General features: G+C 37.9%; 2 protein-coding genes, 2 long non-coding RNA genes, 2 other non-coding genes and 7 pseudogenes across 9 annotated transcripts; 5 read left to right on the forward strand and 8 right to left on the reverse strand.

Annotated features, from left to right (window-relative positions):
• The first annotated feature begins 42,836 nt into the window (after positions 1-42,836).
• Positions 42,837-42,943, forward strand: LOC145537259 (U6 spliceosomal RNA). Its single transcript, XR_014076289.1, has one exon. It is a non-coding gene; the product is annotated as a U6 spliceosomal RNA (small nuclear RNA).
• A 206,783-nt stretch (positions 42,944-249,726) lies between these two features.
• On the reverse strand, positions 249,727-742,855 carry CFAP47 (cilia and flagella associated protein 47). The gene is made up of 64 exons (XM_081563532.1): positions 741,922-742,855; positions 734,875-735,026; positions 733,609-733,724; positions 727,631-727,769; positions 725,225-725,453; positions 724,625-724,785; positions 722,655-722,776; positions 720,216-720,451; positions 708,083-708,272; positions 707,146-707,359; positions 702,986-703,138; positions 702,136-702,322; positions 701,939-702,035; positions 695,481-695,697; positions 694,947-695,188; positions 688,395-688,525; positions 683,939-684,061; positions 682,478-682,612; positions 675,963-676,040; positions 671,315-671,459; positions 664,416-664,510; positions 641,889-642,030; positions 631,575-631,669; positions 626,382-626,541; positions 613,590-613,785; positions 605,876-606,085; positions 574,599-574,699; positions 570,640-570,765; positions 568,813-569,041; positions 562,223-562,444; positions 549,123-549,204; positions 547,927-548,055; positions 540,577-540,769; positions 522,769-522,866; positions 522,122-522,238; positions 516,807-516,941; positions 511,874-511,989; positions 500,358-500,508; positions 497,193-497,281; positions 484,362-484,451; positions 471,592-471,662; positions 470,143-470,288; positions 459,411-459,522; positions 457,826-458,052; positions 453,261-453,435; positions 423,463-423,659; positions 422,507-422,650; positions 421,707-421,880; positions 414,431-414,542; positions 393,528-393,668; positions 386,545-386,642; positions 374,816-374,991; positions 373,164-373,271; positions 371,926-372,034; positions 366,936-367,040; positions 361,977-362,136; positions 358,399-358,497; positions 321,285-321,444; positions 319,109-319,203; positions 315,490-315,642; positions 301,596-301,767; positions 291,976-292,137; positions 265,610-265,769; positions 249,727-249,961 (listed from the first exon to the last, which is right to left on the reverse strand). The coding sequence occupies exons 1-64, from the start codon at positions 742,114-742,116 to the stop codon at positions 249,749-249,751; spliced, it is 9,507 nt and encodes a 3,168-aa protein (XP_081419658.1). The 5' UTR covers positions 742,117-742,855; the 3' UTR covers positions 249,727-249,748.
• TRNAY-AUA (transfer RNA tyrosine (anticodon AUA)) lies at positions 312,485-312,557 on the reverse strand. Its single transcript has one exon. It is a non-coding gene; the product is annotated as a tRNA-Tyr (tRNA).
• On the reverse strand, positions 556,550-561,276 carry LOC145536497 (ras-related protein Rab-11A pseudogene; annotated as a pseudogene).
• Positions 597,899-598,254, forward strand: LOC145535827 (guanine nucleotide-binding protein G(I)/G(S)/G(O) subunit gamma-5 pseudogene; annotated as a pseudogene). The gene has a single exon (XR_014075506.1). The product of XR_014075506.1 is annotated as a guanine nucleotide-binding protein G(I)/G(S)/G(O) subunit gamma-5 pseudogene (transcript).
• LOC145535221 (uncharacterized) lies at positions 738,610-738,947 on the forward strand. The gene has a single exon (XR_014075331.1). It is a non-coding gene; the product is annotated as an uncharacterized LOC145535221 (long non-coding RNA).
• On the forward strand, positions 739,102-739,711 carry LOC145535222 (protein tyrosine phosphatase type IVA 1 pseudogene; annotated as a pseudogene).
• A 17,388-nt stretch (positions 742,856-760,243) lies between the features above and the next one.
• Positions 760,244-988,873, reverse strand: LOC145535225 (uncharacterized). The gene is made up of 5 exons (XR_014075333.1): positions 988,627-988,873; positions 935,970-936,142; positions 926,360-926,453; positions 857,117-857,327; positions 760,244-760,354 (listed from the first exon to the last, which is right to left on the reverse strand). It is a non-coding gene; the product is annotated as an uncharacterized LOC145535225 (long non-coding RNA).
• LOC145535224 (melanoma-associated antigen B16 pseudogene) lies at positions 839,499-842,213 on the reverse strand (annotated as a pseudogene). Its single transcript, XR_014075332.1, has 2 exons — positions 842,137-842,213; positions 839,499-841,081 (listed from the first exon to the last, which is right to left on the reverse strand). The product of XR_014075332.1 is annotated as a melanoma-associated antigen B16 pseudogene (transcript).
• LOC145535524 (protein farnesyltransferase/geranylgeranyltransferase type-1 subunit alpha pseudogene) lies at positions 871,734-872,848 on the forward strand (annotated as a pseudogene).
• Positions 876,499-883,905, reverse strand: LOC145535223 (melanoma-associated antigen B16-like). Its single transcript, XM_081563534.1, has 2 exons — positions 883,810-883,905; positions 876,499-878,335 (listed from the first exon to the last, which is right to left on the reverse strand). The coding sequence occupies exon 2, from the start codon at positions 878,300-878,302 to the stop codon at positions 877,217-877,219; it is 1,086 nt and encodes a 361-aa protein (XP_081419660.1). The 5' UTR covers positions 878,303-878,335; positions 883,810-883,905; the 3' UTR covers positions 876,499-877,216.
• Positions 889,127-891,423, reverse strand: LOC145535881 (polyadenylate-binding protein 4 pseudogene; annotated as a pseudogene). The gene has a single exon (XR_014075525.1). The product of XR_014075525.1 is annotated as a polyadenylate-binding protein 4 pseudogene (transcript).
• A 38,884-nt stretch (positions 988,874-1,027,757) lies between the features above and the next one.
• On the reverse strand, positions 1,027,758-1,028,718 carry LOC145535922 (melanoma-associated antigen B16 pseudogene; annotated as a pseudogene).
• Between the last annotated feature and the right edge of the window lie 124,715 nt (positions 1,028,719-1,153,433).

Consider the following 1,153,433-nt stretch of genomic DNA (forward strand, 5'->3'; position numbering starts at 1 on the left):
CAATATTGTGATATGTAATATCAACTATCTGTCCATTAATCTATAATTTTAAGACAGTTCCAATAAAAATCCCATTAGTTTCTTTTTTCCATGAAGCTTAATGAAAATCATTCAAAACTTATTTGAAAAAGCAAGAGACTAATAATAAAAAATGAAGACACCTTTAGGGAAAAAAGAATAATGACAGAGACCTGTGCTTTCAGTTATCAAAACATATCACAAAAATTCACTGTGGATGAGAAAGTAAGGTTTTGGCAAAGGAATAGAAATGCAGACAACAAAGAATACAGAGTACAAAAAGATACACAGAAATAAGTAGGATCTATACATGTGGCTATGGTTTTCCCAGTGGTCATGTATGGATGTGAGGGTTGGACTACAAAGAAAGCTGAGTGCTGAAGAATTGATGGTTTTGAACTGTGGTGTCGGAGAAGACTCTTGAGAGTCCCTTGAACTGCGAGGAGATCCAACCAGTCTGTCCTAAAGGAGATCAGTCCTGGGTGTTCATTGGAAGGACTAATGTTGAAGCTGAAACTCCAATACTTTGGCCACCTGATGCGAAGGGTTGACTCATTGGAAAAGACCCTGATGCTGGGAAAGATTGAAGGCGGGAGGAGAAGGTGAGGACAGAGGATGAGATGGTTGGATGGCATCACTGACTCAATGGACATGGGTTTGGGTGGACTCCAGGAGTTGGTGATGGACAGGGAGGCCTGGTGTGCTGCGGTTCATGGGGTCACAAAGAGTCGGACACGACTGAGCGACTGAACTGATACACGTGACAGAGATAGATTAATCAGTGTAATGTGGGTTACTTATTTATCTATATGAAATTATCCAAATGAAATAATACAATTAAATTGGAATCAGGACTTCCCTGGGGGCCAGTGGTTAAGACTTAATGCTTCCATTGTGGAGGGCACAGTTTTGATCCCAGATTAGGAAACTAAGATCCTGCATGCCGTAGAAGAAAAATAGAAAAAACTAAATTGGAAACATTACACCTTACCCATAAAGCAGTTCCAAGTAGATTAAAACATGAATTTTTAAAAAATCTAAAGAAGTACTGGACACATATTTGAGACTTTAAGTTAGGGAAGGACTTCTTAATAAAGGTAAAACAACATAATGTATCAAGGAAGTCAATTTAAAATTTGACTCCCCTGATAGTATACATGTCATAACAATAACCACAATAATCAAAAGGGTAACAGCTGAATCACTTTTCCCAAGTTGTGGCCCATATTTCCCTCTCTGAACTACCAACACATTTGGAGGGATGTGAATGATTGACAGGAGCCACAGAAGCAATCCTTAGTGCAACTTAACCATTTGAGAAGCACAGTGGAGTCGAATGTTGTCCAAAACACATCCTTCTCTGTCTCCAGAAGGATTACACAGTTACTACTGAAAGATTCCCACATTTCATCTGGCAAATGTACACGTGTGGATAATATCTTATCACTATTAACTACTGGCTACTGATAGCAACCCTTCTTTCTCAATTCCATGAATCTAACATGAGTGTTACTAAAAAATTTCTTCTCCTAAAAGAAGACACGTGAAGTTGGATTGTTAAGTACAGTGAAAAGATAGGGTTTCAAAAAATCCAGTAACCCTTATGTTTAATGCAGGTAGCAATGCTTTTGTCTTTTCCTCTCAGACAGATTAGTGACCTGTGTAAACCATTTCCCAGGTGCTTCACCACTTGGCTGTATCCTAGTTTAACTCCTCTGCGTTTGGCAGATTCATTGGGATCACCTAAAATTTCCCCCATGGTAGCCACTGACAAATTGGTCAGGAAGCATACACTGATGCTTGGATCATCAGGAGAAAAGAAAATGAAAGCCATTCTATGCTTAATTTGATCTTTTAAGAAATACTTTTCTAACCACATTATAGTAAAAAGAAGAAACCAGACAACTCTTCAGTTAGGTTCTAAAATATTTAGTTCATTTTAATGTGAATAAAAGAAACCACCCTCACAGATAGGACATTACAGTATAATCAGTCTTTTATGTCATTTAATCCAGGCTACAGAGTGGTAGGAAATGGGCCCCTCTAGCAGTTTTATTTTACTGTTGATGGTTGGATGATAGAGCAAACTATCCTGCAAATCTCAAAAATGATGTATTAATGAACAGGTTATACACATGCTACAACAACACAAAGACATGATGGTTTTCAAGGGAATGAAATAGGATACAAGATAGCTGTAATCTCCTCCCGCACATGCACACTCACACCTGCACTTAACAATCTCCATTTGGGTGGTATGTGCAGTTTTAATAAGTAATGAAAGGAATAATGAAGCTTTAAATCCAGCACATAAGAATAGCAGCCATAGGGATTCAGCAGAGCTGAAGACAGCCCTGAGGCTATGCATTTTGAAATGGATCTGGCTCTGTGATTACACACAGGCAGTCATACTACCTGTTATAATTATAAAATGACATCAGAGAGCAAGGATTTGGGTTCATGGGAAAGAAAAAGGCATCTATATCAACTGCAAGTCTGTTATGATTTCTTTTGGAATTTGTCAACTTTTATAGAGTACAACAATTGAAATCATCTCTTTTGCCCCTTTATATCTCTATGAGGACTACAGTTGTTAAGCTCTTCTGAAATTTTTCCAATTATCTTCAATATTTCAGCATCTACTGGCAAATCTTTATACACCTTGGATAATTTCTTGTCACTATTAACTACTGTATGCTGATAGAAGCCCTTCTTTCTCAATTCCACGGATCCAAAGTGAGTCTTATTAAAAATTCTCTTCTTCTAAAAAGGACACATTTAATTGGATATTTAAGTACAGTGAAAAGGAAGGGCTTCCTTTTCAGGTTCCATCAAAAATGAAGCAAGGGGATGGGATGGGGAGGGAGGTGGGAGGGGGGTTCTGGAAGGGGAACACATGTACACCCATGATGGATTCATGTCAATGTATGGCAAAACCAATACAATATTGTAAAGTTAAAAAATAGACAAATAAACTAATCTAAAAAAAAAATGAAGCAAGGATTCATGACATATCTTATTCTGATGCAATTCACGTCCTTGAAAGGAATTGACTACAGAAGAGTATGTGTTGAATTTTGTATCTTTCAATTAACCTTTGAGATTTGAGGGGTTAAAATTAAATACATTCTTCTCTGTATTTCACTGCTCAAAGAAAAAATGTAAAAATAAATGAAAGTTATATATCTTTCCTCTCAGCCTTCTCCTTCTATTAAAAGGCAGAACTAAAATTCTCCCAATTACATAAACTCAAAAGCTCAAAGACATCTTTCATAAACTGAGATAGGATCTAGGGAAATAAACTAGAGAATTCCTTCTCCCAAAGAACATCCTTTGATTGACAGCCACCAAGATGTTCCTCAAGGATCTTCTTTCGATATCCATACATTCCCACTGTGAATTAGGGCTGAGAGACACGAACAGTAGGATTCTGCAGAAGTCATGGTGTGAGACTTCTAAAGCTAGTTACAAAAAGTACTGCAGTGTTTGCCTTGGCTTCCTTAACCACTCCCTCCAGGGGAAGCTAGCTACCATGTTGTGAGGATACTCAAATAGCCCTATCAGTTCAGTTCAGTTGCTCAGTCATGTCCGACTCTTTGCAACCCCATGGACTACAGCACGCCAGGCTTCCCTTTCCATCACCAACTCCCGGAGCTTACTTAAACTCATGTCCGTTGAGTCAGTGATGCCATCCAACCATCTCATCCTCTGTCATCCCCTTGTCCTCCCGCCTTCAATCTTTCCCTGCATCAGGGTCTTTTCAAATGAGTCACTTCTTCCCATCAGGTGGTCAAAGTACTGGAGTTTCAGCTTCAGCATCAGTCCTTCCAATGAATATTCAGGACTGATTTCCTTTAGGATGGACTGGTTGGATCTCCTTGCAGTCCAAGGGACTCTCAAGAGTCTTCTCCAACACCACAGTTCAAAAGGATCAATTCTTTGGCACTCAGCTTTCTTTATAGTCCAACTTTCACATCTGTACATGACTACTGGAAAAACCATAGCTTTGACTAGACGGACCTTTGTTGGCAAAGTTAACATCTCTGCTTTTTAATAAGCTGTCTAAAAGTTGGTTATAACTTTTATTCCAAGGAGCAAGCGTCTTTTAATTTAATGGCTGCAGTCACCATCTGCAGTGATTTTGGAGCCCCCCCAAATAAAGTCTGTCACTGTTTCCATTGTTTCCCCATCTATTTGCCATGAAGTGATGGGACCAGATGCCATGATCTTAGTTTTTTGAATGTTGAGTTTTAAGCCCTATAGAGAGGTTTAGATGGAGATGAACTGAAGCTCCTGCCAACAGTCAGTACCAACCTACCATCTATGTTCAATAAGCCTTGGGGGTGGATGGTTCAACCCAATTCAAGTCTTCAGATAACTGCAGACTTGGCTGATAACTGTCTACAATCTTGTGAGCTATCCCAAGGCAGAATCACCAAGACAAATCACAAATTCTTGATCCTCTGGAAAAGTAAGAGGTAAGATTTATTGTTGTTTTACATCACTTGAGTTTTGGTAGTATCGGTTACATACACCCTTTACCATCTTCTAATCAGCTGCCAAATATTAGAAAGTCCACCTTCACAGAGCACATCATCCCCTTTTCCATACCTGTCATTAGAACCTTGGCTCAGAAGGTCATTACCTCTCACTTACACTATCACATTTGCATTTCAGTGGTAGTGCTCCACAACACTGTCAAGAAAATAGGCTGATAATGCAAAGTAAAGTCAAAAAGTACAAACTTCCACTTATAAAATATATAAGTCCTGGGGATGTAATGTACAGAAAAAAAAAAAGGCAATGTGCTGAAATTACAGTTCTGATCATTTCATTTCCCTGATCAAAAGCTTTACAAAGTTGTCTGGTCATTTCCAAAATTGACTCCCATTTCTTTATCTTGATATTTAAAGGCCCTGTATCATCAATTTCAACTTTTAAAATTTATATAAGTTTCAGCTATAAAGCATTATATTTCAAGATCTATATATGCTACAAAGTGATCATCACCACAAGCCTAGTTACCATCCATCACCATACAGCTAACCCGTTTACTCATGTCTGCTTACCCCAACTGCCTTCCTCTCTGGTAATTACTAATATGTTCTCTGTATCTATGAGTATTTGTCCTGTTTGATTTTTTAAATTCCACATATCAGTGAAATCATACAGCATTTATATTTCTCTGTCAGATTTATCTCACTTAGCATAATACTTTCAAGTTCCATCCATGTCGTTGCAAATGGCAGGATTTCATTCTTTTTCTGGTTGAGTAGTATGCCATTGTGTGTGATATATACACATATATATCACAACTTCTTTAGTCATTCACGGACACTTAGGTTGTTTCCATGTTCTCTGCATACAGTCTTATTTTTTTTTCTGCTTAGCTACCATGTTACCATGTGTTGGCCCAAGCCTCAGCCAAACTGACTGTAAATTCTGCCTGTGTGTTTTGTAATTATGCTGTTCTCTCTACAGTCAGACTTTGGTTATCCATCTTTGGTTATCAAAGCACAGATCAAATGCTTCTTCTTTCATTGAGCCATTTTTGATGATCGACCTAGACAATGTCTCTGCCTCTTTTGATCATCCACAGAAAGTATTATTTTTCTTATGGAACTTTATCACATTCTGCTTCATCTTACAATATTTGGTCCTTTATTCTTTAGGTCAAGAATCATATATTATTCAACTTTATATCTCCCCAAGTACTTGTCATGGTGACCTGTATGTTGCAGACACAGAATATTTACTAAGTTGAAATTAATTTATTTTAAAAAAGGAGAATGAGTATCATTGCTTGGCATGTAAAATTTTACATCTTGTAATTATATCCCTCTAAGATGAGTTGAAGTATGTCAGATGGGAATGCATAATCAGATGAATTATTCTACCTATCACTTGATGATATTTAATAGCAAGATTATTTATTTTTATATATTATCATTGCATTGAAATTGCATCACTTAAGGGCAGCAAGATATATTTTTCTCTTTTCTTTGAGAATATACCTGTCTTATAGTTTAATGTATATATTTCATAAGAGCAAAGACCATATTTTTAATTAATTGATTTAGAGTTTCTCTCAGTTTTTTTACTAGATCATAATTTATTGTTTGCTTGTTTTATTTAAACCTTATCACATGGGAAAAAAGATACTAAGAGTCAGAATAGCCAATATAATAAGACATTTAAATACATTATAATAATGATCAGTGTTTGCCTGTTTTGTAAGTGATCTTAAAATGAGTGTATGTTTTCTAAATTTTCCTTTAGGCCTGGAATGAGAATTTTGTAGTAAAGAAAGACCTCAGTCAGAGTAGGCATTTGGAGACCTGATTCTGGAGCAGGCTTTGTGAATTCAGAAAAGTCTTTTGACTAATCTGTGTCAATTTTAACTTTAGTTAAAAGAAAATCTTTACTTATTTTCTAATTGTCAGATACTTTATGTCAGACACATTAAATGCACCCCAAGGGTCTGCTCTGACCCCCAAGGTCTCAAGCTTACTAAAGTCACCTTTACACTTTCTTAAATAGCTAAATACAATGGCTCAAGTCTTAATTGCAGATACAGATGGAAGTTCCATGCGGCCCTAATTATGTCCAAGGGTTCCCTTGTGGAGATGGGATTGGGAGAGCTGTACTTTCTTTTATCTCTTTTGATTCTATTTCTTATTTCTGCAGAATTTTCAACTGTTTTTCCTGACTGCTACTCTCTTCCTGACCCACCTTATGCCATGCTGTAGTTCACAAATTATCCTTCATTTTCCCAAAGTACTATTTTTCTTAGAAGTTATACTTTGTAGCAGAGTTTTATTAAAAGTTTGGGGTAGTAAAGGAAGATTACAGAATACTAAGAGGTACAGTTAATACTGGAAATATTTTTTCTAAAAATCATAAGTAAAACTCTTAAGAAATGTTACTGTTTGTGTTTTCTCTTAGGACTTGAATTAACACCTTCTTTTACTCTTATAAACCCTTTACATTGCCATCATCACCCCTCCTCTCTCCTTTGCTGCTTGAAATAGAATTCCTTCATTGTGTAACTGAGAATAATAATAATCAACTTTCTATGGCTCAACTCAGAATTCATCTATTCGCTAGAAGTCTTACTTTTCTCAACCAGACCTGTTCCATCAGGATGCTTTGAAAGATTAAGGAGAATCATCTCTCTAATAGACTCTGTCACTTGTTTTTTGTCAGGGGCTATTTCCTTTTATTTTTAGGTATAGCTGACATACAACATTATAGTAGTTTCAGCTGTACCACATATGATTCAATATTTGTATATATTGTGAAATGATGGCCACTATGTCTAGTTAACTAACATCTGGCACCATACACAGTTACAGAATTTTTTTTCTTGTGATAAGTACCTTTAAGATCTACTCTCGGGGCTTCCCTGGTGGTTCTGTGGTTAAGAACCTGCCTTACAATGCGAGACATGAGTTTGATCCTTTGTCCAGGAAGATCCCACGGGCTGTGAAGCAACTAAGCCCATGCGCCACAACTACTGAGACTGTGCTCTAGAGGCTGGGAACTGCAACTAATGAAGCCTGCATGCCCTGGAGTCTGTGTTCTGGAACAGAAGCAGCCAGCACAATGAGAAACCCGTATACCGCAACAGAGTAGCAAAGCTTGCCACAACTAGAGAAAGCCCGTGCACAGCAACAAAGACCCAGCACAGTCATAAATAAATAAATGTCAAAAAAAGATGTACTCTCTTAGCAACTTTCAAATATGCAATACAGTATTATTAACTCTAGTGCCTTGCTGTATATTGTGTCCGCATGACTTATTTATTCTATAACTAGAAGTTTGGACCTTTTGAGCCTCTTCACCCATTTCACCCACCTTCCACCCTCTGCCTCTGGCAACCACCAATCTGTTCTCTGTACCTATGAGCCTGTATTTTTTCTTAAAGATTCCATATATAGGTGAAATCATTTGGCATTTGTCTTTCTTTGTCTGACTTCTTTCACTTAGCACAATGCCCATGAGGTCCATCCAAGTTGTCACAAACAGCAAGATTTTATTGTGTCAGTGTGAAAATTCTGAAACATAACACTTATTTTTTCCCAGTGACATTTATTCCATATGCAATTTCATGATTTCCTTTTTTTTTTTTCATTTCTCATGTCATCCTTGTCTTTGATACCTTCAAACAAAAAACAGCAGCTTTTCGAGTTCAACTTCGTCTTTCTCATGACAAGCATTTATTGGCTGTCATTTTTGTAGGCAGTATGATTTTGAGTCTCAGGAACCAAGGATGTAAGACCGTGGACCTGGATTCTTGACTGGATATATTATAACTCAGTCATCTCCTTTTACTCCAAGACTTTCAGGTCTTCTGTTGCCTGCTTGAAATTCCTGTCCTTAAATACCTACTGCTCATCACCTGCTCAGTGAAATTCCCTCCTCCAGAGCTGAACTCCAGGGTCTCTGACAATCACTGTCCCCTTTCTTCTTGGATAGACTCTCTGGGTCTTGGCCATATATGAATCTTTGGCTCATGATAACAATTTTTTTCTTTAACCCTGGTAAGAGCTTCCAACTTAGTCTCCTTGCTTCTAGCGGATCCTCCATCAAACAGCACTTCCAGAATCATTTTGGGGAAACTTCAGTCTTGTCCCTTTACTTCTCAAGGGTCTGATTCTGCAATTTCCAGTCAATCTCGAAATCTGATTTACAGGCAATTTCCTATAAATCAGATTTCATCTCTCCCCTACTGACTAAGACACCAAATCCAAACTCATTTCATTGGTCACTCCAGATCTTCTAGTGGATTTCCAGCCTTACCCTCTATGACTCCTTTTCCCTGTGCTTCAGCTTTCCTTCTTCTCCTCTGATATTTCCAGTTGGAATGTCTTTAAGATCCTGCTGAGCCTCTGACAACCTCTTTCACCTTTGTCTTCCTGTTCATCTTACCATGGTTTTACCTGGACAGTAGAGAGGCTTTGTACCTTTAAAGGATGAAATTACTATCTCAACTCAAGTCACGACTCCCATAAAATACTGCTACCCCCAAACTAGCCAGGTTTACATAAGACGTGTATGCTGTACTATTGAGTTAAATGTAGATACAGATGGTTGCTTAATAAAATGCATAGGAAAGTTGCTTATGATGAGATGGAGAGCTGAAAAAAAAATTGAAAAGTCAACATCAGGACCTCCATTCATCAATAAACAAATTCCACCAATGGGATGTAGTGCTTATTATTACTGCTTTACAGAGTTGTGAATAAAGCACTTCCTTCTGTGAAGTCAGTGAAGTAATGAGGAATCTTTGTACCTGGATTTATAAATATTTAGGAGATCTTTGGGTCAAGGAAAAAGGCACCAAGTAAAGTTGTTTTTTTTTTTTTTTTTTGCGGGGGGTGGGGGGAATGTATTTCAGTTTCATAAAGCATGGCATGTGAAAAAAAAGAGACTTGACCTAGAGTCACACTTACCCCCAGCTTGTCCCAATTCAGAGGCTATTCTGAAAGAGAATAATCATCCCAATGGGGCCTCTCTCCCTGAGGACACTAATTTCATAACTTAAAGTTGCCTGATTTTGGGAATCAGGAAATGATTTAGTTTTTATACACCCATTTCATGTCTTTCTCCTTAATAATCCCCCAATGAATTCTTAGTTAGGATTTTATAAAGACAAGAGACGAGAAAGGGGACAGAATAATTGTTTGAAAACAAAGGAATAAATTGAGCTATATTCTGTTAACCAACAGTTCATTAATACCCTTACAGATTTACTGGCCATTGACAGTTTATATAGAAATAAATCATGGTGGTGGTACCAATGTCGGTTACCGGAAATGACTAAAGTGATCCCTCCATCTCAAATTTCCTCCAGACTCTCTTCTTTCATTGTCCTGATTCTGCATTTCCCATTTGGCTACAGAATTTCTCAAATAATACATCTCACACTACTTTGTACAAGACTAGTCCCTTCCAGCTTTCATAATGAACACAGTAATCACAGAATGTTTATAGTCTTTACCGTCCAGATTGTCTGCTTCCTAAAATTTAGCAACTATTTTTGTTTGTTTGTTTTACTGCTCTATTTCTGCATTCATTTTTAAGTACGGTTGTTCAAATCTATGCAATGCATAACGTTGAAGACCAGGTATTTGCAGTCTAAGGGCTTGCACATGCTCTGTATTTTAGAAAGACACATATTACCTCCTGGGGAATATGCTCCATCATTCAAATGCCCTTTTCTTAATGTGCATTTACTTTCTCTCCCTACAAAGAAGTGCATGCCTCTGGGACTAAGTTAACAAGTTCAGGTCTTTACTGCTTACCTGCTTCTTTATTTCATTTATCTTTTACATTTATCTTATTTTACTATGGTGCAAAACACCACCCCATGCTCTGGAGGACAAATACGTTTTATTACAGAAGGTAAATAGAATATTTCATTACATAAGGCAGAATATTCCAGACCTATAGAGGTGGTTCCAAAAAGGTCCTGTTTCCCCATCTAAATTAAGAGACACTGGAAAAACTAAGACCAAATACAGGCTCTTTAATAATGTTAATTATGAAACATTCTTATATAAATGCTACTTTCTTTTTCGTATACACATCCCGTTTTACAATTGAGAATAGTGGTAGGTAGAATCATACAGAAGAGTATGTGAAATATGTATTGTTTAAAGAATAATAATAAAATGAACACCTATATATAAAAAGAGGCAGTGGAAATGCAGGAAAGGGCTCTTAAAGAAGGCTTCTGGAGGAAGTGATCAGTCCTAAGCTAGAAGGTTTACAGTAGCACATGCTGCTGCTGCTAAGTCGCTTCAGTCGTGTCCGACCCTGTGCGACCCCATAGATGGCAGCCCACCAGGCTCCGCCGTCCCTGGGATTCTCCAGGCAAGAATACTGGAGTGGGTTGCCATTTCCTTCTCCAGTGCATGAAAGGGAAAAGTGAAAGTGAAGTCGCTCAGTCGTGTCCGACTCTTAGCGACCCCATGGACTGCAGCCTACCAGGCTTCTCCGTCCATGGGAGTTTCCAGGCAAAAGTACTGGAGTGGGGTGCCATTGCCTTCTCTGACAGTAGCACATGAGACAAAGACAAATGACAACATTAGCAGTGTAGACTGCATCAGACCATAGTGCCTTATGCAGAGCTGCACATTGGTGGACATGTAATTATAATACTCAGTTCATTAAACTGACCAAGCATCCATGAATGTCAATTCTCCGACTGTGATAGGCCTGGAAAGGCAGATTCAGTAAAAAGAGAATGCTTTTTGGCTGATAAACATTTTGAAAACTCCAGGGACCTTAGAAATCCTGTAGTCCAGAGTTTGAACTTAGATAGGAGGAAACTGATTTTTTGGCACTGTGTGTAAAAGAAATGAGCCACAGTCTTTCCTTGATGATCTGTCACAGAGCTACTTGTTATGGCAATTTACTACCCTTCCAGAGTTTATCTTCAGCCTGACCTGTTCTGGGGAGAAATAAACCTCATAACTCACTAATCACTCACTCATTAATTAACTCATTAAATGATTACTTACTGATGCCACATTTTGTGATAAGTACTGGTAATAAAATAGTGGATAATAGAGATCATGGACCTCCCTTCATGAAGTCTGAAAGAGGAGACCAAGAGTTTAAAGGAATCATTGCAAAAATATGTGATAAGTGATGTAATAAGGAAGTGCAGGGTGAGATGTGAGCTGATAGTAGGAGCAACTAACATAGTCTAGAGAGTTAGAAAAGATACATAATTAGGATCCTGAGGGACTTCCCTGGTGGTCCAGTGACTAAGACTCTGCGCTCTGGAGGAGGGGACTCGGGTTCCATCCTTGGTCAGACAACTAGATCCTGCATGCCGCAATGAAGATCAAAGATCCCATGTGCTGCAACTAAGATCCAGCACAACCAAATAAATAAATATTTTTATAAAACAGGATCCTGACAAGAAATAGAATAAAATTCAAGTGGTTCAGAAACACTCGAAAGAAAAGGATAGCTTATAGATATGTTAATAGAGTTGAGAGGAAAAGCTTATAGATATGTTAATGGAGTTGAGAGAATCAACAAATACCCCAGACACTATTAAGAGCAGGAGACAATTGCTATCCCTATGCCTGAAGGGGAAAACAGAGAAAATAATGTTCTCCATCCTGAAAGAAGCTGGAGTCAGAAAGGGACCCCCCAGTAGAAGCTGTAGTCAATGGAAGGACACAGACTCTTCCTGAAAATGTCACCCAGAGCAGGGAGAGAGCTGAAAAGAAACATTCCACCCTCTTTCCTCTATGTTTGTCTGGCCAAACCACGTGAGGCTCAAGAGCCCAGGTGTTTCAGTCTCTATGGGCCAGCTTACTAGAACTCAGAGAAAAACAGAACAATAGACAAAGGGGGGAGATGGGGCATGGGTAGGAATTAGAAGGCGGCAAACGGAATAATCGGCAGAGAAGCCTTCTAGGAAGAAGTGACTTCTTATCAAAGAACTGAAGGGTGACGAAAAACCTGGCAGGAAGAAAGGGGAGAGTGTTCTAAGATTCAGTGAGTTCTCTTGAGTTCTTAGAGGCTGGTACCCAGTTCCAGCACATCAGAACTGAAGACATGAATTTCCATTCATACCAGCCAGACTCTCATAATCCTATAAATTATCAATAGCTTGCTCTTCTTTTCCTAGATTCTTAATATGTAAAAGTAGGTTATAATTTGAGATCTTTCTTTTCAATGTAGGTGTTAGCTGATGAAAATATCTGGGACTTCTTTTTAAGTGTGAAATGTCTCAATGACCTTATGTAAATGTTGACTGAAGCTAAAAGCAAGACAAAGGGAAAAATATTTTCTTTACTTTTCATCAAAGGAACAAAAATTAGTTCAGTGCTCCTCTTGAAATAATTTTTGAATAGTCACCTCATCTACTTTTTCAATAAATATTTACTAAGAAAGAAAGGAAGGAACTGACTTTTGATGGACATATACTATGTGACAGATAATGAGCTACTTATACTATTTCATTTTATCCTTCCAATGGTACACTGTATGACATTATATTGTATGGTGCAACCTTGGGACCTTGGTAACAACAAGTAGCCAGACACTAAATAATACAGTCAGGTTTCATAGGATTTTGTGGCTAAAAAGTTACAGCTTTTAGTTGTTTATATGTTTAAATCATTGTTGATGCTCACATTGGAGTTACAATGAAAGAAGCAACTTCTTGTTTTCTAGGGGTGCATACTAAGAATGGCAGGTACTATAAGAATCCGTTTGATATAAGACGAAATGAGGATGCTATCACTTCTCTATTAAGTAATAGAATAGCTTCAGGGAGAACATGGTATTTAAGCATGATTTGAATGAATAGTGTTATAAGAAATCCTACAGAAAGTATCAAATAAATCATAAAGCCTGTGGGCAATACTATGTTAATTTTTCCCTTCTCCTGGAAACATGTTCTTTTTGTTAAGCTAAGTAGGGCAAATCACATAGCTTCTTCCTCAAAGATATGATGCATATCTTCTTGGAGGGATAATGAATGCAAGGAATCTGCTGGTTGAGAAACGCCTTTGTTTAGGAATTCTGTTAGGTTGTTCTTTTGATTTGCGCATCTCCATACATAGATTTGGAAAAGATCTGTCCTGTTGGTTCATATATTGGCCCACAGTTTTTGTTCCAGGCCAAGAAATACAGTGGTTACCCCTCAAAATGTGTCTTTGTAGAAACAGTGCTTGCTATAACACAGTATTACTCACTCTACACCTTGCCACTGATAAATGACTAAGTAGGGAAACATTAAGGATCCAGGACTGTCTGGACAACAGAAGACATTCTCCTTTAGGTAAAAGATGGCACATGCTGTGGGAAATATCTGGGTGTTTTTAGGCACTGTGCCTAAGAACGGAATAAAGGACATTAATAAATCCTTTTCTTCAGTCTATCCATTAATTTCCTGAAATGTGTATGCGTTTAAGATTTTTAAGAAATCATAGGGTGCTCTGGACCAGAACAGGGAGAAAACAGAAACTAAAATAAATGAAGGTGATTTTAGTTATTGAGGAGATGACTTGGTTGGATATGTGAAGCAGAGGGAAATTGGAGAAGAGGCAGCTCAGAGATATGTTCGAAACAATGATCCAGTTTGGAGCACACTGTAACTTAAGAGATACAGTGCTCTCATTACAGTGATCGTTGGAGGCAAGAAGCTAAAGCTAGAAAGAAATCCAGCAGTGTACTGCTCTGGGTGTCTGGATTTTGTTAAATAAGTGACAGATCAGCCTCAATCCCAGACATTTCTTCTTGGTGCAACGTGCAATGACAGAAGAGTCCCACGAGGGATGTAGGTGGCATGCAGGATCTTGCAAGCCAGGACCACATGGGCAAGATTGGCAGTACAACAACTCAGAGAGGAGGCTACTCCTAGCAGGACAGCAACTGGACAACTGCATATTCTAAAAGGACAAAAGTTACCACCTCAAAATGCCTCTTCAGGCTGCAGATTATTTTGAGCTGAAAACAAGATTCAGAAGACACAGCAAGAACCTTTGACTTTACCCCAGGAGTCTAAAATATTTAGCAGGTCTGTTTCCAGAATAGAGCCATCACCAGAGATATTTGAGAAGAACATGGGCTAGTTGTGGTGGAGGAGACAGCAGGGCCTAGAGATTAGGGTCCACTCTGTGTCCCATTGGCACAGCAAACATTTGTTTACCAAACATTTGTCTTTTAATACCTGTGTGAATTGCCTTCCTCCCCTCTGAAGTTCCAAATCACCACCCACAACATTTTCTTTTGTCTTGGGCTAAAGATGCTATTTCAGGTGATGTGCTGTGCTTAGTCACTCAGCCATGTCTGACTCTTTGCAACCCCATGGACTGTAGCCTGCCAGGCTCCTCTGCCCATGGGGATTCTCCAGGCAAGGATACTGTAGTGGGTGGTCATGCCCTCCTCCAGGTGATGGCTTTGGTCATTTTGGCAAGTTACCCAGTTTTCCCGGGTCTCTCTAATGAACATATGTTATGAAACTTTGATTTAATTTTCTTCTGTTAGTCATGTCAATTTAAATCTTAGAACAGCCAGAAGAACCTAGAAGGACACAGGAAGATGTCTTGACCCACAAGATTCACAAAAGTAAAATGTATACATATAGATAAATGTAAGGCAGTAGCAGTATTCAGAGAGTCTGTGTAAGAAGAAGGCAAAGCATTGCATGAGGAGTGACAGAGACGAGAATTTTCAGTATTATATGAACACTGGGTGATAAGGGAAGAAAAGAGTCAAATCATGACCCATGAGGAGGTACCGGAGAGCATGACAAAGTAAGAGACGGGAGAAAGTTCATAAAACAATAGTAACAAACATGTACTTTCAAACAAAGTGCAGTTAAACATAGGAAGTGTCGAATGAAAAAAAAAATGCACAAACTAAAAAGTGAGGGTTATATTTTACTTAAGGGACATACTGAGGACTTAAGTCCAGGAGGCAGCCTCTCAGACAACTCTGAGATACTGTTCCAAAGAGAAAAGTGAGGAGCCAGGTAGGCATCTTGACAACAAACACCAGGTAGTTGAACAATCAAAAGATTACTGTTAAAGAAAAACTAGACATCTCCATTTAAAGAATCTAGGACTTCTCTGTGTATGGAAAGATGCAAGAGTCTAGACTCGTTGAAATCGTTCCTTTGATGTGCACCTTAGCTATCTAGGGCCAGTATCCTTTCCCCACTCCGGATCCTGCACCCCTCAGTGCCGAGGCAGCTATAGTGGCTGATGGCTTGATGGTTGCAACATTCTTTGTTTAGTGATAAGGCAGGTGACTTTCTTCATCCATAGAACCACCATATTATTTTATCAAATGTGTTATGTTATGGTTAACTGAGCCTTTCAAAGCACAGGAAACCCCACAGTATATTTCACACAAAAGTATCCATGCTATTATGCATTATCCGAATGCCTCTGTAACAAATTGCAAATCTAAGGGATTTGAGAGTGGCTGTGAATGACACTTAAAAGCATGACACTGGTGATCAAAACATGGATAAAAAATATGCTCAGACTTTCATGTGGAGTTTCTCTAGGGAAGTGGTTTCAGGTTAGCTAGAAGCACAGTGTTTGTTTTCAAACTGGTTTGTTTCTATTTCAGCTTTACTATTGGGAGGATCTCCCTTCCATTCTATAGAAATATGATGCCTGTTTTAGCTCTTCACCCTTGATCAGAGGTTTTAGGTACCAGCTTAGAAGGGTGGGTTATTATCAAAGCTTGCTCACTCCACCATATGCTATTTGGACTGTCAAAGAGTTCCTTACATATTTTTCTTTAATGAAATTTAGGAAAAAATAACTATATGCTTGGCCTAGGGTTTGGAATGAAAAGAATAATGAGAGTTTAAATGATAAGAACATACATAGTGACTTTGTGCCCGGGAGAAACAAACATGGTACTCTAAGGCCAGGGGCAGTTTGGATCAAGACAAAGATGCTTAAGGCAGGAATGAGAGATCACATTTTCCTGAAAGTTACAATAGTCATGAAAAAAAGTGAGTCCACAGATAACAGATGAGGGGCAGGGAAAATAAAAACAGTATTAAATTTTGAAATACTGTAAAGAATGATATTAAAGGTCTTATTCCAGACTAGCTGAAGGTAGTTATGTGCTTCTGTGAATAGAGGAGTTCTTTCAATGTAGAATTGACTGTTGTAAGATATTTGATAACATGAACTATATATGGTCAGTATTAGCTTTTTCCATGTGCCCAGTTTAATGTTTTATATATGGTACATTTTCAATAAGCATTTATTGAAATGGTATCCTTATGGAAATAAAATAAAAAATTATCTTGCTACTATAAAAAATAAATTATGCTGAAAAATTATGAGGCAGTATAACAAACTCTAATATCTTGTACCATTCTGAATGCAAACTAAGCCATTTATAATATATCCATTCCATTAAAATTAAATTAATAAAAATTTAAGCTACCATTTATTGAGCATCAAGATAATGCCAGGCACTGAACTAAGTTCTCTACATATATTACCTTATTTATTTCTCAAATGATTCTATAAAGTAGGTACTATTTTCATACCTACTTCAAAGATGAGGAACTAAAGATTAAAAATATTTATTAACTTGACAAAACCCCAGAATTTAAACTCAATATATTATCAGAACCATCATATATTAACAAAAATTCTATATAATGTCATAAGGATGGATTTCTCTAGTATTCACACTGTTGGTCCCATAAATAGATTATTAAAGTTCAGCAATTTATTCAAGGTCACACAGTAAGTAAGAGATTGAAATAAATTTTGATTATAACATAAAATGTGGGGACATTAACATAAAATTACCTGGTAAAAGGATTAATTACTATGGAAATTACCCTCCCATCTCAAGCAACTAGAAAACTAGACAAAACACATCAAACAACTGTTTTCAGATGAATGGGGATAGAATATGCCACCACAAAGTATATCTTTGGTATAAGAATTATTTTACCTTGATGATTTTATTAAATAAAAAAAAAACAGCAGACATAGGAGCTCTGAAAACCCAGAAGTTATCATATTGTAAGAGATATTTACATTTAATTTTTTTATTTTTATTGATGTATAGTTGATATACCATATTATATAGGTTACAGGTGTACAATATAGTGATCCAAAAATTTTAAAGGTTATACTCCATTTATAGTTATTATAAAATATTGGCTATATTCTCCATGTTGTACAATATATCCCTGTACTTATTTTATACCTAATAGTTTCAACCTCTTAATCCTCTACCCCTGTAATATTGCCTTGTGAAATAAAAATTCATATTTTATAGCAAGACAAGAAAAATTTAAACAAAAAATTCTTCTCTGCCCTCTGGCCTTCTCTCTCACCTGACTGTGCACTGTGTTCTGCATTATCGACTGACCAAATCGCCCCCATCAGCAGGAATATCTACCTCACCTAGCATCAACACAATTCCCTAAAAGATAATGTTCCCTCTTGACCTTCTAAGGTGTCACATGACCCACTGCAATGACACTGAGACTTAGATTATGTGAACTGTCAATAATACGACATTTGATGTACAGACCTCTGTCTCAAAAATCTTTCTCCAACAGTGTTTTGATCTCTAATGGGCAGAACAGTTCTCACAGCTTTCTGAGATGCTCTTCCTGGGTCAAAATCCTCAAATTTGGCTCAAATAAAATTTACCACTTCTCTCATAGATTGAGTGATTAATTTCTCATTGACAGCCCCTCCTCGCCAAGAGACATTTACATTTATAAGGGAAGCTTCCTTTTGTAAAATTACCTCCCTCTCTGTACCAAGAAGAGAAAGATGACTAAATCGCTAGAGACTCATATCAATGGAGAAGACTCGATTCTGTAGAACAATCTTACCCTTGTTTATTGTGCTTTGCCTAAAAACTTCCCATAACTGGTTCCTCATCCCCAAATATCCTCCTTTGTCTTTAGTTGGAGATGGCATTTAAGGTGATGCCTTGGGCCATTCTGGGGAATACTCAGTTTTACTACATATCTCCTATGTGTAGTGAGGTACACATATTATGAAAGTTCTGCTTATTTTTCTGTTAATTTGTCTTTTATTGCAGGGAGGTCACAGCCATGAACTTAAAAGGGTAGAGGGGAAATTATTTCTCCTTCCCCACAAAGACACTGGTCATTGGACAGTGTAGGTTGTAATCCTTGAGAGAAAGGATACAAGTCGACTGAGCTCTATGACTGCTCCAGCTAACTTATAGGTAGTTTCCAAGGAGACTGGAATACGAGAAAGATGGGGAAAAAAAACAGACCCAAGTGATGTGACTGGAGAAAAACGTTGAGAAGAAAAACTCCTGAGTTTACAGAGCCTGAGTAGGCTAGAATTTCAGTGGCAGAGTCCTGAAGAGAAGGAAGCAGAAAAGGGAGAGAGTTCTGCTTTGTTCTTTTTAACTCATCCTTTCAACTTAGCAGAGTATTCCCCTTGAATCTTTGATGTATACTGATTGTCACCCTGCTTGTTTAACTTATATGCAGAGTACATCATGATAAATGCTGGGCTGGATGGAGCGCAAGCTGGAATCAAGATTGCCAGGAGAAATATCAATAACCTCAGATATGCAGATGACACCACCCTTATGGCAGAAAGTGAAGAAGAACTAAAGAGCCTCTTGATGAAAGTGAAAGAGGAAAGTGAAAAAGTTGGCTTAAAACTCAACATTCAGAAAAAAGATCATGGCATCTGGTCCCATCACTTCATGGCAAATAGATGGGGAAACAATGGAAACAGTTACAGACTTTATTTTGGGGGGCTCCAAAATCACTACAGATGGTGACTACAGCCATGAAATTGAAAGACATTTGCTCCTTGAAAGAAAAGTTATGACCAACCTAGATAGCATATTAAAAAGCAGAGACATTACTTGGCCAACAAAGGTCCGTCTAGTCAAAGCTATGGTTTTTCCAGTAGTCATGTCTGGATGTGAGAGTTGGACTATAAAGAAAGCTGAGCACCAAAGAATTAATGCTTTTGAACTGTGATGTTAGAAGACTCTTGAGAGTCCCTTGGACAGCAAGGAGATCAATCCAGCCCATCCTAAAGGAAAACAGTCCTGAATATTCATTGGAGGGACTGATGCTGAAGCTGAAACTCCAATACTTTGGCCACCTGATGCGAAGAACTGACTCATTTGAAAATACCCTGATGCTAGGAAAGATTGAAGGCAGGAGGAGAAGGGGACAACAGAGGATGAGATAGTTGGATGGCATCACTGACTCAATGGACATGTTTTTGAGTAAACTTCGGGAGTTGGTGATGGACAGGGAGGCCTGGCATGCTGCAGTCCATTGGGTCGCAAACAGTCAGACACGACCGAGCGACTGAACTGAACTGATTTGTGCATACACGGAAAAAATCTCCACAAGAATAAGAGAAGAATCACTGGAAAGCAATAAGGCAAACAATTTCCAGAGCTCACAGAAGGTAAGAACATTTTGTATTCCCATCAGTCAATATAGAAACTTCATAATACAGGGAACATACAGTGGAATCCTCAGAAAATGATCATCTGAGCGCAGCCCACCCCTTTCATGTCATCCACATCAACAAGATGTTGTCCTGTGCTGGAGCTGATAAGACTCCAGACAGATATGTGTGATGCCTTTGGAAAGCCCCAGAGCACAATGGCCAGGGTCCACATTGGCCAAGTTGTGTCCATGTGGACATGGAGCATATGACTGAGGCCCTATGCAGGGCCAAGTTCAAGTTGCAGGTCACCAAAAGATCCACATCTCCAAGAAATGAGGATTTACTAAGTTTAATGTGGATAAATTCGAAAACATGGTGGCAGAAAAGCGGCTCATCCCGAATGGCTGTGTGATAAACTACATCCCTAATCGTAGCCCCCTGGACAAATGGTAGGCCCTGCACTCATGACAGCCTCAGTGCTCTCCCCTCCTTATGCATGCAGGGCATGCTCATTGCTCAGTCATGTCCAATTCTGCGATGCCATGGACTGTAGCCCACCAGGCTCCTCTGTCCATAGAATTTTCCAAGCAAGAATACTGGAGTGTGTTGCCATTTCCTTCTCTAGAGGATCTTCCTGATGCAGGGATCAAATTTGTGTCTCCTGCATTGGCAGGCAGGTTCTTTACCACTGAGCCACCAGGGAAGCCCAGCTATTAAATACCACCATTCTAAATAACCCATGTGTCAAATAATAAATCACAAAGGAAATGAGACTACTTTGAAGTAAATCAGAGTGAATATACCAGTATCAAAACCTGTGCAATATAGAGAAAGCCATGTTTAGAGGGAAATTATAGTATTAAAGTTTCATACTGGAAAAAAAAACAAAAGTCTTGAGTCAAAGACCTAAGTTTCCACCTTAAGAAACTAGGAAAAGTAGAGAAATATAAAACCAAAATAAGGAGAGGGAAAGAATGATAAAGATAACTTCTGAAATAAATCTGTAAATCAATAAATCTCCAAAGTGATTAAAAAATGAAATAATATAGTATGTGTATATATAGACATATATAATTAACAGTGTTTTCAATGCAGAGGGGCTATCAATACAAATTCTATAGCCATTAAAATAAAGGAATAAAGGAGAATTAGGAGAATAAAGGAGATATTATAAACAATTTTACATGAATAAACTTATAAACTTGGATGAAATGGACAAATTCTTTGAGAAATATTTATCAAAGCTCACTTAAGAAGAAATAGGTTACCTGAATAGGATTTTACATATTAAAGTACTGAATTCATAAATTTCCTAAAGCAAACTCCAGGCCCAGATGATTTCACTCATAAATTCAGCCAAATATTTAAGGAAAATGTAATACAAAATTCTATAAAATAGAAAATGAGCAAATACCTATTAACTCATTTCAAGAATTTCGCATTTCTCTTAAGTCAAAACCAGAAAAAAAGGTGTTAAAAAAGAAACAGATTAAAATAACTTGTCTCAAGAACACTGATGCAAAAATCCAGAGAATTAGGAAGATACAAAAGTAATAAATCATGAACAATTTGGTAGTATATTAGGAATTCAATTTCAGGTTTAACATTTGAAAATCAAAGTATTTCACCATACTAACAGGATATAAGTAAAATTTTGTATGATCCTTGAAATAGATATAGGAATAAAATGGACAGAATTCCAACACCAATTCAGGATAAAAAAAATTCTCAGCAAAGTAAGAATAGAAGGGACTGATAATGGACATCTATTGAAAACATAGTCAGAGAAAAACATATGAAAAAACTTTTCCTGATATTGACTTGTTTTTCAGAACAACTCAATAACTGAAACATACAAAACAACAACACCATTAAGTAAATGAAAATATGGTCAATCTCATTAATAATCAAGGAAGTATACATTTATACCATAGCAGATGCTGTTATATATCTATCAGAATGGCTAAAATTAAAATACAACTGTTAAAAAAATAAATAAAATAAATAAAATAAAATACAACTGTTAACAGAGAGAATAAGAGATCAGTTTTGTGGTTACCAGAGGCAGGGGGTGGGGAGTGAGAGGGGATTGGATGAAGGTGGTCAAAAGGTACAAACCTGCAGTTATAAGATAAATAAGTGCTCAGGATGTAATTTACAACATGATAACTATAGCTACCACAGCTCTATAGTATACAGGACAGTTGTTAAGACAGTAAATCTGAAGAGCTCTCATCACAAGGAAAAATATTTTTTCCATTTCTTTAATTCTGTACCTATCTGAGATGAGGGATGTTCCATAAACTTATGGTGGTAATCATTTGATGATGTATGTAAGCCAAATCATTATGCTTCAGACCTTAAACTTATACACTACTGTATGTCAATTTCATCTCAATAAAACTGGAAGAAAAAAATAAGATACAAATGTTGGTAAGAATATGGAACTGAAACTTTCATGTGCTTTCCCTCAAAAAAAGATATTAAACAAAATGAATTAGTTGGATAATGTAATTTTTTTAGAACATAAAATCTGGAACCACACTGTGTAGGTGTGAATTTTGGTTTTGCAACTCACTGTTTTGTGACCTTGGGCAAATTACAGACACTCTTTCTGCTTCCCTTTTTTCATTTGTATCATGAGGATGATGATAACTACCTGCCATATAGGGTTTTGTCATCTGTAGAAGTTAATACATGTAAAACACACAGAAGAGCAACCAGCACATAGTAAGTACTCTATGAATGCACCCTTCTCAGCTGTTGCTTCTGATTCTACCACCAAAAGAGAATTTAAGCTCTACTTCCTTTTTTTCAACTTTAAAACTGCAGAGATTACATGGACTTTTATGATCTTTCCAGTCTATAAAGACACGGAGCAATTTTTTTTACATGCTCTTCAAAGACATTCTTTGCAAAATTAAGGTTTCTAAAAAAAAGCAATGGCACCTTCAAAATATTTGTTTGCCAAATAGAGAAATTATTTGTCAAAACTCTTAGGATGATATGTACACTTTCACCTCCCACAAATCATGTTTTGCCACAGAGAGGCTTAAAAATATGAATGCCATCCCAATCTGTTTTGACAGCTTTACCAGTAGCATAGCATACTTTTTGCTACAACTCTGCTTTCATTTCTGGGAAAACATGTAAAAGTGTTCTTCAAAATTGATAAAAGCCTCCTGATTTGTTTAATGAAGTGCAACTGAATAGGTCTATAAGTTTCTCTTGATGTAGCCTACTGAAAACATCAATCCAGGAAGCTTGTAGCTGATCAGCACCTTGCCCTAGACACCTAGTCTCCTTCTCCCTTAATGATGCTGTCCTTGATAATGTAGTGAAGCTCAATTAGCTGGAGGCCATATGTCTCAGGTAGTAGATTCTTGACAGACATTTGAAAGGATTACCAGGTTTTCCTATTCAGCACGTCCACCTGAAAGTGATTTATAAGGGAACAAATTAGAATCTAATAGTGAAATGGCTGAGCACTCAAAAGTGATAATAATCAGCTACAGCATAGAATCTGGGCTTCCCAGGTGGCGCTAGTGGTAAAGAACCTGCCTGCCAATGCAGGAGACGCAAGAGATGTGGGTTCGATCCCCGGGTCAGGAAGATCCTCTGGATAAGGAAATGTCAACCCACTCCAGTATTCTTGCCTGGGAAATCCAATGGACAGAGGATCCTGGCAGGCTACAGTTCATGGGGTCACAAAGAGTTGGACACGACTGAAGAGACTCAGCACGCACACACAGTATAAACTCTAGGTGGAAGGTCCATTCTCTTCGAAAACTATCAAAGGGCCTTTAGCTTCCTACAGAAGAAACAGACTTTGTTCAAGAGCTCAGCTAACTTATAAATCATACATTTTCCTGCTGCAATAATATACAATCCCTGCTTTCTAATCTCTTACAAAGATACATCAAGATTCATTTCAATTAATGAAATTTCCTGACATGTTCTTGTGTTCTCTCTATGAAAATTCTTGGATGATTGATTGCATGTTTAATAAATAATAAAACTTACAGCTGTCACGTTCGTGCTAAAACTCTATTTTCCCTCTGGTAATTGGGTGAGGGAAGAGGGGTGTGATTATACTTCTTTCTTATCAGTATTTCCTTGAAAGATGTCTCAGGCAAAGACAGCCAAGCTCCTGAGCCTAATTCATTCACGGGCCTGCAGCCAACATGAGCACTTTGTGCCCTGCTGGATGTCGCTGCTCACTTTCCTCACTGAAGATGTGAATCCCAAATACTATTCAGCCATTAAAAAAGAAGGAAATCTGACCATTTGCGATAACATAAATAGACCTTGAGGGCATTATGCTAAAAAATGTAATTCAGAGAAAGACAAATACCATATGATCTCACTCATACGGGGAACCTAAGACCAACAAATAAAACTCAAGCTCAAAGATATAGAAAACAGATGATGAAGTGGGGGTGGGATAATTGAGTAAAGGGGGTCAAAAGGTGCAAACTCCTAGTTATAAAGTAAATAAATCTTGAGGATGTAATATAAGCATGGTGACTATAGTTAATAACACTATATTGCATATTTGAAGGTTACTAAGAAAGTAGATCTTAAAAGTCCTGATCACAAGAAAAAAAAAATGTTGTGGCTATGTTTGACTCAGTGTGGTGATTATTTTGCAATATATACAAATATCAAATCATTATGTTGTCTACTTGAAGCTAGTATTCTATATGTTAATTATACCTTAAGAAAACACTTGGAAAATAAAACAAAGTAAAAAATTGAAAGATGAAAACCCCACATGGTGGCTCCCCCTCAGGGCTCCAAGAGGCTCTCTGAGTTTGAAATCAAGGCTGTCTGACTACTGGGCTTGCATGTTTTATCTTTGAGGTGTTCACATCTTTCCTGTGCTAAGGAAACATCCTTCACCTTGGGGCAGTGTTCCTTCAGTAAGGGAGCCATGCAGAAGAGTAGAGACTTCCTCTCCCTTCTGCTGCTGCTGCTGCTAAGTCGCTTCAGTCGTGTCCGACTCTGTGCGACCCCATAGACGGCAGCCCACCAGGCTTCGCCGTCCCTGGGATTCTCCAGGCAAGAATACTGGAGTGGGTTGCCATTTCCTTCTCCAGTGCATGAAAGGGAAAAGTGAAAGTGAAGTCGCTCAGTCATGTCCGACTCTTAGCGACCCCATGGACTGTAGCCTACCAGGCTCCTCCATCCATGGGATTTTCCAGGCAAGAGGACTGGAGTGGGGTGCCATTGCCTCTCCCTTCTAGACTTCCATTATTCATTATATAAAAGGAAGAATGTTAAGGTATTTCTACCATGTTTCACTTCATGCGACAGTGACCTTGTGGTGCAAACTTAGTTCTCCTGTGTTTGAGAAATCAAGAGAATAAATCTTAATTGGTAATTCACTCAGAAATTAATTATTGAATGCACACTGTATATGTTTGATCTTTCTAGAAACTAAACTTTCAGTGAGATTTCAGTCTGGGGGGAGGCAAATAATTAAAGGCACTAGATGGCAATTAAGAACTAATTCAAGATGGAAAACACAGCTAGGTTACAAATTTTATATAATATATTTAATGAATAGAGGAATGGAGCATCTTTGGCTTTTATTTTGTAACTGCACTTGTCTTTCTCCAAGCTCCTTAGATGATGGCAGTATATACACATATACATACACACACACACATATATACTATTCATATATATATACACCCACACATATTTAGTGTATATACATAGATATACATGTATGTGTGTTTAATATACAATTTGATTTAAACTTGTATTTGATTTCAATAATTTATACAGTCATTTCAGGTATTACTCCATGCCTCATTTGGATTAAACTATTTCAGTCTTTTAGTTCCTCTTGCCGCTTGCTCTTCTCATTAAAATAGATTCCCACTTAAGTATCTTCACTGAGGCAGAGAGGGTGTGGTCTTTGGGGATAATGGCCTCTCCCTTTTTCTGATATCTAGGGCAGTACCCTGTAAGGCAATAGTGTATGTACATGCGTGCTAAGTCACTTCAGTCCTGTCAAACTCTGCGACCCCATGGACTGTAGCCCGTCAGGCTCCTCTGTCCATGGAATTTTCCAGGCAAGAATACTGGAGTGGGTTGCCATGCTCTCCTCCAGGGAGGTCTTCCTGATTCAGGGATTGAACCCTTGTCTCCTGCATCTCCCACATTGGCAGGCGGGTTCTTTACCACTAGCGCCATCTGGAAAGGTAAGGCAATAATAGTGGCTATGAGGTAAAGATGAGAGAAAACACTGAAATAAGCTCAAGTTTCAATTTTCACTAACAATATCACCTAGGAGGATGAAATGAGAAGTGCATTCTCTGAACTAGAATAAGGCAGATGTTCCCAAAGATGGTATGAACCTAATTCCAGGCTTCTAGGCTGCAGTGTCCAGAAGAACATGACTCTTCTTCCCCCCATAAGAGAACCAAACCATGAACGAATCATAGTCCTCTTCCTTCTTTCATCTACTCCCTCTTCTGGTTTATTCAAGGAATTTACCTCCCAACATGAAACTCAGAAGAAAATAGCAAGAAACTAGAGATGATTATTTGCATCCAAATAACTCTGATTGCCTAATAAGCAAATGTGAACAGGACAGATAGAAGAAAAGCTCTGAATGCAATGCATGGTACAGAGGATAATATTTCATATATTTTCACGTATTTCAAAAAAGAAATGTATCTGAATTAGTTGCTATTTTGTGAGAACCTGAAAATTAAAGTAGGAGAAGATCTAACTTCTCTCAAGCATAATCTTACTAAGCATCTGATTCCTCTTACCAAATATCCCACTTCTGGATATTCCATATTGACTCAGGTATTATACAACCCAATCTGACTGTGAGATTTAGGCCTCAGAAAACTCACATGATTAAACATCAGTATTCAGTTCACTATGGCCTAGGCTTAGGCTGTCCTAACACTTAACACTAAATGTTAAAGGAGGAAAACTTAGAGTTCTCAAGTTCAAATAAACATATATTATAATGGAAAGGTTGTAGCAACTACAACTAAAAGTTGTAGTAATAAAAGTTAAGCCTGTAGAGAGTTGGCCAAGCTGTTAAAAGCATGGAACATGTATAAGTTAAATCAATTTTTCATACATTGAGTATTTCAAAATTGAAACCAGAAATAAGATGATTTAAAATGCCTATGAGTTTACTTATTTGAATTTTCATTTATTTGAAAAATAGAATAAATTTCTCAGTATAAGTCACCTGACTTTCTATTACGAGATAATGGAGGAATCTGTTTATCTTAACCCAATATCCAAAAACATATGGAAATTTTACACTATATTTTTCTGTAAGCAAAAAGAGTTCTAGCTACAAGTCATATGCTTGCTTAGGTATACATGTGACTTGAGTCAAATCTGTACCAGCTCCAGGCTTGGTTATGGGGGGAGGTGCCAGCTGTTATTGCAAATCTTCAGCAGGAGTCCTTCCCTTCCTAATCCATGAGAATGATGCTGCCTGTAGTGCAAATACATTCCCACATAAATGAAGAAATCAAGTTCCTGGGGACTTCAGAATAGAAATCAGGAGCTAAAAAATGAGAATGTGGCAGCCTGAATTCAAGAATTTGGTTGAAAAGAAAGAGCATTTCTGGACAAGGATTACAATTCTAAAGAGATAGAATGAATGATTCCCAGCATGCCGTAGATCTACCTGCCCATTATCTTGATGTCTTTCTTGATAACTAGTCATTTTTAAAAACTGGGTCAAACCACATATACAGTAAAATATCATAATACGAAATAAACAGCTCAACATGTTTTTGAGATTCATTCTTATTGATACTGAGAACTGCAAAAACAAAGAAAGAAACAAACAAAAACTCTCCTGACACGTAACAACTCAATTTAAATTCCTGCACTAAAAAACTTGACAAGAGTCTAGCATGGCGTCTAAGAGCTTAAGGCCATCCAGCTCCCCTTAAAATGCCTGCCTGAGGAAGCTCAAGACTGTTAAGCAAAACTGACTGACTGTTTCAGCAAAAACCTGGTAGTAGGCAGACAAGCTCTCTTAGAGCAACTGTTATAGACAAACGCTCCGGGAAGCAAACTCATTCAGAAGGACAGCGTGGATAGTGGGGTGCAGTTTATTACACTGGCAGGTCTGAGGCAGAGTTTCCTCTTTAGCCAGGGACCCCTACTGACTTTTGTGAAAACCCTATATAACTTAAGTGTTCGTGCTCAAGCCCACATCCCCAAATTCCTTAAACCTAGCCTGGAAAATGTTAAAGGGTCGGTAGTCAGACTCCATCAACAGCTCTTGTAAAGCCTTGGTCCCTTCCAAGCAGTCTTCTCCGTTCTCGGCAGCCAAAAGCAAGTCGTCCACCTATTGTAGTAAGCAGCATCCGAAACTCTCTGGCTGGAAAGAGTCCAAGTCAGAAGCCAAGGTTTCCGCAAAGATGGTTGGGGAATTCTTAAATCCTTGTGGGAGGCAAGTCCAGGTGAGCTGTTGTTTGGTGCCCTTTGCTGGGTCTTCCCATTCAAAAGCAAAAATGGGTTGAGACACCAGGGCGAGGTGTATACAGAAGGGATCCTTGAGATCTAAAAAAGTATAGATCTTAGCACTCGTTGGGAGGAGGCTAGGTAAAGTATAGGGGTTAGGAACAGTGGGATGTAGAGTCAAGGTGGCCTGATTGACAAGTCTGAGGTCCTGCACAGGTCCTGTCCTGTCTCCCTTCTTTCTTGACTGGTAGGATCGGTGTGTTCCAGGCCAACTGGCATTCAATCAGGATGCCCGCCTGTTTCAGTCTGTTTCTGTGTGGCAAAATGCCAACTCAAGCCTCTAGTGGCAGTGGGTACTGACGTTTTCTGACTGGGGTGGCATCAGGTTTGAGTTCTTTTGCCACTGGGGCTTGTTGTTTTGCAAGCCTGTGGGGGTTGTCTTCCAGCTAGACCTCAGGGAATTGTTGAGTTAACTCTCTCTCACATACTCACTCTGTCTCTCTCTCTCTCAACCGTTTAGCCCGTCCGGCTTCCCTTCTGGGAGATCATGTAACCTCCATTCATCTTGTGGGGTTACCGAGAGGGAGAGTATGTGGTTGAGCCCAGTCCAAGAGTGGGTCTTTTGTGGGGGGAAAAGGTCACTTGTGCCCCCAATTTAGACAGCAAGTCTCTTCCCAACAAAGGTACTGGGCATTCAGGGATGTATAGAAATTCATGAGTCACTTGGTGTCCCCCCATCTGACATTTTAGGGGTAGGCAGAATGGCCTAATTAGCTCTGCCCCAGTTACTCCTGCTATAGCAGTGGTCTTTTTTGAGAGGGGTGCCACTGGTTTGGTCACCACCACTGACATTTCCACTCCAGTGTTCACCATAAGGTCAATAATTTGGTCCCCCACTTTTAATTTTACCATGGGCTCTCAGGGACCTTGCAACTCTGAGCCCCGGCACCCCTATTCAGTCTCTAGTCCAGCCAGCCCTATAACAGCCGATGCTAAATCCTTTTCCCCGCTGTTTTGGGGGCATTCATTTTTCCAGTGGCTGAAGCCCCAGCATCGGGCACATTGATTTGGTTGTAGGGCGGCCCCGGGTATTCTTGCAGAGGGCCTGCCGTGAGGCTGGTTCCAGTTCAGAGGGGGCTGGGGAGGTCTAGGGAGGGACCTTCCCAGGGCTGCAGCCAGTACTGCGACCCTCTGGTTTGCCCTCTTATTATCTTCTCTCCACCTTTCCTCAACTTCCCTTTTTGTCTCTATGTCTCTATTCCTGAATACCCTATCAGCGATCTCAATTTTTCTTTGTGAGCTAGTCATGGCCAATACCCCATCCACCTTTTGAAGCTTGCGTCCGATATCGGGGTAGGCTTGAGACACAGACTGCATTTATCACCATCTGAGATCCAGCGGCCTCTGGATCTATTGGCGTATAAGGTCTATAGGCCTCGCACCGGCTTTCGTAGAACTCAGAGGGTGATTCAGTCTCCCTTTGAATCACTTCAGAGGATTTTGTCATAGTCATAGGTTTTCAGACCCCCCTCTTGTGGCCTTGTAAAACAGCTGCCTGAGATCTCTCCAGGTGGCCCCTTCCTTCCTCTGTGTTACAGTCCCAATTGGGCCTCTCATCAGGGGCGGCTAGTTCTGCCCACCACTGTGGGTTTATTGTACCCTCAGGTGCCATTTCTCCTAGCCACTTTCTAGCCTCAGTTAGGATCCTGTGTCTTTCTTCAGTGCTGAAAAGGGAGACTAGTAGTGGGTTTATGTCCTCCCATATAGGGCAGTGGGTTTGAAAAATAGTTTCCATTAGTCTAATCATACCTTGTGGCTCCCCTGGGTACGGTGGAGTGTGTCTCTGCCAGCTTAATATATCTGCAGAAGAAAATGGTTGGTAATAATAGATTACAGGAGGCTGGTGGTAGTGTCCGTCTGCATCCTGAACCGAGGGCTGTTGTACCTCTCTGACGGGCATCTGCAGCAGGGTTTTCTCCCCCTGTTTCTTAGTGGAACACAGCCTCTGTCTAATTCTTGTATTTCCTGCCCTTTTCGTCTGTACTCAGGAGAGATCTCCGGGGAAAGTGGGCAGAGGAGCAGTGGCTGCTGCAGGAACTTCATCTGGCCCTGGATTGGGCATTAAGGAGCCCTCTGGTCCTGGTGGAGCCCTGGGGGGCAGCCACGTCATCATCCAATATGGGGGAGGGGGCAGGTCATCCCCATCCAAATCCTGCAGAATTTCTTTTTTATCATTAGTCAATTTTTGTGCCATTAATATTGTTCCTTTCCCTTTTCTTGATATAGAATCTCATCCAAGGAGGGGGTTCTTAAGCTAGCCCTAGCCATGAGTCAATATATGGAAATTGATCTGGATGTCCAGGCTTTCCATGACTATGGCATAAACTACTTTTATTGCATTTAAGTCCATGGTGCCCTCTGGTGGCCATCCTAATCCCATAGAGGGCCATTTGACCTCACAGAGTATGTGGAGGTGGTTAGGCATCATCTTCACCCCATAGTCTCCTCCAAATCCTTTCTTAAAATTTTTAATCATGCACTCCAATACAGTTGCCTTAGATTCACTTCCCCCCCATCTTGCTTACCTTCTTGGATTTTCTTCTTTCTTTCCTTTTCGTTCCGTCTAAGAAGTTCTCAGTACCCTATGCAATTCTGATATTTCCACTCAATTAAACACTTAAATTGCCATTCCGTCTCCTTCCTAACTGGGGTGAGGAGAGCCGGTATACCCGCCAGATCCCAAAGGGAAAAAGGGGATCGGCGTGTCTTCACCTACCGGTCAGCACAGCTGAACCAGAACACCACATGGTCCAGGACTATTTCTCCCTTAACTTTTAAAGTCCATTCTGCCTTGGTGGGCTTGATCGGGTGCGGATGAAAACACAGATGGGTCAAATATCCCAAGTCCCATGCTGTCTCCGGAAAAGCCAATTTGTACTCACTTATGTATCCCCCTCCTTCTGGCCTGGCAGTTCTGAGGGGATCAAGAATTTCACAGGAGGTAGGAGACCTCCTTGGGGAGGGGAAAATACAAGCGCACAAAAACCAAGTTTCTTCCCCTAGAAGCCCCTTCGCAATTGCCAGGTAACAGTTTACCCCCAGACGACGCGGACACCACCTCCTCTGTGACATTCACAGCCCTGCTTCCTCAAAACCTATGGGAAAAGACCCTGATGCTGGAAAAGACTGAAGGCAGGAGGAGAAGGGGATGACAGAGGATGAAATGGTTGGATGGCATCACCGATTCAATGAACAAGAGTGTGAGTAAACTCTGGGAGTTGGTGATAGACAGGGAGGCCTGGCGTGCTGCAGTCCATGGGGTCACAAAGAGTCGGACACGACTGAGCGACTGAACTGAACTTATCATTGGCTTTTAACTCAGTCTCTAAGAAGCCATTGTAAACTGAGCAAAGACAATTCATTTATACCCGATTATTACATTGTTTGAGTAGACATTGGTAAACTCCAATAGTGAGAGACAGAACAGTTTCTCTAGGTCTCCTCTCCTAAGACTTCACCACTCAATTGCTATGGTGAAAATCATAAATAACATTCTGTTATACAAACAACATGAGAAAGTAAGCATAACTTGGTCCTTTTAGGTAGTCAGTAAATACTTTGATTGAAGTTTCTACATAGGATAGAAATAACTCCTCTAAAAGCGGCTGCACTCAAGAACCAGATATAATCACAGACCTGGGGGTCAGTCTAAAAGGTACAGGATCCTGGCTTCTCTAGACCTCTCATTCCAATTCATGCAAAGGCAGAAATATAGATATTATTTCTAGCCAATCTACACATATTGAAACCACACAAGCCAGCAACTATGATCATTCCTTATATTATACTAATTAACAAGCCATCTGGTGCTGATCAGAGATGAAGATAGTTGAAGGGCATGGCAGAGCCTGAAATTTCTGAATATTGACTCTGAAATGCTAATTCACAAGGCCCAGTAGTGAATACTCTTGAATTGAGGCCTCAAATGCTCCCTAGTGATCTCCATGGTGTAGACCGAAAACTAACACACACAAACACACGTATACAAAATACATATTACACTAGACATATTTTAAAATAAATTATAGACCATACAAAAAATGTTCTTATAGCATCCAAGTCCAAACTGCTAAAAGAGAACTAATCTCTACATTAAGGAATTAGTCCAGGGAGGCTGCTCTTCTTGAAAGATCGAGGGTGCCTGTAGTTGTTCATTTGGCTAATCAGGTCCTAGCTTCTCAGCCCTGGGTCATCTCTGAAGTTTATCTTGAAAGAATCAAAACGTGAGAGACAGACAGCAAATTGTTATCTGTTAGTACAGCATATTGCTGACCTAGAGCCCCTGGCATTTAATTCTGAAAACAGTGGGAATATTTTCAATATTCATTAGCTCTGCCACAACACTCGGTGGCTTTTACAGAAATTGTTATTTTACTGGATCTGCAATTGGATGGTAAAGCTCATACAACTGCAAACTAGGGTGGGTCCTGAGACTCAGCTCTAATCCATGTGTCTCATTTGGGTCCCAGGTTGGGGAAAGCTTTCTCATGGCTTAAGTGTGAGAGGGCAAGCAGAAACACATGAGGCCTTCTAGGGTCTAGATTTGGAAATGGCTCTCATTCATATCTGTCTACACATGGTAGGACAAAGCAAGTCAGCAGGTCAAGCTGAAAGTCAAGGGCCAGGGAGGGGCACCCTGCCCACGACGAGGCCACTGTAAGGCGGTAGGTAAGGAGGGCTGCAACATTTTGAGTCTGTCCTTCAGCTGTCATCGTCTCTCCACAAACCAAAACATACTCCTGCCTTTCACTGAATTAATGATTCCCTCTTTACATTTACAACTACTAAAACATCAAAAAAGTAAAGAGAGTTTTAAATTTTTGGTAGTTTTCCATTTTACGTACAAACAAGCCTGTGTGTGGCACCTCTCAGGACCTGATGCAGATTCTGTTCCACAAAAATGTTAATTATTCATTCATTTGACAATTAACTACAGAGCACCTACTATATACAGAACATCAAGTGAAGTAGTGTGAGAAATGCAAAGATGGTTCAGATGTACATTCTTTCTCAATGATCTTGAGGGTTTGGGGTTGAGGCTGAGAGCTTTGCGTGGGAGTAGCATCAGGTACAGAAATACAGTGGAGGTTTTAAAACCATCCGTTTGGGGTTCAGGCAATCCGAGATTTGTGCCTCAGCCCCACCATTTCAGGCAAGCTATTTATCCTCTTCCTGTCTTAGTTTTGTTGTTGCTGTTTAGTCACTTAGTCATGTCTGACTCTGCCACCCCATGAACTGAAGCCCACCAAGCTTATCTGTTCATGGCACTTCCCAGGCAAGAATACTGGAGCGGGTTGCCATTTCCTTCTAGTTTTAGCCACTGACAAATAAATAAGAATATTTACTTTGATAAAGTTTTGAAAATATATAATTTATGCCTGCCACCGATAAGTGCCTATTAATAGCCATAAAAGGCAACAAGGTTACTTGGACCAGACTGGGCATCACTTTCCTGCCAGGGAACTCTAAATGCATTTCTTCCTCCATTCTGCTGTCTCAGCACTCCTGTGCTAATTTCTGTTCATGTTCAACAGCACGGACAAGCTTTGTAATAACAATCTGTAAAACCCAAACCATAGGAAGACAGATCTTTTTCAGGGTTGTGCTCTGTAATGCAACTAATTATTAAAAATTCTCAATTACTTTTCTGAAGAAATGATGATATAGATCCTAGCTAGAATAGAACTAGAAAACCTGGATAAAACATTTATTTCACCATCCTGATCCTGTGCTAGTGATTCATAGCACAGTCCAATTGGGTGGAAAACCACAGAAACAATGTGGTCCAATATGACAAGCAATTAAGTTTCTAGAATCTCACTGACTAAGAAAACATATTTTCAATATGCATTAACCAGGAGACAGGGCCACTCCAAAATAAAACAAATAAGCAAGCAGCTCATGTGACTTTAGACTGAGTTTTCACAAGCATTACTCCCTCTTTATGCTGGAGTTGGGTCCCTAGTGAACCCCTTTAGGGGCAATGGTCAGTCTCTGCCTTCCCTACCCTGTGAAGGAAGTAGGAGGCTGGAACAGTTACTAACAAGGACATTGGTATCATCAGGATTATGGAAGAGATGGGATGGGAAAAAAAGCCAGTGGGGGCGGAAATTCTCAGAGACTGAGCAGGGTGAGCAGGAGAGTGGATGATGGGAGCTGTATACAATGTTACAGATGACTGCTATGAGGCTCAAAAAAAGTAGTTGTTTTTTTTTTTTATGTGTATAAATTTTTCCTCCGAAACTGGCACCCAAATTATTTTAAAAAATCTGTGCTTGAGAAATAGTTGAATAATGTCAATTGTGTAAATTGTGTAATTATGCACATAGTACATAATATTCTAAAACTTTAGTCTGTTATTTTGAAGGGCTTATCCCCTAGTCTAGCAGATACCATAGAGACATTTCCATTTAGCAGACACTGTACCCTTTAATAAATCAATATATATTTTTTAAAAATTGGCACCTCCCTAACCAGTATGGTACCATTAATCCACAAACTCTCTCCCTTTCTACCATGAGACCCTAATCCAAGTCACTATAATCTGTTGCCTGAATTGATATAAAAGCCTCCTGGGAACTGGTTTCCCTAGTTCCATTCTTGCCAATTTGCACAGCAGCTGGTGTGCTCTTTTTAATGCATGAATCAGATAATACTTAAAGCCATCCAATGGCTTCTTCTCACATTCAGAATAAAATCCAAACATCTGACTAGTTTTACATGATCTGACCTCTTACTGTCTCCCTTCTTTATTCCCTATCACTTGAGCTGCACCACAAACTTGTTTCTACCTGAGATTATTTGCACTTCAATTCCTTTTTAAAGGGACAGCTTGTCCCATGATTTCTCCATGGTTCATCCCCTCATTCTTTTCAAATTTCTACTCAAAGACCACTACTTAAAGACCACTGTTTCAATAAGAGTTTTCTTGCCTACTCAGTGTAGATTATCCTGTCCCATCCCAAGTAGACATTGTTTTTACATTATCCTTTTTTTAAGCATGCATCATTCTCTGGAATGAGCTTGCCCATTCCTTTGCTTACTTGTTTCTTTTCCACCATTTTCCACTAGAATATTAACTCCATGATATAAAGGCCTTTGTCTCTATCGCTATTTTATTCTCAGCACATGGATATCATAGCAACTTGTTGAATAAATGAATTATGTAGACTTGAATGGGGAATGATTCCCACTTAAGTCTAAAACTAATTTATGTTTGAGTTAAAAAAAAATCACTTTCCATTATTCTACTGATCTAATGATTATTTTTCTTACTTCTCATATCTCAAAATGTGTTAGCTAAATCTCAAATCAGGAAAAGGAAGAAAAATGATACATGAGTCTACATTCATAAGAAACAATGAGAAGACCTAGAAAATAGTAAGAAGTGGAGAGTACAGAAAAGAGGAAAGAGAGAGAGAGAACCTGCTGATAACTTTTATCTTTCCATTTGCCATCAATAGGTGCCATGAAGCGAAGTGAAGCGAAAGTCGCTCAGTTGTGTCCGACTCTTTGTGACCCCCATGGACTATAAAACCATAGTCCATGGAATTCTCCAGGCCAGAATACTGGAGTGGGTAGCCTTTCCCTTCTCCAGGGGATCTTCCCCACCCAGGAATTGAACCGGGGTCTCCTACATTGCAGGCAGATTCTTTACCAACTGGGCTATGAGGGAAGCCCCGGGTGCCATGAAAAGGCTTGCCAAATAACAGTGTCATGAGTTAAGATCTTTGTGCTAGAAAGTAATGCAGCCTGCTTGTGAAACTAAGGGTATTTGAGTAAGGCAAAAGTATTCTAATTTTGTCTACATTTTTGAAAAATAAATAAATTTGTTAAAGCAAGGTGTGGTATAATAAAGAATATATCTGGTTCATCCTCTACCATGCCCCCTTGCCGTTCCTGGCACAGAACTTCAAAAATCCTTGAAATTTCCATAGTTATAGTAGGATTGTCTTTGTTATCTTAATGAGGTGACTCATGGCGGGCCCCTAGGTAGCTTCAGGATGGGGGCTGGTCACCAGAAAGACCAACCACCAGGTGGTTAGACTGTTAGAACTTTGGGCTAATTCAACCTCTGGGGAACGTAGTGGGTTGCAGATTGAGTTCAATCTTGTAGCTAATGATTTAATCAATCTGGCTAAGGTAATGAAACCCCAATAAAAAGTTTGGAGGTGAAAGCTAAGGGGAATTTCTTGGCTGGTGAACACACTGATATGCAGGGTATGGGGTGGAGGGTCATGAGCCCTTACTCCATAGGTAGAGGGTATGGAAATTCTGCATTCTAGACTCTTCCAAACCACGTCCTATATATACCCTTTATAATAAAAATATGACCATTAAAACAGAGCTTTCAGAGAGCTTTGAGTTGTTCTAGTCAATTATTGAACCTGAGCGGGTCAGGGGAATCCTCAAATTTACAGCTCATTGCTCAGAAATGGGGTGACCCCTGAGAATTGCTTGCTGGTGCTTGAATTAAGGATAATCTTGTGGAGGACTGAACCCTTAAGTCTGTGGAGTCTAATGGTAACTCCAGGTAGCTAGTATTAGAACTTCATTGCAGTACATCTGCTTAGGGTAGAAATAGAGCACAAAGGCTTCAGTTTTCTCTTAGACATATAAGATGAAAAAAGTATATTATCAGACATAATTCACTTATTAAATAATTCCCATTCAGCTTTAGAGACACCAAAAGTCCAGCAAGTGATGTCTTCGAAGATTCAGAATCAGGGCTACCTTCTTAAATAGTAAAAAGTACTACCCTGCCAGCTAGACTCTAATCCCGTCCTAAATAGGCACCAAAGGAAATAGCATAAGGATTTTCACTGCTATGCAGAAACATGGCACTTCTCTAATTTTATTTTTTTTTAATGTACAGAAAACATCATGTAAGTGATTTCTATCTCATAAAACTTTTGGTTGCTGCCATTAAATTGTCTGGCAAATACTCATGAAACAGTTGAGGACTGGAAAACACCCATGCAGAGGGCTCACTCCATGCAAATTTTGTGCAAGTTGGGCTTTATAAGATATAATCAACTCTTGGTTATTGCTTTGTACCCCAATAGTAGTTCCCCAAAGCCACAGAATCTCCCTGAGAGCTACATCTGTAGACTTTTTACTTACCGGCTGGCCTGGACACATTCAGCAGATCCAACAGACAGGCATTTCTTACTTTCCCTTAGTCAGGTCCCAATCAGAGTTAAAGGAGGATTTAGTTCCTCAAGAAATTATTTCTACTGTGAGAGCCACTCACTATTTTTCCTTTACTTTTTAAACTTAGTAGACTGGGAGCTTCCCTAGTGGCTCAGTGGTAAAAGAACCTACCTGCCAAAGCAGGAGACACAGGTTCGGTTCCTGGTCCGGGAAGATCCCACATGCTGCGGAGCAACTAAGCCAGGGCACCACAACTGCTGAGCCTGTGCCCTGGAGCCTGGGAACAGCAACTACTGAAGCTCACATGCCCTAGAGCCTGTGCTCTGCAACAAGAGAAGCCACGGCAATGAACAGCATGTGCACAGCAACTAGAGAAAAGCCCATGCAAAAACAAAGATCCAGCACATCCATAAATAAATAAAATAAAATAAATTTTTTTTAAAAAAATTAGCAGCTTGGATCAATAGATTGGTTGAACCAACAGGCTGGAATTATCAATTTAAAAAGACAATAGCATTTCAGGAAAGCAACTGTCATAGAATTAATCTTGAACAAAACTGGGCAGTGTCAATTTAGAATTCAGTCCTTCCTGTATTTCCTTTTCATTGCTTTCTCAACTCTGAGGTTTCAAAATCTGAGGCTCCCAACACCCTCCCAGAATAATTTACGCCCTGAACCCATGATTTTTCCCTTCTCCCTCTTCACTTATCCATACTCTGGTTGAATTTGTGACTTTCTCACTAACTGAGAGAGAGAGAAAAAAAAATCTTCCTGACGTACTAAAGGGCTTCCCTGGTGGCTCAGCTGGTAAAGAATCTGTCTGCAATGCGGGAAACCTGGGTTCGATCCCTTGGTTGGGAAGATCCCCTGGAGAAGGGAAAGGCTACCCACTCCAGTATTCTGGCCTGGAGAATTCCATGGACTATATATAGTCCATGGGGTCACAAAGAGTCGGACACGATTGAGCACGATGTACTAAATGACAAGAAAGTGCTTATTACATATCAGAAAACGCTTTTAAACTAAAAGCCACATTTTGGGATAAGGAGAGAGAGGGGAGGGACTTTGTGAGATTATATCCTTTAAGTCAGTATTTCTCAAATAGCATGCATCAAAATCACCTGCTTTACAGCAGATTCCTGGGTCGTACTCCCAGAGTTTCTGATATAGTAGGTCTGGGTTAGGTTCAGAGAATCCACATTTCCAACAAGTCCCGAGGTGAGGCAGATGCTGCTAATCCAGTGAGCCCACGTTGAGAACCACTGCTTTAAATTAACCTGGGGGGTGAGTGGGGCTCAAGAGGGAGGGGATATATGCATACATATAGCTAATTCAGGGCTTCCCTAGTGGATCAAACATAAAGCATCTGCCTGCAATGCAGAAGACTTGGGTTCCATCCCTGGTTGGGAAGATCTCATGGAGGAGGAAATAGCATTCTTGCCTGGAGAATTCCATGGACACAGGAGCCTAGCGGGCTACAATCCATGGGGCTGCAAAGAGTAGGACATGACTGAGCAACTGACGCACACATAGCTGATTCACCTTGCTGTACAGCAGAAACTAACACAACACTGTAATGCAAATATACTCCAATATTAAAATAATAGAGCAAATAAAATATTTTAAAAGCAAATCTACAAAAAATTAATTAACCTGCTGACTGCATAATCTGTCTAAGCATTTGAATGCAAATATGAGCAATAATCTGGAATTTTCTATCTAAGCTTTCTAGTCAAAATTTGGGATTTTGTTGTGACAGTCTCGAGCTGCTATTGCGAGAAGAGTACTACATTGGGTTAAGATCTGTATTTGATGTCTGCTTAGCTACTCACTGGGAGTAGTGTCCTGAAAATGCTCTTTTAAATCTCCAAGGCTCTCTTTTGTATTTGAATAATCAGAAAATAAATCCAGGCATTCAACTTCATTGTGGGGCTCAAAAAATAAAACACATATGAAGCTGCCAGGTAAACTATCAAGTGTCCTACACATGGTATATGGTTGGCCCTCCTTATCTATGGATGTAGAAACCATGGGAGAGAGGGCCAGCTGGGCTATGCCACTTTATGTACGGGACTGGAGCATGTGTGCATTTCAGGATCTGCAGGGGTCCTGAAGCCAGTTTTAGCAGATACTAAGGGATGATTATAATGGTCCTAAAGTAAGTGGTTGCCCCGAGTAGCTATCAAGAATGAAATGACAGGGACTTCCCAGGTGGTCCTGTGGCTAAGACTCTGCACTCCCAATGCAGGGGGCTGGAGTTCAATCCCTGGTCAAGGACTATCCCACATGCTGCAACTAAGAGTTCATATGCTGCAACTAAAGATCAGAGTGCCACAACCAAGACCCTGCACAGGCAAAAAAAAAAAAAGAATGAAATGACAAAGGTTCAAGCCCTGTTTTCTGAAAATTAGAGCTACTTGTTCTCCCTGTGTCATTCGCAAACTCTTTTCTTTCTTAAGTGTACAAGAAACACTGTACTAAGCTTTGACAGGAGGCTTTTGATGCCCAGGGGAGCCTCATGCACAGCACAGATCTTTGTAAAACAGAGAGAAACTCTCTGACATCCTACATATTCCAAGAGGAGCCCTAGTCCCTGTCATGGAAAATCTGTAAGAACACCTGTACAATCTTTATTAGTGCCAACGTGTTCAGAAAGAATCAGAACAGAGCTGAATGAACATAAGTCATTTTACGTATGCCATTCCATTTTTTCCCCTCATCACTCATATGGCACTTAAAGACTGTTTCAGTGGATATTTAAATTCTCATTTTGTTAATTGAGGTCTATACTAATTGCCCAAGACTCATTTCCCAGTAGCACCATGTTGCTACACATTCCATTATTGCAAAGTTTAACTGAACTATTAAAAGAACACTCTAAGTTTGTTTCTGAAAAACAAATCAATAATTGGGGAAGAGGGAGAGAATTCCCTGTGATGATAGCACACGCTGCTATACATTTCATTTGTTACACTCCAAATCCCATGCTTACAGTCTCTATATCACCAACTCCTGAAAATAGGCATCTTTCAAGAGATACAGCTCCAGATCCTGGACCATCTGAGAGGAGCCATTGTATGTCCCCGTAATAATTCTCTAATGCTAGATCTAAGGGCTTCTCAGGTGACTCAGTGGTAAAGAATCCACCTGTCAATGCAGGAGGCTCAGGTCCGATCCCTGGGTCAGGAAGATCCCCTGGAGAAGAAAATGGCAATCCATCCACTCCAGTATTCTTGCCTGGAAAATTGCATGAGCAGAGGATCCTGGTGGGTTATAGTACATGGGGTCACAAGGAGTCGGACACGACTGAGTACTCATGCTGCCTTAGCTGGAGTTAAGGCAGAAACAAGTGGTGTCTCTGAAAAGGACAATTTCAACCCCTTGGAAGCAGTTCTTGCTGGAAGCAGCCCTTGTAGAAAGTAGAATTGCACATGAAGAGATGGCTTTTTTTTTTTTTCCTCATCCAGTGAGGTCCCTAACACTCAAGATTTTTCTTTCCCTAACATAGGAGTGAGTGAACACTCAGCTGCTGAATAAAGGGACACAAGACTCCATACAGAGCTGGAAAGAAATGAAGTGGGGTAGTGAACTCAAATCATGTGATGCCATGGCCCCATCCACCTGTTGACACAACAAATGAGATTGTAGGTCCTAAAGAGACAAACTGTGAGACAAACTAAGACAAACTAAGACAAACTGTGAGGCTGGAGAAGACTCCTGAGAGTCCCTGGGACTGCAGGGAGATCCAACCAGTCAATCCTAAAGGAAATCAGCCCTGAATATTCACAGGAAGGACTGATGCTGAAGCTGAAGCCCCAATGCTTTGGCCACCTGATGAGAAGAGCTGACTCATTGGAAAAGACCCTGATGCCAGGAAAGATTGAAGGCAGGAGAAGGGGATGACAGAGGATGAGATGGTTGGATGGAATCACTGACTCAATTGACATGAGTTTGAGCAATCTCCGGGAGATGGTGAAGGACTGGGAAGCCTAGCATGCTGCAGTCCATGGGGTCACAAAGAGTCGGACACAACTGAGCGACTGAACAACAACAAAAAGAAAGAAAAAGACAAGAGTAGAGCCATTTTGGAAAAGGACCAGGGAAGGGCCTTGGGCAAAACAGGTCATGTAAGCTAAAGAACAAAGGCCCTGGGTGTCTGAGTCCCAGAAACAAAAACTCGGCTGGCAGGAAGAAAAAAATAATTTATCTCTGTTAGACTAAGGAGTATACCTTGCTGCCAGAAGACAAGAAGCTCAACTATAAATTTTAACCGTATCAGTTTCTGGGTTATCTTGCAGAAAATTCTCATGCATTTCTTTCCCCTCACAGAAGCACTCCCTATGGAGTCACCTATTGCTGATCAAAGAGCTTGACAATTTCTGGAAATTATCAGTGATCATGAGAGAAGCCCTCCCTTTTGTCATAAAAGCAACTTGTCCCTTCTACTCGGAGAGCTGGCTCTTTTCCTTCTCCCTTGTGCACAAGCTGTCTCTTCTAATAAAAAGTTTTGCTTGCCTAAGGGTCATGTAGAAGTGATATTCATTTCCATGGTATTACTGCCCAAGAAGAATCTGGAAAGGGCCTGGTATTGCCAACAGGCATAGGGAAAGCTCAGAAAATACTGGATGATAGGGAGGAGAAAGCTACAATTTCACTTACATATCTCCTCATCAGAACTTCATCTTGACTTCTGGGATTCCCATGCTATAGATCCAAGAATATCTCTCATCAGAGGGGGGCAACCCAAAGCAGCTGAGGACAATCAATGAAGGCACTTGAGAATGTGACCATATTTGGAAATAGGTTTTTTGCAGACATTCAAGTTAAGGTGGGTCATCAAAGTGGGCTCTAATCCAATATGACTGTGTCCTCAAAAAAAAAAAAAACACACACACACATAATTGAACAGAGATAGGCACAGAAAAAGGAAGAACATCATGTAAACATGAAGGCAGAGGTTAGGGTGATGGATCTACCAGTTAAGGAATGCCAAAGACTGTTAGCAAACCAACAGAAGCAAGAAGACAGGCATAAGATGGCTTTGTCCTCACAGCCCCCAGAAGGAACCTTGCCAACACCTTGATCTTGGGCTTAAAGCTTCCAGAATTGTGAGAAAATAAATATTTGTTGTTTAAGCCACACAGTTTGATACTTTGTTACAGCAGGTATAAGAAAGGAATACAATGATCACAACTAGGATTGCCCATGCTCCCTTGGTCAGCCCATACACTAACACTGGAACGATACAGACAAGATAAGCATGGCCCCTGCGCAAGGATGACACACAAATTTAGGGACTGTTCTATATTTTGGAGAAAGAACTGGAAGATTAGGTTTGATATACATACACTACCATGTGTAAAATAGATAGTAGGAACCGTGGAATAGCACAGGGAGCTCAGCTCAGTGCTCTGTGATGACCTAGAGGGGTGGGGGAGGGGAGGGGAGGGAGGCTCAAGAGGGAGGGATATATGTTTACTTACAGCTGATTCACAGTCGTACTGCAGAAACTAACACAGCACTGTAAAGCATTATCCTACAATTAAAAATAACAGAGACTAGGATTGGCCTAGATATCAGCAAAATTGTCAAGTAACTCTATTTATCCTGGCCTTTCTTTATCAGCCCTATTTCCCGTTTGAGGTACCAATGTTTCAGAGCTAACCCCTCTGCTGTCAGTTTGACAGCACCCTTCTGCTGTTTGAAAATTCATTTGCGAACTCTTTCTGGTTATAACACGTGTTAGAAGATATTCAGGGAATGCAGTCTTTATCGGAGAAGGCAATGGCACCCCACTCCAGTACTCTTGCCTGGAAAATCCCATGGACGGAGGAGCCTGGTAGGCTACAGTCCATGGGGTCACTGAGAGTCGGACACGACTGAGCGACTTCACTTTCACTTTTCCTTTTCATGCACTGGAGAAGGAAATGGCAACCCACTCCAGTATTCTTGCCTGGAGAATCCCAGGGATGGCGGAGCTTGGTGGGCTGCTGTCTATGGGGTCGCACAGAGTCGGACACGACTGAAGCGACTTAGCAGCAGCAGCAGCAGCAGCAGTCTTTATACTGTGAGTTCATTAAGTTAACAAATGGGTTGCATGCATCTACTATTTAAAAGTCATTCTTCCAGGTGCTGGGCATGTATCACTGAATAGGAAAAAAAAAAAATCCCTGTGTTCACAAGAGTTTATATTCTAGTGGATTTATAATCTGGACTTGAACTCAATTCCCAAATCCTTATTTTACACCAAAAAGTGAAACGTGTTTATTCTCAAAAAGAATAAATTCTAATTAAATCCATCTTTCTCAAAGTACCTTACAGGAAACCTCCATCAGAATCTCTTAACATGTTTGTCCAAATAAAGATTATTGGGCTTCACAGTAGGCCCACTCAGTTAAACTCTAGAGGGTGGGGTGTAGTAATTTTAACATTCTTAGCATGGATGTCCCCTAATCTTAGTCCTTTTTCTAGACTAAGAAGAAGGAGGTAGAGGTCTGAGATCTTAAAGGGAAGGAAGCTAATTCACAGGGAGATAGAATGAGTTCATGTTTCATAATCAAATGTTTACTGGGCATCCAAAGACAACGGGACACAGAGAGGACACCAATCAAATAGGCTTTACTAGGTTTCTCGCCGTCTACCACTTTATTATAGTTTTCTATAACTGTGGGCTTCCCAGGTGGCTCAGTGGCAAATGCCGATTTGATCTCTGAGTTAGGAAGATCCCCTGGAAGAGGAAATGGCAACCCACTCCAGTATTCTTGCCTGGGAAATCCCATGGACAGAAGAGCCTGGTGGGCTACAGTCCAGGGGGTCACAAAGAGTTGGACACAACTGAGCTCACACACCCACAAAAGTGTAGGTGATAGCTCCTTCCTGGGACAGGTCTCCTATTTAATTTTTTTTTTTAGGCTGTAAGAAGGAAGTAAATGGTTCTTGAGTCTTTTGGGCCTTGTTTATTTTCAGCTGAAAATAATCCACATGCCAGAGTGACACATCTGGGGGTGGCCTGCCCTGAACCCCATCACTGGTCTATTAGCACAGAAAATACAGTCAATGTCAGTCATTAGCAATGATTTCAACTAATCAAAGTAAACCAATCTCTACTCTAGCTGAAATTCATTCAGCTATTAAAGTTATCATCATCAAATCAAAAAACAGAATAGAAGAAACAAGCAAAAAATTAAAATAAAAAACTCCACCCCCAAATCTCTATCACAAAAGAGATTTCTAAACAGGCTCTCAGGCTCTTTGTTTGTCGTTGCATTTGGAATTTGAATTTAATTTGCATTTATCTCATGAGTAAGCCTTTTGGAAAAGACTGACATTTCAATAAATTTTGAGTAGTCTTGAAGCAGAATTTCTTACAAGGACTCTGTGCCCTTGGGTAGAGACTTCCCTACCTTTCTCAGGCAAAAAGTCGCCAATAGGGCGCAATCTATCAGGATGTAAGGTTGCCAACAAACAGTGGTAAAACCCAGTCCCATTCCCCACATTCAGTTTAATAGTTTGGTTTCTGCAGGTAGGTGGGGCAATTAACAGACAAAGGAATTGCTCAGACCACACAGGAAATCTGCTTCAGTTCAATCATGTATTCCTGAATGTTATCATTTGACAAAAATCTGACATAATAGTTCTACCCAACTTTCTCCATTTCTGTTTCATCCAAAACACTGGCAATATGAAGCACAAAGGTGAAGCCTTATTTGTAAAGATGAATAATTTAAAATGAGTTGGGACATAGATTTCAAAGAATTCACAGAATTCAGAGTTCATAACTGGAAATTAAATGAATGCTTAGCTTTAGTCTGTCTTGGTAACTGTGATATATATTCCACCTTCACAAGTAAAACAGATTATAAGTAAGATTAATAGATTAAGAAGAACATTCATCTTTGCTAAATAGGTCAGTATCATTCTGAACACTCTATACACAAATATGAAGTCAAAGCATTCATCTATACAGGTAAAAAGTATTCTGGTCACCAATACCCATTCTGGGACAGGGAGAGAGGGGTGTGTGTGGAGGGTTTCCTCACACCAATAAGCAATTCTCTGCGACACCAGCTGGGTGTCCCACAATTCAATTCAATTCTGACACTGCCTACCTTAAAATAGCATCAGATTCCTGGGTTATGGGGTCAGTACTACAAGACTGCTACCCTCCCACCCTAATGCAGAAGCCAGTTGCAAACCCAGGTTATCACCCGTGCTTCTGACTGACTGGCTATAGATCCGAGGTTCCAATGACTCCCTCCTTCCTTGGGTCCAATTAATTTGTTAGAATGGCTCACAGAACTTAGAGAAATAGCTTACTTACTAGATCACTGGTTTATTACATGAGGATGTAACTCAGGAACGGCCAGATGGACGAGATGCAGAGAGATAAGTGTATGGGATGGGACACGAAGCTTCCAGGCTCTTTTCAGGTGCGCTGCTCACTCTCCCCACATCTCCAAAGCTCTCCTCATGCTGTTCTTTTCAGTTTTGATGGAGGCTTCAGTAAAGAGGCAGCAGTGATTAAGTCACGGGCCCCTGGTGATTGATTCAGCCCAGTCAGGAAGTCAAGGGGTGGGACTGAAAGTTCCAACCCTCTATTCATAGTTGGTTCCTCTGGCAACCAGCCTGCATCCTAAAGGTGCTTTCACACCATTACCATTAACCTAGCAGCCTGTGGAAAGAAGCTCATATTGAATAACAAGGCACCCATTTCACCTTTATGATTCTGAAGTGGTTTCAGACACTGAGGACAGAAGAGCAACTATTATCACAAAAGACATTCCCATTACTGTTATTGTTCAGGCAATCCCAAGGGGGTTAGGAGCTCTGAGTCAGGAACCACGGTGAAGACCAAATATGCATTTCTCCCAGATCATAGCATTAAAACAAACAAACAAAAAAACCTCAAAAAGTCCTGCTTGCTGTTTAAAATAAAATATTACAGAAATTAGGCAAATCAGAAATCACCAAGCTTGTGCCTGAAATGCCAGAGGTAATTTAAATGAAAGACTGGAAACATCTGGTGCGACAGTTAACTCTTTTTCAATTTCAATATCCATGTCTGCCCTTTATGCTACAAGGAAAATTTTAAGCATGATCTGGATGAGGATAGTGTCAAAGGAGAGAAGATTTCAGCTAAACCTTTGTCTGCTGAAAGGTAAAAATACAATAAAATATTTTCTTGCTTGTTAATGCTTTATAATGATAAACTTCCCTGGTAGTCCAGTGGTTGAGACTTCTCGCTTCCCCTGCAGGGGGCACCAGTTCAATACCTGGGAGGGACTGGCATGCCAGGCCACCATCAGAGACTTAGTGGCCTTATTTTCATGTAAATTCTCTATAATTAGGGCTTCCCTGCTAGCTCATTGGTAAAGAATTTGCCTGCCAATGCAGGACACCTGGGTTCAATTCTTGGATGGTGAAGATTTCCTGGAAAAGGAAATGGCAACCTTGCAACTGCCACACCAGTATTCTTGCCTGGGAAATCCCATGGACCCAGGAGTCCATGGGGTCGCAATGAGTCTCAGCTATTATCACTTTCATTTTCTTTCCCTTTTCTCTATAATTAAGTAGAAAACTGACTAGGTATGGGAAAACAGGAGTTTTAATCCTTGAACCAGAAATCAGGTAATAAGTAAGATTGTTGCTGTGTTAGTGTTTCAGTCGTGTCTGATGCTTTTTGCAACCCCAGGGACTATAGCCCGCCAGGCTCCTCCGTCCATCAGATTTTCCAGACAAGAATACTGAAGTGGGTTAACATTTCCTTCTCCAGGGGATCTTACAAACCCAGGGATCAAATCCTTTTCTCCTGCATTGTTAGGCAAGATTCCTTATTGCTGAGTCACCAGGGAAGCCTGAACAGGTGGGATCCAACTCTTTGTGATACCATGGACTGCAAGTAAACTAGTCTTAAGGATGGCATACTTATTTCCAACTCTGAATTTTCTCCGACTCCAAATCTGACTGTTGTTGATGGTGGTGGGGCCAGTTCCCTAGCTATGTGGGGAGGCTCTGTGCTCATTATGTTGCTGCCTCTACTACCTCCTTGCACAGATGATGAACCTGCTAAAGGCACTAACTGGGTAAAAATCTAAATTCGATTCAGTAAAAAATGACAGGGTCTAACTCAGTGGTTATCTGGCCTTGTGGATCCCTGATCCTGTCACCCCAGACCCCTCAGACAGAGAAGTGGGTTTATTTCCCTCCCTCCTCTGGAAAGTGGCCAATGTGTGACTACACGTGGTATACCCCAGCTTCACCTTGGAAGCCAGAAAAATATCGTGTGAGGAAATTCATAAAGCCACTGGACAGTAAAATAATTACATCATAACTTCTTTCCTCTTTTCTTGTTCCCATCAGTGCTGAATGAGGAATTTACAGAAATGAAGGGCCTGGGCATTCAGAGTGTTATAGCATCTGAGGCAGCATGTAGGATTCAAGGCTTATTGTTTTTATATCAGTGCTCCTGAAGGCAGGTGCCAGCTGTCACCTCCTTTCCTCTGGTCCAGCAAAGTTGAAAAGGTGCCTGATTAGAGAAAAAGTTCATTTGGAGCAATCTGGGCACATTCATGAGTGACCGATGGCAGGATTCCTGTTGGGAAGCAATTTTCCACGGACCACTCACATTGCTGCATGTCTTTTGAATAGAGGCACTGAGAGATTTTGCTCTAGACTCTCTTTCCAAGGATGTTTGTATAAGCAAACAGCCTTAGATGAGAGAGACAGTGTCTCATTCCTTGATCAGAAGACAGATTTGTCAACTCTCCAGGACCATAAAGATAATGGGTAGGTCTGTCAGCAAGCTCCTGTAAAGGATTTAGGTTCCTTACACTCAGCGTTCCTCAGTTGTGACACAAACCCTCTGTGTGCACAGTCTCTGTGGGAATGCTCCACACCCAACCTGTGAGACTTGAGGGACAAGGGGAACAGATGCAAATATAAAGCTCATGCTGCCTGCTGTGTTCTGAGTAATAAAGACCTTTGTCTCTGAGCTTGAAGTACTGTGTCTCCTGCCAGCATCCATTAAAATGTGACAGACTAAATCCTTAGCTTGCAAGCAGGGTAGAATCTCAAACTAGTGATAGCTATTGACAAATATCTCCCCTGTGGTTGCTGTTAAAACTATGGTGCAATCTGTCCTCGAAAAATTATTTGAATGGTATGCAGCCCCAGTGAATGTGCCAGAGCAAACATTTCCCAATCTTCCACCTTGAAATAGATCCAGTGATTGAGGGATCTGGCTGTTTAGACAGTCTTTAGTTTGCCTATATGTGTTTTCTTCCTGCCAGCATCTTTCTCACATTCTCTGATGTAATCATTGAATTTCATATAGACTTTTTTATGAAAGTAAGGTACACTGTCTATACATTCTCTCTGATTTGTTAGTCCTTAAAACTAACCATAAGGTTTTGGGGGTGATTATATCAATATCTTGTAATCTAATGCAATGTAATCCCATTAGCACTGTCTGCTTTCATAGCTCCATGTGTACCTGAACTTAATTTGCCCATGGTCATACACATGCACAGGAATAATTGGAATGTATTGCTTTCAGTAGGTGGTTTAAATGAAATAGACATGTCTTTGTCTTCCTAGTTCCTTGGTTCCTGATGTGTGAATGTGTGAAAAAGGACATGAGACACTGAAACGGTTTAGGTAGGAAACAAATGCACCACAGACATGAAATTGTGAAACAAGAAGCGGATTCTCCCTCTAATTTCAATGTAGGTTGTTTCTCAAACTGAGCAGAATCCTGAGGGGTCATTCCAAGTGCAAAGGACTATCCGTGTCCCCTGCCTCTTATTTGTAGAAAAGTTGAAGTCTTTCAGCTCCCCTGAGGCACAAAAGAGTACATTCAAGCAGTCAGGTATTAGGACAATAGAGTCACAGAATCTTAGGTTCCTTCCTAAAGGACATAGGCAACAGTGTCTGATGCACATTGCTGAGTTGTTTCACAGACATGTATAACTGCCACCAGTGGAGAAGGAAATGGCAACCCACTCCAGTACCCTTACCTGGAAAATCCCACGGACAGAGGAGCCTGGTAGGCTGCAGTCCATGGGGTCGCTAAGAGTCGGACACGACTGAGCGACTTCACTTTCACTTTTCACTTTCATGCATCAGAGAAGGAAAAGGCAACCCACTCCAGTGTTCTTGCCTGGAGAATCCCAGGGACGGGGGAGCCTGGTGGGCTGCTGTCTATGGGGTCGCACAGAGTCAGACATGACTGAAGCGACTTAGCAGCAGCATAACTGCCACCAGAGGGAAAAAAGCTAACTGCATGATGACCAGACTGTAGCCATGACATAAGCTGCTCTATCTTGAGCTGTACTAAATCTATGGCTAACACGATTCCAAAGATTGGCCTCAAAGGAATGGGATTAACATTAGTGCTCATAATAATCTGTATCTTCGTAGGCATCAAAATAATTGTGGCTTATTCTGTGGGCAACTTATGTTGTCAGCAAGGAGATGCTATGGACCCATGACAACATCTTCCACTCAAAGTTCTTGATGACCTTTCTCAGCCTAAAGCAGCTACAGAAGATCAGCCTTTGCCCCTGCTCCCATAGAAATGGAATGATGTCTGACAGTGGGGATCTGTAAGCAGCTCCTAAAACTAACAGTAATAGACTCCATCAAGCTATATTTTAACTTAACCTCTATACCAGGTACCCCCCCCCCCCGCTTCACTGGTCCTATCCAAGCATACCTCTCAAATCTTTTGATCACACAATGCTTTGTCTAACCTGCTGTCTCTTTGTCTTAGAGTGAAGAAGTAGGAATAAAGAATAAATACTTAATGGATGAGTAGATCTTTTCCACAGCTTCCCCCTCAGTAACCCCAGGAGCAGACTATGTGAACAAGATAGCACATGAAGAAAGATCACAGGAAGTCAACAAGTGTGCACACAATGGAAGATGGCAAAGAATCTAAACTCCTACTTCAATGACTAACTGCAACTAGCGTCCCTTTAACAATTTTTATGGCCAAGTAGAATCTTAAGAGTTGGTTCCGGGACATGAGTCTGCCACCTCCCCAGGTTGCCCACCTCCTGGATAAAGTAACTTTTCCTTTCCAACCAACATTTGTCTCTCAAGTACTGGCTTTCAAGCGGCAGCTGAATCTGAGTTTGGTAACATTTCAATGACCATGGTCAAGTTAACTAATCTTTCAGGGCATATCTGCTTATTTGAAGGGGATGGATTAAACTATTTTAAGAATAACTGTAAAGTTTTCTGAAATTATACCTTTTTTGTTGCTAAGTACTATCATTAATATATTGACAATTCTTCAGAAAGAGTGTTTTAGATTAAATTCTGATATTCATAATCTTTCCATTGGCAATCGATCTATAATGAAGATAACACAAAACAAAAGATTTTGACAAGTGGCCAAAAACTCAATCATGATAAAAGATATCCCTAGCTTCTTCATGGCTATTAGATTCTGATTTTTAAGTAGTTTTCTAAAGTGCCCTATTACATCTAACAGGTGATGTAAGTTGCTTCTTTGATGATGAGATACTTCCTTAAAGAGTTGTTGTTCAGTCACACCGTTGAGTCCAACACTTTGTGACCCCATGGACTGCAGCATGCCAGGCCTCCCTGTCCCTTACCATCTCCCGAAGTTTGCCAAGTTCATGTCCCTTAAAGAGTAGAACACTATTAACTTCTCCATCATTGATTAAAACAGACGATAACTTTACAAAGTTACAATAGAAGTTAAATAGTTTTATAGATAGGCCTCATTCAGCTTCTTTAATGATTAATGAAAAATTATTCCAGACAGAGTAAAGGCAGATCTGTGTAGGTTTTGCTTCAGTGTCTCTCTCTGGTACCAACCCTCTGTGATGCTCCAAACTCCCCAATTATTTGGTCTGTGCCACAAGCCCAGCACTGACAACGCCTCTTACTTTGAATGCATCTGTCCCTTTTCCTACAATGAAAAATGTACTACCTTTCCCAATAGTTCTTCATGTCCTAGATCACTGACAATCACAATTATTGTCTGTGAAGCTGTGCTGATGGCCCCAAGTCACTTTTCTGTTCATGGTCAGCATTCATTTCCACCACCTTTGGTTAGAGGTTTTCTATTTTCTGATAAGGGGCTAATCTGTACTCCATTGTATATAATCATGCTACCTTGCTTTATTTTGTTCTCCTTCCCTTCCTCTCTTCTTATCTATAAACTACAATCAATACACAGCTACAAAAAGAAGAGCTTCTAAGGGCTGAACCCAAAATGATTTAGTATGTGAGTATAATTTCTGATAGAATTCAACCTACTACAATTTGTATACATTTGAATTAATGTTTTGCTTTTATTACCATTTTAAAATATTTTAATATTGCATTAAATATAGAATTCAATCAAGTTTTTATAGAATTCTCAACACAAAATACAGAATCCAGGCAGCAAAGCACTGATATTACTCTTTTCCTACCCTTCTAATGTGTTTCAGAATCAAAATGGTTCCTTCCTAAAATGATGCCTTGCAGCCAAGCGAGGGGCATACTGATGTGGTCAACTGAAAATGCAATTTTGCCAAAGAGAACTGCAATCTGATCTGGGTAACATTTATAAATCAGAGTTTGTTGTTTCATTTTTTGCATGGCAGCTGTGTTTTGCTTAATGGTAGGGACTGACAGAATCCAAAAATTTTTGTAAATGAAATCAAGGGGCAAATGAATTAAAGACCATTGCAATGTTAAAGAAAAAAAAAGTGTTGGAAAAACAATGATATGTAAATAGGAAAATGCATAGTAGCTTTATAAGAAATACTTAAAAGTGAAAACTAGCCTCTATATGATAACTTCAGAGCAAATACTGAAAATGACCAATTGCTTTTTTCTTCTTTCATAAACAATTTTCCAGTGGAAAAATTTTAGCTCAACAGTGAGTTAGGAAATCTGAAGTCTAGTCTCATTTAATTACTGATTTACATATTATCTTGTAATGGCTATTAATTTCAGCATTTAAAAAACAAAATCTTCAATTTCTGCATTTAAAAAACAAAACAAAGCAGGATGAGACAACATTTACAATGACCTAGAAAAGGCTGAGTTTTAGATATAGTCTCTCACTTAATTCTCTTAATAATCTCAATAGGAATACATTGTATCTCTATTTTTCAGATAAGAAAACTGAGGTTGCAATATGTTAATTTGTCCATATTAATAGTCATTAAGAGCTCCATCTAGAGACCAAACTGAAGCCTTTCTGACTGTATGATAGATGCTTACTACATATGTATATAAAGCTACTTAGAAAACTTCTTGACAGACACATGAACTTTGAATTAATGCATATGAGGTTATCATTGCTTGAAATATACTACAAACTGGGGAGGACTCTATCTCAAAAACTATATTGTTTAACAATCACTAGAAGATAAGGAAAACATATTATTTCACAATTACTAAAAAGAGAGAATCTAATTACATAGAAAACAATCATCTGGTGGAGAATAAAAGGAAAAAAAACAGTCTTTTCAGATATTTGATATGAATTAATAAACACTAAACATTTTTTGCCATGATAAAAAAAGAGAAGGTACAATCACCAACATCAGAAAAAAAAAGACAGAAATATAAACCTTAAAAGCATTAAAAACATATGCGAGATGCTGATAAGAATGTAAATTGGTGTAGCCACTGTGGAAAACAGTATTGAGGTTTTTCAAGAAAACTAAAAACAGAACCATCACAGGACTTCCCTGGTGGTCCAGTGGATCATGGAGACAGCAAGGGAGTTCAAGAAAAACATCTAATTCTGCTTCATTTACTACAGTAAAGCCTTTGACTGGGTGAATCACAACAAACCGGAAAATTCTTAAAGAGATGGGAGCACCAGGCCATCTTACCTATTTCTTGAGAAACCTGTATGTGGGTCAAGAAGCAACAGAATTGGACATAGAACAATGGACTAGTTCAAAATTGGGAAAGGAGTATGACAAGGCTGTATATGTCATCCTGCTTATTTAACTTATATGCAGAGTACATCATGTAAAGTGCCGGCTGGATGAATCCCGGCAAGCTGGAATCAAGATTGCTGGGAGAAATATCAATAACCTCAGATATGCAGATGGCACCACTCAAATGGTAGAAAGTGAAGAGGAACTAATGAGTCTCTTGATGAGGATGAAAGAGGAGAGTAAAAAAGCTCTCCTGAAACTCAACATTCAAAAAACTAATACCATGACATTCACTTCCATCATTTCATGGCATATAGAAGGGGGAAAAGTGGAAGTAGTGACAGATTTTCTTTTCTTGGGCTCCAAATCACTGCAGATGGTAACTGGAGCCATGAAATTAAAAAGACATTTGCTCCTTGGAAAGAAAGCTATGAGAAACCTACAGGAGTATGTGCTCAGCCATGTCTGACATTTTGCAACTCCATGCACTACATAGCCAGCCAGGTTCCTCTGTCCATGGAATTTTCCAGACAAGAACACTAGAGTGGGTTGTCATTTCTTACTCCATGAGATCTTCCTGACCCATGGATAAAACTCATGTCTCCTGCACTGGCAGGTGGATTCCTTACCAATGCACCAACTGGGAAGCCCATGACAAAATTACATAGTGTATTAAAAAGCAGAGATGTCAATTTGCTGACAAAAGTCCATATAGTCAAAGCTCTGGTTTTCCAATACTCATGAACAGATGTGAGAGTCAGACCACAGAAGGCTGAGTGTTCAAGAATTGATGCTTTTGAATGGTGGTGCTGGAGAACACTGTTGAGAGTCCCTTGGACTGCAAGGGGAGCAAACCAGTCAATCCAATTTCCTAAAGGAAATCAACCCTGAATACTCATTGGAACGACTGATGCTGAAGCTGAAGCTCCAATACTTTGGCCACCTGATGTGAAGAGCCAACTCATTGGAAAAGATCCTGATGCTGGGAAACATTGCAGGCAAAAGGAGAAGGGGGAAGCAGAAGATGAAATGGTTAGACATAATCACCGACTCAATGGACATGAATTTGAGCAAACTTCAGGAGATAGTGGAGGACAGAAGAGCCTGGTGTGTTACAGTCTATTGGGTCTAAAAACATTGGACATGACTTAGAGATTGAAAAACAAATGGTCCCTCAATAAAACTGAAACTCACTGATTTTACATGTTGTGTGTGTTTTCAGTCAACAATTTGCTGCCCCAAACAAAACACTTTGGCTTGCCCTCTCTTGCTTTTAGAAATATCCCATTAGCTGATGAAAAATCAAGTGTTGTCCCTACCATAATATCAACTTTATTTTCCTTCTGTTATGTATTTAGAATAGGAAAAAGGAGTCCAGAATGGCAGTGGCTAAAAGACAAGGAAGGGAAAAGCCCGCAAAAATAGAACAAAGGAAGGTCCAAGGACCGGAGTGAGGACCTCAGGTAGAACAAACAGCACTCCTGGCTAGCCCAATTTACATAGGGCAGGCTCAGGGGGAGGAGAAAAAACATATAAAAAGAGGAGCCAAAGGGCCAGGGGCCACTCTCCCACTCTCCCACTCTCGCTCTCTTCTCTTCTCTCTCTCTTCTATGCCCTCACGCCTCGAGGATATATTTTCCTTTATTTTCTAAATAAAACTGAGCTCTAACACTGGTCCATCCGAGAGCTGGTCTGTCACTTCAAATTTTTGTTGTGATGCGACAGAACCGAGGAAATTATACACTCCCCCGACACTTCTACCATCTAAAGCAAATATCAGTATGCCCTTTTCTAATTAAGTAGAAAAGGAAATCATGTAAGTTATTGTGACCTTTTCTGCTTAATAAGTATGTTTTATCATATTTTGCAAAGAGGTATTTTCTTTCTTCCTGAAACTCCAATTTCTTTTCTACTTTTTATCCACTGACTATTATTAAATTTGTAGAATTCAAATAGATGAAGTGGCCACATAAGGTATAGTTCTATGTTCTGTATCTATCCTTTTCTTTTCCTTCTGGAGGATGCTGTTTCACTTTCTTCAAATACATACAACACACTGTTTTAGACTTCTCCTGGACCTCAACCACACAGTTCCATAAACAGTGTTATTCTTTTTTTTAATAAGAGCAACACTCTTTTTTTGTTCAGAGTAAAATCTTCAAAATCAGATTTACTTATGACCTAAGCACTTATTTTTATCTACATTTTCACTGTGACTTAGAATAATGGAAATTGATAACAAAGGGGGGCAGCATTTGTCATTCCAAAATATGTCTCTTTGTCATAAGAATTATTTTCTGTTGTTTTTAAGAAACAGCAGGCATAGGGAAAGCTCTGGAAACTGAATAGAAGTTATCCCTTTTAAGAGACATTTACATTTATAAGGGAAATCTCCATTTGTAAGGGTGTCTCCTTCTCTGTACCAGGAAGAGAACAGGGAGTACAAATCTTTATAAACACTTATCATTGGAGAAGGCTACAGATTAAATCTGCAAAAACACCTTACCCTTGTTTACTGTGCCTTTGTTACTGATGTCCCATAACTTGCCTTCTTCCCACCTCCCCACTAGCATTTTTTTTTCTTTAGCTGGAGATGTTATTGAAGGTGGTTTTATTTAAACAGCTTAGCCCATATGGGAGAATTGCTCCATTTTCTTGGGTATCTCCCATGCATACAGGAGGTATATGTGGAAGTGAAAGTATTAGTTGCTCAGTTGTGTTAGTTGGTCAGTCATGTTTGACTCTCATGATCCCATGGACTGTAGCCCACCCACCAGGCTCCTCTGTCCACGGAATTCTCCAGGCAAGAATACTAGAGTGGGTCGCCATGCCCTTCTCCAGGGGATCTTACCGACCCAGGGATCAAAGCCAGGTCTCTTGCATTGCAGGCAGATTCTTTACCATCTGAGCCACCAGGGAAGTCCATACAAGATGTATACATGTTATTAAGTTTGTTTGTCCTTCTCTTGTTAATCTTTTATTATTTGGGAGGTGGATCTCAGCCAAGAACTATGAAGAGTAAAGGGAAAATTATTTTTCTTTCCCCACAAAAATTACACAGTAAAATTCTGAAGCAGGATGCATATAAATCTAGTAAAACAAACCAAAGAAGAAACAAACCAGAGATTATGATGTTTCTATATTGCATTCTATAGTAATTCAGGAGTCAAAGCATTCACACAGATCCCTATAAAGATATTTAATAAATAACTGCAAAATAAAAATCACATTTTATGGCAAGACAAGAAAAATTTAAACATAAAAGTCTTCTCTGCCCTTTGGACTTGTCAACTACAAATTGGCACTTGCCATCTACCTCTACAAGGAACAAGTCATGAGCTGCTGTACCTGCTAACCTTTAACACCCCCGAAAGGAGTTTAGGGCAGAGACCAGGAATGTGGTACTCTGTGCTCTGGGAAAAACTAGCAGAACAGTCCTCAGAGAGTTAAGATACTTTCAAGAGAAGATTTGATGAACTCAATTCTTGTATCTCCTCTTATCTAGGGAAGCACTAAAATCCTTTATGGTGATACTTACTCTTCTTGACTTGCAGAAACCTTCTGGAAAAGTATGTGCTTGATTGCATGTATTCCCCCTTCACTAATATCACATATATACTGACCTTCCCCTTACCTCTTTGGAGCAGTTTCTCAGTGCTATCTAAAATACTGTCTCCCAGGGTACAGTCATCATTTTACCCCCAATAAAACTTAACTCACAATTCTCATGTTGTGAATTTCTTTTTCAGTCAAAAGCCTCCTCTCTCCCCTCTACTGTGCATTGTGTTCTGCATTATGTGTTGACCAAACTTCTCTCATCGGCAGAAATACTCGCTCAATTATAAAAAGCAATATTCTCCTAGTATCAACAAGACAACTCCTTAAAAGATGACATTCATTCCTCTGTGATCTTGTAGGGGCCACAGTGTGCCTGGATTATGATCTGGATTATGTAATCTTTCATTTAATGTACAACCCTGTGTCTCCAAAAACAAAAGTATGTAACTGTGCCTGGAGTTCTGGCAAGTGGAACAGTTCTCAGAGCTTTCTGAGATGCTGTTCCTGGGTTATAATCCTCAATTTGGCTAGAAAAAAGTGTCCATTTCTTTCTTAGATCGATCAATTAATTTTTCACCAACACAACTCACCTTCATATTATTGTTAATTTTGTCCACATCATGTCAACAGTCCTTTATTAATTTTCCTGGGGGTGCTAACCAAAGGACATCATCTAGCATGTAGCCTTCCTTTCAATTCCGCCCTGTCACGGCCCTTTCTCTCCACCTTTCTAGCAAAATAAACTTGCAGCCGCTTTTGTCCTCTTAACATCAGCCAAAGGTTTTAGATTTTAGCTGGATAGGAACCATTAAAAAAGAAATGACAGGACCCAAAGAGTCACCTCATGTTAAAATCAAGACTTAATACCTAAGCTAATTGCAATCACAACCTTCCCCAGGAATGTGATCCTAAGTGGACAGTCAGGAATTTCCCGATCAGCACCAATGAGGTAACCCACTTAATAAGACCCCTCTGTCCCCAACGGAAGATAAGCTAATCAGAAATAATTTTGTTGTTGTTTATGACTTGCCTTTAAATACCTCTCCCTTTCAGCAGCCCTTTGGAGCTTCCTGCTGCCGGCTAGAGGAGATGCTGCCCAATTCATGAATTGTTCAATAAATTCAGTTCAGTTCAGTCACTCAGTCGTGTCCAACTCTTTGCGACCCCATGAACTGCAGCATGCCAGGCTTCCCTGTCCATCACCAACTCCCAGAGCTTACTCAAACTCATGTCCATCAAGTTGGTGATGCCATCCAACCATCTCATCCTCTGTTCATAAATCTTTTAAATTTATTCAGTTCAATATGTGTGTTTTTTCCCAAACATTTTTGGTGGCAGCATCAGGATCCTAAGTGAACTTCTGATGGCATTCAGGAACAATGAAAAACAGGCATGGTACCTGAGAAACCCTTCTGAGTTCCCCGTTTTTCTTGCTGTTTCTGAGGGCTGTAGGTAAAGTTTCTCTTGATTCTAAGCTCTGCTCTCTTTGCATTGAGCCCCCAATCTAAATTAGCTTCCAGTCCAGGGCTTGGTGAGTCAGCTTGAGCTGACTCAAGGTTCCACCTGGAAGCCAAGTCTCTTGGCTTTCATTCAGTCTGCAGTTAGTTACCCACTTTCCCCACTGGAATCTCTTTCCCCACTTCCAGTCTGTAGCCCCTATTTACTGGTGTCTGCTGGTTCTGTCCATGTTAGGAATTGCTGGTAGCATGTAGAGCCTTCTACTGTCCAGAACATTTCCTTAATTACTGCTGGTGTGTTTAGGTGCACATACTTGTTTGTCTTGCTTTGTGTAGATAAAGGCTACCTAAAAGAGATTCCTTGGTGGCTCAGATGGTAAACATATCTGCCTGCAGTGTGGGAGATATAGGTTCGATCCCTGGGTTGGGAAGATCCCCTGGAGGAGGACATGGCAACACACTCCAGTATTCTTGCCTGGAGAATCCCTAGGGACAGAGGAGCCTGGTGGGCTATAGTTCATGGAGTTACAAAGAGTCAGACACAACTGAGTGACTAAGCAAAAGAGATGGGATCTTTCATTTCTAAAGAGTCAAGTGTACTACCTTAGGGCATGCTCGCTTATTTTATATCTAAGAACTACAGTCTCAGAAGCTGTAAATATCTACAAAAATAACAAAATATGACTGACAACAACCTAGAATCACAATGGCCATGATGGAGAATGTTCCAATTAGACAAGTTCATTTCACAAGTATACTTGGAAATAAGGGTTCTAAAAGTAAACAAACATGATGAGATATCTATTTTAATTGGGCTGCAGGAGCCTCCAGAAGGCTTCAAAATTCCAAAATAGCTTCACTGAAAGTTTCATTGGCAAAGGCTATTCAAAAAATTAAAGGTAAAGACTTTGTGGTTGTTTTAGTCACTAAGTCACGTCCGTCTCTTTGCGATCCCATGGACTGTAGCCCACCAGGCTCCTCTGTCCATGGGATTTCCCAGGCAAGAATACTGGAGTGGGTTGCAGTTTCCTCCTCTAAGGGATCTTCCCTACCCAGGGATCAAACCTGAGTGTCCTGCATCGGCAGGGGGATTCTTTACCACTGAGCCACCAGGGAAGCCTGAAGATAAAGGTACCTAAAACAAAAGACTGTGAGATGGACCCAATCCCTACTAGTCCCCCTCTTCTCCTTTATTGGAGTACTGTTTTAATCATACTATTTTAATCATCTTTCCATTCTGAAGAGACAACAAGACTATAAACAAGAATTTTCCTGGAACCGAACAGAACCCTGCATCCCCCCTCATCACACCCAAGTACAAAACCAAGCAGTTAATAATTAGGAAAACAGAATCATGGACCCAGTGTCTGATGCACACCACTGAGCTGTTTTACAGATACTGTGACTGCCACCAGAGGAAAAAAAACAAATTGCATGATGACCAGACTGTAGCTATGACGTAAGATGCTTCATCTTGAGCTGTACTGAATCTATGGCTAGCACGATTCTAAGAACTGGCCTCAAGAGACTGGGATTAACATAACTACACATAATAATCTGTATCTTTATGGGGATCAAAATAATTGCCCGTGTTTGCAAGTGGATAACTAAAATTGCCAGCAAAGAGATGCTACAGACTCATGTTAACATATTCCACTGTAAGAATACAGTGCCCCATGTCAGCATGAGGAAGTTATAGAGGCTAGACCTTCACCCCTAATCCCACAGAAATGGAATGATGTCTGACAAGTGGGGATTTGTAAGCAGCTCTTTACAGTAAACCATTCTCAGCAGGAAGCCCCTTTTTGTCATTTAGCAAAGCAATATTTAACTTTTAAACCGGCACCCCATGCTCTACTCACCTCCACTCCTAGCACATCTTTCAAATGTTTTAATCACACAATACCTTGCCTAACTTGTCGGTTCTTTCCATAGATCAAAGAAGTAGAAATGAAGAATAGTAATTAACAGATGACCAGATCTTTTCCTTAGAATACTTCCTTAGAATACTTAGATTCCTTCAGTAATCTTGCAAACAAACTGTGTGAAAAAGGCAACACCTAAAGAAAGATCATGAGGAGTTGACAAGTCTGCACACAGTGGGAGATGGAGACGTCTCTGACCCTTGCCCTCAATGATTAACTGAGATTACTCTTCCAATTTCCTTTTAAAATTTCATGGCCAAGCAGAATCTTCGGAGGTGGTTTTCGGGGGATGCTGGGTTCACCATCTTCCCAGATTGCTGGCATTCTGATCAGAGGCACTGTTCCTTTCTACTATTTGTGAGTATAGATTCTGTAAGTTGCAGGCAGTCGGACCCCCATTTGATAATATGGCAAGTTAATGGCCTTACCAACACCCCTCTCAAGGAGGGTCCATGTATAGGCCCTTCCTCAAGTTTGCTGCTGCTGCTAAGTCACTTGAGTCGTGTCCGACTCTGTGTGACCCCATAGATGGCAGCCCACCAGGCTCCGCCGTCCCTGGGATTCTCCAGGCAAGAATATTGGAGTGGGTTGCCATTTCCTTCTCCAGTGCATGAAAGTGAAAAGTGAAAGTGAAGTCGCTCAGTCGTGTCTGACTCTTCGCCACCCCATGGACTGCAGCCTACCAGGCTCCTCCGTCCATGGGGTTTCCCAGGCAAGAGTACTGGAGTGGGGTGCCATTGCCTTCTCCTCAAGTTTAGCGATGGTCAAATTATAATCAACAGAAACCCTGTATCTGCAGAGGGAATCCTGGGAAACTGGCAGAAACCAGAGAAAGGTGAGACTTTTTACCAGAGTCAGCTCTCCCTCATCTCTGTCGGTAGTGCCTGTTTAGAGAAGAAAATAAAATTTCACAACGTCTCCTCCTTTTCAAATCCAGAGCTGTTGCTTACTGATCCCTTCTTTCACAAGGATGGCTAGTGTCTTCTTGCTTTACATCCTTAGTACCTGGCTTGGCTTTCTGCTCACCAGCGAGATGCATGCAGGCTGTGGTTCCTCCTTTGGGTTATCTTCAGGAGTGGTTGTAGATCTTGTGAAGGTAACAGCTTTTGCACCTGCCTTGGGGACGCCAGTTAAGTCCAAGAGGTTTTTGAATATTGCCAGAAATATTCATTGCTTATCTAGGCTGAAACCTAAGAGTATTTAAAAGGATTTAATAACTTTTTAAGCAAAAATTTAGCCAAACTGGAAGCTGATATTCATGGTCTGAGAGCAAAAGACAATTTTTAGGCCAACTCCTCTAAGCTAAATGTAACCAGAGGGAAGCATTTCAACACAGGCGGATGCATGCGTCAGTCCTTTAACCTCCAGGCTACAATCCAATTTTTTGATGAACTGAGAGCAACTGCCCTTCTCTTACAAATTTTTGCAAAACTGAAAATATAGCTCTAGAGGACTGCAGGAAAAAGAAAAGTAGGGAGGGGATTTTTTAAAATACTAACTGTTACAGAAGCACCCTTGTCCCAAAATCTAGTTCTAGTTTAAGCAAAATTTGTAAATGAAAACTGCAAGATCTCTGTTTATGTCTGTCTATATGCTTATGTATGTCTGTATATATATGTGTGTGTGTGTGCTGTCGATGTATTTACCTACCTCTGAATGGTAGTGGTAAAATTAATTTGTAAAAGAGCTCTATTTAACTGATTTGAAGAAACAAGCATTTTTATAGACTTATTTTTCAAACTAACCCAAATACTTTTCAAGTTCACACAATCTGGGATAATCTTCAGTAACTAAAAGCTGCTTTAAATTTGTTGGTTTCATTAAAATAAGTCTGTCTTTAGAATTACCAACATTGAATATTATGCAAGTATATAACTTTTTATTTGACCTGGGATTATTAGTCAAACGAGTTCATATTACCACTTACAGAATTTGTTGGTCTGAAAAAATACCCTAGGATGATGACTGGCTTTGTCTAATGTCTCATGAAGTTTTTGTTAGTGGTCTAAACATAATTGTTGAAAATAAGTAAATTAAATGGATGTGAGATTAGTTTCTACATGAACTTTTAAAATAGCTTTCAAGTATCTTTATGGAAACTTGAATATTAAAATTTTGCCAAGTTAAATTAAATGATGGATGGTCATTGAATGGGCTTCCCCGGTGGCAGAGTGGTAAAGAATCCACCTATCAAGGCAGAAGATACAATAGATGTGGGTTTGATCTCTGGGTCAGGTAGACCCCTGGAGAAGGAGATGGCAACCCACTCCAATATTCTTGCCTGGGAAATCCCATAGACAGAGGAGCCTGGGGGGCTAGTCCATGAGGTTGCAAAGAGTCGGACATGATTTATCAATTAAACAACAACAAAGTCATTGAATAGGTACATCATTTCCAAATGAAATAAATACTGAATCATTAATCACTGAACATACATTTATCTGCTTTTTGCTTCCTTTTACAGATGAATTAAAGATATTTGGCTATATTAACAAGTATATTTATGCATCACTAAGGCATGTTTCTAGAAATTATAAAAAAGATACTTATAAATCTGCCAATCTATAGAATGTTAATGTAAAAGACAGTTTATAATTGGTTTCCTCTTAGTTTTTGTAAATAATCCAGATCTTCTCCAATACTTTGAATGATCAGGTTTCTTACTTTCACCAATAAAATGGATATGAAATGGCATCTCATTTTAGTACTGATTTGTGATTCCTTGTTCACACTCGTGGCTGACTACTTTTACACAACTTTCCTCCTATGTGCTTCTTCCTCTGTGAAGTACCTGTTCATGTCTTTAGCAATTCCATTGGGTTATTTATTCTTTTCTTCATATAAGAAAAATTTACACTGAAAAAGTCAAATACACTTCAAAGAAAGAGGAAAGCTCCTAAGGTCAAATAAAAATCTCAATTTCAGAGGATAAATAGCTTCTTCACCTTCAGTAGTTGATGGCCAAGTGATGCTATACTGGTCTGTGATTTACAGACTAATTCCAAACTAATTTAGAGTGAGTTTTTTTCCCCAAAGAATTTATTCTTTTTGGACATTGCTGGAAGAAGTACTGAGTATTACAACTACTTTGGAAGACAGGTGACAATATCTTGCAAAGATGAATATTCATATATTCTATGGACTAGCAATTTCCCTGCTAATCATATATCCCAAGGAAACTTCTACACACATACACCACCACCATCATGAGATATAAACAGGAATGCCCACTGAAGCTCTCATAGTTGTAAAAATCTGAAAACACCTATCAGTAGGAAAATGGATAAATAGTAACATAGAAATCATTGAATAGCAGCTGCATGCAATAAGGATGAATGTTAGCAATATAATTTTGAATAAAAAAACTAATGCCATAAATGTCATGTTGCAAGATGATAGTTTGGTATAATAACTGATTTATCTGTCATTTCTGACAATTCCTTTTATTTGAACTGCACCATCTTTCCTCATTAAAACAAGACTAGGAGGCTGAGACATTCCATGTTCCTTGCCCCAGAGGAATGGCAACAAAGCCAAATGCTGAGGCAAGATTAAAATTGTTTTACTACCATCAATTAGGTTTTGAATATCAAAACAAATCTCTACAAGAATCAAAAAGTACATTTACTCTAAACAATAGTTTGGAAAAAGAAGGAGAAAGTTATCTAAAATATTATCAACCACGACAGAAATTTAACACCTAATGGTGACTAGCTAAAACCAACCTTTTTAAAGTAAAGAATAGAAAACCACATCCTTGATCACTACTATATTTCAATATCCTATTTTCAGTTTGGGGGAATGTAGAGAGAAAAAAGAAGCATAAGGGTGGAAAGGAAGAAAGAAAATTGACTTTTCTGCCTAAGATCCGATAGGCAGTGTGCTGATATGAAGCCTCTATAGCCTGAAATCCTGAGTGACCTTACTGAGACAGCATCCCTGGCAATCCATACCGAGCATTACGTGTGAATGAGAAATAAACTTTTGCTACTTTGAGTCTGAGATTCAAGGGTTGTTTGTTTCTAATTTATCCAAATTGATCAGGTGTTTTCAGTTCAACCTATGCTGCTTTACAGCTAAGCTGGACAGAAGTACATTGGTTGTCTATAATCTTATATGCCTGAAACAGTTTGCAGCATATATCTGGACATGGATAAAAAGCATGAGAAGACAAATTTTCCTGAAACAAATTTTCCATTAACTAAACAAAGTTAACTCAGTCTGCGTAAGAGAAAGAGTCAGAGAAGAGTACAGTAGTGTTAGACCATATGGATCTCTTAGTTGGGAGGCAGGGGTTGAGATTTTCCTTTGCAGGAGAGAGATGGTATGGTTAGAAAAGAGAGACTGGCTTAAAAGATTCAGAATCTTCTTCATGAGATAGCATCTGTGAGTTTCCCAATAAGGGGCTGTAGAAGGACTGAGAGGTGGCAATGGTCTGTAATTGACCTTGTGACTGAGACAAAGAGGACACAGAATTGGTGGATGAACTGAACTTATAGAGCCTGGAGACCATGGCAGGACTGCCAGGGATCAAAGATGAGTCAAGTCCCACCCCTACCTCCACCCCTGGAGGAAATCTACATGTAGATCTCCTGGCAATCCACATGTGGCACTACTTTATATAAACCCTTGAACGTATTTGTCACCCCAAGAGAAAGGAAGGCTATGCAAAAACCCTTAGTTGTTTGAGTTAATTTGATTGGACTAAGAATATTCTATAATGGTCATTACTGAATTAAATCTTTTGCCTTCATGGTGAATGGGTACTCAAAATGAAGGCTGGCGTTTGGGAGTTGAATTTCTCAACATGGTCAATTTGAGATGCCTAATAAACCTCAAAGTAGACGAAGCTGGATATCAGTACAGAGGTTTAGGGTAGTTATACACGTTTGGGGGTTTTCAGATATAGATAGGCATTTAAAGTTAGGGACCTGGGAGTTAGATCATATAGAGGGTAAACATGGAGAAAGTAGAAATCTGAGAGGTGAACTCTGAGTCATCCCAACATTTAGAAATTCAGATGAGGTTGTTTTTCCAATGAGTGAGACAAAAACAGCAGCAAGTGAAGTAGTGGAATAAAACACAGCGGTGTGGTGTCCTGGCTACCAAATAATGTTTCAAGGAGATGGTGATGAGCAATGTCAAATATCACAAGAGGAAAGATGGCGACTGAATAACGGTCATTGGATTTGGCAAGGTGGACATAATAGATGACCTTGCAAGTGTAGTTTTGTGAGTGCTGGAAATGAGAGAACTGTCTCATTTGGTCTTGTTAGGATAAGATAATTGGTCTCTTTATGTGTTTTTCTTTTGAAGTTTTGTTGATGACTTGGCAGAGAATAAGCTCCTTGATGAGGAGGTTACTCATTCAAATATGTCTGGAAACACTGCATACTGCATCTCACTTGAGAGAGTACTGAAAATAAACGAGAAAATTAAAAGACCTAAGAAATAAAGAGACCTGTTTATCTCTATTTCACCTAGAAATTTCTAAACATACATCCCATAAAATTCATACATATGCGTGCATGTGTATAAGGCCCACAGTCTCTTACCTAAAACCCTTTTGGTCAGATATAACTTAAAAATCAAAGTATTTCAGATTTCAGAAAAACAAGTGGACAGTGCATATTTTAGGTAATTCTGCCAGCAAGGAATCAAACACATCTACTGTTTTGCTTTGTGGCAAATTATGCTCAGAGATAGAGATTGTCTTTACTGACATTTTATTTAACAGAGGTTCACTATGGGAATCATAACAATTTCACAAGCCAATGGCATGTATGATAAAGTCTGTTAATGAGTCAATAAAGAAATAAAACTCCACAAAGGGAACCCTCTTACACTGTTGGTGGGAATGTAAATTGGTGCAGGTGCTACAGAAAACAGTATAGAGATTACTCAAAAAACTAAAAATAGAGTTGTTATATGATCCAGCAATCCCACTCCTGGGCATATACCCAGACAAAACTACAATTTGAAAAGATACATACACCCTTATGTTCATAGCAGCACTATTCACAATAATCAAGACAAAGAAACAACCTAGATGTCCATCGATGAGGGATGGATAAAGAAGATGCGGCACATATATATAATGGAATATTATTCAGCCATAAAAATAATGAAATAATGCCATTTGCAGTACATGTATAGACCCAGAGATGATCATATTAAATCAGTCAGAAAAAGACAAATACCATATGCTCTCACTTATATGGGTAAACTAAAATACGGCACAAATCAATATATCTACAAAACAAAAACAGACTCACAGATACAGAGAATAGACTTGTGGTTGCTAAGGGGGAGAGGGGCAGGGAAGGAAGGATTGGGAGTTTGGGGTTAGCAGATGTGAACTACTATTAGCATGGATAAACAAGGTCCTATTGTATAGCACAGTGGACTATGTTCAATATCCTGTGACAAATCATAATGGAAAAGAATATGAAAAATAAATAGTACTCTAATCCAATGACAGATTAATCACACAATTGTCCCAGGAAAGGAGAGATGAAAGGAATAAAGTTCAAATTTAGTTGGAGGTGTACCTCCATATGAGTTGGTACTTGAGAGAGAGAGCTTCACCAACCAAGAGCTGACTTTCAGCAGCTAGTTGAAAAACAAAAACCCCTATTATTAGAGCACATTGCTGGGAAATGGTGGCACTGGTGTTGGCTGTTGGCAGGCAAGATGATTCTTTCCAGGGGCCACTGCATGGCTTTCACCACTGTCAGTAAAAGCGTTATCTTTACCATCACAGAAGCTAATGTCCCAACACTTTCAGAGAACTAGATTAGCGAAGGGTAGCTTTGCCCAGACTGAAACTCTCTGATTGTCCTCACAAACACTGATATTATAGTCTAAATACCCACTGACTACTATTGCTTCTTCTTGTTTCTACTAATAAGCAAAGGAGATAAAAGCAAAAATAAAGGAGATAAAAGCAAAAATAAACAAATGGGACCTAGTTAAACTTCAAAGCTTTTGCGCAGCAAAGCAAACCATCAGCAAAATGAAAAGACAATCTACCTAAGGGGAGAAAACACTTGCAAATGATATGATCAATAAGGGGTTAACATCCGAAATATATAAACAGCTCATCCAGCTCAACATGAAAAAATCAAACAACCTGATTAAAAACAGAAAGAAGAACCGAATAGACATTTTCCACAGAGGAAATGCAGATGGCCAACAGGCACGTGAAAAGATGCACAACATCATTAATCATCAGGGAAATGCAAATCAAAACCACAATGAAATACTGCCTCACACTTGTCAGAATCACTATCATTAGAAAGCAAATAACAAATGTTGAAGAGAAAAGGAACTCTCTTATACTGTTGGTGGGAATATAAATATAAATTGGTGCATTCACAGTGGAAAACAGTATGGTATAAACAAGAAGAAGCAACAGTAGTCAGTGGGTATTTAGACTATAAGTATCATACTTATAAAACAGTATGGAGGTTTCTCAAAAAGCTAAAAATAGAACTACCATATGACTCAACAATTCCACTCCTGGTGTGTGTGTGTGTGTGTGTGTGTGTGTGTGTGTGTGTGTGTGTGTGTGTGTGTGTGTGTGTGTGTGTGTGTGTGTGTGTGTGTGTGTGTGTGTGTGTGTGTGTGTGTGTGTGTGTGTGTGTGTGTGTGTGTGTGTGTGTGTGTGTGTGTATATCTCAACCAAATACTATTTTGAAAAGATCCATGTACCCCAATGTTCACAGCAGCATTATTTACAATTGTCATGATAGAGAAGCAACCTAAGAGTCCGTGAACAGATGAAGGGATAAAGAATGAAAAAGGAATGAAAATTTGCCATTTGCAGAAACACGGATGAACTTGAATGGCATTACACTAAGTGAAATAAGTCATAAAAAGACAAATACTGTATGATATCACTTATATGTGGAATCTAAAAATCTGGTGAATATAACAAAAAAGAAGCAAACTCCTATACAGAGAACAAACTAGTGATTACCAGTGGGGAGAGGGAGGGGGAGGGGCAATATAGAGATAGGGGATGAAGAGGTACAAATTATTAGATATAAATAGGCTATAAGGATATGTTGTACAGCACAGGGAATATAGCCAATATACCCAATATTATAAATGGACTATAACCTTTAAATTTTGTGAATCACTATATTGTATACCTCTAACTTACATAATATTGTATAGCAACTATACTTCAACTGAAAAAAATAAAATCTGACATCAACAGTTTCCTCAAAAGAAGAAGGTACAGAAATACCATATTAAAAAGTAAAATGATGCTAAACCACTATTAGAAATGTTTTCACCAATCACATGCTGTATAGGTTAATTATGTGTTTCAAAGCTATGAATTGAATTATACCTGGAGGTGGGTATTGACTGATGAGTGAAAGCCTCTGAAAGGGCATTTGTATGGTTCCATTGTCACTGTTCCCTATTGTTCTCTCTTCTCTCTCTCAGGCTGCAGCACATTTTGTCATTCTTTGAAGATATGGCAGCTTCATGAAAACAATCTACTGAACTGTCTGAATTGCATCTTGTCTTTGCTAGAGAATATGAGAAAAGGAAAAGATAGCTAAGAACCATTTGCAAGAGACATGCACTATATAAATTAGGTTTGATAAAGTGATGAGCAGCTTGAGGGAAGAATAGCACATTTGTCAGCCTCCTTGATTCTGCAGAATGTCAATGGTATCCAGAATTGGTGCTGAGCAGGAAGATGAGGGGAGTGGGTGGAGGGAGAAAGAGATGGTTACTCTCCCTGAAGCCCTCAGGATAGAGAAGAGGACTTTGGCTTGGCAAGACATCCTCCCAATTAATTCTTTTTTAAATCTTTAGTCTCTTTTACTCTTTAATCTCTTCATAGGTACATTCATAAATTTTTCTTTGAGACAAATGATAGTTTGCTTCAACTTTTCTTGCTTAATATTACAAGATGAACATTTTCATCCATGTGATTAAAGAACACAATTTTTAACACCTGTAAAATGTTTTTCATAATTATGTATACAAGTTATTTAACCAATCCTAATTATTAAAAAGTGTAGGTTGTTCCCAAATATTTTGCTCTTAAAAAATACTGCCATCTTGAACTCCTGACATGTACACATTAGTGAACATTTATTTCCTGAGGACGAATATCTTTGAAGTTTAAGGGTTCAAGATTACAAAACATTTTAAGGCTTTTGGTTTAAATAGCAAAGTTACCATTCATAAAATTGTTATAAGTTGTTTCAGGCTGCTACTGCATGATTGGGTGCTTTCATCTCACCCTCGGCAACATTATTTTTATTTGATTAAATAAAAGTGTAAGGAATATCTTGTTGAGTAGTAATTTATATTTTTTGGCTGTTTGAATTATTTCATATTTACCAGAAATTCCATTTCTTTTTGTTTAATTGAGGTATAACTGACATATAACATTATATATCAGTTTCAGGTATAACAACATAATGATTATGTTATCTTAACAACTTTCAAATATGCAATACATTATTATTAACTATAGTTACTATACTGTATGTTACATCTTGAGGACTTATTTATAAGTGGAAATTGTACCTTTTTACTTCCTTCACCCATTTTGCCCACCCCCACCCCTCTTTGGCAACCACCCCAACTGATCCTTAACATTATTCTAGGAGATCACCTTCAAGGTTGTATTTTAGTAGGTGATTACTAGAAAATTTCTATCATTCATTTAGGGTTTGCTTGAGAGTCAAGAATTTTAAACACAGAGGCTAGATCAAAAACCTTCAGACAACAGCTGTTGACAGCTTGTTTCCCCAGCTAGTTGAGCTGTGTTGTGGGAAAACCTTGGTTTCTTGGAGCAGATGTGGTTCAAGAACTCGGTCCCCCGTGTACTAGACCTGGTTAACTGGGACAAAATATCAGCCTTGCTGAGACAGGCTTCTCATCTATAAAGTGAGAGTGTTTCCCATACCTATCTCATAGAACTATGGAGAAATCCACAAAATAATATGAAAGAAAAGCATCTGTGCAAGGTAAAGCACCAGATACTCATGAAAATTTACTTTAAAATTTGCTGTAAAGCAGGACAAAGATTTGACCAGGACACAGACCTAAGGTTTCCAGAAAAAATGAGGAATTGTATTTAGACAGTAATAGTGTTTATTTATTGGAGAAGGAAATGGCAACCCACTCCAGTGTTCTTGCCTGGAGAATCCCAGGGACGGCGGAGCCTGTTGGGCTGCCGTCTATAGGGTTGCACAGAGTCAGACACGACTGAAGTGACTTAGCAGCAGCAGCAGTGTTTATTTGGTGCTTCTGTGGTGACTCAGTGTTAAAGTATCCCCTGCAATACAGGAACAGCGGAAGATGCGTGTTCAATCCCTGGGTTGGGAAGATCCCCTGGAGGAGGAAACGGTAACCTGTTCCAGTATTCTTACCTGGGAAATCCCACGGACAGAGGAGTCTGGCCGGCTCCATCCACGGGGTCACAAAGAGCTGGACACGACTGAGGGGCTAAGCACGAGCACAAGTGCTTCTTTTGTAACTTTTATATCACCATTTCCCATCCTCAAAGACAAATTAGTAACTTTCTCCATGTACTATATTCATTCTCTTTGCTCACATTCTTTAACTCATACTCTTCTAGATATTTCCTCCAGCCTTGTGGAAACAGTACCTGACTTCTGTAACTCATTGTCTAGACATCTGAATGACTTTCTTCGGTTCTTGATTTGGTAATACAGTCAGTACCCTGTAATTGATAGGATCTCAAAAAAACAATCTATTAATTTTGATATGTTTTAACCTTAATACTTCTTATCTAGGGATGCATGCCCTCCCTGAGAATGCGACAGATACAAGATTTTAAATGTACTAGCCAGTGCTCGTTTTGGCCAGGCCCAGCTCACCAGGGCTGGTGACACTGTTTCTACCTACATCATAGAACTTAGTTACATCTGTCATATATTTATGTGCTGATATTTATGTAGTCTTGGCCAAGCTCTGAAGTTGTGGAGGCTCAACAGTGCATCTTATTCTTTCTATATTCTCCATTACACTAACTCAGCCTTCTGGAGGAAGGATGCACCTGGGAATTTCCTAGAGAAATGGCCCCGAGACTAGATAGACCTATAAGGTAGAGGAGTTGGAGTCATCTTAGCAGAAGGAGAAGTGAGAGAGCCCAGAGTGCACAGGGAAGGCAGCAGAGAGAGCCACCAGGATGTCAGAGGGGATGCAGGCCCTTCTCTGCATCTGACCGTGAGGAAGAGCAGGAAGACGGGGTGTCTCATGACTGGCAATGTTATCCTTGATCCATTATTTCAGGTGGTGTCTGTCAGTCCCTTCACTGTGAAGGTACCGTTTCCCTTTTTATTAATATGTATCTTGCATGGAGATACTTTGAGACTAGGCAAAGAGCCCATTTCTGGTTGTACTTTTGTCTACTAATTTTAGCATCCTATGATAGATAATTCCCTGGTGTTAGTCTACTTGAGACTTTAAATTTCCATCATTTGATTTATTAACTGAAAATCTACATGGAAGAGCTACCCCTCTCCCCTATTTACCAGACATGGTTTGTTTTTTAAAAGGGTGAAAAATTGAATCAAAATATTAGTACTTTTACAAACTGGTCTTTCTATTTCAAGTGTTTTGTAATAACTCACTCTCTTTGATTTCAACACAGGGACAGTATGTGTGTGTGTTGGAGGGAGATGTGGCGTATACATGTGCCTTAGACACAAAGGCCCATTTGTTCCCTTGGTCATGCCTGACAGAAGAAATTCATGCCACAAGTTTGACACAGCAATGCAGACCTCCTATTGGGTGACATCACACAACACAGTGAGAGAAACAAGCTCAGCATATCTTACCCCAACACAGTCAGTAGGTAAAACTAAAAAAAAAAAACAACAGCTTTTTGGGAAAAAAAATAACAAAAATAATAAATAATACAATAAATAAAATAATAAATAAAAAACAAAATAACATGGAATAAAGTAAACTATGGGTTCTCAAAAAAATTATTCTCTGATATCACTTTAATTTTATCTCCAAAGTAATGAATGACATTTAATCCAGGCTTTTCTTCCAAAAGTACCCATATTCCCAAAGTATGAATTCATTCCACAGAATCATACTCTATTGTCTAGGCCAGGGAGTCTTAAATGACCTCCAAATTTCAAATGAATTACCTTTGCTTCATTAAAAAGAGTAGCATTATGGGACTTGATATTTACCCTCGGTTTGTTTTAAAAAAACAAAACTAAACATTTTCTTTTGGTACAAATTACTTTAATATAAAGCCGGACAGAAATTACAATCTGAGCCAGAGAATTTTATTACCTATCCAAAAGGGCAGCAAAATTATATGAAAATCTTTTCCTTGCCAAGATAACTGAGTACATTAAAAAAAATGTGGCTACTGTGTTATTTTTCCAAAGGCATTAGTCCTTCTCAAAGTATTTCTCCAGATGTTAAAACAATTGACTTGATCCATTCAGATAAATCTACTATCAAATGTGAAAATAAACCCAGCAAGTCTGATTAATGGCATCAATTTTTGCAAAGTGCTTTGAACTTGCTCTAATAGGTAAACACTTGGCTGCAGATACTGTAGACTGACTACTCAAAAGCTTTTCATAATTCCTCTCCCTTGCCTTCCTCTACTAAAGAGACCGGTAAGCTCAATAAGTCACTGGGTCAGACACCCTTGTAGCCAAGGTGGCCAGATGAGACATAGTTCTAGTGGTTAGCAAGATGTATGTAAAGTCCTTCAGAAAGGGAGGAAAGGAGGACTTTTCTGGTGGTCAGGTGGATGAGAGTCCAACTGCCAATGCAGGGGACACAGGTTTGATCCTTGGTCCACGAAGATCCCACACACCATGGGGGATGACCCCACAGTTACTGAAGCCTGTACTCTAGAGCCTGTGCTCCGCAACAAGAGAAGCCACCTCAATGAGAAGCCCAAGCAAGGCAACTAGCGAGTAGATGCTACTCTCCATAACTAGAGAAAGCCTGTGAGCAGCAACAAAGACCCAGCACAGCCAAAAATAAATAAATAAATAAAAAGCAGATTGGGGTGGGGGAACTATAAGAGGAGAAACTTTCTGGCTCTTCTTGCTTCATGCCTGTAAGGTGATCAAATACATAATGGAGTGGGAAGATAGAAGGAGCCAAGATTCCCTGAAGATACCCTATTGCACAGTTTATCCTATAACAGGTTAGTTAATAAAAGTACACTCCTATGTGTTTAAAGCTTCCCTGATGACTCAGACAGTAAAGAGTCTGCCTGCAGTGCAGGAGACCTAGGTTCGATCCCTGGGTTGGGAAGATTCCCCTGGAGAAGGAAATGGCAACCCACTCCAGTATTCTTGCCTGGAAAATCCCATGGATGGAGGAGCCTGGCAGGCTATAGTCCATGGGGTCGTAGAGTTGAACACGACTGAGCCACTTCACTTTCCTTCCTGTCCTTTTATGTGTTTAAACCACTGTTTCCAGATATTTTTTTAAAGACAATTATATTCTTAGAGATACATATGTATAATGAATTTCCCAGAAATAGGATAGAAAATACATAGATTCCACAGGAAATCTGGCTGTTCATAATAATGCTTTTAGACTTTGGGTTATGAGGGGAAAAGCCCCAATAATTCTTAGTACAGAAAAATGATGCTGATGCTTTTTAGTTCTGATTTAGTTCCTCCAGGAAGGAAAAAAAAACAAGTCAATACATCTAAATGCAAATTACTGAAATCACATTTTCCGACAAATGTATCCCATAGGAGATAATACCCACTCTCAAGTATTTAAATTACCAGAAAACTTTTTCTATTCCCTCTTGGTACTTTCACCTAGGGGAAACTTGACTGGATGGATGGAAGAGAATTAAATTCCCTTACAAGCAGACAAAACTGCAATTTAAATGCACTGAAAGATATGAAAGGAAGAGGGTGGCCAAGATCAAAGAATAGGAAGACCCTGCGCTCACTTCTTGTCATGGGCATACCAAAATTATACCTCTTTTCACAATTGTTAATGAGAAAGATCAGAAACCTAAAAGATCTTCTACAACTAAAGATACAAAGAAGGAACCACAATGAGATAGGTAGGAGGGGTGGAGACATGATATAGTCAAGACCCATATTTCTGGGTGGGCAAACCACAAACAGGAGGATAATTACAAATGCGTAGGTTCTCCCCAAGGAGGAAGGGGTCTGAGCCCCATCTGGGCTCCCCAGTCTGGGGATTCTGAACCAGAAAGATGAGCCTCCACAATGTTTGGCTTCGAAGGCCAGTGGGGCTTACTTTTGGGAGAGCCAGAGGGTTGTGGGAATAGAAACTCTACTCTTAAATGGCACACACAGAATCTGCTGCTCCAGGATCCAGAGCAGAAACAGTCATTTGAAAGGAGTCTGGGTCAGACCCAACTGTAGACTCTCCTGGAGAGAAAGAGGCGGTTGGAGCTCATTACCTAGGGACACAGACACGGAGGACAGCCATTTGGGAAAGCTTGCTGTACCACAAGGACACTGGCAAGCTTCATTTTGGAAACTTCTCTCTAGCTTATTAGTACTGGCACCAGACGCACCCACCAGCTTTTGGCACCGGTACTGGGACACGTCAGGCCAAGCAACTAACTGGGGGGACAGAGCCCCGCCCAACAGCAGGTTGCCTGCATTAAGAAGCCCCTGAGCCCTCAGGCACCTGAGGACACGGCCTTGTCAACCAGAGGACCCAGGACTCAGTTCCACATATCAGTGCACCAGCACCAACCTTAGGACCCTCCAGAGTCTTGGCCACACCCTCCTGACAGCAGACACACTGACTCTGGGACACCCAGGGCCCTGTGGCTAGAGACCACAGGACCTGGCTGCACCCACTGATGGGCCAGCAGTAGTCCCAGAACTGACCTCACCCACTAGTATGCAGGCACCAGCCCCAAGATCACCACAACCTCACAGCTGACTGTGTCGGGACCTAGCCCACTCATCAGCAAACCGGCACCAGCCCAGGGATTCTCTGAACTCTAGCCATGCTTATCTCCAGCTCCTGCCCAGGTCATTCAGGAGCCCTAGTCTTGCAATCACTTAGCCTGGTGATTTGAAATGCTTTCCCAGTGTAAATTGGTATGTAATAGGGCTCAATATGAAGTACAATCATACCTATTCTTGAATATTCAAGTTTTGATCTATATTTCATCATCTCTATGCTTTTTATTTATAACAGTTTGGTAGTTCATACCTGCACATAAACCATTTTTAATTTGACCAACTCAAACCAGGATAAATCAGGAATTAAATAAATGCCTGTTTACTACTGATTTCAGTCAAGATTTTTGGTTTGAAAAAGCTAAAATCAACTTTGAGTCACTTAAGCAGGAAAAGAAGTTTTAGAAAGCATAGATTCAGCAAGAAGGGTCAAGAATCAGGTTCAGAAACTGGGTAGGAACTGGTTGGAACAGGTAAGATCATATCACAGCAATCCTAATCTTAAAATGCTGAGGCTGGTACAGACTGTGTTGTTACTAAATACCCACTGTTACTACCTCGGGAGTAACCAGGCCCTTATAAATGGATTTCATCAATCCTGAGTACTCTCATATCTCTTGCCTCTACTTCCCAAACAAGAAAGGTATTCAGACACTGATTTTTTTTAAGTTTAAATAACTGTTCAATTAGTGATTCAATTAATTTTCAAATTTTTCCAACAAATATGATTCAAATTCAGATTATTAAAGGCAAATATTTGTGTATATATTTATTGCATATAAAATGCTTATTGCATCACAGGAAAGCAATCACAGGAAATGAAGGATTGATTTAATAATCCTTTAATAACTTAGTAACATTTTATCAAGTAAATATTTCCGATTCTACAAAAAACATTTCAACTACTTTAATATTACAGGGAAACTGAAATGACCTTTGACTCAGACAATTGATTTAGAGAGGAACAGTATCTACTAGACGAGTTTCTCAGATGTCTTCCTTTATTCTGTTTTAATTTTAACATTTTTAATTTAAACAAAATATTTTCATCTAGTTGACTAAACAATAATACCCCCAAGTGGGCAAGAGAGGAACACAGACTAGTTGTATTCTTGCTAGCAACAAGAACCAGTTCAAGCTCTGTACACATTTGAAATGGAAATAAAATGGACTACAGTGGTTAAGAATATATCAGTGGATGTTTTTGTAAGTATGTAGTAGGGGTAAGACACTTCCATAATTACTGGAGGAGATGCAAATTTGACAAAACTCTCAAAATTGCAAATGTACATATTCTTGGAATCAGTAATTTCACATTTAGGAATTTATTCTGAAGATACACTTGCATGCATTCATGGGAAATGGTACATGTACAGGATTATTCCGACAGCATAGCTTGTAACAGCAATCTGGTAATGAAAGTGAAAGTGAAAGTTGCTCAGTCGTCTCTGACTCTTTGCGACCCCATGGACTATTCAGTCCATGGAATTCTCCAGGCCAGAATACTGGAGGGGGTAGGCAGTTCCCTTCTCCAGGGGATCTTCTCAACTGAGGGATTGAACCAAGGTCTCTCACATTGCAGTTCAGTTCAGTCGCTCAGTCATATCCGACTCTTTGCGACCCCATGAACCACAGCACGCCAGGCCTCCCTGTCCATCACCAGCTCCTGGAGTCCACCCAAACCCATGTCCATTGAGTCGGTGATGCCATCCAACCATCTCATCCTCTGTCGTCCCCTTCTTCTCCCGCCTTCAATCTTTCCCAGCATCAGGGTCTTTTCCAATGAGTCAGTTCTTCGCATCAGGTGGCCAAAGTATTGGAGCTTCAGCTTCAACATCAGTCCTTCCAGTGAATATTCAGGACTGATCTCCTTTAGGATGGACCGGTTGGATCTCCTTGATGTCCAAGGGACTCTCAAGAGTCTTCTCCAAGAACACAGTTCAAAAGCATCAATTCTTTGGCGCTCAGCTTTCTTTATAGTCCAACTCTCACATCCATACATGACCACTGGAAAAACCATAGCCTTGACTAGACAAACCTTTGCTGACAAAGCAATGTCTCTGATTTTTAATATGCTGTCTAGGTTGGTCATAACTTTTCTTCCAAGGAGGAAGCGTCTTTTAATTTCATGGCTGCAGTCACCATCTGCAGTGATTTGGAGCCCCCCCAAAATAACATTCCATTTTATATATGTACCACATCTTCTTTATCCATTCATCTGTCAATGGACGTCTAGGCTGCTTCCATGTCCTGGCTATTGCAAATAGTGGTGCAGTGAACACTGGCATACATGTATTCCTGGGTTAGGAAGATCCCCTGGAGGAGAGCATGGCAACCCACTCCAGTATTCTTGCCTGGAGAATAGCATGGACAGAGGAGCCCGGAGTGCTACAGTCCATGGGGTTGTAAAGAGTTGGACACGAATGAGTGACTCAGCACTGCACGGCACAGTGGGAACCTGCTGTATAGCACAAGGAGCTCAGCTCAGTGCTCTGTGATGACCTTGATGGGGGAATGGGGTGTGGGAGGGAGGCTCAAGAGGGAATGGATGTATGTATGCATATGGTTGATTCACAGTGTTGTACAGCAGAAACTAAGACAACATTGTAAAGCAATTATATTTCAAATAAAAAAAAATAAAGTTTCAAAAAAAGTAAATAAAGGAAACAATCTCCAACTTGGTTTAGATGGAAGAAGGAAATATTAATAAAATGGATGGGTAGTATATGGATATACCATATATGAGTCTATAAAGATACAATTGTATCATATTGTGTGTGATATTTATTTTTATTTATTTATCCATCCATCCGCCCACCCATCCATCCATTCATCCCCTGGTATAAGTCTAAGAAATTTACAGCATTCACTGCCTTTGATGGCAGAGGATAATTTTAGAGTAATGTGACTAGGAACAGGGTAGAAGTAAAAACCTTGGTTATAAACTTATTTTTTAAGTTATAAGTAATTTGTAATCTGTTACCTATCTCACAAGAGAAATTAAACATATATAAATTAGTGGAAAACTTCAAGGCTGACACGATGGAACAAGTTACTATTAATATCTCTTCACAAAATGATAATGCACAACACTGCATACTGTACTGGAAGAGGTTAACATCCGTGCTTGCCTTGTGGGTGCAAATAATCCCCTTGGTTCTCTAATAGGTCCTATTTTCTATCCAGTGGATATCGGCATTGCTGTCCACTGTTGCACTTAAATCTCGCCAACATCATCAACCTCAGTATTAACATCAGCAATAGCTGGCAACAAAGCAAACATCTGGGAGTTTGTTTGGAGCAGCCTAGCTCAGGAAACGGAGAAGGCAATGGCACCCCACTCCAGTACTCTTGCCTGGAAAATCCCATGGATGGAGGAGCCTGGTAGGCTGCAGTCCATGGGGCCGCTAAGAGTCGGACACGACTGAGCGACTTTACTTTCACTTTTCCCATTCATGCACTGGAGAAGGAAATGGCAACCCACTCCAGTATTCTTGCCTGGAGAATCCCAGGGATGGCGGAGTCTGGTGGGCTGCCATCTATGGGGTCGCACAGAGTCAGACACGACTGAAGTGACTTAGCAGCAGCAGCAGCAGCTCAGGAAAAGAAGGCAGAGGAGTTCCTTGTACAGGTCGAACCTCTATCAAAGGGGGATGCAATAGAATGAGGAATGAATGAAACCTGGGCAACATCATTAATCAGAGGAGTTATCAGATGGCCTCCCCAGATCCTCATGATCAGCTCTGACAGAAAAAGCACACATATCCTAGAGGAAACACTGGCAAAAATGCTGCATGACCCTTGTCTCAATGTATTCGGGATATAACATGAAGCCAGAAAATATTAATGTTAACTCAGAAGTCATTGCAAGTGATGTGGGAGAAAACTCCACTTAGGCTATTAAGTAGATGGCAAAATGACCCATGTGACAATGACACAGAAAGGACTGCCTTTAGGGGAAAAGATCGATGAAAGGATTACTTTAAAATATGTCTATCTTTTTTTTTATAAACTAACATGTCAAACTTCATAAAACGTTTTACTTGTCCTAAATATACAGTTTGTTAAATTACACTTCTTTTTCTTGCTTTTCTGACCTGTTATCATAATAACATTTATTCCATACCAATCCCGTGGTCCACTGAATGGATAGAATATTGAACTTCTCTGCAAAGGAAAGTTCATCAAAAATATTTGAAATATGAAATTCTGATATCAAGTAATACCAAATGAAGTCCCTTTTTTTCTGTGAATGAGTGACTTAGTTACTACCTTATCTCAGTTCAGTTCAGTTGCTCAGTCATGTCCAGTGCTTTGCGATCCCATGGACTACAGCAAGCCAGGCTTCCCTGTCCATCACCAACTCCCGGAACTTACTCAAACTCATGTGCGTCGAGTCAGTGATACCATCCAACCATCTTATCTTCTGTCGTCCCCTTCTCCTCCTGCCCTCAATCTTTCCCAGCATCAGGGTCTTTTCCAATAAGTCAGTTCTTTGCATCAGGTGGCCAAAGTATTAGAGTTTCAGCTTCAGTATCTGTTCTTCCAAGGAATATTCAGGACTGATTGCCTTTAGGATGGACTGGTTTGAGCTCCTTTCAGCCCAAGGGACTCTCAAGAGTCTTCTCCAACACCAAAGTTCAAAAGCATCAATTCTCTGGTGCTCAGCTTTCTTTATAGTCCAACTTTAACATACATACATGACTACTGGAAAAACCAGAGCTTTGACTAGATGGACCTTTGTTGGCAAAGTAATGTCTCTGCTTTTTAATATGCTGTCTAGGTTGGTCATAGCTTTTCTTTCAAAGAGCAAGCATCACTTAATTTCATGGCTGCAGTCACCATCTGCAGTGATTTTGGAGCTCAAAAAAAATAAAGTCTGTCACTGTTTCCATTGTTTCCCCATCTATTTGCCATGAAGTGATGGGACCAGATGCCATGATCTTAGTTTTCTGAATGTTGAGCTTTAAGCTAACCTTTTCACTCTCCTCTTTCACTTTCCACAAGAGGCTCCTTAGTTCTTCTTTGATTTCTGGCAGAAGTGTCGTATCATCTGCATATCTGAGGTTATTGATATGTCTCCCGCAATCTTGATTCCAGCTTGTGCTTCATCCAGCCTGGCATTTGGCATGATGTACTCTGCATGTAAGTTAAATAAACAGGGTGACAATATACAGCCTTGATGTACTCCTTTCCCGATTTGGAAACCAGTCTGTTGTTCCATGTCTAGTTCTAAATGTTGCTTCTTGACCTGTATACAGATTTCTCAGGAGGCAGGTCAGGTGGTCTTTAAGAATTTTCCAGTTTGTTGTGATCCACACAGTCAAAGGCTTTGGCACAATCAATAAAGCAGAAGTAGATGTTTTTCTGGAACTCTCTTGCTTTTTTGAAGATCCTACTAACGTTGGCAATTTGACTACCTTATCTAAAATCTTGCAATGTGGTTTTAGATTATGTAGTTTAAAAAAAGAAAAAGAAAACTTAAGAATAGAAAGAAAAATGGAGAACTTGAGATCAGAAAATCTATGGTGAATTAAAAAATATACTGGCAAATAGAAAATCAGGACAACAAAGCATCTTGGGTCAAGAGCTTATAACTATATTTGCATAATAAAATTTGATCTTCAGCAAAAATAATCTGTTCACTATTGCAACAAGCTTACTATATCAGAGTTGTAGAAGTGGCATGTGGCTATACTATGAAATCACATCCGAGTGACACCAAATACAATAATCAGAAACTTACAATGGTTTTCCCCCTTTCTTCCTTTTCTCTTTTTTCCTTCTCTTCCTCCTTCCTTTATTTTTTCTGCTTTTCTTCTTTCTCTTTTACATTTTCACTCTGAGGTACAAGCTAGGCTAGTTTGTACACCATGATTTGTGGAAGTTGTTTTTGGCAAGCCTGAATTAACCACCAATCCAATTCCAATTCATTTCAGTGGTGCTTTATCAAGCCTGAATACCCGGACACCTTCCAGGAATGTGTCTTGAAGGACCAGTCCTCTATCAAATTTTGAATAGAAATATACCTATGCAGCACATGAGTGCTCTAATGAGGCCATGTGTAGCATGCTATGGGATGATAAGAAAGGAGGCAATTGATAGCACATGGGGAATTTGGGAGACTTTCTCTAAGAGGTAATGTTTGAACCTGCAAGTAACAGTAAATAGGAATTTGCCAGACACACAAGATGGTGAGGCAGGGCATTTCATACAGAAGGGAGTAAGAAGAAATATGGTTAATCCAGTCAATAGCAACAGATTACTTGATTTCGTATTTTTTTCTTTTAGGAAATATTTCTTGATGTGAATTTTTAAAGCCAGAGTCTAATCCTACTTTGGCCCTGCTGGCGTGAAGTGAGTTCATGTTGAGAGCACATTCAGATAATGCCAGCCTTGGCCTGAAAGGACACGAAAGTGCTGTTGATCATCTATCTTATAAAGTGGTCCACAGGGGGCTGTTGCTGCCAAGGTGGCCTAGACTCCCTCAAGGTGATCAAGGAAGGCCCTGAAAATGTTAATGGAGTGTAATTACAAGATGTTGGGGAAGCATCCTGAAAACAGGCATTCATAAATGTATGTGTTCTAACTTGGGAGATTTCTCAAAAATCTGAAATGGCTTGCTCTCAGAATATCCAAAAGCTTGTGCAGGACACTATTTGAGGCATTCAAATATTTCTCTGCACATCCAACAATATTGATGAAAACTCTTAACCATTTCTGGAGTTTTCTTTGGGGATTAAGGAAGAGATAGTGCTTGTATTTGTATTAGATGTTTTCTTTTCCCTAGATTATTGGCATCCCCATGGGAATATAATTCCCAGGGTGCATGTATTTGAGTTTATTTGCTGTATAAATCCATTTTTATATCCTTTTGGTTGTCTAAGCTGTATTTCTCTATAAATACAGGCTGTGATTTTATTCACAGAACAGGTGTAGAGGTATGTAAATTGTAAATAAAATGAATTTCTATATTTTATTTACATTATTGATCTGAAACTTGAAAACTGTAACTTAGAAATGACTTGATCTCAAATCACCTTCATATGATGAGATTCAAATGCATTGAAGCTGTATAATTTTATAGCCTAAAGACATCTTAGAGATGATTTACTTCAGTTTCCTCATATTGAATATAGGAGACTTAAGTCAGATGAGTCCATGGCTTGCTCCTGATTCCTCAGTTAATGCAAATATCCTAGAATTAGAATATCAGTTTCCAGATTTCCAGCACTGGGTTCCTTCCTTTGCCCTACTGTGGATACTCCTATATGCTTACCTTTTCATTAAATATAATCATAAAATTAGAGGCTTTGAGGGACCCTCAAGGATCACTTAGTGCCCCTTTGTTCTCTGAGTGGATAGAACTATTGTATTCTGCCCAGATTTTAAGCTATTAACTTCTGGAGAAACTGACATACGGTAAATTAGAGTACTCTTCAAATGTTATCCTCAAATTCTCATCTTTCTCTTTAAATAAATGAAAGTGAGTTTCATTCCTAAGTGGGATATTATTGTATCTTGGCACAAACATTCTTTTGTATTACAGAAAAAATGAAATGGAAAATGGGATATAATTTGTCAGCAACATATCCATTCTAAAATTTAAAAGAAAAAAGAAAACGCTCATTACTGTCTTTGAAAGAGCAGTCTCATTAAAAGATGCTTATGAATTGTCTCAGTTGCCAAGGATTCACTTAATCCTAATGAGTCATTATGTGGTACAAGTTTTCTTTTTTTACCCCCTCCCTGGGATTTTTGCTGTGAAAATCAACCTAGATAAAATTCTGCAAAAAAAAAAAAAAAAGAAAAGAGACTGGCTACTCAGTGATCTGGTGCCTTCAGTTCCCAATACTCTGTAAGTCAACTAACAAATATCAGGCTTCCCGGGTAGCTCAGCAGTAAAGAATCCATCTCCCAATGCAGAGAAGACATGGGTTCAATCACTGGGTTGGAAAGATCCCCTGGAGGAGGAAATGGCAACCTACTTCAGTATTCTTATCTGGGAAATCCCATGGACAGAGGAGCCTGGTGGGCTACAGTTCACGAGGTTGCAAAGAGTTGGACATGAACGAAGCACACAGCACGCATATCTGATAAAAGCACCAGAAGCAATTTTGCCTACAAAATCAGTCATTCACCAGGTAACCCCAAGGTCCGCTGGAATTAAATTTTGTCCACTGTACATAGGCAGCATTGCTACTTTATTCAAGGATCTACCAAGAGTAACTCCATATGGAATACTGTATAACAAATTACTTTTGCAAATTGGGCCTTGCACTCTACAATAATGCTGTCTTGGCCCACACTTCCTAACATCTTTGAGGGGTTTTACAAACAGAGTGCCTGGGTCCCAGTCCCTGCTCTGTCACATGCTAGCTGGGCAACTTCTAATTCTCAGTTTCCTTATCTGTAAGATAGGAATAAGAATCCCTAGTTCATAAAGTTTTAATGAAGGTCAAATAAAATAATACTTGAAAAATACTTAAGAAAACTGTTCAGAGTATATGATGTGGAATTGGAAATGTTTAAGCACCAAATATTGATTTAGTTTGTGAGAACAAAACCATAAACTGATGATTTTGATAATATTTAATAAGAAAATGTTAGAGGAAATAATTGGTTTTGATACAAGTGCTTCTGGGAATGAAGAATACAGGGCTCTCTGTTAATACTTATTGAAAAGATAATAGAGAAGGCTGGCAAACATTTGCAAAACAATTATCATTAAGGCACAAGGTATAAACAGCATCAGACATGTGCCAATTCAATATACATGTTCTTTATCTTGTCATTATAAAATTGACTTTTGGCCAAGTTTCTTGCAAATGGAAGAATCTTTCTGGTAACATTCTGTTTTCTTTTTGCAGAGTTTTATTTTTATCCCTAGTATAATATAAGCTTTAACTTCAAGACTTTAATTACAAGGGGCTTCTCATACCTGTTTTCTATAGAAAATGTCATCTGTTAAAGTATGTATGACAGAAAATTGAATTTACTCAACAAAATTGTAAAGTACAAACTAGCCCTCTGATGTTTAGTTCAGTATCTATGTGTGTCCTTGGTAAATGGGGTAACACATCTACTACATATGTGATGTAAATTTATTTGTCCATGAGAAAGCTTTCAAAGGTTAAATTTCTCCTTTGGGGGCCTGTTTGCAGAAAGACATCTATGACACTAACACATTCATCTCAACACAAAACAGAGATTCTTTTTTCTACCATGAATGGTAAGCACAAAGCCAATGTTGACTGTGGCCCAATTATACTTTCTTTACTTGCTCTTTCTCCTACCATTTGACACCTGCTCTATGGCTGACAGAATAACAAGAGCCGAGTCACCAGGTCTCAGAACTGAGTTAACATTCTTGCTGGAACCTGGGTTTTACCTTAATCCTTGTCCCTACCTTCCTATAGATATTGAGTCTTCCACCCCACTTAGATTTTGGGGCCATATATACTCTTGCTACTTTCTTACTAAGTGCTGGTGCTGACCAGAAACCCAAGCTCATGGCTGGTGTCTGGCACTTGCTGAGAGTTCTCCGAGTTCCAATGTCTGCTAGGCTGTCTGCATCTCTAAACAAGATTTTCCCCAAGACTCCCTGGGCACTTGCCTATTGAAGAAATGACAACCAAACACCAGTTATTGTTAGATTGTGCCTTGATCACACGCCACAGTGAATAGTAGTAAATGTAAAATCCTGCAGTTTGAATTAGGGATCTGGTGTGGCTTTTCCCTTTGAGTCTGAGGCTTATCCTAGGTAATGGCATCAAGACAGAGGCTGTCAGGTTAGTAACTGGTTAGCCCTGGGAACAGAAAGGTAAAGAGGATTTCAAGTGGAGAAGAAATTTCTACACTCTCTGTTTCTAACAATGTTGAACTTTATCTGAACCTTGTGCAACTGGAAAACACTGATGGTTAAAGAAATCTCTCCCATTTGTAGTCAAGGAAATGGCTCACAACAGAGAAATACACATCCCCAAATGACTTAGAAAAGACTCACCACATTCCCTGACATTCCCTTTATTCCTCTAAGACAAGTACAGACTCAGACTTCCCAAATTCCCATTCTTCATCTCATAAAAGATGAACTAAACTGGGACTTCCTTGGTGGTTCAGTGGCTAAGACTCTGCACTCCAATGCAGGGGGCCTGGGTTTGATCACTGATCAGGGAACTAGATCCCATATGCTGCAACTAAGACCCAGTGCAGCCAAATATATAAACATAAAGGAAAAAGAAAAAAAAAAAGATGAGCTAAACTGATTTTTCCTACTAATTAGAATAAAATGCTTGTTAATGAGACTTTGGTTAAGCTTCTCTACTTCCCTAGGTCCCTGAACTTCAACCCATCCTCAGCTTGAGCTAACATATAAACCCTCCTGCGTACAGAATAGCTTCAAGGTAAAATATTCTCTGGTCCAGTGACCAATTTCCTTTTTCATGAAACTTCCCCACATCTCGTTATTTCTAGCCTTGTTTGTGTGCGTGCTAAGTTCCTCCAGTTGTGTCCGACTCTTTGCGACCCTATGGACTGTAGTCTGCCAGGCTCCTCTGTCCATAGAATTTCCCAGGCAAGAATACTGGAGTGGATTGCCATTTCCTCCTGCAGGGGATCTTCCTGACCCAGGGATCAAAACTGAGTCTCTTACATCTCCTGCATTGGCAGGCGGGTTCTTTACCAAGAATGCCACCTGGGAAGCCCTTGGTTATTCATAGCCGTAAAAGAAAAACCCTGTGTGCCTAAGCCTTGAGAGGCTTTCAGAGCTCACGATGAACACATTCTCTCTATTGCAATAGTCTATTCCCTCTTGCATGATCCCTTTCTTTATTCGACTGTACTCCAGATCAAGAAATTACCTTAGTATAAGTTATTTTCATTTGACTCTTTATTGGTTTGCCTTTTGGAAGGGAAGGTAGGCATGAAGGGTGCATGGGGCATGGTTGGAAAACTAATGGAAGACAGAAGCAATGGAGGAAATTTGCAGGTTTTCTGTGTGTGTTTTCATGGGAATGAGAGGTGGGGAGAGAGCAGAGTCAAAAGAAGGTGTTCCAGAGGGTGAGGTAGAAGCTGGCTATGGATCTCTTAGTTACAGATGGGGTCCTGCACTCAGATCTGTGACTGTCAGGGCAATTGCACCCCTGGAGGTAGGAGCTGCCTGCAAACACACCCCCTTCTCATCATTCCTTCCCTGGAATGCTCAAGTGTAAATCTTCTCCAGGCTGACTTGCTGGGCAAAAACATTTCCTATCAAATCAGCAGTAGCCAGAGGAGAGAAAAGGAAATGAATCTTAGAAGAAGCTGATGAAGGAAATTTCAGCAAAGGTCAGAGTTGTACCTAAGGACTGTTTTCTAAAAAAATTCCAGTGACTCTTGGAATTTACAGTAGTATTATTTTGAAATTTAGTTTTATCTGTTCCTTTTCACTTGCAGGGGAGAATCTTATCTGAATAGACCATTTTCTATCAACACTATAATCACATTCTATTCTCATCATTTCTTTGACTATGTTCACATTGTAAAGACTTGACTTTGACAGTGCACTGACAGTGCCCCAGGCACTACACGTGTCCTATTCAATCTTCACAGTAAATGAGGCATCAGGGAGGCATGATTATTTCCTTTTACAGATGAGGAAACTGAGACTCAGAAAAGTTAATTGCAGGAGATTCTGGAGCTAGAAGGCAATGGAGCAGAAACTTAATCTTCCAGGTAATTATACCTGACTCAAAACATTCTGCTCTTTCTGTTATACCATAATGCTTCACCATATAGCTAAATATATTCTCATTTTCAGTTTACACAAAAGATGCAATTTTTGTTTTTTTCTCCTTCTCCATATCTCCATAAATACTAGTAGTTTAAAGCCATGTGTTACTTAACCATTTTAGGAAGACTATTCACATACTTTGTTTCACTAGTATTTCCTACCAGCTCAGTGAAATAGACCAAATCATATTATTTTCTCCATTATAGATTACTTATTTGAAATTCAAATTGAATAAGGAACTTTTCTAAAGTGAAAGAGCACTTAAATTGCAGCATCTAGATCTGTATTACCTGGGAAGATGGTAAAACTATTGTCATTTTTTTAATTTACTCTTTAATTTTTTTTAATTGGAGGATAATTGATTTAAAATATTGTGGTTTCTGCCATACATCAACATGAATCATCCACAGGTATACATATATCTCCTCCCTCCTGAACCCCATTCCCATCTCCTACCCCATCCCACCACTCTAGGTCATCATAGAACACTGGGTTGAGTTCCATGTGTCAGACAGCAAATTCCAACTTGGTATCTCTTTTACATATGGCAATGATGCCAAAGAATGCTCAAACTACAGCAAAATGGCACTCGTTTCACACACTAGCAAAGTAATGCTCAAAATTATCCAAGGCAGGCTTCAACAATATGTGAACCGTGAACTTTCAGATGTTCAAGCTGGTTTTAGAAAAGCCAGAGGAACCAGAGATCAAATTGCCAACATATCCACTGGATCATCAAAAAAGCAAGAGAGTTCCAGAAAAACATCTATTTCTGCTTTATTGACTATGCCAAAGCCTTTGACTGTGCGGATCACAATAAACTGTGGAAAATTCTGAAAGAGATGGGAATACCAGACCTCCTGACCTGCCTCTTGAGAAATCCGTATGCAGGTCAGGAAGCAACAGTTAGAACTGGACATGGAACAACAGACTGGTTCCAAACTGGATTAGGAGCACGTCAAAGCTGTATATTGTCACCCTGCTTATTTAACTTATATGCAGAGTTTATCATGAGAAACGCTGGGCTGGAGGAAGCACAAGCTGAAATCAAGATTGCCGGGAGAAATATCAATAAGCTCAGATATGCAGATGACACCATCCTTATGGCAGAAAGTGAAAAGGACCTAAAGAGCCTTTTGATGAAAGTGAAAGAGGAGAGTGAAAAAGTTGGCTTAAAGCTCAACATTCAGAAAGCTAAGATCATGGCATCCGGTCCCACCACTTCATGGCAAATAGATAGGGAAACAATGGAAACAGTGGCAGACTATTTTTTTGGGCTCCAAAATCACTGCAGATGATGACTGCAGCCATGAAATTAAAAGACACTTACTCCTTGGAAGAAAAGTTATGATCAACCTAGACAGCATATTAAAAAGCAGAGACATTACTTTGCCAACAAAGGTCTGTCTAGTCAAGGCTATGGTTTCTCCAGTAGTCATGTATGGATGTGAGAGTTGGACTATAAAGAAAGCTGAGCACCGAAGAATTGATGCTTTTGAACTGTGGTGCTGGAGAAGACTCTTGCGAGTCCCTTGGACTGCAAGGAGATCCAACCAGTCCATCCTAAAGGAGATCAGTCCTGGGTACTCATTGGAAAGACTGATGTTGAAGCTGAAACTCCAATACTTTGGCCACCTGATGCGAGGAGCTGACTCATTTGAAAAGACCCTGATGCTGGGAAAGATTGAGGGCAGGTGGAGAAGGGGATGACAGAGGATGAGATGGTTGGATGGTATCACCAACTCAATGGACATGAGTTTGGGTAGACTCTGGGAGTTGGTGATGGACCGGGAGGCCTGGTGTGCTGCAGTCCATGGGGTTGCAAAGAGTCGGACACGGCTGAGCGACTAAACTGAACTGAACTGAATGATGCATATATTTCCATGCTATCCTCTCAATTCATCCCACCCTCTCCTTCCCTGACTGTGTCCACAAGTCTATTCTCTATGTTTGCATCTCCCTTGCTGCCCTGCAAATAGGTTCATCAGTACCATCTTTCTAGATTCTATACACATGTGTTAACATACAATAGTTGTCTTTCTTTTTCTGACTTATTTCACTCTGTTTAATAGGCTGTAGGTTGACTTTGTCTTCATTTTTAAATAAACTTTATTGTGAAATGTAACAAATACATATAAAATCCATAAAACATCAAAGCATAGTTTCATGGAACACTGGAAGTGGACACCTGTATAATTATTCCATTTACCATTTCATCAGAACCCCTCCCTCATGCTCCCAAATTCCCTACTGGAATAAAGCCTTCCCTGACTTTTATGGCAATAAATTGCTTTGCTTGCTGCTATAAAAATGAAGCTTGTCAAACATTGGGGTCCATATTTGAAGTATTCTGCATGAGTGAAAATGATGTTTATCATGTTGTTGGGTAAAGTAATGCACATGTGTGCGCACACACACACAACCATTAAGCTACGTTTGTTAATGGTATTCAAATCTTCTATACTCTGATTTTTTGGGTGACAATTACCAAAACAGGTGTATGTTAAAACATCCCACAGTGATTGCTAAGTTTATCCATTTCTCATTATAATTTTGCATCTTTTATATCTATCTGCCCATATATCTAATTTTTAAAATTTTCTCAATGAATTAGGTTTTCATCTTTATGAACTGACTCTTTATCTCCCATAAATTTTTTTGGCCTTAGTTAATTTACAGCAGGGTCAGTTCATAAGCATGTGTTTTTGATTTTTTTGATTTTCCCTTTTATTCCCACTCTGCTCAGAATCAGGACGACTTTTCTGCACTCTCTGGGTATGAAATTAATTCTGGTTTACTTTAACACTAAGATTGCAACCCTTTGGGATCCTGGACTTTCCTGCTTGGTCAGGTCCTGGGTCCTTACTTCTGTATCCCTCCATGCTTCCTTCCCTTGAGGGGAAGCAGAGTACATCATCCCCAAATGTCCCACTTTGGCATGGGGACTGTTTGGCGCTGAAGACAACTGAGACCCAGCAAACTCATGCAAAATTGTTTACTTTTCCCTTAATTGCCAAAAAGAAATCAGATAGCGTCCTTAACAATAACCTCAGATATGCAGATGACACTACCCTTATGGCAGAAAGCAAAGAGGACTAAAGAGCCTCTTGATGAAAGTCAAAAAGGAGAGAGAAACAGCTGGCTTAAAACTCAACATTCAAAAAACTAAGATCATGGCATCTGGTCCTATCACTTCATGGTAAATAGATGGAGAAACAGTGGAAACCGTGGCAGACTTTATATTTTTGGGCTCCAAAATCACTGCAGATGGTGACTATAGCCATGAAATTAAGAAACACTTGCTCCTTGAAAGACAAGCTATGACAAACCTAGACAGCATATTAAAAAGATGAGACATTACTTTGCCAACAAAGGTCTTCGTAGTCAAAGCTATGGTTTTTCCAATAGTCACGTATGGATGCTAGAGTTGGACCATAAAGAAGGCTGAGCACCAAAGAATTGATGCTTTTGAACTGTGGTGTTGGAGAAGACTCTTGAGAGTCCCTTGGACTGCAAGGAGATCAAACCAGTCAATCCTAAAGAAAATCAATCCTGAATATTCATTGGAAGGACTGATGCTGAAGCTCCAATATTTTGGTCATCTGATACACAGAGCTGACTCATTAGAAAAGACCCTGATGCTGAGAAAGATTGAAGGCAAGAGGAGGAGGGGACAACAGAGGATGAGATGGTTGGATGGCATCACCGACTCGATGGACATGAGTTTGAGCAAGCTCCAGGAGATGGTGATGGACAGGGAAGGCTGGCGTGCTGCAGTCCATGGGGTCACAGAGAGTTGGACAGGACTGAGCAAGTAAACAACAACAGGGAAGAGAGCCATTACCAGCAACACCTTTTTACATAAGAAAGGCTTTTCTACAAGGCAGGGCAAACATTTGTTTACCAAATACTTGCTCTTCCCACCTTCCTATGAAGTGTCTTCCTCCCCTTTGAAGCTCTAGACCCCTACCCTCCTCTCCTAAGGTTGAAAAGAAGTGAAAGTGAAAATCGCTCAGTCATGTCTGACTCTTTGGGACCCCACAGACTATACAGTCCATGGACTTCTCCAGGCCAGAATACTGGAGTGGGTAGCCTTTCCCTCCTCCAGGGGATCTTCCCAACCCAGAGATTGAACCCAGGTCTCCCACATTGCAGGCAGATTCTTTACCAGCTGAGCCACAAGGGAAGCCCCCCTCCTATGTTTAAGATGGCATATAGGCCTCAATGACCTGACTGCGGTTTGAGTCTCCATGTGTTTGTGAGGCTCCTGAGTGCATGCAATTAAGTTTGGTTTTCTCTTCTGTTTAACTATGCTATGCTAAGTCGCTTCAGTCGTGTCTGACTCTGTGCGACCCCATAGACGGCAGCCCACCAGGCTCAGCCATCCCTGGGATTCTGCAGGCAAGAATACTGGAGTGGGTTGCCATTTCCTTCTCCAGTGCGTGAAAGGGAAAAGTGAAAGTGAAGTTGCTCAGTCGTGTCTGCCTGTTTAACTATTTTATGTCAATTTAATTATTAGGCCACTCAACAACACTGGAAGGGAAGAAGGAAAAAAAACAAGTTGTAATCCCTCATCCCTACTCAAGCCAGAGAATCTAACTCCCCAAACAAAGGAAGTTACAAGTCTTTAGACATGAGGGAGGGGGAGGGGAGATTGTGTGTTCTTTTTTCTGCTAAGCTACTTGGGTTTTCATTTTAGCATAAAAGTTTGACCTGTGCTTCTTCCATAGTCTTACTTGCTCTCTGATGCTTTTAAAGTGTCATTTTAAGACTTTTATCCAAAGTTTTGAGCTGTTTCCAGTGGAAGAATTCATCTAAATAATTTAGCCTACCTTTACCAGAAACCAAAATTCAACAGATATAGCATTTCAGCATGCAACGAACAAACAAAAATGCTTGCTTTTCCATGGAATTTTAAGAACTCAGAAAAAATGTTCTAGACATTCAAAGATTTTGATTATAAGAGGTGGGCTCTTTGTACTGAGGAAATAATTAGAAACAAAATTTCATGTCAACTCAGATAACCTCTCTACAAAATTACAAGAGAAAGAGAACAGTTTTATTATTAAATAAGCAATAAGTCAGACAGCACTGTGCATCACAATTAGCTCAAGTGATTATAAAGACAGAAATCTTACCTTCTTATATAGCCCAGCAGATACAGGCATTACATAAATGTCCTTAGAGTAAATGATAACTACTCCCCAAGAAATAGGACAGGTAGTGCCAGTTTATACATAAAATTTATCCTTAATTTACTTGGTAATTGAGGTGGCCATCTGTGTTAGCTGATTGCTTCTATCCAAAGAAATAATAAAACTCATATCTATATAACAGGTAAGTATCGTTATAACTTGGTATCAAATGCCTAGGTCAAACTCTCAGGGAGACTAGAAGATGGAGTGATATCTTTCTTAATGTTTCTATTTCAATGACATGTCTGTAGGCCTTTAAAATATATCTTTCTGGGTTGTAAAATTGGCAGGAGGATTATTTAGCCTTTCAAAAGCCTTATATACATCTTGAAGAGCAGAAAAAAAAAATATATATATATATATATACATTTTCTAAAGGATATATTCTAAGAAAAGGCATTGGAAAGTTTCATTCCTTTTTATATCATGGAAAATTAATTTTTTCCTTATTTTGGGTTTGTGTCAACTGTAACATTTGAAAAAAGAATTTTTTTCCTGGTTTCTAAAATTTCTGCTTTGAACACAGACAGGTAAGCCCCAAAGCACTGAACAGTAGGTTTGAAGAATCCATAATGTTGAAAGCGTTGGTCTTTCCTATGCTAGGAATCTAACTCCTTGGAAGAGAAGACCACTGGGAAAGGAGTGTCACTGCTGTAGGTCTAAAAGGGGATGCCACTAGATGGAGCCAGAGTTCCCAATTTGAGATGAAATAGGATCTCAGACTTGATTGATTCCGTTTGGTACTTAGAACTCCAAGAGTGCAACATGCCAGCATCTACAGCCTCAGAGTAGAAATGGCCATAGGGCATGTGTAATTGTGGAGAAATCCTGAGACTGTCATAAGTTGCTTGCATTCCCAAGCTTCTTGCAGTCTAGGATGGTTATCTGAGAATGCTGAAGGTTTTAAACCACAAAAGATTTCTAGTAAACCTAAAAGGTATACGGAGATAGTCTGAGAAACACTCGGCGGATATGAAGGGACTCAGTGTTTTAGATGAGGAAGATGATGTATGCTCCTTGTAGCTCTGGTATCGGACAGCAGACATCAACATGTCTTCAGGGACTGATGACAAATTCAAAAGCATCTTGGCAGAGGCCATAGTGTGCAGAAGTGGTGGGGACAAAATATAAAACCTAATATGATGATATAAAGGATCCTATTGTAGGAGAGAAAAAAAAATGTTTTCCTTCGATTCTAGGTTCTTGGCTGAGACTCCCCTATAATAAAGGACAGATTAACAGGAGAAAAACAAATAGAAGTTTAATGACATGTATACCTTCTTTACATGGGAGATGCAAGGAAAACTGGATGCTATTGCAGTGAAAAGGAAAAAAAGAGGAATGAGTCCCTCTCTTTCCCTTTCTTGAGAATGAAGAAGATCAAGAGAACAGTGAGCAGGCCTGAACATTCCTAGTTTTTTACTTTAACTGCTCCCAACTTTGCATGTCGGAAACTAAATTTGCTTTTCTGCCCCCTAACTCTGCAGGAGCTACAATGCACATTCTTTCCTTTGACTCTATGCTAAATACATCCTGTATCTGGTGCTTACCCTTATAACACCCTTCCCCCTGTAGTTACATATCAGAAAGAAGGCCGCAGAGCCACCCACCTGCCAGACTCAATTATTGCATTACGGATGCCAGTTTATGACCGTATTTGAAACAATGCAGGAGGAAGAAATCAAGATTCTGTCACCTTTGTTCCTCATCAAAGACTCCTGACTGCAAGCCTTTGCCTTATATAAGCCCCTAGACGGCTCATGGTGGGGGGGGGCGTCGTTCTCGGGGCATGAGCCTACTGTGTCCCCCTTTCTGCTGGCTGAGAATTAAAGTCAGCTTTCTATTCCCTCCGTACTCTGTCTCCTCCATATTCTTTGATTCAGCTTTGGTGGGCAGAGAAGGCCAAGATTTTGGCCAGCAATAGTACCTCCCTCAAAATGTTCAAGCTAGCACCTTAAATATCATCTCCAGCAAAAGGCAAAGAAAGACATTGTGGAGGAGCGTTGGGGGAGCCATTTATGAGAGGTTTTCAGGAAAAGCATAGAGAACAAGGGTAAGGTTTTTCTGCAGATGGAAGTCATTGTCTTCTCCACTGATAAGAGCTTCTAGGGATTTAGAGTCATTCTTCTCTTTCTGGTGCAGAGTGAGATATCTTTACAAATGTAGACTTTCTCTATAAATGTCAATGTTTCTTACAAAAGTGATAACCTACACTTAAGTTTCACAAATTTTCCAGTGTCTGCTTTCTTAAAAATAACCAGCTTAAAATGTCGTTAAACCAAAGAGACATATATTGGGGGTGGCAGATTCTGCTCCACTATACCCTCATCCACAGCATAACTATACCAGAGGAAAAAAGATGATGAGGGTTAAAATCCATAATTTCCTCTCTAAATACTACTGACAGAAAGCTAGAAGTAGCCGAGTTTATCATAAATGTTCAGGCTTGTTTTCCTTCCTTTGCAAATCGAAAAATGGAAAATAAAGTGTGCCAAAATACAACCTCAATTATTTAAGTGTACATCAGACTTGATGATTTTAGTATCTGTAGTACCCTAAGGGAGGCCTGGTTTGCATTTCCAAAGACTTTTTGTGCAATATAGCCTGCCTTAAGGACTAATACTAATGGATGGGAAGAGGTGTGAGTTAGCTTGAGGCCAAACTTGGACCTTCTGAGAGACAAGGAGACCCCCCCGCCCCCCGCCCAGAAGTCTTTCCTGATTTGCAAACAATGGGTTGTAATGAGGCTGAGAGGAAGAGCATTGGTTAATCCATCACATCCCCTGGGCTAACACAGCAACTCAGCATAAGGAAAAACACAAAGGATGGCTATGGGAAAATATCCAGAATCCCTCTATGTGACCTCTGAGTTGCTCTTGCAAGTACTAGATGACTTCTCAGAAAGGAAAAGACAGTTCCAGCTTAAGGGATAAGTGTGTTACCTGAAAGTCTGGGTTTTCCAGGAAGAAGTTAAGAGTCCACATCTGAGCTAAAAAGCCCAGTAGATCTCTAGGTGAAGAGTTAAAGGTTCTGGTCACTAATTCCTCACACTAATAAGCAATACCCCAACACCAGCTGGGTGCCCTATTCAGTTCAGTTCAGTCGCTCAGTCGTGTCCGACTCTTTGCGACCCCATGAACTGCAGCACGCCAGGCCTCTCTGTCCATCACCAACTCCTGGAGTCTACCCAAACCCATGTCCATCGAGTCGGTGATGCCATCCAACCATCTCATCCTCTGTCGTCCCCTTCTCCTCCCGCCCCCAATCCTACCCAGCATTAGGGTCTTTTCCAATGAGTCAACCCTTCGCATGAGGTGCCCAAAGTATTGGAGTTTCAGCTTCAACATCAGACCTTCCAATGAACATCCAGGATTGACCTCTTTTAGGATGGATTGATTGGATCTCCTTGCAGTCCAAGGGACTCGCAAGAGTCTTCTCCAACACCACAGTTCAAAAGCATCAATTCTGCGGCACTCAGCTTTCTTCACCGTCCAACTCTCACATCCATACATGACCACTGGAAAAACCATAGCCTTGACTAGACGGACTTTTGTTGGCAAAGTAATGTCTCTGCTTTTAAATATGCTATCTAGGTTGGCCATAACCTTCCTTCCAAGGAGTAAGCGTCTTTTAATTTCATGGCTGCAATCACCATCAGCAGTGATTTTGGAGCCCAAAAAAATAAAGTCTGACACTGTTTTCACTGTTTCCCCATCTATTTCCCATGAAGTGATGGGACCAGATGCCATGATCTTAGTTTTCCGAACGTTGAGCTTTAAGCCAACTTTTTCACTCTTCTCTTTCACCTTCATCAAGAGGCCCTTTAGTGCTTCTCCTGCCTTCAGTCTTTCCTAGCATCAGGGTCTTTTCCAAAGAGTTGGCTCTTTGCATGAGGTGGCCAAAGTATTGGAGCTTCAACTTTAGTATCATGCCTTTCAATGAATATTCAGGGTTGATTTCTTTTAGGGTAGACTGGTTTGATTTCCTTGCTGTCCAAGGGACTCTCAAGAGTCTTTTTCAGCACCACAGTTTGAAAGCATTAATTTTTCGGTGCTCAGCCTTCTTTATGGCCCAACTCTCACATCTGTACATGGCTACTGGAAAAACCACAGCTTTGACTACATGGACCTTTGTCAGCAAAGTGATGTCTCTGGTTTTTAACACACTGTCTAGCTTTGTCATAGCTTTCCTTCCAAGGAGCAAGCGTCTTTTAATTTCATGGCTGCAGTCACTGTCCACAGTGATTTTGGAGGATGTTAACTACATACTGAGAGTCTGGACTAGGCAGAACTTGAAGAATGATGATATTGACCTTTACTGACCCTTGTGACTTCAATCACCTAAAAGCTTGGGCTCTGTCAATCTTTGCCCAGGTTCTATGTTGAATTCTTCTCTGCTCAAGCCTCTGCATGAATATGTATGCACTACCCAAACCCCTTCATGAATATGCATGTACCCTTACCTTAAAAATTCCCCAATTTTGCTGATGAGGGAGGAGACACTGCTTTGGGAAAGATCCACAGTATTCTCTTTACTTGCTGTAAGAAACAAATCCTTCCTTTTCCTGCTCTTTGACTGGGTTTTTTCTTTTGGATTGACACCCACTAAGAAGTGAACCAGTTTTCTGGTAATAATGCCAGTGCTAAGTCTAGGTTATCACCTGTGGTTCTGACTGACTGGCTATATGTTGGAGGTTCCAATGACCCCCTCCTTGGGCTCCATTAATTTACTAGAGCAGGTCATAGAACTCAGAGAAACATTTTATTTACTGTATCACTAGTTTATATAAAAGGATGTAACTCAGGACAGCCAGATGGAAGAGATGCATAGGGCAAAGTATGGGGAAAAGGTGGGGAGATTTCATGCTGTCTCCAGAAGCAGCACTCTCCAGCACCATGTCTTCATCAACCCAGAAGCTCTCTGAACTCCATCCTTTTGGGGTTTTATGGAGGCTTTAGTGCACAGGCAGGATTAATTAAATCCTTAGCCATAGGTGATTGATTCAACCTCTGGTCCCTCTTCCCATGGCAGATATCAGGGTGGTGAGACTAGAAGTTCCAATGTTCTAATCACATGATTGGTTCCCCTGGCAACCAGCCCCCATCTTTAGGTGTAGTTCAAAATGAAAGTGAAAGTTGCTCAGTTGTGTCCGACTCTTTGTGACCCTATGGACTATACAGTCCATGGAATTCTCCAGGCCAGAATACTGGAGTGGGTATAACGTTTCCCTTCTCCAGGGGATCTTCCCAACCCAGGGATCGAACGCAGGTCTCCCACGTTGAAGGCGAAATCTTTACCAGCTGAGTCACAAGGGAAGTAGTTCAAAGATTACCTTATTAATGTAACAGAATACACCTTTATTGCTTTCATCACTTAGGAAATTCTAAGGGTTTTAGGAGCTTGTACCAGACAGAGACAACAACCACACATGTATTTTTTATTATAAATCACAATAGCACAGAGCATTTCCATGACAGCTGAAGCTCTCATTTTATCAATACCATAGCATCCTACTCTCTGTATTCCATTAAAAAAAGGCAAAACCAAAAATTATGTAATAACCTATAACCATTAAGAAAACATGGTCAGTGATATGGAAGGTGAGGATTAGGAGGTCACTGAGGCCCTAAGAGACTTCAGGAATACGGTAAACATAATACTGAGATAGCCTGAGTGTTGTCCTTATCTATGTTTCTTTTGAGCCAGACAGTTAACACCAAGAGAGACCACAACTCTCGCACAGAAGAGAGCATGACCAGAGATGTGTGTTTTGAAATCAGACTATTGTAAGTGCACTTTCCAAAGACAACACTCTCTGCAGTTTTCTCAAGCCTATTTAAGATTGAACACTACTGTAGAAATAAAAGTTTTCAACAGAAAAAGAAAGACTGAACATTACTATTACCAGAATTAAAATTTCTTTGCTGAGGTGAGAGGAAGATGAAGCAAGTGCTGAAAGGTGCAGTCTTCTGGGAGAAACAAATGTTGACTTACAATGGAAGAAGTTGAGAATATACCCTCTCAGTGGGAAGAGTTGTAAATGGTATCCAGGATCTAGGTGACCTATTTGCTTACAGTGGGCAGGGGTGTTATACTATCTCAGTCAGTCAGTTCTGTCTCTCAGTTGTGTCCAACTCTTGGCAACCCCATGGACCTCAGCATGCCAGGCCTCCCTGGCCATCACCAACTCCTGGAGTTTACTCAAATTCATGTCCATAGAGTCTGTGATGCCATCCAGCCATCTCATCCTCTGTCGTCCCCTTCTCCTCTCGCCTTCAATCTTTCCCAGCATCAGGGTCTTTTCAAATGAGTCAGTTGTTCACATCACGTGGCCAAAGTATTGGAGTTTCAGCTTCAATATCAGTCCTTCCAATGAACATTCAGGACTGATTTCATTTAGGATGGACTGGTTGGATCTCCTTGCAGTCCAAGGGACTCTCAAGAGTCTTCTCCAGCACCATACTTCAAAAGCATCAATACATCAGCTCTCAGCTTTCTTTATATTCCCACTCTCACATCCATACATGACTACTGGAAAAACCATAGCCTTGACGAGATGGACCTTTGTTTGGCAAAGTAATGTCTCTGCTTTTTAATATGCTGTCTAGGTTGGTCATAACTTTTCTTCCAAGGAGCAAGCGTCTTTTAATTTCATGGCTATAGTCACCATCTGCAGTGATTTTGGAGCCCCCCAAAATAAAATCTGCCACAGTTTCCACTGTTTCTCCATCTATTTGCCATGAAGTGATGGGACCAGATGCCATGATCTTAGTTTTCTGAATGTTGAGCTTTAAGCCAACTCTCCTCTTTCACTTTCACCGAGATGCTCTTTAGTTCTTCACTTTCTGCCATAAGGGTGGTGTCATCTGCATATCTGAGTTTATTGATATTTCTCCTGGGAATCATGATTTCAACTTGTGCTTCATCCAGCCCAGCGTTTCTCATGATGTATTCTGCATTAAGTTAAATGAGCAGGGTGACAATATACACACTTGACATACTCCTTTTCCTATTTGGAACCAGTCTGTTGTTCCATGTCCAGTTCTAACTGTTGCTTCCTGACCTACATACAAGTTTCTCAAGAGGCAGGTCAGGAGGTCTGGTATTCCCATCTCTTTCAGAATTTTCCACAGTTTATTGTGATCCACACAGTCAAAGGCTTTGGCATAGTCAATAGAGCAGAAATAGATGTTTTTCTGGAACTCTCTTGCTTTTTTGATGATCAAGCAGATGTTGGCAATTTGATCTCTGGTTCCTCTGCCTTTTCTAAAACCAGCTTGAACATCTGGAAGTTCACAGTTCACTTATTGTTGAAGCCTGCCTTGGAGAATTTTGAGCATTATTTTGCTAGTGTGTGAGTGAAACTGTATGGTAGTTTGAACATTCTTTGGCATTGCCTTTCTTTGGGATTGGAATGAAAACTGATCTTTTCCAGTTCTGTGGTCACAGCTGAGTTTTTCAAATTTGCTGGCATATTGCATGCAGCACTTTCAGAGCATCATCTTACAGGATTTGAAATAGCTCAACTGGAATTCCATCATCGCCACTAGCTTTGTTCATAGTGATGCTTCCTAAGGTCCACTTGACTTCACATTCCAGGATGTCTGGCTCTAGTTGAGTTATACTATCCACAGGTTATTCAAAATTTTATACAGGACAATGAGGAAGATACAAAAAAAAAAAATGGAGAGATATTCCATGCTCATGGATTGAAAGAATTTATATCACTAAAATGTTCATACTACCCAAAGTAATCTACAAATTCAGCACAATCCATATAAAAATTCCAATGGCATTATTCCCAGAACTAGAATAATTCTAAAATTCGTATGGCATCACAAAAGATCCTGAATAGCCAAAGCAATCTTGAGAAAGAACAAAGCTTGAGGTATCACGCTCCCTAATTTCAAACTTTAATACAAAGTGACAGTAATTAAAAAGTACAGTATTGGTATAAAAACAGACACAGAGATCAGTGGAACAGACTAGAGAGCCCAGAAATAAGCTCACACATATGTGGACAATTAATTTATGACAAAGGAGACAAGAATATATAACGGAGAAAGGACAGCCTCTTTAATAAGCAGTGTTAGGAAAACTAGACAGCTTCACAAAGAAGAATGAAACTAGACCACTATCTTATATCATACACAAAAAAATAACTTGAATGTAACATTTAAAACCATAAAATTTGGAGATGAAAACACAGTCAGTGAATGCCGTGACACCGGTCTTAGCAATATTTTTGTGGATCTGACTCCAAAGAGAAGGGAAATAAAAGCAAAAATAAACAAGTGAGTCTATAAGTTAATATTCAAAATGTATAAAGAACTAATACAACTCAACAAGAAAAAGACAAACAACCTGAGTAAAAAATGGGCTGAGGATCTAAGTAGACATTTTTCCAAAAAGGACATCCAAATGGACAACAGACACATGAAAAGATGTTCAACATCAGTACCAGGGAAATGCAAATCAAGGCCACAATGAGATAGCACCTCATTCCTGTTAGACTGGTAATCATCAAAAAAAGACAAGATTCTTAACAAGTGTTGGAAAGAATGTGGAGAAAGGAACTCTAGTACATTGTTGGTGGGAATGTAAATTAGTATAGCCATCGTGTAAAACAGTATGGAGAATCTTCAAAAAATTAAGACTAGAGCTACCACATGATCCAGCTATTTCACTTCTGGGTATTTACGTGAAGAATAAGAAAATACTAATTCAAACATATAGATATATGCACCACTCTCCATGTTCATTGAAGTTTTATTTACAATAGCCAAGATATGGAAACAGCTTAAATGTCCATCAATGTATGAATGAATGAAGAAGATGTGCTATAAATAGAGAGAATGGAATACTACTCAGCCATAAAAAGAATGAAATCTTGCCATTTGTGACAACACAGATGGACCTTAAGGATATTGTGTTAAGTGACATAAGTCAAATGCAGAGAGATACCATATGATTCAATTCATATGTGGAATGTAAAAAAATACAAAATAAACAAATTGTTTTTTGTGTTAAGTGATATAACTCACTTAAACTCATAGATACAGAGAACAAACTCATAGATACGGAGAAAAGAGTGGTTACTAGTAGGGGACGGAGCTGAGAAGTGGCAAAATGGATAAAGGGAGTCAAATGTATGGGGATGGATAGTAATTAGACCTTTGGTGTCCATCACCTTATAGAGTATACAGATGTCTAATTATAGTGCTGTATACCTGAAAATTACATAATTTAATATATTAATTTTACTTAAAAGAATTCTATATACATATACAGATGAATACACACACATATTTTACATATATTATTTAAAATGTTAGTTTCAACACTAACTCAGGTTCAGATATCAATGTACAGTCTGAGTATGGTCAGCTGGCACTCAAGGAGGAAATTCAGACACAAGAGGCAGCTAGTAAAAGTGCCTTGCTCCCTGTTTTTCACTCAACAAACTAGACTTTGCAAAGTAACATATTAAATGCCAGAAATGGAATTTTATTGGTGAAATCAGCACACTGTCTAGAATGATGTGTTTTCGTAAATGGACTCGCATAGGTGAAATAAAAAGTAATTAAGTTTTATGGATTGGCTGAATCTAGTGTGGAAGATACTGTCCACCTCTGCAGAAAGAGTTTTGAAGAATCTAATGAGGTTGGTAGACTTTATGCTTTGGAATTGAGCCCAAGAACTTTTCTCTTGCTACTCGTTTAAGAACATAAACTTGGCTGCACATTAGATGTACTTGGAATGCTTTTAAAAAGCTGCAAATGCTCAAGCCACACCTCAGAACAATTAAATCAGAATCCTTGGGGGAGCAGTCTAGGCATTCAGGGTTTTTAAAGCGTCCTAGGTGATTGCCATGTACACCCAAGTTTGAGAACCACAAGTCTGAGAGGATATATAGTGATGATTACTATAATGTTTACAGATTGCAGCCTCTGTAATGGTTTTTGATCTGTCTAGGGTGACACTTTCATGCTAGGAGGTAGCTGAAGTACCTAGAGGAACAGAATTCTGGACTTAATGGAACCTATATAATAGGCGGTATGAACTGTTTTATGTCTGTTTGATAATGAAGGTTTGATTACTCTGTCTGTTTATATGGCAGCATTTGTTCTAAGACTTAAGTTATCCTGACAGAAAAGTTTAAGAGGAAGCAGTTATTCTTGTCCCACTTTTGGGCAGCACTCTCTGTCAAAAATAAACTAAGGGTTGGGCAAAAACCAAATTGGTCTAAGTCAGATTGCAGTGGGTGCCGGGGATGTAATCTGTTACCAACCCAACCACAAGCTGTTTTGTCGCTATTCATACAGATAGTCACTATTTTAGGATACTAAATTCTGGACAAAGACTTAATTACCATATTCATCAAAGGGTAGATACACTAGATAAATAATTTATCTCTAATCAGGAAAGCAATACTGTCCTAGGGTAGAGAAATATTTATTGGATATAGTCACCAACTACAGGAGGGCAAACATGTCCCTATATTTTTGCCTCTGTAACTGAACAAAATTTTGAACTTGATCTTTCATTTCAACTCAGTGGTAGAAAATTTAATCTTTCAAATTCAAGGTACATTCAGTTAATTTCTTGTTTTCCCTTCCCTTTTATTTGTTCTGAAGTGATCTGTATTCCAGGGGGATTTATAAAAAAGTTGGTATTTGGGATGGATGAATAGATAGGTAGATAGATAATGTATAACTTAATATTATAACTAAGAACCCATGCTGGCTTTGACTGAGATTTATAATCTTAATCAATTTTAATGACTGACATCTATCAACTACCTCTGTGGCTCAAATGTCTGTGTTCTCAAATGCCCATTTTACTGCAAGCTAATATGTGCTTTCATTTTCCTGTCATTTTGAGGGTTCAAAGTCTCCAGACCACTCTTACTTGTTTTTATATCCCTTTGAAGGGAAGATACCATTTCATATGCTCTCTGATCTACTACATTGAGGGACATGCACTTCCAACTTGCTACTCTAGATTTCAGATGGTGGAGCGGCTTTGTGACTTCTCCAGGGGCCTTTTACTAACCCCTCTTTATGTTTGGGTCCCATTAACTCTGTCTAGATTTCTCACATGCACCAAACCCTGATACATAACTCTGGAGTATTTAATCCACAATTTAACTCCCTTGATCAGCTCTGACAAATGCATGGGTTCTTTATCTGCCCATAGGCAGGAAACTGTTCTCACATCCTCATACAGTCTTTTGAGTTTAATGCATATAAGCATAAACTCTAGGTCTGCTTACCTCAAGGTTGAGTTTCCTGGCATTCCAAAATGTCAGGTTTTCACAACTTGTGGGTTCTATGAGTTTATAAAATCTACTCAGAAACTTACTCAACTTCTTCAATTCCCAGAGGAGCTAACCTTTTCCTGACTCATGGAATACTGGCAACCCAACTGGGTGGCATGCTGAAGGTTGTTAAAAATAACAGAAAAAGAAAAACCTTGGTTATTGTCAAAATATTGCTTCCTGCCATACCCGTAACAAAGACTTATGCCTGTGAATGACTGGGATAGAAATCGATAACAATTTATCAGAATATCTGTATTAGCTTGTGTTTAAAGTGACTTCTAATAAAAAAAACCCGGAGAAGGCAATGGCAACGCACTCCAGTACTCTTGCCTGGGAAATCCCATGGACGGAGGAGCCTGGTAGGCTGCAGTCCATGCGGTCGCGAAGAGTCAGACGCGACTGAGCGACTTCACTTTCACTTTTCACTTGCATGAACTAGAGAAGGAAATGGCAACCCACTCCAGTATTCTTGCCTGGAGAATCCCAGGGACGGGGGAGACTGGTGGGCTGCCGTTTATGGGGTCACACAGAGTCGGACACAACTGACGCGACTTAGCAGCAGCAGCAGCAATAAGAAAACCAAAGCTCTGATATATTAAGTGACATGTCTGAGATCACAGTGCTAATTAATAGCAACACTGGGAACAGAAATGTGCGGTGTTTTCCTGTTGCTGGAAGCTCTAAACTTGGACAGGAGAAACAGAAAGTGGCTTCTAGCTGTAAAAACAAAACCAAAAACAGAAACTTCAATTAAATAGGAGACCAAAAGGGAACTCTCATGCCCTATGAGAACTATACAGTCTGACAGATAGAAAGAAAAAGATATGCTTTTTCTTGGCAAGGACTCAGCCAATGAACAGCCCTGGATATTTGTTGACTGTGGCTCTCCCAACTTCCTTTCTCCCTCTATAAAAGCATCACCTTTCCTTGCTGGGTGGGCACTTGAACAAAACTCACTATGGATGCAGGCCCCAAATTGCAATTCTGTGCTGATCCTGAATAAATTCATCTTCACTGGAGAAAGATTTGGCAGTCTACTTGCTTTAGGTCAATGCAGCTAGCTCAGTATCAATGATTCACAAACACGGCTTGCACTAGAATCAACCGCAGAGCTTTGGCAAAATACATGCGACTCTTCTAGAGCAAGCATGCAGGTTCACCAGGCCTGGGTTAGGTTCTATGCTTCTGTATTTAAAAACAAACTCCACAGATAATTTCTTATGCTTTGTAAAAGAAACAAAGCTGAAGAGCATGTGTAATACGCATCTAATCAGATTCAAATATCACCTTCCCCGGACATTCCTTCCAGGAGCTTTTTCCTGGTCTCTTCTTCCAGCTCCTAAAGCTCCATGTAAAAGAATGAAATTAGAACACTCTCTAACACCATACACAAAAAGAAACTCAAAATGGATTAAGGACCTAAATGTAAAACCAGATACTCTAAAACTTCTAGAGGAAAACACAGGCAAAACACTCTTTTGACATAAGTTGCAGCAATATATTTTTGGATACATTTCTTAATGTAATGGAAATAAAAATAAACAAATGGAATCTAATTAAATTTAAAAGCTTTTGCACAGCAAAGGAAACCAAAACGAAAAGACAATCTACAGATTAGGAGAAAATATTTGCAAATGATGCTACCAACAAGGGATTAATTTCTAAAATACGCAAACAGCTCATACAAGTTAATATCAAAAAACAAACAAACCAATCAAAAAATAGGCAGAAGACCTAAACAGACATATCTCCAAAGAAGACATACAGATAGCCAACAGGCACATCAAATGATGCTATATATTTCTGACTATTGGAGAAATACAGATGAAAACTATAATGACGTATCACTTCACACCAGTCAGAATGGCCATCATTAAAAAGTCTACAAATAATAAATGCTGGAGAGGGTGTGGAGAAAACGGAACCCTCCAACAACTGTTGGTGGGAATGTAAATTGGCACAGCCACTATGGAGAATAGTAGGGAGGTTTCTTAGGAAAGTAAAAACAGAGTTGCCATATGATCCTGCAATCCCACTCCCAGGCATATCTCCAGAGGAAACTAATTCAAAAAGATACAGATACTTCAATGTCTACAGCAGCACTATTTATAATAGCCAAGACATGGAAGCAACCTAAATGTCCACTGTCAGATGAATGGATTAAGCAGATATATACATACACACACACACACACACGCGCATACATAATGGAATATTACTCAGCCATAAGAATGAAATAATGCCACCTGCATCAATATGGATAAACCTAGGGATTATTATACCAAGTGAAGTAAGCCATACAAAGACAAATAACATATTATACTATGGTATATACCGTATTATATACCACTTATATGTGGAATGTTAATAAATGATACAAATGAACTTTTTTCCAAAACAGAAGGAGACTCACAGATTTAGAAAACAAACTTACAGTTTCCAAAGGGGATGTACGGGGTGAGGAGGGGGAAGGGGCAGGGAGATGCATTAAGAGTTTGGAATTAACATATATACACTACCATACATAAAATAGGTAAACAACAAGGACCCACTCTACAGCACAGAAAGTGAAAGTCGATCAGTCGTGTCTGACTCTTTGTGAGTCCATGGAAATCTCTGGGCCAGAATACTGGAGTGGGTAGCCTTTCCCTTCTCCAGAGGATCTTCTCAACCCAGGAATTAAACCCAGGTCTCCTGCATTGCAGGCAGATTCTTTACCAGCTGAGCCACAAGGCAAGCCCAAGAATACTGGCATGGGTAGCCTGTCCCCTCTCCAGCCGATCTTTCTGACCCAGAAATTGAACCAGGGTCTCCTGAATTGCAGGCAGATTCTTTACCAACTGAGCTATCAGGGAAGCCCCATATAGCACAGAGAACTATACTTAAAATCATGTAATAGCCTATAATAGAAAAGAATCTGAAAAAAATACACGTATGTGAATATTAATACATATATAAATATATATCAGTTTGGTACAGTTCAGTTGCTCAGTCGTGTCCGACTCTTTGGGACCCTATGAATCGCAGCATGCCAGGCCTCCCTGTCCATCCATCACCAACTCCCAGAGTTTACCCAAACTCATGTCTATCGAGTCGGTGATGCCATCCTGCCATCTCATCCTCTGTCGTCCCCTTCTCCTCCTGCCCCCAATCCTTCCCAGCATTAGGGTCTTTTCCAATGAGTCAACTCTTCGCATGAGGTGGCCAAAGTATTGGAGTTTCAGCTTCAACATCAGTCCTTCCAATGAACACCCAGGACTTATCTCCCTTAGGATGGACTGGTTGGATCTCCTTGCAGTCCAAGGGACTCTCAAGAGTCTTCTCCAACATCACAGTTCAAAAGCATCAATTCTTCGGCACTTCAGCTTTGTTCACAGTACAACTCTCTCTGGACTAGACGGACCTTTGTTGGAAAAGTAATGTCTCTGCTTTTTAATATGCCATCTAGGTTGGTCATAACTTTCCTTCCAAGGAGTAAGCATCTTTTGATTTCATGGAGGCAATCACCATCTGCAGTGATTCTGGAGCCCCCCAAAATAAAATCTGATACTGTTTCCATTGTTTCCCCATCTATTTGCCATGAAGTGATGGGACCAGATGACATGACCTTAGTTTTCTGAATGCTGAGCTTTAAGTCAACTTTTTCACTCTCTTCTTTCACTTTCATCAAGAGGCTCTTTAGTTCTTCACTTTCTGCCATAAGGGTGGTGTCATCTGCATATCTGAGGTTATTGATATTTCTCCCAGCAGTCCTGATTCCAGTTTGTGCTTCCTCCAGCCCAGCGTTTCTCATGATGTACCCTGCATATAAGTTAAATCAGTAGGGTGACAATATACAGCCTTGACGTACTCCTTTTCTTATTTGGAACAAGTCTGTTGTTCCATGTCCAGCTCTAACTGTTGCTTCCTGACCTACTTACAGGTTTCTCAAGAGGCAGGTCAGGTGGTCTGGTATTCCCATCTCTTTCAGAATTTTCCACAGTTTATTGTGATCCACACAGTCAAAGGCTTTGGCCTAGTCAATAAAGCAGAAACAGATGTTTTTCTGGAACTCTCTTGCTTTTTCGATGATCCAGCAGATGTTGGCAATTTGATCTCTGGTTCCTCTGCCTTTTCTAAAACCAGCTTGAACAGCTGGAAGTTCATGGTTCACGTATTGCTAAAGCCTGGCTTGGAGAATTTTAAGCATTACTTTACTAGTGTGTGAGATGAGTGCAATTGTGTGGTAGTTTGAGCATTCTTTCGCATTGCCTTTCTTTGGGATTGGAATGAAAACTGACCTTTTCCAGTCCTGTGGCCACTGCTGAGTTTTTCATATTTGTTGGCATATCGAGTGTAGCACTTTCACAGCACCATCTTTCAGGATTTGAAATAGCTCAACTGGAATTCCATCACCTCCACTAGCTTTGTCCATAGTGATGCTTTCTAAGGCCCACTTGACTTCACATTCCAGGACATCTGGCTCTAGGTGAGCAATCACATGGTTGTGATTATCTGGGTCGTGAAGATCTTTTTTGTATAGTTCTTCTGTGTATTCTTGCCACCTCTTCTTAATATCTTCTGCTTCTGTTAGGTCCATACCATTTCTGTCCTTTAACAAGCCCATCTTTGCATGATATGTTCCCTTGGTATCTCTAATTTTCTTGAAGAGATCTCTAGTCTTTCCCATTCTGATGTTTTCCTCTATTTCTTTGCATTGATCGCTGAGGAAGGCTTTCTTATCTCTCCTTGCTATTCTTTGGAACTCTGCATTCAAATGGGAATATTTTTCCTTTTCTCCTTTGCTTTTCACTTCTCTTCCTTTCACAGCTATTTGTAAGGCCTCTTCAGACGGCCAGTTTGCTTTTTTGCATTTCTTTTCCATGGGGGTGGTCTTGCTCCCTGTCTCCTGTACAATGTCACGAACCTCTGTCCATAGTTCATCAGGCACTCTGTCTATCAGATCTAGTCCCTTAAATCTATTTCTCACTTCCACTGTATAAACATAAGGGATATGATTTAGGTCATACCTGAATGGTCTAGTGGTTTTCTCTACTTTCTTCAATTTGCGTCTGAATTTGGCAATAAGGAGTTTGATCTGAGCCACAGTCAGCTCCCAGTCTTGTTTTTCCTGACTGTATAGAGCTTCTCCATCTTTGGCTGCAAAGAATATAATCAATATGATTACGGTGCTGACCATCTGGTGATGTCCATGTGTAGAGTCTTCTCTTGTGTTGTTGGAAGAGGGTGTTTGCTATGACCAGTGTGTTCTCTTGGCAGAACTCTATTAGCCTTTGCCCTGCTTCATTCTGTACTCCAAGGCCAAATTTTCCTGTTACTCCAGGTAACTCTTGACTTCCTACTTTTGCATTCCAGTCCCCTATAATGAAAAGGACATCTTTTTTGGGTGTTAGTTCTAAAAGGTCTTGTAGGTCTTCACAGAACTGTTCAAACTCACCTTCTTCAGCGTTACTGGTCGGGGCATAGACTTGGATTACGGTGATATCGAATGGTTTGCCTTAGAAACGAACAGAGATCATTCTGTCGTTTTTGAGATTGCATCCAAGTACTGCACTTTGCTGTACACTTGAAATTAACACAACGTAATACATTAACTACACTTCAATTTTAAAAAAGCAAAAAGAAAGATCAAATGGGAGGCAACTTAGGTAGACATCAGGTGTTATATAGGCACAGCCTGAGGCAGTGGTTTTAACACTTTGTGTGCAGTCAGGATCATCTAAGATGCCTGTTAAAAATGCACTTAGCAGGTGCCAATTCCAAGTTGACTGAATTGCTTTATGGACACTTGATAATGGGTAATTAATAAATGAGTATATGCTAGAATCTGATCTGAAGACTGCTTTTATTATAACCTGGAAGTGAGGCTTTTGGGGCTAGTCAACTCTTATCTGTTTCAAATCTTTTGGCTGCTCTTGTTGTGTATCTATCAAAAAGAATCAACAGATGTGTATGACCAAGTTGGTCAGGTTTAGGTAAGCACTTATTTACCCAAGTGTTTGTTTCCAGTACTTGAAACAGCCTTCCTTTGGAGGCAGCACACGGTCTGTTTTCTGGTCCTGGCTTTGGAAAACATTCTGGCAGTGAGTAGGAAGTGAGCCTTACTCGTCTGTTGGGGTTTTGGCAGGATGGCATGTAAAAACAATGCCCAAAGTATTTCTCAGCCTGCTCAGAGAAATACCAACACTTCCACATCTACAAAATGAGCTGTGATGCGTACTTACTAAGTGTTGAGTTTGAAAGCACTGAATCTGCTGATCGATAACTGCCTGTTTGGAGAACAGAACATACCTGCCAAGCACAATCTGCCACTCAGTAATTTTCAGGGAACACAGATGGCAGGAGTATTTGGACCTTTACAGCTCTGGTGACCGAGAGAATTTGTTTGTAGTTTAATTACTTTGCAGGGAAAACAGGACAGATGTAGCACACTAGGTCCATGCAGAGGATGAGCCTAGGTATTGGCTCAAACCATCCTTCCTTGGCTCCCTGCGTGAATCCCTGGGAACGTGGAGATAAGATTACAGAAATCTGTGTTGGTGAAGTCTGCAGCCTGCACTGCCAGACAAGGCTGGTGAGAACCACTAGGAGAAACACCCGTCAGGATAATTATTAGGGCAGGCTGCACACCAATAGATTGACATTCAGCCAAAGGAAAACATGAGAGAATGGGCCGGGGTGGGGAATGGGAGGAACAGTCAGAGAAATAAAGCAGAAAAAGAACTGGAAGATGAAACTGCAAAATTAAAGGTGATCCTGGCAAGACACTAAGGAAATTCTGCTTTGGCCAGGAACAGCCCACCTCCTGATTCACTTTGCTGTCTGCTTGAGATCCAGAGAAGCCTAAAGATAACGGAGAAGTCCGAAAACATAAAAGAAGTGAAAGCTAAAAAGCATGAAAAGCAAACAAAACAAAACAAAAAATGCTTTCTAATGGAAAAAATGTCATCCCCTTTGCGACAGGTTTTATTCACAGAAGTGACAGCGTAGTAATTGTCTTGTTTACATGTTTACCCCTCACTGCACTCTGCAAGCTTTGAATGGAGGCAGCATGTGGTATTTATTGTGGAATTTCTGGCATAAGGCATAATGTTTACAAATGGTAGGTGTTTGTTGAATGAATGAACATAGTGAAAATGTTTCTGTTTAAGTGCAAGGGTGGAGGACAGCAGGAGATGAGATATGAATTCTATGGGCACATGCAATACACTCATATTTTAGAAATCGCATCCCTTTGTTTCCTTATTGTTTCTTTCCTCTGTCCCTTATCATTTATTTCCTTCACTTTCCACATTTCTTTCTGTCCCTGCTTGTTTATTTCTTTCCTTCTCTCCTTCCTCCCTCCTTCTCTCCCTTCTGAAATTGAGGGAACTGAAGCTAAAAAGGGTTAGTGGACATTTCCAATTTCCTCCATGAAGGTGACCACAGAGCTGGGGTAAAGATAATTCTTCTCATCACCCAAGCCAGGTCTCTTGTCTCCACATCACATACACTCCCTCTAGTTTAGATTTATGTACAATTGAAGAGAGTCAAGCTGTCACCATGACACTGAATGAAGCTCCTAATTACTCTCTCTGCATTGCTCTGAAATTATGACATCTACAGAAATTAGTGGCACTTCACACTCTGCCGTATTTCAGGCATAGGAAATGCTTGGTGGTGATGGCCATTAAGAGGACAGACATGAGTGATAGGAAACAAATTTTGTTAATAAGTATGTGTCAAAAAGTACAATATGTGTAGATGATCTACACAATAAATGTTTTCTAAAATGGACTGCTCTGAATTTCAATTACTATCATGAGCTTTGTCACACTTCAGCTGTATCCTCACAACACCCAAATTAAATGAAAATATGAAAAATCTGCCAGTTCATATTTGTTTGAGTATACCATTCCATAAATGTGCATGTTGTTTTTCTAGCTAAATCCATCTGTTATTTTGGTATTGTGTAGACATATCCACAATTCTAATTTTATTTTTGTATTGCCTCTGAATATTTCAGGGGGCAGAAGACTTGAATTCTCTTAGCCTCTCAGTAACCTGGAAACAATAGTAACTTAGCCATAGTTTTACTCACTAATAGAGTCGGACACAACTGAAGTGACAGCAGCAGCAGCAGCATTAAAACTAGTAACAGACACCCTTCCACTATTTCATGGAGTATTAAGAGAACACATTAAATGGCATTCAATGCATAGAGGAAGTTTTCCAAGGGCCAGCAAAAAACATCATTCATTTTATTTTTTAAGGGGGAGTGAAATGGTGATGGTTGCCGAGAGCATAGGAAATACTATGAGGAATCAACCAACTTTACTTGTCCTCATGCATATTCTTACTTTTCCCTAGAAATAATGAGCCCTGATTCTGATCAGCAGAATCATTGAACCTGAAGTTCTTCTACTGAGATTCTGCTCTAGTGTTGATTTTTTTTTTCTCTTGCCTTTGCATCTTCTATTTAAATTTACTTTCTCATCTATGCTTTGCTTATTAGAAATCTTGCTTCAGGGGAACGGCTTTCATTTTTTATTCTTTTACCTTTAGCAATGATTATTCCTCGATGCAGTTTAATTTCAAGGATTAGAAGGGAAGAAGGCATGGACAGGTAGGGTTAATTTGGGGCCACTAGCTCATGAATCAGTTAAGCCCTTGGTGAGTAATAACCAAGAAAGCCACGACTAATAAACAAGAAACATAATACTGTTTTTGTTTGTGTGTATATGACACAGAATTATCTTAATTTTTATTGGCTTTTTAAAAATATGAGAGAGACTTCCCTGGTGGTCCAGTGGTTAAGAATCTACCTTCCTATGCGGGGGATGTGGATTCGATCCCTGGTCAGGGAAATAAGATCACATATGCTGCAGGGAAGCTAACCCTGTGTGCTGCAAACTACTGAGCCCATGTGCCACAACTAGAGGGGAGCCCATGAGCTGCAATGAAAGACCCTGTGTGCTGTAACAAAGGCCCAGTGCAGCCAAAAATAAAATAAATAAATACATGGAAAAAAAAATGAGAAATGAGGTTAACTTTTTTCTAAGTACTGGAACTTTAGAATAAGTTTTATCAAAGAAAATATCTGCCTCAAATCCTTCAGTTTTCTCCCTCATCTGATAGGAAGTGCTAAAACTGCTAAACCAAAAAAAAAAAAAAAGAAAAGAGAGAGAAAACAAAATGAGTATTGTAGAAAAAGTAGGTAGTTGAAGACAATTTACTGACATCATCTGCCTTACAAATTGTTATTACCTGAAATAAAGAGAACAAAGCAAAGCTGAATCTTGAGCATTGGAAGAGATAAAAATCCACAAACCACTGTGCACCATGGGAAAGTTGAATGAGAAATTGGGGAGAGGGTGGATGGAATCAGCTTGTAAGGTTTTGCCAGGGTTGAACATAAAGTTGTCCTGAGGTAAGCTAATGTGCCAGAAATCCCTGTATCTGATTGGATTTGGAAAATTACCCCTGAGCATACATGAAGGTTTCCTTTGACTAAACAGATTTAGGGCTTGTTAATACATTTCAGTTAAGGCTTTTCTAATGGACATCTGGGATTATTTCAGAGATTGAACTATGATTCCATGTAGAAACTGATGGAAATCAACTTCTCTTTGAATGGTATACTTATCAGATTTAAATGAACTTTAGGTTAAACATTCTTCCTCTCCCAAAGTCTAAGAACTTCTGAAAATGTTTTTTTCTTGTTGTTGTTGTTGTGTTTTCTTTATCCAACATGAGTTTGAAGCTTTTCTTTTTTAAATTAATTTTTATTGGAGTATAGTTGATTTACCATGTTGTCCTACTTTCTGCTGTACAGCAAAGTGATACACACACACACACACACACACATATAGATATATCTCCACTCTTTTTTAGATTCTATTCCCATATACTGAGAAGGCAGTGACATTCCCATATATGTTGTTACTGAGAATTGAGTCGAGTTCCCTGTGCTACCTAGTAGTTTCTTACTAGTTATCTATTTCATGTACAGCAGTGTGTGTATGTCACATGCTTTGTATGTGTATTTAATACTTTATTAACTTGTGACTTTTTGGGTTTCTTATGATATGAAACAATAAAACTCATCTTAACTCAATAACTTCCTATTTTTTTCTTTTTTGTTTGTTTTTGGCTTTTATATAATCCTGCAGTTTTAAATACTAAAGATTTTGAAGCAACTTGCTAAACCCATAGACCATGGATTTAGATGGCCTTGATGCACACCCCATTCCTACTACTGACTGGAAAGGCACCATTAGGCCACCATCTTTTTCAGTTTTCTTATTTGGTAAATCAGGAGAGGGAAGTAGTATGTGGACTCTTCATTGATAGAGTTGTGAGAATTTTATCATACAAATCTTCCTTGACTCAATGGGGTTATGCTCCTATAAACCCATCAAAAGCAGAAAATATCTTAAGCTGAAAATGCATTGAATATGCCTCATCTACCAAACATCAGAGTTTACCCTAGCCTACCTTAAGCATGCCCAGAACACTTACATTAACCTATAGTTAGGCAAAATCATCTAACAGAAAGCCTATTTCATAAGAAAGTGTTACTAACTCATGTAATTGCTTAAATAGTATGCTGGAAGTAAAAAAGAAAATGGATGTATGGGTACGGAAAGATTATGAGTGCATTAGTGATTCACCTTCATGATGGTATGGCTGACTGGGAGCTCTGGCTCACTCTCACTGTCTGGCATCACAAGAAAGTATTGTTGGACACATCCCTAGTCTGAGAAAATACAAAAATTCAAAATTCAAAGTAGAGTTTCTATCAAATGCATATAGTTTTTGCACCATCATAAAGTCAAAAGATCCTAAGTTGAACCACCATAAACTGGGACTGTCTCTACTCCAGGTGTCAAGCTCATAGTAAGCAATAAAGGTCAACTATTATAATAACTATTCAGTATATAAAACTAATTTCTCTTCTCTCAGTGACTTGATGCTTATCATAAAACGCAAATGGATATTTAGGACTGATGTCAGTGAGATGGCAGGATAGGAACTCTCAGACATTGTTCCAACTGACTTACCAGACCTTGTTCCAACTGACTTACCATCAATATACGGCCCAGAAAGCCTTTATGAGAAATCCAGAAACCAGTGAAGATGACTGAGTACCCCAGGAAAGGGCAAAGCCAAGAGCAGTCACATTGAAATGGGTAAGAAAAATTTTTGCATTTCACCCACCATAGCCCTTCCCCAAAGCCAGCATAGCTTGGGGTGACTGGAAGAAAACCCTGAATTCAATGCTTCTTTGGAGAGTAAGAGAAGAGTGGAATGTATGGCCAGTGTTCCATCCACTCAGGGGGCTGCCTGAGGGACTGGCTTCTGTCTCCCCTGACTAGGAGTGCTGATGGGGAGTTAGCTTACTTTTGAAGCCTGGGCACTGCTGAGAAGAAAGTAGAGCCTGGTGGCTTATTGCAGGACCAAAGCACCCAGAGATCCACAACAGACAATGGAGAGAACATGACATCACAAGACCCTAAAAAACAAACTGGAAAATCTGTATAGTTGGGAAACTGCATGAACAAGCAGAAGAGAAGACACAATGTCAGAAAATGCTGAGGAGGGCTCTAGAATCTATAGCCAAGTTGACTGGTGAAGGTTTTCTATACAAAGCCAGTCCATAAAGACTAGAAAAGTTGATGTTTTTTTTTTGTTTCAAATACTCAAATTCCAGCAAAAACCAACAAGGCATTTGAAGACACAGGGAAACATGGCTCAAGTAAAATAAATAATTAAAATAAGTAAAGCAATCAACCTCCAGAAACTGACCCCAAAGAAACAGATATCTATGAATTAATCAACAAAGAATTCAAAATAATTGTATTTTGGAAGCTCAATGAACTTCTGTCAAAAACAAAAACACAGAAAATAACATGTTGGTGAGGATGTAGAGAAATCAGAGCCCTTGTATACTGTTGGTTGGAATGTAAAATGGTGCAGCTGGTATGGAAAACAACATGGAAGTTCCTGAAAAAACTAGCAACAGAATTATCATGTGATCCAGGAATCCCACTTCTGGGTATGCAGGCAAAAGAATTGGAAACAAGTTCTTAAATAGATATCTGCACACTCATATTCATTATAGCATATTCTCAATAGCCAAGAGGTGGACATCCATGAGAGATAGGAAAATGTGGCATATACATGCAATGAAACATTATTCTCCCTTAAAAAAGGTGAAGAGTGGGCTTCTCGGGTGGCTCAGTAGTAAAGAATCTGCCTACATGCAGGGAATGTGGGTTCCTTCCTGATCCTGGAAGATCCCACATGCTGTGGAGCAACTAAGCCCATGTGCCACAACTACTGAGCCCAGGCTGTAGAGCCTTGGAGCTGCAACTTCTGATGCCCATGCACTTTGGAGCCTGTGCTCCACAACAAGAGAAGCCAATGCAATGAGAGGCCTGCTCACAGCAACTAGAGAATAACCCCCGTCCTCCAAAACTAGAGAAAGCCCATGCGTAGCAATGAAGATCCAGCACAGCCAAACATAAATAAGTAAATAATTTTTTTTTTAAAAAGGTGAAAATCCCATCCTATGCCACAATATGGATGAACCTTGTGGATACTATGCTAAGATAAATAAGCCAGTCACAAGAGGATAATTACTGCATGATTCTACTTACATGTGATATCTAAATTAGTTAAATTCTTAAAAAATAGAATCACAGTTGTCAGGAGCTAAGGGTATGGGGAAAAATGGAGTTGTCTTTCATTAAAATCAAGACAACGTGCCCCAAATGGAGTTCTTCATCATAAGCCCCATGTTACCAAACCAAGACTTAACTGAATTGCTGTTTCAGCTCTCCCAAAAATGGAATCTTAAACCAGTCACTCATGAATCACCTAATTAGGACTTGTTAGATAATGTGCCTAATAGACTGCTGCCATTGTCTAAAAGAAAGTGACCTTGGAATTATGAACCTACTTTTTTTTTTCCTGGTCTAGTATAACTTCCTTGATCCCACTCCTTTCTGCCTAAAATGTCTTTCATTCTGTACAGCTTCTCAGAGCTCCTTCCTATCTGCTAGACTGAAGGCTGCCTGATTTGCAAATCATTGAATGAAACCAGTAAGATCTTTAAATTGTACTCTATTGAACTTCACTTTTTAATACTTTCCATGGGTGATTTCAGTTTTACAAAATGAAAATTTTCTACAGATCTGTTGCACAATGTGCTTAGAGTTAACACTGCTGTACCTGTACTATACACTTAAAAATGGCTAATATTTTAAATTTAGTTATGTGTCTTAACAAAAAAATTTTCATGTTAGAGTGAGCTCTAAAAAAATTATACTTCATCTATTCCCTTTTATTCCTATGCCAGTATAGTGTCACAGGTTCTCTTATTGCCTCTTCTCTTTGAACTTACCACTACTTCCATTTCCTTTGTCATTTGAATTTTTCATTCACTGCCAAATGTTTGAGAATAGTAGATTTCAAATTTCTTTAAGGAATATTTATAAGAAAAGTACACAACTCTGAAGATTCAATCAACAGATGCTGGTCTAAACCACAACTGTTTCTTCATGCTACACCAACCCAGAGTGATAATTAGCTCTGAGTAATCTATTGTTTGGAAGGAAAAATAATTTTCTCTCTTTCTTTCTAGTTCCTTTTCTATAATAAAAGATTAATAGGAGAAAAACAAACAGAAATTTAAAAACACATATACCTGCTGTATACATGGGAAAGTGGCTTCCCTGATGGCTCAGCAGTAAAGAATCCACCAGCAGTGCAGGAGACCAAGAGATGCAGGTTCGATCCCTGGGTCAGGAAGATCCCCTGGAGAAGGAAATGGCAACTCACTCCAGTATTCTTGCCTGAAAAATCCCATGGACTTACAGTACAAATCATTGCAAAGAGTCACACAGGACTGAGCACACACATGGGAAAGATCCAAAAAAACTGAGTAACTTCCTGAAATGGCCCAAGCCACCACCTTAAATATCACTTTCAGCTAAAGGCAAAACATGGTGGGGATGGGGAGCCAGTTATGAGGGGTTATCAGACAAAGTACATTAACCAGGGTATGTTTGTTCTGCAGATTCAAGTCACCGCCTTCTGCGTCAATAAGAGTGTCTAGAATTTTTGTCATTCTCCTCTTACTGGTACAGACAGAGAGAGAGAAACATTCTTGCAAATGGAGATTTGCTTTATAAATTTAAGTTTATCTTACAAGAGGGTAACTTCTACTCAGATGTCAGAGCTTCTCTTGTGTCTATTTCTCAAAAATAAGCAGCTCAAAATAATCCTCATGCCAAAGAGGCATATTTTGGGGCGGCATACTCTGCCAATAACCTCAGATATGCAGATGACACCGCCTTTATGGCAGAAAGTGAAGAAGAACTAAAGAGCCTCTTGATGAAAGTGAAAGAGAAGAGTGAAGAAGTTGGCTTAAAGCTCAACATTCAGAAAACTAAGATCATGGCATCTGGTCCCATCACTTCATGGCAAATAGATGGGGAAACAATGGAAACAGTGACAGACTCTATTTTGGGGGGCTTCAAAATCACTGCAGATGGTGACTGCAGCCATAAAATTAAAAGACGCTTACTCCTTGGACGAAATATTATGATCAACGTAGACAGCATATTGAAAAGCAGAGACATTACTTTGCCAGCAAAGGTTCGTCTAGTCAAAGCTATGGTTTTTCCAGTAGTCATGTATGCATGTGAGAGTTGGACTATAAAGAAAGCTGAGCATCGAAGAATTGATGCTTTTGAACTGTGGTGTTGGAGAAGACTCTTGAGAGTCCCTTGGACTGCAAGGAGATCCAACCAGTCCATCCTAAAGGCAATCAGTCCTGAATATTCATTGGAAGGACTGAAGTTGAAGCTGAAACTCCAATACTTTGGCCACCTGATGCAAAGAACTGACTCATCTGAATAGACCCTGATGCAGGGAAAGATTGAAGGCGGGAAGAGAAGGGGATGAGAGAGGATGAGATGGTTGGATAGCATCACTGACTCAATGGACATGAGTTTGAGTAAACTCCGGGAGTTGGTGATGGACAGGGAGGCCTGGCGTGTGGCAGTCCATGGGGTCACAAAGAGATGGACATGATTTGGCGACTGAACTGACTGATACTCTGCTACCTTTCAGTATAAACCAATTCTAAAACAAGGGAGGGTATAGTAGAATGTACCTCTATAGTTAGTAAATGTAGGGGGGGGAAGTAAAGAAAACCACTAGACCATTAAGGTATGGCCTAAATCAAATTCCTTATGATTATGTAGTGGAGGTGATGGATAGATTCAAGGGATTAGGTCTGGTAGACAGAGTGCCTGAAGAACTATGGGTGGAGGTTTGTTAACACTGTATAGGAGGCAGTTACCAAAACCATCTCCAAGAAAAGGAAATGCAAGAAGGCAAAGTAGTTGTCTGAGGAGGCCTTAAAAATGGCTGAGAAAAGAAGAGAAGTGAAAGGCAAAGGAGAAAGGGAAGATACACCCATGTGAATGCAGAGTTCCAGAGAACAGCAAGGAGAGATAAGAAAGCCTTCTTAAGTGAACACTGCAAAGAATTAGAGAAAAACAAAAGAATGGAAAAGACTAGTAATCTTTTCAAGAAAACTGGGAGATACCAAGAGAATATTTCATTCAAAGATGGGCATAATAAAGGACAGAAATGGAAAGGACCTAACAAAAGCAGAAGGGATTAAGAAGAGGTGGCAAGAATACACAGAAGAACTATGGAATAAAGGTCTTAATGAGCCATATAACCACGATGGTGTGGTCACTTACTTAGAGCCAGACATCCTGGAGTGTGAAGTTAAGTGGGCCCTAGGAAGCATTACTATGAACAAAACTAGTGGGGTGATGGAATTTCAGCTGAGCTATTTAAAATCCTAGAAGATTATGCTGTTAAAGTGCTGCACTCAATATGCCAGCAAATTTGGAAAACTCAGCAGTGGTCACAGGACTGGAAAATGTCAGTTTTCATTCCAATGCCAAATAATGTTTAAACTACCATACAATTGTGCTCATTTCACATGCTAGCAAGGTAATGCTCAAAATCCTTCAAGCTATGCTTTAACATATCAGCACCGAAGAATTGATGCTTTTGAACTGTGGTGTTGGAGAAGACTCTTGAGAGTCCCTTGGACTGCAAGGAGATCCAACCAGTCCATCCTAAAGGAGATCAGTCCTGAGTGTTCATTGGAAGGACTGATGTTGAAGCTGAAACTCCAATACTTTGGCCACCTGCTGAGAAGAGTTGACTCATTGGAAAAGACCCTGATGCTGGGAAGGATTGAGGGCAGGAGGAGAAGGGGACGACAGAGGATGAGATGGTTGGATGGCATCACTGACTCGATGGACATGGGTTTGGGTAAACTCCGGGAGTTGGTGATGGACAGGGAGGCCTGGAGTGCTGTGATTCATGGGGTTGCAAAGAGTCGGACATGACTGAGTGACTGAACTGAATGTTTTAACAGTATCTGAATTGAGAACTTCAAGATGTACAACCTGGATTTAGAAAAGGCAGGCAAACCAGAGATTAAATTGCCAATATCCACTGGATCATAGAAAAAACAAGGGAATGTAAAAAAAAAAAAAAAATCTACCCCTGCTTCATTGACTACGCTAAAGCCTTTGACTGTATGGATCACAGCAAACTGTGGAAAATTCTTCAAGAGATGGGAATATCAGATCACCTTACCCGTCTCCTAAGAAACCTGTATGCAGGACAAGAAGGAACAGTTAGAACCAGACATGGAACAATGGACTGGTTCCAAATTGGGAAAGGAGTATGTCAAGGCTCTATATTGTTACCTGGCTTATTTAATTTCCACACAGAGTATATTATGTGAAATGTTGGGCTGGATGAAACACAAGCTGAAATCAAGATTGCCAGGAGAAATACCAATAACCTCAGATATGCAGATGACATCACCATTATGGCAGAAAGCGAAGAGGAACTAAAGAGCCTCTTGATGAAGATGAAAGAGGAGAGTGAAAAGGCTGGCTTAAAAAGCAACATTCAAAAAACTAAGATCATGGCATCTGATCCCATCACTTCATGGCAAATAGATAGGGAAAATGTGGGAACAGTGACAGATTTTATTTTCTTGGGCTCCCAAATCACTGTGGATGGTGACTGCAGCCATGAGATTAAAAGACGTTTGCTTCTTGGAAGAAAAGCTATGACCAACCTAGACAGCATATTAAAAAGCAGAGACATTATTTTGCTGGCAAAGATCTGTATAGTCAAAGCTATGGTTTTTTCCATTTGTTGTATAGATGCAAGAGTTGGACCATAAAGAAAGCTGAGCACCAAAGAATTGATGCTTCTGAACTGTGGTGTTGGAGAAGACTCTTGAGAGTCCCTTGGACTGCAAGGAGATCCAACCAGTCCATCCTAAAGGCAATCAGTCCTGAATATTCATTGGAAGGACTGATGCTGAAGCTGAAACTCCGATACTTTGGCCACCTGATTCAAAGAGTCAACTTATGGGAAAAGACCACAATGCTGAGAAAAATTGAGGGCAAGAGGAGAAGGGGGTAACAGAGGATGAGATGGTTAGATAGCATCACAGACTCAATGGACATGAGTTTGAGCAAACTATGGGAAATAGTGAAGGACAGAGAATCCTGGCCTGCTGCGGGTCATGGGGTTGCAAAGAGTCAACATAGCGACTGATCAACAACACAGTTAGTAAAGGCAAAGCTGCATCACACAAAACAAAAAACAAACCAAACCATGAACTGCATGTCCACACTCTAACATCATTTTCCCATCTGGATGGTTTATCTTTTTGCCAATTGTCTCTCCTGTCTTGTTGAAACCTATCTTATAGATTTCCCTTATTCTTTGTGAAAAGTTGCTAAAATAGCAAAGGATGTAAATCTGACCTTTTTTTTTGTAATGTGGAATTTCCCATTTCCATTTATAAGTTATTGCTTTGCTGGGATTATCAGTGTATTTAGCATATCACTTTACAATGACTTGTTTTTAAAGAAAGAGCAGACACGGGTCAGTATCTGAGGCCACTTTGCAATTGATTTCTTTTTTTATGTTTTTATTCTTGAGTTTCCTCTCCACACCAAATACTATATTAGAAGCAAAAGATTAAAACAAGACAAAACAAAACAAAAAAATATAGTCCACAGTTTTATCTTAAAGTTCCTAGTCAGAGATTATCTTTGAAACTCCACTTGAACAAATTTAGGCACATAGGGACTTGATCCACTTTGGTAACCAATGTTACTCTAGCAGCCAGTGGTGCAGCCAGGCCTCTGAGACAGGGGCCACCACGGTGTTCTCTCTGCCAGGCTCTGCTTCTCTGGGGTGGTCTCCTTCATCTTCTGTAATCCATCTTCCATAAGTTTTTCAGCCCGGCTCTCACAGCTCTTGTCTTCACAGCTTCACCATCAGAGAAGGGCCGAGCAGAGCTCACATCCCAGAGAAGTGCCCTGACTCCCTGCCACATAGTCCGCCCGTCATTGTGTCTAGGAAGACGCTCACTTGTGACTGGCAGCCTCCACCAGGTTCCTTTGTTGCGGTGAGAGCACAAGTGACTAAGCTGTGTGTCTGCTCTGAACGTTAATAAGTATTTTGTGAGATCAAAAATAAATTTGGAAGAGAATCTCCTCCCCCTGGCCTAGGTTAGTTGAGCAAGTCAAAAAGGTATGGATGGATTCAAATAATATCCTGTGAGGCATTTCTCACAATTATTATTCAACCACCTATTATTCCCTTTCAAACAGAAAGTTTAAAGCAGCCCTGTTTGGAGTAAATAACTGTTTTTCCATCTGGACATAATCATCTGTATATTCTTGGTTTAAAATTACTGTTGGCATCCTGCAGTTTTCTCTTCCCAAATCCACGGCTACATTTTGCTTGCAATGTTTTATGTCTGGGCATCTCTTTGGGTCAATTCTGTTAACTGACTTCTCCACAGGAAGAAGAAAACCATGTCCCACCCTAGCATGTGGGAGGGTTTTATCTCATGTTATAGAATGTTTTATATGGCATTCATTTAAATTTTCCTTCATGTGACGGACTGCGGATCTCTCTCTTCTTGTATAATGTCAGTTTGGTGCTAAAGTGAAATGTGAAGCTTTACAGGCATCTTTTCAAAAGAAATATTATCCATGAACTTCAAAGCAAAAAAAAAAAAATTCCTTGGAAGATGTAGCAGAATGAGGAACAAATCTAGATGGTGGGAAGAAAAGAACCCTAGAAATAGCATTTTGGTTTGCTTGACCAAAGGGGGATAATCCGAAAGGGTAAGCAGCAGTGTGCTGAGGCATTTGGGTGACAATAGCACACCCAGAAAGAGTGACTCTCCACATGACAGGTGTCTGAACAGGTTGTAAAGGGCTGAGTTGGAGGTGAGATATTGACTTTTGCATCATAGAAACGTCCTCAAGGACAAGGGCATATAGGCTGAATCTGCAAATGCCTCACAGTTTTCATGTCTCGCTCTCTAAGTATAATCTCCTGTGGCCAGTGAATGCCCGTTTTCTCCTTGGTAATCACAAGTGGTTTTAGCAGTGAGGTTCTGTTACTTTATTCTTGATTTGTTACGGATGGTCGTGAAAAGATGACTCATTTGTGGTTGCAGTGAGGAGAATAAAACTCAAGCCTTCAGTGCCTGGTTTACTGATCACTGCACACCAGGTACAGCAGCCCCCCATGGCAGCAGATGTCTGTCTGTTCTTACAGGGAAGCAGAGAAAACCCACTGCCTTCTCGGTCTAGTAGATGTGATGCTATCGCCAGCTGCCAGCTACCAGGCTGCTGATGCCTGGTTAGGGTGCGAACTGCTTGTTCATAAGAAGCCATTGATGAATAAGAAGTTATAAGAACATCCCTGCAAATAACCTACCAATAAATATGACCAGCATATTAGGCTTCCTGTTGATTTCTTTACAATGAAATTTAAAACTCTGCTCCTGGGGAATAAAATGGAACCAGGGCCCATCAGTTCTAGCAACTTATGCTTTTACTTGTGTCATCAAGCCTTTTTTATTTTTTTTTCTGAAAAGGGTGTAGAACTTTAGTGGACTATCCCGAGCACCCCTGTGTTGTTAGATGATGATTAACATTTTTCAACAATAAAGCATTTGTACATTAAGGTATGTACTTTTTAAAAAAAAGATATAATGCTATTGCACACTTAATGGACTACAGTAGAGTGTAAGCATAAATTTTATATGCACTAGGAAATAAAAAGAAGTTAATTTGTGCAACTCACTTTGTGATATTTGCATTATTGCAGTGATCTGGAACCAAACCTGCGATATCTCCAAGGTACGCCTGTACTCTTGGATCAGTAGTGATGACCTCTCTTCCTTTTCTTATATTGCCAACGTGTGGCTGCTGCTGCTGCTTTTTTTTAAAATCAGCTTCTCCAGGTAAACAAATGTTGGCTCTCTTTCTCTAGATGTGCTTGTCTCTTTAGATTTGGGGGTAGCAAGACGGCCTGTGACCTTAGTTCTTTGCTGGGTCCAAGAAAAGGCATTCCAGTCTGTCCAGCTTCTTCTGATTTTAAGTACGGGGATGATGACTTTCAAGCTCTTTATGTGTTTGTGCTAAAACTAGAAATGCAAACATTTCTATGTATAGATTAGGCTGTTTGTATCCACAAAGTCAGATATAAAAATATAATTTATTCTAGTTGATTCACAAAATTAAAATTCAAAGTTAAAATATTTTTAGGAAGAACATTTTACATTCAAAGAGAACATACATGGCAGAGCTGAGATGAAACTAAGCTTGCACTAAATTTATGCTAGTATAATTGCATCTGGGTGAATTTGGTTCCCAGCAAACATTTATATACCCCAGATTGTGTGTGAAATGATGCTGGGCTCCACCAATACAGGAAACACAAGGATAAAACTATCAAACTCAGGGAGCTGACACTCAGTCGGAGATAGACCAGTGAATAAAGAATGTGACATGTTATAAAAAAAATACGAGCATGGTGTTATGGGAAGAATGAGGTAATCCTCAACATGAAAGTACAATTTCAGAATTAGTTTTCATATAGTCATTTAGATTTCTGTCCTCAGCACTCCAAAATGCACTGAGTAATGGGGCTTGTCCCCTAGATACCATGAGACTTTGCAGGGTGCCAGGGACATATGTTAAAAGGAGTTCTGCACACAAATTGCATTAGCATCAGTGTTAATCCCCATTTCCCTAATCGGCTTATGGAAAGACATCTCCAATATTGACATTTCTCTACTTTATCTTCTTTTCTTTTAAAACCGTATGATCTGGTTTTGACAGGAATACACATATTTAATTCTCAAGAAAACTATATATATTTGAGGTTTCAGAGTGTTAAATGGTTTTTTAAAAAGCAGTATTTTTGCATTCTTGAAGAACAAAATGTGATACACAGTCTCAGAAAACAGAGAGACGTCTACAAAGAATAAGAGAATCACCTGACTGCCATCGGGACAGACATTGCCTAGCAACCATCTGTGATTTGCATTGATTAAGTCAGCAGGTTCCACGATCCCAAGGAAGAAGACCTCTGTATTATTCTTTAAAATATTTTTTAATTTGCGGTCCAAAGTTTATACTCAATTATTTCCTTTTGCTTTTATACTGTCCTCCAGATCTAAGCATGGAATGGTATGTGTGTCTTTGCATTTTGACAACACATATAGTCCACTTGTTTATTAAAAAGGCTACAACTCTGAGATAGCTCTCAGGTCACTTAATAACACTGTCATTTTTCCCTATTATTATTTTTATTTTCCTTTTCTCACACCCTAACCTCACAGACAACATGTGCCTCATTTACAAACCACACCAGGAATACTGATTTTTCTTGATAACTTAACGGTAGTGCCTCTCGATTTTTATACTCTCTACAAGGCTAAGGAAGACTAGAGCTTAAAAGACCATACTGAAGTGCTTTCATAATTTAAACTGGAGTCACAACATCTTAGTTTTCATCTTTCGGGGACCACCCTTTGTTTTTTTTTTTGTTTTTTTTTTTTTGCTAGATCAAAGACATGGACCAGAGATATGCACCCAAGTGGATGACTGACAAGAGTTCTTTTCAGAGACTAGCCTTGGTGTTCCGGACTCAATGTTCCTGCCAAAGCCTAGTGAGCAGTGTTCCTTTCCTGCCCTCCTTTCTTATGGCCCTCTCATGAAAGCTGTGGAGAATTTGAGAGGACCAAAACTTCTTATAGTTCTCTGCACACTGTATTCCCCTCTGTACATTCACAATCTGAAGTGGCCTTTAAAATGTCTATGTACCTCTGGCTTTTCCCTTTCTAAATACTCCAACATGAAACCTGAATGGCTCCCAGGGTGAGCCCTTGGCTTTGCCTTGCAAGCCCTGGCCAGCCAGCCAGTGTAGTTACAACAGGGCCTGACGCTGGCCTCTGTGAGAGGCTATGTTCAAAGCTGTCAGCTCTGAGTTCAGTCTCTCCATCCATTAGCACACTGGACACAGTTAAAGATGAGAAAACGGATCTTAACCTGTCAAGTTTCAAAGAGATGTATCTCTCTCTTCCTTTATTAAAGGGACTGGCTTAGTAACTCTGAAAATAAAAACCCTGTAGTTCTAGTGTTTTAGGCCTTGTCACATCACCACGTATAAAATGCATTAACCATACGATCTGTTCTTCCACCAAGGAATGAGGGCCAGTTCCCAGGCAGGGTGGCAGAAACCCTTCATTTTCCCTGGTGGGGTTCAGAATGGACCAAACTCTGCAGTGAACTCACTCTTTTTCCATGGAGATCAGAGTTGCCAACAGCTGCATTTACATATGCTCTCTCGATCTTCCAGGACATACCTGAAGTTGATTTGAAGGAAGCTTAGGACTCAACATTAGCTTAAAGCCTTAGAATGTGTGGTCTCTACCTGAGTAATTTCATTATTGAACAGTTTTTGGAAGAGAGAACACATGAAAAAAAAACAGAAGCTGAATGTATCAAATGTTCACTGGGTTGTTCTAATATTTTCCTGTGAGAATAAACTAATGAATCCATGGATCACTGGTATATAAACTGCTCAAAAATCCCTTTAAGTCTTCTGGAGGCCACAAAAATGAGAGGACCACAATGATCCACTTATTTCTTTCATTTAGCATCCACTGATCATCTAAAACATGATATCCAATGCTCCAGATATCAGAAATACAAATACTATAAACACCTTCTTTTATATATTAAAAAAAGGATATGTATGCATATGTATATGCTTAAGAAATACATAGTCAATCAAAAACTGGCATATATTTGTCACATCAAGTTGTAGATGTCAGCTTTCTATGCAAATTAATTCCCCAGGATGGTTTAATTTCAAGTGCTTTTATTCATAAAATTATGTGGCTCTTCCCCACCCCATTCCACATTCTTAAGCTTATGTTATTTAAATCTGAAGAAGAAAAATAAGTAAAGACACCACGTTCAGTAAGAAACACATATCAGGGAAACTTAAGGGCTTGACATATTACCACAAGTGAGCTATAAAATGGAGCATTTAAGCAATTCCACACCTATCAAGCTCTGAAACAGCCAACAAAAGGAGGCTATGGTGTTTTCTTGGCTTAATTATTCAAAGGATTTCTTTCACTTTCCACCGGATTTTGCATCAACAGACCCAACCAAAAATCCAAGAGAAACCTCTTTGTTCCAAAACATATCCTCCATGGCCACCGTTTCTACTGTGACTGTTGGAACTTGTGTTAGTGAGGTAGGAGATGGACGAGCCCCAGGCTAAGCAGCTGGAGTTTGTCTCCTGTGGATAGATACTCCAAGATAAAGATAATGGCAGGAGCAAGGAGGAGCTGAGTCCAGTTTGGATAAAAGATAAAGAGACCACGTATTTCTTATCCTTGAGGTCAAAGAGACCTCCCCGACTACATATGCACAGAAAGGTTCCCCGGGGATCAAAAAGGGAGGGACACCACCCTGTAATAGGTGGTGTCAACCTCCCTATAGGCCTCTGCGCTGGACTCCATCTTGGCATGTCGGAAAGGGACCTTGGACAGGTCAGGTGTGGAAAAAGAAGTGAGGTCATTGGCCAAAGGTAAAGAAAGACCTGGAAGAACTGCCCTCAATAAGTGATTTAAATGCCTTTTCCAGTGTGCTCCTCCTCATAGGGAGGACACCCACACTCTTTCTCTCCTGCTATGTATCTCTGTGGCGTTCTGTCTTAAAATAAACAAACTGTTTCTCTGTGCTCTCCCACTTTTTATGTTGTGTCTCTAATAAACTTTGTACTTGTTTTGACAGTTTTTGCTTTCTTGAGAAATTCATTTTACAATGGGAGCAAGAGCCAGGGCCACTTTGCTTCTAGCCTGTAGCCCCTGGTGGACTGGCGGCTAGGATTCCTGGTTTTCACCCAGGCTACTCAGGGTCATTTCCTGGGCAGGGAACTAAGATCTCACTGCTGTCTCCTTGTGATAGCTAGGATTATTGATTGGGGCCATACTGTTTAAGGCAGGTTGGCAAAGAGAGATGCAAAGGGTGGAACAGTCAGCGAGAAGGATGCTGTTCTCCTGTAGGTAGTTTGAACTTAGACATAATCGAGAGCTTCAGAAAGGAGGGATGATCCTCAGAGAACATTAAAGGGAACTGACCAGTCTATCAATGAGATAAGAGGCATAAAATATCATGTTTTTAAAAATGGCACCATACTTATGTTTCCAGTCAAGATATATTATTAAGGACTAGATTTACCCTTTCACATAAAACAAACTTAGAAAAAAAATGGCCAAAATATATGAAGAACTAGTTCTCAATGGATCATTCAATCAAAGACAGTGATTGCTGAGATTTGGAAAACAAATTGGTCAACCTAATTATCAAAGATTTATGGTGTAAATATGATTAAAAAGTGGCAACACATATCGAACATTGGGAGGTGGGACAGGTCATGTGCCAGAAAAGTAAGGAAGCATTCAGAGACATCAAGACTGTAAAAACAGATGAAGGGTAATGTTTTAGTTTGGGGCTTTATGTTACTTTGATTTTTTTGCTTGTGTCATTTTTGTTCTTTTCTAGACATATGCTCTGGGCTTCCCAGGTGACACAGTGGCAAAGAATCCGCCTGCCAAGGGATGAGACATAAGAGACATGAGTTCAATCCCTGGAGTAGGAAATGGCAACCCTCTACAGCATTTTTGCCTGGAAAATTCCATGTGCAGAGGAGCCTGGTAGGCTACAGTCCATGGAGTTGCAAAGAGTCAGACACGACTGAACACAAACCACAACACAAGACACATGCTCCAAGTTTAAAGGTGAGATGGCGAGGCCCTAAACACTGTAATTTGTGGCCAAAGTTCAGTAAATCAGGGCCAAGATAAATGAATCAAAAATCATATTGACTGGCGGCAGCTGTACTTTAAAGGGGATAGTTCTCCTCCAAGGGATCAAATCAAAATGTTGAGATGCATTTCGTTTTTATCTTATACTAGATCTTTAAAACCTAAACTGTTGTGAAGGAGTGGCAACTGTCTACCAAGTTGAGGTAGTAAATAACTCAGCTTGAATCCTCATATGTCTTCAATTTTTACGTAATAGGTGTGAAAAGCAGATATCTAAGGAATAATTCTCATTTTTCTGTGTTTGGAACATTCTATTATTATTAGTGACCTAATTAAAAATAAATTCACAAGCTGTTAATATTATCTCAATATTCACAAAATAAAAAAGAAAACTCCTTTAGTTTTAGCATAAATACACACACACTCCTTCCCACTAAATGTTCTCTCATCTTTATGACATTCATTTGCTCATATATAGCTGTGATTTCTGCCAAGCTTCTAGTGAAACAAGACATATTTATGACTAAGACTTTCACAGTTTCAAAAAATTTCAACTAGATAGTTGAGAAACTTAATATCTTCCCCCTCTAAAGAAAGTCACTATAATTCATGGATATACCAATGTTGAGCAAATTTGAATTTCTTGTTGTTGCCAAATTTACAATCAGTACTTTATAGTTAGTGGATTAAAGAACTTCTTTAATTCTCTCTTGAGTTTCATAGAAGAGTAACTTGATTTCTTTGACCTGCTTTTGTACCTTTACCCTTATGGTATTAGCTCATGGGGTTTTGTATTATTTCTCCCAATGGAAAAATATAAGACTTCCATAAATAAGGCCTTGATATTTAAAATGTTTATTGCTTATTAGGTATACAATTTGCAAATATTTTCCCCTGTTCTGCAGGTTGACTTCATTTCATTGACTGTTCCTTTTGCTGTGCAGAAGCTTTTGAGTTTAATAGAGTCTCACTTGTTTATTTTCACTCCTGCTGTCTATGCTTTTGGTGTCATATTCAAAAATTTATCGCTAAGACCAATGTCAAAGGCTTTTCCCCTACATTTTCTTCCAGGAGTTTTATGATTTTGAATCTTAAAGTCTTTTATCCACTTTCAGTTGATTTTTGTTTATCGTGTATGCATGCATGCTAAGTTGCTTCAGTTGTGCCCAACTCTTTGCGACCCCATGGACTGTAGCCTATCAGCCTCCTCTGTCCATGGGATTCTCCAGGCAAGAGTACTGGAGTGGGTTGCCATGTTCTCCTCCAGGGGATCTTTTTGACCCAGGGATGGAACCCGCGTCTCCTGTGTTTCCTGCATTAGCAGGTGGGTTCTTTACCACTAGCGCCACCTGAGAAGCCTCTATGGTGTACAGTAAGGGTACAATTTCATTCTTTCACATTTTGGGTTGTCTGAGGAGGCCTTACAAATAGCTGAGAGAAGAAGAGAAGAAAAAGGCAAAGAAGAAAAGAAAAGATATATCCATCTGAATGCAGAGTTCCAAAGAATAGCAAGGAGAGGTAAGAAAGTTTTCCTCAGTGATCAACGCAAAGAAATAGAGGAGAACAATAGAATGGGAAAGATTAGAGATCTCTTCAAGAAAATTAGAGATACCAAGGGAACATTTCATGGAAAGATGGGCACAATAAAGGACAGAAACGGTATGGACCTAACAGAAGCAGAAAATATTAAGAAGAGGTGGCAAGAATACAAAGAACAACAATACAAAAAAGATCTTAATGACCCAGATAACCACACTGGTGTGATCATTCATCTTGAGCCAGACATCTTAGAGTGTGAAGTCAAGTGGGCCTGAGGGAAGCATCAAGTGACAAAGCTAGTGGAGGTGATGGAATTCCAGCTGAGCTATTTCAAATGCTAAAAGATGCTGCTGCTAAAGTGCTGCATTCAGTATGCCAGCAAATTTGGAAAACTCAGCATTGGCCACAGGACTGGAAAAGGTCAGTTTTCCAGTTTTCCAATCCCAAAGAAAGACAATGCCAAAGAATGTCCAAACTACCACACAATTGCAATCATCTCACATGCTAGCAAAGGGGTGCTGAAAATTCTTCAAGCTAGGCTTCAACAGTACATGAACCGAGAACTTCCAGATGTTGAAGCTGGATTTTGAAAAGGCACAGGAACCAGAGATCAAATTGCCAACATCCATTGGATCATAGAAAAAGCAAGAGAGTTCCAGAAAAACATCTACTTCTGCTTCATTGACTATGCTAAAGCCTTTGACTGTGTGGATCACAGCAAACTGTGGAAAATTCTGAGAGATGGGAATACCAGACCACCTTACCTGCCTCCTGAGAAATCTGTATGCAGGTCAAGAAGCAACAGTTAGAACAAGACATGGAACTATGGACTGGTTCCAAATTGGGAAAGGACTATGTCAAGAATCCATATCATCACCCTGGTTATTTAACTTATATGCAGAGTATATCATGCTAAATGCTGGACTGGATGAAGCACAAGTTGGAATCAAGATTGCCAGGAGAAATATCAATAACCTCAGATATGCAGATGACACCACCCTTATGGAAGAAAGCAAAGGGGAACTGAAGAGCCTCTTGATGAAATTGAAAGAGGAGACTGAAAAGCTGGCTTAGAAGTCAACATTCAGAAAATGAAGATCCTGGCATCCGGTCCTATCACTTCATGGCAAACAGATGGGGAAACAATGGAAACAATGACAGCTTTTATTTTCTAGGACTCCAAGATCTCTGCAGATGTTGACTGCAGCCATGAAATTAAAAGACACTTGCTCCTTGGAAGAAAAGCTATGACAAACTTAGACAGTATATTAAAAAGCAGAGACATTATTTTGCCAACAAAGGTCCATCTAGTCAAAACTATGGTTTTTCCAGTAGTCATGTATGGATGTGAGAGTTGGGCCATAAAGAAAGCTGAGTGCTGAGGAATTGATGCTGTTGATCTGTGGTGCTGGAGAAGACTCTTGAGAGTTCCTTGGGCTGAAAGGAGATCAAACCAGTCAATCCTAAAGGAAATCAGTCCTGAATATTCATTGGAAGGACTGATGTTGAAGCTGAAACTCCAATACTTTGGCCACCTGGTGCAAAGAACTGATTCATTGGAAAAGACCCTGATGCTGGGAAAGGTTGAAGGCAGGAGAAGAAGGGGACAACAGAGGATGAAATGGTTGGATGGCATCACTGACTTAATGGACATGAGTTTCAGCAAGTTCCAGGAGTTGGTAATGGACAGGGAGGCCTGCGTGCTGCAGTCCATGGGGTCACAAAGAGTCGGACATGACTGATTGAACTGAACTGAAACCATTTTCCCTACAACATTTATTAGAGAGACTATCATTTCCCCATTGCGTGTCCTTTCTTAAAATTGAGATATAACTGACATACTACATCATATTCATTTTAAGTGTACATCAGAATGATTCAATATTTGTACATATTGTGAAATGACCACTACAATAAATCTATTTAGCACCTGTCACTATACATAGCTACAAAATTTTTTTTCTTGCAATGAGAACTTTAAAAATTTACTCTCTTAGCAACTTTCAAGCATACTATATCGTATTATTAACTATGGTCACTGTGCTCCAATTGCTTCTCCAGGATTTATTTATTATAACTCGGTAAAATGGGTGAAGGTAGAAATGGATAAAGGTGGTCAAGTGTATAACCTTCCAGTTATAAACTTTCCATTGTGTATTCTTGGTGCATATGACAAAGCAAATACTATAATAATCTCACTTATATATGGAATCTGAAAAAAAAGTCAAACTCATAGAAAGAGAGGGTAGAAAAGTGAGTTGCCAGAGGCTAGAGGGTGACAGAAATGGAGAGATGTCAATCAAAGGGTATGAATTTTCAGTTGGGAGATAAATGAGTTCTGGGCATCTAACCTACAGCATAGTGACTATAGTTAATAACACTATACTGCATATTTGAAATTCTCTAAAAGAGTAGATCTTAAGTATTTTCATCACACACAAAAAGTGATAACTATGTGAGGTGATAGATGTGTTAATTACCTTTACTTTGGTAATCATTTCACATGTATATATATATATCAAATTGCAACGCTGTATACCTTAGATATACACCATTTTAATTTGTCAATTATATCACAATAAAACTGGAATAAAATAAAATAAAACACAAGTTCATTGCTTCATAATGTTCCCATTTGGCAATGAGATCCACGATTGCACTGTCACTAAAAATGCAATGTATTCGAATATAAAATTTTTCTTGAATATGCATTGTCAATAAACATATATAACTTGATTTTATTTTTGAACATTTGACAAACAGGATACTAATTCTTAGATGGTTTAGCTCACATGTAATTCCAGAAGAGACTCTGGCAACATCCACACAATCCTATAACAAGTTCTATTAAGAAGCACAAACATATCACGCCTATAACCCCAAGCTTCAGTCACTCCTTTGGACCCAGAAGTAAGGATGGTAGTAAAATCAATACTACTGTACTTTCACACAGCTTCTCTATCAGGCCTATAAACTCATTTGACAGCCCTAAGATCCGCCAGTATGTCCTACTTCCTGATATTCATCATGTATTTAAAAATTATTTTTATTATAAAATTAATGATCAGGGTAGACAATTTGGAAAACCTGAAATTGGAAAGAAGAAAATAAAATAACTACAGTTCTATATTCTAAAGATAACTTTTGTCATTTTGGTGTTTTCAAGAAATATTTTTTATCTTTTTGTTTTCATTATAATATCATGAGCTCTTTTCACATCCTTAAACATTCTGTAGAAGGAATTTTAATGGTTACATTTTTTTTTTACTGTATTCAGGTAATACAGAATTTATTTAATCATCACTATAGTGAATCTAGTTTAAACATTTTTAAATATAGTAATGTGGTACATGTGCTGGAATATAATTGTCTAACTCACAGTAGATACATGCTTTATGCATTTTCTTTCTTAAATCATCTAGCGTCCTTGCGTTGACTCACTATTCTATCACACTATCTTGAAAACAGTACTTAGTCACGAGGTGTTTTCATGACCTAAGCAGGTCAATCCAAGACATTTTCTGGTTTGATAGAGAGATGCTAGGAGGACAGGGGAAGAAATGCTCTTTTATCTCTGGAGTTCCTAAAGCAGACAAGGTGGAAATCTGCAGCTGCTGGGGTTCATATTTTCCTCTCTGAGAGGAAATCTATTTGTAGAGTGGTCAAGTAAAATGAGCAGAGAGAAATGATAGATGAAGTGCAGGAATATACTGGTATATACTGGTTCTTGCTCTCTGAAATTGGGTCCTGGGGATTTCAACTCCTTCAATTTTGTGACCTTTCTTACTAGTCTTCATAGCTTTAGGAACAGCTGGTAGGAGTGTTAATTGGTACAGTCACTATGGACAGTATGGAGATTCCTCAAAAAGCTAAAAATAGACTTTCCATTTGATCCAACAATCTGGGCATACATCCGAAAAAATGAAATCACTACTAGAAGAGATAGCTGCACTCCCATATTTAGTGCAGCACTACTCATAATATTCCAGATGTAATAATAACCTAAATGACCACTAACTGTCCACTGATAGATGAATGAATGAAGAAAACAATACACACATATAATATGTTATAATATATAACATATTTATATATTACATGCAATATTATGCAGCCAAGAAAATGAAGGAAACCCTGCCATTTGTGTTGACATGTATGGGCCTGGAGAGCATTATGCTAAATAAAATAAGTCAGAACAAAAAAGACAAATACTTTATGATCTCGCTTATATGTAGGAATCTAAGATAGCTGAACTCTTAGAAACAGAGTAAAATATAGTTGCCAGGGAGCTGATGGATGTAGGAAATGAGAATATGTTGGTCAAAGGTACAAACATGCCACTGCAAGATGAATAAGTTCTGGAGATCTAATGTACAGTAAGGTTACTACATTATACTCTTGAAATGCTGAGCAAATGCATTTTAAACATTCTTACCACAAAAAGGTGGTAATTATGTGAAGTGATGGAGGTATTAAACAACCTTATTATGGTAATCATTTCACAATATATACATTTACCAAAGCATCATATTGTACATCGTATACTTACACAATGTTGTGTGTCATTGTATCTCAATAAAGATGGTTTAAAAAATTCTAAAAAAGAAGATGCGTGACCTCTGATGTTATTCCTTGATATGTTCTGCTGGAAAAAACAAGTGTCAGTAAAGTTGTTGGCAAGTTCGTTTTGAATCGCATCTCTTGATATCAGAAATGACTAGCTTGTATACTGTTTTGAATCTAAAACTCACCTAGTGAAAAAATGAATAAGACTGTCTGCTGGGGGTTTAAAAAAAAAAAAAAAAGTTTTCTGGGAAATTTTCCCCAGCTGAAAATGTCTTTACTGATTTCACAGACCTGGTTATTTCTTTTTTCTTTACTTTATTTACTCCTATATTACATACCTCACTATTACATTTTATTTAATAGACATTCTGTGAGTAGTAGGCCTCAGTCTTGAATTTCATTGGTCTGTGATATCTTTCTTAATTTTACTAAAGTTCATTGAATTTCTAAATGGATCTCCTTTGTAACATTTCTATCTTTATCTAGTCACATATAGTCATTTTCCAAAATGGCAGCATGAAGTATCATTTACATACAATATTCAATAATTTTGAGATGCTAAACATTTTATCAGCCTCCATAAACAGTGTATGATTTTTAAAAGTTAAAAAGAGGATGTCATCAGTAAAATAGAAACATTGACCTCTATCAACCAAGTTTCCTGGGCAAAAATCCAAAAAGTCTAGGGACATTGTATCTAATAGTGAAAGTGAAAGACGCTCAGTTGTGTCCAACTCTTTGCAACCCCATGGAGTATACAGTTCATGGAATTCTCCAGGCAAGAATACTAGAGTGGGTAGCCTTTCCCTTTTCCAGGGGATCTTTCCAACCCGGGGATCGAACTCAGGTTTCCTGCATTGCAGGAGGATTCTTTACCAGTTGAGCCACAAGGGAAGCCCAAGAATACTGGAGTAGGTAGCCAATCCCTTCTCCAGAGGATCTTCCCAGCCCAGGACTCGAACCGGGGTCTCCTGCAATGCAGGTGGATTCTTTACCAACTGAGCTATCAGTGACACTAGCCTAATCAAAGATACCTGCCTAAGAAAAGGAAATTGTATTTAGTGTCTGGTTAACAGCTAGTCCATTAATGATATTACTTCTGTTTTTGAGAACAAAGAAGAACTTGGCAGGAGAGGAGTTAAGTTAGAAAGGCACACTGGGGCTCTGGGGGGGGTCACCTTTCAACAAGGTTGTCACTCCATCTTCCCTCTTATCTGTCTACACTCAGAAAGATAGGAAAGATGGTAATGATAACCCTATATGTGAGACAGAATAAGAGACACAGATGCATAGAACAGTCTTAAGGACTCTGAGGGAGAAGGTGAGTGTGGGACGTTCTGGGACAATAGCATTGAAACATGTATATTATCATATGTGAAACAGAACACCATTCCATGTTCGATGCACGAGACAAATGCTCAGGGCTGGGGCAATGGGGTGACCCAGAGGGATGGGATGGGGAGGGAGGTGGGTGGGGGGTCCAGGAAGGGGAACACATGTAAACCCATGGCTGATTCATGTCAATGTATGGCAAAAACTACTACAATATTGTAAAGTAATTAGCCCCCAACTAAAATAAATAAATTTATTAAAAAAAAAAAAAGAAAGATAGGAAAGTAGTGAAGAACCTGATATAGAACAGTCATTATAAAGCTGCTGATGGATAAAGGAGTCTGTGAAATATCCAGCACCAAAAACACAAGCTGAGAGAGAGAATGGGCTATTACTTCCTTATACTTCTACTCAGAGGTTTTCAGACAAGAAACTATTTAAGCCAAGTTGACTATAAAAGTTTTTACCAGATGAAGAAAAAAAATACATACATATTGTCAACTGGTTTTTATACAGTTTTCAAAGACGGAGGCATAGCTCCCCCAGATGCAAACCTTCCAAATGCAAAACATTTGTCTTGAGGGTAATGGATGAGGAAGTATGATACTTTTCATGGTATCATGAACACTGCAATTTACCCCTGGCTCTGGGAGGAGTCTGTCTACTCCAAGGGCCAACCTTAGGAGGACAAACTGCATGGAGATTTTAACAGAAAACACTGTCTGGAGATTTTAACAGAAACAATAGCAAAACCAACTAAAAGTCTATAGTGGCAGCTGTCCATTATGCAGGATAGGCAATTCTAAATATCTGGGATAAAATATTCTTATCCGAAGAGCTCTTCTGTTGGTTGGTCTAAGTTCTGTGGTCATTGTTGAAATTCAATACTAGGGATGAAATCTTTAAATTAACACCCTTTTCTTTCTTCTTTTCTTATAAACGTTGATAGTTAATTGGGAAAATCCCCATTATACAGTCAGCCCTCAACAAACAGGGACTCAACTACATGTGTTGTTCGAGAGAGTTCCTAATGTTCTGAGCTCTGTGAGCTTGCTTTATTCAGAGCTCATGTCACTCATCTCTGTGTTACTGCCTTTTCTTGCATTTGAACAGGAGAATAAAACTGAACACTACAGGCACAGTGAGTAACCAAGCAAAGAAACAACTTGAGTTACTTCAATTCTGTCATTTTAAGCCACTAGTTGGAATTTTCATGAGTATTTCATTATTTTAAACAGTGAAAAACAGTGTGAACTGCAACGTATAATGGTTTTCTCCTGTTAAGTAAATGTTTTGGCTTGCACAGGAACTATTTTGATGAACTTGAATCTTTACTATTCAAATTTAGGCTCCTAAAATGGCTTGTTCTTTATATTTGAAACAACAAAAAAATCAATTCTCTAACTGAACTGATTTCATGTTTCTGGATATGATCTGATATATAAAAATTTCAATAATAAACATGTCATTCTCTGTTTTTCTATTACATATTTTTTTGTTTTATAACTATTACTGACAATATTTTCTGTTTTGATCACTGGGGTGTTAAAAAATATCTTTTCCATGCATATGCGAGACAGCAAAAGAGACACAGATGTATAGAACAGTCTTTTGGATTCTGTGGGAGAAAGCGAGGGTGGGATGATTTGAGAGAATATCATTGAAACATGTAAATTATCATATGTGAAACAGATCACCAGTCCAGGTTCAATGCATGAGCCAGGGTGCTCGGGGCTGGTGCACTGGGATGACCCTGAGGGATGGGATGGGGAGGGAGGTGGGAGGGGGGCTCAGGATGGGGAACACATGTACATCCATGGCTGATTCATGTCAATGTATGGCAAAAACCACTACAATATTGTAAAGTAATTGGTCCCCAATTAAAACAAATAAATTAAAAAAAAAAAAAAAAACATTAGACATGCCACCATCTCATCCATATCATAGCTGCTTTACTCCCTTTTACCTTTGTGGATTTTTGCACATTTCTTTCACTTCCACTCCTACCAGTTAATGTCTGCCATCTTGTCTAAACACTGATGAAATCCAATACTTTATACTATATTGACACTGACACCAGTTGTCTATGATGCCTTTTTCTTTCTTTTAATTCACAGAATTTATGTTTTAAGTCTTGTGGTTACACGTGATAAATACGAAGACTCTGACATGTTACAAACAAGTGAATGAAACAATTCCTGAGTGTGCTCATTCATTTAAACAAGTATTTGCCCAACTGTACTTTCAATACTCCTCATCTGCCACTCCATCACACACTCCACCCCAAGACACACTGAACAGGCACCACATGTGGTTGCGCTATCTCCTTGGCTTATTGCCTAGATGACAGCATAGCTTGTTTCTTGTTTCACTCAGATTCTCAAGTGACAGTTTATCAGAAAGACTTTGTCTTTACCACCTATAAAAATAACTCCCATCCCTTTTACTCTTTTACCCTTTCACTCTCTTTTCTCTACTGCAGTTTCTACTATTTGTTCACTCATTTATTATAACCTCCTAATATTCTGTGAGCTCCAAAGCATGAACATTGCCTGTTGTATTACCAGCATATTTGGTAACATTGCCTAAAAGAGGGCCTGGCACTAGGAAGTACTCAATATTTCTTGAACAAATGCTCTGATCTCCAAGAGGTTCTAGAAAGGAAGAAAACATGTAAAACACATTGTATGAAACCCACCTTCTCTCCATTTTTGAGTTTGATGAGTGAGAAACTGGAACGAATATTTTTAATTAGGAATTACAAAGGTAGACAGAGTATAGGCCTCTCTATAAGTCTGCTAGGGCTACTGTAACTAAGTACCATAAGCTGAGTAGCTTAAACAACAGAGCTGTATTGTCTCATAGTTCTAGAGACTAGAAGTCCAAGATCAAAGTATCAGCAGGGTTAGTTCCTTCTAGGGGCTATGTGTGTGTGAGAGTCGTTCAGTTGTGTCCAACTCTGTGACCCCATGGACTGCAGCCTGCCAGGCTCCTTTGTGCATGGGATTTTCCAGGCAAGAATACTGGTATGGGTTGCCATTCCCTTCTCCAGGGGATCCTTCTGACTCAGAGTTTGAATGTGGGTCTCCCTGCACTGCAGGCAGATTCTTTACCATCTGAGCCACCATGGAAGGGGACCATCTATTCTCAGGCTCTCCTCTAGCTTCAGGTAGTTTGGGGGCAATCTGGCAATTATAGCTTATCAAAAAGCATCACCCTGATCTCTGCCTTCATCTTCACATGGCATTCTTACCGTATAGGTGTATGTCTCCATAACCCCCTTTTTATAAGGATGCCAGTCATACTGGATTACAGCCCATCTTAATGTCTCCATCTTCACTAATCATATCTACAAAGGCCCTATTTCCAAATAAAATCCCTGAGGATTAGGACTTCAGCATATGAATTTTGGGGGAACACAATTCAATGTGTAATAGCCTCCTTGACAAATCAAAGAGAGATGGGAAGTCTACAAGGTCTCCTGGAGGACCATGGAGATACAGTACAAGATTAGAAAAGGGGGGCGGCATGTTCTAGGCTGAAGGGATGACGGCCTACAACCTTTCATTTACCCTCCTAAGGGTCCTATGGTTTCAAACAAATAGCAGACCATCCAAAACCTCAAGGGATACCTCAAGAGAATACTAGTTTAGAGAGAAACTGCTGGCAGATCCGTAAATGTCTTAAAGCTAGTTCAAGGGAACGCTGCACTGGCTTTGGGGCTCAGCCAGTTTTGTGAATTTCTGCTAATGGCAGGGTGAGCAGAGACAAATCGAAAGGCTGGACTGCATGAGTTATATCACTTTAGGTGCCAGCATGGGACGAATATAGAGCAAGATGGAGAAAAATGCTGTCTTCTCACCGGTGACACTGGTGTTTGTGTAAACCAGTTGGATTTAACATCAATCCCAAAAGGAAAAAAAAAAGAGTCCAAGTACAGAATTTTTCTGAGTTAAAGCTGAAATGACAGAAAAAACACCAAAGTAACTAGGCTTATCTGGAAGTGAGAAGATCATAATAGTAATAATAATAGTAATAGCAGTAATAAAAATAACAGTGTCATTGTTACTGTATCAGAGAGAATCAGATCCTGATACAGAATATGCTGTGACAGAAATTAATTTGTGGAAAGAAAGAAAAGCTATGTTTTGGTTACATAAGGTCTAAATTTATGGTCTATTAAGTCTGTACCCAGCAAGTTTTCTTTAACCAGGGAGATTCTAAATGATAGAATATTGGATGGATAACTCACTATTGATGTACTATTATGAATAACTGGACAGATGTGCAGATTTTATTGGAAAGATAAATATTATGGTTAAAACTCTTAATTTTTTTTTGTATGTGTGTGTCAATATGATCAACATTCCTTACTAATCTCTATCTGTGCTCAGTTGCTCAGTCGTGTCCAACTCTTTGTGACCCCATGGACTGTAGCCTGTCAGGCTCCTCTGTCCATGGGATTCTCGAGGCAAGAAGACTGGAGTGGGTAGCCATTCCCTTCTCCAGGGGATCTTTACAACCCAGGGATCGAACCCATGCCTCTTATGTCTCCTGCATTGGCAGGCAAGTTCTTTACCACTGTGCCACCTGGAAAGCCCTGCTAATCTTCATTAAATATCAAATATAAATGGGTTACCTGGAGTAACATAAGATTAGGACTTTTTTTTTCTTTTTCTGTAGCTTAAACTCCCTCTACAATACATCCTTCTAATGGTTACTTATGACCACTTGCTCACTCTTTAAAGCAGATAAAGTTACTCTAGGAGATGTGACCACAGCCACCCCCATTTCCCACCCGCTGGTCCTTGGCCTTTGTTACCATGAGCTGACTCAGGACAGTGTCAACTCGGCCTTCCTCTTCCTTGATGCCCTTTCAGGTTATGCATGGCCATTGTATCACTTCCCCACTTAGTACTCACTTTTCCCCTTTACTGAAGTGAAAAGTAGGTTTTATTCTAGAAAGACTGTGAAGGCCCTGGTTTTATAAGTTTAATGGCTCTTACAGTAATTCTTCATTTGAAGGGGAAAAAAAAGGCTTCCTAAACATGTTTTTCACTATATGTATACACACACACACACACACACATATAAACACACGTATATCTATACATATATACACATGTGTGTGCATATATATATGTATATATATATTTAGGAGTATCAGTCTCTCATTCTCTTTCATTCTCACTCCTTGCATCCCTTCCCTTCTGTAACGATACCATCTTTTCCTTCGGGAAGCCTTATCTGCCATCTGTGAGGATGAGGCACATGAGGGCTGCAGGAATCTCTCCCGTGGCTCCATGTCTCCTTCCCTGAGTCAATGCACTACAGATCAGGGTCCTGATTCGTGAGCAAGTTGCCCTTCCTCTGACTGCCGAGCTGGACGCACAATGTCAGGGCATCCTGAGTAAGAAACCCTCTGTGTGATTTGGTCCCTCACTGACGGCCCCTTCCTTCTAAGCCCTGGGTCCCAGTCATTTGACTTCTTGGCTTTTCCTATGCTGTCATGACTACTATGAGGAATGTTTCCTCTCTCTCCTTATTCTCACTACCTTCTTATAGGAATCTGTGGCAATCAACACACTACATCATCCCACAAAGATGTAAGACCCTCTCTTTTTAGGGTCTTTCATATGTTCTGACATTTCAAAATGAAGATTGGAACTTATGACAGTAGTTAGGACCGCTCTAAAAGAGCAGATTGTCTGTGTTTACTGGAATGATGGGCTTACTGAGGAGGTTTCACGCCAATTTGTAAGGGGCAGAAGATGACCATTTTGATTTTATTTTTTGTTCTTACTAAATAGAGTGAGAATTAATTTGCAGAATATTCACCTTAAGAAGAGGGTAGTCTGTTGGCAATATTTCAATGTACACGTGAATAAGCAAGCAAAGGTGATTTATAAAGAAAAACGTGTACTATTCTAATCAACAGTTATTGTTATCATTCACACTGCCCTGCCACATAATTCTTTACTTAGGTATTTTCATGCACCCAGACAAAATTTGGGTAACATATATAATATGTACATACATATTATATATCTCTTTAATATTTGCATATATTACCCACATATACTAAATCTATCACATGTATCTACTATTTACTCTATATCATGCATATATACTTAATATATCATATTTATGTATTTTGTAATATACACCTTACATATATGCATCTTGTGTACCATGTAAGAAATGTATACATATATTATAGTTCACATATCTTAAATTATTTTCATACTTGATGTGATTCTTTTTTTAACAGACAATTTTTTGCCCTAGGAAATGAAAGCCAAATGAAAACATTTGGAATCTTGAAAAGACCTGTGTTAGACTCTTAAATATTAACGATGCTATGAATTTCTAAGCTGTGTGCAAACTTAAAACACATTATTAGAAGTGTTAATATTCAAATGTTGTAAAAATCATGGGTGGGAGCACAAGAGAAGACTGTGGTGTGTAGCGGAGCCCTCCTCCTGGGGATGTGGGTGAAATGAGGATGCCAGAGAGGACGGTGACGTGATGTTAAGTGTGGGAAGTTCTCCCTGGGGCAGGATACAGATTTCTCTTCTCACTCGTCTGATGCCACAAACAGGGCTCATTTCACCCTAACTGGAGCTTTCCTCATTATTCCTTCATACCCAGCAGACACACACAGTTTTCTGTGGCGCTCGCCAGTCTAGACAGGTGTGATGTGCTGGGATGTTGAAAGGTGAAGAGGCAGAACCCCCGAGGCTCCCTCGTGAGTGTTGCAGGCAGGTGTCTTTAACTTCGTGGCTGGTTGGACCTGCCAGCTGAGAGAGGTGTACGAGAGGTAAAGTCAACTGTCCAGAAAGAGGCTCGATGCTGGCTTCATCTCGGCCTTTATCAAGTGCGATTTTTTAACTTTTTTAAGCGTGGTGGCAGGAATTCCAGAGGGAAAGATGGAGCTGTGGCAAGTTGTTAGGATCTAAGATGACGCTACAGGACGAGCCTGGAGAAGCTCGTGCTGGGACCGGCCTCGGAGTCTTGCTACAGTTTGTGGAGGCACTCCGCTGTCTGCTATCTGTGCATTTGCACATTCTCATATGTGCTTGTCAACTTGTCATCCTGGGCTGTAATTACCTCTTTGCTAGTTTATTCTCTAATCCACATCACCTGCAGTGCAAATCCGCTTCCCACTGCACACTGTCCAGCGGCCTCTTGGTGACTCCAGCTCCCGGGGCATCACTTTCAACACTGGGAAAATGACTTTTCCTCATTGCCTTGCCCTTCCCCCCTCCCTTCTCATTTCAATGGCCCTTGTCTACACAAATATGATATACTTAAGGTGAAAACTGCATTCCACAGCACACCTTCTGGCCCCTTCAGTATCAAAAGTGAATTATCTTTGCCTTAATCTTCCCCCGTTGGTAAGGGCTAGCAGCATTGGTACAGGGCAGCCAGGCAGGACAATAAACCAAATTCTTCCACATTCCACATTTTCCTAAATGGATTACTAAATGCATATTGCTAATCACATCATTTTGTTTATGGAAAGAGAGAGAGAAAGAAAATCAAATTGCTGTTATCTATTACTAATTATAGATGAGAGAGGATTAAATTGGAAAGAATCTCACTGCAGGAAAATGGAAAAGGAGAAAAATAAAGAAGCCTATTACTGTTCATATTCAACAGAGAGAACACACAAAGGAAACCGTTTAAGCCTTTCTTCAAAGGGATTTTAGAGGTAATTTGAAGGATTTTTACACTGCAATTATTTTTTTGTTTTTTCCTGTAAGAATCAAAAGTACATTTTGAGACAAAAAAACTCATGGAATGGCAAAATTTCCCCAGCATGGACAGGAGAGAAAAGGGTCTTAATAATTTCATAGCAATGGTTTCTTTACTGTGAAATCCCTGATTTTTGTCCCATTGTGGCTACCTTCCGCCTAGGATCCTCTATTCCCTTCTATTATCATAAGCTTTACACCCAAGCCATCTAAACAGGCATACTTCCCAGTATGACTTTGAAACTTTATTGGTCAGGCTAAATGAATCTTAGCCTACAATGTAGAATACATGTTCTCATGCCTCAGAAATGAATCTGTTCATTTTCAGGTATGTCAAGGAATAAATTACTTTGCTGCTTGATGCAACATAACAGTTCCGTGCCTCACTGTGTTGTTTATGCTGATTGAACTTGTCTGCTAAGAGAGGTTTTGAAAGCCAACAGCCTCAGACCTCCCAATGCAGTGAATTCATATTATCCATCCCACAAACATGGTGTGACCTGCAAAACTGACAAGGAGAAACCTTGGGCCAGTTGCCAAGTTTTCAGTAGCATTTCACTTTCTGTAAGTCTCCATTATTAAGGAATAAAATGAACCTTCTTAATTTAAACTTTTAAAATGGGATAGTAGAAATTTTTTTTCATAATTTTTTAAATTATTCTGGTACACATACCCCATGCTTGACTTGACTTGTGTTCTATAATGTGCAGTGCAGCTAGACTGAGACTCAGTGATCCCACAATAAATTGGGAAATAAAATTATGAGTATTTACAGAAATGGAAGTGTCATTTCTTTAGAGAAGTTCTGGTGATCAACACCAAGGACCTTACATGGAACAACTGACTGGTTCAAAATTGAGAAAGGAGTACTTCAAGGCTGTATATTGTAACCCTGTTTATTTAAACTTACATGCAGAGTAAGCACATCATGCAAAATGCTGGGCTGGATGAGTTACAAGCTGGAATCAAGACTGCTGGGAGAAATATTTACAGCCTCAGATACGCAGACGGTACCACGTTAATGGCCGAAAATGAAAAAGAACTAAAGGGCTTCTTGATAAGGGTGAAAGAGGAGAGTGAAAAAGCCAGCTTAAAACTCAACATTAAAAAACTAAGATCATGGCATCCAGTCCCATCACTTCATGGCAAATAGAAGAGGAAAAGGTGGAAGCAGTGACATATTTCCTCTTCTTGGGCCCTAAAATCACCGTGGATGGTGACTGCAGCCAGGAAATTAGATGATTGCTTTTTGGAAAGAAAGCTATGACAAACCTAGAGAGTGTATTAAAAAGCAAAGACATCACTATGTCGACAAAGGTCCATATAGTCAAGGCTATGGTCTTTCCAGTATCATGTATGAATGTGAGAATTGGAATATAAAGAAAGCTGAGTGCTGAAGAATGGATGCTTTTGAACCATGGTGTTGGAGAAGACTCTTGAGAGTACCTTGGACAGCAGGGAGATCCAACCAGTCAATCCTAAAGGAAATCAAGGAGATCCAACCAGTCAATCCTAAAGGAAATCAGTCCTGAATATTCATTGGAAGGACTGATGCTGAAGCTGAAGCTCCAATACTCTGGCTACTTGATGATAACAACTGACTCATTGGAAAAGACCCTGATGCTAGGAAAGATTGAAGGCAGAAGGAAAAGAGCATGACAGAGAATGAGATGGATGGACAACATCACCGATTCAATGGACATGAACTTGGGGAAACTCCAGGAGATGATGGCAGAGAGGGAGGCCTATTCTGCAGTCCATGGGGTCACAAAGAGTTGGACATGACTTGGCCACTAAACAACAACAACATCAGATGGTGAGCTGAGTTTTGTAGGAAAACAAGCAGAACAAGCTAAACTCTAATGTGATGTTATTTTGTCTGTTAATGCAGATCAGCCTGTTCCTAGTGAAACCCAGAGGTTAACTGCAAAAAGCAGTTGCAGAAAAAAGTTCATTATAATGTAAATGATATGATTTCAGCTCAGAGGAAAAGCATGGGTAACAGAAATCTTTAGATCATTTTCATACTTTATTTTATATATCCATCTCTACTTTTCCCAAAATAAAAATGGTACTGTTATCTACAGTGTTATAACTTTTGCACATAAATCTAATGGCAAAATAGCCACTAGGATTTAATTTTTTTGAGTTGGCGATCCATTGGATCATTTATTTCAAATTAATTATTGAGCATTTACCACCCTCCACGCGTGACAAGGGTTACAACTGTGATGGGATATTTACACCCTGAGCCCCAACGGAGATCACTGCTCAGCAGTTTTGAGACTGCACTATTTCTCCCTCTTCCAAGGCCGACAGTCATCCCAGTCTCCTTGGACTCACAGCTGCCTCCATACTAGAGCTGTGATCTGTGGCTGTGGTGGATAATCTTCTCTTTGAGAAGAGATCTTCCTGGGGGTGAATGGGCCAAGGCTGCCAACATCTCTACCCCAGAAACAAGTGACACTGCAGATCTACCTGGCAACTTGAAATCCAAACAGCACAGTTTGGGCTTCATTTTCTCCTGAAGTTGGTTTACATGTCTGGAAGAGGTCCTAATATCCTCTTGTTCAGTCACTCAGTCATGTCCAAGTCTTTGTGACCCCATGGACTGCAGCACGCCAGGCTTCCCTGTCCATCACCAACTCCCAGAGTTTGCTCAAATTCATGTCCATTGAGTCAGTGATGCCATCCAACCATCTCATCCTCTGTCCTCCCATTCTCCTGCCTTCAACCTTTCCCAGCATCAGGGTCTTTTATAATAAGTCAGATCTTCGCATCAGGTGGCCAAAGTTTTGGAGCTTCAGCTTCAGCATCTGTCCTTCCAATGACTATTCAGGACTGATTTCCTTTAGCATTGACCAGTTTGATCTCCTTGCAGTCCAAGGGCCTCTTAAGAGTCTTCTCCAACACTACCTAATATCCTGAGGAAAATCAGAATGTGTGGGCATTGTTCTCTTTCATCTCCCTTCCTCTGAGCTGGGCTGTGACCCCTTCCACTGGCTCTGCTGCAGGGCTTGCCGAGTAAAAACCCAGGTTTCAGAGATGAGATGGTAGAAGTACCGTTCGGTCTGTGCTGTCTTAGACGTTATGTAGCATCCTGTTTTTTTTTTTTTTTTTTTCCCAGCTTTAATGAGGTGTAACTGACATATAATAAACTGCATGTGTTTAAAAACATACAGTTTGATAGGTTTGGGCACATGTGTATATCTGTAAAGCCATTATCACCGTCCAGATATGAACAAAACTACGACTTCAAAAATATTTCCCCACATCCATTTGATACTCGGAATTCTAAGCCCCAGATTCTTCCTCTGTACAACCAGTATGGACATGGCGACCTCATGTCATAGTAAAAATTCACGAAACACAGATAAACAGCACGCTGAGTAGCAGGAGAGAGGTCTGTGTTAGATCCTTTCAGTTCAGTTCAGTATCTCAGTCGTGTTCGACTCTTTGCGACCCCATGGACTGCAGCACGCAGTCCATCACCAACTCCTGGAGTTTACTCAAAGTCATGTCCATTGAGTCAGTGATGCCATACAACCTTCTCATCCTCCGCCATCCCCTTCTCCTCCCGCCTTCAATCTTTCCCTGCATCAGGGTCTTTTCAAATGAGTCAGTTCTTTGCATCAGGTGGCCAAAGTATTGGAGTTTCAGCTTCAACATCAGTCCTTCCAATGAATACCCAGGACTGACTTCCTTTAGGATGGGCTGGTTGGATCTCCTTGCAGTCCAAGGGACTCTCAAGAGTCTTCTCCAACACCATAATTCAAAAGCATCAATTCTTTAGTGCTCAGCTTTCGTTACAGTCCAACTCTCACATGCATACATGACTACTGGAAAAACCATAGGTTTGACTAGACAGACCTTTGTTGGCCAAGTAATGTCTCTGCTTTTTAATACGCTGTCTAGGTTGGTCATAACTTTTCTTCCAAGGAGTAAACATTTTTTAATTTCATGGCTGTTAGATCCTTACCCCCACTTTGATTTAGTGAATATTCATGAATTGTCAAGTTCTAACTGATTCTACACTTTTTTGGCTTTCCATTCTTTTCCCTCAGTAAGTCAAATCTTTTCTCATGTTTATAACCAGAAACAGAGATTCCCAAGTAAGCTCTATAAGAGGTCTGCTGAGGTACTTGCGGAAAGGAGAGAGCCGGGCATTTTGAACTATCCAGGTAGTGGGTGGTAACTACAGACACAAGCCCTAGTGCTGGCTGACAGCTGAGCGCATGTGAGAGACTGGAAGGGAGGTGGCGCATCAAGGACACCGATGTCTCTACCTGAAAAGAGTCTGATCTGAACATCAATAGCTGGCACCAGGGACAGGGATTCACAAAACTCTGTCAGCGAGGAAAGTGCTATTGGGTTGAACAAGACGGAGTAGCGAGAGAGCTCCCAGGAAGGAGCTGTGCTTACCTGAGTCCATATGGAATCAGTTCTCATTTGTTTCCACAGACATTCAAAGTGGCACTCATATGAGGATAGATTGCTTTCCTGTACCTGTGTAGCAAAAAAAAGGAAGAAATTTTCTTACGGAATCCGCTTGTATGTTAGAAAAGGTATAGATGAGAACTATGTCATATTTTACAGAGGTATACAAAATCCATGTCTAACCACTGCCTAGTTTGAAAACTGCCCTTTAGTTAAGTTGTTCTGAGTTGATTCTCACTCCTTTTCTAACTACAAAAATGTACCTGTTTAGATAATGTTTGAGCACCACATGACTCAAAGCAATAAAACATTGACCAAGTAGCATTTGGAAAATTTATTTTAAAAGTATCCTGTGTTACTAAATGATCCACACCCCCAACACACACATGCCTACAAAATGCTTTAATTCACTGGTTTCCAACCTGGGATCTCACATTTCCTGCATAGTCCATTTTGATACTTTTAAAAACAGTAACAATTCTGAAGAATCTTGAAGACAGTAGAGTTGGAAAGATTTTAAAAGTTTTTCAGACATATGAAATGCTGTTCAATTCATCCATAAGAAATTATCATTTGCCAAGTCAAAATCATTCGAACATATGTGGTTTTATATGGCTCATCCTAAATAATTTGGATTCTCTAAGAGAATCTTAGGACAGAGTCTACTTCTAGAAAAGCACAATTTATACATTTTAGGTGTTTCTGTTAAGTATCTATAGATTATCAAGAAAAAGCACATTAGCCAGCCCAGGGGTATTCACACTAATTCAGAGCTATGTGTTAGAGCTCTTATGTTTTTTTCAAGCTGCTGAAATAATATCTGCTCATGCTTGTTTTTTCTATGATTAAAAAATTACCATTGTTATTTATTTTTATCTACACTGAGTAACATGTGCTAATTTTTTTAAGACTAAAGTTTCCCAGGAATCATGTCCCAGACATACCAAGGGTGGGGGTGTTTTAGTCAGCTCCAGCTGCTATAACAACTTAGCAAAAGTCGGTTGGCTTAAACAACAGAAGTTTATTTTTCATAGTTCTGGACGCTGTCAAGTCCAGGGGATCAAGTTCTTGGCCAAGTTGGTGTTTGGTGAAAACCTACTTTCTAGCTTTTAGACAAACGCCTTCTCCAACTATGTGCTCACATGGCCTTTCCCTGGCATGTAGAGTAACTTTGAATATCTCTCTTCCTTTTCTTCTAAGGGCACTATTTCTATGATGAGGATCCCACTCTCATGATGTAATCTAACCCTAATTATCTCTAAAGTCCCCCATCTTTGTGAACTTGTGCAGACACAAACATTCAACCCATAACAGGGTAAGGACAAGGAATTGCAATTTTTAACAAATTTCCTAAGTGAATATTAACACATTATTGACCAGAAACATATCAATACATCTTTTCTTCCATGAATATTATTGACCAGAGTTTTTAAATATTCACTTACTTAACGAATCTCAGGCTATGGGTATTAGTTTCTGCAAAAATCCCCCAGTCCATAATGTGTTAAACAAGTACATTTTACTTACTTTAATTTAAAATTTATGGCAATTGTATGTGGTGCATTCTACAACTGGAATTTTTTAAAAAAGAGTACTGAAAATTCAGCAATACTGAAGAATTTGCTAAGGTCTGACAAAGTTATGATTGATTTCAAATATGTGATTTCCCCTACTGGTTTCAAGCCCTTTGTGTGCTTGTTAGTTTTCATCCTTCTAGAACCTTTTGCACATCAGTCTAAGTCAAATAACAGTAGCTTGACTGTATTAAGGCTTAGAAATATATTGGCTACTTGAAAAGAACAGCTATGTTCTTGGAAAAATAGACGTGGTGGGTCATTCTAAGTATAAGTCAAAAGTACAACACTAAGAAGTCACCAGAAAGAGCATAAAGAGAATCTGTTCTTCATCATGATACTTTGTCAGCTAGGCATTGACTCTTGATAGGAATACCACAGTTCCTTTGTTTACAAAGGCTGAAGTAACCTGAACCTGAATTTGATGACATGTAACTTAGTGGACTCATATTTATAATATGAAGTATGAATCATATTTACTTCTCTAAGTCAGAGGGTCATGATATGGCCTTTTGTCATTGAATTCTCCCTTTCCTCAAATGCTAGGGCGCTGCTAACCACATCAGTGATGCTCCTTGAAAACATCATGCCATGGTTCATCCAGTGATGCCAGCTCCTGATCTGGGAACATCAAGCTTCCCACTTGAGCTACTTGAAAAATCCCTGTTGTCTCCCTTTAACTGCACCTAAAATTGAGGCTCATTCTTCCCCCAAGATCTTAAACACTATCACAGGAGAGAGAATTCTCTTTTCTAGCTTCTCTGAAAGCTTATGTTATCAATGATGATGCTCAGATGCTGCAGGTTAAAATCTTTAGGATCTGGCTGCTAAGAAATAAGCAGCATATCAGACACAAATTGACTCAGCCCTGATGAAAATTCTCAGTGAAAATGTATGTCTGCTGTGAAGTGGTCCCACAAGATATCATGAAATTGTATAGCACAAATATCATGTTATTAGTTTGGCAATAGCAAATATGCTCTAGTATTGAATTAAGATATTTCCAAAATGTTTAATATAGCTCAGAATAACCATGAAGTAATAATTTAGCATAAAGAGGCAGCAGAGAACAGTCCCCAAGAGAAAACTAGAGATAAATTTTGAAGTTTGAATGTTTAAAATACTATTTTTGACATATATAGACCACCCAACAGTAGCAAAATATATATTTTTCTCAAGTACACATGAGACATTCTCTAATAGGCACAATATGTTTGGCCACAAAACTAATATCTTAAAAGGTAGAAATAATACAAAACATCTTTTCTGATCACAATTAAGTTAAACAAGAAATTAGTAACAGAAGAAAAATTGGAAAATTCACTCATAAGTGGAAATTAAACAACACACTCTTAAAAATAAATTAGACAAAAAGAAATAACATGAGAGGCAGGAAAGTATCTGAATACACACAAACTTATGGAATGCAGTGAAAGCAGTGCTAAGAGTAAAATTTCCAGCTGTAAACAGAAGAAAGGTCTCAAATCCATAATTAAACTTACATTTTAAAGAACTAGAAAATGTAGAGGAAACTGAACCCCAAAGTAGCAACAGAAAAGAAACAATAAATATTAGTAGGATGATAAATAGAATGAATTAAAAAAAAAACAGAGAAAATCAATGAAAGTAAAAACTAATTCTTTGAAAAGATCAACAAAATTAACAAAATTTTAGCAAGACTGAGTAAGAAAAAGGGAGAGAAGACACAAATTACTAAATTGAAAAATGAGACTGCAAATACACTGATTTTACAGAATAAAGTGAAAGTGAAAGTCACTCAGTCCTGTCCGACTCTTTGCGACCCCACAGACTATACAGTCCATGGAATTCTCTAGGCTAGAACACTGGAGTGGGTAGCTGTACCCATCGTCAGGGGATCTTTCCAACCCAGGGATCGAAGTCAGGTCTCCTGCTTTGCAGGCAGATTCTTCACCAGTTGAGCCACAAGAGAAGCCCTTACAGGATAAAAATAATTATAAAATAACACTATAAGACTTTTTTTACACAAATTGATAATCTAGATTAAATGGACAAATTCTGAGGAACACACTCACCATGGTTGAACCATAAAGAATAGAAAAATCTGAACAGACCAATAGCTAGTAAAAATGGATGAATCAGTAAGGAAAACCTTAGAATAAATAAAAGTCATGGAACAGAAGGCTTCAATATGAGTTCTATCAAATATTTAAAGAAGAATCAACACCAATTCTTTTCAAATTCTCCCAAAAACTGGAAAAGAGGGAATACTTCCTAACTCATTCTATTAAGATAACATTACCCTGATAACAAAGCCAATCAAAGATATGATAAGAAAATAAAGCTACAGGACTTGCCTGGTGGTACAGTGGACAAGAATACACCTGCCAGTGCAGGGGACATAGGTTCTATCCCTGGTCCAAGAAGATTCCACATACTACAGAGCAACTGAAAGCTGTGAACCATAACTACTGAGCCCACATGCCACAACTACTGGAGCCTGTGTACCTAGAGCCTGTGCTCTTCAACAAGAGAAGCCACCACAATGAGAAAATCATGTACCACAACGAAGGGTAGCTCTCTGCTTATCACAACTAGAGAAAGTCCACGCACAACAACAAAGACAACCAAATAAATAAATTAATTAATTTAAAAAAATAAATGAAATTACAGACCAATATCCCTTTAAGAATAATGATCCAAAAATAGTTAACCAAGTACTATCAAAAAGATTATAAGCATGAACAATTAGTATGTGTTCTGACAATGCAAGGATGGCTCACCATACAAAATTCAATCAATGTAATACAAGTTAAAAAAAAATCACATGGTAATCTCAATATTTTGAGAAAAAAACACTTGAGGCAATTCAACACCATTTCATGATTGAAAAAGAAACAACACTCAAACTAGCAATAGAAGAAAAAACTTCTTAAGTATGATAAAGGTATATATGAAACAAAAAAATGACAGCTAACATTATACTTAATGGTGAGACACTGAAAAACGTTCACTTGAGATTAGGGACAAGACAAATATGCCAACTTTTGGTACCTGTATTCAACATAGAGTTGGAAGTTCTATCAACAGCAGTAGGGCAAGAAATGATAAAAGGCATGTAAGTTGTAAAGAAAGAACTAAAATTATCCCTTTTCAAGTGACATAATCTTACATGTAGAAAATCTTAAATATGTCATGAAAAGGCATGAAAGCTAATAAATAAGTTTAGTAAAGTTGTAAAATACAAAATTAAGAAACAAAAATGAGTAGTGTTTCTATATACTAACAACAAATAATTTGAAAAAAATTGGAAAAATAATTCTATTTACAGCAGCATCAAAAATAATGAAATACTTGGGAATAAACTAGTAAACTGAAGACTTATTTGCTGAAAACTACAGAATATTTCTGAAAGAAACTGAGGAAGACCTAAATGTATAGAAAGACACTCTGTGTTTATGATTGGAAGACTAAATATTGTTAAGATGACGATATGACCCAAAGAGATCTACAGATTTAACATAATTATCAAAATACTAATGATTTTTGGTAGAAACAGGAAAACTCATACTAAAATTCATATGAAATCATACGAGAAGAGACCGTAGCTAAAATAATGTTGGGAAAGAACAAACTTGGATTACTCAATAATTCCTAATTTCAAAACTTACAAAAAGTCTATATATTCAAAATAGCATGGTACTGCCATAAAGACAGACATATGCATCAATGGAATATAAAAGAAAATTGAGAAATAAATCCTCTCACATATCGTTAAATGATTTTTGATAAGGCTGTTAAGACCATTAAGCAGGGAAGAGACAGTCTTTTAACTAAATGGTGCTGGGAAAATGGGATATTCACATGCAAAAAAAAAAAAAAAACCCAAAGTGGGACTCATATGACATGCAGAAATCAACTCAAAATGGATCAAAGTAGTAAATATAAGAGTTAAAGTCATAAAACTCCTAGGAGAAAACAAGAGGAAATCTTTGTGACATTGGGTTTGGTAAAGATTACTTGAATATGACACTCAAAGCAAGCTTAAAATAAAAGAAGTTAATTGGACTCAGTCATGGTTAACAACTATTGTGAAGCAAGGGATAGTATCAAGAGAGTGAAAAGATAACTCACAGAGTGGGATAAAATGCTTGCAAGTTATATATACCCGATAAGAAACTAATATCCAGAATATATAAAGAATTCCTACAACTCGCCAACAGCAACAAAAAAGGACCAGCTGACAACTGGACAAAGGATTTCAACAGTCATTTCTCCAAAGAATATATACGAAGGTTTAATAAGCACATGAAAAGATGTTAAACATCAATAATCATTAAGGAAATGCAAATCAAAACTACAATGAAGTACCACCTCACACCCATTGTGATGCCTATTATCAAAAAATGAAAACTGCAAATATTGGTAAGGTTGTAGAGAAACTGGAACTCTTTAAGTGTTGATGGTAGAAATGTAAAGTGATGCAACCACTATAGAAAACAGTTTGGAAGTTCCCCAAGATAATTTAATTTTTAAAGTTTTTATTTATCTAACATAAAATAATCTGTTAAAAATAGTGATAGCAACAATATATGTGATTATATATGCATATATACATCACTAAATATATGTATATATAGTTATATATGCTTATGTGTAAGTAAAATTGATTGACTGCAATTATACAAGTGACTGGAGGGAACGGGAATCATACAAAGGAATAGAAATCAAACAAAGTTTACTCTCAGACCACAAAGGAGTAAAACTAGAAAGCAAACAGAAAGACAATAAGAAAATTTCCAAACACTTGGAGGTTAACCGACACATTTCTAGATAGCACATGGGTTGAACAAGAAATCTCAATAGAACTCAAAGATATTTTCAACTAAAAGAAAAAACAACTTATCAAAATATGTGGGATGCCAGGAAGGAAATTTATACCATTGACTTCATATGTTAGAAAGAAGATAGATAACAAGTCAATCATTATGTTTCCATTTTAAGACACTAGGAAAAGAATAGCAAATTAAACCCAAAGTAGGAAGAAGAGAGATCATAAAACCTAGAGCAGAAATCAGTGGTAATTAAAGAAGAAATCAAGAGAATAAATAATTCACTAAACCAAAATCTGATCATTTAAAGGATTGATAAAATTGATAGTTACTCTGTCAAGAGAGGATACAAATTACTGTAGCAAAGATCAAAGAAAGGACATTACCACAGAACTTATGGCTCTTAAAAGAGTAATGAAAGAATACAATGAATGCCCATGAATTTGATAACATAGATGAACTGCACCAATCCACTGAAAGACATGCGTGTGATGCTAAGTCACTTTGTGTTCGACTCTTTGCGACCCCATGGATTGTAGCCCGCCAGGCTCCTCTGTCCATGGGATTCTCCAGGCAAGAATATTGGAGTGGGCTGCCATACCCTCCTCCAGGGGATCTTCCTGACCCAGGAATCGAACCTGTGTCTCTTCAGTCTCCTGAATTGGCAGGCAGGTTCATTATCACTAATGCCACCTGGGAAACCCACACAATCTGCCAAAACTTACATAAGATTAAATCAACAGTTCGAATAGGCCCACATCAAATTTAAAAATTGAATCAATAGTTAATAATATTAACCACTGTTCTTCATCTCCAGTAAGAGGTTCCAAAGCACTATTTTTAAATGTCTGTGATACAAACACCACAGTGAAGATGAGTATTTATGTGAGGCCAGTCAATGGCACCCCACTCCAGTACTCTTGCCTGGAAAATCCCATGGACGGAGGAGCCTGGTAGGCTACAGTCCATGGGGTCGCTAAGAGTCGGACATGACTGAGCGACTTCACTTTCACTTTTCCCTTTCATGCACTGGAGAAGGAAATGGCAACCCACTCCAGTATTCTTGCCTGGAGAATCCCAGGGACGGCGGAGCCTGATGGGCTGCCGTCTGTGGGGTCGCACAGAGTCGGACACGACTGAAGCGACTTAGCATAGCATAGCATAGCATAGTCAGGAACCCAGGGATTCTTCTTTAGCTTTAACAGGATTTGAGTTTGATAACTGCGTACCAACATTCCTGGCTTGATTCTCTTATGGAACTAGTTAGACAGAAAATAATAGAGGTTAAATGGCAAAACAAACAAAAAACTCTTTGAATATCAAATAGTTAGGAGAGCGTCGCACACAAGTTGAAAGCAACACTTGTTATAGTCTCACCATATGAAAGAAGTTGGTAGTTCTTGAGCATCAATTATAAGAGAGTACAATTACTTTTATTTATTGAGAGTGATTTTATCCTATTAACATTGGAAATTAACGGAGTGAACACTCAATTTATGTACTGTTCTCTATTAGCAAAGCTCCTGGCTCATCAACTCTTGTGTGAGGATGGAAGCTGGGACAGAATCCTTAACGTATGGTAAATTTTAGAACCTCAAATGGAAAGAGAATTAGTTTAGCCTGCAGAGTTATATGCCACCAATTTCAACACAGGGGAGACATTTTCAAGATGGATACTTGATTGGTAACAGTATGATTCCACAAGTTAATATCTCAAGCAAGCAGGATTAATAATCCCAATGGCAACAACTGTCTGTTTTGTATACTGGGCAAGCATTACAGTTTAAACAAATGCCACTTGAATGTTTTGGATCTCCTGTTTGTTTTGGAGGTCTTTCTCTTTTTTTTTTGGCTGCACTGAGCAACATGCAGGATCTTAGTTCTCTGACCAGGACCCACACTCCCTGCAGTGGAAATAAGGAGTCTTAAGTCTTAATCAGTGGACCGATTAAGTCCTTGAATCTCCTGTTTGTTTTAGAAGGACATGATTGTGACTTTAGAAACAATCATCCCATTTTCTGATCATAGCCATTATGCCTCCTGGTTCACAAAGATATGGCACCAGGGGCTCTCAAAGCCATTGTGAAATAGAGTAATGCCAATTAACGAGGCTTAAAAAATAACTTAAGAAGTTTGTCCTCCTCAACAAGAAGATGAAACCAGTCAATCCTAAAGGAAATCAACCCTGAATATTCATTGGAAAGACTGATGCTGAAGCTGAAGCTTCAATACTTTGGCCACCTGATGCAAAGAGCTGACTCATTGGAAAAGCCCCTGATGCTTGGAAAGATGGAAGGCAAAAGGAGCAGGGGACAGCAGAGGATGAGATGGTTAGATAGCATTACTGACTCAACGGTCATGATTTTGAGCAAACTCTGGGAGATAATGAATGACAGGGAAGCCTGGCATGCTGCAGCCCACGGGGTTGCAAAGAGTTGGACATGACTGAGTGACTGAACAACAACAACAATCCTCCTCTACCCATCTCCTTGCCTGATTTGAATATTTCTTTTACCAGCCTGCCTTAATTATTTAACTGATATCTTTTGAGCTTAAAGCACTATTTCTTGATGGCCATATGAAAATGAATATTTAGTACATAGAGGGGATAATATAGAAACTGCCATACGATAGGAGTCCAATAAATGTTTGCTGAATGGAGTGTTTTTGAAATGGTAATACTCTTAAGCTTACTCGTTTGGATTAGGTGTTGACCTCAAAATTCTAAAGAAATATCCTGTGAGGATAGGACCCAAGGAAGAGGGATGCCATCAAGCAGGGCAGGATGTGCAAGAGAAAGTAGAGCATCTACCAGAATTAAGCATAAAAAAGGGAGGAAACTTGGCTGACTGTCTCACAGATAACTAGTGCCAAGAACACTACATGGCAAGCAACAAAGCATTTAGTATTTTTAGTGTAAGAGAGTAAAGGCCAAATTCACTCAGAAAACTGCTTGAAATCGAAGTTCTCTTGCTTTGTGTTGTTAACAAGTATCTTCTTTTCAGATCTAGAATTGTTGACCAACTAGTGCTTTACACATACTCTCAAAGTCTAGACTCTCTGTTTGAGCTAGACCACTCTGTCCTGAAAAGAGCTTATTGACAATCCCTAGAAAGAAGACAGCCAATCAGTTTCCAGCTTATTCTTTGATGTTTCTAGAAAAGCCAGAATGATATCCTACAAAGAGTTTAGTATTCAGTATCTTTAATATCCACTAGAATAAAAAAGAAAATGTCCCAGTTGAAAAGTAAAATTCAAAATGCATAGGCAATTCCTGACAGAATCAATACAAAAGAAGTTCAATCAGCATATAAAGTTACATTACCTCTTAATTATAAAGCATGACAAAATAATATAATGATTAGATTATTTTGCCTATAAAATTAGCAAATATTTTATTGCTCCTGTGGTAGATGATGAATGAGAAAGATGATGAAATGTCTCATTTGCTGATCATTGATATAAACTCTCCGAAAGGCAATTCAACAATATGTTATCAAACAACTTATAAAAATGTATGTTTCCTTGAAAAAAATAATATATGTACCCTTTGATTAAGAAATTTAAAATCTGGCTATTTAGTCTTAGAGGATAATAATTAATATGCACAAACTTTAGCTACAAGTTTGTTCATCATCATAACATTTATTAAATTAAAACAATCATAAATTAAATATTAAAAATAGCAGGCTATGTAAGAATAAATAGGAATACATTTTCTTAAGGCAAAAATCTAGCTTGTATTACAGAAAAATATCAAGAAGCATCAAATACAAAGCAGTGATGGGACAATAAAGAAAATTATTACAGAGATTTAAAATTGGAGAGTAGTCCAAAGGCTTGGCAGGAAATTATTTCCTTTCTGTTAAGAAAAATAAGAAAAGATATGGCATCAACAACATGGAAAGCCAACCTACAGAATGGGAGAAAATATCCGCAAATGATATGACCAATAAAAGATTGATATCCAAAAGATACAAAGAGCTCACACAATTCAATACTGAAAAAAAACAATCAAAAAATGGGCAGAAGACCTAAACAGACATTTATCCAAAGAAGACATAAAGATGGCTGAGAGGCACATGGAAAAATGCTCAACATTAGTAATTATTACAGAAATGCAAATCAAAACCACAATCAGATATCACCTCACACAAGTCAGGATGTCTACCATCAGAAGTCTACAAATAATAAATGCTGGAGATGATGTTCAGAAAAGGGTACACCACTGTTGATAGGAATGTAAATTGGTACAGCCACTATGGCGAACAGTAGGAGGTTCCCAAAAAACCTAAAAACTAGATGAGCTATCATATGATCCTGCCATCCCACCCTGGGCATATATCTAGAAAAGATGAAAACTCTAATTTTAAAAGATAGATGCAATCCAGTGTTTGTAGCAGCACTATTTACAATAGCCAAGACATGGAAATAAGCCCAATGCTCATCAACAGATTATTGGCTTAAGAAGATATAATGTGTATATATGTGTGTGTTTCTGTGTGTACACACAATGGAACAGTACTCAGACATTAAAAAAATGGAATAATGTTATGTGCAGCAACATGGATGGACCTAGAGAAGTAAGACAGAGAAAGACAAATGTCATATGATATCACTTATACATGTAATCTAAAAAAAATCATACAACTGAATTTATATACAAACAGAAACAGACTCACAGACACAAAAAACAAATTAATAGCTAACAAAGGGGAAAAGTGCAGGAGGAATAAGTCAGGAGTATGTGGTTAATAGATACAAACTACTGTACATGGCATAGATAAACAACAAGGACCTTCTTATAGCACAGGGAACTATTTTTAATACCTCGTAATAACCTATAATGGAATATAATCAGAAAAAAATAACTGAAGAATCACTGTGGTGTACACCTGAAACTATCACAATATGGTAAATCAACTATACTTCAATTAAAAAAAAAAGAATTGGTCAGATATTTTTATTTTCTCCTGAGGCCTGAGGAGCTCATTCCTGGAATAGTCAGTCTGCTGGCTGTGTTGTGAAGTGCTTCAGGCATTAGCTCAATTAATCCTAACAATTATGAACATACATCTGTTATCATATGTATTTTACAGCTAAGGAAACAAAGACATCAAAGTTCACACAGCTAATAAGGGACAGAACTGTCAGAGCTTTTGAAACTGAACACAGAGTAGAGGACATACATGTATATATAAGTTAGTTCTAGGAATGGTGATTCTGAGCGTAGGGTAGGTGGGGGAGACTGGCTCATGAATTCAGATGGTGTTTTGGCACTGAGACATAGACTCCCCGTGTCAACCCTAACTATGCAGAGAGGCAGCGAGTTTATAATAGATTGTCATTTGGGTTAGTAAAGGTCATGGGAAGAGTTTAAGCTTCTGTCAGTGTTACTTTCGGCTGGTTATGTATTATTTTCTGAAAAGTAAAATTTTAAATGTACCTCTGTGCTCAGTCATGTCTGACTGACTCTTTGTGTCCCCATGGACTGTAGCCCGCCAGGCTCCTTTGTCCATTGGATTCTCCAGGCAAGAATACTGGAGTGGGTTGCCACTTTCTACTCCAGGGGATCTTCCTGACCCAGGGATTGAACCTACATCTCCTGCAGGTGGATTGGCAGGTGGATTCTTTACCACTGGCACCACCTGGGAAGCTCCAAATGAACCTCTCGGAGTGCCTTATTGGAATTAGTGCTACCTTGTGGGAGAGCAGGGCAAGGAACAATATAATAAAAAAGAATGCAATTTATGGGAAAATACAAATATTCCTAGGAAGCCCCTATGTGCCAGATTATATACATACTTTATTTCATTTAATACTCAAAAATAAAAACAAAAAAGAAAGTTAAAAAGAAAACCTTGTGAAATAAGGATAATTAGCATCACTGGGCATTTAAGAGGTTTATTTTATCCCACAAATATTATGACATTTTTCCAATGCTAAAGTGCTAACAGATGGTGGAGTTAGAATTGCTCTTTGAAAAACAAACATCAGAATGAATGACAGAACTGAAATTTCCACCAACTGATGAATGGATAAACAAGATGTGGTATATCCACATAATGGAATATTATTTGACAATTAAAAGGATTGAAGTACTGACATAGGCTAAAATATGAATGAACCTTTAAAATATTATGCTAAGTGAAAGAAGCCAGCCCATTCAATCAAATGTCCAGAACAGACAAATCTGTAGATACACAAAGTAGTCTCATGGTTGTCAGGGGCTACGAGAAGTGGAGAATGTGGAGTGGCTGCTAATGACCACAGTTTCTCATTGAGGTGGTAAAGATGTTCTGGAATTAGATAATTTTGATGACTGCAGAACCTTGCAGACATACTTTGAATATACAAAATCTGCTCAACTGTCTAATTTAAAATGAACTTTGATACCCTATGAATTTTATCTCAATAATAAAAAATGACAATGAAGTTGTGCTGGGTTGGTGATTCTAAATTTTATCTTTTCCAAATTTTCTCTAATGTGGTTAACTAACTCTCAAAATGAAAAAGAGAAAAAAATAATCAGACATAGGTCTAAAAAGAATCAGCAGCATTAATAACAGCCATATCATAAATTACCAGATTTGTTTCCAACAAACTAAAGAAGGGATCATTATTAGACAGGAAATGAGTTTGTGAGCAGCTGTTGTCATTATTATGGAAACCTGCAGCTGTTCTCATTATTACAGCAACCCGCAGTTCCTGACTTTTCTGAGATGCAGCACCCAATAAAACCTCCCAAATCCATGCTGAGAAAATGTCTTCAGTCCCTCAAACGTCCTTGTAACAGAATCACAGTTGATAGGCCTGCTCTCCCTGAAGACACGTGCCTCACCCTCTGATCAAGCTGAGGGCAATGAGAAGACTAAGGTGGGATGTGCTTTTGACTTAGTGAGTTGAGCAATGGTGGGGATGCGAACCCTTGAATATCATATGGCCCAGCACTGACTAGCACAGGGAACTTGGACAACCTACCTAACTTCTCTGAACCTCTATTTGCTCACTTGTTACCTGGGGCTCAGTTGTCACAAGGACTCAGGAATACATTAGCATGCAAAGTGCTTAGCACTGTGCCAGGCCCCAAACCAGTGCTTAATAAATATGACTGGTTCCATTATGAACCTTTTTTTTTTTTAAAGTATGGTTGACTTATATTGCTGTGTTAGTTTCTGGTATATAGCGAAGTGATTCAGTTATAAATGTATATAATGTGTTCTTTTTCAGATTCTTTTCCACTATAGGTTATTACATAGTTCTTTGTGCTATACAGTAGATCCTTGTTTACCTACTTTGTATATAGGAATGTGTATCTGTTAAGCTCAAATTGATCCCTCCCATCTTTTTCCCCTTGGTAACCATAAGTTTGTTTTCTATGTCTGTGAGTCTGTTTCTGTTTTATAAACAAACTCATTGGTATCATTTTTGATTCTACATATAAATCATGTCCTACGATATTTGTTTTTCCTAATATGATTTACTTTACTTAGTATGATAATCTCGAGGTCCATCCATGCTGCTGAAAATGTCATTTCATTTTTTTTACGGCTGAGTAATATTCAACTGTGTAATATACATCCCACATCTTCTTTATCCATTCCTCTATCAATGGACATTTAGGTTGCTTTCATGTCTTGGCTATTGTAAAGAGCGCTTCAGTGAACATCAGGGTGCATATACCCTTTTGAGCCATGTTTTTCTCTGAATATATGCCTAGGAGTGGGATTGCTGGATCATGTGGTAGCTCTGTTTTTAACTTTTTTAAGGAACCTCCAAACTGTTTTCCATACTGGTGGCACCGATTTACATTCTTATCAGTGTAGGAGGGTTCCCTTTTCTCCACACCCTTTCCAGCATTTACTATTTGTAGACTTCTTGATGATGGCCATTATGGACTTTTGTCATTTCTTCCATCCCTTTGACAATCGTGTATTGATTACCAACTCTGTGCAGGGCACTGGGAATGCAGTAAAAAACAGAACATAAGAATCATAGCACTTCTTAGTAGGGATACACAGAAAAACAAGATTTTAAAATAATATAGGTAGTATGAAAGTGAAAGTGAAAGTTGCTCAGTCATGTCTGACTCTTTGTGACCTCATAGACTATACAGTCCATGGAATTTTCCAGGCCAGAATACTGGAGTGGGTAGCCTTTCCCTTCTCCAGGGGATCTTCCCAACCCAGGGATCAAACCCAGGTCTCCCGCATTGCAGGCGGATTCTTTACCAACTGAGCTGTCAGGGAAACCCTAATGGGTAGTAATTAGCACTAAAAAAATTAAAAAAAGCAAAGAGGGAGCTGTGGCGTGTCAGTGTGGAGTTGATTTTGTAGTTAAGATGGTCAGGGAAGGCCTCATGAGATGGGGCTTTGGAACAGAGATAGGACGAAAGGGATCAAGGAGCCAGGCAGGCATCAGGCAGAAGAGCATTTGAGGCAAAGCAAAAGCCAAGGTCCTGAGTTTAGGAGCTTGCCTGGAATGTCTGAGGAAAGATGAGGAAGCTGCTTTGCTGAGATCAGACTGAAGGGAGTAGGGAAGAGGTGGGGGGTCTTTTCAGGGACAAGAACTCATGAGTTCAGACCAGAAATGAGCTTAGACCAGGTTGGTGATGGTGGAGATGCTGAGCAGTGGTCAGGTTCTGGGTGCCTGGTGAAGGTAGAGCTGACAGAGCATCCTGACGGAACAGCCGGAGTGAGAAATGGTTAAAGGCCAAGGCTCTATGCTCATTTGAATCCACTACAAGCTTGGAAATAATGACCCACTCGTGACAGGCACTTCAAAAATATTGAACATTCTCAGAGTTGGAAGATTCCGTAAAGCCCTCTAGTTAAGCCGTGTTGTTAGCCCTTGATTTTTCTCATTATCAACCACTAGCTGGCTTTAGCCCAATAATACTCCATCAAATGTGAGAGGAAAGCACTGCTTCTCAAAGCAATCGATTCCACCCTTAAACAGCTCTTAGCATGTGTGTAACCCCTCTGTAGCATTACAAATAAATAAATACATATAGGACCATATGTAGGTCCATTTCACCTTTTCAGCTTTCAAGGTTTTTTTTTTTTTTCGTTTCTGTGCTGCACAGAATCGGACACAACTGAAGCGACTTAGCACACATGCATGCTGCCACGGAATAAAAGCCTGCTTCACATTAAATACTGTCACGTATACACGAAAATAACAAACCTTTTAAGATTTCATCCAAAGCACTGACATAAATGAAGAGGAAAGTACTGACCATGGCGGTGGCCTGTGGAAATGCCTCCAGGGTGTTTTTCTGTTTCAGCTGGGCCAAATTGTTTATTAGTAGTGTTTTAGCCACAATAAACCAGCCAGTTGTAGAGTCATCTAAATATATGATAATTTAGCTATAGTTTTCCTATTCTTTTTTTCCCTAAGAGGAGAAAATATTCTAATACTTTCTTGAAATCCAAATATAGTATATATTCTGCATTTTATTGGCTACTTAGTCTTTCAAAAACTTTGGACTTTTCATAATTTATTCTTAGTAAACTAATGCAAGCTTCTTGTGATTAGGGTTCACTTTTAAAAGCCCAGTAATTTAAAATCCTATTATTTATCCACAATAATGCCTGTCTGTCTACTGGCATTACTCTAACGGGTCTATATAAATTTTTAATTTCTTCTCTTTCCCAAAATGAAAATTGGAAATGTATGTATACATATCCAGTCTTTCGGCAAATTTCCACATCTTTCTAATTCTCCAGAGAACTTTAAAACTCTCTTCATAATGTCATTACATATTACTCTATGAAGCAAAATTTTTTACAGACAAATTTGATTTTTGGAGTAATTCTCACACTTAGTTCTCAGGGGCATTTTTAATATGATAGGTTGGTGGCAGAACACTGGGAGAGGAAAGGGCAGGCTGAGCACCCAGGCTTTACCATCGGTGGCTCAGTGGTAAAGAATCTGCCTGCCAAAGCAGGAGCTTTAGGTTTGATCCCTGATTCGGGAAGATCCCACGTGCTGTGGAGCAACTAAGCCCGGGCACCGCAACTACTGAGCCTGAGCTCTAGAGCCCAAGAGCCGCAACTACCGAAGTCCATGTGCTCCAGAGCCCGTGCTCCACAACAAGAGAAGCCGCTGAAATGAGAAGCCTGCGTACTGCAACAAAGAGTAGCCCTAGCTCACCACAACTAGAGAAAAGCTTGTCCAACAACGAAGAAGCAGCACAGCCAAAAATTATAAAATAATGAAAAAGAACAAGGAAACTGTATCTGGAAAGAACCCGCAAGTCCTCTAAAAACATAATCCTCCTTAACTGGGAACTATTCTCCTTGAAACACTTTACCGACTCATGGTCTGGAATTTTTCTTTAATTCATATGTTTGTTCATCAATTTTTGTTTTAAAAATCATTCTACATGGTGGGCAAAAATAAAGCCTCAAGTAACCTGAGATGAGGTGTTTTATTTTTTTTTTATTCTGTGATATATTATCATAACATCAGCCATCTCTTTTCTTATTCTACTTACTGCAAATATAATTCAGAAGTGATTTATTCTTAGCTTTCAAATTTCTTTCTCAAGCCTCCATTTCCTATAGATTTAAACTGGTGTGATGCTCTTCTTATGGTTTCACTCCTTTTTATTTGCTCTATTATATTTTCTACATATAATCTTGAGTCTATGAATCTTCTTTATATACAACAGTAATGTTTCTTTAAAAAAAATCAACAGATACAACTTCCTAAGTGATGTAGTAAGAAGCATTTGGGAAACGCTTACTTTCTTCTTAAAATTCATTTATAACACATTTGGCAGCTAGAATTGCTTTAAAACAGATGAAGCTTTCCTTCTATAATTTTAGGATAGGCATGGAAATGCATATAATCTTTAGAGAGCCAACATTTTGAGATGAAACACCCACTGAGTACAGTAAGCACATACAAACCTTCAAAAGTTGTGAACTTTCTAGGATGAGAAGATGAACGAGAAAAAAAGAGCTATTACCTAGACATCACTGGATCATTTTTGCAAGAGGGTGGATAGAATTGAATCCAGCTAGGAACCAGAACCTGTGCCATCAATGCCAGGTCTGTGTAACACTGTAGCTTGCATTCTGTCTCCTATTGCCAGTGATCCTTCCAGCTCTACCATCTCCCACCCCTTTCCCTCCTCCACTCAGTAACTCTTCTTGTCTGTTTACTTGATATCAACCCCTGTATGTCAGCTGTTGTACTGTACTACTCTACTTTTCAAGGTACTACACTGTAAGATTAAAAATGTTTTATTTTTTGTGTTCATTTTTTATGTATTATATTTGTGTGAGAGAATGCCAAAGAACGTTCAAACTACCGCACAATTGCAGTCATCTCACACGCTAGTAAAGTAATGCTCAAAATTCTCCAAGCCAGGCTTCAACAGTACACAAACCATGAACTTCCAGATGTTCAAGCTGGATCTAGAAAAGGCAGAGGAACCAGAGATCAAATTGCCAACATCTGTTGGATAATCAAAAAAGCAAGAGAGTTCCAGAAAAACATCTACTTCTGCTTTATTGACTATGCCAAAGCCTTTTACTGTATGGATCACAACAAACCCTGGAAAATTCTTAAAGAGATGGGAATACCAAACCACCTGACCTGCCTCCTGAGACATCTGTATGCAGGTCAAGAAGCAACAGTTAGAACTGGACATGGAACAACAGACTGGTTCCAAATAGGAAAAGGAGTACATCAAGGCTGTATATTGTCACCCTGCTTATTTAACTTATATGCAGAGTACATCATGAGAAACACTGGGCTGGATGGAGCACAAGCTGGAATCAAGATTGCCAGGAGAAATATCAATAACCTCAGATATGCGGATGACACCACCCTTATGGCAGAAAGTGAAGAAGAACTAAAGAGCCTCTTGATGAAAGTGAAAGAGGAGAGTGAAAAAGTTGGCTTAAAGCTCAACATTCAGAAAACTAAGATCATGGCATCTGGTCCCATCATTTCATGGCAAATAGATGGGGAAACAGTGGAAACAGTGACAGATTTTATTTTGGGGGGCTCCAAAATCACTGTAGTTGGTGACTACAGCCATGAAATTAAAAGATGCTTGCTCCTTGGAAGAAAAGTTATGACCAACCTAGACAGCATATTAAAAAGCAGAGATATTACTTTGCCAACAAAGGTCCATCTAGTCAAGGCTATGGTTTTTCCAGTAGTCATGTATAGATGTGAGAGTTGGACTATAAAGAAAGATGAGCACTGAAGAATTGATGCTTTTGAATTGTGATGCTGCAGAAGACTCTTGACCGTCCCTTGGACTGCAAAGAGATCCAACCAGTCCATCCTAAAGGAAATCAGTCCTGAGTATTCATTGGAAGGACTGATGCTGAAGCTGAAACTCCAATACTTTGGCCACCTGATGGGAAGAACTGACTCACTGGAAAAGACCCTGATGCTGGGAAAGATTTGAAGGCAGGAGGAGAAGGGGACGACTGAGGGTGAGAAGGTTGGATGGCATCACCGACTCAATGGACATGAGTTTGAGTAAACTCTGGGAGTTGGCGACAGACAGGGAAGCCTGGCGTGCTGGAGTCCATGAGGTCACAAAGAGCTGGACACGACTGAACTGAACTGTGTGAGAAGTATTATAAACCTATTAAGTATTGTACTTTATAGATGATTGGTTTAGCTGGGTAGATAGGCTAACTTTGTTGTACTTACGAACAAATTGGACTTACAAATGCACTTGTAGAACAGAAACTCATTTGTATGCAGGGGACAACTCTAATAATGACTGAAAAAGTCCTTTATCGCACCAGGTTCCACTATGAAGAAAAAGATGGGAGAGCTCAACACTGCCTCAAATGGTAGGACACCCAGGAAATAGTGTCTTTTATAACTATAGACATCTTTCTTCTGACACAATATTCCCTTTTGGAAGCCAACCACATCACATCAACCAACCCTAGTGCCACACAGTTCTTCTATGCAGCTTCATTAGTCACACAGGCTCTAGCCATGTCCTCACCCTGGATCTCCCAGCACTAGTTTTCCCGTGTCCCTTCCATTTTGGGGGCATTGTTTTCGGAGTCTAATTTCTGGCTTAAATTAAGATCCTTGATTTTCTATCCTTTCACTCAGGAACTCTCCCCTATGTCACCAACCATTTATGTCAGAGCTTTCTTCTTTGGAAGGCAAAGGGGTAACAAAAGGAAAAAGGGAATGACTGTGCTTTGATTTTGCCTGATTTCATGATTCTTATGCTGCCCTCATCTATCACAGATGGCTTGAAGTATAGGTGTAGGGCTCTCTCGTCCATCATTACAAGCCTTCAGTTAAGTCAAAGACCTGTTTTCCCTTTCTAGGAAATAGAATCTGAAGTTTTTGATGGCAGCATCCATAGCAAGGATTTTTGATGTGAACCACAAGAAAGCTAAAGGCATGAACATGCACTACTGTTGTTTGGAGGTCTTTAGGTAAAATGAAAGCTGCTCTGATGAGTCCTTCTCAGAGGTGCTTGTTGGGCCCCAGAGCCCAGGCAACATAAGGTGCCTTGAAATTAGGGGCTTGAGAGTGGGTGCTGATGAATCAGTTTCAACAGGGTTCCAGTGCAATGTCCTGGCCATTTGCTGTACTATCATTCACTCCAACTAGACAGTTTGTTTAAGGGCCTATCTCTTCCTCCAAAGCTCCTCCCATTTCTCATGATTTTCCTCCATTGGGATGTGAGAGTTGGACTATAAAGAAAGCTGAGCGCCGAAGAATTGATGCTTTTGAACTGTGTTGTTGGAGAAGACTCTTGAGAGTCCCTTGGACTGCAAGAAGATCCAACCAGTCCATCCTAAAGGAGATCAGTCTTGGGTGTTCATTGGAAGGACTGAGGTTGAAGCTGAAACTCCAATATTTTGGCCACCTGATGTGAGGAGCTGACTCATTGGAAAATACCTTGATGCTGGGAAGGATTGGGGGCAGGAGGAAAAGGGGACGACAGAGGATGAGATGGCTGGATGGCATCATTGACTCAATGGACATGGGTTTGGGTGGACTCCAGGAGTTGGTGATGGACAGGGAGGCCTGGAGTGCTGCAGTTCATGGGGTTGCAAAGAGTTGGATACGACTGAGCGACTGAACTGAACTGAACTGAACTTCTTGTATCCCTCAATTCCTAGGAACTCCTAATACCTGAAGCAGGAAGCCTCACCATTTCCCACTCCTAATCCCTCAAATAGATCATTTTACTAACTATGGGTCATCATGAAAATGAAAATACACTCTCGGCATGTATCAAGTGTCTCAATAAATTTAATGAAGTTCTTTTTTAATTTAAGAAAATACAAATTGTCTTTTCAGAAAGAGTCAGAGATTGTTTTGCTTCATGCAATGTGGCACTCTGGTGCTGCTAGAGACAGACTGTATAACATTTTCCATGAGAATAACAACCTGTTTTCTTTTTAGACAACTGGTTCTCAACCTGTCTGCTCATAGGAATCACCTGGGAATCTTAGAAAACACTGATGTCTGAGTCTCTTCTCCAGACTGATACAATTGATCTGGAATAAGGCCAGGGTTTTGGCTTTTAAAAGCTCAAGTATGCAGCCAAGATATACACCATTGGTCTACTCCATTTTTATCTGACTCCTTTGAATCACAAAAAAACCCACTGTCTCATAACCTATTTAGCCTGAATTATAAGACAAATTCTACCCTATGATACAGGTGTTATTGCTTTGATTCGATAATTCCAAACAGCAATTTTTCAATGCCTCTTTGATTTCTTACAACAGATATTCAGAGAAATGCTTGAGGGCATCAGATTTGCCTTAAGAAAAAAAAAATAAGGCTTCAGCATTTTTTCACCTCCATGGAACAGAAGGAAGTCAAAAGATAGATATGTCTCTATTACCTTGTGGTGATGATTTCACAGTATAACCTGTCTTCAAACTAAAATCGTATACATTAAATATCTGCAGTTTTGTACACCAATTATACTCAAAGGTGTTTTTAAAATATGTATCTCAGCTTATGCACCAAGAGAGTTCTCCAGAATGATTTACTTTATGCCTACGTAGCAAGAAAAAATGGCCGTAAGATGGACATTTTACATACAGAATTACAATGCTAATATTTATGAAACACCTATTTAAATTTTTTTCAAATGTTCAAAGAAGCTAAGTGGGAAATACTTTTAATATTCCAATGTCAATCTCTCCACCAAGTCTTGATTCTAAACTTCACATGTTCTTCTGATAGTCTCTCATAGATATTAAGGAAGAGAATTCCTTACATTTTTCCTTGAAGTCATACATCATAAAAATGTCTTACATCATATTCAAGACTCATATATAATATCACTCCTCCAATATTTGGTCCCCAGTTTGGAAATATCTGTATCTCCTAGAACCTCAGAACTGCTGAGTTAGAAACTTGGCATGTGGCATCCAGCCAACTATGTTTTAATAAACCCATGATTTAGATACATACTAAAGTTGAAACTCACTGATATACACACTAAAGTTTGAAACTCACCGATACATTTGCACTCCAACTCCAGAGAACTTTTCAACTTTATTTGGCTAAAGAAAACTTTGGGAATTAGTTTACAATTGTCCCAAATCAGGATCCTACAGACTTACTGAAAAAACAAACAAACACATAAACAAGAAACACCCTAAAGGAGCCAAGATCACAAGACCATTGTATGGTAAATATTTTTGACTTCCTTTATACTGTTTACTTCTTACTCACCTTACAAGTAAATAACCAAGACCACACCCTTGTTTTTGTTTTAGTATCTGCCTGGAATTCTTTTTAAAAGCCAAAAGCAAGAAGGAAGACACTCCTGACAGCCTGGTCTCTTCTGGGAGTACATATTTGTTCTCTGTCAACATCATGCTTCATTTCATATTCCAGATTCATTATCCTTCCTTGCCCATTAAGAAAAACATCAAGGGATGCTTAATGCTTAAATCTGGTGAGTAATTTTCCTCCTTCCTGATGTTCATGCTCCTGTTTTCTTCTATTTCATGCAATTCCCATCACCCTGATTTCTCTTTGTGATTTTTTTTTAGTATTTTACCTCCTATTATTGGTCACAACAAGAATCTTTCATCTTTCAAGGATTCACTGTTATATATGATCCTCCACATGCATACACAGATTCATTAAGTATCCATATTACTTAGATTATGGAGCTTTTTATAAAACTCAAAGACTAACATTTCATTAAGGATGGGGTGGGAGGAGAATAAAATCCCAGGGAAGCAAAGGATGAGGCAGGGGAAGAACTGAGGCAAAAAAGAAAACACATACAAAGAAAGGAAAATGAAAGTAACAGGGTATATCACCAAGCTGGCCACAGCTTCATAAGAAAATGTAGTTGTTTTCTTGATCTCATGGACCATCCTCTAAGAGGCTACATGAAGAATATGTGGGAAGAAGAAAATGAGTAGAAATTACCTAACAAAATCTTGTTTACTGTATTGCACTGGTTCAAGTTTAACAGAATATTATTTTTCCAAGCCTCCAAGTGTGTTACTGAGCTCCTCCTGGTAACCACTAGAAAAGTGAGATTTGCTCATCCATGATGCAAGACAGTATATAAACCAAGAAGGATTGGGAGGTGCAATAGCTTTTCTGGGTTGTAGCCTTGAGGTGTTTTAGCTGTGGTGGCTCCTGCTCTGAGACCATCCAGAAGCCTGGTATCATCCTGAGAGGCTGAGACAGCTGGCAGTGTTAGGAGATGTATCCATGAAAGCGATAGATGAGGCTCTCCAGTAAGCAGGTGGGTAAATGTTTAAGTAGTGGTTGTGGGGTCATATATGTCCAGGAGAATCTGGCAAAGTGCAAAAACTGGTTGCCCAATTGTACTCCTCTAAGCTACTGGCACTCTGAGAGTGAACGTGAAAATCCAATCTTATCAGCTATAATTTCCTGAAAATGTAAATACTTTTATGACCGCTGCTCTACCTGGCTTTGAAGCTGCAATAGATATTCATCATCTTCAATCCTTATTCCAGATTTCCATCATCAACTGCCAGTTCTTAGTCTCATCTGGGTTGCTTGCCTGGTAGTGTTAGGGGAGGCACACTGACTGAAACTGCCCACCCTGGCCAGGCACCATAGTAACCATTTGCATGAGTTGTTTTACGACAGGAGGTCCTGATAAGGAACATAGAACTAATAGCCACCACCAACCGGAAGAGTTCAGGAAAGGCCAAAAGGAGATACCACATGTCTGACCACCTCCCAGAATCCTCACTGGCATCCATCTTGGCTTAACAAGGCGTGCACCACCAGGAAGGACTCTGAGTCAGAATGATTGGCTAAGGACAACCTGGAAACTAATCCCATCACCATAAAACCAGAGACTGTGAGCCACGTGGCAGAGCAGTTCTGGGTTCCCTTACCCTACTGCTCTCTGCCTGGACGCCTCTTCCCATTAAAATCTCTTGCTTTGTCAGCACATGTCTCCTCAGACAATTCATTTCCGAGTGTTAGACAAGAGCCCACTTTCAGGCCCTGAAAGGGGTCCCCTTTCCTGCAACAGTAGGGTGAACCAGAGCTTCATTTCCAAGTGGTATGTGCCATTACTGGCTTTTCACTTATTGAGCTGGTGTTGCTAAAATTGCCCCTTTATACTAATTTATTGGGATGGAAGTATCAAGAGATGCCCCTGGATTCAATGTACACTTGCCTGTGCCCCTATAATGCAGTAGCATCTTTGCTCTTTACAGTAATCAAGGTATATTCCATCATCCAGTTAAGGGACCCTTAGCTTGCTTTCCCTCTGATATCTAGAGATCCGGAGTGAAAGGTGGTAATTGCACCTTCCAATTCAGTGGAATTCCTCATGTGTCCCCATCAGTTTATTCCTCTGTGGGAACTATGCATTCTTACTTGGCAGACCTAAAGACTTCAGAGTAGGTCCATGAGAGTGATGATGAAATGGACCAATACTACATTCTGTATATTAAGCTATTAGGGACAAAGCACCATACATTGTTGTTTCAGTGTACATATTGCACTTAGGGATGTTGCTGCTATCCATGTATCTGGTAACTCAAAACTGTTCTGAGTGGGGAGTATTTTGAGATAGAGCTCTTCAGCAAATCCAGTGTGAGGTACAACTTGTATTAACACTTGGGTCACATGACTTAGATCTGATGATACTAGAGGTATTCAATGTGGTTAATGATACTTGTGAAGTCTATGGCCAGTTCAAAAGATGAGTTGCAGAACAGACCCCTGGAGTTCTGACAATAAGCCATATTCTACACCACAAAGAACTGTTCATCTTAAAAAAAAAAACAAAAAACAAAAAACTCAAATCAGCTCCTGGTATGCTACCAGACTCATGTGAAGACAGCACTTTGATACCAAGTGGCTAAGAGATCAGAGCTGCTCATCATAAACTGGGTGTTACAAATCCATTGAGTTGTAAATTGAAGCAGAGTAAGAAAATGAGGCAGCTTAGGAACTGGATCCAGAATAAATCACGTGAGAAATTGTGATGGACAGAAACATTATATCCCCTCAAAAACTCACATTTTGAAGCCCTAATTCAAAATGTAGTGGTAGCTTGAAATGGGGCCTTTGGGAGGTAATTAAGGTAAGATGATGGGGCTCCCATGACCTGATTAGTGCCCTTTTAAGAAGAAACACCAGAGACCTTGCTCTTTCAGTGTGTGAACATAAAATAGATCATGTGAGCACACAGTGAGATATTGGCCACCTATAAGCCAAGAGAAGTCTTAAATTGAAAGCTACCTTGCTGGTACCCTGACCTTGGAATTTCCAGCCTCCAGAACCATGAGAAATAAATATATGCTGTTTGAGCCACTCAGTCTGTGATACTGTTATGGCAACCCAAGATGACTAATAGACCAAAACAAAATACAAAAACTTACATGTACAAAAACATAGAATGGTATAAGCAGAAGTGATCTTTGTGAATTTATCATTTCATTGTATAGGAAACTTGCAGATTTACCCAAGATCACTAAGAGAAAGAGGGAATTCCTAACTTCCCATAGCCAACTAGTGACTGAATGGGACTCAACCAAGGTCATATTTTAGTATTCTTTCCATTAAAGTGCAATTTAAAGACAGACTGTGTGTATGTGTGTGAGGGAATCAAGATGCAAAACTGGAGGGTGAGGTAGCACATGCACATGAAAAATGTGTCTACGTGTGGAACAATTATTATGGAAAGCTGGAAATTGGCAAACTTATAAAACCAAAGGTGCAACAAAGATGGTAGGATGAGGGTGGGGGGTGGGGGGAAAGGCTTCAGGTCAGGACCTACACTCTTGAGTGGAATGTATAAGAAAGAGAAGGTCCACAGGGGAGGACCCTGGCCCTGCGGAGTAAGCATGTCAAGCCATAGTCTGGGCATCTCAATCCTGGGATCCTGCATGGAGGAGTCTACTACCTCTGTCTGCTGGGAAATCTACTGAGACAGACTGAAGGCCTGAAGAAGCCTAGAGTTAACTTGCAAGGAGTGGACATGTGCTGGCTTGTTAACAATCAGAGTGCAGAGAGCCTTGCATTGGCTATTGTGCCTCACTGCACTTCCCAGTGCTAAGGAGTGAATGTCCCAGGCTTGCTCACTGTACTCCATAGCCTGGTGTGAGATCAGGGCAAAGATTTGGTCTAGCTATGGAGAAACAGATCAGGGCACTTCAGGTGTGACCTGAGGCCATTGCAAGCATGTGCACAGGGCAGGACCACAAGAACACAGTGGCTAAGCACTGAATCTCAGGCAGACAGGCCATGGGCAAGAGTATACAGCTTTTGCAGCAATTTGCTCTGGCTCTGCCCACTCTACATTGTAGTTTAGCACTAGCATTGGGGCAGAAACGTCCTGGGAGAAGTCTGCTTCTCCAAGCCCAGATTTCAGGCAGCAGGATTTCCATCTCAATTCCTGCAGACACAATGCCTTAACCCCCAGCCTACTCCATACTCCCAGCCTTGCACTATATGTGGGCTGAAGAGACCAGAGAATAGGATGTGACCCTGGGCTGCTTCTGAGAAGAACTGCAAACGCCTGTACAGGTGGCACATACCTCCTCTCTGAGTGCTTAAGCCTCACTTTCTTCAGCAATCAACTCTGTTGGGGCAGGACACACACTCAAGGGCAATGGTGCTGCTGCTGCTGCTAATTCGCTTCAGTCGTGTTCGACTCTGTGCAACCCCATAGATGGCAGCCCACCGGGCTCCGCAGTCCCTGGGATTCTCCAGGCAAGAACACTGGAGTGGGTTGCCATTTCCTTCTCCAGCGCATGAAAGGGAAAAGTGGAAGTGAAGTCGCTCAGTCATGTCCAACTCTTCGCGACCCCATGGACTGTAGCCTACCAGGCTCCTCCGTCCATGGGATTTTCCAGGCAAGAGTACTGGAGTGGGGTGCCATTGCCTTCTCCGCTCAAGGGCAATGGAGCCTGATAAAACCTGGCCCCAAGGGTTTCTACTCCAACAACTGGGCAACACACCCTGTTCCTGACAGGGTGGTGACGGTCACTGAGCAAAGAGGATGTCCTGCCTAACATCCAGCACAGGCTCTGGATACTACCCATCAACCATACCCCTTATAAAAGGGATAACTGCCAGCACACTCTGAGGAAAGACATGGCTGGCATCCATATCAAAACCGCCCTTGCACCAAAAATACTGGACATGCAGTCTACACAGGGATGCCTCTACATAAAAACACTAGTTCAAGACCATGGGAGATAATTGTTTCTCAAACAGTCATAGAGACAGAGCAAGATAAGTAAAATGAAAAGGAACTGCTGCTGCTGCTGCTGCTGCTAAGTCGCTTCAGTCGTGTCCGACTCTGTGCGACCCCATAGACAGCAGCCCACCGGGCTCCGCCATCCATGGGATTTTCCAGACAAGAGTACTGGAGTGGGGTGCCATTGCCTTCTCCAAAAGAACAAGAGAAGGAACAGATAATGAAACAGACCTCACCAGTCTAGACAATGGGTTCAAAAAGGAAGTGAAAAAAATTTAAAAGTATTAGGAAAGATTATCAATAGAAATGTAGATCACTGTAACAAGGAACTCAAAATGATAAAGATGAACCAATCAAAAATAGACGATTTAACTGTCAAGATAAAAACCAATCTAGAAGCTTCTAGAAGCAATGAACATCAGACTAAATGACACAGAAGAATGAATAAGTGATCTGGAAGATAGAGTAACAGAAATCACCCAATCAGAAAAGCATACAGAAAGACAAATTTAAAAATATGAAAGCAACATATGAGACCTATGAGAATACAAAACATGCCAACCTATACACTAGAGGGGTTCCAGAAGGAGAAGAGACAGAGAGGGGACTGAAAATGTATTTGAAGAAATTATGGCTGAAGACTTCCTAAACTAAGGAAGGAAATGAATCCAGGAACAGGAAGCAGAGAGGGTCACAAACAAAGTGAACTGAAAGAGACCCAAGCAGGACACATAATTAAAATGACAAAAATGAAAGAGTATTCTAAAGGCAGCAAGAAAAGGAAAACCATGAATCAGTTACAAGGGAAACTCCACTAAGGTTATCAAATGATTTCTCTGTAGAATCCTTGCAGTCTAGAAGGGAGTGGTAAGATATATTCAAAGTGTCGAAAAGGAAAACTTTACAACCTAGGATATTTCACTCGCCAGTTTATAATTTAGAAGAGAAGAGAGATAAATAATTTCTTAGACAAGCAAAAATTAAAAGAATTCATCAATACTAAACCTACTCTAAAAGAAATATTGAAGAATCTTCTGGAAAAGAAGCAAGAGTCTAGATTAAATGGAAAAAATCACAGTAAGAAAGGTAAATATATAAAAGCCCTGAAGATCACTTTAATAAGCCATTACATAGATTAGAAAACTTAAGACATTGTAAAAGCAATTTTAACTACAATTAACAGCAAAAGGATAAGTGTGAAGATATAAAATAGGTTATCAAAACCACAAAATGTGGGGGAGGGGAGTATTAAAATGCAGATCTTTTAGAATGTGTTTAAACTTACATGACTAACAGTTTAAAGCAAGTAGATATTGTCACGGGTCAGCATACTTGAACTCCATGATAATGACAAATCAAAACATACAACATATTCACAAAAAACAAAAAAGAAAGGAACTCATGCACACAACAAAAGAAAATTAAGTTACAAAAAACAAAAAGAAATGTACAAGAACTACAAAACCAACTGGAAAACAAGGTTTAAATGGCAATAAGTACATACCTATCAATAATTTCTTTAATTGTCAATAGACTAAATGCTCTGACCAAAAGACACAGTGTGGCAGACTGGATTAAAAGATAAAAAGAACCTACAAGATACTGCCTATGAGACACTCACTTCAGGGCAAAAAATATACTCAGACTGAATGTGAGGAGATAGAAAGATATTTCATACAAATGGAAATTACAAGAAAGTGGGGGTAGCAATACTTATATCAGACAAAACAGACTTTAAAACAAAAACAAAGTCATAAAAAAAGACAAAAAAGTGCATTATATAATGATAAGGGGGTCAATATAGTAAGAGGATATTATACTCATTAACATATATACATCCAATATAGAAGCACCTAAATACATGAAATAAATACTAACAGACATAAAGAAAGAACTTGACAATAATACAATAATAATAGAAGATTAACACCTCACTTATATAAGTGGGCAAATCATCCAGACAATCAATTAGGCACAGAGATTCTAAATGACACAATAAGCCAGTTGGATTTAATTGATATCTATAGTACACTACCTCCAAAAAATTAAATAAACAACAAACAAACAAAAAAAAATGAGTGTACATTCTTTTCAAGCATGCATGTAATGTTCTCCAGGACACGCCATGCACTGGGTCACAAAACAAACCTTAACAAGTTTAAGAGGACAGAAATGATTTCAACCATCTTTTCTGACCACAACAGAATGAAACTAGAAATCAACCACAGAAAGAAAAACAGGAAAAGAACCAACACATGAAGAGTAAACAACATGGTACCAAAAGAACAAAACGAAATGACAAGTCAATGAGGAAATCAAAGAATAAATCATAAAATACCATGAGACACATGAAATTGAAAGCACAACCTTACAAAATCTATGGGATGCACCAAAATCAGTCCTAAGAGGAAAGGTTATAGTGATACAGGCCTTCCTCAAGAGACAAGAAAAATCTCAAATAAACAACTTAACATACCACTTGAGAGTATTAGAAAAAGAATAAGTAAAACCCTGAATCAGCAGAAGGAGGGAAAGAAAGATCAGACAGGAACCAGAGATAGAGAAAAGAAAAGATCAATAAAACCAAGAGCTGGTTCTCGAAGAAAACAAAATTTAAAAACCTCTAGTCAGGGTCACAGATAAGAGGGAGGACCCAAATAAACAAAGTAAGAAATGAAAGGCAAAATACTGACACCACAAAAATACAAAAGAATCATGAGAGTATTATAAACAGTTACATATCAACAAACTGCATAACCCAGAAGAAACAGTCAAGTTCCTAAAAACATATAGGCTTCCAAAACTGAGTCAAGGAGCAGCAGATAATTTGAAAAGACCAGTTACTATAAGTGACATAAAGTCTGTAATATAAAACTCCCTGCAAACCAAAGTACAGCACCAGATGGCTTCACTGGGGAATTCTACCAAATATTCAAAGAAGGACTTCATGACCTTCTCAAACTATTCCAAAATTTGGACGAGTGAACACTACAAAAATCACTCTATGAAACCACTATCACCCTGACACCAAAAGCAGACAAGGAAAAGAAAATTACAGGCCAAAATCCTTGATATATCGACTTCCCAGGTGGCACTGGTGGTAAAGAATCTGCCTGCTAGTGCAGGAGACATGAGAGATGCAGGTTCGATCCCTGGGTCTGGAAGACCTACTGCAGGAGGGTATGGCAACTCACCCCAGTACTCTTACCTAGAGAATCCCATAGACAGAGGGGCCTGGTGTGCTGCAGTCCATAGGATCACAAAGTCAGATGCTACTGAAGCAACTGAGCAAGCACACATGCATGTCCTTAATGTATATACATCCAAGTTCAGTTCCGTTCAGTTACTCATTCATGTTTGACTCTTTGCGACCCCACGAACGCCAGGCCTCCCTGTCTATCACCAACTCCCGGAGTTTACTCAAACTTATGTCCATTAAGTCGGTGATGCCATCCAACTATCTCATCCTGTTGTCCCCTTCTCCTCCTGCCCTCAATCTTTCCCAGCATCAGGATCTTTTCCAATGAGTCAGTTCTTCACATGAGGTGGCCAAAGGATTGGAGTTTCAGCTTTAGCATCAGTCCTTCCAATGAACACCCAGGACTGATCTCCTTTAGGATGGACTGGTTGGATCTCCTTGCAGTCCAAGGGACGCTCAAGAGTCTTCTACAACACCGCAGTTCAAAAGCATCAATTCTTTGGTGCTCAGCTTTCTTTATAGTCCAATTCTCACATCCATACATGCTGCTGCTTCTGCTAAGTCGCTTCAGTCATGTTCGACTCTGTGCAACCCCACAGACTGCAGCTCACCAGGCTCCCCCATCCCTGGGATTCTCCAGGCAAGAACACTAGAGTGGGTTGCCATTTCCTTCTCCAATGCATGAAAGTGAAAAGGGAAAGTGAAGTCGCTCAGTCGTGTCTGACTCTTAGCGACCCCAGGGACTGCAGCCTACCAGGCTCCTCCGTCCATGGGATTTTCCAGGCAAGAGTACTGGAGTGGGTTGCCATTGCCTTCTCCACATCCATACATGACTACTGGAAAAACCATAGCCTTGACTAGATGGACCTTTGTTGACAAAGTAATGTCTCTGCTTTTTAATATGCTGTCTAGGCTGGTCATAACTTTCCTTCCAAAGAGTAAGCATCTTTTGAATTCATGGCTGCAGTCATCTGCAGTGATTTTGGAGACCCCCAAAATAAAGCCTGTCACTGTTTCTACTGTTTCCCCATCTATTTGCCATGAAGTGATGGGACCGGATGCCATGATCTTAGTTTTCTGAATGTTGAACTTTAAGCCAACTTTTTCACTCTCCTCTTTCACTTTCATCAAGAGGCTCTTTATTTCTTCACTTTCTGCCATAAGGGTGGTGTCATCTGCATATCTGAGGTTATTGATATTTCTCCCAACAATCTTGATTCCAGCTTGTGCTTCATCCAGCCTTGCATTTTGCAAGATATAGTCTGCATATAAGTTAAATAAGCAGGGTGACAATATACAGCCTTGATATACTCCTTTTCCTATTTGGAACCGATCTGTTGTTCCATGTCCAGTTCTAACTGTTGCTTCCTGGCCTACATCCAAAAACCTTGGTAAACCAAAGTCAACAATACATGAATAGGATTGTACACCATCATCAAGTTGGATTCATTCCAGGGTCACAAAGATGGCTCAACACAAGCAAAATCAATGTGATATACCACATTAACAAAGGAAAAACAAAACCACATGATCATTTCAACATATTCAGAAAAATATTTGAAAATATTCAATGTCCATTAATGATAAAAAAAACTCTCACTGTATAACTCTCTAGGTATATTGGGAACACATCTCAACACAGTAAAAGCAATTTACAACAAACCCACAGTCCACATAACACTTGATGGTGAAAAGCTGAAAGACTTCTCACTAAATTCAGAAGGAAAACAAGGATGCCCACTCACCACACCATTTCTATTTGGTATAGTAGTTGAAGTCCTAGCTGTATCAACAAAATAGGAAAAAGTAAATTGTAAGCAAATTGGAAGGGAAGAAGAAAAAAATGTCACTATTTGCAGATGACAAGCTATATAGAGAACCCTAAAGTCTCCATACAAAGCCTAATAGAATAAATCAATTCAGCAGGGTAGCAGGATACAAGATTAATATACAGAAATCTGTTGTATTTCTTTACACTAATAATAAAATACTGGATAAAGCAAAAAAAAAAATCCCATTTAAAATTGCATCAAAAAATAAAATAAAGAATAAACTTAACCAAAGAAGTGAAAGACCTATATGTTGAAAATGATCAATATAAAACATTGATAAAGGAAATGGAAGATAAATCAAAGAACTTGAAAGATATATCATGCTTTTTGATTGGAAGAATTAATATTGTTAAAATGGTCATACAACCCAAGCAGTCTACAGATTCAATGCAACGGCTATCAAAATACCCATGACATTTTTCACAGAAGTAGTAGAACAACCTTAAAATTTATATGGAACTACAAAAAGACCCAGAATTGCCAAAGAAAGCCTAAGGAAAGGAACAAAAAGCTGGAGACATACCCTTCCAAACTTCAGACTATACTGCAAAGCTACAGTAATCAAAACAGCATGATATTGGCACAAAAATAAACGTCTAGATCAATGGAACTTAATAGACAGCCCAGAAATAAATCCACACAGCTATGGTCAATTAATCTATGACAAAGGAGGCAAGAATATACAAGGGAGAAAAGACAGTCTCTTCAAGAAGTGTTGAGAAAGACGGACAGCTACACATAAATCAATGAAATTAGAACACTCCCTGACATGATGCACAAAAATAAGCTCAAAATGACATAAAGACTTAAATACAAGACATGACATCATAAAACTCCTAGAAAAGAACATAAGCAAAATATTCTTTGACATAAATTGTAGCAATATTTTCTTAGATCATTCTCCCAAGGCAAGAGAAGCAAAAGCAAAAACTAACCAAATGGGACCAAATCAAACTTAAAAGCTTTTGCACAGCAAATGAAACCATCAACAAAACAAAAACACAACCTACAGAACAGGAGAAAATAGTTGCAAATGATGAGACTGATGGAAGTTTAATATCCAAAAATATGCAACAGCTCATAAGACTCAATGAAAAACAAACTCAATCAAAAAATGGACAGAAGATCTAAAAGGACACTTACCCAATGAAGACAAACAGATGGACACAAGCATATGAAAAGATATTCAATATCACCAATTACTGGAGAAATGCAAATTGAAACCACAGTAAGATATCTCCTTACATAGTTCATAAGGTCTATCACAAAAAGTTTACAAATAATAAATTCTGGAAAGGGTGTACAGAAAAGAGAACCCTCCAACATTGTGGGTGAGAACATCAATTGGTGCAGTCACTATGGAGAACAGGATGAAGGCTCCTTAAAAAACTAAAAAGAGACCTACCATATGATTGTACAATCCCACTCTTAAGCTTATACTGGAAGAAACAAAAACTCCAAGATAGATGCATCCTAATGTTCATAGATGCACTATTTATAGTAGTCAAGACATGGAAACCAGTCAAGTACTGATCAACAGAAGACTGGATTAAGAAGATATGGTATATGTATATTTTTGTTGTTGTTGTTCAGTCAAGAAGTTGTGCCTACTCTTTGTGACCCCATGGACTACAGCAAGCCAGGCTTTCATAATGAAATATTACTCTGCCAAGCAGAATGAAATATCAGCATTTGCAGTATCATGGATGGACCGAGAGAATATTATACTCTGTTAAGTCAAAGATGAATACTATATGATACATCACTTATATGTGCAATCTAAACAAATAATACAAATGAATCTATATACCAAACAGAAGCAGGCTCAGAGACATAGAAAATAAACTTATGTGTCCCAAAGGGAAAGCTCCAGGAGGGACAAATGAGGATGGTATTAACAGATACAAACCACTATACATAATAAATATGCAACAAGGATTTACTGTATAACACAGGAAATTATATTTAATAGCTTGTAATGACCTAAAATAGAATATATAATCTGAGAAAATATACTACCAAATCACTTCACTGTATATACATGAAACACATGTAAATCAACTATACTTCAATGTTGAAAAAGAAAAAAAACAAAGATGGATAATGTGAATCACGATCTGGAACACTCCACAAAACCAGCTATTGAGGTAAGGGCAGTATTCATAAGTCAATTTTAAATACCATCTAGTACCTCAGGACTGGTTCAAACAATGTTGTAAACTGTACAACTTACATAAAAATAAATGTTGTTTAATTCATACATACATCAAAGGTCCTTTTTGCATTTAATATTAATGGGACATAAAAATAAAAATGAGAAGGAAAAAACAGAAAAAGAAAACTGATTTATTTATTTTTAGTTCTATTCATTTTTTTTAGGTTTTGCTTTATGTCATTTTAAAAAAATTTAATTGGAGGATAATTACCTTACAATATTGTTTGCTTCTGCCATATATCAACATGAATCAGCCATATGTCCCCTCCCCTCTTGAACCTCCCTCCTACCTCCCACCCCTCTAGGTTGTCACAGAGCACTGGATTTGAGCTGCCTGTGTCATACAGCAAATTCCCACTGGTTCTCTATTTTAACATATGGTAATATATGTGTTTCCACTTTACTCTCTCAAATTGTCCCACCTTCTCCTTCCCTCACTGTGTCCACAAGTCTGTTCTTTATGTCTGTGTCTCTTTTGTTGCCCTGCAAAGAGGTTCATCAGTACCATCTTTCTAGATTCCATATATATACATTGCTATATGATATTTTTTAGAAAACTGATTGATTTATATATATTCATTGCAGCACTGTTTACAAAAACTAAGACATGGAGGCAACCTAAAAGTCCATCAATAAATGAATGGATAAAGAAGATGTGGTAAATATATATCACGGAATATTACTCAGCCATTAAAAAAATGAAATAATACCATTTGCAGCAACATAGCTGGAACATAGTATGGCAATTACCATACTATGCAATGTAAGTCAGACACACAAATACATGATATTGCTAATTTGCAGGATCTAAAAAAGTGATACAAATGAACTCATTTACAAAACAGAAACAGACTCAAAAGACTTACAGAATAAACTTAGAGTTACCTGGGGGGAAGGGTGGGGAGGAGGGATAGAATGGGAGTTTGAGAGGGACATGTAGTACAGTTCAGTTCAGTTGCTCAGTCGTGTCCGACTCTTTGCGACCCCATGAACTGCAGCACGCCAGGCCTCTCTGTCCATCACCAACTCCCGGAGTCTACCCAAACCCATGTTCATCGAGTCGGTGATGCCATCCAACCATCTCATCCTCTGTCGTCCCCTTCTCCTCCCGCCCCCAACCCTACCCAGCATTAGGGTTTTTTCCAATGAGTCAACACTTCGCATGAGGTGCCCAAAGTATTGGAGTTTCAGCTTCAACATCAGACCTTCCAATGAACACCCAGGATTGATCTCTTTTAGGATGGATTGATTGGATCTCCTTGCAGTCCAAGGGACTCGCAAGAGTCTTCTCCAACACCACAGTTCAAAAGCATCAATTCTTCGGAGCTCAGCTTTCTTCACTGTCCAACTCTCACATCCATACACGACCACTGGAAAAACCATAGCCTTGACTAGACGGACTTTTGTTGGCAAAGTAATGTCTCTGCTTTTAAATATGCTATCTAGGTTGGCCATAACCTTCCTTCCAAGGAGTAAGCGTCTTTTAATTTCATGGCTGCAGTCACCATCAGCAGTGATTCTGGAGCCCAAAAAAATAAAGTCTGACACTGTTTCCACTGTTTCCCCATCTATTTCTCATGGAGTGATGGGACCAGATGCCATGATCTTAGTTTTCTGAATGTTGAGCTTTAAGCCAACTTTTTCACTCTCCTCCTTCACCTTCATCAAGAGGCTCTTTAGTTCTTCACTCTCTGCCATAAGGGTGGTGTCATCTGCATATCTGAGGTTATTGATATTTATTCCGGCAATCTTGATTCCAGCTTGTGTTTCTTCCAGCCCAGCGTTTCTCATGATGTACTCTGCATATAAGTTAAATAAGCATGTAGTACACACTGCTATATTTAAAACAGATAACCAACAAGGTCCTACTGTATAGCACAGGGAACTCTGCTCAATATTCTGTAATAACCTAAATGGGAAAAGAACCTGAAAAACAGATATATGTATATGTATAACTGAGTCACTCTGCTGTACACTGACACTAACACAGCACTATTAATCAAGTACTTGTTGTTGTTCAGTAAGTAAGTCATGTCTGACTCTGACCCCGTGGACTGCAGCACACCAGGTTTCCCTGTCTTTCACTATCTCGTGGTCGTTGCTCAAATTCATGCCCACTGAGTTGGTGATGTTATCTAACCATCTCATCCTCTGCCACCCCCTGCTCCTTTTGCCTTCAGTCTTTCCCAGTATCAGTCTTTTCCAATGAGTTGGCTCTTCATATCAGGTGGCCAAAGTATTGGAGCTTTGGCATCAGTCCTTCCAATGAATGTTCAGGACTGATTTCCTTTAGGACTGACTGGTTTGATCTCCTTGTTTGTCCAAGGGGCTCTTGATAGTCTTCTCCAACACCACAATTCAAAAGCATCAACTCTTCAGTGCTCAGCCTTCTTCATGGTCCAACACACACATCTGTACATGACTACTGGGAAAACCATAGCTTTGACTATACGGACCTCTGTTGGCAAAGTGATGTCTCTGATTTGTAATATGCTGTCTAGGTTTGTCATGGGCTTCTCAGATGTTGCAGTGGTAAAGAATCCGCCTCCCAATGCGGGAGACGCAGGTTTGATCCATGGTTCAGGAAGATGCCCTGGAGTAGGAAATGGCAAACCACTCCAGTATTCTTGTCCAGAAAATTCCACGGGCAGGGGAGCCTAGCAAGGTACAAACTACAGAGTCACAAAGAGTTGGACATGACTGAGCACACACACTTGAAGGTCTGTCATATCTTTCAAGAAGAAAGCGTCTTTTAATTTCATGACTGCAGTCACCATCTGCAGCGATTTTGGAGCCCAAGAAAATAAAATCTCTCACCGTTTCCACTTTTTCCCCTTCTATTTGCCATGAAGTTATGCGACAGGATGCCATGATCTTAGTTGTTTGAATGTTGAGTTTTAAGCCAGCTTTTTCACTCTCCTCTTTCACCTGCATCAAGAGGTTCTTGAGTTCCTCTTCACTTTCTGCCATTAGAGTGGTATCATCTGCATATCTGAGATTGTTGATATTTCTCCCAGCAATGTTGATTCCAGCTTATGATTCATCAAGGGCAGCATTTTGCATAATGTACTCTGCATAGAAGTTAAATAAGCAGGGTGACAGTATACAGCCTTGTCATACTCCTTTCCCAATTTTGAACCAGTCCACTGTTCCATGTCTAGTTCTAACTGTTGCTTCTTGATGTGCATACAGGTTTCGCAGGAGGCAGGTAAGGTGGTCTGGTATTCCCACCTCTTGAAGAATTTTCCACAGTTTGTTGTGATCCACACAGTCAAAGGCTTTAGTGTAGTCAACAACCCCTTCATGGATTATAGGCTTGTCAATGTGAAGGGGCTTATGTAACTCAATGAAGCTGTGAGTCATGCCATGCAAGGCCACCCAAGACAGACAGGTCATAGAGAGTTCTGACAAAACATGGCCCACTGCTAGAGGGAATGACAAACCACTCCAGTATTCTTGCCACGAGAACCCCATGAACAGTATTAATCAACTACATTCAAATATAAAACAAAAATTAAAAAAATAAAAATTATATAGATCTTACTCTATCAGTTCTTCATAAACATTACCCAACTTAAATTCATAACAAGCTTATAGAGTTCCATTATCCTCTGTTTATAGATTAAACTTTGTGACCTTGAAAAAAATTTGTATGTCTCGGCGTTCTTGTATAAAGTTGCTAACTGCTTTATAGTTATAGAATAAAATATCCTTATTCTTAAGAAATTTAGGCAGGAAGTCAACAGTGGAGATTTTGTTTTCATGAGCCATACAGAGTGTCACAATTCAAAAGTTATGAAATTATCATAAATCAACAAAAATCATAAAAGTTTAGCCTTTCAGAAGATTCATAAATAAAGGAAAACACATGCCACTCCTGCGGTGAAATAAATTAACTCTTCTCCCTTCATACAACAATACTGAAAGAAAACTCATGGTTTTTGCAACTGAACTACTACCAAACCTGTTGTTAATATTCCAAAAAGAATTTTTATGCTGCAGAGAAAATAAGTCTGCCGATATTGCAAATGGCTCATATTTGCAGCAATAAGAACAAAGTGTTTTTTTTATCTGAGTGGAATGTGTTGATATCACCAGTGAGATTTATTTCAGGGGAAAAAGCTAGAACCTATTTTCCCCCACTGTTTTCATTCTGAGGGAAAATCAACTTACAGAGACAATCACAATAATGTTGGGCAATTTTCATGTCTGAGAGATTCACTGGGGGAGAAAATCATCCTTCTGTCTGTTGACAGATTGAGTTAAGCAGGGGACCATGATACAGAACCATAACCTTCTATGGTGCACTAAGTGTGCCACTAAGAACTGTCACGCACTGACAATTTCCAGTGAGCCCCTGAGATGTCAATGGGATACTTATTGAGCAGCAGATTTCCTAAATGGGTGTGTCTGTGTCAAAGAGTGTTGAAATGCCAACACTCTCTGCATGAGATTGTATTTGGCCTCCATTTTATGTGATACTTTTCACAGGGAAACACGCCTGGCACACTAACCGGCCTTGCGGAAGAGACGCTTTCAAGGATTTCTGTCATGGCCGTCTGGATTGTTTTGGGTGGTTAATGAAAGTTTTGTGTTCTCAGTTGGGGCCCTCAATGGATGCCGTTAGGTCCCTAACCCTCTACCCTTGGTATTCACCCCAGCATGCAAAAGGCTGCTTACTGCATATACTTGCTCCCGGGTGCATGAGGACTCTGTCTGGAGCTGGCCCAGCCTCCATAGTGGGCAGACCAAAATGCCCAGCAGTGTTGGTACCCCCAAAGAAGCAGCTTGCAGGAGTGATGGGCAAGCCAGAGGTCATTTGTGGGACTAAGCTCCGACTGTTTGCACCACTGAGTATCTTAACAATATACCATTTGTGGCTTCCTCTCTTTCTTGTCTCATTTCACTAACCCTTAAAGAGTTTCCAAGGAACACTTTTCAAATAAAAAACTTGTCTCAGGTTCTGCTTTGAGGAAACCCCATGAAAACAGTCTTGCACTGTGGAATTTTTAAAGGCTGTTAGATGTGAAGATACTTCTAGGACATTAGGCCAGAGTAAATCATAACGGTTAGATAGTTATCACCAAATCAATGGACATGAATCTGAGCAAACTCTGGAAGATAGTGAAAGACAGGGAAGCCTGGTGTGCTACAGTCCATGGAGTCACAAAGAACTGGACACAACTTAGTGACTGAAGAACAAAATCATAATACTTTTTTTGAGTAAACGTGAATTTTGTCATTTAAGAATAAAAGATCTCACATGATGTGTGTGCAGCTTAAAAGATATTTGAAAGGAAGAAGTTCCACCTGCTTTGGCCTACTGGCAGTGTAAACTTCACATCATATTAGACGTAATATATATTTCTATAGTTGAACCTAGGCATTTTAAGTATCATTTGTAGGAGCAATTTTTTCCCCCATTTTCTTGGCCTTTGCCTCTGCATTCCCTGAGGCATGTCTTCACCTGATTCATCAATATAGATTCAGATAAAAGCAAGATATTTACAAATCGACATTTCTTAAATCTTGAGATAACCTTTGAATGGTCTCCCTTGACAAGTTGGGAGTAGCATATTCAAGAAAAAAGAATGAATGAGCTAAGAGGAAAGGAATGAATACAGATATGTGTTACAGAGGGCAGCACACCCATTGTTTGAATTCCTCAGGCCTTGCTGTCATTTCTCTTCCACTCCACTCAATGTCATTGCCATTGGTGAGTCTCAAGTCTTGAAAATTTGGGTTGGTGCTTACTTCACAATGATGCCTTTATAACCCTGAGAAAAACGTCTTCAGTACTTCTTGGTGGCCAGGCAGTTCCAGGTAAAATTGTGAAACAAAAAGTATGTGCTGGAGTTCATGACCTCTCTTCGACAATTCATGATCCTCTCATTCAACTACAGTCTGTCCTACTTTACCCTTACTTAGACCCACTGTCAGGAGATAGTCTGACTTCAGTTATTAATAAAGCAGTTGCATAAGCTCTCCTAAGAGTATCTGAATTCTCCTTAATCATTTAATAGAAAGTTTTATATCTCATTCATGATATTTTGGACATAAGGAAGTGACTAATGGATATAGGAATGGGGAATCTTAGAAACGAAGAACTCATAATTGCTGCTTTACCAACCATTCCTAGAATATCCCATAGCAATTTCTCCATAGAATTTATCTTTTTCATAAACCTTAAGTAAAACCATTCCACCTGCAATTTTAGTTCAAACAGTTGCTATTATTTGACTACATGAACAACTGGGAATGAAAAATGTTGCAGGGATAACAATGTCTTTAATTTTTTCCATCTGTTTCTTCATTGTCTTTTAAAACTCATTTTTATTTGAGGGTTCAAATGTTGCTTTTCTGAACAGTAAAAAGCATCACAAGTGTAAAGGCATCCTGACCCCTTGGGGAGAGGACAGAATGGGACCAGTAGATTTTCAGAGAAAGCATGTAGGAAAACCTGGTAACACATGCCTACCTCACACCATTCTACTGAAAATAGAGAAAGCTGCATTGACTCCATTTCTACCTTATGAGGCCCGATGCTAACTTAATTTCAACTCAATTGAAAATAAAAATTCAGAGGCTGAAGTAGAAGGTAGAAATAAGAAAGATTTTTTTTTTGAGATTCTGTAGCTTGTATGGTTGTTACTTGAAATTCTTTTCTTACATAGGAGATTATGAGAACACACTATTTTTCAAATAATGCTAGTCATGGGCGTATTATTTACTGCACCTAGCTGCTGTCTTAATACTTAAAGATAAAGCTCTTAAAAATGAGAAATAGTGTCAGTGTGTCCAGGATTTATTCCTGTTGGAAAAAAATAGATGTAAATCATATTTTTTTAAAGGATTGTTCTTTTCTGTTTCTGTGAAAAATGCCATTGTGATTTTGACAAGGATTGCATTGACTCTAGTTCACTTTACACAGTATGGTCATTTTAACAACATTAATTCTTCTAATCCAGAACATAGATTATCTTTCCATTTGTTTGTGCTTCTCATTTTTCTTTAATCACTGTCTTATAGTTTATAGCATACAGATCTTGTACAACAACTAGGTTAAATTTATTCCTAAATATTTTATTATATTTGATGTTCTTGTAAATGGAATTGCTTCCTTAATTTCCCTTTCAGATAGTTTGTTGTTAGTGTATAGAAATGCAACTGATTTTTGTTTTCAATCTTTTAAAAACATTTTTGGCCATTCCATGGGCTTCCCTGGTGGCTCAAACGGTCAAGAATCTGCCTGCAATTCAAGGAGACCTGGGTTTTACTCCTGGGTCAGGAAGATCCCCTGGAGAAGGAAATGGTTACCCACTCCAGTATTCTTGTCTGGAAAGTTCCATGGGCAGAGGAGCCTGGTGGGTTACAGTCCATGGGGTTGCAAAGAGTCAGACACAACTGAGTGAATAATCCTTTCTCCTTTCTTTCACCTATGGGGCTTACGGGATCTTAGTTCCCTGACCAGGGATCTAACCTGCGCCTCCTGCGTTGGAAGTGTGGAGTCTTAACCACTGCCCCACCAGGGAAATCCCTGCAACTGATTTTTGTATGTATGTTGATTTGGTACCCTTTAAGTTTACTCAATTTCTTATCAGTTTTAATATTTTTGGTGGAGTCTTTAGGGTTTGTTGTATGTAATAGATTATATCATCTGCCAGAGACAATTTTACTTCATTTTTTATTTGACTGACATTTATTTTATTTGCTTGACTAATTGCTCTGGCTAGGAGTTCTGGTACTATGTTGAACAGAAGTGAGAGTGAGCATTCTTGTCTTGTTACTGACCTTAGAGAAAAAGCTTTTATTTTTTTCATTCTTGAGTATGTTGTTATCTGAGAACTTGTTACACATGGCCTTTATTTCATTTAGGTACATTCCTTCTAGACCTAACTTGTTGAATGTTTTTAATCATGAAAGAATGTTGTGTTTTGCCAAATCCCTTTTCTGCATCTATTGTGGTGATACAATTTTATCCTGTATTCTGTTACCGTAGTGTATCACATTTATTGATTTCCACTTGTTGAAACAACCTTATACCTTAGTGATAAATCCCACTTGATCATGGTGTATGATCCTCTTAACATATTGTTGAATTATATTTGCCAGTGTATTCTGTTGAGGATTTTGATATGTATGTTTGTCAGGGATTTTGGTCTATAATTTTCTTTTCTTGTAGTGTCTTTGTCTGGTTTTGGTATCAGGGAAATGCTGGCCTTTTAAAATGAGGTTCGAAGAGTTCTTTTCTCTTCAGATTCTTGGACAAGTTTTAGAAGACTGTTGTTAATTCTTCAAATGTTTGGCATAATTCACCTGTGAAGTGAATTTTGAATTTTACATTTTGAATTAGTAATCAGAAATCTTCCAACAAAGCAATCTCCTTATTAGTTACCGGATTACTCAAATTATCTCTTCAAGACTCACTGTTAGTAGGTTGTATGTTTCCAGGAATTTCTTCTAGGTTATGTAATTTGTTGGTGTAAAATTGTCCATAGTGCTCTTATGATTCTTTGTACTTTACAGGATCAGTTGTAATGTCTCCCATTTATGACTGTGACTTAAAAATTTTTTTCTCAGTAAAGGTTCATCAATTTTATTTATCCTTTTCAAAAAACAGCCCTTAGTTACATATTTTTCTATTCTCTGTTTCTGCTCTAATCTTTGTTATTTCTTCCTTTCTAATAAATTTTAGCTTGTTTTTTTTTTTTCTTCTAGTTCTTTGAGTTGTAGATTTAGGTTATTTGAGAGCTTTATTTTTTCTTCATATACGCATTTATCACTATAAACTTGCCTCAAGAACTGCTTTTGCAACATCCCTTAAATTTTGGTATGTTGTTATTTTCATTTTTGTTTTTCCTCAAGGTATTTTTTTTTAATTTCCGTTTTCATTTCTTCTTTGATCCATTGGTCATTCAGGTGTATATTATTTAATTTCCACATATCTGTGGAATTTTCCAGTTTTCCTCCTATTATTGACATCTAGTTTAGTATACTGTGGTTGAAAAAGATAAGTGGTATGATTTTCAAGCTTCTTAAATTTGTGAAGACTAACGTATGTTGTATCCTGGAGAATATTCTATGTGTGTTTGAGAATAGTGAGTATTCTGCTGCTATTGGATGGAATGTTCTTTAATATTTGGCTCCTGGAGGCTGTTTATATTTCCCTCCACAACAAATCATCAGTTTTAAAGAAAACCTGTTGTGTGTTAATAACCATTTCTCCATAATGTGATCAAAGTAATTTTCAGACCCCTGTGAAAAAAGGTGAAAAGACAACCCCTCAGAATGGGAGAAAATAATAGCAAATGAAACAACTGATAAAGGATTAGTCTCCAAAATATACAAGCAGCTCATACAGCTTAATACCAGAAAAACGAACAACCCAATCAAAGAGTGGGTAGAAGACCTAAACAGAAATTTCTCCAAAGAAGACATACAGACAGCTAATAAACACATGAAAAGATGCTTGACATTGCTCATTATGAGAGAAATGCAAAGCAAAACTACAGTGAGGTATCACTTCACACCGGTCAGAATGGCCATCATCAAAAAATCTACAAACAGTAAATCTGAAGAAGGTGTGGAGAAAAGGGAACACTCTTGCACTGTTGGTGGAAATGTAAGTTGATACAGCCACTGTGGAGAACATTATGGAGATTCCTTAAAAAACTAGGCATAAAACTCCCAAATGACCCAATAATCTCACTATTGGTCATATACCCTGAGGAAACCGTAATTGAAAAAGCAGCAGTATTTACAATAGATAGTACCTGGAAGCAATCTAGATGTCCATCGACAGATGAATGGATAAAGAAGTTGTGGAATATTACTCAGCCATAAAAAGGAAAGCATTTGAGTCAGTTCTGATAAGGTGGATGAACCTAGAGACTATTATACAGAGGGAAGTAAGTAAAAAAGAGAAAAACAAATATCATATATTAATGCATATATATGGAATCTATAAAGATGGTACTGATGAACCTATTTGTAGGGCAGCGGTGGAGATGCAGACATACAGAACCAACTTGTGGACACAGTGAGGGAGGAGAAGGAGGGATGGATTGGAAGAGTAATACTGAAACATATACATTACAATATGTAAAACAGATAGCCAGTGGGAATTTGATGTACGACACAGGGAACCCAAAGCCAGTGTTCTGTGACAACCTAGAGGGATGGGATGGGGTGGGAGCTGGGAGGGAAGTTTAAGAGGAAGGGGACATGTGTATACCTATGGCTGATTCATGTTGATATATGGCTGAAACCAACACAATATTGTAAAGCAATCATCCTTCAATTAAAAAAAAAATAATTAAAGAAAAAATAAAGCTAAAAAAAAACCCCAAAAACCTGCAGTGGTAACTTCAGCAAGTGCCCTAGTAACATGCAGATTCTGATTTAGTGGTTCCGGGGGAGGCTAAGATTCTGGGTTTCTAACAAGCCCCCAGGTGATGCTGGACCATGTCCCATACTTTGAGCAGCAATCATCAAGCCACGCTGAAGGGACACCTGTTCTGCCCGAAGCCCTAGTAGGACTCAGCTACCTTCACTTTTACTCCATTTAATTTTCTGTTTTAGCTTGGCATGAGCATGGCATGAGCAAGAACAATCCACTTGGGGATAAAATTATGAAGTATAACTATAGTTTTAGATATTCTGAGGCAGAATCAAGTATAATCCTTTTTTTGCAAACTTTGCACAAAATTTGGGCTTTCTTCCTGCAGTCTGAATTGCCACATTTAGCTTTCTGCATTTAGCTTACTTTGGATTAGTCAACACCAACGCACTCTCTGCCTCCTTCCTTTCTTGTTCCCACCCAGACCTGCAAAAACTCAAATATGTGCATGCAGCACTGCACCTATACATTCTTTTGAAAATCCCACAGAGCACACTCACAAGGAGAAGCAAGTTGTGACATGTGTTTGAGGCCTGTTATCTCCTATCTCTCACCATTGTCTAATTTCTTTGGACATCCAAACGGGATGCCCAGGTTTTTCTGATCTCTGTAGTCCTAAAGATATTCCACTGGAGAAGTTGGTTAACTGCTTCTACAAATGATCCTTCGCTCTGACCCGAGTCTTTCTCCAGCTCACTGCAGTTGGCAGTAATTTGCAGTGGTGACCAAGGTGGTGTTTTGATCAGCTGTGGCAAAGAGGACAAAAAAAAAAAAAAGAGAGAGAGAGAGATAATAGCTTTCTGCGATAGAAACTACTCTACAATTTTCCCCACCCACACGAGAAGAGAAGCCATTTCCTTAAAATCGAGCTCATTGGGCTTACAAAGCTTTCTCATTAGAGGCTAAGCTAGTAGCTAACAGATTCTGTACCTCTAATATGGTGTGTTTCCTTAAGGGACCAGCAGTACATGCGATTTTAGGAAGAGATGAGGAAGAAGAGAAGAGAGGGATGTTGTTTACAAAGGCGCCTACCACAAAGGCCATAATTAAGCAATGCTATCTGATGGGCCTCCTCTGTGCACTCTGCAAGGGGTGCCGTGAGGAATGGCACTTTGAGGTGACATAATCGGCAGGACATACACTGCCCATAGCACTCAATTGCTATTAGAAAATGGTATTCTTAATAAACTTGCTTTTAAATGCCAGAGCCTTTTCATTTCCTAGGCATTATTAGTGTGTGCCTGACAATTACTGACAGCTAGTCAGAACACTGTTTGTGTTCTTTGCTCTCTGGGCATTTCCTAATTATGAACAATAATCCCATTAATCATGCACTTGAAACAAGTAAATTATCCCGCAGAACATCATAATCATTTGTATCAAAGAGCCTTCCAGGAAGCCCCCATGTGGCTCAGTTTCAGCTTCCCTGTTTGCAGCTCTCCCTGGGTCCTCTCAGGAAGTCAGGACTCAAGGGCTGTCTCCTAGCGTAGAAAGGCATCCATCATGGACACCTTTGCAGATGAAACCACATCCTCTGAAACTACTGGTTCTTAGTCCCTTATTTAGGTTTAATGACAGCCTCATGACTTGTCAGACTTTCCCTGCAGGTGACCACCAGGGTTTGCTGTAGGCTGAGGGTGACGATTTGCTCCTTTTTCCAAAGCCTGAAAAGGACAGGTCCTTCCTGGGCAGCTACTAAGGATTCCTGGCATTTACACTGCATCCCAGCTACCACTTGGCCCTCCCTGTTGTATTTAGATGCCCTGATCTTGTCTGTAAGCATCCTACAGTCATAAAATTATCCTCGGTCCGCTGACAAAGTGAAAGCTGTCATTAAATTTACTCCGAGGAGCCTCCCAAGCTTCAAATTTTGGTAAACAATTCTTTTCTCTAACCTCCCTCCTTTCCGTTCTTCCCTCCCTAAATTTGTGTTCACAGTTTTGAGTGTCTGACTCCCTCAATCTGTAACATGTCTTGCTCCCAGCCATTTCTATGTGGTGCTGGAAATAACATTACCTTTCTGGAGATGTCACTGGAGTGGCAGGTCCAGAAAATAGCAGTTCAATTTTTTGTAATAATACATTTCTTCTTCTCAGTATTTATTACCCAGTGCTATTGGGGGTTTTATTCCCTCTTTCATAAATAAGAAAACAGAAAATGCAAATTGATTTCAAAATCAGAGTCAGAAGCACCACCAGCAGCAAGTGACACAGAGGCAGTTTGCACTCACAATGACGTGTTAAGGGAAGGGAAGAAGAAAAAACATTCTCAAAGCAATCATTATATTAAATACAATGTTTACCATGACCCCGCAGGTACCCTGCTAGGCTCTGTAATTTTTTGTGTGTGGGGTGAGAAGGGAATGGGAATGTATGAAGATTAAAAAGATACTGTTTTGTTAGGGAATTCACCCTTTATTTGCTCAAATAGAAGCTGAAATTAAACACAGAAGTGACTCAAGTGACACAAAGCCTCCAGTTCCATGTTTACCAGCTTTACGCTTAACATTTGCACATGTTGGGTGTCCAAATGGTACCTGACTGTATAGAAGTGACTGATGAATATTTAATAAGGAATCACAAAGAACTTATTACACTTATGACATTAACACAAAAGCTGGGGATGCAGAAATTTAACGTGGTGATGAGGTGTGGGAGCCAGGGATACGCACCCCTTAGATCTCCTTTCAACAAAGAACTTGCTGTTCAGGTACAAGGAATACACTTGACTGACAGCCTCCAGTGGCAAATTAAGGTGTTAGAGAACAGGAATAGTGCCCTCATATACCATGCTGTATATAATACATAGAGATGATTTCCTCTCTTTCTGTTCTCCATCATGTGAGAACACAGTGAGGAAGTAGGCCCTCAACACACAACAGATCTGCCAGCACTTTGATCTTGGACTTCAACAGTCTCCAGAGTTGTGAGAAATAAATGTCCGTTGTTTAAGCCACTCAATCTGGGTTATATTTTTTATAGCAGCCTGAACTGACTATGACTTCTTTCGAGCTGATGCCATGCTCTTCCTGAGCAGTCCCCAGTCAAGGGCTGTACAGAGTGGGATTACTAAAGCCTGATCATTCCCTCCCATTACAAGGGTCTTCTAACAAGTCCCGCTCACTACTGGGTTGGCTGAGATGCTGTCAGATCTCTATGGTGGACTAAGACTCTCTCTACCCAATCCTGCCCCCTCTCGTTTATATAGATCTCTCCAGCATTATTCCACAATAATCTTCTTGTGCTCACAGATGTCTCTCCATGTCTGCTTCCCAAAGGACCCCAACGATCCACTGTATCTGCCTAAATCTGTAACTAATTTAAAGAAAAATATAAAGGACTTAAAAATCAAAGCCAGGGATTCTATTAATAAAATGTCTACAAAATTATCTACCCCTAAATAAATTATCTTCCCTAGGAAAAGAAGGCGTGTTTCTCTGGGCAAATCACCAAGGCCACATACTGTATTTTGGAGCAGTCTCAAGTGGCAACTGTGTAACAACAGGGAGGTTTGGTAGAGATTGTTCCAAGGGCAGGAAGTGCATTGTCACTGGAGTCACTATTATAAAAATTATAAAATCTAAAAGTTTGTTGTTTTTATCATCAGCATATGCCAAGCAATTTTTTTTTTTTTTTTTTTACAATATAAGTGATAAAATAGTTTTCCCTGTCATGGTGGAAGGCTTCCATGCGGCCCAACTCCCACCATGGTATATCACTGTGAACTCTTTAAAAAGTGAAATAGTCTTTCATTTAATTACCTTCAAGTATGAAATCTCAAATTCTCCCTTTTTCGGTCTCTTATTGTCAAACACGCAAATCTGTTCAGTTCAGTTCAGTCACTCAGTCGTGTCCGGCTCTTTGTGACCCCATGGACTGCAGCATGCCAGGCTTCCCTGTCCATCACCAACTCACTGAGCCTGCTTAAACTCATGTCCATCGAATCGGTGATGCCACCCAACCATCTCATCCTCTGTTTTCCCCTTTTCCTCCTGCTTTCAATCTTGCCCAGCATCAGGGTCTTTTCAAATGAGTCAGTTGTTCATATCAGGTGGCCAAAGTATTGGAGTTTCAGCTTCAGCATCAGTCCTTCCAATGAACAACATTCAGGACTGATTTCCTTTAGAATTGTCTGGTTTGCTCTCCTTGCAGTCCAAAGGACTCTCAAGAGTCTTCTCCAACACCACACTTCAAAAGCATCAGTTCTTCAGCGCTCAACTTTATTTATACTCCAACTGGCACACCCATACATGCTGCTGCTGCTGCGTAGTCGCTTCAGTCGCATCCGACTCTGTGCGACCCCATAGACGGCAGCCCACCAGGCTCCCCTGTCCCTGGGAGTCTCCAGGCAAGAACACTGGAGTGGGTTGCCATTTCCTTCTCCAATGAATGAAGGTGAAAAGTGAAAGTGAAGCCGCTCAGTTGTGTCCGACTCTTCATGACCCCATGGACTGTAGCCCACCAGGCTCCTCTGTCCATGGGATTTTCCAGGCAAGAGTACCGGAGTGAGGTACCACTGCCTTAACCTTACCCATACATGACTACTGGAAAAACCATAGCTTTGACTAGACAGACTTTTGTCGGTAAAGTGATGTCTCTACTTTTTAATTTGCTGTCTAATTTTGTCATAGCGTTTCTAGCAAGGAGCAAGCATTTCTTAATTTCATGGCTGCAGTCACCATCTGCAGTGATTTTGGAGCCCCCCAGAATAAACTCAGCCACTGTTTCCATTGTTTCCCCATCTATTTGCTAGGAAGTGAAGGACCAGATGCCATGGTCTTAATTTTCTGAATGTTGAGTTTTAAGCCAACTTTTTCACTCTCCTCTTTTGCTCTCAACGAGAGGCTCTTTAGTTCTTCACTTTCTGCCAAAAGGGTGGTCATCTGCATATCTGAGGTTATTGATATTTCTCCCAGCAATCTTGATTTCAGCTTGTGCTTCATCCAGTCCTGCATTTTGCATGATGTACTCTAGATATAAGTTAAATAAGCAGGGTGACAATACACAGCCTTGACGTACTCCTTTTCCTATTTGGAACCAGTTGGTTGTTCCATGTACAGTTCTAACTGTTGCTTCTTGATCTGCATACAGATTTCTCAGGAGGCAGGTCAGGTGGTTGGTATTCCCTCCTCTTTAAGAATTTTCCACAGTTTGTTGTGATCCACACAGTCAAAGGCTTTGGCAGAGTCAATAAAGCAGAAGTAGGTGTTTTTCTCTAACTCTCCTGCTTTTTCGATGATCCAATTGATGTTGGCAATTTGATCTCTGGTTCCTCTGGCTTTTCTAAATTCAGCTTGAACATCTGGAAGTTCACGGTTCACATACTGATGAAGCGTGGCTTGGAGAATTTTGAGCATTACTTTGCTAGAGTGTGAGATGAGTGCAATTGTGTGGTAGTTTGAGCATTCTTTGGCATTGCCTTTCTTTGGGATTGGAATGAAACTGACCGTTTCCAGTCCTGGGGGCACTGCTGAGTTTTCCAAATTTGCTTCCATATTGAGTGCAGCACTTTCACAGCATTATCTTTTAGGATTTGAAATAGCTCAACTGGAATTCCATCACCTCCACTAGCTTTGTTTGTAGTGATGCCTCCTAAGGCCCACTTGACTTCGCATTCTAGGACATCTGGCTCTAGGTGAGTGATCACACTATCGTGGTTATCTAGGTAATGAAGGTCTTTTTGTATAGTTCTTCAGTGTATTCTTGCCACCTCTTCTTAACATCTTCTGCGTCTATTAGATCCATACCATTTCTGTACTTTATTGTGCCCATCTTTTCATGAAATGTTCCCTTGGTATCTCTAATTTTCTTGAAGAGATCTCTAGTCTTTCCCATTCTATTGTTTTCTTCTATTTCTTTGCAATGATCACTGTGGAGGGCTTTCTTCTCTCTCCTTGCTATTCTTTGGTACTCTGCATTCAGAGGGATATATCTTTCCTTTTCCTCTTTGCCTTTTTTTTTTCTCTTCTTTTCTCAGCTATTTGTAAGGCCTCCTCAGATAACCATTTTGCCTTTTTGCATTTGTTTTTCTTGGGGATGGTCTTGATTCCTGCCTCCTGTACAATGTCACCAACCTCTGTCCATAGTTCTTCATGTACTCTGTCTATCAGATCTAACCCCTTGAATCAATGTCACTTCCACTGTATACTTGTAAGCAATTTGATTTAGGTCATACCTGAATGGTGTAGTGGTTTTCCCTATTTTCTTCAATTTCAGTCTGAATTTGGCAATAAGGAGTTCATGATCTGAGCCACAGTCAGCTCCCAGTCTTGTTTTTGCTGACTGTGTAGAGCTTCTCCATTTTGGCTGCAAGGAATATAATCAATCTGATTTCGATATTGACCATCTGGTGATGTCCATGTGTAGAGTGATCTCTTGTGTTGTTGGAAGAGGGTGTTTGCTATGACCAGTGCATTCTCTTGGCAAAACTGTTAGCCTTTGCCCTGCTTCATTTTGTATGCCAAGGCCAAATTTGCCTGTTGCTCCAGATATCTCCTGACTTCCTACTTTTGCATTCCAGTCTCCTATGTTTAAAAGGACATCTTTCTTGGGTGTTAGTTCTAGAAGGTCTTGTAGGTCTTCATAGAACCGTTCAACTTCAGCTTCTTCAGCATTATTGGATGGAACATAGACTTGGATTACTGTGATATTGAATGGTTTGCCTTGGAAATGAACAGAGATCATTTTGTCATTTTTGAGATTGCACCCATGTATCTGCATTTCAGATTCTTTTGTTGACTATGAGGGCTACTCCCTCAAAAATCTGTTATTTTTGGATATTAAATTTTTATTCTATATAAAACTCTAATATCACATTATTTTCAAGCTCTTACAGTTAACACTGGGTTTGTCTGTCAGACAACTAAGATCACAGCATCTGATCCCATCACTTCATGGGAAATAGATGGGGAAACAGTGGAAACAGTGTCAGACTTTATTTTTTGGGGCTCCAAAATCACTGCAGATGGTGACTGCAGCCATGAAATTAAAAGACGCTTATTCCTCGGAAGGAAAGTTATGACCAACCTAGACAGCATATTCAAAAGCAGAGACATTACTTTGACAACAAATGTCCGTCTAGTCAAGGCTATGGTTTTTCCAGTGGTCATGTATGGATGTGAGAGTTGGACTATAAAGAAAGCTGAGTGCCGAAGATTTGATGCTTTTGAACTGTGGTGTTGGAGAAGACTCTTGAGAGTCCCTTGGACTGCAAGGAGATCCAACCAGTCTATCCTAAAGGAGATCAGTCCTGGGTGTTCATTGGAAGGACCCATATTGAAGCTGAGACTCCAATACTTTGGCCACCTGATGTGAAGAGCTGACTCATTTGAAAAGACCCTGATGCTTGGAAAGATTGAGGGCAGGAGGAGAAGGGGACGACAGAGGATGAGATGGCTGGATGGCATCATCGACTCGATGGACATGGGTTTGAGTGGACTTAGGGAGTTGGTGATGGACAGGGAGGTCTGGCGTGCTGTTGTTCATGGGGTTGCAAAGAGTTGGACATGAGTGAGCAACTGAACTGAACTGTGTGTCAAGGGGAATGGGATGAAATAGATTGAGGTCTAGTCCCCTTCTCACTCCTCCTTCCATCAGTGTAGCACTTTATGCATGTGTGTATGTGTTGTGGGGCCTGGGTCTGGAATATTCCTTCTACCTTCCTCTGACATGTGTAGCTCCTACAGGTCTGGGAACAGGGAGGAAAAATCAAGGGCACGGAAAAGCTCATATGCAGCTGTTGCCTATTGAAGCCATGTGTCTCATTCTAGTTTGGTCTGATTCTGTCTGTGGTTATGGGTATGCAGGTGGTATGGTTAACACTCAGGGTGCACATCAGCTTTACCCAGGAAGACTCCAGAACCAAGGACCCCTAGAGAGCAGTAATCCATTATCTCCTGCTGGCCTCCTGCCCATACAGCATACTTCCAATCCTTTCTCTGGGTTGAATATCCCAATGCTTAGCCAGTCAGTGGCTTGGGGAGTCCTGGAGCTCTTCTCAGAGCTACAGGAACTGCTACTGCCTCCTTCCCCACAGACTATGGAGAACTGAGATGGGTGAAGATACTTTTGTATTTTTCCCCAAGTCCTCCTTATACCATGATCTCTTTAAGTCTTGCTGACCTTGACTACTACAGTGAGACTCCCATATTCAAAAATCTCTAGATCAGAAAGTGGCATCAATCCTTCTCTTCACTAAGCCATAAACCTCCAGAGAACACCCATCTAACTACTCTTCCAAAGACTGGAAAGTCTTCTCTTACTGAATTCAATCTATAAAGTCTAGAGGAAGTGACTGCTGCTTCAAATATGCAGACATCCATACAGACTACAGAGATTACAAAGAATCAGGGAAATGTGTTCCAAAAGAATACAGTAAACCTCCAGTAATTGGTCCCAAAGAAATGGAGATTTGGGAATAATCCAGCAGAGATTTCAAGGTAATTATTCTACAGCTGCTCAGAGAGAGACAAGAGAATATGGATAAACAATTTAATGATATCAGAAAATTATACAATAAACAATGAGAAGTTCCACAAAGAGATAGAAAACATAAGAAGAATGAAATAGGAAATTTGGAGCTACATACAATGACTGAACTGAAAAGTTCAGTACAGAGCTTCAACAGTAGACCTGGACAAGCAAAACAGGAATAAGACAAATTAAAATTACACAATCAGAGGTATAAAAAGGAAAAACAATGAGAGGGAATGATGAAAGCCTACACAACATATGAGATACCATCAAAGGAAACTGCGAGGACTACTGCAGTCCCAAAAGGAGAAGAGGGAGAAAAGGGAGTAGAAAGTTTCTTTTAAAAAAATAATGGCTAGAAAATTCCCAAAACCACAGAGAGATTTGAACAACCAACTTCATAAACCTGTGACATCAAATTTTTGATCTTAAATGATCTTTTCCAAGACACAATAATAAAACTGTTGAAAGACAAAGAATTTAAAAAGCAGCCAGGAAAATCTCATAGAAGGGAACCCCAAATAGGCTATCAGAGGATTTCCGTAACATAGACCTTGAAGGCCAAAAGAGAATGGGATGATATATTCAAACTTCTGAAAGAAAAAAAATGCCAACCAACAATACTTTATTCAGCAAAGTTGTCCTTCAGGACTTAAGTCCAAATAAAGACTCTTCCAAATAAACAGAAGCTGAGAATTCCTGAACACTAAATCTGCCTTATAAGAAATGCTAAAGTAGTTTGAGTTGCAGCAAAAGGATGCTATTTAGTAACATGAAAATGTACCATACACTGGTAAAATTAAGAAGATACTCAGATAATGAATACCATAATACTGTAATATGGTGAAGTATTAATTAATTGTAGTATAAAGGTCATTTATAATACTTTATCCTTTACCTACAGCTACAATAATGTTATCAGAGCTATAGCATAAAATAATGTAAACAGTGACAGTAAAATTTAAAAGGGGGAGCAAAAGGATAGAGTTTTGTCTGCATTTGAAGTTAAATTGTTATCAGCATAAAACAGATTATTCTATATAAGTTTTATGTAAGCCTCATAGGAACTATTGACAAATAGCAAAAACCTAAAATAGATCCCCAAAATGTACAGAGAAGGGAATCAAAGCATACCACTACAGAATAATCATCAGTTTACAAAGGAAGGCAACAGGAAAGGAAGAAAAGAAAACCAGAACTACAAAAACATTCAGGAAACAATACGATGGCATTAGCACGGCTTATTAACCAATACTCTAAACTTTAATTGACTGAATTTTCCAATCAAAAGGCACAGAGTGTGTGGATGGACAAACAAACATACAACTTAAGACTCATCTCTATGTTGCCTCGGAGAAAGCAATGGCAACCCACTCCAGTACTCTTGCCTGGAAAATCCCATGGACAGAGGAGCCTGGTAGGCTGCAGTCCATGGGGTCTCTAGGAGTCGGACACGACTGAGCGACTTCACTTTCACTTTTCACTTTCCTGCATTGGAGAAGGAAATGGCAACCCACTCCAGTATTCTTGCCTGGAGAATCCCAGGGACGGGGGAGCCTGTCTACGGGGTCTCACAGAGTCGGACACAACTGAAGCGACTTAGCAGCAGCAGCAGCTATGTTGCCTTCATTATACTCACTTCAGCTTTAAGGACACATATAGGCTCAAATTGAAGGGATGGCAAAAGGTATTCCATCAAAGCAGATACCACAAGAGAGCACAGGTAGCTATACTTACATCATTTTATCATGATAATGGGGTCAATTCAATAAGAAGATACAATAATCACAAAAAATATGTACTGACACCGAAACAGCTAAATACATTAAGCAAGTAGTAACAGATCCATGGGGTTGCAAAGAGTCAGACACACCTGAGCAACAGTGTGTGCATGCATGCTTGTGCGCGTACGCACACACACACCAGATCCAAAGGGGGAAACAGACAATAATCTAACTTTTATGTTTATAGGAGAGAGAGTGATAGAGAGTGACAAAGATTGAGAAAGAGGAGAAGGAGACTAGAAGTTCAAACCATGTGGGCAATTCAGTCTACCATTCCAGTAAACACATATCCTAGAGAAGAATAAGGTGAGAAGCATGAATATGCTGATACACTGGCTGGTCCTAGTTCAAGCCTTCCCTTCATAAAGTGTTGAGTGTGATTTTAGTATTTAAAGACGTATAGTTTTCAGGGCTTCCCTGGTGGTCCAGAGGTAAGAATCTGCTCACCAATTCAGGGGACATGGGTTCGATCCCTGGTCCAGGAAGAACCCATGTGCTGCGGAGCAACCAAGCCCGTGCACCACAATTACTGAGCCTGCTCTCTAGAGCTCACGAGCCACAACTACTGAGCCCACACACTACAACTTCTGAAGCCCATATGCCCTAGGGCCCATGCTCCACAATGACAGAAGCCACCACAACGAGAAACCCACACAGCAATAAAGAGCAACCCCCACTCACTGCAATTAGGGAAAACCTGTGGGTAGCAACACAGACCCAGAACAACCAAAAACAAATAAATATTTTAAAAGATGTGTATTTTCATACAGCATACCATCTAAAAGCCAGTCAGCGCTTCATTTGGTACTCAAGAAATAGAAACTTACTGCCATGCTTAGAAAAAAAAAACATGGGTTGGATTTTTTAGGTAGTTTTTAGCCCCTAATGTGTCGCCTTCCTAAGGAATGTTCAAGTGTCATTTTGACTTACTATAATGACTTTTGTTCCTAACTCTTATACACAGAGAATGTCACCTGCTACTTCAGTAAACAAAGGATTTACAGCCATAACATCATCAGCCACTGCACCTGCCCCAATGCTGCACCCTGAAGGGCATTCAGGGCAGAGAAAAATTGGATACTGGCTTTAGATAGTTAGGATGCATATCAAAGGAATAATTTTAATGAGTCTAGACTCATGCCTCTTCTTATGTATACAAAAGGACTAAAATAATTAACTTGAAATGTTTATTTGTGATTAGCAGTAATCTTTAAATGTTCAACTACACGATGCATTTATCCCCAACCAAAACTCCTCTATATCCTGGGTCCTCCCTTATCTCTTTGGAGCAGTTTCTTAGAGCTGTCTGAGAGGCTGAACCCCAGGCTACAGTCCTCAGTAAGATCATCAAATACAACATAACTCTCAACTTTTAGGTTGTGCTTTTTTTTTTTTTTCTTTTTCAGTCAACACTATCCAAATTATTTGTTTCTCAACATAAGACATGAATTCATGGTTATGTCCATCAGCATCTCAAGTAGAAAGAAATATAGTATAGGGAATCCGAGTATTAAGCAACCGTTAAAAGTGCTAGAGAAGTAACAGTCAGTAAAGTAAGAATGCCAGAAGTAACAGTCAGAGAAGTAAAAATGGCTTGTGATGAGAAGGTAGGGGACATAAATTGGTTCATGTATATGAATATATGATAAGCAAGCAGAAAAACTGCTTACAACCTAATGCCTTGATTTCTACACTTGGTCACAGTGTAGGTGTTCATAACATCTTTCACTACTCAACTTTCATATTGCTCACAGCTGATCATGGTTGTTCACCTTTATTCCTAAAAGATGTGAGTCCTTAAAGATCCTATCTACATCGGATTGCTATGTATTACCAATTTTGAACACCTTACATGGAAGTACAGAGAAGTTCTTCAGAGAATTGCTTGAATTCCATGCTCAACACATAGCTACCTTGAACCCACTGTGAAATAACAACTTTACTTTCTCTTAATAATCAAGATCAATTAGCAGAGGAAATAGAGTAATATTTTGCCTGTTAATTAACTGGTATGCTGAATCCTTAATGGGTCATTTGGCAATTTCAGTTTTCACATTACCAGGAGAATTGTGGCTCTGGGGGAACTAATACTCTAAGTCAGAAGAACTCTCAATTATGTAAGGGATTAACTGTAATCAAACTACCGCCTGGTAGGTCAGGTCATTGCCCTCTCCCTCACAATGGCACCATGTTGAGTGCTCAGCATTTGTCTTTGCATTGGTAAACTGGTTATTTAGCAACGGAAGCGGAGAATCAATCGGAAAACTAAGAAACAGTGACTTACCTAAGGAAAAGGAAAATCAGGGCAAGCCCTTTTTCTCATACTCAGGTATTCTCAAAACTAGATTATTGTTCATAGCATTCATATACAGATCTGTCCCCATTGGATTTTTTTAAAACTTAATAAATGTGTGCATTTTCTTTCCTATTTTATACTTCATTGGTGCCCATGGAATTTGAAGACAAAAATCCTCTTTAAAGTTGTATAGCCAGATTATTCTATACCATCTCAAGTGTCCAGATCACATACTTTCTTCATAAAGAAAACTTAAAACTTGCCTTAAGGTTAAAAAAATAGAAACTTGTTTCAAAATATTTGCAATTTAATGGGTATAATATTGTTATTGCCCCAATAACTTAATAATAGTAAGCAATTCCAAGGCACTTAAATCACCATCAACTCTTTATATGTAATGACTCATTTAATCCTTGTAACACCTTCAGGACGTGGGGCATAAGTTACACCCATTTTACAGACATGAAAACTAAGGCAAGATGTTTAAGGCACTTGTCAAGTCACAAAGCTGTAATCTGGAGGAGTGTGGGTTCAGAAGCAAGCATTTTGGTGTCCAAGTACATTGTTATATCCTCTTAGTTGTGTGTCTCATACTCAGCCCACATTGGCACTTTTTGATAATCTTTTGCATCATTTTCATCATTAACCTCGGAGAAGGCAATGACACCCCACTCCAGTACTCTTGCCTGGAAAATCCCATGGACGGAGGAGCCTGGTAGGCTACAGTCCATGGTGTCCTAAGAGTCGGACATGACCGAGCGACTTCCTTTCACTTTTCCCTTTCATGCACTGGAGAAGGCAATGACAACCCACTCCAGTATTCTTGCCTGGAGAATCCTGTGGACAGGGGAGCCTGGAGGGCTGCCATCTATGGGGTTGCACAGAGTCGGACACGACTGAAGCGACTTAGCAGCAGCAGCAGCAGCATCATTAACCTACCTTGTAATTTGCTATTGGATTTCCCTAGGAGAAAAAAATATCAGCACATAGTCTAAAAACTCATGTTTAAAAGATGCTGAATTCAATTATATTTTCTATATTTATTCTAAATTAAATCTTAACAAAAATTTTGAATTTAGGCACTGATAGCTTAGTGTTTTGATCATTATTAGCGTTTTTTTTTTTTTTTAATATTTTTTGACTCATATCTGAGCCTGTGTATCTAATCAGGTTTGAGAAAATTGGTGAAGATGGAATAAAAGCTTTGCAACCATACCCATCACATGAGCATAGCCTGGTTAATATGTCACTTGATACCAAGTGTTGGGTCAACCTGATATATTAAATTGGAGGGAAAATTAATAGAAGCCAAACACATGTTTGCCAAATACAAGGGGTAGCTATTGGCCTCCTGACTGCTACTCTGGAGTTACTTAGTTTTTCAATGGAATACACAGGACCTTGAGCCAGGGAAAACAGACATGAGAAATACATACCCATTTTTATCAGTATTTTCCACCCCTGCCTACAGATACTTACAATGTAAAGACCACACTAACAATATTAAGTGAGACCATTAGTCAAAAATTGCTTATAGTATCCTGCATCCATAGATAGTCTGAAGGAAACAGTACTGGGAATGTAGTTGGATCCATATTTTAAGGGCAAAACCTAAACAGTACTCGAATTAGGCATGGAACTGAATTATCCTGGGGTGATTTTGTTTTAATCCATAACCACAGACCAAGCCCTTCTCTTCTTCTGTTAGTCAAGCAAGGAGTTGTACCTCTCTGGTGAACACAGCTGCACTAGCTCTTTAAATATCCCCACAATTAGCACAAAGAACTGTAATGGAACTAAATGGCCACAGCCAAGAAGCCACCTACACACACTTAATATTCAAAGGAAGAACACTGGCATTTAATCATGGGGATAGTCACACTTAACAATGACATTTTAAAAATTATTACTAAGAAAGAAGGAAATGTGACCAATGTGTAGAAGGAAAAAATATCATCACTGCAGTCAGAAAACATTCACAAGGACAGACAGTACAAGCTGGAGAGCTGGTATGCAAGCCATCCTCATCATGCAAAATGAAATGTTCATGTGGGATACTTACTTGATCTGGGTTGTTCCCTTTATCTACAGAAAACACAACTACCTCTTCTCTCGTTTGCCTATTTCTTTCTTCATCTTTGCTTTCTGCTCTTCTTTCTAGGAGCAGAAACTAAATTTCCCACTTGCCTTGCACCTAATCTGGATTGAATCACATCTTCTAAAAAGATATATTCAAATCCCAGCTTCCACTACCTGAGAACTTGATCCTTTTTGGGGAATAAGATCTTCCCAATTGTAATCCAAGAAGAAGAGTTTATACTCGGTGAGTTGTTGTTGTTGTTTAGTTGTGCATTCATATGTGACTCTTTGTGACCCTATGGACTGTAGCCTGCCAGGCTCCTTCGTCCATGGGATTTCCCAGGAAAGAATACTGGAATGGGTTGCCATTTCCTTCTCCAGGGGATCTTCCTGATCAAACACGTGTTTCCTGCTTAGCAGATGGATTCTTTACCACTAAGCCAACAGGGATACTGGATGAGGATGGGCCTTAAATCCTTATTTCCTTATCCTGGTGTTCTTTTAAGAGTCAGAGACACAGGGAGGAAGATCATCTGATGATAGAGGCTGAGATTATAGTCATGCATCCACAAGCCAATGAACACCAAGGATTGCCGACCAACACCAGAAGGTAGGAAAAGTCAAGAAAGGATTCTTTCCTAGAGCATAGCTGCGCCAATGTCTTGGTTTTGGAATCCTAGGCTCCAAAACTATGAGAAGACAAATTTCTATTGCTTTAAGTCATCCAATTTGTGGTATTTCATTACAGCATCTCTAAGAAAACTAACATAGCATCTATTAAATTATTCTCCTTCCTTTCCTTGTTCACCAAATCTAGTGGTTGTTTAGTCACTAAGTCATATCCGACTCTTGTGACCCATGGACTGTAGCCTGCCAACCTTCTCTGTCTATGGGATTTTCCAGGCAAGAGTAATGGAGTGGATTGTCATTTCCTTCTCCAGGGGATCTTCCTGACCCAGGAATTGAACCTGGGTCTCCTGCATTGCAGGCAGATTCTTTACCAACTGAGCTATGAGGGAAGCCCAAATCTAGTAAATGACCACAAAAACAAACTTAGACACTGAGTTCATCCATCTCAGTGTGGCTATGACCCAGGAATTCCTCACTCACTAGAATTTCTGCTGACAAACCTCTAAATTTATCTCACCTCCATAACATATTTCCTTGACTACTGCTTTCATATCACTCACTGATGAATAAAGTCACAGAAGTGAACTGGCTCCAAATCAAAGCAAGGCCCACGAACCTAATCAGGCCCTCATTACTACTCTATATATTTTAAAAAACGTATTTACCATTTTCTAATTATTGATATTGTGTTCCTTTCATAAGTTATATCAGATTTCTAACTTCAATTCACAAGCATTCAATTCTATCTCTACCAAACACTGCTCATTGCCTGATGATAAACATGTTTCTAATACTGATTACTTTTCTCCTGCAGTCTCCTTCATTTTCTTGTCACACTAAACATTTTTTATTACTGTATATTTTGTCTGGAGATGCATATGGTCTCCTTTATTTTTTCCCATTACAAAGGAAAAAGACTTTCTCTTTTGTAAAGGTTTCTCTTTCCTTTTCAATGAGAATGGACATCATTATTATCTCAGTCACTCATCAGAATAATTAATTTTAGAATAGTTTCTTCATCCCAGAAAGAAATCTTGTAGGAATCATACACTATTACCCTTTCCACCCAACATATGGTAATCTCCTATCCCTATGGGTTTGCCTATTCTGGACAGTTTATGTAAATGGGATTGTTCAATGTGTGGTTCCTGTGACTGACTTGTGAATTATTCAAAATGTGGTTCCTGATAATGTTCTTCACAAATGGTACCATGGTGCTATAAGAGTTAGATATATAGAAGGGGAAAATAAATTTTAACTCATTATTCATACCAATGAAAGTAATCAATAAAAGATCAGACGTAAAAATAACAACATTAAAAAAAACAAAAACAAAACCAGGAAAACTGATCTCTGACAGCTTTGTGGCTTTAACATATCTTACTTACATAGGATACAAAAAGCATAAAATGTAACTGCTTCAAAATTGAAAACTTCTGCTCATTCATGAAAAGTGTTAAGAAAATTAATAGACAAAGCTGCAACCTAGGGGAAATTATTCCCTAACCACTCGCTTGACAAAGGACTAGTATCCTGAAGAGAACTATGGTTATCATTTATATTATTCAATAATATAAACATAACAAACATCTGTGCATTTTACAGTTAAACAAGAAGACAAATGCCAAACCAAAATTAGAGAAAAATTTGAAGAGACTTCAGAAAAGGACATATAGGAATGACCAGTAAGCCCTGTGAAAATACTCAATATCATTAGTCACTAGAGAAATACAAATAAAAACCAACATGTGTTACCATTACAGTCTCCCAGAAGATCAAGCATTGGCATGGATACTTTCATACTTTGAAACTGGAACTTTCATACCTTGCTAGAGACAACCACTTTTCAGTAACAATTTGGTAGTTTCTCATAACATTAAAAATACACTATTACCTAACCCAGCCATTCCACTCCTAGTTATTCATCCAGGAAAAATGAAAGCACATTTCCACATAAAGTCGTTAACAGAAATATTCTTAGCATTCCTATTCTTAATATCCCAAATCTGGAAACAATCCATATGTCAATCAACAGATATGTACACTATGATATATCCACATAATGAAAAATTACACAACAATAAAAAGGGATGAACTACTGATACACACAGCAACATAGATTTCTAAAACAGGTTTAGGGAAGAAAGGTAGGCACACGTGCACATGCACACACATACACTCCCCAAACAAAAATGCACACTGTCTAGTTTCTCTTATGCCTTTAGAAAGGGCAAAAATAATCTACAGGTAAAGAAATCAGAGTAGGTATTAGCTGAGTTAGGAGATAGGAAGGGTTGAGTATGGAAGATGGGTAAACTTTCTAGGGGAATGGAAAAGTTCTGTATTTTGATTAAAGTGCTGGTCAAAATGGTATATACATTTTTTTGAAATTTCTTAAATTGCACCCTTAAAACAGGTGCACATACTGTATGTGAACTTTAGTAAGTTTGGTATAATAGTTGGAAGAAAATAGCCATTTAGGCACAATATTATTCATTTCAACATCCCTTTCAAAAGCAAAGAAAATGGGAAAATAAGAGATGAGTTGGATTACTTGGCTAGGGCTGCTGTAACAAAGTGTCAAGAATGCAGTCACTTAAATAACAGAAATATCTTGCCTCATGGTTCTGGAAACTGTAAGTCTGAGATCAAGGTACCAGCAGGGCTATGCTCCCTCTAACCCCACCCTGGCTTCTAGCACTTCTCAGCTTGTGGCAGGTTAGCTCCAATCTTCCCATGATGCACTCTCTCTGTGCATGCATATCTGTGTTCACATGGTTTTCCTTTTATAAAGACACCCGGGCTTCCCAGGTGGCTCAGTGGTAAAGAATCTGCCTATCAATGCAGGAGACGTGGGTTTGATCCCTGGCTTGGGAAGATCTGGAGGAGGAAATGGCAACCCACTCCAGTATTCTTGCCTGGGAAATCCCTTGGACAGAGGAGCCTGGCGGGCTACAGTCTAAATGGTCGCAAAGAGTCAGACACGGCTGAGCACGTTCACTACATTAAATTAGGGACCCATCCTACTTTAATAACAGTCCTCCTTCCAAATAAGGTCACAGTCTGAGGAACTGAGAGAGTTAGGACTTAAACGGGACACATTACAACCCAAAATGAGTTTAAAATGATGCTGTATCTATAAATCAGAGCAGTGTTGTTCTTTTATAAATCATATTCAGCTTTCATAAATCATATTCCCAATTATAATTCAGAATATTATCAAATACTAAGTTCTGTAGTTAAAAGAATAAACCCAGGTTAATATTTACACACATATCTATATATAGGTATAAATATTCATGCATATGATGTATGTATGATTGTTTCTAGAAGTATAATTCTGTGAATAAACAGGTACCACAACACTATTATTTTGTTATTTTTGTGCTGGTACAATCATAAATTTCTTGAATGGTAAGCTAACTGTACCACAGGGATGGATTCAGTTTTCTAAGTCCTTTTCTTCATTCACCACGACTTCATGCAGAACAATAGATAACTGCTTCAGAGGACAGCTGGAAGTTCTTTTATCATGCAGAGATAGTCTGTATCAATAGGCTTACTGCATGAAAGAAGTTTATCCAAATGTCTCCAGGTGTGAGGAGCACGAAAGAAACATTTGATTTCAGACAGAGCACATCAACTGATGGACAATTTGTTCACTCAGTCTAAAACTTCAGATCCTATGAATGAGGTATCAAATTTCCTTAAAAAATCATTTTAAATTAGCTGTCTTTTATTCCTAATATTATTTCCACATGGACCAAAGAGTAGCCAAGTTTGACAGGAAAGTAGCAACTGAGAAAGAAAACATCAAATAGTAAGGCTCTCTGGGCATAACTGCCATGATTTGATCCTAAAAGTACTTGAGACTTCTTACATTCATAATCAGAGATATGGGGAGAAACTAATAAAAAGAAACTAAGATTATCAAACCAATATTGTAAACCAATCATCAATTAAAAATAAATATTAAAAAAGTAAAACAAAAAAAGAAAAAAAAGGTAAATTATATGTGATGTAAAGAAGATATTTTTTAATGTTTTGAGAGCTCTGAGTTTATTCTTAGTGGAGAATAGGCAGTAAGCTGCTTGAGTTCCCCCACCCTCTGCTAACAAAACTAACAGGCCAGGTTAAGATTCCTGCCAGTTCAAGATTTAGATAGGCACCTTCTGAGCTGGGAGAAGGTAGACAGCATGGACACCATATTCCGCAATGAGTGAGCATACAGCCCCAGCCCCTACACCAGTATTACTAAGTATCACTATTCAATTCACCCCAATAGCAAAGACTTGATGACAATTCATATCAAAATTATAACTATATTTCTCTGTAACAATATAACTGTATAGTCTTGAGTTTGACTGGACCTAGACCAAGAGAGTAACTGGGAGCCCCTAGCTGTTACTGTATCAAAGACAAGATTTTCTTGCAGAACTTACTGGGTCATCAGTTTCATTTCATTGTCAGTTATGCACCCATAAGACGGCCCTGTGGACATACATTGTTGTCGTAAGCAAAGTCAGACATCTAATCATTTTACTGAGAGTATTCGCCAACTCTTTCCACTAGGCCAAATCTCAGGTACGGAAAATTGATTAGCTCATTAGACGTCTCATCATAAAATGCACTTACTTTCCCCAACTGTGAAAGGAATCTCTCCTGTGTATTTGATTTTTACCTTTCCTGCATTTGTGCTCCCATTCTGTTCTCCTCTGTAGCTTGGCCCCGCTAATACATGTGACCTACTATAAAACACATGGACTCTGTTAAACCATTTAGTATATATATGTATTTTTAAGTATTAGTGTGTGTGTACCCATGAACAACTATCTTTTTAACTTTGAACATGAGGAATTTCAGGTTTCTGTGTAGATATCTGGGTGGAGGTAAAACTAAAGAACTTGATACATGAGTTTCAAAATCAGAAGAGAGATATTAGTTACAGGTAACACTGAGGATTCATCAACTTTTAAGTGACAGGCAGACATCAGGGGCGAGTGCAGGATGAGAAAAGATACATATGCACGAAACAGTGCAGTGAGTTTAAGATGGTGCTACGCATGCTCTGTGGCAAGGTACACACACATAGCAAAATATGAAATTGATGAATTCTGCATACTTAAGACCAAAGCAGATATTACAATCTAAGATGATGGCTTATATTAAGTTTAAATCATTTATTTTCTAAGATTTCAACTGCATAATCGACGGACATAGCATCAGCAAATTTGACATGTTACAGTCTAATCAAGCAAATGATTGCTTACAAAATCTATTTTGGAAAACTATTTTCCTGGTGGAGAAGCTGTAAATGGATGATCAAGTGATTTTCCTAAGATTTGGGATGAATATCAATTAAGTTAGCCCTCTGTCTTGCTTCTTCTTGGGTGATCAAAACCGTGCCCAAGAAGAAGAAATGCAAAAAGGCAAAATGGTTGTCTGAGGAGGCCTTACAAATAGCTGAAAAAAGACGAGAAGTGAAAGGCAAAGGAGAAAAGGAAAGATATATTCATCAGAATGCTGAATTCCAGAGACTAGCAAGGAGAGATAAGAAAACCTTCCTAAGTGATCAATACAAAGAAATAGAGGCAAACAATAGAATGAGAAAGACTAGAGATCTCTTCAAGAAAACTAGAGATGCCAAGGGAACATATCACGAAAAGATGGGCACAATAAAGGACAGAAATGATATGGACCTAATAGAAGCAGACGATATTAAGAAGAGGTGGCAAGAATACACAGAAGAACTATACAAAAAAGATCTTCATGACCCAGATAACCCCGATGGTGTAATCACTCACGATCCCGGAATGCGAAGTCAAGTGGGCCTTAGGAAGCATCACTATGAACAAAGCTAGTGGAGGTGATGGAATTCCAGTTGAGCTATTGCAAATCCTAAAAGATGATGCTATGAAAGTGCTGCACTCGATATGCCAGCAAATTTGGAAAACTCAGCAGTGGCCACAGAACTGGAAAAGGTCAGTTTTCATTCCAATCCCAAAGAAAGGCAATGCCAAAGAATGTTCAAACTACCACACAATTGCACTCATCTCACATGCTAGCAAAGTAATGCTCAAAATTCTTCTAGCTAGGCTTCAACTGTACATGAACCAAGAACTTCCAGATGCTCAAGCTGGATTTAGAAAAGGCAGAAGAACCAGAGATCAAATTGCCAACATCCGTTGGATCATCGAAAAAGCAAGAGAATTTCAAAAATATCTACTTCTGTTTCACTGACTATGCTAAAGCCTTTGACTGTGTGGATCACAACAAACTGTGGAAAATACTTAAAGAGAGGGAAATACCAGACCACCTCACCTGCCTCCTGAGACATCTGTATGCAGGTCAAGAAGCAACAGTTAGATCCGGACATGGAACAACAGACTGGTTCCAAACTGGGAAAGGAGTACGTCAAGGCCATATATTGTCACCTTGCTTATTTAACTTATATGCATAGTACATCATGCAAAATGCCAGGCTGCATGAAACACAAACTGAAATCAAGTTTTCAGGGAGAAATATCAATAACCTCAGATATGCAGATGACACCACCCTTATGGCAGAAAATGAAGAGGAACTAAAGAGCCTCTTGATGAAAGTGAAAGAGGAGAGTGAAAAAGTTGACTTAAAACTCAACATTCAAAAAACTAAGATCATGGCATCTGGTCCCATCACTTCTTGGCAAATGGGGAAACAATGGAAACAGTGACAGACTTTATTTTCTTGGGCTCCAAAATCACTGCAGATAGTGATTGCAGCCATGAAATTAAGAGATGCTTGCTCCTTGCTAGAAATGCTATGACAAAATTAGACAGCATATTAAAAAGCAGAGACATTACTTTGCTAACAAAGATCCGTCCAGTCAAAGCTATGGTTTTTCCAGGAGTCATGTATGGATGTGAGAGTTCAACCATAAAGAAGGCTGAGCACTGAAAAATTGATGCTTTTAAACTGTGGTGTTGGAGAAGACTCTTGAGAGTCCCTTAGACAGCAAGGAAATCAAACCAGTCAATTCTAAAGGAAACCAGTCCTGAATATTCATTGCAAGGACTGATGCTGAAGCTCCAATGCTTTGGCCACCTGCTGTGAAGAACTAACTCACTGGAAAAGACCCTGATGCTGGGAAGGATTGAAGGCAGGAGGAGAAGGGGATGACAGAGGATGAGATGGTTGGATGGCTTCACTGACTCAATGGACATGAGCCTGAGCAAGCTCCAGGTGTTGGTGATGGACCGGGAAGCCTGGCGTACTGCAGTCCATGCAGTTGCAAAGAGTCGGACAGGACTGTGTGACTGAACTGAACTCTGTCCTGCTTGTGTCTTTCCCAGGACATGTAACGTGATCTAATTCCCTTAGTTGATTATATCATTGCTTTAAGAGTTTGCAAGACTACCATTCATTCTCTTTAATGTTAGCTTAGATACCAGATTTCATAGAAAACCACTTAATATGTCCAAACAAAAGTGACCCACTCTTACTGCCAAATGACAAGGGTAGGGCTGGATAACATGGGGTCATGCCACTGCCACACTGACTTATTTCTTTCACTAATACACAGTCCTATCTGTAAAGGAAGACTAATTCTATACCATGCATTCCTAGCATGGAAAGGAGTGATGTTCCCTGCCTATTATAGGCTCCTTGGCTAAGAGAACAGCATACACACACACACATACACCACAACAAAACGAGACAAAAAAAAACAAAAACAAACAAAAACTGATATCAAATCCACATGGCAAATGGGCATTAAGAGCTTGTTAGCAATTTCCATGCAATGAGTGGGGTTCACTCAATGGTCTTCATTAACACACTAGCTGCTGAGGTTCCCAAAAACCCTGTGGCAAACATTCCATAAAGATGACACCCTGAAAAGTGTGACTTCAAGTAGATGGAATTAACGCTGGTGTCATATGTTGGTTATGTTTCTTGGTTTTCATCATAATATTAAACAGTAAGCCAATATTAAACAGGTGAGTGGCTTAAAGCTGTACAGGGATTACTCGTTTCATTGAGCTTTGCTTTACTGCACTTCACAGACACTGTGTTTTTTTACATACTGAAGGTTTGTTACAACCCTACATTATCAGATTGATGGTTAGCAATCAAGTCGAGAAGGCAATGGCAACCCACTCCAGTACTCTTGCCTGGAAAATCCCATGGACGGAGGAGCCTGGTAGGCTGCAGTCCATGGGGTCACGAAGAGTCGGACGCGACTGAGTGACTTCACTTTCACTTTTCTCTTTCATGCATTGGAGAAGGAAATGGCAACCCACTCCAGGGAGAATCCCAGGGACGGGGGAGCCTGGTGGGCTGCCGTCTATGGGGTCGCACAGAGTTGGACGTGACTGAAGCGACTTAGCAGCAGCAGCAATAAAGTACTTTTTAAATTCAGGTATGTACATTTTTGAGACATGGCTCTTTTGCAACTGAATAGACTACTGTGTAGGGTAAACATAACTTTTAGATACACTGGGAAACCACTCCCCCCCCAAAAAAAAAAAGTTGTGTTAGCTGCTTTATTGTTGTGGCCAAACCTGCAATATCACCAAGGCCTGCCTGTACCAAGGGCCTAGAGAAACAAAACAACTTTAGCAAGTTCCTGGCAACATAGTTAAGTAGGGATTGGGATTTCAATTGGATCCCCAAGCCAGTTTCTATTTTCAGGTTGGCAAGTTTGGACAATAGGTGTTACGTTTATCATTGCTGACAGGAGTGAGACTCCCTCATCATGCCCGGCCTCACTGCACTGAGACAGAGTATATGTAGGCCTGAGAGGTACACTGACCAGAGAGAGGGCAGACCCCTGGAGATCTCAGTTCAGTCCAGGTCCTGACACTGACAACTGTGCCAGGAAGAACACCCAGAACTCAACAGTTTTTATGGACAGCTTACACTTGTTTCAGCAAAACTGAATGACAGAGGTGAGGAAATTATCCATGACTCATACTATTACCATTAGATTTTATCCCCAAGAAGAATCAGGTGTTTAGCTAAGTGAGCGATCAGAATAACTTTCAATTTATCAAAGATTTTTCTGACCAAATTAGCCTGTTTGTTTTATGTAATGCTGCTTTCATATTTGTTAGAACACTTTATTTTCAGGAGTTAGCATGTGCTGTGGATAGAATATGTATCCCCACAAAATCTACCAAGTGAAGACAACACAAAAAAATGGTTGTTTATGAACCAGCAAGAGGATGTTACCAGATACCGAATTTGTCAGTGACTTAATCTTAGACTTCCCAGTCTTCAGAACTGTGAGAAATAACTGTTTGTTGCTTAAGTCATGTAGTCCATGGTATTTTTGTTTCAGAAGTCCAAATGGACAAAACAGTATATTATTTTAGCATGTTATTCCAGAGTCAGAGAGATCTTGATTAAAATCTTGGTTCTATCATATTCCAGCAGTGTAGCTTTGGGCCTCATCTTCCTTTACCTAAAAGGAGATAAATGGTATCTCCCTATATGCTTCTCCTGACAATTAAAAGGTGGCTATGATTGGGTATTATTTTAACTCTAATTAATATATTCTCCTCCCCCACCTCTCTTTGAACTGCATTGCATGTAGAATCATTCAGATTATTTTACTTCTTTTCAGGTAAAATAGAAGTAAAGTTTCACTAGTACATAGCCATTGAGGTACCAGTGAAATTCATGAATTCTTCATACAATCTACACTTTTTCTATCATAAATATCTGTATCACAATTCTTCCAGCCACCCAGACAGAGCTGACTTTTAATGAATCAGATTAATATAGTCAGTGTAAAGATTTTAAATACATCTGCTGAGTATGGAGGATGATCAGTGACATAGGAGATAAGAGATAAGGACAGATGAGTGATGTTACATTTTGGCCCAGAGATCTTACAATGCACAGAGGGAGACAGGGATGGTTGAGATAAATAGGGGCACAGAGCAGGACAATCCTTTGGGGAAGGACAATCAGAAAATTTTTCATTGAGAAGGTAAAGTTTGAGTTGAGTCTAGAATTGCAACTCATTAGCAGGACAAGGATAAAAGACATTTCTGGCACTGGTACCTGGATTTGCAAAATCATGGTGGTATATGACGGCATGGAGGTTTGAAAGAACGAAGACTAGCCTAATACTTAGAGAGCAAAAGGGACGTGAAGATGGACGGGAGAGTTGAAACAAGAGAAATAGGGCTAAATGACAGTCTATCTTGAGAACACCCTAAAGGCATTTGCTTTTATCAGTCGTCATCTGTGTGAACCATAATTATCCACAGCCTCATGCTGAATATTCAATGGCAAAATCTGAACATACATGACAGAGAAACAAAAACATACTGAGCACCCATTATGTGTCAATCTCAAGACTAAGGACCTACACATGGTCATATTTAACTGACATAAAATGTATGAAGAATTCTGTCCCCTTTCACACTGCCACAGATTAACTCCCATGCAAAGATTCTGGGGTAAACAATATAAGGAGAGCTGTGACTGTTAGCCTCTGCTGATGATATCAGAGCTGTTTTCACAATATCAATTTTGGTGGCTTAAAGACTTAAACACAAGACAACCACCATAAAACTCCTAGGAGAGAACATAGGCATAACACTCTCTGACATAAATTATGCCAATGTTTTCTTAGGTCTCCCAAGGCAATAGAAATAAAAACAAAACTAAATGAATGGGACCTAATCAAACTTAAAAGCTTTTGCTCAGCAAAGGAAATCATAAACAAAATGAAAAGACAACAGAATGGAAGAAAGTATTAGTAAGTGATGCAATAGGCAAGGGCTTCATCTACAAAATACATGAACAACTCAGCAACAAAAAAACAAACAACCCAATTGAAAAATGGGCAGAAGACCTTAACAGCAGAAGACCTTATGTCCTCCAAAGAAGACATACAGACAGCCAATAGGCACATGAAAAGATGCTTGACATCACTAATTACCAGAGAAGTGCAAATCAAAAGTACAATGAGGCACCACTTCAGTCAGAATGGCCATTATACGGATGTGGAGAAAGCGAACCCTCCTACACTGTTGGTGGGGATCTAAGTTGGTAAAGCCACCATGGAAAACAGTATGGAGGTTCCTCAGGAAACTAGAAATAGAATTATCATGTGATCTAGCAACCGTACACCTGGGCATACACCTGGAAAAAACTACAATTCACAAAGATTGAACATGAACCCCCTATGTTCATAGAAGCATTGTTCACAATAGCCAAAACATGGAAACAATCTAAATGTCCACTGACAGATGAATGGATACAGCAGATGTGGTATAATGGAATACTACTTGGTCATAAAAAAGAATGAAATAATGCCATTTGCAACAACATGAATGCAACTAGAGATTATCATACTAAGTGAAGTAAGTCAGAAATAGACAAATGCCATATGATATCATGTATATGTGGAATATAAAATATAGCACGAATGAACCTATCTAAAAAACAGAAATAAACTCAGACATAGAGAACAGACTCGTGGGTGCCAAGGGGGCAGGGGGATGGACTGGGAGTTTGGGGTTGGTATATGCAAATTATCATATTTAGAGTGGATAAAAAACATGGTCCTAATGTATAGCATAGGGAGCTATATTAAATATCCTGTGAAAAACCATAATGGAGGAAAATATTAAAAATGTATATATGTGTATAACTGAGTCACTTTGTTGTACAGCAGAGACTGGCACAACATTGTAAATCAACTATACTTCAATTTGAAAAATAAATAATTTGTTGTAGTAGAGCCAGCACCACGTAAAGATATGTAAGTTTATGCTCTGCTCTGTTTGGCATCCAATAAGTCAACCTCCCCTGACATATTTCCACTGTAAAACATGAAGGGATGGACCAAGTGATGTCTGCCATCATTTCCTGGAAAAACAACAACAACAACAACAACACTTTTTAGCTAGATTAAGAAAGAAGACTCAAATTAATGAAATAAAAAATTTTCCAACCAAAAAAGCCTGGGACCAGATTAGTTTCATTGGCAAAACTTGCTTAACATTTAAATAGGTATTAATGACTACAGTTAATAAAACTGTATTGCATACTTGAAATTTGCTAAGAAAGTAGGTCTTAAGTGTTCTAACTAAACCAAAAAAGAAAAATAATAAGAAAAATAATAACTATATGAGTCTATGCACGTGTTAATTAACTTGATTGTGGTAAGTTTCACAACGTACATACATATAAAGTTATTCTGTTGTACACCTTAAATATATACAATTTATACGATTTGCCAATTATACTTCAATAAAGCTGGAACAAGAATTAATGCCTATCCTTCTCAGACTTTCCCAAAAACTGAAGAGGGAACATTTCCAAACTCATTTTATGAGGCCAGAATTACCCTGACACCAAAACCAGACAAATAAAACCATAAGAAAATAATGATAAGCCAATATCCCTGATGAATACTGATGCAAAATTTATCAACAAAATGCCAGCAAACTGAATACAACAGCACATTAAAAGGATTACACACCATAACCAAGGGGGATTTATCCCTGGCATGAAAATATGATTCAACATATCAAAATCAGTAAATGTGATACACCACATTAACAAAATGAAGGATGAAATTCACATGATAATCTCAATAGATACAGAAAAATCGTATAATAAAATTCAACATTTTTATGATAAAAACAACAAATTAGGTATAGAAAGATACTACCTCAACATAACAAAGGCCTTAAGTGAAAAGCCCACAGCCAACATTATTCTCAGTGGTGAAAAACTGAAAGCTTTTCCTCTAAGATCTGAAACAAGGAAAGGATGCCCACTCCAGTCATTTTTATTCAACACAGTGATTCAAGTCCTAGCCAGAGAAACTAGGTAAGGAGAGAAATAAATAGCATTCACATTACAAAGAAAGGAGTAAGACTGTTCCTGTTTGCAGATGATATGATAAAGAAAACCCCAAAGACTATACAAAAGATATTAGAACTGAAAAATGAATTCAGAAAAGTTTCAGAATACAAAAATCAAAACACAAAAGCCAATTTTGTTTCAACACACTAATAAACTGTCTGAAATGGTAGATAGAAAAAGTCTTATTTATAACAATATCACAATACTTCATAATAAAATTAAGGAAGGTCTTGTACACTTAAAACAAAAAACACTGATGAAAGAAATTTAAAATGATACAAATGAATACATCCTGTGTTCACAGATTTAAAGACTTAATATTGTTAAAATATCTGTACTACCCAATGTGATTTAGAGATTTAATGCAACTCCTAGCAATATCCTTAATGGCAATTTTTCCCAGAAACAGGAAAAAAAAATTCATACACAATCACAAAATATCTCAAATAGCAAAAACAAATCTTGAAAAATATGACTCAACCTGGAGGGATTACATTACTGATTTCTATATATGTTATAATGCTCTAGGCTTCCCAGGTGGTTCTAGTGGTAAACCCACCTGCCAGTGCAGGAGACATAAGAGACACAGGTTCGATCTTTGGGTCGGGAAGGACATGGCAACCCACTCCAGTATTTTTGCCTGGAGAATCCCATGCGCAGAGGAGCCTGGTGGGCTACAGTCCATAGGGTTGCAGAGAGTCGGACACCACTGAAGCAACTTAGCCTGCATGAAATCATAACAGTACACTACTGGCATAAAGACATACCGATGAATGGAACAGTATAGAGATCCCAGAAATAAATCCAAGCATATATGCTCAACAGATCTTTTGACATCTGTGCCAAAAATACACAGCAGGGAAAGACTAGTCTCTTTAACCAACACATCTATTTCTGCTTTACTGACTATGCCAAAGCCTTTGACTGTGTGGATCACAATAAACTGTGGAAAATTCTGAAAGAGATGGGAATACCAGACCACCTGACCTGCCTCCTGAGAAATCTGTATGCAGGTCAGGAAGCAACAGTTAGAACTGGACATGGAACAACAGAATGGTTCCATATAGGGAAAGCAGTCCGTCAAGGCTGTATATTGTTACCCTGCTTATTTAACTTATATGCAGAGTACATCATGAGAAATGCTGGGCTGGAAGAAGCACAAGCTGGAATCAAGATTGCTGGGAGAAATACCAATAACCTCAGATATGCAGATGATACCACCCTTATGGCAGAAAGTGAAGAGGAACTAAAAAGCCTCTTGATGAAGGTGAAAGAGGAGAGTAAAATAGCTGGCTTAAAACTCAACATTCAAAAAACTAAGATCATGGCATCTGGTCTCATCACTTCATGGGAAATAGATGGGGAAACAGTGGAAACAGTGGCAGACTTTATTTTGGGGGGCTCCAAAATCACTGCAGATGGTGATTGCAGCCATGAAATTAAAAAACGCTTACTCTTTGGAAGGAAAGTTATGACCAACTTAGATAGCATATTAAAAAGCAGAGACATTACTTTGCCAACAAAGGTCTGTCCAGTCAAGGCTATGGTTTTTCCAGTAGTCATGTATGGATGTGAGAGTTGGACTGTGAAGAAAGCTGAGTGCCGAAGAATTGATGCTTTTGAACTGTGGTGTTGGAGAAGACTCTTGAGAGTCTCTTTGACTGCAAGGAGATCCAACCAGTCCATCCTAAAGGAGATCAGTCCTGGGTGTTCAGTGGAAGGACTGATGTTGAAGCTGAAACTCCAATACTTTGGCCACCTCATGCAAAGAGTTGACTCATTGGAAAAGACCCGGATGCTGGGAAGGATTGGGGGCAGGAGGAGAAGGGGATGACAGAGGATGAGATGGCTGGATGGCATCATCGACTCAATGGACATGGGTTTGGGTGGACTCAGGGAGTTGGTGATAGACAGGGAGGCCTGTGATTCATGAGGTCGCAAAGAGTTGGACACAACTGAGTGACTGAACTGTACTGAATGGCACTTCAACACTCACCTGTGCCTTTGTTATAAACCTCCATAATGGACACACTGCAAGCCTTACATTTGCCCCCTGTAAAGTTTAATTTCAGCCTATAGATATCAGTATCTGCAAGGAGTTTTATATATATATATATAACTTTTTTTTTAAGTTAAGTATCTCCTTCATCCACAAGACAGTTTAAATCTGTAAAGACTTGACAACGATGGGATGGAAGTTGCTTCCTGTGGATTTTTAAGGAGGAAGATGGATCTTTTTGTTAGGCCTGGATACTGTATTCTCTGAATTCGGAGGTTCCAGCACTTTGATGCTCTCCTGGTCTTCCATTAAATTGTTCTTTAATATTGACTGAAAGGAGTAGGCAGTAACACTAAGAGCTGCCCTGGTGCCTCAAGGACCCCAGACATGTTACCATCATCTGTGGGGTTGCAGGATGGGATAACAAAGGGAGATCTGGCTTTCTTCCTCTTAGCTCAATGGTATCTGAGAAAATGGACTTCTGGCTTCTCCTGCTTCCCAAGGTGGCCCTTGGTTAGTTATGTAATTTCAAGTCCAATATGCCTTATTCCCCTCATTACTTTGCTATTTTTAAATGCTCAGCTTCAACAATATCCTGGCAATTAACTGTGGAGCTTCAAAGACATTATTCTTAACCTCTGACTCTGCAATTCACGTAATCTCTGCCCTTCCTAAAGATAATTCAGAGTGGCCAAAAGTTTCATGACTTGGAATTTTTGACATCTTTTTTGTGAACCAGAGGAGGGTAGTTGCATTGGATGAACAGGTGAAAAGGTTTGGTGCTTAAAAGTCCTTTAATAAAACACTTTTTAGATTCACAATGAGTTCTTATCTATAAACAGTTATAATTAAGAGCATACATGTTAGTTTCTTAAATGTGTTCTAGGAAGTCTAAACCCCTCCTCTGCAAACAGAATGAAAAGGTATAAACACACAAGTAAATTACTCCAAGTCATCTATACTTAATAATATCTAAATACTAGTGACTACTGCAATGAAAAACATGAAATATTTTCTATTTGTGAAACAATATTTACACTTTCAAACTGTATTTGGAGACGAAAACAAATTCTCCCAGCTATATACAAAGAACCCGTTAATTAAAGACGACCGTTTAATTATTAGCAGTTTGCATAGTTAACCAAGGTTCATAATGTTCCAAGCTCCAGAGAGCAGTTTCCCAGAAACCACATTTCTCACCTAAGTTGTGTGTTCCAGTCATCCTCAAAAGCCAGACTAGAAAGGACTCAGGATACCATAAAACTCAGACTTCATTGGGAGATAAAGAAACTGATGCTCTAGGTAAGTGGCTTGTCCGCAGTTATAAAACCAGTTGATCCTAGACTCAAATGCCCATTTCTTAACTTCTGGACTGTCGGTTTCAAAGCTTGGGCGTTCCCTGGGTAAAATTTGAAACTGGTCCAGATACAGGGAGGGCAAGGAGAAACCAAAGAGAGAAAAAGACCACTCCAGATAGGTAGGTGGCAGGTTTAAAAAACAAAAAAGAAGGGAACTTACATGTAAAGTTTCTCTCCTGCGGCTGCAAGACGACCTCCTCATCCGCCTGCCATCTTAAGAGGCTTTAACTAGGGTCCTTCGCATATCTGCACAGGTGGTTTCAATAACACATTAGCCTCTGAGGCTGTGTCCCTGAGGTAGCTCCTGGAGTGGGGGTGGGGTCTAAAGAGGCTCTGATTGCCCACGTCCAGCCTCCATCAGGGACCCGCCACCAACACTGACCAACATGACATGCATGATTTTCACCTTTTAGTGATGTATCAGAATCACCTGGGGGGCATGCTACACAACAGGCAGCTGGGTTCCCCCCACTCAGAGTTGCTGATTCAGATTATCAGAGGTGGGACCAGAGACTCCGCAATTCAAACAAGATCCCAGACAGCTGCTGCTGCTGCTGGTCCCAGGGGCCATTCTGAGAGCCACAGCTCTACAGTGGTCTCCTTTTCTATTTACAAAGTATTTTAATTTTAAAGGACTTTTAAAGACTTCTTATTTTGGAGAATTTTAAAAAGACACCAAAACGGACAAAAAATGTATAAGGAATTCTAACAAATTTATCGTGTATGGACAATCATCTGATAACGGGCCATCTAAAGGACTTCTTGGGGACTTCCCAGGTGGCACTAGTGGTAAAGAACTCCCCTGCCAATGCAGGAAACACAAGAGACATGGGTTCGATCCCTGGGTGGGGAAGATCCCTGGAGAAGGGCATGGCAACCCATTCCAGTATTCTTACCTGGAGAATTCCGTGGACAGAGGAGCCTGGTGGGCTACAGTCAATAGGATCACAAAGAGTGAGACATGACTGAAGCCACTGAGCATGCAAAGGACTTCTTTTTTTTTTCTTTTAGCAAAGGACTTCTTAACACACCACTTTATTTTTTTCTGCACTTTTTCCTGGGGACAGACATTCTCATAATTACCAAAATGTAACAAAAATTATGTTTTGTATTATTATTCTCCAGAGAAGAATACAGGAGTGGGTTGCCATGCCCTGCTCTAGGGGATCTTCCCAGCCCAGGGATTGAACCAAGGCCTACCTCATTGCAGGGGAATTCTTTACCATCTGAGTTACCAGGGAAGCACCAAAATCAGACTGATTATTTTCTCTGCAGCCGAAGATGGAGAAGCTCCATACAGTCAGCAAAAACAAGACCAGGAGTTGACTGTGGCTCAGATCATGAACTCCTTATTGACAAATTCAGACTTAAATTGAAGAAAGCAGGGAAAACCACCAGGCCATTCGGGTATGACCTAAATCAAATCCTTTGCAATTATATAGTGGAAGTGACAAATAGATTCAAGGGATTAGATCTGATAGAGTGCCTGAAGAACTATGGATGGAGGTTTGTAACACTGTACAGGGGGCAGTGATCAAATCCATCCCCAGGAAGAAGAAATGCAAAAAGAGAAAATGGTTGTCTGAGGAGGCCTTACAAATAGCTGAGAAAAGACAAGAAGTGAAAGGCAAAGGAGAAAAGGAAAGATATATTCATCTGAATGCAGAGTTCCAAAGAATAGCAAGGAGAGATAAGAAAGCCATCCTCAGTGATCAATGCAAAAAAATAGAGGAAAACAATAGAATGGGAAAGACTAGAGATCTCTTCAAGAAAATTAGAGACACCAAGGGAACATTTCATGCAAAGATGGGCTTGTTAAAGGACAGAAATGGTATGGACCTAACAGAAGCAGAAGATATTAAGAAGAGGTGGCAAGAATAAACAGAGGAACTATCTGAAAAAGATCTTAATGACCCAGATAACCATGATGGTGTGATCATTCACCTAGAGCCAGACATCCTGGAATGCGAAGTCAAGTGGGCCTTAGAAAGCATCACTACCAGCAAAGCTAGTGGAGGTGATGGAATTCCAGTTGAGCTATTTCAAATCCTCAAAGATGATGCTGTGAAAGTGCTGCACTTGATATGCCAGCAAATCTGGAAAACTCAGCAGTGGCCACAGGACTGGAAAAGGTCAGTTTTCATTCCAATCCCAAAGAAAGGCAATGCCAAAGAATGCTCACACTACCGCACAATTGCACTCATCTCACACACTAGTAAAGTAATGCTCAAAATTCTCCAAGGCAGGCTTCAACAATACGTGAACCGTGAACTTCCAGATGTTCAACTGGTTTTTGAAAAGGCAGAGGAACCAGAGATCAAATTGCCAACATCCGCTTGATCATCTAAAGAGCAAGAGAGTTCCAGAAATACATCTATTTCTGCTTCATTGACTATGCCAAAGCCTTTGACTGTGCGGATCACAAAATGTGGAAAATTCTTCAAGAGATGGGAATACCAGACCACCTGACCTGTCTCCTGAGAAATCTGTATGCAGGTCAAGAAGCAACAGTTAGAACCTGAGATGGAACAATGGACTGGTTCCAAATTGGGAAAGGAATATGTCCAGGCTGTATATTGTCACCCTGCTGTATATTGTCATATAAAAAAGGAACTTTTTATATGAATGCTTTTTTATAGTATTAGTAACCTGTGTCTTGAGATAATTTTCTGTATGTTAACTTATATGCACCCTGCTTATTTAACTTATATGAAGAGTACATCATGAGAAATGCTGGGCTGGATGAAGCACAAGCTGGAATCAAGATTGCCGGGAGAAATATCAATAACCTCAGATATGCAGATGACACCATCCTTATGGCAGAAAGCAAAGAGGAACTAAAGCACCTCTTAATGAAAGTGAAAGAGGAAAGTGAAACAGTTGGCTCAAAACTCAACATTCAGAAAACTAAGATCATGGCATCTGGTCCCATCACTTCATGGCAAATAGATGGGGAAACAATGCAAACAGTGACAGACTTTATTTTCTTGGTCTCTAAAATCACTGCAGATGGTGACTCTAGCCATGAAATTTAAGACACTTGCTCCTTGGAAGAAAAGCTATTACCAACCTAGACAGCGTACTAAGAAGCAGAGACATTACCTTGCCAACAAATGTCCATCTAGTCAAAGCTATGGTCTTTCCAGTATTCATGTATAGATGTGAGAGCTGGACCACAAAGAAAGCTGAGTGTCAGACTGTAGATGTGAAGAACTGACTCATTGGAAAAGACCCTGATGCTGGGAAAGACTGAAAGCAGGAGGAGAAGGGGACGACAGAGAATGAGATGGTTGGGTGGCATCACCAGCTAGACGGAGATGAGTTTGAGCAAGCTCCAGCAGTTGGTGATGAACAGGGAAGCCTCGTGTGCTGCAGTCCATGGGTTCGCAAAGAGTGGGACACGACTGAGCGACTGAACTGAACTGAAGGAACTTTTTATATGCATGTTTGTTTATAGTATTAGTAACATGTGTCTTGAGATAATTCTCTGTATGTTAAGATGCACATACATTATGCGTTATTATACATATACATTTATGACTCAGTGCTCAGACAAAATTATAAAACATCTATGTGTGTTATACAACATGCCCCTGATCATGGCTTACGAAATCTTATCCTAAACTGCTAACCTTTGCAATGTTCTAACAGTTATCACCTTTGAGACATAACTGATTTAGGCAGTGTTATCATATGTGTCTCTGACTATATGTGATGGATGTGGTGCTCTGGACATTTTGTGATTAGGAGAGAACAAAGAGAAAATGTAGAAAAAGCTGAGATAAAGCTTGGAGTTACAATACTTTCTTAACACTGATTTGTGATTTTTAAAAATGTTATTACTGTTTCTTTTCTTCAAGTTTATTACATTGCAATAGTAAAGAATGGTTTTAGAGAATTTGTTAAATGACAACTATTTTTATCTAAGATCTATGAAAATATTGAATTTGTGATACATTTTATTGATATATAATTTACATATAACATTGTGTAAGTTTGAGGTGTATGTGTTGATTTGCTACATTTATATATTGCAATCTGACTATTACAGTTGTGTTAGCTGACAGCTTTATCATGTCACATAATTATCAGTTTTTGTTGTTGTTGAGAACAATTAAAATCTATTCTCTTAGCACCTTTGAAGTTTACAATACAGTATTGTTGACTATAGTCACTATGCTGCACGTTCAATCTCCAGGACTTATGCATCTAGTACTTGCAAGCTTTTGCCCTTATACAACATCTCCCCAATTTTCCCCCTCCCTCCAGCACTTGGTAACTATTATTCTACTCTCTGTTTTTATAAGTTCAGTTATTTTAGATTATTATTTTATAATAAACTAGTAATTCAGTAAGTAAAATGGTTCTCTGAGTGCTTTGAGCTGTTTTAGCAAGCTAATTGAACCCAAGGAGGGCGTTCATAGGAACCTCTGATTTATAGCCAGGTGGTCAGAAGTACAGATGTCAACCTGGACTTCCGATTGGCATTCTCAGTGGAGGGTTGTGGAGTCCTCCAGTTTTTAGTTGATCTGTCAGAAGTACAGGTAATAAACTTGGGCTTATGTGTGTGTCTGGAGGGTAGTCTTGTAGGACTGAGTCCTTTACCTATGGAATCTCATTCTATCGCTGGGTAGGTAGTGTCAGAATTGAGTTGAATTCTTGGACACCCCGCTAGATAGATTATGAGAATTGCTTGTTGGTGTGGGGAAGCATACACACACACACACACACATACACACATTGGAATTGGGTCCAGGTAGCTTATTTAGCTGAATACACAATAGAAATGTTTACACCTGTGCACCAAATAACAGACAGGAATGTTCCTGGCAGTTTTGTACATAAAGACCAAAACTTGGGAACAACACAAATGTCCAATCACAAATGAAAGGAAAATGATATATTCATATAATGTGATATATATACATAATGTGAGTCATATAATGGGATACAACTCACAAAGAAACAAATAAACTACTGATAGATGCAAAACTATGGATGAATCTCACAGACAAAATATTATGTGAAAGAAAGCCAAACAGAAAAGTGGACAAACTATATGATTCTATTTATATGAGGTACAAAAGAGCCACAATTCTTCCATAAGGACAGCATTTGAACTCATAGTGGCCTAGAACAAGTAACGCTGAAATGCAGATTTAGTATCATCTCTTTTCATTGTGAAATGTCACTGAGTCATAAAACTCATTATTTTTTTTCTTAAACTCAGAGATAACAAATTGAAAACAATTTATAGCCTATATTCATCTATGTAGGCTTCCCTGGTGACTCAGATGGTAAAGAATCTGCCTGTAGTGCACGTGGCCTGGGTTCGATCCCTGGGTCAGGAAGATCCCTTGGAGAAGGGAATGCTACCCACTCCAGTGTTGCCTGGAGAAGCCCACAGACAGAGAAACCTGGCGAGCTACAGTTCATGAGGTTGCAAAGAGTCAGACACGACTGAGCGACTAACACTTTGACTTCATACATCTATGTAGTCAGCACAATGTATACAACTCCTTGTAAGCTATTGTTTAAGTAACTGCCAAGATGTATCTATTCTTGGAAGATTGTAGTATAACTCTAAGAGAGAGCTTTGCTTAATAATTTTTTTTTTTTTTGAAATTTACAAAAATAAATGTCTAATAAATATCTAATCTCATATTTTTTTAAAAAATATATGCCTTATGTTTAGACACGATTGTTTCACAGAATGATAAATAATATGCCAACCTGGAAGAAAGGTACAGCCCTGATTTCCAAACCATACTCTGGATGGGACTATTTTCTACCCAAGCTGGACTATTCTACAAAGGCATACAAGGCCGGAAGGTGCTCTGGACACTGAAAAAATTCAGGCCACGAAGACATCTGCTAAGATGTTACATTTTGCTTTTGCTGAAGTCTTGCACCATCCTCTGTTGCCCCAGATACGAAATCAAATGGAATTAAATCCCAGGAATGAAGCTGAAGTCACAGGTTTTGTCTGTCTTTGGAAATCTCAGAATTCTTTTTCAGTACTGCCTTTCTGATCTCTGAAATGGAGCAAACCTTCATACTCTGGAGACAATTTTTACACCAGAGGACACGCTTAAATATCATTTTTCTTTTGGGGAGTGACTGTTTCTTAAACGGTAACCTTGACATATTATTAAATGTGTCACCTCTCCCAATTAAAATATCCTTTTATAAGCCAGGTGCCGCTCTCAGCATTGCAATGGCTGAAATAAAGTGGAATATGGAAGAAGATTTTTCACATCAGTGGAAGTGGTAGAGCCAGAAAATGAATTTGATTTCTTTTAGATGAATCTTTTATGGATCAGCAGATTTATTCAGAGTTACTTAAAAAGCAGTTAACATTCCATTAGCAACAAACTGTGATCTGTGTCAGAAATAAGACACTCTTCAGTCATTTATTTTAGCACAAGAAGTCACTTCAGAAAAAAAAGTGCAATTATTGAATCTCTAAAAGGCAAATAAATACAGAGGCAAAACTAGGTCATTTTTCTTATAGAATTATGAATATTATGCTTGATTCTTTGCTTCATTTAATCAAAGTATTTGTTCTATTTTTGTAAGTTTGTGATTGGGAAAGATAACATGATTTTTTTCTTAAAGAACAGTAAAGTAGACATATTTTCACATAGTTCATAGCAATGGTTTCAGGAACAAATGGTTGGAACTACCTCTTGAAGGGGTGAGAGATGCTATTTGGGGTTTCCCAAGGCTGAGTTGTCAGACGGGGCATTTCCAAACAGGAAGAGATGCCTGGCCTCAAGTGCTGGGGAACTGTGGAGAGGCCAGCGTTCAGAGGCTTATTCACGCCTTACCTTGACAGCACAGGGTCTAAGCTCAAGCCTCTACACTTTAGAATCTCTTTTGGTATTAACCAGATGGAAGCAGATAGTTGAAAAATCCTAAAGGGGTGTATGAATCATGCTGAAAGTTGGCTTCTCATAGAAAGCCCTGAACCCCTTTTGAAATAAATGGATGACAACAATGCTGGAGAAAACGAAGTATTCATGTTATTTTTTTCTTTGAGTTATTTACATGAATATGAAGTTAGATCTCTTCTTGGAAGATAGTGTAAATGTATTTACCCCCTTTCCTCCAAGTAAGTGCAACTAAAACACATCCATATGTATATATGTATAAATATGTATATTACTTTGAAAGATGGAGAGAAGGCAGATGGGCTAAGAATAACCTTGGAATTCAAGGCACGACATGGCTGTGAGTTCCCAAAGAAAGTTAGCTCTCTTCAGAGAAAGGACTCAGAAAAGTTCAGCTTGGTAGACAGAAAACTTAATAGCTTCTCTAGTCCAGCCAAATACTATGGAAAAAATCTGTCACCTCACACTCACCCTCACCAGTAAAGTCCTGTTGACTAAAACAGATGCACAACTTGAGAGTTGCGAGTTAAGTTTTATTTGGGGCAAAATGAGGACTGCAGCCCAGGAGGCAGCACCCCAGACAGCTCTGAGAGACTGCTCCAAAGAGGTAGTGGGGGAAGGTCAATATATACAGGTTTTGGTGAAGAGGGAGTTCAATGCAAACAAACATTTACTTTACAAGAGGTTTTCTCCTAGTCATAAGGATCTGATGTTACCATGAAGGGATTTAGTGCTTTTCTAGATATGAGGAGATGCAGGGATTGGGATCATAAAATCTGTTCCTAAAAATATGCAACTATCTAAAGACCTGTCCCACCAGATTCCCTGGAGCACACAGTACCTCATTCCACCCTGAACTCCCTCAGGGGTTACTGAAGGTCACCAGCTATAGCAGCACAGGGTTCAATTTCCACAGAAGCAGACGGCAAATGCCCGTGCTGTTAGGTTGTTGGCAATGCTCTTGGAGATTGCCAATTTGTAGTTAACAGTCCGAATGGGAGCCTAGACGTTCAGACTCACATTCGCCAGGCTGTAAGAAAGTGCCACAAACCCCCACTGGACTGGTATCAGAGAAGGCTGAGTAGGGGGCAGGACTTTCATGCTCATCTCTGCTTGGTGGTAAAAAGGCTCTGCCTTCAACACTGTCGGGGAGGCCAATGGAAAGTCTGGACATCTAACCACACCCTGCAGCAACAAGGGTGGTGGAGAGATAGGACTTTCACCACCTCTGGCTCATCAGGAGGACACCAGCAGCAGAATGGAAGGGTTAGTGAACTGAAAGAACAATTCTAATTCTAATCTGATAACAGAGAAATGGAGAATTAAAAACAAAATGAAGAGAGCGTTAGGTATCTGTGAGATTATAACAAAAATCTAATATTCATGTCATCAGTGACCCAGAAAGAGAAGTGAAAAAGGATACATCCGAAAAAGTACCTGAAGAAATAATGGAGGGAAACTTCCAAAATTTGGCAAAAGACATACATCAACAGTTTTTAAAAGCTGATAAAATTCTAAATAGGATAAATCCAAAGAAATGCATAACAACACACTTGAGACTTGAACTTCTGAAAAGTGAACACAGAGTAAAAACTCATGAAAGCAGCTCAGAGAAATGACAAATAAAATATCAACAAATTTCTTATTAGAAAACATGGAGGGAAAAAGGAAGTGACACTTTTTTTTAGTGCTGAGAGAAAAGAAATGTCAACCTAGAATCCTATGTCCAGTGGAAATATTGTTCAGAAGGGAAGCACGGATATCCTTAGACAAAGGATATTACTGGAATTTGTCACCTAGAGACCGATTCCAAAGATGAGAGACATTTCTCTAAACAGAAAGAACATTATAAAAACAGGAATATTGGAACATAAGAAAGGAAGAAAGAATACAGTGAACAAACATATGGGTAAATGCCACAGACTTTCCTTCTTCTTTTGGTGTTTTCTAAATTATGATTCATGTTGGAAGAAAAAAATTATAACACTCTTTGATGTGGTTCTAAACAAATGTAGAGGAAATTTTTTTAAAACTATATAATAAACAAGGGAGGGTAAAGGGAGGTATGGATGCTACACTTCATTTAAACTGATAAAATGATACCAGTAGACTAACAATTTTTGAGTATACAGTAAGAAAGCTACCATAAAAATGTTATGCGAAGAGGTACTCTTAAAAACACTTTAGATGAATCAGAATGGCACCTTAAAAATGTGCAAGTAACTCATAGCAAGACAAGATTATAAACAGAGGAACATAAAATGAATTGAATAAAGATGAATTGAAAAAAAATAACTTTGAAAAATAGGAAGATTAGCATTTCTCTTTTGAGACACGTGTATCATTACAGACCGTGTAGGCATCAGAAAGTTAGCAAGGGAATAAAACAAAGATATCTACATACATACATTTGTCAACTCAATTGGCAAGGATGTGCAGAAACTGGAACCTTTGTGAATTCTGTTGCAATTGTAAAATGGTACAGACACTGTGGAAAATAGTGTAGCAGTTTCTCAAAAAATTACAAATAGGATTACCATATGTGTCAGCTATTCCACTTCCAGGTATGCACCCATTAACTGAAATCAAGCACTCAAACGCATATCTGTACACCCATCTTCTTCTTCTTCTTTTTTTTTTTAATTAAAGTATAGCTGATTTACCATGTTGTATTCGTTTCTTGTATACAGCAAAGTGATTCAGTTACACGTGAATTTTTTCCATTAAGGTTTATTACAAGATGTTGAATATAGTTTCTTGTGGTACACAGTAGTACCTTGTTGTTAATCTATTTTTATATATAGTAGTGTGTATTTGTTAATCCCAAACTCCTAATTTATCCTTACCTCACCCCTTTTCCCTTGGGTAACCATAGGTATATTCTCTATGTGTATGAGTCTGTTTCTCTTTCATAGGTCTGTTCATTTGTGTCGTATTTTAGATTCCACATATGTGATGTCATATGATATTTGTCTTTCTCTGTCGGACTTATTTCACTTAGTATGATAATATCTAGGCCCATCCATGTTGCTGCAAATGGCATTATTCAATCTTTTCATGGTTGAGGAGCATTCCATTGTATATACCACATATTCTTTATCCATTCCTCTGATGATGGACAAAATAAGGTTGCTTCGAATTATAGTTTTGTCGGGATATATGCCCAGGAATGGGATTGCTGGATTATACGGCAACTCTGTTTTTAACTTTTTAAGGATCCTCCATACTGTTTCCCATATTGGCTATGTGTTGATTATGCACGTGTGCTCATTCATGTCTGACTCTTCGCAACTCCATGGACTGTAGCCCACCAGGCTCCTCTGTCCATAGGATTGCCATGGTGAGAATACTAGAGTGGGTTGCCATTTCCCTCTCCAGGGGATCTTCCTGACCCAGGGATTGAACCCATGTCTCCTGCATCTCAGGCAGTTTCTTTACCAGCTGAGCCACCCAGGAAGCCCACTTTACATTTATATTGGCTACCAATTTACATTCCCACCAACAGTGTAGGAGGGTTCCCTTTTCTCCACACCCTCTCCAACATTTGTTATTTGTAGACATTTTAATGATGGCCATTCTGACTGTGTATACCCATTTTCACAGCAGCATTATTCACAACAGTTCAAAGGTGGAAGCAACCCAAGTGTTCATTAGTGGATAAAGGGATAGATGAGATGGGGCATATGTATACACACATACACACACAGTGGAATATTATTCAGCTATAAAAGGAAGGAAATTCTGTCATATGCTACAATAAGGATGAACATTGAGGATACTAGGCTAAGTGAAATAAGCTAGCCATAAAAGGACAAATATTGTATGACTCCACTTATCTGAGGTCTCTAAAGTAGTCAAATTCATAGAGATACAAAGTATAGTGGTGGTTGCCAGGGGCTGAAGGGAGAGGAGAACAGGGAGTTATTGTTTAACAGGTATGTGCTGGGAATCTGATTGAACTTTTTGGCCAACTCAATAGTTTCAGTTTGGAAAGATGAAAAGTGTTCTGGGCTAGAAAGAGTTAATAGTTGAACAATGTCAATGTAGTTAATGCCACTAACCTGTAAACTTAATGGTTAAAATAGTAAACCTTGTGTATTTTACCACACAAAAATGTTAAAATGAAAAACAATGTACTTGACTCAGATAAACAAATAAGTTATGGTTCAGTAGGTAAAGAATCTGCCTGCAATGCAGGAGAGCCAGGTTCAATCCCTGGGTTGGGAAGAGCCCCTGGAGGAGACAATGGCTGCCCACTCCAGTATTCTTGCCTGGAGAATTCCATGAACAGAGGAGCCTGGCAGGCTATAGTCCATGGGGTCACAAAGGGTCGGACACAACTGAACAACTAACACACTTTCACATAGATTTATTTAATCTCTGTATCTGGTTATATACCTCATCTCCCTTATCCCACCTTAGTCTGACCTTGGTAAATCGTGGAGGCTATCAACCTTCTATATCCCTTATTCCATATGCCACTGTTCTTGTGCTTTCTCTTTTAATAGATCCAGAAGGAAATCCATCTGGCAAACACACTCAGAGTAAAGAATTAGCACCTGAAGTTTAAGTATAAAGGAGAAATCTATCAGGATTTAGGTATAACCCAAGGATAAACCTTATAGACAGACTTCCCCAGTGAACAAGCCAGTGAATGGTATTAGTAAGCAAGATACATCACAGCAGCTTCAGTTTGTTTCTCTCTGCACACTTATTTTATTTTTCTACCTGAAGTTGGGCCTTACTGATGTTGTGTCTGCTGTAGACATTGTTATACTTGGCTCCCAAATTTACCTAACTGAAAGATCAAGATCAAAAGAGCTTCTCCCGTCCCGATGCCAAATTCCTAGGGAAAGAATCTGATGACTTTTCCCAGGTGAGTTCCATGCTCTTTTTGCAATAGATTGTGGGGTGATCTGGGAGGATGAATATGGATACTGAGGACTTAAATCTAGAGACCAGTGATATTTGTCTTTTGAAAGAGATGAAGCTATTGGTAAGAGAGAACCATAGGCATGAGTGAAGCAGATAACTTTAGATGAGCCCCTTCTTCGGGGGGTCTCACAAATACCACTGACTAGACAGCATATGCCTGTAGTGGGGATGCCCTCACCTCTCTGTGATACATATGTCAACAGTTACTACATAAGTATTAGAGGATGGGAGTGATTCATTGGTTCCTGTAGTACCTCTCCTATATTCTTCCAGCACTCACTGGCTAGTACAACAGCCCTGACCCACTACAAATTTCTGCCCAAGGGCTTTCTTTCATACACATGTGAATTAATGCCCTTCATAAATGTGCTTATGGAGCAGCCCTTGTGTGTGCATACTCAGTTGCTCAGTCGTGTCTGACTCTTTGTGACCCCATGGACTGCAGCCCACCAGGTTCATCTGTCCATGGGATTTCCCAGGTAAGAATACTGGAGTGGGTTGCCATTTTCTTCTCTAGGAGATCTTTCCAACCCAGGGATTGAATCAACTGTCCTGTGCTTCTTGAAATGGTAGGTGGATTTTTTACCACTGAGCCACATGGGAAGCCCAGAGAGTAGCCCTTAGCAATATTGGAAAAGATGGTGCAATGTCCTCAGCCGGATCATGGAGGAAGGTCAGTAACAGACAAACTGATTCAGACTCACCCCCTTGGAAGCTAAGCAGATGGAAACACAAAGGGAGCACGACCCTGCTGGCTGCCTGGAGACTTGGGGTTCATGTGGTCAGTGACCTGAGGTGTATTAGGGAAACTTCTCAGCTGCGATCCAGAAGAGTGAATTAACAATTCATTAATATAGTCTTGTGTGCATGCGTGCTCAGCCGCTTTAGTCATGTCTGACCCTTTGTGACTCCATGTACTGTAGCCTGCCAGGCTCCCCTGTCCACGGGGTTCTCCAGGCAAGAACACTCTTGTGGGTTGCCAAGCCCCCCTCCAGGGGATCTTCCTGACCTAGGGATTGAACCCGTGGTTCCTGTGACTCCTGCATTGCAGGCAGATTCTTAACCCACTGAGCCACCTGGGAAGCCCCTAATATAATCTTAGTTCACTTGAATAATTAATTCTTAACCTGTCAATATAGAGAATGCTGCCTGACAAATGAAACCACTGGCTAATGTTTCACTTTAGTAAAGCGTTTCTTGTAAGAGGAAAGAATTATTTCCTTGCAGATATAATTTTAAAAAGATAAGGCCTTCATTTGAAAACTGGGTAAAACACAGTGTGTTAAAGCTTAACAACAGAGAGTGCTTTAGAGTTTTACTCAGGAACATGTTAATTAATAAGTAAAGATAGAAAGATCCAACAATCTGATATGTATTCACTGAGAATATGCTAACTCTGGCAGAGAAAAAGCATAAAAATTACTTATCTAATCCTAAAATGTAGAGACCAAGACTCTTTTCAATTGATAGCTGATGAGAAAGAACCAGTTCCAATATCCTTCACTAGTTGATTGAATTGCAAAGTTTTTCATAACTTTTTATAAAGCTAAGTACTTCCTGAAATAGAGGGAAAAAACATAAAACTTTAGTAACTGATTATAATCTATATAATTAAATCTCTAGAAATTCCATAGCTATGTCTACTTGAAAGTGATTGGATTTCGTTTATTAATTCTATTTCCAACACTCTAATGAAATGTGTAGTTAAAAATAACCCAGAGACACTAGGAAAAAGGTACTTTATGTTCCTTTTTTTGATGTATACACTTTGGCTCTAAAAATTTCACAATCATGGATATAAAATACAAATAAGAATCAAAGAAACTTCCCCTGGAGAAGGGAATGGCTACCCACTCTAGTATTATTGCCTGGGAAATTCTATGGACAGAGGAGCCAGCCAGGTTACAGTCCACTGGGTTGCAAAGAGTTGGAAACAACCACTAAACAACAAGACAAGATAGACATTTTCATATACAAAAGACAATATAGAAAGGTGGAGTAGTTAATGGAGTTGATGGTCTATATTCCAAATTAGGCATTTTACCTCTTTGGGATAAGAAGGACCAGAGATTTTTCATGTGAAATGGAGAAAAGGAGTTGGCTTCACTGCTTAAATCCAGGGGCTATGATTTCTAAAGGTAGGGTGAAAAAAATACTGGAAACTGCTGCCTGAGGCTGCAATTTCTACAGAGCAGCAGGCAGTGTAACCGGAGCTGCCTGAGGCTCACTAATCAGTTCTGTATTTCTTTCATATCCCACCAGGGAAGAGGCCCATGCCTTCATTATGAGAGCTACTTGTCAACTGAGAGCCCTAGGATATTCCTGGAAGTAGCCTCATAAGGTCTTGTCAGGGAGGAAAGAGCTGAGAGAGTGAAACAAAGAGAAAACAATGCAAAGTAAGTAAAAAATATATATATATTCCCTTTAGATAAGTCTGTGATCTACCATTCTAAAATGCATGAAGAGGGACTTCCCTGGTGGTCCAGTGGTTTAGAATCTGCACTTCCAATGCAGGGAGCACAGGTCTGATCCTTGGTCAGGGAACTAAGATCCCACATGCCATGCAGCATGGCCAAAAACTTTTTAAAAAATAAAAATTCATGAAGAGACCTAATGCTGAGAAACACAACTAACAAGATAAACATCAGAACAGGAATTATATACTCATGATGTTAATTTTATTGATTATGTTGACAAATGCTATATAGTATGCATGGCTAGGATACTCAGAGATAAAGTCTTATTAAAGAATGAACAAGAAAACATTAAACCAGAAGTTACATATATTTAAAAGGTGAATATAAGAAAAACTGAAATCTGGGAAATACAAAATATCATCAAAATAAACAATAAAATCAAAAGACAGGATAAACTCTAAATAGAACACCATTGAAAAGACTATTACTGACTTGGAAGATAGCACTGAACACTTCATCTACCACACAGCAAAGAGATAAAAAGAGGTAAAATCAACGCACAAGCTGTAAATATCCCCACAAGATCTACTGAGATCCTTTACATTCATGCTTCAGGCCCTACGCTCTCGGGATCTCTTTCCAAAATAGAGAATGCAGGCAAGGAAGAGAAGGAATATTTGATATTAGTTGAGAATTTTCTAACATTGATGAGAGATATAAGTATTCAAAATGATAGCACACTTTGAGTACCAAGCATAATAACAAGAATAAAATAACGTAATAGACCCATTGCTAGATATATAATAAAGAAATTTTCAGGAAATAAAGAATGAAAGGAAAAAAACCTTAGAAGCTAAATGTCAGTTTATCTTTTAGGTAAACCTGACATACAACAGATTTCTCATCAACAAGAAAGGCCCATAAAAGATGGGGCAATAGCTTCGAAGTGCTGAGGGGAAAATAATTTTGAACTTAGAATTCTATGCTCAGAGACAGTGTAATTCCAAAGTAAGGGCAAAATGTAGACATTTCTAGAAATAAAGAGACTAAAAGAAATTGCCACAAACTAGCCAAACTAACCCTTACAGAGGGGCTTCCCTGGTGGCTCAGAGGGTAAAGTATCTGCTTGCAATGCGGGAGACCTGGGTTCGATCCCTCAGTTGGGAAGATCCCCTGGAGAAGGAAATGGCAACCCACTCCAGTACTCTTGCCTGGAGAATCCCATGGACAGAGAAGCCTGGTAGGCTACAATCCATGGGGTCACAAAGAGTCGGACACGACTGAGCAACTTCACTTTATTTTTTATTTTTATTTTTATTTTTTTATAAATTTATTTATTTTAGTCAGGGGCTAATTACTTTACAATATTGTAATAGTTTTTGCCATACATTGACATGAATCAGCCATGGGTTTACATGTGTTCCCCTTCCTGGACCCCCCACCCACCTCCCTCCCCATCCCATCTCTCTGGGTCATCCCATTGCCCTGGCCCTGAGCCCTTGTCTCATGCATCGAACATGGAATGGTGTTCTGTTTCACATATGATAATATACATGTTTCAATGCTATTCTCCCAGAACGTCCCACCCTCACCTTCTCCCTCAGAGTCCATAAAATTGTTCTATGCATCTGTGTCTCTTATTCTGCCTCGCATATAGGGTTATCGTTACCATCTTTCAAATTCCATATATATGCATTAGTATACTGTATTGTTGTTTTTCTTTCTGGCTTACTTCACTCTGTATAATGGGCTCCAGTTTCATCCATCTCAGTAGAACCGATTCAAATGTATTTTTTTTAATGGCTGAGTAATATTCCATTGTGTATATGTACCACAGCTTCCTTATCCATTCATCTGCTGATGGACATCTAGGTTGCTTCCATGTCCTGGCTATTGTAAACAGTGCTGCGATGAACATTGGGGTACACGCGTCTCTTTCAATTCTGGTTTCCTCGGTGTGTATGCCCAGCAGTGGGATTGCTGGGTCATATGGCAGTTCTATTCCCAGTTTTTTAAGGAATCTCCACACTGTTCTCCATAGTGGCTGTACTAGTTTGCATTCCCACCAACAGTGTAAGAGGGTTCCCTTCTCTCCACACCCTCTCCAGCATTTATTGCTTGTAGACTTTTGGATAGCAGCCATTCTGACGGGTGTGAAATGATACCTCATTGTGGTTTTGATTTGCATTTCTCTAATAATGAGTGATGTTGAGCATCTTTTCATGTGTTTGTTAGCCATCTGTATGTCTTCTTTGGAGAAATGTCTGTTTAGTTCTGTGGCCCATTTTTTGATCGGGTCATTTATTTTTCCGGAATTCAGCTGCAGAAGTTGCTTGTATATTTTTGAACTTCACTTTAACCCTTACAGTCCTTGATTTTGATTAGAAGAAAGACCCTAAACGAATGACATTTTTTTTTCTCCTTGCTTGTATGTTTCAGTGATGTGTTTTGTTTACAAGATGGTTGGATAGGACTCAAAACTTCCCCAGGTTCCTCACAATGCCTGCTTAAGCCTTTCCTTCCCAGGGTAAATACCCTATATGCCCAGTCTGTTCTCCAGGAACTATTCCTTGCTGTATAATTGGTTGGGTCAGTGGGGACAAGATCCATGGCTTGTATACCCAATGTAAGAAGTAAGATCTAGACATTTCTCTCTTTAACCAACTTCTCAGTGTATACCACTGCCTCTTCTCTCTGCTTGCTACTCTTTAAAGGTTTGCTTTTTACAGTCATATCCATGGTGCTCTTCTCTTACTGAATATTTTGTCTTAACGTGTGAATATTAGAAACACCTAAGCACACTTAAAATGTAGAATCTTGCATTTAGCCTCAAATAATGACCCAGAAAATGAAGGAGTGTGAACCCCGCAACTGCATTTTTAGCAATCAACTGAGACAATTAACTAAGAACCATTGCTTTTATAAGCTTTCTATAAGCATAATCATGCTTTGCTTTTTACTTATACCAATAAGCCACAAAATTTATATCAGAATCAAACCCATGTTATAAGTTCCATACAAGTATATTTACCTGCTAACTGGCCATTTCAAAATAAGTGTCCTTTATTTACCTGAACTAGTTCATTCAGATTTGAACCCATCTTCCTACCCCTTGACTCCATGTAGTCCCTGAGCTGCAAATGTGTTCCCACTCACATTTGTTCACACATTTTCTATCAATCCCCAACCCACTAATCCTGAGTTCCAACTAGTGCTTACTCCTGGACATGTTATGTACTGTCACATTTTTTATACTTTGGCACATGTCCCTTCTCCTAGTCTGAGAGGTCACACTCCTCTTCTATATCTGGAGACTCCAACTCTATTAATATCCTGGTCAAATGCAATGTCTCCTGTGAAGTCTTTCCTTACTTCCCAGCCAGGTCCCCACCTCTGTTTCTATACCAAGGTCTCAATCACAGCATTTTCCATGTGGTCTGGAAACTACCTGCTTACACCTGTCTTCCTCACCAGTCAGGGAGAATGTGCAGAAAAGTCTGATCAGCGCTCATTTGTTTTTATATCTCAGAATTCAGTACAGGACCTAGCTTGGAGCAATTATTCAGCATGTGTTTCTTAAGTAGGGCATAAACACACAAGGGAATTGGTAGATACTTGGGCTTCCCTGGTGGCTCAGAGGGTAAGGGGTCTGCCTGCAATGCGGGAGACCTGGGTTCGACCCCTGTGTTGGGAAGATCCCCTGGAGAAGGAAATGGCAATCCACTCTAGTACTCTTGCCTGGAAAATTCCACGGATGGTGGAGCCTGGTAGGCTACAGTCCATGGGGTCACAAAGAGTTAGACATGACTGAGTGATTAAGCGACCTGGACAATGTTCACAGAACCTGCAAATTTCAAATCAGCATATGTATATTTTAAAAATGTACACTGTCAACTTCATATGGAACTTTCAGAATCTCAGAAAACTCTTACATTCTATTCTTCAGGAAATTCACATACTAATGAGCAAACTGTGATCAAGAGGCTCCAAGTAAAACCTTTTAATTTTTTTTAAGATTTATTTTTAAATATGAAGTTACAAATATCGACAGCATGTTCTGTGTCCTCTAGAGATAAGACATGTGTGGACATTGTAGCTCTATATCCAGTTACTCCCTCTAAACCTCATGTAACTGTTCTAGTCTCTGAATTGATTTGGTGCCCTTTGATTTTTTTAAAATTGAAGTATAGATGACTTATAATACTGTGATAGTTTTAGGTGTACAGCATAGTGATTCAATTATTTTTTTCTGATTATATTCCATCATAGGTAATTATAAGTATAGAATATAGTTCCCTGAGCTATAAGGTAGGTCCTTGTTGCTTATCTATTTTATGTAAAATAGTTTGTTTTCTTTAATTCCATACTTCTCATTTTTCTACCCTCCCTCTCCCCTTCGGTGAGCGTAAGTTTGTGTTCTATGTCTGTGAGTTTGTGTTCTATGTCTATGAGTCTGTTTCTGCTTTGTATGTACTATTTTTTTTTTAGATTCCACATATAAGTGATATCATATAGTATGTCTTTCTCTGACTTACTTCACAAAGTAAAATATTCTCTAGGAACATCCATGTTGCTGCAAATAGCAATATTTAATTCATTCTTATGGCTGGGTAATATTTCATTGTGTGTGTGTATATATATATATATACACACATATGTGTGTGTGTGTGTGTGTGTGTGTGTGTATATATATATATATATATATATATATATAATTGCTGTTGTTCAGTCTTTGCGACCCCATGGACTGCAGCACGCCAGGCCTCCCTGTCCCTCACCATCTCCCGGAGTTTGCCCAAGTTCATGTCCATTGCATTGGTGATACCATCCAGTCATCTCATCCTCTGATGTCCACTTCTCCTTTTGTTGATGGTTTGTCTTTTCCTTTTGTTGATGGTTTCCTTTGTTGCATAAAAGCTTTTACATTTGAATACCTCTCATTTGTTTAGTTTTGCTTTTACCTGCATTTGCCTTGGGAGAGTGATCTAAGAAACTAATGCTATAATTTATTTCAGAGAAAATTTTGCTTATGTTTGACCTATGTTCTCCTCTAGGAGTTCCATGGTGTCAAGTCTTACATTTGGGCTTCCCAGGTGGCTCTGTGGTAAAGACTCTGTCTACCAATGCAGGATATGCAGGAGACATGGGTTTGATTCCTGGGTTGGGAAGATCCCCAGGAGAAGAAAATGGCACTCCACTCCAGTATTCTTGCCTGGAAAATTCCATGGACAGAGGAGCCTGGCAGGCTATAGTCCATGGGAATTGCAAAAGGTTGGACACAACTGAGAATGCACACATGTCTTGTATTTAGGACTTTAAACCATTTTGAGTTTTTGTATATGGTGTGAGAAAGTGTTCTAATTTCAATGATTTACAAGTAGCTGTCCAGCTTTCCCAACATCACTTGCTGAAGAGACTGTCTTTTCTCCATTGCATATTCTTGTGTCCATTGTCACAGGTTAATCGACCATAGGTGTTTGGGTTTGTTTCTGGGCTCTCTGCTGTATTCCATTGACCTATATATTTGTGCCAATACCATGCTGTTTTGATTACTTTTTGCTTTGTAGTCTTATCTGAAGTCTGGAAGGGTTTTACCTCTAGCTTTTTGTTCTTTTTCTTCAGGTTTGCTTTGGCAACACTGTGTCTTTTATCATTCAATATAAGTTTTTGGATTACTTTTTCTACTACTTCTGTGAAAAATGTCATAGGTATTTTGATGGGGATTGTGTTATATAGGTAGTTTGCTTTGGGTAGTATGACCATTTTAACAATATTAATTTTTCCAATCCGAGAGCATGGGATATTTTACCATTTCTTTGAATTATCTTCAAGTTCTTTTATCAATGTTTTATAGTTTTCAGCATATAGGTCTTTAAACTTGTTGGTTATGTTTATTCTTAGATATTTTATTTTGATGTAATTTTAAACAGGATTTTTTTTCAATTTCTTTTTGTGGTACTTCATTATTACTTTAAAGAAATACAACAGATTTCTATATATCAATCTTGTATCCTACTGTAGAAATACAAAAAACCATAAGGGAATACTATGAACAATTATATGCCAACAAATTTGACAACCTAGAAGAAATAGACAATTTTCTAGAAACATACCACCCACCAAAACTGAATCAAGAAGAAACAGATTTTAAAAAAGAAAAGGAAATAGATAATTTAAATAGACTGGTCACTAGATGTGAAGTAGAATCTGTAATCTAAAAACTCCCTACAAACAAAAGTCCAGGACCAGATGGTTTCACAGGCAAAACTCTATCAAACATACAAAGAAGAACTTACACTGATCCTTCTCAAAATCTTCCAAAACAACTGAAGAGGAGGGGGCACTCCTAAAGACATTACACAAAGCCACCATCACCCTGATACCAAAATCAGACAAAGACACCACCAAAAAAAGAAAATTACAGTCCAATATGTTTCATTACTATATAGATGTGAAAATTCCCCACAAAATATTAGCAAACTGAATCCAACAAGACCAAAAAAATCATACACCACAATCAAGTGGGATTCATCCCAAATTCACAAGGAAGGGTCACAATATGCAAATCAATCAACGTGATACACCACATCAACCAAAGAAAAGACAAAAACCACCTGATCAAAAAACTAAGAGGAGAGGACACTCCCAAAGACATTCTATAAAGCCACCATCACCCAAGGTCCTACTGTATGGCACAGAGAACTATTAATATATTCAATATCATGTGATAAACCATAATGGAGAAGAATATATAGAAGAAAGAATGTATATATACATATAACTGAATCACTTTGCTGTACATCAGAAATTAACACAACATTGTAAATCAAGTATACTTCATTAAAAAAATATTGACTACGAAATGAAGAAAAAACAACTAGGGAAGTTGATGGCTAATCTTGTATCCTGCTACCTTCTTGAATTCATTGATTAGTTGTAACAGTTTTTGTGTGGAGATTTTAGGATTCTCTATAATTATGCCATTTTGCAAACAGTGACAACTTGACCTCTTCTCTTTCAATTTGAATACCTATTTTTTCTTTTTTTGCATTATTGTATGGCAAGGACTTCCAACACTATGTTGAATAGAAGTGAGAGTGGGTGATGCCCTTTGAATTTTAAAAACCACTGGTATTTACAACTGCTGGAAGAAATGATCTAAAGTATACAAAGCAACAGTTTCCTCTCCATAAATCCCCCCAACACCTTTGGATTCTTAGAATTTCATTCACTATTCAGTTTTGTCTACTTGAGTTGCTTCTGCCACATTTTCATCTGGACAAATAATAGTCTGCACTAACATTTCCAGCTACAGATACCTTTTCTGAAGAAGGTAACATCCAGGATTAAATCTGAAACATTTAATGTAGCATCACAATTTTAAGCATTTTTGAAATATTCACAACATGAAATAATAACATATCTTCCAGGTTCTCATTCACACTCCCTTCTCTGCATTTAAGTATGTAAATAATCCAACAGTACAGCAGAGGTAAGGACAGACAAATGATCTATGACTCTATAATCAAAGAGACATCTTCCAAGGGCTAGAGAACAAGAAGGACTTTTAGAAATTTATAGAATTTTAGTTCTTGTCCTTTCCAGGATGGCAAATCTGGGTATGTGAGCCTCCACTCTCCTCTACTTCAATAGCTGCAGACAAGATTAACTGATCTCATAGATGTGTCCCCAGAATTCTACTTAACACCATCCAAAGAAATTATGATCAATCCACTGACAGTGGTTCCTAGAGGTCATTCCTGGCCTAGTACAGAGATTGCTAAAATTTTTATTTACAGTATCAGAGAGTAAGTATTTTAAACTTTGCAGCATATGGCTTCTTTCCCCTTAACTTCACTGTTACAGTACAAAAGCAGCTACACCATGTTCGATGCATGAGACAAATGAATGCTAAGGGCTGAGGCGATGGGATGACCCAGAGGGATGGGATGGGGAGGGAGGTGGGAGGGGGGTTCAGGATGGGGAACACATGTACACCCATGGCTGATTCATGTCAGTGTATGGCAAAAACTACTACAATATTGTAAAGTAATTAGCCCCCAACTAAAATAAATAAATTTATTAAAAAAAATAAATAAAATAAAAAGAGGAAAAAAAAAAGCAGCTACAGACAATATATAAAAAACGAGGGACTTTACTAGTTGTCCAATGGCTAAGACTCCACATTCCCAATGCAGGGGGCCCAGGCTCAATCCCTGGTCGGGAACTAGATCTCACATGCCCCAACTAAAGATCTTGCATGCTACAAAGAAGATCTAAGATCCCATGTGTGCAATTAAGACCTAAGGCAGCCAAGAAAAAAAAAAAAGAATGTGCCCCTCCCCCAAATTTTATTTATAGACAATGAAATTTAAATTTGATGTAATCTTCTTGTGTTATTCAATATTCCTCTATTGATTTTTTCAACCATTCAAATGTAAAAAGAATTATTTGCATAAAACACGGGGTAGACTAGATTTAGCTATACTGTGCCAATGCTTGTTCTTAGTACAATTATTTTATTTTGCACAAAAGGAAATAGGACACACAAAGGTGACTTGCTTAAAATCACATGAATGACTTGTGGTAGAGGCAGTCATTTTGTGTCAAATTGTCTTAAAGATGGTCCATGCAAACATGTGTGTGTGCAAAGTTGCTTCAGTCGTGTCCGACTCCTTGTGACCCTATGAACTGTAGCCTGCCAGACTCCTCTGTCCATGGGATTCTCCAGGCAAGAATACTGGAGTGGGCTGCCATGCCCTCCTCCAGGTGATCTTCCCAACTCAGGGATGGAAACCATGTCTCTTATGTTTCCTGCATTGGCAGGCAGGTTTTTTACCACTAGAACCACACGGGAAGCCCAACAATGGTCCATATTGGCTCTTTATTATTATATTTCCCCTCAGTGATAAGAATCAAACAACATATTCTCCTTTAAGAAAATAACCTTGTTTCTGGACGATTTTGAAATATATCTTTATTACTTTAAGATTCAATATAGGATCATATGGAGTATGTAAGCTTATGTGCGTGGATTTATAAGTTGAAGTCATTTTTCAACTTTACTACAAATGTACTCCCGTACTTTAAAGTAAACTAATTCCAATATTTGCAACCAGTTCATTTTATAACACATATATAACTTAGAAATTAAGTATAAAATATTCAGAGAATAGATTTCAGTTCAGTTCAGTCACTCAGTCGTGTCCGACTCTTTGCAACCCCATGGACTGCAGCATGCCAGGCTTCCTTGTTCATTGCCAACTCCTGGAGCTTGCTAAAACTCTTGTATATAGAGTTGGTGAGGCCATCCAACCATCTCATCCTCTGTTGTCTCTTCCTCCTCCTGCCTTCAATCTTTCCCAGCATCAGGGTCTTTTCAAATGAGTCAGTTCTTCGCATCAGGTGGCCAAAGTATTGGAGCTTCAGCTTCAGCATTAGTCCTTCCAATGAACACCCAGGACTGATCTCCTTCAGGATCCACTGGTTGGATCTCCTTGCAGTCCAAGGGACTCTCAAGAGTCTCCTCCAATACCACAGTTCAAAAGCATCAATTCTTCTATGCTCAGCTTTCTTTATATTCCAACTCTCACATCCATACATGACTACTGGAAAAACCATAGCCTTGACTAGATGGACCTTTGTTGGCCAAGTAATGTCTCTGCTTTTTAATATGCTGTCTAGGCTGGTCATACCTTTTCTTCCAAGGAGTAACTGTCTTTTAATTTCATGGCTGCAGTTACCATCAGCAGTGATTCTGGAGCCCCCAAAAATAAAGTCTGTCACTGTTTCCATTGTTTCCCCATCTATTTGCCATGAAGTGATGGGACCAGATGCCATGATTTTAGTTTTCTGAATGTTGAGCTTTAAGCCAACTTTTTCACTCTCCTCTTTCACTTTCATCAAGAGGCTCTTTAGTTCTTCTTTGCTTTCTGCCATAAGGGTGGTGTCATCTACATATCTGAGGTTATTGATATTTCTCCTAGCAATCTTTATTCCAGCTTGTGCTTCATCCAGCCCAGCATTTCGCATGATGTACTCTGCACATAAGTTAAATAAGCAGGGTGACAATATACAGTCTTGACGTACTCCTTTCCCGATTTAGAACCAGTCTGTTGTTCCATGTTCAGTTGTAACTGTTGCTTCCTGACCTGCATACAGATTTCTCAAGAGGCAGGTCAGGTGGTCTGGTATTCCCATCTCTTTAAGAATTTTCCACAGTTTGTTGTGATCCACATAGTCAAAGGCTTGGGTGTATTCAATTAAGCAGAAGTAGACATTTTCCTGGAACTCTCTTGCTTTTTCGATGATCAAGCGGATGTTGGCAATTTGATCTCTGGTTCCTCTGGCTTTTCTAAATCCAGCTTGAACATCTGGAAGTTCACAGTTCACTACTGTTGAAGCCTGGCTTGGAGAATTTTAAGTATTACTTTACTAGTGTGTGAGATGAGTGCAATTGTGCGATAGTTTGAACATTCTTTGTTCAATAGAATAGAACACTTAGAATAGATTTAGTCAGTTTTAAAATAAAATGCAGAAGCCCTATTATATTGATACTTGAAATAGTATTCCTCAGAAATATCTGAAAAATGAAATAACCATCATTAAAAAATATTTAACTCAACTTAAAACCAAGAAATATTTTGGGAAAAACAATTTTTTTTTATTTCCTCTTCAACATCAAAGGAGCACCCTTGATCGTAGAGGATACCCCTGTCCTTGTGAGTTGAGCATTTTCATAGAGAAAATTACGCTGATGAGCTGGCTTTTTGTCAAACATCTTGTTATGAGTGTCAACTTTGGCTTTTACATTCACCGGCAGTATGGAAACTTGAGGTAACCCATTGATCTCATACAACCAGTACATATCCGCTGTCTGGAAACAAAGAGAGGAAGAGATTTTATATGCAATATCCAAGGACTCAGAAAAATGTGAGAAAATACTTATCAAATTAACACTTTCTCTCTTCTCCATGTAAGGTATGGGAAGGGCACAAAACTGAAACTGCATTTGTGCATTAAGGGCACAAATCTGATAATAAATGATTAGTTTGGAAAATAATTTCAGGAATGCATTTGGCTTTATGAATTAAAAAACATTCACTAAAAAGTCACACTTAGAGGTCTGCCCTGTGGGTGAAGCCATCTATTTGGTTTGCATGAGACTATCACCTAGCACGAACTATATGTAATGGAAATAACACCTTGCTAGATTTATCTAAGGGAATTTCAATATGGCTATAGAATCAAGTGGTATTATGTCAAGCTTCTGTTTTTAAGATTATGAAAGTACATCATTAATATAACTACTTGTAATTATTGAGCATGGTGCAAACTCATTAATGAAAATCTAAATCTAAATATAAGTCAGTACAGCTTACACAGGAATTTACTTAAAAATCCTTCATTTCTTCTGCATTTTTGTACAGAATGACAATACTGAATTAGGTTGTCTAGCATTTTCTGCACATTTATGTTCATACTTAAATCTCATTGTTCTTACAGAGTTTCCTGATGCTACCTGTGTTTATCCAGGATTTTTGCCTAACATAAGAATTGTATCATGTATGTTCAGAAAACTCAAGCAAGAGAAGTTCAGGTCAAGAAAATACTGTAGTCATATCAGGGTTTAACATGTAATATGATATCTGTCAATAAATGTTAAATTCAGGAATTTCTTGCACATCTGGAACAGTTCCATTTTAATTGTAACTGGTCCTTCTATCCAGGTTCATAGTAATTAAGTATTCAGAATCAATGAGTCTGGCTTTGTTGTTGAGCAGAACAAACCAAGAACCATACTACAACTGGGTTAAATAACATTTTACTTCATATAAGGATGTTCAATTTGAAAAATCACAGCTACATTTTGGTGATTTGTGCATAAGTGGTTGTAAATGTTTATAAGTGACTCACTTACGGGTACAAATGTATGAGCTACATGAAGGAACCTGCATCCATGCCCGAAGCTTAGTGGGTACACAGGAGTGAGCTATGTGAAGGGATGTACTCTCCCATTTAGAACCTAGTGATACACATGGTAACTATATGTAAGGATCTGTAATTTTGCCCAACATATCTACAAGACCATCTGAAAATAATTACCTATAAATACACTTTTAAATCCTAAATGTTACTGTATACATTTCAATTAAGATTCAAGTAATTTTGCAGTAAGTGATACACAGAAATCTCTTGCATTCCTATACATTGACAACCAAAGATCAGAAAGATAAATTAAGGAAAAAATCCCATTTACCATCACATCAAAAAGAATAAACTACCTAGGAAAAAACCTACCTAAGTAGGCAAAAGACTTGCACTCAGAAAACTGTATGATACTGATGAAAGAAATCAAAGATGATACAAACAGATGGAGAGATATACCATGTTCTTGGATTGGAAGAGTCAATATTGTGAAAATGAATATAGTGTCCAAAGCAATCTACAGATTCAATGCAATCCCTATCAAACTACCAAGGGCATTTTTCACAGAATTAGAACAAAAAAATTTATAATTTGTAGACACACAAAAGACTCCAGATAGCAAAAGTAATCTTGAGAAACAAAAATGGAGCTGGAGGAATCATGCTCTCTGAATTCAGACTATACAACAAAGCTACAGTCATAAACATAGTACAGTAATAGCAAAAAAAAAAAACCAACCAGGAATATAGATCAATGGAACAGAATAGGAAGTCCAGAAATAAACCCACACACCTGTGGTCAATTAATCTATGACAAAGGAGGCAAGAGTATACACTGGAGAAAAGACAGTCTCTTCAATAGTGGTGCTGGGAAAACTGGATAGCTTGATGTAAAAGAAAGGAAATAGAACATTCTTTAACATGATACACAAAAATACACTCAAAATGAATTACAGACCTAGATGTAAGGTCAGATACTATAAAACTCTTAGAGCAAAACACAGGCAGAGAGGTGAGAAGATGGCTGAGGAATAGGACGGGGAGACCACTCTCTCTCCCACAAATTTATCGAAAGAACATCTGAACGCTGAGCAAACTTCACAGAACTACTTCTGAACGCTGGCAGAGGACGTCAGGCATCCAGAAAGACAGCACAGTATCTTCGAAAGGAGGTAGGAGAAATTATAAAAGATAAAAAGAGAGACAAAAGAGTTAGGGACAGAGACCCGTCCCGGGGAGGGAGTTGTAAAAGAGGAGAAATTTCCAAGCACCAGGAAACCCTCTCACCGGTGGGTTTGGGGGAAGATTTCGAATCTCGGAGGGCAACATAACTGGGAGAAAAAATAAATAAAACCCACAGATTACGTGCCTAAAGGCAACTCCCAGCAAAGAGCCCCAGGCGCTCGCATCCACCACCAGCAAGTGGGAGCTAAACGGAGAGGAGCGGCCGGCACTGCTTAGGGTAAGGACCGGGCCGAATGCCCTGAGGGCAATCTGAGGGAGCTAATGTGAGATAGCAACCTAAACTGTGGGACAGCCAGAGAGAGAGAACTATCCCGCGAAAAGCCCAAATCTAAGGCACTGCCGGCCCGCTCACAGAACAAAGGACTGAGCGATACTAGAGAAGAGCTAGCCGGCTGCGGACCGCCCCATCCCCTGCCAGACGCAGCCGGCAGGCGGGGCCAGCCAGAGCCGGAAAGGGGCAAACTCGGCCCCAGAGAGGGCACCCCCTACCAAACCGCAAACAGGCTCCCAGTTTCTAAGCAAAGACTGCCTGAGATCCTGGAGGGTTGACAGCCGCCGGGAGGGTTGCAGCCAGAGACCAGCTCCCCAGAACTGACACAAAGCACACCAGAGCCGGGCGCGCCCGTAAACGGAGGTGGGGACCAGGGAGGTGATAAGCCACACCACCCCAAGAGGGGAGAGTGCGCTCGCCAAACTCCTGTCTGCCTGAGCTGCTCCGACTGGGAATGGCACAAACCACGGGCCCAACCGAGTCTGCGCCTTTGTGAAGTAACCGGGAACCTGAACCTGAGCGGCTTAGACCTGGGAAGTGCACGCATCTCAGGGCCCACTCCTCGGCTGAGTAACCTGAAGCCTGAGAAGGGTAGACGGGAAAGCACACACGCCGTGAGCGGGGGCGAACCCAGTGCGGCCAAGACACTGCAAGCTCTCCACACACACGCCAGTGATATTGGTTTGCAGTGTTCCTCCCTCCCCACAGCACGACTGAACAAACGAACCTAAAGAGACCACCTCCGCCCCTTTGTGGCAGGGCGGAAATTAGACACTAAAGAGACCTCCAAACAGAAGCCAAATAAACAGAGGGAAGCGCGTTGGAAGTGACAGGCCAACAGATTAAAATCCCTGTAGTTAACACCGGCTGCATTGAAAGGGGCCTATAGATCTTGAAAAGTATAAGCAGGAACAAGGATCTATCCGAAACTGAACAGACCCCACACTGCTCACAACAGCTCCAGAGAAAGTCCGGGATATATATTTTTACTATTATCATTTTTTTTAATTTTTTTTTTCGTTTTTCTTTAAGTCCTCTATTATACCTCTAATTTTCATTTTCATAACCCACTCTTACCTTGCAAAAAAAAAAAAACAACCCTATTTTTAAAGCAAACTGCATACATATATCTTATACTTTTTGTGTTTTCTTTTTTTACTGTTTTTTTCCTGTTTTACTTCTTTTACTGTTTCTTTTTTTACTGTTTTACTGTTTTTTTCTTTTTATACTGTTTTCTTTTTTTTATATTGTATGTTTTATAAGAGTCTAACCTCTACTCTAGATTTTTAATCTTTGTTTTACATATTTGATATCAATTTTGTACATTTAAGAACCCAATCTTTAGTACCCATTTTTACTCAGGAGTGCGATTACTGGCTTGATTACTCTCTCCACCTATTGACGCTCTTTCTTCTCCCCCAGGGAACCTCTATCTCCCACCCTCCTGCTTCTCTTCTCAACCCAATTCTGTGAATCTCTGAGGGTGTTCTGGGTACTGGAGAACACTTCGGGAACAGAATACTGCCCAGATCTCTCTCTCCCCTCTTGATTCCTCCCTTTCTACTCATGCTCACCTCTATTACCTTCCTCCCCCCTCTCTATGTATCTCCGTGAACCTCTCTGAAGGTTCCAGACTGTGGAGAGCACAGAGGGAAGTGCTTACTGGCTAGACTGCCCTCTCCACGTTTGAGTCCCCCTCTTCTCCTCCTGGTCACCTCACCCCACCCCCCCTTCACCTCTCCATGTAACTCAGTGAACCTCTCTGGGTATCCCTCACTGTGGAGAATCTTTTCGCCATTAACCTAAAAGTTTTATTATTGATGCTGTATGGATGGAGAAGTCTTGAGGCTACTGCAAGAATAAGACTGAAAGCCAGAGGAAACATTAATTAATAAGAGATCATTCAATAGCCTCCACATATACACTGAAACCAAGCTCCACCCCAGAGCCAATAAGTTCCAGAGCAAGACATACCACACAAATTCTCCAGCAATGCAGGAACATAGCCCTGAGCATCAATATACAGGCTGTCCAGAGGCACACCAAATCCATAGACATCTCAAAACTCAATACTGGACACTCCATTGCACTCTAGAGAGAAGAAATCCAGCTCCACCCACCAGAACACCGACACAAGCTCCCCCAACCAGGAAACCTTGACAAGCCACCCGTCCAACCCCACCCACAGTGAGGAACCTCCACAATAAAAAGGAACTTCAAACTACCAGAGTACAGAAAGGCTACGCCAAACACAGCAATCTAAACAAGATGAAAAGGCAGAGAAATACTCAGCTAATAAAGGAAAATGAGAAATGCCCACCAAACCAAACAAAAGAGGAGGAGATAGGGAATCTATCTGAAAAAGAATTTAGAATAATGATAATAAAAATGATCCAAAATCTTGAAAACAAAATGGAGTTACAGATAAATAGCCTGGAGACAAGGATTGAGAAGATGCAAGAAATGTTTATCAAGGACCTAGAAGAAATAAAAAGGAGTCAGTATATAAAGAATAATGAAATAAAGGAGATAAAAGACACTCTGGAGGGAACCAACAGTAGAATAACGGAGGCAGAAGATAGGATAAGTGAGGTAGAAGATAGAATGGTGGAAATAAACGAAGCAGAGAGGAAAAAAGAAAAAAGGATCAAAAGAAATGAGGAAAACCTCAGGGACCTCTGGGACAATATGAATCGCCCCAACATTCGAATCATAGGAGTCCCAGAAGAAGAAGATAAAAGGAAAGGCCATGAAAAAATACTCGAGGAGATAATAGTTGAAAATTTCCCTAAAATGAGGAAAGAAATAGTCACAGAAGTCCAAGAAACCCAGAGAGTTCCAAACAGGATAAACCCAAGGCGAAACACCCCAAGACACATATTAATCAAATTAACAAAGATCAAACACAAAGAACAAATATTAAAAGCAGCAAGGGAAAAACAACAAATAACACACAAGGGGATCCCCATAAGGATAACAGCTGATCTTTCAATAGAAACCCTTCAGGCTAGAAAGGAATGGCAGGACATACTTAAAGTAATGAAAGAGAATAATCTACAACCCAGATTACTGTACCCAGCAAGGATCTCATTCAGATATGAAGGAGAATTCAAAAGCTTTACAGACAAGCAAGAGCTGAGGGAATTCAGCACCACCAAACCAGCTCTCCAACAAATGCTAAAGGATCTTCTCTAAACAGGAAACACAGAAAGGATGTTTCAACACGAACTCAAAACAACAAAGTAAATGGCAACGGGATCATACTTATCAATAATTACCTTAAATGTAAATGGGTTGAATGCCCCAACCAAAAGACAAAGGCTGGCTGAATGGATACAAAAACAAGACCCCTATATATGCTGTCTACAAGAGACCCACCTCAAAACTAGGGACACACACAGGCTGAAAGTGAAGGGATGGAAAAACATATTTCATGCAAACGGAGACCAAAAGAAAGCAGGAGTCGCAATACTCATTTCAGATAAAATAGACTTAAAATAAAGGCTGTGAAAAGGGACAAAGAAGGACACTACATAAAGATCAAAGGATCAATCCAAGAAGAAGACGTAACAATCATAAATATATATGCACCCAACATAGGAGCACCACAATATATAAGGCAAATACTAACAAGTATCAAAGGGGAAATTAACAATAACACAATAATAGTGGGAGACTTTAATACTCCACTCACACATATGGATAGATCAACTAAACAGAAAATTAACAAGGAAACACAAACTTTAAATGATACAATAGACAAATTATATTTAATTGATATTTACAGGACTTTCCACCCCAAAACAATCAATTTCACCTTTTTCTCAAGTGCACACGGAACTTTCTCCAGGATAGATCACATCCTGGGCCATAAATCTAGCCTTGGTAAATTCCAAAAAATTGAAATCATCCCAGTCATCTTCTCTGACCACAATGCAGTAAGATTAGACCTCAATTACAGGAAAAAAACTATTAAAAATTCCAACATATGGAGGCTAATCAACACGCTTCTGAATAACCAACAAATCACAGAAGAAATCAAAAAAGAAAACAAAATATGCATAGAAACGAATGAAAATGAAAACACAACAACCCAAAACCTATGGGACACTGTAAAAGCAATGCTAAGGGGAAGGTTCATAGCAATACAGGCGTACCTCAAGAAACAAGGAAAAAATCAAATAAATAAACTAACTCTACACCTAAAGCAACTAGAGAAGGAAGAAATGAAGAACCCCAGGGTTAATAGAAGGAAAGAAATCTTAAAAATTAGGGCAGAAATAAATGCAAAAGAAACAAAAGAGACCATAGCAAAAATCAACAAAACTAAAAGCTGGTTTTTCGAGAAGATAAAAAAAATTGACAAGCCATTAGCCAGACTTATCAAGAAACAAAGGGAGAAGAATGAGATCAACAAAATTAGAAATGAAAATGGAGAGATCACAACAGACTACACAGAAATACAAAGGATCATAAGAGACTACTACCAACAGCTATACGCCAATAAAATGGACAACTTGGAAGAAATGGACAAATTCTTAGAAAAGTATAACTTTCCAAAACTGAACCAGGAAGAAATAGAAGATCTTAACAGATCCATCACAAGCACGGAAATCGAAACTGTTATCAGAAATCTTCCAGCAAACCAAACCCCAGGACCAGATGCTTCACAGCGGAATTCTACCAAAAATTTAGAGAAGAGCTAACACCTATCCTACTCAAACTCTTCCAGAAAATTGCAGAAGATGGCAAACTTCCAAACTCATTCTATGAGGCCATCATCACCCTAATTCCAAAACCAGACAAAGATGCCACAAAAAAAGAAAACTACAGGCCAATATCACTGATGAACATAGATGCAAAAATCCTTAATAAAATTCTAGCAAACAGAATCCAACATCATATTAAAAAGATCATACATCATGACCAAGTGGGCTTTATCCCAGGAATGCAAGGTTTCTTTAACATCTGCAAATCAATCAATGTAATACACCACATTAACAAATTGAAAGATAAAAACCATATGATTATCTCAATAGATGCAGAGAAAGCCTTTGACAAAATTCAACATCCATTTATGATAAAAACCCTCCAGAAAGCAGGAATAGAAGGAACAAACCTCAACATAATAAAAGCTATATATGACAAAACCACAGCAAACATTATCCTCAATGGTGAAAAACTGAAAGCATTTCCCCTAAAGTCAGGAACAAGGCAAGGATGCCCACTTTCACCACTACTATTCAACATAGTTTTGGAAGTTTTGGACACAGCAATCAGAGTGGAAAAAGAAATAAAAGGAATACAGATAGGAAAAGAAGAAGTAAAACTCTCACTGTTTGCAGATGACATGATCCTCTACATAGAAAACCCTAAAGATTCTACCAGAAAATTACTAGAGTTAATCAATGAATATAGTAAAGTTGCAGGATATAAAATTAACACACAGAAATCCCTTGCATTCCTATACTCCAATAATGAAAAAACAGAAAGAGAAATTAAGGAAACAATACCATTCACCATTGCAACAAAAAGAATAAAATACTTAGGAATATATCTACCTAAAGAAACAAAAGACTTATATATAGAAAACTATAAAACACTGATGAAAGAAATCAAAGAGGACACAAACAGATGGAGAAATATACCGTGTTCATGGATTGGAAGAATTAATATAGTGAAAATGAGTATACTTCCCAAAGCAATCTATAGATTCAATGCAATCCCTATCAAGCTACCAATGGTATTTTTCACAGAACTAGAACAAATTATTTCACAATTTGTATGGAAATATAAGAAACCTCGAATAGCCAAAGCAATCTTGAGAAAGAAGAATGGAACTGGAGGAATCAACCTGCCCGACTTCAGGCTCTACTACAAAGCCACAGTCATCAAGACAGTATGGTACTGGCACAAAGATAGAAATATAGATCAATGGAACAAAATAGAAAGCCCAGAGATAAACCCACGCACCTATGGACACCTTATCTTCGACAAAGGAGGCAAGAATATACAATGGAGAAAAGACAATCTCTTTAACAAGTGGTGCTGGGAAAACTGGTCAACCACTTGTAAAAGAATGAAACTAGAACACTTCCTAACACCATACACAAAAATATACTCAAAATGGATTAAAGATCTAAAGGTAAGACCAGAAACGATAAAACTCCTAGAGGAAAACATAGGCAAAACACTCTCCGACATAAATCACAGCAGGATCCTCCATGACCCACCTCCCAGAATATTGGAAATAAAAGCAAAAATAAACAAATGGGACCTAATTAAAATTAAAAGCTTTTGCACAACAAAGGAAACTATAAGCAAGGTGAAAAGACAGCCCTCAGAATGGGAGAAAATAACAGCAAATGAAGCAACAGACAAACAATTAATCTCAAAAATATACAAGCAACTCCTGCAGCTGAATTCCAGAAAAATAAATGACCCAATCAAAAAATGGGCCAAAGAACTAAACAGATATTTCTCCAAAGAAGACATACAGATGGCTAACAAACACATGAAAAGATGCTCAACATCACTCATTATTAGAGAAATGCAAATCAAAACCACAATGAGGTACCATTTCATACCAGTCAGAATGGCTGCTATCCAAAAGTCTACAAGCAATAAATGCTGGAGAGGGTGTGGAGAAAAGGGAACCCTCTTACACTGTTGGTGGGAATGCAAACTAGTACAGCCACTATGGAGAACAATGTGGAGATTCCTTAAAAAACTGGGAATAGAACTGCCATATGACCCAGCAATCCCACTGCTGGGCATACACACCGAGGAAACCAGAATTGAAAGAGACGCGTGTACCCCAATGTTCATCGCAGCACTGTTTACAATAGCCAGGACATGGAAGCAACCTAGATGTCCATCAGCAGACGAATGGATAAGGAAGCTGTGGTACATATACACAATGGAATATTACTCAGCCATTAAAAAAATACATTTGAATCGGTTCTATTGAGATGGATGTAACTGGAGCCCATAATACAGAGTGAAGTAAGCCAGAAAGAAAAACATCAATACAGTATACTAATGCATATATATGGAATTTGAAAGATGGTAACGATAACCCTGTACGCGAGACAGAATAAGGGACACAGATGCATAGAACAGTCTTATGGACTCTGAGGGAGAAGGTAAGGGTGGGACGTTCTGGGAGAATAGCATTGAAACATGTATATTATCATATGTGAAACAGAACACCATTCCATGTTCGATGCATGAGACAAATGCTCAGGGCTGGGGCAATGGGATGACCAAGAGGGATGGGATGGGGAGGGAGGTGGGAGGGGGGTTCAGGATGGGGAACACATGTAAACCCATGGCTGATTCATGTCAATGTATGGCAAAAACCACTACAATATTGTAAAGTAATTAGCCCCCAACTAAAATAAATAAATTTATTTAAAAAAACACACACACACACAGACAGAACACTTTTACATAAACCAAAAGAAGATCTTTTTTGATTTACCTCCTAGAGCAATGAAAATAAAAACAAAAATAAACAAATGGGGCCTAATCAAATCTACAAGCTTTTGCCCAGCAAAGGAAACTGTAAACAAAACGAAAAGACAACCCACAGAATGGGAGAAAATATTTGCAAATAAAGCAATCCACAAGGGATTAATCTCCAAAATATACAAACAGCTCATGCAGCTCATTATCAAAAACCAAACCACCCAACCAAAGAATATGCAGAAGATCTAAATAGACATTTCTCCAGAGAAGAAAAAAGCACATGAAAAGATGCTCAACATTGCTAATAATTAGAGAAAGGCAAATCAAAACTACAGTGAGGTATCACCTTATACTGATCAGAATGCTAAGTCTTCAGTTATGTCTGACACTTTGTGGACCCATGGACTATAGCCTGCCAGGTTCCTCTGTCCACTGAATTTCCCAGGCAGGAACACTGGAGTGGGTTGCCATTTTCTCCTCCAGGGGATCTTTCCAAGACTAGGGATTGAACCTTAGTCTCTTACGTCTCCTGCATTGGCAGGCAGATTCTTTAACACGAGCACCACCTGGGAAGCCATACGCTGGTCAGGATGGCCATTGTTTAAATATCTACAAACATAAATACTGGAGAGGGTGTGTAGGCAAGGGAACCCTTCTATACTGTTGGTGGAAATGTAAATTGGTACATCCAGTGTGGAGAACAGTGTGGAGGTTTCTTAAAAAACTAAGAGAAGAGCTACCATATGATCCAGCAATCTCATTCCTGGGCATATGCACAAAGAACACCATAATTTGAAAAGATACATGCATTCCAATGTTCATTGCAGCACTATTTACAAGAGCCAGAACATGGAAACAACCTAAATGTCAATCAACAGATGAATAGATAAAGAAGACATGGTACATATATACAATGGTAGATTAGCATTAAAGGGAGTGAAATAATGCCACAAGCAGCAACCTGGATGCAGCTATAGACTATCATACTTAGTGAAGTGAGTCAGAAAGAGAAAGACAAATATATGATATCACTTATATGTGGAAATCTAAAAAATGGTACAACTGAACTTTAGAAAACAGAAATAGAGTGACAAATGTACAGAATGAACTTATGGTTACCAGGGAGTAAGGCAGGAAGGAGGGATAAATTGGGAGACTGGGATTGACATATACACACTACTATATATAAAATAGATAAGGTATTCCTCTACCTGGGTTTCCCCAAGTGTCACAGTTGGTAAAGAATCCGCCTGTCAATGCAGGTGACCCAGATTTGATCCCAGGGTTGGGAAGATCCCCTGGAGAAGGAAATGGCAACCCACTCCAGTATTCTTGCCTGGATAATTCCATGGACAGAGAAGCCTGGAGGGCTACAGTCCATGGGGTCACAAAGAGTTGGACACGACTGAGCACAAGGACAGTGAAAATAATATGAACGTAAGTGAATACCTTCATGTCACTAATATGTCAAAGAATCACTGTGCTCTTACATAAGAATGCCAAATTGACAATTATACTCAACTATTTATTTAAATGAATTTTAAAAAACAAGTATTTTTTAAACAGATGAAGTTTCCACATTTAAGTAATGGTTATCTAGTTTGAAAAGGAATCAACCAAAGTCAATGACGTCATGGAATAAATTCTCAAAGCTATGTTTTAAAGGGTACATTCTCATGAATGGAAACAACGTTAGCAGATGTGCTCTGTACCCACCTACATCCCTCAGAGGTTTCCATTTCATTGCTGCACAACTTTCAATTGCCAGTATCTTCACCTCTTTGAAGTTTTTTAGAAACTCCAGAAGGCTTCTCTGCTGTCAGGGAGTTAACAATCCTTGGGAACATTCCTCAATCAATGAACAGTGGCAGGTGGTGTATAAACATTTCAAACTTCCTGGCCCCCTCAAGTGTGAATATTCTAAGGTATGGGTTCCACATGATTTCCCAGAGAACTCCCATGGTGTTAAATCCCAGGGGCCCTCTCTGCTAATTGCCTTGGTAAATGCACTCTTTATTGATTTCTATTCCTTCTGTGTCTCATATCCTGGCTTCTCTACATCTGCTTCCTGTGATCACATGGTTAATATATGCTACTTGGACTTGAATCCTTATTTTAGGATCTGCTTATAAGAAAATACAAACCAAGATACATGTATATAATACCAATTCCCACAATTTCATGACAATGGCCAATTCCCTTAAAACTAATATATATAAAATTTATGCCTATGCCTAGGCCTCTCTACATATAAATATTTCTTTTGTACAATCCTTATATGTTTTATCTTGGGTAATTCTGAGAGTTCTCACAAGTTTGTATAAACTATTTAAGATTCATCATATCCACCATGGAAGCTGAATGGACTGTCCACTCTGTTTGAGTTACAGTGCTTTTTGTAACACTCTAAGTTAACTTAAGTCTCTCAAAGCTAGTGCTATATGCTCTGTATAATAGTGGAGAAAAGACACTTTTTACTCACTCTAAATATGGTTTAATTGAAAGGGAACTTATGAAGCTTGCTAACATGGTTGTTAAAGTTTGTATAGGGTAATATTTAACTAAACTGTCCTTAAAATACTTTTAATTTCCAATTAAACACAATTAAAATTATATGTTTCATATGTTACAAGTATTAATTGACTTAATGTTTAAAATAGTTTTAAAAGATGATAATAATGCAAACAATAATTTTCATTTAGACAGTGAATTAACTTCTAAAATTCTTCACATTTATCATGTGAGACATCATGCTGTTATCATTAAGAGCAGGGTTTTAGAGTCAGACAGTGTTTGAACCATGATTTCAAAATCATCAATTTGATATATGTAATAAAATTTATGAACACCAAGGGTATTATACTGGGCATAAAAAGCCAGTCTCAAAAGCTTGTACATGATTCCATTTATATAATATTTTAGAAATCACAAAATCATAGGGATGGAGAAAAGATTACTAGTTGCCAGGGGTAGAGAGGGAATTACAGTGTTGGACTTGACTAGAAAGAGTTAGCAAGACATAGTTTCTCTGCTGTGATGGAAGAGTTTTCCACCTCACTTGTGGTTATAGGTATATACATCTATAAATGGGTTCAAATTGCCTAGAACCAGACATACGCAAACATACACACACAGACACACAAATGGATGTGAAAAGCACAATACATGGAATAGGGTCTCTTCTAGTTAACACTATTTTGTTAATATCTTTGTTTTGATATTTTACTACAGCTGTATAAGATGTCACCACTGGGAGAGCTGGGAGAAGGATTCATAGGACTCTACCTACTATTTTTATGTCTTTACATATTTATTCAAATGAAAAAATATGAGATGTATGAATCAACTGAAAATTTGAACACTAAATGGATACTTAGGGGCTTCCTGATATCTCAGTTGAATCCTCCTGCAATGCAAGAGACCCTGGTTCGATTCCTGGATTGGGCAGATCCGCTGGAAAAGGGATAGGCTACCCACTCCAGTATTCTTGGGCTTCTCTTGTGGCTCAGCTGGTAAAGAATCCGCTTGCAATGTGGGAGACCCTGGTTCGATCCCTGGGTTGGAAAGATCCCCTGGAGAAGGGAAAGGCTACCCACTCCAGTATTCTGGCCTAGAGAATTCCATAGATTGCGTAGTCCATGGGATCGCAAAGAGCCAGACATGACTGAGCGACTTTCACTTTCAAATGGATATTTAGTATGCACTGGTATTAAGGAATTATTATTAATTTTTAGATATGATAATGATATCATGGTTAAGATTTTTATCTTTTAGAGATCGACAGAGGATATTTGTAGGTAATAGGAAGTCTTGGATTTTCTTCAAAATAATATGGGAAGTGAGGAAGGGGGTGGAAACATACTTGAAACAGGACTGGCCTTGAGTTGATAAGAGTTCATGTGGGATGATGAGTGCATAGAGAGTAAGTATTCTCTCCATTTTGGCACATATATTAAATTTTCCATAATAGAAATAGGATCAACAGTGATTTCTTAAATCAAAATAGTGATTTCTCAATTTTCCCCATATATACTTTATCAAACTATACTACCTCACACTAAATCAAAATGTTATATTCTCAGTTGATCCCATATAAACTTATTCTTTCACAGAAACCCTTTACTTCTGCTGCTAGTGATTTAATTGTCAAGTCTGCACAGGGAAATTAGAAACAGAATTTTGTTGGTAAAACTTCCTAAGTATAAATAGTTAATTTCAGAAATATCCAGCATATGTTATAAAGTGAATATAAGGGGATGGGGAGGGAAGTGGAAGGGGGATTCTGGAAGGGGAAAACATGTACACCCGTGGTGGATTCATGCCAATGTATGGCAAAACAAATAAAAAAATAATAATAATTAAGAAAAGGAAAAAAAATAAACTGAATATAATTTTATTCACAAATCTCTCTTTAAAATATCATTTTAAGAAGTAAGCTCAGTAACATGATAATTATAATCAAATATTAACTCAGGAAATATGTGCAGCAAGGCTCCAGATGCTTTATATTTTTATTACCTGGGTTGTAAGGGGTCTCAAAAAGATGAAAACTAAATGCACTTCTCAAGCAATATTCAATATTTTTCTCTATTCATTAAAACAGTAACAACACATTTTTCTGCCAGTGGGGCTGCCTAATTAGTGTCTGATTCAGAAGTCTAGTTGTCACTTTGGCATCAGTAGTTGTGTCTCGAAATATGACTACGATTCCCTTGTGCCTGTGCTACTGAAAAAAGACAGTGGTAATAGACATCTTTTCCAAAATAATTTGAATGTTACCTTAAGCCAAAAGTTCATAGTAGGATGGATGTAGGGAATTTTATGGAGAAATTCTACTTACTGAATAAATTTTCAGAGTTGTAGTTACCTTAACTTTTAACAAAATGATCACTTTAACATTATTTTATATTAATGGTCCATTTCACACTATTTTGTTTCAATTCAAAATAAATTTTATTTTCTGTTTAATTTTCTTCATTTTAGACTTTAACATTTTCCTAACACCTTATCCTCTATCCTTTGAAATCACAGGTTTCAAAATCTCTATTGGAAATCACCTAAAATCTTTGAATAAAGGGGTGCTGTGTTCAGTCGTGTTCGACTCTTTGCAACTCCACAGACTGTAGCCTGCCAGGCTTCTTTGTCCAGGGAATTTTCCAGGTAAGAATACTGGAGCGAGTTGCCATTTCCTACTCCAGGGGATCTTCCCAACCCAGGGATTTAACCGGCAACTTCTGCATCTCCTGCATTGCAGGCAGATTCTTTACCTCTGAGCCACTTGGGAAACCCAAGGTCTTTGAATAGGTTATTATAGGAAATAATATGTCTATAAAAATCACTTTATAGTCATTATTGATCTCTTCCACAATTTCTCAGTGTGGAAAAGAAACAATTTCCTATTTCCATTGATGATAACAACATTTGGGTTATATTTCACATTTAATATTTATTTTTTGACCAAAAGAAAATTAAAACAAGCAAAACAGTTGACTTTTGCAAGATAATGTTGCTGTTCTTTACCTTTGATCATCGAGTGAAACTTTTTTCCCAAAGTCATTTAATGACTTTTGTGACATCAAATATCCTTGACTATTACCTTTCTAGAACTCACCTGTATTGCTAATGTTGCTTTGTATTTCCTGCTGTACATTGTGGGTATAAAACCCACAGTAATGAGAGTTCCTTTAGGAAGAAGTTCTCCAATCTGAGGTTTTACAAAAAATTCAGGATCACTTCCAGGTAGGAAGTATGCCATGAATGACTCAGGATTTCTGGAACAAAAATATATTATCAATGTTTAAAACTTTATCATTACCCTGTTCTCTGTATGAAAATTGGGGATAGGGCTTGGCTTATATCCTGCTGCATAGGACTACAGTTAAACATTAATGGTGCGATGCAGCTATGAGTCTGATACTTGTTACTTGATGGAATGCTTACAGAATAACAGTGATTGGGCATTTAAAAAATTACTGGAGTGTCATTCTTCCCAGGGTGACAAAAATGGAATCTTAAAGATTTTTAAAATCATATCTTATTTCTATAGTGTACAAAGAATATAATGCTATTACTATAAAAACTGGAAGAACCCAATGTCCCAAATGAAAATTCAATTATTTGTAAATAACTCAATATCTAAAATGCCTGACCACAACAGCTATCATAAAGTCTTGTTTTTACTATTATTCCAATGTGATATTTGCTTACTTCTCTTCAGTTTTCTACTTGCTAAATGAGATGTCAGTACTTTATAGGTTCATTAAAAATTCTTGGGCCTGGAGATGAGCTGCTATTATCTGAAATGAACTGAGTGACATTTAAGATTTCAGTTACCATCTTGAAGTCAATGTAGATTACATTTGAAATGAAGACTGTGAAAGAAGTTGAAGAACTTCTTGGTAGAGGAAAGCAGGAGAGAGACCGAGTACATGGGAGGCTGTGAGGAATTGAAAATCCAAATTGACAGTGAAGATGCAGGAAGAAGGTAAAGAACAATTTCCTAGAATAGATCCAACAGTGAAACATCGAAGAGGACATGGGAGATTCAGGTTGGGATTCATGGATCCTTTCAGTAAATGTGTATTGAGTATCACAGCAAGTTGTATGAGAAAGTGGACTAAGGATATAGATGGCCTAGACTGAAATCCTAGCTGTATGTGGGAGCATGACTTCAGGGAATTTAGTCTTTTTGGAACCTCAGTTTTCATTCTATTAAACGGATAATCCCAATAAAGATTATTATCTTTCCTGGCATATGGAATGTACCTGATAAGGACTAATTAATATTAACATATTGATCAATATGATTGTTATTGTTTTAAAACATTTTATTACCAATGCTAGGCAATGAAGCATCATCCAACAAATAAGAAACATAAAACAGAATATGCAGAGGGGTGATGTCAGCAAGATGGCAGAATAGAAAGCCCCAGATCAGTTCCATGGAGACAATGATTCAAAAATATGCAGACCAAATTCCACTATGAGACATTCTGAAACCAGTTAAGAGCATCTGCCCTCCAGATGAGTGTAAAGTCAGCTACTCTGAAGCTATTAGGAAAATTCGTGGCAGGCTCTCACCACAGTCTCTCCCTCCTGAGCACAGTGCCACATGATTAGGAGGCGATTCTCAGGTCCCACTTCTCCCAGGTAAGGAAAAGAGAAGAGTAGACTAGATACCCAGCATTTGGACATTGGGTGTATGGAGCTGCTGGGGGACTGACTTGTGTCTTGCCTATCTTGAAGTACTGATGAGATCTCACACACACTAGATGTATGGTAGTTTCTGAGAACACAAAAGTACTGGGCAGGGTACTGATGCTGCAGAGGTCCTATGGTAGGGCAGACAGAAGCTGATATAACTCAGAAGGCTCTCCCTAAATGCAGGAAAAGAAGAGTGGAACATGTACACAAATTTCTAGCTTTTTAGTGGGCTGCTTAAGGTTCTGCTTTTTGTCCTGCTTGTCTCATAGAACTGAGAGAACCTGCAAACTACATGTCTGAGGCTGCTGAAAAAAAAAAAAAAAAGATCTGGGTAACGTGCTACTGCTTCAGAGTGCTCACAGTACAGAAGACAGATACCAGAGGGAGCAAGAGCTTACAAACTGCTGAAAAAAGAAACTGGCAAGCCCCTCTAATTAGTAATCTTCATACACAAGTTCAGAAAGACATGTGAAAGTGAAAGTCGCTCAGTCGGGGCCAACTCTGCGAGTCCATGGGCTACACAGTCCATAAAATTCTTCAGGCCAGAATTCTGGAGTGGGTAACCATTCCCTTCTCCAGGGGATCTTCCCAACCCAGGGATCAAATTCAGGTCTCCCACACTGATGGCAGATTGTTTACCAGCTGAACCACAGGGGAAGACCAAGAATACCGGAGTGGGTGGCCTATCCCTGTTTTAGCAGATCTTCCTGACCCAAGAATTGAACCAGGGTCTCCTACATTGCAGGTGGATTCTTTACCAACTGAGCTAAGAAAGACATATTCAACAGAAAAGATTTGAAAGGCTCCCAAAGTCTGTAGTTGCACAGATTGGGGAAGATCTTTCTCTGCATTAAGCCAGTTTGTAAAGAATGGGAGAGGCAGCTATTTTTCCAAATGTGTGGATACCAACATAAAGTTAAAAAGAAAATGAAGAAACAAACAAACAAAATATACACTGTTAAAGAAAGAAAACAGATCTCCAGAAACGTACCATAAAGAAGTGGAGGTATAGAAATTACTTGGCAAATTATTCAAAATAATTGTCATGAAGATGTTGAACAACATCAGGAAAACAATGCATAAACAAAAAGAGAATTTCAACAAAAAGACAGAAAATATAAAAAAGACCAAACAAATTTTGGAGCTGAAGAATGCAGTAACTGAACTGAAAAATTTACTAAGGGTTGAGGTCAATTTGATCCAGCAGAAATAATGAGAGAACTGGAAGAAAAGTCATGTGAAGAGGAGCAAAAATAAAAGTAAATGAAGTAGAGTGAAAAAAATCTAAGGGACTTAAACAACAATATCAAGAGGACTAATATACACATTATGAGTCTCAGAAGGAATAGAGAGAAATAGAAGCAGAAAGCTTATCTTTAGAAATAATGGCTACAAACTTCCCAAATCTGGAGAAGAAAATGAATATCAGATTAATGAAGTACAAAAGGTTCTAAATAGGATGAAATCAAAGAACTCCACAATGAGACACATAATTAAAATGTCAACAGTTACAGACAAAAATAGAATTGGAAAACAGCAAGAGAAAATGAACTTATCACATACAAGGGAATTCTTGTAAGACTTCCAACAGATTTCTCAGCAGAAACCATGCAAGCCTGAAGTGAGAGGAATGATATATTTAAAGTGGTGAAAAACAAACTGCCAACCAAAAACACTATATCTAGCAAAAATGTCCTTCAAAATTGAAATAGATACTCTCCCTGACAAAGAAAACCTGAGGGAGTTAATTGCCACTAGATTTGCTTTACAAGACATGCTAAAGGGAGTCCTTTAAGTTGAAATGAAAAGAGTAAATAGCAACACAAAAGCATTCGAAAGTATAAAGTTCACTGGCAAAAATTAATATAAAGAAAAATACACAAAATGAAATATTGTAACAGTGGTACATAAATCACTTAGTTGTGCCATAAAAGTTAAAAAACAATTTATAAAAAATATTAAAAGAAACACAATATAAAACATATAGTTTGTACATCACTAAAGAAGATAAGCCAGCAAATTTGGAAAACTCAGCAGTGGCCACAGGACTGGAAAAGGTCAGTTTTCGTTCCAATCCCAAACAAAGGCAATGCCAAAGAATGCTCAAACTACCGCACAATTGCACTCATCTCACATGCTAGTAAAGTAATGCTCAAAATTCTCCAAGCTAGGCTTCAGCAATACGTGAACCGTGAACTTCCAGATGTTCAAGCTGGTTTTAGAAAAGGCAGAGGAACCACAGATCAAATTGCCAATATCTGCTGGATCATCGAAAAAGCAAGAGCGTTCCAGAAAAACATCTATTTCTGCTTTATTGACTATGCCAAAGCCTTTGACTGTGTGGATCACAATAAACTGTGGAAAATTCTGAAAGAGATGTGAATACCAGACCATCTGACCTGTCTCTTGAGAAACCTGTATGCAGGTCAGGAAGCAACAGTTAGAACTGGATATGGAACAACAGACTGGTTCCAAATAGGAAAAGGAGTACGTCAAGGCTGTATATTGTCACCCTGCTTATTTAACTTATATGGAGAGTACATCATGAGAAACGCTGGGCTGGAAGAAGCACAAGCTGGAATCAAGATTGCCAGGAGAAATATCAATAACCTGACATATGCAGATGACACCACCCTTATGGCAGAAAGTGAAGAAGAACTAAAGAGCCTCTTGATGAAGGTGAAGGAGGAGAGTGAAAAAGTTCGCTTAAAGCTCAACGTTGAGAAAACTGAGATCATGGCATCTGGTCCCATCACTTCATGGGAAATAGATGGGGAAACAGTGGAAACAGTGTCAGACTTTACTTTTTTGGGCTCCAGAATCACTGCTGATGGTGACTGCAGCCATGAAATTAAAAGACGCTTACTCCTTGGAAGGAAGGTTATGGCCAACCTAGATAGCATATTTAAAAGCAGAGACATTACTTTGCCAACAAAAGTCCGTCTAGTCAAGGCTATGGTTTTTCCAGTGGTCATGTATGGATGTGAGAGTTGGACGGTGAAGAAAGCTGAGTGCCGCAGAATTGATGCTTTTGAACTGTGGTGTTGGAGAAGACTCTTGAGAGTCCCTTGGACTGCAAGGAGATCCAATCAATCCATCCTAAAAGAGATCAATCCTGGGTGTTCATTGGAAGGTCTGATGTTGAACTGAAACTCCAATACTTTGGCCACCTCATGTGAAGGGTTGACTCATTGGAAAAGACCCTAATGCTGGGTAGGATTGGGGGTGGGAGGAGAAGGGGACGACAGAGGATGAGATGGTTGGATGGCATCACTGACTTGATGAACATGGGTTTGGGTAGACTCCGGGAGTTGGTGACGGACAGAGAGGCCTGGTGTGCTGCAATTCATGGGGTCGCAAAGAGTCGGACACGACTGAGCGGCTGAACTGAACTGAACTGAACTGAAAGAAGTGTAGAAATTTTGTATGCAACTGAAGTTGTTATCAGCTTAAAATGGATTGTTAAACTTATAAGATGTTTTATGTAAGTCCCATGGTAACCACAAAGAAAACACCTACAGAAGATACCCAAAAGAAAATGAGAAAAGAATCAAAGCATATTACTATAAAAAAAGCAATACAACACAAAGGAAGATAGCAAGATAAGAAAAGATGCACAAAAGAGCTATAAGACATACAGAAAAAAAACAAAATGTTAAGTTCCTCCGTATCACTAAGTACTTTAAATATTAATAAATTAATCTCTCTTCAAAAGAGATAGTGGCTGATAGAATAAAAAAACAAGATCCAAGTATGTGCTGTCTACAAGAGACTAAATTTGGGTTTAAAGATACACATAGGCTGAAAGTTAAAGGGAAGAAAGAATATTCCATGAAAATGGTAAACAAAAGATCACGCCTAGCCTTACTTCTATGAGGAAAAGTAGACTTAATAAAAAACTGACAAGAAGACAAAGAAGGATTGTATATCAAATCAGCTTGTCAGAACAAAAAAACAATTATACATATTACAGCTATATATATGCCCAACAATAGAGTATCTAAATATATAGACCAAAGATTGACAGAACTTAAGGGAGGAATAGACTGCAATAGAATAATAATTGATTTCAATACCCCATTTTCAATAATGGAATATTGAATGGAATGAAAACCTAGACAGAAGATCAATAACAGAAAAGAAGACAGGAGCAACACTACAGACAAATGATTCTAACAAATATATACAGAACATTCCACTCAATAGCAACAGCATTCATACTCCTCTCAGGTACACATGGAACATTCTCAAGGATAGACTTCATGTTAGGTCACAAATCAAGTCTGAACAAATTTAAGAAGATTGAAATGTTACCAGTTGTCTTTTTCCTCCATAGTGGAATGAAACTAGATATGAATAGCAGATGGAAAACTGGAAAATACACAAGTACATGGAAATTAAACAATTAAATTTTAATTAAAAAAAAAGTGAAATCTTGAACCAATGAACCAAGAAGATGCTATAAAGTATCTTGAGACAAAATGAAAATACAACATTGCTTATAAAATGCAGCAAAAGTACCACTAAGATGGAAATTTATACTGATAAACACCTCCATTAAAAAGAAAGAAGAAAGAAGTCAAACAATCTAATTCTATTTCTCAAGAAACAAGAAAATGAAGAAGAACCCAACCCAAAGAAGGAAATAAAGAGTAGAGCAGAAATAAAAGAGACAAAAGAAAAAAATTAGAAAAAAATTAACTGATTCAGAGTTTTTTGAAAATAACAAAATCAATAAAATTAGCTAGATTAAGAAAAAACATAAGAATTAAATGTATAAAATCATATATGAACAAGGACACATTACAACTGATGCCCCAGAAATAAAAATGACCAGAAGAGACTGCTATAAACAATTATACATAAAATTTGTATAACCGAGAAGAAACGGATAAATCCCCAGAAAAAAAGGAATTTACCAAGACAAAATCATGAATAAACAGAAAATCTGAACATATGAGTATTAAGAACATTTAATCAGTAATCAAAATCCTCCCAACAAAGAAACGCCCAGGAACAGATGGTGAATTCTACCAAATATGTAAAGAAGAATTAACATAAATCCATCTCAAACTCTTCTAAAATATGAAAGAGGAGGGGATTCTTCCAAATACTTCCAAACTTAATTTATCCTGATGTCAAAGCCAGAAAAAGATACTACAAGAAAATAAAACTACTGGCAAATATCCCTGATGAATATAGATGCAAAAACCCTCAACAAATGCTATCAAATGGAATTCAATGGCATGTTAATAGGATCATACATGTGTAAACCGGATTTAACTATAGGATGTGAAGAAAGTTCCACATAAGAATATTAATTAATATGATAAACCACTTTAACAGAATGAAGGATAAAAAAACACATGATCATCTCAAGATATGCAAGAAAAAAACTGACAAAATTCAACACCACTTTATGATAAAAACACTCAACAATCTAGGAATAGAAGAAAATTACTTTAACATAAAAAAGGCCACATATGAAAAGTCCACAGCTAATATATTCAACATTGAAAAACTAAAAGCTTTTCCTCTAAGATCATTATCTTTGATTTTATTTGTACAATGATTCCAGAAAAAAACTTTATAATAAGTGAATTCAGGAAAGTTGCAGGATATAAAATCAACATACAAAAATGAGTTGTGTTACTATACACTAACAATGAACTATTTGAAAAGGATATTAAGAAAACAATCCTATTTAAAATAGCATGAAAAAGACTTTTAGAATATGACAGCAAAAGCACTGGAATCAAGAGCAAAAATAAGCAATAGGACTATATCACACTAAAAAAATTCTGCACAGCAAAGGAAAAGAAATCAACCCAATGAAAAGGTGACCTTTGGACAGGGAGAAAATATTTGCAAATCATGTATCTAATGGGGGATAATATCTAAAATATATAAGGAACTCACAGAACTCAATAGCAAGAAAACCCACAAATAACCCTATTAAAAATGGGCAGACAATCTCAAGAGATATTTTTCCAAAGAAGACATACAAATGGCCAACAGGTATATGAAAGTGCTCAATATCACTATTCCTCAGGGAAATGCAAATCAAAATCACAATGGGATATCACCTCATATCTGTTAGGATGGTTACTATCACAGAGTCAAAAAATAAGTGTTAGCATGAATGTGGAATAAAGAAAACCACTTAACACTGCTGGTGGGATTTAAAATTTGGTATAGACATTATGGAAAACTTGATGAAGTTTCCTCAAAAAACTAAAATTGAATTACCATATGATCCAGCAATCCTACTTATAGGCATATATCTAAAGGAAATGAAATTAGTATCTCAAAGATATATCTGCACCCCCATGTTATTATAGCATTAGTCACTACAGCCAAGATATGGAAATAGCCCAAGTGTCCACCTACAGATGAATAAAGAAAATGTGGTATATATACAAAATGGAGTAATATTTAGCCATAAAAAAGAAGGAACTCTTGCCATTTGGGCCAACACAGATGAAGCCTGAGGAGATTACACTAAGTAAAATAAGCCAGATATAGAAAAATAAGTTTTGCATGATGTCACTTAAATACAGAATCTAAAAAGGTTGAGGTCACAGAAGCAGAGAGTAGAACAATGGTCGTCAGGGTCTAGGGGTTAGAGGAAATAGGGAATATTGGCTAAAGGGTACAGATTTTCAGCTATATTAATAAGATAAATAGATTCTAGAGATCAAATGTATAGCATGGAGCCTATAGTTGCTAATAATGCATTGTACAGTTGAAATTTGCTAAGATAGATCTTTAGTGTTCTTACCACACACACCAAAAGATAACTATGTAATGTACTGAACAGGTTAACTTGATTGGAAGAATCATTTCACAGTATATATTTTATTTAATCATCACATTGTTTCCCTTGAATATATACAACATTTATCTGTCAATCATACCTTAGTGAAGCTGGAAAAATTTTAAATATACAAAAAGGTAAGCCTCTGATCAGAAAATTTCAAATCACGTTGATGACAGATAATTATAGAAATTATCCCTTTCTGTATGTGGCATTTCTTACATTATGCTATCCAGTAGGGCACCTATTCTGCTTACATGTGCCAAAGTTAATGCTGGATTTAACCTTCTAAAAGAACAGAGATTTGGGGGGACTTCCTCATGGTCCAGTAGTTAAGACTCTGTGCTTCCAATGCAGGAGGCATGGGTTTGATCCCTGGTTGGGGAACTAAGACCCCACATGCCATGCAGTGTCACAAAATAAATACATAATAAATAAAGTAATAGAAAATTTTAATCAGCTTTCCCAGGGCTATTGATATTGAAAATATAGCTCAGGGGTCTGACATATTCTTTAGCCTACCACCATTCAGAATGGCCTGAATCTGAGGTTTACAGGACTCCAAGCTGGGATAGGTATGTGACCAAAGATTTTCTGTTGAGTTGGGATTGGAGGAGGGGAGACAGGAGCTGGGGTATCTTATCTAAATGGGCACTGTGCCCACTACACACTACCCATTCTTTGCTGTGATTGTGTAAAGATGTGTGTGTGTGTCTTTGGTAAACTGGAGACACACACAGCGTGTGTGTTTTTGGTAAATTTGAGACAGTGATTATCTGAGTAGTATTTGAAAAATTAAATAATGTTACTCTGCTAAATATTTAGTAGGAATGAAGCAAATATTTACTATTGTGTATTTACTATTGTGTTTACTGTGTTGTTCTTTGGCAAGGCAAACAAAGGAATAAGAAAAATATGATGATCATGAATAATCACCAAAGTGGGCTCATTACTGTCCCTGACTAAACACAGCTTTTTACTGGAAACACATTATTTTTAGTTTTTAAGGTAACAATATCATTAAGAATAATAGATAAGCTGTTCTGATACTTTGAACTCTATCATGTATCTATCCTAACTCTTCAGAGGATGCAAAGTATTTAAAATGCAAATTCTAGGTATGAATCATCATACCTAAAATTATCCCTAGACAAACTCTGGTCCTTTAAATAAGGAAAACACAAAATGACATGTACTTCTCAAAATAGTCTTCCTTGAGCCTTTTTCTCTTTCCTCCTCTCCTGGGGGCCTTACGTTTTAGAGATCATTTAATTTAGAAGATAGAATAGCCACCATCTCATGGTTTGTCATGCTTTTTGTTCTTCTCTTTTCCCTTCTCTTCATGCCCAGCAAATAAGAAAAATGTGTAGTCATCGGGGCACAGAGTCATTTCTCTTCAGAACTTAGTTTACACTTGATCAGAGAGAAAAAGGAGATGTTGAGCATTGAGTTGGTTTGCGGGGAAGCTGGTCAAACACTAAAGATGATTAGGTCAGTCTATCTCCCATCACTCCCTCAAGTTTCAAGGGTCATCTGGATGACCTGAGATTTCTAATACCTACTTAGGTATAGCCCCCCCCCCCGCCCCCAGGGATGGAATGTAGAGTGGATATATTCAGGAATATAGTACAGCATTGGAACAACTAAAATGAATTTAAAGACAGAACTGGCACGGGCTAGTTTTCAATCATCCCCCAAAATGCTGGGAAAGATTGAAGGCAGGAGGAGAAGGGGACAACAGATGATGAGATGGTTGGATGGCATCACTGACTTGATGGACATGAGTTTGAGCAAGCTCCAGGAGTTTGTAATGGACAGGGAAGCCTGGCATGCTGCAGTCCATGGGGTCGCAGAGTCGGACACGACTGAGCGACTGAACTGACTGGTAGTCCCTTTCACATATCCAAATCAACACAGTGATTCTCCTGTAGCCAACAGAATGTAGCTAAATGAAGCTGCATAAATTCTAGTCCTATATCAGAAAATGCTCTGCAGTTCTTTTGGACTACACACTATGGGAAACCAATCACTGTATACAAAATTCAACTACTTGAGACAGCAGTACATAGAGACTGCATGTAGGCACCATTAGCCAATAACAGCTGCACTTTTAGATAATAACTAGCATTAACTTCTAGTTATGTTAACCATTTTGATGAGCTAGCTCAATCAAGCCTTAAGATGGCTGGGGATATTGCCAACATGTGACTGTAGCCTCCTAAGGGAACCTCAATCATTAAGCTATAACAGAAATGTACCCCAAACCTGCAGAATTTTCTGTTAAATCTCAAAAAAAGAAAACCTCCTGTGTTCATAGTATAAGGTGTACATTATTATATCCTCAGAACCAAAATTGAACAAAATCAAAAGCTATATGTTAAAAAATATTATTTTGACATTTTTAGGTTTCTCAGTAACTTTAAGTCATTTACTCAATATAAGAAGGTTGTCAGACCTCAGCACATAAGAATCAAAATTTATTTCATATTGTGAGTGTACTTGAAAATACAATTACTTATGATAAATACATTCATCTACCAGGAAAATATACTGAAACCTAAAGAAGTAGGTATATCTCACATTTCTGTTGAGACTCTCTTACAACTTAATGCTTGCAGAAATATATCAGAATGAAAGATACTAGGTACTTCTAATTTTAAAGAAAGTATCTAAGAGAACATTTGTAATGTTAATTAAAAATGAATGCAGATAACTGTAATGAAGCAGAATGGTTGTTTCTCTTTTGCTTCCTCTACACAAATACATTGTCATAATTGCCTTTTTTTTTTCTTATAGAAAAATACACGGGCACAAGGGAACAAATTTTATTGTGTTAGCGAGTGAAACATATGTCATATATTTTCTGGTTGTATTCATAAAAAATTACATGAAAGACCTTTAGAAATCAAGATACCCAGTAAAGACACAAAAATAAACTGAAAAGTAGTCTGAAGAAACTGACTTTGTAATTATCTTATATTTTTCCAAAGGCCAGGTCAAGGTATAAGGAAATGATCTAAATCTATTGCAAATGGATGGAGAAGAATTAAATAAATGTAGGGGAACCAAGAAAGGAAGAACTAAGCTCATAATTTTTTTTTTTGAAAAGGCTAAGTGAGGCATAGATATAATCCTGACCTTTTATCGTGGGAAAATATCAGGCTGAGCACATGTGTAAAGTATTAACATTATTATGGTCATAGTATACACAACCTAGGATGACACTACCCAAGACAATGGAAGAATAAATCATACTGGTTTCTGAATTAAAGTGGATATTCAATAGGATATAACATGTTCCTGTTCTTCCGCCCTTCTGATGGCAAACAAGGGCCTTGGCCTATGTCTCCAACTATCTAAATGAAGGCAGAGCTTCCAGTTAGATTTAAGACAAAGTACATTTATGAAAATTATTTACCTTTCAATTTAGATAGAAATAATCATGATGAAATTCTTCTAGAAAACTCACACATTTCATTTTATATCTTTATTGAGTGTTTTCCTTTATGAGTATCATCCAAAACTTTCTGATTTTTAAATTATAATATCTTATAACTAATGATTAAATTATATAATTGTATCTGTCCAGAGCAGTCACATGAGGCAATGAAGGATGGAATTTATGTTATCTTGAATTCAAATGCTACAGTTCCTACATTTTCATTAAATTAAATGCAGGATAATATTATAAAAAAATCAACAAGGACAGAATATAATGTTTCAGATACTATGAACTCTATGGATTATATATTTTCCACAAACAAGAAAGAAGAAACATAATTTTACTCATTAAAGGCCCCCCAAAAGATGTTCTTTTCATCATAGGGGACTGGAATGCAAAAGTAAGAAGTCAAGAGATACCTGGAGTAACAGGCAAGTTTGGCCTTGGAGTACAAAATGAAGCAGAGCAAAGGTTAACAGAGTTTTGCCAAGAGAACATGCTGGTCATAGCAAACACCCTCTTCAATAACACAAGAGAAGACTCTACACATGGGCATCACCAGATGGTCCATACCAAAATATGATTATATTCTTTGCAGTCGATGATGGAGAAATTCTATATAGTCAGCAAAAAGAAGACTGGGAACCGACTGTGGCTCAGATTATGAATTCCTTATTACCAAATTCAGACTTAAATTGAAGAAAGTAGGGACAACCACTAGACCATTCAGGTATGACCTAAATCAAATCTGATATGATATACAGTGAAAGTGACAAATAGAGTCAAAGGATTACATCTGACAGACAGAATGCCTGAAGAATTATGGACAGAGGTTCATACCATTGCATAGGAAGTGGGGAACCAAAACCTTCCCCAAGAAAAAGTAATGCAACAAGGAAAAATGGTTGTCCGAGGAGGCCTTACAAATGGCTCGGAAAAGAAGAGAAGCAAAATACAAAGGAGAAAAGGAAAGATATACCCATCTGAATGCAGAGTTCCAAAGAATAGCAAGGAGAGATAAGAAAGCGTTCTTAAGTGAACCATGCAAAGAAATTGAGGAAAACAACAGAATGGGAAAGACTAGAGATCTCAAGTAGCAAGGACCTAATAGAAGCAGAAGAGATTAAGAAGAGGTGGCAAGAATACACAAAAGAACTGTACAAAAAGGTCTTAATGACCCAAATAACCACGATGGTGTGATCACTCACCTAGAGCCAGACATCCTGGAGTGCGAAGTCAAGTGGGCCTTAGAAAGCATTACTATGAACAAAGCTAGTGGAGGTGATGGAATTCCAGTTGAGCTATTTCAAAGGTGATGCTGTTAAAGTGTCACACTCAATATGCCAGCAAATTTGGAAAGCTCAGCAGTGGCCACAGGACTGGAAAAGGTCAGTTTTCATTCCAATCCAAAGAAGGGCAATGCCAAAGAATGTTCAAACTACTACACAATTGCACTCATTTCACATGCTAGTAAGGTAATGCTCAAAATCCTTCAAGCTAGGCTTTAACAATACATGAACTGAGAACTTCCAGATGTACAAGCTGGATTTAGAAAAGGCAGAGGAACCAGAGATCAAATTACCAACATCCACTGGATCATAGAAAAAGCAAGGGAATTCCAGAAAAACATCTACTTCTGCTTCATTGACTACGCCAAAGCCTTTGACTGTGTGGATCACAACAAATTTGGAAAGTTCTAAAAGAGATGGGAATACCAGACCACCTTACTTGTCTCTTGAGAAACCTGTATTCAGGTCAACAGTTAGAACCAGACATGGAAAAATGGACTGGTTCAAAATTAGGAAAGGAGTATGTCAAGGTGTATACTGTTACCCTGCTTATTTAACTTATACGCAGAGTAAATCATGCAAATTTCCAGGCTGGATGAAGCACAAGCTGGAATCAAGACTGCTAGGAGAAATATCAATAACCTCAGACATACAGAAAACAACACCCTGATGGCATTAAGTGAAGAGAAACCAAAAAGCCTCTTGGGGAAGGGGAAAGAGGAGAGTGAAAAAGCTGGCTTAAAACTCAGTATTCAAAAAACGAAGATCATGGCATCTGGTCCCATCACCTCAAGGCAAATAGATGGGGAAAAAATGAAAACACTGATAAGACTTTTTTTTCTAGGGCTCTGAAATCACTGCAGATGGTGACTGCAGCAATGAAATTAAAAGATGCTTGCTCCTTGGAAGAAAACCTATGACAAACCTAGACTCTTTAAAAAGCAGAGACATCACTTTGCCTACAAAGGTCTGTATAGTCAAAGCTATGTTTTTTCCAGTAGTCATGTATGGATGTGAGAGTTGGATCAGAAAGAATGCTGAGTATGGAAGAGCTGATGCTTTTGAACTGTGGTGCTGGAGAAGATTCTTGAGAGTCCGTTGGACAGCAAGGAGATTAAACCAGTCAATCCTAAAGAAAATCAAACCTGAATATTCATTGGAAGGACTGATGTTGAAGCTGAAGCTCCAATACTTTGGCCACCTGATGCGAAGAGCTTACTCCATTGAAAAGTGGAGTCTCCATTAAAAGACCCTGATGCTGGGAAAGATTGAAGGCAGGAGGAGAAGGGGACAACAGAGGATGAGATGGTTGGATGGCTTCATCGACTCAAGGGGCATGAATTTGAGCAAACTCCAGGAGATAGTGAAGGACAGGGAAGTCTGGGGTGCTGCTGTCCACTGAAGTCACAAGGAGATGGACACATCTGAGCGACTGAACAACAATAACAACAACAAACATGAAAGAAGAAAGATAATTTCACTCATTAAAGGCTCATACAGGTTATGAAATCTGTTCACTTTCTCATGTTTTTGGTAGCATCTACCTTGCATCCCTTTAGTTAATTTTCATCTATTTGGGAAATGTGTCAAACAGATTTGTAGTAGCAAAGACCATGGACAATGCCCAAATGTGTAGGCAAATACACATACAAAACTGAATGAAGGAATTCTGACTTTAAACTTAAAACTTTATCAGAGTCACAGGTACCAAAGACAAATGCCAAGCAAATATCAAAAGAAAAAAAAACTGGATGAACGAATATTGATTTCCTGCTCAAGAGCAGCTTTCTCAAGGTAAACAAGTATGATATTAAAATTTCCAGCCAATAAACAGATATTCATTTTTGCATTTTTGATTGCACAGGGAATATTTTAAAATTGACCAACTCAGAAAGTTTTACAGGCCAATTAGTTAAGGATAATTAATAAGTTATTAAGAGAGCTGAGCTCCAATGATGCCCATAACTGTGTTTATTTGGAGCTGATCAACTCATTAAAATGTTTCATTACAATGAACAACTTACTATGAAAAGACTCCAAATATATTGATATGATAGTTTTATGTAGTACATAAGGGTACAAATAACTTTAAATAACTCTGAATGGATTTTTAAAAATGTTTTTAAAGAGTTTTAAAAGGTATCCCAAAAGAAACAGGATATAACCTGTGTGCCATTAAATCCCAGAAACCTAAGAAATACACCAAGCTTCTGTTTCATCTCCAAGTGTACTTCAAAGCAAATTTACATTCAGTAACAACCAAAGTGCCTGGGAATTTTCATTCTTTCAGGGCATTTTATCAAGCATCCCTTATATATCTGGGACTGACTACGGTAGTCTGAGTCCCTGTCTTCATTGAACTCAGACTAATAATGACAGTAGATATTACATGACAAAACTCATCATAATCAAACTTCTGAAGACTAATATTAAATAAAACATCCTGAAAGAAACTAGGAAGAAATAATATGTTATCTATAGGGGAGCAACAGTTTAAATGACAGCACATTTCTCCTTGGAAACCAAGCAAGCCATAAGGAAGTGGTACATTTTTTCAAGAGATGAAGGAAAAGAACTCTGAATCATGAATTCTATATCAGGTAAAAGTATTCTTCCATAATAAAGAAATAATCTCAGATTAAGGAAAGCTAAAATAATGTGTCATTAGCGACTTAGCAGCAGCAGCAGAGCTAATCTTTAAAAAGAGCTCAAGGAAGTTCCTTAACAAAAAAGAAATTAGAACAGGAAGAGGCTGAGACTTCAGGAGGAAAGAAAAACAAAGGAATGGAGAAAAACAGGGGGAGGTATGGGCTTCTCTAGCGACTCACACAATAAAGAATCTGCCTGCAGTGTGGGAGACCTGGGTTTGATCCCTGGGTTGGGAAGATCCCCTGGAGGAGGTCATGGCAACCCAATCCACTATTCTTGCTTGGAGAATCCCCAGGGACAGAGGAGCCTGGCAGACTACAATTCCATGGGGTTGCAAAGAACTGGACACGACTGAGTGACTAAGCACAGCACAGCACATAATGGACTATCCTTCTTTTGATGAGTTTTTATAATATCTTACAACTGAAGCAAAGATTATAACATCATCATTCATGGTACTCAATTTATGTCATGACTTTACATTTAAAAATTGAGAGGAATAAAGGAGCCTATGGAAATGAAGTTTCTACCTTTATTATAGCAAAATGTCTATAGCAGTAGACTGTGATATGTTGCATATGAATATTATAATAAATAATTATTAAAAACAAACTATATAGTGATATGTATTTAAAAATACTATAGATAAATAATAATGGATTTTAAAAACAGTTTGGTTTACCAATACAAAGGCAAGAAAAGGAAAACAGATGAAAGAAACAAAATGAACAATGAAATTGTAGAAATAAACCTAATATATCAATCATTACTTTAGATTTTAGTGATGTAAATGTACACCAATGGAAGTCAAGTTAATTTAAAAGGATGATCAAATTATATGCTGTCTGTAAGAAATACACTTCAACTTTAGTGACATAGGTAGACTGAAAAGCATTATACCATACAAATATTCATTTTTTTAAAAAGCAAGAGTAAAATAGGAGCACCTATATAAATATCAGATTAAGTAGACTTCAAAGCTAATATATGTACCAGACAAAAAGAGATATTATATAATGACAAAGAGTAAATATGACAAAATAACACAAGAATCCTACATTTTCATGTACTAAATATCAGAACTTTATAAGTGTATGTAGCAAAAACATAATTTAAAAGAGAAATAAATAAATGCACAATTATGTCCTGGGATATGAATACTCCTCTCATCAATTTAGAGAACAATGGGATAGAAAATCAGTGAGGAAACAAATGAATTAAAAAATATGATCAACCAACAGGCTCTAACAGATAGGTGTAGAACACTCCAGCCAACAAAAGAATAATATCCATTCTTTTCAATAAATATAAAATGAATTTATGGAGTATGTTCTGTGACCAGAATAGAATCAAACTAGAAGTCAATAATGGAGAGACAACAGAAATCTTCTAAAACATTTGTAAATAAAACAATACTCTACCAAATAACCCAGAGGTCAAATGAGAACTCTCAAAGGAAATAAAAATATACATTTAGAACCAAATGAATATGAATATACAACAGATCAAAGTTTGTGAAATTCAGCTAAAGCAGCACCCATAGGGAAATTTATCACAAAAAAATAATTACAACAGAATAAAGAAAAGATATCCAATTAGTAATCTAAGCTCTCACTTCAAGAAACTAGAAAATATCAAAACAGGAGTGAAATCAGCAAGGTGACTGAATAAGATGTTCCTCACCCATATCTTCCACAACAAGAATAATTTCACATCATCCATGGACAAAAGTACTTAGGTAGGAGATTGTGAAACTCTGGTGCAGTCTAAGAATGAGGGGAGCCATTTTGATAATGCAGGCCCACAACCAGGTGGCTGACTTGCTAACTGTGGCTATGGCAAATGGCAAGGAAACAGCTCCATACCCCGAAGGACTCAGTCACAGCTCAATTTGGCTTTGGTTATGCCATCAATGCCATATGCCCAAGGACCTGGGAGGAGTCACACATCCCTGTATAGGGTGACAGGCATATGGAACTCAATTCTGGCTGTAGACTTAAAGTAGACTGTGAACCAATTCCAGCCCTTCTTGGCCATGGTCCTGGAACTGTCCCTGAAGAGCACTGATTTGGACAATTACCAGTGGACAGACAGAGAGTCTTTGTAGAAGTCCAGGAGTCCAGGGGAGAGGTCCCAGCACACCACTGGAACAAAACAAAGCAAAAAAATTCGAACTGGACACATTGCATAGCATAAGCAAAATAATTTCACTTTAGGAGTGTGAGCCTTCCCCCAGAGTGCCACAGCTCAGTGCTCAGAGAGAACTTCTCAGCCTGTGATTTCTCCCATGGAGGAAAGTGAGAATATGCAAATGAGTACCTCGATGGGGAGTGGCTGGAAGAGCAAAGAATAGGGCTCTTAGAGGTCACTAAACGGACACAGCTCCTACTAACTATATCACATACTCTATCAAGAAGGCCCACCCATGAGACAATGGAAACTTCTTTACTGTACTTCCCCCAGCTTGTCTATAAGTATCCCCAGCACCCTGGGTGCCTTACTCCCACACATCCTCATCCTTTGGCTGGTCTGAGTTCCCAAGAGCAGTAATACTGAGCCTTTGCAGATGGCTAGTGAGCATCTGTAGAAAGCAGGCCCACCTCTGAGGGGTTGCAAGAAACCACAAAGTTGAACATTTAGCACTGCTCTAGGAAAAGCAAAAGGGAGGCTTGTCAGCATTAGAACTGGTTTGACAGGATCAAGAGAAGGCATACAAGCTTTAGTATTCTGCCAAGAGACAGACGAAGAGGTGTGGAACAGGGATACACAGAGAAAAGGTCTGAGAAATCCTTGGAATATCAAGTAGGATGGAAAGAAGGTATTTATCTCCTAAAGACAGTCAGCAAAAACTGGAGGAGGTGACCACTACTTCAAATGAGAACACAGCAACACAATAAGTAAGGAGATCGGATCAGTAATCAACTAGCTCCCAACAAAAAAAGCCCAGGAGAAGATAGTTTCATCGGTGAACTCTACCAAGTATTTTAAAAGAATGGTTGCTAATCTTTCTTAAACTTTTCCAAAAAATTGGAGAGGAGGGGACACTCCTAAGCTTATTTTATGAAGTCAGCAATACCCACATGCCAAAGGCAGATAAAGACATTTCAAGAAAAGAAACATGCAAGCCAATATACCTGATGAATGTGTGCATGTGTGCATGCTAAGTCGCTTCAGTTGTGTCTGACTCTTTGTGACCCTATGGACTGTAGCCCATCAGGCTCCTCTGTCCATGGGATTCCCCAGGCAAGAATACTGGAGAGGGCTGCCATTTCCTCCTCCAGGGACATGATGAATATAGGTGTGAAAATTCTCAATAAAATACTAGGAAACTCAATTCAATAGTACATTAGAAGTCTCATACACCAAAATGAAGTAGGATTTATCCCTGGGATGCAAAGATAGTTCAATATATACAAATCAGCAAATGTGATACACATTAATAGAGTGAAAGATAAAAATCATATGATACTTTCAACAGCTACAGAAAAACCATTTGACAAAATTTAAAATCCTTTCATGATAAAAACTCTCAACAAAACTGACTTAGAAGGAATGTGACTCAACATAATAAAGGCCATATACGACAAGCCCACAACTAACATTATACTTAATGTTGAAAGGCTGAAAACTTTTCCTGTAAGATCAGGAACAAGACAAGGGTGCCTATTCTCACCACTCCTATTCAAGATAGTACTGGAAGTCTGAGCCAGAGTAATTAAGCAAGAAAAATAAATAAAAGATATCTAAATCAGAAAGGAAGAAGTAAAACTGTCTGTCTGCTAATGACATAATCCCAGGTAGCTCAAATAGTATAGAAACTGCCTGCAACGCAGGAGACTTGGGTTCAATCCCTGGGTTGGGAAGATCCCCTGGAGAAGGAAATGGCAACCCACTCCAGTATTCTTGCCTGAAGAATCCCATGGACAGCGGAGCCTGTAGCCCTGGCTACAGTCCATGGGGTCACAAAGAATTGGACATGACTGAGCAACTGACACTATATATAGAAAATCTGAAAGACTCCACCAAAAAACTGTTAGAATAACTGAATTCAATAAAATTGAAGGACACAAAATCCACATACAAAAATCAGTTGGCTTTACATACAATAAGAAAACAGTGAACTATCTGCAAAAAGAAATAAAACAATTTCATTATAACAGCATCAAAAAAGTATAAAAATAGTTATATACCATGATTAAATATGATTTATCCCAGATATGCAGGGTTGGTTCAACATTTGAAAATCAATTAATGAAATTCATCATGTCAACAGATTTAAAAAGAAAAAAAGTACATGATTATATCTATAGATACAGAAAAAGCATTTGATAAAATCCAACACACATTAATGATAAAAACTATCAGTTAATTAGGAATAGAGGTGTACTTCCTCAACTTGCTAAAAACTGTCTACAAAAATCCTACTGTCAACAACATATTTAATGGTAAGAAACTTCTAACTTTGCCACAAAGATCACATAAAAGCAAATATGTCTCCTCCCATCACTCCTTTTCAATCTCATATGCAAATCCTTGTTAATGCAGTAAAGCCAGAAAAGGAAACAAAAGATATTTAGGTTGGGAAGAAAGACATAAATCTGTCTTTATTTGCAGTTGATAGATCATCTATGTAGATATTACCAAAGACTCTACAATAAAATCCCTGGAACTGATAGGCAATTATAGCAAGGTTGAAGGATATAAGATTAATGTACAAAATACAATTGCTTTCTGTACATTAACAATGAACAAGTGAAATTTGGAATTGAATACCAAGATCATTTATATTAGCATCTCTCAAAATGAAATACTTAGGTATAAATTTACTAATATGTACACGATGTATATGAGAAAAACTACAAAACTCTGATGAATGAAAGTAAGCAACAACTAAATAAATGGGGAAATATGTTATATTCATGAATCAGAAGATTCACTATTGTCAAGATGGCAGTCCTTCTCAATTTGACCTGTAGATTCTATGCAATCCCATCAACAAATGGATTATATAGAGATGCAAAAGACTCAGAATAGCCAGCTCAGTATTGAAGAACAAGAACTAAGTTGGAGTACTAATACTACCTGACTTGAAGACTTACAATAAAGCTACCATAATTAACATAATATGGTATTTATTAAAGAATAGACACACAGATGAATAGATCAAAATAGAGAACCCAGAAAGAAACTCATATAAATATAGTCAACTGATCTTTGATGAAGGATCAAAGGCAATACAATGGAACAAAGACAGTGTTTTCAAGAAATGGTGCTGGAATAACAGGACATCCACATGCAAAAAAAATATAATAATCAAGACACATATTTTACAAGTCTCACAAATATTAACTTAAAATGGACCATAAACCTAAATGTAAAACAAACAAACAAACAAACAAAAACTATAAAACTCCAAGAAGATAATGTAAGAGAAAACTTATATGACCTGGGTATGGTGGTGTCTTATTGGATACAATAGCAGACACAGTCTCCATGAAATAAATAACAAGCTAGACTTCATTAAAAGAAGAACGATATCAAGAGAATTAGAAGATAAGCACAGACTGGGGGAACATACTTGCAAAAGAAATAACTCATAAAGAACTATTATCCAAAATATACAAAGAACTCTAAAAACTCAGAAGAAGAAAACAAATAACCCAATTAAAATTGGGCAAAATATCTTCTCGGACACCTTACCAAAGAAGGTATACATATGGCAAGTAAGCATTTGAAAAGATGCATCACACCATATGTCATCAGGGAAATGCAAACTAAAACTACCTACAGTGAGGTACCACTATACTTTCATTAGAATGGCTGAAATCAAGAACACCAGTACCACTGAGTACCAGGAAGAATGTGGAGCAACAGGAACTCTCATTTATTACTACTGGGGATGCAAAATGGTACAGCTACTTTGGAAGGCAGTTTTGTCATTTGTGATAACACCAAATACACTCTTAGAGACCCCATGGACTATACAGTCTATGGAATTCTCCAGGCCAAAATACTGGAGTGGGTAGCCTTTCCCTTCTCCAGGGGTTCTTCCCAACTGAGGGATGGAACTCAGGTCTCGCGCATTGCAGGCAGATTCTTTAACAACTGAGGTATCAGGGAAGCCCACCCTTACCATAGGATCCAGCAATCATGCGCCTTGGTATTTACTTAAAAGAACTGAAAAATTACATCTACAATAAAATCTTCACTCAGATGTTTATACCAGCTTTATTCATAATTGCCAAAACTCAGGAGCAATCAAGATGTTCTTTAGTAGGTGAATGGATAAAGGTACTGATACATCCAGATCGTGGAATATTATTCAATGCTAAAAAAGAAATGAGCTATCAAGTCATAAAAAGACATGGATGAAATTCAAATGCATATTGCTAAGTAAAAGAAGTCAATTTGAAAAGGCTACATACTATATGCTAGTCTGAGACTCTCAGACTGTAAGTCCCTTGGAGTCTCAGTCCAAGGAGTAGGAGATCAAACCAGTCAATCCTAAAAGCAATCAGTCCTGAATATTCATTGGAAGGACTGATGATGAAGATGAAACTCTAATACTTTGGCCACCTGATGGGAAGAGCCGACTCACTGGAAAAGACCCTGATGCTGGGAGAGATTGAGGGCAAGAGGAGAAGGGGACGACAGAGGATGAGATGGTTGGATGGCATCACTGACTCGATAGACATGAGTTTAAGCAAGCTCTGGGAGTTGGTGATAGACAGGGAAGCCTGGTGTGCTGCGGTCCATGGGGTTGCAAAGAGTCGGACACGAACTGAGTGACTGAACTGAACTGAACTGGTATACTATATGATTCCAATAATATGACATTCTGTAAAAAATTATGTAAAAAAACTATGGAGACAATAGAAAGATCAGTGGTTTCCAAGAGTGGGGTAAGAGAAATAAATAGGGAGAGCAAAGAGGATTTTTAGGGCAGTGAAAATACTCTGCATGATATCTAATGACATATATATATATCATCATGTGTGTGCTCCATCACTCAGTCCTGTCCAACTCATTGAGACCCCACAAATTGTAACCCGTCAGGCTCCTGTGCCCATGAAATTTTCCAGGCAAGAATACCAGAATGGGGTGCCATGCCCTCGTCCAGGGGATCTTCCTGACCCAGGGATTGAACCTGAGTCTCCTGCATTGGCAGCCAGATTCTTTACCACCGTGCCATCAGAGAAGCCCATATATCATCATACTTTTGACCAAACTCATAGGATGTACAACACCAAAAGTTAGACTTATTGGAAACTACAAACTTCAGATGGTTATGATGTATCAATGTAGGTCTACCTTTATTAAAAAATGTACCATTTATGTGAGTGATGTTGATAATGGGGGAGGTTACACATGGGTGGGTGCAGGGGGTGACTGAGAAATCTCTGTGCCTTCCTCTCACTTTTCTTGGAAACCTAAAACTGTATAAAAACTGTTTTAAAAATCCAGTACATACTGAATGATTCTATTTATATAAATATAAAATATCCAGAAAAGGCAAGGTTACAGAGATAGAAAACATATCAATGGTTGTCAGAGACAGGGGGCGGGAGTAGAGGTTGACAGAAAAGGGGTTGGAGGGAAATTTGGGGGGAGATGGAAGCACTAGTGGTAAAGAACCCACCTTTCAATGCAGCAGAAATAAGAGATATGGGTTCAGACCTCTGGAGGAGGGCATGGCAACCCACTCCAGTATTCTTGCCTGGAGAATCCCATGGACAGAGGAGCCTGGAGGGCTACAATCCATAGGGTCACAAAGAGTTGGACAGTACTGAAACAACTAAGTACTAAGTTGCTTCAGTACTGTCCAACTCTTTGATCATGAACTCCTTATTGCCAGATTCAGACCTAAATTGAAGAAAGTAGGGAAAACCACTAGAGCATTCAGGTATGACCTAAATCAAATCCCTTACGATTATACATCTCATTATTATCCCTTATGATTATAGATCTGATAGACAGAGTGCCTGATGAACTATGGACGGAGGTTTGTGACATTTACAGGAGAGAGGGATCAAGACCACCCCCAAGAAAATGAAATGCAAAAAAGCAAAATGGCTGCCTGAGGAGGCCTCATAAATAGCTGTGAAAAGAAGAGAAGCAAAAAGCAAAGGAGAAAAGGAAAGATATACCCATTTGAATGCAGAGTTCCAAAGAATAGCAAAGAGAGATAAGAAAGCCTTCCTCAGTGATCAGTGCAAAGAAATAGAGGAAAACAATAGAATGGGAAAGACGAGAGATCTCTTCAAGAAAATTAGAGATACCAGAGGAATATTTCATTCAAAGATGAGCTTAATAAAGGACAGAAATGGTATGGACCTAACAGAAAAAGAAGATATTAAGAAGAGGGGGTGAGAATACACAGAAGAACTATACAAAAGAGATCTTCATGACCCAGATAATCACGATGGCGTGATCACTCACCTAGAGCTAGACATCCTGGAATGAGAAGTCAAGTGGGCCTTAGGAAGCATCACTAGGAACAAAACTAGGGGAGGTGATGGAATTTCAGGTGAGCTATTTCAAATGCTAAAAGATGCTGCTGCTAAAGTGCTGCACTCAGTATGCCAGCAAATTTGGAAAACTCAGCAGTGGCCACAGGACTCAAAAAGGTCAGTTTTCATTCAATTCCCAAAGAAAGGAAATGCCAAAGAATGCTCAAACTACCACACAACTGCACTCATTTCACACGCTAGTAAACTAATGCTTAAAATTCTCCAAGCCAGGCTTCTGCAATATGTCAACAGTGAACTTCCAGATGTTCAAGCTGGTTTTAGAAAAGGCAGAGGAACCAGCCTTTGCCAACACCCACCTGATCACTGAAAAAGCAACAGAGTTCCAGAAAAACATCTATTTCTGCTTTATTGACTATGCCAAAGCCTTTGACTGTGTGGATCACAACAAACTGTGGGAAATTCTTCAAGAGATGGGAATACCAGACCACCTGACCTGCCTCCTAGAACTCTGTATGCAGATCAAGAAGCAACAGTTAGAACTGGACATGGAACAACAGACTGGTTCCAAACAGGAAAAGGAGTACATCAAGGCTGTATATTGTCATCCTGCTTATTTAGCTTATATGCAGAGTACATCATGCGAAATGACAGGCTGGATGAAGCATAAGCTGGAATCAAGATTGCCGGGAAAAATATCAATAACCTCAGATATGCAGATGACACCACCCTTATAGCAGAAAGCGAAGAAGAACTAAAGGGCCTCTTGATGAAAGTGAAAGAGGAGAGTGAAAATGTTGGCTTAAAGCTCAACATTCAGAAAACTAAGATCATGGCATCTGGTCCCATCATTTCATGGCAAATAGATGGGGAAACTGTGGCTGACTTTAATTTTTTGGGCTCCAAAATCACTGCAGATGGTGATTGCGGCCATGAAATTAAAAGATGCTTCCTCCTTGAAAGAAAAGTTATGACCAACCTAGACAGCATATTAAAAAGCAGAGACATTACTTTGCCAACAAAGGTCCGCCTAGTCAAGGCTATGGTTTTTCCAGTAGTCATGTATGGATGTGAGAGTTGGACTATAAAGAAAGCTGAGTGCCAAAGAATTGATGCTTTTGAACTGTGGTGTTGAAGAAGACTCTTGAGAGTCCCTTGGACTGTAAGGAGACCCAACCAGTACACCCTAATGGAAAGCAGTCCTGAATTTTCATTGGAAGGACTGATGTTGAAGCTGAAACTCCAATACTTTGGCCACCTGATGTGAAGAACTGACTCATTTGAAAAGACCCTGATTCTGGAAAAGACTGAAAGCAGGAGAAGGGGACGGCAGTGGATGAGATGGTTGGGTGGCATCATTGACTCAATGGGCATGAGTTTGAGTAAACTCCAGGAGTTGGTAATGGACAAGGAGGCCTGGCGTGCTGCAGTCCATTGGGTCGTAAAGAGTCGGACACGACTGAGTGACTGAACTGAACTGAACTGAAGGATGAGTTTGAAACCTAGAATGTGGCTATGTTTGCAAATTCTTCACATTTTTTAAAAATATTGAAATGTACACTGACAATGGGTGAATTTTATGCTAAGTATGTTATACCTCAAAAAAATCTGTAAAAATATTTTTTATATATGAGAAAGGTAAAAGTATTACTGTCGTGCTGCTTATGTTATCACAAGTATAACAAAGATAGCTGTGACTATGCAGAATAATACAAAAAATGGAATCTCAATGTAGGCTACCTAATCATCTCTACCTAGTTAAATCACTTAATAGCCCAAAACCATTAAAATTTACTGAGAAACCTCCCACCTATGTTTGAAAAAAATACATTAAAACACCCTTTGTAAAACAAATAGAAATATTATTCTAAATTTCAATATCTATTTACTTGTTCTTATTGTTCTTTGGTATTCACTTTGTAGATTCTATTTTCCAAGTTTTAAATAATAAATATGAAATATATAAAGCTTTGATTCCTAGAAGCAATATTGCTCTGACTTAACCAGAAAAAGACGACATAATAGAATTTTCCATCTTAAATTCTGTTTCCCAGTTCAGCATAAATTACATTCACAAAACCAGTTACACACATATGCTTGATGTATTACCTTGTCTGACTTGTCAGCCTGAAGTCAACAGTAGATTCCTTAAATAAACCAACTGCTTCAACAGTAATGACCTCATCCACATCAGGCTCAGTAGCAATCAACATCATGGGAAATGTCCAGATCCCATCTGTCATGCACTCTACTCTCAGTATAACTTGAGACCTTGAATAGAAAAAGAGATTTATAAAGGATATTGCAGGGAAACAAGCAAAGGGAATAGAGTATAGCAGATCAACATCTAAGGTGAAAATGTAAGTAAACCTGTGGTTTTAGTAAAAACTGAAACTTTTGATTCTTTAAGAAAATGTAGATGGAAAAGATGTGGATGGGCTGTTTACATCTCAGGAATAATTCTGTAGGTCAGAGTCCCTATTATTATCCTCCCTTTGAGGTAATTATTTTATAGGGTATCTTATTTATTCTCTAGTTATTTACTAAGAATTAGTAAGTTGGCTTAAAGCTCAACATTCAGAAAACTAAGATCATGGCATCCGGTCCCATCACTTCATGGCAGATAGATGGGCAAACAGTGGAAACAGTGGCTGACTTTATTTTTCTGGGCTCCAAAATCACTGCTGACGGTGATTGCAGCCATGAAATTAAAAGACACTTACTCCTTGGAAGGGAAGTTATGACCAACCTAGATAGCATATTAAAAAGCAGAGACATTACTTTGTCAACAAAGGTCCGTCTAGTCAAGGCTGTGGTTTTTCCAGTGGTCACATATGGATGTGAGAGTTGGACTATAAAGAAAGCTGAGCGCCAAAGAATTGATGCTTTTGAACTGTGGTGTTGGAGAAGACTCTTGAGAGTCCCTTGGACTGCAAGGAGATCCAACCAGTCCATCCTAAAGGAGATCAGTCCTGGGTGTTCATTGGAAGGACTGATGTTGAAGCTGAAACTCCAATACTTTGGCCACCTGATGTGAAGAGCTGACTCATTGGAAAAGACCCTGATGCTGGGTAGGATTGGGGGCAGGAGGAGAAGGGGACGACAGAGGATGAGATGGTTGGATGGCATCATTGACTCAATGGGCATGGGTTTGGGTGGACTCCAGGAGTTGGTGATGGACAGGGAGGCCTGGCGTGCTGCAGTTCATGGGGTCGCAAAGAGTCGGACACAACTGAGTGACTGAATTGAGTAACATATGTAGACTTCACTCTGCAAATTTTCTGTACCCAGCATAGAATATCATATTACTTAAGAATCTGAGGAGAGGTTGGCAAATGGACCCAAGTGTTACACTAAAAGGTATTCCATAAGGGAATTTTCTGTTCAAACTGAAACATCATGAAAAAGTTCTTTGAACTCTTGCTTCACACAGAAAAATTATATTTTATGTGAAAACTTACAAAGCCCCCAAAACTGACTTAAACTGAAGCTTTAAAAAATTAAATTTCAACTGATAAATATCACAAACACTTTACAATAACATGCAATTGAATGGCAGTTGAATTAATGAAGACAGTCAATATAGCCTTCTAAGCAGTTGGCTCTGAAAAATAGTGGAGACATAGGTCAGTAGCTGATGGTGAAGAATAGTTACTCATGTGTTTGCTTGCTTTGGGTGGAAATAACTCAAACACATAACTCCATAGTTTCAAGCCATATCATATGTCAGAATGGACCAAGAAATCACAATCTTCTTACATAAATCTTTCAGAACAGTTCTGGGAACTCTTAGCTTCTTTAAATTGGACTGTGAAATCATTCAACAATTTGGGGAACAGCTAGATAATATATTATCAAATTTGAAAGGTGCAGACACTAAACCAGTTAATTCACTATTAGTAATTTCCCTCAGATATACTTCAAAGATTTCAAGAAGCAATTTGTATAAGGATGTTCAATGCTGCATTACTTATACTATAAAAAAACGGGTACCAAAATTTTGAAAATATCCCTTCAATACAGTGCTAGTAACAATAAAATGGAGTAGCCCTCATAAACAACAAAAGAGTCCAAAATGCAGTACTTGGGTGCAACCTCATAAACGACAGAACGATCTTGGTTCGTTTCCAAGGCAAGTCATTCAACACCACAGTAATTCAAGTTTATGCCCCTACCACTGACGCCAAAGAAGCTAAACTGATCAGTTCTAGGAAGATCTAGAAGCCCTCCTAGAACTAATATCAACAAAAGATGTTCTATTCGTCATTGGGGATTGAAATACAGAAGTAGCAAGTCAAGAGATACCTGGAGTAACAGGGAAATTTGGCCTTGGAGTTCAAAATGAAGCAGGGCAAAGGCTAACTGAATTCTGCCAAGAGAATCCACTGGTCAGAGCAAATATCTTTTTTCAACAACACAAGAGACAACTTTACACACAGACATCACCAAATGGTCAATACCAAAATCAAATTGATTATATTCTTTGTAGCCAAAGATGGAGAAGCTGTATGCAGTCAGCAAAAACAAAACCCGGAGCTGACTGTGGCTCAGATAATCAGCTTCTCATAGCAAAATTCAGGCTCAAACTAAAGAAAGCAGGGAAAACCACTAGGCCAGCCAGGTAAAACTTAAATCAAATCCCCTATGAATATGCAGTAGAGTGACAAATAGATTCAAGGCGTTAGATTTAGTAAACAGTGTGCCTGAAGAACTATGGGTGGAGGTCCATAATACTACACAGGAGTGAGCAAAACCATCCCAAAGAAAAAGAAAAGCAAGAAGGCAAAGTGGTTATCTGAGGAGGCTGAAGAAAGAAGAGAAGTAAAAAGCAAGGGAGAAAGGGAAAGGTACACCCAACTAAATGCAGAGTTCCAAAGCACAGCAAGGAGAGATAAGAAGGACTTCTTTGATGAATGATGCATAAAAATAGAGGAAAACAACAGAAGGGGAAAGACTAGAGATCTCTTAAGGAAAACTGGAAATATCAAGGGAACACTTCATCCACAATGTGCACAATAAAAGACAAAAACAGTAGAGACCTAGAAGAAGCAGAAGAGATCAAGAGGAAACGGAAAGAAAACATGGAAGAACTGCACAAAAAAGATCTCAATGAACCAGATAACCACGAAGGTGTGGTAAGTCACCCAGAGCTAGACATTCTGGAGTGTGAAGTCAAGTGGGTCTTAGGAAGCACTGCTGTCAGTAAAGCTAGTGGATGCAATGCAATTCCAGTATAGCTATTCAAAACTCTAAAAATGATGCTATCAAAGTGGTGCACTCAGTGTATCAGCAATTCTGCAAGACCCAGTAGTGGCCGCTGGACTGGAAAAGGTCAGTCCTCATCCCAATTCTCAAGACGGGTAGTACTAAAGAATGCTCAAACCATTGGGCAATTGTACTCATCTCCCATGCTAGTAAGGTCATGCTTAAAATCTTGCATGCTAGGCTTCAGCATTATGTGAACGAAGAACTTCCAGACATCCAAGGAGGGTTTAGAAAAGGCACAGGAACAAGAGATCAAATTGCCAACATTCACTGGATCACAGAGAAAGCAAGGGATTTCCAGAAAACCATCTACCTCTGTTTCATCAACTACACTAAAGCCTTTGACTGTGTGGATCATTAACAAACTGGAAAGCACTTAAAGAGATGGGAATACCAGACCATCTTACCTGTCTCCTGAGAAACCTGTATGGAGGTCAAGAAGCAATAGCTAGAACCCTGTATGGCATAACTGATTGGTTCAGGATTGATAAAGGAGTACGATAGGGCTGTCTGTTGTCATCCTGTTTATTTAATTTATACTCTGAGAAATGCTGGGCTGGAATCAAGATAGGTGGGAGAAACATGAAGAAACCTCAGATATGCTAATGATATCACTCTAATGGCAGACGTGAAGAGGAACTAAAGAGCCTCTTGATGAGGGTGAATGAGAAGAGTGAAAAAGCCGATTTAAACCTAAATATTTAAAAAAACTAAGATCATGGCATCCGGCCCCATTACTTCATGGCAAATAGAAGGGTAAAAGGTGGAAACAGTAACAGATTTCCTCTTCTTGGTTTCTAAGATCACTGCAGAGGGTGACTGCAGCCATGAAATCAGAAGACGATTGCTTCTTGGCAGAAAAGCTATGACAAACCTAGATAGTGTGTTGAAAAGCAGAGGCATCACTCTACCAATAAAGTATGTATAGTCAAGGCTATGGTCTTCCCAATGGTGACATAACGGTTGCGAGAGCTGGACTGTAAAGACGGCAGAGCACCAAAGAATTGATGCCTCGGAACTGTGGTGCCAGAGAAGACTCTTGAGAGTCCCTTGGACTGCAAGGAGATCAAACCAGTCCATCCTAAATGAAATCAACCCTGAATACTCATTGGAAGAACTGATGTTGAAGCTGAAGCTCCAGTATTTTGGTCACCTGATGCAAACAGCTGACTCACTGGAAAAGTCCCTGATGCCAGGAAAGATTGAAGGCAGGAGGAAAAGGGGACGACAGAGGACAAGGTAGTTGGATGGCATCACCAATTCAATGGACATAAATTTGAGCAAACTCCAGGAGATGGTGAAGGACAGGGAAGACTGGAGTGCTGCAGTCAATGGGGTTGCAAAGAGTCAGACACGACTGAGCGACTAACCAACAACAATAACAATAAAGTTGTATTACACTGAAACAGTGAAATATTATTCAGCATAATGAAACCCATGATAACTGATATATCATCGTAAACTTATATCCAAAATATAAAACCTAAAGCTACACCTCTCTCACTCTCTTCTGTCTTAGTGAATGAAACTATATTCCTCTATTAGCACTATTTAAAGAGCACTATTTCAATAACTGGTCTACCCGCTTCTATTCTTGCCATTCCACAACTTTGAGCTGTTGGTTTATTTTAGTTTTTCTTATTTAACTACATTTTAACCACTTCAAATTCATGTGGAATAAAGAATCACAGAAGTAAATGAGTATGTACAACTATACACAAAAGAGAATTGCTAAACTATGTCATACAATACTTATAGAACTTTATGAGTCACATACACAAGTTGTCATAAATCAACCTCTAAAATATCTACCCTTTGGTCATTTCCCACTGCTTTCAGCATAAAAGATAAATTCATAGCCTCATGATCTTATGTGATCAGATCCTGGCCAAACTCTCCTCCAGTTGGTTACTTTCTCCTTTGCTTACTGTGTGAGAAAAACACTGACCTCCTTACAACTCATTGTTCATGCCAAATGTTTCCTGCCCTACAACTTTGGCATTTATTACTGCCTCTGTCTCAAATGGCTTCCCTAGTGGCTCAGACACTAAAGAATCTGCCAGCAATGTAGGAGACCTGGGTTTGATCCCTGGGTCAGGAAGATCCGCTGGAGCAAGGGAATGGCTACCACTCTAGTATTCTTGCTTGGAGAATTCCATGTACAGAGGAGCCTGGTGGGCTACAGTCCATGGGGTCGCAAAGAGTCAGACACGATTGAGTGACTAATGCTTCTGTCTCAAATACCCTTCCAAGCTCTTCTCATCTGTAAGGTCTTTCTTCAGACATCACCTCTTCCTGGAAACCTGTCTACCTTACCTAGTGTACATCCTTCCTAGCTCTGTATTTCCCTTTATTTCCTTATCAGGACAATCTGAAATGTTCTTGTTTCCTATGTACTTAATTCTCTTTTATTTCTCACTCTCACTAGACTAAATATTCTAAAAGTGCAGGAATTTTGTCTCTTTTGAAGATGCTAAACAATTTTTAAATAAATGAGTAAACATGGCCAAATGACAACATTGAGTGATTTCATTCATCAGCCAATTCTTTGAGCATGTAGGAAGCCACTGAGTCAATCTTTTTGGCCCACAGTGAGGAAGACCACTCAGTTACAAGGATGACACAGTGAATCATTTTATAGTCAATACTGTGGATTCCTAACAATGTACATACATGATATTTCTATGTCAAGTTGTCAGTCTCAAATCCTATGAAAGAGAACTTTGAGTTCTCATTCTGTTCATCTCTTGAGCAGATAAAAAGTTTCAGGAAAATGTTGAGCTGATATGATTATTATTTCTAAACAAAAATAGATGGGGGAACAGTGGAAACAGAGGCTGACTTTATTTTGGGGGCTCCAAAATCACTGCAGATGGTGATTGCAGCCATGAAATTAAAAGACGCTGCCAAAGTCCAGCTCAGGCAGCCAGGGAAATGCCCTGAAGGGATGAACGGGGTCTGCGAATGATGCAGCCTCTCACTCATTTGGACTGCATGTTTATTTTAAGCATCAGGTTTTCTTTTATACTTTTACAAAAGCATTAGGTCAGAGGTATGACATCTTCAGTTTCCCCTCACCCAGATTTACTGTCTCCATAAATCATTGCTGTCCTTCAGAGTTCCCTCTTAAGTGTCCTTGTGATAACATTGTAACTCAAGTTTGTCTCTGGGCTGTATACCACATTCCTCAGTTTATTTCTTATCTTTCTAAATCCTGCTTGAGCTCATTAACTCCTAAAAAGATTTCTAGCCATTAGTATCTCTAAAATTCCTAGTCTCTATAAGCTATATTAAAATACTACAACATACCTTAAACTTTTAGCTTCTAACTATTCTTAATTATTTCTAACCCCTAAACTCAGCAAACTTCTTTTGCCATACACATTTCCCTTACAAGCAGGTTTCAGACAACAATGTTTCCCATGGCCTCAAGCTGCAGCCTTTGTGCTCATTCTGGAACATTCTTTGTAAAGATCCTTGAACAAATGTCAATAGTTAACTTTATGGATTATAACATTCTTTCCCGCCAACTCAACCGGAGAAAGGAAAGGACAAGTCATAATCACAAGACCTAACTCGTTCATCCCGGGACCGTGCCTGCAGGATGAGGAGAGGGGGTTGGGGCCGTGCCTCCATTTTGTCAGTAATGCCTATCGTGGCTCCGGACAAGACGCTTACTCCTTGGAAGGAAAGTTATGACCAACCTAGACAGCATATTAAAAAGCAGAGACATTACTTTGTTAACAAAGGTCCGTCTAGTCAAGGCTATGGTTTTTCCAGTGGTCATGTATGGATGTGAGAGTTGGACTGTGAAGAAACCTGAGCGCCGAAGAGTTGATGCTTTTGAACTGTGGTGTTGGAGAAGACTCTTGAGAGTCCCTTGGACTGCAAGGAGATCCAACCAGTCCATCCTAAAGGAGATCAGTCCTGGGTGTTCATTGGAAGGACTGATGTTGAAGCTGAAACTCCAATACTTTGGCCACCTGATGTGAAGAGCTGACTCACTGGAAAAGACCCTGATGCTGGGAAAGATTGAGGGCAGTAGGAGAAGGGGATGACAGAGGATGAGATGGTTGGATGGCGTCACTGACTCAATGGACATGGGTTTGGGTGGACTCCAGGAGTTGGTGATGGACAGGGAGGCCTGGCATGCTGCGATTCATGGGGTCGCAAAGAGTTGGACACGACTGAACTGATTCCTTAAGACAAATGATGTCTGTAATTTCTCTATTAGAAAAAGTTCAGACTTGTCTTAACTTATAATCATCAGACTGATTCATGACAATATCAACTGCTAATCTCTTCAAGTTTTAGTTCAGACCCTTGATTTTTATCTAAAAATGAGTGGTTGTGGTGGTTTAGTTGCTAACTATGTCTGACTCTTGTGATTCCATGGACTGTCACCCACCAGGCTCCTCTGTCCATGGGATTTTACAGGCAAGAATACTGGAGTGGGTTGCCATTTTCTTCTTCAGGGGATCTTCTCAATCCAGGGATCAAACTTCAGTCTCCTGCATTATAGGCAGATCCTCTACTGACTGAGCTATTAGGGAAGCCCTAAAAATTAGTGGATATATGTATATATAATTGATTCACTTTGCTGCACAGCAGAAAGTAACACAACATTTTAAATCAACTATACTCCAATAAAAATTGAAAAAAAATAAAGAAAAGGTCAAGGTCTTAAGGAATAATATTCTTGTTTTTACTATATATTATTATTTGTAAAAACACATTTAAGGCTCTGACATTACTCTTATTATGTCAGCACTATTCTATGAAAGGATAAACATGAAAAATTACCTTGTTTTTACTGTTGTGCAACAGTGTTACATTTTCCTTAACAAACCCATGAAAATTTTGTTGTCTTTTTTTTACCTTGTCAATCAGGAAGAGAAGAATTAAATTTGATACTTATTTAAATTATCTAGGTAAAGTATGATCTGGGTATAATTATTTTCTTGTTCTCTTTTCAAAATTTAAAGCTACTGATTTTATTTTGTTTTTTTATCATTTAATTGGATGTCTTGCAGTGAACCATCCCAAATATATATGGAAGAAGGAATGACAAAAACAAATGAGTATGTGTACATAAAACAGAATTATTAAACTACATTAGAACACCACAAGACACTCACAAAAATGTATAAATCATGAATATAAGCTGTCCTAAATCAGTTTCTCAAATATTCACCGAGAACCTCTAAACCCACTAAATGTGGAACAAATATAAATTCACATTGGTTCTGTTCATACTCACTAATGATAACATTTTCCCTTTCTCGTTTTTGTCGGTAATTTCCTTGTCACTGAATCAACATAATACTAATCTAAATGTGAAGAAATACTAACAAATAAATGTTGTTTAGTTGCTAAGTTGTATCCGACTCTTCGTGATTCCATGGACTGCAGCCCACCAGGCTCCTCTGTCCATGGAATTCTCCAGGCAAGAATATTAGAGTAGGTTGCCATTTCCTTCTACAGGGGATCTTCCTGATGCAGGGATCAAATCAGTGCCTCTTGCACTGGCAGGCAGATTATTTACCACCGAGCCACCAAGGAATCCCATAGAAAACTATGAAAATTTTTAAAAAGCCCATAGAAAACTATGAAAATAATGTTTAATATGTACTTTCTTCTTACAATCTGATTTTATTACTGCTTCCTGAAGGGGACCCTGCTATCTTTTAGTTATTAGACTACATTCTCAAAGCCACTTTAAATACACACATGGCTACATTGAATGCATAGTTAAATTATAGAAACGGTTAAAAGCACAAGTAATACTGTCAATTGTTTTTTTCATGGCCAGGCTGTACTTTGTGCTTATTTGCAGTTCTAATCAGTGTTTCTGCATCAAGACTTAAAGTCCTGTTTCAGATGTGACCTATCACACAGTATGTGTAGGTGCTAAGTATCAGTTGCCTAAAAAATAAATATAAAGACACCGGATGAGGTTTTCCAAAGGATAGACATTCAAAGCTTACTATTCTCACAGACTCCAGTATGACCCTCTTATACTTTACCTTTAGTACAACGCTATGGTTTTGAATGGTAAAATGGTAATGACAGCAATTGCGAAGGAGGGCACTCAGCACTTTCATCATTTGAACAGGTTCTGAGATGTAGTATGGAGAAAAACCATGTTGCCAATGTATAGCACCAAGTCTGCAATTAAAAATTTTTTTTCAAAGTAGACAGCCCTGTTTTGCTAATAGCATATTCTAATGACCTTGGGAAGGTCACAATTCCTGAAGAATATCTCAGATTTCTAATAATTTGGACTATTCTTTTTCATTAGAATACTTTTCACAGCTGGATAGCTAGAAATAAACTACCTCAATAGCATCAAAGAAGTAATGCTACTGACAAATAGAAAGATGGAAAGAAAAAGACCACATTATTTAGTTTAAAAGAGAAATAATATTGTTTAAAGAAATTAGGGTTTTTAAAAGCAGGTTTACCTCACTGGTTTCTTTGGTGTAAATATCAGATTGAAGACCAATGTTATCTGTCCATCCTCGGCATTATAAGATTTTTTGATCAAATATATAGCCACGCAGGATTCCAAACTAGCCTCTTCAACTTCAGATTTAAATTCAATGTCATATTCAAATTCATGTTTCATAGTTATATCTAAGAAAATCAAGATTTAAATGCATTTTAATTCAACTAAATACATACAGATTGAAAACCAATTATATGCCAGCACTAATCATGCACAGGTAAATACAGGGAGAGGGTATATGTTATTTAGCTTTGTGTTCATAATACCTAGTGTGTTACCAGGTATATAATAGCATTCAGTATGCTTTTAAGAGTTAAATAAATGAATGGATATAAAAAATAAATGCACCCACTATCCTTAATCCCACCATCCTTAAAGTTCATAGTAATAAAATAAGAAATAGACAAGTGGAAACGAAAAATCAATATTTACTATAAACACAAATAATATGATATGCTGTATATAAACTATATTAAAAGCTTATAGACTTATAATTGATAAAGAAAGGTTTGAATTAAGACTAAACAATATTAAAATAGTATCCAAGTCTATTAAGGCAGGACTTTCAAGCTCTGGGATATTTTAACAAAAGAGAGAATTCTTCACGTTTTAGTCTTGGGGTATTAATAGACAATATGGTTAACCATGTTTTCTTAACCAGTAGTTTACCAGGAGAAAGTCAGTTATAGCAGGGTTTTGTTAGGTATATGTGAAAAATATTCAAGACTAGCATGTAGAACAGAAGCATAATCATCTATAATATTTATGCTCCATGTTCATATAAGGAGCCCAGACTGCAAATCAAGAAGTTTGTTGCATACAGATCATGAAAGAGAGGTCCAGAGAACCATCACTGTGGAGATAATTTCTAAAGTCTGTCTCTAATGTGCAAAGGTAAAAGTGATCCTTTGATTCACAGAACTGATGGCCACCTCTTTCTCAGTAATCCTAGCAGAATCCAGACCACTTTTCAGAAGTAGCTGATCATAATTTCTGCCATAGAACTCTGAAAAAATAGCTTGGCTGTAACAATCCCAAGTCACATTTAATAATTACTCAGTAAATATTATTAATGTAAAATAATGGACTGATCCATAACCTTACAAGATCTTTTTCTTTTTTCATGTGTAAAAATTAATCTCAGACCTTCTGAATTGCTAGCTTTCATGCTGTTGACCAAATTGGCAATTGTTCCTATCGATAACCATTCTTTGTTGTAGCAAAATCAATATGTCTACATTTAATATGTTGATTTGTTCTGGGGATGGGATATGGAAATGTTCCATTGGAAGCCATACTCCATACTGAGAAGCAGCATTTAAGAGTTTTAGAGTGTTTAATGGGAGATGAAATTTCCACTGCATTCAAATAACATATTTTTCAAAACAAATACTACTGATATCTGCATATGTTTCTCCTTAATTATTGAAGCCTTTAGCATTGAACCCCCTGTGGGGAATCTGTTATTATGGATGTCATAATTCCAATCCTAAGAAGATCCATTGGTACAAAACACAGACCTGAATATCTGCAAGGGGACAGGGGTCACACAAGTAGGAACCATATTAGTACTTTTTACACTTTACATATTTCCCTTGTTTTAACTAGAATATAGTGATATGAACACATAAGGAAGAAAAACAGAATCAGGTGGTACAAAATTCTAACAAACTGACATTCTGCATTGTGTCTTCAAGCTAACAAAGTAGAGTCTCGGCATTTTATTTGAAAAGTCATATTATCAAGTTAAAATCATACCTTTTGCATTGTTCCCAACTTGGAGAGAATATGTATAGTACTTTTATGTGTATTGGGTTGATCAGAGCTAAGTCAGTGAGACCAGTGTAAATTAGTTATCATCTGATTGTTGTATAAAATTAATTACTCATGACAAATAGAGCTCATGACTTTGAGAGGGCAAATGCACACTTCTAAAAAACATTTAAATAAATGTAGTTTATCTTAATATAGATTACAATTTCAAGTTATCAGTCCATAGTCCTTAGGACTACTGTAATGAATTTTTTGACGCAGGAGGAAAATTCTGATTTTTGTTTTTTTAAAATGCAAACCCATAAAAAGACATTTGAACTCATGAAATTAAGGGTCAGGATAAATATATATTTAATTTCAATTGTTTTAATAGGTATTGAAATATTTACTAACCTTTTTTTTCTATCTTATAATATATAATGTTTATCACATGCTTATTTAAAAGCACTTCCCGTTTTCAATGGTTTCCCATTCTGTGAAAGTTTTCATGAACTGCTCACTAAGACCTATAGATTTTGCCCCAGTTAAACTTCCTAGCTATGGCAAAATTCATAAATATGGGGCAGATAATTTAGTTTACTTATCAAATACCTAAACACACTTTAAAAACATTTTTCTTATCATTTATATTTACATTTCTTTTTTCATTTGGTAAATAATAACTGAAAACTTTCCTTGAAATGACAAGTAAGGTTCTTGTCCCCATGGAACTTATAACTGGGAGGAAAGAATTGCCCAACTACCAATGATATGGCAACGTTTTCAATGATGACTGTGAGAACGGCTACTATGGAGAAGCAGAAGAGGCTATGAGAGCTCAGGTCCTGGGAACTTGACTGCTAAGGTCCTGAGGAGGAGACCAATATACCAAAGTTAAAAAGAAAGCTGATAAGGGCCTCCTGCATGTAGAGAAAGAAAATGCCTCTTAGGCATCAGAGCAGCATGAGGGAATTTTCCACAGTGGAAATTACCTCAGCCTCTTTGGGAAAGAACTTAAGCAGGTGGAGCAAAAGGGAGTGGGATGAAATTTCCAAGAGATGAAATGGGCAAAACAGGCAAGACCATGCAGGGTATGGTGATGATTTGGGACTTCTAAGAATAGCAAGAACCTATGGAGTGTTTTAAAAATGGAAGTGATGTGCTTGTTTAATGGTAAAGTTAGCAAAAGGGGGTTAGCAGAGAAGGTAATGATATTTCTGCAGTAGTTCAGGCCAAGTGGTGACTTGCGTAAGGGTGAGAGGAAGATGGAGATTAAGCTCAAGCAACACCCTGTGAAGAATGAAGTGGGGACTATGGGGGCAGTCCTGACTGGTAACCAGAATCATGAGCTTATCATTTCAGTACTGTATTCATACCCTTAACATACATACAAAATATCTAATCAAACATATTTCAGAGAATTATAGAGTATGATATATCTATATTTATCTACCTACTTATCATCTACTGTCTTATAAAACAATAATGGTACTAATCACTTACGTATGCCAAGTGGTCATTATATTGAATAAGGGTATGCTTCCATCCTTGTGTAATTATGCAACCTAATGCTTGTATCATCATGCCAATAAATCATGCAATAGGCACTATCATGGTCAAGGGTGCCAGATACGTGGGTGAGTTTTCTCCGGACAATAATTGATTTTTATTCAATGTGGAAGAATATTAGTAATTTTAAGAAACTTTTGACTAAATATGACAGTCAAAAAGTACTGAATTGTAACCGATTTATTTGGAAAATATATTGTGAAATTGTATTTTATATCATTTTAATCTGTAAAAAATACACTTCATAGCAAACCCAACCAAAATGTCTCAATGAGAAGTGAACATCAAAGTATAATGAACAGTTATTCATGTTCTTTCATAAATTTCTATAGTTGTCTCTTCATTAATAATAGGCATCTACATTTGCTTGACAGGATGTAATAATCATAGAAGGAAGGAATGGAGTACTGAACACAAATATGAAAGAGGATAATGACAACAAGGTATTCAAAGAAAATAGAGGATATTGGATAAACCACCTAAAGCTATTTTCTTTGAACAGATAATGAAGAATGTGCCATCTGCATACTCTTATTATTTTTAAAAATTGTGTATCTTTTTGAAGGGTTATTTAATTTACATGTTTTACTTCACTTTCATAAGGTCATTTAATAGACCAAACATTTTGATTAACTTAAAATAATAACTGCATATTCTTTTGCTACAACTGCAAGTACAGTAAACTACAAAATGAAACTTAAAGGAAGAAAGTGGCAACATAGCTAATGCTTGTCTTACACATTTCATTTTAAACAAGAATCCAAAAATAAAAGATAAAGGAACTTTTTGTAACATAAATATTTTATCCAGCCATTTAGCAATTAGCACCACATTTCAGAATCTATTTAAGATTAGGTACCATATTTCTGTACTTTCTGATACAATATTATTTCATGTATTAATGAGAAAACCCACTGAACGACGTTGAAAGAATCAGGTTTCCATCTCAAACCGTCATTTGTCAGTGACCAAAGATGGGTCTTCTAGTACATCACTGTCACAAAATGCCCAACCAGAGCTTTAAATGATAATAATGGTAATATCTAACACTTATGAGACACTTACTAAGAACCAGGCACTTTTAAGAATTCTATGCATTTACACTTAATCTAAAAAAAAAAAAAAATCCTATGAAATAGATACTATCTCCACACTATAGTTGAAGAAACAGAGTTTATAGAGAAGTAAAATAATTTTGCCAAGGCTGTATAGAAATTAAATGGAATAACCCAAGTTGTTTGAGTTCAGATGTCACAGCTGAGGATACCAGGCCTGGCAAGTGGCACAACTGCTGAGAAGATGCCATCAGCAGCAGCTTCTGGAAGTATGCAGGCCATTATCTGTGCAGGGGAGGGTTCTGGCCCTCAAGGTAGAGGCCTGGGTCACTCAAACATTTAGATTCTGGTAGAGGAAGAGGAGCCAACAAGAGATGGAGAAGGGATAACCAGGGAGATGTAAGCTCAGAACACAAATCTGACCACTGGATTAGGCATACTGGATAGGGTTGACAATCTTGTCAAGGGTACTCTCATTAGAGTAGTTAGGACAGAAGACTTAATGGAGTGAGTTGAGCAGAGAAAGCAAAATGAAGAGAAGCAGAGGGAAGGACCAAGTCCAGAGGCCAATGTGGGGTCATGGGAGGGCCAATGACAGGCTTCTCTGGAGCTGGTTGTGATTATAGACCAAATCCAACATGGGCACTCATCATGTAAACAACATGCAACAAGATGACTGGCCTTTGAGTAAAATGAGAGCAGTGCGAAAAACAAATCAGCAAATCAGGCACAAAAAAGACAGTAGATTAATCAAAGAAAGACAGCCTCAATCTACAGTACACCTGGGATATAAAAGGAAGTGGCATGAATTTGTTATGCAGTTAAATGGCAAAACTACTCTCACAGAAAAAGTCCCACAGAGAGAAAGTCACTGAACTCATCTCCAGAGAGGCATAGAGAAAGCAGAGACCAGAGTTACTTAGGAAGAATAAATACAATTATAGGGGAAATACTGTCCACAGGGTATAATTTGTAGTCTTATAGAAGTCACATTTCAAAATACTGTCTAAAAATAAAAGTAGTATAATATCCCAGCAGGGCAACACCAATTGATTTAAGTAGTACAGGTGCATAAATCTAACATGTTGGATAGACGAGTTGTTGAATTCCTTGACAACAGTCTGTGCCTTGTTAATTTTGGCATCTCTGGGACTCAGCATAATACCTGGCAACAAAGACGTTCCCGAGATTGTTGTTGAAGAAAAAGGATATGAAAGTGATCAATCCTCATTAACTCAATGGTGTATGTGAGGAGTCAGGGTGGAAAGAGAATAGAGAGGTCCTAGTATTTTCATTTAAATGAGGTTTGATAGTTTTATTGGACTCTCAGGGAAAGAAGATGGTGAAAAGTAAGAGAAAATAATGGGAAGGCAGTGGTGGGGATCCTTATTTCCTATTAATCATGTTTACATAGAGAGGCTTTTTCACTTACTAGAAGGGAAAGGTACAGGAGGGAAAAATATCTCAGCATCAATCTGTCTCCTTCATCATGATCTGCCCTCTGAGAGAAAACAACATATCTGATCAGTGAATTCGGGTGAAGAAGTGAAGCATGAGCAGTTGAGCAGACTCTTCTCTTTCTTTTCTGATATTGTCAATCAGCACGCACACTTTCTCTTCCTTCTTTGTGTGTCGATTGTTTATTCCCATACAACTGGCTAGTTTGGGGCAAATGCACTCGATTGTGGTGGAAGGCATTGACAAGCCCAAATGAATCCATAGTACCAAGTCATTTTCCAGTTCACCTTTATAATAAAGGTATCTTTTGATCTCCATCTGCTTTATTTCTACATCTACTTTTCAGATGACTATAAATCTGGATGAAGGAATACAGGTTGTTAATTAATGATCACACTTAAAATCCCATCAGAGCTCAAGCCACAGAGTTGAAGTGCTTTAATTTCCACCATAAGGGATTTAAGAGACTATAGGAAGTACAAAATGGCATGAACAACATGACTTTTGGATTCTATTTAACGTGTTGAGTAAACTATAATCAAATGACACACATAGGTGAACACAGCTGGTTTGCCTTTATATAAAGGCTAAAATAGTATTCAGGCTTGTGACCAGCCCCATCCCTTCATAAAGAAATAGGTGAGAAGGGAACGGCAAACAGGGGAACTTTCAGAGACTGCACGCAAGTTGGTTACATCTTTGGAATTGGGCAGTGAAAGGAATCCAGCAATTATCAGATGCTTTTAAGGAACTCAGACCAGAGAGAGGTCAACTGATTTATCAAATATTCAGAGAAAAGACATTAAAACATTAATATTTTTAATGTTTAAAAACATTAAAATTGAGAGTGTCTGTGTTTACTTGCTCAGTCGTGTCTGACTCTTTGCGACCCCAGGCACTGTAGCCCAACATGCTCCTTTATCCATGGGATTCTCCATGCAAGAATACTGGAGTAGGTTGCCATTTCCTCCTCCAGGGGATCTTCTCAACCCAGGGATCGAACCCAGGTCTCCCACATTACCGGAGAACTCTTTACCATCTGAGCCACCAGGGAAGTCACTGAAGAAACCTACTTCTGTATAGCAAGACATGCTTCGGAACAGAAACAGATGTTTACAAATTAAAATGTCTTTTGCAAATAAATAAATAAATAAATAAATAAATAAATAAATAAATAGATGATCTCCTTGAGTTTGGTGGTATTGAGTAGAGAAAAAGTGATTTTAGAGAGAATGATGGAAAGAGATAAGACTGTCATCTTTCCAAATAGTTATTTTCAATAGTAAGCATTATTTTTCATCGTGAAAAGTAATGAAGTAGTGAAATATGAGCCATATCAAAAGGTATATTTTCAAGAGCTATTTAAGAGAGAGACTCTTTTCCTTATATGCCTTTTGAATCTCTCAGAATGATGTTGGCAGCCTCCTTAAAGACCATTCTTATTTAGGAGGGAGTGGATTTTTTTTCAGGTAGTAAGATCTAATCAATTTCTATTATCAGAATTATATATATATATATATATATATATATATATATATATATATATTTTAGCTTGCAACCTGACAGTTCAGTTCAGTCACTCAGTCACGTCGACTCTTTGTGACCCCATGAACCGCAGCACGCCAGGCCTCCCTGTCCATCACCAATTCCGGAGTCTACCCAAAGCCATGTCCATTGAGTCGGTGATGCCATCCAACCATCTCATCCTCTGTCGTCCCCTTCTCTTCCTGCCTTCAATCTTTCCCAACAACAATGTTTTTTCAAATGAGTCAGTTCTTCGCATCAGGTGGCCAAAGTATTGGAGTTTCAGCTTCAACATCAGTCCTTCCAATGAACACCCAGGACTGATCTCCTTTAGGATGGACTGGTTGGATCTTCTTGCAGTCCAAGGGACTCTCAAGAGTCTTCTCCAACACCACAGTTCAAAAGCAGCAATTCTTCAGCGCTCAGCTTTCTTCGCCATCCAACTCTCACATCCATACATGACCACTGGAAAAACCATAGCCTTGATTAGACAGACCTTTGTTGATGAAGTAATGTCTCTGCTTTTTAATATGCTGTCTAGGTTTGTCATAACTTTCCTTCCAAGGAGCAAGTGTCTTTTAATTTCATGGCTGCAATCACCATCTGCAGTGATTTTGGAGCCCCCCAAAATAAACTCAGCCACTGTTTCCACTATTTCCCCATCTATTTGCCATGAAGTGATGAGACTGGATGCCATGATCTTAGATTTCTGAATTGTGAGTTTTAAGCCAACTTTTTCACTCTCCTCTCTCATTTTCATCAAGAGGCTCTTTAGTTCTTCTTCACTTTCTGCCATAAGGGCGGTGTCATCTGCATATCTGAGGTTATTGGTATTTCTCCTGGTAATCTTGATTCCAGCTTGTGCTTCTTTCAGCCCAGCATTTCTCATGATATACTCTGCATATAAGTTAAATAAGCAGGATGACAATATACAGCCTTGACGTACTCCTTTTCCTATTTGGAACCAGTCTGTTGTTCCATGTACGGTTCTAACTGTTGCTTCCTGACCTGCATACAGGTTTCTCAAGAGGCAGGTCAGGTGGTCTGGTATTCCCATCTCTTTCAGAATTTTCCACAGTTTATTGTGATTCACACAGTCAAAGGCTTTGGCATAGTCAATAAAGCAGAAATAGATGTTTTTCTGGAACTCTCTTGCTTTTTCAATGATCCAGTGGATGTTGGCAATTTGATCTCTGGTTCCTCTGCCTTTTCTAAAACCTGTTTGAACATCTGGAAGTTCACGGCTGACATATTGCTGAAGCCTAGCTTGGAGAATTTTGAGCATTACTTTACTACCGTGTGAGATGAGTACAATTGTGTGGTAGTTTGAGCATTCTTTGGCATTGTCTTTCTTTGGGATTGGAATGAAAACTGACCTTTTCCAGTCCTGTGGCCACTGCTGAGCTTTCCAGATTTGCTGGCATATTGAGTGCAGCACTTTCACAGCATCATCTTTGAGGATTTGAAATAGCTCAACTGGAATTCCATCACCTCCACTAGCTTTGTTCATAGTGATACTTCCTAAAGCCCACTTGACTTCACATTCCAGAAGGTCTGGCTCTAGGTGAGTGATCACACCATTGTGATTATCTGGGTTGTGAAAATCTTTTTTGTATAGTTCTTCTGTGTATTCTTGCCACCTCTTAATATCTTCTGCTTCTGTTAGGTCCATACCATTTCTGTCCTTTATTGAGCCCATCTTTGCATGAAATGTTCCCTTGGTATCTCTAATTTTCTTGAAGAGACCTCTAGTCTCTCCTATTCTATTGTTTTCCTCTATTTCTTTGCACTGATCACTGAGGAAGGCTTTCTTATCTCTCCTTGCTATTCTTTGGAACTCTGCATTCTGACAAGGGTACGATTAAAGCAATTTAAGTAGCAAGAGCATATTAAAATGAGTCCTGAATATAGGCATTTCTTTACCTTCCTTACTTCATGTCATAGAAGCATCAACATGTTGCCTTCAACAGGATAGATTTCAAATAAAAATCAAGCCTGAAGACTAAACTATTAAAATTCACTGAAGCATAGCAGGATGACTCACAAAACAATGTTTTCATTTCAGAAACTGGACATTCACTGAGGAACATTTATTATAGGTTGCCTGCATATTAAAATTGTTTTCTATTTTAGTAAGAAAGTACTCATATTTATTTATCACTGGAAATTGGAAACTGTATTACACATTTGGATTCTATGGTTAATTTACACTAGTATTCTTATCCCTGATATGCATAAACAATCAGATTTTTTTTTTATATTGGCTACTGGTTGAAGAAAAGAAAGCCAATAGTATTTCATTTACTTAACAATTACTTTTTCTACATTTGTCCAATGCTACTACATGATTCACTAAGGCAAAATCTGTATCCAACTCATAATTTTTAGAGATAAATGGAAATGGTTCACATCAGTCTGATTTCATTATTAATACATAGTTCTTTGAAATAGAGAGTAACTGTACAGGTGTTGCAGTGGAAAATTCCCCTGTCCTCATACAAATTCATTTCACTTTTTATAAATTTAAGCAGGCAGTGATTATGTTAGCATTCTTCAATTAAAAAATGAAAATTCAAAAGGAGAAAAAAGTAGTAAATTAATATAATTAAAAATTAAACATCTCTTGTGCAACCTAGTGACAGTATTACTACCTCTTACTCTCATATACTTCTTACTATCAGTAACTGTCCAGTAAAACAAAAAGAACATAGTTAATGTGAACTATTTTTTTTTGAATCTTTTGAACTACATTAGGTACATATAACATAGATACTCGTTTCATAATTCCATCTCCAGCTTTTAAAATAGTACCAACCAAACTTTATACTGAGAGTGTGTGGGGAAGATGATTCTGATATTTTTACAATTCGTTTAAGAAATATTTATTATTTCTAGAGCCTCTTCTACATTTACTCTTAGAATGCCTATTTGCAAATAACAGAACCCCCATTTGGATAATCTCTTTTGGAAGACACCAGGTGTTTCACAAAGTAAAGGAAGAGCTGATTAAGCAGACAGAGCCATGTGTATATCGATGAACAGACAGAGAAAGGAGACCTACACAGAGAAGAGAAAGCAGGCCTGCAGAGAAAAGTAGAGAAATAAACACTCCCTAGCACTACATATTACAGCTTCAGCAAATGAAGATAAACAGACTTCCTGCATTCTGACTACAGAAGATTTGGGGGAGCCCAACCTCCCTTATATGCCCACTCTGGCCAGGAGGACAGCATATGACTGAACTATGATAAGAATCTTGTGGCAAGCTTGGGAGGTAGTTTCCATAAAAAAGGAGTGGAATTTGGCAGGCCAGGAAAAGCAGACTGTCTCATAGATGCTGACCATGCTGGGAAGTGAAGTGAAGTGAAGTCACTCAGTCGTGTCCGACTCTTTGCGACCCCATGGACTGTAGCCTACCAGGCTCCTCCCATGGGATTTTCCAGGCAAGAATACTGGAGTGGGGTGCCATTGCCTTCTCCATAGGATCTTCCCCACCCAGGGATCAAACCTGGGTCTTCTGCATTATAGGCAGATGCTTTTACCATCTGAGCCACCAGGGAAGTCTTCCATGCTGGGAAAGTGGATGGTAAATGTAGAGAAGTGGCAGGTGATCCCACCCAGGTGAGTAACAAGTTAACTTCCTCGAGAAATAAGAGACTGGAATGACAGTAGGGGACAAATGGTGAATGTAATTCTAGATAATTTTACATAGATTGAATAACATTTTAGTAGGTAAAAAATGATCAAATATCATTCATATGAATTATATGTTTTATGGCTGAAAATGAATGAATAGTGTTAATTTTCTATGTTGCAAAGTAATATTTTATTCAGCAAGCAGTGGGTAAACACAAGGTAGGAAGTATAACAGAAGAGAGTATGATAATAAAGGGAACGTGGAAACAACTTTTTGTGTACTGATTGACCACTCTGTACTGGGCATTATACCTTAAGTTAGGGAGTCTCTCAGAAAGCTTTGCCCTTATAAAAGTTTTTGATTTCTACAGGGCTTTAAATCTAAATTATTACTATTTTTTAAGTAAGTGGAGTCACTCAGTCATGTCCAACTCTTTGTGACCCCATGGACTGTAGCCTATCAGGCTCCTCCGTCCATGGGATTTTCCAGGCAATAGTACTGGAGTGGGGTGCCATTTCCTAAAACACAGTCGAGCTTTGATTCATGTATCATCCCTTCCTCTGCAGCACTGTAAGACCCTGGACAAGTCATTAAACTTCTTTTACTGAGATTTCCTCACTTGTAAAATAAACATATAGAGATACTATGTGTTTCATAGGGTTTCTTTGATGGTAAGTTCTACAATAATTCAATGAATACAAAACATAAAACAGCATAGTTCTTGGAAGACTAAATGCTCAACTGGAATGGACAGCAATAAGGTTCTAATCTGAGTTTGGGGCATGGTAGGAGGTCGAGACAGAATGACAATACTTGATATCACATAGATGGCAGAGGGAACTGGAGAAAGGGAAATGGTACTCAGGCCCCAGCAACAGGGCCAGTGCAGGCCCAGTTAAACTTGAATCCTCATCTCAGTAGGGGATTTGAGATGTTGACCAAATGATGTTAGATGTTGATCTAACTGGAATGCTATCCTAAAGAGTGGGGATAGCAGTCTGATGGTAGGAGAGGGACGGAATGTAGGTAAATTTCCAGGCCAAGAAAAATACTCCATGTGTAATAGGTTCTCATTAAGTATTTTTGGATGGAAAGATGATAGATTTTATCAGTTCACAGCAAATAAAATATGGCAGAAACTGCTAATTGTCTCCCTAATATTTACTTTCTCCCTTTTTGCTTTTCTTTGTTCTAGAATGTCTCCCAATTTTATCTGGAGTCTGTCAAGAGACATTTCCCAGTCTCAAGAACATCTATGTGTGCCTATATATAACTGAGGTCTCACCAATGGGATACAAGTAGAAATGACATATGCATCTTCAGGTCATGGTTTTAAAAGGAACCAGCTTGTTATTTACTGAGGATGTGACTGTAGAATTGATGATGCAGATGAGGACAACTTGGTAGATGGTGGAGCAACAGGAGAAAAGGACCTGAAAGTGCAAGTCGCTCAGTCGTGTCCGACTCTTTGTGACCCCATGGACTATAGAGTGCATGGAATTTTCCAGGCCAGAATACTAGAGTGGGTAGCCTTTCCCTTCTCCAGGGGATCTTCCCAACCCAGGGATTGAACCCAGGTCTCCCACATTGCAGGCAGATTGCTTACCAGCTGAGCCACAAGGGAAGCCCCAAAAGGACCTGAATCCCTGATAATCACAGAGGGCAGAGGCATTGTACTCCCTAAACCATACACAAGTCCAGGCTTACATGTGAAAGAGAAAGATGCCCGTCTTGTTTGTCACTGTTAATTGGTCTTGGCTAAAATAGCAGGTTACATGCCTAACAGGCTTCCATCACTCAAGTATGGTTGGAGGTATGAGAGGGTATATATCAAATTTATTATATTCTAACACCATCTGAGTGGGACTAAGTTGAGCTGAGGGACAGCTATTCCTATTCATCAGAAATGTCTTTAATCATTTAAAATGAGCATTTATTACTTAGTAGAAATAGTTACTATAAAAAAGTAAAAATTATTTTACTATCTCTTGTATATCCTCTCTGTACTCTTGTATACTCTCCCTTCTGTTATACTTCATTTACATTCTCTCATCACTGAAATAATTAGATTAGACACAGAGATGATAGTAGTGAGATCAAAGTAAAAAACGATAGACCAAAATAAGAAAACTAGAGACGATATTTTGATTCTGCAAGGCATTTCATACTTAATTTTGTGGTTACTTTGCTTTATAAATAATACATAAAGATTTCTCCCCTTGATACTAATGAAACAATTGTTAAGGGAATTTCCCTTTCGGTGGGAATAGGAGCTTTCTACTTTATTTCATGTGGAAGATGGCTGAAAATTAAAGTTTGTATCACTGAGAGTTGATTTTGCCAGACCATCATATTAACTTTTTGAAATGTCTTGTTTAAGACTCCAAATGTCAGAGGGATTATTATACAAAATATATTTGGGTATTGCATCTAATTTATGTCAATTTTTCTATCTCTTTAAATAAGAAATATTTTATTCAAGGTCATTTTTTCAAATTTAAAGCTACAAGCCATGGCTTTAATCACATTCCATAAATCAGAAAAAGAGAATAAAGGAAGAAATTAAAGTTGAAAGAAATGAAAATTACAGTTACTATAATTTTTTTCTTTCCTCACTGATGACATAATCTGAATTTACTCTTATATATCCATTAATAACCATAACTACTGTCATTTTGCAGAAAACTACTATGTGAAGAGGACAAAAATAACTGAATATTTGTTGGGCATTAACTGTAAATGCGAAATAAATGGGCGTGGATTTTCATGTAACTGAGTAATCAGCAACCTGAAATTTAAGGAAATTGAGTTTTTATTTATTATAATTTTTTATACCCATGACTGTGTTCTCTTACCTTCTATATCTTCATAATATGCATATGATTTTCTTCTTGGAATCACTGTAAAGTCTGACAGATTTAAGATAGGAGTTTTTCCCAAAAAATCTCCACGCAGTGTGACTTCCACCTCCTCTTCTAGCCGCTTCCTGGCCTGACATTTTATGACAACTACAGGAGAGAAATACTTTCAGTTAATTTGACTAAGGGGCTATTTGATTGTTCTTGAGATAGAAAAAAATGAATTATGCTATGGAAAATAGAAGTCCCTTTGGCAGACTTTGGCATGTCATTGCATCTGGTATTAACACACACACACTCATTCAGTATCTATATACACTGACATTTTGGAAGCAACATGAATATCAAATAATATGTAAAAACAGCATGACAAGAGATAAATCTAGAAGATACACAGCAAAGTACAGAAGATTACATTAAGATGCAGAAATGTGATTCAGGGACTTGATTTTTCAGCTATCTATAAGCTTATTGTGGTGAATACCAAACTTTACTTAAATAAAAATGCTATAGCAAATACTTTCAAATAATTTTTTTAAAGTCCTATAATATTTATTTTATAATACTTTTAGAATATGTCTTATTATCTCCTAAACTAAAAATATTAATTTAATTAATATTTAATTTAAAAATATTACATGTACCTTGAAATTTATTTACATTATTTAAGTAAAATATTTTAATTTCCATGTGTGAATTGCTTTTAAATTTTTAAAATACACTATTTAGCAGTTAAAAATAAAACTGTAATTAATTATTTAAAAATAATACTATTATTACATATTAATTTAACATATAGCATTAAACATTAAATTAATGTAACTTTATATATTTCTCTCTATATGTTAAACTCCAACATTTTCTTATATAAATTTCAGACGTGTTAGTGATCTTGTGAGTAACCAAAATATTATATCTATATATAGCTACTAATTTTATAAAGGAATATCAATATGGTGGCACTATCTCTATAAGATTATGAGGCCCTGTATACTAGAGTCCATATTTCTCCAAAATATATCAAATGTTATATTTTATCAGTTCAGATGCACACAGGACATAAACTGAATATGAGATAAAAAAGTGAATCATAATATTAAGAAAACTTTTGAAATATATTACTCTATGCTTTTATGGCATCACTAATAACATTTTAAAATAATTTTATTAGAATATAGTGCTTTACAATGTTGCACTAGCTTCTGCTGCACAGAAAAAAAAAAGATAACAATAATATGCTCATCGGAACTGCAAAACTGGATAATGTCAGCAGATTTATGTGTTTTTGCAATATGTGCCTATCTACAGTAAAGAAATAATTTAAATAAATTTTATTTTAATTCTTAAATTTACAGGTTGATACTGAACATTTTGGACTTAGAATTAATTATGTGAAATGTACAACAGGGTACAAAGTTAGATGTAAATTAAGTGGGTTGAAATGGCTGAAGAAAATGTACAAGCTTTTCTGGTTATAATTAGCTTCAGTCTTAGAGCATTAAATCGGAAATTAGTGTGATCAAAGTTACAATTAGTATCATGTCACTGGTCTTGTCCTATAAGTCCTCAGGAAATTAGTGCCCTAGCAATACCAGGATTACTAAATCACAATGGATTCACATTGCATTGTCTTTACACTGTGATAGGGAGTGCAGCCCTTTTCCAATTATCTACCTCAATGGACAGGAGCAGATTAGAATGCCCAAAGAGAAAAGGTGGCTCACAGTGCAGCAAAAGCACCCTGGGCTTGAGAATAACCTGGGTTATAGATAAACATAGAAAAAACGAAAAAGAAACAACAAACATTGATGGTGACACAGCTGAGCAGGGAAAGCAATGGGTTATTTCTGATGTGTTCTTAGGAATGAAGAATGGACTGTACAGAGAGTAAATAATATTTACTTATAAAATCTTACCCATTTGTTTCTCAAGGGCATTTGTAGAGAAAAATAATTACTAGAATAGGTTTTAGACTTTTGGTAAAATGATTTAATAACTACTATACAATCTGCTCAGAACACAGATGTTCCATTGGTTGTGCTAATATAACACAGGCTATTTACAAAACTCTTATTTACTTTAAAAAATAATAATTACCAAGAGAAGTGACTTGATAGAAAATGTCTAACTTTTGGAAGCATATTTAACCTTTATTGAAGAAAACGGTGCAAGAAATTTATGTTCTTATTTTTTCATAGGCTTTATTTTAGACTTCTAAAAATCTGCTTTAAATCTTTAATCTGGGGGGAAGAAAACAGTATCTGGAGTAGACACAAGCAATACTGCTGTTAGAATTCCAACAGAGTAACGTCTAGGCTGTATTACATCACTTTGATCAGAAGACTATTATAAATTTTAAACTGCTCAGCTCGATGGAAAGTATACAAACAACTATGTCCTAGACAGAAATAAAAAAAAAACATATTTTGACATGTTCGTGAAGCATTCTGAAGATAATTTAGTGTATGTGAAATATTTATGTGTTGATAGTTTTTTTAGCACAAGAATAAAAATACTTCAAGTAAAACAAATGACATTTATTGTCAAAGGTATTGTTAGGTATGTGGATTTTCACTCCACTTAAACTACATAAGGAAATATATAATCTTGTTCTTCCTTTATAACCAGTGTATCTGGGGAAATGCTGTTAGTCACAAGCAAAACTTGCTATTTTCTCTTCTAAGTGTGGTGACATAATTTATGCCAGTAGAGACAAGCCCTTTTTCACTAGCAAAGACTGGTATTGGAGGGAGAAGGAAAATTCAAAATTTCAAGACTTCTTACAGCTTATTTGTGTTGTTCAAGGTGGAGATTGAAAACAGATATCCCTTTGCTGTGCAATTCAGCGATTCTTACTTACGAAGAACTATGCCTAGAGCCTGGTAAGAGGTTGGGATACTAAATTTCACCCTATGGTTATCTAAGAGGAATTGTGCTGGTTATCTAAGAAGAATTCTTACACTGACCCTGGGAAGAAAATGGGAACATCAAAGTATGCAGAAGAAGTGAGAAGAGTGTTAAGGAAAGAGAACACACAGAAACTTGAGATAAGTCTCTGGAGTATGTGGAGGAAAAAAAGGGGGTCATTGAGAAAAAGAAAGGCATTTTAAGAGTCGAGATTTGATGCTGCATGTGTGGTAGCAAAGCAAACTTCCCTGAAACCTCTGTAGTATATTCTGACTAGTTTTTGGAGAACAAAATCAAAGATTTGTATTAGGAAAACTAACAGAGGAATCATCGTCCTCATGAGTTACACAGAAGCCAGAATATGGTGATTAAAATGTGATCCAAGAAGCCAAGTACCTAGGAATCTTACAAATCTAGTACAGGGCTCAGAGTGCATCAAAGACTGTGAAATAAAGGGGTCTGAAGTTGATGTTATTTCAATCTTAGCTGACTGGTAGGTTTCACCAACAGCAAGAACAACAGGAAATGGTATAGTTTTGTTACTGTTAAGAGACCAGATTCAGTCCTAGCGTTTCCACCAACAGAGCTGGGTGACTTTAAACCTACTTTCTCTGAACCTGGATTTTCTTGCTTGTACAAAGAGATATGATTAGAGGGTCACTAAGATCCCTTCAAATCCTAGTGTCCTCTGACTGTAAGATATACTTACTTTGTGGGCTTTTAGGAGGTGGTGTCTGTGGGACTCCAACAATAGGGTATATCCAGCGTATTTCTAGTATTTCTTCACTGTCTAGTCCCAAACCCCTGATTAGAAATTAAATTATTAAGAGTGTGAACAAAAGCATAAACACTTTCAGTATTAGTATAAAATAACACATTTTTAGTGACCTAATGATACTTTAAACAAAGCTTATAAATGTAAACTTCGGTGCAGAGAAACTAAGTATGAAATAAAAAACATTTTCTGCAAATGCTGATTTTTATAAACATTTCAAACCAAACCCTGGGAAATCATCACAAAGAAAACTGTAGTACAATCATAGCCAGATCCAAGTTACAACTGAAGAACTCTTTTCCCTACATTCAAAGGTTGGTACAGCAGCTGGCCCTCCATATCTGTGGGTTCTGAATCCACAGACTCAACCAACTATGAACTGAAAGTATTATATAAAAAAAACAGAAAAAAAAGAAATTCTGGAAAGTTTCAAAAAAAACCCAAACTTCTATTTACATAGCATTTACATTGTATTAGGCATTATAATAACACAGAAGCGATTTAAGGGCTTCCCAGGTGGCATTAGTGGTAAAGAATCCATCTGCCCATTTAGGAGAGAGATGCAGGAGACAGGGGTTCGATCCCTGGGCCTGGAAAATCCCCTGGAGGAGGAAATGGCAACCCACTCCAGTATCCTTGCCTGGGAAATCCCATGGACAGAGTAGCCTAGCTGGCTACAGCCCATAGGGTCACAAAAGAGACACGACTGAGCACAACACAGCAGCAGAAGTGATTTAAAGTATATGGGAGGATGCGTACAGTTTATATGCAAATTCTATGCCGTTTCATGTAATGGACTTGAGCAGCAATGGATTTTGGTATCCGTGGGGGTCTTGGAATCCATCCCCCAAGGATACTGAGGGACGACTGTATTAGCATTAATATTTACTGATGTGACTGAACTGTGATTAATTAGAGGTAATACCGTTTCCACGGGTTATACTCTAAACTGGGTAGGAAAAGCACAAAACAAAACATGCTGTTAAGTGTAGGACTTCAGAAAGTAATGGGGGATGTACTTTTGGAGGCTACCAGTTAAAACAAAAGGGGCATTTGTAAAATTATTCGAAGTCCATCAGACACCATCAGGAGGACAGCGATACTAGAAAATGGTTTTGATTGTTGTTGAAAACAGATTTTTCTTATTAAAGATGGAGCATAAGACACAACAGGCAGGACCAGCTTCACCAGCATATGACTTGTGCAACAGCACAAGAACTCCACACTTGGAATCGCTCATGTTTGTTTAATGTCTTGAAATTCTTAATACTTTTTGAATAACGGCCTCCTCATTTTCATTTTACCCAGATCACGTCTGCAGTTTGACTGCTGCTGCTGCTGCTAAGTCGCTTCAGTCGTGTCCGACTCTGCGCGACCCCATAGACGGCAGCCCACCAGGCTCCACCGTCCCTGGGATTCTCCAGGCAAGAACACTGGAGTGGGTTGCGACTGCAGGAGTGGTGAAATCCTGGCAGAATGGACATTACTTAGCCTACAGGAAAGGAGGTTTTGACTGTGAAGAAGAAATATGTACACATAAGACAAAGTAAGAATTTCCTTTGAATTAAGGCTTCTAGACCATTATTTAATTAAATTATAAAAGAAGAGAAAACAATTAAATTTTGCATCAGTACTGGAGTCTGCTTGCTTACATTTCAGCTAAGCCAAGAGGGGACAAGTAACATGCACTCTGGCAATGACACAGCACAGCGTAGTCGTGGCAGTATTTCATCAGGACATCATATACCTGGCACGGTGCCATCACTTGGTGTACATCAGCATAAATCCTATACTTGCCCAGGCAGGCTGATCCAGGTTGTTCTGTAGATATAGACTCAAAAAAGAGTCTTTGTATTTGACTGTATCTGACTGTGATTCATTGATACGACACTTAAGATTGACTTGTTCCTCACTGAGAACTTCTATTCATCACTGATATATACAATCCCCCTATAACAAATACATTTTCCTCCTCTAACCATATACATATCAATACTTGAGAGAACATAATCTCATGAACTTTACATTGCATAACATATAAAAGAAACTGGATCAATCAATGCCCGTCAAAATGAAATCATATTCCTTCAATGTCCCATTTAAATGTTACCTTTTCACCTCTGGGTGCAATTCCATAAAATTGTCAATAAGCCATCTTTTTCCACTGGCCTTCCTCATTTGAATAAGGACCACGGTTTTTTGTAATTTCATAACCTGAGGCAAAAATAACACCTGGATATCCAGAGTCCCTTTAGGAGGCAATGCAATTTCTGTTTAAAAAAAAAAAAAAAGTTCTAATGTGGTAAACATTTTAGAATATAATTTTAACAATGAAAGTAAGCTTTCCTTACTGATTATCTAAATTTTTCAAAATCACTCCTGAACAAAAAAATATGATAAATTATAATTGTACTTCACTGGCTTCACTAAATTTCCTCAAATGTCATCAATTTTTTAAGAAACACATTTATTCTGAGGCAAGAAGGTTCTCCTGAAGAGGATGGAAGAACTGAAGAACTGTTGATAGTTTTAGCTTAAGTTTCCCAGAGTGATAAAAGAACCATAAAACCTATGAGCCTTTACAAGTCTTACTGTATTTTACATAAGATATAGTACAGCAATTCTGACCTTTCAATTTTTTTGTGTATTTTTGTTTCTAGACCATAATAGTTCCAGGTTTCTGCCTGGAGCCCCAAAATGGCTACTAGTAAATTGTTTATTTCTCTAACTGATCCATGAAGGAAGCTAAAGCTTATTCATGAAAGAAAGGGGCATCCATCTCAGGTTGTAAAAATCAGAAGACAGAAAAACTGACAACGTTTTCTTACGTTATAATGAATTTAAAAAATTTAGCTTTTGCTTTGCATAAGCATTACATGAAAACAAAATTGTTAGACATGGAGTTTGCTAAGCCCCAATTAGAGAGATGCTGATTTGTTCCGTCTGAGCTGAGGTCTCAAAGCTGCATATTTGAGTAGCAGCTCAAGAGATCCAGAAGCAGATGGTCATGAGACTTAGAAAAAAGCCCTTTACCAATGGACACGTATTGAGAGGTTAAAAGACTAGTGAGCTTCTGGCCATTTATAACACTGAAGGTTTCCAAGTGATTGGTGTCTTCTTTTATTTTGAAGAGTAGCACTCTTTCTTTACAAGTAAATGAGGGATTACTGACTATATATATTTTAATTCTTTGTTATTAGATTGAAGATATTCAAGGCCATTTTGTGAATGCTGTACTAAATTATAAAGAATATAAAAAAATAGAAAATGGCAAAATATTTCAACTCTACAAAATATTTCAACTCAAAATTCTTATAAATTCAAAATTTTTATTTTTATTCCTTCAGGAAATAAAAATTTTCTAAGGTGTATAACCACACTTAACAATAACCAATAATCAATTTGATTACTAGTTAGTATTTATTCACTGTTGACTATATGTCAGGCTCTGTGCTAAGTATTTTTCACATGACATCTCATTCTCCAAAATCACCATAAATAAGTGTATTATATTTCTCATTTAAGATGGAGATATTGAGACAATTTGGTTAAACAACTTGCCCAAAGTTCCAATGAAAGACCGTGGTGTTTACTCAGATATATGAAAAATTTCTATCTTCAACTTTGTCTTTATGAGTTCTGTATTTTCAATGAATCATTGCATTCAAATAAATAAAAACAGCAAGAGCCAGAATAGGCTAGGATAAAAAGTTGGAATATGATAAAAACAGCAGAGCTGAGTCAAATAAACCATACATGAATCTCCAAGGAAAAGTTTCAAAATGATCATTTACTCTTACAAAAGTATATTACCCATCAGAAATAAACCAGAATTAAATAAAAATAAACTCAGACATTCAGATAGTGTAAGGAGTCAAGACAAAGATACAAAGGATACTTTGTTGCTAATATCCTGCTTTCTTATAATATTTGAAATGAAAGATAATCCTATAATAAGCCCATTTAATTAAAAATCTAGTAGGCTATTTGTGGCTGCAACTTTCCACCAGTCTACAAGTAGAACATCAGTCTACAAGAAGAACTAATACCAGTCTACAAGTAAAACCAATACCAGTCTACAAGTAGAACCACAGTTCCTTATTGAATTAACCATACATTTCTTTATTATTACATGTTTGAATAGTAAGACTCGCTATCATGTTAATAAACTTCCAAGAAATGACTGCAACTCAGCATTGATAAGAACTTTGAGAATTTATCAGATTCATTCCATGTCTCATAAATAATTTTTATTTCCTTTGGTTTTCCCATTGTCTTTTGCAATACTTTGAGCAGAGACAGGAAAGCCGTCCACATTTCTATCTTATAAAGAATCTGACTCATGTTTACTTCTAATATCTATATGTTTTCAAACTTATAGTTAAATATTAATCCATTTGTAATTTATCCACGTGAAAGGGATGAAGAATGCATTCAAAGTTGTTGATTTTCTGTATGAGACTCATTATCCAAATATTGGATACTATTGCTTATACGTGGAATCCAGAAAAATGGTATGGATGAACTTACTTGCAAAGCAGAACTAAGAACACAAATGTAGAGAACAAACTTATGGATATCAAGGAGAACAGGGTTGGGGTAAACTGGGAAATTGGGACTGACTTATATACAATAATATGTATATAAGATAGATAACTAAGGAGAACCGACTGTATAGCACAGGGAATCCTATGCAATGTTCTGCGGTGACCCAAATAGAAAAGAAATCTAAAAAAGAGGGGATATATGTATATGTAAAGTTGATTCACTTTGCTGTACACCCAAAACTAACACAACATTGTTAAGTCACTATGTCCCAATAAGAGGAAAAAAAAAAAGTTCCATGATTGGAAATGCCACCTTCATAGCCTTTTCATATATATTTTGGTCTTTTTCTGCGGTCCCTAGATTTTTCATCATGTGTAAGTACCATGTTGTTTTAATTATAGATGCTTTATTTTCTGCTAGGACTGTCTCTTCCTTCAGCTCATTAAAAAAAAAAAAAATTTTTTTTTCTAATTTTAAAAGAATAGTTAACTCCAAGAAGGGGATGGCCTGGCAAGCAGTACTTTTAATGGTATCATCCTACATTTACACTTCAGGTGTAATAGCCATTTTTGTCCATTCATGATCGATTCAAGATCAACGATAGGGCCTTTATTTTTTTCATTTGAGCATTATATTAGGTGCTTCTAGATGCTTGGAGTAGGTTTTCAGCCAGTCTTAGTTTTCGGTGTTGTTAGAGGCTCATTTCAGTATCTACATATATGTTTAGCAGGAAGCTGGGAGAAACCACATCAGTTGTTTCTATCATCTGACTGGGAAATCTAGTTAGTATGATGATTACTACATTTATTATTACACAATCTTATAAAATGTATTCTGTCCTCAAAACATTTTCTAACCTGATCTTTTGGTGTTTTGCTTTATTTCCATACAGCAACTACACAAACTAACTACAGATGTATTTACCTTTTTCTATTAGTTACCATTCTAGAGGTTCAAAACCCTAATAATCATTTTGGGGAAAATATGCATATTTTATTACACATAATTGATTTTATGCACTTTATGAGAGAGGTATATATTATTTATAGAATTTTTGAAACCCTGATAATATATTATCCTTAGCATCTGAGAAATATTGAAAAGAGTGGCCTTCATTGTATTATCACTATTACTGTTTTGCTTTTGAAATCTGCTATGGCCTAGTTGCACCTAGCATTCAAAATTTATTCAGTGTATTTTAATACCGCTATTTTGACTGCTCTTTAGATTAAAGGTAATAGAAATATTTATGCACTGATCTCCAATTTGAAATATAGACACTGTATAATGCTTTAATGGCTATGAGGTTTCCTGCCTTCTTAGAAGAAAATCTTCTCAAGAGTGTAAAGTGAACATAATCCTCATTTTAGTAATGAAAGTATTTCATCTTGGGAGATTAATTTTAAATCACTTTAGTGGTATTACACTATTACTCTCTACAACATAATTTCTAATATTTAGCATGGAATTAGAAATAGCCCATGTCAGGAAATCAAAGAGACACTTAAACATGTTGTTGTTTAGTTGCTTAAGTTGTGTCTGACCCCATGGACTGTAGCCCACCAGACTCCTCTGTCCAGGGGATTTCCCAGGCAAGAATACTGAGTGGGTTGCCATTTTCTTCTCCAGGGGATCTTCGTGACCCAGGGATTGAACCTGGGTCTCCTACACTGGCAGGCAGGTTCTTGACCACTGAGCTACCAGGGAAGTCTGCATTTAAACATACTAGCATCCTAAATTATAACTATTACTTTTGTTATAGTGATTTATTTTATTTATTTATACTTTTGTCAAATGTCTATTTAGTTTTTTAAACTGAAGTACAGTTGATTTACAATATCGTGTTAATTTCAAGTATATAGCAAACTGATTCAGTTATACGTATAAATGTCTATCTATCTATCTATCTATCTATCTATCTATCTGTCTATCTATCTATATATGGGGCTTCCCAGGTGGCGCTAGTGGTAAAGAACCTGCCTGCTAATGCAGGTGATGCAAGAGATGCAGGTTCCATCGCCAGGTTGTGAAGATCCCCTGGAAGAGGGCATGGCAATCCACTCCAGTATTCTTGCCTAGAGAATCCTATGGACAGAGGAGCCTGGCGGGCTATAGTCATAGGGTCACAAAGAATCAGACATGACTGAGGTGACTTAGCACACAAATATATATTTATGTTCTTTTTTTTTCAATTCTATTCCATTAGTTTATTACCAGATATTGAATAGAGCTCCCTGTGCTATACAGAAGGATCTTGTTGTTTATTTTATATATGGCAGTGTGTGTTTGTTAATTCTATGCTCCTAACTTACCCCTTCTGGAGAAGGGAATGGCAAACCACTTCAGTATTCTTGCCTTGAGAACCCCACGAACAGTATGAAAAGGCAAAAAGATAGGATGGACAGGGAGGCCTGGCATGCTGTAGTCCCTAGGGGTGCAAAGAGTTGGACATGACTGAGCAACTTAACTAAACTGAATTTATCCCTTCCCCATCTTCCACTTTCATCTTCCACATCAAGGAAGATGTCACCTTGCTTATTTAACTTGTGTGCAGAGTACATCATGTGAAATGCTGGGCTGGATGAAGCATAAGCTGGAATCAAGATTGCCCGGAGAAATATTAATAACCTCAGATATGCAGATGATACCATCCTTATGGCAGAAAGCAAAGAGGAACTGAAGAGCTTCTTGATGAAAGTGAAAGAGAGTAAAAAAGCTGGCTTAAAACTCAACATTCAAAAAACGAAGATCATGGCATCTGGTGCCATCACTTCATGGCAAATAGATGGTGAAACAATGGAAACAGTGACAGATTTTATTTTCTTGGGCTCCAAAATCACTGCAGATGGTGACTGTAGCCATGAAATTAAAAGAGTCTTGCCCCTTGGAAGAAAAGCTATAACCAACCTAGACAGTATATTAAAAAGCAGAGACATTTGCCGACAAAGGTCCGTCTAGTCAAGGCTATGGTTTTTCCAGTAGTCATGTATGTATGGATGTGAGAGTTGGATCATAAAGAAGGTTGAGTGCTGAAGAAAATTGATGCTTTTGAACTGTGGTGTTGGAGAAGACTCTTGAGAGTCCCTTGGACTGCAAGGAGATCCAACCAGTCCATCCTAAAGGAAATCAGTCCTGAATATTCATTGGAAGGACTGATGCTGAAGCTGAAGCTCCAATACTTTGGCCACCTGATGCAAAGAGCTGACTCATTAGAAAAGACCCTGATACTGGGTAAGACTGAAGGCAGGAGGAGAAGGGGACAACAGAGGATGAGATGGTGAGATAGCATCACTGACTCAATGGACATGAGTTTGAGCAAGTTCTGGGAGACTGTGAAAGACAGGGAAGCCTGGCATGCTGCAGTCCATGGGGTCACAAAGAGACGGACACAACTGAGGGACTGAACAACAACGACAATAACATCGTCCACTTTGAAAACCATAAGTCTGTGTTCTATGTCTGTGAGTCTGTTTTTGCTTTGTAAATAAGTTCATCCGTACTATATTTTCTTTAGATTCCACATGTAAGTGATATCATATGATATTTCTCTTTGTCTGATTTACTTCACTCAGCATGAGAATCTCTAGGTCCATTCATGTTGCTACTATTAATGATGTATTTTAAAGAAGAATGCAATTTTTCGTTTTTAAAATATCAAGTCATCAAGGACATGGCTTTTCGTTAACCACTTTCACACATGAAGTCTGTGTACTTTTTACTCGAATATATTTTCAATAACTGATTTATTAATAATCTTAAAATTATCACTAAAAAACAGAAGAGAATAATAGTTTAGGCTGAATTATGTCCTCCTCCTCAACTCATATCTTGAATGCCCAATTGCCAGTATCTCAAATGTGACTGTATTCAAAGATGAGGCCTTTAAAAAGGTGATTAAGTTAAAATAAGACTGTTAATGTGGGCTCTAATGAAATCTGACTGGTGTCCTTTAAAAAAAAAAGGAAATTTTGACAAACAGACACACAACATGCATGCTGAACACACACAGGAAGACCATGTAAGGACACAATGAGAAGGCAACCATCTACAAGCCAAGTAGAGATACCTCAGAAGAAATAAAATATCCTGGTCCCTTGATTTTGAACTCCCAGCCTCTAGAAATGTGAAAAAATGAATTGATTTTGTTTAATCCTCCCAGAATGGGATTTTGTTGTTACAGCCCTAGCAAACTAATACATGAAATTATCTTTCCTTCTTTGTTATCTCAGAGGCTGAGGCATAGGATGCCACTGAACTTGCTTAGAGAATTTCTAATTCCGGGCTCTCAAAACATAGGGCAGATAAGAGAAAACTGACTCTGGCTGCTATGATCATGGAAAAGCTAGGGACAAAGCATTCTTCCCTTTCTACCTGTACCTCTTTGACTGAGGTGCATGTATTGAATGGGGACATCTATTGAACAGCAAGAAGGGCATTTCAGGAATGGAACTTTCTTCCTGAAGTATTAGAGAATACTGCAGCTTTGTTGTTGTTTAGTTGTTAAGTTGTGTCTGACTCTTTGCGACCCCATGGACTGTAGCCCATCAGGCTCCTCTGTCCGTGGGATTTCCCAGGCAAGCATACTAGAGTGGGTTGCCATTTCTTTCTCCAGGGGATCTTCCCAACCCAGAGAACGAACCCACATGACATGCATAGGGAGGTGGGTTCTTTACCACTGTGTCACCAGGGAAGCCCATATATTGCAGCTTTACCCCTCCATCTTTTATAGAGCTAGCTAATGTCTGAGATTTAATGAAGAACTTGTCCAAAGAAGTCACCATTACAAAGGGCCAGTGCACAAAAGTACGCTAAGGAGAAGGTCACATTTACATGTATAAGCCACAATAGATACAAACCCATGTTTCTTAGAAAAATGTTCAATATGAAACATATAATGTTTTTAAAGTAGATTTTTGGAGTTATTCAACACAAATATGACTGCTAAGGTAAGTTTTACACCATGAAGTAAGCACCTATAAGTTAAAGTTTTATGTTTTCTTGTTTAAAAATTTAAGAATATATTAGAAAAACAAATAAGACTTGAAGAAAATACTGATTCCAATGCAGACATTTTACTGCTGGCTCAAAATGAATGAAAAATGCACCATCAGAGCCTCCTGATCAGAGACGCAGTGAAAGACAGAGTTTTCTGTTATTGAAGGCCTTCAACATGCTGAATAACTATTAAAAGTGATGACAGAAGGTTTTTGAGCTTTACATTAGTATTTAGAATACCTTAATGCTCCTGCTAGTCTTAATATTCTATGACAACATTTTTCCTTATAAATAGAAAACATAACTAAGGTTTTCATAAAAAAAAATCAGGAAACTGAATAGTTTCTTAGAAAGTAATTTCAATTAAAACAATATCCCTTATTGATCTATTACCATGCCTTCCTTGTTCTCTGTACTGCTAAGTTTTGTGTGTATGTGTGTGTGTGTATAAAATCTCTCTCTTCATGTTCAGGAATACTCTATGATATAACGTAAAGCATTTGAGCTTTACAAGTTTAAATCTATGATGTGATATTCAATAGTTATGTGAAATGGGGAAAGTTATGTACATTTCTAAGTGATATTTCCCTTATATGAAAAAGGAAGCTAATATATAATATATATACATGTATATGTGTTTGTGTGTATATATATATATATATGTATATATATATATATACATATATATGTATGTATATAAAACTGAATCACTTTGTTGTCCTATGGGCTGCAGTTCACCAAGCTCCTCTGGCCAAGGTATTCTCCAGGCAAAAACACTGGAGTGGATTGCCATGCCCTCCTCCTGGGGATCTTCCCGACCCAGGGATAGAACCCATGTCTCCTGTGTCTTTTGCATTGGCAGGTGGGATTTTACCACTAATGCCACCAAATCAATTATGCTTCAATTAAAAAGATAATAAGAAGTGAGGGGCATAAGTACAGAGAACCTTTCAAGTCTTTTTGACATAAAGAGGGACCAGAGAAATGGGATGGTAGCTGGCAGGGATAAGGGGTAAAGAGAGTCATGTCTTTCAATATTAAGAGCTATTATTTTATGCATGCTTTTCTCCAATGTGGGAGACCCGGGTTCGATCCCTGGGTCAGGGAAGATCCCCTGGAGAAGGAAATGGCAAACCACTCCAGTATTCTTGCCTGGAGAATCCCATGGATGGAGAAGCCTGGTGGGCTACAGTCCACGGGATTGCAAAGAGTCGGACACGACTGAGCGACTTCCCTTCCCTTTCCCTTTCTTTTTTTTTAACCTTTTATTTTGTATGGGGGAATAGCTGATTAACAGCATTATGCAAGTTTCAGGGAAACAGCGAGAAAGAACTCAGTCATCCATATAGATGTATCCATTCTCCCTCAAAGGGTTTCCCAGGTGGCGCAGTGGTAAAGAATCCACCTGCCAATACAGGAGCAGCTGGAGACATGGGTTTGAAACCTGGGTCAGGAAGATTTGCTGGAGAAGGAAATGGCAACCCGTTCCAGTATTCTTGCCTGGAAAATTCCATGGACAGAGGACCCTGGCGGGCTACAGTCCATGGGGTTGCAAAGAGTCAGACACGACTGAGCACGCATGCATGCATATTCTCCCGCAAACTTCCCTCCCATCCAGGCTACCATATAATATTGAGCGGAGTCCAATGGCATGTGAACTATGCTGATAGGCACAATCCCACAAGCACTGTTACAGAGAAGAAAAAGGAAAGAGCTGGAGAGCTCTGCATAGTTGACCAGATGTGGGATTCAGTGAACAAGTAGAAGGTTGGCCATAAAAACAGAAAGAGCTTTTCTAATGCAATGGTAAGAGAGGCAAGGCACATGGATAAAAATAACATTAGCCTGGTCGATGTAATGGAAAAAACAGATAATTAGACTCTATATTCTTACTGAAATAGAAAGAATATCAGATGAGAGAAGGAAAGGAAATGTTGAATGTCAGTAGTAGTCACCAGGTTTCAATTCACTGTAGGAAATTTTACTAAAGGAAAAGAATGTCTCATCAAAAGTTCATCATTCACTCACAATTTACTGATTTCTCTGTCTCTATTTTTATCTATCCATCTCTATATCATCAAATTCTATAAATACTAAGAAGAAATTAGTTCTCTCTATGTTAGAATGTTTATCTTTATTTCTGAAGCAAGAAAATTACATAAAATGACAGAAAGGAATGATACTGTGTACCTTGGGCTCCATTTTACAAGACCAGACCTTACAAAGTATTTTAATAAGTTCAATTTTCATTCTCTTCATAGAAATACTTTAGTGGTAGAAGTAGGTCTAAATGTCAGGTTATAGAGATTTTTTTTTTTCTGAAGGGCAGGCACCCAGGCATCTTTGCATAATAAAATCTATAGCTTTGTGTTTTACAATCAAATCAGCAGCTTCATTAACTAGCTTCATTAGCTTAGAGATCCACCTGCTTTATGCTAAAAATCACAATGACAACTCTCTGCGATTTGAACCTGAGTTCATCTGTGTGGAAAATTGGTCATTTGACATAATAGCAAGGGAAATTTTTAAAAAAATGTAAAATTATTCTCAGCTGCTAACATAATTTAATAAAAATTCATGACAATTATCTGGAGACCTGGCCATGCTTTATGTCAGGCAGTAGCACGCATTAAATGCCGTTAAACACTGAGTTCTTAAAGACATTTTCCAATTCACAAATAGCAATGATAATTTCAAATACATATTATTTCTGCAAATAACATTTTTAGTATTGACTGCCAAACTGAGAGAGTTAACTTAGGTGGGTTGATAAGGAGTCCAAGCTTAAGGCCCCTTTAAGGAGGAGGTAAACATTCTTTCTTTTAAACATTTTTTTGCCTTAGACAAGTAGGCCTCGTTGGCAGCAGTATCTCTTGTTCATTTTTTTTTTTTTTGAGTTTTGGATGTATATTATGGGAGAAGGTCTGGGTAAAAACTTCCACAGCCTTGAGCTCTGGGTTAAGCTGTTCTCTCTGGCTAATCTCGTGCTGATGTCATCCCAGGATGTATGTTATGGGAAAGGGTCTGGGCAAAATTCTCACAGCCTTCAGGTATTTTTTTTATCTATTCTCAGCAGCTAGTTGAGAAGTATATAAGGCCCCACTTAAACTAGTGAGGTGGGTACTCTCCTGCCCCCTTCTGATGTCTATGTCAGAGCTTTTTCTGTCACTACCACTTTAAATAAAATCTACACAAAGCTCTTGAGTAACTGAGACTGTCTTTGGTCCCAGAGTTTAATCTCCTTCAGAGACCACGAATCTGGTGGCACTGTTCACTGTTAGCTATCATCTTTGGGGCTTGTCCAGGATCCCAAGATAAAGCGTAAGTTCTCATCTATCAAAACTACATGATATATGTTAACTAAAATCAACATGAGGCACAGCAATTGTCTCTTGTAAGGAAATAAACATACATGTATTTGTTTCTAAATGCTTATTTAGCTCTGATTATTAGCAACCACATAAACATAAATGATCCATATTTTATCTTTTAAAAAGTAGATATTATAGATATCAAGCACAGTGTATATCATTATCTTTCTGATTATTCTCTCATATTATAATATGATATAATCCTTACTCATTACAAAAATATTTGAGATAATTATAAACATGAGGTTGTAAGAAATGAAAGTATCCTTTACTCAGTTATCACCATGGTATCATTTTGTAAAACTGTAACACAACCCAAAATCTAAAACATTAACATTGAAACAGTGAAGATACAGAAGTTTCATTACCACAAGGATCCTTCTGGTTGGCCTTTTATACACACTCCCACCTCATCCCCTACTCTAACCCTGAATCATTATAGCACTATTCTCCATTTTTAAAATTTTGTGACATTGAGGGTATTTCATAAATGAAATCATATAGTATATAAATTTAGGGGTTGGCTTTTTCATCCAGAATAATTTCCTGGATATTCAATCAAGTTGTTGCACTTACCAATGCTTTGTTCCATTCTGGTGCTGAATACTACTTGATGGTCCCAGGTGGCACAAGTGGTAAAGAACCCACTCACCAATGCAGCAGACATAAGAGACACGGGTTCGATCTCTGAGTTGGGAAGATCCCCTGGAGGAGGGCATGGCAACCCACTCCAGTATTCTTGTCTGGAGAAACCCATGGACAGAGGAGCCTGGAGGGCTACAGTCCATGGGGTCACAAAGAGTCAGACACGACTGAGCAACTGAGCACATAGATAAAACACCACTTGCTTAACTATTTACCATAGAAGGGCATCTAAGTTATTTTCAGATTTGGGGTATTACAAAGAGATCTGCTATAAACATTCATGCCCATATTTTTGTGTGACATAAATTTAGACTTTTCTGGGATAAATACTCATGAGTATAACTGTTGGATGGCAGGGTCGTTGCATGTTTACTTTGATAAGAAACATCCAAACAATTTTCCAGAATGGTTTACCCTTTCACATTCCCCTCAGCAATGTACGAGTGATCCAGTTTCTTGATATCCTCCCTAGCATTTGATGCTGCCCTTAGTTTTTATTTTAGCCATTCTGATAAGTTTGTAGTGAAATCTCTTTGTGTTTTGATTTGGCATTTCTCTAAAGACTAATGATGTTGAACACCTTTTCATGTGCTTACAACCATTAATATATTTTCTCTGGTGTAATGCCTATTCATATTCTCAGCTCATTTTCTAAAAATTGTGTTTTTATTAGTGAGTTTTCAGTATGTTTTATATATTCTAGATATTAACCTTTTGTCACATATGAAGTTTGCAAACACTTTCTCCCAGTTTATAGCTTTCCACTTTACCATCTTCTCACAGTCTTTTATGAGCAAAATATATTAGCTTGATGTTCAACTTATTAATTTTTCCTCTTACGGGATTTGTTATTGGTTAAAAGTAAGAGCTATTTACTTAGCACTGTGTAAAGTTTTGCATAAAGTGTGGGCATCTTGATAGAAATTGTATGAAACCTATAAATCACATAGGACAGAACTGACATCTTTACCATATTGAGTCTTTTAGTTCCTGAACGGAGCATATCTCTCTGTCTATTTAAATATCATTTGATTTTGTCATTTGAAGCATACAAATCCTATATGCACTTTGTTAGATTTACTTCTAAGTAGTTTATTTATTTGGAGAGATTATAAATAATATTAGATTTAAATTTCAGTTTCTCTATTTTCAGTGATTGATAGATTTTTTTGTGTTCTTCTTATTTATCATGACCTTGTTGAATTTACTTAATACTTCTAACAAGCTTTCTTTTAAAAACGATTCCTTGGGATTTTCTGGTAATCACGTGATACGAAAATAAGGACAGTTCAATTTCTTTCTTTCATTCTGTTTGTTTTCATTTTCTTTGCTTGTCTTATTGCACTGGCTGGGACTTCCAACAGCACAATAAATAAGTGCTGAGAGTAACATTTTTCTGTTGCTGCCTGTTTTAGAGAGAAACTATTCAGTGTTTCACAACTGAAGGTGACATTAGCTGTAGTTTCACCATGTAAGCTCTTCATCAGGTAGAGGAAGTTCCCTTTTAATCTTAGGTTGTAAAGAGTTTTATAAGAAATTGATATTATTTTTACTCTAAAGCTTTTTCTGTATTGATAGACTGGAGATTTCTTTTTTCCTTTAGTCTTTTTAGCAGGGAAATTTCAAATGCTGAACCAGCCTTTCAGTTCAGTTCAGTTCAGTCATTCAGTCATGTCTGACTCTTTGCAACCCCATGAACTGCAGCACACCAGGCCTCTCCATCACCAACTCCCGGAGTTTACCCAAACTCATGTCCCTTGAGTCAGTGATGGCATCCAACCATCTTACCCTCTGTCATCCCCTTCTCCTCCTGCCCTCAATCTTTCCCAGCATCAGGGTCTTTTCCAATGAGTCAGCTCTTCGCATCAGGTGGCCAAAGTATTGGAGTTTAAACTTCAACATCAGTCCTTCCAATGAACACCCAGGACTGAACTCCTTTAGAACGGACTGGTTGGATCTCCTTGCAGTCCAAGGGACTCTCAAGAGTCTTCTCCTGAACCACAGTTCAAAAGCATCAATTGTTCTGTGCTCAGCTTTCTTTATAGTCCAACTCTCACATCCATACATGACTACCGGAAAAACCATAGCCTTGATTAGATGGACCTTTGTTGACAAAGTAATGTCTCTGCTTTTTAATATGCTGTCTAGGTTGGTCATAACTTTCCTTCCAAGGAGCAAGCGTCTTTTAATTTCATGGTTGCAATCACCATCAGCAGTGATTTTGGAGCCCAAAAAAATAAAGTCAGCCACTGTTTCCCCATCTATTTGCCATGAAGTGATGGGACCGGATGCCATGATCTTAGTTTTCTAAATATTGAGCTTTAAGCCAACTTTTTCACTCTCCTCTTTCACTTTCATCAAGAGGCTCTTTAGTCTTTACATTTGGAATAAATGGCATCTGCCCATGGATATATTTTTGTTATATAATGATGGGTTCAATTTATTAATATTTTGTAGAAGATTTTTGTGTTTAATTTCATGAATACTATTAGTCTGTAGCTTTATTTAACTGTGACATATTTCTGGGTTTTGTATCAGAGTAATGTTGTCCTCATAGAATAAGTTGGAAAGTGGTTTTTTTCCTCTTCTCTCTCTTAGAAGAATTTGAGGAAGATGGGTGTTAATTCCTCATTAAATGTTTGGTAGAATTTGCCAGTGATGCCACTGGCCTAAAGATTTCACCTTGGAAAGCCTCTCAATTATTTATTCAATTTCTTTAATAGAGGACTACTCATATTATCTATTTCATTTTTTATGTGTGTCCATGCTAAGTCACTTCAGTTGTGTCCAACTCTTTGTGACCCCATGGACTGTAGCCCTCCTCTCTCCATGGGATTCTCCAGGCAAGAATACTGGAGTGGGTTATCATTTCCTTCTCCAGGGGATCTTCATAACCCAGGGACTGAACCTGAGTCTCTTATGTCTCCTGCATTGGCATGCGGGTTTGTTACTACTAGCACCACCTTGGAAACCCCATTTCATCTTTGGTAGATTTGATAGTTTGGAATTTATGTGTTTATAGTTGTTTACAATGCTGCCTTATTTTTCTAATACCTTAAGTTATCAGTAGTGATGTTGCCATGGATTACTTGAACATATTTTAGATTCTAATTAATTTATAGTGTTTTTGAGTTTATCACTTCATATAATTTTCTTAGGTATTTAAAATGACAATTCAATATGCATATGCAACTTCTTAGTTTCCACAGGTATCAATGTTTAATTTGAATGAAATGTATATAACTTATATTTAAAATGTACTCAGGATTTGTTTTATTCAGGTATGGTGAAACATACAGGTTTCCCACGTGGTGTAGTGGTAAAGAATCCACCTGCCAATGCAGGAGATGCAGGTTTGATCTCTGGGTTGGGAAGATCCCCTAGAGGAGGAAATGGCAACCCACTCCAGTATTCTTGCCTGGGAAATCCCCTGGACAGAGGAGCTTGGTGGGCTACAGTCCATGGGGTTGCAAATAGTCGGACATGACACCGACTAAACAGCAGCAGCGGCATGATGAGACATGCAGACACAGAAATGACTGTCATGAAGGAAGAAGTTTTAAAGTCACCTATCCCTAGGAACAGGAAGCATGGCATTCCATGCAGGGCCACATGGGGAATCATCAGAATAAGTCATGGGTGAGGGAATGACCAAGAGTCTTTATTGTGGTTATCATAGGGAGTAAAGAGCAAGGAGGGTAAACAGGCTAAGCAGGTTTAGGATAGAGAGTATTTTCCTTATGATAGACTACAAATTCTAGAGGATGGTATGGCCAAGTTTTAGGATTTGGAAAGGAGTCACAGTTGTGTTTACAAAAAAAAAAGAGGGGGATATACACTGCCATTGGAGATATGAATGTTGAGAATGAAGGATGACCCAGAAGAACAAGTGTTCACAGGGTAACAGATATTAAGAAGGATAAATATATACTTATATACTTCCTGATGAAGGAAAGATAGTTGGTGGTTGTAAGATCTCATACTCACACTGTGGGGATGAGACTTTAGAGGTAGAAAAGAATGGATAACTTAGCAAATATGCATTACATGTAAGGATTTCAGAATGGCTTGAAAATAATCCACTAATTATTCAATCACTAATTATTCTCTAAATACCTAGACTGAAGTATATAAAGTATATAAAAGTATATAAAGTATAAAGTATATACTTTGCTATATACATGCTTAGCATTCTCAAAATTCACCTCCCACAAATAACAAACTAATGCCCAATGCTGAGTTTGTTAACGTACTCAGGAATTAAGCACTTGTCTGCAAGACAAATATCTTAGCATCTATATTTTCCTCCTATCAGTTTCTTCTTGATAAGAAGTTGTGATAAAGATCCCAGAAACATTTATATTCGACAATAAGAGAAATGCTACTCAAAGATGGCATCCTTTGTTGTTATTGAGGGGTTAGGGATTTTAGAACATGCTACTTGCTACAGAAAAGGAAATCCATTAGAGCTATAAGAATTCAGGAAGAATACAAGTGGCAAAAGGTAATGAATAGCTGTGCCTAGTCAAAATGGGGAAATCCTAGAAGAGATGTTTTCCTAAAATGTATTCATCATATCTCTTTTATGAGATAACTGAAAAAACAGAAATCTAATCCTTTTGTAAGATTAAATTATGACTTGCCCACAGAGCTGGTGACAGCAGAGATTTGATTGTGTACTACTTTCCTACTCATGGAGACCATCACAATTTACATCCATTTGATTTTACCTTTAGACTTAGAGATAAATAGGGGTGTCAGCTAAAAGAAGAAGAAGAAAAAATGATAACAATTTCAGTTCATGTGTAATTGGATTTTTGACATATCAAGATAGAGACCTGATTACATTTGACAGATGCATATTGATTTTCATTTTAAACTCTTCTTATCCAACATACTTAGTTATTTCTGGAATTTTTTGCTTGAAATCAAATAAAGGTTTGAAGTGATAGAAGATTTTAATGAACTTCACTGACAATGTAATGCCTACCCTGCAACTGGAGTCTGATATTATCTTTCATATATTTTATATTTCATATAAAACAAACAAACATAATGTGTAATTTCATATTTATAGAGCATAAAGCAGGAATTTTATTTTTTAGAATGGCTTCCCCAGTGGCTCTAGTGATAAAGAATCCACCTGCCAATGCAGGAGACTCAAGAGATGTGGGTTCAATTCCTGGGTTGGGAAGATCCCCTGGAGAAGGGCATGGCAACCCACTCCAGTACTCTTGTCTGGAGAATCCCATGGACAGAGGAGCCTGGTGGGCTATAGCCCATGGGGTTACAAAGAATTGGGCATGTCTGAGCACACTTAAACAGGTCATATGGCTTAAGACATGTTCTCACATATCAGAATCTAAGAATTAAAACAAAAATGCAAAGTCTACAAAACTGCATAGTTTCTCAAAAGTGACCCAAGTGTGCTGAAGTTGTCACCACTGTTACTATCTCTTCACACTTTCTTTATAGTTTCCATCTCTTGAGGCTCTTGCATAGAAGCTAACGTATCTATGTTTTTCCATACCCATGGATTCTATGCCAGTGATCTTCAATATTCTTAGCTTGATTTCTTCTCTATCTCATGCATGTGAATAGATGTCCAATTTTAAGAATGTCTCATTATGTTTCCCCTAAGACAGGCACTTGATACTTGACTCCAACATAATAAAAGCACTGTAAGATTACTAAAACGTGAAAGAGTATATTTCATTTACAAAACAAAATTTCACTAACTTACATACTGCTGTCTTCCAAAAGTAGTAGAGAAGTATATAATCAACCTTTTATTTTACTTCTGAGCACTTTTATTCTAATTTTTTCTTTTTATGCCTTTTCTTGTTTAGTTGCTAAGTTGTGTCCGACTCTTTTGACCCCATGGACTGTAGACTGCCAGGCTCTCTGTCCATGGGATTCTCCAGGCAAGAATATTGGAGTTGGTTGCCATTTCCTTCTGCAGGGGATCTTCCCGACTTAGGGATCGAACCTGGGTCTCCTGCATTGCAGGCAGATTCTTTACCAATTGAGTTATGAGGGAAGCCCTTATGCCTTTTCTAGCATGTAAAATAAAAAGGGTTCCTTTTTTTTTTTTTTTTAACAGTGAAGTTGCTCAGTTGTATCTGACTCTTTGAGATCCCATGGACTGTAGCCTACCAGGCAACTTAGCATCAAAATTAGCATAATTGTTCCAAAAGCAAACGTCTATAGATCATTTTTTATTAATGTCACCAACACAGAGTGATAGAATCTTTGAGTTCCAATTTAATGGTTCTCATCTATAACCTCCTAGTGAATGTAGCAACATTATGTAAGAAGTTTATGGGAGATGGCCTCTCAGCAATCATTTGGACCCATCATCTGATGCCAGTGAAGTGCCAGTGACATTGCTCAGTCGTGTCCAACTCTTTGTGATCTCATGGACTGTAGCCTACCAGGCTCCTCCATCAGTGGAATTTTCCAGGCAAGAGAACTGGATTGGGTTGCCATTTCCTTCTCTAGGGGATCTTCCCGATCTGGGGATTGAACCCAGGTCTCCTGCATTGCAGGCAGACAGACGCTTTACTGTCTGAGCTACCAGGGAAGCCCATCACCTGAGGAGGAGTTCCTATTTCTTATGGTACTCAGTTCCTTCGTGAAACAAAATTAGATTGTTTTTCCTTGTATGAGTCCCTAGTTCCACTGCTTAGAACTATCAGTCTCTGGTTGAAGCTCTGCTCTCAGCAATAAAACAGAAAATTAAACTCTGTGTTCACTATAATTTATCCTGTCAAGCACTAGACCCAGTTCTATACGTTCACCAGCGTCTTACTAGAGAGCCAGATTTCCAAGGACTTAACATCTTGACTATCGTGTCTCTGCTGGGTTCTTTACTAGGCAGTCCCAAACCAGTAGAGCCAGCTATGTGTTATATCTGACGTATGATAAAGGATTTTCTGGATTTCTAAATACTATCTTTAAATTTATATCTCTATGGACTACCTGCTCTCTGGGACATCACCATTTATACCCAGATTATAACATGCTGTCTGTTGCTTTTTCCTTAATATGAGATATTTCAGATTTCCCATCCCACTCTTTCCTAACAGCTATAACTATATCTGGTTTCTGAAGAACCAGTGTAAATTCAATCAGTTAGGTTTAGTTAGAGGTTTTGGCTTCAAGTAAAGTTGTCTAGTTATTTATCAGATACTTATTACCCATTTCCTGAGCTATGACAAAAGATCCTTCATCAAGCAATATTCATACAAAGAAGTAATCTATATTCTAACATCTTATTAGATAGAATGTTTAATACACCCAAATTATCCAGGTACGATTTAATTAGTGCACAATAGTTCACAGCGATTACCTACATTCTTATACTTGAGAAAAGCACTTTACTGTTATGGCTGAAAATTATTTTGCATTTGTAGATATCTTGCTACAAAACATGTTATCAAGAATGAAGTAGGCCAAACCCAAAAATGTGCTTCCACGCCACACAGCACCTTATTCAACTTATGCTGATGCTTTGAACCCCAAGTGAGACATTCTAATTTCCTCAATACTGTGTCTTGAAGAACACAGTCAAACTTTGTAGAATACTGAGATTAATTATACAGTTGGCATTCTAGCATACTGGCTTTCTCTTCCTGTTTATCATAATACACAAATTTGTTAAATATTCTATGGTTTTACATAAGACACAGATGATATGGACTCGACTAGTACTCTATCAGTAATTTATTATAGCCATCAACGCAGGTTAATTTGTGCACTCACTTTATTCCTTCGTTAAGGACTTTTCCAGTTACCCTATTCAAAATTGCACCTCCAACACTATGACTGTCCTTATTGCCTTCCTCTGCCTATTTTCTCCCCCAGTCTTATTTTATGACTATCTGTCTCTCTCCATGAGCATGCAAATTCCAAGAATACAGAGATTTTTGTCAGTTTGGCTCCCTGCAATAGCCACAGAACTTAGAACAGGATCTTAGCATATGGTAGTTTTTAATAAATATTAGCAACTAAGTGGACTAAGCAAGGAACCATCCTGGTTGCTGGGGTTACTGCAGGAAATGAGACAGAAGGTATCCCTCGCATCATGGGACTTCACTTCTAGTGGAGAAAAAGAAGAGGAATAAATAGGTAACTGTTACATAATACATTTCAAGTTAATTATTTAGGGAGAGAGAATTAGCAGAGAGTGCTTTCAGAGAAAATGATTCTAAAGAAGTGACATTTAATGGAGTCTTCAAGGATTTGCAGAAAGTTAAATAAGAATTTGGGTGAGAGTGTTCCAAGTAGAAGGGAGAGCAATGTAAAAGCTTAAATAGGAATTGGCTTGGAATGTTAATGCAGTTATTAGCTCAGTGAAGGGTGGGGAAGAGTAGAGATGGTGAGGTCAAAAGGAAAAGCATGGATCAGATAATTGGGGGTGGGGTGTTTCTGACCTCACTTCCTAATGGTGAACTGGAAAACATGGGAAGGATTAAATTTATGTTTTATAAGCAATCATTCTGTCTTCTCTTTGGAGGTCAGAGGATAGGGCATAAGACTGAAATACAGGAAGCAGTTGCAATAGTTCAGGTAGTATAGTCTAGGGTGAAAGTGGTGGAGGTGGTAAAACATGATCAGAAATGGGATATATTTTTATGGCTTTGCTATCAGTATTTACTCATGGGCTGGAAATTTGCAATGAGAAAATAAAAGGAATAAAGTATGATACCTAGCTTGTGAAGCACAAGCTGGAATCAAGATTGCTCAGAGAAGTATCAGTAACCTCAGATACGTAGAAGACACCATCCTTATGGCACAAAGTGAAGAACTAAAGAGCCTCTTGATGCAAGTGAAAGAGGAGAGTGAAAAAGTTGGTTTAAAACTCAACATTCAGAAAACTAAGATCATCGTATTCGGTCCCATCACTTCATGGAAAATAGATGGGGAAACAGTGAGAGATGTTATTTTTTTGGGTTCCAAAATCACTACAGATGGTGATTGCAGCAATGAAATTAAAAGACACTTGTGCCTTGGAACAAAAGCTATAACAAACCTAGACAGCATATTTAAAAGCAGAGACATTACTTTGCCAACAAAGGTCCATCTAGTCAAAGCTATGGTTTTTCCAGTAGTCATATATGGATGTGAGAGTTGGACTACAAAGAAAGCTGAGCGCCAAAGAATTGATGCTTTGAACTGTAGTGTTGGAGAAAACTCTTGAGAGTTCCTTGGAATGCAAGTAGACCCAATCAGTCAATCCTAAAGGAAATCAGTCCTGAATACTCATTGGAAGGACTGATGTTGAAGCTGAAGCTCCAACACTTTGGTCACCTGATGCAAAGAACTGACTCACTGGAAAAGACTGATGCTGGGAAAGATTGAAGGCAGGAGGAGAAGGGGACAACAGAGGATGAGATGGTTGGATGTCATCATCGACTTGATGGGCATGAGTTTGAGCAAGCTCTGGGAGTTGGTGATGGACAGGGAAGCCTGGCATGCTGCAGTGCATGGGGTCGCAAAGAGTTGGACATGACTGAGAGACTGAACTAGAACTGATGATACCTAGATTTTTGGAAAGATAAACTGGATAAATAATGGTGGCATTGACTAAGCCAAAAAAAAAAAAAGTATTGGGGGAATAAATTAGCATAGGTGATGAGACAAGTATTCAAGAATAATATTTTGTAAGAGATACTTAAAAGATATCCATATGAAGATGAAAACAGGCAGCTGAAACTCAGGAGGAAGCTTAGAGTTAGAGATATAAATTAAGAGGTCATGTTGCAGATGGTATACACAAGCCTGAAAAAAAATGTCCAGGAAGATACTATAACTGGGGAAGAGACAGGACGAAGCCCTAAACGAAGCCAACATTTAGAATTCTAGGAGGAGACAAGAGACAAAAAAAGAAGATTCAGAAAGACCGAGCAATGACATGGAAGGAAAACTAAAGCCAAGTGAATGCAATATTTCAAGGAGAAAAAAGCCAACTACGCCAAATGCTACTGAGAGATAAACTGACATAGTACTACTGACCTACAGATAAAGAAACATGCAAGTCGTGATTTCCAAGATAAAAGCAATTTCAGTCAAATTGTCAAGATTAAATCCTCACTGAAATGAGTTTGAGAATTGGAGAAAAAAACAAGTTGAGATATTCTGTACCGGAAGGGAAATCATCAACAAAATGAAATGGAAACCTAAGGAATGGGAGAAAATATTTGAAAATCATATATCTGATAAGGGATCAATATCCAAAATACATAAAGAATCCATACACTCAATGGCAAAAAAAACCCACAAAAAAACAACAAACAAAACCCAAAACACTCTGATCACAAAATGGGCAGAATATCTGAATAAATATTTTTGCAAAGAATACATACAGATAGCCAAGTACATAGAAAGATGTTTAATATCATTAATCATCAGGTAAATGCAAATCAAAAACACAATGAGATATAACCTCGCGCCTGTTAGAATGGTTATTATAAAAATGACAAGAGATAAGAAGTGTTGGTGAGAATGCAGACAAAAGGGAACCCTGCACAATGCCCTAAGTGCCCATTGATGAGTGGATAAAGAAAATGTGGGACATGCGGAGTAGCCATAATGAGTGAATTCTTGCCATTTGAAACAATATGTAGTAATCTCAAGTGCATTACACTAGGTAAAATAAGTTAGACAGAGAAAGATAATATCATATGATCTTATATGTGAGGTCAAAAACAAAAACAAGCTCATAGATACAGAGAATAGACTGGTGGCTGTCGGAGGCACATGGGGAAGCAAATTGAGGATGGCGGTCAAAAGGCACAAACTTACAGCTAAATATCAATAATAAATAAGTTATGGGGATGTAACTACATCATGGTGACTATAGTTAAAAATAATTTACAGTATATTTGAAAGTTGTTAAGACTTTGGCCACCTGATGCAAAGAGCCAACTCATTGGAAAAGATCCTGATGCTGGGAAAGACTGAAGGCAGGAGGAAAAGGGGACAACAGAGGATGAGATGGTTGGATGGCATCACCGACTCAATGGACATCAGTTTGAGGAAACTCTGGGAGCTAGTGAAGGACAGGGAAGCATGGTGTGCTGCAGTCCATGGAGTTGCAAAGAGTCAAACACGACTGAGCGACTGAACAACAACAACAGAGTATATCTTAGAGGCTCTCATCACAAGAAAAATATTTATTTGTAACATTATACTGTGTGATGATAGATGTTAACTAGACTTACTGTGGTGATTTTTTTGCAATGTATACAAATATCAACCTATTATGTTGTTACATCTGAAACTTATATCATGTTATATGTCAGTTATACCTCAACTTAAACAAGGAAGTAGAGGCAATGAATCTAAACAGCTCTTCCTAGAAATTCTTCTTCAAATATGAAAAGAACAATGGGTTGGTAGCCACAGTCCAAAGATCACTTTTCCTGATACTTCACTCCTTTTCATTATAATTATATAATCATGGTCATACTTTTATATTTCATGTATTAAGATAGGGACAATATATCTCCCACCTCCACTGATATTAAATATAGATTAATTTGAACAATGGAGTGTGGGTGTAGGTGAAATATGCAAATGCATTACATTTAGATCTCGTGTTCCCTGAGTCTCCTTCTGTTAGTGACTCAGCCTTTCCTCGTCTTTTATGGCCTTGATATTTTGAAGAGTATTGATAAGTTATTTTATAAAATACTCAGCTTGAGTTTCTCTGATATTTTCTAGTGATAAGACTAAGGAAATATATTTTGGGGAATATCAGAGAAATTATTTTTCCCTCTCAGTGTCCAATTATCAGGGGATACATGATGTTGATATATTTTATTACTGGTCATATTAATCTTTATTAATCAGTTAAGGTGATATCCTCCAGGTTTTCCAATGTAGAGTTAGTATTTCCCTTTTGTATTTAATAAACACTTTGTGGAACTACTTTGAGAAGGTACAAATATCCCCTTTCTCTTTGAATTTTCACCTTCTGTTCATTCATCAGTGGACCTGGCTTGTACCATTTATGTATTCAGCAATTCTTCAGACCAGACCCCAAAACATTCACTTGATTATATTTGCTTGAATCTAAATATGAGCTTTGTCTTCTGTTCATTTGATTTCTATGCCTATGTTTAGCCAATATAAATTAATTTAGTTTTTAGGTATCTCTTAAAATATGTCAGTTTGTATATAGTTTTGTTCTCCCTTCTAAATGATTTTGGAAATTCTAGTTCTTTTATCTTTTCATATACATTTTACAATGAGTTTGTCAATACCTACAAAAATGTCTGATGAGAAATAGATTGGAAATATACTGGATCTATATATCAAATTGGAGTACAGTGACATTTTAACAATATTTGGTCTTCAATCAGTGAACATGCCTATGTATTTAGCTTTATTAGATTTCTTTTGTCAATTTTCCCCACTATTAGTATACAGTTCTTGCACATAATTTGTTATATTTTTAGCTAATACTTGCAGGGCTTTTTGTTGTTATTATAAATGGCATTATTAATGTCAAATTCGAACTGTCCATTGCTAGTATATAAAAATACAACTGGCTTTTGTATATTGACTTGAAGAAGCCATAATTCTACATTTTAAATAAGTATTTTCCTAGATATGAAATTATAGATTGACAGTTTTTTTTTCTTTAATCACTAAAGATGTCATACCATTATCATCTAGATTGCATGGTTTAAGAACAGAAGTCCTTATTCTAGTTTATGTAATGTGTCTTTTTAAAAAAAAATAAATTCTAGGGTTTCCCTTGTAGCTCAGTGGTAAAGAATTTGTCATTCAATGCAGGAGACATGGGTTTGATTCCTCCCTGGTCCGGGAAGACGTCATATGCCATGAAGCAACTAAGCCCATGAACCACAACTACTGACTCTGTGCTCTAGAGCCTGGGAGCCACAACTACTGAGCCCATGTACTGCAACTATTGAAGCCCGCATGCCAAGAGCCCATGCTCTACAATAAGAAAAGCCTCTCCAATGAGAAGCCGGCACATGGCAACTAGAGTAGCCTCTGCTCACTGCAACTAGAGAAAAGCCTGTGCAGCAACAAAGATCCAGCACAGCCAAAAATAAATAAATAAATAAATAAGTAAATAAATAAATAAATAAATAAATAAATTTATAAAAAAGAAAATCTGGCTACCTTCAAGATTTTCTTTTTGTTGCTTGTTTTTAGCAGCTTAAATATGATTTGCCAAGGTTGGAAAAAAATGTTATTTTCTTTTCAAATATTTCTTCTTTTCATTTGTGGTATTCTTACAATCTCTCTGCTTTCTTGAATTGCAATTGTAAGTATGTTAGGCTGTCAGTTATTGTTCTACAACTTTTCAATGTTTTCTTTTTTCCTGTCTTATTAATATTTTCCCTTTGTCTCTAAGTTACTGTAATTTCTGTTAACCTAATTTGAAAATCACAGATTCTCTCTTTGGATGTGTCAAATCTGCCGATGAATCCATCAAGGCATTGTTTATGACTTCTTCTGTATTTTCATTTCTAGCATTTTTGTTATTTTTTTAAATAACTTCCATTCTGCTGCTAAAATTGATTCAGTCTGTTATCCTGTCCATCTTTTCCATTCAAAGCTTAAACATATTCAGCCATAGTAATTTGAATGTCTTCTTAGGTAGTTTGAACATCGGTATGATGTCACAGTTTGGTTCTAATAGTTGATTTGTTTCTTGAGATGTGTGTTATTTTCCCCTTGTCATTTGACAAGGGGATATACATGTGTCTCATATATTTTTTAGCTGAGAGTGATACACTTTTGTTCATGTGGGGATAGTTTGCCAAAGAGTTTTTCTTAATGTCTGCTCCACCCTCAGCTATTGGTCTTCCCTTTGCACTGTGCCTCACATAGGGTCTTCTTCCTGCAACTGTTCCGTGTTACTTGTATTACAGTGTTGCTTGTTAACCTTGCAGTAGAAGTGGTAAGGCCAGTGTTCTCTGTGGTTCTAATTAAACTTGATTGTCATGCAGTCACCATATCCTCCGGTCTGAGGGATGTGATTTTCTTACTTTTATTGTTCTTCTGCTAGCTGTTGCCCTATGTCTTACATAAATCCCTGCTCTCCCCCAGGAGTAGAAGTTTTTTTTTTTTTTTTCCTCTGACCTTACTCTAGCTGAAATGGGTTTTTACCTATGCTCTAAGGGCTTACCTATGCTCCAAGAACAATATTTATTGTTCTTCACCATGAAGGGTAAGGCTTTTGTTCCAAAGCAATATAAGAAAGAGGGTCCAGGAATATTTTCATGCCTTTCTCAGAGAAGCTGCAGGCCCCTCCTCTAAGTCTGTACCACAAAGGATAATTTTTCAAAGTTTCTCCAGTTTTGTCTGGAGTGCCAGTGGGATTTTAGGGGGTTAAGCTACTAAGAGGATGTCACTGTCAATCTATCTTAAGCCCTTGGGATAAAAATTATGACCTTTCAGTTTTCTCATCTTTTCATTGTTTTTATGACTGTGAACAGTGCTTTTTTTCCCCCAAAGCTAAACATTTAAACATCACTGAGCAGAACATGGAAATGTCAAGTGACAGATTTTTAAAATTAGAAAACTTAAAAGGTTGAGAAGAATTTTCTTGCCTAAGGTTATATTAATTGGTGGCAGAGTTGAGTTCATTGTAACTGTATCAGCTAAACACTATTTCTATGAACCATTTACTGGGTCATTAAAATATTTTAATACAAAGAAACTTTCTCTGAAACATATTTCTCTTAATAGTATTTATGATAATGGAATTTTGTTTATACAGTGATACCTAAAGAAGTGCTCATTTTTAATCAATTTTGGTCTATTTGGAGAGCTTTATTTTATTTATTTAATTTCTAAAGTCACATTAGTAAAAATCTGTTTTAAATGTAGCAGTTTTATTTCTAGGTGAAATGGATTTTAACTGGAAAGAAATTATTTATATATTCTTTTAAGATACTAGTGCTTTATACTTCACTAAATATCCAGGGAGTGATAATTGAAAAAACATGGTTGTTATCTTTAAATTATTACATTCTAAAGTACAAATTCTTTGAGTATGCAACTTCTATTGATCATAGCAAGGATTTACAAATTAGAATAACATCAATATTAATAATGAAAGTAGTAGCAACAACAATAAAAGGAAAATTATTATCCTATAAATCTGTATATCCCTCTACATGCATAAAATGCTTCGAGACAGAGTTTTGGCTTTACATTTATTATCTAGATTAATGCCAAATTAGAATACTATCTTGTCAAATCATCACTGGTGTAATTCACATTGTTTAAAGATAAACTTTCTCATTTTGAGGATTATGTGTAATGCTTTATATAAACCTATAACAATATGAAAAGAAGGAAAACCATATATTTTTATTCTGGAGAAGGATTTTGGCTTTCATTCACTAGCAATAATATAATTGAGTTGGAACTATGAAATTCTCTTGAGAATTTTGTTAAACCATTTTGTGAAAATAAGCATTTAAAGTAAATGACGTGTCAGTATTTAAAGATTATAGACAGGTAATATAAGAAGAAAAAATAAAGTACTTATCAATAAGCACATAAAAAACTATAACAATTACTGTTTTAAGATGGATTAATAAAGTCTCAATGATACAATTTTGTTCTTACTTCCCAAATACACTGATGATGGGCTGTTTTTTAAGCAACATCTAAATTTCTGGTTTCTTCTAGATCATACTGAGAATAGATAAAGTGACTAGTCATATTAGATATAAATACACACCATAAATATCACAAATTTTAAAAAAGTACTGGCTAGTTATAACCAAATTACTGAAACAACATACAGAATGAACATAAAGAAATCTTGAAGTATGTATTTATGAACATGTTATCTTATTAACATATGCACTGATTAACTAAAATACTATTTAATATTAAATATACTGAAGAGCTAATATACTCAAATATGCATCAGTATATTATAATCATGATAATATTTCTTCATATAAATTAACTTATACATTATTATTTATTAAATTAATTTAAATAATTAATATACAATATATAATTTATATATTAATGGTGTTCCCATTCATTGGGAAAGCACTGGATTATTTTGTAAGTGATACAATCACAACAGATATCTAGCTAAAGGAAAAACAAATAGGAAAATCTGCACACTAAATATAAAGATAAGTTCTAGATGAATTATATATTTAAATATATTTTTTAAAACTCTACAAGAGATTAGAAAATCATTTATGAGTCTATTTTCACAATGTTCGAAGGAGAAATTTTTCTAACCAAGCCAGGTGACTCAGGGAATAGAAAAGAAAGGGCTATTCAATGATAAAATTGCAAAAAAAAGAAAAAAAACTATGGGAAAATTCTATAATCAAACACAATAAACAAATAATAGATTGAAAGAAGTTATCTCCCAGGGACGTAACAAAAATGTTTTCTAAATTGAATAGGAGGCAACATTTCCAAATCCATTCTATGAAGCCACCAGTACCCTGATACCAAAACCAGATAAAGAAAAAAAAAATTATAGGCCAATATCTTTCAAGAATATAGATGTAAAAATACTCAGTAAAACATTAGCAAAATCAATTCAACAATACATATAAAAGGATCATACACCATGATCAAGTTGGATTCATTCAGGGTTGCAAGGATGGTCTGACATATGCAAATCAATCAATGTTATACATCATATCAGCAAAAGAAACAACAAAACTACATGAGTATCTCAATAGATGAAGAAAAATTGTTTGACAAAGTTCATACTTTTTATATTATTAAAATGCCCATACTACCCAAAGCAATCTATAGATTTAATGTAATCCCTATCAAAACACCCATGACATTTTTCACAGAACTAGTAGAACAAATAATTCTAAAATTCATATGGAACAACAAAAGACCCAGAATTGCCAAAACAATCCTGAGGAAAAGGAACAAAGTTGGAAGCATAGTCTTTCAGACTGTACTACAAAGCTATAGTAATCAACACAATGTGGTTTCAACACAAAACAGACACGTAGATCAATGTAATAGAGCAGAGAGCCCCAAAATAATTCCAATCCACACATCTATGATCAATTAATCCACAACAAAGGAGGAAAGAAAATAAAATGGAGGAAAGACAGTCTCTTCCACAAGTGGTGTTGGGAAAGCTACATATAAATCAATGAAATTAGAATACCTCTTACATTATATGGGCTTCCCAGGTGGCTCAATGGTAAAGAATCTGCCTGCTATTGCAGGAGACACAAGAGACGCAGGTTCAATCCCTGGGTTGAGAAGATCCACTGGAGGAGGCCACAGTGACCCACTTCAGTATTCCTGCCTGGAAACTCCATAGTCAGAGGAGCCTGGTAGTCCATAGGGTCACAAAGAGTCTGACATGACTGAGCAACTGTGAATGAGCACACGTGGATGCATCACACACAGAAATAAACCCAAAATGGTTTAAAAACCTAAACATAAGACTTGACACCATAAAATTCCTAGAAGAGAACATAGGCAAAACATTCTCTGACATAAATTACAGCAATATTTTCTTAAGTCAGTCTCCCAAGGCAAAAGAAATAAAAGTAAAATAAACTAATGAGACATAATCAAACTTAAAAGCACTTGTACTGCAAGGGAAACTATTAACAAAATGAAAAGACAACATATGAAATGGGAGAAAAGATTTGCAAATGATGTGACTGACAAGGGATTAATCCCTAAAATACACAAACAACTCAATACTGAAGAAACAAACAACCCAACGAAAAATGAGGCAGAAGATCTAAATAGACATTTCTCCAAAGAAGACATACAGATGGCCAACGAGCACATGAAAATATGTTCAGATCACTAATTACTAGAGAAATGCAAATCAAAATCATAATGAGGTATCACCTCACACTGGTCAGAACAGCCATCATCAAAAAGCCTACAAATAATAAATGGTGAAGAGAATGTGAAAAAAAGAGAACTCTCCTACACTGCTGGTGGGAACGTAAACTGGTATGGCCACTATAGAAAACAGTATAGAATTTCCTTAAAAAAACTAAAAATAGAGTTTCCATATGATCTAGTAATCCCACTGCTGGGCATATTTCCAAAAAAGACAGAAATTCTAATTTGAAAAGATATATGCATCCCAGTGTTCATACAACACTATTTACAATAACCAAGACATGGAAACAACCCAAGTGTCCAACAACAGATGATTGGCTTAAGGAGATGTGACATACGCACACACATGCACACACACACAGACACAGTGGAATGCTGCTCAGCCATAAAAAGAAATATTGTCATTTGCAGCAATATAGATAAACATAGAGAATATTATACTTAGTGAAGTAAATCAGACAGAAAAAAATATTAAAGACATGACCTGTGGAATCTAAAAATAATACAAATGAATCTATATATAGAAGAGAAATAAATGCATAGATGTAGAAAACAAATATTGGGTTACCAAAGAAGAAAGGGAGGAGAGGAGGGATAAATTAGAAGTATGTGATTAATGGATACAAACTATTATACATAAAATAGATAAGCAACAAGGATTTACTATAGTGCACAGGAAACTATATTCAATATCTTATGATAAACTATCACTTTGCTGGTACAACTGAAACAATATTGTAAATAAACTGTACGTCAATTAAAAAAAGGTTTTCAACTGATGACATGAAAAAGATTTGCAAATTAATGGCAGATGTAAAACAACCTAATATCATTTAAAATGGGCAAAAGTTATGAAAATACAATTTACATGAAGCCAAATGTAAACACTAATGTTAGGTCTGAAAGTTCTGCTTCCTGGAACCCAATGAGTTTCTTACAATGGCCAACTGAATGGCATCATGTTGACAACAGAGACATTAATTTTCAAAGAAAGGGGATGCTACCTAACATTTATCTGTCTACCTACATATCTATATTTAAATAAAGCTAAATTAGAATTTTTTAAGTTACATGAAAATGACTAAAATCATATTTGATTAGTTTCAGTTAGATATAGACAATTATGTGGAAGAAGAAAGGCCTGATGTTTTAAAGAAAAATATAAATACAGCAACATGGTTAAATGTTAAATGTATCTTCTCTATGTGCTTTTCTGCCAGGAATCTTTAACCAGAAGTAGGATTTCCTAACATTGAGATTGCTCTGCAGACAGCAATCTAAATTGAGGCTCTAAATCTTTTCTTTTAAATCAAAGATAAAATTTAATTAGCCCTTACAGAAATTATTTACATTGTGTAAAATGTTTTGAATAGTGTGCTAATCCTTTTACCACTGCATCATGGAATATCATGAGTAATAAAGTGATATGATAGTCATTATATGAGCACTTTTAATTATATTCATCTTTCTCATTAAAATGATTCAAGGTTTTTTATTCTTGAGCAGAGAAAAGTGTTACTTTCAGTAAAGCCTTTTTGTTATCTAGGAAGCAATAAGATAAAATATAATAGTGAGCTTTTATACTTAAAATAAGGAAGAAATTATTAAGTATAAATAATCATAAAGGTATTTTGTATTATGTGACAGCAAACTGTATATTTTCTATTGTGCTTGTCAAAAAGAATGAGATGTATTGCCAATACTATCACTATTTTTAAAAGGTGATCAAAAGTAGTTTTAAGCATGATCTGCCCATTAGAACACTTGTACAAATATTTTAAAAATAAAATTTAATTGTTTTTGAAGGCACGAAGATGATGAACTAGTGAAAATACATAAAATGACACTGATACAAAGATTTAATATCACAGAAATGTTATTTCTTTCTACATATATAAAGTTGCAATTTAAATTATAACTTAAAAATAATCCCAGTAATATTTTCTCAGGTTTTCTCTAGAGGTAGTCAAGTTTATTATAAGGTTCATACAAATAAATAAACAGGGAATAACAGCCAATAAAATCTTAGAAAGGAAAAGCAATATGACAGAGTTATCTTCAATACATACTAAAGCACATTATAAAGCCTCTCTAATTGAAACAGTGTAATTTGGGCTCTAAAAGATTAGTGGAATAGTAGAGATAATTCAGAAAGAACTGAAGTACATGTGGCAGTTTAGTCTATGATAATGTTGGCATATCAAATCAGTAGGGATAAGATGGGCTTTTAAATAAATCTTGAAGAAATATAGTAGACAGCCATTTGGATAAATTAGATGAAGAGAAACACTATATTCTTGGATTGAAAAACTCAATAACTCAGTATTTCTAAGATGCCAGTTGCTCACAAATTAACATATAGTTTCAATACATTTAAATAAAGGTATTCCCTTCCTCACAAGGGAACATGTGTACATCTGTGCTCCTGTGTGTGTTTGGTAATTACTAGCTGATTCTGAAATTATTGTGAAAGTCCACAGCATCTAGAATAACTAAGACAGTCTTGAAGAAGAGGAAAAATTTGAAGGGTTTTTGTTACTACATATTAAGACTTGCCATATGGTAGTTGGATACATGATATTGGTGTAAAAATGTATGAATAGACAACTAGAAAGGAACAGAATCCAGAAAAAAATTCATACACATTCTGTCAATGGATTTAAGAGAAAAGTGTAACTGCAATTTAAGTAAGGAAAAGATGACTTTTTCTATAAATGGTGATAGGGCAATTACGTATACATAATGAACAAAATTGCTTTCAAACTGTAGTGCTGGAAAAGACTCTTGAGAATCCCTTGGACTATAAAGAGATCAAACCAGTCAATCCTAAAGGAAATCAACACTGAATACTCATTGAAAGGACTGATGCTGAAGCTAAAGCTCGAATACTTTGGCCACCTGGTGTGAAGAGCTGACTCACTGAAAAAGACACCGATGCTGGGAAAGATTGAGGACAGGAAGAGAAGGGGGTAACAGAGGATGAGATGGTTGGACAGCATCAATGATTAATGGACAGAAATTTGAGCAAACTCCAGGAGATAGTGAAGGACAGAGGAGCCTGGCGTGCTGCACTCCATGGGGTCACAAAGAGTCAGGACATGACTTAGTGATTGAATAATAACAAAAAAAATGAATAAAATGAACCTTCATTCTGACATCTTATCATATTTAAAATTATTGAGATAAGTATCAGGAAAAGTGAACGATAATGCTTCTACTAAAAAGAAGATACATCTTTATGACTTTATGCTCCAAGCTATCAAGATTATTGCCAGTATACAATACCTAGATATCAACTTTTTGGGAGAATTGCCTTCAGCAGAAGAGAGTCACCTGACCCAGTTAAACTCCTTTCCAGGATTAGACTACATTTCATGATGAATTGATGGGGTTGGGGTGAGAGGGATGGGCATGAGGAAATGAGATGTAAAATCCTGGCCTCCTCATCTCCAGTTGGGGAAACTCTGAAGAACTATCCCTGTTTCAGTGCTTGCCAGGGTGTGAGCTGACACTTTTGTCCTCACCTCCCTCTGTTCAGTTTCGTTTCATCCTTTCTCTCCCAGTGCTGTAGATCCTCATATGCTGCCCACTAGTATACTTCCTACACACCAACCTCCTTCTCAGAGACTGCTTCCCAGGAAGACTTTTTTTCTTTTTTTGCAAAAGTGGCATTTATGATACGTCTGAGTGAAACTTGGACAGATATTTAAAGTTCTCATTTTATTTTTACTGACATTTTATGGCTATCTTCTGTTTAAAACAGAATTGCATAATTGGGTAAGAGCCCAAGCCCTACATTTGAACCCAAGTTCCAGCACATACTGTGAGTGTGATCCTGGATATAACTTATCAGCATAAGTTACACATCTCAGTATACTCATCTCTAACACAGTGCTATTAATGGAATCTATCTCCTAGGGTTGTTGTGAAGACTAAATGAATTGATATTTATAAAGTGTTTAGTTCCTGGAACAGAGTACACTGTTACTGCTCATGACAAGTGACGCTGCTTTCTACTAAAATACTATTAGGTAAATTATTATATAGGTGATACTAGGAAATGCCAAAATTTGTGAAAGTGGTATATGAATAATAGAAATTTGCTGAGTTTTTAAATTAAAATGTTGAATGAACAGAATATATAAAGGATTAGGGATAGCAAAAGGAGGAACAAGGGTGAGTTATTTTTAATATAGTTAGATATAAATATAGATATCTACAAAGTTGATACTCTTAAAACATAAATATGAATATAAAAATAGATATCTACTGTTCTGTAATATAGCCTCTTCTAGAAAAGGTATTGACCAAGGCAACAAGACTTTCATCAATGCGTAGTTGATGAAAATTAAAATCATTCCTCTCCTAACTGTTTCACCTAAAAGACAGTTTTCAGAAGAAAAATAACTGCTATTTATTGCTTTATTCATTTTTCAGAAATATATTTCCTGGCATGTATTGGCAGTGCGCTAGATCCTGTTTCATCTAAAACTGAGAAAATCAGGAATTCATCTTTGCATTTACCTATTTTCACCTATGCAAATAATATTAATAACCAATACTTGTACATAATTTTAATGTTTAGACATTTCATCACATGCACAACTGCATTTGTTCAAAAAATATCTTATCAGGAAAAAAGTATCCTATTAGGTAAAATTGATTTCTACTTTTTCTGATTTCCGAAACAGGGTCTAGAGAGTACAGAAACCAGCTCAAGCCAACACAGCTTTTCCACATTACAGTAAAATAAAATAAAATAAAATAACAAATGATCAAGGGGGAGAAAAAAACAAACAAACAGAACACAGATTCTCACACTGCAAGTCTAATGTCCTATTCCTGCAGTGTGGTTTCCTTCCTAAAGCCCAAGGTCTAACTTTACAATATACAGATTTATAAAGTAGTACCTACTTCCTAGTGCTACACTATGATATGTAATAATGCTAATCTACACCCCACCACCACCTTTTTCTTAACACAGTCAGAGGATCCATGAAAATGTTTCAGATAAGATTTTCTTTTTTTCTCAAGAGTTTAATCTTGATTTTCCTTCAGTGACATTTGAATACTTACTAGTAAAAGAGAAAAAAAAAATACTGCAACTCTTATACATGTCTCAGAGTTATAGAAGGATGTCTTCTGAGATCACAATTCACCTATACTCTTGTCTCAATCTTGGTTACTTGACCTAATTAGATGTGTAGACAAGAATGAGTTTCAAAGTGAGAACCTGGCAGGTTAAGATTCTCCACTGACAGGAAGACCTTTTTTTCCTCCTCCTGTCTACTTCCTGTCACCAGTGTTGAGAGAAAGATAACAAAAAGAACATTGAAACTACTAAAAACAAAATGAAGTATTTAGCTATTAATATCTATAGCTTCCTTTGTGGCTCAGCTGGTAAAGAATCCACCTGCAATGTGGGAGACGTGGGTTTGATCCCTGGGTTGGGAAGATCCCCTGGAGAAGGGAAAGGCTACCCACTCCAGTATTCTGGCCTGGAGAATTCCATGCACTGTATAGTCCATGGGGTTGCAAAGAGTTGGACATGACTGAGTGACTTTCCCTTTTCCTTTCATCTATAGCTTAATATAGAACTCAGTCTAAGGAAGAAAAATTCTAGAAAAAAATGTTTCCTTTGAGGAATGAAATGGATGTGAACATCTTTTTCCAATGTAAAAAACAGTTTCAATGGCTAGGGTTCTTGCTTTGGTTTCTATCTATCCATCTGTCTATCTCTCTGTCCATCCATCCATTCATCTATCCATCCATCCATCTATCCATCTATGAATCCACTCACCCACCCATTCAATTTTACTCAGGGATTTCATAAATGCAAAGGAAATTAAAATTTTAGAAAGAACTAATATGATTTAATAGGGAGAGTATTTGCAAAAAAATATTTTTATCCATGTCCTTCTGTCATTATACAAACCAAAATGTTGGTAAAGTCAGGTTGTGACTAGAATGATGCATAGACAAGCTTACTATGGACTGAAGCAGCAACACTCACAACTGAGGAATATATATTAGTCTTACCTGCTGTTACTTGGTTTCCCTTTAATGTCTAGCATTTAACTGAATTGAACTGAATGCACTGTCACATTACATGGCAAACTGGACAATGCAAGTTCAGAACCTCGCCACTCAATCAGTTCATCTGAGAGCATACAGATGTAGAAAGACTTAGTTTTAAGGCTACAAATGCTTTATATGATATATGAGACAATTTTTACAATACAGTCAAAGAATTCCGAAGTCTTTAAAAAGCCAATAGCACTGTAAGAAACAGAGATCCCATTTCTGTTGTACTCTTAGTGTTTATCTCCAACTCATCAGGGACATCCTTAACACTAATGTTATATCATATAAGAATATCAGAGCAAATAGGAAGTTTCTTGAAAATAAATAATCCTCTTTGGAAATTTTATTATATAGAGCAGCAGGGAATATATTTTGAAATGTCAACCCAATGCACAGACAGGGTGCCCACTGCTAGATGAAAAATCCAGCAGAAGACTGCATTAAATTTGAAAACCATTTCAAGACAGCATTAGCAATATAAATTATAACTAAGAAGGTACATTTATAATTTTTTTATTATTAAAATTTGAAAATTTTTAAATGGAACACAAAATGTTGGTCTCTGTGTTGCACAGAAATTACCTTATACATAATTCCTAATGGATAATTTAGGTTTTAATTTGAAAATGTCTTAAAAATTACTTGCTGCAGAATAAGGACCCAGGAATAAAAAAAAGGAAGCATAAAAAAAAATAAGCAAAGTCATTTCCACATAAAATAGTTCAAAATTAGTAAACAAAGATGGAAATTTTATAAACTAATTCAATAAGATTGCTGACTCTGGTAAGAGAAACAATAATTTCCATAATTTTCCATATTCAACTCTATGTTTACAGTGAATGATTCCCTGCCATTTTATTAATTTTTTTTTACCTTTTGATCACCTTTACACAATATTTGTATTATTTAAATAAAAGTACTGCCAAAAAAAAAAAAAAAAAAGTACTGCCAATGGAAACTTTGTTTTTTTCAAGCAAAAATAAACTTCATGAATATTTATAAATACTATGCTCAAAAATATTAAAGAAATAATTGGTCCTGGATAAGAAGATTAAAGTCATGAACCCACTTATATTGAAATGTCAGTAGTAGTTGCTGATTTTGGCCATTATTTTTAAATTAATTAAGATAATCTGTATTTTATCATATTTACAATAATTATTAAGAGTATTTTTTGCAATTAAAATATTTTAAGCAAAGTCATAGTTTGTGAGCTTTAGATTTTTAAGCAACTTCATTATTTCTTATGACTTATAATTTTTTCCTGTTCATCAACTGCAAATGGTATGACTAACATGTACACACCCTATAATACATTTTCATGGAATTGTAAGCTTTGCAAAATGGAATTATTTTTCATAAGTGTAAGCAACTTTAGCACACTAGGTATTTTTAATTTTCCAAAATCTTCTTTGACTCACACACTTATGTATTAAGTGATGTGATGTTCAACTGTTCAAAATCTCAGAGATAACATTTTTTTACAAGTTGTATTCATGCATTATGGAGTGAAAAAGCGAAGATGTGACGACTATACATAAAGGTTATATTATGCATATTTTTCTGTCAACTTACTAAAAATACTTGTGAAAATTTTTAACTTGTATATTTCATTTTCATTAAATATTTATTAAGACAATAAGACATATATTTATCATCTCTGAAATGTGACAGCATATAGAATGACAGAACATAAAGGCAGAAACCCCATACCTTTTGTGTGAGTCACACCACTAATCCTGAAGGCAGAAGTTTCCTGGAGGAAGCTGTCCCAGAATTGAGCCATGACAAGACCCTTGGGCTTTTCCTCACCTAATCAAAATATAAAGAGATAATAGACTTCAATGTCACATTCAAGAGGACAAAAACCAGTGAAGACTGAAATAGAATCAAAATTTCCTTTTAATGGGAAATTTTCAGATCATCTTTCAAGGTATATTTAAGATTAGATTTAAATGACATTTCTGAAGCAGATATTCATCACTATTAATGGTTTTCTCTATAATATTAAAAAATTAACTTATAAAATCAACTCATAAATTCTTAGAATTTTCATTTAAACTATTCAAATTAAAAGATACTAAAGAGATAATGTTTCAGTCCATCTAAAAATAGATTATAGTTGTTAATAACTACACATGCATAAATACACATTTTTGCAATGTTAATAATTTAAACTAACCACTACAAAAATCAATCAATTATTCAAAATGTGCTTATGGGTTATATATTAAGTACTTGCTTTTAGTGCTACCATGTATAAAAAGTAAAAGTCTGTCAGCACTTACATTTCTAATCATAAACATATTGAACTAGATGTCAGCTGATAAGGGGATTTTTGTAACATACAGTAAAAATGTATATATATTTACCATTTTGCTCATCAATTCTACTTGTAGAAATACATCTTAAATATACAAGGACATTATTTGTATAGCAAAATGCATGGGGCATATTTGTATAGCAAATTATTTGAAATAATGAAAATATTTATGTACTAGAGACTAGTTGTGTATAATCAATAGTGTAGCAATAAAATAATTGAGTACTAAAAGTCATAAAAATCTATGAGAAAGATGTCCATTAACCATTTTATTAGAATTTCAGACATGAGTAAAGTTAGCAAGGTGTAAAATATATCATACAGTATTCTACCTTTGTGTAAGAGGATGAAACAGAACCATGTGTGTATATATGCATTTATCCAAATATCTCATTTTTGCAGACATAAACACAGTATGGATAAATCAGAATCAAATGATGATGGCCATCTATACAGTTAATTAAGAAATTGGTAGATGGTTGAATTACGGGAATGGTATTTCTTTAAGTAGAACATTTTATATAGATGAGTTTTGAATAATATATGTTTCACAAATTCAAAAATAAATTTAGAAAGCTTGAAAAAGCAAACCTAAAATTGAATTAAAATTAGAATTTAAGAAACCCTAATTAGAAATTAAGAAACTCATCTTTACATAAGTGACAACAAAACTATACAGAATAAAGAATTAAATACTGTGGCCATTTCATTGGCATATAGTTGCTTGTAGTAAATCTCTTATGATCTTTGTCATATGAGTTGACTATTTTTATTCTTCTTGTCAGTCATGTTTCCTTATGGCCCTTCAATAATTCAGGCCAAATTATGATGCCAAGTCACCAAGGAATATGAGTACAAGAAGATATGCACATGGCAGCTAGAAAAAAAAGAGTCCACAAAAGAAAGGTCGAGGCAGTTAGGACAGAGAGATCTCATCATTAAGAAAAGGAAAGGAAGAATCTTTTCATAAAGTAATGAAGAAAGTGGAAACGAGGAAGGTATCAGAGGTCAGCATCTTCCTTGGTCTCCAGTCTCTTCAGGTTGAAGGAAGAAGGAGGAGAACCTTTAAGTCTAAACATTCTCCCAGGACACGGTGAGTTTACATTAAAGACTTTTAAATTAATTTTTAAAAAGAGAATACATTTTTTATTATCAAGCTAACTATTTCTTCTTGTCATATAGGAGAAAAAAAATTTAGAATAATGAAATAAAATTAAGAAATTAGTTTTATTTTAATGCTAAATTTTTGATCCAATATGTTTTTATAACACTCATAGTGATACAACTGCCCTCAAAATTCCATTCCCTGGAAAGTTCCATTAATCAGCCTTGTGTATTCCCACACCAGGAATTGTAAGCCTGACAACTGGTACAAAGTTCACAAATACATATTTTCTTGGTGCCTACCTTAATTTATGGTTTCCAATCCCAGCCAAATATAATACCTTTTTTATTTGAATTTTGTCAGCTCTATCTTCTTTTCCCTCCAGCATTTATTTCAACCCACTGTGCCGCTCTTCAAATCTCTTACTATATCTCTTTTCCTCAGCAGATGAAAATATAAACCTAACTGCTCTTAATCCCAAAGTGCCTCTACTACCTACATTTTTATCTACATTCACATTTGTTTTAAGGTGCCATCATCTGTTCAAAGGTAGAAACACCCTTCCTGTTCAAGGCTCTTCCTTCTACCTCAACCCTGATCTCAGTTCTCTCTGGGCTTTGGCCCATCAGTTAAACCGTATCGGCTTTTTATCTTTTAACTTTTGCTCAACCCTGCCTTCTTCCTTCTGCTTATATATATGCTTAAGTCTCTTCCACATTAAAATGCTGACTTCCTTGAGCCTGCAATCAAGTTTTATTAAACAGCATGTCTCTTCTCATTATAGTTGAAGTATCAATAAGGGCATTTTACATGAAATGACATTATGTTCTTAATTTTTCTTAATTATTTCATACCAAGAGCAGGAAGAGACGATCAGGAAAGATGAGAATTCTAAAAGGTAAATGACAGTGTTCAGCTTCAGCATGAATTAAAAAAAAATAGTAAATTTGTAAAAAGAAAAAAAATAGTAAACATACAATGAGGATAAGATACAATTTTCCACAATCAGATTGACAGAAGTTAAGGAGAATGCTGATACTCAGGGCTTACAGGTTCAAGAAAATATACTGTAATATACTTGTCATGATAGCATGCATTCCAACAGTGTAACCATTCTGTAGAGTAAACTGGTTATTTATATCATAAGCCCTAACATTTGCGTTCCTATTAGCCCTGAAATTGAACTTTATAAAAATGGATCATAGTAGTAGTAGTAGCTTTAGCAGACATGGCAATAATAGTTGAAAAGTTAAAATTATTAATGTCCATTATTAGATTTAAAATGTGTTTCATAAAACGTATAGTATAATAGTTGATCTTGATTTCAGACTCATATTATTTGGTCATTTAATACAAAGTGATCAAGCACTTCACAAAACTGAATTAAAAAATACATCTTCAAAATGATATAAAAAGAGGAACAAGCTTGGTTGGAGCCAAAATTTAATCTGATTATGCTATTTATATGGAAAAAAAGGCAAAGGAAACAAAATTATAACACTAGAATTTTTATAAAGTTTTGAAGAAGAAGCATTGAAATATTTGAGTAATATCATTAAAATTATAAAAATTTACTATTAATAATTTACATATTTGGGTTTCCAGATAAAATTAGGAGAATTTGACTTGGTACACAGATTCCTAATTTCTGATTCTGGCTCCATCATTTTAGAGCTGTGATTTGGGCCATGATATTTCATTTCTTACACCTTATGTTTTCTCCTTAAAAAATGATGCTGTTGAGCTAATGGATCTCTACAAAGTGTCTACTACCTCTAAAATGCTTGGATTCTATGATAGAATAAGTGTGATAGAATAATAATTACAAAACAACATATGTAAGGCAAAAGAAAAACAACTTACCAGTTAGTAAGTTGATATCGATGAAAACATCTTCTTTGGTGGGATTTTGGAAAGGTATAGGAATAGATGCCTGAAGATGAAGGTATGCGGTTACTTTTTGTATTTCGTGAGGCTGGGGGAAGAGTCCTATTCCGGAGATGAGGAATATCCATTCTTTAAACTGTTTAAAGATAGACATACATAACATATATATCCTAATTACTTATTTTTTATTTGTAACACTTAACAGAGTACGCATAAAAATTTGGGCAGATAAAAAAGTATTTTGTTAATATTTAACAAGCCTCATTTTATCTTTCCTTCCTTTTCCAAATTCCTTTTGATTTTACTGAAAAATCAATGTTTTTACACTGAAAAAAAGGCCAAAGATCAGTATTCAAGTATTAAACATATTTCAATGCATATAGATTATTGATAGCAATATATAAAAGAAATCTTAATGAAAACCATGCATTTCTGTTCAAGGTTTTTTAAAAAATCAATTTGTCTAACAAACTGGGTACTAAACATTGTACGAAGCTTCCAAAACATTAGAATTTCAAATGGATTTTCAATAGTTATCACATTAAAGAAAAGGTGAGGCACAGACTGAAGTCTCATTAAAAAGAAGTGTGTACAACTTGTGTGTGTGTTTGTGTTCTCAGTTGGTCAGTCGTGTCCAACTCTTTGTGAGCCTGCCAGACTAGTCTGTTCATGGAATTTTCCAGGCAAGAATACTGGAGTGGGTTGCCCTTTCCTCCTCCAGGGGATCTTCTCGACTCAGGGATCGAACCTGCGTCTCCTGCATTGGCAGGCGCATTCTTTATGACTGCAATTGTCATATTACTTATTCCCATTATCTAGTACAGCCTACGTTCTCTTATCATATGAAATGAAAGAATGGCTCAAAAATTATGCAAAGGAGACTGAATGTGGCCACTGTTCTCATCCGCATTTCATAAACCTCTGTTTGAAAATATTACCCTTGTATTCATTTAGAATAAAAGTCCCTTAAGACTCTGATCTGCACTGAAGACTTTACTAATGTTACTGACGAGTGAAGAGTTCATTAAACAAAAACTAACAATGTCCTAGTTTATCACCTCTAAACCTACAGAGATGTTTTCAAGCTTAAGTTCCAATAAAAAGAGGGAAACTTACTTTACGATTTTTTCCAAGTAGGATGGGTGGTGACAGCAAATCCATAAGATGCTGTCTTAGTGAGGATTAAAAGCAAGTTTTATCTGCATATGTCTTCAAATGACTGCATTACTTTTATTTAGAGATTCTATGAGCATAGGCTCACTGTATTTTCACTTATGATGCCTGAGCTTGATCATACACGATTGACTGGAAACAAGTGTCAGGGTTCAATTACATTAACAACTGTTTTATATAAATTATTTCTTGGCTATTTTATAAAAGAAATCATGGATGACAGAAATTGGCTTACTTTAAATAACTGGAAACGAGCTAAACTACAAAAACAGAAGATCATGTTTTCATGTTTCACCAAGTGGTCTGGAATACTGGAGCTTTTAAGTTAAACCACATCCCACCATTCTTGGACATTAATAACCAACAGTCACCCTAGCATTGCTTAAATCATCAACCTAGGTTCACAGAGAGAAATTAAAAAGTACCCTAGCAAATGTATGCATTAAAAAGATGTAACATTTTTAGTTCATCTTTTATCTAAAACTTCATTGAAAGGAGACACAGTAAAACAAGGATTCAATTCCAATGTTTCTGAAAAATGAAACAAGTGTAGGTAAAAGTCAGTAGATCTGGCTCACACACAGAGCAGAGCTCAAGGGCATCTGAGCTTGCTAAGAATCAAGAGTCTTCCATAGACACAGGCTGCAAGGACCACACACTCATGCTGGGTAATAAAATCACTTTGATTTGATCTTTTTTTCCTTCATTTCCACTATTCTGACCTTTAGATGCAGGAAGTCACACAATGAAGTATAAATAAGTAATGGAAACTATTTGAAAATAAAAATGAAATGACTGAAAACCAAGAGAAAAATCTCAGAACATAATGTTTGATATCAAAGAGAAGGCCTGTTTATCACATTTGCTGCTTACTATTGTTCCTCTTATCTTGTCATGCAGTAACACAATCTCTTTGTAAGACTCTGGAAGCATATTTTGAGTTTATTATATTCATAGTTGTGATGCCCTAACCAAATTAATCTCAGGATTTAAAAGTCAGATTTTTTTTAAAATAATTCAGAATTCTTCACATGGATCCAAACTGGAAACAAATGAAATAAATAATAATCCATGGCCATTTCCTCAAGTTCAGTAAAGAACCATTTTCAGAAATAGTTACAAGCACTAACAGAATCGATTTTTGATTAATCAGCTATTTAGTTGTGTGTGTTAGTTCAGATATATTCATCAGTGAAATCAAGAGAGGAACAAAAATCTATGTGAGTTTTTCCGTAGTGGTTAATGTAATTGCAAACTCACAGACTTAGAAAAGTATCCCTAAAATTTTATTTTTAAAACATTTTATTTCTATGTCTACACATTCATCATATATACTGCATTTTCAGAAAGTTTGTTCAATCAATACTTTAGGATGAAACAGTTTTGCCTGAAAAAATTGTCAGTGAGTGTTAGTTGCTCAGTCGTGTCTGACTCTTTGCAACTCCACGGACTGTAGTCTGCCAGGCTCCTCGGTCCATGGAATTCTCCAGGCAAGAATACTGGAGTGGGTTGCCATTTCCTCATCCAGGGGATCTTCCCGATCCAAGGATTGAACCTGGGTCTCCTGTATTGCAGGCAGATTCTTTACCGTCTGAGCCAACAGGGAAGCCCCAAAATGTCAACTAGACAAATTAAGAGGAAGCCCTCAATGATTCAGAGATTAAAAAGGACAAAAAAAAGGCAAAAAAAATGAAAAGGCAGAAAAACTCACAAGGGTTAGGGTAATACATTGAAAAGGTTGATGTGGTCTGGACTCTAGGTGAAAGGATGACATTGATTTAAGTCTCAGTTCAGTTCAGTCACTCAGTCGTGTCAGACTCTTTGTGACCCCATGGACTGCAGCACGCCAGGCCTCCCTGTCCATCACCAAAAAGTTTGAGGTTACTAAAACTCATGTCCATTGAGTCAGTGATGTCATCCAACCATGTCATCCTCTGTCGTCCCCTTCTTCTTCCTTCAATCTCTCCCAGCATCAGTGTCTTTTCAAATGAGTCAGTTAGATTTAAGTCTAACCAGAGATAAAACTTTGGAGATTTGCTACATCTTGGAAGGAGAGGCTTAGAATAACTGAAAGCAAGGCCTAGCGTTAAAGTGATTGACACAAAGGTTTGAGTTGATTACTTACTTGTTTGAGTTTTTTTGTGTTTGATAAAGAATTGTGAGTTTGACCTCTAGGCTAGGATTTTCTAAAGCTATGAAGATGAAGAACTCATCATTGCCCTGCCGATGTGCCAGACTACCTTGAGTAGATACAAGTTCCACCAGAAATGTAAGCAACTAAGTTATCGCCAAGAATGAAGATGAAAGGGTTGACACTGCTATGAAGCAATGAGCTAAAAGATAAGCCGTGTTAAAATTATTTTTCTGAAAGAAAGTATCCTACTATACCTTCCATTCTGTACAAGAAGGATTACTGTTTATTTTCTTTAATATTTTTGACTCAACGGGACTTCCCTGGCAGTCCAGTGGTTAAGACTCCATGCTCCCAATGCAGAGGGCATGGGTTTCATTCCTGGTTGGGGAACCAAGATTCCATATGGTGCCCAGGAAAAAAAAATATATATATATACACACACACATATATAAATATACATATATATAAATTTATATATATATATATATATAAATTTTTTTGAGAGTCAAGCACATTCCATTGTATTGTTTCAGGTCATGTATTAGTCAGAAATCATATAAACAATTTAATAGCCTCAAAAACTTTTTCCTAAATTACACATTTTGGGGGGAAAAGAAGGCAGTTGGGCTTCCCTTGAGGCTCAGCTGGTAAAGAATCCACCTGCAATGCAGGAGACCTGGGTTTCCCTGGGTTGGGAAGATTCCCTGGAGAAGGGAAAGGCTACCCACTCCAGCATTCTGGCCTGAAGAATTCCATGGACTGTGTAGTCCATGGGGTCGCATAGAGTTGGACATGACTGAGCAACTTTTCCTTTCGCTTTCCTTTGAGTTACACACTAGCCTTTCACTGACATGGGGACCTCTGTATTATATCTGATTTCACTCCCTCCCAGATTATAGGATTTTCTAAGCTCCTTAGATACAAAGCAAACCTTTCCACTTACTTTACTCCCCCATCAACACTTGAAGAAGTAAAAAATAATAATAAACGTACAAATAATGTAAAATTTTTACTGGCAGTAACAGTTATGACTTGGCAGTGTGCCTGTAGCTATAAAAATAGTTATGAAGATGGGCTGAAGCAAGATGTCCTAGGTTCAACCACCTACTGATACATAAAATGAGGTTGACCATACTTTTACCATAAGGACTCTAGTGACAATGAATTGAAATAATTCTTAGAATGGTATGTAGCAAGTTTAGAAATGCTTAAAAAATAAACTACTATTTTTAAAAATTATTATTATTCAGATGAAAACAGAGTGGGAAAAAACATACCACTTGCAAGATTAGATCAATTTTATATTTAAGTTCATGAAAACTTGAGTAATAAAATCCAAGTCAGAAAATTAACATAAATGCTAGCAATTTGGCATTTACATTAAAGTACCTACATTTTAAATCTGGGTTTATATTCTCTTTCATTCAAGTGATCTCAGAATTTAAAGATGCCTTCTTAAATGCCTGTGCATACATAATGTATACTATATTTTCAAAAGTCCATTTAAATAATAATTTACAATAAAGTTGTTTTGCTTGCAAAGATGTCAAATGGATAAATTAGATTTACATATTTATTAACTTTAAAATTTAATTAACCTCTCTTGGTCTAAGAATACTCTATCATACCTGAGCACAGTGGAAGATGACAGAAGTCTGATGATTAGCTCTTCCAAGAGCAGAAGGACGAAAGTGAATAGGTATGTCTTTGGTTGAGTTAGGAGGTATGATCAGCTGTGTGAATTAAGAACAAGAAAGGGAAACAAAAATCAATACTTTTGCTTGAGTCGGCATCTTTGTGTGCTAGGTATATGCCAGATAGATGCTTTTGTGATTAACATGTTGCCTTGTACACATTAAAGGAGAAGGCAATGGCACCCCACTCCAGTACTCTTGCCTGGAAAATCCCATGGACAGAGGAGCCTGGTAGGCTACAGTCCATGGGGTCGCTAAGAGTCGGACACGACTGAGTGACCTCACTTTCACTTTGTACACATTAACCATTTTCAGCATGGTTGCTTGGCAAATATTGGTGAAACAGCCCAAGATACTAAACAGTATTTAGTAGTGCATACACCATGTTCTTCCCCAAGACAATGACTACATTGATCTGTAAAAGGAAATCAGGATTAAGCTTTTAAGCTGAGTTGGAATCCTCATTAATGGAAATGTGCATTTTATTTAAGAACCCATAGCTTATTGTTCATTTCAAGAACCATGTTGAACCACTGGGAATCTAACTTGTAGTCTTGGCGAGGTCAAAAGAGATGAACTCAGTCTAAATGCAGAGGTAAAATATGCTTCTTTAGTGCACAATGAAGTTTCTTCTTTGTCCTATCACATAGACCTTCAAGGTGTGACCTACTGGAATAACTTGAGTCTGAATTGTATTAGTATGAGTTACTGCTTCAGAGATTGTAAAAGAAGCTAAAAATTCTGTCATAATAGAATGAGGACTTGAAGATCTTAAGTAATCAAAAAACTACACTGTGAATAATGTAACATTTACTATCAACACTTATAGAATGACTGAATGAGTATGTTTGAAAAGTAAGTAAATTATTTTTTCACTAATATAGTTTGCCAGATAACTTTTGAAAAAGGAAACGTGCAGTTTATCAATGTCTTTCAATCCCCATAGGATATAGCATTTACCGTTCAATAAACTCTGAGAATAACCATGAACAAACATACAAACTTACATTTAGAACAGAGTTAATTTGTTGCTGTTGTTCAGTTGTTAAGTCCTGTCGGATTCTTTGTGACTCCATGAACTGCAGCATGCCAGATTTCCCTGTCCTTCACTTCTCCCAGAGTTTGCTCAAATTCATGCACACTGAGTTGGTGATGCTATCTAACCATCTCATTCTCTGCCCCCTCTTCTCCTTTTGCCCTCAATCTTTCCCAGCATCAGGGTCTTTTCCAATGAGTTGGCTCTTCACATCAAGTGGCCAAAGTATTGCAGCTTCAGAGTCAGCATCAGTCCTTCCAATGAATATTCAGGGTTGATTTCCTTTAAGATTGACTGGTTTGATCTCCTTACTGTCCAGTGGACTCTCAAGAGTCTTCTCCAGCACCGTAATTCACAAGCATAAATTCTTTGGCGCTCAGCCTTCTTTATGGAGAAGGCAACGGCAAACCACTCCAGTACTCTTGCTTGGAAAATCCCATGGACGGAGGAGCCTGGTAGTCGACAGGACTGGCAACTTCATTTTCACTTTTCACTTTCATGCATTGGAGAAGGAAATGGCAACCCACTCCAGTGTTCTTACCTAGAGAATCCCAGGGATGGGGGAGGCTGGTGGGCTGCCGTCTATGGGGTCGCACAGAGTCAGCCACGACTGAAGCGATGCAGCAGCAGCAGCAGCAGCCTTTTTTATGGGCCAACTCTCACATCTACACATGACTACTGGAAAAACCACAGCTTTGACTAGACAGACCTTTGTCAGCAAAGTGATGTCTTTGCTTTTTAATACACTATCAAGGGTTACCCTGGTAGCTCAGCTGGTAAAGAATCTGCCTGCAATGCAGGAAACCCTGGTTCGATTCCTAGGTGGGGAAGATCCACTGGAGAGGGGATAGGCTACTCATTCCAGTATTCTTGGGCTTTCCTGTGGCTCAGCTGGTAAAGAATCCACCTGCAACGTGGGAGACCTGGGTTCGATCCCTGGGTTGGGAAGATTCCCTGGAGAAGCGAACAGCTACCCACTCCAGTATTCTGGCCTGGAGAATTCCATGGGGTTGCAAAGAGTCGGACATGACTGAGTGACTTTCACTTTCACTTTTCTGATTTGTCATAGCTTTCCTTCCAAGGTGCAAGCATCTTTTAGTTTCATGGCTGCATGAATTAACAGAGCTAATCACTTCCTTATTATATATATGTGTGGTTTATCTACAGCAACTTTTTTTTGTTTAATTTCAGGCTGGGTCTTCCTCTGATATTTCAAATGTGTTGATGCTATCAGTTAATGCACACTTAAGGAATTTAATTTCAGAATTGACTTGAGCAAAAAAATTAGAAAAGTTGCATTTCACATGTTCTTTCAATTTAGCAAATGTGACAAGAGGATTTCTCTCCCTCCTCCCTATATATACATTAAAGAAATCATCAATTTCATTGTTAAAGTATATAATACTACATTAATTGAGATTTTAAACTCTAGTTCTACCACTTACTAATCATGTAGTTTAAATACTTTGACCTCCCTGGCCTCAAATTCCATTTCTATAAGTATATGTCAGAGGCAAGTGGTGAAAATTGAGGTTGTGTATACAACAAACCAATAACTCAATTCCTTTATTTCCACAGGAAATTTATTGAAAAATTCATCTCCCCTGGTTTCAAGGAAAAGATAAACACTGTTGGATGGAATTTAACTGTAGCAAACCTACTTGTTGAGTGCAATCAGATACATATATACATAATATGCTAAATATAGCAGCTTTCTGAAACTTAAAAACATTTCATTACAAGCAAAACCATTTTATTACAAGTGTCATTAGGAGAACCAATTCCAATCTTTGAGTTTACACTAGATTCTAGTTCAAGAGGGAAAGATATTCTTCCAACAGTTAGGTAAAATGAAATTTGGACCAGATACTAGATGATGGAGAGTAAAATGCTCTTAAGAAATATAATCTGAAGTATTTACTGTTAAAATAGTATCTACAATTTACTTTTAAACTGAATAGCAAGAAATGTAAGAGAGAAAAGAGAGGAAAAAAAATTAAACAAATTGTTAATATAAGAACCAAGATAGAAGGTGTAAGTCTGTGCACTGTATTATTCTACTTCTGCATCTTTTTCATATTTTTCATAATATATAGATGGAAGAAGGTAAGTTTTTAATATAATTATTCCACTTGATAATCTATGTTTACTTATTGAAGCATTTATGGATAATCATCAATATTTAAAAATCTTCACCGATATAAACATGAATATTATACAACAAAAACAGGAATAAAATCATATATACATATCTATATATGTATATAAAGCTATATATACATTAAAAACTATATAGATATATAATATACTTTCCATTTATTATCATTACCATTAATGTGGTAATTGATTGATAACATATTGATTGATTGATTGATTCTATAACATATAATACTTTAATCATCTATAGATTAATTTTTGAGTTATTTCCAAATATTAAAATTAATTGCATATTTAGTGCTCAATAATATTTGATAAGTGTATGAAAGAATGAATGGACTAAAAAGCCATAGCTAGGACATGTTAAAGTTGAGACCATCTTTTTCATTATGCAATGTAAGGGGGTATCTGTAATATAACACATTTGTTTTCCCTTGAAACACAGTTTACACTCTCTGTAAAAGTAGTTATATAAAGGATATGAATACAACACTGTCTAATGAGTATTTTCAGTTCTATGTAAACTATAGCCTGACCATCATATTCTGTTTAATTTATGGACAATATGGTGTTAAGCAATACAAACACACACATACATTTTAAAATAATTTCCCTAAGATTACACCATATAGACCAATTTCAGCAATGTAATACTTAGCAATATCTGATTTGATACACCATGGCAATTAAGAACTAATTTCATATCATGATATTAGCTGGCAACCAATGAGTGACAAGAGACAAGTATTAGAGTATAAACAAAGAAATCACAATTGCAGATTTGTTAAATAATAGTCAAACAGCAAACAATAAAACCTTTATCTAAATACCATATCTACTTAATAGGGCTTCCAAATTTACTGTATGGTCCCCTGAAGAAAGTAATCTATTGCAATTATCATTTTGAAATTTACTTGAAAGCATGGTTTTGTCTTTCACTATATATATTTGGTATGGTATGCTTTGGAAATACAGACAGGGATGCTGATTCTTCAGCTCTTGCTTTGTTACTTGGGGGAAGATAGAGGGATGGAGACCCAGTGAATGGCTCCAGTCTCTATCAGGAATCAAGGAATGAGAAAATGAGGCAGAGAAAGGAGAGGGAAGCAGAGCTGTCAGCACTGTCTGTGGGGAGGGGGCGGTGGGTAGGAACTAAGGAAAAGCTAAAAAGAACTGCCCCTCTAGGATTTATATAGACTAACCATATTAGGCAAAATCATATCAGTAAAATGCACAATTTTGGTGGGGACACTAATAGCTGGGGAGACTGTGCATCAGTGCCATGAGTGGAGGCAGGATGTGTATGGGAAATCTCTGTACCTTCTGTTTAATTTTGCTGTGTACCTAACCTGCTCTTAAAAAGTAAGTTTATTTAAAAAAAGAAAGAAAAAAGAGAAAAAAAAGAGCACTCTAATTAAAATCAGGGGAAAAGAAATAGGTAACTATCACAAAATCTGGTTACCAAAATGGTCAGAAATAAAGCAAACCCAATTTATTTAGAGATCAGTGAAAATGAGCATGAATCTAGCCTATACATTATAATTTCAAAAATTTATATGAACATGATACTGATTTTCTTGATAAATTAAAATTGGTGATATATATATATATATGTTATATTAAAAAAAATAGCATCTGCAATTCAATTGCTAATGCCCCAAGGTGTGCCAAAATCAGAAGTGCAAAATGTTCTAGTAGTGGTAGGTTACTTAGCTTTCTGAATATACTTACTGGTAATCTCTTAATCTCCAGGACAAAATTTTCAGTATTACTGTTTGTTGCATACAATTCTAAGGTTTCATATGTAGGATTATCTAAAGAAATCATCTGAGTGGCAACCCTGGAAGGAAAAACAAAGCTAGTGAACTTGTTCATAAACTTGTCCAATGATAATTTCACACACTCGATGACTATTATGGGTTGAAGTGCATCCCTCAAAAAGATCAAGTTCTAACACCCAAACTCTGAGATGTGATTTATGCTCCAAAGCTCTCCAATGAATCAGACAGTGTCTGGGATTTCACCTGTAATCACTGTCTTGCTTAGCTTCTTCCCTTCGCTTATTCTGTTTCCCCTATTCTTTTACTAATTTTTCTTACTGGGAACACACCTCCTTAATAAGTCACTTGCAGTGATGTTTTGGTTCAACGTATGCCACTGAGAGAACTGAACGCTCTTTTGGTGCGCTTACGGAGAGACATTAACCAGAAGGTACTGATTTGCCCACAGGTACACACACTCTTTAAAAGCAGGAATTGTGACTTGATCACCCTTATGTATCAGCACTACACTTGACATCAGACATGTAATAGGAACTCAGTCCCCTAAATATAAATGGTCACATTTCAAGGGCGTATGGTATTAACCCAATGATCGAGTATTCTCAGTTGCCCATTGTTTACCCTCTTGCTTTGCCTTGAGCAAACTCTAGTCAGCCTTCTATCTTTTCCATAGTCTACTGAACTTCGCTTGTCCCCAAGCCTGAGCAAGCACCAAAAAAAGTGGAGTGTGTCTCCCTTCTGAGCTTCTCCTGGGAATTAACTGACCACAGAGAAACCCTCTTTCCTATCAGTCTCTGCTGGTCATTTCCCCTTCCTTGTCTAGCTTTCCCTCCCAAGATTCTGGTTATCTTTGCTTGCTCCTCCTTTAGCCTGTAAAACAAAAAGCTTGTTCTGTTTGATACTGAGTAGCTTGTAGATTTCTGAGAGGGAAGTATTCCCCGAATTGCAATAGTCCCCTGCCAACTATTTTAACAGTTCCTTTTCTTCCCTTGCAATAATCACTTTAAACAAAAGCGGCTCCTTCCTAAGTCCTGACATGTTTTTCTTTTCACACAAGTTTCCCACAGGATAGTTTAAGTAGCAAACTTCCCTAGAGGAGAAAAACAATTACTAAAACAAAATATATATATTTTTTCCTATTTAAAAAGAGTAACTTCAGTATAACAATATCCATTAAAAAGAACTTACTTTCCAAGGTCACAACATATTTCTTTCATTATGGTTGGTTCTGGAAGGTCGGTAGTTATTTTCAGTAAATACCAAAACTCTAGACCCAAATCAGGCTGAAAAATAATGCTGGTGTAGAGAAAAATAAAAAAATCTTGTCAGCAGATCTAGTCTGTATGCAAAATAAATTTGGCAGAGAAAATAAATCCCAAATAGGTGGTTCCAAATATAACATTTGACAATCATTCTGTGACACATTCTACTCTTGTTGGAGATGTATTTATCTTTTCTCATTTTTGGTGAGAAAATCACTTCTTATTCAAGAAAAAGTATTATCATGAATATCTGTCTAATAAATGCCTGTTGAATCAGTGAAAAATGCTTAAACATAGGTGATTCGATTATCTTACAGTAGCTAGAACAAGTAGAGTCCTGTGTTTGAACTGTGATTAAATCAGATGTAGCTGATTTTCACATGAAGACTATCAAGTGACATGCAGCTCTGGAGAGCTGCCTTTATCATCAGCATGTGCTCTCCTTTGGGGAGACAAAGAGCATGTGACAGTCTAAAAATAAAACTGGGCTGGTATTCCAGCTCTATCATCTTTTATCTGTACAGCCTTGAACAAGTCACCTAACTTGCTGAACTTCAATTTCACCATTTATAAAATGGGAACACACATTCCTACCTCTTATGGTTACTCTGAGAATTTTAGGTGTGTATGTATGTAAAATATATGCTCTAGTGATGATAACAGAGACAGTAGGCAGTAAGTATCAGACCAAAGTATGCCTTTTAACTGTTTAGCTGACCAACTCCAAGATTCAGTCTGTGCTCACAAAGCCTCTACAGTCACACTGGGGAGAGGAGACGGGCCCACATTTCTAATGATAATCTAGCAAAATAGTGTCTTCTATATACATTATGACCTTAATTAATTTACATGCTTTACATTATAAAAATGCTCATCCTTTACAATTTTGCAAATATATTTATTTCTTCATCATTCATTAAAATAAGAATGATTCTAACTCTGAAAGAATATATAAACTAGCAAAGCGCTAGTAATAGAATGCATTTTACACACCAATAATAAGTTAAGTACAATCTTTAAAACTGTAACAATTGGATGTTACTGTTGAAACAAAGAAATTTTACCATAAGCTGAGTTAATCGTGAGTATAGAGGCTATGTGTTTCTGTGTGTGTGAAAACAGTGCAAAGAAAGTCTCTCATAATTATGCCATAAGAACACTTGCCATTGCACTCTTAATATGTGTGTGTATGTTTGTGATTTGCATTTGATTGAGAATATAGGATATAAATGAGTTTTTATCAAGAATACTGAAAGTTTAACCCCTAGTCCTTATGGAATCATGTTCATTTGGTTCAATTTTTATACCCAGAAAAATATAGTTAACAAAAAGTGAGGTGAAAGAGAGTATATAGGGGGCAATTTAGGCATTATTAAACTTGATAATCCAATAACTAATATCTTTGCACAAAGAAAACAATGGTCACTCTAAATTAGTATATTTTAGCAATGAATGATATTAAATAAAACTAAAACGATGAGCAAGTGTAATCTGAATGATTATACTATGCAAAGAAATAATTTGAAAGGTTAATTGCAAGGGATAAACAATAAGTATAATGCAACATTCAAACCATACCTTTCTTCTATAAAGCCTGCACGTGCTGGAGAATATCGTGCGACATAGTTGATAGAATCTAGTGGAAATAGATCAAGTTCATCGAGTCCACTAAAGGCAGCACTTGAGAACAGCACATCAAAGTGAATAATTTTCTCTTTTGGATTAATGAGAGGTACTTCAATACAAACACTCTCCTAGAATTACAAAAGAAATATGTAATTAGCTCTAAGCTTCAGCATAGAGTCTTTGTCCTATGGAAAACCAAAAAATTTTTATGCATTAGGCCACTGTTTTATTTTTTTCTCCTTAATCCACTAATGATCTTCAGTACAATTATTATTATGACGTCTGTATGTCAATATTTCCTCTAGCTGTGGTACCAGGCTTTAGCATGCATAAGAATCATCTGTAGAAGTTGCCGAAATATAGATTACTGGCCCCCTTCCTCAAAGATCCTGATTCAGTAGATCTGGGATGGGGCTAAAAAAGTCAAATTATGCTGATGACATGACTACCTTCCTATTTAGATCCCTTCCTTCTGTCTAGTTTTTCTGGTTCTGGCTCCCAAGCTACATTCACTAAGCCCTGGAAGGCACACTTTACATTCCAAGACATTTCCTGATTCTCATTCTGATCCATTTTGGCTAATGATATATCTTTGTCTAAAAATTTTATTTAAGCATAGTTGATTTACAATGCTGTGTTAATTTTTGCTATATGGCAAAGTGAGTCAGTTATGCATATATTCTTTTTCATATTCTTTTCCATAGAGTTTAACACAAGATATTGAATATAGTTCCCTGTGGTATACAGTAGGACTTCATTGTTTATCCACCCTATATATAATAGTTTGTACCTGCTAACCCCAGTTGCCAAGTCTCCCCTCCCCACCACTTGGCAACCACGAGTCTGCTCTCTATATAATGACTTTTATCTTATCCCATTACAGCTGTGATCTCCACTACAGTAAAAGCCATTAATTGAAGCAAATGTGTCAAAGGTGATTAAACAGGCAGGGCATATCTCAATGTTAACAAAAAGTCAATTGTCTATAATGCTTTAACCTAATTAAATGGAGAATGTTGGACATTTTAGCCATAATTTAAAGCTCAATAATGGGTGTTCTTTGGGACATGGAGCTATTTTGAAATTTATCAAATCATATTATAGGACCTGGTGGGGACAGGTGGTGATGGGGAGAGTTATTCACACAACGTGTCTTCAAGATAGACATTACAGCTTTGTCCATGGGACAGCATTTGCTTGATTACCTCTGTATAAATAAATGAGTGGATAAATATTATATTTTAGGGGAATGGAAACAGCATTTAGTGTGGTGAACATAATCTGTCAAGGAAAGATGGAAATCAAGGATACACACAAGTTTATAATTACTAGATGAGAGTAGATATCATTTACTACAAATCAGACTTTATCATAAATGCAATGGAAAACGGTCATCTACAATAGTTTCCGGAGATATTAGAATCATGGATTCCTAAAATAAATGGCCATTAAACTCCTACAGTAAAATATCCATGCTCATAATTATAAACAACGAAGAAATAAAGTATAACATGCAAAAAACTCAACAATGGCATTATGTCACAAATTTTACTATTTCCTAGGCAACCTGACACAATTGTAAGACTGTTACAAAACACAGCCTCCTATAAAGTTCTGAGGGTCAAGCAAATCAACAACTAACCCAAAGTAATATGCTATGATAACAAATCCCAACCACCATATAATAGCCTAGACACTTTGCCAAGGTTTAGACAGAAAATTGAAATAAGGCATTTTGGACTAGATATTTATCCTGGTCTATTACTCATATATTTTTCAGAGAAAGTGTCACTTTAAGACAATGATACAGCTTCTTCAAAGAAGTAAAAATGATAAGATCTAACTCCATTTTATATTACTATTGGTTCATATACAGTATTCTTGCCTGGAGAATTCCATGGACAGAGGAGCCTGGTGGGCTGCTGTCCATGGGGTCGCACAGAGTCGGACACAACTGAAGCGACTTCGCATGCATGCATGCACTGGAGAAGGAAATGGCAACCCACTCCAGTGTTCTTGCCTGGAGAACCCCAGGGACGGAGAAGCCTGGTGGGCTACCGTCTATGGGGTCGCACAGAGTCGGACACGAGTGAAGTGACTTAGCAGCAGCAGCAGCATACACATATGCCACTGGGAAAAAAATGTTTCACAAAACAGTCCCTACTCTTACCACTTGTGACTTCTATAATATATTCTTTCCGATCCTACTTTATCCTATTCTATCCTAGTCATCTCTTTTTTAAAAAAAAAAAAATGCTGATTTTAACCGAGTCACATTTCGAGACCTATACATTGAAAAACTCCAGTCTAAAGAGGAAAAAATAGTACTGGGATGTGTGATTGCTTTATGTCTTATCACATGTAAACTATGAACACAAAATAAAGCAAAACCACTTTAAATCTACTGTTGTCTCTCTGAATTGCAAGCCGTATAACAGAAACTTTGTGTTAGAAATCTGTTATGACATTCTACACAGTTGGCCAAACTTCTTAGGAAATGTGAAATGAAAGTCGCTTAGTTGTGTCCATAGGTCTTTGCGACGCTATGGACTATCAATCCATGGAAGTCTCCAGGCCAGAATAATGGAGTGGGTAGCCTTTCCCTTCTCCAGGGGATCTTCCCAACTCAGGGATCAAACCTGGGTCTCCAGCATCGTAGGCAGATTCTTTACCAGCTGCGCTACAAGGGAAGCCCAAGAATACTGGCGTGGGTAGCCTATCCCTTCTCCAGGGGATATTCCTGACCCAGGAATTGAACTGGGGTCTCCTGCATTGCAGGCAGATTCTTTACCAACTGAGCTATGGATGGCAGTTAAGTGGCACCTCTGTCACAGTTCCTCCTTGACACATTCATGGCAAGTATCACCACTTGACCATTTCACTCTTATCCAGTAGGTCTGGATACCCCTCAAAATCCTTCACAGAGGAGCCTTGCAGAAAGCAATCACCAATTTCTTAGAGCCACCAGCACTGGGTAGCACTGCAATCTCTGGAGAAGCCCACAACCAAACTCTCTGTTGTCTTGAAAACAGCAAGAAACTCAATAGAAAAAGATAGCTCATTATAGTAAAAAAAAAAAAATAAAAAGAAGAAGACAGAAGTTTCCAATTAATTGTTCTGTACTCTAAGTATTGTAAAATATGTAAAATTTAACAATATTATAAAAAATTTCCTAATTCTCATTATGGTTTGAATATTTTTTCTTCAAAGTTTAAACAAATAAGGAGCCCCAAATGATACATCTCATACATGGTATAATATAAATAATTTCTATTAAATATCCATCTGCCAAAATACTGTCAAAATTAATCTGGAAGGTAAAAGAGGAGAGTGAAAAGGCTGGTTTAAAATTTAACATTCAAAAAACTAAGACCATGGCAGGTGGTCCCATCACTTCATGGCAAATAGATGAGGAAAAAGTGGAAACAGTGGCAGATTTTATTTTCTTGGGCTTCAAAATTACTGTGGATGGTGTCTGCAGTCATGAGATTCAAAGATGCTTGCTCCTTAGAAGAAAAGCTATGACAAACCTAGACAGCATACCTAGACAGCATTCAAAAGCAGAGACATCACTTTGCTGACAAAAGTCCATCTAGTCAAAGCTATGGTTTTTCCAGTGGTCATGTATGGATGTGAGAGCTGGACCATAAAGAAGGTTGAGCACTAAAACCATGAAGCTTTCAAACTGTGGTGCTGGAGAAGACTCTTGAGAGTCCCTTGAACAACAAGATCAAACCAGTCAATCCTAAAGGAAAACAAAACTGAATATTCATTGAAAAGACTGTTGCTGAAGATGAAGCTCTAATACTTTGGCCACCTGGTGTGAAGAGTCAACTCATTGGAAAAGACTCTGATGCTGGGAAAGGTTGAGGGTAGGAGGAGAAAGGGGTGACAGGAGATGAGATGGTTGGATGGAATCACTGCCTCAGTGGGCATGGGTTTTTGCAGGCTCTGGGAAATCGTGAAGGTCAGGGAAGCCTGCCGTGCTGCAGTCGGGTCGCAAAGAGTCAGACCCAACTTAGTGACTGAACAACAACAAATTTCCCTGCAACATTTCTTAAGATGCTTCTAATCACAAATCATCCCTTTACCATTTCTGTCCATGCTCCAGCCTCATAAGCCTCTTTCCTGTTCCTGGAGTGCCTGAGCTCCTCCCTGGTAGGTCCCTTTCCACCAAGCTCATTCTGTCCCAAGGACTTGTACATTTGTTAATCTCTCTACCTGGTTGCACTGCTTCAGTCTTCGTGCCATCCTCAATGACACCATGGGCTATTTTTGTTTGGAGAATTATCACTGTCTAAATACATCATGTCCATTTATTGTCATGGTAATGGGTTCACCTGATGAACTAAACTTCCATTCAGTTCAGTTCAGTCGCTCAGTCGTGCCTGACTCTTTGCGACCCCATGAACCGCAGCACGCCAGGCCTCCCTGTCCATCACTAACTCCCGGAGTCCACCCAAACTCATGTCCATCGAGTCGGTGATGCCATCCAGCCATTTCATCCTCTGTCATCCCCTTCTTCTCCTGCCCCCAATCCTTCCCAGCATTAGGGTCTTTTCCAATGAGTCAACTCTTCGCATGAGATGGCCAAAGTATTGGAGTTTCAGCTTCAACATCAATCCTTCCAAAGAACACCCAGGACTGATTTCCTTTAGGATGGACTGGTAGGATCTCCTTGCAGTCCAAGGGACTCTCAAGAGTCTTCTCCAACACCACAGTTCAAAAGCATCAATTCTTCGGCGCTCAGCTTTCTTCACAGTCCAACTCTCACATCTATACATGACCACTGGAAAAAACATAGCCTTGACTAGACGGACCTTTGTTGGCAAAGCCATGTCTCTGTTTTTTAATATGCTATCTAGGTTGGTCATAACATTCCTTCCAAGGAGTAAGCGTCTTTTAATTTCATGGCTGCAATCACCATCTGCAGTGATTTTGGAGCCCCCTCAAAAAAAGTCTGACACTGTTTCCACTGTTTCCCCATCCATTTCTCATGAAGTGATGGGACCAGATGCCATGAAATTAGTTTTCTGAAGGCTGAGCTTTAAGCCAGACTTTTCACTCTCCTCTCTCACTTTCATCAAGAGGCTTTTTAGTTCCTCTTCACTTCTGCTATAAGGGTGGTGTCATCTGCATATCTGAGGTTATTGATATTTCTCAATATGCTACTGGAGATCAGTGGAGAAATAACTCCAGAAAGAATGAACGAATGGAGCTAAAGCAAAAACAATACCCAATTGTGGATGTGACTGGTGATAGAAGCAAGGTCCGATGCTGTAAAGAGCAATATTGCATAGCAACCTGGAATGTTAAATCCATGAATCAAGGCAAATTGGAAGTGGTCAAACAGGAGATGGCAAGAGTGAACGTCGACATTCTAGGAATCAGCGAACTAAAATGGACTGGAATGGGTGAATTAACTCAGATGACCATTATATCTACTACTGGAGCAGGAATCTCTTAGAAGAAATGGAGTAGCCATCATGGTCAACAAAAGAGTCTGAAATGCTGTACTTGGATGCAATCTCAAAAATGACAGAATGAGCTCTGTTCATTTCCAAGGCAAACCATTCAATATCACGGTAATCCAAGCCTATGCCCCAACCAGTAACACTGAAGAAGCTGAAGTTGAACGGTTCTATGAAGACCTACAAGACGTTTTAGAACTAACACCCAAAAAAGATGTCCTTTTCATTATAGGGGACTGGAATGCAAAAGTAGGAAGTCAAGAAACACCTGGAGTAACAGGCAAATTTGGCCTTGCAGTACAGAATGAAGCAGGGCAAAGGCTAATAGAATTTTGCCAAGAGAACGCACTGGCTGTAGCAAACACCCTCTTCCAACAACACAAGAGAAGACTCTACACATGGACATCACCAGATGGTCAGCATCGAAATCAGATTGATTATATTCTTTGCAGTCAAAGATGGAGAAGCTCTATACAGTCAGCAACTACAAGATCGAAAGCTGACTGTGGCTCAGATCATGAACTCCTTATTGCGAAATTCAGACTGAAATTGAAAAAAGTGGGGAAAACCACTAGACCATTCAGGTATGACCTAAATCAAATCCCTTATGATTATATAGTGGAAGTGACAAATAGATTTTAGGGACTAGTTCTGATAGACAGAGTGCCTGATGAACTATGGATGGAGGTTTGTGACATTGTACAGGAGACAGGGATCAAGATCATCCCCATGGAAAAGAAATGCAAAAAAGCAAAATCATTGTCTGAGGAGACCTAACAAATAGCTGTGAAAAGAAGAGAAGTGAAAAGCAAAGGAGAAAGGGAAAGATATTCCCATTTGAATTCAGAGTTCCAAAGAATAGCAAAGAGAGATAAGAAAGCCTTCTTCAGTGAACAATGCAAAGAAATAGAGGAAAACAACAGTATAGGAAAGACTAGAGTTCTCTTCAAGAAAATTAGCGATATCAAGGAAACATTTCATGCAAAGATGGGCGTGATAAAGGACAGAAATGGTACGGACCTGACAGAAGCAGAAGATATTAAGAAGAGGTGGCAAGACTACACAGAAAAACTGTACAAAAAAGATCTTCACGACCCAGATAATCACGATGGTGTGATCACTCACCTAGAGCCAGACATCCTGGAATGTGAAGTCACAAGGGCCTTAGAAAGCATCACTACGAACAAAGCTAGTGGAGGTGATGGAATTCCAATTGAGCTATTTCAAATCCTGAAAGATGATGCTGTGAAAGTGCTGCACTTAATATGCCAGCAAATTTGGAAAACTCAGCAGTGGCCACAGGACTGGAAAAGGTCAGTTTTCATTCCAATCCCAAAGAAAGGCAATGCCAAAGAATGCTCAAACTACCGCACAATTGCACTCATCTCACACGGTAGTAAAGTAATGCTCAAAATTCTCGAAGCCAGGCTTCAGCCATTCGTGAACCATGAACTTCCAGATGTTCAAGCTGGTTTTAGAAAAGGTAGAGGATTCAGAGATCAAATTGCCAACATCTGCTGGATCATCGAAAAAGCAAGAGAGTTCCAGAAAAATATCCATTTCTGCTTTATCGACTACGCCAAAGCCTTTGACTGTGTGGATCACAATAAACTGTGGGAAATTCTTAAAGAGATGGGAATACCAGACCACCTGACCTGCCCCTTGCGAAACCTGTATGCAGGTCAGGAAGCAACAGTTAGAATTGGACATGGAACAACAGACTGGTTCCAAATAGGAAAAGGAGTATGTCGATGCTGTATATTGTCTCCCTGCTTATTTAACTTGTATGCAGAGTACATCATGAGAAACGCTGGGCTGGAAGAACTAAACTTAGTGGAGTATAATCTGAAAACAGTTTCTCTCTCCCATTTCTGCTCTCCAAACCAGGCAGGAGTTGCCTTTTCCTATCCTTGTTGTTATCTTAGGATGGTCCCCAATGCTGGAGAATTTCACTGTTAGACATGTAAAGAAGCACAAAATCAATCAACACTTAACTCTCATGTCCAATGAATATTTTTCCTGATTTCTCTACCTGGCACCTCGTCCCTACTCCTCGGGCTTTCTGGTGATTTTTCAGACTGCTTGTGAAGAAAAAGGTACACATGATGTGTTCTTTTCAGTTGCCTGCTCTGCTTCCTCTCCTCCTGTAATCACTGTGCTAATATGACTCCATCAGGTCACAGCATATAGATGGGATGAGAGGTAAAAGAAGAAATTAACTGATGCTGGTTGCCCTTATCCAGTTGACTTTCTAGGTCCCTTTCTTTCACTCTTTCTAACATTACCACCATGTAGACTCTTCTGGCGTCTTCTCACTCTAGTAGAATATACCTTGAATCTTTTAAAACAGCCCAGGCCCAATCTCCTTCCACAAAGGAAAATCCATTTTGACCTACAAGGTCTTACCACGTATCAGTGGAAATGTAGTTGCTTTCACTCTAGCCATTTTCCCTTTATATATGGTCCAATCTGTGGACAGGAACTCACCAAAATCCAATGGGCATTAAACTGCCAGTTTCCACACCTTAAAGAAAACACTCCCACTCCCTTTGTGTTCTGGCCATGGCATACAAAGTCTAGAATGTGGGCTATAGGCTAAATATTTCTCATCTACTTAGACGTGGCAGAAGTACCATTTCTCCAGCAAAATTCTGTGCTGGAGAGTATAAAGTGCTGTGCTTCATAGTATAAAGATATCATTGGGAGTGGCTGTCCAACCAGAGGTTGCATTTCCTAGATCCTCTTGCACCTAGGCATAGCTGTATTTCTAGTTCACTCCAGTGGTATGTGAGTGGAAGTGATGCATGTGACTTCAATGCCACTAGCGGAAATTCCCTCCTCTCTTTTCTCTTTCTCCACCTATATACGGAAATCTTTGAGCCTCTAAAGGATGATCGACTTGCCATACAGGGGGAACCTGACTCTGACTCTTGGGATCTCAACATGGAGGATGCCAGACCAGAAGCAAAGGCACCAGGCTGTTAAAGTTATTACAAACTTTGATTGTGTAAAACCACTGAACTTTATGAGTTTGTTATTATCAGCTAGAGATGCCCTCATATACATACATTTAGTGAGTATTTAATAAATGGCATAGCAAAATCTTTTACAGCATGGAAAAGTATCTATAGTTTTCAGGTTTGTATTTCACTTGAAAATCTAAGACGACAGAAAAACTTCACATAGAATATCCCATTTCAATGCCATTTTGTTTCCTATCTAACTCCACTAAAATGTTAGTGCCATGTAAACAGGGACTTTGTTTGTATTGTTCATCACTTTTCCTAGCATCATAGAAAAAGAGATCAGATTTGGATTTAACAGAGTCAGAAAGTAGTGGGAAGGGAAATTGGATGGAGGTGGTCATAAGGTTCAAACTTTCAGTTATAAGACAAATAAGCATTAGGGTTGTAATGTACTACCTGACAAAGATAATTAACACTACTGAATGTTATATATAAAAACCGTCAATGTTCATCGCAGCACTGTTTACAATAGCCAGGACATGGAAGCAACCTAGATGTCCATCAACAGACGAATGGATAAGGAAGCTGTGGTACATATACACAATGGAATATTACTCAGCCATTAAAAAAAATACATTTGAATTGGTTCTACTGAGATGGATGAAACTGGAGCCCATTATACAGAGTGAAGTAAGCCAGAAAGAAAAACAACAATACAGTATACTAATGCATATATATGGAATTTGAAAGATGGTAACGATAACCCTATATGCGAGACAGAATAAGAGACACAGATGCATGGAACAATTTTATGGACTCTGAGGGAGAAGGTGAGGGTGGGACGTTCTGGGAGAATGGCATTGAGACATGTGTATTGTCATATGTGAAACAGAGCACCATTCCATGTTCGATGCATGTGACAAGGGCTCAGGGCCGGGGCAATGGGATGATCCAGAAGGATGGGATGGGGAGGGAGGTAGGTGGGGGATCCGGGAAGGGGAACACATGTAAACCCATGGCTGATTCATGTCAATGTATGGCAAAAACTATTACAATATTGTAAAGTAAAAAAAAAAAAAAATCCTATGACTAACCATAATGGAAAAGAATATGAAAAAGAGTGTATTTTATATAAATATCTTTATATTTTACATATATATATATATAATTGAATCACTTTGCTGTGCAATAGAAATTAACACAACATTGTAAATCAACTATGCTTCAATAAATTTAAAAAAAGAAATAAAAAAAAAAAAATTGACAACTGCAACAGAGGGGGGATAAAAGAAAAAAAAATCCAAAAGAATCTACAAAACAAGTCAAAACAAGAATAATAAATGTTTTCCTTGAAAAAAAAAAAAATAAAAACCGTTAAAGAGAGTACATCCTAAAAGTTCTTAGCACAAGGGAAAAAAAAAGCTTTCTTTTTCTTTTATAGCTATATAAGATGATGGATGTTCACTAAATTTTCATGATGCATGTAAGTCAAACCAATATGTATTAATACTACACTTTAAATGTATCAGTGCTGTGTGTCAATTATATCTCAGTAAAACTGGAAGAAAAAAATATTCAAAGAGAAAGAAATCCTAAATACTTTATACAAAAGAGAATGGACTACTAACAACCAATTTTTGTTTATTGAAAATATAACTTGATATTTGGAACTTGCTATAAGAAGTAACCAAATTTATGTGCCTTAAGGCTGTAAATATTTCTTACAAAAACCCTATTTAAAGATATTCGGAGAAGGCAAAGGCAACACACTCCAGTACTCTTGCCTGGAGAATCCCATGGATGAAGGAGCCTGGTGGGCTACAGTCCATGGGGTCGCAAAGAGTTGGACCCGACTGAGTGACTTCACTTTCACTTTTCACTTTCATGTCCTGGAGAAGGAAATGGCAACCCACTCCACTACTCTTGCCTGGAGAATCCCAGGGATGGAGGAGCCTGGTGGGCTGCCGTCTACGGGGTCGCACAGAGTCGGATATGACTGACGTGACTTAGCAGCAGCAGCATTTAAATAAATTATAGCCATTCACTCATCTCTAGGGAAGGTGTTAAGATTGAGTTGAATATAACAAAAGATGAAATGCAGATGGAAAATCAGAGGCGGCTGAGTGTCTTGAAAGCTTCATTGCCACAACTGATGATCTAAGGATTAAGTAAAGTATTTCTCAAAAGTTCAGCAAAAACAGCAAATGCAGTCAAAAATGTTAGGAAACTCTATAGGCATGGACAGTCATTTTAGTATACTTTGAAAGTATTCAGAAAGCATGTTCTTCAAGAAGTTCACAAAGGTTTGTTTGATAGGATTACTTAAAAGAACTCATATGGTCTCTGTTGACTAAGTCTTCATGTTCAAAAGTTATATGACTAGCAAGTTTTTACCTTATGGGCTTTCCTGGTGGCTCAGGAGTAAAGAATCTGCCTGTAAATGCAGGAGATGTGGGTTCAACCCCTGGGTAGGAAGATCCCCTGGTGAAGGAAATGGCAACCCACTCCAGTATTCTTGCCTGGTAAATCCCGTGGACAGAGGAGTCTGGCAGGCTACAGTCCATGGGGTCACAACAGATTTGGACATGACTTAGCGACTAAACAACAACAACAAATCACTATTATTAGAAAGGAGAGAAAACTTAGTAACTTGGCCATATCATTGCTATTGATAGCCTATTTGGGTAGAGTTACTCGAAAATGACTCCCTTTCTTCACCAACTTCAGCTGAAAGTGAACATTTAATTAGGACACTACACCTACCTATAGGAGCAAAGAGAACACTCTAACACATCAAATACTTTTCCCCAAAGTTTTTACAAGTGATACTTGAGTGCATTTCAATAGTCTAGCTATCTGTTTTCTATGTCTCCATGGAGATTTACCCAGAAATCAGGTGAACATATAACTGATTTATAGACAAAGCATTTTAGGTGTTTTCTTATTTTCTATGTTGGAGCAAAAGTTGAAGATCCTAAATAATCATTTTATAAAGAAATTCATCTGCATATTTAAAATAACCATTATTTATCAAAAGCATAAATACTTGATTTAAATAAATCTTTTCTATAAGCATGTAAGTTGGATCTTAATGGATTTAAAATAAAATTGATATTATTTGAATAATTTATCCCAATATGCTCATTTAATATGACTATTTTTTAGGAATAGCAATTTAGGTGTACAACAAACCTCCAACTATTTACAAAAAGGAAGAATCTATCAGCAGTCAATGGGCTCTTACCAGAGCAACACATTTCACATTAATAATCTTTAAGGGTGGTCCAGGAGCACTATGGATCTCAAGATGATACCAGATTTGCAAACTGTTAATAGCATTATCTGAAAAAAAGAAAAAAACATGGCACATTTTAATATGTGCATTTTAGAACACCATATTTTACATACATTTTGAGAAACATAAATAGATACCATTTTCAAATTCTTTCTGACGGACTCACTCGTCAAGAGCTGAGGGGAAGGTGAAAAGTCGATTTCAACACAGTTTGTGAGCAGTAAGAGAAGCCCCAGGCTGCATGGCCATGAGAATGGGCTGTGAAAGCTTCCCGCCTCATGTGTGCACCTGTAAACTCACTAAGTTCTTCACAAAAATAAGAATGTTTTACTTTTAAGGATTAATATTTCAAAAGAAATACCTAACCCTTTGCCCCTAATTCCCAAAGCATTCACATAATATACATAGACATATCTAAATATGGTATTATAATATGCAAGGGTACATGTTTAGTACTATAAAAATCTAGCCTAAGGGAAAAAAATCAGGAAGAGTTCATGAAATGTCTGGTTTCTTGGGAGTGTTAAACAGGATCCTAGCACTTCAGCTCAAAGAAAGCTGAAATGGGGTATGGATGATTTTTTAAAAAGTAACAAGAGAGACGAGGAGGAAGAGAAGGGGGAAAAGAAAGGGGAGGGGAAGTGGAGGTGGGGAGGGGAAAAGGAAAAAGAAGAACTAGAAGAAGAAAGAAATAACAGGCCCAAGGTGGAGCCACTTGCCTCTGGGATAGTAAACTAAGACTTAATTGCAGTTTCAACCTCTCCCAGGAATGGACTTTTTACAATTTTCTGGTCAGCATTAGTGAGCCAGCCAGGCTCCTCTCTCTGTCCATGGGGATTCTCCAGGCAAGAATACTGGAGTGGGTTGCCATGCCCTCCTCCAGGGGATCTTCCCAACCCAGGGATCAAACCCAGGTCTCCTGCACTGCAGGCGGATTCTTTACCATCTGAGCCACCAGGGAAGCCCACTAATGAGGCAATCTTGCCTGAAAGAATCCTTTCTTTTCTTCTGCTAATAACTCCCCTGTCCATCCCTTCCCCCTCCACATTTCTATAAAACTAGAGAGCAGCTTTCTATTTGCTACATTGGGTGCCGTCTGATTAATTAATAAATGAATAAAACCAATCATACCCTCAAATTTACTCTGCTGAATTTTGTTTTTTAACAGGACTAACTGGTGAGAGAGTAATGGTTACATCTGGGTTCCCTATATATGTCAATACAGGTCTTTCTGCTGCCAGTGATGTCCAAAGTCACACCTCCAAATCCTGAAACCAAAACCCTGGTCCGCCACAAGAGCCCTGTGTAGCAGGGTTTGTACTGGCATCAAACCCAGGTTCTTTCTATTAGTTCCCAACTGTTCAGCTTCTCACTTTGATATTCTTTATGCTTCAATGCTGAGCTAGATTAGTTTAAGATAACCTCCAGTTTCAGTTAACTGTTTGCATATCATATCCGTATTGTCAAGTTTTAAATATTCCAAGAACTGCAATGTTTGATTAACTTAGGTAAATTACTAAGCCTCTTTGGGTCTCAATTTCCTCATCTATGAAATAAGGGGCCAAGATTTGTACAGTTCTCAGTCTCTTTCTTCTGAAAAACTGTTTCATTTTGCATTGCATTGCAATGCATTGCATTGTATTATATTGAATGTATTGACCTGTATTGCATGGCTCAAATAATTGGCTCAGTAAATCCAAAATCTGCAGGTTAGGCCAGCAGACTGTTAACTCAGGGAAGAGTTGGAGTTCAAGTCCAAAAGTAGAATTCCTTTTTTTACCCTGCACAAGTCAGTCTTTGTTCTATGAAGACCTTCAACTGGTTAGGTAAGACCACCCACATTATGGAGTGAAATCTTTTTTGAGAGTATAAAGATGTAAATACAATTCTCATCCAAAATCACCTTTATAGAAACATCCAGAACACCATTTAACCTAATATCTGGGCACCATGACCCAGCCAAGCTGACACATAAAATTAACTATCATGGGGACGAGAACACCTACTATTTGTAATTACTTTGACTATCATATAGGTAGTATTGTGGTGAAGCTAATTTAATCTCTACAGAGCTAAAAACATACAATGAATATGAATTTGTTAGTGACAGTGAGATTAGGGATAATTTATTAATGAACTGAACAACAAAAATAATAATTATTTTAATAATTATTATTTTTGTACAAAATTTCACATTTAATATATCAATAAAGACATATATAGGCATATATACACACTATATATAATTGATAAATCCATACATATGTGTGCTTTTGTATATACACATTTGATAGCATTCAGAGAATGCTGCTGCTGCTGCTGCTGCTAAGTCGCTTCAGTCGTGTCCGACTCTGTGCGACCCCATAGACGGCAGCCCACCAGGCTCCGCCGTCCCTGGGATTCTCCAGGCAAGAATACTGGAGTGGATTGCCATTTCCTTCTCCAGTGCATGAAAGGGAAAAGTGAAAGTGAAGTCACTCAGTCGTGTCCGACTCTTAGTGACCCCATGGACTGTAGCCTACCAGGCTCCTCCGTCCATGGGATTTTCCAGGCAAGAGTACTGGAGTGGGGTGCTATTGCCTTCTCCGATTCAGAGAATACTCACTATTAAATTTAAGTTTATTACTAGTCATTAGGGAAATGCAAATTCAAACCACAATGAGATATCACACTTGTTAGAATGACCATAATTAAAGAGACAGATAACAAAAATGCTTTTGTGGATGGGGAGAAAAGGGAACACTTTTGCACTGCTGGTGGGATTGTAAATTGGTATAGCCACTATGCAAAATAGTACAGAGGATCCTCATAAGATTAAAAACAGAACTGCCATATGATCCAGCAATATCACTTCTGGGAATATATACAAAGAAAATGAAAATATGAACTGAAAAAGATATCTGTACCTTCATGTTCATAGCAGTATTATTTACAACAGCCAACACATGGAAACAACGTATCATTGATGAATGAATGGATAAAGATGTTGTAATATGTATGTTCAGTGGAATCTTACTCAGCCATAAAGAACAAGGAAACCCTACCATTTGTGACAACATGGACAGATTATGAAGGCATTATGATAACTGAAATAAGTCAGGTAAAGAAGAAAAAATACTTATGATTTCAGTTATATGTGTAGTCTAAAATAAACAACCAAAAAAATAACAAAAAACTCAAACTCATAGAAAAAGAAATCAGACTTGTGGTTACCAGAGACAGAAGACGGGAGTAGGGAGAAATGAAGGATGGTGGTCAAAAGACATAAACTTGCAGTTACAAAATAACTAAGTACTAGGGAGGTAATGTATAGCATGATGACTACAGTTAACACTGCTGTATGAGATACAGAAAAGTTAAGAGAGTAAATTCTACGAGTTTTCTTCAAAAGGAGAAAATTGTTTTTTCTTTTATCTTTCTTTTCTTTTTATTGTATCTATATGAGAAGATGGATGTTAGCTGAACATACTGTGGTAATCATTTCACAATATGTGTAAATCAAACCATCAAGCTGCATGGCCTTAAACTTATACAGTGATGTATGATAATTATTTTTAAACAAAAATGGGAAAAATTATATGCAGATATTATCTATTCAAAAACACTTTAAATCAAATTAAAAAATTAAGTTTTAATTATTTAACATAATAAATCATACGAGAAACATTCTTATATTAAAAATATCTGTGCATATCATTGATTATTTTATTTTAAAAATCTAAGCTGTGTGATGACAGGTTGCAAAACAGATTAAGAACTAGGAAAACTATATGTACAGTTATCCTCAATTCTTCAGGCAGGCCTTTCCATATTCCTACTCAAACAGAATTAACCTTTCCATCCCCTGTAATAACTTTGGTCTTTTTCTTACTGATTGCCCAGCAGTACATTTCTTTTCAAATAGAGAAGTTTCAGTTATGCAAAATGAGTACGTTCTGGAGATATAATGTACAACAAGATAATTATAGTTAACAGGGTGGAGTGTATACTCTAAATTTGCTAGAAGGTAGATCTTGTGTGTCTGTGTGTGTGTGTGTGTGTGTGTGTACACAGGTTTATTAGTTGTGACACATACACTACTTTGGTGGGGGATGGTAATGATGGGGGAGACAATCCATGTGTGAGGGCAGGATGTATATGGGAAAACTCTGAATCTCCCTCTCAGTTTTGCTGTGAACCTAAAATTGATCTAAATATTAGATATTTTTAAAATATGCCACTCAGATTTGATAGGTTATTATACTGAATATAGATCACTTTAAATTGTATGCATATTTTGACAATATTCAGTTAGAAGGTAGATTGTGTCTTTACCTTCTTCTGCAAAAAAGTGGTAACTATGTGAGATGATAAATATGTTAATTAGGTTGATTCTGGTGATTATTTCACAATGTATGTGTATATCAAATTGATTTGTCCACTTTAAATATGTATAACTTTTAACAGCCAGCTGTATTTCAGTAAAGCTGGGACAAAGAAGAAATGAAAACAATTAGATAAGAATTTTTTAGGCTTCCAAATAGGGAAATATGAAAAATAATGGTAACATCCAGTTTTAACGAGGGTCAGGTTGAAAGAGACAATCTTATACATTATAATGGAAATTTGAATTGATAAATATTGGAAGAGTGCTTTAACATGATTAAAATGTTTAAGAATTGTTTTTCCCTTTGATCCAATGATTTCATTTTAAGATTTTTTTTGGAATAAAATAATTGATGATATGCACAAATACTTTAATATAAGAATGTTTCTTATATAATTTATGTTGAATAAGTGAAACTTAATTAAAAAAATTTTAAATAGCACACACATTCACAAGTAAATGTAATTTCCTAACATGACTCTGCCAGGATCCCCCACAATAGACTTTGATAAGCACTCTCCCTTGGGCATCCCTTAGATAGGACTCCCAAGATACAAACAAGATTCAAGAAAACCTTGTTATATTTTGGAATCAATTCTCACTTCCTATCTGCTCTCTTCTTGCCTGGAGAATCCCTTGGACAGAGGAGCCTGGTGTGCTGCAGACCATGGGATCACAAAGAGTCAGACACGATTGAGTGACTAACACTATCTACTCTCTCAAGAGAAGCATCTAATGCTAGTCTCTGAAATGTTTTCCATCTTTATGGGTATTTCTCTATCCCCATCACCACCCTAAAAAACACTGTTCTCTTCACTTCAAACCCAGTTAGCTGTTGCAGTGGCCTAGCTCTTCTCTTTCTAAACTGCTTTGAGTAAGTGCCTGGATATCCCTTTTAATCCATGTATTCTGTGATGGTTAATTTTATATATCAACTGGGCTGGACTATGGTGTCCAGTTGTTTGATTACACACCAGTCTAAATGTTGGTAGGAAGATACATGGACACTTTAATCAGTAGACTTTGAGTAAAGCAGAATACTCTGCTTAATGTGAATGTGCCAACGCCAATCAGTTGGAGGGTGTAAGAGCAAAGACTGAAGTGACCTGAAAGAGAAGCAATTCTTAGCCAAGCCTGAAACACGGAAACCCTCTCAGAGCTTGTAGCCTGCCTGGTCTTTCCTGGGCAATTTGGACTCAAGACTGCAACACCAACTTTTACTAATTTTCCACCCTGCTTCCCTGGTGGCTCAGTGGTAAAGAATTTGCTTACAATGTAGGAGATGTAAGAGACATGGGTTCAATCCCTGGGTCGGGAAGATCCCCTGGAGGAGGGCATGGCCACCCATTCCAGTATTCTTTCCAGGAAAATCCCATGGACAGAGGAGCCTGGTGGGCTACAGTCCATGGGGTCACAAAGGATTGGACATGACTGAAGCAACTTAGCACACAAGGACGTGCTTGCCCTATAGATTTTGGACTTGCCAGTCTTCCTAGTTATATTAGTTAATTCCTTAAAATGTCTCTCTCTATAAAGATACAGATTATTGTATTATATTTAACTATACTATATTGGATTGCATGTTGTATTATATTATATTAGTGTCTCTTTCTTTGAAGAATCCTGACTAAACACAAACTCATTTAATAAAGATTTCTATTTTGGCATGCCTCTGGTAGAACTTTCAGAGAAGGCAATGGCACCCCACTCCAGTACTCTTGCCTGGAAAATCCCATGGACGGAGGAGCCTGGTAGGCTACAGTCCATGGGGTCACTAAGAGTCGGACACGACTGAGCGACTTCACTTTCACTTTTCCCTTTCATGCACTGGAGAAGGAAATGGCAACCCACTCCAGTATTCTTGCCTGGAGAATCCCAGGGACGGCGGAGCCTGGTGGGCTGCCGTCTATGGGGTCGCACAGAGTCGGACACGACTGAAGCGACTTAGCAGCAGCAGCTGGTAGAACTTTGCCCTTGTTGACTCACTTTTCTCTATTTCCCTCTTCCGTCCCTGCTACTCACCCATAAGAGAACTCATTCACCTACTCTCTCAGAAACCTGCCCTGTCTATTACAACTCTCCATAAACCCATTTTCTTTTGAATTTCTACTGAAAAGATATGATGTTTAACAACATTCAAAGGAAGCTTTATAATATGGGAAGGGGAAACAATAGCATTTACTTTCTTTTGCATATGAGGAAGACTGCTATCATTTCCTATATTTAAAAAAGGAACACATTACATTGTTAAAATAATATATTCATTAACATTTTACCAGAACTTGACTGAAATTTTGTGTTCAGTAACAGAAATATGTGTAAAGTTCTTCACTTATGAAAGAGTAGGCAGCCTTCAAGCTGAAGTATTATAATCTACTCATTTTAATGGTAGTACAAATCCAGAAATTAACAACATGTAGTTAATCCTGAAATAATACAATTCTTACAGAGATATGAAATACACATTTGTATATGTATTTTGAGTGTAAAGTAGTTACTGATTTGTAAGTGAATGATGAGGGTTTATGAATGTTGATCATGAAACTCTCCATAATAATAAATTTACCTGGTTTTTCCTCATCAAACTTGTCGCATGGTTCTGATAATAATTTCTTATAGGAGGGTATTTGATCTATATCTTCATCTTCATCTGAGTCATCCTGAGAATCACCATTATGTTTGCTTTTAACAGAAAATGAAATTGTACCTACAACACATAGATGCAAGATATCAGATTAACCAGGGTTTAGTTTTCAAAACTAACAATTAGACAGAACTTAATAGAAAGTTCAAGGATATATTTTAAATATTCATTAAAATGGTAATTTTTAAACAGCTTTCTCATAGTAATTAAGAAAATGTAGTAAATAATAGAACTGCATCAGCCTTCAGAAAACATATTGGTCTTAAGTGAGTGTTCTTACACATTTTCTAAAATCATTTGTAACACTCATTTACTACCTTATTAAAATGTTTATTTTGCTTAATACAATATCCTAAGCATGAACTTTCCTTTAAGCATTTCATATGCAAGTACTAAATTTTGTTCAAAAACATTAGTGTCAAAAATTCGCACTCTCTACCTGAAAATTTTGATATAATAAAATTGACTTATAAAAGACTGGCATTAACTTTTAAACTGAAGCTAATATATAAGGAAATGGTTCAGAAATTGACCCTGATATCTCAACACCAGCTTGCTATATTCATATTCTTTTATTCATCTTTAGAGGATGATTCAAATATCCTTTTCCCTTCAATTTCCCACACTTCCATCTCCCTCCTCATTCCTTGCTGATCATCTTATTTCTGTTTCACTAAGAAAATGGACACTTTCTAGAAAGAATTTCTTCACAATCCCACCATTACACTGACCAACCCTTCCACAACGGTGACCTTATCCTCTGGCTTTCCTCTTGTAAGAATGACTGATACATTCCTGTCTGGACAGCTCCTGGATATGTGCACTAGATTCCATCTACTCTGGTCTATTCCAGGATCTGGCTGCTATAATTATCCCTACTCTCATCTGCATCTTCAATTCCCCCTCTTTGAAACATTCTGTAATAGCATCCAATTTCCAAAAAGCCTTCTCTCCATCTAATGTGTATGTGTGTGTATAAATTATGTACTTTTTAATATTTATTTTCATACATGCGCCCTGGAGGAGGGCATGGCAACCCACTTCAGTATTCTTGCCTGGAGAATCCTATGGACAGAGGAGCCTGGGAGGCTACAGTACATGGGGTCTCAAAGAGTTGGACATGATTGAAGTGACTTAGCACACATGCATGTGTACAGACACACACACATGCATACATACATACAAGCACTAATATCATGCTAGGCTCAGCACTAGAATCTGGATGAAATACACTATATAAATCACAAAAATGATTCAAGGCATAAAATAAATGCATTTTTTAAGAAAAAAATCAAAGCAATATCTTGGCATTGCTCTAAGCAAATTTAGTAAGTGTCTTCTTTCAAATTGGCAAAGAATAAAATATTGTCATGGTATTTAAATCTTTAGAAAGAATTAAAGATACAGCAAATAGGAGATAAAGGTATATAATTCAATATTTAAAGCTAAAATAACATGTATCAAAATTAGAGATAATCCATAGGAATATAGATTCAAAAACTGTATGTCCCCCAAAACAAGTTCAATAATTAAAAATAAAAAATGTTTTACTCTTTAAGATTGATAATTTTTAAAACTTTTGATAATATTAATTATTGATAAGTGTTGAGTAACAACCCCTGTCTCAGATACTGTTGGTAAGAGTAAAAATTGGTACTACGTATTTTGGAGGGTAATTTTGCAACATTCACCAAATTGTTGTACATTCCCTTTGATATATAAGTTTAGTTTTTATCCTCTAAATAGCTTATATCTTAAATATTATCCCCATCGGAAAACTAGCAGAGTTATTTACAAAGATGCTGTTGCAATACTATCTGTAATTACAAAAAATGAGGAACTCAATTTCCATCTATGCATGACTAGTTACATGAATTAAGATAAACACTTATTTGGATTATTGTTCATCTAATCAAAAGAAAAAAAATCTATGAAATCTGAGTTGAAAACACATCTATGATACTACGAGTAAAAGCAGCCACTTACAGAGCTTCATGTCTCACATGACCTGCTATGTGCAGTGGGTCTGTGTATGTGTATTTGTGTTTAAAAGATATATATGGATATGAATCGGTATTTGGACAGATACTTATTTTTTCACAATTCTGGAGGCTACATGTTTGAAATCCAGGTGCCGACAGGGTTGGTTCCTTCTGGAGATTCTGAGGAGGATCTGCCCCTCTCCTAGCTTCTGCTGTTTACCAGCAGTTCTTGGCATCCCTTGGTTTGTAGATGTATCATTCCAGTCTCTGCCTTCATATTTGCATGGTGTTCTCTCCTGTACCTAATTGTGTCTATTTTCCTCTTCTTAAAAGGACAACAGTCATATTGGGTCAGGGCTCACCCTAATTCAGCATGACTTCATTTTAATTTGATTATATCTGCAAAGACCCTATTCTAAATAGGATCACTTTAACAGGTATCTGTGGTTAAAACACTAGGTCCTTGGGCAAGCAGTTCTGACAGTACAGACAGAACACAGTACGGGGACATACCCCTGAATACAGACAAGCATGTCTCCTCGTAGGAGTGTTCCAAGATCATGGCTAAGAGTAGTTGGAGCCGAGTCACAGGGCCATTTCAGGATCTGCAGTTGAACCAAAGTTGGAGAGCCTGCCGCAGGGGCAGACAGGCATGTCTCCCAGCTGGTCCCCAGGTAGGTCGAAGTGGTGGCTAAGAGGGACTGAAGCTGTGTCATGGACCACTTCAGGGTCCACACATGGGACTGAATTCTGTGGGCCTGTTATACAGGGCATGGGCAGGTATGCCTCCTGCTAAATTCCTTGGCAGATAGTGCTAATGGGACTGTAACAGTCCACAGGGGTGTTTTCTGGTCTATAGCCAGGATCACAGGTGGCAAGACTGTCATCTGAGCATAAGCCTGCCTTTTCAAAATGGTCCTTGGTGGTTTTGGACTCCACCAGGGTTTCGTGGTCTCCTACCTGGATTCCACAATGGCACTTTTGTCCTTGGAAGGCTTTCAAATGACTGTGCTGAAGATGGATACAATTGGTGGATCTTCTACTCTGCCATCTTGCTGATATCACTCCTATCTTATTATTTTCAATTCCCTTGTTTTGAAATATCACAAAGGCACGTAAGTTACAAGTTAAACTTCATGTCCTATTATAAACATGGCTTTCTTATTTTACATAGGAGCTTGATATATGCTCACAAACAGGTTGTGGAAAGACAGGGTATATAGTGGAAAGAACACAGGCTTTTGATAGAATGTGGATTCAAACTCTTGGCTCTACTACTGCTAACTTAGCCTTGAACATGTCACTTACCACATTTGTAAAATGGTGCTAGTTGTTTTGGGAACTAAATGACTATATAGTTTATGCTTATGTAGGACTTAACTATGGAGAAGGCAATGGCAACCCACTCCAGTGTTCTTGCCTGGAGAATCCCAGGGACGGGGGAGCCTGGTGGGCTGCCGTCTATGGGGTCGCACAGAGTCGGACATGACTGAAGCGACTTAGCAGCAGCAGCAGCAGCAGCAGGACTTACTATATGCCAGGCATTGTTCTAGGGATTTACAAAAGCTGACAACTTTTTCCAAAACATACCTATGAAATAAGTCCTATTATTATCCCCATTTTAAAGAAGTGAAACTGACACAAGAAAGTTCAGTAGCTTGCTCAAGGTCAATCAGCGTTTAATAACACAGCTGGAATTTGAACATGAGCATTGTGATTTAAAGTCCACACTTTTTTAAATTAATAGATTTTATTTTTTAAAGAGTTTAATGTTTACAAAAAAATGAGTGTAAAGTACAGAGAATTCCCATATACCTCCCGTAGTTTCCCCTATTATAAACATCCTGCATTAGGTGGTACATTACTTATAAGGGATGAGCTGTTAATAATATATCATTATTAACTAAAGTCCATAGCTGACACTCTGGTTCACTCTTTGTGTTGTACATCCGATGACTTTGACAAATGCATAATTTCATCTATCTGAAAGTGAAAGTGAAAGTCGCTCGGCCGTGTCCAGCTCTTTGCGATCCCATAGACTATACAGTCCATGGAATTCTCCAGGCCAGAATAATGGAGTGCACAGCCTTTTCCTTCTCCAGGGGATCTTCCCAAGCCAGGGATTGAACCCAGGTCTCCCACATTGCAGGAAGATTCCTCACCCCCTGAACCACAAGGGAAGCCCTTCATCTCTCTATCATTATAGTATCAGAGAATAGTTTCATATCCCCCCTACCAATCCCCTGTATCCCACTCATTCATCCCTCCCCCTCAAACTCTCCTTCCCAGAACTGGCAAGCACTGGTCTTTTCAGAATGTTGTATAGATGGCCTTTTAAGATTGGCTTCTTTCACTAAGCAACATACATTTAAGCTTTGTCCAGTCTTTTTGTCATTTGTTTTTATTACTGAAAAATATCCACTTATATGGATATACCACTATGTATCCATTCACCTGCTGTAGGACATCAGGGCTGCCTCCACATTTTGGTAATCATGAATAAAGTTGTTATAAACATCCATGTATAAATTTTTGTGTGGACATAAAGTATGAATTCATTTGGGTAAATACAAAATGAGCTGATGATTGCTGGATCAGGTTATGAGTATGTTTCGTTGTGTAATGGACTGTTAAATTGTCTTCCAAAGCACCTGTACCACTGTATCATTTTACATTCTCACCATTAATGAGTGAGAGTTCCAACTGTTCTACATCTTTACCAGCATTTGGTATTGTCAGGGCTTCTGGATTTAGCCATCCTAATAGGTATGTAGTGTTATCTCATTGTTGTTTTAATTTGCAGTTCCCTAAAGACATATGACGTTGGAAACCTTTCCATATGCTTATTTCCTATCAGAATATTTTCTTTGGTGAGGAGTCTCTACAGATTTTTTGACAGTTTTTAAAATTGGGTTATTTTACTGCTCTTATTGATGGGGAAACAGTGGAAACAGTGGCTGACTTTATTTTTCTGGGCTCCAAAATCACTGCGGATGGTGATTGCAGCAATGAAATTAAAAGACGCTTATTCCTCGGAAGAAAAGTTATGACCAACCTAGACAGCATATTGAAAAGCAGAGACATTACTTTGCCAACAAATGTCCGTCTAGTCAAGGCTATGGTTTTTCCAGTAGTCATATATGGATATGAGAGTTGGACTATAAACAAAGCTGAGTGCTGAAGAATTGATGCTTTTGAACTATAGTGTTAGAGAAGACTCTTGAGAGTCCCTTGGACTGCAAGGAGATCCAACCAGCCCATCCTAAAGGAAATCAGTCCTGAGTGTTCATTGGAGGGACAGATGTTGAAGCTGAAACTCCAATACTTTGGCCACCTGCTGCAAAGAGCTGATTCATTTGAAAAGACCCTGATGCTGGGAAAGATTGAAGGCAGGAGGAGAAGAGGACAACAGAGGATGAGATGATTGGATGGCATCACCGATTCAATGGACATGAGTTTGGGTAAACTCTGGGAGTTGGTGATGGACAAGGAGGCCTGGCGTGCTGCAGTCCATGGGGTTGCAAAGAGTCGGACATGACTGAGTGACTGAACTGAACTGAACTGCTCTTAGTATTTTAAACTGTATTTTGGAAACCATTCATTTATTAGATATCAAAAAATGTACAAGAAACAAAAAGGCACTATACATTAATAAAAGATTCAGTTAACTAAAAAACCAGTAAACAAACAAAAATGAGCTTATGTATACAGAGTACAGATTGGTGGTTGCCAGAGGCAAAGGGTGGGGGTGGGGTTAGTGAAAAAGGTGAAGGGAGTCAAAAGGTACAAATTTCTTGTTATAAAATAAGTAATGTAATGTACAGCATCATGACTACAGCGAATAGTACTGTATTGCATATTCGAAAGTAGCTAAGAGAGTAAATCTTAAAAGTTCTCATTACAAGAAAAAAATTCTAAATGTGCACTGATTGATATTTAGATTTAACGTGATCATTTCACAGTAGTAACAATTATTAAATAAATAAGATTCAATTTAGCCATATTAGATTAAAACCTATAGACCTATACACACCTAAAAACAGAGGCCCAAAATATATGAAGAAAAAACTGATAAAACCAGAAGGAGAAATAGATAATCCTACAATAATAGCTGGAGATCTCAATATCCCACATTCATTAATGGATAGAACAACTAGACAGAAGACAAATATGGAAATAGAGGATGTGAACAATACTATAAAACAACTAGACCTAACTGACTTAAATAGAACATCCCACAAAACAGCAGCAGAAGAGACATTCTTCTCAAATGAATAAGGAACAATGTTTAGGGTAGATCACATGTGAAAGTACGAAGTGAATCTTAATAAATTTTAAAATACTGAAATTGCACAAAGCATTTTTCCTCATCACAATGGAATGAAATTATAAATAACAGAAGAATGAAATGTATAAATTTGGAAATTAAACAACATACTCAAACAACATTTCAAAGAAGAAATCACAATGAAAATTAGAAAACATCTTGAGAAAATAGAAAATGAAAACATAGCATATAAAACAAAGGATGCAATAAGAGCAGTGCTGAGGGCAATGGATAGCAGTAAACGATTTCATTAAAAAAAAGAATAATCTCAAATCAACAACCTAACTGTACATCATATGAACTACAAAAAGAAGAGCCAATTAAACCCAAAACTAGATGTAAGGAAAAAATAAAAAAATTTAGAATAGAAGGAAATAATACACAAAACAGAAAAATAAAGGAAACCGAAAAAACTCCAAAAGTTTGTTCTTTGAAAAAATCAACAGAAGTGGTAAATCATTAGCTAGATGTACTAGGAAAAAAGAGAGAAGACTCAAATGAATAAAATTGGAAATAAAGTAGGACATTACTATTATTTTTACCAAAATAAAAAGCATTATATATGCATATATATGAGAATATTATAAACAATTATGTGCCAAAAATTGGATAAACTTACATGAAATGGACAATTTCCTAAAACACTCACTGATGTATGAATAATAGAAAACTTGAATAGACACAAAATTAGGAAGAAAATTAAATCAGTAACCAAAACCTCCCTGCAGAGAAAAGTCCAGCACAAGATGGCTTCACTGTTTAATTCTACCAAACATTTAAAGAAGAATTAACATTTCCAAAATACTGAGGAGGAGGGAAAAATTTATAACTCATTCTAGGAGACCAGCATTGCCATGATACAAAAACTAGACAAAGGCAGTACAAGAAAACTAAAATCTAATATCCCAATGAACATTGATTCAAAAATTTTCAATAAAATACTAGAAAATCAGCAGCATATCAAAACAATTATATACCAGAATCAAATGAGACTCATTTCAGGAATGAATGAATGAAGGGTAAATTTATGTACACCAGCAATGAACAATTAGAAAAGAAAATTAATAAAACAATTCAGTTAGATAAAAACATTATTTGGATAAACTTACATATGTTAATATGTGTACTAAATAATAAGGGAACCTAATCACTACTTCAAATATTATGAAATAATTTCAAGAATTAAAAGTACACTTCTTCTATTCTTTCTCATTTCAGTTATTTATATACTTGACACATTTTTTCTTCCTCCAACATACCCATTTAAACATTATTGCATTTTTATTACCCTATAGCAGATAGAAATTTGACAATTGTTTGAAAAACAGCTCAAAAGTCCTATATGAGTGTAAGACCATATGTTATATACCAAAATGAGAAATTACATATTCATCTAAAAAAACAGAAATGGATGAAGAGAACTGTAAGAGAAATTAAAGGTCTATTTAGTAGCATATGTTTTAATTGAAATAACATTTTAAAAATGTATCTTGGAATTACACCATTGATTCATATACATTTTCTCCAATGAAAAACTTTTTCATTGGCAATATAAGTTTTATTTCTAAACAATCACATTTTTAAATGGCATTTTATTTTCAGTTATTAAGTAACTATGGTAGAAGAGATATGTGGTCAACTTCTTATAAACTTTTATTACAAAGAATAACTGTAGACTCAGCAACATGATTGGTAGTAATGAACCTTCAAACAAAATGCAGTAAATAATTATGAGAAGAATATGTATTTCAAATGATGATAATATTTTGCCACAATATGTATGTACATGTGATAAATTCATTCCCTGTATTCCTCTTTTCTGGCCAAAGCCAACTAATTCAAAATGGAACAAAAATAAAACCTTGATTATTGGCGCTTGAGTTTATCAGAGTGATAGGAAAATTATTAGACTGCTTTGGAAAAACTATAGGTGTAACAGAAACAATAGTAGTGAACAAAAGCAACTCTCTAAAATACAACATTGTTCATTTAATGGAGATTTTCAGTTTGAATGAGTGTTACAAAAATTCTAATAGGGATCATAATTATAGCTATTATATTTTTTAATAGTACAAACTTGTATTTTGAGAAATGGATTATTTTTCCTCTGTAAACAGTCTAAATGTTTGAATAGTAAATAAAACAAATCCCCTAGTGTATAAATCATTTGCAAAAATTAGGAATTATTTTTCTCTAATTTCATGCTCTCTTGTAAAATATAAATATCAAATTCAAATTTATAGACTGAGTAATGTAATTTCACATTAATTTCTTTTGAAAAAAATGAAAAAATATTTACTGAATGATTATTCTGCATTAGGCAAATGCAAAATGCTTCACATTCATTACCTATTTAAACACTTTCATAAATATATGAGTTAATTACTCACTGAATTTATTTTAAAGCTGAGCAACTGAGGGTATAGAGAAGATTGGGTAACTTACTCCAGGTCATCCAGTTAGTAAGTGCCAAAGGCACATATATTTACCTGACATAGAATATGGGAAATGGCACATTAAACCATGTGTAAATATCATGGAATAAATGGGCATTTGATCAGAAAAACAGCAAAATCACTCACATACCTCGAAAATACTTATTTTAACCTAATGTGATAATGCTCAGATACTGCTCACTGATCACCTAAAATATATCATCCCTTAGAAAACCTGCAAAAGCAAGATTCCATGGCAACAGTTAAACTTGGCAAGGTCTTTGACTCTTTGCACTTGGTTCCCTCACATCCTTCCTGCTCCTTCCAATGGACCTTCACCACTCCCTCTCGCTAATGAGGAGAACTGTTACGGAAAAAATCTCTGTATAGCTAGAATTTTATCCACTTGAGAATTTCTTGGAGGCACATTAACTGTCATGAAGTTTTTTTCCATAAGTATTTGTTCTATGCACATTATATTAAACATGATCAAATTAACCTTAATTACTGTTTCTCAAATATCACTGTTATTTAGTTGCTATGTTGTGTCCAGCTCTTGCAACCCCATGGACTGTAGCCCACCAGGCTCCTCTGTCCATGAGATTTCCCAGGCCAGAATACTGGAGTGGGTCTCTAACGTCATACTACCCTTTAAAATTTGAGTAACCAGACTAAAGATGAAAGCCTAAGGAATTCTCTACTTGCCTTCTTCCTCCTTCTCTGTCATTTTTTTCCTTTCTTTGTTTTATTCTTATTTCTGATTCACTTTCTTTTATTTCTCCTTAGGGAACCAAGAGGCAAAGTGGAAAAAGAAAATCATGTGGCTAATAAAGAACAGAGATAAAGAAACCCAGGGCTGCAGCCGCACTGCCATAGAACTTTAAGGGGTGAAATATATTGATTATTCGAATTGAATCAATGGATTCATGGGTGTGTGTGTGTGTGTGTGTGTGTGTATATATATATATTGCTGTGCTGTGCTTAGTCACTCAGTCGTATCTGATTCATTACAACCTCATGCACTACAGCCTGCCAGCTCCTCTGTCCATGGGGATTCTCCAGGCAAGAATACTGGAGTGGGTTGCCATGCCCTCCTCCAGGGGGTCTTCCCAACCCAGGGATCAAACCCAGGTCTCCCCCATTGCAGGCAGATTCTTTACCATCTGAGCCACCAGAGCAGCCCATATACATATGTTAAGTCTTCTCAAATTGTACTTTGAATATGTACAACTTATTGTATCTCAATTATTCCGCAACAAAGGTATTAAAAATACACTGTGTGTTTCAGATATTATACCCACCACTTCTAAGCAGGATATTGACAGAAACTGAGAACTGTCATCCCAAATTGGAAGGATTGTATAAGCAGGATGTGTTAAATTCATAGCCCCAGTGAGTATCTTTCTGGCACTAGGCAATGCCATGTGCAAGGTAATTAATACAGGATAACTAATGAAGGCATCCTATTTAAATAGCTAGAAGACTTTTATATATCTATCTAACTAAAATCTCTATGTATATCTCCTCTTGTTCCATAAAGTCATGTATATTTCACTGATATTAAATGTAAATGTTTGCTCATTTGTTTGGATTCACTGCATTGTGAAGGTGGCTTCTTAAGCCTCCATGAAAAGTCCTCATTTATTTTTTATTTTATTTTCACTTATTTCTATGATTAATTCCTGCATGAGATAAAAATGAATTATAGCATTAAAAAGCATCCTTAGGCCCCATCCACAGGGTAAAAAGAGAGCAGTCACATTTTATAAAACTGCAGAATGTCAATAGGCAATGAAGTAATGAAGTAGTTTCATGTTAAGAAAAAATATTTAAATAGAGATAGCCAACAGGCACATGAAAAAAATGTTCAACATCACTAATTGCTACAGAAATACAAATCAAAACTACAGTGAGGTACCACCTCACACCAATTAGAATGGCCACCATTAAAAAGTCTACAAATAATAAATGTTGGAGAGAGTGTGGAGAAAAGGGAACCCTTCTACTCTGTTCGTGGGAATAAAAGTTGGTACAGTCACTATGAAAAACAATATGGAGGCTCCTCAAATAACTAAAAATAGAGTTGCCATATGATCCAGCAATCCCACTCCTGGGCATATGTCCAGATAAAACTATAGTTCAACAAGATACATGCACCCCAATATTTGTTGCAGCACTATTCACAATAGCCAAAGCATGAAAACAACCTAAAAGTCCACTGACAGATGAATGGATAAAAAAAGTTGTGGTATATATATATATATATATAATATATATATATATTATATATATATATATATATATACACAATGGAATACTACTCAGCCATTAAAAGAACAGAACAATGCCATTTGCAGCAACATGGATAGAACTAGAGATTATCATATTAAATGAAGTAAGTCAGAAAGAGGAAGACAAATCCCATATCATACCACTTATATGTGGAGTCCAAAGTATGGCATAAATGAACTTATCTATGAAACAGAAACAAACTCACATACATAGAGAACATCTCATGGTTGCCAGTTGGGAGGTGGGGTAGGGGAAGAATAGAATGGGAGTTTGTGGTTAGCAGATATAAGCTCTTCTTCCATATATGGAATGGATAAACAAGGTCCTATTGCATAGCACAGGAAACTATAGTCAATATTCTATGATAAACCATAATGGAAAATAATATTAAAATAGAATATATGTGTGTGTGTGTGTATCAAGTATACTTCAATAAAAGAGAGAAAAAAATTAAAAGACAAAAAATGGTTTTAAAGTTTCAGAAATTCTGAAACTTTAACCCTCTTAATTTCAATAGGTTATGTTTAATTTCTCATATACTAGAAAGGCTCTTTGAAGGATGCTTTGAATTTGAAAATTTTCATATAAATATATGAATAAATTATTTACAATAAACCCCTCTCTCTGAGATTCTTCAGTAAAAGTTTTACATGAGAAAAGCCCATGACTTGCTAAATCATGTTTTCATTTTACTGTAAATAACTCCTTACAAAATACACAAATTCTTTTGACTAGTAAAGCAGGACACACACACACAGCATACACACTCATAGGAGAAAGGATAAGAGGGAGAGAGGTGGGGAAAAGAGGGAGAAAGCTTTATCTTCTTAATAGCAATGACATATATGCATGTATGTATATGCATATATACTATATATAGGTGTATTTTATACACACACACACACACACACACACACACACACACATATATATCAGTAGTTCAAAAGTTTTTAACCAGAATATCATGGGGTAGATTCAGTAGCCACTAGAGCCTTCTTCCAAGAGCAACCTGAACTTATATTCAAGAAAGCATCTACAGCCTGCCTTGCATTTCCAGGGAGAACTATGTCTCTGATACATGATCATCAATTATGAGTGAATGTTGTACTAATTAAATGTGGGTTCGAAGGCAAACACTGGAATCTCAGGAGTATCTTAGTTTGACAGAATAGATGCAGCTTCCAAATTTATGCTTTTTTCCAAGTTTGTAAATCTTCCTTGTACTCATATTTTACTGCACGCCTCTTATTGTACTACTAAGTAATTTTTAAAATATTTTAGAAATAATTTTTGAACTGTATTACTTCTTCCCTTTGATACTAACCGGATACCTGCTGCTACATGTCAGGTGTTGGTCTGCAGGCCAGTGTTAGCCTGGCATTCAGAGGACAGAACATCCTGTACAAAGGCAGAAAATGCAAAATTTGCCACCTTCTTTGATCTATTAACATGTATGAATCTCGAGCCAATTATACGAGTAGACCATGAGACTAGAGTTAACGCTGATTTTGACTGTGAGGTTGGGGAAGGAAGACAAATCTAGTGTTCACAAGTCTCACCCAGGTTATTTCCACTCAGGCAGGTAGAGCTTTTATCAACTATCAGAGCAGAGGCTGTCTGGGAAAGCAGAGATGGGGAAAACGAAGAGGAGAGCCCAGAGGACCATGAGAGGATCCAAACAAACTCAATTCATTCTCTCTGCACTGCCTCAAGGCCCTGTTTTTGCAAACCATTTCCTTCACCTAAAAGAGCATGAAAATGCTTTATGGCATTTACAGCAGCCAGCATTTGTTTTGAAATACCAGTGGCATCTAACTGGTTTTTATGCTCCTATAACTGTTCACAGTCTACAACACTGGTGGGAATAAGCCAGCAAGATCCAAATTCTATTTCAGCCACACTTTTGATAGAACCGCCTATGGCATTTTCAGTGAGATCAACTAGGAGACAGTGGAGACAAAGGAAGCTCTAAATCCTCCCATATATCCATATCATGTTATAGAATTTTCAAAAATGGAGTTAGCATATGAAATAAGGGTGATAAATATTAGCTAAAGACCCACTAGATAAGCACTTTTCATATATCTCCATTTTATGCCCATAACTACCCTGAAAGGTTAAGTATTATCTATATTTTACATGTAAAAACATCTGATAATCAGAGATGCTAAGTATACTGCTAAGGTTGCCCAACCAGCTGATGCTGCTGCTGCTAAGTCTCTTCAGTCATGTCCGACTCTGTGCGACCCCACAGACGGCAGCCCACCAGGCTCCACCTCCCTTGGGATTCTCCAGGCAAGAGTACTGGAGTGGGTTGCCATTTCCTTCTCCAGTGCATGAAAGGGAAAAGTGAAAGTGAAGTCGCTCAGTCATGTCCAACTCTTAGTGACCCCATGGACTGCAGCCTACCAGGCTCCTCTATCCATGGGATTTTCCATGCATGAGTACTGGAGTGGGGTGCCATTGCCTTCTCCTGCCCAACCAGAGAACGATGTAATTGGAGACTGAAGTCAAATGCACCTTTCGAACATGTTCCTTTGTGAGCCAGTAACAGTAAGATAAGAGATAGCAAAGTAAAAGATGTGCAATTCTGCCACTGCAATGTGGCAGTTAGCAAGAATACACTGCCCAGAATTTAAATAAAAAATGCAAATTTAAATAGCACTGTTTTTGCTCAGAATCACATTCTGAATATACACATGACAAGCAGGCTTCTCATCACATACAATATTGGAAATCACATTTTGAACTGAATTTGTATTTCAAACTAGTAATGCATCTCTCTCTAGATAGCGTATTATGTCAGAGAGTAGTGGGACACAGCTATAAAAACTAATCCTATCTTGTTTAAACACAGGCCTAACATAAGAACTTTGTCATGCACACATTAAACACTTTGTTTTGACATTAAGCAGAAGTTCACTGAACAGAAATTTTTAAAAGTCTTTAGCAAAGCTGACTAAAACCTCTTTGCAATCGTTTGGAGGAGGCTTTCTTATGCCAATGTCATAATAGATCTCATTCCAGCATAAGAACTTTCGAATTGCAAATTTGCAGAAATAAATCTTAGCTACAATTCACAGTTGTGTTGAACTGAATAAATACAATCACTTTTCAGCAAGTGAAAAAGCACCTTCAGCTGCTATTGAAAAAAATACAGGGTAATTGTAGGCTACCTCAAAATTATCATCATTACCTACCTTCTGAAGCTATCAGCCTATCAAGGGTCACAGATATAAGAGAGACAAGACTACTTTATCACAAATGCTCAGGGTAGAGACTAAATTTACTAACATGACTGGAAACCATCTTAAAATGTGGATTCGCAGCATTTACTTTTCTACTGTAGAATAAAAAAAGAATAGTATTGAACTGTGTCCATGTAGTATGCTAAAGAATTAAATACTTGACACTGTAAGTGAATGGTTTCTGAAATCTTTTTTTTAATGTGTATTTTTAATTGAGATAAAATCTACATATAACATTAAATTAGTTTTAGGTGTAAAAATCTTCTTGTTCAATGTTTAGAGATCATTTTAGGCCACCGTGCCATGATTCACATACTAAATTATTTCAGCCTAATATTTGTTCATAAATTTAAATGACTCATAGTTCAATAAATAATCCTGGTGAACTTCTACAACTCTGTAGACAAAGATAAGATATTCAATATCCAAATTTTTCCCCCATCTCACCCTTTTCTTTTTTGGTCACAAACAAATGGTTTTCCCTGGTGGCTCTGTGGGTAAAGAATCTGCCTGCAAGGCAGGAGACACAGGTTCTATCCCTGGGTTGGGAAGATCCCCTAGAGAAGGAAATTGCAACCCACTCCAGTATTTTTGTCTGGGAAATCCCACGGACAGAGAAGCCTGGTGGGCTACAGTGCATGGGGTCACAAGAGTTGGACATGTCTTAGCAACTAAACTACCACCACCAAATGTCATTAACAACTGTAATGATTTCTAAAGACTTCTTCCCTGGAGATGAAAGCATGTTGCTCACAAGTAGGCATTCATAAGGGATCACTGTGAAGTCTTATACTTACATTAAATAAATCAACTGCACAAGTTAACAAGATAAAAGCTGCTTAAAGATAAACAGGGATCACCATTTCTATAATATGTTGGAAGAGATGTTCAGAGAATACCCTCTCAAATGAAATTTTTAAGTTAAACACACATACAAGCTAAGAAAGCAGCAATCCACTGCACTGAGTCATCATTGAAGATGCTATCTGTTCTGGAATATGGACTACACTGTGATAGCCTGGAGTCTTATCTTTTGGGGTGATAACTGGGAATGTGAAAACCAAATTGCCAAAGAGCTCATGCTTGCATGGTTTGGGGCCCAGATTTCACAAACCCCAAATTAATTATTTAGCTTTATAACTCTTCATTTCTCTTCACAGAAAGGGGGCCCTAGAGGCATCCCTACAAGTTTAGATAGTCACCTGTTATTAAAATCTGCTTTCTAAAGTTATATCATGACCCTGATACTCACGAGCTGGAGTGCACTGAGCTGATTAGTGTGACATCTTCATAACAAACTCAGAAAAGTTATGCCAGAGAAATACGTGCTATATGTAGATTATTAAAGAGCAAATGGAGTGAACTCTTAGAAAAAATGATATGTATCAAACTATATAGCCTTAATCTTTACAAGTGCATTTTCTTAGTGCTATATTAGAAGCACATATGTTGTGAACATGCATGTTTATAGCCATCTTTAAATCTTATTTGTGAATCATATTATGCTATTACAATGAAAATAAATATAAGGATTACTACTACTAAAGTACATGGTAATCACTAAGGCCTAATCATCTCCACCTAAATATTGATCTTGTACAAAAAAATCAAGTTTCTACCTGAGACAAGTGGAAATTTAGTTGCATATTTCACTACTACAAATGAGCCACAGTCTATTACTACATTTCTATATTTTGTTACACGCTAATACTGTAATAATGGAGAGTAATATTCGCTTTTCACATTCTAATGACCAGAGAGGTCATTTTGTGGTTGTTAAGGAGAGAATTCAGCCATTATATTTTAATGTGTTTAGTCATTAACACATTTCTGCTTTTACACATGGTTGTTTTGTTTGCTTGATTTTGTGCTTCTGTTTCCCTTTAAGGATCTATGTTTTCATATCTAGAGTTGACTGATTCAATATTTTTCCATTTTCCTGAAATTTATTGACACAAAAAGATAACCTTCAAATCAAGATAGAACTGGGCTTTCCCTCCCTAACTAGGAAATCCATCCTGCTGATGGCTTCTCTCTCACAGTTAATGTTATCACCTTCCTTAGAGTTGCTTACTATCAGAAGTACACTTGATTCTCTTTTCTCCCTTCTCTCTCCATATGCTGCTGCTGCTGCTGCTGCTGCTAAGTTCTTCATCAAATGCAATTGTGGTAAATGCTATGATGCATCAACCATAGTTCTGTTCAGGAATGAAGGACTTATTTCTGTTGCTACTAGGAATGATGCTGGTAAATGACCATCTGGTCAAGCCCTCTTCAGACACTGACTTGAGTGGAAAAAGCAAGCCTCCTCCAAGGTCAAACCTCCTTCCACATGTAGTCTACTTTTCAATGACTAATAAACACAGGAGCATAAAGGCCCAGTCCCCTTCTCCTAACTTGGGACAATTCCAAAAGACCATCCCAGCTTCAGAGACCCCAGTGAGTTGACTAAACGCCTTTACTTGGTCTGTCCGGAAACCCAACTTTTTCCTCTGCTCAGTATTATACTTTCTTACTTTTCCCTTTACAAGTGTTGATGACAACACATTCCCTAATACATGTCCTATACGCTAATCTCCCATCCTAGAATCTGATTCCCTTGAAACCTAAGCTTCTAGAGCATCATTTTCCACTGTCACTTTTCCTGAAATTTTCCTTCTGTTTTTTAACTCAGTATCATTGGACTTGTTTGGTCTGCCTTCAACCTTCATTTAAATGGTCAATATTATCTTTTTGTTCCATGGCGAAAGAGGCATTTGAATTAAACCCTCTACATAGGCACATATGAAACATGATTGTAGCTTACTTCAGGTTGCTGTGATAATTCCGAATCCATCCATTTTTCAAAATTCCTACCTATCGATCAATATGCCATGACACCCAGTATAGTATATGCCACATATAACTCAGTGCCCCATGAAAATCCCCTCTGCAGACAGCTCCCATACACACCAATGGTTTCCTATGACTTTTTTCCAGTGGGGATTCACTGTCATGTAATCTTCCCTAAGAACAAACATTAATGATTGATGGACAGGAGTTAGAGGATAAGTACCTCAATTTGCTTACCCTTCAGCCTGACAATTCTCTCAGAAAGTTACCAGTAAGTTTCCCCAGGTCTCGGCAGTAATTTGATATATACCTTACTTTTTACTGACTTTTCCCCTTCAGCATCTTCTCCATTCAGTCAGTGTGCTTTCTGTGATCACCTCTCAAATAAACTACTTGTAATTAAACTCTTCTCTCAGGGTCTGCTTTCAGTATAAGAGGCACAAACTAATATGGAGAACTGATCAACCAGAATATTACTAAAGGCCAATAAATGATCTCTCAGATCTATCCACCCTGTCTTGTACCCCCTACCTGTTTTTTATATTATCTCTAAACTTTTCTTTCTAAAACTCAGTTGACTCATGCCCCTCAGAAATCTTCAGTGGCTGCAACTGCACTAAGAAGTAAAACAAAAATTCCGTACAACAAAGTCTGCCTATATTTCTAACTATATGCCACTCTGCATTGGCCGCCACAGATACACACTCCAGACATAGCCCTGCTATTCATTATTTACAGAAAATATCTTTTCTGTGTTTTCAATAAGGTTGTTTCCTCTGCTCTGGTCACCATATTGGCTGATAAGTCCCAGCTCATCCTTTAAGGTCCAGATCAAAGCCATTATCCCCTAAGAAACCCTCTCAGACTTCCACTGTTAGGGTTAATGTTTTCCATTATCAGTGCCATGTTTAAAATTGTGGTATATCAAAGTATAACTTGTACTAGATGATTTATGGATATGTATTTCCACCACCAGATACGAATTCCCAGGAGGCAGGAGCCACATGATATTTAAGTTTGTATCCACTAGTAATATTTGAAATAATTAACAAACCTATATTCCAGCCTGCATCAATCAGAAAGGATGCTGGATCCAAATTCTGAGGCTTGTGCTAACCCTTTATATCTTGCTGAATTATTGGGAAGGCCGGGGGCTAAAGGGATAGGCTGTGGTGGCTAGAGTTCAAAAGTTACCTTACAGGGGAGTTCAAACAATTAAGGATTTGCCAACATATGAGGAAAAGCATATGTGAAAATATTTTAACAAACAGAGTGTAACTGGTTGAAGATCAGCTTTGTTTATAACTACTATACTCATCAAGACTTTCCAAATTATAGGCCTTTTGTAAATAACTGTTTATATAATTAAGTATAGAACTAAAAACATGCATAAAGTTTTCAAGACCAGCAATACACACAAACACACACAGACACTGACATACTTTTTTAACCAGTACAAATAGGAACATTCTCATACATGTATGAAAATTTTAGTCCAGTTTTCTTTATATTACAACAGATTAACAACTGTTCAGAAGCAATTACATCTCCACTGCTTAAAATGTTGTAGAAGCCTTCCAACAGTAATATCAATAAAAATGGAGTTTGCCTTCTTTCCAGGCTCAGCCTGTCTAAATCATAATGGTAACATTAATTCAAATCTAAGGGATCGCCCTGGGAAGCACAATCATGAAAATGTCTTGCAAATGTTTTTCAAAATTATGAAGACTGCAAAGGGCTCTTGTGTAGCCAGCAATATTTACTAATTCATCTCACCTAATAATGTGCCCTGAGTTGCCTTTAATGTTTCTAAATTTCTTCTAAAGTCCTTCAAATCAGCATGCTGAGTCCTTATCTGATGAGTGAAAATGTTTTGAAACTTGAAAATATGTTTTGAAATTTTTAGCATTTCTAAAATGCTGCCAAAATCAACAAAAATGACTATATAAAGACATATTAAATCTGATTATTTAATTTTTCTTAACTCCATTTCTGTAACTTTAAGAGTCTGATTCATGGATCAGTGGCTCTATTTTGCTTCATGGAGTCATAAACACTCCTAATTCAACAACATTCTACCATTTAAAGTTCCTCTTACGTTTCTTCTCACACATACCAGACCTTACTGTCTTTTATAGGACAGGAAACTCAAATTTATTACTTATATCAAAAATAATAATGGCAATTCTGAATGACTTGCTATCCTTTATGAAAGATTAATCAAATTCTAAAACTAAGGAAAAGCTATCATCATGTGTGTGTGTTAGTCGCTCAGTCGTGTCCGATTCTTTGCAACCCCATGGACTATATAGCCCACCAGGTTCCTTTGTCCATGGGATTCTCCAGGCAACCCTACTGGAGTGGGTTGCCATTTCCTTCTCCAAAAGCTATCACTAGGACTGTCATTTGATGGTGAGAATAAAAACTGAAATTTATATTTCTTAAAATCAATTAAAATCTTCTGAATTATCATAAAAATGGCAAAAAAAATGCTACTTTATTGAAATGCTTGAAATAGGCTCACTCTAGCTCAAAATCTACCTATTACATGGAGAATAATAATGGGCTTTGCAAAGTCAAGTGTCTGAAAAGTGATGGGAAGATTTCATAAGATGCCAACAGCTATGACTATGGTGACATGTGGGGTCAAGCCAATTAGAACTAGACAGTGAGGGGTGGGCGAGTTGGCGCTTCAGTCACAGAATATTCTATGACAGCAGTAACTGGATCACAGTGGTTGCCATTCTGAAATTTCCCTTCTGCTTGTTAATAGCACTGGCATTCAGCCTACTCTCTATGCGCTTTCTACACTTTTAAACTGCATCCATTTACCAACATTTTAATAATTTCCTCAACAGGATCAAACCACCACGGGACACTGAATTGTATTCCAAATAGAACAATTATTCCTTTGATGAATTATAGTTCCTCAGTTATTCCCTGTTACTCTTCTATACCTCCAACCCCTCTTCCATCAAAAGCTTTGTAGGAATATCCCTCACTCCTATTCCCAAGCAAGCAACTCTTTTCAGGGACCATCAGGCAATTTGTATAAATGGATGCTTTATTAGAAAAAAAGGAAGAAGACTTCACATGTACCAAAGCCTTTAACCTATTTTTCTGTATCAATTAAGTATATTATATGTACATGTTTTTAAAATACCTAGTATTATAAAGAAATATTCTCATAGGACGCTGTCTGGCTCACAAATTGGTATAACTATTTGAAAGTATTTATTCCAGTTTTGGGGCTTCCCTGGTGGATCAGATGGTAAAGAATCTGTCTGCAATGAAGGAGACATGGGTTAGATCCTTGGGTTGAGAAGATCCCCTGGAGAAGGGAATAGCTACCCACTCCAGCATTCTTGCCTGGAGAATTCCAGGGACAGAGGAGCCTTGCAAAGAGTCAGACACAACTGAGCAACTAACACACACCCTAATTTTAAATGTTAATGCTTTAACTAAATATTTCTACTTCCAGGAATTTGCCCTACAAATTCAAATAAATGGACAAGAAAGTATAGCACTATAGATGAAATGTATGCCCCGAGCACTGATTATTTAGAAAGCTAATGACTTAAATAGAAAACTAAATTTCCCTCTGGATAATTTATTAGAAACAAGAAATGTAAATTACTTTTTAATTTCTTCTCATCATGCATGTTTTCCAGTATGGTAGTTAATAATATTTTATTAACAATTTTCTTACCTTTGAATATACCACGCTTCCAAGGGCACACATGTAGAATATATGGAACTGTGTTATCAGGGTCTATGGTGATGTCTGGGTTTCCCCACACTATCGGAAGATTGGAAGATACCTAGAAAAGAGAATCCAAAAACAGGAATCATATAATGTCGCCATTTCCATGAAATTAGTGTAACAAGTTAAAGGACAGAGAAAGCTGAAATTTAACTTAAATATTGTCATTGAAACTGTATACTTTTAAGTGAAAAGCAAGCCATAAAATCTAGACATATAGCAGAAGGAAAATCAGAGACTTATGGAAAAATATAACACAATAAAAATGTTTATTTTCTTTTGCTACTGGTAGCAAGATCACTGGTGTTTATACAATCAGAGTAGCTTTTATAGGCCATGCAGAAGTTTCTTTATGCAATTTTATATACAAAAGATAAACCACTTAAATGAATTTCTACATCAATATTAATATAGTATATAAATATTAATATAATCAATACTAATATAGTATATAAATGTTAATATAATCAATATTAATATAGCATATAATATTTAAGCAGCATCTGATATAACTGTTGTTGGTTAGATTCAACTTTCACCTTAGTGAGTACTTTCATCTTGCTCCCCTCCACCATTCTGTCCAGGCAAACACTAATCTACTTTGTCCCTCTATAGATTTGCTTATCCTGAACAATTCATAAAAAAGAAATCATACAGTATAGGGTATTTTGTGACTAGCTCTTTTTCACTTAGCATAATGTTTTCAAGGTTCACCTATGTTGTGGTGTTTATCAGCACATCATTTCCTTTTTACTGATGAATGGCATTAAATCATATAAAAAACACATTTTGTGTCTCCATTCACAAGTTGATGAAAATGTGGGGTGTTTCTGTTCTTGCCTATTATGAATAATGCAGCTATGAAACCATGTAGAAGTGTTTGAGTACACATAGATTTTAATTTCTTACGGACATATATCTTAGAGCGGAACTGCTGGGACATAGGATGCCCAATCTTTTAAATTATTGCTTTCCAAAAGTCTTTTCCAAAATGGTTGCACCACTTTTCTTTCCCTGCAACAATGCATGATGGTTCCTATTTTCTCTACAGCTTCTGTCAAAGGTTTTTGTATATCATTTTTATAATAGCCATCCTAGTAAGTGTGAAGTGGTATCTCATTGTGATTAAGGAGGATGTCAAGGTTGTATATTGTCACCCTGCTTATTTAACTTATATGCAGAGTACATCATGAGAAACACTGGGCTGGATGAAGCACAAGCTGGAATCAAGATTGCCAGGAGAAATATCAATAACCTCAAATATGCAGATGACACCACCCTTATGGCAGAAAGTGAAGAAGAACTAAAGAGCCTCTTGATGAAAGTGAAAGAAGAGAGTGAAAAAGTTGGCTTAAAGCTCAACATTCAGAAAACTAAGATCATGGCATCTGGTCCCATCACTTCATGGAAAATAGATGGGGAAACAGTGGAAACAGGGACAGACTTTATTTTTTTGGGCTCCAAAATCACTGCAGATAGTGACTGCAGCCATGAAATAAAAAGATGCTTGCTCCTTGGAGAAAAGCTATGACCAACCTAGACAGCATGTTAAAAAGCAGAGACATTACTTTGCCAACAAAGTCCATCTAGTCAAGGCTATGGGTTTTCCAGTGGTCATGTATGGATGTGAGAGTTGGACTATAAAGAAAGCTGAGTGCCGAAGATTTGATGCTTTTGAACTGTGGTGTTGGAGAAGACTCTTGAGAGTCCCTTGAACTGCAAGGAGATCCAACCTAGTCCATCCTAAAGGAGATCAGTCCTGGGTGTTCACTGGAGGGACTGATGTTGAAGCTGAAACTTCAATACTTTGGCCACCTGATGTGAAGAACTGACTCATTGGAAAAGACTCTAATGCTGGGAAGGATTGGGGGCAGGAGGAGAAGGGGATGACAGTGGATGAGATGGTAGGATGGCATCACCGACTCAATGGACATGAGTTTTAGTAAACTCCAGGAGTTGGTGATGGGCAGGGAGGCCTGGCGTGCTGCAGTCCATAGGGTCGCAAAGAGTCAGACATGACTGAGCCACTGAACTGAAGGATTGATGATGTTCAATATCTTTTCATGTGTTTATTGTTCATTTGCATGTACTTTTGGGGGAACTGTTAAGACTCTTTACACATTTAAAAAACTGTGTTACTTGTTTCATTATTAAATTGTAAATTTATATATTCTAGAAACAAGGCCTGTATCAGATATTGGTCATGGGGACATTTTCTCTCATTTTGTGGACTGTTTTTTCACTTTCTTCAAGGTATCACTTGAAGCACAATGGCAACTCTGCATTGAGCAAGTTTGTAAGTGCCCTTTTTTCAATAGTATTTGCTCACTTTGTCACACTTTGATAATTTTTGGAATATTTCCAACATTTTCATATTTATTATGGTTATCAATGATCTTCGATGTTACTATTGTAATTGTCTTAGCATTTTTTAACAATAAAGTATTTTTAATGAAGGTATGTACATCCTTTTAAAACAATTCTATTGCATACTTAAGCTGCAGTGCAGCATAAAGCATAACTTTTATATGCAGTAGGAAACAAAAATCTGTGTGACTTACTTTATTGTTATTTTGCTTTATTGTGGTGGTGGTCTGGAATCCAATGCAAATATCTCCAAGGTATGCATATAGTTTGTCACAAGTTTTTTACATGCCTGAAATAATAAATCTTTTACTCTTTGTCAAGGAGCACTGCATACATGTTGTGGCACACCTTTAGCACTTGGGTAGTTTACAACTCTATCTTAGCCTTAACTTCCAGCTCACACAGCATCTCTCCATCAGCCAGAGATGAAAAAACTGGCACCCTCTCAGGCCTTCCCTGGGCAATCACACCACTCTGTATATGCATGTGGCCTGCATGGTAGCCAGGGACATGTCAGAATTGTGAAATTCGCCACAGATATCTTAATCCCCACATCTTCAAGTTTTTAGTCAAACTCTAGTTCGTCACAACTGGTTTTGTAGTCTCAGGCCACTGCAATGCCAAACTATTGAATATTTTTGGCAAGTGTCCTAAGGATAGGTCCTTTCCATCAGAGCAAGATATGACACAAGTCAAAAGATGACAACCCCTCACTCGTGGGGAGGGGTGTTGCTAGAGACCTATAAAAAAGGTCAAATTGTGACAATGTACTGGGGTGGGAATTGTGAGCAGAGTGATACTCAGTCTGCCTCTTCCTTTGTTTGCAAGGTTGCAGTTTTCATAGCCATTGTGGTTGTAAGACTGCAGAGCAGCAGAGAGGGGGACAGAAATAGGGCAAGTCAAAATGCGACAAATTACTCCACAGTTAATAGGATTCAGTTTTTCTTGAATAAATACTCCTCAGATTGTTTGAAATCTTTGTTTAATTTCAAGATTTAAAATTTCATTTTGACAGTTTTTGTCAGTGTTTTTATTGCTTTTAGGGAGGAACAGATTTATGAAACTCCACTATTCTGGAAGTCCCAGGTCTCCTGTTTTCCTTATTGCACAACTATCTCCTACTACCTGGTCATTTTGATAAAATGCCACAGCATTTTAGCTGTATCGCTTATTATATTCCATTATTTTTTATATTATTTTGCCTATTAGGGAAGTCTCAACATTCTGTTGCAAACTATTCTTGTAGCAATGTGATTAAATATATGTAAAAAGGCTTTTTTAAAAATAAAATTCAAAACATCATAAAAAAGAATACTAACAGTAATGAAAAATACGAAAAGGAAAAGATATTAAAAGAATATACTGAGTTTGAGTTGTTAGCAGACTGTCAAAGTGGAGGTATAAAGTAAGCAGTCAAAATTGAGAGGCTGAAGCTAATATATCTAGAGTAAAAGTATGAATTTGCCACTTGTACCTAAATGATAGTCTGAAACCAAGAAACTGCCAAGTGTGATGTGGTACAGATATGAGGATGCTTTAGAAGGTAGAACTTTAAAAAGAAATAAGGAGGTTAGAAGAATAAAAGGACCAGATAAGTAACAATCAAGAAATGGCATGGAAATGAGGAATATAGAAAGATAAAAAATAAAGGGTGAAGAGTGTTAAGACAGTGTGCTGCGTGCTTGCTAAGTTGCTTTGGTCGTGTCCGACTCTGTGACCCTATGGACTGCAGCCCGCCAGGCTCCTCTGTCCCTAGGATACTCGAGGCAAGAATACTGGAGTGAGTTGCCACGCTCTCCTCCAGGGATCTTCTTGACTCGGGGATTGAACCCCCACCTCTTACATCTCCTGCATTGGCAGGCGGGTTCTTTACCACTAGCACCACCTGGGAAGTTAAGAAGGCAGAGAGTGTCACACATTAAAGGAGTTTTAGGGCAGATAATTTGGGAAAATAACTGATTTTTCTTAAACAAAAGTTACAGGTGATCTTTCTGGCAGCAGTTTCAACAGAGTAGAGGAGCTACAAATGGATCACCATGAAGTAAGAAGTCACCATGTAAATACTGCTTTTTCAAGGAGTTTAGCAACCACAAAAAAAATATAGAAGGTAATAGTTGAAGGGGTATTATTAGAGGCAAGTTTTATCTTGTAATGGAAAACCTTTGAGAATACTTATAGACTAAGAAAAATAGTCCAACAATGAGGAAGGTATTGAAGGAATGGCGGGAGAATGCGAATCAACCCTGAGTGCACAGAGAATCAGAAGCATTTCACTGGTTTCAAAGCAAGTGAAAGATGAAACCTGACATTATAGATCAAAGTTTCCAGTCTAGCCTTTCTCCTTAGCAGCACCTCAGTTGTTTCTCAATAGAATTTCCACTGAAATACCAGCAATGACTCAAATATAATAAATGAATAGAAATGGCAAATTGGTAATGCTCATTAGTACATGATGATTAAAAAGAATGGTGATTTTCAAATTAAGAAAAGTGATACTTTATTCTTATATCTCTAAGAACATGTGTTTTAGGTTTTAAATATGCTTCTGTTCTTTTATAATTCTTGGTGCTATTTAAATCTAGTAGAAATATAAAAGAACTAGAATACATGTTCAGTACTATTAGTACTTGAATGAAATTATATTTAAAAAAATTTAATATGTAACATCTTTAATTACAGAAAAAGGCCTCAGGGAAAATTTACATTCTAAAGGTAAAAGTAACTAGATTCTTCAGTTTTATTTGTATATGGAAACAACAGAAATATAGACTTTAATTATTATTTCTTGTGAGAATAATTTTGTTATATAAAATTCCACTTCTACATTTAATTCGAAAAATACATTCACTTTTCACAGTTAACATAGCACACTTATTATTTTTAAAAGCCTACAGTAAAAAAACAATGTATTAATTCTGAAGAATGACATTTTAAAAACCTACAGATATCACCTCTGCCATAAAAACAACATGAAATAACCAATGTTAAGATATTAAAGGATGTTTTCTTTAAACTGTTTTCATCAAACTCTTAAAATGAAATTCCTTGCTCATCAGTAAATTCTGCAAAGGGAAAGGGAGTGGTGGAAAAATGACTTTTTTCATATTTATAGCAAATCTAAGTAGTCATGATTTTCTTAGTCTTTTCTTTTATTTCTTTCCTTCTTTCCCTCTTTCTTTCCATTCGAAATGCCACCCATTATGTTTGTATCTGTTTATTAAACAAATCTTCCTGGAAAAACTATTATGTGCTTGATACTATAATTTACGGCCTTCCCAGGTAGCTCAGCATTAAAGAATCTACCTGCAATGCAGGAGACAAAGGAGACGTGGGTTCAGTGTCTGGGTGGGGAAGATCCCCTGGAGGAGGGCATGGCAACTCACTCCAGTATTCTTGTGGAGAAAATTCCATGGAGAGAGAGCCTGGCAGGCTACAGTCCATGGGGTCAAAAAGAGTCAGACATGAATGAGTGACTGAGCACCCATGCACTATGATTTATGCTAGGTATAAAAGTGTGGATATGAGGGGGGTATGCTCCTTTCCTCATGCAAATAATGTGGTGGAGAACAATAAATAGGTAATAGCAATAAGATGTAATGTACATGACTGTGGGAAAGGTAAAAAAAAGAAAAATGCTGTGGAAGCACATGAAAGGCATCTATAATCCAGGTTTATGGGGATCTAGAAAGATTCTTAGAAAAGTGGCATCTAATACTTGTCCTAAAGAATGAAATGGAGTTAAGCACAGAGAAGCGGAAGATAGGGAGCTGGATAAAGATTTCTAGATAGTAGCAAAAGGAAATATTGTATACAGTGGCCTAAGTGTGGCTGGAGGCAGCAGTGGTAAGAGATGAAGCAGAGCAAATATGCTTTTGAAGCACATGAGCCACTTCAGGGAGCATGGACTAGATCTGATGGCAAGAGATGACAGTGAAGAGTTTTAGCAGAGGAGTACGAAAATAAACTAGAGAAGGAAATGGCAACCCACTCCAGTATTCGTGCCTGGAGAATCCCGGGGACGGCGGAGACGGGTGGGCTGCCGTCTATGGAGTCGCACAGAGTCGGACACGACTGGAGCGACTTAGCAGCAGTAGTAGCAGCAAGAAAATAAAATTTTCATTCATAATATTCACTCCATTTGTAATCCAGTAAGGAAAGAAGAAGAAAATCAAAGCACATAATTTTCAAGATTACCAAAAATAGCAGAGAACAAACCCAGTGAATTTCTAAACTTCTGAAGTAGCTTCTAAAACTAGATACAGGCATCTATGATGGATAGATATTTGAAGCTTCTTTGAGGATTCTATTGAACACACAATCTGTAGATAAATATGGGTGTAGGGAGTAGAAAAATTTATTTTCAGATTTGCTTAAACATATCAAGTGAGGAAGGCCAAGAATAAAACATAATAAATAAAGATATAAATAATTATGTATTTCTTCATATTCCCACAATTATTCATACTGGTAAGTGACAGGATACACTTTTGAAATTTCATGCCTGCAGATATCACATTACAATTTCAAGAGCTGTTTAAAAGTTTTTTTGAAAAGATCTTTCATTGTCATGCACAATATCTTCAAGTGAAAATACACATGACTCAAATAAGTAAATTTTAATGTGTTTTATGATTATATACTAATACTTAGATATAAAACTTGTTTGGCGCTAATTCAATTTTATATGAAATGGCATTTTAAAACCTGTTGGACTAATAAAAAGAATTCTAACCATCTCTTTGTGTCACACTGCTTTACCTAGTTAAGTAAAATTAAATGTTTTTAAAATTTCATACAATTCAATGTACTCTTTCTGAAAACACTTTCATATTTAAAAAACAAAAAACAAACTTACCTTAAATGTCAGGATGCTTGGTGTATAATTGGGCACTATTATGGGTTTATTTGTTACTTTCCCCACTTGACAGTCTACAGTGATGTGTTCCAAGGCCAGGGGTCTTTTTCCAATTCCTTTTATGTCAAAGATATGCTCCATACCATCTACTTCATTTTGTAGAATAAGCTTGCCCTGTGACAAATCAGTCAAATTTCAGCTCTATAGGAGTGACAGTTAGAAGTCAAAAATTTCTTCTGTCTTAGGAATTTTGAATCTGATTAATGAAATGAGCTTTCAAGAAGGTGTTAGTCACTGACTTATCCAGTTTCCATATAAATACTTCTACTGAATGAATGAAGATGGATTTCCTGTGAAAAGCTCTTTATTTCTTTTCCCTTTCACTAAGTGATAGAGTTTACTAGGCATTTTCATGCTGTTTACATACTTGTCAAAGAAATATGACCTAAGAAAATATTTTCTGAGGTATAAACTTCCTTACTGAATAAAAACAAAGCAATGATTTTACTTTGTTAAACATATTATGTAAAAATAACCAGATATAAATATTGAAGCCTATGACAATGTGACTTTCAGAATATTTAAAACCACTACAATATTGTAAAGTAATTAGCCCCCAACTAAAATAAATAAATTAATAAAAAAATACATTTATTAAAGTTTCAAGCAGAGTGAACACCAATGATCAAATTCATGGAAAATATAACTTTTCTGCAAGAAAATTTATCATAAATTATAAACATCACACATTGGCTTATTGACATATTAGTGCTAGGGGAAAAAAATCAATGAGTTCATACCGTAATCTCACATTCCATAATAGGTTTGAATGTGAGAGGATAATCCACAGTTTCACCTGGTCTGACATATAAAATAGGAGGTCCATGAAACCATTCTCCTTCTATAGTAACTTGACATTTCCATTCATTCTTTGTTTCATTATTCTAAAGCATGAAAATAAAGATAGAAACATATCAGTGTAAAAAAAAAATTCCTTACAAATTACCTTTTGTCTACGCTATCACAACTCACTTATAGCTAAGTAATAGCCAGTCTCCTTCCTGGACTTCAAGGAGATCAAACCAGTTAACCTAAAGGAAATCAATTCTGAATATTCATTGAAGGACTGATAGCTGAAGCTGAAGCTCCAATACTTTGGCCACCTGATGAGAAGAGCCAACTCATCAGAAAAGGCCCTGATGCTGGAAAAGATTGAAGGCAGGAGGAGAAGGCGACAACAGAGGATGAGACAGTTGGATGGCATCACTGACTCAATGGGCATGAGTTTGAGCAAGCTCCAGGAGATGGTGAAGGACAGGGAAGCCTGGTGTGCTGCAGTCTATGGCATCACAGAGAGTCGGACATGACTGAGCGACTGAACAGCAACAGCAATAGCCAATCACTGGTCTTAGTGCCTATGAGCCCATCTTAATCATATGTTAAGGTCACAACCGAATTTGGGGCAGAGTGATCTGAGAGACCATGAGTCTGCTTAGTGTGATGATAGGTTAAGGATATTGGAGTTAATTTTTTTAAGCAAAGAGATCCAGTAGAAGTGATTAATCAGGTGAGTAATATGATAACATTTATATTCAGGAATAAAGCTGTGACATCAACTTGGAGTAACAAATGGCCACACATAATGCAGTTAGGAATCAGTACTAGCTTAGATGAGAGGTTTGAAGAAAACTTTGAGACAGTGGCAGTGGGAATAAAGAAAGTACCAAAAAAAGAAAAAAAGAAAGTGTGTACTTACAATTGGAATATTCTGGGTAAGAGCTTCAAATGCTGGTGTTTCAAAATCAAATCTGGCCTCTGGATGTTCTTCATTCACCACACCTTCAATGCAATAGAGACGCACATCATAGTTTGATGTCAACAAAATTTTGCAAGGGTAGCGTCCAGGACTGAGAGGAACAAATCGCAAAGGGACTGGAACAGATCCATCTGCAGCTATCAAAATAATTTAAAAATAGTTTAATCATTTTGATGGTATAAATCCTAAAATTCATTTTAGGATAAAGGAACATTTTATTGTATTGTATTTAATTGTATTACATAATCCAGAAGAGACTAGGTTCTAACAAGGTAGCACACTACTCCTCAATCTCCTGGGCATTACAAGCAAGTTTATTTATTTATTTATTTTTATTAATGAGAGAATATATCCTGCATAGGTCAGAGGAAGGTCCGCTCCATAAAGCTACTGAGGGACCCAGGTACACTGCTCCTCCGTCGTGTACAGGTCAGGGGAAGAGGAGCTGAAAGTTTGCTCAAGGGCTTTTTAGTGTTCAGCCCAAAGTTAACACATATTAGAGTTAACTGGTCAGAACCAAACACATGATTCTATCTCAGTCAACAGGGGCTGAGACTTGCGAGATATATGGAATATTTGGTAAGCATTATTATCTGCTACATTTCTATGACACAGGAGTGCTCTATCTCACAGCAATCAAAAGCAGTTACAACTTGACCAGCAGATAGAAATAATTTTTAATAACCAAGAGAAGCCAACAGAGGCATAACCAATGAATACTTCTCACGTCACCTTGTTATACCATATACCAGAATAGCTAATATAATTTCTTATGGTGGGCAGGCTATCTATGCTGGTTCTTTCTTTCCAAGCAACACTACTATTTCTTTGAAAATCACCATTTTCTTATTCTCCATGAAGTGAGAAAATAGTTATAAAAATCTCTCAACCCTAAAGTAGGATGCACTATAAGAATATAATACAAGTTTCACTGCTAAACTCAAATTATTTAAGTTATAGATAAGAAACAAGTGATAAAAAATGCTTAAAAGCCTAATTATGTGAAAGGAAATTCTCTGAAATCAAGAAAACAAATCAAACTTATTAACCAATGGACTGGACAGGTATTATATTAATTGGCTAAAATGTCAATTCACTCACATTTAACACCTCAAATGTTAAAAATGGCAAACTTGTTTTCAAATACACTGAAGTCTATATGTCAAGAAAACCAGTCATTGCTATAAGAACATTAGTTGCTTTAAATCATTTTAAAACATATTGAGGATATGTATGCATGTGTTATACATATTATAAAATATATTCATCATATTGGAGTAGGAAATGGCAACCCACTCCAGTATTTTTGCCTGGAAAAACCCCTGGACAGAGGAGCCTGGTAGGCTACAGTTCATGGGGTCACAAAGAGTCAAACACAACTGAATGACTGAGCATGAGCATTCATCACATATTATATAAAATACATTGTGTGTTGTATATTGTATATTATGTGTTATATGTAGCAACATACAATATATGCCTGGTGGCTCAGACAGTCAAGAATCTGCCTGCAATGCAGGAGACCCAGGTTCAATCCCTGGGTTGGGAAGATCCCCAGGAGAAAGGAATGGCTACCCACTCCAGTATTATTGCCTAGAGAAATCCACGGACAGAGTAGACTGGTGGTATATATTATGTTATGCATAAATATCATAGTTTTATGTTGTATATTAAGAAACACTGATAGTGGATTACTCTTGAAATATATAGTATATCTAAGCAAAGTTCAAGGGACTCAGCAGGTCTAAGGAGGATACAAAGGCTGTCAAAATGTTGTTATGTTTATTCCGTCCTATTCAAATACAAATATAGTTTTAGAATTTTTTTTTTTCTTGTCAAAAAGGACTCCAGGCACATCTTTTCATCTGTTGTTCACTGATTACTTTCATTCTGAGAGAAGTATTTGAATTGTGGCAACATCATTAGAACAAACTAGGTGAGATAATTATTTGATTAAAATTTGTTGCTTTATTATCAGAAAGGAAGAAACCATACTTTTCTCTTACATGAACAGATTGAAATGAAAATATTTACATTAGGTAATTCATATAAAATTAAACTGCTTAGAATATGAAATTTAATCAGCAGTAATTATTATTTTCATCAAAGATAAAGAATAACTAGCCATTTCATGGTAAATAATAATTGAAATACACAAGTTCAAGTATAAAGCTGCAATCAAAAGCTTTATGCTATACACAATTTCCTTTTCCCTAAAAATATGCATTTTCTATTGATACTAAGTCTGAAAGTGAAAGTCAAGGACATCGTTAAGTGTATATTTCCCAACTCATGAAATGTTCATAAGCAAAGACCCTAAGGAATATGCCATTCAACCCCCTCTCCCTTACAAGTCCAAAAAGAAATTCATAATAGTAGAATTTATGGAAATGATGGTTTTATTGTTGAAGATATATTGATAAAATAATATTTCTTTTCCTTAAACATCTGAAATAATTTAATTAATTCATTCTAGAAAAAGAGTATTAATATTATCATATATTATCAAAAAGAAGCTACTTGTGGATTAAGGTATTCATCAGGCAGTATCCACATCTCCTTAGATGTGAAATAGCAGAGGTAGAGACTTCTCATATTTAGAAATTTGGAAATTTTACTGGCTACACTGTGCCGTCACAACATCATTCTCTTTTAGGGACATGTTTTCTCAAAGTCCTTTTCAATTCTTCTCTGTAGCAGATGTCATCCATGTCCTGCCATGTCTCCTTGGCATGTAAATTGTTGCTGCAGGCCAACGGTTTTATGGAAAACAGATCTTTCTTCTTGAGGGCTTTCTCTAGTCATAGGAAGGTGCTTAACCCTTGCATCCATCAGGCCAGAAGTGACTGTTAACGACTTCAGTTGTGGTCCTCAACAAATAATGTATCAAACTGGTGGCAAAATAACCCAGCTTTTTTATTCTTTGGTTGGAATAATTCTGAGGTGAATTCTACACAAACTCATAGACAGCCCCAGGGCAACCAAACCCAAATTGCTCTCAGTGGCAACTGCTCATGAACACTCCCTGAACTGGCTCCTTCCGTTTGCTGTCTCTCACTCTCTCACACTCCTACCTATGGTTCCTGAGATCACTTCTCAAACTACTGCTCTCAAGACCTGGTCTTGGTGTCTGTTATTAGGGATCTCCAACCTAACACATACCCTTAGACCAAGGAAAGAGAGCTTGCTGTCCGTGGCCTCATGCTAGTTCTAGGGCCTTACTCTGGCACTGTCTCTCTGGATGTGAAGGGAGTACATGGGCCCACTGGAACAGGCCTACGTGCAGCCCAGACCCATCCATGTTCTGGGTTTAGGGCATGTCACAATTCACAATTCAAAGTGCTTTGATCCCATTTCCAGAGCCTCCTCCCCATGTTGATCCTCCTGTTGGAAGACTCCTAGAATTAAAGAATAACTAAGAGGTGGCCATTAAGGGGAAGATATTGACCAAGATTAATTATGTGGGTTAAAGTACCCACAAATTTGTACACAAGGCCTCGTACAATACATGTTAGAGTTGAAGAAAGAGAATGGGGTGGGCACATGCCCAGGGCCCAGCTTTCCTGTGTTGTCATGTCTAGCTCAAAACTCTAAGGAGACCATGAATTCTAAAATCAAACTTGGTCTTCTAGTTTGGTAAAATCTTAATTTCTCAAGGTGGAATAATAGATCATATTCTACTTAAAACTTTGTTAGCGTTTTTTAAATGCTAATTTTAAAATTCACCAATTTTAAAATTTTGATATCTGGTACATGGGCTTCCATTTGAACTTTGGACCTGGGCATACAAATGTCAGGGACAATCTAGACCTGTCCCTTCCATCCTTAGTCTACCAAATGTAGCTCACCTGGGGCCTTTTCTTTACAGGCGATCCCAGTAACTACGGGAGTTGCCAGGGTTCTGTAATTAAAGATAACCAAATGTATCTAAATTTACCAGATTATAGTTACTAAAGAAAATAAAGGAACATAAAGAGTGAAGCTCTCTAATGAAAAAATATTTAATTTCATATAACTTGAGCTACTGACAAAGTCACTGTAATCTACAGTTTTTAAAATAACCCATAAAAATGGGCATCTACGAGACATCAAAAGAGACACAGATATATAGAACAGTATTATGGACTCTATGGGAGAGGGCGAGGGCGGAATGGTATGGGAGAATGGCATGGAAGCATGTAAATTATCATATGTGAAACGAATCGCCAGTCCAGGTTCAATGCATGATACAGGGTGCTCGGGGCTGGTGCACTGGGATGACCCGGAGGGATGGGATGGGGAGGGAGGTGGGAGGGGGGTTCTGGAAGGGGAAAACATGTACACTCATGGTGGATTCATGTCAATGTATGGCAAAACAAATACAATATTGTAAAGTTAAAAAATAGAAAATAAAATAAATAAATAAATAAATTCCATAAAAAAAAAAAGGGCATCTAGCACATATGATCTAGCAATCCTGCTCATGGGCACATATCTGGAGAAAACTCTAATTTGAAAAGATACATGCACCCCAGGGCTCACAGCCATGCTACTTACAATGGCCAAGATAGGGAAGCAAACTAAGTGCCCATCAACAGTTGAATGGATAAAGATGTGGTGTATACACACACACACCACACACAAAACACACAATGGAATACTACTCAGCCATAAAAAAGAATGACATAATGCCATTTGCAGCAACATAGGTGGACCTAGAGGTTATCATACCAAGTGAAGTAAGTCAGACAGAGAAAGACAAATATCGTACGACACTACTTAAATATATATATATATATATATATATACACATATATATATTTTTTTGAAGTCAAGTTCTTAATCTGTTTAAATTAAGGAGTCAGATTTGATTAGTAGCTTTCAAACATTTCATTTCTTGGATTGAGGCTGGGTGGGGTGAAGGGGAGTGTGTCTGAATAATACCTAAAACAGAACCTCAATAAAGAAGACAAATTAACCTAGAGTAAATCTGGTTGAAGTAAAATGCTAGAAGCTCTCATTAACTTCCACAACCTCCAAATAGACAAAACAAAGCACTTTAGAAGAATGTTAAGGCTCTAAAGAAGATAATTTGATTAGCTTATCTCTTGGGTGTCTTTCTGCTTTAACATTCCATGATTATTTGAAAGTACATCAGAAAAGTGTAAGAGACTAAAAATATAATAAATTGGTCATTATTTTCCATAGTTAATTATATAGGTATATTATTAGCAAATACTCAGAAATTCCTAATTCAGAAAATGAAGTATCAAGAGAATGAATAACTAAATTTATGTTATCAATTCATTTGTAAGATGAACTTATAATAAACAGATATTTATTTGTTGCACATTAATATATGAGTAACTCTGTGTGCTTAGTCACTCAGTCGTGTCAGACTCTTTGCGACCCCATGGACTGTAGCCTGCCAGGCTCCTCTGTTCATGGGGATTCTCCAGGCAAGAATACTGGAGTGGGTTGCCATGCCTTCCTCCAGGGGATCTTCCCAACTCAGGGATCGAACCCAGGCCTTCTGCATTGCAGGAGGTTTCATGGGCAAAAAAACTCAAAATGATAAAACCCACACTCAGTTCAGTTAAGTTCAGACACTCAGTCATGTCCGACTCTTTCCGACCCCATGGACTAAGGCATGCCAGGCTTCCCTGTCCATCACCAACTCCTGGAGTTTACTCAAACTCATGTCCACTGACTCGGTGATGCCATCCAAACACCTCATCCTCTGTCGTCCCCTTCTCCTCTCGTCTTCAATCTTTCCCAGCATATGCGTCTTTTCAAATGAGTCAGATCTTCATATCAGGTGGCCAAAGTATTGGAGTTTCAGCTTTAGCATCAGTCCTTCCAATGAAAATTCAGGACTGATTTCCTTTAGGATGGGCTGGTTGGATCCCCTTGCAGTCCAAGGAACTCTCAAGAGTTTTTTCCAACACCACAGTTCAAAAGCATCAATTGTTCGGCACTCAGTTTTCATTGTAGTTCAACTCTCATATCTGTACATGACTACTGGAAAAACCATAGACTTGACTAGATGGACCTTTGTTGACAAAGTAATGTCTCTGCTTTTCAATATGCTGTCTAAATTGGTCATAACTTTTCTTCCAAGGAGTAAGCACTTTTTATTTCATGGCTGCAGTCACCATCTGCAGTCATTTTGGAGCCCAAGAAAATAAAGTCTGTCACTGTTTCCACTGTTTCCCCATCTATTTGCCATGAAGTGATGGGACCAGATGCCATGATCTTAGTTTTCTGAATGTTGAGCTTTAAGCCAACAGTTTTCATGCTCCTCTTTCACTTTCATCAAGAGACTCTTTAGTTCTTCTTCCCTTTCTGCCATAAGGGTGGTGTCATCTCATATCTGAGGTTATTGATATTTCTCCCAGCAATCTTGATTCCAGCTTGTGCTTCTTCTAGCCCAGCATTTCTCATGATGTACTCTGCATATAAGTTAAATAAGCAGGGTGACAATATACAGCCTTGACGTACTCCTTTTCCTATTTGGAACCAGTCTGTTGTTTCATGTCCAGTTCTAACTGTTGCTTCCTAACCTGCATATAGATTTCACATTAGGCAGGTCAGGTGGTCTGTTATTCCCATCTCTTTCAGAATTTTCCACAGTTTATTGTGATCCACACAGTCAAAGGCTTTGTCATAGTCAATAAAGCAGAAATAGACGTTTTTCTGGAACTCTCTTGTTTTTTCAATGAACCAGCAGATGTTGGCAATTTGATCTCTGATTCCTCTGTCTTTTCTAAAACCAGCTTGAACAGCTGGAAGTTCACGGTTCACGTATTGCTGAAGCCTGGCTTCGAGAATTTTGAGCATTACTTTGCTAGCGTGTGAGATGAGTGCAGTTGTGAGGTAGTTTGAGCATTCTTTGGCATTGTCTTTCTTTGGGATTGGAATGAAAACTGACCTTTTCCAGTCCTGTGGCCACTGCTGTGTTTGCCAAATTTGATGGCATACTGAGTGCAGCACTTTCACAGCATCATCTTTGAAGATTTGAAATAGCTCAACTGGAATTCCATCACCTCCACTAGCTTTGTTCATAGTGATGCTTCCTAAGGCCCACCTGACTTCACATTCCAGGATGTCTGGCTTTAGGTGAGTGATCACATCATGGTGATTATCTGGGTCATGAAGATCTTTTTTGTACAGTTCTTTTGTGTATTCTTGCCACCTCTTCTTAATATCTTCTGCTTCTGTTAGGTCCATACCTTTTCTGTCCTTTATTAAGCTCATCTTTGCATGAAATGTTCCCTTGGTATCTCTAATTTTCTTGAAGAGATCTCTAGTCTTTCCCATTCTATTATTTTCTTCTATTTCTTTGCACTGATCTCTGAAGAAGGCTTTCTTATCTCTCCTTGCTATTCTTTGGAACTCTGCATTCAAATGGGTATATCTTTCCTTTTGGCTTCTCTTCTTTTCACAGCTATCTGTAAGGCCTCCTCAGACAGCCATTTTGCTTTTTTGCATTTCTTTTTCTTGGGGATGGTCTTGATCCCTGTCTCCTGTACAATGTCATGAACCGCCATCTATAGTTCATCAGGCACTCTGTCTATCAGATCCAGTCCCTTAAATCTATTTCTCACTTCCACTGTATAATCAGAAGGGATTTGATTTAGGTCATACCTGAATGGTCTAGTGGTGTTCCCTACTTTCTTCAATTTCAGTCTGAATTTGCCAATAAGGAGTTCATTATCTGAGCCACAGTCAGCTCCTGGTCTTGTTTTTGCTGACTATTTAGAGCTTCTCCATCTTTGGCTGGAAAGACTATAGTTAATCTGATTTTGGTGTTGACCATCTGGTGATGTCCATGTGTAGAGTTTTCTCTCATGTTGTTGGAAGAGGGTGTTTGCTATGGCCAGTGCACTCTCTTGGCAGAACTGTGTTAGCCTTTGCCCGGCTTCATTATGTACTCTAAGGCCAAATTTGCCTGTTATTCCAGGTGTTTCTTGACTTCCTACTTTTGCATTCCAGTCCCCTATAATGAAAAGGACATCTTTTTTTGGGTGTTAGTTCTAGAAGGTCTTGTAGGTCTTCATAGAACCATTCAACTTCAGCTTCTTCAGCATTACTGGTCGGGTCATATACTAGAATTACCGTGATATTGAATGGTTTGCCTTGGAAACGAACAAGGCAATGGTGAATGGTGGGTCTTGGAAAATGATACAGACCCACACTAATTACTGACAAATTCAATTTTTGAAATATTGGTTAAAATGGATTTTATCACTTCAAAAGAGGCTAGCTGAATTACTTTTGCTTTTTTTTATCACCAGGAAGATCTAAAATAATATAATATTTAAGTGTGAAAGAAAAGAGATAGGAAGAAAGCCGGAAAGGGAAAAAAGAAAGGAAGGAGGATAGGAAATTGGAATTGAAGAAGGAAAATTTGGGGGACTGCCAAGAGAATGACATGTGATCTTCCTTCCTAGGCACCTCCAAATGGCTGATAGGATTGGACTTGTCTCCCCATGAAGTTTCTAAGTATCTGTTAGCAGAAAAGCCTGGTATGCAGTTCTCTATCAGATTTTACTGAAAGGCAATATGTACACATTTCCCCAGGTGCCCTAAAGCACAGGAAAAAGACTAGAGAGGGATATCAAACTGCTATAATAAGCAAATGGCAAGAACTGCCATTATTCAAGCACAGTCAAGCTATTAATAGGTTTAATAGGCAGAGGAATACCTAATCTTATTGTGTTGGTCAAGTGGAGAAGGGTCTTACTAATGCCTTTTGGCTTGATCTATCAATTATTGACAGATGTACAATAAAATCTTCTACTCTAAATGTGGATTTGTTCTTTTTTTCTTCCATATTTGTTAATTTTTGCTTTGTAAATTTTCAGATTATGTGATTAAGTGGAAATAACTCCATTTTTTTTTCTACATGAGAGTATTCGCTTTTAAACTAATGATTTGTCTTCAAGTCAACTTATTTCTTTTTTTTTTTGGCAGCACCATGTAGCTTGTGGGATCTTAGTTTCCTACCAAGGATGGAATCTGGATCTCCAGAGGGAAAGCACTGTGTCCTAACCACTGGACCTCCACAGAATTCCCTAAAGTCTACCTATTTTATATTTATGTCAGCTACTTTTTGATTAGTAAATACCTGGCACAAATTTTTGGATATTTTATAAGGCAATTTTGTAAACAGCATAAAGCTGTATTTTGTTTTCTACTGTGAAAATATCAACTTTTACATTTATCATGATTAATGATATATTGATTTTAATATCTTATTTTGTGATTATTTTATTAATCACTGCTCTTTGATTCCAAGTTTTTCTTCTGAATTCAATTTCCTTTATTCATAAGTAGATCCTCCTTTGTTCTTTTAGCAACTACCTGTGCATTTTAAATTGTCCCAATTTTACTGCTGAATTGAAAACATTTTTCATTCTTACTCCTGAGTGATAGTTCACTGGGATTTAAAATCCTAGGCTGACAGTTAATTTGCTTCAGTACTACAATACCATTGTCTTCTGGCTTCTCTTGTTTCTGTTGGTAATTCTGCTTTCAGTATAATTTTTGTTCCTTTGAAAATAATATGTCTTTTTCACTTCACTTTTCAGAATTTCTCTTGTCTGCCATTCTACTGTTTCACGACAACCTATTTAAGTGTGAATTTAGGTGTCACTCTTATACCTTCTAGCATTTAAAAAAAAACTGTGTTTTTTCTTCTTTCATTTGCTTCTATAAATAGGAGAGGGTTATCTTTCCTAAGTAGTCACTCTAGCAGGGTCTCACTCCCCTTTCATTTTATAGCAATCTCTTAGATCTAAATGTGGAGGTAGCTCAATCCATACCCTTGGGTCAATTTTCTGTAGTAAACAAGCATCAGTGTGTTAGATGTAGGAGGGAATATTTTCTTATATCCACTGGCAATTTTCAAATCACTTAGGAGAAAATTTACATCTTTGAAAAGTTTACAAATGTTCCTATTACTGAATAAACTCTAATCCCACCAACAACATGCACCAAAAATCACTTGGACTTTTCCCATCTCTGCCACCACCACATCTACATGCTAAAGTCTATACATGCTTTGATAGAATGATGTTCTACATTTTCCTCTACAGTCACAGTCATTTTAAGTTCAGAAGGTTTGTTTTCTTAAGACTGGTGCAAACAAAGAAGTGTTAATAGAGGATCACTCTAGAAAGCATTTCATGTATATTCATTCATTAGAAAGATATTTTAAAACATCTATTAGGTACCAGGAGGAATGCAATTAGGAGGCAGCTTCCTAGTTTTCTGGTAGGTTGCAGACAATAAACTTCTGAGGAAAAGGGAGATCCTGGGACTAAAATGTTTCCTCTTTATACCTAAATTATGTTTTAATTGAGCATGAGCCTATGGAAGGTATTAAATGTATTTTTCAATCAGGCCACATCAGCTCAGTAATTACTGGGAATTCCTCATGTGATTTATGCAAATGGGTGGCTCTTATCTTTCCTTTCCATTGATATTGAATTTCTGAATTTCTGTATGTCTTTACGGATCATTTAATGGAAAATTAGGAGAGAGCCTATCATGGAATTGTAGCTTGCCAGGAAGTCTTTTTCATATAACTTTTTTCAGAAGACAAAATTTCCAAAAGAAAAGAACTAAAATAAGATTTCCTCCCACTGCTTCACTTGACTAGTAAAAAAAAAAAATAAAATAAAATAAAATAAAATAAGATTTCACTTTCTAATTAACCCCTCCATGGGGAAAGAAGCAAGGGATTGCAGACAGCAAATTAACTATGTGTTTTGCATTTTCAATTCTGAATACCATAAACTTTCTCTAATTGTCTTGTATTAAAACAAAATGTTTTGAACAGAGTTGAGTTTTAAATTCTCATAGATTGATTTACTAAGTGTATAAATTAGTCTCAATGAACTGTTAGCAAGCCAATACAAAGTACATTCTCTAGGACTTAGATCAGGGGAAAAGTTTTATATCATTTTTTATTAAATGACTTCCTAAGTGTACTGCTGCATAGCATATAGCATATGTCCACTACTGAACAGCTAATAGGAAGAATAAGACATGGCTTAAAGTTCACATTTTTCATTACTTGCAGGCTTTATGTCCTCCATAGCCATAAAACAGTAAAAGGCAAACTTGTAAGACATTTATCAAACTGAAAACATCTTATATTAAAATTATAAGGATAAAAAAGTACACATAGTTGTGGATATTATAATTATTTTGAACTGGTTATGCAAATTATTTAACTTAGACTATATTTTCTTGGATAATATAGGATACAATCACATCTCATTACTGCATGGTGCATAGTAGAAAGAAAGCAGCTAGAGCTGGCAAAAATTCAAGTATTAGGACAGGACACATACTGATAACTGAACAAGCTGTAAAGCCTGACTATCGAGGACAAGTATGGGAAGGCAGCCAGATAAGAAAGGCATTTTAGTCAAACAATAGTTATGACTGGGCTTTTCAAAAGTGGGAAACTAAATTATAATCAGGTAAGTGGTCCAAAGAAAACGGGAACTAGCACAGGATGATGTCAGAGGCCAGTCCGCAGTCAAGAAAGACCCCAGATGTCAAGTTTAGGGGCAAGATTCTGGTTTGAGGGGCCCTGGGCAGTCACAACAAGGGTGGATGACATGAAGAGTATACCAGTGCCCAGGGAAGGAGTCTGGCTATGACATACCTGGGTATTAAGAAATAGAATAGAAACTTACACCTGGGTAGTGGAAAAGGTGTGAAAGAGGGAGATGTATCACAACAATGAGGAGCCAGGGAGGCCAGAACTAATGTCAGAACAGAACAGAGCAGACCATATGGGGCCTTCCCAGGACAGATCCCCACACCCCCACCTCGTCCTCCACCTCCCCCTTGTTTGTACAAAAGCTTTAGTCCCAGCCTGCCCCAAGTCACAAAAGGCTAACTCAAGAATTAGTGATTGAAAGTATGTGAACATATGGTAACAACAACAAAAAAGAGCAGTTAGTCTAGGAGACCTGGTAACAATTTAAATGAAAAATCAGTCAGAGAGCAGTCACAAAATCTTTAGTTCCTCCTTATAGAACAAAGGTAACAGTCTGATGCACATTCCTGAATGGTTTTGCAGATACTAAAACCTCCAGCAGACAGAAGTTAACTGCATGACGACCATGAGCACAGAGGCCCCAGACCAGCTAGAGCCTGAGGAGTGAAGATGTTAACCCCTGTGACTGCCCTGTTACCTCACCATCAACTAATCAGGGGGCTGTGGATGAGCTGATCATCCACCATGTGACCCTCTCCTTCACTTTGCCTTTAAAACTCCTTCCCTGAAACCCATTGGGGAGTTTGAGTCTTTTGAGCAGGAGCTCCGTGGACTCATTGCTTGGCACCTGCAATAAATGCTGTACTTTCCTTCACCACAACCCAGTGTCAGTAGATTGGCTTTACTGTCACAGGCGAGTAAACTCAAGTTCAGTTCAGTAATAGGAATAGTGCTCATGAGACAGCATGGATGACACTGGAAGCTGGAGGGGAGGAGTTCAGCATAGATGGGTCCTGTGATGCTGGGTCAGAGATGAGATTTGGCTCTGGGCCTGCAATTGAAGCATGTCTACAGAGATGGTAGGGAAAAGGGAAGGAAATTGGACAGTGTCTTCCTTGAAAGCTGGAGACAGTGTAACTAGTAGAATTATCTAAAATATGTACAATAAGACAGCATTGCTGTAAGGGATACATTTTATGTGCTTCCTGAGATTCCCTTGGTTCCACCACCTCCAGCAACTTCAACCACTTGTCCTGTCTCCATGTTCCTTTGCCTGAGGATGACCTGTAACTACCTCTAGAACTAATGGAGTCAACTTCCTAGCTGCTGCTCTACACACAGGTAGATCAGTCTCAATTCTGGAATTTGGGGCTCCTCTGGCCATGATAGGGCTTAGAAGCTGGCATTCCATGAGGCCAGGGAATGCCAGCTTGAAGCCTAGGACCATTAATGCCCATGGAGTAAAATGTGGCAATCAGGAGCAATAGACAGGACATATTCCTTCCCTTCCTCTCTCAGAGTGACAGCTCAAAGGCACTTTCTTTTTACATAACTCTTCAAAAGTGACACCTGCTGAGTGACCTGTTGCATCTTGTCCTAGTGGTAAGTAGTAGACATTAAGGCAGCAGCTCATGTATCATTCATTGCTTTGTTTCCCATTATTCCTGTCCTTCTCTTTTTTCTTGCACTCACTGTCTTGAGTCTGCAGTGTAGGGGAGCAGAATTTTGCCACCTTAGAATATTAATATGTCTTTTTAGCATGTTAATTGTTTTCAGCCACTATTTTTCTACTGACTTTTATTTTTTAAAAATTAAAAAAAAATTTATACTCTGTTCACCAAAAAATAATACAATACAGCATTGAAAAGAAAAAGTCAGATTTTATAAACTATGTTAATATGGTTAACTTACTTAACTACTTTTCTGATTTCACTATACTGAAGTCTTATAAATGAAATTTAATATATCTTAATTAAAATCCCTGTTTTAAAATTAATTTATTTATTTTAATTGGAGGCTAATTACTTTACAATATTGTAGTGGTTTTTGCCATACATTGACATGAATCAGCCATGGGTGTACATGTGTCCAATCATCATTCATGAAAATATAAAGTGAGTTCCAGCATTCCAGGATTCTCTGTCTTCCACTATCTCACAGAGTTTGCTCAAATTCATGTTCAGCGAGTCAGTGATGCCATTCAACCATCTCACCCTCTGTCACCCCCTTCTCCTGCCTTCAATCTTTCCCAGCATCAGTGTCTTTTCCAATGAGTCATCTCTTCTCATCAAGTGTCCAAAGAAAGATCTAAAATCTAACCCTAACCATTCACCTTAGGATATTGGAAAAGGAAGAGCAACCTAAGCTTTAAAAAAGTAGAATGAAAAAGTAAAAATTAATGGATAACTTAATGAAATAGAGAAGATAAAACAGAATAAAATCACTGAAAACATATGCTAGTTCTTTGAAAAGATAAAATCAACAAACCTTTAGTTATATGGATCAAAGGAAAAAGAGAAAACATTCAAATTATTAGAATCAGAAATGAAAGTGGGGCATTACTTTTGCTTTATTAAAAAAAAAGGAATGTAAGAGAATGCTATAAACAACTGCATGCCAAAGATTAGATAACTTAAATGACATAAATTAGGAATTGATGGGAACTTCCTCTGTCTCATAAAGGGTACCTACCACTATCATGAGACTTTAAAGACTAGATTATTTCTCCCTAAGCTTAGATAAGACAAGGATGTCCCATCTTATCACTTACATTTAACACACTAGATGTATTACCAGACCAATTGGGCAAGGAAAGGAAATAAAAAGAATTCATTTTAGAAGGGGAGATATAAGACAATCTCTGTATGCATATGATGTTATCTTAACAACATATAGAAAAATCCTAAGGAATCCAGTAAAACATTAGAATAAAAAATCAGTTCAACAAGGTCACATGACATAATTTCAGTATTTAAACACCAATTGTATTTCCATACTTCTGCAATGAATAATCCAAAATGAAATTATGAAAACAATTAACAATTTCATCAAAAAGAATTAAATACTTAGGAATATGTTTAACAAAATAAGTACAAAACTTCCATTCTTAAAACTAAGGAATATCTAAAACTAAGGAATATCTACAGAAATGGAAACACTGCATGGCCATGGATAAGGAGACTTAATATTATTAAGATGACAATCCTTCCTAAATTGATCTACAGAGTCAATGCAATACCTATCATAATGGCAGCAGCTTGTTTCTAGAAACTGACAAGCTGATTCTAAAATCCATATGGAATTGTGAGGATCCCAGAAAAACCAAAATAATATGGTTTAAAAAAAACAATACAGCAGGACTCAAAGTTTTTGATTTCAAAACTTACTGCAAAGTAAATAATATTAAGAAAAGTGTTGTACTGGCATAAAGAAAGACATATAGATCTATGGGACAAAACAGAGAATTCAGGAATAAAACAATATATCTATGGCCAACTAGTTTTCAACAAAATGCTGTTCAAAACTGTTTCAACAAATGGATACAAGCCCACTGGATGGCCACACGCAAAATAATGAAGTTAGATCCTTCGGTTCAGTTCATTTCAGTCTCTCAGTCATGTCCAACTCTTTGCAACCCCATGGACTACAGCACACCAGGTTTCCCTGTCAATCACAACTCCTGGAGCTTGCTCAAATTCATGCCCATCGAATCAGTGATGCCATCCAATCATCTCATCCTCTGTCGTCCCATTCTCCTCCCGCCCTCAATCTTTCCCAGCATCAGGGTCTTTTCAAATGAGTCAGCTCTTTGCTTCAGCATCAGTCCTTCTCTTGAAAATTCAGGACTGATTTCCTTTAGGATGGACTGGTTGGATCTCCTTGCAGTGCAAGGGACTCTCAAGAGTCTTCTCTAACACCACAGTTCAAAAGCATCAATTCTTCAGTGCTCAGCTTTCTTTATAGTCCAACTCTCACATCCATACATGACTACTGGAAAAATCATAGCTTTGACTAGACAAGACCTTTGTTGGCAAAGATCCTTACCTCAAATAATATATAAATATTAACTCAAAGTGGATCAAAGAAATAAATCAAGAACTAAAGCTATAAAATTCTTAGTAGACAACAGAGGACTAAATCTTCTTGATCTTGAATTTGGCAATGGATTCTTAGATATGACTTCAAAAGCAAGAAAAATAAGAACAGTTAAACAAGATAAACTGGAATTCATCAAAATTAAAAACTTTATGTTTCAGAGAATACTATCAAGAGAATAAAAAGACAACAGGATAAAATATTTCAAAATTATATATCTGATAAGGTATTGTATTTCAAATACATGGATGGAACATTAGAAACTCAATAATAAAAAGGCAACTCCATTTAAGAGATTGGCGAAGAATCTGACTAGACATTTATGTAAATAAAATATATAAGTGGCTAATATGCACATGGAAAGATGATCAACATCAATAGACATCAGGGAAATGCAAAACAAAATCACATGAGATATCATCTTCACCCACTAGGATGGCAATAATAAAGAAGTCAGGTGATCATAACTATTGCTGTTGATATGGAGATATTTGAACCCTCATACACTGTTGGTGGAATGTAAAATGGCAAAAACACTTTGGAAAAGAGTCTGGCAGTTCCTCAGATGTTTAAACATAGAGTTACCATATGGCCGGGCAATTCTACTCCCAGGTATGAATGTGTGCATATGTGCGTATGTGTGAGTGTGGGTGTGTTTATGTATTATACCCAAGATAAATGAAAAAACTGGCACACAAAAACACGTACACTAATGTATATGGCAACATTATTCATGATAGCTAAAAGGTAGAAATAACCCAAATGTCTGTCAAATGATGAATGGATAAACAAATTAGGGTATAGTTATACAATGAAATGTTGTTTGGCCATTAAAAGGAATGAAGTTCTGATACCTATAAAACATGTACGAACTACAGAAACATTATACTAACTGAAAGAAGCCAGTCACAAAATACCTCATATGATACCTTTTACATGAAATTTCCAGAAAAACAAATCTATATATATTAATACATAAAGTAAATTAATGATTGCTTATGGTTGGAGGGAGGGATGAATGATAAGAGAGTGGTAACTAAAAGTTACTTTATTTCTTGCTGAGGGTGACATAAACTTTCTAAACTTGAATGTGGTAATGGTAACATATCAATGAATATACTAAAAACCACTGAATTATATACTTTAGGTTGGTAAGCTGCATCGTATTTGAATGATATCTCAGTAAAGCTGTTAGAAGAATAAGGTTTTGAGAATGAATATAAGTGAATATCCTTTTATTTTTCACCTCATATAAATTCAAATGACAAGTATTATATGATTATACTTAGAAGACTTCTTAGAAGCTAGACTATAACTGAAGCTATTATATTTGTAATTAAATATAATGCTGGCTGGATGAAGCAAAAGCTGGAATCAAGATTGCCTGGAGAAATATCAATAACCTCAGATATGCAGATGACACCACCCTTATGGCAGAAAGTGAAGAACTAAAGAGCCTCTGAATGAAAGTGAAAGAGGAGAGTGAAAACAGTTGGCTTAAAGTTCAACATTCAGAAAACTAAGATCATGGCATCTGGTCCCATTACTTCATGGAAAATAGATGGAGAAACAGTGGAAACGGTGACAGACTTTATTTTTGGGGGGCTCCAAAATCACTGCTGATGGTGATTGCAACCATGAAATTAAAAGACGCTTACTCCTTGGAAGAAAAGTTATGACCAATCTAGACAGCATATTAAAAAGCAGAGACATTACTTTGTCAAAAAAAGTCCATCTAGTCAATGCTATGGTTTTTCCAGTGGTCATGTATGGATGTGAGAGTTGGACTACAAAGAAAGCTGAGCACTGAAGAATTGATGCTTTTGAACTGTGGTGTTGGAGAAGACTCTTGAGAGTCCCTTGGACTGCAAGGAGATCCAACCAGTCCATCCTAAAGGAAATCAGTCGTGAACATTCATTGGAAGGACTGATGTTGAAACTGAAATTCTAATACTTAGGCCACCTGATGTGAAGAGCTGACTCATTTGAAAAGACCCTGATGCTGGGAAAGATTGAGGGCAGGAGGAGAAGGGGACAACAGAGGATGAGATGGTTGGATGGCGTCACTCACTCTATGGTCATGAGTTTGAGTAAACTCCAGGAGTTGGTGATGGACAGGGAAGCCTGGCGTGCTGCAGTCCATGGGGTCATAAAGAGTCGGACATGACTGAGTGACTGAACTGAACTAATATGTTTAAAGATCAATGACAGAGCTGTGTGTCTATTGCTTTTTCTGAGAGATTTTGATGTAGTATATGGATTACTAATCTCTTTCAAAAATATATTCTCATTCTTTTACAAACTGTGATTGCACTTGATGGTTTACAACTATGGTAATCCTATGTGAAATATGCATAGGATTTGAATTATATTTCTAAGTGAATTATATAAATTTTATTGCAAAAAGCTTTTGTAAATTTCAGAAAGTTTTTGAAAAAAACAAATATTCTATAATAATAATACAAGTTTAACTTAAAACAGTTTGATGAAAATTAATTAAAGCACGCATTTAATGTTAGGTGACCACTGACAACGTTGACAATACAGTAGATTGTTTCAATTAAGCTTAATCACTACAACTAACATTTTAAATGACACTGTTAAATGAAATTTTTTAAATTCTTTTTGAAGGATAATTGCTTTACGGAATTTTGTTGTTTTCTGTCAAACTTCAACATGAATCAGCCATAGGTATACATATACGCCCTCCCTTTTGTACCTCACTCCCATCTCCCGCCCCATCCCACACCTCTAGATTGATACAGAGCCCCTGTTTGAGTTTCCTGAGCCATATAGCAAATTCCCATTGGCTATCTATTTTACATATGGTAATATATGTTTCCATGTTACTTTTTCCATACATCTCACCCTCTCCTCCCCTCTCCCCATGTCCATAAGCCTATTCCCTTTGTCTGTTTCTCCACTGATGTCCTGTAAATAAATTCTTGAGTACCAGTTTTCTAGATTCCATATATATGCATTGGAATACGATATTTATCTTTCTCTTTCTGACTCACTTCACTCTGTATAATAGGTTCTGAGGTTCATCCACCTCATTAGTATTGACTCAAATGTGTTCCTCTTTATGGCTGAGTAATATGCCATTAAGTATATGTACCAAAGCTTCATCCATTCACTTGTCGATGGACATCTAGCTTGCTTCCATGTTCTAGCTATTGTAAATAGTGCTGCAATGAACAGTGAGATACATGAATCTCTTTCAGTTTTGGTTTCCTCAGGCTATATGTCTAGGAGTGGGATTGCTGGGTCATATGGTGTTTTTATTCCTAGTTTTTTAAGGAATCTCCATACCATCTTCCATAGTGGCTGTATCAATTTACATTCCCACCAGCAGTGCAAGAGCATTCCCTTTTCTCTACATACTCTCCAGTATTTATTGTTTGTGGACATTTTGATGATGACCATTCCGACTGGTATGAGGTGATATCTCATTGTAGTTTTGATTTGCATTTCTCTGATAATGAGCAATGTTGAGCATCTTTTCATGTGGTCGTTAGCCATCTGTATGTCTTCTTTGGGGAAATGTCTGTTTAGGTCTTTTTCCCACTTTTTGATTGGGTTGTTTGTTTTTCTGGCATTGAGTTGTATGAGCTGCTTGTATATTTTGGAAATTAATCCTTTGTCAGGTGTTTCATTTGCTGTTATTTTCTCCCATCCTGACGGTTGTCTTTTCACCTTGCTTATAGTTTCCTTTGCTGTGAAAAAGCTTTTAAGTTTAATCAGGTCTCACTTGTATACTTTTGTTTTTATTTCCATTACTGTAGGAGGTGGGTCTAGGAGGATCTGGCTTTAATTTATGTCATTGACTGTTCTGCCTATGTTTCCCTCTGAGTTTTATAGGTTCTGGTCTTATATTTAGGTCTTTAACCCATTGTGAGTTTATCTTTGTGTATGGTGTTAGGAAGTGTCCTAACTTCATTCTTTTACATGCAGCCATCCAGTTTTCCCAGCACCATTTACTGAAGAGGCTGTCTTTGCCCCATTGTACATTCTTGCCTTCTTTGTCAAAAATAAGTTACCCATAGGTGCATGGGTTTATTTCTGGGCTTTCTATCTTGTTCCATTGGTCTAGATTTCTGTTTTTGTGCCAGTACCATACTGTGTAGATGACTGCAGCTTTGCAGTATAATCTGAAGTCAGGAAGGTTGATTCCACCAGCTCCATTCTTCTTTCTCAAGACTGCTTTGGCTATTTGGGGTCTTTTGTGTTTCCATAAGAATTGTGAAATTTTTTGTTGTAGCTCTGTGAAAAACGCCATTGGTAATTTGATAGGGATTGCGCTGAATCTACAGATTGCGTTTGGTAGCATAGTCATTTTTACAATGTTGATTCTTCCTACCCAGGAACATGGACTATCTCTCCATCTGTTTATGTTGTCTTTGATTTCTTTCATTAGTGTCTTATAACTTTCTGAGTACAGTTCTTTTGTCTCCTTAGGTAAGTTTATTCCTAGATATTTAATTCATTTTGTTGCAATGGTGAATGGGATTGATTCCTTAATTTCTCTTTTTGATTTTTCATTGTTAGTATATAGAAATGTAAATGACTTCTGTGTATTAATTTTGTATCCTGCAACTTTGCTAAATTCACTGATTAGCTCTAGTAATTTCCTGATACTGTCTTTAGGGTTTTCTATGTACAGTATCATGTCATCTGCAAACAGTGAAAGCTTTACTTCTTCTTTTCCAATCTGGATTCCTTTTATTTCTTTTTCTTCTCTGATTGCTATAGCTAGGACTTCCAGAACTATGTTGAATAGCAGTGGTGAAAGTGGACACCTTTGTCTTGTTCCTGATCTTAAGGGGAATGCTTACAGTTTTTAACCACTGAGAATAATGTATGCTATAGGCTTATCATATATGGACTTTACTATGTTGAGGTAGGTTCCTTCTGTGCCCATTTTTTGAAGAGTTTTAATCATAAATGGGCGCTGAATATTGTCAAAGGCTTTTTCTGCATTCATTGTGATGATCATATGGTTTTGATGTTTCAATTTGTTAATATGATGTATCACATTGATTGATTTGTGTATATTGAAGAATCTTAGCATTCCTGGAATAAACTCAACTTGATCATGGTGTATTGGGTGAATTTAACTCAGATGACCATTATATCTACTACTGTGGGCAAGAATCCCTTAGAAGAAATGGAGTAGCCATCATGGTCAACAAAAGAGTCCGAAATGCAGTACTTGGATGCAATCTCAAAAACAACAGAATGATCTCTGTTCGCTTCCAAGGCAAACCATTCAATATCACGGTAATCCAAGTCTATGCCCCGACCAGTAACGCTGAAGAAGCTGAAGTTGAACGATTCTATGAAGACCTACAAGACCTTCTAGAACTAACACCCAAAAAAGATGTCCTTTTCATTATAGGGGACTGGAATGCAAAAGTAGGAAGTCAAGAAACACCTGGCGTAACAGGCAGGTTTGACCTTGGAGTACAGAATGAAGCAGGGCAAAGGCTAATAGAGTTTTGCCATGAGAACGCACTGGTAATAGCAAACACCCTATTCCAACAACACAAGAGAAGACTCTACACGTGGACATCACCAGATGGTCAACACCAAAATAAGATTGATTATATTCTTTGCAGCCAAAGATGGAGAAGCTCCATACAGTCAGCAAAAACAAGACCGGGAGCAGACTGTGGCTCAGATCATGAACTGCTTATTGCCAAATTCAGACTTAAATTGAAGAAAGTAGGGAAAACCACTAGACCATTCAGGTATGACCTAGATCAAATCCCTTATGAGTATACAGTGGAAGAGACAAATAGATTTAAGGGACTAGACCTGATAGACAGCATGCCTGATGAACTATGGACAGAGGTTCGTGACATTGTACAGGAGACAGGGATCAAGAAAATCCCCATGGAAAAGAAATGCAAAAAAAGCAAAATGGCTGTCTGAGGAGGCCTTACAGATAGCTGGGAAGAGAAGAGAAGCGAAAAGCAAAGGAGAAAAGGAAAGATATTCTCATCTGAATGCAGAGTTCCAAAGAATAGCAAGGAGAGATAAGAAAGCCTTCCTCAGCGATCAGTGCAAACAAATAGAGGAAAACAACAGATTGGGAAAGACTAGAGACCTCTTCAAGAAAATTAGAGATACCAAAGGAACATTTCATGCAAAGATAGGCTCGATAAAGGACAGAAATGGTATGGACCTAACAGAAGCTGAAGATATTAAGAAGAGGTGGCAAGAATACACAGAAAAACTGTACAAAAAAGATCTTCACGACCCAGATAATCACGATGGTGTGATCACTCACCTAGAGCCAGACATCCTGGAATGTGAAGTCAAGTGGGCCTTAGAAAGCATCACTACGAACAAAGCTAGTGGAGGTGATGGAATTCCAGTTGAGCTATTTCAAATTCTCAAAGGTGATGCTGTGAAAGTGCTGCACTCGATATGCCAGCAAATTTGGAAAACTCAGCAGTGGCCACAGGACTGGAAGAGGTCAGTCTTCGTTTCAATCCCAAAGAAAGGCAATGCCAAAGAATGCTCAAACTACCGCACAATTGCACTCATCTCACATGCTAGTAAAGTAATGCTCAAAATTCTCCAAGCCAGGCTTCAGCAATACGTGAACCGTGAATTTCCAGATGTTCAAGCTGGTTTTAGAAAAGGCAGAGGAACCAGAGATCAAATTGCCAATATCCGCTGGATCATCGAAAAAGCAAGTGAGTTCCAGAAAAACATCTATTTCCGCTTTATTGACTACGCCAAAGCCTTTGACTGTGTGGATCACAATAAACTGTGGAAAATTCTGAAAGAGATGGGAATACCAGACCATCTGACCTGTCTCTTGTGAAACCTGTATGCAGGTTAGGAAGCAACAGTTAGAACTGGACATGGAACAACAGACTGGTTCCAAATAGGAAAAGGAGTACGTCAAGGCTGTATATTGTCACCCTGCTTATTTAACTTATATGCAGAGTACATCATGAGAAACGCTGGGCTGGAAGAAACACAAGCTGGAATCAAGATTGCCGGGAGAAATATCAATAACCTCAGATATGCGGATGACACCACCCTTATGGCAGAAAGTGAAGAAGAAGTAAAGAGCCTCTTGATGAAGGTGAAGGAGGAGAGTGAAAAAGTTCGCTTAAAGCTCAACGTTAAGAAAACTAAGATCATGGCATCTGGTCCCATCACTCCATGGGAAATAGATGGGGAAACAGTGGAAACAGTGTCAGACTTTACTTTTTTGGGCTCCAGAATCACTGCTGATGGTGACTGCAGCCATGAAATTAAAAGACGTTTAATACTTGGAAGGAAGGTTAGGGCCAACCTAGATAGCATGTTTAAAAGCAGAGACATTACTTTGCCAACAAAAGTCCGTCTAGTCAAGACTATGGTTTTTCCAGTGGTCATGTATGGATGTGAGAGTTGGATGGTGAAGAAAGCTGAGAGCCGCAGAATTGATGCTTTTGAACTGTGGTGTTGGAGAAGACTCTTGAGAGTTTCTTGGACTGCAAGGAGATCCAATCAATCCATCCTGAAAGAGATCAATCCTGGGTGTTCATTGGAAAGTCTGATGTTGAAGTTGAAGCTCCAATACTTTGGCCACCTCATGCGAAGGGTTGACTCATTGGAAAAGACCCTAATGCTGGGTAGGATTGGGGGCGGGAGGAGAAGGGGACGACAGAGGATGAGATGGTTGGATGGCATCACCGACTCGATGAACATGGGTTTGGGTAGACTCCGGGAGTTGGTGATGGACAGAGAGGCCTGGCGTGCTGCAATTCATGGGGTCGCAGAGAGTCGGACACGACTGAGCGACTGAACTGAACTGAACTGATCATGGTGTATGAGCTTTTTGATGTGTTGCTGATTTCTGTTTGCTAAAATTTTGTTGAGGATTTTTGCATCTACGTTCATCAGTGATATTGGCCTGTAGTTTTCTTTTTGTGTGTTGTCTTTGCTTTTGGTGTCAGGATGATGGTGGCCTTGTAGAATGAGTTTGGAAGTGTTCCTTCCTGTTCAATTTTTTGAAAGAGTTTTAGAAGGATAGGCATTAGCTCTTCTCTAAATATTTTGATAGAATTCTCCCGTGAAGCCATCTGGTACTGGGCTTTTGTTTTTTGGGAGATTTTTGATCACAGCTTCAATTTCAGTGCTTGTAATTGGGTTGTTCATAATTGCTATTTCTTTCTGGTTCAGTCTTGGAAGATTGAACTTTTCTAAGAATCTGTCCATTTCTTCCAGGTTATCCATTTTATTGCCATATAGTTGTTCATAATAGTCTCTTATAATCCTTTATATTTCTGCATTGTCTGTTGTAACTTCTCCTTTTTCTTTTCTAAGTTTTTGATTTGATCCTTCTCTTTTTTCTTGATGAGTTTGGCTAAAGGCTTGTCAATTTTGTTTATCTTTTCAAAGAATCAGATTCGTTTTATTAATCATTACTATTATTTCTTTCATTTCTTTTTCATTTATTTCTGCTCAGATCTTTATGATTTCTTTCCTTCTCCTAATTTTGGAGTGTTCTTTTTCCAGTTTTAGGTGTAAAGTTAGGTTGTCTATTTGATGTTTTTCTTGTTGTTTGAGGTAGGATTGTATTGCTATAAACTTGCCTCTTAGAACTGCTTTTGCAGCATCCCATAGGTTTTGAGCTGTCATGTTTTCACTGTCATTTGTTTCTGGTAATTTTTTGATTTCCCTTTTGGTTTCTTCAGTAATCTGTTGGTTACTTAGAAATGTGTTGTTTAATCTCCATGTGTTTGTGCGTCTTACAGTTTTTTTCTTGTAATTGATATGTAGTCTCATAGCATTGTGGTCGGAGAAGATGCTTGATATGATTTCAATTTTCTTAAATTTACTGAGGTTTGATTTGTGACCCAAGATGTGGTCTATCCTGGAGAATGTTTCATGTGCACTTGAGAAGGTGTATTATGCATTTGGATGGAATGTCCTGAAGATATCAATGAGATCTATCTCATCTAATGTATCATTTAAGACTTGGGTTTCCTTATTAATTTTCTGTTTTGTTGGTCTGTCCATCCGTGTAAGTGGGATGTTATAGTCTCCTACTATTATTGTGTTCCTGTCAATTTCTCCGTTTATGCCTGTTAGTGTTTGTCTTATGTATTGAGGTGCTCCTATGTTGGGTGCATAGACATTTACAACTGTTATGTCTTCCTCTTGTAGTGATCCCTTGATCATTATGTAATGTCCTTCCTTATCTCTTGTAATCTTCTTTATTTTAAGGTCTATTTTGTCAGATATGACCAGGTACCTCTGGTCAGGTACTCCTGTCCAGTCTCAGCTGGTGTTCTGCATGCACTTCTGTCTGAAGGTGTATTCCTGATGTATCCGTGGAGAGAGATGTACTCTACATCCACCTACTCCTTCGCCATCTTGTTCTTCCCTGAAATTTATTTTTTATTCTATCTGAAATATATTTGTGGTTATCTGATATAATTCAGGGATATAGGTTTTATTTTTCAAAGTATATTTAATAAATTTTAAGAAGGATTTTAGGTCAATTTTTATTGCAACAATTTTACAGCTTTTCCTCATACTGAAGGATAATTCAGGCATTACAATAATGCACTTAATCTTTGTAAAAATGGGTAGAACTACATAGTATAGTGTTAGTTATTACCAGTAAATGTTTACTACATGTTTACAATCACTTTATATGATCACTGTCACGGAAGTATTTAGTGGATGCTTGTCAACTACTTGACTGCTAATGGGTAAATATTACAAAATTAGGAAAACTGGAATTAGATAGGGGAAGGAGAGAAGTAAAACAGTGTTCCTACAATATGCACTTCCAACATGTCTGCCATGTACCCCTTGGGAAAGAAGAAGAAATTGGGTCAATACAAAGTGCTAGAAACTGAAGTGATCACCTTTAGGAATGAGAGTTGTGTTCTGTTTAAGTCAACCAGTAAAACCAGTCAAGAGCACTTTGTTTGAGTGCCCTTGCACATAGTTTTTACGTGTGGCACAAAACATATAGGACCTTCATCATTGTGGAGGTGACTTAGATAAGTGCTCCTGGATCCACTGGTGTCTTCCTGCTTGTTGTCGTTGTTTAGTTGCTAAGTCACATCTGACTCTTTAGCGACCTCGTGGACTTAGCCCACCAGGCTCCTCCATCCATTGGATTTCCCAGGCAAGAATACTGGGGTGGGTTGTCATTTCATTCTCCAGGAGATCTTCCTAATCCAGCAATCAAATCTGCATCTCCTTCATTGGCAAGTAAATTCTTTACCACTGAGCCACCAGGGAAGCCCCTTCCTTATGTCTATTTATGATCCATTGTTATTCTTTGTGTTCATAAATTTCAACATCCACAGAACCACAAGTAGATGAGACTTTAAGTCAATATCTACAACCAGGGAAAATTTCAGTTTTTTTGCAGCCTGAGGTTTTCACAATTCGTGGGGCGAGGGGTTCTTCAAGAGAAATAATGCAAAATTACAAAGATGAAATTAGGTACAGGGTCTGGGAGGGTGAAAAAATAAAGACTCATAAAGTTTATGCTCTTTTAGTGTCAGAGTAAGTCTGACCATATAACATCACTAAATGCTTCAGTAATATTTTATGGTCAGATTTAATAATTTGTATGCTTAGAGGTGAAGTGCTTTAAGGGTGATGAGCTTAGAATATTATATTATTAATAGCCAATATTTATTAAGTATATCATAAAACATACAAATTCTTAACATATGTTATTTCATTAAATTTGAACCAAAGAGAGAAGAGAGACATGTGATTATTATCTCCATTTGTGAAGTGATGATGAACACCTGCATGTTAAGTGGGAGTACTGCTGCTGCTGCTGCTAAGTCGCTTCAGTCATGTCCAACTCTGTGCGACCCCATAGACAGCAGCCCACCAGGCTCTGCCGTCCCTGGGATTATTGAGGCAAGAACACTGGAGTGGGTTGCCATTTCCTCTCCAATGCATGAAAGTGAAAAGTGAAAGTGAAGTAGCTCAGTCGTGTCCAACTCTTACGCGACCCCATGGACTGTAGCCTACCAGGCCCCTCCGTCCATGGGATTTTCCAGGCAAGAGTACTGGAGGGGGGTGCCATTGCCTTCTCCATAAGTGGGAGTAAAGAAAAGGAAATAACAGAAACTTTAGGACTACAAGATGAGTTTAATATATGGGCTCAGAAGAAACAAGCTTCAAGTAGTGTGCCCAGATTTCTAATATAAGAAACACATTAAGTTCCACCATCTGACACAAAAAAGATTATATAATGATGAACAAATAAACGGAGAAAAATAATGCACTCATTTTGAATATGGGGGATATACCTCTAGTTTTATCTATCTATCTACTTGGATATATATTTGCATATATATCTAGGTATGCATATCTAGTCTGCCTCTGAATATATAAGTTGAACAATACTATAAAGCAATTATCCTTCAATTAAAAATAAATTAAAAATGGAAAAAAGTATATAAGTTGAAAACAGAAGGAAAAGGGTAGGAATAGATAAATATTGGTGATGTTAATTATAACCATGGGTGTATACAAAATCCCCTAGGGGAGGGGTAAAAAGTATTAATAGCGCCATCAGGGCAAGAAGAGTCTTGAAGAGTCCCATATTGATGAGGTAAACAGAAGAATCTACAGAGACTAAGAAGAAATCTTGTCAAAGGGATGGAGAAGAAATGTAAGAAACAAGGATAAAACCTTGATCTCAAGTGTCTGGAATTCTAAGAACAGATGCTTAATCATCCAGGTTAAATGCTATAGACATCCTATAAGATGTAGACTGAGAAAGGTCCATTGAAAGCAACCAGCTGTTTTGCTCCAGTGGTAGCACAAGCCAGATTTGAGAAGCTGAGAATGTCACACACAAAAATAAATTGCAAACACATATGCCTCTACTGGGAAGTATGTTTACCAAGGGAAAGGCATGCATTTCTTTAGGTTTTGAAATTTGAGAACACTTGAAAGCCAAAAGTGAACAACTACTACTCCCAGAGAAGACAGAGCTATGATAAATGATGGAGAAGAAAGAGCCCAAGAACAGGTTCTGTGACAATAGATACCTGTAGCAAGGTTGATAGAGTAGATTCCTATTATTCAGAGGCTGGGGTGAAAGCAATAAGAGGGTTAAGGAAGAGTAAGTAGCTCCTTCCTATTCCTCCATGAGAGAGGCGATACAGTCATTTGTCCAGTGGAGGCTGTAGATGAGGAAAAGACTGGAGTGAAGAGGGTGTTTACAAAGACTAATAACAGTGTGTAAAGATTGCTGTGAGAAATGCAAGAGTATAGAGATTAGCAAATAAAAGAATTAATGCCTAAAAAGGGTCTGAGACATAAATATATATCAGTAGGATTAAATGAGAAAAGGTACACAAACCAACCCTCACAGTGCTTTATATATTGTCAGTGCTCACTAAACATTTAGATCTATCCCAGTCCACTATCACAAAGGAGTCATAGGATCTCTGAGGTCTGTGAAATGGGACATGTGATGTTTCTTTTCAAGGGGAAATTACTGTCATATATGCGTATCTATTACATCTACAGAGATTGATGCACCTACTGTATGCACATGCACTTTCCTTACAGCTTCATTTCCTTCTGATGAAAGTATTACTATGTTAAATGGTAGAGTGGAAAAACATAATTCTTCTCTAAATGATGGGGCTGAAATAATATGGATTTAAGTAGATTATTTTTAATAATTTTGGTGATAGCTATGTAATCAGAACTGTGGAATTTTCATTACAAATTTCAAAAAGGTAAAGACTGGTAGGCAGTATTAATATGAGAGGGCAGAAGACAGACATTTTTAATACATCAAAAGTAAAACTTCAAGAGATTACTCTCACCCCTTTCCTGAAATTAGCAGGAACACTAGGCTATTCCACTCTTCACATAAACACTTCTCATTACTTTCTTTCTCTAATCCATCCATAAAAAAACTTTGTTTTTGAATTTATTTATTCCTAAGAATTCTCTGGTTTGTTCTCTTCAAATATATATATATATATATATATATGTATAATTTATTCTCTTTGCTGTATTGCTGTAACACAACATTGTAAATCAAAAATACATCAATTAAAAATTAAAAAAAAATTGAATACTTTAAATTATTCTGTCACTTTGTTTACATCTTATCACTTGCATTTAATAATATAAATGTTAGCATTTTGTTAAATTGCACTTAGTCCTGTGTGAGTGCTAAGTCACTTCATTCGTGTCTGACTCTTTGCAACCCTATGGACTATAGCCCGCCAGGCTCCTCTGTTCATGAAATTCTCCAGGCAAGAATACTGGAGTGGGTTTCTATGTCCTCCCTCCCAGGGGATCTTCCTGACCCAAGTCTCTTAAGTCTACTGCATTGGCAGGCAAATTCTTTACCACTAGTGACACCTGGGAAGCATAGCCTGGCAATGCTATGGCAAGTACACCCCTGGCATAGCCTGGCAAGTACACCCCAGGCATAGTCCTGCTTGATCACAAATACACAGAACAAAGGAGACAAAAAGTAGGTGCTCAACTGAAAAAGAGCCTTATCCAGATGAATGGAGATGAACCTATTAAGATCAATGGCACCCCACTCCAGTACTCTTGCCTGGAAAATCCCATGGGCAGAGGAGCCTGGTGGGCTGCCATCTATGGGGTTGCACAGAGTCCGGACACGACTGAAGCAACTTAGCAGCAGCAGCACCCAGATGAAAGATAAATTACTCATAAATGGCACTTTTCTCCTCTGAAATGTTCTTGCTACCAATATCCTTTCTATCCTTTAGAGCCAATCTAAGCCTCAACTCCAGTGCAATTTCTGTACCCAAGTTCACTGTGACAGCAAGAAATTACCTTCCTCAAAAAGAACTTATGGTCTTAATCAGACAACCACTCTTTAACAAAGACAGGCTGGCAAATTTCAGTAAATTTCAGTACCAGTATTTGGCACCTGAATTCTGTACATAATTTAAATTACTGTGATGTAGTATATCGGTTATTTACAATGTAAAGTATCATTCAACAATTTGTATTTATGTAGCCGCACCTTCTCTTCAATTACATTATGAAAAACCTATTAAGATCATCCCTTCTTTGTATTTTCAAATTGCACAATACCCAAGCCAGTGCTAGATATTGCAGTCTACACATTAACATTACTGGTTACCTGTTTTTTCTGCAGATTTATTTCCTTGATATTGAGCCAATTTAACTTGAGTTTCTGGAATCTGAGGAATGCAGACTGTCTTGGGGATATCAAAATGTTCTGGAAGGCTCAGTTCTGCTTTGTATAAAATGAACTTTGGCTGCTTCAACTTTGAAATATTAAAGAGCATACACATCTGCAAATAAACAGAGAGTACAATTAGACTGTAATTCTCTTTCCCATTGCCTCCAAAAAGAAAAAAAACAGTGTTAGACTCCAAATATGGGGAAAAAAAAATCCCTCAAGAGATTGAATTTGTTCATTTCTTTAGACATACTATTGTTTAATTGGTAGGAGACAACAGTAACATGTTTCATAGACTCAAGAGAGTCACCCTTTATTGAGAGATACTCAATGTCCCCTGCTCTAATCTTTCCAGTGTTGAGGATTTCATTGTCACAGGAAGAGATCATTCCATTGGTGAACATTCCACTAGAGAAAGTACTTCCCTCCGTGAGTTGAACCTTGCGTTACTTAACATCTGCCTGTCAGCTCTAGTTCTTATTAGCAGTACAGTTAGTCCCCTCTCTTTTGCTAATGACAATTTGGAGAAAAAAAATAAATGCATATATAAAAGTAGGTCCTACCCCTCCACACACCTCCCAGTATTCCTTTCAAATGGGTTTGATATCTTTAGTCCATTCAAACATTACTTATACAATGTGGGTTAGAACATGCCCCCATGAATATGCTCTTCTAGATACAATTTCCTTCAATACTGTCCTTACTGAAATGGGACAACAAAAAAAAACTCAGCTCCCCGAGTATGAACCAAGCAATATTTATTTTTATCTGGTCCCTCTACTGCTAAACACGTAGTACAGTCTAATGGTTAGACCAACTCTTCTTGAAGCCAGACTGCCTGCGTTTATAACCTGATTCTAAGTAAGCTTGGCCAGGTTATTAATCAAAGCCATAAAGTCTTTATTTGCAAAACAGGGGCAATAATATTATATATTGCCTATCCCTGATATATTTAAAGTATAAACAAATGCCAGGTCCTTGGAACATATTTTAAGTAGTCAATAAATATTGCCTGTCGTTATCATTGCCATTGTTGTCCTTGCCATCATCATGATTGTGATCATGCTACAATTACTCAACAAAAATTGGCAGTTATCTCATTCACTGGGTTTGTTATCTATAAAGTTCACAAATACTTTTTTCTCACAAAGCCACATTTTCTACCTACTTTATTTTGACAATTAAAATCATGTATATGCAGAAAGGTAAATTAATTCATTTATATTTTTATCGGTTTGATTTGGTTCATTTTTCTAGTCCTTATGAACACATTTTCTATTCATACCAGTAACTAGTTCTTTACCCCAAAGTGTACCATCTGCCTTCTATATCTGCAAGTCATTCAATATAATATGTACAGATACAGACTCTCTTCTTGATCCGACTCTAGTTAGGCTCCTCCAAGCCCTCTTCTCAATTAGGCCTCAACTTCTGCCTATAGAAAATGCAGATTCTGAGCACAAATTATTTTGTCCACCCCTCTCCCTCATACACACACACAAAGAGACTAGAACAATTGCTAACAACGTTTCTAACAGCTCAAGTCACATCCCAAGGATGACTCCAGTCCCCCTTAAAGTGCCTATCTGGGAAAGTTCAGTGCTGCCATGCTGCCAGGATAATTTACTGTTTGTTCCAGCCAAAATCTGATATAGGCACATAAGCTCCTGAACCCCCCAAACCCCCCAGACAATTACTTTAAAAATCTGGCAATTATAAATCCCTTCTTTTGAGATGTAAATCTACCACCCAGAACTGTCTTTTCCAGGACCTCAGAACCCTCTCTTTGAAATACAAAAATGCACCCAGCCAGGTGGGTACTTAGTTCTAACTTGAATCACTACCTATCTCTGGACATAAAGATTCCAGAAGTTTGTTTCTCTTTATAAGCATCAATTAACAAGTCCAGATCACTGTGACCAACTCCCTCCTGCTTCTTGTAAACTTCTGTATATCCCTGACACTTCTCAGGCCCTAGCACACTCTCTCTCCTGAGTTCAGTTTATGCTGGGTCCTTCTCCCTGATGCAACAGTTACTGAATAAAGTCTATCCTTGCTTTACCTAGTATTTGCCTTTGTTTCTCTTTATAGTATCGACAGGTACTTAACTTTGTGATTTGAAGATTTGAAGTGCACTTACATTTGACAAATACAAAAACCTTTTCTTTACCCTACCGAATCCTCACCAAGGGGATCTTTTAGATGTCCTTTTTAAAAATGCTAAATTTCAATTAATTTCTTTGCCTTTTATCCCAGAGTACAAAGTATGAGTTTTAAAATGTAAAATTGAGGAAGGTAATAGAAAACATTAGGTAACTCCCTTGCAAGCTCTGAATCTTTCTAGTACCACTGAGTATATCATTAGAGTTGGTTTATTAATGGCCAGGAGAATATGAATCCAATATGAGTTCTACGTGTAAAGTGCCAAATATTCAAGTTCCTGACAAAAGATCCTGTCTCCTGCAGTATATAAAGTAGATACATCATAATGCTATTACCTTATAAATATTTCTACAATTCAAATTGCACAGGGCTGTATAATAAAAAAAATTAGACATGTCATTTTCTTTGGCAGAAAAGTAATTACCTTTATTCAATTAGATTTAGTTCTAAACAGATTTATTTCAAGGATAATTTTAGATTTTATTTGTTATATAGTTATTTTATGTTATAACAGAATTCTAGACTTTCATTTATTCCATTATACATTTTCATGGCAGTAAACTAAGAAATGAACATATGATCTGGAGGCTATACAGGGCAAAAAACAAGCCATGGACTGGGAGGTAAAAACCTGGGCCCATTTCTGATTTGTCACAAATCAGTGATGTCACCTTGGGCTATCTTACTATTTTGAAGTCTTGGTTTACAGGTCTGTAAAAGTAAGAGGTTTACTATGTACTATATGTCTCTGAGTGTTCAGCTTTATTTATTTCCTAGCTTTAAAATTTGTCTCTGTCCTGATCTAGGCTGTAATCTCTGTCCTGTCAGTGAGGGCAATTTAGATCTTTTAATGCCTCAGTCATTTCCCGTTTTTTGTATTACACGTATAATCCTATCTTCTCTCCATTTCTCCATGGATTCGATGAAATAATTTGAAAAGTGCACATAAAAGCATTTGGGAAAAAATCTGTCAAATACTACATAAGGAGAGGGTACGGAGAGGGTACTTTTAAAATCAATCTTGTTTATCGTTCTACTGCAAAAAGCATTAGCATTATCATATTTCAAGAGTACAGTGATAATTACGCTTGAAAAGAAAACTATGACTACCTGTATAATGGCAGAGAAAGATGCGTCTATATGTTCTGATTTGATGTAGCTGATTTTCTTAAACTTGCACATTCAACCCTTCTCTAGTTATTTTCTGCATTTAGACAGTTTTTGCTAAGAGAAAAGTGAAGGGAGTTTAGGGTTTGGAGAGTGGCTGGTGGAAGTAAGGGATTCTATTAAAAATGCAAGTGGGTAAAGCAGAACCTCAGGGTAGCATTCCAGCAGACCAGAAGAGGGACATAGTGTCTCAGGTCCAGGGAAAAGCTACAAAGGACAGACGTGCACAGGCCACAGGGAGCAGGCCTTCCTTGGGTACATGAAGAACAGCAGGGAGGCCTGTGCACGGGGAGGGATGGGAGTGAATGGGCTCCAGTGCAGACGGTGAGGTCAGGGAAGAGGATGGTTCAGTGGAGATGCTGGGACTGACCAGGATGACCAGGAGGATCATGAAAACTACTGTAAGGATGGTGGTTTTCATTCTGACAAGAGTTGGAAAAGCCAGGGGAGAAAAGGAGCAAAGTGCAAAGGTTTACATTTCAGAAGACTTGCTTCTGTGGCTCTGTGGAGATTTGACTGTACCTTATTTTAATTATAAGATAGAGGTCAAGAATCTACAGTAATAGTAACAACAACAACAAAGCCATACATCTAGAAAGCAGCATCTATGCTAAGCATTTTACATAATTATCTGTTTTTATTAATGACCATTATTTCTTATGACAAATATAAAAAAAATCAAAGCTAGAATTTTGTTTCCCAGAATCAAAACTGGGAATTTTAAGTTAGCAGCTCACAGTCATACAGCTGGACAGTGCTAGAGTCTGGAGTCTGACCCCAGAGTTGATCCTCTCTGGATGAACAACAGAACGACCTAGGCAACTTTTAGAACATGTTCCCACTTACCCCCTTCTCTAGAACAATTAAATGTTCTAGAATGGGGTCTGGGCACTGGCATTAATTCTCCAGGGCCCCCTAATGTATAGCCATAACTGAGAATTACTGTGAAATAACCACCACAGTGTAATGCCTAAAATTACCTTGTACAACAGTTTATTTCAGATTTATTACTTAATGAGGTAAAAAAGAAGAAAGCTACAGAGCTGTCTTTGTGGGGAAAATCAGCTTTCATCATTTTTATATGTAAAAACACTGTTATGATTGAGTGTAACATCTCTGTACATTTTTAAAGATAGACTAATTTCAGCACATCCTCTTTCTTCCATTCCTACCTCGATCTTGGTCAGTCCCAGGAGGGCAATGGCCACTCGGATGCTACTGCTCTCCAGAGTGCCTGTAAGCAACCTTCTCTCATACTCTATCTTCGACATCTGTTGCTGTGCTGCAAAAGTCAAGGCCTTTTCCTTGGCTTCATTAGTCAGTGGCAGTTTAAGGTCCACATCCAAGATTTGGTGGCACTTACATTTCAAATACAGAACTGGATCATCCTTAGCAAGCACTAGGGGAAGCAAAAACAATCATGACTGCAATGATCATGTATGCCCTTGATATTGTTATCCAGGGTGGACTTGGGAGGTCTGAAATATAACACTGTAGTTGTGGCCTTTATTTACCAGAGTAAAAATAAACAAGTAACACATTTCTGGACTGCAAGGAGATCAAACAAGTCAACACTAAAGGAAATCAGTCCTGAATATTCATTGGAAGGACTGATGCTGAAGCTCCAGTACTTTGGCCACTTGATGTGAAGAGCTGACACATTAGAAAAGACCCTGATGCTGGGAAAGGTTGAAGGCAAGAGGAGAAGGGGATGACAGAGGATGAGACGGTTGGATGGCATCACTGACTCAATGGACATGAGTTTGAGCAAGCTCCAGGAGATGGTGAAGGACAGGGAAGCCTGGCGTGCTGCAGTCCATGGGGTCACAAAGAGTCGGATATGACTGAGTGACTAAACAACAACAGCAACACATTTCTAGTAGTTTGAATTCAGTAATTTAAGAGTAAGTTTTCAGGAATTAAAGATAATTTTCTCTCCAAAGAGTTCTAGTCATTGGCCATTGTTCTTCTATCAGTGATTAGAAGTAAGAGGAGCAGAAAAAAAAATGTAAAGAAAGACATCTCTCAAGGACTGGCAAGAACTGCAATTTTCTTTCAATAACAACTTTACACTTTAAACTAGAACACTGCGTGAAAGTACAGGTTATATCATTAATATCATATAGGGCTTCCCAGGTGGCTCAGTGGTAAAGAACCCACCTGCCAATGCAGGAGACACAGGTTTGATCCCTGGAGGGCTCTAACTCTTTGCGATCCCATAGACTGCAGCCCGCCAGGATCCTCTGTCCATGGGATTTCCCATGCAAGAATACTGGAGTGAGTTGCCATGTCCTACTCCAGGGAATCTTCCTGACCCAGGGATCGAACCCTCATCCTTTGCATCTCCTGCATTGGCAGGTAGATTCTTTACCACTATAATCCATGAGGTCTCTAGAGTCAGAAACGACTTAGCAACTAAAACAACAACAAACAAATTATATATATAGAATTTGGCACTGTAGCTATTTCCAAAATACTTGGAAAATGGAAAACTTTTTTGAGTAAATATTTTGAATGCCAAAGTTCAATATTTATCTGAAGACTAAAATAAAGATTTTAAAAGAAGCACCGTTGACATTTTCTTAAGTGTTAAAATGGTGCTCTATTCCATGGATGCTGACATATTCAAGTTAAAAAGGAGCTTTGAAACTGTAATTATATATTGAAAAATGTGCTGTGAGAGTGCTCGGGTGACTCTATGAGGAACAATACCATCCTTCAACATTAGAAATGATATAAAATGCATGAATGCTCTACCTTCTCCTGGAGAACTGCTATACTCAAGCGGAGTTGAAGAATCCATTGGAATGAATCTGGAAGGCAAAGGGAAAATGCCTCTTCCTTCCAAAATATATATTAATTCTCCAATCTATAACACAACCACACGATAATATTAAATTTTAAAAGCTCATTAAAAAATTAGGATAAATCTTTAAAAACATGCATGGTGTATTACTAAGCAACATACACCCTAAACGGGTGGAGAAAGTAAGGATTAAATACAGCCCTGCCATAGTATGAGAGAAATTTTGCACGCAGCCAGAACACAGAGATGGATTAGGAAGGTCCCAAGGCAGCATTGACAGCAGTTGATCCTTACAGTTATACATATTCTTGGAAGACTGTTAGCTTAAAACAATTAAACAATTCAAGCAAATGAGAATGATAGTAAAGAATGTGGTGAGGATTACATGAGGTAACAACAATTTTTGTCATTTCACTTGTTATCTAAGATATTATACTTTTTGGTATATTTTTATTATGTGATCAATATACTTGCATATCATTTATGTATATGTTGTTTGCTCAAACACATCTTTAGAATAATCTCTAACCCTTTGCCTGGTACTTAGCAAGCATTTAAGAGATCCATTTAAATGGAGTGAAGGCAGGCTTGCCAAATTTCATTTGCATGTAAATAACCTGAAGATCTTAGTAAATGTGGAAGATCTAGTAATTTTTACTAAGCAGACATGTACTTTTCAAATATAAATCCAAGCTAACAATCTGAATTTTTTTTGTATGTGTGTTACTACATAGCTGAGTTATCAATACTAATGATATAAAATTTTGAGGTCTCACAAGCCACAGGGTACAGTCAAAGAATTTTTTTTCAGTAACTGGAGTGCAAACACATCAGTTCACCAAAGAAAACAAAATATTAATATTTTCCTTTTAACTTTTTTCTCATGTTTATTTTTATCTAAAAATCAGCTATTTTACCTAAAATGTAGTTAACAGAAGAAATTTTCACGTGTTGAGTTATGGGGAAATCATTCGGGCTTATATATGATTTGGCTCAAGCTTTATGCTAACTAGGATAGCCTGCCTTACGGCTTGTGAAACATGAATTTTATATCTGCTTTAATAATTAAAGAAAGAATAAAAATCAAAATGGAGTAATTGTGGTTCAGGCATTCAAAATGCAGGTGGGTGGCTATTGTGGATATAGTTTCAGACAGTCCTGCATCACTGAGAACTTGAATTTTCTGAACCTTTTCAAACTCAAGAATACCACTAGCCATTCTCAAAACAGCTGCAACCTTATGGCTTAAAGGTCTTCTCTTATAGAGTTTATAAGTGTCCAAACACTTGGGGCCGCAAACCAATCCTTGCTTAACAAGATCCTTACTTCTTGCCAGATTCAATACTAATTCTTGACAAACAACTTATGTACCTTTTTGATTTTTGCCTATATTCATTTCAGTTCAGTTGCTCAGTCGTGTCCGACTCTTTGCGACCCCATGAACTGCAGCACGCCAGGCCTCTCTGTCCATCACCAACTCCCGGAGTCTACCCAAACCCATGTCCATCAAGTTGGTTATGCCATCCAACCATCTCATCCTCTGTCATCCCCTTCTCCTCCCGCCCCCAATCCTACCCAGCATTAGGGTCTTTTCCAATGAGTCAACCCTTCGCATGAGGTGGCCAAAGTATTGGAGTTTCAGCTTCAACATCAGTCCTTCCAAAGAACACCCAGGATTGATCTCTTTTAGGATGGACTGGTTGGATCTCCTTGCAGTCCAAGGGACTCTCAAGAGTCTTCTCCAACACCACAGTTCAAAAGCATCAATTCCTCGGTGCTCAGCTTTCTTCACCATCCAGCTCTCACATCCATACATGACCACTGGAAAAACCACAGCCTTGACTAGACGTACTTTTGTTGGCAAAGTAATGTCTCTGCTTTTAAATATGCTATCTAGGTTGGCCATAACCTTCCTTCCAAGGAGTAAGTGTCTTTCAATTTCATGGCTGCAATCACCATCAGCAGTGATTTTGGAGGCCCCCAAAATAAAGTCTGCCACTGTTTCCACTGTTTCCCCATCTATTTCCCATGAAGTGATGGGACCAGATGCCATGATCTTAGTTTTCTGAATGTTGAGCTTTAAGCCAACTTTTTCACTCTCCTCTTTCACCTTTATCAAGATATTTTATAGTCTAGGGGAACACCATTCAAGTGCCTCTTGAATCTGTGTCCCAGGCTATAGTCCTCAGTTAGACTCAAGCAAAATTTTTTTCTATTCCTATTATAGACTGTTTATTGATGATTTGTGTCAACATAGTCTTCATAAGAAATTAGACTTGGTGATTATAGAGTTATAATGATTGTATGTTTTTTTTCAATGTGTACCTGAATGAAACCAGATCTATATAGCTTGTCTACTCCTGAAAATGAACACCAACTCACGAGATTTAATACAAAAGGAGTAAACTGCTATTTCCCAGAATACAGAATATTTTTTCTAAAATATAAATGATAAACATTTTCCTAGCCATTTATTAGCCACTTGAAATATCAATAACTATGACTCCATTCAATTTCACTTAACTCTATGTCTTAGACAATATATCATTTCTCAAAAAAATTATTTCATCTTACTTGTTCACTTTCAAAGTTCTTTTTTATTAAAAATAAACAATGTAATTGAAAATGATGCCTGTTACAGCAAATTATTCATAAAAATCATTTATAGTATCATTTAATTATTTCCCTCCACTTTTCTAGAAATAAAATCAGACCAGCAAATAATACAAATGCAATAGAGAAGTGTTTAAAGTAGAGAAGCCCTTTACATTCCAAGTCTAGAGGCAGTGACAAGGGAAATGAAATTATCTAACACACAATAGGCACTTGTCAATGTAAGCTATCTTAATAGTCACCTATTAAATTTCCTTTCTACTCTTAATTACATATTTTTCAGTCTGCATATTTACTTGAATTTGCATTTTCCAGAAAGATGCCAACACCCATTGTCAATTGTAAGAAACCCTCACAAAAAATATTTTGTTCTTCCTGTGTATCTAGTTAAATGCAGTTCTCAAACAATGCAGTTCATGCAATTTTACAAGAAGACCAGCTGTTAATGACCCAGAAGGAAAGAACACAACACTACATTGGCAGGAAAGTTTTAATTCCAGCTCTGCCACTAATTATCTGGGTAACCTTGGCCAAGTCATGGATACCCTCCAGATACAAATAACCTCAACCTTAAAAAAAATCAAAAAAGAAAAGAAAAAATACATTTCTAGACAGAAAATCAAATCCCTATGTTGTTTCATAGGTCTTAAATTCTACTCATGCTCTCATACTGGACCCAGATCTTACTAGGTTTTCTATTTTGTGTATTTGCATTGGCTGTACAATACTATATTATTTTGATAACTCAACAGGAAAGTGAGACTTAAGCTAAAATTTTAAAATGTTAAATTCCATACACTAGAGAGAGATCATCCATCATTGACTGTGACTATTTATTTGACTTTGTAATAATTATAACATGTGTTAGGAAGCATTTAACAGGAGGCTTCCTGTGTGCTGATCTGTCATGATTCCTTTTTTCCTTATTAATCCTTGAATATTCAAGGATTAAGAGGAGCTGGCATGCTGCTCCCAGGGACTGAGGAATGCATGCATTTCCTTTGTTAGCTTTTCCATATGGTGAAAAGTAACTATTTATGACCCTCTTCCTTTCTGATATGGAAAGTGATTATTTACAACCCTCTCTCTTTGAGCCTTATGCTTCCTTGGTAATTTGTAAGATTTTTGATCCTTATCTTTGCTGAAAAGGCTACCTTGTAAGATAGTATATATACCAACACTATGCTGAATAAAACACCCTTGTTCCATCAGAGCTCCGGTCCCCGTGTCTTTCTTCATCTCTTCCCCCTACCCCCTTCAGGCTAATTCTCTGGAGCAAAGAGGCCCTCCGTGCTTACTAACTTGCCCAGGAGTTTCAAGACCTCCAGGAGAGGGTGCCCTGAGCCTACATAAACAGTGCAAACTCTTTGTCCTAGAGTTTTATTGGTCTTCTGCGTAAACCAGAGACTATCAGCCTCTTTCTTTGTTTCTTTTACTTTTTTATCGTCGACTCTGTACCACCAGGTTCTGGTCCATTAAAGGACCCCAACAAACATGAAACTGACCAGTAAGAATACTTGTCATTTTTTTAAAGTACTATTTTTCATAGAATGACTGAGCTAAGAGATTCAGTGAAGGTGAGAAGAAGGCATATAAAAAAGATTAAATGCTTGCACTAAAAAGTTCAACTTTTAAAACATAATTTTAACACAACATTAATTACATGCCTGAGAGATTATTCCACAGACATTTTGAGAAGGCAACATATATTTAAATGGCATAAATATGAATTAATTGTTTAATAAAAACACATGATATATTGTAGGAAAACATCTCTCAAATAAACATTAGGCTGAGCCTAGACTCCAGAAGCTACTGTGGCAATGAGCTTAACAATCTCTCTTTGCCTTTATCACCATATTTTTCAGAAGTTTCTATTCACAATTTTTTCCCACCAATTTGCTCTGCAAGTAAATGAAAATTTGCTTTCTCTGCAGGTGTGAACATCACTGAAACTGCCAGTAAGATTGATCTTAATATACAGTGCTCTCATCCCCTTCTTTTCCCCAGATTAAACATCATTGCCTCTTCTTTCACCACTGCTTCTCACATTCTTCTGTTTGACTGCTATTAATAGTAAGGAAAAGCAGAAGGCTGTAGAGGATGGATGTGTTTGGAGTAGTGTAATAGATTGCAAGTCTCCTAGCCAGTCTCTTGTTCTCTTAGTTTGCCTTTAACTCTTAGTCTACTTTCTGTTTTGGCTCCAGATATGCTTTCCAAAGTAAAATAAAATCAGATCATGCCTACGCTCAATACCTTTTATTGGACTCCTGCTTTCAATAATAAAAATAAATTGAGTTCAGTTCAGTTGCTCAGTCATGTCCCGACTCTTTGCGACCCCATGGACTGCAGCACGCCAGACTTCACTTCCCTGTCCACCATCAACTCCTGGAGCTTGCTCAAATTCATGTCCATCGAGTTGGTGCTGCCATCCAACCATCTCACCTTCTGTTGTCCACTTCTCTTCCTGCCTTCAATCTTTCCCAGCATCAGGGTCTTTTCTAACGAGTCAGCTCTTCACATCAGGTGGCCAAAGTATTGGAGCTTCAGAATCAGTCCTTCCAATGAATATTCAGGACTAATTTCCTTGAGGATTGACTGGTTTGATCTCCTTGCAGTCCAAGGGACTCTCAAGTATCTTCTCCAACACCACAGTTCAAAAGCATCAGTTTTTCAGCACTCAGCTTTCTTATTCAAGTTAAAATTCAAGGTCCTCTTCATTTTGAGTCTGACTTATCCATTCAAGCCATTTTCTGTCATTTCCAACATTCTATTCTCAGAGCTGGCAATTCAAGTATTCATGAAGTTTCATGCTTAGCTCAACCTCACATTCTTAGAATCTTCTCCTGAGCATATTTCTCTGCCCAAATTCTGTTTACTAGCAAATTTCTACTCATCCTTCTTAACCAAACTCCTCTATCAATCAATTAACCCAGAGTCTGCTATGCATTCTTCCCACTATTCCAGAAATGGTCACAATCTGTGTTATAGAAACGAGTGGATGTGTCTAGGACACCATGCATACAAGGAAAGAGTATGTCTTGCAAGGGGCATCTTAGTGAGGGCAAGGTCATCCCAGCATAAGGCTGCATCCATTGAAGGAAGAAACACATTTTTCTCATTCTCATGACTGTGCCATATGTTCAGCAAGCATTTTTCATAAACCTGGAGGGAGCATCTACTTCAAACTAACACTAAGTTTTTGTATGAGCTGGGCCAGACTTATGCAAGTTGTCTTCTCCACTGAAATGTGATTCCCTTGGGTTTAGTACTCCTGCCCTTTCTGTGTGTTTACTCTCTCCATGCCTAGAAAACTGGTTTTATACAGTTGATGAATTAAACTCTGTTGGGAGGAGTGAACTGAATAATGAAATGAGATTTTGAGAATACGGCTTGAGGGTGTCAGAATTTAAACTTACAATAAGCTATACTCCATATTCTATAGTTTTCTTCAAGAAGGAGAGGGTTTGAAACTTGTAACTAGCAGATAAATAAATTCTGGAGATCTAAGGCACAGCAGAGTAATTAAAGTCAACAACAGTATATGATAAACTTTCAAGTTGCTAAGATAATAGATCTTAATTGTTCTGAACAAAAAAAGAAACGATATGAAGTGATAAATGCATTAGCTAACATGACTGTAACAGGGCTTCCCTGGTGGTTCAGACAGTAAAAAGTCTGCTTGCAATGCAGGAGACCCAGGTTCAACCCCTGGGTCAGGAAGATCCCCTGGAGAAGGAAATGGTAACCCACTCCAGTACTCTTTCCTGGAGAATTCCATGGACAGAGGAGCCTGGGGGGCTACAGTCCATGAGGTCACAAAGAATAGGACACAATTGGTCCTTCACCAGAACATGACAGCAGTAATCATATTGCCACATGTAAGTGTATCAAACCAACACAGTATACATCTCAAAATTATATAGTGTTATCTATCAATTATATCTCAATAAAAAAAAAGGATGAGAAGGTCCATAAAATTAACATGGATTTGGGAAAACAGAAATCACTGTTTCCTCATATTCTACATGTCATTTGAAGTGCAGTCCCCTGGAGCTAACATTTTGGTACCTCAGAGGGATGTGGAATCTTTGCAGAATAACTGGTTGTATCATTGATAAGGAACCTAGAGGAGATCCCCCTAAATAAATAACTACCATTGGGCACAAAATTCTCATTTTCAGATTTTCTTCTTATATTTTTTTCTAAAAAGGCTGCAGTGCTTAATGTATGCTGATGGTTTCACAGTAACAGGGGAAGTAGGGTAGGTGAGGTCGGAGGAAGTCTTGGAGTGTGGAGGTGCTCAAGCTCTGTCTATCTTTGTGAACATTTACCACTTTGGTGGGCTCCCCTGGTAGCTCAGTTGGTAAAGAATCCGCCTGCAATGCAGGAGACCCAGTTCGATTCCTAGGTTGGGAAGATTCCCTGGAGAAGGGATAGGCTACCCAGTCCAGTATTCTTGGGCTTCCCTGGTGGCTCAGATGGTAAAGAATCCACCTGGAATGAGGGAGATCTGGGTTCAATCCCTGGGTTGGAAAGATCCTCTGGAGAAGGGAAGGGCTACCCACTCCAGTATTCTGGCCTAGAGAATTCCATGGACTGTATAGTCCATGGGGTCGCAAAAAGTCAGACATGACTGAGCAACTTTCACTTTCACTTTCACCACTTTGGTGGAGACTTCAAAGTTCACCTAACCTGCCCCCATATGGCCAGCAGGAATCCTGTGGTTAATAAATGTTTCAAAGTGTTTATGGGCCAATTGGGATTTCACTTTCTCTCTGTTTCCCAGGGAACAAGTCAGGGGTTTGGTCTGTGGGGAGGAGTGCAGCTACCAAAAGAAAAAACAAAAATGCAGTTGTAACAAATCAAATGAAAAATCAAAGGGCAAATGAATTGTAGCTTGCTGTTAAAAATCATGGAAAATAGAAGAAACCATTAGCAAATTATACTCAGTCCCTCCAGCTATAAGAATAACTTTCATAAAACTGAAGTTAGTTTGCCTAAATGTAAAATTAAATAAAGATTTTAGCATAATATAACGTTTTTACCTTGTTAGCAAAGGCAAAATAAGCAAAATCAATATTGTTATCAGTATTATTTAAGTCTGCACATTAATTATGATTGAAAAAGTTGTACACTGATTGGAATAATTATATGCACATAATAGAGACTGCCAGCTTAATTTCTGTATTAGCAGAGACAGAGAGGCTGAGGGAAAATGAAATGAGTGACAGTGCAAAAAGTCATGTGAGGGGTTCCACTTATTTATGCAAATCTAAGGGAGATGGCCAGAGTGACATACAATACATTTAACAACTGGTATGGCACAGCCTGAGACTAAATTGCTGTAAACCACACATCAACAAGAAGGCCTTGTGGGGTCTTCTACCTGGCAGCAGGCACCTTTGCCCTCTTAATTTCTGATCTAATGTGGCAGGGCTGATGCTCTTTTTGGTATGGGGGCCCTGGTGCAGGACAGGACCAATTTGCATTGCATAAGCTGTTCAGGGATGCTGACTGCTACTTCCTCAAGTCAGTAAGGCAAGGATTTTGGTTTCGAATGTTTTAACCAAACTTTATAGACAGAAAAAGGACAGTGAAGGACTAGAAGATAAATACCCAGAGGGAGGAGGATTCTGGTGTGGTTCAACAAAAAAGGCTCATATGTTGGTGGAAAAAGGCTGGTCAGGTCACAGAAAGTAGCTACAAATGGAATGCACTTTTAACCCAGGCACTATGTCAAGGATCCCTGGCTGATTCCCCTGCCTCTTTCATAAGGATGATCCCAGAAATGCTAGGTGGTTTTCAACTGTGGAACCCAGTTCCACTGCTGGAACCCAGCAGCTGTTCACACAGGCACCGCTGTGAAGACAGAGTGCCAGGGGTGTAGCAACACATGGCTTTATTCTGTGCAGTGTTTGTGTGCTCTGTGTGGGGGTCTGTCTACCTCTCCTCCCAGAAAGTGCATTTCCTCAGGGACTGGGTCATGATTCTGCTCCAGCTTCCTCATTCAGTCTGTCCCTGTCCACACATGAGAGAAATCTCTTTGGATTTCTAGCACTTAAGAGCATGAATTTTTAGGCTTCTGTAGGTTTTCTCCTAATTGAGGAATTTCTATGAACACTGTTGGAAGTTTTGTAAAACTGTTTTTCTGTTGAAACAACTATTACACAAGTCATTTCACTTTATTTGAAAGTTCGAAATGAAACAAATGGTTGATCCTCAGTAGCAGTTTTAGTAGAAACATTTCTGTTTTAGTAGAAACATTTCTGTTTTACACATGCAAAGCTATCACATTGGGGCCTAATTACATCATAGTTTTCAACAGGTAGTTCTTAATGGCAAGGCAGTTATCACACATTTAATAAGAAAAGGAGCTAAGTAGGTGGACTTGGGTGTTTGATTATCTATTTAAGTGTGTAATTACATTTTTCAATATAATTAGCAATAAAATTGAACATGTAAATTAATAGATGTATTTCTATACTTAAGTAATTCTAATTCAATGCAATACATTAGATTAGGGGTATTATTTCTCAACTGATAGCAATATACCTTCATTATTATTGTTTTTCTTTATATTCTTTCTGATAAGAACAAAATATATGTAATCATATGTATGGCAAAAACTATTACAATACTGTAAAGTAATTAGCCCCCAACTAAAATAAAAAAAAAAAAAGGTATTGTATCCTGTAAAAAAAAAAAAAAAAAAGAACAAAATATATGTAATCAAAGGACTGTTTTAAACAGATGTCAAGTTCAGTGTAATTATATTTTGATTAATTTAGATAAAATTTATGGAAGTAAATATTAATATTCAAATAGTCCAATTCAAAGAACAATGGGAGCGCCCAAGCAGTTCAGGGAAACAGGCCCAGGTTCAATTCCTGAACAGGGAACTAAGATCCTGCAAACTGCACAGTATGGTCGAAAAAAAAATAAAATAAAATCAAACTCTTACCAGGCTATTTAGAAATAAACCTAGCATTTTTCTAGGGCTATATTATACACTGATATTGAAAAGGGGTTGTGAAATATTTTATTAAACTCCCGGTCACACTAGAGTTATTATTTTTTAATAAATTTTTATATAGATGAATTCAGTTAAATCAAACTTTAAAGGAAATGAAAAACAAAATTTAGTATTACTATTAAATAGCATTTTTTCTTCCTAAATGGTAATTTTCAGCATAAAATTAAACCATTCTTTGCGAGCCCATGGACTGTAGCTTGCCAGACTCCTCTGTCCATGGAATTCTCCAGGCAAGAACTGGAGTGGGTTGCCATTCCCATCTCCAGGGGATCTTCTGGATCCAGGGATGGAACCCAGGTCTCCCGCATTACAGACAGATTCTTTACTGTCCACATTTGGGGCTATCTCCTGGGGGTTATCAATTCCCTTCTCAGATCAACGCATGGTAGTGTCTTTCCAGAAGGGGATAATGCCATAAAACTTTTCCTCTAAAGCCTGTCTTCTTTCTTTCTGTCTCGCTCTCCTTTCTCCCACCCTTCTCTCCCTCTCTCTGTCTCTCTCCTTCCCTGGCTTTAGAAAAGCAAGATGCATGGTTCCTAGAAACATGAAATTAACTCTGCCAAAAATTTGAGAGAGCTTAGAAGCAGCTCCTTCCTCAATTAAGCTTTCAAGGAGAACACAGCACTGTCTGATCCCTTGATTGAAGACTTGACAGACCTAAAACAGAAGACCCATCTAGGTTACATCTGGATCTCTGATCCCTGGAAAATGTGATACAACAAACACAGGTTGTTTTAAGCCTAGCAGTGTTTAGTCACTTGTTACATAACTATACATAGCTGATAGAGAAGGCCCAGCAGGTTAGGTGTGCCTCCACTCTCTTCCCATAGGACTTCCTTATCCAGCCCTTACAAAATTTACAGACAACTGGTGTAACTCTTTGCTTATTCTTGAGAATAAGCTCTTTGTTTAGCAACCAGAGGGTTAACATTGTTATCTACATTCCTAGAGTCTTCAGCTGCCCTCAGGTATACTGGCTATCCCATTAAAGTGCCAGCCCTTAATGAAAGCAGACACCCAATTTCCATTCTCACCTTTCTGTTACTAAGGATGATGACACAGTAGCGCGTGTGCATGCCAAACGGGAGGAAGAAGAGCTCCAGGCTTGAAGTCCCTTTTGCTGCCAGGTAAAGAGTATGTGCAGAGCAGAAGAACTCTTTGATGAAACCAGACTTAGTTGCTGCCAAAACATGAAATAGGGCTTGTTTACTATTTTGCAAGTGCTGTTCAAATAAAGCAGCTGTTTCAATTAGTGATTAGAGTTTGAGGATGAATTTTTAAAATGTTCAAAGCATTAGCACACAAAATTAGATGACACATTTGTTAATGTAAGTATGGGGGGCCCCAGTTCAAGCTTAACATAACAAAAATGTGTAATTATAACCTTCTATTAAAGATTCCTTAAAAAACAAAAGGACCCTGACTAGTGCTTAAAATCGGCCTGGATATACACAGAAACATAACCAGCAAAGAGGACATTCCAGAATCTGCAACTTTTTTGGGGGACTATGTAATGATTCAAATTATAGGGTGTAACAAACAACTTAAACTGGAAATAAAGGCCTGTATGTGTATATATTTATATCTATATCTATTTGTTGTTGTTGTTGTTAGTTTTTAAAACATATCCACAAAGCCCTCAATATTGCTTTGAATGTGGAGACATAGTGGGCCAGTCTTAGTGACTTGATCCTAACGGAGAGTATACTAGATTGCAGCAAAATCAAGCCATGTGACTTCTGACACTAGGTCAGAAAATGTAATACAACTTCTTCTTAATCATCTCTCTTTCCTGATTCACTTGCTTTCAGAACCAAGCTGTCATTCTGTGAAGAAACTTAGGCCACATAGAGAAGCCACATCAGAACAGCGTCCAGAACAACAGTCCCACTCTTGATCTGACTGCAACTGCCTGAGAGACCCCTGAGCAAGAGTCACCTAGATGAGGCCAGTGGCCCCTGAAGTGTGAGAGATAATAATATAAGGCATTCTTATTGTTTAATATTACTACATTTGGGGTGGTTTGTTCTGTAGCTAGAGAGCACCACAACAGCCCCATATCCATTTTTCTATCCATTATTCTATCCACATTTTCTAAATTTATAGTTAGTTATTTCATAAAACACAGTAAATCTGTCATCTCCTTAACATTTTAAACATGATGATACCTGTCACTCCAATAGGTTTAAACAGTTCAGAATAAGCCAAAAGAAATATAAAGATCATTTATTGAAATACATTTAATGTACAGGTGAGGAAACTAAGACTCAGCAGTAAAAAGCAAGATGTGAACAGTTTTCCAAAGGGTCATGAACAGAAAAGGCTGAGAACCAACACCTCGGGCTCCCATGTGGCCAGTAAGCCCCAGGGCTTGCTGCTCTGTCTATAGTTGTGACCACTACTTATCGAATATTTCATTTCATATTATGCTCAGTATATAAAAATAAGACATGAAAACAAATATTTGTAATTGTAGCACTCACAGGTTTTTAAGGCATTTGGGTCCTGGGGATGGCCCTCGGCAGTATCACATCCACTGCTATTCACAGCAGCACTGTCATAAGGAAATAGGAAAACAACATCAACGACACTCAAAAAAAAATACTCTATATCTTAATTCAATCTTAAACTTCCTTAAAAATCATGGCCACCTGCAACATGATAGGTGAGAACCACAAATGTATTTCATGGATCACTTTTATGTTTATACAGTTTTAGAAATTTGAAAAATAAGAAAAATGTGAAAAGGAAACTAACAATCATCCATATTTTCACCACTGCTTTTTTAAAATTAATTAATTAATTTATTTTAATTGGAGGCTAATTACTTTACTATATTGTAGCTCACCACTGTTTTTTTTTTTAAATGGTAAAAACAATTTCTTTTTGCTTACAAATACTGTAGAGAAGTAAACATATAATAATAATAAAAACTCAAATCTTGATACTTCAAAGTAGGTGGTCTCAAATAAGGACTACATAGGTAGTCTCTCCAAAAATGGTTCTAGAACTTGAAAAAATTATCCTCTCTAAGCTAACAGCACATTTGCTTCTTTCTCATACAGGTAGGAGGAGACTTGGACAGCTGTTTAATCTCATGTTGTATTTCTGCAAATTAATTAGCAAATCACAGCCTGAAGCAAGTGCCTCCCTTGCAAGTTTCCATGTCTTCCATAACCCATCAATTTCCTCCAATTTGCTCCTCTTAGTATCCATGATTATTTTGCTGTCAATTAGTATCTGGGCTTTAAGAAATTGTTTGCCTGAATTTTTTCTGAGAATATAAAAATCTCGTATTTTCCCCCCTTGCCAGTTGATTTGTATGAATTTGAAGCTGTAAAAATATACTATTTCTAAGGAATGTTCTTCCAACCATATCAATTCCTTTTCTACAAACACTGTCTTTTCTTTACACCAGACTCTTAATAAGGTTATTTACCACATCTAGTCATTATTCTGTGCTTTGTTCTACTCACAGGCATTCTGACTAGCAGTTTCACCAATATGCTTCTTTAAAAAAAAAAAAAAAAAAGAACATTTAATACTTTTATGTAATTTGAGCACTTGATAGATACCCGAAGGCTATGATAGACATAGTAGATAAATATTTCAGCATTTATAACAGAGACTATACAAAGAGTGGAAAGAACAATAAAAAAAAAATGCTTATTTCTTAATGTACCACTAAATGACATCTCTTTGCTAATGGAGTTCTCGGTAGAATGTCTGATTAAAATCTTTAGATAATGTCCAAACCTCATTTTGTTCAGCACATGCAATCACTAGCCCTTCAGTCATGTGCTTTGGTCTTTGTTTTTTTTCCCCATAGTGAATACAAAAGTGGAGCAATTTGGGCTTCATCTCCTTTTTCTTTTCTTTACCTATTTTGTTGGAGAACAGCTAATGATAGTGCCTTTTGAACAAATCAAAGAGCTGCCTTATCCACGAAGAAGAGTCTCAAAACCAGAAAAACTGAGTTACCTGCATTATTTAGGATAAAAATAGATAAAACATTTTACAGACCTAAGAATTTGATGGACTTGCTCGTAAAGCTGATAATTATCATGATTAACTCAGAGACATAAGAAAATAATTTAATAAAATAATCTGGCTAAGGAAAATTCTATTTAACCTGATCAATGACTGTGTGGATCACAATAAACTGTGGAAAATTCTTAAAGATGGGAATACCAGACCACCTGACCTGCCTCTTGAGAAACCTGTATGCAGGTCAGGAAGCAACAGTTAGAACTGGACATGGAACAACAGACTGGTTCCAAATAGGAAAAGGAGTACGTCAAGGCTGTATATTGTCACCCTGCTTATTTAATTTATATGCAGAGTACATCATGAGAAACACTGGGCTAGAAGAAGCACAAGTGGAATCAAGATTGCTGGGAGAAACATCAATAACTTCACATCTGCAGATGATACCACCCTTATGGCAGAAAGTGAAGAAGAACTAAAGAGCCTCTTGATGAAAGTGAAAGAGGAGAGTGAAAAAGTTGGCTTATAGCTTAACATTCAGAAAACTAAGATCATGGCATCCGGTCCCATCACTTCATGGCAAATAGATGGGGAAACAGTGGAAACAGTGTCAGACTTTATTTTTCTGGGCTCCAAAATCACTGCAGATGGTGACCGCAGCCATGAAATTAAAAGATGCTTACTCCCTGGAAGGAAAGTTATGACCAACCTAGATAGCATATTAAAAAGCCGAGACATTACTTTGCCAACAAAGGTCTTTGTAGTCAAGGCTATGGTTTTTCCAGTGGTCATGTATGGATGTGAGAGTTGGACTATAAAGAAAGCTGACCACCGAAGAATTGATGCTTTTGAACTGTGGTGTTGGAGAAGACTGTTGAGAGTCCCTGGGACTGCAAGGAGATCCAGCCAGTCCATCCTAAAGGAGATCAGTCCTGGTGTTCATTGGAAAGACTGATGTTGAAGTTGAAACTCTAATACTTTGGCCACCTGATACGAAGAGCTGACTCATTTGAAAAGATCCTGATGCTGGGAAAGATTGAGGGCAGGAGGAGAAGGGGACGACAGAAGATGAGATGGTTGGATGGCATCACCAACTCAATGGACATGAGTTTTAGTAAACTCTGGGAGTTGGTGATGGACAGGGACGCCTGGCCTGCTGCAGTTCATGGGGTCGCAAAGAGTCGGACACGATTGAGGGACTGAATTGAACTGAATGTTCTTGACCATAGAAATTTGGTGATAAACCCACGTTGATTATAGAACGACTATCTTTCATGCTCCAAAATAGAAGAGAAACAACTCATTTACCTTTTTGTTAATCCCTATACCTCAATCCATGCTATCATTTTCCTAGATGCTCATCGATTTGCAGTTATGGAAGAGGAAGCATCTCAAAGCCTTGGTCTTAAGGAAGAAAAGCAACAAAAGAGGCTAAAATTATACAAAACATTATAGATCAAGTAATGGAATATTCTCTGCTAATTTAGTAATGGGTCAAAGTCAGGGTGTGGAACCTATTAATACTTATGAGGTGGAAAGGGATGGCACACCATTTTCCTCTGCAATAGTGGTATATAGCTCTTTTCAAGCTCAAATAATCAAAATGATATTGAACTGCTTCTAGTCAGTGAAAGTCACTAAGTTGTGTCTGACTCTTTGCGACCCCATGGACTATACAGTCCATGGATTTCTCTAGGCCAGAATACTGGAGTGGGTAGCCTTTCCCTTCTCCAGAAGATCTTCTCAACTCAGGGATTGAACCCAGGTGTCCCACATTGCAGGCAGATTGTTTACCAGCTGAGGTACAAGGGAGTCAAAGCATGAATAAATCAGCTCCAAGAATGACTTCCTTCTCAAGTTTCTCCAGCAGGGAAGGAACATCTTTGTTATACGCTTTCATACTTCTGGGGTGGCATTCAGGGCTACGTCCAAATCAAGCAGCAAATTCTCTGGTTCAAGTCTAGTTTTTACGAATCACAGGGAGGAATATAAGAGAATCAATTTTTAGATTCATTCCATCCTCCATGTGTCCGTGAGTTCATGAAAATCAGGTCCCATGGCCATCTGGGGGGCAGTAAAAATAGAATGTTTGATGCTTTTTGTACAATTTTGGCTCCTGAACAGCTGAGAAGTCTCTAAAATGAGGGGTGCTAACCTGTCGTACAAAGAGAGAGTGATCTGTGAATTTAAATGGGGAAAAAAATTCCACCATTATGTCCACTGACACTTAATAGCAAATGAAATAAAATCACAGTAGTATTAGCTGTACACAAGTATGTTTACATCACATTTTACTTCTTGTACATATAGTTAGCCATTATTTATTTTCACTGCTACTTTTAAAGTGTGGTAGTTATCTCTACCAGTAGATGTTACTATGCATTGTGTTAATGAAGTATATATTTTAATATACTATAAGTTTTAAATATTTTGACGCAGTACTCTACTAGAGTATTACTTTCCTCTGTGCTATGGACTGAACTGCGTCACCCTTAAATTCTATGTTGAAGTCTTAACTCTCAAAATGATTGTGTTTGGAGATAGGGCGTGCGTGCCTGCTCAGTCACCTCAGGTGTGTTCAGCTCTTTGCGACGCTATGGACTGCAGCCCACCAGGCTCCTCTGTCCATGGGATTCTCCAGGCACGAAAAGTAGAGTGGGTTGCCATGCCCTCCTCCAGGGGACCTGATCCAGGGATCAAACCCATGTTTCCTGTGTCTCCTGCATTGCAGGTAGATTCTTAACCACTGAGCCACCAGGGAAGCCCCAGATAGGGCATATCGTAAGGTAAATTAAGGTCAAATGAGGCCATAAGGATGGGGCTCTAATAAGAAAGAATTAGCATCCTTATAAGAAGAGAGACCAGTGAGCTGACCCTCTCTCTACATGTGTGCACGAAGAAGAGTTCACGTGAGCACATAGATGGCTGCTGCCTATAAGCCAAAAGAAGAGGCCTCAGAGTGAAACTTAACTTGCTGGCACCTTGGACCTTCCAGTCTCCAGGACTGTGAGAAATAAATTTCTGTTGTTTAAGCCACTCATTCTGTGGTATATTGTTATGGTAGTCCAAGGAGATTAAGACATTCTATAATCCTTGTTATTATTTTATGTGTTTGTAAAAACTCTATTTTTTGAAACAGAGTAGGCTTCATCAGACTGCCAAAGAGCATGAAAACATTAAATATGAAACCCTAATCTAGAGCAAGAGGATCATGGCAGGTTGTTACTCTTAGTATATGCATCTGGCTTTTGATTCACTCTACTTTCCTTACAGACTTGGCGAAGTCTGTTACTAATTATTCAGTGTAGTAGAATGAAATATTTTTAAATCATGGCTCTCCAAAACCCAGCTTTTGGGGGGGATTTTGGGGCAAGAATCAGGACTCAGAAAGATATCTCTACCAGGACCTATTCTCATTTGGGTGGCTATTCTGGGCCTAACTCTTCTAGGAACAAGGATGAATGATGAAACCCCTAAGTTCACAGAGTATGCGGTCTGCCATGCAAAGTAACTCTATAAGAAATAAGTACAAAGTAGAATGGTAAACACTTCAACACCTCTTCAGCTTGAACTCACCCTTTCCTATGCCAACCCTGTAGTCCATATTTATAACCATATGCCTTGTAATTCTGGGCTTCCCTGGTGGTTTCCCCTCACCTGACGGTCCCCTACCCCCGCAAAGCTTCTGCTATTCCCTCTTCCCATGATCCTTCTATACTTGTAGGAAAGTTCTCTCCTTGTTCCAGATTCTGGCCATCAAGATTGTACTCTTATTTCACATCCCAATTTGTACATGATAGAGGAGAACATGGTGTATGCATGGAAAAAAAGTTACTAGGACCTCATTTTTCTCCAACAGTGTCTCCTCTTCCACATAAATCACAAAAATATCTACATAGTGATATTCCTTGCCAATCAGCTCATAGAACACATACACACGTGTGTGTGTGTCTGTATGTGTATTATTTTCTGAGTATAACATATACTACTGAAAGCATTCGGCCCTATACAACTGTCTCCATTTGGGTAGATTTTTTTCTTCTTCTCTGCTTGATGGCTGGCAACTTTAGAGCCAGATCTGTGACTTATTTAACCCAATACTTCTCCAGTACTAAGAAAAATGCTTGAGGTGCCACTTAGTAAAAATCTATTGAGTGATAAATAATTCAATGCTGCTGGAAAAAATAGCAAGTCATATCACTGAAGGAAATTATTTACAAAGTGCTCCTTTCTGAGCGCTGCTGATCTATCACTCAGTTTTAAAGTGTGGCTAAAATCAGTCTCCTGTCCTGATTCTTTCTGATAATCCTTGGGATTTAATTAGAATATAAAGTTCTTAACTGCTCTTGCTTATGCTCATGGATCATGTTCCCATAAAGCAAAATGTGTGATGAATATAGTTTACTCATGCATGTGGTTTCAAATGTGTTGTTTTATATGTATCCATTGCTGAAGAAGAGCAGTTTACAGAAACATTTTTTAAAAAATTTTAATAGGAAATCATTTTTTTAATGCCACCTGAAAGATAATTTCAGTACTTTATGTCTCATTTGAGAAGAGATTATTTATCATGTGGGGAGACATTAACTGAAGCGACTCTGAAGAGGAGCATCCATTAGTATGTGCTAGGTCATGCTATAGTTAACAACCCCACATCTCAGTGGATTAACACAATAGTTTACTTCTTGCTCACAATACATGTCCATTCTAGGTGGAGAGGATACACTCAGAGTTCCTTGGTGAAGGAGGCCCCCATTCGTAAATGTGCCTCTCTAATAATTGTAGCAGGGAATGGGGACAGGAAAAATTACTCACTGGGTCTTAAAGCTACCACTTGAAAAAACAGTCAGTACTTCTCCTCATATGCCATTGGCCAATTATGTGTTCATGTAGAATTTTAACATTAGTGGGGAAGTGCAGTATGTGCACTAAAAGAGGAAAAACAAGGATATTTGTAAGGAGCTCTAAGGAAAAAAATCCAGTTAGCTTATGGAGATTTTTAAATACTTTTTTTGTTCTTTTAACATATGTAACATATATAACATAAGAGAACAAAAAAGTGTTTTTAAAAATCTCCATAAGCTAACTGGATGATTAGACCTAGAGACCAGGCCACAGAGCAAGCCATCAGGACCCCAGAAGGAGCTACAGCAATGCTTCTAATAAATCTGTTCTGACTTGTCAGAAAAGTAGCCTCTTTGGTGAACTTGAGACTATTTGATCACAACTCAATGTATGAATTAGGAACTCAGTTGTCCATATCAGTGCTGAAATGACATACCAAAGACCAGCCCTTTTCCTTGAGAAATTGTGTGGCTTTAGCCTTTCTAAGTCTCGCCCTTGCTTTTGGTCTGGGAGATGTTCTTTACAGAGATGCACAGGAGTAAATATGCAGTCCTTTAAACTAGCAGCTCTAATTTCTTCTTTGAGAGCTAATCTGCTGAAGCCTGACTATGCTCTCCCTGAGCCAGTGCTCAATGTCACTGCATCTTTATGTTTCTTTTCTCACAGGAAGATTTGAAAGATGAATTAAGACAGTACAGTGTTATAAATACAAATAGAAGAGCCCATATGGGAAACAATGATCAATAAATTTTGAGACTGTGGTATACACACTTCTTAAGTGATACATCAGGCTGAGCTGGAATTGTTCTGGATGAGTATTTCCAAGGTTTCCTTCCTTTTCAAAATTAAATTATAAATGCTTTCATACTTGTTCAATTTTGCTTTTGATTTGAGAAGCATAACATAAAAAAAGATATCTTTACCTGAAGCTTGAGAATCTATGGCTTCAATAATTCTGGAATATTAGGTCCAACTAAAACCATTTCAGAACATTGTATGAAAAAATCATGGCAAAATTTGGATACAGAATTTCCAAACTGTGTTCCAAATTATGAAGGTGGACTCAATTTTGCTCTTCATTAAAAGGATCTATTTTTTCTTCTAAGAGATTTATAGTTTCTGGTCTTACATTTAGGTCTTTAATCCATTTTGAGTTTATCTTTGTGTATGGTGTTAGGAAGTGTTCTAATTTCATTCTTTTGAATGTAGTTGCCCAGTTCTTTCAGCACCACTTATCGAAGAGAGTGTCTTTTTCCCATTGTATATTCTTGCCTCCTTTGTCAAAGATAAGGTGCGCATATGTGTGTGGGTTTATCTCTGGGCTTTCTAACCTGTTCCATTGGTCTATACTTCTGTTTTTGTGCCAGTACCATACTGTCTTGATGACTGTAGCTTTGTAGTATAGTCTGAAATCAGGTAAGTTGATTCCTCCATCTTTGCTAGTCTTTTTGTTTTGTTGTTCTGATGTTCTTGCCTGGAGAATCCCAGGGACGGGGGAGCCTGGTGGGCCCCTGTCTATGGGGTCGCACAGACATGACTAAAGAGACTTAGCAGCAGCAGCATGAAATCTAGAAGGATGGTACTGAAGGATCTATTTGCAGAGCAGCAATGGAGACACAGACATAGAGAATAGTCTTATGGACAAGGGTGGGGGAGAAGAAGGAGAGGGTGAGATGAATGGAGAGAGTAGCATGGAGGCATATACACCAACATATGTAAATAGATAGCCAATGGGAATTTGCTGTATGACTCAGGGAACTCAAATGGGGGCTCTGTAATAACCTAGAGGGGTGGGAATGGGCGGGTGGTGGGAGGGAGATTCAAGAAGAAGGGGACATATATACATCTATGGTAACTTCATGTTGAAATCAAACCAATATTGTAAACCAATCATCAATCAATTAAAAATAAATAAATACTAAAAAAAGACTAGCAAAGGTAGAACTGAGATGCAAACATTTAAGAGGCATTGAATTTTCTTGTTTTTAAACATAGTTTTTCATTTATTCAAAACTTTTCTAATGCTTTCAGTATAAGTTTATAATTTTAACTATATTGGTCTTATAAATCTGTTATGTTTATTTCTAGCTACAATGTACTTTTTATTATTATCAGAGTTAGATTTTTGAAAAATTACCTTTTCTAAATATATAAATTAGATATACTTATGGTGTTTTGAAAGTTATAGAAGCTTCTAATATGTTTATCCTAAGTCTAACTACCTCTCTAGATTGCTATAATTCTAAAATTTCTCAGTTGAGTCTCTAAATTGACAATCATACCACTGCAAATAATAATAGTTTCATCTCTTCTTTTTCATTTTCATTTTCTCTCCTCTTTCTTATTTCATGGGCTAGCATCTCTAATATAATGCTGTATTCTAAGGGAAAGAGCAGCCAAATTTGTCTTATTTACTTTAAACGATATGCTTCTAACATTTCATTACTAAGCATGACTTTGGTTAAGATTTTTCTAGAATATATGTATTATCAACTTAGAAAATCATCTCATATTTTTCCAATAAACCACATTCTCCCTCCACATCTTAGATCAGCTTCCTAATTTTATCACTTCTAGTTGTACAGCAACTTTGGTGTTGCTCGTATCTTCTAAAGATGTACTTAATTGCATGCACCTGGGCAGCAATTCTCTCTTCAATGTGACCCCGCATGCTCCAAGTATTTTACTAATTCCTCACATACATTTTCTGTTCTGCTGAGAGTTCTCATTTTAGAGCATGGTATGTATCATTTTATTACTGTATCTTTTATAACTTTTCTGGGAATGTGATGCAGGGAGGAAAGACTGAAGTTGCATTAATTTATTTGTTGACAACTGACAAGTTTACATGACAAGATTGAATATTTATAAGGATTTAAATGAATTCTGAGGATTTATTAAACATTTAAAGTTGAAAAACTTTAAACAATAATTGCTAAATACTTGCCTATTATGAGAACTTTATGTAGTATATCAAAATTTTTAAAAAATTGCATGCATTTTTAACTGTTATTGACAAAAATTTCAAAGTGTGTTTCTGCAATTTTTTCGTAATAAAACTGAAGTTTTAAAAAGTATATAGATTTCATAATTATGTCATTCCTTTCAAAAGACTTTATCATTCAAGTGGCCAATTTCTCATTTTTTTCATACTATGGTGAGTGATTACAGGTTGTATAATAATTCCTTGTTGAAAATAGTTGAGATTTCATTTGTGGCTTAGTATTCTCTCAATTGTTGCAAATGTTCTTCCATCAGGGTTCTAAGAGAATGAGTGATAAATCAAGCATATTGATTGCTAATCATTTTCTATATACTAACTATGTTTTATCTGCTTGGTATTTTGCAAAGTTAAGCTTTGCTTTACTGATAGTGAATTTCTCAAATTGCCCTTATAATTCTATCACAAGTTTTGCTATGCTTGTGTTGTAGCCATAACAACAAATATCCATGATACATATTAATCTTAAGCTTGGAAATTTTTATTATTGTAAATTTCCAGTATTGTTTTCTTTGAATTCTGTCTTGTTTGATTTTAAAATGCTTTACCAGTCCTCTTTATATCAATGTTTTCATGTTATAATTTTCCTGTTCCTTTATTTTTTAACTTTTCTGTATCAATTTGGTTTAATTTTATATAAAGAGCACTTGCCTTGATTTTAAAAATTTCAATCTAACAGTGTTATAACACAAGTTTATTTCTATTTACTTTGATTGTTTTTATGTTTGTAGCCATTTAAATTATCTTATGTCTTACATTTCCATGATTTTTAAATTTTTTTTTCATAACTTTTCTAAAGACATATTGTGAGCATTAAATTGTACTTGAATGTTTAAAAAAAATAAAAGGATCTAACTTTGAGTTACTTCTGCTCACAGGTATCTATAGCATTTCTTTGAGAACTGGCTCTAGTTTAATTAGAATACTATAAATACTTCAAAAATCAAAGATAATGGCATCCAGTCCCATCACCTCATGGCAAATAGATGGGGAAACAATGAAAACAGTGAGAGACTGTAGTGTCTTGGGCTCCAAAATCACTGCAGATGGTGACTGCAGCTATGAAATTAAAAGACGCTTGCTCCCTGGAAGAAAAGCTATGACAAACCTAGACAGCATATTAAAAAGGAGAGACATTACTTTGCCAACAAAGGTCTATATAGTCAAAGCAATGGTTTTTCCAGCAGTCATGTATGGATGTGAGAGTTGGACCATAAAGAAAGCTGAGTGCCAAAGAATTGATGCTTTCGAACTGTGGCATTGGAGAAGACTCTTGAGAGTCCTTTAGACTGCAAGGAGATCCAACCAGTCCATCCTAAAGGAAATCAGTCCTGAATATTCATTGGAAGGACAGATGCTGAAGCTGAAGCTTCAATACTTTGGCCACCTGATGCAAAGAACTGACTCATTTGAAAAGACCCTGGTGCTGGGAAAGATTAAAGGCAGGAGGAGAAGGGGACGACAGAGGATAAGATGGTTGGATGGCATCATCGACTCTACAGACATGCGTTTGAGCAAGCTCCAGGAGCTGGTGATGGATAGGGAAGCCTGGCATGCTGCAGTCCATGGGGTCGCAAAGAGTTGGACATGACTGAGCGACTGAAATGAACTGAACTGAAATTATTCACAATTAATGTGAAGAAATTGTTTCAAAGCCATTCAGGCAAAATCTGTGACCACAAAGCAACTTCTTGATCAAGAAACAAGGGATTGAAAAAAATTTCAGGAGGAGAACTGTTTACTGAAATTTTTTAAGCATTTTAAAGTAGCATTTCATACTACAAAGAAATTAACATAAATGCCTACAATACTTTACTCCTATGATATTTATAATGCTGCCTTAGAGATCAATGCATTAATTTATATTTTATTGTTCACTAAAGCAAAATGTCCCTTGGAGAAGAAAATGACAACCCATTCCAATGTTCTTGCCTGGGTAATCCCATAGACAGAGAAGTCTGGCAGGCTATAGTACATGGGGTCACAAAGAGTTGTATACAACAGAGCAACTAAAACAACAACAAAGCAAAATGAGAAAGGAAGACTTTGAATGCCTTAGTTAAGTATGAAATTAGCATCCAACAAAACAAATTCAGTCAAACAAAAATGTTTCTCCTTATTAATTTTTCTCACAGAAAATAAACCAATGGAAAAAAATCAAATATCTTATAATAAATGCAATGCTTATGATCTTCTAAAACGATTGGCTGTAATACAATTCACTTTGGGAAACAAACTATTCATTTTAATCTTAGTAAGATCTGCACAATCAGTTTAATGGTTCTGATGACTTTAACACTGGAATTCCTATGATATCAACATTGCCAAATCCTTGCCACTGAGAATGTTTTTGCATCTAAAAGGATGACATTGATGCTGCCAAGCACTACACAGAGACAATGGTATAAAATAAACTAACTACACCATAGTAAAGGTCAACGTACATGCACTTCTGTAATAGAAGCCTGCATTTTTTTTTTCTGCCTGGTTTTCTTCAACCTTTATAACATTGTTTTATTCTACTTCACTTTAAATAGTTATTCTATAGTTTAAAGCCGATGAGACATATAAGGCAATCTAACTTTAAAAAATGTCTGCTTCTCTACTGAGAAGTCAAAGTTCCTTTCTAAACTAAATGCAGACTTTATAACATGAATCAGATCAGCTTAAATACAGTCAATCTTCACAATCCACCAAACCCAAATTTGCAAATTCACCTTCTCACTAAAACTGATTTGGAACCCCAAAGTCAATACTCCTGGTACTTTTCCAACTGTTCGTGGGCATGTGCAGAGTGGTGGAAAATTCCAGTAGCTGATCACACAAGTTCCCAGCTGAGGTCAGACAAAGTGACACTGGGCTTTTTTGTTTCTGCTCTCCAGCTTAGATGAGCAGAGGATGGAGATGGTGGGGGGGCAGTACAGAAGTACAGAAGTGCAAGCTGCTCTAGCTCTGAGGTGGGAGGACAGGGTTTAAAACCCTCTCTGGCACCTGTCAGTGGGCCTGCCTCAGGCAAGTCATTTAACACTTCTGAACTTTATTTTCCCCGTGTAAAATAAAGAAAGTAGAATCTACCAGCTTGGGTTGTTTTTAGGATTTATAATTACAATATATATAGTTATATATATTTCTCCTCAGAGGAATGGTGCAATATTCGCTAACTGTTTGTGGCAATTTTATATACCATAAGTACCATGAATAATGGGAATCCATCATATTTAATAAAGTGCATATGTATTCAACTTTCATGTCCATAAACCTAATAATACATAAAGAGAATAACAGTGTGAATAATTAATATATATAATATAAATATTTCAAATAAATGAAAACTACTGTGTAATTATGTAACAAATTTACTTGAATGCTAATTTCTCAAATTTTTTCCTGAGATAATCAAGAGCATATACAGAAATTTACCCATGTTTCTTCAAGAAGTCAACAGATTCTTCAACTTCAGTTAATTGGGATGGCAAAGAGATAAATGTTGAGGATTCCACCAGAATGACACTAAAATACATGAAAAAAGGATTATTTTTAATTCTACTGTAACAAAGCTCAGATGAACACAAAACATTCTTCCTTTAAATCATTTCCATCAATCATAAAATATAATTAGAATCAGAATAAATTACAGTTCATGTGCTCTCATTCAGTAACTCAAAACATGTTAGAAATAAACGATGCTGAATGGAAATTGGTTAAAAATGATATTTTTATATGTAAAGTCAACACTGAATTCTCATAACAAGAAAATTTAGAGCAAAAATGACCAACCAAATTATATTCCAAAAAGAAAAAGGAAATTATACATTGACCTTAATACACTGTCAGAGTTATACACATTTAATAATTTCTAATCTGGACTTCCCAGGTGGCTCAGTGGTAAAGAATCTGCCTGCCAATGCAGGAGATGCGGGTTTGATCCCAGGGTCAGGAAGATGCCCTGAAGTAGGGAATGGCACCCACTCTGGTATTTTGGCTTGGGAAATCCCTTGGACAGAGGAGGCTGGTGGGCTACAGTCTGTGGTCACAAAACAGTTGAACACAACTTAGCGACTAAAAACCAAAAACAAAAATCTTATGTCTAGAAAAGAGAAATATTTCTCTCAGGAGTGGACATGAAATTTGGGTACCTAGTAAAATCAATGCATTGACAATTATGCCATCATCTGGAATCAAACAGAAATTCAGTCCTTCCTATATAAAAAAGGTCATTCCTTCAAGAAACAGTAATGGAGACCCCATTACATGTTAGGTGTAGGACTAGGTACTGGAAAGTACAAACATGAATATACTATCTTCCAAGCCTTAGGTTAAATAGATGGGGAAACAATGGAAACAGTGAGAGACTTTATTTTGGGGGGCTCCAGAATCACTGCAGATGGTGACTGCAGCCATGAAATTAAAAGACGCTTGCTCCTTGGAAGAAAAGCTATGACCAACCTAGACAGCATATTAAAAAGCAGAGACATTACTTTGCCAACAAAGGTCCGTTTAGTCAAGGCTATGGCTTTTCCAGTAGTCATGTATGGATGTGGGAGTTGGACTACAAAGAAAGCTGAGCGCCAGAGAATCGATGCTTTCAAACTCTGGTGTTGAAGAAGACTCTTGAGTGTCCCTTGGACTGCAAGGAGATCCAACCAATCCATCCTAAAGGAAATCAGTCCTAAATATTCATTGGAAGGACTGATGTTGAAGCTGAAACTCCAATACTTTGGCCACCCGATGTGAAGAACTGACTCAACTGAAAAGACCCTGATGCTGGGAAAGATTGAAGGCGGGAGGAGAAGGGGATGACAGAGGATGAAATGGTTGGATGGCATCACGAATGCAATGGACAAGAGTTTGAGTAGGCTCTGGGAGCTGATGATGGACAGGGAGACCTGTCGTGCTGCAGTCTGTGGGGTCTCAAAGTGTCAGACACGACTGAGTGACTGAACTGACTGAAGCCTTAGGTTGCCCACAATGTAGTGGAGGATAGTGTGGAAATGATACCCTAGTGGCAGGGTAAAGATTTCATGAAGTCATGTCAGGAATGCCTAATTCCTCTTGTAGAGTTGAACTGAATCTGTATAATATTGTTAAGAACAGATTTATCTAAACTTAATTTGTTAACACAAATCTTTTTTATTATGTAACAGTTATCAAGATCTCACAATACTAGCTTGATAGTGGAAAACAGGTTAGCAATAAAATCAATCAAATATTTTAGTCTAAAAATACACACACATTCATGAACATGCATACACAAACTAAAATGCAATACATTTATGTATCTTAATGTTTGAATGTGGGTATCAGTTTTTGTCTTTTTGGTTTAACTTGTTATTTCTGATGCCTTCATATAAGGGGTGTAAAGGATTTTATAAAATTAAATACTAAGAAGTTTTAAATACGACAAAATTAACTGTAAAAAATGTAAAGTATGAATGATGAAAGTTATGTATCCAACTGGAAGAACTGCTTATATAAATTTACAGTTAAGCAAATGTATGAATAAATCCTCTCCAGAGAGCAATTTATATTTAAAGTCATGCACTAAATTCTCATTTAAATTTCATAAAATTATGAGGCAGAAAACATTTATAACATTTCTTTATATTTCTATAAATCCATGGTGAATCATTGGGCAATTTATTTTGGTAATAATTTGTTCTTGCTAAAAAAACAATCAAAAGCATAACAGTATTTGACACACAAATAAAAAGACTAAACCAACATAATAAATATTAGATTTTTCACATACTATACATGCACCACTTTGAGATAAAATAGCATTCTGTATGCTTCTCTTTAAAAAGTCCCTGCTTAATCACAATGAACATACTTTCCTCAAAATAGATACATTAACTTTAAAAATGAAATATAAACTGCCATTAACACAGAAAAAGATCCTGTTTGATTACTGCAGTTTCTAAATCAGTGGTCCTAACATTTCAATGTGCATTATTATTATCTGGGGTGCTTGTTCAAAATGCAGATTCCCAAGCTTCTATTTGTATGAATTCTGAGTTAGTAAGTCTGGCATGGGCTACATTGAACTCTCCAGATGTTTTTTTAAGTAGCCTGTCTATGGCTTAAACTCTGATCACTCTTGAATTATATCAACACTACTGTAACATTAATGTACAAATAATACTCTGGAGATGTTTAATGCAGATTCTGATTCAACTGCATTAGAGTGGGCCTGAAATTCTGGTTTTCTAATAAGCTCCCAGGTGATGGTGATTTTGCTGACTCAGAGATCACATTGTGAGAAGCACAAGTCCAATCTAAAACAAAAAACATATTTTAAATAATAAAACCAGGCCACTAGGAAAACAAAAGCAGGGAATGGTTTAGAATAACCATTTTCACACCTATATACAACCAATATAAACACTGGAAAAATTTGTCCAAATTAACTTTCTCAGAATTGCAGCTAACTAAAGAAAAGCTTGCAACAGTCTGAATGGTGTTTACAGAAGAAAAGTTTCCAGGGACTTCCCTGGTGGTCTAGTGCTTAAGAATCCACCTGCTAATGCAAATCCCTGGTCCTCAAAGATCCCACATGCCAGAGAACAACTAAGCCTGAGAGCCATAACTACTGAGCCTACATGCTTCAACTACTGAAGCCTTTGTGCCTAGAGCCTGTGCTCCTCAACAAGAGAAGCCACCACAATGAGCAGCCTGTGCACTGCAACTAGAGAGTAACCTCCACTTGCTGCAAGTAGAGAGCACACACATGCAGTAATGAAGACAAAACAACAGCAACAAAAAAGCTTCCAAACCCTGGTAAGAACAGTAGAGTTTGCAGCCTTGTAATGTTTATCTTGTAACTCCCCTCCTCCTCTCCATAGCTCTGCAGTAGCCTTGAAAACAAACTGCCTTGCAACCAAGGTAGCTGTAAAAAATGCTCAGGCTTGCTGCCACAGGAAGGAATAGACTGAGGTTGGCGCTCTTCAAAAATAAGTCCCATCCCTGATCATTGTTACTGTGGACCCTGTCTCAAAGCTCCCTAGAAGAACTCAGTATGCACAGTGTTGCTTTAATCTAAGCAACTGACTTGAAGGAAAACAACTATCCCTAGGATGTTTGTTGAAAACAATCAGTAACAATTATGCCTGGGGCTGCCACAGCACTTGGATCAAATAAGAGCCTGAGAAAACATAAAAGGAAGATCCGGAGACAAGAGGCCCATAGGAGAAATTGCAATAGCTCAGTAGAGTCCCAAAACATGTCAAGGACCTTCAATCCCACTTACAGAGATACCTGTTGTTCAGTCACTAAGTCATGTCCAACTCTTTGCAACTCCATGGGCTGCAACATGTCAGGCTTCCCTGTCCTTTACTGTCTTTGGGAGTTTGCTCAAAATCAAATCCACTGAGTTGGTGATGCCATCTCATCCTCTGTCGTCCCCTTCTCCTCCCATCTTTAATCTTTCCCAGCATCAGGGTCTTTTCCAATGAGTCACTTCTTTGCATCAGGTGGCCAAACTATTGGAGCTTCAGCTTCAGCATCAGTCCTTTCAATGAATATTCAGGGTTGATTTCATTTAGGATGCACTGGTTTGATCTCCTTGCTGTCCAAGGGACTCTCAAGAGTCTTCTCCGGCACCACAATTCAAAAGCATCAATCCTTTGGCGCTCAGCCTTCTTTATGGTCCAACTCTCACATCTATACATGACTACTGGAAAAACTGTAGCTTTGACTATTCAGATCTTTGTCGGCAAAGTGATGTCTCTGCTTTTTACTATGCTGTCTAGTTTTGTTTCGTCTAAGGAGCAAGCATCTTTTAATTTTGGTGGCTGCAGTCACTCTCTACAGTGATTTTGGAGCCCAAGAAAAAAGTCTGTCACTGTTTTCAGTTTCCCCCCATCTATTTGCCATGAACTTCTGGGACTGGATGCCATGATCTTAGTTTTTGTAATGTTGAGTTTTAAGCCATCTTTTTGACTTTCCGTTTTCACCCTCGTCAAGAGGATCTTTAGTTCCACTTCACTTTTTGCCATCAGAGAGGTAACACCTGCGTATCTGAAGTTGTTGTTACTCTCAGCAATCTTGATTGAAGCTGATTCATCTAGACTGGTATATAAGTAAAATAAACAAGGTGACACTATATAGCTTTGACGTACTCCTTTCCCAATTTGGAACCAGTCCATTGTTCCATGTCCAGTTCTAACTGTTGCTTCTTGACCTGCATATGTATTTCTCAGGAGGCAGGTAAGGTGGTCTGGTATTTCCATCTCTTTAAGAATTCTCCACTGTTTGTTGTTTTGTCATTCTCTTCTCTAGTGACAGAGACAATTATGTCTCACCAAGTAAAGAATATCAGTACATAGAAATTATACAAAATAACTAATTATAAATTCTGGACTTAGAAAGTACAATACCTGAAGTAAAAGAGCAGTAAAGGGACTCAACTGCAGGTTTGAGGTGACAAAAGAACCAGTACACTTGAAGATAGGTCAAGTAAAATGATTACTTTTAAACAACGGAAAGAAAAAAGAATGAAGAAAAATTAACAGAGCCTCAGAGAACCATGGGACAGCATCAGACAGCCAAACTTAAGCCTAATCAGAATCCCAGAAGACAAGGAAAAAAAAAAGAGGCAGACAGAAAATGTGAAGAAATAAATGATGAAGATTTTCAAAATTTGATAAAAATATTTATTTACACATCTAAGAAGTACAAAATATTCTGTGCAGGATCAATTCAAGGTGACCCATAACTAGACAATAAGAGTCAAGTCATTGAGAGGCCAAGACACAGTAAGAAGCAGAAAATAACTGACTCAACACCTATGTTGCTCCTCAATAAGATTAAGAATTAAATTGCCATTTAAAACCTAAAGAACAAAGTGCAATGGGATGATGTATACAGCATGCTGAACGATTATCAATAAGGTATACTATATACAGCAAAACTATCCTTCAGAAATTAAGGAGAAATTAAAATATTACCAAATAAAAAAAATGAAAGAATTCATTGCTAACAGACCTATCCTACAAAAAATACTACCAGAATCCCCTTAGGCTAAAATAAAAGGACACTAGAAATGAACTGTAAACCACATGATGAAATAAAAAGCATACATAAAGTTAACCACACAGGCGACTCTATAAAACAAATTATAAATGTACTTTATTTGCAATGTACCCTTTTTGTTTTCCTTTCTGATTTAAAATAAAACAGTGTCAGACAATAAATATAAAACTGTTTTATGGGCTCATAACTTATAAAGATGCAATGAGTATAACAATAATAGCACTAACAAGAGGCTAGGAAAAGGAGATACACTGAAGCAAAATTTCTATGTAAAATTAAGTTGGTATCAATATGAACTAGACTATTTAAATTAAGATGCTAATTATAATCTTCAGGATGACTATGGAGAAAACTTTTAGAAAACATATAGTAAAGAAAATGAAATTTTTAAAGGCACACTAAACTGTACTGTATCAGAGATTACATTAAGTGTAATGGGATTAACAATCTAATCAAAAGGCAGAGATGGACAAAATGGAAAAAAATAGACTACAAAAAAGACAAACATTGGTTCAAAGTCACAACCAGATTGGGAACAAAAGAAGAATAATAAAATCCCATGTAAACAGTAACAAAAAGAGAACTGGAGAGGCTATACTAATAACAAACAAAGAGAACTTAGATCAAACACTGCTCTCAGCATGACAGCATGAGAGCTCCATGGATCACTTTCCAGCAAAATGAGTTCAAATATAAAAACCAACTATTTAAACTCTCTGGAAAAGATCTTAAAGGCATACAGCCAATTAAAAAAAAAAGCAACAAACTATTCAATAGTAATTACTAAATTCAGTAAGAAAAGACGTAGGGCTTCCCTACATGGTAAAGAAGTCCAGTGGTTCAGTGGTAAAGAATCTACCTGCTAATGCAGGGGACACAAGTTCAATCCCTCGTCCAGGAAGATTCCACATGCCGCTGGGCAACTAAGCCCATGCCTCACAACTACTGAAGCTGACATGCCCTAGAGCCCATGCTCTGCAACAACAGAAGTCACTGCAATAAGAAGGCCACACACCACAACAAGAGAGCAGCCCCCACTCATTGCAACTAGAGAAAGCCCACACAACAAAGCAACAAACATCCAGCACAGCCCAAAATAATAAATCAATCAATAAAAAAGAGAAGATGTAGTCTGTGGCATTTGAACCAAGACTACTCACTCCTTCCTTCTTCCCCACCCAATTAAGAAAGAAACTACTCCAGACTAGTACAGCTAGGAATAGAGGACACATTAGTTTCCTAGCTCCCAGGTGGAGAACCATCTTTCTAAGAGATGTATGACATCAACATTTCTCATCCTGCCCCAAGCACATGTTGCTGAGGCTATGTTCAGGCAAATGCAGCTGAGAGGAGATGAGGGGCTCCCTTCTTCCGCCCAGTACCCAATCATGGACCACAAGCTCTGCATGGGTGTGAAATCACCATTTCCCTAGCTTACAAAGTGGTGATTCTATGCTGGGAGAAGCAAACCAGGAAGACCTGAAACTACTTTCCCCCACCCTACCTAGCATTCAGGTCCTAATATGGGGGTGTTACTTCAAGAAAAGTTTACCATTGTCCCCCTTTCTACCAACACAGTCATGGCTTAGAAATTTTACCTAGAGGGAAAAGCTGACCTTAAGACATATAGCTCTTAATCTCTTCACAAAGGACCTGATTTCATTTTTGAAAACAAGTGAAGATAAACCCAAGGGTGCTCTTAAAACTAGTGCTGCTGCCGCTAAGTCGCTTCAGTCGTGATCGACTCTGTGCGACCCCATAGATGGCAGCCCACCAGGCTCCGCCGTCCCTGGGATTCTCCAGGCAAGAACACTGGAGTGGGTTGCCATTTCCTTCTCCAGTGCATGAAAGTGAAAAGTGAAAGGGAAGTCGCTCAGTCGTGTCCGACTCTTCGCGACCCCATGGACTGCAGCCTACCAGGCTACTCCATCCATGGGGTTTTCCAGGCAAGAGTACTGGAGTGGGGTGCCATTGCCTTCTCCTAAAACTAGTGCAGTTGTGATGAAAGGCAATTAGGAGGAACCCTGCTAGTTTGTTGGAGAAAACGGGAAAGAGACAACCGAGAGGAGCCCTTGTGGGGACAGAATAAATCTCAAACACTGACCTAAGGGACTATTATTTCAGAGGAGCTGGCTTTGATTGAATTAGTCTGTGGAGCAATTTATGCCTTCCACAGAATTCAAATCAGGGAAATTTAATAGATAAGTGTGGACACAGAAAGACACAGTCAAAGAAAGCTATACCAAAACCACCATTATCCAAGAGTGATTGTGGGCATATTCAAAACTGTATCCCCTGGAAGCAATATTAGAAGTTTCACACTATGTATGTGGGGTATTTTTTGAGGGGAAGGGGGAGTAAACATCTCTAAAATAAGCCACCCAGGTAGTAAAAAATTAAACAAGCAAACAACATTAACAATCAAGTGGGAGATGAGACTGGAATTCAATGTATTTTCAAAAATGTCCAGTTTCCAACATAACAATTATGAAACAAGCAAAGAAACAATAAAAGAGATATGCAAGAAAAGCTGCTTGATATAGTGATCAGCTATCATATTTAACAGAAAACTAATTCAAAATAGCCATTGTAAATGTCTCAAAAAATTAAGAGTCGGACACGACTGAGCGACTGAACTGAACTGAAGTGAACTGATGACTAAAGAAGTAAAGGAAAGCATGATGATGACATTAATAAAAAAGAACCAAACGGAAATTCTGGATTTGTAAACTACAATAACAGATTAAAAAAAATCACTAGAGGGGCTCAGGAGATTTGAATTGGTAGGAAAAAGAAGAATTAACAAACTTCAAGACTGATAGAGATTATGCAGTCTAAAGAACAGAGAGAAAAATGAATAAAGAAAAATAAACAATCACATACATATATGGTACACAATTAAATGCACCAACATATGTTTAATGAAATAAACAGAAAGAGAGGAAAAAGGAAAAGAAAAAACATCGGAGCAATGAGATGAGTGAACATAGCTGGAAGTGTCACACTCTCTGATCTCAAATAATATCAAGCTATAGAAATTAAAACAGTATGATGTTTGCACAAAAACAGACACTTAGATCAATGGAACAGAATAGAGCGCCAAGAAATAAATCCACACATATATGGTGAATTAATTTAGAACAAAGGAGCCAAAAATATACAAGAGGGTAAGGACAGTTTCTTCACTAAGTGTTGCTGGGAAAACTAATCAGCCACATGTAAAAGAATGAAACTAGACCACTATTTTATACCATACACAAAAATTAATCAAAATAGATTAAAGATCAGAACATAAGACCTAAAACTATAAAACTCCTAGAAGAAAACACATGCTTATGTAAACTCCTTGATATACGTCTTAGTGATATTTTGAGTCTTGACACCAAAAAGTAAAAGCAACAAAAGCAAAAATAAAGAAGTGGGGCCACATCAAAATATAAAGCTTCTGCACAGTAAAGGAAACCATCAACAAAATATAAAGGCAACCTTTTGAATGGGAGAAAATATTTGCAAATCAATTATCTGATAAGGAGTTAATATTCAACATATAACAATCTCACACAACTCTGTAGCAAAAAAACAAACAAACAATCTGATTAAAAACTGGGCAGAAGACCTCAATACACACTTTCCAAAGAAGACATACAGATGGCCAAAGGCACATGAAAAGATGCTTAACATCATTAATCATGCATGCCTGTGTGCTAAGTCACTTCAGTCATGTTCAACTCTTTGTGACCCTATGGACTGTAGCCCACCAGGCTCCTCTGTCAATGGGATTTTCCAAGCAAGAATACTAGAGTGGATAGCCATTTCCTCCTCCAGGGGATCTTCCCAAACCTGCATCTCCTACACTGGCAGGTGGATTCTTTACCGCTGAGCCACCAGGGAAGACCTAACAACGTGGTATTGTGCTCTATCAAAACATTTGTTAAGATTGCAATTCTCATGTTATGAATTCTTAACATAGAAAAGAAAAACGGAATACAAGGAAACTTTTGGAAGTGATGGGTATGCTTATTGCTTTAATTGTTGTGGTAGCATCACAGTACATGCATACATCCAAACTCATCAAATTATATACTTTAAATGTGCAGGTTTTTTCATATCAATTATACTACAAATATTTTTTAAATAAAGAAAAATAATAGAAAATATCAAAGAAACTAGGAGAAGGGTCTTTGAAAATATCAAGAAAATTAACAAATCTTACACTGATCAAGAATAAAGGAGAGAAAAATCAAATTACTAAAATAAGGGATGGAAGAAGGGCCATCACAACTGCTTTTGCAGAAAAAAAAACAAAAAACAAAACCAAGGATTATAAGGGAATACTATGTAAACTTCCATGCCAACAACTTAGATAATTTAGAAGAAATGTACAAATTCCTAGAGTGGCACAAACGATCAAACCGATTCAAGAAGAAACAGAAAATCTGATTAAGCCATAACAATTAAAGAGATGGAATTAGTAATAAACTAAAGTTCCCACAAAGCAAGGCTCAGAGACAAATGGCTTCAGTTGTGAATTCTAGCCAACATTAAAAGACTTAATACCAATCCTTCATAAATTCTCCCCAAAAATAGAATGGAAAGGACCTCTTCTCAAATCTTTCTCTAAAGCTATTATTGGTGATATAAAAAACAAATAAATACACCACAAGAAGAGAAAGTAAATCTTGTGGTTATAAGTGCAAAATCTTCAACCAAATACTAGTAAACCAAACTTCACAACATGTAAAAAAAAGCATTATACAGCATGAAATACTTGTATTCTGCCAAAGAGGAATTTGAGATCTGGTACACAGAGGTGTGGGAGCTAATTCTATCTCTGTTAAATCTACACCGGATAGGGGATTAAGAAATGTAAATTACCATGTATAAGTAAGCTATATGTTTTACAGCACAGAGAATAGAGCCAATATTTTATAATAACTATGAATGGAGCATTACCTTTAAAAATTGTGAATCACTATATTGCATTTCTGAATATATAATATTGTATATCAAGCATATCTCAATAAAAAATAAATGTTTAAATCTAGACTGGGTCATCTTTTTTGTTAAAAGTGTTTTTAAATTTTGTAAAGCAGGATCAAATCTGGTCACTGTGCTGCATGCAATTTTTTGGAAAAATTCTGAAATTTTAGATTTTATTTGAAAATACATTTAATATGAGATCATTCATAATAAAATTCTGATCATTTTTGTAAGTAATATGAAAAACTCGGTCACTTGTTTTATTGTTTATAACATTAAAATAGTCTATGTGAATTATTTGGCATTAAATTTCCTCTCATTCATTCTCTTTTATTGCATTTTATCTTTAAAAGTAATATATGTTTACCATAAAATATTGATTTTATAGATTTTGTGAGTGGTCTTAAATTTTTGTGATTATATGCCTATTACCTATGTTTGAGGGCCACATTCACATAAGAGATGAAGGAGTCAAAAGTCTCCAACAAATAAACTTGTCCTCTACCAAACCATGTATTCCTCACAAGAAGTAACAATTTTAATTACATCTGAGATAAATCATAAAATTGGCTTCCCTGATGGTTCAGTGTAAACATTCTGCCTGCAATGTAGGAGCCACAGGTTTGATCCCTGGGTCAGGAAAATTCCCTGGAGGAGGGCATGGTTACCCACTCTAGTAGTTTTGCCTAGAGAATCACATGGACAGAGGAGCCTGGCAGGCTACAGTCCATAGGGTCTCAAAGAGTAGGACATGACTGAAGTGACTTAGCATGCATGAATGTATGCAAACCATAAAATAACAATGACATATTATTATTTTTGGAGAAACATACAATTAAAATATTCTACCAATGCCAGGAACTTTGAGATTTTCTTTCAATTCTACCACTAGAATAAGAGTTAACATATTTGATCTTGATTTTCTCTGAAGAACTGCAGTCAGTCATTTGGTTCATTTAAGGGTATATTTTAATACTGGATTAATGCCATATATTCTGATATTTTTTGTTCCTTACATTCTGATATAACATTTTAATAAAATTACAGTAAATAAATTCTCCCTCACTGAATATGGGAACCATAAATTCACCAATAACTGTTTTAACAAAAGAATTTTTGTTTTGTCAACAATAAATTGATATTGTTAATAAGAAATTACCAAAAGCCTAGACATATAGTAATTTAAAAACTGAAAATTATCAAACACTAATATAACAAGCATACATGCAATTTCCAAGCAACACAAGTACTGTTGTAAGAATCTGACTTTTAAAGTTGGTAGAAACAGAGTTCATAATTTAAGCAGTATGTAAGGTATGGAGGAGGGCATGGCAACCCACTCCAGTATTCTTGCCTGGAGAATCCCCATGGACAGAGAAACCTGGCAGGCTACAGTCCATGGGGTCACAAAGAGTCGGAGATGACTGAGCAACTAAGCATAGTACAAGGTATCATTAAGGGCTTTCCAGATAGCTCAATGATAAAGAATCCACCTGCCAATGCATGAAACGCTGGTTTAATCCCTGGGACGGCAAGATCCCCTGGTGAAGGAAATGGCAACCCACTGCAGTATTCTTGCCTGGGAAATCCCATGGTCAGGGGAGCCTGGCTGGCTACAGTCTATGGGGTTGCAGAAGAGTGGGACACGAGTTAGCAGCTAAACAACAACAATAAGGTACAATAATCCATCTTCTCCCTCAACATGTAAATCTATAGAAAGATATTTTCTATTTGGGACCTTAAATAAAACTTAAGCATTTTATTGTCTTTTTGCTCCGAATATATTTTGTTGTTTTTGTTGTTGTTAAATCTAAAGATGCACAAATGAACATTTGATGTGCAGTTTTAATTAATCATGATGCTTTAGGTGAAATAAATTTTCTGCTTGAATCAACATTTCACTTTTGGAAATTAATAGATAGGAAGAAATTATAAGTTAAAAAGTCTATTAATTATAAATTTTAAGAAATTTAAAGAACTATACATTTCAATAAAGATAAAGCTTATTGGAAAAATTAATAAATTTGACACAATCAGCATTAGCTTTGTAGAGATGAAACAGCATTTCAAGGAAAACTGATTTACATTCAGTATTTGTTCTATTATATCTGCTGATGCTTATAAATTTACAGTAATGCAAAATTTCTCCTCAAAACAGTTCACATTTAAGAAAACTACATAACTTGTCTTAAGACTGGGTATGGCTAATTGCAATGAATTTACACCAAAACAATAACTTACTTGAAGTCTCCAGAAGCTTTGAAGGGATTTTTAACTTTCACAGTAATTTCTTTCCATGTATAACATGGGGATTTGCATTTTATAGTTGCCTAAGGTAAAAAAGAAATAAAACATACTATATAATAACAAAAAGAATATCCTCAACTATAAAATATAAGCTTAAAGTATCTAAAAACCTGTCCATTTAAACATTTGAGAGATATTAATTTATATAAACATTATATTGCCAAAATCTGAGTGGGAAAAAAATAAAAATAGATTTTACCTCATCACTGATCCATAGTACTATGCTAACAACTGAACGATTTGCCACAATACTGTCTCCCAAATTTATTTCCTTAAAATTCATTTTGTTAATGACTGAGCATGATTTTACATTTGCAAATTAATCCATCATACACACACACACACACACACACACTGAATACACATGACGTAAAGAAGAGGCAGGTGTGTGTGCACATGTGCACACTGGTGTGTGACTGCAAGAATATCTGTGATATCTGTGTTGGAATGTGTGTGACTGTGGCATGCCTGTGTTTCTAATGCAGTGGCTGTACTGATATCTTTTTACTGTAATAAAAGCACAAATATAAAACTTAAACTCAAATTACTCAAGATTTCCATGAAAGAAAGGATTTTAGGAATTCCACACTTCTACACTATTCAGGATCTTACCTTATTTCTCCATTATTATCCAATTATTTCCTGATGTCTAAGATCATGAGTGGCCAAATGGAGAAGTAAACAGAGATCATACAAGGTCCAAGTGTCAGCTTTTCTGCCCCAGGTCTATGATAATGACAGGCTAACACCATCCATCCACATCTCTTAGACACACGTGGCAAAGCAACGTTTTTTTTCAGAGAATTTGTGTGAGAGAGTTGGGAAATGTAAGACTTCATTATTCAGGAGGAAATCAGAAGATCACAATAGTTCTCAGTGACAATCAAACATCTGCTTCCTGTTCTGGGTGTCCTTATTGAATAAGCCATTCTGTCCAGGTGAGCGTCTTAATGCTCTCCTCACACAAAGTGGCCTTCTAGAGTCATTCTCTTTACCTCCCACTCAAGCCACTGCACACCTATGATTCTTCATAACCCATGTGAAAATCTAGTAACAAAAATTTACTTCTTTGCCATACAGCCATGGTAGAAAATAATATTTAGAAAAACTAATGGCTACACAAAGTCAATCATAACAATATCACAACTATTTTATAGAGATTTAAAAATCCTTTCCCCCCATCCTTTGAGGTATTAACACTTTAGAACTCTGACTGGAACATCATCACCTCTCACTAAATGCCAGTCTTAGCATTATCTTTGTAATGGACTTGTTACAGAGCACTCTAAAGATAAATTGGTACATGTGCCTATCAGAAACAGAAACATTTTCTTTGCTGTGTAAATCACCAAAGCTTATTCAAACAAAAAGCAGACATAGGCCCAGGGAGTGCTTTAACTTAAATCACAAGTCTCCATGGCAAAAGGTCATGTAAATTGCTATACACATAGAGAATGACTCCTTGATATAAAGCACAAATATAATCCTAAAAAGCCAAACTTAAAACAGTACTCAATACAAGTATTTTCAAAATGCAGATGGCGAGCAGGCACATGAGAAGATGCTAATCATAAGAGAAACGCATATCAAAACCACAATGAGATAAATCCAGCATCTGTCAGAATGGCCATTAGCAAAAAGAACACAAATAACAAATGCTGGTGAGGATGTGGAATAACGGGAACTCTTTTACGGTTGGTGGGAAGGTAAATTACCACAGTCACGGTGGAAAACAGTATGGAGGTTTCTCAAAAAACTAAAAATAGAACTATCATATGATCCAGCTATTCCACTCTGGGTATATATCCAAAGAAAATGAAGATACTAATTTGAATAAATACATGCACCCCAACATTCAGAGCAGCATTATTTACAATGGCCAAGATGTGGAAGCAACCTAAGTGTCCATCAACAGATGAATGGATAATGAAGATGTGGGGTGTATGTATGTGTGTGTGTGTGTGTATTTATTTATTTATATGTGTGCCAGTGAGTGCATGCTCAGTTGCTTAGTCGTGTCCAAGTCTTTGCGACTCAATAGACTGTAGCACACCAGGCTCCTCTGTCCATGGGATTTTCTAAGCAAAAATACTGGAGTGGCTGGCCACTTCCTTCTCCAGAGGATTTTCCTAACCCAGAGATCGAACCCACGTCTCTTGCGTCTCCTGCATTGGCAGGTAGATTCTATATTACTAGCGCCACCTGTGAAGCCACACACACACACACATATATATATTTTGCCACTTGCAGCAACATGGATGTACTTGGGCTTTGCAGGTGTTGTTAGTGGCAATGAACCCAATTGCCAATGCAGAAGATACAAGAGATGAGAGTCTGATCCCTGGGTCAGGAAGATCCCCTGGAGGAGGGCATGGCAACTGCTCCAATATTCTTGCCTGGAGAATCCCATGGAAAGAGGACCTGGCAGGCTACGGTCCATGTGGTTGCAAAGAGTTGGATACAACTGAAGCAACTTAGCTGCGGCAGGATGTATTATGGTAAGGCATTATGGGAATTATGCTAAGTGAAATAAGTCAGAAAGAGAAAGACAAATACTGCATGATATCACTTATATGTGAGATCTAAAAAATGCAACAGATTAGTGAATATAATAAAAATGAAACAGCCTCACAGATACAGAGAACAAATTAATGGTTACCAGTGATGAGGGTGGGGAGGGGCAATGTAGGGGTGGGAGGTACAAACTCTTGGGGGTAAGATAGGTCCAGGGATGCATTGTTCAATAAAGGGAATATAACTAATATTTTGTAATAACTGTAAATGGAAAGTAATGTTTAAACATTGCATACAAAATTAATAAACAAAACCAAAATTTTAAAAGTACAAGTCCTTTCAACTTCTATTATAAATTGAGACTTATTTCCAAAGAAAGAGTATCAAAGCAAAAATATCAGAGATACAGAAACCAAAAACTGCACAAATATAAGTAAGTACACATCTGTGTCTGCATATGCACATGATCTCAAAGAACAAGAGCTGCCAGGAGATAAAACTTGGAAGAACAGCTGTACTTGGAACACTCCATGGCTTGAGAAGAGAAGCAAAAAACATATCATAAAAGAGGTAAGATTTACTTACGATGGCTTTAAAATTGAGGACTTCAGCCTTGAGAGCAAAATTCATCGTAATACCTCCTATTCCATCCTTAGGTCTTGAAATTAATAGCAGTGAAGCTTCAGCAGGACGGAGGAAGCGACTGGTAAATTTCAGAGTGATAGTAATTTGGTTTCTGTTTAACAAAAGATAAAGAAAATGCTGTAATGAAAAAAGACAACAAGCATCTATCCAGTGAAGATCATATACCTAGTATACACACCCGGCAAAATACTCACTTCTACAGTAAAATTAAAGATTGTTACAGATTTTAGAAAGCCTATAATCTAGTTATTGCTGTCAGTCAAAACATATTGATCCAGTCTGTAAAACCTAAAGTTACCTTCCAAATGCATATATAATCTACTGAATATTTGATTTTCTGAATTAGCCATAGGAAATCATGTATGCATTTTTGTGTGAATTTTATACGACATTCTGGGCTACTGGTTAGGCACATTCTTAGTTACATCAATGACTTTTGATTACATGGAGGAAAAAATGAGAAAGAAAAATTCAAAAAAATACTTAAAACTGTGGTTGAAAATAAAATTCAAACCTCAAATCAAAATAACAGCATATAAGTAGCATGACTTTTATTTGAAGTGAGTGAAGTTGCTCAGTCGTGTCCGACTCTTTGCGACCCCATGGACTGTAGCCCACCAGGCTCCTCCATCCATGGGATTCTCCAGGCAAGAATACTGGAGTGGGTTGCCATTTCCTTCTCCAGGAGATCTTTCCGACCCAGGGATTGAACCCAGGTCTCCCACACTGGAGGCAGACGCTTTAACCTCTGAGCCACCAGGGAAGACAAACTTAATTAAAGGAAAGAATAAAGAAAATATGTCTATCTCATTTAATCTTCAACTTTCTAGCCTAAACCATAGTAAAACAGTTGAAGAATTTATGGACTTGGAAACTTTATTTCCCAGGTTTTAGGGGAATGACTAAGCCATGGTACCCTGGCAATCTTGCATAACCACACAAGCCACACATAAACAAAGTTTAACTGCAGTGGCTATAAGTGTTGCCAGAAACTTCTGTGATCCTCCCATAACATGAGAGCATGGAGTTTCAGGAAAAACTGTGACAAGAACATTTCTCATTTGTCTCCCTATCTTTCCTGAGAGGCTGTCAGCAGACAGTTTCCCATTGACTCTGCATAACCCCCTACAGGATAGAGCTACAGGCAAGCTGCTGCTGCTGCTAAGTTGCTTCAGTCGTGTCCGACTCTGTGCGACCCGATAGATGGCAGCCCACCAGGCTTCTCTGTCCCTGGGATTCTCCAGGCAAGAACACTGGAGTGGGTTGCCATTTCCTTCTCCAGTGCACGAAAGTGAAAAGTGAAAGTGAAGCCGCTCAGTCGTGTCCAACTCTTCACGACCCCATGGACTATAGCCTACCAGGCTCCTCAGTCCATGAGATTTCCCAGGCAAGAGTACTGGAGTGGGGTGCCATTGCCTTCTCCGTTACAGGCTAGAAAACTACTTAATTGCAGCATGAAACTGTCAGCAATAGGTGTCCTCCCATGCATGATGCAGTCTTCTGGCCCCTTTTGTTTTGGCGTCACTCTGCATAAGGGGCATGGAGATCTGCCCCTCTGGTAACTTTTGCTTTCACTGTTTAGGTAAGTAATGAGCTCTCCAAATGAGAAATGGGCTCAATGTTTCTTTACAGGATGAATCTTTCCGCCTTACCTTTCCACAGCTGTAGGTGGTAAACCTTGGAGACTTTTATCTCTGCTTTTTCTCTGACTTTTAGCATAGTTAGCACTATACATCATATCACAGTTATTCTTTGCACAATTATCACCTGTCATTTTCCCTTAGGATACACACAGTTGGGAACAGAAATGGAATAGCTTCTCTCAGCATTAAACTATGGCTTAACTTCCCCAGAATCTTTGAAGAATCTCTGTAGAATAGGTGAGCTTAGGGTGCAGCATAGAGTAAAGTAAATGGAGGACTTTCAAAATCAATTGAAATATTCTCAAAATTGATTTTTAGGGAAAATTACAACTCAGAACTAGCAGGAATGGGAGAATCTTATTCAGATATCACTAATCTCAACTACTGCAAAAGGACATTTTCCTGACTATTATAAAAAGCTCATGTACTTAAATTTAAATGAAAAGAAAGAATATTTGACCTTGACATCTTTTTCTGGGTGTTTTTCAAACTCTGTGTTAGGATATCTGTGATTTAGGATTTTTCTAGATATTCAAAAATTCATTACTAGATAAAGGCATACATTTAATTAAAATTTACAATGTTCCAGACTTTGTTTGAGGTTTGGAGGATAATTAGAAAAAAAAACCAAAACACACTATTCCTGAACTCAAGGATCTTTCATTTTATATGACATGGTAGACATTAATTACATCATCATAAAATAAATGTGAAAACAAATTATGTATGTGCTATGAAGTGATATAAGGGCATGTAATGGAGAGTGTGATACAGTCTGAAGGGTTAGAGGAAGTGATATGTTAGGTAGGATATGGAGGATGAGAATGAGTTAGGTAGGATTTGCATGGGATGAAAGAAGGTATCCAAGCACTCTAGTATGAGGAATTCCGATGATTTTAAAGAATTTATCAAAGGCCAGTGGTGCTGAAGCTTAGAGAGCAAGGGTGTTAGTGACACAAGATGTGGTTAAGAGCCAGCCATGAAAGGCCACATGGGATATGGTGAGATATTCGGTCTATATCCTAATGGTGATGAGAAGCTATTAGAATATTTTAAGCCAAAGAGTAACATGACCAAATTTACATTAAAAACATTACTGCTAGTCTAATATAAAAGATGGACTGCATAGAATCCTTTTAGGAACCAATTATAGCAGCCCAGTTTAAAGGTGATCAGTTCAGTTCATTCACTCAGTTGTGTCTGACTCTTTACGACTCCATGAACAGCAGCACACCAGGTCACCCTGTCCATCATCAACTCATGGAGTTTACCCAAACTTATGTCCATGGAGTCGGTGATGCCATCGAACCATTTCATCCTCTGTCGTCCCCTTCCCCTCCTGCCCTCAATCCTTCCCAGCAACAGGGTCTTTTCAAATGAGTCAGCCCTTCACATCACGTGGCCAAAGTATTGGAGTTTCAGCTTCAGCATCAGTCCTTCCAATGAACACCCAGGACTGATCTCCTTTAGGATGGACTGGTTGGATCTCCTTGCAGTCCAAGGGACTCTCAAGAGTCTTCTCCAACAACACACTTCAAAAGCATCAATTCTTTGGTGCTCAGCTTTCTTCATAGTCTAACTCTCACATCCATACATGACCACTGGAAAAACCATAGCCTTGACTAGACAGACCTTTGTTGACAAAGTAATGTCTCTGCTTTTTAATATGCTGTCTAGGTGGGTCATAACTTTTCTTTCAAGGAGCAAGCGTCTTTCAACTTAATGGCTGCAATCACCATCTGCAGTGATTTTGGAGCCCAGAAAAATAAAGTTTGACACTGTTTTCCCATCTATTTGCCACGAAGTGATGGGACCAGATGCCATGATCTTAGTTTTCTGAATGTTGAGCTTTAAGCCAACTTTTTCACTCTCCTCTTTCATCAAGAGGCTCTTTAGTTCTTCACTTTCTGTCATAAGGGTGGTGTCATCTGAATATCTGAGGTTATTGATATTTCTCCCGGCAATCTTGATTCCAGTTTGTGCTTCCTCCAGCCCAGCGTTTCTCATGATGTACTCTGCATAGAAGTTAAATAAGCAGGGTGACAATATACAACCTTCACGTACACCTTTTCATTTGGACCCAGTCTGTTGTTCCATGTCCAGTTTTAACTGTTGCTTCCTGACCTGCATACAGGTTTCTCAAGAGGCAGGTCAGGTGGTCTGGTATTCCCATCTCTTTCAGAATTTTCCACAGTTTATTGTGATCCACACAGTCAAAGGCTTTGGCATAGTCAATAAAGCAGAAATAGATATTTTTTTCTGAAACTCTCTTGCTTTTTCGATGATCCAGCGGATGTTGGCAATTTGATCTCTGGTTCATCTGCCTTTTCTAAACCAGCTTGAACATCTGGAAGTTCACGGTTCACGTATTGCTGAAGCATGGGTTCGAGAATTTTGAGCATTACTTTACTAGTGTGTGAGATGACTGCACTTGTGCGGTAGTTTGAGCATTCTTTGGCATTGCCTTTCTTAGGGATTAGAATGAAAATTGACCTTTTCTAGTCCTGTGGCCACTGCTGAGTTTTCCAAATTTTCTGGCATATTGAGTGCAGCACTTTCACAGCATCATCTTTTAGGATTTGAAATAGCTCAACTGGAATTCCATCACCTCCACTAGCTTTTTTTGTAGTGATGCTTCTTAAGGCCCACTTGACTTCACATTCCAGTATGTCTGGCTCTAGGTGAGTGATCACACCATCATGATTGTCTGGGTGATGAAGATCTCTTTTGTATAGTTCCTCTGTGTATTTTTGCCACCTCTTCTTAATATCTTCTGCTTCTGTTAGGTTCATACCATTTCTGTCCTTTATTGAGCCCATCTTTGCATGAAATGTTCCCTTGGTATCTCTAATTTTCTTGAAGAGATCTCTAGTCTTTCCCATTCTGATGTTTTCCTCTATTTCTTTGCATTGATCACTGAGGGAGGCTTTCTTATCTCTCCTTGCTATTTTTTGGAACTCTGCATTCAAATGGGAATATCTTTGCTTTTCTCCTTTGCTTTTCGCTTCTCTTCTTTTCCCAGGTATTTGTAAGGCCTCCTCAGACAGCCATTTTGCTTTTTTGCATTTTTTGCATTTCTTTTCCATGGGGATGGTCTTGATCCCTGTCTCCTGTACAATGTCATGAACCTCTGTCCATAGTTCATCAGGCACTCTGTCTATCAGATCTAGTCCCTGAAATCTATTTCTCACTTCTACTGTATAATCATAGGGGATTTGATCTAGGTCATACCTGAATGGTCTAGTGGATTTCCCTACTTTCTTCAATTTAAGTCTCAATTTGGCAACAAGGAGTTCATGATCTGAGCCACAGTCAGCTCCCGGTCTTGTTTTTGTTGACTGTATAGAGCTTTTCCATCTTTGGCTGTAAAGAATATAATCAATCTGATTTTGGTGTTGACCATCTGGTGATGTCCACGTGTAGAGTCTTCTCTTGTGTTGTTGGAAGAGGGTGTTTGCTATGACCAGTGCGTTCTCTTGGCAAAACTCTATTAGCCTTTGCCCTGCTTCATTCTGTACTCCAAGGCCAAATTTGTCTGTTACGCCAGGTGTTTCTTGACTTCCTACTTTTGCATTCCAGTCCCCTATAATGAAAAGGACATCTTTTTTGGGTGTTAGTTCTATAAGGTCTTGTAGGTCTTCATAGAACCGTTCAACCGTTCAATTTTTTAAAGGTAATAGTACATTAGATTAGCTTGGAAGAGGTAGTTAAAGGGAAGGATGCCAAATTTAAGATATACTGGCTAAAATCAGTAAGACTCAGTAATGGATTGGCTCTCCATGGAAGATGATGAAAAAAGGAGTTCACGAATGACCGTAATCTAGGGGACTTCCATGGTGGTCCAGTGGTTAAGAATCCACCTTGCAATGCTGGCAATGTAGGCTGAATCCCTGGTCAGGGAACTAAGATTTTACAGGTCATGGGGGAACTCTGTCTGCATGCTGCAACTACTAAGCCCATGTGCCCTATAGCCTGTGCTCCTAAATAAAAGAAGCCACCACAATGAGAAGCCAGGAAGTAGCTCCTACTCGCCACAAGTGGAGAAAGCTCATGTACTACAACAAAGACCCAGCACAGTCAAAAATAATAAGTAAATAAAAAGAATGATCATAACCTAAATAACATGCACTTAGTAAATACATTTATGGAACTATACTCAAGTTTTATGAAACATTTAAAAATATAGTATCCTTTTTGTGAAGCCCATGGCTGGTTTTAGAACCATCAAGATTTTGAGCTTCTCTTGAGTATAGATATTCCTTTTATAAAGTCTGTAGACATATTTAAGCATGTAAATGACCAGGGCCTTCCTAAGTGTGTTAGAAAGTTCAGAATCAAGTTGGTTGTCCACTTCAGGTATACGTCTTAGGTCTCCAGACATGTGTATCATATTTATGGACTTTATCTTAATTGCCTTACCATTTATTTTCTTTTTCCTCCAATTGCCTCCCCCTCATTTAAAAAAAAAAGTATCTTTGATATTACATATACCTCATCAACTACTTCAACTTGGCTTCTGGAAGAGATGAGGAATAAATAGATGACACATGAATGTCAGTGCCCAGATGGCTCAATGAAAATAATGAGGAAAAAAAGAAACAGAATGGTTTTCTAAAAGTATACTTTCACTTTTATGACAGTCACTCTATGATTATAGCTAAATAAAGTCATCAAGTTAGATGCAGAAATGTTTGCTTATATGCTGGTATAGCCATTTAATTTTTTCTATATAAATCATATTTCAGGGAATTTAAATCCACAACTAGCAGAAAAAACTATTATTAATCATGATTTAGACAGATTCTAAGATAGGATGTGGTGCAACATAGATAATTATGTAATATATGATAACGATAAATCTACAGATTTTTTTAAATAAAATATTTTCTGAACCCTCTGTGTAAAAACCAAAGCTTTGAAATTAGTCTAGCTAAAGAGTTATTTTTAAAAACACCCAAAAATAGCATTGAAACCTACAAACTGAAATGCACCTTCAAAAGTGAATATCTGGTTTTCATATACATTGAGAATTAAGCATTACATTTTCTGGGAATCCTTCCTAAGAACACAGAGGTGCTTCATTTCCCCCATTTTCCTCTAGTTTTATATACACATGACAAATAAAACAACTATCAAATTACATCCTTATTATGTATTTGCTTGTGTGACACTCTGCCAGATTATAAACCTTTGTGAGTAGCTTTGATATATTTTCATCTATGAATCATAGTACTTCAAATTTAGAGGAGGGATGCAAATACTTACTGACTGCTTCCTATATGTCCCAGTTACAGTACTAGGTGTTGTCCCTATATAACTACATTTATTAGTGAACAGTATAGGCAAATATTCTGATCTCCATTTTCCAAATAAGAAAAATGAAGCTTGATATAAAATCTGTATGTGTCACTATTTAAGCCCAGTATTTAATTGTTAAATGACATGATAAAAGGGTTCTAGGCCACACTGGCATCTGAAACTCAGATTCATTGCTTCTCTCCCTAAGATAAATCTCATTAATATTATAATAAAGTTTTTTTTTGTTTTAAGCTACTAGTTGAAGGAAACCATCAATGAGGATCTGCATAGAGGCTAATAAAAGAAACAAAGCTGCCTATAGATTCATGGAGAAGCCATTTCCAGAAATACCTATGTAAATGGAGAGCAAAATCAGTTTCAGACAATCCTAGGTCAGTGTATGATGTCAGGCAACTGGACATAAAAGCAATATTGTTTTTACCCTAAAATAAAAGTTGGCCAATTGACAAACCTGTCCATATAAAGAATCACAATTTACTTTTGTATTGCCATATTATTACATATAAATGAATAAACAAGTATCACAAGCCATTATAGTAAATCCTTCAACATGAAACACTGAGACCAAGATAAAAAAACATACTAACTGACCTCAAAGAAAATAAAAATAATATAGGTAATAGATGAGAACATAAAAGTCAGAATGTAAAAGTCAGAGACATTTAGGAAGATATTGTAACTCCAATTTAACAATGGGATGCTATGAAATAGATACCCAATGAAAAACAAAGTATTCTTTCATATATATATATATATATATATATATATATATATATATGTAGGGAATTATCTATCTACCTACCTATTTATCTATCTCCTAAAGGAAACAATTAGAAATGAAGGCATGCTGATCAAGAGAGGAAAAACAGTGAGCTGAAAATTGAGTGATGAGACAGGATACACAGAGAATCCAGTTAACAGCATCTAACAACTAAAGGCTGGAAAATGAGAACAGAGAAAATGGAGAAGAGAAAATGATGAAAAGTAATTTAAGAGAATTTTCCAAAGCTTATTAAAAAAAAAAAAACCCTCATAATTAAAGGACTCACTGTGCTCCCAGTCAGTGAATAAAAGACCCTTTTTGACTCATTCTGGAACAATATCAGAACACAATGGAAGATCCTAAAAATGTCCAGAGGTGTGGGAAAACAGAATTATAGTAGAAATTACAGTATCACAAAAACTGAATACTATGAGGCAAGTGGAACAATCATCTCAAGCTATAAGGAAAAACTCTTTCATCTTAGAAAAACATACCATGCAAAATATAAATCAAGTGTAAAGGTAGTCAAAAAACATGCTTAAAAATCAAAATTTTGGCAAATTTACCTTTCTTATACTTTTTATTAGATGGTTTCATAAAGGAAGTTTTTTTTTTTTTTTTAGTAAAGACGTGAGTACACTAAGAAAGAGAAATATGTTAGTTTCTATCCAAAGAGAAATATAGAGTGTCCAATACTGACAGCTTTTCAGTAGGTCTGGAAAGCAATCAGCCCAAATAAGAACGAGAGGCAACATGCTCTAGAATGTGATACACTTGAAGGAAAAGTTTTACATATTTCTTTAGAATTTATTATTTTTTCTCAACTTAAAAGGGAGTCAAAAGATACTTTGTATCTACTGATGGTATACAAAGGAAATATTTACAAAACACGTTTTTACTCTTGAAACAGTAATGAATAAAAGATAAAACTAGTGATGTTTAGTGGGAGGATGATATATCTAGAGGGGTAAGTAGGCAACATTATCAAATATTATGTCAATATTATGCCATATGTCAAGACACTATTTCTTAAGTTGATAAAACAAAAATATTGGCAGGATATACAGATTGTTTATATTTACAGAGGTAACCATTGGAAGAATTAAAATTGGACATAGCTGAAAGGGTTAAAAGTAGGCACTCAAGAAGTGCATCTCTAGAGATGGGAATATCAGGCGAGAAGGACTTCTTTGCACATTAAACTTCCCTGCATAGTTGAATTGTTAAAGCAGGTGCAAGTTAAATTTTTATTTAAAAAGATAAATTGACAACAAGAATATACGTACATGTCAAATATGGTCAAAATATTGATGCAATTATATGTTATGGATCTGTAGGATTTCTTACAGTTAAAGCCATATTTTCTTTGAATGTCAAGGGCTTTATATGACTATGATATACACAAACACACACACAGTATGTACAGGTGTCGGTTAAAAGGAGTCCCAACTCTGGGTTTAGATTGGCTGGTTTTGAATCTCTAATTTACAATTTAATAACAGGGAAAATTGGGTAAATAATTTAAAATCTCTATGTCCAATGTCTTCTTTTGTAAAAGGAGGACACTAATATGTTGCCAGGATGATTAGATATGAAAAGGTACTAAAAGTGTATATTATATAGGTTTTGTACATATCAAATATTTAACAGATATTAAGTACTTTAACATTTACATTTATAATGCATTTATTTTGTAAATATTTAATTATGCATATGCTATAATACTCATTCATATAAAAATACTAGAAAGAAATCAACTAATAAATGCATTTATCAGATGGAATTCTAGGTAATTTTTGTTTTTCTTTTATACTTTTCTGTAACAAATTTTCAGCAATGGAAGCATACAGATTTCATATTTATATGAAAACTATAAATGCTAATTAAAAACTAACAAGACATATGGCCTTGGGAATCCCATAGCAGTTCAGTGGTGATTTCACTGCTGTGACCTAAGTTTGATTCCCGGTCAGGGAATGAGGATACTGTAAGCTAGTACAGCACAGCCCCAAAAAAAGGAAGAAATATGGTCTTAAGCTAAAACATCATAGGTCTAGTGTGGTTGTTAGGAAGAATTTTCACATAATCAGAGCTTTGAAACACTGAAACAGGCTATTAGGTTTATAAAAGGACAAAGGGTGGGGTGGGGCGGGGACCTTAATTCTTTGCACTTATTATCACTTATTATTCACTTATTTGAAGAAGGGAATGACAACCCACTCCGTTATTCTTGCCTGGAGAATCCCATGGACAGAGGAGCCTGGTGGGCTACAGTCCATGGGGTCGCAAGAGTTGGACACGACTTAGCGACTAAACCACCACGACTGTTCACTTATTAGCATCCTATTTGAAGGGCAGAGAATAGATCTCAATGATCGAAGTACTGAGGGAAGACAAATGGTACTCCAAAAGAACTACTATTACTAACATTGTGTTTTATAATAGATATATAAGAAGTATAATTTGGAAGATGAGTGGGATGTTTTTACAAGGAGCTTTATTCTGGGATTTGATTTATAATATAGATACAAGTAAGTGGAGAAATGTTTTTCTCATATTTAACTCAATTTGGATGTAGTCCCAATGATGAATAGTCATATTTTATCAATTATATACTCCTTTAGCATGGAGCAGCAACTGAAGAAAACTAACAGTGGCTAATGACATCAGCCAAGGTCAGTATAGCAACTGGATTTCTTTGCATTTTAATACAATTAAAACTGGCTCCCATTTCCAATTATTTCTGTGTTTAACACACTAGAATAAAGACTATAATGTGAAAAATAATTCAGGTTAATATATAGTTCAAAAACCGAAAAGATAACCAAAAGGATAATTAGCAGGTATAATCTGTTGCTTTGCACAAGGAAAACATAATTGAATACAAAGGCAATGACTAAAATTCAAGACTAGTTAAAGTCCATTAGTGGTTATTATATCTGTCAACCCCTGTGGTACTGATACAGCTTTTCTCACATCATCCTAGTATTGTATTAATATAATAAGAGTATCTGCCATCATTAACACTTAATGGCATATCAATTAGGATTTGTTGATCCAAGAGGAGTCATATATTATGCTCATTTAATTTCTTAAGACTATTCCCTGAGGGTTTCATTTAAACAAGTATCATGTGAATAGAATCAAGTAAAAATGAGACTTTCCAGACTATCACCACAATGTAGGAGAGTGTATGTATGTATGTATACAACATACATTAATATATAATGATTATAAAGGGATAGAGAAAAATGACAACATTGGGGGTATCTTTGAGGTAAAATTACTAGCCTTTACTTTTACTTTTCTTCATATTTTCATAGTTTCTAAATTTTTTACAATGAGCATATAGTGCTTCTATAATTAGAAACAACTAAATATATATTTAGCACACACTGGTTCCAGTTTCCTATAGGAAACAGAATGCCAGTACATAAAGAACTTAAAAGAGTTATTTTCTATGGACCATATGCATGCAAAATAAACTAAAATAAACACATACATAAAAGCAGATCTTTTATACTGTTAGAATTGTTTTAATAAAATTGTTGAGAAATCTCACTAACATATAAATAATTTACCTATATCAGCAGTGGTGATCTTTTCATTACATATGCATAGCTATTAAAAATAAATCCAGGCCATTCTTTTGTAATTATAATGCACATTAAATCTCTAGGGTTGATGTCTTTGATGAAGCAAAATTAAAAAAAAAAAAAAAACACACTTACTTTGCAGAAATTGTCACAGTGTTCCCTGGTTGGGAGAGGGAGAAGTCAGTGGCATCTCTTCCGATAATTGTAGCACTATAAACTAAGTTTTTCAAGCTTGGATTTTTCAGTTGAATCTATGTTGAAGGAGAGAGTATAAATGAGATCACGAATTTTAAAGATACACAACTTAACATTTCTTATTTTTATCAAAGAGAATCATATATTTTTATCATGAAAATACTTACCCTAGTGCAGTAGCTGGAAGAAAGCAGTTTGTATTTAAAGACTCTGTGTGTGTGTGTGTGTCTGTGTGTCTGTGTCTTCTTTTCTTCAGAAGTAGGCCAAGAGAAGATGCTATCAGACAAGGAAATGACAGATGTAAAAACACATGATCATCGAAGATTTGAAATCCAAAGTTAGCAACTTCGATTTTAATCTCAACTGCAAAGGGAAACCTTTAAAGAATTTTAAACAGATTCCGATTTACAAAAAGGTTATTCTGGCTGCTCAGTGTGGAAAGTGTTATAAGGAGTGGAATCAGAAGTTCAGGCTGAAAACAATGGTGGACTCATCTAGGAGTGGTAGTAGAGTTAGGGGTTGGCCTCCCCTTCCTTCCTGATGTCAAGATACGGAGAATATTTGAGAATGAGCTACTTCATTTTTAGAGAGCATTTCATGAGAAATGTGAGTATATAAGTATTTATGCAGAATACAATGGGGATTTAAAATATACACATTAGAAAGACACAAAGTTATAGAAAGTATAGACCCAGAGGAAAGAAAAGATCTGAGAGAGGTGGATGGTTGGCCAAATTAGAGTAAGGAAAGGGCAATGGCACTTATGCGGGAACTATAGTAAGGAACTATAGTCATAGTTCAGGAACATAGTCAGAGATAGAATACGGCAGACATCTGTTGAAAGATTAAATTAACTACTTTTATATTTCAATAAGAACTTTTGTAACCACCAGGACAAACATGTTGAGTTTCTACCCTCAGTTTACCCCTAAATTTGGGACTTTCATGTTGCTTACCTGCTTATGGATCTCAGTAACAATGGAGGCAAGACTACTCCAGTGTCCTATTTTTGTATGTATGTATGTGTGCATTTAAAGTATTAATGAACAGAACTAGTGATTTTAAGTAACAGGGAGCTAATTTCCATTTTCTGGAAGGAAATGTTGAAAATAATAGCAGATTCACTATGAACTATTATTGGTTTATATTCCCGGAACTTACATAATCAGGCCTGAGATCTTAAGGTAGCTACTCGTTCTCATTATGTCACCCTCTTTATTTAACTTATATGCAGAGTACATCATGAGAAACGCTGGACTGGATGAAGCATGAGCTGGAATCAAGATTGCCGGGAGAAATATCAATAACCTCAGATATGCAGGTGATACCACCCTTATGGCAGAAAGTGAAGAAGAACTAAAGAGCCTCTTGATGAAAGTGAACGAGGAGAGTGAAAAGTTGGCTTAAGACTCAACATTCAGAAAACTAAGATCATGGCATCTGGTCCCTTCACTTCATGGCAAATAGATGGGTAAACAATGGAAACAGTGACAGACTTTATTATTTTGGGGCTCCAAAATCACTACAGATGGTGACCGCAACCATGAAATAAAAAGACGCTATGTCCTTGGAAGGAAAGTTATGACTAACCTAGACAATGTATTAAAAAGCAGAGACATTACTTTGTCAACAAAGGTCCATCTAGTCAAAGCTTTGGTTTTTCCAGTAGTCATGTATGGATGTGAGAGTTGGACTACAAAGAAAACTGAGCGCTGAATAACTGATGCTTTTGAACAGTGGTGTTGGAGAAGACTCTTGAGAGTCCCCTGGACTGCACGAGATCTAACCAGTCCATCCTAAAGGAAATCAGTCCTGAATATTCATTGGAAGGACTGATGCTGAAGCTGAAACTCCAACATGTTGGCCACCTGATGGGAAGAATTGACTCATTTGAAAAGACCCTGATGCTGGGAATGATTGAAGGTGGGAGGGGAAGGGGACAAGAGAGGATGAGATGGTTGGATGGCATCACTGACTCAATGGACATGAGTTTGAGTAAGCTCTGGGAGTTCGTGATGGACAGGGAGGCCTGGGTTGCTGCAGTCCACGGGGTCGCAAAGAGTCGGACATGGCTGAGTGACTGAACTGAACTGATACAACATATATATATAATATAATCACATGTATATATCACATATGACATACACACATATATACACATACAAACATGTATATATAAATACATTTATATAAAAATAAAAAGTAAATAAATGATGCAAAAACATTGGGCCCATCTGTGGTCAGATTATTCCACCCAACTCCAGAATTTCATGTAGGTCATGTGAGTGGTAGGGAGAAAAAAAGCTGGTCAAGGAAAGAAACCAAGCTTTGGATCCTCAATTCTCCTTTTGCAATGATAGCCATTATTTAACTATTGTGTTCCTGTGTAAATTTTGATTCAGAAAGGAAAAAAAAATAGTTAAATTACTTTTAAAAGTATCTCAGAAAATCACTGAACTTGACATTTTTTCACTGATCATTGTATTGTTTCATGGTCCCAGTATTGTTTCTGTTTGTGACATATAGCTACAAAATATACTTTTTCAATTATAGTAGCCATTTCTTGAGATTTTTCTTTATACCGGAAGGTCAAAAAAATTGATAACAATGACATTCTACTACTTAGGCACTGCCATTTATAGTGTTGATGTATATGGGCAAACTACGCCATAGATTCTTAGCAATTTCCAAATCAGTGATTTTCGTGAATGAAATTTAGAATCAAAGCTTGTTGTAATTAATGTTCTATTTTGCATTTTTATTCAATTTTTATTGTTTCCTTCAAAAGATGTTCCTTACATTTCTGAAAAATAAAAGCTCTATGTACAATCTCACCTATAAGCTTAAAGTGAGAATATTATTCCCAATAACGAGTTAAATATGAACAGAAATCATTTCCATTTTAATGATTTAATCTGATTTCTAACATCACAAATAAAATCTATGTTTAAAAATTAGCTTTTTCAACATAATCAAATGGCATAAAGAAATTCAAACATGTGTACAGAATTAGAAAACCAGTGATAATATTCAAATGAGTTAAATCACCGTTTAAATCTAATTCAGACCCCTCCCATCTTCTGCAGGCTTAAGCAAAGCATTTCTAACTTTTTAGAAATTTGAATCTGAAATCAAAAGTCCACCCCACTGTAATTACCGTTCTAGGCCAGTTAGTACCCAAGGCTCTTAAATATCAGTGCACTTAGTGAATTACTGTAGTAAATAATGTTGAAAAAGTTCTCTGAAGAGTTTTCTATTTCTTTTCCCAACAAAAACAGGAATAATTTTTTTAAAGATCATATATCAATGTTTGCTAACAGAAAATCAGAAGGAATGGCTTTCCTTTCCCTAAATTGAGCCCTTTACACTGAGACAAGTACCTGAGTTTTTTCTGCTTTTTAACTGAATCCTTATTAACCATCACTGAACATACAGTCAGAGGGTACATTGTTATTTTCTCAAAAAGGATACATCTACAAATCACCAGGACATAACTTTTGAAGACTACATATGGACATGTTTTGCATTGAAAGTATAAAATTAACAACCCCCATCCCCCACCCCTACAAATTGGGAAGATCTCCTGGGGGAAGAAATGGAAATCCACTCCAGTATTCTTGCCTGGAAAATCCTATGGAGAGAGGAGCCTGGAGGGCTACAGTCCATGGGGTCACAAGAGTCGGACATGACTGAGTGACTAAACAACAACAAAAACTTAATATGAAGAGGAATACATAAAACAGCCTGAGGAAAAGGAATAAAAATGATCTGACCAAAGAGATAAATTAACTTTTGTACACAGTAAGATTCTAACAGCCTATATGGTCCAGAGAAAGAAGTAAGGAGATTTCATGAAATCTTCAACCATAAAACTAGTAGAAGGAAAAGTCTTGGACAAATATGAGAAATAAAACTATATGCTAGAAGATATTTCACAAGTATTCATATGAAACATATTGTTTGAAAACCAAAGTTAGGTTGATGATCCCTGGCAATATATTTCTCAATCAAAGAAAACACTTGCAAAACATGGACATATTTATATAGATTCATTATGGTCATAGGACTCAAAATTTCATTTTCAATTTTTCCTACATATTAAAAAAAAATCACTGTTATGCATTTAGCAGCTCCAGCATATACACAATCTTTTAGTGGGCATTAATGGTGGCCCTGATCAGGAGTGCTTTCATTATTACTTCCCTTTCCATATCCTTATTTTGAACAAAATCCATCTGGATATGTGTATGCTGTTCTCAGTTGCTCAGCTGTGTCCGACTCTTTGTGACCCCATGGACTGTAGTCTGCCAGGCTCCTCTGTCCATGGGATTTTCCAAGTAAGAATACTGGATTGGGTTGCCATTTCCTCCTGCAGGAGATCTTCAAGATCCAGACAGACCTGTGTCTCTTATGTCTCCTGCATTGGTAGGTGGATTCGTTTACTACTGTGCCACCCAGGAAACCCATCCTTACTTGAACAAAATCCATCTGGATGTGTAAAGTTCTCTAAAGGAATGCCAAGCACACTCTGATCACATGTTTCTACTTATAGCATCAAGTTCTCTCGTACATGAAATGGATCTTGACTTTCCTGAAAGATTTGCTCTTCAAAGTGCCTAAGTTTCATTTTCTATCTCCCCATTCCATTCTTCAGATGAATAAAAGAACCATTATTTCATTGCAAGTATTGATTACTATTAAGGAAAAATCCTCCCTTCATTCTGCTATACCTTTGATTTAGAAGGAAAAACATTTGTTAAGGCTTATTTTATCATACTGATTCATTTGTTCATTTTGGGTTGGGAGGGAAATATCTAAAACCCACCTAAGTGTTTAAATTCCACATATATTTTGGCCTCAAAGATATTCTTACCTTTCTAAACACTGTGTCATGTAGAGTACAATGAAAGGGCACCACTTTCTTGGGGAGATACGCAGGAAGTCTTTCATACATGTAGACACAAAACATGAGCATCAGGATTGGATTGGGATCACAGATGTCAGTAGCCTAGATCCAAAGAAGAGAATTATAAATTACAGGATATACAAATAAAATATATTAAAAGAGCTAAAGCCTAGTACATCAACTGCTGATTACTTAAAACATCTTAAAATGCTATTGATTGACAATGACACTGAAATGTTGCTATGAGCAAACAAAATATTGCTGTGAATCAGAATAGCTTGACCTATGTGTTAGAGGATGAATTAGATGTATCATAAATATAAGAATGACCTCACAGCTTCAAAGACTCCATAAAAGCGAGTCAGAGGTCAGAAGAATATTATGCACTAGAAATACGGACAAATGTGATTACAGTATCATCCATGACTTAAACTGTATAATGCAGTAAAAGGTAATAGAAGTAGACAAACTACTGAAGTAAAAGACGGCAAGAGGTTTTTTTAGCAAAAGCCCAAAGGAGGAGGTAACACATGAGATGGCCTTGAAGACTACTTGAAGGATTTTAAATAGGTTGGTGTCTGGAGTGAGGAAAAGGTATATCCTATCAGAAAAGTAAAGACATCTCGGGCAAGGATATAGGGAGTATAGTATTCATTTGGGAAAGAAAAAGTACAATGTGAATCACACATAAGATCAGGAAGGACAAGTGGTAGAAGAAAAGACAAAGGAGTGCAACAGTCACATAGAGGAGGGTGTGGATACCAGGAAGAGGGACTTGATTTTGGAACAAGAAATAACACAAGAGCAACAATTCACGCAGATCAGGTGGGTCAGGGGGAGGTGGTTGGAGAAGTACTTATCCTAGAACAAATCACAGTATTTCAGAAAAGGTAATTACACTGATAAACAAGATAAATTAGTGATGGTTGGTGGCAGATATTTGAGATAAAATCAAGAATTATAGAGGAATAACAGCAGGGACCATCAACATAGCCAGAATGGGCACTGAGGCCAAAATGTCAAGTCAGGAGCAGAGGAGGAAGGATTATTTCTATCAGTATATGTTGTGCCATGATCTCCTAGAAAAAGGCAGAGGTAGTGGGGAAGAATTATTCATAGCAATGAAGTACTGGGATTGGTCTGAGGCAAAGACTCAAAGACATATAAAACACCACTGACACACAAGCATCTCTGTCATTGTCAGTCAACAGGGACCTCTCTGCACTTTCATAAACTGGAGATCTACTGTGATTTAATGGCGCACATTCAAGTTAGCAACTGAAAATGATCTGGCCCTGGCCTGGAAATGCAAATAGTGCCACAACTCAGGATACCAATGGTTATCTGGAACTAAAGCACTTGACTCTGAAATCTGGCAGCAGTTATAAGAAACTGCTGAGATCCCATTGATCATCTGCTAGTACACATTCCTAAATATATTTTCTTTCTTTGGAAGAACAGAAAGGTTTATTCTTTCTTGTTTTGTCAATAAGCAGTAAGGCTAACCAATAAAGGTGCCTCGGCAGGGGATTATTACGGGAAAAAAGTGAAAGAAGTTGCCAGTCTTGGCAGAGTAGAAAGCTGCTAGTGAGTATGATGTGAGGAAAACTGAGACATATATCAGGACCCCAAAGTTTCTCATCAGTATTGTGACATCTCACATGTTTTCACTGAAGACAATGTTAGTCAACATATACAGGATCATTATTTAACATAGGAACAAACTAAAAAATGGAATACAGAGTTTAATTTCCACAAAGTGAAGGATATAGCCCTGCATGATGGGCCAGCCTCTGGGTGTGATCCAAACAGAGCTCTTTACAGTGATGGGAAATGTATTCATTGGGGAAAGGGTAGAACTAGTGGCAGGATACTCTGGGCCCCAAGTCTGAGGTCCGTAAAACTCTTCTGAACACTATTTTAGTGACTACAGCATAAAATATATAGGTAGCAATATAAAATTATTCCAAAAGTCCATCTTTGAAAAATATGTAATAGGGCAGTATTTTGGAAATGAAAAAACATGTTTATCTTAATTGAAAAAATTTGATAGTTAGAGTATTTGAGTGAAAAACTAGAGAAAAGATCACTCTTACCTTTATGATAAAGTTCAATGAAAATAATCTAAAGAAACTGCATCTTAGTCAATTCTAGCCTTAAAAAGCCAAATGTCAAAATAAGTTATGTTTGTTTAAAACAAGATTTTCATGTGAAATATATTTCAAAGATATAATCATTACTTTCTCTAAACAGTTCTAACCTAGAAGAACTTTACTTATATTTATCCATATTTCTCCTGATAATATTTTCCCACTGAACTAACAAAAGACCGGGAATTTTTTTAATGCCATAATAGAGGAAAATGGTGCAGTAAAAATCTAGTAAACTAAACTCACATCATGCTACCATAAAGTACCATGATCATTACCAAATCAATTGGTTTCCCTAGGTCTCAGTGTCTGCATCCCTCGGTCTTAGAAGAGATGAGATGGTCCTGGAGCTTCATGGTGGGTTTAATTTGCTATGACATCAAGATATTCCAGCTTCCAAACTAGATACCAATCAAAACTAGTAGTACCCAAAGACATACCATATTCTGACAGAGAACACTACTGACTACCTTCCCAGCAGCATTTTTCTCCCTTCTTTACCAAGAATCTCAATTTTTGTGGCTCTTCCATTACCTTTATCAAACACTGGTTTAACCACAAGCATGAGATGCAATTATGGTCAATGATATGCAATGGGATGTATGCTGTGGGACCATTGGGAAAGTTTACCTAAAGGAAAATGAGAAGCACAAGAAGTGGTACTATTCAATCAGACTCAAGAATAGCTGTATAACGGTGTTATGTAAGAATTTCACTAGGAACTTTGTAGTTATTAGTGCACATGCTTAAAACAAAGCCAATAGGCTGAGAAGAACTGAGCAAAAATGAATCTTTGATAATTTTGTTGATGAAATGAATAAGTATCCCTATAATATTTTACTGCCTGATTCATCTTATATAAAATATAGAATTTATTTTTAGAATACTTTTATTCATGAATTGTTATTAAGACTGAAAGCATCCAAGTTGACATAAAGAAACAAAATTTTTCTGAGAAGTTAGATATCTATTCACCCTTAGCTTCCATCATTACTCAGTGAATTATATGTAGTAGAATCTAAGTATTAGCTATACCTATCTATCTATCTATACATAAATATCTCCATATCTCTCTCTACATGAGGGAATAAAAATACATTCTATGCTGAGTTCAAATAAATTGCACAATAGCTTTGCTTTAAAAGGGAGAATATGTAATAATAGTTACATTCCAGATGCTATCAGAAAAGGAAATCCTTTTCAAAGGATTCCACATGATATAACATTGGCACAGAAACTTACTGAACTGACTTCAACTAAGTCAGACTATTCACATAATTTCCTTAATGTACGTCACTTGTCTATGTTCTATATTCTGCTTATGCCTCTGAATAAACACCTTTCTCTCTTACCACTACCAACTCAAATCCATTAAAGACCCAAAATAAGTCTTGCCTTCTTCACAGTCTTTGGTGGATTAATCTGGATCACACTGATCTCTTCTTTTATCTCATTCTATTATTTTCCTACATTGTCAATTAAATTAGTGGAATGTCATTTATTATTGAACTTGCATGTATCTTGACCATTCAGTGAGTTTGTATATTCTTAGAAGTCACGAATCATTTATTATACTGCTTCATTACTCTGAAGTAACAAAGGGCTCGGAAAACGATAAGCAGATAATGTTTTTTATTGTCGCTATAGAGAACAATGAGAAAGGCCAGATGGAATTGTAACTTGGAGGTCTAAACATAATAAAAAGCTACATTGACACCGTGACTTCTACATTAATATTTATTTTAAGACTAAGGTGAAAATTCTTCTTTTTGCTACGAAATAGGAAAACAATATAACATCTATATTCATATTCAAATAATCTGTTCTTTAATTCTTAGGGCTCATTTACTATTAAGAAAGCACTGCTGTGACTTGAAAACTGGACCAATCACTAGAACTACTTACTTATTATGCAGTCAGATGTACATAATTATACACATTAAAAAATATCCAGTAGATTTCTATGAAGTCATAGTTCAATTTTCACATTTTAGCAATATCCCATGAAAAGACTGTTTCAATTTAGACTTAAAATATATGAACAAAGGAATATTATAAAGGAGTCAATTAACATTTTTCCAAATAAGATGTAAAATGGCCAACAGGTGTGTAAAAACCTGTTTAACATCACTAACCACTAGAAAATGTAAATCAAAATTACAAGGAGACATCACCTCACACCTATTAGAATGGCTATTATTGAAAAGACAAGAGATGTCAAAGGTTGGTAAGGGTGTGGAGAAAACAGATCACATACACATTGTTGGTGGGAATGTGAACTGGTGCAGCCACTATGGAAAATAGTATGCTGGTTCCCCCCAAAAAATTAAAAGTAGAACTACTACATGGCCTGGCAATCCCATTTCTGGGTATATATCCAAAGGAAATAAAATCAGTTACATCACAGCTATCTCTAATTCTACATTCAATTGCACTATTATTCACAAAAGCCAAAAAAAGGGATCAACATAAGTACCTGTCAATGGATGAATGGATAAAGAAAGTGTGGTATATTCTTACAATGGAATAGTATTTAGTCAGAAAAAAGAAGGAAATCCTGCCACTGTGACAATATGAATGAACCTGGAGGACATTATGATAACTGAAGCAAGCCAGACACAGAAAGATAAATATTGCATGATTTCAATTATATGTGGAATTAAAAAAGGCATACTCAAAGAACCAGAGAGTTAAATGGTAGTAGCCAGGGGATGGAGATAGGGGAAATGGGGAGATGCTAGTCAAAGGGTACAAATCATTATTTATAGGATGACTGAGTTCGGGGGATGTAATGTAAAGTATGGTCATTACAGTTAGTGATACATTGGACTGTGTACTTGAAATTTGCTAAGAGCATTCTCTGTCTATAGGGTTGCAAAGAGTTGGACACGGCTGAAGCAATTTAGCACACGACATGTGTGAGGTGGTTGATATTGATGTGTTAATTCACTTGATCATGATAATTATTTCACATTGTAAACATATATTAAATTATCACCATGTACAACCTAAAAAATCACATTGTACAAGCTAAGTATACACAGGTTTTATTTGTCAATCATATCTTAAAAAATTGGAAAAAATAAGGAATTAATAAAATATTTATAGAATATGTGATTTTAAGGTACCCACCTGTATGTCTATGTCAAAGCCAATTTCATGAAGAACATTCACAATAATCAGGCAATTGTGCAGATACTGTTCAGAACTTTTCGGTTGTGTGTACATGTTTATGAAATGAGACTCAATCTGGAAAAGAGAACAATCAAATCTTTTATTAATAGAATAAAAATAACTGCTTTTTAACTGTTCTCTGTAGTTCAGTAAACAATCATTTCAATACTAACATTTATCAGTAGATTATTATAATCAAAATAAAAGAATAAATAAAAAGGGAGTGCTAGCCATTCAGATGTAGGTTCAGTTCAGTTCAGTTCAGTCGCTCAGTTGTGTCCAACTCTTTGTGACCCCATGCACTGCAGCACGCCAGGCCTCCCTGTCCATCATCAACTCCCAGAGTTTACTCAAACTCATATCCATTGAGTTGGTGATGCCATCCAACCATCTCATCCTCTGTTGTCCCCTTCTCCTCCCACCTTCAATCTTTCCCAGCATCAGGGTCTTTTCAAATGAGTCAGTTCTTCGCATCAGGTGGCCAAAGTATTGTATGATTTAAAATTAAAACATTTAACAGAATCAGTTTGCAGAAAATATTTCAAATTTTAATTTCAAACTTCTTTAAATAAAAGAAGACCACTCTGCATAAAAAGGACTCTTACCAAAAATGGGCAATAGGCTCCCAACACTGTTGCAAAAACAAGGCCATCTAAAAGGTCTTTGTCAAAATTTACTATCCATCTCTCAGAGGGAATAACACCTGTTCCAAAAAAGAGAGAAAGTAAATATAATGACAGTTTTATTTTTTTTAAAATACCTCTATGGAAATTTGAGCAAGAGTCAAAGAAAGATTTGCCTTTGCTTAGAAAAGAAAAAGCATCATATTTTGGAAAAAGAAAAAAAAACAAACTAAACCTCAGAAGCTTAGTAATATGAAATTTATCTATAAGGTATTACAGGCAACTGCAGACTGTCCTTTATTTCCACTGGAATCACTTTGAATAATGTACTACCATGAAGTAATGAAAGAAAAATCTGACATTTCAAAATTACTCATTCTGTTGAGTACTGTGCAGTTCAAATGTTTGATCATCAACTTGGGTAAGGAGGCTCAGAAGGCATGAGGTTTCCAGTAACTCTAAAGTTTTAGTGCCCATTTCACTATTTGTTGCAGAAATTCCCCCACATGTAGGGTAAGTATGTGAAAGGGTTTGGGAATTCATGGCTTAAAGAAACTAGAAATAACCTATAAAAGATAATACAAGATGGAGGAATAATAAAAGGAATTTTCAGTTACAGAGACGACTACTACACTGATACAAGGGAAAAAAAAGTGAAAGTATCTGGATATTTAGTAAGAAAAAACAAGCAACAACAAACAAACCTGTCCTATATTAGGGAGGAATGAAAGGTGATTTAAACATCAGAAATTACTGATATGATGAATGTGACATTTCCTTTTTCAAAATGTTTCCAAAAGGGCCTAGTAGAACCATCTCTTAATGCTTTGAGATGATTTATTAACTGAAAACAAAGGGAACAATTGGTGATCTTCATAAAGCCCCTGTAATCCCTTGATTCTCATTTTCTGTGAAGAATAAACCTTGATGGGATATGTTCACGACATGTATATAACTTCACAAAGTAGGACTGTTTTACATCTGGAACTGGAAGACTTAGTTTTCTCTGGAACCACAGATGTCCTGGATACTTCACAGAAACAGTGCCCAGTACTTTCTCATCTGAGATGATACAATACTGAACATTTCCTTAGGATTTCTATAGCATACTATTGCAAAATCAGTCTAGCAAACAAAGGTCACTAGGAATTTTCAACTAAATTTTTCAAATGATTTTTTTTTTCCTGACAGAAAGCTATAAATAGTTGTATGTCTGATATAAGATGTGATACAATCAAAGTAATTATTTATAAATGTACTTTTCTAGTTAGCTGAGTAATTATAACCTAAATGTACTTCTCCATTTCTATCTGCCACTCACAGCTTTTAACAAAAGCAAAGGGTCTCACTTTTGTAGCCAAAATTCATTTTTCTACAAACTAGAAACAACAATTCTAACTTTAATCTGAAAAACACAATTTCTTAGCTTATAGTGAAACAGTCAGTTGGCAATGGATATAGACTATGTCCTCTAAACATCCCATCCTTATCAGAGAAGGGATAGAAATTTCCCTGAAAGAGTTTAACATCTTATCATGAAAGATTACACTCACAAGAGGAAAACAACTAATTAAAAATTTCCTAACTAGAAGTTAATGAACAGAACCTAAGCATTATATTGTTACTTCCAATTCCACCAACTACAATCCAGCACCACAGGATTCATTATGACCATCCCCCTTTGCTTATTTCTAACTTCTTTTATCAACAGTGAAAAACCCGTCTCTCACTATTTAAAAGAAATTCACTTATTTGTTCAGCCACAGGAAACATAAAAAAGTACTTTCAGAATTGCAAACCTGTCCCCCTGTAAGAAACCAGAGTTACACGCATATGTATAGGTTTATCGGTCTTTTAGTTCTACACTATGCAATCATGGTACGGTAAGTCAGCTCCTTTCTCCTCCATTACATTCAGTGAGGTTGTCAAACATCTGTAAGGCAGTTAGAGTCATTTCTCACAGTCTGCATTCCATCCTGGATTACTAATTTATCTCTTGGTTGATTAAAAAATATATATATATATGTATACACACACACACAAACATTCACTCTTTGTGGATTTTGACAGATAGACTCTTAGGATTTTGAAAGATGTATTATTATGTATTGACCACCACATTTCCATACAGAAAAGTTTTATCACTCCCAAAATTCATATGGGCATTTTAGAGTCAACTTATTGATAATCTACCAAAAAAAAAGTGTGGCAGGATTTTCACTGGGGTTACATTGAATCTATAGATCCTTTTCACCTCTCAACAATATGATATTCACTAATTATAAGATCAGTTGCATATAGTAATTATCAGACCAGCCACTTGAGGTTGAGATAATATATACAATACTTGGGAGAACCTCCATATAAGTGCATCATTAAACTAGAAAGAAAGTGAAGGTTCTTTACTGTGGAGAAGATTGATTAAAAATAAAAGAAGGCCTAAGAAAACAATATCAACTGTAAGAAAAAGTAATTATAGCAGTTACATATAAGGGAAAAGACACAAATAATAATATTATGTTAATATATTTAACAATTTTAGATGATATTCATTAATTTCATTAAATGAGTTATAAAATCTCACTCAGTGGAAGATAGAAAATAAGAATAATCTTATTATAATTAAAGAGGTGATTATGTTCTTTAATCATTTCTTTTAGAATTAATAGGCCTAGATGGTTTTACCAGTAAATTCTGCAAAATTTAGGAACTAAGCAATTTCACTAATATAGAAACTCTTAAAAAAGTGGGACTTCTCAAGTAATCACTGAGGTTTGCATAAAATTATAACAAAAAAAATCCTAAAATGTACAGAAAATATTTACAAATTATCACTCATATAAACTGAATCAAAAATTAAAATATTAGTAAGCTAATTCTAGAAATGTATTAAAAAAAGATTAGCTATCATGGCAAAATTGAATTTGTGCCAGGACTGCAAGTGTAGTTTACAGTTAACAATCAATTTAACTTACCATATTAAAATACACAGATACATATCTATCTATCTACATATCTAAATAGTTCTGTAGTATTCATCATAAAAATTCTTTAAAACTAAGGAGAGAATGTAAATTCCAGAACACAATGAATATAATCTGAATAATAATCCTACAGTAAATATCACAGTTAATGAAGAAATGTGCAATATACTGTAAGATTAAATATGAAAAAGATCAGGTATAATGTAAGATTATCTATGCTAATAGAAGGCTAGAAAAAGTCACTTCATGTCTCACTTTCAACCAATATCTTACACTTCAAGGAGTACAAAAAATACATCATATGCCAAATTTACTAAGGAAATGTTGTAGAACAGGTTTCACACTCTTGAATATCTTACTCACTTTGAGAATATAAAAAAATTTAAAGCCAAAGAAAGCAATTCACTTATAGGGGAGGAGTTACAAGGTGATCTTAGTTTTTCCAAAGCTATTTTGCTGGCATAACACAATGGAGTTAGAGTTCAGAGAAACACAGTGATTCCCAAGTTTGATTCTCAGTCAAGATGCAATCCATACGTAAAGAAAATGAAAATATTTACAAAAAGAACTCAGAGATCAGAGTCCCTGAAATGATAATTAAAACAAACACAATAATTATGAAATCCAACCATCCAATAGCTGAGTCAAAAATAATTAAAAATGGAGAACCCAGTTAAAATGACACACAGTCTAACACTGACAGAATGGATGAGTGTTATAAGCACTGACTATGTAGGCATAATAAGTCTAACAAAATGATGATACTAAGGCAGGAAGGTGAGAGGAAATGAGAGTAATAATTACCTCTCTTGTCAGAGCAATGACTATTAATGTTATGTAAAATCAAAACAGGTAGCAACCAAACAAAACCGAGAAACCTCAGAACTCATTCATAAATTTCTTCTTTTAAAGTAGAAATATATATTGGGAAATATCATTTCTTGTGGTGGATAAGTATTTTATATGGTACTTCTGTATTATTTAATCTTATTTCCTGTTTCTGTATTTGTACACATTAGAGTTTTTAACCTTCACTGTGCAATAGAACCACTTTGAGAGTTTTGCAAAGCTACACATGTGCAGGCAACAATCCAAAAATTCCATGTCAACTGGCCAGAGGTGGGGAATCAGGATTTTTTAAAGTTTATTTTATTTTCAGTTCCCTAGGTGATTCCAATGAGAATCCAGATTTGAAAATCCACTACTGTGGACGAAAAAGAAAATGAGATATCTCTCTGAATAGCTGAAAAGAATTAGCAAGAACTACACAGATCTAAGTTACTGAAGAATTAATATTTTGAAGAAACAGGATTACCCAATGCTACTTAACTTGAGCCTAGGAGTCAAAGCACTTAGATTCAAATCCCAACCACACCTACTTCTAGGAAAACATGCAATTTCTCTGCTTTGTTTTTTTAATTAAATAATAGTAATAAGAGTGACCTGATCAAGGTGTTTGCTCTGAAGTTTAAATGAACCAATAAATGTAGGCCTTTAATTGGCATACCACAAATGTTGGCTATTATTATTGTTAATCATGGTTTTGTCAAATATCCAATTAGAACTGTGGTTCACTACAATGAAGAGAAGATGATAGCTGAATTTTTCATTTTGTCCAATTTTAAACATGTTTTCCTTCCACAAGGCTGAAAATCCCTTACTAGCTATTTTATAAATAGTCTTGAGCCCCCCTTCCTTCAAAGAGATGAATAATAATTGTGAAACTTTTTAGAGCATTTTGAAAAAAGCTAAACATTAGACGAATTCATATCAGATACCTAATGTCTGGGACTGTCTGAATTCCCCTATAATGTTACAGCCAAAATTATGAAATACAGAAAAGAGATTAAGAACTTCCCCCAAATGAATTATCTACACAATAACTCTGAGCATTACAGAAAAGGATGGATGGCTGTCTGCCTCATTCCTTAACTTCCTGTTACAGTGATATCACAAGCACTGATTCTTCTTGGACCATCAGATATGGTGACTGACAGTCTGTCCTGATCATGGGGCTAGGAACAAAAGATGACTGAATGGGAAATCACTGAAGTAGAATTACTGGTAAAAAAACAGTTGGTAAATTGATGTATATCTACTTACAAACTTGTTCTGCATTTTAAAAATGTTAAATTATATGTGTATATATTATATACGTATATACACACAAATACGTATATATACTGCTTACGATTCTATTTCTTAAACTATTTTTTTAGTTCAGTGAGCAACCAAGAGCTCCAACACAAAGACAATAGGGTTTTAATTAATCAACTTGTGAAGATGTTGGGAGTAACAAAAAATTCTCACCTGCCACCTAAGAGACTAGATTTATTTTCAAGGCCCAGGCAGTTGATTTCTTTTTACTAGAATAAAACTTACATGTTAGAAGGGATTTGGGTTTTATTTTCTCTGTTGCATCTTTAATCCTCATAACAGTCCTGGCCATATAAATTTATGCTTATTAAATATGTGCTAAACAAATAATGTTTTTAGATGCTTCTGTTCTTGTTACAGTTTTAAAAAATGATTATACCAAACTCAGATAAATTTCTTTCAAGTTATTTTATAATCTTTGATTTTATACTTAATACTTTTTAATACATTTGGAATTCATTTATGTTATATAGCATATAGTACAAAGTTAACTTTACCTTAATTACAAAACGTCAGCCAACTGATCCAGCACTATTTACCAAATGAATTAATATATTTAGTATAGATTTTGGAATGTCACATCTATATTAAATTCTATTATATACTCTCATTGCTCTGAGCCCCCTATTATGCTATACAATTATGAATATTCTTGATTCTTTAAAAAATATTTTAATATTAATATTAATCACTGAATATTGTCACGTTTTTTCAAATGTTTTCCTTAATTCTTTTCTCTGTATTATTCTTTCCAAATTTTATTATTACAATGCCAATACTGGAAAGCTAGCAAGCAAATAAACAATTTAATTTTAGTAGAACATATTTGTGGGGCTAGGAGTAAGAGGATCTTATCACATATTAAAGTAAAATAAAAAGTTAAAGAAAAAAGATTACAAATTGAAAATACTGACTTCTCAACACCATTAATCACTAAGAAATGCAATTCACACCCCAAATAAAACACCACTTCACACATACCTAATGACTATAGTCCAAAAGACAGTCACAAGTGTTGGTGAGGACATATACAAACTAAAGCCTTCACATATTGATAGTGGGAAAGTAAAATGGTACCAGCACTTCAGAAATTTCTCAAATGGCAAACATTCAGTTATCATATCATCCAGAGATTTCACTCCTATGTCATACTCAAGTAAAATAAAAATGTATGTCCATAAAAATCTTTCCATGAATGTTCATGGCAGCATTATTAATAACAGCCACCAAAATGGAGATAATCCAACTAGTCATCAAATGAAAACTGGATAAACAAAATGTGGTATAGGCATACAATGGAATATTATCTGTAAATGTCTGAACCTGGAATAAGAAAAAAAAATCAGCTTCAAAGATATTTGTCATATGATTCCATTTACAGGGAATATCCAGAATAGGTAAAGCCATAGAGATAAGAGGTAGCCTGGTATTTTCCTGGTGCTGGGGGAGTGAGAAGTGACTGCTAATAGGAACATTCCATATGTACTGGGGGATGATGAAGATGTTCTATAATTAGATTGTGACAACAGTTGCACATATCTATCAACATACTGAAAACTATTGAATCATACACTGTAAATGGATGAATTTTATGGTATTAGAATTATATCTCAATAAATTATTAAAAATACACTTAACATATGATTCAGAAACTCCAATTCTGATATTTAGTTCAGAGAAATGGAAACATATGTCTATAAAAGACTAGTATATGAATATCCATAGAGGCTTTATTCATAATAGCCAAAAATGGAAATAATTCATAAGCCTATCATTCAGCTAAGGAATAAAGAAATTATGATATATATATATAATAAATTAGAGAACACTCACTGAGGTCAACAAATTCAAGACTAACAACTCTCCTCTCTCCAAAAAGAAAAAAGTTCTATCTCTATGCTGTCATTTATCAATCTTTTTACATATTTAAGGGACTAGACACTAATTTCATGGTTCTTGACATTTAAGACCTCAGTCAATACTGAGTCAGTCAAGTCAGTACTCAGTTACAGGATTACAGGTTCTACTGCCACAATAAAGAGTTAAGCTGTAAATTATTAGCAGATATGCTTTAATATTGATTATTTAAACTAAGTAAATGTTACGGAGGGCTTCCCTGGTGGCTCAGATGGTAAAGAATCTGCCTGCAATGCAGGAGACCTAGGTTTGATCCCTGGGTCAGGAAGATCCCCTGGAGAAGGGAATGGCTACCCACTCCAATATTCTTGGGGCTTCCCTGGTGGATGGTTAACTGCTGCTGCTGCTACTGCTAAGTCGCTTCAGTCGTGTCCGACTCTGTGCGACCCCATAGACCGCAGCCCACCAGGCTCCGCTGTCCCTGGGATTCTCCAGGCAAGAATACTGGAGTGGGTTGCCATTTCCTTCTCCAGTGCATGAAAGGGAAAAGTGAAAGTGAAGTCGCTCAGTCGTGTCCGACTCTTAGCGACCCCTTGGACTGTAGCCTACCAGGCTCCTCCGTCCATGGGATTTTCCAGGCAAGAGTACTGGAGTGGGGTGCCATTGCCTTCTCCACTTCCAGCCCTACTCTGATTATTAACTAAGAACCCATTGAAACTGAGATTACTTTCAATCCTGCCTAACTGGCATATGAATAAGCCATTAGCAGTGTCTAAACAGGCCTTAGTAAAAAACGATCACCCTGGAAGATAAATGTCATGCTCCTATTGTGAGGCTGCCAGTAAAACCACAGACAGCTTCCTGCTTTCCAGTTTGGATCTCCTGCATCCACACAGGGCAGGTACCATTTCCCCCAGTGGCTCTGAGGGAGGCAGAAAAGCCAGCGCCCACAGAACTGCACTAATCACTCTTTGTCCTAGGTGTCAGGTGTCACATCCCATGGCCTTACCAGGGTCACTTGAAATACAAAGGAAGGACTGTATCTGCTAGAAAAGAGGAGGTTTCACAGGCCAGTACACACATCCCACCGACCTGAGGCTCCCTCTACCCCCACCCTGGTCATACCTCATCATTCCTCAGCTCATCCACTCCCCACCTGGAAAGGTACCACTCCTGTCCACCCCGCCAATGTCTACTTATTTCTCCGAAGCTCATTTCAAGCCCCACCTCCTCTCTGAAACCTCTGTTGCCCACTTCAGTAACCCTTTCTTCCAACACTTACACTGCAGATGGCAATATGTGTCTGGTTTGCGAGGTTCCTGGAAGCACCTTCGGAGACCGGAGACCGTGGAGTAGAATGGAGGCTGAACTCTGCCCAGCAACTGTCTCCCGACATCAAGTTCCTGGGAGCCGCCCTCCACTGCTCTTAAAAATATATGCTCTCGCTATTTACAACTGTAAAATGGTTCTGAGATCAGTTCCAACATGAATGTGTATGTATGTTGGGGAGGAGGGTTCCCACACCACCAAGCAATGCTCAGGAGTCCAGCTGGGTGTTCTATAATTCAACTCAATTCCTACACTATCTACTCAGAGATAGACAAAATGCTCAGACTCACAGGGCTGCCCTTCACTTCAGATGCCAGTCACATGTCCAGGTTGCTACCTGTATTTCTAACCAACTAGCTATAAATCAGAGGTTCCCATGACCCTTTCCCCCTTCAGATTCAATTTATTAGCTAGAGCAATCACAGATATCAGGGAAACATTTACTCATGTTTATCAGTTTATTACAAAAGGATATGATAAGGAATACGTATGAACATCCAGATGGAAGAGATGCACAGGGCAAGGTATGTGGGAAGAGGGGTAAAGTTTCCATGCCCTCTCCAAGTACACTACTTTCTCCATATCTCATTGTACTTATTCAGCAACCCAGAAACTCTCTGAACCCTGTCCTTTTGAGTTTTTATGGTGGCTTCATTACATAGGCATGCTTAATTAAATCCTTAGCCTCTGGTGACCAATTCAATCTCCAGGTCCTCTCCCCTCCCCAGAAGACAGGGGGTGGGACTGAAGGTTCCAACCCTCCAATCACAAGGTTGGTTCCCCAAGCAACCAGCACCACCCTTAGGCAATCTAGGGGGCATTCCAGATATTACTTCACTAACATAACAAAAGATACCCTCCTGTGTCCCTCCACTTAGGAAATTCCAAGCATTTTAGAAGCTCTGTGCTAGAAACCAGAAGGAAGACCAAACACAATTCTTACTATAATTCACAATATCACAAAATATTAGTAGCAGTTATTACAATAATTTATCATTTCTTACAACTCCTAATGGTTCATTTCAAATGAAGTCATGTGTCAAGCATAATTCTTAATCTATTTTATTTGGTGATTTTGATGAAAAACAGCCCCTGAAATGTGAGACCTTGCCCAGTATTAGCTGGGCTTTGATTCTGGTAGGAGTAGAGCTGACACTCACAGCTGGGTCATGCATCCTCTTATTGGATGCAAACAATCTAACAGAACACCACTGACGTACAAGGTCACTCTGCTTCTGTGATGAAGTGAGACAAAACAAGAGCATTTCATAATCCTGCCTAAGCCCAGAACAAAAACAAGCTCATGGTGTAAACCATGAAAAATCAACATCCCCCTCTCCTGGTTAATATCAGCGAACACTGCTTCTTTACCAATTAAAGAATTACCCTCACTGTAGTCTTCTTCCACTGGATGAGATTTACTGTAACTCATTCATAAGATTTCCACTGTCCCTGAAAACATACAGTCAAAACAAACTCCCGTTTCCTTTGTTGGGGAGGTAGAAATTTCTGTCTATTCTTATAGATTATTCTGGCTCAGTTAAGAATTAATTTCACATGACAGATTAATAGCAGAAAATCAAACAAAAGTTAAATTACATATATACATGGGAAAGACCCCCCAAAAAACTCACCAAAATGGCTGAAGCCCTCATCTTAAATAGCATCCTCAGCTAAAGACAAAAGAGGATGGCGAGAGAGTCAGTTATGGGAGGTGACACGGAAAACCACAGTAAACAAGGGTAAGGTTTTAATGCAGAGCTATGGTTTTCCCAGTAGTCATGTACAGATGTGCGAGTTGGACCATAAAGAAGGCTGAGCGCCAAATGCTTTTGAACTATGGTGTTGGAGAAGACTCTTGAGAGTCCCGTGGACAGCAAGGAGATCAAACCAGTCAATCCTAAAGGAAATCAATCCTGAATATTCATTGGAAGGACTGATGCTGAAGCTGAAGCTCTAATACTTTGGCCACCTGATGTGAAGAGCCAACTCATTGGAAAAGACCCTGATGCTGGGAAAAACTGAAGGCAGGAGGACAAGGGGACGACAGAGGATGAGATGGTTGGATGGCATCATCAATTCGATGGAGGTGAGTTTGAGCAAATTCAGGGAAACAGTGAAGGACTGGGAAACCTGGCATGCTGCAGTCCATGGGGTTGCAAAGAGTCGGACACGATTGAGTGACTGAACAACAACAAGTCTTTTCCACTGATAAGTTTCCAGAGATTTGGTCACCTTCCTCCTCCTGGTACAGAAATGGAGACAATCTTACAAATATCGATTTCCCTTACAAAGGTAAATTTTTCTTATAAATGGATAACTCTTTTAAAATAATATTCCAAAGAGACACATTTTGGCTTTCCAGGTGGTGCAGTAGTAAAGAATATACCTGCCAATGCAGGAGACACAGGCCATACAGGTTCAATCCCTTGGTCGGGAAGATCCCCTCAGGAACAAAATGGCAACCCACTCCAGTATTCTTGCCTGAAAAATTCCATGGACAGAGGAGCATGATGGCCAACAGTCCATGGGGTTGCAGAGTCAGACACGACTGAGCAACTGAGTACATATGCATCCCTCGAACCTTTCCCAGTTTACCTAGCTAATGCACAAATCCTGCAATGTCTTTTATAATATCCTTTACCATGAGACAGCCCATGATTCTCCATAATGTGTGGTCTCCCTGCTTGCAATGAGCATTAAAAGGAATTTGTTCAACTAGTGGTCTCTGACTGAAAGGCAACCACCCTGAGTAGGTATGAATATGAAAAAGAGAGGAAGAATGTGGTCTAGGTATTGGGCAATTTTTACACCCTCCATTTTCCTGGACACATGCTTATTGTCTTAGTTTGCACTGATTTACTGAATTACACTGTTAATCCATTGGAAATGGTTTAACTATTTGTTCTCACATTTCTTTGACTGCTTGACATTTCTCTGAATTTAGTGCTGAGCTTTACACTAATCATGACTTATATACACTGACTGTTACATTCCTAAAATAAAACATCCAAGATAAAACATTAAAACGTCATATGATACCATTTCTATTGTCTGTGTGCATTTTAGTAACATTGATGATAAATACTTAATGCTAAATATTAAAGGGCTAGTTTGCAATGTCTAGGAAAAATGTAAACTTCTTTGTAAAGAATAACTTTTCTGGTTTAATGAAGTTGAACATTCGGCACATTTGAAACAATCAATACATACAAATTTAAGATCTCAACATCACATTAGTTTTAAGAATAGGGAACATTATTGTAAGACCAATGCAATCTCTCAAATATGTACTGAATATTGTTTACTTTGGGCTTCCCAGGTGGTGCTAGTGGTAAAGAATCTGCCTGCCAATGCAGGAGACATAAGAGATGTGGGTTCAACCCCTGGGTCAGGAAGATCTCCCGGAGTAGGAAATGGCAACTCACTCCAGTTTTCCTGTCTGGAAAATCCCATGAGCAGAGCAGCCTTGTGGGCTACAGTCCAAACAGTTGCACAGAGTTGGACACAACTGAAGCAACTTAGCACATGCATGCATTATTTACTTAAACTAGTACAAAATAAAGAAATCAGGGGCACCTTTAGATGGCACATAAAATATAATTATTGCCAAACATACGTATAACTCTGTTCCACTAAAGTAAATAGAATAAAAAACTGTATTTTTCATTCATAAGAACTACAATTGTTACTTCATCAAAAAATGCTGAAATAAGCATGGCTTAAATAATAAGACATCATTCTGTACAACAAAGCTCCTTTGAACAGACAATTCAAAATGCTCCAATTTGTGGATTTTGTTGAAAGTGTAGCAAAATGAAAGTACTTAGTCCTGTTAGAAATTACACTTTATGCTACAAAATGGTCCATTGCTGCTCTCAAAATCACCAGGTGATTACAGGATGATAAAATTCCCATTAGCAATCAAATGTAGCAGTTGAAGCAAAGGGTCCAAAGGGATGACATAGGGGATACATGATCATAGGCATGATCTACTGAAGAAGATACTATCATTAAGGTGTAAAATATGGTTCATCCGTGAAAGAACCTCAACTAAACTGTTAATGATAAAAGGGCTTAAGTACATATAATGCAAAGCATTACTGGGAACAGAAGGCAGAAGGATGAGTGTATAAAAGCAAATTTACTACCTTCTGGCAAGCACTAAAAAGGTCCCTGATATACATGAGACAGATGTTCACCTATCACTTGAAAAACGCTTTTTGACTTTCACAACACTTAGTACAAATCCTTATGTGTTAGGGATTTTCAAACACAGAATGGGCATGTCTTTTTTATTCCTTTTTAAAAATAGTGGCTCCCAGAAACCATCTGTAATTAGAGAATGAACTTTTTGAAACTCCAACTGACCGCCTGGTACCATGTACTCTTGGACAAGTTCATAGCAAATCCAGGGTTAAGATATCTCAGTGTGCCCTCACTGCTGAATTCAAGCGTACTGGTCAAAAGCATGTGACTATGGTACACTTCAATCCATGGACTTGCTGCTGCCAGACCAGATGCCTATTTTATCATAGCAGTTACCAGCTCAGCCATCTCGCATGACTCTCCAAGGCTAAAAGAATGAAGTCCTAAAAACACTGTTCTGATATTCATAGCTTATCAGGAGGCTGGGGCTCTAGGTCATCTGACTCCAACTTTACTACTCACTACTCTTCAACATGCCTTCCTATAGCAAGAGGAAGATTCCCTTATTCGTCTTGTCCCTCTCCATTCCATCATGGCAAAGAAATTCTAACGAGAGAGTGCAGCAAAGGAAATCATCAACAAAATGAAAAGACAACCTACTGAATGGGAGAAAATAATTGCCAGTCATATATCTGATAAGGGGCTTATATCCAAAATATATATATATATATATTTTAAAAAATCCATACAAGTCAATGGCAAAAACCAAACAAACAATTCCATTGAAAAATGGGCAGAAGACCTAAATAGATATTTTTCCAAAGAAGGCAAACAGATGGCCAACAGGTACATGTGCTCAACATCACTAACCATCAGGGAAATGCAAATCAAAATTACAATGAGATATGGCCTCACACCTGTTAATGGCTACTATCAAAAAGACAGGAAATAATAAGTGTTGGTGAGGATGTAGAGAAAAGGGAATCATGGTGCACTGTTAGCAGGAATGTACATTGATGCAACCACTATGTAAAACAATATAGAGGGTTCTCAAAAAAAGCTAAAAATAGATCATATGGTCCAGCAAGTTCACTTCTGGGTATTTATCTAAAAAAATGATACACTACTTTGAAAAGATATAGGCACTCCTCCGTTCATTGCAGCATTATTTATCATATCCAAAACATGGGAACAAGCAAGATGTCCATTAATGGATAAATGAATAAAGAAATTGTGGCACACACACACACACATACACATACAATGGAATGTTATTCAGCCATTAAAAAAAAGAGAGAGAAAGCTTTCCATTTGCCACAACACAGATGGGCCTTGAGGACATTATGATAAGTAAAATAAGTCAGACAAAGTAAGACAAATACCATATGATCTCCCTTATATGTAGAATCTAAAACAACAACAACAAAAAACAAACTCATGCACACAGAAAACGGCGTGATTACAAGAGAGAGATATGGAAGTAAAATAAATGGCTGGTTTCTGTTTTGTTTAAATAAACTGATTTTTTTTTTTAAATACTAATGACAGAAATGTAGTAGACCCGTCCTGAGGTGAAGATACTGAAAGATACAGCAGATATCTAATAAGCATACAACCTGTCATGTCAGTTCCAATGCTAAACTCTCAAGAGTTTCTGAGAAATCCATAATCAACTAAAATATTCTTTCTTTGTTGCCTCATCAGGTTGATCAAGGACACACTGTCCTTAAGGTTGACTCTACAAGCTGCTATCAGATCAGTTTACCAAAAAAGTGTATAAGCAAGGCCCCTTATCTATTCTCCGCAAGGTTTCTCCTTTTCAGTTTAAATATTTCACTCCACATTCTTCCTGAATGCATGATTTCTGAAAAGTTGGATATAATTCTTATCTTTGTCTGTCTACAGGTTAGGTGTTTTTCCTTTGGCTTTTTTCAAGACTTTTTCTTTAATTTTTCTGAAATTTGAATATAATATGCCCAGGTATAAAGATTTTGGGACGTTTACCCTGAGCTTCCCGAATCTGTGGTGTGATGTCTGACATTAATATGGGGAAGTTTTCAGTCATTATTTTGGGGCCTCCCTGGTGACTTAGAAAGTAAAGAATCTGCCTACAATGCAGGAGACCGGGATTTGTTCCCTGGGTTGGAAAGATTCCCTGGAGAAGGGAATGGCAACCCACTCCAGTATTCTTGCCTGGAGAATTCCATGGACAGAAGATCCCGGCAAGCTACAGGCCACAGGGTCACAAAGAGTCAGAGTCTGACATGACTGAGAGACTTTCACTTTTTTTTCTTTCAGTCATTATTTCAGTTTAGTTCAGTCGTTCAGTCATGTCCGACTCTTTGCGACCCCATGGACTGCAGCACGCCAGGCTTCCCTATCCGTCACCAATTCCTGGAGCCTACTCAAACTCATGTCCAGCAAGTCAGTGATGCCATCCAATCATTTCATCCTCTGTTGTCCCCTTCTCCTCCCGCCTTCAATCTTTCCCAGCATCAGGGTCTTTTCCAATGAGTCATTATTTACTTCAAAGGAATTGCTGTTTATAGAAGGGATTTCTTTTTCAAATATAATTGGTAAATAAATACTGTTCTACGAACAATTTAAAAGCACCAATTGCTTTTCCTGTTACTATGGCCTAACTGCTTCATCCCTTTGAGTGCATCAGAATCACATGGGAGGTTTTTTAAAACACAGATTGCTAGGCCCCACCCTCAGAGTTTCTTAATCAAAAGGTGTGAGGTGCATCCTTATCCATCTACCCTCCACAATACCACTGCACCAAGTTGCAACCATGGTGAGAATTTATCAATGGAGTGGGGATGAGTGGAGTTTCAATGTTGAAAATTTAAAATCTGGGATACTGAGTATGACTTTTTCTCAGTCCAAGTTAACCTAAGTGGAGTCCTTCACAGAGCTCCTCCTCATGGACCTCCACAGTTATTAACCAGGCAGAGCTGTACTCAGGTACACAGTGAACAGGGAAAGTGTTCCCTTCTAACTCAGCCATTCAATCTGATCCCTGCATTGGTTCTAGAAGGTACACACTAGTAGCTTAATATACACTCAGGTGTCTGGAATAGGATAGAGAAATATATAAAACCTGAGTGTGTCTGTCCCTTTATGCTCTAATTCTTCCATTCATTTATTGAATTTCTCAAACAGTATTTGATATCTTTTATTTTCCATGCAATTTTTGGAGAAAGCAGCAGTGAACAACAAAACAGAAGAGACTGTTTCTGTTAAGAAGCTCACAGTCTACAGGAGGAGGCAGGCTATAAATATTACTGGGGATCAACACCATTGAGAAGAATGAAGCAAGAAAGAGAAGGACTGAAGGAGGTACTAATTTAGAGAGGGTACTGGGAAAGCTTCTCAGATAATATGGTATTTGAGCAGGATCTTGAGTGAAGTGGGCAAAGGGATCGTGAAGATATCCAAGGAAATAAAGCTCCAAGCAGAGGAAACAGGAAGTGCAAGGGCTTTGCAAAAGCATGAGACTCAGTGTTTTAAAAAGCGGGAACTAGGCCAGTGCCCATAATGCGTTATTCTAAAAAATGCAGCAAACTCCTTGAAAACAACTTGTGTATACCGTTGTGTTGGTAAAAACAGAACCATAATAATTTTATAACAAAAGAACATATTCATTTCTAATATATGTACATACTTTAGAACACTATGGTTAAAGTGTTACTCCTCAGTATTCAAACTATTTATTTACACCTTGTTTTCTTTTACATTTTTGAACAGGTCAAATACATGTTTATAAGATGTGAATCTTATTAAATTGAAGTTTCAAGGGAAATTGCTTGATATTATCAGCATGTCAATTGGAAGGTAATAAAATATTAATGTTTACTGTTCTCTAATACTAATGTATCAATATATCTTTTTCTATCTTGATGCCACTATGTTTACAAAGTAATGCCTTTCAGTTAGGAGCAACTGTAATTCAAAGTCTCATTTTAAATTACACTTTTAATCTTTCCTATCTAAAGTTTAGATTAAACTCTGAGGGCTCTGTATAAAAAATAAAACAAAACCCATTCTGAACATAACAGGTTCGTATGTACTTGGAAGAGAGGAGCTGAATGGAAGTCAAAGAAACAACCAACACACACATGTTGTCTTCTCAAGACAAGCAATGCTTATGATGAAGAAAAGAATGGACAGCTATACTAGCCAATTGGAAATATTTCAAAGAATGTAAGGCTCTCAGGGTAGAAGTGTATAAAGTGTTATTACTCAAGAGCAGAACCAGAGAGTGTCCACCTGAACACTGAAATATGTCTATCTATGATCACCTACTTGCCTTGGTCTTCGGATATGGACCTAATATGACCTACCTCCTCAAAATTCACACTTAGTGATTTCCAACATGACCATCACAATGAGATGTAAGACACTGTCTAGTCAATTTTCACTTGATCTCAACTAATAACATACAAAGTTTCAGTAGTGCCAACTAAGTTTAATACTTTATAGAGCTGAAAATACCACCAGCATTATTAAGGTGATCTTTCATTTCTAGAGCATTTCTACATAATTTTTATTATTTATTCTTCAAAATAAATTAAAGATGCATCTTTTATTATTTCCATTTTAAATGTGTTGGGGCCCAGGGCAGGCTGTTCCAAAATGTGCCTCAATGCATACTGATTATTCTGAATTCAAATTACTTAAGAAACAGGCAATGAAAGAGGGACACTTTGATCCCCCAACCGCTTGTTTCCCTGAAAGCAGAAGGTAAATCTTTCATGTGTAAGGTGCTCTCCCTGCCTCTGGAGGCAGAAGGACATCCTTATCACCAGAGATGGGGAATTTGGGCAGGGAAGCCTGTTTGGACAAACTTCGTTACTTCTTTTAACTGAATACCTCAAACCCACACTCTGTTCAGATTCTTCACTAATTAAGGACCCAAAGCCTAAGTTTCTTTGTCCTGTCAATTCCTCACAAATTTATTGCTCCTTTGGCGAAAAAGTATAAAAGGTTTGTGCTTTGACCACTTCTTAAGTCCCATTTCTATGAGACCTTCGTGCACATGATGAAATTTTGTTATTTTCCTGTTAAATCTGTCTTGTGTTAATTTTATTATTAGTCCAGCCACAAGAATTCAAGACAAGTAGAGAGGAACTTTCCCCTCCCTGACACATGTAAGGAAACTGGTCTTGAAAATGTTATAGGACATCCTACTTGTAGAACACAATATATGCTGCACTCAGGTCTAGAATCCATGGATTCTGCGTTCAGTTCTATGGCTCCTTCCATATTCTCAGACTACAATCTGTGATAATTAAAGAAAAAAAATTCTCACCTTTTTGACAATTTTTCCAAATAACATGCCGGCTGTTCTCATAATTTGTGTTCATCCAGCTAAGCAGAATCCTTTCAGGGTTAGAATATATGTTGCTGGATGCAAAACAAGCATTGACTTTTGGTGAATTTTTCACATATACAGGGGGCAGATTATTGATGCTATATGGTACAATTCGGGATAGTACCAGAACCTGAAATTTGGGTAAAAGAGAGAGAGATAATTTTTACTACTGAAATGGCAAAATAAAAATTAGTATTTAGAGAGTAAATACTACCAAGCAGAGAGTAAATAGACACCACCAAGCATTTCTCTGGCATCAACTGGATGTCCTACAGTTCAACTCAATTCTGACACCATCTATGCAAAGGGTGCATCAGAGCCCACAGGTTAAGAGAGCTGTCTCACAAGATCGTCCTCCACTTCAGATGTCAATCACGAGCCCAGGTCACTACTTGTGCTTCTGACTAATGGGCTATCTGCTGGAGGTTCCAACAATCCCTTCTTTGGGTTCAATTAATTTGTGAGAGCAGCTCAAAGAACTCAGAACTGGTTTATTACAAAGGATATTAAGAGATAGGAATTAACAGTTAGATGAGGAGATATATAAATAAATCTTTGGAAACAAACTCAGTGCTTAGTAATTTGTACCACATTAAAAACCATGAAACTCAAATCCTATAGATATATGTACAGCGTACCCAGGACACAAAAAGCATAACTTGATGTGCCATTTGAGCCAGTCATTTAAAATAATGGAAATGGATATACAGAAAACATCAGTGGTATGAAAATATTATTTTTAATCTCACTCTTATTGGAAAAATGCATGAGAGCGACCTTCCCTGCAAAACTAGTACATCTCAACATTGGAAAGAAGGATGTTAAATTCACAGAGGTCATGATAAAAATATTTAATTCAGTAGTTCTATTTTGACAGTGTTCATAACTTTTTTTCTATTTCCTTTTACACTGTATTCATGACAGAGGCATATTTTTAATCCCACATTTCCCTATGAATAAGAGTTCATTTGCAACATCTTTTCTTCTTGTGACCAATGACTCATTCTCTATTAATATATACCACTGATGGATTTTCTCTAGGAATCTTACAAATTAATCTTTAAATAACAAAGGATCACTCTACATAAAGCATGGACTTTCTCTGATAAAGAGAAGAAAATGTCATCATATATTTCTTTCACATACAGTTGACCCTCCATATCCACTGGTTCCCCATTGTGGGTTCCACATCCTTAAATTCAACCAACCACAGATAAAAAATATTCAGAATTATTCATACAAAAACCAAAAAAATTCAATTTGTCCCATGCTGACAACTATTTATATAGCATTTAAACTATATTCACAATAATTTACAGAGCATTTATATTGCATTAGTTATGATAAGTAATCTAGAGATAATTTTAAGTATATGGGATATTCAAAGTATATGGGAGAATGTGCCTGGGTTTTATGCAAATACCATGCCATTGTATATAAAAGACTTGAGCATGCTCACATCTTGGTTTCTGTGGGGGATCCTAAAATCAATCACCCTTCAATATCCAGGGGTGACTATATACTTATTACAGATGTGGAGAGTTATTCATATATTCCCTATACATGGCTATATCCAAATAAACTGCAGTATCTGTTACTTCATGTGAGAATAATTGTGTTTCCACATTGCATTCCAGTGACATTATGGACCATCCTGCAAATCTATTTAATAAAAGAATTTCACCAATTTTGCTTTCATGCCAATCATATTTTATTGAAGCTCATTTAAAATATTCTTCAGCAATATGATCCCTTGTACCATTTTTGTTTGTTTTCTACAGAGGTATATAATTCTGAATAATGTTTTGGTATAATTGGTATCTTGCCTCCTTTACTAACAAATATTCCTATTTTATTATAGGGAGATTTTAAACTGGTTTGGGGAAAATGTGTTTAATTAACCAGAAAGATCATTGCTCTTAGTTTAAAAATATCAATATATTTGACAGAACTGTGTACTATTAAAAAAAAAAAAAACCTTTCTCACCGATAATACACTGGGAACAAATGAATAAACAGTATAATTAAACTTATTATTCAGTTATACATCTGATCACCTTTTTATTTTCCAGGTTCCTTTGTAGAAATATGACATTCAATTCTTATAGCACATACAGACTCATCCTTTATATCTACATGAAAGCCCTCTTCGTGTAATATAGTTTATATTTAGAAGAGCATTCTGAGTTTAAATGTTTCTCTTATTGTTTTCACCTCTCTTATGCTTCAGTGACCCATTTTTTAGCTATCAACACATTTTTGTGAATTGGGAATATAATGTAAGGAAATATCAACAACTAAACATGCAAATTTAACAAGCAAAAATAACCAAATGACATAAAATCAAATTGGTTAAGACAAACTATATCCTGTTATCTAAACTATTAGCAAAGAAGAAATGACAAAGGCATTCTTGAAGTGCACGTATGACTTATAGGAAAGAGACAATTAGAAACTAAATGGATTTGTGTGAAAATCACAGTCTTCTATTTCTAACTTGTGAAACATCTCAATAACACTGCTTGCTTTTTTAAAGTGAAACTGTCAATCCACTACTGATTTAACAGAGTGCTGAGAGATACCCATGCTTCAGATACGATCTATGGAGAAACACTGATCTGCAGATGGTCTATAGGGCAATCATCCATGCCTATGAGTCTATCACCGAATCAGTGAAGAATCTCAACTACATGCTGCCATTCAGATCAGTTTCCAGACAAAAGGATCAACCCATCTAGTAATTACACACAGCACCATGATACAGCAGGACCAAAATTAATTTAGCATGCCCTCTTGCTATGTCCCTCTGTCTGCCCTGAAAAAATCCTGTTAACATCCCTTGTCTTGTTTTTCAGTGACTGGGAACAAATTCCACTCAGTCACCCAAGCCAGAAGCTCACTCTGGTCTTTGACTCCTCTGTCTCCTTCACTTCCATAAGATATTGTCATTCACCAACTCCTAATTTCTATGCTTAATATTTATGAAAGCTGTGCTTTTCTCATCTTTCCTACTACCACAAGCATTCTCAGTACCAGCACTAGTCACAATAGTCAAAACATGGAAACATATATGTCCATCAACAGATGAATGAATAAAGAAGATGTGGAATGTTATATGGAATATAATGTAATATTACTCAGCCACAAAAAAGAACAAAATAATGCTATTTGCAGCAACGTGGATGGACCTAGAGAGTATAATGCTAAATGAAGTTAGGCAGAGAAAGATGAATACTATATAATATTGTTTATATGTGGAATCCAGAATCACTGCTGATGGTGACTGCAGCCATGAAATTAAAAGACGCTTACTCCTTGGAAGGAAGGTTATGGCCAACCTAGATAGCATATTTAAAAGCAGAGACATTACTTTGCCAACAAAAGTCCGTCTAGTCAAGGCTATGGTTTTTCCAGTGGTCATGTATGGATGTGAGAGTTGGACGGTGAAGAAAGCTGAGTGCCGCAGAATTGATGCTTTTGAACTGTGGTGTTGGAGAAGACTCTTGAGAGTCCCTTGGACTGCGAGGAGATCCAATCAATCCATCCTAAAGGAGATCAATCCTGGGTGTTCATTGGAAGGACTGATGTTGAAGCTGAAACTCCAATACTTTGGCCACCTCATGTGAAGAGCTGACTCATTGGAAAAGGCCCTAATGCTGGGTAGGATTGGGGGCAGGAGGAGAAGGGGACGACAGAGGATGAGATGGTTGGATGGCATCACCGACTCGATGGACATGGGTTTGGGTAGACTCCGGGAGTTGGTGATGGACAGAGAGGCCTGGCGTGCTGCAATTCATGGGGTCGCAAAGAGTCGGACACGACTGAGTGACTGAACTGAACTGAAGAAACAAATAATATAAATGAACTTATATTCAGAACAGAAATAGACCCACAGACATAGAAAATAAGCTTATGGTTACCAAGGGGGAAAGGGGAGGGAGGGGAAGGATAAGTTAGGAGGATAGGATTAACATATACACACAACTATGCATAAGGTAGATAACCAACAAGGACCTACCGTATAGCACAGGGAACTATACTCAATATTTTATACTAACCTATAAGGGAAAAGAATCTGAAAAAGAAAATTATGTGTGTGTGTGTGTGTGTGTGTGTGTGTATCTCTCTCTCACTTTGCTGTATATCTGAAACTAACACAACATTGTCAACTGTACTTCAATAATTAAAAAAAAATTCCCAGTTTCCATACTGTACCAGAGTGATTTCTATAGAATGCAACTGATTATGTCAATCTTGTGTTTGAAATCCTTCAAGATTTCTGTACTGACCTTGTGCTAAAATGCATGAAGTTCAGATGCCTAGTTTGACTTATGAAGTCAATCGTGCTCTATTTTCTGACAGTGCTCATAGTCTACTCCTCTTAGCCCCAGCCATACTGTGTTTATTCCTCAGAATAGACAATGCTCTATCAAACCCTAGGCATTTCCACTTTGAATTTCCCTTATCTTGAAAAATGTTATTGCCCCATCCTCCAATAAAACTCATCTATTACCTCTGTCACACAAATTGTATTATCTTTCTCTCTAATCTATGCCTCACCTTGCCTGCCAAATCCTCCTCATTGTTCAGGGCTCAGTTTAAATTCATCTTTCTCCTAGAAACATTCTCCAAGGCACAGGCAAGTTAGGTTCCTCTTTATGTGTACTCATCCTTAGTTCTTTGGGTTTACCTTGTCATAACATTTGTCATACTTTCTTGTAATTGTATTTATTTAATTGCTTACACACTCCAGGACACAAAATCCTTGAAAAGACAGACTATATCAAGTTTACTTTTATACTTTTATACATCCAGGGTCTAGTATAGCACATGCATCATAATAGCTATTGAATAAATTCATTCAACAAATATTTGTTGAGCATCTACTATGTTCAGTTCAGTTGCTCAGTCGTGTCTGACTCTGCGACCCCATGAGCCACAGCATGCCTGTAGCAGGCACAGTATTAAGTTTTGAGTTCACAAGTGATACGTGGTATCTAAATTCAGAGACTTTTAGTTGGGGAAGATGGGTTAAATGAACTAGACATATACATGAATGCATGCGGGAGTGAATAAATTAATGGGTGAGTGAATGAAGCCTACAACCAAGAGTAGGACTAGTTTGTCCATAAACTAGGACATATACAGCTCTTCTATTTTGGAGGTGCTCCTTTTTATCAGTAGACAAAATTATATATGATGCAGCCTGGAGTTAAGAAAGTAGAGAAGATAGCTTTTTTCTTTTTTCCCTCCAAATCTAACTTTGGCTGAGAGTCACTAATACTCCCATACATTCTTGTATGAATTACTAAAAAAAATACAGGATTTCTCCTCTTGACATCCAGCAAGACAGACAGGGCAGGTTGCTGGGGGAAGAAAAGGTAGAGATGGGGGAACAACTGGGAATCAAAGAGCACAACGAACTCTGCAGAGGGTAGGCCTAGGGGGCTGGTTGCAGTGGAGGGATTCAGAGTGCCAGAAGGAAACAAGAGGGGCCTGGGCTATTGCTCCCCAGTAGAGAACAATAAGGAAGAAAGCAGCTTTACCTACATCAGATAATCTTGGAAGAAAGTATGTGTGCATGTTAACCTTTTCATCCTCGTTTCTAAACTGGGGATTACTGGTTGTAAAGAGTAAACAAGATCATGACATTTAAAAAGCATTTGTGACAAGAGTCTTACATATACTACTCATTATTTGGATTTTAATTGCATCTTTTCCTTTGAGTGACTGACTGCTGCTTCTATTTGACTTCTTCCTCATTTTAACTCCCTACCCTACAGCTCACCCTATCTGTGGTTGCAATCTATGAGGACAGATAAAAAGCCTCCATTGTTCTTAGTGGGCAAGATTCACAGAACCATATTTGATAAACCTAGGAAATCATTCCAAAGACTGAAACCAGTACTTGTTGAAGTAATAAAGACATAGGGTGTGAAGGTGCGATATTTATGCTATGTTTTTATGAAGGTGCGATATTTATGCTATGCTATGTTAATCTACCCAGTTGAACTGTAGTGTTGGAGAAGACTCTTGAGAGTCCCTTGGGCAGCAAAGAGATCCAACCAGTCCATCTTAAAGGAAATCAGTCCTGAATATTCATTGCGAGGACTGATGCTGAAGTTGAAACTCCAATACTTTGGCCACCTGATGTGAAGAACTGACTCATTTGAAAAGACCCTGATGCTGGGAAAGATTGAAGGCAGGAGGAGAAGGGGACAGCAGAGGATGAGATGGTTGGATGGCATCACCGACTCAATGCACATGAGTCATGAGTCTGAGTAAACTCCAGGAGTTGGTGATGGACATGGAGGTCTGGTGTGCTGCAGTCCACGGGGTTGCAAAGAGTAGGACGTGGCTAAGTGACTGAACTGAACTAAGCTGAATCTACCCACACATGCAACTTAACTTGAAGCAAATTGGAGAATATAAATACTACCTGGTCTCACCTACAGTTGTATGATTCTTAGTAAATATCTCTCCAGAATAGCAAGAGTCTACTAAGCATTAGAGGCAGATACCATAATTTTCATCAGTATCTATTCTTTAATTTTTCCTTTTTTAGGTACTAGAAAATGCCTGTATTTATCAAATTTAGGGGGCTTCCCTGATAGCTCAGTTGGTAAAGAATCCACCTGCAATGCAGGAGACCCTGGTTCAATTCCTGGGTCAGGAATTCACTGGAGAAGAGATAGGCTACCCACTCCAGTATTTTTGGGATTCCTTGTGGTTCAACTGGTAAAAGAATCCGCCTTCAATGCGGGAGACCTAGGTTTGAACCCTGGGTTGGGAAGATCCCCTGGAGAAGGGAAAGGCAACCCATTCTAGTATTCTGGCCCAGAGAATTCCATGGACTGTATAGTCCATGGGGTCGAAAAGAGTCGGACACGACTGAGTGACTTTCACTTCACTTCACATCAAATTTGAGACTACATTTTTCAACTTCCCTTGAAGTTAAGCGCAGCCATATGACCAAATTCTGCCCAGTGGAACATGAAATGGAAATGATGCACTTTTCAGATGATATCCTTAAAAGGTATTTACTTGTCTTCTACCCTTTTATCTGCACTTCCCTGTTCTAAGAAATGGATCCAGAAATGAAAGTCCAGTACTGAGGATGAAAGAGTCATCTACTATTTCTAAACCACTTCTCCACAATTTCATGAGAAAGAAAAATAATTATTCTATCTTACTTGGGCCACTGTGTTTTTTTTTACAGCAGTATTACCTGTACCTTAACTAATATACTATTCATATAAATCAACCAAAAACCACCAAAACAGTTACCTTGTATATCTGAAGGAATACATCAGTCCATGATCGTTTACTCCAGGCTTCAAAGTTTGTCATATCTATAACAACAGAATGCTTTCCCTCAGGTATGTGGGAAATCTTGGCTGAGGTACTAGTGGAAGACTATAAGAAATAATATATTAAAATATTAATTACAACGTGAGGGAAATGTAAATCCAAAGTTTTAATTACTTATCATATATATATTTTTTTTCTTTTTATAAAACATTTACATGTCCTTTATACCCATTCATCCAGAGTTCCAATTCTCCATGTGCCAGTAACAGAAACTATCAACATAGATAACTTTCTGGAACTCACAGCCTCTATTTGAGGTCATACAGTTACTTTAACATTTATTGTACCTGCTAGGTCACTCTGTGGCAAAAGTGGCAGTTCAGTCAGTTCAGTCGCTCAGTCATGTCTGACTCTTTGCAATCCCATGGACTGCAGCATGCCAGGCTTCCCTGTCCATCACTAGCTCCCGAAGCTTGCTCAAACTCAGGTCCATCAAGTCAGTGATGCCAAATGAGATGTAAAATTATTCTGAATTTCTGAACCCCCCAAAGAGCCACATCCTTTGGATGAAGCCACAGGAACTCAGCAGAGTGCCGAAGAACAGGCCTCTGGCTCTTACAATAACGTCATGTGGTGACTATAGTAACAATGCTACAACTAACAGAGAGTTTCCTCAAAGCCTACAGACTTCTCAAGACAATTCCTCTTTTCAATAGGTCTCCATAAAATGAATTGCATAATTTGAAAAAAACGAGCATCTTGCTTAATTTCTCCCTATTCTCCACTAAAACTGAAAAAGGAAAATGGCAATTGTCAGGGAAAATAAACCAATATTTTCTTTGAAAGATATATATTCTAAACATGTATTTTAAGAAAAAATTTACATAAGTACAGACCATTCTTCATTTCTAAGTCCGTTAAAAGAAGCAATCACCTGTATATTTAAGAAAGCCATGTAATCTATTTTGCGTGGGAACTCCACAGAGATTTTTAGACAAATAAAAATATGTATATATATGTGTGTGTGTGTGTGTGTGTGTGTGTGTGTGTGTGTCTGGAGAGACATAATCCTTAGGATATTTCATAAATAAAAAATCAAGGATTCTAAACCAAAAGCCAGTAAATTCAATAATAGTGAATTCAACAATTTCTCAGAAATAAAATTCCCTTACTGTAATTTCAATCCACTTCTTATAATCTTCTGGTTCAAGCAGAAATTCTGGCAGTACATGAGAAATACAAGCTCCTTGAGCACTAAAATAAAAAAAAAGAAAAAACAAATTATTATAGAATACTCACAATCCATCTATCACTTGCATTTGAACTTTAATGAAATTATTTCAATGTCATATAGTTTATACATGTACTGAATTTTAATTTTAAAATTTAAAATTTATATAATTTTAAAACTTCCCTTACCAATGAAATGTGCATATGATGTCTCCTTCAGAGAATCAATAATGAGAAATAACTTACTAAATGTCTATAACCATACACATACACATTTACATGCTAATGGGACATAGAGAGTTATATGACTTGGACCCTATTGTCAAGACCATTTTATTGCTGTTATAATATTACAAAACTGAAAAATACCTGCAAAAAGTTTGAATACAATAAAACATTTATTAGATAGATCATTAGTTATCCTATGTTCATTGAATGCCTATCACCACATACGCCTTAATATATTATAATAACATAAACCATCGCCTATTTTTCCAGAATATATCCAAAAATTGCAGCCTCTTTGATTATATAAACTTGTAGTATCTGAAATGGCAAATATCTACTTACATTATTTTATACATTTAAAAGCATATACATGTATATACTTTATCATATTTTATAGTATGTTTTTTTCACTGTCACATTTCTTGAAATACTTCTAACAAAAGTCTTCATATGCATGTACACTATTACAAGAACCACTTTATAGACCTCTAATATAATTTTAGCAGGAGTGTTTCCCAGTGGGATTTTGGGTGTCACTAACTCATTTAGTGAGCAGAGAACACTGCTTACTATAAGCATTTAACAGAGACTTTTCCATTAGCATTTTACAGAGAATGCCAGATCTAGTACTTAACTCTTTAAACACCCTCAGCAGCTTGCAGTCCTGTAACTAGTGACAAGCGGGAAAAAGAAAAAGCAGAAAGATTATGCTGAAAGCTCAAACCTTGAAGATAACACAGATGAAAGAAAAGAGGTAGGGCCTTTTTGTGGGAGGTGAGGCAGAGAGCATGGTTCCAGAGTTGTCAAGTGTGCTGTGGTCCAGGGCTAGAGAAAGCTATTGGAAGAAATCATGCTACAAACATAAAGCTCCTTTGTTTGGAAAATAAATGTCATTTCTTCTCTTCTCATTTCCCATCTCCATTTACATTATTCCTATGAATCTTCATTACACTGGAATTACTATAGGTTTAAATAAAATCTAATTTTAATGGTACACCACTACTTAGCAGAAGTAGCCACACTAAAGTCTATGTAAGAACTCAGTGAGAGGGTGCCCCAATAACTTGAAATCCTAGAGGTAAAACAAAGACAACAACTCAGAGACTTATGAAGAAACTGTAATACTTCTTTGCATGCAAAGCCAAGACAGGATCTGAGGAGAAAATAGGCACTTCTATCAAATGCAGCTGAGAGGCTAAGGAAAACTATCAGGGAACCACTAAACTGAGACTTGCTTTAAGAGGGAGACCACGGGGTATTCATTTGAATATTCCACAGTGCTCACCAGAGAGTAGGCCCTCAGAAACAAATTGAGGCTGAAGAATGCATTTTTGCATTATTAAACGCAAGGCAACAAGCCCCAAATGGAGCTGCTTATACTAAACCCCATGCCACCAAATCAAGACTGAATTAGTTTTGGCTCCCATAGAAATGGAATTGTAAACCAATCAGGAATCGCCTGATCAGCACTAGTTAGGTCACTTGCCTGATAGACCTGCCATCCCCTAAAGGAAAGTAAACTTGGAATAACTAATCTTTTATTTATTTATTTATTTTTGCTGTAAGGGTAGAAAATTTTTTCTTTCTTCCCTTCTAAATTTGTCAGCTTGTGTAATAACCAAATTGACATAGGACAGATTAATAGGGAACAAAACAAATTTAACTACATAACTGTGAAGTGAAGTGAAAGTCGCTCAGTCGTGTCTAACTCTGTGCGATATCTCTTGCCCTGTATACCTCTTCAGAGCTCCCTTCTCTCTGCTAGACTGAATGCTGACTAACTGATGAATTGCTGAAAGCCAGTAAGATCTTCCCAGGTGGTGCTAGCGGTAAAGAACACGCTCGCCAATGCAGGAGACACAGCTTTGATCCCTGGGTTGGGATGATACCCTGGAGGAGGGCATGGCAACCCACTCCAATATTCTTGCCTGGAGAAGCCCATGGACAGAGGAGCCTGCTAGGCTATGGTTCACAGGGTCACAAAGAGTCAGACAAGATTGATGTGACTTAGCATAGCAGTAAGAACTTTAAAATTTACTCAGCTGAATTGTCTTGCTGCTTCATTTTTTAAACATAGAAATATTTAGTTTGTAAAGTATGATCCATACATTGTTCTTCTTTTTAAATTTCACTTTATTTTTAATTGGAGGATAATTACTTTACAATATTGTGATGGTTTCTGCCATACATCAAAGGAATCACCATAGATGTACACATGCCCCCTTCTCTCTTAAACCTCCCTCCCACCTCCCTCCCCATCCTACCCCTCTAGGTTGTGACAGGGCACTGATTTTGGGTTCCCTGTGCATACAGCAAATTCCCACTGGCTACTTTGTTCTTTAACGGCGCTTTATAGAGACTGTTATGAAGTGAGGGGTAATAGAATAAGCCACGCTAAAATATGGCTCTTTTGCATACTGATTAATTTGGAAAAACTGCAGACAGGAGAAAATCTGAAAACAGAGAAAAGTTCTCCATTTGTAAGGGAAATCTAGATTTATAAACAAAATTCACATTAGAAAGGGGGACTGTACCAGGAAGAGAGCTATTACCAGGGATAACTTTCTCACCCATGAGACCTATATACATGGCAGAGTAAGCTTTCGTTACCAAACATTGCCTCCTCTCATCTTTCAGTAAATCCCACCCCCCCACCCCCCTGCCTTACCCTTTGAAGCCCTAGACCCTTAAACACCTTAGGTCAGGACTGCATACAAATTTCAATATTCTGGCTGCCTTCTGAGTCATATCTTTGTGATAATTAGTTTCCCTCCTCTGTATGAGTCTCGTTTCATTCTTTTCATTTTTAATATATCTCAAGGCCTAATTTCATCAATTGATAAGACAATATTTACAATTATCTTTTGCCAATAGATTTTATGTGTGGTCAGTAGTTTTATAGAATTGACTCTCCATTGATTTGATTACATTTTACATTTGATTACATTTATGCAAAGTTTTCTATGTGAATCTTCTTCTGGGTTCACACTGAGTAGAACAAAACAAAATTAATTGAAATGACTTATTAAAATTTAAACTTAATCTGCAAAATTATACTTTCTCATTTACCACATAAAACATATAATTTTACTTGTACAAAAGTTCTCACTCGCTGACATCAAATTTACATGGGGAACCTAATAACATTTATGATTATTCTGAACTTTAATACATTTATTTCCATAATAAAACATATACACACATCTTGGATTAACGGCCCAATTTTATTACCCATACTGTCATTCTCTAAATGTTGAAGAATTTTATTATAGTCAACATATACTGATAGGCATGTATTTGCTGATAAAAGAGCAATAAATTTGAATAACTTGGCTTTAATGCCAAAATTATTCTTCCATACCTGCATCCTCATACCATAAAATGTCAAACAGAAACTACTCATGTTAATGTTAACACTACTGGGAGCTGTGCCAATAACAATGCTCCAAGAATACCATGATGATCACAAGTGCATAGAGTTTAATGATGCTATCAGAAAACTCTGATTTTTATAATGCACAAACAATAAGGATTTATTTAAATATCCAGACTTCTGTTTTTGTTCACATTTAACATTCCATTAGATTTTAAAAGCAAAACTAAACTTCTAAAATAATGGCATTATGATTTTTGCCTTATTGAATTAGAGCATTTTTATGGAATGAATCATCAAGGACCAAGTGTAGGAAGTGGTAAAATTAAAAGACAAGTCATGTGTTTTCTGTTTTAAACTCATAAAAATTTAAATAAAGTTCCCATTTTACCTCATAAAGAGACACCTGAACAACCTTACAGACTGGAAGAAAATATTTGCAAATGATGCAACAAACTAAAACTTAATTTCCAAAATATACAAACAACTCCTACAACTCACTAACAACATTAAAAAAAAAAAACCACCTCAATTGAAAAATGGGCAGAAGACCTAAATAGATAATTCTTCAAAGAAGACACAGATGGCCAACAGACACCTGGAAAGATGTTCATAATCGCTAATTATTAGAGAATTAGAGAAATGCAAATAAAAACTACAATGAGATATCACCTCATACCAGTCAGAATGGACATCATTAAAAAGTCTATAAATAATAAATGTTGGAGAGGGATTGGAGAATAGGGAACCGTCCTACATTCATGGTGGGAATGTAAATTGGTAGCCCCACTATGGAAAACAGCTCTTCAAAAAAGTAAAACTAAAGTTGTCATACGATCCAGCAATCCTAGTCCTGGGCCTATATCTAAAAGTGAAAGTCGCTCAGTCATGTCAGACTCTTTGTGACCCCATGCACTATAGTCCACGGAATTCTCAAGGCCAGAATACTGGAGTGGGTAGCCTGTCCCTTCTCCAGGGGATCTTTCCAACCCAGGGATCGAACAAAGGTCTCCCACATTGCAGGTGGATTCTTTACCAGCTAAGCCACAAGGGAAGCCCAAGAATACTGGAGTGGTAGCCTATCCCTTCTCCAGGGGGTCTTCCTGACCCAGGAATTGAACCTGGGTCTTTTGCATTGTAGGCGGATTCTTGACCAACTGAACTATCAGGGAAGCCTATACCTAGACAAAACTAAATTTAAAAAAGTACATGTGTCCCAGTGTTCATTGTAGCACTACTTACAATAGCCAAAACATGTAAACAACCTAAATGTTCATTAAAAGATGAATAAACAAAACATGGAATATACATATATATATATATATATATATATATATATATGTATGTATATACTTACACAATGGAATATTAGTCAGGAATAAAAAGAATGAAAGTGCAAGTCGTTCAGTCATTCCCAAATCTTTGTGACCACATGGACTTAGTCCATGAAATTCTCAAGGCCAGAATACTGGAGTGGGTAGCCTTTCCCTTCTCCAGAGGATCTTCCCAGCCCAGGCATTGAACTCAGGTCTCTCACATTGCAGGTGGATTCTTTACCAGCTGAGCCACAAGGGAAGTCCAAGAATATTGGAGTAGGTAGCCTATCCCTTCTCCAGCAGATCTTCTTGACCCAGGAATCGAACCGGGGTCTCTTGCATTGCAGGCAGATTCTTTACCAACTGAGCTATGAGGGAAGCCCTAAAAAGAATGAAATAATGCCCTTTGCAGCATACATGAATGGAAATAGAGATTATCATCCTAAGTGAAGTAAGTGAGAAAGATAAAGACAAATATAATGAACATATCTATGAAACAGAAACAGACTCATAGACATAGAGAATAAACTTGTGTTTTCCAAAGCAGGGATAGGGAGGGAAGGATTGGGAGTTTGAGATTAGTAGATAAAAACTATTGTATATACAATGGATAAGCAACAAGGTTCTACTATATATCACAGGGAACTATATTCAATATCCTGTGATAAACCATAATGGAAAAGAATATGGAATATACATATATATGCATATATATATATATGAGTCACTTTGTTGTATAGGAGAAATTAACACAGCACTGTAAATCAACTTCAATAACATTTAAAAAAAATAAAAATTAAAAAAAGACATCTTTGATAAATACTTGTTTTCTGGCATTTTTTTTTAATGATTTTTTAATAGTCTCCCTATAACTGTTTATTAGAATGTGAATATATTCCAAATCAGTAACTTTAAAAAAAAAATCAAGTTACAGAGCATGCATAAAATACAAAGTAGGGATTTACAAGGAGATGGTAGTATCTTAATAACCAATATACCAAAATAATAAAATGGCTACAGAGGAAAACTAAATCAACAGCAATGCCTTTCGTGCGCCTCACGTCATGAGCACTGCAAAAGACAGAAAATTAACTACGGAACACAGCAATCTAGGCAAGCCCACACACATGTATATTTTGGGGATATTCCACCATCCTGAATACTATCAGTTTAGTTGACACAACTTTCAGACACTTCAGAGTTAAGTGCTTAATATTATCCACAAAAAAATAAAACTAAATATTAGTGTGCACATTTCGGAATGAAAAATGAGCTGCTCTATTGATTTCAATAACGTAGTGGAAGAAAACTCTCAGGTTTGTACAATGCCTAAATGCATTCTATTTAAACTCAAGGTACTGTTTCATCTTACGTACTAAAAGAATACATGCCTTTAAGTGGTACCACTTGAGCAGAAATTAACCTCTCTTGTATTCTTTAGACATACTGAAACCAGATATTTAACTGGACTATATTCCATAATATACTACAAAACTCAAAAATCAGCATTGTTAAAATAATTATCCATGCATGCTGGTGGCTATGGTGGTAAAACTAGGTTGCATTTACTGGAAAGTTTTAAGACAAAATTAACAATTCGCCTTCGGATACTAAGAGCATTAAACCAGTTATTGCCTGAGCAATAAAATGCCACATTACTGCTGGGAAATTAGATAAGTTAAATGACTTGGGCTGCCTGATTACCGTAACAGAGGCACCTCAGATGGAATTCCACCAGTCTCTCCAGTTCGCAGCCTGCCAGGCAGCATTGTGTAACTTATGGCCTCATAACCATGCTACTACTGAAATCATCACAGTCTTTTGTGTTTATTAAGATAATTCTTGTCCAGAAAAAAGTGTTTGCCCCTCTGTAATCAACTTTGATGTTTACAAAAATTAAAAAACAAATTTACTAAACCACATAACCCTATTGAGGCATTTTAGAAACTGACTTCCAGAATTATGGAAAATGTATAAGCTCTCAAAATTCTGCTATGTTTATAGGGCAATTCTTAGATTTATGGAAATATACTCTGTACTGAGAGGAGAGTATGTTAATTATCAGCTGCCCTGTGGCAAAATGATAGCTTATTTCTACAGTCTTCTTAATTTGATTTAATCAAGACCAATAGGTCTGAACTTCAAGGGATCAAGTTCTATTATGTCCTACAGTGACAGCTTCCATGATGAAAAGTAAACAGTAATTGAGGAATCCAAACATTCAGCTTATTAAACTAAGGCTAGTGAAGCCATAGCATGAAAAAAAGCTGCAGTCATTTGGAACAAATGGATGTTTTCATAAAGCTAAAGTCAAAAGACTTAAGACATGGAAAAATTCATAAGTATGAGGAAGTAATAAACACAAAAATGATCACAAGAATTACAAATAAATTTAAATCTCAGACCTGGGAATTGGACTATACACACCCTCCTAGGAGAGAAGAGAAACGCCTTATATGTTCTGACAGCACTGCAACTTTGGCTTGTTTTCAGTGGTTGGTGGAACATGATAGGAACCACATTGTTGCCTGGAGACATGTCATTTTCCTGTCTGTCTGACATTTGCTTCTGAGAAACAATGCGGTATATCTCTGTCAAGATTATCTGAAAACCAGCTTCCACATTTGTAGAGTCTAGAGCAGATGTCTCAGTGAATGACAAACCATTTTCTTCTGCAAAAGCTCTTGCTTTATCTGCAGGAACTGCCCTGAGATGGCGCAAATCACTCTTATTGCCCACAGGCATGATAACAATATTACTATCAGCGTGATCTCTCAGTTCTTTTAGCCATCGCTCTACATTTTCATATGTGAGATGTTTAGCAATGTCATAAGCCAATAAGGCAACTACAGCTCCACAATAGTATGCTGATGTTGTACCGTGGTACTGTTCTTGCCCTGCCAAGTCCCGTGTCTGTACCTTTATTGTTTTCCCATCAACCTGGATGCTTCTTGTTGCAAACTCTACTCCAATGGTGTTCTTGCTTTCAAGATTAAACTCATTTCAAGTAAATCGAGACGGGAGATTACTCTTTCCAACACCAGAATCTCCAGTAAGGACAGCTTTGAAGAGGTAGTTGTACTCGTCGCCAGGGTGAGCATTGCGCGGCCTAGAAGTGAAGGGCTGGGAGCAGCAGTGGTACCGGTGGGACCCGGGGGCGTCACAGCAGGGGTAACCTGAGCACCGAGCCTCAGCTGCCAGACCCAGTAAAGAACCCCTCAAAGATTTTTTTTCTCATGTGCACCATTTTTTTGATGTGCACTTGTGCACCAAGTCCTTACTGAATCTGTTGCAATATTGCTTCTGCTTTATGTCTTTTGGTTCTTAGGTCCCCAACCAGGGATTGAGCCAGCACACCCTTGCACTGGAAAGTGAAGTCTTAACCACTGGACTGCCAAGGAAGTCCCTTCTGGCATTCTTGTATCAACAAAACATTTATTTCTAATAGATGAAGAGATTTTTAAAATATTCTATTTCCTGAAATATCACAATGGTTACCATACTGGAATAATTTAAGAAAACATTTTGGCATATCAAAGCCATGGATCATAATTTAAATTAATAATAAAAATCTGTTATGGGTCATCTAATATACATTTTATTATCTATATTATTTTAAAAAATAATTTATTTGGCTCTACCAGGTCTTAGTTCTGGCATGTGAACTCTTAGTTGCAGTATGTAGGATCTAGTTTCATGACTAGGAATTGAACCCTGGCCCCCTGCATTGGGAGCGTGGAGTCTTAGCATTGAACCACCAGGGAAGTCTCTATTTCTAATACTTTTTATCAATCAAAGAAGTTTAGTAATTATCATCATCAACTTTACAGATACTGAAATTGGATCTTAAACACGTTAAGTATTAATAACTCATGCAAAGTCATAAAAGTACAAAAAAGTTACAATTTAAGCTTTCATCTGTCTGATTCAAAAGTCATATGCTTTTAATCTACACTTCAGTGTACTGTTCCAGAATCACTTCTTTATGCTGTTGCTCAGAAATACTGGTATAAATTTTCAAAGAGAAAAGAAGTGAAATCACAAATGAAATTAAGTTTATGTATAAAGGGAAGAGGGTTAATTTTTCTAAGTATATTTTTTAGTATATGAACAATTTACTTTAAAAATCAATGAGTCCAACAGACTGGGAATGGTTCTGAAAACAATGGTATCTCATTGCAAGTGAGGTTTATGAAGAGTTTTTAACATGGGGAAAAGTTTAAGTTTAAAAAAAGCAGGATTCCAATATGTTTGGAAGGTGGGTGGGTGGGGCTTCCTTGGTGGCTCAGTGGTAACAAATCCACCTGCCAATGCAGGAGACACAGGTTCGACCCCTGGTCTGGGAATATTCCACATACCTCGGAGCAACTAAGCCCATGTGTCACAACTATTGAGCCTATGCTCCAGAGCTTGGGAACCACAACTACCCAGCCCATGCACTGCAACCACTAAAGTCCATGAGCTCTAGAGCTCATACTCTGCAACAAGAGAAGCCACCTCAATGAGAAGTCCACACACTGCAACTAGAGAGAAGCCCTCTGAAATGAGAGAAAAGCTCATGCAGCAATGAAGACCCAATACAGCCAAAAATAAAATAAATAAATAAAAATTTAAAAATATGTTTGGAAGGAAATTTCAACTAAGAAATAAATACCATAAACTTGACTTGAAGGAAATATAGTAAAATGTTAACCAAAGTTAAAAAAATAGTCAATGAAATTAGAAAGTAACAGTTACAGAAGCTTTATTTTATGTGATATCCTACTTTACAGTTTCAATGTAGGATACATGATGTTTATATTCTGCTTTTATATTTTTATATTATAGAAATTACAAATTACAAATTTTATTTTTTCAATGAAAATCACATTATAAAAATGATTACTGAATATAAACAAATGAAATTATATCAAAGGATATTAGGCACTGTATTAGTCAACTCAGGCTATCATAAGAGAATACCACAGGCTGGGTCTCTTGCACAACAGAAATTTATTTTCTCACAATTCTAGAGGCAAGAATTCCAAGAATAAGCAAGGTGCCAACCAATTCTGTTTCTGGTGAGACCTCTCTTCCTTAGGAGACAGCTTCGGGTCCCACCTTTATGACACCATTAACCATAATTACATCAAAAAGGCCCTATCTCCAAACACAGTCACACTGGGGGTTAGGGCTTCAACAAGTGTGAACTTTGGGGAGACATAATTCATTCCATAACAGGCACAAAAGACAGAAAACCTTAAGCATATTATTTCAAATATAGAAATATAAATTTATTGTAAAATATAACTCACTTACATGACATTAAAAAAAAATAGAAGACATAGTGTATTATTGTGGTCTGACGTACGTGCTTCCAAAAGTCATATGTTAAAACCCTAACCCTCAGTATTTCAGAATGTTGACTGCATTGGGAGTTAAGGCCTTTAAAGAGGTAATTAAGGTAAAAGGAAGCCCTCAGACTGGGCCCACACACAATCTGACTGGTGTCCTTATAAGAATACGGAGTTTAGACACACAGAGAGACACCAGGGATTTATGCACACAGAGGAAAGACCATGTGGATATAGAGAGAAGGCGTCTGTCTGCAAGCCAAGCCAGAGGCCTCAGAAGAGAATCAGTTTGCAGACACCTTGATCTTGTACTTCAAAGTTCCAAAACTGTGAGAAAAAATTTCTATTGTTTAAGGCTTCTAGTCTGTGGTATTTTGTTATGGTTTCTCTAGCAAACTAACAGATATTATGGAATAAAAGCCTTAAAAGTTATTTTTAAGACTTTATGGTTTAACATTATACATAGTGTTCAATGTACGGCAGTCATAGTATTATACACCCTACCTTTCTCCCACTTGACCCTTTCTTACTGCTTATACTTCTTTTAGAATGCAAATTCACTACCTTTTCTCCTTTTAGTCTTAAATTTTATATTTCACAAAAGTTTCCATACCGTTTTATGACTGTCCTGAGATCCAATTTCAAGGTTTTATTCCTTTCACTACATAAGTTTAAAAAGCAAATCTCTGTGAGAGACAATATTAATAAATAAATATTTAATGAACTTGGCTCCATTCCATGTTATCAATGACCCTGGGTGTTAGAGATGCCAGATGAATCAGAGATGCTTCCTGTCCTCAGCATGCTTACATATTAATGGGATACACAGATTCATGAGTAAGTCAGTGGTGTTCAAAGTAATTTATATAGTTATACACAAATGTGCTGTTTTCCTTAACTGACAGCATCTTTCTCATTCTCCCACCCAGACTGGTTGTAGAGGAACAGGGTGGAATGTAGTCTTGGATCTTCACATATCTTAGTCTCTTCTACCTTGAACAGTCTCTTTACAGCAACTTTGTTCTTTGGGATAGACAGTCAAAATTTCAGACCTTCCCATCCCCCCAACAAGATGGCATCTGGGAAGAGCAAATAAAGTGTCAATTTCAGGTTGCCTAACTTTTGTGAGTTTCTTCTAAAGCTATGTATATAATTTTTGTAATTTGAATTTGATATTATTTTATAAAGGAAGGATCTCCACATTGTGTAAGGCCTCTCAGAATGTGGGTCAGCCCTGAAGTGGGCTTCCAAGAGGTAGGGGAGAGGGACTCGTGTATCTGCATGCATATGGCATTACTTTTATGGATCCTCAGTCTCTTTGGCAATGACCTCCCTCTCCACCTGGAGCCTAGTTGACATGTGGCCATCTGCTGCTGAGGCCTGAGATGGGGATCTTGAACCTCTCCTCTTAGTCCCACCCAGAACCAAAAGGGTCTCTCATAACTGCTCCAGTCACTTCCTAGTCGTCACATGTTTTTCATTAATACTGTGGCTGCAGAAACAGCCATCTCCTACTCTTCTGCCTGTTCAGTGGAGTCCCTCTGATTCAGTCAGCCTCCATAACAGATTGCCTGTGTTTTAACTCAGTCACCTTCAGTGACTTTGAAACTCCTATATCCCTTTTAAGCGACAAGAAACTTAAGCCAGTTTTGGTTACTGACATATTAGTAACAGCCTAAGACACAAAGAAAAAATATTTTGTCCAGTACCATCTAATTTTTAAGACTATAGTATTGTTAGGGACTGAAAAATTCTGATCTGGAAATTAAAAAAAAAAACAACTGAACATCAAATCTTTCATTTGCATTCCTATTGTAAGTTTCCTCTTCTTACCCTCCACCCCCATCTCTGCCAAAGAAGGTGAATGAACATCTCTGGCCAACTATGGAGTAGATTCCATATACAAAGTAGCAACATATAAAAACACAATATTATATTTCAAAATATATTATTTATTTCATAAAGCCCATAAATAGTTACAAGTAACAAATGGTTATGCAGTGGTAGTTAGTAACTTAGTGGTTACAGGAGCATAGAAGTTGGAGTAGTAACACTGCCTATGGATGGGGAGAGTTCCAGTGGACAAAGATACTGCAAATAGAGGCAGAGGAAGTGTTATAAATTCACCAACATTCCCCTGAGACTTTTAATGAAAGCCACTTGCCATTTAATCCCTGCAGAGGAACATAAGACATTATGCCGACAAGCATTTTCCTGGTATTTTCTATCAGCCATTTATGGAACCCTTCATATGCGTACTTTTTAAAATATTAAGACACTTTAATATGCAGACTAAAAGTTCACAGTACCCAGAATTTGAGATTATACTAACAGTAATCTGAGGAATACATTTATTGATTTCATCCTTTTTTTAGTTCAACAAATTTCTATAGTTGCCTTACATGAAGATTCTCAAGATGAGGTCATAGATCAGAAGTATCAGTATCATTTGGAAACCTGTTATAAATGCAAATTAGTATCATAAACTCTGTGAGGAAGAGTCAGTAACCTGCTTAATACACCATCTCAATGATTTGGATGCATGATAAAGTTTGAGAATGATTGCCTTAGATGATAAATTCAATAGGTCACAAAATGCTTATTTTCTATGACTTCTTTATGTATATATTACAGTTTCATATAAATATATATATATTATAGAAACTTAGGAAATATTTTACAAAAAGACAAATAATAGCAAAGTCTGTTTATCTATCTACCCACCCATCTACTTACTTATCTATCCATCCATGCCACAATTACATTTTTAAATAGTATACCCATTCTCTTACCTGAGAAAGTCAAGAAGTAAAGAATGTTGCCAATGAAGCTGAATCACCCTTTCAGGGTAATCCACAGGTAAAGACTGACTTGAATTAATTCCAGGTGGCATTTTTCCACACAGGTGGATCAGCACATCATAAATGGTCTTATTATATTTGGAAAAGTCACTCTGTCTGGAAAATTTTTTAGCTGATAGGGCTGATGAGTACACTTGTATTTTATACACATCCCTATGGGAAAATAAAATTAAAAGCATCTTAAAATGTTATAAAAAAAATTCTCAATGACTAAATACATTTCTATTTAAAATCAAATGAGAAATTATACAATTCACTTCATTTACCTATTTTTTGTGAGTAAAAATTAGATTTTCTTAATAACCCCAGAGCTTTCCAGTAACTTGTTTTAAGCACACATCATTGTCTAATGGTGTTGCTGTCAAGTCTGAAAGACTGGAATGTGATTAGAAAATGTTAAGGGCTTTGGAAAAATAGAATAAAGGTTAAATTCTAGACCCACTATCTACAATTGTGTGAGTATAATGAGTTATTTAAACTTATTTAACTCAATTTTGTGAGCTTCCCTCATAGCTCAGTTGGTAAAGAATCCGCCTGCAATGCAGGAGACCCCAGTTTGATTCCTGGGTCAGAAGATTCCCTGGAGAAGGGAAAGGCTAACCACTCCAGTATTCTGGCCTGGAGAATTCCATGGATACAGTTCATGGGGTCACAAAGAATCAGACACGACTGGGCGACTTTCACTTTCAACTCAATTTTGTACAGTATAAATTGGAGACAATAATGCTTATAATAATTTATAAGACATTTCAAACATTCATCAAACACACACAGACACGCCCACATATATATATACACACACACACAAAGACACATTTATATACATTTGCTCAATATTGATACTTTAATATTTAGAAGGGCACATCCTGCACACTGGCCACATGAGTGAGGATCCTCATCTTAAAGATAAAGTCCAGAGAGCTACTGTTTCCATATATTTTTCTGCTCTTTAAGTAAGACGATACAATCTCTATTTCCTGATACCTCCCATACCAAGTTGTGATTTTTCTGCTCTTTATGTAAGATACTACAATCTCTATTTCCTGATACCTCACATACCAAGTTGTGATGCATGTTAATTTTCAAATGGAGTGAAAAAAAAAATTCCAACCAATTCTTGCTACCTATGGTTTATGGAATATCTAATACTATTCTGCATATTTGGTTGCTAGCAATGAGAATCACAAATGTCCCCAAGGGGCCATTTTGAATGGCAGTTCTCTAGTTTAGTAGCTAGTAGGGCTATAGAGCAAATTCAAAAGAAACTACAAGTTTTAAGGGTTTCAGTATCATTCCTCAAAGCCTTGCTCTGACACTTATTCTGTGACTTTATGAAAGTTATTTGACCTTTCTCTCCTCAACCTTCTGAAAAGTAAGCTACATAATAAACCTAGTATATCCTGAAATCACCAACAAATCAAACGCTTTATGGAGAAAATTAGCACCATCATAGGCCTTAAAATATTTCTATGAAAAAGATAAATGATAGACCAAAACAGAATTAAAACAAATCAATGAACAAATAAAAAAGGGGGAAAAATGACTGCAAATGGAAAGAAATAATAAATAATAAGTGGGCACACAGAGGCCCCATTTATAATAGTTGTAAGCCAGATTTTAAATTCAGTACACATACTATGTTTAAAATTGAGAATCTTGTCACTGAACTATAAATTATATTTAAAAATGAGTAAATGGAAAATTTACAGATAAGCAAATCCAGTAAGTAAAATTAAGAGAGCAATGGATGAGTTTAACAGCAGGTTAAGTCAAGTGAAAAGCAAACTAATGAACTGAAATAAAGGCCATAGGAAAGTACCATATTGCAATACAGAACAACAAAAGGATGGGGAATATAGGAGACTGAGCAAAGAAGAGGAGCCCAAAAGAATGCAGCAGTCACATAATTTGAAAGGATACAGGGTGAGAACTTTCAAAATTGACAATAAAAAAAAAAATCAAACTACAGGTGAAAGAATCACTATGAAGCCCAATGAGAATAACTACAAAGAAAACTTACCTAGGCACTTCAGAGTAAAGCTGTTGAAACCAAATATAAAACGAACTCTTAAAAGTGCTCCCCTTACCCACAAAAAGAAAATATCTTGAAAGCAGCAAAAATTAAAGTTTCAGATGACTTAACAGAAACAGAATACAAAAGAAAGTCACAGTTCAAATAAGCTTAAAGAAAATAGTTGCCAACCTTAAATCCTATACCAAACAAATTATACAATTAGAATAAAGGTAAAAAAATACAGCTATTTTCAGAAACAAAATACAGAATTTGTTACCAAATGACTTTAATGAAAAGATCTAAAGATAATTATTTCAGAGGAAGAAAATCATCTTGTGTGAGAAATTAAAGATATAAAAAGAATGAAGAAAAATTAAATCAGTAAATATATGAGCAAATGTTGACTGATTAAATAATAATAGCATCAATATCTGGGATATACATACACTCTAGATATTTTACATATTATATGTATAAAGTATATAATTATACAACAATAGTGTACGTTGGAAGGAAGATAATAAAGTCAACATATAATTCCCTGTAACATCAGGGAAGAGAATAAAATTATTAATTATGATAAGACTTCAATAACTTATATGTATGACATAATGTGTAAAGTAATCATTAAAAGAATTATACAAGTGTACTTCCAAGCTTGTAGAGGATAAATCATAAAATAAGAAGAGAACATTTATCAATCCAAAAGAAGGCAAAAAACGAGAGAGAGGGTAGACAGAAAAACAGAAGAACTTAAAAACATCACAGATCTAAATCTAGATTCATAGTAATTGCATTAAATTTATACAAATCATAAACTTGAATTAAAGGAAAAAGAATAATATGAAACAAGCTAAATATGTGGTATACAAAGAGACATAACCAAAATCCTAAGAAATAAAGATCTATGTAAAAGATTCAAAATGTTATGTAAATAGTAACCAGAAGTAAAATGCCTATATTAATAAAATACAACTTAGAATTTAAGGCACAAAGCATTACTAAATATAAAGAAAGACATTCCATTGGCAATGCACCACAAAAAGTATACTACAGTTGCATATTTGAATTAGTCATGGAAGTTCACCATCATTCTAAGAGGAGATTAAGAGAGAAAGGAGAAAATAGAGACAATTAAGGGAAGGAAATAGCAGAAAATGAGGCAGAGAAAAACAGTTAAAAATGAGTTTTCTAAGTGAGAGGGCCTGCTGAACGCCAAGTAGATTGAATGATATAAAATGTTCCCACACTCAGATTTTATTTAAATAACTTGCAGAATAGGAGATTAGCAGAAATAATGGAAACCACAAAATAACTTTGAGAGCATGAACGTGGTACCCAAAAAATCAGGTGGCCATTGGCCACCTGATGCGAAGAGCCAACTCATTAGAAAAGGCCCTGATGCTGGGAAAGATTGAAGGCAGGAGGAAAAGAAGACGATAGAGAATGGGATGGTTGGGTGGCATCACTGACTGAATGGATATGAGTTTGAGCAAGTTCTGGGAGATGGTAAAGGAAGGGGAAGCCTGGCATGCTGCAATCCACGGGGGCGCAAAGATGGGGGCATAAAGAGTCGGACATGACTGAGCGATTGAACATACAGACTCACAAAATATGACATCAGACTTCTCATCAGAAACACTGAATGATTCTAGCTGTATAGGATAATGTAGGAGGAGGGGGTCAACTATTGGCAACATTACATGACCTTGAAGAAGTATCTTCTTAGCCTGACCGTCCATGATCCAAAGATTCCAAACAAAGAATTACCACTCAATAACACTGTTACTTGGACAATGTAACAATTCAAAGTCTTTTGGTTGTGAATAGCTTCTTTCCCAGAGCTAGAGAGGCCCTCCTACTCCGCTAGAACTGCCTTTGCCCAGGCTGTATGCATGAGCTATTTCTCATTTATCAAAAAAATCAAAGTTCTCAGTTCCATCAGGAAACAAGGAGATCCACAAAGTCACCAGTAGTGATAAAAAACAGAACAGTTACCAGGAAATCATCCAAAAATGTAAGAGCTTTTTAAACCTTATATTATTTGATCAAGTGATCCCACCTCTGAGAACCTTCCTATATAACATCTAGAAATGTTTGCAACCATCTGTAAACAGATACATCCAATCTTGGCATTGTTTTTAAGAAAATACAGAACAAAATAACAGAAGTAAATGCCCAACAATTAGTGAGAATCAGCAAGTAAATAATGACACGTGAATGCAATAACATACAACAAATTAGCAATCAATATTATATTAAAATATTAGAAACTGAAAATTAAAATCATAAGCTCTATCAAAAACAACAAAAATGAGAATGCTTAATAGCAAAAATTCTGGGATGCATTCAATGTGGCTTAGAAATACATTTATAGACCTGAAAATAATTAAGCATACCATTCAAGTTTAAAGGAAAAGTAAATCACAAAGAAAACCAATCAGTATTAATTAGAAAATGGAGAGATGAATAAATGACTACAACAACTTACTCATTAGGAGACATGAAAGTAAAATATCTAAATCAAGAAAATATAAAATTAAAAGTATAGAGATCTTAAACATACAAACCATACTACTACAAGTGTTACATAATGAATTGCAAATGCTCAATGATTTCTCTGAAAATTAAAAAAAAATAATTAGAATACACTAAAACTAGATATACTTTTCAGTAGAAAAAAACAACAAAACAGAAAACTGAAAAATTATAAGGGAATAAATTCTCTAAAAAATTCCCTGGAGTCAGATGATTTATGATTGAGTCTATAAATATCCAGTGTATTTACTGCATTAATTTTCTTTCTGCATAGGAAAAGCTGAAAATATTAGTAATTCAATCTATGATGCTGATAATATTTATTAAAAAACTGAAAAAGATAACTTATAAGAAAACTAAACAGTTAGAGTAACCAAGCTCACGCCTGTGTATAGATGCAAAACTTCTAATACAGCCCATCTAGTTACATAGATTAGTACTTGCCCCTATGGTGCTTATTTAACCTATATGCAGAGTACATCATGAGAAATGCTGGGCTGGAAGAAACACAAGCTGGAATCAAGATTGCCGGGAGAAATATCAATAACCTCAGATATGCAGATGACACCACCCTTATGGCAGAAATTGAAGAAGAACTAAAGAGCCTCTTGATGAAGGTGAAAGAGGAGAGTGAAAAAGTTGGCTTAAAGCTCAGCGTTCAGAAAACTAAGATCATGGCATCTGGTCCCATCATTTCATGGCAAATAGATGGCGAAACAGTGTCAAACTTTATTTTTTGGGGCTCCAAAATCACTGCTGATGGTGATTGCAGCCATGAAATTAAAAGACGCTTACTCCTTGGAAGGAAGGTTATGACCAACCTAGACAGCATATTTAAAAGCAGAGACATTACTTTGCCAACAAAGGTCCATCTAGTCAATGCTATGGTTTTTCCAGTGGTCACATATGGATGTGAGAGTTGGATGGTGAAGAAAGCTGAGCGCCAAAGAATTGATGCTTTTGTACTGTGGTGTTGGAGAAGACTCTTGAGAGTCCCTTGGACTGCAAGGAGATCCAACCAGTCCATCCTAAAGGAGATCAGTCCTGGGTGTTCATTGGAAAGACTGATGTTGAAGCTGAAACTCCAATACCTTGGCCATCTCATGCAAAGAGTTGACTCATTGGAAAAGACCCTAATGCTGGGAAGGATTGGGGGCAGGAGGACAAGGGGATGACAGAGGATGAGATGGTTGGATGGCCTCACTGACTCGATGGACATGGGTTTGGGTAAACTCCGGAGTTGGTGATGGACAGGGAGGCCTGGCGTGCTGCAATTCATGGGGTCACAAAGAGTCGGACACGACTGAGCGACTAAACTGAACTGAACTGAACTATGGAGCCAGCAAGTTACCCCAGTAATGAAAAAGGAGGTAGGAAAACTCTAAGAACCACTACACCAGTATTAACAATGGAGGTGCCTAAATTCCTGTCAAAATGAACAATATAATTAAGTGACTTGATAGGACCAATGCAGTTAACTGTTTTAAACATTCTGAGTAATAAAACAACACATGAAAGAGGTAAAGATACTGTCAAACAGGAGATATTATCAAAGAAATTATGTCTTCCCTCTTCACTATTTACTATCTGTCACCCTGATGATACTCTTGATAGACAGGTGAATTTCATTTATACAGAAATAAACTAATCCTGTTTTATACAGTGTGCAAATTTTTCAAGTTTAAAAGGATATCTTGCCTATATCATCCATTCTCATTTCACAGATGAGGAAACTGAGGTTCAGAGACTTTCAGTGCTTGCCCCAAATCATTGGATGTTTAGAAGAAATTAAAAAGTACATGCCTACTCAAAAATTTCTATTTGTATCCTTTTGCTTTTCTAATAGTCTCCTCATAATTTATCAGTTCAGAATAAATTAACATTGAGTTTCACTTCAAACGATCTCAATAGATACTTATATGATACAAGGCAAACATCGAGAAATGTTAGAGTAACATATAGCTGTTACCTTCTTACAGTTTCTGGAATATGAAGTGAATGGGGTCCTTCAGGCCAACCGAAGAGACTGAACCAGGTCTGAGCTGCATTTACAGCCTTCAGAAAGAAGTCATATGTCCTTGTTCCTTCTTTAGGAGAAAAGAATTCCTTGTCTTTTGCCTCCTTTTTCATAGATCTGTTGCCTTTCTTTGGCATTTCACGTTTGCCTGAATTCAATCTTTCAGGTATTATTTCCATTCCTAAAATTCACATTTGTTTACAAAAAAGAATTACTTGACAATAAGGTAAAATAATCTGTCAGCTAGTCCTACCTGTATGTAAACAAATGGAGCTCATTCTACAAGTTATTCTATGTTCTCAAAGAAACTCTGATCAATTTACTGTAGCTTAAAGATTAAACATTATTTTCAAATGGCCAACAGAAATACTTTAAAAAGATATGTTTCAATAAAGAAAACTATTAAATTTTCTTCGTGTCATAACAGTGTATCAAACATTCCCCAAAATGGAACCTTTCATTTTATATTACCTATGTAAAACATTTAGAAAATTCTTCAGCTTTATGTATTAGACAGAATTAAACCTTAGCTGAATAACTTATAAAAACAAAAAATTGCTTTCAGATTCAAAATGACTTTCTGTCCAAGTGAAGCACTTCAATAAAACAAAACATGTTTGAGCTAAAAAATTTTCAAGAATATAAAATGATTTTATTGTGTTTTGTTTTTCAAAAATATCTCCTAATGTAATTGCATAAGCATACACTCATTTCAAAACCTCTCAATATTTAATTTGGCTTGGTCCATTTAATTAAGGGAAAATTTTCAATACTATCCACACCCAGAGAAAGGAATGTTTGAAAAGTTAATTGCAAATAACAATATCAAGTTCACATATTTATCTGTGTGCAACGTGTTCTTCCCGGGTGGCTCAGTGGTAAAGAACCTACCTGCAATGCAGGAGCCAGAGGAGCTGTGGGTTCAATCCTTGGGCCAGGAAGATACCCTGGAGGAGGGCATAGCAACCCACTCCAGTATTCTTGCCTGGAAAATCCCATGGACAGAGGAGCCTAGTGGGCTACAATCATAGGGTCACAAAGAGTCAGACATAACTGAAGTGACATAGCATGCACATCTATTTCTAAGATAAGCAACATTGGACCCAGCTAATTAGGAAGCAACCCCCTAGTTCAGCAGTTTGTGAATTATATACAAAGGGTACCTGTACAGAGAGTCTCAGCAAATTCACAGGGGCTCTACCAGATATTTAACATTTTAGTTAAATACCACTATAACATCTGCTTCATATCATATAAACTACTACCCTAGGTTTCTCTACCAAACAATCTAATAAATGGAACTGCTTGGTATAGCTTTTGGCTTAAGAGAAAAATATTAAGATATTAAGCATATCATGAGCCAAAAACAGAGAATTTCTACTCTAAATCATTGGAAAAAGCTCCCAAAGCAGAAAGTGAAAGTGTTAGTCGCTCAGTCGTGTCTGACTCTGCTATCCCATGAACTGTAGCCTGCCAGGCTCCTCTGTCCATGGAATTCTCCAGGCAAGAATACTGGAGTGGGCTGCCATTCCTCCTCCAGAGGATCTTCCCAACTCAGGCATCGAACCCAGGTTTCCTGCATTGCAGGAAGATTCTTTACTGTCTGGGCCACGAGGGAAGCCCTTCAAAGCAGATTACCCTCTCAAAACTAGTGACAAATTCAGCTTTCTACATGGATTTCTTATTACCTGAAAAAAGTCTAAGTTTTGAATCAAATAATATTAAACAGATAATGTTTTGGATTGGGTTGGAGAGTTACACTATGTATTTGCCACATACCAACAAACAATTTTCTCTTTGCAGGCTCAGCATCACTAAATTTACTAGGAGCAGCAGAGGGTAAGCCAGTTTCTTTATTGGCAAGCAGATTCTTGCTTCTAGCCTTCACAGAACTGGCATCCTTTTCTACAAATGACACATTGGATCAGAGTAGGTCAAACAAGCATTTGTGAATTCACTATCAAACTACTGAACCTGAATTTCATAATTATATATATATATATATAAACATTATAGTAAATGTGTGTATATATATACATATATACACATACACACATACATACAGTACAAAATAAAAAATCTAAGTTCCCATTACTCATGAATAAGATGTCAAATAAGAAGAAAATAAAGAGTGAAATGAACTGAACTGAATAAGCTTTATTAATAAGGCAATTATTATGATATATCAGTTATTGGAGAATGAACAATGTTCAACTTTAGCATAAACAAGTATATATAGTCTTTTAAACGTTTCTACACCCAAATTTTTAGAATTATTATATATAGTGCTCAAAATCATATATATAAAAAGACTGTCACTAACAAAGTAATTTCTTTCTAGTTGATTTTCTGAAATGAAAGCATTGGTTGGTTACGATTCCATTTTGTACAGCTTTTGATCTCTATTCCAGTTAGAGCTGCTGTGCATACAGTAGACTTGGCCACCATGGTAATTCAAACAACCACAGGCAATGCTGAACAAGAAAAGGAAGCAGATATAACCTACCACCAGATATCTATCTACCTACATACCTATCTACATATGCATGTACATATATATATATATATATGTATGTATGTATATTATATAAGAATACAATATATATTATATAACAATAAAATAGTTAATGCAACTCATATATTCAGAATGTTATTCCATCCGAGAAGCATGGCCTGTGCAATTAAAAAGATCTAACATGAAAGCTTGGCACCACAACTCTTGAGCTAGTAAACCATGGGTACATTATACAAGTTCTCTGAAACATCTGTTTTTTATCCGTAAAATGAAATCAAGGGCTCTAAACTCATGTGTTTGTTTTGAGGATTACTTTCTAGGCAGCAACACATATAAATAATCTGGTATATACTAAGTTTCTTCCACCCTTTCAGTACAAAGCCATTCAGAATTTGCCAGAGAACCTTTGCCCAGTAGGTATGCACAACTCCACAATGCTGAGCCACTGCGGACTCCATAGAAGGAAGCCTTAGGAAATTCAATGACAGAATGATTCATTTTGACAGAATGAATACTGCATTAGACAGTACCTTTTCAAGTCAACATCAAATGACAAAAGGTTCCTAGTGGGGTACAAACCCACATCTGTACACTTCAACTAAAGTCAGTGATTCATATGATACTTTTTTATTTAGGATATTAAGTATAACAACTTAATGACTTTTATTACATATAAGTCATATTTTTTTACTTTTGGATATACTTAGTATGTTTTAAGATTTCACCTTTACTGAACGTATCATTCTCTAGAGCATAGTAGCTACGTATGGAGGCTCTGAGGTCTCATAAATTTGGTTAGAATTCCCTGAGCAATGTGCTCATCTTCCCTATGATTCATTTTTTTTTTAATTAAGAAAATAAATTTATTGGATACGAACATTATCAAATTTTTGTCATCTATGACTCAGTTTCTTAATCTGTAAAGTGAGATTAATAAGAGTACTGAACCATGGTTGTTGCGAAGACTAAATGAAATAACAAATATAAGGCACTCAGCACAGAATGTCATATGACTGGAAGGCACTAAATATATGTTATAAATTATTGCATGCATATTTCTGAAGATATTATAGATTATTTAAGAATCATGATATCTTTCTAATGTTTACCCAAATGGATATATTATTTTAAACAATTATCATACAAATACAAAGACTCCATTTTTTTTTCCTTCTAAAGAGATAGCAGTATTTTGTACAGTAATCCCTCATTATTTGGTGAGGGGGCATTATGAAAAATACAAAAAAGTGGTAAAGTAATAATAATAAGTTATAATACCAATAATAATAAAATGACAATAATAATAATACATTCCAGTTATTTCTAGTCTAGGAATCTTCACAAAAGCCTTTTTTTTTTAATAAACACACCACTAGTATCATGCTACTCCCCCATAAAGCACATTTTGTTTAATAACAGACGTTTAAGGATCTGAGTACTAAAGCATATGGTAAAATGGTGAGGTGAGAACACAAAATAGAATTTCCACCCAGGTTCTGCAACTTTTCATTCTCTGCTCTTTCTATTACATTGTCTTATTTGATATCTCACACCTCATCCATCCAGTATATTAGAAGAATATAACATCAAAATTTGTCAGAAAAATCTTTAAAATTCTGAAAATGTGTGCAAAATTTGTAATACATATGTGCTGAAAAGGAACAATCAGAGCAGTAAGGAGAGACCCCAGGGTATGTGGAAACCTAGAGAGAGTCTGATGAGGGGAGTGGGGTGGGTCAACAGTATAAACTGCTCTTCAGTAATGCAGTGACAACAGTTTAATGGATCTAACTGCCTACTTTCCTCTGCTATTTGTCTCCCTCTCTGTGGAAAATAGAGTGGTTTATTGGATTGGTAAATAGGCAAGCATAGCTTGAATTCACTCTTTTTCCTCTTTGGGAACAAGCCTGTTCAATGAAGGGATACAGTTTCCTCTTTCCTCCCTATTGTCATCCTGCACACTCACCCAAAGTAGCTAAGAGAGGGAAGCAGAAGTTGAAGGGCAAGAGTGAGCAAGGTTAGTTGATTAAGTAAGGTCCCTGGACAATGAAATTAAGATAAAGGAACAGCCTAAGGCAGGAAAAAGTCTTCTTTCCTTGGCTTTGTGATGGGAGAGATGATGGGTAAGGCATGTTTGGAATTTGAAAAGTCAGTGTGTTCCTGCCAAATGGTCTCCAGTTCTTCTGAAAAGTCTCAGTCCCCAGAGAATGAGGCAGAACAGGATTGAATAGGTTTTACAGGAGTGGTAAACATTTGAAGCAAGTGGAGAAGATGAGAAAACTTGAAAACAGAAAAGACCTGCAATTCAGCGGTGAAACTTAAGCCTTTAACAATCTACACAGAAAAAAATTTTCGCACTATCCATCATTCTCAATTTAACAGTTGAAAATGCTGGAGAGGGTGTGTAGAAAAAGAGACCTTCTACACTGTCAGTAGGAGTGCAAGTTGGTACAATCACTATGGAAAACAGTGTGGAGGTTCCTCAAAAATCTAAAATAGGATTACCATATGATCTAGCAATCCCACTCCTGGGCATATATCCAGATGAATCTGTAATTCAAAAAGATATATGCACCCCTATGTTTATAGTGGCATTACTCACAACAGTCAAGACATGGAAACAACCTAAATGTCCATCAACAGATGAATGGATAAAGAAGATATGACATACACACACACACACACACACACACACACACACACACACACAATGGAATACTACTCAGCCATCAAAAATGAAATGATACCATTTCCAGCAACACGGATGGACCTAGAGATTATCATATTAAGTGAAGTAAGTGAGACAGAGAAAGACAAACACCATGTGATATCACTTATATGTGGAACCTAAAATATGGCACAAATGAGCGTATCTATAAAAAAACAGATTCATAGACATGGAGAACAGACTTGTATTTGTCAGAGAGGAAGCAGGGGGGGAGAGGGTCAGACTGGGAGTTTGAGGTTGTAGACACAAACTATTACATTTAGAATGGATAAACAACAAGGTCCCAATGTACAACACATGGAACTATATTCAATATCCTCTGATAAACCATAATGGAAAAGAATATAAAAAATATATATATATGTGTATGAGTTACTTTGCTATACAGCAGAGATTGGCACAACACTGTAAATCAACTATACTTCAATGAAAAAAAGAAATAATAGTCATTCTATTATGAAATTGGAATGAAAAATCCAATTTATAACAACTTACCATTTTTTACAATAATTTTTTGCTCATCAAGATGAATTGCCATATATGAATAAATAGTAAGCATGCAGTTTTCTGCTGTTGCGGCAACTGGAAGTGAAAACCTAAAAGTGAAAATATTGCATTTCAGTAAATTAAAATCTTCAGATGCAGTAAAAACAATGAAAAAAAATTAACTGGATGTCTATTAATAATCAAGACGTGAATTAATCATCATATTTCCTTCCTTCTATCAATACTTTGGTTTTCTTAACTAACTATTGTATCTAGTTTAATGGTGTAAGAATATTTACTTTTAAAGCTTTTAGCAGAGATGGTAAATTTCACTGTCAAGTGTGATCTAAAACACAGCTTGTAATTATGCAGGTTCACAAATAGATTCAGGAAATTTTAGAGTTGAAGGAGCCTCACAGTTAATCCACTCACCTTCTTCCATAGAATCTGTGACAAATGGTATCTAGCTTCAGAGGACCAGCATGACACTCATGACTCAGAAACAACCCATTTCATATCTAGAGAACTATAACCTCACAAATTCTATTTCAGGGCAACACAAAATCATATCTACAACCTACAATCTCCATTACATTCCTTCAAATATTTAAATTCAGTTTCACTATGTCTTCTCTAAGCTCTCTTTTCCATATTAAAAACACTTAGAACATTCAAGGGTTCTTCCAACTTCAAGGCCTTTAAATATCTCACATACCACCTAACTTCTTTAGACGATCTTTTGTTTTGTGTTTATCCTTTAAATGTGTCTGAGAATTGAAAGTAACATTGTAAAAGCTGTTCAACCATTACAAAATAATATTACCTTCCACAATCTGCATACTCTATATTACGAAAGCATTGTGAAATTGTCATTTTCACCAGTCACAAAACACTCTTAGATGATACTGGGCCTAACTTAGGTGACAACTCTATCCTTGTGTAACTGATTTTTTAATATAAATACTATATTTTATATCTATATCACTGTAATACCACCTTATTGGTTTCAGTTCTGCATTATAGCATATCAAGATAATTTTACTCTTGAATCAGCTATCAAACTAGCTCTTCTATCAAGCTTATTATGGTCACTGACCAAGGCGAAATGATAAAATCTCATTTTATAATCCAAGTTAAATATATAATGCAAGTAAAATATAGAACATGAGTAAAATATAGAATGCAAGTAAAATATAGAATCAGTTCAGTTCAGTTCAGTCTCTCAGTCGTGTCCAACTCTTTGCGACCCCATGAATTGCAGCACGCCAGGCCTCTCTGTCCATCACCAACTCCCGGAGTCTACTCAAATCCATGTCCATCGAGTCGGTGATGCCATCCAACCATCTCATCCTCTGTCGTCCCCTTCTCCTCCCGACCCCAATCCTACCCAGCATTAGGGTCTTTTCCAATGAGACAACCCTTCGCATGAGGTGGCCAAAGTATTGGAGTTTCAGCTTCAACATCAGACCTTCCAATGAACACCCAGGATTGATCTCTTGTAGGATGGATTGATTGGATCTCCTTGCAGTTCAAGGGACTCTCAAGAGTCTTCTCCAACACCACAGTTCAAAAGCATCAATTCTGCGGTGCTCAGCTTTCTTCACCGTCCAACTCTCACATCCATACATGACCACTGGAAAAACCATAGCCTTGACTAGACGGACTTTTGTTAGCAAAGTAATGTCTCTGCTTTTAAATATGCTATCTAGGTTGGCCATAACCTTCCTTCCAAGGAGTAAGCGTCTTTTAATTTCATGGCTGCAGTCACCATCAGCAGTGATTCTGGAGCCCAAAAAAATAAAATCTGACACTGTTTCCACTGTTTCTCCATCTATTTCCCATGAAGTGATGGGACCAGATGCCATGATCTTAGTTTTCTGAACGTTGAGCTTTAAGCCAACTTTTTCACTCTCCTCTTTCACCTTCATCAAGAGGCTCTTTGGTTCTTCTTCAATTTCTGCCATAAGGGTGGTGCCATCCACATATCTGAGGTTATTGATATTTCTCCCAGCAATCTTGATTCCAGCTTGTGTTTCTTCCAGCCCAGCGTTTCTCATGATGTACTCTGCATAGAAGTTAAATAAGCAGAGTGACAATATACAGCCTTGACGTACTCCTTTTCCTATTTGGAACCAGTCTGTTGTTCCATGTCCAGTTCTAACTGTTGCTTCCTGACCTGCATACAGGTTTCTCAAGAGACAGGTCAGATGGTCTGGTATTCCCATCTCTTTCAGAATTTTCCACAGTTTATTGTGATCCACACAGTCAAAGGCTTTGGCATAGTCAGTAAAGCAGAAATAGATGTTTTTCTGGAACTCTCTTGCTTTTTCAATGATCCAGCGGATATTGGCAATTTGATCTCTGGTTCCTCTGCCTTTTCTAAAACCAGCTTGAACAGCTGGAAGTTCACGGTTCACGTATTGCTGAAGCCTGGCTTGGAGGATTTTGAGCATTACTTTACTAGCCTGTGAGATGAGTGCAATTGTGTGGTAGTTTGAGCATTCTTTGCCATTGCCTTTCTTTGGGATTGGACCGAAAACTGACCTTTTCCAGTCCTGTGGCCACTGCCGGGGGCCGAGGGTGGCAGCCGAGAGGGGCTAGGCCGGGCCGGGGGCCGGGGGCAGCGGCCGACAGGGGCTAGGCTGAGCCGGGGGCCGGGGGTGGCAGCCGACAGGGGCTAGGCGGGGCCGGGGGCTGGGGGCGGCAGCCGAGAGGGCCTAGGCCGGGCCAGGGGCTGGGGGCCGGCGACGGCGGCGAGAGGAATTACCCAAGGCCTAAGGTAAGAGAAACCCAAGTAAGACGGTAAGTGTTGCAAGAGGGCATCAGAGGGCAGACCCACTGAAACTAAAATTACAGAAAACTAGCTAATCTGATCACACGGACCATGGCCTTGTCTATCTCAAAATATAGAATAGGATGAGACTAATAAAAATCTGTAGCTGAAATATAATGAGTTGTCAAGGGACATTAAAATAAACATGTTATATGTAAATGAATTGATTTTCACCTCAGCTCTGCATAGGATATCTTTCCATAAGAATGCATTGGTTTTACTTTTACTAATTAGTGTGTATTAAAATATTATGTGAAATACACAGATTCAACATTGTCTTGTTTAACCAACCCTAGTCACTCCCTTGCCTCATCCTAAACACATGCATTAGATTGTCCTCTTCAGGATTAGGTTGTATTTTAATATGCAATTTTTTTCCACATGATTTCCCTCTTAAAATGAAACTTTAAATTCCTTGATAGCATGAATCATTACTTCTACATACTATGCATTTATGCCAAGTGTAGTGACCAATCAAAACTCCATTAACTGACCAACTATGTTTAAGGATATTTTTTCAGATTAAATAATATAGTTTATCAACAGATACCATCATCATTGCTATCTTGGAACCAAAAATGTTAATTTTGTTTTAACAATGATTATAGAAGGAGAAAAAAAAGGAAAGAAAAAAAGACAACTCTAGCAAATTCTGTGGGTGCTCTGTCCTTAAGTTCTTATCCCCCAGGAAATAGTTCTTTGTGCTGGACTCCCATCCTCTGGGTGGGCATGGTGGGTAACAGTTATCTTCTTCAGAGAATTACTACTGGGCTACTGGAGCCACTGAAAGTTCCAACTGCCTTAGGAGCTTACGGTCCTCAGAGTAATCCTGCAGCCCATGCCTGTATGGTGTGGGGCTTTGATAGTCTGACAATCTTGCTTCAAATACCACAAAAACTGTACAGTGGTAACCTCATCTGCAAGGAACTCCAAGGGATCAAAGTGAGGCTGGGACTTAATTTTCATATTTATTTTGGATGACTGATTCCTGGTTCTGCTTCCCTTACCTCCTTACTTGTTTTTTTCTGGGAGTTCTTCCCTAATAAATAACGTATACATGAGGTCTCATCTAAAAGTTAGCTTGCAGACAACACTACCCAAAACAATTAATCAAATGAACAAACAAAAGAAGCACTATCACTTGAAACATTTACGAAATGGTACAAAACTAAGGAAAATATATTTTGAAATAAAATTTCACTATGAGAATGAAATGGGAATAAATATCAGTTGCTTTTCTCTTATAAAACTAGTTTGTCAGAGATGATAAGATATGATTTCAGATGCTCCTTAAAGAATAACCAACATATACAAAATTCATTTGACCATGTTCTTCTTGGAGCACGCAATACAGAAACTGGAAAAGTTATACAGTATGGTAATATGGACACTCTATACATTGATATTATTAAAAATTGACTTAAACAGAAAAAGGACTTTCAGTTGGTAATACTAACACATTATATTAAAAAATATTTCTGAGAAAATTGGGTACTTCATGGTATTTTATTAAAGAATAATGGTGTTATTTATGGATTCTCTATGCCAATCCACACAGACAGGAACTATGTGTGGTAAAGGATTTACTCTAAAAATACTCAATATTACAGTAACAGTGAAATGAAAAGGCACTCTGACATTATGGATTTCAATTCCATTCTGGGATTTAAATAGAAAATTTCAAGCATGAGTGAAATAGAACAGTTCCACTGGACCAAAATTGGGATGGACATTCCTGGTAACAACAGAATTGATACGATGCAGATGTTGACGAACATGGTGGAAATGTGGCAGGTACTGTGTTGAGCATCTAACACGCATTATTTAATTTACCTAAATCCTCTCAACAGTCCTAGAGGATGTGTACTATTAATTTTCTCAGCCTTTGGTTAAAATAGCAAAGTCCAGAAATAGTAAATAATTGTTAAGTTCATCCAATGAGAAAAGAGTGGGTCCAAGTTCAAATTCAATCTGCCTGAAACAAACCTCTGGTATTAGCCACTGCATAGGAAAGGTTATAAGCTTCCAGATCTGTCTTGCACAGGTGCTCAAAGCTGGGAAGTCTGCATAAAATCACATAGGTGATGATGAACATAAACATAAATGTTTTTCTGCAATGAAACCATCTGGGACTGGACTTTTCTTTGTGGGAAGATTTTTAAATAACTATTCAACTTTTGATAAGAATTATAAAACGTTCAGATTTTCTCTTTCTTCTACAGTATGGACAGTCTTCATCTTTCTAGGAAATTGCCAGTTTCATCTAAATCATCTAATTTGTTAGAATACAGATTAAGTATTCCCTTCTTTCTAATTTGCACCTCTTTGTCTAGTTTCTTCCAGTTGTGCAAGGTGGAAGGTTAGACTATAATATGAAATCTTTCATAGTATTTAATATAGGTATTTAAAACTATAAATTTCCCTCTAAGCACTGCTTTAGCTGTGTCTATAAATTTTGATATATGTTTTCATTTTCTCTTATCTCAGAATACTTCTTAACTTTCCTTTTGATTTGTTCTTTGACTCTGTTTTATTCAGGAGTATGTAGTTTAATTCCCTCACATTTGTGAAGTTCCCACATCTCCTTCTGTTGTGTTTTTAATTTCATTTCTTTGTGATGGAGTTCATATTTTGTATGATTTCAATCATGTTTAAAAATATTGAGACTGTGGACTTCCCTGGTGGTCTAGTGGTTAAGAATCTGCCTGCCAGTGCAGGGGACATGGGTTCGATCTCTGGTCCAGGAAGATCCCACATGCCACAGGACAATTAAGCCAGTGTACTATAACCACTGAGCCCACATTCTACAAACCTCAAGCTGCAACTACTGAGACCATGAACCGGAACTACTGAAGGCCAAACATCTTAGAGCCTGTGCTCTGCAACAAAAGAAGCCATCACAATAAGAAGCCCTGTGCACCACAACTAGAGAGTAGCCCCCGCTTGCCGCAATTAGAGAAAGCCCGTGCAAAAGCAACAAAGACCCAGTGCAGTCAAAACTAAATAAAAGAAAATTAAATTAAAAAAAATAAATCTTGAGACTTGTTTTATAGTCTAGCATTTAATCTATCCTAGAGAATGTTACCGGAGAAGGCATTGGCACCCCACTCCAGTACTCTTGCCTGGAAAATCCCATGGATGGAGGAGCCTGGTAGGCTACAGTCCATGGGGTCACTAAGAGTCAGACACGACTAAGCGACTTCACTTTCACTTTTCCCTTTCATGCACTGGAGAAGGAAATGGCAACACACTCCAGTGTTCTTGCCTGGAGAATCCCAGGGACGGCGGAGCCTGGTGGCCTGCCGTCTATGGAGTCGCACAGAGTCGGACATGACTGAAGCGACTTAGCAGCAGCAGAGAATGTTACATATGCACTTGAAATAAAGTGTGTTTTCTGCTGCTGTTAAGTGGTAATGCTCTAAAGATGTCTATCAAGACCACTTGGTTGATAGTACTTTTCAAGTCTTTAATATCCTCATAGATTTTTTGTCTAGATGTTTTCTCCATTATTGACATTGGGGTCTTGAAATCTCCAACAATTATTTCCAAATTATTTATTTCACCTTTCAAATCTATTTGTTTCATAGACTTCAAGGATCACCTGTTAGGTATTTATATGTTTATAATTTTTATATGGCCCCAATGGATTGAGAATTTATAATCATCATTATAAAATACTCGTACTTTTCTTTAGCAATCTTTTTCAGTCTATTTTTAATAATATTAGCATAACCATTCCAATTCTCTAATAGTTGTGAATTGCGGGGTATAGCTTTTTCCATCCTTTTAATTTCAACCTTTTCATATCTTTGAATCTATATAGTTGTAGTTTTTTTTTTTCTAAATCAAGCCAGACAATTTCTGTCTTTTGATTAGATTGTTTAATACATTCAAACGTAGAGTTATTATCAATATTTTGGGGTTTACATCTCCTATTTCGTTTTCTGTATGACTTATACGTGTTTTCTTTTGTGTCTTCTTTATTGCCTTATTCTACATTAAGTGGATTCTTTCTAGTATACCATGTTAATTCCTCAAAGATATTTAACTGCATTTTAAGTTATTTTCTTATTGATTGCTTTCAGGATTATAATATGCATCTTAACTTAGCATCTACTCCAGATTTAAACTAACTCAATTCCACTATGTTATGAAAAGTTGCTGCAATATAGCTCCATTCCTTTTCTTTATTGTCATATAGAATTACATGTTTATGTGCTACAAATCCAACAATCTAGTGCTATAATTGTTGTTTTATATAATCTTATGTCTTCTAAAGATGTTAAGAGAAGAAAGGAAAAATTGATTTATATAGTTTTTTTATATTAGATTTCATTAACATTAGATTTCTTGTTCTCATCTTTTCTTATTGCAGACTCAATTTACTATACAGTGTCATATCCTTTTTCCAATATAGCTTTATTTCTACTGCCCTGCTTTGTAATGTTACTTACAAAATATCTCTATATTGCTATTAGTTCAACTATACCACATTATATTGTTTTGTACAACTGTTTTTAAGAATCAATTAAGAGAATAAATATATTGCAGTATAGTCATAAAGTTCCAGAGTTGTGATTGATATATTTTCTTGGAATATCAACTGACTCGAGTTTCAGTATCATAAAGGAATTATCATTTATTTTCATTTCAATATTCCTATGATGCTGTTTTGGACTTATCTTTATTTTTCTGTTACTACAAAAAGGATGCCTCTGGATACTATAAGTTGAAGAACAAGACATTCCTATAGTGTCACTGGATTCATCTGATTTTTACTAAATCTATAAATATCATAAAAATGTCATTAAACATTACACTGACTGAAATGAAACTGCCACTATTCATAATTTTTCATCTATGATACTGGCATCTTTATAAAATCAGCCTAATACATCAGTCTCCTTTAATCTAATCTACATATACAGTGCATGTGTACATGTACACACAGGCATACACACACACCACATACTATATACCTTTCCTCATACCCAAACAGCCATTACTGTCTTAGTCCCATTTGACTATTTTCTACACTACTGGATTCTAGGAAGGAAGTCACTGCAAGCTAAAAAACGTAAAACCAACAACAACAACAAAAGTAAGACACAGATTATATTTTTACAAATTACAATTTTTATATTGAATTGCATGGTGACCATGTTAATTCATTAAATAAGGTGTGGAAATTTTGATCATTCATCTCTCCGGTTGTTAGCTGGTGGATAATTAAAACCCTAATTACACATCTCTAAATCTGTCCCAATCAATAGTGAAGATAAGAGACTCTTATGCTTGTCATCCCAAATCATTCTAGAAATGAAACTCTGAAGTTTCATGTTAAATCTCTGTGATGAATTTCCTAGTAATTATAGTACTTTATCACTTTCCAACAGCGTATGAAGTGCTGTGATGGTCTGTCAACAATATGTCAAACACCATGAGAAATATTATGATATAATTTATATATTTCTCATCTTAACTAAGGATCTGCTCCTATATACACACTATTTACAGGCAGATCTTACACTCTAAAAAAAGCCCTACTGAACATGATTTTAATTCACCAAAAGATGAGCAGAGCAAAAAGGGACAGGGTGGCAGGGTGTGGGTTTTGGAAGCACATATTTTAAGTCTTGGTTGTCTGTCCAAATCTTTCTCTACAAGGAAGCTTTCTAGAAAACTATAAAATAACATGTTGGAAAAACTAGCAATGGCTATGAAGGTTTAAAAGGAGAGTTTACAGTTAATGCTGCTTTGGGTCAATGATCTAGATTCCTATTATAGGACTGAATAAACTGAGAAATAGAAGAAGAAGAAAATATCTGGGTCAGCCCTTTGAAAATTCTTGTCATTTTTAAAACTCACTACTGCCAACATCATCATCAAAAACGCATGCTTATTGCTATTCATACAGTATTTAAATGAAGACTTTCAAAGGATAGACTCACTTTGGATGATCATATTTGTTTTAGCAGAATTGGTTACACAAAAGAAAGATCCTTGAACAACCTTTCCAAAACATCTTATCCATACCTATTCACGATGTTTCTCAATTCCATAATTGCTAGCAAAATAATTCACATGTAACCTCACTTAACATACAAAGAAAAGGTTGATATGTTATTTAATATCTAATGCTTACTACAGGTAGCACTTTTATGTTAGGTCAACTGGACTTCATCTGTTGCTGTAATGTATATTTATATCTCTCTAGGTCATTCGTGATGTTGGCAGACAGAAGAATCTACCACAACTGATGACATCATATGTCATTTTGTTAATCAGTGATAAATTTACAGTTTTGAATTATTTATTTTTAATCGATCAAGATATACTGAAAAGATTCCTGATGATAATGTGATGTGATTCTCAATTATTTGTTTTTCCACATCCTTTCTTAAGAGAAGGGGAAAAAAGTAAAGTTATAGCTACTCTTCTGGGCATTGCAATAATCCACAATATATGTTATCTGCAGTCCATCAAGACACTGCTATTTACAAGCATTAATGATTCTAGCAAATATGTGCTATAAACCAATTTAGTGAACTAAAAAAGATTTTAAGTTTGACCTAAATGTGCATAAATCCACAGAGGTATGTTTCACATATAACTGTATTCCATTGATTTGTATCACAGTACAATGAGATAAGAGCAGAGAATTCTTTAGACACATAAGAGCTCTATAAATATTCATCAAGTCTAGAAATATGTCCATTCAGCAAAATTTTAAATATATATCAATTCTTTGTACAAGAGTCATCTCATTTTTAGTCTGTCCAATAATGTGGAAATAATCTCATAATTTATATAAACCATTTTGGAAATCTTAAATCTCTCTTTAGGGCCTATTTTTACAATTCAAGATCATTAACTTTGGTTAATATATATATTATGTTTAATTTTTAATCTAGAGTTCTTATGGGAAAATACTATAGTTGTTAATACAATTTAAAATAGGGTTTCCAGGAAAGAATTATGGCAAAAAGCAAAATTTATCAGCACTGAAATATGTTTGAAAAAATTAAATACATATATTTACATATGGACATATTTCAGTTATACATATATACTATTAATGTATAAACCATGTCTGCATTCACAAAAGTATGTAAATTTATCACATTCTAAAAATACACAGGAAAAATTTTAAACTTTAACCAGAAAGAAATACAGATTACTTTAACCCAGTAATATAAACCCTCAAACACAGAACTTCTAAAAAGGTGGCTGCTCTAAAGGTGATTATTGCAATAATACCTAATAAAACTGAGTTGAGAAATTATTTCTAAGTTGGGTGAACCATTAGATATTTTGCTGCTTATATGCTTATATAATTAATGGTTAATTCGAAAAAACTTAGAGCTAAAACTCCAGCTATTAGATTTGTTCTGTAGGTCAACAATTGCAACCTGATGGAACCAAACTCCCTACATGATGACATGAACTCGTATAAAACAATAAGCTCATTTTCATTAAGCAATTCCTAAACTACTATAGTGCACTTTAGAAGATAGCCATGACCTGGCGAAAAAATAGAGTAGGTAATTTTTCAGGTTATTTTCATTGTAGCTATTAGAATATTTCAGGATATATAAACACATATATATACATATATATGTACACACCCATATACATAGACACATACACATATGTGCACATTTTGTATACACACATATACAGTTTTTTTTAATGAACCTAACTGAAAAGATATCAGTGCAAAGATATCACTGATCAGTGATCAGTGCAAAGAAATAGCGGAAAACAATAGAATGGGAAAGACTAGAGATCTCTTCAAGAAAATTAGAGATACCAAGAGAACATTTCATGCAAAGATAGGCTCGATAAAGGACAGAAATGGTATGGACTTAACAGGAGCAGAAGATATTAAGAAGAGGTGGCAAGAATACAGAAGAGAACTGTACAAAAAAGATCTTCACGACCCATATAATCACAATGGTGTGATCACTCACCTGGAGCCAGACATCTTGGAATGTGAAGTCAAGTGGGCCTTAGGAAGCATCACTATGAACAAAGCTAGTGGAGATGATGGAATTCCAGTTGAGCTATTTCAAATCCTAAAAGATGGTGCTGTGAAAGTGCTTCACTCAATATGCCAGCAAATTTGGAAAACTCAGCAGTGGCCACAGGACTGGAAAAGGTCAGTTTTCATTCCAATCTCAAAGAAAGGCAATGCCAAAGAATATTCAAACTACCCCACAATTGTGCTCATCTCACATGCTAGCAAGTAATGCTCAAAGTTCTCCAAGCCAGGCTTCCACAGTACATGAACCGTGAACTTCCAGATATTCAAGCTGGTTTTAGAAAAAGCAGAGGAACAAGAGATCAAATTGCCAGCATCCACTGGATCGTCAAAAAAGCAAGACAGTTCCACAGAAATATCTATTTCTGCTTTATTGACTATGCCAAAGCCTGTGACTGTGTGGATCACAATAAACTCTGGAAAATTCTTCAAGAGATGAAAATACCAGACCACCTGACCTCCCTCCTGAGAAACCTGTATGCAGGTCAGGAAGCAACAGTTAGAACTGGACATGGAACAACAGACTGGTTCCAAATAGGAAAAGGAGTACGTCAAGGCTCTATATTGTCATCCTCCTTATTTAACTTATATGCAGAGTACATCATGAGAAATGCTGGACTGGATGAAGCACAAACTGGAATCAAGATTGCCGGGAGAAATATCAATAACCTCAGATATGCAGATGACACCACCCTTATGGCAGAAAGCGAAGAAGAACTAAAGAGCCTCTTGATGAAAGTGAAGGAGGAGAGTGAAAAAGTTGGCTTAAAGCTCAACATTCAGAAAACTAAGATCATGGCATCCGGTCCCATCACTTCATGGAAAATAGATGGGGAAACAGTGACAGACTTTATTTTGTTGGGCTCCAAAATCACTGCAGATGGTGACTGCAGCCATGAAATTAAAAGATGCTTACTCCTTGGAAGGAAAGTTATGACAACCTAGATAGCTTATTAAAAAGCAGAGACTTGACTTTGCCAACAAAGGTCCGTCTAGTCAAAGGTATGGTTTTTCCAGTAGTCATGTATGGATGTGAGAGTTGGACTATAAAGAAAGCTGAGCACTGAAGAATTCATGCTTTTTAACTGTGGTGTTGGAGAAGACTCTCCTTGGACTGCAAGGAGACCCAACCAGTCCATCCTAAAGGAGATCAGTCCTGGCTGTTCATTGGAAGGACTGATGTTGAAGCTGAAACTCCAATACTTCTGGCCACCTGATGTGAAGAGCCGACTCATTTGAAAAGACCCTGATGCTGGGAAAAATTGAAGGCAGGAGGAGGAGACGACAGAGGATGAGATGGTTGGATGGCATCACCAACTCAATGGACACGAGTTTGGGTAAACTCTGAGAGTCAGTGATGGACAGGGAGGCCTGGCGTGCTGCGGTCCATTGGGTTGAAAACAGTTGGACACGACTGAGTGACTGAACTGAACTGAACAGAAAAGAATGGATTATTTGCGATTTGAAACATCTGGAATTAATTTATTCTAAGGAAAGAAATTTAATAAACAAATATAACACAGACTAAGATCAGAGTTGGTCCAAATTGAAGGCCATCTCTGTCATGATGGAACTTTCTCTAATAGAATTCCTTGTGAAAAATCCTTTTACCAACCATCTGGCCAGAGGTTTGAATTCCCACCATGAGATATGTGTTTTTCATTGGTCAGATAAACATAATGCAGAAGAATATTTGTTGATTATAAATTAGTAGCTTGGTAGTTAAATATTAACACCTAGGCAAGGGAACACTCATTAGTGATCAACTAGGGTATGATGAAAGATCACAAGGGCCTTGGAAACCAGGAGATAGCCTCACATTGTTTTCAAAGGGAATGTGGTTACACACGGTAGTATTAGCTAAGGACTCCTAGCATTAGAGCAGGGATCCAGAGGGAAGGGAAAAGTAAACTAATCAGGAACCACAATCCACTAAGTATAGCATAAAACACTCTTCTCTCATTAATATCCTAAAGCTGTATGATCTGTTTCAGAATACTCCCACTGACTGTAATTCCAATAACAGGAAAACAGAAAACATATATTAATTGCACTGCTTTACTCCTTTCCAAAAAATGTAACTAAAATTCATCCAAAGGTTACCTCCTCAATTTCATTAACAGACTTAGAACACTAAAACTACTAAGAGGTATCCATAATCTTTGAAAATTGTTCCCAATTTTTATGCTGAAAATGTTCACATCTGTTCTGAAAAAATGAACTAAGGGATTTCTGTATGTGCTCTAATAGTAAATCAAAAGAAATGCTACTTCAAAATGTTACTGAATTTAGTGTAACTTTTGGCATTACGCTTTCTGAAAAATGGAGTAAAATATAAGTACTCTCATGTAGAGGGTTCAGTAAATGGTTTAAATGTGTTTCATAGTCATCTAACACATAAATACTTATCTCTTTCATCTAATTAAAGATCTTTATAGGCAAAGACCACCATACATCACATAAATACTCGGGATTTTTGCCTGCATACATGTGCAGATGGATGGATGGAGTGACTGGCAAGTGACTTGATCTAGTATTCAAGATCTAGCTGAACTAAAAGACCCCATAAGCATAATATCCAATCTCTAATTATCATAGGTTGGGGTTACTGGAAGAAGACAGTTTGGGTTTAAGAGGTTTATTAGGATCAGTATTTGTATAAGAAAGGGGAAGGAAGCAGGCTGGAGACAAGAGTAAGAAGTGGCAGGGCTGCAGGGTGTGGAGAACAGGATGATGAGGCATTGGCCAACTGGGCAGGGAGTTCTGGACTTCCCTTCACAGTTTCTAGTTTTAGGCTGAAATGCCTGGCCCTCTAAACCTGTCTCAATCAATCAGTAAGTAGATTCCAGCTGGTGGGGTGCAATCCAGGCCAAGTGGTACCAAGAAGTTAACACAGATCCTGTAGAAGGTGACAAATGGAGGCTGTCAGCTAATCCCACTTCACTCCTTAAATGGGCAATAGGAGGTGTAGTTCCATGTTTTCCCATTTCTTTTTTTTTTTCCTGTTTTTTTTTTTTTTTTTTTGGCCATGCAGCTTGCAGGATCTTAGATCCTAAACTAGGCATTGAACCCAGGCCCCTGGCATTGGAAGCTCAATGTCCTAACCACTGGACAACCAGGGAATTCCCAATGCAGTTTGATCTTGATTTCTAAATCAGAAAACTCCAACAGGTGAGACAATCATCTAGTATAGCAAGCTGTACAAATTGCTAACCTAAAATTCTTGGTGTATTTTATGACAGAACAGATACACGTAAGTCAACACATAATTTAAGCAGCCCTGTTTAAGTAAGGAAAGACTGAGTTATCAGTCAAGGACTTCATATCCCCTAAATCTATAAAGCCCTCTGGAGAGCACAGAACTTTGAGGTTTTTATTGGAATCCTATTGACTATAAATGGGAAATGCACTTCTCATTCAATTTTCCTCATGCCTAGCATTTATTTGTTAGTATGAACTCTCTCTATATATCACATATCACAAATCTTCAGCAATAGCTATTATCCAAATATCTAATAAGCAAGGGGATACAGTATGGTATTTAAAGTTATGGTTTTCCCTGGTGGCTCAGATGGTGACGAGTCTGCCTGCAATGCAGGAGACCCAAGTTTGAACCCTGGGTCAGAAAGATCCCCTGGAGAAGGGAATGAATGGCAAGCCACTCTGGTATTCTTGCCTGGAGAATTCCATGGACAGATGAGCCTGACAGATTACAGTCCATGGGGTCACAGAGTCCGACACAGCTAAGCAACTAACATTTGCCTTGCCATGACCTGAAAGGATACAGATACAAGAGATCTCTGAGGCATCAGTGATGTTGTGTTTTCTGACCAGAGTGGTAAATACAAGAAGGTTTACTTTGCAACGATTTTTTAAAATATTAGTTTTACATACTTTGATCTGTATTATTTCAGTAAGAAAAAAACAAAAACAACTGCAAAACAGGCCAATTAATTGAAAAAGCAATTTGCAAACCAAATGCCCTCAAATTGATACTGCTGGGGTAGTTGAAAGTTACCGTGGAATTATCACCTCCACTGAGTACAAATTTTGAAGAGACTGGCAATTTCCTTGCAAATGTGGAATCAATGCTGGCAGTTAAGAATTGGGAATGTTAGCACAAATATCTCCCCACGCTATCCCCAAGCTGTGATTATAATGGGCAAAGACAGTAAAAAGCAACCTTTAGCTGTCAAGAGAGAAAACCCCCAACTGCCATACCATGAAGTATCTGAACAAACTTCTTTTTATTAGTAACAGATAAGTATACAATTATCGGTCTACTTCTTTGAAAGAATTTGAAGTGTAGAATGGACAAACCTAGAAGTTAGGGTATGTTTAAAAACAAATCCAAGGGTTTAATACCAACACAAAAGGATGAACATATCTGGGCAGCAAAAGGAAAATTCAGGCAAGTTGGGGCCCACATGCGTTCCTGCCACACTCTTCCACACAGACCCTACTAAAACAGCTACCCAGACTGCAGGGCACCAGAGTCAGAGCCCTGTGAGTCTTGTGAAACTTCTGGTAAAGAAGGCCAAATATGCAGTTGCCTGAAGGGCCTGACTGTATGAAATGCAATTAGAACACCAAGAAGGGTTTATAAAACATAAAAAGTTAAAGTTTAATAAAATAGTCAAAGTACTGAAAAGCAGAAAGTGTCATTATGATTTAGAGTCGAGTCTGCTATCACCCAGAGGCTATCCTCTTCTTCAAAGAAATGGAGTCCCCTTCCCAAGTGTCAGCAGGACGCACTGCCATGCAGGTACCTACCCGTGCACCAACCCAAGCCCATGGGACCAAGCTTGTGTCCGTGACAAATGAGCAAAGGTAGTGAGCTCTGGTTCATCTCCTTAAAAGTTGTTGTCTAATACTCTCTTCATTCTATCCCATTAGCCTTGAAATAACTACAGCAGGAAGCCACCTCAGAAACCAGGAGTCAAAAACAATAGAGCTGGCCCATAAGCCCCAGATCGCCTTCTGACTCCATTCTATTGTGTAACATACACAGAGGAAAAACCCACAATTAGTATGTATAATATTAAGTTAACTTAAAAGTAATCTGTTCAGTTCAGTAGCTCAGTCGTGTCCGACTCTTTGCCACCCCATGGACCGCAGCATGCCAGGCCTCCCTGTCCATCACCAACTCCCTGAGCTTACCCAAACTCATGTCCATTGAATCGGTGATGCCATCTAACCATCTCATCCTCTGTCGTCCCCTTCTCCTCTTGCCTTCAGTCTTTCCTAACATCAGAGTCTTTTCAAATGAGTCAGCTCTTCACATCAGGTGGCCAAAACATTGGAGTTTCAGTCCTTCCAATGAACACCCAGGACTGATTTCCTTTAAGATGGACTGGTTGAATCTCCTAGCAGTCCAAAGGACTTTCAAGGGTCTTCTCCAACACCACAGTTCAAAAGCATCAATTCTTCTGCGCTCAGCTTTCTTTATAGTCTATATATATATATGTATATTTGTGCATACACATATACATACATAGATAAGAATTGCATATATTTGTATAGCCAAAGGTAATATATGAAAAGATATCACAATTTTAACACATGATGTGACTGTGTAAAATTGAAAGGTGGAGAAGTTAAGCTATTAATGGTATTTTTAACTTTTGTATTGTAAATTGTTATAATGAGCAGGCATTCCATTTTGTTATTTAAATGCCCATGGATAAGTAAATGTTGCAATCAAATATTATAATCCTGTTAAGGTAGTTCCATGATGAATCAATTCATATTCACAAATAGTTGAAGAACTGGGTAGTCAGACAGGGTATGAGGAAGAAAAGATGGAGAGGACTCTGTCAACTGCATCCAACTTCCATAAGTCCTGAAAAGATCAGCAATTGGGCAAATGCTCACAATCACTAAGGGAGAGACAAAGGGCAAACACTGGAACTTCTTCCAAAATTAAAAATCTCTAAGCAGGGCAGAGGCTCTCCAAACGTCAATGATTCCAAAGAGAAGGGAGGGGGGAGGTGGAGAAGAAAAAGGAAGAAAAGAGTGAAATCATATCATCTATAGTTAACTTTTATTCTGCAACCCAGTGTTAAAAGCAGTATGATTTTAATAATCTGAGATGACATGGTAAGTATTACCTTGGAAGTTTGGGGCTTTTGCAATTTCTATACAAATTTTAAATACCACCATTTGCCACAAGTGGATGACAAACAAATCATAATTAAGAATATTTTCTTGTTTATCAGTTCAGTTCAGTTGCTCAGTCATGTCCGACTCTTTGCGACCCCATGGACTGCAGCACACCAGGCCTCCCTGAGTTTACCCAAACTCACGTCCATCGAGTCGATGATGCTATCCAACCATCTCATCCTCTGTCATCCCCTTCTCCTCCTGCCTTCAATCTATCCCAGCCTGTTTATAGTTTATTATAATATCCTGGTTTATTTTATAATGAATAAATATAAATAATACCCTGGTATTATTTATAATACCCTGGTTTATTTATAGTTTATTATAATACCTATGTTTTGGCTAAATATAAGCAAACATTCTACTTTACCATTGAGACTCTGTTATAATCCTATGATTTGGTTTAATAGATCTATTATGAAAATAACCTTCTTCACAGAATTTAGGTGCCATTACAAACAGCCTTCCTTAAGACTAGGTCAAGCAATAAGGAACAGACGATTATCTCAGGACAAAGCATGGCTCCTTATAAATTTTTACTCCCCCAACCCTGCTTCCTGCCTATTCTATTTACACGCACACCATGAAGAAAGGTGGACAAATACTTGGTGTCATGCATAACCTAGCCCTCAAAAGACAACAAATAAAGTTTAGGGCAATATTTCAACACTGCCTTCAGCTTCATCTATTAGATGATTACTGAAATCCTCTTGAAATTTCCAACTACCTACCTTTCAGCAGCCACAATGCTAAAACTCTAGGTGGTTCACTGACCATGGGCAGCAGGTTTATGCTAAGAATGGAGTCTCCAAAAGATGAACACACACATTCTAAATACTGCTCTTGTTAATCCATAAAGTGAACTCTGAATACCTCAAAAGCTGCTTCTACTTAACTGGTAGTGTCTCTTAAAGGTTCGTGAACCGAAAGTGTTCTGTATGTATTTTAAATATGCACCTACATCCTTATTTTAAATATCCAAATATCCCAGAAAAGCACAGAAAAAGTAGATATGAATTCACACTATGGTTACGAAGGTGGCCTTGCCAACCTGAATGCATTAATGCTCCACAAGCCTCTAGGTCTCACTCATTCTCTGCTGGTCTCCTCTATGTGATGCAGATTCCTACTCTTACGAAAAGAGTAATGTCTCTGGAAGAGGTATGATAATAATACTTTTCAAAATACTAGCAACCAACCCAACGTTGCCACATACATCCTACACAAATACCAAATTATGTACTGAGTAAACAATAATTAGAATCAGCTCTCATTATTCCTCATTTCCTTTTTATTATACTGAATGCTTTCAAAAATACATAATTTCAATTTAAGTTACTGTCAATGCCCTATTACTTTAATGAGGTAAGCATAACTAGTTTTATTATGCATCAAAAACGTTTTTTAACCCATAACAAGGTTGATGAAATTCTACTGTATATAGAGAGAGTTGGTATAATTAAGAGCTGTATGTTCTCAGTTTTAAACAACTGATCTGCACATTTTAAAATATATTTCTTCACCAGCAAAATGTTAACTACATTTGGAATTAACACTACGTGGTTCATCTCTAAAGCTAGACTGAAATGACTAACATATATCAATGAATAAGGGAGAAATTACAGTTTAGTATTTAAACTCTTATCAATGCATTGATTTATCTATAGATGCAAATCCTTATTACACTTGCTTTAATGTCAAAGATATATATATATACCCCAGTACCTTAAAACCTATATCATGAAACAAATGATTGTGACTAATTTTTTTTTTAAGAAAAGGCCAAGAATTTTGCTAAATCATATCTTGTTCATGATTAAGAAAACAACAAATTTGTGTTGGTTTCAAGTGAGCGACTAAATCAGGCACAACTCAGGAGTCCGTCTGCCAAGAAATACATAGAGCAGACATTTCTGTGGCAGCTTTAGAGCTAAGGCCACTGAACCTTTTGAACACCAGCCAACAGGGAATGTGCTGGAACCCGGCTCCTGTTGTTGTTAGAACCACATTAACTATGTTTTTTGGAAAGATAATCATATTTCATATGAAAATGGGGATGATATTCAAAATGTTCATTTTTTAATATCAATCAACCATACACTCTAAAAGGGAGGTGTATGTTAATATGTTGTTTAAGGGACTGACAATGAGCTTGCTTGATTGTAATGTAAATGCCTCACACTAAACTGTTGACTGTCGAGGCATTCCCTTCGAAGACATCCATTTGGAACGAATAAACTGCCAGCCTCATAAGAGATGCAGAGCCAGGCTGCCCCACCCATGAAATTCTCCTTCTTAGAAAGTTCTGGTTGACCTACATAACCAACCAGACAGACCACTAGTTTTTCCTCTCCTGAGCTTTAATTCCCGCACTTATGTTTTAAATTCACCAATGAAGAGTGAATGTGCAAAACCCTAGGTATCCCACTCGAGATCCTAATAAAGGCATAACTTAGACCTTTGTTCAATTGCTCCCCATCTCCACCCACCCCCCCACCTCAGCGCATGGCCCTAGGCGAGCCAGGTACACTCTATGAGTAAAAGACCTTGTTTTTTCAAAGTTCCCTGATGGCTGTTGCTGAGGTATATCTTACTACCACAATAGGAACCAAAAAGGCAGGTCCAGCCACAATATTGGTTCTGAAAGGGGAAATGTCTGTGGGGGCTACCATAAGTACTAAGGGACCAGGTGAGTGCCTCCAGCATTCCTAGCCAATAGTATCACTACTGACACGCTAAGAGGGACCCAAAACAAAATACTATCAGATGCTTAGAACTCTGACTATGACAGCATTTAGTTCTTTAGTTATTAGGTCCTGACTGGCTCCAAGGTCCAATAGGATTTATCAGGGCAGGCCAGGTATAGGGCATGAGTACTTAGGACAGTGCTTGGTTACAAACCAGCCAAAAATTGTTTCAAGATTTTATACACTGGTGAGGATATACAAGCTGACTAGTAATCTTAATTTCAGTTCAACCTCATCTACCAAATATCTCTGTGTCATTCTTATTATATATTCCTAAATGGCCTCTCATTTAAAACAAAACCTGTGGTTTAACTTGTATTAAACCATCAAAATCTTCCTATTCATGTAATCAATTATACATCACTATATGATGTATCATAACTCAATTTTATTCAGTTTTCTTACTAAACTGACCATGTTACAGCAATAAAATCTTAGAACTTGAAAAGTTAAAGGAAGCAAAGTTGTGTGATAGTGATAACAAGACTTGATCTCAAATGTTGGTTCCCCCACTCTACAAATGGGTGAAGGTCTAAAAGATAAATAACATAGTAGTACTTCAATTTCCTCTGCTATGAATTTGGGATTATACTTTACAATATAGGTATCTTAAATAGATTAAGTTAAATAATGTATTAATAAACTAAACCAAACTTACTCTAAAAGAAAGATGGGTATTTTGTCTAAAGATCTCACAGCAATACCATTTTCTAGTGGTAACCTCATTTCCTGACAAATGTTTAAGTGTTCCACTGTTTAATCTTTCTAAATAGGATTTTCCTTTATTCATTCTTTTTAGATCCAGTGCTTCACAAACTTTACTATGCACATGAATGACCTGGTACACACACACACACACACACACACAGATTTCTTAGATCTGGAGTGGACCTGAAATTCTGGCTCTCAAACAACCTCAGTTTCTGTCCTCAGACTAGCAACCTCAGCATCAAATGGGAAACTGGTACACATGCCACTTGCAAGCCCCATTCAAGACTGAAATCAATCAGTAACTTTGGGGATGAGGTTCAGAAACTGTTTTAACAAGTCTTCCAAGTGAGTCAAATGCAGGGTAACGTTTGACAACCTGGAGCAAGGGTTCTCAATTTTGGCTTCCGATTAGAATCACATGGGGATGAGAGTTAATTCTTAGGTAGGCTGATAAGAAGTCCAGGGTCCCTGAGGAGGAGAAAGGGGTCTGGGGCTCTCAAGGAGGAGAAAAGGACAAACTTTTTTTCCTACATTGCTTTGTCCTAGTCACATAAGACATTATTTTCTTTAAGCCCAGAGCTAATGATTACACAACAAAACTCATCTTGCTCAACGGTATGTTTTTCCTTAAGCTCTGTACTAATGATTATATAACAACAATGTATCTTGCTAAAGGACATATTTCTCCTTATTAACAACAACCTTCTGACTAATCTTGTTATCTTATGTTGTAGGAGTGGTTCTGGTAAAAGTATATAATGCCTTGATTAGACTAGCAAGGGGGGCACTCTTCTTCCTCAGAAGCTTTATCTGTCCTTTTTCACTATAATAAAACTTCTGCCACACGAAAGCTCTGAGTAATCAAGCCTGGTCCCTTGTCCCAAAGCTAAATCTTCTTCTTCTTCGGAGATCACAAATCCAACATGGTTCACCATAAGCTATCAGGAAGCTTTTAAAGGTTGCAATGCCTAGGCCACCTTCCAGAAAAATTATATTATAATCTCTGAGTTAGAAGGAGGCTAAAGGCCCAGGAGTAAAGAATCTGCCTGCAATGCAGAAGACACAGGTTCCATCCCTGGATGGGGAAGATCCCTTGGAGAAGGAAATGACAACCCACTCCAGTATTCCTGCCTGGAGAATCCCATGGACAGAACAGCCTGGCAGGCTACAGTCCATGGGGTCATGAAGAGTTGGACACAACTGAGAATGCACACATATACAGTTTTTAAAACTCCTGAGGTGATTCTAGTGTTCAGACAAAAGAACCACTTTCTAGAAGAAAACAGCTGATATCTGAATAGCACATTCACATATCTTTTCGATAAATAAGCCATTTAGATTTATTTTATTTATTTTCAATGACTCATGTTAGTTCTCTTACAGAAGAGCTGAAATGTTTTCCTTTGCTCTAAAGTTATTCAATTTAAATTTGGGTACTAAAAACTGACGGAAGATATAATTAGTTTTGAGTATGATGAATATGTTAAATATTCAGGAGATTATAAAATGTATGGAGGACCTTTGGCCACCTGATGCAAAGAGCAGATTCATTGGGAAAGACCCAGGTGCTGGGAAAGATTGAGGACACAGAGAGAAGGGGGCAACAGAGGACGAGATGGTTGGATGGCAGCACTGACTCAATGGACATTAAGTCTGAGCAAACTCCAGGAGATAGTGAAGGACAGGGATGCCTGGCATGCTGCAGTCTATGGGGTCGCAGTTGAACACGACTGAGCAACTGAACAATAACAACAACTAATGTTTGCTATTTTAGTAATGAGGCACTGCTAACTCAGGTTAACTTCTTGGTTATTGGAAACATGCAGTTGAAATTAATTATTGACTTTACAAAAGTAAATATCCTATATTTGGGGTTAATCATAAGAATATTAAATTGTTTTTGGAATTCTTAGTATTTCTATAAAATTAATCACCCAAAGCCATACCTTTCACTCTATGCTTAGTCTGAAGTATCAATTAGTGGACTTATAAAGCAAGAGCAAGGGTTACACTTCATTCTCATAATACAAATTCCTTCAGCGTATAATGTTTCCTTCTCCTCAATCTGGAGTGGAAACCACAGTGCAAAATAGGGGATTGCACCATTCTGGCACTTCTTAATCCATTCAATCTCTGTGTGAATTCCCAGATAAGATACATTTTTAAACGTAGGAACAAATAATTCTGAAATACAATATAAATCATTTAGAGATTATCCAAAGAATCCCTCATCCTCATAAGAGCTGAACTCCTGTCTCTCTCCAATCCACACTCCCCACCGAACACACATACACCCTTCTTCCCCTCTTGCTGTATGTCTGCTGAGGATTTATCTGTTACCCCAGGGTGAATCCAATCACTCTCTTAATAGAAGAAATGCAGTCACTCTCAAGGGGCTTCCCTGATAGCTCAGCTGGTAAAGAACCCACCTGCAACACAGGAGACCCCAGTTTGATTCCTGGGTCTGGAAGATCTGCTGGAGAAGGGATAGGCTACCCACTCCAGTATTATTGGGCTTCCCTGGTGACTCAGACAGTAAAGAATCTGCCCACAATTCAGGAGACCTGGGTTCGACCCCTGGGTTGGGAAGATCCCCTGGAGAAGGGAACGGCTACCCACTCCAGTATTCTGGCCTGGAAAATTCCATGGATTGTATAGTCTATGGGGTTGCAAAGAGTCAGACACAACTGAGCAACTTTCACTCACGCAATCACTCTCATATCTCTGAAGCGGGCACTGAGATCATTCTGGAAATCTAAACTACTGATTTTAAAACAAATGCCGGCGGATCTGCCATCCTTTCGAGTGCGCCATGTCTGGTTCATCCAGCGTCACGGCTATGAAAAAAGTGGTTCAGCAGCTCCGGCTGGAGGCCGGGGTCAATCGGGTGAAGGTTTCCCAGGCAGCTGCAGATTTGAAACAGTTCTGTCTGCAGAATGCGCAACATGACCCTCTGCTGACTGGAGTATCTTCAAGTACAAATCCCTTCAGGCCCCAGAAAGTCTGTTCCTTTTTGTAGTAAGACGAATCTTGACAAGGTTTTCCAAACCACTTTTCATAAACCAGTGAATATTCAAAGGAAAACTAAATTTGAAGCCTGTACAAAAGCCTCTCTGTAACGTGCCATACTATACAAACTTCTACTTTTGTCAGTCCTTAATGTCTACCTCTCTGAATATTCATAATTTTGTTTCACAAGGGTAATTATTTTATATACACTGATGGCAGCATACAATAAAATACTTAGTATAAAAAAATAAAAAAAAAAATAAAACAAATGCCAAGTCTTTACTTAGTTACATACTACCAACAGGGACTGTTCTGAGCGCCTTATATTTTTTCATTAAATTTTCGTATCACCATCTGGTCAAATATCATATCCTCAGAGATGCCTTATCTGTCTAATACATGAAGGTATCCTTTACTCTCTATCTCATTAAACTCATATGATTTCTTTATTAAACTGTGATAATATTTATCAATTTTTGTCTTCTCCATTACAATAGAAGCTCCACGAATGCAGGAGCATTGTTCTGACCCCACCACCAGAAGAAAGACAGGTGTACTTTTGTCATTTTTGTGAATACTGAATGAATGAATGAAAAAAAAATCTACTTGAGAAACAAGAAGCCTTATCATGAACAAAGGAAATAAAACAAATAAATAAGAAGCCCAAGTTTTGGGTGGTAGGGAATGACTGACTGACCTCATCACTGTTCAAAAGTATGGCTACTGCATTCTTTCACTGGCTACTGCGCAATGGCTCCTCATTTCATTCAGGGTAAAGGTCCAAATCCTTACAATTCACCTCAAAGGCCCTACAGGATCCAGTACTGCTGTGTTTCTTCTCCAGTCCTTTCTCCTAAACTCTTCACCTTTGCTCATTCTACTCAGGTTGCCTCCTTGTAAGCAACCACCTCAAAGATCTTGCACCAGCCATTCCCTTGAGCTGAAAGGATATTCCCAGGTATCTTTCTAACCCCACCCAGTCCCTCAAATCTCTCCTTAGATCCTATCCTCTTAGAGGAAGCTCTCCTATCATCTTATTTATCACATGAGACTTACTCATTCCCTCTCTGGCCTTCCCTGTGAACTTACCCTGCACTTATTCTTTTCCCTATGGCCTCCATCAATTATCACACACTTACCCTTTATTAAAGACTTACCCTTTAGCAGGTTTACTGTTTACTGGCTCTGTTCCCCCTGCCAAACTCTAAGCTCCACAACGCAGGGATCATGCTGTGATTTCTGTCATAACCCCTATTGCTTAAATGGTGGCTGGTAGGTATCTGGTACATGATATACATTCCATAAATATTTAAATAAAGGAGTGAATGACTCAATCTTTACTCACAATGTCAGACTGTTAATTGCTAATACTGTTAAAGATATCTGGGTGACTGAATTTCACTTTGATTGTTCAAGACCACCCTTGACACTGGGTTGTACAAACTGAACACCTGGACTTTTTTATTTTCCAGTTCCAAATTAAATGTTTATCACTTATCCAAAGTAGGTGTTATTATACACTTATTATGATTTCTAAAAGTGTATCTTCCCCTTAGTTATTTTATATTGATGAATTCATTTTAAAGAGATTTAGGGGCCACCTGCAGACATTTTAGAAGTTCACTAACCTTACAACACTTAACAAACACCCCCATTCAAGGTGGATTATTTCTCAGAATGCTTTCTACAACTCTTATCTACGTAAGGAAATTCCTGTTATTCTATTCAGGGGATATGTGCTGATTAATCTCCTAATTCTAGAGAGTATAGCTTATTTAAGACTTTTAGCTCAAAATGTACTTGCTGCTGCTGCTAAGTCGCTTCAGTCGTGTCCAACTCTATGCGACCCCATAGACGGCAGCCCACCAGGCTCCGCCGTCCCTGGGATTCTCCAGGCAAGAACGCTGGAGTGGGTTGCCATTTCCTTCTCCAGTGCATGAAAGTGAAAAGTGAAAGTGAAGTCGCTCAGTCGTGTCCGACTCTTAGCGACCCCATGGACTGCAGCCCACCAGGCTCCTCCATCCATGGGATTTTCCAGGCAAGAGTACTGGAGTGGGGTGCCATTGCCTTCTCCGCAAAATGTACTTACATAATTATAAACTAAATTCCTCAGTACATAAAGGCAATATAGAAACTAAATTGTTAAGTTCAGGAAAACAAAACAGAAAACATAATCTAAATACTCAAGATGCCGTTTTACTTACATAATTAATAGAATTATATATATTTCTTCTTCCTCTCTCACAAACATATGCACACACACCCCTATATTGTTACTTCATATGTCAAAAGTAAAAATAAGGAAAGTCAGGAAGTAAAAAACATTGATGAGCACATGCTGCTGCTGCTGAATCGCTTCAGTCGTGTCCGACTCTGTGCGACCCCATAGACGGGAGCCCACCAGGCTCCCCCGTCCCTGGGATTCTCCAGGCAAGAACACTGGAGTGGGTTGCCATTTCCTTCTCCAATGCATGAAAGTGAAAAGTGAAAGTGAAATCGCTCAGTCATGTCCGACTCTTGTGACCCCATGGACTGCAACCTACCAGGATCCTCTGTCCATGGGATTCTCCAGGCAAGAGTACTGGAGTGGGGTGCCATTGCCTTCTCCGATGAGCACATGAGAAAGATATTAACCTAAAATAGACATTAGTTCAAAAAGCGGCAAGGAAAGGAACTGTATTTTACTACTGGGTTCCTTGACTCCCTCAAAAACCATTCTTTATAACATATAAGTAAGTAAAGTAACTAAAAATGGACACAAAAATCCAACATAAAACTATAAACTTCTAAATAAGACATATATTTGTTCAATAATAAGCACATGCTTTTTTTGTAGGAAAAGTAAATATTTCAATTTTTACAAGGAATGTATTTTTCATTTTGAAATTTTATTGATGTGAAATGTACAGTTTCAAAAGAACATATTTCAGCTGTTGTCTTGATACTGGGTTTCAATTTCACATCCTGATTTGAAGTCTTTTACAAACACTATTAATTTAAAATATCTAAAATAGTTATATGAAATCTTATCAGTACCCATATATAATAAATTTATTTTTATGTAAATATCTTCTGTAGAGTTGTTTACTGATGGTAGTTGTAAAACAGGCCTCTTCAGTGAAACTATAAACTTTTACTTTACTCATGCAATAACTATGGAGACAATTTATGAACTTTTGCCTCATCAATAAATTAACACATCAATAGAAATAAATGAATGATATCCTAAATTTCATTGCACAGACTTGAATTACTATCATTACTATATATCAAACATGGAATATTCATTAATATATTCTATTCAATGGATATTTCTTTGTCAATTCCCTAATTCTAGAGCATATAGACTTTTTAAGACCTGTAACTCAAAATGCACTTTTAATTGTAAACTAAATTTCTTGGTACTTAAGAGCAAAATAGAACCTAAAATGCTGTTTACTTAAAAACAACATAATTATATATAGGTACTTACAAGACAGGTGTGTGCATGTGCCTGCATTTGTGTGTGTGTGTTTATGAGAGAGCGAGAGAAAGATGCAAAGGAATAGAATAAGAGGAAAATGCAAAGTTTCAATTTCTTATTCTTTGTAAAGTTTACATACGACATACAACAGTGCTACTCTCAAAAAAGAATACCTACCACAAAAACTTCTATACGATTCTACACAGTCTAAGTGGTGTTAAAACAAGGTGACTAAGTACATGATCATTGGTAATAGAAATCTGCTTCAAATTCCTGGCTCTTCCACCTCACATATGAGTGAGCTTGAGCAAGTTATATCACACTATGGGCCGTATATCTCTTTTGTAAAACAGAGATGAAGATCTAAAAACATTCACATCTCAGGGCTGTTGTGTGGATTCCATCACATCTAGCCTATGACCTGGGATATGACCTGCATTAATTGATAGCTGTTGACCTCACGCTTACTGTATTCATCCAAGCTTTGATTTCCATAACAAGAGCCTCTCCTGGTTCTTCTCCTATGACTTACTCATGGATAACAAAGCAGAACGTGCAAGACTTTCATAATCTGCTCCTGCTGTTCTGACAGTTTCATCTCTCAGCTCTGCTTTGTCAGTGTCCATCAAACTAAAAATATTCCCCAAATATAAGCCTGTTTCAGCCTCTATATCTAGTACATTTTTTAAAAAAACCTGTAATACTCAGCCCATATTACTATCCCTTCCACAGATATATACAAACGCAAACCTCAGATTTTTTTAGAAATTTAGGTAAAAGTAAAGCAGGCTGTGTAACTGGTGAGCTGAGGACACATTTGTGTGGAGGAGACCATTATCAGTGGCAGCAGCCAAGTTAGCAAGCTATAGTTAATAAGCTGCCAAATCAAATGTCACAAAACCAAAAGAAGAAAACAAAATAAAAGGCCAAGCATGTCCACCTCCAAGGGGAACCACAGTATGAAATGGTCTTATAGAAGTAAAAAAAAAAAAAAATATCAAAGCATGAAGAAATGAGTGTTTCATTTTTTTCATTGAATCCATGCACCTCAACATGGACAAACTAGATGCAAATAAAATCTTTAATATACGACAAACACTAGCAAGTGTAATCTGTGATTTAAGATCTTATTCAGAAGCCCATGCAGCCATGACCAATCCTCCCATGCCCCCAGGACATAACTAATTGTTCCTTTTGTGTTGCATTTTCTCTTTATCTCTCTTGGTACCAAAAACTTGTTTTAAAGTCCACTTTCCCTACTATATTGACTTTCATCAAGGAAAATCCACTTTATATTTCATCTTTGCTTATCCAATACCGTGGTCAAAGCTCACAAGGATTACTCGCAAATAAATATAAACTAATTATTGACTATGCCAAAGCCTTTGACTGTGGATCACAATAAACTGTGGAAAATTCTGAAAGAGATGGGAATACCAGACCACCTGACCTGCCTCTTGAGAAATCTGTATGCAGGTCAGGAAGCAACAGTTAGAACTGGACATGGAACAACAGACTGGTTCCAAATAGGAAAAGGAGTACGTCAAGGCTGTATATTGTCACTCTGCTTATTTAACTTATATGCAGAGTACATCATGAGAAACGCTGGGCTGGGTGAAGCACAAGCTGGAATAAAGATTGTCGGGAGAAATATCAATAACATCAGATATGTAGATGACACCACCCTTATGGCAGAAAGGGAAGAAGAACTAAAGAGCCTCCTGATGAAAGTGAAAGAGAAGAGTGAAAAAGTTGGTTTAAAACTCAGAAAACTAAGATCATGGCATCCAGTCCCATCACTTCATGGCAAATAGATGGGGAAACAGTGGAAACAGTGGCTGATTTTATTTTTGGGGGCTCCAAAATCACTGCAGATGGTGATTGCAGCTATGAAATTAAAAGATGTTTACTCCTTGGAAGGAAAGTAATGACCAACCTAGACAGCATATTAAAAAGCAGAGACATTGCTTTGCCAACAAAGGTCCGTCTAGTCAAGGCTATGGTTTTTCCAGTAGTCATGTATGGATGTGAGAGGTGGACTATAAAGGAAGCTGAGTGCCAAAGAATTGATGCTTTTGAACTGTGGTATTGGAGAAGACTCTTGAGAGTCCCTTGGACTGCAAGGAGATCCAACCAGTCCATCTTAAAGGAAATCAGTCCTGAATATTCATTGGAAGGACTGATATTGAAGCTGAAACTCCAATACTTTGGCCACCTCATGCAAAGAGCTGACTCATCGGAAAAGACCCTGATGCTGGGAAAGATTGAAGGCAGGAGGAGAAGGGGACGACAGAGGATGAGATGGTTGGATGGCATCATCGACTCAATGGACATGAGTTTGGGTAAACTCTGGGAGTTGTTGATGGACAGGGAGGCCTGGTGTGCTGCAGTACACGGGATCACAAAGAGTGGGACATGACTGAGTGATTGAACTGAACTGAATGATGAAAAGCAATAAAAGAACCAAAAGAATCAAATTTATTCCAAACAGTCTGAGGTGAAAGGGAGGCTCTTGAGGAAGTGCTTACTGGAAGACATCATTTATCTGAACAGAATCAAAAATAGTGAGAGAAAGGCAAAGACAGCTTCAGAGAGTTGAGAACGAAGAGCTGATCATATATGGGAAACCGGATAAGGAGTTAACAAGGCATTGGTAAAAGGATTTGCCAGTATTAAGGTTCCAGGGAATGTTTCTTTGCACATGGAAAACGCTTTTGTAGCCCATTTATGAATTTCAAAATTGCTAAATTATTTGCAAAAGCTGTACCTTATCTCAAACCTGCTGAAGGTTGAAATGGAGTTTAAGGTAAGGGAAGAAGGGTAGGGAAATCTAGTGGAGAGTAAATGAGTCTCAAGGCTGAAAGGAAACATACCACAACAAAAAGACAAGAAAACCATCATCATCAAATATATGACACTCCTCTTTCTAGAAGCTGTTTTTAGGTCTCCTAACATCTTGTTTGCTGCCTAGACATCAACACACTGCAACCGTGAAACCTATTCATACCTCTCTTAGAGGCAATTGTACCACTGTCCAAGAAGCCATCTAGTTCACAGAGCATTTACTGAAACTCTTTCCTTCCTCACCCTGTGAATGTGGTCTGAGCCTTCATTACCTTTAAGGCATTCATGGAGAAGTTTATGCACGATTTTTATTAGTGAGCTCAAAGGTACACTTTACTTAATGCTTTTGGCAAAGTGCAAATTTGTGGACTAGAGCAAAGAAAAGTTAAACTTCTATGAACAAGGTCAGTAACGTACAAAAAGACAGAAGTATCCCAGGATGGAGGCATAGAGTTCAGTTCTTGATAGAAGTCTAAACCAATGCCATTAAAAGAAGCTGTTGTTATTGCTGTTGTTTTTTAAATGTCAACAAACGACGGACTGCTAGCATTAAAAGAGAAAAATAGTCTGAGAGGTATAATTTAGGTAATTTTATCCATCAACATATGTGAGAAAGGGACATGGAAGCTGGAGCTCAGAACTCCATGAGCCAGGTCCTGGATCTGGCCATGCTTTGCCTTGGATGCAACATTTCAGTACATCTGTATCTCACCCTTCTAATTCTTAATGCACGAATCAATCCTTTGACTATGAATATACTATATAATGACCTGACTAAAATTTAATAAATTATCACATGGAGTACATACTCATTTTTAGTATACAAGTCACTCTACACTATGAACTTTTTTTTTTTTAACACACTTCATTGCTCTATACATTCACTGCTTGCCATCTGGCAAGTCAAATCATCTCCAGGTATAATGTAAAAGGGAAATTTCTGGCCCTACATCTTAAGAGATCCAGAAACATGGCTTAACCAAGGTATATTTTAATTTCCTTGAACCTGTCAAAGGAACATGTAACAAAATCATATTGTCTGGAAACTTGTTACACTGATGTTTCTCATTTTCATTAAATACTAACCTAGCATTTCCTTTGTGCCAGTTCCTGTACAATAACTCAATAATAATTAACTCAACGAGTTTCTCATTATTACAGAATAGACAGGTTCTGCTATGACCCCCATTTTACAGATGAGAGAACTGAGAGGCTGAGAAGATTACCTAACTTCACCAAAGTTAACAGAGCCAGGACTCAAACCCAGGCAGCCTAGCCCCAGAGAATATGCTGGCAGCCACTATCATGCTGTTTCTCATGAAAGTAACATTGCATTTGGAACTTAAAAAAAAACGTTATGTCCAAAGTCATTATTTTCGATGTCTTTCTTTTTAACATTTTATAATAGTGTAGAGTATAAACCTATTATTCTTCACTGTAAGATACAAATGAATCTACATTTAAATGTCTTACCAGTTATCTCTGTTATCATGGAAAAGAACATTGGTGAAAAATGACACAGGTTTAGATGACTTGAAGCTGAGATGGCAGGTGAGCGCAGCATTAGTTCCAGTGGAAGACCCCATAATGACTCTGCCTTTTGGAAAATTCACAGAAAGAGGTTGAATCTCATTACCATCAAGAAGCTTTGCTGGGGATATCTGGACACTTAAAGTTGATTTCCTGTTTAAAATTTAAAAAAAAATTAGCTCAAAATATGTGCAAGTAATTGGGTTTAAATGTGCTTTCCTCTGTTTTTTGAATCATTAGAAAAATTAAAACAAATATTTACAATAACATGACCAACTTCTAAAGATATTTTTATATCATCTCTCATTTTCTGGTCACAATATAAGTAAAATTGATAATATGATAATCTGCATGAGATGATGAAAAATTCCTTTTGTCCTGTCAGGGTTAAAAAACACGGTTTAAATGCCTGATCAAGTACAATGTGTTTTTAATCACAGCCATGATAAAAACAGTATTGTCTTAAATATGTCCTAACAAAAATTTACTAAAAATCATCCCTTTAAAAGCTAAAGCTTTATTGGATGTAGACAAAGTATTATTAACAAATACATATACACATACCTATTTTTAATCTGCATACAATTAAGCACTGTACATATATGACATGAATATTTTTCAATCATCACCATTAAAATATTCTATTAATACTCAATGTTCACATATTTCATTATATACTATATACTATAAATTTCATTATATACTATATGTACTATATACTATACTAAGACTATATACTAATCCTAATTATACTAATATGTACTATATATACTAATATACTATATCGTATACTATGTACTATATTTCATTATATACTATAATTTAGCCAGTCTAAAAGTGTTTGTGATTTTTAATAGCATAGTATATAGTATCCACTTCTTTTTTTAAGATTTATTTATTTATTTTTAGCTACACTTGGTCTTGGTTGCTGTGTGTGGGTTTTATCTAGGTGTTTAGAGCGGGAGCCACTCTCTAGTTGAGGTGTGCGAACTTCTCATTGTGGTGGTTTCTCTTGTTGCAGAGCATGTGTTCTGGGTGCACAGGCTTCAATAGCTGCAGCCCGTGGGTTCTAGTGCACTGGCTCAGTAGTTGTGGCACATGGGCTTAACTGCTCTGCGGCATGTGGGATCTTCTCGCACCAGGGATCAAACCAGTGTCCTGTATATTGCAAGGCGAATTCTTAACCACTGGACCACCAGGGAAGCCCTATTATTCACTTCTAATTTTAATTAATACTTGATAACTTTCATCTGTCAATAACTATTTCACCGTATTACTTTGCTTTATTATATATGCAGGTTCCTATAGCAAATAAGACATGTTAGCAAATGTGAATCCTATTTCCCTAGTATTTTAATTAGAATGATTATTCAGCTAATTAACTAGAAAAAGTAAAAAAAGCTCTCAACTTGAACTAGTTTAAACTCATATGGTTCACTGGATAAAACATGAAAAAGCAGTTTATAAATCAGGTTTGAGTCCAATTCTGTTGCTAATTAACTACATATCTTTGGATAAGTCATTAACACTATTAGTTTTATTGCATATACAATAAGAAATGGTTACATCATGTCTACAGTCCCTTTTACATGTTCATTTCATTATATCATGTTAAGACTCTGATTTTAACTTGAAGTAGTTTTAAAATTGATACCATTATCCATTAATTCAAAAGGTGAAAGAGTAAAGATTAATTCATATATGAGGCAATGTTTGTTGACAAAAAAAAAGTAATTTCTAGCACAATATAATTCAAGTCATTTCTATTTCCTATTCAAGCAACAGAGGTTAGTATCTGCTTATAAGATCGGATCTTGAAAAAATTGTGAACCCCAGAGTTGCCAAGTTAATATTGAAGAACTACACTCGGTCACAAAATGGCATTTAGAGCAATTCCCTGAGGCACAAGTAAGCACTCATCATATCTTGTAAGCCAAATGTTAGAAGCTAATGGCCATTCTATGCTTTTCAACTTCGATGATTTTCACTGATTTCCGTCACACTCAGAACTTGTTTTCTCTGTATCTCAGAATGGTTAACTGCAAAATAAAGTACTGAACTAGAGAAGTGCTGAGGTGGGTCTAAGATTTGGTAGTTTATGAAAATAATGGTACACAAATCCCCACAATTTATATATTTTTAACATGTCAATTGACCACTCTTTACATCTATTTCTTTATATCTATAGATAGGCATATATTTTTAAATATAAATTTGTTTCATTGTCTTTTTTTTGTCATTTTATATACAGAATATCAATATGTGCAGCCTTCTTTGACTTTCTTTTTTTTTTTTTTGACTTTCTTTTAATTAATCTCAGTACTTTGTTTTCTAAGATTCCTAACACAATTGTCTTATTAAAATTCCTCCACATCACAGATATAGAATATTTATTAACGTGCATATACATCACAAATTAATACCCTCACATGTCACTGGACATTTGTGTAGTTCCCAGATTTCACTATTCTGAATAATGCAACTATGAATAATTTCAAACATACCTTGTAGTACACATGTGCAAGAGTTTTTATTTTAAGTATAGTTGATTTACAATGTTATATTATTTTCAGATGTACAGCATACTGATTCAATACTTATGTTATTATAAAATATTGGTTATATTCCCTGTCCTGTAAGATATATCTTTGTAGCTTATTTATTTTATATATAGTGGTTTGTACCTTTTAATCCCCTTCCCTTATCTTGACCCTTCCCCATCACTATTTTTCCCTCTGTATCTATAAATCTGTTTTTCTTGTTATATTCATTTATTTTTTAGATTCTACACATAAGTGAAAACATACAGTATCTATCTTTGTCTGACTTCCTTCACTAAGCATAATACCTTCCAGGCCCACCCATATTTGTTGTGAATGGTAAAATTTAATTCTTTTTTATGGCCAAATAATATTCCATTGAATATGTAGAATATATACACATCTTCTTTATCCATTAGTCTATCGATGGGCACTCAGGTTGCTCCCATACCTTGGCTATTATAAATAATGTTGCTATGAACACTGGGGTACGTGTATCTTTTTGAATTAATGTTTTTGTTTTCTTTGGATATATACCCAGATGTGGAATTACTGGATCATATGATAGCTCTATTTTTAATTTTTTGAGGACCCATCATGCTGTGTGCCATAGTGGCTGCAGCAATGTCCACTCCCACTAATGGTGAACTAGAGTCCCCTTTTCTCCATATCCTTGGCAACATTTATTATTCATTGCCTTTTTGACAATAGCCATTCTGATAAGTGTGAGGTGATACCTCATTGTGGTCTTGATTTGCATTTCCCTGATGCATTTTTCTTGTATATACTGTGAACTGGAAATATTGGGCTGTGAAATATGCAGATATTACACTTTACATAGTATTATCTACTGTGTTCCTACTCACTGATACTCTAACTGGTAGCTTGACTTCCTAATGATTGCCTACCTAGGATAAGCAAAATGCTATCTTGCTGTAGTCACTAATTTTTATTTTCAAGTTTACAAAGAGGTCAATTACTGCATACTTTTACATGTGTTTTCTATTTTACCTGTGAAATATCTATTGAAACATTTTGTCAACATTTCTGTTATTTGATAGTTTTCTGATTCTTATCAGTTATTTATTTTACTGTTAGCATAATTTTAAGTCATGTTTAAGAAATCCTTCTCCGCCCACAGACATTAAAATTGTTTTCTCTTTTTTTACATTTTGCATTTTAATCGATGTGTAATGAATTTTCATGTATTAAGTAGACAGGAATCCAGTTTGAACTGTTTCATACAGTTAATTATCTCAGCACCATTTACTGAATAGTAATCTTTTTTCTCCAAAGATCTATACTGCCTTTGTCATATATTCAGTATCTGTCCATGTGTGGGCCATTTTCAAGTCTACTGGATTCCTTTGCTCATTTAATCTATCACTACACCACTGTCACGTAGATTCACTCTTGGTATTTGGGCAGGCAAGCCTTTCTCACCTTCTTCTTCAGGGGTGGTGTGGCTATTCTTGACCCTTGATTTTCCATATAAGATTTAGAATTTTACTTGTCAATCTTGATGAAAACTTGAATTTTTATTGCAGTTGCATGAAAAATCCAAGTTGATTTGTGGAGAACTGTGCTTTTTACAATCTTGAATATCACAATTCATGAATACGGTGTAAATCTTCATTTATTTATGAGTTCTTCGATTTAAGATGTATAATTTTCTCCATATAGTCACATACAATTCTTCCTATTACCTTCAATTGTTAATATTTTTAAGGATAGTAGTTTTACAGTTGCATGTTCTAAATGTTGTATGCTGAAATACTATTGAACTTTAAATATTGGACTTACATTTGCTTATCTTGATAAATGATCTTCATAGCTTTAAATATCTGCGTATACATTCTTTTCATTTCCTATATGGAAAATCTCCTAATCAACAGATAATGCTGGTTCTAAAGCTTACTTTTCTACCCTCACATATTTTATTTCTCTTAACTTCCAGCATGGACTAGTTTCTCTAGTAAAATGTGTTTGAGAGACAGTGCTAATAGGCACCCTTGCCTTTTCTATTTTATTTAAAGGCAATTTATTTATATTCCAGTATCCATAATAATGTCTCCTCTAGGTTTATGACAGAAAACTTTGCCAACTTAAATAACTTCTCTTTTATTACTGCTTAAGAGTTTTATTATTTTTGAATTTTGTCAAATGCTTTTTTCCCCTGCATCTATGGAAATGATCATAATCATTACTTTACTGTAATGTAAATCAATATTTTAACTTGGTGGTTCTCAACTAGGAACAGTTTTGCTCCCAAGGAGAAATGTAGCAATGTGTGGAGACATTTTATCTTTTTCTTTCACAACTGCAGGGTTGGGGGGAGGCTGTTTAATATCCTACAAAGTATAGGATAGACTTTAATAAAAAAAAAAAAGGAATTATTATTACCCTCAAAATATCAACAGTTCTGAAGTTGAGAAACCCCATTTTATTTTAATCTTTTTGCCCTTACATTTCATACATACTTTTTAAAACCGGAAGTTGGAATTTTTTCGTATTCATTCTAATAGCCTCTGTCTTTTAACTGGTCAATTTATTTACACTCCACTGCATTACTCAACTATTTAGAGTTTTTGCAATCATTTTTGTTTCAGTTTCCCCTTCATTTAAAAAGTGTGCTTCTCTCTGTTTACAATAGCCAGGATATGGAAGCAACCTAGATGTCCATCAGCAGACGAATGGATAAGGAAGCTGTGGTACATATACACAATGGAATATTACTCAGCCATTAAAAAAAATACATTTGAATCGGTTCTATTGAGATGGATGAAACTGGAGCCCATTATATAGAGTGAAGTAAGCCAAAAAGAAGAACACCAATACAGTATACTAATGCATATATATGGAATTTGAAAGATGGTAACGATAACCCTATATGCGAGACAGAATAAGAGACACAGATGCATGGAACAGTCTTATGGACTCTGAGGGAGAAGGTGAGGGTGGGACGTTCTGGGAGAAGAGCATTGAAACATGTATATTATCATATGTGAAACAGAACACCATTCCATGTTCAATGCATGAGACAAGGGCTCAGGGCCGGGGCAATGGGATGACCCAGAGGGATGGGATGGGGAGGGAGGTGGGAGGGGGGTCCAGGAAGGGGAACACATGTAAACCCATGGCTGATTCATGTCAATGTATGGCAAAAACTACTACAATATTGTAAAGTAATTAGCCCCCAACTAAAATAAATAAATTTATTAAAAAAAAAAAGTGTGCTTCTCTTGTAAAGTTAACTGAAGTTTGGTTTGTTTCTATGTTTAGGTTTAATAGATGCCCTTAAAATTTAACCTTACATGCTTTATTTTAAAATTTCTAAAAGTTATAGTTGGTTCATTTTCTAATCTATATTATACAATCCCATGTTAATTACTAATTTTTATAATGCCATCTTTTATCTTTTTAACAAATTATTTATACTTTATATCTGATAAATCCAATATCTGAATTACTTAAGAGTCTAAATCTTAAGACTGTTTGTGCTGACTCTAAGTTATGGTGTCTTCCCTCCTGGTGAGTTTTGTAATGCTTGACACTGTGCTCCTGTCTGGTTGTTAGCAATCTGTGAAAACTGAAATAAGGCCAAAATTGAGGAAGGCTTCATTTCGAGTAGAAATTCCTATTCACAAAGTAAACAGGAGTATCAATATCATTTGAAAACTTATTAGAAATACAAATTATTATATCCCATTCCAGGCTTACTGAATCATAAATTCTGGACATAGGATCTAATAACCTCTGCTTTTGAAAAATCCATCAGAAAATTCTGAGATAAATATATATATATCTCAAAGTTTAAGAACCACTGATCTAGAGAAGCTTTGCTTGTTCCTACTGAAAGATAGAAGGACTTACTGACATGGAATCGTTTTAGCCTCTTCCAGTGTCCCTGGATTAATCCAGGAATCTGAGATTAAGTTTTCCTACCTTGAAATTGTCTTAAGATTTAAAAACAAGCCTGCATTTGGTATGTTAATGAAGTTCACCACTCCTACTCTGGTTTCAGCCTCTAAGTATGTATTGTTTTGGTTTGCTCTCAGTCCTTTAGAGACCTCTCACACTTCTCAGTACTCCAACAGTTTTATACACACACACATACACATACACACAAAAGCTCTATCTGTTTTGTAATGTGAGGACTCATAATGTATCTAGTCCAATAGAGTACTGGGGCTTGAGCTGCTTATCAATTTTTAAAAAATGCAAACAGATGACATTTCTCTACAGCATGTGCACTATGATAGGTAGAATTCTGTGATGGCCACCAAGAGTCCTGTTCCTTGGTGTACAAACTGCATAATTCCCATTCCTTGGGTGGCAGAACCTATAAATATGATGAGACACTACTTTGATGATTAAGTTATGCTATATGGCAACAGTAAAGGGAACTTTCATACGTAATGAAGATCCCTAGCTAATGGAATTTGAGTAAGCAAAAGGGAGACGATCATGGGTGAATCAGATTTAATCAGGTGAGAGAGAAAAGTCAAAGAGATGGTGTACTTCTGGCTTTGAATGAGTTAAATACCACGTTGTAAGAAGGGAACCACATGTCTAGGACTTGAGGGTAGCCCATAAGAGCTGAGAGTTGTCCAAGCAAACAGCCAGCAAAAAAAAATGATGTCTGAGTCCTACAACTACAAGGATTAATTCTGCCAACTTGGAGGAGGACTGAGTCACAGATGATGTACTGCTATAGTCCATACCCTGATTTCTGCCTACTGAGATCTTGAGCAGTGAACACTAAACTAACCTGGACTACTGACCACCAATGAAACTTGAGAACATATTCATGTTTTAAAAGGTACTTGATCTGTGGTAATTGGTCATGGAGTAAAAGAAAAGTAATACACTGAAGTTTTAAGCTTGCTTCTTAAATCGCAAAATTAGACATATCAAAAATTTTTATAAGAAAATTTAAAAACTGAGATAACTAAATGAGCTCTTGGGGGTTATTTTTAATTTAAATGTACAGTTAAATATTTTAAAAGTTCACTCCATCTGTAGAAACAGTCAGACATTGCTCATGACTCATGTAACTCAGACAGAAACAAAAAAGTACTTGAAGAAGATGTGGTAAATTCACATTAGGCGTTTACCTGAAATAGTTCTGAGGTAAAATGTTGACATCGATCACAGCTGGTACATCCAAAGGAACAGGAGTAAAAAATATGAAAGGAGGATCAAATAATAACTTGGGTGATTTTATCTCTCCAACCAGATGTAACATTCGATAGCAAACTGGATTATCATTTAAACACATAGGGATATCAGCTGTGTATTCTCCAGGTTGTTCTAATGAAAGAAAAACGTTTTTAAAGTATTTTAGACTAGTGCACACACAGCAAAAATTTTATATAATTTAAACCTTACTAAACATTAAGATGTACTATGAAGTTATGGTTTAGTGGAGCAGAATAGATTACCTGGAAACTGAATTTATCCTGCTAAGGAACTTAATACATGTAATGAGGTGTCACGGAAATAAAACTCTTTTAAAGAGCACTCTGTGTAGAAATAGAGCATGTTCCCTTAAAACAGATTTTCATTATTATGGGAAAATACATATACCGTGGGGACACAGTACAACAGGACTTCTATTTTTTAATTGCTTTCTGTGCCTTAACAGGACCTACCCATCTCTTTAGTATAGGCAGTATGAAGATGGGGTCAGATAACTGCCATAAGGATCTTAGGGGACTACTGAGAAAATGATATGATGAGAAGAAACGAACATGCTTTCTCTCAGATTTTTAGGTTTATGAAAGGCTGTTAGGGTTGACTGGTTAATCTCACCTGGTAAGAAAAGATAGGAAATTACCACGTGGCAACTCACAGGAGGAAAGGCAGTTTGTGCTGGAGAAAAGGGCTCAGCACAGAGGCAGCAGGCTGGTCTCGGACAACAGGTGCCATCACTGAAAGGTGCCAATGTCTTTTAAGACTCAAATCTCCAAACATAAATCTCATAGGCAGAAAAATACGATCTTGTGAGTATGAACTCAATGTTATCTTTTAGAATTCAAAAACTTACTGAATTCTGAATTTTGAATGGGCTGCTTTGAGATTACTTCTGGGATTCAGAAAATTTAAGGGTTTCTGGGATAATGGAGAATGAGGCTCCTTATATAATCTAAGACTACTGTGGCTTCAATAATACATGTTTTTAAGTCCAGGTATGCTTTCTCTCTCATCTGAGAGGTAAGTTATTTAAAAGTGTTATAGGCATGCTTAATTTTTTAAGAGTTAGGATTGTATCTTCTGGAGGGAACCAACAGGTTTGACTGCATGGGCTCAGTTCCACACTGAAAAAAAAGTCAAATGGAAATTCTTATTTCCATCTAAATGATTCATCTGGATATAAGTGTTCATTAGGGACATAAAGGAAAAGCTCTAAATAGAAATACAGATAGTAGCTTTGGCTGGACTAGTTTTTATGCTATTTCTTTTAGTACCAGGCACATTAGAAACTAAGAAGAAATTCACAGAAATATACAGCGAGACCTAATAAGTTTTACAAAGTAAACTTTAGATTGCAGGGAATATTTGATGTTTTCTATCATATTTTCAGAGTTCTAAACAGAGGGAATAAAAAATAAAAAGATTTCTAAAGTCTACTAATCACAGTATCTGATGTATTCTTTCTCACCTATAAATCTACACTGAATATACAAGGCTAGGATAAAAGGTATGCTGGATGTAGATTTACTGCAACACTGTCTTACAGAATATTACTGAGAGCGAACACACAGCTTAATGAATTCTCAAGACCTTAAAAGTGGTAACAGGTTCTTACACTGCCTTTTCTACTGTTAACATAGCTAATAACGGATATTAAACTGTCGGTAGTGTAAAACATGGTACTGTCCGAGAGATGCCGATACAAGTGATTTACTGAGGGAGTGCTCTCAGGAGGAACCTGTGGGTAAAGGAGGGAAGCAGAATAGGCAAGGGCAAGAAGCTATGAGAAGGTATAGTTTTAGAATACAGACTCAACCTGATCTCATGGGGTCAGATGGGGTGCGGGGGGGAGTGGGTTGGGTTAGCTGATAGACAAGTGTTGGTTAGACTTAATTTCCTAGGTATCAGTGCATGAGGCATCTTCCTCCAGCCAAGGGCAATACCCTGGAGAAGGGGACAAACACCCACAACTGACAGAGGGATGGAAAAGCCCATCAGTGGGAATCTGGATAGACCCAAACAGCATATACAAGAGCCTATAATCCTAACACTGCTTCATAAGTAAGAATGATTAGGAAGAAAAACATAGGTTACTATAATACCCTTTTACTTAGAAAAATAGTATGGAACTAACATGCGGTATGCTTCAGACTGTGATATATAAACTATAAAGGTATTTAAGCAGATGCTGCTAACCAGGGACAATACTAGTGTAGACTTCTTGACAAAAGGAAAGAAACCATTATAGATATTTTTCAAGCACCTTCCTGCTGTTCTGTGCTCCTGTCTGCTAAAACAAATTAGATGTCAATATCCTCACTTCCTAAAGCTCATTATCTGAAAAATTCTGTAGTAATGTAATAGGGATTCTCCTGTTGAAAATTTTCTAAGATATGTGCATCCTGGGTGTCAGGCTCACCAAACATTGAGGGTATTTATAGGAGAACTAAGAACAACCTTATTCACAGGGAGTGAGAGTCTAGCCATACAAATTAGATTCAAGAACAATGGTTCAGATTCAGAAGGGACTGGTGATTTGCCTAGATATCAGTGTGGATAACAGATACTATCATAGGGCTTCCCTGTGGTTCAGATGGTAAAGAATTTGCCTGCAATGCAGGAGACCCATGTTCAATCCCTGGGTTGGGAAGATCCCCTGGAGAAGGAAATGGCAACAGACTCCAGCATTTCTGCCTGGAAAATCCCATGGACAGAGGAGCCTGGTGGACTACAGACCATGGGGTTGTAAGACTTGGACACGATTTAGTGATTAAACTGCCAAGACATATCATCACAGTTCCACCTCTATTTTTGTGGCAGTCCAAGGAAGAATAATACAGGGGGAACAAAAGAAAAACAATACAGGGAGAGTGAAAAACAAAATCACCTCACTCAAACTGTTGAAAACCCTGATAGTGTAAAGCAACCCTGCTTGGTGACCAGTATAACAGAGTCTAGCCAAAGTGAAGCTAAAGTATATTTGCCCTTCTTTAAGTGATATTGATGGCAAAGGTTGAATCTACAAGGCAAAGGAAATTGAAGGAGACATAAAAGCACTGATTATGGTTTGAAATAAAAGGCTTATATCACAGTCAGATTACAAGAAGAGAAAATGGCCAAACAAAAGTATAATCAGTCACCAATGCCTACTAGAATAAAACAGCAGATACTACAGGATAGCACAAAAAACAAAGACAAGATGTCATCAGGTATAATTAGAAGAATACTAAGTCAGTTACAGACTCACAACCTTCAAGAGGCCGGGAGAAGCAAACAAGTTGTTTTCTGTGCTGCTTATTAACCTGTCCCTCCAAAGCCCTGTGACCTGGGGGTGAGAAGTTATTTTAATAAAATGATTGGAATTGTGGCTTGCACATAAGTAGGGGGTGATGATAAAAAGTTAGAGACTGAATCGTCTGGGGCAAAGTGTAGACAGAAAAACAGATTTTTGAGCCAAAAACCCAAATGGTATCAATACTATTGTAACTTGTCCAAAAGGAAACTATTTTCTTCTAACAGATTTGGTTCCAATTAAAAAACAAAAAGACTAGATTAATTTTGAATTATCTGAAATACATGGATGCAGAGAGATAGCTCTTGTTTCCACATTTAAAAAAAATGTAAGAACAGTTAACATGAGAGCTACCATTTTAGCAGATATTTAAAGGTACACTATAGTATTGTAACAGGAGGGAAAGGGACAGGGCACAACTTCTGAAAGAATGACATAGCCCAAGGATACAACATAAATGGATTAGAATCAAATGGGACCAAGATGGTAGACAAGACTGGACCTTGATATTCAAACAGCAAGCTAAATGACACACCCAGAAGCTCCATGATATTTCCAAGGAACTGTCAAAGACAAAAGAGTGGGTGGTGGCCCAATTCCTGGAAATATCTACCCATTCCCCAAAATAACTGGAATAATCTTCCCAAAGAAAGGCAAAGCCAAAGAATCCTCAAATTACCCCACAACTGCACTCATCTCACAGACTAGTAAAGTAATGCTCAAAATTCTCCAAAACAGGCTTCAACAGTATGAGAAACATGAACTTCCAGATGTTCAAGCTGGTTTTAGAAAAGGCAGAGGAACCAGAGATCAAATTGCCAACATCCGCTGGATCATTGAAAAAAGAAGAGAGTTCCAGAGAAACATCTATTTCTGCTTTATTGACTATGCCAAAGCCTTTGACTGTGTGGATCACAATAAACTGTGGAAAATTCTGAAAGAGATGGGAATACCAAACCATCTGACCTGCCTCCTGAGAAATCTGTATGCAGGTCAAGAAGCAACAGTTAGAACTGGACATGGAACAACAGACTGGTTCCAAGTTGGGAAAGGAGTATGTTAAGGCTGTATATTGTCACCCTCCTTATTTAACTTATGTGCAGAGTACATCATGCGAAATGCCGGGCTGGATGAAGCACAAGCTGGAATCAAGATTGCCGGGAGAAGTATCAATAACCTCAGATATGCAGATGACACCACCCTTATGGCAGAAAGGGAAGACGAACTAAAGAGCCTCTTCATAAAAGTGAAAGACGAGAGTGAAAAAGTTGGCTTAAAACTCAACATTCAGAAAACTAAGGTCATGGCATCGGTCCCATCACTTCATGGCAAATAGATGGGGAAACAGTGGAAATAGTGACAGATGTTATTTTGGGGGGCTCCAAAATCACTGCAGATGGTGACTGCAGCCATGAAATTAAAAGACGACTGCTCCTTTGAAGAAAAGTGATGACCAACCTAGACAGCATATTAAATAGCAGAGACATTGCTTTGCCAACAAGGTCCATCTAGTCAAGGCTATGGTTTTTCCAGTAGTCATGTATGGATGTGAGAGTTGGACTATAAAGGAAGCTGAGCGCCGAAGAACTGATGCTTTTGAACTGTGGTGTTGGAGAAGACTCTTGAGAGTCCCTTAGACTGCAAGGATATCTAACCAGTCCACCCTAAAGGAAATCAGTCCTGAATATTCATTGGAAGGACTGATGTTGATGCTGAAACTCCAATACTTTGGCCACCTGATGTGAAGAACTGACTCATTGGAAAAGACCCTGATGCTGGGAAAGATTGAAGGCCGGAGAAGGGGATGACAGAGGATGAGATGGTTGGATGGCATCACCGACTCAATGGACATGAGTTTGAGTAAACTCTGGGAGTTGGTGATGAACAGGGAGGCATGGCATGCCATGGTCGATAGGGTTGCAAAGAGTCAGACATGACTGAGTGACTGAACTGAACAGAATCCTCCCACTCTTTAGCATATGAAATTACCCAGCCCATAAAAACTAACCATGGCACTTCTCATGGCCATCAGACTTGCCCTCTGTGATGGCCCACACTCTGTCTGTGGAATGTGCTTCTTTCTGAATCTGAATAAATTCACTTCTTGCCTATTACGTTGTCTCTCACTGAACTCTTTCTGCGATGAAACATTAAGAACCTGAGCTTCACTAGGTCCTGAAACCAGGCACTGTGCGTTTTGGCTTGGTTTGAGTCCCAGCCATGTGGGCTCAAGTCCCAAGCAAGGTTTTTGGAGGATTTGAGTCCCAGCACATGGGTTCAAGTCCCAATCTTAGGTAAAGGGTTTCAGTATTAATATTTTTATATGTAGACACAATGATGTAAGAAGATCTCTAGAGCTTATTCATCTTCCATAGCAAATTTTACACTCACTGATTAGCAAGTCTCCATTTCCCCCTTTCCTAGCCCCTGGAAATCACTATTCTATTCCTTGCTTCTATGAGTTTGACTGTTCTAGATATCTCACATAAGTGGAATTGTGCAGTATTTGTCTTTCTGTGACTGGCTAAGTCAAATAATGACTTAGCAAAATGTTCTCAAGATACAATCATGTCACATATTGCAGGATTTCCTTCTTTTCTAAGTATCAATAATATACCATTGTAAGGGTACACCATATCTTTTTTGTCCATTTAACCATTAATGAAATGTCCCAGCATGTGCAGAATCCCTCATCAAAGTACGGGCAACTTACTGATTTAAAGTACTTAAGGAAGTTGCTGTTTAATAATTAGATAGCACTAAATTGAGACTTCAGTGGACACACAAGAAAAAGAGTACAGATCTCAGAGAATTAGCTCTGTAATGTCACTAAACAAACAGTAATAATAATAACAACAAAAAATTGTAACAACAAGTGCTGAGTGGAGGTGAATTTCTCATTTCCATGGTAGCTACATTATATTAATTATTATGTCCTATTTTCAAAAATAAATATTGAAAAAAAAATGAAAAAAATGAAAAAAAAAAAAATAAATAAATAAATATTGAGACACACGAAATACCAACAGTAAATGATCTATACACAACAAAAAAGATTGTCAGTAGAAACTGTCCTTGAGAAAATTCAAACATTGGACATAACACACATACATTTATATATAAATATACATTATAAATAAATGGTGGTTATTATACATAATAACTAAAATGAAAATTTCATTTAACATGGATTCAACAGTAGATCTGAACTGACTAAAAAAGGATCCACCAATATTAAAAACAAAAAAAATTCAGTTGAGTGTATCCAGTCCAAGGAACAGAAGAAAACAGAATGAAGAAAACTGAACAGAGCCTCAAAGATCTACAGGATATCAACTGAATCAATATATACAAAATGAGAATCCCAGAGCAAGAGAGGACAGAAAGACTATTTGAAGAAATAATGGCCAAAATAATACAAAATTTGAAGAAAACTATGAATCCAAACATGTAAGAATTTTCAATGAACTCCATGTAACAAAAATTCAAAGAGAACTACTCTTAGGCACATTTGTCAAATAGCCAAAAATCAAAGGAAAGTGAATCTTGAAAGCAGAAAAAGAAAAGTGACTCAGTATGTAAAAGGGATCTTCAATAATGTGAACATCTGACTTCTCATCAAAAACCATGAACGTCAGAATGCATCACAGACATAGTTAAAGTATTGGAAGAAAAAGACTGTTAACAAAGAATTCTATATCCAACTAAATTATATTCATAAAGGAAGAAGAAATGAGGAGATTTCCAGATAAACAAAAACTGACAGACTTCATCCCTAGCAGACCTTTTCTAGAAGAAATACTAAAAGAAGCCCTTGAAACTGAAATAAAAGAACACTAGACAGAAAGCTGAATCAGAAAGAAATAGAGGTAAAAGTAAATACATGAGTAAATGTAAATGATAATATGAAAGTAGTTTTGTTTTTACTTTCCTTAACTATCTTGTTTTTTAAAACTTTATACTTATTTCACTTAGCATAACACCCTGCAAGTCGATACATGTTGCTGCAAATGATAAAATTTCGTTCCTTTTTATGCCTGAATAGTATTGCACCATATGTATATAATATATCTTTGTCTGTTCATCTGGTGATGGACACTTAGGTTGTTTCCATATCTTTATGATTACAAATGATGTTGCTATGAAAATTCAGGTGCATGTATCTTTCTGAATTAGTGTTTTTTGTTTTCTTTTACATATACACCCAGGAATAGAATTGCTGGGTCATATGGTAGTTCTGTTTTTAGTTTTTTGACAAACCTCCAAGCTGTTTTCCACAGTGACAGCCATGACATGGAAAAACTTGGGGAGCATTATGCTAAGTTAAATAAGTCAGACAGAGTAAGGCAAATACTGTATGATATCACTCACATGTGGAATCTACAATAAATACAAAAAGTAGTGAATATATATATACATATAAATATATATATAGCATACTTAAAAATACAGAGAACAAACTAGTGGTCACCAACAGAGAGGGGGCAGGTGTAATACGAGAGTAGGAGATTAAAAAGTACAAACTAATAGGTATCATTGGAAGAACTGATGTTGAAGCTGAAACTCCAATACTTTGGCCATCTCATGCAAAGAGTTGACTCATTGGAAAAGACCCTAAAGCTGGGAAGGATTGGGGGCAGGAGGAGAAGGGGACGACAGAGGATGAGATGGTTGGATGGCATCACCGACTCGATGGACATGGGTTTGGGTAAACTCCAGGAGTTGGTGATGGACAGGGAGGCCTGGCGTGCTGCGATACATGGAGTCGCAAAGAGTCGGACACGACTGAGCGACTGAACTGAACTGAACTGATTAGGTATAAAATAAGCTACAAGGATATACTGTACAAAATGGGGAATATGGTCAATATTTTAGAGTAACTATAAATGAAGTACACCTTTAAAAATTGTGAATCACAATATTATATGCCTGAAACTTATATAATAATGTACAACTATACTTCAATAAAAGGAAAAAAAACCCTCAAAACCACACAGATAAAAATATATAAGAAAGTAGTAGTAATCAGTGCTGATGGGATCATATTGTGCAAAGATATAATCTGTATGACAATTCAGTTCAGTCGCTCAGTCATGTCCAACTCTTTGTGACCCCATGGACTGCAGCACGCCAGGCCTCCCTGTCCATCACCAACTCCCGGAGTTTACTCAAACTCATGTCCATTGAGTCGGTGATGCCATCCAACCATCTCATCCTCTGTCATTCCCTTCTTCTCCTGCCTTCAATCTTTCCCAGCATCAGGGTCTTTTCCAATGAGTCAGTTCTTCGCATCAGGTGGCCAAAGTATTGGAGCTTCAGCTTCAACATCAGTCCTTCCAGTGAATATTTAGGACTGATCTCCTTTAGGATGGACTAGTTGGATCTCCTTGATGTCCAAGGGACTCTCAAGAGTCTTCTCCAAGAACACAGTTCAAAAGCATCAATTCTTCGACGCTCAGCTTTATTTATAGTCCAACTCTCACATCCATACATGACAACTGGAAAAACCATAGCCTTGACTAGACAGACCTTTGTTGGCAAAGTAATGTCTCTGCTTTTTAATATGCTGTCTATGTTGGTCATTACTTTTCTTCAAAGGAGCAAGCATCTTTTAATTTTATGGCTGCTGTCACCATCTGCAGTGATTTTGGAGCCCCAAAAAATAACATCTGTCACTATTTCCACTGTTTCCTCATCTATTTGCCATGAAGTGATGGGACCAGATGCCATGATCTTAGTTTTCTGAATGTTGAGCTTTAAGCAGGGATGCTATATTGGAGCAAAGTTTTTGCATACTATTGACAAAAACTTGGTATTAATCTCAATTACATTTTAAAAACTAAGATGTTAGTTGTATTTTTCAGGAAAATCACTACGAAAATACCTCAAAATTTGTGAAAGAAACAAGAGAAGTTAAATGTTAAACTAAAAGACATACAGAAAACAAATAACAAAAATTTAAATCTTTCCTTCACTTCATTAGTAATTAATCAGTAAAAGTAAAGTAATTCAATACAGCAATGAAAAGGCTGAGATAAGTAAAATTTAGATTTAAAAAAAAATCCAGGGCTTCCCTGACAACTATTGAGCCTATGCTCTAGAGCCCAGGAACCACAACTACTGAGCCCTCACACCTCAGCTACTGAAGCCACCTCAATGAGAAGCGCATGTAACTGCAACTAGAGAGTATCTCTCACTCCACAACTACAGAAAGCCCACAGAGCAACAAAGACCCAGCATAGCCAATAAATAAATAAATTATATATAAAAAAATCCAAATTCATCTCATCTACAGGAGACACTTTTAGATTCAAAAATCAATTCAGTTTAAAGTAAAAGGACAGAGATATAATATACATGCAAATAGTAACTAAAAGAGAACTGCAGTGACTATAATAATAACAGAGAAAATAAACATTAAGAAAAGAATTGCTACTATAGATAAATAAGGGTGGTATATGTACTAATAACAGGACAAGCCATCAAGAAGAAATGTGAAGTAGTGAAGTGAAGTGAAAGTTGCTCAGTGTGTCCAACTCTTTGTGACCCCATGGGCTATACAGTCCATGGAATCCTCCAGGCCAGAATATTAGAGTGGGTAGCCTTTGCCTTCTCCAGGGGATCTTCCCAACTCAGGGATCGAACTCAGGTCTCCCACATTGCAGGCAGATTCTTTACCAGCTGAGCCACAAGGGAAGCCCAAGAATACTGGAGCAGGTAGCCTATCCCTTCTCTAGTGGATCTTTCCAACCTAGGAATTGAACCGGGGTCTCCTGCATTGCAGGCGGACTTTTTTTTACCAACTAAGCTATCGGGGAAGCCTATCAAGAATATAAAACAATTATAAACATATACATACTTAACAGAGCCACAAAGTACATGAGGAAAATCTGATAGGATTGAAAGGAGAAATAAATAATTAAATAACAACCTTATAAATCTTCAACACACCACTCTCAATTGTGGGAAAGTCAAGTAGGCAGATCACTGCTGCTGCTGCTGCTAAGTCGCTTCAGTTGTGTCTGACTCTGTGCGACTCTATAGACGGCAGCCCACCAGGCTCCGCCATCCCTGGGATTCTCCAGGCAACAATACTGGAGTGGGTTGCCATTTCCTTCTCCAATGCATGAAAGTGAAAAGTGAAAGTGAAGTCGCTCAGTCATGTCCAACTCTTAGCGACCCCATGGACTGCAGCCTATCAGGCTCCTCCGTCCATGGGATTTTCCAGGCAAGAGTACTGGAGTAGGGTGCCATTGCCTACTCCACCAAAGAAATGAAAAGACTTAAACAACATTATAAATGAAGTAAACCTAACACACATCTATGGAACATTTCACCTAACAAGAGCAAAATACATAAACTTCTCAAGTGCATGTGGAACATTCTCTTGGGTAGATCACATTTTAGGGTATAAGGTGATCTGGTAAAAAATCCATCTGCAATGCAGGAGACCCCAGTTTGATTTCTGAGTCAGGAAGATCCCATGGAGAAGGGAACGGCTACCCACTCCAGTACTCTGGCGTGGAGAATTCCATGGACTGCATAGTCCATGTAGTCACAAAGACTCGGATGTGACTTAGTGACTTTCACTACATTAAAAAAAGACTAAAACCATACAAAGTATATTCTGCAACAACAATGTAATAAAAATACAACTCAATAATAAAGTGAAATATGGGAAATTCTCAAATACGTGAAAATTAAACAACACTCCACAAAAAACTAATTGTTAAGAAATGGTAAGGTAAGGTAAATTTTAAAAAAATACTTTGAGATTAAAAGGAAAACAAAACATGCCAAAATTTATGTGATGCACCTAAATCAGTGCTCAGAGTGAAATTTATACCTATAAATGTCTATATATAAAAAGATGTTTCAAATCAATACCTAACAGCTTCTATCGTAAGAGATAAAAAAAAAGAAATTACAGCCAAACAAAGCAGAATAGAGAAAATAGTAAATATTAGAACAGAAATTAACTGAATTTAAGCACAGGAAAAAATTTAGGCAATCAAAAGTTGGTCTTTGAAAATAACAAATTTTAAAAATCATTAGCAAGAATGACCAAGAAAAAAGAAAGAAAAGATTCAAATTACAAAAATCATGAATAAAAAAGGGAAAATGCTCACTTTACAGAAATTTAATAAATGAATTATAAGAGAACACAATGTACAACTATATACAAACAAATTAGATAACCTAGAAGAAATGGATAAATTTCTAGAAAGATACAAACTACTTAAATTGATGAAAGAAGAAATATAAAATATGAATAGACTTAAAGGGATCGAAGTAGGAATCAAAACACTTCCCACATGGAACAGCCAAAGCCCAAACAACTTCACTGGTGAAATTTACATTTCATGAATAATTAATATCAATCTTCACAAAAACAGAAATGAAGGGAATAAAATACTTCACAAGCCACTCTCTAAGACCAACAGAAATAAAGAATCACGTTCATGGTTAGTTGATTTTCAACAAGGTATCAATATAATTCAGGGAGTAAAAGATATTTTTGTTCTTTATATAGTGATGCATATAAAATGAAACCTTGATTGTTGCTGCTGCCGCTGCTGCTAAATCGCTTCAGTTGTGTCCGACTCTGTGCGACCCCAGAGACAGCAGCCCACCAGGCTCCCCTGTCCCTGGGATTCTCCAGGCAAGAACATTGGAGTGGGTTGCCATTTCCTCCAATGCATGAAAGTGAAAAGTGAAAGTGAAGTCGCTCAGTCATGTCCGACCCTTAGCAACCCCATGGACTGCAGCCTACCAGGCTCCTCCGTCCATGGATTTTCCAGGCAAGAGTACTGGAGTGGGTTGCCATTGCCTTCTCCCCTTGATTGCTGGAAAAGCATATTATTCTTTGAAGGGAAAAACTCAATTATATGCCTTTTTCAAGAAACTCGAAAAAAATAATCTGTAGTTCAGTAGAAAATTAAAATGTGTAAAGCTTCCAAAATTTTTTCAAATAGATATTTAATGAGAGAAAATTGTCATGCTTATTATTAAAAGATACAGTTATAGTTTTGCAATTAAAAAAACAAAAAAGTAGAAATATAGATAAACAGACATTCTGGCCAGCTTTCCCCAAAGTGAGTATTCCATGAAAGTCAGAGGTTGCAATGCCTTTCCTGATAAATCCTTAGAGATCAGACACCATCACATCCATAATATCCTACAGGTTATATATTAACCTTATTTGATGTAGGAGGGGAGTATATAACAGTATGAACACCAGGAGGAAAGGATCACAGGGAGTCATTTATAATGACAGTTACTAAAAAATTTTAGTAAGAAATTTCTTAAAACTGTTTTAAGTACATATAATAATATAAAGTTTCATATACATAGTAAAATAAAATATGCGAATGATAAACTGATATGGAAATAACAACAAATACAGGAAAAAAGTACTTACTTGGACAGAAATTTACAGCAACATTACACTCTTCATTTGGTTGCAGAGTTCCACTGAGTATGCTAAATTTGAATATATCATCTTTGAAAAGTTTGCCAGTATTTCTAATATCCAAATTCCACTCTACAACTCTTTTTGAAGTATTATGTAAGACCAGATCCTGTTCACACATAAAAAATAAAAGAAGAAATTTATAAAGATTACAATATGCAATATAAAATTTAGTTTATATTGCCATAGCAATTTGATGGGCCTATGAACAAAGTAAGCAATTAAAAGTGGTAATCACAGATAAAATGTTTTAAAAGTGAATGTTAGGCAAACAAAGAGGTACATGAGCCTGTTAACAACTATGAAAGTACTCAAAGGAGCTATGCTAGTTAGAAAGGATACAGAGTAACAAGAACCTTCATTCATGATGGTAGAATGCAAATTGGTACAGTCATGTTGGAAGACAGTTTGACAGCTTCTTATGATGCTAAACATACACTTACCAAATGACCCAGCAAACCTAGTCTTAATTATTTTCCTAAGTAAATTGAAAACTTATGTTTATACAAAAATCTGTATGTGAATGTTTATAATAGCTTTGTTCATAATCACCAATCACTGGAAGTCAAAACAAACATGATTTCTATCAACAAATGAACGCATAAACAAACTGTAGTACAGTCATAAAATAGGAAAAATTCAGTGATAAAATAAGTAAAATATTAATTCATGTAAAAACATAAGTGAATATTACATATTCACTTAATTTTAAGTGAAAGATGCTGAATCCAAATCTCTACATATTATATAATTAAATTACCTGTCAGTCTGGAAATGCAAAATTTTGTGCATGGAAAATAAAATCAATTGCTGCCAAATGGTGGAAGGAGAAGTAGTTAATTGCCAAGGGGTTATACAGAGATTTTTCAGTGTAATAAAACTGCTCTATATGGCATTGCAGTGGTAAACCCTTCTATACAATTTCCAAAACCCAAACAATTATATACTGCAAAGAGTGGACTTAAAGACATGAAAATTAAAAGCAATCAACCAAGATGGTAGGGATCCCAGGATGGATTGTAGACTGTGACAAATTATATAGCAAATGTATGAAATAACCTCACTGAAGGTACTGGGTAAAAAATGGCCTAAGTAATTCTGGAAAACTGTGTTCTGACTGGAAACTATATAAAGCTAAAGACAAAAAGATACTCTTTATAAACACTGTACGCTAGTTGGAAAATATGTTAATAATTCTAACAGAGTACAGGTTAAAAATCCTGAAACTTCTTTACTAAGTACACCAAGGTTAAAAAATAAGTAAATACATTATAAATAAGAGAGTCAGATTTCTCATTGTCAGAGAAGAGTTAAAAATGAACAAGGGAGAAAGATGGGATGAACCTTGTGGTGCAGGATTAGTGTAAGAGCTACCAGTTAAAGCTCATGTTTAGTTAGACAGGGAGATAGGAAAGTTCAGTTCAATCCAGTCGCTCAGTCGTGTCTGACTCTTTGCGACCCCATGAATTGCAGCACGCCAGGCCTCTCTGTCCATCACCAACTCCCGGAGTCTACCCAAACCCATGTCCATCGAGTCGGTGATGCCAACCAACAATCTCATCCTCTGTCGTCCCCTTCTCCTCCTGCCCCCAATCCTACCCAGCATTGGGGTCTTTTCCAATGAGTCAACTCTTCACAAGAGGTGGCCAAAGAATTGGAGATTCAGCTTCAACATCAGTCCTTCCAATGAACACCCAGGACTGATCTCCTTTAGGATGGATTGGTTGGATCTCCTTGCAGTCCAAGGGACTCTCAAGAGTCTTCTCCAACACCACAGTTCAAAAGCATCAATTCTTCAGCGCTCAGCTTTCTTCACAGTCCAACTCTCACAACCATACATGACTACTGGAAAAACCATAGCCTTGACTAGACGGACTTTTGTTGGCAAAGTAATATCTCTGCTTTTAAATATGCTATCTAGGTTGGCCATAACCTTTCTTCCAAGGAGTAAGCGTCTTTTAATTTCGTGGCTGCAATCACCATCAGCAGTGATCTTGGAGCCCAAAAAAATAAAGTCTGACACTGTTTCCACTGTTTCCCCATCTATTTCCCATGAAGTGATGGGACCAGATGCCATGATCTTAATTTTCTGAATGTTGAGCTTTAAGCCAACTTTTTCACTCTACGCTTTCAATTTCATCAAGAGGCTCTTTAGTTCTTCTTCACTTTCTGCCATAAGGGTGGTGTCATCTGCATATCTGAGGTTATTGATATTTCTCCCGGCAATCTTGATTCCAGCTTGTGTTTCTTCCAGCCCAGCGTTTCTCATGATATACTCTGCATATAAGTTAAATAAGCAGGGTGACAATATACAGCCTTGACGTACTCCTTTTCCTATTTGGAACCAGTCTGTTGTTCCATGTCCAGTTCTAACTGTTGCTTCCTGACCTGCATACAGGTTTCTCAAGAGACAGGTCAGATGGTCTGGTGTTCTCATTTCTTTCAGAATTTTCCACAGTTTATTGTGATTCACACAGTCAAAGGCTTTGGCATCGTCAATAAAGCAGAAATAGATGTTTTTCTGGAACTCTCTTGCTTTTTCGATGATCCAGAGGATGTTGGCAATTTGATCTCTGGTTCCTCTGCCTTTTCTAAAACCAGTTTGAACATCTGGAAGTTCACGGTTCACGTATTGCTGAAGCCTGGCTTGGAGAATTTTGAGCATTACTTTACTAGCGTATGAGATGAGTGCAATTGTGTGGTAGTTTGAGCATTCTTTGGCATTGCCTTTCTTTGGGATTGGAATGAAAACTGACCTTTTCCAGTCCTGTGGCCACTGCTGAGTTTTCCAAATTTGCTGGCATATCGAGTGCAGCACTTTCACAGCATCACCTTTGAGGATTTGAAATAGCTCAACTGGAATTCCATCACCTCCACTAGCTTTGTTCATCATGATGGTTTCTAAGGCCCACTTGACTTCACATTCCAGGACATATGGTGAGTAATCACATCATCGTGATTATCTGGGTCGGGAAGATCTTTTTTGTACAGTTCTTCTGTGTATTCTTGCCACCTCTTCTTAATATCTTCTGCTTTTGTTAGGTCCATATCATTTCTGTCCTTTATCAAGCCTATCTTTGCATGAAATGTTCCTTTGGTATCTCTAATTTTCTTGAAGAGATCTCTAGTCTTTCCCAATCTGTCGTTTTCCTCTATTTCTTTGCATTGATCGCTGAGGAAGGCTTTCTTATCTCTCCTTGCTATTCCTTGGAACTCTGCATTCAGATGGGAATATCTTTCCTTTTCTCCTTTGCTTTTCGCTTCTCTTCTCTTCCAAGCTATCTGTAAGACTTCCTCAGACAGCCATTTTGCTTTTTTGCATTTCTTTTCCATGGGGATTGTCTTGATCCCTGTCTCCTGTACAATGTCATGAACCTCTGTCCAGAGTTCATCAGGCACTCTGTCTATCAGATCTAGTCCCTGAAATCTATTTGTCACTTCTACTGTATACTCATAAGGGATTTGATCTAGGTCATACCTGAATGGACTAGTGGTTTTCCCTACTTTCTTCAGTTAAGGTCTGAATTTGGCAATAAGGAATTCATGATCTGAGCCACAGTCTGCTCCCGGTCTTGTTTTTGCTGACTGTATAGAGCTTCTCCATCTTTGGCTGCAAAGAATATAATCAATCTGATTTCGGTGTTGACCATCTGGTGATGTCCACATGTAGAGTCTTCTCTTGTGTTGTTGGAAGAGGGTGTTTGCTATGACCAGTGCGTTCTCTTGGCAAAACTCTATTAGCCTTTGCCCTGCTTCATTCTGTACTCCAAGGCCAAATTTGCCTGTTACGCCAGGTGTTTCTTGACTTCCTACTTTTGCATTCCAGTCCCCTATAATGAAAAGGACATCTTTTTTGGGTGTTAGTTCTAGAAGGTCTTGTAGGTCTTCATAGAACTGTTCAACTTCAGCTTCTTCGGTGTTACTGGTTGGGGCATAGACTTGCATTACTGTGATACTGAATGGTTTGCCTTGGAAACGAACAGTATTGTGTTACTTTTCTTTATAAGTTCACCATAATGATACATGTATATAGCTTATACAGATAGTGAAAATATACTTATCAGAAAGTTGGCCCACTGAACTCTCCCTCATCAACAGTCCTGTTTCCCAGAAGCAACCAATTTTAACCAATTCTTATTTCAATTTTCTCTAATAGTTATTGCTAATTCTGTGTGATGCTAATATAGCTTACTTTAGGTTTTTTATTGCTTCTACAACAAATTACCACAAACAGTGGTTTAAAATAACATAAATGTGTCACATTAGAGTCTTATTGATTAGAAGGTCAATGCAAATATCACTGGACTGAAATCAAGAAAACTAAAGTCATAGAGGAACTATGATACTTTCCAGAAGCTCTAGAGAAGAATCTGTTTCCCTGCCATCTCAGGTCGTATTCTTTGGCTGGTGGCCTCCTTGCCCCAGCAACATCACATCTCTCTGACCTCTCTTCTGTCATCACAACTTCCGACCACAGTCAAGAAAAGTTCTCTGTTTATAACTTCTCATGTGAGAAAACTGGGGCCACCTGCATAATCTCAGATAATCCCTCATGCTTAGGATCATTAATCTTAATTACATTACACATCAGCAAAGTGTCTTTTACAATATAAGGGATTCTATTTACAAATGCAGGAAAAGTGATATATAAGACAAAAAAGGAGCACTACAAATTTATACAATGTATGCCTGAGCTTTTCTTTCTTATGCATGTCTTTATCTTTTCAGATGGATTCATAATTAGAAGAAAGGCAGAAATATCTAATAAGAAAAAAAGAGTAGATTATCATAGAAGTGACTGTATTATATATCTGGACTTTTTCAATTTATATTATTGCCTCTCAATTAATTTTCTCACCTGTATGAAACATATTTCATGTGAATTTTAACCATAGCTTCCATTTGTATAAGACAGATAACCATTCAATTTAATATATTTTATATTTTAGTTTTATATTAAAATATAAATATATAAATGGCTTTATATGTGTTTATATACTTTATTACTTATGAGAAATATGCTATATATATATACACACACACATATTCTTACAACACAGGCTTCAGAATAATCACCTTAATAAGCTAAAAATCATAATCAGAAAAAAGAAATTGTAACCTGTATCAATTCTCTATACATACCTGAGTTTTTGTCACCCCGTTATTAGGATCCAGAGTATGTGATGGGATTTCAAAGAAAAAATGAGTGCTGGATAATGTCAATGGTGCTTGCAACACTGCAAAAGGAAAGTAAAAGTAAAGTGAAAGTGTTAGTTGCTCAGTCGTGTCTGACTCTTTGTGACCTCAAGGCCTGGATCCTGCCAGGATACTCTGTCCATGGAATTCTCCAGGGAAGAATACTGGGGTAGGTAGCCATTCCCTTCTCCAGGGGATCTTCCTGACTCAGGGATCAAACCCATACCTCCTGCATTGGCAGGCATGTTCTTTACAATCTGAGTCACCAGGGAACATACTGTTAAAAGTATTAACAGACATAAGCTCACAGATAATTCTTACTTTACCTTAAATTTTCTACCTATTGCTATATTTCTAGCCAGGAAACAAAATTATCTTTAAAAACATTTCAGGAATAACTTGGATTATCATATCTATAAGTTCCAATTTTGTAATGGTAGTTAATTACAAGTAAAATATAAAATGTACCCTTGAGACAATAAAAGAACATAAAATATACTAAATATTGATCTCAGGAAAAAAAGTAGACAAAATTAAAATGATCTCCATAGTAAAGTTTGACCAATGCAGAAGTAGAGAAGTGAAAATAAATACAGAAATAAAAATTATTGTAATAAAGGGAAAAAATATATATGGCATATCATGAAGCATTTTATACATGAAACAAAAAGCGCTAGGGAGAAAATGGTTATTCTATGGAAGATCAGGAATAGAATTATCTATAAAAATACATTAGAGAAGGAATTATTATCTGCTGGAAAATCTTATATTTTTAAATAGATTGTTAGGGTAATTTTAGTTCACAGAATTATGCAGAAAATACAGAGATATCCCTTATATCCCCCTCCCCACTGTCACACACACACAGCCTCTTCCATTATCAACATCGTCTACCACAGTGGTACATTCATTATATAGGAACCTGCAATGATACATTATTATAACCTAATGTTCACTGTTTACATTAGGGGTCATCCATAGTGTTGTACATTCTATAGGTTTGAGCAAATGTATAATGACATCCAGCATTACTGTTTCATACAGAAGAGATTCATTGCCCCCAAATCCTCTGTGGTCTACCTATTTGTCTCCTTCTACTCACAACCCTTGGAAGCCACTGATCTTTTTATTGCCTTCATGGTTTTACGTTTTCCAAAATGTCATATAGTTGGAATGATACAGAATATAGTCTTGTGAGATTTAGATTATTTCACTTGGTACTATACATTTAAGGTTCATCCATGTCTTTTCATGACCTGATAACTCATTTCTTTTTAGTTCTAAATAATATTCCATTGTCTGGAAAAATTCTAACAACTTTTTGGCCAACTCAATACCACAGTTTACCCATTTCAGCTACTGAAGAACACCTTGGTTGCTTCCAAGTTTTGGAAATGGTGAACAAAGTTACCATAAAAACTTACACGCACATTCTTGTGTAAATATGAGTTTTCAACTCATTTGGGTAAATACGAAGGACAGCAATCTGCCGCATTGTATGGTAAGAATATGTTTAGCATTGGAAAAAAACCACCAAATGACCAACTGTTTTCCAAAGTAGTAGTACCATCTTTCAATTCCATCAGCAGTGCACTCTCACTAGCAACTGCATTCACACCAGTTCCTATTGTCCACATCCTCATCAGCATTTAGCATGGTCAATGCTCTGGATTTTGGCCATTCTAATAGATGCATAGTGCTATTATACTGTTGTTTTAATTTTAATTTCCTTGATAACATATGATGTGGAGCATTTTTTCACGTTTATCTACCTTCAGTGTATCGCCATTGGTAAGTTATATGCTCATATCATTGGCCCAGGTTTCAAATGGTTTGTTTTTCTTATTGTTGAATTTAAAGAGTTCTCTATTTTGGATAATAGTTCTTTATTAGATATGTCTTTTGCAAATATTTTCTTCCAGTCAGTGGCTTTTCATTTTGGTATCTTGATAGCATATTTTGCAGAGCAGAAATTTTTATTATTAATGAGGTCTAGCTTATTAATTCTTTCTTTCACAGATTGTATATTTTTGTAACTAAAAGGTCACTGCCAAACCCAAGGTCATTTTATGGATGTTTTCCTATGTTATCTTCTATGAGTTTTATAGTTTGGCCTTTTACATTTAGGTCTGTAATCATTTTGAGTTAATTTTTGTGAAGTATCTAAAATCTGTATCTAGATTCCTTTTCTTTTAAACTTGTGGCTGTCCAGTTTTTCAGTTACATTCTTAAAAAAAGACTATTTATTCTGAGTTGTATTGCCTCTGTTCCTTTGTCAAAGATGAGCTTACTATATTTATGTGGGGCTGTTTCTGAGCTCTCTTTTCTGTTCCGTTGATCTATTTGTCTAGCTTTGTCAATAAGCTCTCTTGATTATTGCACCTTTGTAGTAAGTCTTGAAGTCGGGTAGTGTCTGTCTTCTTTGTTCTGTTCCTTCAATAATACGCTAGTCATTGTGGGTATTTTCTCTTTTCCTATAAACTTTGAGTCAATATGTCTGTCAATATCCACAAAATAACTTGCTGAGATTTTGACTGGGAATGCATTGAATCTCTAGATCAAGTTGGGAAGAACTGCCAACATGACAATATTGAGTCTTCCCATGCATTAACACAGAATCATTGCTCCATTTAATTCTCCTTTGATATCTTTCACTGAAGTTTTGCAGTTCTCATATAGATCTGTAACTATATTGTTTGATTTATACCTAAGTATTTCATTTTTGTTGGGTGCTAATATAAATGGTATTTTGTATTTAATATTAAATTCCATTTTTCACTACTTGTATTCCCAGGTGGCTCAGTGGTAAAGAATCCACCTGCCATGCATGAGACCCAAGAGACATCAGTTTAATCCCTGGGTCAGGAAGATCCTGTGGAGAAGGAAATGACAACCGACTCGAGTATTCTTGCCTGAAAAATCAAATGAACAGAGGACTCTGGTGGGCTACAGTCCATGGGGTTGCAAAGAGCTGGGCATGACTGAGTGACTGGGCATGCATATAGAAAATCAACTGACTTTTGTATAGTAACCTGTATCCTGAAACCTTACTATAATAGCTTCCATGAGGTTTTTTTTTAATTGACTCAGATTTTCTATAGACAATCATGTCATCTGCGAACTAAAAGGCAGTTTTAGTTCTTCCTTCCCAATATGTATACCTTTCAACTCCTTTTTCTGTCTTATTACATTACCTAGGTCTTCTTATACAATGTTGAGAAAGAGGGGTGAGAGGGGATAGCCTAGCCTGGTCTCTGATCTTAATAAGAAAGCATCAAGCTACATTTAAAATGGATAACCAACAAGGACCTACTGTATAGCACAGGGAACTCTGCTCAATATTCTGTAACAACCTAATTGGGAAAAGAATTTGAAAAAGAATAGATACATGTCTATGTATAACTGAATCACTTTGCTGTACACACGCAACTAAGACACCATTGTTAATCAACTATACTTCAATATTAAAAAAAAGAATGTTATTTGTGAGGTTTTTATGTAGATTTTTTTTATCAACTTCAGAAAGTTCCCTTCCATTACTCATTTACTGAGGTTTTTTTTTTTTTTTTTAATGGGTAATGGATTTTGTAAAATGCTTTTTTTCCTTCATCTATTGATATGAACATGTGGCATTTTCTTCTTTAGGCTATTAATGTGATGCATGCATGCATGCTTAGTCACTTCAGTTGTATCTGATTCTTTGTGACCCCATGGACTGTAGCCCACCAGGCTCCTCTGTCCATGGAATTTTTCAGGCAAAAATACTGAAGTGGGTTACCATGCTCTCCTCTAGGGGATATTCCTGACGCAGGGATCAAACCTGCGTCTTCTGTGTCTCCAGCATTGTAGGTGGATTCTTTACAACTGAGCAACTGGGGAAACCCATTAATGTCATGGATTACATTGAGTTTTTTTCTAATAACTTAGTTGTATGTTCTTCATAAAGAAAACTGTAAGAACATAAAAAATCACCCCTCAAAATTACCTATACTATACCCACTCAGAAACCATTACTGTTCATGTTTTGTCTACATATAATTTTTCTTATATATATTTTGACATAACCCAAAAGTAGGGCCATACAACCATAGGTTTTGTAATCTGCACTTTTTCTTACTTAACAAGATACCATGAATTTTCATAAAGGTATAATATTCCTTAACATAGTCAAAGAATAACCTAATTAGCCAATCCCCTATTGCTGGACATTTAGGCTACTCTAGTAATTTTACCATCTTTGGTAATGCTCTGAAGAATATCTTTGTTTATTCCTTTGTTTGCTTTCTTAGAATAAATTCCTAGGGAAGATTCTTAACAGAGAAAACTGATATTTGGGGGCTGTATCTATAATATTTATAATTTCCTTGGTTTAAGTTACAGTTTGCTAATTTAAAATATACCTTCTATTTCACTAGCGCTTTCCATGGTGCTTTCCACTTTGCCAAGTATATAAGGAAGCTACCAATTGTCCTTTTTTACTGATAAGAAAACTGGTTAATTGAGTTTTGAATGTGAACCAGACTTGCATACATGAGATGCCCCTATACCTCTACCTCGCCCCTCCCCACTGGTAATCACTAGTTTGTTCTCTATATATGTGAGTCTGTTTCTATTTTTTTTAATATATATTTATTTATTTTTATATTCCATATGCAAGTGATATCAGAGCATTTGTCTTTATCTGCAAGGACCTTTTAATAACAAAATAATTCTAATCCCTCCTTACCACTCCTTGTTTCATTATTGTCATTAATTTCACTTATGTATAAATATACATAAGCATATACAGAAATAATACACTGCTGCTGTTATTATACTGAAATGAATAAACTTAAATGTTAGATTAAGAATATTAAAAATAAAAACTCTTATTTTACCTTTATTTTGTTTCCAGTGCTCTTCTTTTCTTTTATAGATGCAAGTTTCTCACCTATATCATTTTTCTTCCCACTAAAGAACTTTTTAACACCTGTGGCTGATTCATGTCAATTTATGGCAAAAACCACAATACTGCCAAGTAATTAGCCTCCAATTAAAATAAATTTATTAATTAAAAAAATTTTCTTTCAAGACCAGTCTTTTGGCAACAGATCCCCTCAATTTTTGTTTGTTTGTAAAAGGCTTTATTTCTCCTTTAGTTTTGAATGATAATTTCTCAAGGTACAGAATTCTAGGTTGGTATTTTTCTGTCTCGCAACACTTTATATATTTCCCTCCATTCTCTTCTTGTTTGCATAGTTTCTCAGGAGAAGTCACATGTTACTTTTATTTTTGCTCTTCTGTATACTAAGGTGTCTTTTCCTCTGAATTACTTTAGACTTTTATAAAATTAATTTTTATGGAGTATAGTTACTTTACAGTATTGTGTTAGCTTCTGCTATTCAGCAAAGTGAATGAGTTATATACATACATCCACTCTTTCTTAGATTCCCTTCCCATCTAGGCTACCACAGAGAACTGAGTAGAGTTCCCTGTACTACACAGCAGGTTCTCATTAGTTATCTATTTTAGTCTATATATGTCAATTACAGTCTCCCAATTCATCTTAGCCCCTTTCCCACCTTGGTAACTGTAAGTTTGTTTTCTACATCTGTGATTCCATTCATTTCCACTTTGCAAATAGGTTGATTTGTACCATTTTTTCTAGATTCTACATATAAACTAAATCATACAATATGTCTTTCTCTTTCTGACTCACTTCACTCTATGAAAATCTCTAGGTCCACCCATGTCACTACAAATGGCATCATTTTGCTCCTTTTATGGCTGAGTAATATTCCATTGTGTGTGTGTATATATAGCACATCTTTTATATCCATCCCCCTGTTGATGAACATTTAGGTTGCTTCCATGTCCTGGCTATTGTAAACAGTGTTGCAATGAACACTGAGGTGCAGGCATCCTGAGTATTTTTTCAATCTTTGATTTTTTTGCAGTTTGAAAGTAATATGCCTAAGTGTTGTTTTTTTGTCATTCATCCTGTGTGGTATTCTCTGAGCTTCTTGGATTATGGCTTGGTGTCTGACATTAATTTGGTGGAAATTCTCAGTCATTATGTTTCAAATATTTCTTGTTACTTTCTTTTTCTTCTTCCTCTGGTATTTTAAGTATGCACATATTAATATTTTGTAGTTGTCCCACAGTACTCAGTCTGTTCTTTTTTCTCTTTTTTTCAGTCTTTTTTTTTTTTAATATTTGCTTTCCTTTGGAGACATCTAATGAGATATCCTCAAGCTCAGAGATTCTTTCCCCAGCCACATCCAGTCCATTAATAATCCTACTCATGAAATTCTTCATTTTTGTTCCATTGTTTTTGCTCCACAGCATTCCTTCTGGATCTTTCTTAGAATTTTAATCTCTCTGCTTATATTGCCCATCTGTTCCTGCATGGTGTCTACTTTATCCATTACAGTCCTAAGGATATTAATCATAGTTATTTTAAATTCCCAATATGATAATTCCAACATCTATGCCATAACTGTATCTGGTTTTCAACTCTTGTTCTGTCTCTGAAAACTGTGTTTTTCACTTTTTAGTAGGTCTTATACATTTTTCCTTGATTCTTAGATATGATGTACTAGGTGAAAGGAATTGCTGTAAACAGACCTTTAGTAATGTAGTAGTAAGTTGGGGGGGCAGAAACATTCTATAGTCCTATGATTAGATCTCAGTCTTTTGGTGAGTCCATGTCTCTAGAATATGAACTTTACATGTCTTTCTCAATCTGCATGCCACCATCACCAATTTGGGCCTAAATGGTTAGAGTGGGCTGAATTGAGTATTAAAATTTCTTTTCTCCCACAGAGAAGGCTACAGGAGACTGGAGTTGGATATTTCCCTTCCCTGAGATCAGGGAGTTTCTTATAAAACCCCAGCAAGATCTGATCAATGAGTTTCTCCAGAGGGCAGACCTTGTTAAGCAGAGCAGAATGCTTTGGCATATTTCAAATTCCTTTTCCTCCCGACTGCCAGAAACACGAGGGTATTTCTCTCTCATAATCACTTAAGAGAATCAAGTCAAGCTTCTAGAGGTAAAATTCACAAAAGTATCAAAGGGGCCCCATGGAATATGACTGGGGCCCCACAGAGACCATTGCTCTCAGACTTGTCCATGCTGAACTTCCTGCAATTCATCAGTTACAGTACAGGCTTCCTTATCCAGGCATTGATTCCCAAAGGAACTTCTACTTTGGAGTTTCTGTTCCATTCAATAAATTGTGATTCTCTGTATTTGCCCATGAGTCCCTCCATTTTCAGAGGCATGAGTTTGCCCTGTGATCTCACTTTTCTTATAGATCTAAGAAGATCTGTTGATTTTTTCAGTTTGCTTAGCTTTTTAACTTGCTGTAAGGATGGAGTGGTGACTTCTAAGCTTCTTATACACTGAACCAGAAACCAGAGCTGAAAATCTGTACTTTTTGAAACTTACCTTGAAGGTGATTATAATCCTTAATGAAAATTAAAGAATCTTACATGTTTATGGCAATATAATTCCCTGGAAAGAAACCAATTCCTGATGCAAAAACTCATATATCTTACAAGCGATTTTATTTTACCAGTGGAATTAATAGATAACTTGGCAAGAAGTTAGGATATGTAGAATAAAAGAAAGGCACAGATAATTTCCATCACTGTATTACCCCTAACTCTTATCATGAGAAATCTTAGGAAAAGACAATGTTATGGCCCATATACAAGAAATGGCTAAGATGTTCTGCCTATTTTCAAATTGGCAATTGGGGATTAAAAGTGAAAATAATTTTTGCCATACATTGACATGAATCAGCCATGGGTTTACATGTGTTCCCCTTCCTGGCAAAAACTATTACAATATTGTAAAGTAATTAGCCCCCAACTAAAATAAATAAATTTATAAAAAAAAAAAAAGATCTCATGCAGCCAGATAAATAAAAATAAATTAATTAAAAATAAAAAAAAAATAAAAGTGAAAATAATAGACTGGTTGTACCTTTTAAAACAAATCACTCTTTTGCCATATTATGACACCATTTGGTGATTGCTATTTCACTTATCAATTAGATAAATTGATATAAGAGAATTTTATCTCTATTTATCAATTAGATAAAGAATTGATGTTTTTGAACTGTGGTGTCGGAGAAGGCTCTTGAGAGTCCCTTGGAATGCAAGCACATCAAGCTAGTCCATCCTAAAGGAAATCAGTCCTGAATATTCATTGGAAGGACTGATGCTGAAGCTGAAGCTCCAATACTTTGGCCACCTGATGCAGAGTCGACTCATTAGAAAAGGCCCTGATGCTGGGAAAGATTAAAGGCAGGAAGAGAAGGGGACTACAGAAGATGAGATGGTTGAATGGCATCATCGACTTAACGAACATGAGTTTGAGCAAGCTCCAGGAAATGGTGAAGGACAGGGAAGCCTGGCATGCTGCAGTCCACGGGGTCGCAAAATGTTGGACATGACTGAGTGACTGAACAACAAATTTTGCTTATACAAAGCTACATTCTACCCAATACAGATTATTAGAGAAACATTTTCTGGAGAAACTGTTCCTCAAGTTAAGGTCTCACATGCTAATATTTTGGTTCCCCCCTAAATTAAAACATTCACTGGCATCCAGTTTGTCATGAAAAGATACAATAGTTGGTGCTGAAGCCAACATTGTGAGACTCACTAAGAAACATAAGAGAACAGGCAAGAGTCAGTCGACATTTAAGGAACTCCTCAACATGAGGGAGACAGATATAAAGGAAAAATATTTCAGCAAAAATTGAGACAATGTACTCAAAAGAAGTAAAGCTCAAATAATTTACAATACAATTACAGACAAAAAGTGTTGCTTTCATTTTAAAAAACTCCATAAGTAAAGAAACAATAAGAAAAAAAGTTTGAAAATTCTGTTAGTTTAAAATCACCAAGATAATTTTTTAAGACATAAAATAGTCAATTCAGAAAAAAAAAATATCCTGGGAAATAAAATGAAAAGATGAGGAAAAGGACACTAAGGGAGAATATATAAGATAATTAAAATATACAATATAATCAAAGAGGTACAAAATCTAACCAATAGGAGTCAGAAAAAGAAATATGGAAAATAATGGGAAAGTGTTTTTCGAGGAAGTAATTTAGAAAACCATTATAAAACTCAAGAACATTAACTTCCAGAGTGAAAAAACCAGACAAGAACTTAGGACAATGGTAAAGTTTCTATCGGGTGATCAGATTTCAACTTAACATAGGCAGTAAGATCTCCACTATGCTATAAATAAACTAATAAAAGCTAAATATGGAACAAAACAAGAGTGAGACACCAAACTATTAATAATGGTATATTATAAATAGTCACATTCCAGATGATGTTTTCTGTGTTTCTACATTTTCCAATTTTCCTTAATGATGGTACATTAATTTTTAATTATAAAATAAGTGAATTATATTTTCTTTTTCATAAAAGTAATTTGGCTAATCTAAAAAGATATCTTAAAACAAGGGATACATTTTTAATTTCATGGAGCTTCTCTACCAGTTGTGGAATTACTAATTCTGTATTTTAAATGGGAGTGAAATAAATCCCTATAGTGTATATGCTACTTTAATGAGGCTTCTCTAACTCGGTGCCAAGTACAATTATTAACTGATCACTATTTTATTATTAAAGACAACTAATGTCAGAACAATAAAAACAAAATACAGTATAATATAAACTAGACTTAAATTTTCAAGAAAAATACTTAAGCACATAATACAATGCAAGCCTAAGACAGTCAAAAGTATAGTCTGCAGAAGGCATCAGTTTTAAACTTGAATACTTGAAGAAAATGAATAAATAAATATTCAATAAATAATTCAAAATTTTAAAATAATTATCCTTCTTTACTTGTATTTAGTTCTTTAGTAACTCATCCCTTTGGGGGGAAAACATTCCCTTAAATAAAATTTTCATCATTTTATTTTATAATCAATGTATTTTATTTTAATAATTCCTATTTTGAAATAATCATTTAAATTGCCCACACAAAAAACAAAGTACTAACCTGACCTCTGTTTTTAACTACATTCTATTTTTTAAGCAAAGGTAAATCATGTGAGAGTATATCCATGCTATTTATCAAAATTCAGTCTCACAGACTCACAAACATACACAAGAATAATATAATAAATTTACTTTCTAGCATTTCTATTTTTTAAAAATGAATATCATGCTATAATTTTTTAAACTTCTAGCTATGTAAGAATAAATAGTTGATATGCACATCAGTTGAAATTTTTCATGTTACATACCGGTAGCTTCAATATAACATGGTGGAATAACTGGTGCTCTATTTGGAATCACATCAGAGTCTGACAAACAACATTGAGAGTCAAGTTCTGAAGCTGCAAAGAAATTAACTCGAACCTGTATGCTAAAGCTGAACGTTGCCACCTGTTAAACAAAAAAATACATTATAACTGGCTATTTTTGGTATAAAAATTGTGATATTTTAGAATTTAAAAACAGGGTACATCATCATGTTAGTTTCAAGTGTACTACATAGTGATTTTATATTTGCATATATTATGAAATGATCATCATGATAAGTTTAGTAATCAACTGTCCCCATACAAAGTCATTACAATGTCATTGACCATTTTCCTTACACAGAATATTACATTCCTGTGGTTTATTTATAATTGGAAGTGTGTATCTCTTTATTCCCTTCACCTATTTCATTTTATACTATTTTTATTGTACATATTTAAAGTTTACAACTTGATAATTTGATATATATAATGAAATAACACAATCAGGCTATTAACATACCCATCACCTCACGTAGTTTATGTGTGTGTGTGTGTGTGTGTGTGTGTATGTATGAGAGAGAGAGAAAGAACACTTAGGATCCACCCTCTAAGCAAATTTCAAGTATAAAGTACAATACTGTTACCAAAACTAACATATTATCCAGCAATATCACTTTTGGGTATTTACCCAAAGGAACTGGAATCAGGATCTCAGAGAATTACCTGCACTCCTATGTTCACTGCAACATTATTCACAACAGTCATGATGTGGAAATAGCCCACATATTCATGAAAGGATGAATGGATAAAAAAATAAAGGTGATATACACATACAATGGAATATTTCTCAGCTTTAAAAACAGCAGGAAATCCTGCCATTTGCAACAACACGGATGGGCCTGAAGGACATTATCCTAAATGAAACAAACCATACCAGAAACACAAATAATGTATAATCTCACTTACACCTGGAATCTAAAGCAGTCAAACTCAGAAGCAGAGAGTAAACGGTGGTTGCCAAGGGTTGGGGGAAGGAAGATATGGGGAGATGTCGGTCAAAGGGTACAAAGTTTCAGTTATGCCAGATGAATAAGTTCAGGAGATCTAATGAGATATTATGGATTTAGCAAAATAGCAGTTTTTAAAATAAGACAGTTTCAAAAAAATTATCTTGTGACATTGAAAGCTTATTTTTTTTTTCAACATAAGACTTGGCTTATTTTCATGAGTCCAAATAGAATTCTTAAAAATAAAAAAATAAATGACATTAGAAATAATTCCTATTAATTCTAAATGCACCAAAGACCTAAATATCAAGCCTAAAACTATAAACTTTGCAGAAGAAAATGTAGGCGAAAAATATTTCTTAAGTGCAATATCAAAATAATCATCTATAAAAACAATTAAAGTGTACTTTATCAAATTTTAAATATTTGTTCTATTAATGATAATGTTAAAAATAAAATTACTAGTCAAAAACATTATTTCTGAAAAAATTCAATTTGCATCCTAAATTTATAAATAACACACAAAGATTAAGAGAAAAAACAAGTACCCAGCGAAAAACTATGTAAAAGATTTGAAAAGAGAGTTCAGAAAAGAAAATGTACATATGACATGTTACCGTATAAAAAGATATTTAACATCAGCAGACATAAGAAAAATGCAATTTAAAATCACAGAAGATTAACACTTCACACCTATCAAAATGCTTAAATAAAAATGATACTACCAAGTGCTGATAAAGATGCAAGCACCTAATATGTTTACGAATTGCTGATAGGAATGTAAAATTTTCTCAGCATTTGGGGAAAGTTTTCCAGATTCTTAGAATACATACTTAACATAAGGCTCAGAGATGCCCAAACCTAGATGCTTACCAAAGAAAAACAAAAATTTTTTCATACAAAAGACTGCATGGAAATGTTTTAGTAGCCTTGTTCATAATTGTGAAAACCTGAAACCAAGCCAAATCCCTTCCAAATAGTGAACAGGTAACAAATTTTGGTAAATACATACAATAAAATACATTTCAACAATAAACTGGAATGAACTACTGTTAAATGGAAAAATATGGAGGGATTTCAAATGTGTTATTCTAAGTGGGAGAAGCCAGAATGATAAGGCAACATACTTTATAATTTCATTCATACAAGTGAAAAGACAAAATTACACAAACAAAATGAGATTAGTGTTTGCTCTAAACTGAAAGTGGAGGAGAGGGTGACTACAAATAAACACTAGAAAAATTTAGGAAATTTTGGAAAGGTGATTTTCCATGAAATATCCAGAAGAGAGAAATCCATAGAGACTGGATGCAGATTGGTGGCTGCAAGTGGCTGGTGGGAAGAGAGTTGGGAGGAACCACTTAATGGGTAAAGGGTTTTACTTTGGAGTGATGGAAATGCTTTGAAATGAAATAGAGGGCGTGCTTATACCATATTGTGAAGGCACTGCATTAATTCCAAATGGTTAATTTTATGTTACAGAAATTGCCACTCAACAAATTATTATTTTTTAAAATATATGAAGGACAAATCAATCAGTGGTTTCCAGGAATTCCCCAGATATTCATCATGTGATGATCTCAAGAAGCTAGAGAAGTAAAAAAATAAGTTTTTAATATAAGAACTAAATATTAATAATAAAAAGGGTATACTTACAGCTTGCCATGCATATTACCTAACCAGGCAAACTCTTGGGCTTTCATTTTGTTTTTATTTAACACTAGCTGGCTGCTATGGTCTGAAAATATCTCCCCCAAATTCATATGCTGAAATCCTAGGCCCCAAAAATGATAAAATGAGGAGGTGGGGCTTTGGGATGTGCTTAAGCCATGAGGTCTCATGACTGGGGGTTAGAGTCGTGTAACTGTAATTAGTGCCTTATAAAAGACACTCCAGAGAGATTCCTAGCCTCTTCCATCCCACAAGGGCACATCAAGAAGTTTGCGACTCAGAAGGGAGCCCTCACCCTAATAGGCTGGTGCCATAATCTTAAGATATCCAGCCTCCCAAACGGTAAGAAATAAATTTTTGTCACTTATAAATCACCCAGTCTCTGGTACTGTGTTACAGCAGTCTGAACAGACTAAGACACTGACCACCTCATTACCAATATCATCTCACATCACACAATCTTTTGTAAATAATCTGTTCTTATAACAGAATTATAAAAGCATAAAAATACTGTAAAATATATTATTTTCATGGATGTTTCATTTATTTTGAGCAAGCAACTCATTCCCATGATAATCTATTTCTGTAGTGATACCAGCACACAGATGTCAAGGGTTAAACTGAATAAAGATAGAGTTCACGTACAAATACTACCCTTCCATATTTCAGTTCTTAAAACTTTGTTTGATCTTATTTCTCCTGGAATTTCTCATTATTAATTATCAACAACCAGTTATATTTTGTCTCATTTCTATTTTACCGCTTCTGTTTTTTTTTTATTTTTTGCTTATCATATTAACAGAAATCAATACTTTTGCTTACACATATTTTAATAGTATTTATATGACTTTTAGGTACTATCATGGAGAAGGAAATGGTAACTCACTCCATTATTCTTGCCTGGAAAATTCCATGGACAGAGGAGTCTGGTGGGCTACAGGCCATGGGGTAGCAAAGAGTCAGACACAACTGAGCAACTAACACCAGGTACTATCTTATTCTTTATTTTTTATTAACATAATATGAACTCACTTTAAAGTCAAGTAATATGTAAAAGTATGTTTCCTAAACCATCATCCTCATCTGATTGTGATTGATGGACGTGGGTTCCCAATAGAAGAGCTGACGGGAATAAAGGAAATCAATGGAAACATGAAGACAAGGAACTGAGAGGCCAGGGTTCTGGATGGGCCTCCATATGGACACTGAAATCACTCAGAAAATGAGAAGAGTAGGGAGCAGATTGTACAATGCACCTAGCTGGTAGCAATGTCCAGATAGTGGTAAACTCACATATTGCAAAGTTCAAAGAGGCAGCCATTTGTAACAAAGACCATCTAGAAAAATCAACCCAGGGAGCAAAGCGTCCAGAAAGTATCACCTCTAGAGCCATACCCTGATCCACAGAAAAGGCTATATAAGAAGTAAAGCCCTAGAGATAGCCATGGTCACAGCATGAAGACATAGTGAAGGGAAAGGAATCCCCCCAAAACATCAAGGACTTATGTAAATGTAGATATCCTAGAGGGCAGAAGGGAAGAGAAAAAAACCAGGTGGGAAGGAGCATAGAGCTAGCAGGAATGGCAGTGTATACACAGAGGGCTCCACTTTGGGGGATGATCAAGGTAAAGAGTGATCATGATGGATTAAGTCCCAACAGTCACTGGATCTGTGTTGTGTCCCAAAATCAGGGATGGTAGGAGTGGAACTGCATTGATGGGAGAGGTTTAACACAGAACATGATTGTAGGCTTCATTCAAGATGTTTGATACTATTACTGATGATGATGTTAGTGATTATCAAGATAATTCAATGTACTGATCTTAGCCCTTAACTTTCTCTTTAAGCATGAGGCCTTTCTCCCTTCCTGTAACATATTTTCTAAAACACTGTGTGATGAATTTACAGAGCTAAGAACCAATCCCTACCCTCTTTAATTGTCAACTGTGTGTATGTGGGAAGTCATACTGGTCTTGCCCTCTCTTCACTCAAATCTTTACAAAGAATTTACCAAAAAAAATGTGTTTTTACCCAAGTAGCCCTGTAATTACAAAATTGAGAGGTCCATGATTTTTTCACTCATGTAAGTTTTATCACCTCAACAGAACTATGAGTCTACAACACTTTTTACACTAAAACTCAGTGATACATCAAGAGAACCAAGAAGATGAGTCCTAATCTTTGTGACCCCACTGAGGTAACTAATGAAGAGGGAAAACTGAAAGTTTTGTGATGTGTGCCATTCTATATACTTTCTTAGAAGCTGTCATTCCAATAGACAAATACCTCCAAGAGAAGAATGATATTCTGATATAGAAAAGATTTCAGTCCCTGTTCAGTACTGGTAGAAAAAATGCTGATGAATAGAAAAGGGACAGGTGTTATTCGAAAGTCTTCTCTTTTAATACTTGAAGGATTTTTCTTACCTTCCTGTAAAAATGGCTGTAAATCCAGAATAACTACTATGAAATGTTTACCCAAAGGTTGCATATCCTTGAAAGGCAGAAAAAGGATGGTGGATTAAAAAAAAAAAAAAGGTTGGTGGAAATAGTGAACAAGTTTGCTCATTTTCAAGAGCTCTAGGGAAAATATTAAGCAGGAAAATATAGAGCAGGAACAGTAAGGATAAAAAAGAAGGAAAGATCTATACTAGCACAGTCAAATACAACTTTCTGTGATGATGGAAATGTTCTGTACTACCCAACAGCCACATATGGATACTGAGAACTTGAAATGTGGCTATGTTAACTGAGAAAATAGTTAATTTTAATTAATTTCAGCTTTCATGTAAATATGCATATATGACTAGTGACTACCATGTAAGGAAGCACAACTCTGTACACTGGCCCAGAAGACATATAAGTGGCCCATAAGGAAAGGAAGGGCTTAAGTGACTTAGTGTAAACAAACAAGTCTAGTCAAGGATGCCAAATAAAATAGAAATTGTCCACCAGCAGTTTTGATTGTATTCAAACCTGGTGCAATGTAGGAAAGGGAGGGTTACAACTAGAAATAAATCAAGTCCTTTACTGCTGATTTCACATTTTCCTGCTGCATAGGTCAACCAAGAAAGCACCACTGGCTATTTATATCTACACACACACACACATAAAGACAGATAACTTACAAGTAGCTATAAATATAGTGAAGGACATCTGAAATGCTGGGAAACCAGATAATCAATCTGCCTCACTGGCACAAATTTAGTGAGCAAAATCTCACAGGATGTGCTGTCTCTGCAGCGTTTTATATGTTTTTCTTATTGGACTGAATTACACTGTGATACACTAGGTAAATCTCCTTTAAACTACCTAGTAAACACAGAACAGTTAAAAATGTTAAGCAATATGTGGCACTCCAGAAAACTATAAATATGTATAATTTAATTTCATACTGAATTTTAGAATCCTTGAAGAGTCATGGTCCAAACATTAAGAAATAGATTTCCGAGTTTTTAATTGTTAAAAGTGTTAAATAGCAAATTGGACTAAAAAAATGTCAAATTGCATATTTTATTGTTGCTGGTTAGTCACTAAGTTGTGTCCGACTCTTTTGTGACCCCCATGGATTGTAGCCCACCAGGCTCCTCTGTCCATGAGATTTCCCAGGCAAGAATACTGGAGTGGGCTGCCATTTCCTTCTCCAGGGGATCTTGTTGACCCAAGGATCAAACCCACGTCTCCTGCATTGGCAAGCAGATTCTTTACCAATGAGCCACTTGACAAGTATATGCATCCTCCCAAAAAGTCATGTAACAGATTTAAATCAGATTATGTATTTTTTCTAATCTTTAGTAACCATTAAGCTACAGGCTTTTGTGGATGAAGGATGTCATTAAAAGCACAGTATATGCACCCACTGTATAAAAATATAAAATCACAACATTCACTTATTAAGAAAGATGTAACTTTATCTGAGTACACTTAAAAACCTATAAGTTACTGTTAAACTTACATTTCTTTTCTTTACTGAACAATGTGTGTATGTGTGTGTGTGTGTGTCTGTCTGCATACATTGGTACACATGAAAGATGCAGATGCAGGAACTGGATAAGAGAATTGTATAATTGAATGTTTTAAAATAATAACTTGTCACAAAAGGATTGTTTTCTTTTAATTCTGAATTTTTGTTTTTATCAAAATTATAAGGGTACATACTTGCAAAAATAAAACAAAAATAATCCTACAAAGCTTATTTTGAAAATCAGCATTCCCTTCTCTCCACCATTGTATACTCACACACACACACAGATGTAATCATTTTCAACTCTTAGAGTTATTTCTTTTGGATTTACCTCAACACAACTGAATAACCTACACATAGTGTCATAAAACAATAAATAAAGCTTCAGTAAATTTACATCTAATTAAGTAATACAAAGGATATTCTCTAATCACATGGAATTATATTAAAAATCAATAACAGAATGAAGTTTGGTAAATGCACAAATACGTAGAAATTTAATAACATCCTAAATAACCACAGGTCAAAGAAGAAATTATATGAGAAAATGCAAACTCTGATGAATGGAAAACAAAATACCAAACCTTTTAAGATACAGGTAAAGCAATGCTTAGAGGGAAATCTAAAGCCTGTAAAACCTATATAAAAATTTAAAATCTCAAATCAATACCCTGACCTTCTACCTTAAAAAACAAGAAAAAGACTGTCATACTGAGTAAAGCAAGTCAGACAGAGAAAAAAAAATATCATATGATATTGCTTATATGTGGAATCTAAAAAAAGGCAACAGATAAACTTATGTACAAAAACAGAAAGAGTTACAAATGTAGAAAATAAACTTGTGGTTACCAGAGGGTAAGGGATTAATTGGAAGATTGGAATTAACACATACACACTACTATACACAAAATACATAACTAACAGATCACTAGCAAGCACAGGGAACTCTACTCAATACTCTGTAATAGCCTATATGGGAAAAGAATCTGAAAAAGAGAGGATATATGTATATGTATAACAGATTCACTTGGCTGTACAATTAACAACATTGTAAATCAACTACACTACAATAAAAATTTTAAAAAAACAAGAAAAAGGAAAACTAAACTCAAAGAAAGCAGAAAGAAGTAAATAATAAAAGCTAAAGTGAAAATAAAAAAAAAAAAACAGTATAGAAAATCAACCAAAAGCTGAATCTTAAAAACATAGACAAAATGGACAAACCTTTATATAGGCAAAGACAAAAGGTGAGATAATTTATTAAAATCAGAAATGAAATAGGGGAAATTACTACCTGCCTTACTCAAATAAAAATACTAAGAGAACACCATGAATAACCGCATGCTGCCAAATTAGACAACTTAGGCAGAATTCCTCAGGAAGAAATAGAAAATTTGATCTCCTTCATCCTTGAAGTGGGGTGAAGATGGTCAAAAGGTACAAACTTTCAGTTACAAGATAAATGAGTCCTGGGGATATAACATATAGCACATGATTATAGTTAATGATACTGTATTGTATACTTGAAAGTGGCTGAGAGAGAACATCTTAAAGGTTCTCATCACTAAAGATCTAAATGTAAGACCATAAACTATAAAACTCCTAGAGGAAAACATAGGCAAAACACTCTCCGACATAAATTACAGCAGGATCCTCTATGGCCCACTTCTGAGAGTAATGGAAATAAAAGCAAAAATAAACAAATGGGACCTAATTAAACTTAAAAGCTTTTGTACAACAAAGGAAACCATAAGCAAGGTGAAAAGACAGCCTTCAGAATGGGAGAAAATAATAGCAAACAAAGCAACTGACAAAGAATTAATCTCAAAAATATACAAGCAGCTCATGCAGCTCAATTCCAGAAAAATAAATGACCCAATCAAAAAATGGGCCAAAGAACTAAACAGACATTTCTCCAAAGAAGACATACAGATGGCTAACAAACACATGAAAAGATGCTCAACATCACTCATTATCTGCTGCTGCTGAGTCGCGTCAGTCGTGTCCGACTCTGTGCGACCCCATAGACGGCAGCCCACCAGGCTCCGCCGTCCCTGGGATTCTCCAGGCAAGAACACCGGAGTGGGTTGCCATTTCCTTCTCCAATGCATGAAAGTGAAAAAGTGAAAGTGAAGTCGCTCAGTTGTGTCCGACTCTTAGCGACCCCATGGACTGCAGCCTACCAGGCTCCTCCGTCCATGGGATTTTCCAGGCAAGAGTACTGGAGTGGGGTGCCATTGCCTTCTCACTCATTATCAGAGAAATGCAAATCAAAACCACAATGAGGTACCATCTCACGCCAGTCAGAATGGCTGCTATCAAAAAGTCTACAAACAAAAAATGCTGGAGAGGGTGTAGAGAAAAGGGAACCCTCTTACACTGTTGGTGGGAATGCAAACTAGTACAGCCACTATGGAGAAGAGTGTGGAGATTCCTTAAAAAACTGGAAATGGAACTGCCATATGACCCAGCAATCCCACTGCTGGGCATACACACCGAGGAAACCAGAAGTGAAAGAGACACATGTACCCCGATGTTCATCACAGCACTGTTTACAATAGTCAGGACATGGAAGCAACCTAGATGTCCATTGGCAGATGAATGGATAAGAAAGCAGTGGTACATAGACACAATGGAATATTACTCAGCTATTAAAAAGAATGCATTTGAATCCGTTCTAATGAGATGGATGAAACTGGAGCCTATTATACAGAGTGAAGTAAGTCACAAAGAAAAACACCAATACAGTATATTAATGCATATATATGGAATTTAGAAAGATGGTAACAATGATCCTATATGTGAGACAGCAAAAGAGACACAGATCTAAAGAACAGACTTTTGGACTCTGGGAGAAGGCGAGGGTGGGATGATTTGAGAGAAAAGCATTGAAATATGTATATTACCATATGTGAAATAGATCGCCAGTCCAGGTTCAATGCATGAGACAGCGCACTCAGGGCCAGTGCACTAGGACAACCTTGAGGGATGGGATGGGGAGGGAGGTAGGAGGGGGGTTCAGGATGGGGGATACATGTACACCCATGGCTGATTCATGTCAATGTATGGCAAAAACCACTACAATGTTGTAAAGTAGCCTCCAATTAAAATTAATTAATTAATTTAAAAAAAAGTTCTCATCACAAGGAAAAAAGTTGTAACTACTTGTGGTGATGGATGTTAGCTAAACTTATTGTGGTAATCATTCCATAATATATACATATATCAAATTACCATGTCATACCCTGAAAACTAATGCATGTTGAATGTTAATTATATCACAATAAATAAACATGGAAACTCACTCAGAAGAAGAAAAGAGAAAACTATTAAAGATGAAGCTGGGAGCAGGGTTAAGTAGGGAAGAACTATTGGCCTTAGTTTATCAAGGGAAGTCAGAGTACTTTCAGCAGAACAGGAAGTTCTCAAAAGAGAAAATATAATACTAAAGGAACATCAGTTCATATCAGAATGGGTGATAGCAAATTAAACCAATATTCAGTGGACCCTATCCTAAGCAGAGCATTAAACGGAGGAAAATCATGTAAAACCTATCTAAAATCTAAGAAGCAATACCGACAAAGAAAGAATTGAAAAATGAGAAGGAAGAGTAACCCTCTTTTGTTGTGGATGCTATAAATTTTTACTAAGAGAAATATATGCAAATGTTAAAAACAAAAGATTATCTATGATTTGATCTGACACAGAAATGCTATTCATATTTAAGGCCCGAGATGGCAAATATACTGTATTGACTAATAAAATCATGACATGTTCAATGACATAGATTTGGTTTTCTGAGTTGTCTTGTTCAGATTTGCATCTTTTTAATTCACAACAGTATTTCCCAATATTCTACAAAATCCTGACAATTTCTGTCAATTACTTTTCTTTCTTTACACTGTATTATAGGTTTTATTAATTTCTACAAATACTCTTGTATATACAATTAAAGGCTTAAGCATCTGATAATTATCTGCCAACCACACTTAATAACAGAATAAACAAATTATGACTGTAAATTTCTTCCTATGAATATGCAAAATGGAACAAAAAAGAGATTATATAAAAATGGTCACTGACATTTTGATGATGGCAACTTTATGAAATTGAAGATTCTGAATGCTAATGACTAGGAGGAAAGTAACAAGCCTCAAAAAAGTATATGAAATCATTTTGTGTATAGGCTACAGAAATATATAATATTCTTCATCATATTTGGATTCCTAACATGGCATCATGACAGGCCAGGAGGCTGAGAATATAACATTTACATCTAAGCTCTATACCTCACCAACACCTAGTCTCGACAAGTCCCTTAGCCTCACTGTGCATCAGCTTCTACAACTGGAAAAAGGAGAAAAATCTAAGGTCTCAATGCTTGTCTTCTTGGATTCAAATGGAAATTGATATCAGATAGCAGGGTACTTTATAAACTCTAAGTACTATATAATTATCAATTAAAGGATTATTATAATTTAAAAAAATACAAAACCTTAATATAGGTAATAGATGGAATTAATTATTTAGTAAACATATGACAAAACATGGTTTTTCCAGTAGTCATGTATGGATGTGAGAGTTGGACCATAAAGAAAGCTGAGAGCCAAAGAATTGATGCTTTTGAATTGTGGTGTTGGAGAAGATGTGAGTCCCTTGGACTGCAAGGAGATCCAACCAGTCCATCCTAAAGGAAATCAGTCCTGAACATTCATTGGAAGGACTGATGCTGAAGCTGAAGCTCCAACAGTTTGGCCACCTGATGAAAAGAACTGACTCATTAGAAAAGACCCTGATGCTAGGAAAGATTGAAGGCAGGAGGAGAAGGGGACGACAGAGGATGAGATGGTTGGATGGCATCATGGACTCAATGGACATGAGTTTGAGTAAGCTCCAGGAGTTGGTGATGGACAGGGAAGCCTGGCATGCTGTAGTCCATGGGGTTGCAAATAGTCAGACACGACTGAGCGACTGAACAGAACTGAACTGATGACAGATAAAGCCCAATATCAGATGACTTCAATGATGAAATATATCACTAATTTAAAGAAGAATACAATCCTTCATAACTGTTTCAAAAATAGAAGAGGAGAAAACTCTTCTCAACTCATTCTAAGAAGTCACTATTACCCTGATACTAAAACCAGACAAAGACAGCTGAAGGAAAGAAAACCATAGACCAGTATCCCTTATGAATAGGGATGCAAAATTCGTCAAGAAAATACTAGGAAGATATCCATAAATATATAAAATGGATTATACTCCATAACATACAAAAATCAGTCAATATAATGTTACCATTGTTAATAGTAGCAAGCAGGTCAAATTGTTAGCAAATAAATCATTACTATTGTATGGTGTCTTATTATGCAAAAAGAATCAAAGAATATTAAATGCTATTTAAAAATTTGCCTTTCATCTATGGGGCAGGCAGAATACTATATACACTGATGATGTATATACTACACTACATATATACTATATATATATATATCAGTTCAGTTCAGTTCAGTTCAGTCGCTCAGTCGTGTCCGACTCTCCGTGACCCCATGAACTGCAGCACGCCAGGCCTCCCTGTCCATCACCAACTCCCGGAGTCTACCCAAACCCATGTTCATCGAGTCGGTGATGCCATCCAACCATCTCATCCTCTGTCGTCCCCTTCTCCTCCCGCCCCCAATCCTACCCAGCATTAGGGTCTTTTCCAATGAGTCAACCCTTCGCATGAGGTGCCCAAAGTACTGGAGCTTCAGCTTCAACATCAGACCTTCCAATGAACACCCAGGATTGATCTCTTTTAGGATGGATTGATTGGATCTCCTTGCAGTCCAAGGGACTCTCAAGAGTCTTCTCCAACACCACAGTTCAAAAGCATCAATTCTGCGGCGCTCAGCTTTCTTCACCGTCCAACTCTCACATCCATACATGACCACTGGAAAAACCATAGCCTTCACTAGACGGACTTTTGTTGGCAAAGTAATGTCTCTGCTTTTAAACATGCCATCTAGGTTGGCCATAACCTTCCTTCCAAGGAATAAGCGTCTTTTAATTTCATGGCTGCAGTCACCATCTGCAGTGATTCTGGAGCCCAAAAAAGTAAAGTCTGACACTGTTTTCACTGTTTCCCCATCTATTTCCCATGGAGTGATGGGACCAGACGCCATGATCTTAGTTTTCTGAACGTTGAGCTTTAAGCCAACTTCTTCACTCTCCGCTTTCAATTTCATCAAGAGGCTCTTTAGTTCTTCTTCACTTTCTGCCATAAGGGTGGTGTCATCTGCATATCTGAGGTTATTGATATTTCTCCCGGCAATCTTGATTCCAGCTTGTGTTTCTTCCAGCCCAGCGTTTCTCATGATGTACTCTGCATATAAGTTAAATAAGCAGGGTGACAATATACAGCCTTGACGTACTCCTTTTCCTATTTGGAACCAGTCTGTTGTTCCATGTCCAGTCCTAACTGTTGCTTCCTGACCTGCATACAGGTTTCTCAAGAGATAGGTCAGATGGTCTGGTATCCCCATCTCTTTCAGAATTTTCCACAGTTTATTGTGATCCACACAGTCAAAGGCTTTCGCATAGTCAATAAAGCAGAAATAGATGTTTTTCTGGAACTCTCTTGCTTTTTCGATGATCCAGCGGATATTGGCAATTTGATCTCTGGTTCCTCTGCCTTTTCTAAAACCAGCTTGAACATCTGGAAGTTCACAGTTCACGTATTGCTGAAGCCTGGCTTGGAGAATTTTGAGCATTACTTTACTAGCATGTGAGATGAGTGCAATTGTGTGGTAGTTTGAGCATTCTTTGGCATTGCCTTTGATTGGGGTTGGAACGAAAACTGACCTTTTCCAGTCCTGTGGCCACTGCTGAGTTTTCCAAATTTGCTGGCATATCGAGTGCAACACTTTCACAGCATCATCTTTCAGGATTTGAAATAGCTCAACTGTAATTCCATCACCTCCACTAGCTTTGTTCATAGTGATGCTTTCTAAGGCCCACTTGACTTCACATTCCAGGATGTCTGGCTCTAGGTGAGTGATCACACCATCGTGATTATCTGGTTCGTCAAGATCTTTTTTGTACAGTTCTTCTGTGTATTCTTGCCACCTCCTCTTAATGTCTTCTGCTTCTGTTAGGTGCATACCATTTCTGTCCTTTATCGAGCCTATCTTTGCATGAAATGTTCCTTTGGTTCTCTAATTTTCTTGAAGAGGTCTCTAGTCTTTCCCAATCTGTTGTTTTCCTCTATTTGTTTGCACTGATCGCTGAGGAAGGCTTTCTTATCTCTCCTTGCTATTCTTTGGAACTCTGCATCCAGATGAGAATATCTTTCCTTTTCTCCTTTGCTTTTCGCTTCTCTTCTCTTCCCAGCTATCTGTAAGGCCTCCTCAGACAGCCATTTTGTTTTTTGCATTTCTTTTCCATGGGGATTTTCTTGATCCCTGTCTCCTGTACAATGTCACGAACCTCTGTCCATAGTTTGTCAGGCACTCTGTCTATCAGGTCTAGTCCCTTAAATCTATTTGTCACTTCGACTGTATACTCATAAGGGATTTGATCTAGGTCATACCTGAATGGTCTAGTGGTTTTCCCTACTTTCTTCAATTTAAGTCTGAATTTGGCAATAAGCAGTTCATGATCTGAGCCACAGTCTGCTCCTGGTCTTGTTTTTGCTGACTGTATAGAGCTTCCCCATCTTTGGCTGCAAAGAATATAATCAATCTGATTTCGGTGTTGACCATCTGGTGATGTCCACGTGTAGAGTCTTCTCTTGTGTTGTTGGAATAGGGTGTTTGCTATTACCAGTGCGTTCTCGTGGCAAAACTCTATTAGCCTTTGCCCTGCTTCATTCTGTACTCCAAGGCCAAACTTGCCTGTTATGCCAGGTGTTTCTTGACTTCCTACTTTTGCATTCCAGTCCCCGATAATATATACTATACACCAATTATATATATAATTGATGCATCCTATTTGCACAATGAAAGAAAGTAAGCAACATTTACTGTTACTAGTGGCTAATACTATTGGTATAACCTTTTTGAAGAGCAATTTGACAACATATATCAACAGCCAAAAATATGTACATAGAGTTTGGTCCAATTTTTTTACTTCTAGGAAAATATATGAAAGCATATAATATGAAAACAGTTATCTACAAGGACATTTCTTACAGACTCATTTATAAAGTCAAAAAATGGAAAAATCTTAAGTATAGTAACTTATTTTGCAAAAAAATCTTAGTTTAATAATGCTAACATAGTATAGCAATAAAATATTATCCTTAAAAATTAAATTGCATTTAGAATATTTCATAATACAAAAAGCAACTCATAACATTTAAATTAATACATTCACTAAAAAAAGTGCAGGTTAAAAATGTTCATAAAGTATTATTTCATTATAATTACAGAGATAGAAAAAACAAAGATACTCCAAAATACAAGCAGCAGTTATTGTTATGTAACAGGATTTATTTATTGTTTATGTTTTCTTTCTGCCTTCTAAAATTCCTATTTAATTTTGACAAAAGACTTAAATAATCAGGAGAACATTATTGATATTCAAGATTTAAATATAAGTTGATGCTGAGAAAATTTGCAAATGGTTAGGAAATGTGAGAGTTAAGCAGGCTTTGAAAGATATTAAAATACTGCAAAATTAAGAAGATAAACATCCTCTGAATCTCTACAAATAACTTGTTAATTATGCTTTTGTCTAAAATAAGAAAGTCACAGATTGTGTTATTCAACAAATAATTGTAACACTTTTACAATATTCCATGCACTTCAAAATCCTCTGCTGAAAAGATAAAAGGAAAATCTAAATAACATTAGTATTCTGATATTATCTGACAGCCTAAATTAGGCCAAAGGAAGTTATTCCTAAAATGATTTTCAAAAAAAGCAAAGATGTTCCCTTTCTTCTGGTTAACCTTGCTAAACAGTATCTTTCTAAATGTCATTGGTCCATGGATATATTGAATAGATGAATATTATATACTAAACCTGTGGAAACAAAATATAGTATAGTATACATCATAATGTTTTATAATGCAACAATGCAAAAAATTAAAATTTTTCATCTTCTTTAATATCAGAAAAGTAGCCTACACTAGTCAAAATTAGAACAGGACTGCTGGCTGACACCAGAGCTCCACAGAGTAACCCAAGGGTCGACCCTGTCCTCTGTCTTTGGGATGGGAGTTCCTCTGGCTTTTCCAGAGATGGAAGCTGCCTCACACCTAGTCTTGGGAGAGTAGGTGTTGTCAAGACCATCTGGACAGTGTATTTGACTGAATCCAGTTGAGTCCTCTATGGAAACTTCTAAGATTTTGGTAGGCAGGAATGGAGAGCTACTCATCTCATGTCTACCCAGGACCAACCTTGTGATGAAACATGAAGAAGGGACAGGCTAATTAATCCTTCCTCTTAAGAATGTCAGCAACATCTTGAGAAGTTAGAATGGAAGCTGGGAACACAGAGCAGTGATGTGGCATCATGTTCCAGAATAAAACACATACCTGGAACCAGAAGGAGGAAGGAAGCAAGTGATGACTGCATCTGAGCACCTACTCCATGTGAGCTGTTGCTGCTTTTTTCCCCTGCATTAGCACCTTAAGTCCCATTGAGAGAGTCAATTCCTAGGCAGGTTGATAAGAAGTCCTGGGGTCCCCAAGGAGAGAGGGATCTGGAATTCTCAAGGAGGAGGAAAGGACAACTTTTTTCCCTCTACATTCCTTAGGATTATATAACAACAATGTATCCTGCTTGAGGACAGTTTCTGGAAAAAAACCTTCTGGCTAACTCTGTTATCTTAAAATGTAAATTATGGGAGTGGGTCTAGTAAGGTCTTTACAACCTCCAGACACTCTTCTGATTCACTGTAATAACTAGCTAAAAGTATATAACTCCATTGCTAACACTAGTGAGGGGGCACTCTTTCTGCCTTCTGATGTCTATGTCAGCAGCTTTCTCTATCTCTTTTATACTTGGGCTTCCTTGGTGGCTCAGATGGTAAAGCGTCTGCCTGCAATGCGGGAGACCCGGGTTCAATCCCTGGGCTGGGAAGATCCCCTGGAGAAGGAAATGGCACCCCACTCCAGTACTCTTGCCTGGAAAATTCCATAGACTGAGGAGCCTGGTAGGCTACAGTCCATGGGGTCGCAAAGAGTCGGACACGACTGAGCGACTTCACTTTCAAAACCTTATTACACAAAAGCACTGAGCAATCAAGCCTCATCTCTGGCCCCGGATTGAATATTTCTCCTCCGGAGGCCAAGAATCCTGGCATCTTTTGTGGTTCAGCCACAACCTTTCACCATCATCTGGATACTCTTCTACAGGATCAGGTACATGATGCTTCCTACCTGGGGCGAGTTCTGCTGTCAAATCAGGTGGCTTTCCTGCCAGTCCAGTGACTTGGAGTCAGAAATATATGGATTCACTTTTTAACACAAGAGATCCAGCCCTGATCCTTTGGAGTGGGAGCAGTGACTCTAAGACCCTAGACTACCAGAGAACTAAGCCTAGGGAATATCAAATAGTGAGGACTCACACAAAGGAAACCACTTGAATACAACACATGGCATCACCCAACCACCAGTAGCACCCTGTGCAGGACACCTCATCTAAACAACAAACAAAACAAAAATACAAACCCAATCATCAGCAGACAGGATTACCACTTCACTCAACCTTGCCCATCAGAGGAAAAACAAACAAACAAAAAATCTCAGCACAAATCTCACCATATACAAGGTTACACACACCACTGAACCAACCTTAGGAGGGCAGAAGCCGAAAGGAAGAAGGAATTCAACCCTGAAGTCTGGGAAAAGGAGACATCAAACACAATAAGTTAAAAACAAAAAAAATGAAGAAAAGGCAGAGAAATACTACATAAATGAAGGAACAAACTAGAAACACAGAAGTCCAAATAACTGAAGAGGAAATAGGCAAACTATATGAAAAATAATTCAGAAAAATGATAGTAAAGATGATCAAAAACCTTGAAAACAAAATGGAAAAAATCCAATAATCAATTAACAAAGACCTAGAAGAATTAAAGAATAAAGAGAGACAAACAACACATTACTGAAATTAAAAATACTCTAGAAGGAATCAATAGCAGAATATCTGAAACAGAAGAATGAATCAGTGAGCTGGAAGATAAAATGGTGGAAATAACTTCTGAAGGGCAGAATAAAGTAAAAAGAATAAAAACTACTGAGGATAATCACACAGACCTCTGGGACAATATCAAACGCACCAACATTCAAATTATAGGGGCCCCAGGAGAAGAAGAGAAAAAGAAAAGGTATGATAAAATTTTTGAAGAGATTATAGTTGAAAATTTCCCCAACATGGAAAAGGAAATAGTCAGTCAAGTGCAAGAGCCACAAAGAGTCCCATACAGGATAAACCCAAGGGGAAACATGCCAAGACACATACTAATCAAACTAACAAAGACTAAACACAAAGAAAGAATATCAAAAGCAGCAAGGGAAAAGCAACAAGTAATATACAAGGGAAACCCCACACGTTTAACAGCTGATCTTTCAGCAGAAACTTCAGGCCAGAAGGGAATGGCAGGATATATTTAAAGTACTGAAAGGGAAAAATCTACAACCAAGATTACTGTACCCGGCAAGGTTCTCATTCAAAATTGATGGAGAAATAAAAAGCTTTTCAGACAAGCAAAAGTTGAAAGAATTCAGTACCACCACATCAGCTTTACAACAAATGTTAAAGGGTTTTATGACAGACTATTTTTTGGGCTCCAAAGTCACTGCAGATGGTGACTGCAGCCATGAAATGAAAAGATGCTTGCTCCTTGGAAAAAAAGTTATAACCAACCTAGACAGCATATTAAAAAGCAGAGACATTACTTTGCCAACAAAGGTCTGTCTAGTCAAAGTTATGGTTTTTCTAGTAGTCATGTATGGATGTGAGAGTTGGACTATAAAGAAAGCTGAGTGTCGAAGAATTCATGCTTTTGAACTGTGGTATTGGAGAAGACTCTTGAGAGTCCCTTGGACAGCAAGGAGATCCAACCAGTCCATCCTAAAGGAAGTCAGTCCTGAATATTCATTGGAAGGACTGATGTTGAAGCTGAAACTCTAATAACTTGGCCACCTGATGCGAAGAACAGACTCATTTGAAAAGACCCTCATGCTGGGAAAGATTGAGGGCAGGAGGAGAAGGGGACGGCAAAGGATGAGATTGTTGGATGGCATCACTGACTCAATGGACATGAGTTTCAGTAAACTCTGGGAGTTGGTGATGGACAGGGAAGCCTGGTGTGCTGCACTCCATGGGGTTGCAAAGTTGGACATGACTGAGCAACTGAACTGAACTGATGGTCAAGAAATAGAAGAGAAGGAAAAGATATACAAAATTAACCCCAAACAATTAAGAAAATGGCAATGAGAACACATATATCAGTAACTGCTTTAAATGTAATTAGATTAAATGCTCCAACCAAAAGACACAGAATGGGTGAATGCATACAAAAATAAGACCCATATACATGCTGTCTACAAGAAACCCACTTCAGACCTAAAGACACATATAGACTAAAACTGAGAGGATGGAAAAATATATTCCATGTAAATGGGAAGCAAAAGAAAGGTGGAGGAGCGATCCTCGTATCAGACAAAATAGATCTTAAAATAAAGAAGATTACAAGAGGTAAGGATGGAAACTCCATTATGTCTACATAATGGTCAATGGATCAATCCAAGAGGAAGACATAACAATTGTAAATATCTATGCACCCAACATAGGAGTACCTCAAAACATAAGACAAACACTAACAGACATAAAAGGAGAAATTGACAGTACCACAATAATAGCAGGAGACTTTAACACCCCACTCACATCAATGGACAGATCAACAAAACAGAAAATTAATAAGGAAACCCAAGTCTTAAATGATACATTAGATGAGATGGATCTCCTTGGTATCTTCAGGACATTCTATCCAAATGCAGAAGAACACACCTTCTCAAGTGCACATGGAACATTCTCCAGGATAGACCACATCTTGGGCCACAAATCAAACCTCAGTAAATTTAAGAAAACTGAAATCATATAAGCATCTTCTCTGACCAAAATGCTATGAGACTAGATATCAATTACAAGAAAAAAACTAAAAACACAAACACATGGAGATTAAACAATACATTTCTAAATAACCAACAGGTTACTGAAGAAATCAAAAGGGAAATCAAAAAGTTTCTAGAAGCAAATGATAATGAAAAGACAACAAGTCAAAACCTATGGGATGCAGCAAAAACAGTTCTAAGAGGGAATTTTATAGCAGTACAACCTTACCTCAAGAAACAAGAAAAACATTGACTAGACAACCTACCTTTATACCTAAAGCAACTAGAAAAAGAATAAAAACACCCAAGAATTAGCAGAAGGAAAGAAATCATAATGATCCTAGCAGAAATAAATGAAAAAGAAATGAAAGAAACAATAGTAAAGATTAAGAAAACTAAAAGCTGGTTCTTTGAGAAGATAAAACTGACAAATCTTTAGCCAGACTCATCAAGAAAAAAGAGAGAGAAGAATCAAATCAACAAAATTAGAAATGGAAAAGGAGAGGTTACAACAGACAATGCAGAAATACAAAGGATTATAAGAGACTATTATAAACAACTACATGGCAATAAAATGGATAACCTGGAAGAAATGGACAGATACTTAGAAAAGTTCAGTCTTCCAAGACTGAACCAGGAAGAAATAGAAATTATCAACAACTCAATTACAAGCACTGAAATTGAAGCTGTGATCAAAAATCTCCCAGAAAACAAATGCTCAGGCTTCATGGGAGAATTTTATTAAATATTTAGAGAAGAAGTAATACCTATACTTCTAAAACTCTTTCAAAAAATTGCAGAGAAAGGAACACTTCCAAACTCATTGAACAAGGCCACCATCACCCTGATACAAAAACCAGACAAAGACAACACAAGAAAACAAAACTACAGGCAAATATCACTGATGAACATAGATGCAAAAATACTCAACAAAATTTTAGCAATTAAAATACAGTTCAGTTCAGTTCAGTCACGCAATTGTGTCCAACTCTTTCCGACCCCATGAACAGCAGCACGCGAGGCCTCCCTGTCCATCACCAACTCCCAGAGTCTACCCAAACTCATGTCCATCGACTCAGTAATGCCATCCATGCTAGAACATGGAAGCAACTTAGATGTCCATCGTCAGATGAATGGAGAAAGAAGTTGTGGTACATATACACAATGGAATATTACTCAGCCATAAAAAGGAATACGTTTGAGTCAGTTCTGATGAGGTGGATGAACTTCAGAACCTATTATACAGAGTGAAGTGAGTCAGAAGGAGAAATATAAATATCGTATTCTAACACATATATACGGGATTTAGAAAAATGGTACTGAAGAATTTATTTACAGGGCGGCAATGGAGAAACAGACACATAGAATAGACTTATGGACATGGGGCGAAGGGAGGAGAGGGTGAGATGTATGGAAAGAGTAACATGGAAACTTACATTACCAGATGTAAAATAGATAGCCAATGGGAACTTGCTGTATGGCTCAGGAAACTCAAACAGGGGCTCTGTATCGATCTAGAGGTGTAGGATGGGGCGGGAGATGGGAGGGAGGTTCAAAAGGGAGGGGATATATATATATATGTACCTACGGCTGATACATGTTGAGGTTTGACAGAAAACAACAAAATTCTGTAAAGCAATTATCCTTCAATCAAAAAAATATATTGATAAAAAAATAGAATAGACCATAGTGAACTCTGTAGACAGTATCATTCCATACACCCACAGCATATATCCCAATTAATGTATTGCAACTAAGAAGGCAAAATTAATTTTTAGCATTTTCTCGAATCTTAATGTATCATTAAATTTTCTTAACTTTTTCTTCCTGAAAGCTAAATAACAGCTATTATTGCTTCAAAAATAAGATTTTAATCTCAGTAAACTCTGTAGTTTAGTAATATTACTTAGAAGTGTGTTATTAAAGATATACTTTATTAGCATTCACTACATCTTCTTACTGTGCTATTAATTCCTTTCACTTATTCTATTCTACACCAGTTGGGTACAAGGCATCATGCCAGTTATGTTGGGACATAAAAAAATGTTTTGACATAAGAGTCTTGTACTCTAATTGCCATATAAGCGTTTGATTCTTGTTTGGAAGGATATGGCAACATGCCTTTCCATATAATAGTAGCAAGAAGTTCTCTCTTTGGCACTGCTATTGCCTTCAAAGAAAAAGTATATCACAGATTGTCCCTGAAACGTTTCCAGTGGTATCCTTTCCTCATGGGCACATTCTAGGAAAGGTTTTTTTTTTTTCCTTTGATTTTCTTCCTTTGTTATTTTTGTTGACGTTTTTAAATCACCAAACATCAAGGAATGCTATCCAAAAACCAGTGTCATAGCAACCCTTCTTAAATCTTCACTGCATATCTTTGGTGATTTCAGGTGATGGTTCCAACAGCCTCAGGCACACCCTACTCAAAGATAAGCACAAAGCACATGCTTGCTCAAATATCAGTGATTTGGGGGTTAGCCTCAACTTTACTCTCCTTCACAACATGTCATATCTTAAATTTTCCAGAAAGCATAATTGAGACCAAAAACCCATATAGAATCCTTGTGTGTCCTCTGTACCTCCTGAGATACATTGCAAACATAAAGCCAGACCCCACTAGCAACCATTTTACTGAATAAAAGGATATATGCAGGCATGCTCACAAGTAGAAAATGATCCGCTACAAAAAGAGCTTAGTCACCTTTGATAGCTTCTTAGTTAGGATTATTTTAACTCCACTGCTCTCCAGTAATATGAGTAATAGAATGTTGAACTTACTTCTTCGGGAGAAAATGCTATGCCACACTTCACAGATGTCTCTTCCTCTAACTCCAAGAAAAATATGTTAGGAAATGCAGGGTCTGTGAGTTTCCCTATAAGAGCAGAAAAAAAGACATTTAAAAAAAATGCCAGATATATATCTATGGTATTACTGCTAAAAGTGGAGATGAAACTTTGAGAAACCTCAGCAAAACATTCATAACGATTAAAAAGTAGTTGCTGAAACGTCTGTGTAGGGCTCCATTAAGGCTGCTTCATTAAGCTATCTCAACAGTTAGAACTTATATGGAACAATTGACTGGTTCAAAATTGAGAAAGGAGTACAAGACTGTTTATTGCCACTCTGTTTATTTAAGAGATCACATATACACAGAACACATCATGCAAAATGCCAGGCTGGATGAGCTACAAGCTGGAATCAAGATTTCCAGGAGAAAAATCAACAGCCTCAGATATGCAGATGACACCACTTTAATGGCAGAAAGAAAAGAGGAAGGAAAGACTCTTTTGATAAGGGTGAAAGAGGAGAGTGAAAATGGTGACTTAAAACTCAATATTAAAAAAAAAAAACTACTAAGATCATAGTATCTGGTTCCATCACTTTACAGCAAATAGAAGGGGGAAAGGTAGAAGCAGTGACAGATTTCCTCTTCTTAGGCTCTAAAATCACTGCAGATGGTGATTGCAGCCATGCAATTAGAAGATGATTGCTTCTTGGCAGGAAACCTATGACAAACCTAGACAGTGTATTAAAAAGTAAAGACATCACTTTGCCAACAAAGGTCCATACAGTCAAGGCTATGGTCTTTCCAGTAGTCACATACAGATATGAGAGCTGAACCATAAAGGCTGACTGCCAAAGAATTGATGATTCCAAACTATGGTGCTGAAGAAGACTCTTGAGAGTCCCTTGGACTGCAAGGAGATCAAACCAGTCAATCTTAAAGGAAATCAACCCTGAATATTCATTGGAAGGACTGATGCTGAAGCTGAAGCTCCAGTACTTTAGCAACCTGATGAGAACAGCTGACTCATTGGAAAAGACCCTGACGCTGGGAAAGATTGAAGGCAGGAGGAGAAGGGGATGACAGAGGATAAGATGGCTGGATAGCGTCACTGATTCAATGGACATAAACTTTGGCAAACTCCAGCAGATGGTGATGGCCAGGGAAGCCTGGTGTGCTGCAGTCCATGGAGTCAAAAAGAGTCGGACATATATTCAATCAGCAAAAAGAGATGGCAAACCTATGTTTAAAAATTTCCAAAGCTTAAGAAGGTGATCACAGTCTTATTCAGATGAGTATAAAAATGTGTAAAGGTCAAGGTCAAATAACTGACTGAATCTTAGGACTGAGAGAACTGAGACTCCCTCTCCTGCAAAGATGGAGAGGGGAAGAGCCAGACCTCCTCTGATGCCTTACAGAATTCACAAAGAAGATAGATACAATTTTGTACAAGGAAACATTTCAATGTAATGGCATAACTTCAAAAACAAAGGCATTGGGTGAAAATACAGACAACTGTCAAAAAGCAACACAAACTTCAGGGTAAAAAATTATAACCACTTAAATAAACCTCTAAAATAAGTTCTTAAAGACTGAATGTTAGCTACAATGGAACATCTATCTTCATCTAAACAATTCTAAAATCCTTTTTTCTCCCTGAAGTTTTCAGATTAATCCAAGGAATGATAATTTCAATTACTCCTGTCTGGAAACAAACTTCAGGAATTCATTCCACCCTTCTCCATGCAGGTAAAATCTCACTCAACTTGATGTATGATATAAAAACCATTAGACAAATGAACGAAAAAAATCCATTAAGTGTTAATTAACACAAACATGTTTGTGGTGTGGGAAAATACATATTATACAGCAAAGAATATCCACCTAGAATGACTATATATCTCAAATATATAAAATATAATAAAACAGATATTCTTAAATATATCTGTAGTATATATAAACATATAGACTGTGAAATGCAATAATCCAACATAGCATCAAAAAATATTTCCTGAGTGCCTACAATGTGCAGAGAGTTACATCAGACAACTCTAGCAGAAAGCAAAATTTGGAACTGTAGTCGTTGAGCTCATGGTACTGCTAAGTCACTTCAGTCGTGTCCGACTCTGTGTGACCCCACAGACGGCAGCCCACCAGGCTCCCCCGTCCCTGGGATTCTCCAGGCAAAAACACTGGAGTGGGGTGCCATTTCCTTCTCCAATGCATGAAAGTGAAAAGTGAAAGTGAAGTCGCTCAGTCGTGTCCAACCCTTAGCGAACCCATGGACTGCAGCCTACCAGGCTCCTCTGTCCATAGGATTTTCCAGGCAAGAGTACTGGAATGGGTTGCCATTTCCTTCTCTGGTTGAGCTCATGAGCTCACAGTAAAGAAGACAAACAGGTACAAGGCTCTTTTTAATACAAGCTACAATTTTTGTCACAGAAGGACGTTTATGTGTTAATATATGCATATTAATAAAATGTATTTTCTGGACATTTTAAGTATAAACTTTATTGCAAATTATTAATAATTATTAAGATCAACTTATGTACATCCTAAGACTGTGTCAGTAGTCTGCTGTTGAGACCCAATGCTACTGGAAATAGGAAATCAACAAAGCTTTTCAGATGGGATAAGATCTTTACTTGAAAGAGATCACTCTGTGGTATAGGTGTGAGGGAAAAAGGCTTGGAGACTGGCAAAGCACTTTATTTATTTTTTTTTTTTTATAAATTTATTTATTTTACTTGGGGGCTAATTACTTTACAATATTGTAATAGTTTTTGCCATACATTGACAAGAATCAGCCATGGGTTTACATGTGTTCCCCTTCCCGAACCCCCCACCCACCTCCCTCCCCCTCCCATCCCTCTGGATCATCCCACTGCCCCGGCCCCGAGCCCTTGTCACATGCATCGAACATGGAATGGTGCTCTGTTTCACATATGACAATACACATGTCTCAATGCCATTCTCCCAGAACGTCCCACCCTCACCTTCTCCCTCAGAGTCCATAAAATTGTTCCATGCATCTGTGTCTCTCATTCTGTCCCGCATATAGGGTTATCGTTACCATCTTTCAGATTCCATATATATGCATTAGTATACTGTATTGTTGTTTTTCTTTCTGGCTTACTTCACTCTGTATAATGGGCTCCAGTTTCATCCATCTCAGTAGAACCGGTTCAAATGTATTTTTTTTAATGGCTGAGTAATATTCCATTGTGTAAAGCACTTTAAAAGAAGATTCAGTGGCCTAGAAGGGAAGTTTGACCTAGGGCTAAGGCAGAACTTTGGAAAGAAATGCACCTTGCCGAGTAGCTCTACAGAATAAACAGGAAAAGTCTGTGAACCATTAACAAGGTGCATGAAAGCATATGAGGCAATCAGAGCAAAAACATTAAGGCAACTAAAGTTTCAACATCCACATTTTTCAAAAATGAATATCAAATTCATATGGATTTCCTAGTGTTTATTGTTATTATCATTCCTGGGCTATTCCACAGTCCCTGCAAACACAGCATGCTCGCCTAGACCTATTCCTTTTCCCACATTATTCAGTTCAGTCGCTTGGTAGTGTCTGACTCTTTGCGACCCCATGGACTGCAGCACGCTAGGCTTCCCTGTCCATCACTAAATCCCAGAGCTTGCTCAAACTCATGTCCATTGAATCGGTGACAACATACAACCATCTAATCCTCTGTTGTCCCCTTCTCCTCCTGTCTTCAATCTTTTCCAGCATCAGGGTCTTTACCAATGAGTCAGTTCTTCGCATCAGGTGGACAAACTATTGGAGCTTCAGCTTCAGCATCAGTCCTTCCAATGAATATTCAGGACTGATTTCCTTTAGGACTGACTGGTTTGATCTCCCTGCAGTCCAAGGGACTCTCAAGAGTCTCCTCCAACACCATAGTTCGAAAGCATCAATTCTTTGGCGCTCAGCTTTCTTTATGGTCCAACTCTCACATCCATGCATGACTAATAGAAAAACCATAGCCTTGACTATATGGACCTTTGTTGGCAAAGTGATGTCTCTTGCTTTTTAATGCTCCCGCATTATATCAACTATGAATTGTTCATCCAGGCATCTGTCTCTTACAGTCAAAAACTGGGAATGATCCAAAATTCCTTTCTCTTCCCGAATGCACACATCCACTTGATAACCACATCAGAGTATTTATAATTTCTAAGTACCTTTGACAATCTCCTCCTTTCCTTTCCCAACATCAAAGCCTGAACTCAGGCTCTCATCATTTCTCACCTGTATGGCCACCACACCTAACTGTTGTTTTTTTTTTTTTAATAAATTTATTTATTTTAGTTGGGGGCTAATTACTTTACAATATTGTAATAGTTTTTGCCATACATTGACATGAATCAGCCATGAGTTTACATGTGTTCCCCTTCCTGGACCCCCCTCCCACCTCCCTCCCCATCCCATCCCTCTGGGTCATCCCATTGCCCCGGCCCTGAGCCTTTGTCTCATGCATCGAACATGGAATGGTGTTCTGTTTCACATATGATAATATACATGTTTCAATGCTATTCTCCCAGAACGTCCCACCCTCACCTTCTCCCTCAGAGTCCATAAGACTGTTCTATGCATCTGTGTCTCTCTTATTCTGTCTCGCATATAGGGTTATCGTTACCATCTTTCAAATTCCATATATATGCATTAGTATACTGTATTGGTGTTTTTCTTTCTGGCTTACTTCACTCTGTATAATGGGCTCCAGTTTCATCCATCTCAGTAGAACCGATTCAAATGTATTTTTTTTAATGGCTGAGTAATATTCCATTGTGTATATGTACCACAGCTTCCTTATCCATTCGTCTGCTGATGGACATCTAGGTTGCTTCCATGTCCTGGCTATTGTAAACAGTGCTGCGATGAACATTGGGGTACACTCGACTCTTTCAATTCTGGTTTCTTCGGTGCACCACACCTAACTGATCTCCCTGTCTCTGGTCTTGTCCTTTCCATACTCACATTTTCCCCCAGGCTATTTTCAACTTCAGTCCAAAAGGAAAATTAGTGAAGGGCAAGCCAACTCACACCATTGCCTAGATATCAATCCTTTAACCAAACTGCCTAACCTCTAGAATGGATTCCCTGGTGGCTCAGTGGTAAAGAATCTGCCTGCCAATGCAGGATATGCGGGTTTGATCCCTGGGTCAGGAAGATTCCCTGGAGAAGGAAAGAGCAACCCACTCCAGTATTCTTGCCTGGGAAATCCCATGGACAGAGGAGCCTGGCCAGCTATAGTCCATGGGTCACAAAAGAGTTGGAAACAACATAGGGACTAAACAACAGTAACCCCTAGAATAAATGTCCAGAAAAGAACGTTAGTTATCTGGGTCTCACTTGCCCCTCTAGTCCTGTACTCTAGATATTCCTGACTACCTGCCATATTGATTCATTTCTACGCCTTTACTTTCATTCTTTTCTATCCCTTTACTTTCATTCTTTTCTATCCCTTTCTCTGTATCATTCCTCATTCTTCTAAATCCAGATGAGGCATCAATTTCTCCAAGAAATTTTTCCTATTGCTGATTCTCAGCTAGTTTCCTTTAACATATGTTACTTAGCACCATGTACTGACTTGTCTTGAAGCACCCACCATACTATATGGTAATAACCCAATACTTCATTTCTCTCTCTCCTAGTATTATATAGGTGGTATTCATTTGTCACTTAGATCCAATAGCCATCTTTCTCTGTTCTCCTCTGTCCTAACCTCTACAGACCAATTTATTGAGGCTCCTTGCTCTTCTGCCTCTGATTTGGTTCAACCACAGGGAGATGCCAGCAAGGTATCAGAGGATAGGAGGTATTTATGCCCTCACATTTTTCCTGCCTCACCTACAATTCTGGCAAGGATTTTTTTTTTTTTTTATAATTACAGCTTTTATCAGATGGTCTCTCTTTCACAGTTTCACCACTCATAGGGCTCCAATATCTTGCCTCCTCTTGCTCCTTTAGGTAGAGGTAGAAGCAGCTTCTATCCTTGTCAGTTCCTTTAAACCTGGCTCCCAGGTCCATACATAATTCCTTCATTAAATAATCTTCAGTTAAACGCTTGAAGTGAGTCATTTATTTACTACTAAGACTTTGACTGATAAACTTACTGTTCACTTTTGGAGAATAAGTAAGATGTCTTATTGTCTTTATAGACTCATAAGCTAGTATCTGACCTATTATTGGTATTCAGCAAATATGTGCTGAAGAAAAAATGACTAAAGCAATGGTTGGCCAACAGTTTTCTGTAAGGGTTTCAACAGTAAATATTTTAGGTTTTGCAAGCCATATGGTTTCTGTCACAACTATTCAACTCTGCCATTATAAAAGTATCCATAAACAATATACAAACAAATGAGTATGCCTGTGTTCTAATAAAACTTTATTTATAAAAAGAGGGGCCAGGCCAGATTTAGCCCGTAGATCTTAGTTTGACAACACCTGAGGTAAACAATTGAAATATATTTATAAAAGTATATTTTTTCAAACAATTTAACATAAAGATACCTAATATATAGTTAAACACACAGAGAGAACTCTCTAAAACATTTACCTAAAATTCTTAAGGAATTAAAACTAGCATTTAATAATTTTATTTTCATTTATAGTATATACTTATATATAACATACTTAACCTATTGTATCTATTAGTAAGCACAGTTAATTGCCAGGTATTACCAGTCTTCTGATATTAATACAGGTGTATTTATAAAAATAGAACCAAGATGGGTTATAGGATATAAGAAAAACATGCACTGAGTCATTCAAAATATTAAGAATAATTGCCCTTCACAGTACTCAACATTATTTCTTTGAGCAACTTAAAATTCTTTTACTTTTATGGTAATATTATCATGGTATAAAATAGGTACCTGATATGCCTTTAATATCCAGTGAAAAACCATCAGCGTCTTCCAGAATAAACTCTACTCTGGCACGTGTTACACCTTTGTTTTTTACTAAAAATGGCATAATCTGAGTACCACCAACATAGGTGCCAGTGAAGTTAAATATATTCTAAAAAACAAACAAAAAAAGAAATAATAAATAGAAGGTAGAGTAACAGTTAATAAAAACAATGTAAACTAAAAATTATACTGTAAAACATGAGATCTTAAAAGCCCTTATCACTAGAAGAAAAAAAAAAAGGTTATGCTTGGTGACGGATGATAACTAGACTTACCATGGTGAACATTTCACAATATATACAAATATTGAATCATATTGTACACCTGAAACTAACATAATGTTATATGTCAATTATACCTCAATAAAAAATTACACTCTTATGTTTTTCAAGGACATTATTAACGGTGGCACACTTTACAAACTGGGCTTCCCAGGAGGCTCAGTGGTAAAGAAACTACTTGCCAATGCAGGAGACACAGGTTTGATCCCCGGGTTGGGAAGATCCCCTGGAGCAGGAAATGGCAACCCATTCCAGTATTCTTGCCTGGGAAATTCCATGGACAAAGGAACCTGGCAGACTACAGTCTATGGGGTCGCAAAAGAATCCGACATGATTTGGCAACTAAACAAGAACTCTATACAAATTCATATTTTTCTTCTTCTTCTTCTCTCCTGCATGTAATCAGTTATCAAATCCTATTAATCCTCCCTCCTTTACCTCTTATGTTTATTGCAATTATATAAAGTTAGCAACTGGTCACTTTTCATTTCTAGATTTTTACTTTCTCCAATTCTCCATTCCACAAGTAAGTCACAAGTAAACTAATTGAAAATCTGATCACATGACTTTTTGTCTTAAAATTTGATGATTCTCCTCCATCTACAGGACAATGTCAAGTTCATTAGCAGGGCTCATAAAGTTCACCATGACCTTCCCCCACCTCATGTTCCAGCCTCACCTAGCTCTACTCTCATGCCTACCACTTCGTATTTCAGCAAGCTGTATGACCTGTCATTTCCAACCAATACTGACACTTCTACCCTCTGTGTCTTTATCGAGGCATCTCTTCTGTCAGGAAGACCCTTCTCTAACTTGCAATTGCCTGATAAAATACTATGCATCCTTCAAACACCAGCTGGATAAGCCACAGTTAATTACAATCTGCTCAAGACTACCTCTGTTTGTTATGTTTACTTACATTATGACATCACAAGTCCGTTGATTTGTGTATTTATCTGTGTCTTATGTCTCATTCATTTTTGCCTCGTATCTATCTGACATCTAGCTTAAATACATAAGGAATGTTAACTGAATGTATCTTAACTTTAACTTATATGACAGGCATGTGCCTATAACAAAAAACCTTGTAGGATTCCTCTTCTGGTGGAGTAACTATAGATACCCTATAGCTCCTTAGTAAAAGAACCATATACAGCATTAAAAGAGAAAGAGACAACAGTATCCTGATGTTGAGAGAAACATGGCATTAAAGTCAACTGTCCACTATTTGCTTCAGTTGTTGGTGCTACTGGCAAAGAACCCATCTGCCAATGTGGGAGATGTAAGAGACACAGTTTCGATCCCTGGGTTGGGCAGATCCTCTGGAGGAGGGCATAGCAACCCACTCCAGTGTTCTTGCCTGGGAAATCCCATGGACAGAGGAGCCTGGCATATTACAGTCCATAGGGTCACAAAGAGTCGGACACGACTGAAACGACTTAGCACGCAAAATATCAACTCAGTTCTATAAGTGAAATTTGTAAAATCCAAAACAGGTAGTAAAAGTTTGATGCTTCATATATGCAACAAATCATTACTCTTATCCCACTCTGGTCTTTCCCATAGGCTCATTTGGATAAAATTTCCTAATTGTTATTAAGACACACATTCTCTCTCTCTCTCTTTCTCTCTCTCTTCAGTCACTCAGTCATGTCTGACTCTTTGCGACCCCACGGACTATAGTCCACCAGGCTCCTCCGTCCATGGGATTCTCCAGGCAAGAATACTGGAGTGGGTTGCCATTTCCTCCTCCTCATAATTATTAAATATATTGTTAACAATATCTGGAAACACTAGAATACTGTTTTTAAATGGTAACTAGGCAGCAATGTTTAAAAATCCAAAATAATTAGGGAATTTTGATAAATACACATTAATGTAAATTTCTATGAATTACTCAGTTGTACCATAACATGCAAAGCCTGCCACAAAGAAATACAGTACTATAAGTCTCATATTTGTCTAACATTGTACAAAGAAGGACACCATAGCAATGGAAAAAAAGCAATCTGGATACTCCAGAAATCACCATTATCATAGCCAAGCTAGCTTAGTATCTGTCAGTCTGTCTGGACTTACCACGCCTTCAACACTGAATAAAAGAAAGGTTAGAAAATTGTAACTTAAAGCCTAAAGTTGTGGTGATGCTGTTAAAGTGAAGACTGGTGGTAAGGCCCTACCTGAGGCAACTAGCAGCCTCATCAATTTCTACTTAATTTAGTTCAGAACCTGAATGGTACCAGTCATGGGGAGAGAAAAACAAAAGGGCAGATAAGCTGAAAATAATATGACTATGGCTACAATGGACATGTTCCCAGAATTTAAGATGTTTGTAACATCTTATAAATGTCACAAGGGAGGGACATATGGGCTTTTTGAAGGATCAGGGAAAGTTTCTTTGGATAGATAAGAACAGATCTGAAGGCCTGGCCTGAAAAAAAAATAGCATGCATGTGCACTCTACCAGTTGTAGAACAAAATTTTATCAGGGTACAGAACAATAGTTCAAAAAATTAATTTGATTATAGTTCAGAAAATACAAGACTTTCCTGGTGGCACAGTGAATAAGAATCCACCTGTCAATGCAGGAGAGATGGGTTCTATCTGATCCCTGGTCTGGGAAGATTCCACATGTCACAGAGCAACTAAGACCATGTGTCACAACTACTGAGCCTCTGAGCCACAAATATTGAGTCCATGAGCTTTAACTACTGAAGCCCAAATGCCCTAGAGCCCATGCTTCACAACAAGAGAAGCCACTGCGACAAGAAGCCCAAGCGCCATAACTAGAGCAGCCCGCTATTTGCAGCAACTAGAGAAAGCCTGCACAAAGCAACAAAGACCCAGAGCAACCAAAAATTTTAAAATAAATGAATTTTTAAAAATGCAAATCAAGACCACAGTGAGGTACCATTTTACACTCAATAGCCTGGCAAACATTAAGCCTTACAAAGAAATTACGGAGCAACGGAACATGGAGCAATGGAAACTTGAGAAAAAACATGGAAATTATCTTGTGAAGTCAAATATATATATATATATATATATATATATATATATATATATATATATATATATATAATCTCAGCAACTCTACCTCTAGGGAAACTCTTACATAAGAACCTTAGAAGATATGTACATGAATGTTCATAGCTATGGTGGTGGTGGTTATTTAGTCACTAAGTCGTGTCTGACTCTTATGACCCCATGGACTGTAGCCTGCCAGGCTCCTCTCCCCATGGAATTCTCCAGGCAAGAATACTGGAGTGGGTTAGCATTTCCTTCTCCAGGGGATTTTCCCAACCCAGGAATCAAACCTGGGTCTCCTGCCTTTTAGACACATTCTTTACCAACTGAGCTACGAGGGAAGTTCATAGCTATAGTATTTGTAATATAAAAAAAAAAAACAAACAGATACACTAACTGAATGGACAATAGAATGAGTCTACAAATTACAGTATGTCTACATAATGGATTATTAAGCAGCAGGGATAATGAATAACATACAGCTACACATAATCAAGATGAAGTTTAAAAATATAACATTCAATTAAAAGTAACCAACCAAAGATAATATATCTTTGTTATAAAGCTGAGAAATCAACAAACTAAACTAAATAATAAACAGTTAAGGAATTCATACATATGTGGCAACCCAATTAGAAAAAATAAAGAGATAATAATGACAAAATTACTGAGAGTCCCTTGGACTGCAAAGAGATCCAATCAATCCATCCTAAAGGAGATCAATCCTGGGTGTTCATTGGAAGGACTGATGTTGAAGCTGAAACTCCAATACTTTGGCTACCTCATGCGAAGAGTTGACTCATTGGAAAAGACCCTAATGCTGGGCAAGATTGAAGGCAGGAGGAGAAGGGGACAACAGAGGATGAGATGGTTGGATGGCATCACTGACTCAATGGATATGGGTTTGGGTAGACTCCGGGAGTTGGTGATGGACAGAGAGGCCTGGCGTGCTGCGATTCATGGGGTCGCAAAGAGTCGGACATGACTGAGAGACTGAACGGAACTGAATGACAAAATTCAGGAAAGTAGTTATCTCTTAAGAGGGGTAGGATCAGGATGAAGCCTACAGACAATTTAATGGTTTTGGTACTGTTCTGCTACTTAAATTCAGTGGTGAATTCTTAAACCTTCATTTAAACTGCTCAATACTCTGCTTCATTACTTACATTTATATTACATATATTAATTTCTATATCAAATTACTATATAATAAAAAGTTTTTAACCTACATGGACTGACTAGGGACACATCAATAAAAATAATTCCACTCATAAACTTATTCTACAAATAGGTAACATACTTACCGGATGGATTTCAACATCAGGAACCTCAACAGATCCACCAATCCTAAGGTCTATGTCATTTGCATGGCGAAGAGCAACCTATTTAGGAGAAACATAAAATTCTGCAGAAACCACACTAAAATATACTCATATACTTCTCAGGTACAATATTTCCTGACATTTATATAACATTTTATGATTTAAATAATCATAACATACTATAAATGTCACAAGATTTATTCTGGCAGTTGTCATCCTATTTCTTGTGATGTAGAATTGATATTAAGAGAAGTGAATTTTCAACTCTTAAAAACTTCCACCACAAATTGGACTAACTGACAGCTTGTGAATTTGATAGAAGAGTTCTACCCATTTGCCTTGACATTACTGCCTCAAACTCCATGTAAGCCTTTTGTATTGACCTAATTTCAACAGGATATTCAAATTAAAACAAGTAAGATGCTAAGTACAACATGCTTCTTTCCATAGAAAGATACTAACATCCAAAACAACCATAATTCTAATGAGAGCAGCTAAAAATTGCTGAGTATACAGGCCAAGCACACTGCTAAACACGTTATATTTTTTTAATCTTCAGTTTTCTCTTAATACCATAATTTCCAAGTGAGGAAAACTGAGGCTTGAGGTCACAAAAGTTGAAAGTAGCAGTGGCTAACCATGGACTAAGATGGTCTGGAATGGGTGAATTTAACTTAGATGACCACTATATCTACTACTGTGGGCAGGAATCCCTTAGAAGAAATGGAGTAGCCATCATGGTCAAAAAAAGAGTCCGAAATGCAGTACTTAGATGCAATCTCAAAAATGACAGAATGAGCTCTGTTCATTTCCAAGGCAAACCATTCAATATCACGGTAATCCAAGTCTATGCCCCGACCAGTAATGCTGAAGAAGCTGAAGTTGAACGGTTCTATGAAGACCTACAAGACCTTCTAGAACTAACACCCAAAAAAGATGTCCTTTTCATTATAGGGGACTGGAATGCAAAAGTAGGAAGTCAAGAAACACCTGGAGTAACAGGCAAATTTGGCCTTGGAGTACAGAATGAAGCAGGGCAAAGGCTAATAGAGTTTTGCCAAGAGAAAGCACTGGTCATAGCAAAAACCCTCTCCCAACAACAAAAGAGAAGACTCTACACATGGACATCACCAGATGGTCAGCACCGAAACCAGATTGATTATATTCTTTGCAGCCAAAGATGGAGAAGGTCTATACAGTCAGCAAAAACAAGACCGGGAGCTGACTGTGGCTCAGATTGTGAACTCCTTATTGCCAAATTCAGACTTAAATTGAAGAAAGTGGGGAAAACCACTAGACCATTCAGGTATGACCTAAATCAAATACCTTATGACTATACAGTGGAAGTGAGAAATAGATTTAAGGGACTAGATCTGATAGAGTGCCTGATGAACTATGGATGGAGGTTCGTGGCATTATACAGGAGACAGGAATCAAGACCATTCCCAAGAAAAAGAAATGCAAAAAAGCAAAATGGCTGTCTGAGGAGGCCTTACAAATAGCTGTGAAAAGAAAAGAAGCACAGGAGAAAAGGAAAGATATTCCCATTTGAATGCGGAGTTCCAAAGAAAAGAAAGGAGATATAAGAAAGACTTCCTCAGGGATCAATGCAAAGAAATAGAGGAAAACAACAGAATGGGAAAGACTAGAGATGTCTTCAAGAAAATTAGAGATACCAAGGGAACATTACATGCAAAGATGGGCTCGATAAAGGACAGAAATTGTACAGACCTAACAAAGCAGAAGATATTAAGAAGAGGCGGCAAGAATACACAGAAGAACTGTACAAAAAAGATCTCCACGACCCAGATAATCACGATGGTGTGATCACTCACCTAGAGCCAGACATCCTGGAATGTGAAGTCAAGTGGGCCTTAGGAAGCATCACTACGAACAAAGCTAGTGGAGGTGATGGAATTCCAGTTGAGCTATTTCAAATCCTAAAAGATGATGCTGTGAAAGTGCTGCACTCAATACGTCAGCAAATTTGGAAAACTCAGCAGTGGCCACAAGACTAGAAAAGGTCAGTTTTTGTTCCAATCCCAAAGAAAGGCAATGCCAAAGAATGCTCAAACTACCACACAATTGCACTCATCTCACACAATAATAAAGTAATGCTCAAAATTCTCCAAGCCAGGTTTCAGCAATACGCGAACTGTGAACTTCCAGATGTTAAAGCTGGTTTTAGAAAAGGCAGAGGAACCTGAGATCAAATTGCTAACATCCACTGGATCATCGAAAAAGCAAGAGAGTTTCAGAAAAAACATCTATTTCTGCTTTATTGACAACGCCAAAGCCTTTGACTGTGTGGATCACAATAAACTGTGGAAAATTCTGAAAGAGATGGGGATACCAGACCACCTGAGCTGCCTCTTGAGAAACCTGTATGCAGATCAGGAAGCAACAGTTAGAACTGGACATGGAACAACAGACTGGTTCCAAATAGGAAATGGAGTAGGTCAAGGCTGTATATTGTCACCCTGCTTGTTTAACTTATATGCAGAGTACATCATGAGAAATGTTGGGCTGGAGGAAGCACAAGCTGGAATAAAGATTGTTGGGAGAAATATCAGTAACCTCAGATATGCAGATGACACCACCCTTATGGCAGAAAGTGAAGAAGAACTAAAGAGCCTCCTGATGAAAATGAAAGAGGAGAGTGAAAAAGTTGGCTTAAAGCTCAACATTCAGAAAACTAAGATCATAGCATCCGGTCCCATCACTTCATGGTAAATAGATGAGGAAACAGTGGCTGACTTTACTTTTCTGGGCTCCAAAATCACTGCAGATGGTGATTGAAGCCATGAAATTAAAAGATGCTTACTCCTTGGAAGGAAAGTTATGACCAACATAGACAGTATATTAAAAAGCTTGAGACATTACTTTGCCAACAAAGGTCCATCTAGTCAAGGCTATGGTTTTTCCTGTAGTCATGTATGGATGTGAGAGTTGGAGTATAAAGAAAGCTGAGCACTGAAGAATTGATGCTTTTGAACTGTGGTGTTGGAGAAGACTCTTGAGAATCCCTTGGACTGCATGGAGATCCAACTAGTCCATCCTAAAGGAGATCAGTCCTGGGTGTTCATTGGAAGGACTGATGTTGAAGCTGAAACTCCAATACTCTGGCCACCTGATGCGAAGAAATGACTCATTGGAAAATACCCTGATGCTGGGAAGGATTGAGGGCAGGAGAAGAAGGGGACGGCAGAGGATGAGATGGTTGGGTGGCATCACAAACTCAATGGACATGTGTTTGGGTGGAGTTGGTGAGGCCAACTGTCCTCCCTAAGAACAGGGAGGCCTGGCGTGCTGTGGTTCATGGGGTCTCAAAGAGTCGGACTCGACTAAGTGACTGAACTGAACTTAACTGAACCATGGACCAAGAACTGCCTGAACAATCTCTTTCAAGAAAATTAAGATAGTGAAATAAGAATTTAGGTGTGTAACTCCTAAAAAATAAGTCCTGTAGATTACATGAACACATAATTTTCTAATCAAAATCTGAGAAGCATGAAAATATCATTCTTTGAAAGCCCTACTTACATGAGATTGGTAGCAGTCAACTTCAAGATTTAAATCTAAATGTATACTGTAGCTGAGAAAGAGTTATGGATGTATTTCACTCTTTCAACAGAATCAGTGACATTGTTTATACAGAAACCATATAATACCATTTTTTCAGAGTGCCATCTAGACAGTCTTATTGACTGAACTGCTTAATTCATAATACTACATGATTTCTATATTTTATTTATAGAATATATAGTACACAAACAAAATATTGCTAAAATCATAAGAAGCATAAGTCAATGATTCAGAAGTAATTACAAATCAGTATGTGCTTCACTGATGAATGTGGCATATAAGTCTCAACTCCCCATTGCTGCCTTTTACTTACCTCTACATTCGTGGGTCATGAAAAATTCCAGGCTACCATAACACATTCACTACCCTCACTCATTGCTCGCTTGACCTTTCTATCTCCCAAGACTTCATCTGTACCCTAACCAATATCACTCCTCACAAATTCATGGCCCCAGAAACCATATACTCATCTGTCCCTCTCTTTCTCACAAACCTCTGTCATCTCTGCTTTCTTTCCCATTTTCAGAGACAAGAGTTCTAGGATGTCACATGTCACAGGGACATCTAAGTCTGTGATACGTGATTTCTTTCCAGATCAGCCCCAATTTACCTGTCTCTATTTATTTCCTTTTTTATTTAACTTCTTACAAAGTGCATCATTTCAACTTCTCATCAATATATTCAGCCCACTTACACTCATTCTTGGTCTTCATATGGGTAACAGAAATAATCTCTATCATCTCTAAGATTAACCGTTAGCCTTCAGACCAATATACATAAGCAATGGCCTCTTTATTAGACATATTAGACATCTCTGCATAGGGATGCAAAAGGTGCTTCAAACTCACGATTTCCCTCTAAAATCTGCTACTCATCCTCTAATCTCTTTCTCATTGAATGTAGTTACCATCTGTCTAACTCTTGACTTACTTGTTTTACTTATATGTGACCCTTTCCAATCATCAAACCCTAAATGTTCATCTCTTAAATTTGACATGAATTTGTCTAGAATCCTGTCTCCTAACAAAGAACACAATCTTCTCCTGCCTGGACATCATTACCAGACTAATAACTGCACTGGTCCCAGTTTAACGCTACTCTATAACCCAAGTGATGTCTGAAAAATGCAAATCTGATTGTGAAACTCTCCACGCTTAAAGACTCCTAGTTCTTAAGACAAAATTTTGAGTTGCTAAGTTGTTGATAAGGACCTGTATGACCTAAAATTTATACAGGTCTCTAAATATTTATATCTTTCTCCACTATCATCCATTCAATCTATAAAGCCATGTTAAACCAAGTTTTTTCATATCTGCCTTGTAGCTTGCTCTCTCCTCCTATATCTGATCATGGTTCCTTAAGTACTTTTTCCTCTTCTCCTCCTTGACCCCACTACCATCCCTTTCCTGTGGATGATTTTTAACTTTGGTGTCTTTTAGATGCATCTTCCCCTAGGAAACTGCCCCTGACCATGTTAAGCTTGGGCTGCAAACCTCTCCTGTGTACTCCCTTAGCCTACTTCATTTCTCCATCATTATACTTACTATACTATCTTTTAATTTTGAGTTGTTTGCATCCCCCATCAGATTGTACACTCTCAGAGAACAAGGACTCTAGTTATCTCATTCAATTTTACATTCCTAGCATGCAAAGAAGAGCCTAACACATAATGTGTGCCCAATAAATACCCAGGGACTAGATGAATAAATGAATCTCATTATACTATAATGTTAAAAAGATAAACTTCGTAAAAGCAGTATAGTTCTCTGAAATACACTGGTAATTAATCTCAATAAAACCTATATTTTAGTGGCTATATTTTTTAATTTTTCCAGAATAGTATAAAAATTTTGTCCAAATATCAGATCATATATCATAATATATAATTTATAAACATCTTTCAGTACATAATTCTTTATAAAGGTAGGATATAATTATTAGGTTACTTATTTCAGGGCCAAGCAAATTGATATTTATTATATTAAGCTACATGTTATTTAAGAACTAACAATTATGAGAAATTGAAGGATAAAAAGGGGGATGCATCTTAAGCTATTCATTTTGATCTGATGATAGCATACATGTTATTTTTTTAATGTGGGTTAATTCACACAGTTGATCATCAAATTGAAGATTACAAGTATTCCATGAGTTTATTTAATAAATAAAATTTATTACCGACTCATCTTACATGCTTTTTTTTCTGTTTAATGAACTCATAGAGAAGTCTTTAAAATCAAGGTAGTATCTTTTTATTCACATAATTCCCAGAACATAAAATAGTAAGAAATTTTATGTGTGCTATAAAATAGAGATGTTAACCTCATATACAATTTATCTATAATTCCTATAGCTATTAAAGCTATTTAGAATTAGCATCCCAAAACTGATTATTTTTTCCTAAGTTATCTTTTAATATCATGGAGAAAACAATCCTTTGCTTTGTGACTAGTGAGGGCTTGTCACAAGCTAGAGATATCAAATATTCTAAGTTCATGTGAAAAAGGCCTCAAATTGATGAAAGGTATCCATTTCAACTTAGTAGAAACTTCCATTAGCAACTTTCATCAAAAATATTTTCTACAAATCCTCTTGGCAAGTTCTGCTAACCATTTTTACAACAGATGGTATAGATAAGGTTGCTTATTTTTTAGATCTTTAAAAACTGCACTTCTTTAGAGCTAACTCAATTAGAAATTTAGAATAGAAAAACAAAGGAAATGCTTTAAACTACTCTTTAGTATCATAATATTAAAACCCATCCCCATTAGAAGGAATCATTAAAACAAGCTTTCTAAGAATGAACAAGTATACAACATTTTATAGCATTATACCGACTATTATACATATCATAACCAAACAAATCCATAGAGACATATATAAGAAGTGAGAACACATATACAAAAACATACCTTTGCTCTTGCGTCAAATTTTTCTTTAATGGTAGTAGGAGTACAGGAGATATTGAGAACAGTTAGTCCCCCCAGTGGAATGATTCCTTGTAATGGAACAATATTAATCATAGACAAAAGACCCTGGTCACAAACCTATAATCAAAAATTTGTAGAAATGTGACATTATCCTTTAAAGTTATCATTCCAAAATTTTCATAGGTTGCTTCTATACCACTACATAGAGAGATGACCTACAGGTACAGGGCATGAGATGATTTGAAATAGATTTTCAAACAGCAGAAAAACATTTTGAATTTCAACAAGGATTTGCACCCCTAACCCACAAACAGAACTTTCAGCAGTGACATCCTTCCAATTCAAATAGGATAATGAAGTGGTTTCAAGACTTTAAAAAACTTAAAAAAGAATGAGAGATATCTGTTGGAAAGATGCCAAAATTCTAGATACTATTTTGATAGCTTGCCTTTGCCCTGATCCTAAAAAACTGAAAGCAAAGTTAGTGGGAAGGCAAGATGATAAAGTAACCTCCTCTTCTTTATTATTTACTTCATAGCCTAGTGTCTAAGATATCATTTCAACCTTCAAAAAAGTAACTTACCAAAAGAATTAAGGTATGGTTTGTCAGAAGCCAATTTAGGTTTATCTATCATTCCTTGAGTCAGAATAATTTGAAGGGAAATTGGTTAAGATATTTTTAGGATGGCAGAACACCCCCTAAGATCTCAGAACTAATTCTGAAGCAACAGAGTAGAAAAGGGTATTCTCCTTTGCTTGTTTGAGCAGAAGACATGTAAATATAAAGCTTGAAAGAAAACTCTCAAATACTAACCTCTACTGTCACTATTAGGAGATTTTAATATTGGTTTAAAAAACAACAACAACAACAACCCAGGGATCGAACCAGGGCCTCCTGCATTGCAGTCAGATTCTTAATTATCTGAGACACCAGGGAAGCCCAATTTAAATATCATGCACTGCACAAATTAAATCAGGAGTAATAACTATAAACAGAGTATCTTTATAATGATCTTGATCTAGGTTCCACTTGCTACCATAACAGTCTTAATGACAGAGTGAAAATGAAGGAAAAAAAGAGAAAAGCATATACTGAATATAACAAAAAAATGTACGTTTTTTTCAATTTTTTTCTACATCATCTTTTTTTCAATAAAACAAAATAGAAACAGAAAGAAAGAAAAAGAGGGGTAAGAGCAGAAAAAAAGGAGAGACTAAGGAAGGGAGAGACAGAGAGAAAGAGGCAAATTTTATGGGAAATTAAAAGGACAAAATATTATAATAGATGAAATGCATTCAGATAAATCTCATATGAAAAACCAAAATATTAACATGAGTTAATGTATAAAGGTTAAGGTATTAATGGCACAGAACTCATAGCAAACACATATTTCAAGTTATAATATGACCTGATTCAAGTAAGACTCCAAGATTCTACGTTACCTTGAAATAAGCATGGTTTTGTCCTACATTGTGAAGAATGGCTTTCCTCCAAGTTGTTAGCCCTTGAGGACTATTGTGAAACAGTATCCGTGGCTCTAAAAATGTTACCTTGGGGTGTCCAAGCTAATAATAAGAAAGAGAACGTGAAATTGAAATAACTGTAAACATGTTTTTTTTTCATCCCCCATCAGATAACTCAAGCTTTTTCAGCTTCATAGAAATTTCTAAAATATGAAGTGTTATCAGATTTTATGGTGTGCTTAAGAGAAAAGAATTGAATATTTATAATGTAATCCTAAACTGAAGAAGGCAGGGAGAACAAGAAAACTCTAAGGAGGAAGTAAATCCATGACTGAGAATCATGTAGAATAGTCACTGTAGGGGATATTAGAGATCACCTACCCCACTATGTACAAGGTTTACTATGTGCTATGCAAAAGGAAAAAGCTCAAGAGTCATGTAAGTATGGGAAATAATGTGTGTGTCAAAATATTAGCAAGGCAAGTTTCTACTAGAAGTCTTCTCGAAGAGCTTAATATACTGACAACGCAGACTTTGCTTATCTGAGAGTGGGGAAGTAGTCCACTGTGATGCACAGAATTATTTAGGCACAGGAGTCCCTCATGTGGTCCTACACAAACCACTTCACAGAACTACTGGAACATAAAATGTTTTTTTGGAAATGCTGATATTATCCATCTCTCCCATTTTAAAGGAAAACAAACAATAATCAACGTGAACTAAAACTCAAAATCTCTAATTCCTCTAGAAAGTGAAAAGTGAAAGTGTTAGTTACTCAGTCATGTCTGACTCTTTTGTGACCCCATGGACTGTAGTCTACCAGGTTCCTCTGTCCTTGGGATTTTTCAGGCAAGAATACTGGTGTGGGTTGCCATTTCCTTCTGCAGGGGATCTTCCCGACCCAGGGATCGACCTCTGGTCTCCTGCATTGCAGGCAGATTCTTTACTATCTGAGCCACCAGGGAAACTCAATTCCTCTAGATGCTAATGTAAGTAATACATATTATTTCTTATTGTCTAAGGAGATTTTAATATATTCTTATAGCTAAAGAACATGATTTGGATAACTGGAACAATAATCTTTTAAACAAAGCAAACAAAAGATCAAATGGTCAAGTAAGTCCTTCACAGTTAATGACAAGCCTTAAATGAACATTTTATTTAATCATTTTGTGTTCCTCCATCTTTATTTTCTTAAGAGTAACACTTCACAGTTCAATTAACTTCAACGGCTTCAAAAATTTGCCAAAAATAATTCAATTCAGTATTCTGATATCTCAGAGTTTAATTCTTAATCAATCCAGTGTAGGGAAATGGAAATCAAATTTTATGAGAGCGTAAAGGCAAACGCTGTGTAGGCAGATCACTGTGGATATAAATTCAAGTAGGGGATTTACTGCACACATGAACTTGTACTAGATAGTTAACCATTCTAATTTTCCATTTCTACACCCAGCGACTTAGTAATTAATATATGCCTTATACAGTTGTTACAAGGGTTAAATTAGATAATACATAAACATCATTTTGCATCGTACCTGAGACACAATAATTAATAAATGATACCTTATGGCTACTGGCAGGGGCAGGGGAAAGGAGGGGGATAAATTATGAGGTTGAGATTGACATATAAACATCATAAGTGAGTGTCTGTGCCACTCAGTCATGTCCAACTCTTTGCAACCCCATGGACTGTAGCCCACCAGGCTCCTCCGTCCATGTAATTTCCCAGGCAAGAATACTGGATGGGGTAGCCATTCCCTTCTCCAGGGGATCTTTGCGACCCAGGGTTCAAACCTGAGTCTCCCGCATTGTGGGCAGATTCTTCAGCATCTGAGCCACCAGGGAAGCCCCATATACACATTAGTATATATAATATAGATAACTGATAAGGGCCTACTGCATAGCACAGGGAACTTTACTTAATATTCTGCAATGACCAAAATGGGTGCGTGCACACTAAGTCACTTCAGTCATGTCTGACTCTTTGTGACGCTATGGATTGTGCTCACCAGGCTCCTCCGACAACGGTTTTCTCCAGGCAAGAATACCAGAGTGGGTTGCCATGCTCTCCTCCAGGGGATCTTTTCAACTCAGGGATGGAATCCATGTCTCTTATACCACCTGCATTGGCAGGCAGGTTCTTTACCACTAGTGCCACCTGGCACCGGGAACTCTACACAATACTCTGTAATGACCTAACTGGGAAAAGAATCTAAAACAAAAAAAGAGTGGATATATGTATAGGTCTAACTGATTCACTTTGCTGTGACCCAGATAACCACGATGGTGTGATCACTCACCTTGAGCCAGACATGGTGGAATGCAAACTGAAGTGGGCCTTAGGAAGCATCACTACAAACAAAGCTAGTAGAGGTGATGGAATTCCAGCTAAGCTATTTCAAATCCTAAAAGATGATGCTGTGAAAGTGCTGAACTCAATATGGCAGCAAATTTGGAAAACTCAGCAGTGGCCACAGCACTAGAAAAGGTCAGTTTGCATTCCAATCCCAAAGAAAGCCAATACCAAAGAATGTTCACACTACTGCACAGTTGCCCTCATCTCACACTAGTAAAGTAATGCTCAAAATTCTCCAAGCCAGGCTTCAACAGTACATGAACCATGAACTTCCAGATACTCAAGCTGGATTTAGAAAAGGCAAAGGAACCAGAGATCAAATTGTCAACATCCACTGGATAATAGAAAAAGGGAAAGAATTCCAGAAAAACATATACTTCTGCTTTACTGACTACGCCAAAGCCTTTGACTGTGTGGATCACAATAAACTGTGGAAAATTCTGAAAGAGATGGGAATACCAGACTACCTGATCTGCCTCCTGAGAAATCTATATGCAGGTCAAGAAACAACAGTTAGAACCCGAGATGGAACAACAGAATGGTTCCAAATTGGGAAAGGAGTATGTCAAGGCTATATATTGTCACCCTGCTTATTTAACTTATATGCAGAGTACATCAAGTGAAATGCTGGGCTGGATGAAGCACCAACTGGAATCAAGATTGCCAGGAGAAATATCAATAACCTTAGATATGTAGATGATACCACCCTTATGGCAGAAAGTGAAGAGGAACTAAAGAGCCTCTTGTTGAAAGTGAAAGAGGAGAGTGAAAAAGCTGACTTAAAACTCAGCATTCAGAAAACTAAGATCATGGCATCCGGTCCCATCACTTCATGGCAAATAGATGGGGAAACAATGGAAACAGTGACAGACTTTATTTTGGGGGCTCCAAAATCACTGCAGATGGCGACTGCAGCCATGAAATTAAAAGACACTTGCTCCTTGGAAGGAAAGCTATGACAAACCTAGACAGCGTATTAAAAAGCAGAGACATAACTTTGCCAACAAAGGTCTGTATAGTCAAAGTTATTGTCTTTCCAGAAGTCATGTATGGATGTGAGAGTTGGACTTTAAAGAAAGCTGAGTGCCAAAGAATTGATGCTTTTGAACTGTGGTGTTGGAGAAGACTCTTGAGAGCCCCTTGGACTGGAAGTAGATCCAATCAGTCAATCCTAAAGGAAATCAGTCCTGAATATTCATTGGAAGGACTGATACTGAAGTTGAACCTCCAATACTTTGGCCACCTGATGTGAAGGAGTGACTCATTTGAAAAGACCCTGATGCTGGAAAAGACTGAAGTTAGGAGAAGAAGTGAATGACAGAGGATGAGATGGTTCGATGGCATCACTGACTCGACGGACATGAGTTTGAGCAATCTCTGGGAGTTGGTGATGGACAGGGATGGACAGGGTCGCAAACAGTCGGACACAACTAAGTTGATTGAGAATACTAAAAATGTAATACAATAGGGCAAAAAAATATTTTTTTCTATTTTTGACATTTATTAATGAAACAATTTAATTTTACGTGGCTCCCATGGTGTTATGGTATATTTACAGACTCTAAATCATAGCGAGTCTCTAATAAGAATCTAGTATTACTGGTATAAGAGCCATGGATTTCTGAGCTAATTCTAGATAAGATGACACTTTTTTTTTTTAGCAAAGTCTTCATTTATGGTAGAGAAGTGGCTCCAAGGAGATCCTAAAACAATTTAGTTAACTAAGTATTGGAAGCAAAATCAGATTTTACTAACATAGTATATATGCCCAACTATATATACATAGTTGTTTGGCTTCTCAGGTAGCTCAAACAGTAAAGAATCTGCCTGCAATGCGGGAGACCTGGGTTCGATCCCTGGGTTGGGAAGATTACCTGGAGAAGGACATGGCAACCCATTCCATTATTCTTGCCTGGAGAATTCCACGAACAGTGGAGCCTGGTGGGCTACAGTCCATGGAGACGCACAGAGTCAGACACGACTGAGCGACTAACACTTTCACTTTCATATACACATATGCATACCAACCAATTTAGAGCCCTCAAAATAAAAATCATATTCAAAGGAAGTCATTACATGTGCAAGACATTTCAGTGTCAGTGTGTTTCCTTCACTTGCATGAAGAATAAATTCTCCCCTTTCTGGAGAATCAAAACCCGGCTGCCATGTTACTTCACATTCCAATGAGGAGTATGGTTCAACAGTGCCTACAGAGAATTTAGAGAGAATAAGAAAGTTATACCACATTTTTATTATATTTATTTTTTTAGTATCTAAAATAAGAACTGGCATATAAATATAATGACATTTTAAAAACTATTTGAATTAAAATACAGGGAACATCTTATATTTTAACTTTAATAGGCATATCACAATATTTGATAAAAATATGCTAACATTTAGAAAAAATTAAAATTTATCAATGAAGTGACACTCTAGGATTACAAATTGCTTTATATCTAGATGGTAGAAAATTATTTGTGATCCCTGTTCAAACATCCCCTCCACATTTCTCAACACTCTGAAATACACCATTCATCCAGTTTTTTCGAGGAAGGAATTATCATTAACAAGAGGCTTCTTTTGTTCGTTTGTTTCAATGTTCACATACCTAGAGATGTAACTTCTAATATAGTTTTTACTAACACATTTCTGTAATTCAAATAGATTTAGAATCCAGGAGGGATCAGGCACATTTGCTGTGAGCTGCTTTATCTGTTTAAATTATCATCTCCTTTGGACTAAGAAAATAATACTTGATGGAAAGAATGACTTAGAAGCTGTTCCCTCAGAAAGGTAGGATCATCTGAGATTCAAAGGCACAGGACACTGAAGAGAGAGATGAGTGACAATCACAGCAAACTTTGCCTTGAGTCAGGTTGACTCACATATGATGGTAGTTTCCTCAGTTCTGAAAAAGATATAGTGCCTACCTCCTAGTTTTGCAGTGGCCATATATAGGGAGGTAACACCACACACAAAGGGTTTAATATAGTGTGTGATACCAAGAAAGCTGCTGCTGCTGCTGCTAAGTCGCATCAGTCATGTCCAACTCTGTGCAACCCCATAGACGGCAGCCCACCAGGCTCCTCCGTCCCTGGGATTCTCCAGGCAAGAATACTGGAGTGGGTTGCCATTTCCTTCTCCAACGCATGAAAGTGAAAAGTGAAAGTGAAGTCGCTCAGTCGTGTCCGACTCTTCGCGACCCCATGGGCTGCAGCCTACCAAGAAAGCATCCAGTGTCAAATGTTATTATTACTACTCTTTAATGCTAATACTACGGTTGGCACAATAATTTATAAAAAGAAGAGAAACTGCTCATGCTAACAGTCTAGTTTGGATCCATAAGAATTATATTTGTCTACAAGTAACAAAAAGTCCGTTCCCCTTAGTCCAATGGATTACATAGATACAAGTTTATTTATCTCACGCAATCAGAAGTCCCAAGACAGATGTTCCAGAGCTGCCTTAACAGCTCGACAATGCTTTCAAGGAGCAATGTTCCTAGCTTCCCACACTACCATTCCTTATCATGTGACCTTCCTCAGTGTAGAAAGGTATCAAAGTATAGTGGTTAAAAGAGCACAAATTCTAAGGTCAGACTCCCTGGTTCAAATTTCAGCTCTGATGCTTACTAGCTGAGACTTTGGACAATTTACTTAACTTATGTAACATAGAGTCCTCATGCATAAATGAGAACAACTACACCTAACTTAGAGAATCACTACAGGGATTAAATAAGCTAACATAAGCAGAAGTACTTCAAACAGTAGGATAGAACTAAAAGAAATTTCTGTTCAAATCTCATTGGCAAGAAAGGATGGGGAAAAGAGGTATCTAAATAAAAACACTGCTTCCACAAACAAATGAGGGCCCCATAAGGAAGGGGAATGGTTAGCAGATATGGGCTTAGTAATATCTATCACAACAGGAGATAGAGAGAAACAAAAAATTGCAGATGACATAACAAATACACAATGGGAGTGGGAAAGGGGTGGCGTGGGGAATTCTAAATTAGCCCAAGAAAGTGGAGGAAACTCATAAGGAGATAGCATTTATGTTGTGACTCAAGGAAGAGTAGAAACTCTGCAGTAGAACAAAGTCTGGGGGAATAATAGATGTCAAGTGATGGTACTGGGAGAGAGAGAAGTAAGAAGACTGTGATGGGAAGAAAGTTTAACAAAGAAGAGTCAGTGCTATTTATAAAGACACCTGAGCTTTCAGAGAATAGTTGAGAGCAGCACAAGGATTACAGATCCATGTGAAGAGGGTTAGCTTGAGGTCAATATTCCCCCTTCAACCAGCATGGCTATATATATATTTCTCCAAGAATACTATGTCCATTGCAGGACAGGGGAAATAAACTGGATGACTGAGTTAAGAAAGGCTGATATTGGCAAGGCAGGTACTACAAATGATCAAGGAGTGAGAGAATTAAGAAAGACAGTGAGAATGAATTGAATAAAGACAAGTCTGAGGATTGAGTGGACTCAGGGGTTCAGTAACAGTAAAAGACAATAAGGATGAACTCATAACAAGCAGAAACATAAACACTAATGAAAAAGTCAAATTAGAAACCAATTCTTAGAAAACATCAATCCACCCTTAAATTCTCCACTTACAAAACAAATCCAAACTATATCATGCTTCAAGAAGAAAGGACAGTCACAACATAAAACTTAACTTATAACACTTCACTTTAGTTTACAAAAATATAAAGACAGATATGATTAAATGCACTATGTAGAATATAAAAGCAATTCTAGGAGAGCAAAATTTACCACCCAAAAATGTGTCTCTTTGGCATGAGGATTAATTTAAACTGATTATTTTAAAGAAACAAAAGTCTTGGGAAGTTTTTTCTTGTTACCTCCTCCTTAAGTGCCTGAAAAATTTAGACAAAGGGCTAGTTTCAAGAACAGAGCTATCACCAGAGATACCTGCAAAGAATATGGGCTAGATGTGATAGACGAGTCTCAGCTGGGCCTGGAGATCAAGTCCACTATGGGTACCATGGTCTCTGCATGACCCAGCAAATATTTGTTTACCAAACATTTGCTATCCCATCTCCACGTGAATTTGTTTTATCTCCTTTGAAGCCCCAAGCCACTATCCCAAACATCCACTTTTGCCTTTAGTTGAAGATTATATTTAAGGTGAGGCTTTTGGCCACTCTGTCAAGTTATTGGGTTTTCCTGGGTCTCTCTCATGAATATATGTTATAAACTTTTGCTTTTCTCCTGTCAATCTGTCAGTTTAATTCTTAATTGCACTCATCTCACATGCTAGTAAAGTAATGCTCAAAATTCTCCAAGCCAGGCTTCAGCAATACGCGAACTGTGAACTTCCAGATGTTCAAGCTTGTTTTAGAAAAGGCAGAGGAACCAGAGATCAAATTGCCAACATCTGCTGGATCATCGAAAACACAAGAGAGTTCCAGAAAAACATCTATTTCTGCTTTATTGACGATGCCAAAGCCTTTGACTGTGTGGATCACAATAAACTGTGGAAAATTCTGAAAGAGATGAAAATACCAGACCACCTGACTTGCCTCTTGAGAAATCTGTATGCAGGTCAGGAAGCAACAGTTAGAACTGGACATGGAACAACAGACTGGTTCCAAGTTGGGAAAGAAGTACGTCAAGGCTGTATATTGTCACCCTGCTTATTTAACTTTTATGCAGAGTACATCATGAGAAATGCTGGGCTGGATGAAACACAAGCTGGAATCAAGATTGCCGGGAGAAATATCAATAACCTCAGATAAGCAGATGACACCACCCTTATGGCAGAAAGTAAAGAGGAACTAAAGAGCCTCTTGATGAAAATGAAAGAGGAGAGTGAAAAAGTTGGCTTAAAGCTCAACATTCAGAAAACTAAGATCATGGCATCCAGTCTCATCACTTCATGGAAAATAGATGGGGAAACAGTAGCAAACTTTATTTTGGGGGGCTCCAAAATCACCCAGATGGTGACTGCAGCCATGAAATTAAAAGACTCTTACTCCTTGGAAGGAAAGTTATGACCAACCTAAACAGCATATTAAAAAGCAGAGACATTACCAACAAAGGTCCGTCTTGTCGAGGCTATGGTTTTTCCAGTGGTCATGTATGGAATGTGAGAGTTGGACTATAAAGAAAGCTGAGCGCCAAAGAATTGATGCTTTTGAACTGTGGTGTTGGAGAAGACTCTTGAGAATCCCTTGGATGGCAAGGAGATCCAACCAGTCCATCCTAAAGGAGATCAGTCCTGAGTGTTCATGGGAAGGACTGATGTTGAAGCCGAAACTCCCATACTTTGGCCACCTGATGCCAAGAACCACCTCACTGGAAAAGACCCTGATGCCAGGAAAGTTTGAAGGCAGGAGGAGAAGGGGATGACAGAGGATGAGATGGTTGAATGTCATCACCGATTCAATGGAAATGAGTTTGAGTAAACTCCGGGAGTTGGTGATGGTCAGGGAGGCCATGGGGTTGCGAAGAGTCAGACATGACTGAGTGACTGAACTGAACGGTAGAAGAAAATGTCTTCTTCCCCAACTCAATATAACAAAAGGGACATAAGAAAAGTGTGAGTCAATAAAATGACCTATACAAAGAGGCAAAAATAAAACTGAGTAATTATTTTATGAAAATTCTGAGCATCAAACAGAAAATGATGTAAGAGAAATCTATGTGTATAAATCATGCATACTTTCCTCAATCATATATGAAATACATTTAAGTATTGTAGCATTTGTGTTCTAAAAAAACTAAAAGTTGTTAAAGGCTAATGATATCATTCACATAAACACTGTCTGTTATTTTTGTTGTTTGCATGTTCAGTCTTGGCCGACTCATACTGTATTTGGAATTAAATGTCTTTGCTTTTGCTTTGATTTAAAAAAAAAAAAAAGTAAGACATGTTATGAGCAACCCAAAGAAAAGCAAATATTAAATTTTTCCTGTAAAAATATAGTACTAAAAACCATGAGAAGTTTGTGTATGTGTGTGCTCAGTCGTGTCTGATTCTCTGGTGACCCCATAGACTACAGCCCACCAAGCTCCTCGGTCCATTGGATTCTCCAGGCAAAAATACTGGAGTGGGTTGCCATTTCCTTCTCCAGGGAATCTTCCTGACTCAGTGATCAAACTTGCATCTCTTGCATTGGCAGGTGGAATTTTTACCCCTGAGCCACCAGGGAAGCCTCTAAGTTAAAAACTTGTTAACTCTATAATAGTGTCTCTTGCATTCTTTGCATTGGCAAGCAGATTATTTTACCACTGCGCTGTAATTCCACTTTTGACAAATGAATCTTTGTTACAGATTTTCATAGTAGCCATAAGGGGGAAGCCCAACCACTCAATCCTGGCTAGGATGGAGAAATACAAGGAAAAGTACCTATGCACAGTGCTTTTCAGATACCTTTAGTGCCATATCACATGCTTGATCAGAACTTACATCTGGAATGCAGATAACTACATCTGATACCTCCTGAAAAAAACTGGAGAAGGTTTATCTAGAATTTCTGAAATCTACAGAAATAATTTCTTTTTCTTCTCTGATCATTTACTCAGCTTTTCTCTAGATTGGGGCAGGACCCAACATTTCCAGTATTAGTAACAACAACAACAAAAAGTGCTTGGTCAAATGAATCTGCTGAATATTCAGAGGAAGTATATCTCAAATCCTTAATAAATTATAACCTGGGATTGTGCTAAATCTATCCAGATTAATAAAAAGATTAAATACAGTTATATCAATGATCTCAAGTCATAATAAAAGGACAGTCCTCTTCCTCCACTTGTTAAATTTGTTAACATCTCTGCATATATCTGCACTAAAATTAAGTGAAGTATTAAAGTGTTAAGTCGCTCAGTGTCTGACTCTGGGCGATCCCATGGACTGTAGCCTGCCAGGCTCCTCTGTCCATGGAATTCTACAGGCAAGAATACTGGAGTGGGTTGCCATTTCTTTCTCCAGGGGATCTTCCCAATCCAGGGATTGAACCTGGGTCTCCTGCATTACCGGCAGATTTTTTACCATCTGAGCTACCAACGAAGCCCCTTAAATTAATACTCAAGCTTGTTTATAACACTCTCCATTAACAACACTGGTGCACGCTCAGTCACGTCTGAATCTTTGCGACCCTATGGACTGTAGCCTATCAGGCTCCTCTGTCCATGGTATTTTTCAGGCAAGAATACTGGAGTGGTTTGCCATTTCCTCCTCCAGGGGATCTTCCCAACCCAGGGATCAAATCCACGTCTCCTGTGTCTCCTGTATTGCAGGTAAATTCTTTACCACTGTGCCAGTAGAGTTATACAAAAGTGTTGATTTGGAAATGATTGATATTCCCAGGAAAATCACCTAAGACAAGAATTCTACACACCAGGACTCCTTTGTGATCTGAACTATAGTCAGTCTACTTAGATCTCAAATGAAGACTATTCCTAAATTAGAGATAAAGAGGGGGGGGGAAGGACATAGGGAAGCCAAGAGGGCAGGAATGTCCCATTGTCACAAGATCATATGTGATGTACTTATACATTCTTAGCACCTTTATACAGTATACACTTAAGATATGACTAAGGCCTGAACACACAAATAAATGAATGTCTAAATCAAACAAACAGAATAAACTATTACCTTTAGCTGGATGAATGGAAAATGCCATCCCCTTTCCTGTATTTATCGGTTGCCATTCAAATTTGACAAAGTAATTCTGATGATTATATATCCTAACCGTCCCCCTAAAACATGTTTCCACGAAGAAGCCTTGTGGTCTCAGTATCAGCTCATTAGAAGATAGCTGAAGTCTTATTGGCAGGACAACTGCCATCACTAGGATGTGTCCACCAGGCACATTGTTCACTGTGAAGGTGAAAGATCTGTAACACAGCAAAAGCATCCAAAGTGAATGGATAACAGCTCTTAACTGAATGACAGACTTCAGGTACATGTAAAAATGCATATATTATGGATTGATATCCACAATTCTTAGTAAAAAATAAATCAAAATAATTATGAAAGGTAATTAGACTGAAGTATGAACCCACAAATTGCTGCACATATAGTTTCTACCTTTTAGAACCAAATATGACATATGCAAAAATAATTGGGGCAAATATACACAAGGACATTTTTGACTCTAGCAAATAGAAATTTGAAAATAAATCCTACTTCCAAAATTTTCCAATGGTGGGAGATTCAAATATCATTGAAATATAAGTACTAGTTGTAGGTGGAATCACATATGAAAATTGGTTGGTTTTCCGAAGTTCTTCCAAATTGACATCTAACTGGATCAAAATGTGAATTGGTAGCATATTAATAATATGTAGTAGATGAGTATTTGTTGAGTTCACACAAACATCACCAAAGTTAAGGACAGAGGGCCCTGAAAAAACAAAAAGTTACTAAGTTTAATTCCTGACAAATGTATTCATTGACTTTTTTGGTAAGTATTCACACTATATTTTGATCAATTAATTCATTAAAAATAGCACTTAAAATATTTACTATAATATCAGAAATTATTAACAGAGTGTTTTATAAAGATGTTCATAACTTGATGGTTAGAGGTTATTGGCCAAAATTCAAATAGATTCTGATTATATGGAAAATTACATGACAAAATTACTAGCACTAATTATAACTCATCTCAGTACACAAATTTGCATACTCCAACACCCTCTCCACTCTCATGAATGCATCTATGTTCACTTATCCAGAATTTACAGAAATTGGCAACTTTCCCATGACTCATTATTTAATTTTTTTTTTCTCTTTAAATGCCCAAAGTTTTTATAGAACTCCAAAAAGTATTCTTGTGCCCTTTCATAGTTTCTCCCTACCACCATCCTCTGTATTCCCCCTTTCCAGACAACCATTCATTTGCTTTATGTCACTGTAGATCGGGTTGCATTTTCCAGACTTTAATATGAGTGGAATAATACAGAATGTGTGTTTTTTCTCTGATTTCTTTCATTCAGAAAGTTCTCTGGAGATCCATTTAAGATGTTTCATGTGTCAATAGTCTATTCCTTTATATTACTAAGTAGCAGTCCATTTTTGGTTAATGTTTACACATCACCTGTTACTACCTGGATTCTTCCCAGGTATGGCCTATTAAAATTAAGGATGCTAAAATATTTCCAAACAAGTATTTTGTTTAAAATATACCTTCCTTTCCTTTAGATATTTAGGAGTATAATGAATGGATAATAGGGTAGATGTGTGTTTAAATGTATAAGAAACTGCCAAACTTCTTCAAAGTGGTTGTATTGAGTTGGCCAAAAAGTTTGTTCTGATTTTTCTGTAATATCTTATGGAAAAACCCAAAAGAACTTTTTGGCCAACCCAATTTAATTTCACATCCCCACTAGCATTATACAAGAGTCTCAGTTCCACCAAATCTTCAGCAACAATTGAAGTGGTAAGCATTTTAGCCATTCTAATAGATTTATAGAGCAGTATCTCATTTTGGTTTTATTTTGTGTTTCCCTAACAATGAATGTTAAAAAACCATAGATCATGGCATCCAGTCCTATCACTTCATGACAAATATCAAAGGGGAAAAAGTGGAAGCAGTGACAAATTTTCTCTTCCTGGGCTCCAAAATTACTGTGGATGGTGACATCAGCCACAAAATTAGAACATGCTTGCTTCTTGGAAGGAAGGCCATGCTAAACCTAAACAGTGTATTAAAAAGCAAACATATCACTTTGCCAACAAAGGTCCATACAGGCAAAGCTATAGTTTTCCAGTAGTCATATAGGGATGTGAGAGTTGGACCATAAAGAAGACTGAATGCTGAAGATGCTTGAGAGTCCCTTGGACTGCAAGGAGATCAAGCCAGTCAATCATAAGGGAAATTAACCCTGAATACTCATTGGAAGGACTATTGCTAAAGCTGAAGCTCCAATACTTTGTCCACTGATGCGAACAGCTGACTCATTGGAAAAGACCCTGATGCTGGGAAAGATTGAAGGCAAAAGGAGAAGAGGGCAGCAGAGGATGAGATGGTTGGATGGCATCACTGATTCAATGAACATGAACTTGGGTGAATTACAGGAGATGATGAGGGACAGGGAGGCATGGCATGCTGTAGTTCATGGGGTCGCAAAGAGCTGGACATGATTTAGTGACCGAACAACAACAGCAATAAACAATGGTATGTATCTTTCCATGTGCCTATTTGTTGTTATATCTTCTATAAGGAAGGAAGCATATGACTTAATGATCTATCTCTTTTGATTTACTTTTGGCATATCACGTTAGGTATGGCTACAAATTCAGGTTTGTTTTTTCTTGCTGTTGTTGTTGTTTTTGGCATGTGACTTCTATGTCCCAGCACTATTTATTGCAAAGACTAGGTTTTCTGCACCATACTGCATTTGCACCTTTGTCAAAATTCAGTTGTCCAATATACACAGATCTATTTCTGAACCTTATGTATTAGTCATTGGTCTATATTTATGCCAATAACATACTGTTTTGCTTACTAATAAATCTTGAAATCAAGCAGTGTATTATCTTCAACACATTTTCCTTTTCCAAAATTTTTTTGACTATTCTAACTACTTTGCATTCCTATGTTAATTTTAAAATGAGCCTGTCAATTTCTACAAAAGATCCTGATGGAATTTTGGTTGGAATTGTGGTGAATCGGTATATTCTTTGGATCATTTTTGCATATCCTTTATGCCTCTGCATAACTTTTTGAATAAACAGAACACAATTACAAAACAGTTTCAGTGTCATTGTCTGATAATTTAAACATAAGTATCAGTATTAATGATTTAACTGGTTAATAATTTTATTTATTATGGTTTATATTTCCCTGCTTCTTTTTATGTGTTGTAATATTTACTTGGATGTCAGATATAGTAAATTTTACCTCATTAGGTACTAGACAATTTTTCATATTCTTATAATTTTCTCAAGCTCTACTCTGGAAGGAAGTTACCTTAAAACAGACTGGTGCTTCCAGATCTTTCTTTTATGAATGTTACCTGGGTCTAGAGTATTGCTCTAACTAGTAATAATTATCCTCCACTATTGAGGCAAGAGCTTCCTCAGTATTCTGCCTCAACATCCCATGCATCATGAGGTTTAAGAACTGGTTGAGGCAAACAATACAAAGGTGTGCTAGAAATATTAAGACAGAGATCGAAGAACAAGAAAGACAAAGTGGGTCTAATAAGATTCAATTTATACTTAGGATTGCCAAAGCAATCCTGAAAAGGATGAGCTAATTTGGAAGACTTACACTTAATGATTTCAAAACTTATCAGAAAGCTACTTACCAACAGTGTAGAACTGTCACTGGAATAGACGTACAGATCAATGGAACACAATTAAGACTCCAGAAACAAGCCTTGACATATTTGATCATTTGATCTTTGACAAAGGTGCCAAGGCAATTCAATGAGAAATGATAGTATTTCAACAAATGGTGCTGGGACAAATTAATATCTGCATATAACAATATGAATTTAGACTCTTAACTCTTACCATAAACAAAAATTTTAAAAACACTAAAAGGAATTGTAGTCCTAAACATAAGATCTAAAAATACAAAATGTTTAGGAGAAAATATTTGTGAATTGAGCTAGCTAAAGATTGTTGGGCATGATATTAAAAGCATGATCAATAAAATGAAAAAATTTAGCTACTTCAGTTTTGTTTAAATAAAAAATTGCTGTGCTTTAAATAACATTATTAAGAAAACAAAACAAAAAAACAAGCCACAGATTTAGGGAAAATATTTGGAAATCATATCTGAAAAAAGATGTGTATTCAAAATGCATAAACAATTCTTACAACTCTATAAGGAGGAGGCAAACATTCAAGTTAAAAATTGGGGAAAGACATTTCTCCAAATAAGATATACAATTTAAATAGTTGTATCTCTAAGTAAATACATCAATATATATTCAACACTTTGTCAAAAAGAAAATGCAATTAAAACCACAATGAGAGAACATTTTGCACCCACTAGCATGGCTGTAATCAAAAAGACAGAAAATAACAATTGTTGGTGAAAACCTGGAGAAACTGCAATCCTCATGTACATATCAACAACCTCTGGTATGCTGATGATATCACTCTAGTGGCAGAAAGTGAAGAGGAACTACAGAGCCTCTTGATGAGGACGAAAGAAGAGAGTGAAAAAGCTGGCTTGAAACTCAACATTCAAAAAACTAAGTTCATGGATGACATCCAGTCCCATTACTTCATGGAAAATAGATGGGGAAACAACGGAAACAGTGGCAGAATTTTTTTCTTGTGCTCTAAAACACTGCATCCATGAAATTAAAAGACACTTGCTCCTTGAAAGAAAAGTTATGACAAACCTAGAGAGTATATTAAAAATCAGAGATTTCACTTTTCTGACAAAGGTCCATGTAGTCAAAGCTATGGTGCGTCCAGTAGTCATGTACGGATGTGAGAGTTGGACCATAAAGAAGGCTGAGAGGCAAAGAATTGATGCTTTTGAGTTGTGGTTCTGGAGAACTCTCTTGAGAGTCCCTTGCATTGCAAGGAGATCAAACCATCAATTCTAAAGGAAATCAACCCTGCACATTCATTAGACAGATGGTTATGGAAGCTCCAATACTTTGGCCACCTGACAGGAAGAGCTGACTCATTGGAAAAGACCCTGATGCTGGTAAAGACTGAAGCAGGAGGAGAAGGGGACAGCCGAGGATGAGATGGTTAGATAGCATCACCAACTCAATGGACATGAATTTGAGCAAACTGTGAGATAGTGGAGGACAGAAGAGTCTGGTATGTTGCAGTCCAGGGGGTCACAAGGAGTATGACACAACTTAGTGACTGAACAACTGTTGGAGGGATTGCAACCTAGTGCAGTCACTTTGGAAAATTCTTGATAATTTCATTAAAAGTTACACACAAAGTTACCATCAGTTCAGTTCAGTCTCTCAGTCATGTCCAACTCTTTGCGACCCCATGGACTGCAGCACGCCAGGCTTCCCTGTCCATCACCAACTCCCGGAGTTTACTCAAACTCATGTCCATTAAGTTGGTGATGCCATCCAACCATCTCATCCTCTGTCGTCCCCTTCTCCTCCTGCCTTCAATCTTGCCCAGCATCAGGATCTTTTCCAATGAGTCAGTTGTTCACATCAGGTGGCCAAAGTATTGGAGTTTCAGCTTCAACATCAGTCCTTCCAATGAATATTCAGGACTGATTTCCTTTAGGAGTGACTGGTTGGATCTCCTTGCAGTCCAAGGGACTCTCAAGAATCTTCTCCAACACCACAGTTCAAAAGCATCAATTCTTCGGTGCTCAGCTTTCTTTATAGTCCAACTCTCACATTCCATACATGACTACTGGAAAAAACACAGCTTTGACTAGATGGACCTTAGTTGGCAAAGTAATATCTCTGCTTTTTAATATGTGGTCTAGGTTGATCATAGCTTTTCTTCCAAATAGCAAGCATCTTTTAATTTCATGGCTGCAGTCACCATCTGCAGTGATTTTGGAGCCCAGAAAAATAAAGTCTCTCACTATTTCCATTGTTTCCCCATCTCTTTGCCATGAAGTGATGAGACTGGATGCCATGAGCTCAGTTTTCTGAATGCTGAACTTCAAGCCAACTTTTTCACTCTCCTCTTTCACTTTCGTCAAGAGGCTCTTTAGTTCTTCTTCACTTTCTGCCATAAGGGTAGTGTCACCTGCATATCTGAAATTATTGATATTTCTCCCAGCAATCTTGATTCCAGCTTGTGCTTCATCCAGCCTGGCATTTTGCATGATGTACTCTGCATATAATTTAAATAAGCAGGGTGACAATATACAGCCTTGACATACTCCTTTCCCAATTTGGAACCAGTTACCATACCACTCAGCAATTCTACTCATAGGAATCTAACCAAAAGAAATAAAAACATATGTTCGCTCAAAGAATTATATGTGACTATTTATAGCAGCACTATTCACAATAGCCTCAAATGGGAAACAGCTCAGTGTCCATCAACTGTAAATGGGTAAACAAAATGTGTGTGTGCTTAGTTGCTCAGTCGTATCCATCTCATTGGACTGTAGGCTCCTCTGTCCATGGGGATTCTCCAGGCAAGAATACTGGAGTGAGTTGCCATGCCCTCCTCCAGGGAATATTCCCAACCCAGGGATCGAACCCAGGTCTCCCGCATTGCAGGCAGATTCTTTACCAGCTGAGCCACGAGGGAAGCCCATTCCTAATAAAATGAGATACTATTTAAGCATAACAACAAACAAAATATTTATACCTAACACCACAGGGATGGACCTTACGAACATTATGCTAAGTAAAAGAAGCAATGTAAGAGAGACCACATATTATGTGATTCCTTTTACATGAAATGTTCAGAATAGGCAAATCTATAGTGATAGAATGCTAATTAATGGTTGCCTGGGGCTAGGGGTGGGAAATGGAAGTAACAGCATAACAGTGATGAGGGTGATAGCATCATTGTAAAAACTGAATTGTGATGATGGCTGAATAAACCTGTAAATTCACTGAAATTCACTGATTTGCATGCTTTGACCTGGTGAATTTTATGAAATATGAATTATACTTCAATAAATCTATTTTTTAAAAAGACTTCAGTAAGTTTTTATAGATTCTTACCAACAATTACTTGATACATTTGCTTTGGTGTCAAAATTAAGCTGCAGTCATATTTTTCATGGGGTGTGGATGGGTCTGATTTAAGTCTCTTAAGAACCTGTGAGAAATCACATTATCCCAAAATTAATTGTTCAATATTAGCAAAAGATATTTTTAAAATTCTCATGGTATAATCAAATGTGAAATATTGCACATGCCTTTTTTGTCAGAGACTTTGTCTCCTTCAATGCTATATTTCTGGTACTTAGCAATTGGTTATGTTTGATCCGACACTGTGCTGAAGATAACTCCTCTTCCCATTCCACTTCTGAGACAGTGGGTGATTTTAGACCAGATGCAGGATGTAATCCTATGTCTATGTCATTATATGAGTATATGCACTTCCTAGGGAAATCATAATAATAACTAATTGAGGCTAAGTCTTTTAGAAAATATATACATCAGTAAATTCAAATATTCCCCATAGTAGATGCTGTTACTGACCCACTGAGAGCCACTGAAGCAGGCAAAAGCACTTTGCACATAAAATTGCCCTCTGTTAAGGGGACCTCATTCTCAAATACTTCCCCAGGAAAGTTACACCCACCCTACCATACCCAATGACAACTCACAGGCAATGACTGGTACGGAGCACAAAAGTTCCTTTGACTCAAGGCAGGAACAACAACAGGGTATAATTTACACTCAAGGGACCCCAAGCATCAGTCTGAGAGTAAACTTTATTTGAAACATATTATTTCTGAGCTCCCTCTCTTGCCCTATCCTGCTTCCTCATATTACACACGTTTCTCCCAAAAGAACATCCTCCAAAAATCACATGTGTTGGAATTCCTGTCTCAGAATCTGCTTCTAGGGAAGCCCATCTAAGACATTCCCAAATCAAAAGTAAAAAAGGAAATAAATGCAGTTTAAGTAGTTCAATGTTTTGTTATTTTCATACATAAAAACATCCTTTAAATCACGAAGAAGAACCTAAAGAAAAAAAATTCTAGCTTTACAGGCACCATGATCTGTTTGTTTCATATTGTTTGAGAAAGTGAACTTTACCTGTGTGCTTCTTTCTGCAGGCGCACATTTCTTAAATATTTAATGTATTCCACATAATATTTTTCATGAGATTTCTTTTCTATTTTTTCAGATTTAGTATATGCAAAATCAGGATCCACATAGTTATATCTTGGAATCTTTGTGAAAATTGTCCTACAATATGAGGAAGTCATGTTAATATTTATGTATATTGATATATGTGCATTTATTCAATCAGTATTTTTATTGAGTGCCTCCTATACCAGGAGGTGGGCACAAGTTGGTGAACAGGACAAATTCTAAATTTGTCCTGTCCTGATATTGTCCTCATATCCTATTATACACGGAGACATTATTACATGTAGGATTAGAATGATGTCTAATCTTCTTCATAAACTAATGACAGAAAATCTCTAAGGTCATTGGGATGTAATACCACTTATTCTTGGGGTATTAGTCAAGGAGGGAATAGTTTGGGCAGCTCCAGGTTACAGATGGAATTAGATCTGAATCTTATTAGTGTTTCCTAATAGTTAATTACTTTTAGATCACTGTACTCAAAACCAGAAAAAAATCATATAGAAAGAATAAGGAATCCTTTTTTTAAAATTATGCTGCTTTCTTAATATCTCAGAGTTTATAAAGTAACCATCAGCAACAAACCTATACAAAGAAAAAATCCAAAAAAGAACTAAAAACTACTCAATATCTCATATTCACTCAACTGTGTTCACGCTTTTACTTTGGCCTACCATGTATTTTCCATAAAAACAAGAAGTACAATTATTCATATCCTTTGGCCTTAGGCTACCTCAGTCTTCAGCAAATTTTATTAATTATTGAGATTCTCACTCTCAATAATTAAACCATAAGTATAAACCTAGTAGTCTTACACAGTCAAATGAAATTTAATCTAATATTTCTTCCTGTTTTCAATAATTCCTCAGTGGTTACAGTAAGATGTTTTTAACTGAGTTAAACTTTTTAAGAGAGTGAAGCAATAAGAGAGAAACAAATGCTTTGCTACTCAAGGACTGTTGCTGTTCAGTCGCTAAGTCCTGTCTGACTCTTTGCAACCCCATGAACTGCAGCATGCCAAGCTTCCCTGCCCTTCACTATCTCCTGGAAAGTGAAAGTGAAAGTTGCTCAGTGGTGTCCAACTCTGTGACCCGGACTATACAGTCCATGGAATTCTCCAAGCCAGAATACTGGAGTGGGTAGCCATTCCCTTCTACAGGAGATCTTTCCAACCCAGGGATCGAACCCAGGTCTCCTGAATCGTGGGTACATTCTTTACTGTCTGAGTCACCAAGGAAGCCCAATAATACTGGAGTTGGTAGCCTATCCCTTCTCCAGTGGATCTTCCCAACCCAGGGATCAAACCCAGGTCTCCCACATTGCAGGTGGATTCTTTACCAGGTGAGCCACCAGGGAAGCCCACTATCTCCTAGAGTTTGCTCAAATTCATGCTCGTTGAATTGGTGATGACATCCAACCATCTCATTCTCTGCTGCCCCCTTCTCCTCCTGCCCTCAATTTTTCCCAGCATCAGGGTCTTTTCCAGTGAGTTGGCTCTTTGAATCAGGTGGCCAAAGTATTGGAGCTTCAGCTTCAGCATCAGTCCTCCCAATGAATAATCAGGGTTGATTTCCTTTAGGATTGACTGGTTTGATCTCCTTGCAGTCCAAGGGACTCTCAAGAGTCTTCTCCAACATTACAATTCCAAAGCATCAATTCTTTGGCGCTCAGCTTTCTTTATGGTCCAGTTCTCACACTCATACATGACTACTGAAAAAACCATAGCTTTGACTATATGGACCTTTGCTGGCAAAGTGATATCTCTGATTTTTAATACACTGTCTAGGTTTGTCATAGCTTTCCTTCCAAGGAGCAAATATCTTTTAATTTCATGGCTGCAGTCACCATCTTCAGTGATGCTGAGCCCAAGAAAATAAAATCTGTCTCTGTTTCCACATTTTCCCCATCTATTTGCCATGAAGTGATGGAACTGGATGCCATGATCTTTGTGTTTTGAATACTGAGTTTCAAGCCAGCTTTTTTACTCTCCTGCTTCACCCTCATCAAGAGGCTCTTTAGTTCCTCTTTGTTTTCTGCCATTAGAGTGGTACTATCTTCATATCTAAGGTTGCTGATATTTCTCCAAGGATAGTTGTTGATATATTTAAATCTCCCTTCAGGTTCTGGGATCTTGAACTACCTTTGTACATGTTAGTCACTCAGTCATGTCCAACTCTTTGCGACCCCATGGACTGTAGACTTCCAGGCTCCACTGTCCATGGAATTCTCCAGGCAAGAATACTGGAGTGGGTTGCCATGCCCTTCTCCAGGGGGTCTTCCTAACCCAGGGATCGAACCCAGGTCTCCTGCATTGCAGGTAGATTCTTTACCTTTAGAACCTAGAAATAATTCCTTTATCTGAAGTCCCTATGTCTGTAGCAAGAAGAAAAGGCAGGACTTAGAAGTAAGTAGTAGAGTAGGTGCCTGATGTGACAAATGCTGGTGACTAACATATCTAAATGTTTACGAGATCCTTAAAGAATAAACTTTAAGAAATACCTCTGAAACTCTGAGTAGGTGATTTTTTAAAGTGTGCCAAGTACAGGCAAAAAAAATTACTATGTAAATAAGACATTTTTCCTCATTCATTAAAGAAATATTTACTGAGTGCCTATTATAACACACTAAACAGAAGATATATACTGCATTAAATAAAACTAGACAAAATTCTTACCTTATTTTCTTCTCAAAAATTGAAAAGGTAAAATGCATTAAAAACTAAAATAGCAATTATAATTACCAAGTTAATACGCAGTAAAATGTCATTACTTGAATTTTCACTACTAACTGCTAGCCAGAAAATAACTAAATTTTGTATTTCTGTTAGTATGGAAAAGAGTAAATTGAGAGGAAAAAATATAATTATGGCCATGGGATAAATATAAAACACTTAGGTTAGTCTTCCTCAAAAAAAAAAAAATCCTGGCATTTTAGATCATCTGATTAATATTGCCTTACCAATAAAATATTAATGTTAAATTAACACACTCTATCTGCATATAGATATATTTATATAAGCACTGGAAATAATTGAAAATAATACATTGAAAAACTATTTCCACAGCTATCTTTGCAGTGTTTTCCTCTTTTTCTACTGTATAATTATTTAAAGTGGAGTCTGCATAATCTTCATGCTTGTGTGTTTTATAGTACTTGCCAACTACAAAAAGAGAGATAAAGACTGATACGGATGGAATTCGTAAGATAAAATAATAAAATAGACTATATATTAATAAAAATTTAGAAGTTTCCAATTGTGGATAATAAAACAATCATGGCATAAAAAATCAAATTGTATTTTAAGAAAATAACTGTAAAAGTAAGTGAGCTTAAAGATTCACCAAAGGTAAAGAGACAAGTAAAGAATGTTATGGGACATGCTCAAGTTTAGACGGCTGTTTAGTAACAGACAAGCATGCAGCAAAGAAATCCAGTTTGTCCTCAAATGTATAAAAACCATTCCTGAGCTAATGGCTAAAATAAAGATGTCAGGATGACTGAGTTTATTCTCACTAAGCATTGAGAACACAGTAATTCCTTTCAAGTTTCAATAAATTTAAGATGAATTTACTATCACTTTTAATTCTTATAACTAGGGAGATTTTAGTTCATTTTGGGAAAAGTTGTTGGAAATGTGACTTTGAGGAGATTGAACAAAGATGATGCTAAGGATGAAGAAGATAATGACAATGAAGACGAGAATGACTGATGTATCACAGTTTAAAATTTTTAATCTTAGATAAATTCAAGCTCTTAGACAAAATTAATGAACATGACTATTCTGAGGACTGTATACATTTCCAAACATGATTATTTCTATTATTCTTCTCGACTTGTCAACAGCCTATTTTAAGAATCCCTGGGTAAACCATTCATAAATCCTGGCAAGTACACATTAGAGATGAAAGGTTAGATACAGGAAATACAGTAGCATTCCACAACCACTCCTCCAATGTAAAAAAAAAAAAAAAATTGAAAATAAAATTTTACTACTATTATTATTACCATCACTAATTTATTACAGCAGGATCTGATAAGATCTCTGCATGTCATGCTGGTTATTATGTCTTACAAAATTTCAGGTTTTTAATATAGTACATTACCTGAAATTTTTATGTTCTTCTCCAGACCGGATACTTGCAGCTCGGTCATTGGGAAAGGCTATCAGTGCATCCTTTATTACCTCTTTATTTCTGTTATGATTGTGAATGTGTGTCATGGTTGACTGAAGCATCGCAACAGGTGCCTGGTCCTTGTACAGCACCAAGTCTTTCACCACAAACTGTCCCGTAGGATTACTGACCAAAGGGGATATACCTTTTAGAGAATTGAATATTAAGTTTAAACAGGTTTTTTTTTTTGAACTTCCATGAGTTAACAATTACACTAGAGTACTGCTTCCAACTTCAAACTAGATCCCTAAGCAAATTCAGAAAATACAAATAATTAATAAATGGATCTACATAAAACAATTTAGCAAAATAATGTATGCATAAGTGATAAAAATGCATGCAAAAACTAAAACCTGTTAACTTGAAGGACTGGGTTGTCCCACATGAAACTGAAATTTTCATAAAGAGAGCTGAATATCAGCAATTTCATATGGTTCAATGTATAAGAGATAACTGAGAATTAGTTGAAACAGCAGCAATCAGAAAATCTATGGAATGGTCAAAATGGTTTATATTATAGACTCAAAAAAAGGAAAAGAATAAAATATAAAAATCATTAAGACATTTAATAAATTTTATATACCATCAAACCAGTGCTAGTCAAAGTGAGATCTTCAAAATGGCAGCATTAGCATCTACTAGAAACATGCTGGAAATTCAAATATTTGGGCTCCAACAAAGATCTGCTTAATAATCAATGACGGGATGTAGGACAGTGACATATTTTAACAGGCCCAGATGCATGCAAAAGTTTAGAAGCATTAGATTAGATCACATTTGATATACACAGCTAAACATTAATGTGTTAAGATAATCCTAGAGTAACCAAAAATAAACTAATAATTGATAAGTGCCCCTAATAGCATACCAGGATTAACTTTCATCACAACTTTCTTGGTGGAAGGCTTACAGACACTATTAAAATATAAACATATCTGATAGAAAGGCTTCAGTGATGAAGACTCCAAATTTTCATCTGCCACTGTGCCAATAATCTCTATAAACTGCTTCACTTTGAAGACTCCAACTTGATGTGGAATGAATGAACATGTCACATTCTGAAAACAGAAGAAAAGCGATCAATTGCTATAGGCTGAATATTTTGGGCTTCCCTTGTGACTCAGCGGGTAAAGAATCTGCCTGCGATGCAGGAGACTTGGGTTCGATTCCCGGGTAATATTTGCAAACCCCTAAAACTCATGTTTCGGGTTGGTTTTTTTTTTTTTTTTTTTTTTGCCATGTTGTGCAACATACATGATCTTAGTTCCACAACCAGGGACTGAACTCATGTCCCTGAAGTGGAAGTAAGGAGTCTTAACCACTGAACCACCAAGGAAGTTTCTGAAACTCTTATGTTAAATTCCAATGCTCTATAAGATAGAATTAGGCGATTGAAGCCTGAATGGGATTAGTGCCCTTATAAAAGAGGGTCCACAGAGCTCCTTAAGCCTTCCACTGTGTGAGGATATCAGAAGTCTGTGCCCAGGAAGAGGGCCCACACCTGACCATGCGAGCACTCCGATCTGGGATTTCCAGCCTCCAGAACAATTAGAAATAAATTTCAGTTGCTTATAAACTGTGCAGTCTACGGTATATTCTTATAGCAGCTGAAATGGACTAAGAAAACAGAAAACTGTTAGGATAAAATAAAAAGCAAATAAAAAATATTGCTTACAAAATTTTAAGGAAAGCTAGTTTACTGATGGTGAAATGAAAGTCTTTAGAAACATCATATACAGCTCTGCCAAACCTTTAAGATACACATTATTAGAAAACTATCTAAGAAAAAAATTAAGATTAATGGTACTGAAATACTTCCAGAATGGCAGAATAAGGGCCTCCAAAAAGTTACTCCTTCACAAACAGAAAGAGAACACTGGAAAAATTGTCAAAATTAACTTCTCAGCTATTTGAAAATTACCTAAAATATTGCACAATGAACACTTCAAAAGTTGAATGAATTGGGCTACAAAATTTAGCCTCATTCGCCATATTCACTTGATCCCTTGCCAACCAACTACCACTTCTTCAAGCATCTTGAAAACTTTTCACAGGGAAAACACTTCCACAATCAGCAGGAGGTGGAAAATGCTTTCCAAGAGTTCGTCAAATTTCATAGCATGGATTTTTATGCTACAGGAATGAGAAAACTTATTCCTCATTGGCAAAATGTGTTGATCACAATGGTTTCTATTTTGATTAATGAAGATGTATTTCAGCCTAGTTATAATGATTTAAAATTCATGGTCCGAAACCACAGTTACGTTTGTACCAACCTAATAAATAGAAACGGTCCCTGAGGAAATTCAACTGTTAGAGTTATTAAACAAAGACAGTAAGTCAACTATTATAAATATGTTCAAAAGACTGAAGAAAAACATGTCTAAAAACTTAAAGGCAGCATGAGAACATCTCACAAAACAGAGCATATCAATATAGAAATTGTTTAGAAGAACAAATAAAGACAAGAGAATGCAGGAAACTCATAAATATGTGGAAATTAAATAATACACTTCTAAGTAACCAATAGATCAAAGAAGAAATTTCAAGAGAAATTAGAGAAAACTTTGAGATAAAGAAAAACTAAAACTCAACATACCAAAACTTATGGGATGCAGCAAAAGCAGTGATTAGAAGTAAATTTATAGCAGTAAGCACCAATATTAAAAAAAGATAAAGGCCTTTCATCAATAACCTAACCTCCATCTTAGGAAATAGAAAAAAGAAGAACAAAAGGAAGTAAACAAAGCAAACAAAAGGAAAGGAATAACCATGAAATAGAGAACAGAAAGCAATAGAGAAAATCAACAAACCTGAAACTATGTCTTTGTAATGATTAACGATATTGAAAAAAAACTTGAGCTAGACTCACCAAGCCAAAATCAACAACAGCAAAAACTCAATTTCTTAAAATCAGGAATAAAAGAGAGGATATCACCACCACTCAACATCAATAAAAAGGAGTATAATAGAATAATAAAACAATGAATAATCAAGTGCCAACCAGTTAGATAACCTAGATGACACGGACAAATCCTAAGACACAAACTTCTGAACATGATTCTAGAAGAAACAGAAAATTTGAATAGCCATAGGATAACCAGAGATTGAAACAGAAATCTGAAAACTTCTGACAAGAGAAGTCCAGAATCAGATGGATTTGATAGTGACTTTTACTGGACATTTAAAGAAGAATGAGCACCAATTCTTCACAAAGTATTCCAAAAATTAAAGATAACACTTTCTAACTCCTTCCATGATACCAGTTTCACTCTAATGTAAAAAGGCATTCAAGACAACTACAGACTAATGTCCTTTATGAATATATGTGCAAAACTCTACCAAATACTATCAAATTGCACACAAAGGATCAATCACTATGTCCAACTATGTCCAACTCCTTTGCCATGAAACATCACATATTTGGTCTTGAGAACAATTTTTTGGATAAGACTTCCAAAGCACAGGCAACAAAAGTGAAAAATAGACAAGACTGCATCAAACTAAAAAGCTTCTGCACAGCAAAAGAAACAGTCCACATAGTGAAGAGACATCCTACAGAATGGGGAAAAAAAAAACCAAAAAAACTTGTGAACCATATATGTTTAATATGAAGAATATATAAGGAGCACTTACAAATCAAAAGCAAACTAATAACCTGGTTAAAAAATGGGCAGAACACTTGAATACACATTTCTCCAAAGAAGACATATGAATGGCAAAAGGTATATGAGAAGGTGCTCAACATCACTAATCATTAGGGAAATGCAAATCAAAACCTCAATGAGCTATTACAACCCACCTGTTGAAATGGTCATTTATCAAAAAAATCAGATAACAAAGGTTGGTGAGGTTATGAAGAAAAAGGAACCTTTTTTGGTGTTTGCTGTTGGTGGGGATGTAAACTGATATAGCAATTAGACAGAAATTAGGGAAAATAGTATGAGGACATCTCAAAAAAATTAGAAATAGAACTACCATATGATCCAGGAATCCCCCTTCTAAGTATATATCCAAAAGAAATGAAATCAGCATCTCCAAGAAATATCTGCATTCCCATGTTCACTGCAGTGTTACTGGCAATTGTCAAGAATCAAAAACAACCTCAATGTTCATCAGTGAATGAATAGAGAAGATATAGTATACACAGTGGAATGTCATTCAGCCTTAAAAAAGAAGGAAATACTGCCATTCCTGACAACATGGATGAACTCGAAGGACATTATTCTGAATGGAACAATCCAGACACAGAAAGACAAATACTACATGAATTTTACATGTGGAATATATGTGAGTTTAAAATAGCCAAACTCTTGGAAGGACAGAGTAGAATGGTGGCTGCCTGGGGCAGGGAGGGGGTGGAAATAGGGAGATGTTGGTCAAAAGATTATAAAGTTTCAGTTGCTCAAGATGAGTAAATTCTGGAGATCTAATGCACAGCATGATGACTATAGTGAACAATACTATATTGTATACCTGCAGTTTATGAACAGGGTAAATCTTATGTGTTCTCACCACAAAAACAAAATGTGAAAATGTGAGGTGATGAATATATGTTAATTAGATTAACTGTGCTGATCATTTCACAATGTACACATTTATCAAAACAATTGTGCAGGTTACATGTGCGCGTGCTAAGTCACTTCAGTTGTCTCTGTGATTCTATGGACTGTAGCCCATCAGCCTCCTCTGTCCATGGGGATTCTGCAGGCAAGAATACTGGAGCGGGTTGCCATGCCCTCCTCCAGGGGATCTTCCCAACCCATGTGCACCTTATTCCTATTTGTCAATTATACCTCAATAAAGCTGAGGACAAATAAAGAAGAACATTGAGCATAAAACTGGGGATGTGTGGGGCAATTATAAACTGTATATTTACCGTTACATCCCTCAGAGCACCTTGATCTGTATCCAAAGTTTTAAAGTTCCCCCTTTGTTTTATTACAGTTTGTTTCCATAGTAAAAACTACATACGTAAGAAAACTTATCCATATAAAAACTTCCATATGAATGTTTATAGCAGCATTCTTCACAACAGCCAAAAGGTAGAAACAATTCAAATGGACATCACTGATGAATGGATAAACAAAAGGTAGTATAGCCATACCATGGGATATGATTTGGCCATAAAAAGCAATGAGGTACTGATACTTCAATATTGATGAATCTTGAAGATATTATGCTAAATCAAAGAAACCAGAAGCAAGTCTACATACTATATGACTATATTTATATGATATGTCAAGAACAGGAAAAATGTATGGGGATAGAAGAGATTCGTGGTTACCAGGCATTGATGAATGGGGAGCAGGGGGAGTGATCACTAAAGGACATCGTGTTTCTCTTTGGGGTGATGCTAACATTGTGAAATTAGACAGTGCTAATAGTCACGCAATTCTGTGAATACACTAATTACCACTGAACTGTATACTTTAAGTGTGTAAATTTTATGGTATGTGAATGATGCTTCAATAAAGTTGGTATTAAAGGAAAAGAATAATCTTACCATACTTCCAAATACTTAGAGGCTATTTGACCAGCCTGTGGAAGTCATAGTTCTCCAGTGTCCCCTACATTTCTTACATTCATTTTTTATTAATTTGAAACTTGTAACTGCTCAAGAAATCTAGAAATGTAGAGGGCTAAAAATTATGTTAGGAAATTAACTATCAGCTATGGGATTTTTTGAGTTTGAAAATTTTATATAGCATAGGGAGTTCCCAGGAGCCCCACTCAATGTGAAATTTCCAAATTGGTTTCAGAGATGTACAAAAGTATATATTCCTTTTTATGCCCAGAAGATTATATGCTGACCAAAATTAAAGTGGCAAATATACTTCAGGTCTGTCTTGCATTACAGAAATTAAAAACCTATGTGAACAGAAAAAAATTCATGTAATATGAAAGGAAAAACCCTTTATTACACCCTCTTTAAATGTTCCTTTCTCAACAGTGATTCATTATCTCTTCACTCACATATTTATCAACTGTCACCCATGTATCTTCTCTAAATACTCAGATATGCCCTCTACACTCAAACTGAATTAACATTTTCACATGGCGTCCACTTAAATTGTTGGCCATCCTACATATTTTCTCAACATAACCACTAGGGACAGCCCATCCCTAATCAACTGTAACTAATTTTATTCCTACCATAAATTAAAAGACTTCCCAGGTGGCTGCACTTTGCTGGAGCAGCTGTGAGGAGATACCCCACGTGCAAGGGCAAAGGAGAAACCCCAGCAAGATGGCAGGCAGGGCGAATTTGCATTTAGAATCAAACCCCATTCCTGCCAGAGACACTCAAACAAATCTTGTGCACACCAGGGCCCAGGGACTCCACAGAGACTGAGACAGAACTGTGTTTGAGCATCTCCTGTGGAAGTAAGGGTCAGCAGTGGACTGCCACATGGACAGGGGCTCTGGGTGCAGCAGACTTCGGTATGGCATAAGCCCTCTTGGAGGAGGTCGCCATTAACCCCACCATAGAGCTACCAGAACTTACAGAGGACTGGGGAAATAGACTCTTGGAGGGCACAAACAGAACCGTACATGTACCAGGACCCAGGGAAAGGAGCAGTGACCCCACAAGAGACTGACCTAGACTTGCCTGTGAGTGTGCAGGAGTCTCCAGCAGAGGTGTGGGTCAGTGGTGGCCTGCTGCATGGTTGGGGGCACTGAGTGTAGCAGTACATGCATGGGACCTTTTGAAGGAGGTCACCATTATCTTCATTACCTCCACCATAGTTTGGCCCCAGGTAAATAGCAGGGAGGAAACACAGCTTCACCCATCAACAGAAAATTGGATTAATGATTTACTGAGCATAGCCCCGCCCATCAGAACAAGACCCAGTTTCCCCCTCAGTCAGTCTCTCCCATCAGGAAGCTTCCATAAACCTCTTATCCTTCTCCATCAGAGGGAAGACAGACTGAAAACCACAACCACAGAAAACTAACCAATCTAATCACATGGACCACAGCCTTGTCTAACTCAATGAAACTATGAGCCATGCTGTGTACGGCCACCCAAGATGGATGGGTCATGGTGGAGAGTTCTGAAAAAATGTGGTCCACTGGAGAAGGGAATGGCAAGCCACTTCAGTATTCTTCCCTTGAGAACCCCATAAGCAGTATGAAAAGGTAAAAAGATAGGACACTGATAGATGAACTTCCCAGGTTGCTAGGTGCCCAATATGCTACTGGAGATCAGTGGAGAAATAACTCCAGAAAGAATGAAGAGACAGAGCCAAAGCAAAAACAACACCCAGTTGTGGATGTGACTGGTGATGGAAGCAAGGTCCAAAGCTGTAAAGAGCAATACTGGATAGGAACCTGAAATGTTAGGTAAATGAATCAAGGCAAATTGGAAGTGGTCAAACAGGAGATGGCAAGAGTGAACGTCAACATTTTAGCAATCAGCGAACTAAAATGGACTGGAATGGGTGAATTTAACTCAGATGACCGTTATATCTGCTACTGTGGGCAAGAATCCCTTAGAAGAAATGGAGTAGCCATCATAGTAAACAAAAGAGTCTGAAATGGAGTACTTGGATACAATCCCAAAAACCACATAATGATCTCTGTTCGTCTACAAGGCAAACAATTCAATATCAAGGTAATTCAAGTATATACCCAACCACTAATGCTGAAGAAGCTGAAGTTGAATGGTTCTATGAAGACCTACAAGACCTTCTAGAACTAACATCCAAAAAAGATGTCCTTTTCATTATAGGGGACTGGAATGCAAAAGTAGGAAGTCAAGAAACACCTGGAGTAACAGGCAAATTTGGCCTTGGAGTACAGAACGAAGCAGGGCAAAGGCTAATAGAGTTTTGCCAAGAGAACACACTGGTCATAGCAAAAACCCTCTTCCAACAACACAAGAGAAGAAGACTCTACATGTGGACATCACCAGATGGTCAACACCAAAATCAGACTGATTATATTCTTTGCAGCCAAAGATGGAGAAGCTCTATACAGTCAGCAAAAACAAGACCGGGAGCTGACTGTGGCTCAGATCGTGAACTCCTTATTGCCAAATTCAGACTTAAGTTGAAGAAAGTGGGGAAAACCACTAGACCATTCAGGTATGACTTAAATCAAATCCTTTACGATTATACAGTGGAAGTGACAAATAGATTCGAGGGACTAGATCTGATAGAGTGCCTGATGAACTATGGATGGAGATTTGTGACATTGTACAGGAGACAGGGATCAAGACCATCCCTAAGAAAAAGAAATGCAAAAAAGCAAAATGGCTGTCTGAGGAGGCCTTACAAATAGATGTGAAAAGAGAAGCAAAAAGCAAAGGAGAAAAGGAAAGATATACCCATTTGAATGCAGAGTTCCAAAGACTAGCCAAGAGAGATAAGAAAGCCTTCCTGAGGGATCAGTGCAAAGAAATAGAGGAAAAGAATAGAATGGGAAAGACTAGAGATCTGTTCAAGAAAATTAGAGATACCAAGGGAACATTTCATGCAAAGATGGGCTCAATAAAGGACAGAAACGGTATGGACCTAACAGAAGCAGAAGATATTAAGAAGAGGCGGCAAGAATACACAGAAGAACTATCCGAAAAAGATCTTCACGACCCAGATAATCACGATGGTGTGACCACTCACCTAGAGCCAGACATTCTGGAATGTGAAGTCAAGTGGGCCTTAGAAAGCATGACTATGAACAAAGCTAGTGGAGATGATGGAATTACAGTTGAGCTATTTCAAATCCTAAAAGATGATGCTGTGAAAGTGCTGCACTCGATATGCTAGCAAATTTGGAAAACTCAGCAGTGGCCACAGGACTGGAAAAGGTCAGTTTTCATTTCAATCCCAAAGAAAGGCAAGGCCAAAGAATGCTCAAACTACCACACCATTGCACTCATCTCACACACAAGTAAAGTAATGCTCAAAATTCCCCAAGCCAGGCTTCAGCAATACGTGAACCGTGAACTTCCAGATGTTCAAGCTGGTTTTAGAAAAGGCAGAGGAACCAGAGATCAAATTGCCAACATCCGTTGGATCATCAAAAAGCAAGAGAGTTTCAGAAAAACATCTATTTCTGCTTTATTGACTATGCCAAAGCCTTTGACTGTGTGGATCACCGCAAACGTGGAAAATTCTGAAAGAGAGGGGAATACGAGACCACCTCACCTGCCTCTTGAGAAACCTGTATGCAGGTCAGGAAGCAATAGTTAGAACTGGACATGGAACAACAGACTGGTTCCAAATAGGAAAAGGAGTAGGTCAAGGCTGTATATTGTCACCCTCCTTATTTAACTTATATGCAGAGTACATCATGAGACATGCTTGGCTAGATGAAGAACAAGCTGGAATCCAGATTGTCAGGAGAAATATCAATAACCTCAGATACGCAGATGACACCACCCTTATGACAGAAAGTGAAGAACTAAAGAGCCTCTTGATGAAAGTGAAAGAGGAGAGTGAAAAAGTTGGCTTAAAGCTCAACATTCAGAAAACTAAGATCATGGCATCCAGTCCCATCACTTCACAGCAAATCAATGGGCAAACAGTGGAAACAGTGGCATACTTTATTTTGCGGGGCTCCAAAATCACTGCAGATGGTGATTGCAGCCATGAAATTAAAAGACGTAACTCCTTGGAAGAAAAGTGATGACCAACCTACACAGTATATTAAAAAGCAGAGACACCATTTTGCCAACAAAGGTCCATCTAGTTAAGACCATGGTTTTTCCAGTAGTCAGGCATGGATGTGAGAGCTGGACTATAAAGAATGCTGAGTGCGGAAGAATTGATGCTTTTGAACTGTGGTGTTGGAGAAGACTCTTGAGAGTCCCTTGGACTGCAAGGAGATCCAACCAGTCCATCCTAAAGGAGATCAGTCCTGAATATTCATTGGAAGGACTGATGTTGAAGCTGAAATTCCAATACTTTGGCCACCTGATGCGAAGAGATGACTCATTGGAAAAGACCCTGATGCTGGGAAAGATTGGAGGGGGGGCGGCAGAGGATGTGATGGTTGGATGGTATCACCAACTCGATGGACATTAGTTTGAGTAAACTCCGGGAATTGGTGATGGACAGGGAAGGCTGGCGTGCTGCAGTCCATGAGGTCACAAAGTGTCAGACATAACTGAGTGACTGAACTGAACTGAACTGAACAGGTGGCGCTACTGGAAAAGAACACGACTGCCAATGCAGGAGACGTAAGAGATGCAGGTTCAACACCTGGGTTGGGAAGATCCCCTGGATAAGGTCATGGCAACCCACTCCAGCATTCTTGCCTGGAGAATTCCATGGACAGAGGAGCCTGGTGGGCTACAGTCCATAGGGTTGCAAAGAGTCAGACACAACTGAAGCAACTTACATACACACAAATTTAAAAATAGTCTATTACTATCATTTCCCTCTATATAGTTCATGCTGTAATATTTCTCTTGTTTCCTGGATACTTGGCCCATTCCTAAGATAATGCTAATCAAAATTGAAGTTGGATGCCACGATAAGTTCTGAAACATCTTATTTCAACTAGCAAAAGTAAAGTATCACAAAAGATATAGGACATATCCTTCCACATTATAAATTCACCAGAGCCTTTGTTTTCTTTGGGCTATTATTTTCCATCTTTTCTAAAACACTACTATTTTAAAATCTTTCACTCATTTTGTTCCTTTCACTAAATTCTTTCTCAACTTCCATCTCCATTCTCTCTTCCTCGTGTAAAGCGCTTCTGTAGGAAATTGATAATTGGTCTTTCAGCTTCAAACTCTTTAACACTTGGAGCTGGCTAAGAGAAATTGACCAGATTCCTGTGATCCTTGTGAGCTTCTCTGATCAGAAAAAATCAGCTATGTGTTGAAAGATATGCAGGTTACTGGAGAAAATGAATTATGCTGGTAAGATTAAGAGACAGACTAAAGGAAGTCTATGTGCTGTGCTGTGCTTAGTCTAAAAAGCCATTAGAAAATGTTTTGCATAAGGTGGTTAACATTTGTTATTCTATGAAGACTAATTAGCTCTATTGAAAATGGGGGGAGGGAGTGTCATTCTAATGAAGCAGGAAGAGTTATACATATGAACAGCATGCATTTAAACATGTATACAATAGCTGTTGATTGCAACTGGGAGAAAGCTTCCATCAATAACTTTATGAACCATACCACTATGCATCAGAGAAAAGATGATAAGGCAAGAACCAGAGGTGAAACAAACCACTCCTGTCTAATAGTATTTAGAGCAAGACTCAGCAATCTTTTTCTGTTAATTACCAGACAGTAACTATTTAGGCTTTATGAACCATACAACTCACAACTATTTAACCTGCCCTTGTAGCATGAAAGCAGCTATAGACGATAGGCAACAAATAAGAGCGGCTACATTCCAATAACAGTTTACTTAAAACAAAACAAACAAAAAAACAAGTGGCAGAGGATCTGGCAAAGAACTGTCTGAGTAGCGAGAAAAAGTAAACCCGACATCCAGAAGCTGTCCTTAGCGCTCACAGGTATGTCTTGGCGTTCAACTTCTGTGCTCTGCACCGGAAGCTCTACAAGACCTCCGCCAATTAAGTATCGTCTGTTTCCAATTTGAAAATTCAACTCAACCTTCACGGTCTGGCTCTTATGTTGCCATCTTGGCAGACCTTTCTATCTGGCTGGAGGTTCTATATCACCTTGTTACAGATCTAAGACATTTGGCATTCTTCTTGAACCCTACCTGTTTGTGTGTATGTCTTAGGCTTCCGTAACGCATTAAAAAATTTCTTACCCGGCAGAACTTTGGAGGGAAGGAGGCGGCGTCCCGGGTTCATCCCCCGGGGCTGCTCCAGGCCAGGACGGCGGCGCGGGCTGGGTCTGCGCCGAGCTCCCGCTGCTACCCCGCGACCCCGTGGGTCCGCTCACCGCGCGGGGGCTCGTGGCCAGAGCTGGGGCGCATCCACTGCCCACGCGGCCGCGGCCAGCGGGACCCAAGCCGCCGACTTCCGGGAGCGGCCCCGGTACACCGCCCACCTGGATGGACCCCGCCGGCAGTGCGGCCCCAGGTGGCGACCTGGCTGCGGCGGCCGGACGCGTCCCTGCCGCGCCAGCGGGAGGCGCTGTAGGACTCAATCCTGAACTACCAGCACCTGTGCCAAAACTTGTCCTCCCTGCACTCAGCTGACGACGGCGAGCCTCCTGATACCAGCCTCGACCCCCCACCCCTCACTGTGCCCCCGACGCACGGTGCCCATGACCGGCAGTTGCAGGGCGCTTTCCACACCAGCCTCTTAAGGGCTGGCCTGGGAGAATGCATCCCTCAGCAAGGCCTCAGACTCTAGTGCCTGCTTTCTTCCTACCACCTCGCCACACAGGAGTGCAAGGCCTGGGCCTCTTGGTGGCAAAACTGCCGCCATCACCTCTCTCCTGGCACTGGGGCCGGAAACCAGGCTGCAGCCTCTGCACATGACACTGGACCTCCACTTCCTCCACATGTGTGCACCCAAGCTTGGCCAACCATCCTCAGCTCTTGGGATTGGGAAGAGGGCCTGGTTCCCACCGCCGTTTCACCATTTGCTGCTATCAGCAGACGCTGGCTCAGGGGCTTCCCTCCTCTGGTCCCTGGGTTCCACTGCCCTCGACACGGGCTCCAGGACCATTCCTGGTTCCACCCTCGTGAGAGAGGGTCAAAGCTCCATGCTGGATATTTAAGTTTAGGGGTCAACCTCCTGGGCACATAGATAAATACTCTCTCAGAAAAAAAAAACAAACAAACAAACAAAATCCATAGAAGCAGTAACTATGTTTTGCACTTCTTTGCTTTCTCTACAGTGTTGATTTTTTTTTTTTTTGCACATGAAAGGCACGTAAGAAGTAATTACAAATATTGTACAGGTACCAATACAAAAGTATTCATAACTAGGCCACAAAAGAGATTAAATTTCTAAACACTGGTGCAACAAATGTAGGTTTTAATCCTCTGCATGGCTTTTTAGTCAACCTTAAAATATTTAAAGCATGTGAAAGCACAGAATGATAATCTTACCTGCACACATCCTTCATCAATCTTGCCCTTTTGAGGATCAATTTTAAAATGTGCAGTTTTTTTAAAGTGGTACGTCAGAGGAAGGGATTTGGATCGATTTTGCATAACACAATGAATCTCTGAATGTCCACCCATGAAACAAGGTGCAAAATTAAGAACCCTTCCAGGATCAAACTGTAGTAAGACTGGAAGTCCTGAGCCTGTCAGGGCTAATTCCACTTTCTGAAATGGGTCACCTGTAAAAGCAATAATAGTTTGTTAACATTAAAAGTGTTTTGGGAACCCAGAATATATTTGCTCAGTTCAAACCGTGTCATCTGAAAGACTTGATGAGACATGGGTATCTAATTCAATCTTTCATTCAACAAAGTTACTGAATGCCTTCTCTGTGTGGGTATTTTTCCAGGCCTTGGGGGTACAGTAGTGAATAAAACAGGCGATGTCCTTGCTCTCATGGATTTTACATTCTAGTGAGGTGACATTGACAATAAAATAAATAGGTAAAGTAAGGTAAGACAGAGTACAATGTCTTGGGGCTGCTCATTTATATGGGGAACTCCAAAAAGAACTGATAGGGAGACGTGAGCAAAGATATAAAGGACCCTGGAAGAAAATCATAGGGAAAAAAATTTTTTAAGTGTATTCTAAATACAGAAAACAGCAAATACAAAGACTCTAAGGTAGGGATGACTTGGTATGCTCAAAAAAAAAAAACAAAAACAAAAAAAAACCAATCCTCAGGAATGAAGTATGGCTGCAGAAGAGTAGTAGAAGAATGGTAAGAAATGATCTGACATGAGATATACTTTCGACAGTAGAGATAAGAAAATTTGCTGGCTGATTGCAGTAGAATCAGAGATTGAACACAATAAATGATGATGCTAAGGTTTTTGGTATAAGCAACTGAAATGATGGAACTGTCATTTCTTGAGACAGGAAAGACTTCAGGAGGGACAGGCTATGGGGAAACCAATCATTCTTTTTGGACATGTTAAGTTTGAGACATCTGGTAGAAATCCAAGTGGAAATGTCTTATTAGGTCACTTATTATATATTTGTCAGCTTAGAGTGAAGATGAAGGAGGAAGGATTGGGGTTTTTTAAGGGAGAAGAGAAGCTGGGCGAATACTAATCTCAGATCAGGAGAAAGTGAATGAGTGGAGGAATGTAGCAGGAATGGCAAATACCAGGACTTAGTTGGGATTAACGGTTTTGTGTTTTTCACTGGCCCAATTAGCTTCTGAGGTGCAGCCCTGGAGTAGGCTGAGAGTTGAATTGAATCAGATTAGAGGTTTTCCACTCAGCCACAGTGGGAGTTGAGCCAAGAGGTTTACATATACTTGGGGAAAAGTGATTATGATTAAAATTATGAACAATGGAATATAAGCTGAGCAACAATGTAAATATGCAGTTTTGGAGATAGAGTACTAGAAAAGAAGGAAGTGACTATGAAATGAGGGCTCTGATTGAGTGAAAGAATAGTTTTGCAAAGAAAGTATTACAACTAGAATCCCCAAAATAGGGTTTATATTTCTTCACTCATGCTCTTACTAGCCAATCCGAGATTTTAAGGTAAACCTAGCATCTCTATCTCTAGCCATTGAAAACTAGATTAACTTGAAAGCCTAGAATAAATGTTCTGTCTATGATCAGCAGACAGAGCTCAGTATCACCAACTATGGCATAAGTAGTAACAGAGCAATCAATTTCTGCCCTAGGAACACTGTTCAACTCTGCTCAATGACATCACTCATACTAACACGCAAATCTTCTAGATATCTTGCCATGGTCATCTTTCTGGATTTCATCTCTCATCTGCCTATATTTTAATTTTCTCTTTGATCTTTCTTGCTAAACTGAACTTCAATTCCATTTTCCTCACTGCAACTCATCCAACATCACCTGAAATGTACAGAGTCCACTGCATTTTTACACGTGACCTACAAAGCACATGCACTTATGAATATCCTATAACAGGATACTGCATCCTATTTATTGATACTAGAACTCTAGGTCTTATTCTTTGAATGTTACTTTATGTAGATTCCAAGAGAGCTAAAGGTTTGGTAAAGATGAAATAGATCATTTGTTTCCATATTAATCTCTAAGAGAAAATCTAGGCTTACAAAGAAAAGAAACAAGGTTGTTTTTTGTATTTATTTTTATTCCTTTAACTGTGCATCACCATGTTTATCTAATGTCATCTCAAAATAATTAAGTCATTTAAATTTTAAATTAGAAAATTATTATATAAATGATCCTGAGGTTGACTCTTCTCAATGTTCCACAGAAGACATGTTAAGGTCTCTCAAACGTTTACATTTTCATTCTAAGCAATAATTATACATTTCCTTAAACTTCCTCTACATATATTGCTGTCCAAACTTTTAAAGAATTTAAATAGCTATATATTTGATGATAATGTTCATTTCACACTTACTTTTGATGATTTGATTATCATCTCTCAAAAATCCATCTTTACTTCCTACAGACTCAAATCTCAAAAAAAGAGCATAGTCTTGCCTGTGTGAAGGATCCTTCTTGTGATCATCAATGATTAGCCTGTGAAAAAATTACAATCAATTATTTCTAAAGCAAAGATGACACACTTTATTAATCTCTCAAAAGGGAATATCAACCCAATACCTAAATCTACACAGATGAAATTCAGCAATAAAAAGATAACTGTGATCCATTTTCCAAAATTACCACACAAGATACTGAGATTTGCAAAAGAAGGCCACACTCATACTAGGTAAAGTCAAAAAAAAACTGAGTTCATGATGATATTTGCAAGATAAGTGGGATTTAAATATACTAAGTTGTCAAACTCTTTCCTCCAATGTCACTTTCTGTGTAAAGGATTTTCTTTCCAGGCAAACTTCATTGCTAGCTAAGGTCTCTGTTCAATTCTCTATAGTGGTCCTTCCTACACCCGGGTATAAATCTCTAGTACATATCTGTGTCCTCCCACAAACTAAGCATATATTTCTAGCCACATTCTTGTTAGAGGAGAAAAGGCAATTTGGAGAACAAGACTTGGTAACAGCCAAATCTTGGCAGAGGAGAAAAGCAAAGGAAAGATGAGAAGAAAGGAAGTAGGACCAAAGACACAGATGGGTTATATCACAGGCTTGTGCCCTGACAAACTTTACTTGCCTTACCTAGAGCTCACCTTTTTAGCACTGGATACTCAAATATATACACAAAAGGTTGATGTGAAATATTACATAGGAATTCAAATAGCATATCGAAAACACCTTTAAGACTACAAATCATATTTATTTCCGAGTTCATGCTAGACTCTCAAATAACATGAACATATTGCCATGAATGGGGTTGCTAAGAGTCAGACATGACTGAGCGACTTCACTTTCACTTTTCAATTTCATGCATTGAGGAAGGAAATGGCAACCCACTCCAGTGTTCTTGCCTGGAGAATCCCAGGGACAGGGGAGCCTGGTGGGCTGCCATCTTTGGGGTCGCACAGAGTCGGACACAACTGAAGCAACTTAGCAGAAGCAGCAGCATTGCCATGAAAAGAACATTTAGAATTTCAAAGATTGTGTATTAAACAGAATCTTACAGATTTACCAAAGAAATTTCCTGCGTGAAGGGATGATTAATAAGGCAATTATAGATTGTACAAATAGAACAATTACTTGATTTATTACCCTCCTTAAATTAAACCACAACTCAGTCTTCATCAGACAATTGGTATCACCAAGTGACCCGGTTGTCACAGAGAGAACTGCATTAAACATTGCCTTCTTACAAAGGTCAACATACTGACGACTGGATCAGTTATTACCATACACTACAACTTCTCAAGTGTACCTGAAATTGCTACTGTATATTTAAAACAGCATTGCCAATTATATTTTCAAACTAAATAACCAAACCAAGCACAGGGAAAACTATACATTGGCAAAAGTCCTAAACATTTGCATGAATTTCAGCAACCGAGTGTGGTTGATCCCAGCAGCTACTAGAGGCTTAATGTTTCTGATATTCAGTCTAAGTATTTGGCCCTGGCAGGAGCACAGCATCCTCTTTGAAGGCATCTACAACAAACTCCATTCCCCTAGCCACTGCGTGACTATTTCTGGAAGGACAACAAGGTCTTGTTCGAACAGGCTGGTCTGTGGCCACAATTCAAAACAACCTCAAACTTTCACCATCTCATTTCCACAAGGTCTGGAGAGATTTTTAATTTAAAATAAAGTGTTTAGAAACATTTTTAAATATTGGAAATAATATTAACCATGTTAGAAATATTTAGAACCATAATAAGAAAAATCCAATTTGTGCCTTCTGCCAAGTTTTACTATTAAAATCAATCTGATGAATGTACAGTTAATATACTTTCCATTGATCAGTAACACCATAATGAAATTAATTTTTGCTTACTTTGGGCTGAAACAAAATGTAATTAAAATCTTTTGATAAGGTAGTAACTTCCCTTCATTAGGAACACAGGAGATAATTGTGGTAATATCTATGTTCTTTATTTTCCTTAAGTAGGTGAGATTATTTAAAGCAACATCTGTTCTTTGTTTAATATTTATACCCTGCAATATAAAATCAGAAATAAAAGAATATTAAGGCAAATATACAAAAAGTATTTTAAAATGCGGTCATAAAATAATTATTGAAATTCCAGAAGCTAGATATAGAGAAAATGTATGTCTTTAAAGTAACATACATAAATTTGATCAAGGCACCTCATAAAACTTAAAGAACTAAGATGAGAACAGAAACCCCCACAATTAGCCACTAAGACATATTAATACCCATCTAGTTTATTTCAGATATTGATTACTATCAAGGTCAGCTTGATTTACTAAACTTTTTGAGGTCACCCTTGGACACACGTGAAATGAAAACATATCTATCTTCACGTTAAAACATTTTTAGAGTAATTAAACAGCTTGTTGGTCATTAGTAAGTTCAAAACAGTCTGTTTCAAAACATAATACCTGATCTTCCTCTGTTCCATTATTTACTTACCACTTCTTCTCCAACGGAATCATCTTGCATTATTGCTACCCAATTTATAGGTTCTGGGCTATTATTGTACAGAAATGCACGTTCAATCTTTGACGTTCCAAAGAAAACAGAACCAAACCTTATGCATTCCAACTTTTTATCATTATTTATGTTTAACAATTCAATAATCTGCTCAACCACATGAGCTCTGATATTCAAGAATACGTCTGGACGATCTTGCAAACTCACTCTACAAGATAATGAATTATACATATATATTTTAATTAGAATTCTATACACTTTTTCTCCTAAATGTTTATATAAACATAAATTTTATAAAATCACATTATAATTAAAATTCGAAGACCTAAGAGAAGTTCCTTTCATGTATGTGACAGAGACTGTCATGTCCTTCTGTCTGTCTGAACCTGCACAGTAGAATGGCATATGTGCAATCTAACTTATTGTCTCTGGGAAACAACAAAGGTGGAAAATAACTGCATGAATTGACCTAAAAAAAACTTATTGATATTTCCATATCACCAATTATTCTGTAAATACTAGAGTTAGACAGGAAGATTTATATGGCCACCTCTAGTTCTGGAATCCTGAGATTTTTTTCTAATCATCCCATTTCCCCAAGTCCACTCACCAACTTCATCTTCATCCTAATGACCCAATTCTGTATGAAGCAAAGTATCTCAGCAAAACTCCACTTATTTGCTGAAATGAATATCTCCCCTCATAAAACTTCATTTTTAAGACTAACCTGAATTTACTGTTGAAACTTCCTTCACCTTACATTTATCCCTCTCTGGCATAAATGCAATCCTTTTGAATCTTGACCCATCAAGATAGCACAAATCAATGATCAAACCACAGCCATCACCAAAGTCCTTAACTTATACTCTATCTCTGTCACATTGGGCATGGTTGATACCGTCTCTTTACACATCTCCCCTCACTTAGCTTTCTTGACACCATACTTTCATGGTTTTCCTTCAACTTATTTAGACTCTACCTTCTTATTCTCCTAAGACTTGAGTATTTTGTAAATTCCATGAATAATGCTGTTTCTCTCCTACTCTTTTATATTCTACTCTCTTTCTCAAAGTTATTTTAATACTTCATGCTTCATCTACAACTTATGAACTGACAACTCTCAAAGCAGTATACCTAGACCAAAATTTTTTATAGGACTCAATATAAGTAAATCTAATAGGCTCCAAAGGATTCTGCAAAGCAAATCAATTCCAATGTTACAAAACTGAAGTCAAGATCTTCTCCCACAACCTGAACCTCCTCTTACTTTCTCTTTCTATAACCAGTTAATAAATCTAGTCAAATCTACCTCCATAACATACCTCCATTCTGCACACTTCTCTCCATACTCCCAGTCTGTACCTTAGCTGAGCCCTTCATTATTTATCTTCTGCCTTACTATTATAGTTTCTAGTCAGGCTATCCACTCCACATCTGTACTCCTTGATTTTGTATACTGCTATTAACATGAGCTTTCTAAAATGAAAACTAATTAAGACACCCCATCCTAAAACCTTCCTGAGATTCCACGGCCTTTATAATAAAACCTAAGTTTGTATCAGGGCTCACAACTGTTTCTCAAACATTTTTTTTTTGAACTGTGGCCTTCAGTGAGAAATGCATTTTATACTGCAATGCAAAATACACACACACACACACACATACACATGAAACAAGTTTTACAAAATGCCATTTGAACTTAGTATGTGAGATGCATTCTGATGTTTTCTATTTCATTGTTTTAATACTAGTGGTGACTCATTATACTGACTGCATATCCTGCTAATGAACTGAGAAGTATAACAAAAAAAAAAAAAAGCTTTCCTATAAGGTCCTTAACTGGACCCTGCACCATTCTGTTTTGCTGGTTCCATTACTCCTTACCTCCATCTCTTTGCCTCAGATCTCAAGATGTGTAACACTGTCTATTAACCTCTAGGAAGTCATCTTCTACTTGTTCTGCCTGAAATCATTCCTCTAACCTACTCCCATCACCAATATCCACCTCTCCTAAACACACACACACACACACACACACACACTCAGCCCAAATCACACCGTTGCTCTTTGCTGGCCAATTTCTACTCAACAACAGGTGTTTCGTTCAATTACTACCTCCTTAGTGGAGCTCTTTCTTGATCCATTCCCTCACCCCCACAAAATTCAAACTAGGAGCTCCTAGTAGGTGTACCCATATGACATTCTCCAGTTCCTTCCATTTTTTCAGTCTCTAGTACTTGGCAAACAGTAGATACTCAATGAATGAATGCTGACTCAAAGAATAAAGAAGCTAACATACATTCAAAGACAACAGGCATATATGAAAAGAGAAACAGGAAACTATCAAGCACTACACTAGAATTAAGAACCATAGTATATACTCACTTTGCCAATTCGTTTACAATTATGGGCTGGTCTGCACAGAAATCCACTTTAATAACCATTGATGACTTGGGCTGCACAACACCACTGGTTGGAAAAATGACAATGGGTAGTTGGCCCTGGTATTCTGTTTTAAAGATACCTAAGGAGAATGAGAGCAGATGGTTTACATTTGGATCCTTATAATGTTAACATTCACTCAGTTAGTAGGGGACAGACACGCATTACAGAGTACATGGTCTACTGTGGACCAAGAATCACAGCTTTGATTGTAAGTCCAGCCTCTAGGGTCATCCAATAAATTTGAGCCTAGTGTTAAGACTCAACTCTTACCAATAGCTAAAATACACTGTCTGCTTACTGTGCTCAGACACTCATGCTAAGAGCTATGCATATGTTATTCTACTTAGTCCTCAAAATGAAATCTATGATACAGGCTCAAGCATTACCTCCATTTTATACATAAGGAAATAGATACTTAGAAAGGTCAAGTCACTTGTCCAAAAATACACAATTATTATAATAGATTAGATGATCAACTCCAATTCTTCAATCTTCTCTGCATGCTTACTGTCACGCTTCCATGGATTAAGGATGTTTTCCTACCCCTTGACTGGGTCTGATCATGTGATTCACTTTGGCCAATAGCATGGAGCTAGAAGTGACATGTCAGCTCCAACCCCAGATGTTCTCCTACCATTGAAAGTGTTTCTTTGAGAAACTGCTGTCCCTTTGGCCTATGCCCCATAAGGAGCAACTGTGGAGCAGAGAGAGCCACCCAACTGACTCACAGACCTGCAGTGAGTAACAGATCAGCCTGGCTGCCTCAACCTGAAGCAGAGTCACCCAGTTTAGTCAAGTTCCTGCTAATCTGCATAAAAGTGTTATTCCAACTCTTTGCAACCCCATGGCCTGTAGACCACCAGGGTCCTCTGTCCATGGAGTTCTCCAGGCAAGAATATTGCTTTTTTAAGCTACAGAATTATGGCATGGTTCCTTCCACATCAATAGTTGAATACTACAGCTAATAACTAATAGAGCTGGGATTTTTACCTGGATGTTTCTGACCACAGGGCTTATATTTATAGCCACCACTATTACTCATTATGTAGTTAATGTAGTTTACAGATGAAAAGGGTGAAAGGAAAGAATTTCTAGAATGAAAAAGCATATGAGAAGGAGGCCACAAAAATTTCTTATTCTGAAAGCAGAAATGGTCCATAGTTTATGGTAATGTCTGGTGCCTATATTAGAGCATGCAGTCTATATCAGATACTATCTCCTTTTCCTCTCTGTAGTCCTGGAACCCCACACAGTGCCTAGCACCAAGTAGTGCTCAAAATGTCCAACAAATGGGAAGCAGCCAGTCATGAGTGTCTTTGATATCACTATACAATATTAACACAAATGAGCATGCTGCCCACATAAACAACTTCCAGTTCTAAATCACATTTGATGACATTTTCCAAAATTATTCATTTAACTTAGGAGAATGAAAATATTAGCATAATAAAAGTACTGAAAATATAAAAAGATAATAAAACTTTATGTCCAGAAATGATCTGATGAAAAATGTAAACAAACTCACAGTAACAAAATATGTTAATCCAATCATCTTTAGAGACATGGTAATAACATATTTATTTTTTTCTGTCATAATACAAAGCAAAAATCTGTAAAATTATATCCATTACAAATAAACAAGTATTATTGACTCAGTTCTCCAAGAAAATAAAACTGTATGAGTTCAGCTAAGGCTGAGTCTAAAGTCAATGGTCCAAAAGCTTATCCAGGAACAAGCCCTAACAAGAGAACATTGTTGAATCTTTTAAATATATTAAAATAGTGAGTACACAAACATTACTGTGTCTTATGTAACTTTAATGCCATCAGTAATAATGAAATATTTGACTGTTTTATTTTTTTAATGTTAACAATGGGAGCAAGGACATCATCCTAGGAGAAGGATATCATTGAAGGAAAGATATTACAGATAGAATTTTTGTCATCAAATTTTCATTTTTAAGATATGAAATTGGCCAATGTGTGGAGAATGAACTACAAGCAGATAAGAAGAGACTCCAGAGAAATAATTTAGGTTGATATAACTATAAGGCAAAAAAATATGATGACCTGTTGTAAAAAAAAAAAAAAAGTGACAATGGGACAAAGAAAAATAGGATTACTGACATGATAAGGATGTGGACAGACATGATTTAATAACTGACTCATTAAAGGGATAGAGGGTGAAAAGGAGGGAGGTGTCAAGGATTTTGCCAAATTTTTGACTTGGCCATCTACATGGTGGTGACATTCAATGAAAAATAGAAAAGGAGAACTTTGGGGGAGAAGCTGAGTAGTTTAGTTTTAGACGTGTTAAATCTGAAAAACCTGAAATAAATGCAAAGTCTTGTATAGATGTCAGTTAAGTAACAGGGATAGAAGCGATTGCCCAGGGAGAGCAAAGTGACTGAGAAAACATGAGGGTTCACGACAAATGCTAAGGAACACTCACTTCTAACGTACCGAGAAAAGGAACAGTGGTCCACAAGAGAATTAAGGAAGATGAAGAAAAAGAGTAATTCTAACATCAATAGTATTTATTGAACATGTAATATATGTCAGAGAGTGTGTTAAGCATTTTATTAATCATCACCACAATTATACAAGGAAGGTATTATGTTTTATCCCTAATGTTTAAGTGAGGCAATGAATATTCAGGAAGTATAAATTGTTTGCCCAGGGCCTCCCAGCCAGTTAATACTGTAACCAAGATTTGGACTCTGGAAGACCTCACTCCAGGTCAAATCAATTAAATGAGTGCTCACTGAATGCCTAGTATATGCCCAACACTGTCACACATGAAAAGTATGTTGAGATTTCATGGAATTGATTTCCAAGAAAACAAACAAAAAATACACTGAGAATAAGTAGTGAGTGCTTCTCTGGGTAAGAGAGGATTCTTAGCACCACTTATGGGTCTGATCCAATTTAGGAAATTTCCTGCTTTAGAGATGATGCTAGGCTTTTCTAGACAGTGATGTAGAGAGATGATGCTGATGATCAGGGGAAGAGAGGCAGCGGGCATTAAGAGCAAGAGAAAGGTCATATATTTGAGGTAAAATAAATCTAAAGGAGTCCTAAGGTAGCCATTGAAATCCAGAAATGCTGTGCAAAAATCACTCTACGGACTTTTAAGACTATTCCACATAATAACATGGTAGTAGAAAAAGTACCCAAAGATTCAAGAGGGGAAATGTTTGCAATTCAAAAAATGCTAAGATTTTTTTTCAATCTTCAATGATTAAAAACTAAAAAACAATAAAAACATAAAAGAGGAAATGGAGTTTACCAGAGCACAAAACACTAATATTAGAAACATCTTAAAGACTAAACCATGTTTTTTCAAAGTGAAAAGATAAGCACTACTTGGTAAGTTAGGCAAACATTCTTACAAGGGGCAATACAACAAAATGTATTTGACAACATTCAGCTAAATCCATGGATAGTTACTCCATAATAGATTATTAAAATAAAACATCATGAAGTTGTTACATAGATAAACTCTAGCATCTATCTCAGTGAGAGTACAATAGAGAGAAACACAGCTATATAAATCATGAACTTGCCGAGTGTGGCTTTTTAATGTTCTCTTAAGCATACATAAGGGCTTCACTGGTGGTTCGAATGGTAAAGAATCTGTCTGCAATGCGGGACACCCAGGTTCAATCCCTGGGTCAGGAAGATCCTCTGGAGAAGGGAATGACAACCCACTCCAGTATTCTTACGTGAAGAATTCCATGGACAGAGGAGCCTGGCAGGCTACAGTCCAAGGGGTCGCAAAGAGTAGGACGTGACTGAGCAACTAACACTTTCACTGAGTATTAATCTTTGGCTCTAAAACTATAAAATATTTGTCACATAAAATCCTTTTGGAAAATTTTATTAAAATCATCTTTGGTTGCTGAATCTATTTTCTGCTTAAGTGTTTTTCTTCATGAAAATATATAATTCTCATGAATATTTATATATTGTGCTTATGGGTAATGAGGACTTTATGACACTTTATGGGCACTTGCTACTGTGCATATAAAACATACTATCAATTTTGGTAAGGGTAGAAAAAAATATTCAACTCCAAAAATGAGGGACAAAGGCAGCAGAAAGAAAATGTGTTTCACTGATAACAATTTGTTTCAGTTTGTAAGGTAATGGCAATTAACATTTCATAATACTCAATTATAATTTACCAAGAATAGTATTAACTACAATGCCATGCACACATACTAAAGGTTAATGTGGATTGCTCTTCCTAAAATGTATGGACTCAGGTCCATGTACGTACTTTTATTAAGTAAAGTAATGTTAAATATTCAATTAAAATTCAAACATATATTTTTTACTTATAGAGAGTTTTTATATGTAATAAAAATATACAATTTGGTAAAATTTTAGAATAAAATCTAGAATTCAGAATCAGTTTAGAATAAATTTAAAATAAAGAGATTATATGATCAAAGCATTAAAGAATTTGTAATGAACAACAGTTATGAGAAATTTTGGAAAGTAAAATAATACAAATAAAATTCTACCAATTACATATCACTGCTCCATAACCAGATCTAAAGGACTATTTAGACCAGAGTAACTCGCCATAAGAGAGTTCATCCTTAACACTGGAGTCAGGCACAAATGAGCCTAATATTCCACAATCTCACAGAATTCAGAAATTCAATCATTTAAAAAATAAAGTATGGAAAGTGAAATAAGTAACATTCAGTGAGGAACAATTATCAGTTTTATCTGTTTATATCCCAGGAAGAAATCAGTAAAGTGTCAGACTTCCTTTGTCTTAATAATTTCCACTGTTCATTCAAGCAGCCCCAGAGAATGTCCTCACTTAGTATAAGACAGGTTTAGATATAAGACCTGTTTCATGTACCCAACAAGCAATCTCAGAGAGAAATGTCCTGCCTGTCTGAAGCTTGTCCTCATCTCAGCTTGAGAAAAATGTTAGTCTTATCATCCCAGATGCTGACCATTCAATCAAGAGAATGAAAGGATAAGTGATTGTATGCCTACTATATATCAATGAAGAGTGTGTGGTCATGCAGACACAGGCACATGTGTGCACACACACACACCCTTATGCCTTTATGCAAACTGTTAGGTCACAGTAAGAATCTCTAAAACTAATCTCATGGAGAAGAAAGAAGCACTTTTTCTTTCAACAAAATGTAAGTAAGAGTCTGCTAGGGATCAGTTTGTGAATTCAAAGTTGAATATGATAGAGATAAAGAACAAATCTTTGCTGAGTACTTGTGATAAGTACCATACTACAGCCTTCAGTACATACAGAATTAACCACAGTATATTTTATTAGTCAGTTTATAAATGAGGAATCTGAAGTTCAATGTTCTTAAAAGATACTCATCCCAGATCACACAGCTTGGAAGGCACTGTGCCCTGATTCTATTTCTGGAAAGCTCTAAGGACTGTGTCACTTCTATGACACCACTCTATGTCTATCCTCAAGGAGGTCATCAGTCATCTGAGTCAAGTTATATTAATAAGAATCATAATGATGTAGATTCATCTTTCCTGATATTGCCTATCAGTTTCTAAAATAGTAATCCTACTTAAGGACCTTCAGTTTTGAAGGTCCTTTGTCATTTTTCAAATGACAGACCTAATTTTTGAGGGGCAGGGTGAATCAGAGAATACATTAATTGCACAAGAAAGATTGAAAGCAGGAGGGGAAGGGGACGACAGAGCATGAGGTGGTTGGATGGCATCACCAACTCAATGGACATGAGTTTGAAAAAACTCCAGGAGATAGTGGACAGGGAAGCCTGGCGTGCTGCAGTCCATGGGGTCACAAAGGGTCGGACATTACTGAGTGAGAGAACAACAGTATATTTCAAACATTACCAGTTTTATTCCAAAAATGTAAGTTAATTTATAGAATAGAAAGTATTTACCTGGCACACTGCCATGGTTAATGATATTAATCTCTTTACAATATATTTTACTACTGGCAACCAATGTCCCAAAATTAACTTCTGGCTGAATTTCCAATTGACATGATGGAATCAACCTAGAAGAGGAGAAAAGAGGACCATATGATGAATTTTAACAACTATAACCTCATGGTTAAATCCACAGGGACTTTTAACTCCTTAAAAAGAGATTTCAGTTTCCTTACAGGTCTGCTGGTGGGACATTTGTCAGTAAACAAAATTGTAAAATGAAGACACAAAAAAAGATAATGAGAGACATTTTAAATTAAAAAATCAGATTTTGTGCATAAATACATGGAATACCCTCCCAAGTACTCACCTTGAAAGGTTACCCACATATCTCAAATTTTTTTGTAGCTCAAAACATACATGGAACTCTGTTTTGAAATCTCCACCTAAACCATACATTCTTTTGCCTACCCCCCTCAAGAAGGGGAGGGGCATACATACACCATATGTTCTTTTGCCCCCTCCCTCAAAAGGGTACCAGTTATCTTAACAAAGTAAGTCATTTGGATGATGCCATATCTGATGAAATAAAAGAAGGTGGGATACTATAAAATATCACTTGGAGACTAAATGTATCATATCAACATGTACACCATCAACTTATACAATGCTATATTACTATTTCAATTGCATTTCAATTTTTTTTAAAAAAGTAAAATAGGATTAGAAGGAACAACCATTTAAGAAGTATAGTAGCAAGTAAGTCAAGAGAATAAAGTGGCCCACAGAAGCAATAACGGTTAACTGTGTCTAATGCTGCTGAGAAACCAAGTAAAAGACAAAGGAGGTACCCACAGACTGGCAATATGCAAGAGCTACTTCACTGCAAAGCTGGGAAAGATAGTCAGATGGATTTTGTTGGAGTAAGAGTGAAAAGTATGATTGTGGAGGTAGTAAAAATAGCACTTTAAAAATAAATCTTGCTATCAAAAGGTACAGAAAACATGGCAGAAATAAAATAGGATGTGAGTTCAAGGGAAATAAAGGAATACAAGCAATTGTTGAATATTTCTAAACGATTTTAATAAAAAACAGAAAACTAGTCTTTCATTTGTTTTGAACACTACAATTTGCGAAAAAATTTGTTCTTGAAGTTCAGTTTAAGGATACTGTAGATACAAAAAGCCCTATTAGAGAAAATAGAAAATATTACTATGAACTCTTATTTTCATCTGAAAGATGCTCAAAATGTTAGCCTCAGTTATGAAGAATACATACCCAATTAGAGGGATCTCTATTGTTTTATTTCCTACTGAAATAAGAAGTTGGTCATACATGTCTTCATTCTTATCAGGATGATATTCCACCATAGCTGTTGTCCGAAGGCCAGAAGCAAGTGCTTTATCCAGATTGGTCAAAATCAGTTTGAACTTTAGCGGAAGAAAAAAAATAATAATTATACATCTTAACTCCTAATAAGAAAATAATATGAGCAACTGTAGTAAGGAGTATACGTTATTTCAAGAGATATATTAAGATACAGGCAATATTCCTGCCCCAATGATTCTGCATGCTTCAGATATACTTTTAATGATAAATGACCTGAAACTGAAAATGCAGTCAGTCGAGAAATACGTAAATGTTCAAGGGCTCCTTTAGAAGTATGAGGTACTAAAAAACAGAAAATAAAAAAAAAGGGAAGAGAGCTGTGCTGAGTCGCATAGTCATGTCCGACTCTTTGCGACCCCATGCCCTGTAGCCTGCCAGGTTCCTCTGTTCATGGGGATTCTCCAAGCAAGAATACTGGAGTGGTTTGTCACGCTTTCCTCCAGGGTATCTTTGCAACCTAAGGATCGAACCCAGGTCTCCCACATTGCAGGCAGATTCTTTACCATCTGAGCCACTCAACATATGAGGTACTAAGTATATGGAAGTATGAGGTACTAAAATATAGGAAAAAAGGGAATAGCAATCTAATAAAAATATTATCCAACCTAAATACATATATAATACACATATACAAGCACACATACATTCATAAATACATATAGCATTTTATATACTTTCTGCATGAGGACTTGGACTTCAGAATATGGAGGAAATATAAAAAGGAATAGACCGAGGAAAAAGAACTTTTGTTCTTGAAAAACATTTGCTAGACTCCAGGAAGACCTGAAGAGAGAAAGAGAAGAACTTCTATGTATTCAGTACTTCTGGTAGGTCAAGCATTCGACAACTATTAGCTCACTTAATATACTTCTCGGAGAAGGCAATGGCACCCCACTCCAGTACTCTTGCCTGGAAAATTCCATGGACGGAGGAGCCTGGTAGGCTACAGTCCATGGGGTCGCTAAGAGTCGGACACGACTGAGCGACTTCACTTTCACTTTTCCCTTTCATGCACTGGAGAAAGAAATGGCAACCCACTCCAGTATTCTTGCCTGGAGAATCCTAGGGACGGCGGAGCCTGGTGAACTGCCGTCTATGGGGTCGCACAGAGTCGGACACAACTGAAGCGACTTAGCATAGCATAATATACTTCTACAGCCCTTTAAGGCTGATATTAAGGCTCCCAGTGTAGAGATAAGAAATGGGCCTGTAGGTTCAAGAGTGTCAGTGAGGACTTAAAACATACATCTATCTGATTCTAAAACTTAAGCTCTTTCCCCACAACTAGAAACTCCTGAATATATGATCTCTTAAAAGAAGCGTATTATATATCCCTTGAAAATTACATAATGTTTAAGCCTGGGACTAATTAGGTGTCATATGAGTGATGCAGACCTAAGTATCATGAAAATCCAAGAGAAAACATGATTACTGTGGGCTAGGAAGGAGCACACTCAATGCAGGTTTAGAGGATGGATGTATAGGGTGGAGAAGAAGCAAGAAAGATGCTCCCTATGGAGGCAGGAATATCTCAGGCACATGCAGAGAAAAGAGTAACCAAAATAATCTTTCAGCGGGCAGCTAATAAGCTAGTCTCACTGGGCAAAGAGCTTCAATGAGTAACAGTGGAGGTCAAGTTGAAACTAACTATTCAGGGCTTTTAATGCCAGACTGAGTATAAGCAGTGCTTTCCAGCAATGAGGGTAATAGAGTACTGGAAAGACGTGTTGATACCATTGGTCTGAAAGTGTCATCCTTCCAGCAAACAATGACTCTGAGACCTCATAACTATCACAGCCCAACTTTCAACCCTCACTAAATTACTAAAAAAAAACAAGGGATAAATATAGGTCTTTGGGTGCTGAAAGTCCACATAGCAGGTTTGATCATCTTCCTTTAAAAAAGAAGGGCAAGGAGTACTTCAGCAGCACATACCCAAACTACAAGTTTCTGAGCACTCTGGGTGGTCTGCAAAGGTATCAAAGGCACCAACCCTACTCTTTGGAACTTAATGATGTGATCACTGAGGTGAAAGTAATATTTACCAGACACAAGTCCAAACTCTAATGAATGCCTATATATGCAATTAGTAACCAGTAGGGGAGAAAGAGACACGACTGAAGCGACTTAGCATGCATGCATGCATTGGAGAAGGAAATGGCAACCCATTCCAGTATTCTTGCCTGGAGAATCCCAGGGATGGAGGAGCCTGGTGGGCTGCCGTCTATGGGGTCGCACAGAGTTGGACACGACTGAAGTGACTCAGCAGCAGCAGCAGCAGGGGAGAAAGAATTTTGAGATAAGAGAAGATTTGTTTGAGAAAAACGAAAACTCACTTTTGACGCTCGGAGATGGACAGGATTTGGAAGGCGATGATTCTTACAGGAGGGAAGAATGAAAACATGGGTCAAAAGAAAAGGAAGTCTGAGCCAACATGGGTAAGAGGACAATGACGAGAAAGACTGGCCTGACAGAATCAGAGGCCACATGAGTCAGCAGAACACTGAAGATAGGACTGGGTCTTAGTTTTCTAACAGCAACCCACAGTAGGTGGCATACATCACTGCATATAGCAAATAGTAGGTAATGCAGGACCTTGGAAAATAAGCACTGATGTGTGTTAAGAGAATTGTTTCCTAAGTAACTACAATAGTGACGACGGCAATGCTCTTTACATAGCACCCTGTTTTTCTCTTGTTTCCTCCAAGACAGCTAATATATTTTTTACTAATCTATCCCTTCCTTAATTCCCTTTACATCTATGAAGGACCAGGAGTACACATCATGATCTTGCAACAAATATAAGTTCACACTGATATCGAGCTCATGGCTTTGGCCTCTAACTAGTAAACCTGTCTGGCCATTCTCTTGCTAATGTCAAGACCTGTGTTCTAAATAAAAATCACACTAAAATGAAATATATTATTTTTCTTCTGACTATATAAAAACCACCCATACAAGTGTCTCCTAGACATCCATAAAATAGTGTTTGCCCACATCTGGGATTTACTGCCAACTTGACTTTGAAAAGAAAATATATTCAGATGTACATTAAATTGTTTAATAAATATGTAGTGAAATAATAAATGATTTCTCTAATTTTACAGTGTTTGTAGCAATCAGGTACTTCCTGATTTAAAGGGTTAGGCTCTGTTTGATTTTATTACAAAATAAACACATTACTACTGTCAAAACATGTAAATACAAAAATCCATAAAGAATGATTCCATTTATATGAAACTCAAGAACTCTTACCTGGTTCATTACAAGTCAGTATAGTGGTCACCTACCTCCATGGGGTGATTACTCCAGGTACTACAGAGAACCGTCTGGAGTGTTGGAAATATTCTATGATTTGATCTAAGTGGTAGCTACATGGAGATAAATGCATATAAAAATTCATCAAGCTTTACTTTCAGTTTCTGTGCACGTTAGGGTAGGTAAACTGTACATCAGTTTTTTAAGTGTAAAAAGTAGAGCATAAGACTGGCCTGACTGGCTCTTCCCCGGGCCGCTCACTGCAGGACCGACTCCGGTGCCAACGCCACCGCCCGCGAAGCGGCCGTCGCCGTACGATGCCCGCCGCCGCCCCTTCCCTGCCGATGCCGCCTCGGGACCGGCTGTATGGTTAGGCCACAATCTTCAATGAGTAGACAGATCCCTCAGTTCTGTGGTGTTCTCGGTCACACATTTATGGAGTTTCTGAAGGGCAGTGGAGATTACTGCCAGGCACAGCACGACCTCTATGCAGACAAGTGAACTGCAGAAATTCATTACTGCTCAACCAAGAAGCCCCCATAAGACTGGTTAACCTGGACACAGAAGTGTTGAATTGAAATCCACAGAGCATTTTTTTTTACAAGAGTTCTGATCTGGATGGGGTAAACCTCAGTGCACTTCCTTTCTATTGCCTCAGTATTACTGGATTGAAGAATTGCTGCTTCTTGTTAAGAGGTTCATTCATTCATTACTCCCAACTTCATACGTAAAAGCACTGAGAATTTCAAGTGGAATATATTGAAGTTGATTGCGTTTCTTTGCATCATTTCTGTATTCAATTTTTAAAATTCTTTTGTATCCCTATGGAGTGTTTTTTTTAACTAAATTAACATAGCTCGAATGAACCGCCCAGCTCCTGTGGAAGTTACATACAGGAACATGAGATTTCTTATTACACACAACCCAACTAATGCAACGTTAAGCAAATTTATAGAGGAACTTAAGAAGTATGGAGTTACCACAACCGTAAGAGTATGTGAAGAAACTTATGACACTACTCTTGTGGAGAAAGAAGGAAGGCATCCATGTTCTTGATTGGCCTTTTGATGATGGCGCACCACCATCTAACCAGATTGTTGATGATTGGTTAAGTCTTGTGGAAATTAAGTTTCGTGAAGTCTCTGGTCGTCGTATTGCTGTTCATTGTGTTGCAGGCCTTGGCAGGGCTCCAGTGCTTGTTGCCCTAGCATTAATTGAAGGTGGAATGAAATATGAAGATGCAGTACAGTTCATAAGACAAAAGCGGCGAGGAGCTTTTAACAGCAAGCAACTTGTGTATTTGGAGAAGTATCGTCCTAAAATGTGGCTGCGCTTCAAAGACTCCAATGGGCATAGAAACAACTGTTGTGTTCAATAAAACCAGGATGCATGATGCCATTGTTTGGAAGTGGAACCTGAGACAGGATGGAATTTGTCGTACATAGCAGATAGCCCGGTTGACTTGGTAAATAAGTCTGATGAAGCTTCCATAGGAGTGTTGAAAAGCAGTTTTACCAGGCCACAGGCCTGGCAGAATTGCAGTCTCTGTTCAGGTTATGATCAACCTATTTGGATACTAGTAAAGAATTCTTGCTGTTCAGCATTTAATATGTGCTTATAATCTGTACCAACTGACCTTTCCTGAAATCATACAGTATTGAGTCATGTCTTTAAATCTGTTTCCATGCCAGAATCTTACCAATATGTAAGAAATTTAGAAAGACTAGGTGCCAAAATACCCAGCACAATACTTGTATATTTTTAGTATCATATAGAACAAATTCCAGGAACTATGAACACTCTGGACCTTATGTGGTTTATTCCTTGCATCATTTCAAACATAGAAAGTAGGGCCTATGAGGTTTGTTTGCTCACAATATGTTTACATCTCCCACACTCATACCAGTATACATCAGATTTGCTCCCTTTTAATTAACCAAGTCTTAACAGTGATTATTTAATATCTTTCTATAAATTTCATTTTATGTTGTAGAAGGCCTCCATTTTGAAAATCTACATTGTATAGAAGCACATGTCTTTAATGTCTCCAGACAAAAGACTTACAGTTCATTTTAATGTTTGCACTTTGGGGTGCAACTTACAGGGAGGGCCTGAAAAAAGAATGGGAGGGGGCTATTAAGTATTTTTAGTAAAATGTTGCCTTTGTCTTGTGCAGAATATGTAGAATATGTGCTTTAATTTAGTAAATATTTTTTTAAAGGTAGAAATACTTTGTTACTGTAACTCAAACAATTCTTAATCAAAATTTCTGAAATTCTTGTAATTTTTTTTCATACTTACCTGAAGTTGTTTACCGACTTAGTTTTGTTTGAAGTGTGATTTCAAGCCTCTCTCACAAAAAAAAAAAAAGTGGGTTTCTGCTAATGAATTGAGCAGACATTTAACATTTTATATACCATTTGAGCTGTGTAACTTAATATTTGGATACTTGACAATTTGTTTTATTATGTAATTGATAAAATGGTGATGTGTATTAACATTAGCTCAACCATATATTTATACTGTCCGGGAACAAGTGGTTATAGTTCTGTGGGAGAAATAATTTGTTAGTGTTCACCAGCTTGTAAAAATCTAGTGCAAGAGCTTAAACACTAAATAAATGATGATATGCATTTATCATCAAAAAAAAAAAAAGACTCTCCTGACTGAACCATAGGCCACACGAGTCAACAAAACACTGAAGACAGGACTGTGTATTCATTTTCTAACAGCAACCCACAGTAGTTATAAACAAATGTAATTTTAAGTGAACCTTTCTGCATCTGCATATGGAAGTCCAGCTGCATTCAATATCATTATTAGGACTATTTCACGTGAAAATGCAGTTATGCATCACTTACATATGAAAATTATTTTCACCTGTCCTATATCAAGTCTCCCTGAGAATATGTGATCATAATAAACTAATATCCGTTCATTCACACAGACAGTCTAAAATAACAGTGACAGAGATGAAGTTCTGTCAACTTTTAAATCAAAAGAAAGGTGAAAAGATAGGGATAGCCTCTTAGAACATTAATTTTGCTGATTATTCGACTTGGACTAACTCCCTCATTAGTTTTGTTTTGGTTTCTTTTGGTCGCTGCCATCTCACCAGGGATCAAACCTGTGACCCCTGCAGTAAAAGCATGGAGTCTTAACTACCGGACCACCAGGGAAGTCCCCTCCCTCATTAGTTTCTAAGTTTTTTGAGGGCAGAACTGTCTCCATTTTACATGCCTCACACCTACTTTCTATTTTGTCGCAGGTGCTAAACAAATGTTTGTTACAATATGAAATAATAAACCTTCCCGCTATCCTACAGTAGCTGGAGTAATCAGGCACTTTATGATCCAAAGGGGAGTTAATAGAGAATAAGTTGTCATAATTCTACAACATTATGAAGCACAGATTCTTGGCTGTTAAGAAGAGAGACGCATAAAATCCTCTTCCCTTTTTCCCTCAAACTCCAAATGAAGAAACTGAGAGATTCCAGATCGACTTTTCTCCCGTCTCCCAGCCCCAAGCAAAAAGGAAAAAAAAAAAGAAACAAAAAGGCCAGCCCACCAAGTCACCGCTTCACAGGAAGCTCAATCCTGCCCGCACCCTCACAGGAGCCGGGTGCCTACTCCCCAGGCCCTCCTGAGGCCCTGCTCTGAACACCCCTAGGTGTGTTACCTGTGGCTTGATAGGCTCCTGAAAATGGATTTTCTGGTTGCTTCGGCCGAGATTGTGTACGGTAATTGGGAGGCGGTAGACCCTCCCTGCCAGCGCGTCCAGAAATTTCACTTCCGACGGGGTCACCCGCAGCTGCATGTCCTTCTTTGGGTCCTCCAAGTCCCAAGCCATGAGAGAACTCCTCTCGGTCTCCATGGCCGTGGTCTATGTAGCCCGCAAGCCGTCGCGGACTTAACCACGGACTAGGGTGGACGCCGTCGCTAGGCAACCGCCAGACGCCACGCGCTCGCCTCCGGCGCAGCCGGCTTTGGCGCCGCCCAAGCTGCGCGAGTTGGCAACCTCACAGAGGCTGCAAGCTTCTGGTGAAAGTACCCAGTATCCCAGGTGTCATCAGAGTAACTGTAAAGCTTAAAGAGCAGTGAAAGTATGTGCCCAAGCATCAAGATGTAACAGTAACGGAAGAATGCAATGGAAACACAGCCAGATCCCCTTGACTCCGGCTCAGTTGCCTTTAGGCTAGTGTTTCTAAAAATCTACTAGCAATCTTCTGGGTTTTTGTTAAAATTCATAATCTGTTTTCAGTAGATCTGGGGCAGGGCCTAACACGGTCCCAGGTGATTCCAATGGTGCAGGTTCAAGGACCACACACTGGAGAGAGGCTATAAAAATTTTAAGTCGTCTGGGTGTACGTTTCTTCATTTGTGAAAGAAGGCGCTGCTCAGAAGATTCAGATCAAACATCTTCATGGCTATTTAGATGAGCACCTTTCCAACAGGTCTAAATTCACACTGCCCAATCCATAATCTCTCCTCATCTTTCATCTGCTGTGGTAGTCCTTGGTTTCAAAACATGAGGTGAATGCTATTTCCCTGCCTTAATTGCCTCCGATAACTTCACAACAGTTTCTTCCACAGACCTTTATTAATTTGCAGCCAAGCAGTGCAGAAATGGCTCCCGCCCCCAGCCCTTGTTTTAAAAACTATATAGAATTTCCCACTCACATAAAAATTTATTCATAATTAGGTGCTTTCATTTCCTTACTGCCATGGCACATGACTTTCACTCCGAATGGACTAGCCTTTCCATCTCCTGGTCAAACAGTTACTCATCCTTCAAGACCTAAATATCCTTGTAGAAAACTTTCCCACAATTGTTTTACAAGATTCTCACAGTTCTAAGATGATTAATAAGTTATTACTTCATTATAAACTATAAAGACAATTTTTAAAATTTCTTGGAATAGTTGAAAATAGTGGAAGTAGTGGTGGTGGACATTGTGATTTACAGATTCTTATGAACTGAGTAAAAACACCTGTATAATTTTTCAAATTTCTCTATATTATGACTTTACAAGTGGGAGATGTGAGTCACACCTGGATTTTTGTGCTAAACACTACTATGATATCACAGTACAAATCCATTGTGTATCTTGTAGCCCCTATGCAGGACACCTTTACAGCACAGAGAGGACAACAGTGGCCCAAGGAACTTGACTGAATCAAGACCACTGTCTATACAAAGCCCTCTCATCAACTTCTGCAAAACTGGAAATTCCAAAGAGGTCACAAAATTGCCTACTGCCCATTCTCAGGCAGACTGTCTCAAGTCTAGACTTCTGTATAGATCCTAAAGATAAAGTGATGCAAATCAAATGGGGAATAATCTTTCCCTGTTCTGTTCAAACTCTCATCAACAATGTCACATAGCTCTCTCCAACTTCCCCAAGCCTAGAGCTCAATCTGTTGCCCTTAGTAACTATAATAAACCTTCTTGATTTTTTCCTTTTTTTTAACCTACCCTAAATGTAAACTTTAGATAAAGTACTCTTAACACATACATCATGTGTTTAACTCCAAAGTATCTTCTCCAAATTCTATTATCAAATAATGGACATATGAAGGCATAGTTGGGTGAATTGTAGGCTGTTTTTAGTCAAAATTTTAAACTATTCATGATTATGTAGTTACTTTACGGCTGGACAAATAACAAGAGATTTTTACATGAGAGTGATAAAAAATATAAACAGTACCTTTTCTATGTGTGTGTGTGTGTGTGTGTGTGTGTATGTGTATAATTTTCTAATATGGAGACTTTGTGGAGAATAAATCATGGATGAAATGTGTGTGTTCATCTTTGCCAGATTTCCAAGGCAGCATGGTTGGCAGGACTTTCATATAAAAATCAAAGTAGGCACTCTGACTGGAACACTTTATATATTATAAATAAGGTTAAATTTTATTCCTCATTATAATAAATGATGAACTAAAATGAGGACTTGAAGATTAAGTGGACATGCTAAATGTCCACTGCAGACTTGCCATTCTTCCACTCTGAATTAGTTTAAGAGAAAAAATGTAACTCCTATCAATTAACTATAAATTTTGCCATGTGAAACAGATATCAGAAGTCCTACTTCATACTTAACTAGTGGAAACTCTAATGGTGAGTGTGTGTGTTAGTCTCTCAGTCGTGTCCATCTCTTTGAGACCCCATGAACTATAGCCCACCAGACTCCTCTGTCCATGGGATTCTCCAGGCAAGAATACTTAAGTGGGTTGTCATGCCTTCCTCCAGGGGATTTTCCTGACCCAGCGATCAAATTAGAGTCTCCTGCATTGCAGATGGATTCTTTACCATCTGAGCCACCAGGGAAGCCCCTAATGGTGGGTAGAATCTCTGAACACCAAGGAAGGGATAACAAGAGGAAGTAAATGAAATGATCTAGTAAAATTATTGGATGTTTGCTTCTATACATCTTTAAGGGACTGAAAAAAGTTGATGACAAAGGGAAAAAGGGAAAACACTGGGTATTATTTTGATAATTCAAAATCTTCAAAAGTTCCAAATCATTTTTTGAAAAGAGTCTGAATGAAATCCAGGAAAATATATTACAGTGGTTAGAATACTGATTAAGAAACAGGAGTTATTGAGAGAGGGCAAAAAGAACTAAGTACAAGAGTATTAAAAGTGTGGTAACCATCATGTTTATAAAATAATTTAAAAGTCAATAGTATACAATGAGATTCACTAAAGTTACATGTAAAAAGTTCTTCAAGATAATGAAAAGCCATGCCAATAAGAATAGATTGACCAGACTAATGTCTGGATAGAGTAAAATAGCATTAATTACTTGGCAGAAACATAAACAGAAAAATCACCATTTTCACAGGGCATATAGTGAATGACAGAAAGCCACTAACCAACCCAGGTCAAAGGATACAAGTTTCTCTATTGTTAAAAGCAAATGTGTCTTACTACACCCAGATGTCATTCCAGAGATTGCTAATTGTGCCTCAGTATCCATTTATATACATTTTCCATTTACATAAATTTTCCATTTACTGTGGAAAAGTCTTAAAGAGATGGGAATGCCAGACCACCTTACCTGTCTCCTGAGAAACCTGTATGCAGGTCAAGAAGCAACAGTTAGAACTGGACATTAAACAACAGACTGGTTCCAAACTGGGAAAAGAATATGACAAGGCTGTATATTGTCATCCTGCTTATTTAACTTATATGCAGAGTACATCATGCAAAATGCAGGGCTGGATGAATCACAAGTTGGAATCAATGTAGCTGGGAGACATATCAACAACCTCAGATATGCAGATGATACCACTCTAATGACAGAAAGTGAAGAGGAACTAAAGAGCCTCTTGATGAGGATGAAAGAGGAAAGTGAAAAAGCTGGCTTAAAACTCAACATTAAAAGACTAAGAGCATGGCATCTGGTCCCATCACTTCATGGCAAATAGATGGGGAAAATGTGGAAGCAGTGACAGTATTTCCTTAGGTTCCAAAATCACTGCAGATGGTGACTGCAGCCTGAAATTAAAAGATGCTTGCTCCTTGCAAAGAAAGCTATGATAAACCTAGACAGTGTATTAAAAAGCAGAGACATCACTTTGCTGACAAAAGTCTGTGAAATCAAAGATCTGTATGGTTTTTCCAGTAGTCATGTACGGATGTGAGAGTTGGACCATAAAGAAGGCTGAGCACTAAAGAATTGATGCTTTAAAACTGTGGTGCTGGAGAAGGCTCTTGAGAGTCCCTTGGACTGCAAGGACACCAAAGCAGTCAAACCTTACAGAATCAACCCTGAATATTCACTGGAAGGACTGATGCTGAAGCTACAATACTTTGGCCACCTGATGCAAAGTGCTGACTCGTTGGAAAAGACTCTGATGCTGGGAAAGATTGAAGGCAAAAGGAGAAAACGGATAGCAGAGGATGAGATGGTTAGATAGCATCACCGACTTGATGGACATGAATTTGAGAAAACTCCAGAAGATAGTGTAGGACAGGGAAGCCTGACAACTGAACAACAAGTAGTGTGCTTCCTTCCTTATAGAAGATATAATAACAAATACACATACTGAAAGACATACAACATTGTTCATTGTTGTTGTTTTTGTTCAGTCACTAAGTTGTATCCGACTCTTTGCAATCCCATAGACTGTAGCACACCATGCCTCCCTGTCCCTCACCATCTCCCAGAGTTCGCCCAAGTTCGTGTCCATTGAATCGGTGATGCTATCCAACCGCCTCATCCTCTGCTGCCCTCTTCTCCTTCTGCCTTCAATCTTTCCCAGCATCAGGGTCTTTTCCGATGAGTCAGCTGTTCACATCAGGTGCCCAAAGTATTGGATCTTCAGCTTCAGCGTCCGTCCTGATGCTGAAATGTATCCTGGTATAAAAGTGATATATTGACCCAGAAAACCTCAACATCATTTAATGAATAATTATTAATGAATAATTACAAAATATGGTCCCTCAAAAGTTTTATTTAGTGCTGAGTTAGCTGCACTTAGCAATTGGACATAAATCCTCTCGATAGCACTTTCCCTTATTTTTCCCCTGGGAATTTCTTGTTGGGATTCAATACTTCTGTCAAAGACATTATCACTTTCATACACTGACTTACCTATTTTTTCTCTTCCATTTGTATTCATAATTGCATTTCTCTGTGATTATTTAACATATCTAGGAAACTGCTTGAAATTTTTATTAATAATAATTATTTTAATTATCTTTCACTCTTTTTCACAGTTTCAACATACCCTGCATTTTTCCCCTTTCCTTTTGTCCTACATTTTCAACCCCATTTTCCTCATTTCTTAAGTTTATGCTTTTGCTGAAGTAAAAATCCCATTTCTTTCTGTCCTTTTATTTGAGTTCAGTATTTAACACCAGGGCTTTAGACAGGGCTAGTCTCATAGTATAGGCTTTGAATCAAATTTTATTGGGCTATAAGAAACTGCTGTTTATTGAGCTATAAAATACAACCACCATCCAATCAGGACCTGATAAATGTGACTAGTTGATGACTGAAATCAATGTGAAAAAAAGTCTCCAAGTGGTGATTATGAAAGGTATTGTTCATCAAATGATTTAAGATACCTTTATTCCTCAACTCATTTATATCTCTATATATACTTTATTTCCTGTTTGACCCCAGTGAATCCCAAAACCCCTTTGGTATCACTTATTTCAAATATAATTTAAAAATCGGTTTCCAAAGGGCTTGTGGGACTGGTGAAATGAATGAGACAATTTAAAAATCCATTCTGTAACCAAAGGGGAGGAAAAACCTGTAAAACAGGTAATGAAAAAAATCTTTTCAATTACTGGTTCAACAAGAAATATGTGTCAATGTATATATAATTTGATATATTCATTTTCAGTATGCTTTCTTTATCTATAAATCAGAGAGCTTATTCTTAGGTAGGTTGCAAAGGAGTCTAGGGCTCTTGAGGAAGAGAAAGGGAGGAACCTTTTTTTTTATCTACATTCCTTCATCTTAGTTAAGACATTTTGTCTTAAACTCTGAGTTGGTAAAACAACAATCTTTAGGACAAATTTTCTTTAAGCCCAGAGCTAATGATTACACAACAAAACAACTCATCTTGCTCAAGGATATATTTTTCCTTAAGCTCTGTACTAATGATTATATAATAACAATGTATCTTGCTCCAGGACATGTTTTTCCTTCTTAATAGGAACCTTCTAACTAATCTTGGTATCTTGTTATGTTGTGGGAGTGAGTGTGGTAAGACTTTTCTATTGTTAGTAACCAGCTGAAAAAGTATATAAGGTCTTCATAAGACTAACCAGTGGGGCACTCTCTGCCCTCTTCTGATGTCTATGTCTGAAGCTTTCTCTGTCCCCTTTTATACTTTATTTTTATACAGAGTTTTATAAAACTCTGCGTGATCAAGCCTCGTCTTTGGTCCTGAAGCTGAATTCTCTTCTTCAGAGATCACAAATCCGACACCGTTCACCATAAGCTATCATAAATTTATAAATAGCTGATTTTTGATAATAAAGAGCGAGTCTTTAAAAAGACACTTTTGAGACTAAAGTACACCAGGAATTTCAGCAATTACAACTTTGGGACAGGCATGGGACGATGGGGATGAAAAAAGGAAGTTTTGTTTCTGTTAAATAGTTGGAAGAAATATAACTTGCAGTGTACCCAATTCCATTATATAAGTCAATGTTGGATAAACTATCTTTTTCAACCTTTTAAGCATATAGCAGAAACTCTCTTCTGCCCCTCTCCATGAAGGAGCTTTTCTAAACTTTACTTTGTCTCTTCTTCCCAATCTCCCCAACCGTCCCACTCTCCCTTCTCCTCCTTCTCCACTCTCTCTTCTCCTTCTTTGTTTTCAAGCTTAACCTTCAATAATCTCTCTTGCAACCAAATTTGCATGCAATTTTCACAAATGACAGACATTTCTTTTATATTAATACAATAAAAAAGAAATTAGGATACCAAGACTTTCTTGAGGTAATATGAAGGGATGCTATGATACATGTTAAGTAGAATAATTTAAAAATTTCTGATAAGAAAGAGAAAAGTTGATGGAAAAAGAGAAAATGTTTCTGAGTTCAGAAGCTTTAAAATCTAGTTATCACTCAATCTCCAGTGCTCAACAGAAATATATGTGTATCACATCTTCAAGTAACTTACAGATAGTAATTTCTGTGTGTGCCACAATATGAAAACAGATGAGAGAGCCTCTTTTCAGGGAATTTCTGAACCAATGAAATAGTCCTTTTGCAAAATGAGATGTTAATTTATGTACTTAGTGATGGGAATTAGATGGCTCTGCCTCTTCCTAAAATGGAATTTTTCATATAATCAGTCCTTTACCTAAAATATTGTGCTCATTCTTGGGAATTGTTTGTGTGTGTGCATGTGCGTGTGTGTGTGTGTGTGTGTGTGTGTGTGTGTGTACACTCTTAGCCAAGTGTCTGATTAGAGTTAAAGATATTTGAGTAGTGCATTTCAAAGCATGGTCCACGGAAGGGCCTCAGTCAATGAACATTTTGTTTCTGGTCCATGATAAGTACAGAAATTGAAAGGGAGAGTTTAGACACATTAATAGCAATTTGATATTGTCAGACCTTATGTTCTCTCTCCTCATGATGAAGGAAATCTTCTGACAAGTTATTTCACTGCATTTGCCATAGGACATTATGTTCTGAACTGCTGATATTCCACACATGGTTTCATTTAAAACTGAATAAGCCAGATTTTTGGAAATGAGTTTTTGATCGGTGTGACTAAACTGGTCAACTCATAAATGGGCCAAGCCATATCCCATGGAAGAGTGCGATGTCCTTAAACATTTATAATCCTAATACAGAGGAAGAGGTAAGTTCTGACAGCAAAGAGGGAAGTTTACATATTTCTGTAGGGCCAAAGAACAGATAGACCTCGACTCCCATATGGGTAAGGCTGACTAGCAAATTCCCTGTGTGAGAACTGAGCCAGCACCCTATGTGAAAGCCTGATGGAATCACTATACACCAATATCGTTTTTTCAAAAAAGGTGGCTCCATTCTTATGCTCAGAATTCCTTGGGAATAAAATTAATAAAGTGCAAGAACAACATGTGGGGGGGGGGAGAACAGGTCAGACCCCTGGGGCCCTAAAAGTGGCTTCTTTTAGGAAGAAAATAGGAAAGCAATCTTCCCTAATAATAAGCCTAGTTATTATAAGTCTAGTTTAAAAACACAGCCTGGATCTCCTTTGTGCTATAAGGAATTCGTTTATTTGGAACTAAATTTCAGTCTTCATGGACCCATCGGGGGTTCATTTTAACTTGTATCCATTCTGATTGATTGGTACCCTTTCTGTACCAGAAGTTAATATTTTAAGTATCACCTGGCAGTGTTCCTCCTTAAGGTCTTCAGAGTAGGTACAGGACACAGCAGCTGTTTTGTCTTAAAGAGTATCCTCAAGCATGACAAAAAGAATGGAAGCAAAACCTTAGAAAAAGAAACTTAAGCTATTGTCTGGGAGCACAGGAAGCAGTGTACTTGTCAATTCTGAAAAATAGCTGGAGAAGAGATATTTTTATGGGAAATCGTCCTAGCTTAAGTTTTCACTCCACATGCAACAAATAGTTGTGTTCTGGGAATTGGGTTCGTGTGTGTGTGTGTGTGTGTGTGTGTGTGTGTGTGTGTGTGTGCATACACACGAACTAAAATAATTTAGGTATAAATTTTCATTGATTTCATTGGTTCCATTATTCTTTAAAAACAGTATGTATGTCATGTCATATGTCTTTGGCTTATGATTCTCTTGAGATTCCCAGATCTCCTTCCCTTCTCCTCTGTCCCATTATGGAATTTTTCAGCCATAGACATAAACTAAAAGGTCTACAGAGGTGGGGTCTTCTCAGACCCTAAATTCACATCTAGGGAATAAGTAGGATGATTATCCACAACATTCAGTAAGTTTGATTTCAGTGGACTGAAAGAGTTATTCCACTTAAATGTCCATTGTACTGGGAGGGCATAGACAAGAGTTCATTACATTCTTTTAATTCTTATTTAATGAGATGCTGCAGATGGATGCAATCAGTTCAGGAAATTAGTGTTCTTGAGAAGTCACTTATAAATATATTCCAGATGCAACTACATAAATGGGAAAGAAATAATATCTCTTTCTAAAGCTAGCACCCTATGAAAGCCAGCTCTTTCAATTGGAATTTGACCCCAATTTGTAGGTAATGGAATAAGCACTCAACCAGGAGGTCCAAATAACTGACTGTATACCTTAATAACTGCTATCACTTATTTAATGATATTTTAAATTTTATTCAAGAAATACTTATATGGTACTGGGTATCAGACATTTATTTAAGGGCTTTATGAAAAATAATTATCTTATTCTCCCATAAAACCCCATGGAAGTACTGTTATTTTCCCTACATTACAGTAGAAGAAACTGAGGCACAAAATGGTTAAACACATTGCTCCAGATCACAATGCTAGTAAGTAGCAAAGCCAGGATTTATAGCAGGATAGTATGGCTCTAGAGTTTGTTCTCCATAATCATTACATTATGCTGCTTGCTATAGGATAACCACTATGCCAGAGTAGAAAAGGAGCATTCTATTAAAATCTCATAAATCATGCTATGTAAGTAGCTAGCCACTTAGCCTATGAATAAAACCAGTTGGAGAGATCAATATATTCTTATACATTATAAATAGATAGACTATAATACGCATGTATTATATGTTCTTAAGTGAAGTGAAGTGAAAGTCACCCAGTCGTGTCCGACTCTTTGACCCCATGGACTATACAGTCCATGGAATTCTCAAGGTCAGAATACTGGAGTGGGTAGCCCTTCCCTTCTCCACGGGACCTTTCCAACCCAGGGATCAAACCCAGGTCTCCCAAATTGCAGGTGGATTCTTTACCAGCTGAGCCACCAGGGAATTATATTATTAATACATATGTCAACATATAGTCTTAATACATATTCTTATGCATTAAAATATATATTATACTATTCAATCACTTAATACAATGGCTCAGCAGGTAAAGAATCTGCCTGCAATGCAGGAGATATAGGAGATGTGGGTTCGATCCCTGGGTTGGGAAGATTCCCTAGAGTAGGGAATGGCAACCCACTCCAGTATTCTTGCCTGGAGAATCCCATGGACAGAGGAGCCTGGTGGGCTAAGGTCCATAAGGTTGCAAAGAGCTGGACATGACAGTGCACTCGCACACAATATGATTGTAATAGCCTTTGTTCCTACTTAGATATTTTAAGGTCTTAATATATTACAGCTCAGGCCCACCAAACTATGGTCAGAAAGAGTGCTCAAATCTCATTGACCTTTTTCTATATTTTCCTGTCTTGAATTACATGTTACATGCCATGTCTTATTGTGTCGGATAGAGGTCATAAAATGTAATACAAGCAATTTTTGACCAGTGTTTATGATGTACAATAGGCTTACTTGATGCTGGTTAAGACAATATATTATAGTAAAGGTATGCATATACCATATACTTACTAAATGATTTTTTAACATGAGTAACCTAAGCCATTTATTTTATACACACAAATCCGGTTAAGAATTCATCTTCCCTTTTCTCACCACTTTTGAATAAAATATTTGTCTCCCCTTACCGTGACCCAACCATGTGAAAGTCATGAAACCTTTTGGAATTTAACCCCACTCAGTACCTGAGGAAAAGTAGCCAACATTGTTGTTTGCTTACCCAATAGTTATTAATTGATAACAAACTTCTTCATTGCTAAATTTTTGCTGAAAGAAAGAAAAAAAAAATAGATGAAGAGTTGCTTGGATAAAGTTCCCTAGTAAATAAATGATGATTGGCCATAGACTATGCAATTATGACAAACATATTCTTTAGATCATCAATTTTCCAGGCTCCCTTGTATCTAGGCTTCGCTAATGAGACCACTTTGTGTTAATACCATTTAAGAAAAAGTCTGGAAGAATAATAGAGGCCTCTGGGAAAGTTTTGCTTATGATAGGGCCGAATTTGAGTGGTGCCACCCTTCCTCATCCTTCCTGCCTTAAGATGGGGTACAGTGACTGAAGATGGAATAGGCATCTTTCAGCCATGAATCAACAAGTATAAAGAAAAAAGATGAATACACTAAGTATGGAGAGCAGAAAGAAATTGCATGAATAGAAATAGCAGATGAACTACCTCCAGAGTTCATGCTATGTGAGAAAACTCACACTTGTTTAAGTCCCTGTTGGTATGGATTTCTGTTACTTGTATCAGAAAACATATCCAATCAATATCACCAAAGAGATCCCAGGCACTTAATACACTGAATTTAATTACCCAACTAATAAAATGGTAACCAACCAGCTATGTCCCTAGTTTATTCACTACCTTCATCCCATTCTACACACATCCCAAGATCACCACTATGCATAATAGAGTGTGACAGTATCTCATTAACAATGTGTCATTCATTAATTTAAAATATATATATATATATTTAATGTTACTGAACACTTTCTATGTGCCTGATATTCTGCTCAACAGTTGTGAAAAACAAAATGTTCAAAAGCAGGCTAGGAACATTCTCATCCTAACAAAATTTTACAGTCTAGTGTGGGAGAAAGATTCTAATTACATGTTATCATAAAATAAATATATTTTATATAAGTCTAATGAAGAAGAGATATATGTTGCTAAAGACTATAAATTGAGATTTAACTAGTCAAAGAAATCTCAAAGGCTGCCCTGAAGAGATAATTAATGTTTTCCTGAAAGCTAAAGAATGAATAAGTAAGTTCATAAGAGATACTGGCCTATAAATTTCTTTCATATGGTGCCTTTCTCTAATTTTTGGTATCAGATTAATGCTGACCATGTACAATGAATTGAGAAGTATTCCCTCCTCATCAATTTGTAGAAAGAGATTTTGCATAATTGGTATTATTGATATTGGTTTTATTTCTTCTTTAAATGTTTGAGAATTCCCCAGGAAAGTAAAGTTAGCCTGTGGTTTTCATTGTGGAAAACTTTATAAATTCCATTAATTTACTAGATATAGGGTTATTCAGGCAATGTTTTTCTTACGTGAACTTTGGTAGTTTCTGTCTTTCAGCAACTTACAGACTCATATAAGTTATTGAGTTTATTAACATAAAGTTATTTATCATTACTCCTTATCAATTTAATATCTGAAAAGTTTGTAGTGGTGCCACCTCTCATTCTTGACACTGGAAATTTGTGTCTTTTCTATTTTTGTGATCAGCCTGAATACAAATTTATTATTTTTATTGAGCATCTCAAATAACCAGCTTTTAGTTTCACTGATTTTCTCTTTTTTTTTGTTTCAAACATCATTGATTTCTGTTCTGACTTTATTTCCTTTATTCTGCTTACTTTATGATTATTAGCTTTTCTTTATCTAGTTCCTTAAAAAGGAAACTGAAGACATTGCTTTGAGACATTTTCTAATATAGGAATTTAATATTTTATATAATTTTCTCACTAAACATGGCTTTAACTGCATCACACAAGTATAATACATTCTTTTTTTTAATTTCCATAAAGGTCAAAATACTTTCTAATTTCTCTTTTGATACATGGATTATATATGTTCAGTTCAGTTCAGTTCAGTTCAGTCGCTCAGTCATGTCCGACTCTTTGTGACCCCACGAACCACAGCACGCCAGGCCTCTCTGTCCAACACCAACTCCTGGAGCCCACCCAAACTCATGTCCATTGAGTCGGTGATGCCATCCCACCATCTCATCCTCTGTCGTCCCCTTTTCCTCCTGCCTTCAATCTTTCCCAGCTCAGGGTCTTTTCAAATGAGTCCGCTCTTCACATCAGGTGGCCAAAGTATCGTAGTTTCAGCTTCAACATCAGTCCTTCCAATGAACACCCAGGTCTGATCTCCTTTAGGATGGACTGGTTGGATCTCCTTGCAGTCCAAGGGACTCTCAAGAGTCTTCTCCAACACCACTGTTATTAGTTTTCAAATATTTTGAGATTTTTCATACTTTTGTTTTTGATTTCTAATTTAATTTCATTGTGATCAGAGAACATACTTTGTAGGAATAGAATCCTTTAAATTGAATAAAACTTGTTTTATGACCCATGCTATGACCTATCTTGGTAAACATATCATGTGCACATGAAAAAAAATGAGCAGTTTGCTGTTGTTGGGTAGAGAGTTCTATAAATGTCAATTAGTACAAATTGGCTGATAGCATTCCTCGGGGCTTCTTTATTCCTACCAACTTTCTAACTACTTAGCCTATCAATTATTGACTAAGAGGTATTAAAATGGTCAAATATAATTGTTGATTTGGAGAAAGATGGGGAGGGAAGTGAATACTGTCATTTCTCCCAAATCCACATTTCCTTCTACCCCACTGTGCCATGGTGTAAAAATCACGTGGTTTGGAAGGGATTGAACATATCCAAAGCTCTAGGAGCAAGCAGTGATGGGTGAAAGTTGGTCAGGATTATCCCGCTCCCTTGCCAAAGTATCAGTATCCCAAGGAAAGTCAATTAATCTGTGATATTCTCCTAGTTGACAAGATTGGTTCAGCACTCTACTTGATCCATTATGTTTCAATCAGTGGTTTGCTGAAGGCCTCTTAAAATAAAATGTCTATGCTATTTTTGAAAGGATTACTGGAAGGGATCACTGCTCTTCCCTTTTGGATGGTGTGGTGGGTGGATGTGATGACTGCTCTAGCTATTTTGCCACCAAGAAGAAAGGCATTCTAAAAATGCATTTGGCATCATGAAGTTGGGACTGAAATAAGTTACACATATTTATTGCAATCTATGATCTACTGAATCAAATAGAAATTAGGTCTATGTTATAGCTGGACTTTTAGTTACTTTAGTCAATAATGTCATTTGTTTAATTTTGCTTGCATTGAATTTTCTGATACTTAGAATTGAATGTTTCCTGATTTAAAAGGGTAATGGTAGTTGCATCACTCAGATTTAACAAACTATAATTTTAAAACCTGGATAACATACTTTGAAAAATGTTAACATTGTAGAAAAATTATTTAACAAAAATTTTGGTAAAGTAAAACAGGCCAACAAAATACTATCTATGAACTTGTCTAAATCTAGGGATTTACAAGACTTAGATCTATTGACCCTGACCCCTATTCAGGCACAAGATTGCATATTTATTTCCAGAGGAGTATAAAACAGAGACTTTCCAATTGAGAGATACCAGACACTATTGAGGGCAGAGTACTGTATTAAAAAGACTGTTATAATCTCTCAGCCCTCTTACTTCATTTGGATATAGTATCAGCAAGCTTATAAAAGACGGAAAGAATCTGACTACTTCAAAGGAAAATACTGCCATTGTGCATTGCCTTTGCATACAGCATTTCCCTAAGAAAATAATCTTACTAGCTTGTGGTTCTGGAAAGCCCACAATTTACAAAATTCATCTATGTGTACAGAAATTGCATTTTAATGTCTCACTCTTTAATATGAGCAAGTGGTCAAGACTCTCCTATTTTAATTTTAAAAATGCTGACATTACAAACACCAAAGACATAAGGCAACTTAAAGGAAAGAGAGGCCATACTGGATGATAAAATCTTAAGAACAGAGAAAAGAATATTAATATCTTTAGAAAGATAACAGAAAATATTATAGCCATGAATTAAAAATAGGATGTTATAAATAAAATTAAAGGAAGTTGAAAATATGAACATATATATGAGAAATTCAATAGAAAATTTGGAAGACAAAATTGAAAAAATCAATCTCTTATAAAAGATGTCAATAAACTTTGCATTAAATGATCAGATATTACATGTTTTAGGCCTGTGAGGTATATTGTCTCTGTTGCAACTCAACTATGCAGTTATAACAGAATGGATGTGGCTGGTGGTTTAGTCGCTAAGTTGTGTCCAACTCTTTGCGACCCTATGGACTGTAGCCCACCAGGCTCCTCTGTCCATGGGATTTCCCAGGCAGGAATACTGGAGTGGGTTGCCATTTCCTTCTCCAGGGGATCTTCTCGACCCAGGAACTGAACCTAGGTCTACCTACATTGCAGGCAAGTTATTTATCAACTGAGCTACGAGGGAATCCCATGGATGTGGCTGGGTTTCCATAAAACTTTATGTAGAAAAATGGAAGGCTATCTTATGGGTCACAGTTTTCTCATCTTTAATTAATTAATCTTAATCTAGAAGATACTTTTAGAAGCCTAAGGGATGGGGAAAAAAAGGGAAGAAAAGAAGAAACACAAAAAAGATTAGAAGACATCCCTGATAGCTCAGTTGGTAAAGAATCCGCCTGCAATGCAGGAGACCCTGGTTTGATTACTGGGTCAGGAAGATCCCCTGGAGAAGGGATAGGCTATCCACTCCAGTATTCTGACCTGGAGAATTCCATGGACTGTATAGGTCATCGGGTCACAAAGAGTCGGACACAACTGAGTGACTTTCACTTTCACTTTTAATATGTCCAATAGCCACATAATAGGTGTTCCAAAAAAGGAAAAGCAAAATAAAAAAAGTCCATAATCAAAAGCATATTCAACACAGTTTTCTGGAATTTAAGGATATGATTTTCCTGATTGAAAGGTCTCATTATTTCTCACTACCATGGATCCAAACACATCTATGACAAGGTAAAAATGTGGAAATTTCAAAGAAAAGGAGTAAGGAGAAAATTCCAAGAGTTTCTAAAGGTGTGGAGGGAGGGGAAGTACACATGCAAAGAACAAGAAATCAAAATGGCTTTGGTCTTCTTCAGCAGAATACTGGCTAATAGAAAATGCTGCAGCAATAGCTTCAAGATATAAGGGATATTATATCTGAAATTAAACTACTGATTAAATGCTTGGGTAAATTGATAATATTTTCTGACAACTGAAGCCTTAAAACTTTACCTCACAGGCCATTTTCCCAGGAAACTAAGAAATTATGTTCTACTCAAATGAGGCCAAGGGAAAAAAAAACAGTGTTCAGGAAACAGAGCATCCAAATTAAGAGAGTGGTGGTGGAACACCTCAGGGAGATGATAGCTATGCAACAGACCTAGTAAGCAACCAATGAAGACCGAAGGCCAGAAGGCAACAGATGTCTCCAAGAAGACTGAATAAATGGAGTATGTGACGAATTTGAGTGTGTTGAGAAATTATTTAAACAACTGAAGGAGGTGTGGGGGAATACACTATTAGTGAAGAACAAATAGAAGCAAAATAGAAACATTAAAAGTTCAATTACTTGTAAAAATGTAAAAGCTTTGCATGAAAATCAAAATGTTACTTGGCTTAAATGTGATTATTATTTATTGAGATGTAATAATAATAAAAGCAGAATATTGATCCAAATAAAATTATAATATAACTGTATCTGGAAGGTGGTATATGTATATGCTGGTAGGCTGGTTGATAAGAGATTACCTTCTAAAATAAAAATAATGGCAACACAAAAATGCTGTGAAAATGTAGAGCAAGTGAATCATTGTATCATTTGAATCAAATGAATCATTCAAATGAATCATCTGAATTATAGATTTCTGGTGGGAATACAAAATAGTACAGCTACTCTGGAGAGCAGTTTGGCATTTTGTTACTAACTCAACATGTAACTAGCACGCATGCATGCCAAGTCACTTCAGTCGTGTCTGAATATGACCAATCAATTGTACTCATAGGCATTCATCCTAGAGAAATGCAAACTATGCTCACACAATAACTGAGTATTCATACTAGCATTATTCATAATAGTTAAAAACTAAAAGCAGTCTATATGCCTTCAACAGGCAAATAAACTCTGATATATCCATATAGTGGACTACTACTCAGCAGTGGGAAAAAAGGAAAAAAAAAACCTATTGATATACACAACAAACTTGGGAAAAATCTTCAGAAGGCTGCAGTGAGTGAAATAAGTCCATCCCAAAAGGTTACATAGCATATGATTCCTTTTTATAAAGTGATGAGTTACAAGCAGGAATCAAGATTGCCAGGAGAAATATCAACAACCTCAGATACACAGATGATACTACTCTAATGGCAGAAAGCAAAGAGGAACTAACGAACCTCTTGATGAAGGTGAAAGAGGAGAGTGAAAAAGCTGGCTCAAAACTCAACATTCAAAAAACTAAGATCATGGCATCCAGTCCCATCACTTCATGGCAAACAGAAGGGGAAAAAGAGGAAGCAGTGACAGATTTTCTCTTCTTGGGCTCCAAAATCACTGCAGATGGTGACTGCAGCCATGAAATAAGAAGACGATTGTTTCTTGGAAGGAAAACTATGACAAACCTAGACAGCATGCTAAAAAGCAAAGACATCACTTTGCTGACAAAAGTCCATATAGGCAAAACTATGGTCTTTCCAGGAGTCATGTATGGATGTGAGAGCTGGACCATAAGGGAGTCTGAGTGCCAAAGAATTGATGCTTTTGAATTGTGTTGCTGGAGGAGTCTTGAGAGTCCCTTGAACAGCAAGATCAAACCAGTCCATCCTAAAGGAGATCAACTCTGAATACTCATTGGAAGGACTGATGCTGACGCTGAATCTACAATACTTTGGTCACCTGATGCAAAGAGCCAACTCACTGGAAAAGACCCTAATGCTGGGAAAGACTGAAGACAAAAGGAGAAGAGGGAGACAGAGGATGAGATGGTTGGATAGCATAACCGACTCGATGGACATGAGTTTGAGTAAGCTCCAGGAGTTGGTGATGGACAGGGAAGCCTGGCGTGCTTGGGGTGCCTGTGTCCATGGGGTTGCAAAGAGCTGGACATGCCTTAGCAACTGAACAACAACGAAGTGATAACATTTTAGAAATGGAGGGCATATCAGTGGTTAGATATGAAGTAAAGCAGAAGAGAGCTGAAGGTGGTTCTAAAAAAGCAAGAGGAGGGATCCTTGTGATGTTGGAACGGTTCAATATCTTGACTATAGTGGTAGATACGTGAACTTAAACAGGTAATAAAATTATATAGAACTGAATACACACACGAATATGGATAAAACTGGCAATCTGAATAATATCAATGCATTATATCAATGTCAAAATCCTGGTTATGATATAGTTTTGCAAAACGTTACCACTGATGAAAACTAGCACAATATTACAGGAGACACCTCTGTATTATTTCTCACAATTGCATGTGACTCTACAATTATCTTAATACAAAATTTAAATTTTAAAGAAAATTTCAATAAAATAGAATTTTAAATAAATGCAAATAAGTAAGTTTTATGGAATTCCCTAACCCACATCAAAATGTTACCATTGGGCTATCTGGATATAGTATACATGAAATCTAAAAACAAAATAAACTCAATGTATTTGTTCACAATACTTTGTATGGCAAGTGTCACACTTTTACTCAAAATTCTAAATCATTTGATTTTGTTGTGCATTTAAAGGGAGATTTACTTCTTGTATAGGAGTGTAATTCAGCCAGACGGTGAGAAGAACATATAAAATCCTGCAGAGACAGCACACCCTGTGAGAATTTGCTCACTAAATTTGTGCCAGTGAGGCAGATTGATTACCTGGTTTCTAGTCATTTCAGATGTCCTTTACTATATTTATAGATAGCTGTTAAGTTGTCTGTTGTTTTCTTGTGGAAATGTAAATAGCCAGTAGGTGCTCTCTCCGTTGACCTGAATAACAGAAAAATGTGAAATCAGCAATAAAGGACTTGATTTATTTTTCGTTGTAACCTTTCCTTTCCTACGCTACATCAGGTTTGGGTACAATCAAAAGGAGCTGTGGACAACTGCAGTTGTATTTGGTATCTTGCCTGGACTGGCTTGTTTAAGTCACTCAAGCCCCTCCTTTCCTTGTGGGCCACTCACATGTCTTCTGGGCCAGTGTACAGAGTTGTGTTTCCTTATATGGTAGCCACTAGTCATATGTGATGATTTAAATGAAAACTTAAATTAATTACAACTGAGTGAAATAAAAATGTAGTTCCTCCATTGCAACAGTCATATTTTAAGAGCTGTGCAACTAGTAATAAGTGTTCTGATATTTTGTTTCTATAGCTGTTATGAGAACAAACTATTTCCAAAAAATTATATGACAAGAGAAGGAACTGACCAGTTCATGTTAAATAAAAACAAAAATGAAAACTCAAGTGTTTTGCCCAATAGGCAATACATTTGACTGGAGCTGAAAGTATTCCCTTTATATTATTTAGCTCTTCATTTTATTAGGAAAAAAAAAAACTTTTCAGGCTGTTAGCATGGGATTTATGAGTATAGCACAACACTAGGTATATGTATATCTGAAACCACAAACACTTGTTATGAACTTTAAGGCTCAGGTGTGTCAGCTGTATTCTTCTTCTTTTTCCCACTTTTGAAATATGTGTCATTCTTTCTCATTTTCTTCCTCCTACTTTTAGACTCTGACCAAGAAATCATGAAGGAAGAGTTATAGAGTTGATTTTTTTAAACTTAATTTTAACATAATCTGTGTTAGGCTTAAATAAAATTAGCACATGCATAAGAAAATTAAGTCAGTCACTAGAACAGTTGGTCTAGTAAATGATACTAGCTTTCCAAAGTTGAGATTTAGGGATGAAATTCCTCTCTAGGCCTCACACAGAGAAACAGAAAGAGAAAGAATAATCATCTTCATGCTTCCCCCCAGTGTCAAGGCAGACTAATAGTTCTTTGTTCCTCTGACTGCCTAATTCCTCAATTATTAAGTCTCCTCTAAGGAGCCTGGAGTGAGGGAGGAAATTTCCAGCTAGAATTTGGGGATTGAGACCAACTCATATTTTAAATAGCTATTAGTCTGTTAGAAATGAACCCTTAAATTTTGTAGAAGCATATTCAATATTGTTTTTTTTTCATGCGTATCATTCATTGGGTTATGTTTGCTCTTTGATGTTTGTAAGATTTTCTTGTAAACCATATATGTCATTGATTTTTAGGATTTTGCATTTTTAAATATTTTAATGTATTTTTAAATTACTAATTCATTACTTCAACTATAGAGTAACAGAATTAATTTTCAATGACTTAAACTCTAATGTAATACTAACTTTCTTTGTTTTAAATATGTCTTACTAAAAAAACGTACTGCACCATTAAAAAAAATTAGAAAAATTTTCATCTACCCATAATTCTACCCTCAGGCAGAGAAACCACAGATCAAATTGCCATCATTCATTAGATTATAGAGAAAACAAGGGAATTGCAGAAAAAATCTACCTCTGTTTCACTGACTATGCTAAACCCTTTGTGAAGATCATAATAAACTGTGGAAAGCTCTTAAAGAGATGGGAATCCCAGACCATCTTACCTGTCTCCTGAAAAAGCTGTACGTAGGAGAAGAAGTAACAATTATTACCCTGTATGGAACAACTGATTGGTTCAGGATTGAGAGAGCAATATGACGAGGCTGTCTGTTGTCACCCTGTTTATTTAACTTATATGCTGAGCACATTGTGAGAAATTCTGGGCTGGATGAGTTACAAGCTGGAATCAAGATAGGAGGGAGAAACATCAACAACCTCAGATATGCAGACGATACCACTCTTATGGCAGAAAGTGAAGAGGAACTAAAGAGCCTCTTGATGAGGATGAAGGAGGAAAGTGAAAAAGCTGGCCTAAAACTAAATATTAAAAAAACTAAGATCATGGCATCTGGCCCCTTTACTTCATGGCAAATAGAAGGGGAAAAGGTGGAAGTACTGACAGAGTTCCCCTTCTTGGGCTCTAAAATCACTGTGGATGGTGACTGCAGCCATGAAATCAGAAGACATTTGTTTCTTGGCAGGAAAGCTATGACAAACCTAGACAGTGTGTTGAAAAGCAGACATTACTCTTGCGACAAAGGTCGTATAGTCGAGGCTATGGTCTTCCCAGTGGTCACGTACAATTGTGAGAGCTGGACCATTAAGAAGGCAAAGCACCAGAAACTTGATGTCTTTGAACTGTGGTGCTGGAGAATACTCCTGACAGTCTCTTGGATTGCAAGGAGATCAAACCAGTCAATCTTGAAGGAAATCAACCCTGAATACCCATTGGAAGGACTGATGATGAAGCTGAAGCTCCAGTATTTTGGTCACCCAATGCAAACAACCGACTCAATGGAAAAGTCCTTGATGCTGGAAAAGATTGAGGGCAGAAGGAGAAGAGGGCATCAGAAGATGCGATGGCTGGATGGCATCACTGATGCAATGAACATGAACTTGGGCAAACTTCGGGAGATGGTGAGGGACAGAGAGGCCTGGAGTGCTGCAGTCCATGGGGTCACAAAGAGTTGGACACAGATGAGTGACTGAACAACAACAATCCTATCCTCTGCTACAATCATTTGAATTTCTTTATATTACCTAATCTTTGTCTACAGATCACTCGAAATAGTAGTTAATAGCCTATTAGTTAAATAGCAGTTAATAGCCTAAATAGTTAATAGCCTATTTATTTGTAAGTATGTTTATTTACCTAATACTAATTTTTCAAAAATTTCTCTATAATTATCACTTTTAATATTTCAGTTGATGCACAAGTCCATCAGTTTGCTATGATAGTAAAACATAAATATTCTATATCTCATGATTTTTAGAAATGTATTTTATTTTTATTTTTCTTAATATAATTATGTTAGCTTCCAAGATGGCCCCCAATGATCCTCATTTCCTAATATTCATACCTTTATGTAATCCCCTCCAATATTGACTAGGGCAAACCTGTGACCTAGGGGATACTGTGGATACAATGCTGTAACTTCCAGGCTAGATCATAAAAGTCATTGCATCTTCTTCCTTGTGCTCTTGGATCACTCATTGTGGGAAAAGCTGGCAGGTATATACTGAGAACACACAAGCAGCCCTGTGGAAAACCCCATGAGGAGAGAAACTAAAGTCTTTTTCCAGGAGCCAGCACCTTCTTCCCAGCCATGTGAATGAGTCACCTTGGAATCTAGTCTTTCAGTTCAGGTCAAGCCTTCACATGACTGAAGCTCTGCAATCTGAGTCCTGATAGAGACCACATAGGGGACCCAAACCCGTAAGTGACGCTCTAGGCTGCTCCCAAATCTCTGATCCATAGTAACTATGATTGATAGAACTGTCTGTTTTGGTATAATTTGCTATGCATCAGTATCTAACTAATACAAATATTTTAATTACAGATAATCTGAAATGCAGCTTCTGCTAATGGACAAAAATGGTTTCTATATAAATATTACTGTCATTTATAAAATAAATTTATTACTTCATATAAATGAAAAGTTATGTCAAAATATATAAGGGAGAAATCGCACAAATATCACAGGTACTATATATCATACCTAAGTGTAATCACTATCAGCATTCTGAATTTTTTCCAAATATACACTAATACATACATTTTTATAAAAATATGTATATACTCTAATACTGTTTTATTTTTTTTCTTTACCTATATAGTGGTTATCTTTGGACTACACATACATAACTAATTGCTTTGATGGCTCTATAGTATTCAATTTTATAGATATATCCTAATATATTTTACCAATTCTTTCTTTGGACATTTACGCTGTTTCCATCTATTTAGTGTTATACTATTACTACAATCTGTTGCTTTGTATTGACATTCGTTTTCATACTTAACCATGCGTTTTTCTTATGATTAATTCCTTAGAGGAAACCCATATGCATACACATTTATATTGGTGAGAAATATTGAAATCTATTCTTACAGAGGCTGTGAGGGTGGGTATCTAGTAATATTTGTTCCTTAAATTTTCTCTGATATCCCAGAACTATTTATTAAATGACATTCAGTGTTTACAGTGATTTAAAATGACTCCTTTATGATATACTAAATTATCTGATATACTTAGATCTGTTTATAGAATATGAATTAATTATATGCTTTTGATCTATCAGTCCATTTAAATCCTGGCATTTTATTTTTGTCTTGAATTACAGCAATTATAGACTCTTCTTTGCTCCTTGGTACAAAAATTCTTACCTCAAAGACATTCATTACACAGATTTATTCTATAAACAATAGAACAAATATTCTATTGTTTATGTTTCATCCATTTACTTGTCTGGATGAAACATAAACAATAGAATATTTTTTTTTCTTATTTCGAGGAAAAAAACGCTCTTTGTGATATTGAACTGGGATAACCTTATGTATGTGTAAGTTTGGGAAAACATACATTTAAAATAGTGAGTTTTCCATTCAAGAAAGCATGTTCATCTATTAAATTTATCTTTATGGCTCAGAGGGTAAAGAATCCACCTGCAATGCAGGAGACACAGGTTCAATTCCTGTGTTGGAAAGATCCCCTGGAGGAGAAAATGGCAACCCACTCCAGTATTCTTGCCTGAAAAATCCCATGGACAGAGGCGACTGGCAAGCTACAGTCCAAAGGGTTGCAAAGAGCTGGACACAACTGAGTGATTAAGCATGCACATCATATCCATAAGTGTTATGAAAATATTTTTCCATTATTCTTCTTAATTAGTTGTTCCTAGTCCAAAGACAGCTTGATTTATTTCTGTTTCATCTTGCATCTGGTTCTCTTACTGAATTTCAGTGATTAGTTCTAGCATATTTTCAGTTATTCTTCAAGATTTTCTAAGTAAACAGTTTACTGATCTCATATAATGGAAACTTACGTTTCTTCTTCTCCTCATTCTGCCTCTTCTGTTTCTTCTTCCTCTTTTTTTCCCTTCTTCTTCTTTATGGTTAGAATATTTAGAATTATGTCAAATTTTTGTGTTAATGTCAGGCATCCTGACCTTGTTCCTTCCTGGAAGGGAATACTTCATAGTGTTTCAGAATTATTATGTCAGTTTAAGAAACATGTGGCAAATTCAAAGGGAGTAATTTATCACAGCGGGTTAATTCACTACAGTCTGGATCCCTATCTCCTCATCTCTCATTCTACCCTCTACTCTACTCTCCTCAAACTACTCTTGCAAAAGTCACCAAGGGCAAATCCATGGGATCATTTTCAGTTTGCTTTGCTAATGAATATACTGTGGTATTTGATACCACTGATTTCTTCTATGATTTTTAAATACCCTCCTACCTGGGCTTCCTCAAGACCCCTTTCTCCTAATTAATCCTATTTCTCTGCTCGCCTCAGGGCTCTTCCTCCAAATGTCCTATAAATGACAGGTCTCTTTTCTCTTCATGAGAGATGCTCTCTCAGAGTTTTCCAGTCCATGGACAAATTTCTGGAATTGATCCTATAAGGTGATACCTTCCATCTCTGAAAATGTTCAGGAGTACTACAGGTAAAGTCTGTAGCCTGTGGTCCCTTTTATCATATACACCCCCAAGCCTGGCTTGTTGGCTCTTGCCCATCAGTTCAGTTTGTCACTCATTCATGTCTGACTCTCTGTGACCCCATCAACTACAGCACGCCAGGCTTCCCTGTCCATAATCAACTCCCGGAGTTTGCTCAAACTCATGTCCATCAAGTCAGTGATGCAATCCAACCATCTCATCCTCTGTCATCCCCTTCTCCTGCCTTCAATCTTTCCCAGCATCAGGGTCTCTTCCAATCAGTCTATTCTTCGCATCAGGTGGCCAAAGTATTGGAGCTTCAGCATCAGTCCTTCCGATGAATATTCAGAACTGATTTCCTTTAGGATTGACTGGTTTGATCTCTTTGCTGTCCAAGGACCTCTCAAGAGTCTTCTCCAACACCACAATTCAAAAGCATCAATTCTTCAGTGCTCAGCTTTCTTTATGGTCCAACTCTCACATCCATACATGACTACTGGAAAAACCATAGCCTTGACTAGATGGACCTTTGTTGGCAAAGTAATGTCTCTGCTTTTTAATTTGCTGTCTAGCTTTGTCATAGCTTTTCTTCCAAGGTTTTGTGATGAATGCTTTAGAAAGTCCTAGGCTGGGTCAGTTTCGAGTAGATCCAGCCAATTGTTTTCACTCCAAGTTTCAGGATCTCAGTTTTTGTCCATCAGTGCCCAAACTTTCACATGAGAAACTTTGTAAGCCTCTGACTTTAACGGTCAGTGTGATTCAGTAGCCCACACAGTGAAATTGTGCACCTGATTTTCAGCAGTATCAGCCCTGTGAGCACAGAAGTAAAAGCTTCTTCTAGGACTAACAAAGAAACTCTGATCATTTTGTTTTTGTGAGCACTCAAATGAACTCAAAAGAATCTATCTCATATCATTGCCCCTTCAGTTGTCATTACTACCATTATAATCAAGTACAGCAGCCACTTGGGCCCTGAAAGCACAAGTTTCATTTGGCATCTCATCACAATCAAACACAAGTGAAAGCTGGACAAATTGTGAAGTCAACACTTGCTGTTTTACTAGTATCCTGTTTCCCACTGGCAACGAGCTCAGCATTGCACCCAAGGCCAAAGGCATGATCGAACTAAACTATCTTTGAGAATCTATCTCCTGGGATCATTGTGTGTGTTAGTTCACTCAGTCATGTCCAACTCTTTGTGACCCTATGGACTGTAGCCCTCCAGGCTCCTTTGTGCATGGAATTCTCCAGGCAAGAATCAGTCAGTTCAGTCGCTCAGTCGTGTCTGACTCTTTGCAACCCCATGAACTGCAGCACGCCAGGCCTCCCTGTCCATCACTGACTCCCGGAGTTTACTCAAACTCATGTCCATTGAGTCGGTGATGACATCCAACCATCTCATCCTCTGTCGTCCCCTGCTCCTCCTGCCTTCAATCTTTCCCAGCATCAGGGTCTTTCCAAATGAGTCAGCTCTTCACATCAGGTGGCCAAAGTATTGGAGTTTCAGCTTCAGCATCAGTCTTTCCAATGAATATTCAGAACTGATTTCCTTTAGGATTGACTGGTTGGACATCCTCGCAGCCCAAGGGACCCTCAAGAGTCTTCTCCAACACCACAGTTCAAAAGCATCAATTTTTCGGTGCTCAGGCAAGAATACTGGACTGTGTTGCCATTTCCTTCTTCAGGGATCTTCCTGACCCAGGGATCAAACCTGGGTCTCCCACATTGCAGGCAGACTTTTTACTGTCTGAGCCACAAGGGAAACCCTACCAAGTACCAAATGTGTATCAGTCTAGATTCAACCCAGAGACGGAAACAAGACACTAATTTGAACAGGGAAAGATTAATATAAAGAATCATTTACTATAATGGGATTGGCATGTTGACACATTGGCATGAAGGAAAGATAACTAAAGAATATTGAAATAGTAGGTACAAGGAACAGCCACAATGCTAGGACTAAGATACGGCACACCAGGAAGCTGCCACTCCTTGTAGGGCTGGGATCCAGAGGGCGCAGGCATGGGTCACTGAATGGCAGAGAATTTGCTGTGGTAGGACACTAGCAGAAACTTATTGGAAATCTTCCCTCTTGAGGAGAAGAGTAGTTCAGAGTTAAGAGTCTCATGAGAAATACTTGGTACAAAACTGCTTGAAGGCGGGTGCTGGGGAAGTTACCGGTGGCTGCTGCTGCTGCCCACCTCCTACTGCAAGAGCTGGGTGCTGGAGAAAGTGTGCTATATAGGAGCCTGATGATGGAGAACATCATGTCAGTTGTAGGAGCCAGAGGATTCAGCACACTAGAACCCAGAAGCAAAACGTTCCTCTGCAGTGTATCGCTAGCGCCCTCTGTTGACAAAGATTCTGTATCAGTAAAGGAAAAATACTTAAAAGAGCCCACATTCATTTTCAAAACATGGTGCGTTTGGAATAATAAATTGACAATCAGCACCAGAACATATAACATGGAAAGGGTTAAATTTAATCCCAGAAAGCTAGTGAAGCTCCTGGAATTTCAGTTCTCATCTCCAATACGGAGATGATAATACCTAATAGGGCTGTTATGAGGATTCGATATATTGTGCATAAATAAAATACAATATTTTTAATATATTGCTGATTTTTAGTAATAGTCAACATTATTATTATTAGCATTGAGTTTATAACATATGCATAAAATTTTGCATCTTATATTTTTAACTGAAAACCATGTTATTATTTAAAAATTTTCCTAAATGTATCATGTTTCATTTAGTTGTTTTAAAATTCATTTTAAAAAATAATAAATTTCACAGATTACATAATATACTGCATTATCTAATTTTGATAAAAAGATAGCTAAGATAATATTACTGATTACAAAGAAAATTTTGCAGGCGCTTTTCACAATATCATTTTCCAGTTTTGTTTTCTTTAAATCTCAAAACCAGAACATGCTATCCCAGAATTCAATTCCTGCTCCATCTTGTACACTCATAATGATTAAATAACATTCTTCATTTTAAACTAACATTTTCAAAGTGATCTATTCTCTGATATAGTTTTGATACTTGGCTTTGAAATAAAATATTTATTAGCAAATTTTGTATTAGATTATTTCTTGTGTTGTCTTTTGGATGCATCAAGTTGGCTAGGCTAATGTCCCCATTTATCTAAACATTAATCTAGGTATTGTTATAAAGGTAGTTTGTAGATGTGATTTAAGTCCATAATCAGATGATTTATAAATAAGGTAGATTATCAAAGATAATTGGGATGAGACTCATTCAGTCATCTGAATGGAGAGCTGGTGCTTCCTTGAAGAATAGATTCTGCCTGCATACAACAGCTTCAGTTCAGGCTCCAGAGTTTCAGTCTTCCTTTCCTAACAGTCAGTCCTTTAGATCTCAAACTTGCCAAGCCAACTCCCACAACTGTGTAAGCAAATTCCTTGCACTAAATCTCTTAACATTAATTCCTATTGGTCCTGCCTCTCTGATCTGACCTTGACTGATACATTCCAGAAAAGATGGAATATTTTACTTCTTTAAATATATCTACATTCTCCAAAGAAAAATCAGCTATGAGCTGCTAAATAGGGAAGTTGACACAGGTGGTAAGGACAGTAAGCAAAACTGAATCTAACTAAAGAGTATAAATCATAAAACACATTTTTGAAACATACTATAAACATGCCCAAACTCGTCAAACTATATACACTAAAATATGTGCAGTTTTCTATACATCAATTATACTTCAATAAAGTGGTTTTAAAAAAAGGAACTTAATTCTGTCTTCTTTGAAGTAATTTAAGTGCCATAGTAAAATATTGGTAAAAGAGAAGAATAATCTTAGTACTCTAATATAACCACTGTTAACAGCTCTCCTTTTGTGCATCCTGTGTGTGTGAGCTATAATCAAACAGCATATAATTTTGTTTTTAAAAGCATGTTTGGACTTCAAATTCTGGACTTACTTCTCTCTCTTCTTCCTATAGCTAGCTAAAACCCCTATGCATAATACATAAAACAAACACAGAAAGACCTTCCAAAATGTTGGGGAAACTGAGGCAAATTTGTTAGAGTTCCTGGGACTTGAAGAACAGTACGGCAGTAAGCTCCTGGGTTTTCGTTTTCATTTTGCCTCCCGTATGCCCCAGACAGTATACTGGAGAAGTTCACAGCCCAGGAAAGCTGACAGGTACAGAGAAAAAGTTAAATACTGCTTGTGATTACAGTTATATAACATTCTGCAAATGATAAAATTTTATAGATGAAGACTTGATTAGTGGTTGCCAGAGGATAGTGATGTAGGCAAGAATATGACTATAATGGGGTGGTAAAAGGGAATTTCTTTGTCATGATGGGTTTTTCCGTACCTTGAATGTAATAGTAGTTACATGAATCTACACATTTGAAAAAATGCACAGAACTGCAAATATACATACATACATGCATACACATACCACAAATCTACTCATGGAAAAATTAGTGAAAGCTGAACAAACTTGTAATGTCATTAATTGCACTGTACAAATGTCAATTTTGTGGTTTTGATACTGTGTTATAATTATGTAAGATAGTATCATTGTGGGAAGCTGGAGGGAGGAAGGGTACACAGGCCTCTGTAGTATTCTCGCAACTTCTTATGTGTCTGTAATTACTTCAAAATAGAAATTAAAAAAATGAAAGGGTATTGCTTGTTCATGTATTCAGGCCATAGCAATTGTCACTTGAACATCACTGTATGTTCAAAAGTAAACACTACCATATATCTTAAGATACTCAAACAAACGCCTAAATCACAGAGACATTACAAATAACCTAAGGATATATATGGAAATACAGTGAAGAAACATTAAGTCTGAAAAGTCAAGTATAAAGAATATGTTCTTAGTCTTAGGAAATGAGATGTTGTGGAAGCTTTATATCCGAATAATTTTGGAACTTATTAGCAACTCAATCTGTTAGATTCTAAAACAGAATTTTGTCAGACATGAATATAGAATAAAATTAATTTGTGATTATTGTGAATGATAAATTATCCAAGATTTTAGTCACTTACACCATATATTGTTCAGTGATTAGTTTTTTGTGTACATGTGTATGAGTGCCTAAGTATGGGGTCTCTGTGTGTTTGGAGAGAGAGAAAGAGAGAATTTTATTGGAGCTTTATTAATGTTCATAATTTAATTCTGTTGCTAAGCAGAGTAAATGTAATTCAAGCTAAGTGTCTATCGATGAGTGAATGAATAAAGACAATGTGATATATGATGGAATATTATTGAGCCATAAAAAGAAAGAAATCCTGCCATTGTGACAATATGGATAACCTGGAAGACATTATGGTAAGTGAAATAAGCCAGTTCAGTTCAGTTCAGTCGCTCAGTCGTGTCGACTGTTTGCAACCCCATGGACTGCAGCACGTCAGGCTTCCCTGTCCATCACCAACTCCTGGAGCCTGCTCAAACTCATGTCCATTGAGTCAGTGATGCCATCCAACCATCTCATCCTCTGTCGTCCCCTTCTCCTCCTGCCTTCAATCTTTCTAAGTATCAGGGTCTTTTCCACTGGGCTGACTCTTTGCAATAGGCGGCCAAAGAATTGGAGCTTCAGCTTCAGCATCAGTCCTTCCAATGAATATTCTGGACTGATTTCCTTTAGGATTGACTGGTTTGATCTCCTTGAAGTCCAAGGGACTCTCAAGAGTCTTCTCCAGTGCCACAGTTCATAAGCATCAATTCTTCAACGCTCAGCTTTCCTTATAGTCCAACTACATAGTCCAACAATTGCACTCATCTCACATGCTAGCAAAGTAATGCTCAAAATTGTGAACTGAGAACTTCCAGAAGTTCAAGCTAGATTTAGAAAAGGCAGAGAAACCAGAGATCAAATTACCAACATCCATTGGATCATAGAAAAAGCAAGAGAGTTCCAGAAAAACATCTATTTCTGCTTTATTGACTACACCAAAGCCTTTGATTGTGTGGATCACAACAAACTATGGAAAATTCTGAAAGAGATGGGAATACCAGAACTCTTTACCTGCCTCCTGAGAAATCTGTATGCAGGTCAAGAAGCAATAGTTAAAACTGGACATGGAACAACAGACTAATTCCAAATCGGGAAAGGAGTACATCAAGGCTGTATATTGTCACCCTGCTTATTTAACTTATATGCAGAGTATATCATGCGAAATGCCAGGCTGGATGAAGCACAAGCTAGAATCAAGATTGCTGGGAGAAATATCAATAACCTCAGATATACAGATGACACCACCCTTATGGCAGAAAGCGAAGAGGGACTAAAGAGCCTCTTGATGAAAGTGAAAGAGGAGAGTGAAAAAGCTGGCTTAAAACTCAACATTCAAAAAACTAAGATCATGGCATCCAGTCCCATCACTTCATGGCAAATGACGCTAGCTCCTTGGAAGAAAAGCTATGACTAACCTAGACAGCATATTAAAAAGCAGAGACTTTACTTTGCTGACAAAGGTTCGTCTAGTCAAAGCTATGTTTTTTCCAGTAGTCACGTATGGATGTGAGAGTTGGACTATAAAGAAAGCCAGTCACAGAAGGACAAATATTGCATGATTTCACATCTATGTAGAATCTAAAGAAGTTAAACTCATAGAACCAGAGACGAGAATGGTGGCTGCTGGCAGGGTGGGGGAAATGGGGAGATGCTGGTCAAAGATACAAACTTTCATTGATAAGATGAATGAGTTCTGGGGTTCTATGATGACTGTAACTAACTGTGCTGTATTGTATACTTGAAATTTGCTAAGAGAATAAATCTTAAGTGTTCTTACTAAATTCACACAGACACAAATGGTAACTATGTGAGGTGACGGATGTGTCAAATAGACTGATTGTGGTAGTACTTCACAATACAGGACATGTATTTTAAAATATCATGTTGTATATGTTAAATATATACGATTTTTAATTGTCAATTATATCTCAATAAAGCTAAGGAAAAAAACTGCAATTTATACCTCAAATTGCAGGTGCTGGAGAACTTGGTAGGTTACCTAATGTAAAGGGTGAATGAGAGAATCAAGACTCAAATCTTGATAGATTGGAATAATGGACTGACATTAACAAGGCAAAACTCAATTTTAAAAACTACAAAAAAATAAAATAAAATACTGGCAAGATAATTTGTTGTCCTATATATTAGAGTACAGGTTTAGTGATGGTCTGACAGGGTTTGAATCCTAGTGCCACCACTATCTGACCATGAGTCCTTAACAATGACAGGAACTACTGGAACAGGCTTTTAAAAACTATGCTTTCAATTGTGTATTTATGGGCTACTAATAGCACATTTATTGACCACTCATAATTTGTCAGGCATACGGTGTCACATCATGTCCTCAGATGAAAATAGCTCTTATGCCCATTTTAATTATGAGGAAGCTATACCGTGGAGACACAACACCACTAAAACAGAAGAAGCTAAAAGTCAAGTGCCAGACCTGTGAGGACTGAAAGCCCAGAAAAATGATTATTTCCTACATGTATCTTGTACCAGAGGAGAAAATAATTTTCCCTCTACCCTTCTAGGTTTTCGGCTGAGACCACCTTGCAATAAAAGGACGAATTAAAAGAAGAGAAACAAACAACTTGAATAATATGTATATCTGCTTTTTGTAGGAGAGACCCAGGAAAACTGAGTAACTCACCAAAATGGCTGAAATTCTCACCTTAAATACCATCTTTAACTAAGAGGCTGTTGGAGAGTAGTGGTTTGGGGATTCAAAGAGGAGAAAGGCAATTCACATGGAGATGGAAAAGCAAATATTTGGTAAACAAATCTTTGCTGGGCCATGAAGAGACCATGGGACACAGAGTGGACCCTGATCTCTAGCCCTGCTGACTTTCCACACCACACCTAACTCACGTTCTTTGCAGATACTCCGATGATAGCTCTTTTCTGGGAACAGGCCCACTATATAAATTCTTTTAGGCAAGTAGGGGGATAGTCAAAGTTTCTTCCTGCATCTTTTGAGCCTTGATTTCTTTTCAGCTCAAAATAATCTGTATGCCAAAGAGACATATTTGGGGAGAGTAAACTTTACTTCCCTACAGTATCAAGAGCACAGTTTATCAGAGATGGCTTGATGAAAACGGGAGGTATGGACAAGATTTGGAAGGTAGAGGGAAAAGGTTGGGCAAGTTTTTAAAAGTCCTAAAACTAGAAAAGGTGGAAGCAACTTTGCAACGGATTTGGTGGAAATAAAGATAAGGAAAGGGCTAGGAAATGAGGAATACAATTAATTAGGAATTATCGAGTCATTTATTTGCCAAAATTGGTTAGTAAGCACTAAGAAACTGTTTCAAGTTCTTAAGCAACAGACAGAAAGATTTATGGTATGTTTCCAGAAAAGTAGTCTGGTAGCTGAAGTCCTAGAGAAATAGGACAAAGAATAGGATAGCAGAGGCACTGGGAGAAGCTGTTATAATGAACTATCTAGGTTACCATGGTGATGGCAAGGCAAGGCTACATACTAGATTCAGGATGGAGTGACCCGTTTGTTGCCTTTTCTCACCAAACTCTGTTCCGTTGCCATAGATGAACATCCTGAACATTATTTCTTTTTTATTTAACATATAACTATTATTCACTTTAGGAGTTTGAAAAATGGATCCTTATCTTTCATGTTACAAATTGCAGCATTCATTTTCTTCTAAAAAGCATGGAAATCAGAAATATTTCTGTGTATCTGCACACTTTAGATGAAGCATAATTGTTTCAAATGTTTGTTTTGGGAAATAGAACCAAAGCTCTTATACTAGACCAATTCTCTACCTAACAACATTCAATAGCACCATTTTGCTTCTGAAAATTAAAATTCAGTTTTCTAGTTCCTCTAAATTGTATCCATTCCCAATCCTTTTACATGACATCCCACCTGTGTTCAAACCATGATTTCAACAATATTATGAATAGAACTTTGTCTTTTCACTCCCAGATCATAAGAGCCTGGGGGTAAAAATAATGTCATAAATAGCACAGAAGAGTTTTTCTCCCTTCCCCTTGTGACTGAGAACTGTGGGTCTCTAACTGATTTAAAATTCCTTCCAATTACACGTGGTGGATGGAGTCTTATCCTTGTTCTTCAAGCTATCACATAGCATATGCCATTTCCCTCTGACATGCATTGATGACCGATTACACTTCTGTTCTGCCATTATCTCCTCTCCTAATCTGGCTGTGATGTGAACCTTCTGTCTCATGCCATGATCAAAGCCTTGATGTCCCTTTAAACGGAGATGCTCCATTTTCTTTTCATTGTATTAATAGATGCAAATTTTGCTGTTAATACTACCTTAAAAGGGGTCTGATATATTTCATCTCCACTTTAACTAAACTGTTGTACTGGCCACCAAGCAGGGCTTTTAGGAGTTTAACCATGGTAGGTTTTATTTTTTACCCCTTCTTTCTTGCCCTGCATTGGATTCCCACAGGGGCTAGAATGCTATGACTGTTGGGAAGGAAAAAGCTTTCCTCTCCCCTTCTGTGTTCTTCTGGCTGGTCCAAGAATCAAGTTGACATGACAACAAGTAACAAGGGAAAGTCAAATTTAATCTTGCAGTATGGGAATTCCACATGCACAAGAAGTTCAGAGACAGAAAGCTGAAATAAGGTATACATACTACTCTGAGCTAAGAAAAGGGATAGGGGCCTGGGGCTTCCAAGGACAGGAGGGTCATTCACAGGATGATAAGAAGCAGACGAGATGTTTGGTAGTTAGATGTCTGTCTTGCTATATACAAGAGGTCACTTAGATGAAATTAATCTCAGGTTAAAAACTCTTTTCTGGAAAATATTAGCAATTTAAATTCTAGGTAGTTAAGGGAGGGGTAGTAGTTTCTCATGAACCCACAAGGTCTCAATTGCCTTTAGCTCAAAATGTGTCTATATTAGTCGCTCAGTCATGTCCGTCTCTTTGCATACCCCAGGGACTGTAGCCTGCCAGGCTCCTCTGTCCGTGGGATTCTCCAGAATACTCCAAGAATACTGGAGTGGGTTGCCATTTCCTTCTCCAGGGGATCTTCCTGACCCAGGGATCTAACCTGGGTCTCCTGCATTGGAGGCAGATTCTTTACCATCTTAGCCACCAGGGAAGCCCTTAGCTCAAAACAGCCCCCATGCAAAAGTATCACATTTTGGGGAGGCTTGTTATGAGCCCCTACATGACCCATCTTGAGCTTTTTCCAAAACTCCAACCTCGTCCATTGCTGAGATACTGTTCTTGAATCACATTTGTGTGGACAGACTTTCACTCCCCTTGGAAAGCTTGTTCTCAGAGCTTCTTATTTTCTCTTTTAAGTAGCTCCAATGTTTCAGAAGCCAAACACCTAGGGCATATATAGCTTGGAAAATTCTCAAGCTAAGAAACCCTGCTACATAAAGAAACAAAATGCCTCCTGTAATAAGCCTCAGACACTGATTACATTGACAACTAGCTACTTTTTTGTTGTTGTTGTTTAGCCACTCAGTGGTGACTAACTCTTACAACCTCATGGACGGTAGCCCGCCAGGCTCCTAAGAAAAATTCTCCTCAATGCTTTTCCCAGCTATTTCCTCCTGCTCTTTTGCTCTGGTAAGACAGCAGGAAATAGCTGAGAAAAGCACTAAGTTTTTTTTTTTTTTTTAATTTCTATTTTTGAGGAAGTTTATACTGATATGTATCTTTTATTTAAAGCATCTTCCTTAGTCCCTTAACAGTTTATAGCCCATACCAGAATAAGGATATTAAATGCCATTTTCACACTATTTTTTCTATATGAAAGTGTCATATAATAACTTGTTATTCTTCATAGTTGGATAGCCCATACCAGAATAAGGTATGAGCTGATTGTTTTGAGAAACAGCAGATAAAGGAGGAGCTTTGAAAACCAAGTAGGAGCTACCCTTTTGTAAGGGACATTTACATTTACAAGGCAAATCTCCATTTGTAAGGGTGACTCCTGCTCTACACCAGGAAGAGGGTAAGTCTATCTCTAGAAAGTCTTACCAGCGGAAAAAGTACCAACTTAGATCTGCACAACAACCTTACCCTAGTTTACTGTGCATTACTTGGTAACCTCCCATAGGTCTCCCTGTCTCCTTCCATTTTCCTTTGTCTTTAGCTGGAAATGGTATTTAAGGTGGTGAATTGGGCTGTTCAGGGAGTTACTCAACTTTTCTGGGTATCTCCCATGTATACAGGAGGTAGACATGTTATTAAAATTCTGTTTGTCTTTTGCCTGTTAATATGTCTTGGGGTGGGGGTGGGGGTGCTCAGCCAAGAACCTAGAAGGATAAATGAAAAATTGTCCCTCCTAAAGTTTTATGCTTATTAAAAAAAATAAACTCAAAACAGTTTGAAGACTTAAATATGACACCATAAGACTCCTAGAAAACATAGACAAAAAATTGTTAAACATAAATCACAGCAATATTTTTCTTAGGTGAGTTTCACAATGCAAAAGGAATAAAAGCAAAAATAAACAAATATGATCTAATCAAACGTATAAGCTTTTGCAAGGCAAATGAAACTATAAATAAAACAAAAAGATAATTTATGGACTGGGAGAAAATATTTGTAAATAATGCAACCAAGAAGGGGTTAATTTCTAAAATATACAAACAACTCATACAACTCAATACCAAAAAACAAAACAACCCAATCAAAAAATGGACAGAAAACCTCAACAGACATTTCTCCAGAAAAGACATACAGGTGGTCAATAGGCACAAGAAATATGCTCAACATTAATCATTAGAGAAATGCAAATAAAAACTACAATGAGGTATCATTTCACACCCATCAGAATGGCCATCATCAAAAAGTCTGCAAATAATACATGCTGGAGAAGATGTGTTAAGAAAGGAATTCTCTACACTCTTGATGGGAATGTAAACTGGAGCAGAGAGTATGGAAAAGAAATATGACCCAGCACTCCCACCCCTGGACATATATCTGGAAAATACAAAAACTCTAATTAAAAAATATATATGCACCTCAATTTTCACAGCAGCAGTACCTTCAATAGCCAAGACATGGAAGCAACCTAAGTGTCTATCAGCAGATGAAGAGATAAAGAAGACATGAAATATATGTGTGTACACACACACAATAAAACACACTTGGTCATAAAGAAAATGAAATAATGTCATTTGCAGCAATATGGATAGACCTAAAGATTATCATACTGAGTGAAATAAGACAAATATATGATATCACTTATATGTGGAATCTAAAAAATAAGACAAATGAATTTATTTACAAAACAGGAACAGACTCACACTGCTATATATAAAGTAGATAACCAACAAGGACCTGCTGTACAGCACAGGGAACTATATTCAATATTTTGCAATAATCTATAATGGAAAAGAAACTGAAAAAATATATTCTGGTTTGGTGCAAAAGTAACTGTGGTTTTACGTTGTTGAAATTCGCCATTTGATATTGGAATACATTCTTAAATAAATGTGGTTACATTATACATCACTTTAAAGCATATCTCTTGCTTTACATCTTTTGCTAATGACATTATTTGTTGTTTATTTTACATATATTTTAGACTATGGAAATGCTGTTAGACAAAAAGCAAATTTGAGCAATTTTCTTATTTGAGTTCAAAATGGGTTGTAAAATAGCAGGGACAACTCACAATATCAACAACGCATTTGGCCCAGGAACTGCTAATGAACGTACAGTACAGTGGTGGTTCAAGAAGTTTTGCAAAGGAGATGAGAGCCTTGAAGATGAGCATAGTGGCCGGCCATCGGAAGGTGACAACAACCAATGGAGAGCAATCACTGAAGCTGACCCTCTTACAACTACATAAGAAGTTGCCCAAGAACTCAATGTCAACTATTCTATGGTTATTTGGCATTTGAAGCAAATTGGAAAAGTGAAAAAACTCGATAAGTGGGTGCCTCATGAGCTGACTGGAAATTTAAAAAAAATGGCATTTTGAAGAGTCATCTTCTTTTATTCTATGCAACAGTGAACCATTTCTCAATTGGATTGTGATGTGCGACAAAAAGTGGATTATATATGACAACTAGTGATGACCAGCTCAGTGGCTGGACCAAGAAGAAACTTCAAAGCACTTCCCAAAGCCAAATTTGCACCAAAAAAGACCATGATCACTGCTTGGTGGTCTGCTGCTCATGTGATCCACTACAGCTTTCTGAAGCCCAGCGAAACCATTACATCTGAGAAGTATGCTCAGCAAATCGATGAGATCCACTAAAAACTGCAACATCTGCAGCCAGTATTAGTCAACAGAAAGGGCCCAATTCTTTTCTGAGAGCATACATCACATAACCAATGCTTCAAGTGTTGAACAAATTGGGCTATGAAGTTTTGTCTCATCTACCAAATTCACCTGACCTCTTGCCAACCAATTTCCACTTCTTCAAGCATCTCAACAACTTTTTGCAGGGAAAACACTTCTACAACCAGCAGGAGGCAGAAAATGCTTTCCAAGAATTTGTGGAATCCCAAAGCAAAGATTTTTTACACTACAGGAATTAACTTATTTCTTGTTGGCAAAAATGTGCTGATTGTAATGGTTTCTATTTTGATTAACAAAGATGTGTCTGAGCCTAATTATAATGATTTAAAATTCATGGTCTGAAACCACAATTACTTTTGCACCAACCTAACTGAATCACTTTGAAGTACACGAAAGTAACACAATATTGTAAATCAACAATACTTCAGTTTTTTTTTAAAGGTGTGTTATAGGAAATAAAAATTTTTCTACTTCTCTCAGATTAAAGATAAAAATAGAATATGATATAACTGAAAGAAATATTTGACTCTATTTATACGTATCTATTCAATATAAAACTAAATGTATTTTTCATTTAATTAATTTTATTAAGGATATTGAACGATCTTATTTTAATATCTTTAATTTCATTTAATAGCAATATTTTAATTTAATTTTGTTTGACTTTTACCTATAGTGTGAACATTTTCAGCATTCCAATCGAAGAGAAATCAATACAAAAATGCTTTAATAAATGTTTCAGAATTCTAGCAGACTACTTAAAATTCATTATTTAAATTCTTGGATTTTACTTAAAGATGAATGTCAATTTGAAGAACCTCTGAGGACTTATTCATGCCCTTACTTTCAGAATAAAAGTATTCACTATTTGCATTATTTTTTTTTCTCCTCTTAAACTATGTGTTTAAAATACTATGGTACACCATCTCAGTCACTAAGCATTCAAATAATACTGCAGTAGCTGAGTGATAGGGCTTCCTGACTAGCTCAGATGGTTGTGAAGTTCCTCTGAAAAAGGGATAGGCTACTCACTCCAGTATTCTTGGGCTTCCCTTGTGACTCAGATGGTAAAAAATCTTCCTGCAATGTGGGAGACATGGGTTTGATCCCTAGGTTGGGAAGATCCCTTGGAGGAGGGCATGGCAACCCACTCCTGTATTCTTGCTTGGAGAATCCCCACTGACAGAGGAGCCTGGCACAGAGGAGCCTGGCAGGCTATAGTCTATGGGGTCACAAAGAGTTGGACATGACTGAGTGACTAAGCACAGCACAGCTGAGTGATATGTGACATAATCACTGGGGCTGACTTATGTAGAGGAAAAATAATACAGTAGATGATCATCTCACCTGTTAAATTTTTCTGATTTGCAAATCAAGATAAAAATCAGTTTATTAGTATGGAAGACATGGAGCTACACCTTCTAGTGCTCCTTCAAGGTAGGACATGCTGCCGATGTGGAACGTCTTCAGGTGACTGCCTCCATTTATCAAGAGTGGGTGTCTCAGCCACCTGGCCTTAGGTTACATCCCACCATGCAAGCTTGCATCCTCTGCCTGATTGAGTCAGAGTTTAGAAACTCAGACAGTTCAGATAGGTGCCAAATATTCTACATGGCAATCCAGAGCTCCCTGTCATGTTGGCCAAGGCTTGATGAGGTCTGTGTAGCTATATTACTTCATCTGCCCCAATCTCCTTCCTCTCCATTCCTTACACAGAAACTGATCTCTAATAAACCTCTTACACCCCAGACTCTCTCTGCTTATACTAAACTCAATTAATGACAATTAGGGATTAAATGTTATACTTTTGGGGTCCTTACTGATGGTTACAGGGCCTCTCAGGTGGCAAAAGTGGTAAAGAATTTGCCTGCCAATGCAAGAGATGTAAGGGACAAAGGTTCAATCCCTGGGTCAGGAAGATCCCTGTAGTAGGAAATGGAAACCCACTCCACTATTCTTGCCTGGGAATTTCCACGGACAGAGGAGCCTACAGTCCTTGAGGCAAAGCAGTCTTTTCTGGTAGTTTAAATTTATCTTCAATGACAACGTCAGACTCCAACCAATCATCTATCTACCCATTCATCTATCTTTGAGACATGTTTGCAAATATCTTTATCTTGTGCTGGTCTTTGATTTTAAGGAGCTTTCAGTCAGATGGAAGAGATAAGATATTTAATGCAAGTTGACTAAGAAAGGAGAAAGGGCATCAGTACAGATATCTGCAAATAAATAAATCAGGTTGAAGCAAATAAACAAAATTGATGATGGAAGAAGAAGGTATAGAGTTACAGTGGTGGTAGTTGACCTCAGAGTTTATTGTAAGGGTTTTATTCTCCAGTATCCAAGTTCAGCAAATGTTAGATCCCTGACCTTAAAAAACATTTCCCTTGTACCTGTGGGAATCAGTATCCAACTGCAAGCACATGGTTGTTTGGAGATATTGGAACCTGACCTTTCCCAATACCTTGCTAGACATAGCACTGCTTTTGTGTTACTACTAGATATGCCTACAGAAAGAAACCTCAATGGAAAGAAGCTGAATTCATCTCTCTCCTACTAAAAAGCAAAAGGTAGTTCAGGAATATATTAATACTTCTGATGACATTTGTCTTCATCCTATTCTAAATGATCTTTATCTCTGTCTTCCTACTGTGCTTTATTTTAGACTATTTATTCAAACTGAAGAGCAGTAGTTCCCTGTTTTTCACATTCTATAAGCACTTTTAACTTCAAACCATTTACTAGACCCTCTAAATTAGAATGGGCTTCCCTAACAGCTCAGTTGGTAAAGAATCCACCTGCAATGCAGGAGACCCCGGTTCGATTCCTAGGTTGGGAAGATCTGCTGGAGAAGGGATAGGTTACCCACTCCAGTATTCTTGGGCTTCCTTTGTGGCTCAGCTGGTAAAGAATCTGCCTGCAATCCGGGAGACCTGGGTTCGATGCCTGGATTGGGAAGATCCTCTAAAGAAGGGAATTTCCACCCTAGTATTCTGACCTAGAGAATTTCATGGACTGTATAGTCCATGGGGTCACAAAGAGTCGGACATGACTGAGTGACTTTCACTATATTAGAATGCTTTCCTTTTACTGCATTGTTTGAAAAAACACGGACCAAAGGTTACTCTAAATTCATCAGCAATTTAAATTTTCATTTTGTTAACTATTAGAGCAAGCATTGACATTATGTAACAATGTGTTTAAAAACATGTATTTGACAAACTATTTTTCTGTTTGTTGTGTCTATCTTAGGATGTAGAGATCCTGAACTGGTACCTATATTTCTGTTGCCTCTCATTTGTCTGCAGCCTAGAGATAGGGCTCCATACTCATTGATGATGGAAACCTATTGGTAATTTTGCCATTTCAAGACTTACTGATATTGAGTAGAGATGTTTTGTATGGATTTCACTGACATCTTATTAGATATGTACAAAACAATACAAAGCAAATTACTTTGTCTAGTTTCCTAACATTAGACTTACATACAATGGGCATATTCTGAAAGAGATCATGCAACTTTAAGCATTAAATATGCTAAGAATGTCTTATGCTTGTGTCTTATGTCAATGTCTTGGTATATCATAGTTCATGCTTAATTTACTTTTTCCCTTTCCTTTTGAGCTACTCCTCTATTATGAGAGGTCCCCAACTGCCTTCATCCTTTGCAACCATACTCATTATGAAAGTGGCCAATCTTCTGGTTTCTCAAGTCCGGGTGCTTATCTCATCATGGCCCATTTTTTCCCTTGCTTAGGTATTCACATTTAACCTTCAAGCTATTAATTTATAGTCCGCTAAAAATCCATCTTTAGCACTGCTCTAACTAATGAGAACACACATTTTATGATGAGATTTCAGATATTTGTGCAGATGATTGAGGAAATACATCTTAACAAGGGATTCTATCAGAGGGAATTCCATCTTAACACCTTGCTGATGGCCTCCTGATAAGGCCAGCTCTGACATTAGTCTGTGTTACTACCTGTTTCTAAAAATCCCTACATTAGAATACATTGATTCCAGGTATTTCAAAACCTGTCAAGGCTGTATATTGTCACCCTGCTTATTTAACTTATATGCAGAGTACATCATGAGAAACGCTGGGCTGGAAGAAACACAAGCTGGAATCAAGATTGCTGGGAGAAATATCAATAACCTCAGATATGCAGATGACACCACCCTTATGGCAGAAAGTGAAGAAGAACTAAAGAGCCTCTTGATGAAGGTGAAAGAGGAGAGTGAAAAAGTTGGCTTAAGGCTCAACGTTCAGAAAACTAAGATCATGGCATCTGGTCCCATCACTTCATGGGAAATAGATGGGGAAACAGTGGAAACAGTGTCAGACTTTATTATTTTGGGCTCCAAAATCACTGCTGATGGTGATTGCAGCCATGAAATTAAAAGCCGCTTACTCCTTGGAAGGAAGGTTATGGCCAACCTAGATAGCATACTTAAAAGCAGAGACATTACTTTGCCAACAAAAGTACGTCTAGTCAAGGCTATGGGTTTTCCAGTGGTCATGTATGGATGTGAGAGTTGGACGGTGAAGAAAGCTGAGCACCGAAGAATCGATGCTTTTGAACTGTGGTGTTGGAGAAGACTCTTGAGAGTACCTTGGACTGCAAGGAGATCCAATCAATCCATCCTAAAAGAGATCAATCCTGGATGTTCATTGGAAGGTCTGATGTTGAAGCTAAAACTCCAATACTTTGGCCACCTCGTGCGAAGGGTTGACTCATTGGAAAAGACCCTAATGCTGGGTAGGATTGGGGGTGGAAGGAGAAGGGGACGACAGAGGATGAGATGGTTGGATGGCATCACCGACTCGATGGACATGCGTTTGGGTGGACTCTGGGAGTTGGTGATGGACAGAGAGGCCTGGCGTGCTGCAATTCATGGGGTCGCAAAGAGTCGGACATGGCTGAGTGAGTGAACTGAACTGAACTATCCCTTCTTTTGTGCTCATTGAAGACATTCTGAAACTTTCTAAGAGATAAGATGAAAATAACCTATAAAAAAGTATCTAGTCTATGTTTTAGCTAGTTCATGGTTGTCTTCTAAAATAAGTGCATTACATATTTCTAAAAAATAGCTTAATGAAAATGAGCTTGCTGTGTTTATGTGGATACATGCCATAACAGTGGAAGTTTCAGCTTTTGGTTATCAGCAGGGTATGGATGTTGATTCACATAATATGTTTAAAGGCTGTTGCCTCTGCTCAGAATTCTTTGGAAATAACCATTAAAGATATAAACAGGAGAACAGCTAATGGTTCCTATGGTTTACAAATAACTTTTCAACTCAGCTTTATTGGGTATTATAAGGTTGATTGCATTATCAGAGCAATCTACCATATACAGAAGTTCTACTCTTTGGGAGCTAAGGCAATGCTCTTTACTGTTTGAAGTAATATGTGTTTCTTTCTGAATATTTATGTTTTGCCCTTGTATATTTTTTGTAATCTTATTTATTTATTATATATATTAAGCCAAAAACCCTATAAATTTAGAGCATACATATACATACACACATGTACAAGATTTGGCTCAAACTTAAGTATGTTTAAGAAATGAAAATTTTTTTTATTATTTTTGCCACAATTCATTCCTGGAAACAACATTTTAAACTGTGTTAACACTAGATTAATAAAATTTTTCCATAGATATAGTCCCTTGGAAAGAAAATATATACTGAAAGGTGTTAATCGTAGGTAATTAGTTTGAAATAGTGAAAGTAGGCCCTAACGGAGATTTTTCCAATTTCTCAAATGTTTTGAAGAAATTGTAGTCTTTTTTTACTTACCAGATTATTGGGTATCCATCCTCTGGTAGCTCAGCTGGTAAAAAATGTGCTTACAATGCGGGAGACCTGGGTTTGATCCCTGGGTTGGGAAGAGCCCCTGAAGAAGGGAAAGGCTACCCACTCCAGTATTCTGGCCTGGAGAATTCCATGGACTGTATAGTCCATGGGGTTGCAAAGAGTAGGACCTGACTGAGTGACTTTCACTTTGGGGCTTCCCAGGTGGCACTAGTGGTTAAGAACCTGCTTGCCAATGTAGGAGATTTAGGAGACATGGGTTCTATCCCTGGGTCAGGAAGATCCCCTGGAGGAGGAAATGGCAACCCACTCCAGTATACTTGCCTGGAGAATCCCATGGACAGAGGAGCCTGGTGGGCTATAGTCCATAGGGTCGCAATGAGTCAGACACGACTGAAGTGACTTAGCACGCACAACATGTGAGATGATAGATGTGATAATAATTTATGTAAATTTATGGTTTTGATAAGTGGACATATATTTCTATACATGGTGAATATTTATGGGAAATATAGATGGCCTAAAGACATGTTCTAAGATCTTATTCTGCTGTAATGAAGTCAGTGGAAGATATTCACTTGCAGGGACTTAGGCACATTTGTTGTTGCTGCTGTTGTTGTTCATTATCACTCAGTACTCTACAGATAGTTAATTACAACATCTAGATTGAGTTTAAATGAATGGTTTTCATTAATTAGAGAGCATCCACATCTTCATTCTAGTGTTAAAAAAATATATTTTTATAATTTTTACCTGAAGTGTACTGGTCATGTTTATGTCTGATGGATGGCTTAGCATATTTAAATCATTAAGGGCTTTGGAAACCAGAAGTATGCAAAGAGAAAGAATAGGTTAACCAAAAAAGGAAAATAATTTCAGCTATTTTGCAATTATAAATACTAAATGTAATATATTCCCTAAGTAATTTACAAGTACTTATGCTGCTGCTGCTGCTGCTAGGTTGCTTCAGTCGTGTCCGACTCTGTGTGACCCCATAGATGGCAGCCCACCAGGCTCCCCTGTCCCTGGAATTCTCCAGGCAAGAACACTGGAGTGGGTTGCCATTTCCTTCTCCAATGCAGCAAAGTGAAAAGTGAAAGCGAAGTCGCTCAGTCGTGCCTGACTCGTAGCGACCCCATGGACTGCTGCCCACCAGACTCCTCCGTCCATGGGATTTTCCAGGCAAGAGTACTGGAGTGGGTTGCCATTGGATTTGTACTATTTGGATGGCATTTATCTTTTTTTTTTCTAAAGTCTTAGTCGTTCAGTTCTGTCTGACTCTGCGATCCCAAGGACTATAGTCCGCCAGGCTCCTCTGTCCACGGAATTCTCTAGGCCAGAATACTAGAGTGGGTTGCCATTTCCTTCTCCAGGGGATCTTCCCAACACAGAAATTGAACCCAGGTCTTCCACATTGCAGACAGGGTCTTTACCATCTGAGCCACCAGGGAAGCCCTTTATCATATATACCTCTTTTATCATATATACCCTCTTACAAACCAAAATCTTCCCCTGTGGCTCAGCTGGTAAAGAATCTGCCTGCAATGTGGGAGACCTGGGTTCGATCCCTGGGTTGGGAAGACCCCCTGGAGAAGGGAAAGGCTACCCACTCCAGTATTCTGGCCTGGAGAATTCCATGGACTCTATAGTCCATGGGGTCTCAAACAGTTGGACATGACTGAGCAACTTTCACATTCACTCTTATAAACCACAGCTGAATCAAATACTTTTGATTTAGTTAGAATGAAGGTAAAGTAACCAGTCTTGTTCATGATATCACTATAGAAACTCAAAAAAATATAAACTGAAAAAAAAACAAAAACTGGCATTTCTTTTCTGGGTATTAAAGTAGTATACACTCTTTGTAAACAATTTGGAAGTTACAGAAAATTATAGAGGTAAAGTTACCATAACACTACCTTTCTAAGATACCCATGGTTAATATTTTAGTATTTTGGATTATCTCTGCCTATTTGTACACACTTATCTATCTATACAGTGCCTATGGGCAGGCACCCACAGCTATTCAACTTATAAATACACATGTGTGTGCAAACCATCTCATTCCTCAAATTTTTACAGAAAGACCCTTTCACTTCCCTTCCCTAGCTCCTCAAAGACACATGCCATCTCCTCATGAGGTGAGCATTTTTTCTCCCAAACTTCAGATACCTTATGTCACGAAGTAATTATAGCTTCGCCTTTAAACCCCATTGCCACTTTCAGACTATCACACCTCTACTGTTATCTAAAGTCTTCTATTACATTTTCTCTTAAGCCATCTGACTCTATTGGCCTCTACAAATTTCATTCATGGATTCACCCAACTCAGTCTCTTCACTCCATTCATCGAAGGACTAACTGCACATTTGTTCTCTGTGTCTTTATGCTGATTTCTGCCGTGCTCCGGATGACTGCAACTTTCAGGACTCTAAACACATTTCCTCAGTTTTTTTAACTGTCAATGTCTCTCATACATATTCTACTTCACCACCAGCTCCATGGCGATATCATAGACCACATCTCTCCCTAGAACTGCTCTGCTTCTGACATCATACATTGATACTTCATACTTGTAACTCCAACTCTTGTCCTCTCATTCTCATTGAGCAATTCCTACTTTGCCAGCTCTCTTACCTATGAGTCCCTTGCTTCTAACCCTTTTCTTGTCAAGTTAGATGTCACTATCACTTTATTATCTCTCTTCATGGACCTGAATCTCCTTGATTCAGTTTTTATTCACAATTGTCTGGTGAAACTCCACCTATGGATCTTTGAAAATCCACACTATCTCCTAGCTGCTGAGAATGTAGATTGTCTAGGCCTTAATGTTCAGTGTTGATTAGAAGGTCTCTGTATTCTTTCCAGTTTTCTCTGAGTGTCTATGCTTGTTTCTTCAAATGTTTACCACTCTTATGAAATTTATTGTACCCTTCTGCCTCAATCTCAGGATGGCTTTTTCTCTAAATTTTAGAACAAATAAAGACCACTGAAGGAAATGGCAACCCACTCCAGTGTTCTTGCCTGGAAAATCCCATGGACGGAGGAGCCTGGTAGGCTACAGTCCATGGGGTCGCAAAGAGTTGGACACGACTGAGTGACTTCACTTTCACTTTAAAGACCACTAGGCAGGAATACTCTGAATTTCTAACTACCAAATACTAATAGAAACCCACAATCTGTCCTTTGGCTCCTGTCACAAAGCAGGAAGCTGAACTGTCTGTTGCCTTAGGCCAATCCTTCCCCTAATAGAATGAATCACTTTACCCAAAGGCCTCATTTCAATAATCCTTGCTTACTCTTTACCTTCAACTTCCGCCTCTGTTTAGGCTTCTTTGGGAGAGTGTCCAGATATGGCAGCAGGAAGGAGAGAAGTGCCTTTAAATTCTTTCAGTAGACAGACTCATTCCCAGACAAGAAAGTGGGCTGATTCAGGCCATACAAGCCCAATTTACTCTTTCCAAATTTATCAATCAAACAAACCACTCTATTTCCCAGGAAGAAAGAGGAAACTAGCAGACGAAAGAGGCAGTTAGAGTATATGCTTTAGTAATCAGACTTCTAAGCAGCATTTGATACTGTGACTATTCTTGCTTCAAAAGCTCTCTGGGCTTCCACATATCTTACTGCCTTGGGTCTCCTCTCATCCCTCTGACTATTCCTTCTGAGCATCCCTCATGGGATGCACTTCCTCTACCCGTCCTGTTAAATTTTTTGCATCAATGTGTATTCTCTTCTAGCTCCTTTTCTCTTCTCCCTTCCATGATTTCAGCTATAATTTCTGGGCTATATCTCCAACCTAGATCTCAGTCCAGAGATTCAGGAATCTGTAGTCAACTGCCTCTGGATGTCTTTCCTTGGATTCCCATAGGCATTTCAACAACATGGTGCAAACTGAACTCCCCATTCCAAAATCATCTTCTCTCAAATACTCCAACTCTCTGTTTCTGTGTACTATCCATCCTGGTATTCAGTCCAGAAACCTGAGTGCCATCCTAAACAGTGTCTTCTCTCTCACACTCCACTTCCAGTCCACAATTCCCATCCCTTTTGTCTCCTAAATCTCTATCAAATGCATTCATTTCTCTCCCTCTCCACTGCAACTCCCCATATTCAGGCAGCCATGATATCTTTCCAGGATTACTGCTAAAGTCTCCAAACTGTTTTTTTGCCATCTACAATGTTCCCCACATTTCCCATACCATCCTTCACACTCTGGACACAGTAGCATTTCTAAAATGAAATCTGGTCTTGTCATTACCAGGCCTAAAATCTGTCTGCAGAATCCTACTGCTAATAGGATGAAGTCTACAAGGCCCCGGTGTCATGGCCCCAGCCAATGGCTTCATTCTCGTTTCTGGTTCTCTTTCCCTCTGTGCTGAGGCCACATTATACTTCACTGAGTTCTTCTAGCATCTATATTTTTGCTGATGGCCTTTCTTATAACTGAGGAATTTTCCCCTACCACAATCTATACATATACAGAAGATTCATGCCTTTGCATGTAGGGATTTTATGTTTCCCTGCTGTAGCTCTGTGATACCAGGGAAACATAGGTCTGCAGTTCTTCTGTCATGGCCCTTGACCACACTGTGACTTAACCATCCTATTATCCATATCCATTCTAAATAATGAGAACAGAAACCATATCTCCCCCTTTCATCCTTGCATCCATAGTACTTAGCACAGTGTCCAGCATATAAAAGGTACTCAATCAATACTATAGAATGGATAGTCTGAATTATGGATGACCAGGAAGACATATACTAGCAATGCAATTTCACAAGGGAGTGGATTTTATGTGGAATATTGTGTTATGAGTGATAAGAAATTGATTTTGAAGTAATTTATTGAATAATCCTGCTAGCAGGTTGGGACCTTTATCTATCTATACATATCACAATTTTATAAACATTTTCAAAATTAAAAGGATTTTCTGACTAATCCTAACGTTGTATTCTAATATATTAGAAGGAAGATTTCAGATAACAGTGAAAGAGCATTGTTACAGAATCTGGATGGAAATTCTATTTTCTGTGCTAACCTTACCAATTTGCCATGTAATTTCATCTTTGTCTCTTAGAGCCTCAAATTTCTCATCTGTTATTAAAACAAAATGTGTGCACTGGTAGGGAGGGTAACAGGATATTTGTAATGTTTGTTTTCTATATTTGAAGGCTTTTGTGAGGAATCATAGACTGTAAAATGTTGGAAAGCATTATTACTATAATTTTATTATTATTGCTGTTATAACTGTTATTATTAATATTATTGTTTCTTATTGTTTCATTTTTTATAAAATTCTTCCACAAAAACCAATGAGGAATTACAATACAATAAATAACATTCTTATATGAATAAAATCTTTGTTTTCCTTTGATTACTGGGGAAAAATTCTCCAAAAAATATATCTGTTTGGAGAAATACTTCTGAAGATGAACATCATGAGTCTTAAATATTTTAGAAGAACTTTAGAAATACATGCACTAATAACCACTAATATATTAATATATTTAGTATTTTCCTGGCATGAGGTGCTCTGCTATACGCCTTACATTCATTGGTTCACTTAGCCATCCCAACAACTCTAAATTAGATAACCTTATTGATCCCATTTTACAGACTAAGAAACTGCATCCTACAGAGGTTGAGAAGCTTATGTTTATAGTGACTATGATTTAGCTAGATAGGCGACTGCTTGTCTTATGAAGAGATGACGTGTGTGTGTGTGTGTGTGTGTGTGTGTGTGTACATTGTGATTAAACCATATTTTGGCTAGAAAATAATGTTAACTGAGAAATATTCTGTTTCAATTATTTTATTTGGATATAAAGGAGGCACTAGTGGTAAAGAACCTGTCACCAATGCAGCAGACCTTAGAGATGTGGGTTCGATCCCTAGGTCAGGAAGATCCCCTAGAGGAGGGTGTGGCAACCCACTCCAGTATTCTTGCCTGGAGAATCCCATGGACAGAGCTTGAAGGGCTACAGTCCATAGGGTTGCAAAGAGTTGGACACGACTGAAGTGACTTAGCATGCATGCACAAAGTTATTTTGAAACTGAAGCTGCTTTTTCCTCTATCATGTCTACAGCCAAAGTCTTATTTGGGCTAATTAGGAATGCTAGGAAGTTTCAAGATATTTTGAAAGTAGTTGAATATACAAGAGCATTTTGAAGGAGATGTTTCTATATACTATTTTGATGATAAGAAAAAATAAATGGTTTGTTAGAATTAACCTGTTTACTGGACTTTTCTGTTAGATCTTTGAAAAGAGACACATTCTTTTTAAGAGACAGTTAATTGAATCAGAATTTCTTCTTAGAGAAAATAAAATAAGTATAATGGGGTTTATTTCTCACATTCAAGTAGTAACAACTCAGAATATTTTATAATATTCAAGAAAACTTATTTTGTGTCATATAATAAAATATAGTGCATCATTCAGAATCATCTTTTACATATATTAAATATTTTTTATTTTTATTATTCTACTCTATATTTATTCTGTGCTAAACTATAAATTATGAAGGAGTTGTTAAGAAAAGCAAAAATTTACAAATATAAATTGTTTAATACTCACATACTTTGCATTTATTCTGAATATCTTGTGACTTAGGCAAGCAATGAAAAACTGAGTTTCAGTTTTCTCATTTGTAAAAGAGAAAGTTGAACTAGAGCAAGTAAAGTCCATTTAAACCTACAAATTTTAGAAGCTACACATTTCTATATAAGTAAAATACCAATCTTAAATCTATCATATGGTCAAAGTAGACCATAGTAGTATCAATGAATAGGGACCAGTCACTTTGGGGGGACATTATCTCCTTTTTGACACTATATTTAGCTCAGCTAAATAATTGATTAATGTGGTTTTTATTAATTAGCATGTCAAAAAGAGTTACAGTTCATGGGTTACATCAACCCATGTACATACATTGCTAAGTTAAATAGCAATTTAGGTTCCATTGATAGTTACATCATGGCTGATGTGGTGGGTTGTCAGAGATTCTCTACCATAATTTTAACCACCAAGGTAATCTGCTGACACATTAGAGGTAAATTTTGATTACTATAAATAGAAGGGCTGTATTTAGAATTTCTGCATCTATATTCAACAGTAAGCTTAATGAACCAGTTCCATATGTTTCTTATATATTATTCTTTTCCATTTTTTAATAATAAGACAAATCTTGTTCCATAGATTTAATTAGCAAATATTTTAATCTTCTTTGGAGTGAGAAAGTTAATCAGCAAGTACCTTGACAATTTGAAGACTTGATCATAAAATTATCTTAATCTGGGAATTTTTTCCCAAGAATTAATTCTAACTTCAATTTTCTGTTTGATATATTGAAATTTTTACCTATTTTAAGTATCTTTTAACACACTTTCATTTTGGGGGAAATCATTCATTGGGCATTCAGAATTCATTATCCAAAAGTTGTAACCTATAGTCTCATTTTAAAAATCACTTTTACGTTGTTTTTTCTTCACCTAACACAGGGGATGAGAGGGAAGAATCAGAAATATTTTATTATTATAATCTATCTGCACTACCTGTGAAGTGGTACAGTGTTATTTGAAAGTCAACCTGGATTAATTACAAATGTATTTTGTAAATTCAAGGCAAACAGTAAAAAAGTTAAAAAAAGAAGTATAGCTGATATACTAAGAAAGGAGGGGAAAAAATGAATCATATAAAATACTCAATTAGAATTATAAGACATCACCTCACACCTGTTAAAATGAGTATTATCAAAAAGATAAGAGACACTAAGTGTGGGTAAAGATGTGGAGTAAAAGGAACTCTAAGGCACTGTTGGTGGGAATGTGAAGTAGTACAGTCACTATGAAAAATAGTATGTTGGTTTCTCAAAAAACTAAAAATTGAACTACCATATGATCAGGCAATCTCACTTACAGGTATTTATCCAAGGGAAATGAAATCACTATTTTGAAAAGATATCTGCACCCCATGTTCATTGTAGCACTATTTACAATAGCCAAGACACAGAAACAATCTAGTGTCCATCAACAGACAAATGGATAGAGGATGTGCTACACATACACAATACTATTCAGTCATAAAAAAGGATATCCTGACATTTGTGGCAACGTGGATGAATCTTGAAGACATTATACTAAGCAAAATAAGCCAGATACAGAAGGACAAATAAATACCACATGAGGAATTTATAGGAGGAATCTAAAAGAGTCAAACTCATAGAAGCAGAGAGTATGGTAGTTGCTAGAGCTTGGGAGAAAGGGAAAATGGGGAGGTATTAGTCAAAGAGTACAAAATTTGCTACACAACAGGAATAAGTTCTACCAAACTTATTCTGTGTACAACATAGTGCCTGCAGTTAACTATATTGTATTGCATACTTAAAATTTTGCTAGAGGGTAGAACTTATGTTTTCCTATCACACACAAAAATAATTACAAATAAAGAGGATGGAAGAAAACTCTTAGAGATGTTGGATATGTTTATGGCATAGATTGCAATGACAATTTCGTGGATCAAGCTGTATACATTAAATGTATCCAAGTTTTTACATAAGTAATTTTAAGAAAAAGCTATGGAATGCTGTGATTTTCACACAAATCATTTTAGCTTCTAATTGTCTCTTTCCTAGTGGTCATGCATGCCCTTTAGGACTGCTTTTGCAGTTCTCCTTGACTAATAGTTTAGATAACAGGATATAGCTTTTCTCACCCAATTTGATTTTGTTATTTGGCTGTCTTTGCTTATTAAATTTGCTTGTTCAATTGCACCTATTGTCTTGCATTATATTCGAAAATTCACCAACACACACACACACACACACACACACACTGATAACTGAAAAATTGTTCACTGAAGCAAAAGAGAGGTGAAAAAGGGATAATAGAAACACTCTAATTCAGAATATAAATGTAAATAGAGCTACAACATGAATAGAAAGGAAAACCTGCATGCGATTAAAGAAGAGCATCTGTACATATGATGATTTTACAGAAGGAGTTAGAAAAGAAAAATGTGACAGAGAATATAGCAATAAATATCTGAAAGGCAGGCTTAAGTAGATTGTTGACTGATTTTTCCCAAGTATTGTCTGTTACAAAGTTTTGTCAAATAGTGGCATGGTTCCATTATAAAGTTAGATACTTTCAAACAAGGAAAGGGATTCCTCTGGTAAATCAATGAAGTTTCCTCAGAACCTGTATTAAATTATGCCTTATAGAATTCAATTGAAGCATTCTGTTGCTGAATATAAGGAGATGAGACAAAAACTACAGAGGCATAATGAGGTTTATAAAAATGCAGCAAAAATAAAATAAAGGTGATAACATATGGACCTCATATTACAGTATCAATTACTAAATATGATTCTGGAGAAGATGAAATTGGTTAAAGCATTTTCTTAAATGTCTCTGTAAGATGTCCCACAATATTATTAACATACAATGTAGAAGAACAACTACTCACATATCAGGGGATGTTTAACAGGAGGATTCCTAAGCGCTGTTTCTAATAAATCCTCAAATTGTCAGGGAATGTTTAACAGGAGGATTCCCACGTGCTGTTTCTCATAAAACCTCTGTTCCTTATCAGTGGAATGGCAAGCCGCTCCCAGGACTGAAGTCATGGGATGAGACAGGCTCGGGTCTCCTTCAGTAAATATTCTCCTTACGACAAAACTAGTTAGTCTCGATCCTCTTTCTTGAGATATGGATTATCTCCTGACCTTATCACTATTATTATTCCCTTGTTCCCTTGGTAATGGTTGCTGTACGTTTGGTTTTATGACCTTTATCATTGTCAAAAGAAATTTCTTGTACAATAGCATATATATACTCACAGAAAGATCATTAAAGCACCCTTCCTCCACCAGAGGCTTGGGTCCCAGTGTCTTTCTTTCTCTCTCTCTCTCTCCTTTTCTCTCTATCTATCTTTCTCTCTTTCACTTTCTTATCGTCAACTCCGGACCACCAGGTTCCGGTCCAATAAAGGACCCCAACACTCACATATGCTACCAGTCATTTCACTGGATGAAACCAGTGGAAATATATTGACACCTGTTTGCATGTGTGTGGTACGCATATGTGAGGGAATTATTTGATGACATTTTGTTTTATTTCTTATTGAAAGTCCATGATATAGGAGGAGGAATTTTTGTCATTAAGTTAAAAATGAACTCACAATACAGAAAAGAGACTTTGGGATAAGTATGCTAGAGCACAAGCCATGAGGATAGAAAGGAAAAGGGTGTTTATGTGAATAAGGAAGGCTGCAATTGAAACCTTATTCACAGAGAAAAGTTGGTAACCAGTTTCATTCTCTCTATTCAGTGTTAATGAAATAATGAAGTTGTGAATAGAGTTACATATTTTCATCTGCTCTGTGAAAACATAGGTTATAAGCTTTAAATACTTAATGGGCATAACTTATTGATCAGTATGTCATTCAGTCACAACTGAGGTTATAAATATTGATATCTAACCTACATACTACTTGCTAAGTCAATAAACATATTTAAAAATGTTCCTGACTTAGAAGAACAGATGAATCTTTCAGGTGCACAAAGATCAGTTCAGCTCAGTTCAGTTGCTCAGTTGTGTCTGATTCTTTGCGACCCCATGGACTGCAGCACGCCAGGCTTTCCTGTCCATCACAAACTCCCGGAGCCTAGTCAAACTCATGTCTGTGGATTTGGTGATGCCATCCAACCATCTCATCCTCTGTCATCCCCTTCTCCTTCTGCTTTCAATCTTTCCCAGCATCAGGGTCTTTTCCAATGAGTCAGTTCTTCGCATCAGGTGGCCAAAGTACTGGAGCTTCAGCATCAGTCCTTCCAATGAATATTCAGGACTGATTTCCTTTAGTATGGACTGGTTTGATCTCCTTGCAGTCCAAGGGACTCTCAAGAGTCTTCTCTAACACCACAGTTCAAAAGCATCCACAAAGATACCATTAGGTCAACACAATGGAAAATCTGCACATTACTTTACAGTTGGCCCTTTATACCCCTGGTTCCATATCTGCAGATTCAACCATAAGTGAATCCTGTAGTACCACAGTATGTATTCACTGAAAAAAATCTACATATAAATGGACCCATCAGTTCAAACTTGTGTTATTCAAGCTTCAACAGTAAATACAGGACTACGTCCTTTCTGAGAGGACTGGGCTGCATTTAAAAATTTTATACAAAGGTTTTGTACAGGTTAATAAAGTTCTGGTAACAGAATCTGAATAAACCTTGAATAACACTGAAAATTATTCTTATCTTTGCCACTCTATCTCTATTTTATCTGTCCTGATCTGTTTTACCTTCTGTTATTGAGCTTATCATCATAGCTTAGCACCTAATGGAATCTGGATAGTAGATTTTCATGAGATACTTCTATAGAATGCCTCACTTCATGTTTCATTTGAATATACAGAACTATCTTCCAGAACCATCATTCTTATTAACCCATAATTGTGAGAGAATATTTTTCCACACTTAGCAGAAATAGAGCATGAAAAAGCAAACACAGAATATGTAGAATGATCTACAAGCTCAATGCATCCACCACTGAGGTGAATAAATATGTTTTTTTTTTGAGACTCTAACAATATCACTCCCCTCACTGATATGAAGGCATTATTATTGTTAACACTACTTTTGTAATAATGCTGTTTCCTACTATCTAAAATTATATTGAATCTTGTTTTACCAAAATCAACAATCTTTGTGGCTGATGAATACATATTAAGTGACCTGTCCTGTGCTGTGCCAAGTCTCTTCAGTTGTGTCTGACTCTTTGCAACCCTATGGACTGTAGCCCTCCAGGCTCTGTCCATGGGATTCTCCAGGCAAGAATACTGGAGTGGGTTGTCACACCCTCCTCTAGGGGATCTTCCCAACCTAGGGATCGAACTCACATCTCTAAGATCTGCTGCACTGGCAGGCAGGTTCTTTAAGACTAGTGCCAAATGGGAAGCTCTATTAAGTGACCTATGGTGATACTATTTGGAAATCACGCAAAATGCCCAACTGAAAAGTAGAGTGTGCTTGACCAAAGGCATAGCTTCCAGGGTCTTATTCACTCCACTCTCAAGTCACAAATGATCACAAGAGATGGGGCATGGATCACTTCAACTCAGGAATGCCTTCAAGTCTGGATCCTTTCAGTTCTTTTTTTTTTTTTTTTTTATAAATTTATTTATTTTACTTGAGGGCTAATTACTTTACAATATTGTAATAGTTTTTGCCATACATTGACAAGAATCAGCCATGGGTTTACATGTGTTCCCCTTCCCGAACCCCCCACCCACCTCCCTCAGTTCTTATTCTTTATAGTCAAGCATCACCCTTGGAGTGAAAAATAATTATCCATTACTCAATAAACAATCTTGACAATGAGGTATGGGTGGTTGGCCCAGTAAACAATCCTCAATTGAGTTCTCAATAACTTAGATCTGGCATACTCCTCTAAGTTCTTGGAGTTAATGGTATAAAGAGATGCCAACTAAAGGTCAAGCCCTCAGGCATTTCCAAATCTAAAAGAAAGGTCACAAACTGGCTATTAGTCATTTCCTTCTGGTCAGAATAAGACTATTCAAGATAATGCTCTAAAGTCAAGCCAACTATTTAAATAGTCTACGTAAAAGTAGAGAGTTTTATTGACAATTCAAAGATTAAAATCATCATATTTTTTCTTTGTGTAGGGGAGGAAAACTTTCCCCTTCTTTCCTTCTAGGTTTTGTGGCTGCCCTAATAATTAAATCAACATAAGACAGATTAAAAGGAGAGAAACAAAATAAATTTTGTATGTAAGTTCAGTTCAGTTCAGTTCAGTTCAGTCGCTCAGTCGTGTCTGACTCTTTGCGACCCCATGAATCGCAGCACGCCAGGCCTCCCTGTCCATCACCAACTCCCGGAGTTTACCCAAACCCATGTACATCGAGTCAATGATGCCATCCAACCATCTCATCCTCTGTCGTCCCCTTCTCCTCCTGCCCCCAATCCTACCCAGCATTAGGGTCTTTTCCAATGAGTCAACTCTTCACATGAGGTGGCCAAAGTACTGGAGTTTCAGCTTCAACATCAGTCCTTCCAATGAACACCCAGGATTGATCTCCTTTAGGATGCATTGATTGGATCTCCTTGCAGTACAAGGGACTCTTAAGAGTCTTCTCCAACACCACAGTTCAAAAGCATCAATTCTTTGGCGCTCAGCTTTCTTCACCATCCAACTCTCACATCCATACATGACCACTGGAAAAACCATAGCCTTGACTAGACGGACTTTTGCGGGCAAAGTAATGTCTCTGCTTTTAAATATGCTATCTAGTTTGGCCATAACCTTCCTTCCAAAGAGTAAGCATCTTTTAATTTCATGGCTGCAATCACCATCTGCAGTGATTTTGGAGCCCAAAAAAATAAAGTCTGACACTGTTTCCACTGTTTCCCCATCTATTTCCCATGAAGTGATGGGACCAGATGCCATGATCTTAGTTTTCTGAACGTTGAGCTTTAAGCCAACTTTTTCATTCTTCTCTTTCACTTTCATCAAGAGGCTCTTTAGTTCTTCCTCACTTTCTGCCATAAGGGTGGTGTCATCTGCATATCTGAGGTTATTGATATTTCTCCTGGTAATCTTGATTCCAGCTTGTGTTTCTTCCAGCCCAGCATTTCTCATGATGTACTCTGCATAGAAGTTAAATAAGCATGGTGACAATATACAGCCTTGACATACTCCTTTTCCTATTTGGAACCAGTCTGTTGTTCCATGTTCAGTTCTAACTGTTGCTTCCTGACCTGCATACAGGTTTCTCAAGAGACAGTTGGTCTGGTATTCCCATCTCTTTCAGAATTTTCCACAGTTTATTGTGATCCACACAGTCAAAGGCTTTGGCATAGTCAATAAAGCAGAAATAGATGTTTTTCTGGAACTCTCTTGCCTTTTCGATGATCCAGCGGATATTGGCAATTTGATCTCTGGTTCCTCTGCCATTTCAAAAACCAGCTTGAACATCTGGAAGTTCACGGTTCATGTATTGCTGAAGCCTGGCTTGGAGAATTTTGAGCATTACTTTACTAGCATGTGAGATGAGTGCAATTGTGCGGTAGTTTGAGCATTCTTTGGCATTACCTTTCTTTGGGATTGGAATGAAAACTGACTGTTTCCAGTCCTGTGGCCACTGCTGAGTTTTCCAAATTTGCTGGCATATCGAGTGCAGCACTTTCACAGCATCACCTTTGAGGATTTGAAATAGCTCAACTGGAATACCATCACCTCCACTAGCTTTGTTCCTAGTGATGCTTTCTAAGGCCCACTTGACTTCACATTCCAGGATGCCTGGCTTTAGGTGAGTGATCACACCATCGTGATTATCTGGGTCGTGAAGATCTTTTTTGTACAGTTCTTCTGTGTATTCTTGCCACCTCTTCTTAATATCTTCTGCTTCTGTTAGGTCCATACCATTTCTGTCCTTTATTGAGCCTATCTTTGCATGAAATGTTCCTTTGGTATCTCTAATTTTCTTGAAGAGAGCTCTAGTCGTTCCCAATCTGTTGTTTTCCTCTATTTCTTTGTATTGATCCCTGAGGAAGGCTTTCTTCTCTCTCCTTGCTATTCTTTGGAACTCTGCATTCAGATGGGAATATCTTTCCTTTTCTCCCTTGCTTTTCACTTCTCTTTTCTTCCCAGCTATCTGTAAGGCCTCCTCAGACAGCCATTTTGCTTTTTTGCATTTCTTTTCCATGGGGATGGTCTTGATCCCTGTCTCCTGTACAATGTCACGAACCTCTGTCCATAGTTCATCAGGCACTCTGTCTATCAGATCTAGTCCCTTAAATCTATTTGTCACATTTACTGTATACTCATACGGAATTTGATCTAGGTCATACCTGAATGGACTAGTGGTTTTCCCTACTTTCTTCAATTTAAGTCTGAATTTGGCAATAAGCAGTTCATGATCTGAGCCACAGTGTGCTCCTGGTCTTGTTTTTGCTGACTGTATAGAGCTTCTCCATCTTTGGCTGCAAAGAATATAATCAATCTGATTTTGGTGTTGACCATCTGGTGATGTCCACGTATAGAGTCTTCTCTTGTGTTGTTGGAAGAGGGTGTCTGCCTTTGTATGTAAAGGAGTCCCCCAAATATAAAACTCCTGACAGGCACTTGAGGTGTATATACCATCCTGAGCTAAGGAGAAGTGGGTAATGATCTGGAACTTCAAAAGGGAGGAATGCAATTTACAGAAAGATCGGAAGAGTAAATGCAGATAAGTCTTTGTAAAGTAAAAAGTTACCTCTGGTAATAGATTTTTTCCTGGTATTAGCTCCTTTTCTGAATTCTTTAGGCAGTTAAGGGAGAGGTTAAAAAGGTTTTCTTAAGTCTATTGGGACTTGACAGTCTTCAGCTCGAAATAGTCTACATGCCTAAGTAGCATATTCTAGGGCAGCCTGCCCTGAACCCCATCAGTTGCCTATTCACAAAACAGATATAAATTAACTGAACATAAATAAACTTATAACAAGTAAAGAGATTAAATCAGCATTCAAATAATCTCCAACAAAGAAAATCCCAGGACAAAATAGATGGCTTTTAGTAGTCAAACATTTAAAAAAGAACTAACATCAATGCTTCTCAAATTCTCCCCCAAAACAGTGGAGTGATTACTTTTAACTCATTTTATGAGATCAGCACTACTCTGGTACAAAAATCAGACAAAGATATTATTAGAAACAAACAACTACAAACCAATGTTCCCTAAGTATATGATACAAAAATTCTCAACATAATACTAGTAAACTGAATCTAACAGCATATTGAAAGGATTATACACCATGATCAAGTAGAATTTATCCCTGGAATACAAAGGTGGGTTTAATAAGAAAATAAATTTAATACACCTTATTAATAAAAATGAAAGAGAAAAAAGTCATTTCAGTTGCTGCAGAAGAAACATTTGACAAAGTCCAACAACCTTTATTGATAAGAAAACACCAACACCCTTTATTGATAATTCAATAAAATAGGAATAGAATGCAACGTCCTCAATCGGTAAACGGCATCTCTGAAGAATCCACAGCTAACAATACAGTAAATGGAGAAAGATGGGAAGTTCCACCCACCACCACCACCATATCATGATGAAAATAAGGATGCTCATCTTGTTATTTCTATTCAACACTGCACTGGAAATTTCAGGCAGGTAAATGAGGCAATCAAAAGGAAGTCATTAGCAAACTGGAAAGTAGTAAGTGAAACTATTTCTATACACAAATGACTTGATGTAGCCCACTAGGCTCCTCTGTTCATGGAATTCTTCAGGCAAGGATATTGGAGTGGGTAGTCATTCCCTTCTTCAGGAGATCTTCCCAAGAAAGCCAGGGATTGAACCCAGGTCTCCTTCATTGCAGGCAGATTCTTTACCATCTAAGTCACCAGGGAAGCCCATAATATCATACAGAGGAATCCTAAAGAGTTTACCAAAAAACTGTCAAAGATGATAGATGAATTCAACATAGTTGCAGTATGTAAGATCAACATACAAAAATAAATTTTATTTCTATAATAATTAACAATCTGAAATGAAACAGAAGAAAATTATTCCATTTATAAGAAGATCACAAAATACTTGAGAATAAATTTACAATGAATGTGCAAGACTGGTACACCCAGCCTTCATATACAGATTGTACACTTTGGTTGTACTGGCACAACCAAACACTGTTGAAAAAAATGAAAGAACTAAATAAACAGAAAGACATCTCATATTCATCAATTAATATTGGTAAAATGGTAATATGCTCCAAAACTGATCTGTAGATTCTATATAATCTGTGCCAAAAATCCAATTGCCTCTTTATCAGAAATGGACAAGCTGATCTTAAAATTTATGTGGAATTACCAGGGACCCCAAATAGCTAAAATAATCTTGAAAAGAAGATGATATTAGATGACATATATTTCTCAGTTTCAAAACTATGTATTATTGGCATAGAGTAAACATGTAGATCAATGGAATAGAATTAGGAGTCTATAAATAAAGCCATACATCTATGGCTGGTTAATCTTCAACAAGAGTGACAAGACAATTCAATGGGGAAAGAATAGCCTTTTTAAGCAATGTTGCTGACATAGATAACTGATATTCACATGGAAAAGAATGAAGCTGGCCTCTTCCTTCATTACACATATAAAAATTAACTCAAAATAGATAGAAATCTAAAGGCAATAGCTAAAATTATAAAACTCTCAGAAAAATAAGTTAACATTTAAGCCAATGGATTTGACAATGGATTCTTAGATATGACACTAAAAGCACAAGCTACTTGGAGAAGGAAATGGCAACCCACTCCAGTATTCTTGCCTGGAAAAGTCCATGGACAGAGGAGCCTGGTGGGCTGCAGTCCATGGATTTACATGACTGAGCATGCGTGCATGAGGGTGGAGGGAAATGGGTTGGTAGCAATAAACTGGTAGAACTAAAACAAAAAACAAAGCACAAGCTACTTAAATAAAGCTACATAAAAATGGATCTACTGATTTAATCGAAATAACACATTTTTGTGCATTAAGGGATACCATCAAGAGAGTGAAAAAATAACCCATGGGACGGGAGAAAATATTTGCAAATCATATATTTGATAATGATCTAGCATCCAGGATATATTAAAAGAAACACTCTCAATTCAACAAAATCCAGTAACAGAAAGACAAATATTGCTTGGTTCCACTTCTGTGAGGTATCTAAAATTGTAAAGAGGGAAATGGGGAGCTGTTTTTCAATTTGTATAAAATTTCAGTTAAGATAAATTTGTTCTAGAAATCCTCTCTATGGCATAGTGCTATAGTCAACAGCACTGTATCGTGCACTTAACATTTTGTTAAAAGGGTATATTTCATGTCAAATATTCTTATGATAAAAAACAATTCAAAGAGACACAAGGAAACTTTTGGAGGTGATATGTATGTCTATTACCTTGATTGTGGTGGTGGTTTCCCAAGTGTATGCATATATCCAAACTCATAAAATTGCATAGATTAAATATGTGCAGTTTTTTGTATATTAATTATACCTACAATTTTAAAATGACAAAAATACCAATGAAATTTTATTTATTTTTTAAAAAGCCAGAGTTACAGATGTAGAAAACAATCTTACAGTTACCAGGGGATAAGACAAGGAGAGGGATAAATTGGGAGACTGGGATTGACATATACACAGTACTATATATAAAATAGATAACTAATAAGGACCAACTGCATAGCACATAAAACTCTTCTCAATACTCTGTAATGACTTATATGGGAAAAGAATCTAAAAAAAGAGTGGGTATATGTATATGTATAACTGATTCAACATGAATGTTATGTTAGCAGAAACTAACATAACATTGTAAATCAACTATACTCCAATAAAATATTTTTTATTTTAAAAGACAAAAATGCTAATTAAACATGAACAAAGGACTTGAAGAGATATTTCTCCAAAGAAGATGAACAAATTCCCCCCAAAAACACATTTAAAAATGCTCAATAGTACTTGTCATTGAGGAGAAAGCACAATGAGGTCCCACTCCACACCTATTTGAGTGGCTACAATAATTAAAAACACAAAATGAAAATAATGGGTGTTGGTGAGGATGCAGAGAAACTGCAAAACTAATACATTGCTGACGGGAATGTAAAATGCTTAAGTGCTTGGCAAATTTTGGAATTTCCTCAAAAAAGTTAACTGGAGAATTCCCATATGACTCAGAAACTCCACTCCTAGGTATATACCCAAGAGAATTGAGAATAGAAGCTCAAACAAAAACGTTCGTAGCAGCATTATGTATAACAGTCAAAAAGTAAAAACAATTCAACTGGTAAATGAATAAACAAATGTATATCCCCACAGTGGAATATTATTCAATCACAACAAGGAAAGAAGTACGGATACATGTTATAGCATGGGTCAACTTTGCAAACAGTGTGCTAAGTAAAAGAATCCAGAACACCAAATGACACATAATTTATGTTTCTGTTTATATGAAATGTCCCTAAGGGGCAAATTCACAGATGTAGAACACAAATTACTGGTCACAAGTAGCTGAGGGGAGGGGAAGAATAGTGAGTAACCATTTATTGAGTGTGAAAGTGAAAGTGTGAATCACTCAGTCGTGTCTGACTCTTTGTGACCCCATGGACTGCAGCCCTCCAGGTTCCTCTGTCCATGGAATTCTCCAGGCAAGAATACTGGAGCGGGTTGCCATTTTCTTCTCCAGGAGTCTTGCTGACCCAGGGATCGAACCCAGGTCTCCTGCATTGCAGGCAGATTCTTTACTATCTGAGCCAGTTGTCTTTTCAGGCTGATGAAAATATTCTTGAATTGGATGATGATGATGGTTACACTGACTGACTGATGGTTACACAATATTTTGAATGTACTCAAAGCCACTGGACTGTGTACTTTAAAATAGTTAAAATAGTGAACTGTAGGTGAGGTGAATTTTAGCTCAGCTAAATGATCAAAAATGTCAAAGAATAATATATCTTCTGGGTGTCCCTCCTTTCAAAAAAAATATTATGAGGATAATAAACTTTAAATAAGTCAATCTTATTTGGTGAAGTATGGCAACAGCATAGTATCTTTGATGAGGGGGTACTGGGGTAAAATTTGACATGTTATATACAGACAGGCAACTTTGGAAGGTAGCACTGTCATGGTCAAATTATGGCTTATCATTGTCAAGAATATCTACAAGTGGCAGGAAATAGAGAATACAGTTACAAACAAGTTTAGCAGTAAAAAAAAAAGTTGATGGTTAAAATGTGGATTTATATATAAAAGGGCTAACAGATATAAAATTAGTATAATTATTATCTTTACTGAAACCATTGATAGCATTCTTACGCACTTAAAATGTGACTGCCCTCACAAAGATTCATTCATCACAGATTCTGCAGAAAAGTAAGTGCAAGTAATAGGAGATAAATCTGCAGTTTCCCATCTGGAGACCAAGATCAAATAACTCTTTGACTTCTTCTCTAGAATCAGAACAAATCTGTCAACCTCTCTTTCTTCTCTCTTTTCTCTTCTCCATTGTCACTTTATTTTGACATAAGCCATGTAGTATATATTAGGGAAAATTTGTTCACAAACAGAACTATTGCAGTTACATTTTATAATAACAGTTTCAATATACATGCCATTAAAGTACATTTAACTATGTACTAATTAAAGTACATTTAACTAACTATGTACTATCCAGGTGTGTTGGATAGATGCCAGTGTAGATACCATGGACTGCATTACAAAATTAAATATTAGATGGTTCAGAATTTTTGTTTACTGGACATTTTAAAATGTTACAGAATGATATTAAAATTGGTTCTTTCTAAACGTTTCTCCATGGCCAAAACCCAAATATAGTTCCTATGTCATAAAGTGAAAAGTCCCAAATCAGGTCTGTGGCCAACACCAGCTGTACCTCTTGCTCATTTTAGAGTAAAATTACTGAAGGAGATTTAGAGCACACAAATAGAAGAACTTTTTAATAAATTTGTCAGTATATTCAGTGGAGTACAGGTTAAAAAATTAAACCTATGATATATCTTCATGTAAATGCAATGGTTTCTGTTACTGAACTATGCCTCTAGAACTTAGGAGGTGCTGATATGAGAATTAGTGCAGGGCCAGAACCTAAAGTAATTTAACAATTTAACTTAAAATATACACCACGTACTTCAGGCATAGAATTATTTGAGAATGCTTATTAAGATGCAATACTGAGGCTTTACTCAAGATGGCCTAAATTAGAAATTCAGGGTTTATCATCTGATAACCTCCTTTTGGGGGCTTCCCTGGTGGCTCCCTGGTAGCTCAGGCAGTGAAGACTCTGCAATGTGGGAGACCTGGGTTCAATCCTTTGGTTGGGAAGATCCCCTGGAGAAGGGAATGGCTACCCACTTCAGTACTCTTGCTTGGAAAATTCCATAGACAGAGGAGCCTGGCGGGCTACTGTCCATGGAGTCTCAGAGTCAGACATGACTGAGTGACTAGACAGCAACGACAATCTCCTTTTTAACAAACTTAACCGTTGTGTTCCTATGTCAAAAGAATAACTCATAGACCTACAGTTAGTTTAAGCAGACCATTTACTGGTAAACAAAGAAAACCAATTCTCAAAATACCAGCACTGAAAAGTCACAGAAGATGAATGAGCTGGTGACTGTGATAAAATCAGAGTTCGAGCTGGCAGCAGAACTGATAACCAATCAAAATGTCTTAGGCCTGAGCCTTCTGTGGACTTGCCCCAAAATACAAGTTACCAGACAGTCAATTACCGTTTGGAGAAATTTTCATTCCTAACAAAGATGGGTCTTGGAAGCCACATTAAAAATAACAATAAGAAGAAAAAACACCAAAGATCTAGTCTGTGTTTGAAAATTCATAACGCGGTGATTTAACTGTGGCAAAAGAAAAAAAAAAGTTCTATTTAATAAAGAGACCCCTTCTCATGTGAATAAAGGGCCTTTGGAATGCTTGCCAGTCCTTGCTTACATCCTAATCCTTTTGTTCCCAGTAGCTCATTTTTGTGTATATGCATAAAGCCTTTTAACACTATCATTAACATTTTTCACTGATTAACATTTTTTCACACCTTAGTAACAGAGTCTTCTTCAATAGATCATGGCTATGATAATGTCCTCTTGGGACCCTTTGCTTCAGTTACTGCATTGGATTGCTAATGGAAATTTTGTCACCCTGTAATCTTGTAGTGGTTCTGAAAGCAACAATGGACTATTTTGTAACATTAAGTGGAATTTCTAACAAGACTAAGTACTTTCATTTGACTACAGTCTTAGCAAAATCTGGCATTTGGGGCATTTTGAACTGTTTTTTCAAAGAACTACTGTTCCAAAAGAAAAGAAAGTATTACTATTTACCTTATTCTACTTAAATATTTTTAATGAAATAATATTAGGTTAGTGCAAAAATAACTGTAGTTTTGCATTGTTGAAATTTGCCATTTGATATTGGAATACATTCATAAATAAATGTGGTTATATTATACATCACTTTAATGTACATTTCTCACTTTGTTTTTCTGCTAATGGCATTACTTGCTGTTTAGTTTATATTTACTTTGGGCTAGGGAAATGATGTTAGACAAAAGGCAAATTCAAGTGATTTTCTTACTCCACTTCAAAATGGGTTGTAAAGAAGCAGAGACAACTCACAACAGCAACAACTGCTAATGAACGTACAGTGCAGTGGTGGTTCAAGAAGTTTTGCAAAGGAGATGAGAGCCTTGAAGATGAGAAGCACAGTGGCTGGCCACTGGAAGTTGACAATGACCAACTGAGAGGATCATTGAAGCAGATCCCTTACAACTACACGAGAAGTTGCCGAAGAACTCAATGTCTACCATTCTATGGTCATTCAACACTTGAAGCAAATTGAATAGGTGAAAAAGCTCAGTAAGTGGGTGCCTCATGAGCTGACCGAAAATCAAAAGAAAAATCGTCATTTTGAAGAGTCATCTTCTCTTATTCTTTGCAACAACAATGAACTGTTTCTTCGTCAGATTGTGATGTGCAACAAAAAGTGGGTTTTATATGACAACCAGTGTTGACCAACTCAGTGGACCAAGAAGAAGCTCCAAAGTACCTCTCAAAGCCAAAATTGCACCTGAAAGCAGTCATGGTCACTGTTTGGTGGTCCACTGCCCGTCTGATCCTCTACAGATTTCTAATTTCAGTGAAACCATTACATCTGAGAAGTAGGCTCAGCAAATCGATGGAATGCACCAAAAACTGCAACACCTGCAGCCAGCAGTGGTCAACAGAAAGGGCCTAATTTTTCTCTACAACATCACACAACCACATATCATACAACCAACGCTTCAAGAGTTGAATGAATTGGGCTATGAAGTTTTGCCTCATCCACTATATTCACCTGACCTCTCGTCAACTGACTACCACTTCTTCAAGCATCTGACAACTTTCCGCAGGGAAAACACTTCCATAACTAGCAGGGGGCAGAAAATTCTTTCCAAGAGTTCATCGAATTCCAAAGCACCGATTTTTACACTACAGGAATAAACAAACTTACTTCTCATTGACAAAAATGTGTTGGTTGCAATTGTTCCTATTTTGATTAATAAAGATGTGTTTGAGCCTAGTTATAATGATTTAAAATTCACAGTCTGAAACCGAAATTACATTTGCACCAACCTAATAGCTGTAGTTCTTATGAATGAACAATACTGCTGCTTTGCTATTTTCTTTAGAGGAGCAGAGCTTTAGGTATATTTGGTAATAACTCATTGGAAAGAACCTGATGCTGGGAAAGATCGAGGGCAGGAGGAGAAGGGGGTGACAGAGTATGAGATGGTTGGATGGCATCATTGACTCGATAGACATAACTTTGAGCAAACTCCGGGAGGTAGTGAAGGACAGGGAAGCGTGCAGCAGTCAACAGGGTCACAAAGACTCAGACATGACTTAGTGACTGAACAACAAAAAACAATGTTTAATTTTATGTACCATCTGAAGATGCCCCCACACTTTCTGAATGAAATATGTGTTCATTTTTAAACAGTTTGCTCAAGCAAAGAATATTCAGTCAATGTTTGTGACACTAGTCTTTCAGTTATTTTATATATTCTTAAAATTAAGGTAGTGCTGAAGCCTTAAATCTGTATGCATTGTGTTCTTTTAATATGTCTAATTTCAATTTCATTGAACCAAAAAGTAATCATTATTTACAAAGAAGTTTGTAATTCTTCCAGACATTATAAATTATTTCTTTAAATTTCAGCATTCAATATTTATCACTGATGTTGCAAGATTGGAAGGCACATAGACAATAGAAATAGGGTAATCTGACATTGTTACATTATGTTTATACTTTTATTTCAGTAGTGTGACCATTAGTCAATAGCTGGATGGTGTGATTAGTAGAAAGCTCAGCACTAAATTCAGAGAAGTGCCAAGGAGACAAAATGAATGTGAGAACAAAAGGGCCAACTACCTCCAGTGGACTAGTAGCATGGTTCAATAAGCCTTGATTAACAAGGCAATAATCACGGGTCCTGGAAAATGGAGGATGTAAAAGTAGACCAACTATCTGACTATCTGACTCCATTATTTAATATTCACACTGCCTATAATCACCAAATAGAATGAATCAAGGACTCTATCTGAAATCTGACTATATATGTCTGAATCATTGGGATGTGTAAATAATAACAAGGAACTGCATCAATAAATACTAAAATGTTTTAAATAAATGAGATGGCAAGATATATATGGGAAATCTCTGTATCTTCCTCTTAATTTTTCTGTGAACCTTGAACTGTCTGGAAAAAAAATTAAATAGATGAGAGCTTCTGTTACTATTAAAAACCATTATGAGCATTATTTATTAAGATTAAATGAGCCACATTAAATTTTGCCAATAATTATACTTGTATCTTAACTCTTTCTCCATGGACAGTGTGGGGGAAAGGAATAATAATATAATGATAACATAGTCAGGCATTGAAATGGGATGCTTTCTGACTCAGTTTTGTTTAAGGGCTCAAAGGTCAAGAACCAAGCAATTGTACCATATAATTCAAAGGTATACAAAGGTAGTAGCTGAAGAGGGGAGGAGACTGTTTCCTTGTAGAGAGTTATTTGTGTGCTGTTGTTTGTGCCCATCTCTCATGAAGCCAAGTGAGATAAGGAGCTTTAATAAACTATTTAGGGAAATTTACATATGACATTCGCCAGAATCTGGGGGTCAAAAATCCGGATATTAGAAACAACGGCTAGAAGGTCTGAAAGTGAAAGTCGTTCAGTCAACTCCGACTCTTTGTGATCCCATGGACTATATAGTCCATGGAATTCTCCAGGCCAGAACACTAGAGTGGGTAGCCGTTCCCTTCAGGGGATCTTCCCAACTGAGGGATCAAACCCGTTTCCCACATTGCAAGTAGATTCTTTACCAGCTGAGCCACAAGAGAAGCCCAAGAATACTGGAGTGGGTAGCCTATTCCTTCTCCAGTGGATCTTCCCAACCCAGGAATCGAACCAGGGTCCCCTGCATTGCAGGCAGATTCTTTACCAACTGAGCTATCAGGGTCTGAAAGGATATAATAAACAGAGAGAAAAAGGGTTGGAGAGCCAACAACATTTCACTAATGATAAGGCCAGGATGCCCAAGTGTTCTTTAAATATGGGAAATGTAGAAGGAAGCTAGTGTGATACTGTTTGTATCCCTCCCAAGAGAACTGCCTGAAAAAGTATTAGGGGAGGAACAAATGTCCCTCTACCTTTTCTAGGTTATTTTGGTTGCTTGTGTTAGTTGCTCAGTCATGTCCGACTCTGCAAACATGGACTGTAGCCTGCCAGGCTCCTCTGTCTATAGAATTCTCCCAGCAAGAATACTAGAGTGGGTTGCCATGCCCTTCTCCAGGGTATTTTCCTGACCCAGGGATCAAACTTGGGTCTCCCAAATTGCAAGCAGATTATTTACCATCTGAGCCACCAGGGAAGTCCACTAGCTATTTTGGCTAGTCTAAGAATTAAATTGACATGAGACAGATTAACAGGAGAAAATAAAATTTAATCACATATATACAGGGGCCCTATCAGAAAAATGAGCCCCAACACAAGTTAAACAATTGAGGCTTTATGTGTCATCTGGTGGAAGGACAAGTGGGGGTCCCTTCAAAAGGGAGGCAGGCAATTCATGTGGAGATGGAAAAATAAATATTTGCTAAACAGGTGTTTGCAAAAAGTAGGGAAAACTATTAGGCCATTCGGGTATGACCTCATGATTATACAGTGGAAGTGACAAATAGATTCAAGGGACTAGATCTGATAGAGTGCCTGAAGAACTATGGATGGAGTTTTGTGACATTGTATAGGAGGCAGTGATCAAGATCATCCCCAAGAAAAAGAAATGTAAAAAGGCAAAATGGTTGTCTGAGGAGGTCTTACAAATACCTGAGATGAGAAGAGAAGTGAAAGGCAAAGGAGAAAGGGAAAGATATACCCATTTGAATGCAGAGTTCTAAAGAACAGCAAGGAGAAATAAGAAAGCCTTCCTCAGTGATCAATGCAAAAAATAGAGGAAAACAACAGAATGGGAAACAATAGAGATCTCTTCAAGGAAATTAGAGATACCAAGGGAACATTTCATGCAAAGATAGGCTCAATAAAGGACAGAAATGGTATGGACCTAATAGGAGCAGAAGATAATAAGAAGAGGTGGCAAGCATAACACAGAGGAACTATACAAAAAAGATCTTAATGACCCGGATAACCACAAAGGTGTGATCACTCACTTAGAGCCAGACATCCTGGGGTTTGAAGCCAAGTGGGACTTAGGAAGCATTAGTATGAACAAAGCTAGTGGAAGTGATGGAATTCCAGCTGAGCTATTTCAACTCCTAAAAGACAATGCTGTTAAAGTGTTGCTCTCAATATGCGACCAAATTTGAAAAACTCAGCAATGGCCACAGGACTGGAGAAATCAGTTTTCATTCCAATCTCAAAGAAAAGCAGTGCCAAAGAATGTTGAGACTACTTCACAATTGCACTCATTTCACACGCTAGTAAGGTACTGCTCAAAATCCTTCAAGCTAGGCTTCAATAGTACGTGAACCGAGAACTTTCAGATGTACAAGCTGGATTTAGAAAAGGCAAAGGAAGCAGAGATAAAATTGCCAACATCAGCTGGATCATAGAAAAAGCAAGAAAATTCCAGAAAAACATCTACTTCTGCTTTACTGACTATGCTAAAGCCTTTGACAATGGAGAAAAGAGAGTCTCTTCAATGAGCAGTGCTGGAAAAACTGGATAGTTATGTGTAAAAAGAATGAAATTATAACATTCTCTAATACCATACACAAAAACAAACTCAAAATGGATTAAAGACCTAAATGTAAGGCTGGAAATTATAAAATTATTAGAGGAAAAGAGGCAGACCATTCTTTGACATAAATTATAGCAGTATCTTTTTGGATCCACCTTCTAGAGTAATGAAAATAAAAAGAAAAATTTAAAAATTGGATCTAACTGAACATAAAAGTTTTTACACAGCAAAGGAAACCATAAACAACATGAAAAGACAGCCCACAGAATGGGAGAACATATTTGCAAATGAAATGACCAACAAGAGATTAATCTCCAAAATATAGAAATAGTTCATGTAGCTCCATCTCAAGAAAGAAAACAACCCAATCAAAAAATAAGCAGAAGGTCTAAATAGACATTTCTCTCAAGAAGTATACAGATGGCCAAAAAGCATATAAACACATGTTCAACATCACTAATTATTAGAAACATGCAAATCAAAACTACAGTGACATATCATGTCACACTGGTCAGAATGGCCATCATCAAAACGTCTACAAACAATAAATGCTGGAGAGAGTATGGAGAAAAGGGAACCCTCTTACACTGTTAGTAGGAATATAAATTGGTACAGTTACTATGGAGAACAGTATGGAGGTTACTTAAAAAACTAAAAATAGAGCTATCATATGATCTAGCAATCTGATTCCTAGTTAGGCACATATCTGGAGAAAACCATAATTTGAAAAGATACATGCACCCTAATGTTCATTGCAGCACTATTTACAGGGCTTCCCTGATAGCTCAATTGGTAAAGAATCCGTCTGCAAAGCAGGAGACCTTGGTTCAATTCCTGGGTAGGGAATATCCGCTGGAGAAGGGATAGGCTACCCACTCCAGTATTCTTGGGCTTCCCTTGTGGCTCAGCTGGTGAAGAATCCATCTGCAGTGCGGGAGACCTGGATTCAATCCCTGGGTTGGGAAGATCCCCTGGAGAAGGGAAAGGCTACCCAATCCAGTATTCTGGCCTGGAGAATTCCATTGACTGTATAGTCCATGGGGTTGCAAAGAGTCGGACACGACTGAGTGACTTTCACTTATATAAGACATGGAAGCAACCTAAATGTTCATCGATAGAGGAATGGATAAAGATGATGTGATACATATATACAAAGGAATATTACTGAGCCATAAAAGAGAATGAAATAATGTCATTTGCAGCAGCATGGATAGACCTAGAGATTATCATACTAAGTGAAGTAGGTCGGAAAGAGAAAGACAGACACCATATGATATTAGCCATATGTGTAATCTTAAAAAATGATACAAATGAACTTATAACACAGGGACTACTACTCAATATTCTGTAACAACCTATATGGAAAAGAATCTGAGAAAGAACGGATATATATATATATATATATATATATATATATATATGTACACACATATATATATACTACTGAATAGAACTGAATCACTTTGCTGTACACTTGAAATGAATACAACATTGTAAATCAACTATACTCTAATATAAAATAAAATTTAAAAAAATGGGAACCAGCTAGATGTGTTGCTGTGTGCCATTGTTCTGTTCTGTTTTAGCATCCTGACAGTAGGAATATATAGTTATATATACAATTTCATGGAATGGCTATAAATTAAAGAACAAATTCATGCTTTTTTAAAAATTCTGCATAACAGGTGTGCTTTAGTCCCTTGTGCAGCAATGGACGATAGGAAAACAAACTGAATAAGCATTTATATAGCTCGCACTACATATACTATATTGTATTGTGAGGGGAGTTAAGGTTGAATATGCAATATTAATTTGTGCTTTAAGGTTTCTGTTTTTGTCTAGTTTCTGTCATTTAGAATGCTTCCAGTCAAAAATAACTGGATAAATACAAGTGGTTTAACAATAAGAAAATCCAACACTTTATGTAACATGAAATCAGCTAGTAGAAAGTTATATGGAGAATTATTCAGTTTCTTAACAAAAATTATTAGAGGGTAATTTTTACATGGCTACTTTTAGCCTGCTGGGTTTATTTTAGCTATCTACACTGAAAACTCCAAAATGGCTGCTGAATTCCTCACACATCACCTTTGATAGTTATTCATGGGACAAGATGAGAGGCGTATATCCTAGTCCTCATCTTTTTCTAGGAGACAAACCTTTTCCAATAGCCCCACAGCAATTCTCCTTATATCCCATTGACCAGAATTGGATTTCATACTTACAAAAATCAGTATTTGGTAAAAGGAATGGAACACAACAAAAAGTGAGATTCTTAGAAAAGAATGAAGGAGTTGGGAAGGCTATTAGCAGAGTTTTCTTTAGGATTACAGTATGTAAATGGGTACTGCTAGTTATATGTGGAGTAGAGTGTGAAAGCTGTTGGTATGAAGTTACAGCATAAAATATCTACCATAAAGTACTTTTTGTCAGTGATGGGGAAACAGAGGCTTACCTAATTTAGTTGATTTAGTCAAGAATAATGTTAGAGAGTAGCAGGACTTGAATCTACTTTCTACCAGCTTTCTACTTCAACCTTCTATTAGGTGTTTTTTCTCTATTTAAAAAATGTAATCCTCTGTGTTTTGCTCATCCAGTAGCAAACACTGTCATCCGAAGGTGAGGGGGAGACCTATACTACTGAAGTTCTTTTTTATTAGATCTATATATGGAGTGGAATGACTTTTTTTTTTTAATTTCACATAAAATTATTTAAAGTTACCTGACATTTTCATTTTTGACTTTTTAAAGCTATGAGTGACAATTATGTTACTATCAATATATAGAGAATTCTCTGCACTTTCATGAAATGAAGATCTGCTACATGTTAATGACACATAGTCAAGTTACCAACTGAAAATCATCTAAGCCTGGTATAGAAATATATATGGTACAAGAACCAAAGAGACCTAAAGTGTCATGTGGAAGTAATACATTTCACTCTGATATCTGGCTGCAGTTAATGTAAAATGGCACTACCTCCTCTGATAATCCACTAATTTACACTTCTTCATATACTCTTCTTTAGAAGTGAGAACTGTATTTATTCTTGTTTTGTTAATGGCAGTAAAGCTTACCAATGAAGGGTCCTGGGGAGGGAGAAAGAGCTTGTTAGCAAGAAATAAGAGAGGTGATCAACCTCAATAGGTTAGTTTTTGAGTATAATTACTTTTTCTGCCTTACTATAATATTTCTTTCCTGAAAAAAGTACTTCCCCAAAAACTCCTGTCTAATCTGCCTGAACTGTTGTTCTTGCCATATTATCCCTTGTTCAGCACAAAGTCTCTCATGGTGGCATCCAAGCCCTCCACAGTGTGACCACCGCATCCCTTAGTTTCCTCACTCACTTCTTGTCTCCTCGTTTCCTATGCATGACCCAAACGGTACTTCTTTCCTGAGCAAACACTATACTTACCTCTCACTTTAGACCACGTTTCCATTCTGAAAGAATACATCTTCTGCCTTGCCCCAAACACAATATATTCAAAATTTTAGCATTCTCCATTGCTCATCTCAAATGTCACTTCCTCCTCTGGGCTTCTGCTGGAATACTTTGTCATTTTTCACTTAGTAATACAATAGTCTGTCTACTTGTCATGGCTCTTTTTTCTTAACTACATATTTCTTTAAAGCAAGGGATGGTGTCTGAGTCACTCTGATATCTGACTGGCTTTTATGGGGTCTTGGAGACTCTGAGGTCAGTGTTATTTTTAGAATACTCTAATTCATGTTTTAACTCTTCTAATTTACTCTGTAACACTTAAGCTTAGATCTTGTGATTCATCTCAATATACTGTTTGCTGTGTCTACATTTCAGTCACTGTCAATTAGTGACATTTTAAAAGTAACATAGTGATCGCTATATTATGTTTAACTCTTGAAATATATTTTAATTCATTTGTATATCCTTTTAGTTTTTATTTTTCTTCTTTGAAACTACGATGTTGATATCTGTAACCCAAATTCAATCCTGATGTTCATGCTTTTGTCTCCATATATGAAAGTTTGCCCACATATCTCCCCAAGAAGGGGAAGGGTTTTAGATTTTTAAGTAGGGTTTTAGATTTTTTCATAAGCCCAAGTTCACTACAAGTACTTATATGTTGCTACTTCTAGGTGAAAAGTTTAGAAGAATGAAAGAAACTTTGATGAGTTTTGACAAATGCAAACATCTGTTCAAGAGAAGAAAGCAACCATCTGATTTTTTGCTAGAAATATTAAGGTGTATTTTCTTACCCTGAGTTTTTTCATTTTAATTAGAAGAAAACATGTAAACTTTACCAGAAATTTTTTTCAGCAGCATTTCCTAGGATAATTCGTTAAATTCAATCCCATTTAAAGACTTCACGTCCTCAGGGTAACTGGCCTAAAGCTGCAATTACATTGCAGAGAGCTTTGACTTCAAGATAATTCTTCAGAAGAGTTAGAAGTATTCTGTTCAAGTTTATGGGTGACTAGAGAAGATTGTTAAGTATTATTACAGTTAATTTATATATTATAACTTCTCTATTGCTATCTACACATTTATATTTCTTAATATCATTTAATTTTTATCATTTAAAAAGTAATATCAATGCTAATGTTTAAACATCAACTGTGATATTAAAATAAAATTAAAGCATATTTAAATGGAAACATGCTTTCTTTTCCCATTTACCTTTTTACTAGAAATAATGTTTAGACTTTAAGACTATAGATGAAATTAGACAGATATGGCTTTTATTTTCCCCAAATATAGGGTGAGTGTCTTTGAAGGAAAAATTAAAATTTTAGAATAAATTTAATAGACATTTCTCCAAAGAAGACATACAGATAGAGACATGCAGATCAAAACTACAATGAGGTTTTATCTCATACCAGTCAGAATGGCTATCATCAAAAAAGCTACAAACAATAAATGCTGGAGAGGATGTGGAGAAAAGGGAACCTTCCTTCACTCTTGGTAGGAATGTAAATTGGTACAACCACTATGGAGAACATTATGGATAATCCTCAAGAAACTAAAAACAGTTACCATATGACCCAGCAATCCCACTCCTGGGCATATACAGAGACAAAACTACAATTTGAAAAGATACATGCACCCATATGTTTATAGCAGTACTATTTACAATAGCCAAGACATGAAAACAACTTAAATGTCCACTGACAGAAGAGTAGATAAAGAAGATGTGGTATATACATACAATAGGATATTACCCATCTATCAAAAACTGAAATAATTCTGTTGGCAGCAACATGGATGGACCTAGAGATTATCATACTAAGTAAGTCAGAAAGAGAAAGATAAATACCATATGATTTCACTTATATGTGGAACTAAAATATGACACAAATCAACATATCTACAGAACAGACTCACAAATATAGAGAAAAGACTGCTGATTGCCAAGGAGTCGGGGTGGGGGGGTAAGGGAAGAAAGGATTGGGAGTTTGGGATTAGCAGAGGCCAACTATTATATATAGGATGGATAAACAACAAGGGTCTATTGTATAGAACAAGGAACTATATTCAATATCTTGTGACAATCCATAACGGAAAAGAATATATATATATATATATATATATATATACACATAAACTGAGTCACTTTGATATACGGAAGACATTAATACAACATTGTAAATCAACTACAATAATTTTTTTAAAAAATTAAAAATAAATTTGATATAAAACATCAATTTATTTCAAATTCTATTAAAAATAACTTAATTAGAAATTGCCAACTGAAATATTTGGCACAGTTTGCCCCTGTGAACCAACACCATGAAATGATAGTGCCTAAGTCACAGAATGTCATTCTTACCAACGCATTCAACCCTCTAGAATATAGAAACACATCAAAAAATAGTTACTATAAATGAAAAAGTATTTCAGTAAGTATATGCCACTAATGGAAATACAAAATGCTGCCCCCTAAAAAAATAGCGATTGTGTTGTTCAGTGGTTTTCTGATACTGTTTTTCTAAACACTGAACAATTATAATTTTTTTCTCTTTAAATCAAAATTTACACAGAAGCCCAGTAGTTAAAAATGTCTTTCATTGTCAAAGAGAAATTGAGGCTCCAAATTTTTTTCTCCTTCTCATGAAAAGTTTCCCTTTTCCTCATCCACCTCTCACTATTATTGCATGAAATACTAAACTTGATGGAACATATGTGTTTAATGTCTTCATGCCATTGTGCCACTAGACATAATTAGACTGGGTGGCTTCCTTACGTTCTCAGGGCTGGTTATGGTTTTTCCAAGGCTATCAACTAATAATAGTTCACTCTGAGTCTACAATGATTTTTAAGATTTTCTTCCTAAAAATGGAAATTAGCAACGTATATCATGTTGCAGATAAATATTAAAATTATCTGCTATCTAAAATGAACACTAGAAATAAACTAACTAAAAAATATTCTCCTATTATAAATGATATTTATAGTTATTTGAACAGTCTGTATGGCTGTAGGCTCAAACGTTGTCTTGGAGTTGGGAATGCTTACAACAGTATGTATGCTTCTTGTATGAGATTCTTCACATTCCTATCACCCACTGTCAGTTCAAAATAGAAGAGTACAATTTCCACAGGCTCTGAATCAATCTGCAAATCTCTGAACCTCAGGTTAACCCTGTCCCCTAGGCAGTACCTGTTGGTAATATGACCACTGATTATAGTCAGAAGATACCCCCTCTCTGGTGTGCCACAAACTCAGAAAAATAAGAAGCAGTCTGTGTTAGGGACACCATGTGGATTATTTCAGGAGACATGTCCACACCCGTGCTTTATCTGAAGAGAAAACTGAGGAAATGAGTACTAGGATGTCTCCCTTCAAATTTCCTCCTCCTTGCAGTTGCATGGTGCCTTCCACTGCTCACTGGTACTCCTGGCCTAGCTCAACTGTCCGTCATCACTTATTAACATTTATGTAGCCCCAACCTCAGTGGAGAGGGTACACTGTACACAGAAAACAAAATACCTATTGCCAGCAGGAATAAAGACAGATATTAGCTTGGTACACTGGCAAAGTTTCAGTGGATCACCAGAGTAGTCAAGACAGGTAGGTTTCCCAGAATCCACCAGTAACACTGTTAGATGATACAGGAAAGATAGTTATGTTTGACATAACAGAAAGCGGGGGAATTCCACAGGATGGTAGATAATTCTGATACTTTTATCAGTAGAACTCCCCACTCAGTCATACAATTTCCAGCCGCTAGTGGTGATTCAGAGATTTTTTTCCCAGTCTATTCATGTGAGTTGTCCTGGACTCTCCACCCAGATTCACAACTTCCTCTCCTTCTGGTTCTTTCTCCAGTCTACACCGGTATTCAGAACTTTGACTATCAGCCTGCTCTGGGCTCTCTGGACTTGGATCTATATATTGTCTCTTTCATGGACCCTTGACATTTCTCTTTCCCTGAGTGCTTATCCTTCACCAAATGCAAATGTCCTGTCTGTCCCTATCCTCTGTCGACTGGTTATTTTGATCAAATCTTTGATTTTCAAATTAAGCACTTTTGACCTATAATTTAAGTATAGTGTTTATGGTAATAACATGCATTAATCTGTTGGACCATGAATTGCTAGATTATTTGGAGGATGAAATTTCTGCAATATTTATAAAAATTTACAATCTCCACACACTATCCACTGTAACCCAATTTCCACCTTGCTATCAGAACAGTAGACTTTAGCCCAAGAAGTCATGTTCGAAATATTTCAGTTCTATAAGTCACAGCAACAAATGGGAAACAAATAATATGTCTGCCCGGGAAGATGGTTAAATATACTGATACATGCTATGGTGCTCGAGTTTAGTCACTCAGTTGTGTCTGACTCTGTGTGACCCTATGGATTGTAGCCCACCAGGCTCCTCTGTCCATGGAATTCTCCAGGCAAGAATACTGGAGTGTGTTGTCATGCCCTCCTCAATACATGCTATGGGGACAGTTATAAAAGTTAAGACAATCTATATGTGTTGTCATGGAGAAATCCTGTATTCACGTTAAGTGGGAAAGATATATAGCAGAATATTATGTATATCAGTATCCATTATGTTTTAAAATTGTAACATATTTTTTATAATACATTTATATATGAGAAAGCTTAGAATTAGCTTTGAAATAATATACTAGATTATTAATTGTAGCTACTTCTAAGAATGTGGCTGCATTATGAAGGAATATTACAAAGATGGAGATTATGATTTGTCTATATTTAGAATTTTTTCCACCAAGAATACATGATTAGCTTTATTATTAAAATATTTAAATAAGTCTAACAACAGAAATAGTAGTTGTGCATGAATTAGATAAAATTTCTGCTAGCTGATAGAACAGACAACAGCTGAAATCTGAATGTCTTAATATGAGTTTATTTCTTGTGCACATAAAACCTGATTGATTTGGTAAGGAATTTTTGCTACCAGGTAACCCAGAGATTTACGCTGCCTCCATCTTGTACTTCCACATCTTAACATAAGGTTCCCATGTTTGCTAGTGGATGGAAGAGAAATCATTTTAGTGGTACGCTGGTTCTCAAATGTTTTGTCCTATAAGTGACAAACATTGCTTCTGCTCATATCTCAGCTAGAGGGCCTAGTCACATGATCCTTTCTAAGAACAAGCAGACTGGGCAATGTAGCCTTCCCATGAAGCCAGGAAGGAAGTCAAGTTGTGGATGAGCACTTGTAGTCTATTTCATACGCTATTACATAGTAGGTGCCCAGTAGCAGTAGTAGAGAGCAACTACTAGAATTTATGTCAATGATCCTCTTCATTTGCTGATGGAGTTTCTGAAGAAGCCAAATGTCCACTGCAGTTCTCCAATTATATGAGATCTTTCTATGTAACAGGTGCTTTCCAATAAAGGGTCATATACACATTTCAAAAAGACTTTGTAAATCTCTGCAGGAAGGGCTTGCTATACTTCACTCAAAAGTATTGTTCTGCACTTTTTTTTCAATAACCACTATGATCATAGTATATTGAGAATTTTCTCCTTCCTAATGGTGCATTGATAAAACTTTAACTTGTGATTCTCTACAATTTGGTATGTGACTGAAAATACTTGGAAACTGCACAGATGCAGTTATATATATATTGAAAACCAAGATTCTCTCTCTCTACATTATCTATCCATCTTCTTTCTATGTAGGTACATAATATATGTATGTATTTATCTATCATCCAAGTGTAATACTAAGGAACCATATTCTACCTCCCAGGAGGAGTCCAGAGTTTATAGAAATTTAGATACTGTAGATGTTTGCTTACTTATTTCAGACTTTCCCCATTTATCACTTACAGGAGAGGTTTTGGTTTTTAACCACCAAGGTAAGCTCATTTATCAAGTTATATGTCCAGTAGCCTTATAACCCTCTTACCCACTTAGCCCCACTTTGTCTTACATCTAAATTTAACTTAAAATTAACTCTCATCAAAGAAATGGGTTTTTCCCCCCTATTATCAAATAAGATTCCATTAAAATTCTACTGAAAGTACCAAAATCTCATCTCTTGGAAATACAGTGCCAAAACTAGTGGATTCTTTGCCAAATTAGACTTTGTTGTTTGTTTAGCCACTAAGTCATGTCCGACCCTTTGCGACCCCATGAAATGTACCCCACCAGGCTTCTCTGTCCATGGGATTCCCCAGGCAAGAATACTGGAGTGGGTTGCCATTTCCCTCTCCAGGGGATCTTCCTGACACAGAAATCCAACCTTGTGTCTCCTGCATTGGCAGGCAAATATTTTGACATTGAGCCACCAGGGAAGCCCACAATCAGTCTTTACTCACCAGATTATTTGGAAATCATTTTGAGAATGTGATGAAGATGCCCAGTGGTGATGATCAGGTCTAAATTTCACTGTCAAAATGACCTTACACATGGAATAGTATATTGCTAACAGGGATTTCATGGTGAGGAACGGAACTGCCAGGGAACTGGGATGCTCTTAAGTCAAAGGAAGGGCAGGTGATTCTGGGCTGTTGCACTGGGAGAAGGTGCAGGATACAGAGGAGGATACAGAGAAGAGCTGGTAAGCAGGTTGAGGCTCCAATTTGGACATGAGGGCACACTACAGTAGACCCAGGGGAAGGGTGCTATAATGCACATGTAGGGGAATAAAAATAATCTTCTGTCTACCCTTCTAGGTTTTTGGCTGAGAATTCCGTGTAATAAAAAGACAGATTTATAGGGAGAAAACAAATTTAATTACATATATATGTAGTTACAGGAGCCCCACAAAGACATGAGACTCAAAGGAGTGATCAAATCAGGAAACTTTGGTAACTTTTACACAAACAATAAATTTGTAAAGAATTGACAAGGCAGAAGGGTTTGGGCTAGAGGTAGTAAATGGTGAAGGAGTAACAAGATTTCTTTACATCATCTCCTTGGCTCTCAATTCTTTTTCTCTTCTGATAAAAATGCCTTCTACCTTCTTGGTACAGGGAGAGTACCTTTCACAGTGGAGACTTATCTCCTACTTTCAGGGGGACAAAGGAGGGTCACAGTGTCCCTCCTGCACAGTTTTTCAAGTACCTTTAATTCAAAATAATCAATATTCCAAAGTGGCATATTCTGGGGTGATATATTCTGAACCCCTACACACAAAAGATGGAAATGCTATCCCCTGGGCAAAGTCAGCTCTCAAGGAACCCCAGGGTTAATGATAGCAATATTCTAGGTAAATGATGCCCTTTAGACAATCTCCAAATTGTATTTCATTATCATTTTCACCTTTCTTCTTTACATGTGCTTTTAGTACTTTGGATTCCAGGTCCTTTTTATCCTAAGAGGCATTAGGAAGTAGTGAGAACAGAAATGAATCAAGAAACAGAGGGTGGATCTCCTCCTTAGTTTTTTTTTTTTTTCCTCCTTCATTCAAATCACCCTTATTTTATTAATTTCACATCTATCAAAACATAAGCATTTCTTAGACTATTCAAACTTACACTGAAAATAATCTATTTAAATATCCCTTAAATGGAGTAGTCTCTGGCTCTCCCAGTTCAGGGCAACATTTGTCAACCCAGTGGTTTCTCACCTAGAGAAAGTTTCATTGTTATCTCTTAAAAATCCCTTAAAGACAATATGCGTAAGACTTTGTGAATTATGTTCACTGGCACAGGGACAAGATTACAAAAAACTTCCATTCTTAGGGGCGGTCCTAAGATGGCAGAGGAATAGGATGGGGAGATGACTTTCTCTCCCACAAATTTACCAAAAGAACATTTAGACACCAAGCAAATTCCACAAAACAACTTGTGAATGCTGGCAGAGGACATCAGACACACAGAAAGGCAGATCATAGTCTTCGAAAGGAGGTAGGACAAAATATAAAAGATAAAAAGAGAGACAAAAGAGGTAGGGACAGAGATCTGTCCCGGGAAGGGAGTCTTAAAAAAGAGAGAAGTTTCTTAACACCAGGAAACACTCTCTCCAGCGGGTCGGTGGTGAGCCTTGGAATCGCAAAGGGCAAAATAACCGGGAGGAAAAATAAATAAATAATTAAACCTCATGGTTTACGTACCTAGCAGCAGATCCCAGTGGGCGCGCAGCCCAGACGCGTGCTTCCCCAACTAGCAAGAGGGGGCTGGGCAGGGAGGGGCGGGCTGTATTGTTTTGGGTTAGGACTGAGCCTGAATGCCCCGCGGGCAATCTGAGGGAACTAGATTGAGACAGCAACCTAGACCCTGGGATAGCTTTCCTGAGAAAAGCCCTAACCTAAGACACTGCCAGGCCCGCTCACAGAACAAAGGACTGAGCAGAGTAAACCAGCCGCAGACCCGCCCATCCCCAGCAGGAGACGGGCAGGGAAGGGCAGAATCGCGGCCCCAGAGAGGCACTCTCTACCACACTGCAAACAGACCTCGCTGCTAACCAGGACTGCTTGGGACTCTGGAGGGTTGACATCTGCCGAGAGGGTCGCAGCCAGAGATCAGCTCCCCAGGGGAAAGCACGGCACACCTGGGAAGCTGCGCCCACTGTACACCCAGAAAACCGAGCAGCTGGGTCGGGGGAAGGGAAAAAGGTGCAGCCCCCGACTGTGCTAGCCAAAAACCTGGTCACCGGTGCTGCTCGGACCTGGGAAGGGCACAAAACCCAGGCTCAACCAAGTCTGCAGGAACCAGAACCTGAGTGGCTTAGACCTGGGAAATAGAGGCAACCCCAGGGGCTGCTTCAGACAGTTGCCGGCAGTGCAACCTAGAGCCTGAGCAGTGTAGACTGGGATAGCACACACGCTGTGAGCGGGGCAAACCCAGAGTGGCTGAAACATTGTTGAGCACACGCCAGTGAGATTTGTTTGCAGTGTTCCTCCCTCCCCACAGCACGAATGAACAAGTGAGACTAAAAAAAAAAGTGACCACCACCGCCCCCCTTGTGTCAGGGCAGAAATTAGTCATTGAAGAGACCAGCAAACAGAAGAAGCTAAAAGAAACAGAAGGAATCACTTTGGAAGTGACAGATGCAACAGATTAAAACTCTGTATTAGCACCGACTACATAGGAAGGGGCCTAGAGACCTTGAGAAGTACAAGCTGGACCAAGGAACTATCTAAAAATGAACTGACCCCACACAGTCCATAACAGCTTCAGAGAAAGTCTGAGATATATTTTTACTAGTATCATTTTTAAATTTTTAAAACTTTTTTATTATTTTTTTGTTAATTTTTTTAAAAATTTTATTTTTAAGTCCCCTATTACTCCTTCAATTTTCATTTTTCTAATCTACTATAACCTTGCAAAAAAAAAGACCCTATTTTTATTTTTTTTATTTTTTTTCTTTAAGACATTATTTTTAAAGTAAACTTCATATATATATATTTTATAATTTTTGTGACTTTGGTGGGGTTTTGTTTTTTCTTTTCTTTCTCCTTTTTTAATATGGTATTTGTGAGAACCTAACCTCTATTCTAGATTTTTAATCTTTGCTTTTTAGTATTTGTTATCAACTTTGTATCTTCAAGAACCCAATCTTCAGCACCCATTTTTACTTGGGAATGAGATCACTGGCTTGATTGCTCTCTCCCCCTTTTAGCTCTCCTTTTTCTCCACCAAGTCGCCTCCATCTCCCCACTCCCCCTTTTCTTCTCTACCCAACTCTGTGAATCTCTTTGTGTGTTCCAGGCTGTGGAGAACACTTAGAGAACTGATTACTGGCTGGATCTGTCTCTCCTCTTTTGAGTCCCCCTTTTCTCCTTCAGGCCACCTCTGTCTCCTTCCTCCCTGTACTCTTCCCTGTGTAACTCCATGAACATCTCTGAGAGATCCAGACGGTGGAGAGCACATAGGGAAGTGATTACTGGCTAGCTTGCTCTCTCCCCTTTTTATTCTCCTCTTCTCCTCCTGGCCACCTCTATCTCCCTCCGCCCTCTCCTCTTCTACATGTAACTCTGTGAACCTCTCCGGGTGCCCCTCACTGCGGAGAAACCTTTCATCATTAACCTAGATGTTTTATCATCGGTGCTGTATAGATGGAGAAGTCTTGAGGCTACTGTAAGAATAAGACTGAAAACCAGAGACAGGAGACTTAAGTCCAAATCTTGAGAACACCAGAGAACTCCTGAATCCAGGAAGCATTAAACAAGAGGAGCTCATCAAACACCTCCATACCTACACTGAAACCAAGCACCACCCAAGGGCCAACAAGTCCCAGAGTGAGATATACCACGCAAATTCTCGAGCAACACAAGAACATACCCCTGAACTTCAACATACAGGCTGCCCAAAGTCACACCAAACCCACTGACATCTCAAAACTCATTACCGGACACTTCACTGCACTCCAGAGAGAAGAAATCAAGCTCTACCCACCAGAACACCAACACAAGCTTCCACAAGCTTCCCCAATCAGGAAACCTTGACAAGCCACCTGTCTAACCCCATCCACAGTGAGGAACCTCCACAATAAAGAGGAATCACAAACTGCCAGAAAACAGGCCACCCCAAACACAGCGATATAAACAAGATGAAAAGGCAGAGAAATACCCAGCAGGTAAAGGAACAAGATAAACGCCCTCCAAATCAAACAAAAGAGGAAGAGATAGGGAATCTACCTGATAAAGAATTCCGAATAATGATAGTGAAAATGATCCAAAATCTGGAAAACAAATTGGAGTTAAAGATAAATAATCTGGAGACTAGGATCGAGAAGATGCAAGAAAGGTTTAACAAGGACTTAGAAGAAATAAAAAAGAGTAATTATATAATGAATAATGCAATAAATGAGATCAAAAACACTCTGGAGGGAACCAACAGTAGAATAATGGAGGCAGAAGATAGGATAAGTGAGATAGAAGATAGAATGATAGAAATAAATGAAACAGAGAAGAAAAAAGAGCTAAAAGAAATGAGGACAACCTCAGAGACCTCTGGGACAATGTTAAACGCACCAACACACGAATCATAGGAGTCCCAGAAGAAGAAGACAAAAAGAAAGACCATGAGAAAATGCTTGAGGGGATAATAGCTGAAAACTTCCTTAAAGTGGAGAAGGAAATAATCACCCAAGTCCAAGAAACCCAGAGAGTCCCAAACAGGATAAACCCAAGATGAAACACCCCAAGACACATAATAATCAAATTAACGAAGATCAAACACAAAGAACAAATATTAAAAGCAGCAAGGGAAGAACAACAAATAACACACATCGGGATTCCCATAAGGATAACAGCTGATCTTTCAATAGAAACCCTTCAGGCCAGAAGGGAATGGCAGGACATACTTAAAGTGATGAAAGAAAATAATCTACAGTCCAGATTACTGTATCCTGCAAGAATCTCATTCAAATACGAAGGAGAACTCAAAAGCTTTACAGACAAGCAAAAGCTCAGAGAATTCAGCACCACCAAACCAGCTCTCCAACAAATGCTAAAGGATCTTCTCTAGACAGGAAACACAGAAAGGGTGTATAATATCAAACCCAAAACAATAAAGTAAATGGCAACGGGATCATACTTATTTTATCAATAATTACCTTAAATGTAAATGGGTTGAATGCCCCAACCAAAAGACAAAGCCTGGCTGAATGGATACAAAAACAAGACCCCTATATATGTTGTCTACAAGAGACCCACCTCAAAACAAGGGACACATACAGACTGAAAGTGAAGGGCTGGAAAAAGATATTTCATGCAAATAGAGACCAAAAGAAAGCAGGAGTTGCAATACTCATATCAGATAAAACAGACTTTAAAACAAAGGCGGTGAAAAGAGACAAAGATGTACACTACATAATGATCAAAGGATCAATCCAAGAAGAAGATATAACAATTATAAATATATATGCACCAACATAGGAGCACCACAATATGTAAGGCAAATGCTAACAAGTATGAAAGGGGAAATTAACAATAACACAATAATAGTGAGAGACTTTAATACCGCACTCACACCTATGGACAGATCAACTAAACAGAAAATTAACAAGGAAACACAAACTTTAAATGATACAATATACCAGTTAGACCTAATTGATATCTATAGGACATTTCACCCCAAAATAATGAATCTCACCTTTTTCTCAAGCGCACATGGAACCTTCTCCAGAATAGATCACATCCTGGGCCATAAATCTAGTCTGGGTAAGTTCAAAAAAACTGAAATCATTCCAAGCATCTTTTCTGACCACAATGCAGTAAGATTAGATGTCATTTACAGGAGAAAAACAATTAAAAACTCCAACATATGGAGGCTGAACAACACACTGCTGAATGACCAACAAACCACAGAAGAAATCAAAAAAGAAATCAAAATATGCATAGAAATGAACAAAAATGAAAACACAACAACCCAAAACCTATGGGACATGGTAAAAGTAGTGCTAAGGGGAAGATTCATAGCAATACAGGCTCACCTCAAGAAACAAGAAAAAAGTCAAATAAATAACCTAACTGTACACCTAAAGCAACTAGAAAAGGAAGAAATGAAGAACCCCAGGGTTAGTAGAAGGAAAGAAATCTTAAAAATTAGGGCAGAAATAAATGCAAAAGAAACAAAAGAGACCATAGCAAAAATCAACAAAGCCAAAAGCTGGTTCTTTGAGAAGATAAATAAAATAGACAAGCCATTAGCCAGACTCATCAAGAAACAAAGGGAGAAGAATTAAATCAACAAAATTAGAAATGAAAATGGAGAGATCACAACCGACAACACAGAAATACAAAGGATCATAAGAGACTATTATCAGCAACTATACGCAAATAAAGTGGACAACTTGGAAGAAAATGATAAATTCTTAGAAAAGTACGACTTCGCAAAACTGAACCAGGAAGAAATAGAAAATCTCAACAGACCCATCACAAGCACATAAATTGAAAATGTAATCAGAAATCTTCCAGCAAACAAAAGCACAGGACCAGATGGCTTCACAGCTGAATTCTACCAAAAATCTAGAGAAGAGCTAACACCTATCCTACTCAAACTCTTCCAGGAAATTGCAGAGGAAGGTAAACTTCCAAACTCATTCTATGAGGCCACCATCACCCTAATACCAAAACCTGACAAAGATGCTACAAAAAAAGAAAACTACAGGCCAATATCACTGATGAACATAGATGCAAAAATCCTTAACAAAATCCTAGCAAACAGATTCCAACAACATATTAAAAATATCATGCATCATGACCAAGTGGGCTTTATCCCAGTGATGCAAGGATTCTTCAATATCCGCAAATCAATCAATGTAATACACCACATAAACAAATTGAAAAATAAAAACCATATGATTATTTCAATAGATGCAGAGAAAGCCTTTGACAAAATTCAACATCCATTTATGATAAAAACCCTCCAAAAAGCAGGAATAGAAGGAACATACCTCAACACAATAAAAGCTATATATGACAAACCCACGGCAAACATTATCCTAAATGGGGAAAAACTGAAAGCATTTCCCCTAAAATCAGCAACAAGACAAGAGTGCCCACTCTCACCACTACTATTCAACATAGTTTTGGAAGTTTTGGCCACAGCAATCAGAGCAGAAAAAGAAATAAAAGGAATCCAGATTGGAAAAGAAGAAGTAAAACTCTCACTCTTTGCAGATGATATGATCCTCTACATAGAAAACCTCAAAGACTCCACCAGAAAATTACTAGAGCTAATCAATGAATATAGTAAAGTTGCAGGATATAAAATTAACACACAGAAATCCCTTGCATTCCTATACACAAACAATGAGAAAACAGAAAGAGAAATTAAGGAAACAATTCCATTCACTATCGCAACGAAAAGAATAAAATACTTAGGAATATATCTACCTAAAGAAACAAGAGACCTATATATAGAAAACTATAAAACACTGGTGAAAGAAATCAAAGAGGACACAAATAGATGGAGAAATATACCATGTTCATGGATCGGAAGAATCAATATAGTGAAAATGAGTATACTACCTAAAGCAATCTATAGATTCAATGCAATCCCTATCAAGCTTCCAACGGTATTCTTCAGAGAACTAGAACAAATAATTTCACAATTTGTATGGAAATACAAAAAACCTCGAATAGCCAAAGCAATCTTGAGAAAGAAGAATGGAACTGGATGAATCAACCTGCCTGACCTCAGGCTCTACTACAAAGCCACAGTCATCAAGACAGTATGGTACTGGCACAAGGACAGAAATATAGATCAATGAAACAAAATAGAAAGCCCAGAGATAAATCCACGCACCTATGGACACCTTATCTTTGACAAAGGAGGCAAGAATATACAAGAAAATCTCTTTCACATGTGGTGCTGGGAAAACTGGTCAACCACTTGTAAAAGAATGAAACTAGAACACTTTCTAACACCATACACAAAAATAAACTCAAAATGGATTAAAGATCTAAACCTAAGACCAGAAACTATAAAACTCCTAGAGGAAAACATAGGCAAAACACTCTCCGACATAAACCACAGCAGGATCCTCTATGACCCACCTCCCAGAATATTGGAATTAAAAGCAAAAATAAACAAATGGGACCTAGTTAAAATTAAAAGCTTTTGCACAACAAAGGAAACTAAGCAAGGGGAAAAGACAGCCTTCGGAATGGGAGAAAATAATAGCAAATGAAGTAACAGACAAACAATTAATCTCAAAAATATACAAGCAACTCCTGCAGCTGAATTCCAGAAAAATAAATGACCCAATCAACAAGTGGGCCAAAGAACTAAACAGACACTTCTCCAAAGAAGACATACAGGTGGCTAACAAACACATGAAAAGATGCTCAACATCACACATTGTCAGAGAAATGCAAATCAAAACCACAATGAGGTACCATTTCACGCCCATCAGAATGGCTGCTATCCAAAAGACTACAAGCAATAAATGCTGGAGAGGGTGTGGAGAAAAGGGAACCCTCTTACACTGTTGGTGGGAATGCAAACTAGTACAGCCACTATGGAGAACAGTTGGAGATTCCTTAAAAAACTGGAAATAGAACTGCCATATGACCCAGCAATCCCACTGCTGGGCATACACACCAAGGAAACCAGAATGGAAAGAGACACATGTACCCCAGTGTTCATCGCAGCACTGTTTACAATAGCCAGGACATGGAAGCAACCTAGATGTCCATCAGCAGGTGAATGGATAAGGAAGCTGTGGTACATATACACAATGGAATGTTACTCAGCCATTAAAAAGAATACATTCGGATCAGTTCTAATGAGGTGGATGAAACCGGAGCCTATTATACAGAGTGAAGTAAGCCAGAAAGAAAAACATCAGTACAGTATACTAACACATATATATGGTATTTAGTCAATCAGTAAAGATAACCCTGTATGCAAGACATCAAAAGAGACACAAATAAATAAAACAGTATTATGGACTCTATGGGAGAGGGCGAGGGCAGGATGATATGGGAGAATGGCATGGAAGCATGTAAATTATCATATGTGAAACGAATCGCCAGTCCAAGTTCAATGCATGATACAGGGTGCTTGGGGCTGGTGCACCGGGATGACCCGGAGGGATTGGGATGGGGAGGGAGGTGGAAGGGTGGTTCTGGAAGGGGAAAACGTACACCCATGGTGGATTCATGTCAATGTATGGCAAAACAAATACAATATCGTAAAGTTAAAAAATAGAAAATAAACTAATTTAAAAAAATATAAAAAATAAAGATACGTCTGCATAATAAAAAAAAAAAAAGAAAAACAAAAAACTTCCATTCCTACCCTAGTAGAGATTTCTCTTTCTAAACCATGACCCCAAAGTAACTGCAAGGAACAGTTTCCACTCCTGCCTTTTGAGTCTCAACTCTGAGACACACCATCTGAAGGTCTGATCGCTGATTACCACTCTATCAGTCCATCTTGCTATATATCCAATTTTAACTTAAAATGAACTCACATAGAATGAATTCCATCTTCCCCAAACCCTAAATTTCCTTGCCCTAGAGCATTTACACTTGACAGCCTCACATGGAATACCTTAAATTCCTGCTAACTCCTTTTGCTCGCCTGTTAGATATTATGAGACATTCCACCATTATTATTATTGGACTGTCAATCCTAGGACTAAAAATTATAAGAGCAAGTTTTAGATCTTATTTATCCTACAATCTCCAGTACTAACAAGGTGATTTCCAAAGAGCAAATGTTCAATAAAAGTTAAGAAATAAAAACAAACAGTGAGAATGGGATCTAACTAATTGAACTTTATTTCTTATACATTTATAAGCACGTTAGCAAATTCAAGCATTTTTCATTTAACTTAATAAAAGATATGAAGGCCATGGGTTGAAATTCTTTTACATGTTCTGTTTCTTGAACTCAACTATTTTAATACTGATTTCCTTCACTTTTCCAGTAAATGCCTATAGTAATGTCACGTTATATTGTTCCAGATGGCAAAGATGGTTTTACAATGTTTTATAAAATTCTTACTATTAAGTCTCACTGTAAGATTAAGTATGTAGGAGAGAGAGCAGAAGATGGCGGAGGAATAGGACGGGGAGACCACTCTCTCCTCCACAAATTTATCGAAAGAACATCTGAACGCTGACCAAACTTCACAAAACTACTTCTGAAGGCTGGCTGAGGACGTCAGGCTTTGACAAAAACTGCGCATTATCTTCAAAAGAGGTAGGAGAAATTATAAAAGATAAAAAGAGAGACAAAAGAGTTAGGGACGGAGACCCGTCCCGGGGAGGGAGTCGTAAAAGAGGAGGAATTTCCAAGCACCAGGAAACCCTCTCACCGGCGGGTGTGGGGGAGGATTTTTTATCTCGGAGGGCAACATAACTGGGAGGAAAAAAAAAATAAAATCGACAGATTACGTGCCTAAAGCAACTCCCAGCAAAGAACCCCAGACGCTCGCATCATCCGCCACCAGCAAGTGGGGGCTGAACGGAGAGGAGCGGGCGGCATTGCCTAGGGTAAGGACCGGGCCCGAGTGCCCCGAGGGCAATCTGAGGGAGCTAACGTGAGATAGTAACCTAAACTGTGGGACAGCGAGAGAGAGAGAGAACTATCCCGCGAAAAGCCCAACTCTAAGGCACTGCCGGCCCGCTCACAGAACAAAGGACTGAGCGATACCAGAGGAGAGCTAGCCGGCTGCGGACTGCGCCATCCCCCGCCGGACACAGCGGGCAGGCGGGGCCCGCCAGAGCCGGAAAGGGGCAAACTCGGCTCCAGAGAGGGCACCCCCTACCAAACTGCAAACAGGCTCCCAGTTTTTAAGCAAAGACTGCCTGAGATCCCGGAGGGTCGACAGCAGCCGGGAGGGTCGCAGCCAGAGACCAGCTCCCCAGAACCGACACAAAGCACACCGGAGCCGGGCGCGCCCGTAAACCGAGGCGGGGACCAGGGAGGTGATAAGCCGCACCGCCCCAACAGGGGACAGCGCCCTCGCCAAACTCCTGGCCGCCTGGGCAGCTCCGACCGGGAACGGCACAAGCCGCGGGCAAAATCGAGTCTGCGCCTTTGTGGAGTAACCGGGAGCCTGAACCTGAGCGGCTTAGTCCTGGGAAGTGCACGCAGCTCAGGGCCCGCTCCCCGGCCGAGTAACCTGAAGCCTGAGCAGGGTAGACGGGGAAAGCACACACGCCGTGAGCGGGGGCGAACCCAGTGCGGCCGAGACACTGCGAGCTTACCACACACACGCCAGAATTGCAGTGTTCCTTCCTCCCCACAGCACGATTGAACAAGCGAACCTAAAGAGATCACCTCCACCGCTTTGTTGCAGGGCGGAAATTAGATACTGAAGAGATCTCCAAACAGAAGCCAAATAAACAGAGGGAAGTGCTTTGGAAGGGACAGGCCAACAGATTAAGATCCCTGTAGCTAATACCGACTGCATTAAAAAGGACCTACAGATCTTGAAAAGTATAAGCAGGAATAAGGATCTATCTAAAACTGAGCAGATCCCACACTGCTCACAACAGCTCCAGAGAAAGTCCGGGATATATATATTTTTTACTATTATTATTTTTTTTTAATTTTTTTTTAATTTTTTTTTTTTTTTTTAATTTAAAAAAATTTTTTTTTCTCTTCTTTCCTTTTTCTTCAAGTCCTCTATTACACCTTTAACTTTCATTTTCATAACCCACTATTAACTTGCAAAAAAAAAAAAAAACCCCTATTTTTGAAGCAAACTACATACATATATCTTATACCTTTTGTGTTTTTTTTTTTTTAATGTTTTTTTCCTGTTCTACATTTTTTTACTGTTTCTTTTTTTACTGTTTTACTGTTTTTTTTTTCTTTTTACACTGTTCCCTTTTTTCTTTTTTTCTTTTTTTTTTTTTTTAGATTGTAAGTTTTATAAGAGTCTAACCTCTACTCTAGATTTTTAATCTGTGTTTTACATATTTGATATCAACTTTGTACATTTAAGAACCCAATCTTTAGGACCCATTTTTACTCAGGAGTGTGATCACTGGCCTGATCACTCTCTCCCCCTATTGATGCTCTTTCTTCTCCCCCAGGGAACCTCTATCTCCCACCCTCCTCCTTCTCTTCTCAACCCAATTCTGTGAATCTCTGAGGGTGTTCTGGGTACCGGAGAACACTTCAGGAACAGGATACTGCCCAGATCTCTCTCTCCCCTCTTAATTCCTCCCTTTCTACTCATGCTCACCTCTGTTACCTTCCTCCCCCCTCTCTATGTATCTCTGTGAATCACTCTGAGGGTTCCAAACTGTGGAAAGCACAGAGGGAAGTGCTTACTGGCTAGATTGCTCTCTCCACATTTGAATTCCCCTCTTCCCCTCCTGGTCACTTCAACCCACCCCCCCCACCTCATCTCTCCATGTAACTCAGTGAACCTTTCTGGGTATCCCTCACTGTGGAGAATCTTTTCACCATTAACCTAAAAGTTTTATTATTGAGGCTGTATGGAAGGAGAAGTCTTGAGGCTACTGCAAGAATAAGACTGAAAGCCAGGGGAAACATTAATTAATAAGAGACCATCCAATAGCCTCCATAAATTCACTGAAACCAAGCTCCACCCAAGAGATAATAAGTTCCAGAGCAAGACATACCACACAAATTCTCCAGCAACGCAGGAACATAGACCTGAGCATCAATATACAGGCTGCCCAGAGGCACACCAAATCCATAGACATCTCAAAAATTAATACTGGTCACTCCATTACACTCAAGAGAGCAGAAATCCAGCTCCACCCACCAGAACACCGACACAAGCTCCCCCAACCAGGAAACCTTGACAAGCCACCTGTCCAACCCCAACCGCAGTGAGGAACCTCCACAACAAAGAGGAACTTCATACTACCAGAATACAGAAGGGCCACGCCTAACACAGCAATCTAAACAAGATGAAAAGGCAGAGAAATACTCAGCAAGTAAAGGAAAATGAGAAATGCCCACAAAGCCAAACAAAAGAGGAGGAGATAGGGAATCTATCCGAAAAAGAATTTAGAATAAGGATAATAAAAATGATCCAAAATCTTGAAAGCAAAATGGAGTTACAGATAAATAGCCTGGAGACAAAGATTGAGAAGATGCAAGAAATGTTTATCAAGGACTTAGAAGAAATAAAAAGGAATCAATATAGAATGAATAATGAAATAAAGGAGATAAAAGACACTCTGGAGGGAACCAACAGTAGAATAACGGAGGCAGAAGATAGGATAAGTGAGGTAGAAGATAGAATGATGGAAATAAACGAAGCAGAGAGGAAAAAAGAAAAAAGAATCAAAAGAAATGAGGAAAACCTCCGGGACCTCTGGGACAATATGAAACGCCCCAACATTCGAATCATAGGAGTCCCAGAAGAAGAAGATAAAAGGAAAGGCCATGAAAAAATACTCGAGGAGATAATAGTTGAGAATTTCCCTAAATTGAGGAAAGAAATAGTCACAGAAGTCCAAGAAACCCAGAGAGTTCCAAACAGGATAAACCCAAGGCGAAACACCCCAAGACACATATTAATCAAATTAACAAAGATCAAACACAAAGAACAAATATTAAAAGCAGCAAGGGAAAAACAACAAATAACACACAAGGGGATCCCCATAAGGATAACAGCTGATCTTTCAATAGAAACCCTTCAGGCTAGAAGGGAATGGCAGGACATACTTAAAGTAATGAAAGAGAATAATCTACAACCCAGATTACTGTACCCAGCAAGGATCTCATTCAGATATGAAGGAGAATTCAAAAGCTTTACAGACAAGCAAGAGCTGAGGGAATTCAGCACCACCAAACCAGCTCTCCAGCAAATGCTAAAGGATCTTCTCTAAACAGGAAACACAGAAAGGATGTTTCAACACGAACTCAAAACAACAAAGTAAATGGCAACGGGATCATACTTATCAATAATTACCTTAAATGTAAATGGGTTGAATGCCCCAACCAAAAGGCAAAGGGTTGCTGAATGGATACAAAAACAAGACCCCTATATATGCTGTCTACAAGAGACCCACCTCAAAACTAGGGACACACACAGGCTGAAAGTGAAAGGATGGAAAAACATATTCCATGCAAACGGAGACCAAAAGAAAGCAGGAGTCGCAATACTCATTTCAGATAAAATAGACTTTAAAATAAAGGATGTGAAAAGGGACAAAGAAGGACACTACATAAAGATCAAAGGATCAATTCAAGAAGAAGACGTAACAATCATAAATATATATGCACCCAACATAGGAGCACCACAATATATAAGGCAAATACTAACAAGTATGAAAGGGGAAATTAACAATAACACAATAATAGTGGGAGACTTTAATACTCCACTCACGCATATGGATAGATCAACTAAACAGAAAATTAACAAGGAAACACAAACTTTAAATGATACAATAGACAAATTAGATTTAATTGATATTTACAGGAGTTTCCACCCCAAAACAATCAATTTTACCTTTTTCTCAAGTGCACATGGAACTTTCTCCAGGATAGATCACATCCTGGGCCATAAATCTAGCCTTGGTAAATTCAAAAAAATTGAAATCATCCCAGCCATCTTCTCTGACCACAATGCAGTAAGATTAGACCTCAATTACAGGAAAAAAACTATTAAAAGTTCCAACATATGGAGGCTACACAACACGCTTCTGAATAACCAACAAATCACAGAAGAAATCAAAAAAGAAATAAAATTATGCATAGAAACGAATGAAAATGAAAACACAACAACCCAAAACCTATGGGACACTGTAAAAGCAATACTAAGGGGAAGGTTCATAGCAATACAGGCGTACCTCAAGAAACAAGAAAAAAATCAAATAAATCAACTAACTCTACACCTAAAGCAACTAGAGAAGGAAGAAATGAAAAACCCCAGGGTCAGTAGAAGGAAAGAAATCTTAAAAATTAGGGCAGAAATAAATGCAAAAGAAACAAAAGAGACCATAGCAAAAATCAACAAAACTAAAAGCTGGTTTTTCGAGAAGATAAACAAAATTGATAAGCCATTAGCCAGACTCATCAAGAAACAAAGGGAGAAGAATCAGATCAACAAAATTAGAAATGAAAATGGAGAGATCACAACAGATTCCACAGAAATACAAAGGATCATAAGAGACTACTACCAACAGCTATATGCCAATAAAATGGACAACTTGGAAGAAATGGACAAATTCTTAGAAAAGTATAACTTTCCAAAACTGAACCAGGAAGAAATAGAAGATCTTAACAGACCCATCACAAGCACGGAAATCGAAAGTGTAATCAGAAATCTTCCAGCAAACAAAAGCCCAGGACCAGACGGCTTCACAGCGGAATTCTACCAAAAATTTAGAGAAGAGCTAACACCTATCCTGCTCAAACTCTTCCAGAAAATTGCAGAAGATGGTAAACTTCCAAACTCATTCTATGAGGCCACCATCACCCTAATTCCAAAACTAGACAAAGATGTCACAAAAAAGGAAAACTACAGGCCAATATCACTGATGAACATAGATGCAAAAATCCTTAATAAAATTCTAGCAAACAGAATCCAACATCATATTAAAAAGATCATACATCATGACCAAGTGGGCTTTATCCCAGGAATGCAAGGTTTTTTTAACATCCGCAAATCAATCAATGTAATACACCACATTAACAAATTGAAAGAAAAAAACCATATGGTTATCTCAATAGATGCAGAAAAAGCCTTTGACAAAATTCAGCATCCATTTATGATTAAAACCCTCCAGAAAGCAGGAATAGAAGGAACATATCTCAACATAATAAAAGCTATATATGACAAACCCACAGCAAACATTATCCTCAATGGTGAAAAATTGAAAGCATTTCCCCTAAAGTCAGGAACAAGGCAAGGATGCCCACTTTCACCACTACTATTCAACATAGTTTTGGAAGTTTTGGCCACAGCAATCAGAGCTGAAAAAGAAATAAAAGGAATACAGATAGGAAAAGAAGAAGTAAAACTCTCACTGTTTGCAGATGACATGATCCTCTACATAGAAAACCCTAAAGACTCTACTAGAAAATTACTAGAGTTGATCAATGAATATAGTAAAGTTGCAGGATATAAAATTAACACACAGAAATCCCTTGCATTCCTATACTCCAATAATGAGAAAACAGAAAGAGAAATTAAGGAAACAATACCATTCACCATTGCATCAAAAAGAATAAAATACTTAGGAATATATCTACCTAAAGAAACAAAAGACTTATATATAGAAAACTATAAAACACTGATGAAAGAAATCAAAGAGGACACAAACAGATGGAGAAATATACCGTGTTCATGGATTGGAAGAATTAATATAGTGAAAATGAGTATTCTACCCAAAGCAATCTACAGATTCAATGCAATCCCTATCAAGCTACCAATGGTATTTTTCACAGAACTAGAACAAATCATCTCACAATTTGTATGGAAATATAAGAAACCTCGAATAGCCAAAGCAATCTTGAGGAAGAAGAATGGAACTGGAGGAATCAACCTGCCTGACTTCAGACTCTACTACAAAGCCACAGTCATCAAGACAGTATGGTACTGGCACAAAGATAGAAATATAGATCAATGGAACAAAATAGAAAGCCCAGAGATAAACCCACGCACATATGGACACCTTATCTTCGACAAAGGAGGCAAGAATATACAATGGAGAAAAGACAACCTCTTTAACAAGTGGTGCTGGGAAAACTGGTCAACCACTTGTAAAAGAATGAAACTAGAACACTTCCTAACACCGTACACAAAAATAAACTCAAAATGGATTAAAGATCTAAACGTAAGACCAGAAACAATAAAACTCCTAGAGGAAAACATAGGCAAAACACTCTCCGACATAAATCACAGCAGGATCCTCCATGACCCACCTCCCAGAATATTGGAAATAAAAGCAAAAATAAACAAATGGGACCTAATTAAAATTAAAAGCTTTTGCACAACAAAGGAAACTATAAACAAGGTGAAAAGACAGCCTTCAGAATGGGAGAAAATAATAGCAAATGAAGCAACAGACAAACAATTAATCTCAAAAATATACAAGCAACTTCTGCAGCTGAATTCCCGAAAAATAAATGACCCAATCAAAAAATGGGCCAAAGAACTAAACAGACATTTCTCCAAAGAAGACATATAGATGGCTAACAAACACATGAAAAGATGCTCAACATCACTCATTATTAGAGAAATGCAAATCAAAACCACAATGAGGTATCATTTCACACCAGTCAGAATGGCTGCTATCCAAAAGTCTACAAGCAATAAATGCTGGAGAGGGTGTGGAGAAAAGGGAACCCTCTTACACTGTTGGTGGGAATGCAAACTAGTACAGCCACTATGGAGAACAGTGTGGAGATTCCTTAAAAAACTGGGAATAGAACTGCCATATGACCCAGCAATCCCACTGCTGGGCATATACACCGAGGAAACCAGAATTGAAAGAGACGCGTGTACCCCAATGTTCATCGCAGCACTGTTTACAATAGCCAGGACATGGAAGCAACCTAGATGTCCATCAGCAGATGAATGGATAAGGAAGCTGTGGTACATATACACAATGGAATATTACTCAGCCATTAAAAAAAATACATTTGAACCGGTTCTACTGAGATGGATGAAACTGGAGCCCATTATACAGAGTGAAGTAAGCCAGAAAGAAAAACAACAATACAGTATACTAATGCATATATATGGAATCTGAAAGATGGTAACGATAACCCTATATGCGGGACAGAATGAGAGACACAGATGCATGGAACAATTTTATGGACTCTGAGGGAGAAGGTGAGGGTGGGACGTTCTGGGAGAATGGCATTGAGACATGTGTATTGTCATATGTGAAACAGAGCACCATTCCATGTTCGATGCATGTGACAAGGGCTCGGGGCCGGGGCAGTGGGATGATCCAGAGGGATGGGAGGGGGAGGGAGGTGGGTGGGGGGTTCGGGAAGGGGAACACATGTAAACCCATGGCTGATTCTTGTCAATGTATGGCAAAAACTATTACAATATTGTAAAGTAAAAAAAAAAAAAAAGATTAAGTATGTAAACAACGTTATTCATAAAATTGAAGATTTTGAAGGCAATTAAATATATATTAAAAGAAACAATATTTGAATAATACACAGAAAAAATTCTTGACTTACATATACAAAATGGTGACACACAGGCATACATACTATCTTCTTTTCAGTCCCATCTCAGACCTAAATTCTATGAACACTAACTGCCTCTTTGAACAATGCTTGAAGAAACTATCCCTGACTCCCCTAGTTTAGGAAGAAGCTGCTAGTCTCAACACTAGAACTTGCAGTGGCAGAGACACCTGGCTGAAATTCTGGCCTGATTTTTCTCTCTATCATCTTGCAAAGCCTCCTCATACTGAGATGGGAAAACACTTGGGTCAGTCCCATTAACCTTGGCCAGAAACTCCAGGATCTTCATCTTGGTGGTTTCAGCATGAGCTCTGGGGCCCCACAGGAACTCAGATTGCACAGGATCAGCGCCAGCCACCTGCTGGAACTCTAGGTATCCTTCTCTCACGAAATCTTCAGTGATGAGCTGCTTGAGTTCCCCAAAGAAGAAGTAATTCCTTCCAGAATGTATCTTGGTCACATTCAGAACTTCCCAAACTTCTTCTTCAGTGGCACAGTTGCCCTTCATGAAGATCACACCCAGGATAAGTATCAGGATGCCGGTCTTGGGCACGCCTGCTTCACCGTGCATCATGCCATCATAGGTAAGGCCCAATTTAATGAAAAGGACATACCAGTGGTTGATGGGATCCACTTCCTTCAGATCAAGGCCAAAGAGCATTTCCATGTGCTCAGAGGCTCTCTGGAGGATCTCAGGGAAATGGACTTCACACTTGTAGATGGCAACATTCATCATATCAGCTTTTGTTACTGGCTGTTTCATTTGATACTTGAGCAGCAAGAAATTCACCAACAAAGCCACTTCTTCATTTAGAGGATCTCTGGCCATACTCACAGGGTATGACACCGCCTGTGAGGTGCTTTGATTATAATCTACATTTTGGCTAGTGGAAAACTCATCTGATTTGGTCAATAAGGTGGTGGTGGTGGCAACAGATGAGTAGAAATTCCGACGACTCTCAGGAGTACTGTGAAAATCACCAGGCATTACAAATTGGGAGGATATATTGGTCTCAGTCAGTTCCCTGGAGACCTGTGCAACCTCCCAACCGCAGGACTTATTGAAGGTCTTACAGCGTTTACCATATGAGTATCGTGGATACTTCTTACGCGAAGGCATGATGACTTTTGTGGATGGCAGTAGGTAGACAGGAGGATGGGCAATGAGATTCACCACCTAAGATGAACAGGGCATATATGAGTAGCCTCAGCTGCTAAACTTAACTGTGGTGGCTTTTTACTTCCCGAAACACGGGGGTTGGCGGCGGGGAGGAGGGGGGGGAGGGGGGCTGCCTGCTAATTCCCTGGGCCTCTCAGGGCTGACAATAGGGCAAGGGCTCTAGGAATCCCCCTCCCCTGGCCTTGGGTTGATTAGCCCAACAATCCTCACATCTGCTCCTCAAACTGAATTCTGGTTGGTAATGTGCCCGCTCTATCTACTGCTTGAGGCCTCCAATCAAGGCTTCATCTCTGTAAGACTCCAAAATGGAAGTGAGGAGAACTTCATGACAGGACATGGAGAGCTGACAAAAGGAGTAGATGCTGTGCACGCCCTTTGTCTTGGGGTCAGAGGGATCCCTAAGAACTCACTTGGAGTCCTCATCGGGATTCCTGCGTGGCCTGAGATGCCTTCCTGTGGCGACATGACACTGCCTGCCCCAGACTAAGGCTTCCACTCCCTCAGACTTCAATGGCCAAGCAAATCAGCAGCACTTCTGGCCGCCCCTGTCCGGGGCCTCCCAGGACTAATCGCCCGGCTGAGGTTCAGTTAGTCACTGCTATTCTGTGTGTGTGTGGGGGGGGTGGATCCCCTCAACACTCACTCAGAGGCCTTTGCTTTTGGACCCTGAGCCCCATGCACAAAAGCCACCACCTCAATCAGACTGCCAAACAGGAAGTGTGTGGTAGCTTAGCCTGAACTTGCCTGTGCTTCGCGGGGTCGGAATAGAGCTCTCATCAGGGGGGTGCCCTCCTTTCTGGGACAGGAGTGAAGTCGCTCAGTCGTGTCCGACTCTTTGCAACCCCATGGACTGTAGCCTACCAGGCTCCTCCATCCATAGGATTTTCCAAGCAAGAATACTGGAGTGGATTGCCATTTCCTTCTCCAGGAGATCTTCCCGACCCAGGGATTGAACACGGGTCTCCCGCATTGTAGGCAGACGCTTTACTGTCTGAATCACCAGGGAAGTTTCTGGGACGGGGGGTCCCCTAAGTCCTCACTTAGAGGCTTACCTGATACCGAATGGCACCCGGGGCTCCTCCTGCTTCCTAATGGAGTCTGCACCTCAGATCGAAGCGCTCACAGCCTCGCTCCCTGCCGGCGGAAGTCAGGGGGCGTGGCTTCCGGTGACCCCTGTCCTGAGGTCACTCGGGGCAACCAGCAGGGGCGGGCATTCACCCAGCACTGTTTCCGAGCGGAGGTGGCTGTGGGTCTTGCATGCAGTCCTCACATTGGGTTCTGCCAAGCCCCGGATGCCTCCCTCTGTTGAGCTGACATCTTGACCCTCATACCAAGGTCGTCCTACCCGAGAACCCTTTAGAGTAACTGAGGGCGTACCTTGCCTGGAGCTTTTAGGATGAAAAGCAGCTGCTAGCCCGTTTGTGTGTGATCCCGCTTTATTCTCTGTTGTTGTTCCCCTGTGTTCCCATTCATGGGGTTCTCTTTTTTGGCTTGTTTTTCATGACTTAAGGCCTCCTGGGAAATGCCAGCAAAATCTTGATGAGTTCACTTACCACAATCCTGCAGTGCTTGGAATGAGTCATGTTCAATGGGAAATGGGGAAGTTGGAGCACGAGGCAGGCAGGGACCAGGTCAGGGGGTAGGCTGTTGGAGACAAATCAGTCTTCCTTCTCTTCACCAGGCTGACTTAGCCTCCCATACACATTCTGTTCTACAAAGTTTACTTTCTTAGGAAGGGACTGAAATGAATGATTTGGAAAGTCCCTGATTTTTTGATATTGGACATTGCATATCAGAAATCATATGCAGATGATAAATATTATCTTTCTTTTTGCATTTTGCTTCTCATTTATTTTGCTATTGCTCTGCTTATGTTTTCCAGTGGACTCTGGAACAGTGGAGTGGACTTGGCTCAAATACTCTTGGGGGGGGTCTCCTTATATATCTTGTTTTTGTATCAAAGAGAGCCTTTTTGCTATAATATGTGGAGTAATTTCGATTGTTTTTTTGTGTGTGTGATTAAAAAAAGTTCACATAACATGCCAATTAGTTTTTCTCTGATTATATGGTATGTGTGTGTGTGTGTTAGTCCGTCAGTCGTGTCTGACTCGTTGCGACCCCATGGACTGTAGCCTACCAGGCTCCTTGGTCCATGGGATTTTCCAGGCAAGCGTACTGGAGTGGGCTGCCATTTCCTTCTCCAGAGGATCTTCCCAACCCAGGGATCGAACCCAAGTCTCCCGCATTGTAAGCAGACGCTTTACCGTCTGAGCAACCAGAGAAGCCCTGATTATATGGTATAGTTGGCCTCTAAATCTAATCTGATCTAGGTGTCTAGGCCTAGAGTTTCAGTTTCTGTTGATCACAATTATCTCTTTCTGATCGTCCTCCTTTGCAATTTATATTTTGCTTAAAAACAGAGTCTCATCTGAATATTCAAAATTAAAGGTACGATACTGACAGCTCAACAGGTAAGGAATCTACCTGCAATGCAGGAGACACAGGATATGCAGGTTCAATCCCTGGGCTAGGAAGATCCCTTGGAGGAGGAAATGGCAACCCACTCCAGTATTCTTTCCGGGAGAATCCCATGGACAGCCTAGTGGGCTACAGTCCATGAGGTTGCAAAGAGTTGGACATGACTTAGCACACACCCACATTTATAATAAATGATTTCCCATGGAAATTCTTATACTATAGTACACAAATGAGTACAAGGAACCCTGTTCACTGAACATTCAGCATAACAGTCATCAATAGTTGGAAGTAGAAGCCTGATCAGATTAGTACTTTTTTGGCCAATATGTTTGTTCTTTAGCAAGATCACCCAGAGGTGATAATTCTTATGTCCATTAGGAAATACCCAATGTCTCTGTGCTCCTGTTTGGTCATTTTCACACTCTGATAATAATGATAATTTTTCCATTCTTCATTATGGGCTGTAGAATGAAAATTCTTTTGTCCTATCAGTTTTTATTTCATTAATTTTTCTATAGATGGAACTCTTTCCTTATCTGCCATTAGTTTATCCTGAGATATTGTTATAACATATTTCTAGTGTTCTCTTGTAATATCTAAATTTCTGCACTGATATTTTACATAATATTATATAACTATTATCACTTATTTCTGTTTTTTCTTTTGTAATTGATAATACTTGTAAAATTATCTGCCATATATATATTATGTAACAGAAAAAACAGCATAAAGAACATGTTCTATCAGCTAGAGAGCCAGCAACATTCATCAAGGGCATCAGTAAATCTGGTGGAGAATGAATGAAAAGTCTAGAGACATATATTTGGTCAGTAACAAAGAATTGAGGTGATATGAGCAAGGGGGCAAAAGAGTTGGCAGATCTTCTTCCCCAAGTTCTGCATATAGTTTTCCTTCTTGGGCATTCATTTTCAAAAGGTGGAACCTGGAACTGAGGCTGTATTGAAAGAATGCTGTCTGAGCCAATGATCTGTTCATTTCCCTCCCACTACATCATCATCCATACTGATTTGAATTGTTCTGCATCACTAATAATTATAACCTGCACTGTATTGTTCCAGAGAAGAGTCATCAGAGAAAACCATGTTGATTATGGACACACTGAGAATCAAGAGGACATTATATGACCTTAGATGCAGTGCCATGCCAGGGTGTCTGAATGTGATGGGAACAGTGGGCAGGCAAGTTTAGTGAATCAAGAAAAAGAGCCTCTTCAGAAGATAAATTATCACCATGCTCTGCAGGAAGCAGACATCCTGCAGTGTGAAGTCAAGTGGGCCTCTGGAAACAGTACTGCAAACAAAGCTAGTGGAGGCGATGGAATTCCAGCAGAGCTATTTCAAATCTTAAAAGATGATGCAGTTAAACTGCTGTACTAAATATGCTGCCCAATTTGGAAAAGTCAGCAGTGGCCACAGGACTGGAAAAGGTCGGCTTTCATTCCAATCCCAAAGAAGGGCAATGCCAAAGAATGCTCAAACTACTGCAAAATTGCACTCATTTCACATGTTAACAAGGTAATACTCAAAATCCTTCAAGCTAGGCTTCAGCAGTATGTGAATCGAGAACTTGTAGATATACAAGCTGGATTTAGAAGAGGCAGAGGAAGCAGGGATCAAATTGCCAACATCCACCAGATATAGAAAAGGCAAGAAAATTCCAGAAAAAAATATCTACTTCTGCTTCATTGACTATGTTAAAGCCTTTGACTGTGTGGATCACAACAAACTGTAGAAAATTCCTAAAGAGATCGAAATATCAGACCACCATACCTGCCTCCTGAGAAACTTATATGCGGGTCAAGAAGCAATAATTAGAACTGGACATAGAACAACAGACTGGTTCAAAATTGGAAAAGGAGTATGTCAAGGCTGTATACTGTCACCCTGCTTAAATAACTTCTATGCAGAGTATATCATGCTCAATGCCAGGCTGGATGAAGCACAAGCTGGAATCAAGATTGCCGGGAGAAATATCAATAACCTCATACAACCTAATGGCAGAAAGCAAAGAGGAACTAAAGGGCCTCTTGCTGAAGGTGAAAGGGGAGAGTGAAAAAGCTGGCTTAAAACTTAACATTCAGAAAACTGAGATCATGGCATCCAGTCCCCTGACTTCATAGCAAACAGATGGAGAAACAATGGAAACAGTGACAGACTTTATTTTCTTGGGCTCCAAAGGCACTGTGGATGGTGACTGCAGCCATGAAATTAAAAGATGCCTGCTCCTAGGAAGAAAAGCTATGACAAACCTAGACAGCATATTAAAAACACAGATATCACTCTGCTGACAAAGGTCCATATTATCAAATATATGGTTTTTCCAGTAGTCATGTATGGATGTGAGAGTTGGACCATAAAGAAGACTGAGCACTGAAGAATCAATACTTTCAAACTGTGGTGCTGGAGAAGACTCTTGAGAATCCCTTGGGCTGCAAGGAGATCAAACCAGTCAATCCTAAAGGAAATCAACCCAAATATTCATTGGAAGGACTGATGCTGAAGCTGAAGCTCCACTACTTTGACCCCCTGATATCAAAGAGCTGACTCATTGGAAAAGACCCTGATGCTGGGAAAGATTGAGGGCAGGAGGAGAAGGGGTGACAGAGGATGAGATGGTTTGATGGCATCACTGACTCAATGGACATAAGTTTGAGCAAATTCCAGGAGATAGTGAAGGACAAGGATGCCTGGTGTGATACAGTCCATGGGGTCGCAAGGAATCAGACCAGACTGAGGGACTGAACAACAATAACTGCAAGAAGAAGACCAATAGGTCCACACAGCCCTAAGCTGAGGAAGAACTTGAAGAGAATCAGTACAATGTTGGTCACCATGTCAGTAATGGATATTTACTAGCCCAGAGCAAGTCATGCAACCATCCCTGTCTGCTTCACATACTTCATTCCAGCTGCACTCATCCTTTATAGTCAAGGAACAACAACTACTTACTCAAAAGTTATATGAACCTGGGACTTCCCTGGTGGTCCAGTGGTTAAGAATCTAACTTCCAGTGCAAGGGACACAGGTTTGATCCTGGTCTGGGAAGATTTCACATCCCGCGGGACAACTAAGGCAACACTCTGCAACTACTGAGCATGCACTCTAGAGCTGGCCTGCCACAATAAAAGAGCCCGCATGCAGCAACTAAGACCCAACCAAGCCAAATAAATACATAAATTTTGTTTTAAAAGTTATATGAACCTATTACTGCTTGTCACAAGGTAACCACTTTAGATTAGAAACATGAAATATAGGAATGAAGAAAGAGAAAAATGAAGAGTTAATTTCTGGGAAAATACTGTAAACTATCATGCTTTAGTTTTGTTATGTGACAAATTACTGTAAATATAACAGAAAAAAAAAACAATGCAAATTTATTATCTCATAGTTTTTGTGTATCAGTAATCCAAGCATAGCTTAACTGCCTTCTCTGCTTCAGGTTGTTTCCTGGTTGAAATTATGATGTTTACAGAGCTGTGTTCTAATAGGAAGGCTTGACTGGAGAAAAAGCAACTGCCAAACTCATTCAGTTTGGTGTCACAGTTCATTTCTTTTTACCTGTACAATTAAGAGCTTATTTTTTTTCTAATTCTATAAATCAGTTTTAATGGTTTCTAAAGGTAACCTGCATTTCCAGGTCATGTGACCCTTTTCATAGCTTTATTTTTGACATAGCATATTTCTTCTTCAGTGCCAGCAGGAGAGTGTAAGCAAGTCTTTCAGCAAAATGGAGTCAGGTTGTCTGTAATCAAATGAATAACATTCCAGCTTCTTGGACATCAAATGTAATCATGGATGTGATATATCTATTAGCGCCATATTCTATCAGTTAGAAGCAAGTCACAGGCCTTGCCCACACTCAAAAGAAGTAATATACAGAGGTATGAACACCAAAAAATCAGGATCATTGTGACTCCTTTACACTCTGTCTACCACAACTTATGCTCTGAACTCAAACACCCAAATCTCTTCCTTGTGCCAAATACATTCACCCTTTCCCAAGATCCCCCCAAATCTGAATCCACTATAACAGTAATTAAAAATCTAAATCTTATCATCAAAATAAGACTCATGTGCAGATGAGACTCTTAGAAAGTACATAGTTAAGTATACCAAATGGGGCAAATACTTCTCTCTTTGTGGACCCCTGAAATAAAAGGAACAAATTATGTGGCCCTAAGACACCCAATATATAATACTGGCAAAGGCATAGGACAACGGCTCTAAGCATTTCTGTTCAAAAATAGGAAAAATGGCAAGTGTAAAACATTCCCTGTCCCATAATATTGTGAAATCCTATTTGACAAATATGAATTACTTGATTAGATTTTAAGGCATTGTAGGGGAGCAAAATTTGCCACCCTAAAATGTTTCTTTTTGGCATGAGATTAATCTAGGTTGATTATTTTTAAGAGGCAAAAGACTGAGGAAGTGTTCCTTTTTGACTCCCCCTTAGCTGCCTAAAATTCAGCTAAAGGATTTGCTCCCGGAATACAGCTATCACTAGAGTATCTGTAAAGACTATGGGCTAGATGTGATGGATTAAACCCAGCAGACCCTAGAGATCAGAGTTGACTCTGTGTCCAAATGCCTCTTCATGGACCAGCAAACATTTGCTTAACAAACATTTGCTATTGCATATCCATATGAATTACCTTCTTCCTTTTTAGAGACTAACTGCTACCTCTAACATCCTTTCTTGTCTTCAGTTGAAGATGGAATTTAAGGTATGTGTTTCAGCCATATTGGGGAGCTACTTAGTTCTCTTGTGTCTATTTTGGAACATGTTATTAAACGTTCCTCTTTTTAATCTGTCTTATGCCAGTTTCATTCTTAGACCAGCCAGAGAACCTAGAAAGGTAGAAGAAAGTTTCTCCCTCCCTGACAGCCTTCATATAATTTTTCAAAGGCCACTCTTGGGGTTCTTGTTTCTCTTTTGGAGTCACCTTTCCTTTATTATGAAAAGTAGCATGTGTTTACAACTGAGTACGCAAAACAATAACTTTGCAAACTGCAATCAAATGCAACAAGACAAGGGCCCAAAACATCTACTTTATTTCTGTCAGTTAACAGGTCCTCTCTAGTTTGTTTAGGATTCAAGAGTAAATGCCAGGTCCCATTTTGCACCTCAGGCTTTAGTCTCACAACTGTGAGACAATATCTGAGGGATTTGTTCTCTGTTGAACACTTAAACACGTACGATTTGTCCACCCCAAAGCTAAATTCAAACTTCATTCTCACTGAAGAACAAGGAGCTTACTGAAACCACAAAACATCATGGCTTGGGACATTTACAGGTGACTGTTCTCCCTTGAACTACTGCCTTATGTTAGGGAAAAAAAATTTTTTCCTCTACTCTTGAAGGTTTTTCGGTCTGGTCTAAGAATTAAATAGACATGAGACAGATTAATAAAAGAAAATCAAAGTTCAATAATATGTATACATGGGATAGACACAGGACAATAGAATAACTTCCTAAAATGATTGAAACTCTCACATTAAGTGCCATCTTCAGCTCAAGACAAAAGAGAATTTTCAGGGCAGTGGTTTGGAACTTCAAAGTAAAGGAATGCAGTTCACATGGAGATGGAAAACATATATTTGGTAAATAAATGTTTGATGGACCATGCAGAGACAATGCAAAACAGAGTTGACTCTGATCTCTAGGCCCTGTCGAGTTTCTCCCTTTACATCTAGCCCATAGTCTGCAGATACTTCCGGCAATAGCTCTATTCCAGAAACAGGCCCTTTATCTAAGTTCCTTAGGCAGCAAAGAGGGAGATAAAAAGAAATACTTTGTGAGTTTTTTGTGTCTTAAAAATAATCAGCCTGAATTTATCCTGCTGACAAGAACCCTATAAAGCAGCCCTGCTGATGGTCTTTCAGGAGAGCATGCACTCGGGAGCAAGAGCTCACACCTCTCCATTCTTTGATCACAATATAAGGCTTTCCTTTGTTTCTCAATCAGGTGTAGATTCCTTCTATTGGAATGAGTAACACTGGGCAGGAGGACCCTTACTGGCTGCTGCTGCTGCTGCCGCTGCTGAGTCGCTTCAGTCGTGTCCGACTCTGTGCAACCCCATAGACAGCAGACCACCAGGCTCCCCCGTCCCTGGGATTCTCCAGGCAAGAACACTGGAGTGGGTTGCCATTTCCTTCTCCAACACATGAAGGTGAAAAGTGAAAGTGAAGTCGCTCAGTCACGTCCGACTCTTCGCGACCCCATGGACTGCAGCCCACCAGGCTCCTCCGGCCATGGGATTTTCCAGGCAAGAGTACTGAAGTGGGGTGCCATTGCCTTCTCTGACTCTTACTGGGGCCTGACTCAAAAGCGTTACTAACAAATTTTGGCAACCAAGATGTGATGGACCATGGCCTTTTTGCCTGCAGTGAGAAGACGATGGAGGCTTTGGGAGGTTCACATGAGGATGACTGATTCTGATCTTTGCCTACACTCTGATGGGGTAGGATGGCAGCAACCTTTGGTTGAATTCAGAGCAATTGTGCCCAGCAACTCGATACCCAGGTGTGGGGTGCACATATTGTAGTCCCCAGGTTAATGTGGACTGTGACCCCCTTGAAGAAATCATACCACGGCATCGTTGGGGATCAGAAACTAAAACTCATACATATCTTCCTGGCTGGCCTTCCTGAGGTACTGGACACACAGGGATGGTGGAGACCTGTGGACAAGAAGCTATAGCAGTCTTGTCCACTGTCTGCCAGTAACTCTGTCCTCTTGAGCCCAGTAGAAGGCAGCAGGGACCACACTTTGGCTTTCTGCCCTCCTTGCCAACCCCCAGGGGTCAAAAGTAGCACTCTCTATAGTCACACTCAGTTTGGTAAAGGCAAGTGGCCAGTCTCATGAGCCAAGGGGTGAGACTGGGAAAAGGCCCAGGTAATAAAAAATATTTGACTAAAGGGAATGAGGATGCTTAATCTGAGTTTAGGAAAAGCCACCAGGGATGCCCAAATGTGAATGGTCCCAAGGTAGATATGCAACTAGGGACTTGACCTCTTCCAGTCAGTGCTAGTTTCTCTGAACTGGGCTAGAGAGCCCTGTGAGCTGGCAAGAGCAGGAAACACCCAACACCTGACTTATCCTCCCCCCCTCTGCTTGTGAGGTGAACTCTGAGTGATTCTTTACTGACTGAGGTTCTCTAGGCTGTCCTGCTGGGTATCAGCACAGAATACCAGCTACTCCAATGATCTGGTGAGTACCCCATGGGAATCTCTCATGCTTTTAGATCCCAACTGGTGGGAATTTCAAAAACTCTTCCTTTTTAGCTGAAAGGAGAGAGAAGACATTCGCTTTTAACAGCTGTGCAACTCCCTAAGGGCCAATTTGGTCAGGAACTAAGGCGGCTAAGCTGCTCTAGCCTGGAGGCAGCCCTGTCCAACCTCCTCTGGGATATTCTGACCAAGGAAGGGACTATCTCAAGAATAGCCCATTACAGATTTAAGTGGAACCCCCAGTTATTAATACATCATAGTCTATGACATTTGGATGCCTCCTATTTTGGTCTTGTGAGGAATCCACTAACAGTTTGATGCTAGTTCCATATTTCCTGAACATGAAATCTTATTTGGGTCAAATCTTGTGGTATTTACATGCCAACAAATCATTCCAACTGTCCCCTCAGTAGTTAGAAACAAATCCAAAACAGAACATCTAAGGTACAGAGAACCAAATGTCCATCATAAGGATAGCCTGCTAAGGTATATCCCATAGAATTGGAAGTTTTTTGGGTATCACTCCCTGACTCAAAAATACTTTATCTTACTATGAAATACAACCTGACCCCAATACTAGCTGGGAGATAGGGAAAGTTGACCTGTCAGTGGGTCTTGAAATTAGAACACTATTTTACACTTGAATCTGCTATGCCAGAGACAAAAGAAATGAGATGAATTTCCCAATGTACAGGTTTTTATGACCTTTTATCAGAATGAAGGCCTTTGAAAGGGGTGTTCAGATAGTCCACTGAAGTAATACCAGTCCTTGACCCTCCCCCTGAGGACCGTTTTATCTCTTCCTTAACCTTTCTCCTACTGCTCCCTCCCTACTCCTTTCCCTCATAAATCCCAATTTAGGCCACAGGCCTGAGGGGCCCCCATCATACCAGCCCCATTCCCCAGAACCCAATCCAGCAAGTACACAGAGACTAATTACAAGCCAGGGCCCAACAACCTGCCAGGAAAAATACTCCCTTTGAGGCAGCTCCCCAGTAGAGGAGGACTCATCCAGGTATACATTCCATTTACCACTTTTTTTTTAAAGAAATGAAATATAGTTGATGTCTCATGGTTCACAGCAAAGTGATTACGTTATGAAAAGATATTATTTTTTCAGACTCTTTTTCATCATGGTTTTTTATAAGATATTGAATACAGTTCCCTGTGGTATACAGTAGGTTCTTATTTATTTTCATCTTTTATATATAGCAGGAACTCCCAGGGGGCTCTAGTGGTAAAGAAGCCACCTGCCAATGCAGAAGATGCAAGTTCAATCCCTGGGTTACGAAGATCCCCTGGAGAAGGGTGTGGCTACCCACTCCAGTATTCTTGGCTAGGTAATCCCCTGGACAAGAGGAGCCTGGTGGGCAACAGTCCATCGGCTCACAAGAGTTGGACTTCCCTGGTGGCTCAGATGGTAAAGCATCTGCCTACAATGCGGGAGACCCGGGTCCGATCCCTGAGTTGGGAAGATCCCCTTGAGAAGGAAATCGCAACCCACTCCAGTACTCTTGCCTGGAAAATCCCATGGACGGAGGATCCTGGTAGGCCCCAGTTCATGGGGTTGCAAAGAGTCGGACACGACTGAGCAACCTCACGTTATATATAGCAGTGTGTATTTGTTACACACACATTCCCAATTATCCCACTTCCCCATACCCTTTGGTAACCACGAAAGTGAAAGTGTTAGTCACTCAGTTGTGTCCGACTCTATGCAACCCCATGAACTGTAGCCCACCAGGCTCCTGTGTCCATGGAATTCTCTAGACAAGAATACTAGAGAGGGTTGCCATTCCCTTCTCCAGGAGATCTTCCTGACCCAGGGATCGAACCTGGGTCTCCTGCACTGCAGGTGAACTGTTTACTATTTGAGCCACCAATCAAGTTTGTTTTTTATGTCTGTGAATCTATTTCTGTTTTGTAAATAAGTTCACTTGTATAATTTCTTTAGATTCCACATATAAGTGATATCATATGATATTTTATTTCTCAGAAACTTCACTTAGCCTGGTTGAGGTTGCCTACTGGGTATTCAATAACTGAGATATAGAGGATTAAAAAGTTAGAGGATAAAAAAGCCTGGAGGTAAGCCCACCTACTGGCTGTTGCCCTCCAATGTCAACTGGTCAGCATGGGAATCTGGACTAACCACCCACAGAAACTCTTGACTTTGGTGAGTGACCCCTGAACCCCACTGAAAGATAGCAAAAGCCAAGGAAACTAGGACCAATCAGTGCACCATATGTCAACAAGGGACACTCGAAGACAGACTGTCCTCAATGCCCCTGAGGGGAGACAGAAATGGCAGATCTTGGCCACTACCCTCAAATGTAGATGAATCCAAACAGATGAAGAATGATAGGGCCAGGAGGCTCCTAAGCTGATGCTCCAACTGATCCTTGAGGAGCCCCAGCTGACAGTGGACATGGGGATAAAGTCTGTCAAATTCTTAGTTGAGATCCATGCCACTTACTCAGTTCTGAACACCACATCTGGCATACTAGGTCACAAGAATTGTAAAATTATGGGGGGATTAGGAAGGCCCAAGAACAGGCATTCATAGAGCCATTAGAATATAAATTTGATGAACACACACTTACCCATTCCTTCCTGTATGTCTCTGAATGCCCTATACCTCTGCTAGGAAGAGAGATCTTACATAAACTGGGGGCTACTCTCCACCTAATGGAAGACAAACTGGAGATTGTTGTCCCCTTTGACAAAGGGTACAAGATGATAATGTTGACAGCAAGTTGACTTACCTGGAGTAAATCCCAAGGTCTAGGCCCAGGGACCAGGGGATAAACTGTAGGAGCCAGTTCTGTGATAGTCTATATAAAATCCCAACATACATGGCCCAGTTAAAAACCAGTATCTTCTCTGTCGAGAAGTCTTATTGGGCATTGCCCCTGTTATACAGGTCTAATTGACCAGGGCCTTATTAGAGTGTGTCAATCAGCCTGTGACACCCCATTCTTCCCATAAAGAAATCCAAAGGAGAGTGTAAGATGGTATAGGACCTCAGAGCAGTCAATAAAGTCACTGAGAATATGCATCCAGTAGTCTCCAATCCCTGCACCCTGTTGGCCACTCTTTTACCCACCAGGACCTGGTATTTTGTATTAGATTTAAAAGATGCCTTCTTCTGTATTCCATTAGCCTCAAACTCACAAGAAATGTTTGCTTTTAAGTGGTAGGATTCAAACAGGCAATGAAAATAATACTGCTGGACAGTCCTGCCTCAAGGGCTCAGAAATCCCCCACCATCTTTGGGGAAATTTAAGCTAAACATCTAGAAGACTTACATTTAGAGGAGAGAACCCTCCTCCAGTATGTCAACAACATTCTGACCACCAGCCCTACTTAGGAGTCCTCTGACAAAAATACTGTAACCACCCTGAATCACCTAGCTGATAAAAAATATAAGGTATTCAAGATAAAGACTCAAATATCACAAACTAGGGTGAAGTACTAGACTTCATTCTCACAGAAAGTCAGAGAACCCCACCCCAGGAAAGGAAAGGAGTCATTTGCAGCCTCACTTCTAATATTACAAGACAGCTTAGGGGTTTCCTGGAGATGGCTGGGTTTTGGTACATCTGGTATGATCTAATAGCTGGGACTCTATGTGAAAAGTTGAAAGGAAAGAATGATGATCCTTTAGAGTGGAAGGCATAATATGAAGGGGCCTTTCAAGAACTGAAAAAGTATTTACTTCAGGCCCTGCCCCAGCCCTCCCAAATTTAGCTAAACCCTTTGACTTTCACATTCATGAGAGAAGAGGAATCACCCTCAGGGCATTAGCTCAAAAACCAGAATTGAAAGAGACGCGTGTACCCCAATGTTCATCGCAGCACTGTTTACAATAGCCAGGACATGGAAGCAACCTAGATGTCCATCAGCAGATGAATGGATAAGGAAGCTGCGGTACATATACACAATGGAATATTACTCAGCCATTAAAAAAATACATTTGAATCGGTTCTATTGAGATGGATGAAACTGGAGCCCATTATACAGAGTGAAGTAAGCCAGAAAGAAAAACACCAATACAGTATACTAATGCATATATATGGAATTTGAAAGGTGGTAATGATAACCCTATATGCGAGACAGAATAAGAGACACAGATGCATAGAACGGTCTTATGGACTCTGAGGGAGAAGGTGAGGGTGGGACGTTCTGGGAGAATAGCATTGAAACATGTATATTATCATATGTGAAACAGAACACCATTCCATGTTCAATGCATGAGACAAATGCTCAGGGCCGGGGCAATGGGATGACCCAGAGGGATGGGATGGGGAGGGAGGTGGGTGGGGGGTCCAGGAAGGGGAACACATGTAAACCCATGGCTGATTCATGTCAATGTATGGCAAAAACTATTACAATATTGTAAAGTAATTAGCCTCCAACTAAAATAAATAAATTTATTCAAAAAAAAAAAAAAAACAGGACCCTTTACTTGGTGGTTGCTTTTTTCTCTAAATAATTAGATCGAACCACTAAAGGATAGCCTCCTTGCCTACTAGCAGCTACTACAACCCTCTTGAAGATGAAAAGTTAATGTTCAGTCAGCCAATCACTATATGGATTCCACATCAGGTTCAGGCTTTAGTAAGTTATTAGGGAACAGAATGGCTATCCCCTGGAAGGTTGATTTGAGTTCAGACTCCGCTTTTAGACAACTCAGTGGCTACCACAGAAACCTGTTACATGCTAAATCCTCCCACTGTACTACCCACAGAAACGGGGCCCCTAGAGCATGGCTGTATAGAAACCATAGAAGTGATCTATTCCAGTCACCCAGACCTAGGAAGTGAGCGTCTCCTGAATGCTGAAGAGGAATGATTCACAGAAGGGAGTAGTTTTATGAGAGAGTCCTCATCTGAGCTTTAGAGCTCAGGACAAGGAAGATCTTAAATGTTTACACAGATTTCTGGTATGCACATGCCCTCCTACTGGCACATGGGGCTATTTGGAAGGAAAGAAGTTTGCTTACTGCAGAGAATAAGCAGGTGAAACATGGCTTAAGCATACTGAAGCTCTGAGAAGTAGTACAGCTTTCAAAAAATATGGCAGTGATTCATTGTAGAGCTCACCGAAAGGGGGATGCAGAGGTAGTAAAGGGAAACAAGGCAGGTGCAGTTGCCACAAGGGTGGCTCTAGAACTACTAACTTGACAATTACCCCTCATACTATGAAGGCCAGATCCATCCAATTATTCCCAAAACTACACATAGAGAGAATTAGATAAAATCTGAAAATGGAGCTTTATTAGAGACATAGGAGGTCACGGAGGGCTCGTTAACAAACATGGGCGAGACCTCTTTCCCCAGCTGGAGCTTGTCAAGCCATCAGGGAGGCCCATCAAGGAACTCACTATGGGAGGGAAGCCCTATATAATTCGTTAGTTGAAGTCATGGTAACTCTTTGCATGAAAAGTATACTCAGTTGGAGAATTGAGACATTCCTTATCTGCACAATAAACAACTCCAACACCAGACTCCCTGGAGCCCCCAGATAAAGCCCACTGAAACCGAAGAGACATATCCTGGAGATGATTGGAAGGTTGATTTCACAGTCCGGCAGAGAGTACCAGGCAATTTCAGCTATCTCTTGGTGCTAGTATGAGTAGATATGTTTTCTGGGTGGAGGGAAGCATTCCCTGCTAGAACTGAAATGGCAGCTGCAGTGGCTAAGATATTATCACAAGAAATAATCCCCAGTTTGGACTCCCAGTATCCCTACAAAGCAATAATGGTCCAGCATTTGTGTCTCAAGTGACAAAGGAGATAATGAGCGCCCCTGGCATAAAATAGACTTTGCACTCAGCCTTGCTCATATGGTGCCTCATGGAGAGTCCTTGCATCTGGCATTTTAGGCCAGAGTTCCAGCTAGAAAAAGTCTGAACCTGATGCCTCAATTCAAGATGGCAGCAGAAGGCTGTGTGCAGAGACACTGCACCTACACTGAGATCTGGAGCATGAGGAACACGTTTGCCCACCACACGAGAACTCTGCCCCTCCCAGCAAGAACTCCGACCTCTCCCTGCTGATCTCTATAAAGCAGCCCTGCCCATGGCCTGGACTGCCAGCTTTGCTTCTGAACCAAACTTTTTTCCTTCAATTGGCTCAAGTGACACCAAGCTGGAGGACCCTTTGTTGGGGCCCAACTTGAAAGGGTCAGTAACATCTCTGAATAATCAATCAGAAGTTTCTTAGAAAGTTAGCTTGCACTTATGTTGAACAGGCCCCTGCTATGTATTTTAATTGAGAAATGAAAACTTAACACTTACGCGTGTATGCATGCTAAGTTGCTTCAGTCATGCCTGACTCTTTGTGACTATGGACTTCAGCCTGCCAGGCCCTTCTATCTGTGGATTCTCCAGGCAGGAATACTGGAGTGTGTAGCTGTTCCCTTCTCCAGAGGATCTTCCCAACCCAGGGATCGAATCTGCGTCTCATGTCTTCTGCATTGGCAGGCGGGTTCTTTACCACTAGCGCCACCTACACTCAAACACACACAAAAATGCATCCGAATGTTTGTAGAAGCTTTATGTGTAATAGCCAAAAACCTGAAACAAACTAAATATCCTTCAGTAAGGAATAAAAGACAGTTATCCACACTGTGGGATACCACATCACAATAATAGAGAGACAAGTGTACATATTACAACTGGGATCAATCTCATGAAATAATGCTGAGTGGAAAAAAAAAAAAGCCAATGTTTAAAGTCAGTCTTATCTACTGTATAATTTCATTTGTATAAACTTCTCCAAAGGACAAATTATATAGACACATGTGTTTGTGGGTTTGCCTCACTCTCTCAATCCTAATTGTCATTTTAATGCATTTGAAATGTTGTTTTGTTATTTTAAGGTATTTGCATTGTCCAAAAATCTAGATGTTACTTATGACTCATGAAATTTCTGATTCTGGTGAAGATGTAGTAGCTGAGACCAGATTTATCCATGTAACTGAAACAATTTAAAAATCAGATAAATTATGATAATAATATTCAATATGTTGGACATTATACCATAAAAACAAGTGGTCACTGAAAGACAGAAACAAATGGTGTGAGCCTGTAAATTCTCCAACTTACTGCATGGACCTAGGTGGAGCATGGAGACTCAGTGAGTTGACCAGATGAAGCTGAGGATCTGGGGAAGATTGAGCAGTTAAGAGTTCCTAAAAGAGAGTACTCGACAAGAGAGAATTGCACAAAGAACTGTGGAGCCCATGCAGGACTGGGAGTACTTCCTGTCAGAGTGATAAACCATATAATTCACTGGGCATCAGCAAGAGTACTCAGAAGTGTTTTGTCTAAGTGAAAGTGAAGTGAAAGTGAAAGCTGCTCAGTTGTGTCGGACTCTTTGTGACCCCATGGACTATACAGGTCCATGGAATTCTCCAGGCCAGAATACTGGAGTGGGAAACCTTTCCCTTCTCCAGGAGATCTTTCCAACCCAGGGATCAAACCCCTTTGCAGGCAGATTCTTTACCAACTGAGCTACAAGGGAAGCCCTTGTAAGCTACAAGGGAAGCTTTGTCTAAGTAGTGTGGTGAAATAAGCTATAGTTCATGCTGCTCTGGTCCCAACTAATAAAGCTTAAAAGCAAGAACTGAAAATATTATTTTGTTTCTAAGTTAACTTAATAGCATTACAGAACAGAGCTTGAGAATACTGATTTACTGAAATGAAAAGATGTATTTTTGCTCTGCACAGGTGTGAAGAAGGTAAAATCACAATTTCACAATGTCTGACATCCAATCTAATATTACCAAGCATGGAAATAAATAGAAATATATAACCAATAACTAGCAGAAATTTCATCAGTCAAAATTGACCTGGAAATGATATAGATGACAGAAAGAGTAGTAAATAAGGACATCACAAAATTTATTATAACTGTATTTTAAGAAAGAAGAAGACATATTAAACTTGTTAGTGACACAGAAGATATAAAAAGATTCAAAATGCAACTGAAGAGATGAAAAATACAATATCGGCAATAAAAATATACATTGGTTAGGAATAATGAAAGTAAAAACTTCAGTGAACCCATGCATTAAAAAATATCTGAACACATTTTTATAGTACATCTATTATGGGAGAAAAAAAAACACAATCAGCTTTACAATTCTATATACCAGATGTTTCTTGTAGTCACCTTTGAGAAAGTGGAAGAATGTTTGAGTTTTAAAGGGAGATAATTAAAATTTATCAGTACTGTTAGCCTGTGTGTGTGCTCAAGTCATTCAGTCATGTCTGACTCTTTGTGACCCCATGGACTGTATGTAGCTCGCTAGACTACTCTGTCCATGGCATTTTTCAGGAAAGAATACTGGAGTGGGTTGCCATTCCCTTATCCAGTGGATTTTCCTGACCAAGGGATTGAACCTATTGTCTCTTGCATCTCCTGCACTGGCAGGCAGATTCTTTATCACTGCACCACTTGGGATTCCCCAGTACTGTTAGAATTTCTTGCAAAAAGAATATATGCACAATTACCTTAAAATATTTAAATAAGCCTAATATAAAAATGAATGGCTGTGTTTTAGCCAGAAACAGTGACTGCTACATGATATAACAGACAACCTGAAATATGAATAGCATGATACAACAAAAGTTTATGTCTCCATGTGGACTGGTAGACAGACATTCTGTGCTAACACGTGATACTGGAGTCCAGGTAGTTTGCTTCCTGTAGGTCCACAAATAAACACACAACTTCCATGTTTACAAATGAATGCAAAAACAACAGATTATACATAGTAAACTGGATAGCAAATGCTTTGGCCTCAAAATGATAAATATTGCTTCTGTTCATAGATCAATGGCAAGGGCTACTCATGATCTTTCTAATTATAAGTGCTCTTGATCATACAGTTTCCCCTGAGCCTAGGAAGGTGAGGAAAACAAGAAATAGATGAACACTCTTTCTCCCCTATGACCTGTTACATAGTAGGTCCTCAACAGATTGCAACTAGTAGAATTTATGACAACCACCTTCTTTATTTCCTGGCAGAGTTTCTAAAGGGGCCAAATTTCCTTGTAATTCCTCAATTTTTTGAGGTCCTACTATGTGACAGTTGTTTCCAATCACGGGCTTACATCAAATTTTCAAAAGGATCCTGCAAAATATCAGATGGAAGATTTTGTCTTCTTCACTCAGTAGTACCTTCCTGCCCTGACCTAAACCACAACTTTTAAAAATCTTAATAGGATGTGAATTTTCTTCTTGTTGTTAGTACCTGATAAAATTCTGAAGACTTGAACTGGTGTCCTGAGGCACAAAGAAAAACCAGGGTTTTTTTATTTCTGCTAACCAAAGACAGTGTGTTGGTCAATAAACAATTTTCACCTCCTGGAAGGACCCGAGGGGTTTAAGGAAGTTAAGCCTTAGTAGATGCTTGCTTTTTGCAATGATTTCCACAGTCTTTAATCTTTTCCAGGAAGGGGAAATTACTACCCTATCTCCCCACCCCACCCCCACCCCCTGGCTCCCATGACTCTTGAGTTCTTATGGCTGCCCAACACAAAGAAGATTAACAGGAGGAAAAGAAACAAGTTTAATTCATGTGCATGGAGGTCTCATAGAAATGAGACCTAAGTAGTGGCTAGGCAGCTTTTATACTTTTATACTTTTTAAAAACAAAACAATACACATGTGAGGAATTGTCAGGACCAAGAATTTTAGGCTTCAGATGCTTCATTAGTGAAGAAACTTAAAAGGCTTTGGGTTGTAAATTAAAGAACAAGGGTTGTTTACACAGGCCTCTGCCTAGAATTCCCTATCCCTGGCAATGAGGATGTTCTTTTATCTTTAGATAAAAGATAAAAGGAGTGTATCTTTCACATGAGAGATTGATTTCCTGCTTTCAGAGAGGAGGGTCAAAATGTCCCTCAAGGTTTGGTCATTTCTTAAGTAATTTTAATTCAAAATAATCAATATGCCATTGAGGTATATTTGGGGGCAGCCTACTCTGTCCCAGAACAATCTGTTTTCAACTATCACGTATGAGGGGAGTTTTTCTTATGAACCACATAAGTAAGTTCACATGTGTGTGTGTGTACAGTGGCCAGTGTCAAAAACAAATAAAAACTTAAAATTCCATTCTATCTTGAAAATATCAAGGGGATTTCAAAACCTCCTCTGCAACTTCAAGGTTTTATGCCCCAAATTGATAAATTCTATGACAAATTAGACTATATCCACCAGCTCTTTGGGAAAACATTTTGAGAATGTGGAGGAGATGCCCAGTGGGTGGTCAGGTCTAAATTTCAATGTCAAAGCTACCTTTTATGTGATACAGGATGTTACTGTCATAGAGGGTACAGGTGAGGGAGGGGACCACCAGGGAGCTGGAATGCTCCAAGTCAGGGGGAAGCAGGTGAATTTTGCCCTGTTTGTTCCACTAGGAGCACGTGCAACTTTCAAGAGGAGGACTGAAGAACTGGCCAATAGGCGAGGTTTCAGTTTGGACAAGAGGGTGCAATGGAGAAGACCCAGGGGAAGGACACTGTATAGCAGAGAGAACAGGAGGTGATAAAAATGCCAGCCTCTAGGCAGGCTCAGCTTTCAAGAAGCCCTGGGGCTGAGGTAGAAGACCCTAGATTAATAAAACCCACAATCTCCCAATTCTGTTTCTTGTTTCAACCTTTTTTCTTTAAACCTGCTTTAAGACATTGGCTGCTACATTCTTTCTATAATATATCCTGAGAGGCATTAAGGAGTAGTGAGAAGAGAGGTAAGAGGCAGAAGGTCCGCCTCAGGCCGGGAAGAGTGGAACCTAGCGGATTCCAGATGAGTTCAGAGAAGAGGTCTAGCGGCAGCTCTGTCACAGGCTAGACATGTGAAATCAGAAAAAATCACAAGCTCTTTAAGCCTGAGGCTCTTTTATATAAATTTGGTTTTATAAGTCCTGTCTTCTAGGACTGTTAGAATGTGCATGTAGTATATAAAGCACATGGCACAGTGCCTGGCATTTCTTAAAGCTTTAATGAGTAAGAGTTACTGCTATGGGGGTGTCCCTGATGGTCCAGTGGCTAAGACTCCACACCCCCAATGCAGGGGCCTGGGTTCCATCCCTGGTCAGGGAACTAGATCCCTCATGCCACAACTAAGAGTTCACAAGCCGTTACTAAAGATCCCACACACCGCAATGAAGATTGAAAATCCCGCATGTCACAACTAAACCCTGGCGCAGCCAAATAAATAAAAATTTTTTAAGGGTTACTGCTATGATTATGTCAATTCCAAATTCTATCTCAAGGGATTATCATCTATATTTTCAAAAACTCTTTAGAGGTGATACTATATATATAAAAGACATAGTTTGTGCATGTGTTCAAGTGCACTGGATAAGAGTGCGGGTCATCTTCCATTCCTGTTCCAGGTGAGAATCTCTCTCTTGTTAACTATGATTCAAAAGTAACAACTAACAGAAGTTGACCACTCTAGAAATCTGGATTTCAAGTTGGAGATACATCATCTGAGGGTCTACTCCCTGCTCATGATGCCCTCAGCCTCATCTGGCCCATCACCCAGTTTAGTGTGAAATTAACTCCTGAAGGACCTGAAGTTTCCTCAAGATCCAAACTGCCACACCTAACTGCATCAACACTTTGGCAGTCTCATAGGACTGTCCACCTGGACCTACTCACTCCTTCATTTCACTTGTCCTTCGAGCATTAGAAGACCCTGCCATCGTCCTTAACGGATTACCACTCTTATATATCAAAACACTGTGGGCAGGTCCTGAATCATTAATCCTAAAATTCTCAGTACTAGGGCTGTTTTGTCCAAAGAGCAGGTATTCAATAAAGCTTTGGGAAATGAATGACCCAGTGAGCTTAAGGTATAATTTCTTAATATGTGTTTTTTTTTTTTTACATTCTTGAAATAGCCAAGCAAATTCATGTACATGTCATTTAATTTTAGAGAACAAGAGCTAAAAGGAATAAGAAAGCCAAGATTTCAATATCTTTTAGATTTTCTTCTCTATTTTTCTCTATTCATCTCAACTATCTTAGACTTCTTTCACACTTACAAGGAAATGCCTATAGCAATGCCATGTTATCTTACTCCAGATGACAAAATAAGATGGATGGTTTCACAGTCTGTTTTACAAAACAATAAATCTCTTATTTGTAAACATCATTATAGCATGAAATGTGTGACCAATGTAATTTATAAACTTGAAGATGATAATGGTAATATATATTTAAGAAACAATATTTGAATAATATATACATCAAAAAAATTTTTTGAAGTAACGCATATAATATAGGAAGACACAGGCTTATATACTGTCTTCCTTTCACTCTAACCTCAGACTTAAATTTTAAACACTAAGTTCCTCTTCTAAAAATACATGAAGAAACTATCCCTGGACTTCCCTAGCTGTGGAAGAAGCTCTTAGCCTTGGCGTAGAACTTGCAGTGGCCATGGAAGGACAGATAGCTCTGCCTGAAATTCTGGCTTGTTCTTTTTGTTGACATTCAAAAACATCTGTGCTTCCATAATAGGCTCTTTCATTTTATACTTCAGCTATAGAAATGGTACTAAAGAAGACACTTTCTTAATTACAGGGTACCTCTACAAGAATGGGCTTCCCTGGTGGCTCAGGCAGTAAAGAATGTGCCTGTACCGCAGGAGACATGGGTTTGATCCCTGGGTCAGGTAGATACCCTGGAAAAGGGAATGGCAACCCACTCCAGTATTGTTGTCTGGGAAATCCCATGGATAGAGAAGCCTGATGGGCTACAGTCCATGGGGTGGCAAAGAATTGGACACAACTGAGCGACCAACACTTTCACTTTGTACAAGAAAGCTTATAAAGTGCTTGTTTTCCCTTCCTGGATCTGTGGGTGCCTTAATTACTAATTGTACATGATACAGCTGCAGGAGCAGTGATGGTGGATGTGACCCTCCAAGATCCCTGGCGAGTGCTAATTGTTCTTAAAACAGGCAAGTCTGAGGAAAACTCGTGAAAAGAAGTAAGAAGGAGGAGTAGGACTCTTCTCCAGCTGTGAAGGAGCGTCAGACCTCCCAGATCCTCTCACCTCAGATGTATGTAGCCACAGCAGCCTACAGCCTCTCCAGATTACCAGCAGGGGCAGATCTTTGCTCCTCATGACTCAAGTTTTGGAGCATGTGGTCCACTCAGATCTCAGTCTGTACTTGGGAGTTCTGACTGCTGATAAGCTCTGTGGATAGTATTACCTTCCCTGTATGGGCTGAGATTTTTGCCCAACTCTTACACAGCATGAGTCAGGGTCCCAGGCACAGTAGAGAAGCTGAAGCACAAGGCAGGAGCCCTAAGATCAAAGATGGGCTGTCAGAGAAAAAAACATGTTGATCTAGTCCTTCCTTTTATCCTGTAGAATTACTATCCTAAAGACCTTTTTTCTTAAAGATGTATTTATTGTTGTTATTTAGTCATCAAGTCGTGTCCAACTCTTTTGTGACCCCATGGACTATAGCCTGCCAAGCTCCTCTGTCCATGGGATTTCCCAGGCAAGAATACTGGAGTGGGTTGCCATTTCCTTCTCCAGGGAACCTTCCCAACCCAGGTATCAAAGCCCTATCTCCACATTGGCAGGCAGATTCTTTACTACTGAGCCACCTGGGAAACCCAAAGATGTATTTGCTACATAGAAAAGGCAGATACACAGGATTTTGTGAACCTGTACATTTTTTAAATGTAAGATTTATTTTATTTTTATTGGAGTATAATTGCTTTACAATGTTGTGTTAGTTTCTGCTGTACAACAACATGAATCAACTATATGTATGTACGATTGAGGGCAGGAGGAGAAGGGGGCAACAGAGGATGAGATGGTTGGATGGCATCACCGACTCAGTGGACATGAGTGTGAGCAAATTCTGGGAGATAGTAAAGCACAGGGAAGCCAGGCACGCTGTGGTCCAGGGGTTGCAAAGAGTCAGACACAACTTGGTGACTATACAACAACAACTATACATATATATATGTATAAACCCTCCCTTTTGAGCCTCCTGCCCACCCTACCCATCTAGGTCAGCACAGAGCACCGAACTGAGATCCCTGTGCTATACAGCAGCTTTCCACTAGCTATCTATTTTACACGTGGTAGTGTATATATGTCAATCCTAATCTCCCAATTTGTCTCACTTTCCCCTTCTCCACTGTGTCCACATGTCTGTTCTCTACATCTGTACCTCTATTCCTGCCCTGCAAGTTGGTTCATCTGTATCATTTTTCTAGATTCCATATATGCATTAATGTATGATATTACGGGCTTCCCCGGTGGCTCAGATGGTAAAGAATCCCCTTGCAATGCGGGAGACCTGGTTTTGATCCCTGGATGGGAAGATACCCTAGAGAAGCCATGGCAATCCACTCCAGTATTCATGCCTAGGAGATCCTATGGACAGAGAAGCCTAGTGGGCTACAGTTCATGGGGTTGCAAAGAGTCGGACACGACTGAAGCGACTTTGCATGCATTCTACAACATTGCATTGTCTAGTGTAGTGACTTTTAAAATTACCATTATTGGGACTTTACTGGTAGTCCAGGGGCTAAGACTTCGTGCTCCCAATGCAGGGGACGTGGGTTCAATCCCTGGTCGGGGAACTAGATCGTACATTGTTCAACTAAGAGTTCACATGACACAACTAAAGATACTGCAAGCTGCAAACTGAAGAATCCACATGCCACAGCAATGAAGATCCCACATGTTGCAGCCAAGAACCAATGCAGCCAAAATAAATAAATAAAAACATTTAAAATTACCACTATCCATAAGAATATATATAGAATAAAAACACCTAGCCTTATAATATATGATTCTTTCTGATATTCTCTGTCCTATTCTAGTCTTTATATTCAAGATCATTCTTTTATATTCGATTAAAATAATAATAATAAAAGGTCAGTTCTCACCCATTAAAGAAACTTCAGGTGGTTATTGCATCCTTTGGAGTCACTCATACTGTCTCCAGCAGTTCAAATTTTATACTTTCCTGATATGATGCTATTGATACTTGATGGCAGCTGTGATTTCTGTTGCCACCTCATATTCCTGCAGTGAAACAATAGAAATTCACTGTACTAAGATACAATTGAAATAGCTGAAGAGGAACTTTAAAATGTATGCTCCAAACTGTCTTATAATCTGTCTTGCACTGTAGACTTCAGTCTCACTGCAACTTCATGTCATGCCCCTCCTCTCCACTGTGAAAAGTACTCATACTTGATTTCAATTCATCAAATCAAGTATTTCTGTATTAGACTTAATGAACCCTGAAATATTTTTGCTCTGTGAATAGCATTAAGAAAAGAAAATTGCAATACACAGAGTGATAATATTTGCAAATCACATATCTGAAAAAGGGCTTGTTCCCTAAATAAAAAAAGAACTCTCTAAATCCAACGGTAATAAACAGTCTAATTTAAAACTTGGCATAAGACCTAAATACATGCTTTACTAGAGAGGACATGTGGATACCAGATAAACAGATGAAAACCTGAAAACACATTATGTATCCTTTAAGGAAATGTAAACTTAAACCACTGAGATAACATTACGTATCTATGCGAATGGCTTTAAAAATACTAAAACTATTATCATATGTGAAGCAGAACACCATTCCATGTTCGATGCATGAGACGGGTGCTCGGGGCCGGGGCAGTGGGATGACCCAGAGGGATGGGATGGGGAGGGAGGTGGGAGGGGGGTTCAGGATGGGGAACACATGTAAACCCATGGCTGATTCATGTCAATGTATGGCAAAAACCACTACAATATTGTAAAGTAATTAGCCCCCAACTAAATAAATAAATTTATTAAAAAAAAAATACTAAAACTACCCTGTCCTAGTGAGGATGTGGAGGAACTGGTGGAAATATGAAATAGTCCACGTTCTCTGGAAAATCTTTCAGAAGTTTCTAATACAGTTAACCTATGTTTGAACAGGTACAAAACTGTATATTTTCATAGAGAAAGAAAAATTTATATTCACACACACAAAAAATCCACATCTTAATTTTTATAGCTGCTTAATTGGTAATAGCCAAATACTAGGAGCAAATCAAATTCCCTTTTATTAGGAATGGATAAGACTGTAATACATATCATGGGATACTATGTCACAATAAGAAAGAAGAGACAAGTGTACATGTTACAAATGGGATCAATCTGGAGCTTATAATGATGAGTGAAAAAAAGTGCAAATCTTAAAGGTATCTTACCTTCTCTAAGATAAGAAACCTTACATTCTCTAATTTCCTTTACAATTCTCAAAAGGACAAAATTACATAGGTTGGTGTGTTTGCAAGTTTACTCAGTTGAATCTTAATTTTATTTCAATGCATTTGAAAGTTTGGTTTGCTCATTTAAGACATTAGCATGCTGTAATTATTTAGATATTACTTATGACTTATACAACTTGTGGTGAAGATGGAGTAACTGTTGCTAGATTTATCAGCTTGTCTGAAACAACGGAAGAATAGATAAAATAAATGAGAACAATAGTCAATATATTGGACATCATTCCATAAAAGACAGTGATCACTGAGAGAGGAAAACAAAGGACGTGACTCTGTAACTTCCCAAGCTTACTGCCTGGACCAGTGGAACCTGGGCTCTCTATGAGCTGATGAGATGAAGCTAAGGGTCTGGGAAGGACTACTCAGGTAGAGTTCCTAAGAGAGAGTACCAGAGAGTAAAGTGAGGTAGAGTTCCTAAGAGAGAGTACCAGAGAGTAAAGTGCTGCACAAAGAGCTGTGGTGCCCACACAGAGCAGGGGTACTTCCTATCAGAGTGATAAACAATAGGATTCATGTGGCATCAGCAAAGAATATTGAAAATTGTTTTATCTCGGTAGTGTGGTGAGTTAAGCCATAGCTAATTCTGCTCTGGTCCCAACTAACAAAACTTAAAAGCAAGAACAGAAAGGGGACTTCCCTGGTGTTACAGAAGATGAGAATCAGTGTGCCAATGCAGAGGACACAGGTTCAATCCCTGGCCTGGGAAGATTCCACATGCCACAGAGCAACCAAGCCTGTGGGACACAATGACTGAGGCTACATGCTGCCACTCCTGAAGCCCATGAGCCTACAACCTGTGCTCTGCAACAAGAGAAGCCACCACAATGAAAGCTGTACACCATAACAAAGAACAGTCCCCACTTGCTGCAACTAGAGAAAGCCTGTGTAACTAAAATCAAAAAATTAAAACAAAAAGAAAAGATTATTTTGTTTCTAAGTAATTTCATAGCATTACAAAACAAATCTTGAGTATACTGATGCACTGAAATTTAAAGTAAATGTATATTTCACTGAATAGTTAAAACCATCTCCAAAAATAAGGACAATGCTGGAATATCATGCTACCCTATTTCAAACTATACTACAAGCTACAGTAGTTTAAATAGAATAGCATTGCAAAAAAACAAAATACATAGATCACTATAACAAAATAGAGAGCCCAGAAATAAACCCACAATTTAGGCCCAATTAATCTATAACAAAGGAAGAAAGAGTATACAATGGAGAAAAGAGAGCGTCTTCAATGAATGCTGTTGGGAAAACTGAACAGCTATATGCAAAAGGATGAAACTGGATCACTACCTCATACCATATACAAAAGCAAAAAATGGACCAAAGACTTAAACATAAGGCCTGAAATCATAAAACTCCTAGAAGTATGTTCTTTAACATCAGTCTTACCAATATTTTTTAGGACCTGTCTCTTAAATTGAGGGGAAAAACAAACAAACAAACAAACAAACAAAAACAGAAAACCCAAATGAGACTCAGTTCAATTGCTCAGCCATGTCTGATTCTTTGCAAAACCATGGACTGCAGCACGCCAGGCTTTCCTGTCCATCACCAACTCCTGGACCCTGCTCAAACTCATGTTCATTGATTTGGTGACACCATCCAACCATCTCATCCTCTGATATCTCCTTCTCCTCCTGCATTTCAATCTTTCCCGGCATCAGGGTCTTTTCAAATGAGTCAGTTCTTCACATCAGGTTGCCAAAGTATTGGAGTTTCAGCTTCAACATCAGTCCTTCCAATGAATATTCAGGACTGATTTCCTTTAGAATGGACTGTTGGATCTCCCTGCAGTCCAAACGACTCTCAAGAGTCTTCTCCAACACCACACTTCAGAAGCATCAATTCTTCAGTGCTCAGCTTTCTTTATAGTCCAACTCTCACATCCATACATGACTACTGGAAAAACCATAGCTTTGACTAGATGGACCTTTGTTGGCAAAATAATGTCTCTGCTTTTTAATATGCTGTCTAGATTGGTCATAACCTTCCTTCCAAGGAGTAAGCGTCCTTTAATTTCATGGCTGCAGTCACTATCTGCAGTGATTTTGGAGCCCCCCAAAATACAGTCTCTCACTGTTTCCATTATTTATCCTTCTATTTGCCAGGAAGTGATGGGACAAGACGCCATGATCTTAGTTTTCTGAATGTTGAGCTTTAAGCCAACTTTTTCACTCTCCTCTTTCACTTTCATCAAGAGGCTCCTTAGTTCTTCTTCGCTTTCTGCCATAAGGGTGGTGTCATCTGCATATCTAAGATTATTCATATTTCTCCTAGCAATCTTGATTTCATCTTGTGCTCCATTCAACTTGGCATTTCACATGATGTACTCTGCATATAAGTTAAACAAGCAGGGTGACAATATACAGGCTTGACGTACTCCTTTCCTGATTTGGAACCAGTCTGTTGTTCCATGTCCAGTTCTAACTGTTCCTTCTTGATCTGCATACAGATTTCTCAAGAGGCAGGTCAGGTGGTCTGGTATTCCCATCTCTTGAAGAATTTTCCATAGTTTGTTGTGATCCACACAGTCAAAGGCTTTGGCATAGGCAATAAAGCAGAAGTAGATGTTTTTCTGGAACTCTCTCGCTTTTTCAATGATCCAGCAGATGTTGGCAATTTGACCTCTGGTTCCTCTGCCTTTTCTAAAACCAGCTTGAACATCTGGAAGTTCATAGTTCATGTACTGATGAAGCCTGGCTTGGAGAATTTTGAGAATTACTTTGCTAGCATGTGAGATGAGTGTAATTGTGCAGTAGTTTGAGCATTCTTTGGCATTGCCTTTCTTTGGGATTGGAATGAAAACTGACCTTTTCCAGTCCTGTGGCCACTGCTACGTTTTCCAAATTTGCTGGCATATTGAGTACAGCACTTTCACAGCATCATCTTTTAGGATTTGAAATAGCTCAGCTGCCATTCCATCACTTCCACTACCTTTGTTCATAGTGATGCTTCCTAAGGCCCACTTGACTTCGCATTCCAGGATGTCTGGCTCTATGTGAGTGATCACACCATTGTGGTTATCTGGGTCATGAAGATCTTTTTTGTATAGTTCTTCTGTGTATTCTTGCCACCTGTTCTCAGTATCTTCTGCTTCTGTTAGGTCCATACCATCTCTGTCTTTTATTGAGTCCATCTTTGCATGAAATGTTCCCTTGGTATCTCTAATTTTCTTGAAGACATCTCTTGTCTCTCCCATTCTATTGTTTTCCTCTATTTCTTTGCATAGATCACTGAGGAAGGCTTTCTTACCTCTCCTTGCTATTCTTTGGAACTCTGAATTCAAATGGGTGTATCTTTCCTTTTCTCCTTTCCCTTTAGCTTCAAATGGGATTATATCAAACTAAAAAGCATCTGCATAGAGAAGGAAACCATCAACAAAATGAAAAGGCAACCTACTAAATGGTAGAAGATATTTGCAAATAATATATCTGATGAGGAGTTATTATCCAAGATTGACAAAGAACTCACACAACCCAACATCCAAGTAAAAAATGGGCAGTGGACCCAAATAGACATTTGTCCAAAGAAGACATGCAGATGGCTAACACGCATATGAAAAGATGCTCAATATCGCTATTCATCAGAGAAATGCAACTAAAAACCACAATAAGAAACCACCTCCCATCTGTCAGAATGGCTATCATCAAAAAGACAACAAACAACAAATGTTGCTGAGTATGTGAAAAAAAGGAAAACTTCAGACATTTGTTGGAATTGTAAATCGGTACAACCACTATGGTAAAAATTATGAAGATTTCCCCCAAAACTGAAAATAGAATTATTGTACCATTCAGCAATTTCAGTTCTGATTATCTACCTGAAGAAAACAAAACCAGTAATTCTAAAAGATACAGTCACATCAATGTTTATTGCAGCATTATCTATAATAGCCAAGATATGGGAGCAACCTAAGTGCTCATTAATTGATAAATGCATAAAAATGGTGTGGTGTACACAAGAGAATATTATTCAACCATTAAAAAATGAAATCTTGCCATTTAGGACAACATGGATGGATCTAAAGAGTATTATGCTAAGTGAAATTGTGAGACAGAGAAAGACAAATATATGATTCCACTTATAGGTGTAACCTAAAAAAACAAAATAAAAATAGACTCATAAATACAGAGAACAAAAGGGTGGTTGCCAAAGTGGAGGTGGTGGGGTGTTAGGCAAAATAAGTGAGGAGGATTAAGAGATACAAACTCCCAGTTATAAAATAAGTAAGCCCTGGTGATGTATTATATAGCATAAGGAATTTGGTCCACACTATTACGGTAACTTTTTATGGGACTAGAGAGTTACTAGACTTACTGCGGTGATCATTTTATATTGCATGTAAAGGCTGAATCAGTATGTACTTCACCTCAAACTAACATTACATCAACAATACAATAGAAAATAAATTTTAAAAAGTTGTATTTCTTATAGGAAAGTGTAAATTAGGTAAAATTGCAATTTCACAACATCTGACATTAAATTAAATATTACCAGGCCTGGGGAGAGGGAAGAATATAATATTAGGAGAAAATTAATCAGTCAAAACTGACCTGGACTCTGCTCGGGGCAGACCAGAGATGGCGTCTGCCCACGGGGTTGGCGAGGCCGCACAGGGCGGGGAGTCAGTCAGCCGGTGCTGCTGCCGCCCCAGCTGCATCCTCCGCCTCCCAGCCGCCACAGGAAGAGGCGGAGGCAACCCCTATAGACGATGGGTCTCTGAGCCTGGGCTCACCCACCTATGTCCTGTACAGGGACAGGGCAGAATGGGCTGATATAGATCCAGTGCCGCAGAATGATGGCCCTAATCCAGTGGTCCAGATCATTTATAGTGAGAAATTTCAGGATGTCTATGATTACTTCCGGGCTGTCCTGCAGTGTGACGAGAGAAGTGAACGGGCTTTTAAATTAACCAGAGATGCTGTTGAGTTAAATTCAGCCAATTACACAGTGTGGTATTTCTGGCGAGTTCTCTTAAAGTCACTCCAGAAGGATCTACATGAGGAAATGAACTACATCTCGGCAATAATTGAGAAGCAGCCCCAAAACTATCAAGATTGGAATCATAGGCGAGTGCTGGTGGAATGGCTGAGAGACCCATCACAGGAGCTTGAGTTTATTGCTGATATTCTTAGTCAGGATGCAAAGAATTACCACGCCAGGCAACACCAGACAGTGGGTTATTCAGGAATTTAAACTTTGGGATAATGAGCTGCAGTATGTAGACCAACTTCTCAAAGAGCATGTGAGAAATAACTCTGTCTGGAGCCAAAGATACTTTGTAATTTCTAACAGTGCGGGCTACAATGATCATGCTATACTGGAGAGAGAAGTCCAGCACACTCTGGAAATGATCAAACTAGTCCCACATAATGAAAGTGCATGGAATTATTTGAAAAGGATTTTGCAGTATTGTGGTCTTTCCAAATATCCCAATCTGTTAAATCAATTACTTGACTTACAACCAAGTTACAGCTCCCCCTACCTAATTGCCTTTCTCGTGGATATCTATGAAGACATGGTAGAAAGCCAATGTGACAACAAGGAGGACATTCTTAATAAAGCATTAGAGTTATGTGAAATCCTAGCTAAAGAAAAGGACACTATAAGAAAGGAATATTGGAGATACACTGGAAGATCCCTTCAAAGCAAACACAGCACAGAAAGTGACCCACCTACAAATGTACAGCAATAACACCATCTTGACAAACTTGATGGGATGCTTTTATTTTTTTGAGACTCTAATTAAGGAGTTAAAAACTAGAGTGATCATTTCTTTTGCCTGTGGTATAAAACATACAGCACACAGGTACTGCTTTTTAACATGAACTAAATGTGTGCTCCTTGGGTGCTGCTGCTATTCAGACTAGTTCCAAGTAACTTCATTTTTTTTTAAGCAGAGAATTTGGGGGAGGAAGAGGAAGCAGAACGTCCTGTAAAGGAACTTTTGTAGTCTTATCAACATTTACTCTAACCACTTAGCATCAACTCCTCCCTAAATGGTTTGTGTGTCAGAAATGTGCAGCGTTAATGTTTGCAGGTTTGTAAAGGATATAAGTAACTTACCTTCCGGTTCAGAAAGCAGGGAATGCAGTTGTTAATTAGAGCTGCTCTGCCATACTCACAGCATCTTGCTCTCAGTGTAACCAACTAATGCCAAAAGAATGGCTTTGTAATAAAATTATAGATGTATTCTAAAACAAACAGAAAAACTGACCTGGAAATGATATGGGTGATAGAATGAGTAGACAAGAGCAACAACAGAGCAGTCATAATAACTGTATTTCATTTGTTCTGGTGAATTTTGCCCTGTTTGTTCCACTGCAAGCAGGTATATAGCTTACAGAGGAGGACTGAAAAACTGGCCAGCAGGTCAGGTTTCAGTTTGGACAACAGAGTGCTCTGGAGAAGACCCAGGGGACGGTCACTGTATTGCAGAGAGAACAGGAGCTGATAGCTGATAAAATGCTAGCTGGGCAGAGTGGGCTCTCAAGGAACCCTCTGAAGGGCTGGGATAGAAGACCCTAGGTAGATGAAGCGCACAGACAATCCTCAAATTGTGTTTCTTGTTTCAATCTTTATTCTTTAACTTTGCTTTAAGTTCCTAGCTGCTACATTCTTCTTTCTTTATCCTGAGAGGCACTAAGGGGTAGTGAGAAGAGAGGTTAGAGGCAGAAGGTCTGCCTCAGGCTGGGGAGAGTGGAGCAGAGTGGGCTCTGGATGAATTCAGATAAGAGGTCTAGTGGCAGCTCTGTCACAGACTAGACATGTGAAATCAGAAAAAATCACAGGCTCTTTGAGCCTGAGGATCTTCATATGTGAATTTGGTTTTATAGTTCCATTTTATAAGACTTTCATAATGTGTATGAAGTATACAAAACACATGGCACAGTGCCTGGCATATCATAGGGCTTTGAGGAATGAGAGTTATTGCTGTGACTAAGTTGACTGCAAATCCTACCCCCCACCTGTCTTTGTGCATGTGTGTATATGAGTGTGCATTGTCTAGATCTAGGCTTTCTCAGAAAACATCAAGTGCTATAGGATATAGTATGTCAAATCAGACCAAATCAGACAGTGGGACTGTCTTCCCAGCTGGATGTAATTGAAATTTCCTAGAATTTGTGTCAAGGATGAACCCCTTCCCTCTCTCCCAGGCACCATTTGTAGGGTTTCATAATATATTAGTCCTTCCTTCTCTGTGTGTTCCCTTCCAAGACCGCAGTGGATGACTGAAACCACAGATGAAACATATATAATGTTTCTTCCCATTCATGCCCATAATAAAGTTTAACTCACAAACCAGGCACAGTAAGAGAATATACCAAAATGCCAGCATCACTAATCTTGTACTTTGGGCTACTAAATAAAATAAGGGTTATTTGAACACGAGCACTGTGAAATCTCAGTAGTCAATGTGATAAGAGTCTACGAGTCTACTAAGTGACTAACAGGAGTAATATGCAGCACAAAGGGAATCCTGTCCCAGGAGGAATGGAGCAGGACAGAATGAGATTTAATCATAATACTCAGAACTACAAGCAATTTAAATTTTGTGAATCATGTATTTCTGAAATTTTTCATTTATATTTTAATATTTAGGACCACAGTTGACTGTGGGTAAGTGAAATATTAAAAAGCACAACCAGGGGCCTTCCCTGGTGGTCCAGTGGCTAAGACTCCATGATCCCAGGGTAGAGGATCCAGGGTCCCACCCCTGGTTAGGAAATTAGATTGTGCATGCTGCAGTTAAAGAGTTCACATGTTGCAATTAACAATCCCGTATGCCACAATCAAAAGATCCCACATTCCACAACTAAGATCTGGCACAAATAAATAAAATTTAAAAAAACACCAGGATAAGGGGGCACTACCATATTTCACCCTCAAAATTCCACTTTGGCATATTGGTTATTTTGAATGGAAGGTACTTGAGAAATAGTAGGCCCTCCTTTGTCCCCCTGAAAGCAGGAGATAAATCTCCAACATGAAACGTCCTCTCCCTGTACCAGGAGGGTAGAAGACATCCACATCAGTAGAGACAGAGAACTGAGAGCCAAAGAGACTGTATAAACAAACATTGTTACTACTTGGCCATTTACCACACCTAGTCCAAAAGCCTTTGTCATGTCAATGCTTCACAAATTTTGTCTAAAAGCTTCCTGCTGGAGTTACTTGAGTCTCCTTTTTTGTGATGCGCCCATATATACAAAATTAATTTGTTTTTCCCCTATTAATCTCTCCTTTTATTACAAGGAAGTTTCAGCCAAGAACTTAAAAGGGGACAGGGAAAATTATTTTTTCTCCTCTATACCTCCCATGCAACCCTTCCCCCACTTTAACTTCAACCTGATCAAAACTTTAGCTCTCAAATCCTTTGCCAAATTACACTGAAGACAGCTTGATTAAACTCTCCTTTGAATGGAGCGAGCGCTGGCTCTCCTAGGTGATGGCCAACTGTTAGCCTGGTGGCTTCTGTGTCTAATCTCAAGGGAGGATCTTTTATATTTCTCAGAAACTCCTTAGAGGTGACATGTACAAAAGAAACAAACAAACAAAAAAACTTAAGTTTGTGCATGAGTTCAGATGCACTGGGACAAGAATGCAGGTCACATTCCATTCCTGTTCCAAGTGAGAATTTCTCTCTGGTTTACTTGAGATCCAAAAGTAACAGCTAATGGCACTTCACATCTTGACATTGTCGTTTTAACACTTGAAACACATCATCTGAGGGTTTTGTTCCTGCTCATGACATCATCAGCCTCATCTGGCCCACCATTCAGTTTCATGTAAAATTAATTACCATCGAAGGACTTAAAAGTTTCTTTTCCCCCTGTCCTTCAATATTAGTTATTTTTTATTTATATATTTTTTAGAATTATACTCTATTATTTCTAAACTTTTTAGGAAGATTGTATTTCAATTGAAAAAAAAATTTTTATACAATTTTAAAGGTTACTCTCCATTTTCAGTTATTATGAGGTATTGGCTGTATTCCCCATGTTGTACGATGTATCCTTGATCCTATCTTATAGCCAACACTGTGTCTCCTAATCCTCCACCTCTAATTGCCCCCCACCCCCACCCCCACCACACTGGGAACTGGACTTCCCCAGTGGCTCAGCAATAAAAAAATCCATCTTCAACACAGAAGTAGGTTCAATCCTTGGGTCAGGAAGATTCTTTGGAGAAAGAAACGGCAACCCACTCTAGTATTCTTGCCTGGGAAATTCCATGGACAGAGGAGCCTGGCAGGGTACTGTTCATAGGGTTGCAAAAGGGTCAGACACAAGTTAGCAACTAAACAGGAACATTTCATACACATTCTTGAAAGAAGGAGGCAAATTCATGTACTTATCATTTAATTTTATAAAATAAGCATTGAAAAGATAAGAGAACAAAGATTTCAGGAACTTTTTTTCTTTGGATTCCATCTATCTTAAAGTCAATTTCTTTCACATTTGCAAGGAAATGCCTATAGCAGTGGGCTTCCCAGTGGCTCAGCAGATAAAGAATCTCCCTGAAATGCAGGAGTTGCAGGAGATTTGGGTTTGATCCCTGGTCTGAAAGATCCCCTGGAGGAGGGCACAGCAACCCATTCCAGTTATCTTATCTGGAGAATCCCATGGACAAAGGAGCCTATCAGGCTACAGCCCATAGGGTCAGAAACAGACACAAATGAAGTGACTTAGCAAGCATACAAACATACCTACAGCAGTACCATGTTATCTTGTTCCAGATGACAAAATGGATGGTTTCACAATTTCTAAAACAACAGAGCTCTTACAATTAAATGTTATTATAGCATGAAATGCATCATCAATAATCACTCATAAACAAAGTTTTGAAAGTAATTAAAAGAATCATTTGAATGATCCATATAGCAAAAAAGAATAAAATTTCAAGTTACACATACAAAATAGGAACACACAGTCATATATACTCTTCTCCTTTCAGCCCTACCTCAAATCTAAATTATAAGAACACTAACTGCCTTTTGAACAATGCGTGAAGAAACTATCCCTGACTCCCCTAGTTGAGGAAGAAGCTGCTAGTCTCGACACTAGAACTTGCAGTAGCGGAGACCCTTGGCTGAAATTCTGGCCTGAGCTTTCTCTTTTTCATCTTGCAAGGCCTCCTCATACTGAGATGGGAAAGAACTTGGGTCAGTCCCATGAACCTTGGCAATAAACTCCAGGACCTTCATCTTGGTGGTTTCGGCATGAGCTCTGGGGCCCCACAGGAACTCAGACTGCACAGGATCAGCGCTGGCCACCTGCCGAAACTCTAGGTATCCTTCTCTCACGAAATCTTTGGTGATGAGCTCCCTGGGCTCCCCAAAGATGAAGTGCTTCTTCCCGGAATATATCCCGGTCACATTCAGAACTTCCCAAACTTCTTCTTCAGTGGCACGGTTGCCCTTCATGAAGATCACACCCAGGATAAGTATCAGGATGCCGGTCTTGGGCACGCCTGCTTCACCATGCATCATGCCATCATAGGTGAGGCCTGATTTAATGAAAAGGCCATAGTGGTGGTTGGTGGGATCCACTTCCTTCAGATCAAGGCCAAAGAGCATCTCCATGCGCTCAGAGGCTCTCTGGAGGATCTCAGGGAAGTGGACTTCCCAAGTGTTGATGACAACCTCGAGCATATCTGCTTTTCTTACTGGCTCTTTCATTCGATACTTGAGCAGCAGGAAATTCACCAACATAGCTACTTTACTATCTAGAGTATCCACAGGCACATTCATGAAATCTGGCACAGCCTGTGAGGTGCCTGGCACAGCCTGTGAGGTGCCTGGCACAGCCTGTGAGGTGCCTGGCACAGCCTGTGAGGTGCTTGGACTATTCTCCTCACCTTGATTCATGGAGACCTCATTTGATTTGCTGGATGCAGTGGCTGTGATGCCAATGGAAGATGCAGAGAAACTCTGAGGACCCTCAGGAGTACTGGGTTTAACACCACCAGGAGCCTCCTTCGAATTTCCAGGCATTTGAGGATGCGAGAAGAGATGGGTCTCCTCCAGAGCCTTGGCGAGCTCTGCAATCTCCTGGCCCTGGGACTGAGTGCAGGCTGGAAGGGATTGATTCCGTGCACGTTGGGACCTCCTGTAACGCTTAGACAGTTTGATTCTTACTGGTGGCATTTGGCAGCAGTGTGGGCAATGGGAAATCACCACCTAAGGGAAAGAAGGCAGATATGAGTGGCCTCAGCTGGTATACTCAACTGTGGTGGCTCAGATAAAAGTTGCGTTCAATGGACTTTTGCTAACAGTGCTGTAGGGTCTCACAGGTCTCCTGGCTGCTGTGTCCCTCATGAAGGAGGAATCTTAATGTTCCTCAGGGACCAGGCAGTCAACCCAGGCTAAAAATTCTCAGAGATCACACAGGCAGGTGTATCTTGTCTCTGTAGCACCAATACCCTTCTGAAAAGGGTGGTTCCATCGGTCCTCACTCAGTTTCATTACCTTGGCCTATGCCAGGATCTCTTCTCCCATGCTTAAATATGAGGCTATTCTCCTAAGACCAATTAATGTCACATCTCCTAAAATGACTGAGGAGGATGTGCTGAGGTACCTTCTCCAGAATCTCTACCTGTGATTTCCCAGGGATGACAACAAAGTTAAAATTGTAGATGCTATCTCTGTTGGTGTTGTGGTCCCCCTAGTTTCACTTGGTTATGTTACTTTGAATCTACATAAGTCTGGGGATCTCTGCTTGCTGGCATAACACTGCCACTCAGAACAAAGCCCTGACCTACTGAGATCTAATTGGGGTAATTAGAGGACACAGCCGCTTGACATCCTTACCCATAGACTCTCAGCACTGACGACAGTGCAGGGCTGAACTCTTTGTCATCCCTGTTCTGCTGGGGTCAGTGTTCCCTCAGTATTCAGAGTCTTTGCCTTGACTACTTGCAGGGCCTCAGACTTGATCACTCTGCAAACTGGTGCCAATCTGTCTGCATACAAGAATTCCCTATCTTTCAGAGTCAGCCCAGGATGAACTGAGGAAGTACACTTTCTAACTACCTCTACTAGGTCTTCCTTAGGCCAATAATAAGAACTAGACAACGTGGAGCTCCCTCTTTTCTTGGGTGGATTGGCTCCTCAGACCTTATTTTTCATCCTTACTGTGACAGACCCTGGCCTCCTTCCTTTGCTGATCTCATATGATATAGGACATAGACCAAGGACATCAGCTGTCTGTAACATCCAAGAAGGAAGAAAGCAGGGAAGTTATCATGAGATCCTTGACCAGGTTCCCCAAGCTGGTAAAGGTCTGGGGCTCTTTGACAACTCTTATGTTCTGGGCTGGATTCCACTGTGTCTTTCTCTGTGTCTCCACACAGACTATTGTACTACCTCCTGATTTGAGCCACCTCCTTCAGACTATGACTGCCACCTCCCTGAGTGAGCTGATGAGGCTTCCGGCTAGCCTTGTCTAGGACATCCCAGCGAATGACTGCAGAGTCACGACAGGTTTATGAGAGTGTCCCATCTATGTTCGAGTAGATAGTCAGCTCTTTGCTCAAAAAATGTCTTTACTATGAATCTTGACAGTGTATGAGAATCCTTCCCTCTGATGACCAGAAGTTGTTCCTCACACTAGAGAGTCACGCCCCTGCAACCTCTGAGGAAGTATTAAGAGGATCTGACATGCAGAGTTCCCAAACATGACAGACGAATACAGCTTTGTTGAGAGTATAAGGTTCTAGAGTTGATATCCCCATAAGCCTCAATTAGGATACTTTCCTTGACTTATATAACAGGTAGTGGGATCCCACATTATGTTCACAAACCAATCTTCATAACCCTGAATTCACCAAGCAGTAAATGTGGTGATGTTTCAGTCTGATTGCTCTGCATGGGGCCTTGCAAAGCTGACAGCAGACCTAAAATGACTTATGTTTGGCTGCTATCTTCTGGGACGGGAGGTTCTCTCAGTCCTTTCTCGGAGGCTTTACTTTGGCAACTAGTAGGGCCTTAGTCATCACCTTCTGATACCAAAGGCCATCCCTGCGCACCCCACCCCCCCCGCCGCAAAAAGCGAGATCTATTCACTGAGACAACTGAGAAGGAAAGGGTGGGGAATCTTATCAAATCACCATAGCAGGCTTATCAGTGTTGAGAGTATGGGTAAGATAATCTGGACCCCTCTGTTCTGGGGTTGGCAGGCCCCTCAAACCTCGTTTAGGGACCTTACCTTGGTCTTAACAGGCCTTGGGACTCATCCTTTGTTCACTTCATGTGCTAAGCCCTGTATATCCCAACACTCTCCTTCACTGAAAGCCCAAGAAGGAAGAGGAGCAGCATATCATCATGAAATTCCTGTCTGACTTCCCTGGACTGATGGTTAAGAGTGTATCCTTGTTGCCCGCCCCCCTCCACCCCATCCTAGGGTAACTTAGGCTCTCCATCCTAATTCTGTGTCTTAAGTTTCTGGAACCCCTCCTACTCTGTCCTTTGTAATCTCGAGGACCCCACTCAGATAAACACAAATCACTTCCCTGAGCCCTCTAAAGTAGAATGTAGGAATTCCGACCACTCTTTCCTCAGGATTACAAGGGCTAAATGCAGAGGCAGAGTGAAGTTCATGGAGATCACACCTGCATTGGAATGGGTGTGTCCCATTAGTCCTCATTCAATTCCTACATTGTTCTTGGCACTGTATAAGATTCCTCTTCTCTTCTGACCTGATGCCCATTCTTTTATGACTTCCAAAGAGGAAGCAAGGGGATATTTCCTCTACATATCCCTGTCCACAGCCTCCTAGGATGACAACATCTGTGGACACTGTGGGATCACATGTGTCTGGGAGTGAATGTTTCCTCACTGATAACTCTGGGCTCTTACTGTGAATACTTTAAGCACTTGGGAATCCTCCTTCTGATAACCAACTTCACTTCTTTAGACCAAGGCTCACAAATTCCTAAAACTGAAAATGATGAAATGAAGTTATCTGATACATGGTCAACCTTTCTAGAGATCTCACATGCTTAGCCACAGGGGAATAGACAAGCTTGATGTTAACGGGCTGTGCTGAATTGTTGCTGCTGTTCAGTCACTCAGTTGTGTCCAACTTTTTGCGACCCCATGAACTGCAGGAAGCCAAGCTACCCTCTCCTTCACTATCTCCCAGTTTGCTCAAACTCATGTCCCTTGAGTCAGTGATGCCATCCAACCATCTCATCCTCTGCATACCCCTTCTCCCCCTGCCCTCAATCTTTCCCAGCATCAGGGTCTTTCCCAAGGAGGCAACTCTTCGCATCAGGTGGTCAAAGTATTGAACTTCAGCTTCAGCATCAATCCTTCCAATGAATATTCAGGGTTGATTTCCTTTAGGACTGGCTGATTTGATCTCCTTGCAGTCCAAAGGACTCTCAAGAGTCTTCTCCAGCACTGTAGTTCCAAAGCACCAATTCTTCAGCATCCAAGCTTCTTTATGGTCCAACTCTCACATCTCTACATGACTATTGGGAAAACCATAGCTTTGATTATACGTGTGCTCCAAAATCACTGTGGACAGTGACCGCAGCCATGAAATTAAAAGATGCTTGATCCTTGGAAGGAAAGCTGTAACAAACCTAGATAGCATATTAAAAAGCAGAGACATCAGTTTGCTGACAAAGATCCATATAGTTAGAGTCACGCTTTTTCCAGTAGTCATGTATAGATGTGAAAGATGGACCACAAAGAAGGCTGAGAGCTGAAGAATTGATGCTTTTGAAGTGCAGTGCTGGAGATGACTCTTGAGAGTCCCTTGGACTGCAAGGTGATCAAGCCAGTCAATCCTAAAAAAAAGTCAACCCTGAATATTCATTGGAAGGACTGATGCTGAAGCTGAAGTGCAATACTTTGACCACCTGATTCAAAGAGAAGACTCCTTGGAAAAGACCCTGATGCTGGGAAAGTTTGAGGGCAGGGGGAGAAGGGGGCTACAGAAGACGAGATGGTTGGACGGCATCACTGACTCAAGGCACATGAGTTTGAGCAAACTGTAGGAGACAGTAAAAGGACCAGGAAGCCTAGTGTGCTGCAGTCTACGGTGTCAGAGTCAGACACAACTTAGAGACTGAACAGCAACAATAAACTCAGAATAAATCTTTACCTTCCTGAGACTCAGAGGAGAAAAGGAGGGATGGCCTCTGCCTGTTTCACTCCCTGGATCTCTCAGGGCTATGGAGCCCCCTCTGCCATTACTTGGTTAGTCCCACAATCCTCCCATGCATTCCTCAAACTGAATCAAGGTAGGTAATGTATCCCGTGCCATCTGCTGCCTAAGGTCCCCAAGTTCAAATAAGGACCCATCTGTGTGAGACCCCAGAAACACAAGTGAGAGAAACCTCATGACAGGACATGGAGAGCTGACAAGAAGGGTAGATGCTATGCACACCCTCCCTCCTGGGGTCAGAGGATCCCTAAGAATTTACTTGGGGTCCTCATCGGGATTCCTGCAGTGGCCTGAGATGCCTTCCTGTGGTGCCATGACATCATCTGCCCCAGACTAAGGCTTCCACTCCCTCAGGCTCCAAGGGCTGAGCAAAGTAGCAGTACTTTTGGCCCCCCTGGTGAGGGATGGGGGTGGGGTGGTATTGGCGTGTGAGGTGTTGGGGTCGGGGTGGGCACGTGGGAGTAGAGTGGTACGAATGAGGTGGGCAGGTGGGGGTGTGGGGGTGGGGGTGGGGGTGGGGGTGTGGGGGTGGGGGTGGGGGTGGGGTGGGGGTGGGGTGGGGTGGGGGTGGGGGTGGGGTGGGGTGGGGGTGGGGGTGGGGGTGGGGTGGGGGTTTAGAGGCTCCCCAGGCGGTGGGGGTGGGGGTGGGGGTGGGGGTGGGGGATGACATGGGGGCATGACATCCGGTGACCTCAGCCTAGAGCTTCCGGGGGTCACCGAGCAGGAGGGAGCCTCTAAACCCCTCCCCAGGCGGTGGCGGTGGCGGTGGGGGTGGGGGTGGGGGTGGGGGTTTAGAGGCTCCCAAGGCGGTGGCGGTGGCGGTGGGGGTTTAGAGGCTCCCCAGGCGGTGGGGGTGGGGGTGGGGATGGGGGTGGGGGTGGGGGTGGGGGGTTAGAGGCTCCCCAGGCCGATTGCCCTGCCGAGAATCAGGGGGTGGGGGTGGGGGTGGGGGTGGGGGTGGGGGTGGGGGGGTTAGAGGCTCCCCAGGCGGTGGGGGTGGGGGTGGGGGTGGGGGTGGGGTGGGGGTTTAGAGGCTCCCCAGGCGGTGGGGGTGGGGGTGGGGGTGGGGGGTTAGAGGCTCCCCAGGCCGATTGCCCTGCCGAGAATCAGGGGGTGGGGGTGGGGGTGGGGGTGGGGTGTTAGAGGCTCCCCAGGCGGTGTGGGTGGGGGTGGGGGTTTAGAGGCTTCCCAGGCCGATTGCCCTGCCGAGAATCAGTGAGTCACTGCTATTCTGTGGGGGGGCGTGTCACCTCTAGACTTACTAAGGGGCATTTGCTTTTGGACCCGTAGGTCCGGGACTCTGAGCCACACCCACAAAAAACACCACCTCAATCAGACGGCCTAACAGGAAGTGCGTGATAGGTCAGCCCTGGACCTGCCTGCGCAGGAACCCTACCAGGGTTCGGGTGGTGTTCTCATTAGGTAGGCACCCTCCTTTCTGGGGCAGGGGGTCCCCCTCGGTACTCATTTAGAGGCTCACGTGACACTTGACGGCACCCGCGGCTCCACTGCTGGACTTCGCTCTTCCGACCCAAGCTCTCACAGCCCTCCGGTCTGCAACGGAAAGTCAGGGGGCATGACATCCGGTGACCTCAGCCTAGAGCTTCCGGGGGTCACCCAGCAGGAGGGGGCGTTGTGCGCATGCGCTCAGTTTCAGAGGACATGGCTGCTGGTCTTGCTCGAAGTTCTTACAACGGCTTTTGCCAGGCTGTGGGAACCTTGGAATCTTTTAATATTGAGTAGGCAAAAATGTCTATCATCATTTTTATTCTGAAAGTGAACATCGCTCAGTGGTGTCAGACTGTTTGCGACCCCATGGACTATACACAGTCCATGGAATTCTCCAGGCCAGAATACTGGAGTAGGTAGCCGTTCACTTCGTCAGGGGATCTTCCCAACCAAGGGATCGAACCCAGGTCTCCTAGATTGCAGGCGGATTCTTTACCAATGGAGCCACAAGGGAAGCCCAAGAATACTGGAGTGGGTAGCCTACTCTTTAACAAAGATACTATATAGGAAAGTAATGTGAAACAGAACTAACCAAAGAGATAAACATCAGAAAACAAAAATAATGCTAATATAATTAAACATCAATAAAGCATGTAGAAGGTAAATCTACTAATGAAAAACTATTAAAGTAATAAAACGGTTTTAAACAAAATTGCTAGGTATAAGATAAATATATAAAAATGTACCTTTTTCTGTAGCAACAAACAGTATTAAGGTGAATTCAAATAAAAATAACTTTTAAACTGTAATGATAAATACCTCATTCCTAAAAATAAATATAATAAAGTGTAAGAACTCCATAGAAAAATTATACAGATATTTCTTGAAATTGTTTACATTCTAACTAAATGGAGAAATATTATAGGTATTTCTATGGAAGATCCAATATTATAAGCATATTGTTTAGTGTTAGTCACTCAGTTGTGTCCAACTTTTTGTGATCCCATGGACTGTAGCCCACCAGGCTCCTCTGTCCATGGAATTCTCTAGACAAGAATACTAGAGTAGGTAGCCATTCCCTTCTCCAGGGGATTTTCCCAACCCAGGTATCAAAGCCAGTAAATAGTAAATCAACCAAAATGCTGATTTGCAAGTAAAATGTCATCAGCTTCCCCCATTTGAAGACATAATGTAGTAGGGAAGAACAAATCTGACTCCATATTAGATGTGTTCCTTTTACTTTAATCTTACTGTGACCTTTGTGCTCTGGTGCCTGTGCTTAGTCATGTTGGCTCTGCACCTTCTTTAAAAGAATATTGCCTATAGCTTGAAATATACAGGATAACCTGACCATGACCTGACCAGAAAAGTAACATTTGTGCTGTTGGAGTTTACAGGAAGATTGTGTGACTGGACAATGAGTTCTGGATTTTTAAGGCATGAGCCAACCATTTCCTTGCAAGGCCCTGCAATAAGCCTTTCTCTGCTCCAGACTCCAACCTTTTGGTGCTGTCTGGCCTCACTGTGTGTTGGGCACATGGACTTTCATTCAGTAAAATATTATTTGAATGCTGAAGAGTCTTTTCCATTTGGATACAATTCACAGCTCCTAAAATTTGTGTGAAGGGCCACCTTTTTCTACTCCTCCCAGCTGCCATTCCATCCAAACCACACTTATTTTCATTCATTCCACCACAAGCAGAAGTCTAGCCATTTGTAGACTTACAAAATTATATTCAAGATAACAATTCAAATGCCCTTTTTAATGGAGTAGGCTCTAGTTCTCAGCCCAAAGACAAAGACTGCAGGCCCAGCGTCTTTTTCACATCATACCTCAATCAAGTTGCAGACTTTTTCTCACAAACTGTCTGTACACAATATACATAAAAGACCTAGCTTTTGTACTAGATTCAATTGCACTGGGACAAAGTACAGGACACCTTCCGTTACTGTCACAGGTAGAAGTTCTCTCTGGCTTACCTAAAATATCAAAATAACTGTTATGAACAGTTTTTCATTTCAGACTTAGTCTCTCAACTCTAAGATACATATGAGTGTCTGGCTTCTGCTCACAACACTGACAGCCTCATCTAGCCCACTATCCAACTTAACTTAAAAAATACCTCCCACTGAAGAAACAGTCAGGTCCAAAACCTCAAACATTCTTCCTTTCTGTGATTTATATTTGACTGTTCTCATCTGCAGCCCATCCTGCTTAACGCCTTCCTTTTGTTTGTTCTATTTAATTTGTGCGGTGTTTCACCATCTTCATCATGTGAAAGCTGTTCCTAGACTCTAAAGTTTCATGGGCAAGGGTTGGACCATCTTTATTTTAGCATTCCTTGTACTAATAAGGAGGCTTCCAAAGAGCAGATGCCTAATAATGTCTGAAGGATGAAAGGGCTTATGACCTAAAGGTTAATTAACTATGGTTTTATTTCTCCTATATTCTTGAATAAGCTAAGCACATCTGTGTCTTTACTTTTACTAAAAGAAATACTAAAATATAAAAAAACCAATAATTAACTGTTTTATTTCCCTTCTATATTGTGATCCTAATTATTTCACTATTTGATTTTTTTCTTATTTCCAAGAAAACACCAAGACTCTTAAGCCTGATAAACAGCAACAAACCTGTGATCCATGTCATTCATAAACTTAGATTCTGATGCTAAATAAACTTTCTGTAAAAAAAGACAACATTAAAAAAAAAAAAAGAAAGAAAGGAAAAAGGTAAATCACAAAGTTCTCCACACAGAACAGGAACGCAGAGATACCTACAGCCCCACTTTGGCCCTCCGTTACTAAGAAGATTCACTCTTTATCCACAACATGAAGAATCTGCCTCAGACTTCACCAGAGGCAGGAAAAGCTACTGACATAGCTCTGGAATTTGAACTGACCATGGCAGTAGTGCCAGTCGTGGCTGCAACTCTTGCTCAAGCTCTCTCTTTCTCATCTCTCCTAGTTCTTCATACCAGGACTGGAAGGCACTGGGACAGAAATGTTGACCTTGGCCAAAACTTCCAGGATTTTCATCTTGCAGATTTCAACCAGGCTCTTGGACCCCAAAGATCACAGTGTAGAGGATCACTGCTGGTCATCTGCCCCTACTCCAGGTATCTTCCCTGCATCAAATCTCTGGTGGGGAGTTTCTTGGGCTCCCCCCAAATTAAATGCCTCCTCCCAACATATTCCCCTACACTATTCAGGAATCCTAAGATCTCCTCCTCAGTGGCATAACTGCCATTCATGGAGATCGAACCCAGGAGAGGCATTAGGAGTCCAGTCTTTGCATTTCCCTGCCACTAGTCAAACTCCCGGAGAAGGCAATGGCACCCCACTCCAGTACTCTTGCCTGGAAAATATCATGAACGGAGGAGCCTGGCGGGCTGCAGTCCATGGGGTCACTGAGTCGGACACGACTGAGCGACTCCACTTTCACTTTTCACTTTCATGCCCTGGAGAAGGAAATGGCAACCCACTCCAGCACTCTTGCCTGGAGAATCCCAGGGACGGGGGAGCCTGGTGGGCTGCCGTCTGTGGGGTCGCACAGAGTCGGACATGACTGACGCGACTTAGCAGCAGCAGCAGCAGCAGTCAAACTCCCTTTGTGGGTTATGTCCAACTTGCTGACAAAGGCATAGGCATGACTTCTGGGGTTGGTTTTTCTACATTCATGTCAAAAATCAGCTTGAAGTGCTCGTGAAGATTTCAGGGAAGTAGTGCTTGTGCTTTTTGTTGACAATCTTTAACAGGTCTGCTTTTGTAGTGGGTCTCTTATTTTACACTTGCACAGCAGGAATTGCACTGTCAACTGTACTATGCTTCTTCATTAGAAGGTCTCTGGGTCAGCTCTTAAATGAAAGGTGCTTATCCTTTTCTCATCTTGGCTCCTGGCACCTTCATCTGATCTCATGCTGAAGCACTTGCAGAAAACAATGGTAGTGGGTGTGGCTCTCTGAAGTTCCTAAGAATGCCAGCAGCAGGGGGGCCCTAGAGAATATCCCCCCAAACAGGAGGGGAAGTGTCTGACTTTGGGATTTGTGGTGTTTCTCACCAAACTTCTTACTCCTCTGCTCCCAAGGTATGGTGACACTGGCCAGGGACATGAGGCAGAAGTGTGGGCAGGAGACCAGATAATGCCAGTCCACTAGGAAGGAGGGAGGGTGTGCTCATCTTCAACAGGGAGATACTTCCTTAGTTGTAATCAAGACAATCTTCGCAGGTTTCCTCGAGGGCACTATTCTAGGTACCCACAGGGCTGTTCTTCCTTCTGCCCCCTAAGACCTCTGGTGTAGTGGACTGAATTGTGTGCCCCCAAAAGATGTGTTCAAGTCTTATTCTCCACTAGCTGTGTGTGTAAATGTGACCATATCTGGAAACAGGATCCTTGCAAATGTGATCAAATTAAGGTGAGGTAATCCTGGAGTAGGGTGAGCCTTAAATGCAATGACTGGTATCTTTGTAACAGAAAAGAGAAAGAGACTTGGATATAGAGACACAGAGGGGAAAAAGGCCATCTGACGTCAGAGGCGGTCAAAGATTGCTGGCAAACCACCAGAAGCCAGGAGAAAAGCATAGAATAAGTTCTGCCTCAGAGCTTCCAGAAGGAACCAACACTGCAAACAACTTGATTTCAAACCTCTGGCCTCCAGAACTGTGATTGAATAAATTTATGGTTATTGTAGCCACCAAAGTTGTGGTACTTGTTATGGCAGTCCTAGAAGCTAATATACCTAGGGCAGAAGTCACAGGGAGTTTTAGGATGAGGCCTTTTATCCCTGCCTGAGGTATACTGGACTGACAGAAGGGGCTGGCATTCAGGCTCCCTGTGCTCTGGAGTGAGTCATACTCTTAGGACACATTCAAGATCATCATTTTAACTATTAACTAGGCTTTGGTCCCCTCCCTTGCTGTGAAGTTGCCACTTCAAACCAAGGCACTTGCTTCCCTGGAACACCAGGAAAAAAAAAGTGAAGGGGTGTGTCAGCCACAACCCCTACAATGGGATATCTAGTATTGACTAATCTATTGGTCTTTCTCTGTCCTGGCATGCCTGGTTCCCAATTATTGAAGAAGTGGCCTTACCTTGGCTCCTCGTAGGGCCTGCAGCTGCTCCCTTTAGTAACCAATGGCTACACCATCATCCCCTTAGACCTGATGTAAAGAAGTGAATAGGACCCTTAGCTTGAAAGTCTGGCTCAGGGTCTTCAAGGGCTGACCACAGAAATTAAAAAGACACAACAATCCTAATATGTAGGCCCTCAAAGAAGAGTTTCAAAAACATAAAACAAAAACTCACGGAACTGAACAGACTTGTAGACAAATTCACATGATAGTCAGGGTTTTATTTTATTTTTTTATGGAGATTTTTTTCTTTATTGAGAAACTTAAGACTTGGGTACATCAAATAAAACCAACTTCTGGGGGAAAAAAATCAAAACCCACAATAGAAAAAAAAAGTTATCACTGTCTGGGCCATATCAGAACCCAGAGAATATATTCTTTAAATTGAAAAATTCTAGGTGCTTCATAATTGACCTTTTGATACAAAATGACCTATTAAATTTGCAATTGCAGTTCTTGGTGTTGAGGTCCATAGGACAAGCTAGGAAGTCTTCAAACTTTGAGCTGAATTCCATGAGGGTTTATTTGGCTTTTGAATTGGTTTGTCCTTGTCTAAGAGGTAGCAGTAGCAACAGCGCCCACCTTCTGAGCAGCTTCTTTCTTGGCATGATGAGCCTGAAGGACCACCACAGCCTCATCCACCTCGGAGAGGAGAGACTCGGACGACTCCAGCATGTGCAGGAGCTCCGAGTTGTCGATCTCCAGAAGCATCCCAGTGGTCTTCCCAGCCAGGTTCGAGTGCATCGTCTGGATGAGTGGGAACAGACATTCACCCAGCATCTACTTCTGTTCCTGGGGGGGTGCTGCAGCCAGCATGGAGGCGGTCAGCGGCTCCTGCCCCTGCACGTGGACCACAAGCTGGGGTGCCTGCAGGGGCTGGATGGCAGGGTGAGGACTGCGGACGCTGGAGGCATATTTGTAAGGTGCAACAGCCCGAGGAGCAGCAGCACAAGATGCTAAGTTCTACACAGCTGTGGGAACACCACCTCCAGACTGGCAGCTGTCAGTCAGCCCTTGCTGGGCAGCACCAGCCCCACCAAAGTCCATAGCCAATTGGTCCGGGCACTCAGACCCGACTCTCTGAGCGGTAGTAGGGAGACCATGAGAGGCCGGAGCATTACCAGTTGGAGCCAGATGGCGAAGAGCTGGACGAGGCCCAGACTGGCATATAGCACTTGGCATTCCTTGGAAGCCTTGCTGCCAGTGTGGATTAGGCCTCATCTGTGCTAACTGGTTAGGTGTGAAATATGGAGGTCTTCCCTGAGCCTGTGGAACTGCCGGCACAAAGTAGCCCCCGGCTGCAGGCTGGAACTGATTTAAGATGGCGTTGGTGGGCAGCGCCCTCATCCCGGCCACCCGCTGCATATACTGGTCCATCAGGTGAGCCTTTCTCTCCACCTTTCTCTGGGCCAGTGCGACATACAGTGGTTTAGAGCCCACGATGCGTCCATTCATCTCTGTGACTGCTTTGGTTGCCTCTTCAGGGGATGAGAAGCAGACAAAGCCAAATCCTTTGCTTCTCCCATCTTCTAGCATCACCTTAGCACTGGTGATTGATTCGAAAGGAGAAAACACTTTCTTTCCTTAACTTCTTGTCATCAATGGTGTCATCCAAGTTCTTAATGTAGAGATTCACCCCCTGATAGCGACTAATCCTCTCCTGCTTCAGCTGTTCAAATTTTCGCTTTAACTTGGCCTGCCGCCCCACTTTCTTTTGTGCACGGCCAACGAAAATGACCTTCCCAGTGATTTCTTTTCCATTCATCTCTTCCACAGCCTTATTGGCATCCTCGTGTTTTTTGTAACTCACAAAGCCAAAGCTTTTGGATTTCCCACTGGGATCTCTCATCACCTTGACACTTAGGGTCTTACCAAACTGGCTAAATAGCTCTTTCAGATTGTCATCATCAATCTCTTCCCCAAAGTTTTTGATGTAAACATCGGTGAATTCCTTGGCTTTGGCTCCAAGTTCGGCTTCCCACTCTTTTCGAGATTTGAATCTGCCCACAAACACTTTGCAGTCATTGAGGAGCATGCCGTTCATCTTCTCGATGGTCTTGTCGGCAGCCTCCTGGGTCTCGAAGTGGACAAAGGCATAACCCTTAGAGCCGTTCTCATCACACACCACCTTGCAGGACAGAATGTTCCCAAAAGCACAAAAAGTATCATAAAGGGCCTTGTTATCTATAGATTTGTCCAGGTTCGTGATGAAGACGTTTCCCACACCAGATTTTCTCAGAGACGGATCCCTCTGAGACCACATGATCCGGATTGGCTTTCCCTTAATTACATTAAAGTTCATGGTGTCCAAGGCCCGCTCAGCGTCAGCCAGCTGCTGGAAGTTGACGTAGGCATAACCCAGGGAGCGGTGGGTGATCATATCGCGGCAGACCCGGATGGACAGCACAGGCCCCGCAGGACTGAACTTTTCGTACAACATGGCCTCGGTGACGTCTGAGTGCAGGTCACCCACGTACAGGGAGGCCATGGTGTAGCTGCTGGCCGCAGCGTTCATCACCCCAGCCCCCACCACCCCGAGCCCCACCAGGAGGACTTCTTAAGAGGGACCGCACAGGACAAAGGGGGCTCCGCTCGGAGCCGTGGCCCATGCCGTGGCTCACAGGTGGCAATGAAGCTCGAGAAGCTGGGAGTCGGCTCCGAGGGCCAGAGAGGAGTTCGGGGACGGCTCGGACAAGATTGCCAAACCGCCGACAAAAGGCTCTCAAAAACAATATGGCCCTCCCTGGGAGTTTGTAATTTTTCAGCTGTCCTGGTCTGAAGCTCCCAATTTCAAAAAAAAGGAAAAAAATTAAAACGGGGACACCCCTCCAAATGACAAAAAAACTTCCAGAGGCAACCCAGTGGTGCCCATAGCGGCCTCCGGGACGCATGTTTCTCTATAAATATAGGCCTCAGGCTCCCAGCGGTTTAAGATTACAGCAGCCCGGGGAAGAGGGAAACCAAGTGTTTGTCGATGCCGACTCGGTAAGCCCCGGGCGGCCGGAGCGCGCAGCCGCCTCCCACGCCAGGCCGGCGAAGGGCAGCGCAGACACGTGGTGCGGGGAGGCCGGCGTGCGGGGGGCTGCCACACGGTGCAACCGGTCGGCGGCGCGTGGACGCGGGCGCGCGGGCGGCTCACCACTGGACTGATAGACGGGGACCAACAGACGGGGACCAACAGACGCCCAGGTGCGGCGGCGGCGGGCAGGCAGGCCGGAAGCGTGCAAAAGTGACTTCCCCGCGGGTTCTCCGAAGAGGATTCGTCTTTTTCTTTCTTTTTTTTTTTATTTTAAAGCATTTTCGGATTTTTTTAAATCTTTTTCTCTTTTCCTTTTTTGCTTCAGGCTACTAGGCCCGAAAGTGGTGGAGGCTGCGGCGACTAGGGGCGGAGAGAGCGATAGTCAGGGTTTTAAACACCAATACAGTATACTAACTCATATATATGGTATTTAGTTAATCGGTAAAGCTAACCCTGTATGCGAGACATCAAAAGAGACACAGATAAATAGAACAGTATTATGGACTCTATGGGAGAGGGCGAGGGCGGGATAATACGGGAGAATGGCACTGAAGCATGTAAATTATCATATGTGAAACGAAATGCCATTCCAGGTTCCATGCATGATACAGGGTGCTCGGGGCTGGTGCAACGGAATGACCCAGAGGGATGGGATGCGGAGGGAGGTGGGAGGGCGGTTCTGGAAGGGGAAAACATGTACACCCATGGTGGATTCATGTCAATGTATGGCAAAACAAATACAATATTGTAAAGTTAAAAAATAGATAAATAAACTAATTTAAAATTAAAAAAAGACTACCTTAAAAAAATCATGATTTGCGTAAGTGTAGATCAAAACAAATTATTATAATAAAAATTAAAAATCAGATGACTGTCTACCTGAATGCTTATTTTATATAATATTAAATATTAAGGCTTCATAATAAACTCAACTGTTTTCCAATAAAAAAATAAAAATAAAAATAAACACCTTTCTCTAAGGAATCAACAGCAACCACAAAAAGGAACTCATCAAGGATTTAGAAGATATAAATAACAGTATTCCCTTCATGGATCAAAACCTTGTTGTGGCAAAGGGGCTTGTGTAACTTAATGAAGCTATGAGCCATGATGTGTAGAACCACCCAAGACAGATGGGTGATAGTGAAGAGTTTTGACAAAACGTGGTCCACTGGAGAAGGGAATGGCAAACCACTCCAGTATTCTTGACACGAGAACCCCATGAACAGCATGAAAGACAGAAAAGCATGACACTGGAAGATGAGCCCTCCCAGGTCGGCAGGTGTCCAATATGCTAATGGGGAAGAGTGGATGGCAAATGCTAATGGCTCCAGAAAGAATGAAGCCGATGGGCCAAAGAGGAAACAACACTCAGTTGTGGATGTGGCTAGGTGTGAAAGTAAGGTCCCATGCTGTAAAGAACATTACTGCTTAAGAACCTGGAATTTCAAGTCCATGAATCAAGGTAAACTGGATGTGGTTGAACAGGAGATGGCGAGAGTGAACATCAACATCTTAGGCATTCAGTTCAGTTCAGTTCAGTTCAGTCGCTCAGTCGTGTCCGACTCTTTGCGACCCCATGAATCGCAGCACGCCACGCCTCCCTGTCCATCACCAACTCCCAGAGTCTACCCAAACCCATGTCCATCGAGTCGGTGATGCCATCCAACCATCTCATCCGCTGTCGTCCCCTTCTCCTCCTGCCCCCAATCCTTCCCAACATTAGGGTCTTTTCCAATGAGTCAACTCTTCACATGAGGTGGCCAAAGTATTGGAGTTTCAGCTTCAACATTAGTCCTTCCAATGGACACCCAGGACTGATCTCCTTTAGGATGGACTGGTTGGATCTTCTTGCAGTCCAAGGGACTCTCAAGAGTCTTCTCCAACACCACAGTTCAAAAGCATCAATTCTTCGGCGCTCAGCTTTCTTCACCATCCAACTCTCACATCCATACACGACTACTGGAAAAACCATAGCCTTAACTAGACGGACCTTTGTTGGCAAAGTAATGTCTCTGCTTTTCAATATGCTATCTAGGTTGGTCATAACCTTCCTTCCAAGGAGTAACATCTGTTAATTTCATGGCTGCAGTCACCATCAGCAGTGATTTTGGAGCCCAAAAAAGTAAAGTCTGACACTGTTTCCACGTTTCCCCATCTATTTGCCATGAAGTGATGGAACCAGATACCATGATCTTAGTTTTCTGAATGTTGAGCTTTAAGCCAACTTTTTCACTCTCCTCTTTCACTTTCATCAACAGGCTCTTTAGTCCTTCTTCACTTTCTGCCATAAGGGTGGTGTCGTTTGCCTATCTGAGGTTATTGATATTTCTCCTGGAAATCTTGATTCCAGCTTGCACTTCTTCCAGCCCAGCATTTCTCATGATGTACTCTGCATATAAGTTAAATAAGCAGGGTGACAATATACAGCCTTGACATACTCTTTTTCCTATTTGGAACCAGTCTGTTGTTCCATGTCCAGTTCTAACTGTTGCTTCCTGACCTGCATACAGGTATCTCAAGATACAGGTCAGGTGGTCTGGTATTCCCATCTCTTTCAGAATTTTCCACAGAATTTATCAATCCATAGAAGATTGATAAATTAGACTTCATCAAATTAAAAAAAAAACTATCCATAAAAAATCTTCTGAAGAGAATGAAAATAGAAGCCAAAGGAAATATTTGCCAAACCAAATATGTACAAAGGATTCATATGGAGAATATCAAAGACATCTAAACACATTTTTAAAAGGAAACAATTAAAAAATGGGCAAAAGGCATTATCAAGTAATAAATATATATACTGGCCTCAGCCCCCAGTTCCTGGCACAGAGTTCCTAAAATGGATATAATTTTCTAAGTGGTAAGTATATTAAGAACATTTCTTGTTATATTTGTCTTTGACTCCATACCTGACACAGGACTGTTAAAACTCTTGTAAATTTCAAAGTAATAAGAGTACTGGGAACATCCTTTGTTCTACCGGGGTGAGTCTGGGTGGGCTCCTGGATGGTGGCTGGTCACCAGAAAGACCAAACCATGATTAGAAGCTTGGAAGTTTCAGTCCCACCCCTTATCCTCCAGAGAGGGGAGGAGGGCTGTAAATAGAGTTAATAATCCTGATTCCATGAGTAAGAATTCATAAATTCCCAATAGTACAGGGTTCAGGGAGCTTCTAGACTGGAGAGCACATACACACTGGTCCCAACTCCATGGGAACAGAAGCACCTACACTCAGGACCCTTCCAGACCTTGCCCTATGTATCTTTTCATCTGGCTATTTATCTGCACCCTTTACATCCTTTAATACACCAGTAAGTGTAAATAAGTGGTTCCTTGAGTTCATCAAAAAAGCAAGAGAGTTCCAGAAAAACATCTATTTTTGCTTTATTGACGATGCCAAAGCCTTTGACTGTGTGGATCACAATAAACTGCGGAAAACTCTGAAAGAGATGGGAATACCAGACCATCTGACCTGCCTTTTGAGAAACCTGTATGCAGGTCAGGAAGCAACAGTTAGAACTGGACATGGAACAACAGACTGGTTCCAAATAGGAAAAGGAGTACGTCAAGGCTGTGTATTGTCACCCTGCTTATTTAACTTATATGCAGAGTACATCATAAGAAACGCTGGGCTGGAAGAAACACAAGCTGGAATCAAGATTTCCAGGAGAAATATCAATAACCTCAGATAGGCAAACGACACCACCCTTATGGCAGAAAGCAAAGAAGGACTAAAGAGCCTGTTGATGAAAGTGAAAAGAGGAGAGTGAAAAAGTTGGCTTAAAGCTCAACATTCAGAAAACTAAGATCATGGTATCTGGTTCCATCACTTCATGGCAAATAGATGGGGAAACAGTGGAAACAGTGGCAGACTTTATTTTTTGGGGCTCCAAAATCACTGCTGATGGTGACTGCAGCCATGAAATTAAAAGACGTTACTCCTTGGAAGGAAGGTTATGACCAACCTAGATAGCATATTGAAAAGCAGAGACATTACTTTGCCAACAAAGGTCCGTCTAGTCAAGGCTATGATTTTTCCAGTAGTCGTGTATGGATGTGAGAGTTGGATGGTGAAGAAAGCTGAGCGCCGAAGAATTGATGCTTTTGAACTGTGGTGTTGGAGAAGACTCTTGAGAGTCCCTTGGACTGCAAGAAGATCCAACCAGTCCATCCTAAAGGAGATCAGTCCTGGGTGTCCATTGGAAGGACTAATGTTGAAGCTGAAACTCCAATACTTTGGCCACCTCATGTGAAGAGTTGACTCATTGGAAAAGACCCTAATGATGGGAAGGATTGGGGGCAGGAGGAGAAGGGGACGACAGCGGATGAGATGGTTGGATGGCATCACCGACTCGATGGACATGGGTTTGGGTCGACTCTGGGAGTTGGTGATGGACAGGGAGGCGTGGCGTGCTGCGATTCATGGGGTCGCAAAGAGTCGGACACGACTGAGCGACTGAACTGAACTGAGTTCTGTGAGCCCTTTTAGCAAATTTATCAAATCCAAGGAAGGGATCTTGGGAACCTCTGAACCAGCCAGTTAGTCAGAAGCACAAGTGACAGCCTGGGCTTGCCACTGGCATCTGAAGTTGAAGGGTAGGCACTCTTGTGGGAATGAGACTTTAATCTGTGGGATATGATCCTCTATCCAGGTAGTGTCCTAGTTAAATTGTATGACACCCAGCTGATATCACAGAGAATTGTTTTTTGAGGGGAAAACAACCCCAAAACCCTCCAAACATTTGGTGAACAGAAATGTCAGAAGTGTGAATGTTCTATTTGATTAGTAAAGGACACAGTAAAGAAACACACAGTAGGGATGAACTGGGGTTTTCCTTACACAAGAATATTAACAATTTTGAGCTTTTTGTTATATAGACCTAAAGAATGATTTCACTGGAAAATACATACAGATAGTAAATAAGCACATTAAAAGAAGTTCAATTCCACTAGGTTTCAGGTAAATGTGAATTAAGGATGATGATGAGATATCACTACATACTTATTAGAACAGCTATCAGTTAAAAAAAGAAGTATCAGTATCAAATGTTGGCAATAAGGCAGAGAAACTGGATCATTCAACATCGCTGGTGGGAATTGATGGAAGTCATTTTCACATATTGAGGTATGGGGAACTTATTCTAGTTTATACATGATTTTAACTTAAACTTAAGCTAATTAGAATAGCCTGTTTTGAAGAATGCATTTAAAAATCAAAATGGAGCAACTATGGCTCAGGCATCCAAAATGTAGCTGATTGGACATTTTGAATGTGCTTTCAGACACATTCCTGCATCACTAAAAACTTGAATTTTCTGGATTGTATTAGACTCAAGGACACCACCAGCTATTCTCAAAATACTGCCTGTTTGCAGCTGCTAGCTTCAACTTTATCGTCTCAAGGCTTCCTCGTGTAACTCTACAACCATGTTACTCTAAGACCATTCCATACCCCCCAAAATTCTTGCTTAACGAGCACTCTTACTGCTTGGCAGCTCCAATTATTACTCATGACAAACAACTTATGTAATTTTGTGGGTATTGCCTTTATAAACCTCCCCCATTTTGTAGTCCACTGGTACACAATTTAAGTGCTTCTTGAATCCGTGTCTCCTGGGCTATACAGACTTCAGTTTGGCTCAGATAAAACTCTTTTTAATTCCATGATAGATTGGTTCATTGATTATTTCTGTCAACAGGTACATTGACTTTGAAAAATAGTTGGAAAGTTAAAAGAAAATAACTAAACATACACTTATATGTGAACCAGAAATAGCACAATTGGATATTTATCCTAGAAAGTGAAATCTTAGGTTCACAAAGAAACCTCCACACAATTGTTCACAGCAGCTTTGTTTGTAATAGCTGAAAACTGCAAACAACCAAAATGTCCTGTAGTAGGTAAATGTTCTAACATAAAAGTGTGGGACATTTATGTAATGGAATGAAAAGGAGGAAGAAAGAAAAAAAAAACAACTATTGATCCATGCAACAATTTAAATGGATCTAAAGGCCATACCTGTTGAGTGAAAAAATAAAATCAACCTCAAAAGGAAGGTCACATACTATATGATCCATTTATATAGCATTCCCCAAATGATAAAATTATAGCAATGGAGAAGAAATGAGTTGTTGCTATGTATTAAGCATGATTTGGGGTTGGTGCCACTATTAAGGGGTAACACTAGGTAATGGTACTGAATGTTGATTGCACTGGTAGTCACATAAATATGCACACATGATAAAAGGACATTTTACCAAGTACTATAGATATATAAGATAATACCATTGGTGGAAACTGGGAAAGATTACATGAAAACTCTGTACTATCTTTGCAATTTCCTGTGAGTATGTAATTATTTTAAAATAAATGGTTACATTCAGTATGATTCTATTTATATAACATGTTTGAGATGAAAAAAATACAGTTGTTGTCATGGGTTAGTAAAGTAGGAAGGAGTGTGTGACTATAAAGTGATAATACGAGGCAGCTTTTTTTAACCAGTGGACCAGTTCTGTATTTTGAATGTGGTGGGAATTATATGAATTTAATACACACACACGTGTGTGGGTGTGTGTGTGTGTTGTGTATACATATGCAAAGCTATACATATGTTGCAGAATTGTACAAAAAGATATCCCCAAAAAAAGAGCTGCAAGCAAAAACTGGCAAATTGTGTGTATTGTTTCTAATGTAGCTAATTTCCTCATAGTAGTATCCATTTCCAGGTTAGGTTAATGTTCTATAGTTGTATAATATGTCACTATTAGGAAAACTGGGTGACTGTACACCATTGAGGGAGGCTAGAAGATGGATGAAGTTTGGTGATTGCAATACTCTGTGATGTTTTTGCACCATCTCTTGAGGTTTCTTTTTTTTTTACATTCAAGTGATTTTAAAGTGTTTATTGCATTATTTTATTTTTTGCATGTTATTTTACATAAAAAAAAGCTGGAAAAACTCTCTAGTGTCATGTATGACAGTGCCTTTTCCTACATTTCCTTTTCTGATTTCTCAGGATTTAATTTCTCTCCTCCATCTTCAACTCTGTACTTTTTTTGTTTTTTCCAAACTTTAAACTTTTTGCTTTGTACTAGGGTATAGCTGATTAACAATGTTGTGGTACTTTCAGGTTGAGTCTTTTTTTTAATGATTTAAAAAAACTATGAATGATGTGAAAAGATAACTAATAGGTCAACAAAAACTATTTTTTATTAATATAACAAATAATGGGTTGATGTCCAGAATATACAAAGATCGAAAAATCAATTTAGAAAAAGATAAACAATCCTACAACAAAAAAATAGGCTAAAGACATGAACAATCATTTACCGAGGAAATCTGAGTGGCCAATAAGTCTGATAATAAGAGGCATTAGTAAAAAATATTGTTGATGGTGAGTAAATTGATACAAACACTTGCCAAAAATATGTTCAGTTGAATATGCAAATTTCACATGGCACATTAAATCCACTTTGAGGTATGTATGCTAATTATTGCATATGCACAAATAGAGAAATGTATTAGAATGTTCCTAGCAGCACTCTTTGTGATGTTAAAAACGTGGAAACAAAGTAAGTATCTTTTATATGGAGAATGTGCTACAATTATATAACGGGATATTAAATACAGAAAAAAATTAATTCATGGAGCATCCATAGACAACATAGATAATGGCTGTAACATAACATCAATGGAGAAATCAAACCCCAGAAAAACAGAGTGTAGAAAGATTCAAATACTATGTAAAATTATTGACATTTCCATATATAGTAAAAGTATAAATATACAATGGGAGTATTTAACACAAAATTCAGGAAAATATTTTCCTTTGACAAGGTGGCCAGGGGAGGGGTATTACTGGGGAGAGGTATGGAAGGTACTTAAATAATACTGTCAATGTTATATTTTATTTTAGTGCTGGTTACACAGGTGCTTATTAAATATTCTCCATATGTTTGTGTCTTAAATATTTCATAGTAAGTTGAAACAAAAGAGAAAATTAACAATAATGCAAAGTGTATACAACTACTAAAAATAAAATATATTAAAAAACAAAGTGCATAAGAATCCCAGAGAATAGTCATATTTATATAAATATGAGCAAAATATCTGATGCTTTCAGGATCAATAAATCCCAAATGATGTACCAATGGATGCTAAAGACGACAAATACTCTTCTTAAATAATACAAGCAGTATCAGTACCAGAAGAGCTGACAAATTTCATAACCACTAATGATCTTTAACCAGTTGTAATTTTTAGAATTTATTTGCATTCAGTTATTTTTACCAGTTCAGAAAGAACAAATGGGAAAAAGTATTTTGCCTAGTTATCTCTCTGGGCTTTATATATTAAGTTGTATTTATTTTTAAACTGTAATCTTTATTACTTATTAGTATATCACATGCAGAAATTATTGGACTGGGTCAAGTTTAAATTATATTTGAAATACCAAGAATCCAATTGAATTTGTCTTTTGGTTTGTGTCTTTAGAATGTGGTTGTTTTCTTCGGTAAATGCTCCCTGCTAAAGAGTATATATTTGACCAAATCTGAATATTCACGGTTATAAGTATATCCATTCTGAGTTAAATATGAGGCGGAAAAAACAAAAGGCTCTCCTGCTTCCTCATTAAAAATCAATTCTGAGTAAAACTCCTTGGGGGAAAAAAAAAGAAAGAACATCAACTTCCCAGGTACTTTAGTAGTTCTGCTTTCATATGTGTTGATTGATAAAGCCTAACTTTTGTAAGAGAAGTTAACTTGTATGTAATCACAGAACTATTTGTCATGATGTCAGGGCTTTGAAAACCTGAGGTGTACTCTTTCTCCTTCAATTAGGATTAAAAAAGTAGAGTGTTAAGGGTTCCAAAAAGCAAAATTCCATAAACCTAGCAACTTATTCCAGTATTTCAAAGGTCTCATTATGAAGAATTAATTTTGATAACCACACTTTTTGATGTGTCAGATTAAGACCACTTTTTCCAAGTAAGTAAATATTTATCATCTAAAAAATATCAATTTTTAATAAATGTGATAGATGCACACTGTTGAAAATTTGAAATTTGCAGCAAAGTATAAAGAAGAATAAAAATTCCCATGAGATAAAGAGTTGTACTAACATGTTAATTCCTTTCTAGTCCTTATATATGTACATCTGTGTTTATTACACACATGCATGTGTATATATACACATGGCAAACATGTTACATGATATATACACATTAATACACCTGGAGTAACAGGCAAATTTGGCCTTGGAGTACAGAATGAAACAGGGCAAAGGCTAATAGAGTTGTGCCAGGAGAATGCACTGGTCATGCCAAACACCCTCTTCCAACAACATAAGAGAAGGCTCTACACATGGACATCACCAGATGGCCAACACTGAAATCAGATTGATTATATTTTTTGCAGCCAAACATGGAGAAGCTCTACATAGTCAGCAAAAACAAGACTAGGAGCTGACTGTGGTTCAGATCATGAATGCCTTATTGCCAAATTCATACTTAAATTGAAGAAAGTGGGGAAAACCACTAGACCATTCAGGTATGACCTAAATAAAATCCCTTATGTTTATACAGTAGAAGTGACAAATAGATTTAAGGGACTAGATCTGATAGACAAGAGTGCCTGATGAATTATGGACAGAGGTTCATGACATTGTATAGGAGACAGGGATCAAGACCATCCCTAAGAAAAAGAAATGCAAAAAAGCAAAATGGCTGTCTGAGAAGGCCTTTCAAATAGCTGTGAAAAGAAGAGAAGCAAAAAGCAAAGGAGAGAAGGAAAGATATACACATTTGAATGAAGAATTCCAAAGAACACCAAGGACAGATAAGATAGCCTTCCTCAGCGATCAATGCAAAGAAATAGAGGGAAAAAATAGAATGGGAAAGACTAGAGATCTCTTCAAGATAATTAGAAATACCTAGTGAATATTTCATGAAAAGATGGGCTCAATAAAGGACAGAAATGGTATGGACCTAACAGAAGCAGAAGATATTAAGAAGAGGTGGCAAGAATACACAGAAGAACTGTACAAAAAAGATCTTCATGACCCAGATAATCACAATGGCATGATCACTCACCTAGAGCCAGACATCCTGGAATGTAAAGTCTGGGCCTTAGGAAGCATCACTAGGAACAAAGCTAGTGGAGGTGATGTAATTCCAGTTGAGCTATTTCAATCCTAAAAGGTGATGCTGTGAAAGTGTTGCACTCAATATGACAGCAAATTTGGAAAACTCAGCAGTGGCCACAGGACTGGAAACGGTCAGTTTTCATTCCAATCCCAAAGAAAGGCAATGCCAAAGAATGCTCAAATTACCACACAATTTCACTCATCTCACACACTAGTAAAGTAATGCTCAAAATTCTCCAAGACAGGCTTCAGCAATATGTGAACCGTGAACTTCCAGATGTTCAAGCTGGTTTTAGAAAAGGCAGAGGAACCAGAGATCCAATTGCCAACATCCGTTGGATCATTGAAAAGGCAAGAGAGTTTCAGAAAAAACATTTATTTCTGCTTTATTGACTATGCCAAAGCCTTTGACTGTGTGGATCACAATAAACTGTGGAAAATTCTGAAAGAGATGGGAATACCAGACCACTTGACCTGCCTCTTGAGAAATCTGTATGCAGGTCAGGAAGCAACAGTTAGAACTGGACACGGAACAACAGACTGGTTCCAAATCGGGAAAGGAATACATCAAGGCTGTATATTGTCACCCTGCTTATTTAAGTTACGTGCAGAGTACATCATGAGAAATGCTGGGCTGGAAGAAGCACAAGCTGGAATCAAGATTGCTGTAAGGAGATATATCAAGTACCTTAGATATGGAGATGACACCACTCTTATGGAAGAAAGTGAAGAAGAACTAAAGAGCCTCTTGATGAAAGTGAAAGTGGAGAGTGAAAAAGTTGGCTTAAAGCTCAACATTCAGAAAACTAAGATCATGGCTTACTTTTCATGGCACTTCATGGAAAATAGATGGGGAAACAGTGGAAACAGTGGCTGACTTTATTTTGGGGGGGTTCCAAAATCACTGCAGATGGTGATTTCAGCCATGAAATTAAAAGACGCTTACTCCTTGGAAGGAAAGTTATGAACAACCTAGATAGCATATTAAAAAGCAGAGACATTACTTTGCCAACAAAGGTCCATCTAGTCAAGGCTATGGTTTTTCCAGTAGTCATGTATGGATGTGAGAGTTGGACTATAAAGAAAGCGGAGCACTGAAGAATTGATGCTTTTAAACTGTGGTGTTGGAGAAGACTCTTGAGAGTCCCTTGGACTGCAAGGAGATCCAACCAGTCCATCCTAAAGGAGATCAGTCCTGAGTGTTCATTGGAAGGGCTGATGTTGAAGCTGAAACTCGAATACTTTAGCCACCTGATGCGAAGAGCTGACTCATTTGAAAAGACCCTCATGCTGCAAAAGATTGAGGGCAGGAGGAGAAGGGGATGACAGAGGATAAGATGGTACGATGGCATCACCGACTCGATGGACATGATTTTGGGTAAACTCCAGGAATTGGTGATGGACAGGGAAGCCTGGCGTGGTGTGGTCCATGGGGTTGCAAAGAGTCAGACATGACTGAGCAACTGAACTGAACTGCAATGTATTATTTAACATTTACAGTATACCAAATATTAAGAATATGCACTTCATGTACACTTGCATATTTAACCCTCATTATAAACGTATTTGCATCCACATATTTTAAAAGAAAATTGAAGCACAGTAACATTTAAAAATTTCCCTTGTATCCCATAGCTATTAAGTTATTATGTGTTGGAGTAGATTCAGATTGGCACTCTTAATATTCTGTTTGCCATACAACAGGCATATAACAACTATATAAATACACACACATACAGATATATACACAAATAGATCACAAAAACCTTGGCACTAATTAATTTAACAATTTGTTGATCTGAGTATCTGTAGGAGGTCCTAAGACTTTCCCTGGTGGCTCAGTGGTAAAGAATCTGCCTGCCAATGCAGGAGATTTGGGTTCGATCCTTAGGTCGGGAAGATCCCCTGAAGAAGGAAATGGTAACCCATTCCAGTATTCTTGCCTGGAACATCCCACGGACAGAGGGAAGCCTGGTGGGCTAGAGTCCTTGGGGTCACAAAGAGTTGGACACGACTGAGTGACTAAACAAGGAAGCCCTAAAGATCCGTGGTCCCTGACAAGTAATTTATGGAAACAAAACTTACATTCTTTGCAGAGCTGTTTTTTGAGAATAGATCACTTACATGAACCAAACAGGCTGACTCCCACCAAGTGTGTCATGGATGTAGAGGGAAAGGTATCCACAGCTGAGAATGAAGCCATGAGCTGGGGACATGCAACAGGGACTTGTAACAAAAGGAATCCATGAACATAACAAATGTTAGCCATGTAGAGTTATATGATAAATGTCATCCAAGTGGAAAATGTCTATATGAGCTTTTAAATTATACAGGGAATGGATTGCATTTTGCATTTATAATTACAAAATAAATCATAAGGTATCTGCATCTTTTGGCTAACCTAATTGATTTTTCTTTGCACACTCCAGTTTCCGAAGACTTGGATGACTTAAATATTCTAAGTAATCCATCATATAATAAACATGACCAGTCAACTCAGGCACTTCATAAAAACATTTTTCTTTCTTAATGATCATTAGGATGGATATGGGGACAGACTAATCATTGAAAACTACTCATTTAAACTCAATCTCGGTGTTTTAATAATCTTCAGGATATTGAGTGCTTGTCAACATTACTTATTACAGAATTAGCCAAGAAATTGAAAACTTGTTATTCCTGACCTTTGCTATCATAACATCTGCATGCAACTGCATCACAGTGTCTATTTGTTTTTTTTTCTTTTAATGTCTGACATCTATTTTTTTGTTTTTAGTCAACAAAATTTATTTGCTCTTGATTTACCTTTACTTCAGATTTCTTAAAGAAGCTACAATATATGAGCACTTTATGAGATAATATGATTTGGTTAGAAAAATGTAACTAATATGATGGTCACAGAAACAGAGACTTATTACAACAGATAAAATCAGTCATTTCTTTTCTGGGACCTCCTTTTTAAACAACCAATTCTAAGTCTCTTCTATGGCTTTACTGACTTCTAACAGTTTTTCTTACATCCTGAAACCAAGCAGGACACTGCACAGCTCTTCTGGGCAAGGAAGCCTTTTTGTGTTTCTCCCGTTGTTGTTTGCAGAAATAGGCTTTAGTCTCCTAGACCTTCCCAGAGTTTCAAAGAGCAGATTCAAGCAGTTACTAATTAGGGGAAGTGACGGAATGCAGACACAAAGGAAAAGCAATCCAGAAACAATAATTCAGAGATAAAACAGAATCCTAGTGCCTTCTCAAGGGATATATATAACAGATGGATGTGTATCTCTGGGTTCTGCAGGAACTAAGGCCCCCACCCAGGTGGAGAATGTTCACTACGTGATGAGACCCCAGAACCAGAAGACTGATGATTGAGATTTCTGGACTATCACCCTATTGCCTCACCATCAACCAGTCAGAAAAAAGTCATATACCCTGTAGCAGCCAGCCTGTAACTGAGCAGGACCCTATGGGGCATTCCCTAGACAGACAGACCTCTACCCACATCCTCTGCTGTAGCTCCTAATTGAAGTACCCAGATAGTATTTTATGCATATTTCCTGAGTTTTTCAGATGCTAAAAATCACCACAAAATACAATAAATTAATTACTTGATGATCATATGCACAAAGCTCCCCAGACCTTCAGGAGCCTAAGGATTGATAATGTTAACCCCTGTGACACCATCCTGTGAACTCACTATCAATTAATCAGAGAATTGTGCATGAGTTGATCACATACCTGGGGATGCCCCTCTCTCATATTGCATTTAAAAGCACTTTCCTGAAACCCTTTGGGGAGTTTTGGGCTTTGGGGGACATGAGCCACCCATTCTCTTTGAATGGCCCTGCAGTAAACCTTTCTCTGCTCCAAACTCTTGACATTTCAGTTTGTCTGACTTCAACATGCATCGGGCACACAAAAGCTTATGTTTGGTGACAACTCCAAATACTGCCTTTAAAAACTCTTCCCTGAAAACCATCAGGGAATTTGGGTCTTTTGAGAACAAGCTGCCCATTCTCCTTGCTTGGCCCCATGCAATAAACCTTTTGTTAGGTGAACCACTGACCAAAACTGCCCACCCTGGCCAGATGTGATAATAATCACTTGCATGAGTTATCTTACAACAGGAGGTCCTGGTAAGGAATGCAGAACAAACCAGCTACCACCAACCAGAAGAATTCAGGAAAGAGCAAAAAGAGAGAGGAGATACCAGTCTATATGTCCTACCAACCTCCCAGAATCCTTATGTCTGGAATCCATCTTGGCTGAGTGATACATGTGCCACCAGGAAGGACCCTGAGTCAGAATGATTGGTCAGAGACAACTCAGTAACTAATCCCATTACCACAAAACCCGAGACTGTGAGCCACGTGGCAGAGTAGTTCTCCTGGGTTTTGTTACCCTCCTGCCCTCCTCCCAGGAGCCTCTTCCCAATAAAGTCTCTTGCTTTGTTAGCCTGTGTGTCTCCTCAAACAATTCATTTTCAAGTGTTAGACAAGAGCCCACTTCTGGGCCCTGGAAGGGATCTCTCTTCCTGCAACACTTTCTTTGCTCAAACCTCAGATGTTTATGTCTTTTTGGCCTTACCATGTGTCGGGCACAGGGACCTGGATGCAAGAACAATCCTTGATTCACCATTGTCCTCCAATAGCCTCAAATCAGTCCATTGAACTTTACAGTAATTGGCCTATTAACTAATTTACATTAAGACCTAAGATACATTAGCCAGACTGAAACACTTTCAAACTCTGCAACCCAAATTGAAACTCTAAACTATGGTCTTTTAATTGAAAACACACATCTGGTCTCAGCACTTAATGAAACTCAGGTTCTTGATGTCTCATTGTATAAAGAATTCAGTGAGAGACGAACGTGATAGGTAAGAAGTGGATTTATTTAGAGAGAAACATACTACACAGAGTGTGGCCATCTCAGAAGGCAAGAGGCCCCAGGGTTTGAGGGTTATCAGTTTTTAAAGGGGTGGCCAATTTCATAGGCTAATGAGTGGGGGAGGGGTGGGGATTTCTAGGAATTGGGCCACTGCCCACTTTTTGATCTTTTATGGTCATCCATGAAACTGTAGTGTCACCTGTGGGTATGCCGATGTATAACAATGAGGATATAATGAAGCTCAAGGTCCACTAGAAGTCGATTCTTCCACCATCTTGGATCTAAGGAAGTGTTAGTCACTCAGTCATACCTGACTCTTGGCGACCCCATGGACTGCAGCCCACCGGTCTCCTCTGTCCATGAGATTTTCCAGGCAAGGATACTGGAGTGGGTCACCATTTCCTTCTCCAGGGGATCTTCCCAACCCAGGGATAGAATCCAGGTCTCCTGCACTGCAGGCAGATTCTTTACCGACTGAGCTACAAGGGAAGCCCATCTGGGATCTAGTTGGTTCTAACCAGTTTTTGTCATGTCCTATGGCTATGTCATTCTTTTAAAAGTTGTGCCCTGGCCCCTTCCCTCCTGTTTCAAATTCATTGAGATTTTAGTGATTTCATTGCCCTCTTCCAATTAACCAATGGTTGCTTCCCCTGCCATTCATTCTCTTGTCCTTAATTTGGAGCCAGACTTTATTCCAGTCCTCATAATCCTTGGACGATAACTAATAAGTTCTTTGCTGAATGAAGCATATGCTGAATCGTTTTCTCCCTATCCTTCTGAATTCCTGGCTAAGACTCCCTGTAATAAAACACGGATTAACAAGAGAAAAAAGTTTATTAATGTGTATACCTCTTGTATACCTAGAAGATATCAGGAAAACTGAGTTGCTACCTCAAATTGCCCAAGGTACCACCTTAAATCCCATTTTCAGCTAAAGACAAAAGAAAAATGTTGTTGGGGGTTGGGGGTAAGCAATTCATGAAAAGGTAAAAGAAGAAAATGTGTGGTCAATAAAAGACGCCCTGCCCTGCAGGTAAGTCTCTCAGGTGAAAAAGTTATCTCTAATAAGAACTGTCTTTCCAGTAAGGCCTCCTTTTTAATGCAAATTTCTTTATAAATGTAGATATCCATTGCAGAGTAAATTCTGCTCTGTTTTCAGGATTTTTCCTGTGTCTGCAGTTTCTCAAAGCAATCAGCCAAAGCAATCAGCTCAAAACAATTCTTACCTCAAAGAGGTGTATTTTGCAGTGGCATATTCTGGTACCCTTCAGAAACTTAATTCAACTTTCAAATATCTCCCATGTTGTTGCTGCCATGATAAAAAATTTCAAGTTCTGTTTACACTACTCCTTTAGAACAGTCCTTTGATTCCTATCCTTCTTCTTTTTCCTCACAAGAGCATAATCTATTTTTTCAGTTTTGGATTAGTCCAGCCACTGAGTGACAAATTTTCTAACTGAGCAGAGAGTCAATTTATTTATTGGAGTAGTTTACTGAATGACTGTGCAACTGGATGCCTTGTGATAGGTGTATAATCAGTGGACTAAGAAACTTCTTTTTGGGTTGGAAGATCCCCTGGAGGAGGAAATGGCAACCCACTCCAGTATTTTTGCCTAGAGAATCCAATGGACAGAGTAGCCTGGCAGGCTACAGTCCATGGGGTTTCAAAGAGTCAGATAAGACTAAGCATGCACTACACTACACTACACTACACCAGTGAATGTGGATGTGTGTGCAGATGTATGCATCTGTCCACATTTGTGTGCACATGCACATATGATTGTTATATGTGGGAAAGAAAAGAGGAAGTTAGTATACATATTGCAGAACAGTGATGTAAACTTGTATTATCAATTAATTTAAAAACTAAATTTATCTCACCAACTTCCTACCACTACTTTAACTCACTCGTCACAAAACTAAGACAAATATCTTATCTCAAATACAAGGAGTTATCAGGGATATTAAACCTATACATTTGTTACATATAACTAAACTGTTGTTTCTTTAATGCTCCTATATTTGCTACTTCCTCCTTACAGAGTGCATTATCTATTTAACATTCTTCAAAATTTTGTGCAAAATTCACTATACTGAAAAAAGTTTTTTTAGAACCCTTTATCAAACCATTCTATTCTCTGCATCCTAAGCACATACATCAAATTTACATGAGTATTAATTTCTATCTGTATACTGTGACAGGGAGCATTCTAAAGATGGTCCCCCAAGATTTCAGCTCCCTGGTTGTTTAATCAAACAGTAATTTATGTCCTCCTAGGGAAAGATTTTTACAGAAGTAATTGAAGTCCCAAGTCAGTTTATCTTAAGATATGGAGATTATCTATGTGGGCTTAACTCAATCAGATGAGAAGCTAAACAGCAGAGTTTCTTTGGATGTGTGGTAGTCAGAGACAGATGTGCTCCTGCTAACTTGAAGGAAGAAGGAATAAAATGCTATCTTGTAAGATGGCTTGTGAGTAGGAAGCCTTTAACAACAGACAGCCACCCCTCCTGACTGCCAACAAGAAAATAGGCCTCAGTTCCACAAACAAAATGTTAGGTAGTTAGAATAGGAAATAGGAGTCCAGAATGGCAGTGGCTAAAAGACAGGGAAGGGAAAAGCCTGTGAAAAGAGAACAAAGGAAGGTCCGAGGACCAGAGTGAGGACCTCAGGTGGGACAAACAGCACTCCTGGCTATCCCGATTTACACAGAGCAGGCCCAGGGGGAGGAAAAAACATATATAAAGAGGAGCCTAAGGGCCAGGGGTCTCTCTCTCTCCCACGTGCGCGTGCTCTCTGTCTCTCTCTCTTCTCTTCTCATCCTTTGGGTCAGCATGCCCTCATGCCTCGAGGATGTATTTTCCTTTATTTTCGAAATGGAAATGATCTGCCCGAGAACTATAACATGGACTGTCCAAGAGCTGTGACACACCAAGGGCTTTAATGTCCGTTGCTTCAAATCTTTGTTGTGAGGAGACAGAACCGAGGAGATTGCACTCCCCTGACAAAAAGAAAACAAATTCTAACAACAACCATTGTGTTCAGAAAAGGACCTACCCAAGCCTCAGATAAGCACTGTAGTTTTGGTTCATCCCTTGACTTCAGCTTGTGAGACCTGAGTAGAAAACCCAGTCATGCTATATTGGACTTCTGACATACATAACTGTGAGACAGTAAGTGGATATTGTTTTAAGCCATTGAGCTTATGCTTATTTGGTATGGCAGCAATAGGAAACAAATATGTGTGATTATTTTCTGTTTTGTTCTCCTTACAAATAAAGCTTAAAATTCCTTGACATCACAAATTAGTACTATTGCTTACAGTATATTTATGCTAAACATAATGATCAAATATTCTACTACCTAAGCATCTGTTTTTAACCAATAATTATCTAGATCAAATAAAATATTTTATTTATGGTGTCATCACCAATGCTGTCACTGAATCAAAAAAAAAAAAAAACTTTTTTTGTTCTAACAACTTCAGATAGAAAAACAGACCACTCTAGCAAATGTTATCAATATTCAGCCCAGATCACCTGTGACATGCTCCTATCCTCCAGCTTCCACAAGCTTAGTTCCATGAAATAAAATTAATATTTTGTGGCAAGACAAGAAAAATTTCAACACAAAAAAATTTCACTGCCCTCTGGCCTCTCTCTCCCCTCTACTGTGCATTGTGTTCTGCATTACGCATTGACCAAACCTCCCCCATCAGCAAAAATACCTGCTCAACCATAAAAAACAACATTCTCCTAGCATCAACAAGACAACTCCGTAAAAGATAGCATTCCTTCTGAATCTTGAAAGGGGCCAGGATGATACATAACCCACTACTCCCTAGATTGTGTAAAAACTGTCAATAGTATAAGTAATTTAATGTGCAGCTCCTGTCTCAAAAACCAATATTAAGCACGCTTTGACTTTTAACCAATGGAACAGTTCTTGGGGCTTTCTGAGAGGCTGTTCTTGGGTTATAATCCTCAATTTGGCGTGAATAAAATTTTCATTTCTTTCTCAGATTGACTAGTTAATTTTTGTCGACAGTCCTAGGCTGATGCCTGTAGGTTCTCATCAGAGAACCTCCCTTGTTCTTCTGTAGCTGTTCAAAGCCTGAAGTGCCTGGGAGTGTTTGTGCCCTTCAGCAAGTCAAAGCTGATGCCCGTGTAGTACGGGAGTTTAAAAGTCCAGCTCCCTTGCCTCAGGTAGCCTAAAAACTCAACTGTGCAATTTCAGTTCCTGAGAATCCATAGTATAAGGGTGAGGCTTGAACTTTGAAATGTCACTTTTATTTAAGGTGACTGATTCTCTGTTTGTTTCCCTTACTCCATTGTTTGTTGTTTTTTCCCTTGGGACAGTCGTGTTTGACTCTGCGACCCCATGGACTGCAGCCTGCCAGGCTTCTCTGTCCATGGGATTCTCAAGGCAAGAATACTGGAGTGGGTTGCTATTTCCTCCTCCAGGGGATCTTCCTGATCCAGGAACTGAACCCTCAGCTCTTATATCTACTGTACTGGCAGGCAGGTTCTTTATCCTAGTGCCACCTGGGAAGCCCCCTTAATAAACCACATACCCATGAATCTGCCAACACTTAGGAACAATCCATAAGCAGCTACCCAGGACAACTACCAAATGAACGAATGGAAGAAGCACTGCTGAATGGATGTAAAATGGTAAAGGACGAAAGGAAAAAAAACGGGAATAAAAAATCAGTTTATTAATTAAGATAGCATTTGATTTCAAATGTTCCTCAAAGTAATAACAACTGATGTGGAAAACTCAGCCTCTGTGAACTAGTGCCAAATCAAATTTCAGAGACTGAATTTTGGGTGAAGCAGAAAAGAATAGTTTTATTGCTTTGCCAGGCAAAGGAGGACACAACAGGCTCAGCCCTGAAAAATGTGTCCCAAACGAGGGGGATTTGGTGAGGACTTTTATAGCAGTGGTACAAGGATATGGTTGCTGATAAGGATCAGGGTTCGAGAAGGACCTGCACTCCTTTAAACTGGCCTCAGGCGGTGGTCTCCTCCCTTGTCTCTGCATCACTTCCCTTCCCTGATTAGCTGTTATTCAAATCTGCCTTTTGGAACTCTGGGAAGGTCACAGGGGCTGGAGTCTGTTCCCTACAAACAAGGAATGGAGAACACAGAAAGGTTTCTGTGCCCAGGAGCCCCACAGGGTCCTGCTTGGTTTCATAACCAACATATACAAACTGACTTGACCACATTCTTTCATGGAGCACATGATACAGAAATCTAACAAGTTATATTGCATGGTCATATGGGCACTTTATACATTGGTAAGGTTATTATTAAAAAAATGTTATAAAAGAAAAGGGACATACAGATGGTAATACTAATAATCTATGTCTTAATATTATATTTTAATTTTAAATGTGTTTTAATTTATATTAAACAAAACTAAAGACAAGGGAGAAAAGGAAAGATATACCCATCTGAATGCAGAGTTCCAAAGAATATCAAGGAGAGAAAATAAAGCCTTCCTCCATCATCAGTGCAAAGAAATAGAGGAAAACAATAGAATGGAAAAGACTAGACATATTTTCAAGAAAATCAAAGATAACAAGGGAATATTTCATGAAAAGATGGGCACAATAAAGGACATAAACGGTATGGACCTAATAAGCAGAAGATATTAAGAAGAGGTGGCAAAAATACACAGAAGAACTAGACATAAAAGATGTTCAGTTCAGTCGCTCAGTCATGTCCGACTCTTTGCAACACCATGGACACACTAAGTGACTAAACTGACTGACTGAAAGAAAAATAAATTTATATTTTATTTATATTTTACATATTATACCATTATAAATTATAATAAATATTATTAAATTAAAAACACTCTAAATTTAAGCAAATTATTTAAATAAAAATCTTTTCTGGTATATTGGACAACTTATGGTACCTCACCAGGAATAAACAGTAATATTAATGGATTCCCTATGCCATGTAGAAGAAAAGAACAATTAGTAGGAAGAAATTTATTTAAAATTACTCAATATTAGAGTGACAATAAAATGAAAATGTACATGACACCATGAATTTCAATGCCATTCTGGGATTTAAATAACATACTTCTAGCATGAATGATTTAGAATGCTTCCACTGGGCATAAATCAGGATAGACAATGCTGGTGACAACGAGGGGGCAAACTGGTGTGGATGTAGATAAAAGTGGTGATAATGGCCTTGTACTATTTGTGCCAGATATTGAGTACCTACTGTACATTATCTCATTTCTATCAATCCTTTTAACAGTCTTAGAGGGTAGATGTTAATATCTTCCATGGACTTTGTTTATGATAATATGGCTTTGAAAAGGTCATTAATTGTTTAAAGTTTCACAATTAGAAAAATAGTGGGGCCAGGTTCGAGTTGAACCTGCCTGAAACAAAGGTATGTTCTTAGTCACTTCAGGGGAATGGTTAGTTTTCAGACCTGTGGTTGCACAGATGTTTAAAATTAGGAAGTCTGAATAAAACCATACAATGATGAACGTAAACACTTATAACCTTTTTTGACTAATTTATTTTCTCAATTTTATCATTAACTAATATGCATTTTAGTTATTTGTTGATGTTCAGTCACTCAGTCATGTCTGACTCTTTGCGACCCCATGGACTGCAGCACGCCAGCATTCCCTGTCCATCAGCAACTCCCAGAGCTTGCTCAAACTCATGTCCATTGAGTCAGTGATGCCACTTAACCATCTCATCCTCTGTCGTCCCCTTCTCCTCCGGCCCTCAATCCTCCCCAGCATCAGGAATTTTTCTAATGAGTCAGGTCTTCACATCAGGTGGCCAAAGTATTGGAGCTTCAGCTTCAGCATCAGTCCTTCCAATGAATATTTAGGACTGATTTCCTTTAGGATGGACTGGTTGGATCTCCTTGCAGTCCAAGGGACTCTCAAGAGTCTTCTCCAACACCACAGTTCAAAAGCATCAATTTTTTGGTGCTCAGACTTCTTTATGGTCCAACTCTCACATCTGTACACGACTACTGGAAAAATCAGAGCTTTGACAAGATGGACTTTTATCGGCAAAGTAATGTCTCTGCTTTTTAATACGCTGTCTAGGTTTGTCTTAGCTTTTCTTCCAAGGGGCAATCGTCTTTTAATTTCATGGCCACAGTCACCATATGCAGTGATTTTGGAGCCCAAGCAAATAATTTCTAGCTGTTCTAATACATGTGCAATTCTATATGTTCATAGTAAAAAGTAGTTTAAATAGCAGTCTTCTTGGAAGCTATAAGTATTCCTCTGGTTCCCAGGAAGAAACACATTTTATTTAAATGTTCCCCAAGGAAAGAAAAACCAATACTTACAAACCTGACTTGACCAAGTACTTCTACGGAGCACATGATAAATTCTTACAAAGACAGAAAGTCTGAAGTTTTATATAGAAAAAAGGCACTTTTGAATCCTAACAAATGTTATATATAAAATATGACAATCGAAAAGATATTCTGGCTAATTTATGTCTAATGCTGATTCACATATGATTCTCACATAAACTCGATATTTCAGTCTAATAAATGACAAATACCAAAATACATGGAAAGACATATCTGTAATGTACTATTTAGCTTTTATCATATTCATGTTCAGACCCATCCAATCTTATCAATGATTCTTCTCCCTATCCCACTCCAACTTTGTACTGTAAAATATTCCATATTTGTATAAGAATTGAAGACTAGAACAGGAAACACATACACATCCTTCATTAGCTCACCAATTAACATGTTGGCATATCTTCCCTCTCCCTTCCTCTCTTCTGTCTTCTTTCATTTACAATGTATTTTCTAAAGGTATTTGCCTGTGCGCATGTGCACGTGCTCACATACATATAGGCATATACATCCCTCATTATTCAGCATGCATCTTTTAAGAAAAAAAAGTCTCCTATATGATAGCAATTACATCATTTCAACCAACACATTTAACAATTACATAGCAACATTATCTAAATTGTAGTTCATGTTCAAGAGTCCCAGTAATGTCAGTGTTCCAGCTGGGACCACCCACTGAATTTAGGCTCCTTTAATCTAGGACAGTCCCCTAGCCTTGTTTGGTCCTTCATGGCAATGACATTTTTAAAGAACTGATGCCAGTTGTCTGAAATCTCTGGTAGTCTCTTTATGATTAGATGAGTTTAAATTTTTTTTGCAAGACAAGTGAATATGTACTGTGGTATAGTTCTAGTGTGTACCAGCAGCACAGCAGATCAGAGTGCCAAATTATCTGTGATGCTAAATTTGGTCACCTGTTATGGTGGTGTCCACCAGATGTCTTCATGTTAATGCTAGCTTTCTCCCTTGGTAGTTAATAACTAACCTGTAGATTAGACTTTGAGACTGTGTGAATATCCATTTCCTTATCAACCTTTCCCTTGATGGTCTGCATATGAAGTATACACTCTGTGTTTGGGTTGTATAAAGCCCTTTGGAAGGGCTCCTCCAAACAGTTAGTTCAGTGGTTCTCAGGGCTAAAAACTATTGAACCATATCCTCAAACTGAAAAGTGCAATGCAGGACGGTAGCATCAGAAGATGGAAAAGAACCCAGATGCTTTTTATAGCAGTATGAGGAAGTGAGTGTATAAATTTGCTCTATATTCTATAAATACAAATTTATAGAACGAGTATATACGATTTTAAGTAACACAGCCAGAAATTGCCTTTTTCTACATATTTCAGGTCATGCACATAATCCTCTGGTTGAGAACTATTGGAAATCAACTCCTCCAAGGGGCTTCCCAGGTGGTGCTATTGGTTAAGAACCAGCTTGCCAATGCAGGAGACATAAGAGACGCAGGTTCGATCCCTGGGTTGGGAAGATTCCCTGGAAGAGGGCATGGCAACCCACTCCAGTATTCTTGCTTAGAGAATCCCATATACAGAGGAACCTGGTGGGCTAGTCCATAGGGTTGCAAAGAGTTGGACACGTCTGAAGTGACTTCGTACACACACACACAAGGGATTAAGAACAGCAGTCTTTCAGAGCCACATGAAACTGAGAATTATGAAGACAACTCATCTTTTTCAGTACAAATCAATTACTCTTATGTTAATATTTTTAATATGATGTATCCTTTTTGTATAATTTCATTTCTAAATAATTGTATTAATCTCTTGTTGGTTCTCATTTTACAGGAGTTAAGTTAGTTTATCCAACAAAATCATGAGGCTATTTCTGCTGAAGATTCTATGACAAAAATCATATTTGTAAATCAGTACACAATAGACGTCATTGATTTATAGTTGGAATGACAGTTCAAATATCATGATAGTAAAATATACACTTACAATGACTACACTTTCACAGCACAGATGCTTTCAATCTCCTATTAAACACAGAAAACTAGGATTAAGGGACACTGCCTTTGTAATTCCCATGCCTTAGAGCAGCGGTTCCCAACCTTTTTGACACTAGGAACCAATTTCATGGAGGATGATTTTTCCATGGACCAGGGATAGGGGGGATGGTTTGGGGATGATTCAAGTAAATTACATTTATTGTGTACTTTATTTCTAACCTAACATCACTGTTGATCTGATAGGAGGTACTGGTCTGCAGCCCAGAGGTTAGTGACCCCTGCCTTAGAGTGTTTTTTTGTTTCTTTTATATAAATAATCAAGGAAGCAATTAAAGAATGGTAATTCAGATCTGTTTCAGATCAGAACACTTTCATTAGAATAGTTTCTGAATGAAATTTAAGAGCTATATAAATTAGTAAATATTTTTAAATGCTATTATGGAAATGATTACTTCAATTTTATTTGTAAAGACTTCAGTTATTTAACATATTGTTCCAATGTCTGCAAAATTTTTAAACAAAATATATAAAGATATTAGAATTTTCTTTCAATGAGTTTATCAGTTTAATCCCAAATAAGTAGTTTCTGATTGTTATAATATTCAAGCACATCTCAAACTCTTCGTGATGGTATCACAATTCTTTTTAGTCAATAATAAAGTATCAGAGGTTTTGAAGTATGTATTTCATTTTATTGAACTGAGGCAGACTCAAAAGTTTCCTACCAATAGTGTAACTCTCACTCACTTGTATTTTAATATCCTCATGATGTTATTTGGGGCTTCTATTTCCTCATATTAAAAAATGATACTTCTGGACTCTGCAATTATGAAATACCCCTGAAGCTGCAGTGGCACTATTACATCAGTGCTAAGGTTGCTTGCATCAAATGAATGCTTAAATATTGGGTTGAAGCAAACGAAATTGCCAATTACATAAATGGCAGTTTAATTTGATTCAACTAATACATTTGTCTTCCCATTATAATGCACGCACACACAGACTTGTATGCATACATAAATGCCACATCCCTCTCCCCAGGCCCAGGCACACATTACTGTCTTAATTCTACTTTCCATTTCTCCTCATTAACAAATTATAGGAAAGAAGGCCCAATCTTTTCTATGAAAACAAAGCAAACAAATAAAAACATCTTTTACAAGCAAAAAACAAACAAATCACTCAAAAAAATTAAGTTCAAAGTAGAGAATAAGCAATACAATGCAAATAATGATTTTAAGCATCATGATTTCAAAGCTGAATGATATGATGAGTATATGTAACACATTAGAGAAGGCATGTAAAGTCTCACCAGTCATCATCTCAGTCATTAACTGGGAAATAACAATACTCAAATTTTACATCTTTAAGTCTTTTCCCATTATTAATGAAGAAAACCTACCCTTATCCTTGTCTTTCCAAATTATGTTCATTTCAGTTCAGTTGCTCAGTTGTGTCTGACTCTTTGCACATGGACTGCAGAATGCCAGGCTTCCCTGTCCATCACCAACTCCCAGAGCTTACTAAAACTCATGTCCATTGAGTCAGTGATGCCATCCAAACATCTCATACTCTGTTGGGCCCTTCTCCTCCCGCCTTCAATCTTTCCCAGCATCAGGGTCTTTTCTAGTGAGTCAGTTCTTCGCATCAGGTGGCCAAGTATTGGAGTTTCAGCTTCAGCATCAGTCCTTCCAGTGAATATTCAGGACTGATTTCCTTTAGGATGGACTGGTTTGATCTCCTTGCAGTCCAAGGGACTCTCAAGAGTCTTCTCCAAAACCACAGTTCAAAAGCATCAATTCTTTGATGCTCAGCTTTCTTTATGGTCCAACTCTTACATCCATACATGACTACTGGAAAAGCTTTGACTAGATGACCTTTTGTTGGCAAAGTAATGTTTCTGTTTTTTAATACGCTATCTAGGTTGGTCATAGCTTTTCTTCCAAAGAGCAAGCGTCTTTTAATTTCATGGCTGCAGTCACCATCTGCAGTGATTTTGGAGCCCAAGAAAATAAAGTCTCTCACTGTTTCCATTATTCCTGCATCTATTTGCTGTGAAGTGATGGGGACCAGATGCCATGACCTTGGTTTTCTGAGTGTTGAGTTTTAACCCAACTTTTTCACTCTCCTCTTTCACTTTCATCAAGAGGCTCTTTAGGTCTTCTTCGCTTTCTGCCATAAGGGTGGTGTCATCTGCCTATCTGAGGTTATTGATATTTCTCCTGGCAATTTTGATTCCAGCTTGTGCTTCATCCAGCCTGGCATTTCACATGATGTACCCTGCATATAAGTTAAATAAGCAGGGTGACAATGTACTCCTTTCCTGATTTGGAACCAGTCTGTTGTTCCATGTCCAGTTCTAACTGCTGCTTCTTGACATGCATACAGATTTCTCAAGAGGCAGGTCAAGTGGTCTGGTATTCCCATCTCTTGAAGAATATTTTCCACAGTTTATTGTGATCCACACAGTCAAAGGCTTTGGCGTAGTCAATGAAGCAGTACATGTTTTTCTGGAATTCTTGTGCTTTTTCGATGATTCAACGATGTTGGCAATTTGATCTTTGGTTCCTCTGCCTTTTCTAAAACCAGCTTGAACATCTGGAAGTTTACGGTTCATATAATGTTGAAGCCTGGCTTGGAGAATTTTGAGCATTACTTTGTTAGCGTGTGAGATGAGTGCAATTCTGTGGTAGTTTGAGCCTTCTTTGGCATTGCCTTTCTTTGGGATTGGAATGAAAACTGAAATTTCCAGTCCTGTGGCCACTGCTGAGTTTTCCAAATTTGCTGGCATATTGAGTGCAGCACTTTCACAGCATCATCTTTTAGGATTTGAAATAGCTCAACTGGAATTCCATCACTTCCACTAGCTTTGTTCATAGTGATGCTTCCTAAGGCCCACTTGACTTCGCATTCTGGGATGGTGAGTGATTACACCATTGTGGTTATCTGACTCATGAAGATCTTTTTTGTATAGTTCTTCTGTGTATTCTTGCCACCTCTTCTTAACATCTTCTACTTCTGTTAGGTCCATACCATTTCTGTCCTTTATCGAGCCCATCTTTGCATGAAATGTTTCCTTGGTATCTCTAATTTTCTTGAAGAGATCTCTAGTCTTTCCCATTCTATTGTTTTCCTCTATTTCTTTGCATTGATCACTGAGGAAGGCTTTCTTATCTCTCCTTGGTATTCTTTGGAACTCTGCATTCAAATGGGTATATCTTTCCTTTTCTTCTTTGCCTTTAGCTTCTCTTCTTTTCACAGCTATTTTTAAGGCCTCCTCAGACTACCATTTTGCATTTCTTTTTCTTGTGGATGGTCATGAACCTCTGTCTATAGCTCTTCAGGCACTCTGTCTATCAGATCTAATCCCTTGAATCTATTTGTCACTTCCACTGTATAATTGTAAGGGATTTCATTTAAATCATACCTGAATGGTCTAGTGGTTTTCCCTACTTTCTTCAGTTTCAGTCTGAATTTAGCAATAAGGAATTCATGATCTGAGCCACAGTCAGCTCAGGGTCTTGTTTTTGCTGACTGTATAGAGCTTCTCCATCTTTGGCTACAAATAATATAATCAATCTGATTTCGGTATTGACCATCCATGATGTCCATGTGTAGTCTTCTCTTGTGTTGTTGCAAGAGGGTGTTTGCTATGTTTGAAATTTTGAAGCTTTATAGTAAATATTTGTGTTAAAGTGTTTTGCAGTTATAGTATTTTTTTGCTTTCTAATAGCACAGAAAGTACTGTGATATCCTACCAAAAATATGTGTCATAAGATTGTGATATTCTTTGTATCTCTCTGCTCTTAACTAATGTTCTGTTCCCATATATATTAATGTGACAAAAAGGAGACATTCCTCATCCCTAAACATACTTATGTTTGTGTTCAAAAAGAAATTCAACTGAACATGGCTTTAATTCATAGAAATAAGGTCAGAGTGAGAGGAAGGGGCAAGGCTCCAGGATGCGGTTTTGAGGAACAAATCTCTAGTCTCAAAATGACTGTGTGTCTAAACTTTCTCTGCAAGGCAACTCAACCAAAATTATAGGGCCAAAAGACTTGCAGTGGCAATGAATGGTTACCAGAGCGTTCACTGCTAACAGTGCTTCACTGATAGACAAATCATTTTATATGGCTAAATAAAATATAAATAGGAGAAGGAAAAGAAAATATGCTTGGTCAATCCTTTGAAAATGCTTTATATTATGAAATTTACTACCATCACCATCACCATCCAAAACAAATGCTTATTACTATTTGTTCAGTACATAAGTAAAAAACGTAAAATTAGTGGAATGATTTTGATTGACTGTCCGTGCTTCAAAGAAAGTTATTACAGAAAACAAATTTTGTTCAGAAACCTCTTTTTTGGCTGTGCTGGGTCCTTGCTGCTGTGCATAGGCTTTCTCTAGTTGCAGTGAGCGAGAGCTACTCTTCTTTGCACTGCATGGGCTTCTCATTGTGGTGGCTTCTCTTGTTGTAGAGCACGGTTTCAGTAGTTGTGGCGCACATGCTTAGTTGCCCCTCATCATGTGAAATCTTCCTGGACCAGGGATGGAACCCATGTCCCCTGCATTGGCAGGTAGATTCTTATCCACTGTGCCACCAGGGAAGTTCCAGAAAGCTTTCTAAAGAAGATTGCACTATTCACATTTATGTAATATATTTCTCAATTTAATAACTAGGGCTTCCCTGATAGCTCAGCTGGTAAAGAATCCTCCTGCAACGCAGGAGACCCCGGTTCAATACCCGGGTTGGGAAGATCCCTGGAGAAGGGAAAGGCTACCTACTCCAGTATTCTGGCCTGGAGAATTCCATGTACTGTACAGTCCAAGGGGTCACAAAGTGTCGGACACAACTGAGCGACTTTCACTTCACTTCACAGCAAATATTCAATGCAAAATTACTTTCACACACAAGTGTTAATTAATCCTTATTTAAATGTGTTTGTATGTGTGTGTGTGTGTGTGTGTGTGTGTGTGTTTAGTCGTTCAGTCATGTCCATCTCTTTGCGACCCCATGGACTGTAGCCCATTAGCCTCCTCTGTTCATGGGGATTTTCCAGGCAAGAGTACTGGAGGGGGTTGCTATGCCCTCCTCCAGGGAATCTTCCCAACCCAGGGATCGAATTCAGGTCTCCGCATTGCGTGTGAATTATTTACCAACTGAGCCACCAGGGAAGCCCAAGAATACTGGAGTGGGTAGACTATCCTTTCTCCAGCTGATCTTACCAACCCAGGAATCTAACCGGGGTCTCCTGCTTTGCAGGTGGATTCTTTACCAGCTGAGCTACCAGGGAAGTCTGCTTATTTAAATACGTAATGCTTACTACAGATAGAATATTTAAGTTGGGACAGTTGATGGGACAAGTAAATTTTATTTCTGCTGCAATAATGTATATTTATAATGACGTTTATCCATGGTGTTATAAAACATAAGAATGTCTCAATCACAAGTCATGTTATTAATGAGGAATGAAATTCCATAGTTTTAATTTCTTTCATTTATTTTCAATAATAAAAGCAGACTCGAATATTCCTGATGAGAGTGTGACTTTCACTTTATCTTTCAATATACCTACTTTGGTGGAGGGTGGGGGAAAGAGTAGAGTTTTCGTTACTCTTCTAGGCACTGCAATAGCTCAGAATATATGTTATTAATATTTACGGGCCATCAAGTCACCATTATTTATGAAAAATACTACTTCTAGCTAACACATTAACTAACATGGTGCCCCAACATAGACTTTTTGGTTTTACCCTAAAATTTCCTAAATCCATGGAAGTATGTTGCATATGTGAAAGTCTTCCATTGATTTGTATTGCAGCAGAATAAGGGCAAAAAATTATTTTTTTAGATCATGTAAGAGATCCATAGATATTCATCAAGTATAGAAATATATACCCATTTAGCAATAACTTAAATTTATATGCTATTTTTCACATGAATCAGGTAAGTTGCTGGTTACTCAATAGTAAAATAGACATAAACTGCAATTTTATAAAACATTTGAGAACCCTGGATATCTTAGAGCTTATTTTAAGTATTTAAAAACATTACCTTTGATTAATATCTACCACTACTTTTTTTTCAAGAGAGTGTTCCTGGAGGAAAATATTATATACAATAATGAGATATATACAATAATATAATACAATAATTATATATATTATATAATAGTATTATAAACACTATTATATATAGTATAAAGTTCGAAATAGGGTTTCCAGGAAAGAAATGTGACAAAAAAGGAAAAATTGCCAATCTTTTGATCCCTGGGTCAGGAAGATCCCCTAGAGGAGGGCGTGACAACGTATTCCAGTATTCTTGCCTAGAGAATCCCACAGACAGAGGAGTCTGGCAAGCTACGGTATATAGGGTTGGAAAGAGACAAGACTGAAGTGACTTAGCATGCACACATGCACACAAACATATTTAAGTTTGGGCAAAACCCCATATGTATGTGTATGCATTTTATGTAAGCTTATGTGTATACTTTAAATTTACAAACTTTTTTCTTTGTCTCTAAATAATTATCATTACAAAGAAACATAAAGGCAAAATTTAGACTTTAAGTATTCAGAAAGCTATACAGAGTACCGGAGAAGGCAGTGGCACCCCACTCCAGTACTCTTGCCTGGAAAACCCCATGGACGGTGGAGCCTGGTGGGCTGCCGTCTATGGGGTTGCACAGAGTCAGACACGACTGAAGCGACTTAGCAGCAGCAGTAGCATACAGAGTACTTTAACACATTACTAAATAGTATTGCCTTCATGCCCAAAGAGTAGAAATGTGATATATGGTAGATTGCTCTGGTAACATGATCAGCCTTATGATACCTAATAAAGCTGTCTGAAATTTATTTGTAAATTATATGATCCAACAGCTTTTCTTCTGTTAGCATCCTTACATCTTTAATGGTTAATCCCAAAGAATTTTGGGCAGAGGCAAAAGCCATTAAATATATTATGTGAATCTATCAGTATCCTGCTGGTAACCAAAAGCTAAAACTCCCAGGGTGATGACATAAACTCATGAACACAGTAAGCTCATTTTCATTATACCATTCCTTCATATATTTAAATGCATTTTATTTTAAGGCAGCTATGATATAGCTGAAACACAAACTAGGTAATATTTAGTGTGTGTGTGTGTGTGTGTGTGTATGTTCGTTCAGTCATATCCAACTCTCTGCAACCCAATGGATGGTAGCCTGCCAGGCCTCTCTGTTCATGGAATTTTCCAGGCAAGAATACTGGAGTGGGTTGCCGTTTCCTACTCCAGGGGATCTTCCCTACCCAGAGATTGAATCCACGTCTCTTGCATCTCCTACATTGGCAGGTGGATTCTTTACCACTATGACACCCGGGAAGCCCAATATTTATAGAATATCCCCATTGTATCTGTTGGATTTTAGGATTTTCTTAATGAACATAACAAAAGAAATCATAGTTACACTTGAAATACCTGGAATCAAGCTATTCTATCGAAGAAGCTTTTAGAAACAAATAGTGGCACAGGCTAAGGTCAGCACTGGCCTTACAAGTTATTGTGTGTGCTTAATCACTCAGTTGTGTCTGACTCTTTGCGACCCCATGAACTGTAGCCCACCAGGCTCCTCTGTCCATGGAGTTCTCCAGGAAAGAATGCTGGAGTGTGTTGCTATGCCCTCCTCCAGGGGATCTTCCCAACCCAGGGACTGAACCCAGGTCTCCCACATTGCAGATGGATTCTTTACCATCTGAGCCACCAGGGAAGCCCACGAGTTATTAAAGGAGGTCACTGATTCTGTGTCATAATAGAGCTTCCTCAGATAGAAACATTTATTCAAAATATATTTCCCATTCGGTTAAATGCCTCTGAAATCCCACCATGAAATGTGTGTTCTCATTGACTAGAGTGACGCTAAAGAAGATTTTTTTTGATTATAAATTTGTAGCTTCAAGGTTAAATATTGATGTCTAAGCAAGGAAAGGGTTATTAAAGATCAATTAGGTCGTAACAAATGACTCCAGCAGCTTGGGAAGCCAGGAGATGGTCTGGCATCAATTTCAGAGGGATTATGATTGTAGATGGCATGATTACTCAGGGATTCCTGATCACATAGGAGAGGCTTAGAAGGGACATGAAAAAAAAAAAATTAACAGGAACTATGATGTGCCAAGTATAGAATAAGGCAACCTTATCTCATTTAATTTTTTCAAGATAGATAATCTTTCCTAGACTATTTCCATTGGTTGTAAGTCCAATGATAGGAAAATAGACAAACTATGTTTGTATTGCACTGTTTTGTTGCTTTCTAATAAGAGGTCAGTGAAATGGATCCAAAATATCTCAGCTCAATACCAATTATAGACTTGCAGTGGCAAAATTATTAGCAGATTTCTGTCATCTTTGAAAACAGTTTGTGATCCCTGGGCTGCACAAACCTGAGGGGCAGTGGAATCACAGCAAGCAGTTTTGCTTCTGTATTGCATTATGTACAAACAGTCTGACAAATGATTTACCTAACACATGTTTTTAAATATGATCTTATACATGTCAATGTATGCTTTCATAGTTATTAATAATCAAGTGAAATTTTTACTTTAAAGAGTTGCTGAATTTAGAGTAACTTGGGCTTCCCTGGTGGCTCAGCTGGTAAAGAATCCACCTGCAATGAGGGAGACCTGGGTTCCATCCCTGGGTTGGGAAGATCCCCTGGAGAAGGGAACAGCTACCCGCTCTAGTATTCTGACCTGGAAAACTCCATGGAATATACAGTCCATGTCGCGAGGAGTCAGACACAGCTGAGCGACTTTCACTTGGTCATTATGTTTTTGCAAAAAAACCCAGTAAAATGTAAGTAATATCATGTATAAAAATGAAAGTGAAGTTGCTCAGTCATGTCAGACTGTTTGCAACTCCATGGACTGTAGCCTACCAGGCTTCTCTGTCCATGGGATTTTCCAGGCAAGAGTACTGGAGTGGGTTGCCATTTCCTTCTCCAGGGGATCTTCCCAACCCAGGGATCAAACTCAGGTCTCTTGCATTGCAGGCAGACACTTTACCCTCTGAGCCACCAGGGAAGCCCATGTCATGTATAGGATCTGGTAAATGGTTTGAGGTTAAAATGTCTGTAGTATTTGAAAAGCATGAAACCCGTGCTCTTTAGCTGGAATGTAGTCTAGGATAGAACACACTAGGATCCCATTGGTTTATGCAAGACTGAGATAAGGATCATTTAAAGTGCATGGAAGACAACTGTACCTTCAAGCTCAAAACTGTAATTCTGAACTACCTTTTGCATTTCAGCAGGGGCAAAATGAATTTAATTCCTACGATTGATGCCTTTTTTTTTTTGATAAACTTTCCTGATGATTGCAAGAAAGCACTAAGTCTAGCACTAGGACTGAAAAAGGTTGGATGTGAATGTTTACAAACACCTAAGTGATCAATGGCTACAAAATACAGTTGAAGACTGACTCTCACAGTTACAGGGAATAGGTTATTAAACTCATCTAGCTAAGGTTTACTGCTGAACATGGAAATTGGAAAATAATCCCTTAAATAAACACTGAGGTTAACAATTATCAAGAGAATAACAGACGTATCAAAAAGAATATAAAATCAAATCAATTTGTATACCTGTTTCAATAAATTGAATGATAAGGTTTGAAGTTTTGCTAACCACTGCAAGGGTTTTAATTAGGAGTTTAGTCAGATTTATGGTATGCTATTAACGAAAAATAAAAGAAATACTCCATCAATCACAACAAACCAACAAGAAAAAAATCCTGCCATTTTTGAAACCATGTACTGATTAGAAACAGAACATGATGCATTATCAAGACTTGAAGGTCTTTTTTTATGATTAAGTTTTTGAGATGTTTAGAGCCAGCTGCAGAGATTGGTCTATGAATACCTAGGCACATGTGTATATGATGCTTTCAGTTCTTTCCCTTCAAAGGATTTTAGATGTTCTACATTGCCATCAATCCTACTTTTTATTCTATTAAAAAAATGCTCTTTTTTCCCATCCCTTCCACTTCTATTCATTTCACTTTTTAGATCTGTACCTCTTCATGGCATCAATCTGATAGAGTTGTATTCTCCACCTTCATAGTCACTTTGTTCATCAATATCTTGTCAATTTCATCTGGTTGGAAGTCCCTTAAAGGCAGAGACAAGCACACAGCACATAAAAGTTACCTGGAAGTTTTGAATTCAATATGGAATTGGATGGAAGGATGGATGGAAGGATGCATGGAAGAATGGATGGACAGATGAAGAGATCATGACATCCTTTTTTAAGAAAAATTTTAAATACCAGAAAAAAAACTGCATTGTAGTTATCAGCAAGGACACCCTCAAAGTGTAAAATGCTGTGCTAATTGTCACAGGAGGCTGCATGAGTAGGATGTAACTTCAGGCTAGGCAGCTAAGATAGCCTTTGTAGGAGGTGAAAAATAGAAGCAGTCAGTTGACAACACTCCATGTAGTTAGACAACATATTCTACCTTGAAGAGGCACTAGGAGGTGCAGCTCATGACTTACAGACTAACTTCTTTTTAACTGTGGCCAAAGTATTGGAGCTTCAGCTTCTGCATCAGTCCTTCCAATGAATACTCAGGGCTGATTTCCTTTAGGATTGACTCGTTTGATCTCCTTGCAGTCCAAGGGACTGTCAAGAGTCTGCTCCAACATCACAGTCCAAAAGGTTTGATTCTTTGGTGCTCAGCCTTCTTTATGGTCCAGCTCTCACATCTGTACATGATTACTGGAAAACCATAGTTTTGACTATATGGATCTTTGTTGGCAAAGCAATGCCTCTGTCTTTTAATATGCTGTCTAGGTTTGTCATAGCGTTCCTTCCAAGGGTTTCATGGCTGCAGTTACCGTCCACGGTGATTCTGGAGCCCAAGAAAATAAAATCTGTCATTGTTTCCACTTTTTCTCCATCTACTTGCCATAAAATAGATGGGACCAAATGCTATGATCTTAGTTTTCTGAATGTTGAATTTTAAGCCATCCTTTTCTCTTTGACTCTCCTCTTTGACCCTCATCAAGAGGCTCTTTAGTTTCTCTTAGCTTTCTGCCATTAGAGTGGTATCATCTGCATATCTGAAGTTGTTGATATTTCTCCTGGCAATCTTGTTTCCAGCTTGTGATTTATCCAGCCCAGCATTTTGCGTGATGTACTCTGCATATAAGTTAAATAAGCAAGGTGACAATATACAGCCTTGTAGGACTCCTTTCCCAATTTTGAACCAGTCCATTGTTCGATGTCCAGTTTTAACTGTTGCTTCTTGTCCTGAATACAGGTTTCTTAGGAGACAGGTATTTCTTAAGGTTAAATATAACCTTATCTTAGGAGACAGGTAAGGTGGTCTGGTATTCCCATCTCTTTGTTGTGATCCACATAGTCAAAGGCTTTAGTGTAGTTAATTAAGCAGAAGTAGATTTTTTTTTTAATTCCCTTGCTTTACCTACATTATAGTTACCATGCTGTTGCAAATCTGCCATTCCAAGTAGATTAACTCTTGGTCAAATTCATTTTCTGCTGCTCTCCTCTATGCGATGCAGGCTCCTCTTCTTTCAAAAACTGTAAAATATCTAGAAGAGGAATGCTTAACACATTATTGACCAGGCAATTTTTGCAGAAACTAATGCCTGTGGCCAGTGATTTGTATGTAAGTGTATACTGAAACATTTCCAGTCACTAACATTTGGGTAACAAAAGATGTATGAATATGTCTCTGGTCAATAATGTGTTAAAATTCTTTAATAAGTACTAGAATCCAACCCCATATGCCCAGATGCACCCATCACAACTATCATAGTATGCACTGAAAGTTTTTATTTTATTTTTTTATTTTTTTTTTAATTTTAGTTGGGGGCTAATTACTTTACAATATTGTAATAGTTTTTGCCATACATTGACATGAATCAGCCATGGGTTTACATGTGTTCCCCTTCCTGGACCCCCCACCCACCTCCCTCCCCATCCCATCCTTCTGGATCATCCCATTGCCCCGGCCCTGAGCCCTTGTCACATGCATCGAACATGGAATGGTGTTCTGTTTCACATATGATAATATACATGTTTCAATGCTATTCTCCCAGAACATCCCACCCTCACCTTCTCCCTCAGAGTCCACAAAATTGTTCCATGCATCTGTGTCTCTTATTCTGTCTCGCATATAGGGTTATCGTTACCATCTTTCAAATTCCATATATATGCATTAGTATACTGTATTGTTGTTTTTCTTTCTGGCTTACTTCACTCTGTATAATGGGCTCCAGTTTCATCCATCTCAGTAGAACCGATTCAAATGTATTTTTTTTAATGGCTGAGTAATATTCCATTGTGTATATGTACCACAGCTTCCTTATCCATTCGTCTGCTGATGGACATCTAGGTTGCTTCCATGTCCTGGCTATTGTAAACAGTGCTGCGATGAACATTGGGGTACAGGCGTCTCTTTCAATTCTGGTTTCCTCGGTGTATATGCCCAGCAGTGGGATTGCTGGGTCATATGGCAGTTCTATTCCCAGTTTTTGAAGGAATCTCCACACTGTTCTCCATAGTGGCTGTACTAGTTTGCATTCCCACCAACAGTGTAAGAGGGTTCCCTTTTCTCCACACCCTCTCCAGCATTTATTGCTTGTAGACTTTTGGATAGCAGCCATTCTGACTGGTGTGAAATGATACCTCATTGTGGTTTTGACTTGCATTTCTCTAATAATGAGTGATGTTGAGCATCTTTTCATGTGTTTGTTAGCCATCTGTATGTCTTCTTTGGAGAAATGTCTGTTTAGTTCTTTGGCCCATTTTTTGATTGGGTCGTTTATTTTTCGGGAATTCAGCTGCAGAAGTTGCTTGTATATTTTTGAGATTAATTGTTTGTCTGTTGCTTCATTTGCTATTATTTTCTCCCATTCTGAAGGCTGTCTTTTCACCTTGTTTATAGTTTCCTTTGTTGTGCAAAAGCTTTTAATTTTAATTAGGTCCCATTTGTTTATTTTTGCTTTTATTTCCAATATTCTGGGAGGTGGGTCATGGAGGATCCTGCTGTGATTTATGTCGGAGAGTGTTTTGCCTATGTTTTCCTCTAGGAGTTTTATTGTTTCTGGTCTTACGTTTAGATCTTTAATCCATTTTGAGTTTATTTTTGTGTACGGTGTTAGGAAGTGTTCTAGTTTCATTCTTTTACAAGTGGTTGACCAGTTTTCCCAGCACCACTTGTTAAAGAGATTGTCTTTTCTCCATTGTATAGTCTTGCCTCCTTTGTCGAAGATAAGGTGTCCATATGTGCGTGGGTTTATCTCTGGGCTTTCTATTTTGTTCCATTGATCTATATTTCTATCTTTGTGCCAGTACCATACTGTCTTGATGACTGTGGCTTTGTAGTAGAGCCTGAAGTCAGGCAGGTTGATTCCTCCAGTTCCATTCTTCTTCCTCAAGATTGCTTTGGCTATTCGAGGTTTCTTGTATTTCCATACAAATTGTGAGATGATTTGTTCTAGTTCTGTGAAAAATACCATTGGTAGCTTGATAGGGATTGCATTGAATCTATAGATTGCTTTGGGTAGTATACTCATTTTCACTATATTAATTCTTCCAATCCATGAACACGGTATATTTCTCCATCTGTTTGTGTCCTCTTTGATTTCTTTCATCAGTGTTTTATAGTTTTCTATATATAAGTCTTTTGTTTCTTTAGGTAGATATATTCCTAAGTATTTTATTCTTTTTGATGCAATGGTGAATGGTATTGTTTCCTTAATTTCTCTTTCTGTTTTCTCAATATTGGAGTATAGGAATGCCAGGGATTTCTGTGTGTTAATTTTATATCCTGCAACTTTACTATATTCATTGATCAACTCTAGTAATTTTCTAGTAGAGTCTTTAGGGTTTTCTATGTAGAGGATCATGTCATCTGCAAACAGTGAGAGTTTTACTTCTTCTTTTCCTATCTGTATTCCTTTTATTTCTTTTTCAGCTCTGATTGCTGTGGCCAAAACTTCCAAAACTATGTTGAATAGTAGTGGTGAAAGTGGGCATCCTTGCCTTGTTCCTGACTTTAGGGGAAATGCTTTCAATTTTTCACCATTGAGGATAATGTTTGCTGTGGGTTTGTCATATATAGCTTTTATTATGTTGAGATATGTTCCTTCTATTCCTGCTTTCTGGAGGGTTTTAATCATAAATGGACGCTGAATTTTGTCAAAGGCTTTTTCTGCATCTATTGAGATAACCATATGGTTTTTTTCTTTCAATTTGTTAATGTGGTGTATTACATTGATTGATTTGCGGATGTTAAAAAAACCTTGCATTCCTGGGATAAAGCCCACTTGGTCATGATGTATGATCTTTTTAATATGATGTTGGATTCTGTTTGCTAGAATTTTATTAAGGATTTTTGCATCTATGTTCATCAGTGATATTGGCCTGTAGTTTTCCTTTTTTGTGACATCTTTGTCTGGTTTTGGAATTAGGGTGATGGTGGCCTCATAGAATGAGTTTGGAAGTTTACCATCTTCTGCAATTTTCTGGAAGAGTTTGAGTAGGATAGGTGTTAGCTCTTCTCTAAATTTTTGGTAGAATTCCGCTGTGAAGCCGTCTGGTCCTGGGCTTTGGTTTGCTGGAAGATTTCTGATTACAGTTTCGATTTCCGTGCTTGTGATGGGTCTGTTAAGATCTTCTATTTCTTCATGGTTCAGTTTTGGAAAGTTATACTTTTCTAAGAATTTGTCCATTTCTTCCAAGTTGTCCCTTTTATTGGCATATAGCTGTTGGTAGTAGTCTCTTATGATCCTTTATATTTCTGTGGAGTCTGTTGTGATCTCTCCATTTTCATTTCTAATTTTGTTGATCTGATTCTTCTCCCTTTGTTTCTTGATGAGTCTGGCCAATGGCTTATCAATTTTGTTTATCTTCTCGAAAAACCAGCTTTTAGTTTTGTTGATTTTTGCTATGGTCTCTTTTGTTTCTTTTGCATTTATTTCTGCCCTAATTTTTAAGATTTCTTTCCTTCTACTGACCCTGGGGTTTTTCATTTCTTCCTTCTCTAGTTGCTTGAGGTGTAGAGTTAGTTGATTTATTTGATTTTTTTCTTGTTTCTTGAGGTACGCCTGTATTGCTATGAACCTTCCCCTTAGTATTGCTTTTACAGTGTCCCATAGGTTTTGGGTTGTTGTGTTTTCATTTTCATTCGTTTCTATGCATAATTTTATTTATTTTTTGATTTCTTCTGTGATTTGTTGGTTATTCAGAAGCGTGTTGTTTAGCCTCCATATGTTGGAACTTTTAATAGTTTTTTTCCTGTAATTGAGGTCTAATCTTACTGCATTGTGGTCAGAGAAGATGGCTGGGATGATTTCAATTTTTTTGAATTTACCAAGGCTAGATTTATGGCCCAGGATGTGATCTATCCTGGAGAAAGTTCCATGTGCACTTGAGAAAAAGGTAAAATTGATTGTTTTGGGGTGGAAACTCCTGTAAATATCAATTAAATCTAATTTGTCTATTGTATCATTTAAAGTTTGTGTTTCCTTGTTAATTTTCTGTTCAGTTGATCTATCCATATGCGTGAGTGGAGTATTAAAGTCTCCCACTATTATTGTGTTATTGTTAATTTCCCCTTTCATACTTGTTAGTATTTGCCTTATATATTGTGGTGCTCCTATGTTGGGTGCATATATATTTATGATTGTTACGTCTTCTTCTTGAATTGATCCTTTGATCTTTATGTAGTGTCCTTCTTTGTCCCTTTTCACATCCTTTATTTTAAAGTCTATTTTATCTGAAATGAGTATTGCGACTCCTGCTTTCTTTTGGTCTCCGTTTGCATGGAATATGTTTTTCCATCCTTTCACTTTCAGCCTGTGTGTGTCTCTAGTTTTGTGGTGGGTCTCTTGTAGACAGCATATATAGGGGTCTTGTTTTTGTATCCATTCAGCAACCCTTTGTCTTTTGGTTGGGGCATTCAACCCATTTACATTTAAGGTAATTATTGATAAGTATGATCCCGTTGCCATTTACTTTGTTGTTTTGAGTTCGTGTTGAAACATCCTTTCTGTGTTTCCTGTTTAGAGAAGATCCTTTAGCATTTGCTGGAGAGCTGGTTTGGTGGTGCTGAATTCCCTCAGCTCTTGCTTGTCTGTAAAGCTTTTGAATTCTCCTTCATATCTGAATGAGACCCTTGCTGGGTACAGTAATCTGGGTTGTAGATTATTCTCTTTCATTACTTTAAGTATGTCCTGCCATTCCCTTCTAGCCTGAAGGGTTTCTATTGAAAGATCAGCTGTTATCCTTATGGGGATCCCCTTGTGTGTTATTTGTTGTTTTTCCCTTGCTGCTTTTAATATTTGTTCTTTGTGTTTGATCTTTGTTAATTTGATTAATATGTGTCTTGGGGTGTTTCGCCTTGGGTTTATCCTGTTTGGAACTCTCTGGGTTTCTTGGACTTCTGTGACTATTTCTTTCCTCAATTTAGGGAAATTCTCAACTATTATCTCCTCGAGTATTTTTTCATGGCCTTTCCTTTTATCTTCTTCTTCTGGGACTCCTATGATTCGAATGTTGGGGTGTTTCATATTGTCCCAGAGGTCCCGGAGGTGTTCCTCATTTCTTTTGATTCTTTTTTCTTTTTTCCTCTCTGCTTCGTTTATTTCCATCATTCTATCTTCTACCTCACTTATCCTATCTTCTGCCTCCATTATTCTACTCTTGGTTCCCTCCAGAGTGTCTTTTATCTCCTTTATTTCATTATTCATTCTATATTGATTCCTTTTTATTTCTTCTAAGTCCTTGATAAACATTTCTTGCATCTTCTCAATCTTTGTCTCCAGGCTATTTATCTGTAACTCCATTTTGCTTTCAAGATTTTGGATCATTTTTATTATCCTTATTCTAAATTCTTTTTCAGATAGATTCCCTATCTCCTCCTCTTTTGTTTGGCTTTGTGGGCATTTCTCATTTTCCTTTACTTGCTGAGTATTTCTCTGCCTTTTCATCTTGTTTAGATTGCTGTGTTAGGCGTGGCCCTTCTGTATTCTGGTAGTATGAAGTTCCTCTTTGTTGTGGAGGTTCCTCACTGCGGTTGGGGTTGGACAGGTGGCTTGTCAAGGCTTCCTGGTTGGGGGAGCTTGTGTCGGTGTTCTGGTGGGTGGAGCTGGATTTCTGCTCTCTAGAGTGTAATGGAGTGACCAGTATTAATTTTTGAGATGTCTATGGATTTGGTGTGCCTCTGGGCAGCCTGTATATTGATGCTCAGGTCTATGTTCCTGCGTTGCTGGAGAATTTGCGTGGTATGTCTTGCTCTGGAACTTATTGTCTCTTGGGTGGAGCTTGGTTTCAGTGAATTTATGGAGGCTATTGGATGGTCTCTTATTAATTAATGTTTCCCCTGGCTTTCAGTCTTATTCTTGCAGTAGCCTCAAGACTTCTCCTTCCATACAGCCTCAATAATAAAACTTTTAGGTTAATGGTGAAAAGATTCTCCACAGTGAGGGATACCCAGAAAGGTTCACTGAGTTACATGGAGAGATGAGGTGGGGGGGGTGGGTTGAGGTGACCAGGAGGGGAAGAGGGGAATTCAAATGTGGAGAGAGCAATCTAGCCAGTAAGCACTTCCCTCTGTGCTTTCCACAGTTTGGAACCCTCAGAGTGATTCACAGAGATACATAGAGAGGGGGGAGGAAGGTAACAGAGGTGAGCATGAGTAGAAAGGGAGGAATTAAGAGGGGAGAGAGAGATCTGGGCAGTATCCTGTTCCTGAAGTGTTCTCCGGTACCCAGAACACCCTCAGAGATTCACAGAATTGGGTTGAGAAGAGAAGGAGGAGGGTGGGAGATAGAGGTTTCCTGAGGGAGAAGAAAGAGCATCAATAGGGGGAGAGAGTGATCAGGCCAGTGATCACACTCCTGAGTAAAACTGGGTCCTAAAGATTGGGTTCTTAAATGTACAAAGTTGATATCAAATATGTAAAACAAAGATTAAAAATCTAGAGTAGAGGTTAGACTCTTATAAAACTTACAATCTAAAAAAAAAAAAGAAAGAAAAAAAAGGAAACAGTGTAAAAAGAAAAAAAAAACAGTAAAACAGTAAAAAAAGAAACAGTAAAAAAAATGTAGAACAGGAAAAAAGCATTAAAAAAAAGAAAACACAAAAGGTATAAGATATATGTATGTAGTTTGCTACAAAAATAGGGTTTTTTTTTTTGCAAGTTAATAGTGGGTTATGAAAATGAAAGTTAAAGGTGTAATAGAGGACTTGAAGAAAAAGGAAAGAAGAGAAAAAAATTTTTTTTTTAATTAAAAAAAAAAAATTAAAAAAAAAAAATAATAGTAAAAAATATATATATCCCGGACTTTCTCTGGAGCTGTTGTGAGCAGTGTGGGATCTGCTCAGTTTTAGATAGATCCTTATTCCTGCTTATACTTTTCAAGATCTATAGGTCCTTTTCAATGCAGTCGGTATTAACTACAGGGATCTTAATCTGTTGGCCTGTCCCTTCCAAAGCGCTTCTCTCTATTTGGCTTCTGTTTGGAGATCTCTTCAGTATCTAATTTCTGCCCTGCAACAAAGCGGTGGAGGTGATCTCTTTAGGTTCGCTTGTTCAATCGTGCTGTGGGGAGGAAGGAACACTGCAATTCTGGCGTGTGTGTGGTAAGCTCACAGTGTCTCGGCCGCACTGGGTTCGCCCCCGCTCACGGCGTGTGTGCTTTCCCTGTCTACCCTGCTCAGGCTTCAGGTTACTCGGCCGGGGAGCGGGCCCTGAGCTGCGTGCACTTCCCAGGTCTAAGCCGCTCAGGTTCAGGCTCCCGGTTACTCCACAAAGGCGCAGACTCGGTTTCGCCCGCGGCTTGTGCCGTTCCCGGTCGGGGCTGCCCAGGCGGCCAGGAGTTTGGCGAGGGCGCTCTCCCCTGTTGGGGCGGTGCGGCTTATCACCTCCCTGGTCCCCGCCTCGGTTTACGGGCGCGCCCGGCTCCGGTGCGCTTTGTGTCGGTTCTGGGGAGCTGGTCTCTGGCTGCGACCCTCCCGGCGGCTGTCGACCCTCCGGGATCTCAGGCAGTCTTTGCTTAGAAACTGGGAGCCTGTTTGCAGTTTGGTAGGGGGTGCCCTCTCTGGAGCCGAGTTTGCCCCTTTCCGGCTCTGGCGGGCCCCGCCTGCCCGCTGTGTCCGGCGGGGGATGGGGCGGTCCGCAGCCGGCTAGCTCTCCTCTGGTATCGCTCAGTCCTTTGTTCTGTGAGCGGGCCGGCAGTGCCTTAGAGTTGGGCTTTTCGCGGGATAGTTCTCTCTCTCTCTCTCGCTGTCCCACAGTTTAGGTTACTATCTCACGTTAGCTCCCTCAGATTGCCCTCGGGGCACTCGGGCCCGGTCCTTACCCTAGGCAATGCCGCCCGCTCCTCTCCGTTCAGCCCCCACTTGCTGGTGGCAGATGATGCGAGCGTCTGGGGTTCTTTGCTGGGAGTTGCTTTAGGCACGTAATCTGTGGATTTTATTTATTTTTTCCCTCCCAGTTACGTTGCCCTCCGAGATAAAAAATCCTCCCCCACACCCGCCGGTGAGAGGGTTTCCTGGTGCTTGGAAATTCCTCCTCTTTTACGACTCCCTCCCCGGGACGGGTCTCCGTCCCTAACTCTTTTGTCTCTCTTTTTATCTTTTATAATTTCTCCTACCTCTTTTGAAGATAATGCGCAGTTTTTGTGGAAGCCTGACGTCCTCAGCCAGCCTTCAGAAGTAGTTTTGTGAAGTTTGGTCAGCGTTCAGATGTTCTTTCGATAAATTTGTGGAGGAGAGAGTGGTCTCCCCGTCCTATTCCTCCGCCATCTTAGCCCCTATTCTGTCCGCACTGAAAGTTTTTAAATAATATAATTACCATTTGAATGGCAAAGACTTATCATATTAATGAGACAAGCATAAGAAGGTTTATTATGTGCCCCAAAGTTTTATGATTCTATATAACAAGGTTGACAAAATGTGTCTGCCATATAAGAAAAGAGTAAATATAACTAACAGCTTTCCATTCTCAGATTTAACATCATAGTTACACATTTTAAAATACATTTCTCATCAATAAAATATTCTACACTTTTATGATAAAGACTTTTAAGTACTTTAACTCTAAAGCCAGACTGGAATACTTAATTATCATATCAATCAATGAAGTCTAAATTCAGTTCACTTCAGTTCATTTCACTCACTCAGTAGTGTTCAACTCTTTCCGACCCCATGAATCGCAGCACGCCAGGCCTCCCCGTCCATCACCAACTACTGGAGATTACCCAAACCCATGTCCATCGAGTTGGTGATGCCATCCAGCCATCTCATCCTCTGTTGTCCCCTTCTCCTCCGGCCCCCAATACTTCCCAGCATCAGGGTCTTTTCCAATGAGTCAACTCTTCACATCAGGTGGCCAAAGTATTGGAGTTTCAGCTTCAACATCAGTCCTTCCAATGAACACCCAGGATTGATCTCCTTTAGGATGGATGGATTGGATCTCCTTGCAGTCCAAGGGACTCTCAAGAGTCTTCTCCAACACCACAGCTCAAAAGCATCAATTCTGTGGTGCTCAGCTTTCTTCACTGTCCAAATCTCACATCCATACATGACCACTGAAAAAACCATAGCCTTGACTAGACGGACTTTTATTGGCAAAGTAATGTCTCTGCTTTTTAATATGCTATCTAGGTGGGTCATAACTTTCCTTCCAAGGAGGAAGCGTCTTTTAATTTCATGGCTGCAATCACCATCTGCAGTGATTTTGGAGCCCCAAAAAATAGTCTGACACTGTTTCCCCATCCATTTCCCATGAAGTGATGGGACCAGATGCCATGATCTTAGTTTTCTGAACGTTGAGCTTTAAGCCAACATTTTCACTCTCCTCTTTCACTTGCATCAAGAGGCTTTTTAGTTCTACTTCACTTTCTGCCATAAGGGTGGTGTCATCCGCATATCTGAGGTTATTGATATTTCTCCAGGCAGTCTTGATTCCAGCTTGTGTTTCTTCCAGCCCAGCGTTTCTCGTGATGTACTCTGCATATAAGTTAAATAAGCAGGGTGACAATACACAGCCTTGACGTACTCCTTTTCCTATTTGGAACCAGTCTGTTGTTCCATGTCCAGTTCTAACTGTTGCTTCCTGACCTGCATACGGGTTTCTTAAGAGGCAGGTCAGGTGGTCTAGTATTCCCATCTCTTTCAGAATTTTCCACAGTTTATGGTGATCCACACAGTCAAAGGCTTTGGCATAGTCAATAAAGCAGAAATAGATATTTTTCTGGAACTCTCTTGCTTTTTCGATGATTCAGCGGACGTTGGCAATTTGATCTCTGGTTCCTCTGCCTTTTCTAAAACCAGCTTGAACATCTGGAAGTTCACGGTTCACATATTGCTGAAGCCTGGCTTGGAGAATTTTGAGCATTACTTTACTAGCGTGTGAGATGAGTGCAATTGTGCAGTAGTTTGAGCATTCTTTGTCATTGCCTTTCTTTGGGATTGGAATGAAAACTGAAATTTCCAGTCCTGTGGCCACTGCTGAGTTTTCCAAATTGCTGGCATACTGAGTGCAACACCTTCACAGCATCATCTTTTAGGATTTGAAATAGCTCAACTGGAATTCTATCACCTCCACTAGCTTTGTTCCAGTGATGCTTCCTAAGGCCCACTTGACTTCACATTCCAGGATGTCTGGCTCTAGGTGAGTGATCACACCATCGTGATTATCTGGGTTGTGAAGATCTTTTTTGTACAGTTCTTCTGTGTATTCTTGCCACCTCTTCTTAACATCTTCTGCTTCTGTTAGGTCCATATCATTTCTGTCCTTTATCGAGCCCATCTTTGCATGAAATGTTCCCCTGGTATCTCTTATTTTCTTGAAGAGATCTCTAGTCTTTCCCATTTTGTTGTTTTCCCCTATTTCTTTGCATTGATCACTGAGGAAGGCTTTCTTATCTCTCCTTGCTATTCTTTGGAACTCTGCATTCAGATGGGAATATCTTTCCTTTTCTCCTTTGCTTTTGGCTTGTCTTCTCTTCACAGGTATTCGTAAGGCCTCCTTAGACAGTCATTTTGCTTTTCTGAATTTCTTTTCCATGGGGATGGTCTTAATCACAGAAAACTAGCCAATCTGATCACATGGATCACAGCCTTGTCTAACTCAATGAAACTAAGACATGCCATGTGGGGCCACCTAAGACAGATGGGTCATGGTGGAGATGTCTGACAGAATGTGGTCCTCTGGAGAAGCGAATGGCAAACCACTTCAGTATTCTTGCCTTGAGAATCCCATGAACAGTATGAAAACGCAAAATGATAGGATACTGAAAGAGGAACTCCCCAGGTCGGTAGGTGCCCAATAAGCTACTGGAGATCAGTGGAAAAATAACTCCAGAAAGAATGAAGGGATGGAGCCAAAGCAAAAACAATACCTAGTTGTGGATGTGACTGGTGATAGAAGCAAGGTCCGATGCTGTAAACAGCAATATTGCATAGGAACCTGGAATGTTAGGTCCATGAATCAAGGCAAATTGGAAGTGGTCAAACAAGAGATGGCAAGAGTGAACATCTAGGAATGAGTGACATTCCTAGGAAGAGTAACATTCTAGGCATCAGCGAACTAAAATGGACTGGAATGGGTGAATTTAACTCAGATGACCATTATAACTACTACTGTGGGCAGGAATCCCTTAGAAGAAATGGAGTAGCCATCATGGTCAACAAAAAAGTCCGAAATGCAGTACTTGGATGCAATCTCAAAAACGACGAACGATCTTTGTTCATTTCCAATGCAAACCATTCAATATCATGGTAATCCAAGCCTATGCCCCAAACAGTAACGCTGAAGAAGCTGAAGTTGAATGGTTCTATGGAGACCAACAAGACCTTTTAGAACTAACACCCAAAAAAGATGTCTTTTTCATTATGGGGACTGGAATGCTAAAGTAGGAAGTCAAGAAACACCTGGAGTAACAGGCATATTTGGCCTTGGAGTACACAGAATGAAGCAGGGCAAAGGCTAACAGAGTTTTGCCAAGAGAACGCACTGGTCATAGCAAACACCCTCTTCCAACAACACAAGAGAAGACTCTACATGTGGACATCACCAGATGGTCAACACCGAAATCAGATTGATTATATTCTTTGCAGCCAAAGATGGAGAAGCTCTATTCAGTCAACAAAAACAAAACCGGGAGCTGACTGTGGCTCAGATCATGAACTCCTTATTGCCAAATTCAGACTTAAATTGAAGAAAGTAGGGAAAACCACTAGACCATTCAGGTATGACCTAAATCAAATCCCACATGATTACACAGTGGAAGTGAGAAATAGATTTAAGGGACTAGATCTGATAGACAGAGTGCCTGATGAACTATGGATGGAGGTTTGTGACATTGTACAGGAGACAGGGAATAAGACCATCCCCATGGAAAAGAAGTCTAAAAATTACATTTTATTATTTAAGCTCCCTATTAACTAACATATTAAAATAAATGTACAAAATTCTAATTACTTTTTTTTTTAATTTTGGTCACAGGATCACTTTATCTTTTTAAGTTTTTTTTGTGATAAAAGTCACATAATATAAAACATACTATTTTAACCATATTTAACTGTACAGTTCAATTACATAAGCACATTTACATTGTTGTGCAACTCCTCTCAGCATTATCTATCTCCTGAATTTTTCACTTCCTTAAATTGAAACCTTATCCCCATTAAACACTAACTCCCCATCCCCCCTCACCACTTTGAAACTCCCCAGCCCCTGGCATCTATCATTTTACTTTCTGACTCCATGAATTTGACTATTCTAGGTATCTCATATAGGTGGAATCAAACAGTATTTGTCTACAGCTAATGTATATTGCAATGAATTTTTAAGGTTAATTTAATATATGTCCTACAAATAGACTGTACCTTCCTTCCCCCAGCCCCGTGCTATATATATCTTAATATCAAAAAGACAAACACCCCAAACAAAAAAAATGGGCAGAAGACCTAGACTTTTCTCCTAAGAGAACACAGCCAAGAGTCATATGAAAAGAAGCTCAGCATCACTATTAGAGAAATGCAAATCGAAGCTACAGTGAAGTATCACCTCACACTGTCAGAATGGCCACCACTAAAAAAATCTACAAATGATAAATGCTGGAGAGGGTGTGAGAAAAGGGAACCCTCTTATACTGTTGGTGGGAATGTAAGTTGATACAATTAGTATAGGGAACAATATAGAGGTTTCTTACATGTGTTTTAAACAGAAAAAAAAAATTATATAATGCATTACCTTAACCCCAGAACTCCAAAATAAGTAAGATTGAGTCAAATTATTTTGAAGAAAAGTCCAAGAATTCTGTTAAATCTCACTCATTATTAGGAAAAGCAGTCATTGATATTAGTTTAGAGTGGGTAACCAAACCAGGCAGAATGCAAGAGTTTGTGTGCCAATATATCCATAGAGGAGACATTAGAGTGACAGCTTTACTGTGAATGACACTGAAGCTACTGCACACTAGCCACCTGCAAATGTGCAGGACCACTGCTCCTTAGAGTATAACTTGGAATATAAGCATTAGAAATATAACTACTATGTCTTTGCAATCACGATCATGTTTTATATGGAAAAGGGGTGATAGTCAGTGTCAACTACAAATTGGCACTTGCCATTTACCTCTACAAGAATTAAAACCTGTACTGCTGCAGCTGCTGAATTACAACACCCCCTGGAAGGAGTTCAGGGAGAAGAGCAGGAATGAGGCATTCTGTGTTTGGGGAAAAACTTGCAAGACAGGTCTTCAGATAGATACTTTCAGGAGCTGATTTTATGAGCCCAATTCTTGTATCTCCCTGTATCTGGAAAAGCACTAACATCCTTCATAGTGATGACTGTTCTCCATGACTAGCAAAGCTTCTCAAGACTAGAAGAAATCTTCAGGAAAAATATGTGCTCAATTGCATGTACTCCCCTTTCAGCAAAATCTCATATATACTGACCTTACCCCCTGCCTCATTCGAGCAGTTTCTCAAAGCTATCTGAGGAGCTGTCTGGTTGCAGTCCTCATTTTGCCCCAAATGAAACTTAACTCACAACTCTCATATTGTGCAATTTTTTAAAATCAAAATAAGGATAGTTAGCTTTTAATGCTAATAAGTCCTACAAGGTAAAAGGGACATGGATAAATAGATAATAGCATAGGATCCTGAAGAATCTTGACTATGCCAGACATTAACCCTTCAGTTACTAGGCCTTGAGTAGGTATGAAGTCTAGAGGGAGTGGGTATGCAGGCCAGGTATCGGGTATGGGCACTGAGGATAGTGGTTAGTTACCACCTAACAAAGAAGTATGTCAAGATTTTATCCAATGGCAAATATGTATTAATTTTGTGCCAGTTCAAAAGCATCCCTGAGTCTAGTTAACTTTAATCTACTAAACATTGCCTATATAATTCTTACTGTGCATCTCTAATTTGCCCCTCATTTAGAACATAATCTGTTAAAACCCCAAAGTCTTACTACATAAGTAACAGATTTTCACAACTTAAAACAATTTTATATGTTTCTTAGTAAACTGATCATGTAACAGCAGTAAAAACATTGGTTGATAAAGTTGGTTCTCATGGTGGTAGAGGTTACCAATATTGAACGTGCTGCACTCGATACGCCAGCAAATTGGGAAAACTCAGCAGTGGCCACAGGACTGGAAAAGGTCAGTTTTCGTTCCAATCCCAAAGAAAGGCAATGCCAAAGAATGCTCAAACTACCGCACAATTGCACTCATCTCACATGCTAGTAAAGTAATGCTCAAAATTCTCCAAGCCAGGCTTCAGCAATATGTGAACTGTGAACTTCCAGATGTTCAAGCTGGTTTTAGAAAAGGCAGAGGAACCAGAGATCAAATTGCCAATATCTGCTGGATCATCGAAAAAGCAAGAGAGTTCCAGAAAAACATCTATTTCTGCTTTCTTGACTAGGCCAAAGCCTTTGACTGTGTGGATCACAATAAACTGTGGAAAATTCTGAAAGAGATGGGAATACCAGACCATCTGACCTGTCTCTTGAGAAACCTGTATGCAGGTCAGGAAGCAACAGTTAGAACTGGACATGGAACAACAGACTGGTTCCAAATAGGAAAAGGAGTACGTCAAGGCTGTATATTGTCACCCTGCTTATTTAACTTATATGCAGAGTACATCATGAGAAACGCTGGGCTGGAAGAAACACAAGCTGGAATCAAGATTGCCGGGAGAAATATCAATAACCTCAGATAAGCGGATGACACCACCCTTATGGCAGAAAGTGACGAAGAACTAAAGAGCCTCTTGATGCAAGTGAAAGAGGAGAGTGAAAAAGTTGGCTTAAAGCTCAGCGTTCAGAAAACTAAGATCATGGCCTCTGGTCCCATCACTTCATGGGAAATAGATGGGGAAACAGTGTCAGACTTTATTTTTGGGGGGCTCCAAAATCACTGCTGATGGTGATTGCAGCCATGAAATTAAAAGACGCTTACTCCTTGGAAGGAAGGTTATGGCCAACCTAGCTAGCATATTTAAAAGCAGAGACGCTACTTTGCCAACAAAAGTCAAGGCTATGGTTTTTCCAGTGGTCATGTATGGATGTGAGAGTTGGACGGTGAAGAAAGCTGAGCGCCGCAGAATTGATGCTTTTGAACTGTGGTGTTGGAGAAGACTCTTGAGAGTCCCTTGGACTGCAAGGAGATCCAATCAATCCATCCTAAAAGAGATCAATCCTGGGTGTTCATTGGAAGGACTGATGTTGAAGCTGAAACTCCAATACTTGGGCCACGTCATGCGAAGAGTTGACTCATTGGAAAAGACCCTAATGCTGGGTAGGATTGGGGGCAGGAGGAGAAGGGGACGACAGAGGATGAGATGGTTGGATGGCATCACCAACTCGATGGACATGGGTTTGGGTAGACTCCGGGAGTTGGTGATGGACAGAGAGGCCTGGCGTGCTGCAATTCATGGGGTCGCAAAGAGTTGGACACGACTGAGCGACTGAACTGAACTGATACATGTAAGCCAAATTTAACTATTAGATAGAAAATGATAGATACAGGTCTCTTATTGTTGGATTGGGAGGCTACAGACAAGCAATGGGGAAAAGTTAGAATAACTCATGTGGTACTGGGTTAGAACTGGAGATAGCAGAAAGAATTCATGTTTTTGCTTAAAATAGATATGTACAGATATAAATAGAAGTATTTATAGAGGTGTTTGTGTGTAAGGGTTAGTATATACACATATATTTCCTTGCTCTGTCAGCTGAGAGCATCCAGAAGCACTGACGCCCCAGTTGCAATAAGCAGATTTGGCACCCATTCTCTAATAAAGAAAAACATTCGCCTACAAAAGGAACCAGAATTCCTTGAAGAAATGGCTAACTCTAGGGTTGGGACAAGAAATATACCTGATGGCTGTGGACCGTCTTGTAGTGATAGATATTATGGAAGTTCTCAAAAATAAACACAGATAAGGATGTGTCAAAGCAACAAAGGAGTTAAAAGAAAGATTTGTCAGTAGTTAAAGCTGGAACAATTTGAGCAACAAAATACAGAAGGTAGTATAAGATCATAATCCAATGTTTAAAATAAATATCCAAGAGTCCATAGTGATTAAATAAATGATCAAATAAATAAAAATAAGTAAACTGAAGAAAACAGACAAATCTCCTTTGCAGAACAATTTCAAATAATTTATGTGGATAGTCAGGCCCTTCAAAGAGGCAGAGTTCCTGTTCCTTAAGTGGAGGCAGAGTATTGAGAGTGTTAATAGCCTCAGTAGGGAGGCCAGAGGTCCCCAAGCAGCAGGAAGAAATAAAATTGCAAGTGACAGAGGGTTTTTTTTTTCTTTTCTCTTCTAATCCTGTGTTGTCATGGTGACACCTGGTTCTGCCGGAACTTAACTTTATCTTAAACCTTTAGCTAACCAATGCGTTTTTCTCATGGAAATGTCTTCCTTAAGCTATGTTAAGGAACTCTGTATTTGCTTGGAAATCTGCCTTTCTTTGATTTTTGTCAATTGTTTTATGGCAGGGATGACTCACCTTGTGCCAATGCTATCTCAAAATGCATGTTGTGGGTGAGGGATCTGGTGCTACTCCCTCAGTTTTGAGGTGCTTCCTTTCTCTAATTAGCAGCATGCAAATAGGTATATAATTCCTTGCTAAAAACTAACAAGGGGGCACTCTTTCTGTCAATGTCAGAAACTTTATCTCTTTTACACATTAACAAAACTTTATTACACAAAAAGCTCTGAGAGATTAAGCGTCACTGGCCCTGGATCGAATTCCTCTCCTCCGGAGGCCACAGATCCCAGCGTCATTCATAGGACATTCACAGGTAGCAGCAACCTTTCAGTATAATAACCTTATTCCAAAGAGTACAGTACAGAAAGAGATGAGAGAGTAACTTCAGTGGAGAAACCTGATAAACAATAACTCAGGTTAAGTGAGATTAAGACCTAGTGATAGCAAGTTCCCTTGATACCACAGGATCATAATGGTATTTTATCTCAGTGGTCTTCTACCCCAAAATCTATAACTCAAGTCCAGTCATGAGAAACACATTAGACAAAACCAAATTGAGGAACACCGTACAAAATACCTGACAAGTACTCCTCAACACTATCAAAGTCATCTCAAATCTAAAATCAAGTGGAGTCAAAAGAGACACAATAACTAAAATATAATCTGGGATCCTAATAAGGATCTTCAAGGAGTAAAACAACACTAGGGAAAATCTGAGGAAATCTGGAAAAAGTATAAACTTTAGTTAGCAATGATATATCCATATAGGTTTATTAGTTGTGACAAATGTGCCACACTAATGTCAGAATCAATGGACATGAGTTTGAGCAAGCTCCGAGAGATAGTGAAGGACAGGGAAGCCTGGAGTGCTGCAGTCCATGGGGTCATAAAGAGTCGGACATGACTGAGCAACTGAACAACAAAAATAGGTGAAACTGGGTGTGAGTGGTATGGAAACTCTCCTTAACACTGTATTTCCAAAACTTTCCCATACATCTAAAGCTGTTATAAAATTTTATTAAGATAAAGTTAGAAGGAGGCAAAATGTTGTACTAGATAATAACACTTGATCTCAAATCTAGCTTCTTTCATCTAAGAGTTGGTTGAAAGAATAAAGGTAAATAGCCTAATAATGTTTCTATTCTCTCTGTAATTTGCAGACTATATATTGCACAACATGGAGTTATTTGAAGGGCAACATTAATAATGCTTTTGTACTTCATTAGCTTATATATAAAGACAGAATTATGAGTAGGAGAAACAAAATCTACTCTAACGTCATAAACATATGTATTGAGCCTAAAGATTCCCACGGCAACATCATTTCTAGTACTAATGTCATTTCCTGCTAAAATGTTTAGTCGAATCCCTCCTGATGGCACTGTCCCTTATTCAGTCTTTACAGGTCCCCATGCTTCACTAACTTTATTGAGAACCTGAATCATCCAGGGATATTTTTAAAATACAAATACTGTTGATTCCTTAGATCTAGAGTAGGACCTGAAATTCCATCTTGCAAACAAGCTTTAAGTTTGTCCTCAAACTAGCAGCCTCAGCAGACAAATTTACAGGTCCCACCAAAGACTTGCTAAACCAAGAACTCAGGACATGGGACTCAGAATCTGTTTTAACAAGCCCTGCCAATCCACTTCAGTATTCTTGCCTAGAGAATTCCATGGACAGAGGAGCCTGGTGGGCAATAGTCCATGGGGTCTCAAAGACTAAGCGACTACACTTTCACTTTCTTTCTTTCCAGGTAAGTCATATCCATGATAAAGTTTGAGAACCAGTGTTCTAGAGCAAGGATTCTCAACTTTGGCCGGCCATTATAATCATTTGGGAAGCATTTAAAACTTCTGTGCTTTTGGTCACCCTTCAGATAATTAGTATCAGCATTTGGGGGTGGCAAGAAGACATTTGTAGTTTTAAAATTCCCCAGGTGATTCCAATGCCCAGCCAAAGTTGAGACCCCTTCTCTAGAATGGGAAAACAGTTATTATCTGAAAAAAATCAGCCCATATATATGTTTTATATTATCTACTCCAATAATTTAGAATTTTATCATTTAAATTTTATTTTCCAATAACCTACTTTAGTGCTCTTAAAAACCAGCTTAATTTTTTTCTTTTGGTCTAAATTTATTCAGTTTAAACCTGAGTACTAAAATATAGGGATTATATAATCTGCTTTCAATATAATGAATATATCTTACAAGTTTGTGGGATGAAGAAAATAATTGGTGGTAAACATTCAGGTTCTTTCCTCCCCTCTGCTAATTATGAACCCTTGATTTGTGTTTGTATTGGGTGGCCCACCCAGTATTTTAACACAGATCATGTGCTTGTGCTCAGTCATGTCCTACTCTTTGCAACCCCATGGACTGTATAGCCCACCAGGCTCCTCTTACTGGAGTGGTTGCCATTTCCGACTCCAGGGGATCTTCCTGACCCAGAGATCAAACCCACGTCTCTTGCATCTCCTGCATTGCAGGTGGATTCTTTACTGCTGAGCTTACCTGGGAAGCTCTACCATTTTTAACACAGAGGCACTCTAAAGTCAGGTTACTTTCATGGTACCTGAACCAAGCAGTTGAAATCAACTCTCAACTTTTCAAAAGTAAACACCCTAGGTTTGGGGTCAATTATCAGAAAAGATTAGGCTTCTTTGGCATTTTCAGAATTCTGGTAAAAATAATCACCCAGCGATATCACTTGAGTCCCTTGAGAGGTCTAGGCAAAGTGCCAGTCAGGCAGTAAACGTATCATAACATAGGAGGAGGCAGAAAGACTTCATTCTGATTATTATAAGCTCCTTCAGGATGTAATCTTTCCCTTCCTTGTCTACTGTGGAAACTACAGTGCGATATTGGAGATTTCAACATTCTGGCATCTCTTAAGCCATGTGATCTCAGTGCATTCCCAAATGAGACACATTTCTCAATGTAAAAATAAACATTAAATGTAAAACACAATGTAAATGATTTGGAGGGTATCCAAGGCACTCCTCACTTCCCATGAATTGCATTTCTGCCTCTGCCCCTTCTTCCCTTCCTACCCAAACTCTGTCTCTACGATAGTATCTCTTATAACCCAGGGTAGACCCAACAAAACTATTCCTAGTAAAAGGGCCATATCTCTATATTAGCCACTGAGATCATTTTGGAAAGCTGAAATATTCAATTCTATTACTTATGACAGTATTAGAACTTGGACTCAGCTATTATAACTAGCCAGGGACTGTTAATAGCACTTGTCTCATTAAATTGCACAACAACCAACTGCTCAAATATATCTTCAGGATGCCTTATCTGCCCACCACACAGAGCTATCCCTTACTCCTTGAACTCATTTATTTTTCTTTTTAGATTGTGATATATTATTCATTTATTTGCTGTTTTCTGTGTTATCAGCACTGGAACAGAAGCTCTATGAGGGCAGGGGCTTCTTTATCTTATTACCCTGATTTCAGTGCCAACAAAAACAGCCACATCTATAGCAGTCAAGAATTAAAAATAGCAGATGAAAGAAGAATATGAAACTAGACCAAGAGAAACTGAAACTGAATAGAACATGAAGATCTACCCCTAAAGATCCAAGACTCAGTATCATCTTATGAGGCAAGAAAAATCAGATTTTTCATGAGCAACTGGTTGAACCTTCAGACACTCAAATTCTTAAGCACCCTCCCTCTCCCCCCCAAAAAACCCATAAAGATACTCATCAACACTAAAAGATGACCCTGTGCGCATACTCAGAGATAAAAGCTTGCGCGGCTTACAAAAGCAGAAGACTTCCTGAAAGCTTAATGACAAAGAGGGAAAGATGCAAGTGGCCATGTGAAAGAGTGACTTCATGGAACAGGAAATCTCTGAATCCAAGATGCTCAGAAAAGAGATGGAAGCTCAGCTTGAGGATACGTTTGCCAAGGCTTCACAGAAACACAGGTGTCATGAAAGCAGATAGAACTTTTCTAACCAAATAGAAAGTGAGCTTGAGGTCTCCGTAACAAACAAAGACGGTTAAGTTTCAGGTTCCACTTTGGAATACCAGCTGCTGCTGCTGCTAAGTCGCTTCAGTCGTGTCCGACTCTGTGCGACCCCATAGATGGCAGCCCCACAGGCTCCGCCGTCCCTGGGATTCTCCAGGCAAGAATACTGGAGTGGGTTGCCATTTCCTTCTCCAGTGCATGAAAGGGAAAAGTGAAAGTGAAGTCGCTCAGTCGTATCCGACTCTTAGCAACCCCATGGACTGTAGCCTACCAGGCTCCTCCGTCCATGGGATTTTCCAGGCAAGAGTACTGGAATGGGGTGCCATTGCCTTCTCCATGGAATACCAGCAACAGATTTCTAAAATAAATATGAACTTGAGAAGAAAGTCTTATCTTATGAAAAGGGATGTATTGGACATGAAACATCACATGTTTTAGAAGCCACAAAAACAAAATGAAAAAAACAAGATGTGTGACTCAGAGAGCTACCAGCTTATTCTATAGGAAAAACAAACAAACAAAACAATCTACAGTTAAAAGAGAAATAATGAAAGTCAGAACAAGAATTTTACAATGAAATGGAGGAGCCAGAAGGCACGGTAAAAGGTGTATTTTTGAAAAACAAAGTGCAATGAGGTGCAAAGAAAATAAGAAATTAACTAGTGAAAATTAAAGGCTTTGACCCATTGTGGATAACTTAACAGAGCTTCCCTGATGGCTCAGTGGTAAAGAATCCACCTGCCAATGCAGGAGATGTAGGTTTGATACCTGCGTTGGGAAGATCTGGAGAAGAAAATGGCAACACACCCCAGTATTCTTGTCTGGAAAATCCCATGGACAGAGAAGCCTTCAGTCCATGAGGCAGCGAAGAGTCAGACATGACTGAGCAAACACATGCATGGATAACCTAACAGCTCAAAATATACAATATTAAGTTGAGGTTAAGGATTTGGTAGCTAAGGCTAGGCTGCCTGCTGGGAAGCTTAGATTGCAGAAACCATGAATTGGATCAGCAATGAGAAAGATGTCCAGGAGTATTTCAAAGCTGTTATTTCTAAAATGACCAAAGAATTTGAAACTGAAAAGGTCTCATCTGGGATCAAGAATGTTGGATCAGCTTTGGAAAGGTCATCATAGTGAGAAGCTGAGCATGCCTGCAGGGCTTTCAATCTGCTTTTGAGGTAAGCAACCAGGCCAAACAACTTGTTCAAAATTGACTGACAAAAGTCAAAATACAAACTTCTTTTTTGGAAGTAAGCTAAAGGAGTCTGAAGCAATGAAGGGAGAATGGAAATTCTGAAAACAGGAACGGATACTCAGAATTCTAGGTTTTTGTATCCTATTTGTAAGTATTTCAACTCTGCACCTCCTGCACATGATCTGAAACTTAGAACTAGCTGAGCTAGCAAGAAACACCAACTGCAAACCAAGAACTGTCCCCATCAACTTTCACACCCATAAGCTCAGAACAGCAAGATGTGTCTCAGCTGCAGCAAAGGCTACCTGCTGTGCCATTGTCACCACATAGACCCTCTTATTGGCTGAAGCAAAGCCAAAAGTTCATTGATTTAGCATAAAGTTTTGTTTCCAGTCTTACTGATGTAGCCATTGCACCCCACTTACAGTTGGACTAATTTAACAAGCCTATGACCTGGAGGTGTGCTCATTCACATGCCATGTATCCTGCAAAGACAGTGTTGCCAAGGTCTGTACAACCTCTAGGTAGTCCCAGAGGCTTCTTGAAGTGGATGGGCGGAAAGGCCTAGGAACATCCTACAAAATTTACTTTAGGGTGCAAAATACACCAGTGTGGAGAAAGGATGACAGGTTTGAAAAAAGTGTTAGTTGCTCAGTCGTGTCCAACTCTTTGCAACCCCATGGATGGTAGCTTCCCAGGCTCCTCTTTCCATGGAATTATCCAGGCAAAAATACTAGAGTGGGTAGCCATTTCCTTCTCCAGGGGATCTTCTCAATCCAGGGATTGAACCCAGGTCTCCTGCACTGCAGGCAGATTCCTTACCGTCTGAGCCACCAGGGATGGCTGTATATAACTGTATACTCTTTTTGTATTATTTGCCTGAAGGAAAATCTCCCCAGCCTGGAGTTATTGTGAGTCAATGTTGTATCTTAGAGATGAGGATTTTCTGATGAGCTTTATCCTAGCTTTAGCTATTATATGTGATCTGAGCTGAGATATTCCTTGCAAATTTAGGGTGACAGCTTCTCTCTTAGATATAACTTGAAGACTAGTTCTTTACTAATTCTAACAGAAAATGAGAAGGAAATGAGGAAACTGAGTAGGTTTCTAGACGGATTCTAATCTGTCCAATATAATAACAGGGTGAATAATCGAGTTGTACGTATTCTACTAGAAGCTTATGACAGGATATTGCCTCTTATTAAAGCAGCTCTGACACCTGTTATGGAAGATCATCTAAGACTGCAGCTGGTTTAAAGGAAGATGTGTGCATAACAGAGATTACTTGTGATGTGATCATTCAAGCTACTGTTTGTAAGAAAGTATATAATACCCTACTTACCCTTCCCCAAAAGGGAATTATAGCTCTTTTCTGTTACTGGAATAGCTGTGTTGCTGGGATCATGCTCTGCTGTATCCATACTCTTCCTCTGAGGCAGTGAGTGGAAGGGAGCTTTCACATCAAGCTTCCAGAAATAAAGGGCTGCCTGCTCATCCTAAGTTCAACACACAGGGAGAGTTCTTTGACCTGTCTTGTTTGTAGCAGTGAAATGCCTGATCTTTTGCTATGAAATCCATAGAACTAAACCTTCTCACAGACAGTTCAATGAAACTGTGGCTCCAGGAAGTATGCAGTGCATGACAATGTTCAAAGAAAAGCTCTGTGTTGGCTACCCTTCTGGGTTCTCTCTGTTGACCATCCATGAAGATGAGTAATCTCTAAGCCTGGTAAATTCCAGGAGCCCCTCAGTTAGTTACAGACCCTCACTGTAATCTTTTGATGCCATTTGTTCTGTGGAGCTCTATGATGAGAAATACCAGCTTTGCTTCAGTCAGATAGGGTTGCACATAAGAGTCACATCAAAGGTCATGCATGCAGGAGCTAACATGTCCCTCAAATAACTGGCCTGAGAAGGATAAAACCATGAAACTCTTAACAGACTGTCAAACCTCCTCAACTGTGAGCGTCCGTGCTTATTCTATTTTAAGAACAAGTCCTCTGGAGAAGTTCTAAGGGCATCAGACACTTGCAAAGTTTCCAGAGTGAGAGATCACAATGTGGGTGCGCGATGCCTAGAGACCCAGAATGAGCTCCCAAACCGTATCAACCTAACCAGTTTCAACTATGTGACTAACATGGGGCCTAGGTAAGGAATGCCAAGTCCTCATGGCTCTCATGCCAAATGTTTTGCTTCCCTCACTGGAGGAAAAGCTAGATCCTGCTCCAGCCAATCCTTCTCAGTAGGCTCAGTTCAGAAAAAGGTGTACAATTCAAGGCTCTCATTGAATGGATCAGAGACAAAGAGCCAGCTTCCACTAGAAGGTGTGGAGCAATTGTCCTGTGACACCTGAAGCTGCTTGTTCTATGGTCCCTCATGGTCAGGCCAGTGCCAAAGTTGAGACTGAACCTTTACTGTTGTTTAAGGAAATGTAGAACTAATTTGTAAATATGAAAGGAAGAAAACATTTATTATTATAATAATCAATTTTAGGTCACATCATTCCATAGTAGAAGACAAGATCCACTCTTCTGCACAGATATGAAGCAACACTATCATGTTTGCCCTTGAAAGGCCACCTTGCTGTATATCTTCTATTCAGAACAAACTGAGTGGCCTTTAGGGCTTGTGTTCAATTCTGCCTCTAGATGACTGCATGCAATGAGACATGTGGACTCGCTGTATGCCTCAGACAATAGACTTTTTTCCTATTTTCTCAAGCTGTTTTCCTGAAGTCTTAAAATAAGAAGGTGTTTATTGTTCTCATCCACACTAGAATTTTGAAGACAGCAAAATACAGATTAGTTTGTGGTCTTTTTATTCACTTAGCTATTGCATATTAAGCTCCAGAAGTCTTTCTAACAACTCTTTCGTTACGGGTAGAGGACCACCAACAGATGGCTTTATAGTCATCCCTACCTCCTAACCCATTATTTTGGGTCCCTTGCATGTGTTTGTCCATCCTTCATCATCATTAGGAAGTTTCACTGCTACTTGGTATTGGAAAATCTGGTTGCATTCTATTTCTCAGTCACTCCTATAGCTTCTGATTTCTTTCATAAAAATTATCCAATGAGTATCCCAGGGTTCCTAGGAGACTCCTGGGGCTAGGAGGCGGCCAGAGCCCAAGAGAGCCATAGAGCAGATGATGGGACATTTCACTGCCCACACGGCTATGAGTGAAGATGCCATGATTGGTAACCCAGTATTGATCATGTAAAATCATCCAACATACTTGTCTATATTGCCCCACAGCCTTTCCTCAGCAGTGATATTTTCTGTACATACATTAATATCATCCCTCCATGTATTACATGTTTAGTAATCAGTTTCCTTTTTTTTTTTTTTTTTTACTATATCTCATTAAAAGCTGGTAATTTACTGTGGCCAGGAGACACAGCTTGTTATCTTTGGCCTCAGGAGGATCCCTGAGAAAGTATGAGGACAGTAGGGTATTACTTTCTTAAATTTGGTTTTCTTAGGATTTTCCCTTCTCTCCAAATGGTTGACATATTTCTGGCAACACTGTAGAGAATGTGCACTTAAATACCTTGACTGGGCACTGAATGATGTGGGCACCAGCAATTCTGTGCCGGAGAGTGCTCCACATCGGGCACCTGCCTGTCCCATCCTGCTCTACTTGATCTTCAGTCAGTTTGGAATGTGTTTATTTTTAAATGTTAATTGTGTTTCTTCAACTATTATATCATGAAATAAGTTTTAAACAATTTAATCACATATATTTTGTTGTATAGTTGCTAAGTCGTGTCCAACTCTTTTGCGACTTCATGGACTATAGCCCGCCAGGCTCCTCTGTCTATGGGATTTCCCAGGCAGGAATACTAGAGAGGGCTGCCATTTCCTACACTAGGGGATCTTCCCGACTCAGGGACTGAACCCACATCTCCTGCATTAGCAGGGCTGGTTCTTTACCGCTGAGCCACCAGGGAAGCCCATATAGATAGATAAATAGATATAGCCCATCTGGGCTGGATGAGTTACAAGCTGGAATCAAGATAGGCAGGAGAAACATCAACAACCTCAGATATGCAGATGATACCACTCTTATGGCAGAAAGTGAAGAGGAACTAAAGAGCCTCTTGATGAGGGTGAAGGAGGAGAGTGAAAGAACAGGCTTAAAATTAAATATTAAAAAAACTAAGATCATGGCATCCAGCCCCATTACTTCATGGCAAATAGAGGATGAAAAGGTGAAAGTAGTGACAGTTTCTCTTCTTGGGCTCTAAAATCACTGCAGATGGTGACTGCAGTCATGAAACCAGAAGACCCAATGCTTGGTTATTTTTCTCACCATGTCTCCTACTTTCCTCCCTCTTTGTTCACTCCACTGATGCCACACTGGCCTCCTTATAACATTCTCTTTGATAATCTCACAACTGTTCCCTCTTTCTAGAAGATCTATCACCAGATACCTAACTCCCTCCTTTTTTTCATATACCTCAGTTCTCATCCTCTTGAAGGATCTCTCCTTACCACTCTACATCATATTGCCAACTATACTCACTCTCTGGCACTCCCCATTACCTTACCCTGCTCCTTTTCATTTTTTCACCTGGCCTCTATCACTTACCACATACAAGAAAAGTTATCTTTTATTATGCATACTGTTTATTGTCTGTATCCCCCTTATTAAAGACTCTAAGCTCTACAGGGCACAGATTTTTGTTTTGATCTCTGATGTAATCTGAGTGCTAATAACACAGTCTGGCACACAGTACAGAATATTTGTTGAATGAATGAATCACTCAAATATTCACAACTTCTGTAACCAAGTTCACTGTCAGATCAAGAGCTCATCTCCCTATGGTCTTTATCAGATAACTATTCTTTAAGATAAATCTGCAAATTTTAGTACCAAAATTGAGCACTTAAATTCAGTATATAATTTAGGTTAATGTGATGTCATGTGTTGCTTTTTTATAATGTAAACTATCATTCAATAACTGGCATTCAGGTAGTGGAACCTCTCCTCAATTATATTACAAACTCCTTGTTAAAAAGATAATCTGTTTTCTTTGAAGTTTACCTCCTTGATATTTAGTCAATGTGGCTTTAATATCCAAAATCTGAGGGACGTAGATTTTCTGGGGATACTGATATATCCTAGGAGGCTCACCTCTATCATGTATAAAATAAACTTAGGCTTCCTCAACTTTGAGATGTTAAAAAGAATTTTTGTTGTTCAGTCAATAAGTCATGTTTGACTCTTTGCAACCCCATGGACTACAGCACACCAGGCCTCCCTGTCCTTCACCATCTCCTGGAATTTACTCAAACTCATGTCCACTGAGTCAGTGATGCCATCCAACCATCTCATCCTCTGTCACCCCCTTCTCCTCCTGCCCTCATCTTTCCCAGCACCAGGCTCTTTTCCAATGAGTCAGCTCATTGAAAATAAAGAGAATAAAGGACCACAAATAAATAGAGTAAAATCAGAATACTGCTGCTAAATCGCTTCAGTCGTCTCCGACTCTTAGCGACCCCATGGTCTGCAGCCTACCAGGCTCCTCCGTCCATGGGATTTTCCAGGCAAGAGTACAGAATGGAGTTATCTTAATTATCTTGTACTTCCCCCACAAAAAGCATTATATATTCAGGCTTCATATTTAGGGAAGAGATCCACCAAGAGACTGAATTGATTCATTTTTTAAGCCAACATTTTATTTAATTACTGGAAGGTAACACCAACACATTTCACAGAACTAATGGAGTCACCCTTATCAAGAGGTGTGTAATGTTCCCTGCTCTAATGTTTTCAGTGTGGAGGCATCCAATGACTTGGAAGGAAACTGTTTTACTGATGAATGGCATTGATAAAGTGCTTTCTTTCCTGAGTTGAAACTTGTGCTCCTTAACGTCTACCCAACAGATATATTCTTTTTAGCAGTACAGAGTGAGTCCCCCTCTTTCACTAATGACAATTTTATAAATATATAAAAGCAACTAATTCCCATCCTTTCACAGCTGTCTAAAATTTTTCATATCTAGATTACATATTTTTACTTCCTTTCACCATTACTCACATAATGCCCCATGCATAATACTTCTTTTGACATAATCTATTTCGATAAAGTTCGATAAAGTTCTATCTAAAATGGGGGCGGGAGGAGAAGGGGATGACAGAGGATGAGATGGTTGGATGGCATCACCGACTCGATGAACATGGGTTTGGGTAGACTCTGGGAGTTGGTGATGGACAGAGAGGCCTGGCGTGCTGCAGTTCATGGGGTCGCAGAGAGTCGGACACGACTGAGCGACTGAACTGAACTGAAAATGGGACACTGTAGATAAATCTAGCCCAAAGAGTGTGAGTCAACTAGGTTCAAAAAGTCATTGTTCATTCAGGCATATGGTCAATTCAGTTAAAAAATGACAGAGCAGATATCATGTACAAAACATTGTGAGAGAGACAAAATGTACATAAAAAAAGCTCTTTAATTCTTCCAATCCATGAACACGGTATATTTCTCCATCTGTTTGTGTCCTCTTTGATTTCTTTCATCAGTGTTTTATAGTTTTCTATATATAAGTCTTTTGTTTCTTTAGGTAGATATATTCCTAAGTATTTTATTCTTTTTGTTGCAATGGTGAATGGTATTGTTTCCTTAATTTCTCTTTCTGTTTTCTCATTATTGGTGTATAGGAATGCAAGGGATTTCTGTGTGTTAATTTTATATCCTGCAACTTTACTATATTCATTGATTAGCTCTAGTAATTTTCTGGTAGAATCTTTAGGGTTTTCTATGTAGAGGATCGTGTCATCTGCAAACAGTGAGAGTTTTACTTCTTCTTTTCCTATCTGTATTCCTTTTATTTCTTTTTCAGCTCTGATTGCTGTGGCCAAAACATCCAAAACTATGTTGAATAGTAGTGGTGAAAGTGGGCATCCATGCCTTGTTCCTGAAAATGAGTATACTACCCAAAGCAATTTATAGATTCAATGCAATCCCTATCAAGCTACCAACGGTATTTTTCACAGAACTAGAACAAATCATTTCACAATTTGTATGGAAATATAAGAAACCTCGAATAGCCAAAGCAATCTTGAGAAAGAAGAATGGAACTGGAGGAATCAATCTGCCTGACGTCAGGCTCTACTACAAAGCCACAGTCATCAAGACAGTATGGTACTGGCACAAAGACAGAAATATAGATCAATGGAACAAAACAGAAAGCCCAGAAATAAATCCACGCACCTATGGACAACTTATCTTTGACAAAGGAGGCAAGAATATACAATGGAGAAAAGACAATCTCTTTAACAAGTGGTGCTGGGAAAATTGGTCAACCACTTGTAAAAGAATGAAACTAGAACACTTTCTAACACCATACACAAAAATAAACTCAAAATGGATTAAAGATCTAAACGTAAGACCAGAAACTATAAAACTCCTAGAGGAAAACATAGGCAAAACACTCTCCGACATAAATCACAGCAGGATCCTCCATGACCCACCTCCCAGAATATCGGAAATAAAAGCAAAAATAAACAAATGGGATCTAATTAAAATTAAAAGCTTTTGCACAACAAAGGAAACTATAAGCAAGGTGAAAAGACAGCCTTCAGAATGGGAGAAAATAATAGCAAACGAAGCAACAGACAAACAATTAATATCAAAAATATACAAGCAACTCCTGCAGCTGAATTCCCGAAAAATAAACGACCCAATCAAAAAATGGGCCAAAGAACTAAACAGACATTTCTCCAAAGAAGACATACAGATGGCTAACAAACACATGAAAAGATGCTCAACATCACTCATTATTAGAGAAATGCAAATCAAAACCACAATGAGGTGCCATTTCATACCAGTCAGAATGGCTGCTATCCAAAAGTCTACAAGCAATAAATGCTGGAGAGGGTGTGGAGAAAAGGGAACCCTCTTACGCTGTTGGTGGGAATGCAAACAAGTACAGCCACTATGGGGAACAGTGTGGAGATTCCTTAAAAAACTGGGAATAGAACTGCCATATGACCCAGCAATCCCACTGCTGGGCATACACACTGAGGAAACCAGAATTGAAAGAGACACGTGTACCCCAATGTTCATCACAGCACTGTTTACAATAGCCAAGACATGGAAGCAACCTAGATGTCCATCAGCAGATGAATGGATAAGGAAGCTGTGGTACATATACATAATGGAATATTGCTGCTACTGCTGCTAAGTCGCGTCAGTCGTGTCCGACTCTGTGCGACCCCACAGACGGCAGCCCACCAGGCTCCCCCATCCCTGGGATTCTCCAGGCAAGAGTACTGGAGTGGGTTGCCATTTCCTTCTCCAGGGCATGCAAGTGAAAAGTGAAAGTGGAGTCGCCCAGTCGTGTCCGACTCAGTGACCCCATGGACTGCAGCCCGCCAGGCTCCTCCGTTCATGGGATTTTCCAGGCAAGAGTACTGGAGTGGGGTGCCATTGCCTTCTCCAATGGAATATTACTCAGCCATTAAAAGAATACATTTGAATCAGTTCTATTGAGATGGATGAAACTGGAGCCGATTATACAGAGTGAAGTAAGCCAGAAAGAAAAACACCAATACAGTATACTAATGCAGATATATGGAATTTGAAAGATGGTAACGATAACCCTATATGCGAGACAGAATGAGACACAGATGCATAGAACTGTCTTATGGACTCTGAGGGAGAAGGTGAGGGTGGGACGTTCTGGGAGAATAGCATTGAAACATGTATATTATCATATGTGAGGCAGAGCACCATTCCGGGTTCGATGCATGGGACAGGTGCTTGGGGCTGGGGCAATGGGATGGCGCGGAGGGATGGGGTGGGGTTGTTAGGAGGGGGGTTCAGGATGGGGAGCACGTGTGGACCCATGGCTGATTCATGTCAATGTGTGGCAAGAGCCACTACAATATTATAAAGTAATTAGCCCCCAACTAAAATAAATAAATTTATTAAAAAAAGAAAAGCTCTTTAGATTTCTAAGAATTCATAACCTGGTGGGCAGTACAGGTAAGTGTAAAAGTAAATCAATATAAAACATAATCTGATCAATGCAATGACACAGTAATTAATACAGTAAGTATACTTCCCTCATAGCTCAGCTGGTAAAGAATCCGCCTGGAATGCAGGAGACCCCGGGTTGATTCCTGGGTTGAGAAGATCTGTGGGAGAAGGGATAGGCTACCCACTCCAGTATTCTTGGGCTTCCCTTATGGCTCAGCTGGTAAACAATCCACTTGCAATGTGGGAGACCTGGGTTCGATCCCTGGGTTGGGAAGATCCCCTGGAGAAGGGAAAGGCTACCCATTTCAGTATTCTGGCCTGGAGAATTCCATGGACTGTATAGTCCATGGGGTTGCAAAGAGTCTGACACGACTGAGCGACTTTCACTTCACTTCACTTCAGTTCATACTGGGTTCCAGTGAGAGGGCAGAAGAGAGAGGGAGAAAATTCACAGTGTAAGTACATTCATCATAGAAAGTTGGTCCTTGTACAAAATCATCTCCTTCAACCATTTTCTAGTCCAATAAAATCTCTTGAAAAGAGATAAGAACGAAGAAAATGAATTTAAAAAGAGAGTGAGAGAGCCTCTTAAGACAGGCTTAAAGTTTTAAACGGCCACTCATTGAACACTTTTACTGCAAAAGTTCACTAAAAGTTGAACATAAACCTTCCCAAATGCACTGTTCTATGACAGAAGTAGTCCTTTAGATATGAGCTGAAGAGAGCCATCAGCTTCTCAGTAGCACAGAATGGAAGAACCAATTAAGTGGGCCTCAGAACCCGAGGCCTTGATGTTTTGGGACATTCTTAAGAAGCCATCATTAATGGTTGGGAAGCTTTTTTTCTCCCCTCTATTGATTCTAGAATTCTCACAAATACAAAAGAAACTATCCCTACAATGCCAAGGGTTTTGTTGTAACTTATGTGAATTAAAGCTAACATTAAATTAGCAGGATTTTTAGAATTACTATTTATTTCATCAGCAAACAAAGATTTATTGACTATCTGTGGCACAGTGCACATTTTTCTCGGTGCTGGTAATATGAGAGTTGACTAAACACATTATCTTCTCACCAATTCCCTTGCTGTAGATAAAGAGTAAGTATATAAATATACTACTCTCAGATAGTAAATGCTAACTTATAGAGAAAACTGAAAGAAGTTTAGGGTTTGGAGAGTGGCTCGTAGAAGTAGAGTTGTTTTAAAAAATGTAAGTTGGTACTGAAATTGAAACTGGGATTTAAAAACTCCCAACAAACCAATTTCAGGACCAGATGGCTTCACAGGCAAATTCTAACAGACCCATAGAGAAGAGTTAACACCTATTCTTCTGAAACTATTCCAAAAAATTGCAGAGGAAGGAACATTCCTGAATTCATTCTATGAGGCCACCTGATACCAAAACTTGACAAAGATACCACAAAAAAAAAAAAGAAAGAAAATTACAGGCCAGTATCACTGATGAACAGACACAAAACTCCTCAACAAAATACTAGCAAGCCAAATTCAATAATACTTTAAAAGTATCATACACTATGGTCAAGTGGGATTTATCCCAGGATGCAAGGATTCTTCAATTGCCACAAGTCAATGAATGTGATACATCACATTAACAAACTAAAGAATAAAAACCATATGATAATCTCAACAGGTGCAGAAGAAGCTTTTGACAAAATCCAACACCCATTTATATAACAACTCTTCAAACTCTCCAGAAAGTGGGCATAGAGGGCATCTACTTCAACAAAATAAAGGCCGTATATGGCAAACCTGCAGCCAACATCATACTCAACAGTGAAAAGCTGAAAGCATTTCCCCTAAGATCAGGAACAAGACAAGGATGTCCACTCTCACCACTTTCATTCAATATAGTTTTGGAAGTCCTAGCTATAGCAATCAGAGAAGAAAAAGAAATTAAAGGAACCCAAATTATAAAAGAAGAACTAAAACGGTCACTGTTCGCAGACAACATGATAACTACACATAGAAAATCTCTAAAGATGCTACCAGAAAAGTGCTTGAGTTCATCAACGAATTTGGTAAAGTTGCAGGATACAAAATTAATACACAGAACTCTCTTGCATTTCAAGACACTAACAATGAAAGATCAGAAAGAAAGATTAAAGAAACAATCCCATTTATCACTGCATCAAAAAGAATAAAATACCTAGGAATAAACCCATCTAAGGAGACAAAAGACCTGTACTCCAAAAACTGCAAGACACTGATGAAACAAAGTGAAGACAATACAAACAGATAGAAAGATAGACAACATTCTTGGATTAGAAGAATCAGTATTGTTAAAATGATCACACTGCCCAAGGAAATCTACAGATTCAATGCAATTCCTGCTAAATTACCAATGGCATTTTTCACAGAACTGGAACAAAAAATTTTAAAATTTGTATGGAGACACAAAAGACCCTGAAGAGCAAAAGTAATACTGAGAAAGAAAAACAGAGCTAGAGGAATCAGGTTTCCTGACTTCAGACTATACTACAAAGCTACAGTCATCAAAACAGCATGGTGCTGGCACAAAACCAGAAATATAGATCAATGGAACAGGCTAGAAAGTCCAGAAATAAACCCACACACCTATAATCAGTTAATCTATGATAAATATAGGCAGAACACTAAGACATAAATCACAGCAATATCTTTTTGGGTCCACCTCCTACAGTAATGAAAATAAAAGCAAAAATAAACAAATGGGATCTAGTTAAACTTAAAAGCCTTTGCACACCAAAGGAAACCATAAGCAAAATGAAAAGACAACCCACAGGATGGGAGAAAATATTTGCAAATGATGTGACGGACAAGGGATTAATATTCAAAATATACTAACAGCTCATGTAGCTCAATTCCAAAAACAAACAATCCAATCAAAAAATGAGTTGAAGAGGATGTCCCTGGTGGTCCAGTGGTTAAAAATCTGTCTGCCAACGCAGGCGACACAGGTTCAATCCTTGGTCCAGGAAGGTTCCACATGCTTTGGGGCAACTAAGCCCATGTACCACAACTACTGAGCCCATGTACCACAATTACTGAAGCTCATATACCCTAGAGTCCATGCTCTGCAACAAGAGAAACCATAGCAATGAGAATCCCACACACCACAACTAGAGTAGTCCCTGCTCACTGCAACTAGAGAAAGTCCATGTGCAGTGATGAAGACCCAGCATAGCCAAAGATAAATAACTTAATTAACTTTAAAAAAAGAGAGACGATCTAAATAGATATTTCTCCCAAAAAAACACACAGATGACCAAGAGGCACATGAAAAGATGCCCAACATCAATAGTTATTAAAGAAATGCAAATAAAAACTCCATGAGATATCACCTCACATCTGTCAGAGTGGTTATCATCAAAAAGTCTACAAACAATAAATGCTAGAGAGGATGTGGAGAAAAGGGAACCCTCTTACACTGTTGGTGGGAATGTAAATTGGTAAAAACCACTATGGAGAACAGTATGGAAGTTCCTTAAAAAAATAAAAAATATGACTACCATGATTCAGAAATCCCACTCCTAGGCAGGCATATATCCAGGGAAAACCATAATTCAAAAAAATACACAGACCCCAGTGTTCATTGAAGCACTATTTAAAATAGCTGAGACATGGAAGCAACCTAAAGGTCCATCGACAGAGGAATGGATAAAGAAGATGTGCCACGTATACACAATGGAGTATTACTCAAACATAAAAAAGAATTAAATAATGTCATTTGCAGCAACACAGATGAACAAGGAGATTATCATACTAAGTAAGTCAGAAAGACATAAACCATATGATATCACTTATATGCAGAATTTAAAAAGATGATACAAGTGAACTTATTTAGAAAACAGAGACAGACCCACAGAATTTGAAAATAAACTTACGGCTACCAAAGGGGAAAAGTGGGGAAAGGGGAATAAATTAGGAGATTGGGATTGACAAATACACACTACTATACGTAAAATAGATAACTAAAAAGGACCTATGGTATAGCGCAGGAAACTCTATTCAATACTCTGTAATAACCTAAACAGGAAAAGAATCTGAAATAGAATGGATACATGTATATGTATAACTGAAACTAACACAACATTGTAAATCAACTATACTCCAATAAGTCAGTAAAGCAGAACCTCAGGGTAGCATTCCAGCAGACCTGAAGTAACTGAGGGACATAGCCTCTCATATCCAGGGAAAAGGAGCAAAGGACAGACATACACAGACCACAGGGAGCAGGCCTTCCTTGGGCACATGAAGAACAGCAGGAAGGCCTGTGCATGGGGAGGGATGGGAGTGAAAGGGCTCCAGTGGAGACTCTAAGGTCAGGAAGGGGATGAGATTGACCAGGAGGGTCATAAAGACTATCTAAGGATGCTGGTTTTCATTCTGACTGACACAAGCTGAAAAATTCAGGGAAGAAAAGAAGCAAAGTGCAGAGGTTTACATTTCAGAAAAATCGCTTTGGTGGCTCTGTGGAGATTATACTGTACTTTATTTCAATTATGAGACAGAGATCAAGCTATAATAATAGAGTCTACAATAACAGCAACAACAACAAAGTCATACACCTAGAGAGTACTTAATACATGCCAGGTACTATGCTAAACATATTACATAATTATCTCACTTAGTTTTCATTAATGATCATTAATTCCTTATTACAAATATAAAAATCAAGGCTGGAGGAGTTTTAAGTTACCAGCTCATAGTCACACAGCTGGACAGTGTTAAGAGTCTGGATTCTCAGCCTGGTAATCTGACCCCAGAATTGATCCTCTCTGGGCAAACAACAGAATATTCTAGGCAACTTTTAGAACATGTCCCCGCTCACCCCTTTCCAGAGATTATACTGAATTGTTCTGGTGGGGCCTGGGTACTGGTATTAGTTCTCCAGGGCACCCTAATACACAGCCAGAATTGAGAACTACTGCAAAATAACAACCATACTCTACTATACTATAATGTCTAATTCCCAGCTGGCTCAGAAGGTAAAGAATCTGCCTGCAAGGCGGGAGACCTGGGTTTGATCCCTGGGTTGGGAAGATGCCCTGGAGAAGGGCATGGCAACCCACTCCAGTATTCTTGCCTGGAGAATCCCCTGGACAGAGGAGCCTGGTGGGCTACAGTCCATGAAATCACCAAGAGTCAAATATGACTGAGCGACCTAGTACAACAATTTGCTTCAAACATATTATTTAGTGAGGTTAAAAAAAAAAGAGCTTTCTGGAGAGAAAAGCTTTCAGTATAAACTCAAAATTTTCTATCAAAAATATTGGTATTGATGAAGTGGTAACAGCTGTGTACACATTTTTGATGAGTGAGTAATTTAAGTACATCATTTATTCTCCAGTCCCATCAGGACCTGGGTCAACCTCAGAAGGGCAATGACCACTTGGATACTATTGCTCTCCACAGTGCCTATCATTAACTTTTGCTTATATCTGACATCTGTTGCTGTGCTGCAAAAGCCAAAGCCTTTCCTTTGGCTTTATTAGTCAGCAGCAATTTGAGCTCCACATCCAAGATTTGAAGGAATTCACATCCCAAATACAGAAACAGGTCTTCCTTATTAAACACTAGGGGAAGCAAAAACATTGGTGACTGCAGTGAACATTTATATCCTTGTTATTATTATCCAGGATGGACTTGGGAGATATAAAACATAAAAGTACAGTCATGAACTTCACTAACAGGGATAAATGGATAACCCTTTTCCAGTAGTTCTAATTTAGTGATTCAAGAAGAATTAAGGAAGAGGTATTTTATTGACAATATCAAATATGCATTCTAATCAAAGGGTTCTCTCAAAGAAACTTCAATGTGCTCAAAATTTAGTGACTATTATGCTTTTATTTGGCATTTAGAAGGCAGGGAGAGTAGAAATAAATGTATAGAAATATAAAAAGTTGTAGATGCTAACAATTGTCAAATAAAAATAAATCTGGGCTTCCCTGGTGGCTCAGACAGTAAAGCGTCTGCCTACAATGCAGGAGACCTGGGTTCGATCCCTGGGTCAGGAAGATTCTCTGGAGAAGCAAATGGCAACCCACTCCAGTACTCCTGCCTGGAAAATCCCATGGATAGAGGAGCGTGGTAGGCTACAGTCAGTCCATGGGGTCGCAAAGTCAGACACAACTGAGAAACTTTACTTTCACTTTCTTTACTTAAAAACAGTTTTGCAATAGGGAGAATGCTCCAATTTAGGATCTGAACATGACTCAAAATTAAACTTAAAAATACTTTTCTCTTAATGAGAGGAGGGTAAGCAGGGCTAGCTGCAACTTTTGAAGGGAGAATGGGGGAATGAGTGGGAGTTACCAGGGCTGCCTTTTTCAATATGCTCAGTTAGTTCTCACGATGAGATGTTAAGGGGAAATGTTTTGCATTTTAATGATTAATTAAATTTGAGGGCAAGCCAAAGTTCAGGGGCTTTTAGGGTGGAGAAAACTGACTAAATGTTGATTAAAGTAAGGTAGAGTGTATGATGGAGAAGGAAATGGCAACCCACTCCAGTATTCTTGCCTGGAGAATCCCAGGGACAGAGGAGCCTGGTGGGCTGCCATCTGTGGGGTCGCACAGAGTCGGACACGACTGACAACGACTTAGCAGCAGCAGCAGCAGAGGGTATGAAATGGGCAATATTGTACATCTGGTCACAACTTTACCATTTAATACTTAATTCTTTATTGGTTAATAATTAAGCAAATAAAACATAGGACAAAATTCAAATCTTGGAATACATAAATTTTGAGAATATAGTGGTTTCCTAATCATTTGAGAAATGGAAAAGTTTTGCTGATTAAATAATTTATATACCAAATTTTGATGTCAATCTTAAGAACAAAAATTAAAGTTTTACAAGAGCACTGTAATGAATACTTTTTGAAACTGGTGAAATGTTGTTCTATTACATACATGCTGGTATAATAAAGTTAAAAGGAGGCCTTCCAGAAACATCAATCACATACTGGAAACATTTGCTATGAAGCTGGTTTGGTGACTATATGAAGACTACTCCCTTCCCTCAGCATTATAAATGAAATATAATGTATATGTACTCTAACTTATTCTGCCACAGTGATGTAGTTAAGTAGACTAAAAAAATTATTGGAAGGAAGGTAGAAGGCAAGGGGATCATACTTGTTCCTTGCACAATATATATGAATTCTGCAATATATAACACAACTAGACAATCTTTTTTTAAAGTTCAGAAAAATTATGGTAAGTCATAAAACTATGTTTCCATATTAAAAGCAGAACTAAGTAGTTGCTGAGAATGACTCAGCATATGACAGTAACATCCATACATTATGTAATATACACTCTAAATAGGTGGAGAAAAGGTAAGGCATAAATATAGTCGTAGTGTGGAGGAAACTCTGCATGCAACCAGAATATGGGAATGGATTTAAAAGGTCCCAGGATGGCACCAACAATAGCTGAATCTTTACCGATACATATAATCTTTGAAAGAATGCAAGCTTAAAATTAATGAACAATCAAGAAAGCAAGCAAAACACACACACACATACACAATCGTTTTCCCTCATTCTGTAACCTTTGGTTGGAGGGTACTGACATCATTACAGGGTACGTCTGATTTCCCAGGAAACTAGACTTTAAACTCCTGGTTTCCTAAATGGACATGTGGAGATATGAAAAATCCACACAAAAATCTGTGGATGAACAAAAGAAAGAACAAAACCTTAACAAAAAGGCAAGAAGTCAGAGAGCTAAATGAGAGTGAAATAAAACTGGGGACAGTGTAAGGGCAGTAACATGATGTAGAGAAGATTTAATGGCAGTGGACAGGTTCGAATTCAATTCTGGCACTGCTATTTACCAGCTACTTAATCTCAGGCAATGTACTTCATTTCTGAGTTCTAGATTTGTCCTTTGTAAATTGGAATAAAAAATACCTTCATTTGCAGTAACCTAGAGATTAAATGAGCTTTAAGGAGTTTTTAGATTCCACACACCCAATTCTAATGTGTGGAGCAGGTGTTCTCCCCAACTCCACCAAGCAAATTCTGGGGCACCAGTTGGGTATCCTAAAATTTAACTCAATTCTGACACTATCTTCTGGGAGACAGTGTCAGATTCCACAGGTTAAGGGTCCCACAAGATTCCCAACACACACATACTGCAGATGCTAGTCAAAAGTCCAAGTTGTCAGCTGTGCTTCTCTCACCTGGGACTATAGATCAAAGGTTCCACCAACTCCCTCCTAGGGTTGGATTAATTTGCTAGAGTGACTCACAGAACTCAGAGAAACATTTTACTTGCTAGATTACCAGTTTATTATAAAAAGATACAACTCAGGAACAGCCAATGAAAGAGATGTCTAGAGGGCAGAGTATGGGAAAATTGCTCCGATCTTCCAAGCTCGCTCCAGGAACTTCCCTCACCTCAAATCACCACATGTTCACCAGCCCAGAAGCTCATTAACCTCTGTCCTTTGGAGGTTCTGTGGAGGCTTCATTACACTGGTATGACTAATTAAGTTACTAACCACTGGTAACAGATTCAACCTCCAGCCTCTCTCCTCACTCAGGAGTTAGGACTGAAAGTTTCATCCCTCTATTCATGACTGGTTCTCCTGGGAACCAGCCCCCAACTTTAGGTGCTTTTCAAAAGTCACCTCATTAACATTAACCTGGCTGTGGTGAAGGGGTGTGTTATTGATAGAGCTCAGGGCAGGCCATCCCCAAATATGCCAATTTGGTATATTGATTATTTTGAATTAAAGTTACTCAGGGAACACCCAGTGTAAGAAGGGCACTCTGACCCTCCTTAGTCCCAACCACTGAAAGCAGGAAACAAAGACAGTGCCCCATATAAAGGACATGACTGAGCGCAGGTGCACACGTAGACACACACACGAAGGATACCTTCTCTGCACCTAGAGGTAAAAGGCATCCTTATCCAGAGATAGGGAATTTAAGGCCCTGAAGGCTATACAAACACTTACTTTTTCATTAATTTGCTATGGAAAGCCCAAATTCCTTTGCCAGTTCTTCACACACACACACACACACACACACACACAAACCTGTTTCTTTGTTTAAAAGGTGTAAAAGCCACTTGCTTTAGTCACTATTTTAGCTCATGTTTCTATGAGCTCTTGTACATACAAAATTAAACTTTTTTTTTCCTGTTAATCTGTCTTATGTCAATTTAATTATTAGATCAGCCAAAGAACCCAGAAGAGGAAAAGGGAAAAAGCTTTCCTCCCCTGTATTACAAATAACAAGATATCCACTTCACCTTTACGACTCTGAAGCATTTTGAGAAGTTGAGAACGAGATCAAATATTTTAACAAAAGATGTCCCTTTCTGTCTTATCTTTCAGGAAATTACAAGGGTTTGGGGAGCTCTTAGCCAGGAACTGTCGATGAAGACCAAATCTATATGAGAAATAGATTTTGATCATCTGAATGACCAAATGTATGTTGCAGAGAGAGAGAGACAGTCAAAAGACAAAACATACAATCACTATCTATGAACTTTATTTAGATGCTAATTGAAATAGTTACTTAAAAATAAACGGCAACAATAACACAAACACAATTATGAGACAATTATGAAAATAAGACAATGCCTGGATGTTTGAAAATATGAAGGAATAACTCAAATATTTTTTAGTAGTAATGGCATAATGGCTGCATCAAAACTAGTGTTTTAGAAACAGCACTATTTAAGGATAAAATGGTGTGATGACTAGGATTTGCTTCAAAATAATCATAAAAAATGCTTGGCCATGCACTGGAATCTGGGTAAAGGCTATGACAGGTTTGTTGCTATTTCATCTCTACAACAATTATATATATATATATATATATATTTAATAAATTTAAAAAATCCTTACATCCTAAGAGGTGGAATGATAGTAAGGATGTGGTGAGGACTACCTGAAGTAACACATATTAGAAACCTAACCCTTTTCCAGGCATGTACTAGGTACTTAAGGGATCCATTTAAATAGAATGGGACCATTTATTGAGAGTACTGCTTCATAAACTTTCATGAGCATACACATCACCAGGGGATCTTGTGCAATACAGATTCTGACACAAAAGGTCTAGAGGGACCAAGACTAGAAAGGATTAATGAAAACAAAGGCTAGAAAAATTTAGGTTTGGGCCTACAGTGGAGAATCTTGCAACTACATGGGCTTGTGACAGGCATACAAATAACTACTAGAGAACCAACAGAGTATCAAATCTAGCTCTGAAGAGGGCTTGAAACTCATCTGAAGTGCATCAGAGTCTTCCATGGGTATCTTTATGCAATCTATTTTTAAATATTCCAAAATAGTGTATCTTAGATAAAAAGTTAAAGTGGAAATTGAAAATCAGGTAGGAAGACAATGTAGAGATAAATAATTTGTAAGTTCACATTCCTAGCTTCCTTACGCTCTTCCCAAATTGGTATCTGTTTATAACTCATTTAGTGGTCTACATGCATAGGATAATTTCATTAAGTTCAGTTACTTCAAGAAATCCATAGTATGGTTTATAAAATCTGTATATAGAATATTTCCTAAGCAGTCATGCATTTTGCAGGGAACAAAAAAACATTTTTTTAAAGTACAAGTATAGCTGAGTAATCAATGCGTAACGATGGAAGACTTTCAACAATAATTACAATAGATGACAAAATCATCAGCTCAAAAAAGCAGAGGTTTGAGAAAACAAGAAACTGTTCTATTAGTTTTATTTGAATTGCCATAGCATCCTTATTTTAAAATTCAGTTTTTTCCAAAATATAGTATTATTAAGCAATTAGACTCAGTGATTAAAATATTATCATAATTTTCAGCAGTTTTGTGTATGGCTGAATAAAACCTGAGCTGAAATTTGTCGACCTCATGCAAATGAGTATCAAACCATGACTGTCTATATAAAGGGAGCAAACTGGTATTTCCAAAATTTCTCTAATACCACTGTTTCCCAGTCATTGATTAGCCAATTTTTATTAAGATATCAATAAACTAGTCTGCATTCAATTCCATTTCTTACACAGATGGTGTGTTACCATTTCTCTAAAAATTATTTTATCTAACTTGTTCATTTTGAATATGCTCTCTTATTTTATAAAAACAACACAAGTAAAAATAATTCTTGTTATGCTTATGTCACGGAAGAGAAGTTATTCAGGTGACTATAACCTGTAGCCTGATATAATTATTTTTCTCCACTTTTCTCAAAGAGAATGCAGATGTAATAAAAGTATTGTAAGTCATAATATTAATAAGTTCTGAAGATGGAATTACAATATGGTGACTATAGTTAAAAATACTGTATTATATTAAAAAATGTTCAGAAGACCTAAATAATGTTTCTCTTAATAAGACATACAGATGGCCATAAAATAGAATAACATAATGTCATTTAAAGCAACATAGCAAGGAGAGATAAGAAAGATTTCCTCAGTGATCAGTGCAAAGAAATAGAGGAAAACAACACATTGGGAAAGACTAGAGATCTCTTCAAGAAAATTAGAGATACCAAAGGAACATTTCATGCAAAGATAGGCTTGACAAAGGATAGAAATGGTATGGACCTAACAGAAGCAGAAGATATTAAGAAGAGGTGGCAAGAATACACAGAAGAACTGTACAAAAAAGATCTTCACGACTCAGATAATCATGATAGTGTGATCACTCACCTAGAGCCAGACATCCTGGAATGTGAAGTCAAGTGGGCCTTAGAAAGCATCACTATGACCAAAGGAAGTGGAGGTGATGGAATTCCAGTTGAGCTATTTCAAATCCTCAAAGGTGATGCTGTGAAAGTGCTGCACTCGATATGCCAGCAAATTTGGAAAACTCAGCAGTGGCCACAGGACTGGAAAAGGTCACTTTTCGTTCCAATCCCAAAGAAAGGCAATGCCAAAGAATGCTCAAAGTACCGCACAATTGCACTCATCTCACATGCTAGTAAAGTAATGCTCAAAATTCTCCAAGCCAGGCTTCAGCAATACGTGAACCGTGAACTTCCAGATGTTCAAGCTGGTTTTAGAAAAGGCAGAGGAACCAGAGATCAAATTGCCAATATCTGCTGGATCATCGAAAAAGCAAGAGAGTTCCAGAAAAACATCTATTTCTGCTTTATTGACAATGCCAAAGCCTTTGACTGTGTGGATCACAACAAACTGTGGAAAATTCTGAAAGAGATGGGAATACCAGACCATCTGACCTGTCTCTTGAGAAACCTGTATGCAGGTCAGGAAGCAACAGTTAGAACTGGACATGGAACAACAGACTGGTTCCAAATAGGAAAAGGAGTACATCAAGGCTGTATATTGTCACCCTGCTTATTCAACTTATATGCAGAGTACATCATGAGAAACGCTGAGCTGGAGGAAGCACAAGCTGGAATCAAGATTGCCGTGAGAAATATCAATAACCTCAGATATGCGGATGACACCACCCTTATGGCAGAAAGTGAAGAAGAACTAAAGAGCCTCTTGATGCAAGTGAAAGAGGAGAGTGAAAAAGTTGGCTTAAAGCTCAACATTCAGAAAACTAAGATCATGGCATCTGGTTCCATCACTTCATGGTAGATAGATGGGGAAACAGTGGAAACAGTGTCAGATTTTATTTTTTTGGGCTCCAAAATCACTGCTGATGGTGATTGCAGCCATGAAATTAAAAGATGCTTACTCCTTGGAAGGGAAGTTATGACCAACCCTGATAGCATATTAAAAAGCAGAGACATTACTTTGTCAACAAAGGTCCGTCTAGTCAAGGCTATGGTTTTTCCAGTAGTCATGTATGGATGTGAGAGTTGGACTATGAAGAAATCTGAGCGCTGAAGAATTGATGCTTTTGAACTGTGGTGTTGGAGAAGACTCTTGTGAGTCCCTTGGACTGCAAGGAGATCCAACCAGTCCATCCTAAAGGAGATCAGTTCTGGGTGTTCATTGGAAGGACTGATGTTGAAGCTGAAACTCCAATACTTTGGCCACCTGATGCAAAGAGCTGACTCCTTTGAAAAGACCCTGATCCTAAGAAAGATTGAGGGCAGGAGGAGAAGGAGACGACAGAGGATGAGATGGTTGGATGGCATCACCGATTCAATGGACATGGGTTTGGGTGGACTCCAGGAGTTGGTGACGGACAGGGAGGCCTGGCATGCTCCGGTTCATGGGGTCGCAGAGAGTCGCACACCACTGAGCAAATGAACTGAACTGAATCCCTATTTCTACCATTATGTATAAATGAATTTTTATCTCTATTCCAGAAACTGTCAGTCTGGCTGACTATTACAGAAATTAGTAACCATGTTCTGGGATACCATGTACACTAGCAAAGATTATACCTTACAAGGGGCATCTTGTGGACGGCAAAGTTGTCCCAGCACAAGGCTCCATCCACCGAAACAAGAGAGCCATTTTTCTTATTCTTGTGAATGTGATACATGATCAGCAAGCTTTTCTCATCCATGTGGAAGGGGCATCTACCCCATGGGGAAGCACTAGACAAGCCTGCTTTCTTCACTTGATTGTGACAACCTTCAGTGTAGGGTTCATGCTCTTTTTCATTTATTTTCCCAATTTAATTAATTAAGTTGTGTTTGGGAGTAGTGAACACAATAATAAATTAAACTTACTGAGAATTCAATTTGAAATGGCAAAGTTAAAAACTTGCAACAGTCTTTCCCCATATTCTATAGTTTCCTTCAAGAGTACCTGGGTCTATAAAACTAGTATTTTGGGAAAATATGAACTACTGTTCTTTCACCAAGTATAAGGTATTTGAGGTATAGCCATTATGGAAAGCAGGAGAAGGAAACGGCAACCTACTCTAGTATTCTTGCCTGGAGAATCCCATGGACAGGGGTGCCTGGTGGGCTGCTGTCCAAAGGGTCACACAGAGTTGGACACAACTGAAGCAACTTAGCAGCAGCAGCAGCAGCATTATGAAAAGCAATTTGGAGGTTTCTCAAAAAAAATTGAAAACAGAACTTCCACTGATTCTACAATCCCACTTCTAGGTATATATCTAAAAGAACCAAAACCAAAATCTCAAAGAGGTATCTATACTCCCATGTTTACTGGAATATTCACAATAGCCAAGAAGTGAAAACAAGCCTAAGGTCCACTGATGGATAAATGGATAATGAACATGGTGTATACTCACACAATGGAATATTGTTCCTTAAATAAGAACAAAACCCTAAAAGTAAATATTAAACTTTAAAAAGTAAGGAAATGCTGGAATATAAGACAACGTGGATAAACCCTGAGGACATTATGATAAGTGAAAGAAGCCAGTCACAAAAAGACAAATCTTATATGGTTCCACTAATATGAAGTATTTAAAAGAGTCAAATTCACAGAAGCCAAGAACATAATGGAGTTGTTTCTGACCAACATTTGTAGACAGAAAAAGTTTGGAAGAGAAATCTACGGGGGAAAGAGGAGTCTAGTTTTACCTCAAAGATAGGCCCAAGGATTGGTGGGAAAGGGCTGGTTAGGCCATAGCAAATGGCTCAAACAGGAACCCTCTCTTAACCTAGACCAAGCTCAAGAATCCCTTGCCTCTCCTGCATAGAGATAATAACTGATGCCCATACTTGAAGGTAGATACCTTCCCCATAGAGATAAGCCCAGCAATGCTGGCTGATTTCCTACTCTGGAACTCAGGACTACACAGACGTTCACACCAGCACCGCAAGTGAGGACAGAGTACCAGGGTTTTGTCAATACATGGCTTTGTGCTGTGCAGTGTTTTTATGCTTTGTGTGGGTGGCATCTGTCAATCCTTCTTCCCAGAGAATGCAGTTTCTCAGGGACTGGGTCAGGGTTCTGACCCAGGTTCCTTCATTCAATCTGTCCCTGGGATCCATGCATGAGAAGAAATTTCTTTGAATTTCTAGCATCTGAGAGCATGGATTTTTCAGGGCTTTTGTATGTTTTCCCCTAATTTTAGAGTTTCAATGAATCTCAGTCAGAGTTTTGTAGAACCATTTCTATTTTCAAAGAGCTTTTAAATAATTTGATTATTACTTGAAAGTTCAAATAGAAGAGCTAAAGTGAACCAAATGGCCTTTCCTTGTTAAGTAGAAATGTTTCTGTTGTACATATGTAAAGCCATGAAACAGAGGCCTAATTACTTTACAGGTTTCAATATGTAGTTCTTAAGAGCAAAGAAGTTACTGCACATTTATATGAATAAGAGTTAACTAAGCAGGTTTAGACATTGATTTGATTATATATTTAAGTGAATTATTGCTTTTTAAAATATGCTTACCAATATAATTGAGTACATAAATTAGTACATATATTTCCTACATAAGTATTTATAATTCAATATTATCCATTAGATTGAGAGCAGTATTTCTTGACAGCAATATAATTTTATAATTGTCACTTTTTCCTAATTTTTCTACCAAAACAAAGCATATGTGATCAAGACACATTTAAATACATTTAGATGTCAAAATAAGTGTAATTATATTTTGACTGATGCAAAATTAGGGAGCAAAATATTAATATTCCAATTGTCTAGTTCAAAGAATAAAACTGACTTCATTACTATGCTACTATAAATTAACATTAGCATTTTTCTAAGGCTATATTATGAATTAACACAAGAGGATTCAGAACCATCTGATTAAACTACTGATCACACTGCAGTTTGGATGAAGATCAGCTGTTTCATGCATGACCTGCAACCAAGACTGGAAAAAGACATAATTTAAGAAACTGTCTCCTACCTGGATAGAAGGACCTTTCTATCAGGTTCTCTTAACAAGCTCATGTCCAATGAAACTGAAGGGATATTGAGTCTCAATTAACTCCCACTTCCAAAGGCCCTTAAGCTGGACTGGTTTATAAAGAGGCCTGCTGACCTCAAACTCACCTTAAAACAATACTCAAAAATAGGAAACTGCACTAGGACAAGACGACAACATCAGAAGTAGACAGCTTGCCCAAGATGCTGATCTGACTCGTATGATCATTTATAATGTTTTCTTGATTCCTTGGACCTATGCCTATCAATCAAATATTTTCTATCATGGACACAACTCTATGCTAGTTTAAAACTCAATCCAACTGTTGGGTTGTGTCCAATTACTTGTGTCTAGTAGTTTTGGGTTACCTTGGTGGATTTCTGTTCTCCAGGGCTCTGACTGGATACCCCCTATGAAATTTATTTTAGATGAGAGTTCAGTCCTATTCTGTCTATTCATGATATTAATAGATGGGATCCTCTCACCTGGCCAATTAATAATACCTGCTCTTATGCTGGCCATAAGTTTTCTCTTAGGGTCATTCAAACTTAGTCAGAGTGACAAGCTAAGTTTCAATAAAAAAAACTAACTTCTCATCTATTAAAAGGAAAACTCCCACAATTATGGGATGGATCTATATGGCTGGACTTCCCTTGTGGCTCAGTTGTTAAAGAATCCATCTGCAGTGCAGGAGACCTGCGTTCGATCCCTGGGTTGGGAAGATCCCCTGGAGAAGGGAAAGGCTACCCATTCCAGTATTCTGGCCTGGAGAATTACATGGACTGTATAGTCCATGGGGTCGCAAAGAGTCGGACATGACTGAATAACTTTCACTTTCACACTGCAGTTTATTTTTTTCACAAAGTTCTATACAGGAGAATTCAGTTAAGTCAAATGTTACTAAGGAAAAGATAAACAAGATTTACTAATAACCCTAATATGTGTAACTGTATGTGTAAAATTAAACTTTATTTTACATATTTAATATTCTATATTATTTTTCAGGTTTAAATGATCCTCTATATATTAGGTAAATTTGGCTGATGCTTTGACTGAAAATGCGTGAGACTGTAAACAGATGACTCAGCCAAGTCTTTTTTGAACTCTTAATCCAAGGAAACTGTAAGATAATAAAGGGTATTGCTAAATTTGTGTTAATCTGTTACATACCTATAAATAACTAACATAGATAAGATCAAAGTAAGCTCAGGCATGCTGCCACTCTGCTCCCACAGGACTTTGCGAGTATTCAGTCATTTAGAATTTACACACAACTAGTATAACTCTTTGCTTATCTTCCTTCCTTATTAGTCTATTGGCAACCTGATGACAGAGATTGTTATATATAATTCTAGAGCCTCAAAGAGTGCCTGATACCTAGTAGACACTTAAAGAATATTTGTTTTCAGATTAACTAGGATTCATTATGAGGCCATCATGACAGTGAAGTGATGCAAAAGTACTTGGAAAAACTGTTTACAAAAAGGATAGGATTTGGTTCTTACAAGAGTGGTTAAACCACTATATGCTATCTTTGAATTTTCAGCTCCTCAGGCCAAAAAAAAAAAAATCATTAATACACTATATATGACTTCAAAACAATAAGAATAATCATATAAACCACAAACGAAAATTAGCTTCATTGATTTATAGTCAAGTTTTCAACTCATACAACTGAATAACAAAAAACCCAAACAATCCAACTGAAAAATGGGCAGAAGACCTAAATAGACAATTCTCCAAAGAGGACATATAGATGCTCACCAGGCACATGAAAAGATGCTCATCATATTAGAGAAATGCAAATCAAAACTACAATGAGGTACCACCTCACACTAGTCAGAATGGCCATCATTAAAATGTCTACAAATGATAAATGCTGGAGAAGGTGTAGAGAAAAGGGAACCCTCCTACACTGTTGGTGGGAATGTGAATTGGTGCAACCACTATGGAAAACAGTATGGATGTTTCTTAGAAAACTAAAAACAGAGTTGCCATATGATTCAGGAATCCCACTCCTGGGTGTGTATGTATGTATGTTTATATGTATGTATGTGTGTGTGTGTATAAAATTCAAAAGGATGTTTACAGCAGCACTATTCACAACTGTCAAGACATGGAAACAACCTAAATGTCCACTGACAGATGAATGTATAAAAAAAGATATGGTACATATATACAATGGAATACTACTTAGCCATAAAAAATGGAATGCCATTTGCAGCAACATGTATGGACCTAGAGATTATCACACTAAATGGAGTAAGTCAGAAAGAGAAAGATATACGATATGATATCACTTATTGTGGAATCTAAAATAGGACACAAATCAACTTTTCTCTGAAACAGGTCTCACAGACACAGTAGAATAGACCAAGGGTGGTGGGGGAGGGAAGAACTGGGAGTTTGGGATTAGCAGAGGAAAACTATTATATATACAATGGATAAATTACAAGATCCTACTGTATAGCACAGGGGACTATATTCAATATCCTATGGTAAGCCATAATGTAAAATAATATAAAAAATAATGTGTGCGTGTGTGTATATATATATATATATATATATATATATATATAAATATAACTGAATCACTTTGCCACACAGCAGAAATTAACACAACATTGTAAATCAATTATACTTGGATAAAATAAATTAGAAAAATTAAAAAGTTGCAACAACAAAAAAGATCAATGAAACTAAGAGGTGATTATTTGAAAAGATACAAATTTCACTTTTTTTTCACTTTCAGAAAAAATAGACCAACTCCTAGAAATGCACAGTCTCCCAAGGCTGAACCAGAAAGAAATGGAAAATATGAACAGACCGATTACGAGCAATGAAAAGTAATCAGTAATTTAAAGAAAGTGAAAGTGAAGTCGCTCAGTGATGTCTGACTCTGTATGACCCCATGGACTGTAGCCCACCAGGCTCCTCCGTCCATGGGATTCTCCAGGCAAGAATACTGGAGTGGGTTGCCATTTCCTTCTCCAGGGGATCTTCCCAACCCAGGGATCGAACCCAGGTCTCACTGAGCCACCCAACAAAAAAAAGTGCAGGCCCAGATGGTGTCACAGGTGAATTCTACCCATTCTTCTCAAACAGTGCTATGGATGTTTTAAATTATTCTTGCATTTTGAATTTAATGTAAATAGCCTAAGTGTTAACCTTCAAATACCTCGAACTACAAAGAAAGCTAATGAAGTGGCAACTTGCTTCTGTTACTAAAAGATGGAATACTGTGTTTCCCAGACCCTCATTTGGTAGATATAGGCAGAGGTAGAATAGTCCTAAACAGTATCTGCCCAATTGCTTCATCATTGTGTGGGGAGCAGAATTTATCCCAAAATATGCCTCTTTGGTGCAAGGATTATTTTTAGTTGATTAAATTTTAAAAAAAGCAGAAATGAGAGAGGCTCTGAAAACCAAACAGAAGTTACTCTTTAGTAAGAGACATTCATAAAGGAAATCTCCCTTCCCCAGTAGCCATGCAGCAGAGTTTCCCTTGCCTCTCTCATTGTGCAGAATTGTGTACTACATCTGTAGAAAAACCAGTCTTTGACAAAGGAAATGATACACGCACAAGAAGTGGGATTAGTGAAGAAGAAAGGAGAAATGGCCGTTAAGAAGGCAGTCAAGAGAGTCCTCTCTAGAATTACAGCATATCAATGGGTACTGCTAGTTATAGTTCAAATAGAGTGTGAAAGCTGGTGATATCATTATGAAATCACAGGATATTAAATCCACCATGAAGCTCATGATCATCCTTCTCTTCTAGTTACCGATGAGGAAACTGAAGTCTAGGAAATCCAATTCAATACCATCCAATTCAAGGTCATGGTACTGTGTAGTAATAGAACTTACATCTAGTTTACCAGATTTTGACTCCAGGATCTTTTCTATTATGAGGTTCTCCCCTCCTCCATCATGAGGTGTTGTAATTCTGTCTTTCATGAGGCCAATAGCAAAACACTATCTTTAGGAGAAAAAAATTGAAGATCTAAACAACTACATTCTTTTTGGATAAAGAGAGACTGGGAAATTTTATGTTCTGAAAGATATTTCACATGTGAATAATGTTTAGGAGAAACTTGATCTAACATTTTTTAAATGTGGGAGTGACAAAAATGTCAATTTTTTTGCTTTTGTCACTGAAATATAAAGAAAATTTATGAACGTTCTTTCACTTAAAGAGTTTTACAAGGTTACTCACTTTATTTGGAGAAGGCAATGGCACCCCACTCCAATACTCTTGCCTGGAGAATCCCAGGGACGAGGGAGCCTGGTGGGCTGCCGTCTATGGGGTCGTACAGAGTCGGACACGACTGCAGCGACTTAGCAGCAGCAGCAGTAGCAGCACTCACTTTATTGTCTTAATTACCAAGTACATTTTCTCTTTGAGATAAACTTTTTTTCAATTACCAAGTAACTGCATATATTCATATATTTTTAAAGATTGGTTTTTGAAATAATTTTTATATTGTTATCTATTTTAAGTCATGTATACTAAGACAGGTTTCAAAAGAATTTTATTAGCCCCAGGCTTGAGCCCAGAGTGTTTTGCTACTAGTTTTCTCATTTCTCCAATAAACACATTTCCCATCACCCCAAACAGCATTCTTTAGATCAGACCTACAGGCTGGTCCATCACAAAGGGCTGCTAAGTCGCTTCAGTCGTGTCCGACTCTGTGCGACCCCATGGATGGCAGCTCACCAGGCTCTGCCATCCCTAGGATTCTCCAGGCAAGAATACTGGAGTGGGTTGCCATTTCCTTCTCCATCACAAAGGGCTAAGCAGGGACATATTTTTTCATTTTGAAATTGACATTCTTAGGCTACAAAAGTGAACTTCAGAATCAAATTCTTTTATTCTGTTCATCTCTGAACTATTTTACCTATGTCTGTTGCCTAACAGTGTCTCTAATGAAAACTGTGGAATCACAGAATACTAATGAGAAACTTTGGGGTCCTGGTATATTTCTTAGTTTTCCTCAAACTATAATCATAAGCAGCTTTCTACTCTGCTGAAGCAGGTGAGATACCTTATTTATTCATTTATTTTTTACTAACAATCCCTTCCCCAGGCACTTGAAAGTGCCTTGGTAAACCTTACTGCTTATTGACTACCCCTCCCCTCCAAAAAAAAAAATAAAATGAAAGAACAAGCCCTTCTCTTCTTTACAAGGAGAGGAGTTTATAAGGATGTGTGAAATACTGGATTATCAGAGGGAATAGTGTTATCCTCCAATAACTACTACCAAACATCATCAAGTGTATTTCTTCCACAAGACCCTTTAGGTCTCCTCTAACATTTTACTATTTGCATTCCCAGGCCAGACCCAGATCATTTTCAGTTGCTAATTTGAATGTCTGTTTTTGTTCAGTTACTAAGTCATGTCTGACTCTTTGTGACTCCATGAACGGCAGCATGCCAGGCTTCCTTGTCCTTCACTATCTCCTGGAGTTTGCTCAAATTCATCTCCATTGAGTCAGTGATGCTATCCAACCATCTCATCCTCTGTTGCTCCCTTCTCCTGCCTTCCATCTTTCCCAGCATCAGGTCTTTTCCAATGAGTTGGCTCTTCACATCAGGTGGCCAAAGTATTGGAGATTTCCTTTACAATTGACTGGTTGGATCTCCTTGCAGTCCAAGGGACTCTAAAGAGCCTTCTCCAACACCACAGTTCAAAAGCATCAGTTCTTGGCACTCAGCCTTCTTTATGGTCCAACTCTCACATCCATACATGACCACTGGAAAAACCATAGCTTTGACTATATGTGTGCTTTTAAGTTATAGAAAATCTTCATTTCGTGGAAGTGCAGAGAGATGATGGGTTCACTCAGTGTCCATGTGTATCTTAATCCTTACTTCACAGCAACTTCAATATATTTTTTTTTTGCTATGAATAAGCCTCCCCCAGTCCCTCTACCCTTTTCCAGGAGATCTTATTCACTACATAGACTGACAGAAAGAACCCTTCCTTTTCCTGACCCTCATTATATTTTTGGCTCCAACTTACATGTGGCTATATTTATGTGTGGTCCTACTGTTTGTTATTCCTCTATACTTTTGGATTTTTTTCTCAAATTTATTCCTACTCAAATTTGTTTTTAATATAATTATCATGTCTACCTTGTTACAGTGTGTCTTTTCTGGAAAGTACTTTCTTTCCCCAATGGCTTCCGTTTGATCTGCCTGAACTGTTCCTCTTGTTGTTATTCTCGTTCACACACCAAGTCCTTCCCTCTCATATCCAGCCCTCCATAATAAGGCCCTGCTACACTTTTGTTTTTTCACCCATGACTTGTCCCCTCTTATCTTATGCATGATTCAAATTGTACTCTTTTTCTTTCCTAAACAACATCATGCCTTAAAGTGCTTTATACAGCTTACACAATCTTTACATCTTTATGCATTATATTACACAGCCTTTCCTTTCTGTTAGAATTCACAACTTTCCTTGCTCCAGACTCAACCTATTCAATATCCTAGCATTCTTTCAGGCACATCTCAAACACAGCCTCCTCAGACGGGCTTTTCCTTGAAAATCTCTTGCCATTCTTTCTTCACTGCACAACAGTTTATCTAATTGCCATTTGTATTTTACTGCATTATATGATTCTATAAGGCAGGGAGAGTGTCTTTGTCACTTTAGTTGTTTCTGGAGTCTATAATAGTATTCTTCTGCCTTCTGACTAGCTATTATAGAGTCCTTGAGGGTGTCAGATCAGTGTTCTACTTAGAATACAACTAATTTATCTTTTAGTGATTCTAATCTTTCAATACATAGTGCAACATCTTCTGATTTACTTCAACTTGCAGTTTGCTGTTTCTATAGGCCAGCACTATTGACCATAAGTGACTTAAAAATAGTGCAATATTTGGTATACTATGTTTTAACTCATTTTTATACATTTAATTAATTTGTATACCCTCTAAATTTATATTTTTATTTTATAAAAGTGGGGCACTGACATTTGTGATCTAAATCCAATCCCAATGCTCATGCTTTCTGCCTACATGTGTGAATTGTTACTAATATTGGGTTGGCCAAAAAGTTTGTTTGGATTTTTTGTAAGATGTTAAGGCAAACCCGAACGAACTTTTTGGCCTATCAATACATCTGCCAAAGAAGGTGACATTCTTTGTACTCTACACAACAGTGTGATAAGACAGGCATGGGTACCTTTGCGAACAAAATATGTGTTACTTAAGCATGCAAGTTGTGTTTTAGATATTTCCTTCATATGCCCAAACTAACAACAATCATTAATACAAAACAGTTTTATTCAAATTGAATGACTTAGCAAATATGCTTCTTCTACACACAGGGTTTATAAGAGTAAAAGAAACATTTACACTTAAATTCAATAACCACTAACAATGAATCATGGTCCATTGTTATTCATAAAATTAAAGGAGTCTGGTGACATAGGAAATGACAGTTTAGTACTTTTGGAGGTCCAATCCCTCCAGGTTTCCTGAGATCTATTTCATGTTTGAAAGGACTGACACTTAAAGGGGAATCTAGTGATCTGAGTGTGTTCAGCTTTTCTTTAGACATTCACACACTAGATGAATTTGTTTTTCAAATGAGGATTTTAAAAAGGGATGTATCCTGACCAGGGCCACCTAATTTCTAAAGGTTTTTGTATATGTTGGAACTACTAAAATGGCAGTACACATTTATCAACTTGCAGAAGAAATTGCAAATGAAATTTCTGAGTCTGGTGTACTGGTAACATTTCTAAGTAACTATGTCAATGCTTCCAAGTGTCATCCATGATGACACAATATCTTATACATTGAACTTGTTTTTTTCCAAATTATTTGTTCCATATAGGACTTAAGAAATATTTTCTAGCACACAGTTTTAAATTGCTTACATTTATTTAACACTTTCCCACTACTAGTTTTTATAAAATCTTCAGCCAGATTTTTTTCTCAGCATATTATGGGAAAATATAATCTTATTGTGTATTATAAATATTTTACCATTTTGATCTGATTCATGTTCATTACCTCAGGCTGTTCTGTGTATTCTTATTCGTATTTTTATTAGGATAACATAATTTTATTCTCATGTTGAAAACTTGTTCATACTGGCCTTTGGAAGAATGTTCTGGTGAAATTTAAGTTGTAACTGTAATCTCCTTGAGAAAAATAAAAAATGTGTAGGCTGCAAGAGGGTGTGAGCAATGCTTGCAAAGAATTCAGTTATAAATTGGAAAAAAAAAAAAATTCTTGTCTCAAAAGGTAAAGGGCTCAGATTGGAGAAGAAAAGCATCTCCCTCCACATTTTCTGCTAAGAAATATTAAAATGTGTTCCCTTGTACTTGATTTTATTTTTCTGTTTTTGTCAGAAGAAGACATATAAAGCTTATAAGAAAATTTCTTCAGCACTATTTACTAATACCCTAACTGCAATCACATTCAAGGTCTGAGGATGCTAATAGGCTTAGAGCTGTAATTACATTGCAGTGACTTTTGACTTCAAGATAAGTTTCATAAGCACAAGAATTTATGCTAGCTAACATTTAAACACAAATTTTAATTATGATATAAAAATCAAATTAAAGTGTATTTGACTAGATGAATACTTTAATTTATTTAGCCTTTTACTAGAAATAATGTTTAGACCTAAAGAATATAGATATAGAGACAATGCTCTTTATGAAGACATAAATGTAAGGTAAGATTCTTTAAAGGAAGAAAATTAGAAATGAATGAAAATGGCAAGCATGAATTATTTTGTTACTACATTTGTTATTAAATTTCACTTAAGAAAATCACTAATTTGAAATTGCAGAGATTCTTTGGCACAATTTACCCCTGTGAACCAATACCATGAGATGGTAGTGTCTACGTTGCAGAATGTCATTCTTACCAACACTTCCAAACTCCTTACACAGATTAAAAAGAAATATCAAGAAATTGCTATTATAATTGACAAAACAGTTTGAAATCAGATGAGCACAACATCTTTGTGTCGCAGACACGATGAGACAAAGTGGCTTCCCTAAGGTTTTAGGAGTGGTTATGGACTATCAAACAGCAGTAGTGAACTGCTGTTGGGTCTAGTATGGTTACCATAACTTCCTGAAAATAGAAATAGCAGCCTAAACAGTGCTGCAAATAAATGTCTGAGGTTTAAAATACCTGGTCTCTTAATGAACACCAGAGAAAAGTAACTAGCTAATTAATTGAAAGGAAAAAAAATCCTGCTGGGGTAGGCTTGTCCTCTTTTAAACTGATGTGTACAAGTAAGTGGGCAGGCACAAATGCCCAAATACTCAAGAAAAAGAAGGTAGGAATTTTAGCAACACATTTTTTTCAGAAGTTGCCAGAGTTCTTGTGAAACTGTGAAAGTAGTTAATTTCCTTTTTCTACACATGCTGATCCCATTGTCTATGTTTCACAATCAGCATATAATCAGTGTTTTCTGAGTGAAGGAATCCATCAGTCAGTTCAAGTACTAAAGCTCAAATTCCCTAATTCAAAATGTAGAGACTCACCTCTGCCTCCACTGAAGAAACACAAAGTACTACAGATGAGACAGGAGGGAAAGGGACAGGACACAAACGCTGGATAAATGAGGAAGGGACACAGCTATTGGGATGCAACAAAAACCTGGAACCAGCTGCAACAAAGGTGGCTTTGAGAGGAGTCCAGTCATTGACTTTTATCTCATTATACCTTCATTATAATACTAAAAGATCACTCCTCCTTATGCCATGTCAATTCCAAGATGAACCATAAAAGGCAAAAAAAGTGGGCAGTGATCCAATTCCTGGGAAATCCTTGTCCTTCCCTGAAATAGCAAGAATATTCCTTCCACTCATTAGCATATAAAATTATTCAGCCCATAAAAACCAGTGACCCCATGCCCCAGGGCCCCTCTCATTTTCTGAGATGACCCCCCATGCCCTGGGGTTGCTCTCACCTTCTAAGAAGGTCTGCATTCTGCCTATGAAATGTGTATCCCTCTATTTTATCAAGTAAACTCTTTTTTGCCTTTCTTTGGCTCCCTCTTGAATTCGTTCCTGTGCAAAGCCACTTGGCAGTCTGTCCTAAGGACTCCTGCGGGTCCCAGGATGTGACATTTCCCTCTCCTGCAACAAAGCTGCTCATCTCACTTGAAAATTCCTATGTGAAACTACCACCCTGAATGTCATAATGAACATCTCATCTCATTCTCAGACCCTAAGCTCTTCATTTTAGAGGTGAGAGTGTGTACAACAGGACAATGTATTATGCTTTTTACATTGCACTACACACATCCTTATTATCCCAGTCAATTTAAGAACATGTGCCATCTTCACGGGTTCAGCATCCAACCTGCAAACGGTTATACCTTGAGCCAACTTCCTACTCCAGGAAGTAGCTAGTGCCATTGGAGGCTAGCTATCAAAGCCACAGAACACCCACTCTCTAGTGTGCCAAGGGCTCAGAAACCATGCAAAGAAGTCTGAGTTGAAGACATCATCTGGATTGATTCAGAAAACACATCATCCACACTTACCCTCACATCTGTTGAGTTACTGAGGTACTTAGCATCCACGTATCCCTCTAATTTCCAAGTGGAAAAACAAGACATACTTGAAGCTGCACACCCACATTCACTACCGTGGGACTCCTGGCCTGTCTTCCCTGTTGCTTGTCAATATCAACTATTACATAGACCCAGGGTCAAGGAAGAAGGGCCACTGTTCACAGAGAAAGAAATACTCATCTCTAGCAAGCAATAAGACAACACCCAGCAACAACTGAAACATCCACAGATGGATGAATGAATAGAGACTACGTCACCAGTAATAACCCACTAGGTTCCTGGAAAAATAAGATGGAATCTAGGTGATAAGATAAAGTTTAACTTCTTTTGTGCTTAGTCTAGTTTCACTTGCCTACAGGAAGCCCTGTGCAGAGGCCTTGCTCCTAATCTATCACATTACAGCTCCCAGTCCAGAACCTCTGTGCCTGATATCCCAGTTGGCATGCTGTGTGCAGAAGTACTTCACAGGACACCTCAATTCAAGATGGCAATGGCATACCACGTGCAGAGATGCAGCACCCAGCACTTCAGTTTGAAATGTCCTGAGGAAAATAGCTGTGCCTGACCCTCAAGGACTCGGCCCTTCCTCCGCAGGTGAGAACGCTATAGAGTAGCCCTTTTTGGGAGAGCATGCACTTTGGAGCAAGAGCTCACATCTCTCCATTCTTTAATCAAAGAATAAAGCCTTCTTTTGCTTCTGAACCAAACTTGGTCTCCTTCTATTGGAGCAAGTGACACAGGGCAGGAGGATCCTTATTGGAGCCTAACTTGAAAGGGTTACAAATTTTGGTGACCCAGGTGTGATGGACCATGGCCTTTTTGCCTGCAGCTATCCACTAGGCTCTGGGCTTACCCCAGTTCCAGAAGGAGGATGGCAGAAGCTTTGGGAGGTTTGAGTGAGGATGACTGACTGTGACCTTTGACTATACTCTGATGGGGTAAAATGGTGGCAGAATTCAGAGCAACTCTGCTCAACAACTCAACAGTCAGGTGTGGTGTGCACACAGCGTAGCTCCCAGAGTAATCTGGACTGTGACCCCTTGAGGGGATCATACTGTCATTACTGGGGAACAGAGATGGAAACTCATGTGCCAGTCCACTGCCCCTGACTGGCCTTCCCACAGTCCCAGACAACCAGGGCAAGTGAGGATCTGTGGACTAAAGGGAATTGTGGCCATTTTGCCCACTGTCTCACCAGTAGTATTGCCCTCTTTAATCCAGTACAAACGGCAGTGGCAACCAGGCTTTTTGCTCTCCTTGCCAACCTCCAGGGGTCAACAGTAGCATTCTCCATAGTCACTTTTGGTTTGGTAAAGGAAAGTGGCGCGCCCCGTGAGCCAAGAGGTGAGACCAGGACAAGGACCAGGTAATAATGACCACATGACAAAATGGAATGAAAATGCTCCATTTGAGTTTAGGAAAAAGGCATTGGGGACACCAGAGCGTGAAAGGTTCCCAAGGAAGGTGACCAGTGACTTGACCTCTTCTGGTCAGTGCTAGTTTCTCTGAAGTGGGTTGGAGAGCCCTGTGAGCTGCTGCCAAAACCGGGAACCCCATTATTGGGAAGCCCAGTAAGCTGCTGGCAAGAACAGGAAACACCCACTGCCCAATCTCTCCTCCCCCTCCCCTTAGCTTGTGTGGCAAGGTGATTCTTTATTGACCCCTAAGGTTCCACAGGCTATCCTCAAAATATCTGCACAAAATACCAGCTGCTCCAGTGATCTGGTGAGTGTCCCATGGGAATCCTTCATGCTTTTAGTGGTCCTTCTCACCGAGTGAGAAGTCTGAAAACTCGTTCTCTTTGGCCAAAAGGAAGAAAGAGAAGAGCCCTGTCTCAGACAGCTGTGCCACTCCCTAAAAGACCAAGGTGGTCTGAAACGAACGTGGCTAAGCTGCTCTGGCCTGGAAGCAGTCCCCTCTATCCTCCTGTGGGACATTCTGACTGAGGAAGAACAGACTATTTCAAGCACAGGCCACCATGAATTCAAAGAGAACCCCCAACTGTATCACATCTCATGCCTACTTGGGTCTCTTGAGGAATCCATTTATAGTTTGGTTGCTGGTTCCAAATTTCCTGAATTCGAAATCTTATTTGGGTCAAATCTCGTGGCACTTCTGTGCCAACAAATCACTCCAGCTGCCCCCTTGGTAACTGGTAACAAATCCAAAACAGAACACCTAAGGTATGTGGAACCAAACGTCCACCATACCTAAGCACATCCAAGTAGGGTGCATCCTGCAGAACTGGAAGTTTTTCATGTATGAAAATATTTAATTTTCCTATGTAATACAGCCTGCCTCCAACGCTGGCTAGGAGATATGAGAAGTTGGCCTGTCACTGGGTCTTCTAATTACCAGCCAGGGTCCAACAACCCACAAGGAAAAGTACTTCCTTTGAGGCAGTTCCCTTATGGAGAAGGACTCATTCAGGTATACACATCCCATTTACCATTTCTGATCTGTATAACCACACAAGTCATAGTAAGGGGTGGAGGTAAGATCCAGAAGGGTTCCTGAATCTAATTAGGGGAATCTTTCGGATCCATGACCCCACCTGGCTAACACCCAGAGCCTCCTCAATGTACTCCTAATGGGAATGAAAAGGCCAGGGTCTTTTTAAAAGTCAGAGAGGAAGAGACAAAGGGAATAGAAACAATGTAGTTTGTGTTATTTTCAGACCTGGGAATTAAGTGCCCCCAGATAATAAACTCAACTGGGACCACCAATGAAAAAGAGGGAGGAAGAAAGATATAGACTCATTTTAAAAACATGATCCTAAAGGGAAGCTAGGCAACAGGAAAGAAACCTGTCAACTGGAATAGATAAAAAGAAATCAACAACTAACAGAAAATCCTTTGGCATTCCTAGAGCCTCAGGGAATGCCTCCAAATCTACATAACAGCTGACCCGGAGTCTTTGGAAGGGGACACAATCCTGAGGTCATATTTCATGTCTCAAAGTGTCCCTGACATCAGGCATAAACTTCACAAACTGGAAATAGAAGCAGATACCTCTACCTCTTGCCCGGTTAAGGTTGCCCAGAGGGTGTTTAATAACTGAAACACAGAGGAGGAAATGTCAGCATAAAATGGCCTGGGCACAAGCCCATCTACTGGCTGTTGCCCTCCAATGTCAACTTGTCAGCCAGGGAATCTGGACAAACCACACATGGAGACTCTCTCCTACATAAAACTCCTTTTCCAAAAAACAGCAAATGATAAGTAATCTCATATGCTGCGCCCAGCAGTAGAGATTTTAGGATGTTAGCTGCCAAGGGAGGGGTCTGTCACTGACCAATACGCCAAGTTGCTTTTACTTCAATGTGAGTGGCCAGACTGAAAAAAGTGTGCAGGAGCCACTGGTAACAGCAACTTGGCAAACAGAAGGCAGCTAGCCTCACCCGGCGGCAGAACAAATGAGGAGAAGGATCAAAGAGGCCCTTCCCAGCCTTGCTGGTTTCCGCCTTTTTCCTGGGCCCCTTAATAATCATCCTTCTCTTGCTGACATTTGCGCATGTATCTTAAACTGTAGTGTCCTTTGTCTCCAAAAGGTTAGAATCTATAAAACGTCCGAGGGTGGTTGCTCAGAGACGCAAACAGGGCTAAGACCTGAGGAAAATCAAACATAACTCAAGGCAGCTGGGGAGAAGCTCCGCTCCTCTCCCCGGGCTATGAAATCAGTAGAAAGCAGTTAAAGGCGGCAAACCATCGCCCCTCAGCGCCCCTCGACAATAAGGAGCCCACCAAAGGCCAGAGGAGGGATGTGTCACCAGCAAAGATTAACAATTCCCGGAAACGCAATTGAGACAAACAATGGAGTCTAACCTTGTTTTTTTCCCCTCTGTGTTTTGTCTTCTTTCTCTTGCTCATAGGGTGCCATGTGAAGACCCCACACAGCCCGCACTTGGCTCTTTACACCAGAGTTCTCTAGTGCAAGGTGGCTGCATCCGACCCCTCAGTTCTGCCGGCTTTGCGCAGAGACGCTGTGCTCCGCGCTGGGACTTGGAGCATGAGCAACACCGCGATCCTGCGAGAACTCCATCTCGCGAGATCTCCAGCATTAGCGAACTCCGCCACGTGAGAACACTGAACTTTCCTCGCTGATCCCGTTAAAGCAGCCCCGCCCATGGCCTGGCCTGTTAGGGAGAGCATGCTCAAGAGCAGGAGCTGACACCTCTCCACCTTTTAATTAAAGAATACAGCTCTCCATTGCTTCTGAACTGAATTCCACCTCCTTCTATTGGCTTGAAGGACATTAGGCAGGAGGACCCTTGTGGGGGCCCAACTCTAAAGGGTCAGTAATGTATATCGTATATACATACAGTAGAATAATATTCAGCCTTAAAAATGGAAGAAAATCCTGTCAAAGGCAACAATACGGATGAGCATCATGGATATTATGCTAAATGAAATAAGCCAGTTACAGAAATGTTGCATGATTCCATTTGCATGAGGCATTTAAAATAGTCAAATTCACAGAATTTATTAGAGTAGAATGATGGTTGCCAGGGGCTGGGGAGAAGAGTAAATGAGGAGTTACTAATCAACAAAATTTCAGTTAAGCAAGATAAGATCTAGGATCTACTGTACAACATTGTACCTATAGTCAATAAATAATGTACATGCACACACATGAACAGCCCCAAGCTCTGGAATACTAACACTTGCCTCCCAGTATGGAGGGAGTATTCTAAGGTGAGGTGGCTGTCATTCTGTCTCTATTCCTTTTGTCCAGTGGACTCTCCGCACTGAGATGTCCCTACTGCTCAGCTGGCAGTGGTGATCAGAGATCTCTCAAACTTATTCATGTAATTTGTTCTGGACCCTCCCTTCTTGCCCCCCATCCTCAGATTCCCCATCTTCTCTACTTCCAGGGCTTTCTCTACATAATGCTGAACTCTGGATTCAGAATCCTGACAGCTATCTTACCCTGGGGTCCCTGGACTTGCTTTGCATGTGATTTTTCTCATGGACTCTGGATAACGCTGTCCTTTTGGATCCTCACTAGCTGAGATTTTCCTGTCTGGCTCTCTTCCTTGACACTTGGTCAGTCTGATCGAATCCTTGTTTCTCAAATGTAAGGAGAAATACCACGTTGACATATCAGAATTTTAAAGCATACCAAGAAACATTCCGTTATTCAGCAAATCACTGTATAAATTCAGTTTAGTATAAGTGAGGTTGTAATATAATTTTCTGCTAAACCTAATTAGAAAAAAAGGCAGTATAAAATAATAGTGAGACATTTTCTCACTCTTAAGTTTGACTACAATTTAAAGGATGGGTAAAAGACATCAATTAGTGAGACTAAGAACTAGAAGAAAAATTAGGGGAATAAATTTGGGCAATATTTATAAAAATATACAATCTTAACCCAATTTGCATTTTGTGATATATTTCCTTTGAGGAAGCATGCACATGTACCCTGTAATGCATTTCCAAAATGTTGATTTCAGTTCTATAAACCATATTAAATGGGAAACAACTTAGTTTCTAATTAGTAGAATGGCTAATTCATTATGACACACACTTGCCTTGGGTAGTTACATAAGTGAGGCTATGTGTATGTGTTGTCATGGAAAGATCCTGCATTCATTTTATTAAGTGGCAAAGGCAAATAGAAAAACAACACATTATTTTTATCCATTAAATTAAAAACATATTTATAGTACATTTCTATATTGGCAATCCTAGAGTCATCTTTTAAATAATACATACTAGACTCTGACTTGTGGTTAACTCTCAGTGAGGGCATAAATTTTAGAGAAACAGTGTAAAGCAGAGAACTTTGATTTATGTATATTGTTAAAACTCTTTTGCCACAAAAATATATGCACCAGTAGTTTTCTTCTTAAGATCTTAAAAATAAATGAAATAAAGTAGCCAATAAGATAGAATGTGTTAATAACGTAGAGTGAATGCTGCATGATATAACACACACAACCTGAATTTTGAATGGTTTAACACAGAGATATTTATTTTTTGTGAACATGAAATCTGATGTGGGTTGTCCTGGCCACAAGGTTATCATGTGATCCATGGACCCAGGCTGTTCAGTCTTCCAGTTCCACCATCACAACACAAATTCTCTGGGGTTGCTGCTAAATGAAAGAGAAAGCACAGAGGTGGCATATTGACTCATATTCTTTCACTTGAAAGAGGCAAACTACTTTTTCTGATAGGTCAGCAGCAAGGGACACATAATGGGGACAAAAACAATACACCATTAAATTATACTTTATTCTCATGTTCATCTTCCTAAGCCTGCATAAAGTACTCTGGTGACAGAGTCCTTCTTTTTATCATCTGGGAGACATTAGGGAATAATGAGAAGAGAAATGAATTATATAAAGGACAGAAGGCTTACCTCTGGCTGGGAGGAGTGGAATAGTGTGGGCTCTAGACCAGTTCAGATCACGGGTTTAGTCTTGGCACAGTCACAAACTATTCTGTTAATTCAGGCACATCCCAAGCTCTATGAACCACAGTTTCTTCATCTGTGCAGTGGGTCTAATAAACACTATGTCAAAAGTCTATTGGAATGCATGTGATGTATATAAAACGCCTGGCACAGTGCTTGGTATATCTTAAATCCTATGAATGAGCATTATTACTCTGATTATTTTGATCACAAATGCAATCACCCTTATCTGTTTTTTTAATTAAAAAATTAATCAAGGATGTATCAGAGGACACAAATCGCTATAGGATATGAAACATAAAATCAGGTAAAAATTTACTTGGCAAGTAAAAAGTCAAATAAAAATTTCCCCTCAAATAGTCTATTACATAATTTAGGTGTGGAGGTGTCACCCCAACTGGATGAAACTCAAAGATCCAAGAATTTGTGGAACTTCCCTGGTGGTCCAGTGGTTAAGACTCCATGCTTCCAGTGTACATAGAGGGCACAAGTTTGATCCCATATGCCACATGGTGTGGCTGAAAAAAAAAAAAATCCTAGAACTTGTGTCAAGGACTAACTCTTTCCCTGCATGACATGCAAACCACCACTGTTTTCATTCATTTTACTGTTACCAAAAACTGAGTCCCTGATTAGATTTGCCAACATACATTCAAGATAACCTAATTAAAATGCTCAGTGAATGTAGTGGACTCTGGACCTCTAAGTCCTACATATACAATGTAGGACTTGTATATGGCGAGCCAAATGTCTTCTGCACATATCATCTCAAGGGACTATTAAACTTATTTTTCAAAGACTCTTTGGAGATATTGTGCATAAAACACTTGGGTTGCAATGTGTTCAACTGTACTGGGGCACAGTACAGTAATGGGACACCTTCCATTCCTGCCTTTATTTATGATCTCAAAGTAACTGCTAGAAATTCCCACTCCAAGCTTTTATCTATCAATGCTGAGTTACACCATCTGAGAATGTGGCTCCTGCTCACCTCTCCCATAATTGTATCTTCTCTACCAGCCAAATGAACTACACATTACCTCAATAGCAAACAAACACTTCAATTAAAAAATGAGCAGAGGACCTGAATAGGCCTGAACACATACACATGCCAACATGCATAAAAAGATGTTGAGTATCACTAATTATCAGGGAAATACAAATCAAAATTGCAATCAGTTATCACCTCATACCTGTTAAAATGGCTAACATCAAAAAGACAAGGCATACCGACTTCCTTGGCAGTCCAGTGGCCAAGACTCCATGCTCCCAGTGCAGAGGGCCTAGGTTCAATCCTTGGTCAGAGAACTGGATCCTACATGCTGCAACTAAAGATCCTGCGTACAGCAGCTAAGACCCAGCACAGCCAAATATATATATATATATATATATATATATATATATATATATATTTAAAAAAAGACAAGGCATAACAAGTGTTGGCAAAGATGTGGAGAAAAAGGAATGAAAGTGAAAGTGTTAGTCACTCAGTTGTGTCTCACTTTTTGTGACCTCATAGGCTATAGCCCACCAGGCTCCTCTCTCTGTGGAATTCTCCAGGGAAAAATACTGGAGTGGGTTTCCATACCCTTCTCCAGGGGATTTTCCCGATCCAGGGATCAAACCTGGGTCTCCTGTGTGCAGACAGATTCTTTACTGTCTGAACAACCAGGGAAGCCAACTATTGATGCACTATTGATGGAAATACACTTTGGTGCAGACACTATGGAAAACAGTATGAAGATTCTTGAGAAAGAGATGGGAATACTAGACCACCTGACCTGCCTCCTGAGAAATCTGTATGCAGGTCAGGAAGCAACAGTTAAAACTGGACATGGAACAACAGACTGGTTCCAAATCAGGAAAGGAGTACGCCAAGGCTGTATATTGTCACCCTGCATATTTAACTTATATGCAGAGTACATCATGCAAAATGCTGGGCTGGATAAAGCACAAGCTGGAAGCAAGATTGCCGGGAGAAATATCAACAACAGACATGCAGATGACACCATCCTTATGGCAGAAAGTGAAGAAGAACTAAAGAGCCTCTTCATGAAAGTGAAAGAGGAGAGTGAAAAAGTTGGCTTAAAGCTCAACATTCAGAAAACTAAGATAATGGCATCTGGTCCCATCACTTCATGGCAAATAGATGGGGAAACAATGGAAACAGTGACAGACTTTATTTTTTTGGGCTCCAAAATCACTGCAGATGGTGACTGCAACCATGAAATTAAAAGACGCTTCCTCCTTGGAAGAAGAGTTATGACCAACCTAGACAGCATATTAAAAAGCAGAGACATTACTTTGCCAACAAAGGTCCATCTAGTCAAAAGTATGGTTTTTCCAGTAGTCATGTATGGATGTGGGAGTTGGACTATAAAGAAAGCTGAGCATCGAAGAATTGATGCTTTTGAACTGTGGTGTTGGAGAAGAGTCTTGAGAGTCCCTTGGACTGGAAGGAGATCCAACCAGTTCATCGTAAAGGAAATCAGTCCTGAATATTCATTGGATGAACTGATGCTGACGCTGAAACTCCAATATTCTGGCCATCTTATGTGAGAACTGAATCTTTGGAAAAGACCCTGATGCTGGGAAAGAGTGAAGGCAGGAGGAGAAGGGGACAAGAGAGGATGAGATGGTTGGAGGGCATCACCGATTTGATGGACATGACTTTGAATAATCTCTGGGAGTTGGTGATGGACAGGGAAGCCTGGTGTGCTGCAGTCCATGGGGTCACAGAGTTGGACATGACTGTGATTGAACTGAACTGAACTGTACCATATTATCCAGCAATTCAACTTCTGGGTACATATGTAAAGACATGGAATCACTATCTTGAAGAGATGTCTGCATTCCCTTATTCATAGCATAATTATTCACAACAGCCAAATATGGAAATGACTTAAGTGTCTGTCTACAGATGAATGGATAAATAAGTTGTGGTGTGTGTGTATGTGTGTATAGATATACAGATGAGCAAATACTTACATCTGCACTATTCTGGATTTTTGTGACTCTGATACTCTTTCTGTAGACATAAGTCTCCAACTTTATAAAAGAAGTTGAAAGAACCTGCATTCAGTGTTATTTAAGGATTATATTTGTGCTTTTTCATGAAGAAGTCATTCATTCACTATATACATAGCAATTTATATTTCCTTTTGTCATGGAGCCTTGTGATTTAAGTTAAAGCAGTCCCTGAGTCTGTGTTCTTGTTTGGATTATGGGTTGGAGGTTTATGCAGAAGAGAGGACAGCTATCTTCTTTGACAGGAACATTCATCAATTCATCTTGAGTCTCCTGTGGAGCAAATCCATTATAAAGACAATGCTAACGCTGGCATTTAATAAGAGGTGATGATGTTCTAAACAGAGTTCTAAGTCTTTATAGCTCAAGGAGGGGTAGATTTTTAAATTCTAAGAAAATTATTGTGACATTATCATGATTTAATTTTGTAGACATTATCTTGTCTAAATATTATTTTCTGCCACAGATGTGTGTGATTTAAAAAAGGAAATTCATTATGTTGCTGAATTCTCATATGGATTTATAAAGAATTTTAGGTGGGCAGGTGCAAGAATGGGAAATAGAGAGGATGACATCAGGAGGGTTGAGTAGTGGCCAAATGTGTAAGGAAAGTGTCAAAATGCTCATGTGAGCAGACTATCTGATTAGATAATGACAGCCAGAACTGGAAGAGGGCATTTGATTGTTATTGAGGTATGTGTTGTGATCTTCTGATTTCCTCCTGAAAAATGAACACATATTTCTCAACTTTCTCAAAGAAATTCTCTAAAATATGACATTGCTTTGAAATGTACCTAAGAGACATCACTGATTTTAGCCTGTCATCAACATGATCCTAGGCAGAAAAGCTGACACCTGAAGATGATGTGGTCTGTTTACTTCCTCATGTGCTTGCTCATGGTCTTAAGTCACCAGGAGGCAAACTGGATAATAATGGAGAAATAAATAAGGAAAGGACATGACCAGTCTAAAAATACAGAATTTCTGAAAGGTTCCCCTCCATGGAAGTCATTTGGGTAATCTGAAGTTTTAGTTTTATATATGTGCTTTTATTACAGTGCAAATATGCGAGTGTAGCCACAGCATTATAAACAGAGGCATGTCATATTCATGAAAGTGAAAGTTGCTCATTTGTGTCTGACTCTTTGCAACCCCATGGACTGTAGCCCACCAGCCTCCTCTGTCTATGGGGATTCTCCAGGCAACAATACTGGAGTGGGTTGCCATGCCCTTCTCCAGGAGATCTTCCCAACCCAGGAATCGAATTGGGGTCTCCTGCATTGCAGGTAGATTCTTTACCAGCTGAGCTACCAGGGAAGCCCAACCTAGACTTTAGTAACATGCTATTTGCAGGAAAACAAGAATTACATAATTTAATAGCAGTGTAATATTTACAGTGATTTTTTTTAAGTTTCAAGTTTCTAATTTAAGATATTTCTTTTTATTATTATCAATTCAGATATTTTGATTTATTTCTTTGTTATTTGGGAAGTTATAAAATGCAAAAACACCACAATGGAAAGAAATCACTGTAAATGTCAAAACCCCTTTCAAACTGGGGAGGGCTTAAGTAAGTTGTCTTGGTATAAATTCACTGTGATTAGCATTCTTCCCTTCTAAGAGAAACATATAATTTTCTTTATCTCTTGAACATGAACTGTTTTGAAAAGAAATTATATGTATTTACAGCTCTAAAACTTATAAGCATCATCAGATAAAAATGAATAAATAATCATGGCAAATCAATTTTCCTTGAAGTGTTTTTTGATCTGTACAAAGTGAAGATTACTTCAAATTTATTAATCTTGTCTTTTGGCTTACTGAGATTCAGCATTCTGTCAATATTTTAAATTTTATAACTAATAGACTTTTTTCTAATTTTACTTCATCTGTTAAATATTAATACTGAAAAATTGATTTAAACAGAAAATGAATTTTTACTCAAGGTATCATGATTCATTAGTACAGAACATTAGTACAGCAATGTACATGTGCCTATGTTGAGATTAACAACAACAAAAAATAGATCTGAGATAAAAAAACAATAAAATGCTTGAATATTATTTATGGACACAATGGAAAAAATGTTCTCTGTTCTTAATGACTTGTCAAAATTCCTACAATTTTACATACTGAGGGAAAAGATGGATTGTAAGTGAAAATATCAAATGTTTATGCTATGAACTCTGCTTCATATGAACTCAGCCTCAGAAATCAGACCCTCAGGTTAGTACCTGTGTTGATATCTGGATGTTACACATATATCTAAACTTGGTATTTGATATTTTCTAGTTCTTTAAATCACTGAAGATCTAGATTTTGATAGTTCCTGTTAACAAACTCATTGTTCACAAAACAAAAACTCTTTTGTTGAAATGGTTCTTGGTGAATTTATGGTTCCCCATGCAAGGGAGAGCTGTAATTTTGTTAAAGGTTACATTAGAGTTTAAGGACCAGGAAAACGTCAAGATATGTGACACTGATTCAGTACTAAAATTTTCTCTTGAGTTTGGAGGAGAATACTTGTATATGTATGGCTGAGTCCCTTTGCTTTTCACCTGAAACTATCACAACATTGTTAATTGGTTATACTCCAATACAAAATAAGTTTTTTAAAAAATTAAATTTTTTTTTTCCATTAAATGAACCAAATGTCTGGCTACAGCCCTTTAGAAAATCAAAACAAAACAGACTCAAAATTCTTACTTCTTCATTCTAAGGTTAACATTGAAGGAAGTCTCAAAGTTCCAGAAGTTGGAAGATTATTATGGTCAATAATTATATATTTCTCAAAAATAGCAATAGCTTATTGGGTCTTTACAGTTTAGCTCAGACTGAGTTAAAATGATTACTTTTTGTGAGGCATTAGTGGTTTGGCAGAGAGTAAGATTAATTAGGAGTCTTCAACTCTGTTCTCCCTTATATGAATATGATCCATAAATGTTGGCAATGAGAATGTAAATTAAAAACTTTAAATAAATACAAACATTTGAAAAATCAGTATTTTATGATGTGCATGTATTACTTTGTACTTTAAAAAGTACAAAATAAATTAAATAAGAAAAGAATTTGAATGCCAACTATTTACTATATAGATTACACTTAATATAACCAATATAGTAAACTGTTTTTCTAAAAATGCTTTTTAAATGTTGCATTAAAAAAGGATAGAAATTTTATTATTAATAATCTCACATTAAACTATGTGAAAGTAAGATTAAAATGTCCACATATATTCCTTATAATTGTGTGTAGCACAAGGACCAGGTTTGATCACTTTATCAAATTTCAAATATTACTGTCATAAATGAGGGAACCCAGGCCAGATTTAACAGAGCCAGAATGAACTCACTGGTTTGCTGACTCCCAAGCCTCTTTACGCAAATGTGTCCAGATTGACTCTTCTCAAATTCTTTTCCAGGAAGTCAATGTTCCCTGAGTTGTTGGAATGCTCTCTTGCTAACAGAAGCCAATAGCTGTCTTCCATGGCTGTGGAGAGAAAGTCTTAATATTTGGATTTTTTTTTTTTTATCTTTTTCTCCCATACATATTTTTCTAAAAATGTGATTTGTTCTGGAAATTGTATGGTCACAAGTTTAGCATTTTCCTCCTACCTTCCACAAGCTGTAGCATTCTTTCACATGTTCTATCTCTTCTTCCTTGACTGTTACTTTTTGGAAGAGTTCCTTCATGTGGTTGTACTCCTCAGGTTCCTAGCTTTTTTAGCCTGTGAACTCATGTGAGGCAGATAAGGGGAATCAGTCATCCTGCCTGGTCTGGTGTATTGCAGAAGGGCTGAAGGCCCAGCTTGGTCTGTGTCTCCTGCTGCTGCTGCTGCTAAGTCGCGTCAGTCGTGTCCGACTCTGTGCGACCCCATAGATGGCAGCCCACCAGGCTCCACCGTCCCTGGGATTCTCCAGGCAAGAACACTGGAGTGGGTTGCCATTTCCTTCTCCAGTTCATGAAAGGAAAAAGTGAAAGTGAAGTTGCTCAGCGGTGTCTGACTCTTAGCGACCCCATGGACTGTAGCCTACCAGGCTCCTCCGTCCATGGGATTTTCCAGGCAAGGGTACTGGAGTGGGGTGCCATTACCTTCTCCATGGTCTGTGTCAGTCCCAGGGAATTTAAGTATTAAAATCAAAACCAAGTGGAGACCAACCTTGAAAATCCTCTGAGCAGACAAAACCAGTTTAGTCACGTCAATACAAACAAAGCTTCAAAGTGAAAGTCGCTCAGTCCTGTCCAACTCTTTGGGACCCCCATGGACTATGCTGTCCATGGAATTCTCCAGGCCAAAATACTGGAGTGGGTAGCCTTTCCCTTCTCCAGGGGATCTTCCCAACCCAGGGATCGAACTCAGCTCTCCCACATTGCAGGTGGATTCTTTACCAGCTGAGGCACCAGGGAAGCCCAAGAGCACTGGAGTGGGTAGCCTATACCTTCTCCAGCAGATCTTCTCAACCCAGCAATCAAACTTAGGTCTCCTGCATTGCAGGCAGATTCTTTACCAACTGACCTATCAGGGAAGCCCAGCTGTCCTCTTCTCCAGGGGATCTTCCCAACCCAGGGATTGAACCCAGGTCTCCCACATTGCAGGTGGATTCTTTACCAGCTAAGGGACGAAGGAAGCTTAATTTAGCTAATTTTGCAGGACTAACTTGACCTGGGTTATTTCTCATTTATGCCTCTTGGAAATTGTAAGTAAAACTTAAATTCTTTTCCAAGGTTGATATGCAGTAACCATTCACTAATTCTTATCATTTAAGAAAATGCTAATATTATAAACAATCACCTTGAAGAATAAACAGTCTCAGCTTCCTCACCATGTGCTTTTGTGCTTAGTCCTCAGCCATGTCCGACTCTTTGTGACCCCATGGACTGCAGCCTGTCAGGCTCCTCTGTCCATGGGAATTCCTCAGGCAAGAATACTGGAGTGGGTTGCCATGCCCTCCTCCCTCTTCACTATATAAACTGCTTTATATTGTTAGGTAGTTAGAATAGGAAAAGGGAGTCCAAAATGGTGGTGGCTAAAAGACAAAGAAGGGAAAAGCCCGTGAAAATAGAACAAAGGAAGGTCTGAGGACAAACAGTCCTCCTGGCTAGCCCAATTTACATAAGGCAAGGTCGGGGGGAGGAGACAAATGTATAAAAGGAGGAAGCCTAGAAGGATTAAGGCCTCTCTTTGTTTTTTTGGGTCAGCCCGCCCTCACTCCTCAAGGATGTACTATCCTTTGTTTTTCCTAATAAAACAGAGCCGTAACACTGATTTGTCTGTCGCTTCAAATATTTGCTGTGGCGAGAGAGAACTGAGGAAATTACAAACTCCCCCGACAATATCAACACACTCCTGAGCCTCATTCCATGTTTTGGTTGGAGTGCTCCTGGTTCACAAACTGTCTTTTTGGTGTGTGCAGCAGTAAACTTTTACCAGTTATGACTTCGATAATTCATTGGTTTTAACTTCTCTGTTATTTCTGAACTTTTGACAAAAGAAAGGAAAGAGGTCACATGCCAGGGTGCAAAGCCCCAGACGTGAACTGCCATCAGTCACTCTATGTTGCTGCCCACTTACCAGGCAACTCCTTTGTCCAGAGCTTTTCTTCAAATCCTTAGGAATTAGCTGCAGGGTGAGGACCTAAAGTTACAATCCATCAGCCCTGTGGACCTGGAAGGAGTGGAGGAGAAGTGACTGAGGATCCATCTGCTCCTTTCTGTATCATCTGCTCACCCCAATTTGTGGATGCAGGCATCCAGAGAGCTAGCCTGTTGATGCTTTCTTTCTGTAATGGAGGGAGGTTGGTGGTCATGTTACAGCAGGCATGTAGCTAGATATGTGCAGAGAAAGAGGGGCACAGGCCCCGTGGCAGGAAACCATACACCTTGTAAACAGAGGGAGGTCCATGGGTAGACAAAGAAAAGCAGGAGCCTCCAGATTGACAGGAAACCACACATTTGAGGGTGATAATTGTCTTGGAGGCAGACAAAGAAAGGTGGGGAAAGGCATGAATCTCCTGCAACTGAATGTAACCTGTTGCTTATTATGTCCTCATCGCAATAAAATTAGCCTTGCAGATAAGAAGTACCCATACTGCACCAATGGCATGATCAAAGCTAAATAAGGACAAAAATCCCTCCTCCCCTGGGAAGGTGAATCTGGGATGAAACCCAGGGAAAGGGACCCCCAAACTTCTCCTTCCTCCATGAATGTTCTGCCCCTTCATTTGCATGCCCCACACAACCGGCCTGTCAAAGAAATCGAGGGCAGCTACTCACCTGTGTGCCTGCTCTCCCTCTGAGAACATATTCCTGCATAAATAAATCCTCACTTGACTTTCTTGACCTCCCTGTCTTATTTCTGAATTCTTTCTGTGACGAGACAAGAACCGTATATTCACTGGGAACAGTCATGCCTAGACAACTCGGGGGAGAAACAGAGAACAGAACTTCACATGATTCTTCAGCCTCTCCTCTCATGACCTCCTATCCACATGCAGCCTCTCATCTGACCCTCCATCCCCAAACAGTCTGCAAAAACCTGCCCTCTCTCCAGGTTTGCTGTGATGGTTAAGTTCCTAAAATACATGTTTCCCCTCTTTACAGTTTCTCCAGGATTGATACTGACTGAGAGTAAAGCAGAACAATCTGCTTACAAAATATCACTATTCCACAAAACTTATGTTTATTAATATTTGCTAAAAGTCCTTGGCATTGCATAAAATTACATACTTGGTTAAACTTAGTATCTATGTTTCATGGACTTCCAGAGGAACCATGGATTTTACATGTTCAGTCAACTGAGCATGTTTTAAAGCCTTATGTCTGCCTGGTGCAGCTTAAGGAATTAAACAGTAAACTTAAGAGTTCCTTCTCTATCCTACACATAATACTCAGCATTAAGTGTGTTTGTTGTTTAAATGAAGTAACTCACATTGAGTTCTAGTAACCGTTGAATCAATTAGCTAATGTAAGGTAAAAACAGAATTAATAATGCTGGGGAAAAGGTGCTTGAGAAAATAAGTCTGAAAACCAAACTTTTATGACTTCATAATCATCACTCAATATGTCAGCAAATTTGGAAAACTCAGCAGTGGCCACAGGACTGGAAAAGGTCAGTTTTCATTCCAATCCCAAAGAAAGGCAATGCCAAAGAATGCTCAAACTACTGCACAATTGCACTCATCTCACATGCTAGTAAAGTAATGCTCAAAATTCTCCAAGCCAGGCTTCAGCAATACATGAACCGTGAATTTCCAGATATTCAAGCTGGTTTCAGAAAAGGCAGAGGAACCAGAGATCAAATTGCCAACATCCGTTGAATCATTGAAAAAGCAAGAGAGTTCCTGAAGAACATCTATTTCTGCTTTACTGACTATGCCAAAGCCTTTGACTGTGTGGATCACAACAAACTGTGGAAAATTTGGAAAGAGATGGAAATACCAGACCACCTGACCTGTCTCTTGAGAAATCTGTATACAGGTCAGGAAGCAACAGTTAGAACTGGACATGGAACAACGGACTGGTTCCAAATAAGAAAAGGAGTATGTCAAGGCTGTATATTGTCACCCTGCTTATTTAACTTATATGGAGAGTACATCATGAGAAACGTTGGGCTGGAAGAAGCACAAGCTGGAATCAAGATTGCCAGGAAAAATATCAATAACCTCAGATATGCAGATGACACCACCCTTACGGCAGAAAGTGAAGAAGAACTAAAGAGCTTCTTGATGAAAGTGAAAGAGGAGAGTGAAAAAGTTGGCTTAAAGCTCAACATTCAGAAAACTAAGATCATGGCATTCAGTCCCATCACTTCATGGCAAATAGGTGTGGAAACAGTGGCTGACTTTATTTTTCTAGGCTCCAAAATCACTGCAGATGGTGATTGCAGCCATGAAATTAAAAGACACTTCAACTTAGACAGCATATTAAAAAGCAGAGATATTACTTTGTCCACAAAGGTCCGTCTAGTCAAGGCTATGGTTTTTCCAGTGGTCATGTATGGATGTGAGAGTTGGACTATAAAGAAAGCTGAGCGCCAAAGAATTGATGCTTCTGAACTGTGGTGTTGGAGAAGACTCTTGAGAGTCCCTTGGACTGCAAGGAGATCCAACCAGTCCATCCTAGAGGAGATCAGTCCTGGGTCTTCACTGGTGGGACTGATGCTGAAGCTGAAACTCCAGTACTTTGGCCACCTGATGCGAAGAGCTGACTCATTGGAAAAGACTCTGATGCTGGGAAAGATTGTGGGCAGGAGGAGAAGGGGACGACAGAGGATGAGATGGTTGGATGGCATCACCGACTCAATGGACATGGGTTTGGGTGGACTCCAGGAGTTGGTGATGGACAGGGAGGCCTGGCGTGCTCCAGTTCATGGGGTCACAAAGAGTCGGACACGACTGAGCGACTGAACTGAACTGAACTGAATCATCTATCTGCCCTGTTTTGCTGGGTAAATTCTCCACTAGTAGCGTTAAAAGGAAAGATCCCCACCTGGAGCAGCATTTGTCTAATTGTTGTCAACTACACATTGGCACTTAACATGAAATCCTGTGCTGATGCAGCTGCTGATTTTCAACAACCTCTGAAAAGAGGTCAGGGTGGAGAGCAGAAATGAGGCACTCTGCACTCAGGGTAAAACTGACAAGGCAGGTCTTCACATAGATATTTTCGGGAGAAGATTTTATGAGCCCAATTCTTGTATATCCGCATATCTAGACAAGCACTAAAATCCTTCATGGTGACAACTGTTCATCATGACTAGAAAAAGCTTTATGAAACTAGTAGAAACCTTTTGGAAAGATACTTGCTTGATTGTATGTACTTCCCCTTCACCAAAATCCATACATACTGACCTTCCCCACTGCCTCTTTGGAGGAGTTTCTCAGAGCTATCTGAGGTGCTGTCTCTTAGGCTGCAGTCCTCATTTTGCCCCAAACAAAACTTAACTCACAACTCTGATGTTGTGCATTTTTTTAAAGTCAACATGGTATAACACTGAACATCGTGCTTCATCAAAAATGCTTTAACCAGCTGAATCTTAAAAAAATAGCATTATCTTTGAATGACTCTTACTGGACCTAACTGAAGGGTGCTTTCTGTCCAACAAATAGTAGGATTTGTTTTTAGCCCAAAATACATACAAATGTATGGACAATTCAAGTCCTCTATAAAATGCTAGTTTTCAATCGTTAATTACACAATCACTAAGCAACCCCCTTTCTAGCTTAAAACCTCCAAACCATCTCCACCATCAGCACAAGTACTTTATTAATTTCAGTTCACTTCAGTTCAGTTCAGTCGCTCAGTCGTGTCTGACTCTTTGCAACCTCATGAACCACAGCACGCCAGGCCTCCCTGTCCATCACCAACTTACTGGTAAGTATTATGATTTTGTTGTAACTCATATCTCTGAGAATCTTGGTTTACATTTAACGAAGCTTTAGTTTTAAAACCTTGCTTCTCAAAGTGTGGTGGTCCATGGACAATTAAGTAATGATTTCACCTAGGAATATGCTAATATGCTCGTCAGACCCCCCCCACCCCAATTCTATTGAATTAGAACATGAAACATCCCCAGGGGCTTCTTATGCAGAATATAGTTTAGAACTGGGCAGGTCGAGGACAGGATTCAACAGGAGTGAATCCATGGACGAGTAACATCAAAAGCATCTGGAGAGCTTCTTTTACATGCAGGGTCCTGGGACCCATATCAGATTTATCTGACTAGAATCTTGGCAGGTAAAAATTTGGTAATTTGATTTTTAAATATGCACCCTAGGCGATTATTCAGTTCAGTTTAGTCCTCAGTCATGTCCAACTCTTTGCGACCCCATGGACTGCACCACGTCTGGCCTCCCTGTCCATCACCAACTCTTGGAGGTTACTCAAACTCATGTCCATTGAATCAATGATCCCATCCAACCATCTCATCCTCTGTCGTCCCCTTCTCCTCCCACCTTCAATCTTTCCCAGCATCAGGGTCTTTTCAAATGAGTCAGCTCTTCGCATCAGGTGGCCAAAGTATTGGAGTTTCAGCTTCAACATCAGCTCATCCAATGAATATTCAGGATTGATTTCCTTTAGGATGGACTGGTTGGATCCCCTTGTAGTCCAAGGGACTCTCAAGAGTCTTCTCCAACACCACAGTTCAAAAGCATCAATTCTTTGGCGCTCAGCTTTCTTTATAGTCCAAAACTCACATCCATACAGGACTACTGGAAAATCATAGCCTTGACTAGACTGACCTTTGTTGGAAAAGTAATGTCTCTGCTTTTTAATATGCTGTCTAGGTTGGTCATAACTTTCCGTCCAAGGAGGAAGCGTCTTTTAATTTCATGGCTGCAGTCACCATCTGCAGTGATTTTGGAGGCCCCAAAATAAAGTTTGGTACTGTTTCCACTGTTGCTCCATCTATTTGCCATGAAGTGATGAGACCAGATACCATGATCTTAGTTTTCTGTATGTTGAGTTTTAACCCAACTTTTCACTCTCCTCTTTCACTTTCATCAAGAGGCTCTTTAGTTCTTTTTCACTTTTTGCCATAAGGGTGGTGTCATCTGCATATCTGAGGTTATTGATATTTCTCACGGCAATCTTAATTCCAGCTTGTGCTTCATCCAGGCAAGCATTTCTCATGATGTTCTCTGCATATAAGTTAAATAAGCAGGGTGACAATATACAGCCTTGACGGACTCCTTTCCCGATTTGGAACCAGTCTGTTGTTCCATGTCCAGTTCTAACTGTTGCTTCTTGATCTTCATACAGATTTTTCAAGAGGCAGGTCAGGTGGTCTGGTATTCCCATTGCTTTAAGAATTTTCCACATGTGTTGTGATCCACACAGTCAAAGTCTTTGGCATAGTCAATAAAGCAGAAATAGATGTTTTTCTGGAAATCTCTTGCTTTTTTTGATGATCCAACGGATGTTGGCAATTTGAGGTTCCTCTGCCTTTTCTAAAACCATCTCGAACATCTGGAAGTTCATTGTTCACATATTGTTGAAGCCTGGCTTGGAGAATTTTGAGCATTACTTTGCCAGCGTGTGAGATGAGTGTAATTTTGCAGTAGTTTGAACATTCTTTGGCATTGCCTTTCTTTGGGATTGGAATGAAAACTGACCTTTTCCAGTCCTGTGGCCACTGCTGAGTTTTCCAGATTTGCTGACATATTGAGTGCAGCACTTTCACAGCATCATCTTTTAGGATTTGAAATAGCTCAACTGGAATTCCATCACCTCCACTAGCTTGGTTCGTAGTGATGCTTCCTAAGCCCCACTTGATTTCACATTCCAGGATGTCTGGCTCTAGCTGAGTGATCACACCATTGTGATTATCTGGGTCGTGAAGATGTTTTTGTACAGTTCTGTGTATTCTTGCCAACTCTTCTTAATATCTTGTGCTTCTGTTGTGTTCTGTTCATACCATTTGTGTCCTTTCTTGAGCCCATCTTTGCATGAAATGTTCCCTTTGTATCTCTAATTTTCTTGAAGAGATCTTTAGTCTTTCCCATTCTATTGTTTTCCTCTATTTCTTTGCACTGATCATCGAGGAAAGGTCTCCTTGCTATTCTTTGGAATTCTGCATTCAAATGTTCACATTGTAAAAGTGAGATACAAAGTGCCTGATTTAAAAAAAAAATCAGGCAGTTTGTGTCTCACTTTTATAATTAATTTTCCCATCTATTTTAAGGAAAATATATTTATTACAATTAAGCAGGGATTCAGCAAACAGAATCAACAGGAATGCTATTTTATCTCAAAGTGGTACATGTACAGTACATAAAAGATGAAATGTTTTTATTTATTACATTGGGTTAATCTTTTGATCCATGTGTCAAAATATCTTACCCTTGTGGCTATGTAATAGCCACAATAGATTATCACCCAAATAAATTGCTCCAACGATTCTCCTTAGATTCATAGAAATACAGAAAAGCATTGTAGACTCTTTTTTCTTTTTGCCTCCTAATTTTATGAAATTTAAATGAGAATTCAGTGCCTGGTTTTAAATTTAAATTACTCTCCAGAGAGGAACACTTCCTTGTATATTTGCCTAACTGTAACTTTACAGGAATATAGGTACATCTGAAAGTGTGTTATGTGTCTTGCATAATTCATAGATCACCTTTTACTATGAGTAATTTTATATATTGAACATTTTCTGTGACATGCTTATTAGTACATCTTACAAGTGAAATAGGAAAGCGTTAGCCATATTAAGTTATAACAAAGGAAAGAATCTGATGTTGGTTTTCAAGTGCCAGGATGTACAAAAATATGGCAGTTGTACTAAGTTGGCTAAGAAGTAAAAAAAAAAACTTTAATCTTATTACTGGCTTGGGTTTGATTGATGCAATTTTTGTACATTCAGAAGTCATCATATTACTTATTCTAAATGTTTACTAGCACAGTTATTAAAGAAGAATACTCAGTAAAAACTGTGATATGAGTAATTCAGTATTTAAATGTTTTGGCATAAAGATGATCAAAGAGAAGATGTGTAGCACAGCATCATGTATATCATATGTTATTGCTTCTCCCTCCGTTTCTTTTTCTTGAATATTGGTTTGAGAAATAGTGAAATGACTATGAAAAACTCGGCTGGAGAAAGAAACTTTGTGCACTTACCCTTAGATCATTTTTCCAGCAGGAGTGGACAAGGTGAAGCGTGATCATCGGAAGCACAGAGGTGGCTTTTGGCATCGTAAGCACAGGAATAGCTTGCTTTTTGGAATGCTACGTCAGATAGATTACAGGTTTCCCCAAAACCACCTGTTTAGGCTAACTCATTTTTTTTCTCAACTTTCTCTGTCTATGACTATTTTATGATATTTATTCTTTTAAAAAAGATCATGGCCCCATTCTACACCAATTAAATCAGACTTTCCAGGAGAGAGGCCTTGGAACCCATGTTTTCTTGTCTTCTAATGTAAGTTTTGAGTGGTAGAATGGGAAGACTTATACTTCTTAAACTGAAATTTATTCTGACTGACTGCAATTATTTTTCATGAATCGTGGGAAAAAAGGAAGAATGTTTCTGTGGTTGTGTGGATTTCTATGAAGGAGAATTCTAAATGATTCTTGTTTCATCTATTTCAGGGTCATTTTGGTGGAGTCCTCAATGTTTGTATCTTAGCTATAACAATTAACTAAACCTGGCCAGTTAGTTAATCACATGAACTACTGGTAAATATTTGTATTTCAAAAATTCTTAATTATCAGAGGGAATTCCGTATAATTTGTACTGAATGAATTTACTAAAAATTTGCATATTGGTTTTAATTTATTCAAAATGATTATATTATTTACATTTTTATTCAAATATATCTCTTTCTGTGTTACAAGGTTCATGTGAATGGTAATTGAATAAATATGCACTTGAGAGCATTAATGTTTAAATTTCTTCCATCAGTGTTTATAAAGAGTCTTTGAATTCAGGATATAGAAGCAGAGTTTTTAAAACTTAGATTGCTTTATAATCTAGTATCTTTTAAGCTGCAGAAAACTATTGATAGTAAAGAGATAAAAAGTAGTGTTATTACAGTTAAGGGATATCAGGACAAAAGAAAATAATGCAGATTTCATGAATAAAATGGATTCATATATTGACCTTTACTGCTATACTGACAGTTTACATCACATTTTTGTTTATTTCTGTCTGTGTGATCCTTTTAGGAGTAAAAAAGCCTCACCAGGTAATAATTGGGGAAATTTTGGTAACATGGGTTGTTAAAGTCATCTAAAATCATTACAATTCTTGTGCCAATCTTGCTAAGATTAAAATAAATGTATTTTAATTTCCAAAAGTGAACTGTACTCAAGCTGGTATTTTTTAAGAAAATATAAAAAGTATATGTTATGTTTGCTTTCCCTATTGGTTGTTCTACGAGAAAAGTTGTTAAAGAAGATGCCATTTGGTCTCATTGCACTTGTTTTATTAATGGTCATGTTATGCTTAACTTGGGCATTCAAATCCTTGCTTTCTCACTCACCTTTAGTAATCAGTATGACATGAATTGATGAATTAAACTTTAATACTATGCCACACTGTCAGGGAGGAGGAAATTTTCCCCTCTACTTCCTCTCGAGTCCTTGTGACTGGACTAACTAATAATAAAATTAACACAAGAGAGATTGCGTGTGTGCTAAGTCACTTCAGTTGTGTCTGATGTGGCAATAAGAGAGGTTAACAGGAGAAAAAAGAAACAAATTTTGATTTGTGCACATGGAGGTCTCATAGAAACAGGACCTAAGATTAATGGCCAAAGTAGGCAACTTGTATACTTTTTAGAAAAAGCAACAATACATTTGTAAAGAATTTACCGGACAAAGAAACCCACAGGACAAAGAAAACTAAAGGCTTTGGGTGCTTAATTAGTGAAGAATCTAAGCAGGGTCTGGGCTTGAGATAGTCAATTAGGGAAGTAACAAGGCTTGTGGATGCAGGCTTCCCTGCCTGAATTCCCTGTCTCTGTTGATAAGAGTGTCCTTCTGCCTCCAGATGCAGGGAGAACACCTTTCACATGAGAGATTCATCTCTGCTTTCAGAGACAGAGTAGGGTCAAAGTGTCCCTCATGCATTGACTGTTTCTTAAGTAACTTTATTTTGAAGTAACTTTAATTAAAAATGATTAATACACCACCCAGGTGACATGTGGGGAAGCCTGCCTTGGGCCCCAATAATACCACACTATACCTTACCACACCGTACCTGGAGATTTTAGGCATCTTATGTTAACTTATTTGTAGACATCAAATATTATTGCCAAACATGAGTAAACAGTTCTTCTAGAAATCTAACTTTTTAGTTCCTTGCATCTTCTTGATTAGACGGTTGCTGTCATGTACCAATAGACTTCACCTGAGTTGTCTCAAAAGCCCTTCTTTACTTTTCATTTTGAATAACCTATGATATCACTTATTTAACTTGAGGCAAACTTTAAAGCAATTCTATAAACATCTGTGAGCACAAGTAACAAAAAAATTTGGATTTAGTTTAATGAATAGCAAAATTGACTTTACTTTCAAAATGTGGAATGAGATATAAGAATTCTGTCTCACAGATTTTAACATTTTTTTTCTTTATATAATGTTCTGGAATATGTTTGACTAGATTGAAAGTCAAAAGTTATTGAAACCATAGACATTAAAGTTACAGGTAGAGGTATGTTTCTTTTTATGACATATGTGGCAAGTCAAAACAAAAATGGAATTCACAAGTATAAAAATATAATGCAATTTTGGCAGGAAAAGAAAACTTAGAAGCATTTATCTAAAATAATTACCAACTCAGCTTAAAGCACAGCTTAAGAACAGTGTCTACTATGGTCTCAAGATGTATTGGCTATTCTTTCTCATACAGTCTCTTCCATTTACAGTAATGCCACTGAATGTCTCAGTTCTTCTCTCAATCCTCCTTGTGATAAAAGAAATATAAAGTTGCTGAAATGCTGAGTGAGGGAGTCATAACCTAACAGAAGTCAGGACGGACATGATCCAACATAGAGGAGTCAGTATTCTACAAACTAACCCTCAAAGAATAACTCAGAACCATTAGTTTAAAGGATTGAAGTTTTACTCCATATATCTCTGTGAAGACTGTCTCCAAGATCAAAGGTAGGGGTGAGACTTACAAGGGCAAAAGCCACAATATTTCTCAAGGAAAAGGCACTGGCCCATTTATACAAGTCCTTGATTTGCAATGTGGGAGCTGGCATAGACTGCTTGAGCCCCAATCCATATGATGAATTAAGTACAGTAGTCACAAGTTCACTGAAAAGGCTGATTTTCTGAAATGCTAAATAGTTTCTTATTTTTTCTGGGGTCCTGACACCAGGACCCCAGGCTTTATGGCACCTCCAGGCTCTGGGTCATGTTACAAAAAATCCTATGCACTTGCTAAAGGCTCAGTGAAAATTTCCAGAACTCCAACCATAACATCCACCTTCTGGACAGCAGAAAAACAGGAGTTCATTTCACTTCAATCGCTCAGTCATGTGTGACTCTTTGCGACCCCATGAACTGGAGCACACCAGGCCTCCCTGTCCGTCACCAACTCCAGCAGTCCACCCAAACCCATCTCCATTGAGTCGGTGATGCCATCCAACCATCTCATCCTCTGTCGTCCCCTTCTCCTCCTGCCCTCAACCTTTCCCAGCATCAGGGTCTTTTCAAATGAGTGAGCTCTTCACATCAGGTGGTCAAAGTATTGGAGTTTCAGCTTCAACATCAGTCCCACCAAAGAACACCCAGGACTGATTTCCTTTAGGATGGACTGGTTGGATCTCCTTGCAGTCCAAGGGACTCTCAAGAGTCTTCTCCAACACCACAGTTCAAAAGCATCAATTATTCAGCACTCAGCTTTCTTTATAGTCCAACTCTCACATCCATACATGACCACTGGAAAAACCATAGCCTTGACTAGATGGATCTTTGTTGACAAAGTAATGTCTCTGTTTTTCAATATGTTGTCTAGGTTGGTCATAACTTTGCTTTCAAGGAGTAAGCATCTTTTAATTTCATGGCTGCAATCACCATCTGCAGTGATTTTGGAGCCTAGAAAAATAAAGTCAGCCACTGTTTCCACACCTATTTGCCATGAAGTGATGGGACTGAATGCCATGATCTTAGTTTTCTGAATGTTGAGCTTTAAGCCAACTTTTTCAATGTCCTCTTTCACTTTCATCAAGAGGCTCTTTAGTTCTTCTTCACTTTCTGCCATAAGGATGGTGTCATCAGCATATCTGAGGTTATTGATATTTTTCCCAGCAATCTTGATTCCAGCTTGTGCTTCCTCCAGCCCAGCGTTTCTCATGATGTACTCTCCATATAAGTTAAATAAGCAGGGTGACAATATACAGCCTTCATGGATTCCTTTCCTGATTTCGAACCAGTCTGTTGTTCCATGTCCAGTTCTAACTGTTGCTTCCTGACCTGCATACAGGTTTCTCAAGAGGCAGGTCAGGTGGTCTGGTATTCCCATCTCTTTCAGAATTTTCCACAGTTTATTGTGATCCACACAGTCAAAGGCTTTGGTGTAGTCAATAAAGCAGAAATAGATGTTTTTCTGGAATTCTCTTGCTTTTTCAATGATCCAGCGGATGCTGGCAATTTGATCTCTGGTTCCTCTGCCTTTTCTAAAACCAGCTTGAATATCTGGAAATTCACGGCTCACGTGTTGCTGAAGCCTGGCTTGGAAAATTTTGAGCATTACTTTACTAGCATGTGAGATGAGTGCAATTGTGCAGTAGTTTGAGCATTCTTTGGCATTGCCTTTCTTTGGGATTGGAATGAAAACTGACCTTTTCCAGTCCTGTCGCCACTGCTGAGTTTTCCAAATCTGCTGGCACATTGAGTGCAGCACTTGCACAGCATCAGTGAAACAGTGCCTTCTCTTCAGAAATGCAATACAGTACTTCTGCTTGTAGCCCATCGTCTAAATCTTATTCAGATGACCAGATCTATGCTCACATGCCTAAATAAAATCAAAGGTAAAATGGTTAGTGGGGTAACAGAAAAAGAACTTCTATCCCTAACAACACAGTTATCTAATATTTCATCAACCCGGTTATGTAGGCATAATGAGACCTTTTGATATGTAAATATTTCTTAATAAAATTAACACTTAGTAATGTTACAAATTAACACTTAGTAATGTTCACTCTTGCCATCTCCTCTTTGACCACTTCCAATCTGCCTTGATTCATGAACCTAACATTCCAGGTTCCTACGCAATATTGCTCTTTACAGCATTGGACTTTACTTCCATCATGAGTCATATCCAGTACTGGGTGTTGTTTTTGTTTTGGCTCCATCTCTTCAATATTTCTGGAGTTATTTCTCCACTGATCTCCAGTAGCATATAGGGCACCTACTGACGTGAGGAGTTCCATCTTTCAGTGTCCTATCTTTTTGCCTTTTCATACTGTTCATGGGATTCTCAAAGCAAGAATACTGAAGTGGTTTGCCATTCCCTTTTCCGGTGGACCACATTTTGTCAGAACTCTCCACCATGACCCATCCATCTTAGGTGGCCTTACACAGCACGGCTCATAGTTTCATTGAGTTAGACAAGGCTGTGGTCCATGTGATCAGTTTGGTTAGTTTTCTGTGATTGTGGTTTCAGTCTGTCTGCCCTCTGATGGAGAGGGATAAGAGATTTATGGAAGCTTCCTGATGGGAGAGACTGACTGAGGGGGAAACTGGGTCTTGTTCTGATGGGCGGGGCCATGCTCAGTAAATCTTTAATCCAATTTTCTCTGTTCCTTTCCTGTTATTTGACCTGAGGCCAAAATACCCTGGAGGTAATGAACATAATGGTCATAGCAAACACCCTCTTCCAACAATACAATAGAAGACTCTACACATGGACATCACCAGATGGTCAATATTGAAATCAGAAGAATTATATTCTTTACAGCAAAAGATGGAGAAGTTCTATACAGTCAGCAAAAACAAGACCGGGAGCTGACTGTGGCTCAGATCATGAACTCCTTATTGCAAAATTAAGACTTAAACTGAAGAAAGTGGGGAAAACCACTAGACCATTCAGGTATGACCTAAATCAAATCCCTTACAATTATACAGTGGAAGTGACAAATAGATTCAAGGGATTAGACCTGATAGAGTACCTGAAGAACTATGGACAGAGGTTCATGACATTGTACAGGAGGCAGTGATCAAGAACATCCCCAGGAAAAAGAAACGCAAAAAGGCAAAATGGTTGTCTGAGGAGGCCTTACAAATAGCTGTGAAAAGAAGAGAAGTGAAAAGCAAAGGATAAAAGGAAAGATATACCCATTTGAATGCAGAGTTCCAAAGAATATCAAGGAGAGATAAAGCCTTCATCAGTGATCAATGCAAAGAAATAGAGGAAAACAATGGAATGTGAAAGACTAGAAATCTCTTCAAGAAAATTGGAGATACCAAGGGAACATTTCATGCAAAGATGGGCTCGATAAAAGACAGAAATGGTATGGACCTAACAGAAGCAGAAGATATTAAGAAGAGGTGGCAAGAATACACAGAACTGTACAAAAAGATCTTCATGATCCAGATAACCACGATGGTGTGATCACTCACCTAGAGCCAAACATCCTGGAATGCGATGTCAAGTGGGCATCAATACAAACCAAGCTAGTGGATGTGATGGAATTCCAGTTGAGCTATTTCAAATCCTAAAAGATGATGCTGTGAAAATGTTACACTCAATATGCCAGCAAATCTGGAAAACTCAGCAGTGGCCACAGGACTGGAAAAGGTCAGTTTTCATTCCAATCCCAAAGAAAGGCAATGCCAAAGAATGTTCAAACTACTGCAAAATTACACTCATCTCACATGCTGGCAAAGTAATGCTCAAAATTCTCCAAGCCAGGCTTCAATAGTACATGAACCGTGAACTTCCAGATGTTCAAGCTGGATTCAGAAAAGGCAGAGGAACCAGAGATGAAACTGTCAACATCTGTTTGATCATCGAAAATGCACGAGAGTTCCAGAAGAACATATATTTCTGCTTTATTAACTATGCCAAAGCCTTTGACTGTGTGGATCACAACATGTGGAAAATTCTTAAAGCAATGGGAATACCAGGTCACCTGACCTGCCTTTTGAGAAATGCAGGTCAAGAAGCAACAGTTAGAATTGGACATGGAACAACAGACTGGTTCCAAATCAGGAAAGGAGTCCGTCAAGGCTGTATATTGTCACCCTGCTTATTTAACTTATATGCAGAGTATATCATGAGAAATGCTTGCCTGGATGAAGCACAAGCTGGAATCAAGATTGCTGGGAGAAATATCAATAACCTCAGATATGCAGATGACACCATCCTTATGGCAGAAAGTGAAGAAGAACTAAAGAGCCTCTTGATGAAAGTGAAAGAGGAGAGTGAAAAAGTTGGGTTAAAACTCAACATTCAGAAAAGATCATGGCATCCGATCCCATCACTTCATGGCAAATAGGTGGGGAAACAGTGGAAACAGTGGCTGACTTTATTTTGGGGGCTCCAAAATCACTGCTGATGGTGACTGCAGCCATGAAATTAAAAGACGCTTACTCCATGGAAGAAAAGTTATGACCAACCTAGACAGCATATTAAAAAGCAGAGACATTACTTTGCCAACAAAGGTCCATCTAGTCAAAGCTACAGTTTTTCCAGTAGTCATGAATGGATGTGAGAGTTGGAGTATAAAGAAAGCTGAGTGCCGAAGAATTGATGCTTTTGAACTGTGGTGTTGGAGAAGACTCTTGAGAGTCCCATGGACTGTAAGGAGATCCAGCCAGTCCATCCTAAAGGAGATCAGTCCTGGATATTTATTGAAAGGACTGATGCTGAAGCTGAAACACCAATACTTTGCCCCCTGATGCAAAGAACTGACTCATTGGAAAAGACCCAGATTCTGGGAATGATTGAAGGTGGGAGGAGAATGGGACAACAGAGGATGAGATGGTTGGATGGCATCACCGATTCAATGGACATGAGTCTGAGTAAACTCCGGGAGTTGGTGATAGACAGGGATTCCTGGTGTGCTGCAATCCATGGGGTCGCAGAGATTCAGAAATGTCTGAGCGACTGAACTGAACTGAATGTTACAAGATCACATTTTTTTCAGAGCTCTCATTATTATGTTTTTGAAGAGCATTCCAGGCACAAATAAAATATTAGAATGCATATTTAAAATCACAATTTGAATGGAAGTTCTACATGGTAACTCTATGGTTAACTTTCTTATGTAATCAAAAATGTAATAGCATGACACTGTCTCAATGAAAAAAAACCCAGGTCTGGTCTCTAGATTGAACCAGCAAGGTAACACTGGGAAACAAGAAAAGCTTAAAAAAAAAATTGCCCATAAACTGACCAGATTGCTTCCACTGCTTTTAAAAAATATTCACGTTCTCCTCTTTTTAGGTACATGGTAATAGTTCACTTCCTCACCAATACTTCAGTTAGGTATGAACATATAATTTATTTGGCCAAAAACATATGGGAAGTGCTATACAGTATTTTCCAAGTTTACGTGCCACTGGGTAATTTTTTCAGATTCCTTTCCTCAGCTGTAATGATTTTTGAAGTACATGCAAAAATTGAGTCACCCTCAGCATGGGTCTCTGACTGTACCTTCTCCATGTATAATAGACATGTCATATGAGCAAGAAATCAACTACTATGCAAATCCAGTGATTTTGGAGGTTGGTTGTTACTGCACCATAATGTATCTCAAAAGAATATATTTTCTCTTCTCAGATGAGCCTTATGATATTAAAAGTATCTTTCAGGTGTTGCTAAACATGTAAGCCCTTATTTTAAAGTCTCTTTCTATAACCTGTTCTTTGTAAGCAATGGATACATAGAAAAGAAGTTACATGGCATGGGTGGTAGACTTTATATTCATCACACATTTCACTTTGTGAGAATATGAAGCAGCAGCATAAGCAAGAACAGTTAACAAATTCTTATTCTAATTAATCCCAAAAGAACTGGCTGGCAAAGATCAGTATAAAAGACTGGTTTTAGCCACAGTTTTAAAATTGATCAATGGATCAACTGTGCTCAGAAATGAATCCTTTGAAAATTACTTCCTCCACTGATAGGATTTGCTGTTCTTACCAGCAATATTGAGTTATGTACTCAATCAACAGATATATACTAGATGGCACTACAGGCATTCTTTGTAGTCCTGGAAAATAATAGTGATTAACAGGTCAGATCTGTTCCTCAAATAGCCCACCATCAAGTAGAAAAAAAAAATTTACACTAATGTTTGCAGTTGTACAAAGCAGGATACCCTTGCTATCGTATGTGAAAACACTGCTCTACGAGTTGATAGAAGACTATCACTATTTAGATCTGACAGAGTAGCTGTCCCCAACATTTTTGGCACCAGTGACCAGTTTCGTGGAAGACAGTTTTTCCACAGACATGGGGGTGGGGCTGTGGGGGTTAGTTTGGAAATAATTCAGGCACATTACATTTACTGTGCACTTTATTTTTATTACTGTTACATCAGCTCCAGCTCAGATCATCAGGCATTAGATCCCAGAGGTTGGAGACCCTTGTGATAAGAGAATTTCATAGAAGAAGAGAGGACATTTAAGGAGAATTATGAGGTACTAAGCCTTTTTCTCACATATATACTGTACTACTCTGTGGCTTTTATTTATCTCATACAAACAGGGCTCTGAGAAATGAATAAGCTCTTGATAGTCTGAGTCTAGAGAAGGGAAAGAAGTTCCCTATAAGGAAAGAAAGCATGGAAAGAGGGGATAGCAGAATCACTGGGGAGAGCCAAAGGGAAGCATGTGCCTTATGAATGTGCATATGGACCACAGGGTCGATATAGAGGAGTGTTAATGCAGGTTGAAAAGGTATTAAAGTATTCATCATTCTGCACTGTAATTACTTTTTGCAGGCCTACATTTTATGGTGGACCGTATGGTACACAAACTTAGGGGCTTCAGCATTTAGGCTTATATCCCAGAGTAATTTGATCCAGAATACATATCCAAGTGAAAGAAGTGTCCTCATGGAAATATTTTTGTGGGTCCTAATCCTTACTAAAAGCTCACCAAAAGCTGGATTCTGGAGAGTCACAAAATCTCTCCCCCAGGTAACCAGTGCTCAGTTAGCGGAGCTTGTGGCTCTGACCCGAGCTCTAGAGTTAAGCAAAGGGCAGCAAGTAAATATCTACACTGATTCTAAGTATGCTTATTTGACTTTACATGCTCATGCTGCAATATGGAAAGAAAGACAGTTTAAAACAGCAACTGGAGAACCTATTAAGCATTTCAGAGAGATCGAGAGACTTTTAACTGCTACATATTGTCCTATAAAAGTAGCTGTTTTGCATTGCAAAGGACACAACAGGGATGGGAGTAAAGTAGCCGAGGGTAATCAGCTGGCTGACTGTCAAGCCAGAAAAGCAGCACTTTTACCAAACCCCTTCACTACAGACGCCTTTGATCTGGACAGGTCCTGTGGAATAGGAAAGGTTGAAAAAGCTAATGACATTATCAAAAGACATCTGCACAAATTAACTCAAGAGACGCAGGACAATTGGATTAAAGTCCTACCCATAGCTTTAATGAGGGCTCGAACTGCCCCCCAAAAGGAGGGACTGTCCCCCTTTAAATGTATTTATGGACGGCCTTTCTTATGCACAGACATTGTTATAGACCCTGAAGCCTTGGAATTAACTAATTATGTAACTCAGCTCTCAGCTTTTCAACAGGCATTAACAGAACTCTGGAGACGACTCCTGACCCAGCCTCTGAATCCAGCAAGCCTCTATTTGAGCCAGGAACCGAGGTCTTCATAAAAACATTGGGGCCTGGGGGCCCATCCCTTGAGCCCCTCTGGGAAGGCCCTTACCAGGTTATTCTTTCTTCTCCCACAGCAGTCAAAGTGCCAGGAATTGATTCGTGAGTACATCACATTCGAGTTAAAAGGTGGCACCCTGACCTGAATTAAGTGACTTCATTTTATGTCTTTACGTTCTGTGCTCTGACTTTGTACTTTTCAGATGGGCCTGATAATCTATGTGAGCCTACTTCTGCTGACTCCAAAAATCCTGAGTCTGCCGTTTGATCCTCAAGACAATACCTTCCTGTCCTGGGCTCACTCATATGCTGCCTTTCATAATCGGTCTAACTGCTGGGTCTGCTGAGCACTCCTCTCTTCATCAGTGAAAGGTTTCCCGTGGTGGACATCTTAACTTCGAGGAAAAGACTTTCTCCAAGTCTGCAAATACCTTTAACAACAATTGCATGTGATGCCTCTTCTTAAACTGATAACATCTAACAACCTTAAGAGGGACTGATGTAACTATGGACATAATGTGACTTTTCATTTTGATTTTAACTTGGTTAAATGACTATTTTGCCTTACGTCTGTAACTGTATAATGGGGTTTTCTAACCATCTAAAAGATTTTAAGTTACAAATGGTTGTCCAAGCTCCTACGAGTGCCACAGCCTCCTTCAACTATTACTTGGGGCCCCTGGATCAGAGACCCTCAGTATGAGAGTTATGAGAATATGTTGCCTCAACAATTTAGGGACTACACCTCTAAACAGCAGGAAGTAGTTATGGAATGAAAATGATGCCCTTTTCCCTTGGCAACATAATTCTCCTAAAAGAAAAGGGGGGAATGAGAGAGTCATTTCCTAGGCAGGTTGATAAGAAGTCTAGGGGTCCCCAAGGAGGGATCTGGAATTCTCAAGGAGGAAGAAAGGACAAACTTTTTTTTTTCTTTTCTCTCTACATTCCTTAGTATTGTATAACAATAATGTATCCTGCCTGAGGACAGTCTCTGGATTAAACTTTCTGGCTAATTCTGTTATCTTAAAATGTAAATTATGGGAGTAGGTCTGTCTTTACAAGGATTATATAACAATAATATATCCTGCCTGAGGACAGTTTCTGGATTAAACCTTCTGGCTAATCCTGTTATCTTAGAGTATATAACTCCACTGCTAACACTACCAAGGGGGTGCTCTTTCTGCCCCCTTCTGATGCCTATGTCAGAAGCTTTCTCTATCTCCTTTATACTTCAATAAAACTTTATTACACACACACACACAAAATAAATAAATAAATAAAAATATTTCATTCTACTGCACTGAATTAGTAATGTGAATGAGGCAAGTCTCTAAATTAACCAGAGCAAATCACAAGCAAGTGTACATACTCAATGGTAAGCTGCCTTGGTCTTGCTACTCTAGATCAGTTACTTTTTTTTTTTTTAAGCCATCAGCCTCTTTGGAAGTTTGATGAAGCCTCTGCTTCTTCATAGAATAGAATGTTTAAAATACAAAAAATAAGATGCAAGAACTATGGAAGAAACTAATATTTGAATACATTTTTCAAAAAGTAAAAAAACATTATGTTAAATGTAGACTTCATTAACACAATGAATAATAACATCTAATGGTGGATCTAATAACTGTCATACTTTCAAAGTAGTGATAAATATAAATAATATTTCTATAACAGAAATGTGATATAAACATTGCAATTCTTTGGTGGCCAAGTGATAGGGACAACTAATAATAATGCGGTTTGGGAATGCTATAATGCAATAAAAAGTCAATAAAGTTGGAATTTCACATATCCACTCTGTTCTTAGACCCCAGGTTAGGGCATCTTGCTTAAGATACTCCTCAATTTCCTAGAGGTAAAGAAGTAAAAAATGCAGCAGATAGCTCATTTTTATTGCCCTCTAGATGGCCACTTGTCTCTTTTTTGAACTCCTCGACACACAAAAGATAGGATGAATCTAAAACTTGATCTCATATCATTTTATGAAGGTGTTTTCACTTTCATTTTCTGAGTACATATGACACTAGTTTTATAAACAAGATAGGTTCATTACTGACATTCTAGACTCAGGAACATTAATCAGGTAAAAACAGAATTTCCTCAAGACAAACTGTTTTATTAATTTTTTTTCTGGCATCTCTAAAGTAATGCTAATGATAAAAATTAGATTTATAAATAAGTAAATACAAATTTTTAGGTTCTCAAAGATTTTCTAACCTGTTTTTGCTATGAAGAATACACTTAATTCTGTTTCTTGGGTTTGAGAGGCTTCTTTGGAGATGAAGAAATTTGTTGACTTATTCAAAAAACCACTTTCATTAGCTGCTTGCCAAAAAAAATAGGTAAGGAAAAGCAATGGCAATAAAGCTTAAGTTAGTCTGTTTTTCTAATCACCAGGATAAAACGATGGAAGGAATGGAGATTGCAAGTGTTGAACATACGGAGGTTTGGAGATTTCATTAGTTTCTTGTGGCCACTTAGCAAATTATCTGCAGCAGGGATTGTTGGCCTGGACACTTACAGGTGGCCTCTCCATATAGCCCAGGCTATTTCACAGGATGGCAATTTGGTTCTAAAGTCAAGTAAGCTAAAAAGATAAAGGTTAGGCAGAAGTTCTATAATGAAAATGCTTGTAATAAAATTTCCTGATCTCATATCAGAAATCACAGTGCTTCACTTCTGCTGCAGTCTAGCATACTATTTGTCGCTAAAGCTGGCCCAGCATATCACCACATTCAACGGAGTATTAAAGAAATTGTGGCTATATTTTCAAACTGCTACAAAGATGTGTATGTGTATGTTGACACACAGAACAGCCTTTTATTTCCAATTCAAATTTCCCATTACATCTTGTACTATGAATTATTACAGTCCATAAAAAATTTTGAAGATTCATAGGTGACTCCTTTGATATATATTTAACTGGCTAATTTTTAACCACAGTCAAGTTCTTCTTGTAATGAAATTCCTTAATAGAGGGTAGCCATTATACATTTTTTAAAAAGGCTGAGCTGTGGGTCACCCATACTTTCATTAACAAATGTACGTATCATCTTTTAATCTTGTGTGCTAATGTTCTGAGCAATTTTATTGATCCCCAGATGTTCATCACTAATTGAAACAGCTGCTTTATTTAAATAGCACTTACGAAATGATTTTGGACAAGCTCTGCTTCATGTTTTAGCAGAAGTGAAGTCTGATTTCATGAGAGTTCATCCACTCCATACATATTCTTTACCTGGAAGTGAAAGGGATTTCAAGTCAGAAGCTCCACTTTCTTCCCTTTGACATCCACATGTGCCGCTGCGGTGAGAGCAATGAAGAGGTGAGAACAGAATTGTGGTCAGTACTTTCAGCATGGGCTGCCACCTTAATGCAGTAACCAGTACAGGTAACTTGAGGCAGCAGGAAGTCTTGGGAAGTGTGGGATGATACCTTGAGACCAACAGTATCCTCAAGGAGAAGTTGCTCCAGAAGCCCGCAGGCGAAAGCCGTAATTCAGGTAGTATGTCTGCATTTCCATTTCCAGGACTCTCGAGAGACAAGAAGTCAGTAGACTTGATTGCCCCTCCTTCGTTCAGTTATAGTAATTAAGATGGCTAACAACAGAGTTGAGGGTGATACAGAGATACCAATGATTGAAAAGCTCAATCTCCTCCATACCTCATTGCAACCTCTATTTCTGACTGATCCTGCCTCCTTTTACATTATTTTTTTGAGATTTATTGAGATATTATTGGTACCATATGTAAGTTAAAGGTATATAATGTGATAATTAGTTAAGGACATCAAAACAGTTATTACAACAATACTTCATATGTTCAAAAACTAAGAAGTATTAACTGGTTAGAGAGACAGAAGACATAAAAAGACCTGGAATGAACCTGCAGAGGTAAAAACTAGAATGTCTGGAGATAAAAGTATACACTGGATTGGAATAATGAAATAATAAAACATCAGTGAACTCATGTAAGTGAAAAAAAAATCACAATGTATTTTTACAGTATATCTATGTATAAAAAATAATTAGCTTTAAAATAATACATTTCCTGGAGAAGGGAATGGCTACTCCAGTATTCTTGCCTGGTGAAGTCCAGGGATACTAGATGTTAAATGAGTTTACCTTTGAGGAAGAAGTAGAATTTTTTTAGTTATAAAGAGGGACAACTGTGATTTCTTACTATTGTTAGAATTTCCTGCAACAAAATATGCACAGTTACTGTAGTAATTAAAATATTTGATTAAAGCTAATGCCAGAAAGAGTAGCTGTGCTTTAGCCACAAAAAGTGACTGATAAATTGTATAACAGATCACACCTGAAACAAGAAAGCTTAATATGATAAAAGTTTATTTCTCCCTATGAATTGGTAGACATTCTATGCCAACAGGCAACAAAGGGGTGCAGGCTGTTTCCTTCTTGTAGGTCTATGAATCAATACATGATTTCCATGTTTACTGATAAATTCAAGAAAAAACATGCAAGTGGTAAACTGGAGAGCAAATGCTTTGGCCTGGAAATGACAAATACTGCTTCTGCTCACAGATCAATGGCAAGGGTTAGTCAAATGCCCTTTCTAACTACAAGTGCACTTGGGAACACAGTCTCTCCAGGAGCCCAGAAAGGAGAGGAAGATGAGATGTGGATGGCCACTTGTAATTATCCCCATAAACTGTTACAAAGTTAGTGCTCAATATACCGTGACTAGTAGAATTTATTTCACAGTTTGTTGTGATCCACACAGTCAGAGGCTTTGGCATAGTCAATAAAGCAGAAGTAGATGTTTTTCTGAAAATCTTTTGCTTTTTCGATGATCCAGCGAACAAAGCTAGTGGAGGTGATGGAATTCCAGTTGAGCTATTTCAAATCCTAAAAGATGATGCTGTGAAAGTGCTGCACTCAATATGCCAGCAAATTTGGAAAACTCAGCAGTGGCCACAGAACTGGAAAAGGTCAGTTTTCATTCCAATACCAAAGAAAGGCAATGCCAAAGAATGTTCCAACTACCACACAATTGCACTCATCTCACACACTGGCAAAGTAATGCTCAAAATTCTCCAAGCCAGGCTTCAACAGTACATGAACCATGAACTTCTAGATGTTCAAGCTGGATTTAGAAAAGGCAGAGGAACCAGAGATCAAATTGTCAACATCCAAAAGCAGAGACACTACTTTGCCAACAAAAATCCATCTAGTCAAAGCTATGGTTTTCTCAGTAGTCATGTATGGATGTGAGAGTTGGACTATAAAGAAGGACTATAAAGCTGAGTGCCGAAGAATTGATGCTTTTGAACTGTGGTGTTGCAGACGACTCTTGAGAGTCCCTTGGACTGTAAGGAGATCCAACCAGTCCATCCTAAAGGAAATCAGTCCTGAACATTCATCGGAAGGACTGATGCTAAAACTGAAACACCAATACTTTGGCCATCTGTTGCGAAGAATTAACTCACTAGGAAAGACCCTGCTGCTGGGAAAGATTGAAGGCAGGAGGAGAAGGGGACAGCAGAGAATGAGATGGTTGGATGGCATCACCGACTTGATGGACATGAGTTTCAGTAAGCTCCAGGAGTTGGTGATGGACAGGGAAGCCTGGTGTGCTGCAGTCCATGGGGTTGCAAAGAGTCGGACACAACTGAGCAACTGAACTGGACTGAGTAGAATTTTTATGACAAACCATCCTCCCTATTTCCTGTTAGTGTCCAAGAAGGCCAGATTTCCCTGAAACTCTTTAATTTTTCTGAGGTCCTACTATGTGATACTTACTCCCAAATATAGGTTCACATCAAATTTTCTAAAAGATCCTATAAAATATCAACAAAAAGATTTTGCCTTCTTCACTCGGTAGTACTTTCCTGCATTGACCTAAACCTCAACTGGAAAAATCTTAACGGGGTGAGAATTTTCTTCTTCCTGTTGGTTTCTGGTCAAACATCTGTGAATTTCTGTCACCTTCAAAATGTAGGAGCATGGCTAAACACTTTAATACGAAGAAAGGAAGGAAAAGGCACAAGGATAAAATGAGGATTTTCTTTTGGTCACATAGATAAGAGGCAGTAGAACTGTATTGAAACATTTTTATTTCTGCTAACCAAAGACAGAGTGTTTGTCAATAAACCATTTTTCATCTCCTGGAAGGACTCCAGGGAATTTAAGAAATTAATCCTCATTAGATGTTTGCTGTGCTGTGATTTCCAAGGTCTTTTACCTCTCCTCAGCTGTCACTTATGAGGGAAGTTTTGGTTATTAACCACATAGGTATGCTCATAAATGTATATGTTCAGTGGGCATGCAAAAAAAAAAACTCATTACAATTATATTACAAATCTTTAGGTGCTTTCAAAATCCCCTCTCCAACTTCAGGGTTATTGCCTCCAAATTAGTAGATTATTTGACAGATAAGACTATACTCACCAGCTATTTGGGAAAACATTTTGAGAACCTGGAGGAAATGCCCACTGGGTGGCCAGATCTAAATTTCAATGCCAAAGTTACCTTTTGTATGGAACATGATGTTGGTATCACAGGGGTACAGGTGAGGGAGGGGACCACCAGGGAGCTGGAATGCTCTAAGTCAGGGGGAAGCAGGTGAATTTTGCCCTGTTTGTTCTACTGCAAGCAGGTGCAGCTTTCAGAGGAGGACTGAAGAGCTGGCCAACAGGTCAGGTTTCAGTTTGAACAACAGGGTGCACTGGAGAAGACTCAGGGGAAGGACACTGTATTGCAGAGAGAGCAGAAGATGATAAAAATGCCAGCCCCTAGGCAGGCTCAGCTCTCAAGACATTGGTAAAAGAAGCTCACAGATAATCCCCAAACTGTGTGTCTTACTTCAATCTTATTTCTTTAAACCCATTGTAAGTTCCTGGCTCCAACATCCTTCTTTCTATATCCTGAGAGGCATTAAGGAGTAGTGAGAAGAGAAATAACTCAAGGGACAGAAGGTCTGATTCAGGCTGGGAGAATGAAAGAGTGAATTCTAGATGAATTCACAGAAGATATGATATGTCCCAAGAACAGCAGTGGATGTCTGGAACCACCAACAGTACTGAACCCTACATTTACGGGGTTTATTCCTTCCTACATATACATACCTATGTGTGTGTGCTCCATCCCTTAGTCATGTCCGACTCTTTGTGACCCCAGGGACTGTAGACCACCAGGCTCCTCTGTCCATGGGATTTTCCAAGCAAGAATACTGGAGTGACTTGCCATTTACTTCTCCAAGGGATCTTTTCAACACAGGGATTGAACCCATGTCTCTTGAGTCTCCTGCATTGGCAGGAGGATTGTTTACCACTGCACCACTTGGGAAGCCTACATACATATACATAAGACATAGTTCAATTTATAAATTATGTATAGTAAAACAATGCACCACTACACTTCTGTTTTGGGCCATTATTAGTTACTTGAACACAATCATTGTGAAACCATGACAGTCGATCTGACAATTGAGAAGGCTACTATGGGAATGAGGCAGGATATACTGGTGATGACTAAAAAATTTAGTCACAACCTGAAAACAGAAAGTTATTTTACTTAATGGAAAATGTTAGGACTTCAAGCCCAGGAGACAGCATCTCAGGTAGCCTTGAGAGACTGCTCTGAGAAGGCAGAGGAAGGAGTCAGGATATACAGAAGTTTGCAACAAAGGGGGCAGGCAGTCTGAACACTAAAGATTACTGCTAATTAGGGAACACCAAATATCTAAAGGAATTTAGCACTCTTCTATGTATGGGAAGATATAAGAGTCCCGAAATTGTTGATGGCTGTTACATCCTTGTTTATTGATGTGGTAGGAGATATTTTGTTTCACACTGGACAAAGGGATGATTCATATCCCAGGCAGGATGAAGCAGGATAGCACAAGATTACATCACAGTACTCAGAATGGAGTGCAATTTAAAACTAACGAATTGGGACTTCCCTGGTCATTCAGTGACTAAGACTCTGAGCTCCCAATGCAGAGGGCCTGGGTTTGACCCCTGGTCAGGCAACTAAATCCCACATGCTGTAAGTAAGAGTTTGCATGCCACAACTAAAGTGTGCAGCAAAAAGTAAAAGATCCTGAGTACCGCAACTAAGACCCAGCACAACCACATAAATAAATAAATATTAAAAACACACACAAAAAATCAAATGTTTATTTTAAAAAAAAACTAATGAATTATTTCTAAATGATCTAATATCAAATAGACAGTCCCCAAAATCTATCGCTTCCTTTGTCTGCCTCAAAGTGTACAGTTAGGACAACGTCCCACTGAACTTCACACTGGTGTGAAACCATCTGATGTATTTAGTCCATTTGGGTGTATCATTTTAAAAATAAGTAGTCAATCATGTTTATCAGTTTATGTTATCCCCAGCATTTCTTATATGTTCATGATATATAATAGTTGATCAATAAATATTTAATATCCAGGAAAAAAAGCTAATGAATTATTTACTTTGAGCATTTGCTACTTAATCTTTTTATTTTGGACCATGGTTGACCACAGGTAACTGAAACCATAAATAACGAGAGATTACTGTCTGTCACATCAAAAATGCCACTCTGCACATAGGTTACTTCAAATTGAAGGTACCTGAAAAACAGTTGATGAAAGAAGGACACTGACCCTCTTTTGTTCCCCTGAAAGCAGGAGATCAATCTCCCTAAGAAAGGCATGCTTCCTGTACTAAGAGGGTAGAAGACATTTTACCATGAGACACAAAAATTTAGGGCCAAGAAGGATGTATAAACATACATGTTTCTTCTTCAAGACTGACTACCCCTAGTCCAAACCCCTTTGTCATGTCAATTTAACCAGAAACACAAATTTATAGTTTCTTTGTCTGAAAGATACAAAAGCTTCCTGCTCTCGTCATTTCTTTGAGTCTCATATATTTGTGATGCTCCAACACAAACACTGAATTTGTTTTTCTGATGTTTATCTTTTTCTTACAAGGGGAACTCAGGGAAGGACCAAGAGGGAAAACTACTTTTTCTCTCCCACTCTTTCCATGCCCCTTTGTTACACATTTTCATTCATTTTATCGCTACTGAAACTTTAATTCTTACTTCTTATTTTCCAAATTACACTGAACACAGCTTAACTGAAATTCCCTTTGAATGAAGTGAGCACTGGCCCTCCCAGGTGATGGCCAATTGTTAACCCAGTGACTTGTGGGTAGCCCATCATCCAGTTTCATGTAAAATTAACTCCTACTAAAGGACTTGAAGTTTCCCAACGTTCCAAGTTGCCACATCTAATTGCAATAACACTTTGAAAATCTCATAGCATTGCCCACCTCTACCCACTGACTCCTTCATTTTATTAGTTGTTTAGAATATAAGAGTCCACCACTGTTCTTAAACGATTACTGTTTTTATATGTTAAACTCCATGAGCAGGTCCTGAGTACTTCACATTCCCAGTATTAAAGCTATGCTTTACAAAGAGTAGGTAGTCACTGAAGGTTGGGGGAATAAATGATCCAGTGAGTGTGAGGTCCAATTTATTAACATTTATTTCTTACACACTGTTGAAAGAACTAGAAAATCCATGTACATTTCATTTACAAAACATTTCATTTTACAAAACAAGAACTTAAAGGGATAAGAACGCCTTAATATCTTTAGACTTTCTTCTCTTTCCTTATTGATCCAAACTATCTTAATACACATTTCTAAGAAAGTGTGTATAGCAATGCCATATTCTTATTACAGGTGACAAAGTAGGACGGTTTCACAACATGTTCTATGAAACAACAAAACTCTTACTTTAAACCTCATTATAACATTAAACGTGTGACCAGTATCATTCAAAAACTTGAAGATTTTGAAAGCAATTAAATCTATATTGGAAGAAACAACAGGGACTTTCCTGGTAGCCTGGTGAAGACTCCATGCTTCCATCACAAGGGCATGGGTTCGATTCCTAATAAGAGAAAGAAGATCCCACATGCTATGCGGTGTGGCCAAAGAAGTAATAACAATTTTGAGACCAAAATCAATAAATAAATAATAAATTTAAAAATTAAACATACAAAATAGGAAGACATAGGCATAAATACTGTCTTCCTTTCAGCCTCACCTCAGAGATAAATTCTACAAACACTAACTGCCTTTTTCAACAATGCATGAAGAAACTATCCCTGACTCATCTAGCTGTTGGAGAAGTTGCTAGCCTTGGCACTAGAACTTGTAGTTGCAACTTAAGACTCAGGCTCTCTCTTCTTCATCTTGCAGAGCATCCTCATACTGAGATGTGAAAGAACTTGGGTCAGTCCCATTAACTTTGGCCAGGAACTCCAAGACCTTAATCTTGGTGGTTTCAGCATGAGCTCTGGGGATCAACAGGAACTCAAATCCTGCAGGATCAGTGTTGACCACCTGCCAGTATTCCAGATATTTTTTTCTTCACAAGATCTTCAGTGATGAGCTTCCTGGGCTCCCCAAAGATGAAGTGATTCATCCCAGAATATATTCCAGTCACATTAAGAACTTCCCAGGCTTTGTCTTCGGTGGCACGCTTGCCCTTCATGAAGATCACACTCAGGATAAGTATCAGGATGCCGGTCTTGGGCAGGATCCCTTCACCATGCTTTATCCCATCATAGGTGAGGCCCAATTTGATGAGGAGGTGATAGCAGTGATTAGTATGATCCACTTCCATCAGATCAAGGCCAAAGAGCATCTCCATGCATTCAGAGGCTCTCAGGAAGATCTCAAGGAAGTGGACTTCACACTTGTTGATGATAATCTTCAATGTATCTGCCTTTGTTATCGGCTCTTTCATTTGATACTTAAGCAGCAGGAAATTCAGCAGCAAATTCACTTCCTTATCTAGAGCATCTATAGGCACACTCCTGGGGTCTAGCAGAGCCAGTGAAGTGCCTGGACTACTCTCTTCTTCCTAGATCATGTAGCCCTCTTCTGATTTGATGGATGAGGTGGCTGTAATGGCAGTGGAAGATGCACAGAAACTCTGAGAACCTTCAGGAGTACTGGGAACACCAGCACCAGGATACTCCTTCAAATGGCCAGGCATTAGAAGATGGGAGGGGAGATGGGTCTCCTCCAGCGCCTTGGAGACCTGTGCAACCTCCAGGGACTGGGACTTGATGCAGGTCCCAAGGCATTGATCATGGGAGCACTGTGGGCTCTCTGGATGCTGAAGCATGATGACTCTTGCTGGTAACAGACAAGAGTATTGCCAAGAAGGAGAACAAAGGGGAATCACCACCTAAGTGAAAGAAAGCAGATGTGAGTGGCCTCATCTGGTAAGCTCCACTGTGCTGGCTCAGATAAAAGCTGCCTCCAATGGACTTCTAACAACAGTGCTAAATGGCTTCATGGGTCTCTTGACCTGGTGGTGAATAAGTCTCCAAAAACATGAAGGAGGAAGTGTGAATATTCCTCAGGGTGCAGTCAGCCAACCCAAGTGGGAAATTCTCAGGGATCACAATAGGAAACTGTGAGTGGGTTCCGTAGAGCCACTCCTGTTTGGAAGAGTGTGGTTCTGTTAGTCTTCCCTCAGGTCATCACTTTGTCATTGGACAAGGCTTTGGTCACCTCCTCTATACTAACATAAGGCTGTCCCTTTAAGACCAAAATCACATCCCCTAAGACAACTGAGAGGCAAGTGTGGTGTTACCTCCTTGAGAAACCCAACCTGGGTTTTCCCAGAGCAGACAGCAGAGCTAGATTCTGTGTACATTATAAGTATGGTTTTGATGTCCTCTGCAGTCTCACTCATTTGCCTTGCTTTAAATCCAGGCAATTCCTGGAATGTCTTTTTATGTTAGTATGGGAATCTTCCTCAGAACAAACCTCCACCTACTGAGATCTGGAGAAGGGCATTAGGGCACCTGAAAGCCCTGTATGTAGCCTCTCAGCAGTGACAATGGAGCAGGGTTGCGATTTTTGTGATCCTGACTCTACTGAGGTCCACTTTCTTGCAGTTATCATTAAGGGTCCTTGTTTTGACTATTGGTGGGGCTTTAGGTCTGACCATTCTGCAAACTGATGTCAATCTCTCTGCATACAAGAATGCCTTATCTTTCTGAGTTACTCCAGGATAAACTGCAGAAAGACACTCCATCAACCTCCACAAGGGCTTCCCTGTGCCAATAGCAAAAGCTAGACACTGAGGAGGAAAAAAGTGGTGGCCTCTGCCTATATAACTCCCTGAGCTTCTTAGGGCTGATAACAGGGGAAGGACTCTTTGAAGTCCCCTCCATCTTGGGTTGATTAGTCCAGCAATTCTCACATCCGCTTCTCAAACTGGACTCTGGTTGGTAATATACCCGCTCTATCTACTGCTTGAGGCCCCCCTCCAATCAAGGCTTCATCTTGGTGAAACCCCAAAATGGAAGTGAGGAGAACCTCATGACAGGACATGGAGATCTGACAAGAGGAGCAGACACTGTGCACATCCTCTTTCCTGGGGTCAGAGGATTCCCTAAGAAATCACTTGGGGTCCTCATCGGGATTCCTGTGTAGTCTGAGATGCCTTCCTGTGGTGACATGACACCGCCTGCCCTGTACCAAGGCTTCCGCTCCCTCAGGCTCCAATGGCCAAGCAAATCAGCAGCACTTGCAGTCACCCCATGCCAGGGCCTCCCAGGGCCAATAGTTCTGCAAAGGCTCAGTGCTTCACTGCTATTCTGGGGAGTGGGGGGTGGGGAGGAGGGGCTGGGTGTGTGGGTCCCCACAAGACTCACTCAGGGAACTCTGCTTTTGGACCTGTAGGTCAGGGACCCTGAGCCCCATGCACAAAAGCCACCACCTCAATCAGACTGCCAAACAGGAAGCATGTGGTAGCTCAGCCTGAACCTGCTTGTGTCTCCCAGGGTTGGGGTGGAGCTCTCATCAGGTGGGCGCACTCCTTTCTGGGGCAGGGGATCCCCTCAGTCCTCATTTAGAGGCTCACCTGACACCTGATGGCAGCTGGGGTTCCTCCTGTTGCTGACTGGAGTCTGCACCTCAGATTCAAGCTCTCACAGCCTCGCTTTCTGCAGGCGCAAGTCAGGGGCCGTGACTTCCTGTGACCCCTGCCCTGGGGTCACCGAGGCCACCAGCAGGGGTGGGCACTGCATACCCTGCACTCAGTTTCGGAGCAGAGGTGTCTGTGGGTCTTGTATGCAGTCCTCACATTGGGTTCTGCCAAGCCCCTGATGCCTCCTTCTGTTGAGCTGATGGCTTGACCCTCATTGCGAAGGTTGTCTTGCCTCTGAGAACCCTAAAGAGTAACTGAGGGCATGTCTCAGCCAGACAGCCTTGCCCAGGGCTTTTAAGGTGAAAAGCGGCCACAAGCCTGTCTGCGTGTGATCCCCGTTTATTCTCTGTTGTTGTTCTCCTGTGTTCTCATTCATGGGGTTCTCTTTTTTGGCTCGTTTTTCATGACTTAAGGCCTCCTGGGAAAAGTCTGATTCCAGCAAAGCCTTGATGAGTTCACTTACTGCAGTCCTTGCAGTGCTTGGAAGGAGTCATGTTCCAGACTCAATGGAAAATGGGGAAGTTGGAGCACAAGACAGGCAGGGGTCAGGTCAGGGGGTGGGCTGTCAGAGAAAACTGACAGCCATCTATTTCTGCTTTCACCAGTAAGACAGCCTCTTTCATACTTTATCCACAAAAAAGTGTGCTTTGTACATGGAGGGACTGAGATTAATGATCTTGAAAACCCCTGTTTTGTAAGGTTGTTCCACATCCCTATGTACAGAAATCATATGCCGATGATAAATATTATCTCTTAATTTGCATTTTCATACTTCTGCTTTATTTTTCTATTCTTATCATTGCAGCTTTGTTTTCTAGTCCACTTTAACACAGTGGCTTAAATATTTTCTTGAATCTCCTCATCTACTTTGTTTTTGTATCAAGAGGAGCCTGCTTGTTAGAATGTGTGGAGTAATTTCAAATATTTTTGTGTGATTTGGAAAAGCTTACATAACATGCTGATTAGTTTTCCCTGATTATATGGTACAAGCAGCCTCTAGATCTGATGCGAACTATGTGGCTTTGGCTTGGTATTTCAGATTGTGATTGCTGATTTCAATTTTATATTTATAATGGGCCTTCTCTGCACTTCATGTTTTGCTGAAAAATAGCCTTTCCCTTGGGTGTTCAAAGTTAAAGGCATGATCTTTATAATAAGTCATTTCACATATAAATTCTCTGACATTTAGTATAGTACACAAAACAGTACTATGAACCCTATTTCCCTGACACTCATAATAACCATCAATAGTTATATGTATAAGTCTGATCAGATCAGTATTTTTTTGGCCAATATGTTTGTTTTTCTGGCAAGAGAACTCCCCAAATGGTATTATGTTTCCATTGGGAGTTGTTGTTCAGTCACTAAGTCGTGTTCAACTCTTCGCAACCTCATGGACTGCATCACACCAGGCTTCCCTGTCCTTCACTATGTCCCCGAGTTTGAGCCATCTAACCATCTCATCCTCTGTTGCCCTCTTCTCCTTTTGCCTTCAAAGTTTCCCAGCATCAGAGTCTTTTCCAGCAAGTCGGCTCTTTGCATCAGGCAGCCAAAGTATTGGAGCTTCAACTTCAGCATGGGTCCTTCCAATGAATATTCAGGGTTGATTTCCTTTAGGACTGACTTGTTTTATCCCCTTGTGGTCCATGGGACGCTCAAGAGTCTTCTCTAGCACCACAGTTTGAAGGCATCAATTCTTCAGTGTTCAGCCTTCTTTATGGTCCAATTCTCACATCTGTACATGACTATGGGGAAAATCATATCTTTCATTATACTGACCTTTTGTTGGCAAAGTGATGTCTTTGCCTTTTAATACGCTATCTAGGTTTGTCATAGCTTTCCTTCCAAGGAGCAAGCATCTTTTAATTTCATGGCTGGAGTCACAATCTTCAGTGATTTTGGAAGGCAAAAAGATAAAATCTGTCACTGTTTCCATGTTTTCCCCATCTATTTGCCATGAAGCGATGGGGCTGGATGCCATGATCTTAGTTCTCTGAATGTTGAGTTTCAAGCCAGCTTTTTTAGTCTCCTCTTTCACGCTCATCAAGAGGCTTTATAGTTCCTCTTCCCTTTCTGCCATTACAGTGGCATCATCTGCATATCTGAGGTTGTTGATATTTCTCCCATCAGTCTTGATTCCAGCTTGTGATTCATCCACCCAAGCATTTCACATGATGTACTCTGCATATAAGTTAAATAAACAGGGTGACAATATACAGCCTTGATATATCCCTTTCCCAATTTTGAACCAGTCCGTTGTTCCATGTAAGGTTCTAATTGTTGCTTCTGGACCCGCACACAGGTTTCTCAAGAGACAAGTAAGGTCTGGTATTCTCATGTCTTTAAGAATTTTCCACAGTTTGTTGTGATCCACACAGTCAAAGGCTTTAGTGTAGTCAATGAAGCAGAAGTAGATGTTTTCCTGGAATTCCCTTGCTTTCTCTATGATCCAACGGATGTTGGCAATTTGATCTCTAGTGCGTCTGCCTTTCCTAAACCCAGCTTGTACGTCGGGAAGTTCTCGGTTCATGTACTGCTTGAAGCCTAGCCTGAAGGATTTTTAGCACAACCTTACTAGCATGTGAAATGAGCACAACTGTGTGGTAGTTTGAACATTCTTTGGCATTGCCCTTCTTTGGGATTGGAATGAAAACTCACCTTTTCCAGTCCTGTGGCCACTGATGAGTTTTCCAAATTTGCTGACATATTGAGTGTAATATTTTAACACCATCATTTTAGGATTTGAAATAGCTCAACTGGAATTCCATCACCTCTAGTAGCTTTATTTGTAGTAATGCTTCCTAAGGTCCACTTTACTTCACACTCTAGGATGTCTAGCTCTAGGTGAGTAATCACGCCACTGTGGTTATCCTGGTCATTAAGACCTTTTTAATATAGTTCTTCTGTGTGTTCTTGCCACCTCTTCTTAATCTCTTTTGCTTCTATTAGGTCTTTATTATTTCTGTCCTTTATTGTGCCCATTCTTGCATGAAATGTTCTCTTGATATCTCTAACTTTCTTGAAGAGATCTCTAGTCTTTCCCATTTTATTATTTTCCTCTACTTCTTTGCATTTTTCATTGAAGAAGGCCTTTTTACCTCTCCTTGCTATTCTTTGGAACTCCGCATTCAGTTGGGTATATTTTTTGCTTTCTCCCTTGCTTTTCGCTTCTCATCTTTCCTCAGCTATTTGTAAAGCCTCCTCAGACAACCACTTTGCCTTCTTGCATTTCTTTTTCTTTGGGATGGTTTTGGTTGCTGCCTCCTGAACAATGTTATGAACCTCTGTCCGTAGTTCTTCAGGCACTCTGTCTACTAAATCTAAGCCTTGAATCTATTTGTCATCTCTACTGTATAATCATAGGGGATTGATTTAGGTCATACATGAATGGGCTAGTGGTTTTCCCTCATTTCTTCAATTTAAGCCTGAATTTTGCAATAAGCAGCTATGACCTGAGCCATAGTCAGCTCCTGGTCTTGTTTTTGCTGACTGTATAGAGCTTCTCCATCTTCGGCTGCAAAGAATATAATCAATCTGATTTCAGTATTGACAATTGGTGATTTCCATGTGTAGCGTTGTCTCTTGTGTTGTTGGAACAGGGGTTTTGCTATGACCAGTGAGTTCTCTTGGCAAAACTCTGTTAGCCTTTTCCCTGCTTCATTTTGTACTCCAACGTCAAACTTGCCTGTTACTCCACGTATCTCTGGATTTCCTACATTTGCATTCCAATCTCCTCTGATGAAAAAGGATGTCATTTTTGGGTTTAGTTCTAGAAGGTCTTATAGGTCTTCATATAATTGGTCAACTTCAGCTTCTACAGCATCAGTGGCTGGGGCATAGCCTTGGATTAGTGTGATATTGAATTGTTTGCCTTGGAAACAAACCGAGATCATTCTGTCATTTTTGAGATTGCACCCAAGTACTGCATTTTGGACTCTTTTGTTGACTATGAAGACTACTACATTTCTTCTAAGATATTCTTGTGCATAGTAATAGATATAATGGTTATCTGAATTAAGTTTGCCCATTTCCCTCCATTTTAGTTCAGTGATTGCTAAGATGTTGATGTTCACTCTTGCCATCTCCTGCTTGATCACCTTCAATTTACCTTGATTTATAGACCTAACATTCCAGGTTCCTATGCAGTATTGTTCTTTATAGCATCGGACTTTACTTTCAACACCAGACACTTCCACAACTAAGTGTCATTTCCACTTTGGCCCAGCCACTTCATTCTTTCTGGAACTATTAGTAATTGCCCTCCACTCTTTCCCAATAGCATAGTGGACACCTTCTGACCTGGGGGGCTCATCTTCTGGTGTCATATCTTTCTGCCTTTTCATACTGCTCGTGTTCATGGGGTTCTTCGTGCAAGAATACTAGAGTGGTCTGCCATTCCCTCTAGGAGTTATATAATGTCTGTGTCTTCCTTTTTTGTGATCTTCACACTCTGATAATGATGACCATTCTCCATTCTGCACTACAGGCTACAGAATGGTAATTTTCTCATTCTATCAATGTCATATCTTTAAATCATTAAGAGAAGTTTTCTATAGGCCTAAACCTTTCCTTGTGGCCACTTGAGGTATTGTTATAAAATACTTTTAGCTTTCTCTTAAAAGACTTAAATATCTGCACCTATGTTTTATACACTATTTTAAACTATTATCACTTATTTCTGTTTCTTTTGTGATTGAGAACACTTATAAAACTATTGGTCATATAGATCTTATATAACAGAAGGAACAAACAAAATCTTTGTATGTTCTATCGAGAAGTGATCTGGCAGCAATGGTCACTGAGTGCATCAAGTCTGGAGGAGAAAGAATGAGAAGTCTGGGGATATCTATCAGGTCAGTAATAGAAGTACATGACATGATATGAGCTGGATAGAAGAAGAAATGCTAGCTTTTCTTCCCCATGTTCCACGTGCAGTTTTTTTTTTTTTTTTTCTTTTGGGGCCTTCACTTTCAAAATGTGACAACTGGGACTTGGTGTTGCATTGGGAGAATGCTATCTAAGCCAATGATCTGTTTATTTCACCTTGCACTACATCATCACTCATACTGACTTGCATTGCTCTGCACCTCCTGAAATTATATTCTCTGGACTATATTGTTCCAGAGAAGAGTCATCAGGGAATAGTTTGTTGATTACAGACACACTGAGAACCAAGAGGTCATTATTGACCTAGATGCAGTACCATGCCAGAGTGTCCAGATGTGATGGGAATAGAATCCCATTTATTCTTCCAGTGCTCCTTAATCAACTCAGATGTGGGCTTTGTGATGATGATCCTGTGCAGCTCAACTGAAATGCCAAACATTAGTTATGCTTGGAAAGAACTTAAAGAGCAACTGAGTGAGGATATTGATTTCAAAGTGAAGGGAATAGTCTTTCTCTAAGGAAAGCAGTATGTTTGCCTTGATATCCCTATTGCATCAGTAAAGGCAGTACAGGGAAAATGGCAGGATTCACTGAAAAGCGCTATCAGCTTTCTGTGGCCACAGAGCAAACAGAACTAGAAGGACCACGGGAAGGATACTGCAGCTTCTGGGGACAGTGGGAAGGTGGTCGAGGCTTCGGGGGACAGTGTGAGGCCAACCAAAGTGTCAGGGGACAGTGAGAAAGAACTAGAAGCTTCAGAGGATGGCGAACAGGAGGTGACAACAAAAGGAACAGATTCCAAACAAAGGTCAGAAGTGGAGTTTTAATACAGCATTTGGACAGGAATTTGAAGTAGAGGGTTCATGTGGCAAAAGCAGAACTATGGTGAGCAGCATGGAGCTGAACATTATTTTTCATGCAAAGTTAAAAACATATTGTATTTTCTTCCTGACCACTTGCCCAGTCCCCATCTCTTCAAGAGAGAAAAGCTTCACCTAAATTATTTCATCTGGTTGATGATTGTCATTTATAAATTTATTGCTACTTCTTTCTGTCTTGGGTATTCCTTTGGAAAAGATGTATGGATTCGTTACATATTCTAATGCATTGTCTATAGATTATAAGATAAAGTCAAGCCCGTATCTGCTGATACTTTTTTAAGTTGACCTGTCTTTATACTTAGAAATGTCTCTTAATAGTAGGCTTCCCTGGTGGCTCAGATGGTAAAGAATCTGCCTGCAATGCAGTAGACCCATGTTCAATCCCCGGGTCAGGAAGATCCCATGGAGAAGGAAATGGCAACCTACTCCAGTATTCTTGCCTGGAGAACTACATGGACAGAGGTCCATGGGGTCACAAAGAGTTAGACATGATTGAGCATACACACACACGCCTCCTAACTCCTTTTTTAAAATTGTCCCTCTTGTTTACCCTGCTATCTCACCTTTTACAACATCTACACACACAAAATCTGAGCAACTCAAGCAATGGCACAGTGTCTCCCAAAGAGCAGACACTGAATGTTTTGGAGATAAATGAACCAATGAACTTGGTATATAATTATTAAGATTTAATTTCTCCAATATTCTTTATAACTAAATACAAACAGATATCTTTGGTTTTACAAAATGACATTAAAAAGTATTAGGAAAGGTAAGAATTGACCAGCATTTAATTTATTTATATCAATTTCTTGGGGGAAATGACTTTACTACTGAGTTCTTTCAGATTTCCTAGGAAACATGGATTTCAGTACCAGATTATCCTGTTCTGGACTGCAAATATTGTTTTATAGAGTCACAAAACTCCTATTCAATCATGACAGAAAGCATAAACATGTAACCAAAATCATACATAAATATAGATTCTAAAGGGCTATTTAAACCTTGTGTAAAAAGAACAGCACTGGAAAAATAAATGAAAGAAGAAAGTAAGGCTTTAAGGGAAGTAGGGATGGAGAGATGAAAAAAGGAAGAAAAACAGGAAGTGTGGAAAAGAAAGGAAGGAGGGAGGAAGGAAAAACTCCAAGTTACCACATAAATCAGGAATACAAAGATGATATAAAAATTTCCTCCAGCCCTTACTGGACCTCAACTGCTTAGAACATTGACTTTAGTATTTAAAAACCAAATGAAACATCTGTGTCAGGAGAAGCTGTTGAACTTGGCTCTGTAATGTACACTTGCTATGGCAGTAGGGCCATCCCTGGCTGCAATTTTGGCTTGGGGTATCCATCCCTCATCGCTTAGAGCCTCTTCATAGCAGGAAGGGAGGGCAATGGGAACTATAACATGGGCCCTCTTGAAAAATCCCAAGACTTTAATTCTGTTGATTTCAGCATGGGCTGTTGGAATCCACATGTATTCATAGCATGTAGATTGCTATTGAGAATCTTCTAACACATTAGATATTTTTTTCTATCATGTCTCTGTTGATTAGATTCATGGGCTCTTAGTAGAAAAAGTGATTCCTCTTAGCATATACCCTCATTGCATTAAGCTCTTCCCAGATTTCCTCCTCAGTGGCCCAGCTGTCCTTCCTGAAGATCATGACAGGGATAGTAAACGAGCGGCCAGCCTTGGGCATGTCCTTGTCTCTACTCAGTTTCCCAGCAAAGGTGAGGTCCGTTTTGCTGTTAAGGGCATGGAAGGGCTCCACGGAGTCAACTTTCTTCAAATCAGTGAAAAAACCCAGCTCCATCTACTCAAAAGCTACCCTGATTTCAGGGAAGAGGTCCCATTGTTTACATTTGTTAGCATGTGTGTCTTTGTGCTCTTTCATTTTATTAAGATCTACAAGGACTTCCCTGGTGATCCAGTGGCTAAGAGTCCACACTCCCAATGCAGAGGGCTCAGGTTCGATCCCTGGTCAGGGAACTAGATCCCACATGCAGCAACTAAGAATTTCCATGCTGCAACTAAAGATCCTGCATGCCACAACAAAGACTTGGTGCCGCCAAATAAATAAAATGATCAACAGAAATGACACCCAGAAAGTAACCTTGTTAAACACAGGATCTGCACACAAGTGCTTATTGTCAGGCAGGACTTATGAGGTGCTTGAATTTTCCCTTCCTTAACTTTGTTAGCTTATTTATTGCTTTCTGTTTATGATGCAGCTGCAGCAGTAGTGATGGTAGATGGGGACATTCGGAGAGCTCTGGAGAATCCTAAGTAAACCCTGCACTGGCAGCATGGAGCCTTAACCACTGGACTACCAGGAAAGTCCCCCCTCCCGATTCTATTTCTAGTCCATTCTTTATAATTTTTTTTCCATTCTTTATAATTAACTAAAATAATAATAGGCCAGTTATCACCCACCAAAGAGGCTTCATGTGGTTATTATACACCCTGTAATCATACTGCCTCAAGCAAGTCAAGTTTTTATGCTTTATTGAAATGACCCTATTGATGGTTGATGGCAGCTGTGGTTTTAGGAGCCACCTCAGATTCCTGCAGTGAAGCAACAGAAATCCATTGAACCAAGTCACACTTGGAATAACTAAGGGGGCAATTTTAAAATGTTCCCTCTAATCTATCTAGTCACCTTCCTCCTACTGTAGATTATAGACTCACCACAACTGCATAGCATGTCCACTCCCTCCGACGTGAAAAGTTCTCACACTTGACTTCAATTCATAAAATAAAACATATGTTAGACTTAGTCAAGTTTAAAACATTTTTTGCTCTGTGAATAGCACTGATAAGAAAAAGAAATTACAATATGAAGACTGGGGAAAATATTTGCAAATCTGATATCTGAAAAAAAAAAAAAAGGCTTCTTCCCTAAATAAGAAGAACTCTCTAAATTCAACAGTAATGGAGCTCAATTAGAAAACTGGCATAAAACTTGAACACATGCTTACCAAAGAGGACTATTGATGCCAAATAAGGAGATGAGATTACTTTAAACATCATTACACTTTAAGAAAATGTAAATTTAATGCTATGAAATGCCACTACATATCGATTAGAATAGCTAAAAAAAAGACAGTACTAAAAACATCAAGTCCTGAGTGAGGATGTGGAGCTATCAGATCTCTCATACATTGCTTTGGGAATGCAAAATGAGCCAGGTTCTCTGGGAAACCATTTAGATGGTTCTAATAAAACTAACTTATTATTTAACTTTGAAAAGGCCCCTTCGGCATATTTTCATAGAGAAATGAAAACTTCTACTCACACACACAAAAACAGCATCTGAATGTTTATAGAAACTTAATTTCCAATGGCCAAAAAGTAGAAGCAAATAAACATCCCACAATGAGGAACTGATAGGACTGTGATTCATATTGCTGCTGCTACTGCTGCTAAGTCACTTCAGTCGTGTCCGACTCTGTGCAACCCCATAGACGGCAACCCACCAGGCTCCTCTGTCCCTGGGATTTTCCAGGCAAGAACACTGGAGTGGGTTGCCATTTCCTTCTCCAGTGCATGAAAGGGAAAAGTGAAAGTGAAGTTGCTCAGTCGTGTCTGACTCTTAGCGACCCCATGGACTGTAGCTTACCAGGCTCCTCCATCCATGGGATTTTCCAGGCAAGAGTACTGGAGTGGGGTGCCATTGCCTCCTTGTGATTCATATTATACCACAATAAAAAAAGAAGGGGACAAGTATACATGTTACAATGGGACTCAATCTCAATAAATAATGCTGAATCAAAGGACCCAAACTTAAAGGTCAACCTTATTTACTCTATAATTTCATTCACATAAAATTCTCAAAAGGCTAAAATTATATCGGTATATGTGTTTGTGCGTTTGCAACAGTCTTTCATATTCTAATTTTAATTTTTAACGTGCTTTGGAATGCTGGTTTATTCTTCCATGATATCTGTGTGCTGCAATAATTTAGATTTTACTGATGACTTCTACAACTTATACCATGCTGAAGATGGAGTAACTAGGACAGGATTTATCCACTCATCTGAAAACGACTAAAAAAGTAGGTAAAATATACGACAACATTATTCAATGTATTGGACATCAGCCCATGAAAAACAGGGATCACTGAGAAATGGGAAAGAATGGATCTGAGTCTATAATTGCCCTGGCTTGCTGCCTAGAGCTCCAGTGGAGCCTGTGGTATCTCTAAGTTGATAAGATAAAGCTGGGAGTCAGGAGAGGCCAATGAAGCTAGAATTCCTAAGAGAGAGTACCAGAGAGGAGAGAGCTACACATAGAGAGAACTGTGGTGCCCACATAGGGCAGGGAGCACTTCTTGTCAGAGTGATAAACCATTCATAGGGCATCAGGGAGAGAACTCAGAAGTGAAGTGAGGTAAGCCATGGTTCATGCTGTTCTAGTCCCAACTGATGAAGCTTGAAACCAAGAACTGATAAGATTTCGTTTCTAAGTAACTTAATATTCATTACAAAACAGGGCTTGAGAATACTGATATATTGGAGAAAAAAAAACAAACTGTGCATTGGCTCTGGACAAGTGTGAGCAAGGCAAAAATCACAATATCACGATGTCTGGCGTCCAATCACATATCACTAGGTACGCAAAGAAGTGGGGATATATAACCAATAATTAGGGAAAAAAATCAAGCAAACAAAACTGACCTGGAAATGATAAAATGCATAGTCAATGACAATGAAATAGTTATGATAAATATACTTCATATAACATAAAATTAAATGGGTTGGAGACATAGAAGATATGAGAAGATTCAAAATGAACGTGAAGGGGGGCTTCCCTAGTGGCTCAGTGGTAAAGAATCTGCCTGCCAATGCAGAAGACACGAGTTCAATCCCTGATCCAGGAAGATCCCTCATGCCAAGGAACAACTAAGCCTGTGTGCCACAACTACTGATCCTGAGCTCTAGAGCCAAGGAGCTGCAACTAGTCAAGCCTGCATGCTCTACAGCCTGTTGCTCCACAACATGAGAAGCCACTGCAATGAGAAGCCCGTGCACCGCATCGAAGAGTAGCCCCTACTCACCGCAGTTAGAGAAAGCCTGCACACAGCAACAAAGACCCAGCACAGCCAAGACTAAATTATTAAAATAATTAAAAAGAGAAACAATGTGAAGGGACTTCCCTGGTGATGCAGTGGCTAAAACTCTGTGCTCCCAATGCAGGGGGCCCAGGTTGGATCCCTGGTCAGGGAACTAGCCCCTATATCCACAATTAAAAGTTCCCACATGCCACGACCCAGATCTGGTGAAGTCAAATAAATAAATAAATATATATATTTTTTAAATTGAAGAGGCAAAACTACTTTGAGGTAAAAGTACACATTGGTTTGGATATTGAAAAGATAGAAAGGATCAGTGAACCCATGTATGTGAAAAATAGCACCACATATTTTTAGGGTGTATCTACGTATGAAAAAATGATTACCTACAATTAGCTTTAAATTAATATATTTCAGATGTTAAATGTGTTCACCTTTGAGGAAGGAGCAGAATTTTTGAATAGTAAATGGAGACAATTGTTAGAATTTCTTGCAACAAGAATATATGTACAGTTGCCTTAGTAATGAAAATTTTAAATAAGCCTAACACTAGGAGGAGTAGCTGTGTTTTAGCCAGAAAAAAAAAAAGTGACTGCTAAATGATAAAAGAGAAAAAATTTGAAATATAAAGAGCTTACAATAAAAGTTTACAATATAATAAAAGTTTATTCCTCCATGTAGATTGGTAGACATTCTGCACTAAGAGTGAAAAGCGGTGACTGATTGGGTGGGTGTGAATGAACAGGTTACCACTGTGGGTAATTGGGGCTTATGCCCTCTGTAGATCTCTGCAGTAAAATTCACCTCAGAGTTATTCCAAGGAAGGTGTGCTAATTTTTCACCAATTTCCATCCATCACTGGTTGAGGACTGGGCCTGCAGGTTTTAATTGCTACTTCTGGCCTGAGGCATTTGAGGGCTGAGCATCCTCCTGTGAACAGAGAAAGCCCTCAAGGAGAAAGGAGCAGTTTTTCATGAAGCTACTGACCCACGGAGAAGATTTAAACATGAAGGGACCTGGCATGGACGCTATCTGCTACAGAGCAGTACTGGAAAGAACTTTGAGAAAACACGTCCCTAAAAGAGAATGATGGTATCGTGGCACAACATGCCCAGGGAAATTTCCAAGCTTCTAAGGATGATAACAGTTTCTACCTTTGCTATTTTACATCTAAGGGGATGTGGATATTGACTGACAAATCTCTTAACCCAGAAGTGGCTTCTGATTTATAATATATAACACAACTACTTATGTTTATTATATGAATCAATGAAATTATTTTGAATTTTAAAAAAAGAAACATTATTTTATCAATACATCTTCAAAAGCAGAACCATCTTTTCCATAAATTTCACTATTATGACAGATTTTTTTATGGACTCCCAAGGGAGGAGACTGGTACTGTGGGCCTTTGCTCATGAACATTTCATGAGTTCAAAAATATACACTTACGAATGTCCTTGGATTTCACTTTCACACTCCGTATCATTAGGAAATGAATATTTCAGGGAAAAGGAAACAATGCTTTTGAGAGAAAGTTTCCACCTGAACTTGCACATTTTTATTTTTGTGTACCGTCAAGAAGCTAGTGACTTTTTGACTTTGATAACGTTAATAATTATTGTTGAGTTGCTTAAATTTCCTACTCGAAACATTTCATTTTATGTAAATTTTCTATCCTAAAGTTTTTTTTTTTAATTTCAATCTGTTCATGCACGAGAAAAATCAGGCATTTTTTTCCTGGATTTCTGCTAATAAAACAACACATTTTGACCAAACAGTTCTTTTTCCTGGTTTCCTCTAATGAGATTGCCACAACCCAAATACTTCTCTGAGAATGAAAGTAATCAATGAACAAAGATGATAAAATGTGCCTGGAGTCCTTTTTTGCCAAGAGAAAATTATATTCTAAAATTATATTTGTATTTGAGTAGGATGGAATAAAACTAGCAATATTCTGACAGTCTTTGAGAGTAACTGTGTTTGCCTAACAGACCATCTGAGAGTCTTAGGTCTTTGATTAGACAGTGTATGGATTTCAACTGTGATCCACTGCCAATATGTTTTAATATATAATATATAATTATAATATGGAATATGTATATAAAGCAGCACATAACATATAATATGTGCTACATAATGTATAATTAATGTGATGATGCAATTAATTTGTCATAAAATATAGCATGTACATAAAACATAACCACATTCAAACTCTCTGTTTTACAATGGATTTAAAGCAGTTAATATTCTTGCAGGAGTGACTGATTTTATTGACACACAAATTTCAGTGCATTTGAAAACAAAGTTGCCATCTTTAAAATTTGATATTTATATGTTTTTTACAGTAGTGTATTAAAATCATATCCATTTAGTTTCATTAACATGATACCTGTCTGATTGATAAGCTTTTTCTTGTTTTCTGGAGAATTTCCTTACATGGAATTAGACCTCAGGACACTTTTTCTCATTTGTTATTTATTGATTACTTATATATATTGGCAATAAATGGAAAGAAAACCGTAATACAAACATGTATATTATGCTTTTATACTGTATCCTACCCTTCGGGTTGAGGAGGTTCTTATAACTGTGCTCTGATTTCACGAAGATTAGAAAAATGGAAACCTTCAGACAAATGTGACATTGCTGGAAAAGAAAAGACCAGTACAGATAAGTGAAACAAAGGATAGCCAGTCTAACCAGCTCCAGGACCTTGAAGAAACAGGGAAACTCTCCATGGATAAATAGCAGGGCAACAAGAACGTCTTCAGTAGAGCAAGACGATTTTTTATAGTTATGTTGTCCAGCTGTTACACCGTCTACCCATTTTAGCAATGTGCCCTGCTCCCACTGGCTACTCCCATGTTCTTTAAAGGAAAGGGATCCTTATTCAGTAATCTGAGACATGCAGGTTGTCATTTGTAGATTTAGACTTGAAGAAAACTGGAAAGTGCATAAAGCACTTTTTATGACAAAACTTATCTGTTTCATTCTCTATTATACAAGACAACATATTTCAGCTTAGCTGGGCTTAACAAATATGTGTGTTTCAGGAGTGCTTCAGGATGGTAAATAACAGTTACTTAAGTGGAGGAGGCTTATTGGCTTCTTGCCATAAATTCTTTGACAGTTTCCTTGCTTGGTGTGGAATTAGATTATACAAGATACAAAAAAAAAAAAAAAAACCTATCAAGGAGAAAGCAACTTCATTTGAGTATCTCTGGATACATACTGAATATAAATTAAGTATTAGTTAAGATCTATTTGTAGGAAGGCAATGGCACCCCACTCCAGTACTCTTGCCTGGAAAATCCCATGGACAGAGGAGCCTGGTGGGCTACAGTCCATGGGGTCGCTGAGAGTCGGACACGACTGAGCGACTTCACTTTTACTTTTCCCTTTCATGCACTGGAGAAGGAAATGGCAACCCACTCCAGTGTTCTTGCCTGGAGAATCCTAGGGACGGCGGAGCTTGGTGGGCTGCCGTCTATGGGGTCGCACAGAGTCGGACACGACTGACGCGACTTAGCAGCAGCAGCATTTGTAGGAAAGAATACATACACTCATGTCGGCAGAAATTGGATATCCTGTGGGTGGTCTAGAAGTGAGATTTGAAAACAGAGTTTCTCTGTAAAAAAAATAATAGCACACTTCCATAAAAATAGATCATTGAATTGTTCTTGTCTCCTGCTCTCAGGTGGATTAAACTAGTATTTTAAATTATTTATGTGCTATTTTGAAAAATATAGTTTCCATAGATATGAGGGAAAATAAGAGTCTGGAGTGGAGGAAAAGTAAAATCTCCTAAGGTATTGTGGTTAGTAAAATATGATAGTGGTAGGCTGGGAGATCAATGCCAAAGTCACTGGGAAATTGTAGAAAGGGTTTATCTTATAGGTATGGGAGGATCTTTGGGGGCCATAGTCCAATTTGAAAACTGTATAACAAAGATCAGATCAGGGTGAAGAAATTTCTGAATGTAGTGCTAAAATGCTGAAAATCAACTATTCATTCATTTATTCACCCATTCAACTAATGTTGGTGAGTCCTTATACATGCCAGAGTCTGTATTTGGCACGAGACATGCCAAAATGGACCATGGGGACAAATGGTGGGAATCAGAAGTTTTGTCTGAGAAAATAGAAATTGCCAAGATTTTGCTGCACAGATGAGAGATTTAAAACTTTAGACACATTGAACTTTGAGCACTCTCAAGAAACTCAACTATATAATTATGATAGGTTAATCCAGGGGTAATAAAGGTAGGAAATGATTCTTGATATCATAAGAAGAAATATTCTCTCCAGGGAAAGATGGAACTAAGGATTGAAGATGGCAAACTGAGAGATGTACATACTGAAATTAAGAAAAATATGAAGAAACTCAAAAGTGTGACTATGAAAAGAAAAGATCATATTTGTCAAGGAAGGAAATTTTATTTGGAGTTTTCAAAAACCCCTTTTAGCATACCTACTTAATAAAATTTTCTATTTTTCCTCTTTAACAGAAAAATGTTTTACCTTATGTGACTACATAGGTAACGTGACTACACAGGTAACCGTATGTTTAATATTTTATAATAATGTATAATAGAAAAGAATCTAAAAAACTGTATATATAAAACTGAATTACTGTGCTGTATACCTGAAATTAACACAATATTGTAAATCAACTATACTTCAATATTTTTTTTTCTAAAAAGCAAAACTCAATGTTCATTAAGGGACTCCAAGGAAACTTTTACCTCTTCCACTTGGTTTTCTGCCTCAGAAGATTTTTCACTTAGTAAATAGCAAAATGTATTTTTTTAATTCCAAATAAATATGTTATCTGATATTTAAATTAAAAATAAAATAAAACGAAGGAATATTTTAAAAGCAGAAAATAGTTAACCTATATTTCAATTTTAATTTTAAGCATCAAATGAGAGTTGTGCAATTTAACTACTTGTAATGAGTAACATGTCTTTTAAACTTGGCGTGATTATTTTTAGACAAAACATAATTAATGAACCTCAGTATTTTATTGTATATAAGGCAGCAAGGTCTGCTACTAGAATGAACATAACAAGGCCTTGTAAACTGTGGAACATTATTGAATTAGGAATGTTTTGGTCCACTGGAGAAGGGGATGGCAAACCACTTCAGTATTCTTACCTTGAGAACCCCATGAACAGTATGAAAAGGCAAAAAGATAGGACACTGAAAGATGAACTCCCCGGGTCAGAAGGTGCCAAATATGCTACTGGAGATCAGTGGAGAAATAACTCCAGAAAGAATGAAGACACCGAGCCAAAGCAAAAACAACACCCAGTTGTGGATGTGACTGGTGATGGAAGCAAAGTCTGATGCTGTAAAGAACAATATTGCATAGGAACCTGGAATGTTAGGTCCATGAATCAAGGCACACTGGAAGTGGTCAAACAGGAGACGGCAAGAATGAACGATAACATTTTGGGAATCAGCAAACTAAAATGGACTGGAATGGGTGAATTTAACTCAGATGACCATTATATCTACTACTGTGGGCAGGAATCCCTTAGAAGAAATGGAGTAGCCATCATGGTCAACAAGAGTCCAAAACGCAGTACTGGGATGCAATCTCAAAAGCGACAGAATGATCTCTGTTCATTTTTCAAGGCAAACCATTCAATATCACAGTAATCCAAGTCTATGCCCCGACCAGTAATGCTGAAGCTGAAGTTGAATGGTTCTATGAAGACTTACAAGACCTTCTAGAACTAACATCCAAAAAAGATGTCCTTTTCATTATAGGGGACTGGAATGCAAAAATAGGAAGTCAAGAAACACCTGGAGTAACAGGCAAATTTGGCCTTGGAGTACAGAATGAAGCAGGGCAAAGGCTAATAGAGTTCTGCCAAGAGAACGCTCTGGTCATAGCAAACACCCTCTTCCAAAAACACAAGAGAAGACTCTACACATGAACATCACCAGATGGTCAACACTGAAATCAGATTGATTATATTCTTTGCAGACAAAGATGGAGAAACTCTATACAGTCAGCAAAAACAAGACTGGGAGCTGACTGTGGCTCAGATCATGACTTCTTATTGCCAAATTCAGACTTAAATTGAAGAAACCTAAATCAAATCCCTTACGATTATACAGTGGAAGGGAGAAATAGATTCAGGGGATTAGATCTGATGGACAGAGTGCCTGAAGAACAATGGACAGAGGTTTGTGACATTGTACAGGAGACAAGGATCAAGACCATCCCCAACAAAAGAAATGCAAAAAAGCAAAATGGCTGTCTGAGGAGGCCTTAAAATAGCTGTGAAAAGAAGAGAAGCAAAAAAAAAAGGAGAAAAGGAAAGATATACCTGTTTGAATGCAGAGCTCCAAAGAATAGCAAGGAGAGATAAGAAAGCCTTCCTCAGTGATCAGTGCAAAGAAACAGAGGAAAACAATGGAATGTGAAAGACTAGAAATCTCTTCAAGAAAATTAGAGATACCAAGGGAACATTTCATGCAAAGATGGGCTCAATAAAGGACAGAAATGGTATGGACCTAACAGAAGCAAAAGATATTAAGAAGAGGTGGCAAGAATACACAGAAGAACTATACAAAAAAGATCTTCATGACCCAGATAATCATGATGGTGTGATCACTCATCTAGAGCCAGACATCCTGGAATGTGAAGTCAAGTGGGCCTTAGGAAGCATGACTATGAACAAAGTTAGTGGAGGTGATGGAATTCGAGTTGAGCTATTTCAAATCCTAAAAGATGACGCTGTGAAAGTGCTGCACTCAATATGCCAGCAAATTAGGAAAACTCAGCAGTGGCCACAGGACTGGAAAAGGTGAGCTTTCATTCCAATCCCAAAGAAAGGCAATGCCAAAGAATGTTCAAACTACCACACAATTGTACTCATCTCACACGCTAGCAAAGTAATGCTCAAAATTCTCCAAGTCAGGCTTCAACAGTACGTGAACTGAGAACTTCCATATGTTCAAGCTGGATTCAGAAAAGGCAGAAGAACCAGAGATCAAATTGCCAAGATTGGTTGGATAATTGAAAAAGCAAGACAGTTCCAGAAAAACATCTATTTATGCTTTATTGACTACATCAAAGCCTTTGACTGTGTGGATCACCACAAACTGTGGAAAATTCTTAAAGCAATGGGAATACCAGATCACCTGACCTGCCTCTTGAGAAATCTGTATGCAGGTCAAGAAGTAACAGCTAGAACTGGACATGGAACAACAGACTGGTTCCAAATCAGAAAAGGAGTATATGCGAAGACTGTATATTGTCACCCTGCTTATTTAACTTATATGCTGAGTACATCATGAGAAACGCTGGGCTGGATGAAGCATAAGCTGGATCAAGACTGCCAAGAGGAATTTCAAGAACCTTAGATATGCAGATGACATCACCCTTATGGCAGAAAGCATAGAAGAACTAAAGAGCCTCTTGATGAAAGTGAAAGAGGAGAGTGAGAAAGTTGCGTTAAAACTCAACATTCAGAAAACTAAGATCATGGCATCTGGCCCCATATCTTCATGGCAAATAGATAGTGGAAACAGTGACAGACTTTATTTTTCTGGGCTCCAAAATCACTGCAGATGGTGATTGCAGCCATGAAATTAAAAGATGCTTCTTCCCTGGAAGAAAAGTTATAACCAACCTAGACAGCATATTACAAAGCAGAGACATTACTTTGCCAACAAAGTCCATCTAGTCAAGGCTATGGTTTTTCCAGTAGTCATGTATGGATGTGAGAGTTGGACTATAAAGAAAGCTGCTGCTGCTGCTGCTGCTAAGTTGCTTCATTCGTGTCTGACTCTTCGTGACTCCATGGACTGTAGCCTACCAGGCTCCTCCGTCCATGGGATTTTCCAGGCAAGCTTACTGGAGTGGGTTGCCATTTCCTTCTCCATAAAGAAAGCTGAGCTCCAAAGAATGATGCTTTTGAACTGTGGTGTTGGAGAAGACTCTTGAGAGTCCCTTGGACTGCAAGGAGATCAAACCAGTCAGTCTTAAAGAAAATCAGTCCTGCATATTCATTGTAAGGACTGATGCTGAAGCTGAAACTCCAATACTTTGGCCACCAGATGCGAAGAACTGACTCATTTGAAAAGACCCTGATGGAAAGATTGAAGGCGACCGGAGAAGGGGTCGATAGAGGATGAGATGGTTTGATGGCATCACAGACTCAAGGGACATGAGTTTGAGTAAACTCCGGTAGTTGGCAATGGACAGTGAGCCCTGGTGTGCTGCAGTCCATGGGGTCGCAAAGAGTCGGACAAGACTGAGCAACTGAACTGAACTGATGATAACCTTCAAGGAAAGTCCTGGGCTAGGGGGTACTGCAATGAATAGAGGAATTAAAGAAGTGGATTTGATATGCTTTTTCTTTGTATAGCCTTGTTTGTATTGGTCTTACCAGTGATTGTGAGGCTATACATTTCAAGACATATTTACAATAAGCAAATAAGTATTCTTTTAACACAACTGTATGGAGAATGAATTTAGGGAACTAAAAGTGAATCAGGGTGCAAAGCAAAGTAAGGGTGGATTAGGGTAAATGCTGGTGATTACATAAGAGGTTTTGCAGGCCTCATTATTTTGAAAAATATTTGTAAAACATGTTTATGATAGCTGTGCTCAGAGTTTTCCCTTAGAGTTAAATTAATGTTGCCATTATGCTCTGGAAAAATAGAGCTAGTCAAGGAAGGGCTAATTCCATTTTTATTGATATCAGTACTAGACGACTTGTACATGTTTTTAAACACAGTAAGTGTAATTGTTTTCAAACAGCTGTTAACTAATCTGAAATAATGTAAGGAAAACTACACTATTAATTTTTTTCAAACATATGTGAAAATTTCCCTATTCATCCTGGTGAAAGATGTACATCAGTGTGTGCGTGTGTGTGTGTGTGTGTGTGTGTGTGTGCACGCGTGCACATGCATAGTCTTTTTAAAAAGTGCTCATTTTCAGTTCTGTCCTTAAGAATATAACAGTTATTTACTGATGACCTATAATTAGAAAATCTTTGATAAGTATAGTAGCTATCACAAGGTTGGCATTCAACCAGTTTTACTCTAAGTGTTAAGATATCATAACATATCATAACATTACTATAATGTAACCCTTGCCCCTCTAACTACTATGTCCTCTCTCATAAGGCCTCCTGGGTCTCTCCAATAATTTAGTGACATGTGGTAAGTACATCAGGGAGTTTCAGGACTTTGGTCAGGCATCCTTTCAGATTGATAAGAACTCTAATCTATGTTCATTAATCATTTAATATATTAGCAGTGGATATAAAGATAAATATGATATGCCTCCTGTCTTCCAGGAATTCATATCTGGTGGTGGAAATAGACATATATAAATCTCAATACAAAGTACATTCTGATAGATTCAAAATGTCAGCATGATACTGGAGAGCATGGTGGAAAGAGATTAATCACAACAGTTTTGGCTGGGGGTGGGGTGGGGTGGGGTGCAGGTTCCTGAGAGGGCTTCTTAGGAGTTACTAGATTTTATCAGGGCCTTGACTTATCACCCAGTATGGGTAGGGCAGGGAATTTTAGCAGATGAAACAACTGTATTGTAGAATAAGACAATTTCTGTTACAATTACAGAGAAGACAATTTCTGTAAATAATGGATAGAAGGGTGTGTCTGGAGTGTGTGTGTGTGTGTGTATGTGTGTGGTAGTGAATGCTGAGTAACATATGGGTAGGAATACAGGCAGCATTTGTAGGGCAGTCTTTATTTATTTATTTTTTTGTACTTCTTTTTTTTTTTTTTTCTTTTCTTTTTTTTTTTTTTTATAAATTTATTTATTTTAGTTGGGGGCTAATTACTTTACAATATTGTAATAGTTTTTGCCATACATTGACAAGAATCAGCCATGGGTTTACATGTGTTCCCCTTCCCGAACCCCCCACCCACCTCCCTCCCCCTCTCATCCTTCTGGATCATCCCACTGCCCCGGCCCTGAGCCCTTGTCACATGCATCGAACATGGAATGGTGCTCTGTTTCACATATGACAATACACATGTCTCAATGCCATTCTCCCAGAACGTCCCACCCTCACCTTCTCCCTCAGAGTCCATAAAATTGTTCCATGCATCTGTGTCTCTCATTCTGTCTCGCATATAGGGTTATCATTACCATCTTTCAGATTCCATATATATGCATTAGTATACTGTATTGTTGTTTTTCTTTCTGGCTTACTTCACTCTGTATAATGGGCTCCAGTTTCATCCATCTCAGTAGAACCGGTTCAAATGTATTTTTTTTAATGGCTGAGTAATATTCCATTGTGTATATGTACCACAGCTTCCTTATCCATTCATCTGCTGATGGACATCTAGGTTGCTTCCATGTCCTGGCTATTGTAAACAGTGCTGCGATGAACATTGGGGTACACGCGTCTCTTTCAATTCTGGTTTCCTCGGTGTATATGCCCAGCAGTGGGATTGCTGGGTCATATGGCAGTTCTATTCCCAGTTTTTTAAGGAATCTCCACACTCTTCTCCATAGTGGTTGTACTAGTTTGCATTCCCACCAACAGTGTAAGAGGGTTCCCTTTTCTCCACACCCTCTCCAGCATTGCACTGGAAACCACTGAAGATTTTGGAGGAGGCAAAAGACATGAGTCAATAGTTATGGAAAGAGAAATCTAGAGGTAACATATGAAACAAACGGAATGGAGAGATAGGGCAGTTAGATCTGCAGAATCATTTAAGGGCCTTTGGCAATGATTTAGATCAGCTTACAGTTTTTTGTTTTTTTTTTCTGTAAAGTCCTGATAGTAATATTTTATGCTTGTGAGTCATATGGTCTCTATTGCAACTACTGAACCCTGCTGTTACAGGGTGAAAGCAGTCCCAGACAGTACCTAAATGAATGCGAGTGGCTGTGTTCCAATATTTACAAAACTAGGTGGCAGGTCAGATTTGACACACAGGTCTGTTGACTCTTGTCCTGGATCACCAGTTATCAACCTAAGTACCTTATCTTGGCTTCCTCATACAGCAAACTCTGAAACAAGGATCTGCATGCAAATAGTTTATCTGGAATGTAATCTTAGTAAATACTCTGAAGTGGAAAATTAAGACAATGAAGACTGAAAGCCAATAAAGAGTAGAATTACAAATAGGTTGCTACTGAAACCTGGGGTCCCTCACTGGGGACCTTGTTAGAGACCCCTGGTGGCTCAGTGGTGAAGAATCTGCCTACCAATGCAGGAAACACAGGTTGGATCCCTGGGTTGGGAAGATCCCCTGGAAAAGGAAATGGCAACCCACTCCAGTATTCTTGGCTGTGAGAATTTCATGGGCAGAGGAGCCTGGCGGGCCACAGTCCATGGGGTCGCAAAGAGTTGGACACGATTTATTGACCAAACGACAACAACAACAAAGAATATCCCCATGCAGAACTGTCACATTATAGGGTGAGGAAGCTGGCTTTGTATTCACTATAACCCATGACTCATTATTTGAGAAACACTCTTGAGATATCATCTCTCAGATAGCTCTGACATAAACAAAGTGTGTTTCCATGATAAAACAACGCCTTCAAGCAGAAAGATGCAGGGAGATATGAACGTGTATGGGAACCATTAGGCAGGATATATGGCCTCAGAACAGTACAGTCATTCTGCCGTATCTGCAAGGGGTTGGTTCCAGGAGCTCCACAGATATCAAAATCCTTGGATGCTCAAGTGTTTTACATAAAATGACAGTACATGCATCTAACTTACACACATCTTCCCATACACTTTAAATCACCTCTAGATTACTTATAATACCTAGTACAATGTAAACAATATGTAAATAGTAAACACAATATAATTGCTATGTAAATAGTTGTGGCCAATGGCAAAAAGTTTTTCTGTCTGGAACTTTCTGGATTAAAAAAGAAAAAGAATTTTTTTGGATCTACAGTCAGTTGAATTTGCAGATGCAGAAGCCACAGGTGTAGAACCCATGGATACAGAGGGCCAACTGCACATGCTTTGATGTATATAATGCCATATGGGTGAGTAGGGAAATGTTTTTTAAGAAAAGGATGAAGTTGAAATGCACGCCTTCAGTGAGCTCCAATCAAAATCCATGTGTCTGCAGGAGCAATATTTATTTTAAAGCCCACTTGGCATGGAATACAAGTAAAGAGTGATCATTCAAAATGAAAGTTTAATGGTAGACTGAACTAGATCAGTGAGAAAGCAGAGGAGAGTTTCAAGAAAAATAAAAGGTAAAATGGTTTTGTCACAGACTGGGTTCCATGAGAAGCAATCCTGAAGACGGAATTTAGCATGAAGGATGTTTATTAGGGCACCCTGAGGAAGGTGACACAATTTAAAGAGGAGAACAAAATCAGAAGGATTACAAACCTAGTTAAAGGTTGAAGTCAAAGCTATATTTTTTTGAAAACACATTTCAGAAAAAAAAAATAAGTAAGTTGATCTAGACAAGAAAATACGGAAACTAATTTTATAAACATAGCATTTTATCAATGAGAAAAAGAAGCAAAAGCAAGCAAGCAAATACACTATGTGTGGAATCTGTTTTTCTTAAAGTCATGATAGAAATAATGTTAATGATATGCTTTAAGATATGATGAAAGTTAAAATTCTTTCCTGAATAACCACATATAAAACTCTCTGGTCTGGATAAAAATTATAATTTTACTGTCCATTATTACTGGATTGATATGTAACAAACTATACAAATAAAATAACTGTGGCAAGTTTGGTCGAAGTAGTGAAATATGCAAGTATATATCTACTTTTCTTCAGAAAGAAGTTTGTTTTGCACAAGACTGAAATTTAGATGAAGATAATTTGTCCTAAATGGTTACCTTATACTTCAGTGACAGGAATTCTTAAATTTATTTTTATTGCAATAATATAATATGATTCATCAATGTAATTTAGAGATGGCTATAAAACCTGCATGTTCATAAAACAGAGAAAACTCACTTCTAATGCAGTATTATGAAAATTAACTTGTACCAGTTAAACGTTGTATAATGTGGTATAACTTGCACATCATTCTTCTAATAATTTTTTCCAGGTGCTCTTTAATAAACCTATATAAAAGTACTATGTTGGAGATGTGTCTCTAATACAATGGTTCTAAACTTCTTATGAGGATGTCACTCCAATCAACTCAGGGCCCTCCAGCTTCTGAATGTCAGGGTCATCATATATCCTTAAAAATAACATTCTAATAACAACAAGCAGATACATGTCATGGGTTTAAATTTATAGAACTACCCCCAGGACCACTCTTCTGTGCTGTAAGTTACCTACTTCCAGACCATGACATATATACCACAGCAGTTTTGAACATATTCTCTGACACAGACACCTTTGGAAGTCTAAAAAAATATACTCAGAATATTGTTTGTATATAAATAAAGGTATATAAGATAGGAAAAACACACATGGAAAACAAAACCAAAACAAAACCCCCAAAATAGAGCTACCACATGATCCAGAAATTCCATGAGAAAACCACACTTTGAAGATACATGCAACTCAATGTTCATTGCAACACTATTTACAATAGCCAAGACATGGGAGCAACCTAAATGCCCATCAACAGAAGAATTAATAAATAAGATATGGTACATATATACAGTGGAATATTACTCAGCTACAAAAAGGAATGAAATAATGCTATTTGTAGCAACATGGGTGGATCTAGACATTATTATACTGAGTGAAGTAAGTCAGAAAGAGAAAGACAAAATCATATGATATCACTTATATATTGCATCTAAAAAGATGATACAAATGAACTTATGTATGAAACAGAAAAAGAGCATAGACTTAGAAAATAAACTTACGGTTACCAAAAGGGAAAGGAGTAGGGGGATAAATTAGGAGGTTGGGATTCACATATTCACACTACTATATAAAAAATAATCAACAAGGACCACTATATAGCACAGGGAAATCTACTCAGTACTCTGTAGTAACCTACATGGGAAAAGAATCTCAATAAGAATATATATATTGGAAGGAAAGTTATGACCAACCTAGAATGCATATTAAAAAGCAGAGACATTACTTTGCCAACAAAGGTCCATCTAGATAAGGCTATGGTTTTTCCAGTGGTCATGTATGGATGTGAGAGTTGGACTATAAAGAAAGCTGAGCGCCGAAGAATTGATGCTTTTGAACTGTGGTGTTGGAGAAGACTCTTGAGAGTCCCTTGGACTGCAAGAATCTCCAACCAGTCCATCCTAAAGGAGATCAGTCCTGGATGTTCATTGGAGGGACTAATGTTGAAGCTTAAACTCCAATACTTTGGCCACCTGATGTGAAGAGCTGACTCATTGGAAAAGACCCTGATGCTGGGAAGGATTGGGGGCAGGAAGAGAAGGGGACAACAGAGGATGAGATGGCTGGATGGCATCACCGACTCGATGGACATGAGTTTGGGTAAACTCCAGGAGTTGGTGATGGACAGGGAGACCTGGTGTGCTGCGATTCATGGGGTTGCAAAGAGTCAGACACGACTGAGCGACTGAACTGAACTGATATGTGTGTGTGTGTGTATATATATATATATATATATATATATATATATATATATATATACACACAGTTGTTTAGTTTACTATATATATATATATACACACACACACACACACATACATATAGTTGTTTAGTCGCTCAGTCGTGTCTGACTCTTTGCGGCCCCATGGACTTTAGCCCACCAGGCTTCTGTGTCCGTGGGATTTTCCAGGCAGGAATAACGAGTGTGTTGCCATTTCCTTCTTCAGGGGATCTTCTTGACCTAGGCATCGAACCATCGTCTCTTACCTCTCCTGCATTGGCAGGTGGGTTCTTTACCACTACCACCACCTGTGAAGCCCGTGGGATTCTCCAGGCAAGAATACTGATGTGGATTGCCATTTCCTTCTCGTGTGTGTATAAAACACTTAATCACTTTGCTGTACACCTGAAACTAAAACGTTGTAAATCAATTGTAATCCAATATAAAATTTGGTTTTTTAAAAAAGATAGTAAACCTGGAATGGTGTTCTGTTTCACATATGATAATATACATGTTTCAATGCTATTCTCTCAGAACGATGCATGAGACAAATGCTCAGGGCTGGGGCAATGGGATGACCCAGAGGGATGGGATGGGGAGGGAGGTGGGAAGGGGGTTCAGGATGGGGAACACATGTAAACCCATGGCTGATTCATGTCAATGTATGGCAAAAACCACTACAATATTGTAAAGTAATTAGCCCCCAACTAAAATAAATAAATTTATTAAAAACAAAAGATAGTAAAGAAAACCAATAATTTCAAAATATTGCTGTCAAAATAAAAATGAAATGCTTCTGTGATGTAGGAATATATATGTTCCTTAATGTACTGAGCAACAAGATATAGTGGGTGGTTTCATAATTTTCATAACCTCGAGATGTGTGACATGACTGTTACCTGATTTAAAAATACCTGGGATGCTTACTGGTGACCTGGTCATAGGTACTTTCTACTCATTAGGTTGGTTGCCCATATTCATACTTGAAGGAATTAATACATTTAGTGAGACATCCATAAAAACGTAAATGTCATTTTTTCCCATCCAATTCTTCCGTCCTCCCCATCCTCTAAATTTTACACATGGGAACCTCTGGCAGACCATGGATGCTAGGTGAGAAATCCCTGGAAGGCCCTGCTCTATTGCCTTCTGTCAGGGCCACATGTGCAGTGAGTTTGGTGTTGGCAAGTCGGTCCAGCGGTTCTTCTGCATAGTCTACTTTGATGAAACCCTTTCCCTGAGGGTATTTCTTTGATGTGAGGCCAGATGATGAAGGAATGTAAATTCAAGAACAAGAAACTTAGAACTCAATCCATAGGCATTTTCCAGCCTTTGATACTTTTCTGATAGCATGCTAGTATGATCTAAGCAGTGGTTTAGCCTTACAACTCTGTTAGTGTTAAACAAGATGACTTGAAGCTGAGTGGGGTGAGGGGGTTAAATAAAGCAGGAGAACAAAGTGTGGGTTGAGTTGAGATATCACTATCAGAGTCCTGTCTTAAAAAGGAGGGGTATGAATTACCAGGTAGCATGATGAATTACTAAGACTTGATGAATGTGGAATTTGGATAAAGAATCAAAGATCTCACTGATCACATTGTCTAGCAAGTAATAAGAAAATTGTTGCAATACAAACAGAAGCAGAGAAACAAGAAATTAAAATATGTTGGGGGAGGACACGTTATGTCTTTGATTTTAAATGTTCACAATTTGCTATCATGGCTGAGGAAATGTCCAACAGGTACCTGTAAGTCTTGAAGTTCTGGGTGGGAGGATGGGAGTTACACGGAACAAGATGATATTTGGATTTGTGAATGTGGTAAGATGTCTGAAGGACAATGCGTAGAGTGAGAGAAGAGCAAAGAGGTTAAAACAAAGCTTTGCAGGAGTGCCACACTGAGAAAGATCAGAGAGGTAGGAAAGATCAGGAAACACAGGAGACAAAGCAACAGTTTAGTTTCACATACGGTAAGCAGTTATAAGATGACTAAGTTCTAAGGTCTAATGCATAATGTGGTGACTATAATTAATAGTATTGTATTGCATACGTGAAAGTTACTAGAGAGCAAATCTTAAAAGTTCTCATTATGAAAATAAATAATGGAAACTATGTGAAGTGATAGATGTATTAACTAACCTTATTGTGGTACTCATTTTGCAGTATACACATATATCAAACCATCATGTTGTACATCTTACATTGAAAGTGAAAGTGTTAGTTGGTCAGTCTTGTCTGACTCTTAGCAATCCCATGGACTGTAGCCCACCAGGCTCCTCTGTCTATGAGATTCTCCAAGCAAGAATACTGGAGTGGGTTGTCGTTCCCTTCTCCAGGGGATCTTGCCAATTCAGGGATAGAACCTGGGTTTCCTGCATTACAGACAGATTCTTTACTGTCTGAGCCACCAGGGACACAGTGTTATATGTCTATCATATCTCAATAAAGCTGGGAAAAAAGGAGAAAGAATTTGCCAAACTGTCTTCCTAAGTGACTATACCATTTTGCATTCCCACCAATACTGAATGAGAGTTCCTGTTGCTCCACAAACGTGCCAGTATTTTAGTGTTGTCAGTGTCCTGATTTTTGGCCATTCTAGTAGGTGCGTAGTGATATCTCCTTATTGTTTTAATATGCATTTTCCAGATGACGTTTGATGTAGAGTATGTTTTTGTATGCTTATTTGCTATCTGCATTTTTGTTTCAGTGGAGTGTCTGTTATGGCCTTTGGTCCATTTTTCAAGTTAGTTGTTTTCCTATTGTAAATTTTCTTTTTCTTTTTTCCTATTGCAAAGTTTTAAGAATTCTTTTTATATTTTTGGTAACAGTCCTTTATCTGATGTGACTTTTGCAAATATATTTTCCCAGTAAGTGGCTTGTCTTAATCTGTTGACATTGTCTTTCACAGAGGAGAAGTTTTAAATTTTAATGAAGTCCAGTTTATCATACATTTGGTATTTATCTAAAGAAATCACTGCCATACCTTAAGGTCATTTAGGTTTTTCATCAATGTTATTTTCTACATTTATAGTTTGTGTTTTACATTTTGGTTTTTGATCTGAGTTAATTTTTGTGAAGGGTCTAGATTCTTGTGTGTGTGTGTGTGTGTGTGTGTGTGTGTGTGTGTAGTGGTTCCCAGATCATTTTTTGAAAAGATTGTCTTTGCTCCCCTGCATTACCTTTACTCTTTTGTCAGAAATCAGTTGACAATACTTCCATGAGTCTATTTCTGGGTTCTGTATTCTGTTCCAACAAACTGTTTTTCTTTCATCAATATCATACTGTCTTAATTACTGTAGTTTTATAGTTAAGTCTTGAGATTATAGAATGCCAGTCTTTGAACTTTGTTCTTCTGCTTCTATATTGTGTTGGCTACTCTGAATTTTTTCCTCTCCATATAAATTTTAGAATCTGTTTGTCAATATTCAAAAAATAAAGCTTGTCTGCAATTATATTGAATTTGTAGATTATTTTGGAAAGAAAAGACTGTAAGAATTTAATATGCTGATCCTGGCTCATGGCCTAAAATAATTTCCAAACATTGAACAACCAGAATGATTTTATATGGCATTAGTTACAGGGGAAATCTTTAGGTGTTACAGAACATAACAGGAACATAGTTCATTGCAGTTATCAAGGTGCTTTAAGTCTATTTACTCCACGTCAGCAAACTAAATACTCAGAACTTACAATTAAAGTGGTTTTTATCATGTTAGTAAATTTAATCTCTACCCTGAACATTCGCCCAATTCTTAATATATTAGTCTGAAATTCAATCCTTTTATTCATGACCTTGATAGTAACAAATAGTCAAATAAGCTTGTAGTTCCAGAAAATAAGCAACAATAATCAATTTTAACACCATCAACAAATACCTTGTACTTCTGCTCAATAGCAGGTAGCCCTTTTTTACTTGCTGATAAGTGATTTTATTCATTTGATTCTTACAAGTGTAAATTATAGCTAAGACATACTTCTAAAAATTTGCAATTCAGAAGTTAGCACACTGGAAAGAAATCTATTATGACAATGGCATATGAAAGTCTCATCCAAACAACTGCAAATAAGCTTTTATTCAGCTTTGGTAAAGGCTCAACATCAGAAAACTTCTGTTTAATGTCTAAGTAAAATGTTTAATGTGAGTGCAATAAAGTTGTTCTTATGGTAGGCCTATATTAAAGCAAGACAGAAATAGTTTTTATAGTCAACATTCTTCCACTCTCTGAAATTCTATACTTTCCAGAAACACATTTATTACCAGTTGCCATCTTTAAAATGAAAAATTCAGTTCAAAATTTGATTTTTAATATTATGTGTGATAAGAAGCATTGCTTGTCCTGAACATTTTTAAAAAGTGATGCCAAACAAAAGTATTAGCATTTAATGTTGCATTTTCATTTAACTTTGGTAAGGAGATTTATTCTATCCACCACCTTATAATGGCAAAATGGCACATCTCTAATTTTGCAATTTCCTATTTAACTGTTATTGCAAAAAGAACTTATTCAGAAGTCAAATAATTCAGTTTTCAATGCTTTCTTAAAATATCCCTTTGAAAACATTTCAAGGTAGAGCCAAGGTTACATATTTCAATAGATTTTTAAGGCTTATTCTTTTACTTAAGACAGTATTCCACAACCAAAATAGTTGACCTGAGAAGGGCTTTTCTTTTTAAAACTTGAAGCATATGTAACAGGCTTACTCCATTTTTACAAAATATATTTTAAATATTATTTTCTAAAATATCAATAAATCAATAAATTCTTTTCTTCTTAACGAGAGATTTCTCTCTTGAACATATACCACACTAATTTTTATATCTTGAGCAAGCCATCCTTTGATTTTTGTCATTTAACTTGATGTACAGCTATTTCAAGCTTTCCAACAATATTGTAACAAAGAATCACTTTACATAAAATCTTAGCTTGTTTTATGTACTGTAAGAATATATAATATTGTCTCAAAAATGGAGCTTTTGAAAAATCAAAAGCTGTTATCAAAATATGATCGTTTTTTGTAATTCCATGTTATTTAAAGAACAGACTCTAAATCTCCTACCTACCACTTCCTGTCACTGCGACCTGGGCCACGTTATTCAATCCCTCTAAACCTCAATTTTCTCATCTAGGGAATGACAAAATAAATACAACCAACATCACCAGCTGTTGTACCATCAATGGATGATAAAGCTATGAAACCTCTAATACAGACACTGCAGAAAGCACTAAATAAATGCTAGGTCTCCTCATTATTTTATCCCACTAAATAAACATGACTTCAGCTCTCGATTATGTCATTCTCTGGTTGCTGTGATCTTGGGTCACTAATTAATCTCACTAAATATCAGGTTTCTTATCTGTCAAATAAGATACTATTTAACATTTCAGGGTGAGTGTGGACAGTAAATGAGAATAAATGAAATGCACTCAACTATTAGGGCTCAATTAATGTTCATCACTCTTATTTAAGATGCTAACTCCCATCTCCACCCCATCTCTGGCCCTCACACTTGATAAAATAGTCTCTTTCAACATGAAAAAAAAATCATGTAGGGGGTATCTTTTGCATGCTAACACTGTGTTAACTGAAACTTACTTTTTATTTTTAAATAAAGTAAGCCATTGAGAAAACCTGTTTGGAAGCTGGGTTAGAAGATGCATGATACAAATGTAAATCTACCAACTACTTGTATCTCTGAAAAAACTCTGTGTACTAGTTGAAGCTCATGAGAAATCTGCTTATGATGATCAGTTTCACTTTTGCATGTGTTCTAATAACTATTAGAACAACACACGGCTCCTTTATTAGGAATAACTACTAACATTACTTCTGTATCTTATCTACTAAATCCCACAAACATTTGATATAGGTAAAATTATTTCTGCTGTTTTATAGAGGAGGAAACTGAGGCACAAAAGAGCTTAAGTGAGTTGTTGACATTCACATAACTCATCAGTGTCAGAAATGATACTTGAACCATGGTGGTTTGTCTCCACAGTCTTTGCTCTGCATCTGTGTGCCATATTGTCTCTCTTCAATGGTTAAAGAAAGCTAGTGACTGCAGACCACAGAAATTGATAAGGTATTGTCTAATGTAAACTTTTGCTTCTCTACCTTGTCTTTCTCCTCACTATTCTTTTCTTAGTCTGGTAAACAAATAATACTAAAATTTATATGGAACCACAAAAGGTATCGAATTGCCAAAGCAATCTCAAGCAAAAAGAATAAAGCTAGAGGCATGATCCTCTCAGACTTCAGACAATACTACAAAGCTACAGTAATCAAAAGAGCATGGTATTGCTACAAAAGCAGACACTGGAGTAGAACAGAAAGCCCAGAAATAAACCCATACCCCTATGGTCAATTAGTCTACAACAACAGAGGCAAGAATATACAATGGAGAAAAGGCAGTCTCTTCAGCAAGTGGTGCTGAGAAAGCTGGATAGCCTCATATAAACCAATGAAGTTAGAACACTCCCTCACACCATATACAATAATAAACTCAAAATGGTTTAAAAATCTGAATATAGGACATGATGCCATAAAGTCCCTAGAAGAGAGCACAGGCCAAATGTTCTCTGACATAAATCACAGCAACGTTTTCTTAGGTCAGTCTCTCCAGGAAATAGAAATAAAAGCAAAAATAAACAAATGGAACCTAATTAAACTTACAAGCTATTGTACAGCAAAGGAAATCATCAACAAAATGAAAAGACAACAGACACACTGGGAGAAAATATTTGCAAATGATGCAACCAACAAGGGGTTAATTTCCAAAATATATTAACAGCTCATACAACTCAATATCAAAAAAACCCCACAAATAACCCAATCAACAAATGGGCAGAAGACCTACAAAGACATTTCTCTAAACAAGATATACAGTTGGCCATCAAGCACATGAAAAGATGCTCAACATCTCTAAGTATTAGAGAATACAAATCAAAACCACAATGAGGTATCATCTCACACTAGTTAGAATGACCATCATCAGCAACTCTACAAATAATACATGCTGGAGAGGTTGCAGAGAAAAGGAAATCCCCGTACACTGCTGGAAGAAATGTAAATTGGTATAGCCACTATGGAAAACGGTACGGAAGTTTCTTAAAAAACTAAAAATAGAGCTACCATATGATCCAGCAATCCCACTCCTAGGTATGTACCCAGAAAATAAAACAAAACCTCTAATTTGAAAAGATACACACATCTCCAATATTCATAGCAGCATTGTTTATAATAGCTAAGACATGCAAACAACCCAAGTGCCTATCAACAGATAATTGGTTTACAAAGAGTATACATACATATATGTGTGTGTGTATATATATATATACATATACACACACACATACACACACACGAACAATAGAATATTATTCAGCCATAAATATGAAATATCATTTGCAATAATATGACTAGACGTATATCAAGCGAAGGAAGTCAGAGAAAGACAAATACATTATGAAATACATTATGAAAGTGCTTATATGTGTAATCTAAAAAATAATACAAATGAATCTCTATGCAAAACAGAAACAGACTCACAGACACAGAAAACAAACTTGCTACCAAAGGGGAAGGGAGGGAAGAAAAATTGGAAATATGGGATTAATAGATACAAACTACAGAAAATAGATAAGCATCAAGAATTTACTGTATAGCACAAGGAACTATATTTAATATCTTGTAATAACATATAAGAGAAAAAAATCTGAAAAAAAATTTTATATGTTGTGACCAATTATTTACAGTTAAATGAAAATGTGGTATAATAAATTTTTCTCATATACAGCATTTACTTAAGAATCTCAGATATATGGGTTTATTACAAACTGTTTTGTTAATATGTCCTTCTTTTTTCAGAACTCTTTCAAATTCAAAGCACTCTTCAAAATACTTTCCTAATATGTGAGAAATTAAACATAGCCTATTAGAATTAGTAGCAATGAAAAACTCTTCAACAATTTTGAAACTTTAAAACTTCTTGGAAGTTTAGTAAGCCACCACCACAGTGCAGTGTGGCTCCAAACAGATGAGCACAATGACATTTGATACTCATGAAATGCACTTGACTAAAACATATTTGACAGGTTAGTCTTGCTAGTAGAATGATTGGTGTATTCGTCAGGATCCTCTAGAGAAACAAAATAGGATATACATAGATATAGAATACAGAAAGAAATTTATTATGAGGGACTGGCTCATGCATTTATGAAGGTTGTGAAGTCCCACAATTTGTTATCTGCAAAATACAGACTCAGAAAAGCTGGTGATGTAATTCCAGTCCAAACATGAAGACCTGAGAACCAGAGGAGCCAATGGTGTATGCCCCAGTTCCAGGAATGCCAGAGAACAATGAGCACCAATTTCTGAGAGCAGGAAAGATGGGCATTTCAGCTCAAGCAGAGAGAAAAATCACCCTTCCTCCAAATTTTAATTCTATTAAGGCCCTCAGTGGATTGGATGATGCCCACATACAAAGGCAAAAGCCATCTCCTTCACTCAGGTTACCAATTCAAATGCTAATCTCTTCTAGAAACACAGACACAACTATCTGGGCATCTTGTAGTCCATTGCTGACATATAATATTAACCAGCACTAGCAGAATGTGCTTAGAAAATGATACCACAAAACAATTGCCATGGGATTGAAAAAGTACACAGACAAGAAATAAATAAAAAAGCATTTCACAGGTATTGCAAGTAGCTGATCTACTTATTTTTCTGGATTTTTTGGTACTTTTAAGTATTTATCAGCTTTCAAAATTTATAACTGTTGTGGTTTCTTTTCCCATTTTCAATACAGTCCTTTTAATACCTAATCTTTTAGTTTCAATACTATATTCTCTTCTCCTAAAAAGGCTGTGCAAATCATACAAGTTTCAAGACCCCAAAACCTGACTGCACCTGATCACAAGTGTGAGCACAGTTTTACCTACCTTTATTACAACATCCACTGCATAGTTAAGCTCATGAACAGAACTGCCAATCTTCCAGACACATACTCTGCTTTTCATCTCATAGCCATTTCATTGCCACTGCTGGGGCAAGGATGTGCTAGGCTGAAAGCAAAGAGAGATGGTGTAGTTAAGTCTGTGATTTAAGTAAGTGACTTGTGAGCAATGTAAATATACCATAGTAAATGTTGTAAAAATGGTGATACTGATTTCATTTTTTCAGACCATTTTGTAATATGTTTATAGTAGCACTGAATGACAGTTTTCACATTTTAAGCTGTGCATAGTTTTTTTTATAACAAGGAGAATCTATCACGCTCTCATCACTACGGTGACAAACATTAATATAGGAGATAGAATATTAGCTTTGAATCAGGAAGATTTTGTTCAAAACTGGGTTCTACCTCATTTTGCTCTGAGTAAGTTGTTTAGTTCCTGAGCTTTTTACTCTCTACAAAATGTGAATTAAAAATAGCTATCTGGAAGAATGGTTCAGGCTGTTAAAAGATATTTTATAAATGATTCCAATACTTGCTTCCCTACTTTCTTCAATTTAAGTCTGAATTTTGCAGTAAGGAGTTCATGATCTGATCCACAGTCAGCTCCCAGTCTTGTTTTGCTGACTGTATAGAGCTTCTCCATCTTTGGCTACAAAGAATATAATCAGTCTGATTTTGATATTGACCATCTGGTGATGTCCATGTGTAGAGTCTTCCCGTGCTGTTGGAGGAGAGTGTTTGCTATGACCAGTGTGTTCTCTTGGCAAAACACTGTTAGCCTTTGCCCTGCCTCATTTTGTATTCCAAGGCCAAATTTGCCTCTTACTCCAGGTATCTCTTGACTTCCTACTTTTGCATTCCAGTCCCCTATAATGAAAAGGACATCTTTTTTGGGTGTTAGTTCTAGAAGGTCTTGTAGGTCTTCGTAGAACCGTTCAGCTTCTTCAGCATTACTGGTTGGGGAATAGACTTGAATTACTGTGATATTGAATGGTTTGCCTTGGAAACAAACAGAGATCATTCTGTCATTTTTGAGACTGTACCCAAGTACTGCATTTTGAATTCTTTTATTGATGGTGACTGCAGCCATGAAATTAAAAGATGCCTGCTCAAGGAAGAACAAGATGGTGGAGGAGTAGGTGGATGTGGAATACATCTCTCCCCACAGATACATCAGGAATACACCTTCAGACACAGAAGTGCATGCAGAACACCAGCTGAGAATGGGCAGGAGTACCTGACCAGCAGAAAAGAATACATAGACCCATGCAAAACTCGAGATCAAGCCGTAAGCCTTTGGAGTGGGAGCACTGAATCCAAGACTCTGGACTACCAGAGAACTAACCCTAGGGGGTATCAAATAGTGAGAACTCACACAAAGGAAACCACTGTAATACAAGACCTGGCATCACCCAACCACCAATAGCACCCTGTGTGGGACGCCTCATCTAAACAACAAACAAAACAAAAAAAACAACCCAATCATCAGCAGACAAGATTACCACCTCACTCAGCCTTGCTCATCAGAGGAAAAACAAACAAACAAACAAAAACTCAGCACAAATGTCACCCTATAAGAAGCTTACACAAACCACTGGACCAAACTTAGAGGGCAGAGACCAAAAGGAAGAAAGAATTCAGCCTTGAAGACTGGGAGAAGGAGACCTCAAACAAAATAAGCTAAAACAAATAATAACGAAAAGGCACAGAAATACTACACAAATGAACAAACTAGAAATACAGAAGTCCAAATAAATGAAGAGGAAATAGGTAAACTACCTGAAAAAGAATTCAGAATAATGATAGTAAAGATGTTCAAAAACCTTGAAAGCAAAATGGAGAAAATGCAAGAAACAATTAAAAAAGACCTAGAAGAATTAAAGAATAAATATGCAGACAAACAACACAATTACTGAAATTAAAAATACTCTAGAAGGAATCAATAGTAGAATATCTGAAGCAGAAGAACGAATCAGTGAGCTGGAAAATAAAATGGTGGAAATAACTTCTGAAGAGCAGAATAAAGTAAAAAAGAATGAAAAGAACTAAGGATAGTCTCAGAAGCCTCTGGAGTCATATCAAACACACCAACATTCAAATAATAGGGGTCCCAGAAGAAGAAGAGAAAAAAGAAAGGGTATGAGAAATTTTTTGAAGAAATTATAGTTGAAAATTTCCCCAATATGGAAAAGGAAGTAGTCAGTCAAGTCCAAGAGTCCCATACAGGATAAAGCCAAGGAGAAACATGCCAAGATGCATACTAATCAAACTAAGAAAGACTAAACACAAATAAAGAATATTAAAAGTAGCAAGGGAGAAGCAACAAGTAACACACAAGGGAAACCCCATATGCTTAACAGCTGGTCTTTCAGCAGAAACTCGCAGGCCAGAAGAGAATGGCAGGATATATTTCAAGTCCTGAAAGGGAAGTATCTACAACCAAGATTACTGTACCTGGCAAGGATCTCATTCAAAATTGATGGAGAAATAAAAAGCTTTTCAGATAAGCAAAAGTTAAGAGAATTCAGTACCACCAAACCAGCTTTACAACAAATGTTAAACGGACTTATATAGTCAAGAAATACAAGACAAGAAAAAAGATTTACAAAATCAACCTCAAACAATTAAGAAAATGGCAATAGCAACATATATATCAATAATTACTTTAAATGTAAATGGATTAAATGCTTCAACCAAAAGACACAGACTGGTTGAATGGATACAAAAACAAGACCCATATATATGCTGTCTACAAGAAACCCACTTCAGACCTCAACACATATATAGACTGAAAGTGAGAGGATGGAAAAAATAGATTCCATGCAAATGGGAAGCAAAAGAAAGCTGGAGGAACAATCCTCATATCAGACAAAATAGACCTTAAAATAAAGATTAGAAGAGATAAGGAAGGACACCACATAAAATCCAAGAAGAAGACATAACAATTGTAAATATCTATGCACCCAATATAGGAGCACCTCAATACATAAGACAAACACTAACAGACATAAAAGGAGAAATTGACAGTAACACAATAATAGTAGGAGACATTAACACCCCACTCACACCAATGGACAGATCATCAAAACAGAAAATTAATAAGGAAACACAAGTCTTAAATGATACATTAGATGAGATGGATCTCATTGATATCTTCAGGACATTCCATCCAAATGCAGAGGAATACACCTTCTTCTCAAGTGCACATGGAACATTCTCCAGGATAGACCACATCTTGGGCCACAAATCAAACCTCAGTAAATTTAAGAAAATTGAAATCGTATCAAGCATCTTCTCTAACCACAATGCTATGAGACTAGATATCAATTAGAAGAAAAAAACTGTAAGAAACACAAACACATGGAAATTAAACAACACATTTCTAAATAACCAACAGGTTACTGAAGAAATCAAAAAATTTCTAGAAACAAATGACAATGAAAACACAACTCAAAACCTATGGGATGCAGCAAAAGCAGTTCTAAGAGGGAAGTTTATAGCAATACAATCTTATCTCAAGAAACAAGAAAAATATCAAATAGACCACCTAAATTTACAGCTAAAACAACTGGAAAAAGAAGAACAAAAAAAAAAACCCAAAATTAGGAGAAGGAAAGAAATCATAAAGACCTGAGCAGAAATAAATGAAAACGAAATGAAAGAAACAATAGTAATGATTAATAAAACTAAAAGCTGGTTCTTTAAGAAGATAAACAAAATTGACAAACCTTTAGCCAGACTCATCAAGAAAAAAACAGAGAAGAATCAAATCAACAAAATTAGAAATGAAAAAGGAGAGGTTACAACAGACAATGCAGAAATACAAAGGATTACAAGAGAGTATTATGAACAACTCTATGGTAATAAATTGGATAACCTGGAAGAAATGGACAGATTCTTAGAAAAGTTCAATCTTCCAAGACTGAACCAGGAAGAAATAGAAATTATGAACAACCCAATTATAAGCACTGAAGTTGAAGATGTGATAAAAAAAAATCTCCCAAAAAACAAAGCTCAGGACCAGATGGCTTCACGGGAGAATTCTATCAAACATTTAGAGAAGAGCTAATGCCTATCCTTCTAAAAACTCTTTCAAAAAAAAATTGCAGAGGAAGGAATACTTCCAAACTCATTCTACAAGGCCACCATCATCCTGATACCAAAGCCAGACAAAGACAACACACAAAAAGAAAACTACAGGCCAATATCACTGATGAACACACATGTAAAAATCCTCAACAAAATTTTAGCAAACAAAACTCAGCAAAACATCAAAAAGTTCATACACCATGATCAAGTTGGGTTTACTCCAACTTGAATGCAAAGATTCTTCAATATATGCAAATCCATCAATGTGATACACCATAGTAACAAATTGAAACATAAAAACCATATGATAATCTCAATAGACACAGAAAAAGCCTTTGACAAAATTCAGCACCCATTATGATTAAAACTCTTCAAAAATGGGCATAGAAAGAACCTACCTCAACATAGTAAAGGCCATATATGATAAGCCTACAGCAAACATCATTCTCAATGGTGAGAAACTGAAAGCATTCCCCCTAAGATCAGGAGCAAAACAAGGGTGCCCACTTTCACCACTATTATTTAACATAGTTCTGGAAGACCTAGCTAAAGCAATCAGGGAAGAAAAATAAATAAAAGGAATCCAGATTGGAAAAGAAGTAAAGCTCTCACTGTTTGCAGATGACATGATATTGTACATAGAAAACCCTAAAGATAGTATCAGAAAATTACTAGAGCTAATCAGTGAATTTAGCAAAGTTGCAGGATACAAAATCAATACATAAAAATCACTTGCATTCCTATATACTAACAATAAAAAAATCAGAAAGAGAAATTAAGGAATCAATGCCATTCACCATTGCAACATAAAGAATTAAATATTTAGGAATAAACTTACCTAAGGAGACAAAAGAACTGTACACAGAAAATTATAAGACACTGATGAAAGAAATCAAAGATGACATTAACAGATGGAGAGATATTCCATGTTCCTGGGTAGGAAGAATCAATATTTTGAAAACGACTATACTACCAAATGCAATCTACAGATTCAATGTGATCCCTATCAAATTACCAATGACATTTTTCACAGAACTAGAACAAAAAATTTCACAATTCATATGGAAACCCAAAAGACCCTGAATAGCCAAAGCAGTCTTGAGAAAGAAGAATGGAGCTGGAGGAATCAACCTTCCTGACTTCAGATTATACTACAAAGCTACAGTCATCAAGACAGTATGGTAGTGGCACAAAAACAGAAATCTAGACCAATGGAACAAGATAGAAAGCCCAGAAATAAACCCATGCACCTATGGGTACCTTATTTTTGACAAAGGAGACAAGAATATACAATGGGGCAAAGACAACCTCTTTAATAAATGGTGATGGGAAAACTGGACAGCTACATGTAAAAGAATGAAATTAGAACACTTCCTAACACCATACACAAAGAGAAACTCAAAATGGATTAAAGACCTAAATGTAAGACCAGAAACTAAAAAACTCTTAGAGGAAAACATAGAACACTCGATGACATAAATCAAAGAAAGAGCGTCTATGACCCACCTCCTAGAGTAATGGAAATAAAAACGAAAGTAAACAAGTGGGACCTGATTAAACTTAAAAGTTTTTTCACAGCAAAGGAAACTATAAGCAAGGTGAAAAGACAACTCTTGGAATGGGAGAAAATAATAGCAAATGAAACAACTGACAAAAGATTAATTTTCAAAATATACAAGCAGCTCATACAACTCAATACCAGGACAACAAATAACCCAATCAAATAGTGGGGAAAAGACCTAAACATACATTTCTTCAAAGAAGACATACAGAAGGCTAACAAACACATGAAAAGATGCTCAACATCGCTCATTATTAGAGAAATGCAAATCAAAACCACAATGAGATATCACCTCACACCAGTTGAAATGGTCATCATCAAAAAGTCTACAAACAATAAATACTGGAGAGGGTGTGGAGAAAAGGGAACACTCTTGCACTGTTGGTGGGAATGTAAATTGATACAGCCACTATGGAAGATGGTATGGAGATTGCTTAAAAAACTAGGTATAAAACCACCATATGATCCAGCAATCCCACTCCTAGGCATATACTCTGAGGAAACCAGGGTTGAAAAAGACACATGTATCCGATTGTTCATTGCAGCACTATTTACAATAGTTAGAACATGGAAGCAACCTAGATGCTCATTGACAGATGAATGGATAAAGAAGTTGTTGCACATATACACAATGGAATATTACTCAGCCATAAAAAGCAACACATTTGAGTCAGTTCTGATGAGGTGGATGAACCTAGAACCTATTATACAGGGTGAAGTGAGTCGGAAAGAGAAAGACAAATATCATATTCTAATGCACACATATGGAATCTAGAAAAATGGTTCTGAAGAATTTATTTACAGGGCAGCAATGGAGAAACAGACATAGAGAATAGACTTATGGACATGGGGAGAGGTAAAGAGAGGGTGAGATGTATGGAAAGAGTAACATGGAAACCTACACTATCATATGTAAAACAGATAGCCAACAGGAACTTCCTGTATGGCTCAGGAAACTCAAACAGGGGCTCTGTATCAACCTAGAGGGGTGGGATGGGGAGGGAGATGGGAGGGAGGTTCAAAAGGGAGGGGATAAATGTATACCTATGGCCGATTCATGTTGATGCTTGATAGGAAACAACAAAATTCTGTAAAGCAATTATCCTTCAATTAAAAAATAAATATATTAAAAAAAAAAAGATGTTTGCTCTTTGGAAGAAAAGCTATGACCAACCTAGACAGCATATTAAAAAGCAGAGACATTACTTTGTCAACAAAGGTCTGTCTAGTCAAAGCTATGGTTTTTCCAGTAGTCATGTATGGTTGTGCGAGTTGGACTATAAAGAAAGCTGAGTGCCGAAGAATTGATGTTTTTGAACTGTGGTGTTGGAGAAGACTCTTGAGAGTCCCTTGGACTGCAAGGAGATCAAACCAGTCAATCCTAAAGGGAATCAGTCCTGAACATTCATTGGAAGGACTGATGCTGAAGCTGAAACTCCAATACTTGGGCCACCTGATGTGAAGAGCTGACTCATTGGAGAAGACTCTGATGCTGGGAAAGATTGAAGGCAAGAGGAGAAGGGGAGGACAGAGCAAGAGATGGTTGGATGGCATCACCGACTCAACAGATATGAGTTTGAGCAAGCTCTGGGAGTTGGTGATGGACAGGGAGGCCTGGTGTGCTGCAGTCCATGGGGTCGCAAAGAGTCAGACATGACTGAGTAACTGAACTGAATTTAATACTTGGTTCTGACCCTTGATAGGCACTGATGTAATACCTTCTGGTTGTTATTATTATCAAAAATTCTTTCCACCATGGAAGATAATTATTGAGTCATCTTATTATCACTCTATATCTGCAGAGCAGGGATGTCCCTACTATATAGGCAGAAGCAAAGGTTTACTTACTACAGGTTATCAAATAATTCTTTTACCTCTGTCCTGGAAAATAGTTTTATGTTAAGTTACCAGTGAAGAAGACATTTTGACAAAATCATCTAACTAGAATAACTTCTACCATGATAAGCAATTAAAGTTGCTCAGCTATTTTGATGCCCAGCTTCTATTTTTAGCATAGATGTAAGTGACTTGTGAGTAATGTAAATATAACTTTTATAACTGCTGTTATTACTTTTCCCATTTTCAATATAGTCCTTTTAATATCTAATATTTTAGTTTCAATTTTATATTCTCTTCTCTTAAAAAGGCGGTGCAAATCATACAAGTTTCAAGCTCCACAAAACCTGACTGCACCTGATCACAAGTCTGGTATTATCAAAATTTATGGTATGTAGTACTGTCTTATTCTTGGCAGGCCAGTGGTTGGTGCTCTTCACAATGGCTAAACATCAGTTCACATGATTAAGACTCAATGAACTAGCTGTAGCTGAGTAACACAATATATACTGTACCTGTAACAATATAGCCACCATGTAAATATGTTTATACAATATCTGCAGGTCAATCAAAACTTATGCCATTGGCTCAAATTTCATTCCTTCTTATAAAAGATTTTATCTTAGGCCCAGGCAGCCATATTTGGGGCAAATGATTATGTGGCTACAGCTGACTGGATCCACAGTAGACACCTGACAACCTGGATACCTTTCTGGGTCATTTGGAGTAAGACTATTTTAGGCTGTGCCCGCAGATATCAGACCTTTCATAATGAATCAAGACTAGACTTGGCAGTATAGATGTTTAAAGCTCTATGCAGATCAAAGTAATGGGGTGGGTAGCAAATCCTAAGTATTTTCAGGGCAAGTTAATGTTTAGAAAGTAGCCTGGGGTAGGCTTGCAGAATAAAAACAAAGGTATGGTACACTGTGAATGAGAGAGAAGGAGGATGATAAGGAAGTGAGAACTAGAAAAAGAGCCAGAGAATGAAAGAGTAAGTGTGAGACTATATGCCTGATGATTTGTTAGTTTCTGTAACATTCAGCTACACTTCCAAATACCGGTCCTTGTAAGAAATAAATTTCCTATTTATTTTAACTAGTTTGAATTAGTGTTTTTTATAACCATGTGATCTCTAATTAGAATTCTAACAATTATATATTTCACATCTGTACAGGATCTGAATCCAGCTAAGCAAGATATCTTCAGAAATATATATAAAAAAATCGCTACTGTAATATGAAAGCTTTAATTCATCTATCTATGGCAGTTTCCTAGTGTTACTGAAACAAATCATCACAAATTTTGTTACTTAAAACAAAAGAAATTTATTATCTTACAATTCAAGAGGTTAGAAGTCAGAACAGGTCTCATGGCCCTGAGATTAAAGTGTCAGCAAGGCCACATTCCCTCTGGAGAATCCATCCCTTGCCTCCCCCAGTTTTAAGAGCATTCATTGGTATAGGCAACATCATTTCAGTCTCTACTTTTACTTTCATCATCACATCACTTTCTCTAATTCTGACTCTTCTGCTTCTCTAGTATAAAAAAACCTTGTGATCACACTGGTCCCAATCAGATAAATTCAGGATAATCTTCCCATCTCAGAATCTTTTTTTGAAAAATACCTGAAAACTCCCTTTGCCATGTAAAGGAACATATTCACAGGTTTGGGGAATTAAGTCAAAAGCATTTTGGGGGGAATATTATTCCATGTGTCATACCATACATAATATTAGTATTTTAATAGTTTTATAATCCATTTTTTTCACTCATGCTTATATGCTTAAAATTATTAAAGTTATCAGAGTTTATGGTAAGGTAAGAGTCATAAATCTCAACTTTATACTGTTTATAAACTTTATAAAACTGTTGGAGGGTATACAAAAAGATAGATGCTCTACCTTTAAGTATATTTTAATAATGAAATATTTGGTTAATTTTTCAAATGAAAAATCATTGACTAGATGCAGCTAACATTGTGATCTTAATCATTACTTATATATCTTGAAGATACTTTTAAAATATGGCATTTGATATTTAAAAAAAAAATAATATTTGATTTCCAGGTAAGTGTTTACAATTTTGATTCCAAAGTATTTCGCTTCTCTGTGATACGTTGAAATACACAACATGAATATTGAAATTAAACCAAGAAGACATTGGTCATCTGTAATTCACCTCAATTTACTTAGTCACCATCCAGGACTCTTTTGTTTATTATGAATACACTAATTTAGTATCCCTGCTTTTTATGTAGATGTCCACTGATAACTTCAACTAATGACTGCATTTTATGTAGTGATTTTCCAAATTTTATTTCTATCCACACTTATATCATGAATTTTATAACTTCAGAATATATGTTTGAATATCATGCCTTTTTAATAGTATACTGTGCTATCAAAATATTGAAAGAAGAAAAATATTCTCCATCTTCCTGCTAAAGATCCCAGACAAAGACAAATGCATGTGTGCGTGCTCAGTTGTGTCCTCTTTGTGATCCCTTGGACTGTGGCCCACCAGGCTCTGCTGTTCATGGAATTCTCCAGGCAAGAATACTGGAGTGGGTTGCCATTTCCTCCTCCAGGGGATCTTCCTGACTCAGGGATTGAACCTTGGTCTCCTGTGTCTCCTGCACTGGCAGGCAGATTCTTTACCACTGACCCACCTGGGAAGCAAAAATCCCAGAGGTATTTGTTTAAAGAAATGAAATTGTTGGCTGGGAAATTTACACAATATATAAGAGAAGCTCTAATACTCCATTTATTTTGAATGGGCTATTTTGTAAAAAAGAACATAAAATCAAAGAGTATTTAGGATATATATATATATATATGTGTGTGTGTGTGTGTGTGTGTGTGTGTGTGTGTGTGTGTGTGTGTATTTTTTTACCCTTTGGTTTAAGAGTCCCATAGGTATTTTTCACAAAATAAAACCAGAACCATAGAAGATCATAGATCAGTGAAAATTTTATTAAATCTTACTGGAAATTAAAATAGACTGCATTTGATAGCGTTCTCCAGAGGAACAGAACAAACAGAATGTGTATGTGTGTGTATAATTTTTTTTTAAAGAAATTGGCTAACTTGATCATGGAAGCAGAGAAGTCCAGACCCAGGAGAGCTGAAAGTATAAATTCCAATCTGAGTTCAAAACTGAATCCCAAGGCAAGAGAAGATTGATGTTACAGATTGAAAACAGTCAGGCAGAGGGAGAGAATTCTTTCTTACTTAGCCTTTTATTCTATTCAGGCCTTAAACAGACTGCATGAGGCTCACCCGTATTGGGGAGGGCAATCTTGCTTTGCTCTGCCTACTGATTTAAATGTTGATCCCATAGAGAAACCCCCTCACAGACACAGACAGAAATGTTTAATCTACTATGTGAGCACCCTGTGGCCCTGTTAAGTTGACAGCTAAAATTAACCACCACATAGACTTTTAAAATATTCTGAAGACTGCAGAAAATTGAGGTGTTTGCACTTAAAATTGATTGATACTGCTTTCTAATACGGAGAAGGCAATGGCACCCCACTCCAGTCAGTACTCTTGCCTAGAAAATCCCATGGATGGAGGAGCCTGGTAGGCTACAGTCCATGGGGTCGCTATGAGTCGGACACGACTGAGCAACTTCACTTTCATTTTTCCCTTCCATGCACTGGAGAAGGAAATGGCAACCCACTCCAGTATTCTTGCCTGGAGAATCCTAGGGACGGCGGAGCCTGGTGAGCTGCCGTCCATGGGGTCGCACAGAGTCGGACACGACTGAAGCGACTTAGCAGCAGCAGCAGCTTTCTAATAGTTCACAGTCTAATATGGATCAAAATTGGGGAAGGAAAAAGTAGAAATCCAAATATCTTTCTATAGCAAAATATGAAAAATATCATGAAAACAGAGGAAAGTTAGGTAAATGCATAATGCAGAATCCCAGTTTAAATAATGATGGCCAGGGCAAGGCAGATGCTAGTGGATGTGAATTTGTTAAATCCATCGTCCCACATGTGAGGGAAGAATCTGCCTTGGGAAATTAGAGGCATTAAAGGATCATAGATAACTGATGAGAGAAGCCTGGCCTTGCTCTGAAAAAACAGAGTGGATAAGCACTTTGTTGCGGTACAACCCAACAAACAAAAAGGCATTGATGAACCAGAGTGAATCATTATTCCCTATGTAATACCTCTAATTTAATTCTGCTCAGAAGGACACAGTAATACACACTGTAGTGGATACTGTTACTGCCTGGACCATATCTCCTCTGCCCACCTTGGACCTCACCTAAAGCTACAGTGGACTGTGCCTTTCACACTCCCAGGATGCCAATTTAAGGGCATCACTGCCTCTCTGCTTGCTTGCCTTAAGGCTTCCTCCTGCCTGCTGATAGGTCCAATCAGAGTTTTAGTGCTCCCAAGGAAAAACATCAACCAAAGGAGGATGGGAGTCTCTAATGAAATGCTCCAGATTCCTGTCCATTGGGGAAACCCGGTTCCACAGGGAATTCTATATAATTCCTCATAAGGTCACAAGGAGACTGAACATAGTTGTTCATAGGAAAGACAAGCACCTTACTGGGTTTCCAGTCTGACATTCCCTGTTCTCTCCTGTACCCTTTCATGGATAATCTGTCAAATAAATACCCTATTCTCTCAAACTGATGCATGCTCTGTTGTTAGGAAGACCTAAGCCAAGACACACACTCAATTTAATCCTTATAACTCTACCATAAACAAAAGTATGTTATGCTCCTAATTGCTCTCTGAAGGTGCTTCCCTGGTGGGGCTAAAGTCTACCTACAATGCGGGAGACCTGGGTTCAATCCCTGGGTTAGGAAGACCCCCTGGAGAAGGGCATGGCAACCCACTCCAGTATTCTTGCCTGGAGAATCCCCACGGACAAGAAGAGACTGCCAGGCTACAGTCAATGGGGTCGTAAAGAGTCGGACACGACTGAGTGTCTGAGCACAGTACACAGTGCCCTCTGAAAGACGCAGGATATTGTGGGGATGGGGAGACAAGTTTTAGAGTTGTTGTCAACTCCATTTTACTGACAAAGAAAAGACTTTAGATAATCTGAGTAATTCTCCCAAAGTCACACAGTTAATAACTGGCAAAGTCTTCTTTGATGTGCTAAACAGAAACTTGGCAACACAAAAAAAGAATGAATCATTTCCCAAATGAGTTCTGTGCGCTTTAATTTTATGTATAATTTCAATTTAATGTGTCAGATCTTGCTAGCTTAAAACATTTCAGTTAAACCTCATTAATTTGGACTCCACTAATTTATGCTTTGTGATAACTTATAAATGTAGGAGTGAAATTTATTTTCTCTGTAAAAATATTATTATCTAATCTGAGATATAAATTTTTAATAAGGCCAAATCATTTCCTCATTCCCCACCTTGCCATCATCATTTAATGTTCTATGATATCCAATAAAAAACAAAGAACATTAGGTACACTGAATTTGGGGATATTTTATTCCTCTCATAATGCTCTCCCGGTGAAGGCAATGGCATCCCACTCCAGTACTCTTGCCTGGAAAATCCCATGGGCAGAGGAGCCTGGTGGGCTGCCATCTATGGGGTCGCACAGAGTCGGACACGACTGAAGCAACTTAGCAGTGGCAGCAGCAGCAGCAGCAATGCTCTCCAGGACCATGAGATCAAGCTCTGTCCCATTTCAAGTTATATTCAGAGAAGGAAACCTTTGTATATTTTTTCTAATTTTTAGTTTTTATTTAATGTGTCCTTATACAGCACTAACTATATGCTGAACACTATTCTAAATGTTCCTATGAATAGTAATCGTTTAATTCTTACAATAACCCTTTGGGGTAATACTGTTATCCTCATTTTAGGGCTTCCCAGGTGGCGCAGTGGTAAAGAATCTGCCTGCCAATGCTGGTGATACAGGAGACGTGGGTTCAGTTTCTGGGTCAGGAGGATCCCCTGGAGGAGGAAATGGCAACCCACTCTAGTATTCTTGCCTGGAGAATCCCATGGACAGAGGAGGCTGGTGGGCTACAGTCCACGGGGTAGCAAAGAACTGGACAAGACTGAGCACACACACAAACACAAACTGGGGTATAGGGATAGTAGGCGATTTGATCAGTGTCACACAGCTAGTAAATGGCTAAGCCTGGATTCAAACACAAGAAACTTGGCTCTGAAGTCAGAAGTCAGTGTTCTTACCTACTAGCAGTGCCTTGAGAAATCTTAAAATCTTATCTTAGTCACTACAACAACCTACATTCCATAGCTAGCAGTCCTTTGTAAAGAAAGACTGAAGAGGAGGGTTTTAAACTACACATTTCCAGGATGTTCATCAGTCCTAATTTCACACAAATGATTCAGTTATTAAGGTTCCAGGTGCTTCTAGATGCCTTCATGTGCCTTTAAAGACCTTTCCGTCCACCTCACAGCCCTTTGTTGAGGAAACATTATGAACAAGAAAGGCTTTTGTAATAACAAAGAAAATGGATAAGAAGTACTAGGAGGTTTTGAGTGTTGCTCATCTGAAACATGAATAACAAAGAAGGGAAAGCCAGCAGATTCCACAGTCATTTGCCCATGCAAATCATATGTAAATATCAGGCTGATTCATAGATTAGTCAAATTCTCCACCAGTATAAGAATTTGGTACACCCAGCCAGAGAGAGAGGAATTTTGCAACTATTTTTAGAGCTGAGCTAGGTTAACTGTCATATTGTAATAGGAGTTATTTTCCAGACTAACTCCCCTTGCCCCAAAATGCTTTTGTGGATTTTATAATGTGTTGGGGAGAAAAAATCTTCCCTTCTTCCCTTCTAGGTTCATTGGCTGGTCTAATAATTAAACTGACATAAGAAAGATTAACAAGAGAAAAATAAATTTAATTATGAACCTATGGGAACCCCACAAAGATAAAAGACCCCCCAGGCAGTCAGGTAACTGAGGCTTATATACCATCCTGAACTAAGGAGAAGGGGACAGGACTTTAGAATTTTGAAAGAGTTTAATTCACAAGAAGTTGAGAAGAGCATATTTTTGGTACACAAATGTTTGCCCTGCCATGCAGGTAAGTATGTCTAAAAATAAAAGTTATCTCTGGTAATAGTTCTCTTTCTGGTACAGTCCACCTATCTAAATGCTTTCAGGCAGTTAACGGAGAGGTAAAAACCTTTTCCTGAACCTGCAGGGTCTCAAGTGCCTTCAGTTCAAAACAATCTCCTTGCCAAAATGACACATGTCGGGGTGGCATATTCAGTTTCCCTTCACATGTCAGTGTTCTTATTTCCAAAAGTTATCAAAAGGCTTAGATTTTCTAAAATAAATTATCCAGCTATTTCATTGTTTTATCAACAGCTTTTCTACATATTCTTTTTTTTGGGGGGAGAAGTGGTTTGTAATTTCATTTTTTTTTAACTTGGAATATAATTGCTTTACAATGTTATGTTAGTATCTATTGTACAATGAAGTGAATCAGCTCTATGTATACATATATCTTCTCTCTTGGACCTCCTCCCCTCCCAACCCCACTTCTCACTTCCCATCCCTCTTGGCCATCACAGAGCACCAAGCTGAGCTTCCTGTGCTTTTACAGCAAGTTCCTACTAGCTATCTATTTTATACATGGTGGTATATTATATATATTTGCTTAAGAAAAAAAATTGCTTTCCTCCTTAAATATTCTTGCTCTCTGATTGTTTTCATAAGTCTCAATGATATTTCTCCACACTGAAGAAATTTGATTGTATAAATTAAGGCCACTAACATACCATTTACCCTCCTTGAACATTACTTTCCTTAATAAATGATTCTCTAGAGTTCTGAAACAAGATTAACACACTGAACAGAACACCTAGCTCACAAGGGAGTCAGATTATTTACTCATTAGGATTTATTTAGAAGATACTACAAAGACTAAAATCCTCAAGATGGAATAGAATTATATGATGGTATAATAACACTCATTTTATTGATTTGACTTTGATTTGATTTTCTAACCCTGTGTTTTGTGATTGTCTCATTTTCTTATTAAGGTTATAAGATCATAATGTTAGAAGCCGTGACAAGAATAATAAAGCTCAGCTTCCTCATTTTACATCTAATGAAACAAAAGCCCTTGCTTCCAACCCAGTGCTCTGTTCAATAAACATCTCTCATTAATCATGACATATTTATCTTCAAACATAAACTCCTTGGCGAGAGGAAGTGTGTGTTTCAAAAATATATGCATAAATAAAATATTCACAAATGTTAATTAATTATGGCATTGATGGAATAAACATCAGTAGTTTTATATTTGACTGATCAAGAAACACTGACTGTTGATCTTAGTTTAAATACCAGATTCCAAGGATATTTTTCAGATGTGTTTATGTTTTAATTTGATATTGATTTTATAAATACATCCCTTTTTTGGGTAGCACTGACACTTTTATTATACTTTTGACTGCAGAATTTATTTGGACACGTGTATGCAGAGCAGAAGTGGAGGAGTTTTATAAGCAACCACACATTTGTTTGTTCTGAGAGGTAGCATAAAGGCAACATAAAATAAAACAAATTGGAGACAGAAAAAGTTCTACAAAAGAAAGAAAATGTGTTTCTGGTGAAAACCAAAACAACAGTAACTTACTTGCACAGAAAAAGACTACACTATTCAAAAGGCAGAGAATTCTAACAATAATTAGATGTTCACAATGTCTATCAAAGCATAGGGAAATGGTGCCCCGACCCTGGACCCTCCCCAGCAAGTGGATACAGAAACCCAACTGACCTGGCTAAACATGTGTGTATTAATCTATCAGAATCTGATGTCATCAAATGCCTGTATCAAGCCACTGTCTTCTCGTGGACTTGAGCCTGTGCTGATCAAGCAACCTTCAAATAATTTGCCTTCTAAAGAAAGAGAATGTGCTAATCTTATCATTCAGTGCAAATCTCTGTTTCACTGGACAGTATTTTTTTTTTCCTCCTATTATGCTGTTGTGGAAGACAAGTTTTCTTTTGACCTTTCCAGGTTCTGTGCCTGGTCAAACATTAAAATAGCATAAAACAGATTAATAAGAAAAAACAAATTTAATTTCATACGTATGGGAGTTCCCCCCCAAAAAAACGGGAGACCCAAAAGGCAGCCAGGGGATTGAAGCTTATATAACATTCAGAGCTAAGGAAAGGAATGAGGCCTGGGGATACAAAGGAAAAGAAGGCTTGGCATTTACAAGGAGGGCAAAGGAGATGCTTGGAAAACTAAGGTTGTCCTGTTATGCAGATAAGTTTCCTGTGTAAAAAGGAAGTTTTAAAAATAGCTCTCTTTCTGGTAGAGTCCCCTTTTCCAATGCAAAGTTAGGCAGTACATGAGGGGGATATAAAGGATTTTTCCTTAATCTGCTGGGCTTTCATTGTCTTTACCTCAAAATAATTTTCACGCCAAAGTGGAATATTTTGAAGTGACGAAATTCTGTTCCCCTATCAGACTCTCGTGAGTTGACATAGAAAATTTAGTCTTTGTGATTCTAAATATTTCTGTAGTGATTCTAAATATTTATATACTGTAACACCTAGGGGCCTAGGTCATATATATTGTAGTTAATTCACCAAGACAAATATATTTCATGAGGCATTTTGGGAACTGGCCATCTACCTTTCTGCATGGGCAAAGAAAGCTTTTCAATTATTTTACTTTCAGGTTTCCGGAATAGATACTTATTCTATTTTTAGTACACTTTTGTTTTTCAGATCCATATTACTAATTCATAAGTGCATCACCAGTATATTTATGACTATGGTTTTAAGCCTATAATTCTGTAAAATCATCCAAATTAATGTTTAACATCATGTTACCTAAAGATGAAAACTCTGGACTGTTAAACTTTGCTGAACTTCCAAGTATCCTCAAGGTTCTGGTTACCTGAGATGTTTTCCTTGGTAGGTAGTCACAGGACCTAAAAATGGATATATTCACAATAACTTTTTTGAAGTATCACAACTAGTTTCCTAAACTTCCTTTGGAGGAAAGAGAATCAATGGGTTTATAAGAGTGAATCTATTTTGTCAAGACTCCCATATTATTTATAATAAAATCTGATGACTGATTAACAGCTTGTGTAAAACTTTACTTGTAAAATTAAATTATTTTCCCAAGTTATGGGAATTTGTGTATTCTACACCCTGCAATTGTAATATTTTGACTTATAAGAAATATATATTTGGTCATTCAAGATGACCAAAATACATTTTTCATATATATTTGGTCTTTATCCACAGTTCCTCATTCACAGCTCTCAAAATCCTTGGAATTTTCTGAGCAATAACAGCAATGGAGTATATTTTGTTATAATATTTGGCCTCCTGTCCTTAGTCCCTGAAATCCCTTCAGTGTCATAAAAGTGAAATGGGTGTCTTGTTATTCATAATAAGTCCCTTTCTATAATAACTGGGTTTATGTTAACAAAATGACTCCTGGAAAGCACATAAGGATAGAAGCTGGTTGCCATGGGAACCAATCATGAATAGAGGGGTTAAGCTTTCAGTCCCACTCTCTGATTTCTGTGGAGGGGAGAGGGGCTGGACGTTGAATCAATTACCGATAGGCAATGATTTAATCATTCATGCCTATATAATAAAGCCTTCACAAAAACCCAAAAGGACTGAACCCAGAAGGCTTCCAGTTAGTGAACACATAGAGATTTGAGAAGAGTAGCACTTAGAGAAAGCATGGAAGCTTCATTCCCTTTCCCTTACCTTGCTGTACTCATGTCTTTCATCTGGCTCTTTCTGAGTTATAGCCTTTCATAATAAACCATAATAAACAGTGATTCAGTAAGTACAGTGTTTTTCTGAGTTCTGCGAGCCACTCTGACAAATTAATCAAACCCAAGGAGGTTGTAGGAATCTCTGTTTTATAGCCAGTTAGTGAGAAGTATGGAGAACAACTTGGATTTGCAAGTGGTGTCTGAAGTGTGTGTGTGTGTGTGTGCATGTGTGTGTGTGTGTGCGTGTGCACACAAACACTCAGCGTCAAGAGGTGGGGCAGTCTGGTAGGACTGAGCCCTTCCTTTACCTGTGGAATCTGATGCTCTCTCTGTGTAAATAGTGTCAGAACTGAGCTTTTTGGTTGTGTGAGGGCAATCCAACCCCCTCTACATTGGAATTGAGTGCAGATTCAAACAACAGTACAACAGAAAAATCTTACCTTGTTATTAATATCTATAAACACACATCAAAATGTATTGTGCATATGCCTAGGTTATCACTTAATCAACTCTATAGCACCACTTTCTAACAAGTTTTTGCAATGATGAAAATGTTCATATAAAACATAGTATCACTAAGGATGCTACAAGAAAACTATTAGACCTCATTAATGAATTCAGTACCATTGCACGATGCAAAATTAATATATAGAAATCTATTGCATTTCTATCATTAAGAATGAAGTATTACAAGGAGAAATTAAAAAACAATCCCATTTACCGTCACATAAAAAATAACAACATACTTAGGAACAAATCCACATAAGGAGGCAAAAGAACTATACTCCAAAAAGTTTAAGACACTGATGAAAGAAATTGAAGATGACATAGACACATGGAAAGTATTATGATATTCTTGAACTGGAGGAATCGATATTGTTAAAATGACCATACTACCCAAGGCAATCTACAGATTCAATGCAATCCCTATCAAAATATCAATGTCATTCTTCATAAAACTGAAAAAAATAATTTCAAAATGTATATGGAAACACAAAAGCCCCCAAATAATCAAAACAATCTTGAAAAAGAGGAAAAGAGCTGGAGGAATCAGGCTCCCTGTCATCAGACTATACTACAAATCTGCAGTCATCAAAATAATATGATACTGACACAAAAACAGACACATAGACCAGTGCACCAGAATAGAAAGCCCAGATATGAACTCATGCACTTAAGGTCAAATAATCTACAACAAAGAAGGCAAGAATATACAATGAAGGTTAAACAGTCTGTTCAGTAAGTGTTGTTGGACAGCTATATGTAAAAGAATGAAATTAGAACATTCTTTAATACCATACACCAAAATAAACTCAAAATGGATTAAAGAACTAAATGTAAGACCAAATATTATAAAACTTCTAAAGGAAAACATAGGCAGAACACTCTTTCACACAAATCATAGCAATAACTTTTGCATCCATCTCCTAAAGTAAAGGAAATAAAAGCAAAAATAAACAAATGGGACCTAATAAAACTTAAAAAGTTTTTGCACAGCAAAGGAAAGCATCAATAAAACAAAAAGAAAACCTACAGAATGGAAGGAAATATTTGCAAATGATATGACAGAAAGGGATATAAAATACATAAATGGCTCATACAATGCAACATCAAAAAAACAAACAACGTGCTTAAAAAATGGGCAGAAGACTTGAACTGGCATTTTTCCAAAGAGGAAATGTGGATTGCCACAGGCACATGGAAAGATAACTCATCTCTAATCATAGGGAAATGGAAATCAAAACCACAGTGAGGTATCACCTCATAGCTGTCAGAATCAGTTCCGTTCAGTCCAGTTGCTCAGTTGTGTCTGATTCTTTGCGACCCCATGAACCTCAGCACGCCAGGCCTCCCTGTCCATCACCAACTCCCGGAGCCTACTCAAACTCATGTCCATCAAGTCGGTGATGCCATCCAGCCATCTCATCCTCTGTCGTCCCCTTCTTCTCCTGCCCCCAATCCTTCCCAGCATCAGGGTCTTTTCCAATGAGTCAACTCTTCACATGAGGTGGCCAAAGTATTGGAGTTTCAGCTTCAACATCAATCCTTCCAATGAACACCCAGGACTGATCTCCTTTAGGATGGACTGGTTGGATCTCCTTGCAGTCCAAGGGACTCTCAAGAGTCTTCTCCAACACCATAGTTCAAAAGCATCAATTCTTCGGTGCTCAGCTTTCTTCACTGTCCAACTCTCACATCCATACATGACTACTGGAAAAACCATAGCCTTGACTAGACGGACCTTTGAGGATGAAGTAATGTCTCTGCTTTTTAATATGCTATTTAGGTTGGTCATAACCTTCCTTCCAAGGAGTAAGCGTCTTTTAATTTCATGGCTGCAGTCACCATCTGCAGTGATTTTAGAGCCCAGAAAAAAAAAGTCTGATACTGTTTCCACTGTTTCCCCATCTATTTCCCATGAAGTGATGGGACCGGATGCCATGATCTTAGTTTTCTGAACGTTGAGCTTTAAGCCAACTTTTTTACTCTCCTCTTTCACTTTCATCAAGAGGCTTTTTAGTTCCTCTTCACTTTCTGCCATAAGGGTGCTGTCATCTGCATATCTGAGATTATTGATATTTTTCCCGGCAATCTTGATTCCAGCTTGTGTTTCTTCCAGCCCAGTGTTTCTCATGATGTACTCTGCATATAAGTTAAATAAGCAGGGTGACAATATACAGCCTTGACGTACTCCTTTTCCTATTTGGAACCAGTCTGTTGTTCCATGTCCAGTTCTAACTGTTGCTTCCTGACCTGCATACAGGTTTCTCAAGAGACAGGTCAGGTGGTCTGGTATTCTCATCTCTTGAAGAATTTTCCACAGTTTATTGTGATGGCTATAGTTAAAAAACATGAAGAACAAACATTGGTGAAGATGTGGAGAAAAGGGAACTCTCCTACACTGTTGGTAGGAATGCATAGCAGGCAGATTCTTTACCATTTGAGCCACCAGGGAAGTCCAAAATTACAGCCTCTATCCATGGAATTCTCCAGGCAGGAATACTGGAGTGGGTTGCCATTCCCTTCTCCAGGAGATCTTCCCAACCCAAGGATTGAACCTGGGTCTCCTACATTGCAGGGGGATTCTTTACCATATGAATCCCTAGGGAAGCCCAAATTGATGCAGCCACTGTGGAGAAAGTATGGAGGTGCCTTTAAAAAAAACAAAAAACTAAACTATAATTAGAAATAATCTGTGACCTGGCGTTTCCATGCTTGGGCATATAATCAGAAAAAAAAAAACAAGAACATTAATTTAAAAAGATACATATACCCCAATGTTCAAAGCAGCATTATTTACAATTGCCAAGATATGGAAGCAATCTAAGTGTCCACTGACAGGTGGATGGATAAAGAAGTAGTATATATACACAATTGAGTATTAGTCATAAAAATGAATGAAAATTTGCCATCTATAGCAACATGAATGGACTGGGAAGGGATGGTGCTAAGTGAAATAAGTCAGACAGAGAAAGACAAATACTATATGTTACTTATATGTAGAATCCAAAAAATACAACAAACTAGTGAATATAACAAAAAATGAGTAGACTCACAGATGTAGAGAACAAACTAGCAGCTACCAGTGGGGAGGGGAGGGAAGTAAATATTGTGGTGGGGAAGTGAGAGGCACAAACTACTGGGTATAAGATAGGCTCAAGGATGTATTTTACAACATGGGGCATATAACCAATATTTTGTAGTAACTGTAAATGAAAAGCAGCCTTTAAAACTGTATAAAAAAATATAAAGTAACAACAAAAATACAGCATCACTAAAATGGTTTCCCTAGCCACATATCACTATTGAGCACCTGAAATACGGCTAAGGGAACAAAAAAACCTAAATTTTAAATTTTACTTATTTTTATTAATTTAAATTTATATTGTTATATGTGGCTAGGGGCTCCAATATTAGACAGCACAGCTCCATAGTACAAAGAGACTAGAATTCTGTGTTATAAATGTACTGATTAAATTAATTTTAAGAAAAAAATGTGAGCAAATTAGAATATGCATTTGTAAAGAAATGAGTGAAATCCTTACAGATACCAAACTACACGTTTCATCAATTAAAACTGACTTAGTTGTGGTACTCCTTTATTAAGAAAAGACAGCTTTCATTACTTCTTATATTAAATGCTTTTCAATCATTTCTTAATCATTATGTGGATCTCTGTCAACTAAAATTATATTTTAAGACTTAGATTCTATTTCCTAATCTCTTCATGGTATAAAGAATTTTGTTAAGAATCTAGGAAATGTTGTTGATGATTACCAACTATATTAAGTGAAAGGGCTTCCCATTACCCAACATAATAAAGAACAATATATTTTTAATATGTATATACATTATAATCCCTATTAAAAAATAACTACCTTGCACATGTTAAATGTCAATGGATGCATTTTTATATAGTAAATTCTAGCCACTTTTTGCAAATGTTTTGATTTTGCAGGCTTCTAAATAAAAATGTTATCAAAATAAACAGGGAAAGTAAGGAGACATGGTAAGAAACTAGAAAATATATGTGTTTATTTCCCGTTTTGTTTTTTTTTTCCCCAGTAAGGCAAAGCAGATATTAGAGGAGAGAAAAAAATAGGCTAAACTTGAAAGGTTGGACTGAATTGGTGTATACTAGATTGAGAGAACTGAGTTGCATTATATTGAAGCTTTCCAGGATATCATTGATTACTTAACTCTGGAATCGACATACCAGCTGCTATATGTGCCTATTACAAAAGTGTAAACCACTAGATGCAAAGCCTAGATAGTACTGTAGTGGCTTCACTCAACCTTGAAATTCATTTTTCCTGTTCTTGCAGGAGTGCCCAGGAGGAGGGCGGGAGATTGTCAGTAAGAAAACTGCATTATCTGGCGCCAGAGGAAAATTTTGTGATAAATAAAATCCAGTTTCTGAAGGTTTATATGAACAATCCATAGCTAAAATTGTTATCCTATAAACCAATTTATGCTGCATTTTATGACAAGCTTGAAAAGATTGAGAAGAGAAAGTAAAACAGGCTAATTGGTATCATTCACTGGACAGTATTTAGGGCCTCAATAATCCTTCCTAAGTCAGAAACAGAATTCAAATTATACTTTTTTCCCCACTGTTATTGACATACATCACTGTAGAAGTTTAAGGTCTGATAGCTATGGCGTGTTATGTTGTGAAATGATTACTACAATAGGTAAAGCTAACATTCATCTTCTCACACAGATACAATAAAAAGAAAAGAAAGACAAGAAAAAAGGGAAAAAAATTCTCTTTATGAGATAGAAATATAGATCAATGGAACAAAATAGAAAGCCCAGAGATAAACCCACGCACATATGGACACCTTATCTTCGACAAAGGAGGCAAGAATATACAATGGAGAAAAGACAATCTCTTTAACAAGTGGTGCTGGGAAAACTGGTCAACCACTTGTAAAAGAATGAAACTAGAACACTTCCTAACACCGTACACAAAAATAAACTCAAAATGGATTAAAGATCTAAACGTAAGACCAGAAACTATAAAACTCCTAGAGGAAAACATAGGCAAAACACTCTCCGACATAAATCACAGCAGGATCCTCCATGACCCACCTCCCAGAATATTGGAAATAAAAGCAAAAATAAACAAATGGGACCTAATTAAAATTAAAAGCTTTTGCACAACAAAGGAAACTATAAACAAGGTGAAAAGACAGCCTTCAGAATGGGAGAAAATAATAGCAAATGAAGCAACAGACAAACAATTAATCTCAAAAATATACAAGCAACTTCTGCAGCTGAATTCCCGAAAAATAAACGACCCAATCAAAAAATGGGCCAAAGAACTAAACAGACATTTCTCCAAAGAAGACATACAGATGGCTAACAAACACATGAAAAGATGCTCAACATCACTCATTATTAGAGAAATGCAAATCAAAACCACAATGAGGTATCATTTCACACCAGTCAGAATGGCTGCTATCCAAAAGTCTACAAGCAATAAATGCTGGAGAGGGTGTGGAGAAAAGGGAACCCTCTTACACTGTTGGTGGGAATGCAAACTAGTACAGCCACTATGGAGAACAGTGTGGAGATTCCTTAAAAAACTGGGAATAGAACTGCCATATGACCCAGCAATCCCACTGCTGGGCATATACACCGAGGAAACCAGAATTGAAAGAGACGCGTGTACCCCAATGTTCATCGCAGCACTGTTTACAATAGCCAGGACATGGAAGCAACCTAGATGTCCATCAGCAGACGAATGGATAAGGAAGCTGTGGTACATATACACAATGGAATATTACTCAGCCATTAAAAAAAATACATTTGAATCGGTTCTACTGAGATGGATGAAACTGGAGCCCATTATACAGAGTGAAGTAAGCCAGAAAGAAAAACAACAATACAGTATACTAATGCATATATATGGAATTTGAAAGATGGTAACGATAACCCTATATGCGAGACAGAATAAGAGACACAGATGCATGGAACAATTTTATGGACTCTGAGGGAGAAGGTGAGGGTGGGACGTTCTGGGAGAATGGCATTGAGACATGTGTATTGTCATATGTGAAACAGAGCACCATTCCATGTTCGATGCATGTGACAAGGGCTCAGGGCCGGGGCAATGGGATGATCCAGAAGGATGGGATGGGGAGGGAGGTGGGTGGGGGGTCCGGGAAGGGGAACACATGTAAACCCATGGCTGATTCATGTCAATGTATGGCAAAAACTATTACAATATTGTAAAGTAAAAAAAAAAAAAAAAAAAAAAATTCTCTTTATGTTGAAAACTGTCTCTCTTAACAACCTTCCTATATATTGTAGAGCAGTGTTAGCTATAGTCATCATATTGTACACTGCATCCCTAGTACTTATTTATCTTATAGCTGGAAGTCTGTATCTTTTGATCATCTTTCTCCGATTCCCTTTTCTCCCACCCTCTACCTCTGATAACCACAAGTCTGGTCTCTTTTTCTATGAGTTTGTTTGTTTGTTCTTTTTTTCAGATTCCATATATGAGATCATACAATATTTGTCTTTCTCTGACTTATTTCACATAGCAAAATGCCTTCAAGGTCCAGCCATGTCATCATAAATGGTACAATTTTCTCAATTGTAAATACAAAATAAATCTAGAATTATAAATTGCAGTAAGTGTTCTGAAACAATATACAAAGATGCTATGGAAGAGGATATCAGGAAGAAATGGTTATATTTGGGGGCTAAGAAAAATGCCAATTTGAGAAAGTGACAATAAGCTGAGGTCAGAAAGATGAAAAAGAGTAAATCTGGGGAAGAGTGAAACATGAGAAATTTTGAGAAAGAAAAAAAAATTGATAATAAGTGCAATTCAGAGATATTATCTAAACATTTTGTATTACAGAGCATTAGACTTGTTTTAAATAATGGAAATCAGTAGTTTTTCAAGAATTTGTCACCATTTTTTGATTATTAAACCATATGCTAATTATTTAAAGTATTCTTTACAAAATCTTTCAAGACTCAGGCTTTTTTTATTGTAATGAATTGATTGCATTATTTGCTCAATTTTGAGTTAGCACTTATATCGAAATCTTCTCTTCTTCCAATTACATACTTGCCATTAGATTAGTAGGATGTTTTTCTAGCTACTCATTCAAAAAATTTTAGACTTTTAAGGTGTTAAGTAACCAGTTATTTAAACTGATTTACAGCAGAGAGTTTAATCTGGTAGAAACTTTTAAATTCTATCAGATTAACTAGAAAAAAAGACAACAGGCCTTCCAGGCTGGAACCAAGCTTTTCTTTGTCGAGAATTCTTTAGTTTAGTTTCCCCCCCACCCCCAAGGAGTTTTTCTTTAGCTAAAATTTTCTTAAATGATTTTTTTTCTAGTATCAGGAAACCAAAGCAAAGTCTACTGTTTGATGTAGAGTGGAGGAGGTGGCATTTGGCTTTGCACAGCACTTTGTTAACCAGTTTTCTTCAAGTGGCAGTTTCTTTTGTTCTGAGGTGGCAGATTTGTAGCAGAGTGGCATCTAGAAATCATTGTAATTGCAGCAGTATTTCATGCAATTGCTGAAGAGTATTCTCTGCTCAAGGATTTCAAAACACTTTTCTAATGGTAAATTACCTTCACAGTATTCTTTTTTTATAAGCTGCAAAAAACCAAAGCACACAGTGAGCAATAGTTTATCAAGGTCTAGTGCAGATTTTCTTAGGCAACGCATTTGTAGATATCTTCTAAATCCTGAACACTTTGCTGGATGCAGTGAAGGGAAATAAAAGATAAGTTTCTTGAAGTCAGTTGTTCAGCTTAATGAGAGAGATACAAGAACCAAAGAAAATTATGCACGTATAGAAAACATTTATAGAGCCAATTATAGATGTTCCCATTAAAGCACTTAAGTTTTTAGACTGCTGAAAAGGCTGGATAAAGAGGTTTCATTGTATAATTAGGATCATTGACCTTGAGAAGGTTTTTAACGAGTGAGGCAGATGACTTGACACTGCAAAGTGGGGATGACATTCTAGGCAGATTAAATGGCATATTTAGTGATATAGAGGTCAAAGAGAGGACAATTTATGTGGGGGTTGGCTTGCAATATTGCCAAAGGCAGTAAGATCTGGATGGTCCCAAATCAAGTAGGCCCTTATAGTTAGGGGGAGAGTTTCTGGCAACAGGAATACCTGGAGTAATTTTAAGTGAAAAAATAATGACACCAAAGTCAAGTCCTTACTACACTGTATGTCAAAAATTGGACAACAGAAGGGGATGGAGGAATAAAGAGGGAGAGGCATCAGCAAGAATTCTCTGGAGATACTTGATGCACTGGGTAGCAATGAGAATGGAGAATTAATTATTTAGAGAAGATTTTAGAGTAGATTCACTATTTACCAAATTCTAACTGGAGATGAAATACACATTTAGGTACTGGTGTATTAATTAGGAGCTATTTCTAAGAAACAGAGATGGAAACAGAAACATAAAAGGTTACTGTAAAGGTTCAGCTGATTATATTTTAATACAATCATGTAGAGAATTTCCAGAAATTTTACTGTGATATAATTCCCTCTGCCTCTGTTCAGCTCACCAAGTCCCTCTCTTTTGTCTCATCATATATTCATGGATCATTTGACTGACATGAAGAGAACTGAAGTAAAAATCCTTAGAATTCCAACAAAAAAAAACAAGAATTGCCATGACAAACTATTTTTATACTTGACATTACTACAGTTTGATCTTATGTACAAATTATTCACACATTTATTAACGCAAACATAATTCTCATACATACCCTATCAGGGAACATTGTGGCATATTAGCAGTAGCATTGGGTAGTAGATGTGAGTAGAAAGAACTACAAGTTATGGGTTCTTCTTTAAAAATTGCCTCAGCAATAAGATTATTTTATGTTTAACAGCTCTAGCAATAAGTATTATAATCAACAGTAATGGTGCATGCTATTATCAATGAATGATAATAATTCCTGTCCTTTTTTCATAAAATATATGCAGTTGAGAACTAGTGCTTTAGATAAAGTTCTCTAAGTTTTACTTTCCTGTATCAGGCTACAGTATTGGAGAGCACATCCTTAGAACTGATGATCCTTACCAACAACTTAAAAAAGATAAAACAATCCCTGAATGTATGTGATTATTTTTTGAGGAGTCATAGTTTATTGCCTCTATTTTCTCTACCAATGCCTACATGCAAAAAATCAAAGTGATTTTTCTACTGCTCCAACTTGAACTTGTAACTACCTTTCCTGAGGGCTACACAAGTTTCTGGGTAACATTTTTTAGTGGGAACAGTGGTTCTTTGAGAGTTTAGTACTAGCGTCAATAAAGTAAGCATAATTCCTTTCAATCATCTGGAGGGATAATAACAAAAATTAACATTCTGTAAAGATCTGTACAGCTTAATATCCTTAAAGGTACTGTGTTCAAATCAGGAAACTGTGGTACACACAGGCTTTCTGACCATGACTGCTATGCCTTGAGTTCTATGCTGTTGTTTTTATTAGAGGGAGATAAAAACAGTGTAAAAACCATATCTGCTTCATTTATTTGTTTGACAAATGTTTACAGGGTACCAAAATGGGTATTTTAGGGATAACATGTATTTATCTGAACATACACTAGAATTTTTAAATAAAACAAATGTTTAGTAAGGGAAAGAAAACTTCATGGAACTATAAGTGATATAATATTGGGATATTAATTTTTTAAAAGCAATGCATTTCAAAAATTAACTTCTCTTTGGATCCTGTGCTGTAATTTTTAATTAGAAATGACTTTTCCAGTGACCTCTAAAATCATTGTTAAACTTAATGTTAATAGGGTTTCATATAGCTTTGCTTAATTTTATAATAACAACAGACATGATAATTTTAGTGAAAAAATGATTAAGTTCTTTTTTAGGAAAAATATCCCCTCTCAGTTTAATTAGTTGAAGTGAATATTAAGAAAGCAGAAATTTTCAAAAGAAGGTTATCCTTTTAAAAACAAGATTATTATGGAATTTGGTTTATTCAGCCTATGGTGTGCTCCTTGACTGGAATTTTCATAGCAGAATGAACAAAGGGAAATCAGTTATACCTTTAATTTGTTTCTTTAACTTGCTTTTGAAATAGTCATTATTCTATAAGCCTTTACCTGTTTCTTCAAAATTATTACTACTATTCCCATCTCAGCAAGAGGTGCAACTATCCACTGAAGTTCACCAGCCTGGGCTTATTATATTCAGGTGGTCCACACTGATGCTGCCACGATTACTGTTTATTAGTGACATCTATTCTGATTGGTAGTATCCATTGACCAGTCATTACATATTTTGAATTGGACCCTTGTCCTGACCATCAATCAAATCACCACCTATGGAGGGCATTTGCTTCTTTCCAGCTTTGCTGTCATCATCACTTGAATTCAAGTCATCTCATCATTAAGATCCAGCAATCTGTCGTAACCTCTTACAGATCCTCCCAAATCAATCTTGGCTCCTTCCAACTCATCTTCCATGTAGCATTTATTATACTCCATCAAAATAATCCATTTGATGATGAGGGTCTCCTCCATGAAACACTGAATTGGCTTTGCAATGTTCCTGAGAAAAACATCAAACTCTTTAATATATTCTAAAAGCTCCTGCCCATCTCAGCAATATAAAAGCTTGTGATCAATTCCCTTAGTCTTCAAACAAGCAGTCTTAGTCTCCAAACAAGTAGTCTCTAGCCACAAGCACATTTTTTTGAGCTTCTCCTAGAAACAAATGTTCTTCTCTCTGTTCTACTTTTCCCTGCTCCCTACTACTTTTTTGTCTACTATTCATCCTTTAGAGGATGCTCAAAGAGGCCATTCCTAACTCTCCAGCTTATTCAGTGTCCCCTGTTGTATGCCCTCATACCAGCCTGAACTTTTCCTTTGTAATTTATCACTGCTATAGTTAAATAATTCTGATTACAATTAAGTTAATCATTATGTTACTGTTTCCCTTACTAGTATGTAAGTGTTACTAACGCTGGGTCATATCTGTGCCTATCACAATACCCTGCACAGAGTAGACCTTCAATAAACATCCACTGAACAAACAGATGAATGAAATAGATTTTAAATAACGATTATAATTTCTTATATGTCCACACCATTATTATGCAACATTTACCATCAAGTATCAAAGAGCTATTACATGTAATTAGCAAAGTGATAAAATGGCAGAAGATAAATGTGAAATACCAAAAGTGGTTTTGCCACTGATAAAAATTCCAATCTGTTCTTCTAACAACATAGAATTCTTTGTTAAAAGTGTTAAACAATGTGGGAATAGGACAAAGATCCCTGGCTTGGGAATATAGGAATCTGGGTTTTAATCTGGCTGTGGTACAAACAACCTGAGATCATGAAGTCACATTTACCTCTATTAAAATAAACCAGAAAAAAAAATTATCTTAGCACAGTATCTCTTAAACTATGTCCCTTGGAATTGTAGCTGGGTAATTTAATTCAATATGTTTTAGAGTCTACTACTTCTCAAATGTTTCTTGTCTTATAAGAAAATAATAACATAAAAATTATATTAATTTTAATTGCTATAAATATTTTACATCTAGTTAAAAATACTTAAGGTATTAAAATTTCTACTGACAAGGTTTATAACTTGCAAAGTTCGATACATGTCTGTTCATATTTTACAACAGCATCTCAATATTTTCAGATTACTTGAAATTTTTTTCAATTTTTCTAAATTTCAACATCTTTTGAATGTCCTTATTTAAAAAATCTGCACTTCTATGCCACAATATTAAATACATATGATATAGTCCTTCCATAAAAGATCGTGAAAATTGGAGGCAATTTCTTTAAACAAGCAGAACTTTTTTCACATAGTACAGTAAGTCATTATGCCGGTTAATCTATTCTTTAAGTACAAGTGAGAGAAAAATGCTTTATAAAGGAGTTTTTATGATAAGGAGAGGGAAACCTCTGCCCCTCTTGAGTTCTTGTAGCTGGGCTGATAATAAAATTGATATAAAGCAGATTATAATAGGAGAAAAAGAAAGATTTGAATTCAAACTCATGGAGGTCTCACAGAAATAGGACGTAAGAAGTGGCCAAAGCAGACAGCTCTACTTATCACACACTGAAACAATAAATTTATGAGGAATTGACAGGACAAAGAACTTAGGCTTTGGGTGCTTAGTTAGTGAGGAATCTAAACAGAGTGTGGGCTTGGGGTAGTCAATTAAAGAAGTAACAGGGTTTGTGTATACAGATTTCTCAGCCCGAATTCCCTGTCTCTGATGATAAGCGTGTCCTTCTGCCTCCAGAGGCAGGGAGAGCACAGAAGAAACTTATCTTCTGCTTTCAGGGAGACAGAGGAGAATCAGAGTGCTTCTCTTGCACTGGCTGTTTCTTAAGTAACTTTAATTCAAAATAATCAATATGCCATTGCTCTGCGTATTTTGCAGCAGCTTATCCCGAGCCCTAACATTCTCTATCATTGAACCTAAAAGAGTCCACATGAAGATGAAATACATTTTCTGAAGTCACCATGTAGAGTCAGTATTATTTTACTTGTATTTAGAAAAAAAAAACCTGGTCAAACAGTCATGAATTTCAATTTACAATAAAAGCTGAACTATCAAAATGGAGGAATAAAATCCCACACATTAACATGAGTCAAAATACTAGTGAAATATTCACACATACTAAAGTATTCACAGAAATTCAAAGACTGCACTTGCTGTACCTCCTGTGTGAGAGCCATTTCTCTTAAATAGAATAGAGGCAAGATGCCTTAGACAACAAGATAAACTATTTTTGTATATAGGATTTTCTTTATAAATTTTATTTTGCATATTGTTTGCTCTAGATACTTCTGCATTTCTGGAATGATAAAGTTAACATAAGGCTTCCCAGGTGGCTCACTGGTAAAGAAGTTTAAGGTGATCTTAGGCCCCCAACTCGTTGCATATTCCTGTCAACACTTTGGTTCAGGTGAGACTGAAACTAGACCCTCCGGCAGCCACTCAAAAAGTAAGAATGTTGAATGTTGGATAAATGTTCCACTCTTCTCTTCCTCTCACCAGTGAGAAGCTGTGAGTTGGGAATTTTTTCCCAATCACATAGTGCTGCCCTGCAGTGAGACACTATGGAGAGTAAATGCCACTTTTCCTACTGGACTCAATATGGTTCTTCTTGTCTATGTGTCACATGAAGTGCGGGAACCTCTTAACTGGTTTCTGGATTTTTCTCCTAAAAGTGGTTAGTTAGTATTGCTGTCCCCATGGGAGAGAGCTTCCTATCCCGCCATATCGCCGACATCACTGTAATTAGAAGCTTACACTTTTAACTATCACGAAAATTTTCTTTCTAGTGAGTCTCTTTCTTATTTAGAAACCCTAGAGAATTAGATTTCAGGGATTCCCAAGAGATTGTTGTGCTGGCAGCTGTGTGAAGGATTTTGAAGGGGTAACAGACCTATTGATTAGAATGATCAATTGGTGATGTTTGCCATGGATGTACCAAGGAAGAGCTGTGACATAAATGTCCCATAGCTGCTATCTCCATTTCCTACTCTTAAGATTCAGCCAACCATAGAATGCTATAACACCTCTGTAACATGGGGACATGCTCCTATTAAACAGGTTGCACCTCACAGAGAAAACAGTAGGTTTAAAGTGGTTTTATTTTGTGTTCAAGACTTATAAATGATGATTAAGACCTAAGTCAATTCTTTATTCCAGTAATTTGTTCCTCTTTGGACCAGGATTTTACAATATGCTGGTATGTCAATCCATGAGTGAATCAAAACAAGCATTATCCTTTAAGAAATAGACTAGAATAAAAGAGAATAGAAAATATCAGAAAACATCACATGTGGTAAGGGTAGGAAATATTTTGTGATACTTCTGTGGTGAAAACATTTTGAAAATCATTGGCATTTTCACTTCCATGAAGAAACTGTAGCATTTTCTTGAACTGATATTGATCTTCGCTAATAAATATCTGAGTATTAGACCAGAACAAATGCCTAGCCTTCATTTTCTCTCTTAAATCCTAGGCAAAGTTTCTAGAGCAATGTATGGTTGATGGTGTTTGTTATTCTGGCATATTCCTTTGCTTTAGTAGTTGATTTGCTTGACCATTGGAAAGTTCCTTGGAGGCCAAATCCCATACCAATTTTATAAAATATGACATGCTAATGTGGAAATTAGTCATTGTCTATGTTTTGTCTTTTATATATTTTTTCTTCTTCTGTATAATTATAAGCATTGAGTGTTTTACTGTAGTTCTTTGAGTATCCATTTATCTTATGGATCCATGATTCTAATATCACCTGCAACTATTGCAGAAAGCAATCTCCCATTGCTGCATTATAAACTTGTGTATATTCTTAATTTCCATCTTTTCTCACCAAATGTTATTCACGGCCCTAAATTTTATCCCTGATCTCCTAAATTGCATTATTTTCTCACTTACTTATTTACAGAGGTAATCAAGTATATTTTCTGGGAGTTGGGCCCTCTGAAACACCCTTTGGATCAAGCTGTAATGGTCATTTTGAAGATGTGCTTTGTGAATAACTCTTCTGTCACCATCTTATTATCAAAGTTGTCTTGTCACTTCTATAACATTATTTGATAGATGTCAAAATATCTTTGTTCTAAATTATATACATTATAGTTTTTTATATCCAAAAAAAGCCACTCTTCTTTATTTCTTAGATTAAGATGTTATTTATGTACAACTGGTCTTTCTTAAAATTAAAATGATTTCTGCCTAACAACAGCCTTATGGAATACTGAATTAAATAATTCCTAAATTTTTTTATGCCCTCTATTCTTTTTATATTTCACTTTCTGAGAACAAAAATTAGAACCAAATGGTATTATAAGAGAAGGCTCAAACTATTCAGTTTCCTTAATGAAAATTAGTTTCCACTTAAATTCTCCAGTAATCCCATAGCACTCATAGACAGAACAAGAAACATTTTTTTTAAATGCTAGCAGGTGATCTTTTAGCATTTAATTTGTTTGTGAAAAATTTATTTGTGAAAAGACACACATACATATACCTATGTGTATATGTGTGCATACACATTTGTAATTCAATTACTTTAATAAAACAATCAACTTTATGATATATGTTTCAAAACTAATTTCTAAATTCTTTATTGGTATTTCAAAGCCCACAAGTGACTTAGATACAATTTGTACACTGAATTTAATTTTATTCCATGAAAACAACCTTTGTTCATTTATAAACTCTTTCAGAGTAATAATAATTCCTAGATATTAAGAAGAGGCGGCAAGAATACACAGAAGAAGCGTACAAAAAAGATCTTCACGACCCAGATAACCACGATGGTGTGATCACTCACCTAGAGCCAGATATCCTGGAATGGGAAGTCAAGTGGGCCTTAGAAAGCATCACTATGAACAAAGCTAGTGGAGGTGATGGAATTCCAGTTGAGCTATTTCAAATCCTCAAAGATGATGCTGTGAAAGTGCTGCAGTCGATATGCCAGCAAATCTGGAAAACTCAGCAGTGGCCACAGGACTGGAAAAGGTCAGTTTTCATTCCAATCCCAAAGAAAGGCAATGCCAAAGAATGCTCAAACTACCACACAATTGCACTCATCTCACATGCAAGTAAAGTAATGCTCAAAATTCTCCAAGCCAGGCTTCAGCAACACATGAACCATGAACTTCCAGATGTTCAAGCTGGTTTTAGAAAAGGCAGAGGAACCAGAGATCAAATAGCCAATATCCACTGGATCATCAAAAAAGTAAGAGAGTTCCAGAAAAACATCTATTTCTGCTTTATTGACTATGCCAAAGCCTTTGACTGTGTGGATCACAATAAACTGTGGAAAATTCTGAAAGAGATGGGAATACCAGACCATCTGACCTGTCTCCTGAGAAACCTGTATGCAGGTCAGGAAGCAACAGTTAGAACTGGACATGGAACAACAGACTGGTTCCAAATAGGAAAAGGAGTACATCAAGGCTGTATATTGTCACCCTGCTTATTTAACTTATATGCAGAGTATATCATGAGAAACGCTGGGCTGGAAGAAGCACAAGCTGGAATCAAGATTGCGGGGAGAAATATCAGTAACATCAGATATGCAGATGACACCACCTTTATGGCAGAAAGTGAAGAAGAACTAAAGAGCCTCTTGATGACAGTGAAAGAGGAGAGTGAAAAAGTTGGCTTAAAGCTCAACGTTCAGAAAACTAAGATCATGGCATCTGATCCCATCACTTCATGGGAAATAGATGGGGAAACAGTGGAAACAGTGTCAGACTTTATTTTTGGGGGCTCCAAAATCACTGCTGATGGTGATTGCAGCCATGAAATTAAAAGACGCTTACTCCTTAGAAGGAAGGTTATGACCAACCTAGATAGCATATTTAAAAGCAGAGACATTACTTTGCAAACAAAAGTCCGTCTAGTCAAGGCTATGGTTTTTCCAGTGGTCATGTATAGATGTGAGAGCTGGATGGTGAAGAAAGCTGAGCGCCGAAGAATTGATGCTTTTGAACTGTGGTGTTGGAGAAGATTCTTGAGAGTCCCTTGGACTGCAAGAAGATCCAACCAGCTCATCCTAAAGGAGATCAGTCCTGGTTGTTCATTGGAAGGACTGATGTTGAAGCTGAAACTCCAATACTTTGGCCACCTCATGCGAAGAGTTGACTCATTGGAAAAGACCCCGATGCTGGGAAGGATTAGGGGCAGGAGGAGAAGGGGACGACAGAGGATGAGATGGTTGGATGGCATCACCAACTCGATGGACGTGGGTTTGGGTAAGCTCCGGGAGCTGGTGATGGACAGGGAGGCCTGGCGTGCTGCGATACATGGGGTTGCAAAGAGTCGGACACAACTGAGTGACTGAACTGAACTGAACTGATTCTGCTAGCACTGATCTGTCATACCATCAGAATCAAGTAATTACTACCTAAATGCATGAATAAATGACTTAATTCTCAAAGTTTTAAAGGATAAAACTATCCTGTAATTTGAAGCAAAAAAAAAAAAATGGATATAACTTATTCTGATGGGCACTCTTTGATAAATTGCTACTAGAAACATAGCCTTGTCTCATCTCCCATATTAGCTAACCAGAGTTGCCATAACAAATTCCCACACATTGGGTAGCTCAAAACAACTGAAATTTATTGTCTCCCAATGTCGAGTCCTCCTGGTGATGGAATTTGGAATGATGGAATGGTCTCTATTTTGACTGTATCAGTGTCAGTTTCCTGTTTGTGATATAGTGCTACAGTTTTACAACATACTACCATTGGAGAAGACTAGGTGAAGGGTACATAGGATCTTTTTGTATTATTTCTTACAACTGCATGTGAATCAACAACTATCTCATAATAAAAGAATTTAACTAAAGGAAACTATTTTCTCCCAGTTCTAGAGGCCAACATTCTGAAATCAAGGTGTCAGCAGGGTCACACTCCCTCAGAAGGCTCTATGGCGAGTTTGCTGCTTTCCAGCTTCTGTTGGCTGCAGGCATTTCTTGGCTTGCATCTCCATCACTCCAATCTATCTCATGGTCACCCTGCCTCAACTTTTTCTCTCTGTTTTCACTTCTGTCTCAAATATCCTTTTGTCTGCCATTCTCTTATAAGGACTCTTATCATGGTATTAAATGCCTAGAGGGATAATTCAAGATCTCCTTAAGATTTTAAATTGCATTTGTATATATCCTTTTTCTAAACAAGGTAACAGTCACAGGTTCCAGAAATTGGACATATAAATATCATTTGGAGGTGGTGGGAGGATCTTTCAACTGCATCTCCCCAGTGTGATTTTATAAACTTCGTGAGAAAGCACCAATTGTTGTATTTACTATATCAGCATACATTAAGGGACATAGCCTTACCTAATACTTGACTGTCTACTCTGTTATCTTCATTGTGGCAAGTATTTTACATACATATACATACAGAAAATCTCCACACACTCATGAGAGATAGGATGGCATCATCCCATTTTATAGATGATGGAACTGAGGCTTGCAGATCTTGATTTACTTGTCCAAATTTGCACAAATAAATAGAGGTGGAGCTAGGATACTAGCACAGTTAAGATTTTAGTGAGTCACAAACTTTCTCCACTGGAGCTGAATACATGTTGATTATAAATGGAACCCTCTAGAAATGGATGTCACTTGATAACATTCACATAAAAATATATGCATTCAACAATCTGAATCTGATTTAATTACATTTCTTATGTTAGTTTAGACAATATATTAAAATCCCTTAAGTTTAACAAGTGTTAATGCCAAGTTCACTATTTTTCTTAAATAAGAAATGATGAAGTAGTATCTTAACCATAAAATAAATGTTAAAAGATACACCACGATGGGCACTGTGTCACAGTGCGTTTACCAGCAGTGCACCTTAACCCATATAATTCTAATAATTGTGCACACTTATATCAAAATTATTATGAAAACTAAGTGCAATGACCAGATTATATATATGTATCTCCTCCAGTTTTGTTTTCAGGCTAATAAAAGTTTAGAGTTAAGATATTTACTGAGACTGACTACTGAAATACCACAACCAATCATAATACCAGAACTTAAGTTGTGACCCTGAAGAATAGTTTCTTTTCACGCCAGGAAAAAATAAATAAATAAAACAATAGAGAAGTCAGCTAAGAGAGGTGAGCCAGCAGTTCAAATCACATTAATCCAATCAGGAATTGAGATGCTTTGAAGTTTATATTGTTAATCTCAGAGGGGATTATTTCATGGTTTCCATGGAAAGTCTGAAGTCTCTTCTAGGACTCATCCTCAATGATTGACCCTGAAATCCCTTTCCATTGCACTCCCCTACTCCGCAGACTTATAAGTTAGCTGAAATTCCCGCTAAACTTCAGCTTTCCAGTTGCTACTTTCAGGATCAGTAAAAAATGAAAAGGAAAAATGGCTTAAATGTTGCTTTCTTTTCTTTAATCACGTTTCTTGAAGAAATACATAAAGGATTCTCCTTTATTAGTCAATGAGACAATCAGTCTTTAAGCAAGTTACTTCTTACTTTCATATTTTTTATTGTGGTAATAACAAAATAAGATCTACCCTCTTCACAAATTTTTAAGTGTACAATACATTATTGTTAACTATAGGCACAATGTACTACAGCAGATGTCTAACACTTTTACTCATCTTGTAGAACCGAAAACTGTATACACTCTGAAGAGCAACTGGCCATTTTCCCTTTCCCTCAGCTCCTCACAACCACCATTCTACTCTAGGCTTCTATGGATTTGACTTTTAGATAACTCATATAAATGGAGTCATGCAGTATTTGTCCTTATGTCACTGGCTTATTTCGTGTAGCACAATGATTCAGTAGTTCCACTTCTGGGTATACAGCCACAAAAGCTGGGGCACCAGAGGCAGGTATAAGCTGTTTTTAGGGAAAAACTGGTGACTTGGACCAGGCTAGATAGAAAGGGCAGTGGAGGTACCTGCAGGATTGCCCAGTGTCTGGGGAGTATCCCTGTGAGCCAGTTGATGTGTACTATATTAGAAGCCAAACCCTCAGGTAGCAGCTTTGGTAGGGATAGAGTAGGATAATTAAATAGTCAGTTTAGAAATCCCACTATGGGACTAAAGATAGAAAGGGAATTTTAAGGGAGGTTTGGAGACTGTTGTAACCTAATGACCACCCAAGAAAAGCATCCAGTAACTTAGCAGCAATTTATACTACCTTGAAGGAAGATCAGGTGCATCCAAGTGCCAGACACACTCAAGCCACAAACCCTGATAGTTGAAACACAGACAATAGATATGGGGTCTGACTCTTGTTATAGGAAGTCAGGGAGTCCTTGAAGAGTAGCATTTCTGCATGTAGCCAAGACATAAATACAGGTGAAAGGGGAAAAACAAGGCAGAATGAGACATTATACCAAAATCTAAGACAAATTACTATGTTTAAGTATATGTTACCACCCTCTGCTAATATACGTATGATTTAAATAATGACATGAGGGTCCCAGTTAAATCATATAGTGTCAAAGGAGGGACTAATGATGTAAGTCTTGATGTTTGCCCAAGGATGAGGAAGAAGGTGGTCTTCTCCCTTTTCCATTTTTCTTTTGATTATAAAGTCCTCTTTCTATACAATGGAGGAAAGACAGTCTCTTCATTAAATGGTGCTGGGAAAACTGGTCGACCACACATTAAAAAATGAAAGTAGAACATTCTTTAACACCATACATAAAATTAAACTCAAAATGGATTGAAGACCTAAATGTAAGACTTGATACAATAAAACCCTTAGATGCAAACATAAGAAAAACACTCTTGGACATAAATCACAGCAATATATTTTTCAAACCATCTCCTAGAGTAATGGCAATAAAAACAAAAATAAACAAATGGGACCTAATTATATTCAAAAGATTTTGCACAGCAAGTGAAACCATAGACAAAACAAAAAGACAATCCACAGAATGAAAGAAAATATTTGCCAATGATGCAATGAATAAGGGCTTAATATCTAAAACATATAAACAACTCATACAACTAAACAAAAATAAACAACTCAGTAAAAATATCTAAATAGAATATCTAAACAGACATTTCTCCAAATAAGGTATACAGATGGCCAGCAAGCATATGAAAAGATGCTTAACATTGTTAATTATTAGAGAAATGCAAACCAAAATTACAATGAGATATCACCTCACACCAGTCAGAATGATCATCATCAAAAAATTTGCAAACAATAAATGTTGGAGAGGGTGTAGAGAAAAGGGGACCCTTCTACATGGATGGTAGGAATGTAAACTGGTATAGCCACTACAGAGAATAGTATGGAGGTTCTCAAAAAAAAAACAAAAAAAACCTAAAAACAGAGCTACCATATAATCCAGCAATCCCACTCCTGGGCATATATCCAGATAAAAATATTATTCAAAAGGGTACATGCATCCCAATGTTCATTGCAGCACTGATTACAATGGCCAAGACATGGAAACAACCTAAATGTCCTTTGACAGAGGAACAGATGAAGAAGATGTGGTACATATTAATATACACAGTGGAATATTACTCAGCCATTAAAAAGAATGAAATAATGCCATTTGCAGCAACATGGCTAAACCTGGAAATCATCATACTAAGTGAAGTAAGACAGAAAAAGAGAAGTATCATATGATATTGCTTATATGCAGAATCTAAAAAAAAAAAATGATACAAAAATAAAGTCCTACCAGTCTCTGGGGCAGAGCTGTGTGCTTCTATCTCTCACAAGCACCCTATGCTAATAAACTCACTCTTTGCCTGCCACTTTGCCTTATGCTGAATTCTTTCTGTGATGAGACAAAAAGAACCTGAGTTTCAGTAAGTCCTGACACCAGGTGAGCAGTTTCAATTTAAACACAGCCCCTTACTAAGTTAGGGACCCTGGGTTCAAGTCCCAATCTCAGATGCAGGTCCTAGCCCATGAGTTTGAGTTCCAATATGAGTTTTGGCTTGATTGAGTCCCACCTGAGGAGTGTGGTTTCAGTTTAAGGTATGCAGATAGGCCTCTTTCTAGGAAAGACTAGGGGATGGGCAAGACTGTGTGTTTCCTCTGCAGAGCCCTATGGGGATAGCTGATTAAGAACTGTTTCTTTGTTTGCCAAAGTCCTATGGGACTGGTGAATGCAAGCCCCATTGGCTAACAGAGCCAAGTGACCTAGGGGTCCATCCTGTGGCAGCAGGTGCAAAAGCTGGGGTGACAGATGTGCTCATGCTCCCTCCAGGAAGAAATTGGAGACTTGGGGTAGGATTAAGGGAGAAGGCAGAGGTGGAATTTGCTGGCTTCCCTGGTTTCTTGGGAGAATCAAAGTTAGCCCCTAGATGCATATTAAATTAGAAGCCTAAGTCTCAGGCAGTAGCTTTAAAGGTATATAAGTATGCCGAAGGGAGACTGGGAGGCAGGGTTCTTTTGCCTGTTTCTTTTCCTCCAAGCCTTGGTGGCTCAGATGGTAAAGAATCTGCCTGCAGTGTAGGAGACCTGGGTTTGATCTCTGGGTCAGGAAGATCCCCTGGAGAAGGGAATGGCTACCCACTCCAGTATTCCTGCCTGGAGAATTCCATGGACAGAGGAGCATGGAAGGCTATAGTTTATAGGGTCCCAAAGAGCTGGAAATAACTGAGTGACTAACGCTTACATTACTTTGCTATTATACTATTTTTGTCTGGTAGGTTTTCTTTCTTTAAGCACATTTAATATGTCACCATCCTCTTTGGTGGTCTACAAGGTTTCTGCTGAAAATTCAGCTCAGTCTTAGGGGAGTTCCTTATATATGATGAGCTCCTTTTCTCCTGCTGCTTTCACAATTCAAACTTTGACTTTAGAAAATCTGATTATAATGTGTCACGGTGTGGATTTCTTTAGAGTCATATGATTTTTTTTGAGAGTCTTGGATCTGAATGTCCATTTACTTAGCCAGATTTGAGAAGTTTTCAGCCATTACTTCTTTGAGTAACCTTTCTTGTCCTTTCTCTCTCTCTCTCCTCCTTCTGGGACTCCATATGTATATATTGGCCTGCTTTATTAGATCTCATAAGTCCTTTAAGTGTTCCTCACTGTTTCATTCTGTTTTGCTTTTGTTTCTCTGAATTATTTCCAAGATCTGTCTTTAATTTGATTGATAGTTTTTTCTTCTTGATCTACTCTGCTGTTCAACCCCTTTTAGTATACATTTTTCAGTTCATATTATCGTATTCCACTCCATGATTTCTGTTTAGTACATTTTAATATTTTTCATATCTTTGTTGAAGTTTTTACAGTGTTCATGCATTGTTCTCTTGACCCACGTGGGCACCTTTATGACAGTTACTTTGAATTTTCTGTCAGGTCAATCATTGGATTGGTTTCTGGAGATTCATCTTGATCCTTTGTTTGAAACATTTTTGCCTGTTTCTTCAATTTCCTTGACTCTCAGTATTTATGGCTGCAAATTAGACAAAACAGGCACCTCTCCCAGCAATCCTGGCCTCATACAGGAGAAGATCTTCACCAATCAGCCCAGCTAGAGATTCTGCCCACCCCTTCCAAACTCCTTCCCTTCCCAGGAGAAAGCAGGTAGATGTGGTTATATGTATTCACTCTGTGCTGATCCAGCGGTTGGGGACCTATGGCATCTACCTGTCCAAACTATAATCTATGTTCTCACCACGTGTCTAAACTATGCCATTTCTATCTGAGTTCACAGATGCCAGTTCAGATGCCATATCTAAGATACAAGCCAGAAGACAATTCTTGGGCAGCTCTGGAGAAACTGGGACATAGGACACTTAGATCAACTCTTTCCCATATAAGGGAAAAGCTGAGAGCTGGGATTTTTCATCTTTCTTTCTTTGTTAAACAGAGAAAGGCATGATCTATAACATCCAACAGCCCCAGCCACCATCTATGTTCTACCCTGAGTGGCTAGACTGTGCTGGACTCATTAGAGCTCCAAGACTGGCAAAATACAAGCTGGTCTTCTAGGGAGAAGAAAATTAGAAAATTAGAGATACCAAAGGAACATTTCATGCAAAGATAGGCTCGATAAAGGACAGAAATGGTATGGACCTAACAGAAGCTGAAGATATTAAGAAGAGGTGGCAAGAATACACAGAAGAACTATACAAAAAAGATCTTCACGACCCAGATAATCACGATGGTGTGATCACTCACCTAGAGCCAGACATCCTGGAATGGGAAGTCAAGTGGGCCTTAGAAAGCATCACTACGAACAAAGCTAGTGGAGGTGATGGAATTCCAGTTGAGCTATTTCAAATCCTCAAAGGTGATGCTGTGAAAGTGCTGCACTTGATATGCCAGCAAATTTGGAAAACTCAGCAGTGGCCACAGGACTGGAAAAGGTCAGTTTTCGTTCCAATCCCAAAGAAAGGCAATGCCAAAGAATGCTCCAACTACCGCACAATTGCGCTCATCTCACATGCTAGTAAAGTAATGCTCAAAATTCTCCAAGCCAGGCTTCAGCAATACGTGAACCGTGAACTACCAGATGTTCAAGCTGGTTTTAGAAAAGGCAGAGGAACCAGAGATCAAATTGCCAATATCCGCTGGATCATCGAAAAAGCAAGAGAGTTCCAGAAAAACATCTATTTCTGCTTTATTGACTATGCCAAAGCCTTTGACTGTGTGGATCACAATAAACTGTGGAAAATTCTGAAAGAGATGGGAATACCAGACCATCTGACCTGTCTCCTGAGAAACCTGTATGCAGGTCAGGAAGCAACAGGTAGAACTGGACATGAAACAACAGACTGGTTCCAAATAGGAAAAGGAGTACGTCGAGGCTGTATATTGTCACCCTGCTTATTTAACATATATGTAGAGTACATCATGAGAAACGCTGGGCTGGAAGAAACACAAGCTGGAACCAAGATTGCCGGGAGAAATATCAATAACCTCAGATATGCGGATGACACCACCCTTATGGCAGAAAGTGAAGAACAACTAAAGAGCCTCTTGATGAAGGTGAAGGAGGAGAGTGAAAAAGTTGGCTTAAAGCTCAACGTTCAGAAAACTAAGATCATGGCATCTGGTCCCATCACTCCATGGGAAATAGATGGGGAAACAGTGGAAACAGTGTCAGACTTTACTTTTTTTGGCTCCAGAATCACTGCTGATGGTGATTGCAGCCATGAAATTAAAAGACGCTTACTCCTTGGAAGGAAGGTTATGGCCAACCTAGATAGCATGTTTAAAAGCAGAGATATTACTTTGCCAACAAAAGTCCGTCTAGTCAAGGGTATGGTTTTTCCAGTGGTCATGTATGGATGTGAGAATTGGACGGTGAAGAAAGCTGAGCGCCGCAGAATTGATGCTTTTGAACTGTGGTGTTGGAGAAGACTCTTGAGAGTCCCTTGGACTGCAAGGAGATCCAATCAATCCCTCCTGAAAGAGATCAGTCCTGGTTGTTCATTGGAAGGTCTGATGTTGAAGCTGAAGCTCCAATACTTTGGCCACCTCTTGCGAAGGGTTGACTCATTGGAAAAGACCCTAATGCTGGTAGGATTGGGGGCGGGAGGAGAAGGGGACGACAGAGGATGAGATGGTTGGATGGCATCACCGACTCGATGGACATGGGTTTGGGTAGACTCCGGGAGTTGGTGATGGACAGGGAGGCCTGGCGTGCTGCAATTCATGGGGTTGCAGAGAGTCGGACATGACTGAGCGACTGAACTGAACTGAACTGAACTTCTAGGGAGCTTTCTGAGGTACTGGACATGTGAACTAACCCCCCTACTCCCCTAGTGAAGTTGGGAGATGGGAAGTTTCTTCCTGTTGTACAGTATTATGCCAGGAGAAGGGACTCCAGGGAGTGGGTGATCTGAATCTCTCTACTGGCTTTGGAGAGTGGTTTTACATTCACTAGGGATGCAGGATTCTTTCAATTAGTTTCTAGAGTTTTCCAGAAGGGAAAATGTTCCAAAGGGAATCATCTATGAATTGTTCAGTTGGTATATTTGTAGGAGGATGGAGGGTCCAGGTCTTCCTACTCTACCATCGTTTGTTGTCACTTCTTGACACTGATTTTTAATAAAATATTTTTAAAGGTTCAACAATTTCCTAAATTTAACATCTTAAGTATACTCCATTTCAATAATTCAGTAGCTTGCTGCCAATGTCATTTTTCTTTCCTTGAATGCATGGAAGACACATTTTCAGTGCATTTCAATGAATTTTTTGTAAAAATAAAAAATAAAGAATTTTGATTGAATTACTCATTGTTTATATACACTACCTCAGTTAATCTTTACCATAGGCCTCTCACTTATGGTTATAGAGGAGGTACTTGAGGTTATAGAGGGTAAAATACTCGAGGTGCATGGTTGATAAGTGGCAGAACTAGAATAAAATATAAGTTCACATAGTAACTGATCTTTGCAATGAAATAGATGACTCTCTGTAATTAAATATAGATAGATATGGAGAGAGAAACAGAGGGACAGCGAAAAACACCTACATACATTTTTTTTTCATATTAACTAAGCTGCAAGGACAAATGGAATGCAATTATATTCTTATTTACTTTTCTTTGGCTAAGACTGATACTAAAATTAACATATTCTTTAAGTGTATACTAACTGATAACCCTGTAATATTTGAGGTGTTAGAGAAAGGCCAGCACAAGATAAAAATAGTTGCTGTAGATAAACCAATCATGTACATAAAGACATTGCTATACATATAAAATTTAGTTTTCTCTTTATTTCATGATAATTATCAAAGTTTCCTGAATATCAAGTGCTGTATGTTTACAAAGATTAAATTATACTGCTAAATTGTAATTTTAGTTTTTGAAAGGTTATCTGACAAAACATATTAGTGAGAAATAATTGACTTACTCTTCAAACATATATGGGGCTTCCCTGAGAGCTCAGTTGGTAAAGAATCTGCCTGCAATGCAGGAGACTCCGGTTCAATTTCTGGGTTGGGAAGATCTGCTGGAGAAGGGATAGGCTACCCACTCCAGTATTCTTGGGCTTCCCTTGTGGCTCAGCTGGTAAAGAATCCTCCTGCAATGTGGGAGACCTGGGTTCGATTCCTGGGTTGGGAAGATCCCCTGGAGAAGGGAAAGGCTATCCACTCCAGTATTCTGGCCTGGAGAATGCCATGGACTGTATAGTCTATGGGGTCGCAGAGAGTCGGACACCACTGAGCAACTTTCACTTTCACTTTTCAAACATGTGTGACTCATTCTGTAAATGTTGATATTAAATATTATATTATGCCCATTGTGGCATTTTGATTACAGAAGATACTCTTGCTCTCATTATGTTGATATGGAGTTGCTGGCTTCTCTCACAATTTCTGAAGTGGTAATTTAAATTAACACCATACAGTCTCAATTTATTCCAGCTGATCACAGTTGCACCCTGAATGTGTATATGATTGGAGAATAAGAGAAACTTCATTGCACATTAAAAAAGAAAGTCGCATCTATGTGTAGAACTTTTTTATTTCATCAAGCCTATAACTTAGGTTCCCAGTACTCTGATATATACCATGGGATGAATGATGTACTCATTCCTTGGTATCCAGAAAAGATTGGTTCCAGGAGCCCCAAAGATACCAAAATCTGCAGCTACTCAAGTCCCTTATATAATATGCAGCATTTGCATATAGCTTATGCTCTTCTTTCTGAATACTTTAAATCATCTCTAATTAATTTAGAATACCTAATAAAATATAAATGGCATGTAAATAGCCATGAATACAATGCAAATGCTATGTAAACAACTGCAAATTCAAGGTTTGCTTTATTGGGACTTTCTGGATTTTTTTTTCTTTTCTTAATACTTTCAACCTACTGGTGGTTGAATCCAAGGACATAGACCACATGGAAAAGAAGGGCCAACTGTGCACTCAGTTCAGTTCAGTCGCTCAGTCATGTCCGACTCTTTGCGACCCCATGAACTGCAGCACATCAGGCCTCTCTGTCCATCACCAACTCCCGGAGTCTACCCAAACCCATGTCCATCGAGTCGGTGATGCCATCCAACCATCTCATCCTCTGTCGTCCCCTTCTCCTTCTGCCCCCAATCCTACCCAGCATTAGGGTCTTTTCCAATGAGTCAACCCTTCGCATGAGGTGGCCAAAGTATTGGAGTTTCAGCTTCAACATCAGACCTTCCAATGAACACCCAGGATTGATCTCTTTTAGGATGGATTGATTGGATCTCCTTGCAGTCCAAGGGACTCTCAAGAGTCTTCTCCAACACCATAGTTCAAAAGCATCAATTCTTCGCGCTCAGCTTTCTTCACTGTCCAACTCTCACATCCATACATGACCACTGGAAAAACCATAGCCTTGACTATGGAGTTCTAAATAAAAGGCACATGTCTACTGGGGCTTCTGAATTAGCTTAAAAAATTAATTCTGACTTCCTTTTATATATTCAGTAAAATCAGGTGGTCAGTGTGCTTCAAACACCACTAAACACTTTACCAAGGGCTGCTAGACCAATATCTTGAGCAGGCATGCCGAGAATGAACAATGTGTGGAAGGCAAGACATTAATCACATGAACATCAACCTTGCCGATGCCTAATACACAGAGATGCTGACTCAAACAAAAGTATTGATTTTTGTTTCTCTTTTGCTTCTTTCCATATATGTACAGTTGCTCATAATACTTCATTTCACTATAGAAGTGTCTGTTCAGTTTCATCCTACTGTACTCAGGAAGGTTATTCATCAGGCTCCAATCTACTTCCACTATGCTAAGATAGGATAGTATATTCTTAGACCAAGTCAAATTAACTAATTTTAAAATAAATAAATATCTCAATCACTAGATTGCTTGAATCAAGCAGAATCTATACTCAGGTTTAAAAGATAGGTCAGTTCAGTTCAGTTCAGTCACTCAGTCGTGTCCGACTCTTTGTGACCCCATGAATCGCAGCACACCAGGCCTCCCTGTCCATCACCAACTCCTGGAGTCTAACCAAACCCATGTCCACCGAGCCGGTGATGCCATCCAGCCATCTCATCCTCTGTCGTTCCCTTCTCCTCCCGCCCCCAATCCTTCCCAGCATTAGGGTCTTTTCCAATGAGTCAACCCTTCGCATGAGGTGGCCAAAGTATTGGAGTTTCAGCTTCAACATCAGACCTTCCAATGAACACCCAGGACTGATCTCATTTAGGATGGACTGGTTGGATCTTCTTGCAGTCCAAGGGACTCTCAAGAGTCTTCTCCAACACCACAGTTCAAAGGCATCAATTCTTCGGCGCTCAGATTTCTTCACCGTCCAACTCTCACATCCATACATGACTACTGGAAAAACCATAGCCTTAACTAGACGAACCTTTGTTGGCAGAGTAATGTCTCTGCTTTTCAATATGCTATCTAGGTTGTTCATAACCTTCCTTCCAAGGAGTAAGCGTCTTTTAACTTCATGGCTGCAATCACCATCAACAGTGTGTAAATGCCATATTGCTGGCATTTACGTTAATTTTCTGGCCTGGGTTTTATTATTCAACTTTCTATGAACACAAATACAAAAATGTAGACAGTGTGATTTTGCACATAATGTGTAATTTTCACCCCATTCCATCTGCAGAATATGGTTGAATAATAATTTTTTAAAACAACAATAGCTAATCAGTGTTTGAGCATCTCTAAAGCTGCCACATACCAGCCTAAGAATTTTCTCAATTCATCCTCATTACAATCCTATAGTGGAAGTATTGTTTTCAACCACATTTTATGGATCAGAAAACTGAGACACAGAGAAATTAAGATCAGGCAGTAAGTAAGAGGCTGCATCAAGATCTGAACCCAGGATATCTAAATTAAGCTTGTCTTCATGACTACTTTCACAGGTACCTACAGTGTGCCAAATGATTATAACTCCCACTGCCAATGAAAATTTTAGATAGTACTTCATTTATTTTTTCTCTGTAAAGTAAAAAAATAAAGAAAGAAAGAAAAGAAAAGAATAGATAGTACTTTAGAGGTATCATTATTAATTTTTTAAAAAATCTTGATGGGGAAGAAAGTCAATGGAGGAATACTAAAGAACACCAAAGAACTTTAATAGCTCTATCAGAGAAGCAATGGAATCAAATATCACACAGGAGTCCTAAAATCAGTGCTCAGCTTGTGAGTGACTGAAATGTTGCCTTTTCCAAAAATATGCAATTTTCTTTTAGAAGAATTGTTTTGAGACTAATAGATAACTGACTGACACAAGACCTCAAACAAATATTTTAGAAATATTCTTACAATCTTAAAAATAAATAAAATAGCAATCCTCACTCAGAAGGGAAAATACAGAAGAGATTCTTTTTTTTTTCTTTTACACAAATAGATAAAGTAGCAGAGTGATTATAGGTTTTGAATATTAACAGCATTAGAAAATACTAGTCTAGAAGCTCAAATTCCTTGCCAAACACAAAAGAAATCAAACAAGTAAATAATCAACTCAAATCTTTTGTAGACCAGTTGAGTACTGGTATTTGATTTTATTCTGAGAATCTTCTTCCAAGTTGTAATAAATCTCCAACGATTCATCTAAAGCTGGACTTGAATCAATAACTCATCCTTTCAGCTGCTGGCTCCAGACTCCTTCAACCTTTTCAATGTATTGCTCTAACCTTTGCAATTTTTCCTGCCCTTTTCATCCTTGAATCAGCTGGTCTTCTTCCATTTAATTCATTTAGTTGGCATCGTTTTCAAACAAAAAGCAGTTCACTGAAAAGCATTAATTGAATAAAAGTGCAAGTGCAGACATATAATGGAGCTTTGTAAAATAAAATTTCAAGGTTTATTTTTCCAGATCTAAGAGTCTGAAATAACTTTTAGCCATTATGAAAAAAAAAAAAAACAACAACTCAGATTGTATATATCTTGATTTCACTGATTAAATGTACTGAACTGGCACGGCTGAAAAGCTGACTAATCTAAAATCAACAAACGGCAGTGCTTCATAAGATAAGCTTTATTTCAGATCATTCCTCTTGCCTGAACCAGGGGACATGGTATGGATTACTATTGGCTTCCTTTGTTTCTAACTTGGATTCATAGCAAGATTTCTGTACCACAAAGTCTTTAGGCTAGAGTTGTTTTGTGCAGATTTTGAATCTTTAAAGTAATCTGGTTAAGGTAACACAAGTGCAAATATCAATGAATTTCTATTATGCTACCAGAGTCTCTAAATGGGACTACATTACTGCATAACAATAAAAGGAACAGTAATAAGGAGCAAATGTGGGAATTCGGGACTCTCCCAGACTTCCCCTGTAGCTCAGCTGGTAAAGAATTTGCCTGCAATGTGGGAGACCCGGGTTTGATCCCTGGGTTGGGAAGATCCCCTGGAGAAGGGAAAGGTACCCACTCCAGTATTCCATGGACTATACAGTCTACAGGGTTGCAAAGAGTCAGACACAACTCAGTGAAGAGTCAGACACAACTCAGTGACTTTCACTTTTGGTCTCATATTCCGATATTTTCTTTCTTGGCCTTCAGTTGTTCCATTTTTAATTTTCAAAGAGTTGGCATTATTTATTTGATTCTTACTTGATTGTTTGACTCTCTTCACCTAAAGGTCAGAATAGCAAAAATGAGGGAAGAAGGTACACAATCAAGTGTTTTGATAACTCAGCTCAAGTCTACGGTCCTCACAGCCTGTGTCTATGCAAAGCTCTGTTGATTTCCAGCATGTTTTGACATCCTGGAGCTCTGCTCAGTGTGAAAGTCAGATTTGATTTCTCTTCCTCTACTTGTATTATCTTTTAGAAACAATGGAATTGAAGCTTTAAAGATTTTACTGCCTCTCCTTTAGAAGATTGCAATTAAAACAGGCTTAAAAAAAGTTTTTTTTTTAATGTACATGCTCACTGGGTTACTTTTTAATTTTCTTCTCTACACCCAAGTGGATAATTTAAGCAATGGCTAGGGTATCAGATATTAGTGTTCTACTGTTTACTGTGTTCAACAGCAGAATGTGTCTTAGCAGAGAAGCACAGAAAAATTCCATTACACCAGGCCACTTGGGGAAACAAGAAAACATGACTTTCTTCTTTTTGTAGCTGTCTCATTGTGATGGTTTCAAGTTACGTGGTTTCTGTTATTTGGGATCTATTTTGTAAAATAGCCAAACAATAAGCAACCGTTTGTTAACTAATTAAACCTAAGTCTTTACATAATTATGTAGATACTCAGTGTGCTTCTAAAAATATCTTAACATATTTGTGATTTAAGCCCTTTAACAAATAGACACCACAGAAACAGACTGTTGGTACTGTAATAAAGTAGAAATATGTCAAATATCTGCAATGACTGATTCCTTATGCCAGGGCTCAACAAATTTTATCTTTAAAGGGGCAGACAGTAAATATTTTTGGCTTTGCAGCTCACATGGTCTCTGTTGCAAGCACTCTGCTGTTTCAGTCCAAAAGCAGACATAGACAATATTTAAACAGATGACCATGGTTACATTCCAATAAAACTTTATTTACAAAAACAAGCAGTGGGCTGGATTTGACCCATGGGCACTTGTGTGACAGCTCCTTCCCTATTCTCTTGATGGTAGACATTTCACTCATACATGATACTTTATAAATGCATGCTTAGTGTTATATATATATAAATGTGATGGTAAACAAATATGATTTACTACCTTAAATGTTTTAGATGCACTGGGGGAAACTTTTAACAAAGAGAACAGACACTTAATAAAGCATTACGGGGATGTGAAATTTACAAAAATGCAGTTTGATCAATATGTTAACATTAAAAATAAATTAAGAAATAGTTTGGCTTTTTAATTTCCCACAATTGTTTTGAACTACTTTCTACTCCATAGTGAGAAAAAACAGTAAACTTGCCAATCAAAACAATACTGATGTTTTTCCAGTTGAAAAGTTTATTTTAAGTAAACTTACTGTCTCTAGGGTAAATGTTCAGACTCTCCGAGTTTTTCCTCCCTTTGTCTTCATTTAGTGGTGTGGGTAGGAATGAACAGTGAGATGCTGGAGTGTTTTTCTGGTGATGAGAGAGTATCTCTAGATTCACAGTTGAATCCTCTTACTATTTTCTTGGTCCTTGGTGGTCTTCTCTCTTTAATTTCAAGGCTAGTGAAAGGCTTGAGCAATTCTCTCACAGAAAAGTTCTGAGGGCTGCCCAGGCTTTATCTCAGCATGAGAAATTCCATGAGGTTGATTATAAGGCCCATTGGAGTAACAGAATAGGCATGACCTGGCCCAGTAGCTTCCAAACAGATGGGCTCTATGATCCACTCTGTTGATCTCCTCATGGTATCTCTAGTCTATACTATTAATTTTCATTTTTTAAGATTTATTTAGGTTATTAATTTAGTTTTATTCTCTGGCTGCACTGGCTCTTCATTGCTGCATGTGGGCTTTCTCTAGTTGTGGCGAGCAGGGGCTACTCTGTAATTGTGGTGCACTAGGCTTGCTCATTGCAGTGGCTTCTCTTGTTGCAGAGCATGGGCTCTAGGCGCGTCAGTTTCAGTAGTTGTGGCCCAGGGGTTCAGCTGTCCCGCGGCATGTGGGATCCTCTTAGAGCAGGGATCGAACCCGTGTCCCCTGCATTGACTGGTGGATTCCTAACCACTGTACCTCCAGGAAGCCCCTATCAGCTATTTTATATGACCTCAATATGGCAATAAGGAATTCAAGGTTTAACTGCACATAGTCGCCAAAGGAGACTCCTTGGTTCTATTTCTTATTCCTTCTTCCTGACATTCCACTTCTCACACTTTTACTCTGATGTGGGTACCATGTGTCCACAGGGTGCTCACCGTGAGGTGCTCCTCACCCAAATTTGCAAACTCATTGTGGCACGAAATTGCCTCTGAGGTCTGTTTTTCTGCATTGATTATCTTGTTTATCTAATCTACTCATTCTCCTTCTACCTCTGAAATTCAATAAAGGGAATGGGAGCAAAGAAAGACTCTGATCTCTGGTATCTTCTCTCTCTTTCTCTTCTACATGAAGAAGACCCTTCTTACCGTTTTTTGGTAATGGTATCCCCCACTCTCTAATAACTTACTGTTTCTGTCTTTTGTTTTTTCTTTAGGCACCATCTACATATCTTGTGTTGATATTCTTTGGTGACCAAATCTCATAATGTATCCTGCATTGTCAAAGGGTTATAGGGAAACATGACTGACAGGAAGAATAAAAATGTTGAAAACATATGCCAAATGTACTCATTACAAAAGGTACTAAATGAGCAACTTTTCATTTAAATGTTTGGAAATGTTTTAATGTTATTTCAAGATAAGATTATGCTTTCTTTTGCTGTCTCTCAACAGACGATATGAATGTATGTTTAGATAGTACAGAAATCACAGAATCTCTGCTAGTGGCGGGTTGATAGTAAGATTCATGATACATCAGCAAGAGGGAGATTTGTGGATGTGAGTGATCTCACAGCATTTCAGATACTGCATCTATCATGCCCTGCTGCCCCACCCCCCAACACCAGTATTTTTCCAAGAAAGGAGAATTCTTAGAGTTGCAAACTCATTATCAAACTTTTAGATTCCTTATTTCTCTAAAATCTTTTTTCTTTCTGACATCTTGGCTAATTCCACTTTCATCAGTTGTCCCAGAAATATTACCCTATGAAAGTTAAGGAATCTTTTTCACTTTGTTTCTATTTTGCTAAATCTAAGTACTAGATATCCATAATACTTTATTCATGGTCCAGCCATCTAATAGAGAAGCTCTGTCCTATTTGCCATATAAATGCCTAAGACAAAAACTCCACCTTCAAAGATCTCATAATACAGTGGGGAAGACAGACATTAACTATAATAACTGTGAAAGAATTAATGCAATAAAGGTGTGTATAAGCTGCCACATAGTTCAAAGAAGGGATGCAATCATTCCAGGCTTAGCAGATGCATAGAAGATCTGGCTAGAGATGCCATGCACCTGAAGACAGGATGACTAAAGTTTGGCAGATGAAAAATGTGGGGGAAATCACTAAAGGCAAAAGAAGAACATGAGTAGGTATATGGGAAAGATGCATTTGTGGAAGAAAGAGAGAGATTTACAAATCAATGTGGGAAGAGGTTGTCTTTTCAACAAATGGTACTGGGGGAAAAAAACCCAAAAAGCGGTTCTACATGCAACAGAATTAGAATTTGGGACTCTACCTCACAGTATACATTAAAAATTACTCAAAACAAACCAATAACCTAAGTATCAGAGCTAGCTAACAATACAAAAAATATCAAAAGAAACCCTAGTGACTATAGATTCGGTAATGGATTACTAGAGAAGACTTTAAAACAGGAGCAAAATAAGAAAGAGATAAATTGGATCTTAACAATTTTTTTTTTTAAATGTGTGCCACAAGATAGATTATCAAGAAGGTGAAAAGGCAGCCTAAAGAATGGAAGAAAATATTTGCAAATCAAGATATACAAACGGGCCAGCAAGCACAAGGAAAGATGACTGATGTGAACTATCATTAGGGAAATGCAAATAAAAACTACATTGATATGCCATTTTGCGAAATTCAAAAAAAAAAAAAACAAGAAAATAACAAGTATTGGTGAGGATGGGGAGAGATTGGAATCCTTGTCAACAGACGGTGGCAAAGTACAATGGAGCAGCCACTCTGGAAAACAGTTTAACTGTCCTTATAAAGCTAAACACAGAACCCCCATATGAACTAGGTATTCCAACCTCTAGGTTTAAATACAGAATAACTGAAAGTTCAGTTCAGTTCAGTTCAGTCGCTCAGTCGTGTCCGACTCTTTGCGACCCCATGAACTGCAGCACGCCAGGCCTCTCTGTCCATCATCAACTCCCGGAGTCTACCCAAACCCATGTCCATCGAGTCGGTGATGCCATCCAACCATCTCATCCTCTGTCATCCCCTTCTCCTCCCACCCCCAATCCTACCCAGCATTAGGGTCTTTTCCAATGAGTCAACCCTTCGCATGAGGTGGCCAAAGTATTGGAGTTTCAGCTTCAACATCAGACCTTCCAATGAACACCCAGGATTGATCTCTTTTAGGATGGATTGATTGGATCTCCTTGCAGTCCAAGGGACTCTAAAGAGTCTTCTCCAACACCACAGTTCAAAAGCATCAATTCTTCGGCGCTCATAACTGGAAAAGGATACACAAATAAATACTTGATACAAATGTTCATTGTAGCACAATCACAACAGTCAAAAGGTGGAAACAGTCCAAATGCTCATCAATAGATAAATATATAAACTGTGACATTACTTTGAAATCATAAAAGGAAAAGAACTACTGATGAACTCAACAATGTAAACGTATCTTGGAAATATTACATGAAAGAAGGCAGACATAAAAGATCAGCTATTGTATGATTCCATTTATATGAATTGTCAAGAAGAGGTGAATCCACAGTACAGAAAGCATACTGGTGGTTGTCAGAAGCTAGAGGAAAGGACCTTAGGGAGTAGCTACTTAATGGGTACAAGATATCCTTTTGTAGAAATGATAGTTTTGGAGTTAGATAGAGATGGTGGTTGTACTACATTGTGAATGTGGTAAATATCAACCAGATGTATGCCGTAAAAATCATTAATTTAATGTTATGCTGATTTTACCACAATTAACAAAAAATTCCAGAGAAGGCAATGGCACCCCACTCCAGTACTCTTGCCTGGAAAATCCCATGGATGGAGGAGCCTGGTAGGCTGCAGTCCATGGGGTCGCTAAGAGTCAGACACGACTGAGCGACTTCACTTTCACTTTTCACTTTATGCATTGGAGAAGGAAATGGCAACCCACTGCAGTGTTCTTGCCTGGAGAATCCCAGGGACAGGGGAGCCTGGTGGGCTGCCGTCTATGGCGTCACACAGAGTTGGACACGACTTAAGTGACTTGGCAGCAGCAGCAACAAAAAATTCCACGTTAAAAATTTTCCTGGCTGTTCTTTTGGAACATAAAGTGGAAACATTGTTTACACACTGGTCTATCCATTAAAGCAGGCTCACAACTATGTCCTAAGGAGAATTTTGACCCCATTCATAAGAACTTCCTGAGTGCGGTGGGTTGTCTTTCACTTACACATAAATCCTTGTGATGCTCCTCAATTTCCACATGAAGATCATCAACCTTTAACTCAACTATCAGTTATGCTATATATTGTTTACTTGTAACTGAACTGCTATAATTTAGGTGATATACAATAGATATATCCCAGGACATTTTTGGTTTCCAGGATGGGATTTATCTGGGCCATCTTCCAACTGCCAACAACCACAACTTTTTTACTAGGAGCTTTCTCTGGATGTCAAAGCCTGCTCAGCTTACCCAGGGCAAGAACCCTCTGAAACAGGCAGTATCTGTTTTTAAAGATATGAAAGCTGAAGCATAGTGAGGCTTAGCAATTTGATCAAGATCACAGAGTTACTGAGTGATGTTGCTGGCATAAAAACCCAAGACTGCAAAGCTGGGTCTCTGAATCACTTTGCACATGACCTCTCAGTAAACAGAACAGTATCTCACTAACTGCTCACCTAGGTATACAAAAAACCTAAAGCATCTTCTGAAGAATACTAGTAAATGATGATTAGAGGAAAGCTTTGTAACCTGTCTATTCCTCTAGGTGCTCTAAAATCTACTTGATAATTAAACCAACTGAGCCAAAAGCCCTGTACCTAAAATCTACTATGTCCTCTTCCAACCACAGTAAGGCTGTGATGATTGTGTTGTGATGTCATCTACCAACAATGTCAGATAAAACAGAAATATTCTAAAGAATTCATCTTGATGTTTACGTAAGGACGTTATCAAAGGTTTCCCAGTCTTTTTAATAAAAATATAGGGAGAAATAGCTTTCTAATGTTAGCATCAGGAAGAACAGTTGACTCTTTTAAGCAATTGTTTTTTATTGCATAGAGCATAACTGTGCCACTTTTCATTTTTCCTTCATACACTAGCTGCTAGAAAGACATTTTGCCTTATCCAGAGCAAGTGATGTAACCATACTATATCACATCCCTGACTGCAGGAGATGTCTCTAATCTTGTTTCTTAAAAGAATTACTTGTAATTCATGTTTTCTTGTGTTTTATATCTTTGTGATACCTTTAAAAGGTTTTGTAAAAGATGAGGCATAAATAAATCGATATAGGAGCCAACTAGCACCATAGGTTTATTATTTGAAAACTTCTGATTGCTGACTGCAGAAGTATCCTACCCATGGCATGTTAAACCAACAGCAGTGGACTACAGCTCTCAACTTCTTTTGGACTCTTTTTTCTGCCTCACTCAGTGTAGGAACAAAAGACTCCAGACAAGGACATGTATAAACTAAAGCAAAAGAAACACAGCAAGCCCTTGAAAGAACTTTCAGTTTGGCATTATGGAAGGCAACATACAGAAAAGATTATGTTTCGGGGGTCCATACATGTCTTAATGCCTACCAACTACTAAACGTGAATGGGAGGGGGTGGCTGGATGGAGACTCAAGAATGCACCAAGACACAACCAAATACTTATTTTCCTGATTATCTATTTGGAGACTTTCATTTTCAAGCTAGAAGTAGCACTGAAGCATGACAGAATGCTTCCAAAGCTTCTTGTTCTTGGATGACCATGAAGTGTAATCATTTATGTGCATAAACCTCATGTCATCACAAGCTACTCAAATATGTCCTTAGTGGGGAGTATGTGTGTGAGTGTGTGCATGCAGTGTGTGCATACATGAAGCTATAAGGGTGTGCATACTTAACAGGCCCCAAAACAGACTGGGTAGACTGCACAGAACTTTGTTTATAATAGCCATATAATAATTACTGATAATATAGCTAACTATGAGTGCTCAAAATACATTATTTATTTATGATAATCAGTGATGTGATTACCATAAATAATCTCAGCAATTATCAAATGCCAGGAAGTTACACATTGAGTCATCTGTGTAACTGGTGGGCATTAGCCTATGTTGTCAAACCTATTTTCTTACATTTTAATTGCTAGTCTGATTTTAACAGATTTAATGTACAGGATGCCAATGTCAATCAGAGTACAAGCTATTACTCTTAAGCTAGCTAATACTGCCATCACAACTACATCACTTTATGTTTCTCTGTAATTGCCTTCCTGGGTTTTTAATTGTATCCCCATTTACAAAGTCAGCAGGATACAGAAAAATACTATAATTTTTTCTGTAAAAATGAGTGACACTTATTTGTCATATTTTGTGCTTAATTACGGCATGTCAATCATGCTGATTCACAGTGACATAGGCCCTTAGGGCCCAAAGAAATAATCTGGCACTGGAAAAGTCATGATTTGAACATCAATTAAAAGTATAACAAAGCATTTACTATTCTGTGCAACTTAAGAATTCCAATAACATTGCTAACTAAAGTTCTGTCATTGTATCTGTTGAAGTATTTTTGAAATTTGCATGATGTACAAGATAAAAAAGTGAAAATTGAACTTCCTTAAATTTAAAAACTTTTGTCCCTCTAAATACATTATTAAGAAAATAATTAAGAAAAAAACCACAAAATGTGATAAGTTTCTTATAAATCAGGTATTGGCTAAAGTTTTCATATCTAAAACATATATGTTTGTGTGTTTGTATGTATATAATCATGTGTGTGTCTGTGTGTGTGTTTGAGCTCATTTGCTCAGTCATGTCCGACTCTTTCAGACCCCATGAACCAAGGCCGCCAAGTTCCTCTGTTCATGGAATTTTCCAGGCGAGAATACTGGAGTGGGTTGTCATTTCCTTCTCCATTTCCTTCCTTACTGACCCAGGGATCGAACCTGAGTCTCCTGCATTGGCAGGCAGGTTCTGTGCCACTGTGCCACCAGGGAAGCCCCTATATATAGCCTTATAATATGTATATAATCTTACAACTTAACAGCAAAAAGACAAACAACCCAACTAAAAAATGTGCTAAGAGTTTACATACTTAAAAGTTAAACAGAGCATTTCTATATGACCCATAAATTCCACTTTTAGGTATATACACAAAATAACTAAAAACACTCAGATATTATGTGCCATTGTTCATTATATCATCATTCATAACAGGCAAAGGTAGAAAAACCCTAAGTGCTCATCCACAGATAAAAGGATAAACAAATGTGATATACACACACAATAGAATATTATTCAGCTCTAACAATAAAAAATGAAGTTATGATACATGCTATAACATGGACAAATATTGAAAATATTATACTAAGTGATATAAGCCAAGGTATAAATTATTGGGTTGGCCAAAAAGTTTGGTTGGGTTTTTCGTTAAGACGTTACAGAAAAACTCAAAGGAACTTTTGGCCAGCCCAATATTATATGATTCCAGTTATATGAAATATCTGAAAAAAAAAATCATACAATGAGAATGTAGATTAGAGGTTACCAGGAGCCGGATGGAAGGGGGAATCAGAATTATTGATTAGTGGTTACATAATTTATGTTTGAGGTGAAAACAGTGATAGGTATGTAACACTAATTAATTAATCCAACTAATGCCACTGAATTTTACATTAAAAAGTGAATAAATAGCAAATTTTATGTTATATATACTTTGTGACAGTAAAAATAAAATGTATAAAATAGTATTCACATTTCAGTTTAAAAGTTCACAATCCCTTTCCAACCAAGGTGACTTTATCTTGATTTTTCCTGGTGTTCTGAAAGAATCTGGCTTTCAAAGAAAGCTGTTTACTGAGTAATACTCATTCACCTGTTCTTAGTCAGATTTGAAATCATTCAATATAGTTTCCATCAAGAGTAAATGAGTTATGTTCCTCACTGAGTTTCTGTAATTCCAGCTAACAACTTCAACTTTTCATTTACCTGCATGACCTTTTTATGGGGAAACAGGTAAGGGACATCTACTTGAGCTTTTAAAATAATGCTCCTATTTCTTCCTTCAAGTATCCCCAGGATTCCTGGGTTCTAAGAATCCAGGGTCAGAAGCCATTGGTAGAAGTACAAGGAGCACTTGACTAGGCATCAAAAAAATGTTCAAATTCAATTCTGTGAGAAACAACATGGGTCTAACACACCTATTAAATATAATATTGATTTTGACTTACAATCTAAGATACAAGCATATTCTGTATTAAACAAAGTGATTCATAAATGCTAAAATAAAGAAATATGTCAAGGTGCACCAGGCAAAAGGAAACAATAAGCAATAAAAATTTAATACCTGATATCAAATAAAGTGAGCTTCCCTGGTGGCTCAGTGGTAAAGAATCCGCCTGCCAATGTTTGAGACCCAGGTTCAATCCCTGGGTTGGGAAGATCCCCTGGAGAAGGGAATGGCAACCCACTCCAGTACTCTTGCCTGGAGAATTCCATGGACAGAGCAACCTGGAGGGCTACAGTCTATGGGGTCGGAAAAGACTGGGACATAACTTAGCGACTAAACCACCAACCATATCAAGTAAAGTATAATATGAACCAAAAGCATTTTTCATGGGAAAGAAGGGCACTTTGAAATGCTAAAGTCCCAATCAAATTACATATGTAATAGTTACAAATAATCAGGAACTAAAAACACAACAACCACAGGAGATACAAGGAGAAAATGAAAGATAAAAACACACTAATATTGATACTTTAATACTTCAATAAGGCTCTAGTAGTGCTGTGCTCAGTCGCTTCAGTCATGTCTGACTCTTTGTGACCCTATGGCCGGTAGCCCACCAGGCTCTGTCCATAGGATTTCCCAGGCAAGAATACTGGAGTGGGTTGCCATGCCCTCCTCCAGGGGATCTGGATAGAGGAGCCTGGCGGACTACAGTTCATGGGGTCCCAAAGAGTGGGACAGGACTGAAGGCTCTAGTAGATGAAACACCAAATCAATAAAGCAGATCATATGAATACACAGCAAAATGTATACTTTATAAGAAAATAAAACTCCAGCCACATGGTATATTCATTTGCAGCATTTGATGGTTTTTAAAACTATTCTGATGTCATTACATAGGTCATATTTTCATATTAAGCCTCAAAATACAGGAATTGCATCCTACTAAACTGAATGTTGTAAATATGGTTGTCTTGGTATATAGGCTTTAGTACCTGGATGAGGGCCATAGAGATATTACATAAATGAGCCAAAGATGGCTTATGCATCTTGGTTCTACATTGTTCACTTCTTTATAGTAGGTGAAGATCATTAGCTCAAAAGCCTATCAGCACCAAACTTAATTTTTATACATTGTTATTTTAAAAATAGCACAGATAAAACAGATTGTCACCGTTTAGAGTTTTCCTGTTTTGCATACCTCCACAAAACTGCACCCAACATCTTCTCTATCTAGACAAGAGAAGATCTGTAGCTCTGAAAGACCCCTCTGCTGCCCTTCAGAGTTCTCTGACTGCAAGACTCCCCACCTTGCTGCTGGGCAATCAACATCACCTACACACATAAACCTGATTTCCCATCTACCCCACACCCTTTTCTGCTTCTGGGGAAGCCCTTGCACTCAGCCTCTGGAATGTCTCCTGCAGGAAGGAACATCCCCTGGAATGCAACCTATCAAAGTGCTGCCTGAATACAGCTCCTTATATGCTACTGCCACCAAGTGATCAGATCCTTCTCCTTGATCCGCCTCGAAATCCCTCCAACTCACTACCCTCGTGTAAAAAGGGTAGTTACAAAATATAGATTGCTCTTGACCTGGTGTGATGTAATGAGTACTAAAAGATCATGGCTTAGACCAGTGCTACCCAAACTGTATTTCCTATACCTGTGGTGGAGGCTATTATGTACTACCCAGATAATCCTCAAAATTGAAACACAGCTCATGGAAGTACTGCCCCTTGAGAGAGAGCTTGCAGCTGTTAGAGCTTTTAGAGAATTGCCTTGGATTGAAGACAGCAGCCTTGCACTAAGTTAGGACATTTTTCTGCAGGCAGACTGTATCCAATGACTGGTTGATGCAAGGGTATAAAATCTTGATTTCAATACATCAATTTAGGGCTACTCTGAAGAGTCTTTCTGGGTTCAGAGCTTCTTCACATGAGGTCAGCTAAGACTTTTTTTGTGTGTGATTGACTCACAGCCCACCGTATGCTTAATCCTGTTTCATTCTCTTCCCATACTGGTACTGCTTCTGAAAGCACTTCTTCATATACTTTCTAGAAACTAATCTCCTTTTCAGTGTATGCTCCCTGACACTGAAGAGTGTTAATTAAGATAATTCTGATAATTTCAATTTTTATTTTATTAGTTATCCATTTTAACTGTTATATTTTATTTATAACAGTACTGTTTATTGGGTAAGAGCCCAGGTCCTGAAGCCAGACTGCCTGCATTTAAATGCAGCTTCACTACTAAATATCTGATTTCTTTAGACAGACTGCTTAAACTTATGAGCCTTAATTTAATTATATTTACAACAAAAATGATAACACCTAACACAGTTCTATGAGGATGAAATCAATATTTTTAAGGTCCTTAGAAGAATATCTAACATACAAGCTCAATATAAATGTTTTTAAATTAAAAAAAAAAAGTTAACCAGTAATATATGTATAAAATTATTAGGTAAAACGGGGTAACATTTTCTAACTCAGATATTTATTTAATGGACATGAATAGTATTCAGTTAAGGAACACTGCAGCTAGGATACATTTCAAGAGCATTGTTTATATTAGAAATGTCACAATTGGTGTTAAATGTGAAAGCTAAGTTTTAATTTTTTAATTGTTCATTCATTTAGTCATCAGGCCTCTACTGATGAGCACTGTGTGTGGAATATTGTAGGTATGTCAATAATAAGATCATGTCCAGTGTCTCCTCAGTTAGTGCTCAAATGTGCTGCAAAAATTCCTTTTAAAAATATCATAATACTCTGTGATTTAGAATGGCAAGACTTTAACCCACATGTGTGGGTAAGCTGGGGTTTATGATAGAGGTTTGGCTTTTTGTGTCATATCTAAGAATTCACACACACAAAAAAATTCTACTGTCACCGGTCCTGTGAGCAAGTTAATTTAATCTTATAGAATGGATTAGTTTCACATTTTTGTAGTTATCTCATACAAGGGAAATAAAGAATACATTTTATTTTTAAAACATGCATTCTCAAGATTTCCCTCCTTTGGGCACAAGCACTCATGATTTTTGTTCCTATGTATTCTTCCAGAATTATGGTATCTAAACTGGATGTCCCTTTCTATAGCAACTGAGCAGGTACTGGGACCCTTAGCTTCTTGTCAGAAGTAGATACAGTCATCATTGAGTTATATTTATCTTTTCATTGCATGTAAATGACATGCTGATACTTACCACAAATTCTATCCCAAGGAAAACTGATATGAGGAAAAGGGCAAATGGTGAGACATTTGTTTTGTACCAAGCACTAAATTCATGGGTACATTAGCAAACTCATATACATATAATTTAGAACCATTAAAAATTATATAATTAAATATACACATACTTTATATGTGTATATATATATAACTTTACATACATAATATATAGCATATATTTGAATGTACTATAGCATATGTGTGTGCTCAGTTGCTCAGTTGTGTCTGACTCTTTTGTGACCCCATGGACTGTAGCCTGCCAGGCTCCTCTGTCTATGGGATTTTTCACGCAAGAATACTGGAGTGGGTTACCATTTCCTCCTCCAGGGAATCTTCCTGACCCAGGGATCGAACCTGTGCCTCTTGCATCTCCTACATTGGTAGGCAGATTCTTTGCCACTGTGCCACCTGGAATACTGCCATGGAAGCCCAATATCATATATTTTGGGTCTCAAATGACACCTTACAGTCATATCACATTTCCTGAGCTTTCTCCCTCGGACCATTTCACGCCTTCTCCTCTCTCCTCATATAGCTAAAACCTCTTCCCACATCCCCAATCTCAAGAGTTGAGAGTTTGAAGTTAACTGAGAATATAGAGGTAATCAAATGAGAACATCTAAAAACCCTCACCAACTCAATTACCCAGACACATGCACCTGTGACTATATGGTGTATCTTTTTGCTTTTATGATGGAGGAACTGTCAGAACTTTTGTTTAGGTCATTCTCTTGACCTGTCCACTAGATACCATCCTTACTGGCTCCAGTGATTCTCCTTTAACACTAGCTTTATTAATTTCTTCTCTTTTAAATCATTCTTATTTGCATATAAATTGCTATAACTTCTCCTATCTTAAAAAAACCTCTTATATTCACATTATCTCCTTCAAGATACCTCCCATTTCCTAATCCCTCATTTATTGTAAAGTTCCTCAAAAGAGTTGAGGAGACTACAAGAGTTGAGAACTCCAGTTTTTCATCTCTCATTTCCTATTGAGCCTGGATCCTGTTGGGATTTATTCTTACACTTCACCAAACCAACTACTGTTAAGCTAACTATGATTTCCACGCTAGTAGATTCAATTATTAAATCATATTTCTCATCTTACTTCACAGATGTTCATCTCTTCTACACTGGAGCTATATTAGTGGAATGAAGGGGAAAAAATAACCCACAATGTTCTAGATTAATGCAGAAAATTTATTTGACTAAATTGAACACTCTTTCTTGATTAAAAAATAAAAAGTCCACAAACAAGGAATAGAAGGGAATTTCCTCAAAATGATAAAGTACATTTATGAAAAGTATACAGACACATAGACTGAGACAGAACTGTGTTTGAGTGTCTCCTGCGGAGGTACAGGTCAGCAGTGGACTGCTGCAGTGGCAGGGGCTCTGGGTGCAGTAGACCTGGGTATGGCATAAGCCCTCTTGGAGGAGGTCACTATTAACCCTACCATAGCCACCAGAACTTACACAGGACTGGGAAACAGACTCTTAGAAGGCACAAACAAAACCTTGTGTGCATCAGGACCCAGGAGAAAGGAGCAATGACCCCACAATAGACTGACACAGACTTGCCCGTGAGTGTCCAGGAGTCTCCAGTGGAGGCATGGGTGGTCAGGGGCCTGCTGCAAGGTTGGGGGCACTGTGTGCAGCAGTGCATGCATGGGATCTTTTGAAGAAGGTCGCCATTATCTTCAATACCTCCACCATAGTTTAGCCTCAGGTCAAATAATAGGGAGGGAACACAGCCCCGCCCTTCAACAGAAAATTGGATTAAAGATTTACTGAGAATGGCCCCACCTATCAGAACAAGACCCAGTTTCCCCCTCAGTCAGTCTCTCCCATCAGGAAGCTTCCATAAGCCACTTATCCTTCTCCATCAGAGGGCAGATAGAATGAAAACTGCAATCACAGAAAACTAACCAATCTGATCACATGGACCACAGCCTTGTCTAACTCATTGAAACTATGAGCCATGCTGTGTAGGGCCACCCAAGAAGGACAGGACATGGTGGAGTGTTCTGACAAAACGTGGTCCACTGTAGAAAGGAATGGCAAACCACTTCAGTATTCTTGCCTTGAGAACCCCATGAACAGTATGAACATCATACTTAATGTACAATCATTAATGGTGGAAGCTTCTCCTCTAGGATCAAGAACAAGATGAGGACGTTCACCTTTACCACTTCTATTCAATATTACACTGGAAGTCCTAGACAGAGCAATTAGGAAAGAAAAAGTAATTAGAGGCATCCAAGTTGGAAAGGAAGCAGGAAAACTATTTCTATTCACAGATGATATGGCCACATGCATAGAAAATCCTGAAGAATGTACATTAAAAAAAAAACAAAACCTGTTAGAGCTAATAAGTGAATTCAGTGAAGTTGTAGGATATAAAATCAGTCTAGAAGAAGCTAGACTGATAGAAGCTCAGTTGCATTTCTATACAAAAGGAAGGTAACAAAATTCTTTTGACAACAGCATACCCCAAAATACAGTACTTAGAAATAAATTTAGTCAAGGAGGTGTAAGACTTACAAACAGAAAACTATAAAATATAGCTGAAAGAAATTAAAGACCTAAGCAAATTGAAAGACATACCCTGTTCACAGACTGAAAATTTTATTAAGACAGCAATAGTTTCTAAAGTTATCTTCATATTCTTTGCAATTTCTATAAAATCTCAATTATTTTTTTCTCAGAAATGGAAAACTTGATCCTAAAATTCATACGGAATTCATAAGGGATCCTAAATATCTAAAACTATTTGGAAAAGAAAAAATTTGGAGGACTCACACTCCTGGACTTTAAACTTACTACAAAGCTACAATAACAAAAACAGCTTCATACTGTCATAAGAATAGACCTATTGACCAACAGAATAGAATTAATAGTCCAGAAATAAATCCATACATAAGCTGATTTTTGACAATACTGCCAAGATCATTTGGTGAGGGAAAGAATACTTTTCAACAAATAGTACTGAAACAACTGGAAAGCCACATGAAAAGGAATGAAGTTGGAACTACAGCTCACACTATGTACAAAAGTTAATTTAAAATGGAACAAAGACCTAAACATACTAACTCAAGTTGCAAATGTCTTATCAGAAAATATACGGGTAAATCTTTAAGACCTTAGATTTGGCAAAAGATTTTTTAAAGATATCCAGCCTTCCTTTTCTCACATAAAATTGATAAGCTTTAATTCATGATTTAGTTTTATTCCACAAAATTTTTATTGTGGTAAAAAACAGAAAAGTTATCATCTTAACCATTTTTAAGTTCTTTAATGTTAAATATATTCATTGTTATGAAACAGATCCCCAAAACTTTTTCACCTGGCAAATCTGAACTCTATACCCAATTAAAAACAATTCCTCTTTTCACTCTCCCTCTGACCCCTGATAATGACCATTTGGAGATTTTTGCCTCTATTTTTGTTATTCATTCTTAACTGATTGAATTAATTGCACTGAAATCAGAAAACTACAATAAGCTCTATCTCTTGAAATTTTTTAGGACTTGCTATATGGAGACATGTATGATGAATTTTTGTTAATACTGCATATGTGCTTATAAAGCATGAATTCAGAAATTATTGGGTACAGTATTCCATAAAGATATATTAGATTATATTTCTTATTATCATTATTTATATCTTCTATATCCTTAGTAATTTTCAATTTGCTGGTTGTAAATATGTGCTATTGAGAGGGTTTTGTTAATACTTTCCAACCTCACTGTATATGTATCTATGTATCCTGATGGTTCTGTTAAACTTTTCTTTATAAAAAAAGAAAAAAATTAAATGAACTATTAATAAATTAGAATTGTATCTTCCTCATCAATTTAACCATTAAAAATTGTAAAATAGTCCTGTTTCTTCTCAGGAATCATTTTTCCTTAAAGACTACTTTGTCTTCCATGCAAACTTCACAAACTCTTTTTGATTCACATTTGCAGAAAAATTTTTAACCTATATATTTACTTTTAACTTTTCTGTATCCATATATTTTAGAGGTGTCTCTTGTAAACAGTGTATTGTTTTTCAGTCGGTCAGTTGTGTCTGACTCTATGATCTCATGGACTGCATCATGCCAGGCTTCCCTGTCCTTCACTATCTCCTGGAGTTTGCTCAAACTCATCTATTGAGTTGACGATGCCATCCAACCATCTCATCCTCTGTTGCCCCCTAGGTTGTGTTTTTTAAATCCTATCTGACAATCTTCATTTTGGTTTTTCATTTCTTTTTTTTTTTAATTATTTATTTTTTAATTGAAGGATAATTGCTTTACAGAATTTTTTTTTGTTTTCTGTCAAACTCAACATGAATCAGCCATAGGTGTACACATACCCACTCCCTCTCATTTCTTTTCATTTAATCTCTTCATTTCAATTTCCACAGTTTGCATGCAGCATGTAGACTACGTTCCTATCCAATAGTATTCCTTCAATTTCCTGAAGTCTCCTTCTCAAACATGGAATTAGAAAGCCAGGCATACAGTATTTTTGTAGGTGGATGAAGTGTTCATTATCCAAAATGTAGGCGAGGCTCCCTTACTTCTTGTTGCTATCTTCTCCATCTAAGGATTCTTTTTTTTTCTTCCAGTTTTATTGAGATCTTCAAGTGAAAGCTTAAATTCATATTTAAAGTAAAAGTTATACCTCAGTTGGTAAAGAAACCTCCTGCAATGCAGGAAACCGCGGTTCGATTCCTGGGTTGGGAAGATCCCCTGGAGAAGGGATAGGCTACCCACTCCAGTATTCTTGGGCTTCGCTTGTGGCTCAGCTGGTAAAGAATCCGCCTGCAGTGTGGGAGACCTGGGTTCGGTCCCTGGGTTGGGAAGATCCTCTGGAGAAGGGAAAGACTACCCACTCCAGTATTCTGGCCTGGAGAATTCCATGGACTACAGTCCATGGGGTCACAAAGAGTTGGACATGACTGAGTGACTTTCACTTTCACTAGAAGAGGAAACATTTTTCAGGCACTTCATTCACTCCTGCAATGTTCAGTGTGACTCTAGTTTTCTGGAGATAGTAACTATGCTCAACAGTAAGTTTATTTTAGTGTGACTTTCAAGCCAGGTAGAATGTAAACATCACTTATTATGAGAATTTTGCCTGTGTGGTGATCTGCATCATCCATTACCACATTACATTAATATCCATACACACACATAATTTTAGGAACTTTATTTGCTATTTTACCAGCCTAATGTGGGAGACCAGAGTTTGATCCCTGGGTTGGGAAGATCCCCTGGAGAAGGGAAAGGCTACCCACTCCAGTATTCTGGCCTGGAGAATTCCATGGACTCTATAGTTCATGGGGTCGCAAAGAGTCGGACATGACTGAGCGACTTTCACTTCACTTAAGTAGTTTTTTGAATCTGTCTGCTTAAGAGTACAATCTGAATGATATTCATAATGAAGAAGATGAGGTAAAGAAAGATCTCATAAGCATTCTGAAGTTTCCAGATAGTATCCCAATTTTTTTTTCTCCAAACTCTACCAGTATCAGGTTGATCTCATATAGGCAGCGCTCTCATGAATTCATTCATCCACTTATTATTTCAGGGCATATTACGTGCTATGCTCTGAACCGAAAGAAGACTTTAAAGTGGCTACAAAGAGATACTTGCCCTTGAAAAAAACATATTTTACTTTGAAAAAAAATCATAACACATCTCAGATTAGTATAATTCTTTCAACTCTTTAGTTTATAATCTCTTTGATTTACAATTTTCAATGTGTTTCAAATAACATTTCAGAATCTCCATGTTGTCGTTTTGCTTTTTTTAAGTCACTGTTAGAACCCACGATGTCTTTCCCCCTAATATTACATCAAAATTACCCCATCTTCATTTTCCTGTTCAGAATGTTGTCAAGAAGAATAGAAAATACACAGATGTTGCAGAATGTTTATTATTAGTGAGGCATTAAATGAATTTGATAAAATCTCAAAGTTATTTTCAATTTTTAAGATGCTATTTCTTAGAAGTTCTGAACATTAAACTACAATTTCACAGCTTAGCAAGAACAGTGAGTCTAACCCTTCAAGAGTATAATAAAACTAATGGAGTCTTATGGTAAATTTAGAGGAAACTATGTTTCTCCTTTGAGATGTGGCAAATAGTTACAGGCACAAACATCACTGGATTTTTACTTAAATGAGTTTATTTGCCTTGACATCATCATATCCTGCTTTTTAATTCAAATATTACAAGCAAGCTTAGTATAAACAATGGATAACCTTCTTATCTATTCTTTGTCTCCTTAGATGATATAAATGTCAAAGTATGTTTTTAGTGAAAAGTAGTTCCTGTAAGTTTAAATGATATTTTCTAAGCTTGATTATGTAGAGACACATGGTTTACTTGAATCAACTCTTGCTGTTTTGTGTTCCAAAAATATTTTAAAAAGAACCCATCTATTACTGCAGTATAATGAAAAAAGAAGAGGTGGATTTTTACACAAACTATATACTCAACCAGATATACTTGTGACCTTTGAAATATGAAGTCAGTTTCATATTTCTTTCATAACTCTGCAAGGGAATTTATATACTTTAAATTATTAACATAAGGTCTCTCATTTTGTTATGAATGATGAAGAATCGTAAGTAAAATGCTGACTAAAATGGAAAAAAAGGTTTCAGTCAAATGGGTCTTACACATCTACATCAAGATTTTAGTGCATGTGTAATTTAATGACAGACATAATATTTTATATTGTTTATTTTTTAGAAAAAAATGTTCCCTTTTTATTAACTGTATAGTATCTCACAAAACAATGATTCATGAAATATGTAGAGCTTACAAGGACAAATTTCAAGATAAAAAGCCTTACGTAGATAGCCTTATGTAGATATGCAGATATCCTAGTTAACTTGAGAGTTTTTTATTAATATCTCTGAAAAATATAGAATTACAATATCTTCTAAAATTTGTGATCTTATGCAAATGTTTTAATCTTACTATCTCGATTTCCTATTTATTAAATGGGAATAATTATAGCACTTAACTCTTACGAGGTTTTCTGATGATTAAATGAGATGATACAAGCCAAATACCTAGAACTGAGGCCAACATATATTAAGGACTTAATAGTTGCTATTAATGACTATGTGGTATATTTAGTAATGATAAACTTGATAAATTCACATTTAGTAAGGAATACAGTTAACATCTTAAGTTGGGTATAGTGAAGAAAGGGAAAATTCCTTTCTTTTTGTGACTTGATTAATGTTTTAATAAAGAGTATCACCTTTGGTGAAATGTCTCTGAATCCTATATGTCTTATTAGAAAGAATAAGAAAAGAATACAGTCAATACTTTAGAAGGTGTCATTCTCTTTAATTTCCCATTATTAGCACAGTTAAAAAACTACCTTCTGCAACCTCTAAACACCTGTCACAAATATGTTGTTTTTCAAAGTATGCCCCAATGATCATTAGATTCTGAATCTCTTAATGTCTAATTAAAGCTGTGCCCTAAAAATGGCAGCTTCCTGGACACCAGCCAGACTGAATGAATCAGAATGTCAGGAGGTGGGACTAACTAGGCTTTCTTTTTAGCAAGCTCCATAGGTGATTTTTATACATAGTAAAGTTTAAGAAATCCTAATCTAGTTATGACTTAAGAAACTGCTATCAATCATTCTGCTTTCTGGCTTTCGCAAGAGTGAGGATTTTCCTCTTTTATTAGGTTGGTGCAAAAGTAATTGCTGTTTTACACTGTTGAACTTTGCCATTTGATATTGGAATACACTCTTAAATAAATGGTATATATCAATTTAATAATTTAATGCACATTTCTCACTTTTTTTTTTTGCTAATGACTTACTACTTGCTGTTTATTTTATATTTATTTTAGACTATAGAAATGATGTTAGACAAAAAGAAAATTAGAGTGACTTACCTATACAAGTTCAAAATGGGTCGTAAAGCAGCGGAGACAACTTGCAACATCAACAACACATTTGGCCCAGGAACTGCTAATGAACGTACAGTGCAGTGGTGGTTTGAAAAGTTTTGCAAAGGAGATGAGAGCCTTGGACATGAGGAACATAGTGGCTGGCCATCAGAAGGTGACAATGATCAACTGAGAGCATTGAAGCTGATCTCTTACAACTACATGAGAAGTTGCAGAAGAACTCGACGTTGATCATTGTATGGTTGTTTGGCATTTGAAGCAAATCAGAAAGGTGAAAAAGCTCAGTAAGTGGGTGCCTCATGAGCTGACCACAAATAAAAAAACTCATTGAAGTGTTGTCTTCTCTTACTCTATGCCACAGCAATGAACCATTTCTCAATTGGATTGTGATGTGTGATGAAAAGTGGATTTTACAGGACAATGGTGACGACCAGCTCAGTGGTTGGACTGAGAAGAAGCTCCAAAGCACTTCCCAAAGCCAAATTTGCATCAAAAAAAGGTATAGTCATTGTTTGTTCGTCTGCTGCCTGTCTGACCCACTGCAGCTTTCTGAATCCCAGTGAAACCACTACAACTGAGAAAGAGGCTCAGCAAATCAGTGAGACGCACCAAAAAGTGCAATGCCTGCAGCTGGTCAACAGAATGGGTCCAAAATTCTTTTCCATGACAATGCTCAACTGCACGTCGCAAAACCAATGCTTCAAAAGTTGAACGAATTGGGCTACAAAGTTTTGCCTCATCCACCATATTCACCTGAGCTCTTACCAACCAACTACCTGGACAACTTTTTTGCAGGCAAAAATTTTCCACAACCAGTAGGAGGCAGAAAATGCTTTCCAAGAACTGGTTGAATTCTGAAGCATGGATTTTTATGCTACAGGAATAAACAAACTTAATTCTCGTTGGCAAAAATGTGTTGATTATAATGGTTCCTATTTTGATTAATAAAGATGTGTTTGAGCCTAGTTATAATGACTTAAAATTCATGGTCCAAAACTGCAATTATGTTTGTACCAACCTAATACAAATAACTTTTGATTTTCATCTTGGATCAGTCAAGGAAATGAACAGTGATTACTGGCAGCAATTCTGAGGCTTCAAATGGAGACCCAAACCTGTTATAGAGTAGAAAGTCATACATCAGAAAGATTTTTGTTTCTTTAGATAATCCATTTGAATGTAACTTCTCTTTCTGTAAGGTAAGATACACTCATGAATTTTATGTTTCCTTATCTGAGAAACCCCAGCTGTCTCTTATGACATCTACCAGAGAAATAAGGATTGACGGTTTTTTAATAGAGTTAATTGATATCTTTTGAGATAAAACGGTAACAGAACACTTGCAATTTGTTATACTGTATTAAAAATATTATTACGATAAGGACATGATATCTACCTTCTTAACAATTTTTAAACTTTTTTTAAAATTTATTTTTTTAATTGAAGGATAATTGCTTTACAGAATTTTGTTGTTTTACGTCAAACATCAAGAAACATGTTATTATTGTATGCATTATTGTATGCAAAATTTCCAGAGCTTATTCATATTGCTTAACTGAAATTTTATGCCCACTGGTTAATAACTTCTCATTTCCCCCTTCCTCCAGCCCTTGGTGACCACTATTTCACCCTTTGACTCTATGAATCTATTCAAATACTTTATGCAAGTGGAACTATGCAGTATCTATCTTTCTGTGACTGTCTTATTTTACTTAGCACAACGTCCTCAAGATTCATTCATGTTAATGCATATGGCATAATTTCATACTTTTTTAAGACAGGATAGTATTCCATTGTTGTATATAGCACATTTTCTGTATCCAATCATCCATCAGTAGACATTTAGGTTGTTTCTACATCTTGACTACTGTGAACAGTGCTGCAGTGAACACAGTCATGCTTTTAATATTATCTCTTCAAGATCCTGATTTCTATTCTTTTGGATAAATACCCAGATTAATCTAAAAGTGATTTTGATAAACTGACAATCTCTAAAGGGAACATATTATTTACTAATGCTGCTAAATTTGTATTCTACAAATATTTACCACATTAAAATTATTCTTAATGTTTTATAGATTATTACCTCCAATAATACAGATACTCTCGTATTACTTAGTGTCAACTTTATAAAATTATACAAAACACTGGTAGCCATTCAGATACTAAGTGCAAATGGTAAATTTATAATTGTGATGAACTGGATATAGAGATATTGAAATAAGGTCATCAAAGTTAAATTATTTTAACTAACATTGATCTGATTGGTTTCTTTTACACACTATGAATATGCAATATAAAATTCATGATTTTGTGGTGAAGAATTTATTTCATGATGTCTTAAATGATGACAGTTATATTCTCAGCAGGGGGAAATATATATTATATTAAGTATAGTATATTCCACTGCTAGCTTAAAGTGATGAACAAGTTCAACTGTGAGTATCATTACCAATAAATAATAGTCAGAGACATGCAAGGGGATTCCTTATAAATTGGGATATTAGTGTCTAGTAAGGCAATAAATAAATGATCAGTATCCAGAGAATAACTTCAAACAGGTCTGGGGAAAGTACAAGACTTCAGGTGCTGGCATTCACTAAGTCATGGAAATTCTAATGAAATACTGCCATGACTAGGGGATATTGTGTCATTTCGTAATATGACTCAGAGAAAGTTTCTTTGTATACTTAGTCCTCTCTTGTTCTATTCCAGTTGTAGTCTGCTGTCACTTGTTATTCAAAATGTCTCACTGTGGCAACGGGGATGGTGGTGTTGTGACTATGAGTCAGAGGCAGGTATGATTTACTCCAGCACCAGGGACGTAGCTTCTTGGCTATCCTGCCTCTCTCCAAACTGCAGCCATAAGTGGAATCTGTAATCATTCCTCTTCTCCATGAGTAGGGTTTTTACACCTGTTCAATTACTGCACATGTCATGACTGTTTGCCAGTTCCTTAAGACCAACAGTGCTCGTTGTCCTTCTCACAGAGGCAGGCTGTTGTTCTGTACAGGAGCTCCAGGAAAAGAGTGTTGGTAGAGTTTCTTGCCCCTCCCACATGGCTGTTGCTTTCCTCCTGGGCCTGCCCTGCAATGGATATTTCTCAGGGCTCTTTCCAACCTTTTCTGCAAGCACCTGGTGGGGTTTGCTAAGAAAGGACATGCAAGGAGACACTGATTCTTCCAATTTCTGATGCTCTCAGGGGTTTCACACTCTCTCACCAAGCCACACTTGGTCTTCACCAATTGTCCTTGTAGCTGAACTCTTCTTAGAGGTACCTGGATCATGTCTACTCTGGGTGAGTGCATGTGTTCACCTCTTGTATCTCCCTAATGCCATGGTCTTTCCTTGGACTTGGGACCAGTGACTTCAGCTTTCTGGTAGTTCAAGAAATGTCATGTAACTTGAAGTTGTTCTGGCTCTTTTATACTATAAGGGCAGAGCTATATCTATAAGGGCAGATCTGCTTATACTATAAGCAGCGATCTTTTCAATGGTTTAAAAGCCAGCATGGACGGAAGCCAAAACTATTGCTCATATAGTTTTAATTTTAACAAATGGAGTAAAAAAAATCCACATTTCTAACAGCACTTTTGACAATAATGTCACTCTTTTTTTACTTATAGTACTTTTTCTTCTGGGCTAAAAATTGTAGAGCATATAGAAATATTTTATAATTATCAGATTATTTTCCTTACAGAGGGGAAAAAACACATTTTTTTCCCTCTGTATTTCTTACAAGGTAACCTATAGTTGCCTTAGAGAAGAAGTTCTAAATGTATAATAACAAACCATCTGATCAAAGTGATGTAATAAAGCTTAGCTATTGCTCTGTTAGAATTTTAACAGTAATGTTGCACGTGTTTCCTGAAGATACTGATTTCTTTTTCCCAAATTACAAATGAAAAGCAGAAAATCCCCATCTAAAACAAGAACATGAAAGTATAAATTTCTTGTATATCATTTTACACAAAAGTTGCAGAGCATGGTCCAGAAAGTTATAGGTGATGTAAACATATTACCTGTATTCATTTGCCTTGGTAATTATTATTAAATGTGAAGTCTTTATTGAGGCTATGCGGGAATATAGTAGCAAAAACAAACAGCAATGTCAGTGTTGTGAAATAGATTGTGTACTAGATATTGCATTATTTCATCAAAGAGTTGAAAGATATATTAGTAATATTTATCTACAAATATCCTTAAGGAACAGGGCTTCCCAGGAGGCTCAGTGGTAAAGAATTTGCCTGCCAATGCAGGAGATGCAAGAAACGTGGGTTCAATCCCTGGGTCAGGGAAGATCCCCTGGAGTAGGAAATGACAATATTGCCACAATGACCAATTCATATGTTCACAATTACCAGTTGAATTAGTCATATAATTATATTTTTGGAGCAGATTTCCTATGTGCTAATCTGGTCTTCTTTAGTCCATATCCTTCACATATGGAAAACAGTAGCATCTTTTTATATATTATTTAGTACTCATCACCATTATCTTGTGTATTCTTTACCAGTTACCAGTTATCCCCTTTTCAGCAGGCAGCATATGTGTGTGTGTGTCTCATATGCATGTGAGGCTTCCCTGGTGGCTCAGTGGGTAAAGAGTCTGCCTGCAATGTGGCAGACCTGGGTTCAATCCCTGGATCGGGAAGATCTCCTGGAGAAGGAAATGGCAACCCACTCCAGTATCCTTGCCTGGAGATTCCCATGGACAGAGGAGCCTGGTGGGCAACAGTCCATAGGGTCGCAAAGAGTTGGACATAACTGAGTAACTTTACTTTACTATATATATATAGTATATATTCATACTTTTATAAGTTATTTATTTATGTATATATATGACAGGTAATGACAAGATAATACATACCAAGGAAGCTTTATATTTCATGACATAGCTTATTTTCTGATATCTCAAGTTTGATCATATAAACTAAGAGTCAAAGTAACTGGAAATACTTCTCTCTAGGAATGAGGTGAAGAATACTGTAGAAGTCATACTGACTGGTAATTTTTTTTTTTTGAACAATTTTATCTCAGAACTGACAGATTGTGTAGTGTTTTTAAAAGGAGTTCAGGTAATGGTAAAGAAGATGTCTAGGGTAAGAGAATCACAATCATGAATCTTTTTAAACCATTAAGTAAGTAAGTGTTAGTCACTTAGTCGTGCCCGACTCTTTGCGACACCATGGACTGCAACCCACTAGGCTCCTCTGTCCATGAGATTTTCCAGGCAAGGATACTGGAGTGGGTTGCCATTTCCTTCTCCAGGGGACCTTCCCAACCCAGGGATCGGAGCCAGGTCTCCTGCACTGCAGGCAGATTCTTTACTGGCTGAGCTACAAGGGAATAGAAACACACTTTGCTGGAGTTGTAGAGTGCTGATTGGTCATTTACTTTTCTTAAATAGTGCATCATTTGAGTAATGCTTTATGAGTACTCAGTTCTTATATCTGCTCTTTTCACTTAGCGGTTACACTCCCAAATGACAGTAATTAAAATTATTAATAGGCTTATAAGACATAGATTGTGATTCTGTCAACAGTGAAAAGAGGTAAATCTGTAATAACTGTAATTTCTACTTTCAGCCTACTTTAATTTCTTCCTTTCTCTTTGTGATTTCCTTTAGATTTTAAGAAATACGATTGAGGACCTGTGTTTCAGCCTTACTTGTAGAAATACAAGCTTGGATAAAATACCTTTTATTTAAAGAAATATATAAATGGACATAAATTAGATATAATGCCCAAACATCTTTTACAATCAAGTAAAAGGCATATATTATATTTAAATTATAGCATTTTACCTATAAAGTTGGCATCTAATTTTGACTCTAAATAATTGAAAATACTTTACCTAATTTTCCCACTATGAGATTTTTCACTTGAAATAAAAAATATACCACCAACCAAAATACAAGACATAACATTTTGAATAATCCATTGATTGTTCTTTTAAGTTTTGTACTTTTAAATATATATCAAGATGTTGATATGGGCACTTTATCTTCTCAGGTAAACATTTTGGTAATCAAATGTTTGACTCTGGTACTAGTGAAGTGAGTTTTGTTTATGGCGCTCATTATTGTTAGATGTATCTGATGCCTGCTAGGAAGCCAAGCTTAATACCACAATGTTTGAGTTTAGTGTAATACCAGCAAAAAAGGTAAACAGAAATCAAAAGTGCTAAGATACCAGCAAGGCAGTATCTTTCTCCTTCTTGCATCTAAAGAGATGATTCTTCTGAGATCTGTATGCTGCTAAGCAAGTGGTATTTGCTTTTAAGCTACAGATAGTTGCTACTAATAATTAGTGAAAGGTCTGCTTGAAACAAGTTCAGCCTTAGGATTCAGGGTTTTTGGCCAAACTTGTCTAAAAGTGAATTTAGTAAGGACTGAAATTGCATGTGGTATTGGAGAAGACTCTTGAGAGTCCAAGTGGTGTTGGAGAAGACTCTTGAGAGTCCCTTGGACTACAAGGAGACCCAACCAGTCCATCCTAAAGGAGATCAGTCCTGGGTATTCATTGGAAGGACTGATGTTGAAGCTGAAACTCCAATACTTTGGCCACCTGATGCGAAGAGCTGACTCATTTGAAAAGACCCTGATGCTAGGAAAGATTGAGGGCAGGAGGAGAAAGGGATAACAGAGGATGAGATTGTTGGATGCTATCACCGACTCAATGGTCATGAGTTTGGGTGGACTCTGGGAGTTGGTGATGGACAGGGAGGCCTGGCATGCTGCAGTCCGCGGGGTCACAAAGAGTCGGACATGACTGAGCAACTGAACTGAACTGAACTGAAACTGCATGTAAGTATAGAAGGATAAAACCATCTTGACTTGAATTTCAGACAGTGAACTTGGTCTCCATTAACTGCTCTGATATCTAGTCTTAAGACTTCTCAAAAAGTTAATATGATGACCTCACATAATCCCAGTGATGAAAACTTTATTTTTCAACTGACTTGCAGGTGAACTAAACTGGAATGAGCCTAACTCACATCAAAAGGGAAATTCCTATAGCAGTATTTCATTAAATTCAAGGGGAAAAAAAACCTATGTTTATATATTATTTAAAAAGCAAGTTGACCACAAAATTGAACATAGAATTCCTTGCAAGAACAAAAATATCTTCTTTAATTTGCTTCACTTATATCTATTTTATTTTACTTTGATCTTAGTTTTATTAACTTTGATCTAAGTATTTCAATGATAAAAGAATATAAATGAGACATAACTGAAGGAGTTATGAGAGGGTAGTTTTAATATTTTATAATAATGTCTATTCCTATCACTTTAATAAAATTTTCATTTTTAACAATTGAACAAGTTGCTGAAGTTGCTCTCCCCACAAGTCAATCTAGTCCAACACAGATAATTTTATACCATAAACAGTCATATGATCTTTCATACTTGAGAGGCAGGAACATTTTTTAAACAAAAAACAAAGAAGGCAGGGTACAAGTTGATTAGGAATATATTTCAGCTATTTTAACAGTGACCAAAACAGAGTACCAAAAAAGACAGGCTTTTTTCTCTTTTATGTAAAATACTTTGGCCACCTGGTGTGAAGAGCCAACTCACTGGAAAAGACCCTGATGCTGGGAAAGAGTGAAGGCACAAGGAGAATGGGGCGGCCATGATGAGATGTTTAGATAGCATCACCGACTCAATGGACTTGAATTATAAGAACTCTAGAAGATAGTGGAGGACAGAGCAGCCTAGTGTGCTGCAGTCCATGGGGTCTCAGGGAGTCAGACACAACTTAGCGACTGAACATGTAAAAGCCTGGACTTATGTGTGGTTTAGGGTGTGTAGTGCCTCTGTCCCTTGAGATTATCAGGGATTCAAGATCCTTTTTTCTTGCTCCTCCATCACCCACTAAGTTGTCCTCATCTCCATGATCTATTGCACAGCCACATCTGTAGTGAAGAGCAAGCTGTCTCCCTTTAAAGTCCTGACCTGAAGAAGCATACTTTATTTCTACCCACATCCCATTGGTCGGAACTCAGTCATATGGATACACCTAGTTGCAACTGAGGCTGAGAAATGTCTTGTGGCATGTTCAGACAGAAATGAGGGACCTTCTATATTTAAAAAGGGAAAGGAATGTGTTTTTGAAAAAATATTTTTACAGATGAATACTCAGGCTAACCTAGTGGATACAGTTTTGGAACTTCCGTGATTACCCACTTTAAGATCAAAGTATTATATACTTTGTGCTTTTTAGCTGTTAGTGCTATGAAAGCTAAAATGCTTTCTACCTTGGTGGTCCATTTTACTGGGAGCCAGTGAATGTATGCTGGAAGTAGTCTAAAAGATATCCTTTTCTTAGAGCATGTTCGTGTTTGTGCAGGTTTGCTTAAAACCCTTTCTGTGTAAATCAGCTCCTTAGGTTTGGGGTAGAGGCTCTGCACTTCCTTCTTGGCTGTCAAAATAATCCTACCAAGATAGTGTTCCATGGTCTAGCTTAGCACAAGTAGGAGATAGCAAACAGCTTTATTGGCCATCTGCTTAGATTCAGTACATTGTCTTATCATAGTGTTTGATAGAATATTACTGGCTGGAAAACATGGGTGAAAGAAAAAATGTAGTAGTTCAATTCCCAATGTATACTTAGTTTTTTGTTTTCATTTTTAAAGTAAAAATAAGAATCTCTAATAACTTTTCAGTTGGCTCTTTTGGTTTTAAAGGATGAGCTACAGGTTGTGTGTTTTTCTGTACCGACATGGCACTTATTAAATACTTTTGTACCGTGAAAAATAAAAAGGGAAAGGAAAGAAACATTGGGGACACATTTAGCAGTCTCTGTCATACTTTATTTACTATGGATTTATAAAATTTGTCTATATATCTACCTAAAAGTATTTATTAAGAAGCTATTATACATGAAGTATTTTTCTGTATCTGGTGACACGACAGTGAGGAAAGCTTTTGCCTTTACACTCATCTCATTCCTACCATCAGATCGGTGTCCCCACTGTTTAGGACAGAGCCCCAGTCAGTTTCTAGTCATTATGTCAAATCCCCAACTGAGACAAGAAGTCTTCTCTAAGCTCCAGTATACTGGAATAGGAATAGGGTGACTAGTAATCCCATTTTCCTCATGACTGAGGCATTTCCCAGGACACAGAACTTATAGTGAGTGCTGCTTCTTGCAAACTATACTCTTCACAATACACATGGTAGAGTTAAGGAACTATTAAATTTTGTTAAGGAAATAAATGAAAAAAAAAAATCAGAGTAATTCTCCCATCTTTACTGAAACAGATGAAAGTAATTATTTTTTCTTAAAAGTGAAGGAATTATAGAATGAATATCTCCCATTATATGCACCCAACTATAACTGATAGATTCTTAGAAATTATACAGTTTGATATTTCACACAAATTACATTCTATTTATTTACCAACTAGACCTTAGTAATACATATTTTGCAAAGAAGACAGTATTATCAGATTTTACAATTAAATTTTAATAAGGATATTTTAATAGCATTTTTTCATCTGTTTGAGTAAATTTTAATTTTATAAGTACAAACTGGGTCAGATTAATCATATAGGACTTATATTCAGAAACAAAATTGGAATATATCCACATGGAATGTACATACTATTCTATTGCCAATTTTTCTCAATTAGTCTTTAAGGAATTATTTCTTCAAATTAAAATTGGACAGATGGAAGCCAATCCATCCTATTATGGAAATATTATAACCTGGATCCAAAACTTGCTTTACTAAAATAACTAGAGAAATTTTAAAAATATAATATTTAATAAATGGAACCGTGTAAGCCTTCCTTTCTTCAACTAGCAAAAACTGATTAATACGAAAATCAGGGAAACAGATATTAGAGTGGTTTGCCTGAGAGTTCAAACATGTAACCCTTAACTGTCAATTTTATGGGCTAAGACAAATTTCAGTGTTTCGTGGTTAAAATGGAACCAAATTTTACTAAGCAGACAGAGGACATGTATAGTACCCCAGGAATGACAAGTCTCATTTAAATGTGAAAAGATTGTTTTTTGTTATCCTGCTACACTTAAGTGAAGTTTAATGGTTGGTTAACTTTCATTGCAGAATCTTAACCAGGGTTAAGTGTTCAAGGCTTGATTCTATGGAAACCTATCCTGATAAAGAAAAATGGTTCTATATATACAGGAAGATAGAATGAATGTTTGTATGTAGGAACCACTGTAACTCACTACTGCCTTGTACACTTTCAGAATTATTAAGTTCCTTTTCTCTTGCTGCTCCACCATCCACTAAGTTGTCCTCATCTCCATGATCTATTGTAGAGTCTTCTTCTTGTAAACTAAAGAAATATTAAATCTGATAATAGGAATTGATTAAAAGTTACTACCTAAACTATTTGAAAGTTGCTAAGAGAGTAGTATTCTTGCCTGGAGAATCCCAGGGACAGAGGGGACTGGTGGGCTGCCATCTGTGGGGTCGCACAGAGTCGGACACGACTGAAGCGACTTAGCAGCAATAGCAAGAAAGTAGTAGATTGTGAAAGTTCTCATCAAAAGGAAAAAAAAATGTAACTGTATAAGATGATGGATGTTAACTAAACTTACTGTGGTAATCATTTTGCAATCTATTTAACTCAAATCATTATGCTATGCACCTTAAACTTATACAGTATGTGCGTTCTAAGTTGCTTCAGTTGTGTCTGACTCTTTTGTGATCCCATTAACTGTAGCCCACCAGACTCCTCTGTCCATGGGATTTTTCCAGGCAAGAATGTTGGAGTGGGTTGCCATTCCCTCCTCCAGGAGACCTTCTTGATCCAGGGATAGAACCCACATTTCTAGGTCTCCTGCACTGGCAGGCAGGTTCTTTATCACTAGTGCCACCTGGGAAGCCCCAAACTTACACCGTACTGTATGTCAATTATATTTTGCTGGGGCTCAGCGCAGGCAACCCCCAAATGTACTGCAACAGCATATTTATTATTTTGAATTAAAATTACTAAAGAAATGGTTCATGCAAGAGGGATACTCTGGCACTACTCTCTGGCTCCCAGAAAGTAGGAAAGAAAACCTCTCATGTGAAAGATACTCTCCCTGCATCTGGGGGCAAAAGGGCATCCTTAGAACCATAGGTGCAGAATTCAGGCAGAGAAGCCTGTATACACAAATTGTGTTACTTCTTTAATTGACTACCCCGAACCCAAATTCTGTTTAGATTCTTCACTACTTAAGCACCCAAAGCCTAAGTTCTTTGTGCTGTCAGAAATTTCTTTGTCTAAAATGTATAAAGCTGCCTGCTTTGGCCACTTCTTAGGTCCAGTTTTTATGGAATCTCCATGCACACGAATTAAAATTTGTTTCTTTTTCTCCTTTTCATCTGACTTGTGTCAATGTTATGATTAGCCCAACCACAAGAATTCAAGAGGGGAAACGGGGAAATTTCCCCTCCTCAGCAATCTCAATAAAACAATTATTTTTGTTGTTACTACCAAAATGGGGGTGGGGGGAAAAGCACTTTCTCCTAGATGAACAGAATCTATAAGGAAACTTCCAATATCATTTTTGGAAATTTGAAAGGCAAAACAGAAAAAGTGTGTGCATGCCTGCTAAATCGCTTCAGTCATGTCCAACTCTATGAGACTCTATGAACTGTAGTCCACCTGGCTCCTATGTTCACAAAATCATTCAGGCAAGGTTCCCATTTCCTTCTCCAGGGGATCTTCCCGACGAGGGATTGAACCCACGTCTCTCATGACTCTTGCACTGGGAGGTGGGTTCGGTAAAGCATCTGCCTACAATGTGGGAGACCCGGGTTCAATCGCTGGGTTCGGAAGATCTCCTGGAGAAGGAAATGGCAACCCACTCCACTATTCTTGCTTGGAAAATCCCATGGACGGAGGAGCCTGGTAGGCTACAGTCCACAGGGTCACAAAGAGTCGGACCCCACTGAGTGACTTCACTTTCACTTTTCTTTACCACTAGTGCCACCTGGGAGGTCCAAACAGAAGCATAATCTTTCTCAAGTAGTTCTTGAAACACGTTTCGATATGGTCCTAATTTTTCTGTTTTATTGCTTTTTACAATGAAAAATAATACTAAATGCTAAAAATAGCTATATAGAAGGAGTATAGGCTTATCTTCACCCATCATTTCCTCTGAAATATTTTCTTCTCTGTTTGGTACTACCAAATTCAACAAGCTCATTATTTTAAGGCTTTTAATTTGTGAATGTTTTGTTCTCCTGAAGCAAGTCTTGTCATAGGGAAGTAGGTTTGATCAGTTCTCACCTGAATTTAATGTTTTTCTCAGTCTTTATGGTACATGAATATGTGATAAATCAGCTGACCTCTGCCTTGTCTGGGTTCCTTAAAGGCACTTTACAATAATGTGATTCTTTTCTCTATCCTTATTCTAAGGGTGTGATCAACTTCCCTGCATTCTCTGTAAGTCTTCCTGCTACCCTTCCCTAATGATAGCTTGAACGGTGAACAATGTTCACCATCGGATGAACAACGTTGGATTCATGATCTCCAAAGAAGAAGACCAGGGACCGGGCTTGATCACTCAAGAGATTTTGTGTAGCAGAGTTTTATTAAAGTATAAAAAGGGACAGAGAAAGCTTTTGACATAGACATCAGAAGGGGGATGGAGAGTGCCTCCCTTGCTAGTCTTAGCAAGGGAGCTATATACTTTTCAATTGGTTATTAACAATAAATCAAATGAATGTCTTAAGGTTGTAAAGATCTTACCAGACCCACTCCCACAATATACATTTTAAGATAACAGGATTAGAACTAACAATAGAAAGATCTTGCCAGACCCAATTCCATAATAATTAACTTATTTTTTATTGAAGGATTATTGCCTTACAGAATTTTGCTGTTTTCTGTCAAACCTCAACATGAATTAGCCATTGGTATACATTTATCCCCTCCCTTTTGAACCTCCCTCTCATCTCCCTCCCCATCCCACCCCTCGAGGTTGATACAGAGCCCCTGTTTGAGTTTCCTGAGCCATACAGCAAATTTCTGTTGGCTATCTATTTTACATATGGTAATGTAAGTTTCCATGTTACTCTTTCCATACATCTCACCCTCTCCTCCCGGAGCTCTCCCCATGTCCATGAGTCCATTCTCTATGTCTCTTTCTCCTCTGTTGCCCTGTAAGTAAATTCTTCAATATCATTTTTTTAGATTCCATTTTAAGATGACAGGATTAGTCAGAAGGTTCTCAAGAAGGAGAAACATGTCCTCAAGCAGGATACATTGTTGTTATATAATCATTGGTACAGAGTTTAAGGAAAAATATATCCTTGAGCAAGATGAGTTGTTTTGTTGTGCAGTCATCAGCTCTGGGCTTAAAGAAAAAAAAAAAACAAACTCTTGTCCTTTTCTCTTCCTTGAGAACTTCAAACCCCTATCTCCTCTTCCAGAACACCAGACCTGTCTCTCCTCTTTGGGAACCCTGGACTTCTTATCAACCTGCCTAGGAATTGACTCTCTCACTAATCAACTTCACCCCTCCCCCACTGGTTTACCTTTTTTTCCCCCAACTAAACAATAGTTGACTTACAATGTTATATTAGTTTTAGGTGTGTAATATAGTAATTTCATATTTTTATAGCTTACACTGCATACAAAGTTATTATAAAATACTGACAAAATTTCTTGCGCTGTGAACTGCATTCTTGTAAATTATTTATTTTATAACTGGTAGTCTATAGCCATTAATAAATTCCCTTACCTATTTTCCCCTGCTCTCACTGCTCTCCCCTCTAGTAACCACTAGTTTGATCTGGATCTATGAGTGCATCTGTTTTTATCATATTTATTTCTTTTTTAGATTTCACATATAAGTGAAAACATACAGTGTTTATCTTTCACTATCTGCCTTATTTAACTAAGTATAATACCCTCCAGGTCCATTCATGTCCAGGAAATGCCTACCAACATGCCAATCACATTTTCCACAGAACTAGAACAAATAATTTAAAGATTTTATGGAAACATGAAAGATCCCGAATACTCAAAACAATCCTGAGAAAGAAGAAGAGTTGAAGAATCATATGCCCTGACTTCAGAGTACACTACAAAGCTACAGCAATCAAAACGGTGTGGTACTGGCACAAAAACTGATACACAGATCAATGGAACAGAATGGAGAGCCCAGATATATTGACCCATGCACTTATGGTCAATTAATCTACAACAAAGGAGGCAAGACTATACAATGGAGAAAATACAGTCTCTTCAAAAAGTGGTGCTGGGAAAACTAGACAGTTACATGTAAAAGAATGAAATTCATATACTCCCTAACACTGTATACAAAATTTAACTCAAAATGAATTAAAGACCTAAGTGTAAAACCAAATTCTATAAAATTCCTAGAAGAAAACATAGGCAGAACACTCTTTGACATAAAGCACAGCAATAACTTTTTACATCCATCTCCTAAAGTAAAGGAAATGGAAGCAAAAATAAACAAAGGGATCTAATTAAAATTAAAAGCTTTTGCACAGCAAAGGAAACTATCAACAAAATGAAAAGACAACCTATAGAATGGGAGAAAATATTTGCAGATGATCTGACCAATAAGGGGTTAATATCTAAAATATATAAACAGCTCATATAACTCAATAACAAAAAATCAAACAACCTGATTTTAAAATAAGCAAAAAAACTGAATAGACATTTTTCCAAAGAGTAAATGTGGATGGGCAACAGCACATGAAAACAAGCTCAACATTACTAATCATCAGGGAAATGCAAATCAAAACCACGGTGAGATAGGACCTCAAACCTGTCAGAATGGCTATAATCAAAAAACAAAAATAACAAACATTGGATGTGGAGAAAAGGGAACTCTCCTACAGTGTTAGTAGGAATGTAAGTTGGTACAGTGGACTTTGTAAAACAGCATGGAGGCTCCTCAAACTAAAAATAGAATTATCATATGACCAGCAATTCCACTCTCAGGTATATATCTGAAAGAAAATCTAAAACACTAATTAGAAAAGATACATGCACTCCAATGGTCACAGTAGCATTATTTACTGTAGCTAAGATATGGAAGCAATCTAAGTGTCTATCAACAGATGAATGGAACAAAAAAGATATGGAATACACACACACACACACACAATGGAATACCACTTGACCACAAAAAAAGAATAAAATTTTGCCATCTGCAACAACATGGATGGACCGGGAGGGTAATAAGTATAAGCTAAGTGAAATAAGTAAGAAAGAGAAAGACTGTATTTTTTTTTCTGAGATGTGGAATCTAAATAAAGCTATTTTTTTAATTAAGGGACAAGTTTGGTCATAACTCTGAATATGATATTATTCTTTAGTATATGCAGAGGCAAACCAGCTATATCCCCCCCTTGAGTATAACTTAATTACAGTTTACTCAGCACATTAAATAGTGTCCAAAGGGTAATGCTGCCTATGTAATTCCGTACTTTTATGTCTCTTAAATGTTTTATGGTAGAAATGTTTCACTCTGTGACTTGGATTGTGATTAGGTGTAAGGACTAACTAAATCACACCCTTACCTCATCTGAGTATAAAACCAACTGAGAAGTAGATGTAGAAATAAGGCAGATAAAATGTCAGCTAATTATTGATAAGATGAATTGGACAGTGGTTTGGAACTTTGGACACAGCTGGTTTATTAATACTTTCCATAAAAATTGAAAGTATTCACACCAAACTGGTCAGTTTACTTCCTACAGGAAGTCTACAACCTGAACAAGAAAGAGGAGGACGAGAAAAAATAGATTCCTAGATTCAAGTTACTGGGAAAGAAAGAGAAGGCTCCGATCATCTGCTCGTGTTTTATTCCTTCACCCAAATTCACTGAACTGATACATTTTTTTTTCTCCCACAGAGAATCATGAGGGAGGAGGTAGAAATCCGGGATTTTTTTCTTCCTATAATTTTCCCACTCCTGAGTGAACAGTCTCCTATTTACTGTAAACATAGTAAATAGGAGTCAAGAACCCTCACCACTCCCTTTCCATCAACCTTCCTTTATCTTCATCATCCTTGTTCCATCTGTCCAGTAAAACTATCAAGCCTCATAAAATGAAAATGCCAGGATCCTCCCCCTCAATCCCTACTCCTTGCACACCAACCTGGATTGATTATTTTAATACTGTTATCATTCAACAACAACTGAGTGTGTATCTTGGCAGCCAGATACTATGCTCAGTCTCAGACACCAAAATGAACAAAACACAGACTCTGCTATCAAGAGGTTTGATGAACATTTTTCCAATATGTTTTATTTATGGATCCATTCTATTTAAATCAGTTGGCATTTCCTTGTCAGGATATTATTCTTGGTGGACACTTAGACTTTGTTTCGCATTGTCACTTCTTTAAGATTACAAATCATTCTCTGCAGGCAAAATTTCCCCTGTACTTGTATTTCTTCTTCCTAAGTAACTCTTGGTCCAGGTGTTTTTTGTGCCTCTCTGGGGATTAGTTTAGTCACTTTTCTCTGTGGGATGTTCTCTGTGGGAGTGGTTTTACTGTTTAACTGTACATCAGATTCATGACTCTTTCTTTTATTTCCCAGATGTTCTATAGCTTGAGGACACTGTTCTTTGACTAATTTGTTGTCTTTTTTGTGTGTCTGATTTGCTGATTTATGCGTCATGCTGGTCTCATTTCTCCCAAGGTGAGTCATCTTGCTGTGCTTTGTTTGCAAGCTGAATGTAAACTCCCATGTTGGGTTTGGTCTGTAATCAATAAACAGCTCCTGAGAAATGTGTCATTGGTCCTCCCATGATCCCACACTGGCCTCCAGATCTTGATCCTCTGCTCTACTCCCCCTCACGTTGTTTCCTCTCATCAATTCACTTCGTTAAAGCCCCCATCCTCTTCATTTTAGTAGGACTGCCTGTGACAAGACTGGCAAGCTTGTCCATTAATGCCTTTAATCCAATGGTCAGATTTGTGTTCTGAGCTCACTCAATCCATCAGCAGTATTTACGGTTTGACCAGTTGAAGTTCCTTCTGCTCTTGGCTTTCATGACTAGCCTTACTAATTTATTATCATCCTAGCTATCCCTTCTCCATTCTATTCCTCTTCCTCTGATCTCTGACCTGGAGGGCCACCACACTCCATTGCACAGGTTACAGATTACATCCTGCAGATGTGATGCTGCTGCTGATGGCATCTTCTCAGAAGTTGTGCTGTATGACAGACCCAATATCCTAGGCTGGGACATCTGAAGTCAGAGCCTTGGGTTCTTCCATTTGGTCTCTGTAGGACCTTTAGAAAATTTCTTTGCTCTACACTCATTTTCATCAGTTGGAATGTGGACATGATGATAGCATATGCTACAAAGATTATTTTTGAGAATTCAAGGTACAAATGCATGTGGAATCCTTAGAAAGTCCTGGTTCCCAGTGAGACTTCCATAAGTGTTACATATTACCATTATTATCATTTAAGCTCTAGTTTGGTATTCTGTGACTGTGATATACTTAGACTGCCAATCTTCCTTTCTTGGTGAGTTTTCTAAGAATCACACAAAAAAATACTCTATGAAAATAAAGTACACGGGACTTCCCTGGTGGTCCAGTGGTTAAGAATCCTCCTGCCAATGCAGGGGACATGGGTTCAATTCCTGGTCCGGGAAGATCCCACTTGCCACGAGGCAGCTAAGCCCGCACACCCTAGAGCCCATGTACCACAAGAAGAGAAGCTACTGCAATGAGAAGCCTGGGCACCACAACTAGAGAGTAGCCAATGCCCAGCAATAAATAGCCCATGCTCTGCAACGAAGACCCAGTGAAGCCAAAGGAAAAAAAAAAAAAGGAAAGCAAAATAAAGTACAAAATACGAAGCCTAAGTCTTGGGTGGAGCCTGAAATTGGATGCTAATTGCCTAAAACTCAGATAAAATATGCATGTTTCAGAGGTCCTGGTATTTTTGCTCTCTAGTAACATTTTTTAGAAGAAAACATGTAAGAGCTTTAGATGCATAGCTACTTTTCTCTCTCAATTTTTATTTTGTTGTTTACTGTTCTTGTAGCCATAGCAGAAGAAAATGTAGTTGTTTTTAGTTAATCAAAATGTCTGGTCTTTTAGCTGACCTTATGAGAGT

This window comes from Giraffa tippelskirchi, chromosome X, assembly GCF_054371585.1.
Source record: "Giraffa tippelskirchi isolate mGirTip1 chromosome X, T2T-mGirTip1v1.2.pri, whole genome shotgun sequence".
Classification (NCBI taxonomy): Eukaryota; Metazoa; Chordata; class Mammalia; order Artiodactyla; family Giraffidae; genus Giraffa; species Giraffa tippelskirchi.

Coding starts and splice junctions, on each gene's coding strand:
- CFAP47 (XM_081563532.1), bottom strand. CDS start 742,116: ATGGAGACCGAGAGGAGTTCTCTCATGGCTTGGGACTTGGAGGACCCA. Junction 664,511..671,314: donor GGATATTAAAGGCATATCAG/GTACCTATTTTA, acceptor CTGCTCTTATAG/GGAAACTCACAGACCCTGCA. Junction 421,881..422,506: donor TTATGGAATGTGAGATTACG/GTATGAACTCAT, acceptor GATTTGTCACAG/GGCAAGCTTATTCTACAAAA.
- LOC145535223 (XM_081563534.1), bottom strand. CDS start 878,302: ATGCCACCAGTAAGAATCAAACTGTCTAAGCGTTACAGGAGGTCCCAA.